The sequence below is a fragment of the Schistocerca piceifrons genome, chromosome 2 (genome assembly GCF_021461385.2).
Source record: "Schistocerca piceifrons isolate TAMUIC-IGC-003096 chromosome 2, iqSchPice1.1, whole genome shotgun sequence".
Lineage (NCBI taxonomy): Eukaryota > Metazoa > Arthropoda > Insecta > Orthoptera > Acrididae > Schistocerca > Schistocerca piceifrons.
In genome coordinates this window covers 345,914,557-347,067,989 of record NC_060139.1, presented here as the reverse complement: position 1 = coordinate 347,067,989, position 1,153,433 = coordinate 345,914,557, and the positions used below count along the sequence as shown (strand labels likewise).

The window sequence follows — 1,153,433 nt, the reverse complement described above, 5'->3', positions numbered from 1 at the left end:
GTTCAGTCAACAAAGCATCTGGCTTGTGTTCTTGGATTAGAGTGTAATTGTGATTTTCTTGCGTAATTATAGTTTTTCTAAATTTCTTTTGTCACGTCAGTATAGTTGGTATTTAAAAATTCTTGTCTTGTTGGAAAAGACCCGTGCCAGATGTGGACGTTGAGTCACACTCCCACATACAGAACAGTTACTTTTGTGCTTATTGGTTTTGTTGGTTTTTTAGTTGCTGGGGACTTAATTAATTAACTGTGTTTACTGAAATTTTCTTACATTGTTCTTTGCAGTCAGATAGCGTAACAATTCTAGTCAGGGCCAACCGATTACGAGACTTACGTAATCGGACAGACGGACATACTAAAACAAAAAATTATTTTCAATCATTGTATTTAATTTAGCCCCCATGCAAACGTTCACTTATTGTTATAAGCAAATATGAACCAAACTTAAATATGCACATAAATGTTAATCTTGGTATTATGGAATGAAATGACTGATGAACAAAGAATGAAAAACTTTATTTTGAAAAATGATAAATATATGTTTATAAATGTAATTTCAATTTATGTACATAGTACGCCAGTAACATTATGTAAATGTCACACCAAAAATCACGAATATCTCATGAGGACATGAGGATCGAGGTAATCCTTCGGCATTCCCTCTCTCCTCATGGGAGGCAATGTGATATTCGCTATTTTTGACTTCATTAAAACAGCAACTACGAGTAGTTAATACTTTCAGCCAGAAGGCAAATACTTGTTTGTAAATAATGATTAATGTATAATGAGGCGTCGCATAGCGACGGTGGAATTTTCTAATGATGTAATTTGTCGTCTTTGGGCGGCAATAAAAACAGAAAAATACGGATAGATATACGATCCTTCACTATTTTGTTCGCTGGAGAACAAATGAAGCCTTGAGCGCTAAGAACACTTGTACTGTTTTTCTGAAGTAAGACGGACGCAGATTTGTGGCAGTCTGATCTAATTTTTACTAAATGTATAAAAACGTGTTATGTTTAAGTTTGAGTGAAGTGTAAAGAACTGTTATAACTTACCGTGACGACGCACGAGCGACTCAAAGAAGACAATGGCTATATAAAAGAGCGCTCAGTGGACATGATACGGACATAAAAATCTACCGTCATTGTAGTACTAAGCTTAAGGTACGATATATGTTTTAGTTTATAATAAATATTTGTTCTGGGAATACTGAATCATTTAGCAGTGCTCATTCCTATTATCTCCTCAGTATTATTTTCATTTTAATTATGCATTTTGATAAGATTACAGACACGGAGATCAGCAGTCCAATGTGCGTGTTACATTGATAAAAAGAAAACCGGTTTATCGTCTTTTTGCATCAGCTTTAATATTGAATTTCCCTTTTGTGTGATGTTACAGTTGTTTTTGCGCCCTTAAGAACTTTCTGGTCCCTTAGGAAATTGTTTTGTCATAACAATAACTTCACAACCGGGTATGATCGTATCTACGATCATGAAGTAATTAGAAAGACGATAATGTGATTTCTTAATCCATGGCACGCTAGTTGTGACTGCCTCAAGCCACGCGAAACTGCAAGTAAAAACTAATCACATCTCATAATGCAATATTTTATGACAATGGTCAATCCATGATTCTTACGCCAATTGTGATTGATAAAACAGTAAGCTAAATCTCAATTTCCAACTTTCCATTGAATAACAACATCACTTTTATTTTGTAACATCACAGACTGCGCGCCTAGAACCGCGAGACCACCGCGGCCGGCTCCGTCGGCAATTGCGTTGTCCGTGGTGAGAGATGATTTATGAACTTTGATATTCTCAGCACACTACTGACACTGTGGATCTCGTAATATTGTGTTCCCTAACGATTTCCGAAATGGACAAGCTCCAACTACCATCCTGCGTTCAGACTTGCCAATTCCCGTTCTTGGGGTCACAGTCACGTCGGACATCTTTTCACATGAATCAGTACAAATGACAGGTCCACCAATGCATACCTTCTTAAGCGATATTACCGCCATCTGTATATCCACCTGTCGTTACATTATGACTTTTGTCACCTTATTGTGCACTTAGCGACCTTCAATAAGCGAGAAAACGTTTTGGAAAGTATTGAACCTTAAGCATAATTTCAATACTTTCCTCGACTTTTTCTCGTTTACAGGTTTAAAGTGAAATGTTTTTGGCAATAACTCATTTGTAATCAGACGTTTGCCTTCACTCACAGTAATCATGTGCTCGCTAATTTGACAAGCTGCTTTACCCTTGCTTTAAGGAGGTTTTTAAGCTGACGCTAATAGCCGCAGCGACGTATAGGATAGCAGCCTTGTGCGTTTCTTCACGCTTGCTCACTCCTCCTGTGCTGTCAGCCGTTATCCACGTTGCGTTGCGTTGCCTTGCGTTGTTGCTTAAGCCGTGTTTTCCTAGGAGTAGAAATTTTGCGTCGCGCGAACATGACAGGGCCGTCGGTAGGAACGCAAAACTGAAGTACGTAGCAATTTTTTGTTATTCTCGAACATGAAACAGCAGACTCATTAACTACAGAGTCCAGCACAGTGCCTGCAAAGTACAGTTTTCTTATACTTCTTATGAATAATTTTTTATTATTTGCAAGAAATACAATGGAAGAATAAACGTTTTAGAGGTCTGTAACGCACAACAAGAACTTCTGATACATACAATCACAAAACAGTTTTCATACATTGCAGTGAGTTTATATAGCAAACTAGCTGAGTACCCAACATTTTCCAGACATGTATTTATTCCAGTCTTCGATCAGTCTGTCTCCTTCCCCCTCTTTTTGTCCATCTCACCCCCCCCCCCCGTCTGTCCGTCTCCACCACTGCATTTCCCCCAACCCAACTCACTGTTCATTTGCTCCTCCCCCTCTCTCTACTCTCTACCTCCTTCACCTCTGAGACCATCTCCTCAAACCCCTCTCTCCCTCCCCCCCCTCCACCATACCATCTCCTCCTGCTCTTCACTGAACTTCTCCTTCTGCCTCTCTCTCTCTCTCTCTGTTCATCTGCTCGTCCCTCCACTGTCCATCCGCTCCTCCTTCTCTGTCCATCTCTCCTCCCCCCTCTCTAAGTCCATCCCCTCGTCCTCTCTCTCTCTATCTCTTCCCTCTCCTCCTCCACTTCTCTCAGCCCACCTATTTCTCCCTCTATCCTAGTCCATCTTCCCCTCCCCTTCTCACTGTTCATCTCCTCCTCCCTCCTCTCTCTGTCCATCTTCTTTCCTTCCTCTGTTCATCTCCTCCTTACCCTCTATCTGTCCATCTCCTACCTTCCCCCTATCTGCGTCCATCTCCTCCCTCCCCCGCTCTGTCTGTTCATCTCCAAGTAATCCGCCATCTTTCTCCAAGTAATCGTTTGCACCCCAAATGGAAGTTGCTGGTTCTTACCGCACAGTAATATGAGTACCAAATTTGCTTGTAATCGATCTGGGGGTTTATGATGAGCTTTCTACCTGTGGCTTTCCCCACTTACATATCACGCATATTTCACAAGCAATTATTGAAAGGGTCATGTACTCGCCTTTCATTATCATTTTATTTGATTCCAAATGATACAGAACTCTCTGGCATGCGTGAGTGAATGACTGTGGGTGTGTTTCATTTTGCTGTACAGTGGTTTAGTCTGCTGTAGAGAATCAGCGGTGGTCGTACAGAATGGCCAGCCCTTGTAGTTTTTAGGTAAGCAAAGAGATTCGCTCCCTTTGTGTGAATGTTACTGGTGTTACGTTGGTGGCGGAAGCCTCATCTCTGGGTTTTCCTGGCCACGGGGTCGCGTGGGAGACGTTGGAAGGTGTGAGACAGTCAGTCTGCTTCCAGCTCGCCGAGGGTCTGCAGCCGAAGTCTCTTCGAAGGAGGGTTAGTTGACTTAACCGCGTGGCGCGTTGTCTCATAACAAGAGGGGAGCTTTTAGCTTTTGGTCTCGCGTTTCATCTTATAAAAATTGATTTGCTGTGTTGCAGCAAGGAATGCAAGGCTTTTGCAGACTTTCAGTTTGATTCCTAATGCAGACTTGACTTTTATCCGTAATAAGAACGTAGCACAAAGGTGTTGTATATGTTGAAGCACCCTCGGTTCAGTGTGAATGTTTGTATGCCTCCAACTGCGTGTGTGTGCATTCTGATCTTTTCCGAATATTGGCAATTTTTGCTTCTTTGTGGATTTTCTTTGGCTCATTACTTTATGTCCGGTGGTAACCATCCACATGGGTTAATATTATAGTTTGTTGGTCCTCGGCCATTATCATTTGTCAACTCAATTTTGTCCTCTGTAAAATGTTAGTTGTTCGCGACTGCGTGGTTTCATGTTACTAAAATTTGGCCAGGTACGTAGAAATTGTGTCTCCGCGAACCACGTGGGCACACGAGTCTGTTGTGAAACGTATAGCGTTTCACAAGCAATTGTACTTAGTTACCAGGCAATAGCAGTTCTATAGATGCATTACATCAATGTTTTAAGGAATAAATAATTTTGCCTCCAATCTTATCCAGTGTACCGATGTTACGTCTCCGTTACTTACGCCATGTAGTTTTCCTTGTTAGCCCATCCATAGCGTTTCCATGTGCACAAGTCCAATAATTAGTGTCCCTTCTTATTTAAAACAAATGCCTTGGAAAAGATCTTGTTTTCAGGGATGTTGCTGCAAGCTGCACTTATTCACAGTGTTCACGCACTCTTTACTTTATTCAATATTTGATTCACGTGAACAATGCCTGGATCATATTAATAATTACGCCCCGTTCTTTATCAGTGAATTTACAATGAATGTTCTTTTGTGAGTTTTTCTTATAAATAAATTAAGTAATTTTCCGACTCAACGCAACCTCTTATTTGTCGTGTGGCTAAAGTTGGTGGCAACCCAATCTTTTACGTTGATTTCAATGTCAGATAGCATTTTCTTATTCAAAGTGCGCGTGGGTCTTTTAGCCATCAGGTTACATTCAAAGTGCGCTTCACGCTTCTTACACATAGCGACCTTTATTCACGCTACTTAAATATCTCACTAGTACCTGTACTGAAGTTCACCGTGCAGTTTCGTTTTCACGCTGCTCATTATTTATGACGACGTTGTCCTGAAAGTATTGTTGTACAATGATATACTTTTGCTGGTACATTCAATGATATATGTGGATTCTGTCTGCAAAATGGGTTGCGAATTCAGTTCGTCGTAAGGAAGTTACAAATTAAAATGGCATACCGCATACGACAGTTTTACTGTATTAACAGCGAGAACGTAGTAAGCTCATTAGCAAGGTCCTTTAGTGAAAAACCGAGGGCTAGGGTGAAAACGTCATCTATTTGAGTAACTTCACTAAGAGGGGTTGTAGACGTGTCAGTGGTGGATGTGGGCGACGGTGCTGGTGAGTGCTGCGACGACAAAGACTTTCATGGTAAATCTCAGTTGGTGAACTAGAACTCATTGACGCTGTTGGTTTAACGCTTACATGTCTGTGACGTTTCGGAAACTTGCAATCACGGTGTGAGTTATGGGATCTGGCCAAAATTTTTTACCGTCACAGCCATGGCTTGAAGAACGTGCCTATTTAATCCTCCTGTGGTGGTGATTTCAACAGCTATCCCATAGTGGAGTCTGTCACTTGCTCTCATTTCAGTATCTGAGAAGAACATCACTTTCTTTCCTATTTTTGACTGGAGAACGTTGACATGTGCTGGAAGAGGTGGTTTCGATGTTTGATGAGATTGGAGGGGGGTATTAAGTGATTCACGCTCAATTGTTTCTGGACAGTTATCGTCAGCACTGCCTCAGAGACCATAATTGGGTTCCGTCGACCCGTTAGGGCAGTTATCCCTATTTTTTAGTGTAAGGTATATCATTTGAAAAAGTGTTCCTTTCAACTTCCACACATTCTAGAAATCTTAGATTGTCCCAGTAGCTGGCTGTCTGTTCTTCTTTTTCTTTTAAACGGACCTTGTGATACCTATTTCTTCTTTTATCTGTGTTATGTAGTGTTCACGAATACTCTTCCACCGACTTTTCCATCGACGAAAGGTTCCCTTAGAAAACCTCTTACGTTATTTGATTTTCAAACAGCTAAGCAAAACTGGACGTACTCGGACACTTCTCTCTTTACTTGTTCTGATCATCTCCAAACTGACACACAATATTTTTTAACGCAACGCAATCTGACTTTCAATAATCCCTCCAAAAGAATGGCCCTGACTAACAATAACCTATACCTTTCATGAATCACTTACCTCAGAAAAATCTTCGTTACTCGATCTACTGCAATACAGCGAGCGCCAATACTGTCAGCTAAATAAAAGATTCTAACAACTGTAGGCACTAACTACTGATAGGCATAGTTTGCAAATGAAAGAGAGAACAAACAATGTATTTACCTTAATAGTGTTCAAAAGTCATAATATATATATATATATATATATATATATATATATATATATCAGTTCATGACATCCAGTCTTATAAATTTCCTTTTTCTGACGGACACACGTCCAGATCGTCCGCTCTGAAAACTCTGGCATCTCTCTCCCCACATCCACCACAGCTGGTGGCTCACTTCCAACAGCGCAACGCTACGCGCTGTTCACAACCAACTGCCCAACACTGCACAAGCGAAATCCTACCAGCCGCAGACTGCACACAGCACAGTCAGTGATTTTCATACAGAGCGCTACGTGGCGCTACCAACATAAAAACATAAGCAGCCTACTTATACTTGTATAAATATTTTTTCTTTTATCTGTGTTATGTAGTGATCACGAATACTCTTCCACCGACTCTTCCATTGTCTTTGGCACTTTTTCATTAAAATGCATCGCACTGTGCATCAGACTCGTCCAGAACCAGTAGGCACGTCACGCCTGACGTACGGAGTTGCCGCACTATGCATTGTGCTCTGTCGAAAACACCTTCACTCTTCTGTCACTGTCGAGTGGACGACGTAGTACGGCGGGGGCATTATGTACTGTGCACCGCGAAACTCCTGATCCTAGAAAAACCTGGTTACAAAGATCGCCGAGTAACGAGGTCGTATCTCATGTAATTCACGCGTGATGACGTAGAATTTGCACGATTTTCGCACTTTCTTTGCATGAGGCATATTCACAGTTCCTGTCCAAAGTTGATGTACTTCCATAAAGTGATGTTCTAACGTTGTTATACCCTAATACACGTGTATCCGTGCGCACAACACGTGAAAATGGATACGCAAAACGTGAAAGAAGTTCGCGGGGACTGGTTAATCGTGGTAGGCACTGATACACACCTGTAGCATTGAATATTTTACAGTGTCTCATTTCATGAGTTTACAGTCGACTCAGGAAATAATATTTGACAAATAAACCGATTCCAGTAGTATATGAATCTTTATTTAGAGGAAGACGACCGGTTTCGTGATGTCAAATCACATCCTCACGTGCGCATCTGAACAAGACAGCCGGCCAGAGTGGCCGAGCGGTTCTAGGCGCTACAGTCTGGAACCGCGCGACCGCTACGGTCGCAGGTTCGAATCCTGCCTCGGGTATGGATGTGTGTGATGTCCTTAGGTTAGTTAGGTTGAAGTAGTTGTAAGTTCTAGGGGACTGATGACCTCAGATGTTAAGTCCCATAGTGCTCAGAGCCATTTGAACCATTTTGAACAAGATACAAAATACTCTATAGACATTATCGTCCAGAACCTGTCGTAATAATCTAAGCCATATGATAAACAATATGAATCACTTACACGTCAGTAAGACTTTGTGCTCATAATGTGGCACAAAATAAAATGCTGTTATCCGCAACAAGCAGCGCGTCATAGATCAAATTCGCCACTGGTAAAAACTTACACTTTAAAATCACGGTAATCTATAATTAAAGAACAAGAAAAAGTCCCAGCTAGTAATGTTAAAATCCCGACGGGTAATAAAGCTCACATCATATCAGGAAGCGGCTAACAACATCCCTCCAACGCCCTGCCGTACAAGGCCACACTGCTAGTGTTCATGTGTGTCGCGGTCGAGGGCACTAGCGGGGAAGAATAGTCAACAGCCACGAGTGATATCTATAGTTAACTAAAAGAAATTCGACTATCTCAGCAAGACCAATGTGTGCACGTCCCACAAAAGCTGCGGAGCACAGTGGCTCTATATACATGGTGTAGATTTTAAATCGACAAACCAGAATAACTCGAAAAATAAGCTTCACACGAAAAACTGAATAGAATCCAAAGTTGATTATTTTCGAAGGGGACAACTGCTGGTGCTAGAATTAGCCCGCCACCCAGCTCCCTGGGATGGGGCGGGAGTCAACTTCAAAATTTCAAATGGGAACCCCCATTTTTTATTGCAGAATCCGATTCTACATAAAAAAATTACGTACATTTTGTCTGAAGTATTTGTTTTTATTCTTGGTAGTTGGCGCTGTAATTCAAGAAAATCCATGTTCTCATTTTTGAGTGGAAAATGGTTACGGATAAATAAAAAATACTTATTTACTTCCTAAATTTTGATTCGCTAAAACTAATGTTTGATTACTTAGTTTGCTAATCAGGTGATTTGTTTGATAATTAAAAATTGTGTGGACCCATGACCACGAACCAAACAAAAATTATCCGAATCTGCGGAAAAAATTAATATTTGGGTCAACATTTGTAAAACTAATTCCTCTCTCTCTCTCAAACCCCACCCTATGGGGAGATAGGGAGAGTTTTAGTTTTAGCGAATCAAAATTTACGAAGTAATAAGTATTTTTTATTTATCCATAACCATTTTCCACGCAAAAATGAGAACATGGGTTTTCTTGACTTACAGCGCCAATTATGAAGAATCAGAACAAATGTTTAAGACAAAATGTACGTAGTTTTTATGTAGAATCTGATTCTGCAATAAAAAATGGGAGTTCTCATTTGAAATTTTAAAGTTGCCTCACGTCGCACCCCCAGGGGGCTGCGGTGGCGGGCTATTTTAGCACAAGCAGATGTCCCCCTCGAAAATAATCAACTTTGAATTCTACACATTGTTTCGCGTGAAGCTTATCTTTCGAAGTATTCTGGTTTGTCAACTTAAAATTTACACCCTGTTTTCTACACATCACTGACTGTACTGATCAATACCTTTTTTTTCTTTTTTCTTTTTTAGAAAAGCAACATTCATGTCTTTAAACATTAATGTAGATTATGCCACTGTAACGTTTATTTATTAGCAGATATGTCACCATAACAACTTTCGGTTTCAGTCACCGTGGCGATAAAATGACGAATAAACAGTCGAGGTGTAGGAATGGCATCGAAATCAGAATAACGGAATAAAACAACCGTGACATGTAGTACAATATTACAGCAATGTGCTCTAACAAAATCTATACTCAGTAACCAACACTGTCAAGCCATGAGGGCCAGCGACTTGATACACTCCTGGAAATGGAAAAAAGAACACATTGACACCGGTGTGTCAGACCCACCATACTTGCTCCAGACACTGCGACAGGGCTGTACAAGCAATGATCACACGCACGGCACAGCGGACACACCAGGAACCGCGGTGTTGGCCGTCGAATGGCGCTAGCTGCACAGCATTTGTGCACCGCCGCCGTCAGTGTCAGCCAGTTTGCCGTGGCATACGGAGCTCCATCGCAGTCTTTAACACTGGTAGCATGCCGCGACAGCGTGGACGTGAACCGTATGTGCAGTTGACGGACTTTGAGCGAGGGCGTATAGTGGGCATGCTCAACACGTGGGGCGTGAGGTCTCCACAGTACATCGATGTTGTCGCCAGTGGTCGGCGGAAGGTGCACGTGCCCGTCGACCTGGGACCGGACCGCAGCGACGCACGGATGCACGCCAAGACCGTAGGATCCTACGCAGTGCCGTAGGGGACCGCACCGCCACTTCCCAGCAAATTAGGGACACTGTTGCTCCTGGGGTATCGGCGAGGACCATTCGCAACCGTCTCCATGAAGCTGGGCTACGGTCCCGCACACCGTTAGGCCGTCTTCCGCTCACGCCTCAACATCGTGCAGCCCGCCTCCAGTGGTGTCGCGACAGGCGTGAATGGAGGGACGAATGGAGACGTGTCGTCTTCAGCGATGAGAGTCGCGTCTGCCTTGGTGCCAATGATGGTCGTATGCGTGTTTGGCGCCGTGCAGGTGAGCGCCACAATCAGGACTGCATACGACCGAGGCACGCAGGGCCAACACCCGGCATCATGGTGTGGGGAGCGATCTCCTACACTGGCCGTACACCACTGGTGATCGTCGAGGGGACACTGAATAGTGCACGGTACATCCAAACCGTCATCGAACCCATCGTTCTACCATTCCTAGACCGGCAAGGGAACTTGCTGTTCCAACAGGACAATGCACGTCCGCATGTATCCCGTGCCACCCAACGTGCTCTAGAAGGTGTAAGTCAACTACCCTGGCCAGCAAGATCTCCGGATCTGTCCCCCATTGAGCATGTTTGGGACTGGATGAAGCGTCGTCTCACGCGGTCTGCACGTCCAGCACGAATGCTGGTCCAACTGAGGCGCCAGGTAGAAATGGCATGGCAAGCCGTTCCACAGGACTACATCCAGCATCTCTACGATCGTCTCCATGGGAGAATAGCAGCCTGCATTGCTGCGAAAGGTGGATAAACACTGTACTAGTGCCGACATTGTGCATGCTCTGTTGCCTGTGTCTATGTGCCTGTGGTTCTGTCAGTGTGATCATGTGATGTATCTGACCCCAGGAATGTGTCAATAAAGTTTCCCCTTCCTGGGACAATGAATTCACGGTGTTGTTATTTCAATTTCCAGGAGTGTACAAGCGTGGTGCAGAAAAGAAATTTACAATTGCATTCTCCAGTGAATATGAGGTGAGATACTGTAAAAGCATTTTTCAAATAGAGGGGTGATAAAAATAAAATATTGTGCTGTACCTACTTACAGATTTACAAAATATTATAGACCGTTAGTAAAACGATAAGTACTCAATAAACCAAGATATCATCGACAGAGGATTTCAGCTTGATTCCACATCTCCAGATTTCCATAAGGCTTTTAACATGATCCCTCAGAGGTGGCTTCTAATTAAACCGAGCGCCTATGGAGTATTTTCTCAGTTTTGCGACTGTATTTCCAGTCCAGAAACGGTAATAGAAAACTAAAATCGCACGAGTAATTTAGGTGTTCGTTTTTCCTATATGCTGTTCCTAAGTACAACGGCCGAGAAGTAATCTGAAAGTAGTTCTACAAACCCTCTGCCAAACCTTTATGTGTGAGCCGCATAAGAATCATGTAGTTGTAAGTATTAGGTGATCTTTTCCCATGAAAAGAACAGCGAATGACGCGGACATAAGGTGAAACTGTACGATAACTTGCAAAATAAAAAATGCCAGGACATGACAGGAGCCAGTATATTACTGAAATAAGAAAGTATGTAAACCTACCACATGATAAGGCACCAACATATTTCGTTACTCTTACTAAATCACATTCGTATTGCATAAGATACACAGCTGAATAAAAATAACGACGAAATGAAGTACAACACGGGAGAATGAACTGTACTAATAAGCGATCTCATTAGACAAATCGACACAGGTAAGTACGTGACGAACAGAGGCCACACCCAAGTATTTACTGTTTGTTTCCTAGCCATCAGTTGTTAGGTCAACACCGTAGTCTATATTATACTGCATGTTGATAAGTATACAACTGTCCATATAATAGGCCACTTCTCAGTTCTGAAGAAATGGAGTGATGTGTCTTGGTGAATCAAACGTTGAAATAGAAGTCCCCTGCGAATTCGTTCTCTTCATTCAACATCATTTCACGCTTCTTCGTCGTGGCAACATACATTTCCAATTCCTACAACGTGTCCAAGCGTATTCCCCTCTCAGCCCTCACGAAAAACTGCTGCACGATAGCTGAAACAGTAAATTTGATTACTGATTACCGCATATTATTATTTTGACAAAAGTTTCCTAATAAACATCGCTCGTGAATGTTGGATTTACAGCATGTTTTATCTGATCGTTATACAGTTCCACATCTCAGATTCGAACAATGATTAAGTCACCATACAACCAGACACTGTTCACAATATGTCTTGTTTCTGTTAGATGTCGGTCGCTATACATTGATAGCGAAGTATCGTAAAATTACATTCTTCAGTCAGTTAAAAAAGACAGTGGAATACAAGTCCGTCTGTGTAGGTACTTTCACTCCTGTTCTGTCTGGCGAAAGGTGGTGAAAATGCATGCTGAATTATTGTATACTACACGCTTGTTGTCCATATCAGTATCAATATTTTGTTCCGGTTATAGCCCTAAAATTTGTTGTGCCACTGGCACTGCCGCACAGTATGGATGTAAACATCGCTCGTTCCGCCGAAAAAGCACAGCTCCGCAACCCTTGATTAAAACGCGTCGTCTTCATGAACGACCTCTGTGACAGCCATATACGACTAATAGAATTACACGCGTTCATAACTTTAATTTTTCTCCTTTTTGACAGCTGTGCAGGAAGAACAATGGGACATTGTTGTGCGTGGCTTCCCGTTAACCTTTTCTGTCCTCGTAATCCGGGTTCTTTGTTCCTGTATTACAGCTCGTGAAGTGTGAATTATAGCGTCATTCACAAATAGTCGTAGCGAGTGGCGGTATGTACGACACGTTGTAAATTTTCATTGCCTTATTTTATCCCGCACAGACTGTAACGCTTTGTGGTCGCGCCCATAGTAACATGCGATTATTATTACAGGCGGGAAGATACAGAACGGAATTAATACCATCGCTATAATAACGACCAGGGATATAACATGACTATATGCCAAAGAATTCACTGCAAATGCCAGGTTAGGGCAGAAATTAGTGTACAGAGATGTGGTGGCATTAAATCCAAAGATGCTAGAACACAGTCGTTTCAGAAGTCTTACCACATGACTGCAGTAAGTCGACAAGACAGTCTTGTGGTTGTGATAACGTAAAGCACAACCTGGATGTAAGACTGTCTATTGCCGATTATCGAATACAGCAATTATGAAGCCGTACCTCCGTTTTAAGAAAGAAAAGGATAATTCTGTACGAACAAACGAATAACTGTAGCGATAGGTTCAATATTCAGCGATACCGAACTCATTTAGTAGAACGAATTGATTAGGTACAACCATGATGCTCTCACGGCTGCCAAAAACAGCATAGAGACTCAAAAAATTATAATATATGTTGGAACCAGTCGCGGAAACATAATTTATCTTGTTGCAAATCGATTTCGACTGATGTCAGTCATCATCAGTGCATTTTTGTAACCCATACATGCCATAACTACAAGTACTGACCTAGGCAGATTTCTATCATGAAGTCACTCCATGATAGAAATCTGACAAGGACAGCATAATTTTATATTCCATGGTCGCTGCACAGGAAGAGAACTTTATGGAGCCCAACATTCAAAGGCATAGGGACTCCTACCTCTGAAGAGCCCACAGAGCGCTCAGTGGGCCACTGTTACTTGAATTACAACCATAGCCACATATTAACCTACAAGACCTGAAGGAGTTGGAACAAGGAAAGCTGCCCGCCCCTGTCCGGGATGGAACACGCGACTTCCACGGGCGGAGTAGGCTGGAGTCGAGTTCTCTACATGCATTTCTTATGAAATATGAGCGCGAATGCAAAAGTTATTCAGCGATTTATTCTGTGGCTCGGCACAGAAGAAGTAATAAACCAGATGTAGCTCAGGAAAATCAATAAGAACTTGAAGAAGAGGTTGAGACATTCAAACACATTGGACATTAACACACACATCAGAAAACGTTTTGCATCACCTCGGTTCCGAGAGTTCCGGAACCTATACAGAAAATTGGGATAGAGATCGACAAAAACGTCATTTCCGCCCTTTTTATTGCTCATGAAAACCACACATTGCATGTTGTACCACCGCACAGCGAGAACTTCGGAGGTGGTGGTCCAGATTGCTATACACACTGTTACCTCTAATACCCAGTAGCACGTGCTCTTGCATTGATACATGCCTGTATTCGTCGTGGCATACTATCCAAAAGTTCATCAAGGCACTGTTGGTCCAGACTGTCCCACTCCTCAAAGGCCATTCGGCCCCAGATCACTCAGAGTGGTTGGTGGGTCACGTCGTCCATAAACAGCTTTTTCAATCCATCCCAGGCATGTTCGATGGGGTTCATGTCTGGAGAAAATGCTGACCACTCCAGTCGAGCGATGTCGTTATCCTGAAGGAAGTCAATCACAAGATGTGCACGATGGGGGCGCAAATTGTCGTCCATGAAGACGAATGCCTCGCCAATATGCTGTCGATATGGTTGCACTATTGGCTGGAGGATGACATTCACGTATCGTACAGTCGTTACGGCGCCTACCATGACAACCAGCGGCGTACGTCGGCCCCGCATAATGCCATCCGAAAACAGCAGGGAACGTCCACCTTGCTGCACTCGCTAGCCAGTGTGTCTAAGGCGTTCAACCTGACCGTGCTGCCTCCAAACACGTCTGCGACGATTGTCTGGCTGAAGGCATATGCAACAATCATCGGTGACGAGAACGTCGTGGCTAGGCGGGTGATCTTGAACGGGACTTAGCCCACGAAAAACATTTGGACCTCCAATCAATTGCTGTTTATTAAACTGCCCAGCCACATCAATATCAATCGCCTTCAAACTGCGATACACAGGTACACTGCGCCGCCAGCGACGACGGTAACCACGTCGCAGAGGCATTGCTGTGGCACGTTAACACAAGTGAACGTAGCAAGCCAACGCCCAGCGAGACACCCAGAGCTATGCATCCGCACTCCTCGACGTTCGCACAGCGAATGACGCTCCGTGCTGCGGCGCAGCAGAGATAAGGAAAGGACAGAACACACTTTATTGTCTATAATAAATCCTACAATCACCGTTGATCTTTATTTTACAATTGCCATTGCCGACTTTGGCTGTTAGTAGTAGTTTATCCTGTAGTGAAGTAGAAATGGATAGTTCCTGTGAATTATTATGGGTGGAGGTTACACTCAACAACCGAGCTAGGTTAATAATTGGCTCCTTTTACCGACCTCCCGACTCAGCAGCGTTATTGGCAGAACAACTGAGAGAAAATTTGGAATACATTTCACATAAATTTTCTCAGCATGTTATAGTCTTAGGTGGAGATTTCAGTTTACCAGATATAGACTGGGACACTCAGACGTTTAGGACGGGTGGTAGGGACAGAGCATCGAGTGGCATTATACTGAGTGCACTATCTGAAAATTACCTCGAGCAATTAAACACAGTACCGACTAGTGGAGATAACATCTTGGACCTACTGATAACAAACAGACCGGAAATTTTCGACTCTGTAAGTGCAGAATAGGGAATCAGTGATCATAAGGCCGTTGCAGCATCCCTGAATATGGAAGTTAATAGGAATATAAAAAAAGGGAGGAAGGTTTATCTGTTTAGCAAGAGTAATAGAAGGCAGATTTCAGACTACCTAACAGATCAAAACGAAAATTTCTGTTCCGACACTGACAATGTTGAGTGTTTATGGAAAAAGTTCAAGGCAATCGTAAAATGCGTTTTAGACAGGTACGTGCCGAGTAAAACTGTGAGGGACGGGAAAAACCCACCGTGCTTCAACAACAAAGTTAGGAAACTACTGCGATGGCAAAGAGAGCTTCACTCCAAGTTTAAACGCAGCCAAAACCTCTCAGACAAACAGAAGCTAAACGATGTCAAAGTTAGCGTAAGGAGGGCTATGCGTGAAGCGTTCAGTGAATTCGAAAGTAAAATTCTATGTAGCGACTTGACAGAAAATCCTAGGAAGTTCTGGTCTTACGTTAAATCAGTAAGTGGCTCGAAGCAGCATCTCCAGACACTCTGGGATGATGATGGCATTGAAACAGGGGATGACACGCGTAAAGGTGAAATACTAAACACATTTTCCCAAAGCTGTTTCACAGAGGAAGACCGCACTGCAGTTCCTTCTCTAAATCTTCGCACAAACGAAAAAATGGTTGACATCGAAATAAGTGTCCAAGGAACAGAAAAGCAACAGAGGAAAGTCCACTGGACCTGACGGAATACCAATTCGATTCTACACAGAGTACCTTCTAACAGCTGTGTACCGCAAGTCTCTAGAGGAACGGAAGGTTCCAAATGATTGGAAAAGAGCACAGGTAGTCCCAGTCTTCAAGAAGGGTCGTCGAGCAGATGTGCGAAACTATAGACCTATATCTCTGACGTCGATCTGTTGTAGAATTTTAGAACATGTTTTTTGCTCGAGTATCATGTCGTTTTAGGAAACCCAGAATCTACTCTGTAGGAATCAACATGGATTCCGGAAACAGCGATCGTGTGGGACCCAACTCGCTTTATTTGTTCATCAGACCCAGAAAATATTAGATACAGGCTCCCAGGTAGATGCTATTTTCCTTGACTTCCGGAAGGCGTTCGATACAGTTCCGCACTGTCGCCTGATAAACAAAGTAAGAGCCTGCGGAATATCAGACCAGCTGTGTGGCTGGATTGAAGAGTTCTTAGCAAACAGAACACAGCATGTTGTTATCAATGGAGAGACGTCTACAGACGTTAAAGTAACCTCTGGCGTGCCACAGGGGAGTGTTATAGGACCATTGCTTTTCACAATATATATAAATCACCTAGTAGATAGTGTCGGAAGTTCCATGCGGCTTTTCGCGGATGATGCTGTAGTATACAGAGAAGTTGCAGCATTAGAAAATTGTAGCGAAATGCAGGAAGATCTGCAGCGGATAGACACTTGGTGCAGCGAGTGGCAACTGACCCTTAACATAGACAAATGTAATGTATTGCGAATACATAGAAAGAAGGATCCTTTATTGTACGATTATATGATAGCGGAACAAACACTGGTAGCAGTTACTTCTGTAAAATATCTGGGAGTATGCATGCGGAACGATTTGAAGTGGAATGATCAAATAAAATTAATTGTTGGTAAGGCGGGTACCAGGTTGAGATTCATTGGGAGAGTCCTTAGAAAATATAGTCCATCAACAACGGAGGTGGCTTACAAAACACTCGTTCGACCTATAGTTGAGTATTGCTCATCAGTGTGGGATCCGTATCATATCGGGTTGACGGAGGAGATAGAGAAGATCCAAAGAAGAGCGGCGCGTTTCGTCACAGGGTTATTTGGTAACCGTGATAGCGATACGGAGATGTTTAGCAAACTCAAGTGGTAGACTCTGCAAGAGAGGTGCTCTGCATCGCGGTGTAGCTTGCTCGCCAGGTTTCGAGAGGGTGCGTTTCTGGATGAGGTATCGAATATATTGCTTCCCCCTAATTATACCTCCCGAGGAGATCACGAATGTAAAATTAGAGAGATTAGAGCGCGCACGGAGGCTTTCAGACAGTCGTTCTTCCCGCGAACCCTACGCGACTGGAACAGGAAAGGGAGGTAATGACAGTGGCACGTAAAGTGCCCTCCGCCACACACCGTTGGGTGGCTTGCGGAGTATAAATGTAGATGTAGATGTAGATGTGATGCCAAGCCTGAGCGGTCCATTCGGCACGTCGTTGGGCCTATCTGTACAGCGCTGCATGGTGTCGTGGTTGCAAAGATGGACCACGCCATCGACGTTGGGAGTGAAGTTGCACATCACTCAGCGTATTGCGCACAGTTTGAGTCGTAACACGACGGCCTGTGTCTGCACGAAAAGCATTATTCAACAAGGTGGCGTTGCTGTCAGGGTTCCTCGGAGTCATAATCCGTAGGTAGCGGTCATCCACTACACTAGTAGACCTTTGGCGGCCTGAAAGAGGCATGTCATCGACTGTTCCTGTCTCTCTGTATCTCCTCCACGTCCGAACAACATCGCTTTGGTTCACTCCGATACGCCTAGACACTTCCCTTGTTGAGAGTCCTTCCTGGCACAAAGTAACAATGCGGACGCGATGGAACCGCGGTATTGACCGTCTAGGCAAAGTTGAACTACAGACAACACGAGCCGTGTACCTCCTTCCTGGTGGAATGACTGGAACTGACCAGCTGTCGGACCCCCTCCTTCTAATAGGAGCTGTTCATGCATGGTTGTTTACATCTTTGGGCGAGTTTAGTGACATATCTGAACAGTCAAAGGGACTGCGTCTGTGATACAATACCCACGAGCAACGTCTGTCTTCAGGAGTTCTGGGAACGGGGCTGATGCGAAACTTTTTTTGAAGTGTTCATAAAAAAATTGTTCAGAGTGAAGCCGGCTTATTAATATTGAGATTTTTTGTTGAATTAAAGTACTAGTTACTAAACGTGTGGTTCGTAAAATACATCTTGCAGACCTGTATTGGAACAACATCGTTGTGTGTTTATTTTCTTCTGATATTTGTTTCTGTAGCCTACTGTTTTTAGAGAATAATAGTAATTTTCACAAATACGAGTATAATGATGGCAGGGAAGGTAGAAAATCTGGAAAGAGAGATGCTAAGGCTGAATCTACATACAATGGGAGTCAGTGAAGTAACATGGAAAGAAGACAAAGATTTCTGGTCAGACGAATAGGGTAATTTCGACAGCAGCAGAAAGTGGCATAGGCCTCGTTATGAATAGGAGGGTAGGGCAGAGAGTGAGTTACTGTGAACAGTTCAGACAACGATAGTTCAGGTGTACATTCCGACGTCGCAAGCAGAAAATGAAGAGACAGAGAACATATTGGAGAATACTGAAAGAATAACTCAGTACAAAAATGGAGAATGCTGTGGTGGATGGCGTGGACGGAAGGGTTACGGAAGAATATGGGCTTGGTAACAGTAATGAGAGAGGAGAAAGAGTAATTGCGTTCTGCGATGAATTTTAGTTAATAAAAGCGAATAAGAGAAGGATGTATACGTGGAGAGAAGGAAACACTCCAACTGGATTACATCTTGGTCAGATCGAGATTTCGAAATCAGATACGGGATTGTAAGGCATGCCCAGAATCAGATAGCCTACAGACTCAGATCACAGATTAGTAGACTAAAGTTAAAGAAAATAGTACGGAAACATCCGTGTGGAAGAAAATGGGATATCGAAGTACCAAGAAAGGATCAGACGCGTTTGACATTCACAATGATGGGTATAACGCTCTATGAAATGCCACCGTAGTCGTTTCGGTTGAACAAGAGTAGATATCTCTAAAAAGACCACGCACAGTTGTTGAATAAACAAACCTAAGTACTAGGAAATACCATATGTACGCTGCTTGGATCATCAGCCATCGACGTTAATCTGCGCCACGGATTCGAAGCTCGTCTCCATGAATCCAGGAAGCGGCCCTCTAACGCGTTTCTTTTGTTTGTTTTTTCTTTTGGTACTACGTTGCTTTTATCATGTTTTTTATTATTGTTATTATTTTTTATATTTTGTAATTTTCATTTATTTTCGTGGTTATTTTATTATGAAAAGAGAACTTGAAAGACATAAATTACATAATTCCGGAACTCAAAAGAAAACATTTTTCCCTAGGGAGAATACAATGAGAGGAGGCTCCAGAACAACGAAACAAATAAAGCTTTTCAATTCCTTGTCGATTAAAGACAAGGTGGAATAATCCATCTTGTAACCTCCCAACAGAAAAGTAATTATAATATTCACATTTAGAATAACCTCCCAACAGAAAAATCTCTTTTAAGTTCCCAATAGAGAAATTTCTTTCCATTAATAAAATTTCAAGTTTTAGTGTGACCTTCCATTAAAGACTGACTGCATATCGAGATTAATAAGTTTTGACGTCAGCAGCGCTGCGTCATGGCTCTGTCAAATCATCCTGAATAAACTAAAAAATTCTCACCTCACAATGATGTCGCCGGATAAAGCTATCTATATATCTGCTCCTATGAAAAATTTTTGGCACAGCCCAGTGCAATGCTGCCCAATAGATTTTCATTTGTAAGAAAACAACTGATTCTCTTTTGCTTAGTCAACATGAGTATGCACAGGAAAAACTCGTAAAATCTTAAACTCAGATAAATGACTGGCAAAATTTCCTTCAGAACAAAAGTTATTATTGAAACATTTCTGCAAGGAATTACATGGGACATTAACATTACAGTTGTGTTTAAATCAGTTGTGGCAATTAACATGCGCGCAGCAACAAAGAACAATAATTTTTTTTTTTACCTTATACCACATCGCTCAGGCACCGCCATCGCTCTGCACGACCAGCCCAACACAAGTCAACCGCTGCACCGCCCTGTCCGAACTCTATAAATCAATTGCTCTGTGCGAGCTACAAAACACGACTGCTCTCTGCGAGCTACTAAACTCGACTTACTGCCAACACTGCTCTGACCTGCGATTCTATTGTAGCATAGATATTCCATATCGCAGGCAGCGCGCGAGCAATCCATCGAAATTACATCTTCTTAAGTGCGCTAACGAACAGTAATGAACCCCTTACAATCTCAGTGGTAAGCAGTTTATTGTCACTTGTTTTGCTAACGTCCCACGCATCTGCTCTGTACAAAACTACACTCTAGACTGTAGTCTTACATATTCTCTTCTTTGTTGTTCTTCTTATCTTTTTGTTCCACAGAACAGAGTTCGTTGCCCTTGTTACAACTCTTCTTTTATCAATCCTACTAGTGATTTCATCATTGCTTGTGCCCTGTTGAAATAATACCTCAAGATATTTTTCCTTTACCACATTTACAATTACTTCTCCTCTTACCTCCAAATTATTTGCTTCTTCCGTTCCAACAGCCAAGTACTCACACTTCTTCACAATCATCTTCAGGTCAGCCTTACTGTATATCTTCAAGCTTTCTTACCTTGTAGCTCAGATCATCGTCATCTTCTGATTTAACCGACTGGAGTTACAATTCTAGACTGCAGCGAAAGAGGCTCCATCTGGGGGTCTACCGAGGCCACCTGGTCGTCGGTTGCGCCAGCAGGTGACCTGCAAACTGCCGATTCAAGCCCTGACAGTTCATGCACTTGCAGCTCTCTCCTTTTACCTCTGCTGATGTAGTAGCAGGCAGCTTTAGCATTTTGCCCTATAATATGGGATGCCTCCTTAAACACGAGGAAGTTTTCTAGGACAGCCTATGGCTGTGCGTTTGAGAAGGATTTAATTAATGTTCCATTGAGGTTCTAACGTTGGTACCAGAGTTTCTTATACATTCTCTAACGTAAGTCGTAATAGGAGTGAGCACATCTAATACCATTGCCATAAACACATATTCTCTGTATGCCTACCTAAAACGGCGTATAAGGTTGTCAACGTTTGGCTTTTAGTACCACAACTCTTCCAACACTGCAACAGCAGTTGCTCCCTAAATTTTGTTGCTGTGGAATGTTTCTTACGTTGCGCAAACGTCTCCTCTGTTACACAGAACTCCTGAATATCAAGATCAGCTATAAATCGTTGTCCGAAGGACTCTTTACCTCCAATAGACTCACTATCAACTGTAACTAAGAAGCTACAGCTTCCTCTTCTAGTATAAGATAGCCCACTCGATAGCCCGTCAAGCATGAAAACAGGAAGAAGGTGTACATAACTTTTTAAAAAGGCAAAATAGAAACAGCGGACAGTCTAAGCTTAGCAGTAGTAAAGGGACCAAACAGCTGCAGCGTCGTTATGTGTTCACGGAGCTGAACTATAAACTGGACGACTTGTTTTTGAAACTTTTTCAGGCCATAATTTTTTTTCTTTTTCACAACATTCCTATTACATGACACACATACTGTCACTAATGCCGTGTAGATGCACCAGACATGTTTTCTGGTGGAGTATTCGGTTGACGTCTCGCCTTGCCATCAAACGGTTGCAGTTCCCATTCGAAAGCCACTGCCCTTCGGCTGCTAACAGAGTAGATGTGCACAAGCAATTATTGTAGGTCCCTTCCTTACACCTTGCTGCTGCAAGCGGAGTTAACACCATGACACAGACGCAAATCTGAATACGAATAGCGGAAAGAAAGTTGGTGTAAGGTAGGTTGGAACACAGCTCACCCACTCGGCAGTCCACACCGTGACCTTTTCTTTTCATTTTGTTCGTTACTGTTCGTTGTATTTGGTCGTAACGGACGTCACATGACATCCACTGAAGTTCGTTGTTGGTCCTTTCACTCAGCTTTTTTTATTACAAAGACCAGCCACTCTCTGACCGAATACGCTGAGCTACCGTGGCTGCATTAATCACGACTCCACTGCTATTGCACGTTGCTATATATTAAAGTTCCTATCCTTGGACCGTTCACTATTTCTATTTTCCTTCTTTTTTCACAGTTCAGTACCCGTTCTTCTTGTTTCATGCTTGATCTGTGTTCATTTTTTGACGGACTGTCCACTGGGCACTCTTACCACTAAATCTGAGGGGATGAGGTGGGGAGATTCCCTCGTAAGACTGCAGCGATAGAGGCTCCGTCTGTGGGCCTACCGAGGCCACGTGACCTGCAAACTGACGATACACCCCCTGGCAGTTCATGCACATGCAGTTCTCTGCTTTTACTGCTGGCTGATGCAACTTTTTCTTGTGTATATCAATGACTTTTCATCAGTAACTCTACCAGATACCAAGTTTGCCGATGATACAAACATTGCAATAAATAGCAAATCAAGTGTAGTCTCAGAAAGATCAGTTAATAAAATATTTGTGGACATTAATCACTGGTTCCTAGCCAATTCCTTGTCACCAAACTTTGAAAAAACACACTGCATGCAGTTCAGAACTTGTAAGGGGTGTACCACGAGTATGTGCCTAACATATGATGACAAGCAGATAGAAGAAGTGGACAGTGTTAAATTCTTGTGATTACAGCTTGATAATAAATTCAACTGGGAAAAGCATACCACAGAACTTCTGAAGCGCCTTAACAAATCTCTATTTGCAATGCGAATTGTGTCAGACATAGGGGATATAAAAATGAAAAGGCTGGCATACTATGCTTACTTTCATTCCATAATGTCATATGGGATTATTTTTTGGGGTAATTCATCAAGCCAAGCTAAAGTTTTCCGGGCACAAAAACTTGCAGTAAGAATTATATGTGGTGTGAACTCAAGAACATCCTGCAGAAGTCTTTTTAGGGAACCAGGAATACTAACTACTGCTTCCCAATATATTTATTCTTTAATGAAATTTGTCATTAAAATATATCACTTTTTTCAAACCACAGCTCAATTCATGGAATCAGTACTAGAAATAAGAATAATCTTCCCAAGGATTTAAAGTCACTTAGTGTTGTACAAAAAGGTGTCCATTATTCAGGAACACACATTTTCAATAACTTGCCAGCAGCCATAAAAAGCTTAACAACCAATGAAATTCAGTTTAAGAGAAGCCTAAAGGATTTATTGGTGGCCAACTCCTTCTACTCCATGGATGAATTTCTCAGTAGAACCAACTGATTTGTGTGTGTGTATATATATAAGTACAATATAACTTCTGCACAATTTCAGTGCAGTAATGAGTTCATTGTAAATAAGTGTGTGTATGTGTGTGTGTGTGTGTGTGTGTGTGTGTGTGTAAGTACAATCTAACTTCTGCACCATTTCAGTGCAGTAATGTGTTCACTGTAAATAAGAATTATAGTAGTTGTATTACACGTTTATTACCTTATAAATAAATAAATAAAACTTTTTCTATTTTAAATTCAGTGCATTAGTATTTTTGTAAAATGATTCTTTCATGTAGTGTTCATTAAAAAATGACGATCATTCCACTTGGAACCTGTGGAATGGTACATTAGCTTATTTGTTTGAGTTGTAAATATTTGTCACGTATTGTTGTTTTTCTGGCATGTTCTACATCCTGGAGGACCTCCTCACTACGGATCAATTGGAATGAAAGTAAATCTAATCTAATCTAAGTGTGACCTCATTCGTCAGGTCCATTATATTCCTGCTAGACTTGGCGTCGACTGACCATAGAACGACATCCTGCGAAGTACGAAATTTGGCAGATTCTCTCTATTTTCTCAATACTCCAATATACACATTTCTCATACTTGCACTGACAGACTCCTACTGCTTTCCTCTTTTTAGCAACGACATGCAATCTAAGCATTTTACCCCATAATATTGGACGCCTTCTTAACCATGAGCCTGGTCACCTGCAAAATACATGCTAAATATTTTGCTGTCTTCTACTGCCACTCCCATAACTTGACTTTTTCTATGCCAAGTCTGCAGGATTGCTCCTAGATACAGCTTAAAGAGGGTCGGTGACAGCCCACATCCCTACCTCAGACACTTATTCAACTCGAATTCTTCAGGCCAACTACTCCTAGTCATTACTCTCACTGTGTTAGTTTCATATAATCATATTAGCCTTTAGCAATCTTTGATCCAACTTTATCACTTTCAACTTTTCCCACAGTTTTGTGTTGGATATATTATCAGATATATTATCATATGCTTTCTCTAGGTCAATCAATGCAACATGCATCTTCACTTCAACCTCTGTACGTCTTTCACATATTAGTTTAATTCTGCTTTCTGTTCTTCTGCTTGTGACTTGTTTCTTTTTCTATCAGATCTCTCAGAACTTTCGAGTACAGTCTTCGCACAAAAGGGATCACTGCCAATCCCCTAAAATTATTTAGATCATTACGTGACCCTTTCTTATGCACCGGGCTTATGTTACATGTTTTCCTATCCAACAGAACATCTCCACTTAATACTCTTTCAAACAGCCTCCTTATCATGTCCAACACTTCCGGCGAACCAGACTTCACTTGCTCTGCATATATTGATCCATGTCCTGGTGCTTTCTTCATCTTACAGCGCCTCACAGCTTGTTGAAGACCTTTTGTATCTAAACGCCATAACTCCTCCTGTTGCATCTTCACCTCACATATATATGAAAATTCAGGTTGCTTTCTCTGGAATAAATCCTTAAAATACATTGTCAATTCACCATGGCTAAGATTATTATGATATAACTTGTCACTAGTTGACACTCGCTTTTACTTAACTGTTCTCCATGTTTCATCTCTACATATTCACATCTTTCATCCCACGTCTTTTTTCTTTTTAACACTTCTTTCTTCACCTCTCTATTTAGTGCCCTATATCCGTCTCTATTTTGACCGTCATACACTCTCAGGAATATCAAGTGAGTTTCTTTTTTCTTTTCAGTCGTTTCTGCGATTTCTGCATCTTCTGCTCTCATTTTCGAACTACTTATTTTGTGGCCTTCTTTATATGCTCACATCCCTCTTCTATTGTTTTCTCTGCAGTCTCCAATTTATTTGCCAGACGCTGTTGCTACAAGTTCTTAGTACTATCTTCCACCGCGCGGGATTAGCCGAGCGGTCTGGGGCGCTGCAGTCATGGACTGTGCGGCTGGTCCTGTGCGACTGAGAGGTCGCGGGCCCGAATCCCTGTCGGACCACGGAATATTTCAACCTGCTTTTAACCTATCTTTCACGAGGTGAAAATCTCACCAGGAAGAGACGTGGTTCGGATTCCACTTTACACTGTAGGTCCCCTTTCCCTACTAGAATTCCTGGGGTAGGTCAGGGACATACAATTCGCCGAAATAGCGTCCAGTTCAAAGACTTTGAAAGTTGTCTGTTAGAAAACGCCTTTCATATAAAATGTCATTTCACAGCTGTAAGACGCTGGTAGCGTGCTCTCTAAGCACTGATCTCGTCCGATATGGAAGTCACATCTTTGGCTACATAGTAAGAGCGTATCTGTACGCTGGACGAAGAGCCGGAGTTCTGCTGAGCAGTCAGTTGACACGGCAGTTAAGATGTGAGTTAGCTTTGCCGTGCGGGCAGTCTGACAAAGCATCATTTCTCTTCGAGTGATACTAGACCAAGTCTCGTATTTCTCTTCTTCTCACTAGCGTGTTTGGTGTCATATTCTATTACACGATTTTCAGAAGTACGGAAGCGTTTTCTTTGCGACCAAGGTTACATATGTTTCATCCAATCGAGACTTTGTTCTCTGCACAAGGATATTGGCTTTTCATTAAGTCATCTAAAGGTTTATGTCATGGTTCACGTTACTTATTTAACACCATTTTATTTGATATTATCACGGGGATTTAAGATGATATGAGGTTGTTTTTTGTTCTGTTTTTGATAGTATGTGGCATTGTTTTACGAAGTAGTCCCCTGGCGGACATACGTAACCTTGTTCAAAAATGGTGCAAACGGCTCTGAGCACTATGGGACTTAACATCAGAGGTCATCAGTCCCATACCTTAGAACTACTTAAACCTGACTAACCTAAGGACATCACACACATCCATGCCCGAGGCAGGATTCGAACCTGCGACCGTAGCGGTCGCGCGGTTCCAGACTGAAGCGCCTAGAACCGCTCGGCCACACCGGCCGGTCGTAACTTTGTTACTTTGAATAATAACACAAGAGAGCAGAAATTTGGTTGCCTTAGATCTATGACTTGTACATGCCCAACTTTAGCCTCTGAATCTAAAAACGATCACAGTTTCTGTCTACCATGTCAACCTTTTAAACTATAGGAGACGCTCTCTTATCTCAAGACACATATAAAATGTGCGTGTATAGGAAAATAAAGGGAAAACGTACCAAATATCTTACTCGAAGCGATGTAGATGACACTGAGACAAGAAATTTAATATAAGACACAAGAGGGACGTAAATATTGGGAAATATCCCAGATATGGATGAGAAATTTTGAACGTATGACGTCACAGATGATGTGCCTCGCAACATGTGCAGCGACTGGGCTTGGATGTGATGGGCTGATTGAGCGGGGCAATACTTGCATAAGAAAAATCGGTGCTAATTTCGAACATGTTTCGTAAATGTGATCTCTTGTAAACGTAGAAGTTACCGAATTATTTTCTTCGCTGTAACTAAGTGAAAGCTGTTCTTATTTTATGTTTCTTTCTTTTTGTCTCTTCTTCTTTTGTTTAGACACACTATTTAGTAAGGGAAGCAAATGTCATTTACTGGTAACGACGCAAATTGGAAGCTCTTTCTCATTTATTTGTGACGCAATAAATGGTTCAAATGGCTCTGACAAGGGAACCTCCCCATCGCACCCCCCTCAGATTTAGTTATAAGTTGGCACAGTGGATAGGCCTTGATAAACTGAACATAGATCAATTGAGAAAACAGGAAGAAGTTGTGTGGAACTGTGAAAAAATAAGCAAAATATGGAAACTGAGTAGTCCATGGGCCACATAGGCAACATCATGGAGAATATGAACTCGGGAGCGCCGTGGTCTTGTGGTAGCGTGAGCAGCTGCAGACCGAGAGGTCATTGGTTCAAGTCTTCCCTCTAGTGAGAATTTTACTTTCTTTATTTTTGCATGGTTATTATCTGTCCGTTCGTTCATTGACGTCTCTGTTCACTGTAATAAGTTTAGTGTCTGTGTTTTGCGACCGCATCGCAAAACCGTGCAATTAGTAGACGAAAGGACGTGCCTCTCCAATGGGAACCGAAAACATTTGATAGCAAGGTCATAGGTCAACTGATTCCTCCACAGGAAAACACATCTGATGAAACGTCCCCTTTGAACAATTTATATAGGACTGTGCTTAACCTGACACACAATACTTTGTTAGCGCAACGCAATCTGACTTTCAAAATTCCCTACAAAAGAATGGCCCTGACTAACATTAAACTATACCTTTCACAAATCACTTACCTCACAAAAATCTTCGCTGCTCAAGCTACTGCAATACAGCAAGCGCCACTACTGCCAGCTAAATAAACGATTCAAACTATGGAAGGCACTAACTACTGATAGGGATAGTTAGCAAAATGAAAGATATTAATAGAGAACAAACAATGTATTTACCTTAATATCATCACAAGTCATAATATATATATCAGTTCATGACAAATTGGAAACCTCCGCCATCTCTCCCCCCACATCCACCACTGCTGGCGGCTCACCTCCAACTGCCCAATGCTACGCGCTGTTCACATCCAGCTGCCGCTGCCCAACACTACAATGGCGAGTATTACAACAATGCAAAGCAGCCACAGACTGCACACAGCACAGCCAGTGATTTTCATACAGAGGTGGCGTTACCAATAAGAAATCCTAAACAGCATACTTACATAGCCCCCATGCTCCCCACAAAAATTTTTACATATTGGATTGGGCAGTGGCCAATACAGATTTGAAAAAAATTTTTTCATAATTACAATAACAAAGAAATCAAATGCACACACTTATTGATACAATGTTGGTCAAAAGCTAAAATGTTCTCACAGTCCATAAAGACAGTCCTAATCGTACATAACAGGAGAATAGCAGTGTTTTTCTCAAAGTCTGAGCAGTAAAAGAAAATGCACACGGAAGTAGTGGATTTCCATGCAGTCTTGAAGAAGTAGTGTTGTCCTTCCAATGGAAAGACAGTGTTGACTCTCGACATGCTGACAGGTAGTGGGCCACAACAGAGCAAACCCACTGCAGAGTCAGTCGAAGTTTTGATGAATATTGGTAGGTAGGTCATCACAGAGCAGACCCACTGTAGTCCTGGTAGAGAGTATGGTATTGGTGGGCCACCAGAGGTGCTGACCCACTGCAGTCCTTGTAGAAATTACGGTATTGGTGGGCCATCGAAGGTGCAGACCCACTGTAGTCCTTGTAGAGACGGCCAGCAGCCATCTGTTGCGACTGTGCAGGTGCACAATCACCATTGAAGAGTCTTGCGGATAATATAGCAAGTCCATAAACCACCACTTGTGCACTCACAAAGTTTTTGGAATTGTCTTTAGAACCAGCAATGCTGTTATCCAGTCCCTTGCTGAATTATTAACACACGTGCAAACACTAACAGTCCCAACTTCTCACATATTGTCCATGTACTATGACCAACAGAAACGTGTGCAGTGAAATGTAACTAACAAGTTAATAATGTCATGAACTGGTGACAATTACAATTTTATAACATAAGAATACAATTACAAAGGTACAAAATACATCATTAAAAACATAATAATACAGATAACATTTGTAGTACAGGCTTTACAAAAGAATAGAAATAAACATATACATCAGTGTTACAAAAATAGTGACATAAGTACATACATAAAATAATGAGAATAGTTTTCGAAACATTAATTTCACACATGAACATTGAAACAGAACAGAATTGTAAACAACTTTACAAAGAAAATAACATATTATTAATGCAACTTATATTTGAGGATAACAGTATTCCTCCTCATAGTGAATGTAGCTTAATATTAAAAGAAGAAAAAATTCTATGAAACTACACAGAGACAGGAAGAAAACAAATACACAAGGGTACACAAACATATAGTGGGATAACACAAAAGGGAAAGGACAGGGTTCATTTTCAGTGTAACATGTGGTACTGCAGTCCAACCCAAAACTTCATATATCTTTCCTCTTATTTCATCCTTTGTTTCCACCCAAAAAAATTCTATCTAAGCATGCTTTCTGTATTTATATGTTCACACATTTCTTACCTCAACATTTATTTCCAAGAAAATCCTACCTAAACCTGTTTTCTGTACTTTTTTTCGTATAACTTCTGAATGCATTTCTTCCAATTCATCGCAACTCATTCTCTTAGAGGCTACCCCCTCTTAAGCTAACTTAAATCTACTGAGCTCAGATGCTAAACTAAGGGACGAGGCAATGCAGCATCACATAACAAATCAACACAAACAGCAATGCAAAAAAAATGCAAATTGGCAAAGCTAGCAGCATAAATGAGCAAAAGTCAAATTCAATAACACTATGCCTGGCAAACAGCAGCAACTTATACCTAAACATGACATAGCGCAAGCAAAAAAAAATATTACACTAAAATGGCCATGTCTAATACCTATGTCACATCTTAACATTAGAGTGATGCATCACAATTTATTCTACAAAAGAAATTACCAAGTACTTGAAAAGAAAATTATAGATGCAGTTACTGGTATTAGTCCCTTCTTATTGTTCTCTCCATTCCAAGTGCTCCTTTTTTAAAGAATGTGGATCATAAAATAATTATTTAATAGATCTGTTGACAGAAAGTGTTCACATTAGCAAATGCATTTCATTTTATAAAAGCAATGCTGCAACACAGCTGGAAACCAGATATCAAATGAAATAAGCAACTATGAAAAGCAAAGCATAAAAATATCATTCAGTAGTCATGTGACATTTCATAAGTTAGTAGAAATTCTCTCAACTCTCATAGAAAGACGCTTGTCATAATCAGGTGTGCAGATGTACGAATATTTCCCATCAATTCATAAGCATTTCAGTAATTAGCACAAAGTGCGAGTAATCATATGTTTTCAAGTAACGAGGGTGTCGCATTAGCGATGAAAGGCACACCCTAATGGCTTGTTCTCCAGGTGTTTGACACGTCCCACGTCCCCTTTTTTTTTTCTACCTGTGCCGCTGAAAAGGGCTCGCAATAATGGCTTTTTCTCCAGGTGTCTGACACAGCTGGGTGCCCGCGACGCATTACGTGCAGGTGGTCACTTAACTTTCGTACGGAAATATTTACGACAGGAGATTCTGCTACCGTTGCAGTCTCATTTAAAAATATTTCACAGGTCAAGAATTTGCGTTGCAAATCTGTAGAAACAAAATCCTATAAATATAAGTGTCCAAAAAAAATATTCGTCAGCATTGTGATACAGTCACACATTTCATAACTCTTAAAGTACGTTTCTTGGTTTCCAACATCCTTTTCATAAATCAGAGTCCCTAAACACTACTCATTATTCCTTACCTCCTTATACATATACGTATTCGTCGACACTTCTTCAATATTTCATCGTGAGAAATACGTAGCATAATAAACATTCCTCAACAACATAATACACATCGTCGTCGTAATAATAACATCATAACACCTCAGTCAAATCTCAAAATCGTCGTAACTTCCTCCAATAATTTCTAAGCCTAAAAAAATTCTCTGCTCATGTCAAAAGTGTCAGCTGCCTCAAACGTATTTTAAAAATCATGATCTCATACCAAATACATCATTCAAAGCTCTCATAGTATCACAATGATTCCGAAAAAATATGAACAGTTTACAAAGTACAGACAAAATACAGTTTCATAAGTGTGAAGTTATCCAACTGTATAATTGCGTAAACATGTGTCACTGATGTAGTAAAATAAATGTTTGTCTCTCTCAGTAAAATAATCAGATAGCTGTGTAATTTGTGTGTTAGAGAAATATGGTACCGATGTGTAAAGTTGTATAAGCAAATACCATATTAGCTAGGGTTCCTTGTGGTTGCCACACACATGGTACACAAAGTAAGCGTGTACCCCCCTGAGGATTAATGTAATTATACCCTCAGGTGTTACAGATTACAGCAATGGAATGAAATGTATCACGCAAAACTTTCTTTGTAATTCAAAAATCTTTAAAAATAAATGTTTTAAGTATAAAATTGATCACTCAAATACGTGTACTGTAGCGCTAAATGTGCGTCTTGTTGCAACATAATCTCTGTGGAAGTGTCGTAGTTATCGTCCTCCGAAAGCTAAGTTCTGCAGAAGTCAATGTACTTACCTCATGATAAACAAAAGTGAAATGCTTTGCGTATAGATATCATAGTTATTATGGTTATTGGCGTGATGAAGAAAGTACTGTACAGTAACGTATTGTTGTGCCACAAAAAAGGCTGTCTCATTGTTGCTATACCACAAAAGTTACTACTAAAACCTGTTTTACTTTCCAGAAGAATTCAGAAAAACTGTGCAGATATAAAACAGATACACCGCAAAAGCAACATTGTAAATTGTCACTCATTAGTAGCGTCGTGATAAAACCGTGTAGTTGTCACTTAAACTAACCACTGTGCCGTCTGGTATCTCACAGAAAGTACATTAAACCCAGAATGTATTTCAAGTAAACCAAAATGTTGCATTAAAATCTCATTAGCAGTACTGGTATAGGTTCTTAGTATGTAAGCCTGATAGTCGTTACGTAATCGTGCAACTAACAAGCAAGAATGTACAAATACAATAACACTGTGACGTCTGTTCACTATAACAATGCAATCGTAATTCCTGTTTAAAAATGTTCGCTAGGTTCTAGACTGGATATTTAACTTCAAACATTGTTGCATGTTAACAGTTTCTAAAGCATACTAGTAACGTGAAGTGAAACGTTTTATGGCAAAGACAAAGTTAAAAAGCAGATTATCTTTCAATAATCGGTTTTACATGTGAAATGTGGTACAATCTTTTACTCTTCAAAGTACTCAGAATTTCAGCTTGAACGCAATTATCATGCAATGTACGTCGGTAAAGAATACTGGAATTTTTCTCAAGGTTAGCGTCTATGTTATTTTTCTCTGAGCCAGCCGGCGCACGCGGCTGCCTGCTGTGCGAGTCATTGTCTGTCTCTTTGTTGGCGCGCGTCGTTATTGGGATTAGGAGACCTAACTTCTACAAATTCGCCTTGCCGAGAGGGCCCTGCTCTGTTTGAATCCCGCCAGTTCTGATGCAATTGACGTCTGTCGTTATGATCATATCGTCTGTCGTCATTTCGGTAGAATCCGTAGTTTCTTCCTTGTCGGTCACGTGGTGGAGAATTTCTCCCTGAATCGTAACTCCGCGCTGAACTGTTGCGTCTGAAGTTATTCTGTCTCCCCTGGTAATAATTGTTTTGGTTCCCATATTGTCTGTTTCTGTGGTTATCTCTGTCATATTCATTACTACGGAAATGCGATCTTTCTCTGTAACTATTATTACTCTGCCAGTGGTTGTCATATGGGTGGTGTCTGTTTTGGTCACGATTTGCGTTGTAAGAATAGCCTTGTCGTGTCCAGTTATTGTTTCTGTCGTCACGGAATTGTGACGTATGTGACCTGTAGTGATTGTTTTCCTGTTTTCGCATCCGGCGACTGTCAGTGTCAATTTCTAATTCTTGTAAGAGTCCCTGAAATGCTTCAATGTCGTCTTTGCAACGTCCTGCCAAAATAATATGTCGTAAATGTTCAGGCAGTTTGATTAAGCAAATGCGGATGAGTTCTGAGGGGCTGTATGGGTTTGAAAGATACTGATTCTTATGCAACATGTCTTCAAAGTATTTCATAAGACTGGAAAATTCAGATTGTTCGAAACGTTTCATCATTATGATGCTATGTTTTACACGGTCTTGTGTGGCTTGAGACCAATATGCTGAGAGGAAGGCATGGTAAAACTCTCCTTCACTGTGGCAATCGTGAATTACCGATCGCATTCTTACAGCTGGTTCATTCTCCAAGTAGCCACACATAAATTCTAATCTGTGTTCCAACGACCAGTTGGGAGGAAAACAATGAGAGAATTGATGGAGCCATGCTTGTGGATGAATGTCGTTGCCAGAATTCTTAAATGTTTTGAATTTACGTGTAGTAATGAACAGCTTATAGTCAAAATCATCATGTCGGCGAGTAGCATATCGGTCATTGTTACGTCGTGTCGGCGGTTCCATATCGAAATTCGGTGCACATTGCCAGTTTCTTTCATAACTTACGAAATGCCCTGTGTTATTATTTTGCGTCTTTTCCGTATTTCTAAGTCCCTCTTCCCGTGTTGGAGCGCGAGTGTCCTCTGAAATACGTAATTCTTGTATTACCTGTGTCAGCTGATCTTGTACTTCCCGGATTTCTCTTTGGTGTTGTGTATTAATTTGATTCTGATTTTGTTTGAATTTTCTTATTTGTTCATACTCTTCTGTGTCAGTGAAGGCTACGGGTCTTGTGTCATTCAGATCATCATCTACCTTTGTAGATAAGTTAGTGACCTGATCCGAAAGTTCGGCTACTTTCTCCAATAGTGTACTTATTTCTTCAGTGTGTTTTTCTGAACCAAGTTTCAGAGTATCTACTGTGTCCTTAAAGTTTTCCTGAGTTTTTGCAAGTTGCGTAACCGAATCGGTAGATGCAACTGAGTCAAATTTAGCTTGCAAGGTCTCATGATTTTCATGAACAATAATTTGCAGTTCTTTTATGGCTGCTTCGTGATTCTGTAATGCATTTTCATGCCGCGAAAAAATAGGTTGAAAATGCTCACAAATTTGTGTTTTTACGTCATTACAGACTTTTTGACATTTCGATTCAATGTTATGTAACTCAGTAGTTAAATCTTCACGTGTTTGTTCAAGTGTTTGTTCCAATGAGTCTAACTTTTTAAGATTTTGTTCCACTGTGTCTAACTTTTTGAGATTTTGTTCCACTGTGTCTAACTGTTGCTGTGTTTGTCTCTGATTTTGTTCCATTTGTTGCATTAATTGCAATAATAATGTATTAGTGTCTGGAATCTGTTTCTCTACGCTTTTCGGCAGTGCATTTGCACCGACAACATTCACATTTTGACAAGCAGAAAATGTGTCTTGACTTATTTGAGAAAACGGTGATGACCCAAAACCTGAATCTACAGTATTTGCGAAATTGTGTCCTGTCATTTCGGATTCCTGAGGCGAGCTGTTGCCGACCGATCGATCGATAATGCGTCCCTCTTCACTAATTGTTTCACTGTCCACGCCATTGTTTGCCGCCTGCTCCATTTCCCTATGAACAGTTACCAAATTACTACTTTGAACATCAGTTAATTCATTACTCGGTGGCGCTAACACACTGCTTTCATTTTCACTGTCATTTCTCAGTTTACTTTGGAGCCTAGTATTACGTTTTTCACACGCCATTATTGTCACAGTATTTCACACGACAACACAGAAAAACACAATTTGAAGATCAAAAATAAGAGAACACATTAACATAGCACTGAAAATAATATCTAGTTAATTGCAAGCGCAGCTGCGAAATACTTGCTGCAAATCTACATGCATGCCACAACTGTTTTACTATACAACAATGAAAGACTGCAACTACAAAGGAAATTCTCTCTACAATTACGCGCTAGCAATAAACAAAATCTACACTAAATACACAAACTACAAGAAAAAATCAGAAGATTCCAGTGAGGTATCCTAGGCTAAGGGTCGACATATGAAATGTCCCCTTTGAACAATTTATATAGGACTGTGCTTAACCTGACACACAATACTTTGTTAGCGCAACGCAATCTGACTTTCAAAATTCCCTACAAAAGAATGGCCCTGACTAACATTAAACTATACCTTTCACAAATCACTTACCTCACAAAAATCTTCGCTGCTCAAGCTACTGCAATACAGCAAGCGCCACTACTGCCAGCTAAATAAACGATTCAAACTATGGAAGGCACTAACTACTGATAGGGATAGTTAGCAAAATGAAAGATATTAATAGAGAACAAACAATGTATTTACCTTAATATCATCACAAGTCATAATATATATATCAGTTCATGACAAATTGGAAACCTCCGCCATCTCTCCCCCCACATCCACCACTGCTGGCGGCTCACCTCCAACTGCCCAATGCTACGCGCTGTTCACATCCAGCTGCCGCTGCCCAACACTACAATGGCGAGTATTACAACAATGCAAAGCAGCCACAGACTGCACACAGCACAGCCAGTGATTTTCATACAGAGGTGGCGTTACCAATAAGAAATCCTAAACAGCATACTTACACTGATACATTCTATACGTCACTGGTAACGGCATGTGCGTCACATGACAGGAATATGTTGTCGACCCACCTAACTTGTACACTTGGCGAATGGGTAAAAAGATTCTTCTACCTTGCCCGATTTAGGTTTTCTTGTGGATGTGATAATCACTCCCAAAAAAGTGATGAAAACATAAGAGTTTGTCACATAAACAGAAAATAAAAAGATTAAACTTTTTCACTCGATGGAAGATTTGAACGAAGGCCCTCTCGTTCCGCAGCTGCTCACGTTACCACGAGACCACGGCGCTGCTGTGTTTGTAGTGTCCTTGATGTTGCCTATCATCCCATGAACTATTCAGTTTGTATATTTTGCTTATTTTTTCACAGTTCCACACAACTTCTTCCTGTTTTCTCAATTGATCTGTGTTCAGTTTTTCAAGGCCTATCCACTGCGCCAACTTATAACTAAATCTGAGGGGGGTGCGATAGGGAGGTTCCCTTGTGAGCAGTATGGGACTTAACATCTATGGTCATCGGTCCCCTAGAACTTAGAACTACTTAAACCTAACTAACCTAAGGACAGCACACAACACCCAGTCATCACGAGGCAGAGAAAATCCCTGACCCCACCGGGAATCGAACCCGGGAACCCGGGCGTGGGAAGCGAGAACGCTACCGCACGACCACGAGCTGCGGACTGTGACGCAATACGGTAGGTTTTTGTTGCACTGTAGTTTGCAATAAACCAGCGTAGAGCGCGAGACCGATACATGAAATAATAAAACTTATCTCAGTTTAAACACATAACTGTCTAACGCAATGAAGAAATACTGCCTGCAACAGGCATGACTAGCCCTGAGAGCTCCATGCGCTCAAGTCGCGCACGTGGGCCCAGAGCCAAGGCGAGGTCAATGCTTGACTTGGGTTGGGGTAATTAAGTACGACAGACCGACAGACTCCACCGCTGCACGAGTGGCGAGATAGTCATCTGGTGACGTCACTTGTTCAAAATTTCTCATCCATTTCGGTGGTATTTGCCGATATTTGCGACCGCGTGCGTCATTTATGTCAATCCGAAGGTTCGTAAACGTTAATAGAAATCACCCAGTATAGTTGTTGCAAGTTAAATCGTGTTCATACAATCAGTGAGAGTTGATTTAGCAAACCGTAAACATACAAAAGAAGGTAAATGTTTTCGTCTATAGCTTTTTCTGTAGTTTTTAATCTCTGTACATTCTCTCTTGATGCTCCAACAATAGTCAGTCATCATATGTATATCCCATCTGCCTGGATACCAAGCGTCCATGACACCGGTCTTCACTTTTCATATGACACGTCAGGAAATGCCGAAATGAGATACTTGAAATAGTCTCCTTCAACTGAGATTCAGTTTCATTTGCAGAGGCGGAAATGTAATGTTCTTTCTGCGAACAAGTGGATGATGTAGAATATTTGGATCATCAGACTTCAGGTTATATCTCAGTGGCCAATTCGACTGCTCTCAATACTTCTCTCGAGCTCTGCTGTCCCACATACATAAATTACAGGGATACTTGATATATCCATATTGCTGGCCAGGGAGGAAGCAGACCATTTTAAGATCAACAGAGATGATCCATTGGTACATCTGATATGGCAACAATTCAATGAATCTCTTTAGGTTTTCATATTATTCACCCAAACAAACTGAATAACCTATTGAGAGTGCAACATATAAATTTTCATAGTGGAGAAGGACACACTTGAAGCTCCGCTTTGAGCTCTCGATGAGCAATCTCCGTTCTGTTGCGCCATAAGCTGAAATTCCAAACTCGTCCATTAAACCAGTACGTTATGACAGTATAAACATCTATCATAACTTCTAAAGTATTGCAGAAACGCACTTTCTCTTTTGAAAGTAGGATTCCTTAGGTCCCTTTACAAGCAAGTTTTCTTTTTGCACGGTGTTCGTTCTAAACCTTCTTTCGTTAGTCCCAAATCTCGTGCCAAATCATTCAACTTACGCTGCTCAAGTCTCTTGCGAACGGAATCATCTTCAGTAGAAAAATTTTCCTCGTTGGGGTCACCTGGAAGTTCATCAGACTCGTATTGCTGTATTTCCAAACAGGGTAACTCTTTGAAATTTGGCACTGTTATTTGAATGAGGCACTGGGTGTACAGCGGATGGGAAAAAGGAATATTCAATTTTACATTGGTTTTCCTTGTATCCTGATGTTTACACTATACAAAAGTAAGAATCACTTGAGTGATCTCTGGTTTCGCCAGCCGGAGTGGCCAAGCGGTTCTGGGCGCTACAGTCTGGAACCGAGCGACCGCTACGGTCGCAGGTTCGAATCCTGCCTCGGGCATGGATGTGTGTGATGTCTTTAGGTTAGTTAGGTTTAAGTAGTTCTAAGTTCTAGGGGACTTATGACCACAGCGGTTGAGTCCCATAGTGCTCAGAGCCATTTGAACCATTTGAACCATCTCTGGTTTCTCGCCAAATCACAGGTACATCAAATGAAAGTTTATCAAATGTTCCCTTCCTTCACATCCGTAAACTCTCTGTACACTGCTTGCACACTTTGTAAGGGAGCCATGATTTATCTTGATCACCTGTTATTTATCCTTTGACCGTAGTAGAACTGCCACGTAGATAACGAAACGAATGGGGGCTGTTTAAGCACATACAACGCATACTACCACAGTCAAACGTAAGGAAAATTTTCAGTTTATATATAAATAAAACCTAACCAGTGCTAACCTTGTACACAAACAAGAACATGGACTCCACACCCGAATGCGCTTCCCAGTGTCAGAGCGACACACACCTCACTACACTATTTAAGGCGTAAGGGGTCAGGAAAGGTTTATGCCAGCGAACAAGAGAACAATAGTTGGTTCCCGTCTTCCAAGCTCGACCTCGCGGAGTGTAGTCACATTCACGTAAGGCACAGACGAAAAATTTGATATAGTAGAAGAGGTAGAAGAAAATTAAACACAATTTTGAAATTAAGATACGTATTTAACTCTAAGACAGCTCAAAAATGTAACTCAAACGAAATTTAACTCAACAGTGTAATCGAAAGTTATCCCAATTTCTCTTCAATCATTTTTAATCTAGAAGTCACAAATCGTACAAATACGTCCATTTCTGTGTCTTACTTCGTAGCTGATCCGAACACAATTCACCGAGTACGTTCTGCCTTTAGCGGAACTGCTATAATCGTAAACACCCATCGGCATTTAAAATATTCATTTATTTGCATGCATAATACAGTAAATACCTCTACATCTACATCGACACTCCGCGAGCCTATGTACAATGCGCGGCGGTGGGTATCCTCTACCACTACTAGGCATTTCTTTTCCTGTTCCACTAGCAAATAGAGCGAGGAAGATCTACTGGCACGACTTCTGGTCTCTGCACTAGAAATTGAAGAGATACCAGGTGGGATGGACAGTGTGTACAAGAACATGTTTCGTAGGTACAATGTCTGTAACAACGTTGTCGGTCGCCACATCGAGCCGCTGTTGTTAATGCATCAGTGCTGTTCTGCACGTACAGTATGCTGGGCTCTTTTTTGTTTTGGAATAATGTAAATACGTAATGTTGAAGTAATACAAACAAATGTGCTTAAAGTGCTGCGCAGAGTGGCAGCGCGGTTAGAGGCGCCATGCCACTGACTGCGCGGACCCTCCCACCGAAGGTTCGAGTCCTCCCTCGGACATGTGTGTGTGTGTGTGTGTGTGTGTGTTCTTAGCATAGATTAGTTTAAGTTGGTTTAAGTAGTGTGTACGTCTAGGGACCGATGACCTCTGCAGTTTGGAACCTTAAGAAGTCACACACATTTGAACATTTTTTGAAATGTGCTTAAGTGATAAATGGATGTTTCGTTATGCTTCCTTTCGAACTGTTTCATAATAAGTGTAGTGCGTGACGCCTAATTCAGTTTCTCAAGCAGAAATGTACAACATCTGAATTGAAACCGTCGTAGAACGGAAACGGTACGTTTCCGGACATGGGTTCATAATCAAAATATTATGTACTCACTCCCCTCTACAAGTCCTAGAAGTTTGTAACGGGAACTTTCGACAGGTGTTAGGCTGTACAAAGTGCAGGCTATACCTGCATCGCAAGCGTTCTCTCTATAAAGGAGAACGCATTCGAACTTTTAGATTGCGTTGAAATGATTGATCGTCTTGGTCGCACTTTTACGTTAGTTAAACGCATGTGCCAGACCTCAAAATGGTTCAAATGGCTCTAAGCACTATGGGACTAAACGTCTGACGTCATCAGTCCCCTAGACTTAGAACTAATTAACTCTACCTAACCTAAGAACATCACACACATCCATGCCGAGGCATGATTCGAGCCTGCGACCGTAGCAGCAGCGCGGTTCCGGACTGAGGCGCCTAGAACCGCTCGGCTACAGCGGCCGTCGTCAGATCCCCTTATGCTTTCCGTTGCGCTATGAAAACCCTGCCTGCTACCGAATATTTTCATCGGTAGAAGTCAGATTGCGTTGTTGTTCACTCACAGGTCAATATTTTGCTCATAAAGGGCACTAGGCCAATATTTTTAGGTCATAACTACCGAAATCAGACGAGCTACCTGCTCAATATAAATTTATATGGGAAACAGGAGTCTTTCAACTCGCACCAGGCCATACAGTCACTCAGAGCTGTTGCTACGAGAGGCGATCAATAAGTAATGTAACACTTTTTTTCTGAAAGCAGGTCGGTTTTGTTCAGGATTACAATACAAAACCCTATGTTTCAACATAATCTGCCGGCCGTTGTGACCGAGAGGTTCTAGGCGCTTCAGTCCGGAACCGCGCTGCTGCTGCGGTGTCAGGTTCGAATCCTGCCTCAGGCATGGATATGTGTGATGTCCTTAGGTTACTCAGATTTAAGTAGTTCTAAGTCTAGGGAGCTGATGACCTCAGAAGTTAAGTTCCATAGTGCTTAGAGCCATTCGAACATAATCTCCTTTCAATGCGGCTGTCTTACGCCACCCTACTGGGAGGCCCTGACCGCCCGCATCGTACCACTCTACTGGTCGAGGTCTGAGCCAACGTCTTGCTGCATCATTAACCTCCCTGTCACTCATGTAGTGCTTCGAGAGGAGGGCATCCTTCATTGGGCCAAACAGATAGATGTCGGAAGGCGCGAGATCCAGGCTACAGGGTGGATGATGAAGAACAGTGCAATAAATTTTTGTGGGTTCATCTCGAGTGCGGAGACCTGTGTGAGGCCTTGAGCTGTCATGAAGAAGGGGAAGTTGGCTTGCATTTTTGTGGCGACGAACGCGCTGAAGTCGTTTGTTCAATTTCCTGGGGGCAGCACCATACACTGCCGAACTGATTCTTGCACCTTTAAGGAGGACATCAAGCAAAATAAACCCTTCAGAGTCGCAGAAGACGGTCGCCATGACTTTACCAGCTGAGGGTGCGGCTTTGAACTTTTTTTCGGATGAGAGGTGTTGCGGAGCAACTCCACGGATTGCCGCTTTGTTTCTGGTTCAGATTCATAAACCCATGTATTATTGACTGTGATGACGTTTGTCAAAGAAAATGTCACGATCAGCCTCGTAACACACGAGCAGTTCCACACAGATGGACATTCGTTGCTGTTTACGGTGTTCTGTTAGGCAGCTAGGTTCAAATGGCTCTGAGCAGTATGGCACTTAACATCTGATGTCATCAGTCGCCTAGAACTTAGAACTACTTAAACCTAACTAACCTAAGGACATGACACACATCCATGCCCGAGGCAGGATTCGAACCTGCGACGTAGCAGCCATGCGGTTCCGGACTGAAGCGCCTAGAACCGCTCGGCCACCGCAGGCTGCTAGGAAGCCAGCGAGCACACACCTTTTAGTACTCCAAATGGTTGTTGCGTGTGTCAGCACTACCAGCAGAGACGTCCAGTTGTGCAGCAAGGTGTTTGATTGTGATGCGTCGATCACCTCGAATGAGAGTGTCCGCACGTTCCAACACTGCAGAAGTCACAGCTGTGTGCGGCGAGTCGGCACGTGGGAGATCAGACAGGTTTGCGTGACCTTGTTGCTATGATGACAGGCACCTCGCCCAACGACTCTTCGTCCTGTTATTTATTGCCAGGTCTCCGTAAAAATTCTGCAAACGCCTGTCATTTTCTGCGATGCTCTGGTTGTCCGCCAAAAGAAACTAATGAGAGCTCTCTGTTTGGAATACGCCTCTGTTACAGACGCCATTTTGAAGGTTACGTATAGCGCCGCCACGTACCGGAACTTCATCAAACTACAGGGGCTGAAGCAGGATTACGCAACAAATTCCGCATTTTTCCGTGCGAAATTGTCCGAGAAGTCTTGCATTACCTACAGAATGCCCCTCATATTATTACCAGGACTATACGGAGAAAATTGTACCGCACAGGCTTCGGCAGCCGGCGACTAACACTCGTCACAGTGCCTTCCTATGGCTTCGAGACACTCAGTGTAAATAAATATTTGTAATACATAGTAAATTTATAGTGCCATACTATAGCTGGTACGTGGCCCCTTTAATACGACCTTGCACAACCCATACTACGACTATTATCAGGACGGAAAACGCGATGGCGAATCATGGCTGGTAGTCATACTTTGATTTACACATATTTAATTTACTAACATAAGGTCCCTTCAGATAATTCCCCACAATCTTCAGTACAATGCAGCAGTTACTTAGTATAAGTTCTTATTGAAACAGGACAGTTATCAGAACCCAACAAGTATAACCATAAAATGCATATAAAAGCAGTTAAGAAACAACTAGCAAACACAGTACTGCCGTGGCTTCGCCACACTTAACAAAGCTTACAACTGACAGTACAGTTCCTATCAGGGTGGGCCACATAATTGCATTTGATTACTACAAGGCCCAACACGGCCCAAACAACACTTAAAACTCACGTGGTTAACCACAATTCACTAGAACATGGATATGTAACAGAAGCAAGAAAGATTGCCATTAAACAAACCCAATTACACTTTACGTGACTACACAGTGTAACTTAAATAGAGATGTGACATCGATTCAACAAGCACTGTGGACTGTGTATTACTACAGAGACAGATCACTGCAATTAGCCCAAAATTACATGATAATCGATAGAGAGAATTTAATTACTTTACACCTGCTCTATTTGCTAACGTCTACTTAGTTGCAGGTCTATCTTTATGTAACTAAAAAAATTGTTTAAACATCAGAAAATCACAATCAAATTACAAAACGCCGTTTACTTGCCTTGGCGGAAAGGAAAGATATACTAAAATATTTGTGTGGGGTCTTCGCCCAAAGCAATCCAGTCGTGGCAGGATTACGTAAACACAGCAGGACCTAGGCTGCGGGTTACAGCTCACTCTCCACCAAGGCGTTGGCACTTACAGCAGCTTTTGACAAACACAGAACTATTGCAACTCTCTGAATCACACACAAAAATACAGGGCAGAATCCTCGCACCACACATACGTGCATCAGTCTACAAAATGTTCCGTCCACAGCAATGACTCACCTTTAAATTGAAACCATTCGAGGACGGTTCACCGATAATAGTAATATCACGTAGGTGCAGCTTTCAATCACTCAATACCCTTAATAATCAATTAGAGAACAACAAGTACAGTAATAACTAAGACTTCACTGTGAATCCAACATTTTACAACTCCGCGGTATATCACACTGATAGGGCACATCCGGTCGCAGTCGACACTCCTTTCTTCGGAGACGTCCCAAGTCCCTCAATGTTTTTCTTTCGAAAGCTGACGGCCGACTCTTGAAGCCCGCCAACCCGGAAGAAAAAAAAGTGGTTCAATGGCTCTGAGCACTATGGGACTTAACATCTGTGGTCATCAGTCCCCTAGAACTTAGAACTACTTAAACCTAACTAACCTAAGGACATCACACACGTCCATGCCCGAGGCAGGATTCGAACCTGCGACCGTAGCGGTCACGCGGTTCCAGACTGAAGCGCCTAGAACCCCACGGCCACACCGGCCGGCAACCCGGAAGAAAGCCACACGATATCCAAAGATCACATATAACCTCAAAAATCGATCCCAACGATATAACGAGCGTACCCGATGCTGGCGCCAGTCCGCCACGTCTCAATAGCAATTTTTCTTTTCCACCATCGTGTCTTTCTTGCCATTTGTCAAGAAATAAATAAGGCATTTGGATCAGGAACTGAACCGGATTAACTTGTTGTTGCGACGGAATCACAATAATGGCTCAGCTGCAGTGCTTACTGTTCTGTAAACACAGAGTTGCTTAAAATGGTAAGGTTCGCTGCCGTGTCTAATCTCGGAAACGTTTCGTGCCTCGCAATCATAACGTCCCGCCGCCGGGCCGCGTTCTCCGGTAACGACCGCGGTAAAAGCTCGCGATATTTACGGCGATACGACTGCGTGCGTTGTCGAACGCGCCTCTGCAGGGCCGTACGTTGCGTAGAAATCTTTATCACTCTGACGAGCACGGGAGGCAGAGAAATAAAAACCCGCTGCAAGCGATGCTGATAAATGTCGCAGATAGTGTGGCCATCGACCTGCCCCGGAATGGTCTGACTCGCGTGGAACGTGTACAGTTGTGTCGACGACGGACCGGGCAGTGGTCGCCTTCTCTTCTGCCTTGTTCTCTCGTGAAAGAATAAGGTATAAGCAAGTGTCGTTATAATCGACAGAGTGTTCAATTTAAGACACACAGCACTAAACCCACGTTACTTATGAATTACTGTCCGATAGAACTGCCTTCATTCCCTGCAGCAGTAAAGAAAATTGGATATTACCACGCCATTCTCGTCATCATGCGTTAGGATTGCTGTCAACGGCTGCTGTCAGTGCGTTGACAAACAGTGGGCGGTACTGTCAAAAATAAAACGTAGTAAGGTAAATGGAGGTATTTTCGTGATACGAGTAATTTCGTAATATTTTTTGTTAGTCCACTCTACCACAGTTGTTGGAGTAGAAACACACCACTTCGGATTGTCGTCTCAAAAATGTTCAAATGTGTGTGAAATCTTATGGGACTTAACTGCTAAGGTCATCAGTCCCTAAGCTTACAAACTACTTAACCTAAATTATCCTAAGGACAAAAACACACACCCATGCCCGAGGGAGGACTCGAACCTCCGCCGGGACCAGCCGCATAGTCCATGACTGCAGTGACTAAGACCGCTCGGCTAATCCCGCGCGGAAGATTGTCGTCTCTCGGGCCATTATTGTTGGCAGATATTACTGGCTGAGCTCCATGTACTAACCGTCCTACAACTATAACGAAATTATCTTAAACATATCACGAGCTTACCTATCGTACCACGAGATTACCTACCAATGTTGGTGGGACTTGATCATCATTTAAAATTTCTATTGTTCTTGTAACACAAAAACAGGTACACTTTTATTTGACGTTGATCTTGATAATATGATATAACTTTAAAACTTTGTGTTCTGTGTTGCGGCAGTTCTTGTCATGGGGGAGCCTCGTCAGAGAGGTCCACCACATGAGCGTCTTGGGAAGTGATGCCAGTGGTGGTTTTCAGTTGACTTCCACCGATGATAATGAAATGATAATGAGGACTTCATAACACCCAGTCCCTGAGCGGAGAAAACCTCCGACCCAGCCGGGAATCTAAACCGGGCCCCTTGGCGTGACAAGCCGCAGCGCTGACCACTTTTTTTTTTTTTTTTTTTTGTTCGTTTTTGTTCGTTGTGTCTGCTCGGGGCGGACGTCGCAAGATACCCGTTTCAGTTCGTCGTTGATCCATTAACTTAGTTCTTTTTTTTTTTATTACAGAGGGCAGCTAACCCTCTGACCGAACACGCTGAGAAATCGTGCCGGCACCACTCAGCTATTGGGGCGGACGCTAATATGATAGATAACTGAGTATGTCGGCGTTGTGCGGGTATTTATTTTCAGCTGAGCCCAAGACTTCGTACGTGTGGAATTTATTTTTGACATAAACCTTCATTGTGTAAAACGTTTGAAATAGTGTGATTGAGAACATAAACGAAGAGCTGGTTTTCTTCACTAACACAGGAAAGAGCCACGAGGAGCTGGCTGTGCTGAAAGCAACTGACACTAAGGTCCAAGCCCGCACTGTGCAGTGTCTAGCCTCGAGCTTAGTTTATGGTCGTGGCATAACATAAGCTCATCGGAAATCGTACAAATTTAAAGCGAAATGGTAAACTAGTTGGAATAAGCGAGGTTCTGGGTATAAAAACTCGCTCGTCTGTGTCACCTCCCGTCAAAATCTCCGCTTATATGCTGTTGGAGGGAAGTAACTTTAATCCTCTGTGAGTGAAGGGTTCTGAGGAGCGAAGCAATACATGATGCTTTCGATCGCAGTTACGTTGCGCCTCAATTTCGTGGGGCGTTTCCAGAGAGCGAGTGAAAGCCTGATGTTCTAAAGCCACAGCAAGTCTCACCTCACGATCTTCATTGGATTCTTGAGACCGCATTGTCAGTCTCCTAGGCGTTTAATCGTAAATGCAACGAAATCAAATTCTAATGACTAGGCACTAAAATCACAAAACAAGCTGAACAAATTTATTTTTCGTAGCAAAGAAGAAAAATAGAACCTTTCAAAAGAAGAAAAGCAGTGTCACTAAGTTATTAAGGCACAAAGAGAAATAAGATAAGATTGTGACGCTAGATTCTCACTGACGTAAATTTCCGAAAGCACATCTGTCACTGACTTTAGAAAGTAACAGAGCGATCTATTGGTTCTTTCGTGTACTACTAAACTAACAGCGTCAGCTATTGGTTCTTTGGTGTATTACGCCGTGATGTTTAAACATTCGAGCTACTAAGCTGAGCAGACGATTTTAGATAAACCGTTAAATTACAATATCTTTTTCCCCGTGATACGATTTTGATGAAATAAAGCTTTAGCGTGTTCAGACAGACACCACTGTTTTGTAGTTTTATTACTAGTGTAGTAGATAGATATAGATAACTGGATGAAATGCCTGCACGTTAGAGAGTGAAAAAATGTCGTACCTATCTCAAATATCTTTCCCTGTATCTTACATGACAAAGTGGAACAGCGCATGATGATAACAATTAATTTTCACTCTCGCTGCCAAATATACATGTACTTAGAGATAAGGAAATATGGAGTTCAGTTCTGAAACAGTAAGGTAACCACAAGAAAGCGCAGGTCATTCTACGAACATTGGTGAAAACTACAAGACTCTTTGATAATTTAGTAGAATGAACAGCAGAAAATTGAATCTACTAATACTCATATGTATAAATTGTGGCAAAGTACCAAAGGAATTAGGAACCTACGCCATCTCATACTAGCAAAAGACATGGTTCACTTTTTGATTGGTCATGGATCTTGCCTGGCCTACTTGTTTAGAACAGGTAGATGAGACGACGATAAATGCCGCTGTGAGGCATTAGGAAATGGTGAAGAGTTGGTAACGATGTACACTGAAACGATCAACTTAGAAGCAACCGCAAACCTGTGGAGGTTACCAATATCTGAAATACTATAACAGATAGGGAATAAACAAAGAGTAGGGAAGAAATTCAGGTATAAGTTTTAATGTAAGCAACAAATTTAAAAACACAGACAGACAGCATAGTAGGACAGTGATAAAAGTAATCAAAAGGCATTTCATATATATACACCGACGGAACTGGTCGATATTTATAAAAATTTATGGATATGTTCATCACTTGATGGGTACCGAATGATTAAACTCTCATTCAGTTCGGAACTGATGGCCATCATTAACATCAGCACGAGGTGTGACGAGGTGCCGGCCGCTGTGGCCGAGCGGTTCTAGCCGCTTCAGTCTGGAACCGCATTGCTGCTACGGTCGCAGATTCGAATCCTGCCTCTGGCATGGATGTGTGTGATGTCCTAAGGTTAGTTAGGTTTACGTAGTTCTAAGTCTAGGAGATTGATGACCTCAGGGTTCAGTCCCATAGTGCTTAGAGCCATTTGAACCATTTTTTGTGACGAGGTGTGACCCCCAAGGGCAAAAACACACTCATGTATTCGATGTGGCACGGTAGCAAACAGCCTCCGTAAGTCATCCTCAAAAAATTTCTCGTCATTTCTGAAATATGCTACGTGTCTATTCATGTACACTGCTGGCTGGGGACTGTTAGGAAAGTGTATATCTTTCCATTTCATCCCAGGTATGCTTTATGCGTACAAATCAAGGGATCAGGAAGGACAGTCTTCCGTATATTCCTCGAACTGTTTGTGTTGTGACACTGCGTGGAAAGTCGGCAAAATAGCCGGGAGTTCGGTGTGCAGAGTACATGCCCCGCCGTACCACATCCACATGACGCCGCGAAGCAGAAGATGACGCGGCGGCCGGCCGACATACCTTGAGTTTTCACTGCCGGGGCCAGGATGAGGAGTTAGTTTTTGGTGTGAACTTCAGTGTGGTATCATGCATCATCCATCTGGGATAATCCATTTGGTGCTGTGACCAAGAATGGTATCTATGCCGGCCGCGGTGGCCGTGCGGTTCTAGGCGCTTCAGTCCGGAACCGCGGGGCTGCTACGGTCGCAGCTTCGAATCCTGCCTCGGGCATGGATGTGTGTGATGTCCTTAGATTAGTTAGGTTTAAGTAGTTCTACGTTCTAGGGGACTGATGACCTCAGATGTTAAGTCCCATAGTGCTCAGAGCCATTTGAACCCAAGAATGGTATGACAACAGGGTATACTGTTCTTGTCACAGTCTGACGAGTGTTCGGCCTTCCTTTCATAATTAACAAATCCGTCCTACTGCCATATGCAATAGTTCCCCGCCCCATAATTTTAGGAGTTAGAGAGGTATGGTTCCCTACAATCACTGTTTCTCACAGGTCGTCTACGGACACGACGATGACTGCACAAACACTATGGCGTCGACGCATAGCATGTCGGGAAATCGATCCAGCGTCCACTGATGTGTTTACAACAGTTGCAGCTGACACTCTGCCTGGGTATCTGCTGTTGTCGTCTGTCTATTCGTCAGAGAGACGGTTTAACAATCCTACGACCTTCTCGTCGCGTGGTCCTTCAGGAAGGATCCTTACCTACTGTTCTTACCCAATCATCGCCCTTAGTCCATCTCGTCATCACTCGTACTGCAGTTTTGCACTGCAGCCAACTGTTTGTGCCATCTATTGGTATGGTACTCCCATGACCTCCAAGCCGAAGCTGCACAAGGAAGATGTTCCTCTAAGGCCTTTACTGAGTGCTATGAGTCAGCCTACCTATTCGATTGCCAAGTTCTTATTATTACGGCCATAGGCCCTATGTAGGCCGATCGGATTCGTATATCAAGAATTCGGCACATTTGTCAGTAAATTAAAGGGCATAGTGGTACATCCGTATGACATATTAGTTAGTTTTTATGTGGTTTCGCTATTCACCAGGATACCTCTCAATGAACTGTTGCAACAGCTGAATCGGATTTTTCCTCCCGATGTCGCAGAACTGTTTAAATATTGCCTCAAAACCACGTATTTCAAATGGAACGAAGAGTTTTATGAACAGACGGATGGTGTCGCTATGGCCAACTCCTTTATGGAAAAATTCGAGGAGCAGGAATTGGAAACTGCGAACAAGAAACCGAATATTTGGTTCCGTTACGTGGATGATACGTATGTTTTGTGGCGGCATGGCAGGAAGGAACTCGATCGATTTCACAAACATCTGAACGGGTCAGTTCAAAGATTCAGTTTACCAAGGACGAGGAGACAGGCGGAAGATTAAATTTTCTTGATGTGCTAGTTTTCAAGAAAGAAGGTGGCACCTTGGGCCACACCGTTTATCGAAAACCCACGCACACAGACCACTACCTTCATCGGGATTCGAACCACCACGCCAGTAAAAGCGAGGCATCATAAAAACTTTGACGGATAGAGCGAGAAAAATCTATGAATGAGAGCTGCTTGACTCGGAATTAAAATATCTCACCAATGCATGGTATTTCGTTCACAGAGGTGAAGAGAGCGTTAAGACCACCGCATAGAAATCATAGTGACGCTCAAGCGCCGGTGAAATCGAAAGTTTTCCTGTCATTCATTAAGGACGTGACTGACCGCATGAGACAAACTTGAAAAAGTGGGACATCCCGGTAATTTACAGACCCACTCGAAAAATACGAATCATCTAAAATCGGCCAAGGATGGTCGCCAACCGCTGGAAAAAGCTGGAATTTATAGAATTCCGTGTAGTTGCGGGGAGGTGTACGTGGGTACTACAAAAAGAACTGTCAAAAAACGACTAGAAGAGCACAAGGGCAATGACAGTAGATTGACAGATCAGCTGTTGCGGAACATGCATACAGCCAGGAGAACACCACATTCAGTTTGATAGGACGAAAGTACTGGCGGCCACAAGCGGATACCACGAAAGGCTGCAGTCAGAGAGGTCGTAGCGATTGTGAAACACCCCAGAACTTTCAGCAGGAGGGAGGAGGGCATGAAACTCAATGAAATTTGGATTCCGGTGCTGAAGAAGATGTGTACCAGTCTTCCACCATGGGATGATAGTAACAGCGGAAAACGGCAGTCGACAACGGCCAATTGCGCTCACGTATTCAAAACATGTGACGTCACGCCAATGCGCGGCAGCTCGCGGACGCTTCCGCTTCATTTGCGAGCCAGGGTGTGAATCGGACATTCAGCAAATCTTGGGCTTGAAAATGTCCTCCGCAGATAGGGACAAAAAGTCGGGAATTTAAGTGAAATACCTTCGACCAAAGCATAATAACTCGGAATATTTTATTAATTGAGCCAACTGTCTGTGCCATCTATTGATATGGTGATCCCATACACTCCATGCCAGTGGTTCCAACCTGCCGCGCGGGATTAGCCGAGCGGTCTCAGGCACTGCAGTCATGGACTGTGCGGCTGGTCTACATCTACATGACTACTCTGCAATTCACATTTAAGTGCTTGGCAGAGGGTTCGTCGAACCACAATCATACTATCTCTCTACCATTCCACTCCCGAACAGCGCGCGGGAAAAACGAACACCTAAACCTTTCTGTTCGAGCTCTGATTTCTCTTATTTTATTTTGATGATCATTCCTACCTATGTAGGTTGGGCACAACAAAATATTGACGCATTCGGAAGAGAAAGTTGGTGACCGAAATTTCGTAAATAGATCTCGCCGCGACGAAAAACGTCTTTGCTGTAATGACTTCCATCCCAATTCGCGTATATCTGCCACACTCTCTCCCCTACTACGTGATAATACAAAACGAGCTGCCCTCTTTTGCACCCTTTCGATGTCCTCCGTCAATCCCACCTGGTAAGGATCCCACACCGCGCAGCAAATTTTCTAACAGAGGACGAACGAGTGTAGTGTAAGCTGTCTCTTTAGTGGACTTCTTGCATCTTCTAAGTGTCCTGCCAATGAAACGCAACCATTGGCTCGCCTTCCCCACAATATTATCTATGTGGTCTTTCCAACTGAAGTTGTTCGTAATTTTAACACCCAGGTACTTAGTTGAATTGACAGCCTTGAGAATTGTACTATTTATCGAGTAATCGAATTCCAACGGATTTCTTTTGGAACTCATGTGGACCACCTCACACTTTTCGCTATTTAGCGTCAACTGCCACCTGCCACACCATACAGCAATCTTTTCTAAATCGCTTTGCAACTGATACTGGTCTTCGGATGACCTTACTAGACGGTAAATTACAGCATCATCTGCGAACAACCTAAGAGAACTGCTCAGATTGTCACCCAGGTCATTTATATAGATCAGGAACAGCAGAGGTCCCAGGACGCTTCCCTGGGGAACACCTGATATCACTTCACTTTCAATCGATGATTTGCCGTCTATTGCTACGAACTGCGACCTTCCTGACAGGAAATCACGAATCCAGTCGCACAACTGAGACGATACCCCATAAGCCCGCAGCTTGATTAGAAGTCGCTTGTGAGGAACGGTGTCAAAAGCTTTCCGGAAATCTAGAAATACGGAATCAACTTGAGATCCCCTGTCGATAGCGGCCAGTACTTCGTGCGAATAAAGAGCTAGCTGCGTTGCACAAGAACGATGTTTTCTGAAACCATGCTGATTTCGTATCAATAGATCGTTCCCTTCGAGGTGATTCATAATATTTGAATACAGTATATGCTCCAAAACCCTACTGCAAACCGACTTCAATGATATAGGTCTGTAGTTAGATGGATTACTCCAACTACCCTTCTTAAACACTGGTGCGACCTGCGCAATTTTCCAATCTGTAGGTACAGATCTACCGGTGAGCGAGCGGTTGTATATGAGTGCTAAGTAGGGAGCTATTGTATCAGCGTAATCTGAAAGGAACCTAATCGGTATACAATCTGGACCTGAAGACTTGCCCGTATCAAGCGATTTGAGTTGCTTCGCAAACCCTAAGGTTTCTACTTCTAAGAAACTCATGCTAGCAGCTATTCGTGTTTCAAATTCTGGAATATTCCATTCATCTTTCCTGGTGAAGGAATTTCGGAAAACTGCGTTCAGTAACTCCGCTTTAGCGGCACAGTCGTCAGTAACAGTACCATCGGCACTGCGCAGCGAAGGTATTGACTGCGTCTTGCCGCTTGTGTACTTTACATACGACCAGAATTTCTTCGGATTTTCTACCAAATTTCGAGACAATGTTTCGTTGTGGAACCTATTAAAGGCATCTCGCATTGAAGTCCGTGCCAAATTTCGCGCGTCTGTAAATTTTAGCCAATCTTCGGGATTTCGCGTTCTTCTGAACTTCGCATGCTTTTTCCTTTGCCTCTGCAACAGAGTTCGGACCTGTTCTGTGTACTACGGGGGATCAGTTCCATCTCTTACCAATTTAAGAGGTATGAATCTCTCAATTGCTGTTGCTACTATATCTTTGAATTTGAGCCACATCTCGACTACATTTGCATAGTCAGTTCGGAAGGAATGGAGATTGTCTCTCAGGAAGGCTTCTAGTGACACTTTATCCGCTTTTTTAAATAAAATTATTTTGCATTTGTTTCTGGTGGATTTGGAAGAAACGGTATTGAGCCTAGCTACAACGACCTTGTGATCACTAATCCCTGTATCAGTCATGATGCTCTCTATCAGCTCTGGATTATTTGTGGCTAAGAGGTCAAGTGTGTTTTCGCAACCATTTACAATTCGCGTGGGTTCGTGGACTAACTGCTCCAAATAATTTTCGGAGAAAGCATTTAGGACAATCTCGGAAGATGTTTTCTGCCTACCACCGGCTTTGAACAAGTATTTTTGCCAACATATCGAGGGAAGGTTGAAGTCCCCACCAACTATAACCGTATGAGTGGGGTATTTATTCGTTACGAGACTCCAATTTTCTCTGAACTGTTCAGCAACTATATCATCGGAGTCTGGGGGTCGGTAGAAGGAGCCAATTATTAATTTAGTTCGGCTGTTAAGTATAACCTCCACCCATACCAATTTGCACAGAGTATCTACTTCGACTTCACTACAAGATAAACCACTATTGACACAAACACTCCACCACCAATTCTGCCTAATCTATCTTTCCTGAACACCGTCTGAGACTTCGTAAAAATTTCTGCAGAACTTATTTCAGGCTTTAGCCAGCTTTCTGTACCTATAACGATTTCAGCTTCTGTGATTTCTATTAGCGCTTGAAGCTCAGGGACTTTCCCAGCACAACTACAACAATTTACAACTACAATTCCGATTGTTCCTTGATCCAAGCACGTCCTGTATTTGCCATGCACCCTTTGAGATTGCAGCCCACCCGTACTTTCCCGAGGCCTTCTAACCTAAAAAACCGCCCAGTCTACGCCACACAGCCTCCGCTACCCGTTGTAAGTAGTCTGTTTATGTTTTCTTATTGGCAACGTTACGTAGCGCTCTGTATGAAAATTACTGGCTGTGCTGTGTGCAGTCTGTGGCTAGTTTGCATTGTTGTCTGCCATTGTAGTGTTGGGCAGCGGTAGCTGGATGTGAACAGCGCGTAGCGTTGCGCAGTTGGAGGTGAGCCGCCAGCAGTGGTGGACGTGGGGAGAGAAATGGCGGAGTTTTGAAATTTGTAAGACTGGTTGTCATGAACTGCTATATATATTATGACCTTTGAACACTATTAAGGTAAATACATTGTTTCTTCTCTATCAAAATCTGTCATTTGCTAACTAGGCCTATCAGTAATTAGTGCCTTCCGTAGTTTGAATCTTTTATTTAGCTGACAGTAGTGGCGCTCGCTGTATTGCAGTAGCTTGAGTAACGAAGATTTTTGTGAGGTAAGTGATTTTTGAAAGGTATAGGTTAATGTTAGTCAGGGCCATCCTTTTGTAGGGATTTCTGAAAGTCAGATTGCGTTGCGCTAAAAAAATGTTGTGTGTCAGTTTCAGTACAGTAATTCAGAAATTTTTTCAAAGGGGACGTTTCATATGTCGACCCTTAGCCGAGGATACCTCACTGGAATCTTCTGATTTTTTTCTTGTAGTTTGTGTAATTAGTGTAGCCTTTGTTTATTGCTAGTGCGTAATCATAGAGAGAATTTCCTTTGTAATTGTAGTTTTTCATTGTTGTACAGTAAAACAGTTGTGACATGCATGTAGATTTGCACCAAGTATTTCGCAGCTGCGCTTGCAATTAAGTAGACATTATTTCCATTGCTATGTTATCTTATTTTGCTCTTCAAATTATGCTTTTCTGTGTTACCGAGTAAAACATAGCACCATAATGATGAAACATTTCGAACAATCTGAATTTTCCAATCTTGTGAAATATTTTGAAGACATGTTGCACATGAATCAGTACCTGTCAAACCCATACAGCCCCTCAGAACTCATCCGCATTTGCTTAATCAAATTACCTGGACATTTACGACATATTATTTTGGCAGGACGTTGCAAAGACGACATTGAAGTTTTTCAGGGACTCTTACAAGAATTAGAAATTGACACTGAGAATCGCGGAACGCGAAAATAGGAACACAACAATTACAGGTCACATCCGTCGCAATTCCGCGATGAAATAAATAACAACTGGACACGACGAGGCTATTCTCACAACACAAATCGTGACCAAAACAGACACCACCCGTATGACAACCACTGGCAGAGTAATAGTTACAGAGAAAGTTCGCATTTCCGTAGTAGTAAATATGACAGAGACAATCATAGAAACAGACAATATGATAACCAGAACTATTACTATCAAGGGAGACAGAATAATTTCAGACGCAACAGTTCAGCGCGCAGTTACGATTCAGGGAGAAATTCTCCACCACGTGACCGACAAACAAGAAGCTACGTAAACTACCGACAAAACGGCAGACCTGAATTCCATCAGAACTGGCGAGCTTCAAACAGGGCAGGGCCTTCTCGTCAAGGTGAATTTGTAGAAGTTAGGTCTCCTAATCCCAATAACGGCGCGCGCCAACAAAGAGACAGACAATGACTTGCACCGCAGGCAGCCACGTGCGCCAGCTGGCTGAGAGAAAAATAACATAGATGCTAATCTTGAGAAAAATTCCAGTATTCTTTACCGACATATACCACATGATGATTCCGTTGAAGCTGGAGCTCTACATAGTCGTAAGAGTAAAGGTTTACACCACATTTCACATGTAAAACCGTTTATTGAAAGATAATCTGCTTTTTAACTTTGTCTTTGCCACATAACTTTTCACGTTACATTGCTAGTATGCTTTGTCAGACTTAGAATCTGTTAACATGCAACAATGTTTGAAGTTAAATATCCAGTCAAGAACCAAGAGAACTTATTCAAACAGATATTACGAATTCATTGTTATTGTGAACAGACGACACAGTGTTATTGTGTGTGTACATTCTTGCTTGTTAGTTGCACGATTACGTAACGACTATAAGGCTCACATACTTAGAACATATACTGGCACTGCTAATGAGATTTTAATGCAACATTTTGGTTTACTTGAATAGACATTCTTTATTTGAAGTACTTTCTGTTGGATTAAAGATGACTTAGCATTTGGTTTCTTTGACAGCTTCACAATTATATCACGACGCTACTAATGTGTGACACAATTTACATTGTTGCTTTTGTGCTGCATCTCCTTTTATATCTGCACAGTTTTTCTGCATTATTCTGGAAAGTAAAACATGTTTTAGTAGTAACTTCTGTGGTATAGCAACAATGAGACAGCCTTTTTCGCGGCTCAAGAATACATTACTGTACAGTACTTTCTTCATCACGCCAATAAGCATAATAACTACGATATCTATACGCAAAGCATTTCACTTTTGTTTATCATGAGGTAAGTACATTGACTTCTGCAGAACTTAGCTTTCGGAGGACGATAACTACGACACTTCCACAGAGATTATGTTGCAACAACACGCACAGTTTAGCGCTACAGTACACGTATTTGAGTGATTAATTTTATTCTTAAAACACTTATTTTTAAAGATTTTAGAATTACAAAGAAAATTTTCTGTGATACATTTCATTCCATTGCTCTAATCTGTAACACCTGAGGGTATAATTACATTAATCCTCAGGGGGGTATACGCTTACTTTGTGTACCATGTGTTTGGCAAGCACAAGGATCCCTAGCTAATGTGGTATTTGCTTATACAACTTTACACATCGGTACCACATTCCTCTAACACACAAATTACACAGCTATCTGATCATTTAACTGAGAGATAAACACTTTTTTACTACATCAGTGATACATGTTTATGCAGTTACACAGTTGGGTAACTTCACACTTATGAAATTGTATTTTGTCTGTACTTTGTGAACTGTTCATATTTTTTCGGAACCATTGTGATACTATGAGAGCTTTGAATGATGTATTTGGTAAGGCAGCATGATTTTAAAGTACGTTTGAGGTAGATGACACTATTTAAATGAGCAGAGAATTTTTTTTAAGTTTTGAAATTATTGCAGAAAGCTACGACGTTTTTGAGATTTGACTGGGGTGTTATGACATTATTACGACGACAATGTGTATTATGCTGTTGAGGTATGTTTATGATCAATAAGCTGATGCTATATGAGGAATTTGATTATGCTACATATCAGTTATGATGAAATATTGTAGAAGTGTCGACGATATGTATATGTATAATAAGGTAAGGAATAATGAGTAGTGGTTAGGGACTCTGATTTGTGGAAAAGATTGTTGGAAACCAAGAATCATACTTTAAGAGTTATGAAATGTGTCTAAATGCGTGAATGTATCACAATGCCGACGAATATTTTTTGGACACTGTTATATTTATAGGATTTTGTTTCTACCCATTTGTAACGCAAATTCTCAACCTGTGAATTTTTTTATATGAGACTGCCACTGTAGCGGAAACTGCTGTCGTAAATATTTCAGTAAGAAAGGTAAGGGACCTTGACGTAATGCGTTTTGGGCGCCCAGCTGAGAGGTAGTCATCTGACAAAAGAAAGCCATTAGGTGCAAAAAAAAAAAGAAGCCATTATCCTCGCTATTGACATTTCTTTGTCGAAAGCATCGCCAATATGACACGCTCAAACTTGAAAACATATGATAACCCTGTGGCGCTCTTAATTTATGATATTTACTAAAATGCCTAATGAAATGATGAGCTACATTTTACATCTGTTGTCTTTCTAGTTGAGAGATTGCTCATTTTGTTTAATATCTGGTCTCCAGCTGTGTTGCAGCATTGGTTTTATAAAATAAACTTAAATGCATCTGCCAATGTGAACACTTTCTGTCAACAGATCTATTAAATAATTATTTTCTGACCCACAATCTTCGAAAAAGGAGCTCTTGGAATGGAAAGAACAATAAGAAGGGACTAATAACAGTAACTGCATATATAATTTTCTTTTCAAGTACTTGGTAATTTTTTTGTAGAATTAGTTTTTGTGGTGCACCACTTTAATTATATAGACATTAAGATGTGAATATACATTTCCCTTATCTGCATTGTTGTCTTTAGTGTACTATATTTTTTTTTTTTTTTTTTTTTTTTTTTTGCTTGAGCTATGTCATGTTTACATATAAGTTATTGCATTTGCTGCTGCTGTTTGCCAGGCATAGTGCTACTAAATTTCACTTTGTATTACTCTGTTAAGCTAGTTTTACTACTGATTTATTTTTCGTGTTGCTGCACATTGGCTCATATTAGTTGTAATGTTGCATTGCTTGGTAATTTAGATTTACTGCAGCTTGCTTTGACAATTTCCATTTTTTTCATTGCTGTTTGTATTAATTGTTTTATGCTGCTGCATAGCCTCATCCCTTAGTTTAGCATCTGAGCTCAGTAGATTTAAGTTAGCTTAAGAGGGGGTAGACTATATAAGAGAATGAGTTGCAATGAATTGGAAGAAATGCATTGAGAAGTTTTACGAAAAAAATACAGAAAGCAGGTATAGATAGCACTTTTTGAAATAATGAAGAACGAAGGGAGATCTCCAAGAAATAAAGAAAGTTTTGTTTGCAAGATACTGCAGTAAAACAAACCCTGTCCTTTCCCTTTCTGTTATTCCGCTATGTGTTTGTGTACTCTTGTATATTTGTGTTCTTCCTGTCTTTATGTGTTTATCTGATGAGAGTTACATTGTAGAATTTTTCTGATAATATGTTATTTACTTTGAAAAGATGTTTAGACATTATTTATTCTTTTTTGTTGTACATATGTGAAGGTGATGTTTCAAAAGTTATTCTGATCTTTATGTATTTACTTATGTCATAATTCCTGTAACACTGATGTACCTGTTTATTTCTATTCTTTTGTAAAGCCTGTACTACTACAGAGTTATCTGTATTGTTATGTTCTTTAATGATGTATTTTGTTCCTTTGTAATTTTATTCTTATGTTATAACATTGTAATTGACACCAGTTCATCATATTATTAACTTGTAAATTCTATTTCACTGTACACATTTCTGTTGGTCATAGTATATGGACAATATGTGAGAAGTAGGGACTATTAGTGTTTGCACATGTGTTAATAATTCAGCAAGGGACTGGATAACAGCATTGCTGGTTCTAAGGACAATTCCAAACACTTTGTGAGTGCACAAGTGGTGGTTATTGACTTCCTATATTATCCGCAAGACTCTTCAATGGTGATTGTGCACCTGCACAGTCACAACAGATGGCTGCTGGCCATCTCTACAAGGACTACAGTAGGTCTGTATCTTTGATGACCCACCAATACCATTATTTCTGGAAGGACTACAGTGGGTCTACACCTTTGCTGACTCACCAGCACCATTATTTCTACAAGGACTGCAGTGGGTCTGCACCTCTGGTGGCCCACCAATACCACAATCTCTACCAGGACTACAGTGGGTCTGCTCTGTGATGACCTACCTACCAATAGTCTTCAAAACTTCGAATGACTCTGTTGTGGGTTTGCTCTGTTGTGGCCCATTACCTGTCTGCATGTCGAGAGTCAGCACTGTCTTTCCGTTGGGGACAACACTACTTCTTCAAGACTGCGTGGAAATCCACTACTTCCGTGTGCATTTTCTTTTACTGCTCAGACTTTGAGAAAAACACTGCAATTTTACTGTGATGAATGGTCAGGACTGTCTTTATGGACTGTGAGAAAATTTTAGGTTTTGACCAACATTGTATGAATAAGTGAAACGTCCCCTTTGAAAAATTTTCTGAATTACTGTACTGAAACTGACACACAATATTTTTTTTAGCGCAACGCAATCTGACTTTCAGAAATCCCTACAAAAGAATGGCCCTGACTAACATTAACCTATACCTTTCACAAATCACTTACCTCACAAAAATCTTCGTTACTCAAGCTACTGCAATACAGCGAGCACCACTACTGTCAGCTAAATAAAAGATTCAAACAACGGAAGGCACTAACTACTGATAGGCATAGTTAGCAAATGAAAGATTTTGATAGAGAAGAAACAATGTATTTACCTTAATAGTGTTCAAAGGTCATAATATATATAGCAGTTCATGACATCCAGTCTTACAAATTTCAAAACTCCGCCATTTCTCTCCCCACATCCACCACTGCTGGCGGCTCACCTCCAACTGCGCAACGCTATGCGCTGTTCACATCCAGCTGCCGCTGCCCAACATTACAATGGCAGACAACAATGCAAACTAGCCACAGACTGCACACAGCACAGCCAGTGATTTTCATACAGAGCGCTACATAACGTTGCCAATAAGAAAACATAAACAGCCTACTTACACCGTGTAGCCGCCAGCTGAGTGTAGTGAACTCCTGACCTATTCAGCGGAACCCGAAACCCCACCACCCTATGGCGCAAGTCAAGGAATCTGCAGCCAACATGGTCGCAAAACCATCTGAGCCTCTGATTCAGACCCTCCACCTGGCTCTGCACCAAAGGTCCGCAGTCGCTTCTGTCAACGATGCTGCAGATGGTGAGCTCTGCTCCTCCCTCGGGCATGGGCGCGTGTGTATGTCCTTAGGATAATTCAGGTTAAGTAGTGTGTAAGCTTAGGGACTGATGACCTGAGCAGTTACGTCCCATAAGATTTCACACTCATTTGAACGGTTTTGGTTCGAACTTTCTCAAAGTCTGAACATGGCGACAAGCAGCACGTGCACATCCCCAGGTATGCCATGTTGCGACATCCATATGAAAAGTGAAAAGTTCCAGACACTTCACGTGCACCCAATAACCATCATGTATTCACTACATTCTTCATCTGTAGGAGTGTTTACTGCACTGGAAATACTGGAAAATAAGTTCGCATTAAAAAAATGGTTCAAATGGCTCTGAGGACTATGGGACTTAACATCTGAGGCATTCAGTCCTCTAGAACTTAGAACTACTTAAACCTAACTAACCTAAGGACGTCACAAACATCCATACCCGAGGCAGGATTCGAACCTGTGACCGTAGCGGTCGCGCGGTTCCACACTGAAGCGCGTGGTCGCATAATGGTGAACGCTTAGTCAACACATCCCACTGGCCTGCAAAATAATAGGGCATTGCTTTCGCGGGGTTCGATCAAGGTGTTCCTGGTATAACAGTTTCCATTTCCGTCAGTGTAATTCAAGTACCAGCAGGAATGTCTACATATTTTGATGAAAGTGTAGAAAATATCTGTGACGATTTACCGAACCGATATGCAACATATATCCCACCACGTAACATTCGTTGGGGACCTTACTGCAAAAATACAATGGAAACTGCAGACTTATTCCTTTGTTGGGAACTTAGGGTGTGTGATGTCAGAAATGTCAGGGATTATACAAGGGACATTAAAATGAAGACAATACAGATGGAAAAAAGTAAGTAAACTTAATGAAATTTCCACTCTGCAGCGGAGTGTGCACTGATGAGGCGGATTATAATAGTGTGCCGGATCGAGACTTCAACTATGGACCGTTTGCTACAGGTGAAGATGCGCGCAGGGCTACAATTGTAGTCTAGCAGGTAACCGCAAACACATTCCCATGAAAGACTTGATCGTCTTGTAATTGTATTAAAATTATGTCGATTACTTTTGAAATATTAAACGGTTTACTCACTTTCCTTGCCATCTGTCTCGTTTTCATTTAACTCCCCCTTATACGAGGGTTGGAATTTAGATAGTGGCAACTATTTATTCACAACCGATACAAAAGAGTTACATGTTTGAACCTGTTACTATCCTTCAAATTAGTCACCAGCGTTGTGTAGAACTCGTTGCCAGCGATGTGGAAGGCGTAGTATACCGTTAGCAGGGCCTGTTCTGTTGATGGTGTGAACGGACCGGTCTAAAGTTATGGTGATTCTCGTGTACGACTGTGATGGTGTTATCCTAACGCATTACGTTCCTCCACGGCAGACCGTTAATGCACAGTGTTACTGTTCGTTTTTAGAGCATCACCTGTGACTATCTTTGCGAAAGAAGCGGCGACACTTCCTGCGCTACCCACCCGTCATTTTGCACGACAATGCGCGGGTGCATACAGCGCAAGCTGTGGCTGCTCTGTTCGGTCGATGGGACTGCGAAGTACTGTACCATCCACCATACTCCCCGGACTTAAGTCCTTGTGACTTTGATTTGATTCCGAAGATGAAGGAATCACTTCGTGGCATTCGCTTCAGAACTGTTTCAGAGATTCGACAGGCAGCAGACCGCTCCATTTGCACCATTAACAGAACAGGCTCTGCTGACGGTGTACTATGCCTTCCACGTCGCTGGCAACGGGTTCTACACAACTCTGGTGACTACTTTGAAGGACAGTAACAGGTGCAAACACGTAACTCTTTTGCATCGGTTGTGAATAAATAGTTGCCACTATTTAAGTTCCAACCCTCGTACGTCAGTAAAATTTCAGAGAACAAAATGTTTGTTGTTGCCCATTCTTACGGAAGAAAACAGAACAAAGACTTCTTAAGGACGAAACTGAAATAAAAATGTAACCTACTATATTTTATTAAACACGGGAAGTGACGATCCTGAACGAAAAGGAAATACATATGCAGGAGATATCTTATGAGAATGTATTTAAGAATAGAGAACAAACGCTGCACTTTCTCACCATCGAGAATATAGACTGAACTAGACGCTCTTATAGCACACTCATACTACAATGTCGAAAGATCGATCCAGTTGAAAAATTAAAACAAGCATACCGTGACAGTTTCTGGAAGTTTTATGGAGGTTATCAAATGTGTGTTGTGCCCAATGGAGATTATTGTGTGGCGATCTGGCCATAGGAAGGTGAATATTATAACCGGTTCAGAAATTCAGTTCACTTTCCAGAATCTGCATATGCAAAGATACTGAAAACCGATCCAGATGCAAGTGCGAAGTGAAGGGTATAAAATAAACACCCTGAGAGTGCGCAACGATCAGTAGTTACTGTGGCCTTGATAGAAATGTTCTCTTGTAACTGTGTGGGACTTGAAGTTAAAAGATCGCGACTGCTCTCAGCTGCTAAAAGTTTTAACACTCACGCAGATGCCAACATTTTCAAGGAATAACTATTTATCACTTTCCGGAAACATTTACCAACTGATTTAAGTAAAAATGAACAATGCTGAACATCATAAAACAACCAATGCAAATTGCTTTTGCAGTGCAAAAGCAATCACTTAAACACCAGACTACAAGTCAGAAGAACACAAACGCAGTCGCGAAATCTCTACGTATTCTGAGATTATTATTTACCCACAAAACAGCCTGATGTTCCGTAACTAATTTCGGTTTAGTTCAGCTACACGTCAGTTAATGATCAGAGACTCTATCGCCTAGAGCGTGAGTTCTTCACGAAGACAATGCGATGGTTAAGTCAAGTAATAACATTAGTTCTTATGGTTTTTTGTTTTCGATCTTTGGGAATTGCGGTACGAGACTGACGGGGTTGTGCCCTGCCGTCCGTCGCTGTTCGCCCATCTCCATAGCAACTACGGTCATCTCCCCTGATACACCGGGATTTGCGGCGAGGCTCGTTCCAATTACGAAGTTATGCAACACATCATCGAAAATTAGCACGAAAATATGCCCCTACCTGTAGCCAGCGTGGTCTCTCAGTAGCACTGGTTACCTGATGACGTGGCGATATACCTGTATGTAAGGTTTAAAGTAGACCTTGACGGTCGCACTAGGCCAGTGGTTCCTAACCTTCCTCAGACCATTACCCCTGAGTTCAATCAACATGGGTTTAGAAAACATCGTTCCTGTGAAACACAACTAGCTCTTTATTCACATGATGTGCTGAGTGCTATTGACAAGGGATTTCAGATCGATTCCGTATTCCTGGATTTCCGGAAGGCTTTTGACACTGTACCACGCAAGCGGATCGTAGTAAATTTGCTTGCTTATGGAATATCGTCTCAGTTATGTGACTGGATTTGCGATTTCCTGTCAGAGAGCTCACAGTTCGTAGTAATTGACGGAAAGTCATCGAGTAAAACAGAAGTGATTTCAGGCGTTCCCCAAGGTAATTTTATAGGCTCTTTCCTGTTCCTTATCTATATAAACGATTTGGGAGACAATCTGAGCAGCCGTCTTCGGTTGTTTGCAGATGACGCTGTCGTTTATCGACTAATAAAGTCATCAGAAGATCAAAACAAACGATTTAGAAGAAATATCGGAATGGTGCGAAAAGTGGCAGTTGAGCCTGAATAACGAAAAGTGTGAGGTCATCCGCATGAGTACTAAAAGAAATTCGTTAAACTTCGGTTACACGATAAATCAGTCTAATCTAAAAGCCGTAAATTCAACTAAATACCTAGGTATTACAATTACGAACAACTTAAATTGGAAAGAACACACAGAAAATGTTGTGGGGAAGGCTAACAAAAGACTGCGTTTTATTGACAGGACACTTAGAAAATGTAACAGACCTACTAAGGAGACTGCCTACACTACGCTTGTCCATCCTCTTTCAGAATACTGCTGATCGGTGTGGGATCCTTACCAGGTAGAACTGACGGAGTACATCGAGAAAGTTCAAAGAAAGGCAGCACGTTTTGTATTATCGCGAAATATGGGAGAGGGTGTCACAGAAATAAAATAGGATTTGGGGTGGAAATCATTAAAAGAAAGGCGTTTTTCGTTGCGACGGAATCTTCTCACGAAATTCCAATCACCAACTTTCTCCTCCGAATGCGAAAATATTTTGTTCACACCGACCTACATAGCGAGGAACGATCACCACGATAAAATAAGGGAAATCAGAGCTCGTACGGAAATATATAGGTGTTCATTCTTTCCGTGCGCTATACGAGATTGAAATAATAGAGAATTGTGAAGCCGGCCGGTGTGGTCGTGCGGTTCTAGGCGCTTCGTCGGGAACCGCGTGACCGCTACGGTCGCAGGTTCGAATCCTGCCTCGGGCATGGATGTGCGTGATGTCCTTAGGTTAGTTAGGTTTAAGTAGTTCTAAGTTCTAGGGGACTGATGACCTGAGATGCTAAGTCCTATAGTGCTCAGAGCCGTTTGAACCATTTTGAAGAATTGTGAAGGTGGTTCGATGAACCCTCTGCCAGGCACTTAAATGCGATTTGAAGAGTATCCATGTGGATGTAGATGTAGATTAGCTAGTAATCCCACTCCACCTCCCCCTGCCGTCTGTTGTCCCTCTCCTCTTCCCTACATTATTACCAACTTTAGCACCTAACTACGAAGCAGAATAAAATACTTTTCTTGGAACAATTTTGTTTTTAAAATGATGAAAGATGAATGATATTTAGTTTGTGTGTGTGTGTGCGTGTGTGTGTGTGTGTGTGTGTGTGTGTGTGTGTGTGTGTGATTTAGAAGGAACGACGAAGGGATGCGTGGTGCATCGCAACTGCTACCCACAACTCCTTCTCTGATAAGAAAGCTAACTATCCACAGTGAGGGTAGACACTTGTTACAAAGCACACTTCCCCCGCATCACTCCTGTGCATTGCACCGCTTGCTTGATTTGCACACTACAACACCATTTAAAATCAACCATGTTAAAACGTCTGCACCGCACTTACTGTTCGTGAATAACTTGATTGCCGTATTCCTTAATTCTCAGCTGGTAGGAATTGGAAGACTTTCAGGCTGCTAATGCCTTATGTGTGACAGCAGCCACTAACACTAATGTTATTAATAACAGTAATAGTAGTAAGGTGTACAGCATTATAGTAGCCCTTATGAAGTTACTGCTGTGTCGTGATCTCGATTAATTGATTTATCTGTTTCGAAGCGAGTAATGAAGCAATTTATTGACTACAGCAGGTACTATCTATAGCTTGGAGAAGATACTTTCTTGAGATATTTAGCATTTGTTACATATCGGTCTCACTTTTATCATCGGCGAATAAACACAACTTATGTGTGCAGTGGGTGGACTATGCGAGGAGCCTGCTTCACCGAATTAAGGGAAGTTGGAACGCTTATCCCGACAATGTTACATTTAGTGACTTGACTTCCCTGTATTTCAGGAACCACTGTAGCCACTGACATGAAACCCTTATAGGACATTAAACTGTATGTTCTGAGTCTACTGAACTATAATAATTGGATTTCAGCCACTGCTTTCGGAAATACACTTTTTTAATTACGTGGTAAAAATTTTGTGTACTTTTTCCGTATGTTATCCTAAATAATTTTAAGTATACATGACATTATGTTCCTCCTTTAGTTCAATAGACTCAGGATACCTACGTTATTACACACTGAAAATTTAAATACTCTACTACAAGTGGTTTTTCAGATTTAGGGTAAAATGCAACAGAAAACGTAAATTTTCAGGAACGGCACCTAAAGTTTCAAAAGACTGTAACTCACTTAATATATGCTTAATTTTTTATTTTTAGTCACTCAGAAAAATCCTGCACCATACTCGATCTTTTTCCAAGTTTTTTATTCTGTTTTTCTTTCTGGACTCGTTAGTGGGCAACTGTGCTGCATACTCTGCTTTATCAAAGTGAACCTTGTCCATCTCAAGGTCTCTGATGCAGTTTCATCCAGGATTAATTTCCATATGGTAGCACTTTCACCCTACCAGTTTTGCCATCATTAAAAGCAATAACAGCATCACTGAGCCCCCACTTTAGTGTCTTCATTCCAACAAAAATATTTTTTGGTAAGAGAGTCCATATAAGATTATCGAACGACTCATTGGGATTTTGAGTCTGACAATGCAGACACTTCTTCAGTAGTTCAGGACTTGCCAGGTCTCTGTAAATAGGTTTTATGATATCCATGACTGCTGCTGGGATGGCATATTTATGGCTTTATGAACTGTTTGAGTACTGGCCATTGCGGTAATTGCACCATGAATCAGGTCCAGGAGAGCAAAGGTGGTGTACTGGTTTTTCATCAGTTGACAGTCTGAGAAAGAAGGTAGCCCATACTGCCTGCTTCATTTTCAACAGATCCTCAGTATTAATTCTAATGGCCATCCCATAATACTGCTGTAGTTAATCAATCATTTTGTCTGTCAGCCTGCCTCTTGTGGTTTTACCATCAGAAAGTTTCTTGTCTCTCAAACTTTGTTTCAGCTTCCTCAACCTGGTGTCCAATCTCTTCTCGACATGACCTTTATAACGCAGCAATCCACAGCCTTCTATATAGAAAATTAACGATTTTATTAGATCTTGAAGTAATGCACGTAAAAATTTTAACATTTTCAACCGGTGTACATTATATTTAAAAAATAAAATAAAATTCTTCAAATGTGATTTTATAAGTGATATACACACACATCAAAAAATGTTTTGCATCACCTCGGTTCAGTGAGTTCCGGAATCTGTACAGATAATTGGAATAGAGATCAACATAAATATCATTTCCGTCCTCTTTATTACTCGTGAAAACCACACATAGCATGTTGTACCACCATACAGCGAGACCTTCGGAGGTGGTGGTCCAGATTGCTCTACACACCGGTACCTCTAGTACCCAGTAGCACGTCCTCTTGCATTGATATATGGCTGTATTCGTCGAGGCATACTATTCATAAATTCATCAAGGCACTGTTGGTCCACATTGTCCCACTCCTCAAAGGTGATTTGGCGTAGGTCCCTCAGAGTGGTTGGTGGGTTACGTCGTCCATAAACAGCCCTTTTCAATCTATCCCAGGGTTGTTCGATGGGGTTAATGTATGGAGAACATGCTGGCCACTCTAGTCGAGCGATGTCGTTATCCTGAAGGAAGTCATTCACAAGATGTGCACGATGGGAGCGCGAATTGTCGCCCATGAAGACGAATGCGTCGCCAATATGCTGCAGATATGGTTGCACTATCGGTTGGAGGGTGGCATTCACATATCGTACAGCCATTACGGCGCCTTCCATGACCACCAGCTCCGTACGTCGGCCCCACATAATGCCACCCCAAAACAGCAGGCAATCTTCATCTTGCTGCACTAGCTAGACGGTGTGTCTAAAACGTTCAGCCTGACCGGGTTGCCTCCAAACACGTCTCCAACGATTGTCTGGTTGAAGGCATATACGACACTCATCGGTGAAGAGAACGTGATGCCAATTCTGAGCGGTCCATTCGGCATGTTGTTGGGCTCATCTGTACTGCGCTACATGGTGTCTTGGTTGGGAAGATGGACCTCGCCATGGACGTTGGGAGTGAAGTTGCGCATCATGCAGCCTTTTGCGCACGATTTGAGCCGTAACACGACGTCCTGTGGCTGCACGAAAAGCATTATTCAACATGGTGGCGTTGCTTTCAGGGTTCCTCTGAGGCGTAATCCGTAGGTAGCGGTCATCCACTGCAGTAGTAGCCCATAGGCGGCCTGAGTGGGGCATGTCATCGAAAGTTCCTGTCTCTCTGTATCTCCTCCAGATACGAACAACATCGCGTTTTTTCACTCCGAGACACCTGGACTCTTCCCTTGTTGAGAGCCCTCCCTGGCACAAAGTAACAATGCGGACGCGATCGGACCGCGGTATTGACCGTCTACGTATGGTTGAACTACAAACACGAGCCGTGTATCTCCTTCCTGGTGGAATGACTGGAATTGATCGGATGTCGGATCTTCTCCCTCTAATAGGGAACTGCTCATGCATGGTTGTTTACATGTTTGGGCGGGTTTAGTGACATCTCTGAACAGTCAAAGGGACTGTGTCTGTGATACAAAATCTACAGTCAACGTCTATCTTCAGGAGTTCTGGGAACAGGGGTGATGCAAAACTATTTCTGATGTGTGTATATCATTTCAGTCGGAAATTTGCAAATTTTATAATGAGATAAATAGCGGAAAATGCGAAAAAAAATTCCCGCTTTAACTTCCCTTAAAGCTATTAATTGATAAAAAGTTATTAATAATAACTTGTATAAACAGTATTAGAGCCTTACAAAATTGTGATAATAGTAAAGATCTTTTGAATACAATTTATTTTCGTGACTGAAACAGAATCGAGTCGTTTACTTTTAACCCCTCAGAAAATTTCATTTTATACCTCAGGTTGTGAACCACTGCACTAGGCGAACCGTCACAACTTCAAGGGAGGATAAATATGCGCATCCGCAAAAATTTATCTAAGAGGAGACAAAGGTTCTCAAATTGTCATTTTTTATGGAGGCTAACGGATTCTGGATTCTGATAACGTATCGTGTCCCTAAAAACTATACTGAAGCGCTAAATAAAGTGGTATAGGCATGCGTATTCAAATACAGAATATATGTAAACAGGCAGAATACGGCGCTGCGGTTGGCAACGCCTATACGTATAAGATAACAAGTGTCTGGTGCAATTGTTGATCGGTTACTGCTGCTACAATGACAGGTTTTCAATATTTAACTGAGTCTGAACGTGATGTTATAGTCGGCGCAAGAGCGATGGGACAGACCATCCCCGAAGTAGCGATGAAATGGGGATTTTCCCGTACGACCATTACAAGAGTGTACCGTGAATATAAGGAATCTGGCAAAACATCGAATCTCCGACATCGCTGCAAGAACGGGACCAACGACGACTGAAGAGAATCGTTCAACGTGACAGAAGTGCAACCCTCCCTCAAACTGCTGCAGATTTCAATGCTGGGCAATCAACAAGTGTCATCGCTTGAACCATTCAACGAAACGCCATAGATATGTGCTTTCGGAGCCGAAGGCCCACTCGTTTACACTTGATGACAAATCTTTACGCCTTGCCTGGGCCCATCAACACCGACCTTGGACTGTTGATGACTGGAAACATGTTGCCTGGTGGGATGAGCCTCGTTTCAAATTGTATCGAGCGGATGGACGCGTATGGGCATGAATCCCTGGACCCTGCATGTCAGCAGGGGACTGTTCAAGCTGGTGGAGGGATTATAATGGTTGGGGCGTGAGCAGTTGGAGTGATATGGGACGCCTGATAAGTCTAGATACGACTCTGACAGGTGACACGTAAGTAAGAATCCTATCTAATCGCCTACATCCATTCATGTCCATTGTACATTCCGACGGACAATTACAGCAGGAAAATGTGAAACCACACACGTCCAGAATTGCTACAGAGTGGCTCCAGGAACACTTTTCTGAGTCCAAACAGACTGGCCACGAAACTCCCAAGACGAGCATTTTGAACATATCTGGCTGGGATGCCTTGCAACGTGCTGTTCAGAAGAGATATTCAGCCCCTTGTACTCTTTCGGATTTATGGACAGCCCTGCAGAATACATGTTGTCAGTTCCCTCCGGCACTACTTCTGACGTTCGTCGAGTCCATGCCACGTCGTGCTGCGGCACTTCTGCGGGCTCGCGAGAGCCCAGCACGGTATTAAGCAGATGCACCAGTTCCTTTTGCTCTCCAGTATAAATCAGACAGGGAGCTCCAAAATTTTTTATATCTCAATGTTTTTAAGATAGATTAGATTGGTTCCTAGAACGTAACCACATTTCGTAAATGTATGAGAAGTTCACCTTGTTAATCATTATTATGAAGATTAAAGCTACCTTTTCGATTCTGAGGTATGAAATTACATCCTCCTTACGGTTAAATCCAGGGAATCAAAGTTGTTATTCACAAAAATAATTGTTCTATACCAGAAATGTTAGGTTTATAATGAAACTTAAAAATCTGAAACGGAAAAAAATGGTAATGTCTAAGAAAATTCCCATTGGATGGCAACAAAAGTAACCAGCTAAAAATGCCAAATTAATTCTCTTCAAAGAGGGGAATCAAGAAATAAACCGCTTCAGTGGTTGACGTATCCTTCATTGAATGATGATGTGAAAGGTGCACAATATTGCAAATAAAGTGAAGAAGCTTACTCAACTGTGATGCCTTCTATAATGCTTAATCTCTTTAGAAAACTTCACGACTGACCATGACTTCTATTATTTGACCAGGACAATAGAAAGTGAATAAAATATTTTGAAAGCTACGTCTTTTTTAATTGTTTGTGTAAAGTGCGCCAGCATTAGAATCTAAAATTGTATAAAAGACTATATAAAGTCTGTAACCCCCAAATCCCAGGAGGTGGCAAGTACTCTCTGTTATCCTCCCCTTATGGACACCAATAAGAATAATCGTCTTTTGATTATATCGTCTGGTTTCTTTGCTTAATGATTCAATTCACTGACCTTTTCAAACGGACCTTATGATCTCACATGTCCTGCACGTCTAACAGAGATCTGCACACAAACCTCTTGTTGAACTAATATATTTATTCCCTTTCAGCAAATAGTCGAAGCGTGTACAAACGCTGGCACAGAACAGAGGAATCGTTCATTGTAGTATTTGAGATCGGCGGGGCCGCATTTCTGTTTAATAAACAGTGCCGTCCACAAACCTCATTCTCTCGATTACTACGCTTGGAGGGACTAATGTGCGTGAAATGCAGTCAGTTTTCATCGCAAATCGAGTCAATTAATATCCTGCCAATTCGAGTACAGCGCTTTACGGTGAGGAACAAGCGATGTATTTCTGTAACAAAGGGGTTCACTTCAGCGCACGTTCGTGTGGGAACTCCAACATTATTAATGACCCACCTGCTGGCTCATACGGACTAAACACACAATCCAGAGAGTCAGAATTATATTATCGCGATATTGAAAGTTTGGAAGGAAGATTAAAGACGTAATTATTCCTGTTATTCACAATTTGCAGGGCAAATGCTGCATAGCGTTTTCCGAACTACTGTGAACTCATGCGAGTACTGTGGTCGCGCTGCTCCCGGTAATTACTACTACTGTTCACATAAACGCAGTACCACGGTAAAAGCTGCACTCACAAAGGACAAAAAGAATAAACAGAACTATAACATGATTTCGACTTTCAAAATGGCTTAACTGAATACTGATAGATCTATTTCGACAAAACAGAATCTCCTTTAAAGCTCTTACACTAGTTGTCTGTTCCACATCCACAGTCGTACTGAAAATTAATGAAATGTTACAGAGATATCAGCCCTCCCCCAAGTTTACTGAACGAAAAGATAGCGAACAGAACAAAGAATGGGCTAAGAAAATTACAAATACACTGAAGTGACAAAAAAACTGGTATAAACGCGTATTCAAATACAGAGATACGAAAACAGGCAGAGTACGGTGCTGCGGTCACCAACGCCTTATATAAGACAAGTGTCTGGCACAGTTGTTAGATCGGTTACTGCTGCTACAATGATAGGTTATTAAGATTTAATTGAGTTTGAACGTGATGTTATAGTCAGTGCATGAGCGATGGGACACTTCATCTCCGAAGGAGCGATGAAGTGGGTACTTTGGCGTACGACCATTTCACGAGTAAACCGTAAATATCAGGAATCCGCTAATACATCAAATCTCGTAAATCGCTGCGTCGGAAAAAGATCCTGCAAGAAGGGAACCAATGACGACTGAAGAAAATCGTACAACGTGACAAAAGCGCAACTCTTCCGTAAATTGCTGCAGATTTCAGTGCTGGACCATCGACAAATGTCAGCGTACGAACCATTCAATGAAACATCATCGATATGGGCTTTCGGAGCCGAAGGCCCAATCGTGTACCCTTGATGACTGCACGTCACAAAGCTTTAAGCCTTGCCTCGGCCCGTCAACACCGGCATTGGACTGTTGATGACTGGAAACATGTTGCCTGGTCGAACGAGTCTCGTTTCAAATTGCATCGAGCGAATGGACGTGCACGGATATGGAGAAAACCTCATGAATTCATGGACACTGCATGTCAGGAGGGGACTGTTAAGATGGTGGAGGCTCTGTAATGAGTGGATCTTGTGCAGTTGGAGTGTTATGGGACCCCTGATACGTCTACTTACGACTCTGACCGGACACGTGTACGTAAACATCCTGTCTGATCACCTGCATGCATTCGTGTCCATTGTACATTCCGACGGACTTGGGCACTTCCAGCAGAACAATGCGACACCACACATGTCCAGAACTGCTACAGAGTGGCTCCAGAAACAGTGTTCTCAGTTTAAACACTTCTGTTCGCCACCAAACTCCCCAGACATGAACACTATTGAGCATATCTGGGATGCCTTGCAGCGTGCTGTTCAGAAGAGATCTCCGCTGCCTCGTAGTCTTACGGAGTCATGGCGTCAATCCCCTCCAGCAAGAGAAATGTGTATTTTTTCCTCTTATTTCGGTTTACTTCATCTTTGCTAACATAAAATATCGCCTTGGTGCTTTTAGTACCTAACTCTCGTTTAAGACTTCCATATTAAATTAAATAATATGAATTCATTTCTCGCTATTGTCGCAGATACGATACGTTCCGCAGAACCAGATAATCAAATTTTTGTGTTGTTGTTGCTGCTGTTGTTGCTGCTGCTGCTGCTGTAGTCGCCATTATGACGGCTGGTTTGATGTAGCTCCCTCCGCTAGAGTATCTTGTGGAAGGCTTCACATATCTGCGTGACTACTGCTTCCTACATTAACCTGGTTACTGTATTCAAGCCTTGGTCTCAACAATTTTCCCCCTCCTCCATACATCCCTCCACTGTTAAATTAACGATCTTTCAATGCCTCAGGATTTGCCATTTCAATTTATCCTTTCCTTGAATCAGGTTTCTAAATACTCCTCCTTTCTCTCAATTTCGATTCAGTACTCCTTCATTATTTACTGGATCTGTTCTCTAAAGCAGTCTCCTGAAGCACTTCATCTCCAAAGCTTCTCAACTCTTCTTGCCCTGCCGCGCTGGGTAGCCGCGCGATTTGAGGCGTCATGTCGCGGTCCGCGCGGCTCTCTCCGTCGGAGGTTCGAGTCGTCCCTCGGGCATGGGTGTGTGTTTTGTCCTTAGCGTAAGTTAGTTTAAGTTAGATTAAGTAGTGCGTATGCTTAGGAACCGATGACCTCAGCAGTTTGGTCCCATAAGACCTTACCACAAATTTCCAAAATTTGCTTCTTGCCTGCGTCGTTTATCGTCTACGTTACAGTTCCATATAAGACAATACTTCAAAAAATAGTTTCAAAAATATTTTCTAACACTTATAATTATATCCTACGTTTTCATCTTTTTTTCATGAAAGCTTTTCTTGTTGCTATTATTGCCAGTCAACATTTCAGCACTGTCATCTTGTGAACATAACATGACGTCACGGAATATCAGAGTAGCTTCGTTCCTTGATTCAAGATAAAATTCAATACAAGTGAGCCGCGTGTGGCTCGTGTTCAAATGGTTCAAATGGCTCTGAGCACTATGGGACTTAACTTCTAAGGTCATCAGTCCCCTAGAACTTAGAACTACTTAAACCTAACTAACCTAAGGACATCACACACATCAATGCCCGAGGCATTGCGGTCGCGCGGTTCCAGACTATAGCGCCTAGAACCGCTCGGCCACTCTGGCCGGCGGCTCGTGTTCGTACCATCTCTTATTTAACATCCTGTTTTCGCCGTACTGCCACCTCGTTATGTTAGTTTCTATTACTTGTGTCATTGAGTTGCTGCCTTGCCTGCCCTTGAGCGGCAGCAGCAGCGCTTATCGATATAAGCCTGTCTTATTATCTTTGCGGACTGCTATTACTTCCCGGTCGTCGTGTGTCGTGCAGTCAGTTGGAACGTGCCAGCAGTTAGTTCGGACCTGGCAGTGTGTGAGTTCGCACGCGGCACGAGTTCAGTCGGGGCGCGGCAGCAGTTCGGTCCGGACCGCCATGACTCGCCCGACGGTTGCCGATACAGGTCGATTGAGTGGGGACGATTTTGGTTGGTCGTCGGTCGATCATCTTATTGGACGACGTGTATTCGGGCGGCGATCGCTTATGGGTTGGCTGTTTGTGCTGACTCGTGATTCGTCCTTGCTATTGTACAGTCACTGTCTTGTCTTGTCGGACGACGTGTATTTGGCCGGCGATCGCTTATGGGTGGCTGTGTGTGCCGACTCGTGATTCGTCCCTGTTATTGTACAGTCACTGCCGTTAGCATTGTCTAGTTCTTCGTGCAAGTGTTCGTGAAACTGTGTGTAGTTTGTGTGACGTTGACTGACAAGTTATTTTAAATGTTATGGACATACTAGCTCTGAGCAATCGGTCAGTTGGCGTGGAGCACTGAGGAATTCTCGGCGGGGCGTAGTTTGGTCGGGGCCCGCTGGCGGTGTCGGAGTGTGTGGCGCTGTTCCCATTGCTACGAGGTCCGTGGCTCACCGACCCTGGACACCAAAGTTGAGTTTTGATTTGACCTACCAGCAAGTCAAGACTGTTCACATTGTGTCGTTTGGTTCAAATGGTTCAAATGGCTCTGAGCACTATGGGACTCAACTGCTGAGGTCATTAGTCCCCTAGAACTTAGAACTAGTTAAACCTAACTAACCTAAGGACATCACAAACATCCATGCCCGAGGCAGGATTCGAACCTGCGACCGTAGCGGTCTTGCGGTTCCAGACTGCAGCGCCTTTAACCGCACGGCCACTTCGGCCGGCCTGTGTCGTTTGGAGTTCGTTGTCGGCTGTTGGGATATTCCCGCGCGCAACAACGTGGTTTTCAAGTTGGAAAATTCTAGCCACCTTCCGGTGTATTTGGTTATTTGAATTGAAGTGCACCAGTGGAATCTTCTGCCTTGTGTCCGTTCACGTTCCGGTTACCTGCACTGGGCGTTGACGTAAATTTCAGGCAGTGTAGTTTCCTCATCGTATTTTTGCTGTCCAGCACGGTGTGTAGTTTGACAGCTCCGTGTATGATTGGTTGTGGGTGCCGATATCTTCTACGCTGTTCCGGTGAACTCCCTGTTGCGCCCTGGTCGGGTGAAGTGTAAGTTATCTTGTCGGTGGGTCCGCTGACTGTCGGTAGGTTGGGTTGTCCTCGGATAGTGAATGGTTGGCCCGACTGCCTCTTTCGCCTAAGCGAGCGTTAGTGTTTGAATTACAGGCCGACGTTCGAACATCTGGGCGCCCTTGTGTGTACTGCCCTTTTTAATTTGTTCTTGTTGTTTGTACCTGTATGGCTTCTGGCCGATTTTTGTTTTAAATTAGAGTTATTTCCCTCTTAAGGCCTTCAGCGTAGTTTAAGGTACTGTTTCACGTAAGCCCTTTCGCATTTTAAAAATTTTAATGTTGTTATATTTTGAGTTTCAGTTGATTGTTCTTAAGGCCTTCAGCCTAAATTAAAGAACCGTTTCACGTAAGACCTTTGGCATTTTTTAAAAAAAATTAATGTTTTGGAGTTTAAGTGCTAGGCCTTCAGCCGATTTGAATTTAACTTGTTCACTTCAGCCTACCTACAGAACTGTTTTAAGATAAGGCTTGCCTTTTAAATTTGTGATTATGCTTGCGTTTTAAGTTATTGGCCTTCAGCCGTTTTTACATTAAAGTGGCTTTCAGCCGGTAATTAAGCCCCAAAGATTAAAGCTGTGTGTTTAAAAAAAAATTTTTTTCGGCTGTTGTAATGTTTGATAAAATAATAAAATTGTATGTTCGAGTGTAACTGACAGCCCCTAATTTTGGCCCCTTTCCACAATTTATACTATCTGTCCTGTCCTACGGGTTAAGCAGGGCGTTTCAACATTATCTTCAGTGGAGTAAATCTGTCACAAGCAGTAGTTTTTGGGCGGACTTCCGATGTGCATTACAGAGTCGTTACTGTTGTCTATACATACAAATGATCTGGTGGCTCGAGCTGTAAGATTCATGAACCTATGCACTGACGCTGTATACACGAAAGTCGCAAAGCTAGAAATTTTTTGCGAAAGGTTGGAATTCTTCTAGACAATAAATGCAAGATGCTGCGACTGTCGGTTTACCCTCAAATTTATGTATTCGTATTTGGCATATTGCGTAAACGGGGTGGTCAGAAACTGCCTGAGAAGCTTTTAAGTGTTTTACCGAGTAGATCGTGCTGAGAAACAATTGTTAAGAAAAAATTCGATACGTTGCGCCTTTCCCGACTTAATTAGAACTGATGTAAGCTAATCAGGCCGTCGCGCGCATAAATTCAACCAGTGCGCGCCAGAGATGGTATCGTCAAACGTGTTCGTTTGGTTTCCTCAAACCGAAAGGGAGACCGATGTAAAACTTGGACATGGGAAAGTAGCAAGGACAGAACGCGTGCCAAAGGCTGAGTAGTCTCGTGCGCTATCATCTACGTTATAAGAACAACTGACACCAACTGTATGTGGCAGGCCGTTTGAATTTGCATGTGCAGCCCCCTGACTGGTTAACTTGCAAGCCAATGAACTCAGAAACGTCGTATCGTATCGAATTTTTTTTTCTTAACAGCTTTTTTTAAGCATAACCTATCCTGCAACATCCTTACTGTTTCTGACCATCGTGCATATAAGTAGAAAGCCTTATTGTTGTTAGATTACAGTCACCAAATATGGCAACACCCGTGAGATGTCAGAATATCAGTCGAGAGTCACTTAAAACCGAACAACCACTTTAAAGGTAATGTAGGAACAACTGTGATAAATGGAGGAATCCTGAAGAAATGTAATTCACCGTAAAAACATTGTTTAATCTCATTCAGTTGTTCTTGAGAGCTTCCAATACGTCAGCAACTCTCACTTGATAGGATTAATAGAGGAAATGAAGAATATTCCAACAAGAACGGCACGTTTCGTCCCGGTTACGTTCAGTACGCACACAAGCGTCACGCAGAAACTCGTCAAACCACAGTGACAGAGGCCCAGGAGAGGCGCTGAGCGTCTCAGTGGGGCCAACGCACGTAAAGCTGGTGCTTTGTACAGTCACAATAATGGCTGTGGTCTACCGAGCTAATGGATACTTCTATAAAACAGTAACAAGAACTACAAATTTCAGCAGAAAGCCAGACACAGAAAATAAAATAACAGCTCCCGATGCTGCACATAGTCTCTACATCAAGCACTGCAGTAATTCAGGAGGTAGTGCATTTTTCCGAGGAGGTATCAAATCAGTTTTCCAGAGTATCGGCAGGATCCAGAACTTGGTAGATTCCACTAAGAATATAGTAAATACCTCAGCACAGCAGGCTTACACCACATACATTGTGGGTACAGCTCCGACTACATTGGGGAACCAAAACCGTTAAGGCCTACGAGGGCGTGCTCAAAAGTGATGCCTCCGAATTTTTATGTGAAAACTCTTAAAGCTTTTTCAGAAAACGAAACTTTGTTAACTTTCCTTTTTAGCCATCAGTCTTCTGACTAGGACCCACCATGAATTTGTCCAGTGCCAATCTTTCCATCTCAGAGTAGCAATTACAACCTACTTCCTCAATTATTCACTGGATATATTCCAATCTCTGTCTTTCTCTACAGTTTCTACCGCCTACAGCTCCACCTAGTACCACGGAAGTTATTACTTGATATGTTAACAGATGTCCTATCACCCTGACCCTTCTTCTTGTCAGTGTTTTCCATAAATTCCTTTCCTCGCCTATTCTGCGGAGAACCTCCTCATTCCTTACTTTATCAGTCCACGTAATTTTCAACATTCGTCCGTAGCACCACATCTCAAACGCTTCAATTCTCTTCCGTTCCGGTTTTCCCTATGGTCCATGTTTCACTATCATACAATGCTGTGCTCAGAAATTTCTTCCTCGAGTTAAGGCCTATATTTGTTGTTAGTAGACTTCTCTTGGCCAGGAATGTTTGTTAATATTCTGGACCTTTATTCATCGTGTCTACATATTTATTTCTCAACATACTCAGCCTGGCGACGAAACATTTTCCCAAAGAGAGACCACTTTGTTGATACCGTCACTGTAGAATGTCAGATTTTATTTACGGAGCCACAGTCTCACCTCTGCTTGCAAAGCTTCATCATTGTCAAACTGAAGTCCTCGATAGTGTTCTCTTTTGGAAACAGATGAAAATCGGATGGGGCCGAGTCGGGATTGTATGGGGGATGATCGATGGCAGTGAGCCCAATGTGTCGGACTGTTAGAGATGTCGCAGCACTCGTGTGTGCTGTGGTGGTGTCATGCTGAAGTAGCGGGTGCTCAATGCATGGAAGAATTCTTCGAAATCTTGCTTTCAGTTTTCTGAGGATCTCGCAGTACCTCGCAGAGTTTATGTTGTGCCTTTAGGCATGATTTCGAAATGCACCACACCTTGAGCATCCCAGAACACTGTGAGCGTGACTTTGCCTGCAGATGTGAATTTCTTGGACATCGGTGGTTCTTTGAAGCGGAACGCCACTGAGGTTCTCATGTTTCCAGGGTCAGAATGGTGAACCCAATTTCCATCACCTGTCACAATATTGTTAAGGAACCCGTCACCCTCACCCTCAAAACGCAAGAGAAATTGCTGACAGATCTCTTTCCTGTCACGAGTGACCATTTGAGGCATCCGCTGTGCGCACACAGTTTTCTGCACCACAGTTTTCTGCAATGGTGACCTGTACAGGCTCTCGTGATATGCTACACTTACCTGCGAGCTGTGTCTGTCTTATCTGACGATTCCCTCTGATGTGTTTCGCTGGTTGCCGTAAGCGATCGTCCACTCCGATCTCTGTCACACACGTTGAGGTCATCAGCTTTCAGCCTTCTCTGGAGTTCAGTCGGAGGCCCGATTTCTACGGTTAGAAACTCGATTAGAGTACGCAGTTTCTCAAGCACCGACATAGGCACGTTACACACCGTCATGTTACATGATAAAATTCGGAACACTCTAGCGGCCAAGAGTTGCAACTTGCGTCAGCGAAGCAGGAATGTCAACCATGTAATATGCATAATATGTAACACCTCAACCAATATTGAGAACAGAATAAAAAATTGGGAACCATTAATATCCAGTGCGCACTCGTACTTACTAGGAACTCTTCAATACAGTCGCAAAGCTGGTTTGGTATTCCATACGTTCGTATTTTGTTCTTTAGGCGAAAGTGCAAACCTGCCTCGAACACCTTCCTTAAGTCAATGAATTAAGCATCAACGGAGGCATCGACATTTACCGCCTTCTGGGTCTCGTGAACAAAAGATCGAGCTGGATTTCACAACATCATTGTTTGCGGAATACATTACGATTCCTATAGAGGAGAGTTCAGTCTCCAAAAAGATCATGACACGCGAGCATAAATGTGTTCCTCAATTCTATAAAACGCTTCTCTTGCTAATGCAGTAGTTATTCATTTGGTACATTCGTGAAGTCTTCCAATTTCTTACGCGTAACCGCTTTCCAAACAGTTAGAATCGACCTCGTGTGGCACCTGCCAGTGTCCAACACACAACATTATACCATAACATCGACAGAAAATTATGCTACGTTCCATCGAATATAGAACCGTAGATACAGATGCTTACAATACAGCCAGCTGTTAAACTTTGCGATTCTTGCAAGCCCAAGCATCCAAGGCTGCCTCTAAATATAAAGATTTAAAGAAGAAACTACTAAGTACAAGTATGGCCATTCATTTTAATAAGCGATGTGAAAATATGGGGCTAGTCTCTACTTACGCCAAAGCCTATATTAACTTCGCTGCTTGTAAGAAAGATCCCAAGTTCTTCAGACCTATCATTAAAAATCTTATTCCTGATAATGTTAAAAAGCTATATGCTAAAAAAGACCTTCTCAATGAAGAGACATATTACCTGTATTTAGAACTCACAAATATTTTTCGTATTAATTACAATTTTAATATTGACGATCTCTGGATATAGATTAATGAACATACAGAAATTTGTAAACAGGGCATAATGCCTAAGTACGAAAAGAAACTTAGTAAGCTTTTTTGTCTGTTTCCTGGTGAAAAATGTCCTTAGAGTACGTTTAGAAAAAGCAGTCACGTTTTTTCATAAAAGAATTCTAAACAAAACTAACATTACTTTTACACAGATTGAAACTGTCTTGCTAGAAAAAGGGCTGAAGTACAATGTCATGCCCAACTTGTCAGAAAAAAATGTGATAGAAAAAATGCTTGTCACCCTAAAAATTTGTCTTGATTGTAAAAAAATAGATAATGCATGTCAAACTAGAATTGCTTATAATGTAGCTAACATTCTCAGAAAAAATACCGCCTCTCTTCATAATATTACGCATAACGATAGAAAATTGGTTAATTCCATTAATAATAAACTTAAAGAAGCAGATGTTCTAATAACTAAGTCTGACAAAGGTTGCTCTTTAGTTATCGCGTACAATTCTGAATATATTTACAAAACCTTAGATTTTTTTAGGCAAAATAATGTTTCGGAACTGCATGAGGATCCGACTCCAGAATTACAAAAAGAGGTCAAGTCAGCCATCAATAACGCAAAATTTCTAATGAAACCTTTTCAGAAGAAAATGCTCATTAACATGAACCCTCAGCCCCCAAAAATTCGGTTTCAATTTAAAATCCACAAACCTAACCATCCCATACGCCCGATATCTAATAGTATGAATGGCGCGCACCATAATTTTGCCAAATTTCTACATGAAATTCTGAAAAAAATCATTCGTTTTAGAGAACAATTATTCCGTCACCAATAGTCACGCCTTAGTCCAAAAAATATAAGATTTAGAATGCTGTTCAGACACCAAGTTGTTTTCATTAGACATCAAAAATCATTACACTAATGTCCCTGTACAGGAAACGCTTACAATCGTAGAAAAAAATTTACGTTATTTCACAAAAGATCTTTCAGATGAACAAATCACTGACGTCATGAATCTGATCACGTCGTAGTCAAGTACAACTATTTTGAATTTAATGAACAATTGTACCAGCAATCCGACGGTCTCGTTATGGGAAATGCCTTAGCTGGTATTCTTGCCGATATTTTCATCAACTCTCTATAAGAAAAGTTTTTTAATCGCTAGGCGTTCTCTCCTATTTCAGATACGTTGATGATATTTTAATTATCTACAAGGCACCTGCTGATGGCATTGACCGTATTTTTACTCACTTTAGTGACCTTCATGAGAAAACATCTTTCGCCATCGAACTTGAAAACGAGCCCCCCCCACCCAGCTACACTTTCTTGAGGCTTGTAATAGCAGATAATAAAATCTCATTCAATATTTTTCGTAAAGAAACATATCAGGTCGAACCTGCGTCCTCCATTCAGCCACAGTCTTATAAAAACGTCTTCTTTCATTCTGCTATTCACCGAGCTACTTTCATTCCACTTCCGAAAGAGAAGTTCAACGACGAAATGAATTTACTCAAATCGATAGTACTTAATAACGAGTATAAAAGTAGCATAGTAGGTGACATCCTTAAAAAGAAAGCTACTAGAAGAGTTACTACGCTCGGCACCTCTGTCACTGAACCTAACCCAAAAAAATATTTCTCTATTCTCTTCGTGGGGCCCATCTCCTACCAGATCCAACGCCTTCTTCGTAATAAATACTACTGCAACGTTGCATTTTCTACCAATAATAATCTGAAAAAATTCTTCATTCATAATTTAAAATCGATTCCTTCCCCTTTAGAAAGTTCTGGCGTCTATAAGATTGTCCTGTGTAGAAAGAAGAGCAGGTATCGCAGACAGACAGAACTTGCCTTTACAACCAGATATAAAGAACAACTTTTAAGAAGAAATGGCACTAGCCCCCAAAATTCGTGTTTTGCCACCCTCTTCTAATTACAGATCGCGTGCTTAAATCTATTTGGGATATCAACATTTTGCACACCGAGAAGAAAGGACGTAAATTAGATACTCTGGAAAATTTGAGATTTATAAACATCTTTATCGAAGTGATAGTCTCATTCTCAATGAACAGCTGCAGTTGTGTAATAAAAATTTCTTCAACGGTATAAAGCCGTTACTTAATATTTAATTTCGGGTCTCCTTGTGCAGTTTACCGAAATGTTTTGTTTTTTTTTCATCTAAGTTAACTCATAATTTTTCATTTATTAATTGGTTTATTGGCTGTATTTCATGTTTAAACGCTTTCTACAAGCTGTGTCATTCAGCCCTTCCTGTATCTTCTGCCTCAGTCCGTTGCAACCAGTGGCTGTACAGGTACGAGCAGCCCGTAGTGGCTCGCTTTCACGCATTCCTTTTTATATATTTTGTGACTGAAGCCCTTCTGGCATGTTAATTATTTTATATGTGACATGTAAGTACTGCCTTTGTCTTTTATTGTTAGTCAGTACTTACCTTTTTATATAAAAAATGTCTTTTCCTATAAATTTGTGGCCGCGCGGGATTAACCGAGCGGTCTGGGACGCTGCAGTCATGGACTGAGCGGCTGGTCCCGGCGGAGGTTCGAGTCCTCCCTCGGGCATGGGTGTGTGTGTTTGTCCTTAGGATAATTTAGGTTAAATAGTGTGAAAGCTTAGGGACTGATAACATTAGCAGTTAAGTCCCATAAGATTTCACACACATTTGAACACTTTTTTATAAATTTGTAATTATGTTGCAGGCCATTTTAATTCTTTTAATTCTGATGAAGGCACTCTTAGAAGTGGTGAAACCTGGTCAGTAAGACTAAAAATTGTGACCGAGGGCTCATGGAATTTTTTATATACTTTTCATCCCTAAAATCATTGGAGGAAGTGGCAACAAAACGAATATTCGCGGTGGTGTGTAGAATGTTTGAGTCTGGCGATATATCTTCTGACTTTCGGACAAACGTCATCGAATATTCCAAGTGCGAGAATTAACGCACAATTAACTTAACAGGCTATGCATCCAAGTTACTGACAAGAATAATATACAGAACAATGGAAAAAAGAATTGGGATATAAATGCAGATTTACATGTAGACGTAGATGACTTACTGGGAGAGGAAGTGACGACATGACGCTACAGCCAAGGCCAACTTGGACGCGAAAAGTTAAAGGTCGTAATCTATGGAGAAGTCTCGAAGAAGCCTTTACAACAACTATCTGACGATCAGTTTGGCTTTAGGAACGGTAAAGACACCAGAAAGGCAATTCTGATGTTGAGATTGACAATAGCAGAAAAATCAAAACACGTTCATAGTATTTGTCGAACTGAAAAAATCGTTCGACAATCTAAAATGGTGCAAGATGATCGAAATTCTGAGAGAAATAGGGGTAAACTGTAGGGAAAGACGAGTAATATAGAATATGTGCAAGAACCCAGAGGGAATGGTAAGAATGGAATACCAAGAACGAAGTCCTCGGATTGGACAGGGTGTAAGACAGGTTCAAATGGTTCAAATGGCTCTGAGCACTATGGGACTCAACTGCTGAGGTCATTAGTCCCCTAGAACTTAGAACTAGTTAAACCTAACTAACCTAAGGACATCACAAACATCCATGCCCGAGGCAGGATTCGAACCTGCGACCGTAGCGGGCTTGCGGTTCCAGACTGCAGCGCCTTTAACCGCACGGCTACTTCGGCCGGTGTGTAAGACAGGGATGTAGTCTTTCGCCCCTACTGTTCAATATATACATCGAAGAAGCAATCACGGAAATAAAAGGAAGGTTCACGAGAGGAATTAAAATTCAAGGTGAAAAGATACCAGTGATAACATTCGCTGATGAAATTGCTATCCTTAGTGAAAGTGAGGAAGAATTACAGGATCTGATGATTGGAATGAACAATCTAACGACTAAAAAATATGGACTGAGAAAGTCGAAAGTAATGAGAAGTAACAGAAATGAGAACAGTGAGAAAGAAAACATCAGGATAGGTGACCACGAAGTAGATGAAGTGCTACCTAAGCAGCAAAGTAACCTATGACGGACGGAGCGACGAGGACATAAAAAGCAGACTAGCACTGGCAAAAATAGCATTCTTAGCCAAGAGACGTCTACTAGTATCAAACATAGAACTTAATTTGAGGAAGAAATTTCTGAGAATGTACGTTTGGATTACAACATTGAGTGATAGTGAAACATGGACTGCAGGAAAACCAGAAAAGAAGATACTCAAAGCAAATGAGATGTGTTGCTACAGAAGAATGTTATGGGGTGATAAAGTAAGGAATGGGGAAGTTCTCCGCAGACTCGATGAGGAAAGGAATATATGGAAAACACTGACAAGAAGAAGGAACAGCATGGGAGGACATATATTAAGGCATCACGAACTAGCTTCCATGGTACTAGAGTGAACTGTAGAGGGTAAAAACAGTAAAGGAAGACATAGATGGCAATACATCCAGCAAATAATTGAGGACGTAGGTTGCAAGTGCTATTCTGAGATGAAGTTGGCACAGGAGAGGAATTCATGGCGACCCTCATCAAAACAGTCAGATTACGGAAAAAGATTTTTTGATTGTGAAAGTATTTTAGAAGTTTCAGCGTGTTGGATGGAACAGTGCGCCGACCGAAATACAGGCGGTTCTAGGCGCTCGATGAATTACTACAAGAAAAGATCCTTCCAGTATACGAATTTCTGTCCAATGAAGATTTGCTTAAAAGACGCACGCAATAAACAAAAGGACAACGAGAGCTTCAACGTGTGCATTTGGAAACTTGTACCCAAACAGCTTTATTGTGGGACAAAAACTGCTGAAATAGTAGCAGATATAGCTGCAGGCATACTCAACGCAGGTTATGCTTCTATTCTGAAAACCTTGAACGTTTTACGAATCGTCATAGAGACAACAGCAAGACAGGAAACGTGTGATCGCCGTGGAGCAAGGAAAGTGTCAGTTTGTTAAAAGAGCCCAGACTGAAAAAGATACAGCAACACATTCAGAACTAGAACATGTTCTGGGAAGAAGGAGGATGCCAGGGATCGCAGATTAACCGCAGGTTTTGAAACAAAGCTTTTTTTACTCCAAATTTTCAAAGTGTTTTTCTCGAAACAACAGTTTTCAGAGCGCGAAGTGCTCTAAAGCCTCGACAGATTGACCGATTCATTATTCTGTTTTAACTGAAAGATAATTAAATTTAGGGGGACTTAGTGAGAGCTCTTTTTATTCGCAGTTTAAATAATTTTTAAAAACATTTGAGGTTAGAAAAACATGTCAAGAAATTGACATGTTTTCGTACACGAATTTATGTATGTGGGACGTTATGATACGACCCTCATTTTAATGAAAACAATCATCTTAAGGAAAAAACTAAACTTACCCTTTTTCATGCCTCTCGATCAGAACGTCCTCTTAAGCATCGAAGTCTTCGGACAGCTAGCGCATTAGATACTGGAATTTCGACACTGTTTCTTTTATATCTTTAGTGTTATTAGAGCTCTGTTTATTCTTACCTCGTTCACGTTTGCTTATTCATTTTCAGCTTAAATGCGTTCCTTCCCTTGTCAGGCGTCTTTAAGAAACAGAACATATTCATTTCCCACTGACCTATTAACGAGTTTCCAAGGTTTACACAAAAGAAAGTTTAGTTTAATAATAAAATTCAACATCTAACAAATTTACATTAAATAAGCTATAAGTTTCTAAACAAAACATTTTCTGTGCAATGGAAGAAGTAGTCCTGAAGAAAATTTTATAGGTTATTTTTAAATTTATCTTTCCTATGTATCAGGTACTGTGCATCTGAAGAAAAAATTTTTGTATACGCTTTTTCCAACATGATGTGAGCTAAAATCAATGCTAGTGAACATAAGGTCTATTTTTCTCTTCTGCTACTGTGAGTACATATGTCATTATCATTCTAAACTATATCTTCGAAAAAAGAACTAATGAGAGAAAGTGTGTACTGTGAAGCTTTTTATTTCCGTAGTCCACTTCTAAAATTTAGGGTTACGAAACACACATTATTTATATCAACTGACTTCGGACTAGACGGGCAAACTGTGCTCCAAATCGGAGAATTTTCTGTTAGCTTGCATTTAGTCCCAAGCAGCAGTTAAGTCTTCTTCGAGCAACAAGCGAGCGGCGCCGCAGTTGACATAAGGACTCCGAGCACTATGGGACTCAACTACTTGACATAAGGACTAAATGAGTGCCACGTGTGTGGCCGCCTGCCCATATCGAGACCAGCCGCCGCTGACATTCCGACCAGAGTGCACTATCGATCCTGATCATCGGCCACCGCCGCAGAGAACCATCAGCCTACCGGCTGCGGAGGGAACACGGAACTGACATTAGCAGTGTTGTACCCAAACGCGCTGAGCTATTCGCAGTCTCCTGGGCTTACATAATTCACTGTGGAACTGCTCCCAGCCGGCAGGTAAGACACTACGTCATCTGAGACGTTACCGACTCTTCCTCTTTGGTAGGCACGGTTCAGAGTCGTCCAGGGCCCGTACAACTACCGGCAAATCTTCAGCAACATGTGCTCATATTTTAAAAAAATTATTTTACGTATGTGAAGGTAACGTCTAATAATATTTCATCTCACTAACTTACGCACTAAGTTTTCTTTTCCACCGTGTAATTGAAGCAAAATGTTTGAATTAATACTTAATTAAGCCCTGTTTACATTGAGACTTAACGAGATGACTTGGATTTTGTTATTCTTCCTTATTCTTCTTTTCAGTAAATGGATGGGGCAAGATACAAACTGTTCCATCTTCCTAGCATCGCCCGAACTATCGGTGAGAGAGAAGAGGAACTGACAATTGCCAGCTGCTTGCACGGACTGTACCGGATCGAAATTAAAAAGTTAGATGTGTGTTATTATAAAGTCATAAAGTTTAACCTGTCATAAAAGAAAATATCGCGAGACACTTCATAGAACGACGCGAGAGATTAGTGGGAATAAATCAGTTTTCCAGTCACTTTTCAATAACAGTGAAATATTATAAAGGCCAATTGCACGTATCATCTACTCTGCCATGCAATTAAGAATGCCACATGGGATTAGCCGAGTGGTCTAAGGCGCTGCAGTGCGGCTGGTCCCGGCGGAGGTTCGAGTCCTCCCTCGGGCATGGGTGTGTGTGTTTGTCCTTAGGATAAATTAGGTTGTGTGTAAGCTTAGGGACTGATGACCTTAGCATTTAAGTCCTATAAGATCTCACACATATTTGAACATTTGAAATCTTCATAGAAAGTCCAAAACCACCAGTCCACAGATGCTGATACATTACCTGATCAAAACCATCAGGACGCCCCTACGCAATGCGACATTGATCACTAGATGTAACGAGAGAGGGATCTGCAGTATAAAAGGAGTACCGTGTGGTCAGCAGAGAAGCTGCAATAGCAGAATGTGTGGGCCGGGCGACTCAGTGACTTCGAACGTGGACCAGTCATCCGGTGTTACCCGAGTAACAAATCCACCAGGTACATTTCAGCCCTTGCAAAGCCGCCCAAGTCGACTGTAGGAGCAACGCGCAGGGTGGTTCAAAAATATCGTAGGATATCATAAGTTCCAAAATGCAGTATAGCTAACACAATGCTGGCCGATGTGGCCGAGCGGTTCCAGGCGCTTCAGTCTCGAACCGCGCGACTGCTACGGCCGCAGATTCGAACCCTGCCTCAAGAATGGTTGTGTGTGATGTCCTTAGGTTAGTTAGGTTTAAGTAGTTGTAAGTTCTAGGGGGCTGATGACCTCAGATGTTAAGTCCCATAGTGCTCAGAGCCATTTGAACCATTTTTAACACAATGCCACTGCGTAGGGAAACTGGTACACCTGCCTAATACCGTGTAGGGCCCACGCGAACACGCAGAAGTGCCGCAACACGAGGTGGCATGGACTCGACAATGTCTGAAGTAGTGCTCGAGGGAACTAACACAATGAATCCCACAGGGCTGTCCATAAATCAGTAAGAGTACGAGGAGGTGGAGATCTCTTCTGAACAGCACATTGCAAGGCATCCCAGGTATGATCAATAATGTTCATGTCTGGGGAGTTTGGTGGCCAATGGAAGTGTTTAAACTCAGAAGAGTGTTCCTGGAGCCACTCTGTAGCAATTCTGGACGTGCAGGGTGTCGCATTGCCCTGCTGAAATTGTCCAAGTCTGTCGGAATGCACAATGGACATGAATGGATGCAGATCAGAGAGGATGCGTACGTACGTTTCACTTGTCAGACTCGTGTCTAGACGTATCAGGGGTCCCATGTCACTGCAACTGCAGACGCTCCACAACATTAGAGCCTCCACCAGCTCGAACAGCCCCTTGCTGACGCGCAGGGTCCATGGATTCATGAGGTTGTCTCCATACCCGTACACGTCCATCCGCTGGATACAATTTGAAACGATACTCGTCTGACCAGGCAACATGTTTCCAGTCATCAACAGTCCAATGTCGGCGTTAAAGGGCCCAGGCAACGCGTAAAGTTTTGTGTCGTGCAGTCATCAAGGATTCACGAGTGGACCTTCGGCTCCGAATGCCCATATCGATGATGTTTCGTTCAAAGCTTCCCACGCTGATACTTGCTGATGGCCCACCACTGAAATGTGCAGCAGTTTACGGAACGGTTCCATTTCTGTCACGTTGAACGATTCTCTTCAGCCGTCGTTGATCCCGTTCTTGCAGGATCTTTTTCCGGCCGCACCGATTTCGAAGATTTATGGTTTACCCGAATCCAGATATTCACGGTACACTCGTGAAATGGTCGTACGGGAAAATCCTCACTTCATCGCTACTTCGGAGATGTTGTGTCCCATCGCTCGTGCGGTGACTGTAACACCACGTTCAAACTCAGTTAAATCTTGATAACCTGCCATTGTAGCAGCAGTAACCGATCTAACAACTGCACCAGATACTTGTTGTCTTATATAGGCGTCTCAGAACGCAGCGCCGTATTCTGCGTGTTTACATATATACGCGTGCCTGTACCTGTTTCTTTGGCGCTTCAATGCTCGACCAGTTTCTCATAAACATTTCTGTAGTCAACGCTAACCGAAGCTTGAGGTTGTGTGAAGAGCAACACCTAAGAACAGTGGATGACTGGAAACAAGTGATACGCTGTGATGAATTATGGTATACCGTATGGAAATGCGATGGAAGAGTTTGAGCTTCGCGAATGCCTCGAAAACTTTACCTTCTATCATATGAAGTGCTAACAGTGAATTACAGAGCAAGTGATGCTGCGATATTTGGGTGTTCTTCGTGGTGCCCTCACTGCGAGTAAGAAAACACTAAATGCCGAAGGATATGAAGGACTTGTAGAGCGATGAGTTGCAGCCTGCAGTATAAGAACAGTTCGGGACGATGATTGCATCAGCGTATCAGTGCACCATGTCATTAAGCAGCATATGTGAGGCAATGGTTTAAGGACAATAATACTCCTGAAGTGGACTGACCTGCCTAGACGCCGACTGAACCCAGTGTACATCTTTGGTAAGGGCTAAAACGTCGATTTCGCTGCAGACCTTAGTGTCCAACATTACTACCTTCTCTTGTTTTCTGAGGAAAAACGTGCTAGCAGTCCTGCGTAGACCTTCCGACATGTAGTTGCAAGCACCCCGGGGCCTCATAAAAGAGAAGGGTGCACACACCAAACATTAATGTCCACTAAATAGGTGTCTGGGTATTTTTCGTCAGATACTGAATGTTGTCTTTAACTATGGAAACCCCATCACTGCGACCTTCAGCGAGAGACAGTGCGCACACTGACTTATCCGAATACGTTAAACATCGGCGTGTGCATGCAAACTTTAGAGAAATGCACTGAAACAGGACAGACAAACTTACAGTAAAGGTGCACTGGGTGAAGTTAAAACTAGAGAGAGGAACTTAAAACAAAATCGCAAAAACATCATTAAGTGAACTGTATTATCGTTAACTGTCTGACTGTATCACATAGCCGTCTACGTCAGTTGGTACGACGGTATATCGACAAATGATTTTTGAACCAATTATATTATTAATTAAAGGAAACAGTGTGTGTCGACAATATTCTGGAGTTAGTTCGTAGTAGGTATGAAAAACAATCGTGCAAATTTCAAATACGTAACATATGGTGAAAAAAGTAGAATTATATCTAGCTTTCGAGAATACATACAATCTTATGTCAATGCTCTGTTATTACTAGTGCTGCACAATCGTGCGCGCAAAATACTACATAGTATTACTATTTTCGGTTCAAACGTGGTAACGGTTAATTTTTCCCGAGAAAGTGAAGAATACCGCTATGGTGCCCCCGACGCCGTAGTGCCAATTGCACGAGCTGCGCGTGCTATAGGGGTAAATGACACCTGCTCATGGTGCAAATGATGCTGTGAGCGGTGAGAAATTTTGATAAGTCATTTCATGTACATGTAGATATACCGTGCAAAACGTACATAACCAACAACAATGAATCCTGCAGGGCTGTCCATAAATCAGTAAGAGTACTAGAAGGTGGAGATCTCTTCTGAACAGCACATTGCAAGGCATCCCAGATATGATCAATAATGTTCATGTCTGGGGAGTAATCCAGTCATCGCATTACGTACCTGCCAAATAGACGGGAATTTTCTTCTTCATTATAATTTTTATTCCCCTCTGAGTACACCAATTCAGTCAGTTCAAACTTACAAGTTTCTTTTCACAAAAATTGCTAAAGTGACCTCGTTTACTATTACGATCACATTTAAATAAGTACAGCGGTTAAAAAGTCTATGTGCAGCTTAGATTAATGAACTACTACCTAAACAAGCAAAATAAAAACATACACACACACGCACAAAGTGATCTACTTCACTTCAGTGCCGACTTCTGGTAAGACTTAAAAAATCAGTTTACCGTATAAATGGTCTGCACATATTTTTTTAGTCAAATTTTGATGTTCACGAATTGCAGCAACTTCTAAACTTTTCGCTATTTAAAGCCATAGAAGCATGGTCTTTTCCCGAATGTACTTCTGGCCAAAAAGTGATTATGGTAGCTGGAATCCAAGGATTTTGTTAATCATACATCTTGCGTTTTTGTGCTGGTATTTCCATAGACAGTATCATCCCTTAGATCATATTTCTTTATATTTAACCTTCAAGTGAAATACTATTTTCATAGAAAACGCTTTAAAAATTTTCACTATAACAAAATATTTTCTTAAAGATTTTCACCCCCCAAGGGGTTGAACTTCGCAGAACAGTTGAACACGTCGTTTTTTATTTCTAAAAGAGAAGCCAAATACAAATTTTTATGCTTTTATAACGAAATAATTTCATAAAACTTTCCCCTATTTCACTCCCCTAGGGTGTTGAATTTCCAAGATCACTGAAACTCCGATTGTTTTAAATAGACGTAGCTTTAAAACTATTTCATTTGTTCTTTAATATTTTTTAAAAAAGCCTTTCATCCAGTATTTAACCCCCATTGGGGTCAAATTTCCAAAAATGTTGAAACACGTATTTCTTTATTTGTGACAGAGAAATCCAATACCAATTTTTGTAGGTCTACCTTCAAAATTGCCTTAATAGCGACACATTTTCAAAAAATCTATCATCCCCTATTTCACCCGTTAGGAATGGAACATCGAAAAATCCTTTCTTAGAGGACGGCTACAGTATAAGATTAACATCCTCTGCAAATTTCAAGTTTCTGTTCTTAGTGGTTTGGGCTGGACGATGATGAGTCAGTGAGTGAGACAGTCAGTTGGGACACAGAGATTAACGAAACTCGATGACCATATTCTTCTTCTTACATCAGTGTTGGTTGTAGCATCTCACGATTACTTTTTTAAAAAAATCCACTTCAGGAGAGGTAATTTTATTACGATACATTTTAATATGCTGCTCTCTGCGATTCGTAGCAAGGCAGCGATGTGGATTTCTTGTCTTCCATTCACGAACATTAGCAGATATTAGTGTTCGTGGCACATTGAAGCTTCTTGTAACAAGCTCAGCTATTATTTTGTAGAACCATAATATGATTCATTATTACTGCAGATTCCGACGTATGTATCACATAAAAGTAGCAAATATGAGTATATGTTGGAAATGGACAATCTACAGTGCTCGAAAGAAAATTACAGGAAGAGTAAATGAAGTTTTCTATTTATCGTTTAATAGTTACAACTAATCCCCTCAGATTTGCGTGTACACAGAACAGGCTGCCGGACAATGATGAGGTTGAAGAGAAGGCTAATCGTCCGTGTATTTACTAACTTTAGCAGCCACGATCATAATAACTTTAAATTTAACATAATATTCATTTATTAAATCTCAAACTTTACATCGAACGAGGTACGAGACGGTGCGCCTTTGGACCACAATACAGCAGCGATTGTGTGAGGTGTGGTTTCGACAAGTCCTTCGTAGGTTTCCGAAAGTATGTGGCACCCAGATCACATAAATCCTGTAAATTACAGCCCGATTTGTGAGACGGAGACGGAAATCAGGCGAATTTGGAGGCCAAGACATCAAGGAGAGGTCACACTCGTGCTCCTTAATCCACTGTAGCAGGATTCTGTCCCTGTGACAAGTATAGTCATTATTCCGAAAACCACCATCGTCAACGGGCAAGACACCAAAGACGATGGAATGTGGCTGGTCCTCAATAATGTTCACGCAATTCAGAGCCGTAATTATGCCTTCGATTATTACATGAGGCCGTATGGAAGCTCAGACGAACATCGCCCGTAGTGCAATACTACCCATCGACGTGCAGCCTTGTCTCAATGCAGATTTCGAGCAGGCGTTCGCCTGGATGGCGGTATACTTGCACACTACCATCGACCTCATGTAACAAGAAACTTGATTCATCCAACCACGAGTCACGTTTCCATTGATTTACAGTCTAATCTCGATGATATTGCACCAACTGCAATCATAATTAAAGATCTCAATGGGCTGGCGTGGGAACAAATCTTCTATCTACATCTACATCTACATTTATACTCCGCAAGCCACACAACGGTGTGTGGCGGAGGGCACTTTACGTGCCACTGTCATTACCTCCCTTTCCTGTTCCAGTCGCGTATGGTTCGCGGGAAGAACGACTGTCTGAAAGCCTCCGTGCGCGCTCTAATCTCTCTAATTTTACATTCGTGATCTCCTCGGGAGGTATAATTAGGGCGAAGCAATATATTCGATACCTCATCCAGAAACGCACCCTCTCGAAACCTGGCGAGCAAGCTACACCGCGATGCAGAGCGCCTCTCCTGCAGAGTCTGCCACTTGAGTTTGTTAAACATCTCCGTAACGCTATCACGGTTACCAAATAACCCTGTGACGAAACGCGCCGCTCTTCTTTGGATCTTCTCTATCTCCTCTGTCAACCCGATCTGGTACGGATCCCACACTGATGAGCAATACTCAAGTATAGGTCGAACGAGTGTTTTGTAAGCCACCTCCTTTGTTGATGGACTACATTTTCTAAGGACTCTCCCAATGAATCTCAACCTGGTACCCGCCTTACCAACAATTAATTTTATATGATCATTCCACTTCAAATCGTTCCGCACGCATACTCCCAGATATTTTACAGAAGTAACTGCTACCAGTGTTTGTTCCGCTATCATATAATCATACAATAAAGGATCCTTCTTTCTATGTATTCGCAATACATTACATTTGCCTACGTTAAGGGTCAGTTGCCACTCCCTGCATCAAGTGCCTATCCGCTGCAGATCTTCCTGCATTTCGCTACAATTTTCTAATGCTGCAACTTCTCTGTATACTACAGCATCATCCGCGAAAAGCCGCATGGAACTTCCGACACTATCTACTAGGTCATTTATATATATTGTGAAAAGCAATGGTCGCATAACACTCCCCTGTGGCACGCCAGAGGTTACTTTAACGTCTGTAGACGTCTCTCCATTGATAACAACATGCTGTATTCTGTTTGCTAAGAACTCTTCAATCCAGCCACACAGCTGGTCTGATATTCCGTAGGCTCTTACTTTGTTTATCAGGCAACAGTGCGAAACTGTATCGAACGCCTTCCGGAAGTCAAGGAAAATAGCATCTACCTAGGAGCCTGTATCTAATATTTTCTGGGTCTGATGAACAAATAAAGCGAGTTGGGTCCCACACGATCGCTGTTTCCGGAATCCATGTTGATTCCTACAGAGTAGATTCTGGGTTTCCAAACACGACATGATACTCGAGCAAAAAACATGTTCTAAAATTCTACAACAGATCGACGTCAGAGATATAGGTCTATAGTTTTGCGCATCTGCTCGACGACCCTTCTTGAAGACTGGGACTACCTGTGCTCTTTTCCAATCATTTGGAACCTTCCGTTCCTCTAGAGACTTGCGGTACACGCCTGTTAGAAGGGGGGCAAGTTCTTTCGCGTACTCTGTGTAGAATCGAATTGGTATCCCGTCAGGTCCAGTGGACTTTCCTCTGTTGAGTGATTCCAGTTGCTTTTCTATTCCTTGGACACTTATTTCGATGTCAGCCATTTTTTCGTTTGTGCGAGGATTTAGAGAAGGAACTGCATTGCGGTCTTCCTCTGTGAAGCAGCTTTGGAAAAAGGTGTTTAGTATTTCACCTTTACGCGTGTCATCCTCTGTTTCAATGCCATCATCATCCCGGAGTGTCTGGATATGCTGTTTCGAGCCACTTACTGATTTAACGTAAGACCAGAACTTCCTAGGGTTTTCTGTCAAGTCGCTACATAGAATTTTACTTTCGAATTCACTGAACGCTTCACGCATAGCCCTCCTTACGCTAACTTTGACATCGTTTAGCTTCTGTTTGTCTGAGAGGTTTTGGCTGCGTTTAAACTTGGAGTGAAGCTCTCTTTGCTTTCGCAGTAGTTTCCTAACTTTGTTGTTGTACCACGGTGGGTTTTTCCAGTCCCTCACAGTTTTACTCGGCACGTACCTGTCTAAAACGCATTTTACGATTGCCTTGAACTTTTTCCATAAACACTCAACATTGTCAGTGTCGGAACAGAAATTTTCGTTTTGATCTGTTAGGTAGTCTGAAATCTGCCTTCTATTACTCTTGCTAAACAGATAAACCTTCCTCCCTTTTTTTATATTCCTATTAACTTCCATATTCAGGGATGCTGCAACGGCCTTATGATCACTGATTCCCTGTTGTGCACATACAGAGTCGAAAAGTTCGGGTCTGTTTGTTATCAGTAGGTCCAAGATGTTATCTCCACGGGTCGGTTCTCTGTTTTCGGATAGTGCACTCAATATAATGTCACTCGATGCTCTGTCCCTATCACCCGTCCTAAACATTTGAGTGTTCCAGTCTATATCTGGTAAATTGAAATCTCCACCTAAGACTATAACATGCTGAGAAAATTTATGTGAAATGTATTCCAAATTTTCTCTCAGTTTTTCTGCCACTAATGCTGCTGAGTCGGGAGGTCGGTAAAAGGAGCCAATTATTAACCTAGCTCGGTTGTTGAGTGTAACCTCCACCCATAATAATTCACAGGAACTATCCACTTCTACTTCACTACAGGATAAACTACTACTAACAGCGACGAACACTCCACCACCGATTGCATGCAATCTATCCTTTCTAAACACCGTCTGTACCTTTGTAAAAATTTCGGCAGAATTTATCTCTGGCTTCAGCCAGCTTTCTGTACCTATAACGATTACAGCTTCGGTGCTTTCTATCAGCGCTTGAAGTTTCGGTACTTTACCAACGCAGCTTCGACAGTTTACAGTTACTATACCGATTGCTGCTTGGTCCCCGCATGTCCTGACTTTGCCCCGCATCCGTTGAGGCTGTTGCCCTTTCTGTACTTGCCCAAGGCCATCTAACCTAAAAAACCGCCCAGCCCACGCCACACAACCCCTGCTATCCGTGTAGCCGCTTGTTGCGTGTAGTGGACTCCTGACCTATCCAGCGGAACCCGAAATCCCACCACCCTATGGCGCAAGTCGAGAAATCTGCAGCCCACACGGTCGCAGAACCGTCTCAGCCTCTGATTCAGACCCTCCACTCGGCTCTGTACCAAAGGTCCGCAGTCAGTCCTGTCGACGATGCTGCAGATGGTGAGCTCTGCTTTCATCCCTCTAGCGAAACTGGCAGTCTTCACCAAATCAGATAGCCGCCGGAAGCCAGAGAGGATTTCCTCCGATCCATAGCGACACACATCATTGGTGCCGACATGAGCGACCACCTGCAGATGGGTGCACCCTGTACCCTTCATGGCATCCGGAAGGAGCCTTTCCACATCTGGAATGACTCCCCCCGGTATGCACACGGAGTGCACATTGGTTTTCTTCCCCTCTCTTGCTGCCATATCCCTAAGGGGCCCCATTACGCGCCTGACGTTGGAGCTCCCAACTACCAGTAAGCCCACCCTCTGCGACCGCCCGGATCTTGCAGACTGAGGGGCAACCTCTGGAACAGGAGCCCCACGTTCAACACTGTGCACTGAAACGCTCAACCCTTGCGCAGTAGTGTGCTCCGGCATGAGGCGAGGACGTGCAAAACCTTGTCGCCAAGTGATGGTTTCACTGTCGTTCAACCAACTTCCACACACGCTCCGACACTAGCAAGGAAACAGCCGTCTAGCTTCGCCGTTTGCGACATGTTCGAGCTCGTGCGCCAGGCCATAACAATCTGTCCTTTGTTAAAGTCGCTTATGTCTGTGGATTTCCCAATTTGCAGCACTTATTGTAAGCACACTTTGACAATTCTCATATGAAGATTCTGATGCCCTAAAGCAAGGTTTATTTCTTAACCATTTTTCCCACATTTTGACGATAGTAATTTTTTTAACTTCATTTAGATTTTTGTATTACCAGTTATGATTCAGAATTGAAGAGGCCACTGAATGAAACAAGTTTTTCTTGTTCTTTACAATTTTATTAAATTTCAGTGCAAACAGTGTGTTCCATCAAAATACCAGGATTCTCAACGTGTTCCGTCAGTGGAAAAGTTTGGAATAACTGCCCCAGAAGGTTCGTTAGTACGAAATCAACAGGGATTAATTTAAGAGTAAACGTTGACAGCTGTGAGGCGCTGAATAGAAACTTCAGCCCAAGTTCCGTTTGGTGGACCTCTTATCACTAGTTTGCTTTCACTCTCAAGTGTATCGAAGGTAGACGAGCTCATTCATCAGACACTTCTTGTCTTTACTGAAAAAGCAACAGCAGCGGTGATACTGTTATCATTACAAACAGATGACACTTTTGATTATTACAGACTAAATGACAGTTTTGCTTAAGGATGAAATATTCTACACAATAGTAAAGTTTTAAACATGGCTGCTTGGTTCAGTGACCGCTTCTAAATTAGAATTGAAACTAATGAGCCCTCGGTCACAATTATTTTTAGTCGTACTGACCAGGTTTCAACACTTCTAAGAGTGACTTCATCAGAATTAAAATAAAATGGCCTATAACGTAATTACAAATTTATAGGAAAAGACATTTTTATATAAAAAATTTCATTACTGACTAAAAATAAAAGAGAGTCAGTACTTACATGTCACATAATAAAATAATTAACAGGTCAGAAGGGCTTGCAACCTATGGCTGTACAGGTACGAGCAGCCCATAGTGGCTCGTTTTCACGCATTCCTTTTATGTATTTTGTGACTAAAGCCCTTCTGGTCTGTTAATTATTTTGTATGTGACATGTAAGTACTGCCTCTGTCTTCATTGTAAGTCAGTACTTACACTTTTTATGTAAAAACATGTCTTTTACTATACATTTGTAGCTATGATATAGGCCATTTTGTTTTAATTCTGAGGAAGGTACTCTTAGAAGAAACCTGGTCAATAAGACTAAAATAATTGTGACCGAGGGCTCATTTGTTTCAATTCTGCACAATAGTGTCAGGATTTGCTGTTCCTTTTTATATGCTGTCATGGCAGCAGGGGCCGAAATCGAATTTGTACAGCAGACATTCGTTAGCTTCATTTCTTTACGGGTTTTTGAAGCCTACTACGTTGGTCAGTTCACTTTATTGACCTGCAACTTTATGGTATTTGCAGCTTTTTGTTACAGTTTGTAGTGGGACGAAATTAAGCGTCACCCATCCACCAAAGTCAGCCCAGTTTGCAGGTGACTATAAGTTTAATTTAGTTTTGTTTATGTGTTTTCTTATTATTTGTAATAAGATGTGAATTATCTAAAAGTTTTGTATTTTTTTATGTGTTTCATGTACGGAGAGATCGGCGCAACGAACGGGGACAGCATCTTCGTTGCCGCGACCAGAGAGGAAATTGCTGGCCGCTATACGTCGCGGGTCGACAGCCAAGGAGCAACAGAAGATCCTGGAACCGAGTTGTTGCGTCGTGTTTCTAAAAATTAAAAATGAATTTTTTATACGCTTTTTGTACAAAAATGACGTCATAATGATCTTAACCTTATGGAAAAGTTAGTCACTGTCTGTCAACGCTCAAGTTCACATCTGTATGTGTAGGAAGCTAATAAAATAGTGTATGTTACTAAAGGTGAAACACGTGTCTTGAAGATTTATTTATGAAGAGTTATGTGAACGGATTAATAATATATTTGACAAGATTATTGATTCAGACAGCGTTGGCCGAAACTTTGAATCTAAAAAGTTTATTTAATGTGTGATTCTGATATCGATTAGATCAAGATAACGTGTGTCGATATAATTTTCTGAGGAGAAACAAACGAACTTTAAATTCGAAAAAGTTACGAAAACCAATTGGCCCAAGTGATGTAATTCTCTGCACACGACTCAACTGATGTTTTACAGTTTCGTTCAAGAACCATTCTATGACAATTTAAAAAGAATATAAATCATTTTTGAAGTGGGTTGTAACTGACGTAGGTGACGAAGTCTGCACATGGTCATACATATATCAAACGAAAACCCAAATACGTCGTTACACCACAAGTTCCAATGAAAGCATTCTCAATAAAATCTGTTTTCAAATTTATGATGATCAAAAGACAAAAATTGTTATCTACTCATAATGTTTGCTATGTAGCCACAAGAGATAAAGGAAAGTACTAAAAGGGGGCGAATTACTAGAGATGAATGAACTTGTCAGTTTGCAGTGTGCTTAATATAGGAAAACACAAATAATTATGACAGCTACCGAAGTGGAAGGCCACTGCTGTTAATTTATAGTGCTCAAGTTGCAATCAGTGCACATGAATACTGTTTGTGCCTATGTTTTTTCTCTGGTCCCTAGTTACAGAAATGAGAATAGAACACATTGACCTATTCGTCATACATACATACATATATTAGTCCTTGTTCCATAGATCATGAATACGACATTTTGTAATGATGTGGGACGTGTATTTTGACCCTAGGCCCACTCACCAGCTACCTGTGCTCCATCATTGACTTGCAACCTGTGCATCTCGAGAAAATTTATACGTGGGAATGTATTCTCCCTGCAGCTAATGCAACAGGGAAGCGGCAGCCTCACAGAAAACGTTTGACTGCCCTGCCAACGTGATTAACTTCCTGAAGAGGCTCACCATTATCTTGCTGCATGCATTTGATATTTTCTTATCATTTCCATTAAATATTCTGTATTATTCTGTCTTAATATATGACATCAAATTAATTATTTTACATGTCTTAGCCTATGAAGGACACTCAACAAGAGAACTACACCCATGTCACGTTTAAACTGGAATTAGTCATCACTGGGGCGATGGAAGAGGCATGAACGCAGGAGTTTTTTGTATCTCAGTGGTAAGATGGTCACACTGTAGCAAGGAAGCTGTGTTGCATCTTGATTCGAATCTTGCTGACGATGAGATTTTTAAATCTTGTGTGACGGAGTTATAAGGAGCCAGATCGAAAACAGTAACGAATACTTTAAAAAAATTGTACATCAAAACAACCTCATTGCCTAGATTCAGTGCCCCACAGATTTAAAGGTGAAAAACTTGTTATATTGCAAAACTAGACACTAATTAACGTCGTTGTTTTTCTGCTCAAGATAATTTTTAGTTTTTTGAGAATACACAATGTTACTAGGTTTCATAACATGTTCACTCCCACAGCCACATTTCCCAATTTCTGTGGAAGTACTGTAATGTTACTGAGTATGACACAAGGCTGCATGCAGACAAAGGCCACTTTATGTCAAAATTGTTTAATACTGCATCTTACTAATATGCAACTGTTTGGGCATGCTCTTGCTAATAACACTATATATTTTATTAAAATATACTTTTATTGTGAGATTATCATAAGTTGTAATTGATTTGTATTGTTGTTGTTGTTGTGGTCTTCAGTATTGAGACTGGTTTGATGCAGCTCTCCATGCTACTCTATCCTGTGCAAGCTTTTTCATCTCCCAGTACCTACTGCAACCTACATCCTTCTGAATCTGCTTAGTGTATTCATCTCATGGTCTCCCTCTACGATTTTTACCCTCCACGCTGCCCTCCAATACTAAATTGGTGATCCCTTGATGACTCAGAACATGTCCTACCAACCGATCCCTTCTTCTGGTCAAGTTGTGCCACAAACTTCTCTTCTCCCCAATCCTATTCAATACTTCCTCATTAGTTATGTGATCTACCCATCTAATCTTCTGCATTCTTCTGTAGCACCACATTTCGAAAGCTTCTATTCTCTTCTTGTCCAAACTATTTATCGGCCATGATTCACTTCCATACATGGCTACACTCCATACGAATACTTTCAGAAATGACTTCCTGACACTTAAATCTATACTGGATGTTAACAAATTTCTCTTCTTCAGAAACGCTTTCCTTGCCATTGCCAGCCTACATTTTATATCCTCTCTACTTCGACCATCATCAGTTATTTTGCTCCCCAAATAGCAAAACTCCTTTACTACTTTAAGTGCCTCATTTCCTAATCTAATTCCCTCAGCATCACCCGACTTAATTAGACTACATTCCATTATCCTTGTTTTGCTTTTATTGATGTTCATCTTATATCCTCCTTTCAAGACACTGTCCATTCCATTCAACTGCTCTTCCAAGTCCTTTGCTGTCTCTGACAGAATTACAATGTCATCGGCGAACCTCAAAGTTTTTATTTCTTCTCCATGAATTTTAATACCTACTCCGAATTTTTCTTTTGTTTCCTTTACTGCTTGCTCAATATACAGATTGAACAACATCGGGGAGAGGCTACAACCCTGTCTTACTCCCTTCCCAACCACTGCTTCCCTTTCATGTCCCTCGACTCTTATGACTGCTATCTGGTTTCTGCACAAATTGTAAATAGCCTTTCGCTCCCTGTATTTTACCCCTGCCACCTTCAGAATTTGAAAGAGAGTATTCCAGTCAACATTGTCAAAAGCTTTCTCTAAGTCTACAAATGCTAGAAACGTAGGTTTGCCTTTCCTTAATCTTTCTTCTAAGATAAGTCGTAAGGTCAGTATTGCCTCACGTGTTCCAGTGTTTCTACGGAATCTAAACTGATCTTCCCCGAGGTTGGCTTCTACTAGTTTTTCCATTCGTCTGTAAAGAATTCGTGTTAGTATTTTGCAGCTGTGACTTATTAAGCTGATAGTTCGGTAATTTTTACATCTGTCAACACCTGCTTTCTTTGGGATTGGAATTATTATATTCTTCTTGAAGTCTGAGGGTATTTCGCCTGTTTCATACATCTTGCTCACCAGATGGTAGAGTTTTGTCAGGACTGGCTCTCCCACGGCCGTCAGTAGTTCCAATGGAATATTGTCTACTCCGGGGGCCTTGTTTCGACTCAGGTCTTTCAGTGCTCTGTCAAACTCTTCACGCAGTATCGTATCTCCGATTTCATCTTAATCTACATCCTCTTCCATTTCCATAATATTGTCCTCAAGTACATCGCCCTTGTATAGACCCTCTATACACTCCTTCCACCTTTCTGCTTTCCTTTCTTTGCTTAGAACTGGGTTTCCATCTGAGCTCTTGATATTCATACAAGTGGTTCTCTTATCTCCAAAGGTCTCTTTAATTTTCCTGTAGGCGGTATCTATCTTACCGCTAGTGAGATAGGCCTCTACATCCTTACATTTGTCCTCTAGCCATCCCTGCTTAGCCATTTTGCACTTCCTGTCGATCTCATTTTTGAGACGTTTGTATTCCTTTTTGCCTGCTTCATTTACTGCATTTTTATATTTTCTCCTTTCATCAATTAAATTCAATATTTCTTCTGTTACCCAAGGATTTCTGCTAGCCCTCGTCTTTTTACCTACTTGATCCTCTGCTGCCTTCACTACTTCATCCCTCAAAGCTACCCATTCTTCTTCTACTGTATTTATTTCCCCCATTCCAGTCAATTGCTCCCTTATGCTCTCCCTGAATCTCTGTACAACCTCTGGTTCTTTTAGTTTATCCAGGTCCCATCTCCTTAAAATCCCACCTTTTTGCAGTTTCTTCAGTTTTAATCTACAGGTCATAACCAATAGATTGTGGTCAGAGTCCACATCTGCCCCTGGAAATGTCTTACAATTTAAAACCTGGTTCCTAAATCTCTGTCTTACCATTATATAATCTATCTGATACCTTTTAGTATCTCCAGGGTTCTTCCATGTATACAACCTTCTTTCATGATTCTTAAACCAAGTGTTAGTTATGATTATGTTGTGCTCTGTGCAAAATTCTACCAGGCGGCTTCCTCTTTCATTTCTGTCCCCCAATCCATATTCACCTACTATGTTTCCTTCTCTCCATTTTCCTACACTCGAATTCCAGTCACCCGTGACTATTAAATTTTCGTCTCCCTTCACAATCTGAATAATTTCTTTTATTTCAACATACATTCTTCAATTTCTTCGTCATCTGCAGAGCTAGTTGGCATATAAACTTGTACTACTGTAGTAGGTGTGGGCTTCGTATCTATCTTGGCCACAATAATGCGTTCACTATGCTGTTTGTAGTAGCTTACCCGCATTCCTAATTTCCTATTCATTATTAAACCTACTCCTGCATTACTCCTATTTGATTTTGTGTTTATAACCCTGTAGTCACTTGACCAGAAGTCTTGTTCCTCCTGCCACCGAACTTCACTAATTCCCACTATATCTAACTTCAACCTATCCGTTTCCCTTTTTAAATTTTCTGACCTACCTGCCCCATTAAGGGATCTGACATTCCACGCTCCGATCTGTAGAACGCCAGTTTTCTTTCTCCTGATAACGACATCCTCTTGAGTAGTCCCCGCCCGGAGATCCGAATGGGGGACTATTTTACCTCCGGAATATTTTACCCAAGAGGACGCCAGCATCATGTAATCATACAGTAAAGCTGCATGCTGTCGGGAAAAATTACGGCTGTAGTTTCCCCTTGCTTTCAGCCGTTCGCAGTACCAGCACAGCAAGGCCGTTTTGGTTATTGTTACAAGGCCAGATCAGTCAATCATCCAGACTGTTGCCCTTGCAACTACTGAAAAGGCTGCTGCCCCTCTTCAGGAACCACACGTTTGTCTGGCCTCTCCGTTGTGGTTGCACCTACGGTACGGCTATCTGTATCGCTGAGGCACGCAAGCCTCCCCACCAACGGCAAGGTCCATGGTTCATGGGGGGGGGGGGGGTGATTTGTATTATACAGCGCATATTTTATAGCGTTGGGTTATTTCGTTGGGTTATTGGACACGACAGATAAATATAAGGAAGAAATTAATCACCAACAATATATTCTCTCACATTGCGTAAAACAGTATGACAATACACAGATGGTTTTTCGATACCGTGCTTGCATAAACATGGTTCAAATGGTTCAAATGGCTCTGAGCACTATGGGACTTAATATCTGTGGTACCAGTCCCCTAGAACTTAGAACTACTTAAACCTAACTAACCTAAGGGCATCACACACATCCATGCCCGAGGCAGGATTCGAACCTGCATAAACATGTTGATTCAAACTTAAATACGTTGTTAAACAGAGCTCAAGTGAATTTTCGCTCTAATACGGATTTCCTTTGTGGTTGTTCGGTAGAGATCATAGAAGGTAATCATTTAATGCCATAAGATCGCAAGAGTATTTGTGGTGGGACTTCCCAAACAAGTTCATGGAAAGCTTGTTTTACGAAATCGGCAGAGTGTTAGCGTGTGTTATCATGCAATAGCAACATTTGATACAGACTTCTTGTTCGTTTTTTACAGATAAAAATGCATCTCAGCTATTGACAACAAATACCAGCTACGATACACAACCCCTGGGAATCAGTTTGCAGTACACAGCACCTTCTTTGTGCCATGAGATGCGTAATATTATCTTCCGAGATCATACACATGACTTTACTTCAGATGTATTTTTGTTAAGGTTCAACCATCAATTAATTATTTAAGAAGTTGACATAAAGGCACCACATCTCGTCACCAGCAAAGATATTCGATAGGTGTCCTCGATGAAGCAAATTATGACTTTCAAGCAAAATTCTATGTATGCAATAACCCTGCATTAGACTTTTCGTTCGGGTGTACTGCGGTTCAGATCCCCATCTGGCCATCCTGTTTTAGTTTTATCGTGATTTCCCTATACAAATTTTGGCAAATAGTGTGCCGTCTGGTAGCTTGGTTCTAGTTTAATATGCCAAAGGAATCACATTCAATTCTCACCTCAGACAAAAATTTTAACTCGCGCCAGAAGACCATCTTTACCTCCGGCAATGCCAAGTGAAGTGCTCTTTACTTCAGAATTGTTCACAATCAATGGTAAATCAATGTCTTGTCCAGCCGCTTTTGACTATGGTTAAGTCCGTTTATATTAGGCCATAACAAAGCAAAGTTCACGGCAAATGAAAATTATACATCTTGCTTACATACTTACTTTATTTTTCTGTCATTATGGTAAAATAAGAAATTACAAGGTTGTTATGTGTTGGTTAACGGTGCGTTCGAGAATTTTGTTTGGTCTTACACAGTTTCAAGTTCCCCAGAGGTTTCTTTTCTTGTCATCCAAATTTTTTTCTTAGTCATGGACCAAGGCTGTGACTGAACCCATTAATTTCGGTGTTATATTTGGTATCCTACGGTATTATTAACTTCTCGTGGTCGGGGTTCACAGTCAAGAGATTTCTTTAAAGGACGTCATATTTTCCGTTGACTAGAGAAATTATTTATTTCACTATTGCAGTTTCAGCCTTTTTGCCTTTATCAAGCAGTACCGGTACAGCAAAAGATTTTGTTTCAGCACATGTCCGACTTATGATTGGCATACTTACTTTTGACGGAGGTTTTAAAGTCCGAATTGTGATGAAGCAAAATATTTTGCAATATCACTCCAGAATGGCCCAACAGCAGTTGTGAAACAAATAATTTCTACATTCAAGGCCGAATACGTTGGCCTTTAAAAGTATACGCATTCTTTTTTCCTTGTTATGATAAAAACACAATGAGAAAAACATAGAAATGCAATAGTGGAGTGTACACGAGCTTCTGATATGTCACAATTTCCTTATATTACAATCGAATGTGTAAGCATTAGGCACCTACATGCTATCGCATGATTCTCATCAATTGTTTCACCAAATATACTGAATCTGGATCAGTTAGATGCTGCTATAAAGATTGACAATCGATTTGTCATCATTTGTACTTGTGGATATTGATACATAGCAATTGTATATAAAAAGAGTGAGTTTAAGTGTGAACTGTCATTTAAGGAATCAAAAAATTCGTTTCTCTCTCTGTTGTGCGGACACTCACTATTAATAAAATGAATAAACACTGCACTTTGTAACTGAAAGATTGTTTTTTTCATTTGGTACAATTAGAACTACTGTATCGACACTGCTCTTCGGTGGTCGTTGGTTATTATATCAATTTTGTATCTTTAAAGGAAATTTTCATTAAAGATGTCACCTGTGACTTTTATTTCTCTTACACATAAATTAATATTTTAGTTGCTACGTTAATGGCAAGTGTTAAAATTAGCGGCGACAACAAATAAAATAAGTTAACAACTTTCGTGAAAACCACTGGTTGCCATCTCAAACTGTTCTCATTGTCACGTCCCCTCCTCACCACCGTCCTCTCCTCCTTCTCCCCCCCCCCCCCCGCCTCTCTGAAGAAGGAAAAAATATAGTGTAGTCAGATGTTTTTCTTCCAAGAAAATGATTTAAAGGTCAGTATCACGCAGGTTTTTAACAGAGTCGGAACTGGAACTTCTTATGACTACTCACAAGTCTACCTTCGTCTTCCAAAATACTCATACAACCAGGTCTACTCCCCGCCCTACAAACTCTTATATGGGCGCTTTTGGTAACAGAGGAAATATAAGCTCTCATGTCTATTCGCTAACGAATAAATGCTTCTAGGACGGGTCTAGCAAGTGTACTGGTGCAGCCCGTTTTAGTTAAGTGGCTCTTTCGTGGGAAGTGGGATCGATGCTCAAGTTTTCTCCAGAGGAGGCCATATGTTGCAACACTTAGAAATTCTAGAGTGGTGGGATAGTTTAACGTACTAGTCTGCCAGACTAGATAGGCGGAAGCGTTCCGTATGTGCCCTAGGCCGTTCGATTCGATGATGCCATCCGATGCTATTATGGAATTTAGGCGTGTCCTTATCTTCACCTAGGCGAACTTTGGGATAGTGGCTTTAGTTAAACATTTGACGATTAGGAACAACAGGAAAAATATATCTCGATCTTGGTACAATTATGTGTACGACTGTTCGACATTACTTGGTTCGCAATTGACACAGAATCATGTAAATTTCGATAAACCAATATGATCACAGGGTTTCAAGTCAGTCTTCTCTGACTATATAGCTAATTGGTAGCTTAGCGACACACTGAACGTCAGTATCGTCATTCTTGTGTGGGCAAGGCGACAGAAACTTGCAGCACTGCCAACTGTCAATAATTATCGCCCGGTCATCTACTTCACGGGATTCCAAATGACGTAAGCACAATGTCATTGCAGTATGTCGTAAATGTGTGCCTAATGTCTCTCAACTGCAGTATCTCAAGTCTTATTTCTGTCTTCGTTCACTGAGTCTACGATGCTAGGGATGAAGAAAATAAGCGTCAGTTGTGAGAAACTTACAAGTTTGTAGGGCAAATAAAATTCCAAAGCAAGTGGATACATGTATACAACGCCCATTACGTGACATTAAGAAACAGCGCAATGCAATGGCTGCGATACTTGCAAGTGACTATTTTCCTTCCACGTACTATGCTAGGAAAAATGGACTTTTGGTTATGCTTCTTTCGTTTGGAATTCATTTTTGTTAAGTCCTACCACTGGTCCAGTTGGCATATCACCATTTGTTTCATGTAGGGTAAACTTGATAGCACTGTGTAGCTACTATTTCACATAATCAGTTACGAATCGTTAGAGGCTACGGGGCCCCACGATTTCTAGCCCACAATTTTCAGATTTTTTGCCAGCTCTGTAAGGCCCTAACACAGAGAAAACTTTTTGACATGGTGAGTACCTGGTCTGTTATGCTATGTAACGAACTGTAATGTTTTACAGGCGATGGGTCTCCAGAATTCCGTTAACACTACAGGTGGAGAGGCTTTCCATTGAAACCATACCAGCTGGTGCCACGGGGTGGCTTGAAACTATAAAGCATGGCCCACACCTGAGCAGATTTGTTAACAGAAAAAAAGTTCAGGCAATACATAGTCCCCACCGTAACTAATTTCAAAGGAGTATCTTTTCTGTGTTACCATCTTCGTTCTGACAGGTAATGCTAAGAGAAATTAAACTGACCAAATATCGAACTACATTAAAGAATAAAAATACTAACAATATTATTTAGCGTAAGAGATTAAAAGGTTAGAGATCAGAGAACAAAAACTATTTTCCTGTCTGTTTAAATTGATTAATCCATTTGATGTTTTATTATTGTCTAAGCACTATTTAAACACTGCAGTGATGGCGAAAACAAAGTTTAAAATAGGTGCGACAGTGAAACGGACGATATTGAAATCATCAGTGATACAAATGTATCCACAGCGACGTAAGAGAAATGTAACATGAATTTGCCCTCACAGTTAGGCGTGCGGTCTAGTGCACGGCTTTCCGGATTGCGAATGAGAGCCTGGTGGTCCCCGGCACGAATCCGCCTGGCGGATGTGTCGAGGTCCGGTGAGCCACCCAGTCTGTGGATGGTTTTTAGGTGGTCTTCCATCTGCCTCGGCGAATGCGGGCTGGTTCCCCTTACTCCGCCTCAGCTACACTATGTCGTCGATTGCTGCGCAAACAAGTTCTCCACGTACGCGTACACCACCATCACTTAACCACGCAAACATAGGGGGCTACACTCGTCTGGTGTGAGGCACAATAACCCTGAAAGAGTGGTTCGGTGTGGAGCGCGGAGGGGTGAAGTGGACTGCGGTAATCGTAGTGGGGCTGTGGACCACTGCGGCTGCGGCGGGGACGGAGCTTCTCCGTCGTCTCTAGGCCCCCGGTTAACATACAATACAATACAACATGAATTTACAATGCCCGTGCTTTAAAAAACCCATCACTTGAAAATGACATCACGTAGGTCGCCACCAGTTTTCTTCAAATACATTTCAAGTCTTTTATGGAAGTCAGATATCACATATTGCACCACTGACATTGAAACTCGATTAACTTCCTCACGAATTTGATCCTTCATTTCCTGATTAGTGTGTGGTGGGTCACACCGGAAGACCGGAGGTTTCAAATGACCCCAAAGAAAGAAATCACGCGCTTAAAGGTCAGGGGATCTTGGAGGCCTGGAAATGTCACTGTTCTTGGAGATGAGATGACCAGGGAAGAAGGTCTGTAGGAGATTAATGGAATGCCGCGAAGTACGGCATGTGCCCCCGTCTTATAAAAATGTATTTTCTGTTACAGGAGGATCAGCAAGCTGTCGCATTACGAAATGAGTCAACACGTGAACGTAACGTTCTTTGTTCACAGGAACAGCACTTCAGCGATCATCTTCAAAGAAATAAGACACTATGATTCCAAACGAAGATACCACTTTCTGATTGTTAAGTAGCGTTTCATGAAACATTTCAGGTTTTTAATGTTATAAGTAACTGAAGTTTTGCTGCCCGAGGCAGGATTCGAACCTGCGGCCGTAGCGGTCGCGCGGTTCCGGACTGAAGCGCCTAGAACCGCTTGGTCATCGAGGCCGGCCCTTACGCAATATTCGACTTAAAGTAATTGTATCTAGTAGACACTGGCTCGGCTAAAGAATTAACCTTTAGTTTTACCATCAATACCCCCATGGATCAAATACATGTGATGCTCACTTTTATGAGTGCAGCAGAGTGACTTCTCCACCGTGTTTAAATTAGCTCTAGAACCTCTCCCAGTCATCAACGGCGAACATACGAGGGTCGTTCAATAAGTAATGCCCCACATTTTTTTCTCAGAACACATGTATTGTTAAAAGTCAGAATTTGGTGACAATATACATCAACATGTCTTGTCCATATCCTATTTTTCTACTTAATCCCCATTACGTTCTATGGCCGTACGCCAACGTTGTGGAAGAGCATGTATTCCCTGCTGGTAAAAGCTCTTGTCCCGTAGGCGTAGCCGTGTTTTTACTGCATGACTCTCTTACTCATCTTCAAAACGTGTTCCCCGTAGAGAATTTTTAAGTGGCCCAAAGAGCTGGAAGTCCGAGGGTGCCAGGTCTGGACTGTAGGGCGGATGAGGCAATGATGTCGAACCCAATTTAGCGATGTGTTCCTGGGTTCTCAGATTTGTGTATGGGCATGCATTATCGTGTTGGAGCAAGATTTCTGCTGGATTATTGTCCGATCGAACACGTCGGAAACGGTTCTTGAGTTTATTCAGAGTCTTCAAGTATGCCTCTGAATTGATGTTGACCTACTCGGCGTTACATCCACGAGAACGACGCCGTCACAATCCCAGAAGACTGTCACCATGACTTTTCTGGCAGAGGGGGTTGTCTCGAATTTCTTCTTTTGTGGTGAATGAGGATGATGCCACTCCATGTACCGCCTTTTTGTTTCCGGTGCAAAATGGTGCACGCAGCTTTCGTCCCCCTTAACGATCCGTGACAGAAAGGCCTCTCAGTCGGTCTCAAAGCGCTCCAACAATTCAGATGAAAAGGCCTTTCTTCGAATCTTGTGGTCCACTCTGAGCATCCGTGGAACCCATCGCGAACACGTCTTTCAGTATCCGAGAGTCTCGATCATTGCAGACGTACTTCCAATACTGACCGACAACTGTAGAGCCAATTGTCGAGTTGTGATACTCCGGTCGGCACGAATAATGGCATCCGCACGATTCTGCATGTCTGGAGCAGTGGTTGTGACAGGATGTTCCGAGCGTAGCTGATCATAGAGCTCTGCATTTCCTGAGACTGTAACTTTTGTCACCCATCGCCCAACTGTATTCCTGTCAACAGCAACATCGCCATACACCACAGTTTCTTTTTCTGCACACACGAATTCAATAACAGCACGCTGCTTGTAGCGTGAGTCGTATGTAGACGACATTTTGACGCTAACCTTACTTTGCCGGGCACTTGCCAAGAAAAAATATGATAATCATCAGTAATTAGTCATGTGAATGTAATTGCATAAGTGATCATAAAAATTAGTAAATGGCATCATAGTATGTTAAACCATAAAGTGTCTTCATTCAATAAAGGGTTTAATATTGGAGACATGGTGGTTGCCTTTACTTTTTATGGTTCTCAGAGTTTCGACGTGTACAACATTGGGGTGAGGAATGCTGCGAATCCGATATGGACCTGCGTATAGAAGTTCAAAGTTACTGCACTTACCTTTTATTCTGCTGGATAAATAGTGTGTACGTACTAATATCTTCTGTCCAATGTGAAAGTCACGGCGTGTACAAACCTGTTTTTGCTGTCTTCTCCGGCGCTCTGCGGCACGTTTGATGTTGTTCAGCGCAATGTCAATTATTTCATGGTGTCGTAATCGACGAGATGTAGGAAAGTTTACTAATTCTGTAATTTTGTTAGGTGGTTCAACATTTTTCAGTATAACAGACGGAGAGAGCATCGTGGATTCATTTGGTATGGAATTAATTACATCTTGGAATGAGAATATGTGTGTTTCCCAATCAATATGTCTTTTGTGGCAGTATATCCTACACAGTTTACCAATTTCTTTCATTAATCGTTCACAAGGGTTCGAAGAAGCATGGTACTTGGATATATAGATCGGAGAAATGTTTCTAGTTCGTAACATACGTGTCCATATAGCAGAACGAAATTGTGATCCATTGCCAGAAATTACTTTCAACACATGCCCTACATGAAATAAGAAATGCTTTACAAATGCTTTCGAAACGGTTTTAGCAGTAGCTTTGCGTAACGGAGTGAAAGTAACAAATTTTGAAGTGAGTTCAACAGCGACAAAGATGTAGCAGAAACCTCTATTAGTTCTCGGAATTGGACCAAAAATGTCTACAGCGGCCATACGTCTCAATTTAACAGGTACAATTGGATGTAATGGAGGAATATGTGAAGTTGTGTCTGACTTAGCTTTCTGGCAGATTTTACATGACGCTAAAACTCGTCGTATACGTTTCTCCATGTTGGTAAAATAACAGTTCTGTCTCAGTATAAGAAAACATTTTCTGGCTCCGTAATGTGCATAACTTAAATGAGTATACCATATTAATTTGTTAACCAGTTCGTCAGGAATGCATAATAACCAATTGTTGCTGTCAGGATGAGAGCGGCGAAACAGAATGTCATTGCGTACAGTGTAATGGTTTCTAATCGTAACATTATTCTCATCTTGCCAAAGGTGTTTAATTTCTTTCCACGCGTTGTCTTTATTCTGCTCTTGTGCTATGTCCTGTAATGACGACGAAATAAAATTTTCAAATGCAACTTGTTGAATGTACATAACGCTGAAATTTGCTTTGCAGAAGTTGGTTGCGATTTCTTGCTGATTGTTACTGAGAGAACGAGATAGTGCGTCTGCTATAATATTTTGTGTGCCGGGAATGTGAACAATTGCGAAATTAAATTCTTGTAAATAAAGCTTCTATCTGCTTAACCTGTCGTGAGTAAATTTAGCTGAAAGTAAAAATTGTATCGCTCTGTGGTCTGTGTAAACGGTGGTATGTCTGCCATAAAGAAAATGCCTAAATCTTGTAAAAGCCCAAACGACACATAATGTTTCCAGTTCTGTAACGGAATAATTTCGTTCAGCAGGTGACAAAATGCGACTTGCAAATGCGATGTTTTTAATTACTGTTGAACCATCTTCTTCAATTTCCTGGAAAATATGTACGCCTAAAGCGGTGTTGGAACTGTCGGTGGCAATGGAAAAATTTCTGGTAAGATCTGGGTGCGATAAAAGTGGTGCATTTAACAAAGCATGTTTCAGAATGTGCTTGCTTATCCCAAGACCAAATAGTGTTTTTACCTGTCAGTTGGCATAATCTAGGTGTGTCTAAAGCAGAGTGATGAATAAATTTACGAAAAAAGTTAATTAAGCCCAAAAAATTGCGTAATTGTTTTTTTGTTGTAGGAACAGTAATATCACGTAGAGCTTGAAGTTTTTCCGGATCAGGCGCAATCCCTTCTGCTGAAATTACATGTCCAAGAAATTTTATAGAAGTTTTGCCAAAATGCGATTTACTGAGATTAACTGTGAGTCCTTGTGCATGAAAAGTCTGCAACAGTTGTTCTAAAATCCGATTGTGTTCAGACCAGTTAGCTTCTACAATAAGAATGTCATCTACGTACGTCGTGATTCTGTCTTTAAGTTCTGTCGGAAGTATTGTGTTCAATCCGCGAATAAAAGCTGCTGAAGAAATAGTTAAGCCGAACGGAAATTTACAAAATTGATAACAGTCACCAAAACAGATAAATGTTCTGCAATTCGGATGGAGCTGAATTTGCAAAAATCCCGATTTCAGATCTAATGTAGAATAAATAGCAGTACCGTGAAATTTCTGCAGAAGTTCCTCTAGTGTCTGTGGTCGATCTGTTTCATTAATAATTATGTCATTGATGTGACGTGAATCAAGTACGAGGCGAAGTGAGCCATCCTTTTTCTTAACAACATGTAACGGGTTTATGTACGGACTAACTGCCGGTTCAATAATTCCTTGGTCAAGCATATCCTGCAATTCTTTCTTAACTTGTTCTCTGTGGATATTGGAATGGGATAATGCTTTGCTTTAAATGTGTCGTGCTGTTTGACTTGAAATTCATACATAAAACCGGACATAGTACCAGGAATGTTGTCAAAAACTGGAGCTTGCTGTAAAGGAATTTTCTGTAGTTGCGTGCGTTCGTCGTCTGTATTTGCACTGCTTTGTTTAACTTTGTCAGAAATCATCTGCATTACGTCGTAGTCAGCTTCGTCTGGAGTGTTATAGTTACGTACGTACGTATCTGTGAACAATGTGGAATTGCAGTCTATGCTACGTGATACGGAAATGACCGATGTGCGATTAATTGTTTGTTCTTCCGCAGATAGTGAGTGCTGAAATTCTAAAGCCAGTTGTACATTTTCATCCTTCAACATTAAATAGGAATTTTAAAAGTCAATAATGGCATCGTGTTGTACCAGAAAATTCGTACCTAAAATAATATCTGTCGTCAATAACGGAATAATCCAAAAATTTGAGTGAAATTTGTGACCTGCAATGCAAAATGATAAATGTGTCTGTAATTTAACGTCTACTCCTTTACTCGATACTGCTCCTTTCACTTTCATTTTGCCTAATGGTAATGTAGGATAGTTATTCTCTTTGTTACACTCGTTAAAAGTTTCTTCATTTATTACTGACATAGGAGATCCGGAATCAATTACTGCTGAAAATTTCGATGAACCAATTTTAATTTCGATGACAGGATGTGAAATGGTTTTTTGAACAACTAGTCTTTCCTGCAAAAGAGTGTCTCATATGTCGTCAAAAGTAATAACATTTTCGTGAATAACATTCTGCGTGTCTAAAGTAGTGCTTGTGTTACTGTAAGATGCGAGCTGTACAGTATCTAGTCAGATTCTATCTGACCTGTTATTATTTCCTGGAGGATGTTGTGGCATTCCGACTATTTGAACTGTTCTGTTATTTCTTCCAGACGTATTACGCTCTGGATGATACCTACTGTCCAGTTCATTCATCAGAATATGTTGTTGCTGATCATTTTGCTGCTGGTAGGACCGACTGTTATTAAACGTATGTTGGTAATTATGCTCATTGTTTTTACGTCTGTCGTGATAGTCATTCCTATACGGTGCATTGCGATAGGAATTGAAATACTGTTTTTCTATACGTAGATATTTCCTTGCTGCCGTGCGTTACTATTTGTTGTACCTGGGACTATACGTGCACGCGGCGAAACATTAAAGCCTGATTGACCTTGTGCATTACATTGTTGGTTAGCTATGCTAACCGGCTGGTTTTGTTGCTGTTGTTGTGAAAAACCTCTATTGTTACTAAAATATGGTTCCTGCTGCTGATAATTTTGACGATACTGATAATTAGAATTTTCTCTGTTATTAAAGTTCTGTTGGTTGTCATTCCTAAAGCGTCTATTACCTTTACTATTGAAATTACGTGGCTGATCGTAATAGCTGTATGTATGTTGACCTTGGTTATTATATGAAAAATTTTTGTTTACAAAGGAATAATCCGATTGCTGTACTTCCAGAAGCTGTAACAGATCTCCGATTGCCGAAATGTTTTCCTTTCGCTGACCCGTTAGAAGTGACACTCTTAATGATCGTGGTAATTTAGAGATACATAGTTGAATAAGTGCAGATTCACTGTATGGTTCACTTAGGTATTGGTTTTGTTGGACCATGTGCTCAAAAAATTGCGTGACACTGGGAAAATTTGAGTTCTCATAATTCGGTAAACTAATTAACTGATCTTTAATTCCGCACTGTGTCGTCTTCGACCAATACGCTGATAGAAAAGCATTCTGAAACTCTTCTACCGAGTAACATTGTCTCACGATCGGTCTCATACGAGTTGCTGGTTCGCCTTCCAAAAAACTGCAAATAAATTCAAGTTTATGCATTATGGGCCAAGTCGGTGGAAAAGCAAAACTAAACTGTTGTATCCAATCCAGTGGGTGAATCTGGGTTCTGTCATTTTTAAATACTTTAAATTTTCTCACTGACAGAAAATGTTTGTAATCAAAATTATCGTCTCTGTATGATGGAACAGGTTCTGTATTGTAAGAGAATCTATTTGTCTGTGTCTGTTCTGAATCTAAGTCCCGTACTCTCTGTAGATTACCCAAGTTATATGCGCTGTGTGAGTCTGACAAATGTTCGCAAAGTGGCGTCTGCTGTGATGTGTTATTAACTGAAATACTTTTCATCTCTGTTACTTCTTGCTGTAAACTTGACAACTTTCTACGTAATGTATTATTAGATGAATCGATCTCATTGATTGTCTGCTGTAAATTTTGGAATTCAGGTGTTTGGTTAAACGAGATCGGTTCAATATCGTCTGATTTGTTGTCATTATTACTTTCGATAACGTCAATACGACTGGCCAATTCATCACATTTTTCAGTCAGTATTTTTACCTGATCATGTGTCAGAGGCATTAATCTGTTTTTTGCAATTTACGTGTGGTTTCGTTCAATTTTTTAACGTCAGCTTTGATGTCATCAGAATCCTGTGTTAGTTCTAATTGTTCGAGTCTGTCTGTCACTGTTTGAATATCTGCTGTGTGTGTATCTGTTTTCGATTTAAGATCGGAAATTTCGTCACGTATTTCTGTGTTCGACTGTTTGATGGTATTAATTTCATCGGATACTCTAGCAATATTGTTGTCTACGTATGTTTTTGCCTTCGCAAATATTTTACGTTTATCTTCTTGTCTCTGTGCAGTGATTGTTTCCATGACTTGACGTTTTACTTTATTTTGATCCTGTATAAATTTGCGGAAACGTGTATAACTATTTTGTATGTGGTGATTAAAACGTTCGTCAATCTGAGTGTTCTGTTGGTCGAATTTCGCGTCTATCTTTGCATCCATTGTGCGCGAAAGTTCTGCTGTCATTAGTTTAAACTCGTCGCGTAATTGTGTAGCTTTTTCAGAGCATTGTTTACCGGCTGTACTAATTTCCTCTCTAAGTGTTTCTATTGTAGCTGTTTGCATATCCCTTAATTCTTGAGCAACAGATCTAATTTCTTCGCTACTTTTCCTAGCGCACGTCTCAATTTCCTCACGTAATTGTTCCTTAGTGTCATGACACGGCGCGGCAACGTCTCTAATTTGTTCCCTAAGCTGTCTGGAATTGTTGTCCAATTTTTCATTTAACTGCCTGGAATTGTTGTCTAATGTTTCATTAAAGTATTGTTTGAGTTTTTCGTTATTTTCATTAAGCTGTTTGAAATTTTCTTTAAATTGTTTGTTATCTTCACTCTGTTGTCTGACCTGTTCACTAAGTTGTTTGAGATCTTCATTATTATTGTCTAGTTTTTCATTCTGTTGTTTGGAATTGTTATCTAATTTTTCAATACGTTCATTAATTCGTAGCAACAATGCCATAATTGGATCCGACACAAAATTAGCATTTATATTCTCTGTGCTGTTTAATGGTGGATCTGGAATTGTCTCGCTTTCTGTAACCATTTGGTTCTTCTGAGATTTACAAAAAGGTTTGCCAGTCGAATGTACACTGTCAGACACTATTTCGGAATTAAATGAATCCGTCGTACTTTCAGTACACTGTCCATTTTCATTAGAAAAATTTGTCTGTACGTTACTTGAATTTTCCAAACCGGGTGTGTTAAGCTGGGCAGCGCTCATTACAACAGAACGCCCCGCGTCATCAATTGTCGTCAAATTAACAGAGGAGACAATTGAGTTCGTTTGTTCATCATTAAGATAAAAATCATCATTAGTAGTTGGAACGCACTGATTGTCAGTGAACGCAGGATTGTCATCATTACATTGCGTGTCACAATTACTATCGGTCAAGTTGTTTAATTCGGTTATTTCACTCATTATACCTCGCGATGTACTATTAATAGTCTTTCGCGGCATTTTTACACTAATCACAATTATTCACAAATGAGACAAAGGCAATACAAAATGCAACAAACAAATACCACAGAGAGCAACGAATTGCCGATGATCTGAGGAAAGAAGGTCACAAAATTAGTAAAAGCGTTGCGCCAAATGCTAAGTATGTTTTAGTAAATAAGAGCAGATTTCTGACTACTTTTCAGAAGATTCTCAACGAAATACGATCCTGGTCCGGATGTCGCCAAGTGTAACCTCCCCACAGAATTTTCAAAAGACAATATTTAAATGTTAGTGGGAATAAAGCCAAGTGTAACCTTCCTACAAAAATATGAAAATGAAAAGAATTGAATAGAATTGCAAATAGAGCCAAATGTTAGCTTCCCACAGTAATAAAACTCAATGATAATAAAAATGTGCAAAAAATGTTAAGTCCCCACAAAATTACTGAACAATAATGACCCAATGTAAACTCGACACAAAAATTGAGAAATGAATATTAATCCCTAAACCCACAATAATAGGGCAGCATCGCTGACCTTAGGCCCTGTGCAATAATTAACCTGAAAAATTGATTCTGGGAGGAAAAGCATAGGAAATATTGTTTCAATTGGAATGATTCTTTTCTTTAAAATGATTGCCTTGAAAACAAAATTATTATTGGGGCATTTCTTGAACAAATTAATTACAATTAACATACATTACATTATCAGATGCGTGCAATGCTGCTTCATTACCTTACTTAACAATATACCTCGTCCCGAACCTTGACCAGAGACCCATGTCGACGCCCGCCGACTCCTCACACACAACTCCGACTCGCAACTGCAACTGCTAACTCGCAACTACATGCTCTCGCGACTCGCTACGTACAACAACTGCACTCACGCGCGGTCAAGCGCAGACTAGCAACGATAAATAACTCTCTGGTCAGAGATTCTGTCATGCCTCGCCATCGCTGCTACTGAATACATACGTGTTTCAGGCGTCAAATTGCTGCCAACAGAGCAGTGTACATTCTATATTGACCAGAACTTGCTTCGCCCACTAGATCTCAGACGTATCACATAAATCGTAAAATGATGCCGTATACCCGGGTCTACACGGAAGTTATATCAGATTAACCCTCTGAAAGTAGTAATCTACAGAACTGACGACCACATCTGACTAGCTTGTGGGGACTCTAATCAGAATAGCTAATGCGCAGCTTGCAGATATGTGATTTGACTGTGTCACCGCTAAGACCACGCTGACACTCTGAATATCAGTCTTAAGTCACAGTGGCTTAAGTATATGACTGACTGCCGGCCGAGACTATGAGCGAGCCCCTAACCGCCGATGACATGGAATGATAATGACCTCGTAGCGCCACTACCACGCCATGAAGGCGGGCGCTGCAGTGCAGGTCAGCACACGATTATGTGCAAAGAAGAGACATTACCTAACTTGCACATCCTCCCTGCTTAAACCACCACTTGGGAGGGGCCATTTTCTTGACATGAAGCTCGGGACTTCTCCCTCTTGCGGCCTTAACTTGGCTCACATGAACACGACTTTACTTGCCCATAGCAAAATTCTCAGCTTTTAATGTAACTGGGGTGGACAGCCCAGCAATGCAAAAGGTTCCGACAAATCTCGGAAGTACCTTACCAGTAATCTGTTCGACAGCTCTATTACAATTTTGTTTCATTTCGAGACTGCAGCAGTCCGTTGCAGCCGCGGTACTAGGACTTGCACGCCTCGTGTCATCTGAGCCCCAGAGTGTAGTGCCAAGATCATAGTGTGCGGGCCACTTCTTTGCAAGCTGAGATCCATCTTAAGCAAAATCCAGCTTCTGGCACTTTTTCGTGCTGTCACACTTTACACTAAAGTCCAATGCCGATGGGATAAGGACGGTGGAGGCAGAATTTCGGGTGAAACTGGAAGCCTCTAGTACAGACCTACATGTAGGCAGCAGATGTGTAATGGTCGTCATTTTGAAAACACTACATCCATCGCTGTCAGCTTGTTTGAAGGAGAGCACCGCAGACACAAAGACGCCAAGTGACAAGCAAGAAAGCTCCTCCAGTTACAAACCCCGCCCTCCTTCAACCATTCAGTGCGATTTTTGTGGACGCATGTTTTATGCTAGGATTGCTCTATTCAGTCGCAGGAAATACATCCGTAAGTCGAGCGGAAATGCTCAGTCTATACAGGAAGAAGCTGTGCATACTCCAAATCGAGTTGCAGCTGGCGACGACGATAGCAACTTTTTTTTAATTTTAATGAGAATCAAATAACCAGTTTTAAAAAAGGTAGGACGCCTTCTACGGTTCTAATGTTCGGCTTGTCAGCGGCGAAGTGTCGTATTCCAGCTACCTCTAATGGTGCAGGATCCAACTTCTCAGGGAGGAGATCATCTATTTCCCAAAAATTTGCAGTGGGAGAATTAACTGGATAGGCTAAAAATCAGTATTGCTGAAGTAGCTTTGTACACTTGATGTGCAGCAGTATTGAAAGCAAAATTTCACCATTTAAATGATACATCCCATTCTTTTTGAGTTATTCTATAATAACTAATAAGAGCGGCCTTAAGATTGCGACTGACTCACTCCGCAAATGAAGGCCGCGTTTAGTAGGAAACCGTGATTACATGATTAACCACGTTTTTCAAACAGAATTTCCTAAATGCCCTAGGAGTAAAGGCACCCCCGTTATCACTAAATAGAACGTTCAAAAATTCTCTCCAAGTGGTGAATCGTGATGCCTGGAGTCGTACCCTTAGCGGGAACAAGCCGTCAGTTGCGCCGAACGCATCAACGATCACAAATAAATGTTTATTGCCATTTCTGGTACATGGCAACGGCACGAAATAATCCCCAAAGAACTAGTCCATTGGCTTCTCGTCACAGTAAGATTGCAACAACCTCTGCTGGATATTAGGATTCGGCCTAGCACATCTTTGCATTAACTTACGGGTATCAGTATGAAGGGGGGGGCCAAAAAAATACTCCTTAACTCTACACGTCGTCTTAAAAAGAACCAAATGCCCCCTGCAGATTGATGAAAATATCTAAAAACGCCATCTACCGGATTTGCTGGAAGACATATCTTAAAATTATTATCACCTCTAGTGCTATAACAAAACAACCGTTTACTGAAACTGTAACCTGGTAATTCTCTATCCTTAGTAAACTGTTCGAAAATGCTACGAATTTTGGGGATCCTTAGCCTGTTGTTCCGCCACATCTTGAAATAATTCACTAAGGATTACACTCACCACGATCCTGCGCTAGTTGGGCGTCCTTCTCACTACCGTTAAACATTCTGCTGAGGGTATCAGCCAGCTGATTATCGGCACCCTGAATGTGCCTAACCGCGAAATGGAACGCTGAAGTCTGAATAGTTCACCCCAGTATACAACCAGTCTTACACACCTAGCTAACGTCCAACTAAGGACCTGATCACTCGTCTCAAGTAAGAAACGTCGATGTTCTAAACAGAAGCAAATTTTTTCATAATGTATAGCACTGCCAGAGCCTCTAGCCTATCGACAGAATAATTAACTTCTAGACTTGATAAGGCCTTCGGTGCACGCGCCACACGACGGCACTCACCTTCACATTCCTGCTGTAACACAGCTCCCACCCCAGAGTTGGTGGCGTACGTCTAGAGTACAAAACCTTTATTCAAATTGCGGACGGCTAACTCAGGTGCCACATTAAGGGCAAATTTTAAGGCATCAAATGCTTCTTGTTGACTGTCTGTCCATTGAAAGGATAACGCCTTTATGACACAGTATATTCAGTGCACCTGCTAATTGCGTGAATCCTGAAATAACTTCAGGAAAAAATTAATCATTCTGGCTAATCAGGCCATCTTTCTGTGATTCTTAGGCTGAGAAAAATCTTGCTGAAACTAAATATCCCAAAAATGATATCTCTAGATGAGCTGAATCCAGCCGGCCGCCGTGACCGAGCGGTTCTAGGCGCTTCAGTCCGGAACCGCGCGACTGCTACGGTCGCAGGTTCGAATCCTGCCTCGGGCATGGATGTGTGTGATGTCCTTGGGTTAGTTAGGTTTAAGTAGTTCTAAGTTCTAGGGGACTGATGACCTCAGATGTTAATTCCCATAGTGCTGAGAGCCATTTGAGCTGAATTCAGGGTACTAGGTTTGATCGCAAGGCCAGCTTCCCTAAACCTGCCCAAAACCTCACGCAAAATCTGAAAATGCTCCTCGAATGTTCGACTGTAGGCAACTACGTCGTCCAAATACTTATAAACAAAGAGAAACTTAAACTCATTCAGCACAGAATCCAAAAGTCTGGAGAGATCAGCTGCACCAGTGGACAAACCGAATGAAACTCAGTTAAATGCAAATAAGTTATAGTCGGTACAAAATGCGTTCTGCGATCTTCAGAAACGAGGATATGATGGTATGCTTGATTTAGGTATAACACGATGGAAAAACGTGCCCGAGAAAACTATGTAAAGCACTCGTACAGATTGGGAAAAGACACCGACTCCAGAACTACCTTGCAGTTTAGCGCCCTATAGTCGACAACGAGTCTGTATCTTTCACCCCTAAGTTTGTTAACAAGAAACATAGATGACATGTACGGAGACATTGACGGTCTGATGACCCCTTCTTACAAAAGTTTATTGATAATGTTTCTCATCTCTTCCATCTAAGGTGGGTAAAATCTATAATGTGGATAGCGAACAGGAATTTTATCAGGTAACTGAATCTTATATTGAAGACGGTTACTAACACCTAGATGCTTGCTAAGAACATCAGGAAATTCCCACAATAACTGCAACAAGCATTTAGCTTCATTTTTTAAAATGAGAATCAACATCCGTTTTAGTAGCTTTAGCCCCAAAATTAGAATGATAACAGAACCTATACCACTGGTTTGAAAAATCCAGTACAGAATTTGTCTTATCAAGAAAATAACAGCCCAAAATTACATCCATGGACAAACCTTTTACCGCCCAAAACTTAATGATCCACGAAAAAATCATCAATTTTAATGAGCACTTAATACACCAGGAACAGGAACGGACTCAGTATTGACTGAATGACACTTTTACCTAACTGAGTTTAATGCCGAAAAATTACAAATGCTTTTATGTTTCAAACACCACTGTAAATTCATTAAACGTAAGTTACTGCATGAAACCCACTGTCCGCAAACAGCGTCTTGCTTATTTACGGTGTACACACGTGCTAAAGAACCTTGGATCACAGCACTAATGTTACTACAACTTTGTGACACACCACACGCAGCACCAAGGCGAATTCGTTTGTCAGAGAATACAGGGGAAAAGATGAACTTTTAACTTAGGCAACGCTTCTCGTTGCTAAAACTAATTCCCTCAATAGTACTAGGAATGTGGTCGAGATCGCTGAAACTAAGAGGTTTCTCACAAAGGTCCTCTAGAACCATGCTTCACCCGCATGCCCTCCTTTATTTACGTCATGTTCTTCACTGAACTGAAGGCCTAAAGCAACTTTAGCTATTCTAACACTCTCGTTATAGTTGCAAAAGGTTACGTCAATGACTTAACACGAAAATATTTGTTAGTCAGCTCATTTCTCAGTCGCTGATAAATTATCTCTTTTATAGTGTAAATGTGGCAATGATTCCGCTTCATGAATAACACTACTAATCATTCGAGCTAGCCACCCTTCAGCCAAGGGATAAGTCACTTTTAAAAAAAACAACACGAGCAACGTGAAAAACATTAACATGAATCATTAATCTAGCACGCAACCACAATTTTTTCCTATGTTGGCCGATGTCTCAGTTCTAAGCTGACCAGCCCCTTGTAAAATAGGTGATATTGGATTCGACTTCTTACTAAATGATTTCCAGACCTCAGCCAGTTTACTGTTCAACAAGATGTGACCCTAGCTACCAACACCCGACAACCTTGTTTCTTCATCTGTACTCTTTCCCACTTGAGCACATTTATCCTCTGTTGCTGGGAAATAATTATTTTCTGATAACTGGTCAGTTATTAACATTTTATCATGATTAGAATTAACATTTCGTATACACCCAAACCTATTATAGAGGTGACTAAGATGAGACTGAACCCAGTACAATTGAGAGCGCGAAAGTACATTACACCGAAGGAACTCACCATTATTCTGTATTCTAGCAAATAGTTTGGTACACACGCAGACAGTGTCACTTACCGCGCCAGACTTCCCGAAGGCGATTCGAAGTGGACAGGCAGCTGCAACAGGAGTCTCTGTGTCAGTTCCGTGACACTCCCTTCCACCGATTGCTCATGAATATTAAGTCAATACATGAAATGATGCTTCTTGAGATGTCCTACACCCAAAATCGCCCATGTAGCCATCTTAAACAGCTGAGCCCGAAACCCAAAACTTAAACAGCACATAAGTGCAATGAAAGGTCCTCAGTTTTAAGACAAGTATAATCAACAAAACAGCATATTCTTTAAGTCCTCCCTGGTATGACAATTATCGCTTAATTCACATAACCACATTCTGCAGCTACCAATTGAAACTGCTTGCAATGATTTGCGTGAATGGAAGGTACGCTCCCATAGAAAACGTAAAATTAAAAAAAAATCACAAACCTTTATCTCAATTTTTAATTCAGTAGGCTTTACAAGCAGGAGCAAAGATCGTTAAGCTTTAATTATTTATAGGAGTTGAACGAACTTGACCAAGCTGTCTTGAAAACCTGAAATGAATACGTATAACAGGAATCACGTTAATTTGAATTCTTGCACAACTTTGAATTTAACACTTATAGAAGACTCATCATAGTAGTTCGGAAGCCAGTTCAGTCTTCGTCTCCACTCATGGGCACAACTGTACAAATGGTTGGATACGGTTCGACAATACAACTGGAACAGAGAAAAGTTTACACTGTAAAATAGTCACAAGATACAACTTGTTAATGCAAGCGAACCTACAGAAAAAATCAACCCTAACACTAAATTAATCAGTTTTAAATGGAGTGATTACCCAACCAGAGAATGATTTCCTTTTAATGTATGTGTTCTAATCAGGATGCAACTAATCTAGCTTAAAACATTAATACTTTACTGTCTGTAGCAGAAATCTTAAATAAATTTATAATAAGACTACTAAAACTTTAACTGAACAGCTAATGGACATAGTTTTCCATACAGAACTATTTTATAACTCTTTTCTTCTTTCGTTAGCGCAACAGGAAGCGCAACAGGCAGCGTAAAGGCAGTGTACTTCACTGTTTACATAAAACTATAATTCCTTGTGATCACTTGAAAGAGAAATCATGATAATATGACCAGTTATTTAAAAAACGGAACGTTTTTTTTTTAAACTTAGAACAATTGTGTCTAATAGAATCTGGTTTGGCTAAAGACATAAAATTTAGTTATATCATTAATAACCGAATGCATCGAACACATGTGAAGCTCATCTTATTGAATGCAGCCAAATGTTTAAATTAGTTGTAACACCGGTCCCAGTCATCAGTGGCCAAGATGCTTTCGACTGCAAATGGTGTCGAATCGCTGCACACAGAGCTGTGTGCACCGCGCACTGACCGTAACTTGTTTCGCCCCACTAGACCTCAGTCACATCACACAAATCATCAAATGATGGCTGATACACAGATCTATAGTTAGATCAGATTAACCCTCTGAAGGTAGTCGTTCATAGAACATGGCCACCACATCTTTCAGGCTTGTGACGACCCTAATCAAAACCGTCACTGTGTAATTTGCAGACAAGTAATTTACTTGCACCACCACTAAGCACACGCTGGCACCGACAATACTGAGTATTTTCAGTACAGCTCCACCTCAGCATTGTTCCAGCATCACCAACATTGTTCAGTAATTAGTATTCATCGACTGGCAGTTCCACTGCATATGGTAGCTTGTGTACCAAGGTCTGACTGCATAGAATCCTTTTACATGTCCTTCACACCACCAAATTCATTTCATTATGTTCATGACTCTGCGTCCCATGTCACACTCAAGATCGTTAAGTTCACTCCACAGTCTCACAAGAATCAGGCAAGTGAACAATAATGATTCTTAGTTGGGCAGATGGACTTAACACAGTTCTGTTCCTTCATTCTGAAGCACATGCATCACTGTTTCATATTGCAACACTATGAATGTGAATGTGATTGCTTTTATGCACAGCAGTATAGCCCATTGACTTAGTGTCCACACATACAGTCAGACTGACCTGAATTGCCCACAGATTAAACTCACAGATGTGCGACGTCTAATAGCAACATATTAATAAAATGTTGTTGTAGGCAAAATGAAACCTCTGCTCCTAGGGCAGTACTGTCACATCAGTGCCTGAAGCTCATGTTTCAGCACGTTAGCTCTTCAGTAGTCATAGTGAAATCGTATACTTCTACTCGCCCTCACAGATTCCATTAATATTTGTACCAAGTCCTGACTATGTCGAATAAAAATGGCACAAAATTCTAGCTTAGACATTTTCATCAATCTCACATAGACTCACACATTCAAAAATCTGAATTACTTGAAACACCATGATTCACAGTCAGTATTCACCTGTTAACTGATGAGACTATTTTTCTATTGAACTCACATCTTACATCTAATCTTAACATTCCCTGTGCAGGCATATGGCATATCAGTTAAATCATCTATGCAGTATATAAAATACTCTAACATCGAGTACAGGATCATATCTCCTAGAGACTCAGAAACTGTAAAACTCATTATGATCACATAAGATACAAGTTCATGACTTTCTGCGTGTGTCTCACAAAATATGTGTCACCAATCGCCTATAAAACAAACACATAAATGTTATTACACAGCCACATAATTAACTTAATAACAACTTAATTATGCCTATATATTATATTGTATATGTGGACCATTCTGGCATTATTCTATTCAGAAACTAAGAACTGCTGTCTTCTCATTTAGTAACACTCATGATAATATGAATTATTTCAATTGTTTATTAACATACAAAAAATGAGTTCTAGAAATACCTTTTATGACCTTCGTAAGGACGTAATGGCTTTCTATTGAGGCTATCAGAATAACCAAGGAAACAAGCTCCTTCACGAGGAATTCTCAACATAACTAAAGGATGTACATATAATAATTGCCATTTTTTCCCTCTTATTCGAGAGAGAGGATTTGGGGTGATTTCTAAGTAAAACTTCTACCCACTCATTTTTCTCCACACTCAACAACATTAACTCTGTAACGTATAATTGGTGTACTTATATTGCCTGTTGTTAACAATCTCTTAAACGGCTTTATACAGTCCATACAAGTCATCTGCTGGTTGTACCAGTACATTTCGACAAATCTGTTGAATTCCATGAATATGCACTTAATCTGGTTAGCTCCAGGGTGGTATGTGGAAGTAAGGATTTGATTCATCTATTGGCATTCCAGAAAATTCCTCCATCAATAACTGGTGTAATTCTTGCTGTTGCCTGGCAGTGGGATGACAGGCTTCCCTATTCTTAGAATATAGTCGTATCCAAACTTTCTAATTATTGGTATCCTCACTGCACTTTGTGTGGGATAGTAAATTAGTCATAAAATGCAACACTCGACTTAAGCCCTGAACTTGCCCTTGTTAGGAGACAACACATGTCTGTGGACAATCTATAATGGTTCTGTAGCCATAATTCCTTACAGCTTCAGTTAGACAGCTTAGATTTTTGACAGATCATGCACGATTTAAGTAATTGTTGCACCTTCCTGCACAAGTTAGGAAAGTGGCAGTATGTTCCAAACTTCTTTATAACCGTGACGTGCCTCCACACGTAGCGATTACGCTAGGTAAATTTCTTTTCACAATCTGCCAGTATGTACACATACCACTGGCAAAATTATGGATTACAACGATAAAACAGAACATTCGTAAACATGATATAATATTCTTTGAGCTTTGGACTGGAGTCCTGTAACTGTTATTTCACATTACCCCACATATAGTCTGCTGTGTGCAACTGTGACATATTCTTGCACAGCTCCAGGTTAGCAGTACGATTATATCTGAAGATCGTTCAGTTATTCAGGCAACCTCAATAAAGTTTCATCCACCACATTATCCTTCCCCTTCGTGTGAACGTCAAAATCGTACTCCTGAATAGCTAACACCCACCGTACTAAATGTACATGTAGCAGTTTGCAAGACATCGGGAAACTAAGCGCCTGATGGTTGTAATATATTCTGGTATGGGCGCTAGGCAGGTGGTAGTGAAATTTGCAGACTGCCCAGACAACTGCAAGAACCTCCAACTAACTGACTGAATGTGCTAGTTTGCGGTTGAAAATTCACTTATGTTCTTCTAAAACAATTATACTTAATCTTATTACACTAATATGGTTGTGTGAATTTAGCAGAATTAAGCTTCAATACTATAATAGGAAAATCCAATAGCACCTCATATTGAAACTTAAATGATGTGCAACTACTATGAAAGATATTCTATTTCTACAGTGTTATAGGAAATGCCGAGAATTATGCAATCACTTCTGAACATGTTCTTTATAAATTTGGTTCCATTACAGTGCCACTTACATTATTTCTGCAGAAGCAATTATAATATTAGATTGGAAATAATTACCTCTCTTAAATGCAAATTTGTATTGGTTCCACTTCAAGCAAAATATTAAAACTTTGTGTTGGGAAAAAGCTGCAGAATAGAACAGAAGTTTATGGTCTCGTAACATCCAATTTCAAGTCGTTGACTTTATGTACAGGAGACTCAAAAACACAAAAACTGGTTTACAATTTTCCTCATAATACCAGTAATATAATACACGGCCCTGAATAATTACTTACTCAAGCAATTAACTTTTCTTCAAAAGTAACAAACTTTTAAAAATTAACAGTCCTAAGTCCTTGCTCTCTCCTGATCAAATTTTGAGGTTGTCATTTATGAATTCTTCCACTGAATAGTAACATTTCTGTACTAGTTTCTCATACAAGGATTTTTTCAGTGTTTCTAAATTGATGCTGAGCAATTCTCTTCCTTCACTTTGTTACAAGTTTTCATACCCATCTAATGTGGAGTTTGAGCATAAAGTTTCAAACAGTGTGTGGGTGTCATAAAATCATATCCACTCAAAAATGTCAAAAGCTGATAGCTGATGAGACCATTATGTAAGATAAATAAGGGCAGTTTCATAAAACTCTTTTACGTCACCCAGAAATTTTTGTTTCGTTAGTTCAGAGCAATGATCTTCTGCATTTTTTAAAAATTTCTTTAGGTTTATTACCCAAATAACAACAGTTTTGTCTGCCTTGTAGTGAAATTATTGTATTCTTAATAATGAAATGATGCTACTCACAATTTTTTTATACACTGAAGAACCAAAGATACGTACACGTGCCTAATATCGCGTAGGACCCCCGTGAGCACGCACAAGTGCCGCAATGCAAGATAACATAGACTCGACTAATATGAAGCAGTGCTGGAGGGAATTGAGACCACGAATCCTGCAGGGCTGTCTATAAATCCGTAAGAGAACGAAGGGGTGGAGATCTCTTCTGAACAGCACATTACAACGCATCCCAGATATGCTCAATAATGTTCATGTCTGGGAGGTTTGGTGGCCAGTGAAAGTTTTGAACCTGGAAGAGTGTTCCTGGAGCCACTCTGTAGCAATTCTGGACGTGTGGAGTGTCGCATTTTACTGCTGGAACTGCCCAAGTCCGTCGGAATGCACAGTCGACATGAATGGATGCGGGTGATCAGACAAGATGCTTACGCACGTGTCACCTGTCAGAGACGTATCAGGGGTCCCATGTCACTCCAACTGCACGCGCTCCACAACATTACTGATCCTCCATCAGCTTGGAAATTCCTCTGCTGACATCCAGGGTCCATGGATTCATGAGGTTTTTACCACAACTGTGCACGTCCATCTGTTCAACACAATATGAAACGAGACTCTTCCGACCAGGCAACATATTACCAGTCATCAACAGTCCAATGTCGCTGTTGAAGGGCCCAGGCGAGTCGTAAATTTGTATCGTGCAGTCATCAAGAGTACACGAGTGGAATTGCAGCTCTGAAAGCCTATATCGATGATGTATCGTTGAATGGTTCGTACGCTGTTACTTGTTGATGGCCCACCATTGATATCTGCAGCAATTTGCGGATGGGTTGCGCTTCTGTGACGCAGAACGATTCTCTTCAGCCGTCGTTCGTCCCATTCTTGCAGGATCTTTTTACGGCGCCAGCGATGTCTGAGATTTGATGTTTTACCGGGTACGTGATATTCACGGTACTCTCGTGAAATGGTCTTACTGGATATTCCCACTTAATCACTACCTCGCTGTGCTGTGTCCCATCACTCATGCGCCGACTATTATAACACCACGTTCTAACTCACTTAAATATTGATAACCTGTCATTGTTGCAGCAGTAACCAATCTTACAACTGCGCCAGACACTTGTCTTACATAGGCGTTGCCGACTGCAGTGCCGTATTCGCCTGCTTGCATACATCTGTATTTGAATATGCATTCCTATATCAGTTTCTTTGATGCTTCAGTGTATTTGCTTACTAAACAAACTCAATTGATGGTCCGCCCCTGACGACGTCGATGTCGACGGTATGTTAAACCCTATCTTCCTCCCTTCAACTGATGGTGAATAAACCAAAAGTAATACTCGCTTAAAGGAGTAGAGAAAAATTATGCCAAGATCTTTGGCAGCTTTTCTTATGACTACCGGCATTCAAGAGAGACCCCTAGTTTTAGAGTGTGACCAAAGTTCTCTATAGCAGGCATCCACACATTCACAAAAGTCAACAAATTTTGAGGTTCTGATTGTGTAGATGGATGAGCACCAACAAGTAAAATGTCTGCAGCAGCTGAAACAGTGTTATGTAGAACGTGTGCTAATAACCCACTCCTTCCTCATTCTTCCCAGTTTCGTTATAAAGCGACCCAATATGTTGTTTTCAAATTTACAGTTCAACACCCACCCCCGAAAGTGATGTTTCAGCTGTCAATTCAAAAAGAAACTTTTTTTTAAATTGATTTTAAAACCTGTGGGTGCTAAAATGCATACGTTGGATATCGTCTCTGATGTTTCACCTTATACAAAATCCAGCTTAATTTGTTTAGTTTTGATCCCTTCACCTGATACTGAACAACTACAGTAAGTTTAATCAGGGCACTTAACTGAAGCCGCGTGGGATTAGCCGAACGGTCTAAGACGCTGCAGTCATGGACTGTGTGGGTGGTCCCGGCGAATGTTCGAGTCCTCCCTCGGGCATGGGTGTGTGTGTTTGTCCTTAGGATAATTTAGGTTAAGTAGTGTGTAAGCTTAGGGACTGATGACCTTAGCAGTTAGGTCCCATAAGATTATACACACATTTGAACATTTTGAACTTAACTGAAAAACAGCGGGACCATAGTTTGCAGAATCCAACTTAATTTGTTTAGTTTTGATCCCTTCACCTGATACTGAACAACTACAGTAAGTTTAATCGGGGCACTTAACTGAAAAAGAGAGGGAACATAGTTTGCAGAATGGTTCCCCATCTGTGTTGACCCTTTTTATGAAAAAGCCAAATTTCTATGTATCCATACTGAAAGAACACTTACTTTCGCTTTTGACATCACAAAATAATGAGAACTCACACTGGAATAACACACACTCTGACATTCCACTCCTTTTCACGTTCGTTAGACATCAGCAAAAACACCCTGTGAGTGCGTTAGCGTCACTAGAATAAAATTTTGGGGTTAGGAGTGGATCATTATTCTATGACAGAGCACATTGGTGTTTAGTTGTAAAATTTCTTCATTCCTATATTGTTGTTAAAGAAGCACACGGGTTTACATAGATTGTGACATGACAATTTCAGGACAGTTGTCAAGATAACGCAATACGTCCTATTTAGCAGAAATAACACTGAACACAACAACATCAGATTTAAATAGAAGGTTCTCTAAGAGGTTTTTCTTACTTCTAGACAGTGAAGTTGGCCAATATTACGACAAATCAACCGATTCCGGATCTAAGTTCGGGACTATTGAGGATGACAATCAAATCTACTGAGGATGGTTAGTTTTTGTGAGAAGACGAGCAAAAAATTACTCAGGGTTGCTGGAGTTCACAGTGGACAAGTTAGTGAACCAACAATTACGCCTCTGCCAATGGCATTTACCTTTAGCTGCAACGTGCTGTCGGCTGCATGGCTGCTCTCACTCTCTGAAAATTCTATAAAAATCTAATCAAAATCTTTACCGATTTTATCAGCTGAAACTGTCCTTTATTTCTCGTTAGGCGAGAAAACATTCACTCATGCCTAGTCCGGAAAATATGGCGATATACATGCGCATCGATGGAGCAGTGTGTATACTTCAATGCCCTCTCACTTCTCGCAAGAATAATTAACTACTTGGCTGTTTCGTTTCTCCGCTATTAGATCTCAACGACTCTTCAGCTAATTTCTAGCTGAATTTCAGCAAATGTGAATGTAGTGTTCACACAAAAATTTCTCTTTTGGCGTCGTACTGAGCGTGATGCGCCCTGTTCTACACTTGACACTAGTTCAGAGGAGAGTTCCCGAAGTTTTCGGTATTGTGTCTTTCGTAGCAAACTGTTACCCACATGTGTTCTTTCCTGCTTCACGTCACGGCTTTTACAAACCAATGGGAACATTCATTTCATCTTGTGGAAACCACCACTGCCAATCGCAAAGGGCCTACCTTTGAACTGCGTCTAAATATCGCCACTTTTAATCTTGCCTAGTTTATTTCAGCCAATCGGACATTTTGTGCCCACTCCTGACGCCTAAAATTTACACAAGTACATAACGAGCTTACTATGGGCATTTCACGTGATCAGCTGCGTCGCTGGTCTGTTTGTATCCATCTGGAAATTCCACAACGCTGTTTGCTAAAGAATTTCTCCGTCGCAAGCAGCGGTGGGCCGCTACCTGCTCCCTCGATGTATGGCCCTCGCGTTCGTTGCCCCTCTCGCAGCAGGTCACCAACTCCTTTTTAGAAGCCTTTCTTTGTATGCGTGCCGTGACGGTGCAACTCACATCTGTCCCCAAACTAAAACGTTTCTTCCAGCAGTTTTTTTCAGCTTTTGCTCATTAACTTGCAGGTTTTGGGTTTGGTGTTTTAATACTGTCGAATCGAGTGTCATCCCTTTGCATTACATACTGTACATTTTGATAGGCAAATCTGCTCACTGTCGCCAAAGTATGCAGGTGATATATAAAATCTCATGCAAGGTGAGAAATTGAGGTTTTTACCATATCCTAACGATTTCAGCAATGGAATATCCCATGCGTCTAGTTCCAAATATCATTCCACGCTCAAAGTCTGTTAATTCGTGTCGTGCAGCCATAATCACGTTGGACACCTGTTCACATGACTCACCCGACTACAAGTGACAGCTCCACAATGCACTGCCTTTTTATACTATGTGTACGCGATATTACCGCCATCTGTATGATGTGCATACCGCTATCCTCTGACTTTTGCCACCTCATTGTACAAGTATATAAGGAATGACGATGTGAGGACGTAGTGCGGCTAATTCCTCGTGTTTTTAATCTACATAATATTGTCTATTTGCTTAAGCTCGAACTGACAAGAGCAAACCTCTTATATGAATGAACCTGTCTGAACATCTCACTGTAAACATTACTACATATATCTGTTTTCCATAATCTGCTATATTACAGCGATGAATCAGTCATTTACCTCCATCCACGATTTCAACAAAGAATTACGTAATACTGGAGAAAGGGGAATCACCATACAGGCTACAGCTTCATACATCATAGCATCACTAACAGTTGTCCAACCTAATTGCTTGCATTTTTGATTACAGAAAACATAGACAGTAGAAGCTAACCAAAAATAAACTGATTCAAGTGAGCATTCATAGTGTAACAAGCAATCACATTTGAACAGAGTTTATAATAGTGGTCCTGTAAGTGTTACAAGACGTAAATCACCTACAAAGGCTTGGAAAAATTAAGCAGCCTGATACAGAACGAGGTGGTATTGTGTACACCGACCAGACCATCAAGCTCTACATCCTCCACGTCAACAAAATTCCAAATTACAACGCAACATTATCAAGATCACTGATATAACATGGAGATTTACAAGCCAAACAGACTGACATCCAATCCCAGCAAGATTCTTTTTCGACCGAGAGGCTTTTCCCTCAGCCGTAAGGGAAATGTCGGGATTGGAAATGAACGAAACTAAACGAACAACTTCTTCCTCTCAGCTATCAATGCATATGCAATTAAAAATCCTGCAAAATTAAATAGGCACCCTTTTGTCCTAAATAAATGGCGTCACAACAGAACAAACTACAGCTATTGACTGAAAAGTGCTATATTCTCCAACATCCCATCTCCTACAGAGGTGGATAAAAAAATAATAGAAAGTGCTCTTGTGATAATGCACGAACTACAAAAAACTATTATTATTCTAGTGGCTGATTGTACGTTAATGATGCACCCTTTGTAGCTAATAATAAACTCGTTTACGTCAAGTGGCATTACAAATCTGCTGGGAGTAAATGTATGAATTTACGTGAATTTTGTAGGTGAATTTTGTCGTGCATTTGAAGTAGGCTGTGAATACAGTTTTGAGACAGAACTGCACTAGAATATTACTAAGAATGTAAAATAAAAGAATACCGATACAGTTACGTCGTCATAATAGCTGTTCTGTATAAGTGACTATGACGAGTGTTGGTACAGGCTTTGTATAATGTTTATGATTGTATTATACAAATAATCTGAGCTTAGCGTCTCCATCTGACCGATGCATTGCTGTCTGCACATATACTCTTCAAGGCATCTTTCTTTGTGGTGGAGGGTACTTTGTACAACAATGTGCATTTCCCACTTTCGTGTTCCAGTGGTGAAAGGCGTTTAGGAAGAACGACAGCTGGTAAGCGTCCGTGCGAATTCGAATCTCCATATGGTCTTTCTGGGAGACACGTGTAGGAGGAAACAATTACATTGGTCGTCCCTTTCAGAAACGAACGCTTTCGGAAATTTATCAATAAGCCACAACGTGATGGACAACGCTTCTTTCCTGTCGTCTGTCGCTCGTGGCAGAAGACCGTCAGCATTACGCTTTTGCGCTAACTAAAAGGATCTGTGACAAAACGCGCTGCTCTTCTTTGGATCTTCTGTATTGTTCTATTAGTCCTGTATTAGTCCTGCCTGGTATGGGATTCAGATTGGGGTAGAATATTTAAGTATCGGCGAACAAAAATTTTGTAAGCTACGTCCTTCATTGATGGACTAACTTCCTGAGAACCCTCCCCGTGGGTCTGCCTCTGTCGCCTGCCTTTCCTAGTATTAATTTTATGTGATCGTTTCACTTAATATTACACCGTACTCCCAGATATTTAATGGATGTTGTAATCTCACCCACTTCTCTCTTTTTTCAAATATTTAATAATGTATATGCCTTGGGTCTACAAAACTTATTTAACCTCGCTCTGTAACGGTACACGATACTACAGTTACTGCCAGCTGCATGCATCTGGCCACGTGACCTCGCTTCGTGAACTTTACTTCAGAGCGTATCGTAAATTTACACTCGCAACGAACTGTTAATTTAGAGTTTACACTATTTCTAATATCCTCAGGGCCTACAAACTGTTACGTCACTAGGGAATTGCGTTACTGGTACCAGTACTGTCAATTTATAGCCGCGTGTAATTCCAAAGCGTAGGCTGGATATACGGTTCGGGCCGGCCGAAGTGGCCGTGCGGTTAAAGGCGCTGCAGTCTGGAACCGCAAGACCGCTACGGTCGCAGGTTCGAATCCTGCCTCGGGCATGGATGTTTATGATGTCCTTAGGTTATTTAGGTTTATACTAGTTCTAAGTTCTAGGGGACTACTGACATCAGCAGTTGAGTCCCATAGTGCTCAGAGCCATTTGAACCATTTATACGGTTCGGTGATTTACCTACCATACGTATATAGGTACATTTTACTTGCTACCTGCACTCTCGTTTCAATACTTAGACAATATCGACCAAACCAACAGTGATTAATCAGCATCTGGTTGAGAGCAGAAACTACCTTACCGTAAGAATAACCTTTCGGAATAAATAAGATAGACGCCAGTCCTCACGGGACAATTTCTGAATATACTTCTGTAATAATGAAATGACTTATTGTTAAAGAGTTGTGTGAAAACAAGATGGAAGTAAGCAGATACCGTGAATACATAGTTTTCTGGCTACCATTCTGAAATCTAATCAGACGTATTGATTGAAAAGAGTTACGTTACATATTCATTTGACCATAAGCGAATTTAACTCAAGCAAAATGAAAAAGGCGACAAATTCTACTTATATGGTTTGATAAATGATATTCGGTTCCACTCAGTACTTCGTTACATGGGACGACATTTGACATTGTCGTTTGAGATTTCTACCTGTTTTGAAAAAGTAGTTCAGTTTAGCACCATATATCTTCATTTTGAAAGGACAAAGGAGAAGGATTATGAATGATCAGAAATAACAATGAAACACATAACTACTGAAATTACATTAATTATATCTTTCAAAATTTAAGGTATAGAACATGAGTGTTACTTCCTGTACACAGTTAGTTATTAAATAACATAAAAGTCCTTGTTTTGTAGCAATTGTGTAGTCGAATGTGCTTGGTGATGCATATGATACATAATTTCTTCACGCCTCAGATATTGTGAATTGATAATGGCTCAAATGGCTCTGAGCACTATGGAACTTAATTTCTGAGGTCATCAGTCCCCTAGAACTTAGAACTACTTAAGCCTAACTAACCTAAGGACATCACACTCATCCATGCCCGAGGCAGGATTCGAACCTGCGACCGTAGCGGTCGCGCGGTTCCAGACTGTAGCGCTTGGAACCGCTCGGCCACTCCGGCCGGCGAATTAATAATGGTTAGCCATGTTGCCAACCAGATCTATTGATCATGAAGTGCTTGTGGTGTAATTATTTCAGCACAATATACGTCCTGAAATTCTTGCATATATGAAGAATAACTCCTATCGGGAGAGTTAATTTGGAGCTGGTACGGCTGCTTGTGTCGGGTGTGGGATCCCAATTCTGTGGTTCCTGATGACTGTCAGCATGTGGGACTATACTACGAATGACCCACGCCTCAACAGGAAAAGCAAGGATATACTAGCTGCGATAATAGCAGAAAATTTAAGGGGGACAGGCACTGCCATGAGTAGTAAAATACCAGTGGTTACAAGTGTTAGTGCAGCTCCTTGTTTAGGATACATAGAACAGAAAAAAGTCAAGTTCTAAGAGACGTTAGGATTGAAACGATCCTTCAGTTTCAGACAGAAACTAAATAGCATAATACTGGCACATTGGATCAGCAAACACAGCTGTTGGTTAAAAATTTTCACTAGTCAGCACGAATTTTATTTCCACCCAGATTATTTCAGTCAAAGTGAAATCTTTAGATGCATCAAAACACTAGAGGACAAAGAAGTAAAGTTAATAGCAAAAAATTTAAGGGGGACAGGCACTGCCATGAGTAGTAAAATACCAGTGGTTACAAGTGTTGGTGCAGCTCCTTGTTTAGGATTCGTAGAACAGATGAATTAGTCATCCAACCCAGTCGACATAATTTGCCTGTCTGAACATCATGTAACCACTGTTATAGATGTATTAATTGTTGCAGGATTTAAGATAGCTTCTCGCTTTTGTAGGTCAGAAATGGAGGATGGAGGAGTTACCACATTAATCAGAAATTGCCATAAATTTAATAACATACACATTCATACCCCCCCCCCCCCCCATGAACCATGGACCTTGCCGTTGGTGGGGAGGCTTGCGTGCCTCAGCGATACAGATAGCCGTACCGTAGGTGCAACCACAACGGAGGGGTATCTGTTGAGAGGCCAGACAAACGTGTGGTTCCTGAAGAGGGGCAGCAGCCTTTTCAGTAGTTGCAAGGGCAACAGTCTGGATGATTGACTGATCTGGCCTTGTAACAATAACCAAAACGGCCTTGCTGTGCTGGTACTGCGAACGGCTGAAAGCAAGGGGAAACTACAGCCGTAATTTTTCCCGAGGGCATGCAGCTTTACTGTATGATTACATGATGATGGCGTCCTCTTGGGTAAAATATTCCGGAGGTAAAATAGTCCCCCATTCGGATCTCCGGGCGGGGACTACTCAAGAGGATGTCGTTATCAGGAGAAAGAAAACTGGCGTTCTACGGATCGGAGCGTGGAATGTCAGATCCCTTAATCGGGCAGGTAGGTTAGAAAATTTAAAAAGGGAAATGGATAGGTTGAAGTTAGATATAGTGGGAATTAGTGAAGTTCGGTGGCAGGAGGAACAAGACTTCTGGTCAGGTGACTACAGGGTTATAAACACAAAATCAAATAGGGGTAATGCAGGAGTAGGTTTAATAATGAATAGGAAAATAGGAATGCGGGTAAGCTACTACAAACAGCATAGTGAACGCATTATTGTGGCCAAGATAGATACGAAGCCCACGCCTACTACAGTAGTACAAGTTTATATGCCAACTAGCTCTGCAGATGACGAAGAAATTGAAGAAATGTATGAGGAAATAAAAGAAATTATTCAGATTGTGAAGGGAGACGAAAATTTAATAGTCATGGGTGACTGGAATTCGAGTGTAGGAAAAGGGAGAGAAGGAAATATAGTAGGTGAATATGGATTGGGGGACAGAAATGAAAGAGGAAGCCGCCTGGTCGAATTTTGCACAGAGCACAACATAATCATAACTAACACTTGGTTTAAGAATCATGAAAGAAGGTTGTATACATGGAAGAACCCTGGAGATACTAAAAGGTATCAGATAGATTATATAATGGTAAGACAGAGATTTAGGAACCAGGTTTTAAATTGTAAGACATTTCCAGGGGCAGATGTGGACTCTGACCACAATCTATTGGTTATGACCTGTAGATTAAAACTGAAGAAACTGCAAAAAGGTGGGAATTTAAGGAGATGGGACCTGGATAAACTAAAAGAACCAGAGGTTGTACAGAGATTCAGGGAGAGCATAAGGGAGCAATTGACAGGAATGGGGGAAATAAATACAGTAGAAGAAGAATGGGTAGCTTTGAGGGATGAAGTAGTGAAGGCAGCAGAGGATCAAGTAGGTAAAAAGACGAGGGCTAGTAGAAATCCTTGGGTAACAGAAGAAATTTTGAATTTAATTGATGAAAGGAGAAAATATAAAAATGCAGTAAGTGAAACAGGCAAAAAGAAATATAAACGTCTCAAAAATGAGATCGACAGGAAGTGCAAAATGGCTAAGCAGGGATGGCTAGAGGACAAATGTAAGGATGTAGAGGCCTATCTCACTAGGGGTAAGATAGATACCGCCTACCGGAAAATTAAAGAGACCTTTGGAGATAAGAGAACGACTTGTATGAATATCAAGAGCTCAGATGGAAACCTAGTTCTAAGCAAAGAAGGGAAAGCAGAAAGGTGGAAGGAGTATATAGAGGGTCTATACAAGGGCGATGTACTTGAGGACAATATTATGGAAATGGAAGAGGATGTAGATGAAGATGAAATGGGAGATATGATACTGCGTGAAGAGTTTGACAGAGCACTGAAAGACCTGAGTCGAAACAAGGCTCCCGGAGTAGACAATATTCCATTGGAACTACTGACGGCCGTGGGAGAGCCAGCCCTGACAAAACTCTACCATCTGGTGAGCAAGATGTATGAAACAGGCGAAATACCCTCAGACTTCAAGAAGAATATAATAATTCCAATCCCAAAGAAAGCAGGTGTTGACAGATGTGAAAATTACCGAACTATCAGCTTAATAAGTCACAGCTGCAAAATACTAACACGAATTCTTTACAGACGAATGGAAAAACTAGTAGAAGCCAACCTCGGGGAAGATCAGTTTGGATTCCGTAGAAACACTGGAACACGTGAGGCAATACTGACCTTACGACTTATCTTAGAAGAAAGATTAAGGAAAGGCAAACCTACGTTTCTAGCATTTGTAGACTTAGAGAAAGCTTTTGACAATGTTGACTGGAATACTCTCTTTCACATTCTAAAGGTGGCAGGGGTAAAATACAGGGAGCGAAAGGCTGTTTACAATTTGTACAGAAACCAGATGGCAGTTATAAGAGTCGAGGGACATGAAAGGGAAGCAGTGGTTGGGAAGGGAGTAAGACAGGGTTGTAGCCTCTCCCCGATGTTGTTCAATCTGTATATTGAGCAAGCAGTAAAGGAAACAAAAGAAAAATTCGGAGTAGGTATTAAAATTCATGGAGAAGAAATAAAAACTTTGAGGTTCGCTGATGACATTGTAATTCTGTCAGAGACAGCAAAGGACTTGGAAGAGCAGTTGAATGGAATGGACAGTGTCTTGAAAGGAGGATATAAGATGAACATCAACAAAAGCAAAACAAGGATAATGGAATGTAGTCTAATTAATTCGGGTGATGCTGAGGGAATTAGATTAGGAAATGAGGCACTTAAAGTAGTAAAGGAGTTTTGCTATTTGGGGAGCAAAATAACTGATGATGGTCGAAGTAGAGAGGATATAAAATGTAGGCTGGCAATGGCAAGGAAAGCGTTTCTGAAGAAGAGAAATTTGTTAACATCCAGTATAGATTTAAGTGTCAGGAAGTCATTTCTGAAAGTATTCGTATGGAGTGTAGCCATGTATGGAAGTGAAACATGGACGATAAATAGTTTGGACAAGAAGAGAATAGAAGCTTTCGAAATGTGGTGCTACAGAAGAATGCTGAAGATTAGATGGGTAGATCACATAACTAATGAGGAAGTATTGAATAGGATTGGGGAGAAGAGAAGTTTGTGGCACAACTTGACCAGAAGAAGGGATCGGTTGGTAGGACATGTTCTGAGGCATCAAGGGATCACCAATTTAGTATTGGAGGGCAGCGTGGAGGGTAAAAATCGTAGAGGGAGACCAAGAGATGAATACACTAAGCAGATTCAGAAGGATGTAGGTTGCAGTAGGTACTGGGAGATGAAAAAGCTTGCACAGGATAGAGTAGCATGGAGAGCTGCATCAAACCAGTCTCAGGACTGAAGACCACAACAACAAACAACAACACATTCATAAATTTTGCCATATGGAAGCATGTGCAACGAAAATAGAATTTCGTCATAAATCGTTCATAATAGTAAGTGGATACTGAGTACTTGTTCATAAATCACTTTGATAACAAACAAAAAAGAATTAGTGGTTGCTGGTGATTTTAATGTAGATTTTCTTGAAAACTCTTCCCGTAAGTCATGGATAGACAGTAGCATTGTTATTCAATTTAATTCATAGTGTTAACTTTTCGACTAGAATATCTAAGGGCTCAAAGGTGGCCAATTGATAATATCGTTATAGATACATCTAATGAACAAAATTATATTATAAAATCAATAATAAATAGCCTCGCAGACCATGAAATGAAGTTCCTTTCGCTAAATGTTAATACTGATCAGAATCTAAAATCTACTAAATCTAAGTCCAAGAAGGCAAAAATCGATTGTTTTCGGAAACTCCCCAGGGACATGAATTGGGACTGATGTGTACGATGTTCATAGTAACCCAAAACTAACCCAGATTAGACCAAAGTCTATAAAAAAGGCCTTGGATAGACCAAAATTCATCAAAAAAAGTTTCCTTGAATTAGCTATATGTCATGTTTCTTAAGTATGAATTCCAGCCCCATTATTTTGCGTTGCCTGCTAAAGCGTAAACCACTACGTTGCTTTTCTCCTTGTCGCTCATCTCCTCCAGCAAGACTGTTGCAGTTGTTTATGATAGCTAATGAGTGCCAAATCCTTTGCTTCTCTTGAGGATCGACCTTTTCTTCTGTACTTAAAAGTTAGATTTTGTGTAACCTAATGATAGACAAATCATTTTATTTTGTAATTGGTATTGCAACATTCCTAGTTTAATACTATTTTCTGAAACCGTATTTCATCTACATCTAACTCTATATACCCCAAACCACCATGCGGTGTGTGGCGGAGGGTACTTTGGGTACAACTGTCACTTTCCCTCTTTGCTGTTCAAGTCCTTGACAGTTTGCAGGAAGAACGGTTGCCGGAAAGCCTGCATATGGACTCGAATTTGTCTAATTTTATCTTCATGGTCTTTTAGCGAGATACACGTAGAAGAATCAGTGCCGGCCGGAGTGGCCTTGCAGCTCTAGACGCTTCAGTCTAGAACCGCGCGACCGCTACGGTCGCAGGTTCGAATCCTGCCTCGGGAATGGATGTGTGTGATGTCCTTAGCTTAGTTAGGTTTAATTAGTTCTAAGTTCTAGGTGACTGATGACCTCAGAAGTTAAGTCACATAGTGCTCAGAGCCATTTTTGAACCAAGAATCAGTATATTTGTTGACTCTTTTAGGAACGTACGCTCTCGGAACTTTGACGGTAATCTATATCGTGATGCAGAACGCCTCTCCCTTGCAGCATCTGCCACTGAAGTTCGTTCATCGTCTCTGCGATGTTTTCGTGCTTGGTAAATCAGCCTGTAACGAAACGAGCCGCTCTACTTTACATCTTCTCTATTTCCTCCATCAGTCATATCTGGTACGGATCCCATACTGACGAGCAATGTTCAAGTACTGGTCGAACGAGCTGCGTAAGCTACTTCCTTTGTAGAAGAACTACATTTCTCGAGGTTTCTACCAATCAATTTCAGTCTGGCACCTGCCTTACCTGTAATTAATTTTATTCGATCATTCTACTACAGACCAATCCATTTCAAGAATGGTACGTCCCCACAAACCATTGCCTCACAGATGGTGCATCATGACAGGGTGCATTGTTATGCTGATACAACAATTGTCTCCAAATTGTGCCTCTGCTGTAGGCTTGGAGGACAATGTTATACCTTCAAACACTTTTCCGAGTTTTGCATCTAGGCAGTTCTGTAACAGGAAATATACTATATTGTTCCATTTTTAAATGATGGCATTCATGTTTGGTTCGCCAGTCTTTTTCTGAAATTACAAAATTTACTCCCCACATACAAAAACTTCCCAAAGTTAGTAAACCGTTCCAAAGTACAGATTGGTTACATTCTTACGAGAAACATTTTAAGATATTACTCAAATTAGTGGTGGGCAGGAAATCGCGTTATCTGTTAGAAATCACAGTGACTGAGAAGTCGCAGATATCACAAATAACAACTTTACAGAATCTAACTGCGATTTCAGTCACAGTTAGCAGTCGAAAGTAGTATTTCACATTCAAAGACGTGAGCCATCTATTGGTTGAATTTAGCACTGCTTTCTGCGATTTCAGTGACAAGTCGCAACTAAGAGTCGCAAGTAGCAACTAAAACGGGCGGTTAAAGTGGCATCTGTTGGCCAAAGTTTGTACTACGCTCGTCTCTGCGATTCGCAGTCGAGTCCAACTGCGATTTCCGTGACAAGTCGCGACTAAGAGTCGCAAGTAGCAACTAAAAAGCGCAGTTAACAGTGGCATCTGTTGGCCAAAGTTCGTCCATCTCTGCGGTACGCTATCGAGTCCAACTGCGATTTTCGTGACAAGTCGCAACTAAGAGTCGCAAGTAGCAACTAAAAAGCGCATTTAGCAGTGCCATCTGTTGAGCAAAGTTCATACTACGCTATTCGCTACCGAGAAACTGCGATTTCTGTGACAAATCGCAACTAAGAGTCGCAAGTAGCAACTAAAAAGCGCAGTTAACATTCCTTTCTTAGTGCCATCTGTTGACCGACGTACGTACTTCGTTATGAGAGCCTTATGCCTCACGAGATCGGTGTGCTGTGTGTGCATATGAAGGACTTATTTCATTAGTGGTACAAGTCCATTTTTGTTCATTTTGAGATTCAGAGTCGTAAAGTTAAATGAGCGCTGAAAAATCTGCAGTTGAGATACCAGAAATATTCAAGCATATGGCTTCTTGCTAGAGATGAACCTTTATTTATGTTTGTTTGGATCGTTAATTTCAGAAGCATTATAGACAGAAAAGTGGAGATAATGGACTTGTACCACTATTGAAATAAGCCCTTCACATTATATGACGACATGCACATTCACCATCAGTTATGGTTGGTCAAACACAGCTGTGACTCTGGAAGTATTATATTAATAAGAAGCAACATTGCCTTTTTCTCCCGAAAATATCAAGTAACGTAACAAATGTGTTTGTTTCTGCTTCCAATATGACAGTGTTGCTTAATACTCTACATGCCTACAGGACTTTGCAATGTTAACACAGAGGAACTCAGACATCTGTATAAGTGTAGTGAAATGAAAACAGTATTATTGGGTCATATGAATGCCTCACTTTTGTTCCGACACAGTTCAAGACTCGGGATAAAAGTTTTACACCTGGTGCTGTACATGGCAACTTCACACACAAGAACTTTTTGCCGACACTACTACCACCTACATAAGTAAGCTTTTCCTGTGTTACTTTCAAGTAATGCACTTAAGCTATTCCTGATTTAAATGGAAGATCTGCACTTCCCACTTTCATATCAACAGCCTCAAAATGCATATTGTAGACTTTGGGATATGTTACAGGTCAGTGTCACACCAAGATTGTGGTGACGGGGAGGGGAGGGGCGACATGTCACTCTCCAACTAGTGTTTACCAGTAAATAAGTGGCGGAAAATTACAGGTATAGGACGGCTTAAACATGTGGAAAATGAGATTTTCATTATTCACTCACTGTATTTAACATTTATTATTCCTTTAAAGTCGCACAACAACTTCAATAAAACACAGTTTAATCACTCATCTGCACACTTATTTCACAATTATGTCACTTTTAAACTGCAAAATCTTCTAAGAGCTGTCTTGAATCTTCACGAGTCTCTCTCAACAGCCTTGATGTGGATAGATACGTACAGCAACCAGTAATCAGAGTCAGAACTGTCTCTGCAAAATCACAAGGATTATTAAACAATTTTTGCTGTCACTAATTACAACCAATTGACAGAGTAGATTGGCGGAAAATTACAGGTATAGGACGGCTCAAACATGTGGAAAATGAGATTTTCATTATTCACTCACTGTATTTAACATTTATTATTCCTTTAAAGTCGCACAACAACTTCAATAAAACACAGTTTAATCACTCATCTGCACACTTATTTCACAATTATGTCACTTTTAAACTGCAAAATCTTCTAAGAGCTGTCTTGAATCTTCATGAGTCTCTCTCAACAGCCTTGATGTGGATAGATACGTACAGCAACCAGTAATCAGAGTCAGAACTGTCTCTGCAAAATCACAAGGATTATTCAACAATTTTTGCTGTCACTAATTACAACCAATATAACTGACAGAGTAGATTGCTAAAATTTGCTCTAATGAAAGCCACTCAATGGGGTATATTTCACATTTGCAAGAACGATCTCACTGAAGTAATTAACTCCATCGAAACACTTAGAAACTAACCTCTCGTCTGACGAAAACGGTCTAAAGACGCAGTGGCAATTTCTCCAGATCTGTTGACAATGATATTTTGAGTTATCACTTTACTGAGTGACTAAAATGTAGTTCGCGTACCTGTGAACATATAACAATATGTTAGAATTCATTTTATAAACACGAACTATTACGCTACTGTATGGCTACTTACATATTAATTACATTATTAACATTTTCACAATTGTTTCTTCAATACAAAATTAAAGCCAACGGAAGAACAAACGTAAAACATACTTACCAATGACAGGTTTGTTGAGATGCAATTTTCTGTGTGGACAGATATAACTTTTTCATACGGTGGTAAGTCGAAGAAATCGCAGGAGTCACAGAAATCGCAGAGGTAACAGAAGTCGCAGAAATCGCAGAAGTCGCAGAAATCGCAGAAGTCGCAGAAATCGCGGAAGTAGCAGAAATCGCAGAAATAGCAGTGGCGGAGAGATACACGACCTAGGTTCCTTAACTGCGACTCTTAGCTGCGACAAATCACAGTTAAGAATAACAGATACTGAAAAGTAGCATTCACAGAAATCGCAGTTTAGCCCATCACTAACTCAAATGTTTAAACATGGCCAAGCAAATAATTTATATGAGTCAAAGACTCAATACGACTGCGATAGGCAGATTATCTCTGACTCCTAATATAAAAACTGTGGATATAATGTGGAACATTTCTTGTACAATGGACTTACTTCGGATTGAGAATTGCGGAGAGTAGGATCGCAGTGGAACTGCAATTAGTGGCATTGTTGGAAGTTATCATTTTGAATACCGAATGTAATTTGATGAACTATGACAACATTCCATCTCATACAAGAGGATGTCGTGTACTGAAATGTAGCTTGGAAAATCATTTGTGGAAAAATATAATTTCATGAATGGAATAGGTACGTTTAGTTCTTTGGTTATTTTAACTTCTCCCTTGTCTGTGGCTCGAAACATTATTTGATGTGTCGTAGTTCGTAAGAAACTTCGTATTCTGGGAAATCAGTAGCTTTTGGGTCATTTATACTCTATTTTAAGAGAGTAAAATCTCGACTTTATGGAAACTGAACACAACTTGGACACTGATTCCCCTGCTGTAGAGTGAGTACGTCATAGCACCGAAGACGGCTTCCCCACGGCCTACGATTATGCTTCTGATTATTTTAAGAATTTTCAGAGTCGATAATCGCCAGACTTCTGCAGAGCCACAGACACTTTATTCCAGGTGGAGAAATTAATTTTTTACCTGAAAGTGTGGAGGATAGTTGTGTAAAAATATTGGGGAAGCGACTTCTTTCACCCAAAAAGTTCCATCCAAGTAACTACATATTATTCAGTCATACTAATTTAACTTCAACTTTCACAGGGATAGAGAAGTTAAACTGGCGATCGTTTAAACCAGGACTGTGTATAATACGAGGGTAATCCCAAAAGTAAGGTCTATTTTTTTATAAGACCTGTTTATTTCTACAATGGTTTACATCAGTTCACAGCTTGAACATTTAGCTATTTTTCGACATAATTAGCATTTCTGTCGTTACATTTTTGTAGACGCTGTGGCAGTTTTTGTATGCCCATTTCATACTAGCTCGCCGCTATGCTGTTCAGAAACATGAACCTCAACTTTCACCTCGTCGTCGGAGCTGAATCGCTTTCCGGCAAATGTTCTTTTAACCTAGGGAACAGTTGATAGTCACTGAGCGCCAAGCCAGGACTATAGGGTGGGTGGGTGAACACTGAAACTGTTGCAGCAGAGCAATGGTTTGCCGAGCGATGTGTGGGTGAGCGTTGCTCAACATTCCTCTTCTCCGGTTCTGAATTGCCCGTTTGAGTTTTTTGAGAGTCTCACAGTACCAGTCAGCGTTAATTGGGATCCCAGTGGGCATAAAATCGACCAACAATACGCCTTTCTGATCCCAAAAACGGTTGTCATGACTTTACCGGTAGACTGTGTTTGTTTGAATTTCCACGGCTTTGGCGAAGAAGGATGCCGCCACTGGCGTGATTGTTGCTTGGTCTCAGATATAAAGTGGTATGTCCAGGTTTCGTCACCCGTGACAACTGAGTCCAGAAAGTTGTCCTGTTCGGCTACAAGGCGGTGAAGAAATGCGCGGGAAGCATCAACTCGTTGCCGCAAGTGGTCTTCAGTCAGCATGCGTGGCACCCATCTTGCGCACACCTTCCGGTAGTTCTAAGTTTCCGTTAAAATTCTGTGAGCGGTGCTTCTGGAAACCTCAGGAACCAACTTGCAGAGATCACCCAGGGTGATACGCCGATCTTCACGTATGCTTTGCTCAACGTTCAACACTGACGGTCTCCTCAGAAACTGACGGTCTCCCGCTCCTTTGTTCGTCGTGAATTTCGGTCCGACCAGCTGCAAACTCTCTACACCACTTACGAACATTTTTGACATCTATGCACGACTCACCACACACTTCTGTCAATTGTCGATGGATTTCAATCGGCGCAGTGCCCTTTGCCTTCAAAAACGGAATAACTGTGCGCAATTCACACTTGGCGGTAACATCCACGAGCTCCATTGTCAACGGCTGCCAAGCCAAGACTAAGCGCCTGAGCGCGGCGTGCGAATGTTTACACACAGCGCGTGAAGCAATCTTCATAACAGTGTGACCAACTGCCACACAAAAAGAGTTCTGTACTTATAAAAAAAAATAGGAGACCTTACTTTTCGGATTACCCTCGTATTTGTGTGTATCTGTTTTCATGCCATAACGGAACGAGTACTGCTGCTACGGCATTGGGTGCAGACTACGCAGGTCCGTCACATGCGAATTTCAGACCAGAAAGTCGACGGAAGGCAACATACAAAGGCAGGACCTCTAACCAATTATTTTTCTGCATCTTTTATGCGATCAACGTGGTTCTTGTAGTGAGTAGAAGTGGCAAGTACTCTGTTACTGTCACATGTAAAAGATAGTTTTCCATTTTCGCTATCATTCTGTAGACAAACTTCTGTAGCGAAGTGCTAAGAGATTTTAATTACGCGTGACATAGCGACTCATTTTATTGTGTGTGTTGGTCAGGAGAATAGAGTTTGCGGAACTGTTGGCAGCATTTCATGGTTTTAGCTCGCGCGCAGTTTAAAATACAAGAGGAACACGAAAGCGAAATGCAGTTAGCTAACATTACGAACGCTACAGATGACCCCACAGTTGCGGTGCAGGATCTGGCTAAATCCTCAACACCCACGATTGATTCCCTCACGGTAATTATGCAAAAGCTTAGTTTGCTATCTGATAATATGTCTCATACAGTGCAAGCGCAGTCAACCATGGCACAAATGCAAAAAGATATGAAAGTTCAAGTCGTTCAGATGGCACAAGGGCAGCCTGAAATCCAAACACAGGATGACCTAATTCCGCTGATCGTGCAAAATCAAGACGAAATGCAAGAGACGATAGCTGATCTTATCAGAAAGCCAGAAGCCATTCGAATGAGTTACAAGAATTGCGACAGGCTCAAGACAAATTTCCGATAGAGATCGAAAAGATAGCCGAATGTCAATGTAATTATGAATCTACAAAATCAGGTCGAAGAAACGGTTGCTAGCCTGAGCAAAAAAGTGCAAGATATTTCCACAGGACAGGAAGACAAAGCCAAGGAAAATTTTGAGGTATGTAAGCGTTTTAGGAGGAGATTGATGACTGGGCAAATGCGAATGAACAGCAACTTAATCAAGTGATAACACATGGTGCAAATTCTGCTGTCTCATCCTCATCCCCGGATGAACTGCCAGAAGAGGACTTCTTTAAGAAAGGATTAGAAGAGGTTAAGACTCAGCTAGGTTCCGATTTTCTGAAATGGAAGGAGCAAGTTGAGGAATGTATTAAGATAACCAAAGGAAAGCTTTCTTGGGGCGGTGAACAGTGGTGGCAAGGTATATCAAGCTTCAAACCAACAACATTCGGGCGACGCATCCAGTTTCAGAAATGTAGATGCGTGTTCGCCATATCATAGTCCCACATTTTTTCAGTCCACAAAAAGCCGCTACAGGCCAGTACGCGTATTCTGTACCAAGTGTCGAAGAGACAATGCCTAAATTTCGGCAATTTCAGGTATTTAATCACGATAAGAGTACGGTAAATCTTCAGGGGAGCCTTGCCAAGGAACTGGACTGACGTACAGAAGATCAGGTTTGTTATCAGGTTACATCCAAGGAGAAGGTGCACTATGGGCACCAGACTCATGTGAATCTTGTCGGACTTACGATGAATCTGAACAGGCATTCTTATCAAAAAACTGGTCGCGAGGAATCGAACAAAGGTTGCACCAAGAAGTATTTTATCCCATTCGAGTAAGGGACGTTAAGAAAGTATTTCGAAAAATATCTCAGTAAATGTTGCTACTGGGACGATCCGTTACTACAAAAGGATATACTGAAATATTAAAAGCTAGGGTACCGGTCAGTATCAGAAATCAGCTAGTTAATGTGTCAGACGAAAATTTGGAGGATTTTAATCTGTTAGATTCGATCGACCTGATTCAACAATACCTGACGTTGACGTCAGGATCGAATAATGGGTATAATAATGTGGACACAGGTGTCTATCACTCACCAAGTGGCCGTGGAAATGGTAGTAATGCACAAAGAACCAACCAAATGGATAAAGCAAATCACAGCAATGCACCAAATGGTAATCCAAATAATAACTGGAAGAACAACAGTGGAAATGCAAATGGTAGTGGTTTTCGACCGGCCAGAAACAAATTTAATAGAGGCAATCGGAGGTGCAATCCAATCCAATCTAATAAACAGCAACCGTCAACTAGGCAGTTCTGGAATAATAACTTTCCGCAACAGCAACAACACAATCAGCCACTGTACATGAGAGTAGATTGGCACATGCAGACACCAATAATTACGGAGGTAACAGACGGCGCAAATAGTAGCAGTGGCACCCGTCCAACAAACTAATCGTGACCACCTCGAGCCCCAGAGACGCGGTCAGGGATTCGAACATTGGCTACGACCACCAATTGCAGATGCTACGGTATAACAATGGAAAGCAATAATCGGAGGAAATATGTGAGGATACTTATCAGCGTGACAAGATTTATCCTTTCGTGCTAGTGTCGGAAATCCTTGCTACAATCGAAGGAATTCCAGTCACTGTAACATCAGACACGGGAGCTTCGGCTAATGTGATATCAAGCGCTTTGTTCCAGAAGCTATCGCAAGAAGCAAAACAACCAGTTTCGCCGGTGGAGAACTGTAGAATTATAGGAATACTTAGGACAGCATCTACAAGTGTCAGGATGTAGATACAATTGAAACTGAATTTGGGAAACGCATCAATAACATGCACGTTCCTGATTGTTGAAAAATTGATAGCGGATTGTATCCTGGACATTAGGATCATACGAGAGAGGGACGGAAGCATCGACTTCTCAGAGGGGTAAACGAAATTTTGGACCGACGGTGCTTTAGTGGAGGTTGACTTAATACGGAAAGAAGGAGTAGATGAGGGGTACTGCCGTGCTGCCCGCAGAAGTTTGATCATCACTATAATAAACGGCGAACAATGTTTTCCATGAACACAATGAAAGCATCTACATTTTCAGGTTAAATAATCGAGAAATTAAAGGAATCTATGCACATCACTGATGAACAGAAGTATCAGTTATCAAGCTTCCTATTACCTCATTCGGTTGTTTTTTAGAAAAAACCTGGTAATTATCAAAGGATATGTGTGTCAGTCGTATCTGGTACGGATCCCATACTGACGAGCAATATTCAAGTACTGGTCGAACGAGCTGCGTAAGCTACTTCCTCTGTAGATGTACTACATTTCCCGAGATTTCTACCAATCAATTTCAGTCTGGCACCTACCTTACCTGTAATTAATTTTATTTGATCATTCTCCTACAGACCAGTCCATTTCAAGAATGGTACGTCCCCACAAACCATTGTCTCACAGATGATGCATTATGACAGGGTGCATTGTTATGCTGATACAATAACGGTCTCCAAATCGTTCCTCCGCTGTAGGCCTGGAGGACAGTGTTGTACCTTCAAACACTTTTCAGACTTTTGCATCTAGCCAGTTCTGTAACAGAAGCATCAGCTTAATGTTATGTCACATAGGACATACGGTCATAGCTTCTATTCGGTTCCCCGGTGTATTACGAAACCCATAGGAAAGGAAATTATGAATAACTTGCTTCACGCGTCAACCAAATTCACGTCTGCTGAACAGATGTTTAGAAGAAAGGAAAGAAATGAAGGAGTAGATAAAATTCCGAAAGTAGTAGATGCTGACATACTCTGGGAAGAGAAAATTGGACAAGCTCTGGTTAATCTCACCGAGAACGCCAGGATTAGAAAAAGGGATTATGACAGCAAACTCATTCGGAGGCAGATTTTTAGGATCTGAAAAAAGGCATTGCTGCGAACACATCCGCTATCGTCATTACTTTCGAAGAAGAATACGAAGCGGCAATTATTACACACTGGACCATTCGAAATTGTGAAGATTCTAAACCCTGGAGCGTATTTATTGGTGTATCAATGAAGGATCTGATGGAGAAATGTGGTGGTAACCCGTTCTCTTGCAGTGTGTAAAGTAAAGATCTCCGACTGATTCAGTGTTTGAAATTCTCCTCCATCATCCTTCGTCACATTCGTCTATTGAAGTCAACATATTGTCATTGTTGTTCATTGAACTGTTTTAACACACAAACTGTATTTATTCCCTATCAGTAATCTGAACATTCAAACACTTAACCATACAAAACTGGTTAACGTTTTAAAACATCCAACATGATTTGTACATGCTCTTTTAGTTTCCTCTTTTCTGTGTGTAGAATTTAAAATTTTAATATCCATCTTGTCTATATATCACGAACAGATCAAGGTTGCGGGTCTATATCCGAAGTTTTCCGTGGTTTTCCTTTGGAATACAGCTCCCTAATGGGTAAACCTTGCGAGCTAACATCCCAAAGATTTTCGGGTTCACATGCGGTTCCTCTATGTCGAAATGTCTTGGCTCAAACTCGTCCAGGGTTTGAACCGCATGTCTCGCATTACACGTCCTAAATTAGGCACTTTGTGTAATTGTATGAAACATACAATGTTAGTATAACATATGATAACAGTAATAATAACATCGGGAGCTAAATTAACGACCCATAAATGATGTACCCCACCAAGAATCATGGAGCATGCCGTTGGTGGGGACGCTTGCGTGCCTCAGTGATACAGATAGCCGTACCGTAGGTGCAACCACAACGGGGAGGTATCTGTTGAGAGACCAGACAAACGTGTGGTTCCTGAAGAAGGCAGCAGCCTTTTCAGTAGTTGCAGGGGCAACAGTCTGGATAATTGACTGATCTGGCCTTGTAACACTAACCAAAACGGCCTTGCTGTGCTGGTACTGTGAACGGCTGAAAGCAAGGGGAAACTACAGCCGTAAGTTTTTCCCGAGGGCATGCAGCTTTACTGTATGGTTAAATGATGATGGTGTCCTCTTGGGTAAAATATTCCGGAGGTAAAATAGTCCCCCATTCGGATCTCCGGGCGGGGACTACTCAGGAGGACGTTGTTATCAGGAGAAATAAAACTGGCGTTCTACGGGTCGGAGCGTGGAATGTCAGATCCCTTAACCGGGCAGGTAGGTTGGAAAATTTAAAAAGGGAAATGGATAGGTTAAATTTAGATATAGTGGGAATTATTGAAGTTCAGTTGCAGGAGGAACAACAGTTCTGGTCAAGTGAATACAGGGTTATAAATACAAAATCAAATAGGGGTAATGCAGGAATAGGTTTAATAATGAATAAAAAATAGGAATGCGTGTAATTTACTACAAACAGCATAGTGAACGCATTATTGTGGCCAAGATAGATCGAAGCCCACGCCTACCACAGTAGTAGAAGTTTATATGCCAACCAGCTAAGCAGATGACGAAGAGATAGATGAAATGTATGATGAGATAAAAGAAATTATTCAGATAGTGAAGGGAGACGAAAATTTAATAGTCATGGGTGACTGGAATTCGATAGTAGGAAAAGGCAGAGAAGGAAACGTAATAGGTGAATATGGAATGGGGATAAGGAATGAAAGAGGAAGCCGCCTCGTAGAATTTTGCACAGAGCATAACTTAATCATAGCTAACACTTGGTTCAAGAATCATAAAAGAAAATTATATAGTGCAAGAAGCCTGGAGATGCTGACAGGTTTCAGATAGATTATATAATGGTAAGACAGAGATTTAGGAACCAGGTTTTAAATTGTAAGTCATTCCCAGGGGCAGGCGTCTTTTTTCTGACCCCAATCTATTGCCTATGAACTGTAGATTAAAACTGAAGAAACTGCAAAAAGATGGGAATTTAAGGAGATGGAATCTGGATAAACTGACTGAACCAGAGATTGTAGAGAGTTTCAGGGAGAGCATGAGGGAACGATTGACAAGAATGGGGGAAAGAAATACAGTAGAAGAAGGATGTGTAACTTTGAGAGATGAAATAGTGAAGGCAGCAGAGGATCAAGTAGGTAAAAAGACGAGCGCTTATAGAAATCCTTGGGTCACAGAAGAGATACTGAATTTAACTGATGAAAGGAGAAAATACAAAAATGCAGTAAATGAAGCAGGCAAAAAGGAATACAAACGTCTCAAAAAGGAGATCGACAGGAAGTGCAAAATGGCTAAGCAGGGATGGCTAGAGGACAAATGTAAGGATGTAGAGGCATATATCACTAGGGATAAGATAGATACTGCCTACAGGAAAATTAAAGAGACCTTTGGAGTAAAGAGAATCACTTTCATCAATATCAAGAGCTCAGATGGAAACCCAGTTCCAAGCAAAGAAGGGAAAGCAGAAAGGTGGAAGGAGTATATAGAGAGTCTATACAAGGGCAATATTCTTGAGGACAATATTATGGAAATGGAAGAGGATGTAGATAAAGATGAAATGAGAGATATGATACTGCGTGAAGAGTCTGACAGAGCACAGAAAGACCTAAGTCGAAACAAGGCCCCGGGAGTAGACAACATGCCATTAAAACTACTGACATCCTTGGCAGAGTCAGCCCTCACAAAACACTACCAACTGGTGACCAAGATGTATGAGATAGGCGAAATACCCTCAGACTTCAAGAAGAATATAGTAATTCCAATCCCAAAGAAAGCATATGTATGAGACAGGCGAAATACCCTCAGACTTCAAAAAGAATATAATAATTCCAATCCCAAATAAAGCAAGTGTTGACACATGTGAAAATTACCGAAGTATCGGTTTAATACGCAACGCTGCAAAATATTAACACGAATTCTTTACAGACGAATGGAAAAACTGGTAGAAGCCGACCTCTGAGAAGATTGGTTTGGATTCCGTAGAAATGATGGAACACATGAGGCAATACTGACCCTACGACTTATTTTAGAAGATAGATTAAGGAAAGGCAAACCTGCGTTTCTAGCATTTGTAGACCTAGAGAAAGCTTTTGATAATTTTGACTGGAATACTCTCTTTCAAATTCTGAAGGTGGCAGGGATAAAATACAGGGAGCGAAAGGCTACTTACAATTTGTACAGAAACCAAACGGCAGTTATAAGAGGCGAGGGGCATGAAAAGGAAGCAGTGGTTGGGAAGGGAGTGAGACAGGGTTGTAGCCTATCCCCGATGTTATTCAATCTGTATATTGAGCAAGCAGTAAAGGAAACAAAAGAAAAATTCGGAGTAGGAATTAAAAGCCATGGAGAAGAAATAAAAACTTTGAGGTTTTCCGATGCCATTGTAATTCTGTCAGAGACAGCAAAGAACCTGGAAGAGCGGTTGAACGGAATGGACAGTGTCTTGAAAGAAGGATATAAGACGAACATCAACAAAAGCAAAACGAGGATAATGGAATGTAGTCAAATTAAATTGGGTGATGCTGAGGGTATTAGATTAGGAAATGTGACGCTTAAAGTAGTAAATGAGTTTTGCTATTTGGGGAGCAAAATAACTGATGATGGTCGAAGTAGAGAAGATATAAAATGTAGACTGGCAATGGCAAGGAAAGCGTTTCTGAAGAAGAGAAATTTGTTAACATCGAGAATAGATTTAAGTACCAGGAAGTCTTTTCTGTAAGTTCAAATGGTTCAAATGGCTCTGAGCACTATGCGACTTAACTTCTGAGGTCATCAGTCGCCTAGAACTTAGAACTAATTAAACCTAACTAACCTAAGGACATCACACACATTCATGCCCGAGGCATGATTCGAACCTGCGACCGTAGTGGTCACGCGGTTCCAGACTGAAGCGCCTTTGACCACACGGCCACACCGGCCGGCTTTCTGTAAGTATTTGTATGGAGTGTAGCCATGTATGGAAGTGAAACGTGGACGACAAATAGTTTGGACAAGAAGAGAATAGAAGCTTTCGAAATGTGGTGCTACAGAAGAATGCTGAAGATTAGATGGGTAGATCACATAACAAATGAGGAGGTATTCACTAAAACTGGGGAGAAGAGAAATTTGTGACACAACTTGACTAGAAGAAGGGATCGGTTGGTAGGACATATTCTGAGGCATCAAGGGATCACCAATTTAGTATTGGAGGGCAGCGAGGAGGGTAAAAATCGTAGAGGGAGACCAAGAGATGAATACACTAAACAGATTCAGAAAGATATAGGTTGCAGTAGCTACTGGTAGATGAAGAAGCTTGCACAGGATAGAGTAGCATGGAGAGCTGCATCAAACCAGTCTCTGGACTGAAGACCACAACAACAACAACACACCTCCCTGGGGTTTCCCTATGACGTCAGTTATTGTCTCTCACTCGCACACTACAGCGCTTAAGCCTGATCAGCCTGGCCTCATTCAGCACGATAGATGCCTGTGAAATTCCCCATCTCATAGCGAAACTGCGCTCTTTGTGGAACATGGTCCTGGACGACAGGATTCGTTTCACAATTCCTGGAAGGCTGTCTCTTTCGACCATATACTTAAATGAGACCGAACTGCTCGTTAACCCACAACCTGAATTTGTTGTTATCTTTCATATCCCTGTGGTAGAATGAGATATATGCCTCTCCACACGTGAAAATCACCAACCTTGTACCAAATGAGTTAGCTTTTCGTAAACCCACGCAAAGATAAAGAGAATAGATAGAAATTTTCTAACAAATCATTAAAGTACCAAATTTCTGTCTGTAGCAAATAATCACGATTAATATTTGTTATTTATTCACTTTCAGTAAGTTAATACAACTGGATAATTCCTTTTAATCGGTAGCAAGCGAATTCAAGTAACATTTGAACTTAATTGCTGCCATAACAGGCATTTATAGTTTCACTTCAATTTGATTGCTTTTTCATGTAGCACAAACGTTTATGTATAACAGAGCAAGTGGTTTATATGACTCAAAGACTCATTACGGCAGCGAGAGACAGATTATCTCTGTCTCGTCATATGAAAACTCTGTGGATGTAGTGTGGAGCATTATGTGTAGAATGGACTTACTTACTTTGGACTGAGAATTGCGAAGACTAGGATCGCAATGGATCTGTAATTATCAGCATTGTTGTAAGCAGCCGTTTTGAATATCGAATGTAATTTGATGAAGTGTGATAACATTTCATCCCTAATGACGTGTACTGAAACGTAACTAGGAAAATCGTTTACGAAAAAATATGATTTCATGTATGTAAAAGGTACGTTCAATTTTTTTGTTATTTTAACTTCTCGTTTGTCTATGCCTTAGACATTATTTGGTGTGTCGTAGCTCGTAGGGAACTTTGTAACCTGGGAAACCAGTAGCGTCTGCACTACGGTCGTTTATGTTCTATTTTAAGAGATTAACTTCTAGAAATTGATAAACAACTTGGACACTGATTCCCATGCTGCAGAGTGAGTACGTCATAGTACGAAAGATGGCTTCCCCATGGCGTATGATTGTGCCTCTAATTATTTTAAGAATTTTCAGAGTCGATAATCGCCAGACTTCTGCAGAGCCACAGAGATTTTATTACAGTTGTAGTAATTAATTTTGTATCTGGCAGTGTGGGAAATAGTTGTGTAAAAATATTGGGGAAACGACTTCTCACCCAAAAAGTTCCATTCAAGCAACTACGTGTTATTCAGTGGTATTAATTTAACTTCACCTTTCACAGAGAGGGAGAAGTTAAACACTGCAGTGTGAAAGCATTTTCAATCAACAAAAATTGTCAATACTGCATTTAGTAGCCTATATGTTACATTATTACCATACTGCTCACAATAATCAGCAAGTGAAATCATATTAAGTATATTATCAAACAACTGTTACAAGATAAATACATTTTGAAATAGAAGCAATTGAAATAGAAGCAAACTAAAACAAACTTCGGAACTCCCTGTCAGATTAAAACTGTGTGCCGCATCGAGACTCGAACTCGGGAAACTTCCATTTTTGAGGGATGTAAAATTGTTAAGAGATTAAAGGAAGTCAGTTAATTTGCAAAATATCACTTGTCCCACGGTAAATTTTAAGTTAAAATATGATGCATATACAGCTTAAGTACCCACACATTATATAATTACTATTAAAAATTTGTAAAATTTTACTTACCATAAAATTCTGCAGCTGAAGAATTAACAACATCTTCCAGACAGTTTTCATATGTTATACAGAACTTAAAGGCATATAATTCGAAATATTTACAGCTGCTGCACAAAATACAACATCATGTCTCACACCAAAAACAGCAGAGAATAGCGGAAACTGCTTATGGCAGTCTCCAGTGCGTATTCCCTCATGTCATTATAAAATTGGTCACTATACTGAAATATCTACCTGGAAACATCATGTGTTCCTAGGTATACTACCCTATAAACATTTTCACCTACACAACGCTGTAAAATGTGTTCATATCTGTGTTAAGCAATAGAAACAATTGGAAACTAAATCAAACTTCCATTTTCTAGGCAGGTAAAATTATTAAGATATTAAAGAAAGTCAGGCACCAACCACTAACCGCTATAAACAGCCCAATAATGTAACACTACCTTCTCCTTGCTTCACTGTTGATACTCTGTATGAGTATATTGTTCTCCATTGGATTGCAACAGGGTGTAGCATGATTCATCATACCAAGTCTCTCATTTGCAGTCATCCAATGTTCAGTGGATTTTTATTTTTATTTTATTTATTTATTTATATTTTTTTTACACCACCCCAAGTATTGCTCAGCACTGATATCACTGAGCACTCGTGACCAATCAATTCTGCTTTTACTGGTTCTCCATTTACAATACAATACTCCCAGCCTCCTTTTAAACTTCATTTAATAAAAAAATTAGTATTAGGAACTTAGTGCCGAGTCTTTATTTTTTGGTATGCAATTTAAGAATGATGACTAGTTTTGGTTGCTTTCTACACCCATCTTCAGATAGTTCAAACCATAAAAAGGAGTTGAATATGCGTTGAAAAACATAATCATCAGCTACAGTTATGCAATGACATGCATTCGTATTGTGGATCAACAAGACTACGACAGTATGTAGTTAAAAGCTTCAGCGAGAGTGAACCAGGTTGCAAACTTTAATATTGCAAAGTCGAGATAATAAAGAAGAAAATGGCCAGTTGCATTAGCAAAAATTGCTTCAATGACCAATATTTGCAATTGTACAGCAGATATTATAGTAACAACAATTGTCAGCTGTTCCATAGCCATACAAAGCCGTTATCCATCGTACTGTATAAAATAGTCATCCTTATAAAATGTGTTTAAAAATGTGATTAAAACAAAAGTGCCACAAGCCCAACCAGCGTGGCAAGACACGTCCAAACTATCTCCGTTTATACTGCTGGGGTCCACCTCTCGTAATATCTTCTAGTCAATCCACATTACATAGGGAATCTGGATGCTTTTGATCCTATGTCGTAACTTACAGTGAAACTATAACAAACTGCCTCCACATTCCCAGCAAAATTGTAACGAATGGCCCTCCATGTAACATATTGGCCTATGTTACAACAAAAAAGTAACAGATTGCGGTCCCATAGTGCAGCAAACCTCTAGCGAACTGTCTCCTCTATGTTATAGCAAAACCGTAACAAATTGCCCACTTTGCAACAAAAACTGCAACAAATTGCCAACCATGTTTCAGAAAAACTGTAACAAATGTCTGCACTCTGTAATGCGCACACCTGTGAACTGATGTGCAACTAAAGTAAAGCTTATCAGCATACTTCTCAGCACTCAAAGAGAACGGTATATACGTTTCTGGAAGAAAAAGAAAGCATTCCATCTTAAGCCTATCAAGTCACTTAAATTTATTGTCAGATGAAGAGTTTGATGGGCTGTGTGATGATGCACTTTTGGGCGAACAGTAGATGAAAACAGGGTGAGGAAAGACCGAGAAATTATACGCTTTTATAAGTTGTGCATATTCTCAAACGACCTTGCATCTCGACTAAGATATTTGTAGGACTTTACGTCTGTTCCAGTATCTTGGGGTACTACTCAGTACTCAGTGAAAGGAATGAGACAGACCAGTAGAAAAAGGAAAGAATTCAAGTAGGAACCAGTTCAAGGTGTGCACTCGGAAAACTGTTGAAGTCCCGGCTTCTGTTGACATCCACAAAGATCATGATCCATAGGACGGTAATACAACCTGTCGTTCAATACACAGCAAAGACCTCGACTCTGTAAAATCTCCTTCTGTGAGACTTGTGTATACTGACGGGGATAGAAATAGTGTTGGCTGCTTAGTAAGAGAAAAATAATTTAATAATTTTGAAAATCACATACACCCGTAATTTGAGGATGATTCTCGGTGGAATCATTAGTCGCAGAACAAGAAGGAATTTACGTTAGCGAGGGAGGTACGAACGGTTATTTCTTATTCCCATATTTCATGATTATGGCTCGTTTTATTATCTACACTCATGCTCATAAATTAAGGATAATTGCAGAATGTGGTGTCACACAACGTGGCACTACACAAAACTGGTGCTAATAGCATAGACACATAGGGAACACACACGACACAGATCTGTACGTCCTCGGTATTGGTGATAAGTTAAGAAACCCGTCCCGAAACACATGTGCTACAAAACGCCACTGTTTCCTGCGCATGTACCCTGACGTCAATATGGGATATGATCACCATGCACAACGAGTTGGCATACTCTGGATCAGGTGGTCGAGCAGCTTCTGGGGTAAAGCCTCCCATTCTTGCACCAGTGCATGTCGGAGCTCCTGAAGTGTCGTAAAGGTTTGAAGACGTGCAGCGATACGTCGACCAAGAGCACCCCAGACGTGCTCGATGGGGCTTAGGTCTGGAGAACAGGCAGGTTACTCAATTTGCCTGCTATCTTCTGTTTCAAGGTACTCCTCCACGATGGCAGCTCGGTGGGGCCGTGCGTTATCACGCATCAGGAGGAAGATGGGACCCACTACACCCCTGAAAAGGCAGAGATGCTGGTCCAAAATGACGTCCCGATACACCAGACCTGTTGCAGTTCCTCTGTCAAAGACATGCAGAGATGTACGTGCACCAATCATAATCCCACCCCACACCATCAAACCACGACCTCCATACAGGTACCTTTCAAGGACATTAAGGGGATGGTATCTGTTTCCTAGTTCACGCCAGATGAAAACCCGGTGAGAATCACTGTTCAGACTATACCTGGACTCATCCGTGAACATAACCTGCGACCACTGTTCCAATGACCATGTACTGTGTTCTTGACACCAGGCTCCTGTGACCAGGGGTCAATGGAATGCACCTTGCAGGTCTCCTGGTGAATAAACCGTGTCTGTTCAGTCGTCTGTAGTCTCTGTGTCTAGAGACAACTGTTCCAGTGGCTGCGGTAAGATCCCGAGCAAGGCTACCTGCACTACTCCGGGGCCGTCTGCGGGCACTGGTGGTGGGATATCGGTCTTCTTGTGGTGTTGTACACTGTAGACGTCCCGTACTGTAGCACCTGGACTCGTTTCCTGTCTGCTGGAATCGTTGCCATAATCTTGACATCACACTTCGTGGCACCCTACAGTCGCCCTAGTATTCTACCCCTCATAACGTCATCAATATGTGTTCTTTGAGCCGTTTTCAACACACAGTCACCATTAGCACGTCTGAAAACGTCTGCACATTTAGTCGCTCCACCGTACTCTGATATGCACCAACACACCTCTGCGTATCTGGACTGCTGCCAGCGCCATCGTGCGACGACCGCAGGTCAAATACACCGCATGGTCATACCCCGAGGTGATTTAAACCCGCAGACCGCCCACCAGAGCGTTGTATGACTATGTATCAGCATTATACTTAATTTATGAGCATGAGTGTAGAAAAAAATATACCTATCTCGCTTTAGACCGGTATGCCGTAGGCAGAGGGCTTCTCTGAGGAGCTGATCCGGAGAAAACTATTATTGCTTTTATGTTTCGAATGGGAAATCGGAAAGTTAAAGACTGCAAGCTCTTGAAAATGGTGAGATTTATACTCTCTTAAATTTTATGTACGTGCAAGGGCCAGTTTGACACAGTCCAAGCCATCCAGAAGTTAATCCGTTTTCACTTACTTTACAGCCTCGAAGGACAGCTACACTCCCTCGACTTCTCTACATTGAAAGGTTCCACAGGACAATAAAAAGTGTATACACCGATTGCTTCACTTGAATGATTATTATTAAATAAAGGATGGACATACTCCCATCTGGCCAAACTCTGTTCAAGCTGAAAAAGTAAAGATACCAGAATGTGACAAAACAAGATCTCCATCTACATCTACATCCATGCTCCGCAAGCCAACTGACGGTGTGTGGCGGAGGGTACCCTGAGTACCTCTATCGGTTCTCCCTTCTATTCCAGTCTCGTATTGTTCGTGGAAAGAAGGATTGTCGGTATGCTTCTGTGTGGGCTCTAATCTCTCTGATTTTATCCTCATGCTCTCTTCGCGAGATATACGTAGGAGGGAGCAATATACTGCTTGACTCTTCGGTGAAGGTATGTTCTCGAAACTTTAACAAAAGCCCGTACCGAGCTACTGAGCGTCTCTCCTGCAGTCTTCCACTGGAGTTTATCTATCATCTCCATAACGCTTTCGCGATTACTAAATGATCCTGTAACGAAGCGCGCTGCTCTCCGTTGGATCTTCTCTATCTCTTCTATCAACCCTATCTGGTACGGATCCCACACTGCTGAGCAGTACTCAAGCAGTGGGCGAACAAGCGTACTGTAGCCTACTTCCTTTGTTTTCGGATTGCATTTCCTTAGGATTCTTCCAATGAATCTCAGTCTGGCATCTGCTTTACCAACGATCAACTTTATATGATCATTCCATTTTAAATCACTCCTAATGCGTACTCCCAGATAATTTATGGAATTAACTGCTTCCAGTTGCTGATCTTCTATTTTGTAGCTAAATGATGAGGGATATATCTTTCTATGTATTCGCAGCACATTACACTTGTCTACATTGAGATTCAATTGCCATTCCCTGCACCATGCGTCAATCCGCTGCAGATCCTCCTGCATTTCAGTACAATTTTCCATTGTTACAACTTCTCGATACACCACAGCATCATCTGCAAAAAGCCTCAGTGAACTTTCGATGTCATCCATCAGGTCATTTACGTATATTGTGAATAGCAACGGTCCTACGACACTCCCCTGCGGCACACCTGAAATCACTCTTACTTCGGAAGACTTCTTTCCATTGAGAATGACATGCTGCGTTCTGTTATCTAGGAACTCCTCAATCCAATCACACAATTGGTCTGATAGTCCATATGCTCTTACTTTGTTCATTAAACGACTGTGGGGAACTGTATCGAACGCCTTGCGGAAGTCAAGAAACACGGCATCTACCTGTTAACCCGTGTCAATGACCCTCTGAGTCTCGTGGACGAACAGCCCGAGCTAGGTTTCACATGATCGTCTTTTTCGAAACCCATGCTGATTCCTACAGAGCAGATTTCTAGTCTCCAGAAAAGTCTCAACCCTAACATATCTACAGTTTCTCTGCAAAGGTAATATTCCGTTTGGCATCAAAATTATTTATTGTAACTTTTCATTGCCACCTTGAAGGAAGTCTGTGCAGATCACACTCACACGGCTGAGACCAATGATTCACTTCACAAAATGTTTGTTACGTATCACTTGTGCCAGAGTGTTCTCGGGTATTTTAAAATCTTAGTATTTATTCATATCCATGTTGCTTTGAAGTTCGATGACCTTCATAAGCGGTTCTTTCACATATCAAGTTTTACAGTAATAATACACACAATATCGTCTTTACACACAAAAAGTCATTCTAACTTATTTGATTACATCATACAGCTTTTCTTATATCACATTAGCTTCATACAATGTGATTTCTCTCTTTATACATATTTTATACATTCATATTTCCATAATACAATATAACGAGTGTTTTTTTTTTCAGTAAAACAGTTACAGTCCCTCGCACCTGAAACGGAAACAAGAAAAAAATAAAGGATTCCCACAGAGGCATATGTTCTCTCTGGGTGACATACCGCATGTTAAAGTCGTAGGAGGGATCAGGAATGGGTTGGGTAATTGGACTGCCCTTTGATCCACCCCTGAGAAGGCCTTCATAGCGTCGTTTTTTGGTAGTCGAGACTCCCTATAACCCGTTGCTTTTGAGGAACGTCCACTCAGATGATAATTCACTTCAAAAATATATTTTAACAGAAATTAGTTGGAATCTTGTACTACATACATACATACATACATACATATGCATAACAATACTCCATTCTCCTCCGTAATATTGTCATTTCATTCTCGGTAATCTGGAGTGTCTCGAGATTTCTCCTTTGGTGTTAACTCGTGAGCTTTTAAAAATATGCACTTGCATAAGTGTCTTTGTGAAGTTCGCTTCCAATTTTAAATTCAAATTGCCCGTAAGTCTATTGGGCAGCAAGAATGGTGAGGCGTATACGAGTGCATACGTAATAATCAGTACGGTAACAAAGCGCGGCAACTGGTCTTCTTATCCACCACAGTTGGGCGGCCCTTTATAAACGCACGTGTGTTGCGAGCTTGTGTTGCCAAGAGCTTTCTTTCATCGTGGTTTTACGTGCAATAGGCTCCACGACACCCAGAGAAGAGTAGCAAGGTTCTTGAATAAATCGAGTCTCCCTACTAGATCCCGTTAAGTAACATTGCTTAACGTTTAGTTGCATGTGCGATGCTGCTTTAGCTACTTTTACTGCCCACCGTTGCAAGGTAGGAACAACTTTTCTTCCACAACGGGAACAAAACTTCCTTAAAACACAGTTTTCACCTCACTATATTGCACTGTTCCAATTAGTCATTCAGTTTATGGTTTATGAGCACAATCCTTACTTGTTTGACAACATCACCAGCCGCTTACGCATTTATATACAATTTATTACTTGTTGTTGTTGTGGTCTTCAGTCCTGAGACTGGTTTGATGCAGCTCTCCATGCTACTCTATCATGTGCAAGCTTTTTCATCTCCCAATACCTACTGCAACCTACATCCTTCTGAATCTGCTTAGTGTATTCATCTCTTGGTCTCCCCCTACGATTTTTACCCTCCACGCTGCCCTCCAATACTAAATTGGTGATCCCTTGATGCCTCAGAACATGTCCTACCAGCCGATCCCTTCTTCTGGTCAAGTTGTGCCACAAACTTCTCTTCTCCCCAATCCTATTCAATACTTCCTCATTAGTTATGTGATCTACCCATCTAATCTTCAGCATTCTTCTGTAGCACCACATTTCGAAAGCTTCTATTCTCTTCTTGTCCAAACTATTTATCGTCCATGTTTCACTTCCATACATGGCTACACTCCATACGAATACTTTCAGAAATGACTTCCTGACACTTAAATCAATACTGGATGTTAACAAATTTCTCTTCTTCAGAAACGCTTTCCTTGCCATTGCCAGCCTACATTTTATATCCTCTCTACTTCGACCATCATCAGTTATTTTGCTCCCCAAATAGCAAAACTCCTTTACTACTTTAAGTGCCTCATTTCATCCGAAAGATCCAGAGCGCAACTTAAAGCGTAATTGTCAACTAGATGTTTCAAATCTTAAACAAACACTCATAATATTAAAAATATTGGCAACTGACAAATCTAGAATAGAGAGGATTATTTAACTTCTCTTTCCTCATTCCTTCTTAGATCATCTTCAGATCTTTGTATTTAAATGTGTACCGCTTGTTATTCTGCTACTAGGTTCACCGTATCCAGTGATTTGGTTGTATAAGTTACGTTTGCGTGTCATGTTCATTTCATTGTGTCTTGTACGCTTCTGTCAAAGCACTAGTGTGTGCCAAAAATGTATAAGCGTTTGGGTCCGGCCCTTCACAACAAAACGAAGTTCTTTTGCTGGTTCTTCTCAAGCAGTTTGTACTTCTCCTCTTCCGTAGGTTGGAAGTGGTTTTCCCTTCCACTTCCAAATTTTAGACATGCGCAAAAACAAAGGTAAAATTAAATTACTGTACTTAATAATATTTGTACTGTCCTATATGCTGTGAACAATTAGCCCTTATTGCCACCAAGAATAACATTAGCACTAGATATATTTATGCAAAGACATAGAAAAATCTGCTTTTATCCATTCCTCTATTCCATTCCCTTTAGGTAGTTAATTTTATGCCCCCATTCTTTGTCCGCTCATTGTGATCAACATTGTAAGTAGCCTGAATAGAAGGTCGCTATGTGTCAGAAGCGTGAAGCACACTTTGAATGTATCCCAGTGGCTAGAAGAGCCACGAGCACTTTGAATAGGAAAATGCTATCTGCCTCTTATTTTCTTCTGCTTGCCTTTTGTTCTGTTCTGCTTGCCTCTTATTACCCTCAACTAACTGTTGTAGGATAGCCTGTAACGAATTTACATTTACCGACTGATCCGAATTTACCACAACGGGCTCAGGACGGACAACGCTTGCACTTACGTTTTCCGTGTTTTTCACCTGGGCGGACTCTACGTTTTGAATTGGTCCTTGTTCAGCATTATTGTCTGACCGGTTCTTCCAATTGCGGCTCCCTAAACGGCTACGCGTCTCCATCGTATAGTTAGTTACTCCGTGCTCAAAACAAAAAGAATAATACGAAATGGCTCCTAATCGACTCACATTCCCCACAAAGCACTCAAAAAATTACTACAGTATACTGACACACGCCACTGATCAAGAATCACTAATTACCACACTTGCAATGCAATGAAATAATAAATTACCATGCCTATAAAGCTATACATAAAAAGATAAAACATGGAAACAATGCCATCTACACCTATAGTTTAAATCAACGTAAAAGTTATTCTGCGTTGTAGAAGGGCAGTATGCAAGTTAGAACATCCAAAATAAATTAAACTAAACCTAACTGCGCGTAGGAAGTTCTACGGTTTACCGAAATCCTAGAGCAGGGCAAGCCATGTGTAAGTAGCGTGAATAAAAGGTCTTTATGTGTAAGAAAAGGTCGTTATGTGTAAGAAGCGTGAAGCGCACTTTGAATGTATCCCGATGGCTAAATGAGCGACGCGCACTTTGAATAGGAAAATGCTATCTGATATTCAAATCAACGTAAAAGATTGGGTCGCCACCAACTCTAGCCACACGATAAATAAGAGGTTGCGCTGAGTCGGAAAATTACTTAATTTATTCATAAGAAAAACTCACAAAAGAACATTCATTGTAAAGTCACTGATAAAGAATGGGATGTAATTATTGATATGATCCAGGCATTGTTCACGTGAATCAAATAATGAATAAAGTAAAGAGTGCGTGAGCAATGTGCATAAGTGCAGCTTGCAGCAACCTTCCTGAAAACAAGATCTACTCTAAAGCATTTGTTTTAAATAAAAAGGGACACTAATTATTAGACCTGTGCGCATGGAAACGCTATGGATGGGCTAACAAGGAAAACTACAGTGTAAATGGCGTAGGTAACGGAGACGTGACATCGGTACACTGGATAAGATTGGAGGCAAAATTATTTATTCCTTGAAACATTGATGTAATGCATCTATAGCACTGCTGTTGCCTGGTAACTAAGTACAATTGCTTGTGAAACGCTATACGTTTCGCAGTAGACTCGTGTGACCACGTGGTTCACAGAAACACAATTTCTACATACCGTGGCCTAATTTTAGTAACACCAAACGACGCAGTCGCGAACAATTAACATTTTTCAGGTGGCACATTTGAATAGACAAATGATAATGGCATAGGGGCAACAAACTGTAATATTAACCCATGTGGATGGTTTCCACCTGACATAAAGCAATGAGACAAAGACAATTCACAAAGAAGCAAAAATAACCAAGATTCGGAATAGAATGCACATAAACGCAGTTGCAGGCACACAAACATTCACACTGAACCGAGGGCGATTTAACATATACAACACCTTTGTGCTACGTACTTCTTACGGATCAAAGTCAAGTCTGCATTGGAAATCAAACTGAATGTCTGCAAAATCCTTGCATTCCTTGCTGCGATCCAGTAAATCAATCTTTGTAAGATGAAACGCTAGACCAAAAGCTAAAAGCTCCCCTCTTGCAATCGGACAACGCGCCATGCGGTTAAGTCAACTCACCCTTCTCCGAAGAGACTTCGGCTGCAGACCCTCGGCCTGACCGTCTCACACACTCCGTCTCCCACGCGACACCGTGGCCAGGAAAACCCAGAGATGAGGCTTCTGCCACCAACCCAACACCGGTAACTTTCACAAAAGGAGAGCAAACCTCTTTGCCTACCTGAAAACTACAAGGATTGGCCATTCTGTACGACCACCGCTGATCCTCTGCAGCAGACTAAACCACTGTATAGCAAAATGAAACACAAACACATTCATTCACTCACGCATGCCTTGGAGTTCCGTATCATTGGGAAGCAAATAAAATGATAATGAAAGGGGACTACAGGACCCTTTCAACCTACTTTGTGAGGTCCGTGCCTATACACTCCGCATTCCTTTATTACTTAACCTAATTGACAGTAATCAATATACTGTTTTGCCTGACGATTGAAAGTACATACCTAGCTTCTTTTCTGCCAATCGCAGAAGAATCCTAGCTCAATTTCCTTTTTAAAATCCAGATTCATTAGCGACATAAGTGTACTAATTTTTTGTTTTACTTATATTCTGTGTAAACGATATAATTTCATCAGTATGTTTGTGCTGTTGTGATTTTGTTCTTTAATCTTGTGCTCCGATCCATAGGTAACCTTACTTTCTTCTTACTGTTTTTTTTTTGTCTTAGTATTACCAGGACAAGCATTGTCTCTGCTGCTAGTTTTCTTCATGTTTCCCTACTGGAAGTACTTCTTCAGGTCGCGAAGTGCATACAAATCTTTTATTTTTCCGTTCTGTAGGTAAGTGAGGAAGTAGCTTCCATCGTACGGTATTCGCACAATGCGAAAAAGACCGCAGTACATCAATTGCCGTTCCTCATTTTTCTCTTGTAACAATGATGATTTACAGCGGGTCTTTAGCAGTACGCTTTCCCCAACAGAAAGTTGATTAACCCTACGCAGCTACTTGTCTTATGAAATCCTTCGCACCTTGGCACTTCCTGTTGAAAATATTAATACTTACCATATCTTTTCTTCAACGGGTACTTCTTTCCTAGTTATATGTAATATCAGTGTAACCTACTCGTTCTTTTCCTTTTTTATGTATTAGATCTGATGGAGTATATGGTTTATGATGCAATTGAGTTTTGTTAACCATTTGCTCGCCTTAACAGGTTGCTCTTCACATGTGAAGGGCCCACGCTCCCTTCCGTCGTCAGCATCGGAGGGCGTAATGTGACCAACTCTAGTTCGAAGTATTCGTAGTCAATGTGTATTATTGGTGACCTCGATTTTCGATTTTATTCACCGCTGGATTTGGATTTGCCCATTGTGGTTCACCATTCGGATTCGGGGCCGGATTCGATTGCTGATAAGTATTTCTTCTCTGATTAAATTGTGCCTGGTTTCCCTGGCAATACTGCCACTGTGGATTCTGGAAATTCCTATTCGTACTGAACTGTGACTTCTATTGTTCTGATCATTCTAGTTGCCATTACTGTAGTTCGAATAACCAGGGTGACATATCATCATTCCTACGTCTCCTTTTATGATTCGTAAAGCTGCCGCTGGCCGGACGAGGCACTGGCATCGGCGCAGCCTGCTGTGTGTCAACAAGCGCGTGACTCGCGTCGGGTGCTCCCCCGTAATTGTTGCCGTTATACTGCGTCCGGGTGAGTTTAGCCTGTCCTCCGCCCATACCATTACAACACTAACTATGTTTATTATTGTTATTAGCAGGCTCAGTATCTTCGTTTATAAGGTCAATAGAATCGACAACCGACAAAATTATTCTAGATTAGTTTCTGAGACCTGTACCAATTTTTCTCTAATGTGAAATGGAAGCTTTTTCAAAATGTCTAGAGCATCACTAAGAAACACGAGTTCATCCCAGAAACGAGTCTTATTTACGTACTTCTCGAATTATTTTCATAACGTTCCCTGCCTCATGTTGTATGGCTCTCGACTAAATACTTGTTTTCCTCCACACAGTGCGACTGATATTTAACAAGAAATGCATTTTAAAATTGTGCTAATGTGTGACAGCTCTCTGTCGTCATGGATGCCCAAAGCGCTGCCTCACTTTATACATGATGAGGCAAATAAAAGTGGTCCAAAGAACAGGGTTCCTGGGTACAAAGAAACGCAGCAAATAAAGGAAATACAGAACTAACCTGACTATAGCGGATGTTCAAACCGACCACCATTCGTCTCTTGGCACTTTTGGGCCCTGGTCAACAAGTCACTGAAGGCGGATCGAAAAATTGCTGGAATTGCTTCAGTCTCATGGGAAATGTTCTGCTACAGTTCTTGTGATACACCTTATACTTGAAGGCTCCCCACTCGAAGCAATCGCACACTGACAGATCAGGCGACCTGGATGGCCAGCTAGAGCCGTGCCCAGACAGCAGTTCCAGCTGGAGTAACAGTTCGCATGATCGATGTGCTATGCCAGTGTCTTGCGACACGCGTCGTGTTGATTTGGTAAAACCCTGAAGCATTTGCTGGCGAACTGCAGCCATATTCTCTGGCGTGCAGACACATTTCGGAATGTTTATTGACTTGGTCAAAACAGCTCCGGCCTGACGCCATTTTCGGACAAGGAGTTGCATGGCACTCTGGGGGCGGGGCTGGGCTGTTTGGGGAAGGAGACCAGACAGCGAGGTCATCGGTCTCATCGGATTAGGGAAGGATGGCCCCTATGCCATTATCATTTGTCTATTCAAATGTGTCATCTGAAAAATGTTAATTGTTCGCGACTGCGTCGTTTGGTGTTACTAAAATTAGGCCACGGTATGTAGAAATTGTGTTTCTGTGAACCACGAGGTCACACAAGTCTACTGCGAAACGTATAGCGTTTCACAAGCAATTGTACTTAGATACCACGCAACAGCAGTTCTATAGATGCATTACATCAATGTTTTAAGGAATAAATAATTTTGCCTCCAATCTTATCCAGTGTACCGATGTCACGTCTCCGTTACCTACGCCATTTACACTGTAGTTTTCCTTGTTAGACTATCCATAGCGTTTCCATGCGCACAGGTCTAATAATTAGTGTCCCTTTTTATTTAAAACAAATGCTTTAGAGTAGATCTTGTTTTCAGGAAGGTTGCTGCAAGCTGCACTTATACACATTGCTCACGCACTCTTTACTTTATTCATTATTTGATTCACGTGAACAATGCCTGGATCATATCAATAATTACATCCCATTCTTTATCAGTGACTTTACAATGAATGTTCTTTTGTGAGTTTTTCTTATGAATAAAGTAAGTAATTTTCCGACTCAGCGCAACCTCCTATTTTTCGTGTGGCTAGAGTTGGTGGCGACCCAATCTTTTACGTTGATTTGAATGTCAGATAGCATTTTCCTATTCAAAGTGCGCGTCCCTCATTTAGCCATTGGGATACATTCAATGTGCGCTTCACGCTTCTTACACATAGCGACCTTTTCTTACACATAAAGACCTTTTATTCACGCTACTTACACATGGCTTGCCCTGCTCTAGGATTTCGGTAAACCATAGAACTTCTTACGCGCAGTTAAGTTTAGTTTAATATATTTTGGATGTTCTAACTTGTATATTGCCCTTCTACAACGCATGTTTCCATGTTTTATCTTTTTATGTATAGCTTTATAGGCATGGTATATAAATATGCATGGTAATTTATTATTTCATTGCACCGCAAGTGTGGTAATTAGTGATTCTTGATAAGTGGCGTGTGTCAGTATATTGTAGTAATTTTTTGAGTGCTTTGTGGGGAATGTGAGTCGATTAGGAGCCTTTTCGTATTATTCTTTTTGTTTTGAGCACGGAGTAACTAACTATACGATGGAGACGCGTAGCCGTTTAGGGAGCCGCAATTGGAAGAAACGATCAGACAATAATGGTGAACATGGACCAATTCAAAATGTAGAGTCCGCCCAGGTGAAAAACACGGAAAACGTAAGTGCAAGCGTTATCCGTCCTGAGTCCGTTGTGGTAAATTCGGACCAGTCGGTAAATGTAAATTCGTTACAGGCTATCCTACAACAGTTAGTTGAGGGTAATAAGAGGCAAGCATTTGCCTGGAGAGATTTAGGGAAATCACGGAAAACCTAAATCAGGATGGCCGGACACGGGATTGAACCGTCGTCCTCCCGAATGCGAGTCCAGTGTCTAACCACTGCGCCACCTCGCTCGGTGCATGGCACTCTTTTCTGGCACTTTGACACCATTGAACTTCTCAGCAAACAACTGACCACACCATTTCCAAGAACATTTGTCACGTAACTTTCCACAACGAACACCAGCTGCTCCACTGTGAGTGCCATTGTACTCTTTGCACTGCTCCACTCACAGTGACACAGCCCGCACTGCGCTCTGAACCATTGTGGATCACGATGTCGTACACATGGTGTGCGTGTCACTGGGTGTGGTTATATGAAGACATTGACGTCCAGTCGTATCCACTCGTCGGGGCCACTTTTATTTGCCTCGCCCTGTACATACTGGATGTTCTGTTGCACAGACCAAGCTTTAGGCAACACACTTCTAAAAGCTTTAACGAAAATAACTGGATGGACAGATTTCTTTTCTGGGATGAGCACCTGGAATTGGCAGTTTTTTTTAGAAGAGTTTCTTCTAGTACAGCTCATGAAAGTGTGGTCTTTGCCCCCACATCTTGTGTAACTGCGTTTTGTTGTACTATGTTTGTGCTAGCTACTGCTCTTTGTGCCCGCATCTCGTGGTCGTGCGGTAGCGTTCTCGCTTCCCACGCCCGGGTTCCCGGGTTCGATTCCCGGCGGGGCCAGGGATTTTCTCTGCCTCGTGATGGTTGGGTGTTGTGTGCTGTCCTTAGGTTAGTTAGGTTTAAGTAGTTCTACGTTCTAGGGGACTTATGACCACAGCAGTTGAGTCCCATAGTGCTCAGAGCCATTTGAACTGCTCTTTGCGTACACACATTTGCATGAGAAACTGGACTATGACAGTCATAATTACTCTTACCTTTACAGCTACTATAGTTCCTTGTTTGCTTCTTAATGTTATTCCATTCTTCTAATTTCTCTGTTTGTGTTCCTATTAGTGTGAAGCACATGATCCTTCATCTTAGGTAGGTCCTATCTAAGCAGTGGCGTAACTTGCCTTAGACGGACCCTGTATCAAAATTTGTCAAGGGGCCCCCTTACCTGACTGTGGTAAAGCTCAAATGAAGGGTAACGATTTTTGACGAAATAAACAGAAACTCTCGTTTTGAATAAAATAAATATTTATTAATTAAAATGGTTCAAATGGCTCTGAGCACTATGGGATTTAACATCTATGGTCATCAGTCCCCTAGAACTTAGAACTACTTAAACCTAACTAACCTAAGGACATCACACAACACCCAGCCATCACGAGGCAGAGAAAATACCTGACCCCGCCGGGAATCGAACCCGGGAACCCGGGCGTGGGAAGCGAGAACGCTACCGCACGACCACGAGATGCGGGCATTTATTAATTTGGTATAGATTACATAGGTAATAATTATTTACAATTAATGCTCCTAGGATGCAAGTTAGCCAAACAATTAAAATATATACTTTTCCCACCTTTTTTTTTTGGCAGACTTACTTTTTAAATAATCTATAGCTGAAGAGATATTCTGCCTCTGTAGACAGCACTGACAAGTCTGAAAGCGGTCCCTGGCTCATAGAAGTCCTAAGATAGAATGAGATTTTCACTCTGCAGCGGAGTGTGCGCTGATATGAAACTTCCTGGCAGATTAAAACTGTGTGCCCGACCGAGACTCGAACTCGGGACCTTTGCCTTTCGCGGGCAAGTGCTCTACCATCTGAGCTACCGAAGCACGCCTCACGCCCGGTACTCACAGCCTCACTTCTGCCAGTTTTGGTAGAGCACTTGCCCGCGAAAGGCAAAGGTCCCGAGTTCGAGTCTCGGTCGGGCACACAGTTTTAATCTGCCAGGAAGTTTCAGTCCTAAGATAGTTTTAAATCAGTTTTAATTTCGAAAAACTTCTTTCAGCTGTTGCAGTTGCTACAGGAAGGGTCAAAAATAGAAACATGCTGTTATTACCGCCGGAAAACTGGATGCAAGGCGACTATTGAATTTAATCCGTAATAGTTCCGTGAGTTCCTTAATGGAATGGATTTTCTGAATTTCAGCTTTTAAGTACATTTTCGAAAAAATTAATTGTTCATACAGAGTAAATGGCATGCCGTTATTGCATTTAGCAGTCAATTTTCCGGCTTTCTTTTTTATTATTTCATTTGAAAGTGATGAGAGTTTCTCCGGTGGTAACACTTCATTAGTATTCCTAAGGTCACAGAGGCTTCGAAATCTTTGTTTAGTTTGAGAAACTGACATATCCAAACAATTAGTACGATCCTGGGTCTGAAATTCTCTCATCCTCTGATAACTTATCAAAATTTCGCTTCGTCATTTTCCGTCTTTTATTCCTGAAGACTTGTGACGGTAACGCATTCTTAGCACATGACCCATATTCTATAACCAATGAATAGTATGGTAACTGCCTGGACTGCAGAAAGAGAACAAACATTTCAGTCACCGTACGGACAGTTCACAATGCTGCGGAAAAAAAAAATGAAATTAAGTGTCTCGAGAGAGTTTTGAATACGGCTCGCCCGTCTAAAGGCCAATCACCGTGAACACTTCACCACAACGCCGCGGCTGTTTACTTTCGCTCAATACTGCACTTGCTAACCTAGGACAGTTCACTGTTTCTATTTTGCTTTTTTTTTCACAGTTCAGAACAATTTCTTCCTGTTTTCATATTCCATCTGTGTTCGGTTTTTGACAGGCTATGTACTGGACCATCTTATCACTAAACCTGAGAAGGGAAGCGATGGGGAATTTCCCTTGTGAGAATCATAGGGACCTAAATCACATCATCGTCGATAGTGAGATTGTAGCACTCATTCATGCTTTTGAACTCTGTTGATCTTATGGTGAGTCAGGTTTATCTGTGCTGTAGGCCCATATTACATATATGAAAATCCACGACCGCTGTTAAGGCTGGTTTCTCCGATATTCTCTTAAACGTGGGATCGACGGTGGTGTGCTTTAGGCACTTATGGATCTCGGCGCCTCATTTGTATTCTAGTCAAGTGACCATGTTGGTAGACATTACTACTTGATTTTAATCATTTCCACAAATTGCTCTTCGTGTTTTGAGTTCGTTGTTTACTGTGCGCGAATCGGTTTTCGTGTGCAGTATAAACATAAAGTATGTTGAATCGATTTTAAATGCCAACAGAAAAGTAAAGCTGTGAGAACAGGTCGTGACTCGTGCTTGGGTTGCTCAGTCGGTAGAGCACATTCCGAGTTCAAGTCTCGGTCCGGCACACAGCTTTAATCTGCCAGGAAGTTTCATATGAGCCCACATTCCGCTGCAGAATGAAAATCTGATTCTGGGAAGAGAAAAGTAAATTACCAGGAGAAGTTAGCCGCAAAAGAACTAGAGCCTCCGAGAACAGATCCTTTGACTGAGAGAGTGATGAAATCAAATAAGCGTGACTACAAGCGAACAAGGAAAGTCTACAGTTAGTACAAGTTGTTGTGTGGGTGCACCACAAGAATATTCGATTTTCAGCGTGGAAGTAAATTCGTAAGCGAATACATCCCTTAGCGACATTTGTCCGAAAAAATGGAAAAGCACGAAAACTCTCACTTACACAAAAATGCGAAATGGAGAGTTGCGAAAGCTTATACATTGTCTCGTTATTGCCCTGAACTGTACGTACTTACGTAAAAAGCAACAAAATTTCACAAAAACAATTGTTTCTTTTGTCAGGTAAGTTATGCATCATCATCACCATCATTATTATTGTTATTATTATTGGCAGTGGCTGTAAATGTATAAATGTGTTGATAAGCATAATGTTATATAGCAGATGCTATGAATTTCATACTCTCAAATTCATCTGAATCTGAAAATATGTGAACACCCAGAATGTATACCCACGAGCCGCAACTGATTAATCTGGCACATGGATTCGATCCAGATCTAGTTTGCTCCCTGTCTCGTAAGTTAGTGACCCGCGCGTTACGTCGGAAGAGCGAGTTAAATATCGCACTTTTTCAGCTCCAGTTAACTACTTCTAAAAAATTTTGCTGATGATTGGTCATTACATGACGAAAAAATCTCTATAGTACCACGGAAGTTACCCCTAGATGGCTTAACACATGACCCACCATCCAGCCCCTTCTACGGTACCTGTCAGTGTTTTTTATGCGCTCCTTTCTTCCCCGTTTCTGTGGATAATCTTCTCATTCCTTGCCTTATAAATCGATCAATTTTTCAGCATCCTATATAGCGCATCTAAAGCGCATTGATTCTCTTCTTATCACAGTCCATGATTTACTACAATACAATGCTGTATTCCAAGCACACATTATCAGAAATTTCTTCCTAAAACTAAGGACGATGTTCGATATTAGCAGTCTTTTCTTAGCCAGGAATGACCTCTTTGCCTGTGCTAAACTACTTTCTTTGTTTCGACGGACATGTCTTATTTTGCTTCCAAGACAGGAGAATTCTTTAACTTCGTCTACTTCGTGGTCGCCAATTTGAGTTAATTTTATCGCTAATCTCATTTCTGCTGCTTATCATTACGTTGACCTCCCTTCAGTTTAATCTCAATCCATATTCTGTACTCATACTGTTCATTCCAGTCAACAGGTCTTGTAATTCTTCACTGTCACTGAGAATAGCAATGTCATCTCCGGTTATTATCACCGATATTCTTTCACACCCTATATAATGCGAACATTTCCTTCTTGTTCTTTCATTCTTATTGTTCCCTCTTTGTTCTTATACACATTGCATATTGTCCTTCTTTCTCTGTAGCTCACACCTATTTTTCTCAGAATTTTTAACGTCATGCACCATTTTACATAACCGAAAGCGTTTTCTGGGTCGACAAATCCTATGATAGTTTCCTGATTTTCCTGAAGTCTCACTTCCATTGTCAGTCGCATCGTCAGAGCTATGTAGCGCCCTTACTTTTCCGAAAGCCGTGCCGATCGTCGTTTGATAGATACTCCGTTTCCCTTATGGTCTTCTGTATATTATTCTTGTCACCAACTTGGATGCATGAGCCATTAAACTGACTGTATGAGAGGTCTCGTACTTACCTGCCCTTGCTATTTTCGGGCTTGTGTGGGTGATATTTTTCCATACGTCTGGTGTTATGTCTCCAGTTTCATACATTCTACACATCAAATTGGACAGTCACTTGGATGCCACTTATCCCAATTATTTCAGGAATTCCGAAGGAATGTTATCTATATCTTTTACCGCATTTGGTCATAGTCTTTCAAACTACTATTTATCTCTGACTACGTCTTTCATGCAGACTCCCATTTCTTCTTCAGTCACGTTATCAGACAAATCCTCCCCGTCGTAGAGGCCTTCAATGTACTCTTGAAACGCGTACAGCGATGGCGAGGCATGACAGAATCTCTGACCAGAGAGTTATTTATCGTTGCTAGTCTGCGCTTGACTGCGCGAGAGTTCAGTTCAGTTGCTAATGGCAGTCGGTCGTGAGAGTTTAGTTCAGTTGCGAGAAAGTTGTTGTACGTAGCGAGTCGCGAGAGCATGTAGTTCGTTCGTGCCAGTAGCGCGCGAGAGACAGTCGGAGTCGTGTGTGAGGAGTCGGCGGGCGTCGACATGGGCCTCTGGTCAAGATTCAGGACGAGGTATATTTTTTAAATAAGGTAATGAAGCAGCATTGCGCACAACTGATAATGTAATGTATATTAACTGTAATTAATTTGTTCAAGAATTGCCCCAATAATAATTTTGTTCTGAAAGCAATCTTTTTAAGAAAATAGTCATTATAATTGAAACAATATTTCCTTTGCTTTTCCTCCCAGAATCAATTTACCAGGTTAATCTTAACGTTAATTTTCTAGGGACTTAACATTATAGCACAGGGCTTAAGGTTAGCGCAGCTACCCTTATAAAATTTAGCAGGTTGATCTTAACGTTAATTTTGTGGAGACTTAACATTTTTGCACATTTTTATTATCATTGAATTTATTACTGTGGGAAGCTAATATTTGGCTCTATTTGCAATTCTACTGAATTCTTTTCATTTTTGTATGTTTGTGGGAAGGTTACACTGGCTTTATTCCTATTTACATTTAATTATTGTCTTTTCAAAATTCTCCGGGGAGGTTACACTTGGCGACATCCGGTCCAGGATCGTATTTCGTTGAGAATCTTCTGAGAAGTAGTCAGATATTTGCTCCTATTAACTAAAATATAATTAGCATTTGGCGCAACGCTTTTACTAATTTTGTGACTTTCTTTCCTCAGATCATCGGCAATTTGTTGCTCAGTTGTATTTGTGTTTGTTGCTTTTTGCATTGTGCTTATTTCTTTTGTGAATAATTGTGACTATTGTAAAAATGCCGCGAAAGACTGTGAATAGTGTATCGCGAGGTATTATGAACGAAATTACCGACTTAAACAACTTTACTTATAGTACTTGTGACACGCAGTGTAATGATGACAATCCTGCGTTCACTGACAATCAGGGCGTTCCAACCACTAATGATAATTTTTATCTTACTGATGAACAAACGAACTCAATTTTGTCCTCTGTTAATACACTCCTGGAAATGGAAAAAAGAACACATTGACACCGGTGTGTCAGACCCACCATACTTGCTCCGGACACTGCGAGAGGGCTGTACAAGCAATGATCACACGCACGGCACAGCGGACACACCAGGAACCGCGGTGTTGGCCGTCGAATGGCGCTAGCTGCGCAGCATTTGTGCACCGCCGCCGTCAGTGTCAGCCAGTTTGCCGTGGCATACGGAGCTCCATCGCAGTCTTTAACACTGGTAGCATGCCGCGACAGCGTGGACGTGAACCGTATGTGCAGTTGACGGACTTTGAGCGAGGGCGTATAGTGGGCATGCGGGAGGCCGGGTGGACGTACCGCCGAATTGCTCAACACGTGGGGCGTGAGGTCTCCACAGTACATCGATGTTGTCGCCAGTGGTCGGCGGAAGGTGCACGTGCCCGTCGACCTGGGACCGGACCGCAGCGACGCACGGATGCACGCCAAGACCGTAGGATCCTACGCAGTGCCGTAGGGGACCGCACCGCCACTTCCCAGCAAATTAGGGACACTGTTGCTCCTGGGGTATCGGCGAGGACCATTCGCAACCGTCTCCATGAAGCTGGGCTACGGTCCCGCACACCGTTAGGCCGTCTTCCGCTCACGCCCCAACATCATGCAGCCCGCCTTCACTGGTGTCGCGACAGGCGTGAATGGAGGGACGAATGGAAACGTGTCGTCTTCAGCGATGAGAGTCGCTTCTGCCTTGGTGCCAATGATGGTCGTATGCGTGTTTGGCGCCGTGCAGGTGAGCGCCACAATCAGGACTGCATACGACCGAGGCACACAGGGCCAACACCCGGCATCATGGCGTGGGGAGCGATCTCCTACACTGGCCGTACACCACTGGTGATCGTCGAGGGGACACTGAATAGTGCACGGTACATCCAAACCGTCATCGAACCCATCGTTCTACCATTCCTAGACCGGCAAGGGAACTTGCTGTTCCAACAAGACAATGCACGTCCGCATGTATCCCGTGCCACCCAACGTGCTCTAGAAGGTGTAAGTCAACTACCCTGGCCAGCAAGATCTCCGGATCTGTCCCCCATTGAGCATGTTTGGGACTGGATGAAGCGTCGTCTCACGCAGTCTGCACGTCCAGCACGAACGCTGGTCCAACTGAGGCGCCAGGTGGAAATGACATGGCAAGCCGTTCCACAGGACTACATCCAGCATCTCTACGATCGTCTCCATGGGAGAATAGCAGCCTGCATTGCTGCGAAAGGTGGATATACACTGTACTAGTGCCGACATTGTGCATGCTCTGTTGCCTGTGTCTATGTGCCTGTGGTTCTGTCAGTGTGATCATGTGATGTATCTAACCCCAGGAATGTGTCAATAAAGTTTCCCCTTCCTGGGACAATGAATTCACGGTGTTCTTATTTCAATTTCCAGGAGTGTGTGACGACAGTTGATGACGCGGGGCGTTCTATTGTAATGAGCGCTGCCTAGCTTAACACAACCGGTTTACTAAATTCACGTGACGAACAGACAAATTTGTCTAATGAAAATGAACAGGATACACAAAGTAGGACGGATTTATTTAATTCCGAAATAGTGACCGACAGTGTACATTCGACTGGCAAACCTTTTTGTAAATCTCAGAATAAGCGAGACAATTCCAGATCCACCAATAAACAGCACAGAGAATAGAAATGCTAATTTTGGGTTGGATCAAATTACGGGATTTTTTAACCAATTTAATGAAAAACTAGATAACAATTTTAAACAACTTAAAGAAGATCTCAAACAACAGCTAAATGAAAAATTAGACAACAATTCGAGACAGCTTAGTGAACAGATTAAAGCCGTTGCTGCGCAGTGTCATGACACTAAGGCACAGTTACGCGAGGAAATTGAGGCTTGTTCAAAGAAATGTAGCGAAGAAATTAAATCTGTTGCTCAAGAATTAAGGGAAATGCAAAGAGCCACAACAGAAACACTTAGAGCGGAAATTAGTACAGTCGCTAAACAGTGCTCTGAAAAAGCTACACAATTACGCGACGAGTTTAAAGCAATGACAGCAGAACTTTCACGCACAATGGATGCAAAGATAGACGCGAAATTCGAACAACAGAACACTCAAATTGACGAGCGTTTTAATCACCACAGACAAAACAGTGATACGCGTTTCTGCAAATTTATTCAGGATCAAAATAAAGTAAAACGTCAGGTAATGGAAACAATCACTGCACAGAGACAGGAAGACAAACGTAAATTGTTCGCGAAAGCGAAGACATACGTAGACAACAATATTGCTACAGTGTCCGACGAAATTAATTCCATCAAACAGTCGAACACAGAATTACGTGACGAAATTTCCGATCTTAAATTAAAAACAGACACATACACAACAGATTTTCAAACAGTGACCGACAGACTCGAACAATTAGAACTAACACAGGATTCCGATGTCGTCAAAGCTGATGTTAAAAAATTGAACGAAACTACACGTAAATTGCAAAAACAGATTAATGCCTCAGACACTAAAACCGATGATCAGGTAAAAATACTGACTGAAAAATGTGATGAATTGGCCAGTCGTATTGACGTTATTGAAAGTAATAATGACAGCGAATCAGACGATACCTCACCGGTTTCATTTAATCAAACACCTGAATTTCAAAATCTACAGCAGACAATTAATGAGATCGATTCGTCTAATAACACGTTCCGTAGAAAATTGTCATGTTTACAGCAAGAAGTAACAGAGATGAAAAATATTTCAGTTAATAACGGATCACAGCAGACGCTACTTTGCGAACATTTGTCAGACTCACGCAGTGCGTATAATTTAGGTAATCAACAGAGAGTATACGACTTAGATTCCGAACAGACACAGACAAATAGATTTTCTTACAACCATGAACCTGTTCCATCATACAGAGGCGATAATTTCGATTACAAACATTTCCTATCAGTGAGAAAATTGAAAGTGTTTAATAATGACATGACACAGATACACGATTTGAACTGTATAAGACAATTTATTTTCGTACTTTCACCGCTATTACCTGTAATGCAGAAACTGGAATTAGCATGGATACAACAATTTGCTTTTGGATTTTTATTGCCATTGCCTGCAACGCAAAAACTAAAATGTAATTGCAGCGCGTAATTGACCTCAGGGGATTCATTACGCTTTAATGAATATGTGCCATAGCGTGCATAGGGTCCCGAGCTGTAGTAGTGCTGTTTCATCTTTAGTTTTCTGCACTGCTGCCTTCTCTTCTACTATCCTTTATATCTATTAAAACAGCTCTTCAACTATCGCTCTATCTAGAATTAAGAAACATGACTAAAGAAAACCCGATGTGACAAATTTTTACCGAAAGTGACAATTTTCATTAGGCACTCCACAACTACCGCCGTAATTCCAATAACAGATAAAATCGTAATCATCAGTATGTACAGCATTTTTAGCAATCGTCAAAATTATTAGTAACAGGAACCACATTTTTGGTAACAATGGATGTTTTTCACCACAACAGCATGAAAGTCAGCCCGTTGGAATACCTAACCAACAATGTAATGCACAAGGTCAACCTAACTTTAATGTTTCGCCGCGTGAGCGTATAGTCCCAGATCCAACAAATAGTAACGCACGGCAGCAAAGGAACAACTACGTACAGAAAACACAGTATTTCAATTCCTATCGCAATGCACCGTATAGGAATGACTATCACGACAGACGTAAAAACGATGAGCACAATTATCAGCGTACATATAATAACAGTCGGTCTTACCAATAGCAAAATCATCCGCAAGAACATATTCTCATGAATGAACCCGACAGTAGGTATCATCCAGAGCGTAACACGTCTGGAAGAAGTAATAGAACTGTTCAAATAGTAGAAATGCCACAGCATCCTCCTGAAAATAGTAACACGTCAGATAGAATTTGACAAGATACTGTACAGGTCGTATCTTCCAGTAACGCAAGCACTAATTTTGACACGCAAAATGTTGTTCACGAAAATGTTATTACTTTTGACGATATCAGAGACACTCTTTTATAGGAAAGGCCAATTATACAGAAAATCATTTTACATCCTGTCATCGAAATTAAAATTGGTTCATCGAAATTTTCAGCAGTAATCGATTCCGGATCACCTATGTCAGTTATAAATGAGGAAACTTTTAACGAGTGTAACAAAGAGAATACCTATCCCACATTACCATTAGGCAACACGAAAGTGAAAGGAGCAGTATCGAGTAAAGGTGTAGACGTTAAATTACAGACGCATTTATCATTTTGTATTGCAGGTCACACATTTCACTCAAATTTTTGGATTGTTCCTTTATTGACAACAGATGTTATTTTAGGTATTAATTTTCTTGTACAACACGACGCAGTTATTGACTTTCAAAATTCCTGTTTAATGTTGAAGGATGAAAATGTGCAATTGGCTTTAGAGTTTCAGCATTCTTTATCTGCGGAAGAACAAACAATTAATCGTACAGAGGTCATTTCCGCAACACGTAACATAGACTGTAATTCCACATTGTTCACAGATACGTACGTACATAACTATAATACTCCAGACGAAGCTGACTACGATGTAATGCAGATTATTTCTGATAAAGTTAAACAAAGCAGTGCAAATACAGACGACGAACGCACGCAACTACACAAAATTCTTTTACAGCAAGCTCCAGTTTTTGACAACATTCCTGGTACTATGTCCGGTTTTATGTATGAATTTCAAGTCAAACAGCATGATACATTTAAAGCTAAACATTATCCCATTCCGTATATCCATAGAGAACAAGTAAAGAAAGAATTGCAGGATATGCTTGACCAAGGAATTATTGAACCGGCAGTTAGTCCGTACATAAACCCGCTACATATTGTTAAGGAAAAAGTGGCTCACTTCGCCTCGTACTTGATTCACGTCACATTAATGACATTGTTATTAATGAAACAGATCGACCACAGACACTAGAAGAACTACTACAGAAATTTCACGGTACTGCTATTTATTCTACATTAGATTTGAAATCGGGATTTTGGCAAATTCAACTTCATCCGAATTGCAGAAAGTATACAGCTTTTCTCTGTTTTGGCGACTGTTATCAATTTTGTAAATTACCGTTCGGATTAACTATTTCTTCAGCAGCTTTTATTCGCGGTTTGAACACAATACTTCCGACAGAACTTAAAGACAGAATTACGACGTACGTAGATGACATTCTTATTGCAGAAGCTAACTGGTCTGAACACAATCTGATTCTTGAACAACTGTTGCAAACTTTTCGTGCACAATGACCCACAGTTAACCTCAATAAATCGCACTTTGGCAAAACTTCTATAAATTTTCTGGGACACGTAATTTCAGCAGAAAGCATTGCGCCTTATCCGGAAAAACTTCAAGCTTTACGTGACATTACTGTTCCAACAACGAAGAAGTAACTACGCAGTTTTTTGGGCTTAATTAACTTTTTTCGTAAATTTATTCATCACTCTGCTCTAGACACACCTAGATTATGCCAATTAACAGGTAAAAACAGTATTTGGTCTTGGGATAAGCAAGCACATTTTGAATTCATGAACCTGAAACATGCTTTGTTGAATGCACCACTTTTATCGCACCCAGATCTTACCAAAAATTTTTCCATTGCCACCGACAGTTCCAACACCGCTTTAGGCCTACACATTTTTCAGGAAATTGAAGAAGATGGCTCTACAGTAATTAAAAACATCGCATTTGCAAGCCGCATTCTGTCACCTGCTGAACGAAATTATTCCGTTACAGAACTAGAAACATTATGTGTTGTATGGGCTTTTACGAGATTTAGGCATTTTCTTTATGGAAGACACACCACCGTTTACACAGACCATAGAGCTATACAATTTTTACTTTCAGCTAAATTTACTCACGACAGATTAAGCAGATGGAAACTTTACTTGCAGGAATTTAATTTTACAGTAGTTCACATTCCCGGCACACAAAATGTTATAGCAGACGCACTTTCTCGTTCTCTCAGCAACAATCAGCAAGACGTAGCAATCAACTTCTGCAAAGCAAATTTCAGTGTCATGTACATTCAGCAAGTTGCATTTGAAAATTTTATTTCGTCGTCATTACAGGACATAGCAAAAGAGCAAAGTAAAGACAATGTGTGGAAAGAAATTAAACACCTTTGGCAAGATAAGAATAATGTTACGATTAGAAACCATTACACTGTACGCAATGAAATTCTGTTTCGCCGCTCTCATCCTGACAGCAACAATTGGTTATTATGCATTCCTGACGAACTGGTTAACAAATTAATTTTCTTATACTGAGACAGAACTGTTATTTTACAAACATGGAAAAACGTATACGACGAGTTTTAGCGTCACGTAAAATTTGCCAGAAAGCTAAGTCAGACACCACTTCACATATTCCTCCATTATATCCCATTGTACCTGTTAAATTAAGACATATGGCCGCAGTAGACATTTTTGGTCCAATTCCGAGAACTAACAGAGGTTTTTGCTACATCTTTGTCGCTGTTGAACTCACTTCAAAATTTGTTACTTTCACTCCGTTACGCAAAGCTACTGCTAAAACTGTTTCGAAAGCATTTGTAAAGCATTTTCTATTTCATGTAGGGCATGTGATGAAAGTAATTTCTGACAATGGATCGCAATTTCGTTCTGCTATATGGACACGCATGTTACGAGCTAGAAACATTTCTCCGATCTATATATCCAGGTACCATGCTTCTTCGAACACTTTTGAACGATTAATGAAAGAAATTGGTAAACTGTGTAGAATATACTGCCACAAAAGACATATTGACTGGGATACACACATATTCTCCTTCCAAGATGTAATTAATTCCATACCAAATGAATCCACTATGCTATCTCCGTCTGTTATACTGAAAAATGCTGAACCACCTAACAAAATTAAAGAATTAGTACACTTTCCTACATCTCGTCGATTACGACCCCACGAAATAATTAACATTGCGCTAAACAACATCAAACGTGCCGCAGAGCGCCGAAGAAAACAGCAAATACAGGTTTGTACACCCCGTGACTTTCACATTGGACAGAAGATATTAGTACGTACACACTATTTATCCAGCAGAATAAAAGGTAAGTGCAGTAAATTTGAACTTCTATACGCAGGTCCATATCGGATTCGCAGCATTCCTCACCCCAATGTTGTACACGTCGAAACTTTGAGAACCAGGAAAAGTAAGGGCAACCACCATGTGTCGAATATTAAACCCTTTATTGAATGAAACCACTTTATGATTTAACGTGCTATGATGCCACTTATGACCACTTATACAATTATATTCGCGTGATTAATTATTGATGACTATCGTATTTTTTCTTGGCAAGTGCCTGGCAAGGTAAGGTTAGCAGGTCGCTCTTCTTGTCGTTACACATCAGACCGTGCATATTTTTCCAGACAAACTTACGTATTTTATGAATAATTATGCAATTCTATGTAGTGACGTATTAATTTTATCAAATTCTCTCTCCATGAAAGTCTTTAATTCTCGCCTCTATTAACTACACTACATACAAGCTGAACACAACGAACGTCACATTTTGTCTTTTTTTATGTATGTACGATTGTTTTCATGTTTTGTTTGTATGCACTGTGAAATAGTTAAGGTATAACACACACCAGTTGACTTTGACATGCGTAAAGGAAATAAATTAGACAGAAATGGGAATTTCAACTACGGAATAGACGAAAGAAGATACAAAAACCTTATGAGGAAGAGTAAATGGATCAGAATTAACAAGCATTAACAAGAATATACTATACACATCGTAGAATAGCAGTCTTAACTAATTTTTTCTTTCAGAATACAAGGCGATTGATGCAGGCTGTCAGACAGAACTACACATCTTAGTTTTAGTGATGAAATATGCTAGAGATAAGGAATAGTTGTGTAATGAGTAATGAAGTGATTTTTTGCAGATGATAATGAATGCTGATGAAGAGTAATGATGAAGGATATGCTACTATGGATAATGAAGTTTTTCTTTACAGGTGATGATAATAATGGAGTTATGATAATATAAGTAATGAAGTGATGGATAATGAAGCTTTTTTCTTTACAGATGAGGATATTGTTGAAGTTATGCATTTATGCTATGTAGTTATTTAAGTATTTGTTGCAGTTCGCTTTGACAGCAGGTGTTATATTGCATAGTATAATGACTGAAGGTTTTGGAAAGGACAGCTATGGAACACATTTTTATACACATTTCACTACCTGTTAATTCGAAGTTCACTACTTTTCAGCATAAAATGCATTTCTTTTTTCAGCTTAATAATCAATTTTTTATATATTTTTGCAGGAGAAATTATTTATGAAATTAATGTGCTATAAGCAGTTGTTCATTAAATCTATGTCATCTATGAATGTGATTACATATACTCTACTTGTTCCATAATCTTGCAACAGCGGACTCATGACGAATGACGTTACACATTTTCATTTACAGGAACAACCCAGAAGCAAATTTTTTTCTTTTTCTCTTCTTGCTTTCCCCTATAATTACCCCAAGCAATGCATTGCTAGCAAAAAAATGTATTATCAGTTCCAAATAATGCTACCCATTTAAGAGAGTTCTGAGTAATACTGAATGATTTTTTTTTATAGTCACAGACGTTGAGTAATAGTTACAGTGTGTTAAATTTTGAATATCGTATATGTCACTTGAAGAATGAAAAATGTTTTGTACTATTCAATACTTGCTGGCCAATGAGTGCCAATAATTAGTATAACTAGATGAATTATGTTATTACTATGCCATTCATTAGCTCCTGTTTTCAGTGATGACTTCTGATGTTTGTAACTGGCCAATGAGTGCCAATAATTAGTATAACGAAATGAATTATGTTAATACTATGCCATTCATTAGCTCATGTTTTCAATGATGGCTTCTGATGTTTGTAACTGGCCAATGAGTGCCAATAATTAGTATAACTAAATGAATTATGTTAATACTATGCCATTCATTAGCTCCTGTTTTCAATGATGACTTCTCATGTTTTGTAACTGGCCAATGACTGCCAATAATTAAAAATGTTTTGTACTGTTCAATACTTGCTGGCCAATGAGTGCCAATAATTAGTATAACTAAATGAATTATGTTAATACTATGCCATTCATTAGCTCCTGTTTTCAATGATGACTTCTCATGTTTTGTAACTGGCCAATGACTGCCAATAATTAAAAATGTTTTGTACTATTCAATACTTGCTGGCCAATGAGTGCCAATAATTAGTGTAACTAAATGAATTATGTTAATGCTATGCCAATAATTGACTCTCATTTTAATGATGACTTCTGATGTTCAGTATAATCAGATGATTTATGAACATTATTCTGTAATACGTCATATATGGTACAGAAATGTTCAGTAACTGGGCGATGAGTTCCACCAATTACTTAAATCAGCTGTTAGAGTAATGTAATTCTCAATGAAGACTCGTATGTGACTTAATGTCCTTCACCTTCTGACCTAATTACCAGAAAATACTGCAATATCCATTTGTCCTGTCTATCCTCATGATCATGGAGCACTATATTTGGTTTTTGCACTAATTCTACGTTGGTGTGCCTTGTAAGAGCGTGGTGTTGACACGACATTTTGTCCGCCACCGTGAGCGATGGAGACGTTATTATGGTCCCACTGTTTGGTGTACCTATTATACTGCCAAAATGATAACATGGAATATTACTACGACATTTCAGTGTCTTGGCTACGCTGATAAATACTTCTGGGAAAAGAACTTCAGATTGTCTCACTTGGTGTTGTACTTCTGTGGAAAGATATGGACTTTCAGTGCAGCTGTGTGCAACCTAAAGTGGTACAACCATGATGCAATCCTTCCCTTTCCTATCCTAATTCTTGTAACATAGTGAAAATCATTTTTTGCTAACATCATTTATATTCATGGCCTATACATTTTTTTCGATTTGCTGAACTCCAGTGCAAGTGCACTTATATCACTTGTCAACATGATTTTTTGCCATTATGTTTATTTGTTGTGAAAATGCTAAAGACATTTTTTCCGATTTGTTGATATATTCTGAAGTACAGTATATGTGCACTCTTGTCATTTATATTGTATATACATTTTGTGATTTAATAATTTTTTGCCATTACATTTATTTGTTGTGAAAACGTTGAAGAATTTTTCAGTGCATGTGCACTTATGTCATGTGTTAATATGTTTTGTGCTGAACGTCAGTAAGTGTGCACTTTTGTTATTTATCAATATGATCTGTATATACATTTTTCTGATTTGCTGATACGTTCTGTACTCATTGTATATATTTTTTGATATGTTTTGTATTCCGTGCATGTGCACCACATTTACTTCATGTTTTATATCTGTATATATGCTGTAATTGTAAAGTTGATTAGTTAAGAAAAAATTTGTTGCTCATGGCAAATCCAAATGACTCACCATCGCTGCCCCCCCCCCCCCCCCCCCCCCCCCCAGTGGAGGGTTATGAAACGCGTACAGCGATGGCAAGGCATGACAGAATCTCTGACCAGAGAGTTATTTATCGTTGCTAGTCTGCACTTGACTGCGCGAGAGTTCAGTTCAGTTGCTAATGGTAGTCGGTCGTGAGAGTTTAGTTCAGTTGCGAGAAAGTTGTTGTACGTAGCGAGTCGCGAGAGCATGTAGTTCGTTCGTGCCAGTAGCGCGCGAGAGCATGTAGTTCGTTCGTGCCAGTAGCGCGCGAGAGACAGTCGGAGTCGTGTGTGAGGAGTCGGCGGGCGTCGACATGGGCCTCTGGTCAAGATTCAAAACGAGGTATATTTTTTAAATAAGGTAATGAAGCAGCATTGCGCACATCTGATAATGTAATGTATATTAACTGTAATTAATTTGTTCAAGAATTGCCCCAATAATAATTTTGTTCTGAAAGCAATCTTTTTAAGAAAATAGTCATTATAATTGAAACAATATTTCCTTTGCTTTTCCTCCCAGAATCAATTTACCAGTTTAATCTTAACGTTAATTTTCTAGGGACTTAAAATTATCGCACAGGGCTAAAGGTTAGCACGGCTACCCTTATAAAATGTAGCAGGTTGATCTTAACGTTAATTTTGTGGAGACTTAACATTTTTGCACATTTTTATTATCATTGACTTTTATTACCGTGGGAAGCTAACATTTGGCTCTATTTGCAAGTCTATTGAATTCTTTTCATTTTTGTATTTTTGTGGGAAGGTTACACTGGCTTTATTCCTATTTGCATTTAATTATTGTCTTTTCAAAATTCTCCGGGGAGATTACACTCTTTCCAGCTATCCACTCTCTTCTCTGCGCTTAACAGTAGAATTCCCATTGCACTCTTGATGTTTATGGCCTTTCTCTTATTTTAACCCAATGTATATAATAGGGACATTGGTTTTTTTCACAGTATCAGGGTTCAACTACAAGAAATCATCATTAAACCTCTACCATCAGATCGAGTGTTACTTCACTTGAGTGCTTTAGTGTCTTGTACACACTTATCGAGTGAAGCGGCATGCGTACGTATGAAAATATGTATGGAAATTTGCAATTCTCTGTGAAAGGTAGAACAGCCACCAGAGTGCATTAGCGTTTTCCGTGTTTGTTGCTGTCACCATGTCTGGTAGACTATATAATACACGGAACACTGAGATGCAACGCATACGTGTGAGACAGCGTTATCAGCACCTGACAAAGTTTGAAAGGGGCCTCATCGTGTGTCTCCATTTGACCACTTAGTCAAATGGAGCAATATCCAGATTTATGGGGTATACGGATGTGACAATGACCCAATGTTGAACTGCGTGGGAATATGTGGGAAGGCATAATCGTCGTCAAGTTTCCGACCATGTCTGACCGCTGCAAATGAGGATCGCTGTGTTGTGCACCGACCACATCATAACCCCTTCACCTCTGTGACGGCCATACGAGAGTAAGAAGTGGACTCTGCGCAACGTGCTGTCATCTTGCACCATCAATCTGAGTCTAGCAGAATGCGTAGGGTGCCGTAACACCACATCACAAATAGCTTATCTTGTAGTGGTGTCATGATCAGGAAGCATGGACGGCTGATTAACAGCGTCGCATTTTGTTCACCGATGGCTCCCAGTTCTGCCCCACACCAGATGGCTTTCGTCGAAGAGTAAGACGACGGCCTAGGGAGAGGTCCCTGTCTTCAATGTCTTGGAGAGCCAGAACTGTGTAACGACCGGCGTCTCGGTGTGGCGAACCATTGGGTACGATTTTAAGTCAGGGCTGGCAGAGACTGCGGGAACTTTGATGGGAAAATGGTGCGTCACAAACAGCCAGCGTCCTCATGTGTTAACCCTCATGCAACATTATCTGGCGCCATTTTTCAACAGGACAATGCTCGTCGACACATGACACGTGTCTCTACGAAGTGTGTGCACTGTTGTGAGGTACTCCCATGGCCATAAGATCCTCAGATGAGTCCCCAATAGAACTTGTGTAGAATCGGATCGAATGTCAACTTCAGCACAGTGCCAGTAACCATTAAACCAAGAACCAGCTACAGCAGTTGTCTGCCTGCTTGCTTCAGGAGAGGAAACACCGGCTTTGTGACACCCTTCCAAACCGAGTCATGCATTCAGACCACATGTTGTGCAAGTGAGCTCATACTGCCAAATTCTTCGGCAATGTACTCGATTTCGTAAGCACTGAAATAACATCACGTTAGCTTTCAACTCGTGAAGTTATTTTGTTCTCTCCTCCTCTACCAGGTATTTCACTTTTTTTGTCGGCCAGTGTAGAACACTAAAGAGAGTTTCCACTATAGTAGTTTAATGTTAATATGTCGGCACCGGGGAAAATGGAGGAATGATTATAGTCAGAGAGGAGGGAGGGAAAAGAGGCGGGATTTGATCATCGACAGCAAATATTTTGTTTGCTGTTTTGAAATTTAATCCGTCGCCCGATGTGAGTTTAAAAACTTGCAATGAAGCACTGATGAACGCATATACCGCTGAATGCTTGTGATGCTTCTCATACAACTCTGCTCTCCTTGTCGACTGTTCTGTCTGTGTCTCTAAGGACCTCCTAATGACAGTCGCACATCTATGGCCAGTCTGGCAGTACGCTTTTGAAAAACGTCCTTCATGCCTAACGAGGATAATTAGAAACCTCCAGAGGGTTTAGGTTAGTTTTTGCTGTGGGTAATGTAGATCCACTTTTTGCTGACTCTCGCCCCCCTGAGAATTAAAGCTGTGGAACCATAGCGGTACAGAGCAGAGTCGCGTTTGCTACGGCAGTGAGCGGCTAACGATTTTGTACACAGGAAAAATGACAGAAGAGAAATACTGTATGCATCGACAATAGTTACTAACGGGCTACAAAGGCGCTCAAATACATTATGCTCTGTCCCATTTTCTGATGCGCCATACCTGTAAAATTCTACCTATAAGGTTCCACACAAGATAAGCGAAAGAACTTGCTCCTTATCTAACACCAGTCGGTCTTATGTTGCAGGAGAAACGAAGCGTTCTAATTGATTGGAAAAATGCTCACCTCATTCCCGTTTTCAAGAAGGGTTGTGGAATGGTCGCACACAATTACAAGCGTATAACGCTGGCGTCAGACTGCTGTAGAATTTTAGCTATTACGACCTTTCTGGAGACTGAAAACATTCTCTGTAACAATCAACATGGATCCTGAAAACGACTGGGTGAAATCGAGATCGTTGATACCATGTTCCTTGACTTTCTGAAAGCGTTCGATACAGCCGCACACTATCGCCTAATGAATAAAATACCAACGTACCGAATATGCTGCATGTTCATTCTTAACGGCGATATAAACGTGCATGACCCACGAGACTGTTGTAGGACCATTATTATTCATAATTTACACTGCACAACACAATTAGAGGCTCACGTTTTTGAAAAACCGTAATTGTCTTCATCGTGACGCATAAGTTTGAAATTAGGCTCAAAGGTGTTTACAGCCATCCTCTGTAATAGAGTGAAAGAGCGGCAGCCTGTGGCGTCACCCTCGCACTAGGTGACGCTTCAAACAGCAAGGTGCCGATACTTGCGAGAAAGGACCACAGCTCAGAACTTCATGTGTATGGTAAGTTAATGATGTCACAATGCCCATATTTCACCACTGTCCTGCCCAACGCCACGGTGTGTACGTGTCACACGACCCGAAGATCGTCACACACTCTCTCACTGACGCTCCACCCCTCTCTCGACAACTCTGCGATGGAGGTCAGAACCGCGACTTCCAGCTTTTGAATCACGTAGTTTTCTTACGGGTGGCCGAGCAAAGAATTTCAAACACACCGCCGCTCGGGATCGCAACAGAAGGTCGCAGTGGTCGGTATAACAGTCGTCAGTTGATTCCCACACATTTCACGGCCGGAGGCGACAGTTCGCAGTGCGATGGGCAGCAGGACGTAGTGCTTGACAAAATTTGGCACTGCTGACACCCGTCACACCTCCCTCCCCCCCCCCCCCCCCCCGCACCACCACCGCCACCCAGACGATTCCGTACTTCTCTAAGAATATCGTGGGCGTGGGCGTGATCCCACCCCTTTGGAGTGTAGCACGACTAGAATATTTACTCTGGTGCACAGGATGGAACCGCTAGGAACCGTTAAGAATCATTCGGCAAAACTTGGAAGGCACTCCAAAGTAGCAAAGGGTCCTAATGCTTTTCCATCCCTCTTGTTTCGGACCCTACTGCGGCGTGGCCTTGGGAAGTTTCGACATTGACAGGTGCGTGATTAAAACATATAAAATTAAATATAGGACAGGCAAATAAATATATATTCATTGGAAGAATGCTTATGAATAACTTTACACAAACTTTGTTCCACTGACACTCGAATATTGCTCATTAGTCTGGAACCTTTGCAATATAGTATTGATAGAGGAAATATGTGGTACACTCGCATTAATGTGAGTACCTTTCAAAACTTGAATAACAACCTTTTGCAGCACAGACGTGCAGAAAGAAAGTCAGTGAGTTCCTGGAAGGTACCAGCATGGCTGTGGAGTCATACTGACTCTAATGATGTGGCCAGCTGCGCAAGGTTTCTCGGTTGACGACCCAGCCGATCGAAGTGTTCCCGCAGATCCGCGATTTGGTTTTAATCTAGAGATTTTAGTGGCCAGAGGAATATGGTAACCTCGTCGTGGTGCTCCTCGAGCTACGCACATACACTACCAGCTGTGTGACACGTTGCATTGTCCTGCTCGTAGAAGCCATCGTGCCGAAGCAAAACAAACTACATATAAAGGTGGACATGATCCCGAAGGACAAACACGAACTTTCATTGATCCATTGGTTCAAATGGCTCTGAGCACTATGGGACTTAACTGCTGAGGTCATCAGTCCCCTAGAACTTAGAACTACTTCAACCTAACTAACCTAAGGACATCACACACATACATGCCCGAGGCAGGATTCGAACCTGCGACCGTAACGGTCGCGCGGTTCCAGACTGTAGCGCCTAGAACCGCTCGGCCACCCCGGCCGGCAGATCCATTGGTCCTTCTTTAATGATGAGAACAGCCAGAGAATGCCACAAAAACATTCCCCAGACCACAACGATCCCTCCTCCTTCTGGCGATTTTTGCAGGGTTGTACATGCCAAAGTCTACATCTGTTCGATGGAGCACGAAACGTGATTCATCTGAAAAGGCCATCTGACGCCACTCAGAGGACGTCGAGTTGCGGTATTGGCGAGCAAATACCAACCTTCGTCGCCAATTACCAGCAGTCAGCACGACAGGTACCTGCTACAGAGGTCCACACGCAGTAATTTTCTTTGAACAGTCATTGAGAAGGCACTGTTGGTAGCTCCTAGGTTCAAATGGTTCAAATGGCTCTGAACACTATGGGACTTAACATCTGTGGTCCTCAGTCCCCTAGAACTTAGAACTACTTAAACCTAACCAACCTAAGAACATCACACACATCCACGCCTGAGGCAGGAGTCGAACCTGCGACCGTAGCAGTCGTGCGGTTCCGGACTGAGCGCCTAGAAGTCCTAGGTTCATCTGTGCACTCAGATGCTCAACAGTTGCACGCCTATTCCTCCGTACACATCTCCACAGCTGACGTTCAGTTCTGCATTCTGTGGTGCACCTCAGTTGCCTCAGTACCCCTTCTGCACAACGTCATTTTTCTATGTACGGTATGTTTTAACCACAGCAGCAGGCTAATAATTTACAGACTTAGCCGTTTCGGAAATGGTTTCACCCTTGCCCCGAAAGGCAATCATCATGCCCTTTTGGATGTCAGTTAAATCGTTCGGTTTCCGCACTACGACAACGACTGCACTGTTTGCCACATCTTGCATATGTGCTTTATATACCCTCCACTGCTAGTGCTACCATCTGCCGTTAGCGAGTGGTTACTGCACATTGACGTAGAACATAGGCGGTTGTCACATTAATGTGGTTGGACCGTGTATCATCCAAGGAAGACCAGAGCGTTTCATCGCAATTTCGCCTACCAAGCGCAAAAAAGTTCAGACGCTTCAACACTTAGTGTTGTACGTAACAAAGTCCATCAATATATTCATTCCCGCGCTGTACTAGTATATCTCGCGAAAATGAAATGAAGGTAATAATTGAGAGATCTGAGCTCATACGGAGGCTTATTATCAATCGTTCTTCACTCGACTATTCGCAACTCGAACAGAAAAGTGTGAAAATGATAGTAGTACGCAAAGTAACCTCTACGAATAACGTGGATTGTGGAGTATAATAGACGTAGATGTTTTAGATGCAGGTCAGAACATCTGAAGAAGGCAAACAAGCGAATATGGCACTCCATAGAATATAGCATGGCAGTGTTCACTTCCTGGGAGTGATCTTTATAGAGGGCGTGGCTAGTGCTGGGTGACAACGGAAATCGGATGTTGAGTATATTCCGTACAACATTTAAGTCTGGCACAATGTAGACAGCATTCCTGACACAGTGTACAGAAAGACGTGACAGACACATCCACATTTGAACCAACCCGCTCTCAGCAAATCAGAACGATCCGAGAGAATGGGTAGATGCGGAGCGTCATGCGGTGCCGGGCCACTCTGGATACAGCACGCACCCTCCGGCCAGGGGAGGTCTCCTGCAACAAGCGGATACAGGAGAAGGCACAGATCAAGATTGCTGCTGCCACAGTACGGACGAAGACAGAAACAGATTCTCTCACGCCATCCTTTACAGAACCTATGATGATGAAAGGGTATAGCAGATGACTGGATGGCACTGAGAGACTGATGAATGTCTGATGTAAGAAGCGTGAACAGACATTAATAACCATTTGAAAAAAGTCACATTTCAGAACTATCGTGTGCTGCTGGGTAACAGTATCGTCTATGAGACGTTGTACTTACGGAAAGCAGGAAAAGTTGTGTACGGGGCCTAATCAGTTACCGTTGGTTGCACAGTAAACACATACACTTTATTTCGGGAAATAATTTTTTTAAAACAATCATTTTAAAAAAATTGACTAACACAAGCTACACTGAGGGCTGAAGGCCTTATTAAGAAAGAACTCAAACTATTCATCGGCTGAAGGCCACGAGCAATACTTCAGAACAATTAACCGCTGAAGGCCTGAATTACAAATGAGGAAGACCACTACACGTTGAAAAATACCAAAATAACTTTTAAAACAATCATTTTTTAAAAAAAGACTGTAACACAAGCTACACTGAAGGCCTTATAAAGAAGAAATCAAATTATTTGTCGGCTGAAGGCCACAAGCAATAGTAATAATTTAAACAAAATATTTTTAAACAATTGACACAATCAGACCAAATAAAAAAAGGCAGAGATCCACATACAGTGCTCCAAAGGATCGACCTGAGAAAAGTCCCTACAGCTGCGTAAGTGGTGAGACAGGCAGCCAAGAGTTAGGCTCACCTAACAGGATGGCAACTCAAACAGGGGACAGTTTAAACGCTGATCAATCCTCTTACCAAATCCGCCTAACGCATGATAACCAGCACAACGATGGAATAATTCAAGCGAGGACAAAGTGACAGGCAGCACTGCGTCTTCAGAATCCGGTGTTTAAAACATTGAAAGGCAGAAGGAACCACTACAAGCAAGGTAACAAAGAAACCACAATCCACACCACAATCAAGGAGGCTGTCGAACTACATGTCATGCAAGACAGCATCGCCAAGACAAGGAAAAGTACACTGCTGCAAAAATACGCTAACCTCCAGGGCAGGTAACTGGGACGTTAATGACCACTAGGCAGTAAAATACCGCTGGTTGCACTTCACCAAATAATAACACAAAGTTCAAAAACTAATAACAGGCAGCAGAAGACGGCTAATAGATTACGCCAACTCGACACGCTCCACTTGCTGTTTGTCTCATGGTGACCGCCGAGCAGCAATGCACGAACAAACGGAGTGATCAAAAAATAGTGGAGATTTCACTACTGGATTACTGTTCACTCAACGTGCTGGGTCCGGTGTACAAGAAGGGTGTGGCCCTCGTACTACAGTCCCTCGATCCGGCATTGCCTGCATGCCGCCAGCGGTCCCAGCATGTCCTCGCACTGCCGGACCTGTCCGCTGCTCCGCCCAAACCGAACTACCGACACATCTGACCCAGAAAACACTTCACGTCCTTTCAAAGATAGTATGGGTAACAGATATCGATAAACGCTGCTGCTGTCCCTTGCGGACAGACAACACTAGCCAACGTATTGGCGCCAATAAATAGAAGAAGAAAACGAGACACCACTATCCCTACTACACGATGCCAACCTATCAACGGCACCAACGCGAGCCGCACACGGCTCAGTTTAACCAGCCATCATCAGTTAAATGGGAATTATTCAGATCAACTACACTACTGGCCATTAAAATTGCTACACCACGAAGATGACATGCTACAGACGAGAAATTTAACCGACAGGAAGAAGATGCTGTGATATGCAAATGATTAGCTTTTGAGAGCATTCACACAAGGTTGGCGCCGCTGGCGACACCTACAACGTGCTGACATGAGGAAAGTTTCAAACCGCAGTTGACCAGCGTTGCCTAGTGAAACGTTGTTGTGATGCCTCGTCTAAGAAGGCGAAATGTGCACCATCACGTTTCCTGCTTTGATAAAGGTCGGATTGTAGCTTATCGCGATTGCGGTTTATCGAATCGCGACATTGCTGCTCGCGTTGGTCGAGATCCAATGACTTTTAGCAGAATGTGGAATCGGTGGGTTCAGGAGGGTAATACGAAAAGGCCGTGGTGGATCCCAACGGCATCGTATCACTAACAGTCGAGATGACAGGCATCTTATCCGCACGGCTGTAACGGATCGTGCAGCCACGACTCGATCCCTGAGTCAACAGATGGGGACGTTTCCAAAACATCAACCATCTGCACGAACAGTTCGACGACGTTTGCAGCCACATGGACTATCAGCTTGGAGACCATGGTTTCGGTTACCCCTGATGCTGCATCTCAGGCAGGAGTGCCTGCGATGGCGTACTCAACGACGAACCTGGTTGCACGAATGGCAAAATGTCATTTTTCCGGATGAATCCAGGTTCTGTTTAAAGCATCATGATGGTTGCATCCGTGTTTGCCGACAACGCGGTGAACGCACATTGGAAGCGTGTATTCGTCGTCGCCATACTGGCGTATCACCCAGCGTGACGGTATGGGGTGCCATTGGTTACACGTCTCGGCCACCTCTTGTTCGCATTGACGGCACTTTGAACAATGGACGTTACATTTCTGATGTATTACGACCCGTGGCTCTACCCTTCATTCGATCCCTGTGAAACCCTACATTTCAGCAGGATAATGCACGACCGCACGTTGCCGGTCCTGTACGGGCCTTTCTGGATACAGAAAATGTTGGACTGCTGCCCTGGTCAGCACATTCTCCAGGTCTCTCACCAATTGAAAACATCTGGTCAATGGTAGCCGAGCAACTGGCTCGTCAAAATACGCCAGTCACTACTCTTGATGAACCGTGGTATCGTGTTGAAGCTGCATGGGCAGCTGTACCTGTACACGCCATCCAAGCTCTGTTTGACTCAATGCCCAGGCATATCAAGGCCGTTATTACGGCCAGAGGTGGTTGTTCTGGGTACTGATTTCTCAGGATCTATGCACCCAAACTGCATGAACATGTAATCACATGTCAGTTCTAGTATAATATATATGTGCAATGAATACCCGTTTATCATCTGCATTTCTTCTTGGTGTAGCAATTTTAATGACCAGTAGTGTATTTCTTACTGTGGTGCCAAAACAAAATAAAACGCCATCCTGTATCACTGAAACAGTGATGCAAGATTGATTTTTATTCCTTTTTGACCTTAGAGTAAGAACTCGTGCCATTATAAGAAGCCGGCTTGCAGAGCGAGATGCAATGGTTACTGCTTTGACAGCACACAGTGGCTAACTGATCGGGCGAGGAATGCAGGTAGGTTGGTGTCTGGACACCAACTGCGGAGTTTTCCCTGAGGTTCGAGCGTGCACGCTTGGCTGAAGTGTCGAGAAGACTCAATACCAGCTAACGTGGACGATATAAAAGTTTAATTTTATATCTTCAACGAAACTACCTTACAGATCCGATAAACATGATACACAAAGACCAAGTACGCGTACACCAAAATAGTCGCACCTATGGCACGAGCCTATTGCAATTTCAACATAATTCTAGAATAAATACGCGTTCCAGAGACATTAATGTGACCGCCGCCTATGTTCGACTTTAACGCGCAATGACCACTAACAGTGGACGCTATATAAAGCGTGTCTGTGGGACGCGCTCAGCGCAGTCGTTGTCGTAATGCGAAAACGGAACGATTTATCTGACTTCCAAAAGGGCATGACTATTGCCTTTCAGACCAAGGGTAAAAGCATTTTCGACACTGCTAAGTTTTTAAGCTGTTCGCGTGTCCCTGCTGAAGTATACCGTGCATGGCAAAAGCCGCCATCCAAAACTGGCACCGAGGCAAATTTGGTGTACCATGGGAGATAGATGACAGGTATGAACTACGGCTGCGAAGATGTGTACGGGCGAATAGACATGCAGCTGTTTAACAACTGATCACTCAGATGAGCCAAGGGGCTACCAATAGTGTCTCATTAACGACTGTTCAGCGAACTATGCTGGGTACAAACCTCTGCAGCAGGCACCCGGTTCTTGCACCCAATATCACTACTGATCGGCGATGAAGTCTGGAATTTGCAAGCCAATACCGCAACTGGACGTCCACTGAGTGGCGACAGGCGGCCTTTCCAGAAGAATCACGTTTTACGCTCTATCTGACAGATATGACGTATACGGCACTGCAACAACCGTCGGGAGGGCCCAGGCCGGAGGTGGGAGTATTGTGGTCTATGGAATTTCGTGACATTCGCTAGGTGATCTCGTCATTCTGGAAGACACAATGGACCAACAAACATATGTGTCTATATTGGGGAGCATGCCCGACCCCTACATGCGTTTTGTTTCTCTTCACACTATGGCATCTGCCAGCAGGACAATGTAACGTGTCACACCATTCGCAGCACGGTTTGTAGAGCACGAGGATGAGTTTACCTTACTCCACTGGCCACCAAACCCACCCAATCGAGAATCTGTGGGACTACCTCGATCGCGCTCTTCACGCCACGGATCTTCAGCTGTGGGATCTTGCACAGCTGGCGACAGCACTGGGGTGGGCATGGCTGCACATCCCTTTTGGTGCCTTCCGGAATCTCACTGACTCCAGCTGCTCGTCCACGCTGCCAAGGTGGTTATTCTGACTTCTGCCCGGTGGTCACAATGTGACTAGGTCGTGTATTAAGAACGTTAGAATTGTTTTAATTACAATAGATTATATTATTAATAGCAACTGAACCACTGGAGCGATCTGATCATCTGGAGTGTAAAGTGAAATCTGACGACGTCAGTAAATACCACAATAATTTTCAAATGATGAATGTGTACAAAGAAATAATCTGTCTTCAGGCCACAAGTTGCCCATCGGGACCATCCGACCGCCGTGTCTTCCTCAGTTGAGGATGCGGATATGAGGGGCGTGTGCTCAGCACACCACTGTTGTTATGATGGTATTCTTGACCGAAGCCGCAACTATTCGGTCAAATAGCTCCTCAATTGGCATCATGAGGCTAAGAACACCCCGAAAAATGGCAACAGTGCATGGTGGCCTGGATGGTCACCCATCCAAGTGCCGACAGCGCTTAACTTCGGTGATCTCACGGGAACCGGGGTATCCACCGTGGCAAGGCACAAAGAAATACAGAAGAGTTTACTGAAAGTTTTTATGCAGATGTACCGGTACTATACATCTTCCACAGTCATACATAGCGTGAAGGCAACAGGAGTCCTAGACTGACCTAATCTTGCTGGTGAATAAGTTTCCTCAGTTTACCATTTGATATGTTACCCGCCTCCGTAGCCAAGGTCGCTAACGCACGCCAGTCTAACGAGGCTCGACTCGAATGTAAGATGTTTCCACAATGTGTGTGGAGGGAGAACACCCTTTCCAGCGGCAGCTGAACAGACCTCGTGGGACATACTAGCCAACAATGCTATACGACAATTAAGTTTTTATTTAACATGCTTTGACTGATTAGTTATGTAAATGGCCACTAATAAAAATAGTATAAAACCGCCACGGAGGTGCGAACTGTAATGAATAAAACATGAAAATGAAAGATAATCCATCTAAAGGGCAGGAGGAGACTCGTTCTTCAAACTAGTCATACATATTTATAAATTTAAATATTTTTATCCTATTGCAAAACTGTATACAGGTATTCTTTGTGAATTTTGTTAATAACTTATTTAATACTGTGTTGGATTTCAATTAAAGGCCACAAAAAGATTTAAATAATATTAAGAGTACTCCAGTATCCTATATTATGCACATATAGATATAAATTTGAATGGTCGTCGTTATTTAAGTGCCTAACGGCTTAAGTAGCATGCGACGTTACAGAAAGTATTTGAGGATGAACTGTAGGATGTGCGTGGTCTTTGGTCTTTGCTGGTTGGTGGTCATTATGCTTTGGTCGGGCACTGTCGGTGCGTTGACCGAGAGTAGAGTTCAGCCTAGCAGCTGCGTGAATTACGAACTTCAACTTTTTGTTGGAATAATTTCACAAGCGTAAATTACATTCCTTAACTTTTCACTGGATTTGGAATAGTTTTGTGAGTGCAAGTTACGTACTTCAGCTTTTGACTGTATTTAGACTTTTTGAATGTGTTTTTGGTGATTGTTTTTGAACGACATTATAAACTTTAACTTGCTTTTGCTCGAGCTGAGGCAAATGAAAACTGTTATTATTTGCTATTGTTGATGTTAATATTCGTGTGTGATATATTCGTTAAACATTTTCGCAATGGTTAGTTAGGACAACACACTTGACTTTTTGTCGTGATTGACAATAGGAAACTGTGAGTGTTTGCTGTTGATTTTCATAAATTGATGTGCAGTTAAACGAACTTTGCTTAAAAATGTTTCTGTATTCGATGCTCTACACACATTAATTACGTCCTAAATGCTGCTTTTTCCATTTTAAAGTGCAATTTATACTATGCCACCATTGATACATGTGTGAATATTCTTCGGTAAACATTTTCAACTATAATCCCCTGGTTTTGTCAACATCATTAATCCTACACAATTTATCCAACCATTTCACTTATAGTACTTGACTGAACCCTATGATAGCGTAACGACTGAAGCCGAAAATTAGGTCCTGCACTGAGAGATTTAAAACTTTCCCGGGGTACATATTGTTCCACAAAATTTCGGGAGAACTGCCGGATTTTTGTAACTTACTGCGACAATATTTCGGCGCAGGGTCTTCTGGCCATACTGGCGAAAACGCACTGAGCTCTTGTATGCAAGGCCCCGCTGGCACATGCGTGGTGGATTCACTTCGCGTTGCTCGTGCGCTACTTGAGCACGTTCGATTCTGCTGCGCCGCGCGCCCTCCGTGGTGAAAACTCGCCGCATCGATATCAGTTCGATTGTCTTCCCGCGGTTCCATCACAAAACTACTCCGGCTACGGAGGACACGAAGTTTTTCAACAATTGGATTCCATGCCGATTTCGATTGAAAACCGCCGTCTCGATTAATAAGAGACTCACTGTCAGACAGTCGTATTTCCACAGATTCATTAATAATAGAACTCCAATAGTTATACATATGGACCACAATTTTGTCTCACTGTAATTCATTACAAGATCAGATGAAATACAGTGTTCGGCGATGGCAGACTTACAAGGCTGAAGAAGTCGAGTATGCCGCTGATGTTCTACAATGCGATTCTGCACAGTAAGCGTCGTTTGCCCTATGTAAGATTTGCCGCATTCACACGGAATCCTGAAAACACCAGCCTTGCGCAACTGTAGGTCGTCTTTGACAGAACCCAACAGCGACGAATTTTTTTCAGGAGGGCCAAAGATTGTTTTCACTTTATATTTTCTTAGTATTCTGCCTATTTGCGCTGAAATATTACCAATATATGATAAATTGGCGGTCGTTTTGAAGGCCTCTTCCTTTCCTTTGCTCCGTCGTTTACAGGTGTGCAGGGCTCCCTCCGCTTGCTAGGACGAATATTCATTCTTCAGAAATACAGTCTGCAGGTGCTCCAGTTCCGTTTGCAAACTATCGGTGTCAGAGATGACGGGCTCGGTAAATCAATGTCTTCAAAACACCCATAGTTTGTGCCGGATGGTGGCAAATAGCGGCTTGCAAGTGAAGGGCTGTGTGAGTGGGCTTTCTATATACAGAATGACTAAGTATGCCATTGCTCTTATGTCGCACCAACATGTCTAATAACGGCAGGTAACCCTCTTTCACCAACTCCATAGTAAATTTTATGTTTTCGTGTATGGAGTTCAGATGTTGTAGGAACTCTTGTAAACGATCCAAACCATGAGGCTAAACTATAAAACTATAATCAACATATCGCCAAAATACTGTTGGTTTAAAAGCGGGCGAGGCGAGTGCTCGCTCCTCAAAGTCCTCCATAAAAAGATTGGCCACCGGGAGAAGACTAAGCGTCGTAGTTGAAGAATTCATAATTTTATTCTGCAAGAGAAAATTTAAAAACCCAATTTCAGCAGGATATTCGACATATGTAGAACGATTAATACTAGATTGAAGTTATAAAATATAATTTAATAATATATCGTTTACCACAAATTTTATACTCTGGTAACATACTTTTATGACACTAGTGACGATAAAAGTGACCTTATTTCAATAAATCATAATTTTTGTTGTACAATAGACTTTTAAATAAATGACATTCATAATGATATTGGAGGTACTTAGTATAATTATTAATAGTTGACAGTTTCGAATTTCTAAAACAAATGTTAATCATAACATTTAACAAAACATTAGTATATCAAACTATGTTTCATTCACTTATTAAGTTGATGAAAAATTGTTTATTTGGCTACATTGAGGAATATATATTGCATGGGGGCTTAATTAAAATGCAATAATTTTAGTAGCTGTGTGTCCAGTTACGAAGTCTCGTAACCGGTTGGCCCTGAGTAGTATTAGCACGCAATCTGACTGCATAAAATAATAATAAAGAATGACAAGAAATTTCCATTAACACAATTAATTAATTAAGTCCCCAGCAACTATAAAAGCTACGAACCAACAAAGCACAAGTGTAACTGTTCTATGTATGGTAGTGTGATTCAACGTACATGTATCTGGCACGGTTCTTCCTCAATACGACTAGATATTTTAAACACCATTTACAATAAACTAATTGAAAAACCAGAAATACTATAATTGCACATAGAAACCGGAATTACAAGTCTAATACATGAACACGAGCCAGATGCTATGTTGACTGAACATGTGACCAAGAGGGATTGTCATTAAAGATATGTGAAATAATTTTTTTTACCACAATATATATCGACGAAAAATACACTGTGATCATTGCAACATCTTCCACTTATACATTACACCAAGCGAACAGCATCTACTCTCTCGCCCAACAGAACAACAACTGCACTCGACATCCTCTGAACTAGTACTGCCCTCGACATCCTCTCAACAAGTACTGCCCACGGCAACCTCTGAACTACTACTGCACCAGTGGAGGCGGCAGAATAATAATCTTTGGCGCAATCTCTGGAGCTGTGACTCAGTGTAGCCACCTTTCAATATCCTTGTGTGTTAAAGCATGTGGTATTGATTCCCGTTATTTGAAAGAAACTTTAGCCCATAATTTCCGAATTTTATGTATGGCATACTGCATACTTGATGATTATTCCCTATCTGTTTTTTTTTTTAATTTTTATTACATTCATCGATTTTTAGAACCAAATTCTTGCTGACTATTGCCCCATTTTATACCATGTCGCACCTGATATAATCTGTAGACTGAAGAGCGAGCAGGTGAGTCCTCACTTTGTCTATCCAACCGGCCCTTCTGCAGTGCGCCTTTTAAAGAGCGGCTGTGCAGTTCTCGGAAGCAGGATGGGAGTGTTTAAGTTCCTCTAAATTTACTAACAATGCACAGAATACAGAAAATTTGTAACTTATATAACTAATGCAGGAAATGCACGTTGACAGAATCTATGAAACTCGAACCACGCTCAACTGCACTACTGGATGAGAAACTGATTCTCAATTATCTAGGCTTCCTACCAGCAAAGATCACTTTCTCCACCACAAGGGCTGCTTGCTATTTGTTTGGAGTGGCCGTGCAGTTCTAGGCGCTAGTCTGGAGCCGCGAGACCGCTACGATCGTAGGTTCGAATCCTGCCTCGGGCATGGATGTGTGTGATGTCCCTAGGTTGGTTAGGTTTAAATAGTTCTTAGTTCTAGGGGACTGATGACCTCAGAAGTTGAGTCCCATTGTGCTCAGAGCCATTTGAACCATTTTTTTGCTATTTGTTTACAGACAGACTACACCACAATATTAATATTGTTTTCTTTGTTTTTATTACTAATTTATATCTCTTAACTGCTAGAACAGCATAACGCTATTTTAATTGATTATATATTTAAATTTGTAGCTTAGCTCTCTAACCCTTATACATGAAATATAAAAAATTTGTAGCTATATACTTCATGTCCACTATGTATTTAGTCCTTCATTATCAGTTTTCCGATTTTAATCTCAAAATTGTAACTGTTAAGTGGAATACCTCTTGTATTACTTCTTCCTTTATAATCTAGATACACTTGCATATTTTAGCTAGGGGTTCAGGGTTTTGCATTGCTATGCACCAAGAGATGCTGACACCAGTCCTGTTGAGCCGATCTGCCACGTTACGGATTTAGTGTGCAAATCTCGTGAGAGTTGCAAGTAGAAAATTTCATTGCTCAGCACGAATGCTACAGTGAGACGGTTCGCAACAGAAAGAGAATTTTCTATAAACATTTTTATGGCCACAAAGGACAATTGGTAATAGTTAACAGTGAATGTTGTTCTTGCAGTCCCAGACCTCTGTTCGCCCGCCAACTGGGATTTAAAATGCCACGTGGAGAGCTCGCAGTGTCACGCACAGACCGACGTGCGAGTTGTAGTGCGACGCGGGGGACACTTGTGGCCGTGTGCACAGCCAGTGCGCAGGGGGCGCCATTGTTCCGCCTAACGAGCGAACCCGCCCGCCGAACGCCGGTGGCTCGCGGTTCGTGCCGCATGCTTAACGAGGGTAAATAAAAACAACGGCCACGGAAGAGCACAAGGCAGCAGCCGATTACGAGCGGGCGAAGCGAATCCCCTAGTTTTCCCCTCCGGCTCTTGCCCACAACGGAATATCAGCAACGGTCCTTTCCTTTTACAGAGCCCCGTGCATCAGCCTGATGTTGATTTAGCGTAATTTAACTGTACGTTGATCAACTACGAGCCAGAATGAAAAATGCCCCTATCGTAGATTCAAAAAAAAAAAAAAAAAAGGTGAATATGTCCTGGGCAGAGTTACGTATATAAAAGAAGGGAAATGACATTTCACTTATCTTGGAACTTCGTAGATATTTATGTCAAAACATCTTGACTTGTTAGTGCTAGCATCCATGTCAATATAACACATCGTGCCAAGTAAAGTAACACGACACATGATATATCATATAACATGACACATGCAGTCATGTCATCTGACATGACATTTGTCATATCATGCAATATGAAGCAATTTGGCATTGGATTTTATGATGCATAAATCACCATGCCACTCTCTAGAAGCACATAATTTTGGGTCTATTTGTTCTTACACCGCTCACCATATATGTGGTAGGTCTGAGAAAGCTCACTGTGCTGGGAAAGTAGGGTTAACTCGTAAGAAAGCGCGAATGTATCAGTATGTTTTAGTTTAAACATCTTTGTAGCAGCCAGAAAAGACGAAAAGCTAGTTCCCTCTTTTAGGTTCCTAGCTCTGCCGAGGCCATATTCGCTTTTTTTCTGCGTTTGGAGCATTTTTAATTCTGGCTCCCAAATTTTTTTACCCTAACTAAATTTTGACGTAAGACCGCCATAGCTTGGCATCCAATGTAGATTTCTCTTATCTCAGGTGACGACTGATGAGGTATAGGTCTAGGTTTTTTATTGCCTTTCGAACCATGTTGCTTATATCGTAGCAACGGATAAAGCTTTCACGAAACAACAGGTCGACCAGCAATTTCATGTACTTGTCTACTAGCTGTGCTGCGGATCGCGTTGGTGCCGGGTGTAGGTTTCTGCCAGACCGTATCGTTTAGTTGGCATGGTTGCGTTATTTGTCTTCATCCCATGTTCATTGGCGCCACTCGGTTTCGTAAGCGTTGCCTGTCCGCTAGTGGCAGCAGCGACGCTTTTCGATATGTAGTTCTGCTGGCCTATCTTTGGGGCGACCTCGTTCTGCTTCCGTGTGGTGTGAATGTGGAGTTCGTTTGGGGACGCAGGAGCAGCGAGGTCCGCGCAGAGCGACAACACGCCGGGACCGCTGGTGGCGTGTATGGGCTGCCGGATCGAAGGCCAGTGGTCACGAGGGTGCACGACCTCGTCGAAACCGGATCCTGCATGTTTGAGTTGAGTGCATTGCAATTCGCGTAGAGAAACCTCCACCATTGTGAAATCTCGCGATTCTCCAGTGACTTGAGTTCGTGTTGCTGCTCGTAGTGTCGCCAAGGCGAAAAGCTGCGAGTGGAGTACCTGGGGAAGGCGGATCTGATTAGCCTTCCTGAGCTTCTAATTTACTGTTTTCAGCTTCTTACGTTGTTAAGCTCAACCAGCAGTACTTCTCTGTCTTGTGGCCGCTAACACCCCAGTTACCTGCCCTGAGGGTTAGTGTATATAACGGCAGTGTTCATTTTCTCGCCTTGCCGCCGCTGTCCGGTAAGGCGTGTTAATTTTGACAGCTTCTTGATTGTAGATTGGGTGGCGTTCTTCTACTTTAGTGGGAGTCATTACTTCTTTTTCCGGGCGCTCTAAGCACAGTCCTCTGCCGGCGGAGCCCAGGCCGCCGGTTCCGGCTTTGGCGTAATTTCACATCTTGCATTTGTTTCCTTGGGTGTCAGGTAGCCTCACCAAGATTATCATTAGTCGCTCGTTAGACTGCCACTAGTCCGAGTTACCATCTTGCGATCTGAATGCAACTCTTATCTGCCTTTCCCTTCACTCGCGAAAGTGTTTTTGGTGTGACCTACTCAGAGGTTGATTCCTGGAGCACCGTCTGTCACTGGCCCTTGCGTTTTATTTTATTATTGTATTATTAAGTTACCATAATTTGTCTTACCTCTTTGGTGATCTGTTGTTTGTTTTTTTTAATTAACCTTTGCTATGCGATTCGCCGTTTGACAATATATTTGTTAATTTTTTTTATAATTGCCATTTTGATATTAAAAGGCCTTCAGCCGTGATGGTGGTTACTTGCCTTAAAATTCTGACTGCGACCACAATGGCTTGTTTTCAAAAATTATTTGCTCCCTGTATTTTATGTATGTTTGCTAAATTTTTTAATAATTGCTATTTTGGGCGTTAAAGGCCTTCAGCCATGATTGTGGTTACTTGCATTAAAATTCTGATTGCGACCACATTGGCCTGTTTCCAAAAATTGTTTGCTGTCTGTATTTTATGTATCTATTAAATTTTAAATAATTGCTATTTTTCGCGTTAAAGGCCGTCAGCCGTAATTGTGGTTACGTGCTTTAAAAGCCTGATTGCGACCTCATTGGCTTGTTTTAAAGATTATTTACTAAAATAAATGAGTGAAATTGCAAAGCAAACCAATAGTAATTGATTCGGGCCCCGTCCACAATCGTAACCCAATCCTGCCATCCTTAATTAGCAGCTCTAAGTCTATTTTGTTACAAAACTTGACCTGATTCTCGTAAGTTGTAAACATAGAAGTCTAGCACGTAAAAAACCTCACAAAAATTAGTTTTTGCAAGTAAAATCTGAATAAAGCTAGATTTTTGGAAGTCTGTTTTCAATTTTATCGTAAGAATGAATTTTTTTATGTATTTCATTCGTTTTATACCGTTTCCGCGCACTCAGTTCACGTAAGAACGCATTTCACGTGCTACATATAGCTCGACTTTAAATCACCGTATCTCCACAGCAGATAAAGATTATTCGATAAAAATAATCCAGTTTTGACTTTATACATATATCTACCTTCATGCAAAGTTTAAACCGATTCGTACAAGTTTAAAGTACAGAAGTAGCACGCTTCTGAAACCTCCCAGAAAACCGCGTTTTCTGCCAGTAAAAGCCAAAATAAACCAGTTTCTTTTCAAAAGATTTCAATATCCCATACAATGGTGGAACAAATTTGAACCATCAGTCTCGCTCCAGTCCTGGGTTATTTAAGGGTGATTGTTTTCGCACATAAATTCCGAACGAGGCTTACAGTTTTCGCACATAAAATCCAAACGGTTCGTACGCAAATGGTGCCATTAGCTGAGCATTATTTCAGCGCAGTTAAAATCGATTTACACAAATCGCCTGGGTACTAGTTTCGGTTCGTTGTTTAAGCCATATTTAAAATACTATAACATAGCTTCAGTAACACAGATATTCGAATGGCTATACAAATGGCCGCTGGTCCGGGCTAAGCCTAAAACTTTTTACCCACATTTGTAGCTCAAATAGGAACCGAGCTCGAAGACCCCCACCTCCCCCTCCCTTCCCAACGATTTTGCGCGAGGCTTTGTCAAAGAGCATGTGTAAGATACTTAGTACCAACATGACGGATTATTTTTTCTGTTCCATTCGTGTATGAAGAGAAGAATACATGATAGGTTATTCATCATAATTATGTTTGAGCTCCGCGGCTGCAGGATTATACTGCTTGAAGAACTACAGCAACCAGATACTTTTTATACAGTTTTATTTACACCAAGATGCATTTCGAATTTTCGCCCTATCTTCAGTTGGTGTAATACAGCAATTTCTTCGTCTTTTATGTAGACTGCATTTTAAATGCTGCATCTTGGCTGCACAACATAATTCACTTAGATACAACGTTCTTGTACTATACATTTATGTTTAACTAATAATTCGCAGCAGTTACTTCTATTATGTAACTTCTAATTCCTTTTTTTCTATTTATATGCGTAACAGACATCCTTTTAGCTTCACTGATGTAGCACAGCATTAGCCATGTGGACGACTTAGGAGTTTGTTTAGGCTGGAAATTACACACAAATCCAACTTGCAGTTTCCTTGTAACAATTAATCTCTGTGTATAAAAGGCAATGTCCTGATTGACTGACTGATTCATCATCGCCCAGCCCAAAACGCTAAGGATAGAAACTTGAAATTTGGAGAAGGTTTGGATCTTATCTAGTATGGGCGTCGTTTAAGAAGGGATTCTTCGAAGTTCCAAACCTAAGGAGGTGAAATAGGGGATGGAGGATTTTTTTTTTTTTTTTTTTTTTTTTTTTTTTTTGCAAAATATCGTTATCAAAGGCAATTTTGAAGCTAGACCTACGAAAATTAGTATTTGGTTTCTCGATCATAAACAAAGAAATAAGTGTTTCAGAATTTCGTGCAATCGTGGGTGAAACATATTTTGAAAATATATATTATTAAAGAGCTACTAAAGTACTTTTAAAGCTGCATCTATGAACATTGGTTACAAATAAAAAATATGTGTTTGAATGTTTTGGGAAATTGAACCCCAGGGGGTGAAATAGCGTACAAGAATTTTTAAGAAAATATTTTACTATGAAAACATTTTTGAAGCTAAATCTGTGAAAATTTGTATTTGGCTTTTCTGTTAGAAATACAACACACATATCTCACCGTTTTTGGAAATTCAACCCCTAAGGGGGTGAAACGTTTTATGAAAATATTTCATTTCGAAAGCACTTTTTAAGCTGAATTTGAAAATTGGTGTTTAGATTCTCGGTCAGAGAAAAAAAAAATGTTTCACTGTTCTCGGAAATTAGACTGATTCAGTGACTCATAATCGCCCAGCCTCATATCTAAGGATAGGGTGTGGATCTTATACTGTGGGCATCGTTTAAGAAGGGATTGTCCGAAATTCCGCTTCTAAGGAGGTGAAATAGGAGATGAAAGGGTTTTTGGAAGTACGTCGCCATCAAGGGAATTTTGAAGCTAGAACTCGAAGACTGTTATTTGGTTTCTCAGTCAGAAAATAAACAATGCTTGTTTCAGCATTTCCGGAAATTCAACCACTACGGGGATACAATAGTGGGTGAATTCTTTTTTGAAAATAAATAATTGCTAAAGAAAAAATAAAGGGTTTTTAGGCTACATCTATGACAATTGGTATTTGACTTCACGGATGGAATTTAAAAAAAAAAAAACATGTTTCAGTGTTTCCGGAAATTCAACCCCTAAGGGAGTGCAATAGAGGATGAACATTTTTAAGAAAATATTTTGTTACATTAAAAAATTTTAAAGCTAAATTTATTATTCCACTTGCTCGGTTAGATATAAAGAAATATTTGTTGGAAGTTACTATGGAAGTATCTCCACACGCACGCAAAAGGCATGATTAACAAAAACTTTGTACACCAGCTACCAGAATCACTTTTTGGTCAGATGTAAATTTGTAGAAGACCATGTTTATATCTCCTTAAATAGCGTGAAAATCTTAGAAGGTGTTTGAATTACTGAACAACATAAAAATTCTATTAAAAATGCAAAAAAGTTATCTGCAGGCCATACAGTCTACGCGAGCGAAGCAGAGGGCGCTACGCTAGATAAATATAAACACACAACTCGGGAACGCAGGACCGCGGCAGCGTTCAAAATACAATCGACATAAATAATGAGAATACAAATTTCTTGCGCCAAATAAATATGGAATAAAAAGCGAAACGCATCTTGGTACATATGAAGCCTTAAAAAATGTCGCTGGTTGCCGGAGTTCAAGTTAATTGGAAAAAAATACTATTTGTCTCGATACATGCTCTAACATGTCTTACCTTAAATTGTATTCGAAGAGATATACATTGAAAGCATCACACAGTACCTCGAATACCATTCCATTTAACAGGGTGTCGTGGTTGTTGGCAGAAATTATGCTGCTCTCGTTTATAATGAACGTTCGCCATCCATTACAATGAACCAGATATTATTAATTAAAAATCCTTCGAGTGAATCACATACACTATGAGATCAAAAGTATCCGGACACTCCCAGAACCATACGTTTTTCAAATTAGGTGCATTGCGCTACCACCTACTGCCAAGGTACTCCATATCAGCGACCTCAGTTGTCGTTAAGACATCGTGAGAGAGCAGAATGGGGCGCTCTGCGGAACTCACGGACTTCGAACGTGGTCAGGTGATCGGGTTTCACTTGTGTCATACGTCTGTACGCGACGTTTCCGCACGCCCAGACATCCCTAGGTCCACTGTTTCCGATGTGATAGTGAAGTGGAAACGTGAAGAGACACGTACCGCACAAAAGCATACGGGCCTATCTCGTCTGTTGACTGACAGAGACGGCCGACAGTTGAAGAGGGTCGTAATGTGTAATAGTCATCTACCCAGACCATCGCACAGGAATACCAAGCTGCATCAGGATCCACTGAAAGTACTATGACAGTCAGGCGGGAGGTGAGAAAATTTGGATTTCGTGGTCGAGCGGCTGCTCATAAACCACACATCACGCCTGTAAATACCGAACGACGCCTCGCTTGGTGTAAGGAGCTTGAACATTGGACGACTGAACAGTGCAAAAACATTGTGTAGAGTGACGAATCACGGTACACAATGTGGCGATCTGATGCCAGAGTGTGGGCCCGGTGAACGTGCTCTGCCAGCATGTGTAGTGCCAACAGCAAAATTCGGAGGCGGTGGTGTTACGGTGTGGTCGTGATTTTCGTGGAGGGGGCTTGCACGCTTTGTTGTTTTGCTTGACACTATCACAGCACAGGCCTACACTGATGTTTTAAGCACCTTCTTGCTTCCCACTGTTGAAGAGCAATTCGGGGATGGCGATTGCATCTTTCAACACGATCGAGCACCTGTTCATAATGCACGGCCTGTGGTGGAGTGGTTACACGACAGTAACATCCCTGTAATGGACTGACCTGCACAGAGTCCTGACCTGAACCCTTTGGGATGTTTTGGAACGCTGACTTCGAACCAGGTCTCACCGACCGACATCGATACCTCTCCTCAGTGCAACACTCCGTGAAGAATGGGCTGCCATTCCCCTAGAAACATTCCAGCACCTGATTGAACGTATGCCTGCGAAAGTGGAAGCTGTCGTGAAGGCTAAGGGTGGGCCAGCACCATATTGGATTCCCGCATTACCGATGGAGGGCGTCACGAACTTGTACGTCATTTTCAGCCAGGTGTCCGGATACTTTTGATCACGTAGTGTATGAGGCAATGGTTTGTAAACAATAACACATCTGAAATGGACTGGCCAACCCAGAAGTCAGGCTGGATCGCAACTGAACAGCATTGGGGTGAAGTAGAACGTCAGCTTCTCTCCAGATTCCTGTGCTCAACATGACTACCTTCTCTGCTTTCGGCTCTTGATGTAGAAAGGCCGCCATTCCTCCAGACATCAGACACTTCATTGGACGTATCGCCATCAGAGTTCGAGTCGTCATAAAGGCGAAGAGTTGACACACCTCATATTAATGCCCAATAACAGCTGTCCAAATATGTTTGACGAGACAGTTTCCTGCTCTTATTTTTGTACACCCTCGTCGCCAATTTTGTAAACGCCTCATTCTTATTGCTGTGGAGGCCGAGTTTGTGAGTTCGTGAAACTGTTTCTAGTGCAGTACACCACTAACACAATTTCTTCCTGACGCTATGCCCCAGGGTCTGGTAACAGGATAGCAGAACGAAGGTTCTACAAAACTTCAACAAATTAGTGACGAAGGCACACAAACGAGCTAAAAAGGTTTGCTTATCTTTGTGCCTTGTTGAATAATTAAGCCTGCAACACTGCATGTGCAGATAAACTTCACAGTACGTATCAAATGCAGTTTTAAAAAATGGTTCAAATGGCTCTGAGCACTATGGTCTCTACAAAAATCGATATTCTTCTCGAGATGTTCATAAGCCACTATGCCTTGTTTCCCCACCAGATGCTCCTGAAGAAGTACAAGAAGAAACGAAGAACGTTGCATATTTGCCATGTGACGGTCAGGTATCTGGAAAAATCAGCAGAATTCTCCTCAAACGTAACATCAAGACCGTGTTCCATCCACCCACCAAGATTAAGGCGGTTCTAGGGAATGTGAAAGACAACCTGGGTTTGCGGAAACCACATACCATGTAACTGTAGTATGGCGTACATCGGCCAGACGACTAGTACCATTGGCATCAGGTGCAAAGAACACCAAAGGCACGCCAGACTGAGACAGGTGATCAAGTCAGTGATTGCCGAGCTTTGTTTAGAATTCAATCATTCTGTGAACTATAATGATGCCAATATTCTAATACAAACATCTACTTACTGAGACAGCGTCATGAACAATCTATTGAGATTAAGGTCACGGAGAACCTAACTAATCATGACACCGGTTTCCAGCTGAATCCTGCCTCGAACCCGACACTCGATCTGCTGAAGACGTAACGGAGGTAATATCAAGACGCCAGGGGACACAAGTATGAAGATGGACTCAGAGAAAACTGCCCAATACATGTAACAAAGGACGCACGTGAAATGGTACCCCAGACAACAGACCCAATACATGAGGACGTTCTACCGAGTCTCGAGCGGCAATTTGAACACCAGCGGCCTGAAAATAACACTGCAGCAACTCTTCGCGGGCACGGACTTCGGACAGAATGTCTGACATGGTGCGCCACTGTAGCAAAATGGCTCTAAGTACTACGGGACTTAACATCTGAGGTCATCAGTCCCCTAGAACTTAGAACTACTGAAACCTAACTAACCTAAGGACATCACACACATCCATGCCCGAGGCAGGATTCGAACCTGCGACCGTAGCAGTCGAGCGGTTCCGGACTGAAGCGCCTAGAACCGCTCGGCCACACCGGTCGGCAAATGCAATTTACAACAACTGTCCGTTCACTTCTGAGCGTTCACTATCCGACGTTCCCTGTCCAAGTCAGCCCTGGACGATGATCTATAACCAAGTGCTGTTCTTCTATCTTCCGAGTAGGGTTCTGTCCATTGTCGTCCGGTCATTGGTGGATTGTACTCGGTCTGGTGAAAGTCGCTCAAGTGGCGAGTCTGTATGGCAATGGATCCAGCTCGCATTCTTGCGCCTGTGGTGCTTTCGCCCTAACTGTGTCTTGTTCGGACGACACAGCACTTATTTTTGTCGTTAGTGAATTGTATGGTACAGGGTCGAACGGTTTTCGGAAATGTAACAAGGGCAACATCTTAGCTCGAATAGCTAAAACGGTTTTAAAATAAGGGGCTGTATCTGTTCTAGCACCAGTCACAGTCATTTATCTGTAAAGATTTGCGTGTGTGTGCCATCGATATTTGGAGATTAACGGTGTGAAGACAAGCACGAGTCTCTGAAGAAAAAAAAACGATACAGTGTAAGAGAAACCATGGAGAGCGGATTTCCAACAGTCATAAATCAAATATTATTCGGCATAAAAGCCAACATGCGACACTTCCAACCTGAAATGGAAGCATTACCAGCGAGAAAGTGCCACCGTACTTCTAAGAGGAGTACAAGAAACTATACTCTTGCCGAAACCTGCCAATCACGGGCGTTACTGAATGAGGCAATAGACAGCTGACCGCCTTTCCTGCCACCACAGGAAACCAATAGAGTTTCCACTTTTCTACCATAAGAGACAAGGCATATCAATAATTTTTAAAATTGTGACTTAAGATCATTCCCCGTAGAGGCGTCACAACAAAATATAAGTGGACGTTGGACAAGACAGCACATGAGTAGATGCACCGGAGGTCAAGTGCAACAGATATCATCCTGTGACAGTTGTTTTACAACATGGTGCCGCTCTACACATAGAGAATTTTTATGTTCCCCTGAAGGAATTTCTTCACGCAGGAGCCTTGCCTGCGCTGTGGGTACCGTGTTGGTAGACTCCAGACCGAAATGCACTCGAGGAAGGACTTTTCAAAGTCGTGCTGGAGACGTTGCAGCCTAATCCAAAAGACCACTAGGTTCGCCATGTAGTTGTAGACACAGTGTCGATTCAACGTTACATTCCGGTTACTGAAGTGCAGTGAAAAAGGGTGAACTTTGAAATCGCACCTAAGAAAGGAAAAACCGTTTTATTAATGGTAAACGCACTGGCAAATGTATTTTTCCGGAAATCATTGTGTATCGCCATGAGTCACTATGAAAAGAGAAGAATAATGACCGGCTCTAACCACGCAACTTTAGTGTTTAGTGGGTCTTTTGTACAGTGAGTTTCATCAAAAACAAAAACTAATGTCGTCGGCCAAAAATGCAATCATACACCAGGAAAATTCTCATCTTCATCCATCGGATTTCTGTGTCACAATGTATGAATTTGCCTTCGAAAGAGTTCTTCTCTTCCCTGTTCCTTATAATTGGCCGCATATTAAATGCTGTCTTTTCTACGACCAAACCTTCGTCGAAGCGAGACATTATGTGTCTATTGGCAAAATGTTTTTTATTGATTCAAAATGCGTTTCAAACTCCATAATTTCATCTATACTACAAACGCAACACACTCTCGCATGAAACAAAGAAGAAAGATTTGAATGAACGTTCGTCATCGATACCAGTACAGATCGAGTACAACACTCCGGGCTGTATGTTAAAGTTCTGACTGATAATATTCACAGTTACCTTCGACTTTTTCTGATGATTCAGTTATGCATAATGAAGTACTGTCTGTAAAAAACTGCAAAAGAATCAGATCTTGAAGAGATTTCGAAGTGGTACAAAGACTGAATTTGCGATACATGTTCAGAAATATACAATTGTACACTTTGCGGGACTAAAAACGTATTATCCTATGAGTAAAACACTAATGAGTCCTAGTTTGAACCAATCAACTCATAGAAAAACGTGGCTGTGATATTACGTAGTGTATAAAATGGAATGACCGCATAGGTTCAGTCGTAGGTAAAGTACGTGGTAGATTTCGGTTAATTGGTAGGATACTGGGAAAATGCAATCAGTTTACACGGGAGATTGCATACATAACACTTGTACGACCTGATCTAGAATATTGCTCAATTGCTTGGGGCCAGAACCATAAAGGATACCAGCAGATATTGAACACATAAAAACAAAGGCTTGACGAATGGCCACATGTTATTTTGACCAAATGGAGACCGCCACGGAGGTTCTAAAAACCGTGAAGTAGCAGATGGTTAAAGACGGACGCCAACCATATGGCGGAAACCATTTTACAAAGTTTCGAGAATTAGCATTAAGTGAGGACCGTATCTGCCAGAATCCTAAATAATTACTTTTTGCAGTGCGGATCGCTGCGACACATGTACGAAGTGAGTAAGTTTCTGGAAGGTACCGGCAGGGATGTGGAGCCATGCCGACTCCAGAGCCTTGGACAGCTGCGCTAGGTTTCTCGGTTGAGGCTCCATGCCGTGAATAGCCCGATCGAGGTGGTCCCACAGATTCTCGATCAGGTTTAAATCTGGGGAGTTCTGTGGCCAGTGGAGTACGGTAAACTCACCCTGGTGCCCTTTGAACCACATACGTACCCTGCGAGTTGTGACATGTTGCATTATCCTGCTGGTAGATGCCATCGTGCTGAAAAAACGAATTGCATGTAGGGTTGGAAATGGTTCCCAAGTATAGTTGCACACTTTTAGTGATCCAGTGTGCCTTTCAAAATGACGAGATTGCTGAGGAAATGCCAAGCAAGCATTCTCCAGAGCGTAGCACTCCCTCCTTGGCCCTGGACCTTTCCTATGACTGTTGCAGGGTGTTCGCTTTCTGTCCCACGAAGCATAAAACGTGGTTCACCCGAAAAGGCGACCTGTTGCCACACAGTGGACGTGTAGTTGCAGTACTGGCGTGCAAAATCCAATCCTCGTCGCAGATATACAACATTCAGAATGAGTGCATGGACCAGGCGTCTGCTGCAGATGGTCATAAGCAGCAACGTCCGCTGAACTGTCGTTGAGAAGACGTTGTTGGCAGTCCATTGGTTGATTTGGGCGGTGAGTTGTGTGACGGTAGGTCACACAAATATTTACATTTTTATCGGTTGTAAACCGTAGTTAACGTATTTTATGATTGTAATTAGTATAAAAGATACAGTTAATGTTCTTGAAACAACTGACATGCAGCGATAATTTAAAAGTAGTGTCTTTATTTAAAACATCTCTATGAAAATAAAGAAGGATCGTTAAGAGACGCGATTGTACGGCCGAGGAAAGAAGGACGTACTTTATGGTGCTCACACTGCTTTGTTTCGAGATACGGAAGGCAACCATTGAGCGGCTACACATATTTTATGTAAGTTATTCGGTATTATGCTAAAATAAACTAATTATTGTTATCACAAAATGAATTTCTTTGTAATAGTTGCCACCTCAAATGGTCGCAGCGGCTAATTATTTTTAATAAGCATTTTCTTTTCAGTAGTTGGCGCTGCGGAAAGCTCATCTCCCGATGCAGCCTCTGGTCGGTCATTACGCGCCGAAGTATTAATTTATTTTCAAAGTGTTAACAGTAACTGTAAATGCGAGAGATTTCGTAGTAGGAACCTTTCTAAATTGCAACAGATAACTAATTTACGTTAAAGTTCATTTTTTAAATTATACAGATTCAATGAGTTCAGTAAGTTTTAACTTGGTCGCTCCACCGCAACAGTCGAAATTCTCTCCAGCCTTGCTTTTCAATCAATAAATAGAAATTAACAAAATTACATTCAATTCAGTTAATGGCAACTATATTTTAGTCATAACGTTCAAAATCTAAAGTTGGTACATGAATAACAACGGCCCTTCAAGAACCCGTTTCATTTTTACTTAAGCATGTAAGTAAAAGTAATAAGAAAAGATAATATCCCTGAGAGAAAGAATCATGCTGTAACAAAAGAAAACTTCATGCTGACCATATATATATATATATATATATACACTCCTGGAAATGGAAAAAAGAACACATTGACACCGGTGTGTCAGACCCACCATACTTGCTCCGGACACTGCGAGAGGGCTGTACAAGCAATGATCACACGCACGGCACAGCGGACACACCAGGAACCGCGGTGTTGGCCGTCGAATGGCGCTAGCTGCGCAGCATTTGTGCACCGCCGCCGTCAGTGTCAGCCAGTTTGCCGTGGCATACGGAGCTCCATCGCAGTCTTTAACACTGGTAGCATGCCGCGACAGCGTCGACGTGAACCGTATGTGCAGTTGACGGACTTTGAGCGAGGGCGTATAGTGGGCATGCGGGAGGCCGGGTGGACGTACCGCCGAATTGCTCAACACGTGGGGCGTGAGGTCTCCACAGTACATCGATGTTGTCGCCAGTGGTCGGCGGAAGGTGCACGTGCCCGTCGACCTGGGACCGGACCGCAGCGACGCACGGATGCACACCAAGACTGTAGGATCCTACGCAGTGCCGTAGGGGACCGCACCGCCACTTCCCAGCAAATTAGGGACACTGTTGCTCCTGGGGTATCGGCGAGGACCATTCGCAACCGTCTCCATGAAGCTGGGCTACGGTCCCGCACACCGTTAGGCCGTCTTCCGCTCACGCCCCAACATCGTGCAGCCCGCCTCCAGTGGTGTCGCGACAGGCGTGAATGGAGGGACGAATGGAGACGCGTCGTCTTCAGCGATGAGCGTCGCTTCTTCCTTGGTGCCAATGATGGTCGTATGCGTGTTTGGCGCCGTGCAGGTGAGCGCCACAATCAGGACTGCACACGACCGAGGCACACAGGGCCAACACCCGGCATCATGGTGTGGGGAGCGATCTCCTACACTGGCCGTACACCACTGGTGACCGTCGAAGGGACACTGAATAGTGCACGGTACATCCAAACCGTCATCGAACCCATCGTTCTACCATTCCTAGACCGGCAAGGGAACTTGCTGTTCCAACAGGACAATGCACGTCCGCATGTATCCCGTGCCACCCAACGTGCTCTAGAAGGTGTAAGTCAACTACCCTGGCCAGCAAGATCTCCGGATCTGTCCCCCATTGAGCATGTTTGGGACTGGATGAAGCGTCGTCTCACGCGGTCTGCACGTCCAGCACGAACGCTGGTCCAACTGAGGCGCCAGGTGGAAATGGCATGGCATATATATATATATATATATATATATATATATATATATATATATATATATATATGGTCAGCATGAAGTTTTCTTTTGTTACAGCATGATTCTTTCTCTCAGGGATATTATCTTTTCTTATCACTTTTACTTACATGCTTAAGTAAAAATGAAACGGGTTCTTGAAGGGCCGTTGTTATTCATGTACCAACTTTAGATTTTGAACGTTATATATATATATATATATATATATATATATATATATATATTATAGGGTGTTACAAAGACGTACGGCCAAACTTTCAGGAAACATCCCACACACAAAAAGAAAGAAACTATGTTATGTGGACATGTGTCCGGAAACGCTTACTTTCCATGTTAGAGCTCATTTTATTACTTCTCTTCAAATCACGTTAATCATGGAATGGAAACACACAGCAACAGAACGTACCAGCGTGACTTCAAACACTTTGTTACAGGAAATGTTCAAAATGTCCTCCGTTAGCGAGGATACATGCATCCACCCTCCGTAGCATGGAATCCTTGATGCGCTGATGCATCCCTGGAGAATGGCGTATTGTATTACAGCCGTTCACAATACAAGCGGGAAGAGTCTCTACATTTGGTACCGGGGTTGCGTAGACAAGAGCTTTCAAATGCCCCCATAAATGAAAGTCAAGAGGGTAGAGGTCAGGAGAGCGTTGAGGCCATGGAATTGGTCCGCCTCTACCAATCCATCGGTCTCCGAATCTGTTGTTGAGAAGCATACGAACACTTTGACTGAAATGTGCAGGAGCTCCATCGTGCATGAACCACATGTTGTGTCGTACTTGTAAAGACACATGTTCTAGCAGCGCAGGTAGAGTATCCCGTATGAAACCATGATAACATGCTCCAATGAGTGTAGGTGGGAGAACATGGGGCCCAATCAAGGCATCACCAACAATGCCTGCCCAAACGTTCACAGAAAATATGTGTTGATGACGTAATTGCACAATTGCGTGCGGATTTTCGTTAGCCCACACATGTTGATTGTGAAAATTTACAATTTGATCACGTTGGAATGAAGCCTCATCCGTAACTAAAATGAGCTCTAACATGGAAATTAAGCGTTTCCGGACATATATCCACATAACATCTTTCCTTTATTTGTGTGTGAGGAATGTTTCCTGAAAGTTTGGCCGTACCTTTTTGTAACACCCTGTATAATGGAGATCGGGTGTTACAAAAAGGTACGGCCAAACATTCAGGAAACATTCCTCACACACAAATAAAGAAAAGATGTTATGTGGACATGTGTCCGGAAACGCTTAATTTCCATGTTAGAGTTCATTTTAGTTTCGTCAGTATGTACTGTACTTCCTCGATTCACCGCCAGTTGGCCCAATTGAAGGAAGGTAATGTTGACTTCGGTGCTTGTGTTGACATGCGAATCATTGCTCTACAGTACTAGCATCAAGCACATCAGTACGTAGCATCAACAGGTTAGTGTTCATCACGAACGTGGTTTTGCAGTCAGTGCAATGTTTACAAATGCGGAGTTGGCAGATGCCCATTTGATGTATGGATTAGCACGGGGCAATAACCGTGGCGCGTTACGTTTGTATCGAGACAGATTTCCAGAACAAAGGTGTCCCGACAGGAAGATGTTCGAAGCAATTGATCGGCGTCTTAGGGAGCACGGAACATTCCAGCCTATGACTCGCGACTGGGAAGATCCAGAACGATGAGGACACTTGCAATGGACGAGGCAATTCTTCGTGCAGTTGACGATAATCCTGTCAGCGTCAGAGAAGTTGCTGCTGTACAAGGTAACGTTGACCACGTCACTGTATGGAGAGTGCTACGGGAGAACCAGTTGTTTCCGTACCATGTACAGCGTGTGCAGGCACTATCAGCAGCAGCTGATTGGCCTCCGCGGGTACACTTCTGCGAATGGTTCATCCAACAATGTGTCAATCCTCATTTCAGTGTAAATGTTCTCTTTACGGATGAGGCTTCATTCCAACGTGATCAAATTGTAAATTTTCACAATCAACATGTGTGGGATGACGAGAATCTGCACGCAATTGTGCAATCATGTCATCAACACAGATTTTCTGTGAACGTTCAGGCAGGCATTGTTAGTGATGTCTTGATTGGGCCTCATGTTCTTCCACCTACGCTCAATGGAGCACGTTATCATGATTTCATACGGGATACTCTACCTGTGCTGCTAGAACATGTGCCTTTACAAGTACGACACAACATGTGGTTCATGCACGATGGAGCTCCTGCGCATTTCAGTCGAAGTGTTCGTACGCTTCTCAACAACAGATTCGGTGACCGATGGATTGGTAGAAGCGGACCAATTCCATGGCCTCAACGCTCTCCTGACCTCAATCCTCTTGACTTTCATTTATGTGGGCATTTGGAAGCTCTTGTCTACGCAACCCCGGTACCAAATGTAGAGACTCTTCGTGCTCGTATTGTGGACGGCTGTGATACAATACGCCATTCTCCAGGGCTGCATCAGCGCATCAGGGATTCCATGCGACGGAGGGTGGATGCATGTATCCTCACTAACGGAGGACACTTTGAACATTTCCTGTGACAAAGTGTTTGAAGTCACGCTGGTACGTTCTGTTGCTGTGTGTTTCCTTTCCATGATTAACGTGATTTGAAGAGAAGTAATAAAATGAGCTCTAACATGGAAAGCAAGCGTTTCCGGACACATGTCCACACAACATATTTTCTTTCTTTGTGTGTGAGGAATGTTTCCTGAAAGTTTGGCCGTACCTTTTTGTAACACCCTGTATATGGTTGCGTTATATATATAACGTAACAGTTGCTCAACGCTTACACGTCTGTTCACATAAACACATCTCCTCAGCCGTCGTTAAACACTGTCATCTATGGCCCGCGCTGAACCACAGTTGCCTCGGTGCCGGTTTTGGATAGCGCTATTTTGCCATGAGCGGTACGACAGCATGAAAAGAGTTTACAAACTTAGTTATTTCGGAAATGTACTTCCAGCTTGGGTTGTAGGTTTGGCTCCCTCCCAGTTGGTCCACCTCGATTTTGCTGGCGTATAGAAAGAGATGGATCAGCAAGGAGATAGCCAAACCTGCAAGTCATGTCTGAACTTTATTACCTTCGAGAAACTTTCCGTACTGGAAGACACAATCAGCATCGTTGTCTTTCGGTACAGTTGAAAGACGATTACTGTTAATGAAGTAAAAGATCCACGCAGTGGATACCAAACGAAAAAAGCTACTCCTTATGTTTCTGATCTAGACTGCCATAAAAATGCGAAGGAACTGTTAATCAGAACTCAGGGAGAAGTTGTAGTCTAATTCACAATCGATTTATTGATATTAAACAAGACAAGACAACAAAATTATTAAAGAAATAACATACAAAAATATTTATTTAACAAAAGCCTTACTAAAATGGGATCTATGGTGGAAAAGTGATCTGCTGGCGATGGACACACGAGGCTAACCAAAACACTACTCGTTCTATCTCACTTCATACACGTGAATTCAGGTTATGGCATCAAACTACGCCAACACCAAGCATCTTTATTCTACCAAACAAAAAAAAAGGAAAAATATGGTTCGAAAGAACAGGGTGCTGAGAAATAGATATTATAGCCCTATGTCGCAGCAGCGAATACTTTACCATCCTACTGGTCAAGGCGGCACACTACGATGCGTTTGGTGCCTGAAGTCATGGACGGCGGAAATCCGTTATTAAATGCGTGTTCCCGAAAAATGGAAGTACGCGGTCTTGCGTTTGGTTAATTCAAAACGCAGGTACTTCCCTAAGAGCCTCTGAAACCCTGACGGATAACAGTCTGCAGGTGGACCCGATTGCTGGTCTGCCAAACCAATTTGACTCCGAGCCACGACTGTGCGTGTCGGAATACGTCAAATGTTTGGACGGCCGACTCAAGACAAATAAATACACCCACGCGTCACTCGTTGTGACCGTGATGATATAAGCAATACCTCTGACGGCTCAGAAGGTGACTGGCGCAGGCTATAAGTCGCACCCTAGCAAAGGACATAAGTCTCACTGTTTAGGTAGAGACCTGCAGTTCTTTATTAGCGAAGCGGCTGGACAAGAGACTTGTACAAGAACGCCAATCTCCCTTTCTCAGTGTTTCTTCCTCAGCTTGGTTCCAAAAGCACATTTTTCTTTTTTGACTTCCCCCAATTTCTCACAAGCCAATCATGAGCTGGAGCCCAGCATTCTAAGCTCAGTGAATGGTCTTTGCACTGCAAACCGATTTGACCAATCGGAGACTTAAAGTTAATTGGCAGAAAACATAAAAAACATTCAGATTCGTGACCTCTTTCCCACACATTTGCCATGTCTTTTGCTAACACAACACAGGGTGGAAGCACAGCCCTCCATAAACAGTTTGTTATCTCCCCTGTTGCATCCATTTCAAAGTTTGCAAAGAATGGCCATAAACTTGCATTGACAAAAGATGTTTTGAAACAGAGTCTGGATGTTTGGGCCCCAGTTTTCCTGTCCCACATTTGCAGAACGTTTACATTTCTTTTGGCGCCTTGCTCGCTAACAAGGCCTACAATTCCATGTCGGCGACTTTTCGGCGCTAGGCCGTATACCTGGACGTCTGGCGCCAAAGCTTAATGTGTTTCTGCACAATGCGACGACGGCACGGCCTGTCTGGAAATGTCTCCTCACCGTTCTCCACAAAAAACGCGCTTTGTCATCTCACCAACACCGTGCTTTTACTGCAGTCGTTTAAGTCGGCACCCTGTTCCTTTGAACGCAGGTAAAGCTTACCGTATTTCTTTCCCTAGAGCACGCAAACAAGACCATAACCAGCTGCCCACCATTTCATCACAATGTATGAAGTCAAATCGGAAGTGAGAGTATCCTGCAATCTCTCAAAGTAGGTGGTTCGAAATCTATTCAGACAGCGTATCAGAATGGGAAGGTTCATCTTAGCGACTAGAGTCTCCTTTAGATGTAAACTTTATTTGCTTTGTCAACGTTTGATCTTCTGCTCGAAGGTTTTTGGTTTATGTTTCCTTAGAACCATTTGTTTCGTTTGGGTTGTTGCTTAACTCTACCTCTAATTGACTTTTGCTTGGAGACCATTTTAGAATAGGTAATGTCCCAGCTTTTCTCTCTCTATGGGACACCTTTTTCCAGTGTTGATACCTCCAAAGGTAGATCCAAAATTTTTGACTGACAAATAGCAAGTGCATAAGAACACTTAGCGGGACAAGCGACAGTTGCAACAGAACTCTTAGATGTTCCATGTAACCCAAAACACTAACTTGGAAAAATATCCTTCGTACAGCTCAAGAAAAAGTCGCCAAGTGAAAAACGACCTGTGCTTAATAAATTACTGCTCACTAGGTATATTTTTCTCTAATTATGAATATTTAGGACACTCATCTAATAGTTGACACTGCAAGCCATTGCCTGCTTTAACCATAAATATCTGAGTGGTGGTAAATATTATTTTGACATAGAGAGAAACCGTGAGCTACACCCGTAATTTTTATATATGAATTAGCGAATTTACTCATTCCACTTTTGTTTTCTATGCCTGTTGTCACTTTCAGAACTCAAATTAATAATCAAATTAGTTAATTTAATAACATTGAGCCTTAAATTGCTGAGGTTTCCATGTTCCGCCACAATAAAATTAAAACAGTCAGGGGTATGAATAAGAACAGTGTCGTTTTTAAGTTTACAAAATGATGATAAGTTTTGTTATTCCTTTTGTAACTACAACAAGCTGATAAATCTTACACAAAAATGACAAGCACTAAACGGTAAAGGAATAGTGTTTGATTAGCAGAGCATACATTGGGGTGGAAGCTGTACAAATTCTCCCCTGAATTACTCCCTTTTACAACGCAATCTGACTTTGTTTACATGAATCCACTGTGAGGCCCAACTCTGATCAAAGTGAATCAACTACGATGAGGAATACCACAAACTATGGTTCATCTGAGAACAGGAAACTTAACATAATTTAACAACCCTACGCCGGTGCAGTAGTATGTTACCCTTTCATCTTTATCCAGGGGGCAGCACAAAACGTCGCGCTGTGGGCGAGAAGCCCTATGCTGCGACAGATGGCCTGACGCGTCCACGACAGTTTGCAAACCGCGCGGTCTGGCGTTCTGACTATCCCGGCAGATTTCAGTGTAAGGTGCACCTATTTGCTGGTCCGGCCAGACCAATTTCACATACAGGGACGACGACGCGTCCTGCAATTGTCAAACGTCGATGGTCAACTCACGACGGATAACTTCACCCCCATGACATACGATATGTCCGAGATTATATGCAGTTTTTCCAATGTCGGTACAGTTAGAAACTGCTGGTGTCTCTTAGTACACAACAAGATAGGGAACACAACGTCACCCAGGAAGGGAAAGTGTTGTGGACTGGCAAGACAGCCAATCCACAAGGACGGGAGGCCGAAGGGCACGCGTTTAAGCTCACGCAGGATGGCGTGAGGTCTGGAACAGGTCAGGGATATGAGACTAGCAAAAATAGTACGTATCTGTTGGAATACTTAACTTTAATCCATAATTGGTGAACATCGGTCTGACGGTACATGCATCACAAGATAAATAGCAAATGATAATGGCACCTTGCTAGGTCGTAGCAAATGACGTAGCTGAAGGCTACGCTAACTATCGTCTCGGCAAATGAGAGCGTAATTTGTCAGTGAACCATCGCTAGCAAAGTCGGCTGTACAACTGGGACGAGTGCTAGGAAGTCTCTCTAGACCTGCCGTGTTGCGGCGCTCGGTCTGCAATCACTGACAGTGGCGACACGCGGGTCCGACGTATACTAACGGACCGCGGCCGATTTAAAGGCTACCACCTAGCAAATGTGGTGTCTGGCGGTGACACCACAGAAAGACCTGAAGTTCTCCACCCGGGGAGGACAAGAAGAAGAAGCAAAGAATCACAACCACTTTCTACCAAACCTCGGAACGGGAGCTGAAATAGCAAAGAAGGAACCGCCCCTACACTGCACAAAGCAATCGAACTATCCTCTACTCGTTGAATCTCCCCTCTTGACTGTTCTGTAGGCCTGGTAGCCAATCCAGACAGAGCACTGGGGTTCTCACGTTGGGGGAGCAAGTCTTCACTTTGCATATCCTGACAGAAGCCTTCATTTTGCATATCCTCATAGGAGCCAATCAGTGCCTCCAAATCTCTCTTGTCTGAAAAAAGAAAATTTTAGAGTAGGCAGGTATCCTTCTCTCAGTAAGCACGGCCATGTTTTGATAAAAAAAAGAAACATCTACCTAGACGGGACCACAGAGATCTCATCTTTACAGGCCAACTATTTCCAATTTGTGAAAGAACGCTGTTAAGCTCTCCAGATAACCGCGCCCCTGAAGTATATGTTTCGCCACTCGCTAAAAGAACCTGGCAACTTCCTGGCGCCAGGGGGATTACAGTCTTGCCTGCACTAAACACGTGCACCAGGCACTCTGTATTGTCCTAGCTTCTAACATGAGAATGTTCGAAGTTTTCTGACCTTCCCATCCTTTGCACAAAGGCTCAGTTTTCTAGCAGTCTCTCCTAAATGGCTTCCTCCGTCCACTTTCCGCCAACTGGCCGCCTTCACGACGTACTGCTGCCTGGTCCACGTAAAATGTTTTACGATCCGGCGCCCCTCCCTTCTGTCTGACCCTAAGCAGCAGGAGGACAGCGCTACAGCCACAAGTTCCTCTGCAGGTGCGATTCACTGAGCGCTGCTCCCACAATCACTCACACAGCCTGGTCGCTGCACTCGGCATTTATGGCCCCCAATCTTCCTGTTCTCCCGTCACCACCATTACAGCCCTTCGTGTACAAGTTCTCTACAGGCTACACGCGCATTTATAAGAACATTCTTCCACAATTTCCTCACATAAAAAAGTCAAACCACACGTACCAAATGTAGTACTGGGGAACACCGAGGTCATGACCTAAATAGGAACGTTAATCTGACTGACAGTGTTGTTAAAGTGAGAGAGTGGCGTGCCACCTCTCTAAACAAATATTTGAAAACTTATCTGAAACACAAAATTTCTTCAAAAGTAAGAAAGCAATGCTGGCAAGCAGTCGACGCTCACTACAGAATATACGGGGTGAAAAGTATTTAAACCGACAAACTCTGGTAGGTTGTAGGGGACATCAAAACAAATATTTTTCCCTAATGTCATTTTTTCCTATGAGGAGTATTTAAACCGGTAGAGGAAGATTTCTCTGGTCGCAAATTAATTAAACCAACAAACACGTTTCCAATTTTTTATGACCAAGAGACAACACATTAACACAACCCAATTTCAATTACATTAGATTTTCAAAAATGCCTCCATTGACACGTAAACAAAGGTTACACCGTCGGATCATGTTCTGTCTGACACGGGCTAAAACCCCAGGAGTATCCTGAACTGTTCCTGCTGCTGCTATCCGGGCAAACAGATCCTCTTCTGATGCAACCCGAGTTGCGTAAACAGGATTGCGCATCTACCCCCACACAAAAAAGTCCAGAGAGGACATATCTGGGGATTGAGCAGGCCATGGTACAGGACGACCTCTGCCAATCCACGTTTCTGGGAACCGTCGGTCCGGGAATCGACGCACACGACGATCGAAATGTGCCGACGCCGCGTCATGTTGGAACCACATGCGTTGTCTCTTAGGGAGCGGGACACCTTCCAGCAATTCTGGCAATGCTCTGGCGAGAAAATTGTAATAGTGCCTGCCATTTACTTCAGGTGTATCGCTCCATTAGTAAACAGAGACAATGCACTACTACACTGGTGGACAGCAGTTGCCTACAACTGAAAATCGTAATACGGCCTCTAACAACCGACGAGCGTAATACGGCCTCCACGGGTTTAGATAATCCTCATATGAAAAAATGACATTAGGGGAAAATATTTGTTTTGGTGTCCCCTACAACCTCCCACAGTTTGTCGGTTTAAATACTCTTCACCCTGTAGTGGAAGCTGTCAAATGTGCTGTACGATACTCCCATGAGGTAACAACGACTAACAGAAACATGTGTGTTCCATATTGCCTATCTATTCCATTATATATATATATATATATATATATATATATATATATATATATATATATATAATGGAACTATTTTTGAGTGAAATACATTTTTAGTGAGCATGCTGTGGCGCAGACGTAGAAGTCATTATCAGTACCTGTTCCAAACGCGGTCGTGTCAAGATGCGAACATTCGTTGATGACAGGCATATATATATATATATATATATATATATATATATATATATATATATATGCCTATATATATGCCTATATATATATATATGCCATATATATATATGCCTGTCATCAACGAATGTTCGCATCTTGACACGACCGCGTTTGGAACAGGTACTGATAATGACTTCTACGTCTGCGCCACAGCATGCTCACTCAAAATGTATTTCACTCAAAAATAGTTAAATTTGCAAAAATATGAACAGGCATCGCCATAGGCATATTTGATGAGCAGGTTAATTCGATGAGTTGTAGGTGCTTGGAACGCTGTTCATGGACGCATGAAGAATACCGATGACCTCTTTGCATCGAAGTTCGTTGAGTTGTGACTGTGAGGAACAGTTTAATAGGTGGCCTCTTTTTTTGTGCACGGTCTCTCAGTATTGCATAAGATCGTATAATTATCATACCACTGCCTAGAAGCTCGTCACCCATCAACTCTCATCCACTCTATTAACTCTCAGCCTCTGGAAAGGAACAACCATATTTAGGTGGTTTCATGTGAATAGGCTGGTCAAAACCGTGGCGTGAATATTGCATTATGGTTCAACATATACTGCTATATTCCCTGGCACAGGTAGAGTCCAAGTAAGCCAGCACAAGATGGGAGATGCGGCGAACACAGCCTAACTGGATAGAGTCTCATTTCACAAGCTTAAATCAGCAGCATGAATGACAATATCTGTAAGATCACTTCAATTACTGCAATTACAAGTGATACCATTACGATATGTCGAAAAAATAGTACACTTCACTTGTACTAGTTAAGTACAAATCTACAAATATCTGTTTCTTTACATGAGACAGAAATGATTAGAAATCGAGTGCTGACTTTTCTATGTGGGAAGTTTATAATTAGCTTGGAACATAAAATTACTACGTTCTTGTGGCCGTTATTCCACGATCTCAGTATATTTGCCATACACGAAAAGCAGGAAACTCTTAGCTGGGTAAGAAAAATGAGTGGACATTATGCACGTACAACATGCAATCATTAGCATAATCGTTTTTGTATAGCTAGTCCAATGCGTCTTATATCCAAATGGAAGTACGGAATTATAATCCGTATAATATTTTATCAGTATAAAATACGTATTTAGGGCCTGAGTCTGCGTGATTTCCACAACATTTCTGATATTTTATCAGTATAAAATACGTATTTAGGGCCTGAGTCTGCGTGATTTCCACAACATTTCTGCATTACTTCTCTCTCTCTTGCTGACTCTACCGATCATTAACATAGTGTCTTCAATGCAGTGCCATTGCCACTCACGTAGAAAGATCGCGTCGCACACTGGAAGAGTAACGAAACACTGCAGCCTGGTAAGCAGATCCCTGTATTTTAATGCAACACTGAAACGATGTTGTCTGAAGTGGTGAAGCATACCGCGTATGTTTTCTTTGTAAAGACAGTGATCCCCTAGATATTATGGATAGTATTTATTACACGTGTACGTAGCTTCCTATCACCGACAAGCAGAATAAATCTTCTGTTCGGAAATGATTCCTTTCCTTTACTCTGTGATTGTACTGCAATGTCAGAGTATTTTCCACGTGCCGTATGCAGTTGATTATGCCACAAAATCGTTCTTGGGAAAGTTATAGCAACGTCCCAAAATGAGATAGGGAGAGAAAGGAAGAAAGAGACAAAGGAAAACTGGGAAATTAGTAGTAGGTTCCCATGGGAGCAATCTGCTGAGGTCATCAGTCTTTAGGATAACACACCACTTAATCTAACTTACACTAACTTACGATAAGGACAACACATGCCCATGCTCGAGGGAGGACTCGAACCTCCGACGGGGTAAGCCGCGCGACCCGTGGTAAGACGCCTGAGACCGCGCGGCTACCCTGCGAAACACGCACAGGAAGAAAAAAATGGAAATGTCGTGTGGCTAGGGCCTCCCGTCGGGTAGACCGTTCGCCTGGTGCAGGTCTTTCGATTTGACGCCACTTCGGCGACCTGCGCGTCGATGGGGATGAAATGATGATGATTAGGACAACACAACACCCAGCCCCTGAGCGGAGAAAATTTCCGACCCAGCCGGGAATCGAACCCGGGCCCTTAGGATTGAGAGTCTGTCACGCTGACCACTCAGCTACCGGGGCGGACGCACAGGAAGAGAGATTGAGAGAGAGGGGGGCGGGGGGAGGGGGGGGGGCAGAGGGAGCGGGGGGAGGTGTCTGATTGTGCATTGTACCGAGACGAGACGTCAGCAAAGACAGGCTAAGATCAGTTATTAGTAGAGTTGTAAAACTACCAAAGTCTACTGTAGACTAACATAATACGTGTAGATTGCAGTGTTTTTCCCAGCAGCTTTGGTCAGTTAAGATCGTTCCCGCACTACTGGTACGTCAGATGTGGGCTACCCCGTAATGATCGCTTTTATTGTGTATTCGATTAGTGTCTTACTAGATTCCCCTAAAATCCGGTAGCGCTGAACTGTCTCGAAACTGAGTGAGGATATACAACGGGCGTGTTAACCTACAGAACATTTTTGTTCTACATAGTTATCCTCCTGTCTTTCCTTAAAAATGAACAGTATTCATAACAAAATTGAAATTATCAATGTTTAATTTACGTTCTATTCGAAAATTGTTGCTTTGTAATGTGGAACAGAGGAATGTTGTGTTAAAAATAAAGGAAACAATACAAAGTTAACGTATGGTGTTAGAAAACGCAATTTCCTCAACGGAAAGATAAAAATGAAAAGAACTGCAACATATATAACATCGCTTTAGTACTTCGTCGAACTTACATAAAACATGTCTCTGTTATTCATAAACAACTTTCGAATTTATCAATTATAACAGGAAACTCTTGCCTTTGATCATGAGCTAATTTACATTCTGAATGCATGTAAAGTATGCAGCGGGCTAACTCTGAAAGAGATGCGGTTGTAATTGTGTACAAAACAAACAAAAAACAAAGAGAAGTAGTCGGTTCTCAGTTTCTTACACATTCATTAATGTTTCTTTCTCCGCCAATGCTACCAACACTATTGGTAATACTACATTTATAACGTCATTTTTGTAGTGTTTCAAAACTATCGAACCATAGATTTAACAAAGCGTAACTCTTGTTATTCGGCCTTCCACAGTCCTGGAGGTGAGACATGGAGACAGCACTCCAGATGCGCTTTGCCTCAACTCCACGTGTAATGGTGTGCACACACTCGCGAAGTAACGTGTTGGCGAGCGGCTCATGAGCCATTCGGGGAAAAAACAGGCAGAGAGCTTCGCCTGAGCATACTGTGAGTCGCACTGCTGACAAGCGCGTAGAATCTACGAGCACACAACTGTCGTTCCCACCGAGACTCAGCGCCGCTTTATGCTCACTGGAAAAACCGAGAGCAGGTGTCTCGTGCCGAGTGTGAAAACTGAGCAAGGTGGCGCAGTGGTTAGCGCACTGGACTCGCATTCGGGAGGACGACAGTTCTAGTCTCCGTCGGGCCATCGAGACTTAGGTTTACCGTGATTTCCCTAAATCTTTCCAGGCAAATGCTGGGATGGTTTCTTTCAAACGGGCACGGTCGATATCTTCCCAGTCAGCTTGTTCTCCGTCTTTAATGATGGCGAAGTCGACGGGACGTTAAACTCTATAATCTTGCTTGCTTCCTTTCCGGTGAGTCACGAGCCGCTCGAATCACAAGTGTATACGTCCTTCAAGATTGGGTGGATGTCACTATCATACGATGCCGAAAGTTCACTTACTGAGATTTATAGCTACACTTTTGTACTTATTTACTCACACTACTTTTAATGAGGAAACCCCGGCAAGTTCCATCACCCGATATCCTAGGAACTTCGCTCAGTGGAAAAGGAGTTGAAATAAGTGAACACTTGTCTTGGCTTATCCATAGATACTCGACCGTTCTTGAAAAAAGGTGGTCAAAATTTTCGAGATACTTTATGTGTCTTTTACCACAAGTTAGCATCGCGGCTTGTTAATTTTGTTTCCCGTGTTCCTAACCCGATTATTGCTTTTATTTTATTTTTGATTTCATTTATCTACCCATGACCGTAGGATGTTACTAGACGAATGTTTCGTATCGAATTAGGGGATACACGGGCGATATATTAATTGTAAAATTACTAGTGGATTTCACAATAAGTATCACACATTTTTTATTTATTATACGTGTGTAAGGTATGTTGAGGAGTTACATTCTTTCTAAATCCTCATATGCTGCTATTTCATTCTCATATCAGTTCTTATATTTTAATCATATGTTGAATTCCCTGCATTCCCTTGAATGACAAAAATCGCCTGAAGGCACACACTCACACACACACACACACACACACACAAACACACACACACACACGTTTTCTTCTGTAAAAGCGACTAATTATTTGTATTCAGGTATTCCTCTACTCTATGGTAAAGCAAGAGTTGATGAGGAGATATCTTTCATCGATTTTGGTGTCCGAAATTAAAGCAACAAACGTAAATTTTACAAGGTTCCGTTTATTTTGCCACAAAACAGTATAAACAGTTGATAGCAAAGTAGAAACAGTGTAAAGTATACAGAATGTAAACAACTGCAGCATGCATAACGGTAGGCAAAAATGTTCTTCGTTTTTCCAACTTAACCTACAGTATTTGCACAGACATTCCGAAAACTGATTAACGTGCTCAGTATGGGGTGTTATCAGCTTTGGCAGCAACACGGGTCTGCCAACGACAGGACATGCAACGAATGATGTCATCAATCTCATTTCTTTATTTAGCGTATGGCTCATAACATCACTGTAAAAATTACAGAAACAATACGATTTAAAAAAAAAAGAAAAAATCACATATGTATAAACAGAACAAAAAATGACAGTTTGTATATAAGGACACCACCAATTGTAAATTTACACTCACAGAATAGCAATCACAAACAAACGTCCAGCTTAGATAATATATAGTCGATTCCCTCTTGGGTCGCCATTAGGAAATCCTATGGGTCACCCTCATATGCTCTTAGTGGGCATTCCTGCATGATGTGTTTGACCGTCTGTCTCTCACATTGTCTCATGACAATCTCATGTTAAGGCAATAACGCCCATTCTTCCTGCAGAGCTGCTCGCAAATTTTGGGGAGAGGTTGTTGGATACTGACGTGATGCAAACCGTCTCCGCAGTGCATCCCAGACATGCAGATTCAAATCGTGAGGACGAGTAGGTCACGCCATGATGCAATATCTTCCAAGAAAACATCAACCATCCGTGCTCTTTGAGGTCGAGCATTATTGTCCGTCAGTAGAAAGTCTGGGCCCACAGCACCTCGCAACAATCACACGTGAGGTCCCAAGGTCTCGTCACGATACCTGACAGCAGTTAAGCCTTTCCGATTCACCCGTAAAATTTCTTGAAGAGCTGTTCGAGTGGTCAGCATAATCCCTGCCTACACGATTAGGGATCCTCCTAGATATCGGTCTCTTTCCGCAAAGTTTGGGTCCCAAAATCGTGTTCCGCGTTCCCTACAGATGCGAATCCGTCGAGAATCCATACCACATCAGGAATCATCTGTGAAAAGAACATTGGCCCACTGTTCGACCGTGTATGTGCCATGTTGACGATTCCACTCTAGACATTGCCTTCTGAGAGGACAAAGCAGAGGTACACGTACAGTAAGTCTCTGACAATAAAGGCCCTTCTGACGAAGCCTTCTCTATGCCGTTTGCTTCGCTACAACACATCCAGCGGATGCTGCGAGGTCAGATGCCAGTTGCCGTGCAGTACAAAGGCGATGTCGTCGTGCTCTTACAGCCAAATGACGGTCGTCTTTCTGATGTCACAAGTGGTCGGCCTTACCCTGGTCTTTGGGATACAGTTTCCGTCTCTATAAACTGTCGCCACATCCTAGAAACAACAGAACGATTCACATTAAACCATTGGGCCACATCAGTTTGCGACTGGCCTGCTTCCATTCTTCCTACTATTCTCCACTACAGAGAGTCTGGTAGGCATCTTCTCTGTGCCATATTGCACCGTCTGTGACTGTGTTCACAGCGATTGTTGATTTCAGTGTACCCGACAAATACTACCCCGTCTGATGGGTACCCTGACGTCATCGGTGGCCGTCTTCCGTGCAGAACACGGTCGTACGGACATATGTTGGCAGTTGGTATTATTGTATAGTCACTTACAAGGGAACCTCCCCATCGCACCCCCCTCAGATTTAGTTATAAGTTGGCAGAGTGGATAGGCCTTGAAAAATTGAACACAGATCAATCGAGAAAACAGGAGAAAGTTGTGTGGAACAATGAAAAAAATAAGCAAAATATACAAACTGAGTGATCCATGCGAAGATAGGTAACATCAAGGACACTGGGAGTCAAGGAGCGCTGTGGTCCTGTGGTTAGCGAGAGCAGCTACGGAACGAGAGGTCCTTGGTTCAAGTCTTCCCTCGAGTGAAAAGTTTAATTTTTTATTTTTAGTTTATGTGACAAACTCTTATGTTTTCATCACTTTTTTGGGAGTGATTATCACGTCCACAAGAAAACCTAAATCGGGCAAGGTAGAAGAATCTTTTTACCCATTCGCTAAGTGTACAAGTTAGGTGGGTCGATAACATATTCCTGTCATGTGACGCACATGCCGTCACCAGTGTGTATAGAATACATCAGACGTGTTTTCCCGTGGAGGAATCGGTTGACCTATGACCTTGCGATCAAATGTTTTCGGTTCCCATTGGAGAGGCACGTCCTTTCGTCTACTAATCGCACGGTTTTACGGTGCGGTCGCAAAACACAGACACTAAACTTATTGCAGTGAACAGAGACGTCAATGAACGAACGGACAGATCATAACTTTGCGAAAATAAAGAAAGTAAAATTTTCAATGGAGGGAAGACTTGAACCAAGGACCTCTCGTTCCACAGCTACTCACGCTAACCACGGGACCACGGCACATCTGAGCTTACATGTTCCTTGATGTTGCATATCTTGCGCATGGACCACTCAGTTTGTATATTTTACTGATTTTTTTCATGGTTCCACACAACATCTTCCTGTTTTCTCGATTGATCTGTGTTCAGTTTTTCAAGGCCTATCCACTGTGCCAACTTATAACTAAATCTGAGGGGGGTGCGATGGGGAGGTTCCCTTGCTAGACGCAGGACGGGGATATAGCGATTTGTTGCTTTAATTTTGGACACCAGGGTACATTTGAGAACAGATGCGTACGAGTACGTGAGCGCGAGAATGCAGTTTACAACAATTTGACATTTTGTCAGTTAGGTAAGAGACTCAGCGACAATCCAGACAACACGAGAAGAGAACATGGGTACTATGAAGATCTGTGGAAAACAGCAGGGGCAGAAGTAAGAGCAGCTAGAGAAGAAATATTGTAGTGGAAAACAAGTCACAGGAAAAAAACAGTACAAGCCTTAAAACAGAAAACTTTGTAAAGTTAACTGTCAGTTATTGAAATACTTAGCAGATAAAATTATCAAAAGACTAACATTTAAAAAAGTGTTGGAGAAATAAATAAATTCCACTTCAGCAGAAGTACACAGTGACACTCGTAATATTCAAGTAAGCAGAGGGGCGAAAATTGTTGACGAATGATCTTACTGAATACAGCATGCAAGGTGTACTCCAAAATCATTACAAGAAGAGCCGGAGACGAAAGTCTGTGGCGTTATGAAATGGTCTCCAGTCTGCGGGAGACTTCAGGTATGTACTGCAGATTACGGCGGAACTAGCGCGAATCGCGACCGATTGAGGGATTCCGCGGAGGTCAGCTACATGTACTCTCCTTGTTGCCGTAAAATATTCGTCTCTCGATGAGAATTTAAAATTCCAGCACCCGCTGGCCGTTGTTCGTATCAGCGTAGCGCGTGGCGCACAGACAGCGTCGTGCTGCGACCCTGGGGACGGCTAACGACTGCGTTTGTGTGTGCGGCCGGCGCGTCGATCCTGCGCTCCGCTTGTAGCCGAGTAGGCCGCATCGCTAACGAGGGTAAACAGGAGCGCGAGCCGAGCCGCGGGGGCGTTTGAGCGGGCACACTATTGTGCCGTGGGGGCGACATCCAGGATGCACCGCTCTTCCTCTTCCCTCGTGGGGACGTCGGTAGCGAGCGCACGCTTTCACAGGCCGCACACATTTTGTCTGCTGCTGTCACCAGGTAATTTGGAGATTGGTCGGTAAACCGCAATATTTCCCAGTAGCCTCCAGAGTAATAGCTGATGGATGGAAGTAAAATAGACCGCAACACAGCTGTAATTAATGACTTCTTTATCGCCACAATCGATTTCTCTGTATTAAAACAGCATCCTCAGGTTAACTACTATAAGGAGGAAACGATCCCATTTAATTCATATGCTCAAAGTGCCATAAGCATCTTTTAAAACTTTTTTATTTTTAGATTTTTCCAGAATTTTAAGAGAATGTGAAGTATTTAAACAGGCAGGAAAAAATCAAAATTAAAACATATTTACAACTGTGTCACAATAGCACACCAAGATGTCCCAATGTTCGTAATCAAAAGTCAGACCCCTGTACAGCAGACGTCGTCGAAACAGATGAAACAGGACATTTGGTCGAATGATGTGGTGGATCGTTGCAAGAAAAAAAGACTGTAGATAACTAAACTGAGTGAAAACGAAAGACACAAATAAGGAAAGATCGAAACTGGGGGCTAAAATGACCACCCCCAACCCAACCCCTTTCGGCGCCCTTCTCACACCTTCTCCCCCTCACTCACCATCACACTGTTATTAATGAATGCCAAGACCGTAAGGCTGACTGAGCAAAACCGGAAAGCGTATCCGTGTGGAATCCATGGAGGACACTAAAACCGCAACAAAGTGACATCGTTATCGCCATGTTAATTTTTTGTCATGCAGCCCATATCGAGTGAAAGGACGCCTAAGCATGACAGACTTCTAAAATGGTTCAAATGGCTCTGAACACTATGGAACTTAACTCCTGAGATCATCAGTCCCCTAGAACTTAGAACTACTTAAACCTAACTAACCTAAGGACATCACACACATCCATGCCCGAGGCAGGATTCGAACCTGCGACCGTACGGTCGCGCGGTTCCAGGCTGAAGCGCCTAGAACCGCTCGGTCACCGCGGCCGGCACAGACTTATAAAATAAAAACGTAGCAAAGGACTAAAATAACTCGAAGTAACATAAAAGGAGAATCTATACATACTCTGTGGTGGTTGCACGGGTACAGCGCGGAAGGCGGTCAGGTTGTACTAACGCAGAAAGTTGTCATACGATGGGAGGCGCTAGTGAGCGACGGTAAGACAGCAATATAAGGTAAACTCGACGGGATTTTTGAATACCGAAGGTTGGGGAGCGTCCTAACAGTGACAGACTGTAACCAAAGACAAAATACTAAAAAAGTCAAAGATAACAATTGCTCAGTCAAGGATAGGTAAGTAATTATGAAACAAGTAATACACGTAAAATTTAGTAGAATCACACAACAGATTAAACTACAATCCACTTTTTAGACAATCGTAGTAATTCAAAATACAACAGTGCCTTAGTTCTATCTGGTTATTCAGAGTATGCAATGGGAGGATGTTCTTACAAAGCATTATCGCCGCCTTGTCAAGGATGTTGAGAATTAAACGTTTCTTGACAGTGTTATCAACTGTAAGTCTCCTTTCATGAAGGTGTGCGCTTAAGGCAGACTTCGAAATGGCCAAATAAAGACACTAGCGGAAACGCACATTAAAAGATCTGCCTGTCTGGGCAGCATAAACCATCGGGCAGTCCCCATATTGAACTCTGTAAACAGACTGGCAGATTTTTTAGAACGCGTTTCCGCGACCATCTTTATTTGACCAGTTCGAGTCTGCTTTGGTTCAAAATGGTTCAAATGGCTCTGAGCACTATGGGACTTAACATCTATGGTCATCAGTCCCCTAGAACTTAGAACTACTTAAACCTAACTAACCTAAGGACATCACACAACACCCAGTCATCACGAGGCAGAGAAAATCCCTGACCCCGCCGGGAATCGAACCCGGGAACCCGGGCGCGGGAAGCGAGAACGCTACCGCACGACCACGAGCTGCGGACAGTCTGCTTTGGTGCACATCTTCGTGAAATTGGCCACACAGATAATAATCTACACTACAATGTGCCTGTTTTACACTGTCAAGAAAAAGGTTTAACTGTCAACGTCCTTGACGAGGTGGAAATCATACACTGTGAGAACGCGCTCCCATTGTACACTCTGAATGACCAGATAGAAATAAGGCACTGTGGATTTTTAATGACTTTGTCTAAAATGTGGATTTTAACTTGATGTACTTTATGAGTCTACTTAAAATGACGTGTGTTATTTTTTATCATTGTATTTACTTTTTTTGGAATGAACAATTTATCTAAAATTAATTTTTAAAAAATCTTGATCGCAGCCGATGTTAACTTCTGGCCGGTTTCGGCGATTTAATTACGGGCCATCATCAGAGTTTGCACTATAAAAACACAGGAAAAGTGCTATATTACATAGAGAAACCAATGATGTGAAAGTATACTCTAAAACGATGCATCATTACCCACATGGACGACGGCGATGGCGTGTGACCCGCTGTGGAGGCCTCAGTAACTATAACTGATGCCGATGGCTAAGCAGCCACGAGGTACATAGGGTAGAGAGAGGGCGCTGCAGAGCCTAAGGCTTCGCGGTCAGCCAATGGGGAACGATTTACATATCGTTTTGAGTCTTCATTTTTAAATATTTATCTTTTAAATTTAACTAATCAAGAAACGTGTTTCTATTAATTTATGATTCATAACGTATGTTACAGCCAGCGTCATAATATGCATTAAAACTTAGTGTAATTCGTTAAATTAGGTCCAGAGTGTCATTTGGAGGAAATAATTAGTACTACAAGATCATTCATTCTGTAGCTACTGCTAGTTATTCGTAATAAAACCAAATGTCTATCGCTTGCGCCTTTGTCCCGCATTTTGCGCGGGGTTGACGTGGTTAAATCGGATTTGGCATGTTAAGGTGAAGGGGTTGCCGGATGCTCTTCCTGCCGCCACTTCGTACCCCCTGGGACGGAATCAGAGTACCGCATCTGTCTGCGTCTAGTGTAAATCATGGAAAAGTGCGGATGTGTTTCAAATGTCTGTGAGTCGTGTAACTGAGGCGGGACGTGGGGACCAGCCCGGTATTCACTTAGAGGAATGTGGAAAACCGCCTAAAAACCACATCCAGGCTGGCCAGCACAACGGCCCTCCTCGTTAATCCGCCGGGCGGATTCGATCCGGGGCCGGGGCCGGCGCGCCTACCCGAATCCAGGAAGCAGCGCGTTAGCGCGCTCGGCTTCCCTGGCAGGTTAATAAAACCAAATGTATGACGTGTTAATATGAAAATTATACATTTTGACTTATTTGTATTAGTAGTCAGTTACTTAAAGTCTTATGATAGACTGTCAATTCAACCATCTTCTGCTAATTGCTTTTATTCCTCCGTTGCCCTATTTTGCTTTAAGAAGAACAGTACGTCAGGATATTCGTATATAACTTTGTATTATGAAGAAATACACTTTCTGTTCTTGCTACACATAATGAAGGTTTCAGTTCTTAAAAATCAATTCTCGACACAGCACATGGACTCAGGAAAAATTGAAATTTCATTTCTTAACAGTTACCTCTTGATTAAGTTCTTATTGCTGTAAAGGTGAGAAGATTATGAATTACCCTTATGGAAACATGACATTTATGGTTAAATTTAACTAAAGAATTGAAACTCGCCGATGAAGGCAACTTTGGAGAGCGCAAGGAAAGGCCGTGAACAGAGAAAGGAGGACCTAAAAATATAAAAAATAAATGAAATAAAAAGAACTTCAAGACAAGCAGACCAACTGGGTTCTAGTCTGAAAATTTCTCTTTCATTTTATATCTGCAGCTGCTGAATCATACAAATTATGTCTTTTTTGTACATGTCCGAAAGAACACACACCACACATATAAATGTGGTCTTCTAAGAATTGGTAAGCATAAAGCTGTATTTAAGATAGTTTAAGTCAACACACAAGTCTACGATGTGTTTTGTAACATTGTAACGCTCTCCACCTCCACCACAATCTCGTTTTTGAGTGCATGCAAAGGCTGATTTTGACAGCTAGCATTGTGTTGACGAAAGTTTTCTGAGCAATATTTTGAAGAACAAGTGCTCCTGTAAACACTTTGTAAATATTCGGGTTGGTGATCTGAATGACTGTTAGATACTACAGAAATCAGTGCACACATTACAGGTTTAAAAATAAGAATACAAATATCTTAGTATGAGGTCCTTTATTTTTAGTCATCAGTCTTGACTCGTTTGATGCGGCTTGCCAAGTCTAAACAGATGTCCTCTCATCCTGTCCCTTCTTCTTGTCAGCGTTTTCCGTATGTTCCTATCCTCACCGATTCTGCTGGGGATCTCCTCATTCCTTACGTTATCAGTCCACCTAATTTTCAACATTCTTCTATTGCACCATATCTCAAGTGGTTCGATTCTCTTCTATTCTGGTTTTCTTACAGTCCATGTCTCACTGCCATACAATGATGTGCACAAACGTACATTCTCAGAAATTTCTTCCTCAAATTAAGACTTATGTTTGATGCTAGTAGACTTCTCTTGGCCAGGAATGCCCTTTCTGCCATTGCTAGTATGCTTTTCACGTCCTCTTTGCACCGTCGGTCATGAGTTACTTTGCTGCCTAGGTAGCTGAATTTGTTAACTTCATCTACTTCGTGATCACTAATTATGATGTTAAGTTTCTCGCTTTTCTCATTTCTGCTGCTTCTCATCATTTTCGTCTTTCTTTGATTTACTCTCAGTCCACATTCTGTGCTGATTATACTGTTCATTTAAATCAACAGCTCCTGTAATTCTTCTTCACTTTCACTGAGGATAGCAATGTCATCAGCGAATCTTCGCATTGGTATCCTTTAACTTTGAATTTTAATCCAACTCTTGAACCTTTCTTTCATGTCCATCATTACTTCTTCTGAGTATAGATTGAAAAGCAGGGGCGAAAGGCGGCATTCCCGTCTTGCACGCTTTTTAATTCCTGCACTTCGTTTTGGGTCTTCCACTCTTATTATTCCCTCTTGGTTCTTGTACACATTGCATACGTATTGTACGTCTTTCCCTACAGTTTACCCCGATTTTTCTGAGGATTTCGAATATTAAGCACCATTTTACATTGTCGAACGCTTTTTCCACGTCCACAAATCCTCTGAACGTGTCTTGATTTTTCTTCGGTTTTGCTTCCATTATCAACTGCAACGTCAGATCTGCCTCTCTGGTGCAAACTGCCATACTGTGAAAGGTGGCTACACTAAGCCACTGCGCCAGAGATTGCGCCAAAGAGTACTATTAAGCCGCCTCCACAGTGCCTGTTAAGAACTCGTAGAAGTCAGTGCGTGGGCAGAGCTCGTAGAAGACAGTGCCTGTTAAGAGCTCGTAGAAGTCAGTGCTTGTTGAGAGCTCGTAGTAGTCAGTGCTTGTTAAGAACTCGTAGTAGTCAGTGCCTGTCGAGGTCTCGTGGTAGTCTGTGTTGAGATGTGCTAGTGGCTTGTCGAGATGTTGTAGTAAGGAGTGCTTGTTCCATGTTTTATCCAGTTATTTGATGGGAGAGATAGCAGATGTTATTCTAATGAAGATATTGTAACGATCAGAGTGCTTTTCGTCAATATATATGAAGGTAAAATATTGCGTGTTTTTTCATTATTTCCATGTTTTAAATAATGCGTCATGACAGGTTCAGTCAACAAAGCATCTGGCTTGTGTTCTTATATTAGAGTGTAATTCTGGTTTTCTTGAGTAATTATGGTATTTTTATTTCCTTTAGTTACTTCTGTATAAATGGTATTTAAAATTTCTTGTCTTGTTGAAGAAGAACCGTGCCAGATGTGTACGTTGAGTCACACTCCCACACACAGAACAGTTACATTTGTGCTTGGGTTTTGTAGGTTTTATAGTTGCTGGGGACTTAATTAATTAACTGTGTTTATGAAATTTTTCATTTCATTCTTTGTTGTTGTTCTTTGCAGTCAGATAGCGTAATAATACTAGTCAGGGCCAACCGATTACGAGACATAGCGTAATCGGACATACAGCTACTAAAATACAAAAAATATTTTCAATCATAATTAAATAAAGCCCCCATGCACGTGGATGTATGTCATTCTTAGAGTTGCGGAAGATCTTAAATTTCCGAACAGTCAAAAAGTGTTTATAGTCAAAGTTTTCGCCTCGTGGCGACAAAGACCTACCGCGTCTGTCCCAGTCCGAATGTCGATTATTGTCAAGTTCGCGCGCCTGGGGCTCTCTTGTTGCTTCTCGTAAATGAAATAAATTGCTTTCTTCATACCCCTCTGCTATCTGTGATTCAAAATTTCTTTTGCTGTCTTTTCCTACGATTTCGCCCTCAATCTGTTTGACTTGCTTTTTTAAAGCCTCAAATTCCCTTTTCACGCGTTCATTAAATTTTCCCTCATTTTCAACATGTTTATTTATGTTCTGGTACTCTTCGGTTTCTGCGAATGGTAATGGAGCTGTATCATCCGAATCTCTGTCCCCATGTAAACAAAGACTTGTCAGTTTATTTGAAATCTCCTCAACTCTTTCCGATAAATCACCTATTTGTTCTTTCTGTTTATTTACGTCTTCCGTAAGTGTCGCGACTCGGGTTTCAGTATTAACACATTTGGTGGTTAACTGTTCATATTGTTGTGTTAGGTTATTTAATCTGTCATTTGGCACGGATTCCTCGATTCTCTCAAATATTTCTTTCTTATCGTGTGCACGTTGTAAATTTAACTCTGAAAATTTTTGTACTATCACGTGATCTCTTTCTTCCTGTTCTCTATCCTGTTCCCTTTGTCTAATCTCTACTGCAATTAATCTATTATTGTGAGAATTCAAAATCGGTTGTACTTCTTCTCTGATTTCTTTCTTTAATTCATCTTTCATATTTTTGAAACCTGTACTTATTCGTGAATCTAACCGTGTTTCCAAAGTTCCCATCTCAGTTTTAATTGTCCCTATCTCTGTTTTTAATTCAGATCCTAACTGTGATCCCAATGAGTCTAACCGTGATTCCATTGTTCCCATCCGTGTTTCCATTGTCCCCATCTCAATTTTAAATTCAGATCGAAAATTTAATATTGCACTCATCAACTGCTCCATATTAACTTGTTCGAGATTCCTTTTGCCCCTATCATTTCTCACAAAACCAGCTTCCTTCGTCATGGCTGTAAAGCTATCTGTGTTCGATACTATTCCAGAATCTTCTATCGTTAATCTCGTATTCTGTGAATTTGCTGATTGAGAAAAATCTTGAACTGGTTCCGGACTGGCTTCCCGACTTATTAAATTGTTTTCAACTCCATTATTCATGATACTGTTGTCCTGTGTTGGCGAGTTCGCCATGTCAACAATTTCGTCATTCTCACTATTCATCATTTTTGCCTTTTTCATTGATCGCGTAATCATTTACAAAATATACAAAACTCGTCACTGTACGAAAATTACACACAATGACTCCTTATCTCCAACAATACCATTTACATGAAAAGTTTCCCTCATACACGATTAACAAACAATTGACACAATTGCACTAGATTGTCAAACGCGTATACAAGACAACAAATCAAATTCTGAGAAAAAAAAATACCATTAGAAGAATGACAATTACCAAATCTACACATGCAAAATAGACTACAATTACTAACTACAAATTACTACAACAATACTACTGTCTACTATTTTTACAATCAGAAAAATTCCAAGGGACGATCCGAAGCAGCGGTCGCCACGTGCATGGGGGCTTTATTTAATTATGATTGAAAATATTTTTTGTATTTTAGTAGCTGTATGTCCGATTACGCTATGTCTCGTAATCGGTTGGCCCTGACTAGTATTATTACGCTGACTGCAAAGAACAACAACAAAGAATGAAATGAAAATTTTCATAAACACAGTTAATTAATTAAGTCCTCAGCAACTATAAAACCTACAAAACCCAAGCACAAATGTAACTGTTCTGTGTGTGGGAGTGTGACTCAACGTACACATCTGGCACGGTTCTTCTTCAACAAGACAAGAAATTTTAAATACCATTTATACAGAAGTAACTAAAGGAAATAAAAATACCATAATTACTCAAGAAAACCAGAATTACACTCTAATATAAGAACACAAGCCAGATGCTTTGTTGACTGAACCTGTCATGATGCATTATTTAAAACATGGAAATAATGAAAAAACACGCAATATTTTACCTTCATATATATTGACGAAAAGCACTCTGATCGTTACAATATCTTCATTAGAATAACATCTGCTATCTCTCCCATCAAATAACTGGATAAAACATGGAACAAGCACTCCTTACTACAACATCTCGACAAGCCACTAGCACATCTCAACACAGACTACCACGAGACCTCGACAGGCACTGACTACTACGAGTTCTTAACAAGCACTGACTACTACGAGCTCTCAACAAGCACTGACTTCTACGAGCTCTTAACAGGCACTGTCTTCTACGAGCTCTGCCCACGTACTGACTTCTACGAGTTCTTAACAGGCACTGTGGAGGCGGCTTAATAGTACTCTTTGGCGCAATCTCTGGCGCAGTGGCTCAGTGTAGCCACCTTTCAACTGATCGTCATCTATCAGATCCCCCATTTCTCTTTCCCATTCCTCTGTATGTCGTAGTTGGCAACAGCGTGGGTGCATGAGTTGCTAAGGTGACTGCGCGATAATTTTCGCACCTGTCGGCCATTGCAATCTTGGGAATTGTGTGGATGATGTTTTTTTGGATGTTTTTTTCCTGATGGCATATCGCCAGTGTCATACATTGAATACACTAGTGTCAATAATCGTTTTGTTGCCACTTCCCCCATGGTTTTGTTGGGTGCTGCCACTCGTCTCTTATAGCGTACCTAAAAGATGCTGCTTTCTCGTGTAGCTATACAACAATTCAAGAAAATCACATTAATAGTTTTTATTACGATAAAGAAGATTAACAATACTTAACTTTGGATTTACAAGAATGTGTCGCAAGCGATGGGCGACATGCAAACAAGTAATCATTCTTCGCTATAGACAATGTCCATACAAGCAATGGATATGGATCACTAATAACTGCCCTCGTAGTGCTATCCTAGTGTCCGTCTTCTAACTGTCCTGGTCTGATAGTGCCGGTCCAGTACTGTGCGGCCGAGGCTGGCAGGACCGGTGCTTATACTCTCCTCTTGTAGAGGTCTCTCCTGTCGTGGTGCGGTCCTAGTCAGCGGGTTATTGGCTGACGTCGTCTCACAGCCTTCTCTGCTCTTGTGTTCTTCATCTTCGTGCTGGCGCTAATCGATACGCCGGAAGAGTTTTAGAAATTCCGATGGAATGTTATCTATCCCTTCTGCTTTATTTGAGTTTTAGTCTTCCAGAGCTCTGCTACGTTGTCATTCTACTACTGGATCCCCTCTCTCTTCCCTATTGACTAATCTTTCTTCTTCTATCACATCATCAGATAAGTTTTCCCCCTCACAGAGGCACTCAGTGTACTCTTTCCACCTATCCGCTCTCTCCTCTGAATTTAGCAGTGGAATTCCCATTGCACACTTACGTTATCGCCCATGCTTTTAATTTCACCAAAGATTGTTTTGGCTTTTCTATATGCAGAGTCAGTCCTTCCAACAATCATTTCTGTATCGATCTCTTCACTTTTTTCATTTAATCTTTTCGCTTTTGCTTCCTTGCACTTCCTGTTTCTTTCATTCCTAACTGGCTTGTATTTCTGTATTCCTGTATTTCTCTGAACATTTTTGTACTTCCTTCTTTCATCGATCAGCTGAAGTATTTCTTTTGTGTCCACAGCTCCTGGTCTCGGGGTCGCATTCTTGCTTCACGAGCACGGGGTCCCAGGTTCGATTCCTGGCGGGGTCAGAGATTTTCACCTGCCTCAAGATGACTGGGTGTTTGTGTTGTCCTCATTATTCATGAAAGTGGTGAGATTGGAGTGAGCAAAGGTTGGGAATTTGTATGGGCGCTCATAACGGCGCAGTTGAGCGCCTGACAAACCAAACATCTTCATTGTCGTCATATTCCTTCTGTTACCCATCGTTTGTTCTCAGTTACCGTCCTTGTACCCAGGTTTTTCTCTCCAACTTCTGTGATTGTCTATTTTAGAGAAGTCCACTACTCTTCAACTGCCACGCGGGATTAGCCGAGCGGTCTGGGCGTTGCAGTTGTGGACTGTGCGGCTGGTCCCGGTGGAGTTTCGAGTCCTCCCTCGGGCATGGGTGTGTGTGTTTGTCCTTAGGATAATTTAGATTAAGTAGTATGTAAGCTTAGGGACTGATGACCTTAGCAGTGAAGTCCCATAAGATTTCACACACGTTTTTCTTTTTTGAACTGCCTATAGAGCCATTCATTATCATAATATCTATAGCCACAGAGAACTTCAAGCGTCTCTCTTCATTCCTTGGCACTTCCATATCCCACTTCTTTGCGCACTGATTCTTTCTCACTAGCCTCTTAAACTTCAGCCTCCATCATTACCAAATTATGATCTGAGTCCATATCTGTCCCTCGGTACACTGATTTCGGGATCTCTGCCTGACAAAGAAGTAGTCTAACTGAACTCGTCCTGTATCTCCTGGCCTTTTCCAAGTATACCTCCTCCTCTTATGGTTCTTGAACAGAGTAATCGGTATTACCATCTGAAATTTATTGCAGAACTCAATAGGTCTTTTTCTCTCTCATTTCTACTACCGAGCTCATTTTCTCCCGTAGCTCTTTCTTCTACTCCTTCTACTACAACCGCATTCCAATCCCCCATAACTTTTTCATTTTCATCTCCCTTTACGTACTAAATTATTCAATATCCTCACATACTTTCTCTATCACTTCATTTGCTTGCTACATCGGCATGCATACCTGAACTATTGTTGTCATTGTTGGTTTGCTGTCGATTCTGGGAAGAACAACAGTATCACTGAACTGTTCACAGTAACTCACCCTCTGTCCTGCCTCCCCATTCATATCGAATCCTACTTCCACTATACCATTTTCTGCTGCTGTTGATATTACCCTATACTCGTCTGACCAGAAATCCTTGTCTTCTTTCCATTTCACTTCACTGAAGCCCACTATATCTAGATTGAGCCCTCTGCAGATTTTCTAGCTTCCCTGTCATGTTCAAACTTCCGATATTCCACAGTCCGACTTATAGAACTTTATCATTTCGTTGGTTAAAAAATATTATAGGAAACCATCAGGATGTAGTAAGTCAAAGACAGAACTGCTCAAGTTCAAAGGATGTGAATAAGGTTGCAGTGCTACCCCCATACCGTTGAGACTGTTTTTCTTCTTTTTCCACAGAGTCAAAAAAAAAGTTCAGATGTATGTGAAATATTATTTGACTTAACTGCTAAGGTCATCAGTCCCTAAGCTTACACACTACTTAACCTAAATTATCCTAAGGACAAACAGACGCACCCATGCCCAAGGGAGGACTCGAACCTCCGCCAGGACCAGCTGCACAGTCCATGACTGCAACGCCTTAGACCGATCGGCTAATCCCACGTGGCCCACAGAGGCAAAACAGACTGAAATACACTGTAACATTTCTGTATAACACATGTGCTGGAGCCTGTGTTACCGATTTCCATGCAGTCTACAGGTGCGTTTAGCACTTCAGCAAACGAATGGTCGTTAAATTCAGTTATTCTGTAGGATTTAAACCACGTAAATTTGAGTTTATATTAGTGACGCTGAGTAGCGACGATATGACGAAAGTTTGATGATAGCAGACATGAATGAAAGCTGTTCTGTGAGGTTTTAACATGTTCCGGCGTATCGACAAGCGCCGGCACGAAGATGAAGAACACAAGAGCAGAGAAGGCTGTGAGACGACGTCAGCCAATAGCAAGCGGACTAGGACCGCACGACGGCAGGAGCGGCCTCTACAAGAGGAGAACATAAGTGCCGCTGCTGCCAGCCTCGGCCATACAGTAGTAGATGGGCACTAGGAGAGCACTACGATAGCAGTTATTAGTGATCCATATCCGTTGCTTGTATGGACATAGTATACAGAGAAAGACACTGACTACTTGTACGTCGCCCATCGCTTGCGACACGTTCTTGTAAATCGCAAGTTAAGTATTGTCAGTATTCTTTATCGTATTAAAAACTCTTAAAGTGATTTGCTTGAATTGTTGTTTGGCTACCCGGGAAAGTAGCATCCTTTAGGCACTCAATAAGAGACGAATGGGCAGGATACCACATAGCAGACATGAAGGAAGCTACAATTTGTTGATTAGTAAAATAATACGTCGATTTAGATGAATATTTCCTCGTCTGGTTAGAGTATGATGTAATTTTTGTATATCTCCATGTACTGTTGGAAGCACAGATAGATGAAGTTTTGTAGGAAAACCATGACGAAAAGCTGAAGTATAAGCGATGATAAAAGCGTGAACACGACCCAGGTTGAAGAAAGGAGAAAGTTAATCATGAATCTACAATAAAAGGTAGACAGATCACGAACCACTGTGAAGTGAAACAAGGTTACCGTTAAGGGTAAGAGATGATAAGGTAAGAATACACGGAAGTAAAACAAGTGCCACGTAAGGTAATATTCTATGGTTATCTTCAGGTATGAGTCGAGAACCGTGTTACGCTTGTGTATATGTTCAGATTAGTTATCCCCGTCATTTAGAGAACCCGCAGCATGATAGGTAAAACTAATTCAGAAGAAGGAAGGTGAGGGATGAACAGAGAATCCAACTTATTGGATGAAAATTAGCAAATGAAGAGAAGTTGGGAAACATGGTGAGATACTAGAATATGCAGGGCGGCCACGGTAGATTTGAGTGACAGGTAAACCATTCCAAGTGTGTAGGTAATTGCGAGTCGTGTATTGGGTATCGGTAGACCTCTCTGGCCTAAACAGTAGTACATATGAACACAAATAACCACATGAAAACGATTAACCAATAACATAGACCTCATCCTAGCTGCCAACCCATATAAGCACTGAGGAAACTGTCGGTACGTAAGAAAAAGCGTGAGTCTGAAAATTTTAAATAGGAGAATTGTGATTGCTTCTTAAACTTGATTGCGTAAATTAAATATGTAAAAATGAATCTTTGAAAGAATGAAGAATTGACAGTAATGAGCAATAAATGTTTGTGAAAAATTGTACGTTTCTAAAATGGAAAGAAGTTGGGAATGTTTCGTTATTCAAGGAAGACTAATAGGATAAGAATAAGATTGTGTTTTTTTTTCTAAGATTGTGATACTGATGTATGTGTTGTAAGCTGTATGAGGTCACCCCAGTCTCACACTGAAGAGAGGCACGAGGGAGAGGCAGAAGGAGGAAGGCACGAAAGAGTTGGCACGATTATCCGAGCTGTTACCACCCAGTAGTTAAAACTGACACACTGTTGCCCAAGAATGTAGTAGAGTAGGATGGCCATCTGAGGCGCGTGCCGTGGAAGGGCCCGCTGTCCATCAACCTACACAAGCTGTCACGAAGACAATACGCTCACCACCTACCTTCTTGCCACTGAATGCGCCCATCATGGAAGCTGCAGTACCGAGGGAGTTTCCAAGAAACCGTCACTGCCTCACCACAAGAGAACGCACAGCTGGACGTTCCGAGGTCTACCACGAGACAGGGGTGCTCCAGCAGCCCTGTTTACCTATGGAAGACGATGATGTCACGGACCACTACGTGTTGCCCATGTGATAAAGGTACTTTTTCCATAAGTAATCAATTTATTCACGATTTCCAACGTGATCTGTGCAAAGAATATATAATTTTAACTTTAATGTAGAGCCTTGCGGATGGAATGGAACAGTTTGCTGAGAGACAGGAGGCCGCCAATAGCTTCTCAAGTTGACAGTAATCAAATGTTGAACAAGTGAAAACACACTATAAAACGCAATTTCGATGCAGCTTGGGGCACTATCAAGGAAGAAAGAGAGATTATTACGACTTTGTTTCTATACCCGTACCCAAAACAAAGCATGAACGGCTGTGATCATACCAAGAACTTGAACTTTTGAGACAGATTATGGTCATCAGTACTGTGAACATTTTTTCTTGATGTTTTCATCTGGTGAACCAACAGGCGTTAAGTACTTTAGAAAATGCATCTGAACCATCAGCTGTTTTATTTAACCTATATATCATCGACAGGTCTCGGTCATAGACAATCATCACTGGATGTATGTCATCACCAAAATAGAAAAAAATATAATATACATGAAAATGACATAGCCCAACAAAAATATGGGTGCAAAATCACACATATATGTACGACGGTTGGAACTTTAATAGTAGCAACTATTTATTTACAGCTCGTACAAAATAGATACGTGTTTTAAAGTTTAACTGACCTTCAAAGTAGTCACCAGCATTGTGTATAACTCGTTGCCAGGGATGTGGAAGTCGCAGGATACTCTTAGCAGGGCCAGTTGTGTTGACAGTACGAGCGGCGCGGTCTATTTCCCGACGAATTTGTAGCAGTTCTGATGCGAATGCCGTGGAGTGTTTCCTTCAGTTTAGAAATCGAGTTCAACTCACGAGGGCTGAAGTCAGGGGAGTGCAGTAGGTGGTATAGCACTTAGCAGCCCCATCAGTCAAACAAATCAGTAACAGCTTGCACTGTACGTGCTTGAGCATTGTCCTGCAAAATGATGGTCAGGTCCTGCAGAAAGTGTCATCACTTCTGTCTCTAAGCTGGTCGTAGGTTGTGTTCCAAAAATGAACAGCATAGAGGCAGAAGTCGTACTAAGAGCGTCCTACGACTTCCACGTCGCTGGCAACGGGCAACGGGCATACACAATGCTGGTGACTGCTTTGAAGGTCAGTAAAACTTTGAGACACATATCTATTATGTACGAGCTGTAAATAAATAGTTGCCACTGTTAAAGTCCCAACCCCCGTACTTACAAGGTAAAACAGATCAGTTAAAAACATATGCTGTTTTCCTTTTAAGCCGATACAACATCAAAGTCGTCGCAGAAAAACCAACCAAGTAATACATAGCCAACATAACAAGGAAGTTTTACATCATTAGCAACACAGAGGACGGAATATCTGCAGCAAACATCTTTGATAGACGGAAACTTGGAGAACTGTGACAGTTACGCTGCGCACAATAACAAAATAAGAGTGAAGTCCAGATAACATTGAAACCAGAAACGTTAAAAATAACAAATATATAAACCATAATCACGGCACAAGAGTAATTAAGTAATAAATACAGTGGTCCCATAATTAAAGTGTAACATTGCATGGGAGGTTAGTATCTAACCTACGGCAAGAACCCTTATGCAATAATACATAAATGTGTCGGAGAGGGTGTGGATACAGAATTATATAGTTTTTATATAGCAAACTGACATTTTACAAAATTGATATACCTAAAAATGTTAAAACAGACAGTTCTACATAATTACAATCACATTATAAAGGTGAACAAATTGTGCGATTCCAAGGTACTGTAATTATAAATAATCTTCAACATGTAATTTTAATGTGATTATGACGACCATCTGACAGTAAAATAAAGAAGACCAATTGGAAATGTGTGAACAATTAATAACGATAGGTTCGTGGGAGCTAGCGAAGTAAATACCAAATGTAACTGCCATATTAACACAGGCTAGTAAATCAACGAAACATTTTGCTTGATGTAGTAAGGCTACACCTTCGAGCACCACCTAGACAGCAGGTTACACATCATCCCTACTAAATTTGATGGAAATGAAATAGCAGTGCTTGTGGCACCCTGTTCATATCCACTCATAGACTGCCAATGTGGAGACAGCTTTACCATCATATATCATGTCACTGGAATGTTGTGCACAACAAAACGTAAGTTATGTGTGTGCTGTACAAACGTCATAAAAACTATCTACACTACTGGCCATTAAAATTGCTATGCCACGAAGATGACGTGCTACAGACGCGAAATTTAACGGACAGGAAGAGGATGCTGTGATATGCAAATGATTAGCTTCTCAGAGCATTCACTCAAGGTTGACGCCGGTGGCGACACCTACAACGTGCTGACATGAGGAAAGTTTCCAACCGATTTCTCATACACAAACAGCAGTTGACCGGCGTTGATTGGTGAAACGCTGTTGTGATGCCTCGTGTGAGGAGGAGAAACGCGTACCATCACGTTTCCGACTTTGATAAAAGTCGGATTGTAGCCTATTGCGATTGCGGTTTATCGTATCGCGACATTGCTGCTCGCGTTGGTCGAGATCCAGTGACTGTTAGCACAATATGGACTCGGTGGGTTCAGGAGGGTAATACGGAACGCCGTGCTGGATCAAAACAGTCTCGTACCACTAGCAGTCGAGATGACAGGCATCTTATCCGCATGGCTGTAACGGATCGTGCAGCCACGTTTGCAAGGCATGTGCACATCTGCACGAACAGTTCGACGACGTTTGCAGCAGCATGGACTATCAGCTCGGAGACCATGTCTGCGGTTACCCTTGACGCTGCATCACAGACAGGAGCGCCTGCGATGATGTACTCAACGACGAACCTGGGTGCACGAATGGCAAAACGTCATTTTTTAGGATGAATCCAGGTTCTGTTTACAGCATCATGATGATCGCATCCGTGTTTGGCGACATCGCGGTGAACGCACATTGGAAGCGTGTATTCGTCAACGCCATACTGGCGTATCACCCGGCGTGATGGTATGGGGTGCCATTGGTTACACGTCTCGGTCACTTCTTGTGCGCACTGACGGCACTTTGAACAGTGGACGTTACCTTTCAGATGTGTTACGACCCGTGGCTCTACCCTTCATTCGATCCCTGCGAAACCCTACATTTCAACAGGATAATGCACGACCGCATGTTTCAGATCCTGTACGAGCTTTTCTGGATACAGAAAATGTTCGACTGCTGCCCTGGCCAGCACATTCTCCAGATCTCTCACCAACTGAAAACGTCTGATCAATGGTGGCCGAGCAACTGGCTCGTCACAATACGCCAATCACTAATCTTGATGAACTGTAGTATCGTGATGAAGCTGCATGGGCAGCTGTACCTGTATACGCCATCCATGCTCTGTTTGACTCAATGCCCAGGCGTATCAAGGTCGTTGTTACGGCCAGAGGTGGTTCTTCTGGGTACTGATTTCTGAAGATCTATGCACCCAAATTGCGTGAAAATGTAATGACATGTCAGTTGTAGTATATGTAGTGACGTAACAAGACTGTTACGCCACACGGTAGTTGCCGAAAGAAAGGCATGCGTACACACACGCCGACGGGCGTCAAGTCTGGGAACAGGCTACGTAATTAATGCTATGAAGAAAAGAACGTAGCTGGATTAATACTTATCTTTAATCAATCATTGTGGTACATCGCTCTTGGCTATACAAATGCGACTCGTAAGATACAGGCACTGTTACAATTGGCGCCTTGCTAGGTCGTAGCCATGGACTTAGCAGAAGGCTATTCTAACTGTCTCTCGGCAAATGAGAGGAAGGCTTCGTCCGTATTGTCGCTAGCAATGTCATCGTACAACTGGGGCGAGTGCTTGTTCGTATCACGAGACCTGCCTTGTGGTGGCGCTAGGTCTGCGATCACACAGTGGCGACACGCGGGTCCGACATGTACTAAATGGACCGCGGCCGATTTAAGCTACCACCTAGCAAGTGTGGTGTCTGGCGGTGACACCACAGTATAATATATTTGTCCAATGAATACCCGTTTATCACCTGCATTTCTTCTTGGTGTAGCAATTTTAATGGCCAGCAGTGTATTTCAAAACACAGAGTAACTAAAATGAACACTATCAGTCTGTGTATAAGAGGATTGACCATGAATGTCATTAGTTTGTAACAGTTTATAACACACTGATCAGCCAGAACATTATGATCACCGACCTACTGTCGATATAAACCCGTCCAGACGACAACAGCGTCACCTAGTGACGAATGACTGCTAGTCAGACACACGCATGGTGCATGTAGTATCAGTGAGCGTGCTGTCCGTGCATAGGAAGGCGCGATCTGTCTGAGGTTGACCGAGGGCAGATTGTGATGGCCCGGAGGCTCGGCAAGAGCATTTAGGAAACTGCACAAGTTGCCGGGTGAACGAGGAGCGCTGTGGTGAGTGTCTTCAACCCGTGGCGAAACCATGGTGAAACTACGTCCAGACGTCGTGGGGCTGGCGGCCACTCCTCATTACAGATGTTGGACGTCATAGGCTGGGCATAGCGGTAAACAGGAGAGGTGGCGAACCGTGGCGGAACTAACATCAGACTTTAATACTGGGTAGAGTAAAAGTGTGTCTGAACACACAGTGTACCGAACACTTCTAACGATGGACCTCTGCAGCCGACGACCCATGCATGTGCCAATGTTAACACCACAACATCGGCAGCTATGTCTGAAATGGACATGTGACCATCGGCACTGGACGTTGACGCATTGGCAGAGCGTTGCATGTCTGATGAATCCCCATACTTTCCTTTTGATGCCGATGGGAGGGCGCGAATTAGTCATCTTCCAGACCAACATCACCTCAACGCCTCCACTGTGGGACGGAGACAAGCTGGCGGCAGCTCCCATTTGTCTGGGTAACATTCAACTGGGCATCCATGGGTCCACTGGAGCTCGTGCAAAGCACCATGTGGGCCAAAGAATATCCTACACTGGTTGCAGACCACGTACACCACATAATGACGATCATGCTTCCCCACAGTAGTGGCATTTTTCATCAGTATAATGCGCCATGTTACAAGGACAGGAGTGTGATGGAGTGGTTCGAGAAACTCAATTGTACAACGATTGGAATTCACGATGTCGAGTGATTTATGGCGCTTTACGACAAGTTCGTTGATTTGGATAGAAGCTTATGAGGCCTGAACATGGCAAAATGAAATGAAGAAGCTGGTTGCATTGAGAATAAAATAAAATATCTTAAAGTGTGCAGCTGTTGGTGAATTTTATTGATATTGGGGGAAGAAACGCAGTGGAAAGCCCCCAATTGATATGGCGGCTCCCCAACTAGTCAGGTTTGAATCCGATCGAACACATCTGGGATGTGATTGAACGTGGTGTTAGAGCTGATCGTTCCTCTTCCCGGAATTTACGGGAATTAAGTGAATTGCGTGTGCAAATGTGATGCCAGCTTCCTCCAGCGGCCTACCAAGGCCTCATTGTTTCCATGCCACGACAAGTCGCCGCTGTTATCCGTGCCATAGGTGGATATACCAGCTATTAGGTAGGTGGTCGTAATGTTCTTGCTGATCAATGTACATCATGACCTCAACACACCATAGTAGGTTATATGTAACACTGGAAATATGTATCAAGGCTATGTTTTTTTTTTCGATTTCGATGTTGACTGGCATCCAGTTATTATGGTCTATGCTATGACTGGAACCAGTAGATATACAATTTAAATAAAAAACTGTTGGTTAAAATGCAGATTTATATTTTTTTTCTTGTTTTGCGCCAAACTGTGACCTCTCAAAATATGGAAAGCCTACAGCTTGCAGTAGAAGAGGTTTGTTTCATAATATCAAACATGGTTCAAAATGGTTCTGAGAACTATGGGACTTAACATTTGAGGTTATCAGTCCCCTAGACTTAGAACTACTTAAACCTAACTAAGCTAAGGACATCACACACATCCATGTCCAAGGCAGGATTCGAACGTGCGACCGTAGCAGCAGCGTGGTACCGGGCTGAAGCGCCTAGAACCGCTCGACCACAGTGGCCGCCTATCAAACATGAAGAGGTGCCTATAGTTCTTAAGGCATACATTTTGGAACCCACGTTTACTCTACCTTGTTGCTTCGAATGATCGTTCCTGTCATGTCCCTAAATATTGACCATTTCCCCAGGAATACTTTGTATTTGTTTTAAATAATCTCGGAGGCTTCGGAAAAAAAATTAGAGCGAGAAAGGCTAGGGTGTTGGAGGTGTCACTAACAGGTGGCGCATTTCGAGTGTTCGTGTTTATATCTGTCCGTACCGCAGGTGGACCCGGAATTCTCGATAAAAATTTAGTGTACGTCTCCCGGTTGAGGTTTGCAATTTTTCCCGATTCTGTCGCAGCCCGTTCCGAGCCATCTATATGTATCACGAGTGAGGACTTCATCCCCAGTGGCGAAATTTATCCGACAGCTGCCTCGCGCGCGTCAAGAGCTGCGGAAAGCTCTGGACCGGTGCGGCAGTTCATCAGCTGACGAGAGCGTCGGCAAACACGCGCCCCGATATACTCGCGTCGCGCTTATTCCCGCAGCGGCCGGCCAGATTGGTTGTCAGGTCCGCGCGACGGATTACGTCGCGACCGCCGGCGCACAATGCGGCTGCGGCCTGCGTCACGGCAAAGTAGATTAACACGCACCGCCAGAGACCGAGCCGTCTCCGGGACACAGATGCCTCGCCGGCGTGGAACGGGCGGCGCAGACGTCGCAGAACCGAGGGCGGAGAGATGCGGTCGAACACTCTGACCGGTCAGCGCTGTATGACGCCAGAACTGCACATTCACTTCTCTCTTTGTGGTGCAAGTTAGTCTGAGTACGCTTTTTCGACGTATATTTCTCTAAATGGTAGTACAGAAAATATCTACTTATTTTCAGATAACTGTTATTCTCCTTCGTCAGTAGGAATTTAAAGTCCCTCCAAAACGTTTCACGTTCAATGTCCCCGTATCTGGTTAAATTATGTTTTATATATGTTACTTGAAAATATTATTGTTATGTTAATTAACTATTACTGTTTCAGCGAAATTTTCTGTATGTTGCGTAATATTACTTCAATTGGTAAACAAGTGAAATCAATGTAACAACACTATTGAAATTCTAGGCCACATACGGTCGATATCTTACGAACACATTAAAACACCACCATATGCACCTTCTACATCTACATCTACACATATATTCCGCTAGCCACCAAGCGGTGAGTGGCGGAGGGCACAATTCGCGCCAAAGTCATATCCTCCACCCCCCCCCCCCCTCTGTTCCACTGGGTGATCGCGCGAGGGAAAAACGATTGTCTGAACGCCTCAGTACGATCTCTAATTTCCCTTATCTTTGAATGGTAATCATTGCGGGATTTGAAAGTTGGTGGTAATAATATATGCTCTACATCCTCGGCGAAGATCGGATTTCGGAATTTAGTGAGCAGCCCCTTCCGTTTAGCGCGTCGTCTATCTGCAAGTGTGTCCCACTTCAAACTTTCTGTGATAAGATTTGTAAAGCTCTCGCGATGGCTAAATGTACCAGTCACAAATCTTGCCGCTCTTCTTTGGGCCTTCTCAATCTCTTGAATCAGACGCAACTGGTAAGGGTCCCATACAGACGAACAATACTCTAATACTGGACGAACTAACGTATTGTAAGCAGTTTCCTTTGTTGAAGGACTGCATCGCTTCAGCATTCTACCAATAAACAGTAATCTAGAGTTCGCCTTGCCCGTTACTTGTGTAATCTGATCATTCCATTTGAGATCATTTCGAATACTTGACGGATGTTACCACTTTCAGAGTGGTCATTTATTGTGTACTCGTACATTAATGGGGATTTTCGTCTTGTTATACACAGTAGGTTACACTTACTAATACTAAGAGATAGCTGCCAGTCATTACACAAAGCATTTATTTTCTACAATTCCTCATTGATTCATTCACAACTTTCGTGTGATACTAATTTCCTGTAGACTACAGCATCATCGACTAACAGTCTAATGCCGCTGTCATTACCATCAACCAGTTCGTTTATGTAAATCGTAAAAAGCAGCGGACCTATTACGCTGCCCTGGGGCACACCTGAAATTATGCTTGTTTCTGTTGAAGTCACCCCATTCAGGACGACATACTGCTCTCTGTCTGTTAGAAAACTTTCTATCCAACCGCATGTGTTATCGGATAATATGCTTTTGACTCTCACTTTGTTTTCCAAAGTGCTATGCCACGTATAATGTTAACTTTCTTTTAATAAAACTCGTCGTCCATTAGACGTAGTACAGGCCATTGCCTAATTCCACACAATACCTGAAAATGTTGGCAAATCCGTCAATAAAACTGCGTAGCCGAGGTCTCCAGCTTTGCTAGAAGAAAAAATTGTTAAACAATGTACGCTGGTAGTAACGCGCCTGTAAAGCAATAATGTAAATTTTAAATGTGCTGCGTAACGGCGGCGGACTGCACCGCTCCAGCGATGTTGTTTTCGCTCCGCTGTAGACAGTGCTACAATTCTCAAAACTGGGGCAATTTGTCGCAGGTTTAACAAATTGGGTTCAAATGACTCTGAGCACTATGGGCGTAACATTTGAGGTCATCAGTCCCCTAAAACTTAGAACTACTTAAACCTAACTAACCTAAGGACATCACACACATCCATGCCCGAGGCAGGATTCGAACCTGCGACCGTAGCGGTCGCGCGGTTCCAGACTGAAGTGCCTAGAACCGCTCGGCCACACCGGCCGGCTCAGCTGACTTTCTAACTTATTATGTACTTGACATCAACTCAGCAAACTACAGTACATTACGTTACGGACCTGGATAAGCGGGATACGTAACAATGCTTCGAAAGACAGCCCCCCACACACACACACACACACACACACACACACACACACACACACAGAGAGAGAGAGAGAGAGAGAGAACCTTTACATATGAAGGGCTTCTTTCAATAGTGGTACAAGTCCACTTTTGTTCATTTTGAGATACAGACTCCTGAAGTTACATGAGCGCTGGAAAATCTGCAGTTGAGATACAAGAAATATTCAAACATATGGCTTCTTGCTAGGGATCAACCTTTCTTTCTGTTTGTTTGGATCATTAATTTCAGAAGCATTATAGGCAGAAAAGTGGAGGTAATGGACTTGTACCACTATTGAAATAAGCCCTTCATATGTGAATCGGTTGAAGATCGCAGATGAACACTTTTCAGAACAATGGTAACGTTTATATTTCAAATACATTATTATTGTCTTTGCTTTTAAACTATTGTTTTCGTAATTGTTCTCAAAAAAACTGTCTTCACACATTTCAGTCACGTGACTTTTTATAGTTTTTGTATCTCTCCCTTCACTTGCAAAAAATGTTATTGTTACAAATTGGTATGGGGACATTACATGGCCCCCTGGAATGTTAAAGGCAGACATTTTCAGTGTTTGATATTGGCATTTCACGAGCTTTGCTATACTACAGAACATTCGTTATTGTTCCACTAGTGTCGTTATTGTTCCACTATGGTTCAGTTTTCACATTATCAGTTTATATTCATGTAAGTTCATTTGCTACAACCGTTTAAGGTTTACAAACCTTTACCTCAGGATTATTGCTGCTCGACGACCATTTATTGCAGCTTCAGCGTACGTGTTAGATTTATGGACAATATACTACTGCAAGCCCCCCCCCCCCCCCCCCATTCGGGCGAAGGTCAATGGGAAATCCAGGAAAACCACTACGGAGCCCATATGTAACGGGTTACATATAGGCTCTATTCTAGGTTTTATGTTGAAAATTTAAGACATACTTAGTTCACATGAAGCACGCATTCAAAACATATTTGTGTGGAGTTTACCTGAATATTGTACAAAGAAAGAGTCTTTTTGTAACGTTACGGTTTGTGTCTGGTTTGAACAGTTCCTCTTTTTACGTTTATACAAATGATTTTTGATTGTTTGGATAAGAACATTTACGTCCCCGACGTGGCCGCTGTTATGTCCCCGTGTCATTGGGTGTGTCCTGCAGTTTGCGTGGAATACGACCGGCTGGAACAGGAATCGACTAAAGGACCCTCAGCTGTAGCCTGCTTGGCTGCTGGCGTAGATGTCTCGTGTTGCATCGTCTAGTTCGCTCCTGGTCACACTCTGCTCATGTTGGCCAACTCAGTCAGATGTCTGCATGAAGTAAACCCAGAATACAGCATTATATCCGTACTAGCTCTGACATTAACGCTGAGGGAAAATGCATCATCGATCGTAATTATTGTCTAGCACAGGATCATTTCTGAAAGTTTTTATTTGCCTTGGGTGTCACGAGTTCATTAGTGACCGTTAGTTTGGATTCTCTATTTGGAAAACATTCAGCCCCGCGACCTTCAACAGTTTACGCCGGCGCGGCTGTTGCTGGCGAGGAGTGCTGATTGTTGACTGCGCCAAACTCGGGCAGCAAAAAGCATTAACTGTGGACTTGATGCATTAAACCAAAGCCCATATTTCATATAATGTCACTTCACTGTAGTTTTGCACACTTTAAGTTTGAAACCCTGATTGCAACTGACGTTGCGACATCGTCAACAACGCACCATGTTCACTATCCACTATCCAATGTGAACAGTCTCAGTTAGCTTATATTTAACACAGTTCTGAATCACTAACACACGTTCTTATAAAGTTTATGTTGGTATACTCTTTATTCACGTATGTACAAGAAAGTTTACTTTCCAAGATTCTCACACAAGAGAATGATTAACACGTTTCTGTATACAGGTCTGTATGTGAAGCACTAGTATACAATGTTTAATTCTATTAAATCACACCACGTCATATAGTCGATCACTACAACGCTGTGACCTGGCTTACAGACTCTGGCCTGAATTTACATTGTTTTACTATCATATGTAGATTAAGTTAAGAAAATGGTTACTACTTGTCTTTTCAGATTACATTTCCAAGGACGGCAGTGCATGTTCTTACAGGTATATTAAATACTTACCCAGATCCTTAGTTATATAATAAGTTCCTGAAATAGGGCTTCAACAAGAAGCTGCGTATGTCGAAGACGTACACAAAACCTACGCAATTTGAGTACTTCAAGTAAGAGTACCTTCTGCAGGACGTGACCATCATTTTGCAGGACAACGCTCAAGCACGTACAGTGCAAGCTGTAACTGATTTGTTTGATTGATGGGGCTGCTAAGTGCTATACCACCTACTGCACTCCCATGACTTCAGCCCTCGTGAATTCAACTCGATTTCTAAACTGAAGGAAACACTCCATGGCATTCGCTTCAAAACTGCTACAAATTCGTCGGGAAATAGACCGCGCCGCACGTACTGTCAACACAACTGGCACTGCTACGAGTATCCTGCGACTTCCGCATCCCTGGCAACGGGTTATACACAATGCTGGTGACTACTTTGAAGGTCAGTAAAACCTTAAAACAAGTATCTATTGTGTACGAGCTGTAAATAAATAATTGCCACTATTAAAGTTCCAACCCTCGTATATGTACGTGTGATTTTTGCACCCATATTTTTGTTGGGCTATGTCATTTTCGTGTATATTATATTTTTTTCAATTTCGGTGATGACATACATCCAGTGATGATTGTCTGTGAGCAAGACCAGTCGATGATATATATGTTAAATAAAACAGCTGATGGTTCAGATGCATTTACTAAAGTACTTAACGGCTGTTGCTTCACCAGATGAAAACATCAAGAAAAAATATTCACAGTACTGATGACCATGATCTGTCTCAAAAGTTCAAGTTCTTGGTATGAACACAACCTTTCATGCTTTGTTTTGGTCACGGGTATAGAAACAAAGTCGTAATAATCTCTCCTCCTTCCTTGATAGTGCCCCGAAGATGCATCGAAATTGCGTTTTATAGTGTGTTTTCACTTGTTAAACAACGTGAATCGTGATTACTGTCCACTTGAGAAGCAATTGGCAATCTCCTGTCTCTCAGCAAACTGTTCCATTCCATCCACAAGGCTCTACATTAAAGTTAAAATTATATATTCTTTGCACATATCACGTTGGAAATAAGTTGGAATAAGTTTGTGACTGGCTGAGTGTTCACTACGTATGGAAAAAGTACCTTTATCACTTGGGAAACACGTAGTGGTCAGTTGAAAGTAACAATACGCAGCCCTAAAGTGGCATCATCGTCTAGCGTAGGTAAACAGGGATGCTAGAGCACGCCTGTCTCGTGGCAGACCTCGGAACGTCCAGCTGTGCGTTCTCTCGTGGTGAGGCAGTGACGGTTTCTTGGAAATTCCCTTGGCACCGCAGCTTCCATGATGGGCGCATTCAGTGGCAAGAAGGTAGGTGGTGAGCGTATTGTCTTCGCGACAGCTTGTGTGGGTTGATGGACAGTGGGCTCTTCCACGGCACGCGCCTCAGATAGCCATCCTGCTCTACTACTTTCTTGAGCAACAGAGTGTGTCAGATTGGACTACTGGGTGGTAACAGCTCGGATAATCGTGCCAACTCTTTCGTGCCTTCCTCCTTCTGCCTCTCCCTCGTGCCTCTCTCCAGTGTGAGACTACAACACATACATCACTATAACAATCTTAGAAGAAAAACACAAGCATATTCTTCTCCTATTACTCTCCCTTGAATAATGAAACATTCCCAATTTCTTTCCAGTTTAAAAACGTACAATTTTAAACAAACATTTATTGCTCATTACTGTCAAATGGTTCAAATTGCTCTGAGCATTATCGGACTTAACATCTGTGGTCATCAGTCCCCTAGAACTTAGAACTACTTAAACCTAACTAACCTAAGGACATCACACACATCCATGCCCGAGGCAGGATTCGAACCTGCGACCGTAGCAGTCCCGCGGTTCCGGACTGAGCGCCTAGAACCGCTAGACCACTCATTACTGTCAATTCTTCATTCTTTCAAAGATTCATTTTTACATATTTAATTTACATGATCACGTTTAAGTAGCAATCACAATTCTCCTATTTAAAAGTTTCAGACTCATGCTTTTTCTTACGTAACGACAGTTTCCTCAGTGCTTATATGGGTTGGCAGCTCGTATAAGATCTATGTTATTGGTTAATCGTTTTCAAGCGGTGGAAGAGCGGTTGTGGGCGCTTCAGTCAGGAACCGCGCGACTGCTACGGTCGCAGGTTCGAATCCTGCCTCGGGCATGGATGTGTGTGAGGTTCTTAGGTTGGTTAGGTTTTAGTAGTTCTAAGTTCTAGGGGACTGACGACCTCCGATGTTAAGTCCCATAGTGCTCAGAGCCATTTTGGAACCAGAGATGTCTACCGATACCCAGTAGACGACTCGCAATTACCTACACACTTGGAATGGTTTACCTGTCACCCAAATCTACCGTGGCCATCCTGCATATTCTAGTATCTCACCATGTTGCCCAACTTCTCATCCGCTAAAAAAATTGCTATAAACTGCCTTTATTATACGTAATATACAAATAGAAATAAGACATCAGATCACCTGAAGTTTGTTCTTGTAATAATTTATTTATTTATTTTATTTTGTGCTCTTATGTTATCGCCAGTCTGATTAAAATATTTGCCCGTATTTCGACTTTAATACATGTAAAGAAGAACGAATTACATCTCTGTGCAAAGTAGCCCTATGCCATATCTTTCTGTCAAGATCTTTGTTACAAGCAACAGTTGTAGAGCTGGATACTGGAAAAGTCTCGCTGTCAGAAAGCAGACCAATACTTGGAAGTGTATATTGGGAGCGTGGTGTTGAGGTGTGTACATGTCTGGCGCCATGCGCGGCGTTTCTTTGCAATAAGCAGGTTGCGGATGTGTCGTTGTAATTGCCGGTGGTGGGTAAGTGTGTCCCGGTCACAAGTGCAGAGAAAAGAGCGGTAGAGGCGGCGGGATTCTCGAAGGAGAAGGACGGCCTGTGGGAGCAGGGCTGGGCGGTGAGGGTGGATGGCTTTGGTGGGGATATGGGTGGCGACGGCGTCAGACAGGGTCTGGTGCAGGATGGAAGCAGTACGAGAGATGTCATGAGAAGATTGGAGGGTAAGGTCGTGGCCTTCAACCTAGGTGTGAATGGAGTCCCGAGAGGCATCCCAGTTGGCACGGGAGTAATCATGGACAAGTTTCGGAGGGATGTCATGGCGAGGAGTGGGGCAGGGACGGCGACCATTAGAGATAGTGAGGAGAGTGGGAGCATGGTCACTGGCAATGAGGTCAAGGACACCAGGGGTGATGCACCCAAGGAGGTCGGGAGAGGTAAGGATCACATCAGGAGTGGTGTTGGATTCGGGTCAGGTGTGCTGGGGGTGGGGGAGCGTGGCTGTGAATATTGAGGTCGACAGCAATCAAGTAGGTGGAGAAGGTGTGGTCAATGTGGGCCAGGAAATCGTACGGGATGGGAGTGTGAGGGCGGACATATATGGTGGCACAGGTGATGGTAAGGGTGGGGAAAAAGAGGCAGAGGGTGAGATGCTCAGCAGGTTTGTTAAGGACAGGTTGGGGATGAACAGGGAGGTGCTTGAGGTGGCCTATAGCAACTCCGCCACGTACCGGAGGGTACGGGTTATCGGTGCAGTGAAGGGTGTAAGGATCTGTGGAGATGGAGATACGGGGTTGAAGAAAGGTTTCATTTAGGATGAAGGCGTCCACGCGGTGCTGCTGGAGGGTGTGGAGGAAGAGGATTTTGTGGGTGGGCAGGGAGTATATATTGTGGTACAGGATACTGTGCCCGCATCTCGTGGTCGTGCGGTAGCGTTCTCGCTTCCCACGCCCGGGTTCCCGGGTTCGATTCCTGGCGGGGTCAGGGATTTTCTCTGCCTCGTGATGGCTGGGTGTTGTGTGCTGTCCTTAGGTTAGTTAGGTTTAAGTAGTTCTATGTTCTAGGGGTCTTATGACCACAGCAGTTGAGTCCCATAGTGCTCCGAGCCATTTGAACAGGATACTGTAGTGTTGTTGTACCCTGGGAGGGGAGAGTTAGACGAGGGTGGGGAGGGGGGTGAAGGTGAAGTGGGCCTGGTTGTGGGAATAGGTGGCATAGGTGGTAAGATAGAAGATGGAATGGGCAGTGAGGGCGATTTAGGAAAGGATGTGGGAGCGCTGGAAGGATTGGATGTTTTGGAGCACAATGGTGATGAAACAGATGATGTCCTCTGCAGTAGCCAGAGGGCAGAGCGAGTTGTTGGGGTGGATGGGGCCATCAACAGGACGGACAGGGACAGTGAGCTCAGGGGTGACTGGAGGGGGTTTCCCTTTACACTTCGAGGAGTAGGTAGAATGTGATTTGTTACAGGTGTTGCAGGAGGGGGCAGAGGTGAGGTTGGGGCAGTGCTTTAGGAAGTGGGAAGCTTTACAGTGGGGACAGGTAGGGGGGTTCTTGCAGGCAGAGATAACATGGTCAATGTATGTGAGGCAGTGTGGGCAGCGGTAGGATTGCACTGGGGAATGGGAGGGGTCCACTTTGTGACAGCGATTGTATATGAGGACTCCCCTGGTAAGGAGGCGATCAATTGAGGAGGAGGATTTGGTGGATATCCGCATTAGATAAGTTGGACTGGCATCATTAAAGAAGCAACAGGCGTAGCGGATTTCGATGTTGGGCTGAGAGTTGAGTTCTGCCAACACCTCAGCCTCTGTGACCACGGACTAAGCTTCGTGATCACGGTGGTGCAAGTCGGAGGACATTTGGGGGGGGTTGAGGCTGATGGGGAGAGGACGGGGTGTGGTAGGGGGTGAGGGTGGCACGTTGGCCAAATTGGATACATGCGATGCAGGAGAGGAGATCGGTGTGGAAGGAAGCATTGGGGGATTTAATGAGGACCAAGTCCTTGTGAGGAATAAGAAGGGAGACGGGGGCATTAGTGTAGTATTTATGGACGGCCAGGGTGAGGGTGCGGGCATCTAGGAATTGAGGGTCAGGATTGGAGAGGACAAAGGTGTGGGTGACAGGTGTGGCAGGGTTGGGCGTCAGGGTCGCATCCATACGGGTGGGTGGGTCACGGGGATCAGGGGTTTTTGTTGAGGAGATTGCGGGGGAAGGGTCAACATTAGGGCGCTTGGAAGGTTTCGTGGACAGGGTGGAGAGGGGACTGGGAGATGGGTTGCAGGGGGATGTGGCGGGGTCAGTACTGCTCTGAGGGGCGGATGACGCAGAGGTAGGGGGCGTGGGTGGCACAGAGACTGTGGAACGGCGAGCCGAAATCCGTGATGGATTGGAGCCTGTCGTAGGTGGTGCAGGGAGTGGCGGAAAGTCTGCAGATGTCGACGGGGCGGCAGTGACAGGGGAGAGAGAGTTGGGGGTAGTTACAGCCGAAAACGGCGCAGGAGTGGGGTGGATAGGGAGGGAAGGAAGGACGGGGATGGGGGTGGAGGAGGAGCTCGAAGTGATGGGGGTCGGAGCAGCAGAGGGGGAGGTGAAAATGATAGAGGTGGTGGGGTGGGACATGCTGGCAGCGTGCGAGAGTGGGGTGAAGACAGCGACGGCGGCAGCGGCGGCGGCGGCGAAGGAGCCGGCAGCGTGAGGGGCAGCAGCCCCTCCGGCAGGTGATGAAAGCGGGCCGGTGAATCTCTCCGGGCAGCGGCTGGACGATGGCGGCAAGAAGGTGGCGCCCAGAATCCTCTGGCGGCGGCGGTGGCGGCGAACAGGCAGGCCGGCGGACGGACGGACAGACAGCGACAGCAACAAGCTTCGAAAACGGAGATTCCACCCTGAGGGTAGCCCAGGCTCTGCAATCTGTCGTTTCCGTAGGAGGGGATTCAACCCTTTAGATTACATACCTGTAACATCTTGACTCTACATACAGGACTCCTGTAGCAACAAGATTTGGGAATGAAACACACTTATAACTATTTACGAGAATCAAGTCATATCCTGGCCAACAGAACCATGGGAAGTATATCGCATGATATTTTTCACGAACGTGTTGCGCATTATCTTACCTGAACACAGCGTCTAAAGACGAAAAAGAAAACTGACCAGTCATCTCCAGTCCAGACCAACTCCATCTACTGAGCACTGTCTACCCAAACAGCTGCCCAGCTGAGAAACCGCCGTTTGTCGCAGCCGTAAGTCTCGACTTCCGGCCACCCGACCATTCCTGCCGCTGACCGTGGCACAATGCAGCGCGACTTGGACTAACTGCAGTACCCCCAATGAGTTAGACTCCACAGTTTCAAAAATTCCAAGCAAGTATTGTGTTTTGTCAATACACCTCGAATTTCTCATGCAAAATTTAGATTACTCCCTATCGTACAAGTTATTTCCGAGGATGGAAGAAATGATTATAAAAGCACTTTCACATCGCTGAAGTATCGTTACTTGTTGTGGAAATCATCCTATACAACACTATGCCTAGGCTACATTTCCTCTAAGTATACTCTCATCAGGTAGAAAAATCTGTTCTTACCAGCTTAATAATTGTCACGTCCTACATCACAGTATTAGAATATTGAACTCGTTTTTTGCTCATGACGGAGTGTTAAGAGCATGCTCTACCTTTGTCACAGAATGCCGGAACTCTCTTAATTCGATACTGTAACTGATTTTATTACGATATCATCTCTCCCTGTATAGGTGGGAGATTGAAATTCCGTTAAAAGATCTCAGTGCAACAAAATAACGCCTGATTACCACTCCGGCTCTTGAATCATGTCCATGGTACTCGCGCCCTTGCTTCCACCTACCAGAGGCATGTCATTGATGTCAAATTGATAGGCTAATTAATTATACTGATCATGCGATTCCCCTTGCATGGTGAGCAATTTTTTTCCTGCAGTCGTATTACGCTCGCCAGGTAACAGACGCTTCCGTTATGTCTCTGCACGGTTCCCACAGTCTACGTAATCACATCCTCTGGTACCAAAATGGGTGGTAACCATCATCAAATAGCTGATGACTGACAATGTTGCCTTCTCATGCTGTTGGAAGGAAGTTACTTAGAATTGTGGAATACTGCACCCAGAATTGTGGAATACTGCACCTGAACTAATCCTGCTGGGACATGTTGGCTGTGGGATGTTTCACTCTCTTCTCCATGCCCATGATGCCTCCGCCACTGGTTTGCATGCGAAGAACTGCCACCGGGTCTCAACCCTCCGCCCACGCCGGCCGCTGTGGCCGAGCGGTTCTAGGCGCTTCAGTCTGGAAGCACGCGACCGCTACGGTCGCAGGTTCGAATCCTGCCTCGGGCATGGACGTGTGTGATGTCCTTAGGTTAGTTAGGTTTCAGTAGTTCTACGTTCTAGGGGACTGATGACCTCACATGTTAAGTCCCTTAATGCTTAGAGCCGTTTTAACCTCCCTCCACCGTCAGGGCTGTATCGCTCCTGGCCGATAACTCACGGCTCGCCATGCCGGAGAGCTGTTAATGATTCCAGACTCGCAAAAGTTGTCCTATCCTCCTCAGAAGGACTATGTGCTTAAATGTAGCAGGGGTAAATACTAGGATGTCGAACAATACGCTTCTCTTCATCCCTCCTGCAGAACGAAACGTTCTGACATTTGTTTACGAAATATCCTGGAAAGACTGATGCAGTGATCAATAACAAAATACCTGTGTGCCGACCGCCACTTCCCGGATGTGTACGAGTCTGCAAACCCAGGTTTCCCTCAGAATACAGCCATATAGAAGCATTCCTATTGGTTCCCATCAAGTTAGTGGGCAGGTACTTCGAGAACTCCAATGGAAATCTCTGGAGGAAAGACGATGTTCTTTTCGAGGAACACTATTGACAACCGACACTTGAAGCTCACCGCAGAAAGGTTCTACTGCGGCCAATGTACATTTCGCATAAGGATCCCGAAGATACGAGAAATTAGTGTTCATAGGTAGGCATAGGGTAGTCTTTTTCCCACGCTCTGTTTGCTAGTGGAATAGTAATGGCACAGGGTAGCCTCCGCCACATATCATATAATGGCTTGCAAAGTAAGTAAATAGCTGTAAATGTAAATTTAGCCTACCTATTAAGATGTCAGTCCATCCATTTATACGCGCACAAAACCCACGGAAGAAAGTCGTCACTTATTTATAGAGAAAGCAAAAGATGAAACTTCCGCCGCTGACTGTCTCTCTGCAGAAACCTTCGTAGTAGCCCCTAATTTACTCACTGCGGTTATTTTGCGAGATGTGCGTGAGAAGTTGTAATATGTCTGCCTACAGTGCTTAGAAGAAAATTGTTCAAATGGCTCTGAGCACTATGGGACTTAACATCTGAGGTCATCAGTCCCCTAGAACTTAGAACTACTTAAATCCAACTAACCTAAGGACATCACACACACCCATGCACGAGGCAGGATTCGAACCTGCGACCGTAGCGGTCGCGCGGTTCCAGACTGAAGCGCTTAGAACCACTCGGCCACTGCGGCCGGCAGTGCTTAGAAGATAAGGTACAGAGCTCACCTCTCCACTCGCCTTTCATCAATCATTTACCTGCCGTGTCCTCATGAATCTTCCAGTCTTCGATATATAGCAATTGAATCCACCTGATTACGACGGGTAAGAGATGTCCGCCGCCAAGTTACAGAACACTGCTAACTGTCTCAAAATTTCATCACATTCCAACATCGCTGTTCTAAGGCTGACGGGTAGTGAGGTATCACAACAAGACAAATAGCACACTAATATACAGAAGGAAATTCACAACCATGTAGAATAGACGAAGACCACACCGAGAAGTTCAGTAGCATAACACCTACAATTCATCGATGTATAAAATATCACTCAGTACATGTCCTAATCTCATTTATCGTGTTTCTGTGATTACCACGCCAGAAATAGAACAATGTAATGGTGTCCAAATCTTCGTTGGCAGCACGGTCTCTCTCTCTCTCTCTCTCTCTCTCTCTCTCTCCCTTCGTTGTATTTTTAACATCCAACAATGGAGTAAAACTTCGAACTATAAAAACTTGGCTGATGTTACCTGATTTAGAACTCAATAAGATTTTACTACGTCTCTCTCTCTTCCCATATGTCAGGAAACAAATACCATCTGCGTGTTGACAACGACCATCTGTAGTGATCCCATTAAAGACAGATGTATTGGTCTGCTGCACAGGCGACCAGTGATCAAAGTCGCTTCCACGGACCTATGTAAATTTTTGTCGTCTCTACTGGAGGAAGACCATATCGACTATCAGTCACAAGAAGAGGGTTCTTGTGTAATTGTTTCGTAAGCAGTTTGATACATTATTCTTTGCTGTGAGACATCAAAACAGCGTATGACTACGGCTGTGTACACAGCCATAAATTTTGTTTTTCTGTCACGACTTCAAGGTCCGTGTCAGGTGTTAAACCAACATTAACACATTTCGATCGATTGGCTCTGACAGAAAGCTGGACATTGCGTGGTTTACATTACGCTGCTCCCGCAACACACAGGGTAGTTGAAATAAAAGCAAACATTACCATATATGATGCCGGAGCGGGTACCACTGACCACGGACGGTAGCGCGGCTATATGAGGACGGCAGCAGCAACCAGAAGACCGTCACTACTTGACAATGACCGAGGAATACTCGGCCGAAAGCTCGCGGATTTTAAACCACTTGGCGCGGCTGGAAGTCCGAGAAACCTTTATTAGTAGGAGGATTGGAACTTCAGTAGTGGCAACTATTTATTTACAGCTCGTACAAAACAGATACGTGTTTCAAAGTTTCACTGACTTTCAAAGCAGTCACCAGCATTGTGTATAATCAGTTGCCAGCGATGTGGAAGTCGTAGGATACTCTTTGCAGTGCCAGTTGTGTTGACAGTTCGTGTGGCGCGGTCTACTGCCCGACGAATTTGTAGCAGTTCTTAAGCGAATGGCGTGAAGTGTTTCCTTCAGTTTAGAAATCGCGTTGAACCCACAAGAGCTTAGGTCAGGGGAACGCAGTAGGTGATATAGCACTTAGCAGCCCCATCAGTCAAACAAATCAATAACAGCTTGCAGGCCGGCCGGGGCGGCCGAGCGGTTCTAGGCGCTACAGTCGGGAACCGCGCGACCGCAACGGTCGCAGGTTCGAATCCTGCCTCGGGCATGGATGTGTGTGATGTCCTTAGGTTAGTTAGGTTTAAGTAGTTCTAAGTTCTAGGGGGCTGATGACCACAGATGTTAAGTCCCATAGTGCTCAGAGCCATTTGAACCATTTGAACAGCTTGCACTGTACGTGCTTGAGCATTGTCCTGTAAAGTGATGGTCAGGTCCTGCAGAAAGTGTCATGACTTCTGTCTCCAAGCTGGTCGTAGGTTGTGTTCCAAAAATGAAAAGCGTAGAGACAGAAGTGATGACACTTTCTGCAGGGCCTGACCATCATTTTGCAGGACAATGCTCAAGCACATGCTGTTACTGATCTTTTTGTCTGATAGGGCTGCTAAGTGCTATATCACCTTCTGCACTCCCCTGACTTAAGCCCTCGTGAGTTCAACTCGATTTCTAAACTGAAGGAAACACTTCACGCCATTCGCTTCAGTACTGCTACAAATGTGTCGGGCAATAGACCGCGCCGCACGAACTGTCAACACAACTGACACTGCTGAGAGTGTCCTACGACTTCCACATCGCTGGCAACTGATTGTACACAATGCTGGTGACTACTTTGAAGGTCAGTAAATCTTTGAAACACGTATCTATTTTGAACGAGTTGTAAATAAATAGTTTCCACTATTACAGTTTCAACCCTCGTACATATCGCTGTGAAACTATGCATTTGGACAATCTTATAGTTGTCTGCAACCATCTGTTGTAGAGACCTCTTAAACACGTTGATTATGTGATTGTGCATATGGGGTAGACGCTGTAACTCCTGTACAATTGGTCGCTGTAGCCAGTGAATATGTGTGCAACGCTCATTTAATACGAGTTGCTCGTCACCAACGAAATATGATTGTATAAATTTTGGAGTTTCGCTTAGTGTGAGCATTATTGGCCATAATCTACGGTAACCTTGCCCCTTAATATTAAAAACTAATGAGAAATTGTCGCCATTGCATATTTATGTACCCCTGAATGAAGTCATTTGGGAGCAAGAATTGCAACGACGTATGTTTTGTAGGAAGTGCTTAGGATGAGGTGCCGTGCCGACGGTGGCATTTGTAAAGCTGGTAATCTGCCTTTACCATCATACAACACATGCTTAGTTTCGCCTATAATTTTTCTTGAGGGGCAGTACTCGGAGCAGTACTTGCATGTCTTGTCCATTTTTCCGATGACACTATGGATGTCATTGTATTTTATGTGGAATCGTAACGGAACGCCTCACGGCGTAAATTGTAGTTTCTACGTAGAGCGACGCCTTGGTCGTTCTGCACACTGGTCTTTTCATCTCCGTTTTGTGCATTTCGGATTTGACGTTGGTTTCCTGATCCACGGAGTGAAGTCACACTGAGCTGCTTCGTTAACGTTTGCTTTTTGTTACTCACTTCTGCTGTCTCATATTCGTTGCAGTCTACCACACATTTTCGTAAGTGTATCTTCTCTTTCCCTTCCATTTCGTTTCTTCATGCTAATTTTCTTCGTTGCGAATTCACATAAGAGAGTGTGAACACAGTTTTACATTCCAGCATTTTGTCTGGAAACGAAATTACTTAGTAATAGGAGAATAATAAGGACTGTACTTACGAAATATAATGCAAAAGTAGAACAAAAGTAATTGACGAAAACACGCTAAATCGTGAAAAGGATTATAGTCACGAAGAATAAGCGAAATGTAACTTAATAATGCAGTGTAACGTTCGACTATTCATTTGTTAGTTACGAGTATTTTTATCTTTGAGCCTATCTATATTTTTTCTTCGTGTATCTGTCGATCGTCGTTAACGTGTGATTGACGAAAACGCGCTGAGAGATTAAAAACTGTTCTATTTTATGTTACACGTCGTTATTAAAGGCAGAATGACGAAACCGCATAAGCATCGTACAATGTCGGACGAATGAAACAATAACCGCATTTTCACTTGTGCGGCAAAGTTCGTTAGTCACAGACTTTATAGCTTCTCTAAATAGTATTTATTGTTCCATATTTGGCGGATTTTTTCCAGCCACACTCACCCACTGCCACACACCGCAACCAAACATCTTTACTAACAGCATGAGACAAAGGCCCTATCTGCCACCACAAACACGAGTGAGTGGCGGTGGGTGGTCACGGAGAAAACTCTTTCAGTATGTACAGAACGTAGATGCCGACTTTCGAAAATCTTGTGGTATGCTCATCGTGTTACACTTTAAAACTTACAATTGCCTCCTACATAATTATGGTAAATGTAAATGCTACAAAAATAATTTAAAATACATGACATCTCACCTAAACAGGGAGAGACTGGAACGTGCTTCCCCTGACAGTTGTTTTTCTGATGAATTTGTTGTTTACAGGTTCCTGATTCAGTTCCCTTGCGAGATCGCAATGGACGTACATGATTTAAACGGACTTTGTTCATGGTGGCTCTGGTGTAAGTTTACAGTCTTCGATGTACAGAAAAAATCAAATGGTTCAAATGGCTCTGAGCACTATGGGACTTAACATCTGTGGTCATCAGTCCCCTGGAACTTAGAACTACTTAAACCTAACTAACCTAACGACATCACACACATACATGCCCGAGGCAGGATTCGAACCTGCGACCGTAGCAGTCGCGCGCTTGATGTACAGAAAATGAACGTTCTCCACTGCACGTGAATACAGGTATCGTTAAAAGAAGTCGCAATAATTTTACAAATTCTGGTATCATGTTCTTCAGAGCAACACTCTTGTCAATCTCTGTCCTATTCAAGTATTGCAATACACTTTCAAAGCTATCTAGTGTAACATTATGCATTTTTGCCACATCCAACAAAAGATCTCTATAAATAATCAATCTTACATAGTCAAAATCGTCACTGTAAAAAGAAGTAACGTACTACTGTCTTCTTTGCGTAATAATAACTGTTCTGTTTTTACAAGGTGTGCATTCTTTCAGGCGGGAATCTGCTTTTAAAGCTGCTTACTTTGACCCACTACCTCATAAAATAAAACTAGAAACTTTTCTTGAATATTTGATGAATCATGCTTGTCACCACATCCTAAATTTAATGGCAATTTTCTATGGTGTGAAACAGTGGGGAGACTTAATTGCAATGCATCACACTTTTCTTTAGCATGCTCCCAAGGTTAAAAAAATGTACCTGTATTTCTGGCTCCTTCTATTGAAGACAAAACAGCATCTACAGATTTACGAGCAATTCAGTGAAAATTTTTGAAGCACTGCGTTACGTTTTTCTATTGTTTGGAATACACCAATTAGCATTTTGACATGAAAATTTCAAATTTTTGCAGACATTTTAGAAATCCTTTAGCTTTTGCGCCAGGACCATTTCTTTCATCTTGCGTATCATTAGGAACTCGAAAAAGGAACTTCGTAATTTTATCTATACACAACAGAGACACAACACGCATGCCCCATCTCGTTGGACAGAACGGTCAATGTCGTGAGAATCTGAAAGTAACCGTTTAAGATATCCAAATTTTCCTAGTCTCTTGGGTGAACCACAAATAAATGAAATCCAGTATTTAAGAATTGACAGAGTATCTCTTACGACTGTAATGTTATTAAATGAATCTTGAACTACTAAATTTAGGGAATGAGCCAAACAATGAATGTAAAAAGCCCTGAGGTCAGTTTCTTTTATCCGTGACTGTTATCCTCGCAGACAACCGCTAGTATTTGCTGCGCCGTCCTAGCATTGCCCACAATTATTCACAAAAATAAAATACCTTAATAATATACCCTTCCCAGATTCAAACAGAGTTTCTGTATCAGTTAATGGGAGCTCATAAAAACCACAAAACAACTTATTAACAGCAAAATTTTTGTCAACAATATGAAAAAAAGTGCATCCCCTCTCTAACTGATAACGGATGTCTGGTCCAACATGCATATTAATCACATTCTTTTATTTGTTGAATCAAAATGATTATCAGGGTTATAATTTCATTAATTATGTCATGAGACATCCACCTATAACTAGTCTGATTAAGTCACAGTTTCAGTTCGGGCACATCCTAGGAACGTAATTTCAGGCGACTGACAAAATTAAAAGACTCATCAACATGACTACATAAAACCAATTATTGGCAAACCAAGAACAATACTGAAATAAAATTTTTTATTAAATAAATAGTAGCAGCCTCCAGTCCTTTTGCTTTAGGATGACTAACTGATGGCAGCATATTTACTTCTTTTTTCATAGAATTATTTGTACCAACTGAAGACATAAGCAAATTACTTCTTTTCATGAGATCTGAATCTTTTCAGAGCAACGGACCAGTTCTTAAAGCCGTATTTAACAAATGCATCATAGGAATGCTTGTTCACAGTAATAGTTTTTGGGGGCAATCTCTTGTTTTCACTCACAGTGGCGGACACAGAACAACGTCAAGGATGGGGCGCTAAAGATATATTGAGCTACCTTTACTTTTACCGTAATAAAAAATATTCAAGTCACATGCAAAGTTTAAGAAAGTTTTATTTAAACTGATTATACACATATACAAACGATGCCATCTTATGATATAAAAAAGTTACAGTTGTGGTTCTCTTCCTTAAATGATGAATTCTGTGAGCCTATTCTTCCTGGCGAATTGGTTAATTACATCGTCAATAGGACAATCATTGTCAGGGTGAGTGTTCAACAGAGCTAAGCCATTAAGCCGATCCTCCTTCATTGTCGACCTCAGCCATGGCTTTGTACGCCGCAATGTTGAAAAACTTCTTTCTACCGTAGCAACAGATGCAGGTAGACAAGCAGATATTTTGCACAACGTGTGCAAAGTAGGATAGTCAGCTCTAGGACAAACAGACGACGCTTGCGTAACAGGATCACGATCATTAAGGGCGTTTATGTTCGTTTTCTTGTATTGAGGAATCTCTCCCATTAGTCTCTTTTTAATCAGAAAAAAATAGAATATTCCCGACTTTCCTCAAACAAATGCCAGACAGAATAATGTATAGAGATCACTAGAATGGCCGCGACTTTTCGCGTAGGTATGTGTTAGCTATTTTTGTGCCAGACAGAAACATATAAAATACGATGACGCGGACACGCGTGCTACGTAGGAAAGTACAACTAGGCTACTCGATAACTCGATTCAGTCGAGTCGACTGACGAAAGAAACGAACGAATAACGTGCGGGCTGACTGGTGGGGGGGCGCCGCAAGGGTGGGGGGAGGAGGGGAGGCACCCCGCGCCCCCCCATTGTACTCGCCACTGCACAGACCTACATAAAAAAACAATAAACTCTGTCATCTTTTTCGTCATACTGAATTCATGTACATCTTATTACCCAAATTTTTTATTAAGTCCTCCCCCTGTCACTTTCAGTATCGGTATCATTTTTCGTGGAATTGCAAGAACTAGTAACAGAGTTTTCATAGCCACAAGTTGTCTAAGATAGATCACTTTTATTGCTACACGCTGACGATTGTATGTCACCATCACTATCACGATTATCAGTCGAAGTCCTTTTGTATTTCAATATTTACTTATCGCTTTCAACGCTTTTGACACGCGTGGCATGAAGACATACAATTCCAAGCACAGGTGACACAGTTCAAACAAAACACAAACTAACGCTAGCGGTCTACACCTTCTGACTTCTGACCACTTCGTTGTTCGTTCAGTTGTTGAAGTCTGGAAATTCAAATTCAGTGTAAGTTACACCATATTCAACATGATTTCATAAGAAAAGATCTCTCGCTGGGTGTTGCGTTTCGTGATTGTTGCAGAGAGCTGCCAATTAAAGCACAAAGAACTTCGCCAAGTTGTTATAAGTACTGTCCATTTACTGAATGTTTTAGCTAGGAAGAATGGGGTACTCTTTGCAGCAGGTATGTCAGCTCACAGCTAAAGTATGTGGTTGTGCCAACAGATCATCTTAAAAGAAACCGCTTCGTACTATAAACATTTTCATCGCATCGTACCCAACCGGCTTCTTTTCTAGTTATTTAATACAATAATAATAATAATAAGTAAAGGTTACCGCCTTCAATTTACAGTATTGACTTAAAAAGCAGCATTCCCTTAATATTCGGGCTTTTTAGAAAACGGTCACTTCACTTGGTATATCAATGTGGATTTTAATTCCTACAGATTCAATTAGCTGTTGGTTCTGAGATAACTTTTTACAGTGGTGTATTACAAAAGCCAGGCGCCCATCAATGCGATAAGTGAGTCGATTTTAATCATGGTCAAGAAGTAAACCTTTATAGTGCTGGTTGGGTACGATGAAAACACACACAATATATATATATATATATATATATATATATATATATATATATATATGTGTGTGTGTGTGTGTGTGTGTGTGTGTGTGTGTGTGTGGGAGGGGGGGGGGGTGTACAGGGTGGTCCATTGATCGTGACCGGGTCAAATATATCACGAAATAAGCGTCAAACGAAAAAACTACAAAGAACGAGACTTGTCTAGCTTGAAGGGGGAAACCAGATGGAGCTATGGTTGGCCCGCTAAACGGCGCTGCCATAGGTCAAACAGATATCAATTGCGTTTTTTAAAATAGGAACCCCCATTTTTATTACATATTCGTGTAGTACGTAAATAAATATGAATGTTTTAGTTGGACCACTTTTTTCGCTTTGTGATAGATGGCGCTGTAATAGTCACAAACATATGGCTCACAATTTTAGACGAACAGTTGGTAACAGGTAGGTTTTTTAAATTAAAATACAGAACGTAGGGACGTTTGAACATTTTATTTCGGTTGTTCCAATGTGATACATGTACCTTTGTGAACTTATCATTTCTGAGAACGCATGCTGTTGGTGAATGACGCTTCGTCGTTAAATAGAACGCGTGCAAAAAATCTGTCATCGTCCCGTAATTTCTCTTGTGCCCAGTGGCAGAACTGTACACGACGTTCAAAGTCGTCGCCATACAATTCCTGGTGCATAGAAATATGGTACGGGTGCAATCGATGTTGATGTAGCATTCTCAACACCGACGTTTTTGAGATTCCCGATTCTCGCGCAATTTGTCAGCTACTGATGCGCGGATTAGCCGCGACAGAAGTTAAAACACCTACTTGGGCATCATCATTTGTTGCAGGTCGTGGTTGACGTTTCACATGAGGCTGAACACTTCCTGTTTCCTTAAATAACATAACTATCCGGCGAACGGTCCGGACCCTTGGATGATGTCCAGGATATGGAGCAGTATACATAGCACACGCCCGTTGGGCATTTTGATCACAATAGCCATACATCAACACGATGTCGACCTTTCCGCAATTGGTAAGCGGTCCATTTTAACACGGGTAATGTGTTGTTGTTGTGGTCTTCAGTTCTGAGACTGGTTTGATGCAGCTCTCCATGCTACTCTATCCCATGCTAAAGCTTACACCTACTATGTAGATAATAAATATAAAACTTACTATAACAAGATAATAACTACTAACTACTATTTACTTGGATCACAGTGAAATGTTGATTGTTAAACAACAAATTGCTTTATGTCTGCGTGAGGGTAAAGTCCTCTTGCCTTCAACGTGTCTAAATTTGCGAGGACGTAACATAATTCATGTGGCATGTTTACTATTTTATGTGGCCGAATTCTATTCAGTACCTCCTCATTACTTACAAGATCTACCCATCTAATCTTGATTCTTCTGTAATACCACATTTCGAAAGCTTCTATCCTCATCTTGTCTAAACTAGTTACCGTCCATGTTTCACTTCCATACAAATACTTTCAGAAAAGACTTTCTGACACTTAAATCGATGATAACCAGTTTCTCTTCTTCAGAAACGCTTTCCTTGCCATTCATTGCCAGTCTACATTTTATATCCTCTCTACTTCGGCCATCATCGGTTATTTTGCTCCCCAAATAGCAAACCTCTTCTACTACTTTAAGTGCCTCGTTTCCTAATCTAATTCCCTTAGCATCACCTGATTTAATTCGACTACATTCCATTAATGTCGTTTTGCTTTTGTTGATGTTCACTAACAATCACAATACTTCTGCCGTAATTCAACTAGAATACATAGTGATAACACATACACGCAAAAATATTAAAAAACTAAAGACTACGTGCGAGTGAAGTGTGAACCGGAACAAACACTGATTCCCTTCGTTGCAGGCTAGCAAAATATTTGCCGTGTGAACTGATTAGGCTTGTTCATTTCTTCATGCAATTTGACGGTACGAGCTCCAAGAGGAAGCTGCAGCTGGATTCGTAGCGCGGAGATCGGCGCGGATTCCTGCCCTCCTTTCTCGCAGACGGATCACATCTGCAACTGCGGAAGTTGCGCTCCGGATCGGCGCGTGGCGTGAGCTACGTACCATCGCACCGCTTGATAATGCAAGGCAAGAACGAAGACTGTAAATTCACGAAAGCATCACAGATTTGCGGAGCGTGGAATGTCAGATCCCTTAATCGGGCAGGTAGGTTAGAAAATTTGAAAAGGGAAATGGATAGGTTAAAGTTAGATATTGTGGGAATTAGTGAAGTTCGGTGGCAGGGGGAACAAGACTTTTGGTCAGGTGACTACAGGGTTATAAACACAAAGTCAAATAGGGGTAATGCAGGAGTAGGTTTAATAATGAATAGGAAAATAGGAACGCGGGTAAGCTACTACAAACAGCTTAGTGAACGCATTATTGTGGCCAAGATAGATACGAAGCCCACACTTACTACAGTAGTACAAGTTTATATGCCAACTAGCTCAGCAGATGACGAAGAAATTGAACAAATGTATGATGAAATAAAAGAAATTATTCAGATAGTGAAGGGAGACGAAAATTTAATAGTCATGGGTGACTGGAATTCGAGTGTAGGAAAAGGGAGAGAAGGAAACGTAGTAGGTGAATATGGATTGGGGCTAAGAAATGAAAGAGGAAGCCGCCTGATAGAATTTTACACAAAGCACAACTTAATCATAGCTAACACTTGGTTTAAGAATCATGATAGAAGGTTGTATACATGGAAGAACCCTGGAGATACTAAAAGGTATCAGATAGATTATATAATGGTAAGACAGAGATTTAGGAACCAGGTTTTAAATTGTAAGACATTTCCAGGGGCAGATGTGGACTCTGACCACAATCTATTGGTTATGACCTGTAGATTAAAACTAAAGAAACTGCAAAAAGGTGGGAATTTAAGGAGATGGGACCTGGATAAACTGAAAGAACCAGAGGTTGTACAGACTTTCAGGGAGAGCATAAGGGAACAATTGAAAGGAATGGGGGAAAGAAATACAGTAGAAGAAGAATGGGTAGCTCTGAGGGATGAAGTAGTGAAGGCAGCAGACGATCAAGTAGGTAAAAAGAAGAGGGTTAGTAGAAATCCTTGGGTAACAGAAGAAATATTGAATTTAATTGATGAAAGGAGAAAATATAAAAATGCAGTAAATGAAGCAGGCAAAAAGGAATACAAACGTCTCAAAAATGAGATCGACAGGAAGTGCAAAATGGCTAAGCAGGGATGGCTAGAGGACAAATGTAAGGATGTAGAGGCTTATCTCACTAGGGGTAAGATAGATACTGCCTACAGGAAAATTAAAGAGACCTTTGGAGATAAGAGAACCACATGTATGAACATCAAGAGCTCAGATGGAAACCCAGTTCTAAGCAAAGAATGGAAAGCAGAAAGGTGGAAGGAGTATATAGAGAGTCTATACAAGGGCGATGCACTTGAGGACAATATTATGGAAATGGAAGAGGATGTAGATGAAGATGAAATGGGAGATACGACACTGCGTGAAGAGTTTGACAGAGCACTGAAGGACCTGAGTCGAAACAAGGCCCCCGGAGTAGACAACATTCCATTGGAACTACTGACGGCCTTGGGAGAGCCAGTTCTGACAAAACTCTACCGTCTGGTGAGCAAGATGTATGAAACAGGCGAAATACCCTCAGACTTCAAGAAGAATATAATAATTCCAATCCCAAAGAAAGCAGGTGTTGACAGATGTGAAAATTACCGAACAATCAGTTTAATAAGCCACAGCTGCAAAGTACTAACACGAATTCTTTACAGACGAATGGAAAAACTAGTAGAAGCCGACTCGGGGAAGATCAGTTTGGATTCCGTAGAAATACTGGAACACGTGAGGCAATACTGACCTTACGACTTATCTTAGAAGAAAGATTAAGGAAAGGCAAACCTACGTTTCTAGCATTTGTAGACTTAGAGAAAGCTTTTGACAATGTTGACTGGAATACTCTCTTTCAAATTCTAAAGGTGGCAGGGGTAAAATACAGGGAGCGAAAGGCTATTTACAACTTGTACAGAAACCAGATGGCAGTTATAAGAGTTGAGGGACATGAAAGGGAAGCAGTGGTTGGGAAGGGAGTAAGACAGGGTTGTAGCCTCTCCCCGATGTTATTCAATCTCTATATTGAGCAAGCAGTAAAGGAAACAAAAGAAAAATTTGGAGTAGGCATTAAAATCCATGGAGAAGAAATAAAAACTTTGAGGTTCGCCGATGACATTGTAATTCTGTCAGAGACAGCAAAGGACTTGGAAGAGCAGTTGAACGGAATGGATGGTGTCTTGAAGGGAGGATATAAGATGAACATCAATAAAAGCAAAACGAGGATAATGGAATGTAGTCGAATTAAGTCGGGTGATGCTGAGGGAATTAGATTAGGAAATGAGACACTTAAAGTAGTAAAGGAGTTTTGCTATTTGGGGAGCAAAATAACTGATGATGGACGAAGTAGAGAGGATATAAAATGTAGACTGGCAATGGCAAGGAAAGCGTTTCTGAAGAAGAGAAATTTGTTAACATCGAGTATAGATTTAAGTGTCAGGAAGTTATTTCTGAAAGTATTTGTATGGAGTGTAGCCATGTATGGAAGTGAAACATGGACGGTAAATAGTTTGGACAAGAAGAGAATAGAAGCTTTTGAAATGTGGTGCTACAGAAGAACTCTGAAGATTAGATGGGTAGATCACATAACTAATGAGGAAGTATTGAATAGGATTGGGGAGAAGAGAAGTTTGTGGCACAACTTGACCATAAGAAGGGATCGGTTGGTAGGACATGTTCTGAGGCATCAAGGGATCACCAATTTAGTATTGGAGGGCAGCGTGGAGGGTAAAAATCATAGGGGGAGACCAAGAGATGAATACACTAAGCAGATTCAGAAGGATGTAGGTTGCAGTAGGTACTGGGAGATGAAGAAGCTTGCACAGGATAGAGTAGCATGGAGAGCTGCATCAAACCAGTCTCAGGACTGAAGACCACAACAACAACACAAACAATTGCATAAATATGTTCACATCCTACCGACGTTTGTTAAACAATACCACAACATATTAATTTAGTTTCGTCAACACATGTCAGGTGATGAAGTCTAAAGGCTGGTTTTAATCCTGGTTTTTCCACAGTCGCGTAACCCAAATGGGGGGAGGGCAAAGACAAATATGGTCCCAGGCAGTCTACAAAGTATTTTCCGGACCTTAACGATACTTCGTAGTAAAATACAGCACTAGTAAACACAGCAATAACACAAATAGTTTCTGCAATGACCAAAAAGCTGTTTTCCACTGAATTAATACAAAATCTTGCAACCTAAAGTACCGTAATGTAAAACCTGCAATTGCAATTCAGTACACTCATGTATGAAAACTAATGCAACTATATGTAATGTACGAGATGAATTTACGAAAGTTAGACGTGCGTGCCCTATTAAGCCACAACATCTCGTGTAAATGTCTTAAATAGTCCAGGGTGCTATGTGCCGTCTCATGGTGTATTTTTCCCTGTGATTATATCTGGAGAAAAGACTAAATAATTTTCTGTGATATGTCAAAAACATTGACGTTTTTCCATATGTAGTACATCAAGTGATAAGGGCAAAGACAATGAGAATGATTCATTATTTGTGCAAGCAATGATTAAAAAACAATATTTACTCTGTTAATTTTCATTTGTCTGACTAAAGAGAAGACACTCGACCCTTTCCGAGTAGTACAACTGACCTAGCAAGACCAACACTTCCTACGTTTCATATTAAGATGTCTCTAATAAGTGTAATAATTGTTAATTTATCTAAATCCTTTTCAGAATACAAAATGTTATTTGTAACTATTGAAACTATATTTTATTTGTGCATTGAAGCGCCAAAGAAACCAGTATAGGCATGCGTATTCAAATACAGAGATATGTAAACATACAGAATATGGTGCTGCGGTCGGCAACGCCTATATAAAACAAATGTGTGGCGCAGTTGCTAGATCGGTTGCTGCTGCGTACAGTGGCAGATTATCAAGATTTAAGTTAGTCTGAACGTGGTGCTGTAGGCGGCGTACGAGCAGTGGGACACAGCATCTCCGAGGTAGCGATGAAGTGGGGATTTTCGCGTATGACCATTTCACGAGTGTGCCGCGAATATCAGGAATCCAGAAAAACATCAAATTTCCGACATCGCTGTGGCCGGAACAAGGTCCTGCAAAAACGGGACCAACGACGACTTAAGAGAATTGTTCAACGTGAGAGAAGTGCAACCCTCTCGCAAGTTGCTGCTGATTTCAATGCTGGACCATCAACAAGTGTCAGCGTGGGAATCATTCAACGAAACATCATCGATATGGGCTTTCGGAGCAGAAGACCACTCGTCACTGCACGACACAAAGCTTTAAGCCTCGCCCGGGCCCGTCAACACCGACATTGGACTGTTGATGACTGGAAACATGTTGCCTGGTCGGATGAGTCTCGTTTGAATTTGTATCGAGCGGGTGGACGTGTACGGGTATGGAGACAACCTCATGAGTCCATACACCCTGCATGTCAGCAGGGAACTGTTCAACCTGGAGGAGGCTCTGTGTGGGGCATGTGCAGTTGGAGTGATATTACGTCTAGATAAGACTCTGGCACGTGACACGTACGTACATAAGCATCCTGTCTGATCACCTGCATCCATTCATGTCCAATGTGCATTCCAACGGGCTTGGGCAATTCTGTCAGGAAAATGCGACACTCCACACGTCCATAGTTACTACAGACTGGCTCCAGGAACACTCTCCTGAGTTTAAACACTTCCGATGGCGACCAAACTCCCCAGACATGAACATTATTGAGCGTATCTGGGATGCCTTGGTATGTGTTGTTCAGAAGAGAGCTCCACCCCCTCGTTCTCTTACGGCCTTATGGACAGCCTTGCAGGATTCATGGCGTCGATTCCCTCCAGCATTACTTCAGACATTAGTCGAGTCCATGCCACGTCGTGTTGTGGCCCTTCTGCGCCCTCGCGAGGGCCCTACACGATATTAGGCAGGTGTACCAGTTTCTTTTGCTCTTCAGTGTAGAACAACTGTATCCTTTCCTGCAGCTATTAATAGTTTTATTAGTTACGATCTTACGCTATTGTTGTCGGCCATTACGGTCGTTGTAAGTATTTTTGGTAATTATGGATCTTCTAACCCAGATATTATTAAGATAACTTTTTATGCATTTATGAAAGTATTAAAGCATCTCACTCACAATGTTCATTTTCGAATGCAAATTTTGCTGTACTGGGTCACAACTGTCAAATACGTTCTTTTCCAGGGAGTCGCCATTATAGAGAAAGCTATAACTAAATATGCTTCAAGCAATTAAAATTAGCAAGCCGGTGAGCTACTACTAATAAAAATACATACATACCAATCCTAAAGTTTCAACCCCTGAGACGGAAACAAGTTCATACATTGCTTTTGCTCTGGTGTGCAAAAACGTATCTGACGATAACGAAACTGCAATAAAAGGAAATAATTATAAACAATTACTTAGCACACCCAAGTGTTAGATGTAATAAATCTATGTTAATATTTTTACAGTTTAGAAGATTGTAAGAAGATCTGTGATAAAAATAACTAACCATTATCTGTTAATAGACAATTTCATACAATACAATACAATTACACTACACAACGATCATTGATTCACAGTTGCGTGAACACACACAGACATTTCATACACATTATTACACTATAACCTGTATGTACTTTAAATAAAAAAATGTTCAACCAGTTGTGGTCCCACTGCACCAGCTCCCAAGTGACTCGGTTAATCACTTAGATCATTATACAGCATTATTATACAACCAATGGACCACGTGTTTTACACTAAATTATAATTAGGAAAAGTGGAGAATACTGTATTTTTTACATCAACCTGTGAAACATATGTTAAGAGTCTTTTGTCCAAGAATGTAAACAGCCTGGGACCAGATCTCTCAAGGAAGGAAGGAATGTTGTGCCACATTTCTCCCAGGATGATGAACTCTTGCCACATCGATCAGCAGAATGACATCGGAGAGAGGGAAGCTAGAAGTCCAGTACCGTTACACAAGAAGGCGTATTCAGAGTGTATGAGCACTCATTAAGAACACTGACAAAGTGGAAGATGCCAGCCTGCACTCCTGAAAGCCAATGTTGTGATAACTTACAGCTCCATCTGGTCTCTGGAGGAGCTGACTAAACAAGAAAACCCAGACAAATGAAGTCATCACTGCCTAGTTGTCCTGCCGTGTCACTTCAGCCTTCTACGAGTTCTGTGGCGGAAATGCTGCTACTCGAGAAGTACTCCAGCAGAAGTTCGATTTTATGTTGTCCGATTTTACGTTTTTCACAGTTCTATGCCTTAAATTTGTAGCTCCTCTGGTAAACCCATAAGATCAGTATTAAGAATTCCCTAACTTCGCGTTTCTTCCAGATGAGGTTTACCTCGATTTTACGTTCTTACTCGATGTCTCGCTTGACTTCTTTCTGTTTTTTTCCTATTGACGTTTGATGTGACCGAAGGAATTGTAAGGGGAACAAAAAACGGATGGTTCCCACTGCGGGTGGTGATGGGGTTAAGAGAATATTTTAGGCTGTCGTGGAGAGGTGAGACCTGAGGGAGGAAAAGCTGACACGATCGGCGTTGCCAACACAACTGGAGACATTTAGCTTCACCATGCAAATATGATACAACTACAGCTATGTTGCAGCAGCAGTGGGAAAATAGGATAGTCGACACGAAGTAATCATCTTGTGGTGCAGTTCTTCTTGTTGTCTCCGTGCTTGCTAAGAAAACTCCGCCTATGTTTTGAGTAATCGAAAAACTGCATTACCACACGAACACAGGCAAAGAAGTAAGCCCATTTACTTCGCCAACAAAACAGGAAAACGTACCACAACTTCAAAACTGTAAGTTACAGAAAGAAAACGTGATACAGTCTTATTTCCGCTCGTAAATACATAACAAATAGAAAATAAATTACGTTTTGCTGTTTGCAGACATGTTGTATATTGTGTAGCATAACAGCTACCAAAACAAGAGGACAATAATATAATGTAAGGTATATTACTTTTCGCCAATTAAGTTATAAATACAACTTTTACATAATGTTGTAAACACACAAATGTTAATATGTTAAGAACAAATTTACAGTTTAAAATAAAATAGAACCCACTGATGATAGCACAAAAGTGCTGAAACATGTATGGGTGAAACAAAAGAAATAAGGTGTCTTGCACAAGGCGGAACTTCTCATCCCATTTTCTTAGCAAGCACGGAGACAACAAGAAGAACTGCACCACAAGATGATTATTTCTACACCTAGCCAGGTATTCCCATAGCAGTTCTTCAACAAATATCAGAGCACAACCATCAGACTTCATAAAACCATACTCAACATTAAGTTCAATAAACTATGTTTGGCATATAAAATTGTACCTAACTATGTAACAATAACTGTAAACAACATGTCACCAGCAACACAGCAGACAAAACGTAAGGCAGAAATCATGTGGATAAAGCAAGAAATCCGGTCTTTGTATTCCAAAAAACAGACTCTGAATATTGAATTATACAGATTGCATTTAGAATTAGCTAATCACATAACATACCCACCATTTTTTGACGAACTAATATACAGGGTTAGAACATACACTGAGACCATAATAGGCAGAAAACAGACAATCCAACAAAAGAAACTCACAAAAATGTTAAATCACACAAACACCCACCAATCCCACCACCAATACAACCAACACACCTTTCACAAAAGAGTGATTAATCTAACGGACATAAAATTATCTGAACAAGAAAGCAGCCTACTTGAAAAGGGTCCCAAACATAACATAAACACAATGGTGTCACATAGGACAGTAGAAAATATCATAACAGAAACTGAAAACATCATAAAGCAACAAGAAACACTAAACACACCTGAATTTAATGCAAACCTAACAAGAGAACTAGTTGCTGAGGAAATAAGAAATATAATCAAAGAGAACAAAACCACCATAAAAGAAAACACTAGGACTCCTGAAGAAAAAACTACATAAAACTACAAAATAAATTAACACAAGAAAATGCCATCATCACAAAATCTGACAAAGGTAATTCAATAGTAGTCATGAACAAACAGGAATACATTCACAAAACATTAGAATTCATCCAACGCAACAACATCACAGAATTAACAAGTGACCCAACAAACCGATACCAAAGTAAGTTACAGAAAACCCCTTGAGAAACATAGATACAATTTTCACAGAAACACAGATTAAAAAAATGATACAGAAAAATCCCAAGGCCCCCACCCTAAAATCATTGCCTAAAGTTCACAAACCCAGAATACCCATACGTCCATTAATTAACTTCACCAAAGCACCAACATACCACTTAGCCAAACACACACACACTCTGCTACAGACAATATACAAATACACTGACAACAGAAGTCTAAAGAACTCAAGTGACTTAATAGAAAAAATAAAAAATGAAAACATACCAAACACAGCAACATTGGTTTCATTTGATATAATTTCAATGTACACACACATCCCAACAGAAGAAACAATCAACATAATTGAAAGAAACCTCCAACTGCAAGGAAACATACCCACAACAAATATACAAGAAATATTAGCCATACTCAGGTTCATCACAGAACGGAACTACTTTCACATTCAACAACAGATTTTACTCTCAACAAGATGGACTACCCATGGGATCCCCAATCAGTGGCCTCCTAGCTGACATTTTCCTCAACCAGATAGAAAAACAAATATTTGACAAAATAGTAATACCAAAACAGTACAAAATAATATATTGATACAGATACGTAGATGACATAATTTGCTTAATAGATGAACCACTGTCCCGTATAAAAGAACTTCATGATATCATAAACTCCATCCACCCACAAATACAATTCACCATAGAAACACAAACAGATGAAAAACTTAATTTCTTAGATCTCACTATACACAAGAGAAACAACAAACATGAATTCACAATCTACAGAAAACCCACACTCACCAGCACCATTATTCATAACCAATCCAATCAGCCCATAACCCACAAAGAAGCCAACTTCAGATATTTACTTCACAGGCTGAACAAAATACCCATGAATAAGCATGACTACACACAAGAACTGAACACACTAAAACAAATTGCACAGGAGAATGGATATGATGCAAAGAGAGTAGACAAAATAAACCACAAAATACAAAAACAAACAGCACATAACCATGAAACACACACACATACAAACACAACTGTTCACGCAACAAATCGGCAGACTGTAAGCAACAAATGGCACATAATGACTTACAACAACAAAGTCACACACAGGGTGGGTAATATACTAAAGAAACAAGGACTCAACATAGCATACAGAACCAACAACACAATACAGAGCAGACTTGGAAGAATTACCACCAACACTGACAAATACAGCCAGTCTGGCATCTACCAACTTACTTGCAACTGCTGTCAATCTGTATATGTGGGCCAAACATGCGGGACCTTCAGAACCAGATATAATGAACACCTCAGAGCACTGAAAAACAATAGCACACACTCAACATTTGCAGACCACCTGGTAGCACACAACCGCCACCCAACAAACATTGAAACTGACCTTCACATCCTAAAAACTAGCAGCAGCCTATACCAAAATTTAACTATAGAAGAAAACTACCATATCCAAAAATCAATAGCCCAAGGAAAGAAAGTACTCAATGAATACACATCACTGTGCAACAAAACTCTCTTCGCCACAATAGAAGAACTATACAAGTAAAACACACACACACACACACACAAATCCTCTCTCTTTTCTTTCTTTCTTTCTTTCAGTCTCTCTCTCTCTCTCTCTCTCTCTGTCTCTCTCTCACGCACACACACACACATACACTCTCTCTCTGCCCCAGTACTCATCACACACAGGCAAACCCACATAAACCACACACAACTAACACCAAATACAATTCAAACTCGCGCGCCTCAGCCAGCAGAACACGCTGCGAAACAAATGAACGCCACACAGCCATAACAACACGTAATGGCAGCGAGAACTCCGCCTATGTTTTGAGTAATCGAAAAACTGCATTACCACACGAACACAGGCAAAGAAGTAAGCCCATTTACTTCGCCAACAAAACAGGAAAACGTACCACAACTTCAAAACTGTAAGTTACAGAAAGAAAACGTGATACAGTCTTATTTCCGTTCGTAAATACATAACAAATAGAAAATAAATTACGTTTTGCTATTTGCAGATGACATGTTGTATATTGTGTAGCATAACAGCTACCAAAACAAGAGGACAATAATATAATGTAAGGTATATTACTTTTCGCCAATTAAGTTATAAATGCAACTTTTACATAATGTTGTAAACGACACAAATGTTAATATGTTAAGAACAAATTTACAGTTTAAAATAAAATAGAACCCACTGATGATAGCACAAAAGTGCTGAAACATGTATGGGTGAAACAAAAGAAATAAGGTGTCTTGCATAAGGCGGAACTTCTCATCCCATCGACACGAAGTGTTCTGGACCAAGCCAATAAGACAAAGGGGCCCAGCCACCTTTTCTTGTACCACTTACAACTTAATCTCGTGTTTTTGCATGTGTTTCTGAGGTACTGTATTCAGCAACAGTATCAATCATCAACGTTTAAATTCAAACACTCAGCATCAAGCAGACGTCGGTCACTTCTAACTAGTGAGTTCTTACTGGTTGGCGATCTGTGACGTCGCCCACTGCCAGCGCAGCCACCACACCACACTAATCACACGTAAAAACGAAGTAACTGAGCCATTGCTCAACACGAATGTTCTTTCATTTTGTGTTCAACTCGAAAATAGCAAAAATTAACACTCCATACGGTGAAATGAATTGGAAATTGTGAAATACGATGAAAATTGCCAGATTACAACATCTTGGATGTTTGTTTTCCACCTGCAGCCAATAGCTGTATGGCCTGATAACATCACGCTAATGCAATGGCCTTTAGCATACAGAATGATAAACAGCAAGCTTATTGGCGGATTATTCCAAAGTAAGGCCGATGTGATTGGTATGTCAGTATCAGTGTAATTAAAATTGATCGACTTAATAATTATGATTAATCCGATGCCAAAGGATTAAGCTCGACAGGAAACTCTTTATTCAATGAAAATAGGAAGCTAATTATTTGTAAACCAGAACGACAATACAGAACCAAAAAAAACATTAAAAACATGGCAAATAAAAAACACACAAATAAACATCACGTATGGAGAATACACAAGGATAGGTCGAGTACACTTCACACTACCTTTTTCCATCGTGTCATCACTAGTGCGTTTTTGACTGTCGACTGTTGTGAGCACATGTGAACAATCCCTGTGTGAAATGCTTGCATTTCGATTTTTGATTTACTTGGTAGTATATGCACTGCAGTACGTTGTTTCAAAGCAATTGAGCAATGAAAATGTATCACAAACATGTTACCCTTCTCATTAAAATCAGTTAATTTTGCAGCAATGATACAAGGCTTGAAGAAATGTTATAATGAACGAGACTCGACACAATAGTCGTACAATTAAGCCATACCATAATGCAGTATATTTCAACCTTCCTGAATACGCGACCCCCTTTCCAAGTAAAAATATTCTGGCGACCTCTAGAACCATAATAAAACTATGTCAGCGATTTCGAAGGCAACGTATTTCATTTTCTTTCTATTGATAGGCCTACCATGCTGATCGAGAAATCAAGTTCAATGTGAAAAGAGGTCGCAGCGCTCTGCGGGCAGAGATATAATTATGTTCTTTGCCGCGGTAGAGACGTGGGGGTGAGAAGGAGTCAGTGGAGGCATAGTAGCGCGTTTTCGGTCACTAAAATCAGTTGTCCGAGTACACCAGCAAGGACGTGCGTGATTATTGTCTTCGCTCTGAGCGAGCATAAAATGGACAAGTTTCAAAAAAAAAAAGGCTCTGAGCACTATGGGACTTAACTTCAGTGGTCATCAGTCCCCTAGAGCTTAGAACTACTTAAACCTAACTAACCTAAGGACATCACACACATCCATGCCCGAGGCAGGATTCGAACCTGCGACCGTAGCGGACTCGCGGTTCCAGACTGAAGCGCCTAGAACCGCACGGCCACCACGGCCGGCCGACAAGTTTCCTGTAGTCCGTGAGACGAGTGATTGGTACTGACAGTTCCGGCGGGCAGACGGCGCTGTTGCCGAACGTGGCCCACAGCACGCGGCGCCCTGTCTGCTACACGCATTATCTAGCAGCAGAAATAAAACCGAGACAAAATACAAGTCTTATTGGTACGCGTGAATTTATTTAAAGTTGATGCTTGAAATATATTAACTCGAAAACTGATAAGAGCTATTTAGTACAAGTATCTAAGATGCTGAAACATAATAAAGTTATTTGTTAAACTTCACAACTGAAATGAAAACTATTTTCGCAAGTTGTTGAACATTAGCAGTTTTGGTTTCCATTGTTAAGTATTAGCATTATTAATTTGTTCTACTACAAGCTACAGAATAATTGGTCAGTGTATTAAGAGTTATAATATGAAGAAAGTACTCACAATATGATGATCTGGTTGTAGATCGATAGCAAACTCCCTCCTTACATTCCTGAATACGTTGTAGTTACTGTAATGGAAAAACACCACTCACATCACTGTCAGAATCTGATTTGACATTGTCTTCCTCAGCACTACTCGAACTATCACTGCTCTCTCCCAGATGTATAATTAAATTTTCGATGCATTCTTCCACAACCCCTTCGGTTTTGGCCGCCTCTCTGATGGCACTTGCAGTGCTGTTTACAATTTTAGCCCACGTCTCGCTTGTCGCTTTATTGATAGCTGCTGGAAGGAGAGTTTCCACTTCAGAGATCGTGAATTTTTTATTGTTTGCAGCAATGTAATTTTTTATCTGCGCCCACACTCCTTCAATTGCATTGAAGTGACAGTGGTATGGAGGAAGCCGAATGATTTCATGCCTGTGCCTTTTCGCAATCTCGTCAATTACATATATTGGAAATTGGGGTTACTTTTGTGCCACAATTTCGAGCAGTTCCGCCTTCCTTAAATCTTCTCTGAAATCTACTTTTCGCCGTTTCAACCACTGAATGATATCGTCTTTTTTTGTTGCCAAGGTTGGTGCCTTATCGTGAACAACGGAATGATAAGGCGCATTGTCCATAACAATCACTGATGGACTTGTCAGATTCGTCATAAGCGATGTCTCGAACCATTCTTGAAATACTACACTGTTCATTTCTTCATGGTAATCTCCCGTCTTTTTTGACCGAAACATTTTCAAGCAGTTTGGCACAAAACCTTTCGATGTTCCTGCATGTAAGACAATAATAAGCCCTCCTTTGCCAACAGGCACTGCCATTGTCCCCTCGGGCGTTCCATCATTCCAGCCTCTACGTAAAGAATGGCTGGCATTGACCCAAGTTTCATCTAACCACACTATACTTTCGAATTCCACACCCATGATCCTGCGCAGAAATCTGCACCGCCATGCAACTACATCTGTCCTTTCCATTAATATTTTGCGTCCGTTAAACAGTGAATAGCTGAAGCCTATGTCTTTCAACACTGTACGCAATGAAAATTTGCTCCCTTTAAAGAGATCGTCTTTCTGAAGCGACACCTGTAATTTAGATAGAGTGGGATGTTCCCTTCTCTTATAATAGCTGTATATATGACGACGAATAGCGTCTTTCTGAAAATCGTCCAAAGCTGTCACCTGCTTATTTCTCGGTCGCTTCTTTCCTGGTGTGTGCAGCTTTGTTGTGCCACTCTCGTCACAATCTACACTATACTGTTCTTTCCCTATCTTTACAACAGTGTTCTTACTTATTTTCAATGCTGCTGCAGTTCTCTTCACAACCTGAACAACAGGAATTAAGGGCCCACCTTTGTCCTTTTCTTTCTCAAAGTAATCCCTCACAGAGCACACGAATTCACGGGCGTGGGTGTGTAGCACACTTTTCTTCCTCCGTTTCACTTCTTGTGTTGGGCTGGTACTACCCGCCGCACTAGACATTGTTTACAACGAAACATAAACAAAGAAACACTAAAAACAACAAAAACGAAATAAACTGCGAATTCAACTTCTGACAAACGACGAACGGCCGCACCGCCTGCACGCGAGACACTGGTAAGTTTCGTAAGCGCGCGCGACCGGGTTTCAGGGCGGCAACGTGGCCCTTGCTACCCGCTCAAAGTCAGGCCGTCATTGGCTGCCTGCCTGCGGTCGCTAGGCAACGGAAAGACGCTACCGAGCTGTCAATACCAAAGACTCGTCTCCCGGACTATAAAAGACCTGTGCAGCCCTCCACGCCTGGTACAAGTGGCAGTGGTGGAAACGAATCAAAATCGAAAAAAATAGACTTTATGACGATAGAATGGTTTTACTGTCGTGAACAATAAACCTCAATGTGTAATTTGCGGCGAAATATTGTCATGTGAGAGGATGAAACCATCAAAGCTTCTGCGTCACCTCTAAACTACACATTCCAAGGAAGCTGATAAATCGTTGGATTTCCTCGAAAGGAAATTGAAAACACTTAACTAGGAGCAAACTGTTGTTGTTGTTGTGGTCTTCAGTCCTGAGACTGGTTTGATGCAGCTCTCCATGCTACTCTATACTGTGCAAGCTTCTTCATCTCCCAGTACCTACTGCAACCTACATCTTTCTGAATCTGCTTAGTGTATTGATCTCTTGGTCTCCCTCTACGATTTTTACCCTCCACGCTGCCCTCCAATGCTAAATTTGTGATCCCTTGATGCCTCAAAACATGTCCTACCAACCGATCCCTTCTTCTAGTCAAGTTGTGCCACAAACTTCTCTTCTCCCCGGTCCTATTCAATACCTCATCATTAGTTACGTGATCTACCCACCTTATCTTCAGCATTCTTCTGTAGCACCACATTTCGAAAGCTTCTATTCTCTTCTTGTCCAAACTGGTTATCGTCCATGTTTCACTTCCATACATGGCTACACTCCATACAAATACTTTCAGAAACGACTTCCTGACACATAAATCTATACTCGATGTTAACAAATTTCTCTTCTTCAGAAACGCTTTCCTTGCCATTGCCTCTCTACTTCGACCATCATCAGTTATTTTGCTCTCCAAATAGAAAAACTCCTTTACTACTTTAAGTGTCTCATTTCCTAATCTAATCCCCTCAGCATCACCCGATTTAATTTGACTACATTCCATTATCCTCGTTTTGCTTTTGTTGATGTTCATCTTATATCCTCCTTTCAAGACACTGTCCATTCCGTTCAACTGCTCTTCCAAGTCCTTTGCTGTCTCTGACAGAATTACAATGTCATCGGCGAACCTCAAAGTTTTTATTTTTTCTCCCTGTATTTTAATACCTACTCCGAATTTTTCTTTTGTTTCCTTTACTGCTTGCTCAATATACAGATTGAATAACAACGGGGAGAGGCTACAACCCTGTCTCACTCCCTTCCCAACCACTGCTTCCCTTTCATGCCCCTCGACTCTTATAACTGCCATCTGGTTTCTGTACAAATTGTAAATAGCCTTTCGCTCCCTGTATTTTACCCCTGCCACCTTCAGAATTTGAAAGAGAGTGTTCCAGTTAACGTTGTCAAAAGCTTTCTCTAAGTCTACAAATGCTAGAAACGTAGGTTTGCCTTTCCTTAATCTTTCTTCTAAGATAAGTCGTAAGGTTAGTATTGCCTCACGTGTTCCAACATTTCTACGGAATCCAAACTGATCTTCCCCGAGGTCCGCTTCTACCAGTTTTTCCATTCGTCTGTAAAGAATTCGCGTTAGTATTTTGCAGCTGTGACTTATTAAACTGATAGTTCGGTAATTTTCACATCTGTCAACACCTGCTTTCTTTGGGATTGGAATTATTATATTCTTCTTGAAGTCTGTGGGTACTTCGCCTGCCTCATACATCTCGCTCACCAGATGGTAGAGTTTTGTCATGACTGGCTCTCCCAAGGCCATCAGTAGTTCTAATGGAATGTTGTCTACTCCCGGGGCCTTGTTTCGACTCAGGTCTTTCAGTGCTCTGTCAAACTCTTCACGCAGTATCTTATCTCCCATTTCATCTTCATCTACATCCTCTTCCATTTCCATAATATTGTCCTCAAGTACATCGCCCTTGTATAAACCCTCTATATACTCCTTCCACCTTTCTGCCTTCCCTTCTTTGCTTAGAACTGGGTTGCCATCTGAACTCTTGATATTCATACAAGTGGTTCTCTTCTCTCCAAAGGTCTCTTTAATTCTCCTGTAGGCAGTATCTATCTTACCCCTAGTGAGACAAGCCTCTACATCCTTACATTTGTCCTCTAGCCATCCCTGCTTAGCCATTTTGCACTTCCTGTCGATCTCATTTTTGAGACGTTTGTATTCCTTTTTGCCTGCTTCATTTACTGCATTTTTATATTTTCTCCTTTCATCAATTAAATTCAATATTTCTTCTGTTACCCAAGGATTTCTATTAGCCCTCGTCTTTTTACCTACTTGATCCTCTGCTGCCTTCACTACTTCATCCCTCAGAGCTACCCATTCTTCTTCTACTGTATTTCTTTCCCCCATTCCTGTCAATTGTTCCCTTATGCTCTCCCTGAAACTCTGTACAACCTCTGGTTCTTTCAGTTTATCCAGGTCCCATCTCCTTAAATTCCCGCCTTTCTGCAGTTTCTTCAGTTTCAATCTGCAGCTCATAACCAATAGATTGTGGTCAGAATCCACATCTGCCCCTGGAAATGTCTTACAATTTAAAACCTGGTTCCTAAATCTCAGTCTTACCATTATGTAATCTATCTGATACCTTTTAGTATCGGCCGGCCGAAGTGGCCGTGCGGTTAAAGGCGCTGCAGTCTGGAACCGCAAGACCGCTACGGTCGCAGGTTCGAATCCTGCCTCGGGCATGGATGTTTGTGATGTCCTTAGGTTAGTTAGGTTTAACTAGTTCTAAGTTCTAGGGTACTAATGACCTCAGCAGTTGAGTCCCATAGTGCTCAGAGCCATTTGAACTTTTAGTATCTCCAGGATTCTTCCAGGTATACAACCTTCTTTCATGATTCTTGAACCAAGTGTTAGCTATGATTAAGTTATGCTCTGTGCAAAATTCTACAAGGCGGCTTCCTCTTTCATTTCTGTCCCCCAATCCATATTCACCTACTATGTTTCCTTCTCTCCCTTTTCCTACTGACGAATTCCAGTCACCCATGACTATTGAATTTTCGTCTCCCTTCACTACCTGAATAATTTCTTTTATCTCGTCATATATGTCATCAATTTCTTTATCATCTGCAGAGCTAGTTGGCATATAAACTTGTACTACTGTAGTAGGCATGGGCTTTGTGTCTATCTTGGCCACAATAATTCGTTCACTATGCTGTTTGTAGTAGCTAACCCGCACTCCTATTTTTTTATTCATTATTAAACCTACTCCTGCATTACCCCTATTTGATTTTGTATTTATAACCCTGTAATCACCTGACCAGAAGTCTTGTTCCTCCTGCCACCGAACTTCACTAATTCCCACTATATCTAACTTTAACCTATCCATTTCCCTTTTTAAATTTTCTAACCTACCTGCCCGATTAAGGGATCTGACATTCCACGCTCCGATCCGTAGAATGCGTTTTCTTTCTCCTGATAACGACGTCCTCTTTAGTAGTCCCCGCTGTTATGTTTCAGGTAATAAATGGCAATGTTATTTGTTGATTTAAAATAGTATTAGTGTTTCTGATTTTTTATTCGTTTTTCTGATTTAATAATATTTTTTATCTAATTTTAGGTATCCAGTGTGAATGAGAAAGCGTTACTAGCTAGTTACCGAGTGCAGAATAAACGATACGGCCGGTGACTTTCGAGAACTGTTAATCGAAAAATTAAAGAAGAGCCCACATTTTGCTTTGCAGTTTGATGAATCTACTCATTTTTCAGATTATGCTCAATTTATACTATTTGTGCCCTTTGAAGCAGATGAAAGTATCATGGAAGTCATTTTATTTTGCAAAGCACTCCCTGCGAACACCACTGGCCAGTATTTGTATGACATGTTTTTAGAAAGCACTCGCAACTACGAGACTGATTGGACAAAATGTATCGCCATTTGTAGTGATAGTGCTAAAGCTATGACTGGCAGTAAAAGTGGGCTCGTCGCGAAATTAAAATCAATAATGCTAGATTTTTCGTGGACACGCTGCTTTCTTCATCGACAAGCTCTGGCAGCCACGAATTAAACTTCTGATTTAAGCGATGTGCTTATAGAGGTGATCAAAGTTGTAAATTCTATTAAAGGTAAGCGTTGCAAACTCGACTGTTTAGGATCATTTGTGAAGTCATGGGTTCGCTCCATCAAAATCTTCCTTATCACACAGAAGTGAATTGGCTCTCCAAAGGAAAAATATTGACACGAGTTCTGGAACTAAAAGGTGAATTGTTAATGTTCTTACAAGATTCTAAATCTAGATATGCGAATCACTTTTGTGACCCTGTTTGGCTATTAAAATTAGCATTTCTCGCAGATCTTTTTAACCACATAAATATTTTAAACAAGAGCCTCCAAGGGAAAGAAGAAAACATTATAACAGGTAAAGATAAAATCAAAGGATTCCTCGCAAAGCTTAGTTTGTGGTCAACGGGTTTACAAAAGATTGTGTTTGAGTCTTTCCGTTGTATTCAGACGATTGTCGAAGAAATTGTAGCAGTCGGTGGTACTAAGTTCTCACAATCCTTTCGTGATACAGAGCTTGCATAATTTGGAAGAGAAACTCTAAAGTTACTTTCCGAAGCTGAACTCGAACGCTGGCAACGGTCATAGATGGATACTAAATCCTTTTTTAGAGAAGTCAGTACAACTGGCTGGTCTGAGCACGGTGACGAAAGAAACACTTATAGATTTAGCAGCTGACGGGATGCTTAAAATTGAATTTAAGTCGCAAAAGATTGACGTCTTATGGATGAAAAAGAAAGAAAAGTATCCATAGCTGGCAAAGGAAGCTTTGGAATTATTAAAGCCATTCGCCACTTCCTACCTTTTGTGAATTAGCGTTCTCTTCCATGATGAACATAAAAACTAAGAAGATAAATAGGCTTCAACTAGAAAATGATTCGGTGATTTGTGTCTCAAAAATAGAACCACTATTTAACAAATTATTAATGAATAAACAGGCACGAACTTCTCAATGAAGCGGTTGTCTTTTTATTGTAGTCTAGGACCTATAACCCTTGCTTACATTCATCTGGTTAGGCCTTGTCAGGAATCACTGGTGTCGCCTTATGAATAAAAACTGTTCAGAACAATAAAATCTTAGTAAGTGTCAAGTATGCTTTTTAATAATACAAATGAGAGACATTAGTCATCAGGCATCAAATTGCAGATGTGCCGATAAAGCGCTGTGCATTTTCGTATAATCGCTGGATAGTACCATTACTGTTATTGACTTTACTCCTGACGGTATGGCTTATGCTCCGCGAGAAAGAAATGACAATTTAACAGAAAACGGGAAAGGAAAAAAGAGCATAACGTTTTACATCAGTGTTATTATTATTATTATTGTAGTTGCTGTTGTAGTTATTATTACGACGAACAAAGTACATTAGACGCTCCGACAAAGACAACGCCGCCGACAAAGCAGTATTCAGCTGTACTGTTAGCGACACTCCTCGCGTTGCAGTTATTGTAACCCGATAGCTCCGCTCGGGTCTCCTCAACAATGTTGTCAAATTCTCTGTGACGGTGTGACGAGAAAGACTCATGTTACTTCTAGGCCTTGAAATACCTCTATACGAATTCCATTTTAGATATATCGTCGTTAACCAACACGAATTGAGTAAAGCTGCGCATTAACCAACATGTAGGCAGATGTTTCATTCAGCTAGCCGTCTTCTGTGTTTATGACTCATTTTGAAGAGAAGGTAAAAGCAAGTGTCTTTAGACGACTTCTTGTAAGAAAAGGATGTACATTTTATAAACTGTTTTATTATTTTTTCGGTATGGAACGCACTATCCTTTTGTTTTTACTTGAATTCCAACAGAGAAATATGTTTTGCATAACTAGGGTTTCGCAGTGTAGGTAAGACTTGGAAGTGAATTATCCTCATTAAACGAAGTCCCACTGTATAGTAAATTTGTAAACAAGTAGATCTTTCTTCGAATTTCCCACATTCACTTACTGGATTTTCTTCATTTAGTTATCGATCGGTTCCTGAAAACAGTTTTCCAGTTTTGCGTTTATTTATCCTTAACACGGTGTAGCCTATTTATTAAAAGTAATCTACATTACACTCAATTCATAATTAATGTTAAGCAAGGAATTAAGTAATTTTAATAAAAAATATAGGCTTATGTTTTTGTATTACAGAACCCCTAGTTTTGAGACGTGGCGGGATGGTTATTTCGTTTACTTTCATTCAGTTTCAAAAGGAGACAACATTTCTTTTTAATTAATTGCGAGAATATGTAGGATATATTTTTACAAATGATGGTACTAGAATTTTTGTAAGATATTTTTCAACTCTTTTATAAAGCAGTATCAAAAAAGCAATGATCCATTTCATGGCAATCACCACAATTAACTACACGAAAGAAATGAGAAATTAACCAGGTGACCAGCAACAACAATTTTGTGGGAATCCCGAAGAAGCCACGGGCCTAGGAGAATAGATACAACGTCAACATGCAGTCTATGAATCAAAGTCAGCTGAGCTCAGGCATCCTAGATCCGCTCGGTAGAAATTGCTGTACTTCGTGCCTTGTCTCACAGCTGCCAATCCTAGCAATCTATTGTTGTTACTGAAATGCATTCTAGTAGACGTGGTGCCAAATCTTGCACGTGTGCTGTGTGCGTGTTGTTGCAGCCATTTTGTATCACATTTGAACGTGAGCACCTTTTAAATGCACTTTCATAAATTGTTGTCGTTCCGTTTGATATTTTTACCACATCAGGTGATTGGGATGTAAACTAAGTTGTCAGTAATACACAAGACGCTGCCACTGCACCGCCGTTCCAGACCGAAAGTTGTGTGGTCATTGCCCTCTCCTTGCAAACCTCTCAGAGGTAAATACTACCTGTACAAGACTTAGTGACTCTCGCCACTCTAGTTCCATTCCGCAGAAGTGGGAATAGATCGATACACATCGTGTTCATTCTCATTGCTGCATGTGTTCGCGTATTTGAACTCTTCATCAGGTTTAAATTAAATTCGTATTCATTATAATAAACAAGTACCAGATCTGAACGTGAGCGAATTTGCAAGGTGCTTTCACTAAACCTTGTCACTTGCGTGTGACATTTATACCATACATCGTCATGCTGCAACTGATTTGTCCTGCGACTGCGACACCCTGAGCAACGCTCTGCGGCCCCTTCAGGAGGTCGCGACCCACAGGTTGAGAAAGACACTGCTACAATGGATGATGATGAGGAGGAGGTCCCATACTCCGAGGAGCGGAGGGAACGATGCAGGAGACCCGCACCGCCGACTAGGCAAGGTCGTAGCGGAGGTGACGATGATCTCGAGGCAGGGCAAATCCCTGACCCCACCGGGAATCGAATCCGGGACCCCGTGCGCAGGAGGCGAGAACGCTACCGCTGCGGACGCCGTGATGGCCTACTACATGCTAATTTTTTTTTCGTCTTATCGTTAACACAGTCTTGAACTTTATCGTTTCTGTCTGATTAGAGAACGAAGGATTAAATCATTATTTGGGTTTTTATTTCCGAATATATGGCGATTTCCGAGTGCGTGGTTATGCAGGAACCTTAGAGGGCAGCTTTACTTGCTGCTACTGAAACGAGCAGCATTAAAATTCATATTCTTTCTTCTCACAAATATTTGACTCTTTGTTTCCAAATAAGTGGCGATTTCAGAGTGTATGGTTAGGCAGAATACTAAGAGGACAGCTTAAATTGCTGTGAGCGAACCGATGAGCAGTAATATTCATAGTCTTCCTTGTCATAAATATTTCACATGTTGCACAACCACACATTCCTGTAAAGAGTTTTTGCTATAACTGTCAGGGTCTCCTCTCACTAGCACATCCGTAAACATCAACTCAGCGCTATAGCGATCGACAGATGTATAGGCTCGTTTCTAGTTATCTTCACAGTGCCACTACGTGACGATTACATCAGTTACAGCAAAAAGTAGTGTGAAACATACGCGTCCCTCACAAGTACATGCAAAAAATAAAAAACCAGCCCCTCTTGCGCTGAACTCTTTGACAGCCACAATTCACTTTGTTCTGGCGTAACCACAAGCGTCGGAACGAAGATGAAGAATGCAAGAGAAGAGAAGGCGGTGAAACGACGTCGTTCAATGGCGCACTGAGTAGGACCACACCACGACAGGAGCGGCCTCTACAAGAGGAGAATATAAGCGCCGCTGCTGCTGCCAGCCTCGCCCGCTCAGTATTCGGCATGTCTAGCAGAGAACGATACAATAGCAATTATTATAAATTCTTTTATCTTGGCGGTTCGCGCATGCCCGCCCAGACCCGGGAAATGGCTGCGTTGCCAGTTGCACGCGCCAAGAGAAGTAGCGCCATAGTATAGTTCGCAAACTTACGTTTCGAGGGGAGCGCGCAGTTTATTAAGTAAAGCCACCACGGCCGCATTAACCCTTTCGCTGCTACAGAGACGTGCTCCCCGCATTCCGCTCTGTGCACAATTTTGTCATCACTGCACTACACTGCTCGCCTGTGCAGACACATGGTGTTTCGACTGCTTTAACACACTTTATCATTCGATTTCGCAAAAACTATTTGGCCCAAAAATTTGATTTTTAACATCTTCTTGACTGATACCTTCCCTCCATAAATGACTTAATTTTGTTTCGATGTTCAAAGCAATTATTGTGCAGCATTAGATGTAGTAAACCATTGCAAGAAATTTTGAAGAGTTTGCAGAGGTATAAGTCCATAGCGTATACTTTCCGTATGGTCGATTTTAGTTGCCACTAGAAATTTCAAAAAAATTACATTCAAACGAATAAAATTCATGAAGTAAGACACTTCGATATTGTTTTTAAATAAAGAAAATATTAAGCACCGAACAAGGTTTGAGCTCAGAACCTTTCACTTAACAGCCAAACACTTTAACCATTACACTAACGCAGCTCATCATTCAATAGTTCTCCCGGAGGACTTTAAAATATCACGCAAAATACCAACAAAAACTGTTGGCATGACTATGAATTACTCACGTTTCGTCGAAGTACAATAGGAAATAAACAATTACCGCTGTTCTTTATTGCGAAAAAGCAGTTAGTGAGAATGATACAAACACCTTTCCTTGCTATCGCCTGAATGAGGAGGCTTATTGCTCGTTTGGTTTAATTAATAAATAGAATATGAAGCAATTGGCATAAAGAATGCTTTTTCCAAACTTTCTATAAAAGGAAGTCTGCTATCAAGACATTTCTTTTGTTCAATTACTTTATTTATGACTGAACGTTTCTAAAACTGAAGACACTCGTCCGTGCTCTGCACTGCAATCGATCTCTGGCAACGTCGTTCTCTGTTCATTGGCTGACTGTGTTTTGTGGCGTCATATGCGCAGAACGAACCTAAACTCGGCCGCCGTCGAAAATGACGCGCACTTTAGTGATCCACAAACTATGTGTCAAACTTGCATGAACATTGTATACAGCAAAGGACTCGGATTTATGTTGTATGTCGCCCATCGCTTGCGACAGCATTGTTAATTCAAAGTTAAGTTTGTCAGCCTGCAGTTGAAATAAAACTACTAATGTTATTTGCTTGAATTGTTGTATAGTATTCCGAGAACGCAGCATCCCTTAGGCAACCCACACGCGACGAGTGGGCAGGACCCCACATTTGGCAACGAGTATCCGCCAAACCCAGTGCCTAACGGCCACGGCATTTTCGTTTATATTGTGCTGGCTCCTTAATTCTCTCTTTGTCGTTGATTCAAACAGTTTCTTGTGTTTTTGCTAATCAGTATTTTCAGGTGGGCGTTGCAGAAATTTGCTTTGCCTATTTTGCTTGCTTACCTAGTGTGTTTGTTGCATTTGTGTCTTCCAACATGTCCATCCCATCTGTCCCGCCCCCTGCTCACGCGCCGCAGCCGCAAGCGTTAGATGCCACACAACTAATCCAGATGTTTCAGTTCCAGGCTCAACAAATCTGCACGTTGCTCAACATGGTGCAGCAGCTACTTGCTATCGCCGCGCGCCCGTCGGAACAAGCACCGCCTACTACAGCTGCTATATCACCTTTTTGGCAGTTTGGTGAACAAGACGAGGAATGGCTCGAGTGATTGTGACAATTTGAAGCCCACGTCATCGCCCACAATGTACCAGGTATTGTGAAACTTCCCTATCTACAATCAACAGTCGGAAGTGCAGTGTTTAGGCTCCTACAAAAACTGCTCCCTAACGCCGCTCCTAGTGACCTTGCTTACAACAACGTGGTAGTGTCTCTAACTATTATGACCAACAAGAGAAAGTGGTGGCAGCTAGGTATCAGTTCTTTAATTACAAAAAACGGTCAGAACAAACTTATCGTGAGTGGGTAACAGATTTTGTAGGGTCTGGTAAAGAAATGAAAATTCAAATGTGCTTGCAGTGCTTTATATTCAGATGTTATGTCGCGTGAAGCGATCATGTACAGTCGCGGACAAAACGAGCGAGACCCCTCGCCTTTTCGTTATGCTGATCCGCACAGCTTTTAAAGTCCGCTACACAGCATAACAGGCAAGGCGACGAAGTGCTACCAACATGCTATGCACAGGCGTGAAATTGAAAAACTATCCAAACTTTGTCAGACTGTTTTCAATCATGGGTAACACTATATTAATGCTGATTAGTGTGTTAAACACAACACGTAAATATAAGATATGAATGAAAGAAGAAACGCAAATTAGTATGAACTGTACTAATAAAAATGAATTTCAGCTAATCGAGATAACATAACTGTTTTAGTAAGACATAGTACCACAGATCATTACGAATTAGCAAAATATTATGCGCATTCGGCCGCGAAACGGTCTGTGTCAACGTTCAGACCAGTCATACTGGATCACCGTTGCTGACCTACGATGAAAGTGTGCAAATTTATCAATGCGTGAAGATTCGCAACGAAATTCAGTTAAAAATCGTTCAGTGCCACAATTATTGACAGAAGCGGAAAAAGTAGGCAGTAACAAGTATGAAATTCTACAAGTTTCATATTGACATCGACAGGGCGCCAGTACAGGATAATGGTATTTAGGTGACGAAATCCTAACAACGAAAATAGCTACGACAGTTGCTGAAGATGAGGGCCGCCTAAATAATTCCCCCTACTCTTTATTCGAAATTTTCTAGTTGCAGTCGATACATCAGCATTTTAATCGTAGCTACGCTTTCGATCCAAATCACGTTTACAGGAATGAAAATAAAATCCATTTGCCTATACACTTGGTAATTCAGATCCCAGTATTAATGCCACCGCGATTTGGAAGTGCGCGCATTCCCACTGCTAGCTAGCTTAAGAAACACTTCGACTAATGAACGTTTTCTGGCTGTGACGAGTCTAATGGAGAATTCGAAACAATGTAGAATACGTTTGGCAGCTATGTTTCCGTTTATTTCCTGAGGTAGTGCAGAATTATCGTACTAAATTTACTCGCCTATAACAGTATTTTGTTATTTCGATAAGCATCCCGAAATATTGTCACATAAGCGGTGACATAGTTTTTCAATTTCACGCCTGCGCATAGTTTGTTGGTAGCACTTCGTTGCCTTGCCTGTTATGCTGTGTAGCAGACTTTAAAGCTGTGCGGAACAGCATAACGAAAAGGCGAGGGGTCTCGCTCGTTTTGTGCACGACTGTACAATGTACCCGAATTCAAACTCAGAGAACAGATTTTGAAACACTCCGATCAATCATTTCAGCAGATAGTGCAAATACTAGATCAGTACAATTCCGGTGCAAGTCTTACCCTAGGTGTTATTCACGGCACAAACGTCAAGACTACCACTCCCGGCAAGCTCAGTGTTACGCTCGTGTTAGGAAAGGACATGTGCAATACGTATGTCTGCAACGGGACAAACATAACAATTCGGCCCGCCCACAAAAATCTAGTCACAAGGCCCATGCCATTAAGTCTGCCACAGGCATTGACAAAACTAGCAAGCGTGCAGTTTCTTCAGTGATATGCCAGTCGAACAAACCTTTTGTTCATTTACTTATTCGTGGGAAACGTAGGAAATTTCAGTTGGACACAAGTGCCTCTGTCACATTGCTCAACCGTCACACATATGAACTATTAGGGTCACCACGCCTGTCTAAAACTAGCATGCAACTGACGGCTTATAATGGACAAGACATTCCCGTTATCGAACATGTACTTTGCCTGCCATGTATCGCTCGCATAAGTGAATAGTGACTTTTACAGTGCTATAATCACGCGAGTGTGAGAACATATTTGGTCTTGATGCTTTTGATTTGTTTGGCATTACCATTCAGGACAATGTGTTGCCAATATTTGCATTCCATGCTACAGACAGTATAGTTAGCTTGCTAAAAGAATTCCCAGAACTCTTTTCTGAAGGGTTGCGCAAAGCTAACAATTTTGTTGCACATATTACGCTGAAAGACAATGCCCAGCCGAAATTTTGCAGGGCCAGAACTGTTCCTATTGCATTACGGGACAAAGTCGCTGCTGAACTTAACAGAATTGCAAGATACAGGAGTTATTGCGCCCATATCAGCTAGTCAGTGGGCAAGTCCATTGGTTTTGCTCCCCAAACCTTGAGATCGTATTCACCTCTGTGTTGACTTTGTCTACAGTCAGCCCACAAACTGTCATTCATAACTATCCACTGTCACGCCCAGAGGATCTCATGGACTAATTAGGCGCTGGACGCTACTTCTCAAAAATTGATTTGCGCGACGCACATCTTCAAATACCGGTCGATGGAGAATCTCAAGAAGTGTGTGTCATAAATACTCATTTGGGCTTGTTTAAATATTTGCGTTTGCCTTTTGGCAGTGATTCCGCACCGCCTGTTTTTGGAACAGCTGATTGCACAAGTGCCAAACTGTTCAAACTATCTGGACGATATTGTCATAGCAGGTCGTACACCTGAAGAGCATATTGCAAATCTACGTGCCTTGTTTCGTGTGTTGTCTGATGCAGGACTGAAGTGTAGACTGGGCAAGTTTGATTTTTTAAAACCTGAGTTGCAGTATCTTGGTCACGTCATAAACAGTCAAGGTGTACATCCTCTTCAGTCGCGTCTTGTTAGCCATACGAGACTTGCCAGAATCTCGCAATCTCATAGATTGCAGTGAGTCTTAGGGAAAACGAACTATTATATTCGGTTCATACCGAATCTGCACAAATCGCATCTCCATAGCAGCGCCTGCGTCGCAAGAATGTCCCCTTTGTCTGGACAGATGAGTGCCAAGTAGCTTTTCAAAAACTTAAAGATGCATTGTTCAATGATCGATGATTAGTTCACTATGATCCTGACAAGCCAGTTGTATTGCAAGTTGGCGCTTCCTCTTATGGAATCGGTACAGTGCTTTTGCACAGCATTGGAGATAGACCTATTGCTTTCGCATCAAAAGTGTTGTCCAAAGCTCACAAGTTGAGAAAGAGGCATTGGCTATTGTGTATGGTGTCACCAAATTTCACCACTACTTGTATGGCAGAAAATTCTACTTAGTAACGGATCACAAGCCTTTAACGTCCTTGCTTCATCCGACGAAATCGGTTCCTGTACGAACTGGCCAAAAATTGCAACGATGGGCTTTGTTGTTGTCCCAATACAAGTACGAGATTGTGTATCGTCCTATGGCTCAACTCGATAGTGCGGACGCACTTTCACGCCTTCCCAATGGCCATGACACAGACTTTGACGGTTCTGCTACATCTTGTTGTCACCTCGATGCTTAGGATTCTGAATTGCTTCAGTCTTTTCCGCTGAACTGTACGAAAATTGCTCAGGCCACGGAAGCTGATCCAGATTTTAACGTTTTGCTAACATAACACTCGCACATCTTGGCCGTCCTCATTGAATAGCATCAAGAACACTGTAGTGCGCCGATACTTTGCGCATCAGCATAGCCTCGCAGTACAAAAGAGTGTGATTCTTGTTCAGACTGACAGTGGACAGTCACCTATGTTGATCCCTAAAGCTTTGCAAAAAAGAAGTGTTGCAGTTACTTAACCAAGGACACTGGGGGATTTTTCGTATGAAACAGCGCGTCGACACTGTACTTGGCAGGATATGGTCGCCCAAATAGAACAGATAACGTCGCAGTGTCACGCATGTGCAGAAAATCAGTCCGCTCCGCCACAAAAGTTCGTCTGCTTGGCCTAAGTCGCAATCGCCATAGCACCGTGTTCACGTAGACTTTGAGAGACCTTTTTGGAACACTCGCTGGTTGATTGTGGTTGACTCACATAGCAAGTTTCCTTTTGCTGTGCCCATGAACTCGACAATGTCACGTAGCACAATCCAGGTGTTGTCATCGATTTTTTGCCTCGATGGTTTACATGAAGTAAGCGTCAGACAACGGACTTCAGTTCACGTCAAATGACTTTGAAATATTCTGTGAACGCAATGGCATCTAACAGCATCTAACTAGTGCATTTCATCCACAGTAAAACGGCGAAGCGGAATGTTTTGTCAGAACATACAAGCAGCAGATGGCCAAACTTCGCTCCGCACACACCAGGGATCAGGCACTGCAACTGTTTCTCGCCCCATATCGTTTGCACCCACGAGATGGATCATCTGCGGCGGAAATGCTTCGCGGCCGCCACCATCGGACACTGCTCCACCCTCCTCAGCATCCGGCGCCGAAGGAAGGCCGCAAGTATCGCTTCGCGCCACAGCACGCGGTGGGTGTGAGGCGAGATTGTCTGTCGGCTTGGCGCTTGCATGTATCTTCTTTCAGGTCCAGATGGCTTGCAGCGCCGCCATCAAAATCAACTTCTCCTCTGTCATGAACACGATGATCTTTCACTCTCTCTTTCCCCAGATTCACGGATCCAGAGGACAGCAGCCGCCAGAGGGTGTCCTCACGACACCGCGGGACTACCCCATGGAGATGAATCCTTCGCCTCCTCCACCTCCTCTCGTTCTACCAAAAGAGTTGGAGCCGCCCACACTGCAGCAGTCGCCGCCTTCTTCATCTGGTTCATGCCAGCAGGAGGTGGATGCGTACCCTTCTGGTCATTTTCCAGGGGGGCGCTTCCACCACAGCACAGGCCAAATGGCGGGGATGGCCGGAAGCTTGACGTCCCCTGCAGCCTTAGCTTCTGGCCCGGCGATGCTCCCACACTCCTGCCTCCCCCGCTGTGGTCGCACATGATGATGATCCGTCGCTTTGGGGGGGGGGGGGGGGGGGGGGGAGGGGGCGGGGTGTTCTGACGGAATCACAAGAAAAAGAACACAAGAGAAGAAAATGCGGTGAAACGACATCAGCCAATGGTGCGCTGATTAGGACAGCACCACGACATGAGCGGTCTCTACAAGAGGAGAGTATAATCGCCGCTCCTGCCAGCCTCGACCGCTCAATATTTGGACAGTATACAGACAGGTCTAGCAGAGAACGCTACAATAGCAATTATTAGTGATCCACAAACTGTGTGTCAAACTTGCATGAACATTGTACCTGGTGATCAAAAAGTCAGTATAAATTTGAAAACTGAATAAGTCACGGAATAATGTAGATAGAGAGGTACAAATTGAGACACATGCTTGGAATGGCATGGGATTTTATTAGAACCAAAAAATACAAAAGTTCAAAAAATGTCCGACAGATGGCACTTTATCTGATGAGAATAGCAATAATTAGCATAACAAAGTAAGACAAAGCAAAGGTGATGTTCTTTACTGGAAATGCTCAATACGTCCACCATCATTCCTCAACAATAGCTGTAGTCGAGGAATAATGTTGTGAACAGCACTGTAAAGCATGTCCGGAGTTATGGTGAGGCATTAGGGTCGGATGTTGTCTTTCAGCATCCCTAAGGATGTCGGTCGATCACAATACACTCGCAACTTAAGGTAATCCCAAAGCCAATAATCGCACGGACCGAGGTCTGGGGACCTGGGAGGCCGAGCATGACGAAAGTGGCGGCTGAGCACACGATCATCATCAAACAACGCGCGCCAGAGATTTTTCACGCATCTAGCAATATGGGGTGGAGCGCCATCTTGCATAAACATCGTATGTTCCAGCAGGTGTTTATCATCTAGGCTGGGGATGATGCGATTCTGTAACATATCGGCGTACCTCTCACCCGTCACGATTGTCATGCTCAGTCACTGACGTTTTGCTGTCCAGTGCACATCTGTCGGATATTTTGTGAACTTTATGTTTTTTTTTTTTTTTCTAAAAGAACCCCATGTCATTCAAAGCATGTGTGTCAATTTTTACCTCTCTATCTTCATTATTCCGTGGTTTATTAAGTTTTCAAATTTATACTGACTTTTTGATCAACCGGTATATAGCAAAGGACTCAGATTTATGTTGCATGTGGCCCATCACTTGTGACACCATTCTTAATTCAAAGTTATGTCAATCTGCTTTATTGAAATAAAACTACTAATGTTATTTGCTTGAATTGTTGTATGGCATTCCGAGAATGCAGCATTCCTTAGGCACCCTATATGCAACGAGTGGGCAGGAAACCACACACTTATTACAAGCAGAACACAGCGCATCTGGCTGCCGGCATACACCTTGACACCTGCGATTCAGCCATTACACCACGCGACACTGCACGTACACACGCTGTACGACACTTCACCTCTGTGCTCCATCACATAGCAGCTGTCATGTCGGATGCTAGAGGTGTATAGCAAATGGAGTGAATGCAGCTTCCACTTATGTTTAATTTATATAGTTATAGTACCTCATATACTCTTCATGACCGTGTGTTAATTTTACTTACAGTAGTTCTGCTTGGAGCCTGTTGACAGAATCCGGAATGTATCGTGCCTCTACTGACTGCAGCCAATGTGAGCTACTCCGTCTGCTATGTGCAGCACCACAATTAACAGGATGTATTCAGTGAACAGTTGTGCGATGTCTGTTTGCCTTTGTTGTAGTCCTCAATGGCCTTTAATGCATTGTGATAGATAGATTGTTATAAATGTAACGGATTGCTGGGACAGAGAAACACTGAAATCATAGCAAGCTTCACTTTATTTCATATTCATTACCATAAATAAGTATCACAAGTGAAGGAAAACTTGTGTGTATGTATGTGCTTTCATAAAACCTGCTGGTTTCACACTGCAGCAAGCAGTGAGTTTGAAGTGCAAAATGGCTCTGAGCACTATGGGACTTAACTTCTGAGGTCATCAGTCCCCTAGAACTTAGAACTATTTTAACCTAACTAACCTAAGGACATAACACACATCCATGCCTGAGGCAGGATTCGAACCTGCGACCGTAACGGTTGCGCAGATCCAGACTGTAGCCCCTAGAACCACTCGGCCTTTCCGGCCAGCGTTTGAAGTGCAAACAGCGCTCATTGGCGTACTGTAGAACACTCCATTTTGACAACTCATCACAGTGAACAACAAGAATTTCACACACAAGACGCTGGAGGTCACTGCACTCACATCATCAGGTACGCTACACGGTCACTGGCTACAGAAGCAAAACATACACCCCACATTAGATTCCGATGCCTTTCACTGTACTTAAGTTTTCATTTTAATTCGCCCTTTTTATCAATTTTTGTGTTTTTCTGGGTGAGCTCAAAGAAAAGATCTCTCTAAAACGTGTGTTTTGAAATATAATTTGTGGTTGTAGCATGTCAGAAAATAGCTCGATTATCTTGTACCCAGATACCAATTTCAAATTTTTGACGAGTTTTTACTTGTTGTTATACACCTGTGATTTTTGTAGAACTGATGAAATTCATTACCACAAATTATCGTTAAAATTGTAGTGTAATGCTGACCTGGCACACTTTGCAACCACAGACCCTATATCACGGAGGCCAATAGTGTATCTCCCGACTTTTCTTCCACCCTTGTAACTGACATGAATAAAGAACTATTACAACCATCTATGTTTTACTGGTGGCTTGCCACACTGTTTGAATCAACATGACAACAGCAGCCCACATCCAGACAGGAAGATGGTGTCTCATTCTGATTTGCCACCAGCTGATTCACCCATTGCCACATGGAACACATCTCAACCCCTGCAGGAAAATTCAATCAAAAAAATTAATAAATTAAGCAACAGAAAATCCGGTCCAGCCTTGGCAGCCAGAAACAGTGGCCTCATCTGTGTGAGAGTTGCATTTGCATGAATTTGTGTGTGTGTGTGTGTGTGTGTGTGTGTGTGTGTGTGTGTGTGTGTGTGTCACAAGAAGGTGGCTTTTTGGCTGACAGGTTACTTGTTTAGCAGTCTTTTTGTTGTGTCTGTGTATGACTTAACATTTCCAAAAAGAAACAATAAATTGTGAGACATAATTGCTGGCCAGTACTTACCCTCAGAAAGTGAAAGTTGTAGTACTGGCGATTGTAAAATGAAAGCTGAAAAGGAAAAATACATACACTTAGACAGCTGCCAAGACTTTCACATCAAACACTTCACTCCCTACAGCCTAGGTAGAAACAGCAAATATATCTGCTCCAGCACTGAATACCTCAACACATACATCAACTGTCTCTCCCTTTTTCGCAAATACCTCACACACCACATTCACTTACAAATCTCCAGCGCAGTACACTTCTCATTTCCAAAAATTTAGAAGGACTGTATTTGCCACCCACTCCCAAACAGATCTTGAATGTCACATCACATTACTCTGCTAAAGCCACTACTTTTTTCATCACGCTTTGAAGTGAAATCCTCTTCCCCACAGCTTCCTTAGGCAATCTGCTGTCCCTTTTTGTCACCTTCCTAACCTCCTTATCACCCTGGTCATACCTAATGACTTTCCCAAGCCATTGTCCCTAACCAAGGTTCCTACCCATGCAATTATCTCCTCTGTAGAACCTGTCCCATCCACTCACCCACTAAAACCTAGTCCAGCCCAACCACTGGTAAATGCTATAGTATCACTGGCAGAGAAACTACTGACACCACACATTTATCATTAACTGGTGTCAGTTGCAAAGTGGTTTATATAGGCTTGGCAACACTAAACTGGCTGAGTGCATGAATGGATATAGAAGAACTGTCCACCTTGGGGACACCTGATACCCCGTTGCAGCCCACGCCTACAGAATAGGTTAGTTTATACTGAGTTTGAAGCATGTTCTGCAACAATGTTTGCAAAATTTTTCACTGACAGTACTGGACTACTGGTGTTAGCAACATGTTACAAAAACAAAATCAGCATTCCACATCCGTGTCAGTACAGATCAAAGGACCATTGTTTCTGGTCTGCTACCACAACTAAAATGCCACTGTGCAGTGCTAGTGTTATGCTCTGTCGTACTTTTTGTAGTGCTGGGTATTGTCTTGCATTGCATTGTGTGTTCCTCTTCAAAAATGGAGTAGGCAAGAAACAAAACATACAAACTTGTCGCACTCTATAAGACAGAATATTGCCTGTGGAACGTGCAAAGCACCACTTACAAAAATAACAAACTGAAGCATTACTTGTAACAGAAAATTGCTGTGTTGCTTGGCACCTTCAGTAGTGGCGTGGATTTAAAAAACCGAATCTCTCAAGTCTTGGTACAGAAGTGAGAAGCAAAATATTGAAGACAGCAAGAAATCTTGAAGTGGTACAGATTCTTTGTATCAACCACAGTGGTTTGGCTTCAATTGTGAACAGTTGCTGGATGATATTCAGAAACCAAATGAAACTTGAGATACAGTGTATAAAGAGGTAAATGAGGTTGCGCTTGCTAATGTTTTATTTGTATTCTGCCATGGTACAACTCTGTGTGAACTTACAGAGTAATTTGCAAATTAAGCACAGATTTCTCTATGTGTGTTTGAAGTTCTCTGTGGTATATTTGGGAGTGCAGTGATAGATGATGCAGTAGCATCTCATCTGTCTGCAGGCAATAAGAATCAAAGCTCCCCTGTGGACTGTTATAGCTCCTTACACACTGCTGACATAGTGACAGTTCGTGCCTTCTCAGGTAGTATCAACACTGGTTACTTCTATATAGAGAGGCATTTTTAGAGACATCTCCATCTGAACTCCTTGCTTGGCAGCAAACATCAGAAAATAACAAGCTGTAACTCACATCAATAACAGTAAACAATACATTGCTAAATGACCCTTTGTAATTGTAAAGTGTAGGACAATATGCTTCCTATCAATTGCTCCCACACAATGGGGGAAATGGAGCACCTGGATGAACACAGTTTCTTTTGGATACTATATGTCTTCTGTCGCTGGCATCTGCAACAAGAAAATCTGACTTCAGGTTCCACAAGAGATGAAAGATCCTCTGAGTCCAGATGAACCAACAAGTATACCTCTTTCACACAAGGGGGTGAAGAGGGGTGTGGAAGAAGTGGGCCTTTAAACCAGTCCACAGAAATGTTTCAGAATGTTCTGCAGCAACAAGAACAATGACTACAGGATTCAGTAAGTGACTGCAGGAAGTTGATCATCAGCAATCTGTGTGAGCTGCCAGACTACATAAGGGAAGTGACAACAAAAAAATTGTGATATTCCATTTGAGGTAGAGGTGAATTTGTGTAGAAGGGAGGAGTCAGTAATGAATGTTGATGTGGCAGGGGGATCACCAACTGCAGATTCCCCTGCCACATTCATTCAAACCACCAGTGACACTGGAGTAGAAGTAATGTCTTTTAAAAATGCTGGTGAAGACGATTTGTAATAATTTTAACACTTTGCCATCCACGCATCTCGTACAGTTTTATTCACCGGCAGCACTAATTTGGATTACTTGGCTTGTCGCCAGCCATTCTTGACATCATCGGGAGATTATAAACTGTTACATTTTACTAATTTCATCATTAGTTCTCATAAGTTATCAACCCTGTTCCCCTACTTTCATGAAATTTTGAAGATATACATATGTAAATAAATACTAAATTTGTTTGTTTCATGTATTTGTTTATTTGCATTATCTTTGTTACTTAGTATTTCTCTTTCATAAGATATGTGGCAAAACAGTCTCCAAGATGTAACAACTCCTCAAGACTTGCACGTTAAGTTTGTTGTTCTTTTTGCTTTTTGGAACATATATGGCAGTTTCTTCATTTTCGTTTATTATTTCGTAAATACATAGGCCTATTCATTGGTGCTGCTTTATGTGACCGGAAAGTCTGTCAACCAGATCATGATGAGACATATGCGATATAGTGGCAACCTCCAAGTTATGCTCCGTGCATTCATTGTTAATAACTGTACTGTCTCTTTCACCTGCCACGATGAAAGGGCACAAGGTACTAATAAAAACAAAAAACATGATGTGTGTAACTTATTGTTACCTAAAATAAACACCAACAGAATGCAAAAGATACTAAAGTACTGTCGCCGGCCACTGCATGATACTATGCTCATTACACCACTGTGGTAACGCTGGCCACTGACCGATACTATGCACACGACACCACCATGGTGTCGCCGGCCGTTGACTGCTATTTTGCGCATGACACCACTGTGGTGTCACCAGATGGCAGAGTGTTAATATACATATAAAAATAAATCTCTGATAAATTAAATATATGTGTTAGTACTATTAACTGAATTACCTTTACATAATCCTTTAATCCTTCAATCCTTCAACCAAACCTTCACAAACTGCTGGAACTATTTGGAGGTACAGTTGGTTTGGAAATGTGGAATAAAAATGCAAGGCATTGTCAGGAATCTCACGATGTCAAAAGCGAAGAGTAACAGCAAGTCTTTGCTTCACAGCAAGTGTTTTTCTGAAATTTGTGTCTCTCTTTGAGACAACAGGCCCTATAATACTCATTAGAACTTTAAAATCAAATGGCCACATCCTATTGAAATTACGAAAACCAGAACTGTTTTTCAAATTCATCTCTTACAACATGTCATTCCCACCATATTTTTTTCTATAGTATGTTTTTGTTCTGATGATTACTATATCTTTGTTTTCATTTACATCTACATCTATATCCACACTCTGCAAACCACTGTGAAGTGCACGGCAGAGGGTACATCCCATTATACCAGTTATTAGTGTTTCTTCCTGTTCTGTTTCCATATAAAGAACAGGAAGAATTATTGTTTGAATGCATCTGCGTGTGCTGTAGCTATTCTAATCTTGCCCTCACAATCTCTATGTAAGCAATATGCGGGGGATTTTAGTATACTCCTAGAGTCATCCAACAAATCCCGAACTCTTGCAGACTTTGTCTCAGTTAACAATCTCCCCCTCCCTCTTTTTTTCATTATATATAAAACTCATTTCTTTTCTTTATTTTTCCCCTAATTCTTAATTGCACTATACATTTCTCACCTCTCTTGCCTATCTTTACTTCTCACTATGTCCTTATCATCTATGGACACAACCTGGCAGAATGCTTGCCAGTGCACCACCTCTGATCTGCTCTCTGATGCCACTCCATCTTTATCTTCTCACATCCTCACTACAGATAGATCTCTCTCATCCTGGCGTCTGAGTGACCCAGACTTTCTTTTTAACATTCCCCAACCTATCACTTTCTTCTCCACAAGAAACATACTCTTCGGAATTCTTATTTTCAGTGTTTCTTATTTCTCTGGTTCTGACTCTACATCTATTCCACTCCCAAACAGAACGAGGAAAAAATGACTGCCTATATGCCTCTGTATGAGCCCTAATCTCTCTTATCTTATCTTTGTGGTCTTTCCGTGAAATATAAGTTGGCGGCAGTAGTTGTACTGGAGTCAGCCTCAAACGCTGGTTCTCTAAATTTCCTCAGTAGCGATTCATGAAAAGAACGCCTCCTTTCCTCCAGAGACTCCCACCAGAGTTCCTGAAGTATTTCCGTAACACTCGCGTGATGATCAAACCTACCAGTAACCAATCTAGCAGCCTGCCTCTGAATTGCTTCTATGTTCTCCCTCAATCCAACCTGATAGGGACCCCGAACGCTTGAGCATTACTCAAGAATAGGTCGTATTAGTGTTTTATAAACGGTCTCCTTTACACATGAACCACATCTTCCCAAAATTCTACCGATGAACTGAAGACGACTATCCACCTTCCCCACAGCTGCCATTACATGCTTGCCCCACTTCATATCGCTCTGCAATGTTACACCCAAATATTTAATCGATGTGACTGTGTCAAGCGCTACACTACTAATGGAGTATTCAAACATTACGGGATTCTTTTTCCTATTCATATGCATTAATTTACATTTATCTATATTTAGAGATAGCTGTCATTCTTTACACCAATCACAAATCCTGTCCAAGTCGTCTTGTATCCTTCTACAGTCACTCAACAATGACACCTTCCCGTACACCACAGCATCATCAGCAAACAGCCGCACATTGCTGTCCACCCTATCCAAAATATCGTTTATGTAGATAGAAAACAACAGCAGACCTACTACACTTCCCTGGGGCACTCCAGATGATACCTTCACCTCTGATGAACACTCACCATCGAAGACAACGTACTGGGTTCTATTACCTAAGAAGTCTTCGAGCCACTCACATTATTGGGAACCAATCCCATATGCTCGTACCTTAGTTAGGAATCTGCAGTGGGGCACCGAGTCAAATGCTTTCTGGAAGTCAAGGAATATGGCATCCGTCTGATACCCTTCATCCATGGTTCGCAAGGTATCATGTCAAAAAAGGGCGAGTTGCATTTCGCAGGAGCAATGCTTCCTAAAGCCATGCTGATGCCTGGACAGCAACTTCTCTGTCTCAAGGAAATTCATTATATTTGAACTGAGAATATGTTTGAGAATCCTGCAACAAACCAATGTTAAGCATATTGGTCTGTAATTTTGAGGATCCGTCCTTCTACCCTCCTTATATACAGGCGTCACCTGCGCTTTTTTCCAGTCACTCGGGACTTTACATTGAGCAAGATATTCATGATAAATGCAAGCTAAGTAAGGAACCAATGCAGTAGAGTACTCTCTGTAAGACCGAATTGGAATCCCATCATGACCTGGCAATTTATTTATTTTCAACCAATTAAGCTGCTTCACAGCCCCAGGGATGTCTATCACTATGTCCTCCATACGGGAATCTGTAAGAGACTCAAACAGCGGTAGGTTTGTACAATCCTCCTGCATGAAAGATTTCTCAAATGCTAAATTTAAAATTTCAGCTTTCGTTTTGCTGTCTTCTGTTGCCAGGCCAGGCTGATCAGTGAGTGACTGGATGGAAGCCTTCGACCCGCTTACTGATTTTACGTAAGACCAGAATTTCCTTTGGTTTTCAGCGAGATCTTTTGCTAAGGTATGACGGTGGTAGTGGTTGTATGCTTCGCGCATAGCTCTTTTTACAGCAGCACGAATCTCTACTAACTTTTGCCTGTCCTCATTCTCCCGATCTTTCTTGTACCGTGAGTGCAACTTGCAACTGTCTTTGCTTCCTGAGCATTCTCCGAATTGCGCTGTTAAACCATGGTGGGTCTTTTCCTTCCGTAACCCACTTTTTCAGCACATACTTGTCCAATGCATGATTTACAATGTGTTTAAAATTTGCCCATAACTCTTCCACGTCCATCATACCAGAAGTAAATGAAGTCGATTCATTTACTAAGTGGGATGCTAACAACTGCTTATCTGCTCTTTCTAGTAAGAATACTCTCCTAGCCTTCTTGACCGACTTTTTAACTTTCATAACCATAGTCATAATGACAACATCATGATCACTAATCCCTGTCTCAGCACTGACACCGTCGATGAGGTCTGGTGTGTTTGTGGCTACCAGATCTAAAATATTTCCATTACGCATTGGCTGTCGATTTAGCTGCTCAAGACAGTTTTCGGATAATGTGTTCAAAAGTAATTCGCACGACGGCTTGTCTGTACCACCTGTAATGAATCCATAGACACCCCAGTCTACACTAGGTAGGTTGAAGTCGCCTCCGACTAATATAGCATGATCCGGGTACTTCTGCGATACAGAGTGTAGGCTAGAACTGACACGGTGGAACCTGTTGGCCGGTAATAACACTCAACAATTATCTTTATTTCTCCTAGCCCTGTTAATCATGTCCAGATAACTTCACAATCACACTCTACTTCGACCTCAGTAGACACAATATTTTTGTCAACTGCAATGAAGACACCACCTCCTACGGTGTCTAATCTGTCTTTCTGCTACACGTTCCAACCCTCACTAAATATTTCAGAACTTCCTATCTCAGGGTTCAGCCAGGTCTCAGTCCCGGGAATAATTTGCGCACCACACGCTTCCTCGAGGGTATTAAATTCAGGAACTTTATTCCGAACACTCTGAAAATTTACTGGTAATATCTTGATAGCTGAAGTGTCTTTACACTGAGTGCGTCCTGATTTCCCTGCCTGCACATCGACTGGTGCACAACATGGCTATTTTGATACATTCATGAGAAAAAAGGAACAAATTTACTCTATCCTGTGGAGTGGACTGCTTTGGGTAAAATTTCTGAAAGTCAGAGATTTCATAATCTATTTTTGCCATTTATCTGGATGTAAGGCCACCTGCAGTTGTTCATGATTTTTCTCTTCTGTCCAAATAAGCTGTACTTCTATGCTATTGACATCTTAATAGTTTTTATATGGTAAATGGAACCACAAAATGATCTCCACTACTCGGGCATCTAGCAAAATAACACAGATGTAAGACTCAGTATTTGTAGGTTCATATTACACATGAATTATCATGTTTTAGGCTTATATTAAGCTCCACAAATCACAAGAAGCTGAGCCCAGTTAATTCTCCCAGTGCTACAGACATTTCTGTCTTCTGTTCTTATCAAAAGCAATCTGATTCTCCAGTTTCAATGAGTTAGCTGTCAGTAAGGTGTTACAGCTCATCCAAAACAGTTTTTCTACAATGGACAGACCACTTGTTTTCTAAGTAAAATGGTAAGTTCTGAATTAATACTGCAAGCAACATAATTTCATTGTACAATTCATAGAAAATCTTGCCTCAAAAGTTATCAATTGATTTGCCAAATTTTATTTAACCTATCTTCACTTACTTGCCTGATTTAAACTATTTTGTTACATACTTGTAAACAATTGACAGTTTCTGTGACAAGTATGCTTAGTATGAAATATAAGATAAAAACAACAGCTGAGTATTGCAGGCAGAAGAGCAATGACTGTTTTCAAAGTACTTGCAGTTCTCCTAATATATGAATCCCAAATTGATTCCCATAATTTAAAATGTGAGCAGATTAACATTAATTGCAATTGCTTATTAGCCACTTTACAAAAATAGCCTACAATAGAGCTACTTGTGCCACTGCAGATACAAATTCCTGACGCTCTCCTTAATGATGGGATTTATTAAGCACAGTCTGTGAATGGATAAACTCTTCCGGTATAAATATGCACTTTTCAAAGGTTCTGTGCTATTATCAAATACAACTGGGTGGGTAACAATCTGTTGTCAGTGTGTGCCTTCTATTACTATTATAACTGGCTCCTTTATTGCCTGTAACATCTTTCGGAGAACATCTGTACTATAATGGATCTGAAAATATTGAGCCTATTGCCACTCCATCCCTCCCTCGAGTGGCTGATAACATTACATTGTGGAACATGTGAAAGACACCAACATACCACCATAAGACAAATTCCAGTGTAATAAGATTGCTGGTAGGACTTCTAAATATTTAATACATCTTGACATATCCTCCCTGTCACAACAAATAACAGGATTACCTGCAGATATCTCTAATTTCAGTATTGATATAATAAATGTTAACTTCTATTGATAACAATATTTCTTGAACTTTTACTAATTTTATTCTATATAAATCACAATTGATGAACAGAAATATTACAAACTTACAAGTAAAAATATTCCATAAAAATAGATTTACATTATGTCTGTTTCATTAAACTATTACAAATGGAAAGCATTCAAATGCAATACAGAAAACTTCTCTTCAAAGTAGAAATCAGAAATTTCTATCAGTTCATGATGTTATGTACAAAAGCAACTTGCAAAAAAATAAATAAATAACAATATTCATGATGGATACGTGTCCTCAGAAATGTCAACAATATCACTTGTAACATCACATTAATTCTAAGAAGAGGGATAATGACAATAAGAAAGACTCCTGCCAGAAACTTCAACAGAATACATAGCGACTACAGTGACTTAAATGCCAACAATTTTACAACAAACTTACAACCACAAAATTAATGTCTCTTGCAAGAAATATGACTCTTGACATTAAACAAATGCAACATTGGAATAATAAATTTTGGAATGAAAGACGCTTCAACTGCCAGTCAACTTTTCAGTATTTACACATTCATGCCAATAAAGAGCACAAAACACAATTATCACAAATTAAGGTTCACTAAAATGTGTAGAAAAGGTATGCCAAGACATGCATAGCATACATATTAGGCCTTTTGAGGCAAAATTACTTTTTCTTTTGCACTAAGTTGCACAAAATGTAATGGTGGCTAAAACTGACAACCCCAATTTTGTTAATTCTGTAAGTGTTATCATTATTCTAATAAGTGTTGGACTATGGGGACTGTCCTCATAAATTTTACATGCCTCCAGTAATTTTTCAGACTCTTCATTTTCTCTCTCTTTTATTTTACAAGGCCACAGGAGAAACACTGTCAGGGTAAGGTAAGAGTTCTGTTACATTGGCATAAGGTAAGAGTTCTGTTACATTGGCACACAGCATGGTTATAGTGACACTAAATATGGTTTTCTGGCATGAAAATAATTGTGCCAAGAAAATATCACTGGATCACACACAAAAAAGTGAGAAAATGAAGTGTTCAGTTTCTCTTCACTGTCACCACACATAAAATGAAAACACAAATGGACACTTCCCAAGTGACAGAAGTGAAAGTTCATGTGAATTCCCTCCCTGGTAATCCACAATGGGGGGGGGGGAAAGCTTAGCCTTTGGTTCTATTTGATCCAAGGTATTCACTGCTACTGAATGGTCTGAAGCAGATAATTCTAAACAATGATAATACCAGTTTTCTATAACAAGATCAATCTCAATTAGAAAAATTGTAAAATCAGTGATCACAAAATTTCTTCTTCCTTGGTAGAATCAGCTACTTTACACAAGTACAGGAATTCATCAAACATTTAAGTCAGACTTCATAATAACTGCTTCTAATGATTTCCTTTTGTTTCTTCAAGATAAGAAGAAAACGGTACGACTTTTTAGATAGCAATTACTAGTACTATCACTTCCATACTACCACTTTCACTATCATTACAGCAACTTCCATAATAAATGCTTTATTTCTTTTCTATATATAATTTATCAATAAGATGTTTTCTCTAACCAAGTGTCACATTTACATGAGCAATGGCACCTGGAATAAATTTCACGTGAGTGCCATTTTTATCAGTCTATATATTCTAACATTTATAATTAACTGTGCAGCCTGATGATATTTGTGATGCATGAGACAGAAAAAGAGTGTGGACTCACCAAATTCAAAAATAGGGGCAATTACAGTTTGACTAACAAACAACAACTGAAAAAGCAGAGTTTATCTCTTGAAGTTGTTCTGGTGTTGTAGGGAAGAAACAGATAGAAAATAGGAAAAGGTAAAGGACAGCATACAGCTTCATGAAAGTAAAAGTCACCCAGTCCCAATATTAAGAGTTACAAGGAAATAACAGCCTGCTGTATGAACTAAGATTGAAATTCTAACTACTGCCAATGAGGTCCTCACATTCAAGAAAAGCTAATCAAAGACATAAAATTTATGTAAGCACTGAAAATGCATAGTAAGCAATCAGAAAAAAGATAAAAAAAAAAAACATTTTTTCATTTGTGTGACTTTTATCTAAGCTCCAACTGTTCCTGTTCCAACAATTAGAAAGTGTGAGTTTCTTCCTGCTTTGCATTGAGTTATCTGGATTTTACACTTTTTGTATGTTGAATACAGTACTTCCTTGTATTCTTTAACACACTGGGTATGAATATATCATATCACAGAAGTAAAGAAGACTGTTTACACTGATAAATTAGCCTGCTTGTCTGCAAAATAAATGTGCAACATATCCATTGGCACAAATAAAAGGCACACACCTCCAAACTTGCAGGTCAGGAGCATGCTCCATTTCTTCTAATGTGGAAGACGAGTTTCTGGTTTCTGAACGATGGGATTCATTAATATTTTGTCAATGGTTTTGGATTTGCTATAGATGTTTCTTCTTCATCTGATTTTTCCCTGTTTTCCATACAGTTATAACTTTGGTTGCAAGTGTATGCCCACAGTGTAATAAAAAGCAACAAAGAAAATTGTAAGAAAACAGTAACAATAGATCCTAGACCTGACATATGAACATTTGTCTCTTCATTTAAATCTTAATTTCCAGAAATGTACCTTGAACATAAAACAAGTAATTAACTGAAAATGTTGTCATCAACAACACTAAATGTTGAGAATCTGAAACTGCAGATATGAAGAAAAGTCAAATGACAATTTGCAGTAATATATTCCATACAGCAATGGAGGACCCGAGAAATCTTTAGCTATCATTTTGCAACTCACAGTAAAAAAGTAACCTGTAGGTTCTCAGTTATATAGTGTAAATGACACACTTCATAGATGGTACACAGTTTCACAGAAGAGATCAACTGATCATGTTTTCTTATTTCTTATAAAACTACATGCACATCATGTAATAATTTTTTAATCACTAAAGGTGCTGAAGATTGAATAAAATACTATCTCACACCTGAAACCATATTCACACTCTGTTAATGTTAAAAACAATTGCAACATTTTCAAATTTACTTTAAAATAACCACAAGATGAGAAGATGTTACAAAAAAATCTTGATGAATAGAATGAACATTACAAAACAACATCAGGACACACAAATAATCACTCAAGAGTGATGATCGGGGGAAGGGAAACAGAAGGTAAACAGGAGAAGTTAGATAACTATATATTCAGCATCTGTATCCTTAGCCAGTTCACTGTGGAATGTACATCAGATGTGATTGTTTAATAGATAAAATCCATAAAATATTAATGCTGGAGTATTGCAAGGAATAATTCAAATCCTAACCTGAAAAGTTTTCACCACTTGCATATTTTACACTCTCCCTTATAAGAACTGAATTACAGTCACACACAAAATGTGACTGAATGATGTGCAGGAGTATTACAAAGAAAAGTATGTGCATTTACAACAGAAGCTAAGCAATTGTGTATGCATCTAGTGCTTCTAAGTTAATATTTGCAGTAACATACTCTCAAGTAAAAAAGCTAGAATTTTGGCAATAACCACACTGCATTTTATTAAAAAAATAAAGAAGCAGCAGAAGAGACTTGTTGCTATTCAGCATGCCCTGATGTCTTTCAGTTGGATCATATCACAGATGGAAAACAGCCATGAAATCTCTTGCATATAATTGTAGGCCTTATTTACTTTTACTGTAAACAGATAAAACAGATGACAGTATTCAAATAGGCTACAAACAACAGCTGGTTATAAAATGAACTGTAAGTACAAAAAACGGAATACTGTAGCTCAGAAGGAACACATTGATAGCATTGATCCTGTGATGTAAAATGGAGGGTGAATATGGATATTCCATTATTTCAAACATGGTTTTATCTGTGACTATCTTCTAGTGCACTATCTTTTCTACTGAAGAGACGAATGCGTCCCGAGTGCTGTGTTGCGCTGCTTATGACTTCCATCCACCTGCCAAAGGTGTATTCACTTTCTGCTCGAAAGAAGTACACATGATTCTTGAATTGGAGTTTGAAGACATAATCTTTCTGTATTCCATCCTTCTCAGAAGGTGTGCTTACAGTATATCCAAGAAGAGGCAAACTGGCCAAAGGAAAATCATCCTGCAACAGAGTAAGTTTATTAATAGAAATATCAAGTTAAATAACTGTATGTATCAATTTAAGCTCACACAATAATGGCAATGACTTACCTGATATGTCTTGTAGAAAAATAGACAGAAATTTGTAAAGACAACCCAGAGTTTCTGCCAGCCATTACTGTTCTTGAATTTTCTTAGCAGGTAGCCACTCAGTTGATTCTGCAGGAATGTATACTTGAAATCAGTCATATTTGTGTACAAATTCTGTAATGTTTTATTCTGCGACTACAGGATGCTAACAGGGTTGCTAAACCCAATTAAAAGCTCAAGTAACTGCCTACGTAATGGCGTCTCAGATCTCTGAGAATCTATGCCATGTGCAGGTGCAAAAATGAATCTTCATGAAATTATATGCTGTGTACCATTAGCATAAATGAAAAAATTAAATGTGGCCGAGTTGCAAGTCTTTTCATTTGATGTCACATGGGATAACTTACATGTCAATTATGATGAAATAACGAGTATAAACATTTAACACTTCAGGCAGCCAATATCTTTCTAAATCTTAGCAATATTACCCATCTTGCACATTACAGTTCAATTAAATTAAACTTATGTATCCATGTATTAACAATGTACATTATATGGATGTATTCATAAGAGTTCTACACACTTGCGTGCCCCCCCCCCCCCCCCACACACACACACACATACACTTGCAATAAAAACTTTTTCCTTTAACATTATAGAAGTTGTGCGTTATTAAAAAGCATCTCAGTTTTACTTTGAATCAGAAAATTCTTTAATTTTCTTTATCTTAAGAGGGGATGCATTAAAAAGCATTTAGGGGAGAGGAAGTAATCTTTTTGATAAAGAGTTTGTGTGTGTGTGAAAATAGTATCTGCTTATTGTTTCATGGTTATGAGCCTGATTGCTCAATGTTAGAAACTCCTAATGGGATTTCAGAAGGCATACACGTTCATAAATGTATAAGCTATAAAGCATCATTATTTCAAAATCTTTAATGGTTTCCCTTTATGGCTGTCTTTGAGAGACTTCTTTCATACTAATAGTCCTTTTTTTTTTAGTTTGAAAGCATGTTTTGCTGTACCTGTGTTTCTCTGAAGATCACGTCATACCTAAGAAAGCTGTTCATACACACATAATGATTTAATGCTACAATAATCCCATAGCATTTAGTACATGACAAGATTAATTTAGCTTTTTTCTTAGGAAATTCTAGATGCTTTTTCGATTTCAAGTGCTCATTCATTCATATAGCTATAAATTTTGTGTGTGGGGCTTGCGCAGTAGTGTAGCTCTCTAACTTGCCTCTTATGCCACTTTTAATTTTGCTTCTGATATTACTGAAATTGTACATACTGCCTTTCCCTTATTTATAAGCAAAGTATTGTACCTAAACCATTTTTCTTTTATAAAAAGGCTTGTGCTGTCAGTAAATAAAACTGCATCTGCCATTGTCAGGTAGTTTGCATAGCCTATCAATTATATATAGCATATATAGCAGGAATAACAAAGGGCCTAACACAGAACCCAGGGGCACATCACAGCTTTTTTATGTTCAAACATGAAGGAAGTCAGCATCAATCCAGTCTGTACTTCATTGCAGATCTACATTTCAGATACACTATAGTTATCATCAGTGCTAGAAAATATAAGAAATAAAAAGGAATCACACACTGACTGGCATAAAACAAGATCTATATCATAGTTATACAGAGCTGGAGACTCCACAGTAAATAACATACTGTATGAAGTGAGTCATGTACACTCCACAGGCTTGTAAATGCATGTTATCACACAACCTTAGCATGTACATAGCTTAATTCAAACTGAGACTGCTGTTTGTAGACCTATATGACCCGCCACAGTATACGTCATAGAGAACGAATGTCACCCTTCATATCAATGGCATCTGTATGAGACTAACATTCCAGTTATAGCAAAATAATAGTTTTTCATTAAACGGATGATGAGGTAAAGTAAGACCAATATAATGACTTAGTGGAATAACCCACTGATCCTGCAGTAAAACATGTTACTTAAAACTAATGTTAAATTTTTTTTAAAAAAACTTTAACTGTGACTACAAGCTTGGTGTAAGCAAATCACAATTATTATTTTTATTTTCATTTATTTTAGAATGTATTGTATGAAACACCAAAAAACTACATGCTAACACACTACATAATACACTCACACTGTATCATGGCTATTAAGAGGAAATGACACACAATAAACCTCCCAATAAAAGATTTGTTGAGAGTTCAATTAAAGATACAGTATAATGACCTGAACTGACATTAATAAAGCCAATAGTTACAGGAAAAACATCATAATTTTGCAACCACAAATGTTGTTCTCACCTGACGTGCTACACAGCATTACTACAGGGTTATTACAAATGATTGAAGCGATTTCACAGCTCTACAATAACTTTATTATTTGAGATATTTTCACAATGCTTTGCACACACATACAAAAGCTCAAATAGTTTTTTTAGGCATTCACAAACGTTCGATATGTGCCCCTGTAGTGATTCGGTAGACATCAAGCCGATAATCAAGTTCCTCCCACACTCGGCGCAGCATGTCTCCATCAATGAGTTCGAAAGCATCGTTGATGCGAGCTCGCAGTTCTGGCCCGTTTCTTGGTAGAGGAGGTTTAAATACTGAATCTTTCACATAACCCCACAGAAAGAAATCGCATAGGGTTAAGTCGGGAGAACGTGGAGGCCATGACATGAATTGCTGATCATGATCTCCACCACGACCGATACATCGGTTTTCCAATCCCCTGTTTAAGAAATGCCGAACATCATGATGGAAGTGCGGTGGAGCACCATCCTGTTGAAAGATGAAGTCGGCGCTGTCGGTCTCCAGTTGTGGCACGAGCCAATTTTCCAGCATGTCCAGATACACGTGTCCTGTAATGTTTTTTTCGCAGAAGAAAAAGGGGCCATAAACTTTAAACCGTGAGATTGCACAAAACACGTTAACTTTTGGTGAATTGCGAATTTGCTGCACGAATGCGTGAGGATTCCCTACCGCCCAGATTTGCACATTGTGTCTGTTCACTTCACCATTAAGAAAACATGTTGCTTCATCACTGAAAACAAGTTTCGCACTGAACACATCCTCTTCCATGAGCTGTTGCAACCGCACCGAAAATTCAAAGCGTTTAACTTTCTCATCGGGTGTCAGGGCTTGTAGCAATTGTAAACGGTAAGGCTTCTGCTTTAGCCTTTTCCGTAAGATTTTCCAAACCGTCGGCTGTGGTACGTTTAGCTCCCTGCTTGCTTTATTCGTCAACTTCCGCGGGCTACACGTGAAACTTGCCCGCACGCGTTCAACCGTTTCTTCGTTCACTGCAGGCCGACCCGTTGATTTCGCCTTACAGAGGCATCCAGAAGCTTTAAACTGCGCATACCATCACCGAATGGAGTTAGCAGTTGGTGGATCTTTGTTGAACTTCGTCCTGAAATGTCGTTGCACTGTTATGACTGACTGATGTGAGTGCATTTCAAGCACGACGTACGCTTTCTCGGCTCCTGTCGCCATTTTGTCTCACTGCGCTCTCGAGCGCTCTGGCAGCAGAAACCTGAAGTGCGGCTTCAGTCGAACAAAACTTTATGAGTTTTTCTACATATCTGTAGTGTGTTGTGACCATATGTCAATGAATGGAGCCACAGTGAATTTATGAAATCGCTTCAATCATTTGTAATAGCGCTGCACATATAGAAGAGCATGCTACACAGAATACAGCCCTCAAGGGTTATAGTTACCTCTGCTGCCATAAAGGTGGCTTTTAAAAAGTTCCCAAAAATGGGTGCTTCTCATTGCCACTTGCTCACTGAATAGAGTAGGGCCAAAGACCTCACATTAGAAAAAAATTTGATCTCCTTCAGGAGGTCCATAAATCTGCACTTCTCACCTCTTTGTAGCAATATCAAATATGAGGTCTGAGATGGAACACTGTGTTCATTTTCAATTAAGTGGGGCAACAAAGTTAGATTGTTTGGCTATTTCCCTCCTTTAGAAGGCTATGTGTTCATCAAATTGAACTTCAAATCACCCCCTCGTCTGGCCCATATAACATGCACCAGTCAGGATGTTCCAATTTGTAAACATCTGATACATGAAAAATTTTTCTTTTGTGAACACTGTTAATTAAAATATGACTAAAGTTATTAGCAGTCAAAAATGAAACTATAATTTAATGCCTTTTTAATAACAGATGCCACTGTCATAGTAATTTTACTGCAACATCAGAAACAATTGTATTTGCTGCTACCGTCTTTTAATTTAATACTCATACCAGTATAGCTTCTTGTTGACTTTTAATTGCAACTTCATTTTAAATATTACTTATGAATATGGTGGATAATTATTCAGTTTAGCAATGTATTTAATGGTATATAGCTCTAACTGATGCTCAGCATGTGCTCATGGCAGCTTAAATAAGCAACTGACAGCAAAATTAAAAAAGGCTTTTTTTATGCTGGGTGGTTTGAATGAAAGTCTAAAACACTGTCAGTACAAGTATTTTTCTGGAAAATCCTTTTCTGGAAAACCCCAGAAACATGCTTCCCATTTTCACTCCTCATATTCAAATCTAAAAATTTTTCAGTCCTTAATTTATACTTAACAAGTAAATTTGATTTTCTTATGTAAACCATTAAACTTTGTGACAATTGTATTGGTATCATCATTGTTACCATTTATTAACAATGACTATCAATGTACCTGATATAATAATACTATTTTTCTGTTAATCTGAGATGTTTAAAAAAAGGCTTGTTTGTTATGTAATTAATAAAAAAATACTGACTAGCTGACAAGAAATGGACTTCCCATACCCACTCTATCCTTTTGGAATAATAAGGTTTAAAGTAATTGTATTTCATGACTAAACAAATCAATAAACTCATTAATCTCATCACTACATAATCTAAGCTGCTCAGTTCATTTTCTCCTAACAATTTTAATAGTGCTGACATCTGCTATTATGGTATATAAGCTTACTATGGCCAAAGACACAAATTTCATGTCTACAATTACTGGTACATGATAAATATTACTGGCTAAGTCAGAACTGTTCTTGACTGAGTGTTGGTTCTTATACTGGAAGTGTTTCTTTAAAAAGTTAAGGCATTTTGTAGTAGCTTTGTTGAAAGGACCACCAATCTCATTAATAATCAGCCTGACCAGAATTTCTTTTTTATAAACCTTAAGCCATGCTCTAAGCGTAAGTGTGTGCAAATTCATAACTTTGAGCTGTTGAATTTCCGTTGGTGAAAATATTTTGCTACATAGCTTCAGCCTTTCATTCAATTTTCTTTGTACTTCTGAAGTTAGATCCCTATCAGTAATTTTAATATTATTTACCTTAAATTTTTTTTTAGCTTTAGTTACATATTTAGCATTCCCAACTACAATCACTGTATTTCCTTTACCGACCTTAGTGATTGTGGCGTCCTCATCAGTAGGCTTGTTATTAATAGTATCCACAATTTTTTTCCCCATTTCTATTAACATTAGAAGACCAACTGGATTCAATACTAAATGATTTTGTTTACTGCTAAATTAACTGCACATTTCACATACACAATACCTTTGACAGTTCTACTAAGCGACATTTTAGGCATTTGTTTAACGTTTTTCCTGCTCATTGAAACTGATATTTGAAACTGCTTCATAAATGTCAGAAAGGCAGACTTCTGAACTTCTTACAAGAGATCAAAATTTTCTCTCATCTGAGATATTTGGCACTGTTCTGCTCAATGAGCAAATGGCAATGAGACACATCCATCTACAGAAACTTTTGAAAAGCCACCTTTGTGGCAGCAGAGGTAACTACGAGCCGCAAGGGATGTATTCAGCCAAGCACATTTTTCTCTGTGTAGTAACACTTGGTAGCTTATCAAATCAGAACAAAATTAGCAGTTGCAAAACAACAACAGTTGTTCTTGAAATTATTGGCATTATTTTTGATAATAATGTTATCAAACTCCATTCAGACCACTATACAGGGTGATTATTATTCACATTTAAAAACCCACGAAGTGATGTAGATGAGACCGAAAGAAGTAATTTAATGTAAGACACATGGGACCACAAAAACATGTGATGAAACCCGTGTAACCAAGCAAAAGCTGTTCTTATTTTGCATGTCTTTCTTCTGTCCCTTCTTTTTTGTTTACAGACTTTATTTAGTAAACAAAATGTAGATCATTTAGTGGTAATGACACAATTTCGAAGCTTACATTCATTTGCTTGTGACGCAATACAGCAGCTTTTTGTTGCACTGCACTTTGCTATAAACCAGCAGAGACCCTCATATCAGTGAATAAAAATAAAAAAATCTTACATCCATGTAAACACACAACTGTCTAACACAAGGAAAATGTTCAACGTTTGTCATCCATTTTTGGGGTATTTCCCAACATCTGCAGGCACATGTGTCCGATTCTAAATTACTTGTCTCAGCGTCATCTCCATCACTTCAGGAGTTTTAAACAATGGTAAGAAACACCCTGTATATTTAACTGAATTGTCAACAAGCTGTTTATTGTGAGCTTTTCTGTATGTAACTTCCTCTCAACAGCCATGATACTGTTGTTCATATGAAAGTATGGCATATGGTGTTAGCATGTACTCCTTGATATTTTATACAACATACTGCAATACAAATGAAAAATAAAAAAATAATTGTGATTTGCTTACACCAGCTTTCAGTCATGGTTGCAAGTTTTTAGAAACATTTTAATATTAGTTTTAAGTAACACTTTTCACAACAGGACCAAAGGGTTGTTCCACAAAATCATTATATCGGTTGTGCTTTTTATAAATCTGAAATAGATTGTGACCTACCAGTCTATACTGAATCCACTACTTCAAACTATAACTGCTTTGTCCATCATAACCTAAAATCTAGCTAATAAAAGTTGCTTCTGATGCAACAATTAGCACACTTTCCACCACTACACAAAATTGCTTGAAATTATCCTTCCCTTTTCATACTTACTTATTTAATAAGATTTCCTTGTATGGTTAAGGTTTTAGTATTTGGTTTCTCTTTTAGAAATTATCCCAAGCTTTAGTAATATGTAATGGAAGTCAGAACCACCTCTCACTTGCAGTGACGTAACAGGTTTATTTGGCGATGGCTTCAACTGACTAAAGCTGCAAAGTCCGACATGGAATGCCGCTTGTTCATCTTAATTTAACAGAAAACAATGTGAGTGTTTTGCAAATTCTGACTTATGGACATCTTCAAAGCATTAATGTGATCAGTCTAACTCAATGTTTTAACCTAATTTTCTCTTTGGTGATGCTTGGTTGCAATAGCCTAAAAGTTATCATTTTCACCTCAGCATATTTCACATTACCATGGGAGAAGTTTACTATTATCTTTTAAATGAAAATATATTTGAGAAATTCTTGATGTAGTCTACATCCACGAGGAATTTACAATCCATAGAAGGGGCATCGTAGGGACAGAAAAATTTTGCAGAAACGATGAAGCAAAAAGTAACATGAAATTAGCAGTTTTTAGTGAAATAATGAGAAAGTGGTGACTTGTGAAGTTTGCAATTTTGCCTAAAATACATTCATAGCTTATAGTGACTGAACAGCATTTTAACTTGGAATCTCCTCAAGGCTGAAGTTCATGTTTAATCTTAAACTAAAACTTCATTTCTCATGTAACAAACTTTGATATGATGATGAATATAGCACATAAATTAACAAGAATTACACAGAAATTGGTTAAAAAGGCTTAATTGGCAAAAAACTATATAAAATTTGTTAAAAAATCTGAATTTGACCAAAAACATCAAATTTGACTGAAAAATACTTACTGTGGCAAAATAAACAATATCAAATTTGGCAAAAAGTCACCAAATCTGACAAAAAAATTGCACTGTATTTGGCAAAAACAAAACTGACTTTTGTAGAAAGTGATACTAACTGGGGAAAAAATACTGAATTTGATGACTAAATAACAACAAATTTGGTGAGAGAATTAACTGTTGTCCAAAAAAACAATGAATCTAGCAAAAAATAATACTGAATTTGGCAACAAAATAATACGATTTTTTCCTATTCCTAGGCATTATCAAATCTCCAATTTGCGCGCAAGTAATACCTTTTCTTGTTTTATGAAAGTTTCTACAACCTTGAGGATCTGCTCACTATGGAACAATGGAATAAAAAATTTAGGCTATCTAATATAATGTAAGAATTTATTAAGGGCACAATTCTTTAAGACATTTACATAAGCTGTAATGAATTAAAGCCTTCTTGCAAGAACACGGTCCCTCACCCCCCACCCCCCAGCAACCAAACATATTTCACATTCTTACACTGTTTCTGACCAATATACATACAAATTTTATGTACATCAGGGATAAGCTGAAATCAGAGTTTGTTGCTCTGTTTACATATGCATCCTAACATTTTTTTACACTGTGTTTTCTGCGGTTGCCAACAGAAGTTAGTCACAAGTCTATATTAATACAGCGTGGATTCTGCACCACAGGGTTCTTATGGCAATTTATGACTTGAATTTGTGTATACTAGCAAAATATTGGTATTGCATGATGTATTACATTTGGGGATTAAGCAAAAAAAAGTTTTCTTGTAAGAAGGTGGACCATCTGTAATTCATTATTATTTTATGCAAGGGCAACAACAGAGCTTAAAACTCCATTACAATAATATTCATAAATTAGTGACAGAAACAAACGTAAGTAATGAACTGTGATCTTTCAGGACCAAAACAGATGAAGAATCAAAAGTAGACAGAGGACAGAAAAAATGTATTAGCCACTGTGAAAGAATTATAGTACATACATGTGTAGCATGTTTCATAGATACCACAAAGCAAGCCAAGATTTATAAATTGTTGTCATTGTTCTCAAATTAAATCAGCATACTGTTAAACCACATAAAATATTTTTTATGAAACTGACTTCCTTGCATACCTCCACAGCTCTGAGTTGGTCCTGCATGCTAATACTAGTGTTGCGATGCCAACAGACATGAACTGTTGTATTGCTGCGCTGAGTCTGAGAAGCTTTCTCTCTGTTTGAAGCAGTGTCTTCACCACACTTATCAATTATTTCATCAGAAGAACCTAAATCAGTGCAAAGAAAAATGTACTTGTTAGGCTAAAAAGTCAAATTTCACTATCAAAATTAAAATAACTGAACAACAGATGACATATAAGACCTATAAAGACATTGTATGAGCAACTGAAAAACAAAGAAACGTCCAGGAAAAATAAAAAATATGTACTGCATATAAAATAACTTGTTGAAGATATTTGTAGTTCACAGTGGCAAAGCTGCAAACAAGGAACACACTTAATAAAGAAAGTGGGAGGTTTTCAGTTATTCAAACATTCTGCTTCTAAATCCATGAAAAGATATACTTTGCCTATTTCTCATATTTATGCTGAACTGTAAAATATTTTTGGACGAATTATCATGCCAGCAAATCAACTCCATTACCATAATGAAAGTACGAAAACTGTGTGTGGCACTTACACAAATAATACAATAACTGAATATACTGAGTGAAAAATAAACAATGGAATGTGTAAAGATGGCTACTCACAATACAAAGGAGGTACTGAAACAAAAATTTGTGCACGATACCTTGGTTTTCAAGGCCCAGTGAGGCTCCATTGCCAGGATAATCTAGCTGTGTGTGTATATTTTGCTACTTTGTTAGGTCTGAGGAAGGATGGTATTCAAAGATTTAGCTAAAAGTGTAGTCTTACTTATGGCTCAAACAATAGAAACTCGAGGTAGGAATATTAACAATGCACGAAAAGACAGACTGCTACTTACTATGAAGATAACATTTAAGTTGTAGAAAATCATGATTAAAAGACACTTCTGTCCACAATACACCCACCAACCACCAACAGTACCTGTATTTTGCCTGCTATCATCCTTTTCACACCAAAAAAAGTCCCTCCCATATAGCCTGGCCACCTAGGGATGGCATATCTGAAGCGATAAGAACCCCTTACCTGGTATGCCGAGGGTCTCACCAAGGTCTTCACAGACAGACACTTCCCCCAAACATAATTCACAAACATATCACCCGTGCTATTTCCCCTCCCACCCCCATCCTCCCACGAACCCCAAGAATCAGCCTCCTTAGTCACCCAGGACCACCCTGTGGAAGTCCCAGGTGCTGGACCTGCCTAATCCACCCACACAGCACTTCCAATACCAGTCTTGTCACAGACTTATCCCACACCATCGGAGCCGGGCCATCTGTGAAAGCAGCCATGTTGTTAACTAACTATGCTGCAATCACTGCACAGCTTTTTATATTGGTATGTCTACTGACCAGCTGTCCACCAGGATAAACAGCCACCACTAACTGTGATCACAAGCACGCCACGCTGTGGCACAACATGCAGCTGAATATAACATGCTTGATTTCAAAGGTTGCTTCACTACCCGAGCCATCTGGATCCTCCCCTCCACCACTAGCTTTTCTGAACTGTGCAGCTTGGAGTTATCCTTACAATACATTCTCCGATCCCATAATTATCCCAGCCTCAACCTAACAGTTACATACTGCCCCACACCCTCCACCCAACAGTTTTCATCCCCTCTGTCCCATCATCTCCTCCACATTCTTGCCTCCAATGCTCTTTGTTTGCCACCCTCTGCCAATGCACCCGCCCATCTTTCCCTGCTCCTCCCCTTTTACCCTTTTTCGCTCCTCCCCCCCCCCCCCCCCTCCCTGACACTGTGCCTGTTGGTATTCTAGTACCTGCACACTCCACCATATAGTATTCCTCCCCCCCCCCCCTCCCCCCACCCCACCTGTACACTACTATCCCTTCTCCATCCCTGTCACTCCAGCAGACTGCTGCTTCAGTCCCACATGGTAGTTGTATTCTGGCCCGAGCTGCTGGAGTTGATGGCCACGAGTGCATGATGTGTGCTTGCTTCTGTTTATGAATGGTGTGTGTTTCTCTTTTCCTGATGAAGGCTGTGGCAGAAAGTTTTGTGTGAGTGTATTTTAATTGTGCCTCTTTGCAACTTAACATGTCATCTTTACAATAAATAGCAATCTATCTTTTCTTACATTATGTGACTGTTTAACACTCAAAGCCTCAACTATACCATCAGTGGTTACCTTTTTCTCTGCTGTTTGAATTCCACTCAGGACTTTCCAGTATCATTATAATAAGCACAACACATCTTCAGTTACTTCATGTTATCTTCTATTTTCCTGTACAAGGTACACTATTACAACACTGGAAGGCTGGCAAATGTGATTCAACACTTGCCCCCCACCCCACCCCAGCCAAAAAAACACCCAACTGATGTCAATGTTATAGTCAATATCAATTATTTTTTACATATTTTCCAATTTTGATTGTGAAAAGCATTGAGTTGTGACACAATTCCTTGTGAAAGAGGAGAAAAGTACTAAACCTGAATTGATGAAACCCAAGCCCAAGCCCTCCACTCTGCTTAAAATTAACAATGACCATGTGATCATCACACAAAGAGCTCTGTACCATTTCTGATATTCTGAGTGACAAACAGACTTCAACAGGAGACGCTTACAATACTATGAGAAACAGTAACAGTTGGTAGCATTCAACCATTTACTGTCCTCCACATGGCTCAACAATTCATTTTCTGAGACAATGCTTTCATCATCAGGTCGCCAACTTAGATACTGAGGTTCAAATACTTCAAAGTCTGCAAATACCTCTGCATCAGTCACAACATGAACCATAAAAAACACATTGGACTATGAGTCCTCATATTACATCATTAAAATCGTCAAATTCTGTCAGCAGTCATCCTGTCTCACACCGCACTGAGCCACATCCATCTCATATGCTGTGGACTCAAAGAGTGTCAAGTTGACACTTTTCCAGATGTCCAGTGGTTGTTGTGAACTTACATGCCCACAGTATCACCTTGTAAGCATAGCTATTGGCTCAACTGTTAATGCTATTCTTTTGGGCACCTACTTTTCCTCATTTCAAGGATGCTATGTGCCAGTTGTCATCTTCCATTTCATCAAAGAATTAGTGCGAGTTTATAATTATGCATTTGCTTTGAAATAATTCTAAAAAGCCATTAAAAATCCCATTCCATAGTCTTTGACTTCTGTGTTAAGATTATTGTTATGGGTCTTTTCATGAATGACAATCTTCAACTCTTCCAGCAAATGAAGTTTCTGTGCACAAAATTTCTAAGTTATCTTCTGTTCCATTAAAGGGGTTGTACACTCCACATGCATGATTCACAACAGCTCATTTGTCATAGTTGCTTAGTCTGAATATATCTTACACAGTAATACCATGGGTGGTGTGAGATGGAATGACTACTGACACAAGTTGACGATTTTAATGTAAGATAAGGACCCATAGACCAATGTGTTTTTATTGTACTTTGTTTTATGAATGCCACAAATATGATGTTGGTCTATCTAGTGTTATGGCCTCAAGAGCTGAGTTTTACAACTGATGATGAGAGCATTGTCTCTTGACATGCATTGTTGAGTCATATGGGACAGAAAAGTTTCCAATTACTATAGTTAAATATAATGACCACTATCTCAGAACCTTACAATATGTAATATTAAATTACTGTGAGGAAAATACAAGCATGGGCCAGCTAGCTAAACTGCTATAAATGGACCCTGTTCATGCAAATTAACAATAAGAATGCCCTGACCCACACTTTTTTTTTTAAGTTGTTCTGTTTCCTCAGTCAGAAACATACATTTGCACTGTGACTGGAAGGAAGGAAGTAGTTCAAGTAGTTATATTAAATGAGAACAGATAAAAGAGCAAACCATACAGCACAGAACTCTCACTATTAAAAAATATCAGGTAAGCACTCACTGCAGGATTTGAGGCTTAAGTACTGCAGTTTGTTGTCCCCTCTCTCCTTGGCTGCTTGGATTGCAACTGTTAAGTCCTCTATCCATTTGTCTTTTTCCTCTTGGCTGCCTGCAGCAACTGTCAGTGCCCTGATAATAAGAGATTTTTTCTCATAGGCAAGTTGCTTGATCACAATATTGACAAAAAATTATAGTTCTTATACATCATTTCACTTGGATATCAAACTACATCCTGATTATGCATGTGCCAGTATATTAAAACACACACACACACACACACACACACACACACACACACACACACAATTACTTTAGAATACCTGCACTTTAGTAAACAGAGAAAAGGGCAGTGACAGAGACTGCTTCATGACACAAAATGTCTCAGAGCTCACATTGTTTACTTTCACTTATATAAAATGTCTGAATTCGTACAAATGTAAATTTTTTAAAGTTTCACTAATGCTGACATAATCATCATCATAAAATCCAACAATTGTGTTGACATTAATTTTGTATTGTTTATTTTTACTGTCTCAGTTTTACATATATTTTACTGCGTGACTAGTTTTTATCAAGGTTGATCATCTTCAGATCTATCAAGTTGTGTACGTAACCTGTTATGTCCATACAGGAACTACAAATAAGAATAGTACATCAAAATGCCATAAGTAGTCAAACAGATGCCACTGGTCCCACAAGAGTCACAAGATTCAGAAGGACTCAATGCAACTACATAGATCTAATGGATCAAAACTAATCACGCCGTAAAACAAATTTGCAGCCAAGAAAACAAAAATAAATGATTAAACAAAAATTAATTTTCAAAGCCTTACGGCAAAAGGAAACAATAAAATGTCCTCAGCATTGTGGCCTCAGAGGGTGATTAAATTTTGACAAGCTTCCAGCACTCTTCCCTTAAATCATTTTAATGGATTATAAATGTAGCCTGTGTACTATATATGCCTGTACTAGCACAGGCACACCACAATGTCTAAAAATATCAAATGTGGCATGAGAAACTTAAAGATTCCTTCACAGAATTGAACTTGGACACTCAAACATTGTCACAGGGACAAACTATTTCTTGGATAGCTTGATCATGTGTGCAACTGAAATTACAACTGTAAGACTGTGGTCAGTACAGGTGAGAACGTTAACTCTTCTAAGGTTAAAAATGTGTCAGACAGACATGGACAATGAATGGGCAACAGAAGTAGCAGTTGCTAAAATGTAGGGTATGAATATGTTGAGTGCAGTCCACTTTTTTTTTTCAGCAGATGACATGAACAGCTTGTGAACTGATTCAAAACCAGAAGAAAAAGCCAAAAACAATGTAACTCAGCAAACGGCAGTCCAACAGTATCTCAAACCGAGTCAAGGAGCAACTGTAGAATTTTTTGGGTTACCAGAGACCTCATGAGAAAAAACAAACTACCTGGAGCTTGCTGTGTAGACAACTGTGTAGGGTGTAATGGACATGAAGTTCCACCCGCCAAAATCAATTACAGAAGATCTTATCATGAAGAGGTGTAACAGACAAGCAACGCATCCTCAGATATTATCAATAGATTCCATATCGATGATGCTATCGAGTGGGAATACAGAGATCTCCATTTCTGTGTTGCTGTTTGGGAGGTTATAGAAGTGACTATACTGACTGCAACATACAAGAGATCAGTGAACAGTCATGAGTGCCATTAGTGTAATGCAATGCCACAATCCACAGATGCCATAATCCACACAGGAGTCACAAGAATATTTCACTGATATTTACATCCGTTTATCAGTTGACTGGACAGCTAAAAGCACCTCTAGGTGTCAAAGATGCTGTGTAAACAGAGAAACCAGGTAATTCAAACTTAACTGAATCAACAAAGAACATTGCCTTTTAATAATTGCATGCAAGTTCCTGTGCAGTCCTAAGGCATCGACTGCACACCAACCAGTGCAGAATCGTGAAATGGCACCAATAAGCTGCTGACCCACACACTAATGGAAGGAGTGGGCTGTGCCACAGCTCCAAGAAGACAAAAATTCAGCACCCCCCTAAACACTGACTTAACCAGACTGGCTGGCCCCAGTCCGGTCACAGACTTCAACAGCACTGAGTAATAGGAAGATGATGCTTAGCCTGCATTCTGTGAGTAGTAATAGAGAGTCAATGTAATTGCATGCAGGAGGCACTGGAGGCACAGGAAGTACATCAAGCCCACTCATAATGAGAAGTTAGGTTTTGTTTCTTTCCTTTTTTGGAAATAAAATGTTCTATTAATCAGCATACATTGTGTACCGATCATTTTGGATTCCTGCTGCTGGCCTTTGCAACTCCTCTCCTTCCTTGTTTGTGTTGGTGATGACTCCCGCAGTAGCTGACACAACAGTTTCTATTGGGACATTCAGTCACTTATAACACAGCATAAATTGCTGTTTTTTGTGTACACATGACTGGTATTAGTTAAGGAATCATCCAATACTTTTTTCAGTCATTATTCTTTTCCATACAGCACCTGGTGTGAAGTTGTATTGGACAAGACGTAGGGAGTGGACAGATAACATGGCCGGTAGATGTGCAACCGGCAGGGCACTTTTGGAGAGAGCGGTAGTGGTGGGGGTTGCGGGCAGGCAGTCTAGAGCAAATGCCAAGTGCTGGAGGGAAAGCACCATTCCAAACTGAAGCCTATACTTATGTTTTTTTGTAAATATTAAGTGGAGTCCCTCAACACCCACACTTGTATGGTGAGCATTCAAAACATTTTGAGTAAAACCAACAATTCTCTTGTTGTCATGTTAAAGTTTGCTTCTTTTTCCAAAACAAAGCAGAGTTTACACATCACCACCTCGCTAACATGTTGTGCAGATGCGACTGTGGGGGAGTTTTGAAACTGTGATTTATTATGTGAGGAACTGACGAAAACTAAGATCAATAGCTTATGAAAATCATATCCTCAGTACAAAAACAAATGTGTAATGTATTTTACTGTTCCAAAACCCACACCATTTATCATTTAACCAGCTATCAATGGCCCTTTACATTCTTTCATTGAAAAAGTTTGTAGTTAGTGGAATAACATGGCAGATAATGAAGTTTTGCATAATAACCATATGACAAAATACTTTTATGTTTGTGTGTTATCATAGGCCAAAATCTCATTTCAGTACCTCAAACCATTTATGAAATATGAGGAATGTTGTCGCTATTTCATTTTGGCTTTATTGCTGGCGTGTGCAATCACAAATGAGTTTGCTACAGAAAAATTCAATATGTTAACTAAATTTCATACACAGCAAATAAATTTCATACACAGCAAATAAATTTCATACACAGCAATATACACTCCTGGAAATGGAAAAAAGAACACATTGACACCGGTGTGTCAGACCCACCATACTTGCTCCGGACACTGCGAGAGGGCTGTACAAGCAATGATCACACGCACGGCACAGCGGACACACCAGGAACCGCGGTGTTGGCCGTCGAATGGCGCTAGCTGCGCAGCATTTGTGCACCGCCGCCGTCAGTGTCAGCCAGTTTGCCGTGGCATATGGAGCTCCATCGCAGTCTTTAACACCGGTAACATGCCGCGACAGCGTGGACGTGAACCGTATGTGCAGTTGACGGACTTTGAGCGAGGGCGTATAGTGGGCATGCGGGAGGCCGGGTGGACGTACCGCCGAAGTGCTCAACACGTGGGGCGTGAGGTCTCCACAGTACATCGATGTTGTCGCCAGTGGTCGGCGGAAGGTGCACGTGCCCGTCGACCTGGGACCGGACCGCAGCGACGCACGGATGCACACCAAGACCGTAGGATCCTACGCAGTGCCGTAGGGGACCGCACCGCCACTTCCCAGTAAATTAGGGACACTGTTGCTCCTGGGGTATCGGCGAGGACCATTCGCAACCGTCTCGATGAAGCTGGGCTACGGTCCCGCGCACCGTTAGGCCGTCTTCCGCTCACGCCCCAACATCGTGCAGCCCGCCTCCAGTGGTGTCGCGACAGGCGTGAATGGAGGGACGAATGGAGACGTGTCGTCTTCAGCGATGAGAGTCGCTTCTGCCTTGGTGCCAATGATGGTCGTATGCGTGTTTGGCGCCGTGCAGGTGAGCGCCACAATCAGGACTGCATACGACCGAGGCACACAGGGCCAACACCCGGCATCATGGTGTGGGGAGCGATCTCCTACACTGGCCGTACACCACTGGTGATCGTCGAGGGGACACTGAATAGTGCACGGTACATCCAAACCGTCATCGAACCCATCGTTCTACCATTCCTAGACCGGCAAGGGAACTTACTGTTCCAACAGGACAATGCACGTCCGCATGTATCCCGTGCCACCCAACGTGCTCTAGAAGGTGTAAGTCAACTACCCTGGCCAGCAAGATCTCCGGATCTGTCCCCCATTGAGCATGTTTGGGACTGGATGAAGCGTCGTCTCACGCGGTCTGCACGTCCAGCACGAACGCTGGTCCAACTGAGGCGCCAGGTGGAAATGGCATGGCAAGCCGTTCCACAGGACTACATCCAGCATCTCTACGATCGTCTCCATGGGAGAATAGCAGCCTGCATTGCTGCGAAAGGTGGATATACACTGTACTAGTGCCGACATTGTGCATGCTCTGTTGCCTGTGTCTATGTGCCTGTGGTTCTGTCAGTGTGATCATGTGATGTATCTGACCCCAGGAATGTGTCAATAAAGTTTCCCCTTCCTGGGACAATGAATTCACGGTGTTCTTATTTCAATTTCCAGGAGTGTATTATCTAATATGCACCCAATGAATAATCATAGCAACTGTACTTTCCATTGCAAACTTTTTTGAATTTCGCATATTGCCTTATTTAAATCCAAATATAACAATAACTACAAGCATTAATGAAATGGTGGGCACATTATCATGAAGCTGATGTATTAAAGCTATAAGTAAAGCAAAACTATTTTTACTGAATAGTTTCTGTAACACTGTTTCAGAAAGAATGCATGGCATATGCTTTGATTCCGTCATCACAGCACTTAGCCACTGGCTGAAAGCACGAAACAATACTGGCCTCCCCTTCCGAACAAATGAGTGAACTCGCGCAGTGCTTTGAACAAAAACTGGTCACAGTGCACTGGCCAACGTATGCCATCCAGACTCTGCTAGTAATGAACTTTGCGTGCTCATAAGTGCTCCACGGTATGGACTACAAATATTTCAGATGAATGAATTAATTCAAAAATAGCTACCTGGCATCAGAAATAGCAATTATGGCTGTAGTTTAATAATAAAGCTTTCCCTTAATTAGTATTTGTATATCTTCTGCACTCTTGACTCCAATCTAATTCAATTAAGAAAGTTTCAATGAAGGCTGTAAATCAAAAAGATAATTGTGTTATAAACTTAATTTTTGTAATTATATTTCAAGGGTGTTTAAAGCTCTACTACACATCAGGTTTTCCAGTTGTGTTCAGTATACACCCTGTTTTCAAAATAGGATGTAAACTACGGACATTTACAACTAAACACAAGATGTAAAACTTGCTGCATAACAGTTGCAGGTCCATCAGGTTGGAAATACACTCCTGTTCAGAAAAAGGAGAATACCTTGAACAACTAGAGATAGGACGTTCATATTCACAGGACATGTACATTAGTAGACACGATTAGTAACTGAATCATATTGACCTGCGGATTCAAGATCAACATCGATATCACATTGCAACACCACCTACAGGCCTGCAGTTCTCATTGTCACTATAAACCAAAGATAATGGATCAGGGTGACTTGAGCAGATGTGCAGGATGCCACAAAGACATATGTGCGAACTGTACCGTCAAATTGGTGAGTCTGAAAGAGGGGGCATTATTATTGGCATGAGAGAATGTGATGCATCCATCCAGGAAATTGCTGCTCATGTGAGACGAAGTATTTCAGCAGTGCAACAAATGTGTGCACAATGGTTCATGGTAGACCGCAGAACACGACAAGGTGGTTCAGGTCACACCACCCAGACCAGCCCCCCGAGAAGATCAACAAACTCATCTCAATGGCATTGCGTAACAGATCTGCATCCTCCTCAGCTCTGGTGTAGCAGTGGAACTGTGTAGCACATCACACACTATCAGGGGTGACAGTCCATCACTGTTTATTACAGCATGGGTTTTGTGTGCATCATCCATTTCTCCATCTACCTTTGACAATGTGCAGAAACATGCTTGACGGCAAATGTATATGGAACAATGTCACTGGTGACATGAATGGCATCAGGTACCATTTGCAGATGAATCCAGATTCTGTTTGTTTGAAAATGATGGCTGCATTTTGATTCACCACAGACAGGGAGTGGCATCACAGTGACTTTATTCCCACAAGACATACAGTGCCAACTCAAGGCCTAATGGTGTGGTATGCTACTGAATACAACCACAAATCACAGCTGTTGCATGTCCAGGGCACTGCGAGCAGTGTGACGTACACGAATGACATCCTGTGACCTTTAGCCATATCCTTAATGCACAACACCCAATGCCATTTTTCAGCAAGATAATGCATGACTTTGTCATCTGCAGAGCTAGTTGGCATATAAACTTGTACTACTGTAGTGGCATGGAGAGCTGCATCAAACCAGTCTCAGGACTGAAGACCACAACAACAACAATGCATGACTACATGCTGCAGCACAAACACGTGTCTTCTTGGTGTCACAGGATGTCAGCCTTTTGCCCTGGCCCACCAGACCATCAGACTTGCCAATTGAAAATGTGTGGGATATGGTGAAACGATGGGCACAGCACAGTGAACCAATGCCAACCACCACAGATGAACTTTGGAACCAGGTGAAGGCAGTATGGATGGCTATACCACAGGATGCTATTTGCACCTTATACGCATTGATGCCATCATGCGTGGAACAAGTTATCAGGGTTCATGGCGGACAAGTTATCAGGGTTCATGGCTGAACTGAAGTGACTGAAATGCTAATCTTTTCTGCAGAATATATTAGTGCACATGTCCTATGAATGTGAACATCCTATCTCATGTCATTCAGGCATTCTGTTTTTTCTGAACATGAATGTATTTGAAAATTACTTCACAAAAAATGGCATGTTCTGGGCATATGTGGATATGACAAAGGGAGTAATACTTGCCTGTGAAGGCCTTGCACCTTCAGCACACTGATCAAGGGTCTGCTCTTCAATGGGTTTCCAGACTATATGGGAGAAATGTTTAAGGGTGGAAGGGATGGTAGCTGTAAAAATACTGATGGATAGTGAACTTGATGCAGACATAGTTTGAATATAGCCATTGGAGAGGTGGAGGTCACCTTCAGGAAGGTGGCTGGCTGGGCAGAGGAGGACCAGCTGGAACAAGTGGGAGAGAAGGTACTGAGTTTATGGAGGAATGAGGATGGGATATCCTTTTCTAGGTCCAGATCACAAAGATATCATCACTGAAGCAGCACACCACAAGAGGCTTGGGATTTTGGGTAGCTAGGAAGGTTTCTTCTAGGTGAGTCATAAACAGATTTGCATAAGAGGATGCCATGCAGTTCTCCATGGCCAACCCATGAGTTTGTCTGTACATTTCCACTGAAGGAAAAGTGGTTATGCATAAGGATGTAGTTATCATGTACATAAGAATGAGGTGGTGGGTTTAGAGAAGTAGGTCAATGGGAGATAATTAAGTTTGAGACAGGCTAGATTATGGGCATGGAAGATGTTGGTGTATGGGGAAGAGTGACCAATAGCAACGAGTCAGATATCCAGGTAGTAGTGGTCTGAGGATGGTTGACAGATGTAAAAGAAGTGATTTCTGTCTTTGATTTGAAGTGTAGGCTGTGGACAAAGGGTTACAAATGTTGCTCAACAAGAGCTGAGATTCTTTTTCATAGGAGCACTGTAAACAGCTACAATTGGACAACCAGGATGGTTAGAATTCTAGATTTTTGGAACCATGTGGAAAATGTGTGTACAATGGAGAGATTCTGATATGGCTCTAGGGATTTGAGTTTATGATCGGCTTATTGGTTGACATCACTGTGGCAGGGTTTGTAACTGGAAGCATCAGTTGGTGTATACCTTCTGTCAGGTGATGACTGTGGTTAATCATTACACCAGTGAAACTTTAGTCCACAAGGAGGATGATTGAATTATGATGATTCATCGTAAGGTTGCGGATGGCAGTTATTTCCTCCACTGAGGGGTTTGTGTTATAGAGAAGGGACCCAGTAAACAAGAGTGAGGCCAGGTTAGAGATACAGAATTCCCAGAAGGTAACCAGGGAATAGTAAGTTGTGATATACATATTTTTTTTTAAAAAACAAAGATTCCATGACTTACCAAACGAGAAAGCGCTGGTGGATAGACACAATAAAAAAAAAAACACACACACACACAAAATTTCAAGCTTTAGCAACCAACGGTTGCTTCATCAGGAAAGAGGGAAGGAGAGGGAAAGACGAAAGGATGTGGGTTTTAAGGGAGAGTTGAAACTCTTTGCCTTTAAATATGTCTGCCTGTGTCTGTATATGTGTGGATGGATGTGTGTGTGTGCGCGCGAGTGTATACCTGTCCTTTTTTCCCTCTTTTCCCCCTAAGGTAAGTCTTTCCGCTCCCGGGAATGGAATGACTCCTTACCCTCTCCCTTAAGACCCACATCATTTCTTCTTTCCCTCTCTTTCCCTCTTTCCTGATGAAGCAACCGTTGGTTGCGAAAGCTTGAAATTTTGTGTGTGTGTTTGTGTGCGTTTTTTTTTTATCTACCAGCACTTTCTTGTTTGGTAAGTCATGGAATCTTTGTTTTATATATATATATATATATATATATATATATACACACACACACACACACACACACACACACACACACAGGGCTATTACAAATGATTGAAGCGATTTCATAAATTCACTGTAGCTCCATTCATTGACATATGGTCACGACACACTACAGATACGTGGAAAAACTCATAAAGTTTTGTTCGGCTGAAGCTGCACTTCAGGTTTCTGCCGCCAGAGCACTCGAGAGTGCAGTGAGACAAAATGGCGACAGGAGCCGAGAAAGCGTACGTCGTGCTTGAAATGCACTCACATCAGTCAGTCATAACAGTGCAACGACACTTCAGGACGAAGTTCAACGAAGATCCACCAACTGCTAACTCCATTCGGCGATGGTATGCGCAGTTTAAAGCTTCTGGATGCCTCTGTAAGGGGAAATCAACGGGTCGGCCTGCAGTGAGCGAAGAAACGGTTGAACGCGTGCGGGCAAGTTTCACGTGTAGCCCGCGGAAGTTGACGAATAAAGCAAGCAGGGAGTTAAACGTACCACAGCCGACGGTTTGGAAAATCTTACGGAAAAGGCTAAAGCAGAAGCCTTACCGTTTACAATTGCTACAAGCCCTGACACCCGATGACAAAGTCAAACGCTTTGAATTTTCGGCGCGGTTACAACAGCTCATGGAAGAGGATGCGTTCAGCGCGAAACTTGTTTTCAGTGATGAAGCAACATGTTTTCTGAAAGGTGAAGTGAACAGACACATTGTGCGAATCTGGGCGGTAGAGAATCCTCACGCATTCGTGCAGCAAATTCGCAATTCACCAAAAGTTAACGTGTTTTGTGCAATCTCACGGTTTAAAGTTTACGGCCCCTTTTTCTTCTGCGAAAAAAACGTTACAGGACACGTGTATCTGGACATGCCGGAAAATTGGCTCATGCCACAACTGGAGACCGACAGCGCCGACTTCATCTTTCAACAGGATGGTGCTCCACCGCACTTCCATCATGACGTTCGGCATTTCTTAAACAGGAGATTGGAAAACTGATGGATCGGTCGTGGTGGAGATCATGATCAGCAATTCATGTCACGGCCTCCACGCTCTCCCGACTTAACCCCATACGATTTCTTTCTGTGGGGTTATGTGAAAGATTCAGTGTTTAAACCTCCTCTACCAAGAAACGTGCCAGAACTGCGAGCTCACATCAACGATGCTTTCGAACTCATTGATGAGGACATGCTGCGCCGAGTGTGGGAGGAACTTGATTATTGGCTTGATGTCTGCCGAACCACTAAAGGGGCACATATCGAACATTTGTGAATGCCTAAAAAAACTTTTTGAGTTTTTGTATGTGTGTGCAAAGCATTGTGAAAATATCTCAAATAATAAAGTTATTGTAGAGCTGTGAAATCGCTTCAATCATTTGTAATAACCCTGTATATATATATATATATATATATATATATACAAAGATGATGTGACTTACCAAACGAAAGTGCTGGCAGGTCGATAAACACACAAACAAACACAAACATACACACAAAATTCAAGCTTTCGCAACCAACGGTTGCTTCATCAGGAAAGAGGGAAGGAGAGGGAAAGACGAAAGGATGTGGGTTTTAAGGGAGAGGTAAGAAGTCATTCCAATCCCGGAAGTGGAAAGACGTACCTTAGGGCGAAAAAAGGACGGGTATACACTCGCACGCACACACACACACACACACACACACACACACACACACACACACACACACATATATATCCATCCACACATATACACACACAGGCAGACATATGTAAATGCAAAGAGGTTGGGCAGAGATGTCAGTTGAGGTGGAAGTACAGAGGCAAAGATGTTGTTGAATGACAGGTGAGGTATGAGTGGTGGCAACTTGAAATTCCTGTTACCCACCAGGCCTCAACCTCCACTAATTTCAAGTAGCCGCCACTCATACCTCACCTGTCATTCAACAACATCTTTGCCTCTGTACTTCCACCTCGACTGACATCTCTGCCCAACCTCTTTGCATTTACATATGTCTGCCTGTATGTGTATATGTGCGGATGGATGTGTGTGTGTGTGTGTGTGTGTGTGTGTGTGTGTGTGTGTGTGTGTGCGTGCGAGTGTATACCTGTCCTTTTTTCCCCTAAGGTAAGTCTTTCCACTCCCGGGATTAGAATGACTCCTTAACCTCTCCCTTAAAACCCACATCCTTTTGTCTTTCCCTCACCTTCCCTCTTTCCTGATGAAGCAACCTTGGGTTGCGAAAGCTTGAAATTTGTGTGTGTTTGTGTGTTTTTTATTGTTTTTATTGTCTCTATCAACATACCAACGCTTTCGTTTGGTAAGTTACAGCTTATTTGTTTTCAGATATAATGTTGTGACAACAGCCTTTTTGGCTTGTTTGGGTTAGTTCTCCAAGCTGGGAGTAGAATGTTGGTGAATTGAAAAATACCTGGAGGTAGTTTGCTACTCCAGATGTTTAAGGCCAAGGGATTCTATTTGTGATGGAAGTTGGGGTTCCATATTTAATGGAATGTTTAATCTTTCTACTCTCATAAAAATTACTGCAGGAAGGTAAGTAAAATCACTGAAATGAGATTTCTAAATATTGGAACTGAGAGTGGTTTCACTGAAACCTTAAAGAAAAACTATAAATAAAAAAAAATCCAAAAATCTTGTGCCAGCAACAGAATCAACTTTTCTTCAAAGCCTGTTCTTCATACTGTGCACTCTACTTACCGATTTCCTCCATATATAGTGAAACAGTAGTTTGCTCCCATTTTATTTTCTGGTGATTCTTCCACCATTACCCCTCTCAGAGGCATCTGGCCATGTACTCTGAATTGTATACTTGGAACAACACTCCGGTTTGTGTACAGCAGTATGTCTGAAAACTAACAAGACAAGTTTCTTTATGAGAACTTGGTGTTTCATAATAAGCAAAGAAACTCATAATTTTGCAACACACACTTTAAATCCAAAATGTAATAAGATTTACAAGACACAACAATAATTCTTTTGACAGATATAAATGACAATGAGAGAAAATTAAAAATTTACTTTTCTGCAGATATTATCCCTTCCCACTTAAAACTCTTATACTGCAAATTTGCAGCTGAGAATATTGTCAGAAACATCACTAACAATACCCCTTATACTATACTAGAGAGCAGCAAAAGTGGCAGCTGAGAGGGTAGGTCATTTCTCCCTCCTCTCGTCTTCTCTCCAGTTCTAAGTGCCAATGAGAAGTCTTCAGCATGGTTTGGCATGGTCCATGACTGTAAGCTCACACTGTTTCCACAGTGTCGTTTCCACTATGAATGCTGTCCGGATAGTATCATAAGAAGCAACACCTACATGACAAAGTTGTCTGTTGGATCACTTGAACACAGCTTTATCAAAAGTGCATAGCTAATATATACATACCGCAATTCCATTGATTATCCTGAAGAAATGAATAGTCACCTAATTAAGAACTGTGGGTGACTGTTATGGATATTGCCAGTAATCATTCAAGTAAAAAGGAGAAATTCCTAATTCAAGTACAGAGAAGAAAGAAAATGCACAGTGGCCAGAAGAGATCAGTATTTCAGTTTGAGGTCACTTTATAAAAGTGGAAAAGTTGGGGGAATTCACGCACCACAAGCAGCTTGATAGTCATTAGGAACTTGGCAGTTTAGCAGCAGAAATGAGCCACATGGTTGTGGGACCGCCCCCTTAATCCTGCTAATACTTACCCATATAAATGTGTGAGCCCTACTGAAAACAAACGTCACATAAAGAAACTGTATATTCAGAAAGAAAGATGTGCAGAATTTACTTAAGGAACCAACTGATGATGGCATGGTGCAAAACTGAATTAAATGCATAGACCACACTGGAATTTTGCAAGAAAATTACTTTATGAAGAAATGCATCCAAGGAAAGTTCACTGAAAGCATTGTCATTGCTTTAAATGGTTCCTTCGGTAAAGAATCTTCAGAGCAGGACAATTACAGAGCAATAAATTTTATTAAATGTTGTGTTTGTTCCATCCCTTCCCCAAAGCTGTGACTGCTGTTCCCTCTCTTGGCTCCCTTTCCTCTCAAATTCCCTTTCCTCTCACCCTCAACCCCCCCCCCCCCCCCAAAAAAAGAAATTATCAACATGAAATGGAACAGCTGCAAGAACTGTCTCTGGTGGTAAATTTATCAGTTTTACTTGTGTGGAGCAGAAGACCCGTGTTTTCTGCTTTGCACTAAGGTTAAAACTAAAATGCAAAGTTAAGGAATGTTTAAATGTTTAGCCATTATCAAAAACAATGTAGCTTTATAATTTAACAGAAGAGTAGTAATAATGTGTTTGGCTGTAATATACAGGGTGAGTCACCTAACGTTACCGCTGGATATATTTCGTAAACCACATCAAATACTGACGAACCGATTCCACAGACCGAACGTGAGGAGAGGGGCTAGTGTAATTGTTTAATACAAACAATACAAAAATGCACGGAAGTATGTTTTTTAACACAAACCTACGTTTTTTTTAAATGGAACCACGTTCGTTTTGTTAGCACATCTGAACATATAAACAAATATGTAATCAGTGCCGTTTGTTGCATTGTAAAATGTTAATTACATCCAGAGATATTGTAACCTAAAGTTGTCGCTTGAAACCTCCGACGTTCAGTTGCGTGTTGTAACAAACACGGGCCACGGTCGGCGAGCAGCATCTGCAGGGACATGTTTACGATGACGACCGTGTTTATGAGTGTGGCTGTAGCGCACTGTTGTGGTTTGGTCTAGCTGTCGCAGTGTCCGCATGTAGCGCTTGCTGCTATTGTTCTTCTGCATTCGTCTCTGTACGCAGACCAACTGTAGTACACCGTGTTACCAGACGTCTGTGATAGTGTAGTGTTGTAGGAACTGTGACCATGGTGTATTCGAACTCTGAAAAGGCGGAGATGATACGCATCTATGGCGAGTGTCGACGAAATCCAGCTGAAGCCTGCAAGGTGTATGCAGAACGGTACTCGGACAGAGAGCATCCAATGTGCCGCACATTGCAAAACATTTACCGCCAACTGTATGCAACAGGTATGGTCGCAGCACGCAAACAGGTCCGTAACAGGCCTGTCACAGGAGAAGCGGGTGCAGCTAGTGTGTTAGCTGCTGTTGCCATGAACCCACACATGAGTACATGGGACATTGCGAGAGCCGGTGGACTGAGTCAAAGTAGTGTCATGCGCATACTGCATCGTCACCGCTTTCACCCGTTTCATGTGTCGCTACATCAGCAATTACATGGTGATGGCTTTAATCATCGATTGCAATTCTGTCAATGGGCATTAACAGAGAATGCGTTGCAGTTCTACCTGTTTACCGATGAAGCGGGTTTCACAAACCATGGGGCAGTGAATCTACGGAGCATGCATTACTGGTCCATGGACAATCCTCGCTGGCTCAGACAGGTAGAGCGACAGCGACTGTGGACTGTAAATGTAAGGTGCGGAATCATTGGCGACCACCTCATTGGTCCTCACTTCATTGCAGGGGCCCAAACAGCTGCAACACACATCGCGTTTCTACAGAATGATCTGCCAATGTTGCTCGAAAATGTCCCACTGGAAACGCGTCGACGTATGTGGTATAAGCATGATGGTGCACCTGCACATTCCGCAATTAACACTAGGCTGACCCTTGACAGGATGTTCGACAGGCGTTTCATAGGACGTGGAGGACGCATAAATTGGCCAGCCCGTTCTCCTGATCTTACACATCTGGACTTCCTTCTGTGGGGTACGTTAAAGGAGAATGTGTACCGTGATGTGCCTACAACCCCCGAGGATATGAAACAACGTATTGTGGCAGCCTGCGGCGACATTGCACTAGATGTACTGCGGCATGTACGACATTCATTATGCCAGAGATTGCAATTGTGTGCAGCAAATGATGGTCACCACATTGAACATCTATTGGCCTGACATGTCGGGACACACTCTATTCTACTCCGTAATTGAAAATGGAAACCACGTGTCCTCATGGTAATGTACATGTGCGTCAGTGAAAAAGACCAATAAAAAGGTGTTAGCATGTGGACGTAATGTGCTGTTCCAGTATCTTCTGTATCTAAGGTCCATCACTGTTCCCTTTGGATCCCTACGTAATTCGGTGCTCTCCAATAAACACGATTGAACAGCGGAGGAGTGGTACTCAAGCGTCAACTTTAGGTTACAATATCTCCGGATGTAATTAACATTTTACAATGCAACAAATGGCACTGATTATGTATTTGTTTATATGTTCAGATGTGCTAACAAAACTAACGGGGTTCCATTTAAAAAAACGTAGGTTTGTGTTCAAAAACATACTTCTGTGCATTTTGTTATGGTTTGTATTAACCAATTACACTAGCCCCTCTCCTCACGTTCGGTCTGTGGAATCGATTCGTCAGTATTTGATCTGGTTTACGAAATATATCCAGCGGTAATGTTAGGTGACTCACCCTGTATATTCTAAAACACAAGAGACCACATTAGTATGGAGATGCTGCCGTTCCACTACAGCATTTCCGAAGTACTTAATTGACTTTTAGTTTTAATTCCATAATAAATCATTTAAACTAAGTCACTGTCTCTATACAATTCTAAAATCATTATTAGAATGTGCTACTGGTTTAGGGTATCATATCATTTTAAGTGAGCGCCATGTAATGCATTGAGCATACAGGCAGCACTGTCTGATGGCATAGTTTTCCGAGACCAGTTCAGTATGCATGGGCAGAAGGCTTCTGACTCGTGGTGACTGAGGTGTGCAGTGAGAATGAGTGAGGGAAGTATGCTGAAGAGGTGGAGAGGGAGTGCCTCCTACACTTGCCCCTCCATCCACTAATTTCACTCTTCCCTACTATAAAGCGTAGATTATTATCACTTAATGAATGAGTTTCACAATATCAAAAACCACTGACTAAAAGTTCTGTTGAATAATGTCACTGTAGAACTTGGAGAATCATCCAATAAAATCTGAGACTCAACAAGGCACTTAAGGCATAAGTGGCATTATCCCAAGAGCGTGTAAATATCACATGAATGTAAGGGCTGTATAGACTGTCATAACAGTTGACAATTAGTACACACTTAAAATTCCTAACACAGTTGGAATCCTTGGAAGACTTTATTCAGACTATTAATACAATTCTATGAAAGCAAATTATAAAAATAAAAAAATATTATACATGGAGGTTTCAACATTTATTTTCCATCAAATAAAACTCCTATGTTTACATCAATACTATGCAAACCACTGATTAATGGATGGCAGAGGTTATTCCACATTTACCACATATCAGGGTCTCCTCCAGTTCGATTTACATATTGAATGTGGGAACAATGACTGCTTAAATGCTTCTATGTGTGCTGTAATTATTCTAATCTGAACTTTGCACCATCTAGGGCAGGAATACGTAAGGGAGTGTAGCACATTCCTAGTCATTTAATATTGGTTTTTCAAAATCTGTATAAATTCTTGCAGGATGCTCGGCATCTATATACGTCAGTACAGATTTTTCAGCATTTATGTGGTACTCTCCCACAAATAAAACAAATATGTGGTCACTCGTGCTGCCTTTCTTTATGTAAAGAAACATTTGAAAATGGCGTTCACTATTTCTGCTTTGCTTTACTATCATCAATCTCAGTTCCTGTGTTATTCATGAGGGCCTAGAAACTGACAATCTTTACTCATGATCAGAATTTCTGTAGGTTTTCTGAGAAGTTGTTTGGTAAGATTTTGCTCTGGTAGTCGCTGGATACTTCACGCATTGCCCTTTTGACAGCCAACCATGTTTCCTTCAGCAACTTCCTATCTACAGCTCTGTACTGTATTTTACACTTACTGTGCAGAAGCTGCTGTTTCTCTAAAAGTTTAACGAAATTTTGTACACTGCATACTACTCATAAGGAAGATCCATCACAAACTGTTCGGCTATGTACATATATATCCAGTGATTGGGCGATTATTCTTTTAAAGTTGAGCCATAGCTCCTCTACATGCTTCTGCCCAGGATTAAATGTTTTGAGTTCCTTGCTGAGATGTGAACAACACTAGTGCTTCTTTATCTACTGTACTGAACATGTGAATTTTTATACTAGTTTTAATTGTCCTTTCTACTTTGATAATTATAGCTGCTACAAATGTCTCTTGGTCACTGATACATGTCTCAATTTGGGTATCCTCAAGGAGGTCACATCTATTTGTTGCCATTAAATCAAATTTATTTATGTCATGAGTAGGCTTCAGGATAATCGTCGCATTTAGTACTGTTTCAAAGGATGTCTTGTCAGCGCACCACTTACAAAGCAATACAGCTCTGCAAGCGGAAAACAAGAATGGATAGATAATTTCCAAGAAGTACATAAGACAGAAACATAAAAATGTAAACAGCTAATGAAATGTATCTGCTAAGGGAGGTAAATTCTCGTCTTGTTCTAATGAGTGTTTCCTTGGTGCATTAATTTAGAAACATCATTACTTCATGCTCTTTCATTTCAAACATATTTTATACATCTATGTCTTCATCCATATTCTACAAATCATTGTAAACTGCATGGCAGAGGATTCTTTTAAAGTATGTTCTGGTTCCAGTCATAGATGGGCTATGGGAAGAATGAATGTTTCTGTGTTACAGTGTGCCCTTTTATTTCCAATTTTAGGGTTCCATATCTTAATCAGTAACAGCAGCACTCTTTCAAGACCACTTCATTGTTTGTCTCTTTGTCTATCAGTCTGCCTGTTGACACAACTTTTTCTAAGGAACAAGTAGAGGTATCATGTTGAAATTTATGTCAAACATTATGATCTATGATTCTCTGGAGGTATAAAAACTTTAAGCTTCTAAGTTGATGTAATCAAAAGATATGGGGATTTATGTCACATATTTTGATACGAACTCATTCATCAAAACCTATAGGTGAACTGTCTAGATAAACGTCAGGCATGTTGGTCTAGCCATAAGGCAAGTGCCTGGAAGCCAAAACTTAGAGATAACAGGATCACATCTCGGTCCAACCAAGTATTTTTCAGTCGTTGTTTTAAACTAGTCTTCACCTCTCAATGATGTGAGGAGGTGCCAGAAACATAACATGATTCAAATTCCACGATAAACTGCAGGTCCCCGTGGACAACTGTGGTAGGTTAAGGATACACAAGTCACCAAAGTGACATTCAATAGAAAGACTTGCACCAGGCAATTGGGCCACACAACATTATTATTACTTCTTTCTTGTCTCAGACGTTATGTCTGGTTAAAAATGGAAGGTGACGCGGACCTTATTCAAGCGTGACTTCCTTTTAACTGTACGGTATATGTTACATTGCATTTAGGAACTTTCGGGTAATTGAACAAGTGTCAATAATTACAGATTTCTGTAGTTGTATATATAAGTTTGGATGTAGCTGTATTGCATTGATGTACTGGTGGATATTGTGTGGTATGACTCCTGTAGTTGATAGCATAACTGGTATAATGTCAACTTTATCCTGATGCCACATGTCCTTGACTTCCTCAGCCAGTTGGATGTATTTTTCAATTTTTTCTCCTGTTTTCTCTTGTATATTTGTTGTATTGGGTATGGATATTTCGATTAGTTGTGTTAATTTCTTCTTTTTATTGGTGAGTATGATGTCAGGTTTGTTATGTGGTGTTGTTTTATCGGTTATAATGGTTCTGTTCCAGTATAATTTGTATTCATCGTTCTCCAGTACATTTTGTGGTGCATACTTGTATGTGGGAACATGTTGTTTTATAAGTTTATGTTGTAAGGCAAGCTGTTGATGTATTATTTTTGCTACATTGTCATGTCTTCTGGGGTATTCTGTATTTGCTAGTATTGTACATCCGCTTGTGACGTGATCTACTGTTTCTATTTGTTGTTTGCAAAGTCTGCATTTATCTGTTGTGGTATTGGGATCTTTAATAATATGCTTGCTGTAATATCTGGTGTTTATTGTTTGATCCTGTATTGCAATCATGAATCCTTCCGTCTCACTGTATGTATTGCCTTTCTTTAGCCATGTGTTGGATGCGTCTTGATCGATGTGTGGCTGCGTTAGATGATACAGATGCTTGCCATGTAGTGTTTTCTTTATCCAATTTACTTTCTTCGTATCTGTTGATGTTATGTGATCTAAAGGGTTGTAGAAGTGGTTAATGCAGTGGTGTAGCTGATGTATTTATATGAGTGATTGCTTTGTGTATTTTGCTAGTTTCTGCTCGTTCTATAAAGAATTTTCTTAAATTGTCTACCTGTCCATAATGTAGGTTTTTTATGTCGATAAATCGCCTTCCTCCTTCCTTTCTGCTTAATGTGAATCTTTCAGTTGCTGAATGTATGTGATGTATTCTATATTTGTGGCATTGTGATCGTGTAAGTGTATTGAGTGCTTCTAGGTCTGTTTTACTCCATTTCACTACTCCAAATGAGTAGGTCAATATTGGTATAGCATAAGTATTTATAGCTTTTGTCTTGTTTCTTGCTGTCAATTCTGTTTTCAGTATTTTTGTTAGTCTTTGTCTATATTTTTCTTTTAGTTCTTCTTTAATATTTGTATTATCTATTCCTATTTTTTGTCTGTATCCTAGATATTTATAGGCATCTGTTTTTTCCATCACTTCTATGCAGTCGCTGTGGTTTTCCAATATGTAATCTTCTTATTTAGTGTGTTTTCCCTTGACTATGCTGTTTTTCTTAGATTTGTCTGTTCCAAAAGCCATATTTATATCATTGCTGAATACTTCTGTTATCTTTAGTAATTGGTTGAGTTGTTGATTTGTTGCTGCCAGTAGTTTTAGATCATCCATGTATAGCAGATGTGTGATTTTGTGTGGGTATGTTCCAGTAATATTGTATCCATCATTTGTATTATTTAGCATGTTGGATAGTGGGTTCAGAGCAAGGCAGAACCAGAAAGGACTTCATGAGTCTCCTTGGTATATTCCACGCTTAATCTGTATTGGCTGTGATGTGATCTTATTTGACTTTGTTTGGATATTAAGTGTGGTTTTCCAATTTTTCATTACTATGTTTAGGAACTGTATCAATTTAGGATCTACTTTGTATATTTCCAATATTTGTAGTAACCATGAGTGGGGTACACTATCAAAAGATTTTTGGTAATCAATGTATGCATAGTGTAGCGACCTTTGTTTAGTTTTAGCTTGATATGTCACCTCTGCATCTATTATCAGTTGCTCTTTACATCCTCGTGCTCCTTTGCAACAGCCTTTTTGCTCCTCATTTATAATTTTGTTCTGTGTTGTATGTGTCATTAATTTCTGTGTAATGACTGAAGTTAATATTTTGTATATTGTTGGTAGGCATGTTATGGGGCAATATTTAGCTGGGTTTGCTGTGTCTGCTTGATCTTTAGGTTTCAGATAAGTTATTCCATGTGTAAGTGTATCAGGGAATGTGTATGGGTCTGCAATGTAACTGTTAAATAATTTAGTTAGATGTGAATGTGTTGAGGTGAATTTCTTTAGCCAGAAATTTGCTATTTTATCTTTTCCATGAACCATGGACCTTCCCGTTGGTGGGGAGGCTTGCGTGCCTCAGCGATACAGATAGCCGTACCGTAGGTGCAACCACAACGGAGGGGTATCTGTTGAGAGGCCAGACAAACGTGTGGTTCCTGAAGAGGGGCAGCAGCCTTTTCAGTAGTTGCAAGGGCAACAGTCTGGATGATTGACTGATCTGGCCTTGTAACAATAACCAAAACGGCCTTGCTGTGCTGGTACTGCGAACGGCTGAAAGCAAGGGGAAACTACAGCCGTAATTTTTCCCGAGGGCATGCAGCTTTACTGTATGATTACATGATGATGGCGTCCTCTTGGGTAAAATATTCCGGAGGTAAAATAGTCCCCCATTCGGATCTCCGGGCGGGGACTACTCAAGAGGATGTCGTTATCAGGAGAAAGAAAACAGGCGTTTACGGATCGGAGCGTGGAATGTCAGATCCCTTAATCGGGCAGGTAGGTTAGAAAATTTAAAAAGGGAAATGCATAGGTTGAAGTTAGATATAGTGGGAATTAGTGAAGTTCGGTGGCAGGAGGAACAAGACTTCTGGTCAGGTGACTACAGGGTTATAAACACAAAATCAAATAGGGGGAATGCAGGAGTAGGTTTAATAAATGAATAGGAAAATAGGAATGCGGGTAAGCTACTACAAACAGCATAGTGAACGCATTATTGTGGCCAAGATAGATACGAAGCCCACAAGTACAAGTTTATATGCCAACTAGCTCTGCAGATGACGAAGAAATTGAACAAATGTATGATGAAATAAAAGAAATTATTCAGATTGTGAAGGGAGACGAAAATTTAATAGTCATGGGTGACTGGAATTCGAGTGTAGGAAAAGGGAGAGAAGGAAACATAGTAGGTGAACATGGATTGGGGGACAGAAATGAAAGAGGAAGCCGCCTGGTAGAATTTTGCACAGAGCACAACATAATCATAACTAACACTTGGTTTAAGAATCATGAAAGAAGGTTGTATACATGGAAGAACCCTGGAGATACTAAAAGGTATCAAATAGATTATATAATGGTAAGACAGAGATTTAGGAACCAGGTTTTAAATGTAAGACATTTCCAGGGGCAGATGTGGACTCTGACCACAATCTATTGGTTATGACCTGTAGATTAAAACTGAAGAAACTGCAAAAAGGTGGGAATTTAAGGAGATGGGACCTGGATAAACTGAAAGAACCAGAGGTTGTACAGAGATTCAGGGAGAGCATAAGGGAGCAATTGACAGGAATGGGGGAAATAAATACAGTAGAAGAAGAATGGGTAGCTTTGAGGGATGAAGTAGTGAAGGCAGCAGAGGATCAAGTAGGTAAAAAGACGAGGGCTAGTAGAAATCCTTGGGTAACAGAAGAAATATTGAATTTAATTGATGAAAGGAGAAAATATAAAAATGCAGTAAGTGAAACAGGCAAAAAGGAATACAAACGTCTCAAAAATGAGATCGACAGGAAGTACAAAATGGCTAAGCAGGGATGGCTAGAGGACAAATGTAAGGATGTAGAGGCCTATCTCACTAGGGGTAAGATAGATACCGCCTACAGGAAAATTAAAGAGACCTTTGGAGATAAGAGAACGACTTGTATGAATATCAAGAGCTCAGATGGAAACCCAGTTCTAAGCAAAGAAGGGAAAGCAGAAAGGTGGAAGGAGTATATAGAGGGTCTATACAAGGGCGATGTACTTGCGGACAATATTATGGAAATGGAAGAGGATGTAGATGAAGATGAAATGGGAGATATGATACTGCGTGAAGAGTTTGACAGAGCACTGAAAGACCTGAGTCGAAACAAGGCCCCCGGAGTAGACAATATTCCATTGGAACTACTGACGGCCGTGGGAGAGCCAGTCATGACAAAACTCTACCATCTGGTGAGCAAGATGTATGAAACAGGCGAAATACCCTCAGACTTCAAGAAGAATATAATAATTCCAATCCCAAAGAAAGCAGGTGTTGACAGATGTGAAAATTACCGAACTATCAGCTTAATAAGTCACAGCTGCAAAATACTAACATGAATTCTTTACAGACGAATGGAAAAACTACTAGAAGCCAACCTCGGGGAAGATCAGTTTGGATTCCGTAGAAACACTGGAACACGTGAGTCAATACTGACCTTACGACTTATCTTAGAAGAAAGATTAAGGAAAGGCAAACCTACGTTTCTAGCATTTGTAGACTTAGAGAAAGCTTTTGACAATGTTGACTGGAATACTCTCTTTCAAATTCTGAAGGTGGCAGGGGTAAAATACAGGGAGCGAAAGGCTATTTACAATTTGTACAGAAACCAGATGGCAGTTATAAGAGTCGAGGGACATGAAAGGGAAGCAGTGGTTGGGAAGGGAGTAAGACAGGGTTGTAGCCTCTCCCCGATGTTGTTCAATCTATATATTGAGCAAGCAGTAAAGGAAACAAAAGAAAAATTCGGGGTAGGTATTAAAATTCATGGGGAAGAAATAAAAACTTTGAGGTTCGCCGATGACATTGTAATTCTGTCAGAGACAGCAAAGGACTTGGAAGAGCAGTTGAATGAAATGGACAGTGTCTTGAAAGGAGGATATAAGATGAACATCAACAAAAGCAAAACAAGGATAATGGAATGTAGTCTAATTAAGTCGGGTGATGCTGAGGGAATTAGATTAGGAAATGAGACACTTAAAGTAGTAAAGGAGTTTTGCTATTTGGGGAGCAAAATAACTGATGATGGTCGAAGTAGAGAGGATATAAAATGTAGGCTGGCAATGGCAAGGAAAGCGTTTCTGAAGAAGAGAAATTTGTTAACATCCAGTATTGATTTAAGTGTCAGGAAGTCATTTCTGAAAGTATTCGTATGGAGTGTAGCCATGTATGGAAGTGAAACATGGACGATAAATAGTTTGGACAAGAAGAGAATAGAAGCTTTCGAAATGTGGTGCTACAGAAGAATGCTGAAGATTAGATGGGTAGATCACATAACTAATGAGGAAGTATTGAATAGGATTGGGGAGAAGAGAAGTTTGTGGCACAACTTGACCAGAAGAAGGGATCGGTTGGTAGGACATGTTCTGAGGCATCAAGGGATCACCAATTTAGTATTGGAGGGCAGCGTGGAGGGTAAAAATCATAGAGGGAGACCAAGAGATGAATACACTAAGCAGATTCAGAAGGATGTAGGTTGCAGTAGGTACTGGGAGATGAAAAAGCTTGCACAGGATAGAGTAGCATGGAGAGCTGCATCAAACCAGTCTCAGGACTGAAGACCACAACAACAACAACAACAACAACAACATTTCCAGGGGCTTTCCAATTGTGAGTAGAATTAATTGCTTGGGTGACTTCATGTTGCAAAATTATCACTTCAGGCATTTGTGGTATCATCTTGTATGTATCTGTTTCTGCTTGTATCCACCGTGCATGCCTGTTATGTTGTACCGGGTTTGGCCATATGTTGCTCCAGAAGTGTTCCATGCCTGTTATGTTTGGTGGATTGTCTATTTTAATGTGTGTGTTATCTATTGTCTGGTAAAATTTCTTTTGGTTTGTGTTGAATGTTTGGTTTTGTTTCCTTCTTGTTTCCTTCCTTGTTGTTATTATTATTATTATTATTACTATTATTATTATTATTATTATTATTATGCAGTGCATTTGACCTGTGGTCGTTGTACGGTGGCGCTGGCAGCAGTCCACATACGCAGAGGTGTGTTGGTGCATGTCAGAGTACGGTGCAGCGAGTAAGTGTGCAGACATTTTCAGAAGTGCTAATGGTGACTGTGTGTTGAAAATGGCTCAAAGAAAACATATTGATGACGTTATGAGGGGTAGAATACTAGGGCGACTGGAGGCTGGTCAAACACAGCAGCAGGTTGTAGCACGGGCCCTCCATGTGCTATAAAGTGTTATCTCAAGATTGTGGCAATGATTCCAGCAGACAGTAAACGTGTCTAGGTACTACAGTATGGGACGTCCACAGTGTGCAACACCACAAGAAGACCGATATCTCAAAATGAGTGCCCGCAGACGGCCACTGCAGGTAGCCTTGCTCGGGACCTTACTGCAGCCACTGAAACAGTTGTCTACAGACACACAGTCTACAGATGACTGAACAGACATGGTTTATTCATCTGGAGACCTGCAAGGTGCACTGACCCCTGGTCACAGGAGAGCCCGTGAAGCCTGGTGTCAAGAACACAGTACATGGAACAGTGGTCCCAGGTTATGTTCACGGACGAGCCCAGGTGTAGTCTGAACAGTGATTCTCGCCGCATTTTCATCTGGTGTGAACCAGGAACCAGATACCAACCCCTTAATGTCCTTGAAAGGGACCTGTATGGAGATCATGGTTTGATGGTGCGGGGTGGGATTATGATTGTTGCATGTACACCCCTGCATGTCTTTAACAGAGGAACTGTAACAGGTCAGGTGTATTGGGACGTAATTTTGCACCAGTATGTCTGCCTTTTCAGGGGTATAGTGGGTTCCACCTTCCTCCTGATGGATGATAATGCACGGCCCCACCGAGCTGTCATCGTAGAGGAGTACCTTGAAACAGAAGATAGCAAGCAAATGGAGTGGCCTGCCTGTTCTCCAGACCTAAACCACATTGAGCACATCTGGGATGCTCTCAGTTGACATATTGCTGCATGTCTTCAAACCCCTAGGACACTTCAGGAGCTCTGACGGGCACTGGTGCAAGAATGGGAGGCTATACCCCAGCAGCTGCTCAACCACCTGATCCAGAGTATGCCAACCCGTTGTGTGGCCTGTGTACATGTGCATGGTGATCATATCCCATATTGATGTTGGGGTACACGCGAAGGAAACAGTGGCGTTTTGTAGCACATGTGTTTCAGGACGGTTTTCTCAACTTATCACCAATACCGCGGATTTATAGATCTGTGTCGTGTGTGTTCCCTATGTGCTTATGCTATAAGCGCCAGCTTTGCAAAGTGCCATGTTGTGTGTCACCACATTCTGCAATTATCTTTAATTTATGAGCATGAGTGTATAATCAAGCTGCTACTGAGCCTTCAGAGTGTGAGTCTCAATCATACTTGTCTGGTTTGTTTATCTACACGATTTCTAAGTGACAGACGCATAGTGGGCTGAAGAACATTCATGGTTTCTGTGCTGAAAGACAAGTCTTGCAGTTTTCCAACCATGTTCTTGAGAGATGTTTGGTGTGACTTTGAGTTATGCTTATCAAAAGTTTTCAACACTCTCTTGTTAGTCAAACAAGCCTGTGACCTGTCACTTTTCTCCTACTGATAGTACTTACAAACTGGATAACCATTTCTGAATAACTGTAAAAACCTTTCCACACTCTTTTGCTACTCACTCTTTCGATCCAGTTTATCCTCTTCATTCTCCTCCACATCCACATCTCAAATGTTTCTAGCCTTTTTCATCCTCTCATCTCATTGTCCATGTTCCTGCCCCAAAGAGTGGCACAGTGCAGACAAAACACTTGCTAAGCCTTTTCCTCAGATCTTGATCTGAGCAATGCAAGTTTTCACTTCCTGTTGACATCTCAAATCTTCAGTGATTGAACATCCAAGATAATTAAATACTCTTACTCAGCTAATAATACCTTGTCCCTTCTCAATATTTGCTGGTCTCCCTCCTGCAACAATCACCATACTTTTGTTTTTTGCATTTTATTTGCAGTTCATTCACTTTCTGCCACTAATACCATGCAATAATTTCTTCGAGGCATAAATTGAATAACAAAGGGGAGAGGCAACTGCCTTGTTTAATGTCCCTTCCTATGTTGCTTCCTTCCTACACTACATTTGGAATTATAATCTTGCTTTCTGTTGTAAATACAGATTCTGCACCTTTTGACTCTCCTTCCAACCTACCCCTTTCATCTTCAATGTATCCATCAGCTTGTTTCACTCAACTCTGTTGAAAGCTTTCTCCAAATTAGTAAAAAGCAGCATAAATTTCTGTGCCTTTCACTGTATAGATTTCCCCTATGATTCTTAATAGGCTAACAGCATCCCTTGTTCCTTTTCCTCTACTAAATCTGAACTCTTCCTCCAAAATCCATCTACCCAACTTTTCAAATAGCCTTTTATTAAGTGGTAGATATGAAAAGATGTTACATTGTTATTTACGCATCAACAATATACTTCATTCATTAGAAAACAGGTATTTAGCTACATGCTGTCAAACATTGCATAAAAGTGTTATTTTAAGCTCATTTAGGGCACTGTCAGTATTCCATCAATCACTAAGCTCATTGAAGTGTTTCTCTACTGTTTTAATTCTTAGGTAATTTACACTCAATGGCCAATCTTTCACACTAGTTTTATCAGATAGTTTCTCATATGACTCTTCAATGCCAGCTATTTTTGTGAGCAATTGAGCAATATGTCGCAGTTGTATGACAATGGACTCGCATTCAGAAGGACAGTGATTCATATCCCCAGCCACACCCATTCAGATTGAGGTTTTCCATGATTTCCTCACAGATCACTGGAGGTAATTGTTGAGATGGTTCCTTTGAACACAGCCACATTATTTATCCATCCTTCCTCTACCCAAGTATTCACTCCAACTCTAATGACCTTTTCACTGACAGGTTGTTACATACTAGTCTTACATCTCTGGCATGACAGCCCAGTCAATGAAAACCAAAATTGATCAAAAATGGGAAATAATTTGTGTAGTCAAAAAATTTTTGTGCAGTGGCAGGAGGGAGTACCATGAGTAACTCTAAAACTGTGGCCTCTAACACATATCCCAGCACAAAATTAAACTACAGTAAACTTCCCACAAAGAAGGTCTTATTCATTTTTTCTCTCTAGGACTATTAGTTTGCATGAAGAAAGTGAGAGAATATTGAAAATCTTGCACAGTGTGCATGTTCTGTAACGTACGTGGTTTGTATACCAATTTGAACTAATTTCTTGACTTGATAGACCACAAATGACATAAATCAAATTGTTCATCTCAACTTTCTTTACCCGACTGTGGTACATTGTAAACAGTTATCATTTACATCTTGCCATCCCAGTGTGTTGAATTGGGTGTCTTCAGCATTACCTTAGAAGTACTCATAAGTACTGGCAACTGCTACAGGATTTGTTGATGACTCGTCATCTGTGATATACACTCCTGGAAATTGAAATAAGAACACCGTGAATTCATTGTCCCAGGAAGGGGAAACTTTATTGACACATTCCTGGGGTCAGATACATCACATGATCACACTGACAGAACCACAGGCACATAGACACAGGCAACAGAGCATGCACAATGTCGGCACTAGTACAGTGTATATCCACCTTTCGCAGCAATGCAGGCTGCTATTTTACCATGGAGACGATCGTAGAGATGCTGGATGTAGTCCTGTGGAACGGCTTGCCATGCCATTTCCACCTGGCGCCTCAGTTGGACCAGCGTTCGTGCTGGACGTGCAGACCGCGTGAGACGACGCTTCATCCAGTCCCAAACATGCTCAATGTGGGACAGATCCGGAGATCTTGCTGGCTAGGGTAGTTGACTTACACCTTCTAGAGAACGTTGGGTGGCACGGGATACATGCGGACGTGCATTGTCCTGTTGGAACAGCAAGTTCCCTTGCCGGTCTAGGAATGGTAGAACGATGGGTTCGATGACGGTTTGGATGTACCGTGCACTATTCAGTGTCCCCTCGACGATCACCAGTGGTGTACGGCCAGTGTAGGAGATCGCTCCCCACACCATGATGCCGGGTGTTGGCCCTGTGTGCCTCGGTCGTATGCAGTCCTGATTGTGGCGCTCACCTGCACGGCGCCAAACACGCATACGACCATCATTGGCACCAAGGCAGAAGCGACTCTCATCGCTGAAGACGACACGTCTCCATTCGTCCCTCCATTCTCGCCTGTCGCGACACCACTGGAGGCGGGCTGCATGATGTTGGGGCGTGAGCGGAAGACGGCCTAACGGTGTGCGGGACCGTAGCCCAGCTTCATGGAGACGGTTGCGAATGGTCCTCGCCGATACCCCAGGAGCAACAGTGTCCCTAATTTGCTGGGAAGTGGCGGTGCGGTCCCCTACGGCACTGCGTAGGATCCTACGGTCTTGGCGTGCATCCGTGCGTCGCTACGGTCCGGTCCCAGGTCGACGGGCACGTGCACCTTCCGCCGACCACTGGCGACAACATCGATGTACTGTGGAGACCTCACGCCCCACGTGTTGAGCAATTCGGCGGTACGTCCACCCGGCCTCCCGCATGCCCACTATACGCCCTCGCTCAAAGTCCGTCAACTGCACATACGGTTCACGTCCACGCTGTCGCGGCATGCTACCAGTGTTAAAGACTGCGATGGAGCTCCGTATGCCATGGCAAACTGGCTCACACTGACGGCGGCGGTGCACAAATGCTGCGCAGCTAGCGCCATTCGACGGCCAACACCGCGGTTCCTGGTGTGTCCGCTGTGCCGTGCGTGTGATCATTGCTTGTACAGCCCTCTCGCAGTGTCCGGAGCAAGTATGGTGGGTCTGACACACCGGTGTCAATGTGTTCTTTTTTCCATTTCCAGGAGTGTAGATCAGCAGGCAGTTGACCTTTGTTAAGTGTGATAGTTTGATCAGTTCTAGCATGAAACAACTTATTACTAACTTGATCAATAAGTGTTAGTACATAATCATGTAGTTATAAATTAGTGATAGTGTTGTTCTCACATATTAAGGTGTGTCAAACAAAATTATGGCACCAACTAAATGTAAACATATGATGATGTTTTTACGATTGGACATTAAGTCCAGTGTTGTGAGTGGATCAGTACAGCTGAAGTTGACTGTACAATAGAAGCAGAATTAACTGATGACCAAATCATTGATGCCGTAACTCAAACAACTGATGAGAATGAGAAAGATGATGATGACACTGAAGCTACAGCTCAAGTACCACATACAGATGCTGAGAATGCATTTGATATAGCCCTTCAATAAATTGAACAAAGCTCTATGTCTACCCCAATAGACATTTTGTCGATTAGGAAGAGAAGGAGCACTGTGGCAAAATCAAGGTTGTTGTCTGACAAGCAAAAGAACATTACAGATTTTTTTCATCCAGCTTAGAAAGCAAACATTTTTAGCATCTGATTTATCATGTTTTATATAGTTAAGCGCAAATGAGTTGCGTGTCAATGCAGTGCTATAATAAGGTATGTATAAATGTTAAACTATTACTCAAAAAACAATATCTTACAGTACAATACAAACATATTTTACAGTACAGCCACTAGAGTACATTAAACTGTTGTGAAAGATTTTTTAGTGTGTCAATGTTTTCTTTTCATTTTACTGTTTTAACAGGGAACATTATTTTAGACAGTATTTTCAGTTGAAAACTAAAGTTGTACTGTACTGCATTGTGTATTATGGCTCAACGAAAGTGTTCCTCCGATAATTCAATCTTTTTTGCATTCCAAACATGCTTGCAGTTCCTTAGAGAATGGATTAGCGAGCTTCCACTGTAATATACAATAGCTTCAGATCACTGTTAAATTTTTTTCACCCCCTCCCCATCCCGGCGGCCATCCTGGATTCACCAAGGTGTTACATCTGTTTTCGTTTATGTGTACATAGATGCACTGAACACAACATCGTCCGCTATCCAAACTTTACTAAATGATTCACATATCTTCATGTCAGAATGATTTACAAAACTGACTTTGATTATTTTAATATAAAGAAGGACTTCACACTCATCAACTTTACTAATTAGTTCCATTTTACTTTTTCCTCCTCTTTTCAGGTGCCATAAGTCCTTCATCCTTGGGGAAGGGGGAGAAGGGGGGGGGGGGAGGCAACACCCTGGTTGCCTCAGCTTAGTTATATCCCTGAACTGCATGATTTGCTTACACAAGACTCTGGAGATCAGAAGAGTGTTACATAAACTGCATAAAATTATTAGAAATGTTAGGATAGGGTACAAGACAGGACAATTGAATTTGAATGATTAGAACATCAAGAAAAACAGGTATTAACTTTTTATCAGTTATTTAAGAAGGAATTAAGGTAATTTCAGCCACGGTAGCTGCAATATAGCAGCCAATATTTTAGAAAACTATCTAAGTGAAACACAACTAGCACTAGTTAAACTGATGAAAAAAATCTGGGAATAAGTTATCAAATGACTGGAAAATAGCACTAATCCACCCACCACACAAAATCATGACTAAACATATATCAAAAAATGTAGGGTACACTTACTCCTCCATTACACGGAATTTTTTTATGCTGGGATTCTGAGAAGCTGAGATGAATGACTGGATGGCAAATAAGGTGGTTATTAGACAGTGTTTAGGAGAACTGTGTCCTGTGCAGAACAGATCAATTATCTGAAGCTAATATTGCTCAAAATGCCTAAAAAATCTAAAAAAAAATTGACTGACTTTATCCAGAATTCTGGTTGCACTCGAAAGAGATTGGAAGACACAGGACCTCTTGCAAGAAATTAGATCAAATCTAAGCTGGACTCCAGGGGAGAAATTATAGATCCATTTCAGATAAAGAGAGGCACTGAAGAAGACTGAAGAGGTGACAGAATAGAGGAATGAATTAATAGAACTGAACATCGAAATTAGAATACAAACTGGCTAGAAAACAATTTTAAAACTGAGTTTTTATACTTGTAGATGATTTAGTGATTTCAGTAAACAGTGAAGAGGTAACACAAAAACATAATACTCAACAAATAGCAGTAGAGCTTTTATTACAAATCTCCATAGAAAAAAAAGGAAGTAATAATAAAACAACAAAATGTATCATTAATTTAAGCAAAAAGCTTGGAAAATTCAGGAGAATATACAAATTTAAGTACCCAGAGGAAATTATCATTCCTAATGGACGAAAAAAGCTCTCAGAGGAAAATTATGAAAATGGACTTAGCATTCCTCTCTACAAAAGACTTTTATAATAAATGGATAACTCTACATAAATACAAAATATACCAATACGAAAGAGAACAAGAATAGAAACATTAAAATTAAGAAGAATACAAACACGTAGAAAATAATGCAAGTGAAATTAGGAAAAGCAGACTAATGTTCTATGGGGGACATCCAAAGAATGAGTCTTAGTAGGCTAACAATGGGAGGGAAGAGTAAATGTGCAGGCAGCGGAATGCGCGTGCGCGCGCGCGTGTGTGTGTGTGTGTGTGTGGGTGCATTCGTAACACAACACAGTAAAAATACAGTATTAGTAAATGCATAAATTTTAGCTTTATCCACAAAAGAGCTTGCACTACTAGCGGTAGCTGCACTGTCTTGTTTCAAGGCTCTTGTATCTCAAATGTTCTAAAAATTCTGCTACTGAATATAAGCAGTGATCTAATAAGAAGGCCCTTAAGGTTTCACAAAAAAGTGTGAATAATGATATGATTTTTACCTTATGCAGAAGACTGCCACTGTTTATTGTGGAAGTTAGGTTGATGTCCTTACTGACTGGACATGATATTTTTCCTTTCATCTTGTATCATTTTCATTGATATTAAAATTTTCATTTAAGTCTTTTATGTTCTTCCTAACATACTTACAGATTTCTAGTATATGTACACATCAAAAAAAGTTTTACATCACCCCAGTTACCCGAACTCCTGAAGGTAGACTTTGACTGTGGATATTGTGTCACAGACATAGTCCCTTTGACTGTTCAGAGATGACACTAAACCTGCCCAAAGATGTAAACAACCATGCATGAGCAGCGCCTTTAAGCAGAGGGGGTCCAACAGCCAATCGGTTCCAGTCATTCCACCAGGAAGGAGGTACACAGCTTGTGTTGTCTGTAGTTCAACCATGCCTAGAAGGTCAATACTGCAGTTCAATCACATCCGCATTGTTATTTTGTGCCAGTAAGGGCTCTAAACAACGGAGGTGTCCAGGCATCTTTAGTGAACCAAAGCGATGTTGTTCAGACATGGAGGAGATACAGAGAGACAGGAACTGTCTACGACACGCCTCGCTCAGGCCACCCAAGGGCTACTACTTCAGTGGATGACTGTTACATAAGAATATGGCTCGGAGGAACCCTGACAGCAACGCCACCATGTTGAATAATGCTTTTCGTGCAGCCACAGGGTGTCATGTTACGACTCAAACTGTGCACAATAGGATGCATGATGTGCAACTTCACTCCCGGCATCCATGGTGAGATCCATCTTTGCAACCATGACACCATACAACGTGGTACAGATGGGTCCAACAACATGCCGAATGGACCGCTCAGGATTGGCACCACGCTCTCTTCACCGATGAGTGTCGCATATGCCTTCAACCACACAATCGTTGGAGACATGTTTGGAGGCAACCCGGTCAGGCTGATCTCTTTAAACAAACTGTCCAGCAAGTGCAGCAAGTTGGAGGTTCCCTGCTGTTTTGGGGTGGCATGATGCGGGGCCAACATATGCTGCTGGTAGTCATGCAAGGTGCCGTAAAGGCTATACGATACATGAATGCCATCCTCCAACCGATAGTGGAACCGTATCGGCAGCATATTGGCGAGGCATTTGTCTTTATGGACAACAATTCACACCCCCATCATGCACATATTGTGAATGACTTCCTTCAGGATAATGATGTTGCTCGACTAGAGTGGCCAGCATGTTCTCCAGACATGAACATGCCTGGGATAGATTGAAAAGGGCTGTTTATGGACGACCACTCCGAGGGATCTACGACGAATTGCCATTGACGAGTGTGACAATCTGGACCAACAGTGCCTTGATGAACTAGAGGATAGTATGCCACGATGAATACAGGCGTGCATCAATCCAAGAGGACATGCTACTGGGTATTAGAGGCACCGGTGTGTACAGCAATCTGGACCACTACCTCTGAAAGTCTCGCTGTTTGTTGGTACAACAGGCAGTGTGTAGTTTTCATGAGCAATAAAAAAGGCAGAAATGATGTTTATGTTGACCTGTATTCCAATTTTCTGTACAGGTTCCAGAACTCTCCGAACCGAGGTGATGCAGAACTTTTTTTGATGTGTGTACATACAGGGAAGTGGGAGGACTGACGACTTTTGATAGAAGGGTTTGCAAGAATCTCTTTCTCGAATATGTTTCATTGCTCTTGCAGTTCTTTTCTGGGTTAGGAAAATGAGTGAACTAAATGGTATATTACCCCAGAATACAATTCCTTACAGTAGGATGCTATGGAACTGAGCAAAGTAGACAATTCGGACAGTGCTAAAACTTGCTTTACAGGTAGTAAGTAGATATATTTGGTGTTACATTTATTTTGTTTATATGTGTATGCCATTTGAAGTCATGCCTAAAAACTCTGTTTCCACAGATGATGAAATTTTGTTGGAGTTTATCACCAGAGCGGTGCTGTATGCATCACATTTTAAACAGAAATTAGGAATATTGTTTTTGTCATTAGTTTATTCCCTTCAAACCATCTATTTAGCTGTGCTGTAGTTTTACTTACAGCTACTTGTAGCTGACTTGGGGTGTTTCCTGTGTTGAGGATGCTTGTGTCATCTGCAAAAAAAGTATTTGTTTATGACTCAATGTTTAGGTCTTAATCGTTTATTTAGAGGAGAAAGAGGGTTGGCCCAAGAATGGATCCCTAATGGATTTCTATTTTTTAGAATTTCTGCATCTGAGAAACATATCATAGTATTTTCTTCTAGTTCTTGTTATATTTGTATTATCTGTCTCCTTTCGTAAAATATGATGTGAACCATTTTAGAGCAATGCCTCTAATGCCATATACTTGGCACTTTCCAACAGTATGTTATGGTCCAGTATGCCAAAGGCTTTACTTAAGTCTAAAAAAATGTCAGTGACACTTTGTGTTTTGTCCACTGCTTGCAGGGCACTGTTTATAAAATCATACATGGCACTAGATGCTGATTTATTTTTCCTACATCCATGCTGAGTATCAGTGGAAATTTTGTTTTTCGCTGAAATTTTCATTAACCTATTATATACTATTGTTTTGTGTTTTTATTCAAGCCTGATAGTAAGGCAATTGATCTATAGTTTTCTATATTTGGTTTGCCTCCTTCCTTATGAATAGGGACAGCTTTAGCAACTTTTAAACAGTCTGGAAATGTGTCTGCTGGTAAAGATGAATTGGCTATATCTGCAAGAGGCAGTAAAACGTTTGTAATACACTGCTTTATGACACAATCAGGAATACCATCAATTCCTGATGACATTTTTGAAGAGTTGATGCAACATTGATGATTTCATGTGGAGTTGTCCCACAAACATAGACTGAAGAGGAACATGGCTGCACTTTGTTTTTTGTTTCTTGCTAGTATATGTTTTGTCACTGACTATTATTTGTGATATCTGCATAGTAAAACCTGGAAAAGTTTGCGATATGTTGGGGATCAGTTACACTCTTGTTCTCATGCTGGAGAGTGATATTTTCCATTTTAGGGGACACTTTAATTGCTTTCATTCTTTATTACTTTCCATACTGCTTGGCTTTTATTTGCTGACTCTGTTATGAACATATCATTGGCCATTTCTTTTTGCCCTGATGTCTACATGAAGCAGTTAATGTACCAGAATGTCAAGAGCAAATATGTGTCCAACATTATAACCAGAACATCGGTTAGTGTACTTATGCAGCTTAGAACAATGAGGTTCATTAAATAAAATAAAATAACTACATGTTATACTGAGTGTGAGTAATAAATATGAAAATGTCACTGTAAAAGCTTCCAGTGCTTCAAAACACAAAACATGTTCATTACAATTTTTTCCATTTGTATATTGAAATAAATTTTAGGAGATAGCTGTTTCCATTCAAATGAACAGAAAAAAAACTTTTGCAGGTATAGTATAACAGCAATACTTACCAGGAAGAACATTCGTTGTTGATATCCTTTGCGTGACTGTTTCATCAAACAACCCTGTCGTAGAAACTCCCTTTCAGGTTGTACTAAGTTATCAAAGCCACTCAAATCTCGCTGTAATTCACATAGTTGCACAAAATTCTCCTATAAAAATCCAAAAACTTCTGTTGAAACATAACTAATACATTCGGTAGCATGAAACAAATATGTAACAATACACAAACTTTTATATAAGACTCCACGATGACTCCTACACAGAACTGATAAAACAATTTGAAGAATGGGACAATAATTTTAATATTGCAAATGTAGAAATCTCTATGTTAGCTGTACTTAGGGAGCACATCAAAAAATATTAAAAGCCAGACAATTTCAACTTCAAATATTATCACAATAGTCAAAAATAAAACTACAGATTGGTCCCTCTCATCCTATCCTTCTGTCCTCTCTGAGGAAGGAACTGTCAATGTCCACTGGCAGTACTACACATTTCACGCCTCCTGAAGGCAAGTATTTGCCACCAATTCTGTCTCATAATTTATTAAAAACGTGACATACATGGACATAACAGAGCTATGGAGGCCAATAGGGATGCAACTCAAGCTAGGCATATTACCAAATAACATGAAATTACTGTACTCTGTAACATACTAATTTAAAGCATATTATAAATATCAGTTTAACATAAGATCAGCAGACATAATGGCTATCAAGTACTTACTTTAAGGGGGTTCAATTTCTAGTACTACCTATACAAAGATTTAAAGTTACAAAATAGTTAATCATAGCTTCCTCTCAACTTAAGGCTAAGACCTGTCTCACCCTTTCCCCTTTTTCAATTGACCACAACCAATTTTAATTAAAATAATATTACTGCTTTGAATTGTGCGTGCATGACTGTGCAGTATTTTTAAAGCACTGGAAATAATAGATTATTGACTTTTTAATAATTCTTTCATGTTAATTCCAATTCATTAAAGCATATTTCAAGAATTATAAATTGGCACAAGAGCTTCATTTGTATGTCCTCTTCTACTCTGGTCTGCTGTGCATTATCACAACCTTGCTCACAATTTTGGTGGATTGTTTCTGTTATGTTGCTAACAAAGTTTGCTTTAAAATCTTATTTTGATATACTCTCGCATCAAACACTAATGCTAAGCAAAAAATCTATCAGTTATTCAGATGAATTAAAGATAGCAATAATCCAGCTCATTTAGAGCTGTTTTTGCAATCTTTATTTTGTATTTGTGTCACTAATTTCAAGTTCAACCACAGTTTGCATTATAGTATGTTTATCTAGCATGCTTCAATGTTTTTCTGTAAAATTTTCAGACATGTTAGACAATGTTTGACCCATTCAGATATGCCATTGTGCTTGTTATCCACCACCAAAAGTCCAGTGTTAGGTTCCTAGCTTCCACAGCTAAGCATATTGTACATGATTCTTTCCCAGTCAGCAATTTCTGCCATGTTACTGTGTGGTATAGTCATACAAAGTAGGTTTCAAAATTTTGTTCTATACAAGTCTAAACTCAAAAACTCTTTACCTCTATGCATTCTGCATTCAGCATAAGCTGCAATAATTTTTTAATCAATATTGAGATAATTGGCATAAATCAGCACCTTTAACAGTGGTGTCATTAGTACGTCTGCCTTTAAAAGTCCTGTGTGGTGTACTGCAATTCATGAGATGCTCCACATATGAGACATGGGTATTATTTAAGTAATGACAGACATGGTGTTGTGCCTTAAACTGTTTTAACCCTAATCCATGAAGACGGTGGTGACTGAAATCGATTGATATTTGGGTTAAAAAAAGAAAAGCAACTGATGGTCAAACATTCATTTTATACATTACTTGACAGCTGCTAATAGTCACCTTCCAAAACTGCTTTTAGTATGTGACAAAAGCGCAAATTGAGTTTTTGAAATCCATGCTGGTTGGCATTGAAGACATCATTCTGTTCAAGATCCCTCATTATGTTTGAGCTCAGAGTATGTTCTAAGATTCTAGAAAAAACTGATGTCAAGAATATCGGATGGTAGTTCTGTGGATCACTACTACCCTTCTTGTAGACAGGTGTGGTCTCAGATTTTTTCCAAGAACGGGGCACGGTTTTTTGTTTGAAGGATCTACAATACATTATAGTCAGAAGAGGGGCTAATTCAGCCGGAAATTCAGTATACAATCTGACAGGGATTCAGTCAGAATGTGGAGCTTTGCTCAATTTTAATGACATCAGCTTTTTCTCAACACACTGACACTAATACTTATTTCACTCATCTTTTCAGTGGTACGAGGATTCAACTGGGGCAACTCTCCTGTTGCTTTCTTTGTAAAGAAACAACTGAAAATGGAGTTAAGCATTTTAGCTTTTGCTTTGTTACCCTCAATTTCATTTCCTGTCTCATTCACTAGGGACTAACAGCCTATACATGTGACCAGAATTTTTTTGGATTTTGTAAAATATCATTTGAGAATATTCTGCTATGGTAGTCACTGAAGGCATCGCACATTGCTCTATTGACAGCCAAGCACATCTCATTCAGCATCACTCTATCTATAGTCCTACACTTTGATTTACACCTATTAAGCAGTAATTTCTGCTTCTTTAGAAGTTTCTTTATAATGGCTGTATACCACGGAGGTTCCCTCCCATTAAGAACTATTCTAATGGGTACATATCTATCAAGTGCATGTTCAACTATCCTTTTAAATTTGACCCATAATTCCTCTACGTGCTCCTGCCCTGTGCTGAAAATTTGAAGTTCCTCACTGAGATATGACACTACTGATTTTTTATCTAGTTTACTGAACATGTATAAACCTTTCTGCTTGTTTTAGCTGCCCATTGTACTTTAGTAATCACTGCTGCCACATCCGCTCATGGTTACCGTTACCAGTTTCAATGTGGACATCCTCAAAGAGGTCAGACCTACTTGAAGCTAGAAACATAGGTTTGCCTTTCCTTAATCTAGCTTCTAAGATAAGTCGTAGGGTCAGTATTGCCTCACAGGTTCCAATATTTCTACAGAATCCAAACTAATCTTCCCCCAGGTCGGCTTCTACCAGTTTTTCCATTCGTCTGTAAAGAATTCGTGTTAGTATTTTGCAGCCGTGACTTATTAAACTGATAGTTCAGTAATTCTCAGACCTATCAACACCTGCTTTCTTTGGGAATAGAATTATTATATTCTCCTTGAAGTCGGAGTTTTTCGCCCGTCTCATACATCTTGCTCACCAGATGGAAGAGTTTTGTTAGGGCTGTCTCTCCCAAGGCTATCAGTAGTTCTAATGGAATGTTGTCTACTCCCAGGGCCTTGTTTCAACTTAGGTCTTTCAGTGCTCTGCCAAACTCTTCACACAGTATCATATCTCCCATTTCATCTTCATCTACGTCCTCTTCCATTTCCATAATATTGTCCTCAAGTGCATCACCCTTGTATAGACCCTCTATATACTCCTTCCACCTTTCTGCTTTCCCTTCTTCGCTTAGAACTTTTTTTTCCAACTGAGATACTGATATTCATACAAATGGTTCTCTAAGGTCTCTTTAATTTTCCTGTAAGCAGTATCTATCTTACCCCTAGTGATATATGCCTCTACATCATTACAATTGTCCTCCAGCCACCCCTGATTAGCCATTTTGCACTTCCTGTCAATCTCATTTTTGAGATGTTTGTAATCCTTTTTGCCTGCTTCATTTACTGCATTTTTATGTTTTCTCCTTTCATAAATTAAATATTTCCTCTGTTACCCAAGGATTTCTACTAGCCCTCATCTTTTTACCTACTTGATCCCTTGCTGCCTTCACTGTTTCATCTCTCAAAGCTACCCATTCTACTTCTACTGTAGTTCTTTCCCCCATTCTTGCCAATCGTTTCCTAATGCTCTCTCTGAAACTCTGTGCAACCTCTGGTTCTTGCAGTTTATCTAGGTCCCATCTCCTTTTTGCAGTTTCTTCAGTTTTAATCTACAGTTCATAATCAATAAATTGTGGTCAGAGTCCACATCTGACCCAGGAAATGTCTTACAATTTAAAACCTGATTCCTAAATCTCTGTCTTACCATTGTATAATCTACCTGAAACCTTCCAGTGTCTCCAGGCCTCTTGCACATATACAACCTTTTTTCATAATCCTTGAACTAAGTGTTAGCTAAAATTAAGTTATGCTCTGTGCAAAATTCTACCAGGTGGCTTCCTCTTTCATTCCTTACCCCCATTCCATATTCCCCTACTACTTTTCCTTCTCTTTCTTTTCCTACTGTTGAATTCCAGTCCCCCATGACTATTAAATTTTCATCTCCCTTCACTATCTGAATAATTTCTTTTATCTCATCATACATTTTATCAATGCCTTCATCACCTGCAGAGCTAGTTGGCATTTAAACTAGTACTACTGTGGTAAGCATGGGCTTCATGTCTATCTTGGCTACATGAAATGAAATTAAATGATCGTGAAATGATCTTGGCTACAATAATGCATTCACTATATGGTTCATAGTAGTTTACTTGCTCTCCCTTTTTTCTTATTCATTATTAAACCTGCTCCTGCAATACCCCTATTTGATTTTGTATTTATAACCCTGTATTCACCTGATCAGAAGTCTTGTTCCTCCTGCCACCAAACTTCATTTAAGTTTTTCCCAAAAATCTAGCTGCTATCAATTTCAGGTTTCCACCAACTTTCTATTCCTAGTACTATGTGAGTGTCACTGCTTTTCACGAGTGCTTCAAACTCTGGCACTTTGTCGCAAATGCTTTGGCAGGTAACCATTAGGATTTTAATACTCTGACCTGTGGGAGGCATTTTTTATTTTTTTCACTCTTTAACCGATATTTCTGGGTTTCCTACAGCACTGTCAGTATTAATCCCTGTCCTCTTATCAACCATTCCCTCTACTGTAAAAACAATATGGAAATTATAGATTTCTACTCATCACGTAGAGGAGGTGTTGAGTCACAGACAGGCACAAGACTACTAAAACATTATGCTTTTGGAGAAAGTCCTTTTTCTGAAATAGAAAACACACACATTCACACATATATGAGTAGTGCTTGTATTCTCAGGAAACTTTCTGTTCCATTGCTTTTTGTGTATGTATTCAACTCGAGACTGACTGACAGTATGACGATATGTTTTGATGCAGATTGTCAGTGCAGTATTTTCTGAAAACAGAACACTGCTGTGTTATGTGATTAACAAAGTGAGACCTGCTTGACTGGCAAGTGATTTCATTTTGAGGGAACTTTTGTTTGTATTACGTATATAAAAACTGACGACACAGTCTTAATTTTCCACTTGATATCAGTTCTCATACAAATAATTTAAGAATATGTTCTACTTATGACATTAAAATTTTAAATGTTATTCCAGTAAGGGATTTGGGGGATCGATGGCAGTATACAGTATAAGAGGGTGACAGTGCTGAGACGAATGACACAGACTGGAGTGAAGCAGAACCCAACATTTGACCCCCCCCCCCCCCTTGTGTGTGTGTGTGTGTGTGTGTGTGTGTGTGTGTGTGTGTGTGTGTGCGCGCGCGCATGTTATCTAAACATGCATGTTAGTGTTATAATACGGACATCATTTTTTGCATTCCTCTTGCTTGTATAAAGCACATAACCACTGGATAATTTCATTGAGAATTTCCCACTAGAACCCACCGGAACTACCTGGAGTTGAATCAAGACAGCATTCATCTAAACAATCCGACAGTCTAGATCAGACTGTTCCAACACTTCCCCATGCCCATCAGCACCCATCAGTTAGCCCACAGGTAGTACAGGCTACCCACCTAGTGAACCTGTTGCACCATGTTTGCACCTTTTATTGTTGTGTGAACATGCCATTTGCCGAGCCCTGCCCACAAGCACCCGGCTGAGGAATGTGGTAGCAAAGGTCGGGGCTGTCTGATTGCTCACCTCTGCCTGTGGGCACCCAGCTGCCCACACATAGGCACTCAAGCTGGAACAGCTTGGTCTAGATACTTTGCTGAATAGCAACTTTAGATGATTTCATATTTTCTCGCTGGAGTGGGACACCAAACAAGGGATGACATTTAGCTATTTACTTGTCTAAACAGGGGGTTCTTCCTTGCTATGTGAATGAAGGAAATGAACGTAAACTGAGAGTAGTAGGTTTAGTGTTCCAGTGGCTTGACTGCTGTTTATTATGTTGATCAGTTAATGGTTCAAAAACCAATGTGCATAGCATCTGTTAGAGTTTAAATAAGTGAAACAAAATTTTGTCACTTTTTATTTTGACTAACAGAATGGAGCTGCTGGTAGAATAAATCCTGAGACATCAAGGAATTATCAATTTGGTAATGGAAGGAAATGGAGACGAAGACCTCGGCTTGACTACAGTATGCAGGTTCAATTGATGGATGTAAGTTGCAGTAGTTATTCGTATATAAAGAGGATTGCACAGGACAGAGAAACACGAAGAGCTGCATCAAAACAGTCTTCAGACTGAAGACTGCAACAACAACAATACCTTCCACTATTGTGTGTAAGAAAAATGATGCATTTAAAAATGTATTAAAACACATTGCTTAATAGTAATTCCACAATTCATCAGTGCTATGGCCTCCAAATGATCTTAAACATGCCACAGTAGAAAATGGTAAGAAATTTTGCCTCCTATAGGATAGAAGAGGTCAGTCTTTCTGTTTCCTTGTAATTTTGATACCTCTTTCCAATTGAAGTTTCCATTTGATAAAATATAACCAGTAAATCTGTAATGTTTCAATACTGAATGATAAAAGCAAGCAATTCATGGAAACAAAATTGAAATATTTACTGAGTGCTTCAAAGCTGCCGGAACTTTCTGTGCAGTAGCTGACAATTTCTGTTTTGCTACACAGCAGTCTTCATAATCCAAATGATCCTTCCCGTAGTGGCGAATCAGTCCTGGAATATAATAATTACAAGTAAGTTCTAGCTTTGTACACAGGTGAACATTATTTTAACCTAATATCCTCTCCAAATGTGCTACATGTTCAAAGAAAGGAAATTATATACGAAATTTAAAATATAGATAGAAAATATCCCACTTACTAAGCTGACTGATAAGTCACAACATATTCAACATTTCAAACATAGAGATTCCTTCAAATGAAAAAAGAGTAATTGCTTAAACAAAATAAGACTTTGCAGGATAAATAAGAGACATCATGCTTTATACACTGTCAATGGCATGACAGCATGAAAGAAAAATCAAGCACCTCTCTCTCTCTCTCTCTCTCTCTCTCTCTCTCTCTCTCTCTCTCTCTCTCTCTCCCCCTCCCTCTCCCTCTCCCTGCAAACCACAGTCAAGCACATGGTACAGATGGTACAAGGGTACCTCCCATTGTAACATATATTATGATTTCTTCCCATTCATGTACACATGATGGGAAAAATGTCTTTCTAAATGCCTCTGTGCAAGCTGTAGTTAGTTTCATCTCATCTTCTCAATCACATCAGAGCAACACACAGGGAATGGCTGCAGTATATTCCCAGACTCTTTCTTTAATACTCATTCTTGGCACTTTTTACTCTTTCAAGAAACAGTGTGTGCCTGTCTTCAAGCATCTGCCAACTGACGTTTCTCTGTATTCACTTGATGTTTTATTGTGGATCAAACAAACAAGTGAGCACTGGTGCTGCCTCTCCTTTATATACATTCCATGTCTGTTAATGATTCTATTTGGTGTGGATCCTATACAAATGAGCAATATTCTATGATGGGTCACGTAAGTGCTTTATAAGCAATCTATTTTGCAGACAGACTGAATTTTGCCAGTATCCTAACAATCATATCACCATACCCAGGAAATAACACTTGTGAGCTTACAAGATAATTTCAAGAGTAAGACCCACAAGAGGCAAATTTAAACAGGCACTTATTTCAGTCGGTTTTGTATGCATAGCTATCTGGGACCAGGGACACAAAGATCATGACAACCACTTCACAATGGATAGCATTAGGTATGAAACTTCCTAGCAGATTAAAACTGTGTGCCGGACAGAGACTCGAACTCGGGACATTTGCCTTTTGCGGGCAAGTGCTCTACCAACTGAGGTACCCAAGCATGACTCAAGCACAGTCCTCACAGCTTTACTTCTGCCAATACCTCATCTCCTACCTTCCAAACTTAACAGAAGCTCTCCTGCGAACCTTGCAGAACTGGCACTCATGAAAGAAAGGATATTGCGAAGACATGGCTTAGCCACAGCCTGAGGGATGTTTCCGGAATGAGATTTTCACTCTGCAGCAGAGTGTGCGCTGATATGAAACTTCCTGGCAGATTAAAACTGTGTGCCAGACTGAGACTCGAACTCAGGACCTTTGCCTTTCGCAGGTACGTGCTCTACCAACTGAACTACCCAAGCATGACTCACGCCCTGTCCTCACTGAGCACTTGCCTGCGAAAGGCAAAGGTCCTGAGTCCAGTCTCAGTCTGGCACACAGCTTTAATCTGCCAGGAAGTTTCATATCAGTGCACACTCCGCTGCAGAGTGAAACCCTCATTCTGGAAGCATTAGGTGTAATAATTTTTGGAAATTAGTTCCTCTGTTTCACTTATTTTATCGTTTTTATTTTTCTGATAGCATATCAGCACAAAAATCAATGAATTGCAGATGTAGTACAAACACTAATAATGTTGGGTCAAATCTTTATATCTTTAAACTATTGCAGCTCAATAATATTTAAAATAACGTGGAAATTTTGTAGTAAGTCTTGTAACTGTCTGAAAAAGTGTTCTGGTTCACAGTGTGCATGCATACCCCTTCTTCTTTCTATTTGTCAATAACCATATTTTTGTTATGAATAAACCATTATTACTGTCATCAGGTGGAGCAAAGAATATCATTTTTGTTACTATAGGCTATCTGTCTTGAGCTGACTGAAATCTAATTAGAAATAATTACACCAGATGCATTTCACTTTTATTTATAAAGCATCTTCCTTAGTTATTCTGTATAACCACGAAAGATGCTTTATAAGTAAAAGCAAAACACATATGATGTAATTCTTTTCAATTATATTGCAGTCAGCTCAGGACGAATAACATATAGTAACAGATTTTAATAGTTGCTGCAGAAAATGGCCATGTAAACAAACATAATACCATTTTTGCTTCACACACTGCAAGCAATCCGCTAAACTAGCTATGTGAATAATCATCTCTAAATGTCAAAAATCTCTATGTACTCCAACTGTGGGAGGTTTTCTGTAGGGCACTATGTTTATACACTGGAGCTCTAAAGGAACTGGTGCAGGCATGCATATTCAAAAGCAGGGATATGTAAACAGGCAGAATACGGAGCTGTGGTTGGCAACGCCCATATAAGACAGCAGGTGCCTGGCACAGTTGTTAGATCAGTTACTGCTGCTACAATGGCAGGTTATTGAGATTGTACTACAGTCAGCACGTGAGTGATGGGACACAGAATCTCTGAGGTAGCTATGAAGTGGGGATTTTACAGTACGACCACTTCATGAGTGTACTTTGAATATCAGGTATCCGGTAAAACATCAAATCTCCGACATCGCTGTGGCCAGTATATCCTGCAAGAACGGCACCAACAACAATTGAAGAGAATTGTTCAACATGACAGAAGTGCAATCCTTCTGCAAATTGCAGCAGATTTCAAGCATCATCAGCATGCGAACCATTCAACAAAACATAATTGGAGCTGAAGGCCCAGTTGCGAACCCTTGATGAGTGCGCGACACAAAGCTTTATTCCTTGCCTGGGCCTATCAACACTGACATTGGACTTTTGATGACTAGAAAGATGTTACCTGGTCAGAAGAGTCTCATTTCAAATTGCATCGAGCAGATGGAAGTGTACGGGTATGAAAAAAAACCTCATGAATCCATGGATCCTGCATGGCAGCAGGGGACTGTTCAAGCCATTGGAAGCTCTGTAATGGTGTGGGACATGTGCAGTTGGAGTGATATCGGACTGTTGATACATCTAGATATGCCACGTACACAAGCATCCTGTCTAATTACCCACATCCATTCAGGTCCATATTGTATTCTGACAGGCTTGGACAATTCTAGCAGAACAATGTGACACCACACACATCCTGAATGGCTACATAGTGGCTGCAGGAGCACTTTCTGAATTTAAACACTTCCTCTGGCCACCAAACTTGCCAGAAATGAACATTATTGAGTATATCTGGACTGCCTTGCAACGTGGTGTTTGGAAGAGATCTTCAGCCCCTCATACTCTTATGGATTTATGGACAGCCCTGCAGGATTCATGGTGTCAATTTCCTCCAACACTACTTCAGACATTAGCCCCGAGTCCATGTCACATCGTGTTGCGGCACTTCTTCATGCTCGCAGGAGCCCTTCAGGATATTGGGCAGGTGTATTAGTGATCCATACGCGAGTATGGATCTTATAAAATGTCAAAAGTCGAACTCTCTCATGTTCTAACAGAAGGAATTGTGAAAGATAGGTTGAAGAACGCACTGAAAAAGTTGAGGTCACTATGGATAGATCACAAGCTTGTATGGGACAAAGCAAACTGGATACAACTTCATTTGTTGACCATTCTATGGTTCACTTATCACCATTCAGTGCAGCCACAGAAAACTGGATGACAGTGATGTCAGCACCAAACCTCCTGCTGAACACAAATCCAATGTCTTAACAATTTGAATCAGCCTGTTTAGCCTTGGTGGACCAATACGAAAAATAAAACTACACATACCTATTAACTGACACTGCAACATACAGCATATGATGTAACCCTTTACATCATAAAATACTAAGTTAATACACTATGATGGTTACATGCTAAGATCAGAAAAGAAATACTTCGATGGAACTTACGATCAAGCAAATTCTGGTAGTGCAAAAGCCTTTGCAATGGTTTGAGGATGAATGCTGTAAGTGGGAGGTAGCACACCTTTTGTAATTCAAAATCACGATACAGCTGTTCAAACTTCTTGTTACGCCGAAATGCTGCATCAAGTTGATGTAGTACCATTAGGTGCATTGCCAGATACTCATCATATAACTATATGTAAAGAAAAATAAAGTTACTAAACAAAGTCTGGATTTTACTCATTGATATCGTCATTTTATAACCATGTACAATTAGAGATTGACTTATAATAATTTATTATGTGATTATTCTGTTTCAGAGCAGTAAATTCCTGCACTTTAATCAAAATAACAAATAGCTTACAGAATAAAACTTCTATAACATGCCAGTTAACAATAGAAAATTTGTGTTAGAGGCTCATAAAAACATAGCACCTTCAAATAAAGTAGCAACATGTAGCAGAGGAACCAAAAACCAAAGAGAGATAATGAACTACTCACTGGAAGAACAGACATATGTTTCAGAAAAATGTCCCCAATACGCTGGTAGTCACCCTTTAAATGTGCATTTCCACGTCCTTCCCATGTTGCGAGTCTCTGTTCCACTTCACGAAGCAAAGCAGTGTGTGCTTCATGAAGGGGCTCTACAAGTCCCAGTAACAGATTGACTACCTCATCAGGCATTTCTTCCTCTTCTTTTGTTACTTCATCTCGAAACCACTAAAACAGGTAGAGACAGGTAAGCAAAGTTGGAAATGATGACAGTTTTATTTAACATGACATTCAGAAACATTCAGGCAGAGACTTACATGAAAGTAGGAGAAACTCACAACCTGTTTCAAACCCACACAGTAAAATACTCTTACAACAAACTATTATGAGCTTTATAACTTACGTACAGCTGACAAGTGCTCATCCTGGCACTGATTTTTTAAAAATTAATTAAGGTTTTTTGATACAGGCCACATTTAGATTAACATACAGTATATGATGGTACTTAATGTGTGTACAAGTACCTTTGTGGATGGATGGATAATTTTCTAGCCGCAAGAAGACTATCTGCATCTACATTTACTCAAATCATTCAAAACCAATGTGAACCACATGGTCAGAAGGTACTTCCCATTGTTCCATTCACATATGGAGCACAGGAGGAATGACTGCTTAAACGCCTCTGGCCCATAATTAGTCTAATCTTGTCCTCGCGATCTGTATGGCAGTAATATGTAGGGTTGTAGTATATTCTTAGATTCATCACTAAAAATTGGTTCTTGAAACTTGGTAAGTAGACTTTCTCAGAATAGTTTGTGTCTATATTCATGCGTCTGCCAGATTAGTTTCTTCACTATTTCCATGACACTCTCCCATGTTTTGCAAGCAAGCTCCTTCACAGACTGATCACATTTCCCTAGAATCTTATGAATGAACCAAGGTCTGAGACCTATTTCAACTGCAACTGAGCCTATGCAATCATTTCATTTCACAATCCTACAAATTGTTATACTCACTTTTTTTTTTTTTTTTTTTTTTTTTTTTTTTTTTTTTTTTTTTTTTTTTTTTTTTTAAATCGAATGAGTCTAATTGTGCCTCACTGATATTGTAGTCACAGAATACGATATGTTTTGTGACGTGCACAACTTTAGATTTGTGAACATGTCAAGCAAGTTGCAGTGCTAGAAAGTTTGCTTGCGAAAGTTTTTCAAAGGCTGCATCAGAGGTAGCAAATTTCCTTATAAACCTAATGGATTGATAGTTTTTTTAAGTTTTCACTTCCTATTTTATATTTCTTTTATTCTTCCATTTGTCAATTAATTTCAGTAGAACTCATACATACATACACACATACATTAATCCTTGTTCCATATGTCATGAATACAACATTTCGTAATGATGTGGAATGTGTCACTTTAACATAAGTTTTCTTTACACAAAATAATTGATTAATCAATTTGTTTTACTACTTTATATCTAAGAATTCATCTATGAGTAGGAGTAGTTGTCATTCAGAAATTCTTTCAATTTGCTTTTAAATGTTGATTGGCTATCTGTCGGACTTTTAATACTGTTTGGCAAATGACCAAAGATTTTTGTGTTAGCATAATTCACCCCTTTCTGTGCCAAAGTGAGATTTAATGACAAATTTAATAAGTGAATATATGTATTGCAAAGGTACAACGAATATCCTGAGTTCCTTAAATAAATGTCTGCAAGGTGATCTTGGGTGTGCTCCAGCTATTATTCTGATTACACACTTTTGTGCAATGAATACTTTCTCTCTTAATGACAAATTGCCCCAAAATATGATGCCATATGAAACCAGTGAATGAAAATATGCATAGAAGGCTAATTTACTGATATGTTTATCACCAAAATTTGCAATAACCCTGCTAGCGTAAGCAGCTGAACCTAACAGTTTCAGCAGATTATTGATGTGTTTCTTCCAATTCAGTTTCTCATCAATGCACACAACCAGAAATTTTGAATATTCTGAGCAACAGTTTTGGTTCACAGTCTATATTTATCAGTGGTGTTATACCATTTACTGTACAGAATTGTATAAGCTGTGTTTTTTCAAAATTTAGTGAGAGTCCATTTGCAGAGAACAACTTAATAATTTTCTGAAAGACATTATTTACAATTTCCACAGCTGATTCTTGCTTGTTGGGTTGATTCCTATACCTGTACCATCAGCAAAAGAACTAGCATTGCATATTCATGAATATTTGCAATTTATTTGCAAACACCAGTTCTTATACCTATCTTTATACAATATTTCCTTCAATGACTTGTGCTATAGTACTTCTCTGAGTGTAACGTAACTGGTGAAACTGTACACCTAAAATGGAGTCATCCACAAATCAATAAAGCTGTTAGCTTCTGCATGGGTAATTTGTACCAATATTTCATTTTCTCTTTATTTAATAATAAATTTATGTATTAATAACTGTAGAATAATTGAATAACATAATGGAAAATGAGCAAGAAGGAATTAAGTAGTTGTTCTGAGGAGCAATTGCTGTTCCGGTTCATGCAATACATTAAAATAAAAATAACTGTAACAAGAAAATAAAAAACACTGTAATAGAATAAGTGGATACAGAATTGTGCAAGGTATTTAGTTTAAGTATTTGTATATTGTGGAAAGTGTTTTTTAACGGAATGACGGTCAAGTATATAGATGTTAATTTGAGTAGAGCAGTGTGTCAGATGACAAAACACAGGGAGGACATGCAAGGAGGAGATCATGGTCTTTGTGTGTTGGGAGCTGTACAGGTAAGGTGGGCTAGAATGGCCTGGGGATACATGCGTTTTAGTTCCGAGGTAGGATCATGCCCATAGGATTGTTCAAAGCTAGTCTTCAGTTTATGAGGTTGTGAGCTGTGAACATAGCGATTTTTACAGTGAATGTGATGTAGTGAACTGTTTATTGCAGGGCTTCACAACATACGTGCTCGCAGAGCAAGCTGTGAGCAGCCAGGCTCGAGCACGGAGCAGCGTGAGCACGCTACCCCCACTACCAGACCAGAGGGGAGAGTGGGGAGAGTCACGAAGGGCACACAACAGCTGCCGCAAGTCAATGTAAATCCGCGGCCACCTGCAGGGATATCACTCACGAATTATTACTGTGACAAATGAAACAAATAAAGGAGAATGTACACGTGCCACATAATTTTATTAGCTTAGTGTATGCCTCTACATTCGTATTAATTTGTGAACTGTTACACAATAAAAGGTGTCACTGAAGTGTGTGATTCTCTGTTATCTTGTACTTTTTGCCCTTTACAATTGCGTCTATGTTCGGAGTAATTGTTCTTGTGCACTGTAGGTACACCGTGCAGTTTAAATTTCGATCAGACAACGCGTTTCTCAGGCGCGTCTTGTTACATTTAATTCCAGAGAACAGTTGTTCACAAACATACGTGGAACCGAACATTGATATTATTGTAGCCGCCAGTTTGTGCAAATGAGGAAATCTATCCTGAGGGAAGTGTCTGCAGAATTTCAAAATGTTTTTCTTGTTCTGAAATTTGTCTTTGTATTCTCTGTCACACTGCAGGTCAATAAGTTCTAGTTGCAGCTCAGGACGAATCTCTTCAATATTCGCTGAATATGGAGAGGAGAACAGATCAAAATCACTGTCTAGTGCTGTCAGATCTTGAAAGCGTTGATCAAATTCTTCCTTAAGGGCAACTAAACTATGTGAATAACGTTCACAGTCTTTGTGAACATCTTGCATGGATGATAATTTAGGAAAATGAGCTAGATTTCCTGTTTCCAGCTGACTCACCCAAAGTGTCAATTTCATTTTAAAAGCTCGTATTCGATCTATGAAATGAGTAATTAGCAGATCTTTACCTTGCAGTGAAATGTTCAAAGCATTCAGATGGCTAGTTAAATCTGCTAAGAATGCGAGATCACATTTCCATGAAGGCTCTTTCAATTCAGGAACACACATGTTATTTATTTCCATGAACATATTTATCTCATCTAATAGGGAAAAAAATCAATTTAATAATTCACCACGATTAAGCCAGCGGACCTCGCTGTAATAAGGCAGGCTACCATACTGGCTATCTACATCCTCAAGAAAGCTTTTAAAATGTCTGTGTTGTAGCCCATGCTTCCTTATATAATTGGTTGTACGAACAACAACACTCATCACATTTTTTAGAGTGATACTCTTTGCACATAAGTTTTCCTGGTGGATCACACAGTGAACGCCCCTTATTTCATTCGGCACGGTCAGTTTTTTCATTTTCTCCTTCAACAGCGCAATGAAACCTGATTTTTTCCCTGTCATCGCTGGTGCACCGTCTGTCGACACTGAAACTAAAGAATTCCACGACAACACTTTCTTCAACACTACTTAAAATATCACCTCCGGTTGTAGTGTTCTTCATGGCTACTACATCGAGGAGCTCCTCCCTCACCTGAAGATCTCTATTAACATCTCTAATAAATATGGCAAGCTGCACTGTTCCAGTGATATCAACACTTTCGTCCAGAGCTAGAGGATACGCCATAAAATCTTTACAGATATTTGCAAGCTGGCTCTGGACGTCGTCTGCCATGTCCTGTATGTGACGCATAATGGTCATGTTAGATAATGGCACAATCCGAAACTGTTCAACTTGAGATGGACACAAATGTTCCGCTGCAACTACCAACATTCTTTTATTAAATCGCCATCAGTGAAGGGGCGCAGGGATTTTGCTAATAGCAAAGCAGTTTTGTAACTCACTCTGAGTGCTGCCTCAGTTGATTTTTCTTCGTCGTCCAGATCTTCTTCGGATAGCTTCCTTTTAAGTTTAATAACTTCCTGAGCACGATCCGGTCCATCACATTTTCCACTTCCGTAGTCTTTCGCGTGGTACGACATATAATGTTGCTGCAAATTAAATTTCCTAAAAGAATTCAGCGTTTTGTGACGTACTAAACATTTTGCAACACCATCTTTTACCGTAAACAGATACAATTCCTCCCAATGGGGGTTGAACTGCGAAAACATGGTTGGGGTTACACAACGGCGACTTGACATGATTCTAAACCTGTGAAGTGACTGTTCGAGCTGATCGTAGTACTTTAAACGTTACACAGTCGGCGCGAATTCAATAGGCACGCTGCGGCCCTGTTCAAACGTGCGCGCGCATTTCCCCTCCCTCCCTACTCCACGACCTTGCACCTGCTCGCGAGCACGTGCCTGAGCAGACGCGAGTACTCGCACTCAAAACCGGCCAGTTGTTAAGCCCTGGTTTATTGCCTGCAACTGCTGTGCTAAGATTATTTTCAATTTTGATTGGACAATTGTGGGTAGGACCATCATTCACAACAAACCATTTTTCTATGAATAAAGCAACAATAAATTGTTACATGAGCTAAATCTACAATAATATCCTCAATTATCGATTTCACTGCTCAGTTTACTCTTATATATCTGTATTTCACTGACTGACCTCACAGGCCACTTTAATATCCATTAATCGCTTATGTAAGGGCATAATGCAATGGTGTGCAATGACACCCCTGTACAGATGAGTCATTTAACAGATAATGCACTTGCCCGCTGCTGGATTGTTAGCAACAGCAGGTATCGCTAACTGATGATATTGTTGCAATTGGGTAGGTTTGTCCTACATTGGACTGTTTCCTTTCCACTTAACAAGTATTTCAGGATCGAATGTCCCAGTTAAACAGTTGAACAGTTAATGTGGGGGCTCTCAGCTAAATGCAGTGCATAGCAGTAACGGTCTAGCAGTGTAATCATTGTGCATATGTGAACATTAATATAATGTTAGGTGGCAGCATAACAGGGATTCCGCAATATGTGCCTAGTTCATGCTGCAACATTTTGTGCAACAGTTGGTTCACAAATTCAGGATGCCGCTGTCATAGCAAGACACCGCTGCACATATCGGTGCCGGCAAGTATATCTGTTCCTGTCTGCTGTGCCCCACACACACACACACACACACACACACACACACACACACACACACACGTGTCACAACTGTCTCCATGCCATCGTCTGGCTGTCCCCACACCGCTGCCCGGCCAAACTATGCCATCACCCACTCCACATGTCACAGTAACAGTCAACATCGCAGCAGCCACAAATTAAGTACAAGCATCAGTTGCATTATATATCATGTGCTGCTAGTCGTCAGCCACAGCCGTTGAGATACAGAAACTTTCAAGTAAATGTGGATCAGAGGATATTAGGAGTGATTGTAGTAGCCCTAGTATCCCAAAGGAGCATGGATGGGTGCCAGGGAGTGAGCTCACAAAATTATTGAATCCACTGAGTGAGATATCGGTTGAAAGTTTAGATTCAAAATTGGAAAATGTAAAATGTGAACTAAATGTAAGCATAAAATCTCAAGTTGCCAGTTTAAAAACTGAAATTGGAGATCAAATAAATGCAGTAAATCAAAAGTTTGAGCTGTTGGAGAGTTGATTTGAAAAACTTGGTAAGAAACTAGAAATTAATGAAAACACTGTGAAGGGGGCCAGCAAACAAATAGAAAAAGTAGAAAATGAGCTGGGAACCAAAGTGGAGACTATAGAATCTGAACTTGTGGGATGGACTGAAGCACACAGGAGGCAGTGCAGGAAATTTGAACTCCAGACAAATGCTGAACTAGAATTGGTAATTAAAACTGGTAATGAAAAGTTAAGAAAAACTCTTTGCCTTTACATATGTCTGCTTGTGTCTGTATATGTGCGGATGGATATGTGTGTGTGTGTGTGTGTGTGCGCGAGTGTATACCTGTCCCTTTTCCCCCTTAAGGTAAGTCTTTCCACTCCCGGGATTGGAATGATTCCTTACCCTCTCCCTTAAAACCCACATCCTTTCGTCTTTCCCTCTCCTTCACTCTTTCCTGATAAAGCAACTTTGGGCTGCGAAAGCTTGAGATTTGTGTGTGTGTTTGTGTGTGTTTTTCTATTGTGTCTATCTACCAGCACTTACTCATATGGTAAGTCACAGCATCTTTGTTTTTTAATATATAAACTAATACATTTAGATAGACCATTAGGAGTACTAACAGAAACAGCAACATTAAAAAGAAGGCTGGCAGAGAACTTATAATGGGATCTAATACACAGCCCTACTGATTCAGTGGAAGAGTTTTTGAACTTTGTTGAGAACATGAACAGGGCATTGTGTTATAAACCAAAACTGGTAGAATGCAAGGAGGGTATCAGAAATCAGAATAGGGGTAACTGCTATAGAAATAATTTCAATGACAATGTGAACAAGTGTTCAAGTAATAGGAATGCGCAGAGTGACAATGGCAGGGGCTGGAGAAACAGGCAGAAAAGAGAAGAAAGAAACCATGAAGGAGATAGAAATGACTATCCACCTGGAATAAATGAAAATGAACACAGGCAAGAGAGACCACAAGGTGCAGATTTCAAAGGGGACAGACAGAAAACTAGATGGAGCCTCACTTAAGATCCGCAGGGCGGGTATGACTTATGCTGTAAATAGGACCAGAGGGGGAGACGATAATGACAGGGAAAGGAAGAAGTTGTCCATATGCCAGATGGATGCTGTACTGGGTAGCACTGATATGTGGGGAGGTTTTATGAAACTTAATAAGAGAAATAAAGATTAAATGGGAAAAGTATCACTGATGTGAGTGACAGTGAATTGTATTTACATAAGGGAGTTATTTGACAGAGATGAGATGGTGGAGCATAGAGGGGATGAAAATAGAATTGGTTTGGCTACATTGGAAGACACTATGGGACTGGAAATTGGAGATGAGCCTGTTAGAAAACTAATAAGTAAAAGTATTGCTGACAGTGTTGTGGAGCAAATCCCAAGAATTCTTCATATATTGTAAATGAGTTTATCACAAAGAGGGCAGATGATGCATGTCCTAATGATCTAGTACATGTAAAAGATGTTGCCCAAGGTATTGCAAGGTGATATAAGTTGTATGAATAATGAATTGGAGAAGGAAGGAGGTGGTAAGGCAGACATCGGGTGTAATAATACCTGCTCAGTAAATGAAGTAAAAATATTTGTATTCAAGGAAGATGGAAATCATGTTATTCTAAGTAGGGTTCTTAACAGCAGTGAATGGATGGAAAAGGAGGAACATGAGTATAATATAAATGATTGGGTGTCAGATGCAAATGTCCATTAGATGTTGGTGCCAGAAAGTAGCTAGAAAGATAGATGAACTGGATGATGGGAATGCAAGTGAAATATTTTGTAATATCTCTTTATATTCGATGAATTATTCTGATAAAATTCTACCCTTGAATGACGTTTACTAATTTTCTATCTTCATACTCGCAGAATCCATGCGCAAAGTAGTTTCATACAATAGCTATGCCATGTGCGCATAATTATTCTTTGCAGTACTCTCTCTGGTGGTTGTTAGAAAAAAAGCTTCCGAGATTGTCTTCGTGCCGATTAGCCTGAGCTTGGTTTGAAGAATTGTAATCTGAATATTGAGATTTATGACAAAAGATAACTGATACGAAATTGTACGATTAAAAGAGAGAGAAGAAAAAAAGAAGGACTGGATACGAACCTGCATTTAATAATCCAAGAGCTCCATCACTTCTTCGGAAGGTTAAACTTCATCAAAGCCAAATATCCACTTGATCTGAGGTTTCCCGACTGATTATACAGATCTCCCAAAATTATGAGGGATTTTATTTGTACAGATTAGCAGACTGCCGCAAAGCACGAGCCTCCAGAGAAGAAGAATCATCGCCTGATTTCATTCTAACAAGTAAAATTTCTGAATCATTTTGAGTGACTGAGCTATGACTGTGTTTCATATCATGAATGATTGATTGCTCGAACAAATTGAGAACTACATAATTACACATGGATTTTCTGTATAAATATGATTGTAACATTGGGGTGAAGGACAGAATTTTGGATTTTAATTCCGGAGGGCACAGAAAGAGAATAAAAGTTAAAGACGAATTAAAGGGAGATAAAGTGGTGGCACATTTGCACAAGGAAAATGAGAGGTATGAGGAGTCATGTGCAGGTGAACAATAGACAATAAGGCAAAGGAGATACAGTATTTATCAATCAAGAGAAGGCTTCAACTGGGTGAACACCTGCACAAATGTAAATGTGTGTTTTCAGATGATGGGGTACAATTTGTTTCAAGGATGTGTTATAAATTCATAGATAGAGTGGACGCAACACATATCTTGGTGTACCACCCAGCAAGTAATCCAGCCGAGAGGTTCATGCGAGAACTAGGTGGACTATGCAGAATGTACTGTAGCAAGAGGTGCAGTGACTGGGCTGGATATGTTCCTGTATTTGAGGGCATTATGAATATTGTGAAGAATTGCTCCACTGGTTTCTCTCCCTATGACGTCATGATGGGTAATAGGCCAGCAAACCTTATAGCTGAAAAGGTGGAATTTTCTGAGTTCTAGTCAGGACTACAGTAAAATAAAGCAGCATTGACGGCGAAATTAAAAAACTGTTTGAACTCTATTACAGGCCATTAGAGGTTGTCAAATGTCCAGACCTAAATGCATACAGGCTCATCTACCCTAATACAAAGAAACCATTTGGTCTCTGGAATGTGACAAGAGTTAAGACTGTTGTTGACAAGTGATATTGTAATGACAAATGGAGAAATTTGTGTTTCAATATCTCAGTTGTATATGAGTAATAGGTTAAGTATGTTGGGAGTTTGTTATGTATATTTACTTATTGTTATGTGTGTACTTGTAAGAAATTTTGGAGGAATTATGGTATATGTTGGGTAAATGCAACGTTATTTTGGGGGTTTGTTCAGTAATTGTATTCAGGAATTATACTGGTGTGTAGAAAGAGAGCTTATGGGGTCAACAGATTGTTTCTTAATATGGCAATGAAAGTTGCACCTAGAGCTTGAGGCAGGTATGTGGGGGTGGTGCCAGTTGTGAGCAGGTCAAAAATAAAAAACGTCTTAGCAAGGGAAAGTATCTGTTAGTAAAAAAAAATTGTGATATAATTACAGTCAGAAATTATATGCTGTGAACTGGTACTTAGTGTTTGCTGGGTGAAACAGCATATAATTTACCTGTTTAAGTAAAATGTTCATAAATTATAAAATCTGTAGGTGTGATTAGACACAGAGATTGATTCATAAGGGATCTGTAACTGTTTGAAGTTTGTCTGTGCAATTTGTTCTGTGCTTCAATATCTTTCACTTGTGAACTGGTACAGTGGAGGCATGGTAAATCAGGGAGGGTTTCAATAGCCTTATCACTGGGAAGCCATAGGGTCACAGTTACAGGCAACTTCTCATTTTGTCATCTGTTTGACACTTGTCAGTACAGGGCTGTTGACTGTACTTTAATACGAGACGGGTGGTCTGCTGATGCACAGATGGAGCTGGGACTCAAGCAGAAGGTCCTCGCAGGTGGCAGCAACTGGAAGACTGCAGTAACATCATAACCAGGGAAGTGACATGTAATGATATAGAGGACTGATTTATTTATTCATATGTGTACCAAGATTGATTGAAACAGATCTAGGTATTCCAGATTTATTCTTACTTTTGCATCTCACTTCTTACTCATCTCCACTACCACCCATGAGTGCTAAAGTATTTTTTATTCTCATAGCATCTTTTTTTTTCTTCTGATAGTAACCCATATACAATTAAGGAGCGCTCTTTTAAACAGAGTGGACAGTGTCTTGAAAAGAAGACGTAACATGAAAGTTGAGAAAACAAAAACAAAAATAATGAAGCGCACCAGAATTACGTAAAGTGATGCTGACAAAATTAGATTAATAAATGAGGTACAAAGAGCAGAAGGTAAGTTTTGATATTTGGGCTGCAAAATAACCAATGATGAAAGGAATGGAGAGAATATAATAAACACAATTTGGCAGTAGCAAGTAAAGATTTCCTGAAATATATAAAAATGTTAACATCAAATATAAAAGTAGACGTTAGAAGTCTACTGTGAAATTATTTGTCTGGAGTGCTGCATTATGTGCAAGTGAAACATGTATGATAAACAATAAAGACAAGAAGAAAATAGTTTTGAGACGTGCATCTACAGGATAATGCTCAAAAGTAAATAGGTTGATTAAGCAGTGGAGATTAGTGAATTAGATTGGTGAGAAGAGTGCCGTGACAGAACTTGGTTAAAAGTAGGAATACAATATGATAGAAAAAGTCCCTAGTGGAGAATAAACAAAGGTAACTCACCATGTGTCTCAGGCTGTGAGCAGTTGATAGCCACATAAACAAGACTGAAAACATCACTAAGCTTTCACACAATATCTTTCTTCAGAATGAACTAGTACAGAACACACAAACTCACACACTGCTACGTGTCCCAGCCAACAACATTGTACCAGTGTTGCAGCTTGACTCTCGTTTATGTCCATATCAAATATTAAATACATCAGCTATATGATGAAAAGGGATAAGTTGACAGGCTATGTCGTGAGGCGTCAAAGAGTTGTTAATTTGCATAAAAATTGTAGGGGAAGCCCAAGGCTTGAACACAGTAGGGAGGCTCAAATGGATATACCTTGTAGTGTTTTTGCAGCGATGAAGAAACTTGTGCAGCAGAAAATTAGAGTGGAAAGCTGCAACAATACAGTTTTTGGATGGGTGACAAGAACAATAAGAAGTCACAATTTGCCAAGTTTAGTTGAAACTGCATCCAATGTTTCAAAGTTAGGCTGGAAAACACACCTGTGTATATAACTCTTTTAATATCACTTTAGGTTATTCAATGTCTAAAACACATGAAAGTAACATAAAAAATCAAACAATGGAAAATCCAGGATAGAATAATGACAATGTTACGAAAAGATTAGATTGTTATTTACCATATAGCAGAAATGATGAGTCACAGATAAGCATGAGAAAAAGACTGTCAAATAAGTAAGCTTCCAGCCAAAAAGGCCTTCATTGGATTTACACAACATACACAGTCACACAACTGTAACTATGTACGCATGCCCTACAAACTGTTATTTATGTGTGGTTTTAACAAACACCTACACATCTCAGTACAATATGATAGCTAACCCAACTTAAAGTATTAAAATGAGAACCATAACAATGAAGAAGTAGTCTGAAATGTGTGAAACTTAAAAAGATGTAATGGTTACTGAACATATTAATGTCTAACGTTATCTGGTCAGGAAGAAATCGCCAACTACTCATACAGGAAACATATTATGTCACCTGACTGTTGCTTCCTGTTACTTCCTGTATTTGTTTGTCTACTGTACACATTATATCATTTACAGCACAGCATGCTTTATGATATCACACATATTTAATCTAAGCTTATATTTTATTTCTTTAGCAGTGTACACTCTAATGTATAGAATATGAGTTAAGACATTCATGTCTACTACTGTAAATCATTCTCATCAGTGAACTAGGAATTAAAACATACATGTTTTGTGCTACAAATCAACTATACATTAACTTATTGAACATCAGGAGTAATGCTGTACCCTGCAAGTATTGCTTGGTATTTTGATGCTTATGGAAGAATGAATGTATGAAACTTTTTAATGGCCATTGTTCTTACATGTACCTTAATGAACAGTAATACAGTACTGGAAAGTCTTGGCAGGAATGCAAACAATAGAAAGAATTATATGATGAGATGTCAGGGTACTTATGGACTGCATCGTCTAACACAAGACGACTCAAATAAGAGAGCAATTTTTTCTAACAGACATCAGTTAAACACATACTTTGTACTTGATGATGGAAGGAGCACAGATAACCCCTCACTATATAGCTGAGGCACTGAGTGGGAGACAGGTGCATAAACATAGAAATTACAGTTAGACTAAAGCACAGGGACAATGTAGCACTCACTCTCACTCTTTCTCTCTCCACCCCCCCCCCCCCCTCGTGTGTGTGTGTGTGTGTGTGTGTGTGTGTGTGTGTGAATAAAACGAAAGGATGTCTACACAAATCTTGAATATTCTTCTCAATAATAATTTGGCAGCTATCTTTTGCATCCTGAAAGTACTCAATGCTGTCAGAGAATTACTCCAGAATATGATTATGTATTTTAGGTGTGAATGAAAACATGCATAATATACACATGCACTCGTGATTCCTTGCTTATATGTATAGCTTTTCAGGAAGGTTAGGGTATAAACCTTCCATATGTAATACATAAAAAATAATATATAAATGTAACAACATTTTACCCTCCATATATGTTAACTGACACTGTTATAACAGTAAACACTTATTTTTTCAAAAATCTTACCAAGTTAATTACTTCTAAATCTTTTCTGTATGTCCTTTCCGTCATCAATAACTCCTTGGCTATAAAGTAAGCACGGTCAATTGGAAATCTCTGAAAAAGACAAGATACAAGTAATAATTTCTCTTTTAAGACCCAAAATACAGACTAGGATCACAATGTCATACAAGTGAAACAAAAATGAATTGTTTGCAGGTTGCAGGATAGAAAGTTTAATCTGACTTGAAATACCTGCATTTTTAACAACAGAAAGGTATTCAAGCTTATTCAAAAACACATTTGTTATTATAATTGCTCTTAGAACAAGCATTCTTGCCTAATAAACTGCCCCCCCCCCCCCCCCCCCCAGATTCTCACTACCAACTCAGTGAATTCACTTACTATGCAAGCAAAAGTTGTATGGAAACCACTATTTGTATAAAAAACACTTATTTAAATCTTGAAATGTTACTGAGAAAACAATGAAGAAGGATGCAATTTGCTTACATGTTATTGCAATGACAGTGAATAACCAAAATTGTTGTACTTTTCTGGTGAGATCAAACGATGTCACATTTTGTGATTTTTGTAAACAAATGTAACTGCCATTATCCTGTCAGTTCCAATTTGCAGATTTGTGTTGATAACATACAGGCCAAGCCACAATGGAACAGTATAAGGCAGAATTACAGCATCTTCCATTGTTTGTGCTGTATTTTCTGCATTACAGTGATAAAAATTTAGAAGTGTTGCAAGATTATGTTTAATTAGTGATTTCTCAGTGAAACATTATCACACAATAATGACCACATTTTGGAAAGTAATTTGAATTCATAGATGAGTTCCAAGCAATATTGTGTTCAGTAATATCACACAGTGCATTTACCTATCAATAGCAGCAAATTGTGGTTGTTCATTTTCAAACCAGACATGCACTAAAAGTGTGTATCAAAACAAAATTTCACTGACATATTTGGGAAACATCTGCACAACACATATTCACACAACAGATATAGAATTATCTACTACATGCATGATACATTCAATGGATGAAACTGATGAAACACATGAAGCTGATGTTGACTGAGTCACACATGTAATAAGATTACTCCATATCTGTTGTATTATATGTGTTATGTAGACATTACCCAAGTATGTCTGTGGAATTCTGCTTTGAAAAGCACTTTTAGTGCAGGTCTTGTATGAAAATGAATGGCTACATACAAAACTAGCCACCAGTATAAATTGCATGCAACTATGACAGAAATTTAAATACAGAATTATCGGATCTGAGTTGCTGGTCTCTCCCCAATAAAATGTTGCAATTGCATAAATAAATCAGTCTTTTGGAAGCTGAAAAGCTATGTAGCAGAATAATGTGATTCAGCTCTAATGAAACTGGGAAACCATATAATACAATGAAACAGTGGGCAAACATCTAAACTAATAGATATGGATAATTAATGTTACCTGTTTGCTCTGAAATAGCACCATTCTCATTAATGCTATTTCCATCAAGAATATCATAGGGACTTGAGACCAAAGGACAATGATACACCTTCCAAATTATATTCATTGCTACAGTGATCTGTGTCAGAAATTTTGAGACTCTCAATAGTGAGAGGAAATTCATGTCTACTACATTCTACTATGTTCTGCTAAGTAAGATGTAGCACCACATTTTGAAAGCTTTATTCTCTTTTTTCCTAAACTGTTTATCATCCATGATTCACTTTCACATATGGCTATACACCATACAAATACTTTCAGTAAAGACTTCCTGACACTTAAATCTATACTCAATGTTAATAACTTTTTCATCATTAGAAACATAGCCATAGCCAGTCTACATTTCATATTCTCTCTACTCCAACCTTCATCAGTTATTTTACTCCCCAAATAACAAAACTCATTTATTACTTAAAGTGTCTCCTTTCCTAACCTAATACCCTCAGCATCACCTGATTTAATTCGACTACATTCCATTATCCTGATTTTACTTTTGTTGATGTTCATCTTAATCACTTCTCTTAAGACACTGTCCATTCTGTTCAGGTGCTCTTGTAGACCCTTTGCTGTCTCTGACAGTAGTACAATGTCGCTGGCAAACCACAAAGTTTTTATTTCTTCTCCATGGATTTTTATACCTACTCTGAATTTTTCTTTTGTTTCCTTCACTGCTTGCTCAATATACAGATCGAATAACATCGGGGATAGACTAAACCCTGTCTTACTCCCTTATCAACCACTGCTTTCCTTTCATGCCCCTCGACTCTTATAACTGCCATCTGGTTCCTGTACAAATTGTAAATAGCCTTTCACTCCAGGTATTTTACACCTGCCACCTTCAGAATTTGAAATAGAGTATTCCAGTCAACATTGTCAAAAGTTTTTTGTTACTCTACATATGCTAGAAACATATGTTTGCCTTTCCTTAATCTATTTTCTAAGGTAACTCATAGGTCAGTATTATCTCGCGTGTTCCAACATTTCTACGGAATTCACACTGATTTTCCCCAAGGCCAGCTTCTGCCAGTTTTTCCATTCATTTGTAAATAATTCATGTCAATATTTTGCAACCATGACTTATTAATCTGATAGTTCAGTAATTTTCACACCTGTCAATACCTGCTTTCTCTGGGATTGGAATTATTATATTCTTCTTATACAGTACTTATAAGGTAAGATATCTAGAGGTATAATGACACATCCACAATATATTTTTTTCCAAATCAAGTTTAACAATCTCTCAATTGTACATTTCTGATCTTCAGAAATGGTTTTTAGACCGTAAGAAAATAAATGTAATTTGAAACAATTGCACCAACATAGCACTCATACTTTATTTCCTAGGCACCTGACTAGATCAAGTTACACCAATGTTGATTCAATGGTGAAGTTATCATCACATAAATAAGTCTGTGTCTACTGAAGTTTACTTTGTCAAAATTCAAAAGATACCTTATTCATCTAGTTCTAAGAACTATGCATTTTTAACACACAGATATTATTTATCTTCTACTGTAACAGGATTACCAATAGTCAGTTTGTAGATAACTAAAGCTATTCAGTAACTGCAAATTAGATTATTGGTCATTATTTGTAAGCTTACCTTCTTCCTGACTTCAACTTCACCATCAGCCGTTTGTTTCTGATTTGGTGTTTCATCCTTCATGTTCTTCACAGGTGAGACATCTGGTGATTTTATATTGTTATCACCTTTTACACTGTGAAACAATGACAAATGATTGAATCACCACAAATGTAATGCACTGTTGCACAGTAATTTTAGATATCATTAATCACAACATTGCACAAAAATGTACCACTGCTGTTTTAATACATATGTTCATACTACATAGTGCACTAGAAAAATTTCAAATATAAATGCTTGATTTCTCACAGCTAAGCCAGAAAATGTCATTTGAGCGTAATGATATTGTATCACAATTGATTTCTTACGCAAGGGGGTTAACTATGTGCACTATCAAGGCCATAACAAAAGTTTTTCAAAGTTAGGGCTGGAACATAGTTCCCAGTGTCCATAATCACTGTGTCCTGCAGTGTCACTGGGTATCATGTCCACACCATTAAACACAATTAATGTTGTATTTTGTTAGAATGGATGAAGGTACCTAATTCTGTACATTGTGTACCAAGTCATGAAATACTTCCCAAATAGATAATTTCTTTACAAACTAAAAAGTGCAACGATTACTATACTGTATTATTAAAAAAGATGAATATTGTCAATAATTATGAATGAGTTAGATAAAAAGTGAAGCTGTTCACAGCCCAGTGATTTGTTTGAAAACAACAGTGATGCAAAGGTTCCAATATAAGGCTGAACTTTCAGCTGACTTATCCAACCAGCTGTAGGAGGATCCACAGTTTAACATAACTCCAAACAGTTGTACAACATAGAATTACATTACATTAACAAATCACTGCCAGAGGTGAAAAGAAACAGTACATGGCAATTAATTCCTATGACTGATGAGGAATTTGTAATTTGGCAATTACTGAGTAACTGAGTCACAAATATGATGTGTAGTAACACACAATGTCAGTTCTGAGTGAGTAGGCACAGTGACAGCTTTACAGTGTGGGCACAGAGATCATTTTGTCCAGAAGAAAATAATTTGGTCAAGTCTTTAAAAAACTTTCTACAATAATTTCTGAACTCAGTAAATACTTCTCAAATAGATAACTGCCTTTATAAAGAGAGCAGAACAATAATTACTTTAATGTCCTGTCACATCTCAGGAATTAACAATTATCATGAACATAATGTAAGTAGAAAACCACATAGGCAATCGTAAAATGCGTTTTAGACAGGTACGTGCTGAGTAAAACTGTGAGGGATGGGAAAAACCCACCGTGGTACAACAACAAAGTTAGGAAAGTACTGCAAAAGCAAAGAGAGCTACACTCCAAGTTTAAACGCAGCCAAAACCTCTCAGACAAACAGAAGCTAAACGATGTCAAAGTTAGCGTAAGGAGGGCTATGCATGAAGCGTTCAGTGAATTTGAAAGTAAAATTCTATGTACCGACTTGACAGAAAATCCTAGGAAGTTCTGGTCTTACATTAAATCAGTAAGTGGCTCGAAACAGCATATCCAGACACTACGGGATGATGATGGCATTGAAACAGAGGATGACACGCGTAAAGCTGAAATACTAAACACCTTTTTCCAAAGCTGTTTCACAGAGGAAGACCGCACTGCAGTTCCTTCTCTAAATCCTCGCACAAACGAAAAAATGGCTGACATCGAAATAAGTGTCCAAGGAATAGAAAAGCAACTGGAATCACTCAATAGAGGAAAGTCCACTGGACCTGATGGGATACCAATTCGATTCTACACAGAGTACGCGAAAGAACTTGCCCCCCTTCTAACAGCCGTGTACCGCAAGTCTCTAGAGGAACGGAGGGTTCCAAATGATTGGAAAAGAGCACAGGTAGTCCCAGTCTTCAAGAAGGGTCGTCGAGCAGATGCGCAAAACTATAGACCTATATCTCTGACGTCGATCTCTTGTAGAATTTTAGAACATGTTTTTTGCTCGCGTATCATGTCATTTCTGGAAACCCAGAATCTACTATGTAGGAATCAACATGGATTCCGGAAACAGCGGTCGTGTGAGACCCAACTCGCTTTATTTGTTCATGAGACCCAGAAAATATTAGATACAGGCTCCCAGGTAGATGCTATTTTTCTTGACTTCCGGAAGGCGTTCGATACAGTTCCGCACTGTCGCCTGATAAACAAAGTAAGAGCCTATGGAATATCAGACCAGCTGTGTGGCTGGATTGAAGAGTTTCTAGCAAACAGAACACAGCATGTTGTTATCAATGGAGAGACGTCTACAGACGTTAAAGTAACCTCTGGCGTGCCACAGGGGAGTGTTATGGGACCATTGCTTTTCACAATATATATAAATGACCTAGTAGATAGTGTTGGAAGTTCCATGCGGCTTTTTGCGGATGATGCTGTAGTATACAGAGAAGTTGCAGCATTAGAAAATTGTAGCGAAATGCAGGAAGATCTGCAGCGGATAGGCACTTGGTGCAGGGAGTGGCAACTGACCCTTAACATAGACAAATGTAATGTATTGCGAATACATAGAAAGAAGGATCCTTTATTGTATGATTATATGATAGCGGAACAAACACTGGTAGCAGTTACTTCTGTAAAATATCTGGGAGTATGCGTGCGGAACGATTTGAAGTGGAATGATCATATAAAATTAATTGTTGGTAAGGCAGGTACCAGGTTGAGATTCATTGGGAGAGTCCTTAGAAAATGTAGTCCATCAACAAAGGAGGTGGCTTACAAAACACTCGTTCGACCTATACTTGAGTATTGCTCATCAGTGTGGGATCCATACCAGATCGGTCTGACGGAGGAGATAGAGAAGATCCAAAGAAGAGCGGCGCATTTTGTCACAGGGTTATTTGGTAACCGTGATAGCGTTACGGAGATGTTTAATAAACTCAAGTGGCAGACTCTGCAAGAGAGGCGCTCTGCATCGCGGTGTAGCTTGCTCGCCAGGTTTCGAGAGGGTGCGTTTCTGGATGAGGTATCGAATATATTGCTTCCCCCTACTTATACCTCCCGAGGAGATCACGAATGTAAAATTAGAGAGATTAGAGCGCGCACGGAGGCTTTCAGACAGTCGTTCTTCCCGCGAACCATACGCGACTGGAACAGGAAAGGGAGGTAATGACAGTGGCACGTAAAGTGCCCTCCGCCACACACCGTTGGGTGGCTTGCGGAGTATCAATGTAGATGTAGATGTAGGCTCGGGCAACATCACAAACCATTTCTCAGGACTCAAAAGAAGCTGGTGCAACAGACCATACAGCATTTTGGCAGAAAATTAACTTCTGTTGTGACAAATTCTATGTATTTTTCCTTAGAAAAGGGGTATACCATTCCAGTAATAAAGAATAAATAGTTGTATATAAATACAAAGATGAGGTGACTTACCGAACAAAAACGCTGGCAGGTCGATAGACACACAAACAAACACAAACATACACACAAAATTCAAGCTTTCGCAACAAATTGTTGCCTCATCAGGAAAGAGGGAAGGAGAGGGGAAGACGAAAGGAAGTGGGTTTTAAAGGAGAGGGTAAGGAGTCATTCCAATCCCGGGAGCGGAAAGACTTACCTTAGGGGGAAAAAAGGACAGGTATACACTCGCACACACGCACATATCCATCCACACATACAGACACAAGCAGACATATGTCTGCTTGTGTCTGTATGTGTGGATGGATATGTGCGTGTGTGCGAGTGTATACCTGTCCTTTTTCCCCCTAAGGTAAGTCTTTCCGCTCCCGGGATTGGAATGACTCCTTACCCTCTCCTTTAAAACCCACTTCCTTTCGTCTTCCCCTCTCCTTCCCTCTTTCCTGATGAGGCAACAATTTGTTGCGAAAGCTTGAATTTTGTGTGTATGTTTGTGTTTGTTTGTGTGTCTATCGACCTGCCAGCGTTTTTGTTCGGTAAGTCACCTCATCTTTGTATTTATATATAATTTTTCCCACGTGGAATGTTTCCTTCCATTATATTGATATCATTAATTAGAATAAATAGTTGTTGATATTATTTAATCAACAGTTTAATGGGGAGGACGCAAAGAGTTCTTTGCTATCACATCACATTCAAATACTGTGTAAAAGTATATCCTGCAACAAGGCTGTCTTACCAGGACTAACACTGCAGAAAAGGTACAGACACACAATAACATCCCTCAAAACCAATGAAAAATGATACAACACTGAAAAGCTCAGTCACAAGATTGTTTTTGTTAATGAAACTGATGCAGGGTAGGTTTATTCTTAACCTTCACATGTCACAGTGGGGTCCTTGGAGCGCTGGTGCTTCTTTTTTTATGTTGGCTACAATTTACTGAAACAGTAATTTACTGTTGGTGATAGTGTATGCGATGCTAACTCAAATGTCTGCATTGTTGTTGCAGTTGTGTTAAGTTGTAAAGATCGTTGAATGCCTGTGGGGTCTTCATGTCCTGTCTGGGTTCCGTATAGCTCATTTATGTATGTTGAAAATGTATACTTTAGTAAGTAATACAACATTGAAATGCATACACAATTTGTTCATTAAATAAGTATTACACTATAAGCTATTTCTTCCCAATTTATGCCTGAAAATTCTATTGTAGACTATACTTTTTCCATGTAAAATCTGCTGTGGTGTGGCAGCCCAGTACGAAGACTGGAAAATTTATATATGGTAAGCATACAATACTGAAATATATACTGTATTTAAATTATAACTGTTGCCTTTCAGTGTAGCTTTATACAAGGTATGTCCACAAAGTAAGTTCCGCTTGGTTATACACAACAAATGTGTACAGATACAGAAAAAATATTTATTGTACAAAGCTCTACAACTGTTAAACTACTTTTCTCCATAGCCTCCGAAATTTTGTACGCACTTTTCATGGCGTGGCAGAAGTTTTTGTATGCCTTCTTCATAGAAGGTTGCCGCCTGTGTATTCAACCATGTGATAACATGTTCTTTCAGCTCATCATCATCGTTGAAGTGTTGACCACCAAGGATCATGAGATTTGCAGAACTTCCATAGCAAGGGCAATACGTGTAAACATACAGTTGTGCTTAATCTTCTCTTCAATTGTGTTAACCAGTTCATCAGTAACCACAGACGGGTGTCCACTTCGTTTTTCATCGTGCGCTTGATCACATCCTTCATTGAACAGTCTGACCCATCTTCTAACCACTGAATCACTCATAGCATTTTGTCCATAAACCTCACAGATTAGCCTATGAATTTCCTTTGGCTTAATGTCCATTGCATTTAGAAAAAAGAATCACAGAGCTGATTTCACATGCGGTGGCATTTTCAAATACAGCTGACATTATAAAGAAGCACCACAAAGCACACGTTGACAGGAATGATCTGAAAATGGCATACATATCTTCTCCTTGAGTCAGAGTAAGTGTCGCACATGCTCGGAACTGTGATCGTAGTGCCGCTGTAGATAGAAATAGAAACAGAACTTACTTTTTGGATGACCCTCGTATATTTTATTTTATTTTTCAGCTACAATGAGTAAACAACTCAAAATAGATAACTCTGGAGCACACCACTTGTCACCCAGTATCATCCTGGTCTTGAATGTATCAACTGGCAAAATATATACTATCAAAGGGAGAACCACCTGTTGTATACCAGTGGTTATGTAAACTCTGTTCAGCCTTTTCAATCAGTGTGACTACCACCAAATTATCAATTAGGATGAATGGGCATGGGCAGAGGAAGTATACTGTCAACACGCAATATCCTGTTGCAGAGAATCGTGACCTCGGTGCTTGTTTCACCACATGTGCCAGCTGGATTCTTCCCACTGACTCGAGTTTCTCATAACTCCACAGGTGGGAACTAGCACTACAACTTGCCCTTGGTTATCGCTACCCACCTCACTTTAATTTACGTTAATTTCTTCTGTCTTAGCCTTTTTTCACAGTAACTACTCTTTTCTCCACTCCATTTTAGTTTACTACATCTTTCATTGCTTCACACATCTATTTTTCACCATCCACCTCCCACTTCCGTTTCGTACAATGCACTTAGCTACTCACTCTTATTAACTCATGCATGATGTTTTTGTAGTGATCTCTGCCCTGCACATTACTCTGTCTTCCACTTTTAAGCCCTCAGGTTTCCATATCTCATCTTGTGCTGACCCCAACAATCAATCTTTCCTTCCGATCCCATCTGGTAAGGAAGTCTCCCCTGACCTGGGGTTCTGGGTGACTTTTCTGAACTGTACCCCTTTCCCTACACCTCTCCAGTCCGTTTCCTTCATCCCCCCCTCCCTACCACTTCAACTCTTCTGCCAGAAGAAGGAGCCACTGGCTCCAAAAGCATGTAAAAGTTAAATCCTTTTGTGTGTGTGAGTGTGTGTGTGTGTGTGTGTGTGTGTGTGTGTGTGTGTGTGTGTTCCCTTGCCACCACTTGGTGAGTAGATTTTTTATCCATCCTTTTATATTATATTATCAATAATTAATTATTTTCATATATATAAAAAACAAAGACGCTGTGACTTACCAAACAAGAAAGCATTGGTAGATAGACACAATAAAAAACACACAAACACACACAAATTTCAAGCTTTCGCAACCCAAGGTTGCTTCATCAGGAAAGAGGGAAGGAGAGGGAAAGACGAAAGGATGTGGGTTTCAAGGGAGAGGGTAAGGAGTCATTCCAATCCCTCTCCCTTAAAACCAACATCCTTTCATCTTTCCCTCTCCTTCCCTCTTTTCTGATGAAGCAACCTTGGGTTGCGAAAGCTTGAAATTTGTGTGTGTTTGTGTGTTTTTTATTGTGTCTATCTACCAGCACTTTCTCGTTTGCTCACAGCATCTTTCTTTTTATATTATATTTGTATCATTAATTATTTTCATTGTTACAAAACAAATAAACACATATATAATGCTCTTATGGACAAGCTGGACCAGAAAACAATTCATTTGCAGGCCCAGATTCTGATGAAGATACAGATATTGTCGAAAAACAGGAACCATCACATACAGAAGGGAGTAGAGAAGACAATGAAGATAGTAATGGTAGTAGTCTTCCAAGTCAAATACCCTTCTAAGTAAGAATGACCATAAGTGGTCTACAACTAAACCATCTAAGAGGGAAAGAGCTAAATCCAGAATTTTAGTTTCTCATCTCCAAGGACCAAAAGGACAAGCAATGTCTATTTGTAATTAAACTGAAGCATGCCAATTATTAATACATGAAATGCTGGGCATGATTGTCACTTAGATGAAGAAAGAAATTACTTGCAAATGTTCTCCAATCTGAAACCCACTGAGTTATCACGTTGTTGCTGTGGTCTTCAGTCCTGAGACTGTAGCTCTCCATGCTACTCTATCCTGTGCAAGCCTCATCATCTCCAAATAACTACCACAACCTACATCCTTCTGAATTTGCTCACTGTATTCATCTCCTGGTCACCCTCTATGATTTTTACCCTCCATTCTTCTCTCCAACACTGAACTGGTGATCCCTTGAGGCCTCAGAATGTGTCCTACCAACAGTCCCTTCTTTTAGTCAGGTTGTACCACAAATTTTTCTTCTCCCCAATTCTTTTCAGTACCTCCTCATTAGTTACATGATCTACCCATCTAATCTTCAGCATTCTTCTGTAGCACAACATTTCAAAAGCTTCTTTTCCCTTCTCATCTAAACTGTTAATCATCCATGTTTCACTACATACAAATACTTTCAAAAAGGACTTCCTGACACTGAAATCTATACTCGATGTTAACAAATTTCTCATCTTCAGAAACCCTTTTCTTGCCACTGCCATTCTACATTTTATATCCTCCCTACTATGACCATCATCAGTTATTTTGCTTCCCAAATAGAAAAACTCGTTTACTACTTTAAGTGTCTCATTTCCTAATCTAATTCCCTCAGCATCTCCCGATTTAATTCGACCACATTCCGTTATCCTCATTTTGCTTTTGTTGATGTTTATCTTATATCCTCCTTTCAAGATACTGTCCATTCTGTTCAACTGCTCTTCTAGGTCCTTTGCTCTCTCAGCCAGAATTACAATGTTGTCAGCGAACCTCAAAGTTTTTATTACTTCTCCATGGACTTTAATTTCTACTCCAATTTTATCTTTTGTTTCCTTTACTGCTTGCTCAATATAAAGATTGAATAACCACTGCTTGCCCCTCGACTCTTATAACTGCCATCTGGTTTCTGTACAAATTGTAAATAGCCTTTCGCTAGTTGTATTTTACCCCTGCCACCTTTAGAATTTGAAAGAGAGTATTCCAGTCAACATTGTCAAAAGCTTTCTCTTATTCCACAAATGTTATAAACATAGGTTTGCCTTTCCTTAATCTATATTCTATGAGAAGTCGTAGAGCCAATATTTCCTCGCATATTCCTACATTTCTCCATAATCCAAACTGGTCTTCTCCAAGATTGGCTTCTACCAATTTTTCCGTTCTTCTGTAAATGATTTGTGTTAGTATTTTGCAACCATGACTAATTAAACTGATAGTTCGATAATTTTCACACCTGTCAGCACCTTCTTTGGAATTGGGATTATTATTTTCTTCTTAAGTCTGATGGTATTTTGCCTGTGTCATACATCCTGCCCACCAGATGGAAGAGTTTTGTCATGGCTGGCTCTCCCAAGGCTATCAGTAGCTCCAACAGAATGTTGTCTACTCCTGTAGCTTTGTCAAATTCTTCATGCAGTATCGTATCTCCCATCTCATCTTCCTCTATGTCCTCTTCTATTTCCATAATATTGCCCTCAAGTACATCTCCCTCACCTTTCTGCTTTCCCTTCTTTGCTTGGAACTGGTTTTCTATCTGAGCTTTTGATATTGATACTGGTGGTTCTCTTTTCTCCCAACATCTCTTTTAATTTTCCTGTAGGCAGTATATATCTTACTCCTAATGATACATGCTTCTACATCCTTACATTTGTCCCCTAGTCATTCCTGCTTAGCCATTTTGCTCTTTCTGTCAGTCTCATTTTTGAGACATTTGTATTCTCTTTCACCCACTTCATTTATACATTTTCATATTTTCTCCTTTCATTGAATAAATTCAATATCTCTTGCGTAACCCAAAGATTTCTACTATCCCTTGTCTTTTTACCTACTTGATCCTCGGCTGCCTTCACTATTTTATCTCTCTAACCTACCCATTCTTCTTCTATTGTATTCCTTTCCCCTGTTCTTGTCAATCATTCCCTGATGCACCCTCTGAAATCCTCTACAACCTATGGTTCTTTCAGTTTATCCAGGTTTCTGCCTTTTTGCATTTCCTTCAGTTTTAATCTGCAGTTCATAACTAATAAATTGTGGTCAGATTCCACATCTGCCCCTGAAATGTCTTACAATTTAAAATCTGGTTCCTAAATCTCTGTCTAACCATTATATAATCAATCTGAAACCTTCTGGTCTCTTTCATGTATCAGCCTTCTCTCATGATTCTTAGACCAAGTGTTACCTACGATTAAATTATGCTCTATGCAAAATTCTACCAGGCAGCTTCCTCTTTCATTCATTTCCCACAGTCCATATTCACCTAATACTTTTTCTTCTCTTCCTTCCCCTGCTATCAAATTCCAGTCCCTCATGACTATTAAATTTTTGGCTCCCTTAACTATCTGAATAACTTCTTTTATCTCATTATACATTTCTTCAACCTCCTCCTCGTCTGTGGAGCTAGTTGGCATATGAACTTGTACAACTGTGGTGGGTATGGGCTCCGTGTTTATCTTGGCTACAATAATGCGTTCACTATGCTTTTCAACTCGTCCCCGCCCAGAGATTCAAATGGGGAAGAGGATACCATCAGCATTTAACCATGCAGTAGAGCTGCATGCACTTGGGAAAAATTATGGCTGTAGCTTCCCCTTGCTTTCAGTTGTTTGCAGTACCAGGACAGCAAGACTGTTTTGGTTATGTTACAAGGCCAGATCAGCCAATCATTCAGACTGTTACCCTGGAAACAACTGAAAAGACAGTTGCCCCTCTTCAGGAAACACACATTTGTCTGGCCTCTCAACAGATACCCCTCCGCTGTGACTGCACGTATGGTACAGCTATCTGTATCACTGAGGCATGCAAGCCTCTCCACCAATGGTGAGGTCCATGGTTCATGGGGTATTATAGTACAACAAATATTGTAGAGCTGAGAGCAATCAATTGGTCTCTTGTAACTCTGAGCAGTAAATATGGCTGCTAAGACAAATTTAGAACTTTGGTCTCCCACATTTGGCAATGCCCTGTTTCATGTTTGATGACAAAGCAACCTGCATGCAAAGAAAACAAGAACACCAATTTGCACCCATTTGGGACATCTGGACTAAATTTATTGATAACAGCAAATCTCTATATACTCCTTTCAAGTACTGTACAATAGACAAGAAGGTAGTGAGTTTCTGTGCAACTGCCCTTTCAGAATATGTGTGTCTTAAAAGCCGGCCAAATATGGAATCAAGATTTTGATGTCGAATGATTCCAAGACTTATTACATGTTAAACAGTATTCCATCTTATTATGCGAGACAGTAATCAGGAACCATTCAATGGCACTAATAGAAACCTGATTGTTGTCAACTGGTTTTTGTCAATTCCTCTTTATCAGACTATGACTGAAACTTTGGTTTGACAGAATTGGCAACCGTAAGAAAAAATAAGTCTGAAATACCACAATCACTTTTACATTCTCGAAATGTCAAGAAAACACAATCTGCCTTTGATTTCAGTAAGGCGCTACTGTCATATGTCCCAAAGAAGAATGAAGTTGTGTTTTTGCTGTCTACCATGCAATACTCAAATTACACAGACGAAACAACAGGACAACCTGAAATGATAATTTCATACAATAAAACAAACGGTGGTACCGACACTTCTGATCAGCTGTGTAAAACTTACGCCACTGCACGTGCAACAAGAAGTTGGCCTATGAAGGTTTTCTGTGACATTTTGGGTCAAAGTGAAATACATGTCATGATTCTGTTTACCCTTTACAATACTGAATTAAAGAGGTCACAAAGAAAATTTATTCATGAACTGACATGGAACTTAAAAGGTTGGACCATACTTAAGGGCTAGATTGAATACACCTACACAATGAAGGCATTTGAAGAAAACTCAGGAAGATATGTTTGAAATAGACACAGTGGTACCAGACAGACCAGAACCTCTAACCAGTAAAGTGAGATGTTCACTATGTCTAAGAAAAAAGAGACAGAAAAACAAAAATGTGTGTGCACTGCCAATACAAATAGTGACTGATGTTAAGTGTAGTTTTTCACTTCATTCTAATATACATTAGTTTCATCTTTTTTATACACTTTTGCACAAACATACAATAATAGTAAATAATTTTGTAAACTTCTTATGCCGAAAAATCCTGTAAAAATCAAAACTCCATCATATTATACTATGTTATATTACTTTATACATTCAAGCTCTCTCTCTCTCTCTCTCTCTCTCTCTCTCTCTCTCTCTCACACACACACACACACACACACACACACACACACACACACACACAGTTTTCAGTATGGTGTTGAAGTGTGACATGTACCAAATTTGTAAACACAGTACATTATAATAACTAAATAAAGTCAAGTAAGACATTCTATTGCATTATACACATTCAAATGTAAGAAAGCTAAACATAAAAAAATACAAAACATTATTTATAAATAATACTATGCATGTTTGGCAAACACCATGTTGCACACTGTTGTTATAATATTTTAAAAAAATCATTAAAGAAAGCTATACAGTTACTTACAACCTCCCACATAAATAAGAAAGTTTAATGTATATATTAATTAGCTTACAACAATTGTTACATGATATTTTACTGGGGTCCAGTGAACCCTTCTTTGAGATGCAAGGTTATTCAACTCTAGTGTGAGCTGCGAGGGTTAAATATTCTTTTGTTGGCTCATCAGACTATATCACACACATTCTATTGCAGGAATTCTTATCAGCAAATTTTTTGTACAAGTCTGTAACCATATTGCCCTTCAATGAATGTTGTCTGTCTAAATCACTTTGTTGGTTGTTTAGGCACAGACAGCTTCAGATAAGCAACAAAGTTAAAAAATAATTACAAGATTCCATGTAAAATACTTTAACATTCATCTAACAAGATGAAGGGAAACAAAATTTGCCACAAAGCAGTTAAATTAATATGTTAAATAATAACAACTGAAAGAATGTAGATGGGTTGAGTCATCGAAAGGCTGCAGAAGACTTGAAATTAGACATACTGCATTTAGTAATAGTTTTAAATTTAGTAGCAATTTGTGTAAAAATTACATATGTTTTCATAACAATACCAGAGTAAGAAAAGTTCAAATAATATTGCTGGTCATAATCAAACAGCAAAAGTTTGTTAACAGACAATAGGTTATTTCTAATGACACAGTTTGACTTTGAAACATAATAAAAATATATAATTTAATTTATGTTAGATCACATTCAAGGAAGTCTTGTATGCTGTAAAAGCAATGTTTTGTTAGAAGATGGTTGTAGAGTTTAAAACTGTTGGTATACAGTTTAGTTAAATAGGGAAATAGTCTTAACAATTTTTTACACCTTGTATCATGATAGTGACTATCAAAATATCCACGGGTGTGCTGCCGGTCTATAGTGTCCGACGGGCACAATATTTCGGCAATCATACATGTCGCCATCATCAGGTGAACTGACGGACTGAGCTCCTGTGAACGTGCCGGCACGGAGATCCGTACACTATGGCTGCTCAGAGGGAACTGGGTTCGGTCGCAGCAGTGGCCGATTTAAATACCCTCCGCCCGCGGCGCACTCCCTCCGCCGTCCGCGCCCCGGAACAGATTGCGACGGCATCTGAGATGACGTCTGTGTGATGGATCTGTCCGCCGTGGTCATCACAACTATACGTTTGCTCGATTTACTCTTGATTAACACAATCGCTGGTTCCCAAGCCTTGCTAAGATTATAGCCACAGTCATGATTTATGAGGTCGCCATTGGTGCGAATTTCGATGGCCTCCCAGTATCTCGACGTCTGTACCAGAATCCTCGTGCGGTCATACTCCATGGCGTGATTTTCCAACAAACAATGTTCAGCGACCGCCGACTTGCTCGGATACATCAGTCGAGTGTGCCTCTGGTGTTCATGGCATCGATCCTCGACGGTACGCATCGTCTGACCAATATACGACTTGCCACATTGACACAGAATCTGGTACATGCCGGCCTTCCTCAAACCGAGATCATCTTTGGCGCTCCCCACCAGTGCACGAGTTTTATTTGGAGGACAAAACACAGTTCCGACCCGGTGTTTCTTCAGAATGCGGGCGATTTTCCTCGAGAGTGCACCTGTGTATGGAATAAATGCAGTGCCTACCTTCTCCCTCGTGACTTCATCCATTTCAACAGGTTGTGCTGCAGTGGTTGGGCGGAGAGCACGTTGAATCTGCCACTCTGAGTACCCATTTTTTCGAAATACTGTTCTCAGATGTTCCAATTCCTGGGGTAGACTCTCTGCGTCAGAGATAGGGCGCGCACTATGTACTAGAGTTTTAAGTACCCATTCCTCTGTGAAGGGTGGTGGCAGATGTCTGCGTGCAAATACAGATCAGTGTGCATTGTCTTCCAATACACCACATGACCTAGGGTGCCGTCAGCCCTTCTCTTGACCAAGACGTCAAGGAAAGGTAATTTACTCTCCGTTTCAGTCTCCATAGTGAATTTGATGTTGGGGTGTATGAAGTTTAGATGTGTGAGGAAGTCCAGGAGTTTATCCATACCATGTGGCCAGATGATGAACGTGTCGTCCATGTAACGGAAAAAGCAAGAAGGTTTCCATACGGATGACGACAGGGCTTCCTCCTCGAAGTTCTCCATGTACAAATTCGCTACCACCGGTGAGAGTGGGCTACCCATGGCGACTCCCTCCGTTTGTTTGTAGTATTCTCCATTAAAAAGAAAATACGTGGAAGCCAAGACATGCCTAAAAAGTTCAGTGGTCTTCTCGTCAAACTTCTGACTAATCAATTCTAGTGACTCTCGCAGGGGTAACCTCGTAAACAAGGAAACAATGTCAAAACTCACCATGATATCTGACTCGTCCAAGCTGAAGCTATCAAGGCGTTTAACAAAATCCACGAAATTACGGATGTGATGAGGGCATTTACCCACATAAGGACTTAATATTCCCATCAGGTATTTGGCCAACAAATATGTAGGTGCCCTGATGTTGCTGACAATGGGGCGTAATGGTACCCCCTCTTTGTGAACCTTCGGGAGTCCATATAGTCTAGGCGGTACCGGACCTTGGAGTAACAATTTCTTAGCGTCACCCTCCACTAAATCTGCATCCTTGAGAAGCGCCCTCGTCTTGTTCTCCACCTTCTTTGTAGGGTCAACGCTAATCATCCGGTAGGAATCGTCATTTAGCAGGCTCTGCATCTTATCAGTGTAGTCCTTATGGGAGACAACAACTGTAGCATTGCCTTTGTCAGCCGGTAAGACAACAATTTCAGAGCGCTCCAGATGCAGAATTTGTTAGTGCTGTTGAACAGGTTGCAGCTCGACTTCCACCAGAATCAGCCGAGGAAATACATCATGAAACTTGTCATGCGCTGACGAAATCCAAGCCGATGAAGTCAAATATCAGCAGTAAAGAGAGGGTGGCCATTCATGATCTGAGGGAGCGCTCTGAAATTGTTGTCTTACCGGCTGACAAAGGCAATGCTACAGTTGTTGTCTCCCATAAGGACTACACTGATAAGATGCAGAGCCTGCTAAATGACGATTCCTACCGGAAGATCAGCGTTGACCCTACAAAGAAGGTGGAGAACAAGATGAGGGCGCTTCTCAAGGACGCAGATTTACCGGAGGGTGACGCTAAGAAATTGTTACCCCAAGGTCCGGTACCACCTAGACTATATGGACTCCCGAAGGTTCACAAAGAGGGGGTACCATTACACCCCATTGTCAGCAACATCAGGACACCTACATATTTGTTGGCCAAATACCTGATGGGAATATTAAGTCCTTATGTGGGTAAATGCCCTCATCACATCCGTAATTCCGTGGATTTTGTTAAACGCCTTGATAGCTTCAGGTTGGACGAGTCAGATATCATGGTGAGTTTTGACATCGTTTCCTTGTTTACGAGGGTACCCCTGCGAGAGTCACTAGAATTGATTAGTCAGAAGTTTGACGAGAAGACCACTGAACTTTTTAGGCATGTCTTGACTTCCACGTATTTTCTTTTTAATGGAGAATACTACGAACAAACGGAGGGAGTCGCCATGGGTAGCCCACTCTCACCGGTGGTAGCGAATTTGTACATGGAGAACTTCGAGGAGGAAGCCCTGTCGTCATCCGTATGGAAACCTACTTGCTTTTTCCGTTACGTGGACGACACGTTCGTCATCTGGCCACATGGTATGGATAAACTCCTAGACTTCCTTACACATCTAAACTCCATACACCCCAACATCAAATTCACTATGGAGACTGAAACGGAGGGTAAATTACCTTTCCTTGACATCTTGGTCAAGAGAAGGGCTGACAGCACCCTAGGTCATGGGGTGTATTGGAAGACAATGCACACTGATCTGTATTTGCATGCAGACAGCTGCCACCACCCTTCACAGAGGAATGGGTACTTAAAACTCTAGTACATAGGGCGCGCACTATCTCTGACGCAGAGTGTCTACCCCAGGAATTGGAACATCTGAGAACAGTATTTCGAAAAAATGGGTACTCAGAGTGGCAGATTCAACGTGCTCTCCGCCCAACCACTGCAGCACAACCTGTTGAGATGGATAAAGTCACGAGGGAGGAGGTAGGCACTGCATTTATTCCATACACAGGCGCACTCTCGGGGAAAATCGCCCGCATTCTGAAGAAACACCGGTTCGGAACTGTGTTTTGTCCTCCAAATAAAACTCGTGCACTGGTGGGGAGCGCCAAAGATGACCTCGGTTTGAGGAAGGCCGGTGTGTACCAGATTCCGTGTCAATGTGGCAAGTCGTATATTGGTCAGACGATGCGTACCGTCGAGGATCGATGCCGTGAACACCAGAGGCACACTCGACTGATGTATCCGAGCAAGTCGGTGGTCACTGAACATTGTTTGTCGGAAAATCACGCCATGGAGTATGACCGCACTAGGATTCTGGTACAGACGTCGAGATACTGGGACAGAGTTGTTAGAGAGGCCATCGAAATTCGCACCAATGACGACCTCATACACCGGGACTGTGGCTATAATCTTAGCAAGGCTTGGGAACTAGCGATTGTGTTAATCAAGAGTAAATCGAGCAAACGTATAGTTGTGACGACCACGGCGGACAGAGCCATCACACCGACGTCATCTCAGACGCTGTCGCTATCTGTTCCACCGCGCGACCATGGCACGGGGCGCGGACGGCGGAGGGAGCGCGCCGTGGGCAGAGGGTATTTAAATCGGGCGCCGCTGCGACCAAACTCAGTTCCCTCTGAGCAGCCATAGTGTACGGATCTCCGTGCCGGCACATTCACAGGAGCTCAGTCCGTCAGTTCACCTGATGATGGCGACATGTATGATCGCCGAAATATTGTGCCCGTTGGACACTATAGACCGGCAGCACACCCGTGAATATTTTGATTATCAAATACGCCGGGAGAAACTCAAGAATCACATGATGGTGACTGTCCAGATTCCTGGGAAATCTACTGATGTTTTGTTTAATAAAACATTGGCTAGGGAGAAGTAGTATGTTTAATTTTTTTAAAAGCGGTGTACACATTTCCTTTGCATTTTGCACAGGATTATTCTGATTGCATCTTTTTGACAGTATAAATAATTTCCCTGATTCAGAACTATGACCATGAAAAATAATTCCGTAGCATAGTACTCAACAGAAAAGTGCAAAATACATGCATGTCAATGTGCTGGAATTCAGCGCGTTCCTCACTGAGTGGAGCATAAAACAAATTTTGCTTAGCCCGGAACTAATAATGTCAATACAGGTTTTCCACTGAATGTATCAGTGACGTCAGTCCCAAAGAATTGTACATTGCTGCCACTTAGTGCTACTGTTGGAACCTGGAGAATTCTGTTCTGAATGGTGTGGAAGGTTAGGCATACTGTCTTTTTTGCATGTAGTACTTGTTTCTTATCCTATTCCGAACTTTAGAAGCAGATAACAAAAACATTAATCTGGGAGTCTCCTCACATTGAAGAATGAATGGAAAAAGAAATTGCCTTATGGGTTAACACAGCTGCAGCCTGCGTAGCACAATGCCTGAACTGGACGTTAATTTTGCAGCAGCTAAGATAAATGAACTACTTATTCAATAAAACTTAGAGGTAAGAATATTCTTTTGAAGCATGTATCCATCCCACTCTGTTCATCTCCTCCCTCTCTCTCTCTCTCTCTCTCCACAGCACTACAACTAAAATATTAATACACATTTCTAACAAGCTTACATATGATTTGTTGAGATGTCACCATTATTTCTGGCACTGTGATTTGGTGTTGATGCAGCAAGGAATGGGTGGCCTTTCTTCCCTTCATTTGGTGTGACATTTTCTAAGACTTCAAGCCCTAAAGTAAAACAAACAAAATAAATTTTAGAGACTGGACATTCAAAAATGAATACACACACAGTTTGTGCAAGTAAGAATACTGAAATACTGGGTATAACAGTTTGCATGATGATAAAGCATCCAATGTCTGCAAAAACAAACTCATACTACTGGGTGAAATTTTAAAAGTCCCAATGGTATTCAAATCAATGCAAAGAATTCTATACTGAAAACTATTTCTGCAAATAATACTGAATACAGAAAGCATAAAAAATGAAAAGATCATAGAAAACAAATGTCTTATGAAAATTTGAAGGAGAAACTGACTACAATAGAGTTATATTTGCTCGCAATATCAACTAAAGGGTACACAAATTTGAATAAACATGCCAAGACTAAACTATGCATGTGAATGGTATTAATTATGTAGTGTTGGCATCAAACAACAAATTTAGTCCTGAGGATTGAAGACAAAATATTAATCCTAATTGCAAAGAAATGTATATATAAAAAATTGTTTTCCTTTTTTTCCAACATACTAAAGTAATCTTAGCTGACAATCAACAACTACTGCAAGTTCTGGAAAGTGAGGTATTTTACTATCATTCCTCCCATGTGCACTTTCAATTTACTTGTATTTGTCCCTAATCCATTAAAATACTTCCTGCAATTTTAAAGTCATAATCACAACCACAGGACCAAACATGTAATTTTCTGAGAAAATTCCTCACACAGACAGAAAAATTGATTGTTCACAATAATTCTAATGATGGCAATAGATGTCTACCTTGGAACAGCATGTAGCTATTTTAAAAACGAGTCACACTAACAATAGCCTGGTGCAGTAACTCTCTAATGAAGTTTTTCTTATGAAGAACTAGTCACAAACTGAGAATAATAGCAACAGTCATACACATAGCACCAGAAACAAAAATAACCTCCACTGTCCAAGATGTAACCACTTTCGTGTGTAGAAAGGCATGAAGTGTGGTGACGTAAAAACATTTGACTACCTCTGTCTCAAATTAAAGATGCTGGCAGATGAAAGTTTGTTTTTAGCCTGAAATCATTACCGCTTGACATCTCCTACTCCATCATAAATGAAGTTTTATTTATTTATTTATTTATTTATATTTATTTATTCAGCACCCGTATTATCACATTCATGTTCCGAACAGATAGTATCTATATGTGAAGGGTCACATTTATTACATTTTCTTGTACGTTAAAATTACAGAAAAAACTTAATAATTTAAATATTACTTATAAACCAACTGCCATATTCCATATCATACCAAGTTATCTCAGACAAGATCTATGGAACATGTAAATAAATCAGTGCCAGGAAAACAGCTCATAAATATAGGAAAATGGTGGCAGCAAACAACATATTCTTGTCTAATATTTTAAACCAACAAACAGTTTAGTCTAAAATATTATGAAAAGAATAAACTGCTGCTCACCATATAGAGGAGATGATAAGTTGCAGACAGGCACATGAAGAGACTGCTGTAAATTTAAGTTTTCAGATAAAAAGCCTTCTTCTGAAGTAGAAAACACACACCCATTTGCACAAGCACAACTCCCACACACACTACAATAGTCTCTGTCTGCTGTTGCCAGCATGTGCACAGCAACTATAGGAGAAGCAACATAGCATGATTGGTGGTGTAAGGATGTGGCATGGGGTGGGGAGCGGAAGACGTACAGAGTAGGGGTGGGGGAAGGTTTAGTGCTGCTTGTGGGAGCATGCAGGGATGTAGTGGGTGCAGGGTAAGACTGCAAGGCACAGTTGAGAGGTTTGGGGGGGGAAGAAGTGGTAAAGGAGAGAAATAGAAAAGGGCAAAAAAGAGTAGTGAATGTGTTAGTGGAATAGAAGGCTGTGTAGTGCTGGCGTAAGAGCAGGGATCGAACAGGTAGGTGGACGACAGGGACTAGTAAAGCATGAGGGCAGGGCAGTTACAGAAATGTAGGATTTACAACGTTATTATAAATGATTGAAGTGACTTCATGAATTCACTGTAGTGACATATAGTCACAAACTCAACACTCACACACAAATATTCAAAAACTTTTGTATCGTTGCAGTCACACTTCACATTTTGGCCATGAAAATCCAGCAGTGAGCAGTTAGGCAAGAAGGCAACAGATGCCGAGAAATCTTATGTTGTGCTTAAAACACATTTCCATCAGTCTGCCATGATAGTGCAATGACACTTAAGAACAAAGTTCAACAAATATCCATATTCTGCCAATTCTATTCGGTAATTGTGCAGATTAAAACTTCAGGATGCCTCTGCAAGAGGGTCAGCCTGCAGTGAGTGAAGAAAGAGATGACCGCATGCAGGAAAGTTTTGTATGCAGCCCACAGAAATTGACAAATGGCGCAAGCAGAGAGTTGGACATAATGCATTTAACTATTTGGAAAATCTTAAGGAAACAAGTGGGGCTGAAGCCACTTGCAATTGCAACAACGCCTGACTCCCGATGACGAAGTCGGACACTTAATTTGCAGCACAGTTGCAACAGCTTACGGAAGAGGAAGTATTTTATGAGACACCCATCTTCAGTGATGAATCAACATTTTTTGAGAATGGCGCAGTGAATAGGTATAATGTGCAAATCTGGGGGCACAGAATCTCCACACTATCATTCAGCACATTTGAGATCCACCAAAAGTTAAAGTATTCTGTGCAGTCTCATGTTTTAAAGTTTACAGTCCCCTTTTCTTCTGTGAAAAGACTGTTATATCTAGACATGCTGAAAATTGGCTCATGCCACAACTGGAGACCAAGAGTATGGATTTTATCTACCAGCTGTATTTTGCTCCGTAGCACTCCACCATGATGTTGATGAATAATTAAACAGGAAATTGAGAAACTGATTGATCGGTCACTGTGCGGTTGATGGTCAGCAATACATGTAATGGCCTCCACACTCTCTGGAGCTAACCCCATGTGATTTTTTTGTGTGGGTTTATGTGAAAGATTCCGTGTTTCTGCCTCCTCTACCAAAAAACCTACCAGAACTAAGAGGTCGCATCATCAGTGTTTTTGAACAGATTGATAGACACATGCTGCACTGAATGTGGGAAGAACTTGATTATTGACTTGATATCTGCTGTATCAGTAGGGAGGCACATATGGAGCATTACTTTTTCTACATATGTGCAAAGCCCTGTGACAATATGTCAAATAATACAGCTTCAGCATATCTGTGAAATTGATTCAATTATTTCTAACAACCTTGTATTGTAGGGAGAGGTCCCATCTGTGCAGTTCAGAAAATCTGGTGTTGGTAGGAAGGACCCAGATGGTGCAGGCTGTGAAGCACTAATTGAATGTACCTCCCTTCTGCTTCACAGCCCGCACCATCTAGTCCTTCCTGCCAACACCAGCTTTCCTACAATGCGCAGGTACGAACTATTCGTACAACATATCCTACTTTCCCTTAACACCACTGGCCTCAACTTTCACTAGTTCCTGTTCTCAACCTACATATCTCCTTCACTGTTCTCACCCCAGTCCTTCACAGCCTTCTATTCCGTTAACGCAATCACTTGTTTCCCCCCTCCCCCCCTTCTCTACTTCTCCCCCTCCCCCTACCAAACCTCCTGATAGCACCTAGAAGCACTAGAGCACTACCTGTCCCCACCATGTCCCCCTTCATGTTCCCACATACAGTGCTATACCTTACACCCCCTCTACCCTGTTATCCCTTTGTCCTCCCCCCCCCTTACCAAGCCACCTCCTTACCTCTACCACCCTCACTAGATTGCTTTCCCTGTCAGGTGCAGTTGCTGTTTGCATCCTGGCCACAGCAGCCAGACACAGTGGTCACGTGTGAGTGAGTTGCACTTGTGTGAATGTGTGAGTGTTCTCTGTTTCGGAAGAAGGTCTTCTTTGTTGGGCCTGTCTGCCTCTCAACTTCTCCCCTACACAGTGACTAGCAATCTATCCTTTCCATAATAGTGTTGGTATTCCATATTGGATTTTCCATTGTTTAATTTGGTCTAAAAAGTGGGTAAAAAGTTTCTGATCCAAATGAAAACATAGAAATTAGCCACTTGACTTACTGCCAACCCTGCGTACCCACAAGGCATATTGTTTTGTTATTTGACTGAGCTAAATTTCACAACAGTGCCTGCTGGAGTATGAAAGTGAAATATGTTAGCCGGTCAACAGTCAAGCCTAAATGTGCTGGAGGAATACCTGCTTTTTACTTCAAAAATATTTACAGTGTTTGTTAATTTTTTAACTGTATTTACATTAAAATATTTCCTTTTTTGTCACAGTGTTTACAAGTAGCTTGCCATGCATCTTTGGAGTGCAAAAGTAACAACAAGTAAATGAAGATGTCTGATAATAGGCCTTCATCGAAAACTGGTCATGGCGTAAAGAAAATCTTTCACAAATCTAACTGTGACAATTTGAAGCTTATTCAAGACTTCTTTAATTGAAAATAGTTATGAACTGTGCACCTGTTCCAAAAAGTAAACTTTGGTAGTATTATGTGAAATGAACTAAAAAGTCCAATGAATGTCATTTTGTTGGCTGAACTGTTCATGAAGATAGATAAAATGGTTTTCTGTAACATTCAGCCATAAATATCATAGAAAATTTAAAATATTTAAGTAAAAAGAAAGAAAGGAATCTGTTACAATATCAGACATAAGTTGCAAGTCATAATTCTCTAGAAGAAATTAAATAAAATATTTCTGGCCTCTGCTCTCAGATTCAAATATCTCAGAAACAAGAATGCATAATGGACTATGTCACTTCCCTTTGAGTAAAAAGCTGTCCTTCACGTAGAACTGTCTCCACTTATCATTATCTCAAATAACAGACCAAAAAATTATGCATGTAAATAAGCTCAGTATTATCACAATAAAATTATTTTTTGCTATTACCATTCTGCATGCTACATACAGCCAATACCAACGCAATAAAGGTGATTGAAGAACACAATGATGGAACAATGGAATTCAGAGGCATTAATTTTACTAAGTAAAAAAAAAATCTAGATTTCTATCTGTGTTCAGCACAATTTTAATGTAACATTACAGGCAGAATTTTAACTTGTTTGTCTTGTTTAGATATGCTTGAAAATTAAAATATACATGGCTACAACAGTATGGTTTAAAACATTACATTTAGCTTTAATTTTCTGAACTACCATTACACCCATAAGCCAATAAAACTCTATAATTCTTGAGGAAATATGGAGACAGCCATTAACAGATTTTCAGTTGTTCTGTTAAAGGTTACAAACAGTAACAGAAGACCTAAAAATTATTTTTTTCACAATGCCTGTAAGCAGCCCAGCCAAAAGTTTATCAAAATTACAATCATGCAAACACTACGTGGAAAGACTGTGATTACTATGTGCATGAATAAGGAAAATCAAATTAAAAGAGTAGAAAATAGTATATCTGAATATATAAAAAACACAGCTGTGACTTTCTTTTATTTATATTTCAAAATCGTAAAACAATTTCTAATATGCAGTTTATGAGTAAGCTGGCTGATGAAATTATGAGTGCCAATCACTTATTTTTAAAGAGTGTAAAATTATTTTCCTTCTAAAGACATATTCTTAAACACCATTAGTTTTATGGCATTTGCACAAACCATCATTACAGAAACATAAAACTGAATTTGATGAGACATCACTGTACATTATTTTCTCTCTCTTTCTCTCCATTCCTTCCCTCATATTCCCTCCATATCACCACTGTGTCCTTGCAGCATTCACATACAAGCACACTAAAAAAAAACAGCCATGCAATGACACAAATATGACAGGGGGTTGCACCTTACCCTTTTAAATAATTAATTCATACATCACAATATCAACAGCACAATATTTCTTAAGCTGTGCTAGTTTCACTGTCATCGATTTCAAATCATACAGAGACGGTAAATTCAAAACAACTGAAGTAAACTACAACTTGCAAATTAGCATGCTTATATGCAATAGGCAAACAATAGACAAACAGAATGAAATAAAGCAGAATAATACAAAATACAACTATGAAATCTACTTAGATTTTTGGCATTCATTCACTACAAAGATTATTAAAAAGAAACTGGATGTCTACAGTTCAAGAAAAAGTAGATTCATAAAAGGAATCAATGCTGCTAATAATTTTATACCATAAGCTCTGTTGCCTGACTATGACATATTTCTGGTCAACTATTATGAATTTTGTTGCAATCAAGAAACCAATGTAACACATTTTGCTTTTTCTCTTCAGCAATGGAATGATGAATAACTAATTTTCTTAATTTTAATAATTATTTAATTGCCCACACTTCATGTGCCTTTAATCAATTATGACTGCCAAAATATCTTCTAATGCCATAAAGTCATGAAGTCATGAAGGAGAAAAACTGGCCTTGGAGAGTATACTACTAAGCAGTGTGGAGAGAAGAGATACTACGACAGCGAAGTATTAAGTGTGGAAATCCCCTTTAGTTACTTGTGTCTTACAAGTGATACAGTAATCTCTTTCATTATTGGATGTACAGTTAACACTTTCACTAATTCAGAGAGCAATAGAAATAATTCCTGCATTACAGGACCTCTCTCACATTTTGACAGACAATAAAAATAAAACTTAAAAAATTTTTATGGGAAAGTTTCTTTCAGTTATATCATCACTCAAGTGACATCCATTACTAATGATACACTGTTGCAGCTATTCGTGTTGATTGGTTATGCCATATATTTTCATCTGCTTGACAATGCAGACTTGCGTACTGGCCAGCCAGTAACCCTCTTAAATATCAACATTTATCACATAGCTTTATTGAGCAGTCTTGTGTAAATTTGGTGGATACGGTTTGCACTACAGTAAGTAAAAAAATATATATAAAAAAAATGTGACAGAAATTGTGGTTTCAGGTGGATACTGTGACATGTTATACGCCATTCTGCAATGCCAACAGAATGAGTGTTTTTAACAGGATGGGCCACAAGCAGCTATCCTCAGCACTCACTTCCGATTTTCAAACAAATGTCCCATAACCACGAGTTAACTGTGTATGATTTTTTTTGAAAGGCTACCTAAAATCTAAGGTCACTCAACATCATCCAGGAATTACTGAACAACAAAAGACAGTAATATGACAAGTGGTCACTGTCATTACATCCATGATAAAAGTAGTGGACAATTTCAAGAATAACATTAGTAGCAGATGTTTCTTGGGCAATTTTTTGTTTAAACATGATTGAAACCTTTTAATCATAAATAAATTTCACAAGCAAAAAGCTTTACATGATTTGATTGTGAACCCACAAAACATTTATGTGATCATTCTACATGTGGGAGTTATTTACACTATACTGATTGCAAGAAATGTGCAGCACTCTTCATGAGCGTGAAGATCACCGAAGTCTCAGTTACACTAAAACAAATCGACATGTTCTCACTTAGCAAAACGTGTTATTACGAGCTTCTTCCTGATCATTCATGGCATTGCCCAGGAAATTTTTTAACTCCTCTTGTAATGCAACTGTCTTCTAAAACAAAGATTTTGTTCCTTCTTTTGAACATGTCTTTAGTTTCTCGTATATCAGTAATGAGCCTGCAGCTCTGCCAAGAATCACTGGCATCATTTGCTGTATGTTCTCTTTCAACAAGGCAATTGTTAAGAAATAACTTTCTAGATAAATTATTATCATTACTATGTAAACCGAATCTGCTAGCCCTTCCCCCTTGCTGTTGATGTTTTTAGTCCTCTACAGCAAGCGAGTAGAGAATCTGATTCTAAATGTGACAAGCTCAATCACATTTCTCAATAATGGAGTGGGATTGGATTGTTAAACTAATTAGTGATACTTTCATCATCAGCTATTCCCAAAAAAAGTTAATTCTATACATTTTGTATACATGGATTATTCGAGATAGACTGAACTGCATAAAATATCATACAAATTTTGCTACTTCACTCAGAATTATTTGAAATAACTGTATTGAAATTAGTAACAACTGCAAGTTAATATCCAGTCGATTTCTAGAGAAATTTGGTGGGACATTCACATTAGAAAATGAGACGAACTATGATGCTTACCAAGATTAAATTAGATACAAATCAATAACCGACACCAACAGAAACATTAATTTGTGAACATCAAGTTTAAAAGTCCAAAACTTCTGTAGAAAGATGACAATAATAGGAAGGTACACAAATGTAGCAAAGATAGCAAAGAGAAGGATATTCCATGAGCAATTTCTACAGAAGAAGGGAAGATCTGCAATAACCACAACAAACTCACCTATTCCAGTTCCATGTAGTTCATAGCATACGGAAAGAGGTATGGAAATAAATTTGTCAAATAAAAGGTTGCGTGAAAAACTGGCTTTTGCTGCATGACAACATGCCATGCAAAGTAGTCATGACTGGATAAAAACAGCTTAGCGAAGTGTAATGTTGTCCTACTCACCCCAGACCTTCAGCCTACTAATTTTCCCGTCTTCCCGCAGTTTTTTTTTTTTTTTTTTTAATAAACCCACATATAATTCAGAAGTGATGAAAAGATACATACTGTGTGAGGACACTTTCTGATGAAATGCTGCATGAGTGGTTTGAACAACTATACCAACATTATTACAGTTACATGAACACTGAGGTGAAGTACTAAGGAGGAAATGCACCTTAATAAGTATGTGAGTAAAGCAAATGTTTTGTCTTTAAAAGCTTCCAGGAACTTAACGGAGCACACTCCAAAATATTAAGTTAGTCTATTACTGACCCATGCATGTTTAAACACAGAACACTCATTTCTAGTAACAGTACATCTGTGGAGTGAGAATATATCTACGAAATATGACAGTCTTTGCAGTACTCCAGGAATATGAAATCATACACACAGTATGAAGTTGTTATAAATATTTTTACATGCAGAGTTCAGAAGGTTGACCCAATGGAGACATGTTATTCAAAAATAATTCTTTTAATATGAAAACATACTGACCTTCAAGAAGACAAAGAAAAATAACACCAGATAATATAACAGTAAAGATAAATAATTTAGAAATAAAGGAGACCACTCACCGAATTGAGTTGTTGACAGACACACACAAAACAGAAGGAAAGCAAAATTTGCTAGCTTTCAGAACGAATCCCGAATCCTTTCTTGAGCTGGAGTACACTCACTCTCTCTCTCTGTCTCTCTCTCTTTCTCAGTCACACATCTTCCCCACCTCCCCACCCCCCTCTCCTGTGGGTTAACAACTACTGAGACCAGGAGGGTTTTGAGAGCAAAGTACGTTCTGCAAGGAAAAAAGGAAAACTCTCATCTGAATAATTCAGAAAAGCTGGTGGTGAAAGGAAGGATGCAAATGGTCTGGGTTGTGAAGCAGTCACTGAAATCAAACATGTGTTAAGCTGCATGTTGTGCCACACAGTTTTCGACTTAGTTCTTTGTCACAGACTGGGAGGGGTCATTCGTTCTGATTGGCCGTTGGTTGGCTGTCATACCAACATAAAAAGCTGTGCAGTGATTGTACCAGAGTTGGTATATCATATGACTGCTTTCACAAGTGACCCAGAATCTGGTGGTGTAGGATAAGCCTGTGACAGGATCGTAGCAGGAAATATAGGAAGTCTTGCACCTGGGTCTTCCATACGGATATGATCCTTGTGGCAATGGATTGGGAGAGGGAGTGGCATAGGCACAAAGTAGGACGTTATGCAGGTTGAGAAGGCAATGGAACACCACTTTAGGAGGGATGAGAAGAAGATGAGGTAGGATGCTACTCATTTCAGGCCATTATGGTAGATAATCAAAGACCTGATGAAGGTACTGTTGGTGGTTAATGGATTTAATATGGGCAAGGTACTGTTGGTGGTTAATGGATTTAATATGGGCGATAGGAAAGTGCCATGCGGGTGCCCATGGCTGGGCTGCGGATCTGTTCCCCTGAAAGGAGAAGTAGTTGTGTGTAAGGATTTAATTGGAAAGGTGTAAGAGGAATGAGGTAGTGGTTTGGAGTTGATGGACATTGGGAGAGGTAGTATTTGATAGTGGCAAGGCCATAGGCATGATGGATCAACAATGACAAGCAGGGATCCAGGAAGTAAGGGATGGGGATGGTGAAAGTTGGCGAACGAAGTGGTTAGTATCTTTGATGTGAGAGGCTACTTTTTTGGCAGTTGGTTAAAGGTGCTGGCCATCAAGAATGGAAATCCTTTCTGCTGGAGCACAATAACCACTAACAAATAGAGAATCCAAGATTGTTGGGTTTATGGATTCTACAGATCATATAGAAGTTAGGTGTGCAGCAAATTGTTGGGATGAGGAGGGGGATGAACTCCCCAGTTCACATCCCCATGACCTCTTCAACGTGCACCGCTGCCAACCGGCTCCAGCACAAGTGAGTCATGTTTGCACAAGTGAGTCATGTTTCTAGCCAGAGTATCCATATCCCTTCCTCCTGCATTTCTAGCAGCAAACCGGGTGTCTGCCTCCAAGCCACTACCTACCCACTCCAACCGCTCATCCTGCTTATTCAACCACTCTATCCAACCCACCCACCACAATTACCACTACACCCTAGACCCCAGCTGATCTGCAACATGGCATGGTGCTTCCAACTGGCATTATGCAGGGCCAGAATTCATACTGAAAACTACCAAGTTTTCCTTCTTATTTGTTTGTGCCTGTTGATGACTTGATGTCTCTGCAAGTCAGTGAGTGGTTTTCTTTACCCTTAAATTATTTATATTCAACCAAAACAGTAATGGTATGAATACACAGTTCACTGGTGATTTATCAGAATGTGTTATGTAATTTCTACTTTTATATTTCAGAAAACCTATTTTATCTTGAATGAAGTACATCTAAAACTAATTTCAGCAGTTTTCCTGAACTAACAATGATGAGCAGTATTGTAGCAATTCTGCTTGGGCTTTCTATTCAATATCAATATATGCTCAAAAGGATACGATTAATCTATCTCACATGGACTTGGATGATAACAATCATTTTCTTTAACTCCCACAGTGGCAGAATTTTATTTAACCCTCTTTATTAATAAGGCCCATTAAATACTGGAAATCAGATTTAGGCTAATGTAGATGAACCCTGCAAGGAACTTCAGTAGTACTACATCTTCATCAGAAAAGCATCTCTGAGAAATGTTTATTTATTATGAATTGTAATAATACTTGCTGTCCGTCAAAAAAAATTACTTAATTTTATTATAAATTTCACCACACAACATTTCAACTATAGCTTCCCTTTCATGACCATTGCTACAAGAGCATCATCAGTATCAATTTGACTCTGCTTATTGTAAATCTTCATCAGATATTCATGCAATTAAGCAAATTCTTATTCTAGAGCTGTAGACATTCCAGTCCTACATTGCCCAAAACATCAAGGGAAAACTAACTATCAGTTATTCATACGTAAAGACAAAAATAAATGCATAATTAACCTGAATTCTTACTCACTATCTTCTTAAATTTTCCTTCACAGTCCTTCGTATTATAGGCACAATGGACGTACTTGATGAAGTGAAGATCTCTGTTCTTTTTTTTATATCGTGGTACCATGAGGCAAAGTGACTGTAAATGCCAGTCTAATACACAAAATATTTGAATATATCCATTAGGTAAGCATAAATGAGACAGAAACTTGGGACTCAACTGATATGCAGTAACTGGTACTAATATCTTTGAATAGTAGTGCATGTCTAAGAGATTTGAAATTACTACATATAAACATTATTGTATTCATTTACATGTACCATTAGTTGTGATTTAGTAATCATTCTTTCTTGGACAATGAATTCCTTTATCCCACAGCAGCAGAAGAACATAAAACTCATCTGTCTTTTGTTGTTATGAGGAACTGTGATAATACACATCTTTGAAATGAGAAAAATACTCTTGAACACATGCTCCTTTTGATATTTTCTCTTTGTTGTAACACATACATCTTTCTCTTCATGATTAGTGTGGTATTTAGAAAACAGGGATAATCACAAGAACAAGCTCCACCTCATCAAACAGTTATAGGGAAATGTGGCATGACACACCTCCCCCCCCCCCCCTCAATCTCTCTCTCTCTCTCTCTCTCTCTCTCTCTCTCTCTCTCTCTCTCTCTCACACACACACACACACACACACACACACACACACAATCTTACATACATTTGGACTGAGTCACAACATTAAGATCTCAACTAGAATTCAAACACATAAAAATCAACAACATTTTAAATACAAGTGAACAGCCTGCTTATTACATACTGAAATAGGAACAACTGAAACACAGTTAACAAAGCACAACTATATATTTAATAAAATCCATGTCTACTGCTTTCAGAACTGTTCAAAAGCTACTCCTTCTGAGAAAGGGAAATACAGAAAACAGAGGAAGGAAACAACAGAAGAGATGCACAAGGACTGATGTAAACAGTAAGTCCACTACAAGCTTTGTTCAAGAGAAATGCAAGATGGAAGGTTGTGGAACCTGTAACATATTAGGACATTCTTATTTACAATTTATTTCTGGCAGCTTTGGCCCCTCCAAATATAAACATATTGTGTGAGTTAATAAAATCTTCTTGGATTTCCAGCCACGTCAAGTGGTTAAAATCCCATGCGCTTTCGACCACGCTCTCCCCAGCTACAGTCAAGTGGTAAATGAGTTCTTTGTCACCGTGGCCTTACCATTTTATAACCACGCTGCTGCTGTGATATCACTGGTGCTCTCTTCCTTGCTAAATATGGTAATATTTCTGTCCCACATTTATAATTCTATAGCTTCTTCTATAACACTATCCCAAATCCCTTAGTCCTTATAACAACAGATGTTTCATCGAACAGAATTCGGTTTTCATTTTCTAAAGTGTGTCCTGCCACAGCTGATTTTTCATGATAGCATAGGCATAAGCACCTCTTGTGTTCCATCTGACATTGCTGCACAGTGCATACTGTTTGGCCGATGTAGTAGCAGCCAAACTGAGATGTTATCTTGTACACTCCAGGCAGTCTAAGCCCTAGATTTTCCTTCACAGGCCTCATGAGCTGTTGTACATTTGCTGTGGGCCTTAACACTGATGAAATTTTGTGTTTCTTCAGGGTCGGCTAATCTTTCCCACTGCTGTGCCGCAGAAACACAAAAATGTAAGTTTCTTGCTCTCTTCTTTAGAGGTGTTTTTCCTGCACATCTCACCAGAAATACCCTGTGATATCTGGCACTGATTGTAGTCATTTATCCGGAAGACTTTTTAGAGGTAGCTTATTTCTAGCGGCAGATTTTCAGCATCTGAAACGACCTTAGCATGATGGAAGAGGATGTTCAGAACACCATGTTTTTGTGCCAGGTGGTGGTGGCTGAGAGTGTGCAGATGCTGATTTGTGAGTGTATGTTTCCTGTAGACACTGTGGTTGAGGTGCGCATTGGTTTTCCAGCAAACAAGGACATCAAGGAAAGGCAATTCCCAATCTATCTCTACTCCGTCATAAACCTAACATTCTTATGAATGCCATTCAAGTGTTCTAAGAACTCTCCCAGTTTTTCACGTTAGTGGGGTAAGAATTCTCCCAGGTTTTTATGTCGGAGGGGCCAGATGATAAAAGTGTCATTGATGTAATGATAGAAGCAACTTGGCTTAACTGGAGCCGTGTCCAAAGTGATGTCTTCAAATTTCTCCATAAAATGGTTGCCTATTGGTAATGGACTTCCCATCACCATATTGTTCAACTACCCAAAATATGACGACGTCAATGTGTGCTTAAATGGTTGCAGCTCTGCACAGCCTGGGACCTGGCCATTGCGAGGTTGAAGTGGGCATGATGGATACAGGATGAAAACACTACCATATTTGGCAAGGAAGATAGTGGCAATGACATCATAGCCAGCAGCACAACTTTAGAATGGCATGACCACAGCAGCACAACAGTCATGTACCATTTAACAATGGTTGAGGAGAGCTCAGTCAAAAGCTTGTGGAATTTTAATGACCTGACGCAGCTGGAAACTCAGGAAGATTTTATTACCTCACATCACTGAAAGACCGTCAATTCATATATATTGTGTGAAATTCTCCTCTTTCCACATTTATTATGCAATAATTCCTCCCTCCAAAATATGAAGGAAAAACAATGTTTTACTCAGATCTCTCCAGGTGTTCCTGTCTCAGTTGTGACAAAGTAGATATTACTGTCTCAAAATCTGATAATATTCATGTATGACCTCCTTTTTACGCCATTTCAAAAATAAAAATCTGATTTATAAGCTGTCACAGAAGACAGGTTTCATTTTTGAATTTCCAGTTATATAGTGAACAGAATGGTGGTATGTGAGCGTTATAAATTTAGAACCAATTTTTTTAATGGTAACTAATGGAGAGATGTAGAATCACCAACAGACAAGAGCAATTTCTACAACACTAATTTTGTGTATTATCTAAAACTGTGTTTATGAAAGTGAGGTAGTTTAGTTTTTTTAATAATGCTATGCAGACACCATTTGAATTATCTTTTTTATTTTAAATTCACTGTACTAGGTCATTTTACATCACATGGGCAGAAAATTGTCAAAGGAAAAAGTATTACAATTCTATGTTCAACTGTTACTAAACAACATTTTTATCATCTCACAACCACAGAGTCTGTCCTTTAAAAACATGCAATAGCACAAGAAGTTTGTTGTCACTATCTGGAACTTGCATACATTGTTTCTTTGTATCAGTGGATAATTCAATAATCACATTCCTCATGAAAACTGTCAGTAGGTAGCAGAACATTAAAAAAATGTGGATTTAACTGCAGAGTGGTCAAAGTATTTGGCCTCGGAAAAACTTCCAATTTATAAAAAAAAAGAGGTTGTACTTACAGTAAATGGGAAACTACGAGGTAAGGGACAAGGATTTCCATCTGGAATGAATCTTTCACTCTCCAGTGAACTGTGTGTTATTTTGAAAACTTCGCAGTAGATGAAAACAGTGTGTGAGACTGGAAGTCCGACCAGAACCTTGGCTTTCATGGGTGTGCTCTTACCTTACAGCATTACCCGCAAAAGTGAAGGTTCCAGTTTAGACTTTCAGTCTTGCACACTGTTGTAATCACCCCAAAGTTTCAATGTTTTTCTTAATTGTCACATTTACATCTAAAACAGTCCACAGCTGGTATACATTAGTACATTCCATATAAACTATGCGAGAAATATTAGCTGTAACAGAATTATAACCTAATTTAAACTGAAATGGAGAGGAAAACATACAAGAATCTATAATCCAACATCAGATTACAGCTTGCTGAAACAATGAAACTCAATAAAAATATGAACACCTGTAATCTACAGTCGATTTTACTTTCATTGCAGTTACTTTAAAATATTATAATACATCAGAAACAATTTGATAAACATGTCTGTGAGGCAATGCCAATGAAATACTGGGTGTTCAAATTGAAAGCAGCTTCATCACCTGTTAACAAAAACATGCATATGGATGCCAAATTTAGCAAAAGAACTTAATAAGCCAGTCAGCCGTCCCCATCATGTGAGAAATGCAAGAACTTCCATAGGTTATATCCTTGTCTTTGCAACTTCTGTCATTATTCCACAACCCTTTATCCATTTTTTCTGGCTTCTGAAGAAGCCAATACAAAGTAGTTCAATGTGGTTTGCACATGCAGTTCTCTTTTCTGAGATGAGCTCAAGCATAAATTTGCTTCTCTCTGTGTGTGTGTGTGTGTGTGTGTGTGTGTGTGTGTGTGTGTGTGTGAAAGAAAGAGAGAGAGAGAAAGAGAGAGAGAGAGAGATTCAGAAAACTGTGAGGCAAGGGAAACAGCAGAAGAGGGAGGAGAAGAAGGGAAAGGGAGAAGAGTGAGGGTAACTGATGAAATAACTGGCATGTACTATAGCTGGTGTTGTCACAGGATTTAAATCCTTTGTGCACAAAACATTTCAGGTTCACAAAGTCCTTAATTAATCACTCTGCAGTCAAATCTTGCTAAATTTAGTGTTTAGTGCATATATTTCTTATTTGATAATTTCACAACTCTTACAAGCTAACAAATACTTTGATTTGTGCCCTTTATCAGAATGGTACTGGTCAGAACAAAATTAACAAATTTTCTTCTTCTGTACAAAGTCACAATTTAGGGACATTATGCAAGACAAAATGTTAAAATGAAATTGGGTGTGTTTGATCAGATATATATAATGCACATTTTCACAGCAAGATCTTAAATGTTTTACTACTTTTTCCCTTGTATAAATGCTCAGTTTCGCTTGATCAGTAAAAGATGGTCCCATTATTTCAAAAATTATTTGTTTCTTTTCTTTGTGAAGAAAGATGATGAGCTGAAATTCAGACATCTGTTGAGGCAGCAACTTATGAAATGAGCAACAAACTAACATGCTCTTCCTACCCCTGGTTGCCAAGATGTGAGTGTTCATAAAAAACTTCAGCCTGTGAAACCCGGTTTCTGCTCCCTCAGTAATAAGCAACAAAAAGCAATGAAGATAAATGCTATATTAACAAATTTACAGTGTCTCATAAAGATGAAAGCAAATAACAGTGAACAAAAAATTTCTGGCTACAAGACAAACATACAATTGACTTCACAAAATTGCAGAAACAGTCACCTTACATTAACTAATTAAAGTTCTATTTCAAGATTAATCTGAGAATTGTTACTGCCAAACCAAAAAGGCAATGTTTATAAAAATATGCACAAATATAAAATATTACCTTACATTGTTACTAAATATCATAGAGAAATTAGTGACATAGCAGACTACCAAATATTTTGTTTTTATGTAGCTAGTGAATTAACATGTGCGTACAAAGAAATCTAAGTAAAATTTTATATTGAGAAACATTTAATCAATATATGTGACACAGGGTTTCTGTTAAATGCATGTACACTCTTTATTATCCTGCTATAGTGTTAGTTACAGTTGTCTCAAAAAGTGCAACATGTTTTTGAAAGTAAACAGAAAACATTCAGCTGATAATACTGTGTCTCCCACAAATCACCACACAAAACAACAGAAATAAATAAACCATGCATTATATGAATGGCCAAACTTGCAAGATCTGAACAGTGCACTAGCTTTCACATTTAACTTATTTGGGCACTAGAAAGGGAAAGCAAAGTCCTTCTATGATCAAAAGCTTGGCCTTTAACCAATGAAATAATACCTCCACAACTTTGTGTTTGCTGCTGCAGCCTTTCCTGGGGTGCTACATGGCTTTTACAACTGTGCAGGATTAAACAAAAATTACTGAGAGAACTGTCAAATGATTTTTACAGGGAACTATAAAAACTGAAAATTGCCATGAATAATCTTTTTCTTAATACATCAGTCCCTGATATTCAAGAATGTAGGAAACAAAAACTAACAACATTTAAAAGTAATTTGTTCACTGCAACCAAACATCATGTGTGCAATAAAATATGTATTTTATTGTAAATCAAATGCTGGGGTAAACTTATTTTTATTTCACCTGTATCCAATCAAAGCTGACATGCTACTTCCAATAGTAAGCAATTACAATAAACCAGTATTTGCACAGCCAAAATTTTAAAGTAAGCTGCTGACCATCATCAACCACCATCTCATTTTCACCTTATCATCATTACTTAATGAAGTAATGACAGGGTGAGTTGCATGTTTCTACATCAGATATCATTGTAACAATACAATGGTATCTGAACAACACTGTCAAATATGGTTATCCTACACATTCCTCTGCTTTCGCAGATGAGGAATAATGGCAGACATTGTAGTGTGTCTGAATTACTCCTAATTATAGGAGCATCCCTCATGAAACAGATAGTCTAATGTTAATTGTATATACATTACTAACACTGACCTTGTATCACATGTATTGTGTTAATGACAACTTCTGGTAAAAGTACACACAAACTCCTGAAGCAACAAAACAACAAGTAATCCAAAATATGACAATGTTTGCATATCATGTCATTACACTCTTCACTTATAATCTAAGAGAAGAAGCACACAATTTTTGTAAAGAGGTACAGCTTGAATAATATGTCATCTTTCTTCGTTTTTGTCAAACAAGCAAAGGACCAAAGTAAAAGACCTGATCTGGCTAAACACAAGTTGAAGTCAAAGGGAAAAATTACAGCCTTTATTTGATACAATAAGATGAGAAGACAACTGCATGATAAATGTGCTCAAATGATAAATGCAGTCTCCTTAAACAACAATAAATTTAACAAGGAATCAATACATGTAATTCTCTCATATGTATAGAAAAGTAAAATTTAATTTTCAAGGCTATCGCAAATCCTCTACCACTTTGTTGCTTAAAAGTTTGCAATATCGCTAAAACTAAAGGAATGTAAATCTGTGATAAGCCCAACAAGTTTTTCTTAAATCCTTCGAAGTGAGCAAAAGTTAGTCCCTGTTAGAGCTCTGGATGCCAGCAATTTATGCTATTTAAGCAGGAATGGTAATAATGGAAACAATCGAAGCAGCTTATCACAGAAAATATTTTACACAACCATGTTTTGCATTATCTGAACAAAAATGTGAACACATTTTTAATGCATTTGATGAAAACATTCCTGTAAGAATCACTTCTACACACCACTAGATATGAGAATGAACAAAAAACAGTGAAACTTTAACAATGTGAAAAATAGAAGATAGGATGTACAGCAGATGATTTTGTTAATGTAAAATTACTGCTCTCTATGCATCAATTAACAAATCATGCTCTGAGTCTACAGGTGCTATGTGTAATGTATTTGTATTTTCACAGAACAGTTTTGAATTTACTGTCTTTGAAAAATATGGAATTCAACTAGGAAAGTTCACCACATACGCGTACTCATAAAGTTTATAGAAAGTGGCAATGGCAGAGCTCATCAAAAAAAAAAAAAAAAATAAAACTTTATAATCATAAGAGTGGGAATGTACCATCACTGAATGCCAAATAAGATTATTAACAGTCAAAACATTTCAAGGAACATTGGATGTTAATGGATTCTTAGACATTAGGCTCTGTCTCAAGAAAAGAGAAAGAAAAGAAACATAGATTTCCCTTAGACTGGTTTGTGAGTTACATCTTTTTGGCCTCTCTCTTTTTAAAAAATACAAAACTTAATATTTACTTATCGAAAGGAAAAAGTGAACTTTTATTTTATGGGCCTCTTCATAAAGTTAATTTTTTTCTTTTTACTTGATTCTTCAAAGTATGTTTCAATCATTTTTCTGTAGATCTTCATACTGTGTCTTCTGGCCTATAGATTCAGCAAATCTTTCTGTATCTTGGACTTAGTAGTAAGTACAGTAAACCATTTTAAAATTTTTACTTTTTAGTCCTGGGAGACTTAGCTGACATATACTATGGAATACATATCAGCACAGAATCATTATACATGTATTCAATAAACCTAAAATACAGCTGTGGATGCAGTGAACCATGCACATTACGAAAGTTGTATTTACACAACTGTTATTACACATAAGATTTGTTTCCAGAACAGAAAAGATTAAATGAAGTGAGAACATTTGCATATCTAGTAACTGTGGGTGACTAGCCATTGTTTATTAGATGAAACTTATTTTTCTATATGTTCTTCATTTGAAACTGCAAAATAAATAAATGACCATTTACTGGTTCCTGTATATGATCTGATTTATTCCAAAGGATCATCATGATTCTTACAAAACAGAAGGAAAAACAGTGCAACTGCTCCGACACTTTCAATGATGGCACCAATTTTGTAAATTAAAAGACTGTTTGTCATAAGAACATTGAGCGCAGAGAAGATATTACATTCCTTTGAAAGCCATTTGATAGTCATTAATCCGATATCATAACAGGAATCTCATAAACCAAAATAAATGTACTTTAATGACTAACATCTTGCCTGTATTCACTTAGTCACTTGTTTGCCATTTCCTTTCCCTGTGAGTGAAGTTGTATTCCACGAAATTAATTTTCAGTCTCCCAAAAATGTTCCTTCACTTTCTCAGAAGAAATTCATATTTTCAAGAGGACAGATATGAAAAAAGTTTGATAAACATATCTGCCAGAAACATGATCAGAAGAGCACTTACTTACACAAATACATCCCTTATAGCCGACGAGTAAAACACATACTTGTAAACAAGCCAATGAGTAACACAATGCATATACAGCACACTACCTTTTACATAACATTAGTTATCCTCATCAACTAACAACTTATATAAGTAATACACCTAGTTCCTCTTCTCAATTCACCTAATTAAGTAACACATGAAAACAGAACTGCCTTAATTAGAAGCACAGCAACACAAACCTCCCCTGTCAATAACTGATTTAAATACCCTGAATAGAAATGAAGCCCAAAATTATAAAATTCACTGCATGTCCATGGAGAAAGGTTGGCTCACAAGAAAAATACAGAAAAAGGTGCAACGCCAAAGAAGAACAAGAAATCTCAAAATGTTTGGAGGAGGAGATTAGTGTCTAAAGCCCCGTCGACAAAAAGGTCATTAGAGACAGAGCATAAGCTCAGATTAGGGAAGGACAGAGAAGAAAAGGGGTGATGCTCTTTTGAAGGAACCATCCTGGCATTGGCCTTAATTGAATTAGGGAAATCACGGAAAACTTAAATCAGGATGGCTGGATGCAGGTTTGAACCATCATGCACCCGAATATGAGTCCAGTGTGCTAACCACCACTCTACTCCACTGGATAAAATGTTGGATATTCCCTTATTTATGAATTAATGAAATAAATAGCACAAGAGTATATTGGTATATGGTATAGCAGAACTTTGGATTGAGACTCATATTTCAGCTCGTTGCTTGAGTTTGCGGTCTGTCAACCTCCAAAATCCTGTGTAGCCTGTGGCTCTACATAACTTTCCTTCTTTTGCTACACTTTAACACCATTCTGTTTCTCCAATTACAACACCCCGTGAAGTAAGTCTAAAAGATCAAGATTTCTTATTCTTTATTGTGTCATCATCATCATCATCTAGATTTCCAATTTTTTGTGTGTAATAATGTCCTATCTACGATACTTGTAGCAATTCAGTATCACTAATTTGAGAATTGATTAATCTGAGTCACATCAGATGCCACTGTACACAGAGTTGGTGATTTTGGAGTCTATAGGAAAATGACTACAACAAATTAAAAGAAATTAGAAGAAGCAAACTGCAGACAGAGATAAACGATCGCAAAATGAGAGAAAAATTTCTGATAATGACAACAAATGTTCATACATGGTACTTGAACCCAAGAACTATCAAAGTTTCCACTTTCATCTTGACAAAGACCTCTTAAGTGGGAAACAAACACAGCAACACAGTATGCATATAGAGGAATCCCTAGTAGTGTCTCATCTGTGAAAAGCAGGAATTAGATGTCCAATACATCCACCAGATGCCCATATACAGGAAACTAAAAACAATGGCTTTTATTGTGAAATATATATATATTTAAACAACCATTTGGGAACAATCATCTCCAGTATTTTTATAATCATGAGAGTGTTTTAAGGTGTACTCAAAACTTCACCTCAGCTGCTGTGGATAAATGCTTTAATTTCCACTACCAGTTACATTACTGGATATGTTCAGGTGACAGGTGCCCAATAGGTTGCCACGTGCTTTGATGGACATGCAAACAGCCCTTGTTAAGATGCTAGGCATGTGTGCCTACACATGTTCAATTAATCTAATCAACAGTAGAAATTAAAAAATTTCTGCACAGCAGATGAGGTGGTGTTTTACATTTACCTTAAATAATTAATAGTTATGGCATCAAAATGCAGAACATATAAAAAATTATTTCATGAAAGTGTTATTAAAAGCACCAACCATCATTTTAACATCGTGACAGTAGATGGAAATAAGGCCCCCCCATTAAAATAGCATAAGGTTACATTATTTGAACAGCTAGGTCTTTGTATGACATCCATTGTATGATTCTTGCATATGTGGAAACATTAAGCAAAAAATGCAAAAAGAGTTTGATACTTGGATAGTACACTAAGGAGAAAATAGGGGTTGTTTTATTGCATGATTATTACACATCCTCAGTCATATCTAGTTTTTTATCTAAGTAGCAAGAAAAACCAAGCAATGCAACAAGCATGCTTTAATACATTACATTTGTAAAGTGACAACAGGAACTCACATCCATACTCTCATTTCTACCTTTTAAAATTGAGATGGTCGAGTATTAAAAGCAAATTCCTGTTTCACTTTATTACATAAAAGACTAATGTCTTCCTCAACAAAAGACTATTATCTTCATCAACAGTGAGTACATGCAGCTGCTCAAAATTTGTACAGAAAAACATAGAACACATAGCAGAATGGACAGACCAAAACACAATGATTCTAAAAATACACCATGTTAGTGACTAAAAAATAAGCTAAATGTGATATTGCTTGGGAGAAAAATAATAAATTTTATGAGAGAACATAAATATGGAAAAAAGACAACTAATATAAGCAAAAGGAAGGTAAAAAGAAACCATCAAGTAAAGCTGAAGAAAGGAAAGGTTGAGCAAAAATAAAAAATAAATAAATAAAAAAGAAAATAAAAAGTAATAGCTGCCAGTATTTAACCTCATAAGGTGAAATTCCACTGAGTGTTTCTATTGGCAGTACTGGGAATTTTGACTCCTGAAGAAAAGTAATGGTCAGTAATTTTGCCAACTTGTAATTTTAACAACTTTCTAAATTTTATTTATCATTTGAGAAAACAAATTAATATACAGCATTGCTGACCTGTCCTTTGCTTCAGGAAAATATAAGAACAGAAACAATTATTCAAGCTTTTGCTACTCTTAGTTATTTCCTTGGGAAGGACAGTGAGGTAAGTTGTGGAACCTCTGAAAAGAGGGAAAATAAGGACAGACAAAGATCTATGTTTTTATGTAGTAGGTATGACACCTTCAGCTCCTTATTTTTATTGCAATCAATTTCAGTGTTCCATTATACCATCTTCAGAGTAAACCCCACTAACATATAGACTACTCTAGCTGATGCGCTGCCACTGTTCGTACCATAATCAGGAAATCTGATTCAGCATAGTGGGCATTAATTTCTTAACTAGCTATGACATGTATGATGAAGATTACCTGGTGCCCATATGGACACCTGGCATTCTAGAAGGACCTGAATATGGCATAATGGAACATTGGAATCAACTGCAATAAAAAGAAGACCTATAAATACAGATGAACAAGTCATCCCTACTACACAAAGACATAGTAACAGCTGTTGTCCTATGATCTACCAGAAGATGGATGTATAGAGAAAGGTCCTTGTCTTCCCATGTAGGTGGCTCCCTCTCAATCTGCAGTGTGTCCCTCCTTTCAGACCTTCCTCAGCGTATCCCTCTCTCCTCCCCCATAGAGGAAAGTTCTCTTCCTAAACTATTTCTCTACTTCTACTTCCATCACAAACTGAGTAAAATATTCAACAAAAATAAACAGTCACATAAAAGGTAACAAAATGTACTTTGCTGTTAGGTTAACAACGTCTATTTGCCACTTCTTTGTATATGACAAAATCATTTAAATCAGAATACAACTGACAATTGGTTTCAAATTAATAACATAGAACATAAAATTAGATTAGTAACACTCACTGGAAATGAAATCTACATGTAAAACAAGGTATCTTCAGCATCTAAATGTGCAAAGTAGTCTTGAAAACAAGAAGATACCTACAATGTTCAAGGGAAATGCAGAAAAACAAATGTTATCCATGTATGTTCAGTACTGAGGAAGAAATATGAGGAAAAGATGCTTGCAGTTGAGATGCGAGTGTCAAGATGCTTGCAGTTGAGATGAGAGTGTCGCGCTGCTTGCCAAAGTTATTTTGGATAACAAAAGAAGAAATCAGTGGTGGTAGATGCAGAGGCTGAAAAATTTTTATCAATGAAAAGAGACAGCGAGAGACCTATCACTGGCAAAGGATCATAGAAATGACCATAAATGACAATACGAAGGAGAATTCTTGAAACATGCATGTATCAAGTGACATAATATGGGGAACAAAAAGAAAATAAGAGAATAGTTACTCATCTCCTGTGCTCGTCCTCTGCTCCTGTTCCCAGGTTTGTTTGTTTTCATTAGATGTTCTGTGTCTCGAGTCATTACTATCCCTTTTAATGGTCGACAAAAAATTGTTTCTTCCTCTGAATTTTAGTTACAAACCTAATTTTATACTTCTTTCACTGCAGTGCTTTTATATCCCATTTTGTTTCCTAATAGCAATTATTTGATCCTTTCGCGTGTACAACTCTCATATATGAATATGGCTTCTTTTATATTTCCTTTTTATTCTTCATTCTCTATATTACTTCCTGGTTTCAATCACATGCTCATTATCTTCTGCATACTTATCAAATTCCTTTAATCTGAGACTTCTCTGAAATGCCACTAGACACACAATTCATTTGCAGAGCTTAACTATGTTTTTGTGATGAACTAATTTTTAACTGAAATGTGCTTTGAACCACTTTCTTACAAGATTTTCAAAGAATAACTTTCAACATGTAGCAAGTGAATTTTACACAGATATATGTTATGTTAAACTTAATTTCTTACTGTATGTGACAGACCTTTCTATATTTATGTAACCCTACAGTATCACATCAGTCTGCAGTCTTGGGTGATGAAAGCAAATATCTCTACAATCAGTTTCTTATTACATATGTTTCTATAATTTGATTTAGCAGGCAAACAATAAACTGACATCTCTTTTTTTTTTATCTCCACTCAACTGCGGTGGTATTCCCTTGCCCTTGACTGTGTTTCATCTAGTTTTTCTAAAGCTAAATCTTTTTTGGCCAAGTGTTCTGAGTAATTTCCAAAATCTTCAACATTTTCATAACAACAAACATCTTTTTTCATCATCACCATTCTTAATAAGCAAATCTCCTTTTTTTTTTTTATAACCTCAATGGCACAGTGTTACAACATTTCTGATTCCATTTCAGCTCTTATTTGCATATTCTTCAGGCACTGAACACTGTGTATAGACGTGATTTTGTTAGGTTTAGAAAGAAGCATTTACTAACATCATGATAACAAGCTGATTGCAAAGCAATAAAATGGTATAGTCTAAACATATAATTAACTGCTGATGAAGTCATGACTGTAGAACTACAGTGACATACCAATTCTTCCTTCACCATCTCAACAGTCCACTGTTTACACATCTGACTTCAAAACTAAACTGATCTCTCAAATCCAAAATGAGAGCAGGCTTTTAGGAGCTCCTACATGAGTAAATAACAATAATAATAATAATAATAATAATAATAATACTTTGTTTGCTGTCGCATATGAGAATTCATTAGAAAGACCACAACAGAGCAATTTATGATGAAGGAATTTCACTTTAAGCCAAACACAATATACATCAATCACACATCATACACACTGTTAGTAAGACTACTCAACTAGAAAATGAACAACCCATAAAAACCCATCCAATAAAAATTTAACTATCCTGTCAGATGAAGCAACAGATATCAAAAACACACTAAAAACCTTGGGATGTTGAAACAATAAAATACTAGTGGAGTAAAACACAGTTTGTTTACTTTTCACCCTTAAATTTGAAATTGTTCTAACAGGAAGTAATGCAACAATTTATTAACATGTGTAAAATGCTGAATCAAGACAAGAACTGTGGCTTTTGCTAAAAGAACGAATGCTTCACTGTGGACATCCACAAATTTACAACTGATAACTTGTAAGGCCTGTTACATCGGCAGACTTTTAGAAGATGTTTAATTGATTAGAAGGACATATTTTGCTTTTTGTTATGCAGGGTACTTCAGTGAAACAATTTATGATGAAAGATTTACAACTGGAAGAACTTTAATTATACATTATAACTACAGTTAGTAACAGTACTCATTTTCAAAATGTACAACCCATAAAAATTACCTGAAGAGAACAGAAATTTCTTACAAGGTTAAGTAATAGGTGGAAAATACAAACTGAAAAGCCAACAGTATTTAGAAAAAGAAAAGAAAAAGAAGAAATGTAGCTTTTGCTAAAGAAAATTGTGCATCTTTAAAACTTTCCAGAAGCTTATACTGTAGTATTTACAAGGATTACAAGAACAAACCAGCTGCAACGAGTTAATTAAATATCTACAATTCCTATTTTTTTCATGCACCATATACAAGAAAAGATCTCAAAATGCTAGACACTTAGTGCCCATACATTCATGGTGTCACATAAGATAGAGTAAACATCACACATTGGAATCTAAAGAAAGAAACACATGTTAAGTAGCAACCCATTGCATAAACATTCAACACTACCAGCATAACAGTAATTATATATCTCAGTATTTATACTTCACATTTGGAAGAAATTCTGTAACCAATTTCCCATCTGCCAAATAAATACCAGTATCAAACTAATGACAAACAGGACAGACAGACTGCTTTTCTATCTCTGTATTAAGGAATGAAAGTGACAACCATATGCTGCCTCATAAGAACAGCACATTCCCAACTGATAAGATATACTGTCATTAGTTTCTTTCACATTATATATATATATCTTTGTTTCTCATATTGTATAATTCACCAATACCAGCACATAATGTTTTTGCCACAAATGCCTACTCTCATTTTATCATTTACCTACATGAAAAAATCTATATATTTAACCTAAACTACATAAGTGGATGAAATGAAGTACCTCACAGTCATTACAACATAAATAAATACTGCAGGACCCAGAGGACAGCAGAACAACAATTACTATTCCTTCTGTATGACTGGAAGAGAGTATCAAAGAAAAGGCAAGATGAAAACACAAGCTGACAGCTCTGCCTCAGTCATTCTAATTTCAGAGACTACTACACATCCGTTTCATGACTACCTACATAAGCTTTATTTGCAATTTTCACTATTTGTTAACTTTACATTCATAGTTTAAGTGTCTCTTAACTAGTTAGACACTAGAGCTATCAGCCCATATATATTCATCTTTAAGAAACATTATCTATTAAACATCAACTGAAAACGATGAAGAAATCTTATGTGTCGTAAATGGTAGTTACTCCATTTCTCAGGTTATTTATTGTGTAATCTATTGGAACTGAACTGAGGCATGATGCAGAAGAAAAGGAAATTGAGACTCATAAAATACATCTGTACTGTTTATGACTATAACACCAAAGCAATAACAAAAATGCTATTATGTACATGAATCTAGAGTGTTCAATGGATTCTGTATTTATACTTTTATACATCCATTTCATCCCTTATAGCTTGTAAATGTTTTACATGATAGAATGTATGGATATGAGATATAAAGATGAACAGAAAGTCCTTGTACATCAGAATCATCTACACTTTTAAATGAAAAGCAGCTCAGTACGACATTATATGGAGAGTAAAAAAATAAAAGAAACATTTTGTATCAGTGTAAATCACCTTTGAGAAAAGACTATAATTGCTGTCAAAAAGAAATCTAATGCAATGACATTGAAAAGCTTCAAAAATAATGAAAGTACTTAACAACACACACAATACTGTAACAGTTTCCAGAAAATAAAACCACACTGTAACATATTACAATGGAGTAAATGCTCCAACTGTGCCACAATGGAAAACTGTATTGTTCAGGTCAAAACAGGCTGATACTATTTGTCTGCGTCTATAAATAATTTTTATAATTTCTTTATAGTTACTTTTTGTCACTATTATATCAATAAAGAACCATCAAAAATAAAAGATGGACTCATATTTGGAAGACGTTAGTATATCGTGCAAAAAAAGAAAAAAGGAAAAGAAACTCTCAGAAATTAAGGTTAACTGAAGAATGAAACACAAATGGAATGACAAATTGGTGAAATTAGTTGAATACTGCTGATTTCAGTTATGTACCCAAATTCTTTATTCGTTTTTTTGTCTTACCATCACCACACATGAGCAGAATATAATGTGGTACACCTAGCCCATATAGTTGGGGACGCCATTACGGAAATGCCAGGATGTGGTATTCATAGCTGAAACGGATAATACACAATCCTCAGTACTCTCATCTCCTACAGTCAGTGTCATAATATATTTCGTTCCAGTTTGAGAGTACTAATTTTGTTGACTCATCAATTATCACCATAAATTCTGAGATCATTTGGAAATATACTGTCATCCTGAGTCTTCTTGTATTGTTTGTATTAGTTTACATCAGACATGAAGCACTTAAGTACAAAAGGCAAACAAAGCGTATGTGTAACAAATTAGGAAAATGGACTTTACTAACACACAGAAAGCTATAATGACTTACAGCCAAACACAATGCCATGGAAGGAAGAAATATCAAGATTCAACATTTCCTCAATGATAGTGTCATATCAGACACAGCAAAAGCTTCGACAAGAGAAGGATGGGGACAGAAATTGACCATATCCTTTACAAAAAGACTCAATTCCAGCCCTCATGAACGTAAGAAAACCATAGAAAACCTAAATCATTTTGAGTTCGGTGTCTTAGCACTACACAACCTTTCTCAGTCAAAGCAGCACAAAAAGACATTGTCGTAATGCGAGGTGAAATGTTCACTTGTTTAGAAGAAGAACTATGACGGACGCTTGGCCCCTATCTTTGGGGGCATGATTACGGAAATGGCAGGGTGTTTGTATTCATAGTTAAAATGGAATACACACTATCCTCAGTACTCTCACCTCATAATGTGAGCTGAAATATTCACTTGTTTAGAAGAAGTATTATGACTGACAAATACCATGTACTTGCATCTGGTGTGCCTGACATTTAAATCAACTACTAGCATGCACAAAAATAATGATTAATATTTACCTGGGCTGTTAAATCCAAACAATATTCACCACTAAGTCCAATGGCCAATTTATGAAATAAATAATTAGTGAATTATGTACAAAAATAAAGAACGACAATTTGGAATCAAAGTGGCTGGGTGAAAGTAAGTAGGAGACAGTTCTGATGAAAGCATTATACGCATTCACCTGTGTTCCCATTCATATTTTTGTAATGATTACCAGTTTCTTTATTCCCATGGTTTATTTATTTATTTGTTATTCTACTGCATCCGTATTTTCCTTCCATTCCAGCAATAATTTTAAAACAAGTCCAATAGTGGACAGCCACAATGATCATCTTAGTTCTCTTTACTGTACTCTTTCTTTTGTACAAATCATCACATTAGTAATAGCATTTCCTCCACAAAAAAAGGTAGATCTATTGGCAAATATTCATTTCCTATGTAGTGAAAGAACACCGAATACAGAGCAAGGCAGAGTAACATATAGAAAAGTGGCAGATGTAGCACAAGAAAGGGATATCACTCCACGACCTAAACTAAAGCCAGTCAGCACTTCGGTCTCACCATCTATCTACTTGTGATCTAACTGGTCTTTCTCCATCATCTTTCCATACTTTTTTGTTCTTTCACCGTTCCTTTCTGAGAAATGAATATTAGGATTTAACAACTTTGTCATATTGTTACACACAGCAGTACACTGGTTCTGAATGCATTCAAAAGAGTATGGATATCTTAAATTTCTTTATGCATTTATAAAAAGTCACAACTTTTGGTTACATAGTCAGTGAACATTCATCATATGTTTCTACCATGCCAGTGAATTTACAACACACATGCCCTGCAGCACAACCTATATTTCAGCTACACTTAAGATGAAACAAATATTGGATTAATATTATTTGCAGGTCAAAGATACAAACTTATCCACAACAAATTTTCATCTAATACAAACACAAATGAGAGTCAAGAAAGAATTCTTGACTTTGAACTAATGTTATGCCAAATGGCAAATGGCTAGGTGATTGTTTCTTCTTAGTATTGTTGCCATTATTATATGGTACGTGGCTTAGTCTCCTGCTAACAAAGAAACAAATGATCAAAATGATGCAACAAATTCTCTACATACAGAAGAACCTCTTGGAATGGTCTTTTATTGAATACAACAACTCATGTGTTGAAAAATTTGGCAGCCCAAAAGTGATACGAGAACCTATTTAACAAACTTCACTTTTACCAACACAGAAAATTCTTAGAAGAGATTAGGGTGAAAAAAGATGAAACCTCTAGTTAAGAAAAGACAAAGGGAGAATCAGCCACACCCTTCCAAAGGCCTGTCCCAGCATCTGCTTTACAAGATTTATAGAAATCATGGAAAACCTAAATCAGAAAGGCCAGATGCAAATGCAGTGCCTTAACAACTGTGGCACACTCAAGGCTGATGATATGCTAAGAATTGTTGCTGACCAAGAGATGAAAGCTAAAGCATTGAAAAAAAGTCACAATTCAAATAAATGTGGGTAAATTACCATCAAATAACTACAGCAATTTGTAACAAGTCAGAAGCAAGTAATTGCCATCAGCTTCAGAGTTTAAATGAAAAATTAATCATGGAACTGGATAACAGAGGACTAAAACAAATGATAGGTTGGATGCAGTGGGGGCTTAGTTAACGGAAAGGAATATTCTCCTCCCTTGAACTGAGTGAGAGGATCACATGGTATTTTCACTGTGACTGGTTTTCTTCATGTTTATATTTTTCTATTTTAATTTGAAGAAATCGTATCAAAGCTGGTTATTAAGAGAATAACAGTGGATAGGATGTAAAATGAAACAGTCATAAAGTTTGATGTAATAATCTTCACCTTACATAGACAAGGAAATTTATGGGATGGTAATGATATTTAGTTGTACTGCATCATCACAATACTACAGTAACAAATTATAGCATCCTTGTCAACTAATTTATAATGAGCCTTTTTCTACACACAAATAACTCATTCAAATAAAAGCATGCTGGTTGCATGACAACATGGTCAAAAATGTCTATACTGTTTCATAAACTGGCTGAACTTGTAAGATATTAAAGACGTTGTCATTCTAAAAGGAACTATTACTCAAATCACAAATCACCTTGAAGATAAAATAGTGAGTAATGGAAGAAATAAATATAAATAATGGAGATATCAGCTTATATATAGAATTCACATTCTTCTCCTGAACTGTGAAAAGTTATTATAAATACATACGCTAACTAACATCCTAGGACAAATTCTGGATTTTTTTTTTTCACCGTGTCCCTCCTTTCTGACCTCTCTCACTGCTGTGAACAGATCTGTTCCTGACTTCCATCACCTTTGAAATAATTCCCTCAATTCTTATTCCCCTCTCTCACTTCTACTGCCTTCACTTTTCTACACTCTTCCAGTTCCTACACCTATTTTAGACAAAAACTGTTCTAGTTAAACAGAAATCTCCACCCCACTTCACTTTTGTGAGACAATTCACTAATCACTCCATCTCCAAAGTAAGAGTAACCAGTACACATTTTACATTTATGACTTTCCACAGTTGGTCTAATTTAATAACCTACAAAAAGGCTAATTAAGTAAGTATGACTTTTTGAAGACTGTAACAGTAAACAATGACTGAGTTCAAGGAAACAATGTACAACCACCATGAAGGTAGGTTTGTTTATCACCAGCCCACATTTATGTAAGATACTTTCTTGTAAACAATAACACTGGGACAAGAGAAGCGAGAATTTTTTATACTACAGATTCAAAATTACCTGTGTCAAGCAAAGCTAAATACTAATGAAATTCCCATAAACAATTTCTTACATACAGTGTGTATGTGAATATAAGATTATGATAAATAGATACATCGTCACAGTCACCAATAAATGATGCATAAACAAAATTTAAAAACACTGCTAAGATTTAAATGCAACAGCGAAGTTTGTCTCTTATTATCAATGTCAAATTTAATGTTTGATAAGTGCTGAATGGTGGATTTTTCTACTTCAAAATCAATAGAATCATAAGCCAGATGTGGCTATTTTATGGAATCAAACACGGCAGTCAGTGTAAATATGAAGTACGTAAACACATTCAATAAAATCCATTAAGGCAGGATCCCTCAACATTTTAAAATAGGTGAGATAAAGATTGGAAGATAGAGAAATATAAGGCAAGTGAATCAGAGAATGAATACTAGTAAAGAAAATCTATATAGGAGCATAGCTGAATTTCACATTCTGAAGATAACCATGAAATATACACTGACACGCAGAGAGCCATGGCAGTTCACGCATAGTAGGAGTAATATAATGTTGAACTACCAGACTTAAACTTATAGCCTCCATACTCGAAAAACATGGTTAATACATTACATTATTACATAATTCATGCACTTGTGTTCAGTATACCAGACATTTTAAAGCATGAAAATTACACAATTTCTAGAGCTTAATAAAACTCTCTTTTCTTTTAAAATAGAAGAATACTGTATGCTCATAATTTTGCTGTAAATTGTAGATAAATTAACAAATTGAGATGTTATATAAAATACATTCTGTTGAAAATAACTTTGGTGTGAGATGTGATCCAACACAATAAGAAAATTTTATGTAAATTGCTAAGTAAGCTGATGGTAAAAGCCATAGCTTACCACACTAGTACCAGGAACTAAAAGGAATAGAGTTATCGATAACTGACTTGCTGCAAGGAATTGCTAAAACAGAACAAACTCTACACATATTGATTTACTTGTGATCACAGATTGTGCAGACACCTCTGCAATCTATCATCCAGTGAGAAAGCTGTTTTAGCATATATTAAAATACGATGGAAGCATTTTTTCCCATTGCATTTGGTGTATGAAACTTTCATCTTGAAAATGAAGCAGAATAAAATTGTTGATGCTGAAAGAATCTATGTTCTTGTATGTAAGTCCACATACACAGCTTGACTCTTAGGTAACACTAGCAACAGCAACTAAAATGCACACAAATATAAAAATGATAATCATAGACATTATCCATATAACAGGAAAATAACAGGAACAATTATGAGAGGTAGGAAATGACGTTAAAGCAAATGTTACTAAAGTTATCATGTATTATTTGAGAACTAATCAAAATTACAGATAAGATCAATGGAAGGGAGGAGCAAACAAAGTCATATGACTGAAGAGGAAAACATATGCCTCAGATTGAGAACAAATAGAATAGTTTCTAAAACACAGTTGTGAACTTCAATAAAGCCAAAAAAGGATCTGACAGAGCGAACTTTTGTTTGCAAATTAAATTCACATTATGTTTATTCTCCTACTGTTAATGAATATCCACTTGTGTTTTTATTAATAAATCAACATACAACTGCTACTACTCCCACAATTAGGAAAGTGCTGCAATTTTGAGTGCTCTTTCATATCACCAACATCCACACCTCCCGAAGCACAAGACAAGAGATCATATGATGTCCTCAAATACTCCAGTGCAACAGAATAGAGCTGTTCAATGCTGTTGGTTGTAATATTTGTGACTAGTCAAGCAGGTGTATTTTATACAAGTGCATACATACAGAATTTAGGTAACCAGCAATTAAAGATAGGTAAGTGTTAGGAACTCAAAATGTACAACAACAAATTGGAACGAAATATTATTCAAAATAATGCATAGAATGACAAAACATCTGGATCCATGCAGCAATACATATACATGAATATCATTTACAATAAACTAGTTGTAAGCACAAGATATGAAAATGTTACATAGAGGATAAAGCAAAGAAGGTGAACACAGCAACACATAAGGAAGTTGAACATATCCATATATATATGCAGACAGCAGCAGAGCAGTCAGGTATTCTTCAACTTTTATGGAAAAAACTGATGGAAATAATTATTAGAGGTTCAACATAACTCATTTGCTATTATGACAAACCACATGACAAATGATCACATTGTATTCAAGTAAGTATAATGTGCAATAAACTATAGCATGGAAAGTGTTTACAGTTAATGCTCAGGAGACTATGTGGGAAACAAATGTCTCCCCAAACAAATAACTAATATATGGAAACACAATATAACATTTTAGAGGATGCATTAAATATCTGAATCACTGACTTTTCAAGAGAAAAGAGAAAAAAAACTCAAAACTGCTTTTTCAAATCTATAATGTGGTCGTCTGGGCTCAACCAAAAGCACATTATGGGCTTCTTGATAGTATCAAATTATTTTACATGCTCATTTAAAAACTAACAGTGATCATTCAACATTCCTCTTTAAGTTCAATATAATGTGGTGCAAGATTAATAATTATGCTGCTTCCACAATAATCCAGTAAGTAATACCAGCAATAATCTCTCAATGTAAAAAAAAAGGAGGAAGTCAAGTAAGAACTTCATTTAATTTTCCTTATATCATTTTTGTAGCCTAGCCCTTGAAACTGTCTGGTGTTAACATATGAATCATGGATGAAAAATAATTGTGATACAATATATTTGCATCAAACAGTCGCAAAGAGATATCTGAAGGTGACTGTGATTGGACTGTAATATACGGAATCTAGACTATCAATAAATTAATGCAAAATTCTCTGATGTATTATAGCAACATCATTGTTTCACAACTCATTAATGTTAAAATTAAAGGCACTACCTTCATTCATGTAGAATGCTGTGGACATATCTGTTTCAAACATAAACTGTCACCAATTTACATTCACTACCATACTTTTCACAAATTCCAAGCTGTCAAATCGGCAATAGGAAACTTCTGAAAATTTATTTTTCTCTAAGCTGTCCCACAGGCCTGCGAATACAATACAATCCTTTTACTGAGATCTCTTTCCTTCACTTTTTTTCCCAGTACACAGGCACAAATGAACCAAACAGAAAATTGAATGCACAAAATCAATTCATTAACCATTAAATCTTGGACACAGAAGCTTAATTAACCATTCTATTCTTATATAAAATCAAACAAGGTGAAGGCCTAGTGCAGTATCCAGAATTAATTAGATAGTATCCATATTTTTATGACAGTTAGCAATCACTGTTATAAAAATGTACTTTACCATACAACCACTGGTCCCACAAAGTCATCTACTAGTGAAACAGATTTAATTATATAAATACTGAATACATAAAATTGGTTTCATATCCCATATTACTTAGTAATATATGATAAACCTAGACAACTATAGATAGTTCTGTTGCACCTACAAGAAAAGAGCTCTGTTGCTATAAATCCGGGGCAAAAATGAACAGAAACCAGGTTTGTAAATCACTGAAGTTTTCTGAACAGAAGAAATACAAACAAGAACTGTTATGTATTACATAATACAGTATAATAAATAATGCTTATAGAAATCACATGTAACAATTGTGATTCTTCCCCTCTGAAATGCACACACATACACACAGATAAACACACACAAATGAATGCATACTTAAAACGGCTGCTCAGATAACTCTATATTTAAAAACAACATACTTCCTACACATGTATCACTTATAACACAGTTTGTAAAATAAAATTAATCAAGTATCAACTCATTTTTACCATTGTTTCACTCCAATAAAATGATTCTATGTGACACTCAGGGACAAGATCAAGCAATCTGAGAAACATAACTTACAAGTAATACATGACAGCAATGGATTAGAGTCCAAGCACAAACTCAATGAATGTGTGACCTAACAAAAATGTTCCCATAGAAAGTACACCCTTTTCTGATCAGTAAGATAAAAGATAGCCTGATAAGATATCCAGCTAGTAAAATAAGTAAAAATTCAGTGGCATCCCAAGCACTGCTGTTGAACTGTGAATAAAGACAAATATTTCTGTATGTGTTGAATAGGTACTACATTCTTTTCCCTTCTAGAATCTGAATTATGTGCCACAAACGAAAACTACAAAGAACTGCACGAATATCACAGTGCAATGGAATTTCAGGGTAAGGAATTATCTGTCGTTTTACTATACAAAAATCAATATGTGAACAGAAAATTCGAGCTTAAATGAGTTAGTTATTTGAGCTACTAAAACTGAATCACCCTTTTCAATGCTTGAGGAAGTGATAAGATGTACACACACCCACATACATATTCTGACCTGCAGTTGCAAATAACATCCCTTTGTGAGTGAATGAAGGCCAGAGCAGCTAATCAAAGTCTCTTTTATAAATTTTGTGGAACAAGTACCACCTAAAAATGTCAATGCAACCAACAAAAGTTAAATGCATTGCAGTTACATTCATAAGACACACTGCAGCCTGTATCATTTCTTAGTTGTCAACAGTTGATTATTTTGCTACAAAAATCACTAATCTGTTATAAAATTCAAAACCATTCAAATAAAGATCCGAGATGTATTCTTTAATATATAAATGAAAGCCTATATTTCTCTTTCTCCCTCTCTATTCTACAGCATGCTGTAACATTTCCTTAATAAAACAAATGTTACTCGCACTGTCTCATCACCGACATATGCAACTGTTTACAAGAGTTGCTTCAGCAATGTAAGTGAAATAGTATTCCATACATTACAACTAATGTATTCCTAAGTGGTGAAAGCTGACAGAACAAACAGATGCACATTAAGTTTGACCCAGTGCTTCACATCAAATCATCTATCAAATATCTGTAGCATCTAATTTCCCACTAAAATTCAGGACAATACCTGAAATTTTGTTCAAATCTACAACCATTAAGAATTCTGTATGTCTCTCGTATAAAAATTTACAGCTAAAAATGATATGAAAAAAATTTATTCAACTTTGTTGTAAGGTTTCTAGACCTTACAATTACATGATGAGGAAAGCTAAAGTACAATAAAACACCATATAGAAATGTTGAGCAAAAAGATCTTTGTCTTCAGGAAACGGATGAGCAGTTAAGTTATGCTCTCTTCGTACTATGATTTGTCACTGCAGAACTTACTGCTTGATGTATTCCACTGGTTAAACATTTTTGAAGCGAAATTTTTGGCAAAAAATGGATATATTGTTAATTCATTATCCAGTCACAATTGTAAGGCACCCTATGACTGACAAACAAAAATGCAATAAATATCTTTCAGAAGCTTAAGTCATTATAGTCAAATAAAATAATCAAGTAAACTGTAAATTGTTGATGCACACAAACTAGCCTATTTCCAAGATTGTGTAAGAGTGTAAATTTTTGGCTCAATATAACTAACAGTTATAGCTTATTTTATGAAGGTTTAACAATTTATGGGTTCCAAGACCCAAGGGCAGGAACAAGGCCACAATATCTACCACAAAACATAGTTTTGTAGTATGCCTGAGAAATAAAGATGAAAGACAACTATCATTTAAATACTGCAAACTGTACTGCATATAATACTGGTTACTGTTTCTTTCTTTCTTTCTTTCTTCCATCCATGTCACTTAATTATATGAGAAAGTTCTGAGAAAAATTATTATTAGTGAAGTTGCCACAAAATAGTTTCACTCATTGATTCAAGTGGATTGGAAGTAGGGAAACAATTATAACAAATAAGCTAAACAGATGGCATGATTAAGATGCTTTTGAATACACATTAATCTGCAGACTCTCCAAACATATTTGTGACAGAAGTGTGAAATATATGGAAAACCTAATGAAAACTATCTGTGAGGTATAATTCCCAAAACTTTTACTGGTTAGAATGAATTGATAATATTCTAAAATATCTTTTGCAGCTTCTATAATTTAGTTATGGTGTATCTTGTCTAAAGCAGTCTTAAAACAATTATTATGAACACTGAAAATTAATCAATATCAAGTAATAATGCAATATGAAGGAAATGGGGAGAAGGAAATAAAGAGCAATATAAATTATAAATAATCCGTTATTGTATTAATCACGCACCAAGCTTTTAGCAAATTTTCAGCAGCTGGTGAAGAACTAACATATTTTTGCTGCAATGTACAGGAGCACACAGCAACAAAAAACTGTAGGGAAGTATTAAGTACTTGGATAATTCACAGGAGATCAGAACTGCAATGGTCTGTCCAAATAAAATTGTTTCAGATGTACAAAAATAATCATAATCAAGACATTCTACAATTACATGATAACTAGCAGAAACATGACACAATATGTGCTGGACTTGAAATCCTATAAAAATCCCTTCCTTGTGATCAAAAGATGCAACAGATACACATCAAAGGAGCCAGAATGAGTTATTCCTAATCCTTGATGCTAATAGTCACCTCAAAAGCTTCAGAGTCAGTGAACCAAAAGCTACAAATTGATACAAAAATGCAGAAACTGCCAAAAACAGATGAGTGTACAACACACTGTAAGAGAGAACCGATGTTCCTGATCAATGCTCAGCAGATACACAGGAAGATGCATCAGTGATGTGGGAAAATAAAGACTGGAATGAAAAATGGTTTACCCTGGTAGTATGTGACAATGTTATGTGATGAACTGCAATAAGTATTTATCGGACTGTTCACCACACTTTGATAAAATTTTCTTTCTCACTCAAGAAGCACCTCCCCATCAACTATATTACAGCTTCTTATAACATATACTATCACCCATAGTCAGTCTCCCTTTCTTTCATGTTCATCATTAACTCATAATCAAACTAATCAATTTCTCTGTTGGCTATAATGCCTACATACCCCCCATCACTCTGTAATTCTCTGTCCCTATTTTTTTAAGTGTGTGCTAGTTTCTGGGTTTCAATTTGGGTTTACTTTGGTCCCTTTCTATCTTCCCTTTATATTTGTCCTTTCCAATTTCTTATTTTCTCAGGGTGTTCTCTGCACTCCTGAAATATTTTTTTCAGCAACAAAGCCTCAAGGAAATTAAAGCACAAACACACAATAAGTCAATCACCAACTTCTGTCTATCAGTCTGCCACTTGATGCCTGTGTCTTTTTTCGCTGCAAATTTAACATGGAAAGAGCACACATACTAAAAGATTTAGAAAAATGAGGAAATTAAAGTATGAGACAAAAAGTTTACTTGAACAACATTATCTACTTAGGAACTTATCAAAAATAATGTTTCACACAGCAATATGGAATATCCAATTACAAAAACTCCATATTGTATCTTTTTTTATTTTCCGATAACTAAAATTTACTGTTGGGTTCCTTCACCTATCCGGTCTGTTTTTGCAATTTGCAAAGGTAGACTTTAAAATAAGTTGCTGACTGAAAGACTGTCTCAAATGCAAGGTAATATTTATTAAGTTAATGACAGTTGAAAGTTTTGCAACTGATTGACACCATCGTATCTGAAAACTTTTAAGCAAAACTTTTGATAAAATGAAATCCAAGCATTTTTGTCTGCTTTCATTTTAATTAAATTTGACTAAAGAGATTCAGTATACTTAAGCAGTATCGCAGCACAGTGGTATGTGTGGTTTATCATACTTCAAACTGTTTGCAAGTATTAACAGTATCTCCTTTTCCCATAGTCCCAATCTCAAATTATTGTACTTCATTTATGCGTGATAATTTTATTCTGAATCACAGAACAATATGTCATCTCAACATACAGGAATGGCACAAATTTGCATACTATCCAATCAAATAATGACCAAAGACACAACAACCAGCAGTTTCAGCACATATGCCAAGTAAAATATTTGTATCATCTTCATCCCTCATAAAAGTTAGGAACATTTCTTCATAGTTTCTTTGGAGCATAAACCTAGATGAAAGCTTATCATTCTACACAACATGTCTAAGAAACAAACTGGCCAGTAATTGCAGTTGATTTGAATATAACTACAAAATTATATGGAATTATTTTATAAGGATTAGAACCACTTCAAAGCAACTACAAAAAGTACCATTTACAACAATGAACATTTGTGACAAGTTGAAGTGGTGTAGCACACTGGGATGTATAACACGAACTGTTCTGAAGAGTGATAGCTTGTCATTTCATTCATATTTACCATTGCAGAGATGGTGCATGAAATAATACAAAGCAGCACTTCAATCCCTAAGCAAATTTTAAGTAAGCATTCTTGACTCCTTTACAGACTTTTAAATAGATACTAATAATTGCTCTGGCTTCCTCTTGCAGCACAAAATTAATTTCTGAACAAAGTCACGAGAACTGTGTCGTTACTGTTGATACTGGCACTGCCACAGGTTCATAATTTGCCATGATAGCTAAAATTGAAATATAAACATGTTTCTTGCTTTTAAGAATCTCAGTAGTATATTTTACAGGTCTGTAAATATAGACTCTAAATGTATATTCATGGTGTGGCCTTTGCATTATTTCAGTTGTAACATCACATCTAATAAAAGTTATGTCTTCTCACAAAACACCAAACACCAAGACAAAACAATTATCTTCCCCTATTAATATGTTTGTGTTCCTGTGGCTGAGGCATTCATGGCACTATCAATGACGTGTTCAGAGAGACCAATGATTATCTTGCATCAAATGTAGGCTCCATTTCTGCTCTTATTGCATATTGCATATTCTTTGATGTTTTACACTCCCACTCCCTCCTCTCAAGATTTGTATGTTCTTCAAATTTTCTTTCATTCTTTGTCATATCCCACACCATACCGAAAATACTATTTTTGTGCAACTTTTTTCTTCATGCAATTCACACTTCACAGTCATTTTTTGTAAACAACAAGAAAATAACTGACACTGTCTCTTTGCCAATTTTCCAGTTACTAAAGTAGCAAGAAAATATTTCATGCTTAATTCCACGCAATTTCCACTGCCAACTACTGCAATTCAGGAAGACTTTTCACATCTAACCAAATATTATGGATTACACCCACTTTCTTCAACACGATCGATACAAGTTATGCAGCAAAGTGGATGGTTTCTTCTACTAGATATCCTGAGTACCTAGCACCCTAAGCTTTAAAAATTCCTCCCCATTTCAGCATTCCTTGTTATACAGCAAGTACGTTTTCTCACGATACCAGCTTCCTTGACTGATACAATGCACAATTGTAGCAAAACTCTGATATTCACAAAATTTTCACAATGAAAGTGATTGTGTACACTCCCCATATGAAGAGCAATTTCAAAAGCAGGTTAATAAAAAACTGCTAGTAAAAGTTGAACATTCAATAAAATTAAACAATTAACATGGGACTACTTAAATTATTGCTAATTGGAATCCAGTTGGACATTTTGAACCTTTTGCTTTACATTTGTAATTCACACTACAGTTTGTAGTCTTGTGTAGCTAAAGGCAGCACCACATTTTGACAAACATGTCACAACATAAGATAATAATCACTACCTGATGAAGCATTAAAAAAAAAAAAAAAAACACAGTTACTTATTTGTCCTGCAGGAGAAAAGGGAGTAAACAGTACACCAAAAGGTGAAATTGTACAGTTATGTTGAATGGTTCAGCATAAAAGCCATTTATAATGGAATATAAAATTCTGATAATATAACAATCAACTACAAAAGGGTGAAAACTTTTATGTACAGTCTCATTTTAACTCTTGTTTTTAAACATTGAGGAACATCAACGAATACAACAAGAAAATGAAAGTTCAAAATTCTGATGGATTTTGTGTATATATATACAAATCCTCATCATCCGACATACACGCAGATACTATTTACACTGCTAAAATTTGTAATTATGTATACTAGAAGATATTTGGAATTTAATATAAATTCCTTTAAAAATTCCTATCAAGAAACCACATTCTCCAACAAAATTTCAACATTGGAACTATCCTATGAAGCCTCAAAGATTAGATAAATCAGAAAGGAACACCAAATAACAGCTTCTCTAACTTGACTTCATATGATAAGAAGCTCTACATATCAGTCATTCAGTCATTGGCTCAACTTCAAGCACTGCATGGAGTAAAGGTACAAAGTACAATGTCTGAAAATGATGTGTACCATACATATTTTGAGTGCTGATTTTCTTTTGGTCAAACCGATGACTGCTTTGGCACATACGGTTTGATGTCTGTTGTTTGGGTAGATGCAGACAGTGTATGTGTTTCTGTTTTTTTATCTTCAGCAACATTCACAAGATCCACACCTGGCTGAGCATTGGATGACACTTCAACAATGTGGCCATCTCTCACTTCCAGATCTACTGTTACTCTGTGTCTCTTTTTTGTCTGAGATTTCTTTCGTTTTGGAGCTCTTGTGGCTCTTTCAGTAGTTTTTGGAGCATCTATTGATGAGGATGTGTCTCCATCACTTGGAGGACTCTTTGCACTGGAGTAATAAGAATATGTTTTCATTCTAGATGGTATCTTTACAACATCAGATGATGCTGGAGCACCTTTTTCTACTAGTGTTGTCTGAATTGACGTACTTCTCTCTGAGAGAGACTGACTTGATAAACTGGTATCATCTAAAAATATCTGGACCTTATTATTACCATCAACAGTAGGCAAACTACCTGACATAGCTCTTTCACCAAGTACTGAACTGTCTATAGAACTACTGCTTGCTGTTGAATAATGTGGAGCACATTTATTCTGGACACTCTTCGTTGGCTTTTCAGGGGAAGTTAAGGGTACAGACATATCATCCATTGATGTATCTACATTTGTAAGGCTTTTTGATGAATAATATGTCTGACATCTGGATCCCGATGGTGTTTTACTTAACCTGTTTGGGCTTGTATCATCCAGACATGTATCACTTTTAGCTCCAGAGTAGAATGATGGACTTCTTATTCGAGATTTGTTAAAGTTTTGTTCTGAATTTGTGGCACCGGCAAGATCATCCATTGATGTGTCATCACTTTTTGCACTAGAATAATGTATTTGGCATTGAGGACGCACAGTGCCTTGACTACTTGACCATTCAGACAGAGAAAGACCCATTGATGTGTCTTCACTCAATGAGCTGCCAGCACAATAATAAGACGGGCACTTTGGTTTTACAGCTACCTTAACAGTACCATCCAATGTAGTGGCTGATGATGAAAGACATTCATCACCAAGGCCCGACATAAATTCATCGTCATCATCATGAAGTGTATGATTTTCATCTGTAGAGCTCTCATCTCCAGCAGTAGGATCTGTTGAATCTAATACAGTCACTTTACAAGCTTCTTCTGGATGAATTTCCATAAAAAATGTTTCAACATGACTAACAACAGGAGTCTCAAATACAGAAGATGAAGTTGGTGGAGATGGCCAATCCTCATCTGATATCTTCTGGGTTTGCGGGACAGGTACATTTTTTTCTTCAGCTTCTGCTGCAATTCCTGTTGATGAGACAGCCTCAACATTCTTAGGAGTTGGGTCGGCAGGAACAGGAGGAGTCTCTGTCTTTCCCTGCGCATCGTCAGACTGGAGTGCTCCACCTGTTCCAGATGGCGGATCTGAGGAGAGACTAGGCTGGCGATCACTGGAAAGCAGAGATTCATCATCAACAGAGGGTGAATGGGAGGAAGGTTTGGTTGAGTCATCCTCTAAATCAGACCGCTCCTGTTCCGATGTTGTACTACGTTCACTTATTCGAGACAGTGTGCGAGAAAGAGAAAATGTAGCAGCACCGTATCCACCTACTATCATATCGGCCCCTGTCAGCCCACAAGGGTATCCAAAACCACTGGGGAAATCAATTAGATCATCACGAAAGGTATCATCACGATGATTGTTTGAAGTACTTGAGGTTTCCTCCTCATCAGCCAAATGTGCTGCATCATCCTGTGGGAAAAAACCATCTTCGAGACTGGAACTCCCACTACTTTCAAGAGGAAATGGTCGCCAGTGTGCAACAGCAGCCATTTCTGCACGTGGTGCCATGGCTAAGGACGAAGATGTTGTTGAGCCCTCTTCTTCTGAACGAGTTCTCTCCATTATATTTCTATCATCTCTTGGAGATTCTGAAGACTCTTCATCCTTTCTGTATGGTTCTTCTGCTGCTGATTCAATTTTCTCATCCTCAGATGGTCCTAATTTTTCATCACATCCACTATCGTCTGTTGTTGAAACAGGTACATCCGGAACAACCCTATCACCTGACGTATCTTCGAGGTCCTTCACTGCATCTGCCTTTAAAGTTTCATCTAAACTCTCAGTTTTTGATATTTGGTCAGTTTTTGCCTCCTCCTCTGAACTTCGTGGTAGTTCAATATCTGCATATTCTTCAAAGGACGCTGTTGGGATGGCATTGCTGTCTGCTACGTTCAGACTCCCTCTTTCTCTTAAAATTGGTGGTGTTAAATTGTCGTAGTCACTGCAGACATCTGGGCTCTCCAGGCTCTTTTCAACTAGTTTATATGCTTCTTTAAACTCCAAAACTAGGTCTTCCTTTGGTATTGGTCTAGCAGATGCTGACTCATGTTGTTCATCTGAAATAATCCATAGCTCTGGGCCTGGATCTTCATCAAGTGATTCAACAGCACTTTCCTCACTTCCATCTGCATACAGGAGGTGGGAAAAATCTTTTTTTAGAGATTTTCCCATGTCTAGCTTTTGTTCATGTCTATATAATTCATTAGCTACAGATGTATCAAAAAATCCTGATGCCTGAGACTGTAAACTGGTTTCTTTTTCTTTGTGCAGTAATTTTCTTTTATCTCGTACTGGTTTTTCAGGGCTTAATACATCTGGAACTACCCTTTCCTTGTCTGGTGACAAGCCATACTCTGTCTTTGGCACTTCTAGTGACCTTGATGAGCTTTCCAGTTTGTGTTTAGCCTCTTTTTTCTCCTGAGACCATGACTTGGTAGCTAATAGTTTGCGCGGAGATGTACGTTTTACACCATCCCCATCAGCATTTGGGGGTGATATAATTAAAATCTCCCTTTCAGGTGATTTTTCAAGCACCTCTTTAATTTTTTCTTCAAGGGACTTCGCCTTTCTGTATTCTGGCAGTTTATCAGACTGAAGGGACTTACTGCTGGAAAAACTTTCACTTTTTGCATGTTCTTTTTCCTTCAATAGTAATAACCTCTCTTTAGGACTAGGTATGTCTATTGCTTTAGAAGGTTCAAGTTTAGGAACTGCTGTTGACTTTATTGGTTGGCCAACACTGCTAATTTTGTTCATTCCTGCAGTGGCTTGTTTGGTTTGAATAATGTTTGGTGACTTGCCTGAGACTCCTGGGCTGGCTTTACTTACTGCACTGACTCCAAGTTTTATACCTGATGTACCTACAGGCTTTCCTGAAACAGGGCTTCCTGCAGGTTTTGTTGTGGGTTGAGGAGATCTATCTCGTTTATGTGATTTTGTGTCTGTTCTCAATGTGGATGGGGCTTGCTTAACCAGGACTTTATCAGGTTTTGGAGGAAGACATGGTTTGGAAATTGCCACTGTACTTGAAGGTGGAAGACTTCGATGTTGAGGCTGTAAAAGAGTAGGTCTGGAAGGAACATTGCTTCCAACAGAAGCACTCTTATTAAGTGGTTTTGATGCATCCACTTGTCCATTACTATCAACAGTATCATCTTTACTGGAAAACGAGTCAGCAGGAGGAAGGCGATGAAGTGATACAACAGGTGCATCGAGAGACTTTGCACGCCTTGATGATGATGGAGAATCTGTAGAGCCTAAACTTCGCAATTTGGTAGAAACAGCAGATCCTTCAGACCAGCCCAAACGTGCGCGAGCAAAAAGTACAGGAGATCGATCCCGCCTATGTGCCGATGCTACAGAGCGCCTAGCAGCTTCAGCTAGAGCTGGTGCCCGTTGCCAACCCTGATCAATTGGTCGCCTCACATCAGTTGACAAGAAATCAGGTAAATCGAAAAAACTTGAATCACCTTTCAGAAGTTCCTCAAACGAACTTCCTTGCCTTTTGATGGGGGCAGTTTTCTCCTTACCTGAAACTGAAGCTGTACCTTTATCTTCACCTTCTTTTTTGGCTTGGATCTTTGATTCCTGTCTGAGAGCAGTGCTACTTTTTACAACATCTGCTTCCTTGGCCACAGTATCTGATTCTTTGATGATGACTTCATATAAAGGACTGGTAACAGATTCGGACTGTTGTTTCAGTCCTGGTTTGACTGGGTCACCTAAGGTCATGGATGTGCTAAAGCTAGCTTCAAAAGAGTCCTGGAAGCTCATAGCAGGAATTGTATCATCAACAACTTCCTCAGATGACTGCTTATCTATGGAGGGAACTAACTGATCTGGCTCTGGTTTGCGGGGTGTTACATCAGATTTGGTTCGCCTTACTACAGCTTCCTTTGGATGATGGTGCTGGCTACTTACGTCAGATTTTGCTCGACGTTGGACAAATGCTGCCTGTTGTCTAGATATCTCATACTTTTGTGCAGTCTGTGCAGCTATTATTTTCACAACGTCTTCTTGTACACCAAGATCTTTATCCAAATTTGAACTGAATTTATCTGCTTGCAATAGTTTGTCAGTCTTTGGAATGTTACTAGCAGAAATACTTGCAACAGAATCTTGACTAGAAACTGGAGGCTGATAATGACTTTGAGCAAATGCTGTTCTAAGAGCTTCCTTATGAAAACCTGACCCCTCGCCATATTTTCGACTCTGAGGTAGAATTCCATTCTGAACTTCTGTTTCTGTTCTAGAAATATCTGATTTTGCTCGACGTTGTATTAGTGCTCCACCACTTGTCTTTTCACCAGATATATCAGATTTTGCACGACGATCAGTGAAACGTGCTGCTGTTCTAGGATGTTTGTAAGAAGAATCAAAACTTTTGTTGCTTGAGGTGGTGTGCTCTCTTTGCTTGGGTGTAAGTTCTTTCTTAAGACTGATGCCCGATCTAACCAAGTCTACATGTGCTGCCTCAAGCATTTCAACACTTAGGTCAGGAACTAAGCTATCACCCTCATCCCTCTGCCTTGCAACATCTGATTTGGTACGGCGCTGTACAAACACAGAGCTTATAGATTCTCGTTTCTGAGTTGAAACATCTGAAGCTGCTCTGCGAGGTGCAAAAGGGGAGCCAGATACCTCTTTTGGTTTTGGCATAAGCCCCAATTTCCCTCGACCTGGAAGAATGGCACCTACTAGTTTCTCTTGCATACTATTCACTTCTGATCGAAAGTCTCTATCAAATGATAATGCAGGAGAAAAAGTTTTGTCTTTTTCCATTATCTCTGGGGAAAATTTTAGCTCATCTGTTTTCTGCTGTGTATCACTACTTACCTGTTTCAACAAACTGCCACTAGTATCTGTGTTAGATGGCATATGGCTGAAACTACTGGTGCTTGTCTCGGGACTGCTGGGAAGTGTTGGTACAATTGCTACTTCATCACAGCTGTCTGTGCTAACATTAGCTGATGACTTTTCTAATAATTTAGATTTGTCTTCAACATGAGTTATGGAAGTTTTATTTGAAAAATCTTGACCTGGAGAGTGAATTTGTTTAGAGATATCACACTCTGGCCTGACTGAAGTAGGCAATGTACCAGCTGGTAGCCCATTTTGACTTGTGGCTGTGCCATTCATGGGATGAAGTTTGTGTAGAACATAGGGAATAGTAAATTCGGAAGATTCAATTTCTCTATTTTTTAAGTTTTCCTCTTCATCACCACCAAAATCTGTGCTGTCAGCAAGAGTAAGATCAATAGATTTCTGATGTGTCAATGCCCAGCGTTTACCACGATTAGCCATCTGTTTACTAACTTCATGGGAATCACTTTTCACTCTTTCTACAGGAGCACGATGAATAGTATCCTTAACCAAATTACCCTTTTCTCTGACATCTATTATTAATTCTTTCTCATACTTTTCATGATAATCCACGGAAAGAGTTTGTGCTTGTCTTTCTGCATTTTTCAGATTTTCTCTCAAATCTTTATTTGAGAGACCATCTATCAACAGTTCTTTTTTAGTATCAATATTTATGGGAATTATGTCATCAAATTGCTTGGTCTTTTCTACATTTTCAGAAATATCTAAATTAATGGCAGGTTTGATTTTAGATTCCTCCTCATTTAACTGTGGCATCAGAGGAGTTTCAGAAATAATTTCTACAGCTGGCACATCACTTTTGACACCTAAAATGCTGATTTCCTTGCCATTGACAATATTTGTACTAGTAAATGTAGGTTTAACAGGAACTGTGTCAACAATCGATTTATCAAGTGCAGAAGTATCGTTAACAGTAAGATCATCAGTGTCCATTTGGAATATCTCTGGGCTCCGAGAACTGTCTCTTGCATTAGTGTCTGGTGCACTTTCATCCAGGGGTAAATTGTCCCCACCTGAATCAATGCTCCCAGATCTACTTCCGGCATAACTCTTTATTTTGGATCTACAAGTGATACCATCTAATTCTGCCTCATCTTCTGCATCATCATCTTCATCTTGCTCTCGTTCCAGAAGTTCATACGAATCATGAGAGAGATCGTCGTGGGACAAAACAATTTCTTCTTGTGATCCAGTATCAGCTGTACCCAATAATATACATTCACTCCCTCCTTCAATCATTCCTGGCTCCTCCCCACCTCCACTTTCCGTTGAAAGACTTGAAGTAGTGCCGGGGTAGCTGCTGGAATAAATACGTGTATCAGGAGTAACGGCATCAGGTCCTCTGTCAACAGATCCCATCTTGCTACCAGCAGCACTGTAACAGGTGCGCCGGCTGTCATCATAACGGGTGATTGGGGCATCTAACAGTCTTTCTTGTCTGTAAAAAGACTCATAATAGCCTCTTCCGGAGCTCGAATGATCATCTGGCAGATTTCGGCAGCTTGAACTTCGCTGCCATTCGTGACGACCGGTGGAATGAGTTATTACCAGTTCCCCACTCTTAATGTTAGTGTTAGTAGCACTGGAGGTAGTTGGAATGTTAGAGGGAGGATGGACTGTACGAACAGTAAACGTAGTTTGGGTTGGAGAAGCAGTAGTGAGAAGATGATTGGCTGTTTTCTGACCTGTGTTCGGGTGACGGTAAGGGCTCTGCGGATGTGGCTGCTGCCGTGCGTTCACAAACTCTTGTTCTTCGTCGTCCGTAGCATTCTGCTGGCCTGGGGTCCTGGGGTAAAAATGCTGGGGACTGGAAGTAACTGATGTCCCTGGCGATAGGGAAGTGGTGAGAGGTGGTGAGGGCGTCAGGGTGGGAGCAATAACAAAGTCGCGTGTGTCGAAGTCGTGGATATCGGCTGTATGTGTCGGTGATGAAGTCGCTGTCATACTCGGTGTCCTGCGGCGGGGATCTGTCGACCCCAGCGTCATCGATCCGCAAGACAGAGACGCTGGAGTGCCGGCTGAAACAGTAACAATAATGAAACTCCTTTTATTTTTCCATTCATTTAAATCAATGCAGAAAGCAGTATGAAGACAAGCACAAACACAAAAATTGTGAAAAACTGATCCACATGTTACGTACAATAAATGATGAATAAATTCGATAGTTCTATGTCTACTGTAGATTCAGAATATATAGGCACTGTCAGTTGGAGGTCCCTGAAGTAAATGCTGATAGTCTTTACTGTAGATTCAAAATATATAGCCACTGTCAGTTGGAGGTCCATGAAGCAAATGCTGATAGTTTCTTATGTACCCATGCAGGTGTGACACTTCCATTCCAAGAATGATATCAGCAAATAGTTGATAAATTTAATTTCAAAATAACAAAGAGCAAGCCACAACTGATGCATGAGGTTTGTTTAAATAAAATATACTTGTGTCGGAGACGTCACAGATAACTTTACTGACAAAGAAAGAATACAGCAATTGAGAAGTGCAATAATGAGGCATACACATAATTACCCTCATTGTTCCAGCAACTTTCCCAGCATGGTACAAGTTTTTCTATACTTTTCTTGAAGAATGATGAGGGCAGACAAAGCTAACTTTCCACAGTACCACATATCACTTGATCATAAATAATGCCCTGACCTTCCTGTGCCACATATGTGGTAATCAGAAGGCAATATACCCAGACTGTAATGTGGGTGAGGAATGCAGGCGTTCCATGTCGCATTCGTAGTTAACGTTAGCAAAATCGGACCTCATGACTGTTTGGCTGGCCACTTGCTTCTAATGGCCCTTTAAAGGTTCTGTGAAGTGTTCCAATAGCATTGGGTATTGAGCAACGATTATGGTCCCATTAGACATCCACTCCAGCACTAATTATCCTTGGATATCAAAGAACAAGCTCAGCACAACCTTTCTAGCCACGACAGGTGCCTGGACCTTCTTCAACTTGATGAAAAAATGACTTCATTCTGTTTGGAAAAGATGATAGCATGTTTCCTACATAGCCACAATTTGCTAGAAGAATGCCCTCCTGTTCTTTTGTATTGGACCATGCATTCCAGGCACTTTCCTATGCCCAAGCCTTGGTCTTCATTGTGAAAATATCAGACTCTCCATGCAACGCAAATTTTCTGTTATACGGCAATTCTCCCTTGCCAAAATGCCAATATGAGAAACTGTTTCCACATCAATTACAGGCTACTGTACAGGTTGTCATACACTGTTTGCTACTATGAAACTGGGCATATCACTTGAACACAGTGCTACATTTGAAGCACACTTCCCTATACAAGGTTTGTATCCAATAATAAATGTCACTTTCTTCCAACAAAATATTAAAAATGCCACACTACACTTTCTTGGATGTATACAATACACTTCTTCTGTTACAAATGGTTACTGTGTGTACATAGCACAGTTGTCCATGGAAATTCAAATTTTCTGCACAGATACAACAGATTACCAGTTTCACTACCCAACCATTTTGCAGATGAATGGCAAATAATATTCTTGGTGTTACAGGCATTGTCAGTGTTTCACTTGAACAATGCTTACAATTTGGATGCCTGATTAGCAATATTCGAGCACAGTATCAGCAATAAATACATTAGAACCCACCAAACCCAACAATTTACCTCAGTGAGTAAATGTGTTTCTAGAATGTAAGTGTCGGGGTGCAGGCAGCCCTTGCGATGCAAACTGAGGAGCTACTTGATTGAGAAGTAGCGGCTCTGGTCTTGGAAACTGACATATGGCCGGGAGAGCACTGTGCTGACCACATGCCCCTCCATGTCAGCATCCAGTGACACCTGTGGGCTGAGGATGACATGGTGGCCAGTCGGTACCGTTGTGCCTTCATGGCCTGTTTGGGCGGAGTTGAGTTGAGAATATAAATGTTCCCTTTCATTACATCATCGGTTCCTTTCTAAAATTCTGCTACTTTAATTTATGCTCTCTTCTTGACTGAATAAGTGAAAGGGGAAACTTCTAATCAAGTATTATTATTGTTGTTGTTGTTTCACATTTGTTAACAGCAATGGACATATTTTCTGTTCCCACTTACATATACACCAGTAAGTTACAGTACGAAAGTTGCATTAAATCTGTCATTAATTACAGAAAAATTTTCTGGAGAAAGTGAAGTAACATTTCTGGAGTACTGACGAGATAGAACAAAATTAAGTTTCGAATTTCTTATAAAATAAACACGATTCCTGGAAAAATTTCCATTTCCAAAGTAGTTAAAACACTCAAAAATTTAGCGAGAGAGGTGGTGCAGTGGCTAGCACACTGGACTCGCATTCAGGAGGACAACGATTCAATCCCGCGTCCGGCCATCCTGATTTAGGTTTTCCGTGATTTCCCTCAATCGCTCCAGGCAAATGCCAGGATGGTTCCTTTGAAAGGGCACGGCGGACTTCCCTTCCCTGTCCTTCCCTAATCCGATGAGACCGATGACCTCGCTGTCTGGTCTCCTTCCCCAAACAACCCAACCCAACTCAAAAATTTTGCGAACAGACTGCTGTATGATCTAGATGAAGTCCCATTACCATTACTCTGTGGAAACATTCAAAAATGATTTTTAATGTACATTTAATCCTTTTTCTTGTAATGGTGTAAGAGGGACTGATCAGTGCATTACCAACCCTTCATCCCTTCCAATAGATAAAGAATGGTAGTCTTTCTATCAACATTCATTCATGCTGATTAATTTTGTGCCTCTAAGTAAATAGAATACAGTTTGTCATAGTTTTGTGTATGTTATATTGCAAACGAATGTCTATTTCCATGAGAAATATATTCCAGAGCACGGATAAAAATTATAAAGTATGAACCAATAATTTTGCATGAAATAATGGCGACATTTATTCTTTAGACATAATGTTCTAGTCTGAAATCTGAGATAAGCTAATCAAAATCTCTTAAAATACCAATAAGGATTTTTTCTTCTGGTATCCAGCTCCATGAAAGTTGAATGCTTGCTGGAGGTAATGGACCTAGATGGCCATTAGAGGACACAGTCCTGCCACAGCATTGCGCTCATAATGTGAGTGCACCACACGTCTCGCCATGTGAATACGCTGGCCAATTGTGGTCCTCATGTCTAATGTAAATATGGCCATCCAGGGAACTGTCAGTCAGCTCTGTACTTTCCTCTGTTATTGTGCGTTATTATAATCGCTGTACTACGGACTATTGGATAACAATCTCACTTAGCGCTTGGTCTTTCTCTCTGGTAGTGATTCAGATTATCTCTCTCTTTGCTATTGGGCTGTTGACATCATCGTGATGATGGTTTCCACTTTGCATTTCACTGATGTGATGCTTTGGTATTGTCATTGTCTGTGTCTTGTCCACCGTCTGTCAACCATGTTTAGTTCAGCTACAGCTTGGTGTTGTGTTCCCTTCTGCAGGCATGACAGCTCTACAGAAGTTGTTAAGCAATGAATTCCAAATAATAAGATTTTTCCACAGAACACTAAGGAATGTCACAGTCTTCCTCTGTTCATATTCGGCAAGTTCAGACACACAATATGGACAAACTCTTGTGTTGCTGCAAACAGTTTTGCAACAGCTAATTAGTGAGAGAGAAGTGATATTGCAATGGAAGGAAGAGGAGCAGTGAGTAGTTATGTAGAACAATATTATTGAAAGGCCATTAGGTGAGTCAGTGCCTCAAGAACATGTCTCTTGAGTTGCAGAAGAGTGACCAAATTTCCACGGTTCAGGTACTTTCAGAGGAGCTCCAAAGATATCTTCTTCTCAGCATGATCTTTTAAATGAATCATAGCCATGAATTGCTGCTTTACTAGAGAAGAAGTATTGAAGAGTGTTGAACGCCAAGATAAATGCGTCCTTAGGTCAGTCTGTGCTGGTCATTCACATCAATCTGCAACACTAAGGAACAGATGACAAATGATCAAAAATTTCATGGGTGTTTGTAAATAGTACTGTTGTTCACAATAAGCCTTGTCATTTTTATTACAATGGTTCAACCATAACACAAAATAACAAATCCAAATCCGAATATTTTGATATACTTCTCAGAATGTGAAATGGCTGCTAATGATGACTGTCAGTCATGGCTCCACAAACAGATTTTAAATGGAATTTTTGTCTGTTCCGCATGTAATGGAATTTCCTGCCTTATTCAGCTACATTTAAAATCAGACTGACTAGTATGTTCATATACCCAGTTTAAGGATCTAAAACCTCCAAATCCTTGGTCAGTCCTGAACTTCCCACTATCCTGATGAAATCTAATGGAAGCTGCAGCATTTATGCATATACACCACTGGCCATTAAAATTGCTACATCAAGAAGAAATGCAGATGATAAACGGGTTTTCATTGGACAAATATATTATACTAGAATTGACATGTGATTACATTTTCACGCAATTTGGGTGCATAGATACTGAGAAATCAATACCCAGAAAAACCACCTCTGGCCATAATAAGAGCCTTGATACGCCTGGGCACTGAGTCAAACAGAGCTTGGATGGCACGTACAGGTACAGCTGCCCATGCAGCTTCAACACGATACCGCAGTTCATCAAGAGTAGTGACTAGCATATGGTGACGAGCCAGTTGCTCGACCACCATTGACCAGACGATTTCAATTGGTGAGAGATCTGGAGAATATGCTGGCCAGGGCAGCAGACGAAAATTTTCTGTATCCAGAAAGGCCCGTACAGGACCTGCAACATGCGGTTGTGCATTATCCTGCTGAAATGTAGGGTTTCGCAGATATCGAATGAAGGGTAGAGCCACGGGTTGTAATACATCTGAAATGTAACGTCCACTGTTCAAAGTACAGTCAATGCGAACAAGAGGTGACTGTGACGTGTAACCAATGGCACTCCATACCATCACGCCGGGTGATACGCCAGTATGGCGATGACGAATACATGCTTCCAATGTGCGTTCACTGCGATGTCGCCAAACACTGATGCGCCAATCATGATGCTGTAAACAGGAACCTGGATTCATCCAAAAAAATGACGTTTTGCCATTTGTGCACCCAAGTTCATCATTGAGTACATCATCACAGGCATTCCTGTCTGTGATGCAGCGTCAAGGGTAACCGCAGCCATGGTCTCCGAACTGACTGTCCATGCTGCTGCAAACATTGTCGAACTGTTCGTGCAGATGGTTGTTGTCTTGTAAACATCCCCATCTGTTGACTCAGGGATCCAGACATGGCTGCACGATCCGTTACAGCCATGCGGATAAGATGCCTGTCATCTCGCCTGCTAGTGATACAAGGCTGTTGGGATCCAGCACGGCATTCCTTATTACCCTCCTGAACCCACCGATTCCATATTCTGCTAACAGTCATTGGATCTCGACCAAAGCGAGCAGCAATGTCACTATACGATAAACTGCAATCACAATAGCTACAATCCGACATTTATCAAAGTCGGAAACGTGATGGTACGCATTTCTCCTCCTTACACCAGGCATCACAACAATGTTCCACCAGGCAACACCGGTCAACTGCTGTTTGTGTATGAGATATCGGTTGGAAACTTTCCTCATGTCAACACATTGTAGGTGTCGCCACCAGCGCCAACCTTGTGTGAATGCTCTGAAAAGCTAATCATTTGCATATCACAGCATCTTCTTCTTGTTGGTTAAATTTCGCGTCTGCAGCACGTCATCTTTGTGGTGTAACAATTTTAATGGCCAGTAGTGTATTATTTACATACTAGCACAGGTTTCACTTCACAAGATTTTTTAGAACAGATTTTATGAAAACAGCTTTGAAAGCTTTGTCAAAATGATTTAATACCAGACAATGTAATAACTGTCACTCACTGCTCAGACTCTTAATTTTGTTAACGACTTGTAATGGCATCAATGTGCTATAAGCACCTCAGCTTGTTCCTGTTTTGCATTTAAATCCATTTTTTAAACATATATTGCTGTTAATAATTTTAGAGAATATCTTGTACATTACAGAGAGGAAAGTGAAAGGTCTATAGCTTTTTATGACTTGTCCAACTCCTTTCTATACCACTAAAACAATTATTTTATTCAGAATGAGATTTTCACTCTGCAGCAGAGTGAAAATCTCTTTCTGGAAACATACCCCAGGCTGTGGCTAAGCCATGTCTCTACAATATCCTTTCTTTCAGGAGTGCTAGTTCTGCAAGGTTCGCAGGAGAGCTTCTGTTAAGTTTGGAAGGTAGGAGACGAGGTACTGGCAGAAGTAAAGCTGTGAGGACCGGGCGTGAGTCATGCTTGGGTAGCTCAGTTGGTAGAGCACTTGCCCGCGAAAGGCAAAGGTCCTGAGTTCGAGTCTCGGTCCGACACACAGTTTTAATCTGCCAGGAAGTTAAATTATTTTATTGTTGAACTTGTGATAAATTCTTTTACTCTACAGATATAATGTAAATAATTTTGCAAGTTCATTTTATATTATAACGTTGGTGCATAAATTTGTCATTTTTTTGTTCTGCAAGTTGGTTTTCTGGTTACTATGGTTCTATTTATTGATTATCATCTTTTATTTGCAATTCACTTTCGCTATTTGAGTTAACATAATGTGTCATTTGGAGAAAGTGAACGGAGCTGTATACACTAGAAAAAGAAGTGTCATGTGAAGAAACTGGAACATCCTTCTGTTTGAGTTCAACAGACAGGTGATAGCAGCACAGACAGCCAGAAACATTTTTTCTGTGTATGGGGATAATGTTATTGGACAGAGCATGCCAAGAAAATTGTTCTCTCATTTGAAGGAGGATTGTTTTGACATTAGCGACTCTCCATGTTCAAGAAAACCTTTGCGATTCGATGAAGACTGTTTAAGCACATTAATCCACAATGATCCTTGTCAGTGTACTACAGAATTGGCGAATGTGATGAATTATGATCATTCTACTATCGTGCAACATATGTATGCATTGGTAGAAGTTCAAAAATCACATGTATGGGTACCGCATGCTCTAAGCCAAAATCACAAAAATCAGTGGGTGAACATATGTGTGTCTCTGCTTGCTCATCATCAATTGGTTAGTGAACAATACTGATCAGCCACTGTCATCAATGATGATGATGATGATGATGATAAAAACAACACAAACACCCAGTCCCATTGTTATTTCTGTCTATCAGGTTTGAGACTAGTTCATAATTTGTGAATATTATTTGCCCTATTGCCCTACCTTTATGCAATTGAGTCTGGTACTCAAGATTAATTTTACCGATTACTGTTAGTAGTGAAGCCTTGTGTGGCTTCTCGTTAAATCTTATTTATACATTCTTTTATAAACTTAGGCTGAGTGATCTCAATTTAAAATCAAGCTCTGCACATTGCTACTTGTTCTTTGGCTGAGATTTGCATTTTACTTCATTATTTATGAGCAATGAAATAATATTTTCAGGTCTACATTACACATTGTTTAATAGTAGTTAATTGGCTGTTCTGATTTCCTGTCTTTACAGGTGTTAACTGAACCATTAACGAAATATGTTTTCTGATGCTTGATGTATATTTTTGGGAACATGTCTTAACTAAAATGTTTTTGTCTGTTTTAGTTGCTACTGAAGTCATATTGTGCCTTGTTGAATTTACATGGTGGTATAACCAGTGAGGTCAAGGTTTGCACTATCTTAGCATTTCTAGTTTCAATTTAAAATTAAAATATTAAATATTTATTGGTCATTTCTTGCATTTATTTAAGCTTGATTTCACATTTTTTTAAATCTAAAAAACAGCTTGGAGAAATTCTTATTTAATAAATTAATCTTTTCCTGAAAAAGTGGTTTTTTACTGGCACCTTACCACTCCTAGCTCCTTGCCTGCTAAAAAATTTAAATGACAGAACTCAATACCTGCCTACAATGCTGTGAAATGCACATGCCTGGATTTTAGCCCCAATACAGCACCCAATTACAACTTGACAAAAATTGTATTCATGTTGACTTTGCCCATCTGTCTGGGGTTTGGAGTGGAGTTACGTGCAGTGGTACAAAGACCTTCAACAAGGTCCCCTCCAACATGAACTAAGAAACTGGAAATCCTTATCAATAAAGTGAGATAATTTGATGTTATTACAGTCTGCAATCAATTTTCCAGAAAATATCCTTATCAATAAAGCAATAATGTATTATTGTTACAGTTTTGAGATTAATTTTCCAAAAATAGTAATTAATGTATACTTTGACTGATTCCATATCCCTGAAGATTTTCCTTCTTGATGAGATCTACTGAACATGAACAACAAATGACAAATGTGAAATTTAAGAACTTTCAGAATTGGCAGGGAGTTAACGGTCAACACAACTGGTAGCTTTTGATTAGCTCATCCAGCCACATTTCTACGATTTTTTCAGACTAATGACACATTATCAGCTTTGAGAAATCTGACAACTGTTTCCAACTATAGAGAACAGGAAAATGCACCAAACCTGAAGAAACACTACATTACTTCAGAAGAACAATGTGCCTTTTTGCTGAAGTGGTGGGATATGTTACAATACAACAAAAAACATGACACACACACACACACACACACACACACACACACACACAAAAGATTTGATGAAAATTATAAACAATGTCCAGCATTACAGTTATCAGCATAATAATTAAAACAATGTATGGAAAAAATTGGCCAGGTACAAGAAAGACTTATTTTTATTTATATATTTTTATATATGCTCGGAGAGTGGTGTGCTGACCACATGCCCCTCCGTATCTGCATCCATTGATGCCTAAGAGCTGAGGATGACACGACAGCCAATCGGTACCATTTCGAGAATGTTTTAACTTTAAGTTTGAAGTCGGATAATAAATGGCAAAAGGAATGTTTTTTCATGTGGTAGATTTACATATTGACAAATTTCTGATTTATTTCCTTTACCTGTACTCTGAAACCTTGCTTCTAGCCAAATTTCATGATTCTAGGTCAATGGGTTTTAATGAGTGAGTTGTGTGTATCTACATATGTGACACAAATGGCCATATCTTCTGATTGCATTGTCTTAGAAGCTGTGACATAAATTTGAACTTGATTATGTCTATCTGTTCCTGAGGAAAAGCCATCTTAACAGACAGAGTCAGCGTACAAATGACAATCATTCTTTTTTTTTTTTTTTTCTTTTTTTTTTCCTTCCCCATGTGAAATAATTACAGTCACAACTTCCAGACTCTTTCCTTTAGTTGTACTGTGAAACTTTGCTTCCTGTCAAATTTCGTGAGTCTAGGCCAACAAGAAATACCCTACAGGTTTTGATGTGTTGAGTTTGTGAGTACCAAAGTATGCGACATAAATGACTATATCTTCTGACTGCATTGACTTCAAAGCTTCAAATTTTTACACCATTAAGGGACTGTAGATCTTAGTATGTGACATAAATTTCAATTTCATATCCCCACTCTTTCCTAAGAAAAAGGGTTTTTAACAATCAGACGGACAGGCAGACACGCAGGCAGATAGACAAACAAAGTGTTCCTAGAAGACAATGTTCCCCAGACTTTCTTGCACCATTACCCTGAGTGCCACCAAATCTTAGACAATACCCCCATCTACACCTTACCACCATTCCCCCCCCCCCTCCCCCACCATCACCAATGTCAGCACCTGACTAAACATCAGAATGAAAAAGAACTTTCTTTGAACACTTTTATTTTAAAAAATAGTGGAAGATGAATGATATTTTGTTTTCTGGAAGTTTTATTGAGTCAGAAACTAATGAGCCAATGAGACAATTGGTAATGCTTATGACTAAAAACCATTTTTATATTTGAGTTGTTTTCAGCGAGTGCACATCATAAATCATGTTCCAGATCCATTCAGTTACTTGTTTTAACAACAATATTGTTATTCAGTCCTGGAATTTACAACTACTTGTTTTTATTTTCATTGCTATCATAATCAAAAATCACTTTCACATCTATAAATCTTGAATCCCACATTTCTTTTCCAAGTTTCATGGGTAGCATTCGGTGCGGGGGAGGGGTAGGGGTGGGGTGGGGTGGGGGAGGGAGGGAGGGGGAGAGAGAGGGAGAGAGAGAGAGAGAGAGAGAGAGAGAGAGAGAGAGAGAGAGAGAGAGAGAGAATTCCCAGTGCTAACTAGTAACAGTAAGGGTAGGCACTTGTTGCAAAACACACTTCTCCTGTACTACTACTTTCCCTAGTGGCACTTCACCTGCACCTTCATTTAAATGAACCAAGTTAACGTGTGTGGACTATACTTATTGTTTGTAAATCATTTGATTACTGGATTCCTCAATTTTGAACTAGCAGGAATTGGAAGACTTCAGGCTGTTAAGGCTTTGTGTCTGTCCATTCTAATAATAGTAGTAATAATAGTAATAATAATAATACTATGTACAGCATCAGAAAAGTCGTAGTAAACATGGGCTCTACAACAAGAGCTATAACTACTACTTCATCTTCAATACTGTGAAACAAATTTCTTTGCCTGCAAGCTCCTTGCTTTCCATGTTTTGGGAGGAGACAGTATGAACCCAAATAAGAAAAAACTCTTTAGTACTCATGGACTCTAAAGTACATAACTTAAACACCATAGGCACTTGTTCAGTAGGAGAGAGGTGTTTCACACTAGAAATATGAACCAGTACTCAGAGCTCATATGGTATGCACATTATAGCCTGTGTTTACGGGACTTCTTTTTCTTGTTTTGGTCCATACTACCACCTCTCAAAATGTGAAAAGCAAAGAGCCCGCAGTAGATGACATGTTTTTCACAGTATCAAAGATGAAGAAGTGCTGATAGCTCTTAAGGTATGCATTTTAGAGCCTATGTTTACTATACCTTTTTTGCTTCAAATGATTGTTCCCGTCATATCCCTGAATATTCACCACTCCTCCTGGGACACTCTGCATACTGTTGTCATGCTGTCAATTAGTTTATTGTTGGATTCAAATTAATGATATCAATATAATAGAAGGAAACATTCCACGTGGGAAAAATTATATATAAAATCAAAGATGAGGTGACTTACCGAACGAAAGCGCTGGCAGGTCGATAGACACACAAACAAACACAAACATACACACAAAATTCAAGCTTTCACAACAAACTGTTGCCTCATCAGGAAAGAGGGAAGGAGAGGGGAAGACGAAAGGAAGTGGGTTTTAAGGGAGAGGGTAAGGAGTCATTCCAATCCTGGGAGCGGAAAGACTTATCTTAGGGGGGAAAAAGGACAGGTATACACTCGCACACACGCACATATCCATCCACACATACAGACACAAGCAGACATATTTAAAGACCTTTAAATATGTCTGCTTGTGTCTGTATGTGTGGATGGATATGTGCGTGTGTGCAAGTGTATACCTGTCCTTTTTTTCCCTAAGGTAAGTCAGGCAACAGTTTGTTGCGAAAGCTTGAATTTTGTGTGTATGTTTGTGTTTGTTTGTGTGTCTATCGACCTGCCAGCGCTTTCGTTCGGTAAGTCACCTCATCTTTGTTTTTATATATAATGTCAATTAGTTTATTTATCTGTTTCAAAGTGAGCAATGAAGCAGTTTCTGGTCTACTGCACAAACTATCTATAACATGGAGAAGACATTTTCATGAGGTATTATGCATTTGCTACATATATGTCTTGCTTTTGCCATGATCAATGTATGGTACAAAGCACAAAGCATATGTGTGATAGGTGGACTCTGGGAGAAATCTGTGATCTCCATAATGCTAGCAACTGAGAAAAAAATAATTATTGTTAACTTACATAGTCAATATTAATCTTACCAAATTGTGATAGTAGCACAGATCTTTTAAAAATAATTTAGTTTTGTGACAGAATCAGAATGAAACCCTTTCGTTTTTACCCCTCACAAAATTTCATTTTACCTCTCAGGGAGTAATCACCCCCAGGTTGGGAACCACTGCTACAAGAGTTTAATTTTTATTGATTACGATACGGAATGCTAAAAATGAATATTGCAAAAAAGGTCCTTGAGATTCACACTGAAAAACTTCACATAACCTTGAGAAAAACCTGTATGATTACAATGCTCATACAATAAGCTGTAGCACAGCAGGCTCCAGAGCTCACAACATTGTACGAAAATGATTGATGGGAGAAGTCCTTAAAATGTTGTTCAGGGAAGGCATCTGACCAAGAAAAAGTCAATTCATGTGCTTCATTACTGGAATTTTGCTTGAAGGAGAGAGGAGTTGACGTATTACTGGTTTTAAAAACTAAGATCCAAATGTAAGTCTAACTTCTCTGAAGTCTCATATAGAATGGTGAATTAATTATGGTCTAATTACAGGAAGGGTACAATATGCCTTCTGTTCTATAACTGCTGTTTCAGAGGAGCAAACTACGGCCAGCACTAACTGTCACTTTCTCATTCATCCTACATTATTAATGACCCAACAAACAAAAATTAACAGTGCTCAGCACTAGCTTTCTATTTGTTCTGATTTATGGGTAGCTAACACAAAATAAAAATTCAAAAGGAAAGAAAACAGGTAAGACTACAACACAGCAAACAAATTACAGATGACAGGAAGTAACTCCTGCAGGATGCTACGGGGTAAAAGATTCATACTACAAACAAACAACAGGTTGTGGCTAACCCATTTTCTGAAATACACTATCCCTAGGAGTGCTGTCCAGCAAGTTATACTGGGAACTCAGATGATAAGAGAAGTTTGAACAGGCCAAAACAACGAGATGAGTCATGGATTACTCATTTGTCAAGAATATGCCTGTAGATGGTTCTAGTCTGATGGCCAATTTCACATGAAGGGTCCTCCATAATAACCATGAAGCCAAAGAGCACACAAATACATTCAGAATTTCATTAATATAATTAGTGAAAAACAGTCAATAATATTCTTCTGGGATGTCACCTGTAAAATTCTGACGTTTAGGCATCTGAGGAAGGCGCCTTGCAACAGACGCCAAAATGTCGGAATTTTACAGATGATAATGCGGCATCAAACCCAGAAGAATTTTACTGACTGTGACAATGGCCACGGGAGCCTACATTTACATTTAGTGAAAAATACTTGAAAATGGGCAACAATGTCTAACAGAGGTCATATAAAAAATCTGCTCATCAAGTGGTGTCAGAACACACACATAAAAGAAGATTGTAACTAGGCAAGCTTACAGAGCCAGTGGCTCCTTCTTCGGGCAGAAGGGTTGAAGGTGAAGGAAGCGGGTGAAGGAGGAGGACTGGAGAGGTCTAGAAAAAGGGAAAGATTTTGGGAAAGTCACCCAGAACCACGGGTCAGGGGAGACATACTGCACAGGATGTGAAGGAAAGACTGGTTGTTGGGGACTGCATCGGACGAGATTTGAAAACCCGAGAGCTTAAAGGTGAAAGAAAGGAGAAGTTATTCAGATATTTCAGGAATTTTAACATGCCAGCCTCACCACGAGTCCATAGAGTAAAGATGTCATCAATGTATCTAAACCAAACCAGGGGCTTTCCTGGCATCCGTAAGTCTTCAGCCCCTGGTTTGGTTTAAATACATTGATGACATCTTTACCGTATGCACTCATGGTGAGGCTGATCTGTTAAAATGCCTGGAACGTCTGAATACCTTCTCCAAATTAAATTTCACATAGTCCTATTCCAAATCCCACACCACTTTCCTTGATGTTGATCTCATCCTCACTGAAGGTCAGCTACACACTTCCGTCCACATTAAACCTATAAAGAAACAACAGTACTTATATTTTGACAATTGTCATCCTTTCCATGTAACACGTTCCCTCCCATGCAGCCTTGGCATTCGAGACAAATGTATTTGTTCAGACGCACACTCTTTACAGCAATATACCACCATTCTCACCTCACTTCAGCCTTCAATGCACGTAATTACCCCACCAGCTTAGTTCAAAGGCAAATATCACAGGCCATCTCACATCCAGTCCTGGTACTGCTGATCCCTCCAAAAAAAAAATTCAAACCACGCCACTGGTGCCTTAGTATTATCCTGGTCTGGAATGTATTAATCAGCTACTTCGACAGGGCAATGACTTCCTAAAATCATGCCCTGAACTGAGATCGACTCTGTCTGAAATTTTGTACACCACACCTAGAATAGCTTTTTGTCACCCTCCCAATCTCCACAATATTCTTGTCAGACCCTATCCTCCTCCTGCACCCATCTCCCTACCCCACCCCTATGACCATCCCTGCTGCAAGACTTGCTCTATGCACCTTCCTACCACAACCTATAGCTGCCCTGTAACTGCAAAATATATACTATCAAAGGGAGAGCCACCTGTGAAATGACACGTCATATACCAGCTGTTATGGAAACATTTTTCAACCTTTTACATCAGCATGACTACCACCAAATTATCAATTAGGACGAATGGGTATAGGCAGAGGATGTATACTGGCAACACACAATATTCTGTTGCAGAGCATGCTCTACAACATGACAGTCATGACCTCAGTGCCTGTTTCACTACATGTGCCATCTTGTTTCTTCCCCCAGACACCAGTTTCTCAGAACTCTGCAGGTGGGAACTAACGCTACAACATGTCCTCGGTTCTCGCCACCCACCTGGCCTTAATCTACGTTAATTTCTCCCGTCTCAGCATTTCTTTACAGCAACTACTCTTTTCTTCACTCCATTTTAGTTTTCTACATCCTTCATTGTCTTACCTGTCTATTTTTCACCACCCCTCTCCCAACCCTTCTGCCTGAAGAAGGAATCACTGGTTCCGAAAGTTTGCCTAACTACACCCTTCTTTTGTATGCATGTTCTGCCACTGCTTGGTGAGTAGAGCTTTTATCTATTCAATTAAATTATTTTGGAAAATGTTGATTCTCTATTTTTTTTACAGGAGGGTGAATTTTAAAAAATGAAGAATTCATCAGTTTTTGCAAAACAGACATATGTAATATGAAACTAAATGAAATGAAAAAATGTAAAAATGAGAAGCATGCAAATACGTTATCTCACATATGTTCCCAGTATGCTTAATTGGAGCACAAATAAGAAGCATACATAAGCTCAACCATTGACCCAATAAAGTCGTTAAGGAGATTTATACAAATAAAATGCACTATAAAGAGAAACTCCGATGAAGAAAACAGGATATAAGACAGTACTGTCAGTTTTAGAATCTAGAATGTGTTTCCTGTCATATGTCTCCCAATAAAATCACACCAATTAAATGAATGAAAACCACATATTAACTCTGAAGGACACAAGAAAGGAATAAAAATATGTCAAAAAATGACCCAAAAAAATAACTTAAATGTAGAATAAGCCACTACTGCAAATAATGTCCTCCACTGCTTTGGAGATATTCACAATGAAAGTTTCTGCACAAAGAAAGTTATCCCATTCCTAATCAGATCATCAACAAATTGACAGATGTGGATAAAATCTTCTGACCAATAAAGTCTAAGTGGTTAAGACTCAGATTATAAATCTAAAGACTTCACATCCAATATTTTTCTGGCTCTTAGAAGAGGGGGAGTCATAGCTCTGCACTTTGTGTGAAAGCTTAGCACTTTATTATCCTTTTCTGAGAACCTATATGATGTTCAGTAACTCATCAGGTGAGTTACAATCTATGCTCACACAATTACAATGAGTAAATTTAATGTTTAACTATAGAACACCTCCAGGCATAAAAATTACTCTTACATCAGGCAGTGGAGGAAAGACACCACAAATTATGCAGATCCCAGGAAAATGACAACTTATTTAAAATTGTACATAATGCTTGAAATCTAAAAGTACAGAAAGAAGCTGAATGTTTTATAATCACCACCGGTCTCTGAATTTCCCGTTCAGAAAAGGACATGTCACATGGTGAAAATCCAAGTTCTCCAACAATCCACTATCACAATCTTCCCACATTTAAAATCAAAAACTTATCCTTTCTTACACTCATCAGTACTGGAAGCATCAAATTTGTTTATAAAAAGAACCATATCTTAAGTTGTCTGTACACAAACTTTTTTTATTTATTCCGTGCAGGAGGACAATGGTTTAAATCCCCATCTGGCTATTCAGATTTAAGTTTTCTGTATTTCCCTAAATTGCTCTTGGCAAATGCTGGGACAGTTCCTTTCAAAGGGGTATGGCCAATTTCCTTCCCTGCCCTTTCCTAATCTGAGCTTGTGCTCCATCTCTCATGCCCCATTGTCAACAAGGCATTAAATGCTAATATTTACTCCTTCCTTCCTTTTAACCATGGATTGTTAGCTACTGGATAATACTGACAGATACACTGCAATTTCTCATGCAAAGTATATCTTTATGTCTATGCTCAATTAGCTACAAATGGTTTGTACTTTAAGACACACCTTCTCTTTTTTACACTAGCAGGATTCTTATGCTGTTGGAGTAAAAATGAAAGGGACAACTTTCAGGGCCAGTAGATATCAAATTTCTAAAGCATTATGTCAACGTGCCACACCTCATAATCAACTCAAATACAGTAGTAATTATGTAAATAAAGTTCCTTATTTAGCTGATGATCGTTTTTGGTGCCCAAAAGCTCCTACCACCAATAAAGGCAGTTGCAAATCCTTGCAAAGAAGAAAAAAAACAAAGCTTTAGCCAACTTTCGTTTGGTAGGAGAGTGCTTGAAGAGACACCCTGAGCACATACTAAGTGGAAAAATGTAAATGGACCAGCTAGTAAGAGCCTTCATCACTCAAAAAATAGTTTGTGAAAACCAAGGACATTTAGTTTACTGTGAATTCTTCCACAACAAATAAACATGAAATGCAAGCTATTGAAGTTCGGCTGTCCTTAAAATGTATTTTCACTACTTCTGAAACAAGTCATTTGAGTTTACGCTACTGTCTGTTCCCAAACATTACTTTCTATTTAAAAATAAGTAGTTTTCCAAACCACAGTGATACTGACAAACATAAAGTTATACATGGGGTTAAACTGCATCATTACCCTTAGACTATACACAAACTCAAATGTACTCCATAACAGCCTTTAGCAGTACCAGCAACAAAAGAAGAAGTAACAAGGCCAGTACCGTAATTGAAATATTATACATTATCACTACATATATATAATCATTCTATAGACACAAATTTGAAACATATGGTGAAAAAAATTTAAAAAAGTAACTAGTATGGAAATATATTCAGGAGTCACATTATAAATACAATAGTGTCGTACTGTTAAATACAGTATGCATTTTAGTGCCTAACCTGGCACTAATTATTAATTTGATAATGAAAGTAATTTTAGTGTGAATTAGTTGTCATGCCAATTAAGCACGGCACTCAAGCACTGCAGGACACACAACTAGCCCCACAAACAGTAGCACCTCTGAATTCATAATTACTCCTGCAACAATATTGGCTGATTGTTATCTGAGTATTTTCCCGATTCTGACATCAAGATCTATAACATACTGTATGCCTTCCTATGCAATTTATCTCAAATACTTTTCCTATGCAATTTACCTCAAATACTAATAGTCTGTTTTTTAATGGTATTCTCTCCTCATTTCCTAGATTTCCTGAATGTAAGATTGTTTAAGGTTACTAAGTAATAATGCTATTTTGTAACAATAGAAAATGTCAGAATGAACAGACTTCCTTAATGTCACGTAGTTATGTTTAGCTATTATTACTTTCTCTTCTAGAAAATTCTACAGAAACCTCTCCGTGATTATCAAGGCAGCGGTGAGAGAACAATTTTTTCAGAGCAGATAAATATAAGTAAAAACTGTGTATGAATATTCACAAGACACAACCAAAAATTGCAAAAAGAAAAAAAGAAATTCATTTCCCTTCAATAGTCAACAGTATTCATAGATAAAACATGCTTAAAATGTAAAGGTAACAACTGAGAAAATAAAAAGTAACAAAACATGAATCATATGAAAAACACTTCTTTACAGACCATGAAAGGAAGGTAACAGTCAAATAACCTATCTGCTAAAGCTATGTATTAATGTAACAGATGCATTCACTTGAAAATAAAAGTAATACAAGCATTCATGAACTACATACATATACTGAAACAATGTAAATTATTACATTCACAAAATGATGCAATGAACCACATAAAAACATTCAAGGATTAAAGTAAGTAAGTAAAATTTCAGGATTTAAACACAAACATTAAACAAAAATTCTGATAGTATGTGGGGACATACTGGATACCTGTTGAGAACAGGGATATCATTAGTGTTAATTGAAACATGCAGTGTGGCACCTACCGACAGCATTATCCCCCAGTGGTAACAAAGGATGAGCTGATAAACTGGTCCCCACGTTCACTACACTCGAGTGGACCGAGCTCGAATGTCGGAACGACTGAGACCTGGGGACGAGAAGAGGAAGGGAATAAGCAGCACGCATGCCACCAGTTCATACTAGGTGCCCACATACACATTATAGAAGCTCTCTGCTTCTGTTCTACATTTTTCTTTTCAAGAAGAAATTTCAAACTTTGCATGCTTTTTACTGGTAATCTTTTGCACAGAACTGGAACTAACAAGTGCTCTCAGTTTTCAACAAAAAAAGTGCAATTAGAACAACCTGTCAAGAGCAAGGACAGCTTTTATAAATGGGCATTACAGAATTAAGTAAAAATGTACATAATCTATTACTTTAATACAAATTTTACATTCTGATGTACAGGCTAGATTGATGCACATTTATCTGTTTAACTCAGAGGGCACATACATGCAACCAATAGTCTTGACAAATTAACTAATAGAGCATAAATAAATAGAGTAGCTTCTCAGCTGATGTAAGTATCTTTTCCAATTTCTGGCAAAGAGCATAAAGCATAAATACCTACAGGCCACCTACAAATCAGAAAAGTAGCAGCAATACATATTTATCTTCTGAAAATCTTTAATTTGCCAAACTTCAGTAAATCAAATGGCAGTAAATATTCAAAATACATTGCTATTATCGCGCTACTGATATTTGAAAGTTTCTTTATATATTCAGACATGGTGTAATTGAGATGATAATTTTGGCACTGTCTGTTGCTGTGCTTGAGTGACATCCAAATGGCATGACAAAACTAAGAGTACAAAATTGGGCCCCTGGATCTACTGATCACACTAGCTACAGCTATTACCGAAGACTAATTGTGCTTATCTATATTACTTAAAGCAGAGTTCAACTTTTGGTGAATAAATAAATAATATATTGGTACTCGAATGTAAAAGCATTACTTTCAACCCTCCCCCCCCCCCCCCTCATTCAATAGCACACTAATTAGTCACAATGACATTTCTTATGATTTAAGAGTTATTTTCTGTCATAAAAAATGACAAAAAAATCATATTTTTCAGCTATTCAGTTATAAAAATTGCATCTGAATCCATTTAGATCCTAGGACCTTTTATATACTACTGTGAAAACTGCCACCTGCAAATTCTGCAGAACATAATATTTCGGAAAACCACCCACAATGACAATCATAATTTCCTTTAATCACAAAAACCACATACTGGGTTAAAGTAATGTAGTTAAGAGCTACAGGAATTTGAGTTCTAACATTAAATGATAAATGCAAAAGTTTTCTATTCATAAGATAAATTGCTTAATCACAATCAAAATAACAACACCAATTATTATGATTGTTGCTGTTACTATTAACAAAGTAAATATTTTGTGGACTTGCATTTAATTATGTTTTTATTCATTTTAGGAAAAGGGGAACAGAAGAGTTACTACACGTATTTGGCACTTAAAAATGCAATGATGAAATGAAATCTAGCTTTGCCCCAAGCATATAAATAACAGAAAGCAGATCCCAGAGTCACTCTTCACTCGATTGCACACTACACACTGAATCCCACAGTACTATGTTGTGAGTCTCTTGATGGAGGTGGTTTACTGGTGCTTTCCTATTACCTCTCAATGAACTGTGATTATGTACCTTTGCCACATATACGACTGTGGTGAGTATTCGTTCAGTGCAGTGTCATATTTGTATTGCTGTTAAAGAAGGGCACAGAAATTAAGAGGTGTGAGAGAGGATAACTTAATGCAACTCCATAACCCACCCCTCTTGAATAAGACCAAGGTGCACATCTAGCTTAACATCCCCATCTGGTGACACATTATCAGTATTCTGGTGACCCCTACTCCATGAGAGACTACAGACGGCCTTGGCATTTGCCTCATAACAATGGCACACAATCTAGTGACCAGCAATTGCAAGTCAGGTCCGCCCAACCAAATTTTGGTGACTGAAATTTCTGCTACCATTAGAATTCAAACCAAACTCTAGAGTGGACGCTAGGATGTGTTAGCAAGATTAGCTACAGAAGCTGTATCTGTTAATTCAAAATGAATCAGTTGTTGAACCACGAGTTATAACTTTTGGATGAATATGTTTTCCACTTTCTCTTCTCTGCTTTGACGAATGAACCATATAATAACCAAGCAAATGTATGGCGTTTCCTTTATATTCCCCTTAGTATACAAGCACAAACTTATAAAACTGACATCAGTGTAAATGACATTAATTACTGAAGTGACAATGACCTTACAATGAAAATAGATGTGTTCGAAATTGCTCTGTGGTGCAACATAAAGCCAGAAAACATATGTTTACTTACCATACAGATAGGCACTAACAGGTGAACAGTATCACTCTGATGAACAAACTGACTGCTGGCTTTTGGAAACTCAAGTTTCTTTACATGTAAAAATGGAAAAAGAGTGGGAAGGGTAATGAAAAAAAATTTTTTTATTTTATTATACAAGGAAATCATCCAGTAGAGTTGCTCATGAAAAAGAACAATACACAATGAAACAGACAGTAACAATGTGTTTGTTCACTGATTATATCTCATTCTATCCTATTGAAATTCTCTTTGTTCATGTCCAGAATGACTTTTCTGCACAGTATTGCGAAAAGTTCCTTACCACCACATACTTTTTTCAGCACTTATGACAACTTCCTAAACTTTGTCTCTCTTTTTATTCATGACCTGGAGCCATTTTTGTTTCCTCCAGCACCTATAGTTTTCCCTTACCTTTTCTTACTTTTCACCTCTTCCTTTGCCTCAATGGTACTGTAAACTTATCAGCTACAGAAACATTTTATTGTTTGTCAGTCTTTTCAGTCATTTCTGGAAAACACTATTTTGTCTCTCTTTGAACTACTTTAAGTCAAATGCTGCTTTTTAATCTGCTGAGATGATATTTCTCCCACTGTCAGCTAGTGCAAGTTTCATTTTAGGCTATTGTTTACAGTCAGAATCTTCTATATAGACAATAACTGTCTTCTAGTTGCTGCCACTTCAGTTTCACTGTTTAAGTAATTTTTTCCCTTATATTCTTTTGTCTCTAATATCCCCCCCTCCTCAAATTTTTTGCCAATTTATAAATGGCCTAGTTTTTACAGTCATATTCAAATAGTAAACATATTCTAATCAGTAATTTTTCCTTGCTATAAAACAAGAAAGGGATTGAAAGATTGTGAGAAGTAAACCAAACACATAGCAAAATGTCAACCTTGTACTATGTGAAGGTGATATAAAACACATAAAAACACTACATGCATGTAAAATTGTTAAGAGCACTGTGTCGTGTGTTGGAATAAAGCAATAAACTGTCACGTTTATGTACAGCAAACACTACTAGTGAAAACAATAAATATAGTGCAGCTGTTCTATCTTGATCTGCTTGTCTCTTTCATAAAATAAACTCTCAAATTCGCCCTTCTCTAATTCGACTAATACCTTCTTCTCCTACACACTCCATTCAAAAGTTTTTTTCATTTTCCTTGCCTTAGTGCGACAGCCCAAAGTGGAATGGTATTCGTCATGAGAAAAATTGTCCCATTACCTCAATTACAAAACAATGATAAGTGATTAATATTGCATTAGTATGAGCACATATTTATGTTTCAGATCTAAAATTTTGTAAAAAAGAAAAAAAGTTTTACAGATGTCTAAAGCGAAGGGAGAAGTGAAATGAATACAGACATTAAAGTGTAACAGCAAGGCAGAAACTCAATAGAAAATCATCACATGCAATAGAGAAGTTGGCTGCCAAGTTATACAACAAAAGCCATCCACTACAAAACAACTATTGTTAAAAATGCTAAAATGTCATTCTTTTATCAACAATAAACGATTTCATATTGTTTTAGTATTGGCTCAGTTGCAGAGTAGTTGAGCTTTTGGTCTTGAGCTGACCACAGTTTAAGTTGAGATATTGATCCAGATCTGTCTGAAGCAACAAACACCTAAGGAGTGAGTCAACTTTATAGGGTTCTTTAAAGACATGCAAAATCAGTGATAAATTCTGGTCTATGGAGTATGTTCAATTACAATTTAATGGAGTTCTGAACATTGGTAATTTTACAGAACGGTAAAGTAACCGAATTTGACTAAGATTTTAGCATTTGAACACAAGACTAAGCAAAGAATAAAAGTTGCACTAATCTTTAATGATCACATAAGGATTATAATTTTAGGAGTAACTCAGTGTGGGTCAAAGAAAGATTAAATGAAACTAGAGGAATATCCAATAGTTGTTTGATACAGTGTAGTTTGCATTGCAAATCATCGGCTGTAAAGAGCAGTGTCTGCTGGTCTTATGGTTGGATAACTCTACCATTTGCCTTTAGAGCTTGTAATACTCTCAATGCTGTGTAAGTAATAGGGACCATTCTTTAGTAGCTGGACATTTGAAGAGCCTCCTAGGAGCCTGTTTAGTCAAATTCGCTATCTTTTCTATGAATTTATGGAACAATTTAAAATAATGAAAGGAATTTTTAGTCACTCTTATTGTGTTAAATGTAACATCATTTGGATAAGTACAGTAGCTAGCAGCCAACACCTGGAAAGGATGAGTTTTGCAACCTTTAATAAAGCAGTGGTGGCAGTTCAAGTGATAGGATTGTGGGCAACACACTAGACTCAGTTTCAGTGAATGTGCTGACCAGCTGACAAATGCATTTCATTCATATAAAAGAATACTGTTTCTTATTTTTATTGTAGCTGGATTTAGTCAAAATGTTGTCGATTTCCATTCAATTTGTAACATAGTGGTAATAGAAAAAAGAATTTCATCACTATCATCACTTTGTGTGTGTGTGTGTGTGTGTGTGTGTGTGTGTGTGTGTGTGTGTGTGTGTGTGTGTGTGTGCTCAGATTGAACACTGCAGAATTTGCCTTGTCAGTAGTGTTAGCATCATGCTGGACAAGATGACCAGGACTTTACTCATAAAACTGTTTTATCAACAGCAATGGAGCTGCGGTTGTTCACAAGTATAAAAGCATTAAAGAATATGGGGAAGTCCTCTTTCTGCACCGAGGCTGAAGAACATGATTCATAAGTTCAAATTAACTGGCGATCTGGGAATAGTTCCTGGGAGAGGATAACAGGCAATTGTGCCACGAGTGGTTGAAGAAGTTACTGTTGCCTTGGCTGAGAATGTTGGACACAATGTGTGATCTTCAAGCGTGCACGAACTATGTCATGACAGCTGAATATTCCATGGTCCACCATTTGAAAAGTACTATGAAAAATTTTGAAAGAGTATCTCTAGTGTGGTTCCAGGATGTTGTGGCAACACATGATCATCCCACTGAGTAATGTTTTTAGCCTGAAACGTAAATATTGTTTGCAATTAGCAAATGGTACCATCTCATGTGGAGAATAAACTGTGTTTCTTTGAAATATTTATTTGTTATTTCACTTCTGCATGTCCTCACAAATGTTCCACAAAAGTTTAATTATAACCATCCTGTCCATTAAAAAAAAATCCAGAATCAGTTTCATTTAACTGAAAGAAGGAGATGAATATATCAAATAAATATTGATTGCAATCAAATAAATGAAAAGATTTTTTCAGAAGATATGCATGTAAAGTTAGAGGAATTTCTTCCAGGAGGTAATATTAATGATAAATTTTCAGCTATAAGTGCATAAGTATATCATCTGTAAACGAAAGAAAATACACAAGATCACATCAAAATCTATTCTATTGCAGTAGTATGGTAATACAACTGTTAATTATTCATTTATGTCATATGCCTACAGTAATTCAGTCCTAAGCATATATGATCCCTCGACTTACAAATACGAATATACATAAATTAATTATCAAAGCTAGAAGTAACCCTCCTATCAAGAGGAACATCTAAGGGATTTGTAAATAACATCTGAACTAAATCAGAGTTACCACACACAGAGAGCTAGAGGATAGTTACAAGAGTCACTGCAATATGTTCCTCCCTATCATCTTAGAATACTGTAGTACATAACATTGTGGCGTATGTCAAATGCTCTCCAACCACATTCCATTTCCAAATTAAAAAGCTAGTGTAACAATCCAGTTTGGTTATGAAAGGTGAATGCCATTTCAGTTGACATTTTTTATACTCGAGAATCAGTTCAGTAATTAAAGGAAATGAGAGCGGAGTGTGCATGTGCCCACCCACCTACACACACACACACACACACACACACACACCAGTGTAATAAAGAAGTGGTGAAAATTAGACAGATACATTGTATCAGATAACACTAGATAAGCAAAGATATCTGCAGAATAAAATCATCACAGAAATATATAGAAAATGGGAGGCGGGAAAAATCAATAGCTTAATCAAAAGGGTGGCAGAGAATGAATACTATCGAAATTGCCCTGCACTGACAATGCTGTCATTAGAAATGCAGCACAATCTCGGACTGCACAAAGATGATGAAGGAATTCTATAATGTCATTTCCAAAAGAATCATCTCGGCAGTAGCCTTAACTGATTTTGCAAAACGATGTAAAACTTGGATGGCCAGATGGGAACCTGAATCTTGTTACTCTGAGACATGCATCTGATGCATTAATCATTGTACTGTATCACTCAGTGGTGCATAATAAGAGAGAGATTGGAGACAACTTCCCCAGTAAAAAATTATAAAATGTCCGGTTAACCATCAACTTAAAATGCTCACAGTTGTCTATCTGCTCTAACAAACACGAATTTCTTTGACTCTGCTGATATGTTGTTGTCTTTTTGTATCTGGAAGACCTACAGTATTTCCTCTAATACTGCCTGTTTTGTAGTCAAAGACCTACAATATTTCCCTCTAATACTGCCTGTTCTGTTATCTGCTCAAGACATCTACCTGACACATTCACAATTATTTCACAACACTGCTACCTTTAGAGCCAGTAATGTGTGTGTAGTTTTTCCCTGTGAACAGTATACAAATTAGTCATTCCATACCAGTATTGAATGCTCAGGGTATTATGATCTTTTGAGTTTAGTTAATCTTATGAAATTCCGGTCCAATTTTTTCAAATGACATCAGATGATGTTCCCCACTTTTTCATATATCTGCACAATAATCTGTTGTACAGTTTTGAAACTTAAGTTCCTCCAGCATACAAAGTGTTCAGACGACTTATGGGAATGCAGCCAGGTGATGTGTTCTACAGTTGTGGAAGATGTCACCCAGCTGCATTCTCATAAGTTATTTGAATGTTTCACCATGAGTAGCCATATTCACGGACAGCAAATAAAATGTACCACAGCTGTAACACATGAAGAAAAGATTATCTCTGCTGCAAATTAGTAACTCTATACCAGCTCTGAAAGATACAAACAAATAATATGCCAAACTTCTCTTCACTGCTGACATAAGGTGGTGCAGGGAGCAAAGGAAGTGAGCTCCACCCAATACATACAAAGCCACAGGGAAAGGAGCTGTGCAGGGGGAGCAAGCTCCACATTCCCCGTGTAATGCTGGCACTACCCATGTGCTTTGTTGTTTGTATCGAGTTTCAGCATGAAAGTAGATGTGACACATGCAAATCACTAAAGTTATTCTGAAAAGTCACAGGTGACACTTGCAATGGGCTAAGAAATTCTTCATCACTTGCTTTGAAACAAACAAGCTACTAGTGTAACATGACATTCATGACGACTGCTATAATGCTATACCAAAGCATAGTTATTGTTAGATGTGTAGCATACACAAAACATTTCTCAAGAAACTGTTTGTGAATAGTTTTTTCCTTCTTCTGTAGATTATTCGTTTTGTTTCCTGCTTTGCTTTGAAGAGGTATGTTTAGGCATAACATTATCTAAAAACAAATTATAATACATTTCCAGGAAAAAATTTTCCATCAGCAATATTTGACTGCAAAGATGAGGAAAGCTCGTGGGATCAAACTCTTTAAAGATTTTGTGCCAGCAGCCTGCAGTTAAATCAAATCTCTCCATAGTCATTCATGGAGAGGGACAGCATGTGATACTGTTATTCATTTTCTGCCCACTGAATTGTGAGCTTCAGCTGTCATGGGGTATGTATTGTCATGTAATTACACACTCCCTTCCTTTTATCCCATACTCATCTGTAACGATGCAAAAGCAACACTTCAATGGACTCATCACTGTCACCCAAACAAACAGAAACACACTTGTCACCTCATGACAGATCGGAATACAGCAAAAGCAAAACACTTCTACTAGAACCACAGACAGCAATTCTGTTTTACTGCACTGTTCATAACACTCAGGTGGTTGAGTGCGACACTTGCACTAGAACCTTGAACTGTAGTTCTGGTTTGCAGCAATGTAATGTGACTCCATCTGGCTCCAAATAATTTCAGCCTGTGATAACCTAGAGTTTTACTGTACTGAAGATGGTAATAATTGGAGTTAGACACCCTTGTTTCATACTGCAATAATAAGTGTTATGATATTTGTGCAATGCAGATTGATTAGTTGGTTGGTTGGTTGGTTGAGGGTTAGGGACTACAATCCAGAAAAATATTTGAACTGACTTTTTTCAATTTCTTATGCATGAGGCACCTTATCTTATTTCTCTAGCCTCTCCTTGCCTAGCATGTGTTCCTATCTCCAGCTGCTTCTACATTTTTCTCTTCATTCATGCCCATCTACCTACAAAATTTCTCATAAAAATTGTTTTGTAGATGAACTACCTATTGCTTCTCAATAAATTTCTTATCACAGAGAGCTTTCAGGGAAAACAAAATAATTAATAATCTGAATCATCTACAACAGAACTTTTACAGTAATGGTATTTTGAATATCAATGAGCACCAATACGAGATTCCACAATAAAACCAAGCAACATTTCTTCATTTTCATCTGCATCACAAGCAATGCTTTCTAGATCTGACCAAAACCCATGAGGTTAAACTATATTTGTTTCTGGTGGAATAATAAAGAATTTTTGGTACAAATACTGAAGTACTTTTAAATATATGTTGTGAGTGTATTTTCTGTCATAAGAGTTTTGTTTTTCCTCACAGAATTTCACTTTAACTGTTTGTTACACTGGTTTGCTGACAAAAACTTATGAGCAATTGCTTTGTTCCGAACAGATAGATTTTACTTCAAATCCAATTTCACTACTCCATAGTTCAAGGGTCCATCATGTTGTCTGACTCTCAAATGAAACCTTCAGCTTATCACATGTACTAAAATGACTAATATTCTCAGTACAATACTTACAAAATATTGAAGATTCATCTCCACATACAATTCTTACTTTTTTCTACACCCTCCATTGACAGCTTAAGGAGTAACACCATTTTCATAGAACCATTCTTTTGTTGGTTTAAAAGATGCTTTGAACCTTCTAAAATATGAGGTAAAAAGTCTAACCCCTGAAAAAAATTTTGTGCTATAGAATTCCAAGGATCTCCTCTAGCACTCAGATGACCCAAAACAGCCTACCTGCATCGGTCTGAAGCAATTCAAAACAACAGTACATTAGCTTGGCATCAGCAAGTGTCAGTACATGTACAAAAAAGCTATCTTTTCACTTCAAACCTTGATTTTTGTGTGCAATATTGACCGCTGATGGTTTATTTTTGATCTTACAGTATATAGCTTTGTCTTTCAAGTAAGAATGATTGGTAAGAAAATGTACTTGGGCATAAAAGGCAAGAAAACTTCATACTCAATGCAGCGTTGAAGCAGTATGTCATCAAAGTGTCCAATGAATAGATATGAGGCTGAGAGCAGTTCAGAAGTATTCAGTGATCCTGCTAAGAAACTGACAGACAGCGACCAGGATTTTGATGTAAATTACAGATTGAGCATTAGAATAATAAATTTTTCTACCAGTTCAACAAGTGAAATGTAAAATGTGCAATGCTGACATCACATTGGAACAACAAAATCCTCAAGACTTAAGTTTCCCAGTAATTATTGTTTATCCAAACTGCTCAAGAGATGTTGTAGCAAGTATTAAGTTTATATAGAATGCATATGAAATCAACCATCGCATCATCCTAGCAATGCCCCTGCTTGGAGCAGGGCCAAAGCATTGTGAAGTTTTGTGCATTCATGGAAATGCAATGACAAATTTTTTCAGTCTTTCTATAATATACTAGTGGGTATGATTTTGATTGGAATGGCAACACTACAACAGGTCAGTGCTGGGATAGCACATTAATGGCAAGAGTTTTTCTAAAAGTAGCATTTTTTCATTTGTTCGTATCTGTAACACTTTTCAAAACTTCAAACATGTTTTTCTTGGAATATGATTTTTCAAATTGGCATGCAGCAAACTCCAACAATTTTCAGTCTCCAGAATGAGATTTTCACTCTGCAGCGGAGTGTGCACTGATATGAAACTTCCTGGCAGATTAAAACTGTGTGCTGGACCGAGACTCGAACTCGGGACCTTTGCCCTTCGCGGGCAAGTGCTCTACCAACTGAGCTACCCAAGCACGACTCACGCCCCATCCTCACAGCTTTACTTCTGCCAGTACCTCGTCTCCTACCTTCCAAACTTAACAGAAGCTCTCCTGCGAACCTTGCAGAACTAGCACTCCTGAAAGAAAGGATACTGCGGAGACATGGCTTAGCCACAGCCTAGGGGATGTTTCCAGAATGAGATTTTCACTCTGCAGCGGAGTGTGCACTGATATGAAACTTCCTGGCAGATTAAAACTGTGTGCCGGACTGTTCTGCAAGGTTCACAGGAGAGCTTCTGTTAAGTTTGGAAGGTAGGAAGGTAGGAGGTACTGGCAGAAGTAAAGCTGTGAGGACGGGGCGTGAGTCGTGCTTGGGTAGCTCAGTTGGTAGAGCACTTGCCCGCAAAAGGCAAAGGCCCCGAGTTCGAGTCTCGGTCCGGCATACAGTTTTAATCTGCCAGGAAGTTTCAATTTTCAGTCTTTTTATTCAAAAATTTAACCACAATTTTGAAATAACACTTCAAAGTGGAATGCCTAGATTTTTCAATTTGTTAATTTAAACAACATTTATTAAAAAAGACAAGCTGCATGTAGAGTACATAGACTTTTTTTTTTTCCTTTTTTCCAGATTCCAATTGGCACCAGTTATAGCACATGCAACAGATCACTTCAAATTCAACTGCCTCGGGAGAACTGCTGCAGTGTCGCCAGCGTCGCCATTTTGTAAGATTTTCTGACAAAAATTTTTTGGCCCCTACTTAAATATATGCTCAGTAATTGCCTCAAGTATTATTTCTTCTGCCCAAAAAAAAGTTGTCCAGAAACACTGTTTTTTTAGGCCATTACATTGTTGTTACCCTTTAAGAATTTTTTTTTTTTTTGGGGGGGGGGGGGGGGTGAGGGCTTCAGATAATTTTCTGTGTATTACACTTTTTAATACAATTTCTCCAATAACTTTTGGTCTAAAACTATCTGTTTCGAATTTCTTCATTACATATGAAAAAATTCTGACATTTTCTTTTCTATTATTCCCATTATTTTTGTTTCATTGGCTCCCCATGTACACAATCTCACAAATTACATTACCACTGTATACTAGTCCCCTGCACAAAACAGTTTCAATGTTCAGGTGTTAATAATTATTCTCCACTTTATACACTGATATTTTTACTATACTTTTTCCTATATTGTACATGTTCTTGTGCTTTTTCCCAGTGCTGTAACAGTTACAACAAACTGATGAATACATTCTTAATAATATCACTGCATTCTACAAATCTGCTCTCATTTACTCGTGTCTTGTAACTGCTAATTGATTACTCACTACTATGGCTTTTTAAGACATTCTTCTATATTCCAATGAAGTTTCACATCATTACTTTGAGATATTCACTGCTTCTTTGAAAAGCAACAAACATGTTTAACTCACTTCTATCTTATGTTTGACATACCATAACATCTAAATGTATCCATACAAGAAATTTAATTGTTAGTGAGAACAGCACTTGATGATATGAAACCATTAAGTATGAACCATGTTAACATATATTAGATTTCCTTATATTAATCACATCAACTTGATTACTTGTAGTATAAAAACAAACTGTGTTTTGCGGAGTCAGTATCATCCTAAGTCAAATATATTTGTGAGTGAATGATTTAGAGACAGCTCCTGCGTTGGAGAGAGAATGTTCCTGTCATTATGGCAAATGGAACAGTTTAGTGTGTCACACTACTAACATGCCTCCATTCCACACTTGCAGGAAAACTGTCACTGCACACGTGAAGTGCATAAAAACAACATGTGAACTGATGGGTCAAATTACAAATCGTTACACACTTATGGTAGAAAATAAGTAAGTGAATATGTGCAGGAAGAAATGCAGTCAATGACAGTCAAACACAGGAGAGACAAGATGTGCAATATCAGCTCATTTGACAGCACTGAGATCTTGGATATCCACTGATTGGTTGTGTGGGTATTGGCCTTCACATATGACTCCATGTAATGTAATGAGAGTACCTTGAGTATCATCACCAGAAAGTACTTCAGTACAGACAAAACTGTCACTGCTAAGAGCTCAATGGCAAGAGCAACAATGACTTGATGGCAAGTTGTCATTGATGATCTCAGACTGTAAGAGAACATAGGCAGGCCACAGCACTGCAACTCGCTTGTCAGTTCAATACTGGACATCAACAATCAGTACCACCTACTGACTGTGGTTTATGGAAGCCAACATCACATCATGGTATGTACACTACAGTCCATCATATCTCGCACAGCACAAGACGATACCACACTCACAGGAAAACTGTCACTCGACACGCAAAATGTATAAAAATGTCATGTGAATTGATGGGTCAAAATACAAATTGTTACACACTTATGGTAGGGAATAAGTAACTGAATATGAGCATGACACAATGCACATACTGCACGACAAGGCACCATTCAGGCAAGTGGTGGAGGATTCTCCTGTGAGAGATGTTTACAGGAATGAAATGGAGTTTTTTATATTTATGTGCTAAACAATAAAGGAAATTTCGGTCTCATGATATGCATTTGTTGGTTTATCTATACCAACCCTCAGATGACCTGCACACTCAGCAAGACAATGCACCTCCCACCTGCTGATGAACTGTGTCGGATAATCATAGGTTTGTTTAAATCGCAGGAGAGCACCAGGGAAATGTTGAAAAATCTGAACTGTCAGAAGCTTGAAGATAGATACCAAGACTGGACAGACAACATCAGACTAATTATGGCACACAAATGGGTATTCCTGTAGCTGTCTTTCCATGCTCTATGCACAGCTGGAACAGGAAGATATTGTAACAACAGCAGGCTGTACAACAGCAAGTAACTTCTGCCATGCACTTCATAGTGGTTTCCAGAGTATCTATGAAGATGTACAACAGTTTAAAAAGGCTTTGGACCTAGCTCCCACTTATCTCCATTATATGTGTGTGGTAGTTTAGCAGTCGCAGATTAAAGCTTTCGTTGTCTCAAGAAGTTCTTGATGTAAAGCATCACCATCCAGGGAAGAAAGATGTGTTATACACTACCAAGTATTTGTTGCCAATCTGGTAGCTCATGAGTGTATGTCTGTTTTGATTTGAAAAATGATTATTCACATGCGAACATCCATTTTTAATCACAATATTGCAATTAAAGGTAGCTGCCTCTAAAAGTTATGAAAAAGTTGACTTGAAATAGGTTGTGCAGGAATATCATCACTGAAATGAAAGCTGCTTCAAGCCTGTGATGAAGAGGCAACCTGTGAAGGAGCAATGAGATTAGGAGATAACTTATGGTTTTACAAACAGACTGAGCCTTTAATAAAACAAAACACAATCTACAAGAGCATCAAATGCTGGGAATGATACACTAAAGTGAGAATGTGAAATAACACAAGGAATAAGATGGAGGACAGAACACAACGAGGAGAAGGAAAAACCTTAAAAAAGTTAAATGCTATAAAAACTGCATCATCTGTAAGCAAGGTTATGAATGAAGACCATAACAAGTTCCATATTCAGGCAAAACATATTTCAGTAAATTCTATGTAGTGCTAGTCCTATACACAGTCAATAAATGGATTAAAACTTTCCATCCATTCACATGTGAATCAGTCAGTTGTTAAAACTAAAGAAACAGAGAGAAAGATGAAATATTAAATTCCATATTTAATAATGCATTATTGCACTGCACTTGTAAAGGGATGATATTGTCGATATCATCTTCAAAACACATTTTAAATAGAGTTACTGGTAACATCATGCCTGATGCATAAGTTTTACTGCATGAACAGTGACAATGTCTCAGGTAACAAACTTTTTATTTTCATTATTTTGCGGGACATTAGCAAGAAAAAAGTTTTTAATGGGTTTGAAATTAAGTGTAAAACAATTTAAGCAGCATACACCAGGAAAGTTCCCAGGAAGCATGAATGTTGTCTACTCCATATTTAATTGACATTTTGAGTGACATCTCATGACAATGATGGTAGCTGCGAGCTACTGATATCTTGCCTGTTCAACCAACTGCTGTCGCAGCATGGTGCAAGTTACAGCTACTTGCCAGATGCCTGGCAGTAATGCCAGTATGGCATAGACCAGCCAACTGAAATGGAATTTGGTGTGAGCAACAGCCACTTGCCAGTTCCAGTGCTGGTCTGGTATGAGCTACATCTCCTGCATTAGCTTTCCCATATTTCCTAATATAACATTGCTACAAAGCACCCTTTGCCATGCAACACTGGTGCAAAACACTTTCTGCCACATGCAAGTGGTACAAAGCACTCTTCGCCTCACAACATTGGTAGGTTCCACCCTCTGCACACACACAACATTGGTATGAAGCATCCTAGACCACATAACATTGGTACAGAGCACCTTCTGACACACAAAATTTTAAGAAATAGGGGAACTCTACAGGTACAGTAGACATACATAAGACAGCCCAACTGCAGCACCAGGTTGTCCGAGCTACCGCAATTCAAAGGAGATTCCATTCAAAACTACGTGGCCGTGGGACTGTTTTCACAGCAGTTGAGGAGTTTAATTCAGCATATCAAAATCCCTACAGTAGTTCCTGAGATAGCCTGAACATACAAACACAGCCATGGTGGGGTACTTAATTTTATATATGTACAGAAGATACATACAGATACTGGAAATCAAATTGCTGTTGCCCCTGGAAGCTGTTAGATGGCCAGTCTGCAAATGGGATTGGTTAGTCGGCTGACAGTTTCAGATATTTAGCAGTACAGACATATTAACATAAGATTTCCACTCAGACTAGAACTGCCTCTGTTTCTTCAAGTTATGCAAGAAATTTTGCCATATCACACTCACTGCTGATACATTATTGACACATTCCCTGTAGTTCACCCATTTCACATTAGATAATCAAGGGAAAAAAACACAAGAAATTGGTTGTGATAGCAAACTGCAATGTCTTATTATCATTAGGATCATCATCATCCATCCAAGCGTTAGGCCTCTTGAACTGTTATGGTCTCATTGGAAAGTTCTCCTGCCATCTTTTCATTGGTCGAACTTGTGATCTTACACCATTGCCGTGATAGTGTAACATGGATTTTGGGATCTCCTTCAAGCTCATTCACTGTAGATGTTTTCTCCCATCATTTTGAAAGTTTTGAATATTGCTTTTTTCATGCATTGGCCTTTTTCATAGCTGAGTCATCAATGTGTCACCAAATCCTACAATTTCTTGGTCAAAACTTGAAATCATGAATTATGCCCTTCCATTTGGTTGTTAGCCGACAGGAAGCAAGTCCAATGATGGGGCTGCCATCTTCTAGCTTCTGGACCAACTTTAGACGTTATTTCAGCCAACCTTAACACAGTGGACAGATAATGTTGATAGCAGCCTCTTCTAACTGAGAAGCAGATGCTAAATGGTGGTTTCAAGAGAGTTCCTCTGCACTGTCTAGTAACTATTCTGGAAATTACTGTTTATCTTAGATTAATGGCATTTGAGACATACATAACAGCCCTTTGCATTAATATGAAAACAAAAACGGATGGTGCTAGTCTTTTTGATTAGTGTGTCCTCTTGTACTCTCCAAATTATATTAATATTTTCTGAAGTACCTTTTTACTCATTAGTTCCCTGTATTCTGAAAAGTAGAACAGATCATCAACTACCTTAAAAATGTACATGCCGAACAAGAGCACCTACAACATGCATTTTCTGGTATCTACAATCAAATTTAGCTCCTAGAACTTGTATGGACATCAATTTCCTGCATGCACAAGGAAAAGTGTTCATGCTTAAAAAAACAATCAGCATTTATATGAGAATTAAATAAAAAACAAGTAAGAAATAATATTATCTAAAAAAGCTTGTGACTGAACTCAATATATAAAAAATTCAATCAATTTCCATATAATGAAATAATGAGGTGTGCAATTGTGATATTACCACACTCAACAAACTAAAAAATGTGAGAGGTTCACCTAGCAACACTATTCATCAAAGTGCCTTATTCCAGGATAGTCTTAACTCAAAAGCAAGGTGCCATAAATACTTTCCTGACATTTATACCCCTATAATACATCTCCTGGCAAGCTTAACTCCTTCTTCCACAAAACTAATATTAAGATTAACAAGAATAGAAGACCTATACCAAAAGACCACCAGGGAGAATGACCTAGCATGTTTCATCATGAACATCTGGAGGAAAAGGTCCTTGTGTGTGGTCTGTTCACAAGAATGGAGGATGAGCATTTCTGCAAAGACAGATTCAAGCAAAAATGTGGCAAAGACATATGCTCTAGTTTGACATCTGCACCCTTCATTGTAGGAATAATAAGTAAAACTCTTGGAAACACACTGACTTTATAGCACATCACAAGAGGACAATTAACTTCAAAGCAGCGGTAAACAAAATTAAGCAGCCTACAAGGTTCAGTATTCCATTCATTTATGTTTTTAATATGTACAAAAGATCTACCACAAATGAAAAATGGTCTTTTACAAATTGCATTCTCTGCTGATGACACAAAGATACTAACAAAATGTCCAAACTCAGCTACACCACACACAAAGTAGTGGGAACGATAAACGGATGGCTCAATGGGGCTACGTTCCCTACAATACCGGGTGTACATAAAGTCTGGGAACACTTTCAATTATTTTTTGCCTAAGAACCAAATATTGTACAGATCCACTAGGACAAAATGCAATATTTGTCATTTTGAAGAGAAACCCTGAAAGTTTGTTTTCATGTGTACCGCCACAGCATGCTACAGCTGTTCAACAGATGTTTAGAACCAAGTACGGTAAGAAGCCACCGATAAGGGAGGCCATTTACCACTGGCACAACAAATTCGTTACAGCGGGTTGCTTGTGCCTGGCAAAGAGAAGAGGATGTCCCAGTGTAAGTGAATTGAATGTGGAGCGCATATGAGAGACATTCATACACGTCTTCTGGGTCACTCATGGTTCACATATCGAATGTTGTAAAAAAACTTTCAGAATTTCTTTTCAAAATGCAATATGTATGACATCTGTACAATGTTTAGTTCTTGTGCAATAAATAACTGAAAGATGATAAAATCAGTTTAAAAAAGGAGGCGGGGGATAATAAGTAGTATTGCTGTGTCCCCACTTACATTAAAAAAAAACTACTTTGGATACAATACTGAAGGTTTTGAAGATTTATTTTCACTACAGAGTAGGGGTATTAAAGTGTGACTGGACTACTACAATATGTTTTGTTGGGCATTTTACATTGGAACACTGATCCTTTAACAGCATTCCTATATAATTGGAACACAATTCTGCCTTCTATCTTACGCAATTGTAATGCTCTTAGAATGCTTTCTCAGTGGTGAATTCCAACTCCCTCAACATTTTTTTTTTTTTTTTCTGAATTTCATCAATACCTTTTAAATGAGTAAAGAGTTCAGCTGCAACTGTATAAATCCATTTTGTTAAATGACGAAACTGCATAACAGTTTTAGAACACTTACAGTTCCACCATCTGGTGCAAATTGTAATAATGGAAACATTCTGTTATACGACAATTTGAGGAGATCCATAGGTCCGAAATGTCAGATAATGTACTATGTGGCTAAAATTTCTAAAATCAATTAAAACAAATTAAAAGAGAGACCAGGACATTAGTTACAAATAAAATAACTTAACCACCTGATGTCATCCTCACCCCCATTTTGTCACGGAGCCAAAGGTTGCATGTCAAAACCAAAACAAAAAAGGACCGAGGGGGGGGAAAAAAAAAAAGAAAGAAAGAAAACCCAACAGACATCACGACCAGACACCATAAATCACTATAATCTTGAGGGAGAGGAGAGAAATCACATATTTACATAAATTTCATGAAAACTGTTCCACCTGTGCTGCACAACAAGAAAACTACGTAAATACTACTCATGAGCACTAAAGCTGCACACGACAGGCATGGTATGAATCAAATATGTGGTTGGTGAACTGTTTAAACTGGAAAAATGGGAGTTAACAGCAAAAAGGACATGAAGCCATCACAACATTAAGAGGGAAGGGGAACTTTACATTTAAAAAATAACGAAAAATATTATGTTATATGGACACCTTAGCCTGCCTGAACAGTATCATAGTTAACAAAAACATTTCTGTGATACAGGTCAGTGTGTTCATTAGTTATATTGAGAGGATGGGAATGAAGAAATCTTAAGCTTTGAATTACTATAGTGGTGGTTCCATCTCCTTTCTGCTATTACTTTTCACTTCCCAGTTTAAAAAGTTTACCAATCCCATATCTGTTTGATACCATGCTGCTGCTATTGGTCGCATGCACCTCAGTGCTCACAGATAGTATTTACTATTACATAGTTTCAATGTTTGTGTTCCCTGTTGCACAGTAAAGGGGGAATGGTTTTTATGGAACGTATGTTAGCAATTCCACACAGCATATGATTTCCCTTCCCTCCCCTCCCCCTGCCCCCTCCCACACTTTCATTGCATTTTACATGTTTCAAGAAGAAATGGTCTAGTGTGTTTTGGTCTCTTGCCATGATGTACATTTTTTCATATTTTTCTAGGTCCCTTTCATCTTTTTGACATGTAACCTTTGGCTCCTTGACAACATGGGGGTTAGGATGACCTCAGATGGTTCACTGTTTTTATTTTTAAGTAACATCCTTATTCCCTCCTTTAATTTATTTTAATTCATTTTAGAAATTTTAGCTGCATTGTACCTTGTCTGAACTTTCAGACTTGAGGATCCCTTTCCACTGTTGTGTAATACAACATTTTCATTATTACAATTTGCACCACATGATGGAAATGTAAGTGTTCCCACTGTGTACACAATAAAAGATTGTAGATTAAGAACTGTTGTGGGGTTTCTTCATTTAAAACATGGACTTATAAATGAGGTTGAAAAAAAAGTTTTTAAGCATAGGCTGAATTAAATATTAAGAAATGGTTGAACAACGGAAAAAAACAGATATCTGTTATTCCCTCAAGAAATAGTGAACCAGTCATCTGGTTTCAAATGATGCAGCTGGGTTTTTCAAAGTCATCCTGTTCTCAATGTTACAAAAATGAAAACAAAATTTTATGACAAACTTTACTCACACATCTAGCAGATCATGCAACTGTACCTTCTCATAAAATATGAATGACATCCCCCTGATGATTTGGTGACTGATCCAACCCATTTTCATCACTCTACAGCAAACATGAAACCACCATTATCAAATTCTCAGTTGTTTCATCTATGGTCATAACATTAACAACTAAATTTTCAGTATCTTATAGCCTGGAAAATGGTGTCTTAACAGTCTTCCACACTACCCCCCTCTTAATGCCATACAACAAACCACAATATATTTGAACTAGATTTTTATTTAGTCTGAAATCCTATGCTGTTACACATTCTGCCAGCAACTTCTCAGAGTTATTTTTGAAATTCATAACTCTCTTAATTTTCATAGCATTCTTCTGTAAGTGGTGGATGGTAGGTGCAATTAATAATACTGCAATACGTTTGAAATGCTAAAATCACTCACTGCTTTGGATGCAACTTATGTACAGGGTACATACAGCTGCATGTATATTATGGAACACCTAGGGTTAATGTCCACACTAATGCAAAAGAATGGATGGCTGGTGCAATTAATAATGCTGCAATATGTTTGAAATGCTAAAATCACTCACTGCTTTGGATGCAACTTACGTACAGGGTACATACAGCTGCATGTATATTATGGAACACCTAGGGTTAATGTCCACACTAATGCAAAAGAAAACTTGGTGTTCAAACTGTATGTCTGATGTATCACGTTAACTGCTTCATGTAAAGTATGTTCCATGATACATGGTACTTAATTAGTAATGAAACAGTATTGAAAAAGAGTTAATGAAACCACATAAAATTACCTAGGTATATGCTTAAAGCAATAGAAAAAAACACACTACTTCACTGAGCTGAGTGCAGACAGAAGCATGGACTAAGTATCACATCGTTGTTGCTGTTGTAGTTCTCTGTCTGAAGACTGTTCTGATGCAGTTCTCCATGCTACACTAGCCTGTGCAAGGCTCTATCTCCAAATAACTACTGCAACCTACATCCTGCTGAATCTCCTTACTGTATTCATCTATTGCTCTCCCTCTTTGATATTTACCCCTCACACTTCCCTCCAGTACTAAATTAGTGATCCCTTGATGTCTCAGAGTGTATTCTATCAACCGATCCCTTCTCTCAGTCAAGTTGTACCATAAATTTCTTTTCTCCACAATTCTATTCAGTACATCTTCATTAGTTACACGATCTACCCAACTATCTTTCAAAAGCTTCTATTCTCTTCTTGTCTCAACAGTTTACTGTCCATGTTTCACTTCCATACATGGCTAAACTCCATACAAATACCTTCAGAAAATACTTCCTAGCACTTAAATCTATATTCGATATTAACAAAATCCTCTTCAGAAGCACTTTTCTTGCCACTGCCAGTCTACATTTTAAATCCTTTCTACTTCAGCCATCATCATTTATTTTGCTGCCCAAATAGCAAAAATCATCTACTATTCTAAGTGTCTCATTTCTTAATGTAATAGTCTCAACGGCACCTGATTTAATGCTACTACATTCCATTAACCTTGTTTTGCTTTTGTTGATATTCACCTTATATCCTTTCAGGTCATTGGTCATTCCATTCAACTGATTTGCTCACTACATAGATTGAATAATACTGGGTGAATAACATTGGGGATAGGCTACAACCTTGTCTCACTCCCTTCTCAACCACTGCTTCCCTTTCAAGCCATTTGACTCTTGTAACTGTCACCTGGTTTCTGTACAAGTTGTAAATAACCTTTCACTTCCCATATTCTACCCTTGCTACCTTTAGAGTTTCAAAGAATATTCCAGTCAAAAATGTCAAAACTTTCTCTAAGTCTACAAATGCAGGTCAGCTTCTACCAGTTTCCCCATTCTTCCACAATTTATTAAACAGATATTTCAGTAATATTCACACCTGTCAGTACCTGCTTTCTTTAGAACTAGAACTGCTACAGTCTTCTTGAAGTCTGAGGGTATTTCACCTGTCACATACACCTTGCACACCAGATGGGATAGTTTTTTCACAGCTGGCTCTGCCTAGGATATCAATAGTTCTAAAGGAATGTCGTTTACTCCAGGGGCTTTTTCGATTTAGGTTTTTCAGAGCTCTGTCAAATTCATGGTACATTATATAATTTTGCCATGTGAATTATTATTTGGCAGGTGTTTCCCAACCAATATGTTTAGCATGCATCGTTAGTATGTCCCTCATGACAGATTGGTCAACTACTACACATACAGGGTGATGCACAAGTAGTTCACTACCAAACTCATTTCTTCATAAAATTTTTAGTAAATATTCACTTGATGGACATTAACAACACTGAAGTTTAGGTTTCCTGAAGAATATCCTCTTATAATTTATGTACACTACTTTTTGGTGACCTGTATCTCAGCATCCAGTGAAGCACTTGCATGTTCATTTTACATAACTAACAAAAGAACAGTCCAACTTGTCATACTGAAACCAAGATTCTTTTTTTCCTAGCAGTCAAGTTTTAAAAAATCCTGTGTGCAGAATTTTAACTGCTAATATGTGAAATGGAATGGAAGCCACTATTTAAGAAAAAGAATTTAACATAGCTCTCACATTTTTCACACTTTGAATGGGTTGGTGTACAATGCAGAATTCCCGTACTATGTGACAGAGAGATCACTTCACTAAATATTCACAGGACAATCTAACTTTAATTTTATCCATATAATTGCTTTCAAATTGGTAAGTAGTAATCATAAATACATGATTTCCAAAATGCTAACTTTATCTTTGTAACAATTCCAAAATAGTAAAATATTGATACATGACTTCTAACACAATTTTTTGTGCAACATTAACATTTAAGTATGGATGAGAGTTGACAAGTATATAAGCTGCAGAGAGATTTAATATTTTTACAGGAAATTGGGATGGAATTAGGAATGAAGGCAACCTAATATTGCTAAATTTTGAGGAGTGCCCTGCATATTTATTAAGATTCTGAAACTGAGGGGAGGTAAGCTGATAGTGTACTTGTGACTTCAACTTAAGAATATTGTCACCTTGGTAAATTGAAAATGGTAGTAACCTATCCATAATAATTTTCTAAGTTAATATTCTGTATTGTGCTTTCCACTAATGGAAAAATTGTTGGTCTAATAAAAACCATTCCATTTTTGATCTAATGGTTGAAATACATTCATCATACAATGTGAAAGTATCTACACTTCTCCACTAGGGTGAGTTTGAAATGAAACTGATAATAAATCAGAATTTTTATGACTTGTCCTGGAATCTAGAAGAGCAAACTCTCTCTCTCTCTCTCTCTCTCTCTCTCTCTCTCTCTCTCTCTCTCTCTCTCTCTCTCTCTCTCTCTCTCTCTCTCTCTCTCTCTCCCCCCCCTCCCTCCCTCTGTGTGTGTGTGTGTGTGTGTGTGTGTGTGTGTGTGTGTGGGTGCGCGCGCGCGTCAGTTTCTGTTGCAGACATAGCTGATAATCAAAAATGGCACTCTCACTTGAAGCCTCGTGAGCATATTAGATTTTGTTTCTTCAAACATACTTGTTTTGAAGTCTTCAATGTTGAGTATTTCAGCTGTTCCTACTATATATGTGGAACACTTAAATCAGTGGTCGTCAAACTGCAGCACAGGGGCTGCATGCAGCCAAAATCAAGTGTTTGCGCGGCCTGCGGTTCTCAATTGTATTTTATAATAATAAGCTTGTAGTAACTAAGAGCAGGATCCAAAAACATCAACCAACATTAAGAACTTCTTAAGATTGAATTTTTCTTGCTCAGTAGTAAAGCAGCCATTTAAATCAAGTGTATTATGTTCAGCTGCATGTTGTGCCACAGGGTGGTCTACTTTGGTCCTGGCCATAGTTTGGCAGTGGCCATTTATCCTGGTGGACAACTGGTCAGTAGTCATACCAATACAAAAAGATGTGCAATGATTGTAGCAGAGCTGGTAAATGACATGGCTGCTTTCACACGTGGCCTGGACCCTGATGGGGTAGGATAAACTTGTGACAGGGCTGGAATAGGAAATGCTGGGTGGGTTGATTGGGCAAGATTTGGACCTGAGTCTTCCATACCGATATGATCTTTGTGGCAAGGGATTGGGATTGGGAGTGGCATAGGAATGGCTAGGATGTTGTCGAGATTGGGTGGGTCATGGAAGGAAGAGTGGGAAGTGTCTCAGGTAGGATGCCCCCCATTTCAAGGCACGATGATAGGTAATCAAAGACCTGGCAAAGGATGTGGTTCAGTTGTTTCAGTGTGGGGTGATCCTGGGTGACAAAAGGGACACCCTTTGTGGCCGGTTTTTGGGGTTGGTGGGAGGATTGGGGTTGTGAGGGGAAATGGCATGGGACATCTGCTTGCGGACTAGGTCTGGAGGATAGTGCCTGTCTGTGAAGGCCTTAGTGAGCCCCTCAGCATACTGAGCAAGGGAGTTTTTGACACTACAGGTACGCCACCCCTGCATAACCAAGCCATGTTGGACGCATTTCTTTGTGTGAAAGGGATGACAGCTGTCAAAAAGCAGGTACTGTTGGTTGTTGGTGGGTTTAATGCATACAGAGTTGTAGATAGAGCCCTCAGAGAGGAGGAAGTCTATGTCTAGAAAGATGGCACACTGGTTTGCGGAAAACCACGTGAAGTGCATGGGAGAGAAGGTGATGAGGTTGTGAAGGAATGAAGTTAGATTGTCTTGGCCCTTGGTCCAGATCATGAAGGTATCATCAATTAATCTGACGCAGCCTAGGGGTTTGGCATTTTGGCAGGCTAGTGCCATGAAAAGGTTGGCAAAGAAGACTGCCATGAAGGTGCCCATGGCTGTGCCGCAGATTTTTTTATATACCAAGCCTTCAAATGAGAAGTAGTTGTGGGTTAGGATAAATTTAGTAGGATGTATGAGGAATGAGGTAGTGGGTTTGGAGTCTGTAGGATGTTGGGAAAGGTAGTGTTCAATAGCATTAAGACCATGAACATGAGGGATGTTGATGTATGGGGAGGTGGCATCAACAGTGACCGGTAGGGATCCAGGAGGTAAAGGGGTGGAAATGGTGGAGAGTCGGTGAAAGTAGAGGTTGGTGTCTTTGATGACACTCCACCATCCCCACCCCTTCATCTCCTGAATCCCTACTCTTCACTGTTGATGCCACCTCCCCATACATCAACATCCCTCATGCTCATGGTCTTACCAATACTGAAAACTATCTTTCTCAACATCCTTCAGACTCCAAACCCACAGCCTCATTCCTCATACATCTTACTATCTTTATCCTAACCCACAACTACTTCTCATTTGAAGTGAAGGTATATAAACAAATCCGCGGCACAGCCATAGGCACCCACATGGCAGTCTTCTATGCCAACCTTTTTATGGGCCATCTAGAGGAGATCTCCCCAGCCTCCCAAAACATCAAACCCCTAGTCTGTGTCAAGTTCATTGAGGGTACCTTCATGATCTGGACCCAGGGCCAAGACAACCTAACTTCGTTCTTTCAAAACCTCATCACCTTCTCCCCCATGCACTTAATATAGTTTTCCTTAACCCAGCATCCCATCTTTCCAGATGTTGACTTCCTCCTCTGTGATGGCTCCATCTACACCTCTGGATATATTAAACCCACCAACCACCAACAGTACCTGCATTTTGACAGCTGTCATCCCTTTCACAGAAAAAGATCTCTCCCACATGGCCTGGCTACCCAGGGACGGCGTATCTGCAGTGACAAAAACTCCCTTGCTCAGTGTGCTGAGGGGCTCACCAAGGCCTTCACAGACAGGCACTATCCTCCAGACCTAGACCGCACACAGATCTCCCATGCCATTTCCCCTCACAACCTCAGTCCTCCCACCACCCCCAAAAACCAACCACAAAGGAATGTCCTCTTCATCAGCCAGTACCACCCCACACTGTAACAACTAAACCACATCTTTTGCCACGGCTTTGATTACCTGGGCTTTCATTACCTATAACCATGCTCTGGAATGAAGGACATGCTACCCGAGATATTTCCCACCCCTCCTAAAGTGGTGTTCCATCACGCACATAACCTCCATAACATCCTAGTCCATTCCCATGCTACTCCCAATACCAACCCCTTGCCACAAGGATCATATCCCTGCGGCGGACCCAGGTGCCAAACCTGCCCAATCCACCCACCCATCACTTCCTAATCCAGTCCTGTCACAGGTTTATCTTACCGCATCAGGGTCCAGGCCACCTCTGAGAGCAGCAATGTCGTTTACCAGCTCTGCTACAACCATTGCACAGCTTTTTATATTCATATGACTAGCAACCAGCTGTCCACCAGGATGAACGACCACTGCCAAACTGTGGCCAAAAGCAAAGTAGGCCACCCTGTGGCACAACATGCAGCTGAACATCACACACTTGATTTCAATGGTTGCTTCACTACCCGAGCCATCTGGATCCTTCCCTCCACCACCAGCTTTTCTGAACTGTGCAGATGGGAGTTATCTTTACAACACATTCTCCACTCCCGTAATTATCCAGGCCTCAACCTACAGTAACATACTGTCCTCATACCATCCACCCAACAGTTCTCACCCTCAGTTGGCAGTCCAGTCGCTGCAAATTTCACCAGACACATCTTCAAAAGTGGTAAATGTTTGTACCAAGTAATACGACGTGAAATTAAGGCTGTTGTATTACAGCATTTGTGATGGTGTCTCGTATTGGTATCATTTTATTAATTAATATAAGATACTAATGTATATCAATAGTAATATTGGTAGGGGAAGCTGTGGTAAACTGGCCAGGGCAGGAACAGTGACTCCTGTCTACTTTTTGCCCTGAATAGCGCTGCTGCCTGCTGAGAAGTGCTCAGACTAGTACTGGTATAAATCACTGACGCTGTCAATGAGACTGACAGAGGAAGCTTTTTCCGTTATTGTTTAGTAAAAACTTTGTTTTTGAGTCGTTTGATGCAAGATAAATCATTTATACTATGCTATATCACATGACTCCAGGCATCTCCTAGCCAAGTACAAGGAATTATGCCAAAAGGACCCCTTCAGTCAAGAAACAATAGCATGTGGTACAACATTTATGGAAATGCTAAGTGAAGCTCGACAAAATAGATGGATGGAGACCCTGGAGAGGATGGATATGACACATAGCAACAAAATAGCCTGGAATCTTATTAAAAAAACTTGACGAAGACCCAATTGGTCCCAAACACTCTGCCACAGTAACACCTAACCAAGTGGCTCATCACCTGCTCCTGAATGGAAAGACAAATACAAAACAACAGAAAGTAAAAAATTAACAGGACTTGAGAATCAGTGTTAAAACTGTTTACAATGAAGAAATTCAACAAGGGTCTTTTCATATGAAAAGCACCAAAGCAGCTGGGTTGGACGACATGTGCATGGAGCAGATCAAATGCTTTGGACTGAACAAAAAGAACTGGATCTTGCAACTTTTCAGTCAATCTTGCGAAACATGTAACATCCCCAAGATGTGGAGGAAGGTAAGGATAGTGGCACTCTTGAAACCCGGGGACGCACCTGATTCACCAAAGAACTATTGCTCAATATCTCTTCTGTGTCCTCTTTATAAACTGTGTGCGAGACTTATTTTAAATTGTGTGACAGACTCTATTGAGATGAAACTTAGTCCTCAACAAGCTGTTGTTGGATCTGGAAAACATGTACTAGCCAAATTCTGTGTTTGACTGAACACATCGAGGAAGGATATGAAAATAAAAAGATAACAGGGCTAGCCCTGGTTGACCTTTGTTCTGCATACGATAGAATTACCCACAGGCTGCTGCTCCAGAAGCTCTATAATGAACTAAGAGACTATCAATTTGTTAAGATTATTGAATCCCTATTACAAAATAGACAATTTTATGTTGTCCTCAATGGGAAAAAAGAGCAGATGGAGAAACCAGAAAAACGGTTTAGCCCAAGGAAGCGTTTTGGCACCCTCACTATTTAATCTGAACAACAATGACCAACGGATGCCTAAGCATACAAACATTTCTTGTATGCGGATGATCTGCCAATTACAGCACAGGGGAGGACCTTTGAGGATGTAGAACAGAAGCTGGAGAAAGCTCTTAGAGAAATGTCAGAGTATTATAAAAACAACTTTCTTAAGCCAAACCCGTCCAAAACACAAGTCACTGCCTTCCACCTTTGATCCTGACAAGCTAAGCGTAAACTTAACGTCTCTTGGTATAATATGACCGACAAACCAAATTACCTGGGCGTGGTGCACGATAGATCTGTGACATACAAGTACCATTGTGAAAAAACGTGACAAAAGGTAACTGCCAGAAATAATATTCTGCAGAAACTAGTTAACAGCAAATGGGGTGCTAAACCTTCCATATTAAGAACCACTGCACAAGTCTCACGCTTCTCAACAGCCAAATACGCTTGCCCAATATGGTCCAGATTAATCCATGCAAAGAAGGTTGACATATGTCTCAATGAAACGTGTCGATTAACAACAGGATGCTTGAAACCTACTCCCTACCAAAACTATATAGAGCTGCTGGGTTTGCGAATTCCAACTCTCGGAGAACATCACACGAATTCACAGAGAGGTTCAGACAAACTATTGATGATAGGCATCGCCTTTTTGGCAGTGAGTATAAACCAGGGTGATTAAAATCCCATAAAAGGTTCTTAGCCACGATAATAGAAGTACCACCAGCTCATTACCCACATGCATAGGAAGTGCCCAGCGGATTCAGCACAAACTGGAAGACATGGAGGACACTGAACAAAATAAGGCCACGGGTGGCCCCAGTGAAGACAAATATGATTAGGTGGGGTCTTGGAACAACAGATGATAAGTGACTGTGGTGCTGTGCATGGTACGGAGCATCTGCTCGCCTGCCCAATCTGCCCTTATTGATGCAACCCTGATGATTTAAAGCTGGACAAGAAAGAAACCTTGGACATTGCCCTATACTGGGCTAAAAGATTGTGACCTGGTTTCCAGACACAAAAAAGTAAAAAGTAAGACCTGATCAAATGCTCTACACTCGCCATAACAAGAGCTAGTGACATCCTGAGATACCGATCTCTTAGTTGCATTTGTCAAACCATATCCATTTTCCTAAGATTTTTTGCGAACTTCCAAAATGTACAAGCAGCTGAAATTTAGCAAGTGGATTGTAAGTGATATTAAATACAACTGACAAAAAAATCTACAGCAGGTTTTCCCATGACAGTCAGTCGATTTCCTTGTGAGCTGAAATGAGTAGTGCTGTGTGAAAAAGGATGTAAATTGCAACACACAGTAACTACAGTGTGCCTTTAAAGAAAAGACTGCATTTTCTTGGAAAATTGTCAAAGGAGGATAAAATAAGAATAGACATTTTTTATAGGTGAGCAAAAAGTATGATAATTTTAAAGACTCTTGGATGTAAATTGGAACTGTGAAGGCTACAGGTAGCAGAAAAGCAGAAAGAACAATTAGTATGCCTGAGTGAGAGAGAGAGAGACAGACAGACAGAATAAAGATGGGCAAGTAAGGCAACAACATTATAAGACAAACTTGCATAGTAATATAATAATGTCTCAGTCAGAATTCCCTTCTCAGTTTCCCGGGAGACCTTTCCTAACCCAGAGTTTTCTACTTAACCCCAGATTAGTCTCTCTAGTCTCATTTCCTCCAACATCTTCATCCATGTTGCCAAATAAAGGAATCTGCATGATTTTTAGTTCACTTTTCTCTCTCCCAGGGGCTATTTGGCAGTGAGATTGGCACTGTTTTTGTAGGACAGAAAGTAATTACTACTTCACTCCATGAGTGCTGGTGTATGTTTAACTATCAATAGAAGTACAGACATCATTTAAGTGTGCCCATTGTTCTACACAAAACAGCTTTGCAAAAGACAGACATCCATAGAGGATGGAAAATATTTCTCTTTACTAATCAATGAACATTTTAACATATTTTTTGGGTTTCTGTGGAAATAAGTGTCAGATAGAATGAAGTGCATCAGTTATACATGTCATGTATACAAATTTTATCTATGACAATGAGCTGTCAGCGATAAACTTGATATGAAAATCTTCATGAAATAAAACAGTCTTGGTTGTAAACTTTTTCATCTATTGTCAATAAATAGATAAAACAATTTGCAACCAAGACTGTCTTATTTCAATAAATTCATAATTGCTTGTTGTATTGGACACCTAGCACAGAATGAAGCCACTTTTACTGGATATGAAAACTTGGTAAGTTAGAAGTGGGTGAGAGAATGATCAGTAAGTCACGGAAGGAGACACTGGGATGTAATCAAGACACAATTACAAGGAATACTTTGTGAGAAACCTCAGATTCTGTACCCAAAAATTACTGTATTCATCTACTGTTGTATGTGCTGACAAAAAAAGTGGAGCACACAGAAAGGGGTGCAGGAAACAAAATGAAACTTCACATGTTCAGAGGATACGTGATGTTATTTCAGTGATCACAAAATTGAGGCAAAATTACAAATAACTTTACAGTCTGAGCCTACTTATCAGTATGATGTTGCACCCCCTCTGGTCCTGACTTCATAGACTGATTCGGTGGAGAAGAGTGTCATAAAGCAGGCTGCCAAATGTTGTAACTGGTCCATGACATACTAGATACTGGCACTGGGAAGGAGTTGACGTCTGAGCTGTACCCACACATTTTTAGTCAGGAACAGATTTGGGGATCCTGCTGGCCATGGGAGTACCTCAGCATCATGCAGATAGTTGACAGAGACACATGCCAAGTATGGGTGAGCATTGTTATCTTTGAAAATGGCACCATGAAACAGTCAGATGAGATGTAACACATGAGGACTAAGGTGAGACCAACACTTCAAAGAAAATGATATGTTACACCTTCTGTCTCTCTAATCGACAAATGATAGTCAGACCTTCAGCAAGCATCTTGTTCTCTTAGCATGTATGTGTTCTGCTTTGGGCTGCATACTGCGTGGAGAATTTTTCTGTTCTTTTGAGCATGTCATGAGAGAGACAATGGACACACTGTGTCTGCAAGGCAGGGTGATGGGCATCTATATTCCTGCACTTGGAGACACTGGCTAGTTGGGGCAGTTACTCTATGATAATGCCATACTGCCTAGGAGACATGCCGATAATTGCCACTACGTCACTTGTCAAGAAAAAGCAAGTGTTTATCTACACAATGCAAATGATAAAGACTAACTTGTATCATGAGCTTTGTAAAGTTGTATGCTGTCATCAGTTATAATGTCGAATGTATAGATGGTAATGGATATGTAACAGATTTGTGATAAAAATGCAGCACTTGAATTCATTTTAGCATTATTTAGTGCTTGAAATAATTTCCAGCTGGAATGGACATTGTACCTTTGTAGGAGTCTACTGCCTCAAAATACATCTGTAGCAACTTAGTTATTTCACGAGTTGTTTTCAGGACAAGCAGTCAATGTAAATAAATAACAGTGACCACAAAACCTTCACCCACCTCCTTACAACACCTGTACAACAGCAAATGTGTTACATTCCAGTACACAGGATGCCCATGTCGTACCACTGCACCATCAGAGTACTCTCAATCAGTACCACCCACGAACTGAAGTCATGTCCACTGGTTACCCACACTATGACAGTAGGGGTAATATTGCTGTACCTCTCCAAAACTCTGGAAAATTGGCACCTCTCCCCAGTTGCCACCATACTCACTGATGATGGTCATCCGGGGTAGTGCTATCCACAAGCAGTTCACGCTTTCTTCACAGTACTTCAAACACTGGTATTTGTGTGGTGATCTTAACGGCATCCTAATCTTGGAATTGAAATTTCCTAGTCTGGTTGCAGGGAGTCCATTGCTTGTGCTCAGATGACAGGTACGGATATGAAGATTTTACATGTTTGGTGCACAATATGGTGGTTCTCCCTTGTGGTGGTCAGAGATGGTCAACTGAACCTTGATGCTAAGTATTCTTGCCCTCACATTCCCATGCAGTCTAACACTGGGCCACTGTCACATACAATGGCCCCAGAGATCTGGATATTGCACAGTTTAACCAGCCACCCATATGGACACCTACAATGAGGCCCCTTCCAAACTCTCTCAGGTGAGTACATGTACGAAGTTACATTGACATCTGATCATGTCTTATGACTGTTTCATTTCCTTTGTCAGGCAATGGATATGGTCACCTGATCTGTAAACAATTTTCTAAAATTATTTGGTTACTTAGTACACAATTTTCTAACATATTCTTCGACCATCTTGTGACCAGTTTCCCTCCCAAACAACTGAGCCACATAATCATTACGCAGTTCACTTTTTCATAATCAATTCGTGAGTCTTTTTAAAAAATTCTCTTTTCCAGTTTCACAAGAAAAACCCTGGTGTGGTTGTACATAATGTATGTTCCCTTCAAATAAAGCAGAAACTTAGTGCAATTTCTAATTAACTGATGATTTTTAGTCTCATCTGGGATATAAATTACTTTTCCTTTCGCTGCTCTCCCAAGATAACCGTACCAGCAAAATTTTGGTGTGTATTAGGCAACTGATAACATGACACTTTGTACCCAGTTACCTCAACCACTGATTCTTCAGCTACTTCCGTTAATAATAGGGAAATTTTGACGCTTATGAGCCTAATTCAGTCTTGCAACAAAAATCTTACATTGTTTGCCTAATAACACAGGAGTCTGACATGTAACAGTTCAAACTTTAAATCTAATCTCAAATAATTTATTCTAGACAAATCCACCTATCATATGTAGCACAGTATACAAGCCTGTTTATTGTGTTTTTAAATTTGTGTCTCACTTAGAACGTGAATAGCAAGAAGTACTAACACAGGGTGGCACAGAGAAATGGAAAAACTTAAAATAATTAGAAAAATGTGAAGGAATGTCATAAACATTATTTAAGATTTAAAATATGCTGGCCTATCTACCTACAACGTGACACTACAAAACCATGTGGTAACTGGTACTTGGTTCCCTTGAGCCCGGTAATGAAAGTTTTGCTTAATCATGCAAACACTTAAGAGGAAAAGTGCTTTATTCTGAGACTTAAAGATTTTGAATAAAATCTGCATCCTCAATAACTTTAACCCACATTTTTTCACAAATCTGTAGGTGCAGGACATGGTCGATAGAATCCAGTTGCTACACAATATGAAGTTTCTATGGATGAAACTGAAGTTTATAGCTCATTCTATGAACACTCCATCATCTGAGCTGCAATGATGATTCAAATTTTTGCACAACAAGGACTGCTTTCAATGGCAGTTCACATGGCAATAATGTTTCATAGGTGTGTACAGACTTTACAGCCACACTAAGCTTTTTTCCCCCCAAAGCTGAAGCAGTTTCTTTAAAATTCTAAACCCATGCTGTGATTGTGTAAGACAGAAGTTGACCACAGGATGTTATCTGATAATGGGGCTGAAACTCTCATTGGGCAACTGACACACTGTTATCAGGCACGCTCTTCAGAACTCTGCTGCATAGTAATCAAATGTTCTTTACTTCTACACAGTTTGATGCCTTTCCCTCACTTCTATTACAGCTTCATGGCTGCCAATATCAGCTTCAAATTTCTGTGTCCTCTCCAACAAGAAGTATGTTATCTTTATTTAATTTAAGCCACTGCATTCAGTAGTCTGTAAACGGCAGGCACATACACTAACATATGATGCAGATACAGCCTGTAAACTGACGCATCCTACAGTATTTTAAAAGATATCATGCAAATGATCTCCTTCCCCTCTCCTTCCTCCTCCTCCTCCTCCTCCTCCTCCTCCTCCTTCTTGTTAGGTCTTCAACCATCAGGTTGGTTGGAAGTGGCTCGCCATGCTTCTCTGTCTTGCTTTTCCCCTTGAGAACAGTGTAGGTGGGGCAGCTGGCATTCGCCACAGTCTAGTTGATGTATTCCAGTCTCTGTCTGCCTCTTGTGTTCTTCTCTCGTGTCTCTTCAATTATACTTTTAAATGACACCATCATGTCTCAACAGATGGCCAACCCACATGTCTGTTCTGTGTTGGAAAAGCTTCCAAATACATGGTTTCTCTTCCTCCACTCTCTGGAGCACCTCTTCATTTTGATACCTTGTCTACTCAGGCAACTTCTAGCATTTTGTGGTAGTGCTATACACCGAAAAAATATACATTTGGGTTTTGGTTGCATTAGTTGGTTTAGTTTAGTCTGTTACCGCACGGTACTATTTCACCTGCATTCTGTACCATGTGTCACAATGTTCTGTTGAAGGATTACCTCTCTTTGATGAATCTGGCTTGTATGTAATTCTGGTCACCAGGTTGAATTTTGTGGACTCGCTGTACTGTGCCACTCCCATGTAGACTTCTCTGAAGCGTCTTCTCTGCTGCAAGAAATTGCTTAAGCTTTCCGACTAGCGACTTAGACCAAATTATCAAATGTTGAATGAACACGTATTTTCACTTTCAACAATCTATCTCCAAATATTTATTTCATAACTGCATTCACTACTCAGTCCATTAACATGATGTTAATACATCCTTTACCTATAAGAACTCAAACAAGAGTGCACCCAATGCAGCTACATCTTTCTTCGTATGCCCTTTCTGTAGGAACCAATACGATACAAATAGCAGGTCTGTCGATATTTGACCTCCTTACTTTACTTCAACATTGTGAACATCTATAGATGATGTGACTAGTCTTCATATAGTGGAACAGGACTTGACCCATGCCCTGCTACATTGCAGCCACGTCTTGAAGGCTATTATTTTGTGTTTTACAGCTTCTCCAGGTGTTCATGTTTCACTTCTGTACAGTATCACACTCCAAACAAACGTGTTTATGAATTCTTTCCCGAGGTATTTGTCTATGCAGCTGGATGTGAAAAGGTTTCTCCATTAGTGAAAAGCAGCCTTTTCATGGTAGATTCAGCTTGCAATATTCTCCTTTGATCTCCCATCTGATGTAATCTTATTACCTAGTTATGTGAAGAATTCAATGGTCTCCAATCATTTATTGTTAAGTGAGCATTGAGCAACCGTGTTTTGTCTCCTGACCACAAACATCTGTGTTTTACTGTTATTAATTTTTATGTTATAGACAAGCTGAGGATGATTTCTATCTAGCCACTTTGCTTCTAATTGTTTTGTATCTTCATTAATACTGTGTCTGCCCTGATAGCCGAGTGGTTAGCATGACGGATTGCTGTCCTATTGACCCAGGTTCAATTCCTGGCTTGGTCGGGGATTTTCTCCACTCAGGGACTGGGCGTTGTGTTGTCTTCATCATCATTCCATCCCCATCCGGCATGCAGATCGCCCAATGCGATGTCGAATTTAATAAGAGCTGCACCAAGGCAGCCAGACCTGCCCCGTAAGGGGCCTCCCGGCAAATAATGCCAAACGCTCATTTTCATTTCCATTAACACTGTGATATCGTTATCAAATCTCAGCTTGTGTATTTTCTTACCATGGACTTTAATCCTCCTATAGCTCCTAGTTTCTCTCCAATTTCATCTATTGTCCTCTGAATGTATCCACTGAACAAGACAGGAGAGAATGAGCAGACCTACTGCGCAGCTTGCTTAACAGAAGCTTCTTCTAGATGTTCCCCACATCTTATAACCGTCACCTCTTCCTTATACAGTTTCCACACTGCTCTTATATCCTTATGCTTTATGCCACTCTCTCTCAGCATCTCAAAAAGCTGTCACAAGTCTACCCCTGTCAAATAGTTTTTCTAAGTTGACGAATGCAATGTACATGTTCTGAGACTTCTCTAGCCTTTTCTAAGGAATTAATCATAAGCTGAGTACTGCTTTTCATGTGCCCCTCTGCTGAACCCAAACTGGTCATCTGTGATCATTGCATCTATCGTGCCTTCAACGCTACTTAAAATAACAGAGGTCAAGATTTTAGGAGTATGTGTTTCCAAATAGTGTGTTCACATCTGTTTTCAGGTGCTTTCTTTAGTATTTGTACTTTAACTCATTTTTTTTTAATCTGTTGGGAGATCCCCAGTTCTGTATATACCTTGTATAAAATGGAACAGTTCAGTAGCTGTTCTCCAGCAGCCTTGATGAGTTCTGCTTGTATACCAACAACTCCAGAGGGTTTCCCAGGTTTTAACTGATTGACTGCAAGGTTGAACTCATCACAACATACAGTCTCACTTGTATTCCACATCAACTTTCTCAGCATTCTCCAGTTCCAGACCTTCATTACTTCCAGCATACAGCTTTTTAAGGTACTGATTACACTTTCCTGCTCATACAGGGTGTTACAAAAAGGTACGGTCAAACTTTCAGGAAACATTCCTCACACACAAAGAAAGAAAATATGTTATGGGGACATGTGTCTGGAAACGCTTACTTTCCATGTTAGAGCTCATTTTATTACTTCTCATCAAATCATATTAATCATGGAATGGAAACACACTGCAACAGAACGTACCAGTGTGACTTCGAACACTTTGTTACATGAAATGTTCAAAATGTCCTCTGTTAGCGAGGATACATGCATCCACCCTCCGTCACATGGCATCCCTGATGCGCTGATGTAGCCCTGGAGAATGGCGTATTGTATCACAGCCGTCCACAATACGAGCACGAAGAGTCTCTACATTTGGTACCGGGGTTGCGTAGACAAGAGCTTTCAAATGCCCCCATAAATGAAAGTCAAGAGGGTTGAGGTCAGGACAGCGTGGAGGCCATGGAATTGGTCCGCCTCTACCAATCCATCGGTCTCCGAATCTGTTGTTGAGAAGCATGCGAACACTTTGACTGAAATGTGCAGGAGCTCCATCGTGCATGAACCACATGTTGTGTCGTACTTGTAAAGGCACATGTTCTAGCAGCACAGGTAGAGTCTCCCGTATGAAATCATGATAACGTGCTCCAATGAGTGTAGGTGGAAGAACATGGGGCCCAATCAAGACATCACCAACAATGCCTGCCCAAATGTTCACAGAAAATCTGCGTTGATGACATGATTGCACAATTGCATGCGGATTTTCGTCAGCCCACACATGTTGACTGTGAAAATTTACAATTTGATCACGTTGGAATGAAGCCTCATCCGTAAAGAGAACATCTGCACTGAAATGAGGATTGACACATTGTTGGATGAACCATTCGCAGAAGTGCACCCGTGGAGGCCAATCAGCTGCTGATAGTACCTGCACACACTGTACATGGTACGGAAACAACTGGTTCTCCCGTAGCACTCTCCATACAGTGACGTGGTCAACGTTACCTTGTACAGCAGCAACTTCTCTGACGCTGACATTAGCGTTATCGTCAACTGCACGAAGAATTGCCTCGTCCATTGCAGGTGTCCTCATCGTTCTAGGTCTTCCCCAGTCGCGAGTCATTGGCTGGAATGTTCCGTGATCCCTAAGATGCCGATCAATTGCTTCGAACGTCTTCCTGTCGGGACACCTTCATTCTGGAAATCTGTCTCGATACAAACGTACCGCGCCACGGCTATTTCCCCATGCTAATCCATACATCAAATGGGCATCTGCCAACTCCGCATTTGTAAACATTGCACTGAATGCAAAACCACGATCGTGATGAACACTAACCTGTTGGTGCTACGTACAGATATACTTGATGCTAGTACTGTAGAGCAATGAGTCGCATGTCAACACAAGCACCGAAGTCAACATTACCTTCCTTCAATTGGGCCAACTGGCGGTGAATCGAGGAAGTACAGTACATACTGATGAAACTAAAATGAGCTCTAACATGGAATTAAGCGTTTCCGGACACATGTCCACATAACATCTTTTCTTTATTTGTGTGTGAGGAATGTTTCCTAAAAGTTTGGCCGTACCTTTTTGTAACACCATGTATATAATACCATCTCTTCATTTTGGATTCCACTGCATTTTATTTATCTGTTTCCAAAGAACAGGTTAACTGATTTATAAATAAATTCCAGGTTCTCTACCTTGATCATTTCATTCACCTCTTTGTATTGGTCTTCTGAAAATTGTTGTTTAGCCTTTCTCGATTCTCAGTTCATTTCATTCCTCAATGCTCAATACTGCCTTTTCCTTCCTCAGTGTTGTCTTGTTTCAGCTTAAGTCTTAACTTTTTGTTATTATAGTTTTCATAATTCATTCTTTTTTATGTTTTATCTTCTCTCTCCTGACTAACACATCTGCTGTTGTAGAATGTTCCTTTTCCAGGACTCCAATCTTTCTTCAACATCTTTGGTGTTGTCTGCAACAGTAGCTATGTTTGTTTGTTCCTTGTATGCCCACCAAACCATATCATTCACACATCATTTCCCAAGAGGAGTTCTTTTATTAAGGTTTTCAAATTTCAGATCACCTTCTCCTATCATTACATTGTGGCTACTATCAATGTATGGACCTGGGTAACTTCTGCAGTGTCTTATTTCATTCTGGACTCTTTGTCAAACTACACATACCAAAAAAAGTTTTGCATCACCCCAGTTCCCAGAACTCCTGAAGATAGACGTTGACTGTGGATATTGTATCACAGACACAGTCCCTTTGACTGTTCAGAGACGTCACAAAACCTGCCCAAAGATGTAAACAACCATGCATGAGCAGTGCCTATTCGACGGAGGAGGTCCGACAGCCGATCAGTTCCAGTAATTCCACCAGGAAGGAGGTACACGGCTCATGTTGTCTGCAGTTCAACCATGCCTACACAGTCAATACCACGGTTCAATCGTGTCCGCATTGTTACTTTGCACCAGGAAGAGCTCTCAACAAGGGAAGTGTCCAAGTGTCTCTGAGTGAACCAAAGCGATGTTTTTTGGACATGGAGGAGATACAGAGAGACGGGAACTGTCGATGACATGCCTTGCTCAGGCTGCCAAAGGGCTACTACTGCAGTGGATGATTGCTACCTATGAATTATGGCTGGGAGGAACACTGACAGCAATGCCACCATGTTCAATAATGCTTTTCATGCAGCCACAGGACGTCTTGTTACGACTCAAACTGTGCACAAGAGGCTGCATGATGCGCAACTTCACTCCTGATGCCCATGGCAAGGTCTGTCTTTGCAACCATGACAACATACAGTGCGGTACAGATGGACCCAACTACACGCCGAATGGAATTCTCAGGATTGGCAACACATTCTCTTCACCAATGAGTGTCGCATATGCCTTCAACCAGACAATTGTGCAACAAGGTGGAAGTTCCCTGCTGTTTTGGGGTGGCATTATGTGGGGCTGACGTATGCTGTTGGTCGTCAAAGAAGGCGCCCTAACGGCTGTAAATACATGAATGCCATCCTCTGACTGATAGTGCAACCATATCAGCAGCATATTGGTGAGGCATTCGTCTTCATGGATGACAATTCGCGCCCCCATCGTGCACATCTTGTGAATAACTTCCTTCAGGATAACGACATTGCTCAACTAGAGTGGCCAGCATGTTCTCCAGACATGTACCCTATGGAACATGCCTGGGATGGATTGAAAAGCACTGTTTGTGGACGACCTGACCCACCAACCACTCTGAGGGATCTACACCAAATCACCAATGAGGAGTGGGACGATCTGGACCAACAGTGTCTCAATGAACTTGTGGATAGTATGCCACACCGAATACAGGCATGAATCAGTGCAAGAGGATGTGCTTGCCACATCTCAGAAATGTTCGATGCTCTTCTTGTAGTCTTCATAACATTCATTTTACTGAAAGTGCAGACTTCCGCAGTTCCCTCCTGGAGATCCAAAAAGGAAATTGCTCTGGAATCTTTCACAAAAGTACACTTCATATTCATTACTAAACTGAAATGGAACTGCTGTTTCTTGGGATATCCTATCGATCCTTAATGTGGTCAATTCCCATTGTCTTTCACATTCTATGCCATTGACTCATGAAGAGTTCTCCCACCTTCAGGAGGGACTACTCCTTCCAAGGGTTAGAGGCTGCCTCAGGTCGTGGTAGAGTAGGATTTCTTATTCCGGGAATCTTTCAGTCCATTTGCTTATAAGTATTTCATTGTTACAAATGTTGCAAATAACCTATGGAACATGTACATAACTAACTGCTGAATTTGTAATAAGCCATGAGAGCATATTATTTTGTGCATGTTAAAGCTTTCCTTATGTGCATAGCAATAGTCATATTTTTCTATGACATTCTTCCTTTTGGCTTTTACACCAAGTAGTCCTCTCTTCTCTTGCACCAAACTCTACTCCGTTATGAACAAAGTGGCATTAATCAGACTTTTATCACAATGCTTACAAACAACTTGCTTTTACTCTTCCCTTCCAGTTGTCTAACTATCCACATACAACAGGATATGAAGTCAGACATAGGACAAACAAAAGGTATAGCACAGCACTAGTGAAAAGAAAGAAAAATTGTCCTCAAACTTTATCACCATCAACTTTCCACCACAAATTCTAGTCAGTTTTAGGTAATACACTAGAATTTGCCTCGGGTGGCTTAGAGCACACAGCAGAATTTTCCTCAGGTGTTCCATGGAAACCACAAAAAATATATACCATAACAACAGACCAATATTGTAACCATTATTTCCAGTTACAAACTCAGTCACTAAATGCCATCTGACCACACTGTGTGCTCCCACTTCAAAAACTGTACCCTTTTTCTCTGTTAATTCAATGAACTTATGCCTCCTCTCTTCCAGAACTGCTAATGAGCTACAAAAATATCAATGTGATTTATTATTAAGATAAATATAGCAAAACCCAAATTACTGAACCCACTTTTCAGGAAATCTCATCTTTAACAAATATTCCTGTTGGTCCCAACAAAACTCCCACAAGAACAATGTTATTCCTGCCCACTTTTAATGAATTCTGCTTTAAGAAAAAGCCCATTTTAAGAAAAAACATAAATATTCTGCAAATTAAAATCCAGTTTTCAATCAGTTCCTAACTTGCCCAAGTGAGTTTCCAATTTCTTTCAATTACTTTCAGTTTCACTTTGTAATGCATGATGATGGCAGAACATGGTAATCGATTCTTTCAGTTTATGCACATCTAGATCCAGTTCCATTGTAATGATACTGGAAGAAGTGTTGAATGAAATAGATATCAATTTCCACCCTGTCTACCATGTATCCACGGTCACATGATCTGACATCACAGCCACTGAGTTACGGGGCACAAGCCATAAGTGTAATCTTTGTTTTTATCAAACTTATCAGCTTAACTTCTATACTGTTATGGTCTACAAATTTCAAAAGCTTACAATTCACTAAAAGCTGACATTCATCCTCAGTGTTGAAGACAACTGTGACATAAAACTTTCCGACATGGCAAAGAACTACAATTTGACACCATCTTCATTTTGTGACATACTCAAAGACGTGGAAGCTAATGGTTCCTCTGGAAGCAAAAGGAAGAATATTTGCACGTCAACATTTAATGATATGGAAAACATTCTTTTAAAATGGTTTCAAGGAATGAGAAGAGGCAGCATTCCTAAAGGAAGAAACATACTGCACGAGAAGGCTTGTGATATTGTCCTAAAGATTGTTGTTGATAATTTCTGTACATCAAATGGCTGGTTAGATTTTTTTTTTTAAATGTCACAATCTCTCATTTCAGAGCATAAATGGAAAGGGTGAGACTGTGGACATAAAAAGTGTAAACCATTGTAAGAACATTACAGTACCATGATGAATAACACTCAACATTCTTCATGCTATGCATATGTTAATGGCTATGAAGTTTTTCGCAACAGAGTCCTTGTATAAAAATTTCTCAGTTCACTTGAAGCATCAAATTTGGGTAAAGTTCCAGGCTTTCTATGATACCCCTCATCATCTTTGTCAGCAACTAAAACTGACAGTCATGAACTGGCAAGGTTCCCTCTTTTATAGCCACAAAATGGCATCCGACTGGTTGGATTATGCCAAGATGGCACATACGGAGGTGGCACCCTCTACATTCATAAATTTTGCTTGCTCTCTCCAACAAGTGTTGCTTGCAGCACCATCCATTGCATCAGGTAGTGAACTACAAGAAGTATTCCTCTGTGCTTTTTCCTTGTCAAGTGCATGCTTCCATGTACTGCTAAGTGCATACCCAGTGTCTCCATTGAAGTTCTTTTCACAAAGGCTAATTTCAACTGCTTCTCCGATCACAGAGTCCCAATAGTTTAATGCATGAGCAAGAATTCTCATTTGTTCAAACAAAATCTTGCACTTTTTGAACAAGCTGTGCTCTGCCACCACTGATTTATCCAAATGCCTGTATTTGAGATGATGATGATGCTTGATGCAACAATAAGCACCCATCCACGTAGACTGGCCCACATAACACTTGCCACACTCGCTTGACACTATTGGCTGAGATCATCTTTAACCTGTCACAACATTTCTTTAGTTTTTCTGGGTGGCTGGAAGACTGGCCTGATTACTTGCTGTTTAGGACTCTACCTATCTTGCTTGGCTTTTTCAACAGCATTGATCTAGTTTCATTGACAAAATACCTGTTCCTTCTGAACACCATCTTCAGATGCTTCATCTCAGAACTGAGGTGGTCCATATCTGAAACAATTCTGGCTCTGTCTACTAAGGGGTTCATTGTAGCTCTCTTCTGAGTTGGATGGTGGAAGCTATGCCCTTTGAGAACAGATCTACATGTGTCTGTTTTCTGCACACAGAATGGCTGAGTCATCCATCTGATTTCCATTCAACCAACACATCTAAGAAAGGTAACTTCCAGTCCTTCTCCACTTCCACCGTAAATCTTATGCTGGGATGGATACCATTCAAATGATCAATAAACTGCTGCAGTGCCTCATTGTGTTGCAGCCAGATTAAAAATGTATCGTCAGCATATCTGAAGAAGCAAGATGGCCAGAATGAAGCACTGTTCAATGCTTGCTCTTCAAAATCTTCCATGAAAAAGTTAGCAACAGCTAATGACAGTGGCAAACCCATGGCTGTTCCAATGGTCATTTCATATATGGCTTAGAATGCTGTAATGCAATAGATTATGTTAAACTGTTCTGCAAAGGCTGTTGTGGCACATCACTTGCTGTTGAATACAACAGTGTTCTAGAAGAAAATGGAGTAGAATCACAGATGTTCCTTAAAATGTGACAATTAAGGACTTTGTTTCTTGTAATGATGACGTTCCGACTGCCACACCCTAGATGAATTTAAGTGGGATGTGTGAAATGCTAGTGAAGGAACACTGTGAGGTAGGAGATGGTGGTGACAATGACAAAGAAGGAGGAAAGGAGGAAAGAAGGAGATGAGGAAGCCAACACACCAAGTTTTGCAACTGCTGTGCAAGAAATCGATACCATCAAGAATTACTTTCCCTCTTTTAATGTTGAGGAATCAGTTGTAACAAACATCAACCAACTGGAATGACAGCTTCTGCCACTACAATATGCCGCTTGATTAGTTAAAAAAAATAAAGAATGTGTCCTGTAAAAGATATGGACATAAGTATAAGTGTGTGTGTGTGTGTGTGTGTGTGTGTGTGTGTGTGTGTGTGTGTGTGTGTGTGTGTGTGTGTATGTGTGTGTGTGTGCTGTATTTATAGTTGTAGTAAGATACTGGTAACTTTCTAATTAAACAGAATTTACATCACCTAAACATGCTCTAGGTTATTCCTTCAATGTGTCTAGGCAAAGCCCGCATTTAAGGAAAACACTTATCTAAGGAAAAAATATTTAGGGCCCCAGGGATTCATTAGAAAAGGGTTTTACAGCACCCTCTGAACAAGTTGATGGCGTCTATTTGAACGGAGTGTTCAAAAATTTGTATAGAAACGGAGTTCATCATACAACTACCAAACTTCTTCTTCTTCTTCTTCTTCTTCTTCTTCTTGTTCAGTCTCTCTCTGTGAAGTAATCTCCAAATTTCTGATTTTAGAGCAGGTTTTTGGAGGTAAGTACTGTGTTGTTTCATTCATATTCATAGTCTCTGTAAAACTGGCATACTACCTTAAAGGAAGAAAATTATAGGGGTTTGCTCTATCATGACTGAACACTCCCATTTTATTTTTATTTTTTTTTAGTTTGTGCTAATAACAGTCATGATGGCAGGCCAAAATAGCATTTCAGATTAACGCTCGAACTCCGATTTGCCTATCACAGATAGAGGATGCGCCTAGTGAACACTACCGCAGATCGGATATTTTATTCCTCTCAAGTGATCTCCAGTACTGTGTTGTACCAAAAGTACTATTATTATTTGAGTAAGTCATACAAGGTGCATCCCAAAAGTTGAGTGAACAGTCCCACACATTAAAAACCACAATTGTCAGCATGAGGCACCTGCACATACACATTGACAGACACATCAACAAGTCCCGCCTATCGTGCAAATCAACAAAGTGAAGCAATGGTGCACACTGCGACCAAGCTAATGGGTTCATTGTGAGATCTCATGTCACTGCAAAATGGAGCAATGCATTGACATGAAGTTTTGCTTCAAATTATGGAAAATGGTAACAGAGACTCACGGAATTTTATGTGTGTGAATGGTGTTTAAGAACTGAGCAAAAAGTGTTTGTTTGAGTGATTTAAACTCTTCAGAGATGGGAATGAAGGTGTTGAGGATAAGCTGCATTTGAATTGACCATCAACAAGAACAATCCCATGCAACATTGTACAAGGGCAACATATGCTTGTGGATGATAGGTGGCTGTCTCTGAGAATGACAGCAGAAGAGCTGAAGATAAGCAAAGGCAGTGTAAGCACTATTGTTCAACAAAACTTGAAAATTTGGAAGATTTGTGCTGTGTTTAAACCCACACACCGACCAACGAACAGCAGCAAACTCAGATAGAAATATCCAGAGATTCTATCAACATATCTGACCAGAATCCACAGTTTTTGGAGGCCATCGTTATAGAAGATGAGATCTGTTGCTATCTATACAATCTGGAGACCAAGCAACAGTAAACTGCATGATGTCCATCATCTTCCCCACCTCCAAAAGGAGGTTGGCTGACAAAATCCAAAATTAATATAATGTTGATCGCCTTTTTCAACAGTAAGGGCTTGATCCATCATGAATTTCAACCAAAGGGTCAACCTGTCAATGCAAAACAAGGGAGTTTTGAAATTCCTGTTGCAATGCATACAGCAGCAGACAGCTGAATTTCCTCCACAACAATACCCATCTGCACACTTTGAGGTGATGGTCCTTCAACACCCTCCTTATTCTCCAGATTTGGTGCCGACAGACTTCATTTTATTTCTCAGCATTAAATTAGCCCTGTTAGGCTTAGGTTTCACAGACATCATGTATATCCGACAACGTGTGACCAAGAAGTGTTTATTGACATTTTACAACAGCTCTACAACAAATGTTAATATGAGAGTTGTAGCTAATGGCAGTTACTTTGAATGCCGGTACAGGTATTTTGCTTGTAACTCTTGTTACCTTTATTTTCTGAGACCATTCACTAAAATTTTCTGATGCACCTTGCAGTTCTGAAATTACATCAACAAAAGCAGAGAAGTTTCCTTAGTAATGTTACTCCCATTTTATTAAAGTTAAGTTGACAGTGTACTTTATATTTTGAATGGCAAAGATACATGACAGTTTAAAGAGACACTACATGTGTAATGTGACATGCAGAGTGCATGAGATTAGCTACAACTGACTAAGAATTTTGTCGTCAGTATGAGGAGGTCCTTTGCAACAACTGAAAATAATGCACTGAAAAGCAAACTAAAAAATTAACTGACTTAAATGGTTTCTCATGAAACTATTAACGATACCCAAGCTGCATTTCAATGGAACCCCATTAAAGTTGTGTTAAAATCAATCATGCATAAGGGGCAGTCAAATGAAAATGAGACAGATGGAAAAACGTACGTAAACTGTTTATTACTTAAAAAGTAATTACCATAACTTTCAATACATTTATCCCACTGTGGGATAACAATGAAAATAATCAATTTTTGACCGTAAAAGTAATTAGATTGATAAAAAATGTACTCACCATGCAGCAGCAGCAGGATAATACACATATAAAAAAAGGTTTTAGGTATGAAAGTTTTCAGAACCAGTGGCTTTTTCTTCTGGCAGAAGAGTTGAAGGGTAAGGAAGAGGGGTGAAGGATAATGATTGAAGAAGTTTAGGAAAAGGAGTAGAGTTCAGGAAAGTCACTCAGGACCCTGGGTCATGGGAGACTTACCAGACAGAATGAAAAGGAAAGCTTTCCTAAACCCCTCAAGTTCTTTTCCTTCACCCCTCTTCCTTACCCTTCAACCCTTCTGCTGGAAGAAGGAGCCACTGGCTCCAAAGCTTGCACACCTAAAACATTTGGTGAGTAGGTCTTTAATCTATCCAGTTACTTTATATATCCACTGCGAGGTACGGTGGTCACTGCCTTCATGGAAAAATGTTTGCGGCTGCCTATGAAACCATGCTTTTACCCAGACATGCAACTATTTGTCTGAAGCAAATCAACGGCCATGAATGTCTTTCTTCAGGGCTCCAAGAACATGGAAACTGCATGGGCAGAGATCGGGACTGTATGCAGGATGTGTAAGGGCTTCCCAGTGAAACATCTTCAGTGTACTCAAAACAACCTTGGCAACTTGTGGATGGACCCACATGTTTCTGAGGTTGTTTCCACTACACCGTAGAAGTTTCACTTGGAGGTCCTCGCACATTCTCCATACAGTCCCGATTGCCCCTCACATGATTTCCAAATTTTTGGAGCCCTGAAGAAAGACACTAATGGCCACAAATTTGCTTCGGACAAAGGTTTGCATGCCCAGGTACAATCATTGTTCCATTGGCAACAGCAGATATTCTTCCACGAAGGCACTAATCGTCTTTTCTCACAGTGGAGAAAATGTATTACAGTTATGGCAATTATTTCTGAAATAATAGACAGTTTACTTACTTTTTGCCCTTCCGTTTCATTTTCATCTGACTGCCCTTTATACAAAGTTGTCTACACACTGGATGTTTCAGGTGAAGTGTTGTTGTTGTTGTTGTTGTTGTTGTTGTTGTGGTCTTCAGTCCAGAGACTGGCTACTCTATACTCTATACTGCTACTCTACACTGTGCAGCTTCTTCATCTTCAAGTAATTACTATAGCCTACATCCTTCTAAATCTGCTTAGTGCATTCATCCCTTGGTCTCCCTCTATGAATTTTACTCTCCATGCTGCCCTCCAATACTAAATTGCCAATCCCATGATGCCTCAGAATGTCCTACCAACTGACCCATTCTTCTAGTCAAGTTGTGTCACAAATTCCTCTTCTCCTCAATCCTATTCAGTACCTCGTCATTAGTTACTTGATCTACCCATCTAACCTTCAGCATTCTTCTGTTCACTACATTTCAAAAGCTTCTATTCTCTTCCTGTCTAAACTAGTTATCATCCATGTTTCACTTCCATGCATGGCTACATTCCATACAAATACTTTCAGCATACTTAAAACTATACTCAATGTTAACAAATTTCTCTTCTTCAGAAATACTTTCCTTGCTACTGCTAGTCTACATTTTATATCCTCTCTACTTAAACCATCATCAGTCATTTTGCTCCCCAAATAGCAAAACTCATCTACTACTTTAAGTGTCCCATTTCCTAATGTAATTCCCTCAGCACTACCTGATTTAATCTGACTACATTTCATTAACCTCGTTTTGCTTTTGTTGATGTTCATCTTATATCTTCCTTTCAAGACACGGTCCATTCTGTTCAAGTGCTCTTCCAGGTCCTTTGCTGTCTCTAACAGAATTACAATGTCATCAGCAAACCTAAAAGTTTTTATTTCTTCTCCGTGGATTTTAATTCCTACTCCAAATTATTCTTTTGTTTTCTTTACTGCTTGCTCAATATACAGTTTGAATAACACTGGAGATAGGCTACAACCCTGACATACTCCCTTCCCAACCAATGCTCCCCTCTCATGCCCCTCGACTTTTATAAATGCCACCTGGTTTATGCACAAATTGTAAATAGCATAGCTTCTTGCTCCCCATATTTTATCCCTGCCACCTTCAGAATTTGAAAGACAGTATTCAAGTCAACATTGTCAAAAGCCTTCTCTAAGTCTAAAAATGCTAGAAATGTAAGTTTGTCTTTCCTTAATCTATCTTATAAGGTAAGTCGTAGGGTCAGTATCGCCTCATGTGTTCCAAAATTTCTAGGAATCCAAATTGATCCTCCCCGAGGTCAGCTTCTACCAGTTTTTCCAGTTATCTGTAAAGAATTCGTGTTAGTATTTTGCATCTGTGACTTATTAAACTGATAGTTCAGTAATTTTCACATCTGTCAACACCTGCTTTCTTTGGGATTGGAATTATTATATTCTTCTTGAAGTCCGAGGGCACTTTGCCAGTCTCATACATCTTGCTCACCAGATGGTAGAGTTTTGTCAGGACTGGCTCTCCCAAGGCTGTCAGTAGTTCTAATGGAACGTTGTCTACTCCCGGGGCCTTGTTTCGACTTAGGTCTTTCAGTGCTCTGTCAAACTCTTCCCGTGATATCGTATCTCCCATTTTATCTTCATCGACATCCTCTTCCATTTCCATAATATTGTCCTCAGGAACATCACCCTTGTATAGACCCTCTATATACTCCTTCCACCTTTCTGCTTTCCCTTCTTTGCTTAGAACTGGGTTTCCATCTGAGCTCTTGATATTCATACAAGTGGTTCTCTGTTCTCCAAAGGTCTCTTTACTTACCCCTAATGAGATTTGCCTCTACATCCTTACATTTGTCCTCCAGCCATCCCTGCTTAGCCATTTTGCACTTCCTATCAATCTCGTTTTTGAGACTTTTATATTCCTTCTTGCCTACTTCATTAACTGCAATTTTATATTTTCTCCTTTCATCAATTAAGTTCAATATCTCTTCTGTTACCCAACGATTTCTATTAGCCCTCATATTTTTACCTTCTTGATTCTCTGCCACCTTTACTATTTCATCTCTCAAAGCTACCCGTTCTTCTTCTACTGCATTTCTTTCACCCGTTCTTGTCAATTGTTCCCTAATGCTCTCCCTGAAACTTTCTACAATCTCTGGTTCTTTCAGTTTATCCAAATCCCATCTCCTTAAATTCCCACCTTTTCGCAGTTTCTTCAGTTTTAACCTACAGCTCACAAACAATACATTACGGTCAGAGTCGACATCTGCCCCTGGAAGTGTCTTACAAGTTAAAACTTGGTTCCTAAATCTCTGTCTTACCATTATATAATCTATCTGAAACCCTCCAGAGTCTCCAGGCCTCTTCCACGTATACAACCTTTTTTCATGATTTTTAAACCAAGTGTTAGCTATGATTAAGTTATGCTCTGTGCAAAATTCTACCAGGCAGGTTCCTCTTTCATTCCTTACCCCCATTCCATATTCACCTACTACTTTTCCTTCTCTTCCTTTTCCTACTATCAAATTCCAGCGCCCATGACTACTAAATTTTCGTCTCCCTTCACTAATGTTCTTTTATCTCATCACATTTATTCAATCCCTTTGTTGTCTGTGCAGCTAGTTGGCAAATACCGTATTTACTCGAATCTAAGCCGCACTCGAATCTAAGCCGCACCTGAAAAATGAGACTCAAAATCAAGGAAAAAAAAAAATTTCCCGAATCTAAGCCGCACCTGAAATTTGTGACTCGAAGTTCAAAGGGAGAGAAAAGTTTTAGGCCGCACCTCCAAATCGAAACAAAGCTGGTCCCTTGTAATACGAAACACAATTTAGGTCGAATGAATGACGATACAGCTACAGTAGTTTGGTTCGAGTCATAAGCTTAGCAGTGCTCCGTCCGTATTTATACGGGTACCCTTCCTTTTTCACATGCATCGTCTGGTTTGAATTGACTGCTTATTTTTCTTTGATCTGATAAGTGCCGTCCTCTTTGTTATAGGTGTTTACGTCACTCTAAGCTGAAAATGCATTACTGTACTATGTCCTGCATTGTTTGTCGCATTCTGATGATTGTTCTACGACCTGCCGCCGCTGGCGGCATGGTTTGCTTTTGTGCGCGCTACCGCCGCAAAAAAAAAAAAGAGGGAGATGGAGAGAGAGAGAGAGAGAGAGAGAGAGAGAGAGAGAGAGAGAGAGAGAGGAATCGTCTCATTAGCGAAACAATGGCAAGAGACTGCTATTTGTTGTTACTTACACAGCTGCTTTCTTTGATAATGATCAACAAGAACCAAATAATAGGCTGCGTATGATAGAAGATGTTCTGAACGAGAGTTTAGCGAAAAGTTTTCTCCGTTTGAAAATCTTTGCAGATGACTCTTTAGTACATTACATTCTGCACAGAAATTAGAGTCATCTTAGATTTAAAAATCTAGTCAGTTGCCGTGCTTCATTTCTGACTGTATCACTATTAGGCATAAGAATAACACGAATATAAACATGACATGGTATGTGTATTCTTCCGCGTTTGCTGTTATCTCACTCTAGTTTCGTAGTTTATTAGGCAGACAGGATTTAAATGAGACAGCAGCAAACACGAAAGAATACATGGAAAAATGTTTATATTCATATTATTCTTATGGTGAAGAGAATACTGCATGTGATTCACAATTCATAAAAGTTCCTATTAGCAACCATCTCTTCTCACAGGTAGGAAAAAATTCAGAATGTAGAGTTGACCATATTGACAAACATCACAAACAGTCTTGCCAGTCGGATTTTCGTACTACATTGAAATGCTGCTACATTCGAAGATGAACAATACGGAATTTGTATTTACTTCGTTGGATAAAGTATGAAAATGCAGTGTTCGAAACTCGGGGCGGAGAAAAAAAGCTCGTCTTCCCCCTTTTTTTTAATTTATTTACTGACACAGAGGTTTTGGCGCTAGTATTTATCTTTGGCCTGCAAAGCATGCCTGTATAGCGCTACATACATTTGACTGCAGAAGTTAGTTGTGGCGGCACCTACGAACATTTTTTAGAACTTCCGTTTACTTTGCACTCGATTCTAAGCTGCAGGCGGTTTGTTTTATTACAAAAACCAGAAAAAAAGTGCGGCTTAGATTCGAGTAAATACGGTAAACTTGTACTACAGTGGCAGGCGTGGGCTTCGTGTCAATCTTGGCAACAGTAATGAGTTCACTATGCTGTTCATAGTAGCTTACCTGCGTTCCTATTTTTTTGTTCATTACTAAATCTTATATGAGAGGAAAGTGTATGCCTCTGTAACTTGCGCCGGCCGGAGTGGCCGAGCGGTTCTAGGGTCTACAGTCTGGGGGTTCAGGTTCGAATCCTGCCTCGGGCATGGATGTGTGTGATGTCCTTAGGTTAGTTAGGTTTAAGTAGTTCTAAGTTCTAGGGGACTGATGACCTCAGAAGTTAAGTCCCATAGTGCTCAGAGCCATTTGAATTTTTTTTGTAACTTGCAAAATAATAGGTGATAGGTCTACATAAGAAATGTTACACACTCTATGGGGTTATGAACATAGTTTTTTGAGTTATTTTCCAGAGAGTTACAACAATGAGATACAATTTTTTAAACAGAACATTAGGTTTTTCTATCATGTAGCTGAGGTATTTAAACCATATCTGTGTAAAAATATGTTTAAATCACATTTCTATCATGTTTAGTTCAAGAGCAAGAAACCTTCAAAGTGTTTAGGGTGGATGCAATATGCCTCACATAACACTAGGCTGTGTGCAGATGGATGTTATGGTGGTGAAATGTTGATGTAAATGAGGTGTTCAAATGTGAGTCCATGTTCCTGAATGCACAATGCACTGCATCTTCTAAAAGACCTGCGGACTAGACTGGGTGTAACGTCGCCAGTGTCAAGGAGTGACAAGCTTCCTCCATGCACTGTCAAATGTCAAGTTCAGTTAGCCTCCCAACTGTTGCCTTCCTCCACCTAACATGTGGCAGGTTGGACTACACAAACAAATGTGATTCAGTGTGCCACAGATACTAACATTCAATAAACATAGCTTATACATCCAATGAGTGCACTGAAATGTTGCTGATGCTTAGTGAAGGTGAACATGCTGCCAATGAAGCAGTCACAGAGTATGCCATTAGATATCTCGGCCGAAGAGATCTGGCAGCCATTACAGTGTTACATGCTGAACCACTAGTTTGGAAACGAGTAGTTTGAGAAGAAATATCAGTAACAGAAGAAGACCAGCAACAAGTAAGGTGGTGTCGGTGTTTGTTTTACTTGCAATACACAATGATCTTCATGTCAGCCTTATTTCTGTGTGGCATATACAACAAAGCCACGGTTTCACCCATACCGTCTTTCACTGATACAGGAGCTGCATGGAATGGTTTCAATTGGAGAGGTATTTTCTGCAAATGGGCCATGCATAATTGATTCTGGATCCCTTACAAAGTGTTCTCTGACAAACCCACATTCACAGATAATGGTGCAGTGAACTGTCATAATACGCATTACTAGGCCACAGAAAATCCTAGGTGGGTACATCTGGTCAATCATCAACAGAGACGGTCCACTAATGTGTGGTGTGTAATGCCTGGAGATGAAATCATCAGTCCAAACTGCTTTACAGGTACACTGACAGGTGAGATGGAGGGAGCTTTTACCATTGACAATCCAGGTGCTCTCTTTGAAAATGCCTGTCTAGACATGGGCTGCAGCATGATGGTCAATCAGCCCATTCTGCATGTGATGATGTGCAAGGATTGAACAACAGATTCCCTGGAAGATGGTTGGGGTGTCATGGTCCTCTGGAATGGCCCACATGGTCGCCCAATTTAACACCAGGAGATTTCTTTTAGTGCAGATACTGAATGCATTGTGTTAACCTCTCAGAACTCAAAACCCCAGATGACTTCCAACAGCACACTGAAGAAACTTTCACTCCACGACACCGGTGACGTTATATTTCACTCGCAGGTCATTTAGAAGGTGCACTGCAGTGTGCATTCAGGAATGTGGGCACGCATTTGAACACCTCACTTAAATCAACACTGTGCCACCAGAACATCCATTTGCACACAGCCAAGTATTATGTACAGCATGTCACATCCACCCCAGACACTTTGAAGATTTCTTGCTCTTGAGCTAAATGTGTAATAATTTTGGTGTAAATAGATTTTTATATGGATGGTTTAAATACCTCAGCTACATGATAGAAAAAAACTAATGTTCTGTTTAAAAAATTGTATCTCAGTGAAAATAACTCACTAAACTATGTTCATAACCCCACAGAAAATGTAACGTTTCTTATGTGAACTTACCTCACGAAACATTCATGTCACCTAGTATTTTGTAAGTTACAGAGTCATACACTTTATCTGAAACACCCTTTACATATAAGCTCATAAGATGTAAATTGTTGGAAACTTTCAAAATGTTTGTGTTGCAAGTTATTATTCTATTTTCTCCAGTCAATAATCAATGATAACAATTACCAATAAATTACTATGCTTTCTACTGAATCAATTGGATCATGTTAACTGCCACATTTGGATATGAACATCTGAAATTCCATTTGCTTACCAAGGATACATTTGTGCAGGACCAGCCAATAGAGAAATGCAGGAAAGGGAACTTATAGAAGAAAGTTTGACTTATGCTGCAGAACTTGTGTGTCCCATGAATGTTAGCAGGTTTCAAGAAATCGGCCTTTCCAAGCAACAGTGACATCACATATAAGTGTTACGGACGTTGATGTGTGCAGGCAGTTTATAAATAATGCTAAGGATTTTGTTGCTTTCTCTGTTGCACTGGATGAAGCAATAGATCTTAAGATACAGCTCACATGGTTATATACACACAATGCGTCAATAATGCTCTGTGTGTAACAGAGGACATTTTGCACTTAGTGCCTTTGAAAGGGGCTACAACAGGTGTAGATTTACTCCAAGCTGTCGAGCAATCAACTGATGGTGTCGGTTTCAGTTGGGAAACAGTTAATCTCAGTAACCATGGATGGAGCACTGGCAGTGTGAGGCCACCCAAGAGGACTCACAGCACTGTTGCACAAAAAGCTACGATGCACAGAAGAGACATTGTTTAAAATTCAATACATTTTACATCGAGAGGTGCCTTGTGCAAAGTCAGTAACATTAGAAAACACCATCCAAGTTGTTGTGCATAGTGAAAACTATCTGAAAACTCACGGGCTTAGGCATCATCAGCAATTTAGGCAGTTCTCGGACGAATTAGCAGAAAAGTAAGGCGTCATACCATACTAAAGTATGCTGGCTATGTCAAGGCAACACGTTAAAAAGACTTTTTGATTCAAATTTGGCCATAGTACATTTCTTACATGAGAAGGGAAAGAGTGCACCAAAATTAGAAGACCCTTGCTGGATCAGACTTTGCATTTCTCATGGACATTACGTCTCACACGAAAAGCCTGAAAGTCAGTTTGCAAAGTGAAAATAATTTAATTTCTGGCTTGTCAAAAAAAGTAGATGCTTTTGAAACGAACTTTGCTTCACAGCCAACTATTGTCTGAAAACACTGCACACCCTTTGTTTCGTCCACAAAAGTGCTAGATTTCAAGAATACATGTCAATAATTGTAAAAATTTAGGAGTAATTTTGAGCACGATTTGTAGATGTTAGGACTGCATCTCCTATCAGTCACTGTTACACGGCCTTTTTCAGCATCAGATGAAGATGCTCCAAATCATCTACAATGGAACTGATTGATCTGCAGTGCAATAAACAGCTGAAGGACAAGTTCTTTGCAGTACAAAGTACAAAAGAATTCTACAAAAACTTTCCACAGCAAAAATTTCCGTGCCTGCATGACAAAGCTGTGAAAGTTATGTCCATGTTCTCCTCTACTTTTGTGTGTTAATGATTTGTTTCTGTAATGAAAATGAACAAATCAAGGTTTCAGTCTAATATTAGTTGCAAGAATCTTCGTAACTGCTTGCATTTATCAATGTGCCGTGCTTTTGTGCCCAACATTAATTTTGTCATTTCTCACCACCAATGATAAACATATTTCTGATTTCTCTCTTTTTCCAGTTTAAAATTGATATTTACTAACTGTGCCTCAACCTGCTTCATATTACATAGGCGAACACTTTTACCATAAAAATATTGTATTAAACTGGGTGTTCAAGATATACTTACATGCTTAAAAATTATCCTTTAATTATTGAGAGAGATGTTTAGTACCCTTGCCATGAAGGATATTTAGATACCTAATGTGGGTGTAAAACCAATCTGGCATACTTATGCACCATTTGTTTTTTTCTGTTGTTTTAGAACTGTGATGTTTGCTGATAGGGCGATGAAATAACACAATACCTTCCCACGATTGCATTGCACACAGTGAAACGAGCAGAATGCCCAGTACAATGTATCCCAGCTAGTGGAAGAAGTGAAGCAGCAATATCTGTGCTTAGAGACATACACTAAATGAACAGTGGTGGTTCCATTTTGGTAAGTGTGCTCAGTGTGACCAGGAAGCTGCATATGTGCAGTAGCTCTGCAAGTGTGCAGAATTTTTGACCTTCCCTGCATTTGTGTCCATTCAAAGCTTATGTATGGCATTTGCTTACACATGATCAAGTGACTAGCCCTTTGATGTTTACTTCTCATGCCATTAGTGATTGTGTTTGCTGCAACACGTTGACTGTGACCACCAAACAAAGGCCAGCATACTTCAGTGCACACAGAACTCCAAATAACTGTATCAACTCAGTAAGAAATTTTAAAAGGTAGTCATGCTCAGTTTATTCAGATTTCAAGAGGAATGGAGTTCACTGGTGCACCTGATTATTACCTTTCTGATATTGATTCTGCTTTCATATGTGTTTAATGAGCCTGAAAAGAGCTTAGTTTTCCATGGTTCTTTGGTTATTAACGTGATACTAATGCTAGTTACTGCTTTGAATAGTGTTTGCCCAGCATCTGCCAATAAACACATTCAAGCTATGCCTTAGCACAACTAGATTATGTAAACCTAATATTTTTTTGGGCAAAGAAGTCTTTCATGATGGGGTCCTTGGATAAAAAGTTCTCGGTTAATCTGTTGCTTAGTCAGATGTAGCCTCTGACTATAACAGGCTACAGCTCAAATAAAAGAATTTTGTAATTAACAGATTACTGTGGCTTGGAAGGGAGGGGAGGGAGGATGGAGGCAGTGTAGCCAGGGTGCAGCCAGTAGCCAGCCAAACTTGACAAGGTTCGACTTGTAGCTGTGAAACAGGCAACACAGTGAGCATTTCTCACTCAAGGAAGAAATAGGATTGTCTAGCTCCTGTCCTGTACCACTAGACTCATTGGAACATCAATTAATGTTACAAAAATCACTGTCACATTTTTTAAAAATCATAGTCTGTTCTCAAAAGCTTGAGATTTCATCTAAATTTGATATGACAAACTAACCAAGAACATTTTATCCTTTCTTTTATATATGCAGTGTACATAATATAACAGTTTTCAGGCCTTTTAGTTAGTGAAATTCCTTCCTCTTCCTCACACAGTTTACTTTACCAATCTCTCCTTTTCATCTGTTTTTCACTGTGCCAAACAGACTACTTCTCTCGGAAAACTTTAAATGAAATTCTACTTCTACAGCTACTACATCTATTTTCTGGGTATTTTAAAATGATAAATCAGTTTCCAGTTACATAGCCTATATCATTGCCAGTATTTATTTTCAGCTTTCTGTACTGATTTTTGGTTTTCTTACCAGCACAAATTCAACACAAACTTTTAATGACGCCTCATTCAATGGTATTATAAAGATGTGCTTACCTCTGGAATGTCTGCCTCTTTACATAGTTTTCACGAACAAATTCGACAATTTGCTTCTGTGTTCTCCCACTGTATCTGTAATGAAAGAAAACCACCTATCAACTAACATAAAGCTATAATATAATACAGTATCTAGTTGAACCACGAGATATTTTCATAACCTATTTTGTAAATAAAGTCTTCTTCAAGAAACTTGACAACAAATAAATGCTTTAGCAGGAAACCACTTGTCATTTAACTGATGAAACAATAGCTATTTTGATGACTCTTCTATTTTGGCCCTAACATATTGATGGGGGTCTCTATCATAAGCTGCTATCACTATGAAGTCTAAAAAAACCTTTCGTTTCTCAATGTAGTTCCATTTTAAGTATTTTTCCAAAGTTTTCCCGTAACTACAGGAAATCCTGAATTTACATTTCTGGGTGGTCTACAAAATACCTATTTATAGCTCCCATAATCTTTCCACTGGGCCCTAAATGTTTCCCAGGCACAAATTACTTTGGCTGTTCAGATAGCCAGAAGTCAGCATCTGTGAAACTGGGTGAATAGGACAGACGTTTCACAGCAATTCACAACTGAAATCTGTCAGTCTTTCTCACCTTTGATGTCAGACCTGGTGAATTGTCCCGCCCCCCCAATCTATTCAAGAAATTCAATCCCCTCCTTACATACAGATTGGCCTAGAAGATGTGCATAATATTCACCAGTTATTGTTTTATACTTTGAAATATAATGAAATAAGAACAATCCCTTTTGCTTCACAGAAAATGTTAGTCTCGATTTTTGTTGGCAAATTAAATCTAATTCACTTTTTGTGTGTGTGTGTGTGTGTGTGTGTGTGTGTGTGTGTGTGTGTGTGTGTGTGCGGGGTGCAGGAGGTAGGGGTGGGGAGGGGGGTCAAGCAGTTGCTCCACTTCTCACAAAGATATACATTGGCATGAAAAATTATTTTTTAAAAGAGACCAAAAACTTCTGCGAAATTCATTTTAACATTTGCTTCTGGTCAACATTCAAAAAGTAAGGCAATCACATTACTCAAAACTTCCTTGTAAGTAATTCTTTATGTAAAATGCAGTATCCTGTTTCTTCTGTTATGTCTGTGATGTCAGACACATTGTACACTTTTAATCTTCAATTGACCAATATCACACTGTGCACCAGCCTGATGTTTCCATCTGTTGTGATTGTGGAACAGTAATTGTGGGACAGCCTTCGTTAAAATCAACATCAAAATTAATACTGCAAAGTTTGAATTCACTCTCTCATTTCTTAATTGCCAAAAATCAAGGAACCAATTCCTTATAAACCTTCATCAGTTTTAGTTGATTTCCACAAAATATAAATTATCAAAACTTACAATTTATAGTGGCACAGTACACCAGTTTATCTAATTGAATGAAAAACACAATTACTTTAAATAATCATATAAATTAAACTAACCACATTGATAAAATGGATACTAGACTTAAAATGCTTTGCAACACATACTGGTATAAATGAAACAATAAAGAAGATTGTTCATATCAATGACATCTTTGTGGATGGCCAAGAATACTTCATTTCATTCTCATACCTAATACTTTGTTTCACTCAGTAGGTTATCTATTTGAAGTTACAATATCAACAAATTGTTATAAGCAACACAGCATTCAGAAACAGAAACAAAATTAGACACAATTCTGCCTAAAAATTCTGTTTTGAAAATATTCTGTGTAAGAGAGGTGAGAGGTACATTCTTAGCCATATCAGTAAAACCTGGCCACTGGCTGGCCAGTGCAAGAGAGGTGAGAGGTACATTCTTGGCCATACCAATAAAACCTGGCCACCGGCTGGCCAGTGCAGCGACTAAGTCTGAGTCATCCACTTAAAGCACCTCTCACACTAGATACAGTCAACATTTCTCATAATGTCATTAATACATGATGTCTTATTTTCACAAAACACACTTACTAACAAGTCGTTTTGAGATGAATACATCTTGAACACCAGAGCCACATACGGGGCACCAGTCAGTCAGAAAAAAGAAGTGAAATTTTGCAGGCCATATTTTACTTATTCTTTATTTATTTATTAGAAATTGTTTTTTTTTTTTAGCAATATTGCTGTAGGTGTCTAAGGTTGCTGTATAGGGACTGTTGAACTGCCACATGCTGACCTTTATCTTTACTTTCTTATTACAATATTCATCTGTTCTGTATGGCCGTTCAAAGCTGATATGCATACCTTTCAAGAGTTCAGTAGGGCTGTATTTGAAACTGAGTTGGTAACACTGCCACTAGCAAGTTTTGGTATATTGAAAGAAGCACCCAAAGCGATCATCTCCAGCACTTCATTTGCTGTCTGTTTCACAGTACCAATAGATAATTTCCAGTAAGATACTAGATTTCACAAATTATGTGTGTTTTCAACTTATTATTACACTTCTTCATTTATGCAAAACTTTCATGGTCTCATTCAAGTCAGTCTTTTGGAAACATATTACGATTTTTGGTTTTGCTCACCAAAAAGCCTGTCACCGTGTGCAGTAGCAGCCCCCACCCCCACACCTCCTCTGTCCAGAGACAGCCCTCCTGGCTTCATCATGATTATAACAGTCTATAGTTGAGTTTCATCACCCTACAGCAGCCACCAGCTATTCGCATTGATGCTGGCCAACCCAATGGTCTTGCCTCACCTGCGTACATTTCTCTTTTCACTTTGTTAGTATATAAATGTTTCTGATTGTGTTTTATTTTCTGTGAGAAATAACTCCAATAAACCAGCTGAATACCATGCAGTTACACAAGGTACATAGGTTGCTGTGGGTGTTTTTATCGAGTGTCATTTTCTTATTTGAAGTTCTAGAATTTGTCATACAGTTACACATTGGATTTGCATGCTCCAATCTTATGGAACTTGGTTAAGCATTGTAAACTAGAATTGCAAGTGAAAAAATGTCTAACATTTGCAGCATTGCGTGCCTTGGGTTTAGAGGATATGTGGAAGCAGCTCGAAACACTTGTACTGTGTTTGTGGTGAGTGCTATTAGATACATCAAATCATGAAAGGATGTTCTTCTCTCAAGAAATATTGTACTGGCAAGAACAATTTTCCACATTCAGGAAGTCCCAATAATTGAAATACGTGACGACCTGTGATGTTGCATTCAACAGGTTAGGTTCAGAGTTAGGGAATAAAAGTACAGTGTGCTGCAATTCAAAGTAACAAAAATCAAAGGGTTAACTATTACTATATTTTTGCTTGAACAACATCAGTTCACTTATTGAGAATTTCTAAGCAATATTGTTACTGGTTACAAGCTATTGTAACTTTGTGTTAACATCTTAAGAATAAATATATGGCTGAAACCCAAAACACAACATCTCCTTGAGCAAAGGACAGTGTAAACAGATAACACTGTGCATCCAGTGGCACAAAAAGAATGTTGTCCACTCTAAACTCCTCCCCAGATGTGTTTCCATCACAGCAGTAGTGCTAGTGTTGTCGTAACTGCCATCTGCTTCACATCTGCTGTGCAGCAAGCTATGTAAATTTAAGTATTAACTGTGTTTTTCTTACTTCTTTTTCCGTGTGTTCTTGCTTTTAGGAAGCTTTAATTTTCGAGTACTAGTAATAGTGTTCCATAGATTTTGTGTTTGTTTTGTATACAGTCCAGAGACAGTTAGTGCTTATTTTCATTGCTTCCAACAAGAAGTGTCTAATAATCACAGTTTAGTCAGCTATCAGCTGCCTTTAGTGAATTAGCAGTATAGTTAAAAGTTTATTACTTAACTCTCTACAGTAAATTGTTGATTACTTAGGACGGATAGGATGTGTGCCTGCTGTGTACAGGTGCAGGAGGAGCTGGCCACTGTTCGCTAACAGCACAACGTGCTTATGGCCACGGTCAGCGGTCTTCAGGCTGCTGCCTCGGAGTGTAGTGGCAGTGGGGAGTCTGGTGCATCGCATGGTACAACCCAGGTGTTACATGCTTCACCCACGGTCCCTGCTGCCAAGACACCTTCGCGGGTACCAGGCGCGGTTAGGCCACCTTCTCCCCAAGGGGAGTGGCGGGTTCAGCGGCGTTCGCGTCGCACGAGGCGGGGGTCAATGTGGAGGCTGGCCGTGTGGCATCGCCCACTCTGCCTGTGAGTGGACATGTGGCCTCTCCTTCAGCAAGGTCCGAGCAGGCACACGGGGGGAGGGGTTTATTAGTGATTGGGAGCTCCAATGTTAGGCAGGTGATGGAGCCCCTTAGAGAAATAGCAGAAAGGTCAGGGAAGAAGGCCAGTGTTCACTCTGTCTGCTTGCCGGGGGTCTCATCTGAGATGTGAAGGAGGCCCTGCCTGCGGCAATAGAGAGCACTGGATGCAACCGACTGTGAATTGTTGCTCATGTACGCACCAATGACTCCTGCCGTCTGGGTTCAGAGGCCATCCTCAGTTCATACAGGCGGTTGGCGGAGTTGGTAAAGGTGAAAAGCCTCGGTTGCATAGTGGAATCTGAGCTAACTATTTGTAGTATCATTCCCAGAACCGATCGCGGCCCTCTGCTTTGGAGCCGAGTGGAAGGCTTAAACCAGAGGCTCAGACGATTCTGCAGAGATCTGGGATGCAAATTTCTCAACCTCCAATATCAGGTGGAGAAAAGTAGGGTCGCCCTGAATAGGTCAGACATGAGCTACATGGGTAGCAGAGTACATGCGGAGTGCATATGTGTGGTTTTTAGGTTAGAGAATTCCCTCCCTAGGCCTGACAAGGCACCTCCTGAGACGTGACAAGGTAGCAGTAGGCAAAACGCAACAGAGAATGACAATATTAATGTGGTAATAGTAAACTGCAGGTGCGTCTATAGAAAGGTCCCAGAACTGCTCTCATTAATAAACGGTCACAATGCCCACATAGTACTAGGGACGGAAAGTTGGCTGAAACCGGATGTAAACAGTATTGAAATTCTAAACTCAGATTGGAATGTATACTGCAGAGACAGGCTGGACAGTGAAGGGGGAGGTGTGTTTATAGCGATAAAAAGTGTAATGGTATCGAAGGAAATTGATGGAGATCAGAAATGTGAAATAATTTGGGTGAAGGTCATGGTTAAAGCACGCTCAGACATGGTAATTGGATGTCTCTACAGGCCCCCTGGCTCAGCAGCTGTTGTGGCAGAGCACCTGAAGGAAAATTTGGAAAATATTTCGAGCTGATTTCCCGACCATGTTATAGTTCTGGGTGGAGATTTTAATTTGCCGGATATAGACTGGGAGACTCAAATGTTTACAATGGGTGGCAGGGACAAAGAATCAAGTGACATTTTTTTAAGTGCATTATCTGAAAACTACCTTGGGCAGTTAAACAGAGAACCGACTCACGGCGATAACATATTAGACCTTCTGGTGACAAGCAGACCCAAACTATTTGAAACAGTTAATGCAGAACAGGGAATCAGCGATCATAAAGCAGTTAATGCATTGATGTTTTCAGCCGTAAATAGAAATATTAAGAAAGGTAGGAAGATTTTTCTGTTTAGCAAAAGTGACAAAAATCAGATTTCAGAGTACTTGACAGCTCAACACAAAAGTTTTATCTCAAGTACAGATAATGTTGAGGATCAGAGGACAAAGTTCAAAATCATCGTACAAAATGCATTAGATGAGTACGTGCCAAGCAAGATCATAAGAGATGGAAAAGAGCCACCATGATACAACAACCGAGTTAGAAAACTGCTACGGAAGCAAAGGGAACTTCACAGCAAACATAAACATAGCCATAGCCAAAGCCAAAGCCTTGCAGACAAACAAAAATTACACGAAGTGAAATGTAGTGTGATAAGGGCTATGAGAGAAGTGTTCAATGAATTCGAAAGTCAAGTTCTATGCACTGACTTGGCAGAAAATCATAAGAAAATTTGGTCTTATATCAAAGTGGTAGGTGGATCAAAACAGAATGTCCAGGCACTCTCTGACCAAAATGGTACTGAAACAGAGGATGACAGACTAAAGGCCGAAATTCTAAGTCTTTTTCCAAAGCTGTTTCACAGAGGAAGACTGCACTGTAGTTCCTTCTCTAGATTGTCGCACAGATGACAAAATGGTAGATATAGAAATAGATGACAGAGGGATAGAAAAACAATTAAAATCACTCAAAACAGGAAAGGCCGCTGGTCTCTAGAAGAGTGTAGCGTTCCAAAAGAATGGAAAAGGGCACAGGTCATCCCCATTTTTAAGAAGGGACGTCGAACAGATGTGCAGAACTATAGACCTATATATCTAACGTCGATCAGTTGTTGAATATTGGAACACTGATTATGTTCGAATATAATTACTTTTATGGAGACTAGGAATCTACTCTGTAGCAATCAGCATGGGTTTCGAAAAAGACGATCATGTTAAACCCAGATCGCGCTATTCGTCCATGAGACTCGGAGGGCCATAGACACAGGTTCCCAGGTAGATGCCCTGTTTCGTGACTTCCGCAAGGCATTTAATACAGTTCATCACAGTTGTTTAATGAACAAAGTACGAGCATATGGACTATCAGACCAATTGTGTAATTGGGTTGAAGAGTTCCTAGATAACAGAATGCAGCGTGTCATTCTCAATGGAGAGATGTCTTCCGAAGTAAGAGTGATTTCAGGTGTGCCGCAGGGGAGTGTCATAGGACCGTTGCTATTCACAATATATATAAATGACCTTATGGATAACATTGGAAGTTCACTGAGGCTTTTTGTGGATGATGCTGTAGTATATCGAGAGGTTGTAACAATGGAAAATTGTACTGAAATGCACGAGGATCTGCAACAAATTGACGCATGGTGCAGGAAATGGCAATTGAATCTCAATGTAGACAAGTGTCGTGCTGCGAGTACATAGAAAGAAAGATCCTTTATCATTTATTTACAATATAGCAGGTCAGCAACTGGAAGCAGTTAATTCCATAAATTATCTGGGAGTAGGCATTAGGAGTGATTTAAAATGGAATGACCATATAACATTAATCGTCAGTAAAGCAGATGCGAGACTGAGGTTAATTGGAAGAATCCTAAGGAAATGCAGTCCGAAAACAAAGGAAGTGGGTTACAGTACACTTGTTCGCCTAGTGCTCGAATACTGCTCACCGGTGTGGGATCCATACCAGATAGGGTTGATAGAAGAGATAGAGAAGATCCAATGAAGAGCAGTGCGCTTCGTTATAGGATCATTTAGTAGTCGCGAAAGCATTACGGAGATGATAGACAAACTCCAGTGGAAAACTCTGCTACAGAGACGCTCAGTAGCTTGGTATGGGCTTTTGTTGAAGTTTTGAGAACATACCTTCACCGAGGAGTCAAGCAGTATATTGCTCCCTCCTGCGTATATCTCACGAAGAGACCATGAGGATAAAATCAGAGAGATTAGAGCCCACACAGAGGCATACTGATAATCTTTCTTTCCACGAATAATACGAGACTGGAATAGAAGGGAGAACCGATAGAGGTACTCAAGGTACCCTCTGCCACACACCATCAGGTGGCTTGTGGAGTATGGATGTAGATGTAGATGTAGCTGCCATTTTTGCCATCAACTGAGACACCTTCAATGGCAGTACAAGGTGGGGGAAAAAAAAACACCACACACACCAACGAAACTGAATGATAATGCACTCTGCTGATTTCACAAATAAAACTATTCAAGAGTGGTTTGGAAGTTATCCCTCACACACTTATTCATCTGGACACGCACTCTCCAAGCAAATTCCTTTATGGATGAAATGCACTTCAAACCTGGCTTGATGACATCTCTAATTCTGAATGAGTAGGTTTCTATAGATGTAGAATTGGTACACTATCTGACAAGGAAGCCTTTGAGTGTGAAGTCACAAGTTCAGTCTTTAGTAGGGCTCATTTGAAAGTGCCATGTTAACAATTATGACAGGGAAATATTAGCTGGTAATGACTCACCTTGTGCATCAAGAGGGTGACAGAAAATGAGTGTCCAGGACGTGCAGAGATCAATGATCTATGGGATGTATGTAAAACATTTCACAAATTCGAGATTGTCGCCATTCAAGAAATGTTCAAAACACACAATTAACTTGTACCATGAACAACAAATGAAAAATGGCATGTTGCAGTGATCACAAAGGTTCACACTCTCAGGATCAAAGGCAAACTCCTTGGGAGTTACAAACTGTGCAGGACACTCAGCTAGGTATCCACTCTTAAATAATGCACATAGAATCATATCAGTGTAATGGGGTGATGCGTACTGATGGAATATGATGGTGTACAACAGAATGCGAAAGAGTCTGTTATGGAGCTTATTGTGAAACTGGCTATCCTTTATGTCGTAGCTGCAGATAGTGCAGTAATATGTCTTATAGGCACAGAAAAAACAGGTATCCTGAGGCTGAATTTATCCAGTGGTTCCAGGTGGTATGAACTGCAATGTCACACACTTTTCAGGAGGGATAGTTTACTCTAAAGGAGTGTGATTTTTATATGCAGACCAGGAATCAAGCAAAAATAAGTTATTTGGCTGAGCTATTGGCTAGAAGCAGTGCTCATACCGTAATTGTAGTTATCTTATGTCCATTTACCCATTCTTGCATACTGTAATGTAAATGCTCCTACTGCCCTTGCAAGATCACACATCAGAGTCAATAATTATCTACTTACTGAACGATGGGACAAATTTGTTTATCTCATCTATAAATTTTTGGGCCAATTCTGCAGTTTGCATCCTCAAGTTGATGCTCTGTTTTAACTTTGATTATCTTATGTCTCACAATTCTATCCCCCTCAGGAGACACCGCCTTAACGAAACACTGTCCGTGTGGGCGAGGGGGTTTGTGTGATCCAATGAAGTGGAGGGTTATGTCAGCGGTGGCGTAACTACCTGCAGGGCCTCCCAAGCCGGACAGGTCTCCATAGAGGATCCAGACAAAGTGTGTCTCACAACGTCCCGTCTAGTGTCCTGTCCTATCCTATTCTGTTCTGTCCCATCCTATACATTCCCTTCCTTTCCTTTTCCTCCCTGTGACTGTGTGGCAGCAGACACAGTCCCCTAATGTGGACAGCAGAAGAGCCTTGGAAACCAGGACAACGTTGATGCACATAGGCCTTACTGCGAAGGGATGGATAGCGTTCTGTAGTCGTGGTGAAGACAAAGGGGTAAGGCCCTGAAATAAAACCTTGGCAGGTGTCCAGGCCATGAGGTGGTAGCCCCACCAGGACACTCGGGGGCTGTGGGCTGATAACCCGCACCACCAAAAAACACATATCACAGAAACTAAAAGGAGAAACAGCCGGATGGATCTTAAGGATATGACCTTTGGCCTGAAAAGGAAAACCCGTATCGGATTTTGGAATGTAAGGACGTTGAGAGAGGCAGGGAGGCTAAGACAGGTTGAAAAAGAGATGGAGAACTATCAACTAGATATATTGGGACTAAGTGAAGTAAGGTGACCAGAATCTGGTGAATCCCAAACACAAAATGGTGAAGTGTTGCTGTATGCGGGTCAGATAGGTGAGGACGCAATGCACAGGAATGGTGTAGGGCTCTTACTATCAAAAAGCAGCAAGAAGAGCTTACTGGAGTGGAAACCAGTCTCAGAACGGATAATAACCGCACACTTTAAAACAAATGTGCGATATGTCACTGTAATTCAATGCTATGGACCTACTAAAATAGCTAAAGGAGAATTAAAAGATGCATTTTATACAGAGCTTAACGGAGTCCTTAGACAAACAAATTCTAGGGACATAAAAATTTTAATGGGTGACTTGAACGCAAAAGTTGGTTCAGAAAATGAAGGGCTTGAACATATCATGGGCGTGCATGGCATGTGGATCAGGAATGTAAATGGTGAACTGTTGATAGATACATGCGCTGAACATGACCTAGTCACTGGAGGCACATTGTTTCCACATCGTAACTGCCATAAGATAACGTGGGTTTCCCCAGACCAAGTTATCGAAAATCAAATAGACCACATGGTCATAAGCCGCAAGTTCCGACACTCTCTGTTAGATGTCAGAAATAGAAGAGGGGCAGACGTTGGAAGTGACCACCACCTAGTTTTGGCGGAATTCAGACTGAAGATAGTGGCAAATAGAACCAAGCTCAAGCATAGGTGCAAGAAAATAGAGGTGGCAAGATTAAAAGACCAACAGATCAAAAAAATGGTTCAAATGGCTCTGAGCACTATGGGACTTAACTGCTGTGGTCATCAGTCCCCTAGAACTTAGAACTACTTAAACCTAACTAACCTAAGGACATCACACACATCCATGCCCGAGGCAGGATTCGAACCTGCGACCAACAGATCAAAGAAACATTTGCCCTTGAACTACAAAACAGATTCCAGGTCCTCTCTGAAGAAATCTTTATGGAAGAGGGAATTGAAACATGCAGGCAAAAAATCAAGAATAGTTATTTAGATGTGGGAGAAAAAATCTTAGGATTTAAGGCACATCAAAAGAAGGAATGAATCTCCGATGCTACGTGGAATGAAATCAGCCACAGGAAAGAACTAAAACTTAAGTTACATTTTTGTAAGACAAGAGCGCAGAAGAGCAAAGCGCATAAAGAATACATGGAGGCGAACAAAAAAGTGAAAACATTGCTACGTTGAGATAAAAGGAAATGAATAGATGAGCAAGCAAAATTAGCAGAAGAGGCAGCAAGACAAGGAAATATGAAAGAGCTCTACAACATTACCAAATGGTTGTCAATGAAGAACTTCGGACATGAAGGACCAGTTAAGAACAACAGGCACAGCTACAGAGATGGGAGGATCGCTTCAAGGAACTGTTAAAATTGTGAAGACAACAAAGAGGAACAGGTAAGAGATGTTCCAGAGGAAGTTGAAGAAGATCAAGATATAAATTTGCAGTGCCCCACAATGGACGAAATTAGGATTGCCTTGAAAACACTAAAAATTACAAAAGCTCCAGGCCTAGACAACATAGCACCGGAGCTCTTAAAAGCCGATATTGAAAGTACTCTTAAAATGGTCCATCCTTTGCTGAAGCATATGTGGCTTGAAGAGAAATCTCCAAAGGAGTGGAAAAATGGCTTGGTGGTAAAGCTCCCAAAAAAGGGAAATTTGTCAGACTGTAACAACTGGCGTGGTATTACATTGTTGTCAGTGCCCAGTAAGGTCCTCATCAGAATTATTTTAAACAAAATTAAAGAATCCCTTGAAAAGCGACTGCGTAAAGAACAGGCCAGTTTTAGGGCACAACACAGCTGTGTTGATCTTATTAACATTCTTAGGATCATCTTAGAGCAAAGCAAAGAATTCCAAGCAACCATGTACCTGGCATTCACCGATTTTCAAAAGGCCTTAGATCCCGTGAAACATAAAGTGCTCTGGCAGGTGTTGCGGAAGTATGGCATACCACAGAAGATCTTAAACATCATAAAAGATCTATATGATGGCTACGAATGCTGCATACTCCACAAGGGAAATATGACAGAGCCCATAAAAGTAACAACTGGAGTCCGGCAGGGTTGCATTTTGTCACCAACACTTTTTCTACTCATTCTAGACTCTGTTATGAGAAGAGTCACAGCAGGCAGGAGACAAAGAATCCAGTGGGGGATCCACGAACGTCTGGAGGATTTGGATTTTGCAGACGACATAGTTTTATTAGCTCCAAGGCTGACTGATATGCAAGCTAAATTAAACTTGCTGAAAGAAGGAGCAGAGACTGCTGGCCTCAAGATAAATACAGGCAAAACAAAGGAAATGAGAGTAAATTCAGTGAACATGGAGGTGCCCATGTTAATAGGTGAGCAGCGGGTGGAGACTGTCAACTCATTCCTGTATCTGGGTAGTATAGTGGCGGAAGATGGTGGAGCTGGAGATGACGTGAAAAACCACATTAAAAAGGCAAATGCTGCCTTCATACAATTGTATCCAATATGGAAAAATAGAAATATCACGTACAAAACAAAAATCCGTATTTTTAATACAAATGTGAAGGCTGTCCTTCTGTACGCCAGTGAAAGCTGGAAAATGGATAAAATGATAACATCCCAGTTACAAAGCGTCACAAATAGATGTCTTCAACGCATCATGAATATCTGGTGGCCAGAAAAAATATGTAATGAGGAGCTCAGGTGAATAACAAACCAGATACCTATAGAAGACCAGATACAAGAGAGAAAGTGGGGCTGGTTGGGGCACACCTTGAGAAAACCAGATGGAGCCATCGAGAAAAAAGCATTGGAATGGAATCCCCAGGGAACAATGAAGAGCGGAAGACCAAGGGGCACATGGAAGAGGACAGTGGAAGGGGAAGCAAAAAGAGTTAGCAAGACCTGGGCAGAATTGAGGTAAATGGCCAAAGACAGAGACGGATGGCGAGTTCTCCTGGATGCCCTATGCCCCCATAGGGGCCAAAGGAATTAAGTCAAGTAAGTCAAGTCACAATTCTATAGTACTGTTTGAAGTTATACACCTATCTTTTGCTTCCCTTGAAATCGCTGTAGTCTGTTTCAACTCACAATTTGATGTGTATAACTTAGTAGGTCACAATCACGCACATCCTGTAAATTGTATTGAGGATCCTTCAGATATGCAAAAAACAAATCTTGTAACGAGTGCGCCTTATCCTCCCTTAATATTCATAGTTTTTCTTATGCAATACATGGTCATAAGATGTGATCACAATTGTTTTTTATTATGCTGTGGATGATCTTCTACATGTGTAATTATGTTTAGTACCCGCTATATGGACAACAATTGTTCTTTACTCTGTTCCTCTGGAGATGGGGATTTGCAGTTTCCTGCCTGACAGGGATGATGAACTATATGGATTGACCCTGTTTTGGTATGTCTTTCACTTGTTAAGCACATATCATCATCATTCTGCTTCTCATGTACACTGACTGCACAGTCAAGCATATATGACACCACACATTCCACTGACTCATCTTGCAGAAACACTAACATTTCATCTGCCACATCTTTCGCATTCTGCAAAATTCTGTGGGTTCCTTTCTGATGAAATGCCAACTTCGGCAACTGTTGTTTTAAATATAATGCAATTTTTGCTTTCTTTATTGTTGCCATTGCTCTACTTTGTATCAGCACCACTAGCATTGTAGCACTGTTGTAAGTTACTTGTTGACTATTCAGCTCAGCCTCAAGCTGCACTAACCATTGGATATCTCCAGCACTGCCTTCTGTTGCCATTAGCAGCCAATATTATGGTTGCATGGTAGACAGTATGGAGGCGATGCAGAGCGCCTCTCTTGCAGAGTCTGCCACTTGAGTTTATTAAACATCTCCGTAACGCTATCACGGTTACCAAATAACCCTGTGACGAAACGCGCCGCTCTTCTTTGGATCTTCTCTATCTCCCCCGTCAGACCGATCTGGTACGGATCCCACACTGATGAGCAATACTCAAGTATGTTCATGTTATCGGTGCCTCACAAGCTGTGTGCTATTTCAGCTGTAGCCATAGATCAAATCTCACTGGAAAAGTATATTTCCTTCTCCTCTACTACATTTTAAGTAATGAAATCCTAAGAAACCCTGCAGTTTGTACTGCAGTCCTATGTACACAGAAAAAGTAGCTTTTCACAATTATTGCCACATAACTGATGTAGTTTGCCTAACAACACTAATTATAAAGGTATTATTATTTACTCATTCTTAGACACTTTTATGTCACTTTTTTCACTATTTGTTGAATGGTGGAGCTGGAAGAATGGAAACACTGGGTGTCTGCCACACAGAATATTCGTATTTACCTCAAGAATTCAACTAGGGGAACAGCAGAATGGCCAGACAGAAAATATGCCAACAAGAAGTCAGTAAAGTAGGAATAAACCTGTGTCAAGTGTCATAATTTATGAGACATCATCAATGGGGAAGAGATGGAAGAGAGGATGAATGATGGTGTACCAGACAGTAAAAATTTTTTATTGCATCCACAGCAAGGTGACAGTCTACTGCAAAATAAATTATGTCATTGGGAGATGCAAGCTTAGTAAATTTTTCTATCATTAATTGGCATACAATGGGTCTGTGTTGTGTATGGCATGCAGGGGTGTTGATGCTATTCACCCGCAGCTGAGTGGTTCTTTCACAGGCAGAAATTAAGTCTGGGCCATAATCCAAAGAAATGATAGTTTGGCATAACAAATCAGCTGCGTATAGCCTCTGCAAATACCACAGCCGTCTGCCCACATGTATCATCAGATTACACCTCAATAATTCTCATATGAATATTGTGGTACCATAGGGTCTTTGTTCTTATAAAATATCAGGGACTAAATAACATTCTTTGCCAACTGTGAAGCACTCTGTCTTACACATACTGCAAGTCACATTTTTTGCTTTTATGGAGAAAACATCAGCAGCAATTGTAATCATTGTGAGTAGATTACACTTGTCACTTTTTCAGTATCTATAGACTGAAAGACAGACGAGAGACGAATGCCACAGCTGGGTCTGAGGTAACGGGGCCTCAGTTCCAGTCTCGATGGATGCCCCTTTTTTGTCTATTCTAAGACAGAGCTACATGCAGTCATATCAAAAACCAATACAGAAATATTGATAAAACTTCTCCATCACACACCCTATTGCTACCTCCAGTACACCACAGGGTAACGGTAAAAAACTTACGATACTGTACACTTGATAATGCTGTGGGGGATATCAACCTCTGCACGAGACTTTAATGTCTCTGGCCAGTGTGCTGTGAATGATCTTTGGTCAGAATGAGAAGACAGACAGTGCATTCTGCACTAATGTTTGAAGCAGACTTACATGAAGTTGCTCTTGTTAATAACATGTATGTTACATTAACCCTGCCAGTCATAAGTATCCCCTATCATACTGTGGTCAACTGCTCCTACATTGGTGACCCTGTGTCTGTCATAAAACATGCAATAAATTCACTGCTCTGTGTTACGCCAGTCCACGGTATTACGTTGCAACAAAGTGGCTGTTATGCAATGTGTTATATCCTAGCCGGTAATGCCACCCGAGCCCGCTGCCAAAAGGTTGGCAGCATCAAAGTCCGGATGCCGTCCGCATAAACAGCGCCAGCGAGACAGCAAATCGCCGCAAGTCTGCGCGCGCCACCACTGGCTTCTGGGTTCTTAAGCGCTGGAGTCGCGAGCGCTAGGACAGTTCTGTATTCGCCGCTCAGTTGTATACTCGCCACCGAATTGTGTACTTGCTAGTCAGTTGTGTGTTCATCGCAGCAGAGTTGTTGGTTGTCGTCAGCCGACGCTGACCTAGCCGCTCCGACTCGAACTAGGCAGATTTCTGTAGACACCGAGTTCACTACTGTGTTTCTGTATCTTCAGTAATAAAGATAAGTACCGACTTTTATTTAATCAGAGTGTTTGGGGTTTCATCTTTCTGTTTACTGTTCCAGCGGACCGGTCGGCCCGCTATTAAAAGTGTGGCGGTGACTTCGTAAGCCATTTCTACAGCCAAGTGTTTGTCGCTACGAACACCGCCACAAAACAATGCATTGCCCATCATGCAGCATATGGATTACAGTGCCAACAGGATTATAGTGCAAGATGTTAAGTGTCATATTGTGCAAATATGGTAGTGAAAACCGAGCACATCAACAATTTGTGCCTAAAGTCAGATCCACAAATGATGGCAGTTCGCACAGGTCAAAGCAAGGACAGAGACTGCATTGTTACTAGTCCCAAGCAACAGTTGTGACACACACACACACACACACACACACACACACACGTCCTTTGCAATTGATGAAACCTCATATCTTGCAAATTATGTCTCTCACTTGTGTGCAAAGAATTTGTCGCTCACCAACACCATCAGCCATGACAAATTGCAACAAATGGAATAGAAATTCACAAAATACCTCACTAGAATAGCATATAATGTCTGTGCTGCATACAACATTCACAGAAGGGCATTCAGAACACTAATTAATACTCATTGGCTATCAAGAGAATGGGTGACACAGGTGCACAGAACATGCCTAAACTTGACTGCCACCATTCCTGGCTCCAACTGTAGTGTTTACACACAATACTGGCCTAACAACACCTCAACAATGGCGGCTAACAATGTATCTACTCTTGGACTTTGAGGACAATGCTTCCACAGGCAGCACTTTTACCCAGTAAAGTTTGCAACACAATCGTAACGCCACTTCGTGTCTACTATGCCTTATGTGCCACAAACTGGGTACAAGCAACCGCTTGCTGTGTCATCACAACCAGTTGTGTACCACAAACAATCAGCAGTCATGTTGCCCCCTACACCAAACAATATTACAATTACATCTTCAACTTCACCACTGAGGTAGCCCACACCTGAAACTATCACTGTTTGACTCCTCTCACCCGTATTTGTGGTTTGCAACAGTGGACAGCATTTTCGAAGGAACTGGAATTTTAGATGATGATTCAAAATATGTTAACTCACTCTGCCATCTGGAGGGACAGGTCAAACTGATCAATGACCTTAACCTGTTACCTCCGCATGCAAACAAGTACAGCACAGAAAAGGCTGCTCTCTTGCAGAGACTTTCTCAAACTGCAGAACAACAGCTGCAAGAAGTTATCTACAAACTGCAACTCAAGAACAACACACCCTTATGACTTTGACACCACCTCAACAAAACCACTACACTCTCAAACCAGATACAATCTAATGGACCCTATGGATTGCAAATTACCAACAGAGTTACAACTGGCAATGATTGCATACAAGTCTGAACCTCTATAAAAGCAACTCGCATGTCCCCTCAGTGATTCATCACAGACAGATGGACAACATCCTACACAGTGCTGCATCAACAACATATTGTGCACAGACCTTCCACAGCTGAAGCAGCTCGTCACAATACGAGGGTGACGTCACGCATTTCCGGCAGGAAATGGCACACCATAAAACAACCACCTTTCATGCACTGTGGAATGACGATGCACCTGACATCACAACTGGCCACAACTGTTGATTAGCTGGTACCACAGCCAACTGGAAAATGCTGCTCACAAATGTCATGCTCCCTGCAAGTTCCCAAAGAATGTTGTCAGACCAAAATAGGTGTCTGGCCTTCCCCTTAGAGCCAAGTCACCTTCCCCATCCATGCATTGCACAAACTCATATTGTCACTAAGACGAACATACAAGGATACCTCTTCACGCCAAACCTCGCTACTCCGCAAAACTTTTTCGTGGACATGGCTCTGACTTTCAGCTTCTTAACACACAGCAGCACATCAGTCTTATCAACCTCTGAACCAACATCAACTCTCCTACTTCACTCAGTGAACAACTGCCACACTATTACTCACAACGTTCACCTGCCGATGAACCTTCAGTGCACCTGGACTTGTTACATGACATCTACATCTACATTTATACTCCGCAAGCCACCCAACAGTGTGTGGCGGGGGGCACTTTACGTACCACTGTTATTACCTCCCTTTTCTGTTTCAGTCGCGTATGGTTCGCGGGAAGAACGACTGTCTGAAAGCCTCCGCACGCTCGAATCTCTCTAATTTTACATTCGTGATCTCCTCGGGAGGTATAAGTAGGGGGAAGCAATATATTCGATACCTCATCCAGAAACGCACCCTCTTGAAACCTGGCAAGCAAGCTACACTGCGATGCAGAGCGCCTCTCTTGCAGAGTCTGCCACTTGAGTTTGCTAAACATCTCCGTAATGCTATCACGGTTACCAAATAACCCTGTGACGAAAGGTGCTGCTCTTCTTTGGATCTTCTCTATCCCCCCTGTCAACCCGATCTGGTACGGATCCCACACTGATGAGCAATACTCAAGTATAGGTCGAACGAGTGTTTTGTAAGCCACCTCCTTTGTTGATGGACTACATTTTCTAAGGACTCCCCCAATGAATCTCAATCTGGTACCTGCCTTACCAACAATTAATTTTATGTGATCATTCCACTTCAAATCATTCCGCACGCATACTCCCAGATATTTTACAGAAGTAACTGCTGCCAGTGTTTGTTCCGCTAGCATATAATCATACAATAAAGGATCCTTCTTTCTATGTATTCGCAATACATTACATTTGTCTATGTTAAGGGTCAGTTGCCACTCCCTGCACCAAGTGCCTATCCGCTGCAGATCTTCCTGCATTTCGCTACAATTTTCTAATGCTGCAACTTCTCTGTATACTACAGCATCATCCGCGAAAAGCCGCATGGAACTTCCGACACTATCTACTTGGTCATTTATATACATTGTGAAAAGCAATGGTCCCATAACACTTCCCTGTGGCACGCCATAGGTTACCTTAACATCTGTAGACGTCTCTCCATTGATAACAACATGCTGTGTTCTGTTTGCTAAAAACTCTTCAATCCAGCCACACAGCTGGTCTGATATTCCGCAGGCTATTACTTTGTTTATCAGGCAACAGTGTGGAACTGTATCGAACTCCTTCTGGAAGTCAAGGAAAACAGCATCTACCTGGGAGCCTGTATCTAGTATTTTCTGGGTCTCATGAACAAATAAAGCGAGTTGGGTCTCACACGATCGCTGTTTCCAGAATCCATGTTGATTCCTACAGAGTAGATTCTAGGTTTCCAAAAACGACATGATACGCGAGCAAAAAACATGTTCTAAAATTCTACAACAGATCGACGTCAGAGATATAGGTCTATAGTTTTGCGCATCTGCTTGACGACCCTTCTTGAAGACTGGGACTACCTGTGCTCTTTTCCAATCATTTGGAACCTTCCGTTCCTCTAGAGACTTGCGGTACACAGCAGTTAGAAGGGGGGCAAGTTCTTTCACGTACTCTGTGTAGAATCGAATTGGTATCCCGTCAGGTCCAGTGGACTTTCCTCTGTTGAGTGATTCCAGTTGATTTTCTATTCCTTGGACACTTATTTCAATGTCAGCCATTTTTTCGTTTGTGTGAGGATTTAGAGAAGGAACTGCAGTGCTGTCTTCCTCTGTGAAACAGCTTTGGAAAAAGGTGTTTAGTATTTCAGCTTTACGCGTGTCATCCTCTGTTTCAATGCAGTCATCATCCCGGAGTGTCTGGACATGCTGTTTCTAGCCACTTACTGATTTAACTTAAGACCAGAACTTCCTAGGATTTTCATCAAGTCGGTACATAGAATTTTACTTTCGAATTCACTTCATGCTTCACTCATAGCCCTCCTTACGCTAACTTTGACATCGTTTAGCTTCTGTTTGTCTAAGAGGTTTTGGCTGCATTTAAACTTGGAGTGAAGCTCTCTTTGCTTTCACCGTACTTTCCTAACTTTGTTGTTGAACCATGGTGGGTTTTTCCCGTCCCTCACAGTTTTACTCGGCATATACCTGTCTAAAATGCATTTTACGATTGCCTTGAACTTTTTCCATAAACACTCAACATTGTCAGTGTCAGAACAGAAATTTTCGTTTTGATCTGTTACGTAGTCTGAAATCTGCCTTCTATTACTCTTGCTAAACAGATAAACCTTCTTCCCTTTTTTTATATTCCTATCTACTTCCATATTCAGGGATGCTGCAATGGCCTTATGATCACTGATTCCCTTTTCTGCGCTTACAGAGTCGAAAAGTTCGGGTCTGTTATCAGTAGGTCCAAGATGTTATCTCCACGAGTCAGTTCTCTGTTTAATTGCTCGAGGTAATTTTCGGATAGTGCACTCAGTATAATGTCACTCAATGTTCTGTCCCTACCACCCGTCCTAAACATCTGAGTGTCCCAGTCTATATCTGGTAAATTGAAATCTCCACCTAAGACTATAACATGCTGAGAAAATTTATGTGAAATGTATTCCAAATTTTCTCTCAGTTGTTCTGCCACTAATGCTGCTGAGTCGGGAGGTCGGTAAAAGGAGCCAACTATTAACCTAGCTTGGTTGTTGAGTGTAACCTCCACCCATAATAATTCACAGGAACTATCCACTTCTACTTCACTACAGGATAAACTACTACTAACAGCGACAAACACGCCACCACCGGTTGCATGCAATCTATCCTTTCTAAACACCGTCTGTGCCTTTGTAAAAATTTCGGCAGAATTTATCTCTGGCTTCAGCCAGCTTTCTGTACCTATAAAGATTTCAGCTTCGGTGCTTTCTATCAGTGCTTGAAGTTCCGGTACTTTACCAATGCAGCTTCGACAGTTTACAATTACAAGACCGATTGCTGCTTGGTCCCCGCATGTCCTGACTTTGCCCCGCACCCTTTGAGGCTGTTGCCTTTTCTGTACAGATGTTGTAAGTGAAGCAGTCATCGGCATGGACTTTATACAGTTCTACCAGTTCTCATCTGAGGTAGTACAAGCAGCACTGATGCACCCTGCTACCTGGAATTCCACCGAGGGACTCTTCACTGCAACCATGGCCACTGGGACGTGCTCGCCTGAGTATCTCACCACCAATGACTTGTCTTTCAAATCACTCTGTGAGTATTCACAACTGACAGGCAATATTTTCGTAGTTCACCAATGATACATCGACTCCAGCACACAAGCACAGGCATTATGCATCGACAACACAGACCTCCAATGCCACATTTGACAGACAGTCAGCACTCACATTGGCACACAAATACTTACATGCCCTAAGCTCTCAACAGACACTCTGCAGGTAACAGTCACCTCACTGGTAAAAGCACTGCCTTTGGAAGCAATGTCCTTAAAGTCCAAGAGTAGATACATTGTTAGCCGCCATTTTTGAGGTGTTGACTTTAATGTCTCTGGCCAGTGTGGTGTGGACGATCTTTGGACAGAATGAGAAGACCTCTGCCAGTATTGTGCGTAAACACTACAGTTGGAGTCAGAAATGGTGGTAGTCAAGTTTAGGCTTGTTCTGTGCACCTGTGCCACCCATCCTCTTGACAGCCAATGAGTATTCATTAGTGTTCTGAATGCCCTTCTGTGAATGTTGTGTGCACACTGACAGAGACTAACAATACTCACAACACAATCAATACACCACAGTGTGCAATGTTTGTAAATAGCAAAATGGACTCATTCACCTCCCGCACTCAGGCTCGTGCATGTGCAGTGTGAGATACAACTGCATACTGAATTGTGACCACCGATGGTCCTCCCATTCACCATGGACACTGTTGTTTATGCCCCGCAGACCTAAAGACAGCTACAATTGTGACACACAACTTTTGGACATGGCTTTGTGCAACCCACGGACAGCCCCTGGACTACCCACATTAAGCTTGTAACAAAGACAGACAGTTCAATCTGACTTTGTGGAGACAACAGGGCACTCAAGTCCAGAACTGTATATGATAGTTACCCTATATCTAACATCCTAAATTTATGCGAACATCTGCCAGTGCAACACTTTTCAGTGTTATCTACTATTAGAGGGCGTCTTTACAAATACCAATGTACCCCAATGATATCTTGAAAATGGCAATAATCCCCTGTTTGGACTATATGAGTATTTCTTCATGGCCTCAAGAATGCTCCACAAATGTGACATCATTTTATTGATGGACTACTCCTTCGATTTTCGAACTGCTACAGCTATACCAATGATATATTCATGTTATCCAACAGTCATGATGAACAAGTTCTAGCTGCATTATGATCAGGAAGAGTTGTCATTAAAGAAACAAAGTCCCAACTTCGACAAATGAAGGGGACGTTCTTAGGCCATACAATCAAGTGTCAGGTATCAGACCAAAGTGGAACACACGGATAGAGTGAAAAACCTCCCACTTCCAAACACTTTTCACAACCTGTGTTGGTTCCTTGGAATCAGTAATTTCTATCAGTGCCAGCTTCCCCATGTCGCTTTCTTGCAATCTCATGAATGCCTTAGTTAGCAAAGATAAACACTTAACAAAGCAAGTGAAGTGGTCTGCCAAGACACTGAAGCATTCCATTGGGCAAAGAACTGTTTAGCACCAGACGTTACTTTGACACATCCTAACCTGGAAGCACACCACACACTCATAATTGATGCAAGCGACACTGTGGTGGGGACTGTGCTGTGGTAGACAGGATGCCCCAACTGCTTTGGTTCTTCTTGAAGAAACACTCCCCCTCACAATCTAAGGGGTTAGCTTTTGACCGAGAGCTCCTTGTGGTATACACAGCAGTAAAATATTTGTATGAGGATTTCGAGGGCCACGAAGTGACTGTGCAGATAATCACAAATCTCTGGTGATGTCATCAGGAAAACCATCACAGGACGTCAGTCCATGACACTTCAGACATTAACACATTTCTGCACAGCACACCACCAACATATGTCACATCCACAGTGTGGGCAGTATTACTGCAGACTACCTTTCAAGAATAAACATAACTTTTATCTAGTATGACTATGAACACATGGCAGCTGAACAAGCAAATGACGCAAGCATCACAGACCACCTCAGCGACCATGACACAAATCTTAGCACTGAATGTTGCACACTGTTCTGCCAAGTTTTACAGGATAGGCCATGATCGCTGGTGCCTCTTACGATGTGCCACAAACTGTTCGAGCAACTACATAACATGAGCCACTCTCCTGTCAAGGTAAGAGTCCACATACTGACAGACATATTTGTAAGGGCCACCATCAAATAAGACTGCTGTCACTGGGCACAACGCTGTCTCACATGCCAGAGCAGTGAGACAGGCCATCACATGCAGCCTCACATTGGGCTCTTCCCCATCCCACAGACTCGGATCCAACATGTCCACCTTGACATTGTTGGACCTCTGCTACAGACAGGAGGATTTCGATTATCTCCAGTCTGTGTTTGACAGGATGTCATGATAGGTAGAAGCCCTACTTATATATGACTTCATAGGCATATCAACTGTACATGTGTTCATCAGATATGTATTGCCTGCTTCGGCACACCCGAAGTGGTTACTAGCAATCAGCACCACTAGTTTGAGTTGCCCTGTGTCACCTCTGTGGGATTACCCACACACAGACTACTACAAACACAAGCAGAGTAGAGGTCCCACTGAGAAATGGCACAGGACCATGAAGGCAGCCCTGTTGTGCAACGGCAGTTTCTGGATCAAGGCACTCCCAAGGGGCCTGCTCAGCATTCCCTCAGTTTACAAGGACGACCTGTGCACACCTCTGGGAAATGTGGTGTATGGAGAGCTGCCAGTCTTGCCTGCAGACATTGTTCAGCCAATGGACAACAAAAATCAGACTTACCTACACTGGCACATTGTATTCAACAACATATTCAGAACATATTTAGTCCTCCTCCCTCACATCTTTTGACACCTACATTGTTTATACAGAAGGACCTTGCCTCCTGCAATTTCATAATGTTGTGAGCTGATGCTGTAGGAGCAGCTCTGCAGCACCCTTATTCAGGCCCATATCGGGTTTTCAAACATGGTCCACTCACATTTGACATTCTAGTGCACGACAAACCTCTGATCGCCTCACTCGCCTGACTTAAAACTGCCTGGGTACCCCAGGAAAATTCCATCTCAACACGACTGTACACCAACACTCCAGTCAATGAGAAGACAAATAATACAGCTTGCCCACTTCTCCCCAGCCTTGGATTTAATGTAAGACAGACAGGACTTAACGTGCTTCTGTCACCATCCTCTACTTACAGAAGCCATCTGAGTCGTAAAGTGCCTGTGTCAGACGTCCTCCACAACATCTTGCACAGTACCACTTTTACAGCATCAGCACATCATTCAAAACCGTAAGAAACTGCCAATCATGTCTTTCACATGCGCTTGCCACAGCACGACCGGTTACGTGCACTTGCGACACACTTCTCTCCGAGAAACAGTCTGGTCATGTCCCACCCCCACACCTGCCACGGCACAATCAGTCACACACATTTGCGCATGCCAACGTTTGCTTCTCACCACTCCCTATGGTACTCTGTACTCCCAGCATAGGGGACTCTGTGGGGATATCGACTTCTGCATGAGACTCGAACATCTCTGACCAGCATGGTGTGGATGATCTTCGGACAGAGCAAGAAGAAAGACAGTGCATCCTGTACTAATTCTAGACGCGGACATATGTACCGGTAAATTTGTTTGGTGTGAATAAAGTGAAAGCTACATTAACTGTGTGATTGGAAGTAGTCCCTGTCGTACCATGGTTGACTCTCCCTACAATGCCTTTCTCTTCTCCTGCCAACTAATTTTTTATTTTTGTGAATACACAACTTGATTTATGTAATTGTGGCACTGAATAATTTCTGAACTGGGCTTCTTTACACATCTACTCCAACTGCCAAATTTCCATAACATTTCAGTGTGACACAGGAAAACACATAACAGAAGTGTGTAATACTTTGCTGGGGGAAAAGAAATACAACCCACGTAGTCCATCATCGCAGGAGTATATGATAACAAATTCTGACAAAATAAAACATGTCAGAGTAAAGGATGCTCAAACAGTTGCATCAATATAGAGTGCAGCCTCCTCTAGTGGTTATGCAGGGATGTATTCTCGCATGCAAACAATCATAAAGGTGCCTAATGGCATCCTGAGACAGACTGCCCCAAGCATCTTGCACCTTTCGTTGCAATTTGGCAGTGGCTCTTGCAGGCTCTGGAGAACGAGTAAGTTCCTGTTTCACACATCCCATACATCTATATCTACATACATACTCCACAAACCACCACACCACTACTAATCATTTCCATTCTTGACCCACTCACAAACAGAGCAAGGGAAAAATGACACTCTATATGCCTCTGTACGAGCTGTGATCTCTATAATCAAATATTCATGGTCCTTACATGAAATGTACATTGGTAACAGTAGAACCAATCTGCAGTCAGCCTCAAATGTCACTTCTCTAAATTTTCTCAAGAGTGCTCCTCCAATAGACCGTCACCTTCTTTCCCATTTGAGCTCCCAAAGCATCTCCATAATTCTTGTCTGTTAATAGAACCTACCAGTAACAAACATAGCAGCCTGTCTCTGAATTTTTTCAATGTCTTCTTTTAATCCAGGGGCAGTCAGCCTTTCTTATCAACTGCCCATTTTTGCATGTCAGTAGTAAAATTTTCTAACTGCCCATCAGCTTCACAGTAACGGTGATTTATAAGGCAAGAAAGTAACTACACTTTGTAATATTTATAAAGCAGGTTTACAGCAAATTAAAGCATATACTCGTAATAATAATCATTTACCAAATAATTTATTTAAAAATTTCATGGGAACCTAATAAAAATGTTTTAAAAACACACACCACCTACCGCCTGCTATGAAAGCTGAAATACCTGCTCGTGGGCTGCTGCAGGGATCAGGTTGACTACCACTGCTTTAATCCAGATTGGTGGGGATCCCAAGTATTCAAGTAATACTCAAGAATAGCTTGCACTAGTATCCTATACCCCCCGATGAACCATGGACCTTGCCGTTGGTGGGGAGGCTTGCGTGCCTCAGCGATACAGATAGCCGTACCGTAGGTGCAACCACAACGGAGGGGTATCTGTTGAGAGGCCAGACAAACGTGTGGTTCCTGAAGAGGGGCAGCAGCCTTTTCAGTAGTTGCAAGGGCAACAGTCTGGATGATTGACTGATGTGGCCTTGTAACAATAACCAAAACGGCCTTGCTGTGCTGGTACTGCGAACGGCTGAAAGCAAGGGGAAACTACAGCCGTAATTTTTCCCGAGGGCATGCAGCTTTACTGTATGATTACATGATGATGGCGTCCTCTTGGGTAAAATATTCCGGAGGTAAAATAGTCCCCCATTCGGATCTCCGGGCGGGGACTACTCAAGAGGATGTCGTTATCAAGAGAAAGAAAACTGGCGTTCTACGGATCGGAGCGTGGAATGTCAGATCCCTTAATCGGACAGGTAGGTTAGAAAATTTAAAAAGGGAAATGGATAGGTTGAAGTTAGATATAGTGGGAATTAGTGAAGTTCGGTGGCAGGAGGAACAAGACTTCTGGTCAGGTGACTACAGGGTTATAAACACAAAATCAAATAGGGGTAATGCAGGAGTAGGTTTAATAATGAATAGGAAAATAGGAATGCGGGTAAGCTACTACAAACAGCATAGTGAACGCATTATTGTGGCCAAGATAGATACGAAGCCCACACCTACTACAGTAGTACAAGTTTATATGCCAACTAGCTCTGCAGATGACGAAGAAATTGAAGAAATGTATGATGAAATAAAAGAAATTATTCAGATTGTGAAGGGAGACGAAAATTTAATAGTCATGGGTGACTGGAATTCGAGTGTAGGAAAAGGGAGAGAAGGAAACATAGTAGGTGAATATGGATTGGGGGACAGAAATGAAAGAGGAAGCCGCCTGGTCGAATTTTGCACAGAGCACAACATAATCATAACTAACACTTGGTTTAAGAATCATGAAAGAAGGTTATATACATGGAAGAACCCTGGAGATACTAAAAGGTATCAGATAGATTATATAATGGTAAGACAGAGATTTAGGAACCAGGTTTTAAATTGTAAGACATATCCAGGGGCAGATGTGGACTCTGACCACAATCTGTTGGTTATGACCTGTAGATTAAAACTGAAGAAACTGCAAAAAGGTGGGAATTTAAGGAGATGGGACCTGGATAAACTAAAAGAACCAGAGGTTGTACAGAGATTCAGGGAGAGCATAAGGGAGCAATTGACAGGAATGGGGGAAATAAATACAGTAGAAGAAGAATGGGTAGCTTTGAGGGATGAAGTAGTGAAGGCAGCAGAGGATCAAGTAAGTAAAAAGACGAGGACTAGTAGAAATCCTTGGGTAACAGAAGAAATATTGAATTTAATTGATGAACGGAGAAAATATAAAAATGCAGTAAGTGAAACAGGCAAGAAGGAATACAAACGTCTCAAAAATGAGAGCGACAGGAAATGCAAAATGGCTAAGCAGGGATGGCTAGAGGACAAATGTAAGGATGTAGAGGCCTATCTCACTAGGGGTAAGATAGATACCGCCCACAGGAAAATTAAAGAGACCTTTGGAGATAAGAGAACGACTTGTATGAATATCAAGAGCTCAGATGGAAACCCAGTTCTAAGCAAAGAAGGGAAAGCAGAAAGGTGGAAGGAGTATATAGAGGGTCTATACAAGGGCGATGTACTTGAGGACAATATTATGGAAATGGAAGAGGATGTAGATGAAGATGAAATGGGAGATATGATACTGCGTGAAGAGTTTGACAGAGCACTGAAAGACCTGAGTCGAAACAAGGCCCCCGGAGTAGACAATATTCCATTGGAACTACTGACGGCAGTGGGAGAGCCAGTCCTGACAAAACTCTACCATCTGGTGAGCAAGATGTATGAAACAGGCGAAATACCCTCAGACTTCAAGAAGAATATAATAATTCCAATCCCAAAGAAAGCAGGTCTTGACAGATGTGAAAATTACCGAACTATCAGCTTAATATGTCACAGCTGCAAAATACTAACACGAATTCTTTACAGACGAATGGAAAAACTAGTAGAAGCCAACCTCGGGGAAGATCAGTTTGGATTCTGTAGAAACACTGGAACACGTGAGGCAATACTGACCTTACGACTTATCTTAGAAGAAAGATTAAGGAAAGGCAAACCTACGTTTCTAGCATTTGTAGACTTAGAGAAAGCTTTTGACAATGTTGACTGGAATACTCTCTTTCAAATTCTAAAGGTGGCAGGGATAAAATACAGGGAGCGAAAAGCTATTTACAATTTGTACAGAAACCAGATGGCAGTTATAAGAGTTGAGGGTCATGAAAGGGAAGCAGTGGTTGGGAAGGGAGTAAGACAGAGTTGTAGCCTCTCCCCGATGTTGTTCAATCTGTATATTGAGCAAGCAGTAAAGGAAACAAAAGAAAAATTCGGAGTAGGTATTAAAATTCATGGAGAAGAAATAAAAACTTTGAGGTTCGCCGATGACATTGTAATTCTGTCAAAGACAGCAAAGGACTTGGAAGAGCAGTTGAATGGAATGGACAGTGTCTTGAAAGGAGGATATAAGATGAACATCAACAAAAGCAAAACAAGGATAATGGAATGTAGTAGAATTAAATCGGGTGATGTTGAGGGTATTAGATTAGGAAATGAGACACTTAAAGTAGTAAAGGAGTTTTGCTATTTGGGGAGCAAAATAACTGATGATGGTCTAAGTAGAGAGGATATAAAATGTAGGCTGGCAATGGCAAGGAAAGCGTTTCTGAAGAAGAGGAATTTGTTAACATCCAGTATTGATTTAAGTGTCAGGAAGTCATTTCTGAAAGTATTCGTATGGAGTGTAGCCATGTATGGAAGTGAAACATGGACGATAAATAGTTTGGACAAGAAGAGAATACAAGCTTTCGAAATGTGGTGCTACAGAAGAATGCTGAAGATTAGATGGGTAGATCACATAACTAATGAGGAAGTGTTGAATAGGATTGGGGAGAAGAGAAGTTTGTGGCACAACTTGACCAGAAGAAGGGATCGGTTGGTGGGACATGTTCTGAGGCATCAAGGGATCACCAATTTAGTATTGGAGGGCAGCGTGGAGGGTAAAAATCGTAGAGGGAGACCAAGAGATGAATACACTAAGCAGATTCAGAAGGATGTAGGTTGCAGTAGGTACTGGGAGATGAAAAAGCTTGCACAGGATAGAGTAGCATGGAGAGCTGCATCAAACCAGTCTCAGGACTGAAGACCACAACAACAACAAGTATCCTCTATGCAGTCTCCCTTACAGATAAACCACACTTTCCTAAAATTCTCCCAATAAACTGAAGTTGACACTCACTTTCCCACAACAGTTCTTACATGCTCGTTCCATTTCATATCACTTTGCAACACTAGACCTAGATATTTAATTGGGCTGACTGTGTCAAGAAGCACACTACTAATGCTGTATTTGAACATATGGGATTGAAGTCACCCTGTAGCCCCCTACAGTCACTCAGTGATGACACATTTCCATACAACACAACATCATCAACAAACTGCCACAAATTGCTGCTCACCCAAACCGTCAGATCATTTATGTACATAGAGAATAATAACAGTCCTATCACACTTCTCCGAGGCACTCCTGATGAAACCCTAGTCACTGATGAACATTCATCATTAAAATAACACACTGGGTTTTATTACTTAGGAAGTCTTTGAGCCACTCACATATCTGGGAACCTTTTCTGTATACTCATACTTCCGTTCACAGTCTGCAGCGGGGCACCTGCCAAATGGTTCTTAGAAATCCAGGCACACAGAAACTGCCTATAGCCTTCTTCATCCATAGTTCATGTGAAATGGCAAACTGAGTTTTGCACAAGCAATACTTTCTAAAACCAAAACTTTCCTGTCTCAAGGAAATCTATTATATTCAAACTGAGAATACATTGAAGAATTCTATGCGAAACCCATGAAAGCATACTGGTCTGTAATTTTGTGTGTCCATTCATTTACCTTTCTTATGTGCAGCAGTCACCTGGAACTTTACACTGGGTGAGAGACACGATAAATGGGAACTAAGTAAGGGGCCAATGTTGTGGAGTACCTGACAACTTATTCGTTTTCAACTGCTTCAGTTGCTTCACTATACCAGGGATGCCTATTACTATGTCCTCTATATGGCCCATTACTATGTCCTCTATATGCGAGTCTGTGTGATTGTCAAACGATGGCACGTATGTGTCCCATGGGCAAGAGATCTGGTAATCTGCTGGCCAGGCAATTGTTGTACATTATGAGAAGCACATTGGGTTGCAGCAGCTGTATGTGGACATACACTCTTCTGGTGAAGAAGCACATCACATTCCTCCCAAAGAAACAGTAGTAGCACAATAATAACCCATGCAATGTAGCAGGCACTAATTAGTTTGCCCTGCAGAAACAACAAACGTGGCCACGAGTTGTAATTGGTAGCCCCCCATACCATGAAGCCTGGGACAGGATCTGTGTATTGTGGGAAAATGCACTCCACAAAAGGCCACTCACCAGGCTTATGCCATTCACGTGTACATCCATCACTTGCATACAAACAGAACCTAGTCTCATCACTGAAGACAACGGAGCACTATTCCCCCTCTCCAGTCGATTCTTTCACAGCATCAGAGTAGCTGTGCTTGGCAGTGTTGTGGTGCCACTGGTAGCCTGCCCACAGGCACACATGCTCTTCATCCTAATGCAATCAGATGGTTCCCAACAGTTCTCAGGGACACAGATGGTGCAACATGTGCCCGAATTTGTTCCTTGGGTATGTTCACTCAGTCACTGTTGCTCACACAATGCGTCGATCTTAATGTGCATCTATCCTACGTGGAGATGCACAGCCTAGTCTCCTGTTATGGAAATGTTCCACAGATCACTGCTGACTGCAATGGCAAACTGATGATACAGTGTGCCAAGTACGTGCAACAATTCACTGATGCATCCCTCGAGCTCCTGCAGGCCCACAAAGCAACCCCATTCAAATGACTTAAGTTGTTCAACAGGAGTAAATATTTGGCGGTTGTTGTACATAGTGGACATGCTGCAAACACTGTTCACCTCTAAACTCGGCACAGTTATTTATTACAAATCGAAACGGAGGGTGCACAGACAGGCCTCCTAAGCCCTTTTTGATCGCCAATGACTGTGACAAATGAATCACTAACACTACAGCTCCATAGTATTCACATATCATACCCTGCTGCCACTGAACATAGTCCTTAAGGCTGTTGCAGTTTTCTCCAGCAATGTATCTTACTACTTTGTGTTAATTTAGGCACGCTCACCTGTAGAAAACACTAACGCAGAGTTAAAAATGTCATCTCAGTCAGGATTGAGGTGCATTTTCATATGTAAAGAAATATGCTTGTCGATTATTCAATAAGATATGGGAAAGGTAAATTTTGATGATGCAAGATCACGTGAATAGTGGGTGAGGGATGACTTCCCAAATACACTTCTGGATAGTTTCATATGCAAAATCAGCAGAGTTAATTTTCATGTTGCACTGACAATAGATGAATTTTTGCTGGCAATTTTTTAAAAACCGAGATCAAACAGTGCAAGGTGTTGCAGTGATGATGCATTTTTGCTGGAAATTTTTTAAAAACTGAGATCAAAAGGTGAAAGCTGTCTCATTTGTTGCCAAACATGCCAGCTGCGATGAAAACAGTCTTGGGGAAGAGTTTGTAGAGCATAATACTCTTTCTGTGCTATTAGACGCAAAATATTATCTGTTCACACTGCCCTTTGCTTGAGGAGATGTCATTTGTTTCCTAAGAAGTTAACTTAATGGCACCCTAACCCGTCACCTGTAACAATACCACGCAGGAAAGCTCAATGAGAGAATTGGCGATGCTCAAGCAAAAACGTAATAATAGCCACCCCTTTGATTTTTGTTGCTTTGAATTACAGCATGCAGTATTCCTACACCAAACCTCTCAATGTAGCCTGTTGGATGCAAATGTCACAGTTCATCACGTATGTCAATCATCGGGACTTCCTGAATGTGGAAAAATCATTCACGTCAGAACTATGTAGATTTAAAGAAGAAACTCTTTTTCTGACATGATTTGTCCAAAAGCACTCACTCCCATCCCCTCCCCCACATACATACAATACAAATGTTTTCAGCTGCTTGCACCTCTCCACTAAGCCCAAAGCAAAAAACATGTTACAAACATTAGGCATTTTTTCCACATCCAGCTCTATTTTATAATGTTTAAACAACTTTCATAACACTAACACTCACACAAACACTGAGGCCACAGCAGCCAGAGACTGTAGTTTTGTGTGTGTGGGGGGGGGGGGGGGGGGGGGGGCAAGGGAAGGGATTTGGGGGGGGGGTGTCTACGATGAAGGCTTTGTTGGCCCAAAGCTCATTTTTTGATAGTCCTTTTGCTCTGCCTATCTTCAACTCAACGACTCCACTATACGGTGTAGCAACTATCCTTTTCATAATACTGTTACATTCCAACCCGGATTTTCCACTGTTGGATTTTTCGTAAAACTAAAGTATGCAAAATCCTATCCATAACTGCAAGAGAAATACTAGAACATCAAATAAAAAAAACGACACCTGGTAAAAACATTGACAGCAACCTAGCCATGTTGTGTTACTGGATTGAGTTCATCCAGTTAATCGAAGTTATTTCCCATGGAAAATCTGACTACAATAAGACAAACCTTTATGCTTACCAATGTGAAAGCTCAAGATGCACTACGCCACAGTCATTTGATCGGACATCAGCTGGTTTTAGAAGTGCCTGGTGGGTGGTGGTTGGTGGCTGCCGAAGGATGAAGAAACTCTTGAGCATAATCTTTCTGATCTAGATGGAGACACAAGATGTTTTACGGAAGGTTTCACTATTATTGATGGGTTAGAAAGTGAAGCAAATTACCTTTGAGTTCCCATCATACTGATATCTTTAGTGACAGCCAAAATGCAGTAAAAAAAATAATAAAGATATAAGTGGACTTGAACTCACTACTTGGCATCTACACTGTGTGCCATCTGTCACAAAAGCACTACCAGATATAGCACTGTTCAGCTCAAACGGAAGACAGTATTTCCTCCAGACATTTCCTCATCCTACAGTGTTGCCCGCTCATGTAGATGGCCGAACCGGAATCCTGAGGTGCGGCCAGTTTTAGTGGCAGTGAAAGTGAAAGAACTCAGACATATACCTTGCAGAAACCAGCTGGTAGCCAGGTTTTATGTCCAAGACTATATACATACATCAAAAAAAGTTTTGCATCACCCCAGTTCCCAGAACTCTTGAAGACGGACATTGACTGTGGATATTGTATTACAGACACAGTCCCTCTGACTGTTCAAAGATGTCACTGAACGTGCCCAAAGATGTAAACAACCATGCATGAGCAGCACCTATTAGACGGAGGGGGTCCGACAGCCCATCAATTCCAGTTATTCCACCAGGAAGGAGATACATGGTTCCTGTAGTCTGTAGTTCAACCATGCCTAGACAGTCAACACCGCCGTTTGATTGCATCAGCATTGTTACTTTGTGCCAGGAAGGGCTCTCAACAAGGGAAGTATCCAGGCATCTTGGAATGAACCAAAGCAATGTTGTTCGGTCATGGAGGAGAGACAGAGAGACAGGAACTGTCGATGACATGCCTCACTCAGGCTGCCCACAGACTACTACTGTGGTGGACGACTGCTACCTATTGGATTATGGCTCGGAGGAACCATGGCAGCAACATCACCATGTTGAATAATGCTTTTCGTGCAGCCACAGGACATCGTGTTATGTCTCAAACTGTGCGCAATAGGTTGCATGATGCGCAACTTCACTCCCAATGTCCATGGCGAAGTCCATCTTTGCAACCACGACACCATGCAGTGCAGTACAGATGGGCCCAACATGCCGAATGGACTGCTCAGGATTGGCATCATGTTCACTTCACCAATGAGTGTTGCATATGGCTTCAATCAGAAAATTGTCAGAGACTTGTTTGGAGGCAACCCGGTCAGGCTGGAAGCCTTAGACACACTGTCCAGTGAATGCAGCAAGGTGAAGTGGCATTATGTGGGGCCGACGTACGTCGCTGGTGATCATGGAAGGTGCTGTAATAGCTGTACAATATGTGAATGCCATCCTCCGACCACAATCATATCAGCAGCATACTGGCGAGGCATCCGTCCTGATGGACGAAAATTTGCGCCCCCATAATGCACACCTGGTGAATGATTTCCTTCAGGATAATGGCATAGCTCGACTAGAGTGGACAGCATGTTCTCCAGACATGAATCCTACTGAACATGCCTGGGATGGACTGAAAAGGGCTGTTTACGGACGACCTGACCCACCAACCGCTCTGGGGGATCTACGCCGAATCGCCATTGAGGAGTGGGGCAATCTGGACCAATAGTGCCTTGATGAACTTGCGGATAGTATGCCACAATGAATAGAGGCATGCATCAATGCAAGAGGATGTGCTGCTGGGTATTAGAGGTGCCAGTGTGTACAGCAATCTCGACCACCACCTCTGAAAGTCTCGCTGTATGGTGGTACAACATGCAATGTGTGGTTCTCATCAGCAATAAAAAGGGCAGGAACGATGTTTATGTTGATCTCTATTCCTACTTTCTGTACAGGTTCTGGAACTTTCAGAACCGAAGTGATGCAAAATTTTTTTTGATACACATCACGTGTCTCCAAAACGCACCTTTTACAAATTGCTTAGTTTTCACATCTAGAGACATATTTCTGCCTTTTCTGTTATTTTAAGTCTGTCGTGCTACTAAATATTAGCCAGTTAATGTTGTCTCTAAGCAAGACTTCCAGTTGTTTATACCTGGATATATAAACACAACATTCCATGCGCTGGTTGGAAAAGTTTTCATTTGACTCCTTCTCAAACACCTGGTAAAAATTTATTGGTTTTTTAAACCTGTGTGGAAGACCTCTAATTGTGTCCACAATATTTCTAATACATTGCTCTTAATTTCCTAAATATGCTGTTTCAGCAAATAATGGTCAAATTTTATTCAATTCCCTTTCCTTTAATCGAAAGTATTCAATATATTATCAAATTCCCAAGTAAAATGAACATAACAAAAGTTAGAAATCCATATTGTTGTTAGAAGAACTTTTCAGGTTACCTAGACTGCAAGGTAAATTATAAAAATCTACCCTTGACTAAGTTAATGACATATTTTTAAATTGTTTTTATTGTTTACAGCCATTACCAAGTATGGACATTATGATCATCATCAGATAGCTGCATTTCATTTATAGGATGAGCTACTAATCAGCTGTTGAATGTTTTGAGTACCATGATAGTATGGAAAGTGCCTGAGCTTTTTTACCAAAAACTTGCATCTTCTGAGTAGCACCAAACATGGGGATGATACATGTACCACTGTATTTCATACTTTTATCAACACGGTCATAAAACTTTAAAGGTAAAATGCAGAGTGGGTTACCATTTGCACTTAGACTATTAACAGCCTTATCTCACATTAATAGCACATGTTTTAACACAACTGTGTTGACAAAAATCATGCATTACAGTGGTAAGTATATAAACATCATATTTCACAACACACAAAAAATGCAAGTATAAAAAATGGGACACTTTCACTGGCACCACATGCTCAAAACATTCAACGGCTGACTAACAGTTTCTCCTGTAAACACAATGCAACCATTTGATGATGAATAAAATGTTCAAAAGCTGTAATGGCAAAAAAACAATACAGTAATTTCATCATCACTTTAGTGGTTGGTTGGTGTTTTAAGTGGCAAAAATAGTTCATGACGAAAAAAAAAGTTTTTCGTATACAATATAACTATCCCATTTACATATTAAATACATGGGATAAAGTTCCACTTTTTTAATCCAAAAATTTCCATGATATCTAGCTTCAAACTAACCAAAATCCTGAAACTTTGCATTTTATCACATACGCCAAAATTGATTTAAAAATCAGCCTATTTATCTGTTTTCACCATTATTAACTTTTTCTCTTCATCCACCAATTTTTGGACTGCCACAAAAATGTGGTTTGCTGCTTATTTGAGTCAACTTCACACTTACTATTACCAATAGCCAAGGATGTCACCTGGAGTGTCCCAGGAAAATATGATAGGACCACTCTTGTTCTCTATATACACAGATGATCTGACAGAGTGAGCGGCAGTCTGCAACTGTCTGCTACAATGCTGTAGTGTACAGGAATGTACTATCACCGAGTGACCGTAAGAGGGTATAGAGTGACTTAGACACAATTTATATTTGGTGTGATGAATGGCAGCTTGCTCTAAATACAGAAAAATGAAAGCTGATGCAGATGAGTAGAAAAAACAATCATGTAATGATCGAATTCAGTATCTGCAGTGTGCTGCTTGACACAGTCACATCAATTAAACATCTTGGCATAATGTTGCAAAGCAGTGTGAAATGGAACGAGCCCATATGGTCCATTAGGAGAAATTTAAGGAAGTGTGGTTCAACTATGAAGAAGATCGCATATAGAACACTAGTGTGATCCATTCTTTAATAGTGCTTGAGTGTTTGGGATCTCCTCCTGATCAGATTAAAGAAGTAATTCAGAACCCTGCTGCTAGATTTGTTACTGTTATGTTTGTGCAACATGTAAGTATTATGGAGATAATTCATGACCTTATTATAGGAACCCATGGAAGGAAGAAGATATTCTTTTGTGAAACGCTATGAGAAACATTAGAGAACCACCATATGCAGCTGACTGCAGAACAATTCCACTGTCACCAATGTACATTTCGCATAAGCATCGTTAAAATAAGGTAAGAGGTGAAACCTTCTGGCAGAAAAACTGTGTGCCAGACCAAGACTCAAACTCATGAGCTTTCCCTTTTGTGGGGAAATACTAAACCAATGGAGCTATCCAAGCACAACTTATGACATGTCCTCACAACTATACTTCTGCCAGTACTTCATCTCCTACTTTCCCTATTTCACAGAAGCTCTCCTGAGAAACTTACAAGACCAGAACTGCTAGAGGATGGGTTTAGAGTCGTTCTCGTGTAGCTCAGTTGTTAGAGCACTTGCCCACAAAAGGCGGAGGTCCTGAGTTCGATTCTCAGTCCAGCACACAAGTTTTAATTTGCCAGAAGTTTCATATCAGGGCAGACTCCACTGCCAGGGGAAAATTTCACTCATGATAAGAGGCGTTTTGATTCCTAAAGTTACAGATGTATAAACAGTTGCTTTTCCCTTGTTCCATTTGTGAGTGGAACAGGAAAGGGAATGACTATTAGTGGTACAAGGTACCTTCTGCTGTCCACTGTATGTACTTGTGGAGTACGTATGTAGATGCAGAAGCAACATTAAAAAATAACATATTATTTTACACTGCTGTGAGTAATCTTATAAACATGTAAAACAAACAAGCATTTCCAGTTTATATAACACTTCCTTTTTACAAACAGGCTGCACAAACTACTAAATTGTGTTGGTTTTTCTTCTTTTTTTGTTTTGAAAACTACCATAAGACTATCAGAACAGATTTTATTGTATTCATCAAAAATGTTTTCAGTTCTTTTAACACATTTTATTAGCCATCTAATAAGTTCATGTACATATGCAATTCTACAGTGTTTGGAACCCATTTCATACTATTGGTGTCAAATGTAATGCTTGCAGATAATACAGATCATAGTACCAGAAAAACAACAGAATAATTTCAGAAATTATTGGCTCTTTTCCATGCAATGAGAATTTAGTATAGTCTTTCACACCTATCACTAAGAAGTGCATAATACACTAATATTATTTGCCATCCTGCTTAGTTAACACTCCAACAATCTTCAATTAACCAATAAAGTCCCTACAATAAAACAACTACAGTTACTAAGTTCCCACAATACTGTAAACAACTTATAAATTCAAAGAAGTAAATGATATCAAAACCAAATATTTCAAACTTAGTATCTTCAACTATTTGCAGTAATGAGACAACCCATTAAGTCTCAGCCATGCAGTCACCAAAACTCCACCTCTTCTGTTGATCTTTTGTATGCTATCTTCCAGTTATTTTGAAAGTCTTATAAATAGTACTGTGGCAGTATTGTGCAATGCGAATCCACAGCATAGGCGTTGATCAGTGGCAAGTACAGAAATAATATACAATATTCCAGAGTGGCATACGCTGGTATAGTACAGAATAGTTAGAAATAGTCGACTCATTGTGTTACATTTTTGTGACGGCAAGACCATTGAAGTCAAAATTAAAACCACTCTCATGATTTATCAAGTCTTCAACAAAATGAAAATCCATACCTTCATCATAAATTCCATACCTTCATCACTTAGTCCAAAATAATTAAATTGCTAAAACTCTTCATTTGGTTGTGATTTCTAAAGCAATGGTGTCCTTAAAACTTTGGTGCAAAGGGCACATAGTATTCTACACATAATGACGACCAGCAAGATAAAACTCATTTGTCTGTGGAATATTTCTGTTGCAAATGGACACTGGCAGCAAAAGATACATAAGCCATTTTGCATGAAATGAACAATGCAACTACAAGATCTGGAAAATGATGCTACATTTTTTACTTTGGTAGGTGCTTCTTACTCAAAAGATGGATCCTCAAAATACACTGACCTAAAGTGATCTTCTGGCCTCCTACAAATGCTGCAGCACATTATAAGTTCTCTCGAAGACAATACATATTATTTTGAACTGTGGTAGTCTATATATACCGGACCAACAGTAAGAATTGCTCATGTAAGGCGTATTGAACATCAGTGGTACACCTGACTGCAGCAACCAGACTACTAATTTGGCACAAAAAATTGCAGCAACACAGTCAACTCTGCGAATTGCATGCCTAGTGCCACTTCAGTGACACATATAAGGTGGCCAACGGCACCATGTGACCAACTTTTCAGCTCATTCTGAGGATGGGCAAAAGAAAACAGCCAAAATATTAGTGGTATTGCTATTTGCAAAGTTGACTGTCTGAATCTTGATGTAGTATTTCAAATAACTTTCACTTCACTGCAGTATTCTTAATACGGACTGCCACAATAATTTAAATACATATTTTTACATTCTCATCAAGTTTTCAGACACAGAGTCACAAGTTCACACTGTGTTGAAACAAAGTAGGAATTCAGATGTTGCCATTATTGAACGGGATTTTGATTTATGAAACACATGGAAAACCTAAATCTGGATAACTATGTGGGATATGAAATCCTAGCCACTGTGTCATCTTGCTCAACATGTACTCAACACTATTTTATAAAGCCCTGACTATCATTTCCGTAAACAAATTAGGAAAAGAACAGTCATCTGACTGCCACAATACCACGGTTCCTACGTTACTACACATAGTTTGTATCAATGATGGTTTTTACAATTAAATTACCTGAATGATGAACCTCGGCTCAATACTCGGGTCTTTTGTCTTGGAACACGTTTAACAGACGAACAGCGAAAAAATCCATGGTTTTCCACACACTTCTTCCAAAAATTTTTGCACTCATTGCGGCCTTCGAAAAAAAACTCAACAGTGTCTTTATAGTAGCCCTAAAAAAAGATACAATCAGATCAATACTACCACATTCAAAATAGAAACAGCATTTTAAGGCAAAATAACAAGCTAATGATTAATGTGTCATTATCACAATAATTACCTCATTCTCAGAAGAGGAAGGATCAGAAAAGAAAGAACAGAGGGAGGAAAACAGAGATGAGTAAAGAAAAACTGTTGTGAGTTAAGTGAAGTTCTCAAGTGGTTAAATAGGCCAGTAACTTGTAATAGCATTAAAACTAAGATGACAATCACAGTGAAAATTGTTAACAGACTTTCCTACATGCACAGATGCTTTTCTAACATATCATGCACCTCAGATATACAAGAATCATACAGAACATCCAGAACATCTTACTATAAATATATTATAAGAAAAATTATACTAATTTTTATGTGTTGTCAAACACATCATAACAGCAAACATGGCAATGTCTCCATATTAATTTCAACAGCACAAAGCAATAACAAGTTCAGAAAGTGTAGTATCACAGCAGATACTACTCTATCAGATTAGAAAAAGTTTCACTAAGTTGCATTTAAGAACCATCCGGTTGTAATTAAACAAGTACACTATAACAGTGAACAAATTGTATATATCCTTAATGCAGTCATTCATCACCAAGATTCAGTCATTCATCACCGAGTAATTGAACCAGTTAATGACAACTTTTATCAAAGTTTTGATCATCCAAAACAGTTGCTCTGGGAAGTCTTTTAGCTTGAGGAAGTGATGATAACCGTGCAGTCCTGGTCCCACAATGCAGATGTTCAAATACCACTCAATAAAACACCAAAGTTGTTCTTGAACCTTTCCAATCACTTATAGCAAGGCATGTCATTAATGACATCCACTCAACTGGACAATAAAAAAAAAGTTCAAATGTGTGTGAAATCTTATGAGACTTAACTGCTAAGGTTATCAGTCCCTAAGCTTACACACTACTTAACTTAAATTATCCTGCAGCGCCTTAGACCGCTTGGCTAATCCCGCGCAGCAACTGGACAACAAACATCTCATAGTAGTTACAGTGAGAAATTTGATGGAAACCTCTACATACACGTTCCACCATTTTGGAATAATATTCACCAAAAGTACTTTTAATGACATCAGCATCAATTTCTATGAGCTTACTGCAATTTGTGTAGTTACAATATTTTGATAGAGTGCACGCATGATGCTGTTCCACAGGTTTGTTTTTCCTTTATTGCGTTGGGTGTAAGATTCATTTATGTTTTGTCGCCAAACAAAATAAGTTTTGAAAATGTGTTACTGTCTTTCATAAAGTAGTTAAGGCAGTGTTTATTCTATTTATTTGTATTTAACATTTTCGGCTGCTATAAAATCCACCGTTTCTAGTCCACAAACAGTTCCTTTCATCTATTTAATATTTTCCATTGATAGCTTGTTATAAGGAACTCGTAACATCGATTTCTACCCATTTATAAAAAATGTGTCCTCTTGATAATATTTGGAGGTCTGGCCTGCTCACTGAGGAATTTTTTAAAGAGCTGTGGTATTTTTGCCGTGCGAAGATTTTCATGATCAAGATAAAAAAATTTTAAACTGAGACGATCAGATCAAAAACATATTTAAAAATTTTTTCTAGCTGAAGCATTTATCAACTACAGTCTTTTCATAATTGTGTCTTCAAATCTCTCGCTTCTCAGCACAATATTTCTCACTATGTTTATTTAATATCCTAGCACTGAACATTATACGTCTGTTTATAAGAGATACATTACTTATTACATGGTCATCGCAGACTGCCCCCAATGCCTGCATATTAATTTCAATAGGACAAAGCAGTAACACATTCAGAAAGCATAGTATAACTGCAGATACTGCTCAATCAGATTAGAGAAAGTTTCATTTTGATTATGTCCACTAAGCTGCACTAATGAACCCTCTACTTGTAATAACACACGTCCAAACCACATTCCTGTATATAATCATTGTATGTATTCTTGTTTTGAGATTATAAATGGGGTTATACTCACGTAACCTTCAGGATGCAGTTTAATGAGGAACCTCTTTCTTTTAAAACTGATTTTTCTAATTTTTGCCCAGGAAAATGTATTAATTTTGGTAAAATTTTGGAAGACAACAATTCCCATGTGAGCAACAGCAAGATTTAAAGGAACACCTTCATGATCCTAAAAAACAGAAATTATTAGAATTACTAGATAACGTTACAAAGTTTCACTGCTAACTATCTGAGATAATTTAAATATTAGTAACTTTAACATTGCTAACAAGGTTAACTATATTAAATATTCTCATAACCAAAAAAATAATTGAGTAGTACACACAGTACTTAATGCCATACAGTATAATTCCACATGTACCAGACATAAATCCCTCCCCCTCCCAACATCTGTTGATAATAAGTGTAAGATATTGTGTCTTTTATGTCAATCCTTCACCTTGAGTGCAAATCAAACAATCGAAAATCCAGGTTGGAATGTAAAAACATTGTGAAAAGGAAAGTTGTTACTCACCATATAACAGAGATGCTGAGTCGCAGATAAGCACAACAAAAAGACTGTCACAAATATAGCTTTTGGACAGTAAGGCCTTCATCAAAATTACATGACAAACACACACATACACACTCATGCAAATGCAACTCACACACACATGACAGCAATCTCAGGCAACTGAGGCCACACTTCAGTGTGAGTTGCATTTGCGTGAGTGTGTATGTGTGTGTTTGTCATCTAATTTTGACGAAGGGCTTACCGGCCAAAAGCTATATTTGTGACAGTCTTTTTGTTGTGTCTATCTGCGACTCAGCATCTTCACCTTGGGTACTGTTCACCATCAGACCCGTGTAAACTTCAGAACAATAAAGACACTTCTTACAACAAATGTAGTGTTTGGAAATATTTTATAGACATTTGCCACCAACTGAAACAGTAAGCATGAATCAAATAGGGTACACCAAATGGGTGCCAAGTAGCCCATGTCAGACTTACAAGTTTTATAACTTCAAATTGACTCTAAGGCAAGAGGAGTTCACTAACAGCTGCAACATTGAGATCTCAGTGACGAATGCAGCTATCACAAACAATATTCTGGCACTGTTAAAATCACTATAGCAAAAGTTCATAGACACAAACACCTACTTTTATCTTACTGCTTCCAACAAATAAATATTAACATTCTTCACGTAATCTATTTATATCATTCCCCTAGCACAGGCAACATAATACGATCAACATATCTAAGGTGAAATGAGCATTTGTACTTACCTTGGCTGGATGCATTTTCATACCATACAGTTCACAACGACGGGAAGTCTCTAAGAGATTTAAATCTGCTTCCGCTGGAGACTGGCCGCTGTAAAAGACGTTTTCAGTATAATTAGAAAGCAGTGAGGTTAAAAGACATTGTGGTGAATAGTATTCTGAAATATATATTTATACTACCCACAATAGCTGAATGTGGTCTGTACCAATATAATGCATAAATTGTCATATTGTTTATTATTTGATGTAGATTGTTCAAATTACACATGCAGTATAAGTGACTCCTCCTTTGTACAGGTATTTCAAAATCTGTTTTGCACATGCAGGTGAATAATGTATTCAAAGCAGAAGTAACGTGGTGTCACTGAGTCCTTGGTGAAGAAGGAGTGATAGCTGTCCAACATACATGCAAAGCTATAGAACAGTGCTATGCTCATAGGTGGTGAAAAAAGTTTACAGAAGGAAGAACAAGCATTTAAGACAAATAGTGTAATGGGAACTTATTGACTGCAATCATTGATATGAATCATCACAGGTATAGACATGTTGAGTAATATGGGCAGACATGTCACAAATCACTGAGTAGCAGCTTTGTATAGCAACCTGCACAGAAGAAGAGACACTTGAATTATCACCAATTTTGTATTACAGGCTCTGCACACAAAAATATCAGAAAATATCTAACTTCTATGGGCAAACAGCAGCCATTGGAACGTTAATAACACCCTCGACAAAATACAAACACTGGAATGAGTAAAGATAACCACTCATTGTCTAGCAGAGACATTGAGCAGTACACAGGCATATAAAGAACAGCAGAAGTAAGTAACTCGGTTTATACGTGTGCGTAATTCTTCAGGGCATGCAGACATATCCATACGTATATGTAATTAGCAAGTTTGTTTATATGTGCATTTGTTGTTGTTATTATTATTGTTTTTGTTGTCTTCAGTCCAAAGGCTGGTTTGATGCAGCTCTCCATGCTTCTCTATCCTGTGCATGCCTCTTCACCTCTGAATAACTACTGCAACCTACATCCTTCTGAATCTGCTTACTATATTCATCTCTTGGCTTCCCTCTCCAATTGTTACCCCCCATGCTTCCTCCAGTACTAAACTGGTGATCCCTTGTTGCCTCATAATGTGTCCTACCAAGCGATCCCTTCTTCAAGTCAGGTTGTGCCACAAATTTTTCTTCTCCCCAGTTCTATTACATACCTCTTCATTAGTTACATGATCTACCCATCTAATCTTGAGCATCCTTCTGGAGCACCACCTTTCAAAAGCTTCTATTCTCTTCTTGTATAAACTGATTATCGTCCATGTTTCAATTCCGTACATGGCTACACTCCATACAAATACTTTCAGAAAGGACTTCCTGACATTTAAATTCATACTCAATGTTAACAAATTTCTCTTCTTCAGACACGCCATTCTCGCCATTGTCAATCTACATTTTAGGTCCTCCCTACTTCGACCATCATCAGTCACTTTTCTTCCCAAATAGCAAACCTCATCTACTACTTTAACGGTCTCATTTCCTGATCTAATCGCCTCACCATCCCCTGATTTAATTCGACCACACTCCATTAGCCTCGTTTTGCTTTTATTGATGTTCATCTTATAACCTCTTTTCAAGACACTGTCCATTCCAGTCAACTGCTCTTCCAAGTCCTTTGCCATCTCTGATAGAATGACAATGTCATCAGCAAACCTCAAAGCTTTTATTTCTTCTCCCTGGAGTTTAATTCCTACTCCAATTTTCTTTCTCTTGTTTCCATTACTGCTTGCTCAATATACAGACTGAATAACATCGCAGATAGGCTACAACCCTGTCTCACTCCCTTCTCAACCACTGCTTGCCCCTTGAGTCTTGTAACTGCCATCTGGTTTCTGCAAAAGTTGTACATAGCCTTTCGCTCCCTGTACTTTACCCGTGCCACTTTAGAATTTGAAAGAGAGTATTCCAGTAAACATTGTTAAAAGCTTTCTCTAAGTCTACAAATGTTATAAACGTAGGTTTGCCTTTCCTTAACCAGTCTTCTATGAAAAGTCGTAGGGTCAGTATTGCCTCGCGTGTTCCTACATTTCCCCGAATCCAAACTGATCTTCTCTGAGGTTGGCTTCTACCAGTCTTTCCATTCTTCTGTAAAGGATTCATGTTAGTATTTTGCAACTGTGTCTTATTAACCTGACAGTTCGGTAATTTTCATATCTGTGGGCACCTGCTTTCTTTGGAATTGGAATTATTATACTGTTCCTCAAGTCTGAGGGTATTTCACCTGTCTCATACATCTTGCTCACCAGATGAAAGTGTTTAACCATGGCTGGCTCTCCCAGGGCAATCAGTAGCTTTAATGGAAAGTTGTCTACTCCCAGGGCCTTGTTTCAACTTAAGTTTTTCAGTCTTTTCTAGTTCTTCATGCAGTATCATATCTCCCATTTCATCTTCATCTACATCCTCTTTCATTTCCATAATATTACCCTCAAGTACATCTCCCCTGTGAAGACCCTCTACATACTACTACTACCTTTCTGCTTTTCCTTCACTGCATAGGACTTGTTTTCCATCTGAGCTATGGATATTCGTACAAGTGGTTCTCTTTTCTCCAAAGGTCTCTCTAATTTTCCTGTAGGCAGCATCTGTCTCACCCCTAGTGATATCTGCTTCTACATCCTTACATTTGTCCTCTAGCCATTCCTGCTTATCCATTTTGCACTTCCTGTCAATCTCATTTTTTTCAGACATTTGTATTCCCTTTTGCCTGCTTCATTTATTGCATTTTTATATTTTCTCCTCTCATCGATTAATTTCAAAATCTCTTGTGTTACCCAACAATTTCTATTAGCCCTCATCTTTTTACTTACTTGATTCACTGCTGCCTTCATTACTCCACCTCTCAAAGCTACCCACTCTTCTTGTACTCTATTCCTTTGCCCTATTCTTGTCAATTGTTCTCTAATGCTCCCTCTGAAACTCTCTACTACCTCTGGTTCTTTCAGTTTATCCAGGTCCCATCTCCTTAAAATCCTGCCTTTTTGCTGTTTCTTCAGTTTCAATATGCAGTTCATAACCAATAAATTGTTGTCAGAGTCCACATCTGCCCCTGGAAATGTCTTACAATTTAAAACCTGGATCCAATATCTCTGTCTTACCATTATATAATCAACCTGAAACCTTCCGGTGTCTCCATCTCTCTTCCACATATACAACATTCTCTTAAACCAACTGTTAGCTATGATTAAATTATGCTCTGTGCAAAATTCTACCAGACGGCTTCCTCTTTCATTCTTTTCCCTCAGTCCATATTCACCTACTCTACTACTTTTCCTTCTCTTCTTTTTCTTACTATCAGATTCCAGTCGCCCATGACTATTAAAGTTTCATCTCCCTTTAAGATGTGAATAATTTCTTGTATCCAATCATACACTTCCTCACTCTCTTTCTCATCTGTGGAGCTTAGTGGCATACAGACTTTTACTATTGTGGTGGGTGTGGGCTTTGTGTGTATCTTGGCTACAATAATGCGTTCACTATGCTGTTCATAGTAACTTATCCACGTTCCTATTTTTTTTATTCATTATTAAAGCTACTCCTGCACATCTATGTAAAAATTTATGTTTCGTACAATATGGCACATTTCGTATCATTACAAAAATTTAGTGGAAGGATAAACAAATAAATACAAAGTAGTTTTTTTTATCCCGTTGGCCATCAGGCAGAGGGCTCTGGTGAAGAAACACTAAAATTGATAAGTGAATTGGAATTAAATTAGAAAATTTAGGTGACAGAAGCACTAGCTACATTACAACTAACAAATGTAGTTCCTAGTGAATGTGTGTGAAATTTGAATACCTAAAAGGATACTTGTGACTACTAGAGAACAGGTTATAAGCCAAGATGCACAAATGATTAGGATTACAAAACTCAGGTTGGCGACTTTGTTTCATTATAAGATTTCCAGATTTTTCCAGGCAGAAATTCCAAACTTCCCTTAATCAATTTCTGTTTCATGGGAGACCAAGTTTTACTATATTAGTTTTCACAGCTACAAATCAAATTTTTTGAGTTGCTACATCAATTATTAGTGAATCTCCAAAGTACAGCAGAACTGAAAATAAAATGTATACAAAACCAACATTTCCTTTTTTTCCTTTTAGCTGTTCAATAAATTATGTTCGATTTTAATACTTTGTAACAGAGTTACCGCAGATAAACTTTATTTACAATGAGAAAATTCAATCTAGATATAGTGTCTGTATTATTTTATCATTCTCGTTTGTTGAACTTTTATATATTGCTAAATGATCTGTTAATAATTCTTTCTTGATTTATCACCAGATTATTAAAAACAAGCTATAGTAATACTTAACTTATATTGAAACACTGGAAGAAAGTAGGCAAAATACTACTTTGCACTGAAATTAATAAAAATGAAACAAAGCCTCATAAGCTGATCCACCCAATATGCTTGTTTGAGTATGAAACTGAATTGATATTTTTTAACTAAAAGAAAACCTTCACTTTTGTGTGTGAATGAGGAATTCACATCTATGTGACAAATTCTCACTCACACATTACACTCTGTCACACTCAAAAGAATGTGATGGGAAATGGACCAGGAGCACAAGAACCCACGAAAACTAATGAAGAATCCTAAGGCCGGTAAGTGTGTCAAAGGTAGCTGCAATCAAGCAAGAAACATTATGTTTAATGCACGTCTTCACCTTTCCTTTGAAGACTCCACAATGGACAGTTTTTGCAGTATTATCTCAGAATGATTTGCAACAAAATTACTCTACATTTCTTTCCATTAATAAACAATTCAACACACTCCAGTCTGTTTCTCAGTTCCCCAATGTTTCAGAATTCCTCATTATTTCCATTAAATTTAATTTCCCTAACAATTTCAAATTTTCCAGATTTGCCAGGCAAGTTAGAACATGATCTGTAAATGAGATTTGAGCATCTATGAAAACCCTATTGACTGCAGTCATAGCCTTTACACGCCATGGTACAATGTCAAATTATATGAATATGTTCCTAGGAAACCGCTCTCCACACACTTTGTACACAAATCCACAAAGCATTAGTGGTGGTTGTTGTAAACACAATGATAAACAGGTTGCCAACTGAGCACATCATAGACATTTTAATGGGCATCGTATCACCATACGTGAAGGTCAGGTAAGCAATTGTACCTGCAATTTTTTAAAGAATGCTTGTATATTCCTCTCATTATGTGCTCTTACATCGTCGTGCTGAAATCATGCACGTTGAGTTGTCAAGAGAAACAGAAGTGCCTATGACTCTCTAACCTCCTCAGGTACCAGCTGTTTTACGGGCTGCCCTCAATACACAGCATCAGTAGTGTAATATGTGATCCTGGATATATTTTTAGGTTGTATTACCCGAGGCAATGCACCCTTGGTGGTAAGGAGAAGTGATACCACACACTGGATGCAGGATGGGCTCCACAGAGGAAGGAGATGGTCTATTTCCTGTTCAACAGCCATGGTAGTAACAAGTACTGCACGTAAGCAACACATTATAATAAATGATTCTGAATCTGTGAAATTTTACTTAACTGTCATGATAGTTATGCTTTAATCTGAAAATATTCACGAGTTATTATTTTTAAAACTGTTATAGAGTTTCTTAGTATCTAGTGATGCCATAAACCATCACACTTGGTCTTTGTCCACTAGTGACTATATCTTGTGTAGCCATTGTTGCAGGACAGGTTGAATGGGATATACTGGGTGGTTACAATTAAGTGCAGCTATTTGCAGAGGTCCAGCGTGTAATTATCATATGACAGTGAAATGTGGCAGATATTCTAATGCGTTAACGGGGAACTGATGTACGTTGGAAAAAATTAGTTCCAATTTTGGCCACCAGGAGCAAACCTGGCACTGTGAATGCAAGAAAGACGCATAGGATATGGCAGAAGAGGAGGTCAAACAAGGGAGAAGGCTTACATAATTTGTTCAATATGAGCACCAGAGATGTCAACAAGATGCTGTACAGCACCCGATTTGCAGCAGTGGCCAAAATTGGAACTAATTTATTTCTAGTGTAAATAGGTTCCGCATTAATGCATTAGCATTCTACCAAGTTCTGCTTCCATACGATCATTACAGCCCACGCTGGATCTTCGTGAGCAGCTGGATTTTAATTGTAACCATCCAGTATGTGAAAACATAACATTTTGCCTTTCAACACGCCCGCAATATTGTTAGCATGTTAATTGCTTTCATAGGTTCTAGTACCATCTGGACAATGAAAACTGAAATAGTGTCATTTGGACAGCTAGTCTAACTTATAGTACATAGTAACAAACAGTTGACATAGGTCCATACCAATACAGTGCTTCACTGTAAGACCAAAACTGTAAACAGTTTGTTATGGTCAACTGGACAAGCTGTTATTCCACACCGAGGTCACACTGCATGGTTCAGTACCTATTCACCACTGTGTACAACTCTCTTGTATCAAATGGTTCCACACAGGTGTCATTGTCTTAACAGCATGCTCTGTATGTGTTGAAATATTAGGGCATAACAAACACATTTTCCAGAGAGCTATCATTCAGAAACATTCAAACAAACTCATATCTTGACTTTGTGCTCTCTGACACAGATAATGTATATGGGGAATTTCTATCATATTTCCAATTCATTTGATGGTTCTTCACAACCTGAGCATGATGCAACACTGACCTTCCCATTTACAATAGGGAGAAAGGTATTGGATTCACCCACATGTCATCTCTCCTCAGTCATTATCATTTATTGATGGTACACTGTTCCACACATGCTTCGACCTTTGGTTTACTCAGGTTATTCTTTCTGTGTATTTTAGTTTTCAGAAGTATTAGTTTACATTTTTGAGTTCAAAACATTGCAGGCACAATGCATGGCACTAACCTCTGAGCATTTTCCTGTCATTAAGTTACTCCCTGTAAACTAAAGATAATGTCAAGTACTGATAGCTGCTTCAGTTAGCCTACAATTTCTACCTGTCATTGAACATTTTGTTTTGGATGTCTAATGGTAATAAAAGTGTTAATTCCTGCCTCATTATGGTCATTTAATGACAATTAAATCTAAAGAAGTTATATATAATGGCAGTAAATAGCTTACGCATGTTTTTTGTGGTTCTCCATAATTCTCCTTTCCAGCTCAGGATCCTGATTTGGCACAAACTTGTACGTAGAAAGATATGTGTGATCTGGGTAGTCTTCAACAACATAGTCACCACATTCAGCTGTAAAGAGTAGGTAATATAAATAATTCTTTCATCCAAACATGCTCAAAGCTACAATTTTCTGCACATGGATATAACAAACAGAGAAATTTTATGGACCAAAAGTGGCCATCCTTCATCCTTCAAAATGAAGTACAAATTATCAAAATGCAATGATCTTGTACGTTAACAACTTGTTTCGTATGAAATAAATGTGCAATCAGGAAGTCCCAATTACCATAACACTAGCATTTCAGAAATTCCAAGATGGAAACAATTTAAAAAGATGATGATAGGCAAGTGTGTGTGTGTGCGCACTTGCATGGGCGCACAATTGCGTGCTCATGTGCGAGGAAGAAAAAAGTTTTATACCAAAAAGTGCAACGTAATGCAAAATACATGGCAACTTCTTTGTTGCTTTCATGTATAATCTGTGGATGTCTTGTTTTGATGTATAATCTGTGAATGTCTGTTGTTTTCATGTATAATCTGTGAATGTCTGGTATGTCCCTTTTATATATTATCACTCACAACACACATGGTTGGACCAACTGCCCCATTGTGCTTAGGAAAATTACCTCTCTAATATTCCTGCAGCATTTCACATATGCAACGAGCAAACTTCTATGACTCATGCGCCTAAATTTTATGGTAACTACTTTCAGGAAAGGAAGCACAAAGCAATAGTCAGTGAACACTATCTATTCACTATGGAAACCACAGTGTAATAAGGGAAATAATTTTATAATAACGTGAAGTAACACAGAAATTTATATATTTTCTACCAGTTTCCACACTAATCATGTTTCCCAAATGAAAATCAATGTTTTACTGGTAGTGCTGCTAAATTATTCAAATGTTTTTGTCTGTATGTAAAATACTGACTCTTTTCTCACAAAATAGAAAGCTTGGAGCTTTATTGCCCGCAGAAAAAACTTACCCAAGGAACTGTGTTTCTCTGGAATTAACATGAATCTCTGTTCCTGACACACGCACTTTTCATAACAGAGCAATGATGTTTAGTTAGCAGTTACCTGCACATCATGCTGCCTGCTGTGCTGTCGCTGAATTGTAGTACATATGACAATCGTTCGAAAAATTCTGGAACATTTGTAATTTCACACAAAAGGTGTGTTGGAGTAAAATGCAGTTGGCATTGCTGCATATGGCTGTGTTTAATGTGTTACTGCAGCAAGTTTCATCATTGCATATCTGTTAGATATTGTTCAGTGCTGTATTGAATAGAATGTTGTGTCGTACAGTTTGCGAATTTTGAGATGGCAGAGTTAGAGGGGCAACAAGTCTGAATTAAATTTTGCATTAAATTCTAGAAAATCTTTACAGAGACACACCAAACGATGCAGAAAGCTTATGGTTATCAGTGCTTAAGCCACACTCGGTGTTACAAATGGTTCACACGGTTCAAAAATGGCCGGGCGGGAGTCAAAGATGACCCTCCTTCAGGACGCCCTTCGACATCTGCCAATGACGCTCACGTCAGAAGTGTCAACAAAACTGTTCACGAGATTGCAGAAGAATATAACATTTCAGTTGGATTTTGACACAACATCTTGGAATGCGTGTTGACACCAAGTTCGTCTCACGGCCCACGAGTCAAGACTAGAAAGACCTTTACCTCACAATCTGTGAAGAGCTTTTGGATCCTCGATACTCTCCAGACATGGCTCCTGTGGACCTTTCTTTTTTACTTCCAAACTTGAAAACCCCGCTGAAAGGACAAAGACTTGAAACAACATATGAGATAAAAGAAAATTCACAGATGGCGCTTCATGTGATCCAGCAAGAGGTGTATCAAGACTGCTTCTGGAAGTGTACATGACATTGGAAGTGGTGTGTCATTTGTTGAGGAGAGCATTTCAAAAGAGATATTGCACAATAAGTAACAGTAACTACTACTGCTTACAATGTACACTGCTAGTTAATGATACTGTGATTGCAGTAATTGTTCTTACCACTGTGAATAATGTGCCAAGCAAAAACAAATACCTTAACACTGCCCAATGATACATATGAGTGAAAATTTGGAATGGAAAAGAATATCAGAGGCCCATAAACTATGAACTACAATAGTTGGCTATAAGCTAAATTAATGAATTAATAAAATCATCAGGTAATACTTCCCAGGAAATATAATACTGCGGAGTGAAACACAAGCAAGCAGTTATATAATACCACTCACAGGTGAAAAGGAAACCAGTTACAACAAGAATATAATTCACTAATGCTGCTCCCAAAAGTGTGAAAGATACAATAATGAATTCCATTTGCGTATTACCAAAAGTAACACATTTATATTATTATGGAAATTATGAAAGCAGTCATTTGCTTTTCTACAATAGTATTACATTCAAACTTAAACATTGCCACAAACAAAATGCTGATATTCAGATAAAAATTCACTTGAAATATACCTTGTACTATATACGACGCCATCAAGGCAGCAGTGTTGTCATTGCACTGCAAAAGTCCCTGAGCCAGATCTCGTTTGATTTGGAGACAATACAAGTAGCGTGTAAATTCTTCTTCCAGCTGTGCGGGGTCTGGTGTGTAGAACTTCACGCAGAAACGCAGCAATGGATCCACAAGAGAGAGGCCCACTTGTCGCGAAAGTGGTTTCTCAAGATCAAGCCAATACTGGAACAAATATTTGTGATGATCTCATTCAACTGAACATAGCCTCCAGCAACATAAACAATTAAAAAGCTGCTGAAGATATATTTTACACAGGGGTATAAACACTGGGTTTTGCTATACTAACTTTACATAGCCACATAAACTATCGTCAGCTAAAGCGATTTAAATCACTGAGCCAGTCTGCTTTCAAAACCATCTGTTTTTCTTAATTCCTGATGATATTTAAGGAACCAACAACTCCAAGTTTTCTGTCTTTCTCAAATTTAATTTCACTTACTGGCATTTGTTATAGCAACTATACTAGGGATATTTTCAGCCACAGCATCATGTGCTTCACTTATTTTTTACACTTGTTGTTGCTGTGGTCTTCAGTCCTGAGACTGGTTGATGCACCTCTCCATGCTACTCTATCCTGTGCAAGCTTCTTCATCTTCCAGTACATACTGCAACCTACATCCTTCTGAATCTGCTTAGTGTATTCATCTCTTGGTCTCCCTCTATGATTTTTATCCTCCACGCTGCCCTCCAATACAAAATTGGTGATCCCTTGATGCCTCAGAACATGTCCTACCAACTGATCCCTTCTTCTAGTCAAGTTGTGCCACAAGCTCCTCTTCTCCCCAGTTCTATTCAATACATCCTCGTTAGTTATGTGATCTACCCATCTAATCTTCAGCATTCTTCTGTAGCACCACATTTCGAAAGCTTCTATTCTCTTACTGTCCAAACTATTTATCATCCATGTTTCACTTCCATACATGGCTAAACTCCATACAAATACTTTCAGAAACGACTTCTTGACACTTAAATCTATACTCAATGACTCGATGTTAACAAATTTCTCTTCTTCAGAAACGCTTTCCTTGCCATTGCCAGCCTACATTTTATATCCTCTCTACTTCGACCATCATCAGTTATTTTGCTCCCCAAATAGCAAAACTCCTTTACTACTTTAAGTGTCTCATTTCCTATTCTAATTCCCTCACCATCACCCGACTTAATTCGACTACATTCCATTATCCTCATTTTGCTTTTGTTGATGTTCATCTTATATCCTCCTTTCAAGACACTGTCCATTCCGTTCAACTGTTCTTCCAAGTCCATTGCTGTCTCTGGCAGAATTACAATGTCATCAGCAAACCTCAAAGTTTTTATTTCTTCTCCGTGAATTTTAATACCTACTCCAAATTTTTCTTTCGTTTCCTTTACTGCTTGCTCAATATACAGATTGAATAACATCGGGGAGAGGATACAACCCTGTCTCACTCCCTTCCCAACCACTGCTTCCCTTTCATGACCCTCAACTCTTATAACTGCCATCTGGTTTCTGTACAAATTGTAAATCGCCTTTTCCCTGTATTTTACCCATGCCACCTTTAGAATTTGAAACAGAGTATTCCAGTCAACATTGTCCAAAGCTTTCTCTAAGTCTACAAATGCTAGAAACGTAGGTTTGCCTTTCCTTAATCTATTTTTTAAGATAAGTCGTAGGGTCAGTATTGCCTCACGTGTTCCAGTGTTTCTACGGAATCCAAACTGATCTTCCCCCAGGTCGGCTTCTACCAGTTTTTCCATTCATCTGTAAAGAATTCGCGTTAGTATTTTGCAGCTGTGACTTATTAAACTGATAGTTCGGTAATTTTCACATCTGTCAAGACCTGCTTTCTTTGGGATTGGAATTATTATATTCTTCTTGAAGTCTGAGGGTATTTCGCCTGTCTCATACATATTGCTCACCAGATGGTAGAGGTTTGTCAGGTCTGGCAGGTCAGTAGTCCCAATGGAATGTTGTCTACTCCCGGGGCCTTGTTTCGACTCGGGTCTTCCAGTGCTCTGTCAAACTCTTCACGCAATATCGTATCTCCCATTTCATCTTCATCTACATCCTCTTCCATTTCCATAATATTGTCCTCAGGAACATCGCCCTTGTATAGACCCTCTATATACTCCTTCCACCTTTCTGCTTTCCCTTCTTTGCTTAGAACTGGGTTTCCATCTGAGCTCTTGATATTCATACAAGTGGCTCTCTTTTCTCCAAAGGTCTCTTTTAATTTTACACTTGTGCTATTCTATAGCCATATTCTTAAATGAAAGTTCTTCACAGTGGAAGCTCACTGTAATTAACTACATTTATAACTGGGCTCAAAATATAAACCACGTTAGACAGAAATTTATTTATCAAGTCAGAAAAATTCAGACTTCAATATTTACTTAGACTGAGCTATGAAAGAAGAAAAAGTGAGTACAGGCACATGTTTTGTGAATATTATGAACAGCATTCATCGTCATTCACAAGAAAGCATCAACAAATGAAATTACATTCCACGTGTGCAGAGATTTCCACAGAAACAAGTTACAATCCTTTGTGGAAACTTCACAATTTGTCAATAATTCCTAATCTTACATTTTGTATTCTGCTGTCTCTCATAAAGCAATGTACAAGGTACAGAAATTTATTATTTCCAATAGAGAACTGTCACTTTCGCAATGTGACTGTGGGTTCACTGTTGATCTACTTTGGTACCGAAACTTTGAGAAAACCTCAGTCCACGTGTACATAAGTTCCCAAATGTTACTGTAATCATGAGTGGAGAATTTAATCATCCAACAATCAATTGAGAAAATTACAGTTTTGTTGCTGGAGGACATGATAAGATGTCCTGTGAAACATTACTAAATGCCATCTCTGAAAACTACCTACAACAGATAGTTTGGAACCCCACTCATGATGGAAATATACTGGATCTAATGGCAACAAATAGACCTCATCTCTTTGAAAATGCCCACATCAAAAGGGGTATGAGTGACCATGACACAGTTGTGATAACAATGATTACTGAAGTACAAAGGGCAATTAAAACACAAAGATGAGGTGACTTACCGAACAAAAACGCTGGCAGGTCGATAGACACACAAACAAACACAAACATACACACAAAATTCAAGCTTTCGCAACAAATTGTTGCCTCATCAGGAAAGAGGGAAGGAGAGGGGAAGACGAAAGGAAGTGGGTTTTAAAGGAGAGGGTAAGGAGTCATTCCAATCCCGGGAGCGGAAAGACTTACCTTAGGGGGAAAAAAGGACAGGTATACACTCGCACACACGCACATATCCATCCACACATACAGACACAAGCAGACATATTTATATATATATATATATATATATATATATATATATATATATATATAGACACACACACACACACACACACACACACACACACACACACACACACACACACACACACACACACACACACCTTCAGTAAACTGAATATAAGATCAGTAATGTCATACCTCAATGAAGAACTTGAAATTTTCAGTACATGGCAGGAGCATGTAGAGGAACTACGGCTCAAGTTTATCAAAGAATAGTTGATCACACGGGATAGATATGTTCATAGTAAAACAGTTCATGATTGAAGGGACCCTCCATGGTACAAAATCACTGTGAAGGAACTTCTAAAGAAACAGAGGCTACTGCATAAAAGGATTGTTTGATCCTTGGGAGAGTGTTACAGTGATGCTGAAAAAACTAACCTGGCAGACTCTTGAAGATAGATGTGAGCTATCCCAAGAAAGTCTACTAACAAAGTTTCAAGATGTGTCTTTAAATGATGACTCTAGGAATATATTACAACCCCCTACATATCACTCACATAGGGATCTTGAGTACAAGATTAGAATAATTACAGCTTACTCAGGAGCATTCAACCCTAATAACTGGTACAATAGGATGTACCCTCTGCCATGGTTTGGGGAGTATGAATGTAGACACAGATGTAGACAGGTGTAAAACGAAGTGCAGGACTATAGACAGAGAGATGCTGAATGAAACATGTTAGACTGTCAAGAGAGCAATGTCTGAAACCTTCAATGTCTACCATAGCATATAACTATCAAATGATCTTTCACAAAATACTAAGAAATTCTGGTCATATATACAGACTGTTACGCACCAAAATTAATGTCCAGTCACTTGCGAATTAGACAGGAACTGAAATTCAGGGTAGCAAAGAAAAAGCTGAAATGCTTAGCTCCATTTTCTAATGTTCCTTTACAAAGTAAAACCAGGGAGAATTGCACCAATTTAATCCTCATATCACTGAAAAGATGAATGAAGTATTAGCATCAGTGGTGTTTATACAGAATTTGTGGCTAAGTTTGCCCATCTTCTAACTATATTCTACTGTAGATCCCTCTTGCAAAAAACTGTGTGTAGCAGTTAGAAGAAAGCACAAGTCATGCCCATCTAAAATAAGGGTAGTAGAAGTCATAGATGAAACCACTGCCCAATATCCTTTACAATGATTTGTTGTAGAATCTTAGAACATATTCTGAGCTCAAACATAATGGGGTATATTGAACAGAATGGCCTCCTCTAGGCCATCAAGCATGGGTTCTGAAAACATCGATCATATGAAACCCAACAGACACTTTTCTCACATGACATACTGAAAGCTTTGGATCTAGACAGTCAGGTAGATGCAATATTTCTTGATTTTCAAAAAGCATTTGACGCAGTACCCCACCTGTATACTTATTGTCAAAAGTTAAATCATGTGAGGTATCAAGTGAAATCTGTGGTTGGATTGAGAATTTTTTGGTTGGGGGGACACAGCATGTTATCTTGGACGGAGAGTCGTCATCAGATGCAGAAGCAGCTTCGAATTGTTCATGTTGTATATTAATGACCTTGCAGACATTATCAATAGCAGCTTCAGACATTTTGCAAATGACACAATTATCCACAATTAAGTACTGTCTGAAAGAAGCTGCATAAATATGCACTCAGGTCTTGATAAGATGTCAAAGTGGTACGAAGACTGGTAACTTGCTTTAAACGTTCAGAAATGTAAAATTGTGCACTTCACAATACGAAAAAATGTTGTATCCTATGACTATGATATCAGTGACTCACAGCTGGACTTGGTCAACTCATGCGAATACCTGGGTGTAACACTCTGTAGGAATACGAAATGGAATGATCATGTACATTCAGTTGTGGGTAAAGCAGGTGGCCGAGTTTGGTTTATTGGTAGAATATCAGGGAAGTGCAATCAGCCTACAAAGGAGATTACTTACAAATCACTCGTGTGACCGGTTCTAGAATATTGACCCAATGTGTGGGACCCACACCAAATAGGACTAACAAAGGATATTGAATGTATACAGAAAAGACAGCATGAATTGTCAAAATCTTGTTTGACCCATGGGATAGTGTCACATAGACACAGAAGAAACTGAAATGGTATACTCTTGAAGATAGATCTATACTTTCCCAAGAAAGTGCACTAATAAATTTTCCAAGTACTGCCTTTAAATGATGACTCTACAAGACCAGAATAATTACAGCAGGTACAGAGGCACTGAAACAATCATTCTTCCCTTGCTACATTTGTAAATGGAACGGGAAAAAAATCCTAATAACCGGTAGGAGGGACATACCTTTGCCATCCACCACATGATGGTTTGCAGAGTGTAGATGTTCTCTCTACTCACATACAAATCACTTTTCAGCATAAAACAAAAACAGAACACAAAAAGATAAATTTATAGGCCTATGCTCTGCACACACAATCCATTTGTGTTCTATCTGAATGCTGTCTGCAGTGTTGTGTTGTATAGCTCAAATTAAAATTACACACAAAATTGGAAAACAGGATGCTGCTTGATATTTTATTTTAGTGTATAAGCTTATTTCGGCTTTACTGTTTTCATTAGTACACATCGTGATGCTGTAGATGGACGTACGTCAATTTTGACAAAACCATTATTGCTGCCTGCAGCTGTTGCTTGTAATATTATTTTCAGCAATGTTTGAAAGTTGTTCAATAATTTGCTGTTGCACACATATTATAATATGTTTTTTACTACCTGAGAGTTGTATAAATTCAAGTTTGACAGCTAGTTGTTTACTCAAATATAAACCTTTGTTTTTATGTTCTTACAAATACACAGATACCCAACCACACTGTTTTGAACAAAGTCTAGATCTTTAACAAATCTATCAAACATTTAACTCCATGATCTTGAGGCCTGCTTTAAATCATAAATTGTTTGTTTAACTTACCTACAGTACCTGGTTCTACTTTAAATCCTACTGATACCTTTAAATAAATTTCCTCATCTAAATTTCTTTAAAGAAATGCACCTTTTACATCCATTTGGTCTACAATCAATTTTTCATTATTCATAGCAGCACGTAATGTTCTCAGAGTCGTCGGCCTTGCTACAGGATCAAATCTTTCATTATGATCAAAACTTTTTCTTTGGGGACAACCATGAGCAACTAATCTAGCTTTACAACTACTAATGTTGCATATATCATCACATTTCATTTTAAAAACCCACTTAGTACCAATATCCTTCTTGTTTTTAAGCAGTTCACATACTCTCCAGGTCTTTTTTTCCTTCATTTATTACTCACATCTCTTCTTCTACAGCATGAAACCATTCTCCTTTATCCAATTTGCTGTCTATGTCACCTAGTCTCCAGAGCATCCTCAATGTGTATTCAGCACTAACACAGCATAGTCTTTCAACCACATGGGATGTTTCCTTTCTCTTATACTACTGCAGATTTCATTCCTTCATTATAGCTTGCTACGGAGTCATTTTTCTAATCACTGATGTGTTCTTCATCAATGACAGCACATTCGTTTATGTTTTATTTGCAATAAATCCTATTTTCATTATTAAAATCAGTGATTTTCACCAAATTTGATGCCTATTCCAAGAATGGTTCGTCTCTCTTCTAGACACCATAGCTGATATTCATTAACATAATATCCAACCATGCAGTATGTCTTTATTCTGGAATCAAACTTTCCAGCAATGGGAGAAACTAGTTTCACTCCAAGTTTATTGAAAAATTATGTGTATTTGTCCAGCTGAACTGTCACTGCTAGAGAGTTTTTTGGTTGCATTGAGTTTTATGGAAGTAAGCTGTCTGAGAGGACCATCTAAAATTGCAGAATATTCGAAAGAAACCAGCTGAATACAAGGGCATGCTGAAAAGTAACCCCTCCAAATTTTTGTGGGTGAACACTTAAAGCTTTTTGAATACAACAAATGTTGTTAACATTCTGCAGCTTTATTCTTCATATCTACATATTTATTTCTCAACACAGTCAAGCTGGCAGCAAAAACACTTCTCCCTATGAGAGACCAGCTTGTTGATACCGGTACTGTCACTGTAGAATAACTGACTTTTTTGACGGAGCTGTAACCTCACCTCTACATGAACTGCTTCATCACTAGCAAAGTTAAGTCCTTGAAGATCTTTGAGTTTTGGAAATATCAAAATCGGATGGGGGCAAGTCTGGACCATATGGAGATGATCGATGACAGCAAACCCAAGGCGTTGTTGTTGGAGAATTTGTACCACTCGTGTAAGGTCTGGCAATGTCACAATGAAGGAGAGGGTACTCCATGCATGGACAAACCCTTCGAATTCAGCTTTCAGTTTTCTGAGTGTCTCGCAGTACCATGCGACGTTTACGGTGGTGCCTTTAGGCATGAATTCCACATGCACCACATCTTGAATATCCCAGAATACTGTGGGTATATATTTGTCTGCTGATAGCACGATCTTGAACTTTTTTTGGTGTCAGTGATCCTTTGTGGCGGAGCTCCATTGATGCTGTGTACTTTGCGGAGTTGAAATGGTGAACTCTGCTTTCATCACAAACAACCCAACATCGCAATTACTGATCTCAATAAAGTCAACTTACATAGCTGCGATACTTCCATGGATTTCAATTGGAGGCACATTTTATGCCATTAGAAACTCGACTATAGCACGCTGTTACGTTACACACCATGTTATATGCTATAATTCGGAGCCCTGTGGGTTGTAGGTCGTAGCTTGTGACAGCGAAGCGTGAAATTCAACCTAATAATATGCATGACACGTAATTTTAAAAAAACGATGAAATTCCGCCCAAACAGGCCATAAAAGTCCAACGGTTCTGAGCTGCTGCTGTGACATCCACAGCCCACAGGCGTCACTGGATCCAGATATGGAGGGGCATGTGGTCAGCACACTGCTCTTCCAGCAGTGCCATGTTTATGATAAGTTATACCAAACCTACGTTGAGAACCGAATAAAAAATTCGGTGGCACTACTTTTGAGCGCGCTCTCGAATTTAAAACAAGCAAGAATATAATAGTCTTTTCTGCTCGTTTCACTTGCAGCATTTTGATCTTCCATTTTTTAATCGGACCCAAGCCACAAAACCAAAGCAGCTCACTCCTGAGCGCTCTTACATGTAAATTACATCGACTATTGCAGAACATATTTCTATTACATTAATAAGAAATTCCTACAATATTTTACAAATGCAAAGATTTATTTGAAAAAATTGAATGTAGCAGAATTGAATATAGCAGTACCCGAAACTACTTTGAACTCCTTACCTCCACGTCTCTAGCCACTAGAGATGGGCAAACTGAAACGAGTAACTGCTTCGAAACAAATGAAACAGTACAATGTAATGTTTCGATACGCTGTTTCGAAACAGTGAGACAGTTTGTGTTTTGTAATCTAATAAACCTACACATTTTATCATCTTGAATTTCTACTGTATAGATATGTCCATATAAACACAAGTGAGCGCTACACTTGGGCGTCTTGGCAGTTTCGTATTTTCTGCAGCAAATGCGTTGGTTTCGTGTTGTGTGACGTTCATACTTTTCAATTGGCTGAGGACAGCCATAGCTGAAGACAGAACAACCACCACGAACGGAACTGGAGGTGGGAGAAAACTGCAGAAACAACGGATATGCTACTGGGATTCCCACATTCCTGCTAATTTACATGAACACAAAGGGAATCATTGTGGATAATAGGCAGTGACTATAGACTCACAAAAAACGCCAAATAATTCGAATAAATAATAAAATATAACAGAAAAAATTTTTGTCTTTCAAGGTGTTTGTTTCGAGCCGTTACTATAAATTCACCATGCTCTCCAGCCCTTCCCGTTCACCATTACACTATCAGTGATATGTCAAACAGATTGATTGTAATTATACCTACATCAAATTTATGTATATGTCTAATAACTGTCACTCTGCGCCTTTTTTTATTCAAAATGTTGTAGGCTTACTTGCGTTTCTTAATATGATTATTGTTCATGAAAAGAGAAGCGTATGTTATAAAAAAAAAGTGTAATTTAATCGAATGATTTTCACATATTTATTATTTTGAATGTGAATAGTACGCGTTTTTTATTGTTTGGTTAGTGTTTATAAAGCAGATGTTACGCCATTTCGTAATAGGCTAGTCAGCTAGAAACGAAGCTTTATTTTCGGATATCTTAAGCTTCATGCTATTGCTTGTCAAAAAGATTTCGACACTCTTGAAAGTGTTTCATTAAGTGTTATGTTGTGTTTCAGTACCTGTGCCGAGCCCGAATCTCGTACGACACAGAGCGGAATGAAGCACCACTGTTTCGATACAATTAGTCCGTTCCAAGCACAGGTGGACTGAAACAGCCTTATTTTGAAACAACGATACAGTTTCTGTGTCTGGCTCGAGATCGAATCTGGTCCGGTTATCCGAGACAGGTGCAGAATGAAACACCACTGTTTCGAAACAGTGAACCACAGCCGTTCCGAAACACTGAAACAGTTCCACGTATCGATACACTGTATCGAAACATAGAAACAGTGGCCAAGTCTACTATCCACTAAGCCACGGTGAACACTTCCAACTTTTAACAACAGTGTCTTTCATCTTAGCAATTCCTGAAAGTTTTTACTGCCGTGTGTTATTAAATGACATTTAATTATAACATATTGTACCAAGCACAGCATGTTGTTGCCTTGAAACGGGGTACTGTCATAACACGCAATTATAATACGTAAACAACGACTACGACAAAATAGCATTTCCGAAGTTCTTCATTCAACGCGCACCCGAACTCAGAGAAATTTCTTGCGAGTCACAATTTATTGAATTTACAAGAGCCTTTCTTGTTTTTGTTTCTTTTGTGCTCAAATACACCACAGTTGCGACATTTAAAACCAAAATGTTTTTCTCGACTTGAATTGTGCTTGTCCCATTGGGGTTTGGTTTTCCACTGAGTTTTCCCACGACTGGAATTATTTCTGTATGTGTTAAATACAGTGTTCTGTCCCAGAGCCTACTTCATTTTTCTTCTTAAAGTTTGCATGTTTCTTGTAGTGATCCGTAAGCCTATTTTTTACAAAGCTTAACTTCTGATTTTACGTAGATAATGTCTCGATTGCAGTTACAATGTTATCATATTATTGTGTTATTGTAAACAAAAGATGAAACACCGCATCAGTTTCTTCAGCTGTCGCACCTTTCAACCGAAGACCACGTACCACCTTGTCAATTTCTAAGAAACGCCCACTCAGTTTGTGCTTGAGTGACCATCAATTGCAATAACTGTATACTTGGAAGTAGCTGATCAGCAACGCTTTTTCTTTCAAAATGGTGTTGCACAATATTTTCCACATTCGAAACGCGCTGCTGCAGTCTTTCATGTATTCCAGGCAGCTGTCCGCAATTCGTTCTACTGTTGAATGACTATTTTTATCACATCTCGTGAGATTTTTGTGTTGCTCGTCTTTCTCAGTAAATTTCTTTTCCGCGACACTTCACTTGTTCTGCAGTGAGATCCGACAAATTTAATTCGTCCAGCATATCTTGCATTAGAAATTTCCAGTTTCCAAAACTGTTTCCATACAAAAGTAGAACTCAATATTTGCTTTCGTATTCTAACGTTCCAGGCTGACAAACCAAAAATATAAAAACACTTGCATAATAGTTACGTTTTAAGCTTCCAAAGATTTGCTTCCCTCCTCTGGGCACATGAGATGATGAACAGAGACAGACTGAAAGAACAATATGGTTGACACACTATCGAACACGTACATATATATTCACTGTACAGAAAAAGTCAGATTCTCCATATCTTAATGACATCAATAACCCAGAACAGTGTGTACATAATACCTTCGTAGCTGATTGACAGGACACGGGAAATGTAAAACGGCTTCTTCAGCCATACATATTGCTGCTTGCGACAGACACAATATACTGTAATGTGACTCGTTCAGACGAAGATTCTTACTTCTTTAGACCCGAGGATTCATCCATAATGATTGTTAAAATAATTTAGAAAAGCACTGTATAATCAACTAAATTTTCATTAAGAATTTTAAAAATTGGACGTAAGCTTAAAACACTTTTACATTCCTGTTAAAAAGAGGATTGCACAAAGACATACGAGCAAACTAAAGCAGAGGAGATGGATACATTGTATTTATTACCCTGTTCACACAGTCAGTTAAACAACAAGGGAGACAGGACTAACCAATGGGCTCCCTAATGAAACAGTCCAGCATTCATATTAAATGATCGCGGGAAATCCTTAAATGAAATCATCAGACAAGGAACTGAATCTCATTAATTGCGAATGATAAACCTGTTACTTAACCATCATGTCACTGTGCAAGATGTACGGGTGAATAAAGGAGGACACGTTTGATTCAAAATTTCTCACCCTGAATATGAAATAGTTTGGCTCTGTTATTAAATTTGAATTGTAATATACGGACAGTTAGGTAAAGACTATGACGTAAACAGTACAATGTGTCTGTAACACTACTACATAAAGAAAAATCAAGTAAATCAGTTGTCAAATCTGATCGAACATTGCGTTTCTGTTCTTTCACACGCAAATTATCACTTTCGTATAGTTTACAAATCCACAATTAATATCACAATAAACGACAGCACGAAAAATGGAATGGTGTGTTGTGCTTGTTTACTTACCTTTGTGGTATTTGCATCCTGATACTCGAGACCAAAGTAGTCAGCTTCTAAAAGATGTAGCTGTTTACAGACTTGATCAAATAGCACTCTCCCCAATGCTTTGGCCTGGAAGAAAAGAAAAATGCTTGAGAATTCGCTACTCATTTGTAGTTTATAACAGTATTAACACATTTTCATCAACACACTAAGTCGACTCTTGCAAACCAGTCTTTTTTTCAACGGCTACGTAAATAAACAAAAAGAAGGCCTACATACAATATGTGATCAAAAGTATCCTGACAGCCCCCAAAACATACGCTTTTCATATTAAGTGCATTGTGCTGTCACGTACTCCATATGGACTTCGTACGTGGTCAGGTGATTGGGTGTCATTTGTGTCATACGTCTGTACCCGAGATTTCCACACTCCTAAACATCCCTAGGTCCATTGTTTCCTATGTGATAGCGAAGGGGAAACATGAAGTGACACGTACAGCACAAAGGCGTACAGGCTTGTACGCTTTTGATGAGTGACAAGAGACCGCAGACAGTTGAGGGGGGTCGTAATGTGTAATAAATAGGCAGACATCTATCCAGACCATCACACAGGATCTACTGCAAGTACTATGACAGCCAGGCGGGAGGTGAGAAAACTTGGATTTCATGGTCGAGCAGCTGTTCATAAGCCACACATCACGCCGGTAAATGCCAAACGACACCTCGCTTGGTGTAAGGAGCGCAAACATTGGACGATTGAGCAGTGTAAAAACGTTGTGTGGAGTGACGAATCACGGTACACAATGTGGTGATCCGATGGCGGGGTGTGGGTATGGCGAATGCTCGGAGAACGACATCTGCCAGTGTGTGTAGTGCCAACAGTAAAATTCGGAGGCGGTGGTGTTATGGTGTGTTTCATGGAGGAAGATTACACCCCTTGTTGTTTTGCGTGGCACTATCACAGCACAGGCCTACATTAATGTTTTAAACACCGTCTTGTTTCCCACTGTTGAAGAGCGATTGCATCTTTCACCACGTTAGAGCACCTGTTTATAATGCACGGTCTGTGGCGAAGTGGTTACACAACGATAACATCCCTTTAATGGACTGGCCTGGACAGAGTCCTGACCTGAATCCTACAGAACACCACCTTTGGGGTGGTTTTGAACGCCGACTTCGTACCAGGCCTCACCGACTGACAACGATACCTCAGTGCAGCACTCCGTGAAGAACGGGCTGCCATTCCCCAAGAAACCTTCCAGCACCTGATTGAACGTATGCCTGCGAGAATGGAAGCTGTCATCAAGGCCAACATCATATTGAATTCCAGTATTACCGATGGAGGGCGCCACGAACTTGCAAGTCATTTCAGACACGTGTCCGGATAATTTTGATCACATAGTGTATGTGGAATTTTCTGCCAGGAACACCCGCAAATATATTTTTAGGTCATGCTGAAAACAATTTTTTTGGACTTTGCGATAGCATGTCTAAAACAGTCATTCTTAGTCGTTTAATAGATGACGCATTAATCCTGTTTGATGACATTCTTGATGAAGCTAACAGATGTTACCAACGGTTCAGTACATCACACAAGGATATCAGCTTCAGCACGGAGCATGAGAACAACAGGACTATTATTTCCTTGGATCAGAAAACGGAAGGGGTGCCTACAGGTCCAATGTATCCCAGACATCCGCTACATCTGATTACATTATTTCACAACAGTTCTTGCCCTCCACGGTCCCATAAATAAGCGAATTTCCTGTCATCGAGTGACAGGATAATCAAATATCTTTTAAGTGAAGCGAATATTAATACTAAATTACACGCATTGAAAATGCTAGTATCCAACAATGGCTTTGACCCAATATTAGTAATGAGGTTAGGCGCCAAGAAACTGAGGGAACAGACCAGGAACAGAGATCAGATCACATTAGATAGGAGCGAACAAAAAAATGAGTTTATAGTTTTACCATACAGGGTTTACATTTCCGATAAGATACGTTGTTTGTCTCGGAAAACTGGGCTGCAAATTGGCTTCAGAACAGAGAACGCAGTAGGATGACGCATTATACACAACATCGATAAGAGTCAGGCATATAACTAGTTCAGAGTATATAAAACATCATGTACAGAATGTGATAACTTTTATGTTGTGCAAACCAGGAGAACTACAAAACAAGATTTAGAGAATATGTTCATGTTACTGAATCACAACCCTCAGCTTTGAGTGTTCATAACAGAGCGCAAGCAATATGTTAATGGCATCGCTGAAAGCATCACCGTTCCTCAGAAGAGAGAAAAATGTGAATTATTGATTGGCCTAAAATAAATAGTGATACAAGCTCACATGACGAAACGCTCGGACAACGTATTTTATGCACAGAGATGCGATGTATGTACGGAGATTCAGCAATATTGTAACCAAATAATTTCAGATTAATCTTTTCTTCGTTTTTCTGCAAGCAAAACTGACTAAATCTGACAATATATATTGGTTCAATCTTACATCCATGTCGGAGTTGACAACCTCGTTATACAGCAGACGTAGATTTTGCTGCATTACGTTCATCTTGGTCACTGTGCTGTTCGTGGCAGTTAACATCAGTTTTATCTCTTCATATATTTTACCTTTATCTACTTAATATAGTCTACCATTATATACAATCTGCACGAGCACGGCATTCGATATATCTACTGAGTGTGTTTCACAGATATATTTAGTTACGATATCGGAGATAGCAAGAGACCTGTATTAGTCCAATAGGCCTCCGCCCTGATCACAAGTTCCATGTTTCAATATCCTGACTGTAATAGCCAATACGGCCAAGAATTGTAGCCTTTTAGAGTCTGACAGCTATAGCTTGTACACGCGACAACCTCTGTATCACAGGGGTAAGACAGATAATTGACCCTTTTATGATCACATAGACAAGATTATATTTTAAATATCCATGGGAGTTGTAAGACAGGTAAGGGCCCTATCGCGATTACACAGACATGATCCACGGGGTTCTGTGTTTTCTAGATCCACATTAGCTTGTGTTACGGTAACTGAAACCCTTGCCAAATATCATTTTATGAAGTGAATGTTCATAATAGTTCGGAATTACACTGAGCATTCTTTAGAGATCTTGGCAAGTACCAGCGAGCCACCAGAAACAGTATCGGGTTTGTATATAGCGTTTCTTATAGTTTAGGGTGAATGACAAACAATTGTGGGACCGTGATTCGCTGGGCGGAAGCAAAATAGGGTACCGGTCGCACGCTTGCCTCATTAAGTCGCGACCACATCGGACTCGCCGCGCACAAACGCGCAGCGCAGACCAGGGCAGAACCACGCAGAATGGAACAGTGTTCGTAGGTGGCGCGCGTCAATAAAAATGGGAAACAAGAAACGTTGCCCAGACCAGCGCGCGGTTGAACCATTACTTTTCAGGTCCCACGAGAAATACGACCCCCCTTCCCCCCCCCCCCCCCCCTACACACACACACACGCACAAAGAACTTGTTAAGTCACACTAGTCGCCTTGGCCGCTATACTTCGCAAACGCTCTGTGCCGTGCAGGGCCCATGAGAAATCAATATGTCAATGATAAATTACCCACTGAAGGCCTTAACTTTGTCATGTGCTATCGACAGCTCGCATGTATTTAAACACGCAGTTAACAACTGTTAACTTCGTCTGAAATAGTTCCTCGCTCCTCGCTGGAGACCGCTGCTAATCCTCATGTGGCCTGCAGTATCACGTGCTGTGACGTAAGCGCCGCGGCCTGTCTTTCTCGTGGGCCTCGTTTTCTTTCATGTACCATCATCACTGTGCGGAACTTGTTCATTGTTGTACAGAGCGGCGCGCTTTGACGTCCATACCGGACGCGCCGAGCTCCGACGACCTCTTTTCTTGGTTTTGTGCGACGCGGTCGACATGGACGCGGCTTTCCACAACAAGAACACATTTAAGGTGCTGCTCATTGCATTTGTGGTAGAGTCTGCGCAGGATAATGTGGCTGATGCGAAGTGACCAATTTTCGTCAAAAGCGCTGGGCGAGTTCATTCGTTTGTACAGAAGGGGAAGCCGCCAGTGTTTGCCACCCTTCAGCCGGTAGGCGACGACAGAATCGAGGCTCACGTCGTGCAGTCTTCCTCAAACGATTTTATGGAAACTATTCGGTAAAAAAGGATCATTTCTGGGTTAATTAAAGCTTTATATGCCAGGTTCAAGATTATGTGACCATCATTTCGTTAATGGGCATAGTTATTGTGATATCTATTTAATGGTAAAGGACACTGCAAGAAATTCGAAAAAGTATTGCTTCATGTGAAATTTAGCTAACATACTGAATTGTTCTTCAGACTTACGAGGAAGTCTCAATCTGTCACCAATCTCGAGAAAACTGGTCTGATATAGAACTCATTTGCGTTCGCACTGCGCCAGCGATAAAACCAGATAAAATATCCGCAAGACTCCTCATATTTCATAAACGATTTCAGATATCTACAAGAGATTTTGGCAAATGATAGCACGCAAAGAGGAGAGTATTTTGCCATATGTTTATCAGGCAGAACTTCGTTATCTAACGTGTTATTTCGCTAACCACATACTTTTTCGATGAAATAATGTAATTCTCCAGGGCTATCGATAGTTAGTGAAATGAGATATGCTATGAATTTGGGAGAAACGTAATTGAAGAGATTATGCGCTTGCAGAATGAGATTTTCACCCTGCAGCGGAGTGTGCGCTGATATGAAACTTCCTGGCAAATTAAAACCGTGTGCCAGGCCGAGACTCGAACTCGGGACCTTTGCCTTTCGCGGGCAAGTGCTCTACCAACTGAGCTACCCATGTACGACTCACGCCCCGTCCTCACAGCTTTACTTCTTCCAGTACCTAGTCTCAAACCTTCCAAACTTTGCAGAAGCTTTCCTGCGAACCTTGCAGAACTAGCACTCCTGAAAGAAAGGGTATTGCGGAGACATGGCTTAGCCACAGCCTGGGGGATGTTTCCAGAATGAGATTTTCACTCTGCAGCGGAGTGTACGCTGATATGAAACATCTTTCTCGAAAGTAAAAATTCGCCGAGCACTCGAAATCACGTACAACCTTTTCGACTGTCAACAATAAAGTAAATGTTCAAAACAGTTAAAATGCAAACATACATCAGGCCCATTGTACCAACAGGATAAAAAAAATTTTGAAAATCGGATGAATAAAGCCTACGAACTTAAGAAATTCGCGACACTTCTTGATCACACCTCGTATAGTCCTATGTCACAGGCATCAATTTGTTCCTGAGTTTCTGAACGCGTTTTATGCTAATAATGCACCTTCTTAGAGACCTGCAGCAACCAGTAATACTATTTTCCTGTGCTTCTAATATTGCCTTTAAGTTCTGTCGAACTGCTTCAGCATACACTGCAAAACTACGAATAATAATATGATTGTAACAGCACAAAAAAATATTTCTGAGAGCACTACCACATATCGTGGTAGTTGGTTAAGCGCGAAACGTATGCTTGTCAGGTACATATACAGAAATGACCCGATGAATAACGTCGGATGCTTCCTGTGGCTGCTCGCGGGTCATACTGCAACTGCATAAATATAAATATAAACACAAAATCGACACTAGGTCCAGGAAATGGTCGTTCATTCTTAACATAAGCACATTTAACACGTACAATTACTGAAAACAGTCACAACTGTTAAATATCTAGGAGTGTGCGTCCGAAGTGATTTAAAGTTGAACGACCATGCAAACTTAATTACACGAAAGGTAGACGTCAGACTAAGACTCACCGAAAGAATCCTAAAAAACAAAAATCCAATTTATCGACAGAAGGTTGTAGCTATCTTACATCTTGTTCTGCTACTGCTGCTGAGACAAGCGGAAGAAATCTTGTGACTACTTTGCCCGCATAATATTCTCTTCTTTATCGCTTCCTTGATAACGCGTAAAATGATTTAATGAAATGAAGTAGTTCACACTAATGTTTTGTAATACTCTTTAATTTTATTTCTATATATGGTACAAACACGCGAGCGCGCCTCTATTTGCGACCGCTCTATTCCACAACCACCAGAGGAACACAAATTAGGTTTACTTACTTCGGTTATTTTGAGAGAAACGAAAATAAGACTGCGGTGGGAATTAAATTGTTCATGTGATCGAATACTCTATACTACGCAATACTTTACACGACAAAGTACAATGAAATCAATATCTAAAATCACAAATGTAAACAGAAAGTGCAACGGTATCGTTCATACAATTTCAGTTGTAGACTCTTACAAGAGATATCTGGTGCATCAAGGAGGGGTCTACTGTGAAAATTCCGATTCCGCACGTTACAATTAGAGTCAAGCAACATACTACTTCTTCCTGCATTCACTTCGGGAAACCACCATGACAGAAAAATCAGACGTTTCCAAACTCACACGAAGCCTTAACGACAATCCCGTGCACCATTCGCAAAAGGGAACAAGAAAGAGGGCAAATTAGAATTTTGTGGTAAGTTCCTATAGGACCAAACTGCTAAGGTCATCCGTCCCCGCCGGCCGGTGTGGCCGTGCGGTTCTAGGCGCTGCAGTCTGGAACCGAGCGACCGCTACGGTTGCAGGTTCGAATTCTGTGTCGGGCATGGATGTGTGTGATGTCCTTAGGTTAGTTAGGTTTAATTAGTCCTAAGTTCTAGGCGACTGATAACCTCAGAAGTTAAGTCGCATAGTGCTCAGAGCCATCTGAACCATTTTGAACCATCGGTTCCTTGGCTTGCACACTACTTAGCCTAAGTTAAACTAACTTCACGCTAAGAACGACACACACACCCATGCCCGAGGGAGGATTCGAACCTTCGACGGGAGGAGCCGCGCGAACCGTAACGAGACGCCCTACACCGCGCGGCTACCCCGCGCGGCAGGAAAGAGGGAAACGATAGTGAGCTTTCAAGCCTGTTCTCTCTTCACAAATCCGTATTCATCCTCCAATATTTGAAAAGCCTTTTATTGTCCATCATTTGCGTATGCTCATATTAGATGCCGTTTTCGTTTATTTTCTCCTGGACTATCTTCGCCTCTACTTCTTGCCATATTATTTCAGTTTTTATTCGTCCTGTTCTAAGGATAGTCTCTTGTTCTTAGAAATTTCATTTCGGTACGCTGTATACGACTTAATATTTCATTTTTACGCCTTACTTACAAAACTGTATTCTCGTCTCTTGCCGGGTAGGGTTCTAGAGCGTGTTACAGTTACTATACCACGTATTATGTTCGCATCTGGACAGTTTTGTTTCAAGATCTTTATTACAAACACGTCCAATTAGACAACCCAAATACGCTCTATGAGCAAGTCTTCTAGAACAAGTTTACTTTGGGGGTTGTCTCATTGCCACAACATGCCATTAGCTTCCTGGTATTAAGTTACTGAAATAATATTCACGCAGTAACCTGTCTGCTGATTTTTGAATTATTAAGATGTCGTGTGCTTACAGTAAAATATTTAAAACTATTTGTTTTGATATTTCGATTCTTATGGGATCAAATTACATCCAGTTATGTATGTCACCATTTATATCAACTTAGTAGCTAATACACTACTGTTGTAAAAGCTTCAGCTATCATTTCTTCAGCCTTCGTCCTTCTCAATTAATGAATATCAGTTTCCACATTTTGGGAAAAGAATTCACCTTTACAGTTGATATCATTGGTCATCATGAAATTTTGTGCACATAATCAAGATACGAGGGACAGTAATAAAGTTTCACCACCATTCGAAAAGATACATTTATATAATTAAGTCTTTCAAACTTTCTGGCAGATTAAAACTGTATACCGGGTCGAGACTGGAACTCGGGACCTTTGCCTTTCCCGGGCGAGTTTTCTACCGACTGAACTATCCAAGCACGACTCACGACCCGTCCTCATAGCTTTAATTCGGTCGGTACCTCGTCTCGTAACTTACAAACCTCGCAGGAGCTCTTCTGCGAACCTTGCAAATTTAGCTCTCCTTGAAGAAAGGATATTGCGGAGAGATGGCTTAGCCACAGCCTGGGGGATGTTTCCAGAATGTGAGGTTTGGAAGGTAGGAGACGAGGTACTGGCGGATTTAGAGCTGTGAGGACGGATCGTGAGTTGGGCGTGGGTAGCTCAGTCGGTAGAGCACTTGACCGCGAAGGGCAAAGGTTCCGAGTTCAACTCTCGGTCCGGCACACAGTTTTAATCTGCTAGGAAGTCTTATATCAGCGCACACTCCGCTGCAGAGTGAAAATTTCATTCTGGAATTATTATTTGCAGGTACATACCGGGTGATTCAAAACGAAAGAGCAGATTTCAGTTGTTTATTACAGTCAAACAGTCAAATTATAAAAGCTAGAAACATATTGTGTCACTGGATGCAGGAAGGTTCAAAGTTTTCTCAAAGTGGTGCTGCTGTTTTTTTTTTTTTTTTTTTTTTTTTGTAGTAACATGGCGACTAAACCACAGGAGAAAACATACTGTGTGTTGGAATTTGTGCGAAGTCAATCCATTGTTCACGTGTAACGTCGATTCAGCAAGAAGCCGCCTCTGCACAAGCAGACTGCATAAAAAGTTCTTGGAGGTTGGTTTCAAATGCAAAGGCAAAAGCACTGGTCGGCCATGCAAGTCTGACGAAAATGTCGAGAATATCCGAGATGCGTTCATACGGAGCCCTCGACAGTGCAGAAGACGGGCAGGCTAGGAACTTCAACTTCCTCAAACAACGGTATGGCGTGCTCTGAAACGACGCCTGCATATGAAGCTTTACAAGTTGTAGTTACTGCAGCAATTGCGTTCCGGCGATCATAACAGAAGGTACGAATTTTGCATTTCAATTCCCCATGATATGACACGGACACTTTTTCCGAACGACTCAGCTCTTCGGACGAATCGACGTTTCTTCTACTGGGTAAAGTAAATCGCCATAATGTAACAACTTAGGGGTCACAAGATCCTGGCGTCGTCGGCGAACATGAAGGAGACTCACGGAAAATGAATGCGTTTTGTACCGTTTCTATGTACGAAGTTTATGGACCTTTTTATTTTTTTTGCGGAGAACGCAGTAACAGGAATGTCATATATGGACATGCTGCAACACTGGTTGTTTCTTGAACTTCACGGAGATTCGAATGATTTCATTTTTAGCATGACGGCGCTTCGTCTCACTTTCACCTCGAGGTGCGGCATTATCGTAATAGCGCCATCCCACGACGTTGGAGTCGAAGAGGTGGAAAATAGGATCTTGTTCGCCGCTTTTGGCTTCCCAGATAACCAGACCTCGCACCTTGCGATTTGTTTCTAGGGTTATGTAAAAGACTGAGGCTTTGCCCCACCTATGGCCGTTGCTCTTCAAGAGCTGAGAAAATGAATTGTTGAAATTGTCGATTTAATAAACAACGACCTGTTGATTCGTATGTGGAATGGAATACACTGCCGTTTCGATGTTTCTCGAGTAAAGCATGGTGGTCACGTCGAGTGTGTGGTAAAGGATCCGTGCGAACATAGAAATTGGAACCTTTCTCTATCCAGTGACATGCGCAATGTGTTTCTATCTTTCATAGTTTATCGGTATTAATCAACTGAAATATGTCCTTTTTATTAATCACCTTTTATATCCTCTCCTGGTACACAATGATGTCTCTGCACCACAGCACCATAGCACGCCGCTACTGGAGAAAAAAATGGATTCCGCAGTGATGGTTTTACCCGTTTTTTGGCTCCTCTAATTATGTACTGTGGTGCTGTGAGGCGGAAATTTCAATATGTGCCACGATTGGATCTACACACCTGCAAATTAACAAAGAATTAATTATGTAACTTTACTTTGTCGAGGTGCTAATTAAAAGTGCCTATTTTTCAGTCACCGGCTAATTTCCGTGGTCCGTGGGTCATTGTGTGGCTAAAAAAACTATTTTGCTTTTCCGTGAATTCGTGTTGTTGTATGAAACGAAAAAGTTGACGTCACCTAGCTCCACTATTACTCACCTTCACAACTGACGCCACCCTACTTTTCTGGACACGTTAACAGCTCACGGAAGTACAGGATTTGAAATTGGCTGGCAGCGGAAAATGAGGTGGTATTCGGCAGGCTATCTGACGGACGGGTCACTCGCTGCCTCTCGAATAACAGACGGGGCCGATGCGCTCTCTCCAGATGCCAATACCACCGCACCCCACCCCGTATTGGCTTTCAGCGCATCGGCGGTAGCGTCTCCGGACGCCCGGTTCTCTCGGGAAGATCGTGGCACAAATCCGACGAGCCCGATCCCGCCTCAAATCCAGGCTTAGGTCGCCCGATGCTGCTGCTGTTATTGGCTGCGCACATCGGTGAGTGGACCTCGGATATCCTTCTCCTGATTATTGTTCGGGTATAGGGAGCAACGGCACGAGTCTCCTCCCTGACGGCTTTTCAGAATGGTGGCAGACGCGATTTACGGAGAATAACATTTCGTCTGATTTCTATCAACACTGTCTTATACCTGAGGGAGCAGTTGCGCGGGTGAGAAACAGGCGTGGCGGTCATCTCTGAAGCAACCGGTTTTCGGTTATATCGTTATTTTTCAACTCCAGTTTAACCCGAGAGCTAAAATCGCTCAAAATAACCGGTACTGAAATAACGGATTTTTCTTTTTTTATTCCTATTATTTCCTGTAATAAACTTAGAAATCGAACAAACATTGTAAAATATTTGACTGCCTCAGTTTCAAGACACACATAATAAAAACGTTAAATTAAAAAAGCAAAATAAAAGAAAAACTCAGTCCATCCACAATTTACTGCTTTTCTCTTAAAGTGATAAGTGGTTGAATACTGCAAAAACATCACCACTGATTTTAATTTTTTGAAACTTTGGTCAAAAATCATATTGTAATCGAGGATCGTGTCACTATTTGAGCACGACGCACAGCCAGTTCCAGAGGATGAAAACTCAGGTTAGAGAACTGTGTCCCCGTGTTAATTTGTCCGATTTCAAGGGCTACAGATAGATAAAGGCGTGTTATGTAGACACAGTCAACAGATCTGCTACTTTCTATCTTTATCGTAAACTATGAATAAATGGCCTGCTCGGGAGGAGGTTTTTTATGAATAAATAGTTAATTTTTAATCTTCGTTGAACCATTATGGATCGTGGGACGACGGCTGTTATGAACTTCTTGATGCAATAATTTACCAACAGCCGTATGATTTGTAGAAGTTTATTTTACTTTATGAACTACTAAAAAAAAAAAAAAAAAAAAAAAATCAAATGGTTCTGAGCACTATGGGACTTAACTTCTAAGGTCATCAGTACCCTAGAACTTAGAACTACTTAAACATAACTAACCCAAGGACATCACACACATCCATTCCCGAGGCAGGATTCGAACCTGCGACCGTAGCGTTCGCGCGGTTCCAGACTGTAGCGCCTAGAACCGCTCGGCCACCACGGCCGGCTCATAAACTTCTACAAATCATACGGCTGTTGGTAAATTATTGCATCAAGAAGTTAATTTTAAGTTCTCCCCTTATGTGATGAAGCCTAAAGGCCATTTTCCCCTTTGTCAGCTACAATGGACAGATTAGCCGACTTCACAACACTCCCACGTTGATAAGGAAAGAAGCACTGAGCACAAGGAGGCAAAAGCCTTCCAGTCAGGCGGCTGAAAAATTGCCAGGGGCTTCCAGCTAAAATTGCCATATGGCTCCACCTTCTATCCGAATAGAATGAGTAAATATGTTTGTAAGAGCACCTCCTCTTAGGGTTACATCTACTATGGTGACTATTACAGGAACCGGGCGAAGACCAGGTCGAGTTAGAAATACGCGTAAATCCTAAAATAATAAGTTCAAAGATATCTTAAAAATAAATACCCATATAACATAAAGTATATCTCAATATTACTTTGTCTACTTTAGTTACTACGACAAAAAATGCTGTTGTTTTCTTGTCTTTTTTTCTACAGTGACCGTCCTCAAAACAACAAATTAACAAATTTAGATATCTACATGAGGTTTTGTTGTATGATAGAGTAATATTACACATTGCATCTAATAATTTAAGTAGAACTTCTTACTGTCGTTTGATTTGCTTTGTCCTCAAATTTACTTGCTGGTTTTTGAGTGTTGACGGAGGATCTGTTTTTAACTTTGTGCATTCGGCTGTTTCTGAAGTTTAAAGGATTATTATCCTATACTTATGACTTCGTTTCCATAATGTCAGAGTAGCAACTAGTGTTATTCTAACCTGACAGGCTCCCATGTGCGCTTAGATCGCATGTTCATCAGTTTTTTTTCTATGAATGATGTCTTTAGCAGCTAATATCATTATTTTGAGTGTTATATCATTATTTTGAGTGTTCTGTCATTGTCTTCGTGTATTTTTGTCCTAGTATGAGTGCGCTGTTGGTTGATCTCAGGTGGTGACGCAGTTCTTAGGGCACTTGGACTCAGTATGAACGAGCGGGCTCTAAATCCGTTCGGTTATTATAAATTTTGCTTGCTGTTGTCTCAAATCACTTCAGCCATCTCCTGTTCTTAATCTTTTTAAGCAAATGGAGCACTGTACTTCACTGATACCGCACTTTGTAAAATACTTCCAGACTCTAATGTCCGATGACAACAGCGCAAAACTAACACAGAGACCAAATGAAGGAAGTCTCATATACTGCATGTATACGCGTAACCATCCAACAGGCCATGCCACATAGTAACAGATACATTATTGGCATAAAAGTTTTCTGGGTATGGTACGCTTCATAATGTATAAAACTATTGCTTCTCCAGCAGCAGTAGTTTTATGCATTATGACGCGGTACCATATCCAGAAAATTTTTTATGTCGACTGACTCTGGCCGCGGAAGCCTACGCAATTATAGATGCATTATTGACATGACAATGCTATAACAATTCTTATGCCATGTGTCTGTTGCTTGTTTCTGTCAGCATTCTTATTAAAATAACACTGATCGCTTTAGCCATTTTCTATAATAACGCGATATATCAAAGCAATTGAAATTTAACGAATAAAAATTACTCGTTTGAAAAAAGTTTATTAAAAGCCAAAAAATTTCAGCACTGCTTTATTTGAACCGATTATTAGCAAAAAATAAAGAAAACACCTGTCATAACCAATGCCAAACAAATATCGAAAAATACCCGTTATTCACAAGTACAACAGAGGTATCGGTTTCCATCGGTCTGTTTTTCCCCTCCCTAGTGATAATCTGGTCGAAAAGAGCGTTCTAATGAAAACGGTACACGACCGCGAGCGAACAGCATTCGGTAATGCACGATTGTATGTGCTCGATCGCAAATTCTCGAATGAAGTCAGGTGCTTTCCGCTGCGGCGCTCGCATAGACGTGAACAGGTTCGTGATCCATCAGAAATACGTGCCCCGCAACGATCTTGTGGCGTTACACTACTCGACTTGTCCGCCATATTTTGCGAACCCTGGGCTCCGTGCAGGGTCCATGGGAAATCAATATATCAATGAAAAGGTATCCATTGAAGGTCTTTACTCTGTCATGTGCTATCGAGGGTTTGCACACATCTAAAGGTATCCATTGAAGGTCTTTACTCTGTCATGTGCTATCGAGGGTTTCCACGCATCTAGACACGCAGTTAAGAATTATTAACTTTGTCTGAAATAGTTACTGCTGGCACTCGTAAGACCTGCAGTGCGAGTCGAGGCCCACGAAAAAGGCAGTGGCGTGTACGTGACACTGCAGGTCCTAACGAGTGTCAGCACCCGCTTTCGGCGAGGAGCGAGTAACTATTTCAGACGAGTTTAATAATTCTCGACTGCGTGTTTAAGTGCATGAAAGTTCCCGATGACACACGACAAAATTAAGACCTTTAGTTGGTACCTTTTCAATGAAATAGTGATTCCTCGAGGGCCCTGCACGGAGCCGAGCATTCGCGAAGTGTGGCGTCAAGCCGACTAGTGTGGCGTCAAAAGTTTGTTGCAGTGAATGTGGCGTCAGAGCTCATCGCCCCCTCCCCGGAATTTACGGGAATTAGGTGACTTGGATGTGCAGACAAATGACCTACCAAGGCCTCATTGCTTCCATGCCACGACGCGTCGCCGCTGTTATCCGTGCCAGAGATGGGCATACCGGCTATTAGGTACGTGGTCACAATGTTCTGGCTGATCAATGTATGAGCCACATGATGAGAGTACGATGCGGTTTGAGACCTCCTCCCCCTTCTGTTATCTTCGCGATACTATTTGTTCGACTTGTAGAGCTATTACTATAATTTTATCAAGAGAAATGGCGGCCTTTAAACATAATATAGTACGTCTATGATGCTATAACACAAACTGCAGAGTGAACAACGCGAGGTTCGCTCCTCAGAGATGGCTACACAGCAAGGCTTTTTTACCGCCATTAACAAGGGTCACGAACGTATTGGAGGAGATGCGACTTTTTTCCAGACTGAAGAACCTGCTGGCAAATCTTCGGTTTTACAATTCCAAAGCCAGTAGGTAGTCGACGACGACGTCAATAGAGACGGAACACTAGGTCGGATTGGGCACAAATGGGAAGAGAAATTGGTCGTGTCCGTTTAAAAGGACCATAGCGACATATGACTTTGGGAAAACACAAACTTTGAGTTTGGATCGTTGTTTGGGTGAACCTCAGTCCTCGTGAATGCGAATCCAACGTCGTAACCACTATGCTCTTAACTGTTATTGTACGTAACAGCTTTTCTCTTTCAATTTATCTTGTTTGCTACTACTGCCCCCGTACTGGAAACGATATGTTTTGCAATTCGCTGTTTGGCTGATGAGTAATATGTTCCCTTCCCATCGAAACGTCTGATAGGCAGTGCCAATCTCGGCCTGCAAGAGTAAAAGGATGGATGGAAGATTAAGAGTTTAACGTTCCATCTACAGAGATGTCGTTAGAGACTAAGCACATGTCGTATGGGGATGGATGGGAGAAAGAAATCCTCCGAGCCATTTCAAACAAATCATCCCCGCATTTGGTAAATCTTGAAAACTCTATACCTGGAAAGGCGAACAGAGATTTGAACGGCTGCCATCCCTAAAGTAAGTCCACGGTCCCCCTACAACTGCGCGAACTCATTCGGTCCTACAAGAATAAGTGTCCCATCTGACCACACATGGTCTTTTAAGAGTAGTCGCCCTTCTGTAGGTGTCCAATCTTTCCACTTATAATGTACTCACTATTCCGCGTGTTTCTCGCATTTTATGCGTCCTTGTAGCTCGTTTCAAAAGGATAGGGAGCTAACCCAGAATTTGAAAAACAGAGTGCAAAGATCTATGGTAATTTCATCCATGACAGTATTAACTGACCTTGAATCCGAATTGTTAAGTTCGCTTTGTGCTATTCTCATTGCCGGCCGCAGGGGGCTCCCGACTTGGGAGTATGTGGGTGGCAACCACACGGGCTAAGCCTGGCATTACTTCCACTTACTTGTGTCAGGCTTCTCCTGTTTCCTTTCCTATCCGGCCCCCCTCGGCGAACTCTTGGTTTCTTCGACCCCAACGGTATTAGGTTTCCGAGGCCCAAGGGTGTCTTTCACTTTCCTCTCTAGTATCTATTATCTACCCTTCGACCCAACGGCGAAGCGAGCGGAAGAAAAATCTTATATCCCAGCTTCTCAACGATCGTGGAGGCGGAAGAGGTCATGCCAGACGAACTGGCTGTAAAGGCGCCGCTCAGCCATCATTGACCTCGCGCCAGCTCGTTGCTGCTCTGGTACCTGAAGTCACATGTCACATACATATGTGCCGTGATGAATTGTTCCAGAATCATAGTGTGTGGGTCACTTCCTCGCAAGCTGTAATCCACCTTAAACAAATTCACGCAAATGGCAATTTCTCCTGTCATTTTCTCTAAAGACCAATGGCGATGGGATAAGGACGATGGTAGCAGGCTCCGAGTGAGGCTGGAAGCTACTAGTCTGGACCTGCACATTGGCGGCAGGTGTGTGATGGTCGCCTTCCTGAGAACCCGTGTGACTACTCGGGAATCCCGTCCTGCATCTGCGACTGGGCAGGCCTATTTAGGATGACCGCTGCCGACCCTGAATGGGGAAGGCCCTAGAAAACGTGGGCTAAACATCGGAAGTCACACTTGAACCGGGCTGGGAATCCGCACCCAGTAGGTCACTCCTTATACTGCGGACGTAAACAAAAGAAGAACGAAATGATTATGACAATAGGGACATGGAATGTCAGGACCCTCCTGGACGTGAACAATTACAGGCCAGAGAGAAGAACCGCTCTTATCACCCAAGAACTAGCCCGGCTAGATATAGACATAGCTGCCTTGAGTGAGACAAGACTCTCAGGTGAGGGACACATTAGTGAGGTATGTTCAGGGTAGACCATCTTCTGGAAGGGAAAGGATGCAGGAGAACCACGCATCCATGGTGCAGGATTTGCCGTAAAAACGAAAATAGTGAAAGATCTTCGACTTACATCCGTCTCAATTAATGAAAGACTGGTGACTCTTACCCATTGGTTCAGACAGATTCATCACCTTCGTCTCTGCATATGCTCCTACTTTAGACAGTGATGAAGACACCAAGAATCAGTTCTACCACCAACTGAACAGTACTCTCTCTAAAATACCCATTCAAGATAAATTAAAATTACTTGGTGATTTCAATGCCAGAGTGGGAAGGGACAACCGTTTTTGGAGAGACGTCATGGGTAAACAAGGGGTGTGAAACTGCAATGCAGATGGGTTGTTACTTCTTGGTCTATGTGCTGAGCACGAGCTTTTCCATCTCCAATACCCAATTCCGTTTGCGTAACCGCTATAAGACCACATGGATGCACCCACGCTCCAAACATTGGCATCTTATAGACTACGTTATTACGCGACAGCGTGACAAGAAAGACATTCTCATCACAAAAACAGCACTAAACATCGATGAGTGCTGGACTGACCATAGACTTTTAGTCAGCCGTTTGAGAGTACCAAAGTATCGCAAGCCACGATCCCACTTTTCAAACCCACCACGCAGAAAATTCAACATAAGCAACCTGAACGACAGAAACATTCGCTCACACTTCCAATACATACTGTCTGAACAACTTAACAAAGCTCCAGCACCCACAGATGACGTCGAACAAAAATGGACCACATTAAAGAACATCATCAAAGAAACTACTGAGAATGTTGTTGGTTTTAGTGCACGGAAAAGAAGTGACTGGGTTGATGACAACCATGGAGAAATCCAAGCTATCATCAATGCAAAGCGGGATGCTTACTTATCCCTTGCTCAAGATCCGTCCCGCGCAGAAAAGAAAGCACACTTTCAAGAATTCAAGCAGAAATGTCAAAGTGAAATACGAGTAATCAAGAACAAATGGTGGCAACAGAAAGCCACAGAACTTCAAAATCTTTACGATGCAAGGAACCTACGTGGCTTCTACGCTGGTATTAAAGAGCTGTATGGGCCTATCCGCTCCTCATCAGGAACACTGAAAGCTGCTGACAACTCCACCATTCTTACTGAAAGTCAGGACATCTTAAATCGTTGGAAAGAGCACTTCAGCTCACTGTTAAATCGCCCTTCTACTGCCGCTGGAGATTTTCTCAAAAATGTCCCACAGCACCCTCCAAAACCCTGGATGGTTGATCCTCTAACTTTTCAAGAATTTTGCAAGGCACTCAAGAGTGTGAAACCTGGGAAGGCTCCTGGACCCGACAGCATCCCGATGGAGCTTATTGAGGGTGGCGGCTTGCCTCTAAAAACTAGACTCTTCTCACTCATTCTATTAATGTGGGAAACCCGCAAGGCACCAGCTGACTTGAAGAACTCCACAATTGTCACCATCTTCAAGAAGGGCGACAGAAGCGTCTGTGGTAACTACCGGGGAATATCTCTACTCTCTGTCACTGGCAAAACTTTTGCAATAATGCTTTTAAATCACCTCCAGACACTTTCAGAGACTATACTACCTGATTCTCAATACGGGTTTCGACCTTCAAGAGGGACAATTGACATGATTTTCTGTGCACGACAACTACAGGAGAAGTGCAGAGAACAGCAAAAGCCTTTACTACTTGTTTTCTACGATCTAGAAAAGGCCTTTGATACAGTTCCCAGAGAAGCCATGTGGATGGTCTTAAAACGCTTCGGCTGCCCTGAACATTTTGTTGACCTGATTGAAGCTCTCCACGATGATATGACTGGACAGGTCCTCTGCCAGAATGAAACGACTGGTAAATTCCCAATAACAAGTGGGCTTAAACAAGGATGCGTTCTTGCACCAACATTATTTGCACTGTATCTGGCAGCTACGCTTTACGAGACAACCGTAAACAATGCAGGAATAGAACTAAAGTACAGGTTTGATGGAGGATTATTCAACCAGTCCAGACTCCATTCAAAAAGGTTCACCAGTACCACTCGTGTGACAGAGCTGCAGTATGCTGTTGACAATGCTTCTCCAGCTCATTCACCTGCAGAGTTGCAGCTGTCAGTTGATTCCTTCAGCAGGGCATACGAACGATTTGGTCTCTCCATCAATATTCCAAAGACAAAGGTGATAGCGCAGCCAACTCCTGTCTCCTCCGTTCCTGACTTCAGCATATCCATTTATGATAAACCCTTGGAACAAGTGGACCATTTCCTCTACCTGGGAAGCATACTGTCATCTAACTGCTCATCTGGAAAAGATGTGGAGAATAGATTACCTGCTGCCCATGTAGCATTTGGACGTTTTACAAAGCGTGTCTTCCTGAATAAAGACCTAACACTGTACACCAAACTGATGGTGTACAAAGCTGTAGTCATTTCCACCCTGCTATATGGTTGCGAAACCTGGACGTTATATCGCTGCGATCTGAAGAAACTAGAACGCTTCAACCAACAGAAGCTAAGATATATCATGAACCTGAAATGGGATGACTTCATATCCAACACGGCTGTTCTTGAGAAAGCAAAAATGCATAGCATGGAAGCTCTTATCATTGGGCATCAAGGCAGATGGGTCGGACATGTCCAGCGGATGAAAAATGACAGACTTCCACGCCAAATGCTGTACAGCGAAGTAAGCACAGGTAAAAGGCCACGAGGTGCCCCTCTCAAACGTTATAAGGATCAGTACAAGAAAAATCTGAAAAACTTTAATATCGATCCGAGTAACTGGTCCACAATAGCAGAAGACCGTAGTCGCTGGCGCTCAGTTACCTCAAATGCTCTTCAAAACTTTGAGCTGAAACGTCGAATAATGGAGAATGACAAACGCCAGAGACGTAAACTCCTCCAGGTTCAGCCACGTCCTCCACCTTCCATCAGCTGTAATGTCTGTGGCCGCCTGTTCCACGCTAGGATTGGATTGCTAAGCCATCAACGACACTTCCACGCCTGAACCATAACAAAGGAAATCTCAGGAGAGAAATGAAAACTCGGATACGAGTATTAGCCGACGACGACGATTCTCATTACCACCCTTATTTTGTTAAGTGTAGTAACACCAGACATTTCTCAGATGTTGCGGTTACCCGAAATTCAGTATTGTTTGAAAAAAAACTGTACAAATATCCAGTCGGATTTTAATATGCTTTCAAAGTGGTATAAAGACTGGCAACTCGCTTTAAATGTTCAGAAACGTAATACTGAGCGTTTGACAAAACGGAAGAAATACGTTGTTTCTTATGAGTACAATATCAACGACTCACATGTGAAATCAGTCAACTCATCGAAGTACGTAGGTGTAACAATATTGTAGGGATATGGAATGGGACGAACACATAGGTCGTAGGTCACGCAGGAGGCAATCTTTGGTTCTCTAGTAGAATACTAGGGAAGTACTATCAGTCTACAAAGGGGATTCACTGCTGAGACCGCACCCAGGGCTTCGCGTTATGGATTCAGTAGCCAGATCTTCGTCCGCCGACTTTGAGGATACTGTTTTAAAATGGTCTGAGGACAGTTTAAGAAGTGATGTTGGATTAGATAGTGACAACGAAATTGAAAGAGAACTTATAAAAAAACAGGTGATCAAAGTGATGAAGAAACAAGTGTAGAGATTGATTCTTTAGCTAAAGGTTCTGCTATAAATATATTTAGTTGAAACAAATATCTCTGGTTGTCAAAGCCTCTTCTAACGATGGCCAATGGCATTATTTTTCCGCCTGTTTGACATACGTGGAGTGAATGTATTTGTCCTTCACAATTCCTACAAAGACAATATTCAGGTGAGCCACTTTAATTTTTCAATGAAGCTCGCATACTCATTGGCGACACCACAGATGAAAAGCGAGTCAACAGCTATCGTATACACTTTGAACTTTGTGCAACCACGTGTTTTGGATGTAGCGGAACCAAGAGTAAAAGTCGTTGAAAGATTGGAAGAACGCTAAACATGCCCCACCTGTGACCCAAGAAGAACGCCTTCATATTTCTCATTGTTGCTAGAAACCAATCTAAATTTATTTCTCTACAAGAATTTCCAGTGAGTGCAAAGGAATCTTCTGGGAAGGAAACTATAAATCTGAAAAGAGCTAGTGTAATTTTCATTTTTTGAATATATTATGGGAAGTTTGTATTGTTGTTGTTGTTGTTGTTGTGGTCTTCAGTCCTGAGATTGGTTTGATGCAGCTCTCCATGTTACTCTATCTTGTGCAAGCTTCTTCATAAGTTTGTATTGTTAGATGTAAAATAAACAATAAAAATGTAGCAGAAAGTAAAATTTAAGAGTACAGAGTATTTGAGTTTTCATACTATTATCATGTAATATTATGTTCATTTTGTGCATCTTTTTGTTTAAACGCTTTTTTCGTGAAAATAAACTTTAAAATTTATTTGGATATGTTAGAGTGGAAGTGGAAGTTTCAGGGAAAGTATACCATCAATGGTGATAGTGCACCTTCACTGGCCCGTTTAGTAGAAGTTTATTACTGATTCCAGTTCTGTCAAACAATACACATTGACTAGGGATAGTGCACTATCACTAGTGAATGTGTACCTTCACTTCCAAGAGGTAAGGAACGTGAACCATGACTGTAATAACAATACAGTCGTACTTGACGTTGCATTTATCACCTGCAGTTTGAAAACATACTCATATTATGTAAAATTCATTTATCGGAGCAAGGCACTTTGCGTTGCGCAACACGTTTTTGTTTTTGCAAAAGCATCTCAGAGTCTGCCATTTTTGCTGGCAGTTGCATCTGAAGAATCCCTGGCCGCTTCCCATTGACTGAGACCTCATAACTGTCCTCAGGGCAACAGTTTTCTCTGCCGGAACTTCCTCCTCTGAGATTATTCTTAGAGGGTAAGTACTGAACCGGGACCTGAAACAAAATGTTGTAGTTGCAGCCATAATTATTTAAAAACAAACAATTTACTACCGTGCGTATAGTTGGCTCAGCACACCATATCTCATCTCGATTCGCTAGAAGCCATCGGCTGTTGTCTCGAGGGCAACACCCAAGATCGACCTAGAATCTCCTCATCCTCTACCGAAGTCGGGAACTGGCACTCTCACAGTGCAGTCCTTTTCCACTACTGGAACGCAGGGATCTGAACACTACCGCATTCTTTGCTCTTGTTCTTCTAAGCACTTGTACGCTTCAGTTCTACATTTTTTATAATACGAGTTGGCTCGTCTAAATCAGTCAGGCAGTAGTCATTATCGTCAGGAATACTTTCTTTCGGTCTGTTCTCAACTTCTGTCCTGTTGGTATGTTATTCTCTTGCAATGGAGATTTACTGTGATCATTATCCTGCAACGTTTCAGTCCCCGTCTCAGTGCTAATACTCACTTCATTAATTATATTTTCAACGTCATCCTCAGGGCGAATGTTCATCAATGCTTCAAGAGGTAAACTTTTTGAAAACAAACCAGCTTAGGAGGGCAGCCAAACACCGCTTCGTACGAAGATCTTCTGATTCCAAGGCTGGTCCTGGCGGAGGTTCGAGTCCTCCCTCGGGCATGGGTGTGTGTGTGTTTGTCCTTAGGATAATTTAGGTTAAGTAGTGTGTAAGCTTAGGGACTGAATACCTTAGCAGTTAAGTCCCATAGGATTTCATACACATTTGATCATTTCTAATTCCAAAATGTACAGCGCTATTCTTCATTAACTGCATAAATCTTAATGCGCAGCTCCACTCCGTGGTGATGTGCTGCTGCATCCATGTAGTTAGCATATTTTCTAGGTCTTGATTTGCACGCTCTACAATGTCTTGGCTCTGACTGTGTCTATGTTTGCCGTGGACAATCTTAACTGGGCCATGGTTCAGTTAAGCTGCTCATTATTTTGTTAACGAACTCTCTACCATTGTCAGACTGTAGTACTGAGGGAGCGCCTAACAACGTGAAGATGTCAATAATGTTATCGCGTACCTCTTCAGCTGTTTTGGACTTCAGTGGCCTGAGAACAACGAATTTAGTGAGGTGGTCCTGATAAACCAGTACGAATTTGTAATCTCCATCTGGCTTCGATTGGGAATCGATTAGATCAACTTGACATCTGCAGCTCCTAGAACAGCATTGGCTTCGCTACTATTCCTTTTTTCCGATCTTTTTTGCTTTTGTAAACAAGGCTCAAACAAACTAAGATAAATTTGGACATCTCTGTAAGTTTTATTGCAGAACTTTGACTTCAAGCATTTCATCATTCGGTCGCGTTCACTGTGGTCAGTCATTACATAGACACCATGCAGAATACCATACAGTTCTTCATCATAAACGTAGTATTTAATCCTTACCTTCTTCAGTTACAGGTTATATTAATTTGGTTACTCGATTCACTTCCAGCACTTCATATCTCTTCAAAAACTTGTAGTCATTGCCGTCCCTCTTTCGTCTAGATTTTAGTGATTTGGCCTTGCTAATAAGTGACTCGTACTTTTCTCTGTCCATTAAGACGGAATTACAACTGAGATTTCCCCGTTCCACTCTTAAGATGTTCACAGAACTTCACTGATTCAACCATAGCTGCACTATTGTCAACCATAGCTACACTACTGTAACTGCACTACTATCAACTATAACTGCACTATTGTATAACGTAACAATAAAGAGCTGACGACAATTACACTCATGCTGATGCGTGGTAGCATTGTTGGAAGCACCGTTAATAAGCCGGGAGCAGGGATGGTTCACCTTCACTAGTGGATGATACGCTATTGAACACTTTCCCTAGCAGAGTACAGTAATGGTTCACCTTGTGTTTTTTCAGTTTATGGTAAACTATCACTGACCATTTTAGTGATGGCATGCATCCACTACGAAAGGTTTACCTTCCCTGACCTTCCACTTCCATTATAACAGATATTTTTTGTGTAGTATTAATAACCGAACAGTTCCACTGAAAATTCTGAATGTAATTTTTATGGCTATTTATGGATCTGCCAGACCTCACCTGTGACAGTGTGACAAAAAAAGCAAAGTAAGGGTTACAGCATTCATTATCGTACCACTGTTAGCATCCTGCACAATTCCCACGAACGTCCATAATGGCTCTGGACCCAAACTACGAGTCGTTATGTGGAACGGGCCTGCATTTCCTGTGTTGGCTATGGTAATTACCGTACTTGTTCGAAATGAGCGACGGTTCGTATCACGTTAGTACAATGGGACTTCTTGTTCGCAATGTGTCTTGCTGAGTCGAATGAGGCCGGATTTACGTAAAGGCAGGGTGGCCCACGGTCTTAGGCGCCGAGAGGTAAGCGAGCAAGAGAGTGACCTCAACAGGCGCTTGTATTTTCGGTATACTTTGTCAGAAAATTCATGTAATTTTAAAAAATTTGGTAGGCAAGCCAGTAGCATTCTTGCCTGCGTAGCGTTTTGTTCATTGTGGAGTTCAATTGGTGGGCGATTGTTAATGACGTACTTCCGGGTGTTCGGCCGATTTGTTCTTTTTGTGCACAATATTTTGACGACCGTCGTCTTACGGAGGGCGAATTTGAGTACTAGTCAATTACTTGGCCTTCTCGATTAGTTAAATGAATCGATGAATCGTATCAATTAGTTGTATCCTAATAATACCTTATTTTATTCACTTGCTATGTTACGGCTTTATTTTTAAGTCCACGAGGAATTTCCCCCCTTTTCTTATAAAAAGGCTTCTTGCACAAAAATTTAAGCGATGCTGTCACACATTTCACTTTTTGTAACTAACTATAGTTGCCCAGTTTTATGAAATAAACAATTACTTTTTTATTTTTAGCAGAAATACATTTATTTAACAATTACTAATAAGGCTAATTAACATATTTTAACACAGATACTGCAGTGAATAAGCTTGCAAGCAATATTTTTATTTCCGTTTCAAAAATGGTTTAGATGGCTCTGAGCACTATGGGACTTCACATCTGAGGTCATCAGTCCCCTAGAACTTAGAACTACTTAAACCTACACCGGACTCGCATTCGGGAGGACGACGGTTCAATCCCGCGTCCGGTCATCCTGATTTAGGTTTTCCATGATTTCCCTAAATCGCTGCAGGCAAATGCCGGGATGGTTCCTTTCAAAGGGCACGGCCGAATTCCTTCCCCGTCCTTCCCTAATCCGATGAGACCGATGACCTCGTAGTTTGGTCTCTTCCCCCAAACCAACCATCCAACTACTTAAACCTAACTAACCTAAGGACACCACACACATCCATGCCCGAGGCAGAATTCGAAACTGTGACCGTAGCACTCGCGCGGTTCCGGACTGAAGCGCCTAGAACCGCTCGGCCACCGCGGCCGGCTTTTCCGTTTCAGCAAAACATAAGTCAGCTAAATAATTAACGTCTGTTAAAAGTTATCGCAACTGCAAATGAGCTGCCGGAGTATCTACTTACGTAATTGTCTTTTAGAGACGGATGGTTAATATGTGATCCATCAGATTTGTTGTATTTCCCATACGTTTCACGGTCTTGAAACACAGCTTACATTTACACAAACTTTTGTCACCTTTTCCGAAATATTTCCATATTACATTTGGTTTCTTTGGTACTAAGATTTCAACTTGGACTGGCTCGTAGACGGGTGCCGGGGAGCAGAGAAAGAATAACATTATCACCAGGTGCCGAGGGAAAAGGGGAATGTTTACTTTTTTCCGTCCAATGCTGACAACTCAAGGGTTCGCGCGTCCCGCACCAATTAGCAGCAAAGATATAAATTGAGCCAGAAGCAACAAGATTTGGTGAAAGCACAAAGCTCAAACACACTTGTTACATCATTTATTGCTGAACCGACACACGCGCGCGCGCGCGCACACACACACACACACACACACACACACACACACACACACACACACCACAAGACTTTGTTACGCTTATTAAGAGCCGCCATCGTTAATTCGCTTATGTTGGCAGCAATCATAAGCAGAATATTGTCGGCACGAAATGTTCCGTCTTGTGGTGACTTTACACGACGTGTACCAGGGGACAATCGGATCTCTCTTCGCAATCAAGCTACAGACAGCAAGAGAACAGTCAAGAAACCCTAAAACAAAAAAGGAAAAACTGAAATAATTAATCGTAAGGCTAATAGATAGCGTAAAATTGAAGTGAAAGAAATATGGGTACGTACATAATCGATTACCGGAATAATTACGATTAATATTGTAATTAATCGCCCATCTTCCTCAGTTTCTGCGAGTTGTTTCGTTACGTGTACTCGTTGTCTGTACTTAAACAAACTGTGAACTACTGTTGGTCTCGCGCAGCTATTTATACACGAGTTCTACGCCCGACACTCACTACGCCATTTTGCTTTTCACAGAACGCACTTATATGCCGTGAAACGCAAATTCTCTCAGCATTTTCCAGTTCTGGTGGATGTGGTGGTCGGCGTAATTTTAATAAACTGAGTGTCGAACCCTAAGCGTTATTTAAATAGAAATCGCCGTCCCTGTAAGTTAGGTTTTCTGACATCTTAATTTCTATGGACTGCATAAGCTGTCCCACACATTTGGCGTCTACGCCACAATACTGGTCTCATCGTATTTCACATAATGATTATGTTTACGGCAGTGCTGGGCAACAAATGATTTGCTTGGTTGTAGTCGGGGGCGTCGCTGACGTTTCTTGCATCCAAAGACATTGTAAAAAATAACTAGACTCACTGATGGCGCTGCAGTCGCGGGATAATTTGAACCTTCGGCTGGACGCCATTATAATGGTTGTAATCTGATGTGTTGTGTAGTACTGTTGTTTATGAAGACCCTGATTCAACGTTGTATATTTGTTGGGACGTACATACAGTATTTGTTACTCGTAATTCTACTGTCTGTGCGTTCTAATCAAAAGAAGTACAGTGGTGAAGAGTCGTGCAGCGATTAATTGTACAAATAAATTCGAGAAAGGAACGAATATTACATTTCACCGGTAAGTGTATATTTTAAGTTGTTTTGTATGTCAGTGCACTTGCTTAATAAATGTTTTTGTAACACGGTATTAGTATAATGTCTGTGCATCTATTTGCAGGTTTCCTTTCTCAAAACCATAGCTGTTACAAAAATGGTTACACGCTGTCAGGGGGCAACATTTCCGACCGACAGAATACCATTTTATATGTTCTGATCATTTTGAAGAAAGTTGGCTGATCTGTAGTGTTTTCATGGTCTAGGTTAGGTTGAAACTTGATAATTTGATCGTGAGATGCCAAAGCACTGTGCCATATATAACGCAATTCTCGTCATAAAATCTACAGCAAGGTAGAGTCACAAAATATCTATTAATATAGTGGGCAAATCTTAGAGTATTTTGGTGCATTTTGGGTACATCTATCGTAAATGAACTACGAAAAATGCTAGGGGTCCAGTACGTAACTTTTAGCTACGGCAGATTCCATGTAGTACGTAAGATAAATTCATAAACAGTGACTAGTTGCTGTTTGTTCATAAATTAAAAAGTAAACGTATTTAAGTGAGGCATTATGTTTGTGACCTAACTCTAGGGAAGGCATTTTATAACCAAAAGCGATGTATAAACATTCGAACTCCGCGCGTCAGTTTACCACTCCAATGGCCGCCGCCTAGCTATTCAATTTGTCCGCTCTTCACAGTTGACCACTCGTGCGGTTGTGGGGGCCTGCTTGCATCTCTGCTCGAAAGTTTTAAGATCCCCCTCCCAGGTAACGCATGGCTTGTCACATTCGCATGGAATGTGGTAAACATAAAGTCTTTTCATCCTTGTTGACAGGATCGACATACACTGCACGTCATGCTTACGTAGGAATCTACCGGTATTTCCCGATATTGGGCAAGCATAAAGGAGATTCGTGGCTCCTCTTTCTATGTGTCATGCTTGCCATCCTTCTCAGGCGTTCTTGGCTGCAACTTCTGCTCAGTTTGACGATGTGAGTACACATTCCCTAGGAACATCGTAGGTGTTGTCATTCTTCGGCAAGTGTCTCGTTATCCGGCAGTTCTCGAATTCCGTAAAGTGTCATTATCACCGAATTGCTTTGTGACGGGTGGTGATGGCTCGAGGCGTGGAGATAAGAGATTAGTCTGCGTGAATTTTCTATATACAGGGATCTGTCTGGCCTCCTCTTCACTAACACGTCGAGGAAATACAGCTGGCCGTCGTTTTCAGGATCCACCGAGAATATTATACTAGGTTGGGTTCGAGTTTAAATGTTCCAGAAATTCCAGGTTTTTTCGTTCCATGTGGCTATACCACAAACGTAGTATCCACGATCTTCTGAACTTGGCAGATTCTAGCGCCTTTGTTTAAAAGTATTCATGTACAGATGTGGCACGACAGGCGATAACGGATTACCTTTCGCTATGACATCGGTTTGTTCATAATTTATTTCATCAAACAGGATATAACTTAACGCGAGAACTTTTCGGCAACATCGCTTGTCTGCTTCACAGTTCGATCAACTCGTATGAAAGTTTACATTGCTTTCTCGTCAGTTTTCATCATTGCAGATGCTTGCAATTTTTCTTTTAAAACATTCCATCCAAAGCGGTGAGCGGCGTTCGATCTTTTGTAATATAGAATTTTAACTTTGTAGGTCAACAAAAAATTTATCAAATTAGAAACATCGACAGCCGAAAAAAACGAGTTGGTGAGGGGAAAGAGGCAAGTGGGACAGGCAAAAGTGAAGTTTCTTGCCTAGGGCACCACGAGGTTAAAGCCGGCCATGCGAACCCACTACAGTTTACACATCTTTCTGAACACCCAGACCGTACAGAAACAGCAGCAGTCTTCAAATGATTACAATTAGAAGCAAAATGAAGCCAAAGATTATCCTTGAGAATAGAACCGTATGTTCGTGCCTTATCAGAACCACGGCAGAACTAACTAGTCGTAAAACTCTAAGCTCACCTTTTTAACCCTCCGTTACTCGCGCGAAAATTCGTGACATGGTCACTCGCGCGGATGACAGATGTCATCCGCAAAGCAAGCGGTCACTTTGTATGGTCTTTATGACTGATTTGTGACTGATTTAATATTCGTACACAGTATAATATATTTTAAAGTTTGAAACAGTTAGACCATTCGAAGAACAATGTCAGCTGAATTACTGGCATTACATGGTCCCTCTGGTTGCTTACCGACGTACGGTTCTAAATTCGAAGTGTAAGCTGTTTTTACATCAACCAAAGCAAACACTTTTAACCCATACTTCGCTGGTTTGTTAGGGATATATTGTCTGAATGGGCAGTTTCCTCTAAATGTCAAAAGCTGTTCGTCAACAGTAAGATATTTACCATGTGAAAAATATTTTTGGCAATTGTTCGTGAATAGTTCAAGTACCTCTCTGATAGCAGCCAACTTGTCAGTCTCTCTGCGAACACCTCTATCACGGATATTATCAGATCTCAGACATCTCAACAGAAACCTGAAAGGGTTTTCACTTATGCATAAATAACATGATTCAAGTCCATTTCCCTTTGGTTTATCCCACAATTTAGATATACTCTTCCTAGAACATCTAAAAGACTCACACAGATATAACAAACCAACGAGAGCTCTGATCTCTATCGCATCTGTTTCTTTAGCATCCCTTTCCCTAGAGAAGTGACCACGAACTTCACTGATGTATATATTAGTGTATGTTGCGATAATGCTTATTATGTTTTCATCCAAGAACAAACTCAGAATTTCTATTTCTGTACTTTCTATACGAGCTTGATTTTTTTGGCCGGCCGCGGTGGCCGTGCGGTTCTAGGCGCTGCTGTCCGGAACCGCGGGACTGCTACGGTCGCAGGTTCGAATCCTGCCTCGGGCATGGATGTGTGTGATGTCCTTAGGTTAGCTAGGTTCAAGTAGTTCTAAGTTCTAGGGGACTGATGACCTCAGAAGTTGAGTCCCATAGTGCTCAGAGCCATTTGAACCATTTTTTGATTTTTTGGTCCAGGCAAATCCGTAATAATATTACAAGATCTGCTTCTAACATTGGTAGGATATTTATTTTTCCTCCGTTTAGTTTTTCCGTCTTTCCCCAAAAAATGCATCCTCTTGAGTTACTTCCCTCTGTGACTCATATTCATCATTTTCTGACACTTCTTCAAAAAATGGCCCTGAGCACTATGGGACTTAACATCTGGGGTCATCAGTCCTCTAGAACTTAGAACTACTTAAACCTAACTAACCTAAGGACATCATATACATCCATGCCCGAGGCAGGATTCGAACCTGCGACCGTAGCAGTCGCGCGATTCCGGACTGAGCGCCTTAACCGCGAGACCACCGCCGCCGGCTCTGACACTTCTTGTTCTGTCCCTGAATCATGGCCGTTTTCATGAACACAATCCTCCGTCTTTGAATCAGCGCGATCACTGTGAGCATCTTTCTCACTCAGCTCATTGAACCATTGTAACCATACATTAGGATCTCTTCTAAACTCTGTCCGAGGGTTTTTTTTTTTTGCTATTGACATTTCTTCCACAATCTAAAAATAAAGAGAATACTAGGTAAAACGGAAGGTAACCGCAATCAGTTTCAATACGTCTAAATTTACGCACATGGAAGATCGATTGACTCTAGGAACGCAATAAAGTAATACAGATTTAATTTGTTTCAGATTGTGGCAGCAGAGCTCGCGAGGATGACCATTGTCCTCCAGACTACAATAATATGTCATAAACAATCTATCTTTCGTAACTGAAAAGCCAACAATGATTGGAGCTAATAACCGGAGAGTTAACAGAAAGGTACTGAAAATGGCGCGAACTCAACCCAGCCCTGTCAGACAAAATTGAGCGGGGAAGCCATGTGGATGACGAGTGACATCCGCGCGAGCAAATACACTAATTAACGTAGCTGAGTCATTAAAACAAACAGGAGCTACAGTATATGATTATGCTAGTGGGAGTGTGCAAAGAAAGACGACTACAAGAGGATAGTTGCAAAAGCAGAACCTAGCACAGACTGAATAAAAGACAACGTTATCTCGCACGGAGCACTATTTATAGAGTTTCATTTTAGTAATTATTTTTCAATGAAGGACTCAGTATGTTCTAACACATCCACACAAGGTCCGTCAATAGAGATTATTTAAATAGAGTAAGCTTGGTGATAGTTCACCAACCAAGTCCGACAACCAGAAGCTTTAACAGACGGTTTGAACGGAATTCAGCACGTGTGAATTTTCGCAAAATCATACAGCCGTGACAGTAATGTTTCTAATTTGGTGGTATAATTCTATTACCAAGAGAAATTCGAGACACTTTTATTGCAATGTCGGTACTGCTGTCGACAAGAAACAATGGAATATCTGTTACGCTCGTTACTTTCCTGGCTCTTATTGCGATAATTCTCTTTCTTCAGTCTCATCAATGTATTGTGCTACTTGTGGGAATAATGGGAATGCCTTTACCAGTATGAGAAAAAAAACATTTAGTATTGGAGGGCAGCGTGGAGGGTAAAAATCGTAGGGGGAGACCAAGAGATGAATACACTAAGCAGATTCAGAAGGATGTAGGTTGCAGTAGGTACTGGGAGATGAAAAAGCTTGCACAGGATAGAGTAGCATGGAGAGCTGCATCAAACCAGTCTCAGGACTGAAGACCACAACAACAACATGGGCTTTTGTGCCTATAACCAGCATCCAAGCCGTTACCTTTGAAGGAAATACCCACCCTGATTGTTTACAATGTATGAGGAGAATGTCTTTTTGTTTCACCAGAAACAATTGATAAAAAAATTGTAAACTATTTTTAGAGTAGAGCTATATTTCGCTCCTGGTATACAGGATTGTCAGAAATAGTCTGAAAAACTATTAACGGTGTTGCAGGGTAGGTTGTACTGAGAAATAATTGTTAAGAAATGATTGTTAAGAAAAAATTAGATGGCTTCCGCCGTTTCCGAGTTAATTATCGTTGAAGTTATCTAGTCCGTCAGTTGCGCGAGCAAACTCAAGTGGTCCGTGAGACCAGAAATGTTCTTATTTTGGTTTCCTAAAACCCAACAAGTGAGCGATACAAAAACTGGACATGGGAGAACAACTCGTACTAACTTAGGGTGACCAAATTATTTTCGGTTAAAACAGGGACACATTCACCCGGGTGCCAATGGACACCTCATTCCACATGTACCCAGGTTTCTTAATTTTAAATATTAATGTTCTGTAGATACATTTTGTTAACCTGATTATTATGACTAATAAGAGGATACAAAAGATTGATATAATCTAGATTATCTGTATAATTAATGACATTTAATAAACGTATACAGTAATAAAGAAATGTATTACGATTTTACAAAATTTTATAGCCATTCGACTTTTAATCAATTAATATTAACATGAGCTTTAATATTACTGAGCAGTTGTAGATGGAATTGACTGTCCTTGGAGAAAAGGGTATTTTTCACTTTTCGTGCTTCCCCCAATTTCCTTTATCCCATGCTGGAAAGTGCTTAGCTGAGTGTGAATGAACCATAGGTAGGCTTCACTTAAAGGGTTACTGAAAAACTGAACCAATATTTTGGGGGCTTTGTCTTCATTTAGGAAAAAATCCTTTAATGGTTCAAACAGGCGGATTACTCTTTCAACTGCTGGAAACAGTGATAACCAGCGAGTTTTCGCGTGACACATTACATTCATATATTCAGTTCCCACATAATCACAGAACTCCTTCAGCCTCTCTGTTCTAACAGTATTTATGTAAAAGTGTGACTATACCTTCAGCACGATAGTTTCAACATCACAGCTTAAACTGTCAGCACATGTCTGCACGCTATTGTGTAAAACATGTGCAAGGCACCCTATGCCTGCAATGTTTTCATGCAATGTTGCCCTTAATTTAGTAAATACGTTGCATTTGCATTGTCTTTTTAAACCACCAAAGTTTGTGTTGGTGTTGTCTCCACAAAATGCCACACATTTATTTTTCTCAAGATCAAACATTTCGATAGTATTCATACAAAATCTTGAAATTTAGTCAGATGTTTCATTAGGTAGGGAACTCACCTTCAAAAGTTTGGTCTGAATTCCCTGATTAATATCGAAAAACTGAACAACAAACGGAAATATTTTAGTGGCCTTATGATTGCTGGCATCAGTGGATATCCCGTATAAAGAAGACTTTTTGATGTATTCAAGGCTTTCCTTTACACTCTGGGGAGCAGTAACTCCTTTCACTAAGGCTGACACTAGTTCTTGCTGAACTAAACTTTTTTTGCAATGGAAGAAACATCAAACATAATGCTATTAAGCTTATTAGTACAATCACTAGATCTGTAAGTTTGGTGGGTTTTACCGTGTGGTAGGCTAGTGTAAGCTCGTCTGCTCGAACTTTCGTCTCTTCACTTAACTGATGTTTCACAAAATAATTTTGTAGAGTTTTACTGCAGCTCGGTGCACTGTATCTGTTAATGTGTTTCTTGGCCTGATGTGATCAATTATGTCGGAACGTCCACAATGACTTATACTAATAAAACAGTTACATACGGAACACTGCTTCGTAATCAAAACGACCTTTCTTAATGAAATTCCATTGCTTGGAATAACAGTCACTGAACTTGCAGGCACGTTTCGGCATTGGTTTCATAGTACTGTAGCAATAATACCACTAATATAAGAAAAAAACTATTGCAGTTTGTCTGACAAAACATCAACTACTACACTGTTCTGACAGTGAGTGTGTAAGTGGCGCGACAATCGGACGGTTTCATAGCTCTGTTACAATAATACAACTTACTACTTGTTGGCCAAAGTACCGCTCAAAGTAAATTATTGCCTGAGTGTATCAATACTGATACTGTGATTACTAGTAAGGGACAATGGAGGTTTTAGACAAATATGCTAAAATATATTAATTTCTTGTGTTGTATTTCCTTAAATATAGCGAAATCCCAAAAATTTGAGAAAGGTTCACGAAATGTATTTAAAAACTGAATTCCAGGACTTTTGAGCGTCCCGAAACAAATTTTCGGGACACTAGAACACAGGGATGAAAACCGGGACAATCCCGGTTTTCCGGGACGTTTGGTCACCCTATACTAACTGCATCTGGCGGGCCGCTTGAAATTGCGCACACAACGGTTGATTGGCTAACTTCAATATTATGTAACTTAGAAACGGATTAACGTATCCAATTTTTTTTCTTAACAATTATTTGTCAATACAACTTACCCTCCAGCACCATTAGAAGCTTTTGAGACTGTTTCTGATCACCATGTACAATGTGTGTGTGCGTTGGCATAAAGAAGCGTTATGTATTGACTCGTTGGCCACCAGAATCAGAAAGGTCCTATCAGTGCCATTACAGCGATTTTCCAGTGAAATCCACAAATATGCTAGAAGAAGAACGCCAGTATTTTGTAAGTAAACCAAAACTCTGTTAATTACGTAAAGTTGTACACCATCGCATCTCGTGGGTATCTAGACCAGGAAATAGTCATTGCTATATCTGTTAGCCGGTCAGAGGTCTACCATAACTGTTCGGTTACAAAATGGTTTGATGCCCACACTCGCGTGCGGCGTATCTACTGCGCATTTAACACAGCACAATTACAAAATGTCCTCAAAGGCATTTGTACTTGTTAACAAGCGTGAAAATTACATACGACGTATTTCGCACTTGATGCCAATGAGCTTTTGTACAATTTGTTGCTGGGTGTTCGCAAATCCTGTTCCCCTAATTAATTCCAATAGGCTCTTGCCTTCTGTCATGTTTCATACGTGTAATATTGTACGAACAAATTGAGTTAATGAAGAGATCTGTCACAGCATTCATTATTTCTTTGAAAACATATTTGGCAAAGTTGTCACCTGACAATACATCAGGATGCAATTCCGCAACGGCTTGTTTTAAGAATGGATAATGCTATGCGTATTTACCTGCAGTGTATACATACTTTTGTTTCGCTTGTTTTTTAAAATTACGCAGGCTCAGTGACTAAACTGCACGAACGGTTTAAAGCTCAGACACGACAAAGGCCAATACCCGACTACAGTAAAAGTTTTCATTTGTAAATGTTTTCTATACGACAATGAATTCGCGTTTTACGTGCCCTTTTTCGCTTACCACAATACATTTCATTTGAGTTTTCTTTTTGAAACATGTAACATCGATTTATCACATCTGATTGTACACAGAACTCTTTTCATTTGTAGTCAATGCGAAACTCTAATATTAGCAGATTTGCCACCGACGGCTCGTAGCGTTGCACATAATCGTATTTTAAACAGCCGACTCTGGTTAGACTGGCTAACACTATGCAGTCCGTTATCCATCAGCTTGATTTCAGCAAACAACCTGCGCATGAATTCTACGCTTCCTTTTCCAGAAGAGACATTCTGACTATAAATTCTCACAGAGAAAGTGGAAGTGAAGACAGATACATTGGATGAAATGTGTAGTACTAAGACGGGCTGAAAATCAATCCCTCCGAATTGTGTGTGGGTAAACTCTTAAAGCTTTTTGAATAAAATAAACGTTCTTAACATTCTATAGCTTTATTCTTCATGTCTACATATTTATTTCTTAACATAGTCACCCTGACGGCGAACTCATTTCTCCCAACAAGAGACCAGTTTGTTGATCCGTCACTTAGAATGTTTGCTTTGTTGGAGGAGCCACAACCTCAAGTCTGCTTGCACAACCCATCACTTTCAAAGTGAAGAGCTTGATGGTGTTATTTAAGTGTTGGTAACAGATGAAAATCAGACGGGGCAAAGTCGGGACTGTATGGAGGCTGATCGACGACAGACAACCCAAGACGTCGGACTGTTGGAGATGTCGCAGCGCTCGTGCGTTGTGTGGCGTCGTCATGCTCGAAGGAGAAGGTGCTACTTGTGTGGACTACGGCACGCTGTTGCTCACTCACCGACATCGTTACGTTACAAACCGCCTTGTTAAACGCTAAAATTCGGAGCCCTCTAGCAGCTTACGGTGCAGATACTTATACATGAAGAATACAGATGTAGAATGTTGATAACGTTTGTTTTCTTTGAAATGGTTTAAGCGTTTTCACATGCACAATTCGGAGAGACTGCTTTTCAGCACGCTCTCTTACACAGTGTGCCAGTAATGGCGTGACAGTAACTACAGGTCAAATTTTCGAATTGTTTAATTCACAGATATTCGCTGACAAAAAGGTCATTACAAATTAGAACAACATAAAACTTGTCTGTTTAGTAATATTTTCTCGATCATTTTATCAGTTCACAAATTTGACACAAACGAACTGGAGAGGTCAGCGGAAGACAACGCTAACCCTCAGTTCAGAGAGGGTTAGGGTGACCACATTACCTGTTGTGTTTCCGAATGCACGTCATGCTGGTAACAAAGTTATTAAAAAATCCAGGAGTATGTGTATCATGTCTGAAATCAGCAACTCTGATAATAAAATTAAAACAATTTGGAATATTATTAAAAGAGAAACAGGTCAACCAAGAGCAGAGGAAGACAGTATTACCATCAAATTGAATGAAAACTTTACGAACAAAAAGTCAGAAGTTGAAAATATTTTTAATAATCATTTTCTAAATGTTGTGGATATAGTGGGATCCAGGTGTTCATTAGAAGATGCTAGGCTGTTAATGGAAGAGGCCATACCTATGCAATTTGATACAATTGAAATCTCACCCACTTCTCCCTCTGAAATTAGGAATATAATAAACTTGCTTAAAAGCAAAAACTCACATGGAATTGATGGCATTTCCAGCAAAATACTAAAAGCTTGTTCTGAACAGATAAGTAAGATTCTCAGCCACCTGTGTAATAGCTCTCTGGAACAGGGCATTTTCCCTGATAGACTGAAATATGCTATTGTTATACCTTTGCATAAAAAGGGGGATAGATCTGATGTCAACAATTACCGTCCAATCTCCCTTCTAACAGCTTTATCCAAAATTTTTGAGAAAGTAATGTATTCAAGAGTAGCTTCACATATCTGTAAAAATGAAGTACTAACAAAATGTCAGTTTGGTTTCCAGAAAGGTTTTTCCAACAGAAAATGCCATACATGCTTTCACCAGTCAAATTTTGAATGATCTGAATAACCGAACATCACCCATTGGGATTTTTTGTGATCTCTCAAAGGCTTTTGATTGTGTAAATCATGAAATTCTGCTAGACAAGCTCAAGAATTGTGGCATGAGTGGGACAGTGCACAAATGGTTTAATTCGTACCTAACTGGAAGAGTGCAGAAAGTTGAAATAAGTAGTTCTTGTAACATGCAAAGATCAGCACATTCCTCAAACTGGGGAACTATCAAGAATGGGGTTCCACAAGGGTCAGTCTTGGGTCCTTTGTTGTTCTTATTATATATTAATGACTTGCCATTCTATTTTCATGAAGAGGCAAAGTTAGTTCTCTTTGCTGATGATACAAGTATAGTAATCACACCTGACAAACAAGAATTAACTGATGAAATTGTCAATACTGTCTTTCAGAAAATTACTAAGTGGTTCCTTGTAAACGGACTCTCGCTGAATTTTGATAAGACACAGTACATACAGTTCCGTGCAGGGAATGGTATGACGCCATTAATAAATATAGACCTTAATCAGAAGCATATAGCTAAGGTAGAATATTACAAATTTTTAGGTGTGTCCATTGATGAGAGATTAAATTGGAAGAAACAGATTGATGATCTGCTGAAACGTTTGAGTTCAGCTACTTATGCAATAAGGGTCATTGCAAATTTTGGTGATAAACATCTTAGTAAATTAGCTTACTACGCCTATTTTCACTCATTGCTTTCATATGACATCATATTTTGGGGGAATTCATCACTGAGGAATAAAGTATTTATTGCACAAAAGCGTGTAATCAGAATAATAGCTGGAGTCCACCCAAGATCATCCTGCAGACATTTATTTAAGGATCTAGGGATATTCGCAGTAGCTTCTCAGTATATACACTCTCTTATGAAATTTGTTATTAACAACCAAACCCAATTCAAAAGTAATAGCAGTGTGCATAACTACAATACTAGGAGAAAGGATGATCTTCACTATTCAAGATTAAATCTAACTTTGGCACAGAAAGGGGTGAATTATACTGGCACTAAAGTCTTTGGTCACTTACCAAATAGTATCAAAAGTCTGACAGATAACCAACAAGTATTTAAGAAGAAATTAAAAGAATTTCTGAATGACAACTCCTTCTACTCCATAGGGGAATTTTTAGATATAAATTAAGAAAAAAAAGAAAAATTATTTAAAAAATAAAAAATAAAGAAAAACAAAAAACACAAAAAATAAAGTTGTTATATTAACTTAAGTATGTTGTTAAATTAACCTAATTATGTCATGTATTAGAAAATTCGACTCATTCCACATCATTACGAAATATCGTATTCATGATCCATGGAACTAGTATTAATCTAATCTGATCTAAGTAGTTTCTTATACAGGATGATCCACGAAGGTGTGCAAATATTTTAATATGTTATTCTACAAGAAAACTAGAGAAAAAAGGTTCATATAAACATAGATCCGCAAATGTTTAGTTACGGTTAATAAAAGATTTTGCCTGAAATTTAGAAACTTCGCTAATATGAAGCCATCGCAAAACTGTACGAGGTTAAAGTAAAGCGCGGTTTCCATTAATCTTCTTGTTATTGGTCTGGTGAATCTAATAAAACACGTCCCAGACGTGTATCTGCAGTAGTTTTCCAGAACATCCAGAGAAGCAAAGATTATTATACAAGCAAATTTACTTTCCATTAAGAATGTAGAAACGTTTATGTCATTGTTGGCAACCATAGAGTAAATATCTCTGGAGTGAGCATTGCGTTCTGCGCATGTTGTCAACATTAAACCAGGATTGTCACGTGATCTCGGGACTTCGCTGTGCCTGTGTGCTTTCTGCAGCGTTTGAAGTTTATAATACCAAGAGTTTTTGTTGTGTTTCACCGTTTGTTGATAGTGTAATAGCGATGGTGAATTACGTTGTTGCTACGGATGCAAAGAAAAATATGTGAAAGGAGGGATAGTAACTTTTCATGGGTACATTCCATATAGCTCTAATTATAGTTTTCATTTTAGTAAGAGACACTGTATACGTTTAAAAATTTCGAGACGCATTATAATTAAGACTTGATTCTGTAGACCTATTTTTCTACGATTTTATGACTATATAATAGATATTACGGCTCGTACGAAAGCTTACAAACAATCGCTTCCTCTCGTAAATTTGCTAGTGGAACAGGAAAGGGAAAGGTTAGTTGTTTCAGTAAATACTATCCTCCATGCATTTATCAGTGACTTGTCAATTATGTATGTAGACTACTCCGTCTACTATTTATTTAATGAACTGGGAGCAAGTACTTAAAATGCGTTAAATAAATACCTCAAAGTGACACCAGTAAGAAAAATTGTGCTTTAGGTCGCAAAAACGAGAAAATAAAACGCAGAAATACAAGAAAAAAGGACGAATTAGCAGGGATATAATCGCTAATGTGTGGTAAATTCGGTGTTTTTCGGACACTTGCGACAGTACTAACGTACTGTCAAGTCGTTTTGCAGGACTATCACTGCAAAAATGTACTTCAGGGTCTGTAATACTATAAAGTGCGGTATCATACCAAAAACTACCAAAAAACGAGGGCATCTGAACTATGACACCTATCGCAAAGAAGCTGAATGTAATATCACTTGCCCTTAAAAGTTATATAGCTGGTTTGTTCCCGGTATCAAATGGATACTGTTAAAATGTCTGCGCAACATATATAAATAATCCACGACACGTACGAAAAGAAGCTGTCTGTACTAGGGATGTAGTGACATTCTAAATATACAAGGCGCCATACGAACAAACACATGACGTCACGAGATCACGTGAGCAGGCCGGCAATGTATGTTGACAACACAAAATCTGTTCTGCGCATGTGAGTGCTCACTCCAGAGATATTTACTCTATGTTGGCAACCGTTAGTGAGTTGTTTCAGTCGTTTCCTAACCTTGAAACGAGTTAGTTTTCTGTATTGTTCAGTGAAAGAACATAATAACAACAGTATTTAAGTGAAACCACATAGTAACTGTTGTAGCTTGTGGATTATTTATGAAATAGGGATGCCTTTCAAATTTACGACAGGGGAATACGCCGATATGGCGTTCATTTATCGCAAATGTGATGGTAATGTTACGGCTGCAGTTAACGAATATCGCGTACAGTATCCAACTCGGAAGATTGAAAATGCACGAACCATTAGCGGAGTATTTCGAATGTGACGGGAGACAGGTTCTCTACCTAGCGTTCATATTCAGTACGAACGTTCGATACGTGAAGACGATGACGAGGACATATGGTTGCTGTTCAACGTAGCCTGGGTACCAGTACAAGAGGTATCTCTCAACGATTAGACATTTCACAATCTAAGGTATGATGTACACTGAAGTACAATAATTTGTATCCTGAACATAAACAAAAAGTGCATCATTTACATCCGGGAGATCCTGCCCTTCGCTTGGAGTTGTGCAACTGGTTAAATACTAATCGGCAGTTACACAAATACATTTTATTAACTGATGAGGCACAGTTTACTCGAGATGGTATAAACAATTATGGTTTGAAGCCAACCCACATACAACATTGCAACGCAATTTCCAGCAGCCATTTAGCATAAATGTGTGGTGTGGTATAATCGACACACACTTTACTGGACCATTTATTTTCCCAGGACGTCTAACTGGCGAGACGTACTTACAATTCCTTCAAGAAGAAATGCCCCGCTTGCTCGAAGATGTTCCACTTGCTACGCGATTGCAAATTATTTTGAACGTGATGGAGCACCTCCACATTTCACCAACGCCGTTACTACACATGCAAAGGAACATTTTCCCCAGAAATGGATTGTCGTGGTGCTACACGTCTATGGTTACCCAGATTGCCCCTTTAACACCAATGGATTTTTGTGTGCGGAGATGGATGAAAGACATAGTTTATGAGGACAAAGTCAATACACGTGAGGCATTACTTGCTCGCATTGTGAATGCAGGAGACGAAATTAAGAACAACCCTGTGAAATTGAAACGGGCAACAAAATCTGTTCATACATGTGCAGCTAAATGCCTTGAATTCGGTGCAGACATTTTTGAACATTTATTGTGAATTTATTGTGAAATTGTTTGTACACTGTACAACTTCCTTGACACTTCGGTTTGTTTTTTCTGTTTAACATGAATTCACATGTGCTGTGGTATTAATAAAAGCACATTGACACATTTATACAGTTTCAGTAAACATTATTACCATCATTTTTCCAAAATTAAATTCTCTACCATTTATGTTGAAAACTTTGTGCAATTGTGTGGAATTTTAAAAACAAACTGGGCCAAGTAGTTAATAAATTAAAAATTTACGAAATTATGTCTTTGCATATCTGGATGTTCTGGAAAACTACTGCAGATACATGTCTAGAACATGTTTCATTAGATTCACCAGATCAATAACAACAAAATAAATGGAAATCGTGCTTTACTTTAACCTCTTACGTTTTGCGATTGCTTCATATTAGCGGAGTTGCCAAATTTCAGGCAAAATCTTCTATTAGCCGTAACTCCGTAACCAAACCTTCGTTTATATGAACTTTTTCTTTAGTTTTAACTGTAGAATAACATATTAAAATATTTTCGTACCTTCGTGAATCACCCTGTATACCGATAGAAAGATATTCTGTATACCAGGTATTTTCTTATGTCTTATTTAAATGAAATACGTTTCTGTGGGTTAGCACGTTCTTCTGCCGACCCCCTTCAATTGTAGTTGCATTCTAGATCAGTACCTGTAAATGTTAAAAGCAGATCTGCTTCGAAATCAAGTCACTAAGGACAAAAAATTACTGCGCCGTGTGTTTTGTTTTCAGGTCGCCGTATGTATTACTTGCTTCAGCACGTGGGACTTGCATTTGTTTCTGGTACTGTAACAGAACACTTAACAATTCATTGCTTTCCAGCAAGAGATGTGACTCAGCCAGCCAGACGAAAGGAATGAATACATGTACAAGCTGACGATATCATACGATATCCTGTCTGCACAGGAAATTTAGTACAAACAAGGAGAACAGCGTCTTTTGTAACAGCGATAAGAGGCGACGTATTAGTGAATAGCAACTGAAAAGCAATTTGGGGTCAAATGAAGAATAGGATAAAACTCGTCGGTTTTGACCAATGACGTCATATCTTAGTCTTAGATGTTAAATTTGTTTATTTTCGAGCGGTAGATAATAAATCTGTTATCTTAAGTGGCGAAGCGTCAAAATCGTAAATACAAATAAATAAATGCATTAGGAAGCGACAGATGATGTGTATGGATTGTGTCGCTTGTGGTGATTTTAAATCATTTGTGTACATGTTGTGAATTATACCTTTGATAGTGAGTCGTTCGAAGTGCTCTTTCCTCTGTAATTGATAGGGGTCTTGTACTACGTAGGTCAACTTAAAAACATGACACTAGTACTAGCGAAAGCAAAAAAAAAAAAAAGCTATGTACATAAGACTGGCATGCTTTGACTCAACTTAACTACGAAGGCTATATCCTATTCTACAATTGAACCATATAGGTCAACTGACGTACAGGACACAAATTTTACGTTTGTTGCAGTTTTCGTCTTCGTTAGTACTAGTATCCTATTCTCCACTTGATAAAAGTAGGAGCGAACGCGGAAAACCGACGTACGTAACATTTGCACAAAATTTGCATTCCCACGCAAAATGGTAACTTCTTTCGGCATGTGTTATTTAGCTTCACTGTCTCTACAATAGTTTTCCATTTGATTTGGCAATGTTCTTTACCCACCTTTTGCACTCAGCCTGGTAATGCCACTTGAGGAGCTACTCGACCGAATAATAGCGTCTCCCGTCAAAGACAACCATCATAACGACCGGGAGAGCGTTGTGATGACCACACGCCCCTCCTATCCGCATCCTCAACTAAGGATGACACCGCGGTCGGATGGATCACTTGTGGCCTGCAGACTGAGTGCTAGTCCTTTACCTAACTTTAATTGTTATCGGGAAAAAATGTAAAAACAATGTTATTAACGTCTTCTTCTTTTCTGGCGCCTTTGTCCGCATCGGCGCAGGGTCGACATCGTTACGAACGGATTTGGCTTGATTATAATTGAGACGGCAGAAGAGGATCCCTGACAGCTCGCAGCGCTGTTCCCAGCTTCTAACTGCTCCAGGTGAAAACATTAGCCGCGTACAGATCTGTGACAACACGGGGGCGTTGCCATAGAGACGTTTACAAAATCACGTTACGTTATTGATTGAGTTATGGCCGCGCCCATCCATCCCTCTGCAACCGTGTGGACTCAACGCCGACTCAACTACACTTTTAAGAGGTGGACTAAGAGTATTAATGTATCATTCATACGTGCGTACAGAATCAGTACATGCGGCAAGGAGATTATTTCAAGAGCAGTTTCTCACTAGAAAGCGAACATTCAGATCTAGGAACTTGAATTGAAGTAATTCAGAATGCAGTGATGTGATATCTGACATTTTCCTGTGCAACGTCAGCATCGGTGAGTGTACATAAGTCAAAGTCAAGAGTATTTTTGCTTTATCGTGCAACTATTCGGGCATAGGCCTTTTCTGTGTCAAATTATCACGCTATCGTTGCACTTTACATATTTTTACGTGCCAACAAATATATCACTGTCAGCTGAGAATGAATGACGCGCTGTACCTATAATAGGAGGGCTTACCGCTATACAGTCTTGTTTAATGACGTTTTCATTTCAAGGATTCTAATTGACGCCCATATTTCTCCTAAACCTCGAGAGTAAAATTGTGAGAATCTTCTTTCTTAATTACCAGCACGTCTGACATATCATTTTAGTTCGTGTACATGGTAACGTTATCTTAACGAAGTGTGGAGAGACCCCAAAACACACACTTATACAACATATACATCAAAAACGAAAAAAAGGCATAGCTAGTATTATGTCAAACGTCTTGTACACGAGTGGATAACTGCACAACAAACAGTTTTGAGAATTGGGTAGCTTGCCACATACGTATTTGCAAATGGAATGTGGCACTATTTTGCGTGCGCTGAAACGAACGCTTTACCGAGTAAGGTGTAAATTCTTCTCCGGCCATCCAAGTTTAGGTTTTCCATGGTTTCCATCACTCATGTAAGATAAGTGCTGAGATGATTCCTTTTCCAGGCGGAGCTTGTACTCCGCCTGTAACGATATCGTCGGCTGGGGAGCGTTAAACCTTAATCTTCCTCACGAACCTTCTGTATGGAATATTTCACTCATATACATCATCTCAAAGCTGTGCTCCACTTTGGTCATTTTCCAATAAGTGTAGGATCGACCGGCAAAACAACACCTACTGATTTCCCGCCCAGATCCCGCTGATGCAGATATAAACAACATTCTCTGTCCGGAGTAGGAGCCGTACTACTTCATCGAAAACCACGCCACAAGCAACATCATAATGCTTCTAGCCAGTATCAACATTTCCTAGAATTAGCCGTCTCTACAGGAGCCGTTGGTATTCAAAGTCATCGTGGTCTTGATGGAACTCTTTTTCCTTCAGCAGTCGGGTCCTACCTCAACTATCATCGCAGTACTATTCTTCCAGTGTTTCACTTGCCTGCGCTTATTCCAATTGTTTATGTCATACTTGCTGTCTTGTTTAGCATACATAGATTCAATCTGTGTATGCTAAAGAAACATGACACTCAGGACTTACATATTTTCATATACCCGAATTCGCGCAAAATCACAAAAAGTAGATATCAGGAAATTTTTTGGATTGCGTCTACGTGCACAACAACATTAGTTAAGTCATATTATGGATTCTTCCGTCACTTACCGGTGAAAAAATTTGATATTTAAGATTGAAAAACAAACTGCGTTTCTTTATTTTACTAATATTTGTTTATCTCGAATAGGTTCAAAAAATGGTTCTGAGCACTATGGGACTTAACTGCTGATGTCATCAGTCCCCTAAAACTTAGAACTACTTAAACCTAACTAACCTAAGGACATCACACACATCCATGCCCGAGGCAGGATTCGAACCTGCGACCGTAGCAGTAGCGCGATTCCAGACTGAAGCGCCTAGAATCGCTCGGCCACTTCGGCCGGCTCTCGAATCGGTTTTCGACTTACTGGACCACCGTCTAGAAACAACTGACATAAGAGAGAAAAGTGTGCAGAAACCCAAACATTAGAAATAAGATATTTTCAATACACAGAACGTACCTTTTGTCGTAACATTAGGCGAGAGATATGAAATCGAGTGCTTGTCACTCATGTTGTGCACCGAGCATGCAAATTACAGAAGGAGAAGAAAAACGTGTGGTACAGGATAATTAATTTCGTGCTGCAAGTTTGCGGATATGAATGTATTCCTCGGCATTCAAATATGGTTGTGTGTGGATTGTTGAATAGATCATTTGAAGCTTAAGAGTAGGGATGTGCTCAGCTGTAACGTGATTCAGAAGTATGTCGATGTACTTATTGCTCATTCATCTAAAGTACTTTAACAGGCTACTTTTTTCCCTTTGTTGAATATATATAGAACTTCTTTATGGACTTTATGTCTACGATCTTCCGCACGTATTCAGAAAAAGTGGAGTCTCAGTTATGCAGTCTTTATTTTATAATTTCATTTACACGTTTCGGCATAGCATGGGTGACAGGCGCAAGCTCTGACATTTCTTACCTAATGTCACTACTTTTGAGAGTACCTTTATTTTCAATGCTTAGTTTTCTACTTTCTGATGTCTTGTGGACGCTAGCCACTTGTTTTCTTGATATGGCCCAATAAGCCGAAAACCAGTTCGAACTAAACAAATACTAGCAGAACAAAGACACAGTTTGTTTGTTTTACAGCCTTAAAACTTAGTTACATCAGTGTGAAGCGTAAGGCAGAAGGCATTTCCAGTGTTGGGAATATGTTCGTCATTCTCGTACGCTTCCAGAACCGCAGTGTAACTATTACTGGTTATGGAAAGAGCGATCACAGGTAAAATTGTCAAACTTCTATGTTTACCCAGATATTACACAAGCCGCTACACGGTGTATAGCAGGGGACTAGCGATTTTCTGTTCCGTTCCATTCTCGTATATAGCGAGTATTTAAACACGTAAAATGAAATGCCTGGATACGCTTCCTAATAACACTTTTTTATTCTGTAAGTCCCTACGCTAGATATACAATGACGGGAGGAGAATTGTCGCGCAGTCTTTCTTGAAAACAGGTTCTTTTCATTTACCGTGCAGATTCACAAGAACCGCCTCGCTTTTCTTCCAAATATTCATATTTAAATCCCCTTAGCATCTGTTTTTTTTCTTTCTTTTTTTGTCATTGGCCTCCTGACTGGTTTGATGCGGCCTGCCACGAATTCACCGAGTGAGGTGGCGCAGTGGTCAGCACACTGGATTCGCATTTGGGAGGACGACGGTTCAAACCCGCGTCCGGCCATCCTGATTTACGTTTTCCGTGATTTCCCTAAATCGCTTCAGGCACATGCCGGGATGGTTCCTCTGAAAGGGCACGACCGACTTCCTTCCACATCCTTCCCTAATCCAATGGAACCGATGACCTCGCTATTTGGTCCCCTCCACCAAATCAACCAATCACCCTGCACCTACGTTACGCTGTCCTATGCGATAGATCGACCTGTTAACTATTCTACCAACGCGTCTCTGAATTCGTTACATTTCAGCTGTCAAGCCGTCTTGATAAGAACTCTACACACAGAAACAGTATTGCACAATACCTTGTTGTAGAGGCCTTGTATGCTTTCCTTACAGAAGAACCACACTTTCCCAGAATAGTCCCATTCTCTCTTCCCCAGAAATCACCCATTCGCTTTCCACACTACTGATTTCACTCGTTCGTCCAATTTCTCATCACGTCGCACTGTTACACCTAGATGTTATATGGTAAGCGCCAAATCTTTTGTAGAACAGTGTTCAAGGTACATTTTCAAAAAAAAGGATTCACTATGTACAGTTCAGACGAATGTCTGGATGGTTTCTTTGGAAAGATAATGGCCAGTTTTTTGCCTCATTCTTGTACAATCCGTAAGAAGAGAAAAACGGGCTTAATGGCCCACCGACAATTGTAGAATCCGATCTTGTCTATAAGGTGTGTCTGGAAAGTTTGGGTAATGGTGTCAGAAAATAAAGAAAATAAATTACAAACAAAATACCTTACTGGTTTTCGAAGCAATCAACCAATAGCTACAAAAAACTCCAGACATCGGTTGTGAGGCTGTTAGCAATTGTCAGCAAACACTTCTTGTGGAATCGCTCGAAGCACCGTGGTCACACGTTGTTGAACATCCACGTCATTACAGAAGATGAGTCCCGGTGCTATCAATACGACACGGAGATCAATCTACAGTCAGCTGCACGGAGTTCGGCGTCTTTCCCGACGCCCTCGTATTGATATTCATGATGGCTCAAGTCCTTTCTCTCTAAAACATGATCAATACCGTCTTAATTTTGGATTTTTCCAGCCGTCTTTTTTTTCTTTTTGGAGGCAGGAATGACTATGAACACGATGCCACTGACTGCCGCTTGGTCTCTGAATCGTATTGGTAGCACCAGGTCTCATCTCCTGTACTGCTGCACGTATCCAACAACGCGTGACTACGGTGATTCGGGTGATTCCACAAGAAGCGTTTACTGACAGTTCTCCACAGTTTTACAACCAATGTCAGAAACGTTTATAGCTAATGGCGATTACTATGAAGGCCAGTAAAGATATTTTGTTTGTAGTTCTTGTTTTCTTTATTTTCTGAGACCATTCACGAACTTTTCAGACACACCTTGCAATACTTCCTCCGTCCACACGACGTTACATCTCCAAATTTCCTTACTTACTGTCGCAATAATGTCGCGACGAAAGCATATATGCCTCGAATTCCTATTCTGTAGACAGTTTTAATTTCTAAATAACGTGTCTACAGAACACGCTTCGCCTGTGAGTAAAAATTATATCAACAGCAACTAGAAGTTTCAATAAAATGCTCTTTAAGTGGTATGCGGACAGTCATTGCTATAACAAGAAACCACTGCGCTAAGCAGATTTTTACTTCAATGCTCTTTCTTTGTATGAATACGTCGCCACTTCCGTAAAATGGAGCTGCATCAGCATCCCCTTTGCTAACACGTTAGTAAAGTTGAACATTAAGACGCACCTTCCATTCATCCAAGTTACAGTGAATGAGAAAATTTTAGCTGACAGTTCAGCAGAATGGCGATCTTCGAGAAAGTTTCACGTGGATGAGTCTGAATCTAAACAAAACGACGGAGCATGAAGTGCACTTGTAGCTGGCAAGACTTATCGAAGAGCAAATTCAACCTCCATGAAGTAGTTTCCATACTCACCGCAGAACTTATAGCGACTTTAGGAGGACTTATTACGCAAAAGAATCTACTGTATCACATTCTTGCTGACAATTGGTGGTGTTAAAATGCTATGACATCAGCAGCACCAAAAATTAAATAGTATATCACATTAGAGAAGCAGTTCAGGAGGTCTGCCGCCTAAATGAGACGACCATCATGTTCGGGGCGAAAGCGCACGGTTGAATAAAGGGAAATGAAGAACTAAATACTCTGAACAAGGAAGTTGTGTACAATGGTTCAATTAAATATGATAAAGGTCCACCTGACGATCTCTTACAAGCCGTAAGGACTGGAAACAAGGCCCGGTGAAACTAAAACCAGCCGGCCGGTGTCGCCGAGCGGTTCTAGGTGCTTCAGTCAGGAACCGCGCGATCGCTACTGTCGCAGGTTCGAATCCTGCCTCGGGCATGGATGTGTGTGATGTCCTTAGGTTAGTTACATTTAATTAGTTCTAAGTTCTAGGGGACTGATGACCTCAGATGTTAAGTCCCATAGTGCTCTGAGTCATTTTGAAACTAAAACCTCCATCGATCTTAGGAAATTAAAGGAAGACACTACACCGCAGTGGTACTTGATCTCTCATCACGTTCTTGGTGCCAAAACAGCAGATACAACGAAACAATGCAGTGACAATGGCACGACTACGATTCAGTCGCGGGAGATTACGGCAACACCTCTGTCGCGGTCGGCCTGATCACATCTTCCTCGTGAGAATGCGGCGGTGAGGAAAATGTTAACCACATTTTCTTCGGGTGCGGCATAAAACGTCCAGAAACTGCGGAACTGGTGCAGCGCCTGAAGTTCTCCCGCAATGCTTTACCAACGAATATTCAAACTCTTGTAGCGACAGCAAACGCAAAAGTATGTAAACTCCTATAAGATTTTATAGCAGAGGGATAAATGGGAAAACTGATTTTGTTTACATAATCATATGGTAAATGATCTTAATGTTCTTAGATCACTGACTTAGTTTCAGGTTGCGTGAATGTAACGGATAATTGATGTTTCTTTCAGTGGTTCAAGATGCTAAATACTAAGTACTTAAAATCATTTTAAGATGGGTGATGCCCAAAAGCCGTAAATCAATTAAAAGAAGTGACCTTGTTGTCGAATAATGATAAAGTACGAGGGTGAGTCAAATGAAAACCTTAAATTTGTAACAACAAATCAACAGCGTGCAGAATGGCCTGTAGGTGGCAGCATAATGCAAATGCAAACATACCGTCGCGGTATCAGAATAAAGGTGGCCGCCCCACTTGCGACTTGCACCAGGAAGAACAGCGTTCTGTTATTCGGTTTTTGCTTAGTGAAGGTGTGAAACGTATTGAAATTCATCGACGAATGAAGGTTCAGTACGGTGATGCATGTTTGTCACAGCAGCAAGTCTACGAATGGAGTAGGAAGCTCGCAAATGGTGTGACTTCAGTGGAAATTGCTCCTCGTCGCGACTGCTACGGTCGCAGGTTCGAATCCTGCCTCGGGCATGGATGTGTGTGATGTCCTTAGGTTAGTTAGGTTTAATTAGTTCTAAGTTCTAGGGGACTGATGACCACAGATGTTTAGTCCCATAGTGCTCAGAGCCATTTTTTTGCTCCTCGTCCAGGTCAGGCACAACGAGTTGTGACTCCACGGAACATTGCAGCAGTTGAAGCCATAGTGAAGGAAAACCGCCGAGTGACACTGAATGACATTGCAGCATGTTTACAGATTAGTCATAGGTCAGCACACCACATTGTGCATGATGTGCTCCAGTTTCGCAAAGTGTCTGCAAGATGGGTGCCACGGCAGCTGACTCCTGAAATGAGAGAACGACGTGTTGATACTTGTGAAGAACATCTTCGGCGCTTTGAACGAGAACGTGATGGCTTCCTTGCAAGAATCGTTACTGGGTGCACTTCCACCAACAGGAATCGAAGAGAGCCAGCAAAGAATGACGCCGTTCCTCATCACCAAAACCAAAGAAGTTTCGAACAGAACCATCAACAGCGAAGGTTACGCTGACTCTCTTTTGGGACGAAAAAGGCGTCATTTTGGAGCATTACATGCCTCGAGGAACCACTGTCACCAGTGCATCATACACATATCTCCTAAAAAATCATCTGCGGCCTGCAATCAAATCAAAGCGACGTGGATTGCTGTCAGCAGGTGTCCTTTTGCAACATGATAATGGAAGGCCCCACATTGCCCATACAACAATTGCAACAATCACAAACCTGTATTTTGAGTGTCTTCCTCATCCACCATACTCACCAGACGTTGCCCCAAGTGATTTCCATTAGTTTAGACCACTCAAAGACGCAATGGGAGGAAAGAAGTTCCGTTCTAATGAAGAGGTACGCCACGCGGTGCATGAGTGGTTGCGCGGACTACCAAAAAAATTTTTTTCCAAAGGAATATAAGCACTTTGTAAGCGCTGAAGGACTTGCATTGAGCGTGGGGGAGATTATGTTGAAAAGTGGTACAGCTTTTTACCACTTCTGCACAATAAACAATATTTTAAAAAATTAAGGTTTTCATTTGACTAACCCTCGTATTTAACCGATGTTGTTTATTGTCAATCATTTGTGTTGTAAACAAAGTGTCTTCTTTCTTCCGTGTTCACGTATGTTACCTTGCGCTTCACTAGGTAGTGCGCCTGTGCTGTCGCTCAGCTCGGAGGTAGACGGCGCAAGTCCCGGTGGTTGAACAACTTTTCATCGACATTTTTTAGTCGGTAAGTTGCTCCAACATCCTGAATTGAATTCCACACCTCTCCACAGTGTTTCATGGGGGTGAGGGTATGTGACACCTTGAGGGTGATCTCCGTCGGAAGGGAACGTTATGTTCAGCGGTCCGCATGGTGCTGTTCGGGAGTAGTAAGCTATGTGCTGCTGACAGTGGGTTTCATTACCTTTGCACCTGTCGTCCCTAACACCGCAAATTCAACATTGTATAAGCATTCATCACAGTCATCGATATGACACAGAAACACACTTCAAACTGGTCGGAGAAAGGTAACGGGAAACCAGATCCTAGGACCTTGCTCCTGGCATCGATGCGGCACTCGTGCACCTCCCTCAGTGCTCATTTCCTGTGTTTGGACTGACTTTGACTACCGCAGTAAATGGTATTTTTGTCTCGTTTTACTTCATCATTACGGCGCTTAAAATTCACGACGTTTCCCAGAGATTATGTGTGTCCGTAAATGTCATTCACGTAGTCGAGGACAAGCCTTCAGAAAGGGAATCTATGGCGCGATATTTAGGACGGCTTCGCGAGGCCGAGGCTGGCTGCGAGGGGTGGGGTGGGGAGTGGTGGGGATGTTCACTTCCGGTGCCCCTCCTCTTCCCTGCTGTTCCCCTTCCAGCTCCCTCAGCAGGTGAAAGCACGCTCCCCATCAATATTCTGTTGGGCGCACCAACCAGCTGCCCACCGCTGCACCACACCTTATCTCGTACACTCGCTGGCACGGGCCATCTGCAGTCACATCACCATCACTCTCGAGAACGAAACTGTACTGGAAAAAAGTGTATCACACTATTCTCATTCGAGACACGTCTCGGTGAATATATTTAGAATGCGTCACATGTTGCGGCTTGACATAAAGATTGATAAATATGATATTTTATTCGAAAAAACTCAAGAACCTATCACCGAGCAACTAACATGATAGTTAACCAACAACCGCCGAGAACGCTGACTGAGTTTTACATTATAAAGACCTCTCTCTGGAAAAATAGTAACTAATGATATCCAACACTGTCTCAAATACCTCGAGCCAGTACTGTATTTAAAACGGCGCATGTGAAAGTATCTAACAACCACTGACATAATCAATGTGTCTACAAGGTGTTTCCCGAGAGAGTCCTTGGATAGAAAGTTTTCGGTAAACATGTCGCGTGAAAGTCGGATAAAATGTAAAGCTTTCAAACGTTGGTCATTTTATACGAATTTGACGCGACAACTTTACCGAGAACTTTTTATCCATTGGCATAATCATCTCTATCACGTTTCATCGCCAAACTGAGCTGTGTTTGTGGCGAAGTAATCTTACAGGCGCCACCTTAAAAAGCACAGAAACATAACTATCCAAGCTGTCTCTGAAACATCTTGAAAGTCATTTGGTAGGACAAAAGCTCGACCATCGGAATGTAGGAGGCGTCTAACTGTACAAAAATAGATGATAAAGTTCTTAATAGGTTTGATTCCATGGGAAAGCAGTTGTGGTCAGCGAGTGTATTTATTTCAACTATAAAAGGGTACAGCAACCAGTCGCATATGATGTTTACTTATATCCAGATTTCGGCCACTGTGTGACCATCTTCGGTGCAGTAAATGTAAGTTAAAACATTAAAACCACTTATATATACACACTCTCGGAGTGTGAAATCAACCTTTGACAGAACAGTCCACTTGGGACTAAGTGCATATAGTATAAATGGTTTTAATATTTTAACTTAACATTTACTGCACTGAAGACGGCCACACAGTGACTAAAATCTGAATTTGCAGTAAACATTGTTTGCGACTGACTACTGTGCTATTTACAACTTGAGATTATAAAGAAGCCCGAATTCTGGCTCATTAGGTCTACAATCGCGGCGAAAAGTGTGTATTATATGTCGAGCAAACAAAAGGTACTTGCCGCGTCGGAGTTAAAAAGAAATTCAAAGCTAACCTGATATAACCAATGCCCGCCTGAATATATGCGTCGGTCACTGTCCAACATAAAGCATAGTCAATAAGCAGCACTCTTCGAGCTGCAGTGAAAACACGTGTGAAGAAGAAAGGATTTGATAAAGTCTTGAATGTCAACCCTTCCTGAGGAGAATCGGTGTATCATTAGGTAACTGCCAGCCTACAAATCTAAGGCTTCAGGTTCAATCCCCAGTCGGTCCTGGGATTTTTCTATTACATATAGCTTTTTTTTATTTCTATCAGAGATTTGAATATACGGGAAATTTCAGACTGAACCGTAGTTCGGAGTCCACGTTGAAGCGTAGGTTTGGTAAGTGAATTCAAACGTCGGAGGATGGTAACGACATATCATCTCCAGCAGAAACCTACCTGGTACAGCTCTGCGGTGATCATATCGATGTTCGGCTTGAGGACAGCTTTACTTTTTTGGGGGTATACGGAGTGTGTGCTATATTGATTGTAATTGACAAGTCGAAACTGTTAGCCGGACTAAAATACTTATCTGTCACAGAGAGCATTGTGCCAATTCCCGCTGACATGGTGCGCCCACGGAGCCGAGTTCACGATCTTGAGACACTGGAGTAGCTTTCGAGAGGATGGCGGTTCAGAGATTTCTTACGGCGAATACTGGGACTGTTCCTTTGAAATGAGCACGGCCGGTTTCCTTCCCTACAACAAACTCGTGTTCCGTCTCTAATGACTTCAATATCAGTGGGACGTTAAACCATAATCTCTCGTCCTTGTCAGACGGTGCCAAGCGCACCATCCCTAGGCGAGAATTTTCCGTAGACCGCTATCCACTCTTTTCAAATTCCGCATCAGCTCTCCCATAATGCTAGGAGATGCCACCTCCACGATAATGGTTATGGAGTACTATGGCCCCAACACCAGGAAAGGCGACGAAAATATAACATATACAGTAACGCATCGTTCACAAGGTTGAGGGGAGTTGTGCTCGGTGGAGAAATTATCCAACCTGGATTTTATCTGGGGCAAGCATTTCACGTTAATCTGAATCCTAGCCACTAGACAGCCGCACCTTGGGACTGGATCTTAGCTGATACTCAAGCGCCAATGTCCGTCATAGTTTCCGCAAGGTCCATGGGCTAGGGGCGCTCGCTGTTGTCTTCAGGCACGAGCTAATGGATGATCTTCCCTCAAATTGTCCTGGGAATTCTTATGCGTGCCGAAGGTTGCGGTTAAGTTTGCTAGACTCGCTTGAAGGTTGGAGACTTGTCAGAATTTTTTGCATTATTATTTCATAGTTAATGACTGCCACTAACAGAGAACTGGTGTTACCAGTAAAAAGCTGGAGAGAATGCCTTACTTTGAGCCAAAGACTCTGAGGTCATCAAGTTTTAAGTAATTTCTAGAGTTACTTAGCACTTACGGAAACTCGGGGCCGTCTGGAAGCTCTCTCGTGACTACAGCATGTCACGGGTCTTTTGGGGTGGAGGAGGTGCTCGAAAATTTTATGTTTCTCGAAAGTTAGGGATCTAAGGTCACCCACAAAGTTTTGTTCTAGGGCAGAAAGCTTAAGAGAATTGGCAAGTGAACTGATGTTCCAGTATGGAGCTCTTTTTTGACGGTTTTGGTACGCGAGTGTTGTTGGTCGGTGCCTGAACACGTGAAATGTTGTCGAAGGCTTTGATTGGACAGTGGGGCTGTTTAGCCGGCTGTAGGTTACGCTGACGAACGAGATGGCAAGGTTAATTACAGTAAACATAGTGTATTGTTAAGTGTTTTGATGTTGGTGAGATTCTTGATCCACATCGAACTGTTATCTTGCTCTGCTTGGTGGAGATCTTTATCGAAGTTTCTATAAACGAGTTTGCAGCGGTTGCGCTGATTGTTTTTCGGTGCAGTTTTGATTGCTACAGGGCTGAAGTGGTAGCTATTTTAACCTGTGAACCGATTGACAGAGGGTACTTCTATCTAAAGATTTCTTCCTGTTCCATTCGCGGTTGCATCTTCCCTGTCAGCTATTACTTGTCTACTTCTGTCTGCACAATATCTACGAGTTAGATACCTAGCGGCTGAGGACTGTGCATAATTTCTGCTCTTGAAGCCAATTCCTGAAGCTTTTCACCCTCTCACGAGATTATCAGTCTGTCTAGATTTTTCAATGTATCTGTTACGGTCTCACGCCAGTCAGACAAACTTGTGACCGAGTAAACTCTTCCCGGTTTACAAGCCTCATAAAATCGAACAAAACACTCGAGACTCCGACGACACAAACTAGTGGCAACTTCCATCACTTTCTCCACACCTGTCAATGCAAAACGTTTCGAGACTGAATTAAGCAAAAAACAGGACAAATGCCAGTACGAGTCGCGCTCTGAGGGTTCTGTACAAAATTAAATATACAGATGATGATGATGATAATTATTATTATTATTATTATTATTTTGTTTGACTCACAGGTCTGGTGTAAGTCTTTTTATTGCACGTCACTTCAGCGACTTGCGTGCCCCAAACCTAGCACAACTATCCAGCCAGGAAAAGGAGACTTAACAGTTTAACAAGGAATTCCAGCCACGTGTCCTTGCTGGATACTCCTCACATTGTTGAGACGTAAAAGTTAGGTTAAAACGAATGAAAAAGAGATTCAATCTCGCGACCTCTCGATTTCCAGGCACGCCCTTTACCGTTCCGACATATGGATATAGACGGTTCATTTATAAGGTCTGATCACCGAGTTTGCAAGTATCAAAATATGTGACATACATGACCATATCTTTTGACTGAATTGAATTACAAGCTTAAATTATTTACACCGCCAAGAGACCGTTCACCTTATTATTTTATATAAATTATAACTTAATACCCCTACCAGTTCCTGAGAAAATGAGATCTTAACAGACGGATATACAGGAAGATGGACAACAAATGACAAACAAGTGACAAAATATTGTTTTTTACATGATATAATAACAAATAAACAGTTTTCGATTTTTTCCCTTTACTTGTGGAGTGACACCTTCCTTATTGCCAAATTTTATGATTCTAGATCAACAGAAAGTACCCTACATATTTTAACGAGTGAACTTGTGAATATCAAAATATATGACAAAAGGCTGTATCTTTTGATTGTATTGACTGAGAAGCTTAAATTATCCACGCCGCAAAGAGACGTAGACCTTAGTATTCGACATAAGTTTCAGCTTGACACCTCTACCAGTTCCTGACTATAAGGGGTCTTACCTGTCGGACAGTCACACAACACAGTGATCCTATAAGGCTTAGCCTTAAGATGGTGGTTTTAATGCTTCAGGTATTCTACATAGTCTCCCCCCCCCCTCTCCCCTATGTGAGTACAACGCACAGAATGTTCACTCAAGCATGTGAAAATGCCAGAAAAATCTTTCTCGGGGATGATGTCCTACTCGCGCGTCATATTGGCTTGAGTGTCGGCTATATCGTCAAAGTATTGACACTTCATTTGAATTTCTGCACTTTGTCGTGGTAGCTTCGTATTGATAAGATCAAGAGTCGTCATGCGTGATGATTTCTTGCGGAAAAACGTTATGGAGAATGTCTTGAAGACTTGATTTAGAGACCGAGCGAGGTGGCGCAGTGGTTAGCACACTGGACTCGCATTCGGGAGGACGACGGTTCAATCCCACGTCCGGCCATCCTGATTTAGGTTTTCCGTGATTTCCCTAAACTCGCTCTAGGCAAATGCCGGGATGGTTCCTCTGAAACGGCACGGCCGACTTCCTTCCCCGTCCTTCCCTAATCCGATGAGACCGATGACCTCGCTGTTTGGTCTCTTCCCCCAACCAACCAACCAACTTGATTTAGAGATGTTGCTCCATCGCGATTAGTTACATAAGAACGCTGACACTATGGCCGCACTCCCATTACTTAACACTGCCTGCTCACAATTCACTGATCGTATGATCATTTGTTGTTTACAGTAGTTAGTTCTAGATGTCATAGTAAATACTTCGTTGGCGTCGCTTACACGCCTGGAATAAAATTATTCTCCAAAGTCTTTGGACGGACGACGTCTCCACTCAGTCCGAAATAGTCTGGGATGAATACACTTGACCAGTATTCAAGTATTGGTCGTACAAACGTTGTTTCTCGAGTATAACAGTCTCGAGAATTAGTCAGGATCCACGCGCCGCACATCGCTACGAGCGCATGGATTTCGGCCGATTTGAAATCTGATACTGGACTTGTCCGCTGCGTTTCTGTCGTAAGTTTCGATAGTAAATAGGGGCTTGTAGTAACCACAGGAAACGACCAAGTCTTGTTAGTTCGAAACGTAACAAAGGAAAAGTTAGGAGACAAGAGATACTGGTTGCCTAGGCGCGAAAACAGGGTGGTTACATAAAATTTCAAGGGGCTCCTAAACGCACGGGGAAAAATACTGACCAGAGGCGACGGTCGCATATAGCTATAACACTATACGCTGTGAAAACAAGGATGATATAACAGCAGACAAGGGGTGTGGGTAAGAGGGATAAAAGGGGCGACGCTTTGGAAGGGGAACTTATACGTCATTAAGAGCCTGTAACAGGTCTACGACATGATTTAACGACAGACGCCTCCCTTCTCCACTAAGCCTCCGAAGACTAGTGAAAAATTAGAGACCATCAGGCGCTGAGGGCCCTTCGACAACACGCCATGTCAGGGACTGGAGGGGAAGAAAGGGAAAACTGAATAAAAATCGGAAGCAGGACGCTCCGAGAGGTCTAGTGTAGTAGGAGTACGAAGCTGGTCGTTGTACCAGCATGAGCAGCCGAAGAGAGTAGCCAGGCAGGGATAACTAGACGCACCTGCAGTAGTTACAGTGCACCTGATGGAATCCGAGTCAGCTACGCGCTTTCGCGTGTCGTGTCCTGGGCGCGAGCTTGCTTAATACTGAGTGTTTCATTTTAAGTAGACGGAATGGAGGTAGTTGGTCATCGTCTCTCTGCAAATAACTTGCCTTTTCGTAGGTACAGTTCCTTTAGAACAAGTATATTAGAAGCCGACACTGTTCTCTGAATAAAGTCAGACGTTGTAAAACATTGATGGCATTTGTCATGTCAGTACTTATACCAAGCATTACCTTTTGTAATAAGGGGATTTTAACAACATAGTCGGGTCAAGACTCACTCCTACATAGGCTAGCCGATTATTTCCCTTCTTCCCGCACCACTCCTCCATTCCCAAGCAACACTCGCGTTTGGTACGATGCAGAGGCTCCTCGAAGTTCGTGTGCAACCAGCAAGCACAGAATAAGAAGTGAAAGCATTAACAGTCCAACTCTCCTTGTAATTGGAGGATATTTACAGGAAACAGTGTACTGTATACGAGTTACTGAATTATACACGTTTTAATCACTATACGATAAATATGACGTCGACGGAGGGCTGTGTAGCTCCTCGAGATAGCCTGTTGTTGTTGCCATTATTAAGTTTATGAGGAAACACGGATTTAGTGAGACATGTTCAGGTAGCGCAATACATGATGTAGTTACAGAGAAAGAGAGGTTTCTAGTCACACTTTACATCAGGCCCGTTTTCAATCTCGACTAACTGTCTGAATCTTCTTCGATGTGCGTTTGTGCTTTTTCCAAACGAAACACGAGTTCTTGTTCGACTTGGTGCCATCTCCTCAGCTAATACGAGCAGTGTACGATATCGTCCAAGGCAGAAGACCAAGCGGCCAGCAGTGACCACAGGTTGCTTGGGGCCTCGCATTAACACAGTCCCCCAATTTTTTTTGATCGTTTATAAATTATGAAAACCATTAAAAACGCCGACATCTGTTGAGTAATTTGTTCTCCCCTCAGCAGAGGGGCGCGTATCTGGAAAATGGTCGGCCTCGGCATTCGCTCCTGCGAATATTAAGAAACGTCTCCTACACGCTGATGAGGCTCGTTTCCGCGCACAGCCGCCAACCCATAAATTTTCGCCGCGTCGCCTACACAGAATGGGAGCAATATTTTTATTCAAATCGGTCTCGTTTTACCGCCGCACAAGCAGCAAACAGCTCCCTGACCTGCGGCGCCGACAACAGAATATTAACTCCCAATTGTGCGCAGCCGGCGATGTACCGCAGGCCCGTCACGTGCAGTTCGGTTCTTAAGGCGTTCGAAGTAAGGAAATTTACTATCTCTGACACCGTATAAAAACACTTTGTCGTTAATTACTCTGAAAGCTACACAACTGTTTCTCAGTAAATCTTTCTTCGTGGATACACCACGCAATGGGTATCGTTTCATGTAATTCCTGTTAAGAGAGAAAGCGAATGCGGACTGGCTTTCAGGAAGGACTTCTATGTGTGTGCTGTGAGCTTGATGGAATAACCAAAAACCTATGGTCGTTTCAGTAGTGTAAAAAGCATAATATTCTCCTCGTGTGTACGTTTAGAGTTACAAATAAAGGGGGAGAAGGGCGGATCAGATCGTATTTTTTTTTAACATCTCTCTTCCACTTCGTGTACATAAATAAGTCTAGAGAGACACGAATGAGGCACAAGCCTTCCTATGTAACACCTCCTGCTTGGTCAAGAAGGAAAATTAAGGTTTTAATGTCCCGCTGGCAATGACTTCGTTAGCTACAGAGCACAAGCTAGGATTGGACAAAGACAGGGAATGGATCATCCGTGTGCTCTTCCAATGCAAACGTTTCTGTTTTCGCCTTACTATAAGGAAAACCATATACGAATGTTCAAAGGAGGTTCTCTTCTTCTTTTACTCCTCCACACCCCCCTCGAATGAGTCCACTCGATCGGTTGAAGACACGGACTGCAGAAGTGCATAGTCATACAGATGTAGGTATTCTACGGTTCATTAATATACATCACACACAGACAAATTGCCTATTGGCTTCTGTCTCGGGTTCTTCGGCCGACGTTCATCTAATGATTTTACTGATGTTTTGCCAGCACGAGTGGCTGGCACGGTCAAAGCTTCACCCTCCATTGACGGTGGTGAACTGGAGCCGAGCTCGCGGTCGCAGACTTATGGATCTTCAACAGCCTCTATAACATTTACCATGAATGTAGAAAAGGACAAGAAACTGCCATTTCTAGATATGCTGGTCACAAGGGACGGCAACAACCTGGGACACAGCGTGTATCGAAAACCGACACACAAGGACTGATACCTGGACAAACTATCAAACCACCACCCGAGCCAGAAAAGAGGCATGATTAATACGCTCGTAACGAGAGCAGGACGAATATGTGAGCCGCAGCACCTCAGACGAGAAATGCAACACCTGGAAATTGTTCTGAGGAACAATGGGTATTCCACAAATTATAATAGAAGTGTAAAAGAGCCAAACACTCGGCGAAGTAAGGAATCAGAAAAAGAAATGTCGGGTACGGCCTTTCTCCCATACATTCCCAGAGTGACGGACAGAATCGGCCGTATATTGCACAAACATGGCGTAAAGACTATTTTCAAACCGACAAGGAAGATCAAAGAGTGTCTTAGATCGGCGAAGGAGAAAAAGGGACCCACTTGCAATGTCGGGAATATACCATATATCATAAACATGCGGAAAAGTTTATGTCGGAATGACTGGACGATCAATTAACACCAGGATCAAAGAGCATAAGCGACATTGCAGGTTGGGGCAGGTGGAGAAATCGGCCGTGGCAGATCACGCACTAAGTGAGACCGACCACATAATAAAATTCGCCGACACGGAAATTCTGGCTGTAGAGAAGCACTATTACACGCGCTTGTTCAGAGAAGCTGTAGAAATACAAAAACACGCGAACAGTTTCAACAAAAAAGAGGAAAGCCTTAAGATAAACGGATCCTGGCTTCCCGTACTGTAGCGAAAGACCGTCGCAGGTAGCAAGAAGAGAACCACACCGGAAAAGACTGCGGAGAAGCCCTCGGACGGTGGCGCGCCAGGTACATATAGTCTGCGGCCGCGAGCTCGGCTCCAGTTCACCACCAGCAATGGAGGGTGAAGCTTTGACAATGCCAGCCACTCGTGCTGGCGAAACGTCAGTAAAATCATTAGGTGAACGTCGGCCGAAGAACCCGAGACGGAAACCAATAGGCAGTTTGTCAACAAGTGGCCACGAAAGCCTTAACAATTTTGTATCATGCACAGAGATGACGAAAGAGATGGGATGGCGATATGCACATATACAGATGGCGGTAGCATCGCATACACAAGGTATAAAAGGACAGTGCATTGGCTGAGCTATCACTTCAAGTCAGGGCAGCCAATTATGCCTGCTATCGCTATGACAGGCCGACTGCCGGTGGCGGGACGGCCGTGTACGTGCGACGAGCACTGATGCACCATGCCACCCACCTCCCTGATCTAGTATCAGTGGAAGCCACAGCAGTCAGCGTGACCACCGCAATAGGACAGATAACTTTTGTTGCTGCCTATAAGCCCCCACGTGCTATTCTTGCCGACCAGAATATCGACGCGCTACTGGCAGTTGGGGGGCGGGTTTTCATTGCGGGTGACTTCAACTCGAAGCACTCGGAGTGGAACTCCCGCCTCACAAATGCCAGCGGCCGCCGTCTCCTCAGAGCTGCTCAGAGAAATGGCGCCATGGCGCTGGGGCCATCCGACCACACTATCTTCCCGGCTCGCCAGGGTCTGTTGTCCGATGTGCTGGACATAGCACTTATAAAAGGTATAGGGCACCACATCTCTGCATCGACGCGCTGTGCACTGTCATCAGATCACGTCGCAATGATCTATGACGTGGACATCGTCGGAGCGGCCCTTCCGCCACGTCGCCCGAACTTCAGGCGCCTAAATCGAGAGCGCTATCAGGAGGAGGTCCTCCGTCTCCTGACAGACGCCCCAGACCCTTCCACGATCGGCACGGACACTGGTCTGCAGTATCTCACCGAAAAACTACTCCAGGCCGCTGAAGCATCTTCACCGCCTCCCCCACAACATCCACCGTTTAACTCCCGTCGCCTTCCGGCCGAAATCAGGGAGAAAAACCGGCTCTTCCGAGAGTGGCAAATTACACGCCAACCTCACACAAAGGCCCGGTTTAAGCACATGCGCCGGGAGATCGAGGCAGCAGTCGAGGCCCACCGAAACAGGGAATGGGCGGCTCTGGTGGAAACTCTTGACCCTGCTGACGGCAACGCCTGGCGCGTCGCAAAATCATTTTTGAGACGCCGTAGGAGCGTCCCACCCATTCAGGTAGGCCAAGAGGTCTTCAGCCACCCCGATGAAAAGGCGAACGTGTTGGCCGACCACTTCGTGGCGTCTTTCACGCCCATGGTAGACGTCGTGGACGCAGAACACGTTCGCCTGGTAGAAACACAGCTCCCCACCTTCCTGGCGGCCAGAGAAGACGGAGATGACATTGAACAAATTACAGTGGATGAAGTGGCCTTGCAGCTACGGACAATCAGCCCGAAAAAGGCGGGAGGGGATGACGGCATCGTCGGCATCCTCCTGCGCGAACTCCCAGCAGAGGCATACCAGACGCTCACAGACATTTTTAACACCATCCTGCGCACGGGAATCTACCCTTCCGAGTGGAAACACGCGGAAGTGGTAGCAATCCCTAAGACAGACAAGGACACCCGTCTGGCGGCCTCCTACCGCCCGATTAGTCTCCTGCCCACACTCTCGAAAGTATTCGAGCGCCTCTACGCCAAACGCCTCCTCAGGCACGTGGAGGCCGAACACCTGCTTCCCGATGAACAGTTCGGTTTTCGCAGGGCCACTCCACAGAACACCAACTCATGCGTGTCGTGGAGGAAGTCATGAGAGCCCTGGAGACCCGGGAATACCTTGGGGCGGTGTTCCTGGACGTCTCTAGGGCATTTGACTCCGTGTGGCACGACGGCCTCGTGTACAAACCATTCGTGCGCGGGGTCCCGACGTCGCACGGGGTGCTACTGAAGTCCTACCTCGAAAACCGGACCTTTCATGTGCACCTTGAGGAGGGAGTGTCTACCCAACGACCGATCCAGGCTGGAGTGCCGCAGGGGTCCGTACTCGGCCCCCTGCTGTACTCCCTCTGCACTGCAGATGCTCCACGGGTGGCGCAGGTGGCGCTCGCATTAAATGCCGACGACACTGCGCTGCTCGTCCGGAGCATGAACCTGCAAGAAATGAGACGGCGTCTCCAGCTAGGGTGTGAGACTTTAGGTAGCTGGTCCACGAAATGGCGGCTGAAATTTAACGCCGCTAAAAGTCAGGCAGTAATATTCACTATACGAGTGCTGCCACCTGACTTAGAGCCGGTGACGATCACGGCAGGCCCCATCCCGTGGTGTAAAACCGCAAAATATCTCGGGGTAACCCTAGACCAGCGGTTAACATGGCGTCCCCACATTCAGGAGGTAAAGGGTAGAGCTGCAGGACGTCTTCGTGTTGGTTCGAAGAAAATTTTGAACTATTCGAGCGAATGATTTGGCCACCCATCATGCATTTATGGGACATAATCGAGAGACGTTGCATGGCTCAGTATTTCTGCAGGGGGCTTCCCAACGACTTGTTGAGCCCATGACATGTCGAGTTGATGCACTACTCCTAGCAAAAGGAGGTCGGACACGATATTAAGAGGTGTGCCATTTCTTTTGACACCTCAGTGTAGAATGACTGTACCTAAGCGATTGTCAGTTGACCAGATGATATATACCCTGTAGAAGGCCACTTCCAATAACGTCGGAAACATTGGATAATAATTTTACAATGTGCTGAGGACTAGGTGTATAAAAGATTTATAAAGAGACGATCGCTCCAGTGTTTACACCATTGTAAACGGTTTCGACATAACTGGCATCCTCAGACACCAATTTCTCCACCACTGATGTAATATAATCCGTCTTGAGAAGTGATCCAACACGTATAAACAAAAGCGGCTCTGCGGCTACTAGTTGTCGAAAGTAGTTAAAGCTGAGATCCTCATGGTACGTAGCGTTACCAAAAATACCCCTGGAAAGCTCTGATGTGAAAGCGACGGAATCAGCGAGCGGAATAGACTGGCGGCATCATGACTCGACGTCCGTTCCCCTCTTCCCCTGCCAAGGGACCATCACTATCAGCTATGATATCTCTTCCGGAGGCACGCAACTAATCCAGCCATTGTGCCCTACGCAGAGGAATCTGTGGTCCAGCAACTATGAAGGAACGATGAACCCGACAGTTCGCTTGAAGATGGCGAGGGGAAAATTCGGGGAAGCGTTCCCACGATAAGACGCCTCGAGTCGGCTGATACCCTGGGACGCTTCAGTTAATGAAATTCGCCCAAAAAGTCTGCATTCCCCTACAGTTATAGCTGCATAAATTTAAAAACCATAACAAAGCCATATTTTACTTAACCGCGAATGTTCCAAAGAAACTAAAGTAACTTGGGGAACGTCCGAAGGAAGCGTCACAGGAAAAATCTATTAGAGAACACTAATAGGGGGTGTGTTCATCCTCCAACTTTATAATGGCTTGAACAATGCTGTGTACACTTACAATGAACTGTTTCTAAGTTTATGGAAGAATGGCAGCCCATTCTTGCGCCAAGAACCGAAACCAGCAAAGGTATTTATGCACGCTGTGTCTGGAGCGGAGTCGACGTTCTAACTCATCTCAAGGGTGTTCCATTGGTTTCACGTCGGGACTCAAGGCTCGCCGGCCCATTTCAGGAGCGTTACTGTCCATAAACTATTGTCTCTCAGATGCTAATTCGTGACAAAGTGCATCGTCATGCTGGTACAATTACCGTCTCCGACTGTTCCCCTACCGTACACAGTACACAATGTTGAAAAGTTTTCACATCCTTCCTCACTTAGCGTTTTGTTAAGCGTAAAAAGGGGACAAAATCCTGACCACGAAAAATACCCACATACCGTAGCGCCACCTCCTCCGTACTTCAACTGTTGGCACAACACGTGGTGGCGAGTAACATTCTCCAGATACTGCCACAGGGTATAGCGTGATTCATCATCCAAATCACTCGTCTCAAGTCATCCACTCTTCAGTGACGTCGCTCTTTACTCCTCCTCAAGCATCGCTTAGCACTGACTCCAGAAATGTGTGCCTTTTGAGAAACTGCTCGACCACCGTATCCTTTTCTTGTTAATTCACTACACATAGTGACTGTGTTAGCTGGATTGCTGGGAGCACATTTGGACTGACGGGTGACTCCTTCCGCTGATTTCAAGCGATTTTTTACAACCACCCTCCGCAATCGATGACGGTCTATGTCTGTCAGTATATGATGTCTCCCAAGTCTTAATTCAGCTGTGATTGTTCTCCCGCGTTTCCACTTCACAGTCACATCACCGACGATAAACTTGGGCAGCTTTAGAAGGGTTGAAATGCCACTGATGGATTTGTTACTCAGTAGGCATCCAATGACCAGTCCCCACTCGAAGTTACTGAACTATCCTGAGCGACCCATTCTGCCGTTACTGTTTCTCTACTGGGTGTGTTCGGATACTTTTGATCAGTTAGCGTAGATTTATCTGACCGGTGAGCAGCACTCCCTGATTGTTCGCTGACGATGTTAATGTTTACCGCAAATTCCTGTAGCTGGATGACCGCAAGGAAAAGCGGAACTGCAGCGACTCCAGTTGCTGCTATGAATGACAGTTCTACTTAAAATGAGTATTAATGCAAGATAAAGCACATGACGAAGAGAACATGATAGTTTTGGATTAGTGGTGGAGTCTCTGGAGATCTTCACACCGTTAAATGATTAATAGTAACAGCATGAAGAGATAAGAACTGGGACGAACACGTCAATTCAAGTAAAGTACCAACTCTAGCGTAGTACTGAAGTGTTTGGAAGTCCTTAACAAGTGGGCGTGACATGGAACGAATTCAGAAATGCGCTTCCAGGATCGTAATACATGGGTATAGTTCATACAAAACAGTAATAGATAAGCTCAATGAACTGTTTACCCTGCAGTTCCTTTCTGAGGCTACCACATTTCCCTTTTTCACAGACAATTACGAGGTCGTAGAATGGCTACAGTTCTGACATAGCAGCCGTTACTTACTGAGCAATAGGTGTTTGCAAACCATTTTCAGCCATAGTGATTAAATAGCAAATGGCGAAGAGACAGCAAAGATATTTACATTCAAATTGTACTAGGTATAGGACCCCACGCATGCAGCTACTACGAAAGTCAAGTACAATTATTGGAGATATTCATCGTTAATAAATGATATTTATGCTTGTAAACTGTGTTGTCACATGTAAGTTCTAGTGCCGCCCTGTCACAGCAGTGTATGTCGACATAATTTGTAGTGTGTGTACACCGTACTTACAGATGACAACAGCAGGAATGCATCGAATATGCTCGACACATTCTTAATTTCTTTTTGATTGGTTGTATAGTTTCAAGCAGTAAACTCAAAGGCAATTTTAAACCTCTTCATTAGACTGCTGCAGGTTATAAGAGAAAGAAAGAAAGAAGAACTGATGACAATGATATTTGGTTTGTGGGGTGCTCAATGGCGTGGTTATCAACGCCCATGATGAGGACAACGCAAACACCCAGTCCCCAGGCGAACAAAATCCCCGACCCGGCTGGGAATCGAACCCGGGACCCCGTGATCCAGAGGCAGCAACGCTAGCCACTACACCACGAATTGCGGACGAGGAAGAACTAGATGGGACATTCGTGGAAACAGCAGTGCTTGCTAACAGACGCTAATGGGAGCACTAGTTAGTGAGAGGAGATTGAGAGCAAGGAGGAGATACAACATGACAGACAACACAAAGGGACGCAGAAATTACACGGACCTGAAGAATATGGTAGAAGAGCATGGAGAGTTACCATGAGAAAACCTACCTTTGGGCAGAGCACTAATGATGCCTTCAGAAGCAGGGCTATCTACATTTTTGCTTGTTCTTCCTTTTAGCAGTTTCTTGTCCTTATTAGTGTTTACTCTCTTACTTCTGCTTGAGATTCATTTTGTCAAGAAGCCCTTCTAGCAATTTCTATCTTTTATGCCCCTGTCCTTTATTTTATTGGGTTTTCAATTGATGTTGCATTTGTTTTCTTAACTGGGGTATCAGTCAGGATGGCAATGCAAAACAGTGCGCAAACGTGATCCATCGCTTTGTTTCGTAACTGCAGTAGTAACTTTCAGGCTTTCGACTTGCACAAATGTACTTTTTAAAGCAGAATAATCTTCTGCAAACGAACATATATTTACCCTGACAAGCCACAACATTATGACTACTGCCCAAAACGATGCTGGATGCCGTCTGTGGCGTTGCGGGCACGTGACGCGGTAACAACAGTGTGTGACAGCAGCAGCCACGGACGAGGGATCACCCGGGCGAAGATATGGGTTGCAAATGGGAAAATCCATTGAGATAAGCGACTTTGACAAAGGGCAGATTATTATTAGCAGGGCCTGTGAACGAGTATCTCGAAAATGGCGAAGCTGGTAGAATGTTCGCGTGCTACTGACTTAGCATCTACGGAAAGTATAGGACAGCGAAACTACCATTAGGCGCTAAACGGTTGGACGTCGACGACTCTTCGGAGGCTTGCCTGATCTGTGAAGTACAGATAGTGATTGTAGTATCTCTGCCGAAAGTGTACAATGCTGGTGCACGCACAAGTGTTTCGGAGGATACCGTTCATCGTACATTGTTGAACATGGAGCTCCACAGCAGACTACCCTTACGTGTTCACATGTTACCCAACGACAGCGTCAATTACAATTGCAGTGTGCACGGGACCATCGGGATTCGACCGCCGATCAATGGAAATGTGTCGGTTCTTCGGGTGAATCACACTGTTGCCACACTAGATGGCTGGTCATCTCCACAAACACCGTCATCGAGGTGAACGGCGGCTCGAAACTTGCAGCGCGCCATGGACGCAGGCTGGTGGGAGCAGTATTTTGCCATGGGATGACGTTCTCCTGCTCTCGCATGAGACCCGTGGTAGTAATCGAAGAAACGCTGACAACTCCGAACCATCTGCATACCTCCATGTTTGATGTCTTCTCCTGCGGCGATGTCATAGAACGACTGTCCGTGTCACGGAGCCAGAATCGTGTTACAGCGCTTTGAGGAACATTATAGTGACCTAACTTTGATATCTCGATGACCAAATTCGCCTGATGGAACCCTTTGGAACCCATCTGGATCGCTATAGGGAGCCATAACTGTGAACACAAATCAGCGATCCGTTATTTACGCGAATTACATGGCCTGTCCGTAGACATATAATGCCACAAACCTAGCGATAAACTGTCGGATCCCTGATACGCGAAACCAGTGATGTGTTTCGTTCCAAAGACGGACAAACAAGCTGTTAAGCATGTGGTCATAATGTTTCGGTACATCAGTGTATCTACGAGTATTCTGGAAACGTTCATTACCTTCGATATATGAGTAAAAAAATTTCTCACTTCACATAAAAAAAGTTCTTCGCGCTAAGACGTTCAATCAAGTGGTGCCGCCAAGTTAGTGAGAGCCCTCATTAGATGGCAGTACTGATCTTCCACTGTCGGTAGCGCTCTAGGAAGAATGGTTCCCGAGGAAAGTGCTACGCGTAAACGTGCCCTTGTCTCCCCTTTGATACATTTAAGTACGTACTACAACCGTGTGAAAGACTATCAAAATGTGTGACCTGTTGAATGTAAGCTTCCCTTGTATGTTAGTATTCACATCACACTGCCAACACTAAAGTAAAGTGGTAAAATTACTGTATAGATTGCTTACGTTACTCTGAGTCTGTTCACTCAGAACTTTTTTGTACAGCTTGGTGTGCACAGCAGTTTAGAATTAGTCTGGCGGATCTAGCTTCTACCCTTTCTATGTGAAACAGTTGAAAGTAGTCCTCAAGACTACCAAGTAAGTAATCTGTTAAGGAAATACGATTAGTTACAGCAAATTTTCCATATTTGTTCATCTTGCAGGTACTTTGTTCATTGTCTCTGGTTGCAAAGACTCTTCCCAGTTGTTGTTATATCTGGCATCGAATAACGAACGCTGACGATCGAACTATGATCTGTCAAAACGCGTCGTGTACGTAATACTATAATCAACATTAATGACAATTTTGGATGGAACTGGTAACTTTCAAGAATTTGATACAACCACGAAATTCAGTAGAAGCGGATAAATTTAAATCAAAGCAGTCATCCATGGTACTGCGACTTTAAACGAATCAGTGAGTGCTAAAGAGAGACATTATCTTCAATTCTGAGATACTGTAAAGGAGGTATTTTAAATGAGCACTTTAATTAGATGTTATGGATACCGCTCCTGTCACTACGACGAATTACGTAGTTCCGCGTGTCGCGTGACTGGCTGGTCGTCAGACGTTGTATTGGCTATTGGCATGGCATTAGAGCGCAGGCTGGAGAAGATATTTGGTAATTTCGGCAAAGTTGAAACACAAGGAACACTCCGTCCATGAGAAAGTACTTAAATACGTTCCGCCGTGTCACGGATTTTGCACGAGCGCAAGATTTCAGGGAAATGGTGCCACACAGTTGAATTATCATGGGCGCCGTCTACCCAGTACACAGCACATGGCACAGAGAGAAGCTGGGACGCAAGAACACCGCCGTTGGCGGAGTATTACCGTCGGAAAGAACACGCATCCCACTTTCTGGAAGGGACGCGTTCAAACTAATGGTGGAGGTATTCTCCTGCAGGGAATGTTTACACGTGCTGAAATGGGGCTCCTCGATGTTTCTGCTAGCGTATCTCTCCGACGGACCAGATGGGAATCTGTTGCCCGATCATATACTGTACACCCGTTTGTTCGGCTACAGCACGACCCTCCCCCCTTCCCCCCACTCACACATACAAGATCGGTACGGTATTTTCAGCGACACAATACGACATTCCATCGCTCCCAAACTATTCCAAATTGGTTTAGAGCGCATTCCATGGACACCCACTCTATCCCTCTCTTGCCCCCTCAACCGCCTGACATCAGTCCTACTGAGCACGTCCGAGATGTCATCGGGCGAGATGTACTCGGACCCAGTTCCGGCTATTTTTCATGAGCTGTGGATCACTGTTGAATGATCGCTGATCAATGCTAACAGACAAGCAACACTGCATGAAATCAATGTGAGGCGTTCGACGAAAAGCCATTAATAGATAGTGCGACAAAATTTGGCGTTAACGGGCTATGGCAGCAGACGACCGAAGCGAGTGCCTCTCCCAACAGCACGACATCGCTTGCAGCGCCTCTCCTGCCCTCGTGACCATATCGGTTGGACCCTTGACTACTGGAAAACGGTTGCCTGGTCGGAGAAGTCCCGATTTCGGTTGGTAAGACCTGATGGTAGGGTTCGATTGTGGCGCAGACCCTACGAAGCCATGGAACCAAGTTTTCCACAAGGCACTGTGCAAGCTGGTGGTGTCTTCATAATGGTGTGGGCTGTGTTTACGTGGAATGGACTGAGCCTTCTGGTCCAACTGAACCGATGACTGTTTGGAAATTCGGCTACCTGGAGACCTTCTACAGGCTTTCGTGGACTTAATGTTCCCAAACAACCACGGAATTTTTGTGGATGACAATGCGCCATGTCATCGGGCCACAATTGTTCGCGACTGATTTGAGCGAATTATTTGGGCGCTCAGATTGCTCTACACGAATGGGACATAATCGACATGTCAGTTGGTACACAAATTCCTACACCGGCAACAATTTCCCAATTATGGACGGCTAAAGAGGCAGAATGGCTCATTGTTTCGGCAAGGGGCTTCCCAATGACTTGTTGAGACCATACCACGTCGAGTTGCTGCACTACACTGGGCAAAAGGAGGTGATTTTTTCCACTGAATGTACTTCGTATAAAGATCTGTCTTCTCTGGTCCAAATGTTTTTTTTTTTTTTTTTAACCTAGCAGCTACACCATTTCAAGAATCTTGTGTTCAATGTACAAGTCACGAATAACGTAGATTTGTACGCCGCCCAATTACGTCAGAATCGCGGCGACACTATGGATGACGCTACCGTGACGGTAACCGCGCAGGGAGATACGATTCGCAGCGAGCACAGGATCGTCTCGCCCGCACGCCTGGTTGTCTCGCCGGAGCGCTACAGCAGGAGAGGAGCCGGGGAGGGCTCCATTCTCGACTGCGTCCTGGGCAGCCTTTCCATTTCCTTGCGAGTGAAATAAAGCCCGAATAACGCCCAGGGCCGGACGCGAGCAGCAGCGAGAGATATACTGGAACAATGTAAAGCGGCGAACGGCGGCTGGAATGTGGGGTTCGCGCGCAGACCGCGACGGTACGGCGTGTATAAATAAAGAGATGGGGGGGGGGGGGGGGGGGGGGGAGCGTGCGTCGGTGCGTGAGCACTCTCGGTCGATATGCGCTCCCCTACCCACCACCACCAGCGTGCGCTTTTTCCGCGCCGCTTGTTTACTTTGCCGCCACGAGCAAAATACTCGCCCCATGCGCTCCAACTCACCCCTACCCCCATAAATACACGGCTGCCACTTCCGCGTCATGGCACCGCCAGTTTTTCTGCGCGGCCCAGCAACTTGCACATTTCGGCCGCAAATACACAGAAATTGTATTCCACTGGCAATGGGCAGGAAATTGACATTCGTGGGATCTACAGCAGGTACGCTGTGATGCAGTGTCCATTAAATACAAGCATGATGCGCATGCCACGTCCGTGATTTGCATACAAAGTTTTACATGAAACCACTTAAAATACTGGCATTTCATAAATCATAAAGCATTTCGGCGTTTCGACTTAAACTTCGGTAAATACTAAAGCTGTCCTCAATCTAAAGGTTGGTTTCAGCACTGCAATGCTTTACTATGCACGGTCCTATTGGAGGGGTATAAACCTGCTTTCGTCCAACCTTTGTACTTGCTTACCCAGCGAGAGTAATGTAGGTGTTACACCAAAGCAGAAAGCAACGATGAAGCTAAGAAATGATACGACTGACTGGTTTGAAATCGGGAGTAAGAATACAGCGTAAAAAAACTACGTACACAAAATTTTAGAATATTCACTGAAGATGAAATGAAGATGACAAAAATGTCATAGCTGAACAGTCTCCATAAAGGTTTTGATAAAAAAGATGATGTTAAGAGCCGGTGTCCAAACTACCATCTGAAGACTACTGTTTTTACAAATGTTGATGACCTTTTATGGATTTCTTTTTGTGGGAAGAGTCGAAACGCTTCGCGTACGAGATATGACAGACACTGGAGACGAGCTGGTGTGGCTGAAATTGCGGCCATTATTCGTGGAAAATCTTGATGTTTTGAGCATGTTAGACAAACAATAGCTCGCAGTAGCCAGTTGTGCATCAGTGTAATGGACATTTTTAACAACATCTCTAAAACAATATTCATCAATCAGCAGTTTTAACACTGTCTCTAAACATCACTAGCGACAAAAAACTTCACCGATCACTGTGGCGGCAAGATGCAATTGTGACATTTTTGTCAGATAAGAAAAGCGTTTCTTACTGTCTGCTCCAGACACTCTAATATTTTGTATGCGTATTTTTTTTTTTTTTGCACCCTGTATGTCGAAGACGTAATAATAAAGAAGTTACAAATAAAGAGGGAAGGAGTAAGCATATGAGACAGATCAACTTCATCAGATGTACTGATGATGTAATACTGATTGGTGATAAAACAATATGTCTTCAACTAGTGCTATTCAGACTTGAAGAATTGCAGAACACACAATGAAAATAAGCACAAAGAAAATTAAAATGAGGAGAGCACGTAAAACATACTAGGGAGGATATGAAAGTGAAACAGAAGTACGAAAAACGGGTTACACAGCACAGATATTTGGGGAGCATCGTCACAGGAGCAGATTCAGGGTTCGTTTCGGAGGGGGCGGGGGTGACACTGTTTTACAATGTCCCCTCCCCCCCCCCCCCCAATTATAATTTACCGTTAATCCCAAGTTCAACGAGCCACAGATGCCTGTGATTTTGATTAACGTAAAAAATACAGGGTGTCCCACTCAAATCTCCCTGATTTCAAAGACCCAGGAAAAAAAACACAGTAGATACGACAACGAAAAATGCACCGCACTGTAGAGCATCTCCATGAACTTATTTATTTATCATCAGTACACCATTTGTATAACGAAGAATATCGAGTCTATATTCAATTTCTTGCCAAGTTCTTTGTAACATTTCCTCTGTTATTCTTGCAATCGCATTAGTGACACAAAGTCGCAACGTAGGAATATCGTCCACTTTGGTCGCATACACGCGATCCTTCACAAATCCCCACATGAAGAAATCAAGCGGTGTAATGTCGGGTGAACGTGGTGGCCAGGCAATGGGTCCTCCGCGTCCGATCCAACGACTGGGAAATTTCCTATCCAGGAACTTGCGAGCAGCCGTTCACCAATGCGGCGGTGCTCCATTGTTGAAACCTGATGTTGGGTTGCAAGCCTTGTATCTGAGGGTACACAAACTGTTCCAACATGTCCAGATACACTGACCCATTCACTGTTTGTTCCGCAAAGAACGGTCCAACAGTCCTGTCGTGTATTAGCCCGCACCAGACGTTTAGTTTAGGGCTATCATGATCATGTTCAATGACAACGTGCCGGATTTTGAGAACCTGAAATCCGAACATTATTCCTGTTAACCCTTCCTGATAGATGAAATGTTGCCTCATTTGAGAATAAACATCTTTCCAGGAAGCAGGCATCCATATAAATACGCTGCAGCATATCCGCAGCAAATTGTTGTCGGCGTGGTTTGTCGTTTGGCGTCAGATGTTGCAGTATTTCCACTTTGTAAGCACACGTAAGAGGACGGTGGTGAACTACACGATGTAATGTTGATCGAGGTACATCAAGTTGCCTAGATGCTTGACGAATTGACTTACGTGGGCTTCTGAGAAACGTTTGTCTGATGTCCGGTTATAGGCGCTACTGTCTGGAACCGCGCGACCGCTACGGTCGCAGGTTCGAATCCTGCCTCGGGCATGGATGTGTGTGATGTCCTTAGGTTAGTTAGGTTTAAGTAGTTCTAAGTTCTAGGGGACTGATGACCACAGAAGTTAAGTCCCATAGTGCTCAGAGCCATTTGAACCATTTTTGTCTCTTCTGAAACTCCGTGACGTGCACCGCCAGAATGTTTCAGAACATTTCCTGTTGCCAGAAACTTCCTATACCGTTCCTTAATTGTTTCACATCACGTGGATCACATTCATACACACGATGATAATTTCTTTGCACAGTAATCGGCGATTTTGTTTCTGCAAACCACATTACTGCTTGCGCGCTGCTGTGGAGTCGCCATTTTCACTTCATGCGACCATGCTGTACTCTGGTGAAGATACTTGGAACTTCTGACGCGGGAATATAAATTCTTTGAGATGCTGTACAATGTGGAGCATTTTTCATTTTCATATCTACTGTGGCTTTCTCTCCTGGGTCCTCGAAATCAGGGAGGTTTGAGTGGGACACCTTGTCTATAAAATTTTTTAATAATATCATACAGTTTCGTTTAAATCATTTGTTAGTACAGTAATTTTGCTTTTGGGAGAGGGATTATGAACCCCTCCCCCCTTGCATCAGCACCTGGGAACATATGATAACTACACGAGTGAAAACGAAATGTGATCAAGAACTGCAATGAAATTGCAAACTTTCCACAAAATACACAGCAAAACAGGGTTGGAGTTAAGGAATAGGTTGGCTAAATGCTTCTGGTGGAGAGCTCCTCTATACAGCGGTAGAAGCTGGACACTGAAGAAGAGAATGAGACGAAACTTAAGCATTCAAGATGTGGGGTCGAAGGAGAATTGAGAAAATAAAGTGGATGGATAAAATGTGGAACAGTGAAATAACGGAAAAGGTAAAGGAACAAAGACCTCTCGATAACCCGATTAACAAAAGGAAAGGAAAGGAAAGCAAAGTGGATGGGTCACATACTGCGAGCAAAGATACAGTAGAAGTACAGGATAAAAGAATAGGAAGAACAAGAGTAAAAATACTGATAAAGTGAAAAGAGGAGACTATACAGCAGTTAGCCTTGAAGAGGATCAGATGGGGACAGTACGGTGTCAGGAACTTGCCAATAGGCACAACACACTATGATGATAATAATGATGATGATGATGATGATGATGATGATGATGAAGACCTGCGTAGTTGCAGCGGGTTCTGAACTGCCATGCATCTATGCGTTTTTCACTAATACAAATCACTGCACCCCAGAACTTTGGGGGTGTAGTCGGACGTCCACTTCGCCACCCAACTACATTTGCAAAATTGCAAAAATTGCAAAATTACTTCAGTCTTTATCTACGAAAGTATGCAAAAAAGCAGCAGGAACAAACGTATTTCATAATTATTATGACAGAGGACTCTGACAAAATTGTAACAGACCTACTACAATCAGGTTTTCATACATAATTGCAAACTGATTTCGTATTCCACTGTTCACTGGTTGAGGATCCAGAAGCGTGAAGCGTTGGAATTTTTTCACTGAGGAAAATGGACATCTAGTTATGCTGTGTGTGTATCAACATTTGAAGTGACAAATTTTGGTATTTCTGTATCATTTGTTGTACTGGCATGAAGTTATTCAAGGCATGTATTTACACTGACATGTCACACCATTATGGGCACCACCTACATATGATGTCTACAGCATGCGGCTCTGACAAGTAACGATGTAAAGAGTGGTGAAGAACGAGCACTATTCAGAAAGTACGGTACGATCTGTCGCGAAATGGAAACCACAGTGAAAATCCGACGAAGCTTCGCACTGACGTGTAGGGCAGTGTCTCTAGTATGCCCGTAGATAACGTCACGTCGATCTTCTCGTTTCTGAGCGCACAGTGGGCTCGCATAGATGCCTAAAAATAGTGTCTCCCGCCAAGTATGGGTGCCTGCCGGGTGATTTCGCCTTATTTCACGCAACTCTACACGCATTTCCTTCTTCAAGGCAGTTCTCAGCCGCACACTGCAGGGACAAAGAGGACACTTCCACAACGTTTTAGACGAGAAGTGTTTGATCACCCAGCATACAGCCTGGAGTTGGCTCCACCTGATTTTCATCTCTGTTCGAATGAACCACTGACTATGAAGACATTTTGGCACAGACAACGAGCAGCAGTTCAGCGTAGAAACTTGTTGGAAAGCACAGGAGGCTGCCTTCTATGAGAAGGGTTTTGGAAAGTTAACGCATCGCTACGACAGATGTGTAAGTCAGGGCGGCGACTATGTAGAGGCATAGCTAGGAAGTGCAGCTAACTGTTGCAGATAAAACAGTTTTGATTTTCACTGTGGTTTCCATTTCGCTGCCGATCGTTCCTTACTATCCGAATAGCTCTCGTAGGTACAGTCTTTGGCACATAGCCTAGACGCCAGCTGGCCGATACGGAAGCAAACACAGAGTCGTTCACTTACGGTGGCAATAAAATTGGCTGCCACCCAGAATCGTTAAATCCCACATACACGAACTTGTAATTTTGCCGGATGTGTACCTTCCTGGAAGAAGTCTTGGGTATTATGAACCAGCTGTTCCAGAGTAGTATCTATGTGTGTTCCCATGGTATACGTAACGCAGTGTAAAGTCGAGAGTTTAAGCCACTTGTTCCTTTATTTTTTTGAAACTGAATACCGTCTGCATGCTAAAAGTATCAATCTTATAGAATGGCAAATATAACTTACTTCACTTCCTGACCGTCCTAAAACCGGTTCCCGTTAGATCACCGAAGTTAAGCGCTGTCTGGCTGGCCTAGCAATTGGATGGATACCATCCGGTCTGCCAATCGCTGTTGGCAAGCGGAGTGCACTCGGCCCTTGTGAGGCAAACTGAGGAGCTACTTGACTGAGAAGTAGCGGCTCCGGTGGGAATTAGCTGCTCCGGTCTCGTAAACTGACATACGGCCGGGAGAGCGGTGTGCAGACCACATGCCCCTCCATATCCGCATCCGGTGACGCCTGTGGGCTGAGGATGACACGGCGGCCGCTCGACACCGTTGGGCCATCTACATCTACAGCGCTACTCTGCAAATCACGTTCAAGTGTTTTGCACAGGGTTCATCGAACCACCTTCACTATTCTCAAAAATGTTCAAATGTGTGTGAATTCTTAAGGGACCAAACTGCTGAGGTCATCGGTCCCTAAGCCTACACGGTACTTAACCTAACTTAAACTAACTTACGCTAAGAACAACACACACACACACACACCCATGCCCGAGGAAGGACTCGAACCTCCGAGGTGGGCAGCTGCCCGGACCGTGGCAAGATGCCCTAGACCGCGCGGCTACCCCGCGCGGCTTGACAATTTTCTATTATTCCAATCTCGTATAACGCGCGGAGAGAATGAACACCTATATCTTTCCGTACGAGCTCTGATTTCCCTTATTTTATCGTGGTGACCGTTCCTCCCTATGTAGGTCGGTGTTCGCATTCGGAGCAAAAAGTTGGTGATGGGAATTTCGCGAGAAGATTCCGTCGCAAAGAAAAAGGCCTTTCTTTTAATGATTTCCAGCCCAAATCCTGTATCATTTCTGTGACACTCTCTCCCATATTTCGCGATAATACAAAACGTGCTGCGTTTCTTTGAACTTTTTCGATGTACTCCGTCAGTCCTATCTGGTAAGGATCCCACCCCGCACAGCAGTATTCTAAAAGAGGACAGACAAGCGTAGTGTAGGTAGTCTCTTTAGTAGGTCTGTTACATTTTCTAAATGTCCTTGCCAACAAAACGCAGTCTTTGGTTAGCCTTCCCCACAACATTTTTTATGTGTTTCTCCAATTTAAGTCGTTCGTAATTGTGATAGCCGGCCGGGTTGGCCGAGCGGTTCTAGGCGCCACAGTCTGGAACCGCGCGACCGCTACGGTCGCAGGTTCGAATCCTGCCTCGGGCATGGATGTGTGTGATGTCGTTAGGTTAGTTAGGTTTAAGTAGTTCTACGTTCTAGGGGAATGATGACCTCAGAAGTTAAGTCCCATAGTGCTCAGAGCCATTTGAACCAATTGTAATAGCTAGGTATTTAGTTGAATTTACGGCTTTTAGATTAGAATGATTTATCGTGTAACCGAAGTTTAACGAGTTCCTTTTAGCACTCATGTGGATGATCTCACACTTTTCGTTATTTAGGGCCTTCATGGCCTATTCGGGCGGAGTTTAGTTTAGTTCCTGACCCTCCAGTAACAGCAAAAGCTTTCAGAAATATTTCCGCAAAAGAGCTCGTGGCTGTCTGTCCAGTTTGGCTGTCCGTCCACTGCATGCGACGGGAGCTAGCACCATCATTTCGCGATTCATTTCCTTGCAGCTCGGTCGCTCCCAAGTAAAACGCCGCGCCCGAGCGCTACCCGCTCCGTAGAGTTAATCGTCCTCGCTGAGAAGTGTCGAATGGGTCGACACGGAAGAGCCATGCGACATGTCTTATTGAATTAAGAGCAAAATAAAAAGTGGCAAAATATCTTCTGCATTAATGCTGTACTCTAAAGAATTGGCCTTTTTTCGGTTCCTGTTATTTTCATTGCTGACAAAAGCTGTTCACAACAGTAAAATATGTGTTACATACTACAATACTGCCGCGCGGGATTAGCCTAGCGGTTTAGGGCGCTGCAGTCATGGATTGTGTGGCTGGTCCCGGCGGAGATTTGAGTCCTCCCTCTGGCATGGGTGTATGTGTTTGCTCTTAGGATAATTTAGGTTAAGTAGTGTGTAAGCTTAGGGACTGATGACCTTAGCAGTTAAGTCCCATAAGGTTTCACACACATTCGAACATTCTTTTACTACAATACTTTTCTGTAGCTAGCGGGGCGTAACTTACAATAATGGTCTATACCATAGTGACTAACTAAGCATGATGTGTGGCATGCTGTTGCAGCAGCCTGTCCTAGAACATTCGTTCCGCTCACTTAAGTCGCTAAGAGAGGACTCTCGGATGAGATGAGCTACTGCTCCTTTTTTCCGCATCACCAACTTTCCACTCCGTAGAGGGCTCTAGGTCTTTGAATCATTTCAGAAGCAGATCCCCATCTCCAACTTGTACTGCTTTCGACCAGAGAGTTTGCTCCCAATGTAGCCGGACGCCACCCACGGCGACCGGTGTCCCGTCTAGCTGATCGCGAAGCCTCGAACCTTCCGCCTAAAATGTGCATCGCGTGTTGTTGCACTCGCTTTGGCCAGTTTAAAATTATTTATTATTTTTAAGCCCCACAAGAAGCGAGTGTCACGATGCAGTGCGGCCGGGCGCAGACTGGGACGCAGCCGACGAAGGCAGGGCAGGGCAGAACAGCGCAGCGAAGGAAATACTTCGCGACAAAAACAGCTGTTCGACCATTGATCATGCCGTATACGACGTGAGGAATGTTGTAGCATCTAGTCTACCACCAGTGTGGAAATTAAAAAAATAAAAATAAATAAATAAATAAATAAATAAAAGTTGCATAAGTTGTAGAAGTTTTCTTCGTACTGGCGCGAAGGTCACTGTGGGTGTATTTACCAATTGTTATTTAAAATTCTAGCATTTTTTTGCGGTTACATATTGAATTTTGTATAGTTTAAGGTAATGAATGTTATTGGGAGTTAGGACATGAAGTGTCGAGTGGAAAAAGTCTAACATTTGTGCCCTTCTGTTCGCTTTGGGTTTAATACATGGATGAAGGCAGCGGAAGTATCTCGAAACATGTGATGTTCATGCAGTGAGTGCCATCGGAAAAAATGACATGAGAAAATGGTTTTCTTTCGAGGAGGATCTCTGGAATGATAGATTTTTCGCATTCAGAAAGATCTACAGGCTTTGGTGAAGAACGTTACAACGGTTTAATCCACGTCAGTTCAGCCGTATTGGCAAATTAATGTGATGAACTACGACTATTTAACTTTTGAGCACATTTGCATTTTTGTATGTCCTTGAATTTTTGTTTGAACGTATTTGTTGGAAGAGCAAAGCGGAGAAATGATAGTGCTCCCAGAGTATCTACCACCGCACACGTACGGCGGCTTGCGAAATACTTAATGTAGATTAAGGTTATCTTTTTTTAAAGAAACCTACGTGTCACACACACACACTTCTGATTTGTGATTATAATCATGCTACGGAGCAATGGTGAGCACAAGCTGTGGTAATTATTACAATCCATCCGGTAACTTAAGTCAAATGGATTGCACTAACCATTGCAACCGGCGCCATTTGTAAAATTGCTTTTACTCTGTCCAATGACTGCGACATTAATACAGCAGACAAAGAACACAGAAAGATCAGATCCGCAAAAAAAAAAAAAAAAAGAGTTAGTAGTGGCCCTCTGGAAGGGCAGCTCATGTTTTGAAAAGGGCCATCAATCAAAGCAAATGGCTTTCCCCTCCACGCCGACACACACAGTGAATAAACCATTGAGTAGAAGTGTAACGCAGAGCCGCGCGAGAGCAAACGGCTAAAAGTGACTGTGCATTGTATCCAGACCGGTCAAAATGAAATGTAATTGCACTTCTTTTCTCGAGGAAACTAAAATACGCGATCTGGTTACTGCAAAAAGCAGTTGCCCGCCCATATTCAAATTTACTTTATCATTTTGCCTCGAGTCACTAAATTTCGATGGAAGCTTTGAAACAGCTGACGAAAAAAGGCAGTGTCTTCATTATTCTTATTGCAAAATATAGCGCAATGTTTGATTGAAGCACTATGTCTCGTACTGTGATTTCGAACAGAGAGAGTCCGGTGTTCTCGAACTCGGGAGTTCGAGTCTCGGTCCGGTACATGTTTTTAATCTGCCAGGAAGTTGGGTATAAAGCTAACTGTCGAACACAAACAGTAATGCGTGGAAACTTCGAAATCAAAATTAAGGCGTATTGAAGAGCAAGGAGTTGATTTTCTCAATCGCAAAGTAATTGTTGATAAATGATGTTCCTGTGGTGTCACCGCCAGACACCACGCTTGCTAGGTGGTAGCCTTTAAATCGGCCGCGGTCCGTTAGTATACGTCGGACCCGCGTGTCGCCACTATCAGTGATTGCAGACCGAGCGCCGCCACACGGCAGGTCTAGAGAGACTTCCTAGCACTCGCCCCCAGTTGTACAGCCGACTTTGCTAGCGATGGTTCACTGACAAAATATGTTCTCATTTGCCGAGACGATAGCATAGCCTTCAGCTACGTCATTTGCTACGACCTAGCAAGGCGCCATTATCAGTTGCTATTGATATTGTAAAGAATGTACAGACCAGAGCTACGTTCAACATTAATGGATTAAAGTTAAGTATTCTACCAGTTACCTCCTTTTTTTCTAAGTTCTACATACCTTGTCCTGTTCCAGACCTCACGCCAGCCTGCGTGAGCTTAAACGCGTGCCTTTCGGCTTCCTCCAAACCCCGTGGGTTGGCTCCTGCCAATCCACAACATTTTGGCGACGAGGCCAAACCGCGTTCGTAACTATACTGCCCTGATTCACTTGTGTAATGGCTTCGCCACCATCTCCAGATGTACTGTCCGAATTTTATCGCTTGCAGAATCAGCAGACGCAGACCTTATTGGATGCCCTTGGACAGCTCGTCCAGGGTCAACGTGCGAGGCAAAACGATGCGGCAGCCGCCGCTCCACCGCTACCGCAGCCATAACACGCTGTTGCACCACCTTTTCGTCCTTTTGATGCTGCACTGGAAAGCTGGACGGAGTGGTCACGCCAATTTGGATTCCATCTCGCCGCCTACAGAATTCAAAGTAATGAGCGGCAGCCATTTTTGTTAGCATCCGTCGGGGTGCACACGTACTGTGTGACAGTCAAATTATTTCCCCGACGTGACGTAGCAACTGTCCTACGACGAAATTTTGTCTGCATTAGATGCATATTTCAAAGAATCAGTCAATGTAGTTGCAAAAAGGTATACCTTCTTTCATACAAAACGTACGGCAGGTCAAACTAATCGGGAGTGGGTTGCAACCTTGCAAGGCCTTACTAGGGATTGTGCTTTTGAGTGTCAATGTGGACTCCCTTATTCAGATACTATGGTGCGTGATGCAACTGCACAGAACGTTACTGATGTTCGTATATGGGAGCAAATTTTGAAACTAGTCAACCCCTCCCTTGAACAAGTGATGGACATATTGGATCGGCAGGACACACTTGACTTTTCTCAGAAATCATTTGAAACTTCCCCAGCCGTGTGTCACGTTAACCAGCCCGCCGGGCGAGCTGCACGGAGCAGTAAACAGCCCTCGCGCCTGGCCGCGCAACGCCCGCCTGGCTCTCAGCCACGTGTGCCGCGCAGGCAAGCAAATGCAGTGCTAAAATCATGCCCGCGGTGTGCTACTAGACATTCGCGTGAGAACTGCCCGTCACGCCAGGCTATTTGCTTTTTCTGTAATAAAAAAGGACATGTTCAAAGTGTTTGCCAGAAAAAGCTCAGATCGGACACTCACAACCATTCCAGGCCCTTTGCTTCGCGCCGGAATCGGAATCGAACCAAGGATACTCTGGCTCGTGGAACTTCGCCCATGGAAATTCATGTAGTTCATTCCACTCCGCCCAGTGCCACTCTCTCTAACAGTGACTGTGTTCGTCCCACAAATAGTGTGCGTCGACGTCGCCGGAAATCCTGTCATGTCGCAAGTGATTTTGTACCAGTGTCAGTTCATGTTGCACGAGACAGTGGCTCTTGTCGTCAGCAGGACAATAAACTTTTTGTAGACTTGGACATTAACAGCAAAGTGATACCATTCCAGCTCGATAACGGAGCTGCAGTTTCACTGATCAATCAAGACACGTACAAACAGCTGGGCACACCTCCGTTGCGTGCCACAAATGTTAAGTTAAATAGCTATTCAGGACAAGCAATCCCTGTGTTAGGACAGTGCAGCCTTCTTGCAACATACTAGGGTCAAACAAAACTTGTGTCATTGTACGTCCTTCGTTCTTCTTCTGCAGTGAACTTGTTTGGTTTCGATTTGTTTCAGTTGTTTAACTTGTCTATAGTAAATCAGGTCCTATCAGTGAACCAGACTGTGGCTTCAGACAGTGTTTCTCGTCTATGTGAAGAGTTTGCAGACATTTGTGCACCGGGCCTTGGTTGCGCTAAGGACTATAAAGCACATTTGGGACTGAAAGTAAATGCGCAACTGAAATTTTTCAGAGCACGCAATGTTCCCCATGCAATGCGTGATGAGGTTGCAAGAACATTAAACGATTTGGAATCACAAGGTGTGATTGAACGTGTGCAGGCTTCTCTCTGGGCATCACCGTTAGTAATTTTGCCAAAACCTTCTGGAAAATTGAGACTTTGTGTGGACTTCAAGGCAACAGTGAATCCACAACTAGTGATTGCAACTTTTCCTTTACCCCGCCCGGAAGATCTTTTTGACAAACTGTGCCCGGGTAAATATTTTTCGAAGTTGGACCTAGCAGATGCGTACTTGCAAATACCGGTGGACGAAGAATCCCAGTGCGTTTTGGTGGTTAACACGCATCTTGGTTTGTATCGACTCAAACGACTGCCATTTGGGTGTGCATCCGCCCCTGCATTGTTTCAGGAATATCTGCAACCTGTTTGTGCGTCGGTCCCTACTGCAGCAAACTATCTGGACGGTATTGTGATCTCCGGACAGACGGAAGAAGAACATTTAGCCAATCTCAGAACATTATTTCAGGTCTTGCGACAAAATGGTCTTCACTTGCGGAAGGACAAATGTGTGTTTTTTGCTCGTGACTTACCCTACCTGGGACATGTACTCATGCCCAAGGCATACATCCCAGTCCCGAGCACCTCCGTGCCATACAAGACTTGCCTTCGCCGCAGAATTTGAAGCAGCTACAGAGGGTGCTGGGAAAAATTAATTATTATAACAAATATATGCCGCACGCCTCTTCCATTTCAGCTCCGTTTCATCGCTTACGCCGTAAAGGTGTTCCGTTCATCTGGACGACGGAATGCGAACGCGCCTTTCGCCAGTTGAAATCGGCGTTGCTTTCCAATACTTGCCTTACGCCATTCGATTCCCAGAAGCCCCTTTTGTTGATGGTGGATGCATCGGACTTCGGGATCGGTGCTGTGCTTGCGCACAAAGATGGATCGCAAGATCGCCCTATTGCCTTTGCGTCCAAATTGCTCTCGTCCGCGCAAAGAAATTATTCACAGATCGAGAAAGAAGCATTGGCTCTCGTATCTGGTGTTACAAAGTTTCATGATTTCTTGTATGGTCGTCACTTTACCATCATCACAGACCACAAACCTTTGACGTCACTTTTTCATCCGAACAAGCCTGTACCTCCACGTACAGCGCAGAAATTCATTCGCTGGTCTATTTTCCTCTCGCAGTACCGCTACGATATCTTGTATCCGTCCACTGCTAAGCACGGAAACGCCGATGCGTTGTCCCGTTTGCCTGTTGCTGAGGATAGAGCATTCGATTCTTCCGAACTTGCTTGCATGTTCATTGATGCGGGAACCGATGACGTGGTCGAATCGTTTCCGATTGATTTTCGTCGTGTAGCTACAGCCACAGCTGCCGACCCTGTCCTTGCTACCGCTCTGCGTTTTGTTGTTACGCAATGGCCCTTGTCAGAGTCTCGGATCGGGGATCCGTTGGTTCGCCGATTTTTTGCTCACAAGGAGACTTTTTGTACGACGTGGTGTTTTGCTGTTGCGTTCTGATAATGATCAGTCCAGGGTCGTGGTTCCACGTTCGTTACAGTCCTCTGTCTTACGGCTTCTCCACCAAGGACATTGGGGTATAGTGAGAACGAAAAAACTTGCTCGTCAACACTGTACTTGGTTCGGAATCGATGCTGCGATTACGAATATGTGCTCTTCTTGCATGGCGTGTGGCGAACAACAATCCGCACCACCGCGGAAATTCTTTGCATGGCCGAAAACCACTTCCCCTTGGCAACGCTTACACATCGATTTTGCTGGTCCATTCTGGAATGCTCGATGGTTGGTTGTGGTAGATACATTCAGTAATTTTCCTTTTGTTGTCCGGATGTCTTCCACGACGTCATCTGCCACCATCCAAGCGTTATCTGCTATCGTTTGCATTGAAGGTCTTCCACAGACTATTGTTTCCAACAATGGCCCACAATTCATGTCCGCAGAATTTCAGTCATTCTGCAAGGCCAATGGTATTAAACATCTGACATCCCCGCCGTTTTCGCCTCAGTCAAACGGTGCCGCTGAACGATTGGTCAGGACTTTCAAGTCCCAGATGTTGAAGTTGAAAGAGTCGCATTCTCGGGAGGACGCGTTATTGCTCTTTTTGTCCTCGTATCGCTCTCAGCCCCGAGATGGTCGCTCGCCGGCTGAGTTGCTCCACGGTCGTCCTCATCGAACCTTGATGTCTTTGCTACATCCGCCGCATCAGACACCTGCTTTTGCTCCGGGCGACGTTGTCTACTATCGTCACTATCGAGGTTCACGGCGTTGGCTCGAAGGGCGCATTCTTCGCTGCCTCGGTCGCGCTATGTATCTGGTTTTGGGGGCCTCTGGTGAGGTACGCCGGCATCTCAATCAGCTGCGCCTCTGTCGTCGCACGGGTTTTGCCGCTCCCCGTCTGCTTTCAGCGACGGTGCCGTCCGGTCAGCGCCCTGGGGACACATCTACTGGCTCGCCTCAGCCCCAGGTGTTACCGACGCTGCCTTCCATTTTGCCCCATGGCGACGCGCCGCCGCCGCCGCCTGTTCTCCCGCCGGCGACGCCCGCAGTGGACGCGTCGCTGCAACTGCCGGGCGCCTCCCTGGGTCACGCGCCGCCGATCGCTTCCCGTGCCCGGATGTCCTCCAACATGGAACTCTTGCCCGATCCGGACCATATGTCGTCTTCGCCCGTCGGGGGCCCCGGCCCGATGGAGGTCGACCCTTCGGCCCCTCCTGTCTCTCTGCGGGCGCATACACCGCATGTTGGCGTGCACCCTGGAGTAGGTTTTCAGGCGTTTCCTAGCTCCCCTCGGACCGAATGGCAGGGTGCGGGTGGCACAGCCTCGCCTGTTGTTAGGCTCCCCACCTCGTCGCATACGTCAACATGGGGTCCTCCCCACGGCGGGCGGAAGCCTTATAACACAACCGTACGCCGATTTGCGGGGGAGGAATGTGGTGTCACCGCCAGACACCACACTTGCTAGGTGGTAGCCTTTAAATCGGCCGCGGTCCGTTAGTATACGTCGGACCCGCGTGTCGCCACTATCAGTGATTGCAGACCGAGCGCCGCCACACGGCAGGTCTAGAGAGACTTCCTAGCACTCGCCCCCAGTTGTACAGCCGACTTTGCTAGCGATGGTTCACTGCAAAATACTTTCTCATTTGCCGAGACGATAGTTAGCATAGCCTTCAGCTACGTCATTTGCTACGACCTAGCAAGGCGCCATTATCAGTTGCTATTGATATTGTAAAGAATGTACAGACAAGAGCTACGTTCAACATTAATGGATTAAAGTTAAGTATTCTACCAGTTACCTCCTTTTTTTCTAAGTTCTACATACCTTGTCCTGTTCCAGACCTCACGCCAGCCTGCGTGAGCTTAAACGCGTGCCTTTCGGCTTCCTCCAAACCCCGTGGGTTGGCTCCTGCCAATCCACAACAGTTCCATCACTATGAACTACAAAGTAAGCGGTAAGGTATGGTGTAGAAACATTCAACTTGGCCTGCACCAAGAAGCTCGAAAGCCACCCTTCCATCCGCAAGAAAGCCGGTAACAGTGTTTTTGGACATGAAAGGTCGACCGATAAATTACTACACTCGTAAATGTGAAATAGTGAACAGTAACAGCTAGTGTGAGCCGGCCGGAGTGGCCGAGCGGTTCTAGGCGCTACAGCCTAAAAAACCGCGCGACCGCTACGGTCGCAAGTTCGAATCCTGCCTCGGGCATGGATGTTTGTGATGTCCTTAGGTTAGTTAGGTTTAAGTAGTTCTAAGTTCTAGGGGACGGATGACCTCAGAAGTTAAGTCCCATAGTGCTCAGAGCCATTTGAACCATTTTTGAAGCTACTGTGAGCCACTGCGATATCTGAAACCCAGCATCAAAACAAATAAGAGACGAAAGCTTTCAAAAGGTGAGATTATGTTTGAGGAGATTGCCCAGCTGTATAGAGATGGGAAAACAATCTAGTGCTTTCACAATCTTTGAGCTGAGCTGCTGGACCATCCACCGTACAGTACTGTTACGATGTAGCCCAATTAACACATATGCCACAACAATCGTGACGTCTTAAATCGGGTTGCTACCGTTAGAGATACAGTGGTCGACCGCGTGTTGAATTCTGTTAGGACAATACCAGCAGTCACGATGTGAGGTTGTATACCGTTCGCAGACAACGTTTTGGAGATGCGATGGCGCCATGTCCATCGTGTCGTCCTGTAGTGAGGAAAAATTAATACAATTCCTTGGTCATTTCATCTCTATATGTGCACAGATTATGGTCGCCATGGGACAGTAGACATGCAAAGGCAGTCTACACCAAAGAAAGAAACTTAAGAGATACACTGAGGATCATTACTGACCTCTAGACGGCGCTTGTCAGGCAATGGGAATCGTCACTACAAACAATGCCAATCCACAGGATGGGGAATCATTGTGCATCCTACTTTGCCGATCGGGGGTAGCATAACTCGTATTAACATAATGTAGGCCACTGGCATGTTAAATGCCAAATCTAGCACATGCCCGGTCCGGTATACCTTGTACATGCATCGTTGTATCAAACGCCACAATTTTGCCATGGCAACGTCTAATGCACTCTTATCGCCTACCTCATGCTATTTCATGGATTTCTTAAATTCATTAATTTATAGATATATGCATACCTCCTGAGACGCGATTTCCAATGGAGGGGGTTCACAAGCAACAGCGCACACGATACGATTCACAAAAAGTCAAGCATGGCTAGAGTGCATTGAATGGGCAACGTTGATGAACACTGTTTTGTGATCTTTACCCCGAAGAATGGTTAATGAAGCTCTCCATGGCACTCCATGCTGTGAAAGGTTCTTCATCTCCGAGTAACCACTGCAACCTACATCCTTCTGAATCTGTTCACTGTATTCATCTCTTGGCCTCTCTCTGCAACTTTTACCCTCCTCTCCTCCCCTCCCACCAATACAAAAATTGTGATCCCTTGATGTCTCAGAATGTGACCAGCCAACCTATTCATTTTTTTAGTCAAGTTGTGCCACCAATTTCTTTTCTCCCCAATTCAATTCAGTACCTCCGCATTAGTTACCGGATCTACTCATTTAATTTTCAGCAGCCTACTGTAGCGCCACATTTCAAAAGCTTCTACTGTCTACTTGACTAATCTGTTTACCGTCCATGTTTCGCTTCCATACATGGCTACACTCCATATAAATACCTTTAGAAAAGACTTCTCACATTTAAATATATGTTCAATGTAAACAAATTTCTCTTCTTCAGGATCGCTTTTCAGTCTGCATTTTATATCTTCTCTACTTATTTTACTGCATAAATAGCAAAACTCATCTACTTCTTTAAGTGTCTCGTTTCCTAACCCAATTCCCTCCGCAGCACCTGATTTAATTTACTACATTCCATTCTCCTTGCTTTGCGTTTGTTGATGTTCATCTTATATCCTCTTCTCAAGACACTGTCCATTACATTAAACTGCTCTTCCAAGTCCTTTGCTGTGCTGTCCCCGAAAGAATTACGATGTCATCAGCAAACCTCAAAGTTTTTGCTTCGTCTTCCTGAACTTTAATTCCTACTCAAATTTTTTCCTTGTTTCTTTCACTGCTTGATCAATGCACAGACTGAATAACATCGGGAACAGGCTACAACTCTGTCCACTTCCTCCTCAAGCACCGCCTCCCGTCCGTGCCTCTCGACTCCTATAACTGCCGTCTGATTTCTGTACAAGCTGTAAATAACCTTTCGCTACCTGTATTTTACCCCCTGCTATCTTCAAAATTTCCAAGCGTGTGTTCCAGCCAACATTGTCAAAAGCTATGTACACTATCTGATCAAAAGTACGTATTAGAGTGTTTTAATATGGCTTGAGCTCTAATGAGCACACTTTCAATGAGGTCTCTGAATGTCTATGGAGGAAAGGTAGCCCATTCTTCCTCATAAGCCGAAACCAGAGAAGGTAGTGCTTTTGGACGCTGGGGTATGGAGTGAAGTGGCTCATCCTACAGGTGTTGCATTTGGGGGCTCTGAACTGGCTAATCCATTTCAGCAATGTTACTATCCACAGACCATTGTCCCACAGATGTTGCTTTACGGCAGGGTGCATTTCATGGTCATACAAATGATCACCGTTTCCGAACTGTTTCTGTACTGTACGAAGCACACGATGTTGTAAAATGTGTTCATATCCTTCCGCATTTATAGCTTTCTTGTGCAAATAAAGGGACCTCGTTCTAACCTTGAAAATCACTCCCACAGCGTAACCCCATGTCCTCTGTACTTCACTGTTTCCACTACACACGGTGGCAGGTAACGTTGTCCGAGCATTTGCCACCTCCATCCTCTTCCATCCGATTACCAAAGGGTATAGCGTGATTCACCGCTCGAAATCGTTCGTTTCCAGCCATCCACTGTGCAGTGGCATCGCTTCGTACACCACCTCAAACGTCGCTTACCTGATGAGGAGCTGCTCCACTATTGTACCCCATTGTTTTTTAACTCCCTACATACACAATGTGATCAAATGTATCCGGACACCTGGCTGAAAATGACTTACAAGTTCGTGGCGCCCTCCATCGGCAATGCTGGAATTCAACATGGTGTTGGCACATCCTTAGCCTTGATGACAGCTTCCACTCTCGCAGGCATACGTTCAATCAGGTGCAGGAAGGTTTCTTGGGGAATCGCAGCCCATTCTTCACGGAGTGAAAGTATCGATGTCGGTCAGTGAGGCTTGGCACGAAGTCGGCGTACCAAAACATCCCAAAGGTGTTTTGTAGGATTCAGGTCAGGACTCCGTGCAAGCCAGACCATTACAGGGATGTAATTGTCGTGTAACCATTCCACTACAGGCCGTCCATTATACACAGGTGCTCGATCGTCTTGAAAGATGCAATCGCCATTGCTCTTCAACAATGGGAAGCCAAAAGGTGCTTAAAACATAAATGTAGGCCTGTGCTGTCATAGTGCCACGCAAAACAAGGGGTGCAATCACCCTCCATGAAAAACGCGACCACACCACAACATCACTGCCTCCGAATTTTACTACTGGCACTACAAACGCTGGGAGATGACGTTCACCGGGCATTCGCCATACCTACACCCTACCATCGGACAGCCATATTCTGTACCGTGATTCGTCACTCCTCACAACGTTTTTCCACTGTTCAATCGTCCAATGTTTACGCTCCTTACACCAAGCGAGGCGTCGTTCGGAATTTACCGGCGTGATGTGTGGCTTTTGAGCAGCCGCTCGACCATGAAAACCAAGTTTTCTCACCTCCCGCATAACTGTCATTGTACTTGCAGTGGATCCTGAAGCAGTTTGGAATTTCTGTGTGATGGTCCGGATAGATGTCTGCCTATTACACACTACGACCCTCTTCAACTGTCGGCGGTCTCTGTCAGTCAACAGACGGGATCAGCCAGTACGTTTTTGTGCTGTACGTGTCCCTTCACGTTTCCACTTCACTATCACATCGGGAACAGTGGACCTTGGGATGTTCAGGAGTGTGGAAATCTTGAGTACAGACGTATGACACAAGTGACACCCACTACCTGACCACTTTCAAAGTCCGTGAGTTACGCGAAGCGCCCCTTTCTGCTCACACGATATCGAATGACTACTGAAGTCGCTGATAAGGAGTACCTGGCAGTACGTGGCAGCATAATGCACAAGCCGCCGCTTGTTGAATATCAAGCACTAGCTGATTTTACAGCCAGCAACATTTCTCCCGCGCACAATTCCATCGGCATTATATGCTGATCCGTCTAGATATCGAAAGATAGGTGGTCCAAACCCCTGTCGGTCCCGGTATTTTTTTTCTGTGACTTGTCGCTTCTTTCGCCTCAGGGAACTATTTGTTAATGTGAAAAACGCAAAGCTGCACCGCGGTACGGCGACCATGCTCAACTGGTTGTGTGAGTCGTTTCATAGGTTGGAGGAAGGTGACAGCATACCACCGGCAACAAGACTATGCTTAATTGATCATCACCTACGTTAAAGACAGCTATGCGTCATCTATAGTATTTGTGAAACGAAATTACTGTAGTAACACAATCCTATCTTTGTCAACATAAATTCATCGCCTCGTCTTGTTTTTTCTGTCTGTAATAAATATATTTTCCAAGGTGGTATTCCTAAAAGGGAATCTACTGAATCGCTTTTAACGTGTCCCATACTCGCCATACTCGTATAGTTGCAAATATTATTTTTGTGTGCTGGGGGGGGGGGTTATGAACAGGGGATCCCGGAATGATTGATGAAATTCGCATTCGTATTGAAAGACTCTGAGAGAAGCCGCACCCAAAACGTTTAATGTAACGTTTGATGTTTGTAAAATGGTATTTGATCCAATAATATTTATTTATTTACCGGTTTCGGCCATGTTCGGAATTTTTGGCCCTTTTTCAGAAGATGGCTTTGACATATACTCTAACGAACTCGACTGTTCATTATAACCTAAATATTTTTTCGCTTGTAGCAGTCGAGTGGCACATTAATCTTTTACCGATAAATGTTTCGTTTTGCTATATAGCTTGTCGTATTTTTTCACTGGAACCCACACCTCGTAATAATTTGCACCGGCAGAAGTTGATGTGGCGGGGTTTTGAACTATGGTTCTCCACTGAGCAAATCCGATGTTATGTGCGGACGCCCTCCCCTTGCCCGTCCATTATAACAGAAATGCTACAGCTATCATTGGCCGTATATACCTGTTTCAATTAACGCGAGCCAAAATGACAGCACACGCCCATCTGTTGTCCAGTTATTGCTGTCGTACCAGCCCGTTACGTCATACATGACTTTTTATTTATTGCGCAGCGTCATTTCTGGTTTGGAGAGTGGCATTAATGCTCGCAACTGTGATGGTTTGCACAGCTCACGAACTATCTCCCAATAAATTGGACATGTCGAGCGCAGACCTCATTGTCATCGCACAAAACGTAAATTGCTCTAGCTTAGATGCAGCGATTTTATTAGCGTACCACGTTCGCAAACTAACCTGGAGTTAGTGGTAATACACGGTATGTCATTATACTGGAGCCCCTGACAATGTTACATACAGGGTGTGAACGACTGAAGTTTACGACGAACCGCAGTGGCGCAGAGTAGGGGTTCCCCAACTTTTCCTTTGACTGAATCCTTCCAGAATCCTGGTACTTCTACGGAACAACCTTATTTTGAAGGTTAACAAAATTCTTTAAAAAATGGTTCAAATGGCTCTGAGCACTATGGGACTTAACTTCTGTGGCCAACAGTCCCCTAGAACTTAGGACTACTTAAACCTAACTAACCAAAGGACATCACACACATCCATGCCCGAGGCAGGATTCGAACCTGCGACCGTAGAAGTCGCGCGGTTCCGGACTGAGCACCTAGAACCGCTAGACCACCGCGGCCGGCAACAAAATTCTTAAAAATGAGAAACAATTGTTTTATTCAGTGATTATTTCAATTTTAAATCAAAACTAATTACACGGAAATCATAATAAAATTTTGAAAAATAAAAACACACGTCGAAAAGAAAACGCCATGTTACTAACAGTTTTTTTTTTTTCCAGAGCGCTTATTAGCTTGTCACGGAACGCCAGGCTTCTGCGGAACACGGTCTGGAAGACCATGGTGTAGAGAAGTAGAGCCGAACAATTTGATACAGGGAGCGTGTAGTTTATTAAGTCGGGAAACTATACAAATCACCTAAGCTACAGCGCATGCGCATCGCGCGAGATTTTCAGTATTCTCTCGCTCTCTTCGCGCAAACTATTAGTCCCTGAGAGAAAATGAATACGACCTTTTTTGTAGGAAAGTTGATGTCTAACTTCTTGTTGTAATATTTTTTCGCTAGAGGCAGTAGTTACTAAAGAAAAAGAAAAAAAAACGCAACGTACGAACGTGACCTCAAACACACGCCCATCCTCACATTCACGGCCCGCTCGCTAACCGGTCAGGATTTTTAGTTTGTTGTTCATTGCACTCCCTCCTACCAATGTACAAAAATTTGCGACTACACGAATTATTTCGAATATTCAACCTTTTATGGTCTTCGCTGATTGGACTATTATGCCACCGGCTTAGTCGTTTGCTTACAAATTGTTGTAAGATTGATGTTTGTCTAAACTTTATCCCACAATTTTGGGAATTTTAACGGCATAAAATTAACTACTAAATCGTTTTGTGTGTTTGTTTTTCTTACTACGAAACTGCCCGTCCGATTAGCCGTGCGGTTAACGCGTTGCTTTCCGTGCGGGAAGGCTTGCCCCTTGCCGGTCCCCGGCACGAATCCGCCCGGCGGATTAGCGTCGAGGTCTTGTGTGCCGGCCAGTCTGTGGATGGTTTTTAAGGCGGTTTTCCATCTGCCTCGGTGATTGCGGGCTGGTTCCCCTTATTCCGCCTCAGTTACACTATGTCGGCGATTGCTGCGCAAACACTTTCTCCACGTACGCGAACACCATAATTACTCTACTACGCAAACATTGAGGCTACACTCGTCTGGTGTGAGACGTTCAAGGTGTGTGTGTGTGTGTGTGTGCGGGGGGGGATATCCACTGGGGGCCGAACCGCACAATCAGTAACCCTAGGTTCGGTGTGAGGCGGCGGTGAGGTGAGTGGACTGCTGTTGCCTGTTGTTGGGTTGTACCACTGCGGACTACGGGGCGGGGACGAAGCCTCTCCGTCGTTTCTAGGTCCCCGGTTTCATACAATATAATATTACGAAACTAACTGCTTGTAAGCGATGAACTTACATCGAACTGTGAATTAGTTTCTGCATAACATTTACAAAAGTGTTTTGTTTTTTCTTTCATTACCCTCACTGGGAAGTTTAATTAATAATGTGAACGAAATAGGCGACTAAGCCGGTGGCGTAATAGCATAGTCAGTGAAGAAGGCCGAATATGGGAAATAAATGTTGTGATCGCAAATCTGTGTATACTGGTAGGAGGGAGTACCATGAACAACATAGTAAATTTCGTGGCCGGTGGGGGTGAGCGAGGAGGCTGGCAGCCGTTCGAAGCTCACTTTTGTACGTTTTCTTGAATAACTTGAAATTTGCGGCCTCTAGAGAAAACGTCTCCCGGTATTCCATTTCTGCTCTAGAACTAATAGTCTGCGCGATGAGAGCGAGAGAATAATGCAAATAGCCTAGGTGGTTTTTGTAGGCCAATTCGAGGTAGCTTCCCGGCATGATAGACCACTATTTTTTCCATATCAAACCGTTCGTCTGTCTTCCTCTACACAACTGTAGGACATGGCAAACAGTTATCGTTTACACCCTCTGAAATGTAGAGATGCGAACGCAGTAAATTCAGTGATGCTTTCTACTGGAAATCGAATAAACAGATTTAACCTTTATTCATATTCTATAAAGGCAAGTAAATTAATAAAATCCCGGGGTTTTGATGTCGAGAACAGTTCAAGTGAATTTCGAGAAGCATCACCATAAAGATTTGGGCTCTACGTGACGAGCTGTGCATAAAATGAAAGATCAAAAGCAGTTGATTTAGAACAGAGATATTTATATAATTAATTGCCCATCAGTAGGCAAGTTTTAAATTATCGGGTGCTGATCGTCTTCCTCTTGTTCACAGTTTTTTTGCAGACAAAGAATTACTGGTCAATCCACGGAGAAAACAGTATGCTACAAGCGATGCCGTATTTGTCAGAGAGAATTTAGTGTATTGGGGCATTGTACACATCACGGAACAGTGTAGTAGCGTTTCAGTAAGCGACTAGTCAGTCCCGTTACGTAAATATATAAAGTAAAGTAAGACAAGGTTAAGACTTTCGCATTACAAACTAGTATAGATAAAGGGTATCAGCCGGAGACTAGGATAATTCTAATCAGTTCACCGGAAGTATCCGTTTCACGAAGATTCAATATAAGTAAAGCAAAGCTGTCTCATTCCGAACGTGAACACCTCTGTGCTTTAGTACGCATGGTCAGTCCGAAAACCTCTGTACTTCATTACGTATGGTCCAAGGTGGTCTGGAGTTGCCTTCCTCCAACTTTCCAACAGACCCAACCACTTACAAGGGAACGGGGGGGGGGGGGGGGGCTACAATTTAATTGGAACTCCTTACCACGGTTCAACTTGGCATCTTTCACATTAGCACACCTCTGTCAGAGGTGAAAGGAGCGAGAGAACAAATGGCACGGTTTGATTTGCTGGGAAACCGCATTTTGTCTATGAAAGAGATAGTTTACTAAATCTTTCTCCTGTTCATACAGACATATGTATTTCTTTATTTTACCTTCGATTTACTCAGTTTATCCATGACGAAGTGTATTTAGCCATTATTTCCCTGTTTGGCTTAGTTAAAACGCATTTTAAAATAATTTATAGCGAACCAGCGTGAAGTGAAACAACAGTAATTTAGTAAATGACTGTTAGATTTACAGAGATTTCAGGGGGAAGCAAGTGCATCCTTCTGAGGTCGACTTCGCCTTTACAAAACTGGTTCACAGATGGATTCCACTTCTTCTAAAAATTTAGCCACGATGTGGTAACGGCCTTGGGTATTTGCCGGAACATTGTCGTAATACTCGCCAGTAGATGTATTTCTGATTTTATTAATTCTCTACTACGATTAGATAGGTAAATAGTATAAATAATCAAGGGGTTGAAGCGAATCTGAAAGAAAATAAAATGTATGACACAACTTGACTAGAAGAAGAGACTGATAGAAACATACCTGATGTATCAAGGAATCGTCAGCTTGATAATGAAGATATTTGCAAAGGATACACTGACGTGGAGAGCTGCATAAAAACCGGACTGAAAACCGCATCGACAACAGTCCAACGTCGATCATACAAGACCAAAACATCCAATCCACGCCTTCGTACCGATCATGCTATGTTGAGCAACCGTCCAACCTCGGTTAAAAAGTTTTCAGCATGTGGTGCCCACGTCAGTTTACGGCCAATATACATTATTGTTTCTTCATCACAGCTCCTAAACAGAATCGTGTTGGGACCTAGTAATACCGTTGGTAGTGTTATACCCAGACTCTCCCTCTGAAAACTTCATTATTTCACTATAGTCAACATAATCATCTTGAGAGATTCAGCAACTGTTTAGATAACTAAGATAATTCTCATTTTTTCTTCCGCCTCAGTTGCACGTTTTTAATTAGATTACATGTTTCGGTTAATATGGATTTTATTCAGATCTAAGTAGGTATGTCAGCAAACCGTCTTGTCTACTCATAACAACATACCAGAGTGCTCTGATGCGTGCTTCTGAGTAGAGAAGACGGTAAAAATACAGGTTTCATTCTGCATGTGTGAAAGTTATACAGTGTGTAGATACATCCTTCCCGCTTGTTTTCAAACTTAGTTCAACCTGTTCCCTTTAGTGTCGCCGTCACAGCATGTCTTCAAGATGGCTGCTACACTTGGCGTTCGTCAGAAGCAACGTATTGTCATAGAATTCCTGTGCTGTCAAAACGAGACAGTGGGAAACATTCACAAGAGGTTGAAAAAATGTATGGAGATGCTCGACTGAGTCGTGTTCGACCACATCGGCAAAAGCAGGATGTTTTGCTGTTGCACGACAATGCACGGACACATGTCAATCAAAAAACCGTGGAAGCGATCACAAAACTCGGATGGACAACACTGAAACACACGCCTTACAGTCCTGACCTGGCTCCATGTGACTATCATCTCTCTGGGAAACTGAAAGACTGTCTTAGTGGAACAAGATTTGAAGATGATGACTCCCTTGTGCACGCTGCCAACAGGGGCTCCTACAGATTGGTCCAGAATTTTGCGTGCGGGTATACAGGCGTTGGTTCCAAGATGGCGTAAGCCAGTTGAGAGGGATGGAAATTATATGGAGAAATGAAAATATTGTTCCTAAAGGATGTGTCTATACACAGTAAAATTTTCAAACATGTAGAATGAAAGATGGGTTTAAAAAAAAAAAAAATAGTGTGCATTTGTATTGGAGTGTCCCTCGTACTTAGATCTGAAGAAGATCCACAGTGACCGAAACACGTAACCTAAGCAAAAAATACGCAACAGAGATGGAACAATAAATGAGAATCATTTAGCAGCTAAAAGGGCTGTCTGCCACACGAATCAGCAACTAAAATCTCGTCTAATCTATCAGGTACAGATGCAGATATCATCGTAATATTGCTCTAGATTTTTATTTCTCAATAGCTGAGAGTAGAAAACAAGTAACTCCGTGAGACAGCTTCATCTGAAGCACGTATGAAGGAATGAGGGTGGAGAAGCTTTCAGGAAGGTGAGAGAGAGGCATAAAGGCAGCACAGGACAAGAGAGACAGCGGCGATCATCGCGGCCGGAGCGGCAATTAGCAGGGCGTGGTGCCATGCACAGGGACAGACTCGCGGTCGATAGCTATGTAAGCGCCGACCCCACCTATGGCGGCAACACGCCCCTCTCTCTTGTTACCGTTTTCTCCTTCATTCTTCTCTTTTATACCTAGTGTCTGCTCCGGCCATCCCGAATGACGTTTTCCGTGGATTACCTCAGGCATGCACGTTGCAGAGCATTCCAGTCACCTGTCAGAGTCGTATCTAGACGTATCAGGGGTCCCATATCACTCCAACTGCATATCCCCCACACCATTAAAGAGCATCCACCACCTTGAACAGTCCCCTGCTGACATGCAGGGTCCATGGATTCATGAAGTTGTCACCACACGCGTACACGTCCATCCGCTCTATACAATTTAAAACAAGACTCGTCCGATCAGACAACATGTTTCCAGTCATCAACAGTCCAATGTCGGTACTGACGGGCCAAGGCGAGGCGTAAAGCTTTGTGGCGTGCAGTAATCAAGGGTATACGAGTGGGCATTCGACTCCGAAAGCCCATGCCGATAATGTTTCGTTGAATGGTTCGGACTCTGATACTTGTTGATGGCCCAGCACTGAAACCCGCGGCAATTTGCGGAAGGGTTGCACTTCTGTCACGTCGAACGATTTTCTTCAGTCGTCGTTGACCCCGTTCTTGCACGATCTTTTTCCGGCCGCAGTGATGTCGGAGATTTGATGTTTTACCGAATTCCTGATTTTCACGGTACACTCGTGAAATGGTCGTACGGGAAAATCACCACTTTATCGCTACCTCGGAAATGTGTCCCATCGATCGTGCGCCGACTATGACACCACGTTCAGACTCACTTAAATCTTGATAACCTGCTATTGTAGCAGCAGTAACCGATCTAACAACTGCGACAGACACTTCTTGTCTTATACAGGCATTGCCGATCGCAGCGCCGTATTGTGCCTGTTTACATGTCTCTGTATTTGAACTGGCATGCCTATCCGGTTTCTTTGGCGCTTCAGTGTAGTCGTAATAATAATAATAATAATAATAATAATAATAATAATAATAATAATAATAATAATGTTGTTGTTGTTGTTGTGGTCTTCAGTCCTGAGACTGGTTTGATGCAGCTCTCCATGCTACTCTATCCTGTGCAAGCTTTTTCATCTCCCAGTACCTACTGCAACCTACATCCTTCTGAATCTGCTTAGTGTATTCATCTCTTGGTCTCCCTCTACGATTTTTACCCTCCACACTGCCCTCCAATACTAAATTGGTGATCCCTTGATGCCTCAGAACATGTCCTACCAACCGATCCCTTCTTCTGGTCAAATTGTGCCACAAACTTCTCTTCTCCCCAATCCTATTCAATACTTCCTCATTAGTTATGTGATCTACCCATCCAATCTTCAGCATTCCTCTGTAGCTTCTATTCTCTTCTTGTCCAAACTATTTATCGTCCATGTTTCACTTCCATACATGGCTACACTCCATACGAATACTTTCAGAAATGACTTCCTGACACTTAAATCAATACTGGATGTTAACAAATTTCTCTTCTTCAGAAACGCTTTCCTTGCCATTGCCAGCCTACATTTTATATCCTCTCTACTTCGACCATCATCAGTTATTTTGCTCCCCAAATAGCAAAACTCCTTTACTACTTTAAGTGCCTCATTTCCTAATCTAATTCCCTCAGCATCACCCGACTTAATTAGACTACATTCCATTATCCTTGTTTTGCTTTTGTTGATGTTCATCTTATATCCTCCTTTCAAGACACTGTCCATTCCATTCAACTGCTCTTCCAAGTCCTTTGCTGTCTCTGACAGAATTACAATGTCGTCGGCGAACCTCAAAGTTTTTATTTCTTCTCCATGAATTTTAATACCTACTCCGAATTTTTCTTTTGTTTCCTTTACTGCTTGCTCAATATACAGATTGAACAACATCGGGGACAGGCTACAACCCTGTCTTACTCCCTTCCCAACCACTGCTTCCCTTTCATGTCCCTCGACTCTTATAACTGCCATCTGGTTTCTGTACAAATTGTAAATAGCCTTTCGCTCCCTGTATTTTACCCCTGCCACCTTTAGAATTTGAAAGAGAGTATTCCAGTCAACATTGTCAAAAGCTTTCTCTAAGTCTACAAATGCTAGAAACGTAGGTTTGCCTTTCCTTAATCTTTCTTCTAAGATAAGTCGTAAGGTCAGTATTGCCTCACGTGTTCCAGTGTTTCTACGGAATCCAAACTGATCTTCCCCGAGGTTGGCCTCTACTAGTTTTTCCATTCGTCTGTAAAGAATTCGTGTTAGTATTTTGCAGCTGTGACTTATTAAGCTGATAGTTCGGTAATTTTCACATCTGTCAACACCTGCTTTCTTTGGGATTGGAATTATTATATTCTTCTTGAAGTCTGAGGGTATTTCGCCTGTTTCATACATCTTGCTCACCAGATGGTAGAGTTTTGTCAGGACTGGCTCTCCCACGGCCGTCAGTAATTCCAATGGAATATTGTCTACTCCGGGGGCCTTGTTTCGACTCAGGTCTTTCAGTGCTCTGTCAAACTCTTCACGCAGTATCATATCTCCCATTTCATCTTCATCTACATCCTCTTCCATTTCCATAATATTGTCCTCAAGTACATCGCCCTTGTATAGACCCTCTATATACTCCTTCCACCTTTCTGCTTTCCCTTCTTTGCTTAGAATTGGGTTTCCATCTGAGCTCTTGATATTCATACAAGTCGTTCTCTTATCTCCAAAGGTCTCTTTAATTTTCCTGTAGGCGGTATCTATCTTACCCCTAGTGAGATAGGCCTCTACATCCTTACATTTGTCCTCTAGCCATGCCTGCTTAGCCATTTTGCACTTCCTGTCGATCTCATTTTTGAGACGTTTGTATTCCTTTTTGCCTGTTTCACTTACTGCATTTTTATATTTTCTCCTTTCATCAATTAAATTCAATATTTCTTCTGTTACCCAAGGATTTCTACTAGCCCTCGTCTTTTTACCTACTTGATCCTCTGCTGCCTTCACTACTTCATCCCTCAAAGCTACCCATTCTTCTTCTACTGTATTTATTTCCCCCATTCCTGTCAATTGTTCCCTTATGCTCTCCCTGAATCTCTGTACAACCTCTGGTTCTTTTAGTTTATCCAGGTCCCATCTCCTTAAATTCCCACCTTTTTGCAGTTTCTTCAGTTTTAATCTACAGGTCATAACCAATAGATTGTGGTCAGAGTCCACATCTGCCCCTGGAAATGTCTTACAATTTAAAACCTGGTTCCTAAATCTCTGTCTTACCATTATATAATCTATCTGATACCTTTTAGTATAATAATAATAATAATAATAATAATAATAACACTCTCCAACAAATTTTGAAATCTGCACTTTCTTCTTCGTGCTCCGCGATTTTGCTTTCTACCACAGTCGCCATTTGTGACTCTGAGATCCTTCACAGTTGCCAGTATAAATTACAAGTCTAATACCTAGGGGAGGCAACAACCACCACAGGAGACAGCAAACCAGATAACAGAGTTGGCCAACATAGGGCAGCTGTAGAACAAGTACCCTAAACAGAATGCTGCAGAACAAAGATATAACTAAGAATAACAATAATAGGACCAAAAGCACTCTAACTTCGTTCGCTGACCGTCTTGCTGTGTAGCGGACAGTGTCGCCGTTGGCCGATCACACGGAATTGCAGAAAGACTTGTGCAAACGTTCCATGTGGCGCAATGAATGGATGAGCTCTTCAAATACACCTGATGAGCGCATGTCACTGGATACAGGAAGGTTCAAAGTTTTGACACAACTGCGTTGTCTTTTTGTTGTAGCAACATAGCATGGCGACTACGCCACATGAGAAATCATTTTGTGTGTTTGAATTAGCGCGAAGTCAATGCATTGCTCAAGTGCAATGTGCACTCCGCCGTCGTTTCAGCAAGAAGCCGCCTCTGCGCAAGCAGATTTATTACTGGCATAGAAAACTCTTCGAAGTTGGTTGCAAAGGGAAAAGCAATGGTCGGCCATGCACGCCTAATGAAAATGTCGATCGTATCCGAGATATGATCACATGGAGTCTCAGCAGTTGTAAAGAAATTCAAATGGCTCTGAGCACTATGGGACTTAACATCTGAGGTCATCAGTCCCCTAGAACTTACACGTACTTAAACCTAACGAACCTAAGGACACCACACACATCTATGCCTGAGGCAGGATTCGAACCTGCGAACGTAGCGGTCGCGCGGTTCGGGACTGAAGCGCCTATAATCGCTCGGCCACTGCGGCCGGCGTTGTAAAGACACTTAATAATTTTTCTTATCGATAAATGTATAGAACCCAACGGCCTTGCCGCAGTGGATACACCGGTTCCCGTGAGATCACCGAAGCTAAGCGCTGTCGGGCGTGGCCGGCACTTGGATGGGTGACCATCCAGCCGCCCTGCGCTGTTGCCATTTTTCGGGGTGCACTCAGCCTCGTGGTGCCACTTGAGGAGCTACTCGACCGAATAGTAGCGGCTTCGGTGAAGAACATCATAACGACCGGGAGAGCGGCGTGCTGATCCCACGCCCCTCCTATCCTCATCCTCAACTGAGGATGACACGGCGGTCGGATAGTCCCGGTAGGCCACGCGTGGACTGACGACGGAGTGCTTCATAAATGTATAGATAATTATTCGACTCTCATACCAAAGATTAATTTGAAAAGTATTTAACACTAACGGACGAAGGATTTACGCTCTTCGTTTATTAGTTTTAGTAACAGTTACCTTACGTAGTTCTAATGTCCAGGTGATAAGACGTATAAACGAAGTGTTTGAGAATTTCAAATGAATTTGTGCCAAACAATGACAGCAACTTCCGAAACAATACGATTTTCTCATCTATATACCATGGATCCCAGCTCCTGCAACTCTGGAAGATAGTTAGTATTTCAATTTTGTATGGAGAATTTAGATAGAGGCGACGATTTTCATGACAGCGCTGCTCAACAATGGAGGTACGTGAATGTCAATTTCAATATTTGGGTCATATTTGCCGCGACATTCAGAACTGCAGTCTTCCTTTTTATGTAATTACCGAGTACGATTATTTTCTTGCTCAGGTGAATAAAAGCATTTTAACCACAATTCTTTTTACCCAGGGCACTGGGAAAGATAGTACTTAGAATGTACGTGCCTCTATTCCGATTGTACGTTCGCATACAACTGAGTGTGTACCGACGTAAATATAATTATGGCGCATTTCCCTTACAATATTAATTCTTATTTTGATACACTCGCGAATGTACGTGCCCTCTTATTTTGTGTAGTCCTGGACTGTGCGGCTGGTCCCGGATGAGGTTCGAGTCCTCCCTCGGGCATGGGTGTGTGTGTGTGTGTGTGTGTGTGTGTGTGTGTGTGTGTGTGTGTGTGTGTTTGTCCTTAGGATGGTTTAGGTTAAGTAGTGTATAAGCTTAGGGACTGATGACCTTAGCAGTTAAGTCCCATAAGATTTGAACATTTTTTTGTAGTCACTCTGGTGCATTCCTTAATAACGTTACTTTTAATATTCAGTGCGTAGTTTCCACAATTGACCTTTGCCTGTGTCGCGGCGGCGCTTCACGCGAAATATTTATTACGCGACATTCATATTAACTCTCATTTCAAAATTACGATACCGGCTAAGTTTCTAATAATTTAACAGAGTGGCTACACAGTGCACAAGACGGGCAGGCCTGGAACTTCAGCTTCCTCAAACAACGGTATGGCGTGTTCTGAAACGACGCCTGCATATGAAGCCTTACAAGTTGCATTTACTGCAGCAACTGCGTCCAGGCGAGCGTAACAGAACGTAGGAATTTTTCATTTCAGTTCTCCAGGACATGGCAGAGGACACTTTTTCCGAACGACTCTCTTTTCGGAAGAATCGACTTTTCACCAATAGGGTAAAGTAAACCGCCATAATATAAGACTTTGGGGGGTCACAAAATCCTGGCGTGGTCGTCGAACATGAAAGAGACTCACCGAAAATGAATGTGTTTTGTGCCGCTTCCATTACAAAGTTTATGCATCGGACTTTTTTGCGTGTGAGAGGAGTGTCATACCTGGACATGCTGCAAAACTGATTGTTTCCTGAATTTCACGAAGATTCCAATGATTTCATTTTTATGCATGACGGCTCCCCGCCTCTCTTTCATCCTGATGTGCGGCGTTATCAGAACAGCACCATTCTACAACGTGGGAAAGGACAAGGTGGACAAAAAAATCTTTTTCACTGCTTTTGACACCCCAGCAGGTCAGACCTCACACCTGCTATTACTTTCTGCGGGTGTACATAAAAGCGACTTTGTTCCACCTACAGCAGCTGCTCTTCAACAGATGAGATATCTAACTGTTGAAGCTGTCGATTCAATAAACAGGGACCTGTCGATTCGTGTGTAGAATGAAATGGACGACGTTTCGATGTTTCTCGAAAACGCATTGTGCTTACGTTGAGTGTATGGTATAATGTCTGTGCGAACGTAAAACTTTGAACCTTCATCTATAAATGTATAATGCATCGTATCAGTATTACTGACTTCCTTTCCTATTCCGTTCGCGCACTGATTGAGCAAAAATGATTGTCTACAAGCCTCTATACGTTCCCCAAACTCTCTTATTTTGTCAATGTGTTTCTGTCTTTCATAGTTCGTCTGGAATAAACAACTGAAATCTGTTCCAAAAAAAATGTTCAAATGTGTGTGAAATCTTATGGGACTTAACTGCTAAGGTCATCAGTCCCCAAGCTTACACACTACTTAACCTAAATTATCCTAAGGACAAACGCACACCCATGCCCGAGGGAGGACTCGAACCTCCGCCGGGACCAGCCGACTGCAGCGCCTTAGACCGCTCCGCTAATCCTGCACGGCCTGAAATCAGTTTTTTTTAATCAACCTGTAGATAAATATCAGGTAATGATGGTAGCAAAGAGAAAGAACTAGATAGTATCTGCTTACAAGATCAGTAGTGAACGTCTTCAGCACGTCACGCCCTACAAGTATTTAGGAGCAATACTAACAAGTAAGAAGTGATATGAAATGGGACGATCACGTACAATCATTATTGGGTAAGATGCACGGAAGACTTTTATTGGAAGGGTTCTGCAAAAAATGGAATACATCCGTAAAAGAGATTGCGTACAGGGCGCTATCGCGATCAATTCTGGAGTACTTTTGCACTGTTTGGATTTGTCAAAGTACCATGACAAAAGACATCAAATGGATTTAGGGGCGCGCCGCTGCGATCGTAACAGGTCGCTATAGCCGATACTAAAGTTTAACAGAAATGCTCTTGGAACATAAATGGAATCCTTGAAAGAAAGACGACGTAGTGCTCGCGAAACCGCCTAGGGTAAATTTAGAGAACCTCTACTCGAAGATAAGTGTGCGACCATTATGCTTCCACCGTTGTATATCTCGCGTAGGAACCGTGAGAATAAGATAAGAGAGACTGGGGCACGTGCAGAGGCTTATAGACAATTATTTCCCTCACTCAATATGCGAATAGAATAGGAAAGAAAGTCAGGAATACTGATACGATGTATTTTACAATGACTTGCGGAGAATATATGTAAATGTAAATATGAAACGGTAGTTGAAAGTATAAAGCCACACGGAGCAGAAATATGGGAAATTACAGAACACAAACAAGTAGGTATCGGATGAGAAATCAAGAAATAGGAGAGATGATGGCATCTGAAACTACTGATTTAGTGACAATTGAAAGAAAGAGTGTAAGGTGATTTGTACACAGGTTAAGACAGTGTCTGGATAGGTGGCCCAAAAGAATAATGGCGCGGATACCACCGGAAAAAAGAAAGGAAGGATAGTCTACGCAGTAGCAGAGTATAGAAATTCAGGAAGCGTTGACAGACCGAGGACTACAAGCATGTGGGAAATACCGACGAGACTGGCTACTACGATGACAGCAGCTACAATAAATGATGAAAATGAGGACACAGTACGATAATATGACAATGGAGATGCATCCCTTACCTATGAATTTCATGAGGTTTCCGCGAACTCTGATGAAATAGCAGCGGAACTGTTATGGATATCAGATCAAAAGGCGGAGCAAGAATTATAAATATTCGTGAATACCATTTATTTTAAAAATAATGTATTTACTGCGCTTTCGAAGAACGCAAGAGCGAATAGTTAAAATTACTGCACAATCGTTGAATGCTGACTGCGGTAAAAATGAAATTATTTTATCGAAAAAGGGACAGAATTATTGAAAACAGACAACGAAAAGACAGTTCGAGTGTGCAATGATTAGATGCACTCGATGGGCAATTTTGGACTAGTAATAAAGCGGAAATTTAGGAATAATAAACAAATGTATATTAAGTTGGTAAATATGAAAATCGCTTTTGATAATGTGGAATGGAACAAAACGTTTTCCATTCTTATACAGTGTGTGGATGGATAGGTAACCCACTCTCTTCACGCAAAGCAGATGGAGTAGTCAGCACTGATGAGATGGTAAAAACAGATTTAAATCAACGCAGGGTTGCTCACTGTCAACACTGATATTTAATTTGTATATTTAAGTCACAATTAGGAAGTATAGATCTACAGGGTGTTACAAAAAGATACGGCCAAACGTTCAGGAAACATTCCTCACACACAAATAAAGAGAAGATGTTATGTGGACATGTGTCCGGAAACGCTTAATTTCCATGTTAGAGCTCATTTTAGTTTCGTCAGTATGTACTGTACTTCCTCGATTCACCGCCGGTTGGCCCAATTGAAGGAAGGTAATGTTGACTTCGGTGCTTGTGTTGACATGCGACTCATTGCTCTACAGTACTAGCATCAAGCACATCAGTACGTAGCATCAACAGGTTAGTGTTCATCACGAACGTGGTTTTGCAGTCAGTGCAATGTTTACAAATGCGGAGTTGGCAGATGCTCATTTGATGCATTTGATGTATGGATTAGCACGGGGCAATAGCCGTGGCGCGGTACGTTTGTATCGAGACAGATTTCCAGAACGAAGGTGTCCCGACAGGAAGACGTTCGAAGCAATTGATCGGCATCTTAGGGAGCACGGAACATTCCAGCCAATGACTCGCGACTGGGGAAGACCTAGAACGACGAGGACACCTGCAATGGACGAGGCAATTCTTCGTGCAGTTGACGATAACCCTAATTTCAGCGTCAGAGAAGTTGCTGCTGTACAAGGTAACGTTGACGACGTCACTGTAAGGAGAGTGCTACGGGAGAACCAGTTGTTTCCGTACCATGTACAGCATGTGCAGGCACTATCAGCAGCTGATTGGCCTCCACGGGTACACTTCTGCGAATGGTTCATCCAACAATGTGTCAGTCCTCACTTCAGTGCAAATGTTCTCTTTACGGATGAGGCTTCATTCCAACGTGATCAAATTGTAAATTTTCACAATCAACGTGTGTGGGCTGACGAGAATCCGCACGCAATTGTGCAATATCGTCATCAACACAGATTTTCTGCGAACGTTTGGCCAGGCATTGTTGGTGATGTCTTGATTGGGCCCCATGTTCTTCCCCCTACGCTCGATGGAGCACGTTATCATGATTTCATACGGGAGACTCTACCTGTGCTGCTAGAACATGTGCCTTTACAAGTACGACACAACATGTGGTTCATGCACGATGGAGCTCCTGCACATTTCAGTCGAAGTGTTCGTACGCTTCTCAACAACAGATTCGGCGACCGATGGATTGGTAGAGGCGGACCAATTCCATGGCCTCCACGCTCTCCTGACCTCAACCCTCTTGACTTTCATTTATGGGGGCATTTGAAAGCTCTTGTCTACGCAACCCCGGTACCAAATGTAGAGACTCTTCGTGCTCGTATTGTGGACGGCTGTGATGCAATACGCCATTCTCCAGGGCTGCATCAGCGCATCAGGGATTCCATGCGACGGAGGGTGGATGCATGTATCCTCGCTAACAGAGGACATTTTGAACATTTCCTGTAACAAAGTGTTTGAAGTCACACTGGTACGTTCTGTTGCTGTGTGTTTTCATTCCATGATTAATGTGATTTGAAGAGAAGTAATAAAATGAGCTCTAACATGGAAAGTAAGCGTTTCCGGACACATGTCCACATAACACATTTTCTTTCTTTGGGTGTGAGGAATGTTTCCTGAAAGTTTGGCCGTACCTTTTTGTAACACCCTGTATATCGACGTAAGTGCGCCCCGGACAAAAATTAGCGCGTACCGACTCACTTTTTTAATAAATAATCTGTAGTACTCCTTTTATCATTTGGTACAGTGAATTTTTGTCTTAATTTTGTACATAAACACTGCATTCACGATTACTGCTGATTTTCGCCAAGATTGCTTCAATTATTTTCTGGGGGCCCCACTGCCTGTTGATCGTCCTTATTGCTGTCTTCTTCACCTGTAGCATCTTCACTGCCCTCTTCCCAGTTTCAGTGAAAACCTGCTCGTAACTATCAACACAACTGAATACGCGGTAAAAATTAACTTAGGAAAGTAAGCGGGCACCAGGTGACGTAGCAGTTGCGCTTCCTCATGTTCTGTTGATACTGCATACGTACTTTATTATTCCTACCGAGCATCTATGAGAGTTTAGGGCAGCAGTGATTCACGGAAGCAAGTAACATTTATAACATTCGTGAATGTGATAATTTGCCGGTAGTACCTACAATGGGCTGGAATTGCTTCGGCATTCATTTCCGAAAAAACAAGGAAGACCAACAGTGCAACATGACAGCTACCGCGAAGATGCTACACCTACACATGGATTATTACTGTTAGAAATGCAAGGATGGCAGTTGCCACATCCAGTATAGCTGTAGCCAATACATTATTGGACCAAAGTCTTCTGAATTCTTCCGATTTACAACAGGTGAGTCCTGCGACCGAGAAAAGTTCAATAAATGTTGGATAATTATGAAGGATGATGTCATGCCTGTAGACTTGCTCTCTCACAGCTCCACATCCAAAGATACCAAACACAATGCAAAGACTACACCGCCACAGCAGCGATAAAGGTTGAGTCTCCCTCCAAACAAAGATGAGTAGCAGATAATGTATAAAATAGCAACGAAATAATATACAGCTAGAAATTTTGACACTCATAGCAACATAACGAAATTATCCGTGATTAATAGTCAACTATCACTTTATATAACCGTTTTAGCAGTGACAGTAACGTATGCAGTATATAAATACTCTCGTACCAGACCATCGCTTTCTGTCACCAGGACAAAACACCTTTCTGTCACCAGGACAAAACACTGCAATATTCAGTTTAGGATCAACCTTCGTGTGTTTTAGTACACCCTCTTCGATACAAAAAAAGAAAGAATTATCGTCAGCCATATGATGCAAGAGCGTACCCAGCTCCCTTGTGTTTTTTCGAGATGAATCAGAAAATGGTTTGGCTTTGTGTTTACTTGCTACTGTTCTGGTTTTCTTCCAATTGACACTGAATTAGTTAGCCTGCCTGTCTGCCGGGAGAAATACTCTCCCCTGTCCCTCACTGGATACGCCCTTGATTTGACATCCACGTCTTAATAAAGGCTTCTTCAACTTTTCACCAAGAGAACGATTTGGTGCAGTGTTTCAGACACTGGATTCGCATTCGGGAGCACGCCCGTTTATCTCCACGTCGGGCTTTCCGCATTTAGATTTTCCCTGATTCACTTGAATCGAACGACAGGATGATTCGTTTGAAAAATCAGAACCGGTTTTTCTAACGACCGCTTGATCGACGGGACGTTGAACGCCAATGTTCCTTCCTTTCCTAGATTTCTCATTGCGTTACGGTATGTCGTTTATTTTCTTATCGTCTTCCCACTTTCCAATATGTCGTCCTCTGCTCTTTTTTTTTTTTTTTATCACTTGAACCATGCAAAGAACTTCCTTGGACCACCTACTATTCGTTTCCTTAACTACATGTCCTACCCACTCCCCATTTCATTATTATGACACGTAATATGTTTTTCACCCCTCTACATATGATTTTACAAAACTACGTTAGTTATTATTTACATTGCCCTTGTGGGGACGGGCTCGCGGCAGCCAAAACACCGTTCTTGAGCCTTTATTTAACAAATAAAATAAAAACAAAATAATGTAATGATGATTAAAACTGTGATGATATACGTAACATGATGTACTCATGCTCAGTAATGACGATGGTCCCGGCGGGGTTTCTCTAACTATATGGTAAGAAATTTGGGGTGGGTGGGTTGTTTGGGGGAGGAGTCCAGACAGCGAGGTCATCGGTCTCATCGGATTAGGGAAGGACGGGGAAGGAAGTCGGCCGTGCCCTTTCAAAGGAACCATCCCGGCATTTGCCTAGAGCGATATAGGGGAATCACGGAAAACCTAAATCAGGATAGCCGGACGCGAGATTGAACCGCCGTCCTCTCGAAACAAGCCACTGCGCCACCTCAGTCGGTAAGAAATTTGGGGCAGGAAGGATGTTATATGAAATATATTGGGGGTGGGGTGGGGGGGAAGATAATGAAAAGATTGGATGTGGGAATTAGAAGATGGTACTATTTCGGTGCCGAGCGGTTCTAGGCACTACAGTCTGGAACCGCGCGACCGCTACGGTCGCAGGTTCGAATCCTGCCTCGGGCATGGATATGTGTGATGTCCTTAGGTTAGTTAGGTTTAAGTAGTTCTAAGTTCTAGGGGACTGTTGACCTTAGCTGTTAAGTCCCATAGAGCTCAGAGCCATTTGAACAATTTTTTATTATTTCGCTCAGGCAGGAAGAGGGATAGCTTACACCTGAGATGAAACAGTTGAGGTAGGTTACAGTTCTTAGAATGGACAAATCTCATTATTTTATAGGCATGGAATGGAAAAAGGTTAAAATTGTCCTGGAAATGGATACGTGGTTTTTGGAGATCAAAAGACGCTGGAATGTGCTGCTGCTGACACATGTGTGGCAGCAGGTCAAGCATCTCAACGTTGGCGGGATACAATGGGACACAGAGGCTCAAGTTTTCGCGGCGTACAGGACAGCCGAAGATGTTCTAGATGTTTGACTACATGAGGGAATCTTACAAGCCGGTAAGGAAGAGGTAGTCGGATGCGGAAAGGAAAGCGGAGTACACGTGCTTCCGATTTGGTGGGAGTGATAAAACTTAGCAGTAGAAGAAGTCCATGCAGTATTAGCACAAGCGAGGATTGAAAAGTTGGATGTATGTACTTATGAGATCACTATAAGATAATAATGTTTCTGTTGTTGATATATGAAGCTTTCATTAGTAGCACAACAATAACTGGAAGATGTGGCCGAGCGGTTCTAGGCACTTCAGTCTGGAACCACGCGGCTGCTACGGTCGCAGGTTCGAATCCTGCCTCAGGCATGGATGTGTGTGATGTCCTTAGGTTAGTTAGGTTTAAGTAATTCTAAGTCTATGGGACTGATGACCTCAGATGTTAAGTCCCACAGTGCTTAGAGCCATCTGAACCAACTGGAAGATTCGGGTTCGTTTCAAATCACATCATAACATGATTAAACAAGTATAAACATTTCACAGAAAGAAACTCTGGTAGTGAAAGAGTTCGCTCATATACTTCGCAACACATTTGCGGTGGAAAAATGAAGAGCACCATTTAGAACTAATTATTTTCGTGAGATAAGTCTCGTCAGTCGACAGCTGCGAAGCCATTTCAAATTGAGGTGCCAGATGTCGGTAGTGCTCGTTAGACAAAGTGTCGCTATTGGCTGGTTGCACTATTCGGAAAAGAGGCCCGCATGCGCAGCTCAATCTAAACATGGCGCTTTATTCGCAGTGGCTCGCAGCTCGGTAAGCCGGATGACGTCAGCAGGGCTGCCTCTTTTGCCCTTTCACGCTCGGGACAGACACTTTCCGCTACGTGCGAACAAAGCGGCGAGCCAGCCACCCTGCAACCTCATATTTATCTCCAGCATAACGTCCGTAAGAGAACATTTGACGTTCCACGTCAAAAGCTCGCATTGAAAGAGAAATGCAAAGCTCTCCAACAAAGAAACTCGATTCTGCGTCGCTTTTTCCTACTTTTTCGGCCCTTTTTACGGGGGGTCTAGTGCTGCGTCTGTTTAAATTCGTGGTTTACATCAGACTTCACTCTGATATAGTTTCCTGTATAAATTTGTATAACACAAGATTTAGTCAGTGGATGAAACTGTACGGTTCATTCGCATCGAAGTACGATTTTTCACCAACTTTCTGCTTCACTGCGGAGCTCTAGGCGTCACTGCAAAAAAGTTTTAAATTCGGTCCTTTTGTTCTAGCTTGTAGGACGCCACACGGTAGACTCCGCGCTGGAATTAACTCAGCGCATTTTTCCGTAGCACCTCCACTACAGCAGTAAACAGCAACGTAGCTTTAGGAAGGAAAGAAAATACAATGTATTTCTACTGTCAGAAACAAACTGCTTTATTTTCTATCGACCACTATGCAATACATCTTCATATTCTTTGCTTTCGACAACTGTGGATGTATCTTAACACACTTTTTTATGTCTGTCAGTAAAAAAATTGCGACACATAAAATATTTATTAGTATGGCGAATGGATAATATTAGATCCAGTGACACGAGCTCCTCGTATAGCTAAACGCGCGTAGCCTGATCTGTTTCGAATACGTGCAGCGGGTTAACATCCGTTGCTATGGCACATCGGCTAGGCTAAATGTGCTTTTTAGGATGTTTTCCACGCACTTTTAGGCAACAGTAGGCTCGTCCCCAATCTTCGCATAAGAAAAAACGTTAGCACACATACACGATCCACAGACAGATGGTGCACATGAATTCCTTCCCTTAGATTAACTAAGGACTATGATGGCAGGAGCCATATCCACCACAAACTTAAAAATTTCTCGAATTATCACGTTTATTGTTAACTCCTTGCATGGACTTTACAACTAGCCTTCTCCTCTTGTCTTTACAGTTGTTAAAAACCTGAGGATGGAGCTCTAATGCTCTGAAACCTGTCGAGAAATGACGCGGATTCTTACTTTACGAACATGTTTTTCAGCTGCGGATGTCCTCTACATCAAATAGTTTGTTAAAATTAATTTGTTTAATCATGAGAACATAAGCCACTGCGATAGGATAAACACTAGGAGACATATAAATGTCAAGTATTACACTCTGAGTTAACCTTTACAATCAAAATTTTATTGCATTACCATAGTGGTAATAAATCTTTGTCAATTAATTCATATTTTTCAATCCTAACTTTCCCCACATAGCAGGTGCAAAAAAATTACATGAAAAATTATCTTAAAAAATATTACTATTCGAATTAACTGGTAATCGGCAGTGAAAAATCGACTGTTTGTTCTTAACAAAAAATGTTTTTGGAGACCTACTCAGTAATTTCAAGATCAACCAACGAGAAGCTGCAGTCTCAAAAAGACGCCGCTAATCCGTGGCAGGCAGAAGAGAGCTGTTAAGGTGCGGAGTGGATGTTGCTGAAGGCGCGACCGCGCTGGAGGTTATCACTGGGAGGGAACGGTGGTCACGTCTTCTGAACGGGAGGCAGGTGCTGCACCTGTGCGTGGGAGCATCAGGAAGCCAGCACGCATGCCGCGCCTGCTTAATGACGACACGGCTCAGCCGCGTCAGCATCGGAACACTCGGTACGAAGCGCGCAACTTCCACAGCAGCTTATATCGGGATTACACCATCTGTAGGAAATTTGAGAAAAATTATATACCGTCTACTGCAAACTAATGATCCACGCGGAATCGGTGTCCAGAATGGCAATCCCGTTTTGCTTATGTTTTTTTTCCCCCTGTAAGTCACTTATGGTGAATGTCATGTCGGTCCCTTAAATTAGATTAGATATAATATTGTTACACAGATTCACAATGAAAGGATGTAGAATGTGGCATAAAACAACAACCTGTAATATATTTAAAAAAAGCTAATTTTCCTTTCACAGATCCTAAATCAGTTTGTCCTCAATGATGTGGAATACAAAACAAAAACAAAAACAAAAATGTGTATGAAATCTTACGGGACTTAACTGCTAAGGTTATCAGTACCTAAGCTAATTAACCTAAATTATCCTAAGGACAAACACACACACACACACACACACACACACACACACACACACACACACACACACACACCCATGCCCGAGGGAGGACTCGAACCTCCGCCGGGACCAGCCGCACAGTCCATGACTGCAGCGCCCTAGACCGCTCGGCTAATGCCGCGCGGCTATGTGGAATACATAAAAAACCTTTAACATTTTCATTTAGTAAGTAACAACATAAGTTAATTCTTAGGCCATGTATCATCAGACAAAAAATTACCACACGTATTTACATCGCATTAATGTGCTGAAGATGAAGTCAAATTTTAAGTAACACCTACGTTATTTTACAGTAATAACAATACCGGGTGTTTCAAAATGAATATCGGGGTTTTAACGCTCTGGAATTATTACATTCAACGTACAATTATAAATAACTCCTCAAATGAAAGAGCAACTCAAACAGTTGTAGTTGTATACTGTGCGCATGTACATGCACATGCACTGCTTCTTCTGAACAGAAAGCTTTTGGTGTTTTACAGTTTGCAAGGAAATTTGGAAGGTAAGGTCTCATGGGACCAAACTGCTGAGGTCATCGGACCCTAAGCTTACACACTATTGAATGTAACTTAAACTAACTTACGCTAAGGACGACACACACACACACACCCATGTCCGAGGGAGGACTCGAACCTCCGACGGGGGGGAGCCGCACGGACCGTGACAATACAGTTTGCAAGGACCTGATGTGTTGTTACAGTGCAACGTGCGTTCCGTTTTATGACCGAGGATGACTGAAGAATGTGTTGGAACGAGTGAGAGTCTTTCACGCGTATCCCCCAAAAATCAGTTCGCGGAGAGGTAGTGTACAAAGATCGTGACGATGTGCTCAAGAGATGGGAAGAATATCTAAAAGAGCTATATGACACAGATCGCAAACCAGAAACTCGAATCACTCAACAGTAAGTGATGACGAGAAAGGACCAATCATCATTATGGAAGAAGTAAAGTTTGCCATAGCTGCAATGAAAAATGGCAAAACAGTAGGTATAGATACGATACCGGGAGATATATTAAAATGCTTGAACCAAGATGGAATAAGAGAAATATAGAGATTATGTAATAAAATATATGATAGTGGCGAATGGCCTGAGGACTTTCTGACAACAGTAACGAATCCATTACCGAAAAAACAAGGAACCAAGAAATGCAGTGAGCACAGGACAATCAGCCTCATTTCACGTGCAGCCAAAGTGATGTTAAGAATAATTAACAGGAGACTTGAAAAAGTAATGGAGGAGAATCTTGGCGAGGAGCAATTTGGCTTTAGACTGAGTACGGGCACCAGAGAAGCAATAGGCCTCCTACGAATCTTGGGAGACAGGTTTATTCATCGATCTAGAAAAAGCATTTGACAATGTGGCTTGGGATAAGTTGCCGACTATAACGAGGGGAAAGAGAGTGGACTGGAAAACCAGAAGACTTGTAAACTCATTATATCTGAATCAAAGAGCCTCCGTTAAAGTGAGAGGACAACGTACAAACAGGATCGGTCTAGGAAAAGGAGTAAGACAAGGATGCTGTCTACCATCTACCCTTTCAACCTCTACTTGGAAAATATGATTGACCAATGCTGATTAGATGAGAAAGGAGTAGAAATTGGAGGAACAAGAATAGGCTGTTTGAGGTTTGCTGATGACATGGTCCTTCTAGCTACATGGGGAAAAAGAATTACAGGATTTAATGGACACCATTGTAGCTAACGGAAAAAATTACAGAATGAAAACTAACACAAAGAAAACAAAGGTATTGGCACTAGGAGGAAATAAAGAAACAAAAATTATGCTGAATGGAGAAATATTAGAACAGGCGCAAAATTTTAAGTACCTTGAAAGCAGGACAGACACCGATTGGAAGTGCAGCACAGAAATTAAAACAAGGATAGCAATGGCAAAAGAGGCATTTTATAAGAAAACGATGTCAAATTTTACAGAGACTTGATTAAAATTTTCAGAAATAACAAAGTGTTCTCGGAAAGGGATATTTTTCAGGGTGAAACATTGATCTGTGGAGAAATAACGGCTTAGTCCATTCAAAGAAGGAATAAACGATTGTTGCGGAGTTATGGAAACAGGGAGAGCGGGAGCGATGTGGTCATTGTGACTGTTATCCGACTGCTGGGGAACTGTCCACAACGAATGCGCCCGATAGAGACGCTGTGAATACTGTCTACGATTTAGCCTGTATGTTTCGCGCCAATCACGACAAACAGAACGGTAGTTGTACGTGGGCTGTTTAGTCGACTAATTTCCTTCAGAAAAACTTATACTACTCCTCGGCGATGTGGGAACGGTGGTTCTTTACAGGCAGTTAAAAATAGACAGATTGTATAACGAGCACGGCGCGGATGTTGGTAACGCAGGTAGGTGTGTTTTTAGTACTCTCTATTGGAAATTAGGAAGGAACAGCTGTGACTTTTGTCTGTTACGTGCCCAACGTTGATGTCAGCGAGTAGTGTGTGCGTCAGATTTCACTATTGAGGCTGGGAAAGAGTAACAGCTAGGAACAGCGAGTTGTAGTGCGGTTTTTTACTGCGGAAGGAGTGTCAGGAAGTGAAATTCATGCTCGGGTGTCTGCTGTGGAAGGCGAACACGTCACGTGCGAGTATTCATTCGGAAAGTGCCGAAGACTGGAAATGGAAAGATTTGGAATTTGTACGGGCGCTGATTACCACGGCGTTGAGCCCCCCACAAACCATCATCATCATCATCATCATCACGTGCACATGTATTTGTGAGGAATAACCAAAGACAGCAGTCATCCAGGACAGGCTCATCGTGCCATTGCCCCTTTTGTCGCAGCTGCGGTGGATGCTGCCGACAGAAATGACTCAAGGTGGAAGACATACGGTCCGTGTTGGGCATTACTCGCATTCCCGCTCATAACATCATCACAGAGCAGCTGAAGTTCCGGAAAACCTGTGCGTAGTGGATTCCCCACAGCCAGACGGAAGAACAGTTGTTGAACAGAATTTCATCACTGCAGCGCCTGGAACGGCATTACGATGAAGAATATAGTTTCCTGTCCCCAAATGTCGCCGAAGATGAGAAACATGGTGTCATCAGTTTGAGTCGGAGATCAAAAGTCAGAGAACATGGATGAATTAACTCCACAAAAAAAGAAAAAAAAACCAAAAGTGTGCACGCCTGCTCCGGAAATCTTATGAGGACCTGTTTCTTTAGCTGCTAGGGTCCGCTGCTCACTGACTTTCTGCAACACGGTGCCCCAATTGACGCATAGCGCTACGTAGACACTTTGCAAAAATTAAAGTGCTATCAAGTCCAAACGCCCAGGAATGTTAACGTACAGCATTCTTCTGTTGCAGGATAATGTCCACCCACATACTGCCAAGGCTGTTTCGACTACACTGCAGAAGTTTCGCTAGGAAGCCTTTACACATCTTATGTGCAGTCCCGATCTCTTCCCACGTGACTTCCATATTTATGGAGCCCTGAAGAAGACATTCGTGACCATCGATTTGCTTCGGACGAAGAGGTGCACGCTTCGGCACAATCATGGTTCCGTGGGCAAGCGCAAACATTTTTCCATAAGGCACTGATCGTCTTGTCTCGCAGTGAAATAAATGTATTGACAGTTATGGCGACTACTTTTTTCCGCCTGTCCCGTTTTTATTTGACTGCACGTTATACTGTGTGGGCAGGAACAGTTTGAAAAGCTTTTAAAGGTGTCCAGCGTATTTCCGCTGAGAAATAATCTATACATTGCGCCGTTTTCGAATTAATTATCATTGAAGTTAGTCCGCATAGTCAAGCAGCCCGCCAGAGGCGGTGTCGTCAAACGTGTTCTTTGTTTGGTTTCCTAATATGGAACAACAGAGTGATACACAAACTGGACACGAGACGGTAGCAAGGATAGCACCAGAGCCAACGGCTGAGCAGTCTCATGCGCTGTCATCAGTGCTATCAGAACAATTGACGCTAGCTGTATCCGGCTAATCGCTTGAATTTTTGCTGGTAAGGACCTGATTGGCTAACTTCAATGTTAAGTAACTCGGAGGCGGTGCAACGAGTAGAATTTTTTTCGTAACAATTATTTCCCAGCACACCCTACCCTGCAACACCCATAAAGTTTTTCAGACTGTATCTGACCACCCTGGATACCTTTTTAGTGGTGATATGACAGAGGTTAGTGTGTAGCGATGTTGAGAGAGGGAGACCTGGTTCCAGAAAGTTTATTACTCCTTCTGAAAATATCTTTAAAGATCGCCAGCCTCAAATGATCCATGTGGAACGACGATAAAAATTTCTTCCATTACCTATATTTGAATCCAGAACGCTACCTCCATCTCCCAGTGAACTTTATTTCATATGCACGTGGTTATGCAGAGACTATAACTTTAATAAGAACATTTTGTTTTTCGTATTTCATGCAAATTTCCACTACGCTATGGAGCACGCCCAGTGATGATATAACACTGATTTGGAAAGTTAGCTTTGTACACTCTGGACAACGAAAAATGGGAGGAGGAGGTCATTAGAGACGGAGCGCAAGCTCGGGTGAGGGAAGGATGGGGAAGGAAATCGGCCGTGCCCTTTCAAAGGAACCATCCCGGCCGGCATTTGCCTGAAGCGATTTAGGGAAATCACGGAAAACCTAAATCAGGATGGCCGGAGACGGGATTGAACCGTCGTCCTCCCGAATGCGAGTCCAGTGTGCTAACCAATGCGCCACCTCGCTCGGTCGAAAAATGGGTATTCCTTGGCATGCATATGAGCATATGAAAGGCGTTATTCGGGGGAGTTCCATTTGACAATCGATACGAGACTTAACTAGCAAGACAATGTATCAGGTAGAAAGACAACGTATTATTACTGCATTGTAGTGCTGAGCACCATTGTACAAGAAATTGTAGCTGAATGAAAAACGTTCAATGCAGGCACGTCCATGACGAGTGTGAAGGAAATTATTAGGGATTGTTAACTGCTAAACAATAGAATATAATATTCATATGCTCGGTACAGGCACAAATTTGCGGACTCCCTGTTTCTTTAGCAAGACGCAGCAATTAAATCCGAAAATAAGCGTTTCGTTATCAAACAATCTTAACGCAAGTTCGGCCTTTATGCAATGCTGGTGAATGTAGAATTCTCAAGGTAACAGTATTCAATTAAATCTTGAATTTACAGAAAGAAATTCAGTGTGCCTTTCTTATACAGAAGTGATAGGATTTCTTGTTGTTTACTATGGAAAGACAGTTTTCTCTTAACGAACTGATTCTAGGCTTGTTAGCTGAACACTAATTGTTTGATTGAGAGTATCTGAGTCGAAAGAGCACAACTTTCTTTACCAGCTTTAGTTAAAAACAATAAAATTATGTTCCGAGCTGAAAGTTTTTTCGAAAAGACAATTTTCATTACATTCAAGGTTACCAAATCTGCTACTGACCATTTCAAATTATTCACACTTACAATAAAGTCTTGTACTTACGTTATTGTAATTGCTGCGTAGCCCGTACGGATACAATACCAGTTACCTCTGGGGCCAGTGCCACTACAGTAGATTGCATTAACTCCACTAGGCGCAAAAGTTGTCTGTTACAGACGCAGTGGAAGCAAAGGAGCACCAATCGTTAACAAATAGAAACTCGTTGATGCACACAGCCAACGTACCACCTCGCTATAAACAACGTCTAAAACATCTCGTTTGACAAACTGTTTTTAGCGACTATGTACTAACTGATTTCGGTCTGTTTTATAAATCAAAGGCAAAGTTCAAAGAGAAGTGTTTTCAGGGTACACACAGAATTAAAAAAATAATAAAAATTAGGGCAGCTAGTCAGATCCCATCTAAAACATGGTTTTCTCATATACTCCCAGATGTGACAGAAACGTGGCAAGAAATGGACACTATTAAAATGAGCTTAACCAAAGGAGACTAAATTGTGTATATTATGTAAATTGACGGTGGAGGAGTGGGGGTGGAGGGGAGGAAAGGAACTATTGATGTCAGCTACATCGGGACTTTAAGCGGAATCATGGCAACAGGGAAAAAATATGTGCCGGACTGGGATTCGAACCCAACATCTCATGCTTAGCAGGCAGTAGCGTTAATCACTGCGCCATCCGGACACAGTGTTCAGCGCAATTGAACACGTGAAGCAATACTGACCCTACGGCTTGCCTCAGAAGATGGACTGAATTAAAAGCAAACCTACGTCTATACCACTTGTAGATTTAGAGAAAGCTTTCGACAACGTTAACAGGAAATCACTCTGTGAAACTCTGGAATTTGAAGGCATTACATATAAGGAGCGGAAGGTTTTGCACAACTTGTACACAACCCAGACTACAGTCATAAGAGCCGAAGGACATAAAAGAAACCAGCAGTTAGGAAGGGAGTGAGGCAGGTTTGTAGCGTAGCCCTCATGTTATTCTATCTGTACACAGATCAAACACTATGAGAAGGCAGAGAGAAATTTAGACAGGGAATTAAAGTTCAAAGACAAGAACTAAAAACTTTGATGTTCGCCATTGACATTGTAAATTTGTCAAAGGAGTCAAATGACATGAAGGAATGGATGACTGGAATGGATAACGTTTTGAAAAGAGATTATGAAATAAAAATTAACAAAAGTAAAACAGAGTAATGGAGTGTAGCCGAATTAAATGAAGTGATGCTGAGGGATTAGATTAGGAAATTGGACACTAAATGTCGTAGATGAGTTTCCCAATTTGGGCACTAAAATAACTGACAACAGCCGAATTAAAGACGATATAAAATGGAGACCAGCAATAGCAAGAAATGCCTTTATGACAATGAGCGATTTGTTAACATCCAGAACGACATTTTCACTCTGCAGCGCAGTGTGTGTTGATATGAAACTTCCTGTCAGATTAAAACTGTGTGCCGGACCAAGAGTCGAACTCGGGAACACTGCTTTCGGGGCAAGTGCTCTACCGACTGAGGTACCCAAGCACGACTCACGTCCCGAGTTCGAGTCTCGGTCTGGCACACAGTTTTAATCTGCCAGGAAGTTTCGCGTTAGGATATGTTGGTTGGTTGTTTCGGGGAAGGAGACCAGACGGTGAGGTCATCGGTCTCATCGGATTAGGGAAGGACGGGGAAGGAAGTCGGCCGTGCCCTTTGAAAGGAACCATCCCGGCATTTGCCTGGAGCGATTTAGGGAAATCACGGAAAACCTAAATCAGGATGGCCGGACGCGGGATTGAACCGTCGTCCTCCCGAATGCGAGTCCAGTGTCTAACCACTGCGCCACCTCGCTCGGTTTAGGATATGTTTTCAGAAAGTATTTTCTGCAGTGTGATCTTATTTGGAAGTGAAACGGGAACGATAATAGAAGCTTTTGAAATGTAGTGTTACAGACGAATGCTTTCGATTAGGCGGACAGAATAGGTAAGTAACAAAGAAGTACTGAATCGAATCAAGAAAGAAAAACTTATGGTACAACTTGCAAGTTTACAAGCCGACTGGCTTTTCTTCTTCCATTATATGCTAAATTCATCTGTCCCTTGTCACGATTGCCGATAGGCAGGACACTTTAGTTTCATCACGCTAAAAGTCTCGTGATTGTTATTTAATGCTGGGGAATGTATTTTATAAAACTCCAATGGTTGGCGGTAGAGGCTTGTAGTTCGATTCTAACAATGCGTGAGAGCCGCTTAGTTCACACAGAACGCAGAGCGACAGGGGAGACCACGCGGCATTCAGAAATATTGTTCCGGCTTACGCGTATTAGGGAGGTACCTGAGAGAAGTGACGGAACTATCCCTGCCAATCGAACTAAGACGGAGTTCGCTGTAGTTGGCACGGTTCGGCTTTGTAGAAGGCTACGGGCGATAGTCTCAAGTGCTGGCTGCCACCTAATAATTTGTGGCGAGAAATCACAAGTCCTGGAATGTCTGGGTCTACGCGGTGGGAGGAGAAGCATTGCGGAGTTCCCGCCGCGTCTGTTAAGCTCCTGGATATTCAGAAGTGTTATCAACAACGCTCCGATTTCTCAATCGCCAAATGACGTCAGACGGGAATTTATAGAGCAAACTTGCGAGGAAGATGTGCTCCGATTGACTCGCATCTGAAGACATTCTGGGGTGGGAATTTATTAAACGTGGTAGTTTTTATTGCAACAACAGCTTTCCTGATTAGTGGTTGCAGCACGAACGGCGCAAAAAAGCAGCGTTGGGAACAGGAACACATGAGGACAGACACTCTTGGTTTGGATATAGAAGGTGAAATGTCGCTGTTTTAGACGTCATGGACCCTTGAGTTCAGACGCTTGACAGGGCTCCACCGTCTCCGAATCCTGACGAACGAGATTCTGGTTCTTAACATGCGACCTCGCACGGTCCATCTACCGCCACAGCAGGTGGTGAGAATATGCTTCATCACCGGCCCATGTGGGCGTTGATGTTTGCAAACAGTACCGTTAGTTCCGGTTCCATTGATAGTATCGTTTTCATTTATTATTCAGTTAACCACCGGAACAACAGTATCGTTTTCATTTATTATTCGATCGACCACTGGAGCAACTAATACGTTTGGTGGGCTGCATTCGTATTAGTGACTGCATATGCAGCTAGGATAGGTAGTGTTCCAGTCCCCGCCCCAATGGCTTCAGGCCTTTATTGCAATCACTTTATGTAATAGTCATGTCACTGAGTCTTATGCTGTCATTGCTTTTAACAAAGTACATTCAGTAGGATTTACAGCAATTCCTCCACCTCAGGATTCTATGTTAGGAACGTTACTGAGCTAGCGATTCCGTTGGGCAATTAAAATTTACCGTTGGGTCTTAAGGGTGAGTGTGATGGAGTCTAGGCAGTTCCATCATTCCGGTATGATTTCACATCAATTCACCGCGGGGTATTGTAAACTCGATTAAAAGTAGGGGCCAGTTGATAGTACTCATCCTGTAGTAGTAATGTGGTAATGATTGTAAAAATTGTAGTGTGGCCAAGTCTTGACTACGGCAAACAGGTTCAAGTTGTGTAGGTTGCAGTAGTTTTGCAGAGATGAAAGGCTTGCACTGACGACGACGATGATACCGACACTAACAGTTCATTTTTTTTCTTTATATCGGTTCGTTTTTTCAGTTTTAGATCTACCGCATATACCCGTAAAACGGCCTCTCCGGAATTGCGCGTAAGAATACGATGGAAAATTCCATTTGGTGTCCACCCGTTCTCAACTTTTCACAAAAGATGTAAGTTCCTAATCCGACCGCCTTCTACACTGCCAGCAGCAAATTCCTTCGCGTCGGCGGAAGCGAATGTAGCAGCGCCTCATCAAACCGAGCCGATGGCGGTGCTGGGGGGGGGGGCGGGGGGGGAGGGAGGGCGAAGAACTGAAGCGTGTGATCCGATCGACGGCGCTCTAATAGATTACGTAGCATCTGCATCGCACAACTCAGCGATCAGTTCGCCTCCCTCACAGAACCGCCCCACTGTACCAACTGCCAAAGTTGCGCCCCCTGGCATAAGCCCAGTTCCTTGGAGATATCTTCACGATATCAATTTTCAACCACTGAGGCTGCTTAATTCTGCCACTCTTCTGCACTACTGACAGAAATTTCAAACGAACAGAACTGTAACATCTGAGATCATATGCCGAGATTATACAGTTTGATAAAAGGGTTATTGGCGTATCCAGTAGCGCCGCTGGAGTTAAAAAAATGGTTCAAATGCTCTGAGCACTATGGGACTTAACATCTGAGGTCATCAGTCCCCTAGAGCTTAGAACTACTTAAACCTAACTAACCTAAGGACATCACACACATCCATACACGAGGCAGGATTAGAACCTGCGACCGTAGCGATCGCGGTTCCAGACTGAATCGCCTAGAACCGCTCGGCCACAGCGGCCGGCCACTGGAGTTAAATATTGGTCTGCGAACCTGGAGTCTAAGACTAAATCCTGCGACTTATGATGCCAGGGAGTGTCCAACGTGGTACTTGCTCTTAATTTATGCATCTTCTGTGTTACTTCGTTATTCTTATTTGTGTGTACCTATTCATTTCACCGAACGGTACTCGTAGCTGCGGATGAGGTTCGCAGGCTGTCTGACTATTTGGCAAAGTGCGCCGAGTTTAGTACCTTACAGCGGCGTCTGCATTGTACGTGGGCAACAATTCGAACAGCTCTTGTGAACAATGTTCTGTATCCACCATTTTTTTCTACTATAAAGTAATTTGCTCTGACTTTTTGTGCTTAGGAACGTACAGCGTTATGGCTAAGTAAATAAAATGAACAAAAATGTAACAGATCATAAGTCAGCATAATCACGTGTCATCCCAGACGTTTCTCAACATACTCTGACACTGGTTTTAGTACTAGAGACATACACATTGGACAGCGCGAGTTGGCACAGTGGTTAGCGCACTGGAATTGCATTCTGGAGAACAACGGTTCAATGCCCCGTCCTGCGATCCCAAAATCGCTTAAGGCATATGCCGGATGTTTCCTGCCAAAGGGCACGGCCTAAATTTCTTCCTCACTTTTCTCTTATCCCGGCTTGTGGTGCGTCTGTAATGAACGAGTTGTCGACGGCACTTTAACCATAAATGTTCCATTCAAGCGTCACTGGTCCAAATCTGTATTTCAATGACTCTAAACGCTACAACGACTACCGCGTAACGTTTTCATCAGTAAGTGTATATACTTCTAGCAGAAACTCAAACGGCCGCGTTGCCCTTTCCTACTTGATGTCCGCGTGATCGTGCCGAGAAATCCGTGTATTTATAAAAGTCAAGAGGAATATATCAAAAAACAACACAGTACGTTGAATCCCAGAGTCATAGAGCATGTACTCGAATAGTTAGAAATTAAAGGTCTGGATCCCACGGAGACGAGTCCCTCGGATTAGAAAAAAGTCAAAGAATTACACCTTACGTAGATGTAGTGCAATAGAATAAGTTTTGTAGTTGTGGTCTTCAGCCGAAGACATGTTCATACAGCTCTCCACGACACTCAATCCTGTGCTAGTCTCTTTAGTTCTAGAGTTACATATCTGAGTTTTTGTTATCCTAGAATTAAAACAGATTTGCGCCATTTTCTGATAAATCAAATAGTGGCACGGGCAACATACAAGAGGATATCTATTGCGAAACAATTTTTTTCTCTTTTCTTATGGGGTCTCCGCAGGCTGTTCTGTTACTTCAAACGTTATTCTTGTTCGAAGCTGCTCTATTCTGAAAATATTATCTTCATAAGATTTATTAAGTCGCTGGTGAATACAAATATGTGGAACAAGCCTATTTCTTCAATATTAAATCACCTACAGCTGTGGGAAAGGTATGTGGTACTATTATTTACAACGATAGTTGCTACGAGAGCGGGAGTAATCCCAAGGTCTCCAATTAAAACGCTCGTAATACTCATTTTCAACCGTGACTGGATCAAATTATTTGGGTTGGTAGCAAATGACTTGTTACCAGGTATCAGTGTCAGCTAATTCAATACTACGTTATCAGTTGCGGCATATACGGTTACTTACAGAATTATAACTTACGGCTTGCTATAAGCAGCAGCATTTTCAGTAAACCATTTTTCTGCTACAAAACGGAGTTAGAGAAAAACGGTGCACCGTACTTAAAGCTTAGTTGTTTTCTACGACTCTCAAGTTGTATCCTCGTCAGTAACTGCACCGCATAATGGGCACAGGCACTGACAAGGGAAACTCCCCATTGCAACCCTCCCCCCCCCCCCCCCCAGGTTCAATTGTAAAATGGCCCAGTGAATAGCCCGTCAAAAACTGAACACTGATGAAGCACGAAAACAGGAAAGAACAAGAACTGCAATAAATAGGCACCTGAAACAGCAACGGCGGGGTGGATTAAGTGGTCACTGTGTTGGACTGCCTAGCGGGCGAGCCGTGTTTAAAACTCCCACGTGCCTTCTCCCCCCCCCCCCCCCCCCACCCCGCCACCCTCAGAACAGTACGAGCAGTCCGCCCGGTCATTATTGAAATGTTTGTTCTCTTTCTGTAGCCTTGGCAGTAGTCATACTATTTTGTGTTCATTGAGTCTGAGTCATGTGGCAAGAATACGTTACCGTCGCAAGTAAACGTGATGAATGCTGACAGCAGGCGAGATACCACATAGACGTCTCACAGAAAAGAAAACAACAAATAAACGTGTGTCAACTATGTCACAACGAAGGAATTCGAGAATGAAGACTTCAAAAACGGAACGGAACTTCAGAAACGTTAAAAACATATTTTGACAGAGTGCAGAGAAACTGTGTGACTGTGAAACTAAAAAATGTTCAAATGTGTGTGAATTCCTAAGGGACCAAACTGCTGAGGTCATGGGGTCCCTAGACTTACACACTACTTAAACTAACTTATGCTAAGAGCAACATACCCCAAGGGAGGACTCGAACCTCCGGCGGGAGAGGACACGTAGTACATGACATGGTGCCTCAAACCTCGCGGCCACTGTGAAACTGTTGCGTTCATTTGTTGTAGCTTATGTGACAAACTATTATGTTTTCATCATTTCCTTGGGAGTGATCAGATTCACAAAGATACAGGCAAGGAGGCATATCTCACTCACACGGCAGTCTTACAAATTACGTGCGTCGATAAGGCATTCCTATCACATGACACACGTACTGTCACTAATGCCATGCATGACACACCAAACCTGTTTCCGCTGGAGAATTCAGTTGACTTGTCACCTTTTCATCAAACGTTTGCTGTTCCTATTCGAAAGCCACTTCCTTTCGGCTAATATAAGAGTAGTTGTGCAGAATCAACTGTCCACCCTATTAGCTGAATGGTCAGCGCGTTGGATTGCCGGCTGGGCCGGGAGATTTCCTCCCCTCGGGGACTTGGAGTTGTGCTGTCCTCATCATCACTTCATCCCCACTGTCGACGCGCAGGTCGCCCAGTGGACCTCCCGGCCACTGACGCCTTACGATCATTTTCCAACTGTCATCATAGGTCCCCCACCTTACACCTCGCTGTTGCAAATGGACGTTACACCACGACACAGAAACAAATTTGAATATAGCAAATAGCGGAAAAAAAGAAAAAAAAATTGACACGAGGACAGTTTGAACGCGGCTCGCCCGCTTGGCAGTACAATACCATCACCACTTAACCACGACGTCATTTCTCTTCCTGGCTGCGGTATATTGCACTTCTTGTTCTTGGAGCGTCCACTGTTTCTATTTTGCTTTTTTTCCCACAGTGCAGTATACCTTCTTCCTGTTTTCATGCTTGATCTGAGTCAATTTTTGACGGGTTGTCTACTGGACCCTCTTACAACTAAATCCGAGGGGGGGGGGGGGGGCGATGGGGAGTTTCGCTTTTGAGATACGAGCAGTGTATTAGGTAATTTTGTTATAAACACGTATGCACCCAATTATGTCATACATTTCTTCCACAGTGTGAAACTATTGTTAGTGCCTAGTCGCAAGTTCTTTTGTTATAAATGTGTATCTAATTATGTCACGGTATCCTTGTGCAGTATTTACCATACAGGGTACTAAGTTCTTAGAATCTTCTGTAGTAGTAGTTCCTCCAGTTGTGTGCGCACTGACATAAGGCTTCCTACAGACAATTGTGTGTACTACAATGGCCTTGAAGCCAGGTCTTTACGTGTCGTACTCAACCAGAGAACATTTCACGATCCGTTTATAGCCTCAATCTCTTCGTAACGCACTCTGATTCGTCTTAGAGGCACTGCTGGCAGACAGTTTTAGTCTGTTGGCACTACATTTCCAGCGTTTTGCATCGAAACAAACAAATGCATTCCTTTTCTCTCGTTCTTCGGCCGTTCCTGCCTTTGTAAGGTGATGAGACAGACTACCTGTGTTCACATTCGATATTCCTGGTGCTGTAATTCGTTACTTTAATAGGAAAGCAGCACCTCCGCAAAATCAGTCAACTTGCATTCTTCGCTAAAAGATTGAAGTTCCACTTGTCGGCACATGCGAAAAAAAGTCGAGAGTTCAGAAGGTCGTTAGGCGTGTAAAGTGGGTTAATGATGTACATCGGTACCAATTCTGCCCAGTGCCACCCTGGACGTGACACACGATTGGGACTTCGTCACGCCCCCTCTTACCCACATTTCACCCCTTATTTTGACGGAGGTCAGCACGCTTATGGGTGACCGAGGAAAACATTTCGGACACACAGCCGCTTAGAATAGACTCGAAAGGCCCTCAGGATGTGGCATAAACGGCGTCAATGAAACCACCTCTTCCCTTGTCCCACATATTTCGCGCGAAACCGACAGTTCGCAGTGCGATGAGCAAGAAGACGACATTCTTGACAACCTTTGACACTGCTGACTGACGGTTCAACCCATCTCAAAAGACATCGTGGGGCTGCAACTCCAATGACCATGATCGCACCCCCTTGGAGGGCGTGCGATCGCAATTTTTGCTCTGGTGTACAGTGTGGAACAACAAGGGGCTGTTCAAAATCATTCGGCGAAATATGAACGGGATGCGAAGCAGCAAAGGTTGCTTATGCTTTTTCAGCTCTCCTGTTTCGTACCTCCTGTGGCGTGATCACAGAATAGTACAACATTGGCATGTGCGTAAATAAACCGGAAAAGGTTCCCTTTAAGACCCCCAGTTCGGCAACATCCTCGGCGCCTCCTAAGCGCCTTTGTTAAGCACGTTAAAAATGTACCTGTAAGGAGGGTGAGTGATGCCTCGTGGCTGCTCTAGCGCCTGATGACAGGCAACCCCTTCGACACCTTCCAACAAAACACCCTTTGGTGCTTTGGATCACGTTCAAATGTCACCGAATGATTTTGAACCATTCCTAGTGGTTGCAACCTGTATACTAGAGGAAACATTTCGGTTGCACTCCTCTCCACAGAGCCCAGATCACTTTTAATGGGGTTGCAGCCTTAAGACGTCCTTGCAGTAGGGTTGAATCGTCTGAAATGGTGAGGGGGTGTCAGCAGTATCGAACGTTGTGAAGGGGTTGTTTCATTGATACCCTTTATGGCACCCCCTGCGTCCTTTTCGTGTCAGTTCTGAACGGCGGTGTGTCGCGGTACTGACCTCCTTCGCAGAGGCGTCAAAAGAAGGAGGGAAATGTGGGTAAGAGGAGGTACGACGATTTTCCCATCGTGTGACACGTCCATGAAGGCGTTGGGCAGAATTGTGGTGAAATTAGATGCCAATGTAACATCATTAACCCAGTTTATATCTCAAATGAACTTCTGACCTCTCTCCTTTTCTTCGCATGTGTCGACACCTTGCTGCCTGAAGCGTCGCCGTGTCCGAGGATGATGTCGCTCGGGGCCACGCCTTTGCACCATTCCAGAGGAAGGTTGTAGGCACCTTTGAGCCTCATTTCAAGCTTCTGCGTAGGCAGTAACGGAATTTGGAAAGACACGCCCTTGTGCACTGGAGGAATAGTATCGTAAATGTTTGGTTACGAGTGCGGGTCGATCGTATTTGCTTACATTTTAGAGCTGTCGCACCAAACACCTGTTATCCTATGTCTCTTCCTTATATTACAGTGCAGTTGTAAGGAGATGCAACAATAGCATTCTCTGTGAATATCTTAGAAACCTGTCGAAGTTATTCTCGAAAATTATACCGTCAACAACCCTAACAGGAACACTCATAAGTGTGAACAGTCATTTATTAAGTATTTCTTCATTTTCATGAAACAGTTTTCGCGCCTTCTCAGGCTCATCTTTAGATGACGCATGCAGTAGTTATGAAGCTGAGGCTGCAAAGGCTCGGAAATTAGTTGATGAAAATAAATATTTCATATGTGATTGGACGCAGCTCTCTGTCTATTGGATTTAATAGTCACGGGATTCTACGCTGTCCATTATTGAAGGAGGGTTTACTATCTTGGTTCAAAAAATCTATTTTCTAAAAACTACATTTCTGGATAGTTACGGGATTCTACGCTGTCCATTATTGAAGGAAGGTTTACTATCTTTTGGTTCAAAAAATCTATTTTCTAAAAACTGCATTTCTGGATCCATAAAAGTGTTTAGAATCCACCCCTGAAACGGTTTTTCCGAATACGGAACGGAAATGTTTGTTATTCGCGGTTGAACAAAAAAATGCACCTACCCGAAATGGCCTTTTTCACGAACCATTGTTTTTCTTTCTGAGGACGAGTTATTGTACCGGTGCTTGGGAGGAAGCACACAACATTCAAATGAAAGTTTGAACGCGTGTGTTTGGAAGTTAGCCCCCAAGCATTTGCATTCTGGTGCTAAGTCTGTGGAGACTGCGACTTTCCTGGCAGTGAGCAGCTTCAACAAAGGGTATTCAGCAATTCTGGAGACCATGACAGCGATGGACGTCACCCTGGGACTCTGCACGACGCAGTTCGCCAAGCATTCGGACGACCACCGAAGTCAAGCGGCCGAAAACCGCTTGTCACCGGCCGTACGAGTTGTTCTGGAGCAGCGCGAGATGGCCCAGATCGAGCAGAACGCCCTCTATGAGGAAGATGAAGGACTAGTTTACGGACCCGGAGTAGCAGATTGAACGTACGTTGCATAATATTGCATTTATATGTAGTCAAATCTTCAAACGAGTATTTCTCTACATGACTTTTTTTATCGCGCGGTATGGTAACTTCAAATCTACTGAACCGATTGGCATGATTCTTTGTTTCCGACGAAGCTAACTAAATTGTCTAGGAGTTGTACAACTTTTATTCCGATTCGTCAACTATAAATATTTTTACTTCGCCGACGAAGTCGAAAAATCGATGAAAAAATCCTATTTTTTTCAAATGGTCGCCATTTTGTTTCCTATGGTCCAAATAACTTAATCGAGGTATAACTCCTAAAGAATCTGATATACTTCGCTAACGTCAACTCAATTTTGATTTCAGACGAGCCGGCTGACTTGTGACATACCGCACGTGGAGGTCTATATAGAAATTTTGTTTCGTTCGGACGGCACTTCCGCCTTTGCTCTTCGACATTTCCGGTCGAAAAAACTCCAGTTTGTAGAGGAAAATCAATAAACATTTTGGTAACATTTGACATTGCTGTCTAAAACACATCCCGAGAAAAAAATTCTCAAAGAACATGCTTTTTTCGGGCCAAAGCTCAGTATATACATTTCTGAAAAAGGGTGACGGCTTCTTGACGTTTATTTCAGTGCAAATGCACAAATATCGTCCGATTTGCGAGTAAGAGAATTTAATGGACGAGGGACGGTGCACTGCAGCGTGCGGTAAGTTGGGAATTTGAGTTGTCATGGACCGTGTCCGGACGGCCTAAGTTGTTAAGGCAACCGCTCAAGAGAAGCGATAAATCTAGATTCCAGTCCCCGTCCGGCACAAATTTTGAACTTTCACCATTGCGTTACCAAAATGCGGTTAGCCGCCACGATTTACTGCGCAACCTTTCCCTTTCCTTCTTTTTCTTCTTCCTATATTTCACGGTTACATTAATAAGTTCACCTTGTAATTGTACTTGAATTACGTAACCATTGCGGCACCTCACCTCAACCTCTCGATACCAGCAATATTCTACTGTGTTTCTGTAAAACAGTTAACATATTTCTGTGACAACATTCAGATTTGATTTCATTAATGTAGAGGTACTTTGATACATCGATATGTTTATATTGCAATGATATTATTCTTATATGTATTCTTTCTTTTGTCACTATGATCTTTGACGTACTTGTAACTCTGATTTTTGGGCGCGTAAGCGGTTATTAGAGAGTCAAGTCTTGCTCGTCATGTTGAAAAGACGCAAATTGTAGTCAGTTTATGAAATGTGAACTTTAACAGTGAGGAAGATATTTTCAAGTATGTTTTATATTGTGAAGTGATGTTGCAACATAAGTAATAAAAAAGAAGTGTAACTTAAATTTGGAGTGCTGATTACTTTTCTACATCACCATTATCCTAACTTGCAAAAGTTTAATCTTCAAGAATGGTTTATGAAACACATCTATAAAACTTTTGAATATCGCAGAATAACACCTAGGCCTCTTTGCATCCGAGCTTGGAATCATCACTACCTAGATTTTCGACGACTGAGCCATGAGTTCACAACGAGACCAGCGTGGGAAACACGAAAAGATGAGTGCCTAGTTTATCCATTATTTCATGAAATGACTTTATTAACTGTGCTCTAATGACACCTGCCACATAATATAACTTTATTGTTGCCCGAAAATGCAATATTTAGCAGCGTGAGCAACACTACAATCATAATTAATTTTTGACCTTTGTTGTGGTAGGGTTGTTAGAACCTCTAACATGTTAGAAACAAGACAATATTTTGTCCTTCGTTGAAGGAAGAGTTTCGAAACTGTACGGAAAAAAGATTGCATCAACATTACAGGAACAAGTCAGACGTGTTTTAAGATCTTTTCTTTCTTTAAACAATGACCGGTTTCGAGCAATTCCTTGCCATCTGGTAGTTTACATTCAGTTTGGAAGTATCATATGAACAGTGTACACTTTGGTTGCTGTGGTTAGTGCGATAACTTAATGTTACTGGGATCGATCTTAATCTACTTCTTTTCTCCCTTGTGCTCTTCCCCCGCATCGCCGTCGGCATCGTTGGTTTAAAGGTTGGGCGGATGCCCTCCCTGTCGCCGTTACAACCTGGGACAGATTACGTATACCCCGACTGTCTGCGTGTAGTGTTACTCATGTGAAAGTGAAAGACAGTTTTCGAAATGTTTGCGAATGACAGTTTTCGACACCCAGAATGAGATTTTCACTCTGCAGCGGAGTGTGCGCTGATATGAAACTTCCTGGCAGATTAAAACTGTGTGCCGGACCGAGACTCGAACTCGGGACCTTTGCCTTTCGCGGGCAAGTGCTCTACCAACTGAGCTACCCATGCACGACTCACGCCCCGTCCTCACACCTCTACTTCTGCCAGTACCTTATCTCCTACCTTCCAAACTTTACAGAAGCTCTCCTGCGAGCACTTGCCTGCGAAAGGCAAAGGTCCCGAGTTCGAGTCTCGGTCCGGCACACAGTTTTAATCTGCCATGGAGTTTCAGTTTTCGAAATGTTTGCGAATCGTGTAACTGAGGCGGGACTTGTATACCAGGCCGGTATTCACGTAGTGACATGTGGGTAACCGTCCAAGAACTACAGCCATACTGACCGGCACACAGACCCTCGTAGCTAATCCGCTGGACGGAGTACATGCTGGATCGGCACGCCTGCCCATACGCTTTAATAAATGTGTCTATCCAGGCTATTCTGGGGTCGACCTTAACGATAAGAAAAAAATTGAAAATTACTTGCCACTGTAACGTCTTTATGCCACGTATTTAGGAAACGAGCAGCCTACATGGCATAAATAAAATTCCATTCATTTAGGAGTACTGGGTCGAGAGAAGCACATTTAATGCAACTTTCGTCACGGGACTCTCTCTTCACTTAGTAACGAGTTGAAGTTCAGTACGGGCAGCGGATGATTTGTTCGTCACAGTTCGCTCACATTACTTTGATGCTTGTCGACGTTATCGCACGGAAGACAGCATATGCCCAGATGGAACGTACTGATTAACAGGATGGCAACATTTCGTACCTTCCACTTTATTTTGGTTCGTGTGCTGTGGTGATAAGGAATGGCGACGGTAACGCTCTGTGGCCGTCACGAGTCACTTGGGGAAGTGAAACACATTTGTAACGTAACAGCATATTTGCAATGTTAGTTATTTCTCGAAATATTCAACAGTTACGTAGCATTACTGACACGTTTAACTTTTCGGGTGAAGGTAGCCAGATGAAAGATTAGCTTCATAATTATGACAGGATATACATACAAACGGAGGGAGTCGCCATGTGTAGCCCACTCTCACCGGTGGTAGCGAATTTGTACATGGAGAACTTCAAGGAGGAAACCCTGTCGTCATCCGTATGGAAACCTACTTGCTTTTTCCGTTACGTGGACGACACGTTCGTCATCTGGCCACATGGTATGGATAAACTCCTTGACTTCCTTACACATCTAGACTCCATACACCCCAACATCAAATTCACTATGGAGACTGAAACGGAGGGTAAATTACCTTTCCTTGACGTGTTGGTCAAGAGAAGGGCTGACGGCACCCTAGGTCATGGGGTGTATCGGAAGGCTACGCACACTGATCTGTATTTGCATGCAGACAGCTGCCACCACCCTTCACAGAGGAATGGGGTACTTAAAACTCTAGTACATAGGGCGCGCACTATCTCTGACCCCAGGAATTGGAACATCTGAGAACTGTATTTCGAAAAAATGGGTACTCAGAGTGGCAGATTCAACGTGCTCTCCGCCCAACCACTGCAGCACAACCTGTTGAGATAGATGAAGTCACGAGGGAGGAGGTAGGCACTGCATTTATTCCATACACAGGCGCACTCTCGGGGAAAATCGCCCGCATTCTGAAGAAACACCGGTTCGGAACTGTGTTTTGTCCTCCAAATAAAACTCGTGCACTGGTGTGGAGCGCCAAAGATGACCTCGGTTTGAGGAAGGCCGGCATGTACCAGATTCTGTGTCAATGTGGCAAGTCGTATATTGGTCAGACGATGCGTACCGTCGAGGATCGATGCCATGAACACCAGAGGCACACTCGACTGATGTATCCGAGCAAGTCGGCGGTCGCTGAACATTGTTTGTTGGAAAATCACGCCATGGAGTATGACCGCACGAGGATTCTGGTACAGACGTCGAGATACTGGGACAGCGTTGTTAGAGAGGCCATCGAAATTCGCACCAATGACGACCTCATAAACCGTGACTGTGGCTATAATCTTAGCAAGGCTTGGGAACCAGCGATCGGGTTAATCAAGAGTAAATCGAGCAGACGTGTAGTTGTGACGACCACGGCGGACAGAGCCATCATACCGACGTCATCTCAGGCGCCGTCGCAATCTGTTCCACCGCGCGACCGTGGCGCTGGGCGCGGACGGCGGAGGGATCGCGCCGCGGGCGGAGGGTATTTAAATCGGCCGCCGCCGCGACCGAACCCAGTTCCCTCTGAGCAGCCATAGCGTACGGATCTCCGTGCCGGCACGTTCACAGGAGCTCAGTCCGTCAGTTCACCTGATGATGGCGACATGTTTGATCGCCGAAATATTGTGCCCGTTGGACACTATAGACCGGCAGCATACCCGTGGATATTTTGATTATAAAAATTACTACCCACGAGATTTAATTTCCCGCCTGTTCGGTTTCGAAATTGCACACGCCCATTCAATAAGCCCGTCGAAACGACGTAACAGCGGAAAAGCAACAGCTGTATCAAGTCAATCCAGTTGACTTATTTGGGCGCCAAATCACGACGAACGAATGCTTGATACATTACTATAAAACCGAGCCAAAGGAGCAAAGCAAGCACTGGATACAGGTAGAATCAGCGTCGCCCAAAAAGGGGAAGTGACGCTGAGCTTTTTATGGGCTTGTCATGGTGTGGTGCTAACTGTTACAGGGGATAGTACCGTAGTCTAAGAGGCTGTTGTTGCTCCACGACCACGCCCCAGCTCATTCTGCACAGAGCGCAGTCACACCATGTTGCTTCTTTGGGTTATATTTGTCTCTGCACCAGTATTCTTCTGACATCACATCCACTGACTTCTTCCTCTTTTCTCGGATGAAGATACCATTGTGTACGACGTGTCCCCAGGCCCCGAACGCCAGTAATTTTTAATATTTAACTTACATTCACAGTCCGCCTACTTCGTCCGTCGTCTTTCAGCTGATGTCATAACAATCGACCGGTTTACGGTACGTCAGGACAGGCCGAATCGTCGTCAGTAAAGCCGCCTTGCCAATCAAATCACGACGCCAGATCCCCTGACTGGTGAGACTGAGGGTTCTCGGAGCCGCGACCGAAAAATCTTCTGTTCTGAGGCGTCGCCTAGAGCAGACGCTAAAATGGCACAGTTCCTTCATCTTTAAATTTTCCTTTCTCCTTTGAGATTGGTCTAGGGCTACTGGAGTTCTCTCTTCTCGTTCTCCTAGCAATCCTCGCCATGTATCGCCCCCCCTCCCCCTCCGTGAGCAAATAAACCGGCATGTTTTCTTTCTCTGAACATGAGCGTCGTGTATTAATTACAAGCCCACACCGCTTTCCAATCCTGACTACATCTCCAAGGTTGTGTACAACAGCGTGGCAGGTACTTCCAGAGTGACAAAGGGGCGATGTTCCTGAATCGACAAATTGTAGACTTCTACAACGAAGGTATCCATCAAGTTATCAGTCCCTGGGAAAAATGAATCCCAATGGCAAGTGTGAGCATGCAGAGGAGGACTAATACTACTACCAAATTTCATGCTCGCAAGTGACGCAGTGGTTCAGACACTGGAGGGCGTCTAAATCCTCGCTCGGATTTACAGATTTAGTTTTTCCGTGATTTGAATAAATAGCTCAAAGCACATGCAGAAAGGACACGCCTGATTTTCTTGCCCAATCCGAGCTTGTGCTTCGTTTCTAATGACGTCTTTGTCAACGAGACATTAACCCTAATCTTTGTTTTTCAATAGCGTTCACATTCGACGAAACTTTCAACTACAATGTTAGTACTAGCACAATCCTTTAGACGTATACAAGCTGTAGAGTCCTAAGATGTAACAGTTTTTTTGTAATAATTATTTGTTTTCGAAAACCGAGTGCAAAAGATGTTACAAAAACTGATGTCCCACAATTTTTCGACACCTTTATTCCAGGAGGCGCTAAGTGCGTAACAAAGGGGTGTTACATCGCAAATCCCTCGACAGGGCCCCGAGGAATGAATACACACGATGCAGTCACGTTAATTTGATCACCGCCTATGTTCCACGTCAACATGCAACAACCACTCACAAAAGGCAAGTGGCAGCTCTAGCAGTGGAAGATATACACTACTGGCCATTAAAATTGCTACACCACGAAGATGACGTGCTACAGACGCGAAATTTAACCGACAGGAAGAAGATGCTGTGGTATGCAAATGATTAGCTTTTCAGGGCATTCACACACGGTCGGCGTCCGTGGCGACACCTACAACGTGCTGACATGAGGAAAGTTTTCAACCGATTCCTCATACACAAACAGCAGTTGACCGGCATTGCCAGGTGAAACGTTGTTGTGATGCCTCGTGTATGGAGGAGAAATGCGTACCATCACTTTGATAAAGGTCGGATTGTAGCCTATCGCGATTGCGGTTTATCGTATCGCGACATTGCTGCTCGCGTTGGTCGAGATCCAATGAATGTTAGCAGAATATGGAACCGGTGGGTTCAGGAGGGTAACACGGAACGCCGTGCTGGACCCCAACGGCCTCATATCACTAGCAGTTGACATGACAGGCATCTTATCCGCATGGCTGTAACGGATCGTGCAGGCACGTCTCGATCCCTGACTCAACAGATGGGGACGTTTGCAAGACAACAACCATCTGCACGAACAGTTCGACGACGTTTGCAGCAGCATGGACTATCAGCTCGGAGACCATGGCGGCGGTTACCCTTGATGCTGCATCTCAAACAGGAGCGCCTGCGATGGTGTACTCAACGACGAACCTGGGTGCACGAAAGGCAAAACGTCATTTTTTCGAATGAATCCAGGTTCTGTTTACAGTATCATAATGGTCGCATCCGTATTTGGCGACATCGCGGTGAACGCACATTGAAAGCGTGTATTCGTCATCGCCATACTGGCGTATCACTCGGCGTGATGGTATGGGGTGCCATTGGCTACACGTCTCGGTCACCTCTTGTTCGCATTGACGGCACTTTGAACAGTGGACGTTACATTTCAGATGTGTTACGACCCGTGGCTCTACCCTTAATTCCATCCCTGCGAAACCCTATATTTCAGCAGGATAATGCACGGCCACATGTTGCAGGTCCTGTACGTGCCTTTCTGGATACAGAAAATGTTCGAATGCTGCCCTGGCCAGCACATTCTCCAGATCTCTCACCAATTGAAAACGTCTGGCCAATGGTGGCTGAGCAACTGGCTCGGCACAATACGCCAGTCACTACTCTTGATGAACTGTGGTATCGTGTTGAAGCTGAATGGGCAGCTGTACCTGTACACGGCATCGAAGCTTTGTTTGACTCAATGCCCAGGCGTATCAAGGCCATTATTACGGCCAGAGGTGGTTGTTCTGGGTACTGATTTCTCAGGATCTATGCACCCAAATTGCGTGAAAATGTAATCACATGTCAGTTCTAGTATAATATATTTGTCCAATGAATTCCCGGTTTATCATCTGCATTTCTTCTTAGCGTAGCAATTTTAATGGCCAACAGTGTATAAAGCGTGTCAGGGGGGGGGGGGGGGGTGCAGAAAACAATGCAGCGGTTGATGGAATGCACAAACGGAGAGATTTGTCAGAGTTCAAAAATGGCATGATCATTGGTTTTCGGGAAAAAGGTGGAAGCATTTCCGAAAAGGCAAAGTTCGAAAACTGTTCGCGTGCCGCCATTGTTATACACTCCTGGAAATGGAAAAAAGAACACATTGACACCGGTGTGTCAGACCCACCATACTTGCTCCGGACACTGCGAGAGGGCTGTACAAGCAATGATCACACGCACGGCACAGCGGACACACCAGGAACCGCGGTGTTGGCCGTCGAATGGCGCTAGCTGCGCAGCATTTGTGCACCGCCGCCGTCAGTGTCAGCCAGTTTGCCGTGGCATACGGAGCTCCATCGCAGTCTTTAACACTGGTAGCATGCCGCGACAGCGTGGACGTGAACCGTATGTGCAGTTGACGGACTTTGAGCGAGGGCGTATAGTGGACATGCGGGAGGCCGGGTGGACGTACCGCCGAATTGCTCAACACGTGGGGCGTGAGGTCTCCACAGTACATCGATGTTGTCGCCAGTGGTCGGCGGAAGGTGCACGTGCCCGTCGATCTGGGACCGGACCGCAGCGACGCACGGATGCACGCCTAGACCGTAGGATCCTACGCAGTGCCGTAGGGGACCGCACCGCCACTTCCCAGCAAATTAGGGACACTGTTGCTCCTGGGGTATCGGCGAGGACCATTCGCAACCGTCTCCATGAAGCTGGGCTACGGTCCCGCACACCGTTAGGCCGTCTTCCGCTCACGCCCCAACATCGTGCAGCCCGCCTCCAGTGGTGTCGCGACAGGCGTGAATGGAGGGACGAATGGAGACGTGTCGTCTTCAGCGATGAGAGTCGCTTTTGCCTTGGTGCCAATGATGGTCGTATGCGTGTTTGGCGCCGTGCAGGTGAGCGCCACAATCAGGACTGCATACGACCGAGGCACACAGGGCCAACACCCGGCATCATGGTGTGGGGAGCGATCTCCTACACTGGCTGTACACCACTGGTGATCGTCGAGGGGACACTGAATAGTGCACGGTACATCCAAACCGTCGTCGAACCCATCGTTCTACCATTCCTAGACCGGCAAGGGAACTTGCTGTTCCAACAGGACAATGCACGTCCGCATGTATCCCGTGCCACCCAACGTGCTCTAGAAGGTGTAAGTCAACTACCCTGGCCAGCAAGATCTCCGGATCTGTCCCCCATTGAGCATGTTTGGGACTGGATGAAGCGTCGTCTCACGCGGTCTGCACGTCCAGCACGAACGCTGGTCCAACTGAGGCGCCAGGTGGAAATGGCATGGCAAGCCGTTCCACAGGACTACATCCAGCATCTCTACGATCGTCTCCATGGGAGAATAGCAGCCTGCATTGCTGCGAAAGGTGGATATACACTGTACTAGTGCCGACATTGTGCATGCTCTGTTGCCTGTGTCTATGTGCCTGTGGTTCTGTCAGTGTGATCATGTGATGTATCTGACCCCAGGAATGTGTCAATAAAGTTTCCCCTTCCTGGGACAATGAATTCACGGTGTTCTTATTTCAATTTCCAGGAGTGTAGTATACCGTGCGTGGCAAAATGACGCGTGCACCACGTGTTATAGATGACAGGGGGTGAACGACGCGACGGCTGCGGAGACGGGTACTGGCGCACAGACGAGCAACTGCTGAGCCACTGATCGCCCACATGAACCAAGGGGCTACCAACACCGTCTCCTCAACGATCGTTCAGAGAACGTTGCTGCGTATGGCTGCAGCAGGTGCCTGGTTCTTGCACCCAAGCTAACTGCTGTTCATCATTGGCGAGGGCTGCACGGCAATACGGCCACTGAGTGGCGATGGTAGCATTTTCAGATGAGTCACGTTTTGTGCTCTATCGGCGTGAAACGTGTGAGTGCAAACGTCCTACAACAATCGTCAGAAGAGTCCAGCCCGTGGGAGAGAGCGTTACGGTCAGGGGGATGTTTTCCTGGCATTCCCTGGGTGGTCTCGCCGTTCTGGAAGGCACACTGTATCAACACACGTATGCATCTAGCCTTGGGGACCATATTCAGACTTGTGACGGGTGGTCACATTATGTGACTGGACAGCGTATGTGACACAGACGATGGAGATCCATCACAAGCTCACGTTAACCACGGCGGCCCCCTTGATGCTGTTTGGAATTTGACTATACGCCGGGACCATGTTTCACCCTCTCCCTTCCAGCCATTTCCATAATCACCCGAAACGCAACACCGCACTCCCAAAGCACACGTCGTTGCCACCCATACATTAAAGTGATACGCCATTCACAGGCAGAAGAAACGAAACGGCACATCACATTGTTATAGCTCAGTCACTAAATAATTCACGTAACACGGAATGATGTACAAACTAACATTGTAGCATTATAAATCCGAATTCGGTTTCAAATCAGTAAATCTTCTGAAGTACAAAATATGGTCGACACATTAAAAGAAATAGCTAGTTAGTTAGTTGGTTGGTTGCGTGTTCCATTGATCAATCGCACGGTATTGTAGCCGTTATGATGTTGAACGTGTCAAGTGCACAATAAATGTACATATGAAACAATATATATATATATATTTATTTATTTATTACAATACAGAGTTAAAGATTAATATTTCTATTATTTACCCCATTCCCTTAAATAGCACAAAATGCATGTACTATATTTATAGATTTATTTATTCCTATTCAAGAATTCATCTATGGTATAGAAGGAGATATGATTTCAATTTATTTTTGAAGCTATTACTACTGTCTGTCAGACACCTTATTTCATCTGGTAATTTGTCGAAAATTTTTATAGCAGGATATTTACCCCTTTCTGTGCCAAAGATAGGTTGAGCAAAGGATAGTGTAAGTCTTTCTTTTTTCTGGTATTATAATCATGAATGTCACTGTTGTTTTTAAACTGGTCCGTGTTGTTGAGAACAAATTTCATTAGTGAGTAGATGTATTGTGAGGCTGTTGTAAGAATTACCAATCCTTTAAAAAGATGCCTACAAGATGTGCGACTATGAACCACATACATTATTCTAACCACTTTCTTTTGAGCAGTGAATACTTTTTGTCTAAATGTTGAGTTGCCCCAAAATATTATTCTGTATGACATCAGGGAGTGAAAGTATGCAAAGTATGTTAGCTTACTAATTTCTATATCCTCAAAATTGGCAATTATTCTGATCGCAAAAGTTGCTGAACCTAGTCACTTTAGGAGATCCAAAATATGAATTTTCCAATTAAGATTCTCGTCTATATGTACACACAAAAACTTAGTATGCTCTGCCCTGTCCACTGACTTCCGTTGATGTGTTATATTTATACTTTTTGCAGCAGAAAACTGGATGTACTGCGTTTTTTCAAAGTTTAGAGCAAGCCCATTTGCAGAAAACCAATTAATGACTTTTCCAAAGACCTTATTTGTATCATTTTCAATTTGACTTTCTTTTACTAGATTAATAATGATGCTTGTATCATCAGCAAACAGTGTCAGTTCAGTTTCTTGTTTCAGATAGGAAGGGAGGTCGTTCACATATATCAAGAACAGAAGGGGGCTCCATGATTGAACCCTGTGGAACACCTAATGTAATTTCACCCCAGTTAGATGAAGTGGCAAATTTATTTAAATCACTTGACCCATATAAGGAAACTTTTAGCTTCCTGTTCTGTAGATATGACTTAAACCACTCATTAGTTTGTGGAAGTGTTAACAATTAGATGGGACGTACACACTGCGAAAAATTTCCATGAAACTGTGGAGAATTCTGTCACACATCACCACTGCTGGTAAGAGCTGAAGGGTTGTAAGCAAAGTCTGAAGCGTGAGCCCTATGAAGTTAACTGTTGGCAACGGTGTCACCACTGTAGTTACCGCTGCGGAGTGGTTAAAGAAAAAGTTTCGTGCTGTTATTAAACTCGTATTTGAAGCGTTGACTGCTTGAGGCCTGCACTGTTCAAAAATCGGATGAAATCCCTGGAGACTCACAGCCAACACCAAAAATTATTTAGTTTTGGATTAACGGAAATAACTGCAATCTGCAGGACCTTTGCGCCGATTCTTGGCTGGATGAACCCTCTTATCGACCTTTAGTCACCAGAGTTGGATTAGTAGACAAATTAGTGGACAACGGACAGTGAGACTACGCCGAAGATGGCGAAGACGAAACTGAATCTTTCACCCTACACAGCGGGTTGTGCGTCTGTTTTGAAACTTCCTGGTCAAGATTCGAATCTGGAAGCTTCTATTTTGCGGAAAATGCTCTTACAAACTTAGTAGCCAGGCATGGCCAACGATCCACTTAACAGCTTCAATCCTGCCAGTACCTCTCGTTCACTCAGTAACAGCAATCCGCCTCCGTGGCCGAGGTCGCTAACGCACGCTTGTGCAGTGGGGCTCGACACGGGGTAATGAGGCTGAAGACAAAACAACATCCAGTCCCCGAGCGAAGAAAATCTCCGACCCGGCCGGGAATCGAACCCGGACCCCTCGCATGGCATTCTGGCGCGATCCAAATTAACCCATAATAATCCGCTCCTGCACCACGATAACGCACCCTCCCACACAGTTGCAGTCACGGTGATGAAAGTGCATGGACTGCGTTAGAATTGGTTCCTCATTCACTCTACTCTCCACGTTTAGATTCTAGTGTCTCCTCCCCAGTCTCCTCCCCACCCCTCGATATCAAAATCTGACGTCACGGGAAGGAATTCACTTCAAATGAGGAAGTCAATGAATATTTTTCAGAGTCTGGTAAAATCTATTTTTTCGAATGAATAAAAAAGAGGGAAATTCTTTGAATCGAATAATAGTCATGGATGGGGATATATGGCAAGCTGGATACAGGGATTCCAGAGGAGCAGTTCGGATTTAGAAGAGGAAAAGAAACAAGAGATGCTATTGGCCTGCTAAGAACTATAGGGGAAAGATATATGGAAAAGAGTACAGAAATCTTTGCTGTTTTTATAGATTTAGAAAAGGTTTTTGACAGAGTTCAGTGGAACAAGCTGATGGATATTTTGAAAAGGAAAGGAGTAGATTGGAAGGAGAGACGACTGATACAGGATCTATATTTACACCAGAAAGTAAGGATAAGGATTGGAAATGAAATGTCAGAAGGAAGCAGCATTGGACGAGGTGTTAGACAAGGTTGTTGCCTTTCCCCACTGTTGTTTAGATGGGGAAAGAGGAATATGTATTGGTGGAAGGAGAATAGAATGTATAAGATTTGCTGATGACATGGTATTAATGGCAGACAGTGAGCGGACAGTGAATAACATGCTCAAAGATCTGAATGAAGTTTATGTGGAATATGGGATGCAAATAAACACAGCAAAAACTAAGAGTATGGTCATCAGTATGAGACGCAGACTGTCCAATATTAATATAGGACAATCTACCATTAGCCAAATAAGTGAATTTAAATATCTCGGAAGCACAATAACTGAAGACTTGAGATGTCACCAGGAGTTGAAAACTCGAACTGCCATAGCGAAGGAGGCATTCAACAGAAAGAGGAGACTCTTATGTGGCAAATTAGATAAAGGACTAAGGAAAAGGCTTGGCAAATGTTTTGTCTGGAGTGTGGCACTATATGGAGCAGAAACATGGACGCTGAGACGAGAGGATGAAAAAAGGTTAGGAGCATTTGAGATGTGGATGTGGAGGAGAATGGAGAGAATAAGCTGGATGGGAAGAGTGAGTAATGAAAGAGTATTGGAAAGGGTTGGAATCAGAGAAGATGTCTGATGAAGGTTGTAAGGGAAACGAAAAAGAACTGGTTGGGACGTTTATTGAGAAGGGAATGCTTGCTAGTAGATGCTATGGAAGGATTGGTTTGTGGGGAAGAGTGAGAGGAAGAAGGAGATACAAGATAATAGACGACATAAAGGGAAGAGGAAATTATGCAGACCTGAAGAGGGTGGCAGAAGACCGGACAGCCTGGAGAACTACCATGTGAAAATTTGCCTTTTGGCAGAACACTGATGATGAAGATGATGATGGTGGTGATGATGATAATGATGGTGGTGATGATGATAATGATGGTGGTGGTGGTGGTGGTGGTGGTGGTGGTGGTGGTGCGGATAATATTGAGAAACAAACGAATATTTTTTATAGAAAATTAGTAGTTTTTTACTATTGTTACAGAATAGCTCTTGTACCTTCCAAACTCTCAAGCGTCTCAGAGCTGATCACCAGTAGCTGCATCGGACCGGCAGGTTGAGATCTATGTCAGATGCAGATACAGATAACGGAGGACGAGGGTAACGGCAGTCGTATCGGCTCATGCAATGTAGATCCTTCAGTAACAACTGCTTCCGCTAACCGCGAATGGACCCCCAGCGGGGCGCACACAAAAGGAAGAAATGGCACTCTTACAGGAGATGCGCTGCTGCTTAAAAAAAATACCGCAAGGAGGCTGCGACAGGCTGTACAAAGACTTGGGTGAAACGCGCAGACGAGCCGACCAATAGGGACGTAATGTCACGCGTGCATAATACACCAGGCGCAGTCTGTCAGTTCGCGTTACGAATTCATGAATGAATTACAGTCGATACGCTCAAACCGGTCCTATGCTTCCAGCAGCCGCGCAGACGTTGCGCTACGGCTCACAGAGTATAGTGCAAAAAGAGAAACGGATCTTTCTTTTTGTTAACTCACTGGGTCTACGGTGCGGTTGGTGCTTTACAAGGCATAGTGTTTTGCTCATTTTTCCGTCCGATTTACAGTGTCTAACTGAGAATAAAGCTTTCACTCATTTCACTGGTTAAACTTCTTGTAAGCAACTTTCTTGCTAACTGAGACAAAAGAGCACAGCTTAAGATCCGACTCAAATGTTTCAGTCTCTCGGTGCCGCTCACATACTGTTCATGCTCTCCTGCATACTGGGAGGTTCAAATGGTTCTGAGCATTATGGGACTTCACTTCTGAGGTCATCAGTCCCCTAGAACTTAAAACTACTTAAACCTAACTAACCTAAGGAAATCACACATATCCATTCCCGAGGCAGGATTCGAACCTGCGACCGTAGCGGTCGCGCGGTTCCAGACTGTAGCGCCCAGAACTACATGGCCAACACGGCCGGCCCCTTGGGAGGTAAATGTTTGGGTTCGATCCTCAGCCCGACAGACAGTTTTAATGTAACACGAGTTTTTATTTCCTCACCCAGCCATTTATGAACTACCGTCTGTAGCAAGGCCACGCGTAGCATGACATTGCATCACACGAGTGTTTGTTGCCAGAAAAAAAACTTGGAATCAACTGAAGTCAAATATCGGGCACTCAATGGATTGTGTTGTGACGCTACGAAAAAACAAAATCCTCCAGAGAAATTGCGTTCTTCTTTAGCGTTTGTCCCACATGCTGGCCGGGTCTGCTTTTTTGGCTCTGAGTCGCCATTTTATCCGATCTCGTGTTTGACTTGGGTGCAGGCCTGAAATCTTTAGATCTTCGTCTACAGTTTCAAGCCATCTTTGGCTAGGTTGTCCTACTGGGCGTTTACCACTTACTCTCAAATTGAAAGTAGTATTTGCCACTGTTATTGCGTCTGCTTTGAGAACACGCCCGTACCATCGTAGATGGCTATCGTCTTGTCTACTATTGGTGCTACCCCATGTAACTTAAGAATTTCATCGTTTGTGACATTATCGTGCAATATTAATCCAGGTGTTCACCTGAGCATCTTTGTTTCCATGATAGCAAGTAGCTGTTCCTCTTCTTTTCTTGAAGGCTAGCATTCTGCACCATGCAATGAAACTGAGCGGATTACAAATCGGCACACTTTCGACTTGAGTCTGTTTGGAATCTTTGATCACAGGGTACACCAGTCACAGATCGCCATTTGAGCCACATTGCTCAGGCGGTTAGAAATTTCAGTGCTGACGTTTCTACCAGCAGCAGCAATTGTGGAGCCTAGATACTTAAAAGTTCTTGTTGGGAGGTCAACATGATTGATTCTGATGGTATCCGAGTCGTTTGCATCTCCTTTACGTTGAGTCGTAAACCTACTTCTGAAAGGCAGCCATTCCAGGCTTGGACTTGACATTTGGGGTCAATCCTCGGAGGCCGAAGGCACATCATCATCACCACCATCATCATCACCATCACCATCATCATCATCGACAATGGCGGTATAGAAACGGGGATTAGCGATCATGATGTCATTGTAGCAACTACGTCTACGAAAGTTAATGAATCTGCCAAGACGTCCAGGAGAGAGTTTCTTCTAGATAGAGCAGATAAGCAGTTGTTAGCATCTCACTTAGACAATGAATTGACATCACTTAGTTCCAATAAGATGGCTGTAGAGGAATTATGCGCCAAGTTTAAGCAGATTTTAAATCGCGGACAGGAGAGGTATGTGCTTAGTAAGTGGATAAGGGTGGAAAAGACTCACCATGGTTTAATAAAGAAATTCGGAGGATGGGGATCGAACCGCACAATAACCCTGAGTTCGTGTGGGGCGGCGGTGGGGTGGATAGATTCTGTGGCCTGTTGTGGGGTTGTGAACAAAAAAAAAAAAAAAAAAAACGGTTCAAATGGCTCAGAGCACTATGGGACTTAACATCTGCGGTCATCAGTCCCTAGAACTTAGAACTACTTAAACCTAACTAACCTAAGGACATCACACACATACATGCTCGAGGCAGGATTCGAACCTGCGACCATAGCGGTCGCGCGGTTCCAGACTGTAGCGCCTAGAACCGCTTGGCCACTCCGGCCGGCGGTTGTGAACCACTGAGGGCTATGGCGGGACGAAGCCACTCCGTCGTTTCTAGGTCCCTGGTTCAATACACAATACACAATGCATACATCCAGTCTTTTGCCAATTAATCTACAACTAGAACTTTAGACACATTGTAATAAACAACACACAGTGCATCAGGTCGTTAATACATATCTCAACTGTGAACTGCAGACAAATGATGTACAATATTTTGTAACAGTTATTCATTCACAATCGTAAATATTTTGCACCAAAAGTTTCTCTAAATGTTAATATGTAACAAGAATTTTACAGTAAGAAAATAAAATAACCCACTGAAGATAGCACAAAAAGTGCTGAAACACGTCTGGCTAAAACGAAACTGAAAAGGTGTCTAGCATAATGCGGAATTCCTCGTTCTATGAAGGATAGAAGTTCAAATCCGCTTTCCGGCTATGCAGACTCAGGTACCCCGTGGTTTCTCAAAAATCACTTACGGCAAGTGCTGGTATGGTTCTTTTGCAAACGGTGTGACTGATTTCTTTCCCTGTCTTCCAGTCCGACATAGTGCTGCGTCTTTAATGACCTAGTCGTCATCGTACCGTCAGATCCATAATCTTCTTAAACTTTAGCGCCACCCAAGTCGCCAGTAGTTCCACTGTTTTGTTTTCACTGAATGCACAATAATGATAATAGCAACGCAGTCCACTGTGTAGGCTAAAGACGAGTGAATGTTGCCGAATACAACATATTACAAAGTTTCATTATAGCAGTGGGCTTCACTTCGTATTTCACAAAATTATCCTTTATAATCTGATATATGCAAAAATGCACTGTCCGTGTTGGAAGGACGGCTGCCTTGAAGCTAACACGCCACATTAATATGCAGTGGCTACAAAACTGTTGCTAGGGAACCTGGAGCCTCTGATGACAACGAAATTAAATATTTCATTCTACAGCACCAACTTTGCTGAACTTCGATACTGCTGGAAACTTCCAAAAATAATCATTTGGAGGTACTGACCCGAACGAATGGAACTTTATAAGGAATGCACGAGGAAGGAAAATGTATGGCGTGTTCGGGTTGCATTTGTAGCACACTGCGAAAGAGCTCGACTCTTGAGTTTTGATTCTGTTTGTCTCTGTATTTATACAAGAACTTCAGGACAGCTCCCGGCATTGTTCGCGTACCAAGTTGGGAACACAGATTGCTGCTCTCTGCTTTGGCAAAGGGCGGCGGTGGGTGTGCGACGCTGGAAAAGTACGGGAATATTTCACGGGAAGCTGCTTTCAACAAGTCTGGAGTTGGCTGCGTTCCGGCCATACAAGCTAACACAAAGAAAAAGAAAGAAAAAAAATCTTTTGTACGGTACTTATCACGCGAGAAAAGAGGTCGCGAGGCGTTAACACTGTAGAAATATTTCACTTTCGTGTCACAAAAATACTTCGGGTAATGTCTGACATTATACCCTAAAGAACTAAAAGTAAATAATAACTCTACGACAAGATTATTATAGCCAGCAGAGTCGGTTAGCATCATTATGTAAATTGTTGTTGATCGCACCGTATACTCGATCAATGGTTTTCAGCATTTTGTGTATATTACTCTTCCATCTACCCTTTTTTAACTGCGTTCATCTGCTTGTTACATTCCGTGTTTTATTTCTGTACATTGTGACTAAAAATCTGTATCTTCTACCAATCTATACAAATTATAAAACTAAAAGTAAATAATAACTCTACGACAAGATTATTATAGCCAGCAGAGTCGGTTAGCATCATTATGTAAATTGTTGTTGATCGCACCGTATACTCGACCAATGGTTTTCAGCATTTTGTGTATATTACTCTTCCATCTACCCTTTTTTAACTGCGTTCATCTGCTTGTTACATTCCGTGTTTTATTTCTGTACATTGTGACTAAAAATCTGTATCTTCTACCAATCTATACAAATTATAAAACTGTAAAACCGTCGTGTCTGCCTGAACACGCTTATCTTCAAATCTACCAGACGAATTTTCATGAGGTTTTCACAGGTAACTTGAGCACAGCTTGTGCAACGTATAGGCATTATTTCATTAAAATCGGATCAAGGAAAACAAAGAAATCGTAATTTAAAGTTTTAGGAGTTGGCCCAGCTTAGTAGTTCGAAAGTTTGAGTTAAGGACGGTGTAGTGCAACAAAGAACCAGTAGCTGGCGCTGTTAGTTTCGTAGTAGACCACAGAACCAGTAAATCTTTTTTACCTCAATGACTTAAGTATTTTCGAAAGTTTACGTCAGTGATAAAATTAGGAGCCACAGTTTTATCTTTACGAATATAAACTAGCAGTGAATTAACTTGGCTAGGATATATCAATTTGCTGATTTCGCTTTGTGTATTAAAAGCTTAACGAAATTGCCTTGCATAAAAAAAGACTCTGCACATAGGGGGTTCGCTTGTCATTTTGCTTTACTTCTATGTGTAACGAACAGCGCAGACTTTTACTTACTGGTACAATGACACTCCTATTGTGGTCAGTCATTTTGACGTTAAGGAGTTGCCTATGTTTTAAGAGTGCACTTTTAACTATCCTATAGAGAAGTAATAGTGTGCTTCTGGATGTTCTACCGAGTTGTATTTTCCATTTTCTGTACAATACTTCTGCGACCGAGTCAATCGTCGAATTATTGTGAAGAAAATGAAAATAACTCGGCAGAACTCCTGAAAGTACACTATCGGTCAGTCGCGCCGAGAAAGTTTGAGAAATTACACATAGGAACATACTTTTAAAAATTTCCAGAAGATGTATACACGCGCACTGGAGCGACGAATGAAACTTCGTACCAAGAACGAGAATCGAACCCATACCTCCCGCTCACTAGCCAGAAGCGCTAACCACTATCTAGCACGCCTCCCTCCCCAATTAAGAATTTCATCGTTTGTGACATTATCGTGCAATATTAATCCCAGGTGTTCACCTGAGCATCTTTGTTTCCATGATAGCAAGCAGCTGCTCCTCTTCTTTTCTTGAAGGCTAGCATTCTGCACCATGCAATGAAACAGCGGATTAAAAATCGCCCAGCTCACTTGGTATTCCTCGTAAACTCGAACAGCAATGCAGAGGCTCTCCAACTATACTGAAACAGCATCACAGCGTTGATAGAAACGGGGGATCCTGCCTGACACCCAGGTATAGTTACTTAAAAAAAATAAAAAACATGGTTCCAGAGACGTTTTCAAGTCTCAAATATCTGTGATGTATATATACACACTGAAACTACTGAAAATTCGTAGCATGGCCGGGATTCGAACCCAGATCCCCTTTTCACTAGTCAGATGCGCTAACCACTACACCACCCGGGCCTCACTGATTTAAAGCACCTACGCCTGGGTTTTAGGCAGGATCCCCCGTTTCGTTCGATGCTGAAGTGCTATTCCAATATAGTTGGACAGCCTCAGCAGTGTTGTTAAGAGTTTAGGGGGAATTCCACGTGGGCTGAAACGTGCATGGGAATTTAGGGTGGAGGTGTACTAGGGTAGTCCGTGCAGTTATGCAAAGCCGCTGTCCCGGATTGGCGTAGTGGTTAGCGCATCTGGCTAGTGAGCAGGAGTCCTGATTTCGAATCCTGCCCCTGCTAAAGATTTTCATTCGTCACTTCAGTTCGCATGTATACACTGTAGATGTTTGAGATTAGTCTCAAGAATCATATAGTTTCATTGAACTTTAGAAGAGTGATTTAACTGTGTAGTGAGATGTACGTGATCGTAGGCTGGCCTGATGGTAGTGTTTGGTACCGAAACCGGTAGTTATTTGACAAAATAAAAGTGCGACTGTACACTAAGGCAAGCAAACGTTTTTTCTAATTGTGTTAGCAGCTCTTGCAGGCGACAGTATGTCGGGAATTTGTAGTGTGTCGACCTGTAAGGGGACTGCGACGATATTTTAAGCGGATTTCTGACGGAAAAAGGAGTCTGCGTCTATGTGTATATTGTTGAAGCCGCATTTGGCTGGTACCGACCTGGACCTGGAACATGGTGACCGTGTCGTCGAGCATCTGCACCCTGACGGCGAGCATCTTGCCGGCCTTCTTGGGGGTGGCGGGGGGCGTGCGGGAGCCGCCCCCGTCCACGCCGGCCGGCGTCGAGTGCGAGTGCGGCAGCTTGGCGCCGCCCACACCGCCCCCCGACACGCCCAGCCCCACCCCCACGCCGCCGTCGCACGAGCCGCCGCCGCCGCCCTCCATCGCTCAACAGACGTCACGAGCTGGCGACTGCCGCGCGCCCTGCAGCACGCACAACACACACGCTTACTCACTAGCACGTGTGGGACATTATCAGGGTCAAGAGTTGGTTCCAACACTGGAACAACCCGCCTAATGCGGTATTTTTCCAACTTACTCTCTCTTTATTCTATTCATTGTACCAGGCATTTTTTCACAACTGTATTTTTAAACAACTGTTTAAAAAATATTACAATAAGCTTAGGAAAAGACACTAAAAGTGGTAGACGAGCTATGATATTTGGGCAGCAAGATTACTGACGTTCGCCAAAAGCAAAGAAGATACGAAATAATGACTGACAACAGCAAGAAGAGCATTTCTGATAAACAGAGATTATTTAACACCTGATCTACAGGTTCAAATGGCTCTGAGCACTATGGGACTCAACATCTGAGGTCATCAGTCCCCTAGAACTTAGAACCACTTAAACCTAACTAACCTAAGGACATCACACACATCCATGCCCGAGGCAGGACTCGAACCTGCGACCGTAGCGGTCGCGCGGTTCCAGACTGAAGCGCCTAGAACCGCTCGGTCACACAGGCCGGCTTCTGATCTACAGGCTGATCGTGTATGATTCCTCGGCTTTTTACATCTTATAGCTTCAAATATACAGGGTGTACCAGAAATGTTGCGACAAATTTCGAGGTGTCGTACAGGCTGTCCTAAGAAAAAATCGGGGATAGGAACCCGTGTCCGGAAATGTCATCCAACGGCGCTGCACAGCGTCGAAGATACAGGCGCCAGCGCCTGCCATTAGGATACCCCTTCGGCAGCAAACATTGCTTTGTACGCTGAAAGTCGCAGGCGGAATGTCTCGCTGTTGTTTGTTATTCAGTGAACGCGATAGATTGCCACGATCGCCAGTGGAGAAGATGAGTCTAGAGTCTAGCTGTTGCATACATATGCTTTGTCTCACATGAATGCGATTGCTCTGCTCCCTCGCCGGATGACGGTTATGGACACGTGTTTCCGTCGACAGTTCATTTTTCTCGTGCAGTACGCTTTTCGATATACAGTTACACAGAAACAAGTTTGTGGATAACGTCACTGCTGAATGCTTGACCACCCCACCCCTGAAACTGTCTAGCACATTAGAACTGTGAGCAGGATGGAGACTCGAATGACTCTGAGCACTATGGGACTTAACATCCGAGGAGGTCATCAGTCCCCTAGTCCGCCCCCGGTAGCTGAGTGGTCAGCGCGACAGACTGTCAATCCAAAGGGCCCGGGTTCGATTCCCGGCTGGGTCGGAGGCTTTCTCCGCTCAGGGACTGGGTGCTGCATTGTCCTAATCATAAACATTTCATCCCCATCGACGCGCAAGTCGCCGAAGTGGCGTCAAATCGAAAGACTTGCACCAGGCGAACGGTCTACCCGACGGGAGGCCCTCGTCACACGACATTATTATTATCATCAGTCCCCTAGAACTTAGAACTACTTAAACCTAACTAACCTGAGGACATCACACACATTCATGCCCGAGGCAGCATTCGAACATGCGACCGCAGCGGTCGCGCGGTTCCAGACTGAAGCGCCTAGGAGCGCTCGGCCACACCGGCCGCCCGGAGACTTGAACTCGAGACCTTTGCCTTTCGTGGGCAAGTGCTCTACCGACTGAGCTACCCAAGCACGCCTCACGAGCCATCCTCACAGCTTTACTCCCGCCATTAGCTAGTCTCCTACCTTCCAAATTTCACTGAAGCTCTCCTGCGAAACTTGCAAGACTAGCACTCCTGGAAGAAAGGATATACCTAAGACAGTCCGCAGAGCACTTGCCAGTCAGGAAGTTTCATACCTGCGCACACTCCGCTGCAGGGTGAAAATTTCGCACGGTTTGTGACGGCGGCGTCACTGCCTAGTGTAAATACATCTGCTTAAGCTGAATTTTGGGACGTGTTATGCAGCTAGTTCTGGTTCTTAATGCGAATCCAACAAAAAGCGACGAACGTCTCTGTCATCCCGGCCTAGGGCGACATTCTCCGAGTTCTCAAACCACTGTGACGTGAGGGCCATAAATTTTTGATGGCAAAGGGAAAGCCACTTGTGCCGGACCAGATTTACGCGCCTTTCCCCGTGGTAATGATAAATGTACAGGGTCCGTGTAGCAAAGCCTTCGCTCTCAGGAGATCCGCGGAACAAAGCTGGGAGCAGAGCGGAGCTCGAGTAATAAATCAAGCGAGGCGGAGGCGGCCGACCCGCGCACAATGCGGCGCACACTAGCCTACTTGTTAGGACTCCAATTATCAGCAGCGGCCAAGGGTTCACCGCCTGAATCTGTAATGGCCGACGTACGGCAGCCTGGCACAAAAGACCCAGCCTCATTATGGATGGCTACACGGTGTACCCGGCGCCGCTACACTGTGGACGACCTGACGCGAATCTGTTTGACGAAATACTCGACGAGGTCGTGTCAACGGGGCTCGGAATTCGCTTGCGGGGAGTGGATGGAAATTTTGTAAAGTTTTTCCGCGAAGAAAACGCCAGTGGTGGCGCGTCAGAGGAAGGACAGTGAGACTTACTGTGTACAAGCAAACCTTCATAAAGAACGTATACAGGGTGGAGATACACAACCTGATAATGCCAGTACAGCGGAGGGGACGTTAACCGAGCAAAATTTCCCCGATAACCATAGGTCGGAAACACGCTGTTCTGGAGCCACAGCCATAAAACAGCCAATTAACGACGAGCGCGCAGAAGTGTCCACGCCGGCGTGTATCACCGGTGGCTACGCTTAGAGTTGTAAAACTACCGCAGACAATCATAAGTAAGCGGGTACACAACGGTTGTTTTCCTAGTAGCTTTGGTCAGTTACGGCCATACCCACATTACATGTAGGTCTGGTGTGTTGCATACTTATTGGGCGTTGCCTCATAACGATCGCTTTCTTTACGCATGCGACCAGTGTCTTACTAGATTCTCCCAAAAAACGGAAGCGGTAAACCGTTTACAAACTGAGTGAGGATATATAAAGGGCCAGCTAACCTATGGGACATTTTGTTCTACATAAACTGTTACTTAAAAGTGAACAGCATTTATAGCAAAATTGAAACTGCCAATGTTTAATTCAGGTTTTATCCGAAAATTGTTGATTTGTGCCCAGAAACTGAGGAATATTGTAGCAAAAGTAAAGAAAACAATACAGATTTATCGAAAACGGCTAGAAAACGCAATTTCCTCAACAAAAAGGAAGAAATTAAAAAAAACTGCAAAACAAAAATATATCAAGCATCGCTTCAATACCTTATCGAAATTAAACAAAACATGTTTCTGTTATTCATAAAAAAATTTCGCATTTATTAATGATAACAGGAAACTCCTACCTTTGTTGATGATGAAGAATGATTTATTGAGTACAAAATAACAACAACAATTATTATAATTACATATATATTTTATGTTTGTGCATGTACATTGTACTTGCATCAAAAGTAATTCCTTTGGTTACATAAAAGAGCAGAAGTTACGTGAGCAAATAATTTTTATTACCTGTAAATACAATTTATATTCTGTAAGGATACAAAATACACAATGGACTAACACTGAATGACGTGTGATTCTCATTATCTGGGAAAACAAACAACAAAACAAACAGATATAAAGGAGAAGTCGTCGCCTCCCAGTTTCTCTCTTGCCCATTTATTTGTGTTTCTTTCTCTACCAATACTACCGGTAATTCTACAGTTTATGTAGTGTGTCCAACTTGCCGATCCATAATTTTGGTAGAGTGTAACCTACTCACACTAGATGATCCTGTCATCCAGCGTGTATCAACGGTGCCTCCCTCTCGACTCTACCAATTATGCTACCAGCAACGCACTAACGTACGATGTAGTGCCCATCAGCCAAGCGCAACGAACAGCTGTGAATACAATTTTGCGTGGGTCTTCAATGAGAGAGCTGTCAGAACAAGTGGGTATTACATAATTTGTGATTAATCTAGAGTAAAATTATTTTACATCGTCTCGCGTTTCTATATTTTACATGGTCTCGCGTTTCTATAAAAGAGTGAACTTACGCCACTATCAAAATGAAAGATCAATATATTAAAATAGTAATGTATGGCGTTCGAGTACAATATCCGCTCCTCTGGAGAAGCAGTGCCGCCAGATGAAAGGATGTATGAATGTGCGCGTCGCCCCAAAGCAACAAACACAATTTTCAGTGCCGATGCGGACGAGTTAAAATAACTCGACCCGGGTAATATAGGTCTTGCTAAAGAGCGCTGTTACCAATGAAATTAGCAGAATATAATGGTTTCAGCTTAACATTAAAATCTCACCAGTATTTAAGTTGCTATAAGTGACTGATTACCTTAGACACAATTTTTCCGTGATGTTTACAGGGTAAAGCTTGAGTATTAAATCAACTACCCTGAAAGCACTGGACAGGCATTAACTTGTGCAGAATCAGCACTTCTCTATGACAGTCGGCATGTGATACTGTAAAGTGCATAATAATGAAATCAGTAGGCCACATGTTTTAATTTTTGCTAATGTACCGACAGCATCAATGAACTTTTATGGCAAGAAGTACAGGATTTGAGGTTCCCTACCATACTCTGACCTTAAAAGGCTGTTTTTAACATGCTGTATAGACACAGACTGGCCCAACTCTGACTGAATGGAATTTCAGAACGCCACGTTTGTACCTATCGTCTGTTTCGTTTATTGTTGAGGCTCGTTTTAAAGCTCCAAATACCGTTTTCGACCTATGTTATTTGCATATGGAAGTATGGTACATCTCCCCTTACTATTGGACGTTTTTTGTCAGTCCATTCTACATAACTTAACGTCTATGAACACCCATGCTGCCGGCCGGTGTGGCCGATCGGTTCTAGGCGCTTCATTCCGGAACCGCGCTGCTGCTACGGTCGCAGGTTCGAATCCTGCCTCGGGAAAGGATGTGTGTGATGTCCTTAGGTTAGTTAGGTTTAAGTAGTTCTAAGTCTAGGGGACTGATGACCTCAGAAGTTAAGTCCCATAGTGCTCAGAGCCATTTGCACCATTTTTTGAACACCCATGCTGGTAAGTCGGTTCTGTCGCGAGAGATAACGAATTAGGTTTTCGTAATAGTTTTAGTAAGCTAGGTTTTGATGGATGTGACTTACTGATTAAAACTGATATGCTGAGTGCTGAGTAAGTGTTTAAAGAAACCAAACAGCTAAGGTCGTCAGCCTCCTTACACCCCCTCCCCAGAACAGAAGCAGTGTACCTAGTCTGTCTACGTAAAGAGAAAATTCTGTGTGCAAGTGTGAGGAAATGTTCTAAGTGTATGTATATCTTGTCTCCGAGGTGCAACATGGGAACAAGTTCGGTATTTACCGAGTGTGATGTGAGAAACCACCTAAAAACCACATCCTGGCTGGCCAGCACACCGACCCGCTGGGCGGATTCGATCCGAGGCCGACATACCTCCCCGTTCCTGAAGCGGTCACGGTGATACGTGCGGCTACCCGGGCGGGTAAAACTGGTATGAGTTAAATAATTACGTTAATCATTTTAGAGCCATGTCAAGTTCCTCGACTGTTGGTTGTAAAAAAACAAGTAAATAATCTTGATAGTATTTGCATCAAATAAAAACGGAAACAATGGTCAGTGGACGTTAATTTGGAAGAAGGAAGTGACCAAGACACCTTTCTCGTTACAGCTGATATATTCGTCTCGTTATGATCAGCAACAGTATTGATATTTAAGATAATTCTCATTTATTGTTCAGTCTGAGTTGCACATTTCGTATTAGGTAACATGTTTAGATCACTCACGACCAACTTCAGACCTAAGTAGTTGCGTCAGTAACCCACCTCTTGTCTATTCAGTACAAGTACTCTAATACTCGTATGTGTCTCTGAATAGACAAGACGGGTTGCTGGCGCAACTACTGAGTTCTGAAGATGATGATGATGATAAGTGATCGAAACATGTAATCTAATTAAAAATATGCAGCTGACACTGAACAATAAATGAGATTTATCTAAAATTCCTCTCTCAATGAAGTAAATCTGAATGAAGTAAATATCTTATCCTGTGGTACTGCATAACTAATGTCAACTCAATAACACTGTGATTTATCTATCATACAAGAACATGTTACCAATACAATGCCCAACTTTTCTGTAGCTAAGGGAAAAAAATTTCTTATCGATCTGCAATTTTAGTGGTATTTGTGGTGTCACCGCCAGACACCACACTTGCTAGGTGGTAGCCTTTAAATCGGCCGCGGTCCATTAGTATACGTCGGACATGCGTGTCGCCACTGTCAGTGATAGCAGACCGAGCGCCACCACACGGCAGGTCTAGAGAGACTTACTAGCACTCGCCCCAGTTGTACAGCCGACTTTGCAAGGAAAGGTTCACTGACAACTACGCTCTCATTTGCCGAGACGATAGTTAGCATAGCCTTCAGCTACCTTTGCTACGACCTAGCAAGGCGCCGTATTCAATTGATAATTAATATAATGAAGCATGTACCGTAACGAGAGATGTTCTACAATTGTGGATTAAAGTTAAGTATTACATCATCTACGTACTTTATTTACAATTCTCAAGATATTGTCCTGTTCCAGACCTCACGCCAGTCAGCGTGTAATTAAACGCGTGCATTTCGGCCTCCTCTAGAAACACAGTGTTGGCTCTTCTGCCAACACTACAGTTTTTGTTTGTTAACATCGTTTGCCAAAGGACTCGGTCGACAAAGACTTTGTATCCATATTAACAATGCTTCTCATTTACTGCGATTAACCTACGCAGCTCACAACTAATTAATGCTATGTCGCAGAATAATAACTTACTAAAGAGACCTTTCTCAGGTTTTTCGTGGTGGTAATGACAAAATGAGCTAAGTTTGTCACTTGCATATTTCTGTTGCCTTTTGTCGAATTTGTGTTGTACTGATTTAAAATGTACATATAGTAATTACGGCTTCACGAGGCCCCCCCTTCAACGAAAATTATTCATCTTTCTCGTTATGTTCAAAACATTAATTATGAGAGAAGCCGTTTATTAATTATGCCGTTCGTCGGGCATATGCACTGGGTCGCGGGTATCTGCTTCGTTCACTCCCGCATGAAAGACACTCATCGTCACAGAAAGAGCTGCGCCCAGAAGATAATATCAGGTTTTGATCATTGTTGCCAGGCAGGTAGATGGGACTCGTTTCGTAATTTCATTCGAATGGAAAAGGAGAACTTTTTCGAAGCTGCTCACAGTCACTGAAGAAAGACATTTATCGGCAAGATACAAACATGAGCTAGTCCATAAACCCACAGATAGGTATATACATATATTACATAAAGTTTCACAGTAGCAAAACCTTGCAGTGTGTAACTTATGTTTACTTTCAGTAGTAGACCGGCAGTCACGTTAAGATTTTTGGCCAATAGGGAAACATCCCAGGCGTTGGCCTTTGCAACAAGAATTGCAGCAAATACATTTTTTAAATAATAAATAACATCGAATTTTGAGATCATACTTCTATTAAATGAATAAGAAAGACACATAATCATTCAGAAAACAAAAAGTGTACAAAACCTGGAAGGAGATGGACGCGAATGATCTGCTACTTTTCGCAGCTCTCGAAACAGCAACTAGATCTCCTGATCTTGCATAGAATGTCTAGAGATTATACCTATATATGTCATTATTTGTTATTTAATGTGACAATTGTAACAAAAAGGGTTGCTTTTGATAGATCATCACCGTGCCGCAGCATTCAAACGGAATACTTTCGGAGTACACAAGTTATAACGCTAAAAACGTCAACTACAGGAAGCCATTACCTACCGATATGTAGTTTCCTGTCATCATAACAAATCGTAGATAAAACGATGTGCTTTTGAGAGCTTCTCAATTTGTTGATGCATTCAAACGGCTTACATTCATATCACGTACTCTATAAGAAAGAAAATCCACCAAATACAATGTTTAACGCCGTATAATACGGTAGCTTTCATGTTGTCATTGTAGCGTAAAACGAAGTCGCAGCTCACTAGCCACGTTACTCTCCACGTGGCAAAAATCTGCCGCGCCAGTTTCTTTTTTTCAGGCTCCGCAGTACAGTGGAACTTGGATTTCCACGCTGTGACGTCATCATCCCCTCACCCACGTGTGTTTTCACGTCCCGTGAGACGACGACTTGACGGAGAATAACGGTGAACGGGCACAACAGGACATCGCTCCCCACTTTATTGCACTGAGTTGGCGTGATGTGTGAAGGGAGGCGCGGTCCACTGCGACTCCTAACAGGGACCTGATGGTCGTCGCCTCCAAAGCGGCAGCGGGACTCGTCACTAAAAAATCACCGGCTGCCACATTGCAGGGCCCACGTCAGTCGTTGGCGACACCGGGCGAGTCGGACGCGATTCTGCAGGAATGTGAGTTGCAGGCGTCATAACGGTTCGTGTGCGGAGAGCCGCGCGTCACGCAGCCGTCTGCCATTGGTACTGGATGCTGCACACAATGCAGGTCAGCCCGCTGGATGCCGCCTATCATTGTGGTTTGATCTGTTCACACGTGGCGAAAAATCCGCCGGTCCTCCCTCCTTGTGGTCACTGGCATAGCTGATGATGTGCAAGATTCCCATCTAGTTTGGAGCGTGTCGGCCATGTCAATGTGGGTGCAGCTTTACTTTATGACAGTCAGTATACACATCCATATTGGAATGACGTCTGGTTTAATCTATTGTGAAATAATACATTGGAAGTGTTGTTTTGGTATTTCCACGTCAAGTACATCAAGTCAAGTCAAGTCAATATCAAGTACATCTCATTAGTATGTGACTGCATTTGACACAGCGACGGTACTTAATTGCACATGCCGCACGCAGATTGGAAAAAAAAAAAAAAACATGGAAACTAGCGGACGACTGGCCACTCTCCATGTATATACGATCTTGACGAGCATTTAAAGACGTGTAAAAGAAAATGACTAGAGTTCAGTAAAAGAACTAATAAAGGTGTTTTGATGAAGACATTTAGCAATAATATGAAAAAGAACGTTATCCGTGTTGATGTTGAAAGATCATTCAATTAATAACACCAAGGGAGAATAAAGAAAATTCGTCGCAGCATATTTTAGGGCACTAAATAAAAGACGTAAACGTGCTTTGCGAATATGTACATCGTCCACCCAACGAACTCGAAAATGAGATAAGAAGTAAATTACGTCCATAACGTTTACATATTGTGACAATGTTCGTTATCTTGTTGACACATGTCACCTCAATACCATCGTGTAACAAGTTTGTATCCGTATAGATATATCGTTATATCATGTCGTTATATCATGTCGTTCAACCGTCATTGACTTTTCTATGTAATCAAACGCTGCTGTTATCAAAAATAGTTCAAATGGCTCTAAGCCCTATGGGACTTAACATCTGAGGTCTTCAGTCCCCTAGACTTAGAACTACTTAAACCTAACTAACCTTAGTACACCACACACATCCATGCCCGAGGCAGGATTCGAATCTGCGCCCGTGGCAGCAGCACGGTTACGGACTGAAGCGCCTAGAACGGCTCGACCACAGCGGCAGGCGCTGTTGATATATCGGTTAGAAAGCTGACTGAAAGCAGTGGCACAATACACTATTCTTGTCTTATAACAAACTGAATCTGTCTACGATAAACAGTTCTACAGATTAGGGCTCTATATTTCTACCTCCATGACAGCGACAGTGACTGTAAGTCAGAACACAAGTAGCATCACATGTCAGACGCTTCGATTCCCTTCTATTCCGATTTCCCCACAGTCCATGTTTCACTACAATATAGTGCTGTGTTCCAAATGTACAATCTCAGAAATTTCTTCCTCAAATTAAGGCCTATATTTGATACCAGTAAACTTCTGTTCGGAAGGAATGTCCTCTTTGATTGTGCTTGTCTGCTTTTTATGTCCTGCATGCATCGTTCATCATGAGTTATTTTGCTTCCAAGGTTGCTGTCCATTGTGAGAGCCCCTCACACAGGTATATCCCTGGTATTTTGGTTCATTTCGGAAATGTATGAAGTGAAAAAGTTCGGTGGGGCGCCATGTATATACAGAATGATTCTTATTAACGTTTCAAAAACGAAGAAGCGATGTAGCTGACACTGAGACGAGTAGTGCAATATAACACACATGGGACCGCAAATGTGAAATACCCCGAAAGTGGATGAAAAATGTTGAAGATGTGACGTAACCATACGACGTACCTCGCCGCACGTGCAGCGATTGGGGTAGTCGATCCTACCCTCGCTCCGCTTGGCGGCTCTGTTTTGGTTGGTTGGTTGATTTGGGGGAGGGGACAGAACAGTGAGGTCATCGGTCCCATCGCATTATGGAAGGATGGGGAAGGAAGTCGGTCGTGTCCTTGGGGAACCATCCCGGCATTGGACTGAAGCGATATAGGGAAATGACGGAAAACCTAAATCAGGAGGAGGTCATCAGTCCCCTAGAACACACATCCATGCCCGAGGCAGGATTCGAACCTGCGACCGTAGCGGTCGCGCGGTTCCAGACTGTAGCGCATAGAACCGCAAGACCACTTCGGCCGGCTACTAAATCAGGAGGGCCGGATGCGAATTTGAACCGTCGTCCCCTCGAATGCGAGTCCAGTGTGCTAACCAACCACTGCGCCACCTCGCTCAGTTTACTCTGTTTTCGACTATCTTTCGTAAATGTGATTTGCGTAAACGTAGAAGTTACAAAACTACTGTCGTCGCTGTGAACAAGCAAAAGTTGTTCTAATTTTGTCGTTCTTTCCTTCATTTACTGCTAGTGAGGTAATGCGGGAGCTTCTGTTGTACTGTAGTTCGCAATTAACCAGCAGAGACTGCGAGATTGGCAAATAAAATAATAAAGCTTACTTCAGTGAAAACACATAATTGTCTAACGCAATGAACAAAAAAGAAAAAAAGAAAAAAAAGAAAATTACTGCCTGCCAGACGCAAAACTCAAACCCTGAACCCCATGTTCTACAGTCGCGCACGTACGCCCGAAGCCACACCGACGTGAATAACTGACTTACGCTGCGATGACCAGTTGCGACAGACCGACAGGCTCCATCGGTGCACGTGTGGCGAGGTACGTCATACGGTGACCTCATATGTTCGACACCTGCCATGCACCTTTGGCGTATTTTCCGACATTTGCGGCCTCATGTGTCTTATATTAAATTACTTGCCTCAGCGTCACCTACGTTGCTTCGAGAGGTTTTAAATGTTAGTAAATTGGCAGCTGGCAATCCATTATCTACAGAGTCAACAACGAAAGATAAACTACCGAACAATGATGGGATGAGGTAGAGCTTACTTGAAGCAGTCTCTGCTGAAACTTACAGATTTTCCCCAATGCAGCAATAGACCGCCTTTCATAATAATATTCGACGAAATGAGAGAGGGCGGCTTTGTTCCCCAGATACATAATTACACCCTACAGTCGTTAAGCACACGAACGCCATTTGGTACATTCCGCCGGGAAAAATAGCGGGGTCGGTAAGTCCTCCCGCCCCCTCGTCCCCATCCCTGCACCACTTCTTGCAGCTCTACTGTGTACTCGTCGCATGTTCTTCCGCAATTAAATTTCCATTTCGTAAATGGGATGGGCGCAGAATGCGACATATATCTCCTATTGTGTGAAATCCTCGACGTTCACTGCTTGCAATGAGCAGCAGCAATAACCTTGTTTTAGGATCTTAAATCGACCTCTTTTAGAGTTCTTAGAAGCCTACAGACGTTGATGAGTTACTAAAAAGAGAGGCGTGATAAGCTATTTGCCGAAATGTTTCCAAGTCATTTCGTCTCCCCCTCATCGCCCGCTACGGTTATAAAGCCATCGTTCTCTTTTCAGCTCTCCGTAACGATCTTGGCTGTCCCGTGACTTATGGTTCTTTCGTTTCGATTTGTCTTTTTCCCCGCTCCTTTGATTACTGTCTGAAAGCTTTCGAAAGACAATGGCGCATAAACCGACATTTCAAGAACGTACCTCGCAGCAATTCTGCGACGCATATGGAATCAGAATTTTCCGCTGTATACGATGAGAGAATTAGCATTTACAATGTTCCTCAGAACTGCCTACGTTATTTTGTAAAGAGCGTTTATTTACAGTTTAAGATGAATCTAATTTTTGTAGATTTTTACAACGCGTCGGTGACTTCTGTAGTCCTTGGGGACGAGATGCCTCTGTGCGTTATGACTTGTTCACCGGTTATTGTCTTCCAGCACTGAATTGGAAAGTGAAACTTTCCACTGTGCCCCGTCTATTCGCCGGTAACAGCCCACGATAATCAATGGCGACCCTTGTCATCAACATCTTGATGTCCACGGCAGTAGAACCTTGAAATAATAAAGTTACGTAATTATTTCTGTTGTTGTTTCTAGTAGGTACATGTCTGTAGTGTTGGGTAAACACAGAAATCCCCGCGCCACAGTACCGTACCACGCCGCTAGAGCAGGGGAAACGACATGGCGCTGACCGTTCATACAGTGGAGTAAAGATAAAGATGTCCTCAACATGAGGGTTGGTTTGCCCACCACAGTACTTTACTAGGCGAGTTCCTACTTCAGGTGGTATGGAGTTGCCTTCTTACGACCTTTCAAAGGACTTACCCAGCCGATTATAGGGAGCCTACAGTTATAACATGGATTCTGAACCACGGTTCAACTCGGCATTCTTCACACTGAGAAACACGAGTTAGATGTAGCAACGCAAAAATTGAAGAAAATTAAAGTTATTGGAACAGGCGGAATAAATGTCAAACTTTTTATATACGGCGGTGTTTCACTGATGGAACGCACGCTACATCTTATTAATCTATAAAAGACTGCCAGTAAGGTACATGATCAGTGGAATCCGCCTGAAATTTTCCCCACATTCAAGAAAGGCAGCAGGAGCGATCCAAATACGAGGGATTAGCCTCGTTACCACACACTATAAAATCCACAGCGCTATCTCAAAAAGCAGTGTCCTCTCCCTGATACAATTTTATCAACAAACGATGAGGTTTTAGAAAAGGACGATCCTGCACCGATAGTATTTTTGACCTACAACAACTGAAAGAAAAAAAGGAAAGAAGTTAAAGTAGGGAAGCACATGGCGTTTTTAGATTACGAATAAGCTATTGACGGAGGCAGCTGTGGTGGCACTTTATGGTAAAAAGAGGCTTACCAACGTATCCGTATAAGCTCTTTGTAAAGAGATAAAAATTATTACGAAGATGGAGACATCTAGACAATTAACAACAACACAGAGAGATTTTGACAAAGATGTGGCCTGCACGAGATTTTCACTCTGCAAAGCGGAGTGCGCCCTGATATGAAACTTCCTGGCAGATTAAAACTGTGTGCCGAAGCGAGACTCGAGCTCGGGACCTCTGCCTTTCGCGGGCAAGTGCTCTACCGAGAGAGCTACCCAGGCACGAGACAGCTTTAATTCCGCCAGTACCTCGTCTCCTACCTTCGAAACTTCACAGATGCTCTGTGACCTGTCTCCAGCTGCATTCTACACACACACACACACACACACACACACACACACACACACACATACATACATACATCATGACACCTGTTAATTCATCGTTGGTCCGTTCATTCAGTTTTGTATTACAGAGGGTCCTCTGACCGAACAAGCTGAGCTACCGTGCCGGCACCGACTGAGCTACCCAAGCACGACTCACGACTCGTCCTCACAGCTTCAATTCTGCTGTACCTCGTCCCCTACCTTCCAAAGGCCACAGATGCTCTGTGACCAGTCTCCAGCTGCATTCGACATCTATGTAGATGACCAAGTTATGGCCTAGAAACAAAATATCAATGGAAATGAAGGTAATCTTCAAAGAGCCGCGTGTTACCTTCGTTTACTGTCTGCTAAATGTAACATGCCCACTGCGGATGATGGCTGTAAGAAATTGCATGATATCAACCGAAGGAATCACTCGTGAGTTCTAAAGTACTCAAAAATGGCTCTGAGCACTATGGGACTTAACTTCTGAGGTCATCAGTCCTCTAGCACTTAGAACTACTTAAACCTATCTAACGTAAGGACATCACACACATCCATGCCCGAGGCAGGATTCGAACCTGCGACCCTAGCAGCAGCGCAGTTCCGGACTGAAGCGCCTAGAGCCGCTCGGCCCAGCGGCCGGCTTCTGAAGTGCGACCTGCAGTCCAGCTAGCACAATGATAGTACGTAGGATGTTAAAAAGTATGGGGTACAATGGAGGAGCAGCTCCTCACAAGTGACACACTTCTCTAGTCAGCGTTAAGCAATGCTTGAGGCGGTGTGAAGAGTGACGCCACTGAGCAATGGATGACTGGAAACAAGTGATTTGGAGTGATGAATCACGCTGTACCCTGTGCTAATTCAGAGGAAGGGTTTGGGTTTGGCGAATGCGTGGAGAACGTTACCTTTTATCACGTGTAGTGCCAACAATGAAGTACGGAGGAGTGCTATTACAGTATAAGGGTGGCTTTCGTGGGCAGGATGTGATCTCCTTATTGCGCTTAAGAAAATGCTGAATGCGGAAGCATATGGACGTATTTTGTAGCATTGTGTGCCGCGCTAAGTAGAGGAACAGTTCGGAGACGACTATTCTATCAGCATGACAGCGCACACTGTCATCATAACGCAGCCTCTGTGAGGTAACTGTTTACGGACAATAATAGTGCTGGACTGAACCCAACGGAACACCTTCGGGATGACTTGCAAACGTCGACATCGCTCCTGATCCCAGAGTCCAACATCACTACCTTCTCTGGTTTCGGCGTTGAAGAAGAATGGGCAGCCATTCCTCTACTAACTTTCACACACCTCGTTGAAAGTGTACCCAACAGAGTTCACGCCGACATAAAACGGTGAGCACAACCCATAATAATATCCACTAACAAGTGTCCGGATAGTTTTGATCGGATAATGTATGTAGCAACGGAAATAAAAGAAATATGCGGGAGTGGGATTAAAATTCAGACTGAAACGATATCAATAAGATTCGCTGGCGATATTGCTATCCTCAATGAAAATGAGGCAGAACTGCAGAACCTGTGAAAGGAACCTTCTAATGAGCGTAAAATACACTGAAGCGCCAAAGAAACTCGTATCGGCATGCGTATTCAAATACAGAGATGTATACACAGACAGAATACGGCGCTGCGGTCGGCAACGCCTATATAAGACGATGTCTGGCGCAGTTGTTAGATCGGTTACTGCTACTACAATGGCATGTTATCAAGATTTATGTGAGTTTGAACGTGGTGTTCTAGTTGGCGCACGAGCGATGGGATACGACATTTCCGAGGATTTTCCGGTGCGACCATTTCACCAGTGAACCGTGAATATCAGGAATTCGGTAACACATCAAATCTTAGATATCGCTGTGGCCGGAAAAATATCATTCAAGAACGGGACCAATGACGACTGAAGAGAACGGTTCAACGTAACAGAAGTGCAACCCTTCCGTAGATTGCTGCAGATTTCAATGCTGGGTCATCAACAACTGTCAGCGTGCGAACCATTCAACGCAACATCATCGGTACGGGCTTCGGAGCCGAAGGCCCACTCGTGTAGCCTTGATGACTGCACGACATTGGGCTGTCGATGACTGGAAACATGTTGCATGGTCTGACGAGTCCCGTTTTAAATTGTATCGAGCAGATGAACGTGTACGGTTATGGAGACAGACTCATGAATGCATAGACCCTGCGTCTCAGCAGGGGACTGTTCAAGGTGGTGAAGGCTCTGTAATGGTGTAGGGCATGTTCAGTTGGAGTGATATGGGACCCCTGATACGTCTAGATACGACTCTGACAGGTGACACGTACATAAACATCCTGTCTGATCACCTGCATCAATTCATGTCCATTGTGCATTCCGAGGGACTTGGGAAATTCTAACAGTAAAATGCTACACCCCACAAGTACAGAATTTCTTCAGAGTGGCACCAGGAATACTCTTTTGAGTTTAAACATTTCCGCTGACCACCAAAATTCCCAGACATGAACATTATTGAGCATATCTGGGATGCCTTACAACGTGCTGTTCAGAAGAGATCTCCACCCCTTCGTAGTCTTACAGATTTATGGAGAGCCCTGCATGATTCAAGGCGTCAGTTCCCCTTAAAAACTACTTCAGACGTTAGTCGAGTCCATGCCACGTCGTGTTGCGGCACTTCTGCGTGCTTCCGGGCGCTCTACACAATATTAGGCACGTGTACCACCTTCTTTCGCTCTTCAGTGTATAGATGAAGGTAATAAGGAGCAACGGAAATGAGTTTAACGGTAAATTTGATACCAAAATTGAGGCAGACAAAGTGAAAAAATTCTCCTACCTTGGAAGCAAACTAATGCATGACCGACGAGGCAAAGACATAAGAAGCAGGCTATTAGAGAAAAGAGATCATTCCTACCCAAAATATGTATCAAACCTACGCATTAATTAAAGGAGTAAACGAGAATATGCGTCTGGAGCACAAAATTGTATGGAAGTAGACTGTGGAAATCGAGATAAGACGAAAGTCGGAACTTCGAACCGTGGTATTTCAGAAGAATAGTTCAAATTATTGACTGATAAGGAATGGAAAGGTTCTCCGCAGAAACGCCGGGGAAAGACATATGTAAAAACCACTGACAAGAAGAAGAGACGGGTTAACAGGATATTTGTAAAGACATCAAAGAATATCGAACAGGGAGTTGTAAGAGGCAAAAACTATAGTAGGAAGACCGAGATTGGAATATATCCAAGAGATAATGGGGGACACTCGGTGCAAGTGCTTCCCTGAATTGAAGAGGTTCGCACCCAGAAGTCGTGGAGGATACCATAAAAGCAGTCAGAATATTGATGACAAAGATAAAGCCTGGCCATAGAACTTCTGCGTTACTAATTGCCGGAGAAACTCTAGGTTACTAATTTTGTCTGATCACGGTACATCAAGCGACCGACAGCAGTAATACACCTCAAAAGCACCCTTCTCTTTCTCTCTAAAATTTGCGCTAATCCACTCAGCGCCGCACAATTCTTGCGCCGGGCCGGCCTGGGTAACGTATCGTGAAATGACCGTCTACAGTCCGAAGACTGGTTTGAACACAAATGTGTTTTTTACGTATGTTCCTCTCGGTGGTATGCCGTTGCCTTCCTGTGACCTTCGAACTGGCGTACCCTGCGGTTACACGGGGACCTACAGTTTAACGTGCACTTCGAACCAAGGTGCAACTTGACATTTATGACATCACCAAACAGTGTCAGAAGGAATAACTGACAGATAAAAGTCCTAGTCTGAATAGAGATCGAGCATGAGACCTATGGATCCAGAGTCTGGCACTTTAACAATTAACCGTCCAGTGACTTACATATTTTAATCTTGACCAGTGACTCCCCTACATTCCTTACAGATCGCTACATCTGGCGCACAGGTCTGTCGACAACGGTTGACCTGCGACTGAATGTTATTAATAAGCGCCAGAACTTGAGGGATGCTATATTTAATAAGTGACTAAAACGACTGCATCATTTGCGCATTTTATACAACTGTTTTGCATTTCATGGTAGGCAAGATTGTTGTTGCCTTATATGCTTGAGCCTGAATCTAAATTAAGCCTGACCTTACTTTATTGATACACTCGAAGTTAGAATGGCGAGGCGACATCGTCTCCCTGCGAACGTACGACTGAAGTTTGTTGACACATAACCGACAGTGTTTCAGAAAAAAATCGTTCTTGTTAAACACAAATGGCTCTTTTTTCTGACGAAGTAATGAGTGTTAGCTACAGGGGATCTCAAGCTCGTTCCATATTCCTGTACCGTCAGAAAGCTTTCAACAGTGTTCCTCACAAGCGGCTTCTAATCAAATTACACTATGTCATCAAAAGTATCCGGACACCTGGCTGAAAATGGCTTACAAGTTCATGGTGCCCTCCATCAGTAATGCTGAAATTCAATATGGTGCTGGCCCAACCTTAGCCTTGATGACAGCTTCCACTCTCGCAGACATACGTTCAATCAGGTGCTGGAAGGTGTCTTGGGGAATGGCAGCCCATTCTTGTTGGAGTGCTTCACTGAGGAGAGGTATCGAAGTCGGTCGGGGAGGCCTGGCACGAAGCCGGCATTCCAAAACATCCCAAGGTGTTGTCTAGGATCCAGTTCAGGACTCTGTACAGGCCAGTCCATTACAGGGAATTTATTGTCGTGTAACCACTCCGCCACAGCCCGTACATTATGAACAGGTGCTCGATCGCGTTGAAAGATATAATCGCCATCCACGAATTGGTCTTCAACAGTGGGAAGCAAGAACGTGCTTGAAACATCAATGAAGGCCTGCGCTGTGATAGTGCCGCGCAAAACAACAAGGGATGCAAACACCCTCCATGAAAAATACGACCACACCACCGAAACACCACCGCCTCCGAATTTTACTGTTGGCACTACACACGCTGGCAGACGACGTTCACCGGGCATTCTCGCCATATCCACACCCTGCCATCGGATCGCCGCTTTGTGCACCGTGATTCGTCACTCCACACATAGTTTTTTCACTGTTCAATCGTCCAATGTTTACGCTAGTTACACCAAGCTAGACATCGTTTGACATTTACCGACGTGATGTGTGGCTTATGAGCAGCTGGCCGACCATGAAAACCAAGCTTTCTCACCTCCCGCGTAACTGTCATAGTACTTGCAGTGAATCCTTATGCAGTTTGGAATTCCTGTGTGACGATCTGGATAGATGTCTGCCTATTACACATTACGACCCTCTTCAAATGTCGGTGTTCTCTGTCAGTAAACAGACGAGGTCGACCTGTACGCTTTTGTGCTGGACGTGTCCCTTCACGTTTCCACTTCTCTAACACATCGGAAACTGTGGAGCTATGGATGTTTAGGAGTGTGTTAATCTAGCGTACACGTATGACACAAGTGACACCCAATCACCTGACCACGTTCGAAGTCCGTAGAGTTTCGTGGAGCGCCCCTTTCTCCTCTATCACGATGTCTAATGACTACTGAGGTCGCTGATATGGAGTACCGGGAAGTAGGTGGCAGCACAATGCACCTAATATGAAAAACGTATGCTTTTGGGGGTGTCCGGATACTTTTGATCACATAGTGTATGTACCCTTGGAGTATCTCGCTGTGCTATTGGGTTCGTCGTTTCCTCTCAAAAGAGTCACTATTTGGAGTAACTGGTGAGAAGTCATCCTAAAAAAAAGTGTTACCCTGCTGCTCTTATCACACGAATTTAAAGGCTGTCAATTGAACTATGTACTCAGGGATGACAATTACGAATAACTTAATTCGGAACCACCACATAAAAAATGTGGGAAAAGCGAGCCAAAGGCTGTTTCATTGGAACATAACACGTAGAACATGCAACAAATCTACTAAAGAGACTGCGTACACTATTCTTGTCTGTCCTCTTCTGCAGTACTGCTGCACGTTAGGGATCCTTATCAGACAGGACTGACAGGGCAAATCAAAAACTTAAATCTGAATGTGATTCCATGAACCGCCTGCCAAACACTTGCGTGTGAATTACAGAGCAATCGTATAGATGTAGAAGCGGAGTGAACGTAACAAAGGCGGCACACACAGGTGAATCGTCGCGTGGGTGAGTTAAAAGTCGCACCGGCCGTGGGCAGTGCTGCTATCCAAGGTCGGTCGACCGCGGGGAAACACAGTCAGTCACAACTTGCGGTTCTCAACAGCACACACACGTTTCTAACTGCGGAATTTCATATGAGCCTTGTTCACTGCACCGAAAAAAAAACATGTATACGTAAAGATTGAAATATATGTCGTTGAAACTGGAATAACAGTAGTTTTACTACTCAATTATGGAACAAAACAGATCACAGCAGATCTACTGTGTTGTCATTACTGCATGAAGGAATCCGGTATATCGTAAGCAATCATCATAAACATTTGCCATTTGACATCGACTGATGCTCTATGCCTTATGCTCCAATGCACACCGAGTAGACGAACTTCCAGAACGTGCAGGTAGTTTACGAGCTCACTAAAATCATTACAGAACTTCATCAGTCCAGTTGCCATTATTTCATCTACCTTTATTTCTTCATTTTATCAACCATAACAATCTACCCCCAACGTATTTCCGAAGTGTGAAGCAGTTATCAAAAGAATGAACGCTGTGGGAGCGTACTGCGGTGTGACGTGCGTTTCCGTAAAGGTACTACCTTAACTGTAGGAAAAGCTGATGTCAGGCTGAATCACCACTTATCAAATCGAAGTAACCTTCTGATGGCCAGTGGTTTCTGTCTGAAACCACCATCTTATTAATTTTGTTTTGTGTACCAGTGCCTTTCGCATGAACTCACCGATGATACTGCAAGAACGAGACATCTAGTTTTACACTGCGATACTTCTTACGAATGTAGTGCACGTAGCAGTCACCTACAGTGTCCCAAGCAACAGTTGGCGCGGAGATTGCGCTAAGTGATTGTGGGAGATTGTGACGGGTGACATTTTTCGTAGTGATCATATTGAGGAGATCACTGACAGTGAAAGTAAGTACATGTAAAGTTACTGTAACGTAAATATGAGTTTGTACTACTGCTGTTATGAGAGGTTTCGAAACGAAACCATTGGAGCAGTATCCATTTTTCATTTAAATTTATTAAATTTTAGGCCTAATTTTGCTCGTTTTTTTAGGACTATAATTTGCTTTAGGCAGTATGAGTTCATGTAAGTTTCGAGAGCTGGGTTTGTTTCTAGGAAGAAAGCGAAATAGCTTTCAAGTACATCTGATGAAATCGTGGGCGGTTGAAAGCTCCAAGTCCATTGTGTTCCAAAGTGAAACCATAAATTTAAAGAAATTGAATGTTTACTTTTTGCCAATTTCCTCTTGTATTCGTTGCTTACTATGATGATGAAGGTCGATTTTGTGCAAAATATATTTATATTTTTTTTACGTGTTGGAACTCGAAGGATTGACAGAAGAGATAGAGAAGCTACAACAAACAGCGGACCGATTCGTCACTCTATCCTTTAATAAGCGTGAGAGCGTTAGAAGATTCTCCGCTTAGCCGGCCTGCGTGGCCGTGCGGTTCTAGGCGCTTCAGTCTGGAACCGCGTGACTGCTATGGTCGCAGGTTCGAATCCTGCCTCGGGCATGGATGTGTGTACTGTCCTTAGGTTAGTTTGGTTTAAGTAGTTCTAAGTTCTATGGGACTGGTGATAACAGATGTTAAGTCCCATACTGCTCAGAGCCATTTGAATTTTTTTTTTTTTTTTTATACACTCAGCGAACTCCACTGGTAGACGCTACAAGAGAGGCTGTATGTCACAAAGAGGTCTACTGTTGAAATTCCAAGAAGAGTCAAGCAACATATTACTTACTCCCATACAAGCCTCGTGAACTGACCACGGCGAAAAGATCAGAGAAATTATTAGAACTCATACGGAAACTTCCGACAGTCATTCTTCCCAAGCGCCATCGCGAATGGAACAGGAAAGGGATGAATAATGATAATGTGGACAGATCTCATCGGCCCCTCCAGCCCAGGCAAATTGAGCAAATCGGTTGGTTCTTTTGCGTCGGGTGTGGTCAAGGATGGGCCTCTGACGGCTTATAAGAGCACCATCTGTTAATGGGCAATTCCTGACAAAACCTCGAAAAACCACGATTTTTGGGTACGAAAAGCACCAATTTGGGGGTGGGGGTGGGTGTGGCCACTTCTATAACTTCTGTTCATGGTAAGTCGTCGAAATTTTTACCATACATTCGTAAGACAATGTTCTCGGGGAATTCGATATCATTATTCGTTACCGAGGTTCAAAGGTTCAAAGTTACCGTACTTCTGCAAAAAATAAAAAAACCAGTTTTTTAGCCGTTTTTGCACGGGGAACCGCAAGAATCTAAATAACTAACCACAGAAAAAGGCTCAAATTTTAACTGTACAATCTTCAGACATTTATTTAGAAAAGCCATTTCCCGTTTTCAAAAATCGTAATCCTTTATCTTGATACAACAGAAAACCATGATTTTCTGTAAGTGTAGTCTAAAAATGTTGCGCAATTTTTATGCAGAGTAGTGTAAAGTGAAACTGCGTTGGATGGCAGACGATTTTGTTTTAACTTTACATTATGCATACTTATTTTTTGTTTGCATTTGTCAAGTACGCAAATGTGTCGACCTCAATCCTCATTGCGCCTTCATAATGAAAAATATCGGCAAGCGAACATATTCGCTCATTTTTGTGCTAATTTAAAATTTTCCTCTTTTCATATAATCATTCTTTTTGAGTTAAATTTATTTCTCTCAAATTTATTGTCATATTGAAAGATTCCGAAGATACAGTATCAGGATCTGGTGGGCCTGATTAACATTTCTTAATTTTTTAAAGAAAACTCTAAGAGTGAATTTTTATTAGTTACATCCATTTACATACAACATATACAAATAATTTTATTAATTCACTTATAAGATGCAGTTTACATTTTATAACATTTATTACAACCAATTTCTTCAGTTAAAACATACTCATTATTCACAATATTATGTATATAGGCAATATTTTGACAAAAAGTTATTATTCATTGTGCACATAAAATTGCATTTTTCTTAGTTTTTAACATGTGACAAACAAGAAGCACAAAGAACGCCACTATTTTCCTTACAAATGTTCGTTTTACACTTAATACATGTCATAGCACTTTTCCTGCGTTTATTACAGGGACAATAATTGCGTCTTCTTTTCCTGAAACAGGTAGTTGGTTCGGCAGTATGACATACACTCCTGGAAATTGAAATAAGAACACCGTGAATTCATTGTCCCAGGAAGGGGAAACTTTATTGACACATTCCTGGGGTCAGATACATCACATGATCACACTGACAGAACCACAGGCACATAGACACAGGCAACAGAGCATGCACAATGTCGGCACTAGTACAGTGTATATCCACCTTTCGCAGCAATGCAGGCTGCTATTCTCCCATGGAGACGATCGTAGAGATGCTGGATGTAGTCCTGTGGAACGGCTTGCCATGCCATTTCCACCTGGCGCCTCAGCTGGACCAGCGTTCGTGCTGGACGTGCAGACCGCGTGAGACGACGCTTCATCCAGTCCCAAACATGCTCAATGGGGGACAGATCCGGAGATCTTGCTGGCCAGGGTAGTTGACTTACACCTTCTAGAGCACGTTGGGTGGCACGGGATACATGCGGACGTGCATTGTCCTGTTGGAACAGCAAGTTCCCTTGTCGGTCTAGGAATGGTAGAACGATGGGTTCGATGACGGTTTGGATGTACCGTGCACTATTCAGTGTCCCCTCGACGATCACCAGTGGTGTACGGCCAGTGTAGGAGATCGCTCCCCACACCATGAAGCCGGGTGTTGGCCCTGTGTGCCTCGGTCGTATGCAGTCCTGATTGTGGCGCTCACCTGCACGGCGCCAAACACGCATACGACCATCATTGGCACCAAGGCAGAAGCGACTCTCATCGCTGAAGACGACACGTCTCCATTCGTCCCTCCATTCACGCCTGTCGTGACACCACTGGAGGCGGGCTGCACGATGTTGGGGCGTGAGCGGAAGACGGCCTAACGGTGTGCGGGACCGGAGCCCAGCTTCATGGAGACGGTTGCGAATGGTCCTCGCCGATACCCCAGGAGCAACAGTGTCCCTAATTTGCTGGGAAGTGGCGGTGCGGTCCCCTACGGCACAGCGTAGGATCCTACGGTCTTGGCGTGCATCCGTGCGTCGCTGCGGTCCGGTCCCAGGTCGAAGGGCACGTGCACCTTCCGCCGACCACTGGCGACAACATCGATGTACTGTGGAGACCTCACGCCCCACGTGTTGAGCAATTCGGCGGTACGTCCACCCGGCCTCCCGCATGCCCACTATACGCCCTCGCTCAAAGTCCGTCAACTGCACATACGGTTCACGTCCACGCTGTCGCGGCATGCTACCAGTGTTAAAGACTGCGATGGAGCTCCGTATGCCACGGCAAACTGGCTGACACTGACGGCGGCGGTGCACAAATGCTGCGCAGCTAGCGCCATTCGACGGCCAACACCGCGGTTCCTGGTGCGTCCGCTGTGCCGTGCTTGTGATCATTGCTTGTGCAGCCCTCTCGCAGTGTCCGGAGCAAGTATGGTGGGTCTGACACACCGGTGTCAATGTGTTCTTTTTTCCATTTCCAGGAGTGTATTTTTGAACACCACATCTTTGCATGGCATCAACGATTTTCTTTGGAAGATTAACTATCTGAATACGAAGTTCCATTAGTGGTCTTACCATTTCCTCTGCTAAATCTCTTAGGAACAAACGCCTTTTATCACTTCTTCCACTATGGTATGTCAGATGTTGGGCGAAAAATAAAATTTCACTGTTCATTGCTGCGACGTCCATCATATTCATCCATAATGCAAATGGCCATCTTCTTGTTTGTCTCTTGTAGTGTAATAACGAATTTTCTGGTCCATTTGATCTACTCCACCCTTCGTAGTGTTATAGAACTTTATTATATCTGGTTTCTTTTTTGCATGAGTTTCATCAATGTTTCTGTCGTGATGCATTGTACTAATGAGAACTACAGACTTTTTCTTTTATGGAACATAACTCACCACTGTAATATCACCTCTAAATGCAAACAAAGAGGAATGAATCGCTCTTGAGGCAGATGGTTTCATCTCATTAGGAATTTCTGGTTTATTTTGTTTCATTGTTCCCACCACTGTAATTTGCTTCTGAAGCATCTCTTCTGTCAGCTGCACACTAGTAAAGAAGTTGTCAATAGTAATATTTTTTGATGATCCTTCAAAGCTTTTAGCAAGATCTTTCACCACATTCAATCCAAGATTTTTCTGAATAGATTCATGGGGCTTCCTTCCCGTGTAAACGATTCCGTCTAAAGCATATGCAGATGTAGCATCACATAACCAAAATATTTTTATGCCATACTTGGCTGGTTTAGAGGGCATATACTGGTGAAGCTGCATCTTCCACGGAATGGGACTAGCTGTTCGTCAACTGTGAGCGAATCATTGGGAATGATTCTATTTCTACACTTGTCAAGAAATAGACCCCACACATAGTGAACAACTGCAAGTTCGTCATCTGCAGATCGAGCTTTGCGGGTACGCCTGACATCAAATCTAATCATTCTCCTTATATCCTCGAATCTATTTACTGACATGGCAGCCTTATATGTAGGATTTGCCTTTTCATCCAAGAGTAATTCTCTAATAGGGACATCCCAACTCTTCTCAACACCAGAGAGCAGTAAAAGACCAAGAAAACCCTCCATTTCAGGAAGCGAAACGTTTTTCCACGTTTCACCACGTAAAGCAGCCACTCTTCTACCTTCAACATTTGTGCAATTGATGATTTCCTCTAGTATTTCCTTGGAGATGAAATAGTCCCAGGCATCCTTAGGTTTACACGTTTTCAAACCACGGGCTGGACCAGGTGCCTTCGTTACAATATTATGGACAGGCGTACGAAAAGTTGCAGGAGGATCTAATTTCCAAATCGTTCCATTCCGACTGATGTATGTGTGGTCTTCTATACCTTTTTGTGGTGGTTCTTCATTTTCAGACTCTGATGAGGTAATATTATCAGAAGGACTGTCAGCTACCTCAATATTCACATCTGCAAGTTCATTGGCTGATTCTTCACTACTTGCATCTTCAAAAATATTTCCTTCCTCGTAAGAATCGTCTTCTTCAAACCACTGAGCCACAACACTTTCAAAATTAGCTGCATTTGCACGTACTGGCTCTCTTGCTTTGCGTGTCGAAGCCATAGCAAAAGGCGTGTATCCTGAACACCAGCTTGTGCAGCACTAAACGAGTCATACTCGTAACAATATGGGCCTTGCAGCAACAAACAAACTACAGTAACAATGAGGCTGACAAGAGCAGCACAGAATAACAATACTATGCAGTAATAAAACATTTGATAGCAAAAAGATCAATAATACACCGACATCGCCAACATGTGAAAGTAGTGTGTATTATTTTTAGTTATACTATTACTACTACAGCTACTGCTGCTGTTGGCACTCTTGTTGCTGGAAATACCACTACAGTTCTTGTTGAATTAATAACTGCTCCTAAACAAATGTTGAAGACAATATAGGCTAAAGAACATTTATAAATGTGTGAGGGCTTCTGAAGCCCTGCTTATGCATTCAAAGTGTGTGGGTAAACGTATTGAAGTATACAAAAAACTTAAAAAGGTATCTCATTCAGACTTGATAGGAGGAATGTCACAGTGTTAGTGAAAGAGTACTAGAAAACAGTTAGAAATTAAACAAAAAATTACAGAATTTTTTAAAAATGAAGGCATACAAGGACTTCAGAGGCCCTGTATATGCATCATAGGGTTAAAGAGAGTAAAAGAGTGACAGTAACAGTGGAAGAGAGAGGGGACAATGCCAGTGGGATAGCAAAAGAGAGGAGACAGTGATGGTGAGAGAAAAGAAATGGCAATGAAAGAGAAAGAGAGAAATTAATGAAGATAATAGCACTGGGAACCAAAGTGAGAGGAAACACTGATGGTCAGTGGGAGACAGTGTCAGTAAAAGTGAGATGGATGGAGATAGTAGCAGTAGTATCACAACAGAGAGGAGACAGTGGAAGTGAAAAAGAGAGACGAGTGGAAACGAGACATGGGCTTGAGTACGAGGCCTGGACTCCTTTCTCCGCCGACCGGTGAACATTAACGCGAAACATTTTGCCCAATCTCCCCCATCCCCTGTACCCACGTGTTACGGGGTCAAAACCTCGAGCAAACTATTCCCAAGAACATGTGTGAATAGAGAGATAGCAGATGAAAGTGAGAAAGAAAGAGAAAGTGAGAATGGAAGAGAGAGGCAGAGAGACCGTGAAAGTGGCACAGATGACAGTGGTAAAAAACAGCGAAAGAAAGAGATGATAACAGCGACATTGGGAGAGAGAGGAGACGGTGCCAATGGGAGAAAAAAAAAGGGGAACAGAGATAGACGAGCACCTTCAAACGTGTCGTAAAATGTAATGTTCCGTAACTACCATATACCAGCAACAACTTTTTTACACATTACTGGTAAAAGTTTAAATTGCTGATAGTCAATGTATATATAAATTGTTGATACTGAAAGTCAGCAAGCTGTATACAGTTCAAATAATATGCATTCTAAAGAATGTTATTAAGAATAGCAATATTAAACTGTAAATATGAAAATGTAAACTCATATTATATAATGGTAAGACAGAGATTTAGGAACCAGATTTTTGCATCAAACCAGTCTCAGGACTGAAGACCACAACAACAACAACAAACTCATATTAACAACAGATGTTTGTTTATTCTCATATATTTTTAAAACAATCTAACTTGGAAAAGCAGTACATAAATAAACTTAGACCAGAAAACAGTAAAACTTAGGCGCGGCGTGCAACGCACTTGCATTTTCATTTTCAGCCTTACTGACAGTCCGAGTCCCAAAAATATCTGTTTTCTACTTTTGTTATAATAATATGATGAGAAGGTTATAAACTGTACAAGATGTTTTGACACATTTGATCCGTGGCCATGTCTTTCTGTCTACGACTTATATTGAGTATAATGCACAAAAAATCTTAGCTAGTATAGGGTAGTTTCCGAACATTACATTTTCGACACCTTTGAAAGTGCGTGGGCGTCGCATGTCCCAGAATCCAAACTTAATTGATAACAGGATTTTGACTGCTAAGTTGCCAGTAACAACAAATTAAAACGCCAACAATAATAAAATAGTTACACTTTTTTTATCACGGTCTCCGGACTAGAAGCCACAGGAATCGTCTTCACTGCCAACGCCAGAAAAGCTGGCTACAGACTACTCATATTCAGAAAAAAAATAATAAAATAAAAAACAAACCTTGAACGACTAAAGGTAGGACGTTCAAATTGACAGGATGGGTACATTAGTATGGTCTGCAGAAATGATCAGCATTTCAGTCACCTCGGTTCAGCATGTGCCCTATTGCCTCTCTCTTCCATTCTCACTTTTTGTCTTACGTAAAATCTGCTGTATCTATTCACACAGCAACCGCCAAGGGTCCTGATAACTTGTTCCATGTGTAATGGCATTGACGCATATAATGCGCGAATGGCGTCCTGTGTTACAGTCATCCATGATGCATTCACCTGGTTACAAGGTTTATGTGCGGTGGTTGGTAATGGTTCACAGCGAGATATCACCATATCCCACCCATTCTCGACTGGAGACAGGTCTGGTGATCTGGCGGGCCAGGGCAGAAGGCTGGCATCCTCTGAGACCAAGAAGGGACATGTTCGTGCAGCAACATGTTGTCGTGCATTGCCTTGCTGAAAAATGGCGTCTGAGGTGTTGCGCAGAAATAGTATGGCTACGGGTCACAGGATGTCATTCAAGTAGGTCACAATGGTCACAATGCGCTGGAAACGCGCTAACTGTGATTTGTAATTGTATCCAACAGCACCCCATACCATAACGCCTGGAGTTGGCGCTGTATGTCTTGAGCGAATGCAGCCACTATGATGGCGCTCTCCTCGTCTGCGGCAAAACAAAATGCGGCCATCACTTTCAAACAAACAGAACCTGGGTTCGTCCGAAAACGCAATCTGATGTAATTCCTGTCCCCAGTGACGTTGTTCCATATACTGTTGCCGTCTAACAAGTTTCTGCACATTCGTCTACGGTAGTTGGAGAAGTGGGCGACGCGCACGTAACCCATACCGTAATAAACGGCGACTGACTGTCACCCCTGATGGCTACGATGTAATACACTGTTCCGCCGTTGTGTCAGAGCCGAGGCGTTGATCTTCTCAGGGGTGGGGGTGGGGGGGGGGGGGAGGGGTGGACTGGCTGGTGCGACCTGACCCATCTTGTCGTGTTCTACGGACTTCCGTGAACCATTCTGCACATACCCGTTGCACTGCCGAAACACTTCGTCCCACACGAGCAGCCATTTACCAGATGGATGCATCACATTCTCTTTGTCGATAATGCGCATCCTTCAAACTCACTGATTTGACGGCACGGTTCGCGCACACTTCTGTGTGGCATCCTGCACGTGTGCTCAAATCACACAAATCCATTACCTTCGGTTTCGAGTGACAACGAGACCCGCAGGTACATTTTACCGGTAGGTGGTGTTGCGCCGTGATGTCAATGTTGACTAGAACCTGCGGGTCGACATGGTTCAAATACTAAAATCTGCAGAACATACAAACGGACATGTTCTGACTATGAACATCCTAACTCTAGTTGTTAAAGGTGTTCTGTTATTTCTAAACATGAGTGTACATTTTCTCGGAGTAAGTGTACTGCTGTGCTGCGACCGAATCCGTAAAACCACGGAGTGACGTTCTCCGGACCTTACTTTGCTACAGACATTAGTGTTGACTATGCCGCCATATTCATTTGACATGGTTTCCATGTTCTCGGTAGCATGGTTTCCATCTTCTCGGAAACAGTCTTCTGAAAATTTAGATCAGCAGCAGTCAGGCTCCTTCACAGTAGTACACTCATACCTAATTTGCTCGCCTTTATTACGCGAACATATGGCGTTCGTCGCGAGCTGCTGGTATCTCGCATTCAAAGACGCTGACGTGGTAAGAACTGTCGCACTCCCCCTCCCCTTCTCTAGACCTACACCTACACCGATACTCCGCGAGCCACCGTACGGTGGGTGGCGGAGAGTACCTTGTACCACTATTTGCCATTTCCTTTCCTGCTGCACTCACAAATAGAGCGAGGGGTAAACGACTGTCTGTACGCCTCGTATAACCCCTAATTTCTCGTATCTTATCTTCGTGGTCCTTAGGTGCAATGTATGTTGCTGACAGTAGAATCGTTCAGCAGTCAGCTTCAAATGACGGTTATCTAAATTTTCTCAATAGTGTTTACTAAAAGAACGTCGACTTCCCTCCACGGATTCCCATTTGAGTTCCCGAAGCAACTCCGTAACACTTAACGTGTAGCTCGAACGTCCCAGTAACAAATCTAACAGCCCGTCTCTGAATTGTTTCGATGTCTGCCTTCAATCCGACCTCGTACTGATCCCAAACACTCAAGCAGTAGTCAAGAATAGGTCACACCAGCGTCTTAGACGCGGTCTCATTTACATGTGAACCACTCTGTCCTAAAATTTTCGCAATAAACCGAAGTCGACTATTCGCCTTCCCTACGTCAGTTCGTAAATGTTCGTTCCACCTCATGTCGCTTTGCAACGTTATGCCCAGATATTTAAACGACCTGAATGTGACAAGCAGGGCACTACTAATACTGTATCCGAACATTACAGGTTTGATCTTCATACTCATTGGCATTAACTTACATTTATCCACATTTGAAGCTCGCTGCCATTCATCACACCAACTGGAAATTTTGTCTAAGTCGTCTTGTACCTTTCTGTAGTGACTCAACTTCGACACCTTACCGTACACCGCGGCATCATCAGCAAACAATCGCAGATTGCTGCACCATCCTGTCATCCAAATCGTTTATGTATACAGATAACAACAGCAGTCCTATCACACTTCTCTGGGGCACTCCTGATGATACCCTTGTCTCTGATTTATTTATTTATTTAGCGTATAAATAACATCACAGTAAGAATTACATAAACAACACTATTTAAAAAAATCACATATGTATAAACAGAACAATAAATAACAGTTTGTATATAAGTCTCTGATGAACACTCGCCGCCGAGTACAACCTACTAGGTTCCATTATTTAAGAAGCCTTCGAGCCACTCGCATACCTGTGAACTTAATCCATATGCTTCTACCTTCGTTAACAGCCTGCAATGGTGCACCGTGTCAAATGCATTACGGAAATCTAGAAAAACTGAATCTGCTTGTTGCCCTTCATCCGCGTCTGCGTCCTTATCCGATACTTCTCATGGCAAACCACATTAATCTCTTTATGTTTACTTCCAATAGTTCATTTCATTTGCAGAATAAAACTCCATAAAGTTCAAATGTCTGTGAAATCTTATGGGACTTAACTGCTACGGTCATCAGTCCCTAAGCTCACACACTACTTAACATAAATTATCCAAAGGACAAACACACACACACACACACACACACACACACACACACACACACACACACACCCACGCCCGAGGGAGGACTCGAACCTCCGCCGGAACCAGCCGCACAGTCCATGACTGCAGCGCCTTAGACCGCCCGGCTAATCCCTAGAGAATGGACGACTTTATATTCTTGTTTTTTAGTGTTTTTATGTTAATAACTTATTCTGCGGAAGAACGTCATGCTTACGAGTAATCCAGAACTGTGGCTTGATTTCGTTCCATAATGCAACAAAACTACCTTGCATGTAATCTGCTCTTGATGATCAATATACACTGATTCCTTTAATAAATAAACACTGTCTGGATCACTTCTTTTATTACCGACTACCGGTTTAAATATGCACTGTAGACGTCTTTACGTCTAGTTGGAACAGAATAAAGAGGCAACAACAATAAAAATTACAAACGTGTGACACTACATACACCACCACCAAAAGTTGCACAATTAACAACAAAATATAATCAGAAGTACACCACCAAGCGCCGCAAAGTGCAGTTTGCCAAAAAACGTAAAATACAAAGTCAGTGGGTGGGGTGAATTTTTTCTGTATAGTCTTGTGACTGCTTGTCTGTTACTTGTTTGTAACTTCCTCTCTGTCCCTTTTTAATATTATTTCTCCTAATACATGGAATACGACTAAGGAACCAGATGTTCCAACGTCAGTAAACTGAAGATTCGCAGGCACGAATTACTTTTCATGTTTACAGGGAAATTTTGACAGTGAGGTCAGCTGACTCGTTTATTTAATTTATATATCTTCTGAATAATCATGAGCGATACAGGCCATAAGATGGTTTGCGGAGTATGAATGTAAATGTACGGTCTTCAGCTGTAGATCCCTTTGCCAACTAGCAGTTTTGCAAGTACGACGGGTAATGCCTCCGAATTTTCTGTTCTCAGTATCGGTCGAGGTATTACAAGTCATGTGTATCACAGGGTCGACTTTCCCGCTTCGCTGGTGCAAGTTGCCTCGAATACTAATTCCAGTTTGCATTTCCTTTGCTACTACTTAAAACATGCAAGTACGCTCAGTTCATTAAGTGGCTTCGTGCTGTGGCCCTGTTGTTCGCCTGTTTGGTGTTTAACCTGTCTTGTAGTATAGAACTTCGCGGAGCGCCAGAGTTTCGGCGCAGTGCGCCAGCCTCATCCTCGGGCTGGATTCCTGGCGTGTGCATTATTGACGCGTTCGGGGATCGCTCCGTACCCTCCGAACACGGTCGCTCTCAATAATTCAGTGACGTCGGCTAATCAAGCCATTTTCCCGGCGGTAGATTTATATGCGAAGCGCATCCCGCGAGTTCTTTCCCTTGGCTATTGTGTAGTATCTACGCATCGCTTCAAGCCTACCTCTCTCAATCAAACGCCTCAATCTTCAATTGTAGAGACCACTGTCAATTAGCAGTTTCGGAAGTCCTGGGGACCCACCACATTTTAAAGACTGTCTGGGGTCGGCTTCGGTACTGTTCTTGGCATAATTCCCAGAAACGCTGGAGCAATTTCAAACAATTCTAGGGAAGCGTAATCCAAAAATGTATGTATGTGTGTATGTTTCAAATCGACTCCTAAACCAATTTCAACCAAACTTGGTTCGAATAACGCTTATTGCCAGGCAACAATTGTTGTGGGGATAAGAACCACCTACCTATCATAGTTCAGCTACGACGCCATAAACAATGAGATGCACGAAAACTGCCGCATCATGCATGACGTTTAAATTTATTACTGTTTGCTACTAACTCTATCCACAACATATTTAGCAGACAGTATCCACACACGCTGCTGAAGATACGTACATAAATACACTCCTGGAAATTGAAATAAGAACACCGTGAATTCGTTGTCCCAGGAAGGGGAAACTTTATTGACACATTCCTGGGGTCAGATACATCGCATGATCACACTGACAGAACCACAGGCACATAGACACAGGCAACAGAGCATGCACAATGTCGGCACTAGTACAGTGTATATCCACCTTTCGCAGCAATGCAGGCTGCTATTCTCCCATGGAGACGATCGTAGAGATGCTGGATGTAGTCCTGTGGAACGGCTTGCCATGCCATTTCCACCTGGCGCCTCAGTTGGACCAGCGTTCGTGCTGGACGTGCAGACCGCGTGAGACGACGCTTCATCCAGTCCCAAACATGCTCAATGGGGGACAGATCCGGAGATCTTGCTGGCCAGGGTATTTGACTTACACCTTCTAGAGCACGTTGGGTGGCACGGGATACATGCGGACGTGCATTGTCCTGTTGGAACAGCAAGTTCCCTTGCCGGTCTAGGAATGGTAGAACGATGGGTTCGATGACGGTTTGGATGTACCGTGCACTATTCAGTGTCCCCTCGACGACCACCAGTGGTGTACGGCCAGTGTAGGAGATCGCTCCCCACACCATAATGCCGGGTGTTGGCCCTGTGTGCCTCGGTCGTATGCAGTCCTGATTGTGGCGCTCACCTGCACGGCGCCAAACACGCATACGACCATCATTGGCACCAAGGCAGAAGCGACTCTCATCGCTGAAGACGACACGTCTCCATTCGTCCCTCCATTCACGCCTGTCGCGACACCACTGGAGGCGGGCTGCACGATGTTGGGGCGTGAGCGGAAGACGGCCTAACGGTGTGTGGGACCGTAGCCCAGCTTCATGGAGACGGTTGCGAATGGTCCTCGCCGATACCCCAGGAGCAACAGTGTCCCTAATTTGCTGGGAAGTGGCGGTGCGGTCCCCTACGGCACTGCGTAGGATCCTACGGTCTTGGCGTGCATCCGTGCGTCGCTGCGGTCCGGTCCCAGGTCGACGGGCACGTGCACCTTCCGCCGACCACTGGCGACAACATCGATGTACTGTGGAGACCTCACGCCCCACGTGTTGAGCAATTCGGCGGTACGTCCACCCGGCCTCCCGCATGCCCACTATACGCCCTCGCTCAAAGTCCGTCAACTGCACATACGGTTCACGTCCACGCTGTCGCGGCATGCTACCAGTGTTAAAGACTGCGATGGAGCTCCGTATGCCACGGCAAACTGGCTGACACTGACGGCGGCGGTGCACAAATGCTGCGCAGCTAGCGCCATTCGACGGCCAACAACGCGGTTCCTGGTGTGTCCGCTGTGCCGTGCGTGTGATCATTGCTTGTACAGCCCTCTCGCAGTGTCCGGAGCAAGTATGGTGGGTCTGACACACCGGTGTCAATGTGTTCTTTTTTCCATTTCCAGGAGTGTATATCATTGCACGAGACATAGGTCAAGAGATAAGACGTTGTTCCCACTGAGACACGTAAAAACTGGCGCATCATGCATGAAGTTTTAATACGTTTATTCTTTACCGTTAACACACTCCTACAGTTGAGTCAGTTTAAGGAAACCCCTGACACCTGCGCCGATTACAACAGATGTTAACTGCGAAGTGCAAACGGCTATCAACGAAAACAAAATCCCGTCTGTAGAGCTATGAAGAGGAGTTGCCATAGAGACGTTTACAAAATCGCTTTTTAAACACGCGAAGCAGTGGCGCACAGCGTACAGAAACTGTTCGGGATCATCTCACACCGAATCTACTGCATAATTTCAAAGGTGTTTTTACGAATGAAATTAGATTTTTTCGATATTATACGACTAACACTATTCTTTTTTTGTTTTCGTTTCTAATAGAAAACTGGCAAAATGAATACCAGGGCAATGCCGGGATTGTCAGCTAGTTCATCTATGAAAAGAGTGGGCATGGAGGTATGTGCAGTCCTTAGGTTAGTTAGGTTTAAGTAGTTCTAAGTTCTAGGGGACTGATGACCTCGGAAGTTAAGTCCCATAGTGCTCAGAGCCACTATGAAAAGAGACCGCGTACGGAAAACCTGTGCGACACATTCTTGAGTGCCGCCAGAACGTTTGGAATCCTCAAAAGGAAGACGTCGAAGCAATTTACAGAAGTGCTGCAAGCATTGTTACCAGCTGATTCGATCAACACACGAGTTCAGGGAAATGCTCCGTGAGCTCAAATGTGAACTCCTGGAGAGAAGATGTTCTTTTCGCGAAACACTACTGAGGAAGTTCAGTGAACCGGCGTTTGTAACAGAGTATAGAACGATCTTACGGTCACCAACACGTATCTCGTGTAAGGATGGCGAATATAAGAAGAATCAGGGTTCGTACTAAAACATATACACAGTGTCTAACAGTGCTACGAACTACCCTCAGCCATGCAACTTATGGTGACTTCCAGAATGTATATCTAGATGTAGATGAAAGGGAACCTCAACGTGATATTCCAACATGGTCATTGTGGTGTCACCGCCAGACACCACACTTGCTAGGTGGTAGCCTTTAAATCGGCCGCGGTCCGTTAGTATACGTCGGACCCGCTTGTCGCCACTATCAAGGATTGCAGACCGAACGCCGCCACACGGCAGGTCTAGTCTAGAGAGACTCACTAGCACTCGCCCCAGTTGTACAGCCGACTTTGCTAGCGATGGTTCACTGTCTACATACGCTCTCATTTGCAGAGACGACAGTTTAGCAAAGCCTTCAGCTACGTCATTTGCTACGACCTAGCAAGGCGCAATATTCTTCAAGAATGTATTCTGAACATATAATATGTTCATATATTTATATATTCATATATAATATAATATAATAGAAATGTTGGAACACGTGAGGCAATACTAACCTTACGACTTATCTTAGAAGAAAGATTAAGAAAAGGTAAACCTACGTTTCTAGCATTTGTAGACTTAGAGAAAGCTTTTGACAACGTTAACTGGAATACTCTCTTTCAAATTCTGAAGGTGGCAGGGGTAAAATACAGGGAGCGAAAGGCTATTTACAATTTGTACAGAAACCAGATGGCAGTTATAAGAGTCGAGGGGCATGAAAGGGAAGCAGTGGTTGGGAAGGGAGTGAGACAGGGTTGTAGCCTCTCCCCGTTGTTATTCAATCTGTATATTGAGCAAGCAGTAAAGGAAACAAAAGAAAAATTCGGAGTAGGTATTAAAATACAGGGAGAAAAAATAAAAACTTTGAGGTTCGCCGATGACATTGTAATTCTGTCAGAGACAGCAAAGGACTTGGAAGAGCAGTTGAACGGAATGGACAGTGTCTTGAAAGGAGGATATAAGATGAACATCAACAAAAGCAAAACGAGGATAATGGAATGTAGTCAAATTAAATCGGGTGATGCTGAGGGGATTAGATTAGGAAATGAGACACTTAAAGTAGTAAAGGAGTTTTTCTATTTGGAGAGCAAAATAACTGATGATGGTCGAAGTAGAGAGGCAATGGCAAGGAAAGCGTTTCTGAAGAAGAGAAATTTGTTAACATCGAGTATAGATTTATGTGTCAGGAAGTCGTTTCTGAAAGTATTTGTATGGAGTGTAGCCATGTATGGAAGTGAAACATGGACGATAACCAGTTTGGACAAGAAGAGAATAGAAGCTTTCGAAATGTGGTGCTACAGAAGAATGCTGAAGGTAAGGTGGGTAGATCACGTAACTAATGAGGAGGTATTGAATAGGATTGGGGAGAAGAGAAGTTTGTGGCACAACTTGACTAGAAGAAGGGATCGGTTGGTAGGACATATTTTGAGGCATCAAGGGATCACAAATTTAGCATTGGAGGGCAGCGTGGAGGGTAAAAATCGTAGAGGGAGACCAGGAGATGAATACACTAAACAGATTCAGAAGGATGTAGGTTGCAGTAGGTACTGGGAGATGAAGAAGCTTGCACAGGACAGAGTAGCATGGAGAGCTGCATCAAACCAGTCTCAGGACTGAAGACCACAACAACAACAACAATATTGTGAATCATGTACCGTCAAGAGCGACGTTCATCATGAATGGATTAAAGTTAAGTATCAAACTAATTATGTCCGCTTTCTGAATTCTCTATCCTTGTCATGTTCCAGACCTCTCGTCAGCTTAGTTCTTCCCTCCTCACGCCAGCCTGCGTGAGCTAAAACGCGTGCATTTCGGCCTCCATTCGTAACACGGTGTTGGCTCTTCCGCCAACACAAGTCATAAGTCTTAACTGGCGGCCGCGTGTGATGTCTATGTGCGAACGTTTTAAAATCGGTTCTATAGCAGCGGAGCCGCGGACGCACCATTTTTGCCTCAGCGTTGATGAAAAACGACAGATAGCCCGCTGACAGTAATAAGCAGCGGACTGTGTAGCAGTTCCAGCGCTGACCTGTTCGCGGCACACCTGTGTCACACCCACTACACAGGCGTGACTCACCTCCAGTCGGCAGCGACTCCTGAGCGACGCTGACCGCAGCTGACGTAAGCCACTGAATCGGTCAGCCGGCAACCATTTATATCGTAGCGCATTCTGTACGTGGACCCCAGTATACCAAATTTTGGTGCGCTGTCTGGCGTATTTCTTTCTGGTGAATTCGCCCGAGCTAATAATACTGTTACCGTTTCTATACTGACGTCTTCAGCTGTCACCGTATTCACACTGCGCATGCCTGCTTCTGCTCTGTTAAAAATTAATGAAAATGTACGTGAGAGGAGTGTTATAAAAAACCTGAATGTCAATGATGGTATTATCCTTCTCCCGCTGATAAAGGCAATGCTGCTGCAGCTATGAATATAAATTACCTACTTGTTGGACCTGCATAAATATAGAGAATGACCCTCCAACAGTTTTCATACAACTGTTAAACGGTTGATGAAAAGCTCTTCAGTCAACATGAGCACTCAAAGAGGTCTTTTGAGGGAACATCGAGGCTATTGGGTTCGCAAACTGATGACCTTGGCAGTTGAGTCCCATAAGATTTCACACACATTTGAACTTTTTTGGTAGGATCAATCAAGAGTTCGGCACATTTTATCAGTAAATTGAATAGGATAGTGGTAGAGTGGTCCAACTGAAGGACACATTAGCCAGTTTTGATGAGGTATATGTGTTTACTATGGTTCCACATGATAATGTGGCAGAGCAAATAGACAAGGATTTTTCTTGCCAATACTGCAGAGCAGTTAAAATACTCTCAACCAATTACTTTAAACAGAAAGGCCAATTTTGCGATCAGACTTGCGGAGTGGCCATGAAGAGCTCGCTATGCCCTTTTGTAAGAAATTTCTTTATTGAAAAATTCGAACAACAGACACTGGGAACTGCCACCAAAAAACCGAACATCTGGTTTAGCTACGTGGATGATACTTTTTTGTTGTGGAGATATGGGCAAGAGGGTCTACGTCGTTTTCAAGAACACCTCAGTGAGATTAATTCAAATATTGCATTTTATGAATGTCTTAGCGTTAAAAAAAGAAAGTAGTTTAGGCCACACACACGGACCATTACCTGCAGCAAGATTAAAATCACCGTAAACGGCAAAAAAGCATTGTTACAGAAGCGTTAGCTGATAGAGCAAGGAACGTCTCTGTTCCGGGACTGCTCGAAGCTTGACGAAGAATTGGAATCTCTTACCAATGCACTGCTGAGTTATGGTGTTATGTATATTCGTCTGTTGAAATAAACAGAATGTTAAGACTGTCACGTAAAGCTCATAGTGATGTACAGCTGTCTACGAAACTTTTTATGCCATTCGTTAAAGACGCCACTGACCGCTTAGGACCTAAGGAGATCTATCGCCGTAATCTACAAACCCACATGAAAGATAAAGAAACACCTTAGGATGGCCACATATGATCGCAACCCGCTGAAAAAAGGAAAATAGGGATGAAATGGATGGCTCAGCTGTTGCGGAGCACGCTTTACAGTCGTCATATTCAATTTGATGAGAGTCGGGTCCTGGATGCCCCAAGCGGGTATTACGATAATATGCAGAGAGGGACCACGAAAATTATTAAAAAAGCCAATAATTTTATTTGAGAGGAGAAGGGTGTGGAACTGCATGGTAAATGGATTCTGGTGCTGAAGAAACTGTGTAACAGTCTTGCACCGTTGGGCGATAGCAATGGCGGACGACAGCAACCAACAACAGCCAGTTGCGGTCGAGTTTTGAGAGATTGTGATATCATGCCTCTGCGCGGGAATATTTTAATAATTTAGACAGGTATACTGTCGAAACCCTGGGGTAGCACTCCCAAGTGATTTTTTATTGATATCTCTATTTCGAAGCTGAGTCAGTAGAAAGCAGAAGATTAGTGCTTTGTTTCCAGTCGCCGTCCATTTTACCGATCATAAAACAATGTGTACCAGCATTATAGCAACAATTTGTGAATGTAATGTATGTAAACAGTAGAATGCTCAACCCATTTACAAGTCCTGTAATATTTCCCAAATGTCAAAGGATAGCAGTGCCATCTTGAATCTTATAATTGATAATCCACTTTTGTATGTTACTTTCATGTGCTTCGTTGCTGATACATAAGAATAACAGTAGCGGAAAAACACTGCATCCCTACCTTATACTCTCATTTTAATCGTAACTCTTCTTCTTGGCCTTCCCAGTTCTATGGTTATCTGTTGGTTGTTGAACATACTGTATTTCCCTATGTTACATGCCCATTTTTCTGAGGACTCCACAAACGTCTTGCGCCTCTTACAATGTGGAATGCTTGTTCTATGTCGGAAAGACAGAAATGTAAAACTGTGCACATCACAGAACAAAAACACGTAGTATCGTCTGACTGAAATATCCACGATTCACAACTGAAATCGGTCAACTCATGTGAGTACCTGTGTGTGACACTTTGTACGGAAGTGAAACGGGAAGATCACGCGGGCTCAATCGTGTGTACAGAAGGTGGCAGACTTGGGTTCATTAGTAGGAAACTGGGAAAATGCCGCCAATCTACAAAGGAAAGTGCTTACAAAGCTTCCATGCGACCCATCGTGGAATATTGCCCAGGGGTTACTGAATGTATAGAAAGAAGCAAAAACAGCCAGAGGTTTATTTGACCCGTGAGAGTGTGTCACGGAGATGATAAAGAAACTGAAATGCGAGACACGTGGGGATAAACGCAAGCTATCTCGACAAAGCAAACTGACAAAGTTTCAACAGTGTTATGTGATGAATCTAGAAGGTCTCTACGTGACGCTCGAGTAGGAACAGCGAGGACAGGATTGCACTAATTACAGCACGGACAGAGGCGTTTAAGCAATGATACGGGAAGAAGACCTACCAACTGGTGCAATGGGAAGTACCCTCTGCCGTTAACTTCTCAGTGGTTCGCAGAGTATGGATGTAGATGTAGGAGGGGCGTTCAATAAGCAACCAGTTTAGTTCTATTCATGATTCCAATACACCATATTATTCCGCACTCTTTTTGGCTATAATACCCTATTTTCCAACGTAATCTCAGTCCAATGCGACGGCCTTACGCCATCTTAGTGGTAAGGGCTGTGTGCCTACATGGTACAACTCTGCCTCTCGACGTTGGAGGCAACGTCTTGCTGAATCACTAACCTCCCCATCGTCAAGGTATTGCTTCGAGCGGAGTTTATCCCTCATTGCACCAAACAGGTGGATGTCGGAAGGTCCGAGATCCGAGCTGTAAGGTGGATGAGGAAGAACAGTCCTCTGAAGTTTTGTTGGCTCCTCACGACTGCGCAGACTTGTGTGAGGTCTTGCGTAGTAGTGGAGAAGTTCGTTTGCATTTTTGTGGCGACGAACACGATGAAGTCGCTTTTTCAATTTTCTATGGTACGTTGGAGTCCGGACAAGTGTGCGCGACCTTGTTGCGATGATGGCAGACTCCAAGCCCAACGACTCACCGTGCTTTTGTTTACCAGGTGTAGAAGCATGAAATCGGAATTTCCCTATAGATGGTGCCAGCCGCCAGTGTAGGGCTCGTAAGACGTCGTCTGCAGCGCCATCTGCTCCCTGCTGACGACGAATGTCACCGCACAGTAATCTAAGTTTCATACATCGGCATCTGTTTGAAACCCATGAACATGTCGAGTTTTGTGCCTAAGAACAAAGACTTGCGGACAGCGTTGGTTTTCTATCATTTAAAAAAAACTGCCGCACAATCGAATGCTTACCGAAACTTTCGGCGGACATGCTCTTGGAAAATCGCAGTGTTCCGAGTGGTTCAAAAAATTCAAAAGTGGTGATTTTGACGTGAGAAACAAGGAGCACGGGAAACCTCCGAAAATGTGAGAAGTCTACGAATTGCAGGCCTTATTGGATCAAGATGATACTCAAAGTCAACAGGAACTCACGAACAATTGAATGTGACGCAGGGCCGGCCGTTGTGGCCGTGCGGTTCTAGGCGCTTCAGTCCGGAACCGCGCTGCTGCTACGGTCCCAGGTTCGAATCCTGCCTCGGCCATGTATAAGTGTGATGTCCTCAGGTTAGTTAGGTTTAAGTAGTTCTAAATCTAGGGGACTGATGACCTCAGATGTCAAGTCCCATAGTGCTTAGAGCCATTTTGTGATGCAGGAAGCCGTTTCTCTTCGTTTGAAAGCTATACTAAAGGTGCAGAGAGTGAAAAAATGGATTCCGCATGAACTGAATGAAAGACAGCAAGCAAATCGAAAGACCACTTGTGAAATGCTGCTCGCCAGATACAAAAGAAAGTCATTTCTCCATCAAATAGTGACAGGTGATGAAAAATGGATATATTTTGAGAATCCCAAGCGTCGTAAATCATGGGTGAATCCAAGCAAACCACCGACATCCACTGCAAGACCAAATCGCTTTGGAAAGAAGACAATGCTCCGTGTTTGGTGGGATCAGAAGGGTGTCATCTATTATGAGATGCTAAAATCTGGCGAAACCGTTATCAACAGCAAATGATACGATTTAAATCGAGCATTACGTGAGAAACGACCATAATATGGAAAAAGACAACACAAAGTGTTATTGCTCCATGATGACGCCCCACCACACACATCAAAACAGGTGAGGGAAAAGATCAAGGCGTTCAGTTGGGAAATACTACAGCATGCGGCTTATTCTCCAGACTTGGCTCCGTCTGAGTATCATCTATTTGCATCACAGGGACACGCTCTCGCTGAACAACGCTTCAATTCGTATGAAAATGTACGAAAATGGCACGCCGACTGGTTCGCTTCAAAAGAACTGTTGTTTTGGCGTGGCATTCATGGCCTGCCGGAGAGGTAGGAGAAATGTATAAATAGCAATGGAGACTAAGAAACTTCCTGGCAGATTAAAACTGTGTGCCGGACCGAGACTCGAACTCTGGAGCTTTGCCTTTCGCGGGCAAGTGCTCTACCAGCTGAGCTACCCAAGCACGACTCACGCCCCGTCCTCACAGCTTTACTTCTGCCAGTACCTCGTCTCCTACCTTCCAAACTTGAAAAAATATTGTTTATCAGTTTCAAACAACAGACGTGTAATTATTGCAACCAAATTCGGGTTTCATACTTCTACACCTGGTAATGCCAGGTCTCCGCAGACATTCTGCAAGCACGTATGAATTCTGCGATGACAGATCTCTGCTTGGTTCGGGTCTCAGTTACAGACGCCATTTTGAAAGCTAACAAGGGAACCTCCCCATCGCACCCCCCTCAGATTTAGTTATAAGTCGGCACACTGGATAGGCCTTGAAAAACTGAACACAGATCAGTGGAGAAAACAGGAAGAAGTTGTGTGGAACTATGAAAAAAATGAACAAAATATACAAACTGAGTAGTCCATGCGCAAGATATGCAACATTAAGGATAGTGTGAGCGCAGCAGCGCCGTGGTCCCGTGGTTAGCGTGAGCAGTTGCGGAAGGACAGGTCATTGATTCAAGTCTTCCCTCGAGTGAGAAGTTTAATTTTTTATTTTCAGACAATTTGAAAACGTTAAAAGCATATGTTTTGACAGAGCACAGGGAAAACTGTGCGACTGTGAAACTGTTGCATTCATTTGTTGCAGTTTATGTGACAAACTCTTATGTTTTAATCACTTTTTGGGAGTGATTATCACATCCACAAGAAAACCTAAATCGGGCAAGGTAGAAGAATCTTTTTACCCATTCACCAAGTGTACAAGTTAGGTGGGTCGACAACATGTTCCTGTCATGTGACGCACATGCCGTCACCAGTGTCGTATAGAATATATCAGACGTGTTTTCCTGTGGAGGAATCGGTTGACCTATGACCTTACGATCAAATGTTTTCGGTTCCCATTGGAGAGGCACTCCTTTCGTCTACTAATCGCACGGTTTTGCAGTGCCGTCGCAAAACACAGACACTAAACTTATTACAGTGAACAAAGACGTCAATGAAGGAACGGACAGATCATAACTTTGCGAAAGTAAAGAAAGTAAATTTTTCACTCGAGGGAAGATTCGAACCAAGGACCTCTCGCTTAGCAGTTCCTCACGCTAACCACGGGACCACGGCGCTCCTGAGCTCATACTATCCTTGATGTTGCATATCTCGCGCATGGACTACTCAGTTTGTATATTTTGCTTATTTTTTTTCATGGTTCCACACAACTTCTTCCTGTTTTCTCGATTGATCTGTGTTCAGTTTTTTCAAGGCCTATCCACTGTGCCAACTTATAACTAAATCTGAGGGGGGTACGATGGGGAGGTTCCCTTGTAAGTATAGCGTCGCCACCTGTCGGAACTTTATGAAACTATAGGGGCTGAAGCAGGAATATTCTGCGATGCCACGCAACAAATCCCGCATTTCTTCAACCGGGCTTGAATGCCCGTCGTAGGTACTAGGAATGTGACTTTCAAGGCTTGACAAACGTATCGATAGGAAGCCTCGTATCCAATCAGCAGTCCACCCTGGCGAGCCGTCGTTTGTGATTACTTGTGCGGGCTGTGGTCAGCAGAGCAGCGCTCCCGCGGCCGCCTCGGCCTCGGCCGCCCTGCCCAATAAGGGTCGGCGCGCCGCGACCGGCGACCAGGGGCAGGGACAGGCTGGCCGCACGTGACGAGCATGCGTGCGCTGCCTGCAGCGCGCCCGCCAGTTCCCTTTCTCGTAGGCATGTGGCCATTGCGACAGCAATTACGAGCACGGGAAATGCTGAAAAATTGTTCAGAAATGGTGTATACGAGTTGTGTGAGAAAAGTAATAGACTGGGTTTTTATCAGGTGTACCGGTATGAAACGAGCGTTTTTTGTGAAAATGAAACACTAATTTTGAATTGAAAAGTAAAAACATTTTATTCAAAGTACTGACCATTGCTTTCTATACATTTTGACCACCTTTCTGGCAATTTGTGGACACCACGCCAATAGAAATGTTCGTCTTTTGAAGCAAACCAATCAGACACCCAATTTTCGACTTCTTCGTAGGAATCGAAGTGTTCCTCAGCCAATGCGTGTCCCATTGATGAAAAGAAATGGTAGTCAGAAGGGGCCAAGTCTGGTGAATACTGCGGGTGGGGTAGCAGCTGCCAGCCAAGTGTTTTTATTGTATCCTGAACCAGTTTTGCTTTCTGTGCAGGTGCGTTGTCGTGTAAAAAAATTACTTTGCTATGTCTTCTGGCGCATTCTGGTCTTTTTCGATCAATGCATACTTCAAATTGATCATTTGTTGCCTGCAGCGATTAGTATTCACAGTTTCACCGGGTTTTAGAAGCTCATGATACACCACACCTTTCTGATCCCACCAAACACAGAGCATTGTCTTCTTGCCGAATCGATCTGGTTATGCAGTCGATGGTGATGGTTGTCTCAGATTAACCCATGATTTTTCCCGTTCAGGATTCTTAAAATAAATCCATTTTTCATCGCCAGTAACAATTCGATGCAAAATTGATTTTCTTTCATGTCTTTGAAGCGAAATTTGACAAATGGTTTTTCGGTTCTCCATCTGACTTTCATTCAATTCATGTAGCACTGTTGGATCTTTCCCATGCTTTCAAACGGTCAGAAATTGTTTGTTGTGCAACATTTAGCATTGCTGCCATTTGCTTCTGACTCACAGTATCATCTTCATCCAATATTGCTTGCAGCCGGCCGTAGTGGCCGTGCGGTTCTAGGCGCTACAGTCTGGGACCAGGCGACCGTTACGGTCGCAGGTTCGACTCCTGCCTCGGACATGGATATGCGTGATGTCCTTAGGTTATTTAGGTTTAATTAGTTCTAAGTTCTAGGGGACTGATGACCTCAGAAGTTAAGTCGCATAGTGCTCAGAGCCATTTGAACCAATATTGCTTGCAATTCGGTATTTTCGAACTTTTTTGTGGTCTTCCACGCTCTTAATTTCTTACGTCAAAATCATTATTTCTGAACCGTTGAAATCGTCTTTTGCATGTTGCTTCTGATGGAGCATGATCACCATATGCCTCGACCATATGCATTCGATGCGATTCTGCAGCACTTTTTTTCAAATGAAAACAAAAAATTAATGCTTTCCGCAAATCCTCCCTTTCTGGAACAAAATTCGACGTTGTTAACACGATGAAAACATATGATGTTGTTTGTTCCATGACTTGATGTTTACTAAATATCTTTGACAGATGTCATACCAACCAAACAAAAAAAAAATTAAGGCTCGGTCACAACAAATATTCCCTATCGACTCATTTGTATTTTAACGCTAATTTCATACCGATACACCTGGTATCTGCCAAAGTTTTTAGTTTTTTTTACAAACAACAATACTGTCCCCTTCAAGGATTTTCACTTCGACAGTTATCCACCAGAGGAGACGTTGTTCCCAGTCTTGGTAGTAGCGCTGAAAGGCTTCAACTGGCAGGGCCTTTAACACCTCGGTCACATTTCTTTCAATGTTCTCCAGAGTCCCAAAATGATGTCCTTTTACGACATTTTTCAATTTCAAGAAAAGGAAAACGTTACAGAGACTCAGACCAGGTGAACAGGGGTGCTGTGGAACAACAGGAATTCCTGTTGAGGTAAAAAACTCGGTGATGGATGTGGTCGTGTGAAATGGGATTTTGTCATGATGCAGCAGCCGCTTGTTTGCAATGTTCGATCTCACTTGATTCACCCTTTTCCTGAGCCCTTCAAGGACGTCTCTGTAAAACACTTAGTTGAGGTAAAAAACTCGGTGATGGATGTGGTCGTGTGAAATGGAGTTTTGTCATGATGCAGCAGCCGCTTGTTTGCAATGTTCGATCTCACTTGATTCACCCTTTTCCTGAGCCCTTCAAGGACGTCTCTGTAAAACACTTAGTTGACAATCTGTCCTGGAGATCGTTCAAATGGCTCTGAGCACTATGGGACTTAAAATCTAAGGTCATCAGTCCCCTAGAACTTAGAACTACTTAAACCTAATAACCTAAGGACATCACACATATCCATGCCCGAGGCAGGATTCGAAACTGGGACCGTAGCGGTCGCGCGGTTCCAGACTGTAGCGCCTTTAACCGCTTGGCCACCCCGGCCGGCTGTCCTGGAGAAACGAATTCCTTGTGCACGATACTCCTACTGTCAAAGCAGCAAATTGGCATTGTTTTGATCTTTGTTTTGCTTATTCGAACTTTTTATTGGTCGAGGAGATGTCTGAGTGTGGCACTCCTCACTTTACCGCTTTGTCTCACGATTTCACTCCAAAACAGAGGATTCATCTCCCGTGATATCAAGACCGAACCATTCGTGGTCATTAGCAACCCTCTCAAGATGATCAACGCACACATTTCTTCGATTGTACTTCTCAGCTGTGAGGTTTTTCGGCACCATTTTGAGGCTAACATTTCGCTTGTGCAAATCTTCTGTCAAAATTTGAACTACAGTGAAAATGTTCAAGTTTAACAGACAACCCACCGTCCCGATTGTTAAACGTCTGTCTGATCTCACAAGAGTACGCACACATTCAACGTTTTCGTCGGGTTTTAAAGATGAATGTCTCCCTGAGCGAAGTTCATCTGTGTTTATAAGCACGTGGAAATTTAAAATCTAATTGTAACTATGTCTTTATTAATACGAAACATATGAAATATGTCCTACCTTAAAGTACACAGTCCGTCGTGTATACATTATTGCTGTCAAATATTAAACGGTGACATTTCTTGGTTACACTGGATATAGCACGATGTAAAAACAGAACTGACAGATAGGTTATCTATATCACACATCTCTTGTTATTGCTGGTGTGTGTGTGTGTGTGTGTGTGTGTGTGTGTGTGTGTGTCAGGAGAGAGAGAGAGAGAGAGAGAGAGAGAGAGAGAGAGAGAGAGAGAGAGACGCATTCACATATGTCAAAATACCGTGTTAGACAATTAGTGTTTAAGGGTAGAATATATAAAGTATAGAAGTGTAATGAATAAATATATAGAAAAGTGATATGTTTTATCACCGTTAGATTCACCTCTGAACTAACAACCTCATTATGTGGTAGACACCGATTTCATTTTGTGGCCATGACAGCTAACATCAGTCTTTATTTATCGATGTATTTTACACTTTACAGTTGTTATGCTGTAGATAACGATATGCATACAACTATTTATTGTCCTCTGTATCAGAAGCCATTGGCGACGGGTTCTCCCCCCGAATACTGATTTGGCTACAACACATTCGAAATGGTAGCTCATCGTATTCACAAGATGTCCTTTAGCAAATCAGCAGTTTTATTTCGATGGTGTATTTTGTTTGGATCAGATCCGTTTGCCTTCACTTACTTTGTAGTCGATTTCTGACGTCATACGGAAGACAGCTGTCTCATGGATGGTTAATGTACACGGTGGTATTAACCCGCTAGCGATACACTTCCAACAGTACATAGACACCACGGTTTCAAATGCCACAGTCTTTTGGAAAAACTATCAACACTCCTCGAAACTTCATTTGCCCGTCTCAACAATTAGAGAAAGGCGTAAAGACTGCCCGACAGTCTTCTCAAATATCTAATTCGCCTTGCTAGAGCACATCATGCGACGTACTTTGTAACACACGTACAGCGTACGTCACCTCTAGGCTGGTGGGGCTCGACTACCGTATTGACGTCGTGGAAGCGTGGAATTAAAATGTTTAGGTAGCAGGAAAAACGCTGCTTATTTTCCGCGCTACACCCTAAAGGTGATCCGCAGGGTATCAAAGTAGGTAGGTAGGGCCACATTTAAATTCCGCAGCGGCTCGGCGTGCTCGGAGATCAAAGGGCCACCGTCTGCAGCCAGTGGCACGTGAAGCGGCCTCGGGCGCTGCCGGCTGGGACCCGCGCGCGCCGCGCATGCGCAGAAGCGCCGCGTCCGCTCCAGCTGCGGCAGCGGCGATCCCGAGCATCGACCACTTTAATAAAACACGCTGCAGCGCCAGGCCGCGACAGCTAGCCGGCCTAATCCCATTTGTTCCGTGCGAGATTTGGCACCCGCCGTGAATTATGAACAGCCGGGGATTGCGTCGCTCTTCCCGAGAAATGCGATTCTGGAGCACATAAAGCAAACGCCTGTCGTCGGCACTGCAGAGGCTGTCAGCGATCCAGAAGAGCTCGAGACCGTTCTTCTCCCTTCTCGACTTCTGCTCCCCTCCGCTCGCTCGTCTTCCCATTCCTTGGTGCTTGCCCATTCAGCTTTCATCATTCATTCATACAACTATACTTCGCAAGCCACCTCAAGGTATGTAGGGGAAAGTGCTTCGGATTCCCTGCACTTCCCCTTTCTTCTTCTTCTTCTTCTTCTTCAGATTGCTGTTTCTCAGCGGGGGGGAACAACTGTCGATATGTATACGTATTTTTTTCTGATTTTACCGCATGGTCACTTCGCGACACGTACGTAAAAAGGCAGTAAAATGCTGCCTGACTCAACTTCGATCTTATAACAGCAAACAGTGCCTCTCTAGTAGTGTCTGGCCACTACCTGTGTGACACTCTCGCGCTTACTAAGCGAACCTGTGACGAAACGTGCTGCTCTTCTTTGGATATTCTCTGCCCCCTCTGTTAAACCTACCTAGTAAGATTCCCAGACTGATGAGCAGTACTCAAGAATCGGTCGAACGAAGATTTTTCTGAGCTACCTACTTTGTGGACAACATACACTCAGGATTATTCCCATGAATTCGCGTCATACCTGCTCAGGATATGTCTAAGGCCTTGGAGCACCAAGCTGACAGCGCTGCCAAAGGCGCCACAACTATTTAAGATTTCTATACAGGACGTCCCACAATTAGCAGCGACCTTTTAGGACGTCAAGGTGAGAGGGATCGTAGGGGCGACCATGTACAAGATTTGTATGGTGCGCTAATGTTCTCGAACCGGCTCTGCACCTGCCTTTACTGCAACTAATATTACACGACTCTTCCATTTTCTATTGTACAGGACACTTACAGCTGGATTTTAAAAATTATTTCCACCGACTGATGGTAACAGTCAATCACGCACCAGAGGGTCTTTCCACTTATTCACACTCAGTGTATCATAAGGTAAACTGCGCCTCCTCTTAAGGTCTTCCCGCACTTCGTTACCGTTCTCTGGCGTAGGACCTTCTCATGCATAAATGCAACGTCAGCAAACTGCCTCGTGGGCTTCCGACGTCACCTACCAGATCACTTACACCGCTGGCTAGTACAACTGCAACGACATGAAGGCACTGTACAACTTATTCGAATTTCAGCGCAACCGAAAAAAAATTAAATATGAGTAACGCAATTTATAGACCTACATTATGTTTAGAGAGTGTTAAAAGAATGTTCCGTATTTTGGCAAGTGGTAGTATGGACCAAAACTAGCCAGAATGCGCAGCAAACATGGGCTCCAAAATGCATACCTTAAGACCTATGAATACTTTTTCCATCGTCGGTACTGTGAAACACATCTCCTCTACTGTAAGCTCTTTGCTGTTAAGAACGATCTACGGAACGCAATAAACAAACGTGGACACATTCCTCTGTTATTGCCAATAATACAGCATGCAAACACCTGTTAAGTGTTGTTTCTGTAAACCGTATTCACAGCTACGCGTAAGAACATTAATTCTAATGGAGTCAGTTGTCGTTTTGATAAGTTTGTGAAATTCTTTTACACTGTAGTTTAATCTTTGCACTTACCAGCATAACAAAACGCTATGGTACCACTTGGGAAGTGATAGACTTGGTCTGGCAAATGGAAGCAATCGTCCAGTCCGTGTCGTCCATTCGCCGTACGGAATAATAAGCTTACACAGTGCTCCTAAATGCAAAGATAAAACTATAATGTAAAAGCATTTCACAGACTTAACTGCTATCCGTAGGTAGTTCGTAATATCAAAGAGCTTGCAGTAGAAGAGATGTGTTTCACAGTAGCGAAGATGAAGAAGAGATCACAGCACTTAAGATATGCATTTTAGAGCCGGTGTTTACTGGATATATTTGTCTAGTTTTCGTGCGTACTACCATCTCTCAAAATATGGAACATTTTTTTAACGTCCTGCATAGGGAAGATTACGCAGTGGGGTTTTCATGTAGAAATTGCATTTGAATGTTGTTTTTTGTGAAAAGGTCTCCTAAGTCTCTAGTAACACGGAGAAACGTGTGCCAGCACTTGTCTGAATTAGCCAGCGGCAGAATAGTGGACCATAGAGGCCGGTTTATCGTTCAGCGATATCGCAGCCCGTGTAGCGAATACGATATCGATGGGTTCAGGAAAGCTATACTCAACGCCTTGCTGGTTCTCAACGACGCCATGCGACTGGCGCTTAAGAGGCCAGACATATTGACTGCTCAGCACCGTACTGTCAAGTACTTTGAGTCAGGCAATTTGGATAGTCCACACCTTACACTGAAACGAGCGTGTGGCTAGGGCCACCCATCGGGTAGACCGGTACTCTGGTGCAAATGTTTTTATTTGACGTCATTTTGGCGACTTGCGTGTGGATGAGCATGAAGTGATGATGAAGACAAGACAACACCCAGTCCCCGAGCGGAGAAAATCGAACCTGTTCCCCCTGCATGTAATTCTGCCGCGCTGACTGCTAAGCTAGTAAGACGGACAGTCCACACTAAAAATCAGTGACGCATCGTCAGAACTTCAGACTTAAGTAACTAGGCCGTTGAATACGAAATAGCATATACGTGTACATCTCGGCAAATACTGAAGTCGATCTTTGCCATACAATCCAGACCATGACTACGCAATTCGTACTTTTTGTCTTTCGGCCTACCCAGTAAGAAACCATTTGTGAAAAAAAAAATCTTTCATCAGATCAATACATCTGCTCATACGTTTCGTGAAAATATTTGTATGTTCATCCTTGTAACAGATCGTTAAGGAACTTCGGCTGTTCAATATGAAATGTAAATTAAAACATCCGCTGCAGCCATCTCTTTAGAAAAAAAGGCGGAAGAGACGGCTGAAGGTGTTTTAATTTTCACTTAGTCAAATTGTTGTATTGCGCGATGGATACCTCAGCCACTTTTTTTTCTGAAACCTACACTTACTTATTACCTACTTAATTCTGTGGAAAATGAGATCGAATAATGAGAATATGATCAAAACATACTTCCATTTCGCAGAGCTCCAAGAATTTTTAACTCTAGCGGGTAAGTACGTTTTGGTGTTGAAAGCAGAAAAACCACGAAACCATTTCTGTATACATCATCTGAAAATGGAAAGGAGACTTCGAAACCTATACGTTTATGATTTCATTAGCTTCTTTGTGTTTAGAATAACGAGTGAATTTAGAGAATAAATTTGGAGTTTATCAAGGGGACTAATTCACTAAAAAGGCCACTGACTTTCATTGCAGTAGTATGCGTGGTCCATTTGGTGGTGTACTCAACTCAGGCGGAGGATTGTGTGTCGGCGACAAGTCAAAAATTTAATGTTCTACTTGCCGGTACGTAATAGGCTGTTTCGAACCCGGTATTATGGGTATGGGGTACACCGCTTTACTACATGTTTTCAGTAACACAATTTTTACAGTATTTCCGCGTAAGTGATAAACAGTGCGCTGAAACACTGCAAAGTTTTACCGTCGGTCTCAGTTTCTGCAGTAATAGTGCCAAGCGCGCAGATCCAATGGAGGAGTCCGTATCTGATCACTTCTGCGACTTTCGAAAATTACTTGACAGGCAGGCACAACACGTTATTCTCAGTGCAGAGTCATCTACAACCACAGAATTTTTTGTACTCCAGACTATTCGCTGACGATGCATTTATAATTAGGAAAGTTTATTCGTTGAAAATTCTGTTAATATACAGTTAGATATCGACAAAATATCAAACGAGTGCAAAAACTGGTAACTGGCGTATATTGTAGAGAAACGCGAAGTTGTTCATGTAGCGTAAAAGCTTGCTATCCTTCGACTGCAAGACAAATGAATTGAAACTACAGTAGAGTCAGCGTAAGAACTTCTCTGACAGCTGGGAACGCTGTCCTCAACATTCAACTGTGAAGCACAAACGGGTGCAGGCGAAAACTATGCTTCATTCGAATAAAGGTACCATGACCGCTTACGACCGTTTTCGAACTGTAGCTACTGCGCATGCGCAGCTTCATGATCGTTATGACACCTTCGCATTACTCGACCTCAGTGTTTCGTTGTGTGGCCGCTTTAGCATTAATTGATACTTTTGCTCTCCCTGCGTAGCTCGAACGTTTCTACGTTCCATGTGTGATCGGCATCTCTTAGAGCAGCCATCTAAACCACCATGAGCAGGAGTGGTACAAAATATGAACTGAAAAAGTTCTGAATTATTCCTGTCACCATTTTCCTCATTAACATCCTGTTACTTTTTACATACTTTTATTACATGCATATTCTGACAAATTTTATACCACTGTCTCATTGATTTTGGTAACATACTGGTATTAATTATCTGCTGTTTATTGTCAATGTTGAGAAACTACAATGTAGTAAACGTTCGAAAATTGCAAATATTGAAAATTATCTAATTTCAAGAAAAATTACCACTGCATAAATTAGCTAGGGAATGGCTGCAATGTGTCCAGTGTACAAAAGTATGGCCTTTGCTACTGTCATGAAGTACAGCGTGGTTATAATTAAACTTTCGCTAAGTGAGAAGACTCCGCATCACATACGATTGATCGAAGGACGATAAAACTTTGTGGAAACATTTGTAAGGACATGCAGAAGAGGTATAATGAATAAGCCATTGAAAGAAACGCATGTTATTTTCCACATAAGAGGATAACAATTTTTAATTGCCTGTCAGGTTACAAACGTTGCTCAGTGTCACTACCACCTGCATTCACGACAGCCTGGAACTGCAGTAGAGATTGCTCTATTGTTGCCCCAAAACAATGGTGGACTGCAGAATATCCAGTTGTCGTGACACAGCTCGTGCACTGCTTGAAGATCGCACATTGCGTCCAGCATTCTCAGCCATGGCTACACTAACTTCTTCAACGATGTGTGGCGCAAATGGCCGTCGACCTCCCCCAGGAGCCATTCCCAAATCCCAGTTAATTCGAACTTCAGAATCAGGTTCTTTGACACTGGTGCGGAAAAAGGACCTCTCCATATTCCTTTAATGCATCGATACTCGCGAACAACAGAATCACTACTGCAGTTGTTTTAATGAAATAGCTTTACGAGTAAAGCCCTGCCCACCTTGTCCACAAGCATTCTGACTGTCTGCAACTGTAGTGGTACACTGGTACCTGTCTGTCAACCCCATGTCGCCGTACCTGTACCGGCGCCTAACGGGATGTCACGACACGTAACACTGCTAACAACGCACATCACCCTGCTAGGTGGCGCAGTGGTTAGCACACTGGGCCTCGCATTCGGGAGGACGACGGTTCAAACCCGCGTCCGGTCATCCTGATTTAGGTTTACCGTGATTTCCCTCCATCGCTCCAGGCAAATGCCGGGATGGTTCCTTTGAAAGGGCACGGCCATTTCCTTCCCTCTCCTTCCCTAACGCAATGGGACCGACGACCTCGCTGTTTGGTCCCCTCCCCAGAAGCAACCAACCAATCAACACACATTATGCAGCGCACACTCTGATCGTCATGCCTATAAGGTCGGGTACCCATACTGTAAATGGTTTTCCGTCTGCGCTGGCTCAAGTTGCGAAAGTTTAATTATAACCATTCTGTGTATTAATAAGCATAAGTTTTCGAGCCTAGTGACAATTAATTAATTCCACTTGGAAAACCTATTTATATTTAGGAAGCCAGAAACAATTAACGTAATATCAGTTTAAGTGGTCAGAACCACACCTCACTGTACTATTGAGAAATAGTCATCAGCAAGTCTTTCGAAATATTGCCATTGACAGCACTTAAATCAGTGGCAGAGTAATTGTAACTCCGAACGTTTTTAATTTATTCAGTGGAAAGTTGAACTGCATACCCGTCTCATGTACAGCTTTTTTGTTCCTGTGAAGATGGGCAGTAGAAAATAAACAATAAATTTATACAGCTCAGCTCATAGCAAACATGCAGTTCTTCAGATTCTGTTCCAGTAAATTGAAATGGAATTCCATGGCGCGAATACCACTGAGCTTCATTAGGCGTGGTTGTTCTCAATTTAACCGCCAAGGGAGGTGTTCATCACACTGGACTCGCACCCGGGAGGACGACGGTTCAAAACCCCGGCCGGCCGTCCACATTTTAGTTTTCTGTGATTTCCCCTAAATCGCTTAACATTAATGCCGGGATAGTTCCTTCGAAAAGAACCGTTACGTAATCCGAATTTATGCTCGACCTCTCATGACCTCGTTGTTCACGGAACTTTAAACCCCAATCTTTCTTCCCTCAAATTAACGAGAAACCGAATCACAATATTCGATACTTTATACACAGACAAATTTTCAACACGTATAAAAGTTAATTCAGGTACCAGAAAGGAGGGAAAAAAAAACAAAGAAAACATCTGTTCCTCTGCAGCAGAGGTGCTCGACTCCTCGATAGCAACCGACCGGTTATGGCCATGGTCCGGGTTCGAGTTTCGGTGGGGGCACACGTTTTCAACTGTCCCCCTTGATGTTTATCAACGCCTGTAAGCAGCGAAAGGTGTGGATTCCATTGTAATTTCAATCTTCGAGAGCTGCAAGATGTGGACGTGTCCGAAAGAACGGATACCATCTTCCCATGTAATTTCAAAACCTTTCTCTAAAAATCTATTTAAATGAGCTGTTTTTTGTAAAATATCAGTTTGTTGACAATGAGTGTTTCGCATAGTTTTTATAGGCGTTAAATTAGACAACACTGTCTCCGCCTCTTTCGTCTCCGGCTGCATTTCACCAACTTTTACACTTTTACCCCCCCCCCCGTGAACCATGGACCTTGCCGTTGGTGGGGAGGCTTGCGTGCCTCAGCGATACAGATAGCCGTACCGTAGGTGGTTCCACAACGGAGGGGTATCTGCTGAGAGGCCAGACAAACGTGTGGTTCCTGAAGAGGGGCAGCAGCCTTTTCAGTAGTTGCAAGGGCAACAGTCTGGATGATTGACTGATCTGGCCTTGTAACAATAACCAAAACGGCCTTGCTGTGCTGGTACTGCGAACGGCTGAAAGCAAGGGGAAACTACAGCCGTAATTTTTCCCGAGGGCATGCAGCTTTACTGTATGCATGGAGGGCTGCATCAAACCAGTCTCAGGACTGAAGACCACAACAACAATTACACTTACGCCAAGCAACTGTTTTTTTCTTTCAGGAGTTACTGTAAATGTTTATGAAAAATTAGTGGAACTAAACACAGGAAAGAATACAATTTCCATGGTGAGTGGAAGAACAGTTCTTTATTACAATGCATAAAGATCGCTGTTACCCAATATGTTTGCTATGCAATGCTGCTTTAGCCATACATAAAACAGGAAATACTGAACGCCACTTTAGAATAGTTCAGAAACGCTTCGAACTGAATGCAGCTCTTTGTAGTGAGTTGAGGAAGAAGAAACTTCCAAGTCTTGAAAGTAAACTGCAACCACAGGAAATAAACAATCTTTCATCAAACATAGTATCAGTTCGTGTACCAGAAGTACTGATGAAACCATCTTACGATGGCACAGATATTAAGGAATGCTTTCTGGCAGCTACTGAGTCCTTTTTTTACACATTAAAAAAAAAAGGCACAGATAATATCTGCCATCAGAGACAAGTCTTTGGCAAGACCCATTGTAACAATGATAGTGGAAGTAGTGTCGGAAAAATATAAAAAGTTAACTGATAACATATTTGTAGTCAAGTTTATGTTTCTCATTGCATTTACACGAGTCAGCAGATGAAGTCGAGTCACCTGAAGTTACGATTTTTGTAAGATTGATATTTTCGGATTTCAGTGTAACAGAAGATTTGCTTACAATTTTGATCTTGAAAATCACTACACGAGAAGAATATTTTTACAATGTATTCAAATCGTTCATTTCTGAATGTCACTTGCCAATTTAGAAACTTGCGTCTATTGGAGCGCTTTGTGTGGTGGGCAAACAAAAAGGTTTTGCTAACTTGTGTGCGAACGACGATCTTTCCCACCTTTCTTCAAGTATCATTGTATGTGTTTTGCGGATAGATTTTGAAAATGGCACAGGTAATGAGTATTGTAACAAGAATTGTGAATTTCATTCGCTCACAGTCATACAGAGAAGAAAGTTTAGCGTGCGGTCAGAAGACTTGGACAGCCTTATGGAGATCTGCTATTGCACACCGAAGTTCGATAACTGAGGTTCCATGGTTCTAAACAGATTTAGAGAACTTCTGCCAGCGATAAAATCTTTTGTGTCTGAAAGAGAGAAGGACTGGTCACGACTGTATGACTTGAGTTGGTTTTTGGGTTAGGTTGTTTGGGGAAGGAGACCAGACAGCGAGGTCATCAGTCTCATCGGAGTGGGGAAGGACGGGGAAGGAAGTCGGCCGTGAGTTGGTTTTTGGGTCAGGCATTTGTAGCTAATGTGACAGTTAAACTAAATGAGTCAAACAAAGAACTTCAAGGAAAAGACCGAACCGTCTTCGCTCTTATGACTTTCATGAAGTGTTTCACGCAAAAAATTGACCTTTGGATGGGACAGTTACAGAAATTAAATATGAAACACCTTCCTAAATTACAGTCAGAACTGTCGGATCAACAATATCATTTGATCAAGAAGCTAACTTGTTCTAGCTTTCATAGCTCAGCCTTTCCAAAAAGTTGATGTGACAGATATCACAAGTAAAATGAGTATTCTTTTCTCTTGTAGCGGACCTGAACTTGAAGAGGAAATAATTCGATTTCAAAATGAGATTTCCTTGAAGTCAGAATACAATGAAGATAATTTTGGCATCGTATGTTTCATTGTTTTTTGGTTCAACTTATCTATGTGAGCCACCGTTTTCAACGGTGAACATAGTGAAGTCTAGGTGTAGAAATAAACTGACTGATACTTATCTTTCTGGTTTTGTAAGACTGGATCTGACAAATTATTCACCAGATTATAATAATCTTTTCAATGACATACACAGCCAAATATCTCACTAAACTTTCTTCAATATTTACGATGGGAAATACTTATTTTTTCACATGTGTGCCATCTTGAAAATCGAGTAGTAGGCCTACAGCTTTTGATGGAAAAAAATCCTTTTACGTATTTTGTGTAATTAAAGTGATTAATTTTGGCTACGATGTTATTCTGTTATGCCTTTATGCTTCTTTTAAGCCAGTAGATCTAAAAATGGACTAAATTGCATGCATTAGATCTCCAGCCTAAATTGGTTGAACACCCTTGTTTTGGCCACAAATCTATATTTTTAAATTTATCGTCATTTCTAAAACTGTTAACAAAAGACGAAAGAAAGAAAAAAAGAACAGCAGAATTAGTGGTCATCTGATCACAGAACTAAAAAACAGGTTGATCCAGCTACAGTGCAACACACTAAAACCTCTAATCTAAGAGTGCAGGCTTGAGTCTGGACATTTAAAAACAATTTAAAATATCACCACACTCGCCTGGTCTTTAACTAAAATAAAAGGCAGGTACTCACTTTAATTTACTGCTGCCATCTCGTCAGAATATACAACACACTTAGGTAAAATGTGATGCACTTAAATACTCACTCTACAACTGTACCGAAAACGCAAAACTTTCCTACTATTTTCTCTCAGGCAGAATTTCGAAACGGCAGAAAGCTGGTCTCAGCTGCGAACTGGTGCAACAGCAACAAACACTTGCACAGAAGTAGACTCTGGAACAAATCCAGCAGCGTGTCCCAAACGGTCACGCACGACTAAACCAAGGGACCGCAGGGCGTCAGTCACTCACTGTGTACCACCTACTGCTGGCGACGAACTATGGCCGCGAACCTCGTGCATTATGGTCTAGTAAATATCTTCTCAAAAAATGGAGACGAAGCACTTCGCACGCCGTAAATCGTACTTTCTGAGATACTCCGACATGCAACCAGGTGTGACTTCTCTCAAGAAACCGATTTGTGTTGACCTGTCCACAATGAAATCTCCTATCGCAAGACATTTTACTTTTATACTCTATGTTTCTCGAAGGTAAAAAAGGCGAAAATATGCACTATCAGTTACCTCCTAGTGATGGAAAAGGCCTCGCGTCCTACTTTTACGTGTTTCGTTTCATGTGTGTTGAGGTAACCGTAAAAGTAAGAATACAATGGAATGGTGGTGGTCTTTAGGGTTACTAGATTCTGCAATAAGAGTATCTTCGTATTACTCTCGACGACTGGCCGATCTGAAATAAATAACTTCACTGTAGCATGAAGTGACCCGTCCAGATGGCTGCACCTGTTAGCACGCCGCTTGCGGGTTTAAGGGAAGACGCGACGGCCCTGGATAGAATCCACCCGGTGGGATAATGACGAAAGCCGGAGCGCCGTACATCTTCGATGTGCTTTTTGAAAGGGTTCCCGCAGCCCACTAGGTGAATACCGGACTGTTAGCCACGTCCTGCCTCAGTTACACGAATCGCAAACATTTAGAATACGTTCGCGCACTTTCACACGCTGAACACTTACAATTAGACGCAGACTGATGGGGTACACAATTCCGCCCCCGGGGGGACGAGGGGGTGGGTAAAGATGTGGGGACAGGAAGAGCCTCCGGCCACTCTCTTAACAAAATTAACATGCCGACCCCGTGTCGATACGGGATTAAGAAGAAGAAGCAGCATGAAGAAGACTGATTTCAAAACGATGAACGAAAAATGGAGCACTAGCTTTGTACATTGTTAAATAAATCTTTCGCAAGAAAGGGCCCCTCTTATCGCAATACTCAGCAAATATTGGCCTGCATAATTTAAGAAATTTTGTCGGTTTTCGGGTTTAGTTTGTATACAGAATATGAAACTTCCTGGTAGATTAAAACTGTGTGCCGGACCGAGACTCGAACTCGGGACCTTTGCCTTTCGCGGGCAAGTGCTCTACCAACTGAGCTACCGAAGCACGACTCACGCCCCGTCCTCATAGCTTTACTTCTGCCAGTACCTCGTCTCCAACCTTCCAAACTTAACAGAAGCTATCCTGCGAAGGTTCATATCAGCGCACACTCCGCTGCAGAGTGAGAATCTCATTCTGGAAACATCCCTCAGGCTGTGGCTAAGCCATGCTTCCGCAATATCCTTTCTTTCAGGAGTGCTAGTTTTGCAAGGTTCGCAGGAGAGCTTCTGTAAAGTTTGGAAGGTAGGAGACGAGGTACTGGCAGAAGTAAAGCTGTGAGGACGGGACGTGAATCGGGCTTGGGTAGCTCAGTTGGTAGAGCACTTGCCCGCGAAAGGCAAAGGTCCCGAGTTCGAGTCTCGGTCTGGCACACAGTTTTAGTCTGCCAGGAAGTTTCATATCAGCGCACACTCCGCTGCAGAGTGAAAATCTCATTCTCTATACAGAATATGTTACACGTTTTTCTGTTGGTTTAAATGGCTCTGAACACTATGGGACTTAACATGTGAGGTCATCAGTCCCCTAGAGCGTAGAACTACTTAAACCTAAGTAACCTAAGGACATCACACACATCCATTCCCGAGGCAGGATTCGAACCTGCGACCGTAGCGGTCGCGCGGTTTCAGACTGAAGCGCCTAGAACCGCTTGTCACAGCGGCCAGCGATTTTCTGTTAACGAACAAAACTGTCTATTTAATTTAACATTTATTACCAATTTTGGCCGAATTGAGTCATCCTCAAATCTAAAACTGAAGTACACGAGGGCTGTTGCCATCACTCAGATGGCGCGCGTCGTTACAACGTCGCCTGTGGCAGCGACGTTCCTCCTGTACTTTCATTCTAGCTCTGAAGACGGCGTAATTCAGCTGGAATGTTAAATAAATACGTGATATACAAGGTTTTGTTTACCCACGAAAGAGGCAGTTTACAAAACACTCGTCCGGCCGTAACTTGGATACTATTCGCCAGTCAGGGTTCCGTGCCCGACAGGATTTATAGCTGAAATAGAGAAGATACAAAGAAGAGCTCCGCGTTTCGTTATAATTTCACTTAGTAGTGCGAAAGCGTGGCAGAGCTGCGCATCCAACTCCAGTAGCGGAAGCAACAAGAGGGGCACTGTGCATCGCGATGTGGTTTAGTGTTAAAATTCCAAGAGCGCACATTCCAGGAAGAGTCCTCCTACGTACATCTCGCGAACAGACCATTACGGTAACATTAGAGTGTTTCGAGCTCCCACAGTAGCTGACCATCAATCATTCTTATCGAGGACCATTCGCGCGACTGGAACAGGAAAGGTGTTTTGTGACAGTAGTACACAAAGAACCCCACGCTAGGTGGCTTAGATTAGATTAGATCAGTACTTGTTCCATAGATCATGAATACGACACTTCGTAATGATATGGAACGTGTCAGGTTAATAAAAGGTGTCTATACAAGATATTACATTACACAAAATATTACATGACAATTTTTTTTTTTTTTGGAGGGGGGGGGGTCTTGAGGAAATTACCCACTTACTACATCCAAAAATTCATCTAATGAGTAGAAGGAGTTGCCATTAAGAAATTCTTTTAATTTCCGTTTAAATGCTATATGGCTATCTGTCAGACCTTTGATGCTATTAGGTAAGTGACCAAAGACTTTTGTGGCAGCATAATTTACCCCCTTCTGAGCCAAAGTTAGATTTAACCTTGAGTAGTGAAGATCATCTTTTCTCCTAGTGTTGTAGCCATATACACTGCTATTACTTTTGAATTCGTTCGGATTGTTAATAACAAATTTCATAAGTGAATATATATATTGTGAGGCTACAGCGAAGATCTCAGACATTTATATGTCTGAAGATGGCCTTGTAAGCCGAAAACCGGTTACCAATAAAAATAATATTGTAGAACAAAAGCAAACTGGTGCATTTCATTTATTATTATAATGTTGTTCTACCAAGAACCGACGGAAGATTCTGTTAATATAATACTCTTTTACTCAATGATGAGTTACCCCAGAATATGGTGCCATACGAAAACAGAGAATGAAAATAGGCGTGGTAAGCTAATTTACTCAGATGCATATATATCTCCAAAATTTGCAATGATCCTAATAGCATAAGTGGCTGAACTCAAACGTTTCAGCAGATCCTCAGTGTGTTTTTTCCAGTTCAACCCCTCATCAATGCATACACCTAGAAATTGTGAATATTCAACCTTATCTACCGATTTCTGATCGAAGTCTATATTTATTAATGGTGTCATTCCATTTATTGCGTGGAACTGTATATACTGTTTTGTCAAAGAGCCCATTTGCAGAGAACCACTTAATGATATTCTGAAAAACATCGTTTACAATTTCACCAGTTAATTCTTGTCTGTTGGGTGTGATAGCTATACTTGTATCATCGGCAAAAAGTACCAGCTTTGCATCTTCGTGAACATAGAATGGCAAGTCATTAACATATATTAAGAACAGCAGAGGACCCAAGACCGAACCTTGCGGCACCCCATTCTTGATTGTTCCCCCGTTTGAGAAATCACCAGTTTTTTTTTTTTTTTTTGCATATTATGTGAACTGTTTATTTCAACTTTCTGCACTCTTCCAGTTAGGTATGATTTAAACCATTTGAGCACTGTCCCATTCATACCACAGTACTTGAACTTATCTAGAAGTATGGTTCAATGGTGGTTCAAATGGCTCTGAGCACTATGGGACTCAACTGCTGAGGTCATTAGTCCCCTAGAACTTAGAACTAGTTAAACCTAACTAACCTAAGGACATCACAAACATCCATGCCCGAGGCAGGATTCGAACCTGCGACCGTAGCGGTCTTGCGGTTCCAGACTGCAGCGCCTTTAACCGCACGGCCACTTCGGCCGGCTATCTAGAAGTATGCTACGGGCGTATAGGAGTAGAATAATCACTGCTATCTGCTAGACACAGTTCCGCCTTTCTGTATATTGAAATGTTTACAGTAACTAAGAAAAAAATTTATCGGACTTCCAGTCGCGTCGAGTGGTTAAATCTTCAAGAGCTTTCGGACGAGTGCTCCATGGTCATTGACGCATCTTGACTGTCGTTTGGTCGCTGTTTCCGTCCTTGAACGGGGTGTAAGCGATTACTGTTAACAACGCACCACAGTGGTGCAAGGGAAGTGGAGGCGAAGAATCTGGTGTGTGACACTTGCGACCTACCAAGCCGGAAAAAACCTCAAATTCAGCTACAAAAGCCACTTACGCTATATCGTTTAACTTTCCCTTTTTGTAGCGGGTGAGTTAAATTGACAAAATGTACACACATTGAAACTTTACAAGACCAAAATATTACTCTCTCGGAATAGCTGTTTTGGCTACGTGTTTTCGCGGCCGTAGAAGTAGAGAATATCTAAAGTGCACCAGTTTTATTCACATTGGGCAATCCGACTTCGAGAATTTGATGACAAGCACGATCTAAATAATTACTACAATTCTTATTCATCCCGGTAAAATGACCGCAATGGCGACTAAACAGATACAGCCCAGACCTCTTATTTCCAGTCGTATAACAAGACTCACCCACACTTCCACCTGGAAAGCTGTCAACAATATATTAATGAGATTAGTGGCATCAAACAACAGAACATGAGTCAATGCTTGAAAGGTAACGCAGGAAGTAACAAAAGAATACAAACATATCGTAATTACGACTTATTCTTGCAAATTTCACAGACTGTGGATTCGTGTTTTACATATGTCTTTTCTTTATCACCACGGACACAATCCACAGTTAGGTCATTATAGTTGTACTAAGAAAAAAAGTAATTTTCGTAACACAGGAAAAACAAGAAAACACAGTAATATGTCGTTATAAGAGCATGCACGAGATTATGAATATCCTCTCGCCCTTTCACGCCACCGGCTTAGTCTGAACTGCTTGAAGCTCATTTCTTTTTCTCGCCAAATCATCTCTGGATATTAAACACATCTTGTTTTTTCACCTACAAATTATAAAATTTACGTTTGTGTAAATGTTACATACAAATTCCGTGGTTTTTAGCAGCATAAAATTAACAATGTAATGTTTTTGTTTCTCTGCTCTTCTTACTGCGAGGCTAATGTACTTGTTGGACTTAAGTTTAGAACGAAACATAGCCGTAATTAGGTTCTGCATAACTTTTACAGAAGTCTTTTTTCGCTCTTATCCTCACAGGGAAGTTTACGTTAATAACATAGCGAAATATAAAATTTCGAGAATTAGGCCGACTATACGTGGATTCACACTTCACGGAACGTCACCGTCACATCGGTCACAAGGTTTCTCGAAGAGAATGTTCCGACCGGCTTTTGACATGATAATTCCCTGTTGCTGCTGGAAAGTAGCATCTCCATATTTGTTTTGTTTACTTCAGCAAAACGGCCCATCAAGACGTATCTTAGGATAACCATCAGTTTCTGCCGTGGTGATATTTGACGCCTGAATCTTGAATTTCTCTTCGTAATTTTTATTTGCATCTTGCTTCACAGGTAGAAAAGTTGTTGTTCAGAAATTCTCGAATATTTACATGAAGACGACTCCCCCTCTTACATTTCCTGGTAAAGAGTGTGGGACTCTCCCTCACAGTCTCGATTTTTTAACTTTTTTCTAACAGAGACTCTCTTTGCTCGCTGTTCCTGTTCCTCATCATGAATCGCAACAGCCACCACTGCAAGCTGCTTTAAACTAAATTCCCGCATTTTTGATGATCTACCATGAACTACGAAATAGCGCCTCTGGTGGTATTTTATGAACCAGCTGTAAAGTCACGACGTTCTTTCAACGTTGACTTGCCGTCTAATGTGAATGCTCAGGAATTCTCTGAGCGTCGACGCTCAAAACCGTGACGATTACGTGACGGTGACGTTCCGACAAGTGTGAATCCACCTTAAGCCAGTGGCATATAAAGACGAGAGGATACTGAAATATCTCGCGCTGCGTGCACGCGTTGTAAGTGGGGTCGCTTCTGTAGGTCAGGATCAGGCCGTTTCGAAGCTTAATAGATCATAAGCATCCTATATCAAATTGTTCGTCTCGACTTTTGTTGCACCACAGTGCTACGTTGTAAACAGTTATTGTTTGCACCCAAAATATCTATAGAGAATATGTCCGATACCTCGTGGATATATATCCACTTGAAGCGGCTGGAAACACGAAAAAAAATGTTATTAGTTTATATTGTCATGCATTTCACGACACGTTTATACGAGAGTTGCCCAGAAAGTAATGCACTGCATTTTTATCCTTCAACAATTCTTTATTGAACATGACGAGAATTACACACACGAAAGAATGGTGTTTTATCTACACACCCTATTTTTCCACGTAATCTCTATCCCGTTCTATCGCCTTCCTCGAGCACGAAATGAGGCCGTGTATTACTTGTCGGTACCAAACCTTGTCCTGGTGGCGGAGCCAGTGTCTCACTGTGTGGATCACCTCCTCATCGTCCTCAAAATGTCTTCCACGAATGGCATTCTGTAATGGCCCAAACAAATGGAAGTCCGAGGGGGCTAAATCAGGGCTGTCAGGTGTGACAGCCGTGGATGGTCTCCCCGACCGCTGTAAATCGTGGAACTCCGCCGAACCGCCTTCTGATGACCTCACCCTCCTTGCCCAGCGACTAACTGTACTTCTGTCGACAGCAGATGCTCCATAGACTTTGCACAAGCGTTTGTGAATATTTCCCACAGTTTCTTTCTCTGCAGTGGGAAATTCAATGACGGCACGTCGCTTGTAACGTACATGACCTACAGTCGCCATTTTGAAACTGTCCTACAGCTACGCTATCTGTCGGAAGTGACGGAAACTTGGCGCGCTCCCTCAGGAGACTTTAAATAATATAGGGTGTACATAAAGCCTGGGAACACTTTCAATTATTTGTTGCATAAGAACCAAACATTGTCCAGATATCATAAACATGTGATTTTCAAGATAAACCCTGAAAGTTTTTTTTTTTCATATATACCGCCACAGAGTGGTTTGGCAATTTGCCGATAGCGCTCGTCGCAAACATGGCGAGTTCAGGTGCGGAGCGATCTTTCTGTGTGTTAGAGTTCGACAAAAACAAGTGTGCTCCAGCTGTCCAACGGATGTTTAGAATCAAGTACGGCAAGAAGCCACCAACAAGGAAGGCCATTTACCACTTGCACAACGAATTCGTTACGATGGGTTGCTTGTGCCCGGCAAAGAGAAGCGGACGTCCCAGTGTGAGTGAAGTGAATGTGGAGCGCGTACGAGACACATTCATAAGGAGTCCAAAGAAATCGGTGCGTCGTGCATCTCGTGAACTCGAAATGGCTCCAATGACAGTGTGGAAAGTCCTGCTGCAGAAGCTGTCTATAAACCATTCAAATTGGAGCTAGTGCAGAAGCTCAATGACGATGATAAAGACAGGCGTTTTGAGTTTTGTTCGCAATTCAAATGGCTCTGAGCACTATGGAACTTAACTTCTGAGGCCATCAGTCGCCTAGAACTTAGAACTAATTAAACCTAACTAACCTAAGGACATCACACACATCTATGCCCGAGGCAGGATTCGAACCTGCGACCGTAGCGGTCGCTCGGTTCCAGACTGTTGTTCGCAGTTGCAACAACTGAATGAGGATGGGGATGACATTGTTGATCGCTTAATTTTTAGCGACGAAGCCACTTTTCACACTAATGAGAAAGTTAACATGTATAATTGTCGAATCTGGGGTACAATGCATCCACACGATCGCATTGAATTTGAGTGAGAATCCCCAAAGCTAAATGTTCCTTGTGCCTTGTCACGTCGAAAACTGTACAGGCTATTCTTCTTCGCCGAGAGCACTGTCACTGGATATTCCTACTTGGATATGTTGCAACAATGGCTGATGCCTGAAAAGCAATCGGACTCCCCGTTCATCTTTCAGCAGGATGTGGCTCCACCGCATTTTCATCGTGAAGTTTGTGTCCCTGAACACGGAGCTGCCGCATCGATGGATCGGCCGTGCTACAGAAGGGGACAGCTGTTTCATGAAATGGCCTCCCCGATCACATCTCACTCCGTGTGAGTTTTTTCTATGTCGACACTTTAAAAAGATGTGGTGTATGTACTGCCTCTACTAAGTGTTGTAGCAGAACTCCGGGAGAGAATACGGAAAGCGACTGCCACAGTAGACCATGCCACGCTGGGACGGATATGGCAGGAATTCGATTACCGTATTGATGTCTGCCGGGTCACTCATGGTTTGCATATCGAATGTCTGTAAATAAAAGCCGGCTGGAGTGGCCGAGCGGTTCTACGCGCTTCAGTCTGGAATCGCGCGACCGCTACGGTCGCAGGTTCGAATCCTGCCTCGGGCATGGATGTATGTGATGTCCTTAGGTTAGCTAGGTTTAAGTAGTTCTAAGTTCTAGGGGACTGATGACCTCAGATGTTAAGTCCCATAATGCTCAGAGCCATTTGAACCATTTTTTGTAAATAAAAAATAACACAGTTTTTCTTCAAAATGCAATATGTATGACATCTGTACGATTTTAGTTTTTGTGCAATAAATAATTGAAAGTGTTCTCGGACTTTATGTACACCCTGTACATACGTAACGTTTCGCAATCGTAGCACTGTTTTTGGCTGAGGAAAAAAAAATGCGGTGCATTACTTTCTGGGTAACCCACGTATGTTTGTTTGAAAAATTGGTAATTCCACGAAGAGCGCATTTATTAAAATCATATCAATTCCCATGGCAGAAACGCGAACCCAGGACCTTTCCATATCCGTATACTCAAGCGAGCGTGTACACTCAACTGGCCGGCCTGAAGGTACGGTGCCTCATCGTTAAATCACTCGAAGCGATTTCCATGAACGACGACTGACGCTCTGCAGCATACACGTCGCTTATCGCGAACAAAACGGAACGCAGTCGGCGCAGCATGTTCCGGCGTGGCTGCAGAGATACGACCCTGGTCCACATTCGGGCACCGCTGGCAGGTCGATACGGCACGGCTGGTAAGGCCCACCTGTTGCGCCGCCGAGATGTGGCCCTGTGACGTCAGCAGCCGCGTGGCCCGGGTCGTTGAACCTCGGCACGGCGTCGCCGGTAGGCGTGACCCACTGCACTTTCAATATCAGCGCAGTGCGCCAGCAATCTGTACCACCAGAGCACCCGACACTTTCACCAATTACCCGCACTGAGATTTGGATGCTTACCATACAAGGTGTTTCAGAATGAGTCAGCCGATTTCACAAGACCAGTTTACCTACATGAACAAAGATAGAAACTTTGTGTGGATTTTAACTTACGCGTCGAACTAAAAAGTTTACATCGGTGCCAGACTTTTGTTGCCGGTTCATATTATTACCGGCAGGTGTCTGTGGTGCAGCTGGTTCGCTAGCTCCTCATCACCCAATACGCGTTGAGTAGAAATGACGATAACACAGCAACACAAGGCGTTTCGCGTTCTCCGTTTCAACGGGTACATTTCAGTTACAACTGTGTGGTGTGACTGTCGCTTAGACCACGGCACTGCACCTCCTACATTCTAAGCATTCGGCGAAGGTACCAACTATTTCAATACACTAGTTATTTGTACATGTTGATTAAAAAAAAGTGTCACATATTCCTACATGAGGTAGTGTTGATCAAGACCTGAAACAAAAAGTCTCCGTAATAGTAGTCCGGAAATCAATACCTGTTGAGATATGGGCCAATCTGTACCCTCATGTCCATCTGTTTGCTACGTAGCAGTAGACTCTACAGGCAGTGCTGCATGCAATTACCACGCATCCGCATCCTCACACATCCAGTCCTTCTTCGCAACGAAACAAGCATTCTTTCAAACACACCTAGTTCTATTCGGATCGCATTACAGGCATCTGTCACATGTCTCTCTAACCTCTGCACATTGTCGATGTGTTGGGCATACAATAATGCCTTTAAACGGCATAGCCAGAAATAATGTGGTGTCCCTTCGTGCATAAACCACAGTCTGTCTTTCTACGAGAGACAAAGTTCTAGAATAGCGCTGTTATTTCACAGCGTAGAAATCGTTGGTACACAGCATTTTTAATGTGTTTGGTAAAGTGTATGGCTCTACGAATCTGTGACCAATAATTCTTGCCCTTAACAACGATACTGAAGCGATCCTGATGGCTCACCTCCTTGATTTCTCAAGGATTTGCATCTGCCCATTGGTGCGTATTGTTGTAATTTACTATCCTATGCGTTGTGAAGCCCGCCTATGCTGGCGAATACTACGTATTACTAGTCACAAATAAAACGGCCCGTATCGCAATAGGTTCTGATTTCAAGACATGTAATTGTATGAACTTTTCTTCTAGGTTTGACCAATATTAACTGCAGAAGGAATGCGTGACTCTCTTTCTTAATATACTTCGTAAAGGAGTGTATTCGGCAAAGGCATGGACCACATTCAACATGTGGCCGGTGTCTTATATCCTCCTCGCGCTTACCGTTCTTGGGAGGAGGTGATTTGTCGACCAACTAGCACGTAAGAACCTAGGCGTACCGAGTACAAGTTATCGACCTAATGGCGAACATGAGCATCACGTCCCTTCAAAAAAAATTACCACTCTCTAAGAATCACTCACTTACAAAGTGTAAATAAACAGTCATCTTCAGTCCGAAGAGTGGTTTGATGCAGCTCTCCATGGTGCTCTAGCCTGTGCAAGCCTCTTCAGCTCTAAATAACTACTGCAACCTACATCCTTTTGAACTGGCTTACTGTGTTCATGTCTTTGTCTTCCTCTACGAATTTTACCCTGCACACTTACCTCCAATACTAAATTGGTGAGCTGCGTGGGGTAACCGAGCGGTCCAAGGCGCCTTGACACGGTTCGCGCAGCTCTCCCTCTTCGGAGGTTCGAGTCCTCCCTCGGGCGTGGGTGTGTGTGTTGTCCTTAGCGTAAGTTAATTTAAGTTAGGACAAGGTTTGGTACCGACAAGGCATACACGGCCTCATTTCGCGCTCGAGGAAGGCCATAGAACGGGATAGAGATTACGTGGAAAAATAGGGTGTGTAGATAAAACACCATTCTTTCGTGTGCGTAATTCTCGTCATGTTCAATAAAGAATTGTTGAAGGATAAAAATGCAGTGCATTACTTTCTGCCTAAGCCTAGGGACCGATGACGTCAGCAGTTTCGTCCTATAGGAACTTACCAAAAATTTCCTAAATTGGTACCTTTTGATGTCTCAGAACACGTCCCATCACCCGATCCCTTCTTTTACTCAAGCTATGCAACAAATTTCTTTTCTCCCCAACTCTATTCAGCACCTCATTAATTACGTGATCTACCTATATAATGTTCAGTATTTTACTATAGCTTCTATTCTCTTGTTATATTGTCCCGAATTTATTACAGTAATGCGCCACTTAAAGTCCTGATTATCGTTTACTCATAATAATTACATACAAATTCCTTCAGAAAGCAACGCAACACACAAATCGCTTTTGCCAGAGCTGCATTTGATTTGCTGGCGACACCTGTCGATTGTGTTAACCATCTCCCCAATTATAACGGTGCAGACAAATACCTACAGGACATGCTACGATGACAGCCAATTCAGCTCTTTCCGAATGCGACTGTAGTGCCTTAACCATAGCGTCTTTTTACACGGCAAATATTTCTTCCAATGACGTCGTACGTAATAAATTACTTCGGGATTCAAACCAAGAATCGTACTGACGTACTTTACTTGATATACCACCATCAAGCCAAACGATGCAGGACCTAAGTCACTGCATAAATAGTTGACTGGAGGCAGAATACTATGGCAGGCTACTAAACGTCGAATGTTGCGTTGCCCTAACTCAGGAACAGTGAAGTGCGAAGCAGTAGAGCACAGGATAGAGTAGAGTGGAGAGTTCGAACTGAATACCACAACAACAACAACAACAACAACAACAACAACTGAATACGGTAGGTGTGCTGAGACTATTTCTTCAAAAGGAAAAAAAAACCATCGTTAATGTATCGTAGGTAAGACGCCAATTAATGCGTTTCAAAAATCGACGGTGTTGGTTGTGGTTTTCAAGAGAAATGACACCATTATAAAAGAAATCGCACATTGAGGTAGCGGAAGTTTAGACATTAATTTGAATAACAACACTACAGTTGTGTCTGTGCCCATATCTATACTCGGTGTCGGGGAGTACTTCGCGTACGCCTATCATTGCCTTCGATCCTGTTCCGTTCGTGAACTGTGTATGGGAATAATGAATGTTTGTAAGGCTTACTACGAGCTTGTCATGTTTATTTGGTGTTATACATGTGGAAAGAAGTAATATTTTCTTGAGTCGTCTGAAAATGTACGCCCTTGGAATTTTAATAGTAATTTTCTCCGTTATGCACAACATCTCTCTTGTAGTGTGTATCATTGGATTATGATTAGCAATCCGTCACGCTCCCGCATTCGTGACGTATCGCTCTTATACATTTTTATGACCCTTTTACACGATCGGCTTTGTCTCAAGTGACTACTCGAGACAAATCTACTGCAGCGCCCGTGGCGTTTATTTCCGTACTGACTCTCGTCTGTTCCGAGTGGTCATTTTCGTTTACACGTCAGTGCCAAAACTGCATCTGTTGTGAGAGCTGCCTGCTGTGTAGTTTGGCATCTGAACGGTGAAAGTGAGGTTATCAGGGACTAACGAAAAAATCGCGAACTATGGTACCAAAATGCAGGAACAAAAATGATAATGAAGTTTATTAATTCGTAGTGGAAGTTCTTCTCAAAGATCGTGTTGTAAATTCTTTACACTCCTGAGAACTGAAATAGTAGGAAAAGTATCATCCAAACATTTCAGAAAAAATGGTTCAAATGGCTCTGAGCACTATGGGACTTAACATCTGAGATCATCAGTCCCCTAGAACTTAGAACTACTTAAACCTAACTAACCTAGGGACATCACACACATCCATGCCCGAGGCAGGATTCGACCCTGCGACCGTAGCGGTCACGCAGTTCCAAACTTACGCGCTTACAACCGCATGGCCACACCGGCCGGCCCGAGGCAGGATTCGAACCTGCGACCGTAGCGGCCGCGCGGTTCCAGACTGAAGCGCCTATAACTGCTCGGCCACCAGCGGCCGGCACATTTCAGAACATACACACTTATTTATTTGCTATAGAAAATATTTACTTGCAGACACATCAAACAATACCAGGAACGCAGTAAACAACGCATTTTTGCTTTGTATGTTGTTTTCTTGCTAACTTGTGCCAAATAACAACAAGAACTATTTTGCCCGTCAAATAATTCCGGTTTTCACTGTGGAAATACTTTTCATTAAAACACGTTTATCTATTTACGTTCCTACTTATGCACAGTGTAGGCTTTTTCTTTGTAAAACGTGAAAACGTTTTTCCTTTCGCTTATTTTGTCCTCTTGTAAGGGAACACTAAACTCCGCCCGCAAAAGTCTCGAGAGACCCTAACAACACCGATCGAACGCAGTGTCATCCTCAGCCCACAGGATCGAGCGAGGTGGCGCAGTGGTTAGACACTGGACTCGCATTCGGGAGGACGACGGTTCAATCCCGCGTCCGGCCATCCTGATTTAGGTTTTCCGTGATTTCCCTAAATCGCTCCAGACAAATGCCGGGATGGTTCCTTTGAAAGGGCACGGCTGACTTCCTTCCCCGTCCTTCCCTAATCCGATGAGACCAATGACCTCGCTGTCTGGTCTCCTTCCCCCAAACAAACCCAGCCCACAGGCGTCACTGGATGCGGATATGTAGGGACACGTGGTCAGCACACTGCTCTCCCACCCGTTGTCAGTTTTCGTGACCGGAGCCGCTACTTCTCACTCAAGTAGCTCCTCAATTAGCCTCACAAGGGTTGAATGCATTCCGCTTGCCAACAACGCTCGGCTGGCCGAACGGTTACCCATCCAAGCACTAGCCAAGCCCGACGAGCTTAACTTCGGTGATCTGACGGGAACTGGTGTTACCACTACGGCAAGGACGTTGGTCGTAATGGAACACTGCTAGGAACAAATACCAGGACCTTGCGCAACTTTTCAGTGTGTCACGAAAACAGAGCAAACCATAGATTAAGAAGAAACGAAAGCACAAAATCCATTACTATAACAGAAGTGAGTACTACCAGAATAGGTTAACTTCCGATGTTAGCAGACGTTGCCAAAATCCCTTGTTTCTGCGCATGCGCAGTATAGGCCGGCCGCGGTGGCCGAGCGGTTCTAGGCACTTCAGTCCGGAACCGCGCGACTGCTAGGGTCGCAGGTTCGAATCCTGCCTCGGGCATAGATGTGTGTGATGTCCTTAAGTTAGTTAGGTTTAAGTAGTTCTCAGTTCTAGGGGACTGATGACCTCAGATGTTAAGTCCCATAGTGCTCAGAGCCATTTGAACCATTTTTGTGCAGTATAGTCGAAATTCTGAAATTCACACTCGACACAGTCTACAGATCACTGACGTCATTGACACACTGATAAACACGCAGGCACGAAAGGCGCACGCACTTCGAGTACTCGATTTTGACCCAAAAGTCGCTCGTGTAAAACGGGTTTTATCGTCTCCTGGGCATAACGTGCTGCTCTGTTTGGATTTTCTCTGCCACTTCCATTAGTCCCAACTTTTAACGGTCACAGATGATGAGCAATAAAAAAATAAAACGGGCGAGGCTTTTGTAAACTAAGTGCTTCGCCGGTGAATTAAGCTTCCTTGACAGTCTTCTAAAGACTCTCGCAACAATTTTTGTGAGGTTTATGCCGTCCTTCCACTTTAAATTTCAAGATATTTACCGGTTGTGACTGTTTCCAATGACTGATAAGAGTGATGGTTCGGTCAACTTACAATCCCTGAAACAAGTGTCGACGCTCTAGCGGCCTCACTACTTTCCGCAACAGTTTCTGGCGACGTTACATCACTACAAACGACATCCTCATCCTCGTCTGCGTACTGCCTCACAAAGCTTTAGTTGGATACACCAGAGGCTACGATATCTGGCAATTTCTCCTAACGGCGTGCTAGGAAGCCTTCAACCCATGCACAAAACTGGTCCGAAATTCCGTAGACATGCTTTCTTTACTAGGCGACATTGGTTGTAATGAATGCCTGCCGGAAGTCAGGGTACACGCCACCAACCTGTTCGTCGGTCGCTACTGTCTTCTGAAACTGACTAACAGAGCGAGTTGAGGTTCACCCGATAACTGTTTACGTAATTCGTAAAGAGGATATTTTCATATATCAAATAGGATAAAATTTGTTCCTAAATTCAACAACTGATTGTCAGCAGCGGAGTAGATAGTGCTGTCATCTGTATTTCGCCAGCGGATGGTTAGCTGTCGAAAACCCACTAATTACTGGACATGGATGTTTTCGCTTACGGATGTCAAATATTTAATTTTTTATTTACTGCGATCGCAATTTTTAGTATTATTATTCATTTTCAGACAGAAGCCTCAAATGCAACACGCTTAGGCATAATTACAGCCATTAGTCTAAACATTGGTACTCGCTTCATGTTTGGAGTAGCGGCTGGAATTATACTCCTGTGCATGCTTGTATTTAATATTTCTATCTGAAGATGAGTAATAATACCCGAAATTGCAAAAGCGGAAAATAAAAAATAAAATATTTGACAGCTGTAAGTGGAAACGACCAAGTTTAATAATTCGGTGAAGGCTGCGGATCCATCCCACAAAAAGTAAATTAAACTTTTACTGGTGCCATCTTCTGGCGTAGCGTTTGTTATAATAGGCGGTATTACAACAGCGAGAATCTGTCTTCAGCTGAAAGGGTACGAAAGCAGTTGCTGATTGTATTGTGATTGTGTGCGGTTCAATCATGCGGGGTCGTCTGGTTGTGCCGAATGGGCAGCGAAGCACGTTTTCTGCAAGTTGTTCTCGACCGTTCAGGACCATAAAGTCAGTTTCAAACCCTTCGAAGAAGACAACGGCGATTTTCTTGGAACTGTTAGGCTTTCGGGAAGCAGAATTTAAATAGCGGAGAACAAACGAAGAAAAATCCCTTTCTTTCTGGGGGATGAAGGAGCGAGTGGCGGACTGCCAGCGGTTGTGGAGGACGCTGGTAATTCTCTATCCCTCGAATACCCAGCTCCGCCGAAAACGTGCTCTCGTGATTCTCGTGGACAGAGGAGAAATGCGAGACGAGTGGAGAGAGCAAAAGACTGAGGATGAGGAGGAGCACTCGGAACCGGCGCTCATTAATTCGCGGCGGGCATCGCCAGATCGATGCCGGAGACAATGGAGCGTCGTCAAGCCCCCCCCACCCCACCTCTGCACTCTACCTACCGTCGTTTCGCGGAAGTCCCGCCAACCGGGCACCGTCTACCGGTCTCGTGTGACTCCCATCGTCATGCTGTGTAGACAGAAGCAGAAATAAAAATGAAGAAAACCGTCGGGAAAGTTTAGCCAGCGTGTGATACACCGCTGCAGTACCTCCACCCACTCAGTTTCACACGTAACGTCAGTGGCAAAGCCAGCAGTGTACGAGATGTACCAGCCGCGGATCCAACGAGTGCGGGTGAGTTTCATGGGGGCATGGGGCATTTTGAGAGTAACTTTCGGAGAAGAGAGTACAGGAAACAACGAACTAACAAAGGATACTATTCACCTGCCTGCCTGAGAGCTTGCCAACGTGGACGAGCTGCGGCATGAACAGCTGCAGATAAAGTTCCAGCCAGGTAAAGGAGGCCGTTCAAGAGGTGATCATTGCTGCTGCCAATAACAAATATGACACTGTTCTTTAGTCCACAAGTAGAACTGGCAAATCCTAGGTGGTTCAGTACAGCAAGGCAGAATCAAAATGGCTCTGAGCACTATGCGACTTAACTTCTGAGGTAATCAGTCGCCTAGAACTTACAACTAATTAAACCTAACTAACCTAAGGATAACACACACATCCATGCCCGAGGCAGGATTCGAACCTGCGACCGTAGCGGTCGCTCGGCTCCAGACTGTAGCGCCTAGAACCGCACGGCCACTCCGGCCGGCAGCAAGGCAGAAACAGAACGCACCTCTACTACAAAAAAGTAAGAGGAAGACTGAATGTCCCGACCTTAGGTGAGGATGACCGAAAGAAACAGCATCACCCCTGTTTTATACGCAGAGTCGTAGTCTGCAGACCTGTGTTCACAATCTGAATATTGTAAAGAGCTGGTAGCGCCAGGTGCATTCTTCGACATTACACCGTATGTACTACGTCATGGGCTGGTGATGAATGACGATAAAATCGAATCTCTCTTTGCTGGCCACTGTGGCCGAGCGGTTCTAGGCGCTACAGTCCGGAACCGCGCTGCTGCTGCGGTCGCAGATTCGAATGCTGCCTCGGACATGGATGTGTGCGATGTCCTTAGGTTAGTTAGGTTTAAGTAGTTCTGAGTATAGGGGACGGATGACCTCGGATGTTAAGTCCCATAGTGCTTAGAGCCCTTTGAACCATTTGAAAGATCACATTTTCAGCCTCATCTTCCTTCCATTGTTGTTGATGGGCACACCTTTGAACGAGTTCAAGACTTCAGGTACCTGGTCCCATACTGGCTAATAAAAGTAAAGCGACCAGAGAAGTGCATCAACGAATAATGTACGCAAATAGTCCGAACAGTTTATTCAAATCACGACTGATATCATAGAAGAATGAGATTTAGCTGTACGTGGCACTAATACGCCCTGTACTTTTATATGGTTGTGAAACCTGGGCGACATCAGCAACAAATGAAGAAGCAATCTGCACCTTCGAAAGGAAGGTACTTCGAAACATCTATGGACCCATCTACAATACCATGGTAGGTAAAATGGAAACGAAGAACTAAGACCTGTACAGTACCAGTGCTTTTGAAAGCCCCACACTGGCCGAATGTTAGGGCACAAGAGGCTACAATGGTTTGGCCACATCCTTCGTGCTAATAGATCCTTCCCATGCCTAGTCCTCCATTCTCAGCTCGTTGGAAAACGGCCAAGGATGCAACGGAAGGATAGAGTATTAGCAATCCTTAAAGAAGTGGAACCAACAGCGGTAGACGATGAAGTTGGAGACCGGAAACGATGGACTATCATCAGCAGTAGACATCTCCTCTGTTGTAGTTGACTGAACTCTCGGTTTATACTGCTACTTATAATATGTTCTTTCATAATTTTTTAAAGTGCGTTTTTTCCCTTTGTAGTGTGGTTATTTCTTTTGCATTTCTGCTGTAGGCCTTGAAGGCCCGTTACCGCAGTAAATGATGGTAAATTATATCAATGGCAAAGTTGTGAGAGTATGTTACTATTATAGCTATTAAATCAAATAAATCTCAGATCTGCAGATGAATACTTTTCAACTTAGGTATTTTTCTTAATTGTTATGGCAAAGCGATGTACTAAGCAGTGATCTAAACAAATTATTGTTATACTGGCATGTTAATTTTTGGATTTGGCAATGCCAGTGACGGTCCTGTCGTTACGTCTCCTCCCTCCCTCCCCGCCCCCCTCCCAATCCCCACGATGGAACTTGTGTAACCCAACTGTCTGCGTCTTGTGTTATTCCATCTGAAACTAGTAGGATGTGAGAAACCGTCTAAAAACCACATACAGGCTGGCCGACACACCGGTCCCCATCGATAATCTGCCGGATGATTCGATCAGGTGCCGGCGCGTCTGTTCCCGAATCCCGAAGGCGGAGTGCAAAAGCACGTTGGTATGTGACCGAGTCAATTGATATATTCTATTATTATTATTAAAATTCTATGTATCTGTGGTACGTTAAAACGGGGATGGTAGTAACATACTGTGCCGCTCCCCCGCCCTTAACCAGGAAACGAACCTTGGATAGCATCTAAGGAGCATTTGCTCTAACTGGTAATCCATTCTGTGACCAGAACAGTTATGAAAATTGTATGCATGTTACGGTTTAGAATCTCCTTTCTTACACTTTGTATCGATTCTGTTTTTTAGGCAACAACGTTTATCATAATATTGGGGGGCTTTGCATGCTTTTGAGGGACACGCCGAGCCGGCATCAAAGTTCTTATTCTCCTACTTCGTTTGAAACGCATTAACACGTAGCTTGGCTTTCATCTATGGTTTTATATTTTCTGGTTTCGCTCTTACAGGAAGTGCAGTGATAGACCGCGTACGACAGAAGGTTCATCTAGCCATGCTATTTCCGTAAAGGCTTGTCCTTTGCCCTAGACCACGCCCAGTTCCAAACACAAACCTAAGTCTAGTCTGAGCTACAGCCTTAATGTAAAGGATACACAGATGACGCAAATTAGGCACCAGGACAACGAAACCTGTTGCGATGTGAACATTGCAACAGCCTACAATCACGAATTGCCAAACATTCCTTTTGAATCACAGGCATTTTTTATCTTCACAGAAAGGTTTAAGATCACCTAGAGTATCCCGTCTCTTACTTTACAAGTTACAAGCTGGAGATGGTACAATAGTGGATAGTTGTTCCGCAGAAATGGAGGGCTGGCCAAAGTGATCTCTGTCTTACGTTGCTTCCCCATATACAGCCAGTTGGGTATTTGAATGTTTACACCAATGAAATCATTAGGATTCCTTCCCTGACCATCTAGACCTCAAATTCACACGTCACTGTTTTCCCTAAAAGTTAAAAGCTGCACGTGCTCGGTTTTATTTCAGACTAAGATATTGACTGATATAACGTGAAACCAGTTTTACCTGTTTATTGAAAAACAGAACTGTGTGTCCTCATGGACACAATGGTATCCGTAAAGGTATGGAGCTTTAAGAACCTACGGTGACTCTGTGTCCGCTCTTTCCGCCAGGCATTGTCGGGGCCTTGTCGGGATCTGATTTCGTTCACTTTGTGCGTGTGTACTAAGTCCAAGAGAGGGCACCTGTTGACATTACAGCGTACCGTTGACGCTTTATTATTAGAAAGATGTGTTTAAAAACATTTTCGTATTTGTGTACCTTTTTAAAGTTATTCTGGTCAATTTTTTTAAACTACCTGATAACAGAAATATCTTTAAACAATGGTATTGGTTTCAACTATCGTATCAATGTTCAGGAAATTAAATTAACGAACATTTTTGTTTGTTAGTACCTAAAGAAACAACTGACACAGTAAAGGCAGGATGCCCGCCCCTTAGCGCAGCTTTCTGTTACAACGCTCCCTTGCGATCCTTTTCGTTCCGCTGTCTCCTCAAGAAGTGAAAACGCTTTCCACAGGACGATGACGTTCACATTAAGCGTCAGGGAACTCTTTACTGCGAAAGCAGAGGATTAGTCTTCGTTCAAAGCGAAGGAGTTAATCATTTCTGATATGTACGTCTGACTGCTTACATGGGCAATAACCGTACACCATGTACGCAATACTATCTTCTTTTTCTGCAACAAGAGTCGACAACATTAACATTCAAGGTGTTACCAATCCAGATAGATGCTCTACTTCTTAACACAGATGTTGTAATTATTACGAGAATAAACTCTAACACATCGGGAGCGAATAATTACCTATTACATGTAGCGCGCAGCAGCGTGATGCAATATTCGCAGAAATGCGATTCTACCGCCGCCGACAAAGACACTGCCGAAGGCCACACTCAAGGTTAACAAGGTTACATAACAGAAAAGTGCACGTGACGATGAGCTGTCATTCGTGGAAACGCACAGCCCAGTACCCAGAAATATACTGTGACCCAGTACGACCTTCTTCCTCAAATGGCCCGATGTAATAGCGGAGGACCGCCCATGGGGCTAGTGCAATAAATTGCATTTGTCATCTGTATGACGTTGAATCTTTATGTTATATCCCTAGCAAATATACGACAATGAGCGCCACTCTTGTGGAAACAATAAGCCTCTCTAGTATACACAGAAGACAATCGAAGTTGTCTTGCTGCGCATCTTAAGTTGCAATTAATGCGTAGCAGCCTTAACACGATGTAACAGTGTGCAATATTTTAACAAGATGGCACATTTGGAAATCTCTCCATAATTAGCTTCCAAAATCTAGTTGTCGATACAGTGGGTATTACCGAACGACTGTCCACTGTCAAGATATTTCATTACCGTCGCCGTTTATGCATAGTGTACAGTTTCGTAAGCACTGTAGTTTGGATCTTTTGCGCACTTCTCTTACAAGTCTAACGTAAAGAGAAACCTATGGAATTTCAAAACACGATGAATTTTGTGCTCCATTTGTTGCAGAATTTGATGAGTATCGTCTGTCGGAGGGTAATTTCTTCCTTGGTATATCCGATTTGTCACAGGTATCAATTGGACAGTGTCCACTTTTCTCTGCCCTGTGCTTCGTCCTTAACCTGCTGATAACTTCGTCTTTAGTGTCATCCAGCATTCCACGTCTTTTCTACCTCTTTCTCTCTTCTCTGCAGTCTTTCCTTAACGACTTTTCCCACCCCAAGATAAACCAGTTCAAGATCGTACAATCTATCCGAAATGGCGAAAAGTATTACCAAAAGGACTCAGCAAAGCGCTCTCAAATGATTTCTTTAATTTCTTCGGGCGACTATCAACCAAGAAAAATATGTATGGAAAACACTAACCAGAATATGTACCTTTTTTTTTATTTGCCGATACATTCACATTCTTTACCGTTACACTGCGCCGCCAGGAGATACTTAGGGCGTAACCGGTATACGAGACTTCTCAAACGCCAGACAGCTATCGCTGAATTGTTTTCCTCAGAAAGCGTTGCTGCGTTTAAAGAGTGACGAATAGCAAGAGCGACATTGTGGAGTCACATGCACTTGGGGACACGACAGCAAAACTCAAGTATTCCCGTTACAAACAAGCGAATTTGTTGTCCGATATGCCGGCCGAAGTGGCCGAGCAGTTAAAGGCGCTACAGTCTGGAACCGCACGACCGCTACGGTCGCAGGTTCGAATCCTGCCTCGGGCATGGATGTGTGTGATGTCCTTAGGTTAGATAGGTTGAAGTAGTTCTAAGTTCTAGGGGACTTATGACAACAGCAGTTGAGTCCCATAGTGCTCAGAGCCATTTGAACCGTTTTTTTGTTGTTGTCCGATGTTTGCTTGTTTGACAACTCGGGAATGCAGACAAACACTTGAAGCTATATGCTAGGGAGCTGCAGTCCATGGTGTGAAATACTGGCAAAGAGACAGAAGTTTCTGAACTACACTCCAGCGGCTGAAACATCGGACATTTTCATCCTGTACGAAGACTGGAAGGCGTGGTTAGCAGCTTTTATCACTCATTGGGTGGAGCTGCTAATTGAGCCCACCGATGACAAAGACGATACGTCTTGTCGGAAAATTCAGCGCCCTGGAGGACAGAGTGAAGAAGACCAGTAACAAAACAGGAGCAGTAAAGAAGGGAGATGAATAGGCAGTGAATGGACAGTCAGCTGACGGCGGGCGGAAAGAGAACAGGCAATGAGCAGTCAATCAATCGGTGAGTTAGCAGTGCAGCAAGACAGGAGCTGTACAGGAAGAGAGAGACACAGACGTTGCCTTCTGGAGGCATGACAACCCGTTGTCGCCTCAGATTTTCCATCAAATCCTCACATTCATTCCAATGTCTGTCCTCACTTTGCGACACACTCATATTTCTTTGGCTGGATTTCTCTTACCGTCAATTCTTTAAGCATTCCACTGCATTTCCTTGCCTGACTTCAGCCTCGAAATACTACGTTAACGCCACCTCTGACATAGTCATCACAGACGCTAGTCAATACCACTAGACCACAGCGTTGGCCGCTGAGCGTGCTATATGTGAGGGGTAAAGTCAGCCAGTCAGAAGAGGTAATGAGTTAAGCCGCCACTTGTCAATCCTCAACCACACAGACACCAATGATTGATCGACGTGTCACGCCCTACCACTTCCGCCACACATGCCTTCATGCAAAACTGACTCCGTCGAGTGGCAAGATGAGCCATTTCATTCCTCCCCCTAGTTGCTCAGTTACTGAGTTGAGTCTGTGACTAATCAAATCTGCCCTGAAATTTGTGTTTTTATTGATGATAGAATAATAAAAATAAATGTTTTCATGTTTGAATCATTAACCAACTTTTTCTGCAATTTGATTCGAATATGAATTTCACTTTTTCTACATTTTGGCGCCCAACATGGGGCCATGTTATTTGGTGACGTGCGTAAAAAATTTAATTTTGTTACTTTTGTCTTCCAGCATGAAGCCACCTTATTTTCCATTCGCTGTATTCCTTTCGAACTTACCACACTTTACCGCCCAATGTGGGACAATCAAAATCTGAACTTACTATATCTTTGGTGCCCAGCGGTAGACGACCGTCATTAGCCGTTTTCTGGAGAACAATTTTGAATTTATTACGATTTGGCTCCCAATGTGGGACGATCTCATTTGTCACTTCATCAGTCGAAACTGGTATTATATTTTTGGCACCCGGTCTGGGGCTCCAATGCTACGGTCGTAGGTTCGAATCTTGCCTCGGGCATGGATGTGTGTGATGTCATTAGGTTAGTTAGGTTTAACTAGTTCCAAGTTCTAGGGGACTAATGACCTCAGAAGTTGAGTCCCATAGTGCTCAGAGCCATTTGAACCATTTTTGGGGCTCCAATATGGTTTTATCGTCTATTAATTGCAAATGTGAGGACTTTGAAACTGTCAGACAGGAACCGGAAAAATTAACCTCCACTGCCCGATAGAAATTACTAATTTTTTGTGTGCGCTGTCAGGCACTTGGATGGTTTGTTTGTATGTGCTGACAGTGTTGTGAATGGCCGGTATGCAGCAAACGTAGCTGTATAAAGCGCAGACAGTACAAACGAGACAGATGAAAAAAAAAGTAAGTAAGCTTTTCATTATTTCAAAAGCAATCGCCATAAATTGGCGGACACACATGTTGCCAATATTGTTTCGACTACAATGGAGAAGTTTCGCTGGGAAATCCTTAAACATTCTCCATATAATTCCGATTTTTTCCAATACGATTTCCACGTTTTCGTGCCCTGAAGGAGGACAGCCGTGGAAATTGATATGCTTCAGACGAAGAAGTGCACGCCTCGGTATAATAAGAGTTCCTTAGGCAATCATTAACATTTTTCAGTGAAGGCGTTGACCGTCTTGTCTCACATTAGGTTAAATGTACGCATTAACAGTTATGACGATTACTTTCGAAATAATAAACAGTTTACTTACCTTTCTCAATCTGTTTCGTTTTCATTTGTCTGCCACTTATAGTCAGTGTGTTGTGTGTTGCGACAGCATCATCTGTGTCTTCTGGTGTAGTTTTAGAATGTGCAGTTTGTGGCTGTGTTAGTGTTCTGTGTTTCGCTTGTTCTGTCTGTTGCTACCAGCACTGACATCGACTCTGTATCGTTGGTGTCACTGCGTTCTATGGAATCATTTTAGATCTTTGCCGTGGTTTCCATATTTTTGTGCAGCTGAAATCTGGAAAGTTGATAGAAATGGAAGCCGACAGGTTACTCGAGAGCAAGTACATAGTAAAACAAAAAATTAGAACAAAAAATACATCCACCATCAACAGCTGGTGATATTTACAAAAGAAATAAAAAATTATCACGTGTGCTAATCTGTTTCCTCAAAATGAGGGACTTAACGAATTAGTGCGACATATCGAAACATGTGACAGGAAGCTTAAATTTTTTTCAGACTTGAAACTGGCCATTTGAGGTGGTTGAAACCGGTCATCTGTAAAGATAATACTGACTGTATCGGAAAATAAATAAAAACTCTATTTTAGAATCACCGTCCGCTCCGGGCGATATAAAAATAATGTGTTTTGTAAGACTGACTAGAAGAAGGAACAGAGGGACAGGACTTGTTTTAAGTCGTCACGAAATACCTCCATGGTACTACAGAACGTAACTTTATGTTAAAACAGAACTGTACTGCTAAAAGGTGGAAGGGATCAAATACAGGGAGCGAAAGGCTATTTACAATTTGTACAGAAACCAGATGGCAATTATAAGAGCCGAGGGGCATGAAAGGGAAGCAGTAGTTGGGAAGGGAGTGAGACAGGGTTGTAGCCTCTCCCCGATGTTATTTAATCTGTATATTGAGCAAGCAGTAAAGGAAACAAAAGAAAAATTCGGAGTAGGTATTAAAATCCATGGAGAAGAAACAAAAACTTTGAGGTTCGCCGATGACATTGTAATTCTGTCAGAGACAGCAAAGGACTTGGAAGAGCAGTTGAACGGAATGGACAGTGTCTTGAAAGGAGGATATAAGATGAACATCAACAAAAGTAAAACGAGGATAATGGAATGTAGTCGAATTAAATCGGGTGAAGCTGAGGGAATTAGATTAGGAAATGAGACACTTAAAGTAGTATAGGAGTTTTGCTATTTGGGGAGCAAAATAACTGATGATGGTCGAAGTAGAGAGGATATAAAATGTAGACTGGCAATGGCAAGGAAAGCGTTTCTGAAGAAGAGAAAGTTGAAATTTGTTAACAGCGACTATAGATTTAAGTGTCGGGAAGTCCTTTCTTCGTATGGAGTGTAGCCATGTATGGAAGTGAAACATGGAAGATAAATGGTTTAGACAAGAAGAGAATATAAGCTTTCGAAATGTGGAGCTACAGATTAATGCTGAAGATAAGATGAGTAGATCACGTAAGTAATGAGGAGGTACTGAATAGAATTGGGGAGAAGACAAAATTGTGGCACAATTTGACTAGAAGAAGGGATCGGTTGGTAGGACACGTCCTGAGGCATCAAGGGATCACCAAGTTAGTATTGGAGGGAAGCGTGGAGGGTAAAAATCGTAGAGGGAGACCAAGAGATGATTACATTAAGCAGATTCAGAAGGATGTAGGGTGCAGTAGTTACTCAGAGATGAAGAACCTTGCACAGGATAGGGTAGCATGGAGAGCGGCATCAAACCAGTCTCTGGACTGAAGACCAAGACCATACCAACAACAACTGCTAAATAGCTAAACGGTGCTCTGTCCTTGTTGCCTTTCTAACTTCTTCCACGGCGAAAAACAAATTGTGTTTCATTCATGCAGTTATTGAGCAAAATTAAAATGCTACCATGATCTACTAATCAAGAGATTTATCTACATTAAGTCACGTATTAACTTAGAATTTTTGTTTACATCTTGCGGAAGTGAAACTTTCAGCGCACAAATTATCCTAACAATATTCATCCAGTGTTTGAGAAAAAGATCATTTCGTGACTTCCTACAAACTTTACACAAAATTTCAAATTTTTTCTCGTTGGCACCCACGTTACTCATACAGTAAAACATCAGCATCTGGATGACGTTTTAATTTATTACTTCTTCACTACTAATTCTATTCGCAACGCATTTTGCATACAGTATCCACATATATATCCCTAAATGTACCTGCAAAATAATACCATTATAGGACATGTAGTTCAGGAGATAAACATTGAGATGCGTGAAAAACTAGTTATTCTTAAAACAGAGCGCGTATTACCCATACTAACAATTAGGGTTTCGCGTCCTCAACCATACAGGTTTTACATGCTTAGTGTCAAATATTTAATATATTAAGTAATTTTAAAATTATCAGACATTTGAAGCTATTTTATACATGGGAGTTCGATACATTAAGGACTCGGAAGTTGGGGGTTACAGGTTCTAGTATGTTGCAATAGTTGTTTTTTTAGTCCGAAAACGTATAATGCAGCTCTCCACGGTAGTCTATCCTGTACAAGCCTCTTCAGTTCCGAATGGTTGTAATATATCAAACACATAATTGAGGACATTGGCTGCAAGATCTACTTTGAAGTGAACGGCAGAGGAGAGGGTACCGTGTCACGTTGCTCCAAACCAGTCAGAAGACTGATTACACGAAAAAAAAAGGGTTCCACTGATGCATTCCGAGGGGTTATGCAAACTCTGGGTTTCGAAAAGGGCTACGATATGCAAGTCCGAGAAGATAATCAGCTGCATGTGGCGTTTAAAATGCACCGCCGGTGAGATAGAGTTAAGTGTGTTTCCTTCAGATGCATTGGCAACCGCCAGTTTCCCGTTTTCATACTGTTACGAAGAGAATATGTCATCTGCTAAACAGATTTTGCATCTTTAACAGAAGGGCCCTATTTATTAGACATTAACAAAAAAATGGTTCAAATGGCTCTGAGCACTATGGGACTCAACTTCTGAGGTCATCAGTCCCCTAGAACTTAGAACTACTTAAACCTAACTAACCTAAGGACATCACACACATCCATGCCTGAGGCAGGATTCGAACCTGCGACCGTAGCGGTCGCGCGGTTCCAGACTGTAGCGCCTAGAACCGCTCGGCCACTCCGCCCGGCTAGACATTAACATCTTGATGATAACAGCAGCGGGCATTCAAGGTAAATGCCGTAACTGTCTTACCCTACAGAACGAGCGGCTATTGCATGATACGTCCAATTTACTTTTGAACAACGGAACGAGGCGGCCCTCTTGGTAAAGATACTTGATTAGCATTCTAGACAACTGGAACTGAAATCACTGACGGTGAATGATGGGATGGTTTAACTGAAAAAGGCAATGCCGATTTGCGTTCCCATGCTTGTCGAACCAAAGACTATAAGCTGTCTGTAATAACCTCGTAACCGATAGAACGGTAAATCCTAACCTCACCCCCTTCTAAAAGTTTGGGCGTATGTGGCGCAGTTTTCTATGCTCACTCGTGAATTGTTACGGTTATTTATGCCACAATAAAAAGACAAAAGATAGATACAGGGGGTTGAAATGCACGATGAAAACAACTTTCGATATAAAATTTCTCGTTCTGAAGTATACAATTTTTTAATAAAATTCTTTTGAGTGTGTGACCGCGTCGCGATCTACAATAGTCCAAGGTTTCGATCACCGTTATACACGTCGGAAGCTTTACATATCATGGAGCGGTCTGACGCTCAGAACATTACTATTGATCCGCCAAAAGAATCGTAGGCACTTAAATAAATTACGCTTCGTCATTTACTTCATCAGTATACGAAATAAACTTGTTAACCCTCTTCGTAATTTTAGATCAGTTATCCACGCGCTCGTCGCTTTTGTACTGACGCGAGGAATAGAAAATTGCTCTACCGCCGTATTGCAACCAATATTTCATTAGCCGCAACTCATACAATTCATGCGCTGTGCACAAATTAACGCAATTTATCAGAGTTCATTTGCGACCAGTACACTAGTTTTTAAACTTGTCGTTTTGCACTTACCACAATGAAATCCGCTTCGAGACACTTTATCACATGCAACTTTAGCTCTCAGAGGATAAATTTCGAATTATGTTCTTGCATTTATGACCGACAGTACTTTATGTACTGTGCAATTGGATTTTGAAACATCAACAGCCGCGCGGGGTAGCCGCGCCATCTGAGGAGTCTTGTCACGGTCCGGGCGGCTCTCCCCGTCGGAGGTTCGAGTCCTCCCTCGGGCATGGGTGTGTGTGTTGTCGTTAGTTTAAGTTAGATTTTAATGGCCAATCTCCAGGCTGATTGCTGAGCAGATGTGGTTTTGTAGACTTCATATATGTGTTCCGCCACTACGCTACAGATATTGTTGTTCTAGTGACAACGAAAGCTACAGTCTACTACACTTAGAACAAAGGAGTCTCACATACGTTACATTTTAAAGAACTCAACAGTTAAATAAACAAGTTACTGACAATGAAAACAGTATTTTTTATATCTAATTATCGCTCGCAGTCCTGCTGACGCCATCCATTACAGACGAAATACCAAAGTAATAATTATAATTGTCTCACATGGGGGATGTTCACATCTCGCTGTGATGGGGGACGCTTCAAGTGTTTTACGAAAATAATACATCATCTCAATGAATCAGCAACCAATATGTTTACATGCTCACAGTTTGCACTAGTGGCTTTAAATTACGCTATATTTATAAGAATTATGAGATCTTTGTTTGTGTGTGTGTGTGTGTGTGTGTGTGTGTGTGTGTGTGAGAGAGAGAGAGAGATTATAAACTTTCCATGGAGTAGAAGGAGATGCCGGGCAAAAATTACTTTAGTTCTGTCTTACTGTTTATCAGTGCCTTTAATTCATTTTGGAGGTTGCACATTATTTTTACGGCTGCTAGACCTATATGAAGTAGCGAATACCAGGCAGAATCTTTCAAATTACAATAAATGTGATTTGAGACTGCTGTTAATGGGCCTAGTCGCTTAAACAACAATCTTCATGAGGTGTGAGGTAGCCCATCACATACTGAAACTTCTCTCCAGACTAATACTGTGTACCGGCTCTTACCGACGAAATTATTCAGGCACAGGGTCTGGATAGCTGAGTCCGACAACAGCATTCTCTGCAAAAGCTAACGTTCCTGGTTTGATCTGCTAGGAAGTTTCAAAACAGTGCAAATTCCGCAAAAGATTAATTCTGAACATCACACATTATGTTCCATAGTGGGGTTTTTTGTTTTTTGTCTTTTTTTGCAGTTTTGTCATTTAGTGAAGTATTTCTCCAAAACATTATTCTGTATGCTTTTAATGAAAAGGAATTCGTTAAGTAAGTCATCTTCACTGACGAAACTCAGCAAAACTACATGCCGCAAAATTAGTCAGAATTAATGTAATTATCTATATTAATTTTATTCCTCACGAATACTGTTCTTTCCTCCAATTAAATCCTGAAGACTTAGCTGTGTTTCAGGAAACAAAGATATTTCAAAGTGGGTAACTAAGGTGTAAATAATATTTGACAGAAAACTGACAGAATAGCCGATCATTAGTTCCCTATCTTAATCTCAAACCGCGCAGTTTAAGGTCCTGCGGCATGTGTATATTTCTGTATAATTTCGATCCAAAAGTTTTGGGACACCCTATATATTTCTTCCAATAGATGTATAGAAAATTACATTTATTTATTGCTGTTACAGACTTAACCTAGACACTTGCTACCTAATGCACCTGCAATTCCTGGAGTTTGTCTATTCTGAACTACTGAAATATAACAAGTACAATTACAGACCACATTTCTACAGGCCGACTATTATTCAAATTCTCTACTTCGCGACACATTCTCCGGTCCAATGGAAGACTTTCGTACTTAAAATCTTTCTTTTTTTTATTCTGAGCGTGAGATAATCACAGATCACACAGAGGAAACATAGTTATCCAGCACCTCGAAGATATGAGAATCGTGTGTGGTTACAGCAGGACTGTGCTGTGGCACACTTTGCCGTTCAGGTGTTTGAGTTGCTTGATGAACAACTGTGAGGCTGCTGTATTGGACATGGTTCAGTAACCTCTTCAGTACCCAGTGAAATGGCCAACCACGAAGCCCCGACCTTACCACTCCATACAACTAATTATGGGAAATAATAAAGTCCAATGAGGCTCAACACCCGTACAAGCCTTTCGAAGTATAGTTGCTGAAATACTTCGCAAGATGTCAAGGAAGGCATGGAGAATCACACATCTCTCTGTAAGGCACGATGAGGCACATACAGATGCGCTGGACGCACAGTTTTCATTTGTAAGTAGTCCAATACCCAATACAATGTTCTGACGTAGGGCTACGGGGACTTCTCAGATGTACTGCACATGAAGTCGCATGATATGGACCAGGTGTCAGAAAATGTATCATTCCTTTGGAAAGGATTATATAATTTGGATGCAGTATTTGAACGATATTTGGAAAAACTCATGCACCAGTCGTGCTGTCTTTCCTCCACCCCAGGTACAGTGCGATTCAATAAGCATCCTTTAGTTGTTTTTTGTCAGTGATGTTCTGGGCAGTAAAGTCTTGACGTTTTGCTAGATTGCCTCTGTGCAATCAAGCTCTGTAGTTTTATAAATAATGTGTTACCAGAAGAAGATATCAGAAGAACTGTAGAAATATTTAAATTAGGAACTAACAAAGAAGTATACAATCACATAGAAAGAAACTGCTGACCAAATTAGGAAGAGATGATTAATGTTCTAACGGAACGGTGAAAGAATGGACCTTATGAGACACACAGGAAAAATTGTATATCATTTTGAAAAATGAAAAGACATATTCAACTTGCTTAGTAAAGCGCGTGAACATTTAGAAGAAACTCGCATAAGTAAGCGAGATATAAACTGAAGTTGGTTGATCTTGTCCCCCTGTATATGAAAGTTATCTCAGGAACTGTGGTAAGGATTTCGATCCGGTATTGATTAATAGATACACTGATTCACGAGTAAGGCTTTTGCATACAGTTTATAAATATTTCGTACAAATTGTCTGAATTACGCCGAATTAATGTTAAGTTGTGAAAACGATGTCATTGCTACCTAGAGAACAACCACCATAAATCGAGAGAAACAGTAGCGCCCGAGAATTGCAGCAAGGAGGACCTGTGCATGTAGTGTGGTGGTGGAGCGGTAGAATGTCTGGCTGGAAACCGAAATGTTCTGGGGTCGAATTCCAGGTAGGTCACCGTTTTTCACTCTGCCTCTTAACCTAGCATTCGCCTCTCTATGGCATGCAGATTCACATTTCGAAATATGAAGACAATTTCAAACCGCGTTTAGTGGCTGCGCGGTTTGAGGCGCTATGTCACGGATTGCGCGGCCCCTCCCGCCGGAGGTTCCAGTCCCCCCTCGGGCGTGTGTGTGTGTGTGTGTGTGTGTGTGTGTGTGTGTGTGTGTGTGTGTGTGTGTTGTTCGTAGCATAAGTTAGTTTAAGTAGTGTGTAAGACTAGGGACCGATGACCTCAACAGTTTGGTCCCTTAGGAACTCACACGCATTTGATCATTTTTGACAATTTCAAAATGCTAATTTCTGGTTCTCTCAGATTTGTAATCGCAAGTAGTCCTCTTAATTCGCTGCCAGTTCTTGGAACAGCGGGCTCTGATTTACTCAATTTCGAAGTATCGTAAGAAATACGACCGATAACGGAAAGGTAACCACCTCACTTACAGTGTGAAATAAACAACTATTTTTTATCAATAGCTTCCCTGAAATAGTTTGAGAACTGAATAGTGAGAAAACCTACAAATCCAATATATGTGGATTTTATGTGAAGGCCGAAGGAACAGACACAAGCGGGATCCGCAGCTGTGATTCATATTATATAAATTGAAGGTGTTTTGAGTGGGGGGGGGGGTGGGGGGGGGTGGGAGGGTGGGAAGGGACTATTGATATCAGGTGCATCGGGGCTTTATGCGGATTCTGCGGCGACGAGTGAAAATGTGTGCCAGACCGGACTCTACATAAGGTGCAGATACAGTTAACATCAATAGTTCCTTCTCTTTTCTTTCCTTTCTCGCCCCTCTGCCTTCAGTTTCCATAATATTTGTTTTTTATGTCTCACGCTAAATGCAAAACGTTTTCCGAAAAACTGTTTCAGCAAGGTTGCTTCGTTTACACACAATACGTTCTTTAAGCTTCTCAAGAGAAGTGCTGTAACACGAGCTAAACATATGGTCACGCGTGTTTCATTTTTCTTTTCTTTTTTTTTAATTAGTGCAGCCTCAGCCAACCTCAGATACATACTGAACCATTAACACGCAGGTACATCCGTAAAATATTTACATGTGTCGTAAACGTGTTACTTACATCACAGTGTGTTCCTGTAATCCCATTGAGATGTCACTACAAACGACAATTTAGTATGGAACACGTCAATATTCATGCCTCCAGACAACTTTCCTGCCATGTGCTTCTTACATCGCTTAAGTCATATGAAAGTGATAATTAACGCTGTTCTCTGAAATTTATCCATAAGTTTACGCAGCGCCAGCAAACGAAAAAGGATACGCCACACAAACCGTCTGCCCGTAGATATTTAACGCTACCCATACCCGGCTGGACCGAGTCACTAGTAATACACAGGCGGAAAAACTTCGCAACGCCAAAAAATAATTAATGTAGAATAATGAAATTTGGGGAATACGTTTGTCTAGGTAACATATTTAGGTGATTAACATTGCAAGATCACAGGTTAATGGAAGCGCGACATAAGTCATAGCAAATGTAAAAGGTGGTACATTAATACTCGGTGTAACCGCCAGAATGTAGAATGAAAGGATTTTACAGGTGCCGGATGTCAGAGTGTGGGATGGTGTTCCATGTCTGTTGCACTTGGTTGGTCAATACAGTGACGGTTAATACTATTTGTGGATGTCGCTGGAGTTTCGTCCGATACATCCCGAAAGTGCTCGACTGGAGACAGATCTGGTGATCGAGCAGGCCAAGGCAACATGTCGATACCCTGCAGAGCATGTTGGGTTACAACAACGGTATGTGGGCGAGCGTTATCCTCTTGGTAAACACCACCCGGAATGCTGTTCATGAATCCCAGCACAACAGGTGGAATCACCAGACTGACGTACTAATCTGCATTCAGGTTGCGCGGGATAGGCACGAGAGTGTTCCTGCTGTCATAAGAAGTCGCACCTCAGACCATAATTGCAGTGTAGGTCCAGTGTGTCTAGCACGCAGACCGGTTGGTTGCAGGCCTTCAACTGGCCTCCTCCTAACCGACATCACTGGCATTGAGACAGAACCAGCTTTCATCAGAAAACGCAATAAACCTCACCCTCCTCTCCAATGAGCTCTCACTTGACACCACAGAAGTTGAAAACGGCTGTGGTTTGGAGTCAGTGGAATGCACGCTGCGGGACGTCTGGCTCGGAGCTATCCTTGAAGTAACCTATTTGTAACAACAGTTCGTTGTGTCACTATGATGCCAACTGCTGGTCAAATTGCTGCTGCAGATGCCGTACGATGCGCCAGAGCAATATGCCGAACGCGATGTTTTGCCCTCTCGGTAGTGCCTCATGGCCATCGGTGGCGGGGTTTCTTGTGACCGTACTTTCTCGTGACCACCGCTGCCATCAATCATGAGCTGTGGCTACATTCCCGTCAAGTCTTTCTGCAGTATCGCAGAAAGAACATCCAGCACCTCGTAGCCCTATTACACGACATCATTCAAACTCAGTGAGGTATTGATAATGGCGTCTTTGTCGCCTTAAAGGCATTCTTGACTAACATCAACTCACAACATCCAATCTCACAGGTAACTAACGCTCACGACAGTTACAGCGCGTATTTAAAGCAAACCCGATTTGTATCCTCATAGTGGCGCTACGAACGCCACTTCCTTGCGATTGGTGCTAATTTTAATAGACATCATTTGTCAGATGCAGAAACACGAATACTAACTTTCATTTGTGTCGCACAACCTCTCGGGTGTTGAGATTCTCTCCCCTCCCCCTCCCCCCCGCCCCGTCAGTGGATATTGAAACAAAATTGAGAGGTGGTAAAGTTTCAAGGCAAAACGGTTGCAAACATACAGGGAACAAAATGTACAGGAGTAGCAAGAGAAACATTGGCAGATGGTGGAGAAAGCGTAAAGCTAATTTAGTAGCGAAAATGTGACCCGTATCTGGCCTGTAACGGAAGAAGAAGAATGTGTAATCACTTCATCTACATCTACATCTACATTTATACTCCGCAAGCCACCCAGCGGTGTGTGGCGGAGGGCACTTTTCGTGCCACTGTCATTACCTCCCTTTCCTGTTCCAGTCGCGTATGGTTCACGGGAAGAACGACTGCCGGAAAGCCTCGGTGCGCGCTCGAACCTCTCTAATTTTACATTCGTGATCTCCCCGAGAGGTATAAGTAGCTGGAAGCAATATATTCGATACCTCATCCAAAAAGCACCCTCTCGAAACCTGGACTGCAAGCTACACCGCGATGCAGAGCGCCTCTCTTGCAGAGTCTGCCACTTGAGTTTGCTAAAAATCTCCGCAACGCTTACCAAATAACCCTGTGACGAAACGCGCCGCTCTTCTTTGGATCTTCTCTGTTTCCTCTGTCAACTCGACCTGGTACGGATCCCACACTGATGAGCAATACTCAAGTACAGGTCGAACGAGTGTTTTGTAAGCCACCTCCTTTGTTGATGGACTACATTTTCTAAGGACTCTCCCAATGAATCTCAACCTGGCACCCGCCTTACCAACAATTAATTTTATATGATCATTCCACTTCAAATCGTTCCGCACGCATACTCACAGATATTTTACAGAAGTAACTACTACCAGTGTCTGTTCTGCTATCATATAATCATACAATAAAGGATACTTCTTTCTATGCATTAGCAATACATTACATTTGTCTATGTTAAATGTAAGTTGCCACTCCCTGCACCAAGTGCCTATCCGCTGCAGACTTGATGCCGAACGAGATGGATTCCTACTTGTCTACGGCGATAGCGGGTTCCGTATTGAAGAAGCGCCTTCGTTTGCCTCATAGAGCTAAGCGGAGAGGCTGCCTGCAGATAGCTATTGTGACTCCGGGAGCAGAGACACGCCGCAGCAGCCGCGCCACGCTGACCGGCCCCTCCCCCGCCCCCGCCCCCGCAGCCAGGCACGCACTCTGCCCCCGTAGGCGTGGCCGTTCCGTCCCCGCAGCCTCAGCTCTGCTCCCGGGCACCAGCTGCGCGGCACGTGGCGGGTCGCCTGACCCACAAAGGCAGGCGGCCGACCTCAGCGCAGGGGTGGGCAGAAGCTATCGACAAATCAAAATACCGACACTTTTTCATAATACGGTATCTAAATTGCTGGTACATCGATTAATGGATGTTAAACCAATCGCGGCGCCCACCTCGCACACAGCGTCGTTATAGGCAGTTTTCCGTGAAGGATACTATGCACACGCTCAGTTGAGATGCTCACAATCTCAGTAACCTAACGAATTTTTTATTCGGCTGTCTTACATTACCGTATCATGGATTTTGTCAATGGTTTCCTTTGTGGTGTATTGTATTGTATGTTAAACGGGGGCCTAGAAACGACGGAGAGGCTCCGTCCCCACCGCAGCCGCAGTGGTGCACAACCCCACGACGACTACCGCAGTCCACTCACTTCAACCCTCCGCCGCCCCACACCGAACCACTTTTTCAGGGTTATCGTGCGGTTCGGCCCTCGGTGAACACCCCCCCCCCCCCCCCCCCTCGCGGGAACGTCTCACACCAGACGAGTGAAACCTCTATGTTTGCGTGGTAGAGCAATGATTGTGTATATACGTACGTGGAATACTTGTTTGCGCAGCAATCGACGACATAGTGTAGCTGAGGCGGAATAAGGGGAACCAGCCCGCATTCGCCAAGGCAATTGGAAAACCGCCTAAAAACCATCCACAGACTGGCCAGCTCACCGGACCTCGACACAAGTCCACCGGGCACATTCGTGCCGGGGACCAGGCGCTACTTCCCAACTCGGAAAGCCGTGCGATAGAACGTACGGCTAACCGGGCAGGCTTCCTTTGTGGTGACATTAATTGGATGGTCATCAGGTTACCTTCCACTAGGCATGTGGGAGCACTCAGTGAATCTTATATGGTTTACAAATGATAGAGCACAGCAGTCAGTCGTCCTTTATTTTTGCAGATTTCATTCGGCAATTTAGATTTGGTTAGTGAGGGGACTGGCATGCGTTGATACTATGGAATAGTGCATTAGTAATGGCTAGGCACAAGCCGAAATCTAGATCTGCCGAACAAAACCTACAAAAATAAAGAACAACTGATTGCTATGCTTTATCATTTGTAAATCAATTGAATGCGCCGGAGCGCGCTTCATGTTCGGTCCTTGTCCGACCACGTTTCGATTCATTAACCCAAAAGTAAATAGTCTTCAAATGGTTCAAATGGCTCTGAGCACTATGGGACTTAACATCTGAGGTCATCAGTCCCCTAGAACTTAAACCTACTTAAACCTAACTAACCTAAGGACATCACACACATCCATGCCCGAGGCAGGATTCGAACCTGCGACCGTAGCGGCCGTGCGCTTCCAGACTGAAGCGCCTAGAACCGCTCGGCCACTCCAGCGGCTAAATAATCTTCAATGACGGTAAAGACTCCGTGTGAATTTCATCCAGTTCTAATTATAACTTGTAGGCTTTCACGGCTAGCGTCTTTATTAATTAAAACTGCCGTGACATCGGTAGCGGAATTGGCCAGCGTGAGTGTCACGCCCCATATCTATGAGCGACCACTTCCTCAACATTTCACCGTTGAGACATCAACATATATCCTCTCCAATTTACATGTAGATCCTGGTATGGTCACTACATTACCGACGACACATGGACACTTACCTCATAACAGCTAGTGTTAAATTATAATAATGGTATTGTTTAGACCACACTGAAAGGCTAATTAATGTTAATTATATTTATTAATGATAAAAGAATGGTAAATGAATATTGTATCTGTGTTTAATATATGTTAGTAAGCGAGGCACCAGCCCCATGTCTGTCTAACGCCATCCATGAAAAACAAAAATTTGATTTTCAATTTTTCGTGTAATTATTGACCACTTCAAAAATTAAGAATGCTGTCGTAATCTACTCAATAAGAGGTAGGCTATAACTTTGCATTAATAATTTAACAGAATAACGCAGGTATTACAATTAGAAACTGCGCGTTTATCTTCAGGCAGCATAACTGTCGCCGTGCAAATACCCCGACTTCATTCATCCAAAATTTATGATTGAGAACGACTTCCAACCAACCTTACACATAATTTCAAACCTTTACGAAACATTTTCTCGCTATTCCCAGTTTTATCGCTTACTATATTTTCGCTGTTCATGCTGTAAAAATTCAGCATCAGATAGGACGTTTTAACTTATAACTACTTCAGACCGACTCTATTCGCAATTTGCAGACATTATCCACGTCTACCACTGATTGTACCTGCAACATTATACAAGGTGTTTCAAAATGAATATACGGGTTTTAAGGCTTTCAGCACATATTACATAAGTTGCAGCTGATTCACCTAAAAAGAAAGGCCCATAAACTTTCCGCGGGGATATTTCTTGGGGCTAAGCGTGAAGACACGCACGCGTTCAACACGTTTTTCAGTCACTTTTTGTCATTCCATACTCTTCCCATTGCGCACAGGTATGCAAACAAAACTGAGTTGCTCTTTCATTTGGTGTATTATTTACAATTATAAATTGAACGTAATAAATGCTACAACGCCTTAAAACCGGTATGTTCATTTTGAAACACCCTGTACAATTGCACATCGCGTCGTTCCTTCACGATATGACTTGACAGACACATACACGCCTGAAAAACTAGCTTCTGTTTAAAATGGCGCGCAGTAAAATTTCAGTATCAGGCATGATGTTTTAATTAGTTAATTCTTTACTACTAACTCTATTCGCAACACGCTTTGCAGACAGTGATTGCACCGAATGTACCTGCAAAATTATATCGTTGTACGGCACATAGTTCAGGAGATAAGATGTCATAAACAGTGAAATGTATCCAAAACTAAAATGTTTAAAAAAGAGCGCAAATTATTCAAACCATATTTATGCAGTGTTTCATAATGAGAAAACTCAGTAACGTCCAACAAACTTCAAGAATAATTTCAAACCTCCAAATTCTTTCACGTTTACATGCTTAACGCCAAATATTTAACACATTAACTGTTTTGTGAAGCAATCTGACGTCGATGCATGTTTATACATGGGAGTTTTATATTTAAAGAATCGGGGTTTGCTAATAAGAAAAAAAACTGGATAACGTGTACCACCTGCAAGGTTCTGAATAGAATACATTACCACAGTTTTCACTGTAAGGTAATTGATTAGCTCGTCTTCATAAAACACAACTATCAGATGATATCTTTCCATCACACATTATCATAAAAATAAGAAAATAGACTAATAATATGCCCACTCTACTAATAATTCCGAGGTTTTGTATTGGTACTGCGACCAGTTAGTTTATACTGTTGTTTTAGGGCACCTTTATTCTTCCATTAGCTTCCTTTTCACGCCCCCCCCCCCCCCCCCCCGACTTACCCTCAGGTAGTAGGCATTTTACATTTTATGTAACCTGGAGCTTGTCGCTGGGATCGTGGCGCTGATCAAAACAGCTGCAATACACATAGATCCTGCCATTTGGTGCCTATAAATAAATGATTGCGGTCTTATTGAGTTACTTACACATTATTCAGTTACTGGAGCCGTAGGCAAGGCTTTGTAAAACGATCCATCCTGTGATCCAAGCGACTAGTTGCACCTGTTATACCCGGTGTCCGTGAAGTAAGGACGAATTTGAATTTTGCGTCATTTTGTCATATGACGGTTGGCATCCATGGTTTCTTCACGTTTGTTTTCTGCGATCCTTCCCATTAGTAGGCAGATAGCTTTTGTTTAGTAAGCATTGTTGTTTGATTTTTATTTTCGTCATGGAACAAAAAAATGGCTCTGAGCACTATGGGACTCAACATCTTGGGTCATAAGTCCCCTAGAACTTAGAACTACTTAAACCTAACTAACCTAAGGACATCACACACACCCATGCCCGAGGCAGGAGTCGAACCTGCGACCGTAGCAGCCTCGCGGTTCCGGACTGCAGCGCCAGAACCGCACGGCCACCGCGGCCGGCTCGTCATGGAACAGATGACAACTGAGCAACGTACCTAAGTGATAAAAAGTGATTACAAAAACAGTGGAATTCACACGGCAACAGTTCGTAGACTGCGTATGACTCTCGGACTTAATGCTGCTCCAACCGAATCATCAGTTGGGAAGTTGATCCTTAAGTCTGAGACCACGGGTTCTGTTTCAAGCGTTAAGAAAACTGGACGACCTCGTTCGAACACAAGAAAACATTGCTGTTGTGCGTGACAATGTGATCTTAAGCCCCTGTTCGCCGACGAGCTCAACAAATGAATTTATCACGAAGTTCACTGCATGAAATCCTTTCAAGAGATCTGAAAGTGCATACGACAAGATTTGACTTAAACAAGAGTTCAAGCCTGAAGGTCCTGGAAATAAATATCTGTTTGCTCAGTGGGTCTTGGCTCGACAAGCGGAGAACGAAAACTTCACATAAAGATATGAAGATGGTATCTGTTCTTTCGAAACAGATATCATCTTCATCATATAGTTAAGGCTAACCGGCCATTGACCTCCTTCTTCTGTGCTGGATGCACACGCATTGCCCGAACTCTTACGGGACTCGGTAAGATTGTCTGCCGTGAGTAATGAATATAATGGGCAGGGACACTACGAATGTAGTGTGTGGACATTAAGTTGGGTTCAAAAAATGGTTCAAATGGCTCTGAGCACTATGCGACTTAACGACTGAGGTCATCAGTCGCCTAGAACTTAGAACTAATTAAACCTAATTAACCTAAGGACATCACACACATCCATGCCCGAGGCAGGATTCGAACCTGCGACCGTAGCGGTCGCTCGGCTCCAGACTGTAGCGCCCAGAACCGCACGGCCACTCCGGCCGGCATTAAGTTGGGAATGTGGGTCTCACGGGGAGCGTGCAAGGGATAAATCCCTGCAGTCGCACTATCCTCTGTGTCCTCGGTGGCTCGGATGGACAGCCGGCACGGTAGCTCAGCGTGTTCGGTCAGAGGGTTAGCTGCTCTCTGTAATATATATACAGGGTGAGTCACCTAACATTACCGCTGGATATATTTCGTAAAGCACATCAAATACTGACGAATCGATTCCACAGACCGAACGTAAGGAGAGGGGCTGTGTAATTGGTTAATACAAACAAAAAAAAATGCACGGAAGTATGTTTTTTTAACACAAACCTACGTTTTTTAAAAATGGAACCCCGTTAGTTTTGTTAGCACGTCTGAACATATAAACAAATACGTAATCTGTGCCGTTTGTTGCATTGTAAAATGTTAATTACATCCGGAGATATTGTAACCTAAAGTTGACGCTTGAGTACCACTCCTCCGCTGTTCGATCGTGTGTATCGGAGAGCACCGAATTACGTAGGGATCCAAAGGGAACGATGATGGACCTTAGGTACAGAAGAGACTGGAACAGCACATTACGTCCACATGCTAACACCTTTTTATTGGTCTTTTTCAATGACACACATGTACATTACCATAAGGGGTGAGGTACACGTTCGACGGGCGTTTCATAGGACGTGGAGGACGTATAAACTGGCCAACCCGTTCTCCTGATCTCACACCTCTGGAATTCTTTCTGTGGGGTACGTTAAAGGAGAATGTGTACCGTGATGTGCCTACAACCCCAGAGGTTATGAAACAACGTATTGTGGCAGCCTGCGGCGACATTACACCAGATGTACTGCGGCGTGTACGACATTCATTACGCCAGAGATTGCAGTTGTGTGCAGCAAATGATGGCCACCACATTGGCCTGACATGTCGGGACACACTCTATTCCACTCCGTAATTGAAAACGGAAACCACGTGTCTACGTGTACCTCACCCCTCATGGTAATGTACATGTGCGTCAGTGAAAAAGACCAATAAAAAGGTGTTAGCATGTGGACGTAATGTGTGTTCCAGTCTCTTCTGTACCTAAGGTCCATCACCTTTCCCTTTGGATCCCTACGTAATTCGGTGCTCTCCGATACACACGATCGAACAGCGGAGGAATGGTACTCAAGCGTCAACTTTAGGTTACAATATCTCCGGATGTAATTAACATTTTACAATGTAACAAACGGCACAGATTACGTATTTGTTTATATGTTCAGATGTGCTAACAAAACTAACGGGGTTCCATTTAAAAAAACGTAGGTTTGTGTTAAAAAACATACTTCCGTGCATTTTTTATGGTTTGTATTAACCAATTTCACTAGCCCCTCTCCTCACGTTCGGTCTGTGGAATCGATTCGTCAGTATTTGATGTGGTTTACAAAATATATCCAGCGATAACGTTAGGTGACTCACCCTGTACATATATAAAACAACTGAGTTAACCGATCAACGACGAACTTAAACGGGTGTCTTACGACGTCCGCCAAGGGCAGATGCAACGAACGAAAGCGAACAAAATGAAATAAAAAAATAAAATAAATGGATAGAGCATCTGCCATGTAAGCAGGAGATCCCGGGTTCGATTCCTTGTCGGGGCACACTTTTTCAACTGTCCCCGTTAATGTATATAAACGCCTGTCCACAGCTTAGTGTCTTGATTTAATTATCATTTCATTCACATAAACAATTTTTTTTTCAGATGAGGCATACTTCCACCTCAGTGGGTACGTCAATAGACAGAACTACAGGATTTTGGGTAACGAAACTCCGCGAGTGACTGTGGAAGATGAGATGCCACTACAACGCACGACTGTGTGGTGTGGGATCTGGGCAGGAGGAGTGCTCACCCGTACTTCTTTGAAAATGATGAGGGAGCTGCTGTCACTCAATGGCGACCGTTACCGAGACATGCTTTCTGATTGGTTTTTCTCTCTTATTGATGAAAATGAGGATTTTTTGGTTTCAACAAGATGGAGCGAGATGTCACACAGCCCGTGAAACTATTGCACTGCTGAATGAAAAGTTTTCTCAAAAAATTATCTCTCTACGTGGCCACCAGGAATAGCCTGCCAGATCATGCGATATCACGCCCTTTTTTGGGTGGATTTGTGAAATCAAAAGTGTACGTGAACAAGGGACAAACAATACACCAATTGAAGGATGAAATTAAAAGGGTTACTAACGACATTCCACCAGATATTTGTGAAAGCGTCATCGAGACTTCAATGAACGCATTGCTCGTTGCCGTGCGGCTTTGGGTGATCATATAGAGGATATAATTTTTCGTACATAAATAGGAGACGTTACTTACTGTGTTTATATAATAATTACATTTTCAATAAATTTTGTATGTTCTATAGCACTTTAATATTCGCCCCTACTTCCAAAATACCCTCTAGAATATAAATTGATTGTAAATACCGCCCATCAGAGGATGAACCTACTGTCTCGAAAGATAGCTACCGGAAGAATAAAAGTGCCTACATAAGTTTTTAGAGTCACTGGCCACAGAATTAAGATAAAGCATCCGATACGTTAAATAAGTCACAAATTCAACGTCCATAATGGACAAGGTAAATTCTCAGGGTCGTTTTGCATGGGTTTTAGTTATTGCTGTGAGATAAACGGAACATTGGCAGGCGGACTTTTACCGGAGCTCACTGCGAGGCAATGGTCAGTCGGCGGGTGGCACAGCGAGACAACGATTGTCCGGCGCTGAGCTCCAGAGAAGAGCAAGCAGCCTGTGCGAGAAGTGGCCGAGCAGTGTATTAGCGGCGTCGAACGGGCCTTCGACGTTGGCAGCAATGGCTCCCACTGTTACTGCGTGCGCCCACAACAGCTATGTGTAACCTCTGAGCAGCCGCTGAAGTGCTTCCCACGAAGCGTAGCGGCAAACTGCCTCTCCTTGAGCCTAGCCAGTAGCCTTCTAAATGAAAGCTAGCTGCCAAGTGTCCCGCACTATACTCTGCTCAAAATTATTTTGAGATTGACACTTCGGTACGAGCACGTGGGGGCGCGAGGCGGTGCTGCCACAACCCGCTAGGAACACGGCGTATTCTTACATTTCATTAAACTCGTTCCAACTCACAAACTATTCATTGTACAATAATGGAAAGGACTCATTGTGTTTTGGAAGAGCTGTACTATATTTTCACTTTATATTTTTTTTACGGTAACAAATCTGTAAGACGATACACATAAGGTTCACGAGAAATCACTTCTTCACGACGTTACTGCTTTTTAGACATGCCGATTTTTTTTGTTATTTACTTTTGTTGAACTTTCGTGCGAGTGAAGTCTTAAGAATAAATCACATTTTCATCTGCTCTAAACTGGAATTCTGATAGGTATCTCCAATACGAGATAATTTAAGTTAAATATGTCTCATAACGAAACTTCGTTTCAGATTGAAACTGTGTGCCGGACCGAGAGTCGAACTTGGGCCCTTTGCCTTGTGCAAGCGGTCTACAGAGGCGTGAATCGTGCTTGAGTAGCTCAGTTGGTAGATCACTTGCCCGCGAAAGGCAAAGACTACGACTTCGAGTCTCGGCCCAGCACACAGTTTTAATCTGCCTTAAAGTTTCATATGAGCACACACTCCGCTGCAAAGTGAAAATTTAATTCTGGCAACAATTCCCCAGGTTGCGGCTAAGGGCCTCTCCACAATATCCTTTCTCCCACGAATGCTAGAAGAACTGTGAAGTTTGAAAAGTAGATGAGGGATTGGCGGAAGTAAAGCTGTGAGGATGGATCTTGATTCGTTTTTGGGTAGCCCAGTCGGTGGAGCACTTGCCAGCGAAAGGCAAAGGTCCCGCGTTCGAGTCTCGGTCCGGAACACGGTTTTGAGGTGCCAGGAAGTTTCGCATCAGCGCAGACACCGCTGCAGAGTGAACATCCATTCTGGATGTCTCGAAATGCTCCGCTCGCGCGAGAGTAAGCGGTTGCCAGTTTCGTTCCATTATGAGAAGCAGATCACTAGGATTGTAATTAACTCATTACTATATTTTCTAATCAGACATTCTACAAATCTGTAAAAAAAAACAGCTTCGTCGAACTTTTCCACTGAATAACATGCGACGAAATTGCTTCTGACATTATTCACTATAACACAACAAACAACAGTAAGAACAGATGAAATCTCAACCCAGCAACTGTAAGAAATGAAAAAAAAAGAAAAATGTCAGCTCACATCGAAGAATCCCACAGGTCATCTAGCTACATGAAACTGCAGCACAGTGCAAGCAACAAGAATAGTAGTTGTGGTCGTGAGCTTTGGCAACCGTGTGTGTCTGCTGTGGTTATAAGTCTCACGGGACTGGCCGAATGCGCACTGTGCCTCTCGTTTGAGACTCTCAGCACTTTTGAACACGCTTCCAACTGTCTTCACTGGAACGTGATAGCAATATAGTATTACAGCTAAGACTTATCATGATTCAAACTGGAAGCACTTCACACTATAATCATCGTTGAAACACGACACGACGACTTACTACAAAACATGTGTGAATATACATAAAGCCCAACTTTGCTTTCAGGCGGATAACGAATTCAATGAATTCACACCCACGTGACGAGTTCTCAAGCACACATTATACCCTGCATCACTCAAAATCCTGAAATAGGAAATGGGCCTAGAGCGCCGTAACCGCGATCGAGCAGCATGCTTCCATATTCAGTGCACGTATTCATATTTCCTTATACTGCCCCAGAAGCGATTTTTTCCTAAGCAGATTTGCTAAAAAGTGATTACTACATTGCTTTCTGCCAACGAACAGTTCCCCATGAGTCTCCCATGATTCCTTCAAAATTTCCCTGACTTTTCCAGTAAATTCAGTGTTCCTTAGAACTCGCCGTTTACCAAACAACTCACCATCCTGATTCTAGCGTTACCTTGAATTGCGTTTATTTTCTCCCACATCAGCAAACTCCCGGTACTGACGAGTTTTATCACAAATCCTGCACTTTGGTTTATCGATGAAGAACCGAAACAACTGGCTAACAAATTCATGCGACACAAAATAAATTGGCATACATAATGAAATAATTCATCACAGAACAAAATTCAGAATCATCATAAACAACAACAGCAAATTTGCTGTGTAGGCCCCTCGACAAGCTACAGGATCGTCAGATGACATGTTGTGAACGGATGAAATATATAATAGAAGGAAAGAAGTCCGCTGAGTTGAGCACACCGGTCTAATTGAAACACATCATCCGCCGACGTACGTCACGATGGCGTCTCGCAGAGGCCAAAGGATTTGCATTATGGCACCAGACATTATATCTGCACGGTATAAACTCAAGTTCGGTGCGGGCAACAGTTGGCTAGACCACTGTTTTTTGTCTCCCTCCGTAAATCACTGTCGATGGGATGGCAAAAATGGAGGCAATTTTACCCAGTTGTATTGTTCCGAGATATTGTGTTTTCATATTCTAATGATGCATAAAGGTAATACAGAAAAATAGTTTTTTGAAGCCGTATTTGGTGGATAACTCTCGTGATTTACGACATGCATGGCTTTCCGCATAACGCGGAAACCAACAATTTCGATATGGGCGTCAATCGTCGTGGCTGAGGCAGTCGGCCGGCTGCTTTTAACTCATTTTCCCAAGATTATAAGTTTGTAACTATACATTAAATAAATTCGTGTGGTGTGTCGTTTGAAACGATGAATCCTGTTTTGACTATTGACTATTGGTAAAAGGTGGTTTACGAGATGGTAATATTAGCGGCAGACGAATAGTTCTACTGAATTATGTTTTATTCCGCAAAAAAATTACACGTTGTGTTACACATCATTTTCTGAGTGTGGTACGTTCTGGAACATTTAGGCAAACAAATAACTACATCACAATTTTGACACCACCAGGAGGTTTCCTTTCGGCAGATTATTCCCTTCTGGCTCCTTCTGAAAGAGGAAAGTAGTATGGATGCAACACACAGTGACAACATACAATGCGCTGTATTCAACTACAGATACGTCGGAATTCCAGCATTGCGTGGTAGCACGATGCAGAGACCCTTGTTTGTGCTGTGCAGATTGTTAAAGGTAGAGGGAAGGAAGTGCAATGGCAGCTGCAAAGTTTCACCCACTGTAAGAGCAACACTCGGGTGCCCTCCGTCCAACTGCCGTTGCACGAACTCTACACGGGTACTGTCACGAGTCTTAATACTTGGAAAACGCGTTGGTTATTGGCAAGTGGTAGCACACTAAAGGGTGAATATTTTGCTTTGAGATTAACACTCGCAACACTTTCATCTACCAAGATACAGATTCAGCTAAGGTTTCCTGTACTGCACATATTTCATTCACGAAAGAATAACTTTCTTAATAAATGTCAGTATCGCATTGTACCAGAGGTACCCCTAAATTCAGCACTACAGACTCAAGAATAAAAAACTATTCAGAAAGACGCAATAAAATTCTATTTTAAAGATAAACGTGCTCGAGGGAACTTTTACTCGGAACTGAAGTGGTACGTACTGCGATCTGAGCGACATCCCTTCAGCGTAGTGTAGCTTGGTGTCGTACACGCGCTAGCGAAGGCAACACCCTCGCCGCTAAGGTCAACGCGCAGATTGAGACATCCTTCTGCGCCCATTGGTGGCAATTGGCTGGATGGCCGCAGTGATTGGCCGACGGCGGGTTTCGTCACGGGAACCGATGCCCTGCCGACAGGCGGCTCCGTGCTCGTTAACTGCCTCTGGGCTGGTGCCAGCCCGTGGAAGGCTCAGTACGAGAGGCTGCGCATAGAGCCGTCTAGTGCCGTCATAGTGCCTCCTACCTTTTCCTGTACGACTTTCTTACAGGCAACTTCTCGTGTCCGGTGAGATGGGACAGATCCAAATAGCAGCAATGCGATTTTTCACGTGTCTTTAATCAACTAAACTCCAGTAGAGGACCTGATGGAAATGTGGTGTGCTTAACGAAAATTTCTTTATAGTTTGTCCCGCCAGTGGTAAGGTCCGCTAATAATGGGCTACCGTGAGTTAACTATTGATAGTTATTTCAACTCTGACGCCGCAAATGTCAGTTACCCTAAGGTAATAGAGACGTGTTTGTCATACAGAACTAGTGAAAATTGGTTCGGGGTATTCGTATTGTTAACAGTTCGTGTGTTGAGAGACGAATGTGGATAACTAGACTGCCATTTTTCTAGACATGAGTGGAAAGCTATCTAAAAGCTGCGCGTGGCGTCGTGGGTATGCAAGGTCAGTGGTTTGCCCCATTCATAGATGCGTGCTTACCTCACCAGTCTCCCCAATTAACACGCTGCGCGTCTACTTTTATAAACATGTGCTCCACAAAAAATGTCGAGAACACAATTGACACCGCCGAGGACGTAATAATCGGAGACTAACTCAACTGTACATCTATGAGGAAGGGGTTCAGCTACGAAATTTGCCTAAGGTAATTCAGAAAAAAGGACAGTTGTTAGGATAGAAATTTCAGCCGCCTTTCTCTCGGATACAACTGGACTGTTTTTAACACTGCGCCACCTTGCTCGGAACCCACATGAACACTGCGTAATGGTAAGGAGGGAAAAATTTATGAATTCCGTATCTACACTATCTGATCAAAAGTATCAGGACACCCCTTTGTCATTCAGAATTGACCGCTAAATGTCACGAGAGGTAAACCCGCCACCGTAACAGTAGGCAGGGAGTATTCTGCTATCAGTAGTGAAGCAGCAGCACTGCACAATGGGTCGGTCACAAGAGCGCACTGGCAGTTAACGTGGACTGTCACCTGAGTAACAAATCCACCCGGGATGTTTCAACCCTTGTTAAGCTTTTGATGATGTACTTGCGAAGTAGAAATGCGTTGAACAACCACAGCTAAACCGAAACCAGGCAGAAGGGTTGGGTTTTGGCTAATTCTTGGAGAACGTTAACTGCCACAATGTGTAGAGCCAAGAGTGAAATACGGAGACGATGATGTTTCGGTATGGATGTGTTTGTGATCTCCCTAACCGCGCTTACGAAAAAGCAAAATGCGGAAGGATGTGAACACATTTTACAGCAGTGTGTACGGAGTATAGTGGAGTGGAGGACGATGATTAATTGTGTCGGCATAACAGTGCACCTGTCATAAAGAAACATCTGTGAGGCAATACTTTGTGGACACGAAAATTCTCGAAATAGACTGACCTTTTACGGCTGCTTCACCTTTTTTTCTGTCAGTTAGTCTAACTGACAGCAATGGCTTCCAGTTGTCAGATTAGCCCGATTCATTTTGCTTGAATCAGGCGACTAGTTACTCTTTGGAAAGGACGAATGTGCTGAAAGATGCGCTATGATGCCCAGCCATTCTGTAATGCAACCTGCTTCTTGTGATTGGATAATAGTTTAGGCATTGTTGAGCTAATTTACTGACCACAAAGGCGACAACGAGAGCAAACGAGGCTACAATGGAAATAAATAACAACTGCGAGCGGCGCGAAATATTTCCTAATTGGCGAACATTAGCGCCTTTTCCGCGGTACAAGCTGGAAAGGAGTACGTCTCGCCAGACATTCGCAGAGCGTATTTATTCAGTTAATTTTTTTCATCGTTTTGATGTTTGCATTTCCTTCACATAGCTGGTACGATCACTATAAGTTAGCTCTATTACTTTAGGCGAATGACAGGACTGTTCTCCGATTCCTTCGCCCTGATGATAATCAGTACCTACGCTACCAACTGATATTTGCAAACACCCAGTGAAATTTGCACTAAGGATCGCTGTGATAGGTTGACAAAAATATAAATGATGCTCTGATTAATATCAGAGCATCATTTATATTTTTGTCAACCTATCACAGCGATCCTTAGTGCAAATTTCACTGGGTGTTTGCAAATATCAGTTGGTAGCGTAGGTACTGATTATCATCAGGCATCACACACATCCATGCTCGAGGCAGGATTCGAACCTGCGACTGTAGCGGTCGCGCTGTACCAGACTGAAGCGCCCAGAACTGCTCGGCCACACTAGCCGGCGGTAGATTAAAATGTTTGTCCACGTGAAAGTAAGGATTTTCAGGAGGCCAGCACAGGCAGTTGTGGCCCGCTGATTGATAAAATCTCTGCAGAGTTCTCCATCCACTACGGTCTTCAAGCCATGGCATCCTTGTTGCACTCTTATTCCTCCCTTTTTCAAAGACGATTCTTTTAGTTGTGGAATAGTTTTCACGTCTTTCTGCCCTAAGCCAAATCTAGTCACACCCGTTGATTCTAAAATTTCCGTTTCACACAAATTCAGCAACTTAGCTTTCAAAACTGCATTTAATTTACCAGGAACACTACAGGCCGTTTTTATTCTGTCCATTTCTTTCACTGTCCGTCCAGTCGTTGCCTTCAGCTGACGTAAATACAAAAACTGATCAGCCGGCCTCTGTGACCGAGCGGTTCTAGGAGCTTCAGTCTGGAACCGCGCAACCGCTACGGTCGCAGGTTCGAATCTTGCCTCGGGCATGGATGTGTATGATGTCCTTAGGTTATTTAGGTTTAAGTAGTTCTAAGTTCTACGGGACTGATGACCTCAGATGTTAAGTCCAATAGTGCTCAGAGCCATTCCAACCATTTGAGCTTCATGCGGCAGTTTTGCTGCACGAACAGCGAAAACGTAAATAATAAACTTTTTTCCTTTCATCATTTTATGGGAGTTGTCACGGTTAAAAAGTTTCAGTACGGTTTGATATTATGTGCAAAGGTTGTTGCAAGACACAAATTGGTCGCAAATACTGGATAAAAAAAGAGCGCGTATTCGCGCGTCGCGGGCTACAATGTTTTCTCGGCAGGATCGCGCTCTGCTTGTAAAGCTGTATTACAAGAATGATGACTGTGCACACGTTGCTCTGCAGAAGTTCCGGACACTGAAGGGTTCGAAAAAGGCGCTGGTCCGATGACTGCCGTGGGTCTGGAGAAAATGATTTGGAAATTCGGAAAGACGGGTTCTTTTGGTATGTAACCTGGTAGAGGGGGGAAACGCATTGATTCGACGTCAGTGGTAGCAGTGGCCACAGCAGTGCAGGAGGAGGCGAGTGGTGGTGTGCATACGTGCAGTGCACGGAGAGTTGCCCGAACATTGGACATGCCCGTGAGCACGGTGCGTAAAATCCTACGAAACATCCTACTTTGCTCTCCATTCAAAATTACCCATGTGCACGAGTTGCTTCCTGTTGACCTGCCAGCAAGAGACATTTGCTTTAGAATTTCTTGCTCGCATCCAAGTGGACAATGATTGGCCGTGGAAGATTCTGTGGACAGACGAAATCCACTTCCATCTGACAGGATATGTCAATTTACAGAATTGTCGAATATGGACAAAGGAAAATCCACACGCAAATCAACCAGTACCACTTCATCCTGAAAAGACCACTGTTTGGTGCAGGTTTACGGCATCATTTTTCATAGGGTCGAAGAGTCAGGTGCTTCCGGTCCTGTTACCTGTACCGTCACTGGTAAGAGCTCTGAGTGTCTTTTGCGCAACCACGTCATTGCAGCTCTCCAATAGCGTGGATTTGTGGATGGGATCATTTTCACGCAAGATGGCGCACCTCCACACATTTCAAATCCAGTTTAAGCAGCTGCTGAAGCGCCATTTCGGTAATGTGCTGCGGCCATCTCCCTACAGCCTGGAAGTCCCGATCACCTGATCCTGACTTCTAGCTGTGGGGTTATCTGAAAGATGTCGTGTTCAGTGTTCCGATTGCAAAACGTAGCTGCATTGAAGGCACGCATTGCGCAACACATTCTGAACGTGACCCCGGAAACACTTCGATCAGTTGTGGAACATACTGTTTCTCGATTCCAATTTGTTGCAGAAAACTATGGACAGCATATTGAACATGTTTGGCGCCAGTCACACGGAAATTAACCACCCGATTTGAATTTGATTGATGCTTTTTATGCAGTTTTTGGCCTCATGACAAAACCCGATGTGATTGATGCTTTTTATGCGATTTTTGGCCTCAGGACAATTAAAACTCGATGTGATTGATGCTTTTTATGCGGGTTTTGGCCTCAGGACGATTAAAAACTGATTTTTTTCCATCCGATGTGATATGACCTTGCCGTTGTGTATGGGCTTCCGTAACTAACGGTAGCACAGCTGTACATCCATGCACACTGAGTAGTACAGTTTGTTTAACGCCTACCATACACCTTAGGCATTGTTGTATGATTCATTTGTCATTTGTAGTCGACCACTATTACATTATGATGCTTACAGCGCCATCTATTCCTACATTTTGTAACTATTTATTTTTCTTCTGCCATACGTTTGCCCCTTCTCCGATAATATCCCGTTGAGTTTGACGTCATTCTGACCAGTGGTGTTATTTCTACACCGGTTTGAAAGTTTAACTTTAATTATAATCGTGTGTGTGTGTGTGTGTGTGTGTGTGTGTGTGTGTGTGTGTGTGTGTGTGTGTGTGTGTGAGAGAGAGAGAGAGAGAGAGAGAGAGAGAGAGAGAGAGCAGAAAAATGTAGACACAATTTCTGATAGTATTAATAGAAAAAAAATGACATGCCGTTACAATTCTTGCACGGGGGTTATTTTGTGTGTTCAAAGTGGTGACCCCCATTAGCAGCCAAACAACGTCGATGTCACTGAACTGTTAACCGAACTGTTTCTGTCAGTGTTGCCGATGTGATAGCCGCATAGGACGCCTCGATGGTTTCTCGTAGCCCATTCAGCGTAGCTGGTTTCTGTTGATAAACTTAATTTTTCAAGGTCCCCCATAGATGGAAGTCAAGAGGTGTAAAGTCTGAAGACCATGGTGGACATCCAACAGCTCCTCTTCCATCGTCCAGATAGATTTTAATCGAAGTAGGCTCTGACATCTCTGTGGTAGTGAGGCGGTGCTTCATTATGTTGCAGATAAAATCTTTCATTTCCAGACATGGCAGGTAAGAGCGGTGTTTGCAGCATACGAAGACCCACCTCGCCAGTTCGGTACGAAGAAGAATGATCCAAACAAACTGTGCCACCCACACATTAACACCCGGTAGATTAACAAATGGTTCAAATGGCTCTGAGCACTATGGGACTTAACATCTGAGGTCATCAGTCCCATAGAACTTAGAATTACTTAAACCTACCTAACGTAAGGACATCACACACATCCATGCCGAGGCACGATTCGAACCTGCGACCGTAGCGATCGCGCTGTTCCAGACTGAAGCGCCCAGAACTGCTCGGCCACAGTAGCCGGCGGTAGATTAAAATGTTTGTCCACGTGAAAGTAAGGATTTTCAGGAGGCCAGCACAGACAGTTGTGGCAGTTTGCAGTACCATTCAATTTGAATTGGTCCTCGTCAGATAACCATTTCTGCAAACCGTTCACTCTCGCGAAGTATGTCTTCCAAACCATTCGCAGCACTCCATACTTCGATCCGGGTCGTCCTCTTTCATAGCGTGCACCGATCTTGGAATGTGCAGTTTTCACTTTGCAGCCTTCAGATTTCGTTGCACGCTTGATTGGCTTACCCCGCTTTCACGTCCACTCTACTTCACAGATTTTTGAGGTGACCTCGTAAAATGTTGCAACACAGCAGCGCTGGAAACTGGACTTTTGATGTTTTATGTCGGCCAGACCTTTCCTTATGCGCATCCTGAACAGTACCGTCGGCTTCATATTTACCGCAAATACGATGAATTATTGTACGTGTTGGTGGCTGATTACTATATACATTACACCATTATTGTTGTACTTCATTATGTTTTCGTACTTCCAGAACACTTCAATATGGCCTTGCGTTGCTAAAACGAGGATGTTCTTTCATTCATTGCTGCACCGTCATCCGCTGGAAAACACGCGCCAAGATCTGTTTAGGAAACAATGGACTACGCTACCGCGCACAACTGCAACGATATGTCATTTTGTTCCAAAGATACTATCAAGGGGTGTTTACATTTTTCTGGACCCCCTAGAAAATATATCAGCTGCACTTAACACGAAGAGTTTAATCATTGTCACCTCCGCGGTGTTTTAATTCTGTTTGCATTGCTAATATTTGTAGTTATTTAGCTTAAGGGACGAAGACCGCATTTTTGTCATCCACATTTGGCTGACGCGGAGTACAGTCCCAGTTCTCCGTTTTAGAAAGGTCTCAGGCCGCGCAATTAATTTCCCCTCATTGATCGAGCTATTATACCGGCAGAGCGCAGATTACGCTCTAGCCGTTAGCCACTTCAGAGCATTCTACCTCGCACCAGGGCGGACTGTCGGCCACTGTTTGCTGTTCGGCAGCCATGTCACGACTCTCATTTCAAACAGCTGTTCCTTGCCGACAACTGTTTCCACGCGAAATCACATTTTTCGGGGTTTAGCAGTTTATTGGTTTCACTCGCTGCTGATCCTTCAGGCGCAGATAACTGGTCGATGGCAGGGCGACAGAACAAACTGTAGCCGCCACGATTTTAGTCATGATAACACTGCTCACTGCCCAATTGTGGCACTGACCGAGCTTATTCTGCAATGTCTCGAGAATATCGAAATTGACTCGTGAACAGTACGAAAGACATAAACCCTTTCGCCAATATCGCAAGACAGCGAAGTAAACTGTAAAGCTTTACCCGAGACGAAGGTTAGGTTGAACAGCGCAGTGCTTTGCTGCACTTGGCGCTGTTGCAGTTAGTATGCCCTTGCCTTCCTTCTATCTTTTAACAGAGTTACCCAGCCAGATAATGTAGACTACGAACATGGATTTTTTTTTCGCATTACCAAATCCTTCCTTGACGTGAGAGAAGTGATAGGTGACAGTTTGGGTACCGGAGAAATGTAGGAACACGTGAGATCGCTCTGCCTCTATGGCTTACCGTAGAAGATACATTGAAGAAAGGGAATCATTCGTTTGTAGCATTTGTAGATTTAGAGAAATTGTTTTACAATGTTTATTGGAATACATTCTGAAATTCTGACGGAAGCAGGGGTAAAATAGGATGCGATAAGTTATCTACAATTTGTACAGAAACCAGACTGCAGTTCTAAGAGTTGAATAACATGAAAGGGAGGCAGTCGTTGACAAGGGACCGAGACAGTGTTGTAGCCTACCCCCGGTGTTATTCAATATGTACACTGAACAAGCAATAAAGGAATACAAAGAAAAATTTCGAGAGGGAATTAAAAAAAAATTTTAAAAGTTTCGGTTTGCGAATGACATGGTTAATATTGTAAGCGAAGGCAAAAGATCTGGAAATGCAGTTGAACGAAATGAACAGCGTCTTAGAAAGAGGTTATAAGACGAATACAACAAAAGCAGAAATAAGGGTAATATAATGTATTCGCTCTAAATCAGGTCATTCTGACAGACATAGATTAGGAAGTGAGACACTGAAAGCAGCAGATAAATTTTGCTATTTGGGCAGCAGAGAGGAATAAAATACAGACTGGCAACAGCAAGAAACGCATTACTGAAAAAGAAGTATTTGTTAAAATCGAATATAAACTTAGGGGCGATATTCGTCTTGCATAGACATTGTAAGTACAGGAAGCCAAATCGCTGCTATGTTCAAAGTATTTAGTGGTTTACTGGTTTGCGAAAGGCCTATTTCGGCTATAGTGCCGCTTTTTAGCTGTCTGAGAGTAATACATGGCTTCTTTAACCTTTGTTTCTGTTGTTATGTATAATTATTGACAATACTGAGTGACTATACAACAGTACTTACGTCTAGCTGTTTGTGACATTCGTAAAACATTGACTGGCGCTATCACTGTCTAACGATTTGGTTGTTATGTCTTATTGGCGTGATTATATGATTGTAGCAGGTATACTGCCGTATCTCGATCGTTAAAATTGTTGTAGGCTATGGCCTTCCTGCTTTGTTTACGAGTTTTAGTACTTTTGACAGTTTCATTTGACAGAACACCAGTGATGTTATATGATTAAAGGTTTGTTTTGATTTATTAATCTATGAGTTTGGTCTTTGGTTGTACAATGTTACTGGCTGTCTATATATTCAACAAATTAAACGCATTACTGAAAAATACAGGAGTAAGATTAGCCTACAGAACCAAAGACAATCTAAACACACAGATTCACTCAGGGAAAACAAAATTACCAGTCTACACAAATTCAGGCAGGTATAAAAATTAAACGTCAAGATTCAAGAAATTTTATATTGGACAAACAGAAAGAAATTTCGGAATCAGATATCGAGAACACACCAGAAATAGCGATACAGTTTCATCCACTTCAGTCACAGAAAGCTACAAAGCAGACCAGATAGAACGAGCAATGCAAATATTACCACACAATGTCGACGGGAATAGTCCTGAATGTCTTCGATGAAACAAATTTATATGCACACATAAAACTATACACAGAGCATATTAAACGAACAATTTATGGAAAATTTTATTGACACCTTGAATATAAGTAACTGATAAACGTGCGCTAAACATACACAGCCAATAACACTTTACAAGCAAAGATAAAATTAACACCAAGATCAAATCACTAATACATAGAAACTCATAGATTAAGAAATCAAAACAAAATTGTAAATATGTTAACATCGCTGGTGTTCTGTCAAACAAAGCATACGAAAGTACAAAAACTTGTGAACAGAACAAGAAGGCCATAGCCAACAAAAGAAAATCTCGTCTAGAACATTAACGATTGAGTTATGGAAGAACAGCTGACACAATCATATAATCACGCAACCTATAAGACATAGTAATATAATCGGTAGAAAGTGAGACCACAAATCGATGTTTTATGGACGTCAAAAATTGCTAGACGTAAGTACATTTTCTCTGCCTCGTGATGACTGGGTGTTGTGTGATGTCCTTAGGTTAGTTAGGTTTAAGTAGTTCCAAGTTCTAGGGGACTGATGACCATAGATGTTTAGTCCCATAGTGCTCAGAGCCATTTGAACCGTAAGTACTACAAGAGAATCAACCAATATTGTCAGTAACCATACATAAGAATAGAAACAAAGCTTAAGTCATGTATCATGCGCAGACAGCTAGAATATGTAACTGTAGCCGAAATAGGACTATCGCAAGCTAATGAAGCGCTAGATGCTTTAAACAACGATTTGGAGTTCTCTACTTACAAATTTAATTGTTAGGAAGTATTTTCTGAAGATAGTTGTATGGAGAATAGACACGTACAGAAGACAAGCCGGCCGTTGTGACCGAGCGGCTCTAGGCGCTTCAGTCTGGAGCCGCGCGACCGCTAAGGTTGCAGGTTCGAATCCTGCCTTGGGCATGGATGTGTGTGATAGGTTAGTTAGGTTTAAGTACGTCTAAGTAGATCTAAGTTCTAGGGGAATGATGGTCTCAGATGTTAAGTCCCATAGTGCTCAGAGCCATTCTGAACAGAAGACAAACGCCGATGATGAGCAGTTCAGACAAGTGCAGAACACAAGGTTTTGGAATGTGTTGCTACAGCAGAATGCTGAAGATTGGGATAACTAGCAGAGTCACTGAGTCGAACTGGGGACAAAACAAATTTGTGGCACAACTTGATTATGAGAGGCATTCAATAAGTAATGCAACACATTTTGTTTCTGAAAACAGAGTTGTTTTATTCACGATTCCAATACACCATATTATTCTCCACCCTTTTTCCAACAAAATCCTATTTTTCAACATAGCCTCCGTTCCACGCGTCGCCCTTCGTCTTCTTACTGGGAGGGTGTGTGTACCCGCATGGTAGCACTCTGCCGGTCGATGTCGGAACGAACGTCTTGCTGAATCACTAACCACCCCATCATCCACGTATTGCTTCCCTCGGATTGCATCTTTCATTGGGCAAACAGACGGAAGCCGGAAGGGGCGAGATGCGGGCTGCACGGTGGATCAAGAAGAATAGTCCAATGAAATTTTGTGAGAACCTGTCGGGTGCGCAGACCTGTGTAAGTCATGGAGAAGGAGAAGTTCGTTTGCATTTTTGTGGCGACGAACATGCTGAAGTCATTTCTTAAATTTTCCTGACACAATGACGGCGGACATGAAATAGAATAAGACCTTCAGAGTCCCAGAAGACCATATCGGTTGAGGGTGCGGCTTTGAACTTTTTGTTCGGGGGGGGGGGGGGGGGGGGAGGTGGTGTGGCACCACTCCATGGCTTACCGTTTCGTTTCCGGTCGAAGTGATGAACCCATGTTTCACCGCCTGTCGTGATGTTCTACAAAAATTGTCACTATAAGCCTCGCAATGCGGAAGCCATTGCACACAGATGGTCCTTCGTTGTTCTTTATCGTCTTCTGTTAGTCGGCGAGGAACCGAGCGGGCACATATCTTAAAGTAGTTCCACCGGTGGACGAGTGCGTCAGCACTACCAACAAACATGTCCAGTTCAACAGCGAGGTGTTTGACTGTGATCCGTCGGTCACCTCGAATGAGAGTGTCCACGCGTTCCAACACTGCAGCAGTCACGGCTGTGTGCGGCCGGCCTGCAAGCGGAAGATGGGACAGGTCTGCGCGACCTTCGTGCGAGGATGACAGACGCCTCGCCCACCGACTTTAGCTATTGTTCATTGCCAGGTCTCCGTAAATGTTTTGGAAGCGCCTATGAATATCTGCGATGCTCTAGTTTTCCACCAAAAGAAAGGCAATGTCAGCTCTCTGTTGGAACGCAGCTCCGTTACAGACGACATTTTGAAGGCTATGTAAGGCGCCGCAACGTATCGGAAGTTCACGAAACTATAGCGGTTGAAGCGGGAATATTCCACGGTGTCAAACAACGAATTCCACATTTTTTTCAACGGAAACTTTCGGAGAAAAATGTATGTTGCCTTAATTATTGAAGGCCCATCATAGGAATTGTTTATATGATAAAGGAAGGAAGTATGTGTGGGGGTAAAGGGGATGGTGTGGGGGTAAAGGGGATGGTGAGCAGCAGGAATAGAAATTATAGAGGGAGACCAGTGGTTGAATAGGGTAAGCAGGTGAAGATGGATATAGGTTGCAGTAGTTATTAAGAGATGAAGAGGCTTGCTATATACACTAGCATGCAGAGCTGGATGAAACGTCTTCGCAATGAACACCACAACACCGACGCAGATTCCAGATGAGGGAAAGAACGGTCGCTTTTAGACACACATGGGGATGGAGGAAATGAGATTAAAGGCACAGGCACGCAGTACAGATGACGGGTGTAAATGCAGAGATGCAGCCGCAGCGGGAGTGTGGCCGTGTTCGGGGAAGACGAGCGCGCCGAAGGCGTGGCTGTGACGTCACGGAGCAGCGCGGCGGACGCTCAATCAATACGCGGCCTGGCCTGGCCCCGCTGCCGCTGGCGCTGCGCTGGCGTCCGCGACTCGCCTCGCCTCGCCTCGCCTCCTGCCGCGGCAGCAGCTCGCCGGCTCGGCAACAGCACCATTAGCGCGAAAACCTGCCGCTAACCTCGTTAACGCACCTCCCGCCAGCTCACCTGTCGATGCGATGGCCGGCCGCCACCCGGCCGTCACTAACGCCCCGTGACGCCCTCACCTGCCCCGGCTTCCGGCTGCAGACGTCTCCGTCACGCCCCAAGCTCACAACTCAAACCACGTACTGCGCAAAATATGAAACACTATGGAACCATAAAGGATAGGTTCCAGAGACCTTCTCAAGTGTCAAAGATCAATGAGGCATATACGCAGGCTGAAGCAACAAATGAAAATTTGTACCAAGAGCGGGATTCGAACCAAGGTCCCCTCCTCACTAGACAAATGCGCTGCCCACAACGCCACTCTGGTATTCTGGCTTTGCACAACTGTGCGGACTACCTAACATCAGTCCAGCCGGCTGGAGTGGCCGAGCGGTTCTAGGCGCTTCAGTCTGGAACCGCGCGACCGCTACGGTCGCAGGTTCGAATCCTGCCTCGGGGATGGATGTGTGCGATGTCCTTAGGTTAGTTAGGTTTAAGTAGTTCTAAGTTCTAGGGGGCTGATGACCTCAGATGTTAAGTCCCATAGTGTTCAGAGCCGTTTGAACCATTTTTGAGTAGGAGACACAGGTCCGAATCCCGGCCTTGGTACAAATTTTCATTAGTTTCTTCAGTATGTATGTATGCATGTATACATCATGAAACACCATGGATGCGAAAACTAATAAAGAACAATCAAAAAGGAACGGTCCAGAGGCTGTAAAATGAAAATCGCATCCCTAGAGGAGCGCCGAGGCCGCTATATGGCCGGACGGTGTGGCCGAGCGGTTCTAGGCGCTTCAGTCTGGAACCGTGTCACCGCTACGGTCGCAAGTTCGAATCCTGCTTCGGGCATGTATGTGTGTGATGTCCTTAGGTTGGTTAGGTTTAAGTAGTTCTAAGTTCTAGGGGACTGATGACCTCAGATGTTAAGTCCCATAGTGCTCAGAGCCATTGAACCGCTAGATGGACACGGCCGCACAGCCACTTGACGACAGAGAGAGCACGTGCACGCTTCGACTGTCCACTGCACTCAACTGCGCTGAGGAGAGTGAAATGGAAGCATCAAAAGAAGAGCAAAACGGGTGTAGTGCATTTCCTCACACTGCGGGGAACGTAAATTCATTGAAGACTGGCACAGGTGTACGGAGGGCATTTCATGCCCGTTGCAAGGGTCCAGGCGTGGCACAAGCGACACAAGGGAAGACGGATGTTATTGGGCGATGACGCACGATATGGAACGTCAGACCACTGTCCAGCAGGTGGATGCACTCGTTATTAGAGACTGGCGAGCTACGGTGGCAGCCATTTCTCCAGAGGCCGCACTGAGTGTCGGAATTGCAACGGACACTCAGTACAGGCACTTGTGCCATTCTTCGAAGAATTTACGTTCCTCGCACTGCTTCCCCTATAAGGAACCGCATTACATCCCTTCGATCTTCTTTCAAGCCTCAGTTTCTCTGTTTTTAGCACGACTGAGTGCAGTGGACGGTCGACGCGTGCAGGCGCTCGCTCTGTCGCCATGTGGATGTGCGCCAGTGTGCCTCCAGCGGCAAATTTGGGGTCACAGCGCTGTTTTAAGGACCACATCTTCCTCCACAAGCAATGGCATTACAATCCTATAGGCTGTTTTCATTTTAAAGCTTCCGGCTTGTTCCTTTTTGAATTCCTCGCACATGATTCCTTGTTCCTTGACTTCTGAAATGTATTCGATATACTTCTGCTTTGTCGCTTAAAGAACGAAATAATGACGAACGGACTGTCAGACCAGCTTTGAGATTACACTGAAAAATTCCAAGTGAGTCATTCTTAACGGAGAGAAACCTTCTGATGCAAAAGTGACTCCAGGCGTCTTACGAAAGTGTGTTATACAACAATTATTGTTCACAATACTGAACGGTTATTAGCACAAACACAACGTTTATGTCGGCTTCTTTATCCGATTCTACATACACTCATTTCTCGACACCACTTTCGGTTATAAACATTCCAATACGGATTCTGGTGCTGGTTTGGCTGCCAGATCAGTTTCTGCAACCGTCATTCGCGCAGTATAAACACACTACCGCAACTGAGTTGTAATGGTGTTGCCAGGTGGCGATTTTCTTTATAGAATGTTGATTAATGCAGATAAATGATTGTGGATTGAAGGAAAGGAACAGAAATTGAAAATGAGCAAAAACTTATACTCTTATTCAGTTGACGAGAAGCGCAAATCGAACTTATTTCCAACCACCCTATATTTTGCATCGTTGGGTAATTTGCACGATGTTATAACCATTCTCTGTTTCAGTGGCAAAGGTTCCTCATACACCATCAACGACTAGCACAAAACATTCGCCATGGCTGTACGTATGAATAGGAAAATGTCTTCACTTATTCCGAAGTTTTATAGCCATTCCAAGTGTACAAAATAGAATGCAACAATCTTCCATCAGCAATCCCTTCGCACTTTTTTCCACAACTCGTGTGATCTAAGTGGGCAGAATAAAAGAGTAACGACTGATTTCACTGGCACTCTCCTCAAAACAATTTTCTCTTCCTTTACAGTTTACCGAGATCCATAGGGAAACCGTCCTCTCCCTTTATTAAAAATACTGGAAGGTACTGATAACCTGTTTTCATAGTGCTGGCGAAATTGAGACAGCTGATTTACAAACACCATTCCCGTACGCCAGTCGATTTCATCGAGAAGTAAACGCGATGCCAGCCTGGCCTGTAAACGTGATGGCGAAAATACATTTCCAAAAATTCGGTTTTCATCTATCGCAATATGTGCTGAATGCGAACTGAGAACAACAGGGCTCGAAGTTTTGCCCCGATGCGACTACAGGCTGTTCTTAGTGAATAGTATGCAGGCGTCCCATGAATCCACACGCAAGACAATACTGACCCTAGATGTATCTTAGATGATAGCTTATAGAAAGCAAAAGCTACGTTCATAGCATTTGTTGTTTTGGAGAATAAACTCTTCGAAATTCTGTGGGTAGTACTGATTTAATAGAGGGAGAGAAAGGTTATGTATAACTTGTGCAGAAACCAGACTGCAGTCGAAGGACTGGAAAGAAAAGTAGTAATTGAGAACGGAATGAGACAGGGGTGTAGTCTGTCTCCAGTGTAATTCAATTTGTACTACGGACAATCAGTAAAGAAAGCCAAGGAGAAATTTAGAAAGGGAATTAAAGTTAAGGGAGAAGAAATAAAAGAAAGATCATTTTTGCCGGTGACATTGTAATTTGGTCTTAGACGGGAGGGATTTAGAAGAGCAGCTGAACATAATGAATAGTGTCTCGAAAGGAGATTGTATGATGACCATCAGCGAAAGTAAAACAAAAGGAATGGAAAGTAATCGAATTAAATAAGGCGATGCTGAGGGAATTAGATTAGGAAATCAGACATTAAAAGTATTAGACGAGTCTTGTTATTTGGGCAGCAAAATAACTGATGATGGTTAAAGTAGAGAGCATATACTCGTAAAAAGCAGACTGGCAATAGCAAGGGAAGAATTTCTGAAAAAGAGAAATTTGTTAACATCAAATAAAAACTGATAGGTGTGAAGTCTTATCTGAAGAGATGTGCATAGAGCGTAGACTTGCACAGAAGTGAAAAAGTCGGCCGCTGTGGACGAGCGATTCTAGGCGCTTCAGTCCGGAAACGCGCTGCTGCTGCGGTCGCAGGTTCGAATCCTGCCGCGGACATGGATTTGTGTGATGTCCTTAGGTTAGTTAGGTTTAAGTCTAGGGGACTGATGACCTCAGATGTTAAGTCCCATAGTACTTACAGCCATTTTAGAAGTGAAATGTGGACGATAAGCAGTTCAGACGAGAAAAGAATAGATGCTCTTGACATGTGGTGCTATGTAGATTATATGGGTAGACCGAATAACTGACGAGGAGATACTGAATCGAACTACGTGAAAAAAAATATGGCACAGCCTGAGGCATGAAGAAATCGTCAGTTCAATAATGGAGATTGGGAGTGGAAAAAATGTTCAAATGTGTCCGTAATCTTATGGTACTTAACTGCTAAGGTCATCAGTCCCGAAGCTACCACACTACTTAACCTAAATTATCCTAAGGACAAACACACACACCCATGCCCGAGGGAGGACTCGAACCTCCGCCGGGACCAGCCGCACAGACCACGACTGCAGCGCCTGAGATCGCTCTGCTAATTCCGCGCGGCTTGGGAGTGGGAACTGCACAAGAAGACAAAGACCTGAATTCAGTAAGGAAGTTCAGATGGGTGTAGATTACAGTAGTTATGCAGCGATGAAGGGGCTTGCAAAGTATAGACTAGTGTGGAGACGTGCACAAAATGAGTCTTCGGACTGAATACGACGACAGCAACTACGATGATAACAGAATGCAGGGTGCATCAAAAATTTGCGATTAGTATTACACTGTCGGCAGACGGTCCTGTACTTGGTATTTTGAGATAAGGAACCAATGGCCGGAAATGAATTTTTTCAGGCAGTATTAGGTTTTGAATGAGCAATAACATTATGTACCGTACGTGCTTGTAAACTGATTGTTTTTCGTAAGAAATAATAGGCTATCGAATCAACGTTAGTGGCAACATCTTGAGAATCAAAACGAAACTGTCTGTAATATGCCCCTGGTGAAATTTACAATTGTTTGCAGTTCGTGGCAGATTGACGAAGATTCAATACGCACTTTACAGGAACTTGCAGAGATGCGTTTCGTGTGTAGTAGAGTAGGTTGAATTGTCCGAAAAGTTTCATAAAGGCGTCATCCTAGCTGGAATTTTTCGTCTTGGATAGAAATTTTCGACTAACCGGGTTATCAAAGCCATAGGGGAGCTAGCCAGGGTTCTCAACAAAAAACTTTTTGCACAGTAGAAATTTCGAAGATTCATCAACAAGTATACGTTATCTTGCTCGTGAGATGCACACTTAGAATAATACTGTGCAGAAAACTGATGGAACGGCAACATACACGTATCATGAACAACTCATCCCGCCCGAATGATTTGGAACCCTCAGTTCAGTTCTTTGAATGGGCATTGTCTAGCCACACGACATTTCATTTTCACTGTACTTGTTTACGGTTACGTCACCGCGTGTTTCCGATAACGACCAAGCGCAACAGCATCGTTATCGAGCAGGAGCGGTTGTGGAAGACTACGTATTCTGTGGGAAGCCATACGCAAACACAGCTCATCCACAGCTGTACGCAGCTCTCTGATATTGTGGCAAGAGCAGTGTCCAACGATCGCGCTTCCCGTCGAGAGAACTGCACCTGTGCTCGACTGGAATGAGATCAGGTGACCATGAGACCAAGTAAGTGTCTTCATGTCTGCGGCCCAGTTCAGCCACTGCCCTGGCAAAACAGTGTGCTCTGTGCGGTGACCTCAGTGTATTTTACTGACGTCCCTCCATCGCCCCGTCCTGCCTCCCCTTTTATGCCTGCGGTGTCCCTGCCTAACTCGCAAACCGCTGCAGCCCGCCGCAGTGTAAAGTGTACAGAGCCCAGAGGCGGTGCTGCGCTGATTATATTGGCGCTGGGTCGGACGCCGTTTCCGCCCGCCCAATTAGCGAGGCGGACCAATTCACACTCCACTGATTCAGCCGTACCGTCCACTCTCATTTACGCTGCCTTCCTCGTCTGCACACTTCCGCAATAATCCCCCCACAACGTCGCGACGAAGGCAACGGGTCGCCCTGTTATCACCGTCTACAGTCATTACTTGATACGTACTACAGTTCCACGCATTCAGGATCCGAACATGAAAATACAAATATACAAATGACACTAGCGCTTCAAAGGTTTTTTTTCCCCACGGCGGTTAGGTCCCGCAACATTCAGCTTGTTACGAAGTTTGTTTCTACTATATAATGTCTCTATGCTTGAAGAAGCACATGAAAGGCAAGCAGTGTAGCAAGGTACACATGCTGTGCTGTGAGGCGATCGGTATGGTTGAAAATCAACACACCAACTGTGTGTATTTTATCGACCAGATTTTTATAAAGACATGTGTATGCGGTGAGTGCCTTTTATACTTTGACTTGAGGTAATGTAGCATGGCAGTCTTACAGTAAGTTCATATGATCAGATGATCGCAGCATTAAGATTGTTGAAACCGGTCATCTTGGAGCAATAAATGTGTCTGAATTGCAATCGTGCCGTGCGAAGTCTGTTCACTTTCAAAGGCAAGCAGTAAAAATTGGAAATTTGTGGTAAGGTGTTATGCTGAGATCATCGGTCCCTAAGCTTACGAACTACTTAATCTAACTTAAACTAACTTAGGCTAAGTCTACACACAAATATCTATGCCCGAGGGAGGACTCGAACCTCCGACGAGTGGAGCCGCGCGAACCGTGACACGGCGCCCTAGGCCGCGCAGCTACCCCGCGCGGCAAAGGTAAGCAGTAGTTTAGAAGTTAGTGAGACAGGGTTTGTAGCCTATCCCAGATGTTATTCGATCTGCACACCGAGAAATTAGACGGTTTGGTGCAGAGGAAGAGATTACCCCAGATCGATGCACTTGGAAGAACATCTTGAAGAGATAGTGGAGAACTTGCTTAATACTCACTGTAATAAGTTCCCAGTGTGGACACAAACCTTTGCATTGAAGGAAGTCTTAATATAAATATACGAGGGCATGCTCGAACGTAATGCCTCCTAATGTTTTATTCTGGTTTCAGTATCGGCGAAAGCCAGCATATAACTCGGTCGACTTTCCCGCTTGGCTGACGTAAGTTACAACTCTAGAGGGTTCCGAATTGTTGTGTGTAACATGGCAGCATGTAATGTAACTATATCTGCGCCTGAGAATCAGCGTGCTGTAATCGAGTTTCGAATTCGAAGAGTTCGTCCACACATGCAGCACCCTTGCCGAAATGTCGGCCTCTGAATGTCCATGCATCCACCTTTAACACTTCTGCTGCGTGGGGGAAAATAAGTATTAATGGCCTGCTCTTGCCACATGTACTTGGGGGTACTAACCAATCCAAAAACATCATGCTCCCAATACCTAGCATTAGTAGTCTGCAAAGGAAGTAAATCTTGCTGTAATGTTGTTCAGTACACTGCCCTCAGTCAACAATAACAATATCTGCACTTATACTGCTACATCCTCTATAATGAGCAGGTAGTAAAGGAAACCAAGGAGTAACTTGGAAAGGGAATTAAAATGTTGGGAGAACAAATAAATTTCTCAGAGACGACAAAGGGCTTGGACGAGCAGTTGCATCGAATGGGTAGTGTCTTGAAAAGAGATTAAAAGATGGTTGTAAACGAAAATAAACAAGAGTAATGGAACATACTCGAATTAAATGAGGCGATAGATTAGTGAATGAAGCACTAAAAGTTGTAGACGTATTTAGTTATTCGGGCAGCAAAATAACTGAAGATGGCTGAAGCAGAGAACTTTGTTGATTTTCAAAAATTGAAGTGTTAGGTTCAAATGGCTCTGAGCACTATGGGACTTAACATCTGAGGTCATCAGTCCCCTAGAACTCAGAACTACTTAAACCTAACTAACCTAAGGACATCATACATCCATGCCCGAGGCAGGATTGCAGTGTTAGGAAGTGTTTCCTAAAGGTATTTATGAAAGGTCTAACTTTGTACGGAAATGAAACATGAATGATAAATCGTTTAGATTAGAAGAAAATAGAAGCTTTTGAAATGTGAGACTAGAAAAGAATGCTGGAGTTCATATGGGTAGACTGGGTAACTAACGAGGAGATACTGAATATAATCGCGGAGAAAATAAATTTAAGTCGTAACTGTACTAAAAAAAGAGATCTGTTGTGCGAAATATCTTGACGCATCGCGAAACCATCAATTTTGATAATAGAGAGGTATATTGAGGGAAGGGGTAAAATGGTAAGAGGAGACTAACGCTTGACTATAGTACCACATTTAAATCGATGCAGGTTGTTGTTGTTGTATTTACGCACAGGTCAGGAGTCTTGCACAGAACTGACTACCGTGGAGAGCTGTATCAAACCAGTCTTCGGGCTGAAAACAACAATGCCTGCCACGCGGCTGGGATATAGCTGGAAGAGAACGCTTGAGAGTTGAAAGTAATTTCAGTCCTCGCTAATCTTTAACTTTTACCTCAACGGAACGCCTACGGGACTACCTTGATCTTCGAGCTGTGGGACAGCGGACGCCGCCAGTGTGTGCGAGAGCTGTGGTGCGTTGCGGGCTGCCAGCTCGGTAGGCACTTCCAGTCGCGCCGCTTCTGACGCAACCACCGCCGCCATTAATTGGCGATTTCTCTTCGGGGGACGGGACCCTGTACTCAGCCGGTAAACGACGCTCATTATGCCAGCGCCAGTCTGCGACCTGTCTGAAGCGCCGGCTGTCACTTGCATCACTGCCCAGTCTGTCCCCTTACGAGGCGTTCATGTTCACAATGCAAAATACCGTACATCCATAACGTACTAACTTCTTAACTTTTATAATGTAGCTTACGAACACTGTACGATTTGTAGGCTACGTGTGTTACTTCCTTGACCCGCATTAGAAAGTAATTCACACGAGATCGAAGGTGAGAAAATCAAACATCTGGCATTTGCCGAAGACGCTGACCATATCTAAGGAAGAACCGAAGCGAATGAGCGACAGAGTGGAGGCGGCAACGAGCATGGTAGGTCTCCTAGTACTTGAATCGAAGACAGGAAACAGAGTATGTGATGCAGTAGGATTCATACCTGTTCAACAGACCCATTCCAGCCACTGTCAGTGGGAACCCGATGTTGTAAGAAGTTTCATGATTTTAAATACCGGAGGATGCTCTTTATAGAGAGCACATCGTGTGGAGCAGAGAGAGAAACTAGGATACAAGCCGGAAACAAATCTTCATTCTCAATCAGCTTTTTAAATCTCTCGGTCTCCAAAGGAATTCAAAACACTGAGATAGCCCGTAGGGAGCGTCCGTGAAAAGAACTTAAATAACTTCTCATTTTCGAGTGCAAAGCTTTAAGGATGAGCTTGCCGCAGTACAAGATGGGATCACGGGGGAATGGTGAATACGTCATAATCGTGAGCTGGATGAGGTCTACAACAGCCCACGTACTGTACACCTGATGAGAACGAAATTGCTTGTACGGGAAAGTCATGTCGCTCGGACCTCGGATGGACGAACATACATCGACGAGCTTTGAAATCCGTGATTATTATTTGCTGCGGAAGAGGGCCACTAGGTGTGCCAAAGGTATCGTGAAGGGACGGTATAGTGAGAACTTGCAACAGCTTGGCATTGAGGGTGATTGCCGGCAGAAAGGAAACAGAATCCAGTGGGAGAGGCGACTTGCAGTTGAGCATGTTCCCCCGGGAGTGACCACGTAAAACAGGGCCGGCCGCGGCTTGCCAAACTCCACGCGTGCAGGACGTGCGATCTGCGTGCAGGCCAATGCGACGCCCTGTCTATTGCGGTGTCGCAATTTCGGTCGGCACAATACCCTTCAATTAGGCAAAATGGTGTTGTCAGCGCTGTTTACGATTCGCTATTTGCTAGTGGTATGAAAAGCGTTTATAAGTCCAGTGGCTGTTTGCACAAAAAGAGGCAGTCTGTGGATCTATCGACACAATGGTGTGACAGGAGAGATTAATGAGAATTCTCAATATGTATTATGAAATCGCATGACCGACGGGACTACAAATTTGCTACGAAACGACAGCACAATACTATGTAGAAAGAATTTAAGGATTTAGTTGACAATGAGAGAACAAAAAATTATAGCGATCGACAGACGGAAGTCATTATTATGTTCAGCAAGAAGCAGTTCGTGCTGAATTTGCAGGCATGGAGCACGTGCAGAAATTGGTGGAACGAATAGTTATGGCATAATTTGACCAAAGGCAAGGATCTGTTGTTAAGACAAATCCTGAAGCATCAACGAATCGTCAGTCTGCTAATAGACGGAGTACGGAGGATAACAACTGTAGACGGATACCAAGCTACGAAAAGAAGAAGAAAGTACAGATTGGTAGGTTGCACTAGTTTATATAGAAATGAAGAGAGTTTCACGAGACAGACTACCGTGGAGAGTTGCATCAAATTATTCTTCGGACTGACGACGACGGCAGCAACAGAGATCTATCCAGAGGCGTTGGAAGCCACCGCAGCTCGTGACCACTGTGTTACGTAAATCGATGCTATTAAGAAGTCGAGCAACAGGCGGGTACTTTAGCTTGCTCTGAGTGCTGAGCGGAGTCTACGCGAGGTTAAACGCCGCCTACGGAATGAGCTGCTTGTAGGAAGCCGGAAAAGAGGAGCGCGCCACACGCAACCACCTGTGCCGCCCCCACGCGATCTGCCGCTGCTAGTCACACCCTGCACGGAGATACCAGCCGTGGACTGGAAGCCGTCCAGGCCGCAGCCAGGCTAATTCCATGATAGGACAGTCTACCACATGTACGAAATCTTACGGGGTATCGTTTCTTAACTTATAGAAATCAATGTGTTGGTCACATATTATTTTATTAAACTTCATGACACATTACGGCTTGCCAGCCAAAATCAGACCTTAAAATGAAGAAATATAAACAAAATAGATACCACTAAATTTACGAAACAAGAAAATGGACTTAAGGTGCGAAGAAGCCAATAAATTATCTAAAGAGAACAGGACCGACACGTAAGTGTGTGGTCATTATATAAAAAAATGTGAGCACTTAGTGTATATTTGAAGATAAAGAAAAAGTTACGCAGTTAAACTCCTCTATAGTTTTGCGGAGTAACGAAGCACCAAATGTCTACGCACAAGTCACGCAATTCCTGTAAATTACGGGCCGGGCTGGTGAGCGCGGAGATGGCGCCGACAGCGTCCAAGATGTGTTCCATTGGGTTCAGACCCGGTGAATTTGGTGACGACGACATCAACGTGAGTTCGCTATCAAGTTGCCCAAACCACTGATGTCATGACACGGACAGTTATCCTGATGGAAAACGTTACCGCCGTCGGGAATACCTCCAGCACGAAAGGATGCGGGTGGTCCGCAATAATATACACGTTGCCCACAGCTGTCTGTCTTCTATTACTACCACAGGACCATGGATGCCCATGCGGATGTCTCACATAGCATAATACTGACCCCACCAGCTTGCTTCCGAGGCGCGGTGCACGTCTGGAGCAGCCGTTCCTCTAGATGACGACATATGCAGACATGAACATCGACCTGGTGTACCAAGAAACGTGATTCATCTGACCAGGCGACTTTCATCCACCGTCTCATCTCGACGATCCCGTGCCCATTGCAATCCTAACTGTCTGTGTCCTCTGGTCAAAATGAGAACGTGTAGAGGCCGCCTAGCGGGGAACTCCGTGTTGAACAATGTGAGCTGAATGACGTGTTTCGAAACACTTGTGCCTGCACCAGCGATGTACTCCGTCGTCATATGTCACAAATCTATCCTGTTTTCCAGAAAGGGCAAGCCTCCGACGTCCAGGTTCTGTGATGAGGCGAGGATACCGAACAACTTGTCGCTTATTCCTGGTTTCGCCGTCCTTTAATCACTTTCAAATGGTTCAAATGGCTCTGAGCACTATGGGACTTTACATCTGAGGAAATCAGTCCCCTAGACTTAGAACTACTTAAACCTAACTAACCTGAGGACATCACACACATCCATGCCCGAGGCAGTATTCGAACCTGCGACCGTAGCGGTGGCGCGGTTCCAGACTGTAACGCCTAGAACCGCTCGGCCACTCCTGACCGGCTTCAACCACTTTCCACTTATCCTGAGGACAATTGCAGGAGAACAGCCGATCAGATAAGCCGTTTCCAAGATGCTCGTTCTCGGTGCTGGACAATAACAGTGTGTCCTTTCTTACAGTCGATTATGTAAGTGGATTTGCCGACTGCTTTTATACTTTTCTTACCACGTCACTTGTACGCAACGCCACCAAGCGGTATTCAGTCTCGTGTTGGGCAGTGGTCATACTGTTTTAGCTCATCTGTCATTTTCTTCCCGATGCGTATTTAATGCCTTCCAAAAGTCAAGATGAAGATATCTCATGCCTTTTGGAAGGAAAGAGCGAACCAGCGAACTTTCATCCGACCGCTGTATACGAAACCCGTGCTGATTGCTATCTTCTTCAGTATCGAGGAAGGTTCTGCAGGTATACTTTAGTACAAAAGTTGTTCCATAATTTTAGAACAGACTGCGCACCCGTCCGACGACCAGTCTTGAAAAAGGCCATGACCAGCCCCTCTTTCAAATCAGTTATAATACTCTGCTGTTCCTACGACCTAACATTAATAGCTGCTAGATGCATAGCTAGATTTTTCTTATAGTCCAAGTCATTATGTACAGATGGAAAATGCTGCAGTTTTTAATACTGAAAAAGCACTGAAAATAAATACAGACCCCTACAACTACAATGCCTGACAAAAAGTGGAGCACCCAGAAGGAGAGAAGGAAACGAAATGGGACTTCATGGGCAGAGAGGGTAGGTGTGTTATTTCAGTGATGACAAAATCGTGTCAGATTTACAAACGATTTGACAGTATGAGTTCACTTATCAGTATGATGATGTGCCCCTCTGGCTCGGAGAAGGGCGTCATAAAGTCGTCTTTCTCCACGCAAGCTGTCTCACAACTGTTCTAACCGGTCGTTGATATCCTGGATACTGGCTCTGGGACGGAGCTGACCACGGAGCTGGTCCCACACATATTCTATCGGGGATCTGGAGATCTTGCTGACAGAGGGAATACTTCCACGTCACTCAGACGACTCACATTCACATGTTCCATGTTTGAAAGAGTCGTCCTGTCAAAAAATGGTGCTACGATACATATGTTACTAGGACGTAGGATTACGGTGCGTACGGCTGTGCTGTCATATTTCCTTCAGACACTACCAGCTGTGACCAGAAGTCGTATCCGATGGCTCCCAACCCCATGACTCCAGGCGCAATACCGCTGAGCCTCTCCAAAGCATTGGAAGAGTGGGACCTTCACAGCGTCGACGAAGGTCATCCTTGCCAATGTAGAACCACCATGCATCGCTGAACACAATGCGGCGCCATTTATCAGCAGTCCATGCTTTTCAGTCACGGCAGCGCTTCAAACACAGTCGTTCCTGTCGCGCTGTTGACGGTAACCTATGCATGGGACGGTAATTCCCCAGTTGAGCTGCAGCCAGTCTCCGACAAATGGTGTAGGATGACACAGAATGTACTTGTTCTCGGTTGCCAGGTACAAGTTGCTCAGGTTACGAAGGGCTTCGTGCACAATACGGCAGTTCCCAACTGTGGAGATCAGACGTGGTCGACTGGAAGCTTGAAGACGAATATGTCCGCCCTGGGACTCGCACACAGTGCATCTTCGGGACACTGTCAAATCTGTCTGTCCCAAAAATCTGGATGTTGCACAATTCGACAAGCCGACTAAATGGAGACCCAAAATGAGGTAAGTCGTCTTTCAAACTATCTCAGTTGTTGATACTGCTCTTTTACAGGAGTACGAGGCATCTCCGTGTCCTTCAGAGTGATCACTCGGCACCTGACGCTGTTTATGCCCCTTGTATGTTCACCAGTCTTGGTAAAACGTTAAACACAAACAACACTAATGCACCATGGTGGCCGTTCTACCTGTCACAGACAAACGCTACTGTAATCATTTAGCGGACGGTGGTGGGCACATGTATGAAGTTACATTGACATCCTACCAAGTTTTCTATGTACTTCACTATTTTTGTTAGGCTGTGTATTGGCTAACGAAGGCATCCCGTACAGGGGACACAGAGACAGTTGCCATTAATGCACAGCTTAACCGACACGGGTCGCGTATTACTTGACTCGTCTGAGTAGTTTTGCTCATCAGATGCGAACGTTCTCACTCATTGCCCACTCATATGTTGTAATAGGGCAATGAGAATCAGAGATTGCTCGGTTCTGATGTGGAAAACTACGCAAAGCAAATAATACACGACTTGTGGCGATTTACCTGTAGATTAAGCACAAATTTAACTTAACAATCTTTCGGCGTGCCATCAACTAATAGAAACTCACAAAAACTGCAAATCCCCTTGTGGCTTGTACATACGTGAGAACATCTATAGTGTACCGCACAATGTCTTAATATAAGAGCTAAAATCGGACCTAGGTGTGTGTCCTTCGCTACCTATTCGCCAGTCATGGCCAAAATAGGTCAAATGATTTTCAGCCAGTGTGACAAAAATGTCCTCGATTTCTCACTGTTCGTAATTCATGTGATTCCCCTTTCCGCGGTGCAAAATATAAATGTTATCTGAAAGAAATCTTCAGCGCGTCTATTTTTACCTACGGAATTACATGAAGTATACCTTCGATAATGATTCAAAATGCAGCATCTCTAGAAATACGTTTCTTGACCTTCATCCTTGTTCCGGTGAGAACAGCCAGGCCAAAAACTTTGGCCCGAATTTTTTATACTCCTTGTGCATTCGCCGCGCTACTGTAAAAGCCGCATCGGAGTGTATTCTTTTTAGCATCAATAAGCGTTCCTTTCGCATTCCTTCGCGCTCCCACTTGTGCGAAGTGTACATCGCAACAGTACAATCGTTTAAGCAGTTCACTTTTACAACTGATGCTGGTAATTTGCCCAACAACCTTATGGGAGACGAACATTCTTACCACCAGATATTTTCATGCAACTTTTTTGAAAATAATATTGCTCAAGGAACTGGTGTGCAGTGTACTTGGCAGAGGCGCTATACTTTTGCCATATTTTTTCCAATGAATCGGAGTATTCTGTTGGCCTTTATTTTGTATTTATCCCACTTCACGTTTCTCCGTGTCACCGAACCTACCGCCGAGTCGTCCTAGTGACCTAGTCGTGGACGGGACGTTAAAACCTTATCTTCCTTCCTTCCTTCCTGCTACTGGGTTCATTGGCGCATACCTAATGTTATCGAATACCGCTGGAATTTTTTTCACGTTACGTACAACACCCTGCATTTATACTCGTTTAAACAAGCTGCTACTCATTTACACCAATACTAGTGACTCACATCCAAGTACAAATTCCTCTTAGTCTGGGTGCTGATGCGCGACTTGTAAAAAGTAAATGCAGTGGCAAGGAATTGGTGCCATGTGGCGATCTCAAATTTCGTGAAGGTTCCGCACGTTATCACTGAAATTTTATAAACAAAGACTGCTTCAAAAATGTTCATGCGAGTCCACAAAAACTACATCTTCTACATGTCCGATGACAGAACTTGTGGTTAGTTATAACTTGCGCAGAAATCTGCTACGTTTCCATTTTCAATCGAACCATCCGACTTTACCGGTGTATAGTTCTTATATGGATGCAAATACAACCTTGAGATATTTTTTACAAATACTGTTGGAAGTTCAATTTTGTCTTCTGGGTACTGCGCGCAGATGCCTTCAAGAAATCATACTTTCCATGCTTCATCCATGAACGAAACGGGAAGAACTCGGACCGTATGGTGCAAAAAACATACGCCATGTGCACATACTGTATAGTGATTCGCAAAGTGGCGATGTGGGTGAGGAAGATAAGTAATTTCACTATTGTGCTCATTAGCCAGATACTGAATTTAGTCGTGCAGGACGGAATAGATGGATGATAAGGACATAGGGAGAGAAAGCAGTAGGTCACACAAAAGCCATCATAGTTTTCTCCCAGTCAGCAAAATCAGAGCATTCTGAATGATTGTTATTAATAAGAAATGCGCGTTGTTAATAATTACAAACGAGTACACGATGTAACTCTGAAAACGTCCTTTGTTTTCAAACTACACAGCTGCCATGATTATCCGGTATCAGTTACCATACTTCAATCAATCTCCACTATACAATAAAAGTTCCAACATGGCAATATGTTGCCTTGCAGTCAGTGAGGTCATTAAATGAAGTGTGAAAGAAAAAGAAATGGTCGAGGTCATGAGAAACAGAGACGAATCTTCCTTCCTTATTTGACGATGACCCTCAACAACTCAAGACTTGGGGTTTACCTGTGCGCGTGTGTTGTGTGATGTAAACCTCTTCTTTATAAAACGAGATCTTAGAAACGACCTGCTTCAGAACACTCAGCAACGTTAATTAAATTAAAGTACCAAACTACCATATTTCTACGGTATCCAATAAATCGTGCCAATTTTTTCCAATATTTTATTAAGGATGGGAGATAGATACCGACCCTAGACTAGGCAGCTAGACGACGCCCCACAAAGTGGTGATTACCGTCCAGGGAGGGAGACCTTACCAGATCACGCGAAGGCTGATAGTATTCGGGCCACACTTACCTGAAACAAAAAAAACAATTCGTTATATTAGCATAATTTGAACCAGTATACACTGAGTCAACAAAGCGTACAATACATTTCTAGATTTCAAAAAATACTATCGGCTTAGGAGTCTTTATACTTCAACATATGACATAATAAAATCAGCACATTAAAACTTTGGTATCGTGGATATTTTTTGGTTTAGCTGCGGCTCTTGATAGTGTGGGAACTGGTATTCTAACACAAAAAATTAACATATTTGCGGCGGTCAAAAAGTTTCCGTTTGAGGGCGTTCCTGCAGTGGATATGGAACGTAGCGCAACTCCGATATGGATAAGCACCGACGTGTAGGCAAGGGATTAGTGTTGTATTCGTGTCTTTCCGACGTGCGTGCGCTAATACAAAACGTGAACTATGGCGGCGTTATTACCAAATGCGTCCAATCTAGACCAACTTGGGCCGGCCGGAGTGGCTGAGCGGCTCTAGGCGCTACAGTCTGGAACCGCGCGACCGCTACGGTCACCGGTTCGAATCCTGCATCGGGCATGGATGTGTGTGATGTCCTTAGGTTAGTTAGGTTTAAGTAGTTCTACGGGACTGATGACCTCAGAAGTTAAGTCCCATAGTGCTCAGAGCCATTTTGAACCAACGTGCCGTTATTCTTTACTTGGCGGCAGAAGGACAAATACCGGTAGACATCCACCAGAGAATGAAGAATGTGTATGGGGCAGCATGTCTGTTGAAAACCACCTTTGTGGAATGGTGCGCCAAGTTCTGTGCTGCTTCATGACAACGCACGTCCCCCTATCGTAATTGTCGTAGCGCAGAAGTTAGTCAAACTCAGGTGGGAGACAGTCGAGCATCCGTCTTACAGCCTTGATCTCGTCCTATGCTATTATCACGCTTGTAGGGTCGATGATGTCGGATGAGGATGCGCAGCAGGCAGTTGCAGGGTTCTTCACGCAGCAAGTCACGGTGTTTCGCCAAACGGGTATCTTCTATCTGGTGCGTAGGTGCGATGATTGCATCAATGCTGACGGATATTTTTCCCGGCATACCGACTCTGGATTGTACGGCCTTCGAACAGAAACTTTTTGATCGTCCCTTACATTATCGATTAGTCTACACGGCAAGATCATTGTTTTGTATCAGCGTTAAGGATATCAGTATCAGTTCCACGTCCATCACAAAGCATTAGGCACTCTGAATTCGAAGCGTCCTTCGTTGTTTTCAATACATATTCTTGACCTACCACGTCACCACCACAGGATGCAAATTTTGCCATTTTTGGAAATTATTACCAATTACTGAAGAAGCAGCCCACGCAGTATCAGAAAAAGTCAACAAATGATTAAAGGTAAATGAATTATTATTAAATTTTGAATTGTGATGACTCAGAACGTGAACTATACTGCTTCTCATAGAAATCAAAAACGTATAAGCACAATCTGTTCAAACAATGAAATTCGAAGCTTTTTGGGGAACCGACTTCTAAGACATTATGAAGCACCTTTGTGCAGCCACTTCTGCTGTAGGCATAATTACAGCTATAAATAAATTTTTAACGTATTAAGTTCTCAATATCCCGTAACGAAAATTTTGTAAAAGCTTGTTATTGCGACAAATGAATGAAAGTGACTGTCTCCATTAATGTATTTTGTCGTTGCCAATATTTCAAATGATTCAAATGGCTCTAAGCACTATGGGACTTAACATCTGAGGTCATCAGTCCCATAGAACTTAGAATTTCTTAAACCTAACTAACCTAAGGACGTCACACACATCCATGACCGAGGCAGGATTCGAACCTGCGACCGTAGCGGTCGCGCAGTTCGAGACTGAAGCGCCTAGAACCGCTCGGCCCCCGCGGCCGGCGACCAAAATTTCCCTTTATTAAAAAAACACTGCAAAGCTTCGTTATAATATTAGGACGAAGAACAAATAATTCAAGGATTTAACATTAATGTGGGTACACGACTGACAGACCGTATTAAAAGCCTTGTGAATAATGTGGTAGGAAAAAGGAGTTGCTATGGGGCAACTCTTTCTCCCAAATAGAATGTACTCCAAAAAATGTACATGCGGACAGCGTAAATGAAGTTGGTGAACCTACTGGGATGCATATCCGAGACAATTTGCAGCAATAGTCCTCTAACGGTGTTCCGATGTGTTCTTAAAGCTTTCACTAGAACCGTCGGTTTTTCACGCTTCCGCAACATACAGACAAAACAATGAACTTCGTGCTGTCACGTGAAATTCCTTCACGTTTCGCATTCATGTAATAGCAGAGGATGGTCGCAAGTCTCCGCAAGGTCCATTGTCATCTGCCCTCAGTGAGAAACGTTGCGAACCTGGGACGGCTACGGAATGGTACTATTGTATTCAATTTACTCGCTCATTATCTGAGATAGACGACTGCCGTGAGCCACGAGACAAACACCATGAAAAAAAAAAGAATAGCTCCTTTCTTTAGGAGGTGTGGAAACGCCGCTGCGCAACATTCGTATATCATTTGCGTCCAAAGAAGTAGCAAACGATTTGATAGCAACACAGTGGATTTTACGATACGCGCAATGTAACTCGACATTTTGCGCTGGAGCGGAGGAACAGGCAGATTCCCTTGTAGTCGTTCCCAACAGCCTCTGCGCGAACTTCTCAGTTACACTGCGTGTATACTACATTACAGAGTATACAGAAGGTTGAGAACAAAAACGAAGAAGGTTGGACATAGCTATTTACAAGGAAACTACTAACGTGTTCACTGTCTTATAGAATAAGGGTATGGACGACTTGTTTTCGTTTTGATTGCGCTTCTAACCACATTCAAACGCGCACTTAATCGGCACGACTGCGACATTCCGAGGTTGCCCCTTACATTTCCGCGTATTAAATATGCTGTTTATGCAAATGGATCTAGGGAAGCTACAACCAGCTGTATCGCCTGTGAAATTAGCTATAGGACTGAACGATAAGAAGAGATGTACATAACAGAGAACAGATTGTAGATGAAAGTGTACCAGAAGTCTTTTTCTACTGTTTATGTCCGAAGAGAAACACTAGTATTTTCTGCTGGGTAATTATGTGTGCACGCTACCTGTTCCTGTGCATGACTCACACCAACAGCCGCAAACAGTACGAAAAACACGACAAAAATCTCTACATCAAGAAATTACCAGAAAATGTCCCTGAATTTTAACATATACATTTTGGTACCCTCCTACCTGTTTTTATCTCACTAACCACTCAAGGTTTTTAAAACTTGTTAGTGCCACTGTTATTATTATTATTTAATTAATTTTTTTCTCAGACGTTATGTCTGGTCAAAAATGGAAAGTGACGCGGACCATGATCAAGCGTGACTTCCTTTCAACTGTACAGTATATGTTATATTGCATTTAGAAACTTTCGGGTAATTGAACATATATCAATAATTACGGATTTCTGTAGTTGTATATATGAGTTTGGATGTAGCTGTATTGCATTGATGTACTGGTGGATATTGTGTGGTATGACTCCTGTAGTTGATAGTATAATTGGTATAATGTCAACTTTATCCTGATGCCACATGTCCTTGACTTTCCTCAGCAAGTTGGATGTATTTATCAATTTTTTCTCCTTTTTTTTTTGTATATTTGTTGTATTGGGTATGGATATTTCGATTAGTTGTGTTAATTTCTTCTTTTTATTGGTGAGTATGATGTCAGGTTTGTTATGTGCTGTTGTTTTATCTGTTATAGTGGTTCTGTTCCAGTATAATTTGTATTCATCATTCTCCAGTACATTTTGTGGTACATACTTGTATGTGGGAACGTGTTGTTTTATAAGTTTATGTTGTAAGGCAAGCTGTTGATGTATTATTTTTGCTAATTGTCATGTCTTCTGGGGTATTCTGTATTTGCTAGTACTGTACACCCGCTTGTGATGTGATCTACTGTTTCTATTTGTTGTTTGCAAAGTCTGCATTTATCTGTTGTGGTATTGGGATCTTTAATAATATGCTTACTGTAATATCTGGTGTTTATTGTTTGATCCTATATTGCAATCATGAATCCTTCCGCCTCACTGTATATATTGCCTTTTCTTAGCCATGTGTTGGATGCGTCTTGATCGATGTGTGGCTGTGTTAGATGATTCGGGTGCTTGCCATGTAGTGTTTTCTTTTTCATTATTATTATTATTATTATTATTATTTATCATTATTGTCATTATAACTTCAACATTTCAATTGTTTACAAATCACCACCGAATTTTTTTCCCTCGTTTTAAATTAAATTTCTTCTACATGGTTGTCGTTACACTTTTTTACGTTATGCTACCATTTTGTTTCTTCGGAGTAACCTTTCTTTTTCTGCTTACGTCATCTACATTATAGATTGGTACATTACTACTGGTTACATGTTCTGTGGTCTTTCGCCCATTACTATCTCAGAACTAGTGACTACCTTCAACCAACTTCGCAACCTATTTATGACTTTCCAAAATACTGGCACATAAGTTGGCAACGTCCATGCTTTTTTTGACACATCAGCCCCATTGATCGATTTAACTAAAGTATCTGAAGTGGATTACGTAACAGATATTATGCCAACATCTTTCCCTTCCTTCTACAATTTTGAAATGAATTTGCGACTGTTATGGAACTGCTTTCGGATTTTCAAATACATCGAAATACTCCCTTTTCAAATTCCTAAGCAGTACTTTTAAACCAAGAAGAGGTTAAAATCACTGTGTATAGCCAGTTTCGATTTAGAGGGGTGAGACCAGGACGACATTGGCTTTAATAAGAAAACTATTCAAAAACGGAGTGTGGCTGGCTGCAAGCTGAAGATTCGAGTTGGGCGTTACTAGAAGAGCAAAGAAAATAACTGGATCAGTGAACATATTGGACTGAAAGGCGTTATTCTGAATGTAATAAGTTCGAAATGGAGGCCAGCATGACATGTGGCCTGGCAAACGGACAGGAGGTGGATCACCGACGTTCTTTGCCCATTTTCAAAAGGTAACAGATTGCGACGACGATGTAATGTAGGTAGGTGACGTCAGGAAACAAGCAGGATTAACTTGGATGGATACCACTTTAGTAACGGAAAAGTCTAGATGAGTGCCTCATCCAGCAGCAAATGTCACACAGCTTATTACACGGTTGTGTCACATTAATGTGACCACCGCCTATACTCGACTTCAATGAGTAACAACCACTCACAGACGGCAGGTGGCGGAACAGGGAAGAAACTCACTAGTAATGGTACAAGGTACCCTCCGCCGCGTACCGTACGGTGACTTAAGGAGTATGTATGTAGACGCAGAGGTAAAAATCTGCATTTGGGACTGAGATGTGCAGCAACCGAAAGAGCTGTGCTTACGGTAATCAGGCAGGTGTGCTGCCGGCATGCTTTTATTTTGCTGGTTGTTGCAACTGTCTCTGTCTGTAGCTCAGTAAGGACTGTGCAAGGAAAGACAGAGGAAAGATCGAGCTCTCTATTTCGGCAATGTTCTGTATAGGTTCACATTCCCCGAGACTGCAAAACAACGCCAAAACCACCGCCACGACAAGAAAAACTGTTTCCCGTGAACAACCTGACACCCAAACAATGTACACCCAGTTCGACAAGAAAGTGCACGCCGTTACCAGTATGAAAAAAAAGACACTAGTATACATACGTGTTTATTCGAAAATACATGTCGTTAATAATTTCAAAATTACCTAATAGTTAATCCAATCGCCGTCATGATCGATTATAGCTTGGCACCTTTTTGGCATGCTTTTCACGAGATTTGCGCATATTCTCTCGGTAACGATCGCCATATCGTCCTCATTTTATATGACAGCTGTTTTAAATTATATACTGGCTTTCCTTTAAGCTTATATACAACCAAACATTTTCGTTCGGATTTTCATCCTGAGACATTGTACGCCAATCCATCGCGGACATCCCATTGTCTTGACCCACTTCGCAACAAATGCCTTTGACTTTGTAAGAATTTTAGCAGCAGCTCCATATGAAAGCTTTGGTCCCTATGGATGATTTACAAGGAAAAATGGTTCAAATGGCTCTGAGCACTATTGGACTTCTGAGGTCATCAGTCCCGGCCGGCCAGGATGGCCGAGCGGTTCTGGGCGCTACAGTCTGGAACCGCGCGACCGCTACGGTCGCAGGTTCGAATCCTGCCTCGGACATGAATGTGTGTGATGTCCTTAGGTTAGTTAGGTTTAAGTAGTTGTAAGTTCTAGGGGACTGATGACCTCAGAAGTTAAGTCCCATAGTGCTCGGAGCCATTTTTTTTTTTTCCATCAGTCCCCTAGAGCTTAAAACTACTTATACCTAACTAACCTAAGGACATCACACATATCCATGCCCAAGGCACGATTAGAACCTGCGACCGTAGCGGTCGCTCGGTTCGAGACTGTAGCGCCTAGAACCACTCCGCCCGGCATTTGGAAGGTACATTGCCTCGTGACGCTTCTGATATTTTGCACTCATTTTAAACTACAACCGACAAAACAAAACAGTCATCTGCCACTCTGTTTAAATAGACACTGTGCAAAAGCGCACTGAGTACGGATTCGAGACCACTACCAGAGATGTCGCTGCGGACGTTGTATTTATAATTATGGCGTTCGCTTTCTTGTGGAACTGACTGTAGTGTTTACTAAATATAGAGTGTTTTCCATTCGGTCAAGCAGAGGTCGAGACAATCATTTCTAGGAATACTTAATAATTGTGAAATTAGTAAAATATTTACCCTACATTCCAGGAGACGACAAGGGCCCATTCTTGCCCCCCCCCCCTCCCCCCACTTCTATCTGACGCCTACGTACTTGAACCTACGTACTCTTAACAGGTCCGGGAGTAGCCTGTAAGATGATAAAAACTGATCAAGCATCTGAAGATGAGCTCCCATGGCTCGCAACGGACCGTGTATTGAAACAGGAATCACGATTAGTGATTGAAGACGGCTTGTTTTCATTTCCATAAAAAAGCTGAAAATTGCAATTCTTGGCCAGCACATACCTTCTCGGTAAAACTAATATGCTGTGACATCACATGTGACGGACGTTCTCTTGGTGTACGCTGGGAATATGACGGCGCTCGTAAGCCTGGGCACAGTTGCGACTCTCTAGAATAGCAGCAGAGCGGTCTCCGTGGTCGAGGGCAGGGCTGCGCGATCGGAGCACAATGCAGCTCGGCTGGGTCGCCATGTAAGTACGTGCGTGTGTGCGTGAGTGCGTGCACTGGGCGCGGAAAAACCCGTCCGACCGGACAGGCGCAACCTCCTGCTACCGGCTGGGCGCCGCTGTCGGGAACTCATCCCTCACTCTTTCTATCGGTACATGCAGAACCACATCGGGCTACAATCACATTCGAATGCCCCTGAAATCTGGATATTGCACGATTCGAACAGCGGGCTAAACAGACTTACAATGAGGCACCGTTCAAACTCAGGTGCTGATAACGCTGTCGCGTACAAATGCGCAACATTTACGTGCCCTTCACAGTGCTAACTCAGCGTCTGATGCTATACACGCCCCTTATACGAATACCCTACTAGCCATGGTAACAACAGTAAGCACGAACACCGGATATGGACTCTGGTGTCCGTTCTACCCGTCACCGAAAATCGCAACTGTAATGATTTACATACCAGCCGACGGTGTGTTCTCATACGAAGTTACAGTGACTATACATACGAAGTTACCATGTCTTCTGGGTGTCAGGCAGCATATTTTTTCCTTTTTCCACAGCTTGTCCAACAAGTGATACAGGAGTTGATATTCTGGACCTTGGTGACATCATCCGCCAGGAAACCCCACTTATGATTACTTATCTAACATCAGGTGACTCAACCCCGTTCAGTTTAGCGGACGCTACACCTCTAAAGGCAGATAGTCGACAACTGCAATTTTCTTAGCGGGTTGGCTCCTCAATTTCGCCAAGCGACTTTATTCCTCCCTAACTTAGATCCAATGCAGACATCTCTTCCTGGTTCGCAACCATTTCGCTGTCGGGATAATTTTTGTCTTTCTTCTTTTCACAGTGGCAACAACTATTTGTTTTTGCAAACTTGAGGTTCAATGAAGAAATGTTATGATAATGAAACAAGCTAAACTTAGTTTATTTGATGCTACAAACACGAGATCGAAGTTAAAATACACGTACTAGCGCTAGTCTTAGAATTGCAGGCAGTGCGTATGATTGTGCATTTTAAAATGAACATACGGCCTCAAATAAAAGCCGTTGGCAGCACTGCCTGAGCATGGCGTAGTAATTCTCACAGTGTAGCAGCATTAATGATAAGCTGGCCGGAGTGGCCGTGCGGTTCTAGGCGCTACAGTCTGGAGCCGAGCGACCGCTACGGTCGCAGGTTCGAATCCTGCCTCGGGCATGGATGTGTGTGTTGTCCTTAGGTTAGTTAGGTTTAATTAGTTCTAAGTTCTAGGCGACTGATGACCTCAGAAGTTAAGTCGCATAGTGCTCAGAGCCATTTGAACCATTAATGATAATTACACACAGAAGAAAAATATCGAGATATGAAACACACTCGTATGCGAGACACCAGTGGGAGGATTCTCGGGATTTAAAGTTATTGTCGTTTTTGTATACGCCACACAAAGTACCGTTGTTTCCTGTGCGAGTGGGAGAGCATTTTCTCACAGAAACGTTGGCCGCACAGACAGTCATTAACTCCTGAGAAGAAAAATTCTGCGCATGGAAAACTTCTAGAGCTACTTTTGCTTCAACACTGAACATATAATCGAGGCTTTTGTAAAATTACGGCCTTAAACGTATATCGCTCTGCATCACTTACGTCGAAAGTTCCCCCGTTTCAGTTTCAAAAAAGTGAATGCTGTCGTATTTATCGATTCACGTGCTAAAGGACAACGAGAAAACAGCATGGTAATCCTTTACGAATGTTTTGAATGGTTATCTGGGAAACTTCACAGCAACAAATTTCGATGAATGGCTCTGAGCACTATGAGACTTAACAGCTATGGTCATCAGTCCCCTAGAACTTAGAACTACTTAAACCTAACTAACCTAAGGACATCACACAACACCCAGTCATCACGAGGCAGAGAAAATCCCTGACCCCGCCGGGAATCGAACCCGGGAACCCGGGCGCGAAATTTCGATGAACTTTTATATGATATGGCAGACTAGAATAAAAAATTGCAGTGTAGCATGTTACTAAAATTGTGCCGTTTCCAATTAGTCTAGGATTTGTTCCAGTCAGATTATAGCGATGTGAGAGATGAAAATGATGAACTCTTCAGCAAGATATTTCACTGATGGGACAAAGGCAGAAACTTTGGAATGAGCTAAACAGTTGGTTACCGATATCAGTTATCGTGGTTAACTTATTTTTCGGTAACGGTTATTTATAACGGTCATAAACAGCTGCCAAAAGTAACCACCAAATGCATGAACAGTATCCCTCTGCATCTGGTGTAACTTAATGCGGATGAGGTTATTTATTAGAGTAGCAGTTACAGAACGCGTACCAGTTACTGCTGTTATCATTAACCGGTAGCAATTTCTACTGAACTATGCAATACTGTCATTCTTGAGCCGAATAGGTATCCAGAATCTTTAAGTTAATGATGTTTCACTTTTAACAGCGCAGACAAATTTTACGCGCTCTACACAAGTAACAGTACCAACGAGATAACAGCGTCGTTTATTTCTCTCCAAGGTTTTCTTTTGAGAAAAACTAACGAAGTAATCCGTACATCGATCTCTGACAAAGACAAAACTTCGCAGGATGAATGGAGGCACAAAATAAAGGGACACCTATTTTGGCATAGGTGGCAACACTCAACCGATAAGAAAATGACGGTTAAAGTTCAGACGTGACTATCAGGTGTTTTACGAATACCTCACGTAAATGTCTTGGTAGCTTTTTGGATAAGAGCTAAGGTCAGAATTTTTGCGATCCGGATTCCAGTCCAGTCTCGTGTGTTTTTTCTTTTCTCTCTCTCTCATTGCAATCTACTGTTTCTGTACGCCTTTATGTTTTGTCATTTTGAAAGTGTGTGACAGCAATATTTTTTCTGACATCGTGAACTACAATGGAATTACTGACAAAGGTATTTCAAACCTTACTGAAAATAAATTTGATCATCTTATGTCTTTGTATTATTAACCGTAACTGAAAATGAAAAAAAAACACACAAATTGCAGTCACTCAATATTCTTTTACTGCGGGCTCTTTGTCGATGAAATCAGAATACTAACATGCTCATTAAAAGTAATTCCGCTAACGTGTACGCCGTTCTAAATGGTTCAAATGGCTCTGAGCACTATGGACTTAACATCTGAGGTCATCATCCCCTAGAACTTAGGACTACTTAAACCTAACCTAAAGACGTCACACACATCCATGCCCGAGGCAGGATTCGAACCTGCGACCGTAGCGATAGCGCGGTCCCAGACTGAAGCGCCTAGAACCGCTCGGCCACTCCGGTCAGCTGTACGCCGTTCTGTCAACTCCATGACGTACACCTTTACCGAAAATTGAAGACTTACTTTCGCTGATTACTGAAGTGCCGTATTATCACCGCGTAGCGAAGGGGAATCACAAGTAGATGCGATACAATTAAAATACACGTCTTGGTCCATCGTCAGTTGCAGGCTCCAGATTTCGAGGAAATGCTTCACTGTGATTTGCCGCGAAATTATTGCCAGATCGCGAAATGTTTAGCAACGTTAACGAGGTTTGTGTCTCTAATGACATTTCCATTAAAAAATATGACTGGGGCATACGTGCGTTGGCTCGTTGTTCGTGGTGCTCCGAATTTACAAGTTTCGAATGTTTTTGTGATAGATATCGTGCTGGGCGATGCACTGGTCTCTTGAAGTACAAAATAAAAATGTAATAAAAACTTTAAATATCAGAAATTATATGTTTTTCATTTTCAGGTACTGTCAATGATATAAGTTTTTCGATGACTGAATATATACGATTTGAGAAACTTATTCCTTTCGTCAATAATTCCATTGTATTAAAAAAAATATACTGGTGTCACATACAACCGCAACAACTCAAGAAACAAAAAAGGAAACAAATAAGACTGTCTGGATTTCAACACAGGGTGTAAAAGGGTGTGGTTAGGTGTGTCTTAAACCACTATGCTACCAACCCAATTTCTCTGGCGCTGCACAAATATGCTGATGAACAGGTGTTCAAATCTGAACTGCCGTTTTCTCGGAAACTGTTGAGTGTTGGCTCCTAAGCTAAAATAGATGTTCCTTTATTTTCACCCTTCTTTGACCCTACGAAGTTTGGCCTATGTTAGAGGGCGACTTATGGAGGGTACTCCTTGTAAGAAGAATGTGGTGGTAAATGTTTGAATCAGGTTTTAAAAACTGATCGGGAAATTGTTTTAGCTTTCCACGTACTAAATTTCAGGCTGAGACCTAACATTTCCGTGTACATTACCGTTTTTCAGGCCTCTCTCATAGTGCCACGTGCAAATAGGATTGGCGGCATTCATTGCATACCCTCAGTCAGTACTGCGCGTGGTATAATTTTCTGGTACGATGAAACTAAGGAAACAAAATATTTGTTCTACAGACTCAATTATTCAGTATTTCATTTACCAGTAACATTAATATTTTTATACCTACCTTTGGAAATAACAATTTATTCCATTAATTATTTCCGTGGACGATGATGCCATTTGGTTTTGGAGCGTTCAACTGAGTGGTTATCAGTGCCTGTACAAATTCCAGATCTCTTCCACAGTCCAGTCTCCCCACTTTTCCCTAATGATGATGAAATAATGAGTACAACACAAACACCTGGTCCCCAGCGGAGAAAATCCCCGAGCCGACCGGGAATCGAACCCGGGACATCATGATCCAGAGGCAGCAACGCTAGCCATTAGACCGCGAGCTGCGGACTTATTTACCTGGAAGTACGAATAACGTAAGGTCACTGGGATTGATCCATGGCCATACAGACCATGACCGAATTAGCAAATTCATCGGTAAATAGGTAGTGCGCAGTATTAGCAGTTACTTCCAGGGTAGGACGAACATTACCTGGTCAGTGTAATCATTATCCGTGGTAAAACAGATGGTGATGGCGAGTAAATGTTTAAGGAGACCAACGGCTAAGATCATCAGTCTCCTATCCACCCTCTAGGACAGAAGCGGCGTACCCAATCTGTCTGTGTACAGAGAAAAGTCTGTGTGCAAGTGTGAGAAACTGTTCTAAACGTTTACCTAGCGTGTATCTCAGGTGGAACATGGGAACCAGCACGGTATTCAACTAGTGGGATGTGGGAAACCGCCTAAAGACCACATCCAGGCTGACAGGCAGATCAACGCCTCGTCGTTAATCTGCCAGGCAGATTCGATACGGGAGTGGCATCCCTCCCCGTCCCGAAAGCGGTCGCGCTAATACGTTTTACTATCCGGACAGGTAGAAACCAGAACTAGAAGTAGTGAAGTAGGATGTACGCACGTTTTACTACAAAGGGAATGCAATCTTGTAATGGTTATTACTGCTGGATGCTCAAAATGAACACTCTACCAACAGAGTATCACAGGCAGACCAAAAGAAAGCGTGACACGTATTAAAATATTCCGGGCTATTATGCCGTGTTCGGTTGAATTTCTTTCTGAAACTCAACGTTTCGTTCCCATCTATGGAGAAAATTTTCAAGTGGGTTGCTGCTTTTTCGAAGATACGATGCAATAAAATTCCGCTCTAAAAAAAAAAGGTTCAAATGGCTCTGAGCACTATGGGACTCAACTGCTGAGGTCATTAGTCCCCTAGAACTTAGAACTAGTTAAACCTAACTAACCTAAGGACATGACAAACATCCATGCCCGAGGCAGGATTCGAACCTGCGACCGTAGCGGTCTTGCGGTTCCAGACTGCAGCGCCTTTAACTGCACGGCCACTTCGACCGGCAACTAAATAGCAGAAACAGTTCTTTTCATAAACAAGAAGGCTTGACTAGAGTTAATAGGTTCAAATGGATGTAGGCTGCAGCAGTTATACAAATAGTAACAACCTTGCAAGGGACAAACCAGCGCGGATAGGTGCATCCAACCAGTCTTCGGAATGTAAACAAAACAACAACAACCACCACATTCATATTCGGGTTCTGTGAGCCAAAAAGCAAAGAAATCATACTCACTTGACGATAATATTCAACTTTTCATAGTTTGTATTACAATGTAATTTATGTACGAGGATTGGTGGCTATCTTCGTGGACTCATTTAGAGCAACGTTTACTTTCTTTCCACGCCAAGAAGCACCTCAAAGCAGCAGGTAAAATAAAGCCAAGATTTAAATCATCATCAACTATGCTCACCTCATTTCTATGACTCAGTGCTGTGTTAATGTTACTACGAATAAAGACATTTGCTGTGGTACTTCTGCACTTGGGTGTGAAGCGTTCAAAGTGTGAGACAGAGGATTCCCGAGCAGCTGGGCAGCAGTGCAGCCACTCCCCTCGCTATCTCACTCAGGTCCTCCATTAAAGATGGGACTCAGCTTTGCCATCTGCTTGTACCACGAACCACTTTCACCAGCGAGAAGACCGCAATAAAGGCATTGATTCGATCTGGTTTAAAGTAAAAGTGAAAAGCATTTGTCATGCTTAATACACAATAAATGTTAACAAAAGACCTACACCCTTTCCATGTTTTATTATAAAAGGATATTTTCTTCCTGTTTTGCGGATTGTGTTCGCCTCTCGCACTTGGGATGTGGAATGCAGAACACATCGTATTTTCGGTTTATGGACAAAACCATTTGCTTTATACTGCTCCTAGCTAAACTGTGTGATATTTGAGGCCACCCTAACTGGTTACCTCTCCTGATTTAGCTTACTATTAGTTCATTGCACACATATGCAATTATTTTTTAAGACATGGGCGTCTTTTACGGTTAAAGCTATCTATTCATGAAATCCACTACGCCAATGTCGGCTGTCTCGTCAAAAAACGATTCAAATGGCTCTGAGCATTATGGGACTTAACTTCTAAGGTCATCAGTCCCCTAGAACTTAGAACTACTTAAATCTAAGTAACCTAAGGACTTCACACACATCCATGCCCGAGGCAGGATTCGAACCTGCGACCGTAGCGGTCACACGGTTCCAGACTGTAGCGCCTAGAACCGCTAGGCCACACCGGCCGGCGCTGTCTGGTCAGTTTCATGTGGAGTATAGCAAAATTTTGTACTTCAGCACATGTCAAAATTTAAAAAAAAATGTCTGATATGATGATACATGGACACAAGTCAGACAGTTTTAGAATTGTGGCATGTGCTGAAGCACAAAATTTAACTGTACACCACTTGAGAATGGGCAAAAAGTCGAAACTGCAATAGCGGATTTCACGAACAAGCTTTAGCAGTCAAAAGATAACGATGATTTCTTTCAGAAAGGTTTATATGACTGTGAACCGCAGCCACGAAAAATTAATACGTCTATCAGTAAGGATTAACACACTGCACCATGGAGTATACGAAACGGGAAGATCTGGGTTTCACGCCCCGGCGACGACCAGGTCATTAGAGACAGAGCACAAATCCTATTTGGGAAACGACGGAGAAGGAAGTCAGCCGTGTCCTTTCAAAGGATCCATCCCGTCATTTTCCGTAAGCGATTTACGGAAACAACTGCAGTAGGTGAGTTCTATAATAACCAAACAAGAGCAGTAAGTCATAACTAAAAATCAGCATTCACGAACAGGGTCTGAAATGCACAGTATAACAATGTACGAATATACACTGTCCAATAATATTAATGTGAAATTCTTCCAGTCCATATGTGGCATAACAGCAAACCAATATTGGTTAAAAACAGTCTTGGATGCAATTTTAGTTTTTTTTAGTTTTCAACCACGCTTTTCGCCTTATTTAGGCATCTTCAGGTTACCTTTTCTAGATGGACGCGAGAGGCACCAAGATCTATATTAATGTGGCCACCTGCCAAAAGCTTTGTATAACCACCTTTTCCAGCGCAGGCCGCTGCGAAATGTGCAAGAAGAGTGTCAATGAAGTCCTGGAAGATACCGACAGGGATGTGGGGTCATGATGACTCCACTTCATTGGCCAGCTGCGCTAGGTTTCTCGGCTGAGGATCCATAGCGCTAACAGCCCGATCGAGGTGGTCTCAGCTATTCTCGATTGGGATTAAATCCCGGGAGTTTGGTGGCCAGGGGAGTGCGGTAAACTCATCCTGCTGCTCTTGGAACCACGCACGTACACTGTGAGCTGTGTGACACGTTGCGCTGTCCTGCTGGTCGATGTCATCGTACCGAGGAAAAGCAAACAGCATGTAGGAGTGGACATTGTCCCCAAGGATAGATGCATACTTGCGTTGATCCAGTTTATACACTGTGCCTTCCAGGACGACGAGATAACCAAGGGAATGCCACGAAGACGTTCCCCATAGTATAACACTTCGACGATTGTTCAAGGTGTTAGCTTTCAGAAATTTTACGCCGACCACGCCAACGGCCATCTGTCCCATAGAGCGTAAAACCGGATTCATCTGAAAGGGTCATCTATCGCCACTCAGTGGACGCGTGCAAATTCCTGCCATCGTCGCCGTTGAACACTGTCACCACGGGTGCATGAACCAGGCGCTAGCCGTTCTCTGAACTGTCGTGAGAGAGACATTATTGTTAGCCGTTTAATTCATCGAGGCGGCCAGTTGTTCAACAGCTGCACGTCTGCTCTCCCGTACACTTCTCCGCAGCAGTCGTTCGCCCCTCTCATTTATTACCCGCGATGCACCACAGTTGCCTGGGCGCCGTTTTGGACAGCGCCACTTTGCCACCCACGGTGTACTTTAACAACGAGCGAACGCCAACACTTTACAAACTTAGCCGTTTCGGAAATGATTCCACCCTTGGCCCTTTTGGACGTCAGATAAATCGCTCCATTTCCGACAACGACTGTATGGCTTGCAGCCTTCCCCCGACATAGTTTTTATACCTTCCGCTGTTGCCGGACGTGGTGGCCGAGCGGTTCTAGGCGCTACAGTCTGGAACCGCGCGACCGCTACGGTCGCAGGTTCGAATCGTGCCTCGGGCATGGATGTGTCTGATGTCCTTAGGTTAATTAGGTTTAAGTAGTTCTAGGGGAGTGATGACCTCAGAAGTTCCATAGTACTCAGAGCCATTTGAACCATTTGAACCTTCCGCTGTTAGTGATGCCACGTGCCGTCTGCGAGTGGTCATTGCACGCTGACTTCGAACACAGGCGATGGTTACCTTAATGTGACTGGACCGTGTAATACAGCTCGGTAGTGTAATGGACAGTGTCAACCACAAATTCTAAGTCGGAATTCAATACTACGTCGGTTGTGCAATTTTTTTTGTCGCTTACCGCTGTATTCATCTGTGGCAATGATTTGTTAATGTGGAAAATGGGAAGCCGCGCTGATGTTCGGAATCCACGTTAAACTAGAGATCCCGCTATAAGTGGCTGTTCATTTCAAAGGACGGAGGAGGCCAAGGGCATGACACCTCCAATAACACCATGTCTAGTAGATTACTGTCGTGTTCAAACTAACCTTGACGTTGAGGACAGCTTTATCTTTAACCCAAACTCGTTACATCGTACATCTCGTCTGTAAGGAAACAGCCGTCACTTTTTAGCTGTCGGCTACGCATGTTCACAGCTGTTATAGAGAAAACGAAAACTTGTATGTACTCTGGAACTGTGAAGTGACCTCTCTCTTTCCCTTCCAGACGAGTACAAGTGTTATGTAAGACGCAGTCTGTGCGACAGACGCCGGTTTCGTGAGAGTTATGAGGTGCTTCAGATGCTCCCTAAAGAAACAGCATTCTTCCTCTCCGCGGACTCTGCGAGAACCGAGCTGCAGAGGAATGCTAAGGCGCCATCTTTGCCGAAGAGAATTTCCGATGAAGGGGCGGGTAAAAAGAGGAACGATAGAGAGGGACGACGACGACCACCACCAGCAGCTTGCATTGGCAAAAAAAGTCGGCGGCGGCGTCAATAAGCGATGGAGGGATCCTGAGAGGAGACGGGTGGAGGTAAGGAGGACCCAAAATAAAAGAATGCGCCGTGACTCAGCGACAGCTGAACCGGTGGGAAACTGCCGTGGGAGCAGACGTTGCGGCGCGCGGTTTTATACCAGGCATCCCCGGTCCAACAGTCCTCTAGACGAAGAGCACTCACCCCATCTTCCAGTTGGCAGGCCCATATCTGAATCAGATATGAACTGACGTATTACGTACTGTTTCCCTCGTCTGTGTGCGTGTGAGAGAGAGAGAGAGAGAGAGAGAGAGAGAGAGACATGGAGGGGAGGAAATGGGTGACAAGATGCAATGCAGTACAGAAAACATTTTCAAGGAGTCGTCATACGCTCAATATTTATTGTGCATAACCGCGTACCGCGCAATAATATCGACCATCGGAGAGCAATATTGATGGTTTGCGCAATATATTGAAGGGGACTGCAGAGCTTTAAAAACAGTGACGCTCGTTCAGTATATTTCGCATTATATTGCACGGTGTAAAGATGGAGCTGCGCAATACACGGCAGTTCCTGCCGACATTTCGTAATCTGCGAACTTGAACAGCTGATCCAGTGACGCCACTGATGTACTAAAACAACAGGAAAGACCATACGAGTCCCGTTCCAAATTGAAACCAGTTAATAAAGGTAAAGGAAATTGGATGTCGTTTCAAAGAAAACACTTGCCTTAGGCGATTTCAGGAAATCACGGAAAACCTAAACGTGGATGGCCGGACAGCCATTAGAACAGCCCACCTTCGGAATGCGAGTCCGGTGTTCTAACCACTGCGCCACCTCGCTCGCTTAAGTAGGGACATTCACCGTCCTTTCACGGAGGCGGGGAGGGGGGAGGGGGAAGAGGAGACTGCAGAGCTCCTCGAGTGCGCCGCGCGGGATTAGCCGAGCGGTCTAGGGCGCTGCAGTCATTGCCTGTGCGGCTGATCTTGGCGGAGGTTCGAGTCCTCCCTCGTGCGTGGGTGTGTATGTCTGTCCAGGATAATTTAGGTTAAGTAGTGTGCAAGCTTAGGGACTGATGACCTTAGCAGTTAAGTCCCATAAGATTTCACACACATCTGAACATTTTTTCCTAGTGTGCCACAAAACACACCAAGCGTAAGTTTTCAGCATAATGGGTCAGTCTGAATTTCTGCTCGGCCCAGATTACATTCTTACATTGCTTTGACTCAAGCTTCGTCTCCTCGAAGTAGTGTTAGCCGCAGTTTCATCCTCCGCCTACAATGCGTAAAAGAAGATGATTTTCTCCCTGTTCGTAGTGGATGACACATTGCAAATAGTCAATCTTTGAGAATATACGATAGGGAGTTTTTTGTCGAGACAGTCGCACTGTCACGTGGCGGTAACCGAAGCTGACCCAAGTGCATCTGTACGAGGGTCATTCCGAAACTAATGTTTCCCATTTATTTTCATGGAAACCACAACAGATAAAGAGAGTACACCAACACAGTTAAATAGAACAAAATTTGAGTTACATACTGTAATTTCTCCACATAGTCACCAGAAATCGGTATGCACTATTGCCAACGATGAATAAGACCCTTCTTGTTGCGCTTGTAAAAAGCTGAACCAGCAGAGTGTAGCTACCGACTCGCAGTTTTGACGAAAGCATTTGAGTCTGGAAAATGTTGGCCACGTAGGCCATCTTTCATAGGACAAAGAATGTGGAAGTCTGAGGGTGCTAAATCAGGACTGTATAGTAGATATGGTACGACAGTCCAGTCAAAATTGGCAACGAGTTCTAGCGTCGTAAAACTTGTGGGGCCTGGCGTTGTGTCCAAACGAAAATTGGCCTTCTCCTCTGGTCCTCTGAAAAACTGGGCTTGCAGCCTGTTCAATGTCGTCAAGTCAGAGTGGCTGGATGCCAACCGAAGGGAACCCCGGCTTCGTTTCCCGGTCGTTTCGGGGATTTTCTCCGCTCGGGAACTGGATGTTGTGTTGTTCTCATCAGTTTATCATCGCAGACACGCAAGTCAGCTAAATGGCGTCAACTAATAAGGTTTACACCTGGCGGCGTCGAGCCGCCACACGTCGGAAAGAAAGTGCCGTCCTGTAGTGTTCTGAATCGATAGTTCTTTTAGGCTCCAAGACATCGAAAAGAATCACACCGTGTCAATCCTGAGCTGCTGCGCACATCAGTTTGCCTGCAAATTGCAACTTATTTGTTGGACAATTAACCTGTTGATAATCTGTGGATTCTCTTTTGGATTCCGGCTCGTGGTGGTCGCACCATTTTCATCTCCGGTGATGATGGTGTTCAGAAAATGTTCATCTTCAGCCTCGTGTTGGTCCAGCAGGTTCCGACAAATTTCCATTTGATGAATTTCTTGGTCTTGTATAAGTATTCGCGGGACTCCTCTCGCACACACTTTGCAAAACCTACGGTTCCGTAACACCTTTGTCTTCGGCTTTACACCCAACATACAGCTGTACACTCGATTCCTTGGACGTAATCAACCAATCATCACAGCTGACTTCATCTAGAGGAGTGGCAGCTGGGGTCGACTAGTGCGGGGCTTGCAATGTACATCTTTTTCATCAATACCGAAACGCAGCATCCACCGCCTTACAGTACTGAGCTCTACACTAGCGTCTTCATACACCTTTAGCAAGCGCGGATGGATTTCGTTTAAGGCAATTTATTCAGCAGTAAGGAATTCAATAACACATTACTTTCTTTCGGTTAGGTACCACGGTCGGACAATTTTTGAAATTACAACACTTCCATCATCGGATGCAATTGTTATTGATTTTCCACTGTTGGGCTATTTTACATGTGTTCATTGACGTACATGAGAATAAGCGGATGAGTGCACAGGTTGGTGGCTTCTCCTCACGCACGTCGACTAAAACATAAAAATGGCATAACAGTCTAAAGTAGTGGAAAATTAACAATCAATACAGTTGATGGTGAAAATGTTGTCATTTCATTGACACATTTATGTTTTACACGCACCTTGGTGTCAGACACTGGATGAAAGCACATCCTGCCGTGCTATCTCTCGTAGGACAACGAAACCAGAAGGCGGTTAGAGGGAAGACTACAAAATTAATACTGTACCAAAACAATATGGCTTGGAAACTCAAAAACATGGCTCTGAGCACTATGGGACTTAACTTCTAAGGTCATCAGTCCCCTAGAACTTAGAACTACTTAAACCTAACTAACCTAAGGACATCACACACATCCATGCCCGAGGCAGGATTCGAACCTGCGACCGTAGCGGGCGCGCGGTTCCAGACTGTAGCGCCTTTAACCGCTTGGCCACCCCGGCTTGGAAACTCAGTCATCACAAAAAACCAGGAGCCGTTAGTTTCAGAATGACCTTCACAGATGAGGATCCATATAACCCAAAATGGCGGTGCGCTCGTATGTATCCGGTATTCAGTAGTGAGACAGCAGTCGGCAACGGTAGTCGGCATCCTGGATCGCGGAGCTTTATTGAAATGGCAATAGGCTGACTGCGTGGCCAGAAGAAAAGATGAGACGGACACAAGTGATGGTGCTGTAGCGGAGTGCAATAACCAGAATAACGCCTACCAAGACACTGACTCGCTGGTAGCACCTCGCACAGGACAGCCCAAGATCGCATCAGCTGGCGACAGGTGCTGAAATATACCTCGACATGTTACTTGAGAAGGTCTTGTTATACAAGTAGTTGATGGCAAACTGGATATGGAAAACTGGACAATCCTCCAGCGGCAGTCAGTAGCTATCACGCTGCGGGTCGTGCGACGGTATCGAGCCCAGCCGAGGCTCGGCCGGGATTGCGTAACTGGCGGACAGCGCGACTCCGCGTAGGCCGGTGCGGCGCGGTCAGCGACCCCCGCGGATGACTGCTGAGGCGTGTAGCCAGCCACACACACACACACACACACACACTCATTACTCCTCTCGTAACGTCCGCCCATAAAAGCGACCGCTGCGGACCTTTGGGTATTTTCCGTCACTAGCACGGCTGCACTGTCTGAGTTTCAGCCTGCTCTGCCGTTATTCCAGCCACTCTGAGAACTAGGATACATCGCACCACTTACAGTGAAGTGATTATGCCATAAATTTAAGGGATGTGCCACACTGTAGAAGTACGATACCAGAAGAAATACTAAAATATTTGAACCAGGAAGGAGTACGAGAAATATTACGGTTATGTAACAAAATAAGCTCTCATTTAACACCGTGTAATTCCGTCCCTGGACTCGTTAACCACCCGCATTCGGTGAGGTATGTCCCAGCCATTTCAAGCCACTAGCTGACGATGTGATCGCGCAGTCCCACCAAACTGCGAGGATTCTAATGCCGCCGTTTTACCCGCTGTTCTTAAATGTCCCACAGATTTTCTAAGGGGCTCAAATCGGGTGATTTTACAGGCCAATCGAGATGAAATAAGGCTGTGTGTGTTCAGAAAACCAGCCATATATTCTTCCAGCTCGATGACCTTTGCTGTTGTCGGCCTGAAAAATAAGGACTGACTCAAAATGTTCATTGCAAGCAGTTTTCGTCGCAATGTTCTCTCGCTAACTGGTTCGATTGGACCTTCATTCCCCGCCTGCAGTAATTCCTGTCGGTTTTGGAACCAATTTTGATTCACACGCCGTGAAACGCGACTCCGGTCCCTCTCAGTCGGGATCTTTTTTCGATCACAACTCTGACGTCGTGTTTCGTGGTCACCTGTATTACGCCACTACTTGTAGACACCCTGAACAGTCCGCCACGAAACACCCACTCCGGCGACTTCACACACGATATAGTCATGGGTACGGACAAACACGACTGCCCATTACTGCCACACTGTCCGTCCTTCTATTGGCCTATGTAAAGTATTAAATTATCATGTCCGCACTTTAATATAATACTAAATATCAGTACACTGTTTTAATAGAAGACTAATGTATCTGTTGGTACGTATCTCATGAAATGTGGTAACGAACATTGGTTTCCAACCAGGATACTGTTTACGCCATCAGTCACTTTCACTGATTGAGAAAAGGTTCCTCTACACTTTTCCATGTATTATAGTATTATCAACGCGCATCCAAGTAACTCTCTTTCGTCCGTCTACCAACCATTCGCCTGACTACACATCCCGCCCAACGTCATTTCATTTTCAGTCGTAATGACATCTTTCACACATGTGTTCCGATATCTTTTTATTTGCTTTCTGTCTCTAGTAGCAATTCGTACCATGCATCTCTTCACTACTGACGGAACAGCCCTTAGAAAAGTTTTAGTATTAAAAATCCGCCTCACTGTCACAAGCCGAACATGGTAATACAGACTGATATTGACTTCTTTTTTATTTGAAATGGAAGACTTGCATACTCTTCTGCAAACTTCTTTTTTTTTTGTTCATCCACTCGTTGTCATATGTTTTAAATACAAAACTTCATCAAATCATTCTAGAAATTCACTGTTAATTTGTAAAATTTGTCATGTAATAAACTGATTATGCAATGTTGTAGTCACTTTCGAGTTTGTTCACTAAGTTCTTCCATTCGCTGCTAAAGCTTATGTGCAAAAGACGCAAAGAGTACAATGTGATCAGTAGCAAATAAATGTATCAGGAATGCTTCATTCATCCGTATTCCTTATTATGGAATGTACTCTTTGGAATAGTGAACGTAGCAGGGATAACATACGAAAGGTACAACTTGTATCGAAATCAGACTGTAGTCATGACGTCGAAGGACGTGAAGGACAATAGCTGTGAAGCGGGTGAGAAAGAGTTGTAACCTATATGCCATATTCAATGAGTCCAATGAGCAAGCAGAAAAGGAAATCGATTAGAAAACTGGTAATGGAATTTAAGTTCAGGTAGGGTAAAAAGAAACTTTAATCTCTGCACTACACTGTGAATAAAAAATGGGAAAAACCTTGGAAGATCAATTGAATGAAATGGAGTGTTGAATAGAAAACGACAGAGGAGGAATAACTGCAAAAGAAAGTGAAGAACAATGAAATGTAATAGTCTTAAATCAGGTGAGGATGGTGGAGTTAGTTTACAAAATGAGACAGTAAGAGTAGTATAGATCAGCAATTTGGGAAGGAAAACAATTGATGAAACTTCCTGGCAAATTAAAACTGTGTGCCGGACCGAGACTCGAACTCGGGACCTTTACCTTTCACAGGCAAGTGCTCTACCAGCTGAGCTACCCAAGCACGACTCACGCCCCGTCCTCACAGCTTTAATTCCGCCAGTACCTCGTCTCCTACCTTCCAAACTTCACAGAAGCTCTCCTGCGAAAGGCAAAGCGCCCGAGTTCGAGTCTCGGTCCGGCACACAGTTTTAGTCTGCCAGGAAGTTCCATATCAGCGCACACTCCACTGTCGAGTGAAAATTTCATTCTAGAAACATTCCCCAGGCTGTGGCAAAGCCTTGTCTCCGCCATATTCTTTCTTCCAGGAGTACTAGTTCTGCAAGGTTCGCAGGAGGGCTTCTGTGAAGTTTGGAAGGTAGGAGACGCGGTAGTGCGGATTAAAGCTGTGAGGACGGGTCGTGAGTCGTGCTTGGGTAGCTCAGTTAGTAGAGCACTTGTCCGCGAAAGGCAAAGGTCCCGAGTTCGAGTCTCGGTCCGGCACACAGTTTTAATCTGCCAGTAAGTTTCATATCAGCGTACACTCCGCTGTAGAGTGAAAATCTCATTCTAAAACAACTGATGATAACCAGAACGCAGACGATAAAAATTGCAGACTGGAAATTGTAAGAAAAGCGTTTCAGGAAAAAAAGAAATTTTCTAATAACGAGAATAAATTTTAGCGCGAAAGGGTTTTCTCTCGAACCACGTGTGTGGGGTGTAGTTCCGTACGGGAGGGAAACGTGAGCGATTAACAGTTCAGTCAAAAAGAGAATATAAGCTTTAGAAATGTGTTGCTACAGAAGAATTCTGAAGAATAGATGGGTAGATCGGAAGTTAAATGAGGGGATACTGAAACGAATTGGGAAGGAAATAAATTTAACAGGCCACATCCTACGGCATGAGTTTGGTAATGGAAGGAAGTTTGGAGAAAAAGAAATTGTACAGTGAGACCAAGGTTAGAGTATAATAAGCACGTTGAAATGTGTTGCAATGGTTACGCAGACACGAAGAGGGCGTGGAGAGTAGCTCCAAATCAGAATTCTGTCTGCAGACCACGAGAATAATAACAACTAGAAAAAGAAAATGATTTAGACGCTATCAGCATTGATGTCACTGATAACATTGATATAGTGTAGAAAAAGCTGGGTGTAATAAGGAACCGACTGCAACCATATTGATGGAAGTCCCGCCCTAATCCCCCTTTCGGCGTAATGACTTTGTTGTTGCTGTTGTGGTCTTCGGTCCTCAGACTGGTTTGATGCAGCTCTCCATGCTACTCTATCCAGTGCAAGCTTCTTCATCTCCCAGTACCTACTGTAGCCTACATCCTTCTGAATCTGCTTAGTGTATTCATCTCTTGGTCTCCCTCTATGATTTTTACCCTCCACGCTGCCCTCCAATACTAAATTGGTGATCCCTCGATGTCTCAGAACAAGTCCTACCAACCGATCCCTTCTTCTAGTCAAATTGTGCAACAAGCTCCTCTTCTACCCAATTCTATATAATACATCCTCATTAGTTATCTACCCATCTATCTTCAGCATTCTTCCGTAACACCACATTTCGAAAGCTTCTATTCTCTTCTTGTCCAAACTATTTATCGTCCATGTTTCACTTCCATACATGGCTACACTCCATACAAATACTTTCAGAAACGACTCCCTGACACTTAAATCTATACTCGATGTTAACAAATTTCTCTTCTTCAGAAACGCTTTCCTTGCCATTGCCATTCTACATTTTATATCCTCTCTACTTCGACCATCATTAGTTATTATGCTCCCCGAATAGCACAACTCTTTTACTACTTTAAGTGTCTCATTTCCTAATCTAATTCCCTCAGCATCACCCGACTTAATTCGACTACATTCCATTATCCTCGTTTTGCTTTTGTTGATGTTCATCTTATATCCTCCTTTCAAGACACTGTCCATTCCGTTCAACTGCTCTTCCAAGTCCTTTGCTGTGTCTAACAGAATTACAATGTCATCGGTGAACCTCAAAGTTTTTATTTCTTCTCCATGGATTTTAATACCTACTCCAAACTTTTCTTTTGTTTCCTTTATTGCTTGCTCAATATAAAGATTAAATAACATCGGGGATAGGCTACAACCCTGCCTCACTCCCTTCCCAACCACTGCTTCCCTTTCATGCCCCCCGACTCTTATAACTGCCATGTGGTTTCTGTACAAACTGTAAATAGCCTTTCGCTCCCTGTATTTTACTCCTGCCACCTTCAGAATTTGAAAGAGAGTATTCCAGTCAACATTGTCAAAAGCGTTCTCTAAGTCTACAAATGCTAGAAACGTAGGTTTGCCTTTTTTTAATCTAGCTTCTAAGATAAGCCGTAGGGTCAGTATTGCCTCACGTGTTCCACCATTTCTACAGAATCCAAACTGATCTGCCCCGAGGTCGGCTTCTACCAGTTTTTCCATTCGTCTGTAAAGAATTAACGTTAATATTTTGCAGCCGTGACTTATTAAACTGATAGTTGGTAATTTTCACATCTGTCAGCACCTGCTTTCTTCGGGATTGGAATTATTATATTCTTATTGAAATCTGAGGGTATTTCGCCTGTCTCATACATCTCGTTCACTACATGGTAGAGTTTTGTCAGGACTGGCTCTCCCAAGGCTGTCAGTAGTTCTGATGGAATGTTGTCTACTTCCCAGGGCCTCGTTTCGACTCAGGTCTTTCAGTGCTCTGTCAAACTCTTCACACAGTATCATATCTCTATTTCATCTTCATCTACATCCTCTTCCATTTCCATAATATTGTCCTCAATACAGCGCCCTTGTAGACCCTCTATATAATCCTTGCACCTTTCTGCTTTCCCTTCTTTGCTTAGAACTGAGTTTCCATCAAAGCTCTTGATGCAAGTGATTCTCCTTTCTGCAAAGGTCTCTTTAATTTTCCTGTAGGCAGTATCTATCTTACCCCTTGTGAGATAAGCCTCTACATCCTTACATTTGTCGTCTAGCCATGCCTGCTTAGCCATTATGCAGAAAAAGTTAATGAGACCTGGTTTTGAGTCTTGCACCATCCCAAAAGAAACCGAGCCATTGTCTCGGCCGGTGCACAACCTTGATCATTGTTCACGAAACGGCTTGTGACGACCTCTCGTGTCAAAGTGGCCGTTGCCAGCGCAGCCTGCGGTTTCGTCCGTGGCGCCCGTTCGTGACGTACCTTTCGCCGCCGCGCTCAAACGGGAGTGATACTGAGTGGCAGTACAGCGGAGACGGACAAAGGGTTGCCTCCGCTCGGGCGGAAGGGCGTGCGCCGCGAGCTGGCCGCGGTTTGGCAGTGTGAATAGTCCGCCGAGGCCGGGCTGGGCGCGCTGAATGGCGGGGCCCCGCAGAGGACGGCTGGGTATTCAGGGAGGAGGGGCGCGGCAGTCGGTAGCGCTCGCAGTTCCAAAGCATCGCTGCTCCTCCACACGACAGCTCGCGTCGCGTCCGCGTGGGCGCCGTGGACGAATCAATGCGTCGCAGCTAAAAGAGTAGAGTCTGTAGAATGTATCGGTATTCATGCAACAGCATGCGCTACCAACAGGAGCCAAAACGCCGCGCATAAAAACGAAATTTTTCTGTGGCACATACCTCGGGTTATGTTGGTGACAGAAAGTGTTTAGGATAGCCCTTCGGCTAGGAACGTCTTACTGTAACTATCCTACAGTACTGTATCAATTCTACAATATTACGCTCTTCCTTCAGCTTAGGCAAATTCAGCAAATCGATTGGACCTCATTGCATTAGATGTGGTCCACAGCGCGCCTTAAAGGGCTTATTGAGGCACCATTTAGTTCATGGACTGCTCCGGAGAACAAAACGAATAAAGCGTTTTTCATCGTTTCTTCGCCGTCAGCAGCGAATATCTAATAACTAACAGCTGCAAATTTAATGGTTTTTAAGGGTACGCATTAACCTGGAAGAACCGGCCGCAGTGGCCGAGCGGTTCTAGGCGCTTCAGTCTGGAACCGCGCGACCGCTACGGTCGCAGGTTCGAATCCTGCCTCGGGCATGGATGTGTGTGCTCTCCTTAGATTATTTAGGTTTAAGTAGATCTAAGTTCTAGGGGACTGATGACCTCAGATGTTAAGTCCCATAGTGCTCAGGGCCATTTGAACCATTTTTTTAATCTGGAAGAGCCATCTTACTGTTTCCAAAAATCTTTGTCCGTTATCGAGAAACACCTCAAAATTATGATTTTTGGTTTCCAAAACTGACACGGTTAGGCACAGCAAATGGCTGAAATTTTTAGGTTATATTCACAAGATCCCGATCACTAGCAGCCTTGGAAATTTCACTGTTTTGTTATCCGTTTCCGAGATACAGAGATTCACACTTGGCCTACTTATACATGTAAAATCGGCAGTGAAGCGAAAACGTACTGAAATATGCTGTAAAGCGCCTCCGTTATCATCGAAAAAGTTCTGGGAACCCCATATTGTAAGACTGAAGCACATGCAAACTATTTGTGCACGTAAAATCCGGTCGCAGGTGTAATATTAGTTTCGCGTTATTTCAGTTCCATATGGGTAAAGTATTAAAATTTTACTGACCCATAAGGTTGTTTTCATACGAGCCACAGGAAAATCAGCGAAAAACTTCTCCTATTGGAGCACAAAAAAGGCGAATACATTCCTGTTTAAAAGACTCTGACTGAGAAGTAGGGTGCCAGTTGCCTCATTCTGTCTCCTTCAGCACCTTTGAAAATTTTGGCATGATAACATAAAAGCGCTTTTTTATGCTGAGAGATAAGGAGATAGTGGCAGTGGAAAATACACGGAAAAGTAATAAATAATGGAAAATAGCAAACAGTGCTTGTGGTATAAAAAGAGAGCAGAAGACAATGGTACAGTACAGAAAAAGAGGTACACAGTGGCAGTGGAACATAGTTGATAATGACAGAACAGAGCTAGGAAAAAATGACAGTAATAAAAGTCCCGCGGTTCCGGTCTGAAGCGCCTAGAAGCGCTTGACCACAACGGCCGGCGACACAGTAATAGTGGAAGAGGAATAGAGAGATGGAGACAGTGGAAATGGGTGAAGGCCAGCGATGACGAGGGACAGTCTATGACAATGACAACGAGGAAGACATAGTGAGAAGAGAGAACACCGGTGGAAATGAATGAATGTGCGTGCGGCTAGAGCCTCCTGTCAGGCAGATCGGTCGCCTGGTGCAAGTCTTTTTTAGCTGGTTCCACTTCGGCGACTTGCGTGTCGATGAGGATGAAATTATGCTGAAGACAACACAATACCCAGTTCCTAAGCGGAGAAAATCTCCAACATAACCGGGAATCGAACCAAGGCCCCTCGCATGGTATTCTGCCGTGCCGATCACTCAGCTATGGAGGTGGATGGTGGAAATAAATGAATGAGATAGCATTGGGAGAGAGGAAGAGGGAGGCAGTGACAGTGAGAAGAGACAGTAGCAGTAGGACAGAACGAAGGAGACTGTGACAGAGAGAGACACAAAGAGAATGACAATGAGCTGGGCTGAATAAGTGAGAACGGGCAAGAGGCAGTGCAAGAGTATGAGCGACTTACAGCCATGGACTAGTGAGTGAGTATGAGACAGTTACAGGTATGGGAGCATGTGGGGATGAGAGGTGAGTTGCACGTTAAAAAGCGCGAATACATTCGTGTGCCAAAATGTTTTGGAAAATTTTTACAGATGCTGTGGAAGGTAACATGTGGAAACTGGTACCGCACTTTTCAGTCAGAGTCTTTTAATAAACAGGAACATATTCACCTTTTTTGGGCTTCGATATGAGCGTTTTTTTTAGCTGGTCATAGTTACTAGCGAATACCAACAGGGCTAAAACTGCACGACAACAAAGGCAAAAACGTTACTGTAAACATGGTTCCACAAACATACTGTCTAAGAGATAACTGCGAATGTGTGATTACAAGCCGCCACTGGCTTCAGTAGGATGTACTGGTATTTAAAAGAGAAACATTTCAATTAATTTCTCATCTAACTGGGATCTTCCCCGAGGTCAGCTTCTACCAGTTTTTCCATTCGTCTGTAGAGAATACGCGTTAGTATTTTACATCCGTGACTTATTAAACTGATTGTTCTGTAATTTTCACATCTGTCAACACCTGCTTTCTTTGGGATTGGAATTCTTATATTCTTCTTGAAGTCTGAGGGTATATCGCCTGTCTCATACATCTTGCTCACCAGATGGTAGAGTTTTGTCAGGACTGGCTCTCCCAAGGCCGTCAGTAGTTCTAATGGAATGTTGTCTACTCCCGGGGGCCTTGTTTCGACTCAGGTCTTTCAGTGCTCTGTCAAACTCTTCACGCAGTATCGTATCTCCCATTTCATCTTCATGTACATCCTCTTCCATTTCCATAATATTGTCCTCAAGTACATTGCCCTTGTATAGGCCCTCTATAAACTCCCTCCACCTTTCTGCTTTCCCTTCTTTTCTTAGAACTGGGTTTCCATCTGAGCTCTTGATATTCATACAAGTGGTTCTCTGTTCTCCAAAGGTCTCTTTAATTTTCCTGTAGGCAGAATCTATCTCACCCCTAGTGAGATAACCCTCTACATCCTTACATTTGTCCTCTAGCCATCCCTGCTTAGCCATTTTGCACTTCCTGTCGATATCGTTTTTGAGACGTTTGTATTCCTTTTTGCCTGCTTCATTTACTGCATTTTTATATTTTCTCCTCTCATCAATTAAATTCAGTATTTCTTCTGTTACCCAAGGATTTCTACTAGCCCTTGTCTTTTTACTTACTAGGTCCTCTGCTGCTTTCACTACTTCATCCCTCAGAGCTACCCATTCCTCTTCTACTGCATTTCTTTCCCCCATTCCTGTCAGTTGTTCCCTTATGCTCTCCCTGAAACTCTGTACAACCTCTGGTTCTTTCAGTTTATCCAGGTCCCACCTTTTTGCAGTCCCGGTAGCTTCCCATAATTCTCGCGCGGGGAGTGTAAAACCGCGCTCAGTATGCTGTAACGCCTAAAGATACGACTTCAACGCCGCACGGCGGCGCGTTAGCAGCACCGTGGAGCCTGGGGCGCCGGAAAACGAAACAGTGGGACGTGCCCACTACTCGGCCTCCCCACACACGACCAGCAGCTGCGTGCCGACTCTTCCCTCTCCGCTGGCGGGCTGCGCGCGCATCCGGCATACCACGGCGCGCAGGTGCGCACCTAGCGTAGTGCGTTCACAATCAATCGCACTCCAAATGGAGCACCCTCAAGCGAACCGTCTCAACAGATTACAACAAAGCTGCAAGACAGAAAGAACTCCACACAGAAAATGCACAACATCTGACTTTCAAGCACAACGTCTGATCTGTACGGGAATAGACATAATGGATGTTGTTGTTGTTGTGGTCTTCAGTCCTGAGACTGGTTTGATGCAGCTATCCATGCTACTCTATCCTGTGCAAGCTTTTTCATCTCCCAGTACCTACTGCAACCTACATCCTTCTGAATCTGCTTAGTGTATTCATCTCTTGGTCTCCCTCTACGATTTTTACCCTCCACGCTGCCCTCCAATACTAAATTGGTGATCCCTTGATGCCTCAGAACATGTCCTACCAACCGATCCCTTCTTCTGGTCAAGTTGTGCCACAAACTTCTCTTCTCCCCAATCCTATTCAATACTTCCTCATTAGTTATGTGATCTACCCATCTAATCTTCAGCATTCTTCTGTAGCACCACATTTCGAAAGCTTCTATTCTCTTCTTGTCCAAACTATTTATCGTCCATGTTTCACTCCCATACATGGCTACACTCCATACGAATACTTTCAGAAATGACTTCCTGACACTTAAATCAATACTGGATGTTAACAAATTTCTCTTCTTCAGAAACGTTTTCCTTGCCATTGCCAGCCTACATTTTATATCCTCTCTACTTCGACCATCATCAGTTATTTTGCTCCCCAAATAGCAAAACTCCTTTACTACTTTAAGTGCCTCATTTCCTAATCTAATTCCCTCAGCATCACCCGACTTAATTAGACTACATTCCATTATCCTTGTTTTGCTTTTGTTGATGTTCATCTTATATCCTCCTTTCAAGACACTGTCCATTCCATTCAACTGCTCTTCCAAGTCCTTTGCTGTCTCTGACAGAATTACAATGTCATCGGCGAACCTCAAAGTTTTTATTTCTTCTCCATGAATTTTAATACCTACTCCGAATTTTTCTTTTGTTTCCTTTACTGCTTGCTCAATATACAGATTGAACAACATCGGGGAGAGGCTACAACCCTGTCTTACTCCCTTCCCAACCACTGCTTCCCTTTCATGTCCCTCGACTCTTATAACTGCCATCTGGTTTCTGTACAAATTGTAAATAGCCTTTCGCTCCCTGTATTTTACCCCTGCCACCTTTAGAATTTGAAAGAGAGTATTCCAGTCAACATTGTCAAAAGCTTTCTCTAAGTCTACAAATGCTAGAAACGTAGGTTTGCCTTTCCTTAATCTTTCTTCTAAGATAAGTCGTAAGGTCAGTATTGCCTCACGTGTTCCAGTGTTTCTACGGAATCCAAACTGATCTTCCCCGAGGTTGGCTTCTACTAGTTTTTCCATTCGTCTGTAAAGAATTCGTGTTAGTATTTTGCAGCTGTGACTTATTAAGCTGATAGTTCGGTAATTTTCACATCTGTCAACACCTGCTTTCTTTGGGGTTGGAATTATTATATTGTTCTTGAAGTCTGAGGGTATTTCGCCTGTTTCATACATCTTGCTCACCAGATGGTAGAGTTTTGTCAGGACTGGCTCTCCCACGGTCGTTAGTAGTTCCAATGGAATATTGTCTACTCCGGGGGCCTTGTTTCGACTCAGGTCTTTCAGTGCTCTGTCAAACTCTTCACGCAGTATCATATCTCCCATTTCATCTTCATCTACATCCTCTTCCATTTCCACATAATGGATGTGCGAGTACATATCGTAGACGTGTGGTTAATGACGTATGGAAGTTCGGGTCTAACAGTGAGTCGTGCACGGATAGCCAAATTAACTTGAGTTTATGTACGTTTTCAGTTCCCATGTTACTTTGTTAATTCATTTCTATGTGTGTCCTTAATATTCTAAATTTTTTTCTCAGATGTTCCTCAGAAGGAATTTTCACCCAGTTTCATTTAGTTCCACATATAATTTTCTACAACTATTTTGCCGCACATTCTTCTCCTTGTAATTACTGTTATATGTGTCCACAGCCCTTCACATTTACGATATACATCCAAAAATTTTAACACGTCGTTGCCTGACCACATGTACATATTTACTTTCTGGTTCTCCATCGACATGACCAAGAAACATACCACCCTGATTGCTGAATGGGAGGTGGCAAGAAAAATCAAGGGAGCTTCGATTGAAAACTGTCAACGTAGCATAGACCAGTTCCAGAGAATACTGTTTATCAACACGTATATTTTATCCAAGGCCTACTACATAGCACAGGTTCTCCCCATTCCATCAATGGAGGCGAAGACGATCATGTCCACCTTAGCAAAGTTCTTGTGGAAAGGGGAATTGTTTCGAGTGCCGGTGAAGACAGCAGTTTTGGATCCAAGCAATGGAGAAATGGGTCTAACCGACATCAAGTCTAAAGCGATGGCATTGTATGTCAAACGAACATGGAGCATAATGTGTAATGATCCAGGGTGCATTACAGCAAAACTATACGATATTGTCAGGCCAGAAAGTGTAGAGCCGCCGATAAATATACAAAAAATAAGTTTTAAGCTGAAACACATTAGGGAGTATTATATTGAACTAAGTTATCTCAGCAAAAAGCTTTTAAACTCCAAAAACGTTACAGCAAAGGCGATTTTAGCTGAAAGACGGAAACATGAAATGAAAAATAACATAGAAACCAAATATGCTGGAATAGCATGGAATGTGGTCTGGAAAAACATCAGGAGTGATGTTCTTTCGTCTGACGTGAGAACAGCGTGGTACAAGGTAGTCAATAACATCATCAGCACTAATGAGCGTCTCTTTGCCATCGGTTTAAGTGACACTAACCTCTGCAGCAAATGCAACCTCGTTGATAGTGTGCCTCATCGTTACACTTGTGGGGATCGGATTATAAACAGGAGGTGGACCAGGGAGAAAATTGCTCAAATAACAAGAACTTTAGCAAACAATGTACCGACTAACATTTTCTTCAGACCAGAGGAAATTTACTACCCTCAGGCAAAAAATAACGCAGTGATTTGGTTAATGGGCAAATATACAAGTTACGTTTTTAACAATATTGGGAGCAATGAACATATTGAATACAAGATGTATATGGAAAATGAATTCGAGAAAATACTTAAATATCAGAATCACAATAAGAAATATGGTAACATGCTCCGAATTGTCTTCAACCGAATGGGTATAGGTTAGGAACTGGATTCCTAGTAGAGAGGGAATGGGTTGGGTCACGTTCCCGACCCTAACCTCACCTGCAAGTCACACATGAAAAATAAATCAGTAGTACAGCAGATACAAAAATATGGTGAGAAACATCTAGTGTCTGATATAAAGGAAGATCTTGAACTCCCTATAGATGCGTTAGAAGGCTGGAACTGACAACAATAACAAGGCAGTGAAATATTTTGCGATGTCGCTGTTCGGAACTTCTCTTCTGTCCATGTAATTTACCTTGGAAGGAACACACAGCAAGGATTTACTGGATGATTAATTTGGGTCTGGGAAATGATGAGAAATTGGCTGCAGAAGAAGAAAATGTGCATGCTGATCTGCCACCAGTTGAAGGTGACAGTGAAGGTGCTAAAGTGTGCTACTGCTAAAGACTAATTTTTTGAATGCTGTAATTCATGACTGCAATTATCTGTGACCTTATTTATGTCATTTCATTGTAGCCATTTTTGTTACTGTTTTTGGTGAATTAAAAAGATGACGTAAAAAAAAGGTAAGTCGATCGCTCCGATAAGCGGAAAATCCAAGTTCGAGTCCCGGTCCGGCATAAATTTTCACTGTCGTCATTCCATTCTTCAGCTACTGATAGTCATTATTCGTAATTGCGAATTCATCTGATGTGCTTCGCAACGGCTATGGTCGCCGCCGTGCATCGACATCAGAATAACACAAGCACTGCAATATCGTCTTCATGAGAAGGATGACACAAAAGACTTAAACAATTACCATCCAAGTTCCTTACTGTAGTCTTTTTCCAAAACATTCCAAAAAGTAATGTATTAAAGAGTAGTCTCACATTTAAGTAGAAAGAGCTTATTAAGTACATCGCAGTTTGGATGCCACAAGAACAGCTCGACTGAGAACGCTATCTGTAGAACAAATAGCGACATATCAACAACTGATGTGTAACTCACCAAATATTACAAGTCTTAAATAATAAAATATCGCCAATTGGTATTTTTTGTAATCTTTTCAAAGCGTATGACTGGGTAAATCATGTTAGTCCCCAAGAAAAACTCAAGTACTATGGAATTGCGTTTACACAAAACTCATCTGAATCATACATAACAAACGGAATGTAAAAAAATTATCCTGAATAATTCACACAATGTTATAAGGAGAGAAAATTTTGGCGACTAGGGAGAATCACGAAGGGATTCCCACAAGGTTCAGTTCTGGGTCCCATCCTATGTTCCTGATATTCCTCAAGCAGAAATCGTATTTTTGCGCACGATATTACTGTTAGAATAAATCCCATTACAGAGCAAGCAACAGAAGATACTGTTAATTATGTTTTTCAAAGACTTATTAAATGGTTCTCTCAAAATGGACTCTCCCTTAATTTTAAGAAACTCTGTATTCAGTCCTGTACAACAAATAGCGACGTACCAACAATCGCCGGCCAGTGTGGCCGTGCGGTTCTAGGCGCTTCAGTCTGGAACCGCGTGACCGCTACGGCCGCAGGTTCGAATCCTGCCTCGGGCATGGATGTGTGTGATGTCCTTAGGTTAGTTAGGTTTAAGTAGTTCTAAGTTCTAGGGGACTGATGAACACAGATGTTAAGTCCCATAGTGCTCAGAGCCATTTGAGCCAACAATCGATGCAGCACATCAACAGGAGTCAGTAAACAGAGCAGAACACTCCAAATTTTTCGGCGTACATGTTGATGAAAACTTTAACTGGAAAAAGAACGTTAATGAGCTGCTCATGCAACTACGATCAGTTACTTTTGCTCATCATATAATTGAATGAATCTCTCTTAACATATTTCGCATATTTCCACCCAATAATATCTTATGGAACAAAAGTACTGGATGCACAAAAACGACCAGTAAGAATTATCTGTGGTGTTCGCCACGGGTCATTATGTAAGCATCTATTCAAGGAGTTACTTATTTTCACTGTACCATCACAGTACATATATTCCGTAGTGAAATATGTGACAAATAATCCCTCACAATTTGGGAAGAATAGTGACGTTCATACCTACAACACTAGAGGAAAAAAATGACCTTTATTTGCCAATAGTAAAGCTGTCAGTGCTTCAGAAAGGAGTTCAATACGCAGCAACAGATATTTGTCCAGTACAGTAAAACGTCTGACATACAGCAAAGCAAGCTTTATAACTAAATTAAAATTATTCCTCCTGGACAACTCCTTCCATTTCATGGATGAACTTTCGTTTAAAAATTAGTGGGCTTGATTAGCACTAGAAATTTATATATTCCATACTGTTAACACTAATCACGTTACATATCCTGTCACCTGATTCGACCCACATCCTTTCGGTAAAAGAATCCTTCAAGTGATCTACCAGCCATGTAACTAACTACATTTTAGTTGCATCGACGTCAAAAAACTGTGACCATTCCCGGCGTCGTCTGTAAAGAGAATAGTTCCCTTGTTCATTCTGTGGCTAGGGTCACTTATCTCGTGTAACTTATGAACACTGTATTGGTCAGTGCAAGATGGAATTTTCCCTTGGATGTTTGTTTGTTTATTTGTCACTTTCGTACTTCTCCTTCTGTCAAAGGCTAAGCATTGTATCTGTAAGTATAAATGACATTCCCTTTCACTGATGAGATTCTGTAAATAGGATGTTCTAGGTAGTCTCTTGGTTTTTTTCCCCCTACGTTCGATAATGTTTTGTAAAATAATATCTTGTGTCACACTAAGTGTCCAACAAGTTTTGCTTTGCGTTGGCCCTTAACTTTCAGTGGTTCTTTCTTCTCTCCTACCTCTTGTAGAACCATCTTATACGATTTTCTATGACTAAGCGTTTTATTTTGTTCTTTCTGAGTCTACCACTATTGAATGTTAACGGCAAAACTAATACAGTGAATATGAATACCATTAATTTTGATGCCTGTTTCTTTTCTTTCATTGTTGTGATTGCCACCTCGATGAACACATTGAATAAGTAAAAAGACAGACGGAACCCCTATGTTACACCTCTTCTGGTTTCTGCTTCTTTCTCGTTGCCATTAATATCCAGTTCAGTACTTTGACTTTTGTACATACTCAAAATTCAAAATGGTTCAAATGGCTCTGAGAACTATGGAACTTAACTTCTGAGTCCCCTAGAACTTAGAACTACTTAAACCTATCTAACCTAAGGACATCACACACATCCATGCCCGCGGCAGGATTCTAACCTGCAACCGCAGCGTCGCGCGGTTCCAGACTGTAGCGCCTAGAACCGCTCGGCCACCCTGGCCGGTGAAAGGCAAAGGTCCCGAGTTCGAGTCTCGGTCCGGCACACAGTTTTAATCTGCCAGGGAGTTTCATATCAGCGCACAATCCGCTACAGAGTGAACATTTCATTCTGTAAACATCCCGCAGGCTGTGGCTAAGCCATGTCTCCGCAATATTCTTTCTTACAGGAGTGCTAGTTCTGCAAGGTTCGCAGGAGAGCTTCTGTGAAGGTTAGGTTAGGTTAGTGTTGTTTTAACGTCCCGTCGACAACGAGGTCATTAGAGACGGAGCGCAAGCTCGGGTTAGGGAAGGATGGGGAAGGAAATCGGCCGTGCCCTTTCAAAGGAACCATCCCGGCATTTGCCTGAAACGATTTAGGGAAATCACGGAAAACCTAAATCAGGATGGCTGGAGACGGGATTGAACCGTCGTCCTCCCGAATGCGAGTCCAGTGTGCTAACCACTGCGCCACCTCGCTCGGTGCTTCTGTGAAGCTTGGATGGTAGGAGACGACGTACTGGCGGAGTTAAAGTTGTGAGAACGGATCATGAGTCGTGCTTGAGTAGCTCAGTTGATAGAGCACTTGCCCGCCAAAGGCAAAGGTCTAGAGTTCGAGTCTCGGTCCGGCACATAGTTTTAATCTGCCAGGAAGTTTCGTTATGAAGATCAGCTTGCACATGCGCCCTCCACTATATGAACGGATGGAGTTCAATTTCTGCGTAATAGACGGCTCTTACAGCGTTCTGATACGAGGCAAAGGTTGTGTGTATCACTTGGTAGCCGATCTCAGTAAACAACCAACATGGCGAAAGAGTACTTCGTAGTGATGATGAGGAGGTTCTACAGTGTGCACTGTTACCCGGGTATTCTGTTCGCAGGCCATCGTCAACGAGTACCACCACTATGAGGCTTCAGACAGAACCATGGGCTGATTTCCCAATACGCATAAAGCGGAAAGGTGTGTTGTGCGTTACTCAATAGGAAAAAGAAGTGAAAGTGCAAGCCAGTGTAAAAAGTGTGCTGTTACTCTACATTTAGAAGACTATTTTGAGATTTACCATACCCAACAATCATACTGGCTGATATATAAAGCAATCATACCAGCTGATATATATAAACAGTTTGACCACCGATTTTATTTCAAAAACATTAACAAATGGTTATATTAATTAATGTCTTACTAGGAATTAACAGTATAAAAAGAATATTTCGTTTAGCAAGGAGGTTGAAGGTGGGGGTTGGATATACAGATTATTCATAAGTTCCTCCAGGGTTTCAGAAGACTACTGCGCAAAACTCGCAAGACAAGCTGAATAAACAGACACACATCAGTGGAGAGAGCAAATTCCCAAGTTTGTAACTCACTCATCTGTGATGTGGCAAGCGTCAATTCGTGGGTCTAAGTCGTCGACGGGATGTGTCTGCGAAGGCAGACCGCTTTGCGAATGTGGTATTTGGGTTGCCTAACTACAGGTGCGAACTAATTCGATGTGACAATACGGTGACGAGGGTTAACAACGAAACTTGAGAACAGCACAACCTACAGGTGCAATCTGCAATAATAAGAATTCTGCAAACGATTAGTAGGCTTCCTCTTGCCAGTGGGGCACTGATACTTAGCAATAACAAGCAACAAATTCCAATTGGTCGTCTGACAATCCATCGTGGGGTACATACCTTCCGTCGTTAGTCAGGGTTAAATCTAACTTCACAGCGAACTGTAGGTATTTAAATACCACGTCAAAAAAATGGCTCTAAGAACTATGGGACTTAACATCTGAGGTCATCGGTCCTGTAGACTTAGAACTACTTAAACCTAACTAACCTAAGGACATCATACACATCCATGCCCGAGGCAGGATTCGAACCTGCGACCGTAGTAGCAGCGCGGTTCCGGACTGAAGCGCCTAGAACCGCTCGGCCACAGCGACCGGCTAAGTACTGTGACAATGGGTTAATAAGTTCGTTAGCGGGAGGACAATAGTGACAATGAAAAGTGCAGTTGTAAGTCTTGTTTTGGCGAACTTGTACGACGAAACTATAATAACACATCATTGATGTTGTGCTGCCCGAGTAGCATACACAAATAGTCATACTTTCAAGCAGAAGGAAAAGAATTCTCTAGTTATGCTACGTCATTCTACATTCCGCCCCGTATAACCTATGGTATGCGTTTACCGTTAAATGTATTCTGACGATAATGCTCCTTTCACCTTTAAGACAAGTTCGTCACGGCCAAGAATAGGTTTCGTGAGTTTGAATCCGCGATAAGCTGCAGCCTCCGTTGCATGCAATGAGCTGTGAGTTGAGAACTGTTCGAGGTAAACACTCTGGTGTGAAGACGTCGTGGTCGCTCCGTCGTCTGCATGGGGCGAAGAGCTACACAGATGCGGGAGCCCGCAGCCGCCGAGTTCTATTCAACCCTCACGAGCTGCCAACGGCAGAGAGTTCGCTCAAGTAGTGAATGCTAGAAGCACACGCCGGGGGTCCCACCCAGACTCTTTTCAGCTCCACGTCGCAGACCGCCACTTTCATCACGAGGTCATTCACAAACTCTTGCCAGGAGAGGAAGGAAGGCGGCAGAAAGCTAGTAGCATTTCAATACATGATGATGACGATGATGTTGATGACGATGAGTTGTGGGTTACTACAATAAAACACAAAAGAAGGTGCGTGAATTACAACAAGTGGCAAAATTTAGTAAGCATGACACGTATGTTTATCTTCAGAAGGCTGTAGCACGGCGCGGCAGTCCCGTATGTCAATAAACAGGTCACTCCCAGACAGCTGAAAAACATTATTTATAAAATGTTATTGCACATAGGGCAAAGAAGCTCTCTTTTTCTCGAAATCGACTAACATATTATTTGACGACGCTGAGTTCTGTTCATCCTGGTAAGACCAAGGCCCTGGGGAATCGAACTAGGGCTAGATAGCTACCTTGCTAACCCAGGGCACTAGGAGTTTTTACGTTCAGCGACATACAAAATACATTGTGTCTAACGACCGGCCGGCAGCATCGCGAATCGCTCAATGAGCTTGCGAAACTGATAATTTTTTTCCTATTATTGCCTTGTTATTTGTTTGTGGAATAAAATGTCGTACAGTATACATATTATGAACTGAAGTCCTTCACCGCATTTTTTTTCTGCCTGCGTGTCAAAACTAATTACATTCTTATACTGTGTTCACCACAAGCTTGATTCACAAGGAAGATCTGTGTATATAATTTATAAACACTTTGTGCAAATTGGCTGAATTACAATATGACGACTTACATCTCCCTGACGCGTGCTGTGTAGGTTCTTTGTGTTTTTCTTTTGCCACTTGCTGCGCTGTATACACCGCCTAACTCCTCGGGTCGTTTTTAGCCTCTTTGCCGCTGCTTCTACCTGCCAAGCCCAAGTATCTACAGTATATGCAATATATCTGTTGTCAAAGTGTCTGAAGTTCATAATCAGTTAATATTAAAGTGCCTTCTTCCAGCCTACAGAGTTTCTCATTCTGCTGAATATTTACATGCCTTCTGTATGGCCAACTGTGTTGACACTCTTTGTCAGTGGTTTTAGAAATTTCGTCTGCTAATTTGTTTAGATGCTTCCATTGACCAACGTTCCTAATGGTTTCATATGTTTGGTGTTCAGTGGTTATGTTGTGTGTCTGTGATGTTTCTGGAATTCATGCAGAATATGATTGTGTTGTGGAGTAGCTAGTTCCCGTCATGAGCAGTTTGGCGTCTGACTTAGACTCATGCTGTTAAGTGCGTGGGCTAAGGTCCATGTCCAGTAGCCCTGGAAGACACAGTTCTGCTAGCAAGACAAAGCTGTCTTCAACTTCGAAGTTGCCTTGAATGAAAGCAATATACCTTTGCCATCCTCCTTGTGAGTTGACTTGCAGGGGGAGGGATGGATGAGGAGGAGGAGGAGGAGGAGGAGGAGGAGGAGGAGAAGGAGGAGGAGGGAGAGGGGAAACATCTACAATTTTAACGTGTATTGTGACCCGCTGTACAACTTCGCATTTTAAACAAACACCTTGTCGGAGATAAAGACAAGCAGTTGATGACAGAAAGAAAGAAAAACAACTTAGAATCGATTGTGGATGAAATCGCTGCGGTTTGGATTTGTAATCCGGTGAGACACCAAGACAAACTGTGCTAGTATACCGACCTGATGGTTCAAATGGCTCTGAGCACTATGGGACTTAACATCTATAGTCATCAGTCCCCTAGAACTTAGAACCACTTAAACCTAACTAACCTAAGGACATCACACAACACCCAGTCATCACGAGGCAGAGAAAATCCCTGACCCCGCCGGGAATCGAACCCGGGAACGCGGGCGTGGGAAGCGAGAACGCTACCGCACGACCACGAGTTGCGGACATACCGACCTGATGGTATGACTAAAATCTGAACGTTTCATACTGACCATTGCACAGAAAACCGGATGCCGGATGGTCAACAAAAGTTGTGCGTTGGGGAGAGAGACGCTACATAGAATTTCGGTGTAAAAAGTTTCAGTGGCATCACGTAACACAGCATCTACATGGTTTAATTGCGGATCTTTGTGGATGGGGCGCTGAATGATGCATGAATTAATTACATCCGCGACGTTAAATGTTAGTGTTCTTATATTAGAAATCATTCAGTCCGTGAAGGATGACGCGTGGTGATCAGAACACTGGACTCGCATCCAGAAAGTCGGTGGTTCTACGAGGCGTATTCCAAAAATAAGGTTGTTTTCGTCATAAAAAAGTAAATTCATAGGAACTGTTTTTTATTGACAATAATATTTTACTACATATCTATTTTACTTTTCCATACAATGCCGTTCACATTTATACACTTTCTGCACAAGCTTCTTTAACGCCTCTACTTAGAAATATGGCCCCTGGGAACTAAACCAGTTGGTAACGCCAGTCTTGAGTTCATCGTCGTTTTGAAATCGTTTCCCACCCAGTCACTTTTGCAAATACAAGAAGGGGAAATAGTGGCGTGATGCAACGTCCGGACTGTACGGAGGGTGCTCAAAAAGTTCCCAACGAAAAACTTGAATCTTCTCCATGTTTTTGACAGCGGTTTGAGGGCGTACGTTGTCATGAAGGTTTATTGCCAATGCCAGACGACAGTTCCCTTCACCGTCGATTTTGGATCGCACGTCTCAGTTTGCTTAGCGATACACAGTACACGTCAATTCTAACTGTTGAGCCACGATCCATGAAATCAATAAAAAGTTCGCCCTTTTCGTCCCAAAGATCGGTAATCATCATTTTTCGATTCGAGAACGGAGATTGCTTAACTTTTTTGATCTGGGTAAACTTGAATGGCGCCATTGCATTGACTGTTGACTCAATTCTGCGTTGGTTTACGTTGTCGCCCGTAACAATGTGGGACAACAAATCACCTCCATCTTGTCGTGCACTGCGCATTCTTTGCTCATTGATCAGTAAGGATTTTAGGAACCCACCTCGTATACAGTTCGTGATATTCAAACTGTTCAGTGACAATCCTTGAAATTGAGCTTCGAGCAATATTTTGAATTCATTACCCGACCACAAATATTCAATCGCGGATCACTTCGAAGTTGTTCGTTCTATTGATCAACAATGTCGGTCTCAATGCTCTGCCTGTCGCTCCGCTGTTCATCGTGAACACTTGTGCGGCCATTCTGAAATTCTCGATACCACTTTCGAATTTGTTTGTCACTCACCATTTCAGGTCGGCACACTGAGCATAACTCACGACGGATTTCAGCAGCTGAAGATCCTTTTGCCAGTAGAAACCTAATCACACCACGCACTTCACAACTGACGGGATCTACGATTGTCTCGGCCGTTGCCATCTGCTCTATCAACTGACAAACGACTACTGAATGAAACCAAACTTCTTTCAGGCCTACCATCAGTTGCATATCTATCACTGGACCTTAACTTGGAATACGCCTCGTAATTCCTGTCCGGCCATACAGATTTAAATTTTCCGTGCTTTCCCTAAATCACTTAGACAAATACCGAGACGGTTTCTTTGAAAAAGACACTGTCGATTTTCTTTCCCATCCTTTCTGCAATCCGAGGTCATCCCCTGTCTATAATGATCTCATCGTCGGCGGGACGCTGAACAGTAATGTTTCTTCTTCCTCAATATCAATCGTTAGGGGTCATTTCAACGACGTTGAGCAGCAGGATTACTAATACTACGAACCAGAAGGGACGCCAGTAGACACTTTTGTTAGTGAATGATCAAACGAAGAAACGTAGTATGCTGTTACTGAAATACCAATGAGTCACAACAAGACTCAGTAACTCACACAAATAGCGTCGAGTCACAATTCGTATAAATATGAAGTGGAATGATCATACATAGTCGTAGTAAAATCAGGTGGCAGACTTCCATTCATGCGTAGGATACTTGGAAAAAACAAGTTTACGCAGATAACTCTCAAAATATTCATGTGACACGTCCTTGACTACTGCTCAAGTGTGAGAGACCCGTACCAGATAGCACTAACCGATTGGTTAGCGTTACGGGGTTGGAAAACTTGGAACTGGCAAATGCTTGCAGACAAATACGAACTATCAGGCGAAATCCTACTTACAAAGTTTCAAGAACCAGTATTTAAAGAGATCGCGAACACAAAATTAGACTACAGCGCGCTCAGAGGCATTTAACACTATTTGGGATAGTTGCTCTCAAGCAACATCAAAATTGCAAGCTATTTTTTACAACACGTTTCAAGTTTCATCCTTGGATGGGAAATAGTGCTTGCAAGCAACATTTAAGCTCTCATATACAGTGGTATTTTGTTGTCTGTGGTGAAAAGTTTACGAATGGTGTGCATCTTAATCAAACATCGTGTGAAGCTGCGTGAGCATCAGTTACAGGTGCAGCAGTTTCTTCCGATTTTGTGGTGCTGTTTTTTCTTGTACAATGAAAATTGTTTACAAACGGTAAGATGAAACTTTGAAGGTGCGTTTTTACACTAACGTTTTAGCGAACGCTTACCTGGAACACTGCAAATGGACTGATATTTTTTGGGAAGAGGAAGCCTGACTTTGGCTATTCGATGGACAAGTCCAGAGGAAGAAAACTCCAGCTCCAGTGCCAGTGAATTATGTATTGTATGATAATTTTGTGCACTGGCCAAACAATGGGCCGAAAAGGAAGAGGTGGGCTTTGCTTTTAGGGGTATCGCCTATAAATGGTGGAAACTGTGGAACAGTTCTTTGCTTTGTACCAAAAAGGAATTGTTTTAAGACATTTCACATGAAATAGTGCAAAACGCAAGCGGTTTTCCAGCCACAGGAACAACATTGTGGCACTTGTATTATTGCATGCGTGCACCTTGTGTGGACAACTATACATAAGGCAACATAGTACATTTTGAAAAGATGGATACAAAAGTGTCAGCATCACCATATACATCTAATTTAAGTAACTTAGTGCTTTATCTTCGCAATATTTCTGTATGTGTCAAACAGAGGGTTAAGGAACCATTCCACCCGCTCTCCATACGCGAATCTACATCTACATGGATACTCTGCAATCACATTTAAGTGCTTGGCAGAGGGTTCATCGAACCACCTTCACAATTTTCTATTATTCCGATCTCGTAGAGCGCGCGGAAGGAATGAACATCTATATCTTTCCGTACGAGCTCTGATTTCACTTATTTTATCGTGGTGATCGTTCCTCCCTATGTAGGTCGGTGTCAACAAAATATTTTCGCATTCGGAGAAGAAAGATGGTGATTGGAATTTCGAGAGAAGATTCCGTCGCAACGAAAAAAGCCTTTCTTTTAATGATTTCCAGCCCAAATCCTGTATAATTTCTGTGACACTCTCTCCCATATTTAGCGATAATACAAAACGTGCTGCCTTTCTTTGAACTTTTTCGATGTACTCCATCAGTCCTACCTGGTAAGGATCCCACACCGCGCAGCAGTATTCTAAAAGAGGACGGACACGCGTGGTGTAGTCAGTCTCCTTAGTAGGTCTGTTACATTTTCTAAGTGTCCTGCCAATAAAACGCAGCCTCTGGTTAGCCTTCCCCACAACATTTTCTGTGCGTTCCTTCCAATTTAAGTTGATCGTAATTGTAATACCTAGGTATTTAGTTGAATTTACGGCTTTTAAATTAGACTGATTCATCGTGTAACCGAAGTTTAACGAGTTCCCTTTAGCACTCATGTGGATGACCTCACACTTTTCGTTATTTAGGGTCAACTGCCACTTTTCACACTATTCAGATATTTTTTCTAAATCGTTTTGCAGTTTGTTTTGATCTTCTGACGACTTTAATAGTCGATAAACGACAGCGTCATCTGCAAACAATTGTCTCCCAAATCGTTTATATAGATAAGGAATAGCAAAGGGCCTATAACACTACCTCGGGGAACGCCTGAAAACACTTCTGTTTTACTCGATGACATTCCGTCAATTACTACGAACTGTGATCTCTCTGAAGGGAATCGCAAATCCAGTCACATAACTGAGACGATATTCCGTAAGCACGCAATTTTACTACGAGCCGCTTCTGGGGTACAGTGTCAAAAGCCTTCCGGAAATCCTGGAATAAGTTGTTGTTGTTGTTGTCTTCAGTCCTCAGACTGGTTTGATGCAGCTCTCCATGCTACTCTATCCTGTGCAAGCTTCTTCATCTCCCAGTACCTACTGCAACCTACATCCTTCTGAAACTGCTTAGTGTATTCATCATTTCGTCTCCCTCTACGATTTTTACCCTCCACGCTGCCCTCCAATACTAAATTGGTGATCCCTTGATGCCTCAGAACATGTCCTACCAACCGATCCCTTGTTCTGGTCAAGTTGTGCCACAAACTTCTGTTCTCCCCAATCCTTTTCAATACTTCCTCATTAGTTATGTGATTTACCCATCTAATCTTCAGCATTTTTCTGTAGCACCACATTTCGAAAGCTTCTATTCTCTTCTTGTCTAAACTATTTATCGTCCATGTTTCACTTCCATACATGGCTACACTCCATACAAATACTTTCAGAAATGACTTCCTGACACTTAAATCTATACTCGATGTTAACAAATTTTTCTTCTTCAGAAACGCTTTCCTTGCCATTGCCATTCTACATTTTATATCCTCTCTACTTCGACCATCATTAGTTATTTTGCTCCCCAAATAGCAAAACTCCTTTACTACTTTAAGTGTCTCATTTCCTAATCTAATTCCCTCAGCATCACCCGACTTAATTCGACTACATTCCATTATCCTCGTTTTGCTTTTGTTGATGTTCATCTTATATCCTCCTTTCAAGACACTGTCCATTCCGTTCAACTGCTCTTCCAAGTCCTTTGCTGTCTCTAATAGAATTACAATGTCATCGGTGAACCTCCAAGTTTTTATTTCTTCTCCATGGATTTTAATACCTACTCCGAATTTTTCTTTTGTTTCCTTTACTGCTTGCTCAATATACAGATTGAATAACATCGGGGAGAGGCTACATCCCTGTCTCACTCCCTTCCCAACCACTGCTTCCCTTTCATGTCCCCCGACTCTTATAACTGCCATGTGGTTTCTGTACAAATTGTAAATAGCCTTTCGCTCCCTGTATTTTACCCCTGCCACCTTCAGAATTTGAAAGAGAGTATTCCAGTCAACATTGTCAAAAGCGTTCTCTAAGTCTACAAATGCTAGAAACGTAGGTTTGCCTTGGAATACGTAATCGATATGAAATCCCTTGTCAATAGCACTCAACACTTCATGTGAATAAAGAGCTAGTTGTGTTTCACAGGAACGACGTTTTCTAAACCCATGTTGACTGTGTGTCAATAGACCGTTTCCTTCGAGGTAATTCATAATGTTCGAACACAATATATGTTCTAAAATCCTGCTGCTTGGGCCGTGAAGTATCCTATGTCACGGACTTCAGTGATTTGCAGAATATGGACGTATGCGAAGAGCGTCGCGTGTGTTGTAGGGAGCAAAGACAGCTAGCACACTAACCTGGACAGAGCAGCTCTCTCAGCCGTCGTTATCTGCAGCGGAAGCGCTCCGGCCGCCTCCGCTATCGACACCGCGGGCGGCCGGCGGCGAGCGATCGCTGCCGATACTGGGGCCGTACTGGCCAGCGACCGCCACCACCCTGCCCTCACCATTGCGACCGCCTACGTGAGAAACATTGGAACTCCTGGCTCACTGAATGCCATGCTGCCTGCGGAATTTTCCATTTCTTCGATATGCATGCCGCAGGCAGTAGTGACATATTACGACATTCCGGGTAGGCCTGCTGGACCAGTGCTAAGTATGTGGTATTTCCCCACAAGGGAGGGATATACCCTTTTACTTATTATACGCAGACGAATCAAATGGATTTCGTGAACGCGTACTAAAAAAGCTAAAAACTGCATCTGTAACCTGCAAGTTGTAAACAAATTGCCAACATGATGGCGATGCATTTTATCCACTGAGGCTGTAATTTACAAAGGACCTCTTACTGATCGCGTCATATACAAAGTGTGTACAAACACATACAATTTAATGTATTTATGGTTGTGGTGCCTAGGTCTTCGTCCGCAGGCTGGTTTAACGCAGCTCTTCGTACTAGTGCATCCTCCGCATAGCTACTGCAACATACATCCGTTTGAACCAACAAACTTTGGTACCCCTCTACAATTTTTACCTCCCATGTGTCCCTCCAACACCAGACTGAGTAGTCCTTAGTGTCTCAAGATTTACCACACCAAACGAACCCTTCTTTTAGTCAAACTGTGCCTTGAGCTTCTTTTCTTGGTTCAGATGGCTCTAAGCACTATGGGACTTAACATCTGAGGTCATCAGTCCCCCAAGACATAGAACTACTTAAACCTAACTAACCTAAGGGCATGACACACATCCATGCCCGAGGCAGGATTCGAGCCTGCGACCGTAGCAGCAGCGCTGTTCCGGACTGAAGCGCCTAGAACCGCTGGGCCACAGCGGCCGGCGAGCTTCTTTTCTCCTAGACCCGACTTAGTTATTCGAGCTAGCTATCGTATATGCAGCATTCTTCTACAATACATTTCAAAAGATTCTATTCTCTTCTTACCTCAACTATTAGTAGTTTCATTTCTGTACAAGGGTACACTACAGCCAAACACCTTCAGAAACGAGCACTTAAACTTATATTCCACGCTACCTTTCTGTTTCTGTGAAACGCTGTTCTTCCTATTTCCAGTCTGCATTTTACATATCCTCTACTTCGGCCCCCATCAGTTATTTTGCTGCCCGAACAGCAAAGCTCAGCTACTACATTGAATGTCTCGTTTTCTAATCTAATTTCCTAAGCGTCGCATGATTTAATTCCATTACGTTTCGTTGTCATTGTTTTACATTTTCTGATATTCATGTTATAATCTGTTTTTAAGACACTAGCCATTCCTTTCAACTGCTCTTCCAAGTGCTATGTCGTCTCTGATAGAATTACAGTGCCACTGCTTAATCTCTTTTTTTTCTTTTTTTGTCTCCTTGAACTTAAATTCCTTTCCTAATTTCAGCTTGGTTTCCATCACAATTTGCTCACTCCCCTCTCAACTACAGCTTCGATTCTTATTGTAGTCTGGTTTCTGTACAAGTGGTGCCCAGTATGAATAAGATGTTCATACACTGTGCCAAATGTTCATTAGGGGGTGGCACCGTGCAGATGCACAACCGGCGGGACTGAAAAGATGAAAAGGTGCTTCCCCCTCGAGAAACAACATTCTATTATTCAGCCCTTTACACTGAAGATGTGAAATCTACTAAAATTCGTCGCAGCATTAAGCTTCTGGACGGTATTGCATACTTACCACAAATGGAATGTACAAATGGACTCAGAATATCGTGAATGGAGTGGCGTTTCTGTTCTACGAGGGTTGGAACTTTAATAGTGGCAACTATTTATTTACAGTTCGTGCAAAATAGATACATGTTTCAATGTTTTACTGACCTTCAAAGTAGTCACCAGCATTTTGAATAACTCGCTGCCAGCGATGTGGAAATCGTAGGATACTCTTAGCAGTGCCAGTTGTCTTGACAGTTTGTAGCAGTTGTGAAGCGAATGCCGTGGAATGTTTTCTTCAGTTTAGAAATCGAGTTGAACTTACGACGGTTTAAGTCAGGGGAGTGCAGTAGGTGGTATAGCACTTAGCCGCCCCGTCAGTCAAACAAATCAGTAACAGCTTGCACTGTACGTGCTTGATCACTGTGATGCAAAATGATGGTCAGGTCCTGCAGAAAGTGTCATCACTTCTGTCTATAAGCAGGTCGTAGGTTGTGTTCCAAAAATGAACAGCATAGACACAGAAGTGAAGACACTTTCTCGAGGAACTGGCCATCATTTTGCTGGACAATGCTCAAGCACGTACAGTACAAGCTGTTACTGATTCGTTTGACTGACGGGGCGGCTAAGTGCTATACCACCTACTGCACTCCCCTGACTTAAGCCATCGTGAGTTCAAGAAGATTTCTAAACTGAAGGAAACACTTCACGGCATTCGCTTCACAACTGCTACAAATTCGTCGGGCAATAGACCGCGCCGCTCGAACTGTCAACACAACTGGCACTGATAAGAGTATCCTACGACTTCCACATCGCTGGCAACGGGTTATACACGATTGTGGTGACTACTTTGAAGGTGAGTAAAACTTTGAAACACGTATCTATTTTGTACGAGCTGTAAATACATAGTTACCACTATTAAAGTTCCAACCCTCGTATGTTGCTCGACTGCGTCAGGAACATCACGTTGTGAGTGCAGAAAACACTGTAGCTGTTGATGCCATCTTAATGGAAAATCACGAAGTCATGCAGGATGACACCAAAGAAACTGAAACACTGGTCACAGTTCAACACACAGCACTGAGCACGATATGCTCCAATTCTACATCGAGTCTACGAGATATATGCCCCAATAATTGATACGTCCATTTAAAGAGCACAGGCGGTGGAAAGGTTAGGTTGTCTTGCATTCTTAATAATAAAATTGATTAACTACACAATTCATGGCTGTGATGTAGCAGATGCATTAAAGATAATAAACTATTTTACAATGAAGTAGTAGATGTGTTGCATTCTGGCGCTGAAAGTCGAGGATACTTTTCACTGTACTTTCGCGAAAAAAGTACCGTCTTTGCTACCTAACAACGACAATGTGTGACTGGTGTACATTGATAATATGCGAATTTCGGCGGCAGAATGCAGCACACATACCACTGTTCTTGCACTGTAAGTACCTTTACCTTTAATCTATCTCCTATGTGAATTACCTACAGAACTTATACTGATAAATTGTGTAGTTAATTCACTTTATTATTAACAGTACAAGTCACAACGTAACCTCTTGGCCGACTTACACGCTGCTGCATGGAACTGGCTATATTTACTACTAACAACAACCACGTAAAAGATGCCTTCCACTTGATGACGACAATGGTTAACTATCGACACGCGTAGTAGGTGAAGTAAGACTTAGTGAAAAAGAATGGAAATCACATAGAAAAACTCAATCAAGTTCAGTGGTTTGTGTGTGTGTGTGTGTGTGTGTGTGTGTGTGTGTGTGTGTGTGTGTAGGTAAACGGGTAGACCGTTGAGTATATAGAGATATGAAGTATTTGATCACCAACCCAGTTGCAAGTACGAGGGTCATTTCAAAAGTCCTGCAGACTGCGCTTGGGCGACCGTTACGGTGGCGTCATCAAGTTGAAATTCACGTCAGTTGTGAACCAGATTTCAGGTGTGACGGTGGTGTGTGTTTGCTGGTTCCCGTGACTGTGCCGTGAGTATTTTAGTTTTACGATGGAACCTGAAATCGAGTCAGGTCAGATTACACGTATTGTCTAGCGTTCCTATATCAAAATCGAATCCCTACGAGGAAAGAATCCAATGGAAATTTGCAACCCTTTTAGACAGCTGTGTGGGAATAGTGTAGTAGATCGTAGCACAGTATCACGGTGGTATGCGCGTTTCCGTGAAGATCAGATAAGCAATGAGGAAGCGGAAAGGCCTTCAGCTGCAACAGACTACACTTCTCAGGTTATTGTTAATGACATTTTCAGAGAGGATCGAGGGAAACATGCGAGGAAATTTCATATGAGGCCAGAATGACTATCACTTCAGTTTACGGAATCATAACCGAAAAGATGAAAAAATTTGCTGCCAGATGGGTTCCTCATGAGTGTAGAGTAGAAAACAGGTAGCAGAAGAATCGCGGAAGAATCGCAGAAGAATTGCTTCAACGTTACTGAAAAGCAAGAGGACCGTTTTTGGAAAGGATTGTTACACTTACTGAAACTTGGATACGAGATTTTGACCAGAAGTGAAGTCTCAGTCGTCACAATCGAAAACGGTTTGTTGTAACTGATTACGCTTCCAGTGAAGTGACCTAACTGATCAGGCAACTCTACAATGAAGGTATCCTATTCAGAACGCAGAAGTTGCCAAAACGTTGAAAACTGTCTAAGCAAGACTGGAGATTATATTGAAGGCCTGTATAGGTACAAGGAACATTTCATAAATAATGTACAGGATGGTATTACTGTGGATCGTTTGATGCAACAACAATGAAAATTACATGAGTTGCTGTGGGAAGCTTAAGTAACGAGCACGTTTTTTTTTGTTTTTTCGCTGTTTACTCTAACATAAAACTGACGAAAGGTAGAAATGGACCCTGCAGGAGCCTCGGATAGTGTGACTGTTGGAAGACCAGAGGTCGTACATCAACATCGGAAGTTTACGCGGCAGAAATGCTCAGTTTGTTAAGTGAAGTTTGTGATGTGTTAACAGTAGACTGTACTACAGTTCCACGTTGGGTTAATCATTTACATGATGGTCGTATGAGCATAGACGATAATCCATGACCCGGAAGGCCAGAAACGTCAACAGATGAAGGAAGTGTGAAGCTTGTGGCAGACGCTCTTGAAGATGCCAGTGCGACTTTTGAGGAACACTCTGAAGCCACTGGAATTCCGCCGCCATCAGTATTCCATATTCTGACAAATGCTCTGAAGAAGAGAAAAAAATTCTGCGAGATGTGTCCCTTACTGTTCGACAGCTGCAGAGAAATAGAAACGCCTCGACACTGCAACCTTGCTCAAACAACAATTCGACGGTGAAGGTAGAATTGTCGCTATTGACGAAACTTGGAACCGGACGAAACATTGAATCGGAGTTGAAATCACGGTCCAATGAGTGGAGAGCTGCAGATTCTTCATGTCCAAAAAAAATTCGACGCGCTCAAAAATGTTCAAATGTATGTGAAATCTTATGGGACGTAACTGCTAAGGTCATCAGTCCCTAAGCTTACACACTACTTAACCTAAATTACCCTAAGGACAAACACACACACCCATGCCCGAGGGAGGACTCGAACCTCCGCCGGGACCAGCCGCACAGTCTATGACTGCAGCGCCTCAGACCGCTCGGCTAATCCCGCGCTCAATCAAAGCTCAAGCAAAAGATGATTTTTGCTTATAATCACGAAGAAATCATGGTAACATATGAGTTCCATGTGGAACAAGTATCACAGTAGTGTATTATTGTAACTTCATGTAAAACTTGAACAGAATAACGCACAAAACCCAACTTCACTTGCTCGAGTCTGGATCACTCATTCTGCACGACAGTGCTCTTTTGCTTATCGGCAATGTCGTAGTCAAAAAGCTGCGCTAATACGGATGGGAAGTGTTGTCTCATCTTCCCTACAGGCCGGACTTCGACTTGTTCCCAAAGTTGAAAAACCATATATGTGGACGTCGTCGCCTTCCTCTGGAAGAGCTTTCTACTACCGTTACTACAGTCATTCAACAGATGAACAGAAGTGGTGTCGTGGATGGAATAATAGAGCTTTAGAGACGTCATAGAGAAGCAGGGAGACTGTATTGAAAGACTGTGAAGAGATATTGAAAAAATAAATAAATAGACGTGTAAGTAAAAAAAAGGTTGCATTAATTATGAAATGTGCCTCGTATTTTGTAAAATAAATTATTTTCTTTGATTTTATCTTACACTGTGGAGAACTTTTGAAACAATCCGCGTATAAAGAGCAGTGATGGTGAGAAACGATGGAGGAGCGCACGCTCTTTTCTGCCGTCTGAATCGCGCGGCAGTTAAGTAGACCAGCTGCGCGGTGCAGGGGTCAGCCGTGGCGAGTGCGACTGCACGCGGCACGCGGCCGGCGAGCCGCGCCGTAATGAACGCGGCCGCGAAGCGTTATGAGCAGTCCGCAACTTCCGCCTGCGCCGTTGTTCATAACGAGCCCGCCCGGCGCTGGCCTCTCTGCAATAAGCGCACTCTTTCTCAGCACCTCTGTGTCTGTGCGCCGCAATCAACGACGGTCGCACACCACGTGTAACAGCTCTTGCTGCTTCACCTGGCCCCAGGGGGAGAAGGGGGCTCCGAGCTCCAACTGGTTTCCTCTCGACTCATCAGACTTCTCACTTCTTCTCTCTCTCTCTCTCTCTCTCTCTCTCTCTCTCTCTCTCTCTCTCTCTCTCTCTCCTTTCTTTCACGAGAGCTGTTTTTAAGCAGCAATATCCTCACATCTCCGCATTATTATATTCCCGCAGAAGAAAAAATATCTCGTGGACATTATGCTGATATCCATACAGTCAGAAGACAAAAGCCGCCGGCCGAAGTGGCCGAGCGGTTCTAGGCGCTATAGTCTGGAACCGCGAGACCGCTACGGTCGCAGGTTCGAATCCTTCCTCGGGCATGGATGTCTGTGATGTCCTTAGGTTAGTTAGGTTTAAGTAGTTCTAAGTTCTAGGGGGCTGATGACCTCAGCAGTTAAGTCCCATTGTGCTCAGAGCCATTTTTGACAAAAGCCACAGGATAGCGATATGCACATATACGGAAGACGGTAGTATCGCATACACAAGGTATAAAAGGACAATGCGGTGCGAAGGTGTCATTTGTACTCACGTGATTCATGTGAAATTGTTTCCGACATGATTATCGACGCACGACGGGAATTAACAGATTTTATGCGCGAAATGGTGTGTTGGAGCTAGACGCTTGGGACATTCCATTTCGGAAATTGTTACGGAATTCAGTATTCCGAGATCCACAGTGTCAAGAGCGTGCTGAGAATACCAAAAGTCAGCCGTTCCTCTCACTACGAACAACGCAATGGAGGACTGCCTTCATCTAGCGACCGAGAGCAGCGGCGTTTGCGTAGAGTTTTCAGTGCTAACAGATAAGCAACACTGCGTGAAAAAGCCGTAGAAATAAATATGGGACGTACGATGAACATATCCGTCAGGACCGTGCGGCGAAATCTGGCGTTAATGGGCTACCGTAGCAGGCGACCGACGCGAGTCCCTTCGCTAACAGCACGACTACGCCTGCATATTAATTAGACCCTATACGATTGGAAAACTGTGGCCTAGCCAGATGAGTCCCGATTTCAGTTGGTAAGAGCTGATGGTAGGATTCTAGTGTGCCGCATGCCCCACGAAGCGATGGACCAAAGTTGTCAACAAGGCACTGTGCAAGCTGGTGCTGCCTTCATAATGGTGTGGACAGGGTTCTCTGGTTCAACTGAACCGATCATTGTCTGGAAATGGTTATGTTTGGCTACTTGGAGACCATTTTCAGCCATTCATGTTCCCAAAGAATGATGGAATTTTGCGACATGTCACCAGGCCATAGTTCTTTGAAGAGCATTCGGGATAATTCGAGCGAATGATTTGGCCACCCACATCGCCCGACACGAATCTCATCGAACATTTATGGGACACAATCGAGACGTCAGTTCGTGCCAAAATCTTGCTTACAGCAACTTGTTTGGTCCATTCCACGTCAAATTGCTGCACTGCGCCGGGCGAAAGGAGGTCCGACACGGTATCATGACGTATCCTATGACTTCTGTCACCCCAATAGTTCAAATGGCTCTGAGCACTATGGAACTTACCATCTGAGGTCAGCAGTCCCCTAGAACTTAGAACTACTTAAACCTAACTAACCTAAGGACATCACACACATCCATGCTCGAGGCAGGATTCGAACCTGCTGTCACCTCAATGTAAATTAGGAAAAAGTCACAAAAACCATAGCTCGGTAAAATTCACAGTAACTAACACGAAATACTCGAATGTATGGTTTCATGGCAATACATATTGACAAAATTTTCTAGAGCTTACAGCCGTGTCTACTGTGTAGCGTAACGATCTTAAGCGGGCGACTGTGGGATATTATAACTCTATCAATTCAAGAAGCCCAGTGCAGGGTTGCGAGGCAGGCTGGTTTGCTGTAACAGCGAAATCAGTGGTACTGCACTGACTAGTGCAGCAATGGGCAAGGCAGATTTATACACTGAGAGTAGTGTTTTAAGAAAGGTTACTGGAATGGCACATATGCACAACAAGCGCGTCGCGCCAACTATAAGTAATGGCCATTTTTGTAATGGAATTATTCCGAGTCTCGCAACCCAACAAGACTATAGGTCTGTGTCGGACGAGGGCTGCCAGCAGAGGTCACCGTTTCGAAGCCATGGTAGGGCAACAGCTCTGCGCATGAAATCGCTCCCCGGACTTCGTGCCATGGCACGGCTGGACACCAGATCATCTCCAGCAACACAGCCGACATCAGCCGACATCCGCCACAGCCGCAATAGCGTCTCAGCGCTTGGTCATCCGGGCGGCGCCAGCAGGTTCGAGTTCGCGCACTGATGGCGTGCAGCCGTCTTACGTAACGAGGCTGCCGGCGCGGTATAGAACCGTCTCAGCAACGCGGGATGTGCGGCCAGCCTGCGCAAAAGGATTCAGCGTCCAACCGACCACTGATCCGGTGTATCAAGCAGCGCAGTTTCGTCAATACAGGACTAGCTCCATTTGCAGTTGCCTATACGAATATCATTACAAAATACGGCAGAGAAAAGCGGGCCGCACGAATACTGGATTCGGGCCGCATGCAGTCCGCGAGCCGCGGTTTGACGACTACTGTTGTAGAGGACGGTGAGTGTGAGCGCGGTGCCGAAAAAGCGGTGCACTTTGACCGAATGAGGAGCTCATTACTTGTGAACAGGTGAACGCGAAAGAAAGCCGGTGCGCAGAGAGCCAGACTCCGACCCTCTCCCCCGGCAGGAGCGACACTTCCGGAGGACGCACACTCGCTTTGCCCAATGCTCGTCTCTCCCCTCTTCAGAAGGCAAACATCTGAATCGTCGCGCTGCAGCACTCTCCGGGTCCGACAAAGCGAGAGCGGCGCGCCCCGCACAAAGCGCGCCGGATGAAAGCGAAACTTTAATCCGTTGTCTTAGCGTCGCGGCCTGACAGGCGCTTTACACCAGCAAGCGGCTTCGGGCGTGGTGCTTGGCAGTGTTGTGTGGGTTCCGCAAAATAATATCAACACCGCGCTCTCGACATCCTTTTTTCCGACGCTTCTGTTCCGGATCATTAGTACGGAACTGGCGTAATTTTTTGTTTATCTCTTCTACTAAAGCATCTACGCAGGTGTCTGTGCAGCCAGTATTCCAGTATCTAAAATCAGATAAGGGAAGGAAGTTTAAAAAACAACACAATTTGGTGCTTTAGTCACAACATTTATTATATCGGAACACGTTCCAGCAACATGCTGCCATCATCAAGTGAACGTCTATAAATTAAACACTACTTCATATGACAGCATACGCTACAGGTAGGCCTATGGTGCCGGCCGGGGTGGCCAAGCGGTTCTAGGCGCTACAGTCTGGAACCGCGCGACCGCTACGGTCGCAGGTTCGAATCCTGCCTCGGGCATGGATGTGTGTGATGTCCTTAGGTTAGTTAGGTTTAAGTATTTCTAAGTTCTAGGGGACTGATGACCTTATAAGTTAAGTCCCATAGTGCTCAGAGCCATTTGAACCATTTTTTTAGGCCTATGGTGTTTTCGTTTTTGTGCGTGCTCTGCCGAGAAATTTACCGTGAGTTACGACTCAACACCTTATTTTTAACTTAAACATGACATATATTGATTGAAAGAACCTATTACTTACGTATTGAATATACATGCCAACTTCTGGCATATAGCTCACTACACGGAATCCATAACAACACTTACGGTACCAAATTTCTATGTTTACACTGGAGTCACTAGTGATTGTATTGGTAATATATTGAAGCTGAACACAGACATTATTAAAGTTTAATTGCATTAAGACAACTATTAGCACAGCAAGAATGTTTTTCTTACAGTAATCACAAAAATATTACACAATTATTATACTTCACTTAACGAGTACAAAATTAAATGTCTTTCAACATACTCGTACGCAATATTTTCTGTAATTACAATGATCATTATGCTAAATGGTAGCATTACGTCTGTAAAGCCCCGTCGCTTAACAGTAAGGATGAGCATGTCAACATCCCGTGAATACGAAATATTTCATGGACGATATGTGTAGAAGGCACAGACAGTTTTTACAAAAAGAGCAGCAACCATTCACATTTATTGCGAATATAACGTATAATTTCTCCATAGACTACCTTGTGACTGCAGTCCATCTTTAGATGGACGAACACATCATCCTTAAGGTGTGTTCAATAGGTGATGCAACACATCCATTTCCCTGAAAGCAGGTTGGTTTTATTTAGGATTCCAATACACCCTACTAGTCCCTCTTCTTTTGGTTGTAAAACCCTGTTTTTCACCATAATTAACAACGTTCCCATCACCTACGTACTGCTTCTGCGGAGTGCATCCTTCGTCGGGCCAAACAGACTGAAGCTGGAAGGTGCGACATCCGAGCTGTAGGGTGGATGAGGAAGAACAGTCGAATGAAGATGTGGGAACTCCTCTCGGGTGCACCGACCTATGTGAGGCCTTGCAATGTCAAAGAGAAGTTCTTAATGTTTTAAACGTGGCTGCGTAGTCAGCGACCGTTTACACATTAAAGTTAAAGCAATTGAAGCCCTCGGTCACAAAATTTGTCTTTTGACCAGGTTTCGACACTTCTATGAGTGCCTTCATCAGAAATTAGCCTATAACGTAAGTACAAAATTATGGGAAATTTTTTTGTTTAAAACTGTAAGTTCTGACTAGCAGTACAAGAAAAATTTAATTTCTAAACAGTCCCTGACTACGTAGCCATGTTTAAAACTTTAAGATTTTTGCCTGCCCAAGCATCCAAGAGTGCCTCTAAATATAAAGTTCTAAAGAAGAAACTACTAAGTACAGGTATGGCCATTCAGTTTAATAGGCAATGTGAAAAAAGGGGCTAGTCCCTAATTATGTGGAAGCCTATATTAATTTTGCAAATTGTAAAAGAGATCCCAAGTTCTTCAAAACGATAATTAAAAATCTCATTTCTGATAATGTGATAAAGCTATACGCTAAAAAAGATGTTCTTAATGAAGAGTCGTATTATACGTATTTTGAACTCACAAATATCTTTCGTGTTACTTATAATTTTAACGTCGACGATTTCTGGATACAGATTAATGAACATTTAGAAATTTGTTAACAAGGCATATATCGTAAGCACGTAAAGATACTTAGTAAACTTTTTTGTCTGTTTCCTGCTGAAAAATGTCCTCAGAGTATTTTCAAGAAAAGCAGTCACGTATTTTATAAAAGAATTTTAAATAAGACTAACATTACTTTTACACAGTATGAAACCGTCTTGCCTGAAAAAGGGCTGAAGTACAATGTCATGTCCAACTTGTCAGACAAACATGTAATAGAAAAAATGCCTGCCGACCTAAAAATTGGTCTTGATTATAAAAAAGATAATTCATGTCAAACTAGAATTGCTTATGATGTAGCTAACATCCTCAGTAAAAACACAGCCTCTCTTCATAATGTTATGCATAACGATAGGGAGTTGGTTAAATACATTAATAATAAACTTAAAGAAGCTGATGCTTTAATAACTAAGTCGGTAAAAGGTTGCTCTTTGGTTATTGCCTACAATTCTGAATATATTTCTAAAACCTTAGATGTTTTTAACGAGAATAATATTTCGGAACTGCATAAGGATCCGACTCCAGAATTACGAAAAGAAGTTAGGTCAGCTATCAATAACGCAAAATTTCTAATCAAACCTTTTCAAAAGAAAATGATTATCAACATGAACCCTCAGCCCCCAAAACTTCGGTCTCAATTTAAAATTCACACACCTAAACATCCGACGCGGCCGATTTCTAATAGTATGAACAGCGCGTATCATGTTTTAGCCAAATTTCTGCATGAAACTGAAAAAAGTCATTCTTCTTAGAGAACAACTATTCCATTCCCAGTAGTCACGCCTTAGTCCACAAAATAAAAGATTTAGAATGCAGTTCAGATACCAAGTTGTTTTCATTAGACATCAAAAATCTTTATACTAACGTTCCGTACAAGAGACGCTCACGATCGTAGAAAAAAAATTAAGTCATTTCAGAAAAGATCTTTCAGATGAACAAATCACTGACTTCATGAATCTCATCACAATCTTAGTCAAATACAACTATTTTGAATTTAATGAACAATTGTTACAGCAATCCGACGGTCTCGCTATGGGAAATCCGTTAGCTGGTATTCTTGTTCATATTTTCATTAACTCTCTAGAAGAAAAGTTTTTCAACTGCTTTTCAGCTACAGCACTAGGCGTTCTCTCCTATTTCAGATACGTTGATGAAATTTTAGTCATCTACAAGGGACCAGCTGATGGCACTGACCGTCTTTTTAATCTCTTTAATGAACTTCATGAGAAAATGTCTTTCACCATCGAAAACGAGGCCTGCCAATTAAATTTTCTTGACTTGACGCTTACAGTAGAAGAAAATAAAATCTCATTCAATGTTTTTCGTACAGAAACGTACAATGGTCAGACGGTACCTGCGTCTTCCATGCACGCACAATCTCATAAAAACGCTTTCTTTCACTCTGCCACTCATAGAGCTACTTCTATTCCATTCTCGAAAGAAAAATTCAATGAAAAATTAATTTACTCACAACTACAGCAGTTAATAACGAATATGAACCTGACATAGTAAATGACATCATTAAAAAGAAAACTGTTAAAAGAATTACTACGCTCGGCACTTCTATCATTGAATCTTTCTTAGGGCCCATCTCCCATCAGATTCAACGCCATCTTCGTAATAAATACAAATGTAACGTTGCCTTTACTACCTGCAACAATTTAAAAAAAAACTTCATTCATAATTTAAAATCGACTCTTTCCCCTTTGGAAAATTCTGGCACCTATAAGATTTTCTGCGCACCTACTCTTCTTACTACACAGGCCCCACAGGACGTGCCTTTACAACCACATATAAAGAACACCTTTCAAGAAAAAATGGCACTAGCACCCAAAATTCGTCTTTTGCCGAGCACCTTCTGATTATAGGTCACGCGCCTAAAGCTGTTCGCGATATCAACATTTTGCACACCGAGAAGAAAGAGCGTAGATTATTTTCGAAGAATTAGAAATAAGTGAAAAGATAGAAAAGGAGCTGAGTGAAGGACAGCATGGGTTTAGGAAAGGAAGAAGCACGATCGACCTTATATTTTCTATCCGTCAACTGATGGAAAAAACTTGGGAGTATAACAAAAGGGTGATAATGGTTTTTATAGACTTAGAAAAGGCATAGGACTCAGTTAACAGGGAAAGTCTCTGGGAAGAAATGAAGAAGACAGATATAGAAGATCGATACATTAATTCAATAAACACAATGTACAGAAGACACAATTGTAGAATTAGAACAACATTGGGGAACTCTGAATACTTCGAAATAAGACAAGGACTTAAGCAAGAAAGTATTCTACCTCCTGCACTTTTTAATGTTGTGATGGAGGGACTGAATAGAGCAGTTAAAGATATAGTAAAAGACAAAAAGATGATTTTTGCAGATGATATGGTAATATGGGGTGATAAAGAGGCAGATATACAGTTACAACTTGATGCGTGGAAGGAAATAATGAAAAGGTATGGATTAAAAATAAAGAATGAAGTAATGGTATTTGGAAGAGAGAAAGGGATCAATGGAAATATTACCTTGAATGGAGAACCTCTCAACGCGGTAGAAAGTTTCAATTATTTAGGGAGTGAAATATCTTGCGATGGAAGAACAACTAACGAAATTAATAAGAGGTTACAGAAGAGGGGCAATTTCTACCACACAATAAAACACCCGATTTGGAATAAGGAAGTTTCAGAAAAAGCAAAACACCTTATGTATAAGAAGTATTACTTCCCTATTGTCACCTATGCTGGAGAAACATCGACAATGACAGAAAGGGACTGGAGCAGACTGCAAGCAGGGGAAATGAAATTTCTCAGAGCAGTTAAGGGAAAAACAAGAATGGAAAGAATAAGGAATGTAGAGATTAGAAAGGACCTTAACCATGAAAGTATGAGAGAAGAAATTGAAAAAAAGAAATTAAGATGGTATGGGCATGTTAAGAGGATGCATGGGCAGAGACTCCCCAAAATTATGGAAGAACTAAAGATGGATGGGAAAAGACCTAGAGGGCGCCCAAGAACACGGTGGAAAATGGGAATAAAAATATATGTGAAAAGGAGAGGTGTGACCTGGCAGCAAGTGGAGGAAGAAAAGTGGTGGGAGGACAGAGCCCAATGGAGAGGACTCGTCAGCACCTAGACCCGGCAGTAGCTGGAGCGGGATTCGGATATAGATAGACAGAAATTTTTAAACATCTTTCTCGAAATTATAGCCTCATTCTCAATGAGCAGCTACAATTACGTAACAAAAAACTTCTTCAACGGTATAAAGACGTTACTTCATATTTGATTCCGGGTTTCCTCGTGCAGCTACCGAAATGTTTTTCCACTTGAGTCAATTTTTCGTTTATTAAATGCTTTATATTGGCTGCATTTCATGTTCTATCGTTTTTCTACAGGCTGTGTCATTCAGCCCTCTTTATATTTTCTATAATTGTGCTTTCATCCTTTAAACTGTGCTTCTAAGCTCCGATGTAGACAAAACGTTATCTTATCCGCTGCTGTCAAACAAAATATTGCCTTTTACGTCATGTAGTGAATAATGGTCATCATAATATTCGTCTGTCTTTATTTAAATGTTAAGTAGCCAGTTTGTACTTGCGGCTACTAGATGGCACTCTTGGTGTAATGTTCACCTGCCGACAGTTACTAACGCGGGCGCCTCAGTCTGTTGCTACCTGTGGCTTTATATGTATCTGCAGCCCATAGTGGCTCGTCTTCCATGTATTCTTTTCTAAATTTTTGTGACTATACGTGACATGTAAGTACTGTTCCCTTCTTGTGCTGTTAGTCAGTACTTACACTTTTATACAAAAAAAATTTCCCATAATTTTGTACTTCTGTTATAGGCCAATTTGAATATTTAATTTCTGATTAAGGCACTCATAGAAGTGTCGAAATCTGGTCAAAAGACTTAAATTTTGTGACCGAGGGCTGTAATTGCTTTAACTTAAAAGAGAAGTTCGTTTGGATTTTTGAGGAGAACAACACACTGAAGTCCAACAGTGCAGGTGTCACAGCTGTGTGCGGCAGACCGGCATTGGGAGATCTGACAGGTTTGGGCGACCTTGTTGCGAGGATGACGGACGCATCGCCCAACTAGTCACCATGCTTTTGTTCACCGCCAGGTCTTCGTAGGCATTCTGCAAGCGCCTATGAATATCTGCGCTGCACTGGTTTTCCGTAAAATGAAATTCGATGACAGCTCTCTACTTAGAACGCACCTAAGTTACAAATGCCATTTTGAAAGGTATGTATAGCGGCGCCACCAAAAAATGGTTCAAATAGCTCTGAGCACTATGGGACTTAACATCTGCGGTCATCAGTCCCCTAAAACTTGGAACTACTTAAACCTAACTAACCTAAGGACATCACACACATCCATGCCTGAGGCAGGATTCGAACCTGCGACCGTAGCGGTCGCGCGGTTCCGGACTGAGCGCCTAGAACCGCTAGACCACCGCGGCCGGCCCTGTCAGACATTTTATGTTAGTGCGCAAATGATCAAAAATTTTTATATACTGATATGTTTTCTGAGCCACCGAGAACATTAACAGTGGATAATGGTCATTTTTTTCTCTAGTGATTTACGTATGGCCATCACTAAAAGCAGCACTGTTCTATTGTCCGTCAGGTCAATAAGACAGATTTTTCTTAGTTTCCCGAAATCGATTATGGCGAAGGCCGAGATGATTTCTGTACCCCGTCACGTCATCAGTGTCATGAGCTTGTCATCGACGGGACATTACACATTAATCTTCTTTGCGAATTTCTGTGGCAAATTAACCATTATACGGGAGAAAACATTGACCGTGACAAAAATTAATCGCAATGGTTGTGACAAATTCAGACTACATATTAAGCGATGAACTGGATTATGGGGCATCCGTCAGACGAATCAAGAGGGAACCGATATTCGCAAATGCACCTCACGTTCATAATCTTCGACAACCTATGTTCAAAGAATCTAGTAACTTGAGTCTGACGTTAGTCCACTTTTCTTTCACTTTACTTCACCGCCAGAATCACGTATTCAAATGCCACATGCCTCTTGACACTTGATGTTCGTACCAAAGCCGGAATTCTATCTCTAAATGTAGATAAATGTCTTCCTCCATTACGGGGGCACGCTCAGCATATTTCCCAATTACAACAGACTTCGGGCGATGCCAAACGCGTTACAAACGTCCCAGTTAGCATCAGAAAGCCTGCGTGCCGGTGTTCATGCAAATGGATCGACTGCATTAGCTTGCAAATTCCTAAGTTTGGATGCGTTCCAGGGCATAATGGAAACGCCTAGCCGCTTGCCGCACTTATCAGAAGCCCACAGATATTCTTCCGAGCGCCAAATGACTGGCCCGAACAGTTCATAGCTTCATTTAAGAAAACGGCTGTAGAAACCAAAACGGGTGAGAAAGTGGTCGCACGGGGCTCGAATTAAGAGCACACAAAACATCGATGCAGTTAACACACCGTCGCTTCACTTTAAAGAGAGTAATCCTTGCTAATTAGTCAATAGTCCGCAGCTCGTGGTCGTGCGGTAGCGTTCTCGCTTCCCGCGCCCGGGTTCCCCGGTTAGATTCCCGGCGGGGTCAGGGATTTTCTCTGCCTCGTGATGACTGGGCGTTGTGTGATGTCCGTAGGTTAGTTAGGTTTAAGTAGTTCTAAGTTGTAGGGGACTGATGACCTCAGAAATTAAGTCTTATAGTGCTCAGAGCCATTTGAACTCAACTCCAACATTACCATACCTTTGATTGAGATGATCTGTAAGAACGGTAACTATACGTACGTCCACAAAGCTTCGACCATAATCCTGTATCATCCTATCGACGGCCTGGAAATATCATCAAAAGTCAGCACATAAGCTCAATGTTTTTCATCAATGATTCTCGAGGCGAATTTTGAACATAATCTATCGCGACCACGTTCAAATGATGAAGTTCTGTGAAGAAGTGGTTACACAGCCTGAAGCTTGCGGGGCATGCTCTACGCATGAAATATAGAGGAATCCTTAAATCAGCACTGTTGTAGAAACCAGGGGATGGATACTGAATTAGAGGAAGGCCTCGTAACACCTGGAAACGATCTTTTGCACAGGATCGGCAATGCACGGACATGAACTGAAAGAAAGCTGGAAACCTGACAGCTGATCGAGTTCGCTATCGGAAACTTGTTTCGTCATACGCTACTTGGCATTGGAGGAACTAAAACTAAGTGAGAACTCTGCTGCAGACACTTTCAACGAGGAGTCTGAAAGTCTGTGCTGGAATGGCAGCCCATTCTTCCCCAACAGCCGAAATCAGAGACAGTGATGTTGGACGCTAGAGCCTGGAGCGAAGTGTACGTTCCAACTTATCCCTAAGGTGTTTCACTGGGTTCAAGAGCTTGACCATCTCAGTACATTTCAGGACTGTCATTGCCATACATGTGTTGCTTTATGTCAGGGAGCATTCTCACGTTGATACAAACAACCACTGCCTCCGTATTACACGCGGTACACAATTCTCTAAAATGTGCTCATATCCATCCGCATTTAAGGATTTCTTAAGCGCAATGAGGGAACCAAACCCTAACCACGAAGAACACCCCCTTTACCGTAACACTGCCTCCACCATTCTTCACTGTTGGCACTAAATATGATGGCAGGTATCGTTCTCCACACGTTCGCAAAAAACTCCAAACCCTTCCATTTTGTCGCGGGGTACAGCGCGCCTTATCATTCCAAAGCGCTTCCTCTCATCAATTGCCCATTGCTCTTTACACCACCTCAAGCGTCACTTAGGAAAATCTCGGACATGTGGGTCGAATCAGATATTTTTTCGGGCACATACGATCTGTCGACGAAAAGTTGGCCGATACAAATAAAACCGACTAAAAAAAATACTAACGAATATCAATGGTACAAACTCACCCAAGGTGGTGTATTGTAGTATCGAGATCTTATGTTTGCGGCACTTACATGTGCAGTGAAACGCACACTTGCACAACTGAATGACTCGCCTGCGAACAAATGTCTATCAGGCGGAGCGGCTACGCGGTACATGAGATAGTCAACTGTTGACGGATTCTCATTTTCCTCAATAAAGACGCATGGAAAATCTGTATATAGGAGAGCGTAAATACGCGCTTGTTGCTCTTTCTCTCTTTTTTTTTAAAGAAAACGAACAAAATTGCGTACCTAGCATTCCTCGTTTAGTGAATTTTAACTTAGATCTATGCAAATCTGTTTATTTCTAATCGATACAGTTTCTCCCGACACAAAAAGTGTCCAGTTGTACCCCAGATGATTGTACAATCCCTCCCCTCGAACGCCCAAAAAAACTGCGATAAATTCGGAGAAGCTCGGACGTACGACAGCCCTAGGTGTACATGACGCATGTGCCGCCGCTCTACTTCACCATTCAGCGACGTTACCTCGTATGGTTGGGACAGTCACTGACACGTTATAAGCCATTAATGTATGCGCCGGCCGCGGTGGTCTAGCGGTTCTAGGCGCGGAGTACGGAACCGCGCGACTGCTCCGGTCGCAGGTTCGAATCCTGCCTCGGGCATGGATGTGTGTGACGTTCTTAGGGTAGTTAGGTTTAAGTAGTTCTAAGTTCCACGGGACTGATGACCACAGTAGTTAAGTCCCATAGTGCTCAGAACCATTTGAACCATTAATGTATGCAACTAACAATTGGTATGGCCGTTACTTTTTGTGCGCTGTCTTCCTGGAACATATATGTGTTTACTGTAAAATGCAATTTCAGAGAAAAAGAAGTCGCTTTCAGGATGTTAATCTATTAAATTTAATATCAAGTGCAGCGCGCAGTTGTTTCAGTGTAAAATGTCTGTACTACTGCAGAATAAGAAATAATTTTCGTCTCTGCTCAGGGGCCCTACATCAGTAGCTTTCGACATACATTCATTTGTAAGCAATTGTTTTAAAAATATAGTATGACTATAAAATAAAGAGCAAGCAGCGCTAGTGGTGGGGAAAGTGGTCTTTCCCGGAAGAACGTTACAAGTCCCGTACAGGATTATCAGTTTTCCCTCAAGCCGTGCAGTACATCGTGCGGCGATTTATGTAGATGCTGTACCGTATTTTTTACTTGCTTCATTTGTATTATTAATTTCTGTATTCCGAAAGGTGTAAACGCGTTTATCCATTTTTGTCTGCCATTGCCTCAGCACTGATTCAAAAGGCGTGGTGCAGAAAGGTCAGCAAGGCTGTGAAACAGCCTATAGCTGCATCTTGTGAGGTAGCTGGAGACAGAGTGGGGACTCTCCTGGTTGCTCTTCAGTTTGCAGACAGTGTATTGCTGCTGCGTTTGGGAGGACACTGCTCCTGGTCCCACGGGAACGAAATACACAGACGGAAATAAAAATTGCAACACGAAGAAGGATCCTTGCAACGCAAACGAAAGATAGTAGGCGTATTCCTATATCTGTAAGATGATGTCTACTCAAGTTCCGCGCCAGTCGCATAAAAGCCGGCCGAGGTGGCCGTGCGGTTCTAGGCACTTCAGTCCGGGACCGCGTGACTGCTACGGTCGCAGGGTCGAATCCTGCCTCGGGCATGGGTGTTTATGACGTCCTTAGGTTAGTTAGGTTTAAGTAGTTCTAAGTTCTAGGGGACTGATGACCTCAGCAGTTAAGTCCCATAGTGCTCAGAGCCATTTGAACCATTTAGTCACATAAAGAGTGGCGCTAGTAGCGCCATTATCAGGATGCAAATCAGGTTTGCTTTAAATACATGCTGTAACAGTCGTGAGTATTAGTTACGTTTAAGATTGGCGTGGTGAGTTGACGCTAGTCAAGACCACTTTAAGGCGACAAAGACGCCATTATCAACACTTCACTGAGTTTGAATGAGGTCGTGTAATAGGCTACTAGAACCTGTATGTTCCTTCTGAGATATTGCAGAAAGACTTGGCAGGATTGTAGCCACTGTACATGACTGCTGGCAGCGGTGGTCACGAGAATGTACGGTCGCAAGACGGCCGGGCTCCGGACGGCCAAGTGGCTCTAGCGAGAGAGAAGACAATCGTGTTCGCCGTATGTCTCTGGCGCATCGTACTGCATCTGCTGTACCAATCTGGGCAACAGTTGGCACCACACTGACACAACGAACTGTTACAAATCGGTTACTTCAAGGACAGCTCCGAGTCAGACGCCCTATACTGTGCATACCGCTGACCCCAAACCACCGCCATTTGCGACTTCTGTGGTGTCAAACGAGAACTCATTAGAAGGCAGGGTGGCGGTCTGTTGTGTTTTCTGATGAAAGCTGGTTCTGTCTCTGTGCCAGTGATGGCAGTGCGTTGGTTAGGAGGAGGCCAGTCGAGGACCTGCATCCAACCTGTCTACGTGCTAGACACACTGGACCTATCCCTGGAGTTATGGCCCCTCGTGGTTATCCCATCCAACCTGACTGCAAATTCGTACGTCAGTCTGATGATTAGAACTGTTGTGCTGCCATTCATGAACAGCATTTCAGGGAGTGTTTTCGAACACGGTAACCCTCGCTCGCATACCGCTGTTGTAACCCAACATACTCTACTGAGTGCAGATTTGTTGTCTTGATCTGCTCGATCACCGTGATCTGTCTCCAGTTGAGCACATATCGCACGATAACTCTAGCGTCATCCACACACAGCATTAACTGTCCCTGTATCGACCGACCAAGTGCAACAGATATGTAACTCCATCCCACAAACTGACATACGGCACCTGTACAACATAATGCATGCATGTTTGCATGCTTGCATTCAATATTCTTGCTGTTACACCGGTTATTGATAAAACAGCACCTACATCTACATCTACATACTCCGCAATCCACCATACGGTGCGTGGCGGAGGGTACCTCGTACCATAACTAGCATCTTCTCTCCCTGTTCCACTCCCAAACAGAACGAGGGAAAAATGACTGCTTATATGCCTCTGTACGAGCCCTAATCTCTCTTACCTTATCTTTGTGGTCTTTCCGCGAAATATAAGTTGGCGGCGGTAAAATTGTACAGCAGTCAGCCTCAAATGCTGGTTCTCTAAATTTCCTCCGTAGCGATTCACGAAAAGAACGCCTCCTTTCCTCCAGAGACTCCCACCCGAGTTCCTGAAGCATTTCCGTAACACTCGCGTGATGATCAAACCTACCTGCAACAAATCTAGCAGCCCGCCTCTGAATTGCTTCTATGTCCTCCCTCAATCCGACCTGATAGGGATCCCAAACGCTCGAACAGTACTCAAGAATAGGTCGTATTAGTGTTTTATATGCGGTCTCCTTTACAGATGAACCACATCTTCCCAAAATTCTACCAATGAATTGAAGACGACTATCCGCCTTCCCCCAACTGCCATTACATGCTTGTCCCACTTCATATCGTTCTGCAATGTTACGCCCAAATATTTAATCGGCGTGACTGTGTCAAGCGCTACACTACTAATGGAGAATTCAAACATTACAGGATTCTTTTTCCTATTATCTGCATTAATTAACATTTATCTATATTTAAAGTTAGCTGCCACTCTTTACACCAATCACAAATCCTGTCCAAGTCGTCTTGTATCTTCCTACAGTCACTCAACGACGACACCTTCCTGTACACCACAGCATCATCAGCAAACAGCAGCACTTGGCTATCCACCCTATCCAAAAGATCATTTATGTAGATAGAAAACAACAGCGGACCCACCACACTTCCCTGGGGCACTCCAGATGATAGCCTCACCTCCGATGAACACTCACCATCGAGGACAACGTACTGGGTTCTATTACTTAAGAAGTCTTCGAGCCACTCACATATTTGGGAACCAATCCCACATGCTCGTACCTTAGGAGTCTGCAGTGGGGCACCGAGTCAAACGCTTTCTGGAAGTCAGGGAATGTGGCATCCGTCTGATACCCTTCATCCATGGTTCGCAAGATATCATGTGAAAAAAAGGCGATGAGCGTTTCGCAGGAGCGATGCTTTCTAAGCATCTCACATTTGCAATGGCTTATCTAGCGTGTACATTAACCTATGACTTGCTATGTTAGCCACTTAAACATGTTACCTAGATACATGTATTCCCGAAATTTCGTTACTCTACATTAATAATTTTTTGGTGTTGCGATAGATTGCCCGTCAGTGTAGTTCGGACTGTCGCGCAACTAAGGCGTAAGTTTACTGTCGTTCACTTCATCAGGAGTTTCTAACAAATTAGTTACACAGTTCCCGCCGCTGTCAACGTCTCACCTCGACAACGGTTTAACAGCGCGGCGTGAAAGTATATACGGAGACCAGGAGAGCTGCAGCCAAAACCAGGAAGCCACTTGCAATTCAAATAAGCGAGATAACGTCGCTGGCGGCGCAAACCCAAAGTTTGGCATCGGCTACGGCGCCCAGTAATGTGCGAGATACTGGCATGGCTGGCTAAATGGCGCAGGGAAGATGAACGTCGTGCTGCAAGAAAATTCACGCGCTGGCTAGAAACCCGAGCCACGGCAGTACTCTCTGGTCTCGTGCGATACAACAGCCTGGCCACCAACGGCGACACACAAAATATATATTTAATAGAAGGCTATGAGTAAGTACCTCCGACGTTTCAGAAGACTTAGCTAAAACCGTTTGTGACACAGAAAAATTCAATTCGACCGTCAAAGTCTTGTTACAAACGTCCTAACACGTCGTGGTCGGTATCAGAGACGGCATTAATTATGCTTCCTTGCAACTCTTCCAAATTAAATAGCAGTGGAGGCAGGGGACACGCGATCTATGAGATAACCAAATAAGACGAAACCACATGGGGTTAAGTCAGGTGACCGTAGGGTCCACTGGAAGAGGACCAACGCTAAGGCAGTTCGACCCCGAAGCACTCAAGAACGTCTGAAAGAAAGTGTGTGGGAACGCCGTCTTGTTGCAAAATGAAATCTAAGCTGTCTTGATGGAATTGTGGAGTAAGCGATTACTGCAACATGTCCAGGTACGAAACCAATGACAGTCTTCTCAGCAAGGAAAAACTGTCAGTAAACTTTCGAACAGGGCATGTTTAACATTTCTAGCTTTTGATCCATAATATTCAGTTCCAAGCTTCATTTGTTACTTGAGTTGAGACTGCAGTAACTGGTGTGTGGCGTAAGAAATGGAATGAGGAACAGATAACAGTACAACGGGCATCGATTCCGTGAGAAATTGCTCCAACTTAGTAGCCGGATAATTTGATTAGCAGCCGATTAGCTGCCGCAACAGCAGATATAGAGACTACGCTTGAGCCAGCGCGCCAAATATCTCATTTTCATCTATTAATATTTTTTTAAAGTGCAACTAAAATTTTATTGGCTACCCTCTCAACAGTGAGCTGTCATCCACTGACTCTAGATTTCATTTTAATAGCCGATTTTAGTAACATTAGAGCAACGTTGTACAGGCGAAACAATTCGTGCGTCATCGGCCTCGCCAAAAATGCGCGCCGAGCGAAGTGCACAGTTCATTCTGGAAGGCGCTATCGCTATAGAGTAGGGATGGCAGTGATCGCTTAAACAACCGGTTTACGGTTATGCCGATTTTTTTTATCTCCAGTTGAACCTGTCTATTAAAACCGCTCAAAATAAGCGAGTTTCGGTTTCTTATTGCTGTTATTTCCAGAAATAAACGTAGATATCGAACAGGCTTTTGAATTACACGTTTCAAGGTTTATAGAATGATATCAGCAGATAAAATGGGTAAATCAAAGAAAATTTAATCCGTATACTGCTTGCTGCTTCACTTAAAAAGTAATGATGTGTTAAATACTGCTAAAAATTACCAGTATTCTCCCACTGAGAATTTTTTGAAACTCTGCTCAAAAATGGTGTTGCAATTGAAGATCATACAATTATTTGGGCATTATGTATCGACAGTGCTAAAGGACGAAAACAGGTTGGAAAACTATCTTTCGTGTTATGCTGTCCGTTTCCAAGGGCTGCAAACAGATGAAGGCACGCATATCAACTACTTTCTACTTCCAATATAAATAATCAATGAATTGTTGCGTTTTTAATTTATTACTGTTGCCTTAATTTCTTATCTCTTTTACTATTTCATAGAAATAGCAGACAAATAATAAACTTTTACACAAAATTTGTAGCACTCTTTTTCTTTAATTGTTTCGAATGTAGAGCCCGTTTTGTAGTCAAATATATTTATTTCCTTTTTAAGACGAATTTGAATACGATTGATTTTTTGATGACAAAACTAAAATTGCTCATTCAAAAAAGTCAAAGGAACAATTTAAATAGTAGGCAGAACACAACATTTATCGGGAACAGCTAGTCGGCAAGAGTTAAAATTTCAGTAATGAATTAATCGATTGTCCAATATTTATTGCCTGGTCTGTTCATGAATACTTGTTCTTTAATGTGTAGCGCTGTAAGTCGACTCGCTCAATGCGTTGTACTAACCATACATTGTTTTGTCTTTGGAGCTTCTGCCCAATATTTGGTACTGAATCATAGCCGCGCCACCAAAATTATACATTTCATGGACACAAAACGCATGCATCGCTCTTCATACTCCAATTTCTGACCCGTCTGCTCCCTAGTTGTGCGCTCTGAAACTACGCCACGGCGCATATTAGGAATCTCAAATTGGTCATAAACTCTATTACCGATATGTCATTTTTTCTGCATTCTTTGTGGTTTACGAGCAGTCGTGTTCTGAAAACCTGGAGGTACTTATAGAGCAATATTGTACAAAGACAACGGTTCGTCCTTCGTAATCAGTCCCAACTGATTCCTTCTGAATGCACGCTGCACTGTTGTAATAGATAAACATCTCGCATAATTCTACACACAAAAACTCTTTTATTGTATCGTCGCCATTTAGTCAAGGCACTGCACTCATAATGCCGACAGACGAAATGTTCAAATGTATGTGAATTCCTAAGGAACCAAAATGCTGAGGTCATCGGACCCTAGACTTACACACCACTTAAACGAATTTAATTTATGCTAAGAACAACCGCGCGGTCACTCCTCGCGCTGCCGACAGAAGAGCACAATGCAATCTCGATGAGTTTACGGTTCTATTTTCGCATCAGTCATATTTGCACATGTAATATTTCGGAAAATATAGAACTATCAATATATATAAAATATTCTCGGTATTCTTGCCGCGTCAATTCTGGATAAAATCTCGAGCTTTCGACGATTACCTCCATCGTCATCGTCAGGAGCTGACCGTCTTCAACGCTGCTGTAGTAGACTTTTTTTTTTATAGCCCTTGGACGGCTTCTGATTGGTCGGCTTATGATTGGTCGGCAATTACGTACTACTGTCGCAGACGGTGTCACTGTGTGCGCCGGTGGCGCCACCGCTTCCGTTGGAACGTAAACCTTGGAAGGAACGTCTCTGCTGCTTCTCTGCATCAAACGCTCGTTTCCATGCACAGCTCAGATGATATCCACTATCGCGGTTAAAGTTCTTTTGGCTCATTCTTATTTCAACAGCCTCCTCAATAATAGAACAATATTTTATGTTTGTTCGTGAGGCTGTGCTCCGCATTTACCGATTTGTCCAGTTCTTTATTTTTAATATGGCGTTTGTGTTCTGCACAGCGCTCGGAAACGGTACGAATCGTCTTACCTATATAATTGCTTCCACACTCACAGGGTATATTATAAACTCCAGGGACCCTGAGGCCTAGATTGTCCTTAACAGGCCGCATCATCATCTTAATTTTCTTAGGAGGACGAAAAATCGGTCTTATACCTCGTCTACACAGGACTCTTCCTATTTTGCTGGAAAGCGCGCCACAAAAAGGAAGAAACGCAATCGGTGTTTCATCCTGTGAGTGTGCAGCATTTTCACGTTATACAGAGTGGCCGAGACGCCCGTCCGCCTGTCGTTGTACTAAAACGTCTAAGAAAGGCATTCTCCCTTCCTTCTCCATCTCAACAGTGAACTGGATGTTCGAATGGATGCTGTTCATGTGTTCCATGAATTGTTCGAGAGCTTCTGCGTCGTGTGGCCAGATCATAAATGTATCGTCAACGTAACGATAAAATAAGGATGGACGGAGGGGAGCCGAACGAAAGAATGTATAGTAGCTCTGTACTACCGAAGTGTTTTGGGATTTTATGAAGTAGGCAGGACAGCAGAAAACAAAAGAATGAAAGTACGTGCTGGAAAAATCATTACACATACATTAGAATGACAGAGGTGCTAGGGGATTTAACTGCATGTCCGTGAATGTGTTCGTTGCAGCCACGAAATTCTGTCTGGAGTATTTACAGAAACGGTGTTTGAAGAAGAAATTCTACTGTCACCATATCTCGCGTACGACTGTGTTAATAAAATAACAGATTACGGAGAGTGCTTTCGAATGCTTTGTAGTTTTGCTCCAATCGTCAATGGGACAGGATTGGGAGTGGATAATACTAGTAGAGCGAGCCATGAACTGTATAGTGTGGCTTGGCTTAGCGAAGTATAGATTTCGATATTTAGCAGGGAACTGTTGCGGTGCGGAGGAACCTTAGTATTGACGATTACATTATTTTACTTTCCAGTAGTCAAATTTCGTTGTTACGGAACACGTTTCGAGTTGTGTGCATTACACAAGACCCCAACATCTTCACACACACACAGACCGGGATGTGGGGACAGTGTAGTAACGCCAGCACGTCCCAGAAAACGGTGAAACCCGCCGCCAGGTGTAAACATGTACAGACACCGCTAATGGCGACGTTAACGGCGCACGTAGATGAAGGCGGACGCTTGATATGCTCGACTTTATGCGGCTCCATTAAGCGCGAGATTGCTGGCAGAGTCCATTAGCCGGCTCCATGCAGTCTGCGGGCAAGCAGAACAAAACTACAGCCCCTGGCTGATTAACGGCCCCTCTATGCAGATAGCTACCAACTGCACCCTGCCCACTAATCCGCGCTTAATTACACGGTCTGCCAAGGTCACTAATGCGTTATCTTCGCACAGACTGAGAGATTGCGTACTCTTCCGAAACAGTCACTGCCAACAATGACTAAGATTCTCCTGCCGGAAGCGGCATAGAGTACGCTTACAAATGTGGTTCTGCTGCTAACTCCCATTGCGGGATTACTAAAAAGCTAAGGTGCAAAAGAAAAGCTACTTTATTGTTTATAGTAATGACATCCTGTTGTGGTCTTTAGTACGTACACTGGTCTGAAGTATCTCTCTACGCTAATCCCGCTACCATCCACATCTCGGTATAACTACTGCAACCCAACCCAACCACAACCAACTGAGCCTGATTACTGTAGTCAGTTTTACTCGCCACATTTCTTAAATTACCAAACTGATGAGTCCTTGATGCCTCCGGATGTGTACTGTCAACAATCCCCCCTTTAGATCAAGTTATCCCATAAATTTCTTTTCTCCGTAGTTTGATGCAGTACCTTGTCATTAGTTATCCAATCTATCCATCTAATTTTCAGCATGCTTAGGTGTAACACCACACTGCAAATACTTCTTTTCATCTTACTTCAGTATAAGGCCACGATCCGGACAATTTTTTTTTCAGAAATGACTTACTCACCTTCAAATTTACGTATATTAGACGTTAATATATTTGCTTTTGAGACAAATTTTTCCCAGAAATGTTGGTCTGTATTTTATATCTTCTCTATTTCGACCATCCTTAATTATTTTGCTGTCCGAATAACAAAACCTCGTCTACTACTTTTAGTGTCTCTATTCCTAATCTAATACACTCACCATCGACTAATTTAATTCGGATACACACCTTCACTTTTGTTGATGTCAGTCTTACAGCCTACTTTCAAGACGATATTTCCTGTACATGTACTTTGCAGTTGGCAAACATAGAAAATGACCCATATATTGACGTAAGTTGTCCAAAGCCCACCACCAGCATCTTATATACAGGGTGGTCCATTGATCGTGACCGGGCCAAGTATATCATGAAATAAGTGTCAAAAGAAAAAACTACAAAGAACGAAAATTGTCTAACTTGAAGGGGGAAACCAGACGGCGCTATGGTTGGCCCGCTAGATGGCAATGCCATAGGTCAAACGAATATCAACTGAGTTTTTTTTAAATATGAACCCCCAATTTTTTATTACATATTCCTGTAGTACGTAAATAAATACGAATGTTTTAGTTGGACCACTTTTTTCGCTTTGTGATAGATGGTGCTGTAGTAGTCACAAACATATTGCTCACAATTTTAGACGAACAGTTGGTAACAGGAAGGTTTTTTAAATTAAAATATAGAACGTAGGTATCTTTGAACATTTTATTTCGGTTGTTCCAATGTGATAGATGTACCTTCGTAAACTTATCATTTCTGAGAACGCATGCTGTTACAGCGTGATTACTGTAAATACCATATTAATGCAATAAATGCTCAAAATGATGTCCGTCAACCTCAATGCATTTGGCAATACGTGTAACGACATTCCTTTCAATAGCGAGTAGTTCGCCTTCCGTAATGTTCCCACATGCATTGACAACGCGCTGACGCATATTGTCAGGCGTTGTCGGTGGATCACGATAGCAAATATCCTTCAACTTTCCCCACAGAAAGAAATCCGGGGACGTCAGATCCGGTGAACTTGTGGGTCATGGTAATGTGCTTAGACGACCAATCCACCTGTCATGAAATATGCTATTCAATACCGCTTCAACCGCACGCGAGCTATGTGCCGGACATCAGTCATGTTGGAAGTACATCGCCATTCTGTCATGCAGTGAAACATCTTGTACTAGCATCGGTAGAACATTACGTAGGAAATCAGCATACATTGCACCATTTAGATTGCCATCGATAAAATGGGGGCCAATTATCCTTCCTCCCATAATGCTGCACCATACATTAACCCGCCAAGGTCGCTGATGTTCCACTTGTCGCAGCCATCGTGGATTTTCCGTTGCCCAATAGTGCATATTATGCTGGTTTACGTTACCGCTGTTGGTGAATGACGCTTCGTCGCTAAACAGAACGCGTGCAAAAAATCTGTCATCGTCCCGTAATATCTCTTGTGCCCAGTGGCAGAACTGTACGCGACGTTCAGAGTCGTCGCCATGCAATTCCTGGTGCTTAGAAATATGGTACGGATGCAATCGATGTTGATGTTGCATTCTCAACATCGACGTTTTTGAGATTCCCGATTCTCGCGCAGTTTGTATGCTACTGATGTGCGGATTAGCCGCGACAGCAGCTAAAACACCTACTTGGGCATCATCATTTTTGCAGGTCTTGGTTGACGTTTCACATGTGGCTGAACACTTCCTGTTTCCTTAAATAACGTAACTATCCGGCGAACGGTGCGGGCACTTGGATGATGTCGTTCTGGATACCGAGCAGCATACATAGCACACGCCCGTTGGGCATTTTGATCACAATAGCCATACAGCAACACGGTATCGACCTTTTCCGCAATTGGTAAACGGTCCATTTTAACACGGGTAATGTATCACGAAGCAAATACCGTCCGCACTGGCGGAATGTTACGTGATACCACGTACTTGTACGTTTGTGACTATTACAGCGCCATCTATCACAAAGCGAAAAAGTGGTCCAAGTCAAACATTCATATTTCTTTACGTACTACACGAATATGTAATAAAAAATAGGGGGTTCCCATTTAAAAAAAAAACGCAGTTGATATCCGTTTGACCTATGGCAGCGCCATCTGGCGGGCCAACCATAGCGCCACCTGGTTTCCCCCTTCAAGCTAGACGAGTTTCGTTCTTTGTAGTTTTTTCGTTTGATGCTTACTTCGTGAGATATTTGGCCCGGCCCCTATCAATAGACCACCCTGTATAGTCGCTTCTTAGAACGTATCAATCATATTCACGCAATTACATAATTGCACGACAGTGATAGCCAGCATATAAACTTCAATACTCTGTAATTGTCAATGGCGATGGGTTTATGCGTTTTCCATCAAGTGAACTTTCAAGTATTTAGCAGTCTGTATGATTCGACAGTGACAATGTAATTCTGTAATTTTTTTCCTTATTCGATGAATTGTATTCTTCCCTTTCCAGTTTTCTCTACTAACTCAATAAAGTTGTTCGTAATCTTTCCCTCCCTTTATTTTAACCCTGATAATCTCATCATTATACAAACAACGAAAACCAGTTTACGTCGTTAGAAGCTTTCTCTAAATCTACACATGCAGGTTTGCCTTTCTTCAATCTACGGTAAACCATGGAGTCAGTATTGCCTCTGGTGTTCCTACATTTCTACTGACGGAAAATAAAATTCTCCCAGGGTTGCTTCTAGCAGGCTGCTTCTGTAAACAATTCGTTTTAGTATTTGACAAGCATGACACACTAACTGATGGTTCGGTAATAATCACACCTATCAGCATCTGCCTTCATTGATACTGGGTTACACGATACAAAATGGCATCCAGTTATTCGTAACAGTAGCCTTGGTCAGGAACTATCGCCAGTTTCTGCCTAATTTGTAACTTGACAAACTTTACAAACTTGAGGGCAGTGTGAGAAGAGGAAGTAGTTGGCGGTTGATAGATATAACAGTGCGGGCAGAATCTGACCGAGCACTGAAAGATAAAAGTGGCAACAATGGCCCTGGAGTTGACGACACTCCCTCTGAAAACCTGTGATCGCTGGGTGAGCCAGCCATGACAGAAGTATTCCACTTCGTGTGCAAGATGTATCAGACAGGTGAAATACTCTCAGGCTCCAGAAAGAGTGCAATAATCCTAGCTCCAAAAAAGGCGGATGCTGGCAGATGTGTGCATTACCGAACCATAAGTTTGACAAGTCTTGGTTGCAAAATGTTGACATGGAGTTTAATAGAAGAATGGAAAGGACTCGTAGAGCCGACATTGGAGCAGATCAGTTTCGTTTCCGAGGAAATGACAAAATGGATTCGACTATACTCTTTGAAATTTTGAAGGTAGTAGGGATAAAAATACAGGGAGGGAATGGTTATATACAACTTGTACAGAAACCAGATGGCAGTTATAACAGTTGAAGGGGATGAAAGGTAATCCATAGTTCAGAAGGGAGTGACGTATGGTTTTAGCCTATCCGCACGGTTATTAAACGAATACAGTGAGCAAGCAGGTGAAATTTGGAAAGGGAATTAAAGTTCACACAGAAGAAGTAAAAACTTTGCGGTTTGCCGATGACACTGTAATTCGATCAGAGGCAGCAAAGAACATGGAAGAGCAGTTGAACGGAATGGATAGTGTTTTGAGGAGAGCATCAATAAAAGTAAAAATAAGGGTAATGGAATGTAGTGCACTAAATCAGGCGATGCCGAGGGAGTTAATTAGGAAACGAGACGCTAAAAGCAGTATCTGAGTTTTGCTATCTGGGCAGCAAAGCAGCTGATGACGGCCGAGGTAGGTAAGATAAAAAAAAAAGGAGCCTGGATATAGCATGAAAAACATTTCTGAGAAAGAAGACTTAACACGTAACGCAAGCTTAATTGCTGTGAACCGCGCGACTGCTTCGGTCGCAGAGCATGGATGTGTGTGATGTATTTAGTTTAGTTAGGTTTAAGTATTTCTAAGTTCTAGGGGACTGGTGACCTCAGAAGTTAAGTCCCATAGTGCTCAGAGCCATTTAAGTGCTGAAGGTATTTGTCTGTAGTATACCCTTGTATGGAAGTGAAACGTGGAAGACAGGCAATTCAGAAAAGAAGTGAATCGAAGCCTTTGAAAGGTGGCGCTATAGATGGATAGACTGAATAATAAAGGAGGAGGTACTGAATTCAATTGGGGAGAAATCATGGGATACTTTGACTGAAAGAAGTTACAGCTTGGTAGACATCCTGAGGCATCAAGATACAGACAGTTTGGTAACCGAAGGAAGGAAGGACGGAAGGAAGGAAGTGAGCGTGTATGCGCGCGCGCGCGCCCTTGTGTGTGTGTGTGGGGGGGGGGGGGGGGGGGGGGGCGAGGGGAGGGTACAAACTGTAGATGTTTGATTACGGTAAGCAGGTTCAAATAGATGTAGGTTGCGGTAGTTACGCGGAGATGAAAAGGCTTGCACAGGACAGAGTAGCATGAAGAGCTGAATCAAACCAGTCTTTGGACTGACGAAGACAGCAGCAACAGAAATAGTTGCAGCAGCAAATTTGATATCGAGAAAAAAAATGTGCGTGGTCAGCAGTAGCAACCATCGACCGCGCGTCGACCACAGCAGCCGGCACTCGGCGCTCCTCAGCAGAGCGTGTCGGCAAATGGACCCCCGGCCGCGCAGTCAGAGGGGCCGCTGAAAGCGCTCTCTGACCGTGACGTCACGTGGTGACCTCGGCGCGGCATGTTTCCGGCCTCCACGCGGCAGAACCACTGCAGCCGCGGACCAAGGTCTCTGCCTTGCGTAGCAAGTGCGTGGCTGCCGTCCCCATCAGGTGATATACATAGTTCGCACCTCCGCAGTTCACTGTACAACGTTCGGATTGTTACAGGAGCTATGCAACTAAAGCAAACAGTTGGATTCAAAACACAATTTTCAATATTTACGTAATCTTACACATTATTTTTAACTTATGCCGCTCTACTCATCATATAGAAGAAACTTAATACAGTCCATTTATGAGAATTTATTTCTGTATTGAAGCTGTAGCACGATCGTGTAATTCCGTCTTCAGATGGCTGCGTTCACGTATTAATCACTGCCTGTTGTTTGCAACATCTCGTCTGCTGTTCACCTGTGTGATAATCAGTTTTATCGTTACTGGCCTGTATGTCTAAACTGATTTTTTATTGAACTTACCAGGTTTTCAGAAGGGCAGCTACTTCTTCGGTGCATAGACTCAATCTGTAAAAAATCTAAGTTTAAACAATTGACAACTGATCATATGAAATATGTATTACATCTTTGTTCTGTTAGCCAACGCGAGTGCAAGATATTTCCACCGCAAGAGTGTAGATAAAATGACGGTAATTCCATTATCATAGCTGCCAGACAAGTTGCACAGCGCTGCGTGATTTCGTTCGCAACCAGTGCCCAGGCTGGAGAATACAATGACCTTCAATACACACATACGTAAATTCATGTTTAATTGTGTATTATTCAGACTCATTATCTCACTGAGGTATTATAAGAACAAAAAACTGACAGTTCGACATTTTGTCGACGCCGAGATGGATCTCGTTTGGTTGCGCCAGGATAAGTGATGGTGCTCCTCAGCTTTTTAGAACTGCTGCTACACCTTTCATATTCGTTTCGACAAAAAAAAAGTTGTCCTCATTCTGAAGGATTGGTTTGAAAACTGCTGTGCTCTCCAGAATGAGATTTTCCAAACTTAACAGAAGCTCTTCTGCGAACCTTGCAGAACTAGAACTCCTGAAAGAAAGGATATTGCGGGGACATGGCTTAGTCACAGCCTAGGGGATGTTTCCAGAAGAGCTTCTGTTAAGTTTGGAAGGTAGGAGACGAGGTTCTGGCAGAAGTAAAGCTGTGAGGACGGAGCGTGAGTCGTGCTGGGGAAGCTCAATTGGTGGAGCACTTGCCCGCGAAAGGCAAAGGTCCCGAGTTCGAGTCTCGGTCCGGCACACAGTTTTAATCTGCCAGGAAGTTTCTGCTGTGCTCTGTTAGGTATGGTTCTGTCCCCTCCGTTATAGCTTTGCCCCATCTTCGAACTGACTTGCCGAGTTTGACGTGGGCTCCACATCACAGTGAAGTCTGGTATTTTTGGGACTAACAAATGTTTGCCAGACGTCAAGTAAGGGACAAGTGACAAAAAATAAAAGGAAATCTCAGTATCGACTGAGCCACTAAGTCACATATTTGCCTTTCTCTCAATACTATATATTTTACGATAAACGTAAGTCCGACATTCACAGGGAGAATGTTGGTCAGTTTGGCACGTTAAGTTTACCACAACGTAAAGCGTGGAAACCCATTCGTCCTTTTTGTGAAATGAGCGACCCTAATTGGTTTTCTCATTGCCTCGTATGACTGAACCGGAATTACCCGTTCCGAGCGCACCAGTAGGGAACCCCGCTTACGCTGTCCGACTCAGCTCCCATCAAACGACCGCCTGGGATGACCTTTAGTACCAGTACGAACGAAAGGGAAGTTGGCACAGATAAACCGAGGGTATTGTGGCGCCTTTTCCGCATACTCTACGAAGTAGTTTCAACGCTACAGCTGCACATAAGCATCTGACTATTTTGTAGAGCGGGGGGAGGGGGGGATCTATTTTGCTAAATAAATGGCTACAACGGTTCAACTATTTCCAGTTGCAGGTTGCCTATCAAACCACTTGTAGGGGAAATAAAAATTTGATTTTTAGTATATCGTATCATTACTGACCAAACTGAAAATGCTCGCAAGATCAGCTCATTAAGTTAAAGGTTTAAGACAATAAGTCAAACACTACAGTTAGAAACTATGTACATAAACCGAGGCACGTAACTCACAGCGCACAAATTAACCATACTATATTCATCCAGTATCTGATGAGAAAACTTAGCAACTTCCAACAAACTTTACACATTATTTCCAATCTTTTCAGAACTGTCTCGCTGTCAGCCCGTAGAAAAATAATGAAAGGAAAATACTCTACCGCTTAATACAATTTCGCTGTTCTTCTTCTGTAGAGGTCAATCCAAGGATTGGTTTGCAACAGCTACAATGGCAGCTTGTCCCCATTCTGTGCGTCTTTCAGCTTTTCTCTTCATTTCTTTATAGGTATTACATCCCACATCTTTCACGATTTGATCCATGTACCTCAGTCTTGGTCTTCCTCTTGGTCTTTTTCCCTCGACATATCCCTCTATGATTGTGTTCAGGAGTCCTTTATGTCTTAATAAATGACCTGTAAATTGCACTCTTCTTTTAACAATGAAACTCCAGAACAGCTATTCATGCAGTAAAATTTCAGAATCAGGCATGACTATTTAATTTATTACTTTTTTTACTCCAAACTCTATTCGCAGCACATTTTGCAGACAGTATCCACATATATCACTGAATGTACCCGTAACATCATACCATTATAGGACACACATTTCAAGACGTGGCCCACGAGAAATACGGTCTATCAAATGGCTCAAATGGCTCCCAGCACTATGGGACTCAACTTCTGAGGTCATTAGTCCCCTAGAACTTAGAACTACTTAAACCTAACTAAGCTATGGACATCACACACATCCATGCCCGAGGCAGGATTCGAACTTGCGACCGTAGCGGTCCAGACTGCAGCGCCTAGAACCGCACGGCCACTTCGGCCGGCACGGTCCATCAACAAACTTGTGTCGTCACCCTAGTTGCCTTGCCCGACTGACATCACGAACGCTAGGATCCGTCCGGGGCCAGGTGGGAAATCAACATACGAATGGGAAAGTATCCACTAAAAGCCTTAACTTTGTCAAGCGTTATCTCGAACGTTCTTGTATTTAAACGCGCAGCTAAGAATTATTTAACTCGTCTGAAATAGTAACTCGCTTCGCGCCAGCGACAGTTGCGTGGAGCTCGTAAGTCCTGTAGTGTCGCGTGCTGTGACGCATTGCACTGTGTGCGTATATTCGGATGGCCTCGGTTTCGGAGATACGTCATAACCACTCAAATGCGTGAAATCTAGCTTTATTCATTTATTTTTTAACGGAGCACAAAATTCCCAGACTACACTCATCCATTAAAATGGTTCAAGTGGCTCTGAGCACTATGGGACTTAACATCTATGGTCATCAGTCCCCTAGAACTTAGAACTACTTAAACCTAACTAACCTAAGGACAGCACACAACACCCAGCCATCACGAGGCAGAGAAAATCCCTGACCCCGCCGGGAATCGAACCCGGGAACCCGGGCGTGGGAAGCGAGAACGCTACCGCACGACCACGAGATGCGGGCCACTCATCCATTGTTTGATAATGGGGACATTTTTAGATACTTCCAACGAACTTGAAACATAATTTCAAACTTTTTCTAATCCATTTCTCACTTACAGCTCCACAAAGTAATACCCCAGCACAATTTTGGTTCTGACCTTTTCATTAGTCTATGGGTGAATAATCCGAAAGTAAGAAACCAACACAACTTTATGGAATATTGAGATACCTCACACATCCAAAAAATTAAACTTTTTAGGAGATACGAAAAACATTCCTGGTCTTAAAATCATGCTGAAATTCCGACCTCCTCCTCATTCTTCGTGAACATGAATGTACAACGAAGAATGCCAGTTGACTGTACACAGTCGTGAGACGTCTTGACGTTAAGTTAAAATTTATTCAGTGAACATGTGGGCTTTCTCAATGTTTTGTACTGAATAAGCACAAATCATTACTTAACTCATACTTTATTACGAATATGGACAAAAATCAAACAGATGACGCCTATTTTTCATTCTCTTTGGAATTTTGCTCCACACGAGTCATTCTTTCACACATGTCGGTCAATTATATATGACAATGTAGAAGTTCTGGATGATTTCTTCCTTTGATAGGAATGGTAGAAATCGCCTCATGTCATGCATTTCTTAGACATTCGTAGGTACGTAATCGATTATTCTCTCTGTTTAAAACAGTGCTGACAACATAAAATTTTGAGAGAGCCTATACAGGGTGTTACAAAAAGGTACGGCCAAACTTTCCTAACATTCCTCACACACAAAGAAAGAAAATATGTTATGTGAACATGTGTCCAGACACACTTACTTTCCATGTTAGAGCCCATTTTATTACTTCTCTTCAAATCACATTAATCATGGAATGGAAACACCCAGCAACAGAAAGTACCAGCGTGACTTCAAACACTTTGTTACAGGAAATGTTCAAAATGTCCTCCGTTAGCGAGGATACATGCATCCACCCTCCGTCACATGGAATCCCTGATGCGCTGATGCAGCTCTGGATAATGGCGTATTGTATCACAGCCGTCCACAATACGAGCACGAAGAGTCTCTACATTTGGTACCGGGGTTGCGTAGACAAGAGCTTTCAAATGCCCCCATAAATGAAAGTCAAGAGGATTGAGGTCAGGAGAGCGTGGAGGCCATGGAATTGGTCCGCCTGTACCAATCCATCGGTCACCGAATCTGTTGTTGAGAAGCGTACGAACACTTCGACTGCATTGTGCAGGAGCTCCATTGTGCATGAACCACATGTTGTGTCGTACTTGTAAAGGCACATGTTCTAGCAGCACAGGTAGCGTATCCCGTATGAAATCATGATAACGTACTCCATTGAGCGTAGTTGGAAGAACATGGGGCCCAATCAAGACATCACCAACAATGCCTGCCCAAACGTTCACATAAAATCTGTGTTGATGACGTGATTGCACAATTGCGTGCGGATTCTCGTCAGCCCACACATGTTGATTGTGAAAATTTACAATTTGATCACGTTGGAATGAAGCCTCATTCGTAAAGAGAACATTTGCACTGAAATGAGGATTGACACATTGTTGGATGAACCATTCGCAGAAGAGTACCCGTGGAGGCCAATCAGCTGCTTATAGTGCCTGCACACGCTGTACATGGTAGGGAAACAACTGGTTCTCCCGTAGCACTCTCCATACAGTGACGTGGTCAACATTACCTTGTATAGCAGCAACTTCTCTGACGCTGACATTAGGGTTATCGTCAACTGCACGAAGAATTGCCTCGTCCATTGCAGGTGTCCTCGTCATTCTAGGTCTTCCCCAGTCGCGAGTCATAGGCTGGAATGTTCCGTGCTCCCTAAGACGTCGATCAATTAACGTCTTCCTGTCGGGACACCTTCGTTCTGGAAATCTGTCTCGATACAAACGTACCGCGCCACGGCTATTGCCCCGTGCTAATCCATACATCAAATGGGCATCTGCCAACTCCGCATTTGTAAACATTGCACTGACTGCAAAACCACGTTCGTGATGAACACTAACCTGTTGATGCTACGTACTGATGTGCTTGATGCTAGTACTGTAGAGCAATGAGTCGCATGTCAACACAAGCACCGAAGTCAACATTACCTTCCTTCAATTGGGCCAACTGGCGGTGAATCGAGGACATACCGTACGTAATGACGAAACTAAAATGAGCTCTAACAGGGAAATTAAGCGTTTCCGGACACATGTCCACATAACATCTTTTCTTTGTGTGTGAGGAATGTTTCCTGAAAGTTTGGCCGTACCTTTTTGTAACACCCTGTATATTTTCTATACGTGGCGGTTGCTCTTCGGTTAGGTGACAACGGCTGCATAACAATACAGAAGATACCAAAACAAATGCAATTTGTCTATATCATGATCGCCCTATATGTTTGTAGTTGCCAAAAAATGAACATGTCAGGTTTCTCAATATTCCCATTCAATTAGCGTATTGTGTCTTGAACTATACAGATTTTACATGCTCATAGACAAAATTTAATACAATAATTCATTTGTAAAGTAATTCAGGCGTCTGAAGCTGTTTTATACATGGCAATTCGATTCTTTAAACAATTGGGGGGGGGGCTTATGTAGTATTTCTGGCTTTGCAGCTATCACATTCAGGTACAAGAAGCGCTTCTTAACGCAGTTGAGAAGGCTGCAGTTGCAAGATGACATAATGAGGTGTGAGGTACGAATGACAGATGGTTTGCTAGGTACGGGTATCTTGAGAAAGATCACCTAAATTGTGATCCTCCTCCGCGATTGGCTGCTGCATACAGAAGTTGCGCGCCCAAATGACACTCTTCTGTTATTAATATTAGATAAACTAAACAGCGTATTTACTTACATTTTATATTTAAAGCATCTCTCAATAGCGTTATTTCATAAACATTCATAACCAGCAGAATAATAAACAACTGCTAAACGAAAAGGCAGACGAAGCGCTTCGGTGACCAGATTGCGCCTAACTTGGGTGGCGGGCGTAGTGGTTCGGCTGTAAGATCAAAGCTGATTCGGCAGTGCCGGAGGACAGACACGTTGTCTGCCACGGTCTGTGTTAGTTAAGTCTTTGTTAGTAATCTATGGTTTTTTAATAGAGCTGGTTGGAAAGCCTCGGAAGGCAGACATGTTGTCTGCCGCGGGCGGTGTTAGTTAAGACTTTATAAGCAATGTATGGTTATTTGGATATATAATTGAGAACAGTGTGATATTAATTACGGAAATAAGCAGTTCATTAATTTGTTGGAGAATAGAAATCAAAGGCTCTGAGCACTATGGGACTTAACATCTGTGGTCATCAGTCCCCTAGAACTTGGAACTACTTAAACCTAACTAACCTAAGGACATCACACACATCCATGCCCGAGGCAGGATTCGAACCTGCGACCGTAACAGTCGCGCGGTTCCGGACTGAGCGCCTAGAACCGCGAGACCACCGCGGCCGGCAATAGAAATCATTTGTGACTCTAAAAAGGAATGTAATTGTGCAGTGTCTTCTGTTCTGCTAATAATAAGCGAGTGGCATCCCGTATAAACCAACTGATTTTAAATTTAATCGTTTCTAAAACAACAGTTCCTCGCAATGAGTTTCTTACTGCCTTAAGATTACGGATTCGCTAACTGCGTGCTGTTTTCTGCACAGCGGACAACTGTAGAAGACTGCAGGTTGTTGAACATTTAGAACTTATGCATTCCACTCAGGGCGGTGGAAACAAATAGGCGCCTCGCGTGTACTGCAATCTTAGTACAAATGAGATCAGTGACACGTCATTGATGGTAAAACAGAGAAGATGTGAAGGAGAGAGAGAGATTTTTGATGGAAGAGGTTTATCATACGCACATATACACTACTGGCCATTAAAATTGCTACACCACGAAGATGATATGCTACAGACGCGAAGTTTAACCGACAGGAAGAAGATGCTGTGATATGCAAATGATTAGCTTTTCAGAGCAATCACAGAAGGTTGGTGCCGCTGGCGATACCTACAACGTGCTGACATGAGGAAAGTTTCCAACCGATTTCTCATACAAAAACAGCTGTTGACCGGCGATGCCTGATGAAACGTGGTTGTGATGCCTTGTGTAAGGAGGAGAAATGCGTGCCATCACGTTTCCCACTTTGATAGAGGACGGATTGTAGCCTATCGCGATTGCGTTTTATCGTATCGCGACATTGCTGCTCGCATTGGTCGAGATCCAATGACTGTTGGCAGAATATGGAATCGGTGGGTTCAGGACGGTAATACGGAACGCCGTACTGGATCCCAACGGCCTCGTATCACTAGCAGTCGAGATAACAGGCATCTTCTCCGCATGGCTGCAACGGATCGTGCAGCCACGTCTCGATCCCTGAGTCAACAGATGGCGACGTTTGCAAGACAACAACCATCTGCACGAACAGTCCGACGACGTTTGCAGCAGCATGGACTATCAGCTCGGAGACCATGGCTGCGGTTACCCTTGACGCTGCATCACAGACAGGAGTGCCTGCGATGGTGTATTCAACGACGAACCTGGGTGCACGAATGGCAAAACGTCATTTTTTCGGATGAATCCAGGTTCTGTTTACAGCATCATGATGGTCGCATCCGTGTTTGGCGACATCGCGGTGAACGCACATTGGAAGCGTGTATTCGACATCGCCATACTGGCGTATCACCCGGCGTGATGGTATCGGGTGCCATTGGTTACACGTCTCGGTCACCTCTTGTTCGCATTGACGGCACTTTGAACAGTGGACGTTACATTTCAGATGTGTTACGATCCGTGGCTCTACCCTTCGTTCGATCCCTGCGAAACCCTACACTTCAGCACGATAATGCACGACCTCATGTCGCAGGTGTTGTATGCGCCTTTCTGGATACAGAAAATGTTCGATTGTTGCCCTGGCCAGCAGATTCTCCAGATCTCTCACCAATTGAAAACGTCTGGTCAATGGTGGCCGAGCAACTGGCTCGTCACAATACGCCAGTCACTACTCTTGATGAACTGTGGCATCGTGTAGAAGCTGCATGGGCAGCTGTACCTGTACACGCCATCCAAGCTCTGTTTGACTCAATGCCCAGGCGTATCAAGACCGTTATTACGGCCAGAGGTGGTTGTTCTGGGAACTGATTTCTCAGGATCTATGCACCCGAACAGCGTGAAAATGTAATCACCTGTCAGTTCTAGTATAATATATTTGTCCAATGAATACCCGTTTATCATCTGCATTTCTTCTTGGTGTAGCAATTTTAATGGCCAGTAGTGTAAATATCACCCTCTCTCACTCCCTCTTTTCCAACTTGCCGTAGTTTCCAATATTCATCGTAAAATTAACGCTTACTCGGAACGCTATGTACGAGTACGCCTGAGTAAGGCACGAGAGTGAAGCCAGCTTTCCTCATTAGATACAGCTACAAATCACGCGGAATCCCGGCGCGGACACTGTCAAATTTCATCTGATGAAAGCCGTGCCACATCCATCACGAGAATTGGACTCGAGCAGCGTGCGCGCGTAGAAAGGAACGGAGCGCGCCCGATCAGTTAATACGAATCGATCGGACGGCGGCGGCGAGTGAACAGTGAGCGAAACTGCGTGACGAGCCGGCCTGCATCTCTCACACGGCCGCGTGCGGCTGAATCACACCAATTACACAGCCACAAAAGGCCCCCTGACCACAATCGACGTTTTAATTAAACCTGACCCGGTCGCTCCGATATGGTTTTCGCCTGACCCCGTACGCGTCATATAAATGGCAAATGTTCATCAAAGTAACAGGTCGCCATTCCAGAACAGAACAAGCGATACTTGAGTCTGACAAAACACACAGTATGTGCCAAGTAAGGATGTGACGGACAGGAAAGACCAGACGTATTTCAACATCCGTACTGGAAAGTTGCTACGAAAGCAAAGAAAGTTTCATAACAGACTTAAGTGAAAGACTTGGGGAAAAACAAAATGTGAAAGACACTAAAATGAGCGTAAGAAATGCAGTGCGAGAAGCGTGCAATGAACTGGCCAGAAAATTTTGTTAACCAAAAATCCTAAGGAAGTTTGATTATATGTAAGAAAAAAGAAAAAAAAAAAAAGATGACTCGAAATTACCCATTCAGTCGGTCAGTGATCACACTCCCACCGAAAAGGAATACCACAGAAATAGGCCAAATATTGAATTCAGTCTTCCGAAATTGTTTTACTGCGGCATATCATAATCTGGTTCTCCTTTTTTAAGATTTTCTAATATTTTCAGCAATTGTGCATGCGAGAGTTTCAATGGACTGGGAGTAACAGACAATCAGCGGCAAAATACAGGTTTATGAAACCTTAATCATGGTTTCGACAGTTTTAAAACTTGTCTCCTTCAGAAGACATTGCTCGTACAATCACGTTATCTATATATCCAATGCGGGAGTAGCTCACTTTGCCTGTTAAATGTACGTCTCATCCATTCGATCAGCATTTAAAATACATCGTTTAAAAGTTGTCTTAAAATTTTTAAACATCGCATATTTGCGATTTGATCCAACAACGTGTACTGTGCCGTTTGACAGATTTGTATATACATATGAGATTAAACAAAACACGTGACATCAGATCCTACAGAACATAAGTGCGCGACGTATAGAACTAGTGACGTGCGCCGACTGACTCAAGTGGCACAACACACGTTTTTGGATCCAGTGTCAAATGTGTGATAATTTTAAAAAATTAAGACTAAGCTGTACAGTGGAGAGCTACTATTTTTTAATCACGTATCTTAAATGGTGATTAAGAGGATGAGACGTACATTTACTAGACAGAGTCAATGACGCCCACACTTGAGATAGATATTGTGATTCTACGCACAATAACTTCTGAGGAAGACAATTTTAAAACTGTCAAAACCATGGTCAACCTTTAATAAATCTGTATTTCGCAACCGGTTGCCTGTTATTCGCAATACAAATAAGTTGTTCTCCTCAATGATCGACGAACCCCGAAATGGTACGTATTGAGGTAAGTCAAGGCGAAATAGAAAATCAACTACAAGCGTTCAACAGTGACAAGACAACTAGACCTGGCAAGCAGTTTCTAGCAGATCGATGCCGCAAGAGTGCCAAACTACTGGAACAAAGCACAGCCATTTCCGTTTTCAAGAAGGGTCATAGGATAGATGCACATAGCGATAAACCTATACTGCTAATGTCAGTATATTGTAGAATTATGAAACATGTTTCATGTTCATCCATTACGACGTCTTTGGAGAACGAAAATCGTCTCTACAGAAATCAACAAGGATTCTGCAAACACAGATTTTGCGAAACTCAGACCGACCTGTTCGTCTAAGAGACCCACACGTTGACAAAGACGCCCAGATTGACGCTTTGTTCGTTGGCTTCCGATACTCTTCCCCAACTACGTTTAACTGAACAAAACACAAGCTAACCACGTATCGGACCAATTTGTGACTGCATTCAGGACTTCCTTACCTAGACGGAACTCAGTACGTGGTTATTAACGGGACGAAATCGATTGATGTAGAGATATTTTCGGGGTATACGGCCCTTACTGTTTACAGTATAAAGAAATGATATAGTGGATAACGTTGGAAACTCCACGAGGATGTATGTGGATGACGGTTTTGAATGTAGAAAGATTGCAATTATAGAAGGCTGTAGCGACATGCACGAAGACCTGTAGACGATTTTTTTTTTTTTTTTTTTTGTTTGTGGTTTTAGGGCGCAAAACTTCTATGGTCATTAGCGCCCAGCCCGTGACGTAGAAAACAGGAAAAAAACGAAATTTAAAATCAGCAGCAATGGGAACAAAGTCATAAAATTTGAGAAACTAAAGGCAGAAGGAATGCTTAAAAATCCACTATAGAAAGGGGTTGGTTGTCCCCCAAAAAAAAGGCTTCAAATGACTGACGTCATTTCACTGTCACCAATAAACTGTAGAACGCGGTCAGCTGAGCGCGTGTCATCTGCTAAAATCGACGAGAGATCAGGCGATAGCTGTAGATGGGAGCGTAACGGATTAAAATAGGGGCATTCAATTAAAAGGTGTCTGACCGTCCACGGCTGAGAGCAGTGGGGACAGAGTGGGGGAGGATCACCGCTTAAAAGATGTCTATGACTAAAAAGACAGTGCCCTATCCGGAGTCTAGCTAAAATTACCTCCTCCCGACGACGCGATCGGGAGGAAGAGGCCCATGCGCAAGGAAGGGCTTTCACTTCCCGCAATTTATTATGGGGAAGTGTTGACCAATGCGCATGCCATAAATGAGCAACTTGGCGACATAAACCGCTCCGTAGGTCGGTAAACGGAAGAGACTGAATAGCTGGCCGAGGAAGAGAGACTGCAGCCTTGGCCGCTATATCGGCCGCCTCATTTCCACAGATACCAGCGTGTCCTGGGAGCCAGAGGAACGCCACTGAGACGCCCCCCAGGTGGAGCAAGCGCAGACAGTCCTGAATCCGGTGGACCAGAGGGTGCACAGGGTAAAGAGCTTGGAGACTGAGGAGAGAGCTGAGAGAATCTGAGCAGATTACGTACTGTATCCGCTGATGGCGGCGGATGTAGTGGACAGCCTGGAGAATAGCGTAAAGCTCTGCAGTATAAACCGAACACTGGTCGGGAAGCCGAAAGTGATTTGGGGTGTCGCCAACAATATAGGCACCCCCTACACCTAACGATGTTTTCGAGCCATCGGTGTAAATAAATGTGGCTTCCGTCATTTGTGCACATAGAGCAGCAAATGCCCGACGGTAAACAAGTGTAGGGGTACCATCCTTGGGAAATTGACATAGGCCTCTGAGCAAGTCGATCCGGGGACGGAGCCAAGGCGGTGCTGTACCCCAAGTTGTCAAGAAGGTTTTAGGAAAGCGGAAGGAAAGGGAATGGAGCAGTTGGCGGAAGCGGACTCCCGGGGGTAGTAGGGAGGAGGAGCGGCCTGCATACCCGACATCAAGGGAGGCGTCGAAAAAAAGGTCATGGGCTGGATTAGCAGGCATGGAAGACAAATGGCTAGCATAACGACTCAGAAGGACTGCCCGCCGGTTGGATAGCGGAGGTTCAGCAGTCTCAGCATAAAGGCTTTCCACAGGGCTGGTGTAAAAAGCTCCAGACACTAAACGTAATCCACGGTGGTGGATAGAGTCGAGACGCCGAAGAATAGACGGCCGAGCAGAGGAGTAGACTATGCTTCCATAATCCAATTTCGAGTGCACTAAGGCGCGATAGAGGCGGAGAAGGACCACTCGGTCCGCTCCCCAAGAGGTGCCATTCAGGACACGGAGGGTGTTAAGGGAACGCAGACAGCGAGCCGAAAGATAGGAAACGTGGGAGGACCAGCACAGTTTTCTGTCAAACATAAGACCCAAGAATTTAGCGACGTCGGAAAACGGAAGGTTGACAGGACCTAGATGTAAGGAGGGCGGAAGAAACTCCTTACGTCGCCAAAAATTAACACAAACGGTCTTACTGGGTGAGAAACGGAAGCCGGTATCGATGCTCCACGAGTGGAGGCGATCGAGACATCCTTGAAGACGTCTTTCAAGAAGGCTGGTCCGTTGAGAGCTGTAGTAGATCGCAAAATCGTCCACAAAGAGGGAGCCCGAGACATCAGGAAGGAGACAATCCATAATTGGATTAATGGCAATGGCAAACAGTACAACACTCAGCACGGAGCCCTGGGGTACCCCGTTTTCTTGGGAGAAAGTACAGGATAGAGTAGTGTTCACCCGCACCCTAAATGTGCGCTCTGCCATAAATTCGCGAAGAAAAAGGGGCAGCCGGCCTCGAAAGCCCCAAGAGAACAGTGTGCGGAGGATGCCTGTCCTCCAACAGGTATCGTATGCTCTCTCCAGATCAAAAAATATTGCTACCGTTTGGCGTTTCCGGAGGAAATTGTTCATGATATAAGTGGAGAGAGCAACAAGATGGTCAACGGCAGAACGATGTTGTCGGAATCCGCATTGGGCTAGTGTTAAAAGACTGCGGGATTCCAGCCACCAAGCTAAACGGTAATTCACCATACGCTCCAAAACCTTACAGACACTACTCGTGAGAGAAATGGGGCGATAGCTAGAGGGGAGATGTTTGTCCTTTCCAGGTGTCGGAACGGGAACGACAATAGCTTCCCGCCATCGCCTGGGAAAGGTACTGTCAGTCCAAATTCGATTATAAAGGCGAAGGAGGTAGCGCAGGCTATGGGTTGATAAATGCAGCAACATTTGGACATGGGTACCATCCGGTCCTGGGGCGGAGGAACGAGAAGAAGAGAGTGCATGTTGGAGTTCGCGCATGGAGAAAACAGTATTGTAGCTTTCGCGATTTTGCGAGGAGAAAGCGAGATGTCGCACTTCTGCTGCACGTTTCTTCGGGAGAAACGCTGGCGGGTAATTTGAAGAGCTCGAAATCTCAGCAAAGTGCTGACCCAATGAGTTAGAAATTGCGACGGGGTCCACTAAGGTATCATGCGCGACAGTGAGCCCAGAGACCGGGGAGAAACTAGGCGCGCCTGAGAACCGTCGAAGCCGACTCCAAACTTCCGAGGAGGGAGTGAAGGTGTTAAATGAGCTAATAAAGAATTGCCAGCTTGCCTTCTTGCTATCGCGGATGACGCGACGGCATCGCGCACGGAGCTGCTTATATCGGATACAGTTGGCCAAAGTTGGATGGTGACGGAAAATGCGAAGAGCACGTCGCCGCTCACGTATTGCGTCACGGCATGCCTCGTTCCACCAAGGAACTGGGGGGCGCCGGGGCAAGTCGGAGGTGCGTGGTATTGAACGTTCGGCAGCTATGAGAATAACGTCGGTAAAATGTGTGACCTCATCGTCGACGCTGGGAAAGCGACGGTCATCAAATGTCGCTAGAGACGAAAAAAGTGTCCAATCGGCTTGGGCAAACTTCCAGCGTCGCGAGCGCATATATGGCAGTTGAGGCTGCAGTCGAAGGACACATGGAAAGTGGTCACTCGAGTGTGTATCATCAAGGGCGAACCATTCGAAGCGCCGGGCTAGCGGAACAGTACCGACCGCAAGGTCCAAATGAGATAAATTTGCCGTGGAGGCAGACAAAAATGTGGGGAGCCCAGTGTTGAGGCAGACTAGATCCGCTTGGTGGAAGACGTCTAGCAATAGTGAGCCACGTGGACAAGGATGTGGAGATCCCCAAAGCGGGTGGTGGGCATTGAAGTCCCCAACCAGCAAATAGGGGGGTGGAAGCTGATCAAGAAGATGAAGGAGATCAGCTCGTGCCAGTGGTGTAGACGATGGAATGTATACCGTACATAGAGAGAACGTGTATCCAGAAAGGGAAAGACGGACGGCGACAGCTTGGAAGGAACTGTTTAAGGGGATTGGGTGATAATGGAGAGTATCATGGAGCAGAATCATGAGTCCTCCATGGGCTGGAGTGCCTTCAACAGAGGGGAGGTCATATCGGACGGACTGAAAATGAGGGAGAACAAAGCGGTCATGGGGACGCAGCTTTGTTTCCTGAAGACAGAAGATGACCGGCGAGTAGGATCGTAAGAGGATCGACAATTCATCCCGATTGGCGCGAATGCCGCGGATATTCCAGTGGATAATGGACATATGGTGAACAGAAAATGGAGAAACGTGACCAAGGGCGCTGTCAACTCAACGACTGCTCAGAGCTTGCGACCGACAGCATGGAATGGCATTCAGTCGAAGGCAGAAGATCCTGATCCATAGGTTGGTCAGGAGCAGCTCCTGCCACCAACGATCGGCCAGTTGACTGGCCACCAGCAGTGCGCCTCGGCGACACGGAAGATGGCCGAGGGCGATTTCCGCCAGGTGGTGCTGTAGTTGGGACACGCCTTGGCGGAGAAGGAGAGGAACTGTGTTTCTTCGTAGCCTTCTTGGAGGTATGATGTTTAGATGAAGGAGGAACCGATGGTTGTGAAGTTGCAGTACGTAAAAACTCTTCACGAGAATGCTCTTGTTTCGAAGACTTGGCGTCTGACTTTTGGGCTCGAGATTTAGCAGAACCCGACGAAGGGTGAGCCATAGAGTGGGCAGGCGAAAGTGGTGAGGTTGAACGGGCGATCTTTGCGCTGGCCGATCTGACGACCGTGGTACTAAATGTGAGGTCGCAAGTCTGCGTGGCCGCCTCCTTTGTTGGCCGAGGAGAAGCAAGGACAGTGCTGTATTTTCCTTTCTGAGGCACGGTGGGCTGTCGACTGGCGAGTAACTTTCGAGCAGCAAAGGTCGACACCTTTTCCTTCACTCTTATTTCCTGGATGAGCTTTTCATCCTTAAAAACGGGGCAATCTCGAGAGGAAGCAGCGTGGTCACCCATACAGTTGATGCAGTGAGGGGATGGAGGTGGACAAGCACCCTCATGGGCATCCTTGCCACACGTAACACATTTGGCCGGATTGGAACAGGACTGGCTGGTGTGATTGAACCGCTGACATCGATAGCAACGCGTAGGGTTTGGGACATAAGGGCGAACGGAAATTATCTCATAGCCTGCTTTGATTTTTGATGGGAGTTGAACTTTGTCAAATGTCAAGAAGACAGTGCGGGTTGGAATGATGTTCGAGTCAACCCTTTTCATAACCCGATGAACAGCGGTGACGCCCTGGTCAGACAGGTAGTGCTGAATTTCTTCGTCAGACAATCCATCGAGGGAGCGTGTATAAACGACTCCACGCGAGGAATTTAAGGTACGGTGCGGTTCCACCCGGACAGGGAAGGTGTGGAGCAGAGAAGTACGCAGCAATTTTTGAGCCTGGAGGGCACTGTGTGTTTCTAACAACAGGGTACCATTCCGTAATCTGGAACAAGACTTTACAGGACCCGCAATTGCGTCGACACCTTTCTGAATAATGAAAGGGTTGACCGTGGAAAAGTCGTGACCTTCGTCAGACCGAGAAACAACAAGGAACTGTGGCAACGATGGAAGAACCGTCTGTGGCTGAGACTCAGTGAACTTACGTTTGTGAGCAGACATAGTGGAAGGTGAGGAAACCATTGCGGAAGAATCCCCCATGATTACCGGCGTCTCCGATGGCGCGCTCCTCCCTTGTGGGGGCCCTCACCGAGGGCACACCCGCCTTAGGTGATTGTTCACACCTCAGGTCACACCTCCCGACAAACGGACGGAGGGACCAATCGGCACTTTCGGAAGGTATCAGCTCGGGTAATCACCCCTCCCTGGGCCTGGCCTTTACCAGGGGGTACGTACGTGTCCTACCTGTCTACCCGGGGCGGGGAATTACGCGTTACCCCGTCACCGGCTACGCATGGAAGTGCGTGGGTCGGCCTTCAGACACGCACAGGGAGGAAGAAAGAGAAAGGGAAAGGAAAGAAGAGGGGGTCTCAAACGCCGCAGCGGAGAAAAGGGTAAAGAGAAGAGGTAAGGAAAAGAGAAGGACAAAGGAAGGAAGAAGACATACAAGCAAGGAAGAAGAAGAATGTGGTACATTTACAAGCGTCCGTCTCCGGACGTAGGCGCAAACCATACTCCCAGAGGGGGAGAAAGTGAAGGAAAGAACCAGAGGTGAGGGGGGGGGGGTGAAGACAGGGGATGGGGAAGGATGCGGAAAGGGAAGGTATGCAGCCCGGAAAGGAAGGAAGGCCACATTAGCTCGGGGCCCCGTGCTCGCTACGCACGTATCCACAAAAGAGTTGTGGATCCCCTGGGGGGCTGTAGAGGATTGGTGATGGGTGCAGGGACGTAAGGACAGGGAGTGAAAAAAAATTGGTAACATCAAAAACACAACCCATTACCATGTCTAATTCGGTGTAGGAAAACCGTAGCATTCAAAATATTTTCAGATCGTCTCGGAATGGATAAACACATCTCTTGTGCCGGCCGCTGTGACCGAGCGGTTCTAGGCGCTTCAGTCCGGAACCGCACTGCTGCTACGGTCGCAGGTTCGAATCCTGCCTCCGGCGTGGATGTGTGTGATGTCCTTAGGTTAGTTAGGTTTAAGTAGTTCTAAGTTTTAGGGGACGGATGACCTCAGATGTTGAGTCCCATAGTGCTTAGAGCCATCTGAACATCTTTTGTATGGTTTACAAGGGAATCCTACACCACTTGTCCTGCAAAATAGTGGCAATTCAGGTAATGATAATGGAAATGGATAGCGATCACGCACCCTTGCTTCCAAAGCAGACGACAAAGGCTCATTAATATTGAGATCTGGCGATCAGTGGCCAAAGGAGATGCGAGTATTCATCCTCGTGCTCCCAGAACCAGTCTTTGACGATGCATGCTGTATGAACGGGGGCCTTGCCGTCGTAACACTGTACCATCGGATGGACCTAATCAGCCACAATAGGACATCCTTGACAGCAACGCGACATCAAATTGTAAACATCCCTAACTTCGAAACGTTTGTTTTACGAATGTGCCTTCAGAAGGATAGGAATATTCAAAGCCTCAACAGCCCTGCCTGCAAGCTGTAAAATCTTAAGGTAACTCTTGTGTTCCACCATCAAGAGAGATTTACTATAAATGTGTGGTCTGGTGTTACTCAAGACCATCTGAATGGGGCTGGCCGGAATGGCCGAGCGGTTCTAGGCGCTACAGTCTGGAACCGCGCGACCGCTACGGTCGCAGGTTCGAATCCTGCCTCGGGCATGTGAGTGATGTCCTTAGTTTAGTTAGGTTTAGGTAGTTCTAAGTTCTAGGGGAGTGACGACCTCAGAAGTTAAGTCCCATAGTGCTCAGAGCCATTCGAACCAATCTGAATGGGACATATCTTCTGCCTGACATGCTAGGCGAAGAAATTACCGTACTTTCTCCGTGAAATACTATCGGAAATGGTGCAATATGTCCCGTTAGCAGCCAGGCAACATATGGTTCCAGGATGACGGGAACCCCACTACTTTGCCGTTAATTTCAGAGAGCATTTAGACAATGGTTTCCCTAGTTGTTGGATAGGCAGGGGTGGGGCAGTACCTTGCCCACCACGTTTTAACACCTTATTCCTATGGATTTCTTTTGGTGGGATGTGTAGCACTGTACGAGACACCGACAGCACTTCAGATGTGCTGGTTGACGGTTTGGCTAAGACAGCGAAAAATCTAGCTGTTTTGAGCGCGCAGATGCCAGTTTGGAATTAATGTACACGGTCCGCATTTTCAGCAACATCTACAAAACAAATTCGTCATAGGACAGTTTAAACATTCTCTCCGAACAACAGTAGAATCAAATCTTCATGAATGCCTAGCGGGGAAACGAGACATTTGATACATCTTTGTACAAAAGTGTTCCTTTCTGTTTCCCCTAAGTACTCTAAATTTTTTAATACGTAGATTTCTACACCCTGTACTAAAAATTAAACCCAGTGTTTCCTGCCAGAACTGGCCATCGTAGATGCCGGGTGGTTTGGACAACATCTCGCTGCAGAAAGAAACACATGTGAGAAGAGAATGTGGGATGTAAAACAGTACCAGACGGGAGTATGAGAAAAACTAGGGGCGCGTGTCCCAACTTGTGCCGCGTTGCGCTATGTTGGCATCTTACGCGGCGCTGAGCGCAGCGGCCGTTTTTGCCTGCGGCTCATTAAGCGCATGCCGGGTCGCGTGCCGCGCACGAGCGTCAACTGGAGCCAGATGCGGCATTTTACCCAGCCCCATACGCGTCGCGCGGCTGAAACCGTTAAACGGTGGTACGTGTGACCCACCACGTACGCTCCAAGTACAAGGCACAGTCGCGCAATGGTTAATGCACTTGACTCGCATTCGGCAGTATTCGTCATTCTATCAAGATTTCGGTCATCCGTGGATTGGCTAAATCATTCCAGATTCACGAGAACATTGTAGCAGAAAAATGTTTTCCTTGCCTGCTTTCACTGCTTGAGAGCTGGGATTGAAAAGAGTTACAACCGATTGGAAAAAAAGCAGGATGTTCCCATTTCATTCGTTAGTCTGATGTAAGGGTTCAGCAAACAGCGAAACTGTTAAACCGCTCTGATCATACACGAAATCTAAGACAGCAAGATACAACTGACGTAGCCTTCTGGAAGGCATTCGCTACATTTATGCGCTATCGCTTGGTGAACAAAGAACGAGCTTACGCAATACCAGAGCAGTTTTACGACTGGATTTGGACCTTCCTAGCAGACAGGAACAAGCATGTCTATCTGCACGAGCAGAAATCGTTGGGTGTTGCTTCTGCCATACCTCAATGGAGGCGTTATATGACCACTGGTGTTCACGATGCATGATATAACTGTACCATAGTGGATAACTCCACGAGACTGTTCGCCAATGACACTAGTGTTTATAAAAGTCGCACCCGTCAGAAAAATGGCAAATACAGGGACCTTTAGACGATCGACATATGTTGAAGGACTCTCAGTTCAATGTAAACATAAACAAATGTAGGAATCAAGATTGAGTCCACAAACGACAATCGTGTGAGCTTCTGATGTACCGAGGAATAACGCCTGCAGTGCCAGTAATCAACATCACTTCAGTGCTTCGAAGATGCCTAAGACATAGGGGACAATTTTCCGGAAGACACACGGCCATGCTCCAACCGTCCGCCAGGTAGTGACCCAAGCGCCACTAGAGGCAACAGGCTGTATGGACCTATTCTCTCCCACGAGAAACTTGATTGAAAATTGGCCTGGCCGTAGTCTAGCGCCGCGTATTACGACAGCGCTCAGGCCGGACCGGACCAGTTTGCTTCAAGTGATTATTCTGAGCCAGGTGCAAATTCCGCAAGGATTCTATCAATCAGGATTATCACTCGAGAGCTACCACCACAGTTTTGCTGCCGTTCACGTCTAACTTCGTGACCTGGGAGCTGCCAGCTGTGGACTTATTGTGGTCATGGCATCCGCGCTAAGGAATGCGGGAGAAGAGGGGGGGCTGTTGTGGCAGATTTGTGGAATTGTAAATTTATTCCTCTTTAACTTTCAAATGGCTGTACGCCAAAATTAGAGGATTTTGCTCCATAAGGGACTTAAATTTTTTTTATTCAAATTTGTGGGGATCCACTTCCTCCAATGTTTAATAAAATAAAATATGGGCCGTAGTAGGCTGTAATGTAGACGATCTGTATTTAAATCGTTAGATCAGCTAATTTCGAAGACTTGCCATTTTCAAGCATCCCACAAAAACAAAATTTTAAGGTCCTTGCCTAGTAAGGCACAGGATATTGTGATTAAATATAAAGTATTTTTGGATAAAGATGCTAAAGTTGAACGAATGTATACGGTTCAACAAGATTTATCTGCAAATGAGAGTAATACCAAGGTATTTGAAGATGACAAGTCGTCGAAATTAACTAATCGCACAATTTAAATAAATATCGTCTACAATACACCAGCCTACTATGGACCATGTTTGTTTTATTTGCTCATTCAGTTTGACTAACTCTGAGCGTCCTATGGGAAGTGTACGTTTAGTGAACTTATGCTCATTGACAATCGACCCAGACTTCAGCCATCAGAAGTCTTATTGTTCCATTTCAGGAAGTGACTTCTTTCAATCCCTGTCGGAATAGACGTGCTACTAATCACTGATAAATAAACTTGTTCAATCATTGCTACGTAGATATACTCTCCTGGAAATGGAAAAAAGAACACATTGACACCGGTGTGTCAGACCCACCATACTTGCTCTGGACACTGCGAGAGGGCTGTACAAGCAATGATCACACGCACGGCACAGCGGACATACCAGGAACCGCGGTGTTGGCCGTCGAATGGCGCTAGCTGCGCAGCATTTGTGCACCGCCGCCGTCAGTGTCAGCCAGTTTGTCGTGGCATACGGAGCTCCATCGCAGTCTTTAACACTGGTAGCATGCCGCGACAGCGTGGACGTGAACCGTATGTGCAGTTGACGGACTTTGAGCGAGGGCGTATAGTGGGCATGCGGGAGGCCGGGTGGACGTACCGCCGAATTGCTCAACACGTGGGGCGTGAGGTCTCCACAGTACATCGATGTTGTCGCCAGTGGTCGGCGGAAGGTGCACGTGCCCGTCGACCTGGGACCGGACCGCAGCGACGCACGGATGCACGCCAAGACCGTAGGATCCTACACAGTGCCGTAGGGGACCGCACCGCCACTTCCCAGCAAATTAGGGACACTGTTGCTCCTGGGGTATCGGCGAGGACCATTCGCAACTGTCTCCATGAAGCTGGGCTGCGGTCCCGCACACCGTTAGACCGTCTTCCGCTCACGCCCCAACATCGTGCAGCCCGCCTCCAGTGGTGTCGCGACAGGCGTGAATGGAGGGACGAATGGAGACGTGTCGTCTTCAGCGATGAGAGTCGCTTCTGCCTTGGTGCCAATGATGGTCGTATGCGTGTTTGGCGCCGTGCAGGTGAGCGCCACAATCAGGACTGCATGCGACAGAGGCACACAGGGCCAACACCCGGCATCATGGCGTGGGGAGCGATCTCCTACACTGGCCGTACACCACTGGTGATCGTCGAGGGGACACTGAATAGTGCACGGTACATCCAAACCGTCATCGAACCCATCGTTCTACCATTCCTAGACCGGCAAGGGAACTTGCTGTTTCAACAGGACAATGCACGTCCGCATGTATCCCGTGTCACCCAACGTGCTCTAGAAGGTGTAAGTCAACTACCCTGACCAGCAAGATCTCCGGATCTGTCCGCCATTGAGCATGTTTGGGACTGGATAAAGCGTCGTCTCACGCGGTCTGCACGTCCAGCACGAACGCTGGTCCAACTGAGGCGCCAGGTGGAAAGGGCATGGCAAGCCGTTCCACAGGACTACATCCAGCATCTCTACGATCGTCTCCATGGGAGAATAGTAGCCTGCATTGCTGCGAAAGGTGGATATACACTGTACTAATGCCGACATTGTGCATGCTCTGTTGCCTGTGTCTATGTGCCTGTGGTTCTGTCAGTGTGATCATGTGATGTATCTGACCCCAGGAATGTGTCAATAAAGTTTCCCCTTCCGGGGACAATGAATTCACGGTGTTCTTATTTCAATTTCCAGGAGTGTATTTTGTACTGCCTTCGGCGGACATATTGAAACTTAGCTCTTTCTTTTCACGTTCACAATACACAGAACTCAGTATATACTGGTGCGGCGCCACATTAGTGTCCTGTTTACTGACATCCGAAACATGTTCATTACAGTTCCACTCCGCCACCTAATGAATGAAATACGAGCTTTGTGACTGGACTGAAGAGTTACTAGCAAAAAGCATGTTATTCTTAATCTTCAGACGCAAAATTTACTTTTGCATGACCCAAGTCACTGTTGGCAAACTATTAGTCCTACAGAAAAATGTATACGAACGTGTATGTAGGAAATTTAATGTAGTTTAATTTTGCCAAAAAAAAAAAAAAAATGGTTCAAATGGCTCTGAGCACTATGGGACTTAACACCTATGGTCATCAGTCCCCTAGAACTTAGAACTACTTAAACCTAACTAACCTAAGGACATCACACACATCCATGCCCAAGGCAGGATTCGAACCTGCGACCGTAGCGGTCACGCGGTTCCAGACTGAAGCGCCTAGAACCGCACGGCCACACCGGCCGGCCTTAATCTTGCACTGGGATACGTTTTCGCTAGAGGCCACGGTTATCGATTTATTCAATGAAAACGTACGAAAGCGATCTTCAAACGTATCCCCACCCCCACACTCACCTCCCACCGGTCAGAACTTTTAGTATGACGTTCATGGCACTCTGTCCTACCACTGTACAAAACTTTGCGACAATACAAATTATTTACCATGTTCGACCTTTTTTGCTCTTCATTGACTAGCCTATTACGCCACCGGCTTAGTTCCCTATTTCGTTAACATTTAAACTTTCCCGTGAGTGTAATGAAAGGAAAAGACTTTTGTAAACATTACGCAAAAACTTACCACGTTTACAATTCCATCCACATTTAACTGTTACAGGCACACTAAGGAAGCCAAGCAAACAAAAAATTTGTTAGTTTTACAAACTTGTGAGGTAAAATTTACAGAAACGTCAGCCTTACAATTTGTAAGTGAATGAACAACCCGGTGGCTTAGTAGCCCAGTCAATGAGCAACGGAAAACGAATATGAAAAGTAATTCATGTAGTCGCAAATATGTTTACTCCTACGGGAGTTCATGGACAACGTACTGAGAATAGTGACCGGAGGGAGGTGAGTGTGGGGGAAGGGATGCATCTGTAGGTCACCTTTGTACGTTTATCGTGAGGAACTCGCAATGCGTGGTCTCCAGCGAAAACGTATCCCAGTACGAAATTAAATCATATTAAATTTCCTACAAAAAAAGGTCCTATTCATATTTCTTTATGACTAATAGTTTGTACAAGGAGTGTGAGTGAATACTGAAAATCTCGCGCGACGTGCATGCGCTCTAGCTTAGATGGTCATTGTACGCTAGGCGAATTTGAGCTAGTTTTTCAACTTGACAGACCACAATCGTCCCACATCAAATGAACGTATTGCACATTAACAGGTGTGGATACCTGTTACTGCATGATTTCACGATTCCCGAACAAGCGCTAGAAAAATTAACATCCATTAAATAATTGAAAGTACGCTGACGGAGCCACTTAAAGGGGAATGACAATTAAAACTAATCACAAGAAAGGAAGATAAACCGAAATTTTTTTGAAGAGTCCTTGAACGGGTTTACAACACGAATAGCTTACAACACTCGTTTGACGGATATTGAGACTTGGTCTAAGCCTTCTATCATTTAGGACTGATAGAGGAAATACACATCAAAAAAAGTTTTGCATCACCTCGGTGCCGAGAGTTCCGGAACCTGTACAGAAAACTGGAATAGAGATTAACATAAAGTTCATTTCTGTCCTTTTTATTGCTCATGAAAACTACACATTGCATGCTGTACCACCGTACAGCGAGATCTTCGGAGATGGTGGTCCAGATTGCTTTACACACCGGTATCTCTAATATACAGTAGCACGTCCTCTTGCATTGATGCATGCCTGTAGTCGTCGTGGCATTCACGTATCGTACAGCCTTACGGCGCCTTCCATGACCACCAGCGGCGTACGTCTGCCCCACATACTGCCATCCCAAAACAGCAGGGAACCTCCATCTTGCTACATTCGCTGGGCAGTGTGACTAAGGCGTTCAGCCTGGCCAGGTTGCCTACAAACACGTCTCCGACAATTGCCTAGTTGAAGGCATATGCGACACTCATCGGTGAAGAGAACGTGATGCCAATCCTGAGCGGTGCATTCGGCATATTGCTGCGCCCATCTGTACTGCGCTGAATGGTGTCGTGGTTGCAACGATGGACTCGCCATGGACGTCGGGAGTGAAGCTGCGCATCATGTAGCCTACTGCGCACAGATTGAGACGTAACACGACGTCCTGTGGCTGCACGAAAAGCATTATTCAACATAGTGGCGTTGCTGTCAGGGTTTCTCCGAGCCATAATCCGTAGGTAGCGGTCATCCAAAACAGTAGTAGCCCCTGGGCGGCTCGAGCAAGTTATGTCATCAACAGTTCCTGTCTCTCTGTATCTCCTCCATGTCCGAACAACATCGCTTTGGTTCTCTCCGAGACGCCTGGACACTTCCCTTGTTGAGAGCCCTTCCCTGACACAAAGTAACAATCGAACGCGATAGAACCGCGGTATTGACCGTCCAGGCATGGTTGAACTACAGACAAAAGGAGCCGTGTACCTCCTTCCTAGCGGAATGACTGGAACTGATCGGCTGTCGGACTCCCTCCGTCTAATAGACGCTGCTCATGCATGGTTGTTTACATCTTTGGGCGGGTTTAGTGACATCTCTGAACAGTCAACGGGACTGTGTCTGTTATACAATATCCACAGTCAAAATCTACCTTCAGGAGTTCTGGAAACTGGGGTGATGCAAAACTTTTTTCGATATGTGTATATAAGGATCCGACGAAGAACAGCGCCTTTCAACAAGGGCATCGATTAGCAACAGCGAAAGCGGCACAGAGATGATTATCGGGTTCCAACAGCAGAAACGTTAAGAGAGGCTTTATCTGTCATGGAGAGAGTTACTTTTAAAATTCCGAGCACGTGTGTTGCTGTAACACCCGCATGTCAAATTACAATTTTTCATAAATATGTAACTAAACTACTATGTTGATAAAACTCACTTCGCCATTCCAGAGCACACATGAGTTTTCCCTGTTACGACTCACATGGCCGACATCCAAAAATTGACAGCTGTTTTTACACACATCAGAAACACGATGCGACCAACCTCGTTGCTGAAGTAAGTACAAATTAATTATTAGGGTGAAGGTAAAGGGTATGTTAAACCTGAAGACTCGTTTGTGCACCGCACTGCTTTACAGTACTAGATATGGCTCATTTGCAGGTGGTACGCAGTTACCTTCCTCAGACCGTTTCAAAGTTTTATTCAGCCGGTTGTAGGATGAACTACAGTTTATCAAGGACTTCGAATGACGGTGTATCGTGCCATTTTTTGCATTAAAATCGCTGTCAAGTGTGGATAGGTCAGGGATGTTCAAGCGTACTCGTTACGTGGGCCAGCTTACCTGGGCCACATTGGAAGAAAACGAACATTTTTGGACCGCACATAATATGCTTAGCACACCAACAATAACCGCTGATGAAAAAATAAAAAAAGAGAGTAAAACAGGGGGGGGGGGGACGATCGGAGTCTTTACTCTAAAAAATCATGATGGAATTAATTGACATTTTATGTATGAGATTTCAGTAATAATTTTATACATAAGTAATAACAAAATATAGACTTAATGTGACATTTGACTCTGACTTTAGAAAACTCATGTATTAATATCAGGTTCGGTAGTAAAGGCTGCTATTCTCAGTGTTCTCAAGGTGTTCATTTGAAATTTTGGTTCCATTTTTACTCTTCGTGTCCTTTACTCTTGATAATAACTGTTCACAAACGTACGTGAAAGCCCATTATAGGTACGTTTATGTTCAAATACGGTTCTTCTTGTTGCAATGGATATGATAACATAGTAAACCTCTTACAGCATTTACCGTACAGTTAGGTAGCACACATTGGCAGTCATTGCAGTCTACATGAAAATTTGTAACCTTCCCGAAGTGCTCAGAAATACGGCGAAAAAGGTTCTTTACGACAGTTTTACAACAGATAATTTCCTTGTATTTCCATAAATTAATTTCATTATACGTCCCTAAACCTCTAGTTTCGCAGTTGCAACCGAAATAGCCGTAAGATGACACACCAGCGCATCTGACGGATTGGTCGATTATAAGAACGAGACTCTAGGGGTTCAAGTATAGCACGGGCGAGAACAGTACGAAAGGAGTGGACCAATGAGAGAATAGCATCTTTAGAAAACAGTTCCCTCAATATCTCAAAGCGTTAACTATGCAACAAGATACTCATCTCCTTTTTGGGAACCGCACCGTGCTGAAAATGTGCGCCAATATTTAGATCTGTTCCTAAAAGAAAAGCGTACTCGTGACGTGGGACAGTAACTTTTTACAGAAGCTTCATTACAACTGTAACTGAAACATTCAGTTTAGTATTGGCATATGCTTCATTTATGTACAGTACACGCAATTTCATTTAAACAACGCCACAGAAAACACTGGTTCCACGCGTCCTTACTTTCGGCAGTGTCTTTATTCTGCAACACAATGATTTTTTTCGCCCTCTTTCCGACTGTTGTTTATTAACAGACTTCCTGAAAGGTTTCTCAGAGTCGGATCTGAGATATGCAGATCATAGAACCATTTACCCATCTCAACTTGCTTTCTCGTTCTCCCGGATAATCTTGGTAACAGTGCACGCTTCATTTTCTGTCTTTCAGTTCCAGAGCTCAAAGTTTCCCTTCCAGCAACAGTCAAGTCCATCGCCGATAATGAAACAGCGAAGTTTGTGCCGCGCTTTTGTGTAAACCGCGCGCTCTTGGCGGCCAAGGTCCTGGGAGAGCGCGGTGGGGTGAGGTGAGGTGAGGTAAGGCGAGACGGGCTTGTAAGACATGCCCGCCGCGAGATGAGTCCTCAGGCGCCGCGTCGAGTTACAGCAGTCTCACGGCAGAGGCAGGGGCCGCATTTCTCAGCCGTAGCATTCGTCACCGGAGGCCAACGGCCGCCCGTTCCAAGTAACATTCCGGAATCAACGCTATTGCGTACCACCTCAGTATTTAAACAACCGCCTAAATGCGAAAATTAGGGCTTTCATAGTAATAACAATAATAATAATAATTGTAAGCGTCGTCGTATAATGATATTTTGGGGTGCAAAACTTAAGAACGAAAGTAACTTTCGCTCTTGACTTGTCACCTACACGTAACGTAGCTCCATGAAGCTTGGACCATACATACGCTCTGCATTTTGCGCAACAGTGCTGGCCACAAGGTTTTGAAGGAGTCTTTTGGAAGGGTGTTCCATAGTCCAACTGCCCGATGGTCGTTGGTACATGTACACTGGATGCAATATGTTCCCCAACACATCCCAAAAGTGCTCGATGTGAACCGGGGGAACGGGAGGCCAGTCTGTTCGCCGAATATCCTCTCGTTCCAAGAGTACCGCCACCTGCGGTGTTCGATGTGGTTGAGCACTGTCATCATAAAAGTCAGGTTCGAATTCAGCAGTACAAACACGTATCTGGGGAAGGAAAAGTGTTGGCAGCTGAATGTGCGGTGGTCAAAGATTTGGAAGTCGATACCCCCGTGCAGTATTATGCCTCCCCACACCATTACGTCTGGACAATCAAAACGAGCAGGTTCGACAGCATTACGCATCTCGCCATATGAGAATACGTCCAGAACTTGCTCTCATTCGAGTAAAGCACGCGACTAACTTCTCGTTAGTTCAGTCCCCTATGCTCTTGGATCCATTGCAAACGGTCTGCCGATGTACGGGCTTCCACGGGGCACAACGTACCGATCATCGGGCAAAGACACCATTACTTTGCAGTCACCGTGCTGATGTGAAGCGTGAGATTTCATGTCATGCTGTCCCACTAAATGTGATTACCACTGCATCCTGTGTTTGGCGTTGGTCGCTTCTAGTCTGTTCTACATCTACATCCACATTTGTACTCCGCAAGCCACCCAACGGTGTGTGGCGGAGGGCACTTTACGTGCCATTGTCATTACCTCCCTATCCTGTTCCATTTGCGTATGGTTCGCGGGAAGAACGGCTGCCGGAAAACCTCCGTGCGCGCTCGAATCTCTCTAATTTTACATTCGTGATTTCCTCGGGAGGTATAAGTAGGGGGAAGCAATATATTCGATACCTCATCCAAAAACGCACCCTCTCGAAACCTGGACAGCAAGCTACACCGCGATGCAGAGCGCCTCTCTTGCAGAGTCTGCCACTTGAGTTTGCTAAACATCTCCGTAACGCTTACCAAATAACCCTGTGACGAAACGCGCCGCTCTTCTTTGGATCTTCTCTGTTTCCTCTGTCAACTCGACCTGGTACGGATCCCACACTGATGAGCAATACTCAAGTACAGGTCGAACGAGTGTTTTGTAAGCCACCTCCTTTGTTGATGGACTACATTTTCTAAGGACTCTCCCAATGAATCTCAACCTGGCACCCGCCTTACCAACAATTAATTTTATATGATCATTCCACTTAAAATCGTTCCGCACGCATACTCCCAGATATTTTACAGAAGTAACTGCTACCAGTGTTTGTTCCCCTATCATATAATCATACAATAAAGGATCCTTCTTTCTATGTATTCGCAGTACATTACATTTGTCTATGTTAAGGGTCAGTTGCCAATCCCTGCACCAAGTGCCTATCCGCTGCAGATCTTCCTGAATTTCGCTGCAATTTTCTAAAGCTGCAACTTCTCTGTATACTACAGCATCATCCGCGAAAAGCCGCATGGAACTTCCGACACTATCTACTAGGTCATTTATATATACTGTGAAAATCAGTGGTCCCATAGCACTCCCCTGTGACACGCCAGAGGTTACTTTAACGTCTGTAGACGTCTCTCCATTGAGAACAACATGCTGTGTTCTGTTTGCTAAAAACTCCAATCCAGCCACACAGCTGGTCTGATATTCCGTAGGCTCTTACTTTGTTTATCAGGCGACAGTGCGGAACTGTATCAAACGCCTTCCGGAAGTCAAGGAAAATGGCATCTACCTGGGAGCCTGTATCTAATATTTTCTGGGTCTCATGAACAAATAAAGCGAGTTGGGTCTCACACGATCGCTGTTTCCGGAATCCATGTTGATTCCTACAGAGTAGATTCTGGGTTTCCAGAAACGACATGATACGCGAGCAAAAAACATGTTCTAAAATTCTACAACAGATCGACGTCAGAGATATAGATCTACAGTTTTGCGCATCTGCTCGACGACCCTTCTTGAAGACTGGGACTACCTGTGCTTTCCAATCATTTGGAACCTTCCGTCCCTCTAGAGACTTGCGGTACACGGCTGTTAGGAGGGGGGCAAGTTCTTTCGCGTACTCTGTGTAGAATCGAATTGGTATCCCGTCAGGTCCAGTGGACTTTCCTCTGTTGAGTGATTTCAGTTGCTTTTCTATTCCTTGGACACTTATTTCGATGTCAGCCATTTTTTCATTTGTACGAGGATTTAGAGAAGGAACTGCTGTGCGGTCTTCCTCTGTGAAACAGCTTTGGAAAAAGGTGTTTAGTATTTCAGCTTTACGCTTGTCATCCTTTGTTTCAATGCCATCATCATCCCGGAATGTCTGTATATGCTGTTTCGAGCCACTTACTGATTTAACGTAAAACCAGAACTTCCTAGGATTTTCTGTCAAGTCGGTACGTAGAATTTTACTTTCGAATTCGCTGAACGCTTCACGCATAGCCCTCCTTAAGCTAACTTTGACATCGTTAAGCTTCTGTTTGTCTGAGAGGTTTTGGCTGCGTTTAAACTTGCAGTGAAGCTCTCTTTGCTTTCACCGTACTTTCCTAACTTTGTTGTTGAACCACGGTGGGTTTTTCCCGTCCCTCACAGTTTTACTCGGCACGTACCTGTCTAAAACACATTTTACGATTGCCTTGAAATTTTTCCATAAAAACTCAACACTGTCAGTGTCGGAACAGAAATTTTCGTTTTGATCTGTTAGGTAGTCTGGAATCTGCCTCCTATTACTCTTGCTAAACAGTTAAACCTTCCTCCCTTTTTTTATATTCATATTTACTTTCATATTCAGGGATGCTGCAACGGCCTTATGATCACTGATTCCCTGTTCTTGATTCCCTGTTCTGCGCTTACAGAGTCGAAAAGTTCAGGTCTGATTGTTATCAGTAGGTCCAAAATGTTATCTCGCAGAATGTCGCGGTGTTCTGCTGCTATAGTTGACCGTGGTCGACAACCTTCTCTCCTTCCGGCAGCAGCGCTTGTGGTTCGGAACTATACCTAACTCTTGGACTGCACTTGTCACACTTAGCCTTCTTCCAGTTTCCCGATAATTCTTCCCTGTGTGAAGTCATCCAGATGTTGTCTTCGGGTTCTCATGTAACGAGGAACACCACCACAGTGCACCGTAACTGCTCACCAACTGACACACACTGTATTTTCCCGTTCGTACAGCTTCACGCTGATCTTGCGCCATGTAACGTGCAACTTTCTATGCACGACTGGGAGACCTCTGGCAACATGTTTCTTCACATCCATTCGTTGCCACCGAGTTGTTAAGCACTGTAGTTACAAGTGACAATAATTTTTCGCATAACTTAATAACGTAACCATGTGGACATGTATCTCGTATTGTATGTATGTATTGTATGTTAACCGGGGGCCTAGAAACGACGGAGAGGCTCCGTCCCCGCCGCAGCCGCAGTGGTCCACAACCCCACGACGACTACCGCAGTCCACCACTCCACCGCCCCACACAGAACCACTCTTTCAGGATTATTGTGCTGTTCGGTCCCCGGTGGACCCCCCCCCCCCCCCCTCCAGGGAGGCCCTATGTTTGCGTGGTAGAGTAATGGTGGTGTATGCATACGTGGAGAACTAGTTTGCGTAGTAATTGCCGACAAAGTGCAGCTGAGGCGGAATAAGGGGAACCAACCCGCATCACCGAGGCAATTGGAAAACCGCCTTAAAACCATCCACAGACTGGCCACTTCACGGGACTTGGACACAAGTCCACCGGGCGGATTCGTGCCGGGGACCAGGCGCTCCTTCCCAATCCGGAAAGTTAGACTGCACGGCTAACCGAGCGGGCGGACATGTATCCACTCAAATTATAATAAAACAGAAGGTACTAAAAGATGCTGAGCGATTGCCATACCTCGACAGCCTTATCTGTAGTAAGAGGACCTAGATACAGACATCGCTGGTAGAATTGGGGAAGCTTCCGATCCTTCCAACGAATGTAAGTAGACTCCACACATACTTCCACAAAGCTTCAACTGTCTGTCATCCTACCGATGGTCATATACGCATGTGAGACTCGGGAAATGTCAGCAAAATCGGTACCCAGGCTCAATGGTTTTCCGCAACGATGCCTGAGGTGGATTTTGAAGAGCAGCTGTCGCTATCACGATTCAAATGATGTAGTGCTGTCTAGTGGTCTACGCAGCCAGCACTAAATCGTTGCTGAAAGAGGCCCGAAGCTTGCGAGTTCTACCTGTGAAAGATGAAAGAATCCCCACCTGAGCACTGTTGTGGAAACCAACGGGGGATACAGAAGTAGAGTAAGACCTCGTAATACTTCGAAACGAAGCTTTATAAAGGATCTTCAATGCACGACAGGAAGCTCAAAACATGGCAGTTGATTGAGTTCGCTGAAAGACACTTGCTGCTCGATATGCTACCTAGCATTGGAGGAACTACGTCTAAGTAATTACCAGAAACATCACAGACATGCAGAATGTAACAAAACGAAACTTCGAAAGGATTTAGAGGATGTCATGAGGGAGAAACTGAGACTAGGAATCCAAGTCTGGAAACGCCATCTAAAGACGCTACAAAGAGCTGAACGGCTTTAATTCGGCTATCGCTTCAGCAGTAAACGTAGGTATGTAATATGCTGACGGACCACAAGTAGTGTTGTGGAAGGGGTGGAAGTGTTCCATCCCTTCTACAGTCCTGAATGCTGTCAGCACTTTGTGAGATGTTCCGTTTGCGGTCCGTCGGCGTACAAACTTACGTTTAATTAAAGAGAAGCCTCTCCAGTTGATAGTAAGATCTTCATTAAGCCCACAATCCGTTTCGGCCTCTACATCAGGGTATTTTCAAGTGGACCTGAAACTTCCATTAATAATATATAATATGATAGATGTCATTGAGCACGTAATCGTTTAAATCCACCTGATTTTTTACCTTTTTTTATCTATTAACGTTGCTTTTCTACAGCACACTGTAAGTTATGCACTATATGATCAAAAGTATCCGGACACCCCCCAAAACATACGTTTTTCATATTAGGTGCATTGTGCTGCCGCGTACTCCATATCAACGACCTCAGTAGTCATTAGACATCGTGAAAGAGCAGAATGGGGCGCGCTGCGGAACTCACGGACTTCGAACGTGGTCAGGTGAATGGGTGTCACTTGTGTCACGCGTCTGTACGCGAGATTTCCACACTCCTAAACATCCATAGGTTCGCTGTTTCCGATGTGATGGTGAAGCAGATTCGTGAAGGGACACGTACAGCACAAAAGCGTACAGGCTGACCTCGTCTATTGACTGACAGAGAAGGCCGACATTTGAAGAGGGTCGTAATGTGTAACAGGCAGCCATCTATCCAGACGATCACAAAGGAATTCTAAACTGCATCAGGATCCACTGCAAGTACAATGATAGTTAGGCGGGAGTGAGAAAACTTGGATTTCATGGTCTAGCGGATGCTCATAAGACACGCATCACGCCGGTAAATGCAAAACGACGCTTCGCTTGGTGTAAGGAGCGTAAACATTGAACGACTGAACAGTGGAAAAACGTTGTGTGGAGTGACGAATCACGATACACAGTGTGGCAATCCGATGGCAGGGTGTGGGTATGGTGAATGCCCGGTGAACGTCATCTGCCAGCGTGTGTAGTGCCAACAGAAAAATTCGGAGGCGGGTGTGTCATGGTGTGGTTGTGTTTTTAATGGAGGGGGTTGATCCCTTGTTGTTTTGCTTGGCACTATCATAGCACAGGCCTACATTGATTTTTAAGCACCTTCCTGCATCCCACTGTTGAAGAGCAATTCGGGGATGGCGACTGCATCTTTCAACACGATCGAGCACCTGTTCATAACGCACGACATGTGGCGGAGTGGTTACACACCATAACATCCTTGTAATGGACTGGCCTGCATAGAGTCCTGTCCTGAACAGCTTTGGGATGTTTTGAAACGCCGACTTCGTGCCAGGCCTCACCGACCGATATCGATACTTCTTCTCAGTGCAGCACTCCGTGAAGAATGGGCTGCCATTCCCCAAGAAACCTTTCAGCACCTGATTGAACGTATGACTGCGAGAGTGGAAGCTGTCATCAAAGCTAAGGGTGAGCCAAAACCATACTGAATTTCAGCATTAGCAATGGAGTCATTTTCAACCAGGTGTCCGGATATCTTTGATCACATAGTGTATATTCTTTCTGTACTTGTACTGTACATACCTCAACTTTGTTTTTCATCTCCTACTACATAAAAAATTTTATATCCATTATATTACGGAAATTACGTATATTAATGGCAGTTTCAGACTCACATGATTCACGATTCATCAAGGTCAAAAGATATTTGTAATATCTTTGAGAAACGATAAAATATTGGGAGCCTCACGCTCAACAATCGTATACGGTTTTCCCCCAGCAACCAGTGTAGTGAGGAATTAGATCGTATTTCCTGTCTGAAATATCTTCACTGGTGGCAAATTCTGGGACTAGGAACGAGAGTACTGCTGCGCGGTATTAGACCTTTACCAGAGAGGATTGACGGAGGACGTCTAAAAAGTATTATGTTGATACTGCGAAGAAAGTGTTACGAATATGATAAACCTATTGGGCTGGCAGTCATTAAAACAAAGACTTTTACGTTGCGGAGAGATCTCACGAAATTTCAATCACCAACAATTTGAATAGGCACTACCGTCTTTATTTCTCCAACTGAGCGAACTCGGGTAAGACCTATTTACGTTAATAATTTAAATAAATGTTTGTTAAATACGAGGTCTGTCTAAAAAGTATCCGACCTTTGATTTTACCGCGCAAAATAGAGACGATAGCGGAGCGCCACTGTACATAGTAAAAGAAGAGACCTTCATGCGCATGCACGAATTTTGTCCCCGCCTTCCTGCGCGTCAGTAGCTGCCTGTCGGTCGCTGAGTGAGGTGCTACACAACGTGTTCGTCGGATTACCGATTCTCTCAAGATGACTGAACGTGTTGAGGAAAGATACTGCATCAAATTTTGTCAAAAGCTTGGTGATTGTCAAAGCGAAACAATTCGTAAGATTCAGCCGGTGTTTGGAGAAGATGCGATGGGTGTAACACAAAATTAAGGAGTGGTTCAACCGATTCGAAAAAGGCCGCACATCAGCGGTGAGTGACCAGCGTTCTGGCAGGCCCCAAACTGCTCGGAGTGCAGCTGTTGTTGAAACGGTGCAAAATTTGGTGAAGGCAGATCATCGTTTGACCGTGCGGGAGATTGCCCAAGACGTTGGAGTGAGTAAAGATTCTGCACATGCAATTTTGCGTGATGATTTGAACATGCACCGAGTGGCTGCAAAATTCGTGCCCAAGTTGTTGTCGCCGGAACAAAAAGACCTCCGTTTTGACGTTGCACAGGACCTTCTGGACACCACCAACACTGATCCTGGGTTTCTGAACACCGTGATAACTGGAAATAAGTTATGGGTGTAGGGGTACGACCCAGAAACAACAATACAGTCGTCGCAATTGAAGTATCCCGAGTCTTCAAAGCCGAAGAAAGTGCGGCAGGTGCGAAGCAAAATCAAGGTGATGCTGACTGTCTTCTTTGATGTTCTTGGAATTGTGCATCACGAATACGCACCGGAAGGACAAACAGTGACAAAGGGGTACAATCAAGATGTTCTCCGCGACGGCGACGCAGTTCGGCGTAAAAGATCAGACACGTGGGCGGCGAAAAGTGGCAACTGCATCACGACAACGCCCCCGCACATTCATCCCACTTGATCCAAAATTTCTTGTCCAAACATGGAATTACAACCTCCATACTCTCCAAACACGGCTCCATGCGACTTCTGGTTGTTTCTAAAATTAAAGACGACACTGGAAAGATCCCGTTTTGAGAGTAGAGAAAATGCGGAACACGACGAAAGAGCTGAACACCATTCCAAAAGAAGACTTCGAGAGGTGTTTCCAGCAATGGAAGGATCGGTGGGCTGTGTGTGCAAGCACAAGGGGCCTACTTCGAGAGGGATTAGGGTCCCAAACCTGTCAGGTATTCGAAATATGTTTCTGGCCAAAGGTCGGATACTTTTTAGACAGGCTTCGTATATGTACTTAAAGTCTGTTCATTTTGTCTGTTTGTTGCATGTAATTCGAGGAGAATGCAGACAATTGTTTCAGCAGTGTGCACCCCCCTCCCCTCACGTTACGCCTGGAGGTGCGAGCCACTTCAGCAGAGAGACCCGACGGTTTCACCGGCGAGAACATCGCTCCACAATTGTCTTACACCTCTGTACTCATTGTTAATCAATTGCGAAATGAAAAATATTATAAAAAGTAAAATATTACTGATTGACTCTCGAGCTGTTAACGTGTCCGATACTCGTGAGATAGCTCTGAATTATGAGAAAATAAAACGACAATTTAATTCGTAATAAAAAGAAATCGGGTGTTCAGGAATTTTCTCTTGAGTAACATAGGCAACAATTATTGGCATGAAAATTTATTTTTTAAAAGGTCTGAAACCTTAACGCTGGAAGTTGATACTGAGAATTAACGTAGTAAGAAAGTCCACAGAAGATACTGAAGTCAGTTTTTATTACTGGAGTGTTTTTGAAAAATATTTTACTACGCAAATCAGAAGTTTGACGAAACCGAATATTTCATAGTTTGATTTCAAAGTGTTTATGAAGAACACTGCTCTGAAACCAGTGATTTATTTATACTCAGTGAGTCCAAAAGTAATAAAAACAGATTTTTTTAAAAAAGTAATCAGTGATAGACAAGTAGTCATAAATTCACAATCTCTAAAAAGTGCTTGAGGTCTCTTTTGAACGACGTAGTACCAAGCCATCGATCTTATCGCAGATTGCATGAATTCTGCTTTCCATTGGTTTTTAAGGACGTGAACTACACTGAAGAGCCAAAAAAACGGAGACACATCCCTAATATCGTATAGGGCCCCCGTGATCACACAGACGTGCGCAACACGACATGGCTTGGACTCGACTAATGTCTGAAGTAGTGGTAGAGGAAACTGACAGTATAAATCCTGCAGGGCTGTCCATAAATCCGTAAGAGTACGAGGGGGTGGAGATCTCTTCTGAACAGCACGTTCCAAGGCATCGCAGATATGCTCCCTAATATTCATGTCTGGGGCGTTTGGTGGCCAGCGGAAGTGTTAAAAGTCAGTAGAGTGTTCCTGGAGCCACTCTGTAGCAATTCTGAAGGTGTGGGGTGTCGTATTGTCTTGCTGGAATTTCCCAAGTTCGTCGGAATGCACAATGGACATGAAAGGACGCAGGTGATAGAATGCTTACATAGTGTCACCTGTCAGAGTCGTATCTAGACGTATCAGGGGTCCCATATCACCCCAACTGCACACGTCAAACACCATCACAGAGCCTCCACCAGCTTGAACAGTCCCCTGTTGACACGCAGGCTCCACGGATTCGTGAGGCTGTCTGCATACCAGTACACGTCCATCCGCTCGATACAATTTGAAACGAAACTCGTCCTATCGGGCAACATGTTTCCAGTCATCAACAGTCCAATGTCGGTGTTGATGGGCCCAGGCGAGGCGTGAAGCTATTTGTCGTGCAGTCATCAAGGGTACACGAGTGGGCCTTCGGTTCCGAAAGCCCATATCGATGACGGTTCGCAAAAAAATTGTAAATTTGTAATAAGATCCTATGGGACCAAACTGCTTAGGCCATCGGCCCCTAAGCTTACACACTACTTAATCTAACTAACTTATGCTATGGGCAACGCAGACATCCACGCCCGAGGGAGAACTCGAACCTCCGACCGGGGGGAGCCGCGCGGACCGTGACAAGACGCCCTTAGACCGCGCGGCTACTCTGCGCTGCAGATGATGGTTCGCACGCTGACACTTGTTGATTGCCCAGCATTGAAATCTGCAGCAAATTGTGGAAGGGTTGCACTTGTCACGTTGAACGATTCTCTGAATTTGTCGTTGGTCCCGTTCTTGCAAGATGTTTTTCCGGCCGCAGCGATGTCGAAGATTTGATGTTTTACCGGATTCCTGATATTCACGGTACACTCGTGCAATGGTCGTACAGGAAAATCTCCACCGCTACATCAGAGATGCTGTGTCCCATCGCTCGTGCTTTCAGACTAATCTTGATAATCTGCCGTGGTAGCAGCAGTAACCGATCTAACAACTGCGCCAGACACTTGTCGTCTTATACAGGCGTTGCCGACCGCAGCGCCGTATTCTGCCTGTTTACATATCTCTGTATTTGAATACGCATGCCTATACCAGTTTCTTTGGCGCTTCAGTGTATTTCGGTGTGCATAGAAAGTGGCACTCGAAGTTAGTTAAATGCGTGATCACTTGGCATAATCACGGTTAAGTGACTGAAATATAATGGCTAACGGCGTTTGTGTGTTGGATTCAAGACATTACGCTCAAGCTACGTTAAACAATATAGCTGATTGATACAATTTTTTTTTCAAGTCGACGCTTCATTGTTTTACGTAACTTTCTCCAGCTTGTGACCCGACAACGACGAATTATAAGTTGCAGTTTAAGCAATCCCTTCGTTCTAGGCCAGATAAAACGATCCTGCGTAATATATTCAACGTAATCCAGAATAATAATACCAATATAAAGCAATATTAAAGAAGAAATAAAACTACATGAGGCTTCGTCCCACTCCGATAAACACGCTCCAGTTTGTCAAGTGAAGAGTATTCTACGAATGAAGGCAGCTCACTGAGTCTTAAAACATCATATAACGGGGTAGGATACCTCGTAACTTCCCCCTTCTAATGCCAAAACGTTTTGCTGACTCTCACTTGTATAGAGGAGATCATAATCGAAATAGACAATTTAGAGCTCGTGCGGAAATATTGAGTTGTTAATCTTTCCAAGGAGCTATGGAGAGTGGAATGCTCGATAATGGTCTGAAAGTGGTTCGATGAACCTTCTGAGATAGTTAAGTGTCAACTGCAGAGTAATCAGTAATCACGTAGACGTAGCCGCATCAGTTATCAGAGTCAGGGGAGTGGGAACATCATGCGACCTCTCGTTAGCGATAGTTGCAGTCTGTGGGGCAGCTGTTGTTAATGTGCACTGCAGGTAGTCCTACTAGATTTTCCCATAGATTAAATGAAAAGGCAGATATCCCTGAAGAAATAGCCGCAACCGATACTTTATCAAGTAGAAACCGGATATAAAGCGTTCCTACAGCCACGGAAACAAGAGAAACGCAACGAACTGACTATCCCGTTACAGAAAGATACACGGTATAAACAACGTTAAGTGACGGCAGGAATTACTTATTCTGAGTCTCCCGGGTGGATTCATGTTGAACTTATCAGTGCTCCGTATCTCTTAGTTCTTGGAAATGAAACTCCCATCCCTGCGCTTCCGCAAAGAAGCGGATGTACAACAATAGCTTAGAGACAGAGGACATGAACAAGTGAGATAAGCTACATATTTCTGAGGCACATAAATCTAACCCTTTGCACACCATACAGAATATTTGAGAAGAAAAAGTGGATTTCAGTACTACGGTTACCTCCTTTGCATTGCAAGCTACAGCCAATCGAACTAAATCCGAACATAATCAAACAAAAGTTATATGCAAGAAATACTTGCATTTGTTCGTTGAAAACTTTGGAAGGAGTGAAACAAAACGGCAATAATGGAGTAACAGCAGAAGACTGGGAGTGGGGGCTGATATTTAAATTGAACAGAAACATAGAAGTAAAAATTTAAAGTGCATTTGTGGTCGAGAGTCGATGGCATCTATCTGTGAGAGTTCTACCGGATAAGTCAAGGTTTCTGTCTGTAGCACAGACATTTCATGGATGTTCTGTAATGATGCACTACTAGCATTGCCGAGAGAGAGTACAATATTGATAGTAAGTGAAAGAGAGCTTCCCACAGCTGAATCTGATGCAAAAAAGCATCTTGTCTTAGACAACTTATTGATTTCTTACGGTATTTCAAATCAGTCTTTGCAACTACTAAAATTTTGTATTTATTTTACGATTTTCTCACATTACCACGATATCTCACTTATATAATTAAGTAAACAGTTATACAGACATAAATAAAAACACACGGTAAACGCATTGCAAAGTACCTACCACAAGATCATTATTTTTTTGACGAGGGTCATCATAGTCACATGAAGGTGACAGCGATCCTGTGTTATGTAATTTTTGTAGAGACCTGAAAGGTCTCTGACGGCAAATAGTTGTTTATTCAGTCACCAGTTCGAAGCAAAATTCATCTTCAGATTGATATCACGTTTTCGATTACTGCCGTCCAAGTCAAATTACGCAGGGAGAGAGACACGTGTCTTACTGTTAAGTAACTATAATCAGCCGGCATTGGGATGGTTCAGTTTTTATTATACATTTTCTATGCGTACAGTTCTAGTTGCCAAAGCGAGAACGACTTCACATTCACAGAGGAATTAGTATAATAAAAAATGAACCCTCCCAAAACTGATTGGTTGCAGTTATTTAATAGTAAAACACGTTTCTCTCTCTGCGTAATTTGATTTGGACGGCAATACTCGAGCACACGTGAAATCAATCTGAAGATGATTACAATTATTGAACCCGGTAACTGTATAAACAAATATTTGCGATCAGAGACTTTTGTGGTAGCGGTATCTGCGAATCTACCAGCAAATTTTGCAACAGTAGACGCACAAAAGATAAAAGGACTTTTAATCAGGAGAACGTAAATAAACATTAATGATGCAATGTTTAGCCGTATTTTACGTTAAGAAGTGCGTAGTGTTGAAAACCAGAGTGAAACTAGGGGAAAAACACCAGTGCCTATCGCAGAAATACCTGGAAAATGTGCATGCATACGACACTTCCAGATGTAAACGGAAAACAGACGAAAATACAGTAAGTAAAAATCATATTTTAATATCTTTCGAAAGGAAATGATTTTAAATCTAATGCCAAATCAAAATTGTACGCATGCTGGATTCTAGACCACTTAAGATGTTTGAACTGAACGAAACTAAACGCGAATGATGAAACAAAAGCGCATGTTTATTAGTTGCAATGACGGATTAAATAGCGCCAGAAATTGTGTGGTGAAGGCCGGTACCACCAGTGGAGCGTGAACCTTGGAGAATGCGAGCCATTAATGCTGACGAAACGTGGGAAAACCGTAAGAAAAACGTCGGCCGCAGATCCCGGGACGATAGCCAACAGGGAATACTTCAAATGGCCACGAAAGCATAGACAATTCCGAACTTGCTGATTATTCACAGGGCTTCTTTCAGACTACTACCTCTTTATTGAAATCCAGCACCACGTGTGAAGAATGTGCCCTGGCATCTAGTACTTACTGGTTTTGCTTTGGCCCGATCATAGAAGAATGCTCTTCCCGCACACGGCTGTCAAAATAGCGATTATCCAAAGTGTTCCCTCGAGCAGTTACGAGACAAACGGCCTCCGTACTGCACTGGTAACTGCAGCAGTAATCTCATCCTTGAGCATACCGCTGATAAGTCACTGAAGCAGACGCGGGGGCCTCCCTAAGCAGGCCACGACAGCGCCCTTGAAACTATATAGAAATCGTACGCTAGAACACCACAACTAACAGCGCGATAAGCTTGCGTAGCTGCTTAGTTTGCGCCTTATCTGCTGCCCTTATGTGGACACAAGAGATAGCTTGTGTCCACCAGCATTGCGCAAGATCCAGAGATCGAATCACAGCTTGCTCGGACTGAGCAGCACACTCCCCATATACGCGGCGTTTTTTTTTTTTTTTTTTGTGGTTTTAGGGCGCAAAACTTCTATGGTCATTAGCGCCCAGCCCGTGACGTAGAAAACAGGAAAAAAACGAAATTTAAAATCAGCAGCAATGGGAACAAAGTCATAAAATTTGAGAAACTAAAGGCAGAAGGAATGCTTAAAAATCCACTATAGAAAGGGGTTGGTTGTCCCCCAAAAAAAAAAGGCGTCAAATGACTGACGTCATTTCACTGTCACTAATAAACTGTAGAACGCGGTCAGCTGAGCGCGTGTCATCTGCTAAAATCGACGATAGATCAGGCGACAGCTGCAGACGGGAGCGTAACGGATTAAAATAGGGGCATTCAATTAAAAGGTGTCTGACCGTCCACGGCTGAGAGCAGTGGGGACAGAGTGGGGGAGGATCACCGCTTAAAAGATGTCGATGACTAAAAAGACAGTGCCCTATCCGGAGTCTAGCTAAAATTACCTCCTCCCGACGACGCGATCGGGAGGAAGAGGTCCAGGCGCAAGGAAGGGCTTTCACTTCCCGCAATTTATTATGGGGAAGTGTTGACCAATGCGCATGCCATAAATGAGCAACTTGGCGACATAAACCGCTCCGTAGATCGGTAAACGGAAGAGACTGAATAGCTGGCCGAGGAAGAGAGACTGCAGCCTTGGCCGCTATATCGGCCGCCTCATTTCCACAGATACCAGCGTGTCCTGGGAGCCAGAGGAACGCCACTGAGACGCCCCCCAGGTGGAGCAAGCGCAGACAGTCCTGAATCCGGTGGACCAGAGGGTGCACAGGGTAAAGAGCTTGGAGACTTAGGAGAGAGCTGAGAGAATCTGAGCAGATTACGTACTGTATCCGCTGATGGCGGCGGATGTAGTGGACAGCCTGGAGAATAGCGTAAAGCTCCGCAGTATAAACCGAACACTGGTCGGGAAGCCGAAAGTGATTTGGGGTGTCGCCAACAATATAGGCACTCCCTACACCGAACGATGTTTTCGAGCCATCGGTGTAAATAAATGTGGCTTCCGTCATTTGTGCACATAGAGCAGCAAATGCCCGACGGTAAACAAGTGTAGGGGTACCATCCTTGGGAAATTGACATAGGTCTCTGAGCAAGTCGATCCGGGGACGAAGCCAAGGCGGTGCTGTACCCCAAGTTGTCAAGAAGGTTTTAGGAAAGCGGAAGGAAAGAGAATGGAGCAGTTGACGGAAGCGGACTCCCGGGGGTAGTAGGGAGGAGGAGCGGCCTGCATACCCGACATCAAGGGAGGCGTCGAAAAAAAGGTCATGGGCTGGATTAGCAGGCATGGAAGACAAATGGCTAGCATAACGACTCAGAAGGACTGCCCGCCGATTGGATAGCGGAGGTTCAGCAGTCTCAGCATAAAGGCTTTCCACAGGGCTGGTGTAAAAGGCTCCAGACACTAAACGTAATCCACGGTGGTGGATAGAGTCGAGACGCCGAAGAATAGACGGCCGAGCAGAGGAGTAGACTATGCTTCCATAATCCAATTTCGAGCGCACTAAGGCGCGATAGAGGCGGAGAAGGACCACTCGGTCCGCTCCCCAAGAGGTGCCATTCAGGACACGGAGGGTGTTAAGGGAACGCAGACAGCGAGCCGAAAGATAGGAAACGTGGGAGGACCAGCACAGTTTTCTGTCAAACATAAGACCCAAGAATTTAGCGACGTCGGAGAACGGAAGGTTGACAGGACCTAGATGTAAGGAGGGCGGAAGAAACTCCTTACGTCGCCAAAAATTAACACAAACGGTCTTACTGGGTGAGAAACGGAAGCCGGTTTCGATGCTCCACGAGTGGAGGCGATCGAGACATCCTTGAAGACGTCTTTCAAGAAGGCTGGTCCGTTGAGAGCTGTAGTAGATCGCAAAATCGTCCACAAAGAGGGAGCCCGAGACATCAAGAAGGAGACAATCCATAATTGGATTAATGGCAATGGCAAACAGTACAACACTCAGCACGGAGCCCTGGGGTACCACGTTTTCTTGGGAGAAAATACGGGATAGAGTAGTGTTCACCCGCACCCTAAATGTGCGCTCTGCCATAAATTCGCGAATAAAAAGGGGCAGCCGGCCTCGAAAGCCCCAAGAGAACAGTGTGCGGAGGATGCCTGTCCTCCAACAGGTATCGTATGCTCTCTCCAGATCAAAAAATATTGCTACCGTTTGGCGTTTCCGGAGGAAATTGTTCATGATATAAGTGGAGAGAGCAACAAGATGGTCAACGGCAGAACGATGTTGTCGGAATCCGCATTGGGCTGGTGTTAAAAGACTGCGGGATTCCAGCCACCAAGCTAAACGGTAAGTCACCATACGCTCCAAAACCTTACAGACACTACTCGTGAGAGAAATGGGGCGATAGCTAGAGGGGAGATGTTTGTCCTTTCCAGGTTTCGGAACGGGAACGACAATAGCTTCCCGCCATCGCCTGGGAAAGGTACTGTCGGTCCAAATTCGATTATGAAGGCGAAGGAGGTAGCGCAGGCTATGGGTTGATAAATGCAGCAACATTTGGACATGGATACCATCCGGTCCAGGGGCGGAGGAGCGAGAAGAAGAGAGTGCATGTTGGAGTTCGCGCATGGAGAAAACAGTATTGTAGCTTTCGCGATTTTGAGAGGAGAAAGCAAGATGTCGCACTTCCGCTGCACGTTTCTTCGGGAGAAACGCTGGCGGGTAATTTGAAGAGCTCGAAATCTCAGCAAAGTGCTGACCCAATGAGTTAGAAATTGCGACGGGGTCCACTAAGGTATCATGCGCGACAGTGAGCCCAGAGACCGAGGAGAAACTAAGCGCGCCTGAGAACCGTCGAAGCCGACTCCAAACTTCCGAGGAGGGAGTGAAGGTGTTAAATGAGCTAATAAAGAATTGCCAGCTTGCCTTCTTGCTATCGCGGATGACGCGACGGCATTGCGCACGGAGCTGCTTATATCGGATACAGTTGGCCAAAGTTGGATGGTGACGGAAAATGCGAAGAGCACGTCGCCGCTCACGTATTGCGTCACGGCATGCCTCGTTCCACCAAGGAACTGGGGGGCGCCGGGGCAATTCGGAGGTGCGTGGTATTGAACGTTCCGCAGCTGTGAGAATAACGTCGGTAAAATGTGTGACCTCATCGTCGACGCTGGGAAAGCGACGGTCATCGAATGTCGCTAGAGACGAAAAAAGTGTCCAATCGGCTTGGGCAAACTTCCAGCGTCGCGAGCGCAGATATGGCAGTTGAGGCTGCAGTCGAAGGACACATGGAAAGTGGTCACTCGAGTGTGTATCATCAAGGGCGAACCATTCGAAGCGCCGGGTTAGCGGAACAGTACCGACCGCAAGGTCCAAATGAGATAAATTTGCCGTGGAGGCAGACAAAAACGTGGGGACCCCAGTGTTGAGGCAGACTAGATCCGCTTGGTGGAAGACGTCTAGCAATAGTGAGCCACGTGGACAAGGATGTGGAGATCCCCAAAGCGGGTGGTGGGCATTGAAGTCCCCAACCAGCAAATAGGGGGGTGGAAGCTGATCAAGAAGATGAAGGAGATCAGCTCGTGCCAGTGGTGTAGACGATGGAATGTATACCGTACATAGAGAGAACGTGTATCCAGAAAGGGAAAGACGGACGGCGACAGCTTGGAAGGAACTGTTTAAGGGGATTGGGTGATAATGGAGAGTATCATGGAGCAGAATCATGAGTCCTCCATGGGCTGGAGTGCCTTCAACAGAGGGGAGGTCATATCGGACGGACTGAAAATGAGGTAGAACAAAGCGGTCATGGGGACGCAGCTTTGTTTCCTGAAGACAGAAGATGACCGGCGAGTAGGATCGTAAGAGGATCGACAATTCATCCCGATTGGCGCGAATGCCGCGGATATTCCAGTGGATAATGGACATAGGGTGAACAGAAAATGGAGAAACGTGACCAAGGGTGCTGTCAACTCAACGACTGCTCAGAGCTTGCGACCGACAGCATGGAATGGCATTCAGTCGAAGGCAGAAGATCCTGATCCATAGGTTGGTCAGGAGCAGCTCCTGCCACCAACGATCGGCCAGTTGACCGGCCACCAGCAGTGCGCCTCGGCGACACGGAAGATGGCCGAGGGCGATTTCCGCCAGGTGGTGCTGTAGTTGGGACACGCCTTGGCGGAGAAGGAGAGGAACTGTGTTTCTTCGTAGCCTTCTTGGAGGTATGATGTTTAGATGAAGGAGGAACCGATGGTTGTGAAGTTGCAGTACGTAAAAACTCTTCACGAGAATGCTCTTTTTTCGAAGACTTGGCGTCTGACTTTTGGGCTCGAGATTTAGCAGAACCCGACGAAGGGTGAGCCATAGAGTGGGCAGGCGAAAGTGGTGAGGTTGAACGGGCGATCTTTGCGCTGGCCGATCTGACGACCGTGGTACTAAATGTGAGGTCGCAAGTCTGCGTGGCCGCCTCCTTTGTTGGCCGAGGAGAAGCAAGGACAGTGCTGTATTTTCCTTTCTGAGGCACGGTGGGCTTTCGACTGGCGAGTAACTTTCGAGCAGCAAAGGTCGACACCTTTTCCTTCACTCTTATTTCCTGGATGAGCTTTTCATCCTTAAAAACGGGGCAATCTCGAGATGAAGCAGCGTGGTCACCCATACAGTTGATGCAGTGTGGGGATGGAGGTGGACAAGCACCCTCATGGGCATCCTTGCCACACGTAACACATTTGGCCGGATTGGAACAGGACTGGCTGGTGTGATTGAACCGCTGACATCGATAGCAACGCGTAGGGTTTGGGACATAAGGGCGAACGGAAATTATCTCATAGCCTGCTTTGATTTTTGATGGGAGTTGAACTTTGTCAAATGTCAAGAAGACAGTGCGGGTTGGAATGATGTTCGAGTCAACCCTTTTCATAACCCGACGAACAGCGGTGACGCCCTGGTCAGACAGGTAGTGCTGAATTTCTTCGTCAGACAATCCATCGAGGGAGCGTGTATAAACGACTCCACGCGAGGAATTTAAGGTACGGTGCGGTTCCACCCGGACAGGGAAGGTGTGGAGCAGAGAAGTACGCAGCAATTTTTGAGCCTGGAGGGCACTGTGTGTTTCTAACAACAGGGTGCCATTCCGTAATCTGGAACAAGACTTTACAGGACCCGCAATTGCGTCGACACCTTTCTGAATAATGAAAGGGTTGACCGTGGAAAAGTCGTGACCTTCGTCAGACCGAGAAACAACAAGGAACTGTGGCAACGATGGAAGAACCGTCTGTGGCTGAGACTCAGTGAACTTACGTTTATGAGCAGACATAGTGGAAGGTGAGGAAACCATTGCGGAAGAATCCCCCATGATTACCGGCGTCTCCGATGGCGCGCTCCTCCCTTGTGGGGGCCCTCACCGAGGGCACACCCGCCTTAGGTGATTGTTCACACCTCAGGTCACACCTCCCGACAAACGGACGGAGGGACCAATCGGCACTTTCGGAAGGTATCAGCTCGGGTAATCACCCCTCCCTGGGCCTGGCCGTTACCAGGGGGTACGTACGTGTCCTACCTGTCTACCCGGGGCGGGGAATTACGCGTTACCCCGTCACCGGCTACGCATGGAAGTGCGTGGGTCGGCCTTCAGACACGCACAGGGAGGAAGAAAGAGAAATGGAAAGGAAAGAAGAGGGGGTCTCAAACGCCGCAGCGGAGAAAAGGGTAAAGAGAAGAGGTAAGGAAAGGAGAAGGACAAAGGAAGGAAGAAGACATACAAGCAAGGAAGAAGAAGAATGCGGTACATTTACAAGCGTCCGTCTCCGGACGTAGGCGCAAACCATACTCCCAGAGGGGGAGAAAGTGAAGGAAAGAGCCAGAGGTGAAAGGGGGGGGGTGAAGACAGGGGATGGGGAAGGATGCGGAAAGGGAAGGTATGCAGCCCGGAAAGGAAGGAAGGCCACATTAGCTCGGGGCCCCGTGCTCGCTACGCACGTATCCACAAAAGAGTTGTGGATCCCCTGGGGGGATATACGCGGCGTGACAGACATACCACGCCAAAGCTTACCAATGTACGAGCAATCTCTGCGCGTGCGGATTCTCATACTTTCACAATGCAAATCTGGATCAACGGCTTTCTTTGCATGTTTTCATTCAAATATTCTCGTAACCGCTGTTCGACACAGTACACGATTAATCTAATTCATGTAAATTGTTGTTGTTGTGGTCTTCAGTCCTGAGACTGATTTGATGCAGCTCTCCATGCTTCTCTATCCTGTGCAAGCTTCTTCATCTCCCACCACCTACTGCAACCTACATCCCTTTCAATCTGCTTAGTGTATTCATCTCTTGGTCTCCCTCTACGATTTTTACCTTCCACGCTACCATCCAATACTAAATTGATGATCCCTTGATGCCTCAGAACACGTCCTACCAACCGATCCCTTCTTCTAGTCAGGTTGTGCCACAAACTCCTCTTCTCCCCAATTCTATTCAATACCTCTTCATTAGTTATGTGATCTACCCATCTAATCTTCAGCATTCTTCTGTAGCACCACATTTCGAAAGCTTCTATTCTCTTCTTGTCCAAACTATTTATCGTCCATGTTTCGCTTCCATACATGGCTACACTCCATACAAATACTTTCAGAAACGACTTCCTGACACTTAAATCTATACTCGATGTTAACAAATTTCTCTTCTTCAGAAACGCTTTCCTTGCCATTGCCATTCTATATTTTATATCCTCTCTACTTCGACCATCATTAGTTATTTTGCTCCCTAAATAGCAAAACTCCTTTACTACTTTAAGTGTCTCATTTCCTAATCTAATTCCCTCAGCATCACCCGACTTAATTCGACTACATTCCATTATCCTCGTTTTGCTTTTGTTGATGTTCATGTTATATCCTCCTTTGAAGACACTATCCATTCCGTTCAACTGCTCTTCCAAGTCCTTTGCTGTCTCTGACAGAATTACAATGTCATCGGCGAACCTCAAAGTTTTTATTTCTTCTCTATGGATTTTAATACCTACTCCGAATTTTTCTTTTGTTTCCTTCACTGCTTGCTCAATATACAGATGGAATAACGTCGGGGAGAGGCTACAACCCTGTCTCACTCCCTTCACAACCACTGCTTCCCTTTCATAATTATTATGCAATATTTTAGCTTGTGATCAAAATATATCCATAACACACCCTTCACCAACAACGCTGAACCGTTTGTGTGTGCCATGATACCCCTAATCATAATGTTATCATTGGAGGAGGCTTAAATCACCCAACAATCAACTGAGACAAGTACAGTTTTGTTAGTGGAGGACATGATAAGAAATCCTGTGAAACATTACTAAATGCCTTCTCTGAAAACAATCTAGAACAGTTAGTTCAGAACTCCAGTTATGATTGGAATATATTAGATCTAATGGCAACACATAGACCTGACCTCTTTGAAGATGTCCACATCGAAACCGGTATCAGTAATCATGAGGCAATTATAGCAACTATGAATGCTAACGTACAACGGGCAACTAAAGTAACTAGAAACATTTATACGTTCAGCAAACTAGACAAAGAAGCGGTAGTGACATATCTCAATCAGGAATCTGCAACTTTTAGCTCAGGACGCGAGTAATTATTATGGCTCAAGTTTAAAAGAATAGCTGACCATGCACCAGACAGACGCAGTACAAGAGTTCATAATGGAAAAGGTCCTCCATAGCAAAGAGGCACTGTAAGGAAACTTCTAAGGAAACAGAAACTACTGCATAACAGGTATAATACGAAGTGTAGGGCTATAGATGGATGTTGAATGAAACGCGTTTGACAGTCAAGAGAGCAATACGTGAAGCGTTCAATCACTGCCGTACCAGAATGCTGTCGAAATATCTGTCAAAAAACCCAAAGAAATTTTTGTCGTATGTAAAGGCTATTAGTGGCACCAAGATGGTGTCCAGTCACTCGCTGAAGAGACATGAAATGTAGAGTAGCAAAGTAAAAGCGTAAATGCTTAACTCTGTTTTCAAATGTCCTTTTACAACGGAAAATCCAGAAGTACTGCTCCAATTTAATCTTCGTACCACTGAAAAGATTATTGATATTAGTGTCTGTGGCATTCAGAAAAAGCTGAAATCGTTAAAACTGAACAAAGCCCCCGAGCCCGATGGAATCCCTATCAGATTCTATAAGCAATTTCCGGCTCAGTCAGCAACTTCTTTTTAGCTATAATCCATCGTAGATCCCTCGAACAGAAATGTGCCCAGGAGCTGGAAGAAAGCAAAAGGCACTCCTGTCTAGAAGAAGGGTAGTAGAAGTGATCCACTAAACTACAGTCCAACAACCTTCACATTTACTTGTTGTAGAATCTTAAAATATATTCTTCAGCACAAAGATAAAGAGTTATCTCGAACAGAACGACCTCCTCCAGGCCAATCAGCAGGGTCTTCAAAACGTGTGAAACCCACCTCGCACTTCCCCCACAGGACATCCTGAAGGCCATGAATCAAGGCAGTCAAGTAGATGCAGTATTTCTCGCACCCCGAAAACCACTGACTCAATACCATACCTACGCTTATTATCGAAAGTATGATTGTATCGGGTATATGGCGAAATTGGTGACTGCATTGATTATTTCTTGGCATGAAAGACGCAGCATGTTATCTTGGATGTGAGTCATCGACGAGTGTAGGAATAACCTCGGGTGTACCCCGTCGAAGTTGTGCTGGGTCCCTTGCTGTGAGTGATGAAATCGGTGTAACACTTAGCAGGGAACTGACGCGGAACGATCGCATAGGCTCAGCCGTGGGTAAAGCAGGTAGCAGACTTCGGTTATTGGTAGAATACTTAGGAAATGCAATCAGTCTACAAAGGACATTGCTTACAAATCGCTCGTGCGGCCCATCCTAGAATATTGCTCAAGTTTATGGAACCCGTACCAAACAGGACTAGCAGGGGATATTGAACGTATACAGAGGAGGGCAGCACGAATGGTCACAGGTTTGCTTGACCCGCAGAAGAATCACAGAGATGTTGAAAGAACTGAACTAGCAGACTCTTGAAGATAGAAGTAAACTATCCCGAGAAATTCTATTAACCAAATTTTAAGAACCAGCTTTAAATGATGGCTCTAGGAATATACAACCGTCGACGTATCGCTTCCCCAGAGGTCGTGAGGTCAAGAACAGATTAATTACTGCACGAATTCTTCCCGTGCTCCATACGTGAATGGAACGGGAAAAGCCCCAATAACTGGTACAATGGGACGTACCCTCTGCCAGGCAATTCACAGTGGTTCGCAGAGAGTAGATACAGATAAATATTACTCCCTCTCCTCCATGCTCGCACCCGGTAAATGTAGTTTCTGATTTCAGAATCGCGCAGTCTGCGTGGCCAGGCAGTTGGCAACCAGTTGCCGATTTAGACTGCGTGAATGTTACGTTCCTTTTCAGTCTCACCGTGTGCAAACGGCCTTAAGACTCCGCCCTCGGCTATGTTAAATTGGTCGGTTAAGCCCTCCAATCATTCCTAACATTAAATCCTTTGTTAATTTTCACAAGTCAGTTTTTAATAACTGAAATTGTAGTTATATAGACATCACAGTGGATATAGTCTACAGCATCGTCAGATTGAATAACAAATACTAAATGTTAATACTAGATGTTATACATCTTGACGCCAAATCTGATACAATATGCCCTGCTGTCGTCCCTCAACGGCACGTTAGCCAACTCTCCTCCCTTTCCCATACTTCCTGTTCATATGGCATGACGATCAGTCACTCGATGAAAGGGTAACAAAACTTTTCCTGCCGGCTCGCCCCCGCAGCGTGTCATAAGCGGCATGGGGTGGGGAATGAGGAATGAATATGTGAAACTAGTTCCTTCTGAATAAAATCTTAAGCCGGCCAGAGTGGCCGAGCGGTTCTAGGCGCTACAGTCTGGAAACGCGCGACCGCTATGGTCGCAGGTTCGAATCCTGCCTCGGGCATGGATGTGTGTGATGTCCTTAGGTTAGTTAGGTTTAAGTAGTTCTAAGTTCTAGGGGACTGATGACCTCAGAAGTTAAGTCCCATAGTGCTCAGAGCCATTACAATCTTAAACTCTACGTCACATCATTAAGATCGTAGATGAAGTTGCGGTTGACGTATTCATAATCAGTGACAAACAACGTGCGCGGAATCGCTATAGGTAGACGCACAGGAGTAGGTCACGGTCATTGCAGAGAGTTGAGGACGTGGTGACGCAGCACCTGGCGCACACTCCAGTCGATTCCTGGAGCCGAGATGAGCGGCGCGGAGCCGATATATAAATATAACGTGCCAGGGCGAAAGAGGGGCGGGAAGTGGTGGGATGGGGGGGGGAGGGGAGGGCTAAAGTTCAAATGTCAGGTCAGTCGGCCGGTCTGCCCGGGGCATGGCGCTACAGACGCGGCACGGCGTTCTGCTCGGCTCCACACGATAAGCCGTCTGACCCCGCCCCACCTCTGCCGTCCACGTACTCGCGTCGCCTCGGCAAACAAACTCAATTAGCGCAGCGCGCGGCGACCGGCGTAATTAAAAGTCGACCGGCTGCTGCCGCGAAAGGCTCCAAAGCCTTCACTGTCATACACCACTAACCCCCCTCCCTCCCCATACACACACACACACACAAATAAAATATTATGTGACCTTCCGCTGGCGGCAGTCGTCTAATAATCGAATGCGGATAATATTCTCTTTCCGTGCCCGACGGTTTCGACTGCCACACAGCACGAATTAATATGAGCAGCCAGCACAAAGGCAAAAGCGCCACTCGCAAACGTCACTTTCCAGGACATCATATCAATTACAAAAATTGTCTCTCTGACTCGACAGGTCTACCAATTTCGCTGCCGAGCACAAATACGAATTACTTTTCTGCGCTGCAGTGCTTTAGGTTCGTCCCATATCAAACGTTGGATTTTTTTGGCCAAACGCCCCAGCATAGCCGGCCGGTGTGGCCGAGCGGTTCTAGGCGCTCAGTCTGGGACCGCGAGACCGCTACGACCGCAGGTTCGAATCCTGCCTCGGGCATGGATGTGTGTGATGTCCTTAGGTTGGTTAGATTTAAGTAGTTCTAAGTTCTAAGGGACTGATGACTTCAGATGTTAAGTCCCATAGTGCTCAGAGCCATTTGAAGCAGCCCCAGTATATCGTACGCAGACGTGCTTGTATACCACTGCGCGAGCAAGGTATTGACACTAAAACCAAATTCAACAAACAAGTTATATAGGTCATCCCCCGCTGTAGCTATTACACACCAATTATTGCTTTATATCTTAAACGTATTGCGTTTCGCTTTTATTGACCACACAGCTCTCATAATTCTGTAAAACACTGAGTACATAATTCGTTTCTTTACTTTCGGTCTTATACGTTAAAAGAATTTTTGCTTATGATTGTGGTGTACAATTTACTTCCAGCGTTTATCATCCCTCATCGCCCCATTTTCAAATCGACATATTTTTCCCTCGCTACTAGCACAAGTTGTGGTCAAGAAAGCTTGGTTTCACTTTCATCTTTTCTAACTTTTTGGAACCCGCTTCTCCTTTAGCTGCATCATTTGTGTTCTTTGCGCTACACTTCATCTGAATTCTTCGCAGCCACATTCTTGCATAAGTGTTTCACGGATTTCTTGCCTCGTCAGATTTGTATGTAAACTGAAGCTACCAACGCCTTCCTCTGTCGTCACCGTCAGGCTTTACATGTAGGCTGAGTGATTCTTTATTTGGATGGCCGATGTACTTAACTTAGTTGGCCGAAGCCACGGAACTTCCATACGCTACCAGCGATTATACAGAAGACTATGGTGGAGGCACAATAGTATCGGTTCGAACAAACCTGCTACTGTCGAACTCCATCCCAGAAACATACGATTATGGTCGATGTGATGAAAATCTCATCCCATACTTCCACCTACCGTGGTGCATGGAAACGCTGCGCCCGGTGCTGAACGGCAACAGAGAAATAGCCGAGTTTTCTGCCACATAACGAAACCGGCGTCGGTGCTGATATTCCTCCTTCTTAGGCATCCACATAGTCTCCGGTAAACTGTGGAAGTTCGGTAATTTCATGATGTCTCCATGACTAAAAGTACCACATGGTCTACAGATAACTTATGTAATTCATGACGATTACAACAGAGGAAGTCATCGAAAGCCAGAGTTTACATAAAAATGTGACGCGGCAAGAAATCCGTGAAACGTTTATCCAATGATCCAGCCGAGATTTATTTCTTGGCTTCGAGTATAATTTCGATTTTAGAGTTTATTACTATGAGAAGAGTGTTACTGCAAGGTAAAACACTATTAATAACACCTACCCGCACTCCTATCGAAAGTTACAGTATATCAGTTTACAGAATAATAGGATTACCAACTGCGAGTAACATCATCATAAAAAACTCCAACACAGGGCAAGTGAGGAGTTGTCTAAATCTCTAAATGCTTGCTGAGAGGTTAATTCTTGTACGAGCTACACCACTGCGTCTGCCCCAGCGCAATGATTTTGTCAAGTACTTCACACGGCACAGAAGTTACTTTCCACGGACGAAACGTCTTCTAAATAGCAACATTGGGGCTAAACGCGAGAGGGATGTACCAAGATGCTCAGCCTCGTGGAAGCCTTTCTATTCAACACTATTTCGAATGCTTATGTCTCAGTTCCGCTGCTTATTTTATATAGCAGCGTCTTATTTGGTCTCACGAAGCTAAGTGGACCCCGTTTCCAGGCTTTTCCACAATACAATCTGAGGTGGTCACGGGGAATGGAAAATTTTTTAACCACCATAAAATTTATTTAAATGTAAAGAAAAACAACGATTAATGTTACGTTACGTACATTAGATTGCAATATTTTTCTTTAGAAATTTCGTTTCTCATTAGGTTGCTTAATGTTTCCTTTTACTGAGACATCAAGTCTTTCTGCTTTTGTCTGTGGTTGCCTTATTTTGCGTTGTGACATTTGAGAAGCATTTCAGTCTTTTAGAGAATGTTATCGAAGTACAGTGTGCAATAGAATTAAAGCATCACTTTTCCGAAACCTCGTAATTGTCTCCCATTGCAGCGCATATGTTTGAAATTTGCCTCAAATGTGTCCAAAAGCGTGACGTCCTGCGACGTCTCGCTAGGGCAAGACGACGCTTAAAATACCAAAGTGTCGACACATGCGAAGAAAGACCACAGCTCGGAAGTTCATGTAAGCTGTAAAGTGGTTTAATGGTGCCAAATATGCACCAGATTTCACTACAATGCTGCTCAACGCCACGATGGACGTGCCACGCAGTGAGAGGGTCGTCACACCACCTCTTACACACATTTCATCTCTTCTCTTGACGTCTCTTCGATGGGGGTCAGAAACGCGACAACCAGGGTTGAAATCACGTGGCTTTCTTTAGGGGGACAGAGGAAAACATTTGAGACACCCAACCGCTCAGAATCGACATGAAAAGACCCCAGCGGGTGGGAAAAAGGGCGTCAATGAAACCACCCCTTTCCTGGGGCGTTGATTCCAAGACGTTTCGCGGTCGAAAGCGTCAGTTCGCAATGCGATGGGCAACAGGAAGATGTTCTTAACAACTTTTGACATGCTGACACCCTCGGACGTTTCAACCCTTCTCTAAGGACATTGTGGATCTGCATCTCCTTTGTACGTGATCTGAACCATTTGGAGAGCAGCGCGGTTGCAATTTTTGCTCTCGTGTACATGTTGGAACCACTAGGGACTGTTCAAAACCATTCGACAAAATTTGAACGTTATCCGAAACAGCAAAGGGTACTTATGCTTTTTCAACGCTCCTGTTCTCCGCAATCCTGTGGCTTGATCATGCAGGAGTAAAACATTAACATGCGCGTGAATAAAACGGCAAAGAACGCCTCTAAGAACCCCTGTTCAATAACACCGTCGGTGCCACCCACGCACTTCTGTTCAGCACAGTAGAAATGTACCTTCAGAAATTTCGACACCAAATAAGCCTGGCGAGTGCTCTACCGCCTGAGGGTTAAGGAAAACCTTCGACAACCCTACGATGAGGTTTGCCTATCTTCAGGTGCTACAGCATCCGCCAGGCTGAAACGGTGTTGCCGAACTGGGTGTGGGGGGTGAAGGTGGAGGGTCTTAGAGGGAGCTTCTGCTGTTTTGTTCATGCACACAGGAAGGCGGAAAACAGTAGGGTTGGAAACCACAGGAGAACGACGGAAACAAGAGGTTTGGAAACCAAAGGAAGGCGGAAAAACGAGGGTTGGAAAAGCATAAGCACCCCTTGCTGCTTGGGATCGCTTTCAAATTTCGTCGAATGATTTTGAACGGTCCCTTGTGGTTCCATACTGTACACCACAGAGGAAAAATTGCGGTCGCGCTGCACTCGAAAGGGATATGATGACTATCGGTGGGGTTGCTAGTCCATGATATCCCTAGAGATTAGTTCAAGCATCCGTGAGATGTCAACGATGTCAAAGATTGTCAAGAACGCCGTCCTTTGGTCCATCGGACCGCGAACTGTCGTTTTCGACAGCATGGCAGAATCAAAGCCTTAAGGGAAGAAGTGGTTTCATTGACGTCCTTCATGCTATCCCCTGAGGCCTTTTCGCGTCCATTATGAGCGGTGTTGTGCCTGAAATGTTTTCTCGGTCACGGATATGGGAACTCCGTGATTTCAACATTGGGCGTCGTGTTTCTAACCTCTACTGCAGAAGCATCAAAAGAAGGGGTATAATTTCGGTAAGGGGGTGGGTGTGGCTGTGGATGATCTTTTCACTGTGTAACACCCCCAGTGTGACATTGGGAAGAGTAGTGGCGAAGTTTGGTCCCATTGTAACATCATTAACCCACCTTAAAGCTTACATGAACTCCCGATCTCTTGCCTTTCTTACACTGTTTGAAGCGTCGTGGAGCCCGAGGGTGATGTCGTAATGCGCCACGCTTTGGCACGTTACAGAGCACGGTTGTAGGTAGCTTTAATTCAAATTTCAAACTTACGCGTCGCAACGGGAGGCAATTACAGGGTAACGAAGAAATGATCCTTCAATGCGGTTGCTCTGTGTAGCTTCGATTGGCTCTATGTGTAATTTTACGAGATGATCTTCCCGAAAATAAATTTTTACTGCATGACTTTTACGTTATATAATAAAACATACATACACATTTAGTGGAATATTGGTGGAAGGGTTGTAGCTTCGGCCAGTCTGGGGCAAAAAACCAGAAATCTTATAGGGCAACGCTAAGTAGTCTTTGAGTTATGTTCTGCGATTGGATTAAGGTGTTACTGTCCTCTTTTTGAAAGAGTGTGGGCCATATGTGTATGAGAATGGGAGACAAAATGCATAAAACTCATGATAATGGTCATTAAGTTTGATGGGCATACTAATTAAACAAATAAACAAAGAAACATATTAAATCAACACATTAAGACAAATGAGCACAGAATCAATGGATGGAAAATAGTTTAAGAAACAATACTATTGAAAATTATGAAGGAGAACAAAAAGATAAAACAGACAAGTGGAACAAATCTTGATGATGCTCCACTTAGCATCTTTCTATGTTGCAGCAGTTAATCTTTAACTGCACCTTTCTGTGTACTACTCTGTGGGATAATTTCTTTTGCTTTCATAATACCAATGGCTGTTGCACTATGACTAATGGCAACCATAATTTATGCTGGATTTAAACAACCTTTATGCACAGGGAAAAAAGTGAGATACATGTAAACTGAATTTCTTTTACAACACAGTTTATGGAAAGAGACGCCAAGGGAAAAACTTAGTGGACAGAGAGTGTGGTACTTCTTTTACTTATCTTTCTACGCACTATGCACTGGTACCTGGCACGTCGGCCTAAGTAGCCAACAACGCTAACCACAGACGGCGGAGGCAACCCTCCGCAGTCGAATTATTCGTACACCCCCATAAATGTTTCCAAATAAGCAGTATGAGTCTGCGGCGTCAATCTTTGGATATAGCGGCCGGATGAACTCGGCTGGCGCTTCCGCCGCGCGCTCACAATACGAGCCTACTGCAGCTTTTTTTCCGTTTCGCCGTGGCTGCGGCAGTCGTCCTTTTGGGAGCGAGCGCGCGGAGCCTCGGGCTCGTGTGACAAATGAGCGCGCGTGCCTCTCCCACAGCCTGCGCTACGTCACCGCCCACAATGAGAGGAGAGCAGAAGGCCGTAAAAAGTTGCGTAAGGTGCGCCCCCGAAACGAAAACAACGCCGCTTTGTCTCCGGGCGGAGCGACCGGCCCTATATCAACGCCAGTCTGCGGATCAGCGGCTGTCCTCGCTCTGCTGCAAGAGTTCGTCCAAAAGGCTGCGATTCCCCAGTAACTCCTCTGCTCGAAAACTAAATGACTATATCGTATCGGTGTACATTCGGTGCACAGCTTCATCTAAAATCTCACTGCTGGCTACGGGGGAATCAGAGTTGACATCGCGGTTGCAATTAGTTCAAATGGTTCAAATGGCTCTGAGCACTATGGGACTCAACTGCTGTGGTCATAAGTCCCCTAGAACTTAGAATTACTTAAACTTAACAAGCCTAAGGACATCACACACATCCATGCCCGAGGCAGGATTCGAACCTGCGACCGTAGCGGTCGTGCGGTTCCAGACTGAAGCGCCTTTAACCGCGCGGCCACTCCGGCCGGCTTGCAATTAGTATAACAGTCACAGGAACACCCTTTAGATGAGAGCCTGTTTTGCAGAAAAATACGCTACTGCCAACAGTTGTCAGAGTTTGTCATTTAATTTTTCCTCCATCTACTTCTTTGTCTTCTTGCGTCGAATCCGGCCAATTGCAAACCAGGTAAAACAAATACAGGATTGTTCTTTCGAATAAGGTTCTTCTTCATATCTTCCCTGCATTTTTTCACTCTCACACTTTGCTGTTGTGTTTGTTTCAGGGTGAAGATTATTCCACATTTCCTCTTTTTTTATTGAAAACCTGTAAAGGTTTTTATTTTGGTTCTGATTTCTCTGTTTTGAATACTGATCTACTGATTTTTTGTTACTAAAATATCGGAAGGTTCTTTTAGTTGTCTGTTATCCTGTATTTTTCGCACATGTCCAAAGAAACTGAGGTAACTTCTCCGGATTGTGTCCTGACGTTTGGCATTTTTTTTTTTTTTTTTTTTTTGGTTGGCATTTTCGTCTATGGTGGGTGCCAGAATTAGTTGAAGGTTTCTCCTCTCTTTTTTCTCAGTTTTTTTCAGTTTTTCTAACTTTAGTGTAGCAGTGCTCTCTGCTCCACAGAGCACTAGCTTTTATAGATGTTTCTTGGAATCTAATTTTCTTCATATTTCCCTCCTCTTCCCCAATGTTTATTTGACCAGTAGAAGGGTCGCTTTTTCAAGAGTTGGCAAGCTTTATTTTATTATGAAAATGAGTACGCTACTTTGCCAGAGATGTTTGCGAAGAATGATGATATTCCTGTAGTTAACTCACATTTAACCTAGCGTCAATTGTGATTACTGGTTTCAACACTTCTTCTGTTACCATGACAACATCGGTAGTCGAGTCCATCTGTCATACGTCGACGCCTATTCTGGCTGCAGTCACTTCAGTTTCAAAAATTTTTAACGTTGTAATGGATATATAAACGTTTGACTGACTAAGGAAGAGAATGAGAATCAATGGCGTGAATCTGATGTGCACTGGGCGATGCCTTAAAATAGCATCCGTTGGCTGTTTGGCTGTTCCTACTCGCCCTATCTGTTACTTACTGCAGTCACTCCGTTTCCGCTCCATCTGCAGGGTATGGGTATGGCTCTGCTCCTACTCCACTGCTTCCCTTCTACCAGAATGCTGAGAGACGTCTCCAAAAGATCTTACCACCCCGAAATGGCCCGAGAATGTTGTAATAAACAAGTGATTCGCAGGTCTGCCGTCCCCGACGGAGATGGTACGGTAAAGATTTTCGATTTAGGCTCTCTGATTCGATTCTTTTTCATGAGAACCTGGCTTCAAATTCCTGTAAAGCTATCGGGAGGTAAGTTTTCCGTAATTTTCCTAACTAGATTACGCATAAACGATGCCTGTCGATATTTTTCACCATTCATAAAAAAAACTTGTGCTCCGTCTCTACTGACGATGTGAACCTTTACTCTTCCTTCCTTCCCTCTTCTGTTGGGACGCACAGCTGGTGCTCTGTACGTGACTTGCAACTGCAGCTGCGAGAAGACGTCACGTGACAGAATTCACAAGTTGCCTTGGCACCGACCTTTTTTTTCGTCGTTGCCTGTGAGGTCAGACGTGACAACGCTGCTCGACGTAGACGAAGGATTACACACACGAGGGGGCTGAGCTTGTAATGGCATTATGTTACGTCAGTATGTCAACATCCGTAAAATACTGAACAGAGGGGAATTTCTTTATTGCACCATATGCATTTTGCTCCTAGCCTCTAAACGCGACAAGCTATGTCGTCCAAAGGGAGTACTCTGCAAACCAGTATGAAGTGGATGGCAGAAGTACCCGGCGTGGAAGCACATGTTACCGTTTCTTGCCGTTCCACTAGGGTGCTGAGCGCGCGGAGAAGACTACTTCCATGGCTCCGCACGTGCTGTGATAACTCTGATTTTGTCTTCACGGCCCATCGGGAGATATACTTCGGGGGCTGAAGAACAGCTCTAGATTCTTCATTTAATACTAGTTCTCGTAACTTTACAAGTATGCTTTTGCGGAATAGTTGGCTTCTTTCTCCAAGAATGTATCAGCTCAACTTTGCCAGCGTTTTTGTGAGTTCTCCAATGTGTTAAACAAACCTGTCATCACTCGTGTCGCCCTTCCTTGTACACGTTTAGTAAGCCGTTAGCTCTACCTGGTTTGTGTCTCACAAATGCGAGTTATATTCTGGGATGGGTCGCACAAGCAATTTAATTTTTATACTGACTGCACTGTCCGCGTATCCAAGCAATTAACGAAAGGTTTTACATACGTCTGAGCCTATGTGATCATATCTCAAATTCTTAGAAATTGTTACACCCATTATTTGTCTGATTCCGCTGTGTGACCACTGAGGTTAGTCACCGGATACAACGTTTTTTCACTTTTTGGCGCGCATAATTTTACATTTCTCCTCATATAAGGCAATCTGAATTGGATATAAGGATCCGCACTAATTACACTCCTGGAAATGGAAAAAAGAACACATTGACACCGGTGTGTCAGACCCACCATACTTGCTCCGGACACTGCGAGAGGGCTGTACAAGCAATGATCACACGCACGGCACAGCGGACACACCAGGAACCGCGGTGTTGGCCGTCGAATGGCGCTAGCTGCGCAGCATTTGTGCACCGCCGCCGTCAGTGTCAGCCAGTTTGCCGTGGCATACGGAGCTCCATCGCAGTCTTTAACACTGGTAGCATGCCGCGACAGCGTGGACGTGAACCGTATGTGCAGTTGACGGACTTTGAGCGAGGGCGCATAGTGGGCATGCGGGAGGCCGGGTGGACGTACCGCCGAATTGCTCAACACGTGGGGCGTGAGGTCTCCACAGTACATCGATGTTGTCGCCAGTGGTCGGCGGACCGCAGCGACCCACGGATGCACACCAAGACCGTAGGATCCTACGCAGTGCCGTAGGGGACCGCACCGCCACTTCCCAGCAAATTAGGGACACTGTTGCTCCTGGGGTATCGGCGAGGACCATTCGCAACCGTCTCCATAAAGCTGGGCTACGGTCCCGCACACCGTTAGGCCGTCTTCCGCTCACGCCCCAACATCGTGCAGCCCGCCTCCAGTGGTGTCGCGACAGGCGTGAATGGAGGGACGAATGGAGACGTGTCGTCTTCAGCGATGAGAGTCGCTTCTGCCTTGGTGCCAATGATGGTCGTATGCGTGTTTGGCGCCGTGCAGGTGAGCGCCACAATCAGGACTGCATACGACCGAGGCACACAGGGCCAACACCCGGCATCATGGTGTGGGGAGCGATCTCCTACACTGGCCGTACACCACTGGTGATCGTCGAGGGGACACTGAATAGTGCACGGTACATCCAAACCGTCATCGAACCCATCGTTCTACCATTCCTAGACCGGCAAGGGAACTTGCTGTTCCAACAGGACAATGCACGTCCGCATCTATCCCGTGCCACCCAACGTGCTCTAGAAGGTGTAAGTCAACTACCCTGGCCAGCAAGATCTCCGGATCTGTCCCCCATTGAGCATGTTTGGGACTGGATGAAGCGTCGTCTCACGCGGTCTGCACGTCCAGCACGAACGCTGGTCCAACTGAGGCGCCAGGTGGAAATGGCATGGCAAGCCGTTCCACAGGACTACATCCAGCATCTCTACGATCATCTCCATGGGAGAATAGCAGCCTGCATTGCTGCGAAAGGTGGATATACACTGTACTAGTGCCGACATTGTGCATGTTCTGTTGCCTGTGTCTATGTGCCTGTGGTTCTGTCAGTGTGATCATGTGATGTATCTGACCCCAGGAATGTGTCAATAAAGTTTCCCCTTCCTGGGACAATGAATTCACGGTGTTCTTATTTCAATTTCCAGGAGTGTATATCTTCCTTGATTTTATTTAAGATGCTTTTCTCGAGGCAACAGGGTCTATCTTTGAGCGTCTAACAGTCCCGAATTTTTAAGACACATTCAGATCAAACAAATCTGTATTCAATGGTGAAGTCTTCATAAGGGATGACTTTTTCGTGTACATGGGATATCAAACGACGTACTGGTACGGATAATGATGAACGGAACTGAAAAGTCATGCACCGTTTATGACACAAACCAACATGTATGTGACTATCGCTACGTATCTGTAGGTCACGAATGACAAATGGAAAGAATGTAAAATAAAATAATTCTTTAGCTAATTGATCACATTATAAAGATTCCACGGAGCTTTTGATCTTAACGAATCACGTCGGTCGCAAAATGCTTCAAGCGTAACAGGGTCGCAACTTAAAAAAAAACCATTTCTTCGGGCTTGCTTAGCGAAGTCACATGGCAAGTGTCGTCAAGCGAACGTCTCGTACTTTTCCTTGAACATATCCGCCACATCGCCACATTTTGTCAACGTGAATCAGAACTCTCAATTCTGCTGGACAGTTTGGTTGGTTGGTTTAAAAAATAGGGGGAGGGGGGGGAGAGGGGGAACTGCGAGGTCATCGGTCCCTGCTGGCCGGCTTAGAGGAATTACAGTGTGTCTGAAGTTACGGCCCTTCATCGCTGGGTTCACTACTAAAAAGTTGCGTGCAATATGTGACCAACGTGCTTTGTTTAAAAGAAGCAGCCTCATTATGATCGTTCCTGTTAAGGAAAAAATTTACATTACTGAGTAAACCGTTGATAAAAAAAAGGAAGAGGAGTATTCGTCTGCAAATTATCTATTGTTTCTGTACACAACGAAAAGTCACCCTGTGTACACGCATAAGATTAGAAAAACAGGTAGACACTGACCTCGGGGAAGAGCAATTCGGGTTCCAGAGAAATACAGCAACACGTGAGGCAAAACTGACCTAATCTTAGCTTTAGAAGTTAGTTTAAATAAAGGCAAACCAACGTTTATGCATTTAGAGAAAGCTTTTGGCAATGTTGACTGTACTAAGCTCTTTGGAATAGTGAAAGTGGTAGGGCTACAAGATACGGAACGAAAGGTTATTTACAACTTCTACAGGAACCAGACTGCTTACAAAAAGTAGTAGGTAGTAGCCTATCCTAAAACTGTACACTGAGCGAGCTGTGAAGAATGAATTTAGACAGGGAATCAAAGTACAGGAAGAAGAAACAGGAAGTTTGAGGTTTTCCGATGACATTTTAACTCGGTCAGAGACGGAAAAAGACTTGGAAGAGCAGCTGAACGGAATGGTCAGTCTTGACAAGATGTTATTAGACGAACGTCAACTAAAGAAAGAAAGGATATTAGTATGTAGTCACATTAAATAAAGTTACGCAAAAAGAAATGGATTACGAAATAAGATACTAAAAGTAGTGGACGGGTTTTTCTATTTCTGTAGCAAAATGACAGATGATGGCCAAAGTAAAAAGGATATAAGATTCAGGCTCATAATGGAAAGAAAAAAAAACTGAAAAATGGGAATTTGTTAACATCTAATATTAATTTAAGAGTCAGAAAGTATTTCCTGAAGGTATTTGTCTTTGCCCTCTATTAGACCAATTAGTACATCCCACGACAAAGACTTTTTAATTCTGTCATATGCTCCAATTCTCTCACGACCCTTCAGATCCTCATTGTGCTGTACACAGTCCATGCCTTAGTGCTACGAGTCCAAGAAAGCTTACACTCACTTGCTGTTGAGGGCGCCGTGCACGGAAGGGAAACGTAGATAATTAACAGTTCAGACAAGCAGAAAAAACAAGCTTTTGAAATATGGTGATACGGAAGAATGCTGATTATTAAATGGGTACATCGAATAAATAATGAGGAGGTATTGAATAGAACTGTGCAAAAAAAATATTTCACACGTTTACTGAAAGTCATGAGAACGATTGGTTGACAGGACACAGTCTGAGGCATCAAGGAATTGGCTTGGCTCTGAGCACTATGCGACTTAACTTCTGAGGTCATCAGTCGCCTAGAACTTAGAACTAATTAAACCTAACTAACCTAAGGACATCACACACATCCCTGCCCGAGGCAGGATTCGTACCTGCGACCGTAGCGGTCGCTCGGCTCCACACTGTAGCGCCTAGAACCGCACGGGCATCAAGGAATTGTCAGTTTAGTAAAGCTGGGGAGTGTGGAGAGTAAAATTGTAGACGGAGACCAAGGGATGAATACAATACGCAGGTTCAAATAGGTGTAGCTTCCATTAGTTATGCAGAGATGACGTGACTTGCACAAGATGGACAGTGGAGAGCTGCATTACACCCGTATTCGGACTGAAGACAATAGCAACAATAACAACAATAAAAAGTGGTGTTTATCCACTGTTACCATAAGTTGTAAGATATCTTACACATTCGAGCGGTACTTCAGTACTGGAATTAGACGCGTCCTATAAGCAGATCTTCCGATGAGAAACTCCAATTTCCCAGTACGCGACAAGTGAACTGGGCACTCTGTTACTGTTAAGTGTCAGGAATGTACCCCATTTCCTACATTCGCCTGCCTACATGTCCAACGGGTCAGATGAAGTGCGAGAATGTGGTGGTGGGAGGTGTTCTCTCGGTGGGCGGTGGAGGCGGCAGGCGGCGTCGCTCGGACAGACAGATGCGCTGTGTGGCTGACCCGGGGTCACGCGCTGCCTAACGAGCGCAAACGGCCCGGCTCAAGCGGCCCACTTGACCGCCTGCCTACACGCTTCTTCTCCGTCAGCAAAAATCTCAGAATCTGAGGTGACCCAGTACACCGACCCCAAAACCCAAGGAAAGGGTTTCACATCCGCATCGCTAAAGCACCAATGGACCGCATCGCTGAAGCACCTATCGACTGTGTTCGACAGCTGTTGTGGGAGCTTTACCTTTTTTTTTCAGACACTGTACATCTTTGAAAACATCCTCCGAGTTTTATTCGTGGCATGCTGCCACCAGATGGTAGGTCCACAACTGTCCAATACTGAGGAAATTGGATAATTTTTTCTTTCGTTCGTCTCAGTTGCACTGACATCCCCTTTCTCAACCCACACACGTTGTTATTCGTGCCTTCAGGCACCATATTGTATGACTAGTTTCGGTTAATAACAAGGTGTGTGGTTTGAGAATGGACGTGTCAACCCAAAACTGGTAACTCCGGCAGTAAAAATTTTATATCAGTGCAACTGAGACGAACGATGTAAAAAATAAAATATCCAGTTTCCTCCAATTTTCCTCTCTTCGCAATATCCCGTGACGTGATGCCTAACTTGTCTGCAACCTTCGCATGTGAATGGCGACGCATTGTGCCCAGCGATGAATGGCGGTTCTGCACTCTCCGGATAACCATCCGTCGGCAAGTACGGCTGTGATTTGGGGGAGGTCCCATTCTCCCAATGTTTCGGAGAGTCACAGCTGTGTTATTCTCGGCGTCATGGTGTGGAGTCATAGAATACGACTTCAGTTCACGGCTATAATGATTGAGGGAACACTGAGGGCATAACGGTGCACCACGAACACCCTGCATCCTCATGTGTTACCCCCCAAGTGACAATGTTGTGGTGCCATTTCCCAACAGGACAATGCTCGTCCACGCAGGGCACGTCTCTCTACGAATTGTCTGCGTGATATTGAGGTAATCCCTTGACCAGCAAGGTCCCCAGGTCTGTCTCCGATAGAACATGTGTGGGACCAGCTGGAATCTCAACTCCGTCCCAGTATTCAGGATATAAATGAACCAGTTACAGCAGTTGTGGCCCAGGTCGCCTCAGGACAGGATACGACGGCATTATTACATCCTTCCCAATCGCATCAGTGTGTATCCAAGGACAGATGGGTGCAACGTCATACTAATAAGTGGACTGATACTGCCATGTTCTTTGTAACTCTGACTTAATTTAGTAGCCATTGAAATAACATCACATACCCTCTCAACACGAAGTGGGCGGTCAAATGGAGAACCATAGGACGCTCCTTTCAAATTCTGTCAGGTGCTGACAATGCTCTCTCATACGACTACGCGTCACCTCCGTGTCCTTCACAGTGATCAACCATCATCTGACGCTGTTCACGCCCGTTATATACCCTACAAGACCCAGTAACAACACTGACTCATTCTGGTTGTCGTTCTGCGTGTCACAGAGCACTGCAACTGGAGTCATTTACATAAAAACCGATGGTTTGTGCGTGTACAAAGCTACATTGATGTTCGAGCACGTCTTCTGGATGCTTCACTATTTTTGTCAGGCAGCGTATGTAATTCAAACTGGAGGAAGCTTTAGAATACCATACAAAGAGCACACAGTGTGTATGTCATCTGACATATCGACGTATGGTACCCACGGTAGAACCCCGGTCACGACGACAGTGGAGGCACTTTCAGCAGTTTCTGAGTTCTACGCAGAGCAGGAAAGGTAAATTACGTGATGCACTTGAGTGGACGGAAATTTAATCTACAGAAGTCGACGACGAATCAGGCGCGATAGTGCCAAATATAAGTAAATGAATACAACATCATATAGTTAGAATATTGTATATTAAAAATGACGACAACAATCAACAAATCAATCTCAGGTGAGGTTCTAGAGAGGTCTGGAACCGCGAGACCACTGCTGTCGCAGGTTCGAATCCTGCCTCGGGCATGGATGTGTGTGGTGTCCTTGAGTTAGTTAGGTTTAAGTAGTTCTAGGGGACTCATGACCTCAGAAGTTAAGTCCCATAGCGCTCAGAGCCATTTGAACCATTTTTTTGACATAGAAAAACTGCAACGACGAAAGTTTACAATTCACACCCATTTAATTAAATAAAGAGGACAACATTTGAAATGAGTCATTCTGCAACAGCTAGATTGCTCCCTGATAGACAGAAATTAAGGGTTTTACAAAAACAAAAACTAAGATGATATTTTTAGCCAGATGTCTATCATATCCTTGGATATTCCGCGCGATCAATTCAGAATAGAACTGTGAGCTTTTCGGTTACTAGCGTTAAAATTTCCAAGCCCTATACTAGTGTCCTACACGTTGATAAAAGGAATTGGTGTTCACGAGTGTGGAGGACCTCTCTCGTTCCCTTTTTTTACTTTTTTTTAAAAAAAAACCTCTCGAGGTTACTTAATTCGCCGCTCCATGTAAAGCAACGAAGGAGAACTTGTTAATTGTGAGTTACGTAAGGGGGATGGCGCCAGCAATAAGATAAGGTTGTTTTATTGCAGACGCAACCTAACGCCGCTAAGAAGGCCGGTCGCTCAATGTCTAAAGGCACCAGCAGTAGGCTTCATCGAAGAGGTAAAAAAGCAGGCTTCCGTCTAGACTTGTACAGGCCTAACAAGGACCACTGGTCAAGTCATTACGCCACCGCGTTTCTCGGACACAACAAACGGAACGGCGACTCATTTGTTTACATCTGTGCCTTTACAGTATGGGCCCTAACAACACGAAACAGCGCGTAAAGAATGTTTATGGTGCCAAAAACACTGGAATTAACAAATAATGCCGTACCAAGTTCTTCATGTATCTGCATCTCTCAGTTTTTTAAAAACTGTAATTTACGTTCTCCTACATGTGAGCGGAATGGCAGCAGCCGTTTGTCCGTTTGTTTTTCGACGTTGTATATTAATTTAGGACATGAAAATCGATCTGTATATTAAAAATGTTTTAAAAAGGAAAAAAAAACATTATTTACATTGACGACGTTTGGCCGGGCTTCGATCGATACCGTTGATATTGTATTGTGAAAGTAATGATATGCATCCTACGAGGCTCACACATAACAGCAAGAACAAAGTCACACATCGTTGCTTTGCATCTCTAATCACTCTCCTTATTGAACGCACTCGTGTTTCCGAACCAATACATCAATTACTTAAATTTCGAAAATGTCTTAAATTACTAATCTACAAATGTTTTCCCGTGCTTTATTTGTGTCATATCAGTATGTGTTAAGTTCCAGCATATTTGACATTCAACCTTCTCGAGTTACCGCTATTTTTGTGATAGCTAAACATTTCGTGTGTCTTATATAATTAAACCAATGTCCAAAACAATGAGTCGCGAAACTGCTATAGTTTTTCTGCCAAGAGACTGGCCTGCATCAACGCTCTGCGAAATTATTGTGCGTTGTGTGTATAGAGTCTACAAGTACTTTCAAAATACAAATAAGGTCGTACAGCGGAGCCTTTTGTGGTTCTGTAAATAGGGAAAGGCTTTTTATAACGTGGGATGAAATTAAATGATCTTTTTCCTTTTTTAGACACTGTGTTGTCGATAACAGAGACGGATTCTCTCTTTCTTCAAAGCGAATCAGAACAGCCTCTGCTAGCGGATTTCTCTAAGAAGTCAAAACCAGGAAAAGTGTAAGGTAATGACGTTCACAGTTACCACTGATTGCAAAGGGAATGGGGGAAGTAAAGAACTGCTGTTGTCTGTCAAGGACAGAACATTAAAAATGTTCGATTCAATGATGACGCAGCAGTTGTAGCTGAAAATCAACAGGAACTGCGTTCGGTGCTAAATATAATGGAACGTGTGCTAGCTGTAGGTTAAGATATCCACAAAAATAATAAGAAAACGAGACACGAGGCTGTGCTGCAAGGAGACTAAAAGTTACTGCCGGGAAAGCGAAACATGAAGGGAGATGCACATTTTGATACCTGGGAATCACAACAGGTGAACGTGACAGATACAAACAAGGCACAGAAGGAAGGACATGGCCAAAAGAGCTTTTATAAGAATAAATGGCGCCTAATGTACAACAATCTAAAACTCGTTCCCGAATTTGAAAGTATTAAAATGAGTCTGAAACCTGTAGAGAAATTCTCGAAACTTGCTACAATGAAAGCATCAGAAAGTACATGACAAGCACGTGGATATACTCGTAATCAGTTCCTACATCAGGTTAAAATTCATGTTCAGTCTTTCCGTCCAAAGGGATTTTCGATCATTCAGTTACGACTTTGCTAATATGAACCGTATAGCCTATACCACAATCACATTGCACTCAGATTTTATAATAGATCGACATTAGAAGGAGGCGGGATATTGGTTTAATTACATTTTCTCATTTATATTGGAAAAATGTCTACCCCCGGTAGCTGAGTGGTCAGCGCGACAGACTGTCAATCCCCGGCTGGGTCGGAGATTTTCTCCGCTCAGGGACTGGGTGTTGTGTTGTCCTAATCATCATCATTTCATCCCCATCGACGCGCAAGTCGCCGAAGTGGCGTCACATCGAAAGACTTGCACCAGGCGAGCGGTCTACCCGACGGGAGGCCCTCGTCACACGAATAAAAACATTGGAAAAATCACCGCCCCGTTTAGTGACTAGGAAATGTGGAAGTAACAGCATTAAAAATACAAGTTTCTCAGTTTATATCGTACCGCCCTTCTGTTAATACAAGCTAGCCGCTTTGGAGGGCTGGCATTGTCGCAGCAGTCAAAATGTGCATTTTTTGCCATGCAGTGTTTCCCTACTGTTTGTCGTAGGATGTCATTAAAGTTGGTCAACTGATACGGCGCAGATACAGCACGGAAAACACATTATCATCACTTATATTTAGTTTGTATATTGAAGTGGGAATGAGGGATCTCGACGTGAGAGTTTTTGTCACGAACATAAAATAAACATGATAAGGTTCGCTGGTGGCACATCGGTGGTCGCCGTAGTGGACAGAAATTGGAGCGATTTGGGGAAATCACGGAAAACCTAAATCAGGATGACCGGAAGCGGATTGCGTGTTTAATTAAATGGAACGTGTACTTGTTGACGGCTATAAGGTGCATATAAACAAAACGAAACCTGCTACAAGGGTGTGTATAGCGGTTGGATAACCTGGCTGGCGAAATATTAATCTTGGTGAAAAGATTTTTTTAAGAGGTGGATAAACTTCGTTACCTTAGAAATATAGAGGATGGAAGCAGGTTCCCAAAGACACAGAAACCCAGCGTACACGAGTCAAAAGAGTTTTCTACTGAAAGAAATAATTCCTAACACACACAAATAAAAACTTGAGACAGCAAAAATTTCACGAAAAATTATATTTAGAACGTGGCCCTCTCCCGAATCTCGTAGATTATTTATGTTCTTTATAGAACATAAATAATCTACGAGATAAAATGTTTAGGCAAATATTACGATGCAAGTCCTTGCTAAAAAATGTAGTTTGGGGATTTAAGAAGGAAATAATCGCAGACATAGATATGAGTGTATACTGCAGATACACTATGTAATCAAAAGTATCCGGACACCTGGCTGAAAATGACTTACAAGTTCGTGGCGCCCTCCTTCGGTAATACTGGAATTCAATATGGTGTTGGTCCACCCTTAGCCTTGATAGCTTCCACTCTCGCAAGCATACGTTCACAATCAGGTGCTGGAAGGTTTCTTGGGGAATGGCAGCCCATTCTTCAAGGAGTGCTGCACTGAGGAGAGGTATCGATATCGGTCGGTGAGGCATGGCACGAAGTCGGCGTTACAAAACATCCCAAAGGTGTTCTACAGGATTCAGGTCGGGCCTCCGTGCAGGCCAGTCCATCACAAGGATGTTATTGTGTATAACCACTCCGCTACAGGCCGTGCATTATGAAGAGGTGCTCGGTCGTGTTGAAAGATGCAATCGCCATCCTCTAATTGCTCTTCAACAGTGGGAAGCAAGAAGGTGCTTAAAACATCAATGTAGGACTGTGCTGTGATAGTGCCACGCAAAACAAAAAGGGGTGCAAGTACCCTCCATGAAAAACACGACCACACCATAACACCACCGCCTCCGAATTTTACTGCCGGCACTATACACTCTGGCAGATGACGTTAACCGGGAATTCGCCATACCCACACCCTGACATCATTGTGTACAATGATATGTCACTTCACACAACGTTTCTCCACTGTTCAATCGTCCAATGTTTGCGCTCCTTACACCATCGTTTGGCATTTACCGGCGTGATGTGTGGCTTATGAGCAACCGCTCGAGCGTGAAATACAAGTTTTCTCACCTCCCGCCTAACTGTCATAGTACTTGCAGTGGATCCTGATGCAGTTTGGAATTCCTGTGTGATGGTCTGGATAGATGTCTGCCTATTACACATTAAGACCCTCTTCAGCTATCGGCGGTCTCTGTCAGTCAATAGACGAGGTCGGCTTTTAAGTGTCCCTTCACGATTGCACATCACTACCACATCGGAAACAGTGGACCTATGGATGTTTAGGAGTGTAGAAGTCTCTCGTACAGACGCGTGACACAAGTGACACCCAATCACCTGACAACGTTCGAAGTCCGTGAGTTGAGCGGAGCGCCCCATTCTGCTCTCTCACGATGTCTAATGACTACTGAGGTCGCTGATATGGAGTACTTGGCTGTAGATGGCAGCACAATGCACCTAATATGAAAAACGTACGTTTTTGGGGGTGTCCGGATACTTTTGATCACATAGTATAGTAGATTATGTACGATGCGAGGACAGCTGGTACGCGACAGTACTGGAGAATTTATAACGGTCCAGTGACACGTTTATGTTATTGCCTGGTAAATATTAATTTCAAATATAAGTGAGGAAATATATTAATCTCAAACTGTTGCCGAGTGATTGGAGAAGGGCAACAAGTGGGTGAAAAATCTTTTTTATAAATGATTTGTGGAAATGTTTCTTACATATCGTCGCCAAAGAATTTCCGAGCCACAAGGGAGCTCCAGGTCACGGGGAATTCAGTACCCGGATGACAGGCGAGAGGTGAAAATCATCTAGAGACGCAGCGTCCACAACCGTCCATTGTTACAAAAGGAGGAAACTAAGTACATATTTCTCAGTGTTAGCGTCATATCTATTTAGGAATGACGTGTTTTGAGTCAGCAGGTGCTGCTACAGTTAACTGATTCATGTTTTTAAAAGACATTTAGGAAGTTTAATTCTGCGCCTGCCAGTGTCTGTATTACACAGTCCAGTCACATTAAAGTGGCCACTGCCTGTGTTAAGAGGTCAACGTACAATAACGATTCACAGACGACAGATGACAGCACTAGCAGTGGAGGGTATATAAAGCGTGTCAGAGGGACACAGTCGCTGTCGTAATGCTGAAGCGGAGCGGTTAACTAACCTCCAAAAGGGCTTGAGCATTGGCTTTCTGGCCAAGGGTAGAAGCATTTCCGAAATGCCTAAGTTCAAAACCGATAACGTGCCGCTGTGGTTGAAGTATACTGTGCATGGCAAAATGGCATTATCCGAACCCGATGCCAAGCCAACTGTGGCGCATCAAGGGCCATAGATGACTGGGGTGAACGACGGCTGCGGAAATCTGTATGGGCGAATAGACGTGCAACTGTTGAGCAACTGACAGTCCAGATGAACCAAGGAGCTACCAACACTATCTCCTCAAAAAAACGGGCCTCCGTATCAGGCGCCAGCTGAATACTGTTCATCGCCGACGAATGCAGACATCTGAACGTCAGTACCGCAACTGGACGTCCACTCAGTGGCGACAGGTGGCCTTTTCAGATGGATCATGCTACGTCCCATCGGATAAGCGGCCGTTAGCGTGTACGGCCCTGCAACAATCTTCGGAATGGTCCGGGGCAGAGGACAGAGCGTTATGGTCTGGGGAATGTTTTGGTGACATCCCTGGGTGATCTCGTCACTCCTGAAGGCACAAGGGATCAACAAAAGTATGCACGTATCCTCGCGGACCACGTCCAATTGTAATTGTAGTTCGTTTTTCCCTCGGCGCGATGGCATCTATCAGTAAGACAATGCAACGTGTCACACAGCTCGTAGTATATTGTACGTACATAGTCCGAAGAGCACCAGCATGAGCTTACCATACTCCCTTGACCACCAAATTCCCCGGGTTTAACCCAGTAAAGAATCTGTGGGACCACTCCATCGGGGTGTTCGTGCCGTGGATCCTCAACCGAGGAAATTAGCGCAACTATCCGCGGCATTGGAGTCAGAATGGCTCCACATCGCTGTTGGTACCTTCCAGACACTCTGACACACTTCCTGCACGTCCGCGGCGCACAAATTGGTTATTCAGGCTTTTGGCAGGTGGCCACATTAATTTTCCTGGACCGTGTATATTTTAAGAATACAATCATATTTTTAGTTCAGTGAACAATCGTTTATTTTACTGAATGAACATGTGTGACAGCGTGGTTATTTGTCTCCAATTAACCGGAGATTATTAATGAATGCGGGAAGATGGGATCATTATTTATTCTTGGTTCTGTCATTAGTATTCTTTGGAGCTTATCGACACCTGGAGTAGCACAGTATTATTAACAGAAGTAACCTATTTGGGGGCCCCAATTTGTTTCTTGTACAGCTGAATTAACATTTCCAGGGGATTTCCATTTTAGACCTCCAACAGCGGTGTTTCACCCGGGATATACCACAAAACTTTATCTTACCTCTGGCTGAAACCATTATTTGATATTTTTAGAAAAGGAAGCCTCCACAAACTGCATCAGATCAACGCTAGGTATCTGGATTTCTTTCTTCTATGTTTCACAGGCATCATTCAACGAGGGACGCAGTGTGTTTCAATATTAGGAATATTTTTGAACATGTCCGAAAGTACAGACACCGCAATATCATTGTATTGGTACTCCTTGACCGGCGTACGAATACTTGAATGCGGATGCATACTATCACTCGCTCTTTGCGGAAATACAGTGAGGCTGCGAGTAACGCGGAAAATGAACGGGATCACTACACCAGTAGTGAGCAGCGCTTAGGAATTTGAGTAGGACGGAAAGCGTGTCCGGATGGCCGCGGTCAAGGTGACCATTCGCGAGAAACGAAGAATATGGGTTCGAGTCCCGGTCCCGGGATCACTACACCAGTAGTGAGCAGCGCTTAGGAATTTGAGTAGGACGGAAAGCGTGTCCGGATGGCCGCGGTCAAGGTGACCATTCGCGAGAAACGAAGAATATGGGCTCGAGTCCCGGTCCGGTCACAAATTTTCAAGTGCAGGTGTTGAATTATGCTACCGCCCATAGCAGCTACGTCATACATATTTTCGCTTACAAATAAATCAGTAACACTGCAACCATTCAGTATGCATATACACTACCAAAGAAAAATAGTAGATCCTTTCAGATGTTTCCAATTATTGCCACAGTGCACCTACAGTGTATGAAATGATTAAATATACAGATTAATAGCAAAACCGGTTCTGTGGTACTAGTTATCGACCTATGCTGAAACATCCATATTAGTACAGCAATGCAGATGCTGACTCTGGCATCCTGTTGATCATACAGATGGCAAATACTGTCCTGGGATATGGTATACCAGGCGAGCTTGACTTGTTAACGTACATATCCTACATCTGTTTGATTGGAGACAAGTCTGAAGATCGTGCTGGTCGGAAAGTTGCTGCATGTCTTGCAGAGCACGTTGAGTTTCACCGGAAATGAGTGGCCGAGTATTATCTTGATGGAACAACACATCACCTTCCTGTTGTAAGAATGGCAAAAGAACAGGTCTAACAACATTCTGCATGTACTGAGCGCTGGTTAGCGTCCCCTCGAGAAACACCAAAGGTGAACGAGAGTTGTAGCATATCGCACCCCAGACCATAAAGGCCTAAAAGTGGAGCCAGTGTTGAGCGCTCACCAGGTCTACGTCGTACGTGCAAACGACCATCACTTGCGTGAATGCAGAATCTGCTTTAATTGCTGAAAACCACGGCGCGCTATTCCATCTTCCAACGATCCTCTTACAGCACCAGTCGAGCCGTGTACGTCGATGGTGTGGCGTTAGTGGAAGGCGGGCTAGAGCTGTGCGTGCCCACAGTCCCACTGCTAATAACTGGTTCGCAACAGTTGGTGTGACGTCTTCTCACAAGCCCTCTTATCTGTGCTGTGGCAGCTGTACGATAATCTTGCGGGCGTCTGTGCTCCATGGAAGCCCAGAACCTCTACTACGGGTGTGAAAATGATCACTGATGCCAGCACGCCCAACTTGTGTGGCAGCCGGCCGCGGTGATCTAGCGCTTCTAGGCGCTCAGTCCGGAACCGCGCGACTGCTACGGTCGCAGGTTCGAATCCTGCCTCGGGCATGGATGTTTGTGATGTCCTTAGGTTGGTTCGGTTTAAGTAGTTCTAAGTTCTAGGGGACTGATGACCACAGATGTTAAGTCCCATAGTGCTCAGAGCCATTTGTGTGGCAATTCTCCGAAAGGACCATCCCGCCACTCGGAAGGTCACAATTTGAACCCTTTCAAACTTGCTCAGTTGGCTTTAGGAAACACGAGTGCGTCTCTGTGGCATGGTTTCCTGCGTTCTTCATACGTTTGCACCAGACTGAGCCTTCCGGCTGTGAACATTCCCTGTTAAAGGGTGGGGACAATTGGCGCTGTGGTAGCTATGCCAGTACGCTGTTGGCGGACGACGTTGGAACCTACTATCCTCCAGGTGGTACACGCAGTCATCGGATCAAAATCGGTGTCGCCTTTCCTGGAGTACTAATTTGTTTTCCGGCAGCGTATTGCACCCTGGTGTCACTACACATAGTCCTTGAGGGTGCTGCATTATTTTTTTTTTCTGGCAGTGCATAACAGGAACCATAGGGGTCCCAAAACACTCTGAGGTACGCTTGAAGTTGCTGCTATCGATGACTCTCCATACAACGTAACATGTTGCGTCCCTTATTTCGCCGGTCACTGTCGACATATGAGCAGGAAACAAAGATGCGACGAAATAGTGCGCAGGCAGTAGTAGAACTCGCCAGGTCAGATGACTCACGGAGCCAACCCAGCCAGCTAGCATCTCGCGGCGCGCTGGCTGAGCCGCCGACCGCAGCGTCGCATTTCGTCCGGTCCGGCTCCGTCCTTTGTGCGCACGCTGTCCAGTTTTTGGCTGCAGAGAGCGGCGTGTCTTTCACTGGCCGCTCGCCGATCCCCGGAGCTCACACCTCGGGGGATTACGCCCGCCTGATGAATTGCTGCTCGCGCGGAACGTTTGTGCGGCCTCCCGAGAAAATTACTTCTATTTTTTTTTTTTACTCCTTCGGGCACTTTTTATCATCTCGTCCTCCAGACTGTCCCTCCCCCGCCCTCCCCACCCCACTCGCCCCTCCCGGCGTATTCCTGCGGTGAACAGCCAGGGGCTCCTTCTAGGGGAAAAGCTGAACGATTCAGAAACCCTGGAGCTCCGTTCATCTCCATCTCGTCCCAGCTACATGTAGAATTTCCTCTTAGCGACACGTTGTTGTTTTACTCCCAACACTGAACATGATTTTACAGACACAGTTGGTTGACCAATCCAGGCGCCTGAACACAGTTTTCATATAAAAACGTAGGCTTCCGCAGCCGGTGTCATAGTGATTAAAATTCTCGGCCGAATTGCAACGGCCTTCCTCAGGGCACGATTGGTTTTGCATGGGGATAGGTGCTACTATTTATTACTGACTATCGATGTCTGACGTCACTGTTGTAAAACTTTTAATTGGCCCTCTAGCCATGACGTAAGGGAAGATGGAAAGAAAGAGGCTATTCGTGGATGTCCATGTCGTCAACGATTGGTAGCTGTCCGCCAATCAGCGAAGCTACACGGGACACAGACGTATCTGCACAAACAGCTGTAGAGCAACGGTCAGTCCACTTCTGCGCACACCAGGAGGAAATCTTGCCGACCAGAAGCCGAACGCTGATTAGCGGACAGATACCAATCGTTGACGACATGGACATCCACGAATAGCCTCTTTCTTTCCATCTTCCCTTACGTCATGACTAGCCAATCATATTGGAGGGCCAGTTAAAAGTTTTACAATAGTGACGTCAGACATCATAGTCTGTAATAAATAGAAGCACCTATCCCCATGCAAAACCAGTTGTGCCCTGAGGAAGGCCGTTGCAATTCGGCCGAAACGTCGGTTTTAGTTTTTAGCAATGACGCGGCATAATACTCAGAAGAATTTTAATCACAGTTTTCATAGTTCGCGAACATCTGACGCAGACCGAGTTGCACTCATACGGAGTAGCCTGCAAAATCAACGCCTTTCTTCCTACCAATGAAAATGCTATCACTTCTGACATGATTGTCCGTGTATGGGGAAAAGTTTAACTGTCGTTCGAGTTCCAATGCAAGTGTAAAGCCCTCAACAACAACTTGAGTGAATTTGAGTAACATTTCTCACACAGATACTCGCATTCGTTGATACTTGGATGCTTGAGAGTAGCTGCGGGTTCCAGAATTTCTCAGATGATGGAAACGCACCCTTTTTCATTTGGAATGACAGGCTATGCCTGGTATATGATTTCAGTTTACATCCACTGCAATAGTCCATTCCCTATCTCTCATTTGTTGGCAATATTTCGCGCAACGAACAGATCCTCGTAACTGGAAAAGAACGCAGGTCACTCCTGCTTATAAGAAAAGTAACAGAACAGCCGCACAGAATTACAGATTGATGCACTAATATTCGCCTGTTGCAGTATCCCAGACCATATTAAGCTCCAACGTTATGACATCTCTGGAAGAAAGAAAACATATCTCAACGAGAGAGAAAAAAACGCGTGGAACGCAGTCGATAAAACTTGAAAATAGTAGCTGCATGTGAACAGGTACATTGTGTGTTCCTTGATTTCCCAAAGATGTTAGAAACTGTACATCTTCAACGAATGACGACGATACAATCGTAAGATCCTGAAGCGTTAGAAGTCCGCTAATGTTCCTGGGTGCATTATCTGTTCCCCGCCTCTCGCCGTATGAGGGTACGTCTGGCATTGTCGAACATGTTCGTTTCGGTCGTCCACGAGTTATGGTGTGCAGGGGCATAATGTTGCATGGGCGTACCGACCTCCACATCTTTGAACACGGTACACTCACCAGCCAGTGTTATTGTGACATACTTCTTCCCCTTGTCCGTCTTTTCAGGGGTGCATGCGGGCCTGTATGAAAATGCGCGACCGCTTCGAACAATGCAGGTGGAGGAGTTGTTGCAACTACAGAATATTCGGCTAACGTACTGGTAGCCCGTTCCCCCGACTTAAATCCCATCGAGCACATGTGGGGATACGTACTGCAGCACGTCCACAGGCAAGAACGACCATACAGAGTCGTGAAGCGCTCTGGTATAGAAACGCAACGCCCTACCAACACTGGGGCCAGCATGTAAGCACACTGCAAAGAATGCATTGCCGTCCCTGCTGATCACACACACTATTAATAACCATGTTAAACCTTCTAGATTGTCCAGGGGACCATCATAAATCGCGTTGACGTCAGTGACATTATCGTCTTTCAGTAAAAGTGTCTTTTCTGTTCGTTTCATTCTGTATTTCTTTTAGCTACCTTTTGCACTGTATTGCAGTAGTTCCTTCTACGAGGGTCACTCCAAAAGAAATGCACACAATTTTTTTAAAAATCCATCTTTTGTTTTACATGTCTGAAAGTTTTACAGTGTGTAGATACATCCTTTAGGAACAATCTTTTCATTTGGCCACATAATTTCCATCCCTGTCAACTGCCTTATGCCATCTTGGAACCAGCGCCTGTATACCCGCACGGTAAAATTCTGGACCAACCTGTTGGAGCCACTGTCCGGCAGCATGCACAAGGGAGTCATCATCTTAAAGCCTTGTTCCACGAAGAGAGTCTTTCAGTTTCCCAAAGAGATGATAGTCATATGGAGCCACGTCAGGACTGTAAGGCGGGTGTTTCAGTGTTGTCCATCAGAGTTTTGTGATCGCTTCCATGATTTTTTGACTGACATGTGGTCGTGCATTGTCGTGCAACAGCAAAACATCCTGCTTTTGCCGATGTGGTCGAACACGACTCAGTCGAGTTGGAAGTTTCTTCAGTGTCGTCAGATATGCATCAGAATTTATGGTGGTTCCACTTGGCACGATGTCCACAAGCAAGAGTCCTTCGGAATCGAAAAACACCGTAGCCTTAACTTTTCCAGCAGAAGGTGTGGTTTTGAATTTTTTTTTTCTTGGGTGAATTTGCATGATGCCACTCCACTGATTGCCTCTTCGTCTCTGGTGAAAAATTATGGAGCCATGTTTCATCACCTGTCACAATTTTTCCAAGAAATTCATCTCCACCATTCCCGTACTGTTCCAAAATTTCGCTGCATACCGTTTTTCTTGTTTCTTTGTGAGACACTGTCAACATCCTGGGAACCCACCAGGCACAAACCTTTTTTAACGCCAACACTTTCAGTATTCCGCAAACACTTCCTTCCCCAATCCCAACGTAGCGTGACAGTTCTTTCACTGGGATGCGTCTGTCAGCAGTCACCAATTCGTTAACTCTCTGCACGTTGTCTGGAGTGTGTGCAGTACGAGGCCTGCCGCTGCGAGGACAATCCTCAATATTGCCGTGCCCGCTTTCATCGCGTAACCTGCTTGCCCACCGACTAACTGTACTGCGATCGACAGCAGCATCTCCATACACCTTTTTCAACCTCTTGTGGATGTTTCCCACTGTCTCGTTTTCACAGCACAGGAATTCTATGACAGCACGTTGCTTCTGACGAACGTCAAATGTAGCAGCCATCTTGAAGAAATGCTGTGACGGCGCCACTCACGGGAACAGGTTGAACTAAGTTTGAAAACAAGCGGGAAGGATGTATCTACACACAGTAAAACTTTCACACATGCAGAATGAAAACTGTATTTTTACAAAAATATTGTGCATTTCTTTTGGAATGACCCTCGTATGTATCATCCAATTTTCATCGAGTTACGTTACTTGGTAATGACACATCATGCGAAAGTTACTTTTGTCGTAAGTTTTGCACCCCCCTGTATTTTCATCTTTGAACTTCTGCACACATGTGTCTCTGGCCTAGAAAGCGTATTTATCTTTTCGGAGATTTTTTCCCTCTAAATAGGAATGGTGTATTAAGACTGTTCCAATAGTAATGCTACAGACCGTGAAAGTATCATGCCTTGCATTGCACAGTGGTCCGCAAATCAATCTTCACTATATTGTGAACGGTATGGTAGCCATCCTACAGTATGGCAGATGTCCATTTCTAATGATGACTGCAACATATTCAGTTCTCCCTGAAACTGAATAAACTATTCATTTTGTTGCTCATATCACGTACAATCGAGTTGAAGATTATACACAGTGTGTACCAGTTCCGTTACGCCTGCTTTTGTGAAATTCCAAACTGCAATGCTATCTCGTGGCAAGTTGCACCGTTAATATCCTTGAAGTTCCAAAAAGAGCGGTGTAGAGTCGAAGCTGCTGCAGGCATCCTACCGCGAGTGTAACAGCACGTGTTCGACAATAGTCGAAAAGGGGCAGTAGATTAGTTCGGCTACATCAAGTTTTTTGAGTCCTCCAGCGTTTGTGGGCGAGAATTCGTCGAATTCGACTCTAATGTCGAGAGGCAGATTCCTTGTTTCTCCTCCATGACGACATCTCGGCCCACAAAGCGAAGACTGTGCACGAGTTTTTGGCCATCAAATGGATGGTTGTTTGGTTGGTTTTGAGGAAGTAGACCAGACAGCGAGGTCATCGGTCTCATCGGGTTAGGGAAGGACGGCGAAGGAAGTCGGCCGTGCCCTTCGAAATGAACCATCCCGGCATTTGCCTGGAGCGATTTAGGGAAATCACGGAAAACCTAAATCAGGATGGCCGGACGCGGGATTGAACCGTCGTCCTCCCGAATGCGAGTCCAGTGTCTAACCACTGCGCTACCTCGCTCGGTTATCAAATGGATCACAGTCCTCTATCACCCAGTGTATTCGCCGAATTTCTGGTTTTTCCCCAAATAAAAGTTGGCAGCGAAAGGACATCGTTTTGACGCAATTTAGGTCATCCAAGAAAATTGTACCGCAGTACTAAATGCAATTTCAGGAAAGGATTACAGTGAGTATTTCAAACAGTTCTGAAACGACTGTAGCTGCATTTTGATTCGGGAGAAAAATCTGGAATAAGTACAACGACTTTATGAACATAATCCATGACTTATTTTTCATAGCCACAGTACGAACCGAACTGGGACACTGTATAGAGTCATCATCAGTTACCAAATGTGTTCAAAAATAGAGTGCCGTAAATAAAATGAGCATTCGTGCAAAACAGGACGCTATATCGATGGTAGGCAACGAAAACCTCGAAACTCAATTTTGTTAAATTTTGCAGGTGAAGAAAATCGGCTTCTTAAAAAATAATATCAAGTGATAGAAAATGTTGCTGCATGTGTAAATCTAGTTATTGAAACATTACAGATATCCATGCACTTCCAAATCTCTCTTTGATGGAGTTACTCGTAACTGAAATTGCGCGTTTTCACAGACAGGCGGAGTTACGAGGCTTTCATTGCCTACCACCGATACGTGAATCAGTTTAACAAGTGCCAAATTCAGCGTGCCAAACAACAGGTGGAGCAGCAACAGCAGGAAATCAATCAGATAGCACGCTCACCTCTACCGAAACCCATATCGGTTTCGACCCACGGTCTATTATTCGTAGGGAGGGTCATAAATTTATACAATCTTACATCTCAAGAAATCCAAAACTATACACGCAGACGTTGGAACTCGAGATAGCCCGGCGTCTCACCGCTCGCCTGCCTTCTATTCTCGGTGCTGACACGGCCCGCGCATTTCCTGTCATCTTTCTATCAGCGCTAGTTAGCCGCTCTCCTCGCTATAACGAACCGTCTCCCGCTTTAGCCGTGTTTTATCAGGTCAGTGCCTTTGGCTCCGTAACGTCATTACAGGAGATCGATAGCGTTGGAATCAGGCGCGGTTAAAGGCCGTATTCTGATGGACAGCCACAGTGAAATTTGGAAAAACGCACAAGGTTGCAAGAGAAGACGGTAGAGGACATAGATAAATGAGACACAATACCAGTAGAAGAAACCGAAACAGAATGTCTCGTTCGTCTCCTTCCAATCCTAGCGAGTAAGTTAAACGGGCACGAATATCCGCCTGGCCGCTTTCCGTGGTTTCCCTTTGAATTTTTGAGAACTGCCAGTTGATTCCCTCAACAAGGCAACGGCAGAATTCGTTCACAGTCCTTGTTCAGTTCGAGTGCGGGTTCCTTCCTATGCACTCGGCATCAACAGGGTGTTGCAACCTAATCACCCTGCTTCCTTCACATTGTTGACGACGCCTGATGGACTTCTTCGCAAACTTCATTTCCTTGCCCTGTTCTAGAGAAAGCGACTGCTCGTCCTGTTGGAATTAACCAAATGGTAATGAAGACATCTGCAACAGCTACCCTATGGCGACAGTTAGCTAAGCTAACGATGCTGAAACTGTCCTCATCCTGAATTTTAAAACGAAAGATAAGTCTCCACTTATTGTTAAAAAAACAACGTGGAAGAAAGTTGTGTTCCAGAGCACAGTTATAATGCAGCCAAGAGCTACAGCCATTACAAACGCGTATTGCCGTAGCTGCTAATCGGTTAGTATCTAATGACGTCGCAGTCGAAGAAAGAAAGTCGAGTGGTTTTCGATACAGCTGATACAGATTCAGATAGCACTGGTTAACACAAGGCGCGCGCGCGCGCACACACACACACACACACACACACACACACACACACACACACACACATACACACTTGAGGTGACAAGTTATGACACAGCGATATGCAAATATACAGATGACGGTAATATCGCGTACACAAGGTATAAAAGAACAGTGCATTGGCCAGCTATCATTTGTATTCGGGTGATTCATGTGAAAAGATTTCCGATGTGATTATGGCCGCACCACGTTAATTGACGGACTCTGAACGTGGAGTGGTGGCTGAAGCTAGAGGCATGGGATGTTCCATTTCGGAAATCGTTAGGGAATTCGATCTTCCAAGATCCAGTGTGTCAAGTTTGTGCCGAAAATACCAAATTTCAGGCTTAACTCTCACCAAGAACAACGCCATCACTTAACGACCGAGAGCAGCGGCGTTTGTGTAGAGTTGCTAGTACTAACAGACAAGTAACATTGCATGAAATAGCCACAGAAATCAATGTGGGACGTAAGACGAACGTATCCGGCCAATCTAGGGTTTCCGCTAGGACAGTGCGGCGAGATTTGGCGTTAATGGGCAATAGCAGCAGACGACCGACGCGGGTATGGACTTCATGTTCCTAAACAACGATGAATTTTTATGGACGATAGTTTGAAGAGCAATCTGGACAATTTGAGCAAATTATCTGGCCATCGAGGTCACCCGACATGAATCCCATCGAACATTTATGGGACATAATCGAGAGGTCAGTTCGGGCACAACATCCTGCACCGGAAATGCTTTCGCAATTATGGACGGGTATTGAGGCAGCATGGCGTTATGTCTTTGCAGGAGACTTGTAACGACTTGTTGAGTCCAAACCACGTCGAGCTGCTGCACTACGCCGCGCAAAAAGCAGATCCGACACGATATTAGGAGGTATCCCATGACTTTTGTCACTTCAGCGTATGCGGAAGGGGCGGAGTTAAAATCCCCGTCCGACTAACATTTATAGCTTTTCCATGACATCGCTGCATCACTTAGGCTACCTTTAGCATTCTTATCCAACTATTAATCATTTCGACGTTGCCGAAATGTTGAAATTCTAACCTTTCTTCTTCCGAGAGCTAATAGTGATTTACAAGCTAAGAGGAAATGTCTGCAGTCTTTCGGACTATAACGTTCAATCTAACGTGGTTCTGAGAAACACACCAAGCATCGACGGCGATACTCGCTCAGGTCACACGCTGAAGAAAATTTTACAGCCGTGCAGAAACGATAGTGCAAGTTAGTACTAATGGTCAGGTACATAAATCCTCCAACTGCTGCGCCTTCGATTTATACACTCTGCAAGATTACATTAAGCAAGGTTGTTTTATTCTTTGTGAACAATGAACTACTTGAAGACGAAAGTGTGCTATATTTTGATGTATCAAGGTGCAGTGAGATACACGAAAATGCAACGTGACTTTATTACTGTTTCAGCGCGAGGAACCGAATTTATTACTATACCATAGCTTTCAAGTTGCGAGTGCGCCTGTTGCAGATAGATAATCCTTTTCTGTAAAGGAAAATTGAAGGAGAATAGGGTTAACGTCTAGTCGATGACGAGATCATTAGAGACGGATCACATGCTCGGATTTGGGACGAAATTCGGCAGGCCCTTTCAAAGGAGCGCCCTCTTCATTTACCTAAACCAGTTTAGGAAAGTCACGTAAAACCTAAAACTAGTCAGCTGGCATTTGAAGGCCGTCCTTTCGAATCTAGTTCCAATCGTAGATTACGGCACCTTGTATGGTCTGATAAATTGTGAGAAGAAACATCTGGTGATTGATTCTTACAAAAATAGTGCGGGAGCCATAATCACTGCTGCAGACACGGTTACAATCATTTGTTCAACATGGAGAACACATAGGAGCGCAATATGCGAACACTCGCAGTAAGAATACACGACTGCGCAATGTCATAGCGTCTCGGAAACGCCTTGTAGCTGGAAAACCAACGCAGCAATGAAGAGCAACTGAAGTATATTTCCCAGTACGTGACAAACGCAAGAACTGCCGAGTGCTTTATACAAGTTATTTCTGCACAAGCCAAGCAACAGTACGTCAGTTTCGGCACGTCACGGCTTTTCAAGTTTTATTGACCGAACACGAACAGTCCCGGAAACATATTCTGACACCAGAGCTAATGCTGTCAACGTGTTAAAAACCTCTAACAACTATGCAAACACCGACACTGTAAATGCAAGTGCGACATATTTATACCCTCATAAGAGTTCGGTTCAGCACAACTTGCAACTGGCTTGGGCTTACCTTCCTCCGACGCACGAACTACCTCAATTACCATAGTTAAATTTCTTTGTTCAGCATGCAATCCTAGATTCTGTTTTCCCGATACGTGGCATCCGAAATTGTTAGTAGCCACCAGTACGCCTCTGTCCTTTTTTTGCTTGGCTGCCGCAAGAGGCGGTATTACGGTAGTTATTCCATGCCTTGGGTGGTACCACTGTCGTAAAGCGTGTCCGTAATATCCATAAGGTACTCTCACTTCTACACAGCGATTCTATGTGGCATCACTTCCATCCATCCCCAACCTATTCAGCGCGCACCGGACCTAAACTGGTCGCCCGCTGACAGTTCTCAATAGCAGCGGTTTTTTTCCAATGGGTTTGTGGGGTGGAGGGGTGGGAGAATGCCCGGTTTGTAAATATCGTCATGCATCGTCTATCTTCCTGCTTAGTTCTGTGCAAAAAACTCCAAAGCAGGCTGCACGTCGCGCAAGGGTTCGGGGTATCATTTTTAATTTAAGTTCCTACCACGTTTGCGGGAGTTTCTCTATGAACGTGCAGTTTGGGATGTACAAGTGAGATGGTATTATCTACGCGTAGTGGTTAGCCAATGGCGTACCGTCGGTTTTGTCCCGGATTCATAAACGGATTCATAATACATTATTTACACGATTCGGGTGACTTTTGAAGGGTGCAGCTACCAACAAACGTAACTAAGTTACGCATCTAGAGTGCTGTCAAAATTCATTTGGGTACGAAGTTTTGGCATATCTTCAGCACAGTCTAGATCACGCGTGAAGTAACTTCCACTTGTTTTCTTAACTGAACGAACATGTGGTTGGAAAGACTCGGCGATGACGATAGTTCAAGAGGAAGTGATATAGTAGCTAAAATAACAGGCGAATACTACTACGTCGTTGCAATAATCTTAAAATGGTAAGATGTACTATAGAAAACATTTTATGGTAGAATCATTAACTGGCTGCCATTTCAAGGGTTCACAGTGTTTTTTAACATTGTAAGAATACTGTCAACGGTACTACTACGTAAATAATATAAAGTATGAACACTGAAAATCATAGTCAATGTCGCCGTGGCCCTTCCAAAGCATCACTAATAAAAGGGGAGGGGGGAGGGGAGGGAAACCACAGTCTTAATTCAATACATTCATCAGTTGTTACTTAACATCATTTTATTGAAGACTCGTTTCTTATAGTTATTTCGAATGGGAGGATGGCATCTCTCCGGATTTCGTAAGAACTGTTTTTAATTTTATTTGTTGTTTGTCGACTTCTATTGGGAAACAGCAAAATGGAGCCAGTTCGTATCTTAATACTTGTTTTATAAATAAAAGTGCCTTTTCTTGCTGCAACTTAATTTATTTTTCCCAGACGCGTTTCGCCTTTCTTGCTCTAAGGCATCATAAGTGGGATCTATAACGATACAGTTTTGTTATTTTTAGATTATCAAACAGTTCACGTCGCGTATCGGAAAAATAAATTAAGTTGCAGCAAGGAAAGGAGGTTTTATTTACAAAACACGTATTTCTGTGTTTGCTGCGGAGGATGGCCACGGAAACTAACTTGTTCTTAAAGTTTTCATAATTTCAGACAAAAATTACAATTTTGGCTGTTCATCCCGTTTAAATTCAAATATTCAGAAAAACGTGAGTTGTATATGATAGTTGTTAGCTGTTTCTCGAATCAGACGTTTGAAAACTGGAGCCCAAACAGTTCTGTGGGGGCAAGGGAAGATCGGGTAGGAGCAGGAGAAGACACAGTTTTCACTTTCGCACCGTCCATTGATATTGAAACATTCTGGACATAGGTTCATAGCCTTCACTCATTCAAACTTGTGGATTGGGACGAACCGGAAATTAAGAGGGAGGAAGTCAACAAGGTATCCTCTAAAATACCACTATAACTAAAACTGAAGCATTATTTTAAGGCAGTGATGATTTATAGGTCACAAATATTTTTTTTAAATTATGATTTGCGCAGCAGCTGTACTTACTTTATTAAAAACAAACAGTTTCGATGAGACAGCAGACCACCTTCAGGCATATTCATGCAGTGAAAATGACGATAATCAGGCACAGATATCACAAACCAAAACAACCCTCATATATCTGTACAACGTTGCCCCATGGCGTATACATCACTGTTATGTAAATAATGTCGTTTTGTAAGTATAGATTAAGTAATAAATGTTCTATAGATATTTGATGGTTGTTTTTGTTTTTAATCACTATGTATAATTGCGGTCTTATTCACTGTATACTGACAGCTGAGGATGGTCTTTTATCCGACCGAAATTGGTTGTTTTTAATAAAGTGACATACAACGATTGTGCAAATCATGATTTTTTTTGTGAGGATCATTTGCGCCAGTGCCCCGCCCCGATTTTGCACAGGAAATGGTTTGCTTCTATGGGAGTGCCACAGTTGTGGCAACGCCTATTCCGAACAGGCTCGCTTCCCAGCAGATGACTCGTGTTTGCCCGAGTGTCGTATCACTTAGCAAATCTTGCGTAACGCAAACGCGGACGCACCAGCCGGCCCTCGCCCGGAAAGCGAAGCGGCGCGCCTGCGTGGTCGGTCTTTGTGACGGCCGAATCACTAGTGGGCGTGCACACCGCGCATGCGCATCGAGCTCTGTGCCACGGACCCCCTGTGTTACAACGCTAGGGAGCCGCGAACGACGCATCATCCCCGGGAAAATCTGCGTAGCGCTCAAGTTTAACGTGAAATAAATGAAATATCGTGGGGATTCTGCAGCGGACCTCTGTACAGACCGCACAGGTTCTGCGGGCTCCCGCATCGTTGCGTATTTTGCGGTAATTATGTCAAACAGTACAGCGCTAACTCGGTAGAGCTTCGTTTTCGGAAAAGGAAGGTCAGACACGGTATCCGTCCACTGTATAAGAGAGCATAAATCTGGCTCTTTCCGTGGGTACGGGAATTCTTTCCAGGCAGTAAGCATAATTTAGGGAAAACCTGAGACTCAAATGTACGTGGAAGTAATTTAATTCGCGAAATACATGCAACACTGGTTATTATAGCTTCCAGAAACCGATGATATAAATTAGTCTTACGCTGTACAGCGCACAGTATTTTTTTCACACTTTCTACGCTGGAACTATCTGCATAAAAAGCCTAGAATCAGAGTTTGGTTCTGGGCCGGGTGATCACATTTGTGTTGCTGCCTTTCCCTGTTCCCTCCCCTTCACCACCTCCCAAATACGAGGGGCGTACAATAAGTAATGCAACATATTTTTTTTCTGAAAGCACGTTGCTTTTATTCAGGATTCCAATAAACAATATTATTCCCTACTATTTTGACTATAGCACCGTAGTTTTCAACATACGATACCAAATGGTCGACGTCGAAGCCAAAGTCTTGCTGCGTCAATAATTCCCCCAACATCCACGCACTGCTTCCCACGGAGTGTATCCTTCATTGGGCCAAACACATGAAAGTCGTACGGTGCGAGATCGAGGCTGTAGAGTGGATGACGATGAAAACTCCAATAACATTTTTTGAGCTCCCTCAAGTGCGCGGACTTCTGTAAGGCCTTGCGTTGTGATGGAGAATGAGAAGTTCGTTTGCATTTTTCAGGCGACTATCACCTCGAATGAGTGTGTCCGCACGTTCCAGCATTGCTTTGTGCTGCCGGCCCGCACGCGGGAGATCGGACAGGTTTGTGTGATCTTGTTGCGATGATGAAAGACGACACGTTCACTGCCACATCTCCGCAGGCATTCTGCAAGCACCTACGAATATCTGCGATGCTTTTGTTTTCCGCCAATGAACTCAATGACAGCTCCCTGGTTGGAAAGCACCTTCGTTACAGACGCCATTTTGAAAGTTACGTATAGCGCCGTCACCTATCGGAATTTCATGAAGCTACAGGTACTGAGGCAGGAATAATCCACGAAGTACCACAACGAATTTTGCAGTTTTTCAACCGAAATCGGATGAAAAAAAGTGATCCATCATTTATTGGACGCCCTTCGTATAAATTGCTGCCACCCTCACTTTTAACGCACCTTAAATGGCCACTATTTTAATAATGAAATACATGTAATTGTTGAATATAATAATAATAAATAACAACAATAATAATACCGGTCTCTGTAACCGCGGTCGCTAACACACGCCTGTGCGGTGGCGCTGGGCACAAGAGGTAAGCCGGTTCGAATCCTGGCGGTGGAAAATTTTCAGTTCCAGTATTTGGCAGGCAAAGAGACGGAAGGTCCTGGATTAAATTCCAAACCTCTCCGCAGTGTCTCATGACGTGACGGCATATGACACTGCCTCAGTACGTCCGAGTTCTACATCGTGGAGAGCCGACATGTTCACTATAAAGGCAGAGTTGTAACTGACCCTTCCCAGGCACAAATATTGCGCAATATATCATTTTCAAATGTGGTACTACAGAAGAATGCTGAAGATTAGATGTAAGATCGCATAACTAATGAGTAAGTATTGAATGAAACTGGGAAGAAACGAAATTTGTGGGACAATTTGACTAAAAGAAGGGATAGTTTGATAGGACACATTCAGTGGCTTCAAGAATTGTCAATCTGATTGCGTGACGTTTCCTTCAGAATCTGCATTTTCTTTCTCTGCAACTTCATTTACTGTGCGTTGGAATACGTCGCCTTCAGCATCTCAGGAAAGTTTTAATAAAACGCTTACATGAATGTGCTGCAGATAGCCACTACCAAGTGCAGCAGGCAATGTTGACATTAATGCAGCAGCACATGGTTCATTCGGCGTGAGGAGCAACTTTGCAACCAAGTGCTAGGCTTGGCGCGCAGTCGTGTAAGCGCCAAACTGAATGTATTATAATTCATGTTACGACCCAAGCAACTTACAAAAATTAATGAATATCTGAGGGAAAAGTGCCACTACGATTTTGCAATGTCAAAGTATTCTGGTTAACGGAACCAAGTGGGGGTCGCACTATGTACCGATGACTCACGAGCATATACGAGACTGTATGAACACCGATTTGAAGTCGCAACAACTGTGCTGGTTTTGGAGACGAAAGAGAAATAGTTGCTCAGAAACCGTCTCGGTCACACTTCGATTGTAGTCAGAATGATCAACGCAAAGCGGTTAGGACTGTAACTTAATCACAGCGTCAGTTCTCAAAGTAGGATGAAACGAGATCATTATTTTATCTGATTTTGTGAATTGTAATCTCAAGTACATTGAATCTTAAACGGACATATGCACGTCATTTGTTTACCCAGTCTCCAATGAAAGTAATTTATTCTTGTACTCCTTACACAGGGCGAATCGCGTACGACTTGCTCCACAGATATTGCGGAAATGAAAAGTGCCACTGACGTGCAATTGTCACAGAATGGACTGGTAGTAAGAGGCTCGTATTGTTACCCAATAAACAGACTTTAATAATACTTAAAAAGTGTATTTTTTTGCAAACGTACACTTTCTCAAATGGAAGAATGCCCATTTACACTAACAAACTTAAATTAGGATAAATCAGAATGTCAGTGGAGTTTGTTGCAGGATTCTAGTGCTAGTCTTTTACAAGGTACCGTATTTTGAAAAGTTTCAAATACTTGTACAATACCTATGGTAGCACACACTAAAGAATAACAAAAGTGCATTCGCTAGTTATGTGGATTCTGACCAGTAACGAGATAACAGACCAGACGTTGCGTTCAAAATGACCACCGGCAGCGTCAATAAACGCTTCAGGTCTGGTATGGAACGACTGCTGCAACGTGCCAGCATATCAGAGGAGATGCCCGATCAGGCTGCAGTAATCTGTCGTTGCATTTCATCGGTTGTAGTTGGTATGTCCTTGCTGGTATGCCCTTATAGACAGCATCTAACAGCTTTCCCCACAAAAAAAAAGTCTACAGGCGTCAAATCCGGAGAAGGGGCCAGCTGAAGTACAGGTCCTCTGCGTCCAATTCAACGAACTGGAAACAATTCGTGAAGACATGCTATAGTATTTCATTCATCATGGGCTAGACAACCACCATGTTGGTACCACAGATTCCTCCTAGTCTGCAGAGGAACATCTTCTAGCATCCGTGGAAGATGGTCTGTTTGGAGGCTGCGATACGTGTGCGCGTTCAGTGTTCCAGTTATGAATAACGGGCCTGAGAGATGATGGTTCAGTATCCTGCACTACACATTTACATTCCATGGACGCTGACGTTCCACCTCACGAAGCCAACAGGGATTGTCAACAGACCAATAATGCATGTTTCGGTGGTTTACCTGGCCATCATTGGTAAATGTGGCTTCATCATTAAACAAGATACATGATACATCTGCAGCATCTTGTCTTAATGCCCATGTACAGAAGTTAACATGATTTTCATAATCGCTTCCATGCAGCTCTTGATGGAGGAACATGTGATAGGGTTGGAACCTATGTCGATGGAGAAGCGTAGGACACTCGCCTGATTCACGCACTTCCTGGTGCGATTGCGCGGGACCTAACATGCGGATCAACTGCAACAGCAGCAAGAACATTGATTTCCCTCTCTTCTGTCGTCACTTGTTTCCTTCTGTTACGTTGTCTAGATGTTACACTAGTAACTTGTTGAAGAGGATGATAAATAATTGCTGAGATGGTTGACGTCTAGATGTCTATTGGGATATTTTCCCATATACACCGTACAAACAGGAACTGCGCTCTTCCTTCATCCGACGTACAGACGCCATGAGCATATCGGCATTTTCTGCATTGGTAAGTCCCATCGTCCACTCACAAGCTACTGCCTGGAGTGTCACACACTAACTGACTAGCAAGTCGCAGTGCACTCAAGGAACACACAAGCCCACTGTCCTAAGCAAACATAACAACATCGTACCAAGCAACTGCGCACATGAATGGCACAAACAAGTTTCGGTGTGGAAACTTCGCACAATACGGTATCTCGTAAACTACTCGTACTAGAACCCTTAACAATCACCACTGATATTCTAATTTACCCTACTTTTAGTTTTTTAATGTCAACAGCCATTGTTCGATTTAAAAAAGTAAATGTTTGCACAAAAATACACTTTGTAAGTATCGTTACAATTTGTTTATTGGCTAACAAAACGAGCTCCCGACTGCCAGTCCCGTCTGTGAAAACAGCACATCAACAGCATTTTCCATTTCCGCAATATTTGCAGTGCAAGTTTCAGGTGATTTACCCTGTACAGTGGAGTTGCGGAGCAACGGACAGACGTCGAACGGTAGGTGGCAAGAGAATGGATTAGTGTAGCCACTTCACAGAACTCGATTGATGGTTCGTTCCCAAATAAACGTATGGCATCGCTAGCGGGAAACACGTTACACCTGGCCTCCCAGAGGATTTTAAGAGCATGCCCCACTCCCTCCCGCCCCAACGAAAACTTCGTGCTGTACCCGTGTAGCACACACGAATCGGCTAGAGGAGGAGGGCAAGTAAAAACTGCAACGTCCGCCACTGTACAACGGAGGAAAAACGTGATGTCGATACTATATCAAGTAGCTGTCATCGCTCAGCACTCTACCACTCATCACTGTCCAATGCCGGCAGTTCGCTTTATCGGTGATTAACGTATCTGACATCTTCCTCTCGATGCACATACAGCTGACTGCATTTGCATCAGTACTCGGCTGTCCGCGCTCGAGTGGTCTGGCTCTAGAGGGCACGTCATCGGACCCCCCTCCCGTGCTGGAGCAGACTGTTTGTGCGCGGCTCGGTCCAGTGGCCCACTCCAGCTGACGAGTGCGACCCTCCAGCTGCCGCTGCTCTTGGACCCTACACGCCATTTATCCCTCCTCGCTGCACACATCCGTCATATCTCTAGCGTACGTAGCAAGCACTCACATCTACATCTATATTCTGCAAACCACTGCGAAGTGCGTGACTGGTGGTACTTCTCACTATACCACGTGTTATGCTTTTCTCCCGTTACATTCGCGTATGGAGTATGCAAACAATGATTGCTTAAATGTCTCTGCGCGCTGTAATTAGCCTGATCTCGTCTTTCCGGTACTTGTTGGAAGTAGTAATATTGTTTCTCGAAATGCTTTTGAGGTGTAGTTGACGCCTATATTTAAGCGTCCGCCCGTTCAAGTTTTTCACAGCACACAAACAAACGTATGGTAATCCGTGTTGCCTTTCTTGTGTACGTCCAACATCCCCCGTTAGTCATATCAACGCCTGCACAATATTCTGCATTTTTCCTAGTATCCTAACAATAAAACTAAGTCTTCCACCTGCTTTACTATGACACAGACATAAGGATGATTTAACTGATTCTAGTTGTGACTGTGACAGCCAGAGCGAGAGCACCAGCAGCAGCGAGTACTGTTTGTATAAAGCGTTTATTTTGCATTTTGTTTACGACCTTCCACTACGGAAGGGATTCTATTTGTGTTTATCTGCTCTGCATAGTAACTAACAGTTCTTGATAAAACTTTACGTAGTTTTCGTGTTAGATTTCTTAGTGTTTTCTTGATCGTTTAGAACAGAAAGCGCCCTAAAACCGTTTTTTGTTTGTTTCGCGGCCGTTAGCCACTAGTCACTTGAATCAGCAGTTGTCTTGTGACAGCCAGAGCGAGAGCACCAGCAGCAGCGAGTACTGTTTGTATAAAGCGTTTTTGTACTTATTTGCTGCGCTTAGCTTTTAAATAGTTTTTCTGGGAAAACCTAGCGTAGTTTTCGCGTCTCGTATTTCAGTGAGTGTTTCTTGATTATCAGAGTAGCTCATCAGAAGATTATCTTGGGAATTTGTCACCGTATAGAGTAGGGTAAACATAGCCATGTGTAGGGACTGTGGTTGTTGTGAGCGGACGCAAGGAGAATTGGCCACTCTTCGGGGGCAGGTGGAGGCTTTGTCTGTTAGGCTCATCGAGCTCGAGACGCAGGCGTCGGCTCGTAGTGGCGTTGGGGCAACTGTGGTGAGACCTATGCCTACTTCGGTGGCCTTGGAATCACATGGAACCCCTGATGTCGCTGCGTCTTCCGGCAGTGAGCGTCTTACCGGTCAGCCATCACTCCAGGGTGAATGGCGGACAGTGGTGGGCTCGCGCGTGCCTGGCCGAAAGGCGAAGGTGGGATCTGGCCGCGTGGCAGCTGCCTTACCCCTTTCCAACAGGTACGGGGTGCTTCCTAGTGGTGATGACATCGTTTCCGAGCCACCACAGGATGCCTCGCCTGTTGGGCCAGTGGCCGATTCTCCGGCAAGGTCCCGACAGTCACAGAGGGCGGGCCTATTAGTTATAGGGAGCTCCAACGTTAGGCGGGTTATGGAGCCCCTCAGGAAAATAGCGGGTAGGTCGGGGAAGAATGCCAGTGTGCACTCGGTGTGCTTGCCGGGGGGTCTCGTCCGTAATGTGGAGGAGGCCCTTCCGGCAGCTATTGAACGCACTGGGTGTGACCGGCTGCAGATAGTAGCACATGTCGGAACGAATGACGCCTGCCGCTTGGGTTCTGAGACCATCCTTGGTTCCTTCCGGCGGCTGGCTGATTTGGTGAAGACAACCAGCATCGCACGCGGAGTGCAAGCTGAGCTTAATATCTGCAGCATAGTGCCCAGAGTCGATCGCGGTCCTCTGGTTTGGAGCCGTGTGGAGGGTCTAAACCAGAGGCTCAGACGACTCTGCGACTATAATGGTTGCAAATTCATCGACCTCCGTTATTGGGTGGAGAACTGTAGGGCCCCCCTAGACAGGTCAGGCGTGCACTACACACCGGAAGCAGCTACTAGGGTAGCAGAGTACGTGTGGCGTGCACACGGGGGTTTTTTTAGGTTAGAGGGACCCCCCCTTGGGCGAAGCGATAAAATACCTGACGGCTTACCAGAGAGGACATTATCATCGTTGATAAAGAACGTCCGTCCTCAGAGACCAAAAACAGGAAAAGTTAACGTAATATTGGTAAACTGCAGGAGTATCCAGGGCAAGGTTCCTGAATTAGTATCTCTTATTGAAGGAAATAGTGCGCATATAGTATTAGGAACGGAAAGTTGGTTAAAACCGGAAGTGAACAGTAACGAAATCCTAGACACAGAATGGAATATATACCGCAAGGATAGGATAAACGCCAATGGTGGAGGAGTATTTATAGCAGTAAAGAATTCAATAATATCCAGTGAAGTTATTAGCGAATGCGAATGTGAAATAATGTGGGTTAAGTTAAGTATCAAAGGTGGGTCAGATATGATAGTCGGATGCTTCTATAGACCACCTGCATCAGCAACCGTAGTAGTTGAGCGCCTCAGAGAGAACCTGCAGAACGTCGTGAAGAAGTTTCGTGATCATACTATTGTAATAGGGGGAGACTTCAATCTACCAGGTATAGAATGGGATAGTCACACAATCAGAACTGGAGCCAGGGACAGAGACTCTTGTGACATTATCCTGACTGCCTTGTCCGAGAATTACTTCGAGCAGATAGTTAGAGAACCAACTCGTGAAGCTAACGTTTTAGACCTCATAGCAACAAATAGACCGGAACTTTTCGACTCCGTGAATGTAGAAGAGGGTATCAGTGATCATAAGTCAGTGGTTGCATCAATGACTACAAGTGTAATAAGAAATGCCAAGAAAGGAAGGAAAATATATTTGCTTAACAAGAGTGATAGGGCACAAATCGCAGAATATCTGAGTGACCACCATCAAACGTTCATTTCTGAGGAAGAGGATGTGGAACAAAAATGGAAAAAATTCAGAAACATCGTCCAGTACGCCTTAGATAAGTTCGTACCGACTAAGGTCCAAAGCGAGGGGAAAGATCCACCGTGGTATAACAATCATGTACGAAAGGTCCTACGGAAACAAAGAAAGCTTCATCATAGGTTTAAGAGTAGTCGAATCATAGCTGATAAGGAAAAGCTGAACGAAGCGAAAAAGAGCGTAAAGAGAGCAATGAGAGAAGCATTCAACGAATTCGAACATAAAACATTGGCAAACAATCTAAACAAGAACCCTAAAAAGTTTTGGTCATATGTAAAATCGGTAAGCGGATCTAAATCCCCTATTCAGTCACTCGTTGACCACGATGGCACCGAAACAGAGGACGACCGAAGAAAGGCAGAAATACTGAATTCAGTGTTCCGAAACTGTTTCACTGCGGAAAATCGTAACACGGTCCCTGACTTCAGCCGTCGCACGGACGCCAAAATGGAAAATATTGAAATAAACGATATCGGAATTGAAAAACAACTGCTATCACTTAGTAGCGGAAAAGCATCCGGACCAGACGAGATACCCTTAAGATTCTACAGTGATTATGCTAAAGAACTTGCCCCCTTTCTATCAGCAATTTATCGTAGATCGCTGGAAGAACGTAAAGTACCTAGCGACTGGAAGAAAGCGCAGGTCGTTCCCATTTTCAAGAAGGGTCATAAATCAGATGCGAATAATTATAGGCCTATTTCGCTTACGTCAATCTGTTGTAGAATAATGGAACATGTTTTGTGTTCTCGTATTATGACGTTCTTAGATAATACAAATCATCTTCATCATAACCAACATGGATTCCGCAAACAGAGATCATGTGAAACTCAGCTCGCCCTATTTGCCCAAGAAATTCACAGTGCCGTAGACACTGGCGAGCAGATTGATGCCGTATTCCTGGACTTCAGGAAGGCATTTGATACGGTTCCGCACTTACGTTTAGTGAAAAAAATACGAGCTTACGGAATATCGGACCAGGTTTGTGATTGGATTCAGGATTTCCTAGAAGAAAGAACACAACATGTCATTCTTAACGGTTCAAAATCTGCAGATGTAGAGGTAATTTCGGGAGTACCGCAGAGAAGCGTGATAGGACCTTTATTGTTTACAATATACATAAATGACTTAGTTGACAACATCGGTAGCTCCGTGAGGCTATTTGCAGATGACACGGTTGTCTACAAGAAAGTAGCAACATCAGAAGACTCGTACGTACTCCAGGGGGACCTGCAGAGGATTAATGCATGGTGCGACAGCTGGCAGCTTTCCCTAAACGTAGATAAATGTAATATAATGCGCATACATAGGGGCAGAAATCCATTCCAGTACGATTATGCCATAGGTGGTAAATCATTGGAAGCGGTAACGACCGTAAAATACTTAGGAGTTACTATCCGGAGCGATCTGAAGTGGAATGATCACATAAAACAAATAGTGGGAAAAGCAGGCGCCAGGTTGAGATTCATAGGAAGAATTCTAAGAAAATGTGACTCATCGACGAAAGAAGTAGCTTACAAAACGCTTGTTCGTCCGATTCTTGAGTATTGCTCATCAGTATGGGACCCTTATCAGGTTGGATTAATAGAAGAGATAGACATGATCCAGCGAAAAGCAGCGCGATTCGTCATGGGGACATTTAGTCAACATATTACTACCGCCCACATATATCTCGCGTAATGATCACAACGAAAAGATCCGAGAAATTAGAGCAAATACGGAGACTTACAAGCAGTCGTTCTTCCCACGCACAATTCGTGAATGGAACAGGGAAGGGGGGATCAGATAGTGGTACAAGAAGTACCCTCCGCCACACACCGTAAGGTGGCTCGCGGAGTATAGATGTAGATGTAGATGTAGATAGGATATTACGTATTTTCGTTTTGTGAAGTGCAACATGTTACAACTAAAGCAAGTAGCCAATCTCTGCAACATTCAATGAAATCTTAGCAAGATCTGACTGAATTTATGTGCAACTTTTCTAGGCAGTAGTTCATTGTACACCGCATAGGAGAATTACTTGTAGGCCTACAAAATTTTAGTGTGTTTAACGAATATAAAAATAAACACTTTCTTATGTGGCTTAAATGAGGCACCGTCTCCCCGCTAGAGATTCACGAAGGTTTCGACGCTGGTGATGTTCAAACTGCAGTGACATGAACATTGTTTTAGAGATGTTGCTCAAAATATCGTCCCTTTACGTCAATGCACAACTAGCATCTACGTGCTAATGATTGTCTAACACGTTCAAAACAGCCAGATGTTTCGTGAATAATGGCTGCACCTACAGCCAAACGGGAAGCCAGCTCCTCTGAAGTGTCTGTCGTTGTCTCCAGCATCAAACGCTTCATCTCCCCCCCCCTCCCACCCCCCCCCCCCCACACACACACAAAGAAATCCATTCAGCAACAACTCTAAAATATTTATCACTCGACAGTTTCAACAACGCCTCTGAACATCACTAGAGTCAAAACCCCCGTGGTTCCATAGCGTGAAATGGTGCAACTATGACATTTTTGTGAGACATAGTAGAGCTGTTTCTTTTTATCTCCCCTAAACGCACTAAAATTTTGTACGTATAATTTTTACACCCCGTAGATAATCGCATCATCTGCGAAACCTCTGACGTTACGAGAGTGGTGTGTAAAACTTGGGGACGAAAGCAACTTTCGCGTGATGTGTCCCTGCCGAGTAAAATAGCTAGATGAAACTTGAATCCTACATGCAACAAAACGCTTCAGTGCAGTACAAAAGGTAACTAAAATGAATACGCAATGAGACGAGTAGAAAGGACACTTTTATTTAAACACAATAATTACACTAAAGTTCATGCGATTTATGATGGTCCTCGGGACATGACAAAAGGCAGCACACGGTTCTTCACGGAGTTTGTGATCACCACGGACTCCAAAAAACGCTCTGCAACGTGCTCCCATCTGGTCGCAAGGTTCGTAACGAGTTGTTGTGACCGGGCATTCCGTTTCTTCCATCAGCTGGATGGACGTTGGTGCATCTGAAAGTGCTGCAATATATCTCCTCAATGTGATTGAAGTCAAAGGAACTGGCAGATCAGTTCATTCGCCGAGTATCCCTCGTTCCAAGAGCTGCTCCAACTGCGCTGTTGGATGGGGTCGTGCACTGTGACCCATAAAAATGAAGTGAGGGCCGAATGCTGCCCTGAAATGACGCACAAGGGGGAAGTGGTACAGGGTGGCAATAACGTTGGCTGGTGAGTGTACCTTTTTCAAAAGTTTGGAAGTCAGTACGCCCACGCAGCATTATGCCTGGCCACAGCATAACAGCTGGACCACCAAAATGTTCAATTCGGCAATGTTCCTGGATGCATCACGTGTCACACATCTTGCCGTATAAGGGTACGTCTAAAATCACCACTCAGCCTGAATCTGCTCTCGTCCGACAAGAGCAGGCAACCCCACTCCTCGTTAGTCCAGTTAGTCTACGCGCCATCGCAAAAGGTGCGGGTGTCAACGGAACACAATGTACTCGTCGTCGGCCAGAGACCCCCCCCCCCCCTCACCCCAATGCAGTTGTCTTGCCACAGTGGAGCGTGAGATTGCGTGCTCTGCAGTCCTGTTGAAAGTGGTTGGAATTGCACACGCTGTTTGACGTGGGTCCCTTCTTGTCTGTTGTACAATGTAGCTGTCCTCTGGTGCTGTAGTTGACCATGATCGACCACCTTCTCTCCTTCGGGTAGCAGTGTTGTGGTTCGCTACATTACTAAATTCCTGGCCTAAATTCATCACACTTCGCCCTTCTTCCATTTACTCGATGATTCTTCTCCCTGTGAAAGCATCCAAATGTTGTCTCCAAGCTATGTTGTAATGAACACCACCGCAGTGCACAATAACTGCTCGCTGATTCATACACACAGTCCTTTCCAGTTTCTTCAGCAGCCTCGTTGGCTAGTTCCACTTCGCGCTACAGTCAAGCTGACCTCACACCATGTGATGTCCAGCTTTCTGTCCACGACTAGAAGACCTCTAGCAACATGCTCGCGTACTTTTATTCATTTCCACCGACTTCTTAATATGTTGCGTTACTTTATATCTTATCTTCAAGTTTTGTAGAGCAATGTATTCACATTGTCTACTATATCATAAACGTACAACGTGAATGGCAAGGGTCCGAACATACTTCCTCCCTTTTCAAGAAAACCTCAATCCAGACAAAAATTTAATTTGGTAATACCCCAGTACGACTCTACTTACGTTAATAGGGGTGCATCGACTCAAATGACTTTCGGAAGAACACTGCATTAAACAGACTGCCTTGATCAAAGACACGAGTGGGTTTTGTATGACTGATGTATGCGGAATCCGTGCTGGATGCAGTGGAGGAGTTCACTCTGATCAGGACATCTCATTGAGCGATTTCAGAATATATTATGAGATTCTATAACAACTGGATGTCAAAGATATTGGACTGTTGTTTCGTGGATCAGTTCTGCTCAATTGATTGAAATGGCTCTGAGCACTGGGGGACTTAACATCTGGGGTCATCAGTCCTCTAGAACTTAGAACTACTTAAACCTAACTAACCTAAGGACATCACACACATCCATGCCCGAGGAAGGATTCGAACCTGCGACCGTAGCAGTCGCGCGGTTCCGGACTGAAGCGCCTAGAACCGCTCGGCCACTACGGCCGGCCTCAGTTCCGCTACCCTTCTTGTAGACCGGCGTTGCCTCTGCTTTCTTCTAAGTACTGCGCATAGTTTGCGTTCGAAGGATCTGGATAAAAAGAGGATCTAGTTCCGAAGCAGAACGTGGCGGGGAATTCATCGAGCTTTTGGAGCTTTGTTCAACATCAACGACACTAGTTTAATTTCTGCAATACCTTTATACTAATCTGATCACAAATTAGGCCTCGAAAATGCTCTGTGCGGTACAGTCTACTGGGCTGGTTACTCAGCTTCACCTTGGGCCATGAACTCTCGTCTCACTGAGTGCTAAGGAAGCGCATGAGCAAATAAAGAAATAAACAAATAAAATGAGAAATCCTGAAGTTATTATTAACTCAGTGCATACTTGCTGAAAATTGCGTTCTGATTTTCTCGACCAATTTAAAAGGAAGGGTCGGTGGAGGGAGCAAGTTCTGCAGAAATAACGAACACTTAAATGTTTCGTACGACCTTAGTTGAAACTGGCACTGGCGTACCAAAATTTAGATATTTTAAAAATCTCACCTTCTGCTAAACACGATGTTTCGCTATTTTCTAGTCTTCCTTGAAACATGTATCGACACTTATGTGTCATCTTCGGAGCGTCTCGTTTTATTTCTGAAACTGCATCAATTTTAACGAAGGTACTTTACAGGATGGATTGCTTCTATGCGTTTTAGTTCGACAGCACGTCATCCTTTCCGTCGTACTGTATATACGTGGCGTGTTTCTTTGTTGGCTATAAGTCTACACACTGTATTTTACACCGTTTTCTCTTCACTCTCACCTGGTATCGTACGTTCTTATACACAAGAATGAGATATAGGAAAACTTATGACACCTTAGTGTTGAAACAGGTTCAGGTAAAGAATAGAAAATAGAAGACAATTGTTTTGATACATATGGGTTTTTTAAAATTGAAATTTAAATCGCAAACACGAGAAAATGCCAAAAGGAGCTTCCGAACCCAGCAAAATGAACAATGTCGTACTAGTTGTTTTCTTCAAAATTCAGCACATAAAAACAAGGTCCAATAGCAATGCTACAGCCACTCACGGCCAAGACTGTTGCTCGACTGCCAAGGATGGCGTTTGATGACGCAATACGTAGTTTATCCCAAGTGTAAGACTCAACCGACGGAGGCTTCTAGAATCGAGACGTCAAGAAGACGTACAGGGGACGTATGTATAGAAGGGCTATCCGGAAAACTGAGGCTGTAATAAAAGTTGTTTTTTTTTTTTTCACGGAGCTTTATAACCAAGTTCAAAATGGCCGTATCGATTACATACGCATGGTGTGAATTCCATTTGGTACGGAACAAGACAATTTTCAGCATCTTGTGAAGAGTGATGAAACCTAGTGTAGCTCATCACACAACTTACTAGAAATAATCAATGTAACCGTGCCAGAGATACTCCCCACCACACAAATTATTAAAACTTCAGTATCACGCTACGTTGTTAACTACTTTTGGGGGAGCTGTTTAGCTAGAAAATCTAAACCTATCGGTACAAATTATAATTTATATTCATCATTTCTGCCTTTGTGGCATTTTAAAATGATAGACCTACCTAAAAACATGTAAAAGACACATCGGATGATGATGTTGTTGTTATTGTTGTGGGGTCTCCAGTTCGAAGATTAGTTTGTGTAGCTCGCCACGCTAGTCTCTCCTGTACAACATCGAATGTATACAGAAACGTCATAAACATGGAAATACATTTGAATAAAAACAAATTTCATTCTTTGTCAGTGTAATAACAATAACGACATTCAGCAAAAATTAAAAATATATTCCATAAATGAGAGAATTCTGGAGAGTTTCAAACGTAGAAAAACACTATTTAAAAAATCAGTGACGTCCGACTGTCGAAAAACGTAATAAAATACAGACCATCCTGGAAAACAGGTACTGGTTGGCCAAAATAAAGTAGTTAGAATCAAGAGAGAATAAGCTTTCAGGAATTTCCTGAAGTTAAGAAGAATTGTAAAGAAAAATGATCTCCGTTGGCTTTTGATCAAATTAACCTTAGTTCAGAGGGCGATGAATAACGCCGCTACCAAATTTTTTAACCACTTACATAGCGATTTAAGGCCTTTGGCAGGTAGCAAAGTTATAATTGAAAGCATGACGAAGCACTTTCTCTGGAAAACTCCTTAAATACCACGGATTCTTTGATTTTATTTTTTTCATTTCAGAAACTGTAGTTTTTGTAGTGTAAAATAATTACACATTTCTTTCATTAAATTAAATTACTTTTATTATTATTTAATCCCATCAGTAAATGATGACTCTTATTTAGAAGCTCTTTCCGTTCTTTGGCCAACTCGTAAATGAAATACGTCGAATGAACTCTCTTCTTAACTCGATATTTTTTTTTATTTACAAAATTCTGCAATAGCCGGCATTTGTAATGGCCATAGTGTCTCCTGAGCGCATATATACATCCGAACCCAACGCCCTACCAGTCAGCAGCCGTCTGAAGCTCTCGACTTTCATAATCACAACTAATCGATTTTTTGATTCCGTTCTTTCTAGACTGTTGCAGTACCACAAACTCTTCTTTGTCTACGACACAGAGCATCGACAAAAATCTGTGCAACACGTTTCAATCTTGATCCTACCTACGATCATTTCCCTCTGGCTGCTCCGTCTATTGGAGCAGAACAGTTTCCCCCACACATTCCTTCCTCGACACGCTTCTTGCTCGATCTTTTTTGTCCACTACTTGTTCACTTCTTAATTTAACTGTTCATTAAGCGTTAGATGTCCTTCTGAACATCCCCAATTCTAAAGCTTCCAGCTCCTCCTTTTCTGGTCTCACTACTACCACCATTTTCTTTCCATTCACTGTCAAGCTTTAACGTACCATTTTAATAGAGGAATGTACTATTCTCTGCCCATATGATTAATCGTACCGATTCGACGACGTATTTCATTACTTTTCTACATCTTCCACAATTTTTTAAAAATATTTTCCTATCTCTTCTTGTTTCACACATTAACATGAAGCCTCCAAAAGGAATCCTGTTTAAGTTTAAAGATTCTTCCACGTCTTACTACGCTTTGTTAATACCACCCAGCTTTCAAAGTATTTTGCGGTGGCTCATGAGTGTGCTCTCATGCTCTAGTTACTAATCCGAGACTAGCCCGAGGAATTTTTGACAAATAGCACCCAATACTTCATTCAGCAGAAGTGAGAGTAAAATCGACTGTGCTACAGGGATGCTATTGTCCTCAATATACATTAACAACTTGTCGATTACGGGCTGCAGCACTGTTAATTGTTGTAAGTTCTACGAGTCCTTCGCAGCAGAATGCCTGAGTAAAAAATCTTCTCAGTTTTCACGCCGCTTCATTTCGAACAAAATTCTCGAGCTTTGTACACTTTTACTCCTGATGATACTTGCGGAGAGAACTGTCGAAAGCTCGGACTTGAAAACCAAACATATTTTATTCACTGTTACATTGTTCGCTTTCGAATTAAGCAAAATACAGTCGCTGGATGTTCGTAAGAAAATGTTAGGACTTCAACAATATTTCCTCTTGGTATATTGAGTAGCATTTTTTCTTTAATGTGAGTAAATTCAAGATAGTGTTCATAATAGAGAGAAAGAGCCCGGTACAATCTAATAACATAATTACTGAAAATTTTTTGGACCTCTCAAATAATTTAAACATATTAGAGAAAACTAGGAAAAATATGCGGTAGGGCAAGCTCATAAAATCATCACTAGGGAAGAGGAGTGGAAAGCTTCGCAGAAGATTCTGGTAAAGTGCGGCGCACCACGACGCAAGTGTAGTACTGGAACAATGTTTGGAGTTCTTATGAAGTGGCTATGACAGCAGGCATAGAAAGAACAAATGTTCCACGTAATTATCAGTTCAAAATAATGGGTAGTTTCCGTTTCTTCCTGCTATTCCTACATAAATTCTGTCCACTGAGTCTTCTAACAGTTACCGTATCTTTCATCTTTGTAGTATTCCCAGCAGCTCTGTTTAAGGAATAAAACAAAACTTACATCAATGAAAACAAAAAATGACGATAATGACTGTGCGTTGCTATACGAATTACCGGTTCCTATCCCTCTAATTACAACATCAAATGAGGGGACGAGCTAACATCGGTCACTTGAACTTTTCTATAGAAATGTCTCAAAGCATAGTCGAATTTGGTCCTATCATTTAAATCTCCCGCAAATAAATGGTTCCGTTCGTTTCTTTCCTTCTCACACTTTGTTTCTTCACCCTTCTTGTGTCGAGATACTGTCGCTTGCACTAATTCTCGTATTTGTTCCGATTCTCAGATTCTTGCAAACTAACGTCACCGTATCGAAATAACACGTTCTGAAATCTACTGCAAGAGTGAAGACGACAACATCCACATAAATGTAGTAGCAGAAAGTATCATTCTGAATACTAAGTACAAATAACTTGTAATTTTGACGTGCAATGTTGGGTCGGGACGTGCGACAGTGTAGGAAATGTAATAGCAAACAGAACTACAATAAAGATAATAAAATACTATTTGGAATGCAACTAAAAATATATTAAATAAAAATGGTATCTATTTTGCTCTCTGCCTCCAACCACGATGGAATAGATATCAGAAATGGGATTCATGGTTTTTTCGCCATATTGGTCTGCGAGATCAGTGGCCTTTCGTTCTTTTGGTGTTTTTATCTTGTCAAAAACTGACTGAGCGAGGGCGCTGATAGTATCGTATATTTAAGTAATTTCTGTTTCTAATTTAACGTATAAATATCATTACAGTAATGGAGTTCTGTGAGCTTCATATTTAGATAGGTTCTAGAGAGGGGCTAATATTATAGTAATAGCGTCCAATTCTATGACACTATTCATCTTCAGTTTAAAAAGGAGTTCCATGCCAAATGTGGCTGATACAAATAACATGTAATTTTGACGTGCAATACGCATGATAATTTTTGTTATTTACTTTATTTCTCGATTGTGCGTCAGCCAATTATATTTTAGTCTTTACTTCCTGCGTAGTACCTGAAACTGTATCCATATCAAATGCTTATCTGCAGAATAATGGCAATAATTGATATTTACATAATAAGGAAACGAAATTTTTACATAGAACTGGAAATTTGCGACTGGATGACGTGTTACTTATAAACAACAAAAACTCCGCTCTTGTTTTATTCGCCACTATTAAGAGAAGAGGTCAGAATCTCACTGCTGAATACGCTGGCTAGCATTGCTTGCAAAATAACTAAAGGTGTTATCTTTTTCGTAATTTTTTCTGTTTTATCATCCGTCGCAGAAATTAGCGGGCTTTTCGTTTACGCATAGTTTACCCATTTCGGAGGGAGCTTATCCACAATTTCGACTGAAAAGATGATGTGTGTAGTAAAGTTACTCCCACTGTACAGAAATGACAATAACTTCATGGTAATATTGAGAAGAAAGCAGCAAACGTAAATAAACCCACGAACAAATTTCATATTGATACTACGAACTCGGTATAATAGAACGGCAGACTTTTTTATTTTCTTTTCCGTCAGTGCCACAAACAATAATACAAATGTTTTTCCCCCGTTAGACCCATTAACAGGTAACACAATAACAGTAAAACGTGTTTGGGGTTAACAATACAACACGAGGCTGTTAGTACAACCTATGTTAGTAACTTTGGCGAATCTTTTCTGCCGTATCTCTGAGTTCCTCTCCAATCTCGATTTTTGCGGAACATCTTTCGAGAAAAAACACACCTAATAAAAAAAAATTACCAACATTGTAAGTTGGTTGATATGTTACTGCATAGATGTTAATGGCCAAAGTGTATGCTATACAGGTGACAGTGGAATAGTGAACTTACTTTCCTTCGCGTAATCATATTCTCCCATGATAGGCTTATCAATTAAGATACACAAAACGAAAATATGTGGTTTGAGCCACCTATTAGTAAGAGAACAACTTGTACACTACACTGCAATATCCTGCACCAGAACGGAACTTTTATCCTTAGGGTTGGCTAGTTTTACAAGCATCTCTGCTGCTCTGTGCAGCTGCATCAAAGCCTTCAGGGTGTCAAGGTCGACATGATTCCGCCTTTACCACTCCCTCCCGTAGAGAAAGTCAGCTGCTCACACCTGTGCTTGTAGCTACTATGGGTACAAAAGCAGGACGATGAAAGAAAACATGATTAGTACGTTGAACGCCAAATGAAGAAAGCCATTAAACATGCTAGTATATTAAAATATGGTAACTTCACTCGAAAATTGGGAGTGATAAACCCTATTCAAATGCTGTAGATTTGACTTTAGTAAATCGTAATTGACTGCACGATGAATTTACGATTTACTGTAAATATGAATTTCTGGTACAAAAACTCAGCGGAACCGTTATGTCGTGACCGGTTTAGGAGAGCTTGCTGTAAGCTCTGAGATGCTTTAAGGAATTTCATGTTTCGACGGAGATTCTACTAATGGATTGTGATGAGCTGTAACACGGTCTTTGCAGATGGAGCTTACTGTTAGTAAACAGAAAAACAGGTTTTTGTTTACCCTTCCAAACAGCTATAAACAAGTAAATGCTAAACAATGCGCAGGCGACCACTCGTTATTGAAATTTTACGATATAGCTATTATAACTGAATTTTCAAAATCAAATATTTTCTAAAAGAGAAAGACGCTCCTAAAACATTCTTTTCAAATTAACATTTTCAAGGAGAAATATATATAGCTTGTGTGTACGACGTTTTACCCAAATAATTGTGATTCACAAAATGAAACGAATTTGTGTTCTTGATGTTCGAATATTATTTTTATGAGCTCTACTACACCACACAAACGAATATCTTAAAAACTTTTAACTGGTTGTGTACAAACTAAATTTTTTCTTTGATACTTATCGCTACTGGGAGTAATGTAAATTGGCTCCTATGTTACTTAAGATGCTAAATGTAGCAATGTTGTCACAAAATACTGTAATAGAAAATACGACTACATGCGCGTAACTTGTCAGTAGCAAAACATGCTACCGGCAAATCGCCGCATTATGTCAACACTTCTGAATCTGAATAGTAATTACTCCACGAGGTTGTCTCACGTTGATATTAATTCTGTTTTCATGTGTAGAAACCTTTACTTCTTTTACTTTTTTCTCGAACAGAGCACACAATGTTCGCCGCAACATAACAGCTTAAAGGAATATTAACAAAACCATTTTATTTTTGACGAACTCCATTTCGTATGAATTGCATTACTTACCTTCATTTCTACCAGACATGTATTTCCCGAGTTTTTGCTGAACAGAAGAAATCGGGATACGCGAACAACTTGCACGTCACTCCGCTCCCACACCCACGTACATGTACACTTGAACAACACGGTACAGCCTGTTACTAATGGAGGCCATCATCCCCTCTCCAGAAGAAACTGAGTTCGACCAGTGTTCTGCTCAACAAACCAGTAAAACGTTAACAGAAGAATATAATAGTTTTAAGTTATAAAATTTAAAAAAACAATGAAAGTTTATGCAACTGAGCGTAAAATAACTCTTTATGGTCGTGAAATTTCATCTTTGACTTACATAGTCAATGCGAATACGTCGGATGGCGCTGCCGTAAGTCGCGGTTTCGCGCGTAGATGGCAGCACATAACCAGACGCTGCGAGAGCGCTGAGGAAGCGTGCTGTTTTCCCGCCCACACGTAATATTCAAACGCCTTATTAGCTGTTTACACAGAATTTAACATTAACTCTTCTTGATTTAGTACATAGCTCTTAGAGTAGAGTCATTAAATTTTAAAAAGCTCTCATTTTATAATTCACTCTTCCAGTTACTTTGTCTCCAAATAAAATTAACACTTAGGTCCCGAACTTACATGCGCAATGTACTAAGTCGAAGGAGATGCACATGCAGGCATAGAAAAAGAATACGCACTGTCCGAAAGACGCACATGGAAAATTTACAGTACATGATTGAGCTATATCGACTCACAGGTTAAAAAATTTGTCAAATGGACTGCAACAGGCGTTCGTCAGTGGGCATGAACTGTTTTTCTGTGCTTGAGTCAAAAAACCCTAATTGAAAGGCAACATGTCTGGTACACTTAATGATTTTAAATACAATTTCTTATTAGTTCCGTCACAAATCGTGAAAGGATTGTAACCATTTATTAAAAAAAACTTTAATATATGGCATTTGGTTGTTGAGAAAGAGGGTCAAACAAAATCGAAATCGTCAGCAAATCAGAGAAGTTGTGTGTTATTATTATCGTTTTTGGCCTTGAGTCTGTGGATCATGAAATCAAAAGTTGTATTTACATAACAAGCGGAGATCACAATTTCAGCATTTTATATACTTTTTAATTGACAGTATCCTCTTCAGTTCGTGTTACCGTTTAGTGTGAAAATGAAATGTACTTATGAAATTTGGAATACGTAATATACTCTTGTGGTGAAAGCAAATTTTTCTTATATTGCGCACCGTTTCGTAACTTCTATGTCATTATCTAAAACGTCATTACGACGTTATATATCTTCTGTTAATTTTGTGCCACTGGTTTATGGGAAAATCCTCACCCCGTTGTTGAAACACGGGAGTAATATATAGCGTTGGCGTTAGAATCTTTTTTTTTTTTTTTTTAAGAAAAAGGTGTACCACCAATAACATTTCGTTTAAACATCTAAAAACAGTGAACAGTGACGACGTATCCGCGTATTTCATCCTTAAAATCTGGTGATTTGTCATTCAACAGTTGTTTGAGTTATGGAATAGATAAAGAAGAAAGTTGCGAGAAAGGCACAGTAACAAGGATTACAAAATACAAAATGACTTTCCATAAAAAGTAGCATCTGCTATTACCCAAAAGCAAAAACCCTCAGACCAGGAAAACTTTCACGAAAACATACATCTTTATATTGAAGTGTACCATGAACAACGGGGAAAACACAAATGAAACGACTGGTAGCCTTTGAAATGCAGTATTACAGGAAGACTGTAGAAAAGCAGGTGGATTGTTCGAGTCAGGAATGAAGATGTTCCTACGAAGCCTCAACGTGTACCACTGCTTAATAAAGAATATAATGTTCTACATTTGTATGGGCAAAGGGTCTATAGTTACTTCACAATTATTAAAGGTATTTAAATTCTGTCTGCGCAGCTGTGCTTGTTCGTTTGTACTCCCTTATGCGTTTCATTTTATTGGTATAAGAAATCGTCAGTGGTCGGCAATGTAGCATATATACTGTTTTGGTTTACTTTCTACATCTAAAAACAATTTATTATACAAGATACTAAGGTGTGATTTTTTTCCGTACGGCATTTTGCATCCGATTTTCGCTTGCGTTTGCAGATATGTCTCACTGCAGACCACAAATGATGCTTTATATCAATGAAATGAAACGAGAATCGTAATGTAAATGCGTGTTTTCTAGTAGTAGCGCAGGAAAGTTAGCTCTTAAAAAGGCCGCGCTGACCAATGAATACGCACAAGCTGGAATTAATTTTAATAGACGTTACGCATTCCTAATAAGAATTAAAGTTTGCGACCATTACTGGCTTGTGTTAAATTTTTGAAGGCCAAAAAACAACGAAACGTTTAGACTTTTTTCAGTTCTACCCTTATAACTCAGAAAGATACAGCCTACCGAAGATTTCCAAAACACCAGAATGAAAGAGCATAAAACCTCGCGTAGAATGACCTACTTAAAAGTTGAAATCTGTTCAGCAGATCGTCAAAGATAGCCTCCTTTTTCCAGCTTGGTGGAAAAGTGAGTTACACTCACGTTCGAACGCCTGTAGCTAAAAAACGGCTATTCCAAATGAAAACTGTCACGCATGAGTTCCAGAGCATCAAATTATGCGTGAAAAGAGCTCCTAAAATTTAAAATTCGCCTACGACTTTGCAAAGATACAAATAAAAGGTGAAAGTATTCGTCAAATGGTTCAAATGGCTCTGAGCACTATGGGACTTAACATCCGTGGTCATCAGTCCCCTAGAACTTAGAACTACTTAAACCTAACTAACCTAAGGACAACACACACATCCATGCCCGAGGCAGGATTCGAACCTGCGACCGTAGCAGTCGCGCGGTAAAGTATTCCTGCTAGGACTTTTTTTTGTGAAACCAAGTTACTTTTAAACGCCAGATCATTTATATTCGTCTGAATATTGAAATTTAACCACACTGATGTGGAGAAATTAAGTAATTGGTTTGATTCTCATGACCCATTCCCTCAAGGAACGTCCATCTTGTTCATTAATACCGGAGTATTGAGGGTGGTGACGTTCTCAAGAGGCTTATGAAAAAGGGAAAAGAAGCATGGATGATACTCCAGGGAAAAACTTTGAGGAAGCGCAGTTCCTGAGGAAGAAGCTGGTAGTGACCTTACTAGCCATGACGTGTACAGTCAAGGTGAATGGTGAACCAATGCCTGTCAGTCCTGATACAATTTTCCGTCGAAACTGTTTTCATATCAAGTCATCACAACAGCTCGAATCATACTTAGCCTTTAAACTGTTCAGTCAATGCTAAAATCACGAGCGACACAGGCCTCGTACATGACGGTTGGTTCCTCTTACAAGGAGTTGTATGGAATACTGAAGAAGTGTTTTCCTCCATCCTTGAAAAGTACATGAACCACGTCAAAAGACACTTTGGGTCCTGTTGCACCATAGTATTTGACGGATATCCTGAAGAGGAGAAGAGAAATCTACTAAACGTGTCCGAAGAGCCCACACTCTTGTTTTATAAACGACACAGTGTCACCAGCTGTGCCAAAAGATCATTTCTTAATAAACGAGCTTATTAAGAAACATCTCATCTCAATGTTGACAGTAAAAATATCATGTGAAGGGTATCAGGTCAAGCAGGGGACGGAGGATGCAGATCCCTTGATTGATTGTTGACACAGCCATAGAAAAGACAGGAAAGCAACTTCTTCATTGTCGGGGGAAATACTGATTATGTTTCTCCTACTGACTGGCCGAAAAGCTGATAGCAGTGAGCAGGAACAACCCGTCACAAGTATCTTATTTATGAAACCTCGAAAAGGCAACCAAGACAAATTCATTTACAACCCCAACACTTCTAAACACTCCAAAGAAGCCCAAAAACATGTGCAGCCTCTGCATTTTTTTTTTCGACAGGACAAAATCAAATTTATAAACACATTTCAACACAACGCGAACCTCATGTCGGCCCAGACTTCACGTATCCCAACGCAACTCCTGATAAGGACACACAACGCCCAGTCTCCTGTCGGGAATCGAACCCGGGCCCCCAGCGTGATAGGCTGTAACGCTACCGCTACGCTAGGGCCAGTGGACTTGCACTAGGCTTGCCTTAACTCTATAAAAGAAGAGGACACCTTTCTCGATTCAACATAAATCGATAATCAGACTGACATCGTCAAAGAAGAAATCGGTTTAGATCCCGTGCCAGGAGAAGATGAAGAACTGGACGACTACGTTTCCTCCCGCCGACCATCCTCCCCGGAGCGCAGAAAGATATAAAAAGTAAATTGCAAATGAATGTAAACAGAGAAAATTGTTTGAAAATGTTTGTAAAAAGTCTCTCTCTCATAAATTTTATACTGTAATTGAAGTACTTACCAACCCATTTATTACCATCTTGGACTGGCACGGCAATTAAAAATGGTTCAAATGGCTCTGAGCACTATGGGACTTAACATCTGAGGTCATCAGTCCCCTAGAACTTAGAACTACTTAAACCTAAGCACATCACACACATCCATGCCCGAGGCAGGAATCGAACCTGCGACCGTAGCAGTCACGCGGTTCCGGACTGACGCACCTAGAACCGCACGGCCACAGCGGCCGGCGGCACGGCAATTAATTAATATTAATACACAGAGATAACTATCTAGGCAAGTACCATAGGTACCTAACTAAATCGCCCTTAAATCTGAATATGTGGACGAATGTGGGTGATTTGGGATCACTTGACAAAAAAGTCTTAGTAGGAATTTAGAGCTACTAATACTTTCACGTTTTTATATGGAAAAACGTACGTGAATTTTGAAATTTAGGGGCTCTTTTCACGCATAATTTGATGCTCTATAACTCTCATGCATGACAGTTTTCATTTGGAGAAGCCGTTTGAAACGTCCCCTTTGAACAATTATAGAAGACTGTGCTTAAACTGACACACAATATTTTTAGCGCAACGCAATCTTTCAAAAATCGCTACAAAAGAATGGCCCTAAATAACATTAACCTGTACCTTTCACAAATCACTTACCTCACAAAAATCATGGTTACTCGAACTACTGCAATACAGCGAGCGCCACTACTGCCAGCTAAATAAAAGATTCAAACTACGGAAGGCACTAACTACTGATAGGCATAGTTAGCAAATGAAAGATTTTAATAGAGAACAAACAATGTATTTACCTTAATAGCGTTGAAAAATCATAATATACATAGCAGTTCATGACATCCAGTCTTACAAATATCCAAACTCCGCCATTTTTCTCCCCACATCCACCACTGCTGGCGGCTCACCTCCAACTGCGCAACGCTACGCGCTGTTCACATCCAGCTGCCCAACACTACAATGGCAGACAACAATACAAACTAGCCACAGACTGCACACAGCACAGACAGTGATTTTCATACAGAGCGCTACGTAACGTTGCCAATAAGAAAACGTAAACAGCCTACTTACATAGCCCCCATGCTCCCCACAAAAAATTTTATAAATTGTTTTGGGCAGTGGCCAATAATGATTTGATAAAATTTTTCATAATTATAATAACAAAGATATCAAATGCACACACTTATTGATACAATGTTGGTCAAAAGCTAAAATTTTCTCATAGTCCATAAAGACAGTCCTGATCATTCATCACAGTAAAATAGCAGTGTTTTTCTCAATGTCTGAGCAGTAAAAGAAAATGCACACGGAAGTAGTGGATTTCCATGCAGTCTAGAAGAAGTAGTGTTGTCCTTCCAACGGAAAGACAGTGCTGACTCTTGACATGCAGACAGGTAATGGACCACAACAGAGCAAACCCACAGCAGAGTCATTCGAAGTTTTAAAGAATACTGGTAAGTAGGACATCACAGAGCAGACCCACTGTAGTCCTGGTACAGATTATGGTATTGGTGGGCCACCAGAGGTGCAGACCCACTGCAGTCCTTGTAGAAATAATGGTATTGGTGGGCCACCAGAGATGCAGACCCACTGTAGTCCTTGTAGAGGCGGCCAGCAACCATCTGTTGCGACTGTGCAGGTGCACAATCACCATCGAAGAGTCTTGCGGACAATATAGCAAGTCCATAAACCACCACTTGTACACTCACAAAATTTTTTTTGAAATGTCCTTAGAACCAGCAATGCTGTTATCCAGTCCCTTGCTGAATTATCAACACACGTGCAAACACTATCAGTCCCTACTTCTCACATATTGTCCATACACTATGACCAACAGAAACGTGTGCAGTGAATTGGAACTTACAAGTTAATAATATGATGAACTGATGTCAATTACAATTTTATAACATAAGAATACAATTACAAAGGTACAAAATACATCTTTAAAGAACATAACAATACAGATAACATTTGTAGTAAAGGCTTTACAAAAGAATCGAAATAACATATACATCAGTGTTACAGGAATTATGACATAAGTACATACATTAAAGATCAGAATAAGTTTTGAAACATCAACTTCACACATGAGCAACAAAACAGAACAGATAAATAATGTCTAAACATCTTTACAAAGTAAATAACATAGTATTAGAAAAATTCTACAACATAACTCTCATCAGCTAAACACATATAGACAGGAAAAACATAAATAAACAAGGGTACACAAACACATAGCAGAATAACACAAGAGGAACGTGCAGGGTTTGTTTTCAGTGTAACATTTGGTACTGCAGTCCAACCCAAAACTTCATTCGACAGATCTTTCGTCTTATTTCAACATTTGTTTCCACCAAAAAAATCCTATCCAAGCATGTTTTCTGTATTTATACGTTCACATATTTCTTACCTCATTATTTATTTTCCATTATCTTACCTCATCATTTATTTCCAAGAAAATCCTACGTAAACCTGTTATCCCTAAACCCTACTTTTTTGCTCATATCCTCTTTCAAAATACTTTTTTGGCCAAACCATTTTCTTATAGCTTCTCAATGCATTTCTTCCAATTCATCACAACTTGTTCTCTTATATGGCCTACCCCATCTTTGCTAACTTAAATCTACTGAGCTCAGATGCATAAACTAAGGAACGAGGCAATGCAGCAGCACATAACAAATTAACACAAACATCAATGACAAAAAATTCAAATTGGCAAAGCAATTGCAATATTACAACTAATATAAGACACTGTGCAACAAACAAGAAAAATAAATCCGTAGTAAAACTGGCTTAACAGCGTAACACAAAGTCAAATTCAGTTACATTATGCCTGGCAAACAGGAGCAGCAAATGCAATAACTTATATCTAAACATGACAAAGCTCAAGCAGAAAAAATATTACATTAAAGACAACAATGCAGACAAGGGAAATGTATATTCACATCTTAATGTCTATGTAATTAAAGTGGTGCACCACAAAAACTAATTCTACAAAAAATTACCAAGTACTTGAAAAGAAAATTATATATGCAGTTACTGTTATTAGTCCCTTCTTATTGTTCTTTCCATTCCAAGAGCTCCTTTTTCGAAGAACGTGGATCATAAAATGATTATTTAATAGATCTGTTGACAGAAAGTGTTCACATTAGCAAATGCATTTAAGTTTATTTTATAAAACCAATGCTGCAACACAGCTGGAAAACAGATATCAAATGAAATAAGCAATTATGCAAACCAAAGCATAAAAACATCATTCAATAGCTATGTGGCATTTCGTAAGTCAGTAGCTCTCAACTCTTGTAGAAAGACACTTCTCATTATCAGGTTTGCAGATGTAAGAATATTTCCCATCAATTCATAAGCATTTCAGTAAGTAGCGCAAAGTACGATATGTTTCCAAGTAACGAGCGTGTCGTATTTGCGATGCTTTCTACAATGGAATGTCAATAGCGAAGTTAATGGTCTCTTTTTTTCCACCTAATGGCTTTTTCTCCAGGCGACTCGCACAGCTGGTCGCCCATAACACATTACGTCAAGGTAACTTAGCTTTCTTACCGAAATATTTACGACACCAGTTTGCACTACAGTGACAGTCTCATATAAAAATATTTCACAGATCAAGAATTTGCATTACAAATCTGTAGAAACAAAATCCTATTGATATAACAGAGTCCAAAAAATTTTCGTCGGCATTGTAATACATTCACGCATTTACATACATTTCATAACTCTTAAAGTACGATTCTTGGTTTCCAACAACCTTTTTCACAAACCAGAGTCCCTAACCACTACTCATTATTCATTACCTTATTCGTCGACACTTCTTCAATATTTCATCATAACAGATACGTAGCATACTCAAATAACTCATATAGCAACAGCTTATTGATCATAAACATACCGCAACAGCATAATACACATAGTCATCGTAATAATATCATCATAACACCTCAGTCAACTCTCAAAAACGTCGTAGCTTTCTGCAATAATTTCAAAACCTAAAAAAAATTCTCACCTCATTTCAATAGTGTCATCTACCTCAAACGTACTTTAAAAATCGTGATCCCATAGCAAATATATCATTCAAAGCTCTCATAATATCACAATGGGTCCGAAAAAATATGAACAGTTCACAAAGTACAGACAAAATACAATTTCGTAAGTGTGAAGTTACCCAACTGTGTAATTGCGTAAACATGTGCCACTGATGTAGTAAAAAAAATGTTTATCTCTCAGTTAAATGATCAGATAGCTGTGTAATTTGTGTGTTAGAGAAATACGGTACCGATGTGTAAAGTTGTATAAGCAAATACCATATTAGCTAGGGCTCCTTGTGCTTGCCAGACACATGGTACACAAAGTAGGCGTGTACCCCCCAGAGGATTAATGTAATTACACCCTCAGGTGTTACAGATTACAGCAATGGAATGAAAGGTATCACGGAAAACCCTTGTATCATTGTACTTCAAATATCTTAAAAAAATAAATGTTTTAAGTGCGAAATTAATCGCTCAAATACGTGTACTGTAGCGCTAAACTGTGCGTCATGTTGTAAGATAATCTCTGTGGAAGTCTCGTAGTTATCGTCCTCCGAAAGCTAAGTTCTGCAGAAGTCAATGTACTTACCTCATGATAAACAAAAGTGAAATGCTTTGTGTATAGATATCGTAGTTATTACGCTTATTGTTGTGATGAAGAAAGTATTGTACTGTAACGAATTGTTGTGCTACGGAAAAGGCTGTCTCATTGTAGCTATACCACAAAAGTTACTACTAAAACATGTTTTACTTTCCAGAATAAAACAGAAAACTGTGCAGATCTAAAACAGAAACACCGCAAAAGCACCATTGTAAATTGTCACTCATTAGTAGCGTCGTGATAAAATTGTGTAGCTGTCACATAAACTAACCACTATGTCATCTGGTATCTCACTGAAAGTACTTTAAATCCAGAATGTATTTTCAAGTAAACCAAAATGTTGCATTAAAATCTCATTAGCAGTACCAGTATATGTCCTAAGTATGTAAGCCTGATAGTCGTTACGTAATCGTGCAACTAACAAGCAAGAATGTACAAATACAACACTGTGTCGTCTGTTCACTATAACAATGCATTCGTAATTTCTGTTTAAAAATGTTCCCTAGGTTCTAGACTGGATATTTAACTTCAATCATTGTTGCATGTTAACAGTTTCTTAAGTCTGACAAAGCATACTAGTAATGTAAAGTGAAAAATTTTATGGCAAAGACTAAGTTATAAAGCAGATTATCTTTCAATAAACGGTTTTACATGTGAAATGTGGTGCAATCCTTTACTCTTCCTAGTACGCAGAGGTTCAACTTGAACGGAATTATCATGCGGTATACGTTGGTGAGGAATGCTAAAATTTTTCTCAAGGTTAGCGTCTATGTTATTTTTCTCTGAGCCAGCCGGCGCACGCGGCTGCCTACGGTGCGAGTCATTGTCTGTTCCTTTGTTGGCACACGTCGTTATTGGGATTAGGAGACCTAACTTCTACAAATTCACCTTGACGAGAAGACCCTGCCCTGTTTGCAGCTCGCCAGTTCTGATGCAATTCAGGTCTGTCGTTACGATTATATCGTCTGTCGTCATGTCGGTAGATTCCATAGTTTCTTTCTTGTCGGTCATGTGGTGGAGAATTTCTTCCAGAATCGTAACTGCGTGGTGGACCGTTGCGTATGAAGTTATTCTGTCTCCCTTGATAATAATTATTTTGGTTCTCATATTGTCTGTTTCTCTGATTGTTTCTGTGATAGTCACTACCGCGGAGAGGTGATCTTTCCCTGTAATTATTACTTCTCTGCCAACGGTTGTCATACGGGTGGTGTCTGTTTTGGTCACGATTTGTGTTGTGAGAATAGCCTTGTCGTGTCCAGTTATTATTTCTTTCATCGCGGAATTGCGACAGATGTGACCTGTAATTGTTGTGTTCCTGTTTTCGCGTTCTGCGATTGTCAGTGTCAATTTCTAATTCTTGTAAGAGTCCCTGAAAAGCTTCAATGTCGTCTTTGCAACCTCCTGCCAAAATAATATGTCGTAAATGTTCAGGTAATTTGATTAAGCAAATGCGGATAAGTTCTGAGGGACTGTATGGGTTTGACAGGTACTGATTCTTGTGCAACATATTGTGCAAAATATTTCGCAAGACTGGAAAATTCAGATTGTTCGAAATGTTTCATCATTATGATGCTATGTTTCACTCGGTCTTGTGTAGCTTGAGACCAATATGCTTAGAGGAAGGCATGGTAAAATTCTCCTTCACTGTGGAAATCGTGAATGACCGATCGCATTCTTACAGCTGGTTCATTGTCTAAATAGCCACACATAAATTCTAATCTGTGCTCTAATGACCAGTTGGGAGGAAAACAATGAGAGAATTGATGGAGCCATGCTTGTGGATGAATGTTGTTGCCACAATTCTTAAATGTTTTGAATTTACATGTAGTAATGAACAGCTTATAGTCAAAATCACCATGTCGGCGAGTCGCATGTCGGTCATTGTTACGTCGTTTCGGCGGTTCCATCTCAAAATTCGGTGTACCTTGCCAATTTCTTTCATAATTTCCGAAGTGCCCTGAGTTATTATTTTGTGACTGTTCCGTATTTCTATGTCCCTCTTCCCGTATTGGAGCGCGAGTGGCCTCTGAAATACGTAATTCTTGTATTACCTGTGTCAGCTGATCTTGTACTTCCCGGATTTCTCTTTGGTGTCGCATATTAATTTGATTCTGATTTTGTTTGAATTTCCTAATTCGTTCGCACTCTTCTGTGTCATTAAAGACTACTGGTTTTGTGTCATTCAGATTATCATCTACCTTCGTAGATAAATTATTTAGCTGATCCGAAAGTTCAACTACTTTCTCTGATAATGAACTAATTTCCTCCACGTGTCTTTCTACTGTGTCCTTTAAGTTTTCCTGAGTTTTTGCAAGTTGCGTAACCGAATCGGTAGATGCAACTGAGTCCATTTTAGCTTGCAAGGGCTCATGATTTTCATGAACAATAGTTTGCAGTTCTTTTATGGCTGCTTCGTGATTCTGTAATAGGTTGGAAATGCTCACAAATTTGTGTTTTTACGTCATTACAGACTTTTTGACATTTCGATTCTATTTTATGTAACTCAGTAGTTAAATCTTCACGTGTTTGTTCAAGCGTGGTGTGAAGATTTTGTTCCATTGCGTCTAACTGTTGCTGTGTTTGTCTCTGGTGTTGTTCCATTGTGTCTAACTTTTGAAGATTTTGTTCCATTGTGTCTAACTTTTGAAGATTTTGTTCCATTATGTCTAACTTTTGAAGCTTTTGCTGTGTTTGTCTCTGATTTTGTTCCATTGTGTCTAACTTTTGAAGCTTTTGTCCCATTTGTTGCATTAATTGTAATAACAATGCACTGGTGTCTGAAACATGTTCCTCAGTGCTTTTCGGCAGTGAATTTGCACCGGCAACATTCACATTTTGACAAGCGGAAAATGTGTCTTGACTCATTTGAGAAAACGGTGAGAACCCAAAACCTGAGTCTACAGTATTTGCAATATTGTGTTCTGTCATTCCCGATTGCTGAGGCGAGCTGTTGCCGACCGATCGATCGATAATGCTTCCCTGTTCACTACCTGTTTCACTGCCTACACCATTATTTGACGCCCGCTCCATTTCCCTATGCACAGTTACCAAATTACTACTTTGAATATTAGTTAATTCATTACATGGTGGCGCTAACACACTGCTTTCGTCTTCACTGTCATTTCTCAGTTTACTTTGGAGCCTAGTATTACGTTTTTCACACGCCATTATTGTCACAATATTTCACATGATAACACAGAAAAACACAATTTGATGAGCAAAAATAAGAGAACACATTAACATAGCACTGAAAATAATATCTAGTTAATTGCAAGCGCAGCTGCGAAATACTTGGTGCAAATCTACATGCATGCCACAGCAAAAAGCAACTACAAAGGAGATTCTGTCTACAATTACGCGCTAGCAATAAACAATAGCTACACTAATTACACAAACTACAAGAAAAAATCAGAAGATTCCAGTGAAGTATCCTCGGCTAAGGGTCGACATATGAAACGTCCCCTTAAACGGACACACAATATTTTTAGCGCAACGCAATCTGACTTTCAAAAATCGCTACAAAAGAATGGCCCTGACTAACATTAACCTATACCTTTCACAAATCACTTACCTCACAAAAATCATGGTTACTCGAACTACTGCAATACAGCGAGCGCCACTACTGCCAGCTAAATAAAAGATTCAAACTACGGAAGGCACTAACTACTGATAGGCATAGTTAGCAAATGAAAGATTTTAATAGAGAACAAACAATGTATTTACCTTAATAGTGTTGAAAAATCATAATATACATAGCAGTTCATTACATCCAGTCTTACAAATTTCCAAACTCCGCCATTTTTCTCCCCACATCCACCACTGCTGGTGGCTCACCTCCAACTGCGCAACGCTACGCGCTGTTCGCATCCAGCTGCCCAACACTACAATGGCAGACAACAATGCAAACTAGCCACAGACTGCACACAGCACAGCCAGTGATTTTCATACAGAGCGCTACGTAACGTTGCCAATAAGAAAACATAAACAGCCTACTTACACGGTTTTTGGCTAAAGGCGTTGGAACGTGAGCAAAACTCACGTTTCCATTAAGTTGGTGAAAACTGGTGATCTTTGTCGATCGATAGTGGCTAAACGGTTACACAGATTTTGACTTTTAAGTAGATCATTCTATGTGGGATATTATGCTCTTTTATTCTGGTATTTTGGAAACTTTTTGTAGGACGTGTCGCCGCGCGGGATTAGCCGAGCGATCCCAGGCTCTGTAGTCATGGACTGTAAGGTTGGTCCCGGCGGAGGTTCGAGTCCTCCATCGGCCATGGGTGTGTGTGATTGTCCTTAGGATAATTTAGGTTCAAATGGTTCAAATGGCTCTGAGCACTATGGGACTTAACATCTGTGCTCATCAGTCCCTTAGAACTTAGAACTACTTAAACCTAACTAACCTAAGGACATCACACACATCCATGCCCGAGGCAGGACTCGAACCTGCGACCGTAGCAGTGGCGCGGTTCCAGACTGAAGCGCCTAGAACCGCACGGCCACCTCGGCCGGCATAATTTAGGTTAAGTAGTGTGTAAGCTTAGGGACTGATGACCTTGGCAGTCAAGTCCCATAAGATTTCACACACATTTGATTTTGTAGGATGTGTCGTTTTCGAGTTATAAGCGAAAAACTGAAAAAGTACAAAACTTTCGTTGTGTTACGGCCCTCAAAAGTTTAGCCCAAGCCAGAAATCTTCGCAAACTCATTTAGCTGTTGTTTGGGATATCTAACGTCTATTAAAATTATTTCCAACTTGTCGACATTTATTGGCTAGCAAAAGTCTAATCCGCCTAGAATCTACATCTGAGTCGACATCACACTACGCGAACCACCTCGTGGATGGTATGTGGTTCACTTCTGCTACCACTAAGTGATTTCCCCCCCCCCCCCCCCTCTCGCTGTTGCACTCGGAAGTGGCGTGTGGCAAGAATGATTGTGGCTAACCCTCCGTATTATCTTTAATTTCTCGAATTCTCTCGTCGTGGTCATTACACGAGATATACGTGAGAGGAAGTAATGTGTTGTCCGCCCCGGAAAGCGCTCTCTCGAAATTTCAGTAGTAAATCTGTCCGTGATGCACAACGCCTTTCTTGTAACGTGCAGTTTGTTCAGCACCTCGGTAACGCTCTCGCTCCGACTAAACGATCCCGTGACGAAACGCGCCGCTCTTCTTTGGATCTTCTGTATCCCTTTTATCAGTCCTACTTGGTAAGGATCCCATATTGATAAACAATACTCAAGGAATTGTCGAACAAGCGCCTTATAAACCACTTCCTTAGGATTCTTCCTACGAATCTCAGTCTGGCATCTGCTTTCCCTACTATTGGTTTTACGTGGTCATCCCACTTAAGGTCACTGCGGATGGTTACTCCTAGACATTTTTCGATTGATACTGTATCCAGCAGTTTCTCGTGCAATAGTGGCTTTCTTTTCCTACGGATATGCGGTATGTTACATTTACTTACGTTCGGGGTCAACTGCCATAGCCTGCACCATTTCTCAGTCCTCTGCAGGTCATTCCGCAGATTGATACTGTTCTCGGGCGTTGCTACTTTCTTATAGACATCAGCATCATCTACGAACAATCTTAAAGAGCATCCGACGCTTTATACTAGATCATTGATGTACATTGTAAACAATAACTATGTTATCACACTTCCTTGTGGTACTCCGTTGAGAACGACTTGTTGAGTTCTGTCTACAGTTAAGTCTTGTATCCAGTCGCCAATCTGGTTCGATACTCGATAAGCTCGTATTTTTTTCACTAAGCGGCAGTGCGGGACGGTGTCGAATGCCTTCCTGAAGTCAAGGAACACGGCATCTACCTGAGCGCCGTTATCTATGGATCTCATGGAGCAACGGAGAGGGCTGAGTTTCGCAAAATCTCTGTTCACGGAATCCATGTTGATTTTTATAGTTGAGATTTTCGTTATCCAAAACGTCATAATTCTTAAGAGAAAAACATTTTCCATAATTCTGTAACAGGTCTACGCCAACGATTCAAGTCAATAATTGTGTGCGTCCGTTCTATGGCCCTTCTTGGAAACAGGTCGCTAGATACCCTTCGTTGCTCCAGCGAACTACAATAAACTGCTGCCAGAAGCGGAGCAAGTTCCTTAGCATAATCTTTGTAGGATCTTACAGTTATCTCATCTGGTCCTGATGCCTTTACAATACTAAACGGTTGTAGCTGCTTTTCTATTCGCGATCGTTAACTCAATATCTGCCACTTCGTACGATGATTGGAAGGAGGGACTGTGCTGCTATCTTCACTGCAATTACACTATAATTGTACAGACGGAATTTAAATATCATTAATAGGAACATAATGAATCGGTGAGAGATAATTGTTGGCGTCTTACGACACGGAAAACTATTGATGCGTTGAGGGCAGGAAAGAGTCGCTGGGGATAATCTGGATGTGAGTGTACATTATCTGTATCCGGACATCCCTACGTAAAGGTCGAATTGACCAGTAGATATCACGAGAGGTGGAACCACCATAGATAGCCTAATAACCCGGTATAAAAGGAGGTGGGGTGTACTGTATTGTCAGTAGAGAAGCAGTAAAAACGAAATGGGTCGGTTGGATGTTACATGCGTAACAAATCCATCATGGACATTTCAACCCTTCTAAAGCTGTTGGCGAGTTTTCTGGTTGTGTTGGCGTAGTCCATGAAACTTTTCCATTTCTAACGTTTCGTCCTGAGCTGCCCTAGACATCTTCAGAAATGGTCCTGGTTTCGCTGACAAGGAGAGGTCCCCGTCGGTGGGGTCAACTTTATGAAACCATCTACATGGTGATGTAGGTTGAGATCCCAGGTATCACACCCTGCAGCAGTTCACTCTGGTGGGACCTCGTTGGCAAATAATATACGAAAAAAGTCAACATGGTTCAAATGTCTGAGCACTATGGGACTTAAATGCTGAGGTCATCAGTCCCCTAGAACTTAGAACTACTTAAACCTAACTAACCTAAGGACATCACACACGTCCATGCCTGAGGCAGGATTCGAACCTGCGACCGTAGCGGTCGCGCGGTTCCAAACTTTAGCGCCTAGAACCGCTCGGCCACTCAGGCCGGAAAAAAATTCAGAATTCTGCTTGAAGCCCAATAGTATTGAAAAAGTGCATCATAACGATTGTTTGCGTGGTTGGTAGATAGAGTAAGGGCTGCACATAGAAGATCATGGGTTCGAATCTTGTCAGGTACTTTGAATTATTCTTTAATTTTTTATCGAAGCTAAGAGCTCGATTCGCATTTCAAACAACCAGTTCGGTTATTAAGTTTGACTAACAAGTATACGTTACAGATGTTTTACATTAACATCACATAAGCATCATCATAATGTATGGTCTCAGTCTACGTTTCTTTTAGAGTACACAAATTTGACACATAATTCTTGTTTCTTCTGGCAAGTCTCTGGTGAGCTGATAATATGACATGTATATCAAAATTCGACAAGAGCAGCATCTTAAGTTACGGACGGCAGCGAAATTCGCAGGACATGAGGTCGGATGTGGAGGATAGGTAAGTTGTGGAGGGATTAGAAGGCGGGTGATGGTAACGCATTACTTGGCAAAGTAGTAGACCAAGATGATCAGGAATTGCGATGACCATTACTTAGAATGATTATGGGGGGGGGGGTTACACGAAATCAATCAAAAATATTTACTAGCAATAATTAATAGTTAGGTTCCTGAAAAAGGAATGGATTAGTTCACATGGGTAAACTATTTGTTTCCAAACTGAACTATCGGATGCGGAAGTTGTAATTCACGTAAGGACTCCTACTATTTTGTGCGAAGATTTACCCTTTATTCTTATCAGCCATCAGATACGTTTGATATGAATCGGTGAAATGGAGACGAACAGCACCACAGTCACTGATTGTTCCTAGAACGATTCCAACCATATGTAAAACTGTTTTCACGAAAGTTAATCTTTATGACATTTTCATTTTAACTTATGGCAACACAACACTTCCAAGTTGTTACAGCCGTAGAATATCTTCAGGCACTGGATTCCTTCACAGTTTTATGTAATGACCTTTAATTAGTTTCATCTTGTCACTGTACAGAGGCTTGCAGGTTCACTTCATTTTGTACAAACATCACAAAACTTTCACGCGACGTACGTTGGAGTTTGGATACTGATATTTACTCAATGATTCTTACTATTCATTAGACAGACATTTCACAGCTTACGTAACAATTAAATAAAAGATCACACTTTCAGAATTGGAAAAATTCAGTTTAACACGAAATAACTAGGATAATGGTCATTGTGCTTCAAAATCCTTCACTGAAAAATCTAGTGAACAAGACGCCTACTACTACTCTCCAACTAAATTCCACATGCATCAGTTCTTACCAGCCACCAGGTGAGTACAAACTCTTGTGTACTTTTCCAGAAGGGACATGAGCTGTCTCGCCTTTGAAATAGTACCAAATCTTTATCATATTATTGAATTTCACAGATACTTTGATATTCTTAACAAAAATTGAATGTTCAAGCGAATCTCTTTCTCTACGTAATAAACATTGTTACTTAGGGCAGGAAATAAAACTTGATACCATATAATATGAAAGTTACTTAAGATGACTACTCAGAAAATGAACTTAATGATACATAATGATAATCTCAACGATTTGTGAACGTATTATCAGTAGATAATCAATTATATACGTGAAATAACACTAGTACACATAAACATATAAAAAAATCTTTATCTATGAAAGGAACATATCATTATTACATATTCCATTAATACCATTGTAATTAAAAGTTCCGGGCTTCTGAGATCTTCCGTTGAACAATCAAAATTAATATCATCAAACTAAAATTGACACGAACTATTTATGAATATGTACATCTCATTATTCATATTCTAATGTCGTTCTTGGAATCTCTTTGAATTGACAAATAATTCTCTAAATCAAGCATAATATGTTTATTAACTCACTCATTTCATTCTTTTGTCTTACGCATTAATTCTTCAAGTGTAGCCTATTTTGTATTATGCAGTAGATTATTGATTGTCTCCTCAGACTTTCTTAGCTAATCAGCCCATTTTGTTTGCCTCGCATGGCAGTAAATCCTCATAAACCAGTTCCCTGAAGATTCACTTGACAAGATTACAGCCGGGATGGTATCAGGATGTAAGGATTTGATAAATCCCAGCACGTGCTAAGCCATTTCTTCACGAGAAGCTTGTGAAGTTGGTTGCATTGTCAGATAACATCATTTGTGGTTTCCCAATGTGCGGAAAAAAACATTCAATAGACTCTTCAGAATATGTTAACAAGTTGCAGATTTCAACAGATATAGTTTCACATACTTGTGAATACGTCAAAAAACTCAACAATATATTCGCAGCTGCCTCATGCTCTCAGTACAGGACCACAAATGTCAACACAGAAAGTAGGTAAAGGCTTGTCCGGAACGATAGAATGCAACCATACTTTGCTATCATGAGTGCTTGGTTTGGTCCTTTGACATATCTGACAAGCCTTAATTTTGATTTTGCACTTTTCTCCTAATATCGGAGAAATAGCAATACGCTCTTATCTTATTGGCAGTCTTCAATACTCTAAAGTGTTCCCATGAAAAATGCGTGTACCAGATAAGGTTTTGTTCGTAATCTTTTGCAATGTAGATACACCAATTCTTCGCAAACTCAGCTTTTTCACGGAACAGAATATTCTTGATAATTTTGTAGAACTGGTGAAGTTTAGGATCTTGGTTCTGCTCCTCATTCTTAATTACTGTCGACAAGCTTTCTTCAGTTCTACTGGACCTTTACCAGTGACACCCATGACAGAGCATAAAATCACGAGTGGGGATAGCCCTCACGTCTACAACAAGCCATAAGGGAAACCTCAGCATTTGCAAACAATAATAAAGGGATTCTTCAATCAACAATTGAAGGATGGTATTATTGAATGGAGTGATAGTCCATTGGGGCCAAGTATTGTAATTGTGCCAAAGAAATTATCAGATGGGGTGAAGAAATGAAGGTTTTGTTGCGATTGTTGATGTCTGAATGCAATAATGGTGACAGATGCGAATCCCACACTAAATATAATAGAAACGATGGACAAGCTAGGTCAGGATAAACACTTCTCCACAATGTATTTAAAGAGTGGATATCACAAGTTGGAAGAGGTTCCAGAAGACCACCTGCAAACTGCTTTCACTATTCCGTGGGGACACTACCAGTATCGATGGATGCCGTTTGGGCTTAAGAATGCGCCACCCACATTCCAGAGATAATTGGATGGAGGGCTAAGGGGTTTAAAATCATGTCAGTGTATAGCTTGTTTAGACACTACTACAATGTTTCCTAAAGACGTGTGCAGTGACTGGAGGAAGTGTTTAAGTGGTTATGTTTGGTACACTTAAGGTTAAGTATTGATGTCATTTAGTGTACACAGGGGTAAACTGTCTTGGTTATGCGGCTAGCCCAGGTGGTGTGATGAATGACCCAAGAATGATATGTGCTGTCCGTGATTTCTTACCACTGCTACCAACGAAACAACTTCATACACTTTTAGACCTATCTAATTATTTTAAAAAAATTGTCAAAGGGTTTCTTGAAATCGCCAAACCATTAAGGGGGGGGGGGGGACGTTCTAGGAAAACATACACTATTGAACAGATTCACCAAATCCACAGTTTTCAAAATAAGGAAATAAAATTTTGTGGCAAGCTTCACATGAAATTGACACATTTACGATTAAGTTCTTTGGTTCATATTTGTTTAACTTTTTTATGAGGTTTAAAAATTTTATTTACAAAAAATAAAATGTGTACCATTTTCTCAGGAACTATTCAAGACTTCTTCAAAATATTCTCCATTTTATCTTTTTGCATATAGTACACTTCTACTGTGAGCTGTTTAGAATATAGCAAATAGCAGAATTTTAATAATTTGTAGGGTTCCGTATCTCAATCGGTAAAAATGGAATCCTTATAGCATTGCTTTGTTTCCATCTTTCTGTTTGCCTACCTGTTTGTCTGTTAAAAAGTCTTTTTCTGAGGAATGGGTAAACATATCAAGTTGAAATTCATGTCACATACTGAGGTCGGTGGGCCCTTGGCGTTGTAGGACATTGGAGCTTTTGAGTCAATGCAATCAAAAGATACGGCTATTTGTATTTTAAAACTCATGAACTCACTCATCAAACGCTATAGGGTACTTCCTTTTGGCCTAGACTCATGCAGTTTGGCAGTAAGCAGGATGTTACAGAATTATCAAAGGAAAAAATCCGAAAACTGTAGATATGTTATTATGTCGCACTTTCTTTTGCCATTTCTTATCAGACTCAGCTTTCTGTCTGTCTGTCTGTTAAGACCTCTTTTCTCAGGGACGGGTAGCTGTATCAAGTTGAAATTTATGTCACATACTAAGGTCTATAGACCCTTGGTGGTATAATGAACATTAGTTTTAAGTCAGTGCAGTCAAAAGGTACTCTCATTTATGTCACATATTTTGATATTCGCAGACTCACTCATAAAAACCTATAGGGTACTTTACGTTGACCTAAAATCATGAAATTTGTCAGGAAGCGTGGTTTCACAGTACAAGAAACGGAAAAAAATCCGAAGTTGTTAATTTGTAATTATGTACATGAGAAAACAGTTATTTGCTTCCTTGTTATCTGACGTCAAAGTTGAATTAAAATAACAATCAGTTCTGCGTTTAGGCTGACTACGTCACAATGGCAAAAGCCGAACATCAGGCACGGAATGACTTTATTACTCATGCGACGCGTTTCATAATTTGTGCAGCATCAGATATCCAGGAGTGATTCTGCTTGTAGATATGGTATTTCAAGTTGTATGTGAAACAGACGTTCGCATCTTAGCCTGTCTGTGAATGGTTATTTCACAAACAACTTGAAACGCTGCATCTATGTGCAGTAATCGCTTCTGGATATCTGATGATGAATAAATTCCGAAATGTGTTATACTAGCAATAAAGTCATTCCTTGCCTGATGTTCGACTTTTTCTCTGCTCATCTCACTGGAAGCTAAGTTACTTTTTGCTAATTATTAACTGGTGTAGCGGAATTGTTTGTAGTGTAATCTGTATTGTTTGTATTTGTGTTGTTTGTTTGTAGTGTAATGTGTATTGTTTAATCTTCCGTCATATGTGACAAGTGGATGTTGTCGTAGATTAGTGACCACGGGAGTGAAATGTCAGGATTGTGGGATGGTGTTTCACTGGGGTGATTGTAGCAGGGAAGTTGTAGTGTAGATGAGGCTCGCCAATGGAGTTGTAGATTAGGTAGCCGTGACAAGAAAATCGTGGAACAGGGAAAAAAGATTTGTGCCCTTCGGGCTGAGCTAGAAATGGTGTACTTCGAATTAGACAGGTTTAAGGGGGAAAGAGGCAGTGGGAGCTGGGAACAGGTTACAAGTCGTAGTCAGAGGGACAAAACCCCAGAAATCACTTTTCAGATGCCAGTGAGCAATCAGTTTGATTTGTTACCTGAAATAGAAGAGCCTCAAACAGTTTTTGAGCAAAGTATTGTGCAGCGGACTCGCAGTAACAATTGTAATGCTACATCGGGAGTAAAGTCAAGCAGAAAGAAAAGAGTCCTGCTGTTAGGTAGCAGTTATGGGAGAGGTGTAGGCCAGTTGCTACAGGACAGGCTAGGAGTCGAGTACCAGGTCACAAGCACTGTGAAACCTAGTGCTAAGCTTAGCCAGGTTACAGAAAACCTAAAGGCCTTGTTCAAAGATTTTGATGGTGAGGACCATGTTCGTATAGTAGGAGGAGCAGGAAACAGCCTGGCTAGGAATTCGGACTATAATATTAGGTGTGACCTGGATGGAGCAGCAACAGCTCACAATCGTGTGGGGTATGTGGATGTTCTGCAGCGCTATGGCGTTCAACCGTGTTAACAGAGAGTTGGGTGGGAGGGGGGGGGGAGGGGTGTTACTGTTGGCAGAAACTAAATCTCATATCTGTGATGTGCCTGTTGATGCAATTTGAAGGTGGGGTTACACTAGTCATGGCCCTTCACATGAATAGGAGCAGGAAGAATAGATTAGCTGATCTTGCAGAAAATGTAAGGGGGTCACATGCACACAAGACAAAATACCTTGTGATTGCTGGAGTGAGAGGGACACATTTTTTTGGTTAGAGTCAGGTTACAGGCAGAGAGTATTGAAAGAGATTAAAACAGAACAGTGCCATAACGTCTGTAGCAGTATCCAAAGAAATAAAATTTGTGTTTCATCAGAACATTAGAGGATTGAAAAATAAGATTGATGAGCTTCTTGTATGCCTAGAAAATGGGGTAAATTGTGAAGGTATAGATGTTTTGGGTCTCTCTGAACACCATGTAACCGTAGGGATGGAGAAGTTAAACTTAAGGGATTACAGATTAGCATCTTATTCATGTAGAATCAACATGGAAAAAGGAGGAGTTGCTACTTATATATAAACCGGACACAAAGTAAAAAATATTGAAACAAAGTTTTTGTATAGATCAGATCCTTGAAGCATGGGCTTGTGAGTTGCTATGCAATGTACTTCTATAGTAATTGTAACAATCTACAGATCCCCTCAAGGTAACGTCCAGCTATTTATGAAAAATCTAGAGGCATTATTGATCTACCTGCCACACAAAAAGAAGCAGTTAGTGGTATGTGGTGATTTTAATGTAAATTTCTTGAAAGATACGGGTAGGAAAAATGAGCTAGAATCTTTGTTTGGTTGTTTCAGTCTAGTATCTGTTGTAAATTTCCCAATTCGTGTGCAGCAGGATAGTAGGTCACTTATCGATAACATTTTCATAGACAGTGCTCAGGCAGAAATAATTAATGTGTACCCAGTTGTTAATGGGCTATACGATCATGATGCACAGTTAATGGAAATAACACATATAGCACTTTACAGGCACCAAGCAGGTTCGTACAAGGTAGGGAGGCTTATTGATGCGAACAGGGCACTGAGTTTTAAGAGTAGCCTACAAGGGGTAGAAAGGGACAGAAAAAGATGCTGATGCCAAATTCAATTTATTCCATTGTAAATTTGTCTCAATATTTGAGAGTTGCTTTCCTGAAACGTTGTCCAAGAAAGGCATTACAACGTCAAGTAAGCCGTGGATTACTAAGGGAATTAAGATATCGTGTAAGAGGAAGAGGGAATTATATGGAAAGGCCAGAATAAGTCAGGATCCGGCGTTACTTGCTTTCTACAAGAGATACTGTAATATTTTAAGGAAAGTCATTAAGAAGTCGAGAAACTTATGTGTTCTGACAGTAATTAATAACGCGGATAATAAGATTAAAACTATATGGAATACTGTCAAACAGGAGGTGCGGCAGCCTGACAGTGCACAGCATACCATAACAATAAAGCTAAATGATGACGTTGTGAGTGAAAACTCACAAGTTTCAAGTATTTTTAACAATCACTTTCTGAATGTATCAGAAAAAATAGGGTTAAAGGGTTCAGTTGAAGAAGCGAAAAAATATGCTAAAAATATCATTCGCCAGGATTTTAGGCCTTTAGAAATAGCACTAACATCCCCCACTGAAATTTAGGGAATTATAAATATACTGAAAAACAAGAGCTCATGTGGTGTTGATGGAGTATCTAACAGAATTTTGAAGTGTTATACTAATTTAATAAGTGGAGTCCTTAGTGATATATGTAATGTTTCGCTGGCACAAGGAATTTTTTTGGACAGATTGAAATAAGCAATTGTCAATCCCCTTAATAAGAAAGGGGACAAGAGTGACTTAAATAATTATAGACCAATCTCATTGCTGACTTCCTTTTCTAAAATATTCCAAAAAGTTATGTGTTCAAGAGTAGTGTCACATTTAAGTGAAAATACACTCCTGGAAATGGAAAAAAGAACACATTGACACCGGTGTGTCAGACCCACCATACTTGCTCCGGACACTGCGAGAGGGCTGTACAAGCAATGATCACACGCACGGCACGGCGGACACACCAGGAACCGCGGTGTTGGCCGTCGAATGGCGCTAGCTGCGCAGCATTTGTGCACCGACGCCGTCAGTGTCAGCCAGTTTGCCGTGGCATACGGAGCTCCATCGCAGTCTTTAACACTGGTAGCATGCCGCGACAGCGTGGACGTGAACCGTATGTGCAGTTGACGGACTTTGAGCGAGGGCGTATAGTGGGCATGCGGGAGGCCGGCTGGACGTACCGCCGAATTGCTCAACACGTGGGGCGTGAGGTCTCCACAGTACATCGATGTTGTCACCAGTGGTCGGCGGAAGGTGCACGTGCCCGTCGACCTGGGACCGGACCGCAGCGACGCACGGATGCACGTCAAGACCGTAGGATCCTACGCAGTGCCGTAGGGGACCGCACCGCCACTTCCCAGCAAATTAGGGACACTGTTGCTCCTGGGGTATCGGCGAGGACCATTCGCAACCGTCTCCATGAAGCTGGGCTACGGTCCCGCACACCGTTAGGCCGTCTTCCGCTCACGCCCCAACATCGTGCAGCCCGCCTCCAGTGGTGTCGCGACAGGCGTGAATGGAGGGACGAATGGAGACGTGTCGTCTTCAGCGATGAGAGTCGCTTCTGCCTTGGTGCCAATGATGGTCGTATGCATGTTTGGCGCCGTGCAGGTGAGCGCCACAATCAGGACTGCATACGACAGAGGCACACAGGGCCAACACCCGGCATCATGGTGTGGGGAGCGATCTCCTACACTGGCCGTACACCACTGGTGATCGTCGAGGGGACACTGAATAGTGCACGGTACATCCAAACCGTCATCGAACCCATCGTTCTACCAGTCCTAGACCGGCAAGGGAACTTGCTGTTCCAACAGGACAATGCACGTCCGCATGTATCCCGTGCCACCCAACGTGCTCTAGAAGGTGAAAGTCAACTACCCTGGCCAGCAAGATCTCCGGATCTGTCCCCCATTGAGCATGTTTGGGACTGGATGAAGCGTCGTCTCACGCGGTCTGCACGTCCAGCACGAACGCTGGTCCAACTGAGGCGCCAGGTGGAAATGGCATGGCAAGCCGTTCCACAGGACTACATCCAGCATCTCTACGAACGTCTCCATGGGAGAATAGCAGCCTGCATTGCTGCGAAAGGTGGATATACACTGTACTAGTGCCGACATTGTGCATGTTCTGTTGCCTGTGTCTATGTGCCTGTGGTTCTGTCAGTGTGATCATGTGATGTATCTGACTCCAGGAATGTGTCAATAAAGTTTCCCCTTCCTGGGACAATGAATTCACGGTGTTCTTATTTCAATTTCCAGGAGTGTAACTTACTCAACATGTAACAGTTCGGATTCTGGAAGGGTTAGTCGACTGAGAATGCTATCTACACATTCACCCATCAAATAGTACAAGCCCTAAATAACAAATTATCGCCAGCTGGTATTTTTTGTGATCTTTTCAAGGCATTTGACTGTGTGGATCATGTCACTCTCTTAGAAAACTCAGGTTTTATGGAATTGAAGGCTATACACACAGCTGGTTTGAATCATACTTAACGAACAGAAAGCAAAAAGTTGTGCTGAATAACACAAATAATGTTAGGAGGGTGGTAAATTCTAGTGAATGGGGAGTTATCACAAAGGGAGTCCCACAGGGTGCGATTTTTGGTCCTCTGCTGTTCCTTATTCATGTAAATGACCTCTCACTTAACATTCAGCAAGCAGAACTAGTACTTTTTGCAGATGACACGAGTGTTATAATAAATACCATTCCAGAAAAAACAGCTGGAGATATTGTTGAGGGTGTCTTTCAAAGAATTATTAAGTGGTTCTCAGAAAATGGACTCTCCCTTAGTTTTGAAAAAACTCATTATATCCAGTTCCGTACACTGAACAGAGTCATACCGACAATTGATGTAGCATATGAACAGGGCTCAGTTAACAGGGTAGATTTCTCCGAATTTTTGGGTGTTCTCACTGATGACAACTTGAACTGGAAGAAGAATATTACTGAGCTTCTCAAACAATTAAGTTCAGCTTCTTTCGCTCTTCATATAATCGCTAGTCGTGGTAATAAACAGATCAGCCTCCTAACGTACTTCGCATATTTTCACTCAATAATGTCTTATGGTGTAGTTTTCTGGGGTAACTCACCACTTAGACATAAAGTATTGATTGCACAAAAGAGAGCAGTGAGAATAATTAGTGGTGTTCACCCAAGGACGTCATGTAGGCTCCTTTTCAAGGAGTTAAGTATTTTAACTGCACCATCAGAGTACATATATTCGCTAATGGTATTCGTTACAAATAATCCACCTCAATTCGCGAAGAACAGTGATGTCATACATACAACACTAGAGGGAAAAATGACCTTTCGTATGCGTTATTAAAGTTGTCAGTTGCTAAAAAAGGAGTACATTATTCAGCAACAAAAATCTTTGATCATTTTCCCAACAACATAAAGTGTCTGACAGGTAGCAGATCAAATTTTAAATCTAGCTTAAAATCATTTCTTTTGGACAACTCCTTCTATTCCACGGACTCAGTTTCTGTTTCAGAACAGGTAAAAAAAGAAATAAAATTGTACCTCTAAATGTAGTTGCATGTGTAGAACTAAAAATTTCAGAATATTAGCACTATGCATGTGTGTATATATAACTTGTAATCTGACTTGTTCCACATCATATCGACAAAATAATCGTGAAAATGATCTACGGAACATGACATAACGAAACTAAACTAAACTTTTATCTTTGCGACCCCGTCAGCCTGAATGGAGAACTGCGGATTATTATAATAATGGTCACCTGCGTGCTGTATGACTTTATGTCACATTTATATTATAGAAACTAAAATATTGTCGAAAATATTGGAATCCGTGGGACAGATATCTTGCCAGCACCAATGTCGACAACAGGCAACAATGCTCAAGATTCTCGATTCCCATAATGGATAATCTGGCTGTGTACGTAACTGCGTTTGTACGGAATCCTCAGTGCGTGATTCTTACTCACACCTGACCAGTTTTTTAATTGTAATTCTGTAAGTATAATACAAAATTTACGCAAAATTTCAAGTACTTTGGCCGATATCTCAGCTTGCACCCAGAAGTTCAAAATTTCCTCTTGCAGAAATAAGTGTACAAAATTTCATGCTTCTATCCTTCATAGATTCTGAGAAAAAGCTACATAAACTTAAGAAAACATTATTTTCAGGAAATGCAATTTAAAGTTCAACCTAACTTTTTTTCTTATGCCACCTCTTCAGAAACCCCAGATTAGTAGAGTCCTCTTTCCCATCCAGGCTTCTCTTCTGGTTTCTTATTTTCTGCCTTCCGTCCATTACCAGCCCTTGAATTTACAGCAGCAGACAGGCGCTGTAAATCAATTTTCCTCAAAATGTCATGAGTGAAATTTCCAATCTTAAAGCCCATTCTCTTTAATACCTTCGTCCTCCCTATGTTCCTACCATTAAATTCAAGAACTCCATCGTAAGTTGCAATTCTGTCAACAGTAGCAGATAAAAATTGTTTCCATATGAGTGAACTTAGAGACTTACTTGGATTCTGGGTTTTGCCATGAACGCACTTTTTTAGTATCGTCACCATCAAAGAAAGTTAAAGCTAAGAAGCAAAGGAAGTGAGCCGGATCGCTCATCGTCATCAGCGATCGACTAGTTTGTCTTTCCTATTTACGGCTAGTGATCTTTGTCAGAGAGGTTAGTGAGCGCAGGGGGAGGGGTGTGCAGTAGAGAGTCGCGCCTTGGCTGTCAATGCGAACGGTCATGCAGTGAGTCCTGGATTGGCTTGGCACGTGATAGCGTGTAGGTTACCCGGTGTGTGCTTTTAGCGGGAAGTAGTGGCCTGTATGAGGCAGTAAACACACCCGGCCTTGCTGGAGAGGACGCTACCTGTGGAGGTTCCAGTACGGGCTGTTGGCACGGTACAACGTGCTGGTTGTATGTAACCCGCAAGGAATTTTGGAATAACGGCCTCGGTGTTTGTGAGAGACGCACTGGCGGGATTCGTTAGAGGCTATCCATTCTGGTTTTGCTAGATGAGCACTGAAATCAGCAGGCTGCTGCCACTGTGAGCACAATTATTATTCGCTTCTGCAGACTACTACGAAAGTGTCTGCCATCTCCCCAAGACTCTTCCGCTATCGACAGACGTTTTAGTTAGTCGTTACGCAGTCTGAATTGTCTGACTGTACTTATTGATCTGATCTCTGTGTCGGCTCAATCTTCCTCTCACTATATTAAGATATTTTATGCTCTGTTTCTTTAACAACTTCATGGAGAGTGTGTTCGCTGAGTACGATTTGTCTGCCGTGTTGGTATCTCGCGTGTGTTTAATTGTCGACTGGGGCCTTGAACTTGTATTTCAATAACAAAATGTTTCCTTGCGTCGCCAACTTATTAACGTTGGGCCAGCATAATTCAGTTTAGGTTGTCATTTTTGTTATTATTGTTTTTAATTGTCTGTACCGGCTGGTAATTGAATGTTTTAGTCTGTTGTAGCCTTGTGGACACTTCCACGCTAAATTGGTGGTTTGCGAACCAGCTGTAGTGTATCGGCCACGTCAGGTTTGAGCGAAATGTGAAGCACCTCGCACTAATTTAGACTTGAGAACCAAATCATTAGTTATTTTATTGCCGATTGTAATTATCATCTGTGGAAAGTTTGAAGTCTACCTTTTGTTTGTGTTTATTAAAGTGTCTTGTTACTTATCCAGTCAAATACCTTGTTGTCAAATAGCGTGTGTTTAAGATAGCCCTTCAGGACTGTTTCAAAATTAACGTTTCAAGTACTAGTTCATTATTGAGTTTTTAATTGCATTTCTTTAATTAGACCTCCAGGCATCATTGTTTGTAGCTGATGTTTTTTAAAATCAGCCCTTCAGGCGTCATTGGTTGTTGTTTGCTGTTCCTTAAAATCAGCCCTTTTGGCATTAGCTTTGGGAATTTGTTGTTATTTCTATCTTAGTTTGTTTTTTATATCAGCCCTTCAGGCTGTGTGAAAACTATTATCGGGCTAGGTTGTTACCGGTATTGTTAAAATAACTCATAAATTGTTAAAGATCGCTAGCGTGTACTGTCAAGACTAACTTAATGTCAAATAAAATCTGTGTTATATACCCATCAACTATGTGCAAATGAACAAAAACCGGCCCAGTCCTACCATTGGTTATTTGGGCGCGTGCCACTGGGTTGATGACCCGTCCGCGTCTATCAGGAAGGAAACAGAAAGTGATGGTCGGACGGAACACGGAGTGCCATGTGCACTCACATTAAGCCAGTGGATACTAATGGAATGGAATATATGAAGTAGTATTATGCATAAAATAAGTGTTAATTGTGTCATTGTCTTACTGTAGTGGCCTTATATTGCGTTTTGACAAGTTTTTGTGGTAAACGTTCAATTTATAAGTGAACAGAGGGATGCTACGTAATTCAATGTTCTTGTAGTAGTGAGTTATGTAAGCCTCACTTTGCGAGAGGGGCAGGGAGAGCGACGCGAATTGCTTTCCCCCCAGGTGGTGTTACTGCCGAGAATGTCTAGAATGAGTTCGACAATTCTGATGATACTGCGTCTGTTTGGAGGAGAGGCAGTGGAGAAGCAGTGGACACATTGTGGAACCAACAGCTCGAATTCAGAGTGCACTTTTCCAGGCAGGATGCCAGAGGAATAGTCTGACATACATCCATGCTTTCAGAGGGTCGCCATTCATTGTGTTTATTCTGTGTTTGCTCTGGAGGTAGTGACATGAACAAGGAAGACCCAAGTGAATAGTGAGGCTGGAATTACAAAATATTAGGGCAGCAGTGAACGGTATGATCGGTCTTTCAGTCGGTATAACGCTCTGTCTCCCAACTACTATCAGCAGAACAAGCATAATAAAGCCGACAAAGCCTTTGCTCTATTACACAGAAAGACCATTAGCCGTTTTGCGAACACAGAAAATGACATATCTACATAACATCCTCAAGCCAGTACTCTAACATCCATTGGATGAGTTTATAGCCTCACAGGATGGACGTATTACACTGAGCAAATGTTTCAGGATGTACAGCAGTATTGGGATAGGAAGTGAAATATCATTATGACATTGAGGATCTCGGTTTCTGGTAATAATGTGCTTCCTATTTAGCTTTGTGTAACCTGCATTTACTTTAAGAGGGAAACTACCCACCCACTTGAACTCCTGTTTCATTAATTATCAATCGACTGGGTTACCCGTAGCGAATAACGATTACTTACGTAAGAATTAAATGAGAAGCAACCGGTTAAAGAAGGAGTAGTGCTAAGCATGAGGAACAATTGCGTGGGAGTATTTGCTGTTAGTTGGCATAAAAGGTTTCTGAGTATCGTACCGCGTATAATGTAATAAATAAATAAAAACCTATACTGGAGAGACCAACAATTCGTCCACGGTTACAGTGGCCTTCTTCTGCGTCTGCTGATGTTCTTTAGCTGTGTTAAATTTTGTCACTGCTGTTCACTGAGCATGACGTTACGTCATAATTTTAAAAAAAGTCGTTGATATGATTGATCACTTGAGGCGGATCGGAAACTTTATTATAATAGGTTGCTACGTTGAAGGAAGTGGGGATCTTCTGTTATCTATTGCTCCTTGCGTTGTTTGCTGTGGTTGGCAAAATATGTAGCCTGCAAACTAAGGCCTGTAGTTGGCAAAACGGACTGTTAGGTGAAGAACTCGACGCACTTCATAAACGCATAAAGGGCAAAACGGTTTTACCCACGGACGTTATAGTTATCTTCGGCGTAAGTAATTATTCACAAACATGCCAGTAGACGAAGCGGTTCGCATTCTACAAGAGCATGTCGCGCCAGATATATGCGACCTCATTGAGCTTTGTTCGTCTTCAACACACTTCAACTGCCAAGGAAAATACTACAAGCAGTTAGACAACGTCGCAATGGGGTTTCCCGTATCCCCGTTAGCAGCAGATATATTCATGGAGAGCTTTGAACAGCAGCGCACTTGCCTTACGTGAAAAATGCCACTGGCTGGATTGGCAATTGCCTTCGCCGGCTTGGTCTCCAGCCTCTCTACCACAGCAGCTGCAAGATCCAGGATGTGCAAGGCACCACGAAGGTGTGTACAAGGTGGAATGTCAGTGAGGAGAAGTATACATAGGTGAGACCGGCAAGCAGAAAGCCACGCGCGTATGAGAATATGAGCGCTACATTCGTCTATGACAGCACAGTAAGTCTCCACTGCGGCAAGGAAATCAAATTTAACAAACATGCGTACTGTTCAAGCAAGTGGGTTTGACGAAACACAGAATCAGGGAAGCCAAAGAAATAATAAAACACCCTACAATATAATGTTGTTGTTGTTGTGGTCTTCAGTCCTGAGACTGCTTTGATGCAGCTCTCCATGCTACTCTATCCTGCGCAAGCTTCTTCATCTCCCAGTACCTACTGCACTACTGCAGCCTACATCCATCTGAATCTGCTTGTTGTATTCATCTCTTGGTCTCCCTCTACGATTTTTACCCTCCACGCTGCCCTCCAATACTAAATTGGTGATCCCTCCCTCGATGTCTCAGAACATGTCCTACCAAGCGATCCCTTCTTCTAGTCAAGTTGGGTCACAAGCTCCTCTTCTCCCCAATTCTATTCAATACCTCCTCATTAGTTATGTGATCTACCCATCTAATCTTCAGCATTCTTCTGTAGCACCACGTTTCGAAAGCTTGTATTCTCTTCTCGTCTAAACTATTTATTGTCCACGTTTCACTTCCATACAATATAATAGAAAGGATGGATAGGGACTTGTCCCATCCTTGGTGCCAGCTCTCAGTCTAACAGGCTGCACCACAACAGGTGACGCAAGCGAGTGATTACCGCCGCGCAGCCTGCGTCCAACAGGAGCCGATGCCTCGTTTGCGATGAGCACCAGTCATAGCAAACAATGCAAGAAGCAATAGACAACAGCAGATCCCCACTCCTCCACCGTAGCAACCTATTATGATAAAGATGACGCTCCTTCCGCCTCAAGTGATCAATCATAACGACGACCTTTTTTAAAATTATGACATAACATCATCCCCAGTGAGCAGCAGTGACAAAATATAAGCGACTACACACAGGTAAAGCATACCAGTAGACCCAGAAGAAGGCAACTGTGTGACGGAAACGTTGGTTTCCCCAGTACAGTTTTTTACATTATGATATGATACGATACTCAAAAAACTTCTGTGTCAACTGACTCTGGTCGTGGGCGCCTACGCAATTATATTTACTGTTAATTTATTGGTTAAAAGAATTCGCTAAGAAAGAAATGATTTGGTAATTTATTTTACTAGTTTTTTATGTGGTGATTTAGATTAACGTAGGTGAAGGAATAGCCAGTGAACTGTTTGGTGTATTCTAAATTAGAGTAAGAGGCACAGGAGAACACTTGTATTCATTTTGTATTATTATGTCAATTTGTAAGACATGTGTTCAGATGTTTTTTGTCCACATTTGTAAACAGAACAGAGAGGAAGAACGTTGCGCCATGACTGATTCGGAAGCACTGAACTACCTGATACCAATGCAGCAAAGCGACGCCAAAGGGAGCCAGGTGCTGTTGTTATGGGGAGCGCGTACTATGAAGTACAGGGTGACAATTATTGAGCTATACGGAACAAAATCGTCATAACTTCTGAACGCTTTTCGCCGCGGCGTATGATAGGAATTAGTATGTGCCGTACGGTTTGCTTTAGAGACGAATCCCCTTTCATTTGGATGAGTTCGTTAGTAAGCAAAACTGGCGCATTTGGGGCACCGTGTATCCGCATTTCGCTATCGAGAAGGCTCTTCACCCTCAACCGGTGACTGTGAAGGTTTTGGAAGATGATTTCGTCCCCATTATTCAAAGTGACCCTGATTTCGGCAAGATATGGTTCATGCAAGACGGAGCTCGACCCGATCGAAGCAGGAGAGTGGTGTCCTGGGGGAGCACTTTCAGGGCCGCGTTCTCGTTCTGGAGTACCCAGAGACCACTGGTATGAGCCTCGATTGGCCACCATATTCTCCGGATCTGAACAGATGTGACTCCTTTTCGTGGGGCTACATCAAAGACAAGGTGTACAAAAATAACTTCAAAATCATTGCTGAGCTGAAACCAGCCGCTCAGAATGTCATCGACGGCATCGATGTTCCAACACTTCAACGGGTCAAGCAGAATTTCTCTACTCGTATGCGCCACATCATCGCCAATGATGGAAGGCATGTCGAGCAAGTCATAATCTAAATATGAACATCTGTAGTGACGTTTATATGTTGAATAAAGAGTGTGCTCGCAGTAGTTTGCAATTAACTTTCGTTTTCTTTCATACAGTTCAATAATTGTCAACCTGCAAGAAAAAATATGCTGACACTGTAAAATACGCCCGCCACCGCTTCTGAAAAGCGAATCTGAGACACCTTTCAGGTACAACAGCGTGTCTAGAAAAGCTGACCAGACGAGAAAAGCAGGCCGAGTGAAGGCACTACTGCATCATGGCGGCAAGCGAGCTAACATATTTTGGTCTCTGGACTAATGCGTTGTCGAGAGGAAAACACTAGCTGGCCCAGTTTCTATAAACAGCGCTTGAATCAGACATCTCTCTCAGTTTGTGATCAGGTATCACAGACAGTAATCAGGTGTGTACATGATGCCGAGCCACACCATCAGTGCCATCTCCTAATTTCTAGACGAAGACCACGCACTGTACATGGTGATGCAGCCAGTCACCCACTCTGGACGTAGGCCGCAGAAGCTATGGGCAGAAGATTGTATGTGAGCTACCTTGCGTCTTCACACATACTCGGTGACCACCTCCTTAGGGCATCCACCTCCTTGGTGGGACATGTGTTTGAATCTGGGCTGTAGCTCCCTGGCTAAGCTGTCGCTGACCACCACCCAGAGTGAGCACAAGTCACTGACATCGATCACTCTGGGAGCTACAGTTCGAGTACCGTCCTTCTCTGTGCTGTATTCCATGACTTGTGGCAGGCTAAAAGCCTGGATAGTGCTGCCATTCATATGTTGTGACGAGCCCTGCCAAGATCAGCGGGTGACGCTGCTGCCCAGGCGGTCCTGCTAATGGCAGCTTGCTGAGCTTTTGTGGCTCACTACGCGAGGTCAATGGCCATCACTCCAGTGGTGACCACATCTTTGTACCACAAATCAATAAAAGTCTAATTCATTCATGGATGTCTTACTAGCCGTCTACCTCTCGATTCCAGTCACTACCACTGCTTTCAACCCACATCCAGACGAAGGAATTGGTGCTCAGCGTCGCTTTCGTAGAGGCCTTTCCTCCGTCACTGCTTGGTAACCTCCTGGCCCCAACAGGAGATGGGATCTGTATGAATGAAAGAATCAAAAGTTGATAAGAGTTTCAAAGGAAGTGTCAAGCAACGACTGACAGAAACAAGAGAAAGTAGTACAGTAGAAGAGGAACGGATAGTTTTGAGAGATGAAATAGGAATGGCGGCAGAGGATCAATAATCAAAAAGACGAGGCTTAGTAGGAATCCTTGGATAACTGACGAAAGGAGAAAATACAAAAATGCAGTAATACAAGGAAAACGAAAGGGAATAAAGACATCTAAAAAAATGAGATTGACAGAAATTACAAAAGTCGCGGCAGCAATGATTAGCAGACAAATACAAGACTATAGATGCATGTATGACTAGAGGAAAGACAGATATTGCCTGTAGGAAAATTATAGAGAAATTTTGAGAAAAGAGAAGCAACTGTATGAATAACAAGAACTCTGATGGCAAGCCAATACTAAGTAAAGATGGGAAAGCTGAGAGGTGGAATGGATATGTAGGCAGATCATAGAAGGGAAAATGGACTTGAAGAAAACGTCATATAAATGATTGAGGAACTAGATGAAGATGAGGTAGGAGACATGGCATTGCGAGCCAAATTATACAGAGCAACCAAAGTCTTAAGTTGAAGGCCCCTGGAGCAGACAACAAACTATCAGAATTATTGACGTACTTGGGGGCACTAGCAATGATAAAACTATTCCACTTGATATGCAAGATTTATGGGACAGGCGAAATATCCTCAGACTTCAAGAATAATGTAATAATTCTGATTCTAAAGATGGATGGTGCTGAAAGGTGTGAATATTACCGAATTATCAGTTTAATAAGTCATAGTTGAAAATTAAGCACTCAAATTATTTACAGAACAATGGAAAAATATTACTAGTTCTAGTCAGGATGGATCAGTTCATGTTCTGGAGAAAAGCAGAAACAAGTGAGGCAATACTGACCCTACGACTTATAATATAAGTTGAAGAAAGAAAGGTATTTGTTGACTAGGGGAAAGCTCCTTATAGTGTTTACTAGAATATAGTCTTTGAAATTCTGAAGGCAGCACGCATAAAATATAGGGAGCGAAAGGTTGTCTATAAGTTGCACAAAAACCAGACTGAAGTTACGAGTCTCGAATTAACATGAAAGAGAATCCGTAGTTGACAAGGGGATGAGACAGCGCTATAGCCATCTCTCATATTATCTGTGCATACAGCAAGTAGTAGGCAGAACTTGAAAACAGAATTAGAAATAATGTAGAAGAGGTGGAAATTTAAGATTTGCCAACGACGTTGTAGTTCTGTTAGAGACGGCAAAGGACATGGAAGAATATGTCATCTCAATGGGTAGCGCACTGAAAAGAGGTTATTAAATGAATATCAACATGAGCAAAACAAAGTTAATACAGTATGATAGAATTAAATCAGGCGATGTCGAGGAAACTAGATTACGAAATGAGATGCTGAGAGTTTAGTAAATGAGTTTTCTTATTTGGGCAGCAAAATAATTCCCGATGTCAGAAGTAGAGGAATATACGACTCTAGCAATGACCAGAAAAGTATTTCTGAAAAAGAGAGATTTGTTTGTATCGAATATAAATTTTAAGTCGTTGGGTCAGTATTGCCTCAATTGTGTTTACTTTTCACCGGAACCTGAACTGATCCATCCCGAAGTCGAACTGGTAAGTGTTTTCTGAAGGTATATATTTGTCTGACTGTATTCTTGTAGAGAAGGCAAACATGGACGATAAACAACTCAGACAAGAAAACACTAGAGGCCTTTTAAATGTGTTGCTACAAAAGATATACAACATTAGTTGCGTTGCTCGAATAAACGAAGTGGATGTACTGAACTGGACTGAAGCGAAAGAAATTTATGGTACAGTATAACTAAAAGAAGAGATCTATTCATGGGACGTATCCAGAGGCATCAAGAAATCGTCATTTTGCATTGGAAAGAAGTGTGGAGGGTAAAAATTGTAGAGAGAGGCCAAGTAGATATAGATACAGTAGATATGCAGAGAAGTGGAGGCTTGTACATGATAGACTAGTATGGAGTGCTGCACCAGATCATTCTTTGGACTGAAAATCACAACAACAAAAACAACCCCAGTAACCTCTGTTTCTGTGAAAATACATTCACAACAGTGAAAGAAGTGTGTAATCTGCTGTCACCAAGGCGTACAACACAATACACAGAGTAAAGCGGTAACCCTCGCCTGTGAACAGATGCAAGAATACTGTGATTTGGTAGCCGTCGCAGTAGGAACAGTGCAGCATAGCATCATGAGAACCCATCCACGATGTGTGTATCGGGTAATTGTATCGTCAGTAAACCTGTTTGCGCTGCTGCGTATTATTGTTAACGTTCAACTAACGCTGATGGATAAAACAAACCCGAGGTATAGCCGAGCAGTGATGAATTCACGTTTGATGGCGAAGAGTAAACTAGGCATTACTGTTGACAGTAGTAAGTGTCTTGAGTGAACGAAATAAGTTTGTTTCCAAACAAGATACACAACTCATACTGTTGACGTACGTAGTGTTGTGTTGATATTGTCAATGCAATACAGATGTAATGAGCTACTTACGTTTCGTTTGATTTGGAAGGTGGGACGGGGTCTTAAGGGACTGAACATCACTGGTAATAATAATAATGGCGTGTGACGAGGGCCTCCCGTCGGGTAGACCGCTCGCCTGGTACAAGTCTTTAAAATGGACGCCACTTCGGCGACTTGCGCGTCGATGGGGATGAAATGATGATGATTAGGACAACACAACACCCAGTCCCTGAGCGGTGACAATCTCCGACCCAGCCGGGAATCGAACCCGAGCCCTTAAGACTGACAGTCTGTCGCGCTGACCACTCAGCTGCCGGGGGCGGACAACATCACTCGTAATGATTATACATACAATCACATATTATACTACTGGCCATTAAAATTGCTGCACCAAGAAGAAATGCAGATGATTGAACGGGTATTCATTGGACAAATATATTATACTAGAGCTGACATGTGATTACATTTTCACGCAATTTGGGTGCATAGATCCTGAGAAATCAGTACCCAGAACAACCACCTCTGGCCGTAATAACGGCCTTGATACGCCTGGGCATTGAGTCAAACAGAGCTTGGATGGCGTGTACAGGTACAGCTGCCCATGCAGCTTCAACACGATACCACAGTTCATCAAGAGTAGTGACTGGCGTATTGTGATGAGCCAGTTGCTCGGCCACCATTGACCACACGTTTTCAATTGGTGAGAGAACTGGAGAATGTGCTGGCCAGGGCAGCAGTCGAACATTTTTCTGTATCCATAAAGGCCCGTACAGGACCTGCAACATGTGGTCGTGCATTATCCTGCTGAAATGTAGGGTTTCGCAGGGATCGAATGAAGGGTAGAGCCACGGGTCGTAACACATCTGAAATGTAACGTCCACTGTTCAAAGTGCCGTCAATGCGAACAAGAGGTGACCGAGACGTGTTACCAATGGCACCCCATAGCAACACAGGGGGGGGGGGGGGGGCGGGATACGCCGGTATGGCGATGACGAATACACGCTTCCAATGTGCGTTCACCGTGATGTCACCAAAAACGGACGCGACCATCATGATTCTGTAAACAGAACCTGGATTCATCCGAAAAAATGACGCTTTGCCATTCGTGCGCCCAGGTTCGTCGTTGAGTACACCATCGCAGGCACTCCTGCCTGTGATGCAGCGTCAAGGGTAAACGCAGCCATGGTCTCCGAGCTGATAGTCCATGCTGCTGCAAACGTCGTCGAACTGTTCGTGCAGATGGTTGTTGTCTTGCAAACGTCCCCATCTGTTGACTCAGGGATCGAGACGTGGCTGCACGATCCGATACAGCCATGCGAATAAGATGCCTGTCATCTCGACTGCTAGTGATACGAGGCCGTTGGGATCCAGCACGGCGTTCCGTATTATCCTCCTGAACCCACCGATTCCATTTTCTGCTAACAGTCATTGGATCTCGACCAACGCGAGCAGCAATGTCGAGATTCGATAAACCGCAATCGCGATAGGCTACAATCCAACCTTTATCAAAGTCGGAAACGTGATGGTACGCATTTCTCCTCCTAACACAAGGCATCACAACAACGTTTCACCAGGCAACGCCGGTCAACTGCTGCTTGTGTATGAGAAATCGGTTGGAAACTTTCCTCATGTCAGCACGTTGTAGGTGTCTCCACCGGCGCCAACCTTGTGTGAAAGCTCTGAAAAGCTAATCATTTGCATATCACAGCATCTTCTTCCTGTTGGTTAAATTTCGCGTCTGTAGCACGTCATCTTCGTGGTGTAGCAATTTTAATGGCCAGTAGTGTAGATACCTCTACCCAAGTCTAAAGAAAAATTCAATATGTTAGCTGAATTTCATACGCAACAACATATTATGTAATATGCACCAAACGCAAAATCATTGCGACCTGTATTTTTCGTTGCAAACTTTTCCGAATTTCGTGCAGCGTTTTACTCCCACACAAATATCTCAGAAACGATGACCATTAACGAAATGAGGGGCGCATCATCATGAACACAACATACGAGGCGTGTTTTTAAGTAAGGTTCGTTTAAACATAAGTACACAACGAAAGGTTATTTCAAAAAAGTAAATTTATTTTCAGAAAGTACATACTTCACTCTATTTTTCGACATAGTTCCCAAGTTTATTGAAACACGGATCATACCTCTCAAGCAATTTTAAAATACCCTCTTCATAAAAACTTCCACGTGCTCCGATAACCATGAGTTCACTGCCGTTTTCACGTCGTCGTCATCATGGAGAAGGACAACTCCCTTTGTCAGCAAGCCGCGTCTTTTGTTTTGAATCGCTTTGCTTAGCTTTCTCAGGGTTTAGTAGTACGCTTCTGCATTGATAGTGGTTTCTCGTTCCATGAAGTCGACCAAGAAAACACAAAAACACCGACGCCATGATTTTTGGCTGGGACAGAGTCTGTTTGGCCTCCACCTTTACAGGCGAGTGTGTGTGTCTCCACTCCATGCTCTGTTGCTTCGATTCGGGTGTGATATGCGAAACCTATGTTTCGTCTTCAGTTACGATCTGACTCAAGAAGCCGTCACCTTCTTCTTGATAACGACTCAAGAACTTCATCACACACTCAAATCTTTGGTTTTTGCGGTCCCATGTTAGGAGTTTCACGACCCAACGGGAGCACAGTTTCCTAAACTTTAGGTGTTCAGAAACAATGTTGTAAAGCACTGATCTCGACATGTTGCGAGGTGCCGGGGCTAGCAGTGTATTTAACACTAAATTCTTCTAGAATCTTCATATGTAAATGATGCTCTAAGCCCCCCCCCCCCCCCCCTATTCTAACTCCGACTTTTGCTGTTGCACATGGATTAAAAAGAAACGCGAACTGACTGTAATCGACCCTGTAAGTCGAATAGAAAAGAGTTTGGCACCTGCAATAATTTAATTTGATAAATAAGTTAAATAAAGGAAAGTTTCATTAACATAGTGAGAAATGATAGGGTTGCTCTACCGATTAACAGAATGAAAGTTCTGTCCAAAATAACAATATGATTTATTATGACTAAACTCAAAATAATAAACAAAACACATGAAGCATTTACAATACATCAAATTGGCTCAAATTGGATACTCAAACAAATGCTGTGAAGGTGAAGTTGTCCCTAAACTAGATTGTGAGGATTATGACGAAGTGGTATGTGGAGCCAATTCCTTGCAACTCAAATCTTAAGAGAAACACACAGCCAACCCAACATTAATTGCTGTTACAGTAGTGAGAACTCAGACAGTGAACACCCAAGACAGAACAAAGTTAGAAAAGACGAACAGGCGCGCTCTGCTGAGCTCTGATTATCACCTAGCAAAATTGCCTGCTTTGCCGGTGCTGTGGACGTACATTACCAAGCTGTCTTCTTAACTGCAAGGACTCGATCTGGCGTACTGGAGGCGATGGCTGTTTGCTTCGACGTCCCGTCGTGGTGATGATAATGTCGCGAGTATAGCCCGAAACAAATTATCCCGGTCTGGTTGTTCCAGACTAAAGACTTCCTAGCAATACAAATGCGCCTCTGAGGGAGACGAAGAAGGCTCGCCACACAATCACTGACGGTACAGTGATTGATTTTAACAAGCGAAGTCACACAGTAACTCCGATACAGTCAACTTTAGCCAAAACTGGTCAAGACAGACAACATAGGCCACTTGTACACAGAACGCTCAATTGCCAACTGTACTAGGAAAGTTACGTTGAAGTCGAAACTTCAGCAACTTCGTCAAACAGTTACACTTAAATAAAAGTATATTAGACAGCCAACGGAAGGCAGGCTGTCCAGAGCAGCGAGAGCTCAGTCTTGTAACCTACTCCGACCGAAAGGCGAGAGCCGACTCTCTCAAGAGCACCCGTACAGCCGATCACAGAACATTCCCGCCCCCACGACAGTGGCCGTGGTTAAACGTTTCAATCAGTAACTCGAAAACCGGCGGAAAGTTCCACTCTATTGCCGAAGCACTACCATTCCACCAATGGAGATTCTTGGCGCCAATTTCTGCGCCGATTTTGCTACATCACAGAGCTATGCCCTGAGCAAGCCAATCACAGTTACGATTTTGCAGAGAACGCGGGAATTTGGCCGCCAAGACTGCCTGGGAACACAAGTCATTCCCACACCTCGCTGGTAGCCCGCCAGAAACGGTTTTCACTAAGTTTCTGCGAAGTAACGGAATCTCTAGCCCAGCCGCCCCTTCCGGCGCATCTGGGAATGTCGCTCCCGCTCTTATGACAATGTTGGCTTCTGGAAACCATCCACTCAACTCCCTCATACGTGTCGGCTTAACCCTTTCAAGCTCAGCGGAACTCGCCTGTCACCGGACTACCCGGGTGACGAGAGACGCTGTGTGGGAAGTCCGCGTGTGAAGGAATAGCAACTTTTCACTGCATGCAATTAGAGAGGAAAATCGAATTACTCAGAGTAAGATAGAAATATGAGAGGGGGCTTCTGCCACCTCTCAATGTCAGGAAATTCGTTTGAGAGACCTGTTATTGTGAAGCACCTGTTCTCACGAATCCTCGCTTCAAATGAAGCCATCAGATCGTCTGTAATCAAAGAAGGGTGACCGGAGCGGTCCTTATCATGGCCGTCTTCACGGCCACCTTTGAATTCTCGTACCCACTTACGCACTTTGCTTTCACTCATAACAGTATCACCGTACACTTCGCAAATCTGTCGATGAATTTCTGCAGCAGATAGGTTCCTTGCCGACAAAAACCGTATCACTGAGCGAACCTCACACGCGGCGGGCGAGATGATAGTCTTAAACATTTTGAAAGCACAGAACACAACCGTACAGGTTAACTACAGAGCTGAAACTGAGCACAGTTGTTCCCGAGGCATGCCGGTACACGACGCACGCGCTCGTTGTGGTATGCGTGCGAACTACTAGTGTCTACAACAAAACGGACCTTACTTAAAAAACACGCCTCGTATAAAGCTACAAGTAAAGCAAAAATGAAATTTTTATACCGTATAGTTTCTGTAAAATCATTTGAGAAAGATTGCATGGCGAGCGCTGTCATCGCTGACCGGCAGAAAGATGGAAAATACTTGTCGGCCTCCCCTTCCGAGCAGACGAAGGAACTTGCCCAGCGAAAGGCAAAGGTCCCGAGTTCGAGTCTCGGTCGGGCACACAGTTTTAATCTGCCAGGAAGTTTCATATCAGCGCACACTCCGCTGCAGAGTGAAAATCTCATTCTGAGGCGATAGCAGTCTGGGGCAGTGAGCAGAGATGGGGGCTCTCAGTTAGTTCTTAGCGGGCTTGGAGGAAGCAGGACGGAGGCGGGCCTGGGTGCGGCGCGCTTGCTGTATTGGCTGTGCGGGGCCGGCTGCGGAGCGTCCGGTGTCCGTCACAGAGTCCAGGCGTGCCGGGCAGAGGCGTGCGTCGAGCCTTCACTGCCCGCCCCGGACCGCAGCCGTGACTGCCGGGAGAGCCTCGACGCGCTGCTCCGTCAGCAGGGCCAGACACACTGGGGCCCGCCGGTGCGCCGCCAGAACCGGACTCCGCACGTGCGGGTCGGCTGCTCCTCACGCCTCGCGCCCGACAGGCACCACACTGCTGTAGAACGAAATCTCTGCGGTCTGTACGCAAACAGTTTCTTGTATTGTATTGTATGTTAACTGAGGACCTGGAAACAGTGGAGAGGCTCCGACCGCGCCGCAGCCGCAGTGGTCCACAACCCCACGACGACTACCACAGTCCACTTCACCTCTCCGCCGCCCCACATCGAACCCAAGGTTATTGTGCGGTTCGGTCTCTGGTGGACCCCCCAGGGAACGTCTCATACCAGACGAGTGTAACCCCCATGTTTGCGTGGTAGAGTAATGGTGGTGTATGCGTACGTGGATAACATGCTTGCGCAGTAGTCGCCGACATAGTGTAACTGAGGCGGAATAAGGGGAACCAGCCCGCATTCGCCGAGGCAGATGGAAAACCGCCTAAAAACCATTCACAGACAGGCCAGTTCACCGGACCTCGACACAAATCCGCCGGGCGGATTCGTGTCGGCGACCAGGCGCTCCTTCCCGCCCGGAAAGCCGTGCGGTAGACCGCACGGCCGACCCGGCGGGCTAAGCAGTATTTAACCTCTGGTGTTACATTAAAATAACTGATAGCTGTAACATCGGGAAGAAGATGGATCCTTAAATCTCCACTGTTGCTTGTAATTGTTAAATCAGCTTACTGATACAGCTCGCGCAAGGTATTGTGGCCCACGTGCAGTGACCAGTTTCCGTCCACAGTGCTGGGCAAGTTCCTTCGTCTGCTCGGAAGGAGAGGCCGACAAGTATTTTCCATCTTTCTGCCGGTCAGCGATGACAGCGCTCGCCATGCAATCTTTCTCAAATGATTTTACAGAAACTATACGGTATAAAAATTTCATTTTTGCTTTACTTGTAGCTTTATACGAGGCGTGTTTTTTAAGTAAGGTCCGTTTTGTTGTAGACACTAGTAGTTCGCACGCATACCACAACGAGCGCGTGCGTCGTGTACCGGCATGCCTCGGGAACAACTGTGCTCAGTTTCAGCTCTGTAGTTAACCTGTACGGTTGTGTTCTGTGCTTTCAAAATGTTTAAGACTATCATCTCGCCCGCCGCGTGTGAGGTTCGCTCAGTGATACGGTTTTTGTCGGCAAGGAACCTATCTGCTGCAGAAATTCATCGACAGATTTGCGAAGTGTACGGTGATACTGTTATGAGTGAAAGCAAAGTGCGTAAGTGGGTACGAGAATTCAAAGGTGGCCGTGAAGACGGCCATGATAAGGACCGCTCCGGTCACCCTTCTTTGATTACAGACGATCTGATGGCTTCATTTGAAGCGAGGATTCGTGAGAACAGGTGCTTCACAATAACAGGTCTCTCAAACGAATTTCCTGACATTGAGAGGTGGCAGAAGCCCCCTCTCATATTTCTATCTTACTCTGAGTAATTCGATTTTCCTCTCTAATTGCATGCAGTGAAAAGTTGCTATTCCTTCACACGCGGACTTCCCACACAGCGTCTCTCGTCACCCGGGTAGTCCGGTGACAGGCGAGTTCCGCTGAGCTTGAAAGGGTTAAGCCGACACGTATGAGGGAGTTGAGTGGATGGTTTCCAGAAGCCAACATTGTCATAAGAGCGGGAGCGACATTCCCAGATGCGCCGGAAGGGGCGGCTGGGCTAGAGATTCCGTTACTTCGCAGAAACTTAGTGAAAACCGTTTCTGGCGGGCTACCAGCGAGGTGTGGGAATGACTTGTGTTCCCAGGCAGTCTTGGCGGCCAAATTCCCGCGTTCTCTGCAAAATCGTAACTGTGATTGGCTTGCTCAGGGCATAGCTCTGTGATGTAGCAAAATCGGCGCAGAAATTGGCGCCAAGAATCTCCATTGGTGGAATGGAAGTGCTTCGGCAATAGAGTGGAACTTTCCGCCGGTTTTCGAGTTACTGATTGAAACGTTTAACCACGGCCACTGTCGTGGGGGCGGGAATGTTCTGTGATCGGCTGTACGGGTGCTCTTGAGAGAGTCGGCTCTCGCCTTTCGGTCGGAGTAGGTTACAAGACTGAGCTCTCGCTGCTCTGGACAGCCTGCCTTCCGTTGGCTGTCTAATATACTTTTATTTAAGTGTAACTGTTTGACGAAGTTGCTGAAGTTTCGACTTCAACGTAACTTTCCTAGTACAGTTGGCAATTGAGCGTTCTGTGTACAAGTGGCCTATGTTGTCTGTCTTGACCAGTTTTGGCTAAAGTTGACTGTATCGGAGTTACTGTGTGACTTCGCTTGTTAAAATCAATCACTGTACCGTCAGTGATTGTGTGGCGAGCCTTCTTCGTCTCCCTCAGAGGCGCATTTGTATTGCTAGGAAGTCTTTAGTCTGGAACAACCAGACCGGGATAATTTGTTTCGGGCTATACTCGCGACATTATCATCACCACGACGGGACGTCGAAGCAAACAGCCATCGCCTCCAGTACGCCAGATCGAGTCCTTGCAGTTAAGAAGACAGCTTGGTAATGTACGTCCACAGCACCGGCAAAGCAGGCAATTTTGCTAGGTGATAATCAGAGCTCAGCAGAGCGCGCCTGTTCGTCTTTTCTAACTTTGTTCTGTCTTGGGTGTTCACTGTCTGAGTTCTCACTACTGTAACAGCAATTAATGTTGGGTTGGCTGTGTGTTTCTCTTAAGATTTGAGTTGCAAGGAATTGGCTCCACATACCACTTCGTCATAATCCTCACAATCTAGTTTAGGGACAACTTCACCTTCACAGCATTTGTTTGAGTATCCAATTTGAGCCAATTTGATGTATTGTAAATGCTTCATGTGTTTTGTTTATTATTTTGAGTTTAGTCATAATAAATCATATTGTTATTTTGGACAGAACTTTCATTCTGTTAATCGGTAGAGCAACCCTATCATTTCTCACTATGTTAATGAAACTTTCCTTTATTTAACTTATTTATCAAATTAAATTATTGCAGGTGCCAAACTCTTTTCTATTCGACTTACAGGGTCGATTACAGTCAGTTCGCGTTTCTTTTTAATCCATGTGCAACAGCAAAAGTCGGAGTTAGAATAGGGGGGGGGGGGGGCTTAGAGCATCATTTACATATGAAGATTCTAGAAGAATTTAGTGTTAAATACACTGCTAGCCCCGGCACCTCGCAACATGTCGAGATCAGTGCTTTACAACATTGTTTCTGAACACCTAAAGTTTAGGAAACTGTGCTCCCGTTGGGTCGTGAAACTCCTAACATGGGACCGCAAAAACCAAAGATTTGAGTGTGTGATGAAGTTCTTGAGTCGTTATCAAGAAGAAGGTGACGGCTTCTTGAGTCAGATCGTAACTGAAGACGAAACATAGGTTTCGCATATCACACCCGAATCGAAGCAACAGAGCATGGAGTGGAGACACACACACTCGCCTGTAAAGGTGGAGGCCAAACAGACTCTGTCCCAGCCAAAAATCATGGCGTCGGTGTTTTTGTGTTTTCTTGGTCGACTTCATGGAACGAGAAACCACTATCAATGCAGAAGCGTACTACTAAACCCTGAGAAAGCTAAGCAAAGCGATTCAAAACAAAAGACGCGGCTTGCTGACAAAGGGAGTTGTCCTTCTCCATGATGACGACGACGTGAAAACGGCAGTGAACTCATGGTTATCGGAGCACGTGGAAGTTTTTATGAAGAGGGTATTTTAAAATTGCTTGAGAGGTATGATCCGTGTTTCAATAAACTTGGGAACTATGTCGAAAAATAGAGTGAAGTATGTACTTTCTGAAAATAAATTTACTTTTTTGAAATAACCTTTCGTTGTGTACTTATGTTTAAACGAACCTTACTTAAAAACACGCCTCGTATGTTGTGTTCATGATGATGCGCCCCTCATTTCGTTAATGGTCATCGTTTCTGAGATATTTGTGTGGGAGTAAAACGCTGCACGAAATTCGGAAAAGTTTGCAACGAAAAATACAGGTCGCAATGATTTTGCGTTTGGTGCATATTACATAATATGTTGTTGCGTATGAAATTCAGCTAACATATTGAATTTTTCTTTAGACTTGGGTAGAGGTATCTACACTACTGGCCATTAAAATTGCTACACCACGAAGATGACGTGCTACAGACGCGAAATTTAACCAACAGGAAGAAGATGCTGTGATATGCAAATGATTAGCTTTTCAGAGCTTTCACACAAGGTTGGCGCCGGTGGAGACACCTACAACGTGCTGACATGAGGAAAGTTTCCAACCGATTTCTCATACACAAGCAGCAGTTGACCGGCGTTGCCTGGTGAAACGTTGTTGTGATGCCTTGTGTTAGGAGGAGAAATGCGTACCATCACGTTTCCGACTTTGATAAAGGTTGGATTGTAGCCTATCGCGATTGCGGTTTATCGAATCTCGACATTGCTGCTCGCGTTGGTCGAGATCCAATGACTGTTAGCAGAAAATGGAATCGGTGGGTTCAGGAGGATAATACGGAACGCCGTGCTGGATCCCAACGGCCTCGTATCACTAGCAGTCGAGATGACAGGCATCTTATTCGCATGGCTGTATCGGATCGTGCAGCCACGTCTCGATCCCTGAGTCAACAGATGGGGACGTTTGCAAGACAACAACCATCTGCACGAACAGTTCGACGACGTTTGCAGCAGCATGGACTATCAGCTCGGAGACCATGGCTGCGTTTACCCTTGACGCTGCATCACAGGCAGGAGTGCCTGCGATGGTGTACTCAACGACGAACCTGGGCGCACGAATGACAAAGCGTCATTTTTTCGGATGAATCCAGGTTCTGTTTACAGAATCATGATGGTCGCGTCCGTTTTTGGTGACATCACGGTGAACGCACATTGGAAGCGTGTATTCGTCATCGCCATACCGGCGTATCCCGCCCCCCCCCCCCCCCCTGTGTTGCTATGGGGTGCCATTGGTAACACGTCTCGGTCACCTCTTGTTCGCATTGACGGCACTTTGAACAGTGGACGTTACATTTCAGATGTGTTACGACCCGTGGCTCTACCCTTCATTCGATCCCTGCGAAACCCTACATTTCAGCAGGATAATGCACGACCACATGTTGCAGGTCCTGTACGGGCCTTTATGGATACAGAAAAATGTTCGACTGCTGCCCTGGCCAGCACATTCTCCAGTTCTCTCACCAATTGAAAACGTGTGGTCAATGGTGGCCGAGCAACTGGCTCATCACAATACGCCAGTCACTACTCTTGATGAACTGTGGTATCGTGTTGAAGCTGCACGGGCAGCTGTACCTGTACACGCCATCCAAGCTCTGTTTGACTCAATGCCCAGGCGTATCAAGGCCGTTATTACGGCCAGAGGTGGTTGTTCTGGGTACTGATTTCTCAGGATCTATACACCCAAATTGCGTGAAATTGTAATCACATGTCATCTCTAGTATAATATATTTGTCCAATGAATACCCGTTTAATCATCTGCATTTCTTCTTGGTGCAGCAATTTTAATGGCCAGTAGTATAATATGTGATTGTATGTATAATCGTTACGAGTGATGTTGTCCGCCCCCGGCAGCTGAGTGGTCAGCGCGACAGACTGTCAGTCTTAAGGGCTCGGGTTCGATTCCCGGCTGGGTCGGAGATTGTCACCGCTCAGGGACTGGGTGTTGTGTTGTCCTAATCATCATCATTTCATCCCCATCGACGCGCAAGTCGCCGAAGTGGCGTCCATTTTAAAGACTTGTACCAGGCGAGCGGTCTACCCGACGGGAGGCCCTCGTCACACGCCATTATTATTATTACCAGTGATGTTCAGTCCCTTAAGACCCCGTCCTACCTTCCAAATCAAACGAAACGTAAGTAGCTCATTACATCTGTATTGCATTGACAATATCAACACAACACTACGTATGTCAACAGTATGAGTTGTGTATCTTGTTTGGAAACAAACTTATTTCGTTCACTCAAGACACTTACTACTGTCAACAGTAATGCCTAGTTTACTCTTCGCCATCAAACGTGAATTCATCACTGCTCGGCTATACCTCGGGTTTGTTTTATCCATCAGCGTTAGTTGAACGTTAACAATAATACGCAGCAGCGCAAACAGGTTTACTGACGATACAATTACCCGATACACACATCGTGGATGGGTTCTCATGATGCTATGCTGCACTGTTCCTACTGCGACGGCTACCAAATCACAGTATTCTTGCATCTGTTCACAGGCGAGGGTTACCGCTTTACTCTGTGTATTGTGTTGTACGCCTTGGTGACAGCAGATTACACACTTCTTTCACTGTTGTGAATGTATTTTCACAGAAACAGAGGTTACTGGGGTTGTTTTTGTTGTTGTGATTTTCAGTCCAAAGAATGATCTGGTGCAGCACTCCATACTAGTCTATCATGTACAAGCCTCCACTTCTCTGCATATCTACTGTATCTATATCTACTTGGCCTCTCTCTACAATTTTTACCCTCCACACTTCTTTCCAATGCAAAATGACGATTTCTTGATGCCTCTGGATACGTCCCATGAATAGATCTCTTCTTTTAGTTATACTGTACCATAAATTTCTTTCGCTTCAGTCCAGTTCAGTACATCCACTTCGTTTATTCGAGCAACGCAACTAATGTTGTATATCTTTTGTAGCAACACATTTAAAAGGCCTCTAGTGTTTTCTTGTCTGAGTTGTTTATCGTCCATGTTTGCCTTCTCTACAAGAATACAGTCAGACAAATATATACCTTCAGAAAACACTTACCAGTTCGACTTCGGGATGGATCAGTTCAGGTTCCGGTGAAAAGTAAACACAAGTGAGGCAATACTGACCCAACGACTTAAAATTTATATTCGATACAAACAAATCTCTCTTTTTCAGAAATACTTTTCTGGTCATTGCTAGAGTCGTATATTCCTCTACTTCTGACATCGGGAATTATTTTGCTGCCCAAATAAGAAAACTCATTTACTAAACTCTCAGCATCTCATTTCGTAATCTAGTTTCCTCGACATCGCCTGATTTAATTCTATCATACTGTATTACCTTTGTTTTGCTCATGTTGATATTCATTTAATAACCTCTTTTCAGTGCGCTACCCATTCAGATAACATATTCTTCCATGTCCTTTGCCGTCTCTAACAGAACTACAACGTCGTTGGCAAATCTTAAATTTCCACCTCTTCTACATGAATTCTAATTCTGTTTTCAAGTTCTGTCTGCTACTTGCTGTATGCACAGATAATATGAGAGATGGCTATAACGCTGTCTCATCCCCTTGTCAACTACGGATTCTCTTTCATGTTAATTCGAGACTCGTAACTTCAGTCTGGTTTTTGTGCAACTTATAGACAACCTTTCGCTCCCTGTATTTTATGCGTGCTGCCTTCAGAATTTCAAAGACTATATTCTAGTAAACACTATAAGGAGCTTTCCCCTAGTCAACAAATACCTTTCTTTCTTCAACTTATATTATAAGTCGTAGGGTCAGTATTGCCTCACTTGTTTCTGCTTTTCTCCGGAACATGAACTGATCCATCCTGACTAGAACTAGTAATATTTTTCCATTGTTCTGTAAATAATTTGAGTGCTTAATTTTCAACTATGACTTATTAAACTGATAATTCGGTAATATTCACACCTTTCAGCACCATCCATCTTTAGAATCAGAATTATTACATTATTCTTGAAGTCTGAGGATATTTCGCCTGTCCCATAAATCTTGCATATCAAGTGGAATAGTTTTATCATTGCTAGTGCTCCCAAGTACGTCAATAATTCTGATAGTTTGTTGTCTGCTCCAGGGGCCTTCAACTTAAGACTTTGGTTGCTCTGTATAATTTGGCTCGCAATGCCATGTCTCCTACCTCATCTTCATCTAGTTCCTCAATCATTTCTATGACGTTTTCTTCAAGTCCATTTTCCCTTCTATGATCTGCCTACATATCCATTCCACCTCTCAGCTTTCCCATCTTTACTTAGTATTGGCTTGCCATCAGAGTTCTTGTTATTCATACAGTTGCTTCTCTTTTCTCAAAATTTCTCTATAATTTTCCTACAGGCAATATCTGTCTTTCCTCTAGTCATACATGCATCTATAGTCTTGTATTTGTCTGCTAATCATTGCTGCCGCGACTTTTGTAATTTCTGTCAATCTCATTTTTTTAGATGTCTTTATTCCCTTTCGTTTTCCTTGTATTACTGCATTTTTGTATTTTCTCCTTTCGTCAGTTATCCAAGGATTCCTACTAAGCCTCGTCTTTTTGATTATTGATCCTCTGCCGCCATTCCTATTTCATCTCTCAAAACTATCCGTTCCTCTTCTACTGTACTACTTTCTCTTGTTTCTGTCAGTCGTTGCTTGACACTTCCTTTGAAACTCTTATCAACTTTTGATTCTTTCATTCATACAGATCCCATCTCCTGTTGGGGCCAGGAGGTTACCAAGCAGTGACGGAGGAAAGGCCTCTACGAAAGCGACGCTGAGCACCAATTCCTTCGTCTGGATGTGGGTTGAAAGCAGTGGTAGTGACTGGAATCGAGAGGTAGACGGCTAGTAAGACATCCATGAATGAATTAGACTTTTATTGATTTGTGGTACAAAGATGTGGTCACCACTGGAGTGATGGCCATTGACCTCGCGTAGTGAGCCACAAAAGCTCAGCAAGCTGCCATTAGCAGGACCGCCTGGGCAGCAGCGTCACCCGCTGATCTTGGCAGGGCTCGTCACAACATATGAATGGCAGCACTATCCAGGCTTTTAGCCTGCCACAAGTCATGGAATACAGCACAGAGAAGGACGGTACTCGAACTGTAGCTCCCAGAGTGATCGATGTCAGTGACTTGTGCTCACTCTGGGTGGTGGTCAGCGACAGCTTAGCCAGGGAGCTACAGCCCAGATTCAAACACATGTCCCACCAAGGAGGTGGATGCCCTAAGGAGGTGGTCACCGAGTATGTGTGAAGACGCAAGGTAGCTCACATACAATCTTCTGCCCATAGCTTCTGCGGCCTACGTCCAGAGTGGGTGACTGGCTGCATCACCATGTACAGTGCGTGGTCTTCGTCTAGAAATTAGGAGATGGCACTGATGGTGTGGCTCGGCATCATGAACACACCTGATTACTGTCTGTGATACCTGATCACAAACTGAGAGAGATGTCTGATTCAAGCGCTGTTTATAGAAACTGGGCCAGCTAGTGTTTTCCTCTCGACAACGCATTAGTCCAGAGACCAAAATATGTTAGCTCGCTTGCGCCATGATGCAGTAGTGCCTTCACTCGGCCTGCTTTTCTCGTCTGGTCAGCTTTTCTAGACACGCTGTTGTACCTGAAAGGTGTCTCAGATTCGCTTTTCAGAAGCGGTGGCGGGCGTATTTTACAGTGTCAGCATATTTTTTCTTGCAGGTTGACAATTATTGAACTGTATGAAAGAAAACGAAAGTTAATTGCAAACTACTGCGAGCACACTCTTTATTCAACATATAAACGTCACTACAGATGTTCATATTTAGATTATGACTTGCTCGACATGCCTTCCATCATTGGCGATGATGTGGCGCATACGAGTAGAGAAATTCTGCTTGACCCGTTGAAGTGTTGGAACATCGATGCTGTCGATGACATTCTGAGCGGCTGGTTTCAGCTCAGCAATGATTTTGAAGTTATTTTTGTACACCTTGTCTTTGATGTAGCCCCACGAAAAGGAGTCACATCTGTTCAGATCCGGAGAATATGGTGGCCAATCGAGGCTCATACCAGTGGTCTCTGGGTACTCCAGAACGAGAACGCGGCCCTGAAAGTGCTCCCCCAGGACACCACTCTCCTGCTTCGATCGGGTCGAGCTCCGTCTTGCATGAACCATATCTTGCCGAAATCAGGGTCACTTTGAATAATGGGGACGAAATCATCTTCCAAAACCTTCACAGTCACCGGTTGAGGGTGAAGAGCCTTCTCGATAGCGAAATGCGGATACACGGTGCCCCAAATGCGCCAGTTTTGCTTACTAACGAACTCATCCAAATGAAAGGGGATTCGTCTCTAAAGCAAACCGTACGGCACATACTAATTCCTATCATACGCCGCGGCGAAAAGCGTTCAGAAGTTATGACGATTTTGTTCCGTATAGCTCAATAATTGTCACCCTGTACTTCATAGTACGCGCTCCCCATAACAACAGCACCTGGCTCCCTTTGGCGTCGCTTTGCTGCATTGGTATCAGGTAGTTCAGTGCTTCCGAATCAGTCATGGCGCAACGTTCTTCCTCTCTGTTCTGTTTACAAATGTGGACAAAAAACATCTGAACACATGTCTTACAAATTGACATAATAATACAAAATGAATACAAGTGTTCTCCTGTGCCTCTTACTCTAATTTAGAATACACCAAACAGTTCACTGGCTATTCCTTCACCTACGTTAATCTAAATCACCACATAAAAAACTAGTAAAATAAATTACCAAATCATTTCTTTCTTAGCGAATTCTTTTAACCAATAAATTAACAGTAAATATAATTGCGTAGGCGCCCACGACCAGAGTCAGTTGACACAGAAGTTTTTTGAGTATCGTATCATATCATAATGTAAAAAACTGTACTGGGGAAACCAACGTTTCCGTCACACAGTTGCCTTCTTCTGGGTCTACTGGTATGCTTTACCTGTGTGTAGTCGCTTATATTTTGTCACTGCTGCTCACTGGGGATGATGTTATGTCATAATTTTAAAAAAGGTCGTCGTTATGATTGATCACTTGAGGCGGAAGGAGCGTCATCTTTATCATAATAGGTTGCTACGGTGGAGGAGTGGGGATCTGCTGTTGTCTATTGCTTCTTGCATTGTTTGCTATGACTGGTGCTCATCGCAAACGAGGCATCGGCTCCTGTTGGACGCAGGCTGCGCGGCGGTAATCACTCGCTTGCGTCACCTGTTGTGGTGCAGCCTGTTAGACTGAGAGCTGGCACCAAGGATGGGACAAGTCCCTATCCATCCTTTCTATTATATTGTATGGAAGTGAAACGTGGACAATAAATAGTTTAGACAAGAAGAGAATACAAGCTTTCGAAACGTGGTGCTACAGAAGAATGCTGAAGATTAGATGGGTAGATCACATAACTAATGAGGAGGTATTGAATAGAATTGGGGAGAAGAGGAGCTTGTGACCCAACTTGACTAGAAGAAGGGATCGCTTGGTAGGACATGTTCTGAGACATCGAGGGAGGGATCACCAATTTAGTATTGGAGGGCAGCGTGGAGGGTAAAAATCGTAGAGGGAGACCAAGAGATGAATACAACAAGCAGATTCAGATGGATGTAGGCTGCAGTAGTGCAGTAGGTACTGGGAGATGAAGAAGCTTGCGCAGGATAGAGTAGCATGGAGAGCTGCATCAAAGCAGTCTCAGGACTGAAGACCACAACAACAACAACATTATATTGTAGGGTGTTTTATTATTTCTTTGGCTTCCCTGATTCTGTGTTTCGTCAAACCCACTTGCTTGAACAGTACGCATGTTTGTTAAATTTGATTTCCTTGCCGCAGTGGAGACTTACTGTGCTGTCATAGACGAATGTAGCGCTCATATTCTCATACGCGCGTGGCTTTCTGCTTGCCGGTCTCACCTATGTATACTTCTCCTCACTGACATTCCACCTTGTACACACCTTCGTGGTGCCTTGCACATCCTGGATCTTGCAGCTGCTGTGGTAGAGAGGCTGGAGACCAAGCCGGCGAAGGCAATTGCCAATCCAGCCAGTGGCATTTTTCACGTAAGGCAAGTGCGCTGCTGTTCAAAGCTCTCCATGAATATATCTGCTGCTAACGGGGATACGGGAAACCCCATTGCGACGTTGTCTAACTGCTTGTAGTATTTTCCTTGGCAGTTGAAGTGTGTTGAAGACGAACAAAGCTCAATGAGGTCGCATATATCTGGCGCGACATGCTCTTGTAGAATGCGAACCGCTTCGTCTACTGGCATGTTTGTGAATAATTACTTACGCCGAAGATAACTATAACGTCCGTGGGTAAAACCGTTTTGCCCTTTATGCGTTTATGAAGTGCGTCGAGTTCTTCACCTAACAGTCCGTTTTGCCAACTACAGGCCTTAGTTTGCAGGCTACATATTTTGCCAACCACAGCAAACAACGCAAGGAGCAATAGATAACAGAAGATCCCCACTTCCTTCAACGTAGCAACCTATTATAATAAAGTTTCCGATCCGCCTCAAGTGATCAATCATATCAACGACTTTTTTTAAAATTATGACGTAACGTCATGCTCAGTGAACAGCAGTGACAAAATTTAACACAGCTAAAGAACATCAGCAGACGCAGAAGAAGGCCACTGTAACCGTGGACGAATTGTTGGTCTCTCCAGTATAGGTTTTTATTTATTTATTACATTATACGCGGTACGATACTCAGAAACCTTTTATGCCAACTAACAGCAAATACTCCCACGCAATTGTTCCTCATGCTTAGCACTACTCCTTCTTTAACCGGTTGCTTCTCATTTAATTCTTACGTAAGTAATCGTTATTCGCTACGGGTAACCCAGTCGATTGATAATTAATGAAACAGGAGTTCAAGTGGGTGGGTAGTTTCCCTCTTAAAGTAAATGCAGGTTACACAAAGCTAAATAGGAAGCACATTATTACCAGAAACCGAGATCCTCAATGTCATAATGATATTTCACTTCCTATCCCAATACTGCTGTACATCCTGAAACATTTGCTCAGTGTAATACGTCCATCCTGTGAGGCTATAAACTCATCCAATGGATGTTAGAGTACTGGCTTGAGGATGTTATGTAGATATGTCATTTTCTGTGTTCGCAAAACGGCTAATGGTCTTTCTGTGTAATAGAGCAAAGGCTTTGTCGGCTTTATTATACTTGTTCTGCTGATAGTAGTTGGGAGACAGAGCGTTATACCGACTGAAAGACCGATCATACCGTTCACTGCTGCCCTAATATTTTGTAATTCCAGCCTCACTATTCACTTGGGTCTTCCTTGTTCATGTCACTACCTCCAGAGCAAACACAGAATAAACACAATGAATGGCGACCCTCTGAAAGCATGGATGTATGTCAGACTATTCCTCTGGCATCCTGCCTGGAAAAGTGCACTCTGAATTCGAGCTGTTGGTTCCACAATGTGTCCACTGCTTCTCCACTGCCTCTCCTCCAAACAGACGCAGTATCATCAGAATTGTCGAACTCATTCTAGACATTCTCGGCAGTAACACCACCTGGGGGGAAAGCAATTCGCGTCGCTCTCCCTGCCCCTCTCGCAAAGTGAGGCTTACATAACTCACTACTACAAGAACATTGAATTACGTAGCATCCCTCTGTTCACTTATAAATTGAACGTTTACCACAAAAACTTGTCAAAACGCAATATAAGGCCACTACAGTAAGACAATGACACAATTAACACTTATTTTATGCATAATACTACTTCATATATTCCATTCCATTAGTATCCACTGGCTTAATGTGAGTGCACATGGCACTCCGTGTTCCGTCCGACCATCACTTTCTGTTTCCTTCCTGATAGACGCGGACGGGTCATCAACCCAGTGGCACGCGCCCAAATAACCAATGGTAGGACTGGGCCGGTTTTTGTTCATTTGCACATAGTTGATGGGTATATAACACAGATTTTATTTGACATTAAGTTAGTCTTGACAGTACACGCTAGCGATCTTTAACAATTTATGAGTTATTTTAACAATACCGGTAACAACCTAGCCCGATAATAGTTTTCACACAGCCTGAAGGGCTGATATAAAAAACAAACTAAGATAGAAATAACAACAAATTCCCAAAGCTAATGCCAAAAGGGCTGATTTTAAGGAACAGCAAACAACAACCAATGACGCCTGAAGGGCTGATTTTAAAAAAACATCAGCTACAAACAATGATGCCTGGAGGTCTAATTAAAGAAATGCAATTAAAAACTCAATAATGAACTAGTACTTGAAACGTTAATTTTGAAACAGTCCTGAAGGGCTATCTTAAACACACGCTATTTGACAACAAGGTATTTGACTGGATAAGTAACAAGACACTTTAATAAACACAAACAAATGGTAGACTTCAAACTTTCCACAGATGATAATTACAATCGGCAATAAAATAACTAATGATTTGGTTCTCAAGTCTAAATTAGTGCGAGCTGCTTCACATTTCGCTCAAACCTGACGTGGCCGATACACTACAGCTGGCTCGCAAACCACCAATTTAGCGTGGAAGTGTCCACAAGGCTACAACAGACTAAAACATTCAATTACCAGCCGGTACAGACAATTAAATACAATAATAACAAAAATGAAAACCTAAACTGAATTATGCTGGCCCAACGTTAATAAGTTGGCGACGCAAGGAAACATTTTGTTATTGAAATACAAGTTCAAGGCCCCAGTCGACAATTAAACACACGCGAGATACCAACACGGCAGACAAATCGTACTCAGCGAACACACTCTCCATGAAGTTGTTAAAGAAACAGAGCATAAAATATCTTAATATAGTGAGAGGAAGATTGAGCCGACACAGAGATCAGATCAATAAGTACAGTCAGACAATTCAGACTGCGTAACGACTAACTAAAACGTCTGTCGATAGCGGAAGAGTCTTGGGGAGATGGCAGACACTTTCGTAGTAGTCTGCAGAAGCGAATAATAATTGTGCTCACAGTGGCAGCAGCCTGCTGATTTCAGTGCTCATCTAGCAAAACCAGAATGGATAGCCTCTAACGAATCCCGCCAGTGCGTCTCTCACAAACACCGAGGCCGTTATTCCAAAATTCCTTGCGGGTTACATACAACCAGCACGTTGTACCGTGCCAACAGCCCGTACTGGAACCTCCACAGGTAGCGTCCTCTCCAGCAAGGCCGGGTGTGTTTACTGCCTCATACAGGCCACTACTTCCCGCTAAAAGCACACACCGGGTAACCTACACGCTATCACGTGCCAAGCCAATCCAGGACTCACTGCATGACCGTTCACATTGACAGCCAAGGCGCGACTCTCTACTGCACACCCCTCCCCCTGCGCTCACTAACCTCTCTGACAAAGATCACTAGCCGTAAATAGGAAAGACAAACTAGTCGATCGCTGATGACGATGAGCGATCCGGCTCACTTCCTTTGCTTCTTAGCTTTAACTTTCTTTGATGGTGACGATACTAAAAAAGTGCGTTCATGGCAAAACCCAGAATCCAAGTAAGTCTCTAAGTTCACTCATATGGAAACAATTTTTATCTGCTACTGTTGACAGAATTGCAACTTACGATGGAGTTCTTGAATTTAATGGTAGGAACATAGGGAGGACGAAGGTATTAAAGAGAATGGGCTTTAAGATTGGAAATTTCACTCATGAAATTTTGAGGAAAATTGATTTACAGCGCCTGTCTGCTGCTGAAAATTCAAGGGCTGGTAATGGACGGAAGGCAGAAAATAAGAAACCAGAAGAGAAGCCTGGATGGGAAAGAGGACTCTACTAATCTGGGGTTTCTGAAGAGGTGGCATAAGAAAAAAAGTTAGGTTGAACTTTAAATTGCATTTCCTGAAAATAATGTTTTCTTAAGTTTATGTAGCTTTTTCTCAGAATCTATGAAGGATAGAAGCATGAAATTTTGTACACTTATTTCTGCAAGAGGAAATTTTGAACTTCTGGGTGCAAGCTGAGATATCGGCCAAAGTACTTGAAATTTTGCGTAAATTTTGTATTATACTTACAGAATTACAATTAAAAAACTGGTCAGGTGTGAGTAAGAATCACGCACTGAGGATTCCGTACAAACGCAGTTACGTACACAGCCAGATTATCCATTATGGGAATCGAGAATCTTGAGCATTGTTGCCTGTTGTCGACATTGGTGCTGGCAAGATATCTGTCCCACGGATTCCAATATTTTCGACAATATTTTAGTTTCCATAATATAAATGTGACATAAAGTCATACAGCACGCAGGTGACCATTATTATAATAATCCGCAGTTCTCCATTCAGGCTGACGGGGTCGCAAAGATAAAAGTTTAGTTTAGTTTCGTTATGTCATGTTCCGTAGATCATTTTCACGATTATTTTGTCGATATGATGTGGAACAAGTCAGATTACAAGTTATATATACACACATGCATAGTGCTAATATTCTGAAATTTTTAGTTCTACACATGCAACTACATTTAGAGGTACAATTTTATTTCTTTTTTTACCTGTTCTGAAACAGAAACTGAGTCCGTGGAATAGAAGGAGTTGTCCAAAAGAAATGATTTTAAGCTAGATTTAAAATTTGATCTGCTACCTGTCAGACACTTTATGTTGTTGGGAAAATGATCAAAGATTTTTGTTGCTGAATAATGTACTCCTTTTTTAGCAACTGACAACTTTAATAACGCATACGAAAGGTCATTTTTCCCTCTAGTGTTGTATGTATGAACATCACTGTTCTTCGCGAATTGAGGTGGATTATTTGTAACGAATACCATTAGCGAATATATGTACTCTGATGGTGCAGTTAAAATACTTAACTCCTTGAAAAGGAGCCTACATGACGTCCTTGGGTGAACACCACTAATTATTCTCACTGCTCTCTTTTGTGCAATCAATACTTTATGTCTAAGTGGTGAGTTACCCCAGAAAACTACACCATAAGACATTATTGAGTGAAAATATGCGAAGTACGTTAGGAGGCTGATCTGTTTATTACCACGACTAGCGATTATACGAAGAGTGAAAGAAGCTGAACTTAATTGTTTGAGAAGCTCAGTAATATTCTTCTTCCAGTTCAAGTTGTCATCAGTGAGAACACCCAAAAATTTGGAGAAATCTACCCTGTTAACTGAGCCCTGTTCATATGCTACATCAATTGTCGGTATGACTCTGTTCAGTGTACGGAACTGGATATAATGAGTTTTTTCAAAACTAAGGGAGAGTCCATTTTCTGAGAACCACTTAATAATTCTTTGAAAGACACCCTCAACAATATCTCCAGCTGTTTTTTCTGGAATGGGATTTATTATAACACTCGTGTCATCTGCAAAAAGTACTAGTTCTGCTTGCTGAACGTTAAGTGAGAGGTCATTTACATGAATAAGGAACAGCAGAAGACAAAAAATCGCACCCTGTGGGACTCCCTTTGTGATAACTCCCCATTCACTAGAATTTACCACCCTCCCAACATTATTTGTGTTATTCAGCACAACTTTTTGCTTTCTGTTCGTTAAGTATGATTCAAATCAGCTGAGTGTATAGCCTTCAATTCCATAAAACCTGAGTTTTCTAAGAGAGTGACATGATCCACACAGTCAAATGCCTTGAAAAGATCACAAAAAATACCAGCTGGCGATAATTTGTTATTTAGGGCTTGTACTATTTGATGGGTGAATGTGTAGATAGCATTCTCAGTCGAGTAACCCTTCCAGAATCCGAACTGTTACATGCTGAGTAAGTTATTTTCACTTAAATGTGACACTACTCTTGAACCCATAACTTTTTGGAATATTTTAGAAAAGGAAGTCAGCAATGAGATTGGTCTATAATTATTTAAGTCACTCTTGTCCCCTTTCTTATTAAGGGGATTGACAATTGCTTATTTCAATCTGTCCAAAAAAATTCCTTGTGCCAGCGAAACATTACATATATCACTAAGGACTCCACTTATTAAATTAGAATAACACTTCAAAATTCTGTTAGATACTCCATCAACACCACATGAGCTCTTGTTTTTCAGTATATTTATAATTCCCTAAATTTCAGTGGGGGATGTTAGTGCTATTTCTGAAGGCCTAAAATCCTGGCGAATGATATTTTTAGCATATTTTTTCGCTTCTTCAACTGAACCCTTTAACCCTATTTTTTGTGATACATTCAGAAAGTGATTGTTAAAAATACTTGAAACTTGTGAGTTTTCACTCACAACGTCATCATTTAGCTTTATTGTTATGGTATGCTGTGCACTGTCAGGCTGCCGCACCTCCTGTTTGACAGTATTCCATATAGTTTTAATCTTATTATCCGCGTTATTAATTACTGTCAGAACACATAAGTTTCTCGACTTCTTAATGACTTTCCTTAAAATATTACAGTATCTCTTGTAGAAAGCAAGTAACGTCGGATCCTGACTTATTCTTGCCTTTCCATATAATTCCCTCTTCCTCTTACACGATATCTTAATTCCCTTAGTAATCCACGGCTTACTTGACGTTGTAATGCCATTTTTGGACAACGTTTCAGGAAAGCAACTCTCAAATATTGAGACAAATTTACAATGGAATAAATTGAATTTGGCATCAGCATCTTTTTCTGTCCCTTTCTACCCCTTGTAGGCTACTCTTAAAACTCAGTGCCCTGTTCGCATCAATAAGCCTCCCTACCTTGTACGAACCTGCTTGGAGCCTGTAAAGAGCTATATGTGTTATTTCCATTAACTGTGCATCATGATCGTATAGCCCATTAACAACTGGGTACACATTAATTATTTCTGCCTGTCTATGAAAATGTTATCGATAAGTGACCTACTATCCTGCTGCACACGAATTGGGAAATTTACAACAGATACTAGACTGAAACAACCAAACAAAGATTCTAGCTCATTTTTCCTACCCGTATCTTTCAAGAAATTTACATTAAAATCACCACATACCACTAACTGCTTCTTTTTGTGTGGCAGGTAGCTCAATAATGCCTCTAGATTTTTCATGAATAGCTGGAAGTTACCTTGAGGGGATCTGTAGATTGTTACAATTACTATACATAGAAGTACATTGCATAGCAACTCACAAGCCCATGCTTCAAGGATCTGATCTATACAAAAACTTTGTTTCAATATTTTTTACTTTGTGTCCGGTTTATATATAAGTAGCAACTCCTCCTTTTTCCATGTTGATTCTACATGAATAAGATGCTAATCTGCAATCCCTTAAGTTTAACTTCTCCATCCCTACGGTTACATGGTGTTCAGAGAGACCCAAAACATCTATACCTTCACAATTTACCCCATTTTCTAGGCATACAAGAAGCTCATCAATCTTATTTTTCAATCCTCTAATGTTCTGATGAAACACAAATTTTATTTCTTTGGATACTGCTACAGACGTTATGGCACTGTTCTGTTTTAATCTCTTTCAATACTCTCTGCCTGTAACCTGACTCTAACCAAAAAAAATGTGTCCCTCTCACTCCAGCAATCACAAGGTATTTTGTCTTGTGTGCATGTGACCCCCTTACATTTCTCTGCAAGATCAGCTAATCTATTCTTCCTCCTCCTATTCATGTGCAGGCCATGACTAGTGTAACCCCACCTTCAAATTGCATCAACAGGCACATCACAGATATGAGATTTAGTTTCTGTCAACAGTAACACCCCTCCCCCCCCCCCCCCACCCAGCTCTCTGTTAACACGGTTGAACGCCATATTAACCCAGGGCTGGCCATAGCGCTGCAGAACATCCACAAACCCCACACGATTGTGAGCTGTTGCTGCTCCATCCAGGTCACACCTAATATTATAGTCCGAATTGCTAGCCAGGCTGTTTCCTGCTCCTCCTACTATACGAACATGGTCCTCACCATCAAAATCTTTGAACAAGGCCTTTAGGTTTTCTGTAACCTGGCTAAGCTTAGCACTAGGTTTCACAGTGCTTGTGACCTGGTACTCGACTCCTAGCCTGTCCTGTAGCAACTGGCCTACACCTCTCCCATAACTGCTACCTAACAGCAGGACTCTTTTCTTTCTGCTTGACTTTACTCCCGATGTAGCATTACAATTGTTACTGCGAGTCCGCTGCACAATACTTTGCTCAAAAACTGTTTGAGGCTCTTCTATTTCAGGTAACAAATCAAACTGATTGCTCACTGGCATCTGAAAAGTGATTTCTGGCGTTTTGTCCCTCTGACTACGACTTGTAACCTGTTCCCAGCTCCCACTGCCTCTTTCCCCCTTAAACCTGTCTAATTCGAAGTACACCATTTCTAGCTCAGCCCGAAGGGCACAAATCTTTTTTCCCTGTTCCACGATTTTCTTGTCACGGCTACCTAATCTACAACTCCATTGGCGAGCCTCATCTACACTACAACTTCCCTGCTACAATCACCCCAGTGAAACACCATCCCACAATCCTGACATTTCACTCCCGTGGTCACTAATCTACGACAACATCCACTTGTCACATATGACGGCAGATTAAACAATACAAATTACACTACAAACAAACAACACAAATACAAACAATACAGATTAGACTACAAACAATTCCGCTACACCAGTTAACAATCAGCAAAAAGTAACTTAGCTTCCAGTGAGATGAGCAGAGAAAAAGTCGAACATCAGGCAAGGAATGACTTTATTGCTAGTATAACACATTTCGGAATTTATTCATCATCAGATATCCAGAAGCGATTACTGCACATAGATGCAGCGTTTCAAGTTGTTTGTGAAATAACCATTCACAGACAGGCTAAGCTGCGAACGTCTGTTTCACATACAACTTGAAATACCATATCTACAAGCAGAATCACTCCTGGATATCTGATGCTGCACAAATTATGAAACGCGTCGCATGAGTAATAAAGTCATTCCGTGCCTGATGTTCGGCTTTTGCCATTGTGACGTAGTCAGCCTAAATGCAGAACTGATTGTTATTTTATTTCAACTTTGACGTCAGATAACAAGGAAGCAAATAAATGTTTTCTCATGTACATAATTACAAATTAACAACTTCTGATTTTTTTCCGTTTCTTGTACTGTGAAACCACGCTTCCTGACAAATTTCATGATTTTAGGTCAACGTAAAGTACCCTATAGGTTTTTATGAGTGAGTCTGCGAATATCAAAATATGTGACATAAATGAGAATACCTTTTGACTGCACTGACTTAAAACTAATGTTCATTATACCACCAAGGGTCTATAGACCTTAGTATGTGACATAAATTTCAACTTGATACAGCTACCCGTCCCTGAGAAAAGAGGTCTTAACAGAAAGACAGACAGAAAGCTGAGTCTGATAAGAAATGGCAAAGGAAAGTGCGACATAATAACATATCTACAGTTTTCGGATTTTTTCCTTTGATAATTCTGTAACATCCTGCTTACTGCCAAACTGCATGAGTCTAGGCCAAAAGGAAGTACCCTATAGCGTTTGATGAGTGAGTTCGTGAGTTTTAAAATACAAATAGCCGTATCTTTTGATTGCATTGACTCAAAAGCTCCAATGTCCTACAACGCCAAGGGCCCACCGACCTCAGTATGTGACATGAATTTCAACTTGATATGTTTACCCATTCCTCAGAAAAAGACTTTTTAACAGACAAACAGGTAGGCAAACAGAAAGATGGAAACAAAGCAATGCTATAAGGATTCCATTTTTACCGATTGAGATACGGAACCCTACAAATTATTAAAATTCTGCTATTTGCTATATTCTAAACAGCTCACAGTAGAAGTGTACTATATGCAAAAAGATAAAATGGAGAATATTTTGAAGAAGTCTTGAATAGTTCCTGAGAAAATGGTACACATTTTATTTTTTGTAAATAAAATTTTTAAACCTCATAAAAAAGTTAAACAAATATGAACCAAAGAACTTAATCGTAAATGTGTCAATTTCATGTGAAGCTTGCCACAAAATTTTATTTCCTTATTTTGAAAACTGTGGATTTGGTGAATCTGTTCAATAGTGTATGTTTTCCTAGAACGTCCCCCCCCCTTAATGGTTTGGCGATTTCAAGAAACCCTTTGACAATTTTTTTATAATAATTAGATAGGTCTAAAAGTGTATGAAGTTGTTTCGTTGGTAGCAGTGGTAAGAAATCACGGACAGCACATATCATTCTTGGGTCGTTCATCACACCACCTGGGCTAGCCGCATAACCAAGACAGTTTACCCCTGTGTACACTAAATGACATCAATACTTAACCTTAAGTGTACCAAACATAACCACTTAAACACTTCCTCCAGTCACTGCACATGTCTTTAGGAAACATTGTAGTAGTGTCTAAACAAGCTATACACTGACATGATTTTAAACCCCTTAGCCCTCCATCCAATTATCTCTGGAATGTGGGTGGCGCATTCTTAAGCCCAAACGGCATCCATCGATACTGGTAGTGTCCCCACGGAATAGTGAAAGCAGTTTGCAGGTGGTCTTCTGGAACCTCTTCCAACTTGTGATATCCACTCTTTAAATCCATTGTGGAGAAGTGTTTATCCTGACCTAGCTTGTCCATCGTTTCTATTATATTTAGTGTGGGATTCGCATCTGTCACCATTATTGCATTCAGACATCAATAATCGCAACAAAACCTTCATTTCTTCACCCCATCTGATAATTTCTTTGGCACAATTACAATACTTGGCCCCAATGGACTATCACTCCATTCAATAATACCATCCTTCAATTGTTGATTGAAGAATCCCTTTATTATTGTTTGCAAATGCTGAGGTTTCCCTTATGGCTTGTTGTAGACGTGAGGGCTATCCCCACTCGTGATTTTATGCTCTGTCATGGGTGTCACTGGTAAAGGTCCAGTAGAACTGAAGAAAGCTTGTCGACAGTAATTAAGAATGAGGAGCAGAACCAAGATCCTAAACTTCACCAGTTCTACAAAATTATCAAGAATATTCTGTTCCGTGAAAAAGCTGAGTTTGCGAAGAATTGGTGTATCTACATTGCAAAAGATTACGAACAAAACCTTATCTGGTACACGCATTTTTCATGGGAACACTTTAGAGTATTGAAGACTGCCAATAAGATAAGAGCGTATTGCTATTTCTCCGATATTAGGAGAAAAGTGCAAAATCAAAATTAAGGCTTGTCAGATATGTCAAAGGACCAAACCAAGCACTCATGATAGCAAAGTATGGTTGCATTCCATCGTTCCGGACAAGCCTTTACCTACTTTCTGTGTTGACATTTGTGGTCCTGTACTGAGAGCATGAGGCAGCTGCGAATATATTGTTGAGTTTTTTGACGTATTCACAAGTATGTGAAACTATATCTGTTGAAATCTGCAACTTGTTAACATATTCTGAAGAGTCTATTGAATGTTTTTTTCCGCACATTGGGAAACCACAAATGATGTTATCTGACAATGCAACCAACTTCACAAGCTTCTCGTGAAGAAATGGCTTAGCACGTGCTGGGATTTATCAAATCCTTACATCCTGATACCATCCCGGCTGTAATCTTGTCAAGAGAATCTTCAGGGAACTGGTTTATGAGGATTTACTGCCATGCGAGGCAAACAAAATGGGCTGATTAGCTAAGAAAGTCTGAGGAGACAATCAATAATCTACTGCATAATACAAAATAGGCTACACTTGAAGAATTAATGCGTAAGACAAAAGAATGAAATGAGTGAGTTAATAAACATATTATGCTTGATTTAGAGAATTATTTGTCAATTCAAAGAGATTCCAAGAACGACATTAGAATATGAATAATGAGATGTACATATTCATAAATAGTTTGTGTCAATTTTAGTTTGATGATATTAATTTTGATTGTTCAACGGAAGATCTCAGAAGCCCGGAACTTTTAATTACAATGGTATTAATGGAATATGTAATAATGATATGTTCCTTTCATAGATAAAGATTTTTTTATATGTTTATGTGTACTAGTGTTATTTCACGTATATAATTGATTATCTACTGATAATACGTTTACAAATCGTTGAGATTATCATTATGTATCATTAAGTTCATTTTCTGAGTAGTCATCTTAAGTAACTTTCATATTATATGGTATCAAGTTTTATTTCCTGCCCTAAGTAACAATGTTTATTATGTAGAGAAAGAGATTCGCTTGAACATTCAATTTTTGTTAAGAATATCAAAGTATCTGTGAAATTCAATAATATGATAAAGATTTGGTACTATTTCAAAGGCGAGACAGCTCATGTCCCTTCTGGAAAAGTACACAAGAGTTTGTACTCACCTGGTTTCTGGTAAGAACTGATGCATGTGGAATTTAGTTGGAGAGTAGTAGTAGGCGTCTTGTTCACTAGATTTTTCAGTGAAGGATTTTGAAGCACAATGACCATTATCCTAGTTATTTCGTGTTAAACTGAATTTTTCCAATTCTGAAAGTGTGATCTTTTATTTAATTGTTACGTAAGCTGTGAAATGTCTGTCTAATGAATAGTAAGAATCATTGAGTAAATATCAGTATCCAAACTCCAACGTACATCGCGTGAAAATTTTGTGATGTTTGTACAAAATGAAGTGAACCTGCGAGCCTCTGTACAGTGACAAGATGAAACTAATTAAAGGTCATTACATAAAACTGTGAAGGAATCCAGTGCCTGAAGATATTCTACGGCTGTAACAACTTGGAAGTGTTGTGTTGCCATAAGTTAAAATGAAAATGTCATAAAGATTAACTTTCGTGAAAACAGTTTTACATATGGTTGGAATCGTTCTAGGAACAATCAGTGACTGTGGTGCTGTTCGTCTCCATTTCACCGATTCATATCAAACGTATCTGATGGCTGATAAGAATAAAGGGTAAATCTTCGCACAAAATAGTAGGAGTCCTTACGTGAATTACAACTTCCGCATCCGATAGTTCAGTTTGGAAACAAATAGTTTACCCATGTGAACTAATCCATTCCTTTTTCAGGAACCTAACTATTAATTATTGCTAGTAAATATTTTTGATTGATTTCGTGTAACCCCCCCCCCCCCCATAATCATTCTAAGTAATAGTCATCGCAATTCCTGATCATCTTGGTCTACTACTTTGCCAAGTAATGCGTTACCATCACACGCCTTCTAATCCCTCCACAACTTACCTATCCTCCACATCCGACCTCATGTCCTGCGAATTTCGCTGCCGTCCGTAACTTAAGATGCTGCTCTTGTCGAATTTTGATATACATGTCATATTATCAGCTCACCAGAGACTTGCCAGAAGAAACAAGAATTATGTGTCAAATTTGTGTACTCTAAAAGAAACGTAGACTGAGACCATACATTATGATGATGCTTATGTGATGTTAATGTAAAACATATGTAACGTATACTTGTTAGTCAAACTTAATAACCGAACTGGTTGTTTGAAATGCGAATCGAGCTCTTAGCTTCGATAAAAAATTAAAGAATAATTCAAAGTACCTGACAAGATTCGAACCCATGATCTTCTATGTGCAGCCTTACTCTATCTACCATCCACGCAAACAATCGTTATGATGCACTTTTTCAATACTATTGGGCTTCAAGCAGAATTCTGAATTTTTTTCCGGCCGGAGTGGCCGAGCGTGCAGTTTGTTCAGCACCTCGGTAACGCTCTCGCTCCGACTAAACGATCCCGTGACGAAACGCGCCGCTCTTCTTTGGATCTTCTGTATCCCTTTTATCAGTCCTACCTGGTAAGGATCCCATATTGATAAACAATACTCAAGGAGTTGTCGAACAAGCGCCTTATAAACCATTCCTTAGGATTCTTCCTACGAATCTCAGTCTGGCATCTGCTTTCCCTACTATTGGTTTTACGTGGCCATCCCACTTAAGGTCACTGCGGATGGTTACTCCTAGACATTTTTCGGTTGAAACTGTATCCAGCAGTTTCTCGTGCAATAGTGGCTTTCTTTTCCTACGGATATGCGGTATGTTACATTTACTTACGTTCGGGGTCAACTGCCATAGCCTGCACCATTTCTCAGTCCTCTGCAGGTCATTCCGCAGATTGATACTGTTCTCGGGCGTTGCTACTTTCTTATAGACATCAGCATCATCTACGAACAATCTTAAAGAGCATCCGACGCTATATACTAGATCATTGATGTACATTGTAAACAATAACGATGTTATCACACTTCCTTGTGGTACTCCGTTGAGAACGACTTGTTGAGTTCTGTCTACAGTTAAGTCTTGTATCCAGTCGCCAATCTGGTTCGATACTCGATAAGCTCGTATTTTTTTCACTAAGCGGCAGTGCGGGACGGTGTCGAATGCCTTCCTGAAGTCAAGGAACACGGCATCTACCTGAGCGCCGTTATCTATGGATCTCATGGAGCAACGGGGAGAGCTGAGTTTCGCAAAATCTCTGTTCACGGAATCCATGTTGATTTTTATAGTTGAGATTTTCGTTATCCAAAACGTCATAATTCTTAAGAGAAAAACATTTTCCATAATTCTGTAACAGGTCTACGTCAACGATTCAAGTCAATAATTGTGTGCGTCCGTTCTATGGCCCTTCTTGGAAACAGGTCGCTAGATACCCTTCGTTGCTCCAGCGAACTACAATAAACTGCTGCCAGAAGCGGAGCAAGTTCCTTAGCATAATCTTTGTAGGATCTTACAGTTATCTCATCTGGTCCTGATGCCTTTACAATACTAAACGGTTGTAGCTGCTTTTCTATTCGCGATCGTTAACTCAATATCTGCCACTTCGTACGATGATTGGAAGGAGGGACTGTGCTGCTATCTTCACTGCAATTACACTATAATTGTACAGACGGAATTTAAATATCATTAATAGGAACATAATGAATCGGTGAGAGATAATTGTTGGCGTCTTACGACACGGAAAACTATTGATGCGTTGAGGGCAGGAAAGAGTCGCTGGGGATAATCTGGATGTGAGTGTAAATTATCTGTATCCGGACATCCCTACGTAAAGGTCGAATTGACCAGTAGATATCACGAGAGGTGGAACCACCATAGATAGCCTAATAACCCGGTATAAAAGGAGGTGGGGTGTACTGTATTGTCAGTAGAGAAGCAGTAAAAACGAAATGGGTCGGTTGGATCTTACATGCGTAACAAATCCATCATGGACATTTCAACCCTTCTAAAGCTGTTGGCGAGTTTTCTGGTTGTGTTGGCGTAGTCCATGAAACTTTTCCATTTCTAACGTTTCGTCCTGAGCTGCCCTAGACATCTTCAGAAATGGTCCTGGTTTCGCTGACAAGGAGAGGTCCCCGTCGGTGGGGTCGACTTTATGAAACCATTTACATGGTGATGTAGGTTGAGATCCCAGGTATCACACCCTGCAGCAGTTCACTCTGGTGGGACCTCGTTGGCAAATAATATACGAAAAAAGTCAACATGGTTCAAATGACTCTGAGCACTATGGGACTTAAATGCTGAGGTCATCAGTCCCCTAGAACTTAGAAATACTTAAACCTAACTAACCTAAGGACATCACACACGTCCATGCCTGAGGCAGGATTCGAACCTGCGACCGTAGCGGTCGCGCGGTTCCAAACTTTAGCGCCTAGAACCGCTCGGCCACTCCGGCCGGAAAAAAATTCAGAATTCTGCTTGAAGCCCAATAGTATTGAAAAAGTGCATCATAACGATTGTTTGCGTGGATGGTAGATAGAGTAAGGCTGCACATAGAAGATCATGGGTTCGAATCTTGTCAGGTACTTTGAATTATTCTTTAATTTTTTATCGAAGCTAAGAGCTCGATTCGCATTTCAAACAACCAGTTCGGTTATTAAGTTTGACTAACAAGTATACGTTACATATGTTTTACATTAACATCACATAAGCATCATCATAATGTATGGTCTCAGTCTACGTTTCTTTTAGAGTACACAAATTTGACACATAATTCTTGTTTCTTCTGGCAAGTCTCTGGTGAGCTGATAATATGACATGTATATCAAAATTCGACAAGAGCAGCATCTTAAGTTACGGACGGCAGCGAAATTCGCAGGACATGAGGTCGGATGTGGAGGATAGGTAAGTTGTGGAGGGATTAGAAGGCGTGTGATGGTAACGCATTACTTGGCAAAGTAGTAGACCAAGATGATCAGGAATTGCGATGACTATTACTTAGAATGATTATGGGGGGGGGGGGGGGGGGGGGTTACACGAAATCAATCAAAAATATTTACTAGCAATAATTAATAGTTAGGTTCCTGAAAAAGGAATGGATTAGTTCACATGGGTAAACTATTTGTTTCCAAACTGAACTATCGGATGCGGAAGTTGTAATTCACGTAAGGACTCCTACTATTTTGTGCGAAGATTTACCCTTTATTCTTATCAGCCATCAGATACGTTTGATATGAATCGGTGAAATGGAGACGAACAGCACCACAGTCACTGATTGTTCCTAGAACGATTCCAACCATATGTAAAACTGTTTTCACGAAAGTTAATCTTTATGACATTTTCATTTTAACTTATGGCAACACAACACTTCCAAGTTGTTACAGCCGTAGAATATCTTCAGGCACTGGATTCCTTCACAGTTTTATGTAATGACCTTTAATTAGTTTCATCTTGTCACTGTACAGAGGCTTGCAGGTTCACTTCATTTTGTACAAACATCACAAAACTTTCACGCGACGTACGTTGGAGTTTGGATACTGATATTTACTCAATGATTCTTACTATTCATTAGACAGACATTTCACAGCTTACGTAACAATTAAATAAAAGATCACACTTTCAGAATTGGAAAAATTCAGTTTAACACGAAATAACTAGGATAATGGTCATTGTGCTTCAAAATCCTTCACTGAAAAATCTAGTGAACAAGACGCCTACTACTACTCTCCAACTAAATTCCACATGCATCAGTTCTTACCAGCCACCAGGTGAGTACAAACTCTTGTGTACTTTTCCAGAAGGGACATGAGCTGTCTCGCCTTTGAAATAGTACCAAATCTTTATCATATTATTGAATTTCACAGATACTTTGATATTCTTAACAAAAATTGAATGTTCAAGCGAATCTCTTTCTCTACGTAATAAACATTGTTACTTAGGGCAGGAAATAAAAGACAAGTGTAATGTGCTGCGAATACATAGAAAGATAGATCCCTTATCATTTAGCTACAAAATAGCAGGTCAGCAACTGGAAGCAGTTAATTCCATAAATTATCTAGGAGTACGCTTTAGGAGTGGTTTAAAATGGAATGATCATATAAAGTTGATCGTCGGTAAAGCAGATGCCAGACTGAGACTCATTGGAAGAATCCTAAGGAAATGCAATCCGAAAACAAAGGAAGTAGGTTACAGTACGCTTGTTCGCCCACTGCTTGAATACTGCTCGCCAGTGTGGGATCTGTACCAGATAGGGTTGATAGAAGAGATAGAGAAGATCCAACGGAGAGCAGCGCGCTTCGTTACAGGATCATTTAGTAATCGCGAAAGCGTTACGGAGATGACAGATAAACTCCAGTGGAAGACTCTGCAGGAGAGACGCTCAGTAGCTCGGTACGGGCTTTTGTTAAAGTTTCGAGAAGACACCTTCACCGAAGAGTCAAGCAGTATATTGCTCCCTCCTACGTATATCTCGCGAAGAGACCATGAGGATAAAATCAGAGAGATTAGAGCCCACACAGAAGCATACCGACAATCCTTCTTTCCACGAACAATACGAGACTGGAATAGAAGGGAGAACCGATAGAGGTACTCAGGGTACCCTCCGCCACACACCGTCAGGTGGATTGCGAAGTATGGATGTAGATGTAGATGTAGAAGGCCTTAGCTGATGGATCAGACTAAGAGTGTCCCACAACGTCCTGTCTTCCATATCCACTCCTAGTCCTTACGCAATTCCCCTCCCGACCCAAGATGTGATGTGATCCGTGCCGAGGGGTGCATGGCACATGGGAAGATATGTCGCAAACAGAGCCTCAGGGATACCGGGCCACCTCCCTGAGTAAGTAGCCTTACACCATGCGGGGTTTTCGTGGTGTGGACCGTGTAGATCCCCAAATCTCGTTGGACCAAGATGGACAAGACAAAAGAAAATAAATTAAAACCAACTGAGGGGCAAAAAGACCTCAGACACCCAAACATCGGGGTCAGGACTGATGGAAAGTACTCCCACTACTGAATCAGGGTGTAGACCTGAGCGAGAAGTGGGAACTGTAACTGAGAAGTTGGATCAGATCAATATTAAAGCCCTGTCTGGGGCCCAGAGGGTGAAACTTCTCAGGGAACAGAGACAAAATGAAGGAAAAGAATGGCTTCCCAAACACAAGTGGGGTGAATTAAAAGTGCTTGAGCCCAATACCCCCAAGAAAAAACCCTCAGGTTGAAGGGGATACACAGACCCCCCACAACGTCCAACAAGAGGATAAGGGAGGAATCTAAGACTCCCTCCTCCCTGGATAAGCGAGCCCAGAAAAAGCTGAGGAAAGAAATAGGTAAACAGAACTTATAGTACCGCAGTCACAGTTTTTTAGATGGCAGTTGTCTGGGAAGGCTATCCACTGGTAGCCATCACCTCACAGCAGGAGGAACTCATACAGATGGTTCTCTTTGGAAAGATTGGTGGGACGTTGGTCCAGGAGCCAACTTCAGGAGGGTCTATCTAGATTGTGGTGCCCTCATTTTTGTCTTTGAGGTGATACACGTGGTGGAATGGCTGAAGGACAAGGTGCCCATGACATCCCTGCGGAAGGATGCAAAGCTGCAGGTCAAGATGGCAGCTGAGCTTCTTAAGACTGCAAAGGTATCAATATGGGTACCAAAGATCCTTAAGGATATCTCTCCAAAGACTCTGTTCAAGAAAATAGGGGTCCAGAACCAAAAAGTCTCGGCAGAGGACTGGAGAGTAACAAATCAGAAGGCTGCACCGGAAGGATGAACCCTGGTGGTGGAAGTCAGAGAGAAGTCTCTGAAGGCGATGCGAGAGCAAGACCTGAAATTGTTTTTAGGGTTCTCACAGGGCACCGTCAGGGTAATCAAAGACCTCAGAGGCAATGATGGCAGCAAGATAGAGACTGGAGGTGCTGCAGATTCATCTGCAGCACAGTGAAGGGGCCACTGCTGTCCTGAGCCGCTGCCTAGGGAGAGAGGAAGTGGATGTGACCCTGATACAAGAACCTTACTTATATAAAGAGGGTGTATCAGGCCTCAGTGGCACTGGAGGTAAGCTGATTTATGCTAGAAATCTAAGAAACTCCAGAACATGCATCTATGTGAGAAATGGAATTTCTTTCATGCCAATGACGGATTTCTGCTCCAGGGACCTAGTGACCATCAGGATACAGCAATGTGAGGAAGGTACCACGAGGGAATTTGTTTTGGCCTCAGCATATCTTCCTTTCTAAGACAGCTCTCCTCCTCGTTTGAGGAGACTGACAGAAGCATGCCATCGACAAGGCAATCAACTGTTGGTTGGATGTGATGTCAATGCTCACAACTTAGTGTGGGGTAGCAAGTACACCAACAGCAAAGGTGAGAAACTTCTCGAATTTGTCTTGTGTAACAACTTGGAGGTCCTGAATAGGGGCAATGAACCTACATACAGGAATAGCAGAACGGAAGAAGTAATTGACTTAACCTTTGGTTCTAAGATGATGGGCAGCTATGTCAAACAATGGCATGTGGCGTTAGAGCCATCCTCATCAGACCACATGTATATTAAATTCAAGGTTGAAATGTGAATCAGACAGACCACAGCCTATAGGAACCCCAGGAAAATAGACTGGGAGACATATAGGAGGGACCTTGACTTAAGCATATCGGAAATTAAAACCTCGATAAGGAATCCAGTAAAGTTTGCGGAAGTAGCAGAGGCTATTACCTCTGCCATAGTGACCTCATACGAGGACAACTGCACAATCACCAAGAAGTGCACAAATAGGAATGTGCCTTGGTGGAACAATAATTTAGAAACGCAAATAAAACAGGTACGAAGACTGTTTAACCTTGTGAAACGTAAAGGACAATGGGCAAAATATCGTGCGGCCCTTGTCAACTACAACCTTGCAATTAGACAAGCACAGGAGGCAACCCGGAAGGCATTCTGTGAAGAAGTGGAGAGCACGGCTGCTCAATCCAGACTTCACAGAATCCTCACTAGAGTACCAACTAATCCAGGAGGTACATTGAGGAAGGAGGATGGGGAATATACAAAGACTGCACATGAGACGCTGGAATTTCTCCTCACAACTCGCTTTCCTCAATATGCTCTGGCAGATAGACCTGAATGTGATCCCAGAGAGACAATGGTTCTCAGGCACTCGAAGAGAGGACTGTGAATCAGCCAAGAAGTGTGTCGACTTCAGTGAAATCCAATGGCCGGTCGGAACACTCCAACTGTTCAGGTCACATGGTCCAGATGGAACCTTTCCAGCTCTCCTGCAACAGGCAGGAGGGAATCTCATAAGAATCCTATGCAGGTTATTCAGGGATAGCCTAGCAGTAGGAATCATTCCCAATGTCTGGAGGGCAGTGAAAGTTGTCCTCGTTCCAAAGCCAGAGGGAATTGATCATATCAAGGCCAAGGATATATACCAATCAGTCTGTCCTCCATCGCCGGCCGCGGTGGTCTCGCGGTTAAGGCGCTCAGTCCGGAACCGCGCGACTGCTACGGTCGCAGGTTCGAATCCTGCCTTGGGCATGGATGTGTGTGATATCCTTAGGTTAGTTAGGTTTAAGTAGTTCTAAGTTCTAGGGGACTGATGACCACAGCAGTTTAGTCCCATAGTGCTCAGAGCCATTTTTTTGTCCTCCATCATTCTTAAAACATTGGAAAAACTGGTTAATATATATGTTGTGGAGAGGAGGTTAATTTCGGCCCCTCTACATTCAAACCAACACGCATATCAACCAGGTAAATCATGTGAGACAGCTCTCCATCAACTCATTGGGAGGGTGGAGAAAGCACTTCACTTTCAAGAAATAGCCCTCTGCATCTTCCTGGACATCGAGGGGGCCTTCAGTAACACAACCTTCGATTCCATGGTAAGGGCAGCAGAGGTACACGACCTAGGGGCCACTATGTGTAAGTGGACTAGGTCCATGCTTAATGGAAGGAAGGTAGAGGCTACCATGACGAATGAAAAGATGGTAATTAACACCACTAGAGGTTGTCCACAAGGAGGAGTTTTGTCCCCTTTGTTGTGGAATATACTGGTGAACGAATTCATCAAGGAACTAAACTCCACACAATGCTTTTGCCAAGGATATGCAAACGACCTTGTCATAGTAATACTTGGCAAATTTACTGACACAGTTAGAAATATGGCACATTGGACATTGTGCAAGACTGGTGCATTAAACAGGATCTATGGGTTAATCCTAAGAAGACCGTTTTGGTGCCATTCATGAAGAGGCATATCCAACACTCAAGTTGGAGTCCAAAGCTCTTCAATGAAACTCTACCTGTGAAGGAGATAGTGAAATATCTAGGGGTAACCTTAGATGAGAAACTAACGTGGACCCCTCACATTAAGAGCATTTGCTCCAAGGCGAAAGGTACTCTAATGATTACCAGAAGGGCTTGTGCCAAAAACTGGGGTCTAAGCCCTAGAGGTATGCGCTGGATATACATCACAGTGGTGAGACCTAGGATTTCATATGGAGCCGTAGTCTAGTGGATGAAGGTAGAACAGCAGGTTGCAGTTAAGGAGCTTGCTAACGTGCAGAGACTGGCCTGCTTAGCCATAACAGGCGGAATTAGCAGCACACCAACTGCTGGGATGGAAGCCATGCTGGACAGTCTCCACTACACCTTTGGGTAAAGATGGAGGCAGCAGCTGGTGCATACAGACTCAAAACTAGTAAAAACTGGATCTCATTGGGATATCCAGAATCACACACTAAAATAGTGAGTGAGGTAAACATAGGAATGGCTGGGGAAATCCCGGTCGACTATGTAATAACTCCCAACTACTTCAACAAGCCTTACAGTATAATAATTGGAAGCAGGGAGCAGTGAGAAAAAACAGTTCGACATCATACAGGGGACATTGTCTGGTTCAGTGATGGGTCGAAATCAGACCAATGCACTGGGGCCGGGGTGTACAGGGTTCCGCCAAGACTGGAGGGTATCATCTCTCTATGAAAACTGGCCTCGGTATTGCAAGCTGAAATAACTGCAGTCAGGGCATGTGTGGAGGAGAATATGCATAGGTGCTACAAGGCTGTAGCATCTATATCTATTCAGACAGCGAGGCAGCCCTGAAATCATTGGCAGCTCCTGCAACAAGATCTAAGATTGTTGCAGATTGCCACAGGGCTCTGGTGGAGCTAGGGGGAAGCCACAGGGTAAACCTAGTGTGGGTTCCTGACCACTCAGGTATCGGTGGCAATGAACAAGCCGACAGAGTGGCCAGGATGGGGACAAAGACTCCATTCATTGGACCGGAACCTATCCTGACAATCACCAAGGCTATGATCAAACTAGAAGTACAGAATTGGCTTAGGAAACAGCACGTAGAATACTGGACCAAGGTCTGTAAACAAAAACATGGTAAGGTAATGACGCCTAAGCCGTGTTTTAAAAGAAGCTCTGTGACTGAACAGGAAAGAGATTAAACTCATGGTTGGACTGATGACTGGCCACGGGAATTTCAAAAAACACCTACATGTAATGGGTATGACGGAAGAAGACTCTAAATGTAGGATCTGTGATGAGAGTGAAGAAACTGCATGACACCTAATCTTCGAATGCATTGGAGAGCAAGAGATACAGAATTTTCGGGACAACTAGATCTGAAGAAATTGTGTCTAACAAAAAATTGGTTAAGGGACTCCTCGCGCTACTGAATGGCACTGGTTCGCTTTACTAGATATACAGGGAGCGATAACTCACAATAAACTGGGTTTCGGTGCGGGCAGTGGCGGGTTAGACAAAGCTGTTTTAGCTTCCCTGTCAAAATCAATCAATCAATCAAGAGGTACCAGGGAGTGCAACTGTCAAGTATTTGGGAGTCACATTGGATTGCCACCTTTTTTCCACAGATATGTGCAAGACACAAAAGTGAATGCCTCTGGCATGACGAGGGAATTGATGCCATTATTCTGCAGTAGGGAGGGAAATATCTCAACGAAAGTTAGACTTTACAAAGCAACTGTACTAGTAAAAATCTTTTATGTGAGCACATCCGGAGGTCTCGCTAGCAATACCCAAATACAGCTCATCCAGATACTGCTATAGTACTGCGGTGAATACTTAAAGCTTCAAGACCCACACGAATCCTCATAATGCATAATGAGCGCAATTTGGGACCTATTGTGGAAATGATCAAACCTAGGTCCACAAAAGTTCATGAGAATTAAGACAAACTCAGTATGTTATCCGTCACATCCGAAGTGTAGATACCACCAGAGCAGAACCTGGTATCGGTAGAGCGTTCCCAAGTCATTGTTTGAATAGGATATTATAAATGAGACACTGCAGATAAATAAATAAACACTCAGAGGAGAGATTTACGGACATGTGGCTGTTAAAAGCCCTCCCCAAGTGCAATAAATTGAAACCTAAACCTTACCCTGTCGCCGAGAAGTCGAGATCGCTGTAGAAGCGATGGGGTTTTAGATTCTGTGTTTTTTAAAAGAAAAGAAAGACAACTGTCACTTTGGAACGTTACGTAAAAACCGATTGTTCTATGAAGTTTCGATTATGTAAATGAAGTGTAGAATCCAAGTTCGGGCGCAGATTGATCTGTAGCGCAGTCAGAATTATAGATTAGATTGATATGTGACTGTCTAAGAGTCAATGAATGTGACTACGAATTATTAGTTGAATGACAGAGTGACTTACGGTATAGCACGCGGTCTAGGTAATTGGCTTAATGAAAGAAACTGAAGGGTATGCTATTGTTTTCTTCATTTCCATTGTGCTCAGATTTACTTAGGGGTACTTTATATTCGGAAACTTCGGAATTTGGATGATGATATGTTTGTTTCGGAGCACATAATTTAGGTATGAGGGTCGACGGAAAGAACCAGGCAAATTCCTTTTCAGTGGAACTCAGAAAAAGGAATTTTAATTTCAAAACGCAATAAGTTTTTTCACACTAAGTACTGTTTTCAAACAAAGTGAAAAATTGGATTCTTATGTTTTGAAAACAAAATGAGATGGTTTTTAAAGTGCATAACATTAATTATACAAAACTACATCAAGAAATTCACTCAAACTACCAACTGTTCAGGAAAGACTCTTGGTAAGTCCTCTGAAACAGAAAGAGAATGAAGCATGTGAGTCAGCTACTCTTGAGTTTCTTTGTATGTAAGAATGTTTTACTATCATTTCAAATATTTTTACTATCATTTCTAATATTATTATTATCAAAACGCACAGTTATCTTCCAAGAAACGCACAGTTACCTTCCAAATTATTAGTCATTTGATAATCCATGGAAAAACTTCATTGTTGCCTAGCCACAGAAATCCTGGTACTTTGCTCTTGAAATGCGAAGATGACCTGCAGGTAATAAAGACTTTTGTTATACATTTTTCCACACAACCAATTTTAAAGGAAAATTTGAAAGCTAGCATTTATATGTCTACTTACAATTATTTGTCTAGGACAAAGAAGGTAGCTTGAATTCTCCTGTCTTATGTTTTGATGCACCTTTGTCGGGCTTTCTTATGGTGCTGGATACCACGGGCCACTGTACGCCTCTCTCCAGAACATCAGACGAGGGTGAATGGATGAGGCCTCAATTTCCTTCTCAGTTTGGATCTTAGCCGGACATTACAGTACATATCTATGATTTAAAATGTCTTTCCATCGTACACCATTGACTCAGCCTCCCTCCACAGTAAAAGTGACGGTTTCATTTTCGAATTTTCAATCGTGTGTGTGACGGCCTCAGGAGCTTCCAAATTTCACAGACCAACGTTCTTATCTCATTCCCTGTACGAATGACTTCGGTCTGGAAAGGCGATCTTGATGGTGTCAAGCCATGAATGTTCTTATGAACGACGTAGGGCATGAAGCGAAAAAATTGTGAAATTCTAATTTTGCCCTCCTGCAAAATCGCAAAACATTTGAACTGTTCAACGTTGTTATCTAGATAGTTTATAACAAAATGAATCAAAATGAAAAAGAAATGACGTTACCACGTTAAGACCATTCTTCGCAATAACCTCATGTTAGACATAGAAAACCAACTACCTTGTGGAGAGGATGTGGGTGTTGAATGAATATGTTGATAGTTGGCGCTTCGACGCTTATAATACCACCACTTGTAGTTATATTTGGTATTGAGATATTTTTAGCAAAATCCTTAAGAATTGCTTCTGTCTTGCTCGTTTTCATAGATTTGTGTCTTGCATCTCTTATGTGTTGGTAGAATGTTTCAGTTTTTCTTTTGTGAAGAACTTTCATAGTTGTTAACTTTTTAATTTCTTCCTTATCTTTTTCTGGGGACAATGCTTTCAGTTTGGAAGAGATTTCATCACTATTATTGCACGTCTCTACTTGGGTATCCGAAGCATATGTTAAAATTCATGTTCATGATGCATATGTAGGTTTCATAGGAAACATCAACGGTAAGATAAAATTCTTTAAACAGCAGTAACATTTCCTTTACATTCAAATTTCCAGGCAAATAGGTCTTTCTCGAATCTTTAAAGCTATAGCGGCTTTATCGAACTTTAAAACTACTTATGTGACTATACATCAACTATATCGTAGAATCAGAATG

The 1,153,433-nt window shown here is 41.9% G+C and overlaps 1 protein-coding gene and 1 non-coding gene across 2 annotated transcripts; one reads left to right on the top strand and one right to left on the bottom strand.

The window, feature by feature from the left end:
* Window positions 1–319,868: 319,868 nt before the first annotated feature.
* Window positions 319,869–1,073,915, bottom strand: LOC124774947 (FERM, ARHGEF and pleckstrin domain-containing protein 1). Its single transcript, XM_047249656.1, has 23 exons — window positions 1,073,777–1,073,915; window positions 753,933–754,196; window positions 604,233–604,337; window positions 592,196–592,418; window positions 589,661–589,784; window positions 582,519–582,606; window positions 581,265–581,420; window positions 579,099–579,259; window positions 540,390–540,464; window positions 484,263–484,366; window positions 465,769–466,101; window positions 417,053–417,170; window positions 399,640–399,754; window positions 396,552–396,641; window positions 383,310–383,528; window positions 382,815–383,001; window positions 378,777–378,886; window positions 371,970–372,110; window positions 348,350–348,504; window positions 336,859–336,986; window positions 332,945–333,096; window positions 324,049–324,156; window positions 319,869–323,959 (listed from the first exon to the last, which is right to left on the bottom strand). The coding sequence occupies exons 2-23, from the start codon at window positions 754,155–754,157 to the stop codon at window positions 323,714–323,716; spliced, it is 3,363 nt and encodes a 1,120-aa protein (XP_047105612.1). The 5' UTR covers window positions 754,158–754,196; window positions 1,073,777–1,073,915; the 3' UTR covers window positions 319,869–323,713.
* Trnal-caa lies at window positions 495,073–495,147 on the top strand. The gene has a single exon. It is a non-coding gene; the product is annotated as a tRNA-Leu (tRNA).
* Window positions 1,073,916–1,153,433: the final 79,518 nt, after the last annotated feature.

Excerpts from the sequence above, each read along its gene's own strand:
- LOC124774947 (XM_047249656.1), bottom strand. The coding sequence starts at position 754,157 with ATGGAGGGCGGCGGCGGCGGCTCGTGCGACGGCGGCGTGGGGGTGGGG. Across the intron at positions 604,338-753,932 it reads TCACCATGTTCCAGGTCCAG|GCCAAAGCATTGGGGAGAGT; the intron begins GTCGGTACCAGC and ends CTTTTCTTCCAG. Across the intron at positions 581,421-582,518 it reads TGAAAATGCATCCAGCCAAG|GATCATGAAGGTGTTCCTTT; the intron begins GTAAGTACAAAT and ends TCTGTTTTTTAG.